The 982,760-nt window shown below is 37.7% G+C and overlaps 31 protein-coding genes, 14 long non-coding RNA genes and 2 pseudogenes across 75 annotated transcripts in view; 26 read left to right on the forward strand and 21 right to left on the reverse strand.

Annotated features, from left to right (window-relative positions):
• The window catches only part of LOC135721195 (uncharacterized), a 40,963-nt gene extending 4,687 nt beyond the window's left edge, over positions 1–36,276 (reverse strand). The window contains exons 1-8 of one of the 2 annotated variants that reach the window (XM_073813569.1): positions 36,211–36,276; positions 35,960–36,009; positions 29,471–29,806; positions 29,031–29,357; positions 20,496–20,801; positions 17,509–17,640; positions 12,997–14,841; positions 9,216–9,527 (exon numbers count right to left, since the gene is read on the reverse strand). In XM_073813569.1, the coding sequence (XP_073669670.1) occupies positions 9,216–9,527; positions 12,997–14,841; positions 17,509–17,640; positions 20,496–20,801; positions 29,031–29,357; positions 29,471–29,806; positions 35,960–36,005 (3,304 nt within the window). In that variant the 5' untranslated portion in view covers positions 36,006–36,009; positions 36,211–36,276. Of the gene's footprint in view, positions 1–9,215; positions 9,528–12,996; positions 14,842–17,508; positions 17,641–20,495; positions 20,802–29,030; positions 29,358–29,470; positions 29,807–35,959; positions 36,151–36,210 lie in introns of those variants that run through there. The other variant, XM_065243380.2, reaches the window with a different exon arrangement.
• A 23,495-nt stretch (positions 36,277–59,771) lies between these two features.
• On the reverse strand, positions 59,772–61,656 carry LOC135721216 (uncharacterized). Its single transcript, XR_010521453.2, has 4 exons — positions 61,534–61,656; positions 60,331–60,385; positions 60,070–60,148; positions 59,772–59,919 (listed from the first exon to the last, which is right to left on the reverse strand). It is a non-coding gene; the product is annotated as an uncharacterized lncRNA (long non-coding RNA).
• Positions 61,657–62,241: 585 nt separating this feature from the next.
• Positions 62,242–64,195, forward strand: LOC135721213 (uncharacterized). Its single transcript, XR_010521450.2, has 3 exons — positions 62,242–62,374; positions 62,501–62,646; positions 63,361–64,195. It is a non-coding gene; the product is annotated as an uncharacterized lncRNA (long non-coding RNA).
• A 1,003-nt stretch (positions 64,196–65,198) lies between these two features.
• On the reverse strand, positions 65,199–67,760 carry LOC135721210 (uncharacterized). 2 transcript variants are annotated; one of them, XR_010521448.2, is made up of 4 exons: positions 67,422–67,760; positions 66,641–66,673; positions 66,367–66,514; positions 65,199–65,649 (listed from the first exon to the last, which is right to left on the reverse strand). It is a non-coding gene; the product is annotated as an uncharacterized lncRNA (long non-coding RNA). The 2 variants fall into 2 exon arrangements; XR_010521447.2 differs by lacking the exon at positions 67,422–67,760 and having other exon boundaries at positions 66,641–67,410.
• An 11,245-nt stretch (positions 67,761–79,005) lies between these two features.
• Positions 79,006–80,037, forward strand: LOC135721258 (SLAM family member 5-like). Its single transcript, XM_065243450.1, has 2 exons — positions 79,006–79,567; positions 79,709–80,037. The coding sequence occupies exons 1-2, from the start codon at positions 79,228–79,230 to the stop codon at positions 80,035–80,037; spliced, it is 669 nt and encodes a 222-aa protein (XP_065099522.1). The 5' UTR covers positions 79,006–79,227.
• An 86-nt stretch (positions 80,038–80,123) lies between these two features.
• LOC141281630 (uncharacterized) lies at positions 80,124–83,560 on the forward strand. The gene is made up of 3 exons (XR_012335999.1): positions 80,124–80,235; positions 80,326–80,391; positions 83,336–83,560. It is a non-coding gene; the product is annotated as an uncharacterized lncRNA (long non-coding RNA).
• A 49,989-nt stretch (positions 83,561–133,549) lies between these two features.
• Positions 133,550–153,801, reverse strand: LOC135748099 (uncharacterized). Its single transcript, XM_073813637.1, has 6 exons — positions 153,490–153,801; positions 152,892–153,227; positions 147,338–147,679; positions 139,694–139,996; positions 135,633–135,832; positions 133,550–133,633 (listed from the first exon to the last, which is right to left on the reverse strand). The coding sequence occupies exons 1-6, from the start codon at positions 153,533–153,535 to the stop codon at positions 133,550–133,552; spliced, it is 1,311 nt and encodes a 436-aa protein (XP_073669738.1). The 5' UTR covers positions 153,536–153,801.
• A 16,019-nt stretch (positions 153,802–169,820) lies between these two features.
• On the forward strand, positions 169,821–180,458 carry LOC135721207 (uncharacterized). The gene is made up of 6 exons (XM_065243410.1): positions 169,821–170,134; positions 170,758–171,084; positions 171,228–171,254; positions 173,366–173,470; positions 173,561–173,628; positions 177,979–180,458. The coding sequence occupies exons 1-6, from the start codon at positions 170,086–170,088 to the stop codon at positions 178,018–178,020; spliced, it is 618 nt and encodes a 205-aa protein (XP_065099482.1). The 5' UTR covers positions 169,821–170,085; the 3' UTR covers positions 178,021–180,458.
• Positions 180,459–183,142: 2,684 nt separating this feature from the next.
• On the forward strand, positions 183,143–191,310 carry LOC135721204 (uncharacterized; annotated as a pseudogene).
• An 8,289-nt stretch (positions 191,311–199,599) lies between these two features.
• Positions 199,600–210,732, forward strand: LOC135748231 (uncharacterized; annotated as a pseudogene).
• A 2,019-nt stretch (positions 210,733–212,751) lies between these two features.
• Positions 212,752–220,530, forward strand: LOC135748101 (uncharacterized). 2 transcript variants are annotated; one of them, XM_073813599.1, is made up of 7 exons: positions 212,752–213,183; positions 214,774–215,123; positions 215,431–215,768; positions 217,015–217,134; positions 217,257–217,541; positions 219,307–219,618; positions 219,830–220,530. In XM_073813599.1, exons 3-7 carry the CDS (start codon positions 215,543–215,545, stop codon positions 219,916–219,918), a joined length of 1,032 nt encoding a protein of 343 aa, XP_073669700.1. In that variant the 5' UTR covers positions 212,752–213,183; positions 214,774–215,123; positions 215,431–215,542; the 3' UTR covers positions 219,919–220,530. The 2 variants fall into 2 exon arrangements, with proteins under 2 accessions (XP_073669700.1, XP_073669699.1); XM_073813598.1 differs by having other exon boundaries at positions 215,454–215,768.
• A 693-nt stretch (positions 220,531–221,223) lies between these two features.
• Positions 221,224–233,187, forward strand: LOC135721222 (uncharacterized). Its single transcript, XR_012336009.1, has 5 exons — positions 221,224–221,520; positions 221,629–221,698; positions 224,542–224,670; positions 232,721–232,789; positions 232,879–233,187. It is a non-coding gene; the product is annotated as an uncharacterized lncRNA (long non-coding RNA).
• Positions 226,210–232,799, reverse strand: LOC135721224 (uncharacterized). Its single transcript, XR_010521457.1, has 3 exons — positions 232,689–232,799; positions 232,470–232,549; positions 226,210–226,301 (listed from the first exon to the last, which is right to left on the reverse strand). It is a non-coding gene; the product is annotated as an uncharacterized lncRNA (long non-coding RNA).
• A 2,177-nt stretch (positions 233,188–235,364) lies between the features above and the next one.
• Positions 235,365–287,399, forward strand: LOC135748103 (uncharacterized). The gene is made up of 6 exons (XM_073813638.1): positions 235,365–235,533; positions 236,114–236,443; positions 236,575–236,850; positions 269,501–269,559; positions 279,065–279,130; positions 285,946–287,399. The coding sequence occupies exons 1-6, from the start codon at positions 235,365–235,367 to the stop codon at positions 285,979–285,981; spliced, it is 936 nt and encodes a 311-aa protein (XP_073669739.1). The 3' UTR covers positions 285,982–287,399.
• LOC141281641 (uncharacterized) lies at positions 279,232–280,634 on the reverse strand. The gene is made up of 3 exons (XM_073813618.1): positions 280,586–280,634; positions 279,676–280,005; positions 279,232–279,539 (listed from the first exon to the last, which is right to left on the reverse strand). Exons 1-3 carry the CDS (start codon positions 280,632–280,634, stop codon positions 279,232–279,234), a joined length of 687 nt encoding a protein of 228 aa, XP_073669719.1.
• An 8,726-nt stretch (positions 287,400–296,125) lies between the features above and the next one.
• On the forward strand, positions 296,126–387,389 carry LOC135721220 (uncharacterized). 2 transcript variants are annotated; one of them, XM_073813595.1, is made up of 19 exons: positions 296,137–296,199; positions 296,309–296,433; positions 302,388–302,711; positions 319,243–319,575; positions 322,250–322,558; positions 327,422–327,538; positions 354,617–354,928; positions 364,184–364,492; positions 377,804–378,065; positions 378,149–378,288; positions 378,411–378,672; positions 378,756–378,895; positions 379,018–379,282; positions 379,368–379,507; positions 379,630–379,891; positions 379,977–380,116; positions 384,057–384,302; positions 384,419–384,562; positions 386,052–387,389. In XM_073813595.1, exons 2-18 carry the CDS (start codon positions 296,316–296,318, stop codon positions 384,508–384,510), a joined length of 3,771 nt encoding a protein of 1,256 aa, XP_073669696.1. In that variant the 5' UTR covers positions 296,137–296,199; positions 296,309–296,315; the 3' UTR covers positions 384,511–384,562; positions 386,052–387,389. The 2 variants fall into 2 exon arrangements, with proteins under 2 accessions (XP_073669697.1, XP_073669696.1); XM_073813596.1 differs by having other exon boundaries at positions 296,126–296,433; positions 384,066–384,302.
• Positions 387,390–390,757: 3,368 nt separating this feature from the next.
• LOC135721221 (SLAM family member 5-like) lies at positions 390,758–396,461 on the reverse strand. Its single transcript, XM_065243416.2, has 6 exons — positions 396,344–396,461; positions 395,456–395,785; positions 393,527–393,799; positions 393,254–393,364; positions 393,022–393,109; positions 390,758–392,429 (listed from the first exon to the last, which is right to left on the reverse strand). The coding sequence occupies exons 1-6, from the start codon at positions 396,390–396,392 to the stop codon at positions 392,420–392,422; spliced, it is 861 nt and encodes a 286-aa protein (XP_065099488.1). The 5' UTR covers positions 396,393–396,461; the 3' UTR covers positions 390,758–392,419.
• An 8,101-nt stretch (positions 396,462–404,562) lies between these two features.
• LOC135748211 (uncharacterized) lies at positions 404,563–410,689 on the reverse strand. The gene is made up of 6 exons (XM_073813600.1): positions 410,383–410,689; positions 409,077–409,403; positions 408,529–408,831; positions 408,215–408,310; positions 408,024–408,091; positions 404,563–406,151 (listed from the first exon to the last, which is right to left on the reverse strand). The coding sequence occupies exons 1-6, from the start codon at positions 410,522–410,524 to the stop codon at positions 406,101–406,103; spliced, it is 987 nt and encodes a 328-aa protein (XP_073669701.1). The 5' UTR covers positions 410,525–410,689; the 3' UTR covers positions 404,563–406,100.
• A 410-nt stretch (positions 410,690–411,099) lies between these two features.
• Positions 411,100–415,645, forward strand: LOC135748213 (uncharacterized). Of its 3 annotated transcripts, XM_073813602.1 has the most exons (5): positions 411,100–411,378; positions 411,870–412,193; positions 414,441–414,535; positions 414,626–414,719; positions 414,897–415,645. In XM_073813602.1, the coding sequence occupies exons 1-5, from the start codon at positions 411,333–411,335 to the stop codon at positions 415,046–415,048; spliced, it is 711 nt and encodes a 236-aa protein (XP_073669703.1). In that variant the 5' UTR covers positions 411,100–411,332; the 3' UTR covers positions 415,049–415,645. The 3 variants fall into 3 exon arrangements, with proteins under 3 accessions (XP_073669703.1, XP_073669704.1, XP_065122424.2); XM_073813603.1 differs by having other exon boundaries at positions 411,870–411,983; positions 414,441–414,719; XM_065266352.2 differs by having other exon boundaries at positions 411,101–411,378; positions 414,441–414,719.
• A 6,051-nt stretch (positions 415,646–421,696) lies between these two features.
• LOC135721219 (uncharacterized) lies at positions 421,697–493,820 on the forward strand. 10 transcript variants are annotated; one of them, XM_073813585.1, is made up of 23 exons: positions 421,698–423,024; positions 423,311–423,622; positions 431,995–432,321; positions 432,596–432,901; positions 435,548–435,667; positions 440,455–440,760; positions 444,228–444,539; positions 452,921–453,232; positions 457,062–457,367; positions 463,932–464,243; positions 467,033–467,344; positions 469,327–469,638; positions 470,865–471,170; positions 474,628–474,939; positions 477,057–477,350; positions 481,256–481,567; positions 482,176–482,478; positions 485,154–485,465; positions 486,076–486,381; positions 488,431–488,742; positions 489,821–490,132; positions 491,244–491,335; positions 492,170–493,820. In XM_073813585.1, the coding sequence occupies exons 1-22, from the start codon at positions 422,979–422,981 to the stop codon at positions 491,330–491,332; spliced, it is 6,141 nt and encodes a 2,046-aa protein (XP_073669686.1). In that variant the 5' UTR covers positions 421,698–422,978; the 3' UTR covers positions 491,333–491,335; positions 492,170–493,820. The 10 variants fall into 10 exon arrangements, with proteins under 10 accessions (XP_073669691.1, XP_073669690.1, XP_073669692.1 ...); XM_073813586.1 differs by having other exon boundaries at positions 491,244–491,290; XM_073813588.1 differs by having other exon boundaries at positions 421,698–422,959.
• A 467-nt stretch (positions 493,821–494,287) lies between these two features.
• On the forward strand, positions 494,288–516,534 carry LOC135748216 (SLAM family member 5-like). Of its 3 annotated transcripts, XR_012336007.1 has the most exons (6): positions 494,288–495,171; positions 495,356–495,435; positions 505,283–505,351; positions 511,949–512,272; positions 513,747–514,022; positions 516,156–516,531. XR_012336007.1 is itself a non-coding variant. In XM_065243430.2 (4 exons), the coding sequence occupies exons 1-4, from the start codon at positions 510,970–510,972 to the stop codon at positions 516,302–516,304; spliced, it is 798 nt and encodes a 265-aa protein (XP_065099502.1). In that variant the 5' UTR covers positions 510,917–510,969; the 3' UTR covers positions 516,305–516,534. The 3 variants fall into 3 exon arrangements, 1 of the variants encoding a protein (XP_065099502.1); XR_012336008.1 differs by lacking the exons at positions 511,949–512,272; positions 513,747–514,022 and having other exon boundaries at positions 516,156–516,497; XM_065243430.2 differs by lacking the exons at positions 494,288–495,171; positions 495,356–495,435; positions 505,283–505,351 and adding an exon at positions 510,917–511,018 and having other exon boundaries at positions 516,156–516,534.
• LOC135721287 (uncharacterized) lies at positions 498,590–510,359 on the reverse strand. Its single transcript, XM_065243478.2, has 6 exons — positions 510,179–510,359; positions 509,198–509,521; positions 505,512–505,796; positions 505,251–505,358; positions 505,042–505,109; positions 498,590–499,300 (listed from the first exon to the last, which is right to left on the reverse strand). The coding sequence occupies exons 1-6, from the start codon at positions 510,345–510,347 to the stop codon at positions 499,262–499,264; spliced, it is 993 nt and encodes a 330-aa protein (XP_065099550.1). The 5' UTR covers positions 510,348–510,359; the 3' UTR covers positions 498,590–499,261.
• A 1,091-nt stretch (positions 516,535–517,625) lies between the features above and the next one.
• On the reverse strand, positions 517,626–523,895 carry LOC135721238 (uncharacterized). Its single transcript, XR_010521466.1, has 3 exons — positions 523,785–523,895; positions 523,627–523,697; positions 517,626–519,755 (listed from the first exon to the last, which is right to left on the reverse strand). It is a non-coding gene; the product is annotated as an uncharacterized lncRNA (long non-coding RNA).
• Positions 523,896–526,747: 2,852 nt separating this feature from the next.
• On the forward strand, positions 526,748–534,104 carry LOC135721231 (uncharacterized). 5 transcript variants are annotated; one of them, XR_012336006.1, is made up of 9 exons: positions 526,748–526,878; positions 527,476–527,799; positions 528,880–529,158; positions 529,705–529,783; positions 530,218–530,495; positions 530,855–530,886; positions 531,124–531,193; positions 531,469–531,603; positions 532,859–533,596. XR_012336006.1 is itself a non-coding variant. In XM_065243429.2 (5 exons), the coding sequence occupies exons 1-4, from the start codon at positions 526,830–526,832 to the stop codon at positions 529,764–529,766; spliced, it is 714 nt and encodes a 237-aa protein (XP_065099501.1). In that variant the 5' UTR covers positions 526,748–526,829; the 3' UTR covers positions 529,767–529,783; positions 533,690–533,781. The 5 variants fall into 5 exon arrangements, 3 of the variants coding, with proteins under 3 accessions (XP_065099501.1, XP_073669705.1, XP_065099499.1); XR_010521460.2 differs by having other exon boundaries at positions 530,218–530,317; positions 532,859–533,595; XM_065243429.2 differs by lacking the exons at positions 530,218–530,495; positions 530,855–530,886; positions 531,124–531,193; positions 531,469–531,603; positions 532,859–533,596 and adding an exon at positions 533,690–533,781.
• Positions 534,105–538,486: 4,382 nt separating this feature from the next.
• On the forward strand, positions 538,487–540,328 carry LOC135721235 (uncharacterized). Its single transcript, XR_010521463.2, has 3 exons — positions 538,487–539,021; positions 539,734–539,870; positions 540,189–540,328. It is a non-coding gene; the product is annotated as an uncharacterized lncRNA (long non-coding RNA).
• Positions 539,966–541,798, reverse strand: LOC135721234 (uncharacterized). Its single transcript, XR_010521462.1, has 5 exons — positions 541,520–541,798; positions 540,893–540,986; positions 540,664–540,795; positions 540,492–540,578; positions 539,966–540,381 (listed from the first exon to the last, which is right to left on the reverse strand). It is a non-coding gene; the product is annotated as an uncharacterized lncRNA (long non-coding RNA).
• Positions 541,799–544,084: 2,286 nt separating this feature from the next.
• Positions 544,085–546,962, reverse strand: LOC135721237 (uncharacterized). The gene is made up of 4 exons (XR_010521465.2): positions 546,886–546,962; positions 546,213–546,291; positions 545,987–546,050; positions 544,085–545,220 (listed from the first exon to the last, which is right to left on the reverse strand). It is a non-coding gene; the product is annotated as an uncharacterized lncRNA (long non-coding RNA).
• A 691-nt stretch (positions 546,963–547,653) lies between these two features.
• LOC135721236 (uncharacterized) lies at positions 547,654–548,448 on the reverse strand. The gene is made up of 4 exons (XR_010521464.2): positions 548,410–548,448; positions 547,969–548,018; positions 547,816–547,879; positions 547,654–547,727 (listed from the first exon to the last, which is right to left on the reverse strand). It is a non-coding gene; the product is annotated as an uncharacterized lncRNA (long non-coding RNA).
• A 12,775-nt stretch (positions 548,449–561,223) lies between these two features.
• Positions 561,224–726,731, forward strand: LOC135721226 (uncharacterized). Of its 2 annotated transcripts, XM_065243417.2 has the most exons (13): positions 561,244–561,262; positions 561,481–561,530; positions 563,114–563,443; positions 567,495–567,833; positions 586,220–586,537; positions 598,617–598,724; positions 620,183–620,491; positions 679,023–679,316; positions 690,091–690,438; positions 700,236–700,547; positions 717,801–718,118; positions 724,418–724,729; positions 725,206–726,731. In XM_065243417.2, exons 2-13 carry the CDS (start codon positions 561,485–561,487, stop codon positions 725,289–725,291), a joined length of 3,120 nt encoding a protein of 1,039 aa, XP_065099489.1. In that variant the 5' UTR covers positions 561,244–561,262; positions 561,481–561,484; the 3' UTR covers positions 725,292–726,731. The 2 variants fall into 2 exon arrangements, with proteins under 2 accessions (XP_065099490.1, XP_065099489.1); XM_065243418.1 differs by lacking the exon at positions 679,023–679,316 and having other exon boundaries at positions 561,224–561,530.
• On the reverse strand, positions 655,681–659,722 carry LOC135721225 (uncharacterized). The gene is made up of 5 exons (XR_010521458.2): positions 659,442–659,722; positions 658,656–658,783; positions 658,307–658,449; positions 658,119–658,215; positions 655,681–656,023 (listed from the first exon to the last, which is right to left on the reverse strand). It is a non-coding gene; the product is annotated as an uncharacterized lncRNA (long non-coding RNA).
• Positions 726,732–728,830: 2,099 nt separating the features above from the next.
• LOC135721229 (SLAM family member 5-like) lies at positions 728,831–767,048 on the forward strand. 4 transcript variants are annotated; one of them, XM_065243423.2, is made up of 6 exons: positions 728,831–728,899; positions 729,210–729,282; positions 752,098–752,166; positions 758,290–758,613; positions 759,264–759,560; positions 766,888–767,048. In XM_065243423.2, exons 4-6 carry the CDS (start codon positions 758,319–758,321, stop codon positions 767,046–767,048), a joined length of 753 nt encoding a protein of 250 aa, XP_065099495.1. In that variant the 5' UTR covers positions 728,831–728,899; positions 729,210–729,282; positions 752,098–752,166; positions 758,290–758,318. The 4 variants fall into 4 exon arrangements, with proteins under 4 accessions (XP_065099495.1, XP_065099496.1, XP_065099494.1 ...); XM_065243424.2 differs by lacking the exons at positions 728,831–728,899; positions 729,210–729,282 and adding an exon at positions 750,112–750,229; XM_065243422.2 differs by lacking the exons at positions 728,831–728,899; positions 729,210–729,282; positions 752,098–752,166 and adding an exon at positions 756,193–756,314.
• LOC135721227 (SLAM family member 5-like) lies at positions 738,182–755,640 on the reverse strand. The gene is made up of 6 exons (XM_065243420.1): positions 755,383–755,640; positions 754,247–754,576; positions 752,336–752,626; positions 752,066–752,173; positions 751,850–751,917; positions 738,182–738,901 (listed from the first exon to the last, which is right to left on the reverse strand). The coding sequence occupies exons 1-6, from the start codon at positions 755,429–755,431 to the stop codon at positions 738,860–738,862; spliced, it is 888 nt and encodes a 295-aa protein (XP_065099492.1). The 5' UTR covers positions 755,432–755,640; the 3' UTR covers positions 738,182–738,859.
• A 3,675-nt stretch (positions 767,049–770,723) lies between the features above and the next one.
• Positions 770,724–780,923, reverse strand: LOC135721228 (SLAM family member 5-like). The gene is made up of 6 exons (XM_065243421.2): positions 780,756–780,923; positions 779,551–779,874; positions 779,117–779,401; positions 778,888–778,989; positions 777,987–778,054; positions 770,724–772,728 (listed from the first exon to the last, which is right to left on the reverse strand). The coding sequence occupies exons 1-6, from the start codon at positions 780,802–780,804 to the stop codon at positions 772,678–772,680; spliced, it is 879 nt and encodes a 292-aa protein (XP_065099493.1). The 5' UTR covers positions 780,805–780,923; the 3' UTR covers positions 770,724–772,677.
• A 576-nt stretch (positions 780,924–781,499) lies between these two features.
• On the forward strand, positions 781,500–786,994 carry LOC135721230 (SLAM family member 9-like). Its single transcript, XM_065243426.2, has 4 exons — positions 781,500–781,687; positions 782,681–783,004; positions 783,487–783,777; positions 785,013–786,994. Exons 1-4 carry the CDS (start codon positions 781,639–781,641, stop codon positions 785,156–785,158), a joined length of 810 nt encoding a protein of 269 aa, XP_065099498.1. The 5' UTR covers positions 781,500–781,638; the 3' UTR covers positions 785,159–786,994.
• A 1,562-nt stretch (positions 786,995–788,556) lies between these two features.
• On the forward strand, positions 788,557–889,787 carry LOC135721241 (uncharacterized). The gene is made up of 11 exons (XM_065243432.2): positions 788,557–788,901; positions 789,162–789,476; positions 820,703–821,029; positions 822,022–822,324; positions 825,909–826,019; positions 827,102–827,488; positions 867,070–867,387; positions 870,177–870,482; positions 879,355–879,684; positions 885,328–885,636; positions 888,116–889,787. Exons 1-11 carry the CDS (start codon positions 788,856–788,858, stop codon positions 888,178–888,180), a joined length of 2,817 nt encoding a protein of 938 aa, XP_065099504.1. The 5' UTR covers positions 788,557–788,855; the 3' UTR covers positions 888,181–889,787.
• LOC135721239 (uncharacterized) lies at positions 829,486–840,782 on the reverse strand. Of its 2 annotated transcripts, none has more exons than XR_010521468.2 (4): positions 840,464–840,782; positions 832,163–832,305; positions 831,975–832,071; positions 829,486–829,865 (listed from the first exon to the last, which is right to left on the reverse strand). It is a non-coding gene; the product is annotated as an uncharacterized lncRNA (long non-coding RNA). The 2 variants fall into 2 exon arrangements; XR_010521467.2 differs by lacking the exon at positions 840,464–840,782 and adding an exon at positions 832,512–832,608 and having other exon boundaries at positions 829,686–829,865.
• LOC135721240 (uncharacterized) lies at positions 833,936–836,354 on the forward strand. The gene is made up of 5 exons (XR_010521470.2): positions 833,936–834,766; positions 835,354–835,413; positions 835,521–835,611; positions 835,710–835,789; positions 836,167–836,354. It is a non-coding gene; the product is annotated as an uncharacterized lncRNA (long non-coding RNA).
• Positions 889,788–890,914: 1,127 nt separating the features above from the next.
• Positions 890,915–911,676, forward strand: cers5 (ceramide synthase 5). Of its 2 annotated transcripts, XR_010521471.2 has the most exons (11): positions 890,915–891,196; positions 903,037–903,142; positions 904,668–904,798; positions 904,988–905,045; positions 905,266–905,316; positions 905,560–905,652; positions 906,595–906,723; positions 906,931–907,037; positions 909,037–909,193; positions 909,328–909,470; positions 910,995–911,135. XR_010521471.2 is itself a non-coding variant. In XM_065243433.2 (10 exons), exons 1-10 carry the CDS (start codon positions 891,003–891,005, stop codon positions 911,169–911,171), a joined length of 1,203 nt encoding a protein of 400 aa, XP_065099505.1. In that variant the 5' UTR covers positions 890,917–891,002; the 3' UTR covers positions 911,172–911,676. The 2 variants fall into 2 exon arrangements, 1 of the variants encoding a protein (XP_065099505.1); XM_065243433.2 differs by lacking the exon at positions 909,328–909,470 and having other exon boundaries at positions 890,917–891,196; positions 910,995–911,676.
• Positions 911,677–913,136: 1,460 nt separating this feature from the next.
• cox14 (cytochrome c oxidase assembly factor COX14) lies at positions 913,137–914,260 on the reverse strand. The gene is made up of 2 exons (XM_065243504.1): positions 914,139–914,260; positions 913,137–913,524 (listed from the first exon to the last, which is right to left on the reverse strand). The coding sequence occupies exon 2, from the start codon at positions 913,518–913,520 to the stop codon at positions 913,341–913,343; it is 180 nt and encodes a 59-aa protein (XP_065099576.1). The 5' UTR covers positions 913,521–913,524; positions 914,139–914,260; the 3' UTR covers positions 913,137–913,340.
• Positions 914,261–914,471: 211 nt separating this feature from the next.
• Positions 914,472–916,425, forward strand: bcdin3d (BCDIN3 domain containing). Its single transcript, XM_065243505.1, has 2 exons — positions 914,472–914,690; positions 915,322–916,425. Exons 1-2 carry the CDS (start codon positions 914,487–914,489, stop codon positions 915,880–915,882), a joined length of 765 nt encoding a protein of 254 aa, XP_065099577.1. The 5' UTR covers positions 914,472–914,486; the 3' UTR covers positions 915,883–916,425.
• A 2,283-nt stretch (positions 916,426–918,708) lies between these two features.
• LOC135721244 (keratin, type II cytoskeletal 8) lies at positions 918,709–924,414 on the reverse strand. Its single transcript, XM_065243434.2, has 9 exons — positions 923,361–924,414; positions 922,117–922,325; positions 920,585–920,645; positions 920,104–920,199; positions 919,744–919,908; positions 919,521–919,646; positions 919,225–919,445; positions 919,083–919,129; positions 918,709–919,006 (listed from the first exon to the last, which is right to left on the reverse strand). The coding sequence occupies exons 1-9, from the start codon at positions 923,646–923,648 to the stop codon at positions 918,903–918,905; spliced, it is 1,317 nt and encodes a 438-aa protein (XP_065099506.1). The 5' UTR covers positions 923,649–924,414; the 3' UTR covers positions 918,709–918,902.
• A 25,663-nt stretch (positions 924,415–950,077) lies between these two features.
• On the reverse strand, positions 950,078–955,536 carry dnase1l4.2 (deoxyribonuclease 1 like 4, tandem duplicate 2). 3 transcript variants are annotated; one of them, XM_065266114.2, is made up of 10 exons: positions 955,519–955,536; positions 954,417–954,507; positions 953,767–953,856; positions 953,490–953,584; positions 953,302–953,388; positions 952,039–952,151; positions 951,642–951,754; positions 951,316–951,473; positions 951,124–951,220; positions 950,086–951,037 (listed from the first exon to the last, which is right to left on the reverse strand). In XM_065266114.2, the coding sequence occupies exons 3-10, from the start codon at positions 953,845–953,847 to the stop codon at positions 950,936–950,938; spliced, it is 846 nt and encodes a 281-aa protein (XP_065122186.2). In that variant the 5' UTR covers positions 953,848–953,856; positions 954,417–954,507; positions 955,519–955,536; the 3' UTR covers positions 950,086–950,935. The 3 variants fall into 3 exon arrangements, with proteins under 3 accessions (XP_065122187.2, XP_065122186.2, XP_065122185.2); XM_065266115.2 differs by lacking the exon at positions 955,519–955,536 and having other exon boundaries at positions 950,078–951,037; positions 954,432–954,501; XM_065266113.2 differs by lacking the exon at positions 955,519–955,536 and having other exon boundaries at positions 950,087–951,037; positions 954,417–954,543.
• A 112-nt stretch (positions 955,537–955,648) lies between these two features.
• dnase1l4.1 (deoxyribonuclease 1 like 4, tandem duplicate 1) lies at positions 955,649–959,495 on the forward strand. Of its 2 annotated transcripts, XM_065266117.2 has the most exons (10): positions 955,650–955,810; positions 956,950–957,035; positions 957,147–957,235; positions 957,313–957,399; positions 957,642–957,754; positions 958,057–958,169; positions 958,744–958,901; positions 958,986–959,082; positions 959,191–959,269; positions 959,359–959,495. In XM_065266117.2, coding segments are annotated over exons 2-10 (819 nt in total). In that variant the 5' UTR covers positions 955,650–955,810; positions 956,950–956,954; the 3' UTR covers positions 959,361–959,495. The 2 variants fall into 2 exon arrangements, with proteins under 2 accessions (XP_073669702.1, XP_065122189.2); XM_073813601.1 differs by having other exon boundaries at positions 955,649–955,810; positions 959,191–959,379.
• Positions 959,496–959,527: 32 nt separating this feature from the next.
• Positions 959,528–961,574, reverse strand: tma7 (translation machinery associated 7 homolog). The gene is made up of 4 exons (XM_065243441.2): positions 961,454–961,574; positions 960,981–961,036; positions 959,824–959,911; positions 959,528–959,716 (listed from the first exon to the last, which is right to left on the reverse strand). The coding sequence occupies exons 1-4, from the start codon at positions 961,467–961,469 to the stop codon at positions 959,682–959,684; spliced, it is 195 nt and encodes a 64-aa protein (XP_065099513.1). The 5' UTR covers positions 961,470–961,574; the 3' UTR covers positions 959,528–959,681.
• A 104-nt stretch (positions 961,575–961,678) lies between these two features.
• Positions 961,679–963,934, forward strand: ccdc51 (coiled-coil domain containing 51). Its single transcript, XM_065243437.2, has 4 exons — positions 961,679–961,846; positions 962,365–962,701; positions 962,782–962,946; positions 963,021–963,934. The coding sequence occupies exons 2-4, from the start codon at positions 962,372–962,374 to the stop codon at positions 963,795–963,797; spliced, it is 1,272 nt and encodes a 423-aa protein (XP_065099509.1). The 5' UTR covers positions 961,679–961,846; positions 962,365–962,371; the 3' UTR covers positions 963,798–963,934.
• Positions 963,935–964,905: 971 nt separating this feature from the next.
• mcm2 (minichromosome maintenance complex component 2) lies at positions 964,906–970,846 on the forward strand. Its single transcript, XM_065243442.1, has 16 exons — positions 964,906–964,992; positions 965,659–965,846; positions 965,932–966,098; positions 966,185–966,457; positions 966,536–966,755; positions 966,844–967,051; positions 967,414–967,548; positions 968,327–968,518; positions 968,598–968,691; positions 968,769–969,019; positions 969,142–969,268; positions 969,387–969,499; positions 969,577–969,819; positions 969,900–970,082; positions 970,187–970,342; positions 970,431–970,846. The coding sequence occupies exons 1-16, from the start codon at positions 964,987–964,989 to the stop codon at positions 970,539–970,541; spliced, it is 2,667 nt and encodes an 888-aa protein (XP_065099514.1). The 5' UTR covers positions 964,906–964,986; the 3' UTR covers positions 970,542–970,846.
• Positions 970,847–972,488: 1,642 nt separating this feature from the next.
• Positions 972,489–982,760, forward strand: part of podxl2 (podocalyxin-like 2) — a 92,990-nt gene continuing 82,718 nt past the window's right edge. Inside the window, exons 1-5 of the mRNA XM_065266255.2 lie at positions 972,489–972,824; positions 976,145–976,414; positions 980,011–980,181; positions 981,677–982,314; positions 982,548–982,622. Of these exons, the coding sequence (XP_065122327.2) occupies positions 972,794–972,824; positions 976,145–976,414; positions 980,011–980,181; positions 981,677–982,314; positions 982,548–982,622 (1,185 nt within the window). The 5' untranslated portion in view covers positions 972,489–972,793. The remainder of the gene's footprint in view (positions 972,825–976,144; positions 976,415–980,010; positions 980,182–981,676; positions 982,315–982,547; positions 982,623–982,760) is intronic.

Here is a 982,760-nt window from a genome sequence, read left to right on the forward strand (position 1 = left end):
CAGGTGTAAACGGTGTTCAAAATGTTTTGAGCGCGTCCACTTTCGACCTCTTTCAACCACATCCAGAGGTAGTCGAAACCACTTTCGATCGGATCGCTTTGGAGTTGCGGAACGCATGTGGTTGAATGCGTTCGAACAGCCACACGCGACCGCCTTCTCTCCGCCCATTTATCTAATCTGAGGTATTAAACACAAGTTTTACGTCTTTTTTTGACTTCTGGGGTGAACATTCGGTGAACAGCGCTATTTTTAGCCTTTCATTAATAAAACTAAGCGGCTGATCTCGGTAGTTTCGTTTTGAAAGCCTGTGAAAGTTGCGCGATCCTATTTCATCAATTGCGCTGAAGATTCAAAGAAAGCTCTTACATACACACGTACAAAACACTGTGCAGCATGTTTACTTGCTAAATAAGCAGTGCACTCCGACATAATATTAGTTTGCGTCCATATAAACTCATAATTACTCCTGCTCGGGTTTGAATGACAGCAGAGAGATTTGCCCACCGTCTCACAGACCACCCCCTCATAGTATTCAGCACAGAAGCGGTCGAAAGTGGACAAAAGAGACGGATTTAAATACCAGGTGTAAACGTAATGTGTCTCTCTCGTCCACTTGTGATCCGATCGATGAAAACACATCTTAATACCAAGTGTAAACAGCCCCTCACATACAGTATAGGCCTTTATCACAGTGCAAGTGTCACTTACGATGAAAAAAGTAGCGATAACTGACTTCCAGTCTACACTCTAAGAAAGGATGTGTTAATTTTAACACATTGTTTTGTGTTAAACTATTTAACACATTATGTGTTATTTTAACACATTGTGTGTCATTTCGTGTAGAATGTGAGCTTAAATAAATGAAATGGACAACACAAGATGTGTTAAAACAACACAAAGTGTGTTATTCCAAAAATAACACAGAGATGTGTTAAGTTAAGGACAACACACTAGATGTGTTGTCCTTAACTAGACACAAGATGTGTTAATTTAACACATTCATTTTAAGAGTGTAGTCTGTAGCAATGGTTAGCACAGCGAGAGATTGTTGTTGCGTATAAATGTTCTAATAATTCTACTAAACAGCCAGATCTCAGTTTCTATTTTTTACCAACTGATAAAGAAGCGAAGAAAGGATTCATGCTATTCAGCGGGATGAAGGCAAAAGTTTCACCGTTTTAAAAGGTAGATAACCGACTTCCAGTGTGTTGGAGCAATGGTGGCGCGAAGGTTTTCAATATCAGTGTGGGATCTCCCCCAAATCTCCAATGTTTACACGATTGTGAAAAATCATTAACAAACAAAAGTATCCAAACTTGAGAAGGGATATAAATTCTTCTATGAAAACTACATCTTTAATTATAAAAATAAGTAAGTATAATTTTAACGTTGGTTTATTCTCTTGACATGGTTAAAATGCTAACGTTGCCTAGGGCCCTATTTTAAAGATCTAAGCGCATTGTCTAAAGCACGCAGCACACTTTTGCTAATTTAACGACGGGAAAATGGTTTGTGCGGCAAGCGCATGGTCGAAAAGGGTAATGGGAGTATTTTGGGAGTATTTTGGGCGTAACGTGCAATAAACCAATGAGAGTCTCAGCTTTCATCCCCTTTAAAAGCCAGCTGGCGCTATGTCTAATCCCTATTTAGATGACGGACTTTGTAAACTGAAAAACTAAGCGGAGGAAGAAGATCCCCAGTTTAAGAATAATGTTAAATAATTGTGTTGTTTTTCACTTGTATTGAAATTGTTATTTTTTTATTAAAACCTTTAAAACCCGTTTTCTTTTAGTCATGGAAGTAAAAAAGCAAGCTTTTAATTGCTTTAAATGTATGGCTATCCAATATCATCAAAAAATAATTTACAAGTATGTAAGATGTTTTGTACTCTAAAAATACTTTATTTGTAACAAACAGAAGATAAAGAATTTACAAACGGCTCTCCGCACGTTTCAGCACTTGGACAGCGTCATAAGTTTCTTTTAGCATTACTTAAAAATGTTTTTCATCTCACCATATCCACAGGTACAGAGTCATCATATACAATAAATCCGTGAGGTAGCATTTAAAAACATTTAAAAACAGACGCATTTGTTTAAAGCAAAGCATTTATTTACTTACCAGGCTGCAGGTGAAGCAGCTCTTCACAACTTCTAACGTCTCATAATTAGTCTTCATTTATGTCCAAGAGACTCAATAATAATCTTTTACATTTTAATCCTTTAATCTTTCATACTTAAAAGCGTTTTTGTGCTGCTGCGCATTCATGTACTATGTGTTAAGCAAATCCGTGTTGTCGTCCCGTTCATAGCTGCATATTACTAATGCGCTCTTTAAATAACAAAAAACATATTGCACCGTTGACTTTAGAGCAGGTTTTTGTTGGTCAATGGTGTAGTCTATTTTAGTTGCCTCAAAATAGCAACGCGCCAACAATATGCCTGAACACACCTCGTTTTCAGACCAGAACGCCCATGGGCGCAAAAGGGGGCGCAAATGCATTTGCTATTTAAACAACGTGGCGCTAAACATGAAAATTATAATTGCGCAGGGTAGAAACTAGCAAAAGACACTTGCGTCGCGCATTGCGTTGCATTGTGCCGGGTGTAAGATAGAGCCCCTAAAGTTAGCATGGCTGGCTAAACCATTAGTCTTTGATGAAATCCGTTATGTTATAAAACTTACAAAGACGCAAAGCGATACAACTTTCAACACACTTTTTTCATGTAAACCTGTTCAGGATAAACTGTAGTGAGATCCAGTTAGAGGACACATGCATTTGTATTTGTTTATAGTTGCTACAGTTGTATAGCGTGTTAGACTGCTGTTGCAACAATTTATGTTAATGTTTTGTTTTGTATTCTAATTTTAAACAGTACATAATGTATAATGTTTTATTTATATAGATTTAATTTAGAGGGAAATTCTTCATTCTTTGGAACATTCATCTTTATTGAAAGTGCTTGAAATGTAACATTTGGTGCCTATTTAACTGAGAAAAGACAGAACGTGACTTTAGGGTGCAAAGACAACAACTAGACTGTACACAAAGTGTCCACCGCACAATATATTTACTCCACAGACGTGCATCGGCTCAGCACCTGTCCTCGTGAGCTCTCTGCTGTATTGTGGCTCATAAAGTTAGCCACAAACAGCAGATTAGAGCAGGGGTGGGGAACCCTGGTCCTGGAGGGCCACTGTCCTGCAGAGTTTAGTTCCAACCCTAATTAAACCTGAAAATCAAATTAAAGTCTTCAGGATTACTTGGAAATGAAATTCAGGTGTGTTTGATTAGGGTTGGAACTAAACTCTGCAGGACAGTGGCCCTCCAGGACCCAGGGTTTCCCACTCCTGGATTAGAGCATCACGCTTGCAAAATCACCCTCTTCAAAATTATACTGATTACCTTCCGCTATTATTGTGACATGAAGTCTGGCTCACTCCACAGCGTCCGTTAGCTTATTTTACAAAAAAATGGCAGCTCTATCGTGTATGTTCGTGTATTTTCGTAAGTCCCACCCACTGATCTGTAATAGGTCTGTAGCATAAGTGGGTCCCACCCATTTCCCCCCTCATCACCCATTACCCCCCTCTGGAATGAGTGTTTGTAGTCTTAAGTACTATTCGGACGGGATTAGTTTTACATAGGGAGGTGGGGTAAAGCAAGTTTTTATCAGAGCTTCTCAGTGATTTTAGTCCAGTCCGAATGCTCCATGTCAGTAATCATTACGGACAATGTCAGTAACGATTACGGCGACTTTTACCTTCTGTAAAAAGGTCCGGAGAAATTACCTCAGGTAATACTAATCCAGTGCGAATAGACCAGTTGTAAATATACACGTTAATCGCGTCATTTCCTTTTAATTAGCGTTTTCTTTTTATGTAAAAGAGCTTAAAGAAGCATTTACTTGCGTTCTAGACGGAGAAACAAATCAGTGGCAAGTCAGTTTCTGAATAGAACACAACACAAACTTTTTTTAAAAAAGTCAAATTTAATTCTCAGAGGCACGGAACTGTTTATGAAACTGACGTTCTCCCGAACCTGAAATTAATCACAGTGTTTCGCGTTTTCCTTGTCTGTTTCATGTTGCTTGCACATCTGATATCAACGTGCACGTGAAGACGAGAGGTGATGCGCTGTGAAGACAAGAGATGACGCGATGCACAAACGAGTTACCCCTCCCACTTCTGAATGTTTTACAGAGATTTCTAATCCCGTCCGAATTGACCATTAATATTACTGAGGTCCTGTGGTAAAATTACATTACGCCATCTACCCCTGTAAAACTAATCCCGTCCGAATAGGGCTTTACACCCTCGACAGAGATACAGCACTTCCTTCTTTCAACAACGCAAAATTATGATTTTTACATCAGTGAAAGAAGGAAGTGCAACACTGAAAACTGCATTTCTCCTGTCTTAGGGGAAACTGAGGGAATGATGCACGACCATTCAAAAATATGACTGTGTTTCTACAAAGCTTAATGCAAACGGGTGAAGTATTCCTTTAAAGTCGATAAGAATCCTCCTGTCATCAGCACTTTCTGCTGGTCCTGTGTGGACTCGGTTGTCAACGGTCAAGAAAACCTAAAGAAAAGCCACAAATTCTACTTTGCATTCTACTAATATATATATATATAGTAGTAGAATGCAAAGACAGTCTTGCCTGGGACAAGATAATCTTAGAGCCCCCCCACCCCTTACTTTTTACTGGCAACAAGACATTTGGCATTATCAGATTCAGGACCCACGAATATTGCCTATTATATACAACTTCAGCAAATATTATGCCGTGTTTGGACTAAAAATTTAATAAATATTACTCCTCTCTTTAGAAATTTGAAGTAAACATATAAAATCAATCAATATTTCTCCAAACATGCACGCCTTTGAACCAAAAGCCCCGAGGGATATAATTTTGTAAAGAGCTTTCATGATGAGCAGGCATTACATTTTTCTCAATGAATGCGACTGAGGGTAAAGCCCTGCATTTCAGCCCAAGCCTGACGAGGCCCAACCCTTTCACACCCCTCGTGTCGGATTTCACAGCTGATACGCGGGCGGACCTCGGGCTTATTTAGGCTTCTCCATCTTTTTGTATTTTTCAATATAATTAAATAACCTTTTGACAGACGATGATTGCAAAACAAACGTAGTAAGACTTTGGGGTAACACTTTACGGTAATGGTACATGAATTATCATGAATTCATGTATAAATTCACGCATGAAATATGCATTTATTTATGCATTAATATCTCATGAATCATCAAGAACTAACACGAGTTCAACGTCTTTCATTCATGACTTCATGGATGAACAACACCTTAATTAAAACATTAACTAAGAGGAGTACATCATCATGAATTATGATTTATTACACATGATCATGAGGTTTTCTTTGTTCACAAAAAAATCGGTCTTCACCACCCATTGTGGATAAAGCTACAGTAGTGGTGGTACATAAATCATCATATATTCCACTATTAACTAAGCATTAACTATCAATGACTTCATCATGTGTGTGGCCCCTCAACTAAAGTGGTGACTTGGTGCTTTGAAACACTTATGAACAATGTGGCATAACTGGGAAATGACATCAATATGAAAGTGAAGGTTCAAGCCGTTGCAAACAATGTACTGTGGACACAAATTGACTTTGATCTTAACTTTTACTGCTTTATTCAGTATATATAAACAGTATAAACCAGTTGAATCAACAGCTGGAAAGAGCTGAGAAGGAAATAAGTACATACACCATGAACTTTATTTTAAGTGCCTGTATATCTCAAAACTTTTCAAAAACATAAAGCTGTTTTACAAAAAAGAAAAAAAAAGAAAAAAAATTTTACAAACAGGTTGATCTTTTTTGGTAAAGAGTCACCTTTTAATGTACAGTATAAAGCTACTGATGTGGACCATGCTACTGATGTGGATGCATGACCATGTTTTTGAATGGTCATGCATCAATTTCTCAGTTGCCGCTGAGACAGGAGAAATACAGATTTCAGTGTTGCACTTCCTTCTTTCAATGATGTAAAAATCATCATTTTGCATCATTGAAAGAAGGAAGTGCAATGTCTTTGTTGAGGGAGTGAGACTACAAACACCCCTTTTCTCGGTCAAATAGTCACCAAATTCTAAATGTATGTTACATTTCGACTACAAATATGACACACTTTCAATAAAGATTAATATTTCTACGGGTGAAGTGCTCCTTTAATGCTTAGTTAATGATGACCACTTTATTTGAATGCCCACAGAATTTGAATGTTCCCAGTTATGCCACATTGTTCATAAGTGTTTCAAAGCACCAAGTCACCACTTTAGTTGAGGGGCCACACACATGATGAAGTCATTGATAGTTAATGCTTAGTTAATAGTGGAATATATGATGATTTATTTACCACCACTACTGTAGCTTTATCCACAATGGGTGGTGAAGACCGATTTTTTTGTGAACAAAGAAAACCTCATGATCATGTGTAATAAATCATAATTCATGATGATGTACTCCTCTTAGTTAATGTTTTAATTAAGGTGTTGTTCATCCATGAAGTCATGAATGAAAGACGTTGAACTCGTGTTAGTTCTTGATGATTCATGAGATATTAATGCATAAATGAATGCATATTTCATGCATGAATTTATACATGAATTCATGATAATTCATGTACCATTACCGTAAAGTGTTACCAAGCCTTTTAACCTATAGCACGAGTCCGCTATTAGCACAGCCAGCCACACATTTACAATGCAGCTGTTGCGTATTTAATAGCAAGATCTTCAGCGCACCAAGAAAAAATATTAATGAAGGACTAGATTAAAACCTTGGATACTGCGCATAATCTATGCAAACAGCATCCAAGACATGTTTATGTTTCACCTGTAACAGCAGCAGACAGAAACAGAAAGACAGAAATGAAATCAATTCAGGTGATTTTCATCTATTAAGTGTCTTATTTAGTGATTATAAACATCAGCTCATATAATCATAAATGAATTTCTGTTTATTAACTCAATCTTTCAGATTCTTTATCAGTATATAAATATAAACACAACTAAAACACCTAGATCAGTGGTTCTCAAACGTTTTTGGTGTGCGGCCCCCCTTGTGTATGGCACATTCCTTCCCGGCCACCCCAAAGGAAATTTATGACAAAAAACTTTTCTAAAACTCAACTTTTAATTAAACAAAACATATTAAATGATAGAAAGTAGTGCTGTTGGTAAGTAGCCTATTTTTTATAGGTTTAATTGCACAGATTTCATGATAAATTAATTTATTTTATAAAATGTCATAAAACTGGGGCCCCCTGGCACCATCTCGCGGCCCCCGGCCCCCAGTTTGAGAACCACTGATCTAGATGATGAAAAGTATGAATCTCCTAACAGTGTGAATTCATCTAATGGGTAAAATGAGTTTAATAAAATATCAGTTGGTCAATATTGATGGTAGGAATTCACTAAATATTCAGTCAGTGTTTAACTGTTTATATAAGATATCAGTGATGTAGTTGTCAATAATAAAACCAACAATTAGAAAACTAACATAACCTGTCTTAAAGATTATAGGCCTGTTGCACTCACTTCTGTTGTCATGAAAATCTTTGAACGCCTAGTCTGTAGGTACCTGTCACACATCACGCTAGACCCTCACAAATTTGCCTACAGGGCAAATAGGGGAGTGGATGATGCAGTCTCACTTTGCAGACATTTCATTTTACAACATTTTGATACTAAGTCCAACAGTGTACTGTTCATTGATTTTAGCTCAGCTTTCAACACCATCCTGCCTGTCAAACTGTACAATTCTCTCCTATCCATGGTGGCTAATCCCTCACTCTGTCAGTGGTTATTCAACTTCCTGTCTTGCAGGACACAATACGTTAAAATCCAGAACAATGCGTCATCACTCAGGATTCTGAACACTGGTGCCCCACAAGGGTGTCTTGTCACCTCTGTTATTTTTTCTTTACACACCAACAATTGTACATCAAATTCTGCATCTGTCAAACTGCAAAGTTTGCAGAAGACACCACGCATACTGTAGGCCTCATACGCGACTGTGAGGAATCTTCCTATCGGAGTAAAGTTCGTAATGGAGTGAGGTCAAACAGCTGGTGCAGTGGTGTGTAGACAATAACCTTATTCTCAATACAACCCAATAAAAAGAACTCATAGTTGAACAGGGCAGGCCAGCATCTTCCCATCTCCATTAATGGCCAGGTAGTGGATTGGGTCCACTCCTTCCGTTTCTTAGGCATCACCATCCATCAGTTCCTAACGTGGAACCTGAACACCAGTCTCATTATTTCCAAAGCCCATAAGAGATTACACTTTCTCCGTCAACTGAGGAAATTTGGGGTCAGTCAAGCCAGCATGATCAGGCTACCATCAAAAGCTTGCTCACCTTCTCTATCCTGGTTTGGTATGGTAGTGCCACCAGCCAGGACAAACAACAACTTGAGAGGGTAGTAAGCAGGGCCTCTAAAATCATTGTCTATAATCTGCCTACCATAGTCTCACAGTACAACATCTGAAATTTCAGGAAAGCCAAAAACATAATCTCTGACCCCTCCCATCCAGCACACCCTATATTCACACTTTTACCATCAGGGAGAAGGTACAGTAGTATCAGTTTAGGAACAGTACCTTTCTACAAGCTATTCGTCACCTGAACATGCACTAAGCACTTTATGGTTTACGTTATAACCTTCATAACCTGGTCTACCGCTCTTGCACGTATCGCACAACTGAACTTAGTGCTGCATTGTCTATAACCATGCACTTTCTAGGTGTGTTAAGTGTTGTTACTTCCTGTTATTTATTTTTTTGTGCCTTTTTGTCTTTGTTATATTGTGTTGTTATGGTTGTGTGAAACATGTCAGCATACCAAAGCACATTCCTGTCAACTGTATTATTATTGTTGAATTTTCTATAATAAACAAACTTGAACACATATCTGAAATGAAGGATGAACAGAGTTCACATCTGTTGTCACAGTTTTTGTTCAAACTGTTTTAAATTTGAATTATAAAAGTTTGTTTGCAGTTAAGATCAGGTTTAAACAGAAGATAAGTCAGAATTAAACAAAGTGTGAATATTTCCACTGTAAGTTAATAATCATAAATCACTATTACATCTACAGTATACTGTCAACAGAGTACAGATGATAATAAAATCATTATTACCCTGAAACATTTGAGTTACTCACCTCTGACAAACACAATGAATCTCTTGTATGAGGTTTCTCCATCTCTGATGATCTTCAGTGTATAATCTCCAGTGTGTTCCTCACTGATGTCTTTGATATTGAGATCTCCAGTCTGAAGATTTAGCTTCAGTTTATCTCTGAATAGATCATCATCACCATCATATGTCCTGAAGATCTTGTTGGTAGGATTGATTTCAGCTATGAGAGTTTCTTTAAATGTCCACTCTATCACATCATCTCTCTTTATTTCAGTAAGATTATTCTTCAGTGTGTAAGACTCCCCCTCATTCACTGAGACTTTTTCCATTTTTGCTGTACAAGGTGCACATATAAAGAAACAGAACAATTATTTGCTTTATTTCTGTCAAATGTTTTATTTCCTTATATCATAAACACCAGCTCAGATTCTCATAATAAACATGATCACATGATCTCAACCTCTCAGACTGTCTTTCATAATATACAGTCAAAAGCTGTGACTTTTCCAGATCAGTGAATGTTTAACATAAATCAGTCTCAGGTCAGAATCCACTTTCAAATGAGTTTATGAACATTCAGTCAGTGTGATAAACTGTAGTTTATATTAAGAAACTAATGATGTGGTTCTCACTTATGACTGGATAAATGTTATATAAAACAGATGAAAACAGTATAACATCACAGTGTGTACTACACTAAATATGGTGTTTTAATGCATCTACAGTATGTTGCTGTGAGGTGAACAGGTTTTTGTTGTCTAGAAGTCAAATGGGAACACAAAAAAAAATGTAGCACATACATATATTTCACATGAGAGATTTTTACATTGCACTTAACTTTATTTTAACATTTTAAACTTGCTTTGAACCTAAGGTAAAGCAGCTGTAGATTAAAAAGGGGGTTAACAGTACTAACTGATGTCACAGTTCATAATTTCTCTCATATACTCTCTGATACTGTAAAAAGTGCATGAATAACTCATGAGCACTATATGATTAGTTGTTGGTTGTTAAACACCTGGTGCCTCATGTATAAAACTTTGCGTAGATTCCATGCTTCAAGTGTGCGTACGCACATAAGGCAGAATTTTGCTGCGTCCGAAACCGCCTACTTCATACTATATAGTACGCGAAAAGCAGTAGGCGAGGCGAGTAGTATGTCCGAATACATAGTATTCGAAAAACAGTATGCGAAAAGTACCCGGATGACCTACTACTTCCGGTTAGATTTTGCAGTGTGCATACGATGGACGCTTCACTATCCCATGATGCCCCGGGAGAGGAGTTATCCAATGAAGAAGACGAGGCATGCGGTTGTTTTCGCGCTGAAATGACATGACGTGATGACGACGTATGTCACGTGATGTAGCAACATGGCGGATGTAGTACGTCCGAATCTCATTCATACTACCAGGATTCATACTATACAGTACCTACTGTTTTAATGTAAGTAATTAGGTACTTCATCTAATTCAGTACCTACTATACAGTATGCGGTTTCGGACGCAGCCTTTGTGTACGCACCAAAGTTTTCAGATTTATAAAACCATGCGTACTCAAGAAACTGCGCAAAATTCCATTAATAAATCCCAGTGAGCGGAAGATTGTGCGTACGTGCGTGCCGCCCCATCTCCTCCCCGAAACAACCATATATGGAGCGTACAACCCTTAGTTTTACTGGGCATAATGTGGTCTGCATATCATTTTAATATGGATTAACGTTACAAAACGCAAGGTGTAAGAGCCATATTCAAAGTTTATTGTTAATTCATATAGTGTGTTTAAATCTGTGTTTAATGAGCAAAAATATTATGTGTAATTTTCAATTTTGGAAAACTTTTATTTTGAAGCTCCATTAAGATAATTGGTCGAGTTGACCTAGTTTTTGAGAGAAAGAAAGATGGGAGCATCACAGTTTTTTGACCTGTAACATTAGTTCTTTTATCAGTAATTTTTATAATAAATACATTTAAAGAAGGATACTGTAAGAGGCTGATTGTTGTCCGAGTCAAATACGCTCTAATTAATGGAAAGAAAGGGTTTGAAGAAATTCTAGATGGATTGCCCTTACACAATGAAAATATCGTAAAATATATTTTTAAATTCAATATAATTAAAAAATGCCAAAAGATATATTTGCTGAAATATATTTTGAAATATGTTTACAAAAATATATTTTTCACAAGTAAATACATTTTAAAGCATTAAAAAATATATTTAGCCCTTCATATATTTTAATTCAAGGAAATATATTCACGTCGCATTGGAAGAAAAACTTTGTTACAAACCTGTAAACAAAAAAAGATTAAAATTAAATAGTTTTTAACTTAAAAAATATACTTTATAAAATTAACTTATTTAGCATATATTTAAAATATACTTTTGGCCAGAGAAATTATTTTTTAGCCTTATTGGTTATTAAGAAATTATAAAAACACTGTTTAAACACTGGCATGTTCGTCTTTATCTCAGGCGGCAAGTGCATCAATTATACCATTGAACGCGACTTAATGCATTAAGACTGCAATATTACATACCTTATAGAGAATAGGCTGCTATAGGCAAGTAGACAAGCCCAGCTAAAGTTTCGCGTTAAGTGTTTCCCATAATAAAACAAAGACAATGATGTATTACGCGGCGCAGCCATAAGGCATTAAGATATAAAAAAACAAAAGTTCAGTAGCTACAAACGAAAAGTTCAGTACAAACCTTAAAAAAGCATATTTACAGGTAACCAGATGAAACCAGAATATAAAAACCAAAGAGTTTAAATACTCATTCGTGTTTTTCTTATATAAACCCGCATTGTAAGAACGTCTCTTTATATTAGGCTAAACATTAATTATTAAATGTCCAAGTGCATCACATTTTTTTTCATCATCTTACAGGTTATAAAGTTTATTGTAGCAATGTAGTCACTCGGGTTTATTTCTTTCATTTGGCCTAATAAAATTAAAACTATTTTTTTTTTACAGTTTTGTCTATGATTAGATGATAAAGGCTAACAAACTTCTTATCATTCCTCAACATTAGCCTTTAGGGTTTGTTGAGTGAAGAAAAGACTTATCATATAGTTCTTTTGCATTTCAAACTCGCAGATGCGCTCGTGACAAATGTGTGGGGCACTATCACCCCAGAGGCTTCGTCTTTTCAATAATTTTCATCTGTCAAATATTTGCCACTCATAGGCAGGTGCGACTAGATGCAATTTGAGTGCTGATCTTCATGAATAAAACAGGAATATTGAAACTTAATGTGTATAAAAACAAGAACAGAGTTTGTGTTCTTTTACTCCGCTCAAAAAGAGTGCGTACGCACAGTGGAGAGCATCCGTATGGTGCACACTTATTTACGGCAAGTTTATTTTTATAAATCCCGATATGTGCATGGAAAATTGCGTACGCACATTTCTATGTCCATTTTGTGCGTAAGCAACGTTTATACATCAGGCCCCTGGCCATTATCCAACACTGCATTATTTCACACTGTAAATATTTAGCATCGTCATTTTGGCTTAGCAGCACTGTGCTAACCTTCAGGAACAGAGTTTCATAACTCAGGGTTAAATGTGGTACTACCACTGATCTATATAAATAACTGGATTGCGCATAGAACGCTTAACGTAACAGCGTGAGGTGAAGCCAGCACAGAGTTTGAGCGGCCATCTTGGTATACCCAACCTGCAGAGGGCTTCATTGACTTGCATTCAAAATCATGATCTAAATTCATCCAGTTTACAGCGTATCCGTCACACAAGATTAATTTTTAGGATATGTTTATGTAAATAAATTATTACTTCTCACCATCATGTGTACTGGAAATATTGTTTGCAGGATTGATTTCAGCTATAAGAGTTTCATTAAATCTCATCTCACCATCTCTCTGTATGTCAGTATCAGTCTTTAGATTGGCAGATTCTCCCGCATATGCTTGTGATGGTTTTGGTTCTCCCGCATCCGCTTGCGATGGTTTTGGTTCTCCCGCATCCGCTTGCAATGGTTTTGGTTCTCCTGCATCCACTTGCGATGGTTTTGGTTTTCCTGCATCCGCTTGCGATGGTTTTGGTTCTCCCGCATCTGCTTGCGATGGTTTTGGTTCTCCCGCATCTGCTTGTGATGGTTTTGGTTCTCCTGCATCCACTTGCGATGGTTTTGGTTCTCCCGCATCCGCTTGGGATAGTTTTGGTTCTCCCCCATACGCTTGCCATGGTTTTGGTACTCCCCCATACGCTTGCGATGGTTTTGGTTTTCCCCCATACGCTTGCGATTGTTTTGGGGGAGAACCAAACCACGGTTGCAATAGTTTTGGTACTCCCCCATACGTTTGCGATGGTTTTGGTTCTCCCCCATACGCTTGCGATGGTTTTGGATCTCTCCCATACGCTTGCCATGGTTTTGGTTCTCCCCCACCCACTTGCCATGGTTTTGGTTTCCCCGCATCCACTTGTGATGGTTTTGGTTCTCCCGCATCAGCTTGCGATGGTTTTGGTTCTCCCCCACCCACTTGCCATGGTTTTGGTTTCCCCGCATCCACTTGTGATGGTTTTGGTTCTCCCGCATCAGCTTGCGATGGTTTTGGTTCTCCCGCATCCGCTTGCGATGGTTTTGGTTCTCCCGCATCCGCTTGCAATGGTTTTGGTTCTTCTGCATCCACTTGCGATGGTTTTGGTTCTCCCGCATCCGCTTGGGATGGTTTTGGTTCTCCCCCATACGCTTGCCATGGTTTTGGTACTCCCCCATACGCTTGCGATGGTTTTGGTTTTCCCCCATACGCTTGCGATTGTTTTGGGGGAGAACCAAACCACGGTTGCAATAGTTTTGGTACTCCCCCATACGTTTGCGATGGTTTTGGTTCTCCCTCATACGCTTGCGATGGTTTTGGATCTCTCCCATACGCTTGCCATGGTTTTGGTTCTCCCCCACCCACTTGCCATGGTTTTGGTTTCCCCGCATCCACTTGTGATGGTTTTGGTTCTCCCGCATCAGCTTGCGATGGTTTTGGTTCTCCCGCATCCGCTTGCGATGGTTTTGGTTCTCCCGCATCCGCTTGCAATGGTTTTGGTTCTTCTGCATCCACTTGCGATGGTTTTGGTTTTCCCGCATCCGCTTGCCATGGTTTTGGTTTCCCCGCATCCACTTGTGATGGTTGTGGGGGAGAACCAACCCACGGTTGCAATAGTTTTGGTTCTCCCCCATACGCTTGCGATGGTTTTGGTTCTCTCCCATACGCTTGCCATGGTTTTGGTTCTCCCCCACCCACTTGCCATGGTTTTGGTTTCCCCGCATCCGCATCCGCTTGCGATGGTTGTGGGGGAGAACCAACCCACGGTTGCAATAGTTTTGGTTCTCCCCCATACGCTTGCCATGGTTTTGGTTCTCTCCCATACGCTTGCCATGGTTTTGGTTCTCCCGCATCCGCTTGCAATGGTTTTGGTTCTCCCGCATCCGCTTGCGATGGTTTTGGTTCTCCCTCATCCGCTTGCGATGGTTTTGGTTCTCCCTCATCTGCTTGCAATGGTTTTTGTTCTCCCTCATACACTTGCGATGGTTTTGATTCTCCCCCATACGCTTGTAATGGTTTTGATTCTCCCTCATCCACTAGCAATAGTTTTGATTCTCCCGCATATGCTTGCAATGGTTGTATTTCATCTGTAACAGCAGCAAACAGAAACACAGAAATGAAATCAATTCAGGTGTTTTTCATCTATTAAGTGTCTTATTTATTGATTATAAACATCAGCTCATATTTTCATGAATGAATTTCTGTTTATTAACTCAATCTTTCAGATTTTCTATCAGTATATAAATATAAACAGAACTATAACATCTAGATGATTAATTTTAGGAATCTCCTAACAGAGAATACAATTAATGGATAATTGACTTAAATAAAATATCGGTTGTTCAATACTGAGGGTAGTAATTCACTATACTATTCCATATATCAGTGTTTAACTATTTATTTAAGACATCAGTGATGTAGATGTTATCTGAAATGAAGGATATACAGAGTTCACATGTGTTGTCAAAGTTTCTTACTTTGCATAGGAATGAAACACACGCGTCAGTGTGCACACACACCAGCGGTCACACTGGCACGGAGCAGAGTGAGACTCTCAGCCTATGTGCCTGGGCTCAGCCTCTGCCCAAATTTAAACCCCAAGTATCATTAACTTACATGAACATGTTTGCGCAGGTTTGATTTTTTATAAGATGCAAAAGTGGTCGCTTAAATATTGCCAGGGGTTTCTTTCATAAGAATTGAATTCAGTGTCTGCATCACTGGTGCCTGTCTCGTCCATCTCCATGGTTCTTTTAGCACGTTCCCCCACCTATCAATCAATCAGTATCCGTGGGGCGCCTTTATCACCTTGCATTATTTTTTTTTCACCCAGTAACGGGTATGATTTAAATTGTACCGAAATACAACACTTTAAACTGTTAAGCGTCGCCGTCCCAAATACGGGACACCTAAGTTTGCATTAATATTGTTGATGTAAATTTTAATCTATAACTACAAACTATATATCGTTGGAAAGGTCTAAGCCTCCAGAATAGACATTTCAACAGTGTTTTATAAAATAAATTATGTAGGGAGAGTAACTGATTCATTTATAAAGAGAGTATGCCTCAAAACATTGATTTTCTGCTAAATGTCACTGTCCCACCAGCAGGACTACATTTACTTCAATGTTTGCTAGGGGTGTGACGAGATCTCGTGCGACGAGATCTCGTGAGATTAAATATGTATCGCGAGATTAAGTGTGTCTCGCGAGATTTCTTGTGTAGGTGAAATTCTGGCCGTTCCCAAATAAAAGACTGCATCCTTCGGAGGTCGCATTTTTAAACTGCATTTACTTCATAAAGACTGTCTTATTAGAGACTACTAACAATTATAAAGTTGACTAATAATTTAGTTAATCGCACATTGTTGTAATATGCTCACGACTTGCGAATGTAATGCTCAGTTAATGATCTGAAATAAACCTTAATGACGTATGCAGCCTGCATATGCGACCTCCGGAGGATGCAGCTTTCTGTTTGTCCCTTTTAGGGGCCAGTTATACACCAAAAGCGTTTATGGCAGTTGCAGGCGCCTTTTTTGAATGATATTCTATGGGCATGGAGCGTTTGCGCGCTGTTTATGCGCGCTGAGCGCCTTGCGGTTTTTGCCGGCGGCCGCAGCACGCACCTTTGAAGGAACGCTGAGAGCGGAGAAGCGCACGACGTCATTCGCGTCTTTCCATTGTCCACTCAAATGAGGGGAGATGCGGGCCTTACGTTGTGGTGAGGGAAGTTTACAGTTGCTTTGAAGAACCGGACCCCACTCGCTCACTCTCTCCTGCATGTTTGTGCACCTCTCATGTTTGTGCCTTGCGTTTCCAAGCGTTTAAAGCGTGGTTGGTGTAATTAGCCTCTTCTATATTCTGTCTTTTACTGCATTTGCTTTTTTGTTTGGGTTTCCAATAATGTTCGTTTGGGAGCTCGTATGAAGTCTGAGACGTGTTGTGTTTGTCTGTTGACCAGTGTCAGATGTGAAGTCTCAGCAGATTAAACCATCACAGAGTTTACAAGATTTAATGTCTGCATGTTCATTTCTATTGTAAAGAAATGGACGTATATTAAATATTCAAATGGATTTAAACATTGTTTGGCTATTTATGGCTAATAATATGCGTTTCTCTCCGTCTAAAGTGAAAATGAAGATAGCGTCCGCGAGACGAGTCAACTATCTCCCCCTGCAGGCATTTCTTTATCATATACATAATGCTTTTTATTTATAGACCACAAATGTAATGTGTTTGTTAATATAATGTTGTTTAATGTAACTTGGTTTTAATACTTTATTTGAACCAATTATTATTGCATCTTCATTATTATGTAATTTTAAAAGCTACTGCTCACTTGGGTCTATTTTTATTACCCAAAAATAACAAATGACTTCATTATCAGTTAGTAAAATAATTGTTAGGGCCAGTCCTTGATTAGTTAAAACATTTAAAAATAACATGATTTCAGTTTCTTATTCATTTATTTTATCATCGAGGGTTTCTTAAAAAGTGTAAAAATATCGTCTCGTCTCGTTCTCGTGAACCCAATCTCGTGTCTCATCTCATCTCGTGGATTAAGTGTCTCGTCACACCCCTATTGCCAAGTGGTACCTTATACATACTACTAACGTATTGGGCCAGGGCCTAGCTTTGAGGCCCGTACAAGGCTAAACTAAATATGAACAAACATGTTTACACCTAAATTAAATCTCTATTATAGCAGAATAAAGATCATTATATTCCTTCAGCTGTAGATGATTCTTACCCAATTGGTGTTTTGGTTCAGCGACCTTACGGCGATAGTAAATCACACCAGCACCAGCAGCAGCAGCAACAGCAGCAAGCAGGAGGAAGATAACAGATATTACTGCTATAGCAACTGGAGACAGACCTTGCTCTATAATGATCAAAAAACACACAACCATTACTGTAAATCAATCTGTTTATCTGATCATAAACGAATATCAGAAACCAACAGCAGATCTGATTAAAACAGAATAAATGTCAATGAATCTCATTCTATTTAAAGTCAATCATGAAAATCCTCCAACATCAGATGTAATGACTTAATGATTGTTACAGTCACCAGATGTGTTAAAGTCATGTGATGAAGTTGCAAAGTATCACACAGAAATCATTTTGCAGAAATGTTCTATCAATGAGTTCATATTTAAAATAAGTAAGCAGCATTTGGCCAGTCATGTGATTTTAACATGTCCTCCTAACTACCCTGCTAAAAAAAACCATAGACATATCACAGAAATTCTAATGGTTTTATTGGTTCTATGTATTGGTTCTAATGGAATATGGCCCAAAACACACTACAGTGTAGTGGTTTTAATGGTAAAAGCTAATGGTTCCTATTGGTATTTTGATGGAAACCATTAGCCTGGTTAGCCAGACCTACATCAAGATGTAAGGTCTGGCAACTCTTCACACAAACGGCTCAATGCAAGGGGCGGGATATAAGGTTGTCCCTCAAAATGCCTCTGCACGCAATAGGATAGCGCTATGACGGATCAGAGCAACGAAGAAGGTGATGTAGTTACCGTAACCAGTCGGCAAAACTCCAAACACATCTTTCTTGCTTAAAAAGGACTTCAGTAGGGTTTATTTGCTCTTCTCTCAAAGAAAAACATAAGTCTAAGTCCTCCAGAGTCGCGGCCAAAGCCGCTTCAAAAGATAGCTGTTCGCCAGCAGCAGCAGCCATTCTCTTTTTTCAAGTAGGAACCGTTGCAGCTCTGTCGTCATCATGTTAAGCCCGCCCCACAGACGCTACACACGATGTGATTGGCCTGACCAAATTTTGGTTTTTGGACCGGTTAAGTGTATTGTGAGTGCCTAGACTAAACCCTGGCAGCAAATATATTTTGCGGCCGCTAGGGTGCGTCTAGATTTCTAGGCTAGGAAACCATTAGAATTTTCTGTAATGGTTTTATTGTTTTTTTTTCAGCAGAGTCTTTATTCATACATATATACATCTGACTTATTCACATTAATGATCTTAAACACATTTTTCAAAAGTATTTTTCATTTCTTTAAAAGATACAGTTGAATCTATACACTGAACAAAGCTAATTCTGTCATCATTTACTCTCCTAATGTTTTTCTTTATTTCTACCCAGAAAATAAGATGAGATGTTTGTCAGAATGTTAGTGACTGTCTACCCCAGTAACCAATAACTCATCATTATAAGAAATACAGAAAAATGTCACAGTTTGTCTTTTTGAGCTACATGCAAGAAAGAAAGTCATTCTGGGTTGGATCAACATGAGAGTGATTAAATTATGACAAGAATTAACATTTTTGGATGAGCTCTTTAAGATATAGACGTGTCAAAAATGGCAAGGCACTGAACAATTTATTAAACAAAACAAGAAAACAAAAACCCATGAGGGGGTAAAACAAGACAATATACACAGGACCGGATAAACTGGACTATATGACATTAAACTAGACTGGACTGACTAAATACTAATAACACACAATGAACAGACAATAAACTTGGCTTACTCGATATAGAAACAGACAGCAACAGATCTGGATAACACGGTACGATCACAGACAGAACACTGGGCACAAAGACTTTAAATAGGGACAAAATACAGAGGGGAACAGGGGACAATGATAACAGGTAAGGGAGCGGGTAAAAAGTGACAAGACACAGGAAATACGTGGTCTAGTATAGTCAACACAGACCACGTATTCCCCACACAAAACATTGTACTGTCAGAACCCTGCCATACTGGACTAAATACTAAAACAGGACAAGGCTCCGGCAGGATCCTGACAGTACCCCCCTCAAGGGATGCCACCTGGTGACCCTCAAGGAGAGACACAAGAAAAAACAGACTGCATACTGAACAAAAAACATGAAAACATTACAAAAAACATTAAAGCCAGACAAGCTATGATAATGAATGGGTTAGTATGTAACAATAAGAAAAATAAACAGGGGGGGGGGTGATGGAATCATGGATGTTTATCATGGATGGTCCAGGTTGAGTGGATACGGGTGGAGTTTGAGTTCTTCACCTCAGTGGTGTAGCAGAAGGCTGGGTCCATGCAGACTGCAGAGGCTTTGAGGGGGCAACAGAGGGTGGCCAGGAAGAGGGGAACAAAGCAGGGTTTACCGGCTGAGGGGAACGAGAAAGGGGAGTGACGAGGAAGAGCCGGGAACAAAAGGTGGTCCTGTGCTTCTCGCGGATGGCGGAGAGCTTATAGATGGCATGAATAAGGAGGCTGAGGACCAGGTGGAGTGACAAGGTGACGAGGGTGGAATTGACATTGGGGACAAGAAAGGGACTGTGACAGGGGGCACTGTGGCGAGCAGCGGAGACAAGACAGGGACCATGATAGGGGGCGCTGCGGCCGGAAGCGGAGACGAAACAGGGACCATGACGGGGGCACTGCGGCCGGCAGCGGAGAAGAGACAGGGATCATGACAGGGGGCACTGTGGCCAGCAGCAGAGACAAGACAGGGGGTGCTGTGGCCTGCAGCAGAGACAAGACAGGGACCATGACAGGGGGCGCTGCGGCTGACTGTGGCTGGGAAGACTCCGGCTGCGCAGGCTGAAGCTGTGCAGGCCTAAGAGTTAAATAAGTTACTAATTTTCCACGTGGGAACCCTGTGTATGTATAACAGGTTTTATCAGTGTAAAAGTGTTAAATGTAGAAATGTTCATAGCGCTCTGATATAAATGAGATCTGATGTAAATTCTTGATTAAACTGAAAGACAAAAGTTACTCACCACTGACACTAACACTGAATCTCCTCTGAATGGATCGTCTTCTGCTGCTCATCTTCAGTTCATAAAGTCCAGCATCTTCAGTTCTGAAGTTTGTGATGGTGAGATCTCCAGTCTGATCATTCAGCTTTAGTCCGTCTCTGACTTCCCCATATAGAGTGAACTTTTTGTTTTGTTTATTTACTTCAGCAATCCGTTTTTCATCACACCCAAAGATCAACAGTATCTGATCATAGGTTTTAATGTCAGGAACATCAGTGTATATTGTGACAGGATCACCCTTCATCACTGACACTGACTTCACTTCACCTGTATCAAACACAGAGATTAAACACTTATAACACTGTTAGTCATTTTAATATAATTATCTAACTGAGATCATTGATATCTAATACACCTTTATTACAGCTCTACAACTTAATATCTTCAGCAACATCATAAGAATATTGGCCAGCATACTAAACACACAACAATGTTTAAAGGAACATGTCCAGATTTTGGGAATTTAGCTTATTTACCGTATCCCCCAGAGTTAGATAAGTCCATACATACCTTTCTCATTTTGGTGCATGCTGTAACTCTGTCTGACGCAGTCCCCGCTAGACTAAACCCTGCCTTTTGTTTCTCAGAAGGCAAAGCACTGCTACTGGGCACAGTGATTTGCACAACTCTGACCAAACTCTCTGTCACCAGCAGGCTTCTCGGTTGCTCCTTCTGAGAATATAGTTCCCAGCATGTATACTGTTAAAAGATGTCTGTGTCTCATATGACCTTGTTATTTGTACACGGTGTGACTATACAAATCACAACACATAAATAGGAAAATGTTCGCTGGAGCCATTCACTTCCAGCCTTTGTGCTAAGCTAAGCTAGCGGGGGCTGCGTAAGATAGAGTTACAACATGCACGGAGATGAGAAAGGTATGTATGGACTTATCTAACTCTGGGGGATACGTTGAATAATCTAAATTCCCAAAATGTGGGCGTGTTCCTTTAATGAACTAACACAATTGGATAGAGACATACTGTAATTTATCTGCTATTCACACACATTTATCTGTGATAATGACACTCTTTTGTAATGATATTTTTTGTGCGAGCATGTTTCTGAACTTGAGCAGAGTTGTGTGCAATTAGAGGTCTTCATGGGGGACCCGGAACCAGTACAGTTCCGGGTGTATATTTTAAATTGGCAGTCGAGTTCAGGTTGTTCCCGGTCCAATTACTTATCAGAGTCAGTCAATGCCAACTGTACATTCACACGCCGCCAACTTGAGCTTCCAAATAAGCTCATGTTGCCCGGAAAAGGACGCTTATCAAAAAGTACAGGAAAGCTTGTTCACGCTTTGGACGCTCTAAAGTCTGTGTCACCATGAAATGTTAACAAAAAAATACATGAATCATGGACCAACTATGATAGCTACCTATTCTTCCTGCAATGTGACTATATGGATTCGTACATTGTGACATTGATGCTTAAACGATACATTGTGCAGTCCTACTGAACGAGCAAAGCTCAAGCTGACTCAAGATATAAAAACGCAAACCTGTAAAGGCAATTGCCAAGACCCACTTCACTTCAAGACCCATTGTGCGTCACTACACTCTAGACGTGTTGTGATAGTCAGTATAACCGGTGATACTGGGGGTTCAGCCTCTCACTGGTTAGATCACTTGCCAACCGCGTCACCGTCTTCCACCGCCGTTTTGATTTTTTCTTGTAATTAAATCATTTAGTTTTGTTAGAAACAGTTATTGTTGAAGTGAAAATGCACTAGAGCATGGGTCTTCAACCGGGGGTCCGTGACGGAACTGCAGGGGGTCCGCCAAATGATGTTTAACGACAAGCTATTTTTTGCTTAAAACATAATATATATATACAAAACGTTACATGTCCCCTTTAAGTTGTGCACGTGCGTGGCCGCATAGGTTTGAAGGCGCGCGTTCAGTTTAGCCAGCGGACCAAAATAAAATATCTAAAGATTATAAATGTCCACTCAGGAAGCAGCAATAGCGACAAAGTGTCATCATAAAACAGGTCAATCTTATAGGCATGTGTGTCTTTCTTTCAGAATGTCATTTTTAGAATCAGTGCGACATGTCTCATCTATATTTCTGAACTTGGACGGCTGTTTCACGCGGTTCAGATTTAAAGCGCTAATTCAACAGGCAAATGACATCACACCGCGTCTGCATTATAAACTTTGACAAAACTATCGCTCGCATTTAAAAACGAATGAAACGCGCGCCGTGATGGTGCTTTGTGCAAGATTCATATTCAGGTTGAAATCCGCCTCTTAAAAAGTTGCCCCAAAGAGATGCGCTGGGACTCGTTGCATGTTGTTCTCCTGAGTCTGATATGAAGCTATGCAGAAAATAAACCTGCGTTACTCAAACTCGTGACAATGACGATACACGAGAAAGGAAACAGACCTCAGAATTATAAAGTAGCACAACCTCTATCCCCACCAGAATAGACAGTCTTTGTGTCATTCACCATGATCAGTCATCTTTATAAACTGAAAGCCCTTGTCCAATTCACAGTAAAATGAAAACATTTTACACTGCAAATACCTTAAAATAATATTATATTATTATTGTTATAATATTAATATAAAAACTAAATCTACTTTAACAAAAATGTATGCATGTTAATATAGTATGGCTGTGTGACAATATGGTTTGTTTCTATTTATAAAACAGTTCCAGTCCTTGATTCTGATTGGTCATCAGTTGTACTTTACTTCACTTTGCGTTGTGCCTAATACGAAAAGGCAGCCTCTCGTACCTTACTGCTTACTTAAATATCTCTGTTTTACACATTTACTATCAGGGGGTCCCTGCTCCATGCTTCTCTCATCTAAGGGGTCCCCGACCCAAAAAACGTTGAAGACCCCTGCACTAGAGATAACAAAAATATACTGTACTATAAGCACGGTTCAAGGGGCTTCTGCATATGAGAGACTCAGCTGCATGAGCACAGAGAGAGCGAGCGAGAAAGGAAAACCTGAACCTCACTGGTTGAGGTATTGACCTTCTAGTCCAACTTGAAGGTCAATATTGTTTTTCCCTTGTGACAAAACAACAAATAATCTGTGCATTTACATGAACTATGCTTTAGGACCTATCCATTTTTACTCTCCTCCCTGTTACATCACATTCGTAGATCAACACTTCTTGACTGGCAAGATGGATGCTACCTGAAATGACATCAGCCAAAATCAGTTGTTCAAAACCTTTCTTTTTAGTACACTCTGTGTACACAAACAATGCTCTTAATTCATGTGTAGAGACTAGAGCCCATTTTATATTGATTATATTATAAATATTATACATCATCTAAGAAAGTAACACAAATGTAATAGGCATACACATACGCGCATCGCCCGTCACTTACATGCATTAAACAGGCGATACTGACAGTTGACAATGCAGTACATCATGGAGAAGCTGAATCATGAGGAGTTGATTAAAGTTCAGAATACCTTGGGAAAAGCTGCATTTTGGAAAAATTTCGATTTGATTATGACGAGAATAAACCAATTGGTAATGTGCAGTGCAGAATCTGCATTCATATGACAGCAAAAACACTGGGACATCACATCTACAACGGCATGTCGAGCGCGGCTGCGCTGCAGCTAGTAACTCTACTAGCACAAGCAGACAGTTATCAATGTCAGAGTTCTTTTCAAAGCCAGTGCCAACTAATGCCAGATCCCAAATTATTGATAAGTGTGTGGATTATTGCTGCAATGACATAAGACCAGAAGAAGCAAAATATGCGTAAGCAGCCTATGTTAATCGCTTATGATTTGGGACAAATATGATGTTATTTACAGTTATCAGAGTAAAGACAAGTTACAAATTAAAACTGCAAGCAGTGATGGAAGGGCCCTCGCACACATGACACCGCCACGCCGTGGCATAAGAATGAAAGGGAACAGTAGTAAATAGGCATTTAAGCATGTAAACATAGGTGAACCATTTAAAAGTGTAGTATAATGTGCCACATTTCCTGTTGCTAATTACAAATGACAGCGAGGTAGCATCGTGTAAGATAGCATGAGAGAGAGAGAGAGAGAGAGAGTGAGCGAGTGTGTGTGTGTATGAGTGACTACATGTAAATATTGGCACGTAGATGTGTTCAGTCCAGGACTCTTATCAATCATGTGAAGTTTGGGACAAATCCGACATTGCGTTATCATTGTAAACATGTTACTTCCTGTTACCAGCTGGTGGCGCTATGACCATAACTGACTATTGGCATCATAGTGACAAATTAACGTGTTTCTGTAACTCCACTACTTTTAGCAGTAACGAGCATGTAACGAAGTATTTTTTTTATCAAATAACGCAATTACATTTACTGAAATTTAAATGAGTTCGTTACTCGCATTACTCTATTTTGTAAAAAATAGACAAGACATATCTGATGTCGCAGGACCGTAATTGGCGGCGCAATGATTCATTACACTTCATCATAGCTGACAGTGCATATAGAATGAACATGAAAAATCTAAACGGGACAACATACCTTTGTTTAAAAATTGTGCGCAAGTCATAATCCATCCAGGTTCATGTTTGTAAATTATCTTCACCAAGCAATCGCAGTATGACATCAACTTGCATTTGTAGTCCACAAAGGTAATAAATCTAAGAAATGTTCATATATTCTTAGATGTTTACATCGGCTTCATGGAAGAGAACGATCCGCGATTGTTGTTTCCACTAAAATATTCACACTGCGCTGTACACCCGTGGTAAAACGCCATAGTATGTGTGAGCTTGCTTTTAGTTTTAGTTTCAGTCTCTCCGTATCCGAACAAACAATCCACTCGCTCTGTGTCTGTCTGACAAAACAATCCACTCGCTCTGTGTCCGTCCGACAAAACAATCCACGTAGCCTACTCCGTTTTCTGATTAAATATCTTCCTTTAATCCTGTGTATCATTTAAATCCAACAGAAATCAAACAATATATGACCAAAGAGCGCAGTCCCTGCGGCAAGCTTCACAAGCTGTGTTCCAATTCAAGGGCTGCACCCTACTAAGCATGTGATAAAAGGTGAGCACTCGGCCTTTCAAGGCGCTCAGAAGTTCGCAAATAGAACTGAAATGAGACGGTCTAACCTTCGGAGGACCCATAATTTGCCTCAACTGGTGCACGCGCATCGCGCCTGTTAGCAGGACACAGCGGAGACGTTTCTAACTTATTAAAATAAATATGAAATCAGAAAAATTATAATTTATTTTAGAAAATATGACATGTTGACACAATTGTCTCCAAGTTTTTAAAGACACTACACAATTTTAACACATTATATATTTTTGTAAACATGCAGAATATTTGTCTAAATAGTCTAAATGATATACATAAATAAACTAAGTTTACATATTAAGATAATTTCTAACAAAAATATTCAAAGGATGAATCTAAAGCAAAATAGGCTCCTACAGTATGTGATATATTAGAGTCTTACGTGTAAAATAGCCCATCCATATCATTTTACTGTTTGACTGTTCAGTACAGTTCATATTTACATTTAAAAAGCAGACATACAAGTAACTAATTACTTTTGATATACAGTAACTGGTAGAGTAATTCAGTTACTTTTAAAAGAAGTAACTAGTAACTGTAACTAATGACTAATTTTCAGTAACTTGCCCAACACTATTGACATGTAGATGTGTTCAGTCCAGGACTCTTATTAATCATGTGAAGTTTGGGACAGATCAGACATTGCATAATCATTGTAAACATGTCACTTCCTGTTGCCAGCTGGTGGCGCTATAACCATAAGTGACTATTGACATGTAGATGTGTTCAGTCCAGGACTCTTATTAATCATGTGAAGTTCGGGACAGATCAGACATTGCATAATCATTGTAAACATGTCACTTCCTGTTGCCAGCTGGTGGCGCTATGACCATAAGTGACTATTGACATGTAGATGTGTTCAGTCCAGGACTCTTATTAATCATGTGAAGTTCGGGACAGATCAGACATTGCATAATCATTGTAAACATGTCACTTCCTGTTGTCAGCTGGTGGCGCTATAACAATAAGTGACTATTGACATGTAGATGTGTTCAGTCCACGACTCTTATTAATCATGTAAAGTTAGGGAAAGATCGGACATTGCATAATCAGTGTAAACATGTCACTTCCTGTTGCCAGCTGGTGGCGCTATGACCATAAGTGACTATTGACATGTAGATGTGTTCAGGTCAGGACTCTTATTAATCATGTGAAGTTTGGGACAGATCGGACACTGTATGCCTGAGTTCCAGCAACCTGTTTCATAGCGAAACATCAAACTTTGGCTGTCCGAAACAGACACAAATTTTAATATAGAATCAAATCCTTTGCAATTTAGCATCACAAAGGCCTTAAGATGACAATCACCAAATATGAAGATGATCCGACTAAAACTGTAGAAGGAGTTAGTTAAAGTATGACTGCTGGAAATGAGAAAAACTGAGCCAAAATCTGAGAAATAATTCAAAATAGCTGACTTCCTGTTTGGTTTAGGGCGTTGCTCCAAGAGACTTTTTTGTAGGGCTTGTAATAATACATGAGCATACCGAAATTCGTAATTGTAAGTTAAACACAGTCCAAGGGCTGCTTCATTCAATATTTGAAAGTGGCGCTAAAACATGTTCCTTCAGGTTGCCAGCTGGTGGCGCTATGGCTATAAATGAAAATTGTTATGTAGATGTGTTCAGGTCAGGACTCTTAGCAATCATGTGAAATTTGGGACAGATCGGACATTGTATGCATGAGTTCCAGCAACTTCCTGTTTCATTGGAAAACATCAAACTTTGTCGGGCCAGAACCGACACAAATTTTTATGTAGAGTCAAATCCTTCGCAATTTAGCATCACAAAGGCCTTAAGATGAGAATCACCAAATATGAAGATGATCCGACGAAAACTGTAGGAGGAGTTAGTTAAAGTATGACGCCTGGAAATGACAAAAACTGCGCCCAAATCACAAAAATAACTCTGAATAGCTGACTTCCTGTTTGATTTACGGCTTCACTCCAAGAGACTTTTTTGTAGGTCTTGTCATGCTACAGAAGGGTACCGAATTTCGTAATTGTACGTCAAACACAGTCCGAGGGCTGCTTCGTTGAAAATTTGTAGGTGGCGCTATAGAGCCATTTTCCCACGCCTAATTCCAAAGCCTACACCACATGTAAATTTTCATCACTCTTGACATCTCTGCAAAATTTCATGAGTTTTCGAGTATGTTTAGGCCCTCTAAAGTCCCGCTGAAGTCGGAGAAGAAAAAGAAAAAAAAAAATAATAATAATAATAACTCCTTGAAGAACAATAGGGTCCTCACACCCCGGTGTGCTCGGGCCCTAATTACTCATGAAGGCCAGATTCATCACGTATCATGATATACTCATATACTTTTTATATGAATTGGTACATTAATGTGTGTACATTCACAGAAGATTATGTGTTTGATTTTTAGATACATGGCGCAGCACTTCTCATCTGGTGTGCGACCACCTTTAGGGAGAAACAAAAAATGTTTCATGGTATAGATTTGTTTGCTAGTTTGCAAATTTAGCATTTTATTAAGAGCTTTTATTTAATGATGTGTAGTGTTGAGGTATAAGAGGTGTTGTTTCTGCACTCTTCAATTATTAGCAAATAAAGAAAAACTATTTTGTAATAGTTTGTATTTTTGTGCTCTGTTTGGGAACTTAATGTATGTGATGAACAGACATAATAACCCAATGGTAATAGTTTTATGTTTGTGCTACAACAGTTTAGACCTCTGTAGCAAATTAACAAAAGTTAATGAACAGCCCAGATATGGACTATGTTCTTAAAGGGAAAGTTACCTAATGTTTAGTCACTCATGTTAATCAAACAGTATTGAGAGAAAATCTCTCACTGCTCTTGACTAAATCACTTTTTTACCTTTAATAAGATATATTAAGAATTATGAAAATCCTGCACTGATCCTGCAATCCTGCTTGAACCACTCTAGTTGAATTCCTCTTTACAGTTTTGGTGCCAAAACCCAAGAACGCTTACAGTTTTGATCTTCTTCTGAAACCTGAGATCCCTTACACCATGATGCTACAGGAGCTTAGGAGCCACCGAATTCAAATGACATTAAAAAAATGTATTAAAAAACACTGAAAATCTATGAACCAAGTGGCTCTTTGAAGTGTAAGGGATGTACCAAGAAATGTTTTCCTCGTGATTTAATTGAAGAGTTTGGTTGCAAAATGAGTTAAATCCATTTTTTAACATTTTTGTCAAAACATGTTTATTATTATGTTATCATGTTATAATTTTGTTTTATGGTGCTACTTAGCTGTATTTTTAAAGTTATGAAGGTTTAAATACAAACAAACCAACTGCAGTTGAATTGAAATTAATTGGAATGCACAACCAAAAAAAACGAGATTTCTGAAAAATTAAAAAAAACGGTGGTTATCTCGTTTTGCAACGAAACTCTTCAATTGTACTTGTAATCTGAATAAGATCTGTATTATATTGTAAGATGTGCTCACCACTGACAGTAACTGTGAATGGCTGATGTATGGTATAAACGCTGCTGGTGGTGGTGAGATCTACTTCATAAAGTCCAGAGAGATCCATTCTGATGTTCTTGATTTTAAGATATCCAGTCTGAACATCCAGCTGCAGTTTATCTCTGAATCTCTCATCTTCTGATATTTCACTGGCTGATTTATTGAATTGAGCTATAGGAATCCCTTTAAATCTCCACTGTATCTCATCATATTTCTTGATATCAGGATCATCAGTGTGTAGAGTAACAGAATCTCCATCCTTTACTGACACTGATTTTAGTTTATTTGATTCTGGGTTAATCACACCTGCAGACACAAACAGAGACAGTTAATAAACTCTTTCTTTAAATATTCAAAGGATCTCAGGAAAGACCAACAAAATTGCTACACAAGTTCCAATGGTTATCTGCGATACTCACCATTAACATTGAAACTCTTTTGTATAATCTTACTTCTGACAGTTATCTCTACTTCATATACTCCAGTGTGTTGAGTTGTGATGTCTGTGATGGTGAGATCTCCAGACTGATCCTTTAACTGCAGTCTGTCTCTGAATCTCCCATCAAGAACATCATCAAATATTGAGATCTTATTGCCTTTAGGTTCTCTATTGATTTTAGCTATGGTAGATTTTTGAGGCCCAAATGTCCAAACTATTGTCACATCATCTGCCTGTGTGTCAGTAAAATCAGTGTGTAGAGTAAGAGAATCTCCCTCCTTCACTGACACTGACTTCACTTCATCACCAAACACACCTGAAACACACACACAAGACAACTAGAAAATGCACTTCCGGAGGAACCGCAAAAGTGTGCTTGCTCTGGTGCGATCATTAACGTGATTTGTGAATAGCACCTTTAGGAGTACTTCGACTCGCCTGAAAAGTCCGCTCCCCTTCTCACTCTCATAATGGGAGAGGGAGGGTGTTACTGCGCCGAGTCAAAGTACTCCCAAAAGTGCTATTACGCCATAAAATATAGTTCCCGTTTTAAATCCGCTTAGAAAAGCGCTACGTTTTATTTTGTACCACCAAACTTGCTCGTATAACTACTCGTCTTAAATAGGAAAAACGTTGATGTGTTTGGTCACTTCTAACTTTATCTCTAAATGGTACAATTGAATGAATGGGGCTAAGCTAAATGCTATCGAAGCGTCGCAGCGCGCTCCAGCGCTTACGTGCACGCACACAGATGATAGAGGGATGTATCAACAATTCTTAGTTAAGGTAATAACATAGTTTAATATTGAAAATGAGTAGACTATTCCTTTAAGACTGTAGAAACATGGTGGCACAAAATGGCGACTTCCATGTAAGGGGACCCTCTGTGTATGTAGATAAAAACATCTCATTCTAAAGTAATGAAAACATAACGGCCATATAAGACCCATATGAAAGGTCTTTATACACCCCTGATAATATAGTTTTGTATATTATTTTGCATTTCTGTCAAGAGATCCTTCTAAAAATTACACACTGCACCTTTAATGTAGGCCAGACTTCACGTCACCAAAAGCAGCAGATATAAGCTGCATTTTATTGATCATAAGCTCATTTTTAAAATAAGCGATAGGAAAGAGCGACAGCAGCACTGATAGCCTAATATCATTGGATTTCTTTACTATTTATGAATATGATCGTGTGTTGAGCGTCTACGACAGGGCTATTCAATTAGTTTGTCATGGGGGCCAGAGATATATCAGTTATGATGACTACATATACATTTAAACATACTCATGTTGTAGTTTGAAACTGCATAACAACAAAATCTGTGCATTGTACAATATACTTTTTCTACAAACATGTATTTTCAAACTGCATACAACAAAACTTGTGCATTGTAATATGACCAAGTAGGCTTTATCTACATCCAGACATGTTCGTATTTTGTATTTTAAAACTGCATAACAACATAAGTGCATTGTAAGATACCCGAGTAAGCTTTATTCTACATTTAAAGGGTTAAATAAGAGCCATATCACACTCATTGAGAATTTAACTTATTTACTCACTTAAGTACACATAACCAAAAGTTTATAATATGGAACATAAAATTGTTTTATGCAGTTTTTTGTCAATGCTAATTATTTCACGACCTCTATTTAAACTACAACCGCCATCTTAATAACTGGCAAACATAAGGCTAGCTTCTAATAATAGAAATTATACTTTTAGATTTCATCAGGGCAGTAAAATCAGGTGTATGTTTGTCAGCGCGATACGCATACAGTGGTGCAGGTGCTGGGCTGTGAGCGATGGGCGATTGACTTACTCGTTTAAATTGCATTCTTGTGTGAGAACGATGACTCGCATAATATTTGAGCCTTTGCTGTATGAGCAAGCACAGAGAAAACATTCGCGTCTGGAGATAACTGTAGTCAGTGCCGGCGCCAGCCGAGCGCTGATGAGGGGGCGTCTAAAATACCAGAGGGGGCGATCACATGAATGCATATAATTCCCCCAGCTAGAAAATACATAGGTTTGGTACATTAAGTTTTAAAGTGTTATAAACAAACATCTCTGTAATACAACCACAAAAACTACAGCTATAGTGAGCAACGTACAGAGCTCTGAACAATACAACAACAACAACAAAAAAACGCATACCTAACGTTACATATTAGCACAACACTACTCATTTGAAGTTCAGACCCAGAGGTAGAAATACATTTTACGTAATGGTGGGGGGCAGTGTTGGCAAATAGAGTTGATGGTTTTCAGCCCAAAAACGGTCCAAACGCAACATTTTATCAACATTTTGGTTCAATTTGATCATATAACGTAGTTATTTTAACTGCCACAAGTAATGCACCATAAGCTAGCGATTAAGCAGCTAGAGAACTACAATAGCAAAATGACAATAACTCGTTTACATAGCTATGCTGTAGGATAGGCTAATTCAAATTCGTTAATTATAAATTTAACAATGTCTGTTTTTTATCTATTTACTCCTGATAAACAGGTGTGTGAGAGAGAGAGATCGTACAGGCTTAACTTACCTTTAACGCTAAATGCAGAACAATAATAGGCTGTTGGTTGTACGTTGACTTGCAAGGATGCTGAAGAACATGAACATCTGAACTTTTCAAAACTATGTACAGTCTGGCTGAAGTTCATGGTGCCCGAATTGACTTAATGACAGCCGAACATTTGGATCTTTGCAGCTGAAATGCTCCGATAATTCATCCACGCCACGGCATTAATTGATGTGTGACAAGCCGGAGTCCGGATTTTAGAACTTCCAATGCTATTTTCCATATATCCATTGCAGGCCCAGGTCACTCTCACACTCCTGTCTGTAAATGTTTATATAATTTCCCACTTCGACATCTTGATTTCCCTCTGAGACTCAGAACGCGGGCTCATTGTCGTCGTGCCTCAAGCCGTCAACACAAACTTGTTCAACTTCAGGCGCGGCTGCAAGAACCAACGACCACATGACGTCAAAGTACCGCGAGAACGATTCGAGAAATCATACTAAGTGTCGTTTCGTCTCGCTCTCGCGGCATTTTGACGTCTTCGCCTGATGAATTCGAACAAGCCTATAGGCTACACATGAGTGGGCGTGTGTCACGGTAGAATACATGCACACTTGTTTTTTTGTTTTGTTAAATAATTAGACTTTAAAATTCACTTTAGGAAGACAATACACAAGGCAAACGTGATTTTTAAATATAACGCATTTTATCATTAAAATCCCATTCAACTTTAATGGTGATCTGAGGGGGCAGGAGAGTGCCAATGAGGGGGCGACGCCCCCTCACGCCCCCTCGTGGCGCCGGCCCTGACTGTAGTTACAGTCCCGAGTAAACAAGTAGATGTGATGTTTTCAGCACTCGGATTAAAACTCAACACTATGGCTGCAGAGACGGAGTCTCCATTGACTGTGGCGTTGACTAATAAATATGGATGATCTCTGTTCTTCTCTTCAATGGAGCGGGGCGTGGCTCTTTATAAATAATGCAGTAACATGAGAGACGGTACATCTCCCTCTTTTAATACAGTAAACAACGAATTACAATATTTGTTTTCGATTTCACTTACACCATTTAAAAGCAGACATTCCAAGCATTATGTAGACATTCATCTTTTGTTTCTATGACAACAATTCGCTAAGTTACAGCTCATTTTTCTGACGCGTTTCTGGGAGTGGACAGAAAAAACACTAGACACTTTAACGTTTTAAATGATGTATAAATCATATCTGTAAGTCCAAAATCAGCAGAGTTATCTAAGTCTCTTTGCGGAGTGATTGAAAAATAAAGAGTTTGTGGCGCCTGCGCCTCTGTCGACCCAGACTGTGAAATTAATGATAAAAGAAAATATTTCACTCAGTGATTGACAGCATAATGCAATCAATCGTGTTCCCGTTCAACAGTAGCTAAGCATACGATTTTGATATATGTATCTTCTTACCTGAAGATTATGTAAATGGCATATACGCAGTCTTCTGGCAAAAGCTGTGTTTTTAAATGTGTCATACATTTCTGAAAGTCATGACTGTTTAAATACACTTGGCATCACATGCATGATTTAAGGTAAAGTGACACTTTTTCGCGTCAATTCACAATCATTTAAATCATGCAGCTGTCATAGAGCCGACGCCAAACGATCACGCGAGCGAGGACGCGATACTGACGCGCGCAAACTAATACGTTTACAATGTATTACTTTGATGAAAAAGGGAATTAAACTTGTCGTGCCATATATCACTGAAATAAAACAAAGGGATTAAAAGATGTCTGAATCATAATTCCTACCTGTATGTGAAACTCCAGAGAGCTCGCGTTGATTCAAGTATTCAGAATATAAAATCCATTTGCAGTTTTGTGGCTCTTAAAGGAACACCCGATTCTGTCAACAGCTCTTCTAAATTTCATTTTGCCATTTTATGCTTAAAACTACATTCCGCCATTGTTATTCAAACTTTTCCACGGAGCAATAGCCTGTTAGCTTAGCTTCTAAAGATGGCTGACAGACTATCTTTACATTCTGTGTAAAAAAAAACACGTTTGAACGTAAAGGCTGCCCTCTAGTGGTGAAGAAGCCTTGCTTTTTCCTATTTACATTGGTTTCCATTGGACATTTTAAAGTGGAAAATAACATAATATAGACATGTTACTGGAATGTTTTTTTATCTTGGGCATCTTCATATTGGAGTCCATAGTTCATATAAAAAAATTGGTTTATAAATGTTAAATAGAGCCTGAGATATATACTACTTCCTGTTTGGCCACTACGCCATAGGTGTATTTTGAGCTGTGATGGGCAAATGCTTCCGAAAATCAAAAATCCTTCTAGTAACTTTTGTGAGGCTTGGTCCAAGGATCGTGTACGTGGAATTTCATGAAGCTTCGACAAAATTTGTGACCTGTGAAACTTTTTTAAGGTTTTGTGTTCTATCCAATATGGTGGAAGAACGACATGGATCTGTGACTTCATCTTCTCAAGCAACTTACACCGGTACTGCCTGAACATTTTAAAGTTTGAACTAGGGGTGGGAATCGCAGGGTACCTCACGATACGATTCGATGCACGATACATGTCTCCCGATAACGATTGTATCACGATTCGGCGATTCTCCGATAATCGATGTATTGCTTGCAAATTATATGCCGATACATAACGATATCTGCCAAACTATAAAAACAAAAATGTCCAGGGAAAGATTAAGTGGAACTTTTCTCTTTATGCAAGTCCAAAAAAAGTTTTTAGGTATAGTGCTCCAGACTACCTTTTCTACTAAGAGCACTGTAGCCCCTGACTGAAATTTTTAAGAGTGCAGAAATGTTAGGTGCACACGTTATGTCAATAAATGCAATTATTTACTTTTTCCCCATAATATCTGCATTAGCCTACTGGCAAATACTTTGATAATAAATAGACTTCTGTATATGCATTTGTTGCACATGCCATTATGCACAATTGATCAAACTTTAATAGGAAGCAACATACCCTTTTATCTATAATGTAGGTGTTCATTTATAAGTTGTCCCGCTCTCTCTATCTCTCATCTATGCCATATTTAATGACCCCGCATCTTCTCGTGGTTAAATCTGTGTTTGATTTCAAGTTCACGCAGGGCTGCGCAGACCATCGTTATATTACTGAGCGCATTGAGACAAAGAATAGACGCGTCATGCAAATGAGCGGTAAAAACACGATCGCACATTCGTTTTTCTGTGGGCTTGCAATCTACTCGTCTTTCAAACTGAAATAACTAGAAATAAAAACTTTTGTATAAACATTTCTAATTTTATCAGCCCATCAATGGTATAAAAGCATTTTGACTTAAATGGCTGAGGCATCTATTATTTTACGTGCATCCGCCATCCTATCCTAATTTCTTTCAACGTTTGTTCATGTTTTCATCTTTCCAATCATTCATGTGTTTAGCGCCACCCCGAGGAGCCATAAAGCAATGGCGCTGGAAAATCTATTTAGGGCATCTTGTTTATTAATTAATTTATCGATATTTGAAGCCAGCGTATCGATTCTCGTATCGCGGAGGCTGACGATTGATACATCGCCATATCGAGATTTTGGCACACCCCTAGTTTGAACGGTGTCTCTGCGTCAAACGGTCTGGTTGCTAGAGCTGACACAAAAAATCTACCCGGGAATAATAATAAGAATAATAAAACTTAAGAAGAACAATAAGTGTGCTTTTGCAAGCACACTTAATTACTTAGACAGATATTAAACTGCCAGTATAAAGATCACTTCTGTTCAAAACAGTGAAATGTTGAAAACTTTCTGAAAAGCAGAGTCCACATTAAAGCAGGACATTATATATAATACATTATATACATCATAGATATATGCAGGTATATGTAGAACTTAGAATATATATATATACTGTATTAAGTGAAAGCGAAAGTGTTGCAGAAATGTTCATAAATCAACTTACTGTTGATAAATATAGAGATGAAAAAGAGCAAAGAGATCGTCTTCATGTTGCTGTAGGTTTGGAGTTAATAAAGATCAGATCAGTAAAGTTATATAAAAGTTCAATTCTTGATCTCTGACCGTTTGTCTGAATAACAGCCGTCACACCCATAAACTCACGGACCGACAGGAGAAAGACCAATGTAGACACTAAACAAACATACAGAGAGATAACACCAATGTCACATGACTATGGCTAAGTGCTAAGTGTACCTGTCGTGAAACAAAGCTTCTGAAATGGCGGGCTCGTATGAATCCTAAGCTGTGTCCCTATTCAAAGCTGCAACCTTTTTTTTGATAAACAGTGAAGAGTAAAAAGTACAAAGGTCACAGTATAAACATTATATACATTATATAAATGTAACATTTGTACAAACTGTTACATAAACGTTTACAAAAGAAGCATGTAACAATTTTTTGTATTTGTGTTAATAGTTTTAAAAAAGAAACAAAGAAAAACAAAAAGAGACAATAAGGAAAAGGAAAAAGAAAGAAAAAAAGAGGGTTACGTGTCAGTTAAAGTATACAAATTAAAGTCTTTACATATTAAAGTAGGGTTTTTTTTAGATTCAATAGTATTTAAATATGTGTTAAATTCCTTCGGAAAAACATTAAAAAGGGGTTTAGTGTTGGCAGTGTTGTAATGTAACGAAGTAAAAATACTTCGTTACTGTACTTAAGTAGAAATTTCACGTATCTGTACTTTACTTCGCTATTTAAATTTATGTCAACTTTCACTTTTACTCAACTACATTTTCTAGATAAAATGTATACTTTTACTCCGATACATTTTCACTAAGCATATTCGTTACTCGTTACTACAAAATAACTCCGAAGAAATGTGTGCGACCTCAATAAGGGAGGTTTTGGCGAATCAGTGCTTCTAGATTGCATTACGCACGCTCCGGACACTCTATTTCACGCACACTCTATTTTAGCGTAGTGTTGCCAAAGGATGAGGAAGCACAACTGTAACTGCAATGAAAGCACCTACTGGAGGACCTCCCGTTATCGTAATCGACCACCCCGACGATGAACAGGGTGAGAAAGCTAACGTTATACACCCGTGGCTGTATTTGTAAGAAATGTTTTTGTACATTGGAAAAGTGCCTCTTATGCCTACCGAAAATCACTTACATTTTGTCATTTAAAAACTCCCCGTCCAACCTGAAGAATCACATCAAGGTACGTTAAAATAGTAGTTATTAAGTAAACCCACAATGTCAATGTGATTCAACATAAGTTATCAGAAGCCGTATCAGATAATTATCTGTCTAATGTGATGGCAAGGCGCACATGTTTAATAAACGTCAACGTTAAACCGCTGATTTTCCCATGGATTTATTTAATTCACAGAGAACTCTCAACTGAAACACACTTAACTGTTTATGGTAACATTATAGCATAACTGCCGGACGAATATTCCCTCCGGTAGGCTAATCTTAGATTGAGAAATATTTTTTAAAAACTGCTATAAGTGGCAGGTTAGAAAGAAATTGTTAAGGACTGTATTCACGTCTTCAAAAGCATCCTACGTTTTGTCAAACTTGAGATTTCCTTTTATGTTAATTAACACAAAACTCAGTGGTTATAGGATAATGTTGTGCTAATGTTATACATTGTGAATGTACGCTTGCATTGTTGATCAAAGTCACAGTGCTTTCATTGCCACACAACGAGTTGGCATTTTTTCTTAGTAGAGCAGCTAACTTAAAGGGACACTCCACTTTTTTCAAAAATATGCTCATGTTTTGAAAGAAATAAGTTATTATTTATTTTTCATTTTTACCTGAAGTTCATACAAAAGTGAAATTTCTGCTCTTTTATTTGATGTCAGCTCTAAAAATATGCTGTTTGCTCTTTGAACTTAAGAGAATTGTGCCTGAAAAGTCCTGGAAAAAACAGATTTTTATTTGATGATTGAGATTAAGAAGATAATGGGAACCCTGAATATGCTTTACTATAAGAAAGCCACAATAAAGTTCACAATCAAAGTTCTAACCGCTTGCTTTAAAAAAGTTTTTACTTTTACTTCAAATACTTAAGTACACTAAATATCAGAAAACTACTTTTGATACTTAAGTACAGTATATATCAGATACTTTAAGACTTTTACTTAAGTAATATTTTAAAAGACAACTTTCACTTCTACCAAAGTCTTTTCCTAGTACAATACTTGTACTTTTACTCAAGTATTGCTTTCTAGTACTTTATACAACACTGAGTGTTGGTGAACTTATATTTGTGTATGAAGCCTCAAAATGCGTCCTTATTTCTCAGCGCTATAAAAGAACTTATATGGCGCTGTTAAGGATAGAACGAATTGATCCTTAACAGCCGAGGCTAGCCCAAGATTCATTGCGCGCCTGCAACAGCTGCATATAACGGCTGGATATTCTAAAATAAACAATTAAAACCTTTATTAAATAAAAGTGTGTATTTATCAAAACATTTTTCTTGTCACTGTTTTAGTATTAAAAGTTATGCTTTGAGTTAATATAATTCTGTTTATGTTGCATATATTTCTAAGGTTGATTATTTTAATATACTGTTGAATAGTGCAATCTACATCAATGTGTCATATTTTTTAAAATAAATTTATATTTTTCTGATTCCATATTTTTTCATTAAGTCAGAATTGTCTCCGCTGTTTCCTGTGACAGACGCGGTGTGCGCGTGCAGCAGGTTACACAAATTATGGGTCCTCCGAATGTTAGACCGTCTCATTTTAGTTCTCTTTACTCGAGCGCTCGCCTTTTAAGGTTGCAGCCCTTGAATTGGGACACAGTTCTAGGGCCCTATCTTGCACCCAGCGCAATTGACTTTGTCAGTGACGCATGTATCATTCGTATTTTGCGCCGGCGCACAGCGGGGTTTTTCCCTCCACAGATGCACGTCAGCAAACTAGGGAATGAACTTGCGCTCCCTGGGCGGTTCAGCGCAAAAAGGAGGCGTGTTGCGGCGCAAACCATCTCTTATGCTATTTTGCAGTTTCAAAAAACAATTGCGCTACTAACCAAAAAAAACTAGTCTAAAGTCAGTGGCGCGTTGCGCGTGGTTCATTATGCTATTTTAAGGGCGCATGCTTGACCATAATGTATAGCGTGCACAACGCGCATACACTTTGCTTATCTAATCTACACAGATGCAACAGTTATTTTTGCAAATCATAAATTGTTACACTTAAAAATATTAATACACGAGATAAGGGGAATCATAGTGGTGAGCATTGTGGTGATAGTTTTTATTTATTCTCATGCAAATAACGATTAAAATATTTTCATAACTTTGTTGTGTGGCTGTATTACGTTTATTTTATGTAAATAATAGTTAAAATGTTTTCATAAGAAACCTTAATGTATATGAACTTGATTTGTAAGAGTACTTTGGGGTTGGACCTTGCTTGCGTTTCTTGGGTCCGATTTCAAAGCCCCCAAACCCTTTCAGCGGTGAGGGTGGACGCAGCGATGTCCTCTGCTGGCGTCAAGTCCTGAGGCAGATCCCCCTCCCGTTACACGGCGTGCCCGATTTATGCTGGCAAGCGTGGGATTCCCCCGTACAAGGACGTCGGTCTCCTCGGCTGTGAACCGCTCCTGGCGTGCGCCTGGTAAATCCGTCATAATAATAGCAACCCGCCATGGAATTTGCGCCCTTGCGTTTAAAGGGAATGTTGGCTAGCGTTCTGATTGGTTTATTTGACGTTACGCCCAAACCACACCTATGAATAATGAACCTACTTCAGACCAACCCCTTATTGATTTGCGCCCGGCGCAAGAGTTATTTCTCACGCCGGGAAAATAGCAACAGCGCCCAAGATCCGCCCACAAACTCACTTGCGCGTTGCGCTTCGCACTTGCGTTTCAGATCGTTAAAATAGAGCCCCTAGTGTGTAACTGTAGATACACAGTGACACCTGCTGACAAAAACACACAACAAACACTCTTCAAAATAAAAGAACTTTGAGAAGTAGCAAAGGAAGATAATTAGGATCATAAAATATAATGTTGCTCACTGCTCAGCTCCACACACAGAGGGCAGACGCAGAGATGGGTTTTAAATGTTGCTAAATGTAGCAATAAGTCTCTAAGTTGGCAACACCGCTTCAGCCAATATCAATTTCTTGAGCAAGTAAACCCCACCCATTGATAAACATAGAATTTGCATACAAAAAGGGTAAAAGTCATAGAGGCAATTAAGACGATAAAATAATAATTTATTACCATTATTTATTGTAATTATTTAAATCTAAGTATATACGTGCCTGCAGTGCAGGATATCCCTGGTAACGTCTGTATTTCTGCTATTAAGCCCAATCTACTGTCGGTGGGGGAATTTGTGCTGTCATCTAGCCTGTATGAGGTTTTTGCAGATGTTTTGTTTTATTTAGCCTAATTTCAAACAAATAAGTCAGACCACTCTGGTTTTCCTTTATTAGGCTATAGAAAAAAATATAAAATTATAGAACAATTGCATTTATTTTAAAACGAAAACAACTTCTGAAACCATAAGTAGGTAAATGGTAAATCCGGCCATGCAGGCTATCAGACACCCTGCTCCAGCCAGCCTGATGGTGATCCATATGCCGCCGGGAACATGTGGGTAACAGACTTAGTGCCATTACGTTAAAATAATTTTATCTATATACATGAAAGCTGCTTTGCAACAATGCAAATTTGTAAAAAGCCGCCCGCGTCGACCTGAGAAGAGGCATTAGGATTCCTAAAAAGTCATCCACAACCAGCCTCAATGACTTCCGCCCGTAGCACCAAGTGCTTTCAGAAACTGGTCTTGAGACACATCAAAGCCTGTCTACCCCTCACCCTTGACCCGTACCAGTTTGCATACCAGCCTAACAGATCAACCAAAGACCCATAGCCATCGCTCTTCACTCAGCGCTGACCCATCTGGAGCAACAAGGGAACTACATCAGGATGCACTTCATTGACTTTAGTTCAGCCTTTAACACAATAATACCAGACATTCTGACTCCCAAGTTAGTTAACATGGGGCTGCCACCATTCACCTGCACCTGGATAAAATACTTTATCAACCGACCCCAGCAGGTGAAATTTGGTCCTTTCCTTCCTCCACACTCTCAGCACTGGCTCTCCTCAGGGCTGTGTGCTGAGCCACTTCTTTTCTCACTCTATACTTACGAATGCAGCCACACCCACCCAGAGAACATCATTGTCAAATTTGCTGATGACACATCGGTGGTGGGGCTGATCACAGGGGGAAATTATGCAGTCTACAGGAATGAAGTCCTGAAACTGGGGCAGTGGTGTGCATCAAACAACTTGGCATTAACCATCACAAAGACCAAGGAACTCATCCTGCACTTCAGGTGGAACAGAGCCGACCCTGGCCCTCTGTACATCAATGGCGAATGTGTAGAGCGAGGGGAGTCCTTCAAATTTCTCAGTGTCTACATTTCTGCAGACCTCTCCTGGTAAGTCAACACCACAGCCCTGGTGAAGAAGGCCCAGCAGCGGCTATACTTCATGAGGGTGCTCAGGAGGGAGCAACTCAACACTCAGCTGCTGGTGACCTTCTACCGTTCCACCTTTGAGAGCCTACACTGTGACAGTATGGCACTCCAGCTGCACGGAGGCTGACAGGAAGAGACTGAAGAGGGTGGTTAACACCACACAAAAGATCATTGGCTGCTCTCTGCCTTCCTTGACTGTCATTTATAACTCCCACTGTATCAGCAGGGCCAGAAACATCTTGAAGGACACCACCCACCTTGGTTTCCATCTCATCAACCTGTTCCCCTCTGGAAGACGCTTCAGGTCCATACAGGCCAGAACAAACTGACTCAGGGATAGCTTCTTCCCTAAGGCTGTCACTATACTTAATGCAATTTTCCACTAATGTAAAATTCACTGATAATATTTGCACAACTCCCTGCACCACCATACATAAACTACCTCGTCATACTCATTCATTTGCTCTTTGGACTCAAGTCTGTCCTCATCTATATAGTCGATAATCTATCACATTGTGTTAATTATGTGTGCAGTTTTTTTTACAGAGTTGCTCTTTAAATCTCATTGTACTTTGTATAACAGGGGTCTCCAACCTTTTTTTCATTGGAGAGATACTTGTGTCACGTAATACCGTAATTAGTGAGTTAATAGAGAACTATCTATTAACTCACTGTGATTTGAACTCTTTCCCCTACAGCATTTTTTAAAAAGTTGCCAGCCAGTGCCAGCATTTTTTTAAATATTTTTTCACAAGATTTTAATACCTTCCAGAAAATGCTCATCTTTAAACATAAACATGCAATACATCAAATGAAAGAACAGATCCTTTTAAACAACAACAAAACTTTCATGCTGTCTTTATTTATACTTTTTATCACCTCTTATATATGGGTAGGATTCTTCCAAAAATACCACATTTTGAATTTAAAAAAATCATTTATTAAAGATCAGATTAAGAAAGATGATCCAAACATACACTGAGTAATTCTGCTTATGGATTCATAATAAGGATGTGCATGTATGTATGCACGAGGGAGCTACCTGCAATTAAGACACGAGCTACAGTAGCTTGCGAGCGACGTGTTGAAGACCTCTGGTGTAACAGAATAACAGAATCTCCCTCCATCACTGACACTTCATCACTTCAACACTGACTTCACTTCATCACCAAACACACCTGCAGATACACCAAAGTTCATCAAAGTTTTGGAGTAAAGTGGTCAGGATCCTGAATCTTGCCATGTTTAGAATCTAGTCTCTAGTGGCAGGGTTCTGACAGTACTATGTTATTTGTGGGGACACGTGGCTTTGGATGTGATTTTCTTTCTCCCTTTTTTCTCTTGAAGCGTTTTAAATTAGCATGTACACTCACCTAAAGGATTAAGAAGAACACCATACTAATACTGTGTTTGCCCCCCCTTTCGCCTTCAGAACTGCCTTAATTCTGCATGGCATTGATTCAACAAGGTGCTAAAAGCATTCTTTAAAAATGTTGGCCCATATTGATAGGATAGCATCTTGCAGTTGATGGAGATTTGTGGGATGAACATTCAGGGCACAAAGCTCCCATTCCACCACATCCCAAAGATGCTCTATTGGGTTAAGATCTGGTGACTGTGGAGGCCATTTTAGTTCAGTGAACTCATTGTCATGTTCAAGAAACCAATTTGAAATGATTCAAGCTTTGTGATATGGTGCATTATCCTGCTGGAAGTAGCCATCAGAGGATGGGTACATCGTGGTCATACCGACATGGTCAGCAACAATGCTCAGGTAGGCCATGGCATTTAAACGATGCCCAATTTGCACTAAGGGGCCTAAAGTGTGCCAAGAAAACATCCCCCACACCATTACACCACCACCAGCAGCCTGCACAGTGCAACAAGGCATGATGGATCCATGTTCTCATTCTGTGTACACCAAATTATGACTACCATCTGAATTTCTCAACAGAAATCGAGACTCATCAGACCAGGCAAACTTTTTCCAGTCTTTAACTGTCCAAGTGAGCTTGTGCAAATTGTAGCCTCTTTTTCCTATTTGTAGTGGAGATGAGTGGTACCCGGTGGGGTCTTCTGCTGTTGTGGCCCATCTACATCAAAGGTTGTGTGTGTTGTGGCTTCACAAATGCTTTGCTGCATACCTCGGTTGTAATGAGTGGCTATTTCAGTCAAAGTTGCTCTTCTATCAACTTAAATCAGTCGGCCCATTCTCCACTGACCTCTATCATCGGCATTTTCGCCTACAGGACTGCCGCATACTGGATGTTTTCCCTTCCCTAGAAATGGTTATGCGTGAAAATCTCAGTAACTGAGCAGACTGTGAAATACTCAGTTAGTCTGGCACCAACAACCATGCCATGCTCAAAATTGCTTAAATCACTTTTCTTTCAGGAGATTGTCTTGACCAGGACCACACCCCTAAATGCATTAGAGCAACTACCATGTGATTGGTTGATTAGATAATTACATTAATGAGAAACTGAACAGGTGTTCCTAATAATCCTTTAGGTGAGTGTATAGACGGGTTTCATGTTTAAAAACATTACATGGTGCGCGCGCATCCAGGAGACAGAAAGCCCGATTGGTGAGCTGGTCCGCTACTGCAACAACCTTAAAGCAATAGTTCACTTTGAAATTAAATTCTGATATGTTTTAGCTTACATCAAGGGCATCCAAGATGTAGGTGTCTTTGTTTCCGTGGTAGTTTCACTTTTGATGTTTTTAGGTCAAACCTTCCGGCGCATGTGCAGACTAAGCACAGACGCGGTTGTGTACAAGGGGCAAAAACAATATAAATAGTGTTCGTTTTCTCACACAAACCGCTCGTTTCGTGTCTTAGGCCATGCCCTGCAAGTAAGCCTACAATGGCCCTTTATGGGCCCACTTAGGGCTAGTCTAAGGGCCCCGCGCAGGTTTGCTCATTGGCAAAACGTTGGCCCTTTAGCGCTGGCCCTGCGCGGGCAGCCCTCACTTAGCCCCCAGGAAGCCCTCATACAGAAAAATCCCCAGAGTTAAATAAACACTGCTGGATGTATATATTGTCCCATCTTACAGAGTGTTAAAAAGTAACAATGAAGCAGAATTAAAAGCTCTGTTATCCTCTCTCACCATCTCTGTCTGAAACCTTAAATTGCATTTTACATCTTACTTGTAGAGTCATTTTCTTAACTTATGTTAAGATGTTGGCTGTTTCATTAAAAGTCACCATTATTGTGATCAGTGGTTGTTTTAATTGGACTTTGACTCTTGACCGTTGGTTTGTTAGTGTTTTCTGGCTGCTATATCTAAGTGGGTTTAAAACACATGTTATAGCAAAGAAAAGGCAAAAGTAATTGAATATTGATGGTTGATACATAAACAACATCAAACATAATCATTTAAAAAACAGAAATATTAGAATAGTTTTCCCCCTTATCAGAAGCATCATTTTCTGTTAATAATGAAATACTACAGTGTAAGGTCCAGAACTCTCATAGCAGTTTATTATTCTGAAGGATTTTGATAGTTTGCACATAAACATTAACTGCTGAACAATGTAGATGCATAGACATCAAGAATCAGAGTATGAATCTCAACAATGGTGACAAAGAAAATGGTAAAAAAAGGTAATTATTTATTCATGCCGCAGTGCATTCTGGGAGTTCTGGATGAGATTTGTAATTTGTTGATACCCAGCATGCATTGCAGCATGAAGCTTTTCGTTTTATTGTCACCATCATTGCGATTCATACTCTGATTCTTGATATTTGTGTGTCTACATTGTCAAGCAGTTAATTTTAAGTGTCAGTGTTTCAAAATTATTCAGAAAGACAAACTGCTAAGAGAGCTGGATCTCATACTATAGTATCACATTGTCAGAGAAAGATCCTTCTGATAAGTCTGCAAACAATAAATTAATACATACATTTTTATGTGATGATGTTTAGACCTTATTTACTGAACTGACCAACACCAAAGGATCACACGCTGCCATAACAAACATGTTTTAAACACACAAAGTTATAGCAATCAAAAGACTGAACAAGGCAAGAGTCAAGAGTCAAGTTTAACTAAATCAAACACTGATCACAATAGTGGTGACTTTAAATGAAACAAAATCTCAACCTAAAGTAAGAGAATGACTCTACAAGTAAGATGTAAAATGCAATTTTAGGTTTCAGACAGAGATGGTGAGAGAGAGGATAACAGAGCTTTTAATTCTGCTTCATTGTTACTTTTTAACACTCTGTAAGATTGGGACAATATATACATCCAGCAGTGTTCATTTAACTCTGGGGATTTCTCTATGTGAGGGCTTCCTGGGGGCTAAGTGAGGGCTGCCCATGCAGGGCCAGTGCTAAGGGGCCAACGTTTCGCCAGTGAGCAAACCTGTGCGGGGCCCTTAGGCTATGCCCATACAGGCCCATCGTAAGCTTACTTGCAGGGTGTGTACACTGAAAAAAATGGACTTGGTGGGTCTTTGAATTTAAATAAAATAAACATGTATATGCAACACAAAATATTTATATTCCTTGTGTAAACATAATTTAATTGATTAGGATGAAAATGTTTTGTTTGAATGTAAAATGAACACATTATTCTCACATTGATTAAAATTGATTGAATTGAATACTTAAAGCAATAAAAGTGAGTTTGCACACAAAATGGCACCTCCTGAGCAGAAGGTGGCAGTAACGCTCAATAAAAAGGACGTCAATCGCCATAAAAGAAGAATAAACATCGTTTGTTTTGGGCGCCAAAATGAAGACTCAGCAGCAGTCAGTCAGACGGACACCACGTTATTAAAGTAAGTTCTATTATTTATTTATGTTCACTTTATACGTGATACATCTTCACTAGATAGACAGTTTTTTTTACAATATGTAGCCATTGCAATGACTTGAAGTAAAAATGAGTTTGGAGGATGTTGGCGGAGTAAGTTAACGTTACAGTCAGTCAGTCAGTAAGTGTAAGGCTCATAAAGAAAAACAGCGTTTTAAAAATGTCTGCTGTATAACGTTATTTCACGTTTGGTAGTTTTATCCGAGTTGAAAACTGACAGATTTGAGTTGACTTTTGAGGCACTTTTTACTCAGTTGTTCTATGGAAACGGTTCAGGACAAATAAAACGCTAACCAAACGTTATTCTGTCCAGAGTAACGTTATCCATGTAAGTAATTTACCAGATGATATCAATTGACTGCATTAATAATGCAGGGGTGTGATTCTTCCGGATAAATCCGGAATTCCGGCTTTTCCCACCTGAAAATGAGGCTTTCGTGAATCATGCAAATCCAATTTTTTGTGTGTGCGTGTGGGTGGGGGGTTGCAAGGCACCGTTATAAATAACCGCATATCACTACGCATTAGTCTATTTTTTTGAACTTCATTCAAAGCAGAGCTCACCAAAGAGCTTGCAGTCAGATCTCCGGCGTGTGTTGTTGGCTGCGAATTAAAAAAAAACATGCGTTTGCCAACAAATAGTATGAGAGAAACACATCTTTCACTCTCAACCAAACTAACAAACTAGCCAATCAGAGGTAGAATGGGGAGGGGTCTTTGAGGTGCGGCTGAGGTCCAGCTACAGATGCCGCGCGGCCGCGGTGAAGTCGTAACAAGTTAACGTTGTCAGCAGGATGAAGAGTACGTTTATGAAGCCTAGGTAAGACAACCTAATTGATAAAGGACCTAAATCAGTGGCGCTGGGCATGGATAGAAGGAATAGGCAGAGACAAACAGCATTTTAGTAGTAAGAAAATTAAGAGAACCCGCCAGGTGTTTGCTGCTTTGACAAAACTGTCCATTTCAAATCAGGCTATGCCAGTAATGTAAATATCAGATTTATCGTCGAGGTGAAATGCTGTCTCGCAATATCAATATAAAGTTGCGTTTGTGTCAAAATGTTTGCTTGCATTATTATTCTGTAATCACTTATGTTAACGCACGCATATAAGTTACGCAAACCGATCCAACGTCATCCTGACGAACACACGCATATGTTTGCTCCTCTTAATGGTTTGTGAATCTGGCAGTAATGCTTGTGATTACAGAATAATATAATGACAAACACACACATTCATGGATCTGGTTTGCCTGTGTGTGTGTGTGTGTGCGTGCGTGTGTGAAACGCGTAGCTCGACTGTGCCAATTTGCCAAAAGAACTATGCAAAAGACAAATGCACTTGACTGCCTTTCCAGAAAGTCATAACATTTGAATTAAGTAACAAATGTTGCAATCAATAATTAATCTGTATTAAATGCCCCCACTAATTATTCTATAAACATTAAACATGTTTTGACCAATAGCAAATCCCATTTATCAAATTGTGTATGTGGCTTGTGTGCCTTATTATTACCATATGCAACCAAAGATTTTACTAAAAGGGCATACATTTGTTTAGAAGAACATAAAAATCCTCATAGATCTAGTCACTTATTTTTACTCTCAAAATGCACCACATTGATGTATTTACTTTTAAATGCACAAAATGATTTTGTTCAGTATGATGCAGTGGCAAGGCTACATAATGGTCAGGGTGGCACTTGCCCACGCATTGACGATTGGCCACTCGGATCGATCAACTTTGAGCCCAAATTATATTTCAACTGTATTTCATTTTATATAAATGTGTGTGTGTGTGTGTGTGTGCGCGTGCGTGCATGTGTGCATATGTATGTCGCCACACTCAAAAAAAAAAGTGTTGACTTTAATTTTTTTTCGTCAACAGGTTCCACATAATTTAATTATTTAAGTTGAAAATTTTTTTTTAAGGTTGTCCAATGTAATAGGGTTGTTTTAGGGACAAGTAATTTTTTTAAGTTTAGCCAACTATTATCACAAATTTTCACCCAACAAAAGACATTTCAGTTCAATTAACTAAAATCAGTTATGTTCTATGGACTAACAAAATTTGTTTAGACGTTGCATATTAAACATATGTCTTTTCAAAGTAAACTTGTAATTTTACAACAAAACATTCAATTCAAGCTTAATCAATCAAAATTAAATAATTTCAATAACTTTAATTTTTACTAGTTAGGTTTAATTAATTTTAGTTTGTCAACAGGTTCCACACAAATTAATTAAGTAAACTCAACTTAATATTTGTTAGTTCCTTTATTAAGCAACAAGTTTTTCCAATAACACATCAGTCTTATGACATTTTCTTTAACAAGGGGAAAAACACTGTAAAACACTCATGAGTTGCAACATGTAAAGTTGGTAATTTTATAAAAATAAAACTCCTGAGCAGTGCATTTAATAGAAAAACACTTGACATATTGTATTTTTTTTTTATCTTTTTGTGTGTAACACGCAGATAAAAAATAAATAAGATACAAATAATACAATCGGTCAAGTGTTTTTCTATTAAATGGTTTCAAGTGTAAAGCAGGCCATTATGTTAAAACGCCACAAACTTTTAAGTGCTAAATGTTGGTTCATTCATTGTTTAAGTACATACATGACAGAGAAACATGTCACCCAGAACACTGGTGCGTCATCACAAAAAAGATCAAATGTATACCATTTTTCAAGTGTTTTCAATAAAAAGGGTTTCAAGTGCAAAGCAGGCATTTGTGGCGTTTAACAAACTTTTAAGTGCTCAATGTTGGTTCACTCATCGTTTTTAAGTACATACATGACAAAGACACGTCACCCAGAACAGAGGTGCGAGTCACAAAAAAAAGAAAAGTTTTAGTTTTTCAATTAAATGGTTTCAAGTGCAAATCAGGACTTTGTGTAAAAACGCCAAACGTTCAATGTTGGTTCCCTCAAACAGTTTGTTTTAAATCATCTGTACCTTGGGTGAGAGTCTGGAAGCATCCAGTTGGAGGAAGATTTTCTGAAGCACCTCAAAGAACATTTTCAGTTCCTGAGGATAGCTGAGGTTCACTGCATATATGACACCCATTAAGTTTGCACATGCAGAAGCTATGTCTCCCAAGTCATGAAGCACTTCAACACCCTCGATCACTATTCCAACATCAACTGGAGTGCTGGTGGCATCAGTTCCGACAAGTTGATCAAGCTCCCTCTGGGCAGCACAGCCATCTGAATCCTTTTCACACACAAAAAAAGGACAACAATGAAATCACCAGCCAATTATAAAATTCCAAAGAGCTCATGTTTTAAAATAGTGCTTGATTACTAAATTTGAATCCAAACTGATTACTCGCAATTTGTACACTTGCTGGCCACTTAAGAACACCTCTATGATCTGAAGCCATCTTATATCAGCTCTGCCATAAGTTCTACTTTTATAAGATTATAGTTCTTACAGTTTTAAGATTAAATGATCATAAACATGATTTAGTCTGGACCAAAATTGCCATTCCTGATAACATGTGGGTTTACCCTGCTGGAAAAACCAGCAAGAGCAGCATATTTTGTGTTTTGGTGCTGGTGACCACCAGCACCCAACCAGCATGGGAATGATGCTGGTCTATGCTGTTTTTCAGCAGGGCATGTAAACGCATAAAACGTTTTATTCTTGTATAGGGAAAAGCCCATAAGTTGCGCAAGCAAAGTAAACACCTTAACCAGACTTTACACAGTTTGGTTCACGTGTGCATGTCTCCGCGTGTGAAAGATAAACGTCACATGTTAAAGCGCAAAGTAACACATAGAAGTCTTCGCTTAAGTTAAACAATTGACAGAGAAACTGTGGAAATAAAAGCTAATGTTACATTTACAAGTGTAGATATGAGAAGAGATATGACAGTATAACTTAAAGGGATAGTTCACCCAAAAATGAAAATCGTGTTATCATTTACTCACTCTCATGTAGTTACAAAGTTGTATAAATGTCTTTGTTCTGATGAACACAAAGGAAGATATTTCGAGAAATATTTGTAACCAAACCGTTTGTGGACCCCATTTACTTCCATAGTAGGAAAAAAGAATACTATGGAAGTAAATGGGGTCCACAGACGGTTTGGTTACAAACATTTCTCAAAATATCTTCCTTCGTGTTTATCAGAACAAAGAAATGTATGTGGGTTTGTAACTACATAAGAGTGAGTAAATGATGACAGCATTTTCATTTTTCGGTGAACTATCCCTTTAAAGGAATAGTCTACTCATTTTCAATATTAAAATATGTTATTACCTTAACTAAGAAGAGTTGATACATCCCTCTGTCATCTGTGTGCGTGCACGTAAGCGCTGGGGCGCGCTGTGACACTTCGATAGCATTTAGCTTAGCCCCATTCATTCAATGGTACCACTCAGAGATAAAGTTAGAAGTGACCAAACACATCAACGTTTTTCCTATTTAAGACGAGTAGTTATACGAGCAAGTTTGGTGGTACAAAATAAAACGTAGCGCTTTTCTAAGCTGATTTAATAGAGGAACTATATTGTATGGCGTAATAGCACTTTTGGGAGTACTTCGACTCGCCTGAAAAATCCGCTCCCCTTCTCCCTCTCATAATGGGAGAGGGAGAGTGTTACTGCGCCGAGTCGAAGTACTCCCAAAAGTGCTATTACGCCATACAATATAGTTCCTCTTTTAAATCCGCTTAGAAAAGCGCTACTTTTTATTTTGTACCATCAAACTTGCTCGTATAACTACTCGTCTTAAATAGGAAAAACGTTGATGTGTTTGGTCACTTCTAACTTTATCTCTAAATGGTACCATTGAATGAATGGGGCTAAGCTAAATGCTATCGAAGTGTCGCAGCGCGCCCCAGCGCTTACATCCACGCACACAGATGATAGAGGGATGTATCAACTCTTCTTAGTTAAGGTAATAACATTTTAATATTGAAAATGAGTAGACTATTCCTTTAAGACAGATTTCCCATCAGCTTTTAGGCAGTGACAATATGGACTGCGAGAAAGCTGACACTTCTCTACATGTAAACACAGTTTTCTGCATAGCAGTTTATTGATTTGCATGTAAATGCAAGAAAACAGGTTTCTATAATAAACAGATTTTTGATACTTATCCGCTTATTCTGTGCATGAAACGCACCCAATGTTAAATGGATAATGTGATATTGGTAAAAGTCCTAGAACACTGTTACTGCTGCAGTAATTGTTAGCATTACCTACCATATACTCTTTGAAGAGACTGCTCGGATTTTCATTTAGATAGATACAGAGTGCTGTGAGGAGGTAGCCTAGAAATCTAGACGCACCCTAGCGGCCGCAAAATATATTTGCTGCCAGGGTTTAGTCTAGGCACTCACAATACACTTAACATCTCCAAAAACCAAAATTTGGTCAGGCCAATCACATCGTGTGTAGCGTCTGTGGGGCGGGCTTAACATGATGACGACAGAGCTGCAACGAATGGCTGCTGCTGCTGGCGAACAGCTTTCTTTTGAAGCGGCTTTGGCCGCGACTCTGGAGGACTTAGACTTATGTTTTTCTTTGAGAGAAGAGCAAATAACCCTACTGAAGTCCTTTTTAAGCAAGAAAGATGTGTTTGGAGTTTTGCCGACTGGTTACGGTAACTACGTCACCTTCTTCGTTGTTCTCATTGGTCATAGCGCTATCCTATTGCATGCAGAGGCATTTTGAGGGACAACCTTATCTCCCGCCCCTTGCATTGAGCCGTTTGTGTGAAGAGTTGCCAGACCTTACATCTTGATGTAGGTCTGGCTAACCAGGCTAGTGAGGAGGCACTCCCTCTTCTTTTCAGCGATTTCATTCTAAATAAGAAGAAAAACAGCATCAATATACTACACATATTACATCATTATATCAGTTTCATCAACATTCTGGTCATTTATCCATAGGGTGTAGTGTAAATACAAAATAGCATTCTTTTAAGGGGGGGGGTGAATCATGTTAAAGGCACAAAAGAGGATGTTTGTTTTATACATTTTTGCAATATTACTTGATTACTTAATTATTGTTGTACTGTTATTCAGGTATATTGATGTTGTTTTTGTACTGTTTTTGTAACTTGTAAGGCAGTGACCAGTCTGCTACATGCTAGTTCAGGGTTTCCCACAGGATTTTGAGAGACTTGTGGCGGTGATGACGTCACACTCTAATTAGCATATATGTGACGTCATCACGTGTTTGCGTTTGATCCGGTTCTATCGAGTGTTGGCACCTGAAATATGTTTCACTTCTACTCTTTGATCTGTCACGTTATATTGCATTTTAAAACAACTGATTGCTATTATTTACATATTATCAGTTCTGTTGTCAGACATAAAATGAGCAGACTATAGCCCTATTCGGATGGGATTAGTTTTACGGTTGTAGATGGCGTAATGTAATTTTACCACAGGACGTCTGTAATATTGATGGTCAATTCGGACGGGATTAGAAATCTCAGTTAAACATTCAGAAGTGGGAGGGGTAACTCGATTGCGCAGCAGGTCACCTCTCTCGTCGTCATGTGCACGTTGCTTCTTGATATCAACATGACACAGACGAGAAAAACTCGAAACACTGTGCTTAATTTCAGTTTGGGGAGAACGTCGGTTTCAGGAACAGTTCTGTGCCTCTGAGAAGTGAATTTGACTTTTTAAAGTTTGTGTCGCGGTATTCAGGAACTGACTTGCCACTGACTTGTTTTTTTCGCCTAGAATACAAGTAAATGCTTAAGCGCTTTTATATTTGAAAGAAACCCGCAAAATAACAGGAAATTACGAACGTACGTGTATGTTTACAGCTGGTTTATAAATCACCATACATTTACATTGCTCTTCTCATCAATGTCTTGTTATGAGCCCCTTTTTATTTAAATGCGAGTTTTATTGTCGCGTACAGCGCAGACAATTGGGTGCAAATTCAGAAATATGAGCGGATACACAGTAACTGTTACACAAAGTTACTACAAAACATGTGCCCAGGCATACGACATCATAGAGAGGGAGAGAACGGGTGTGGTGTGTGTGGGAAACACTAATGTTAACCTTTCGTCAAGTCATCGTCGTCTTCTCTGTCAGTAAAATCTGTGACTGTTGACGTTTACGCGAAAAAGAAAGTATACGGAGGAACGGACATTGAAACACCGCCACCTTTTCACGCTCGTGAGAGAGAGAGAGAGAGAGAGAGAGAGAGAGAGAGAGAGAGAGAGAGAGAGAGAGAGAGAGAGAGAGAGAGAGAGAGAGAGAGAGAGAGAGAGAGAGAGAGAGAGACTTGACTTTAAACACACTTTTAATACCCATAATTAAAAACCATACAGATTACAGTTCTTAAATTTCAGCACATCACATTACCATATAAACAAGGGAGGAGAAAAAAAATAAATAAATAAATAAATAAATAAATAAATAAATAAATAAAATAAACATGATCCTCTACAAAAAAAATTCCAAATTCCCATCACAGTCAACATCACAAATACATTGATTTATAGCCCATTTATATTTAAAAGTTTCAAAATCATTAATAAGTTTATAAAAGGTATATTCAATTTTTAAACGTGATCTTATTAAGCCCCTGAGGATCGAGTCAACTTCAGATGATTCATTCCCGGACAATTTTTCTTTTCGTGACAGCCAAATGGCCATTTTTGCTTGTCCGAACAAAAAGTTCAACAATACATGAGACTCCTTTTTACTTTTTTGGTATTTAGGCCCATATACAAAACACATGGGTGAAAAAACTACTCCCAGATTCTGACACCAATAATCTATTATTTGAAATAACAGTTGTAGTCTGGCACAATTTAAAAATAAATGAAAAACAGTTTCTTCTATACCACAGAAAGGACATCCCTCCCTCACCTGCGGATCAAGACGTGCTCTGTGTCTGTTAGTAGCTATTATACCATGCACTAACCTCCACTGAAGATCTCCAGTTCTTTTTTCAATGGGAGGTTTGTACAAGGTCCTCCAGCTGCCCCTGGGGGAAACACTTAGTCCAAACACCTCTTGCCATTTAGACTCCTTAACATTTGTGAGAGCATTAAGATGCAATATCTTGACACACAAAGTATAAAGTAATTTTTTTCCTGTATTGCTGAAAGATCCTAACTCTGGCGTCTTAAAGGTTAATAGTCCACCCTCAGTTTCTTCCCAGCTTCCAGTATCAGCCTTAATTTCCAGTTCTGGAAAAACAATTGTGTCCATCTCTCCGTTAAAAGTTTCTAAGGAAAGTCTATAACTTTGTGGCAATAATTCTGATATCTGAGTCAAGATTTTCTTTGCCACACGAATCGATCTCATTCCTAGTTTTCCAGCAAAAACTTCAGCTGATATCCATTCACCTTCAGGTATCAAGTGTCCCATTTTGGTGATCTTTGCAGCCCAAAGACTTCTCCTGAGTGATGCATCTTTAAAAATATCCAGATTCAATGCAGAGTTAAAAAGTAGCGGTTCTTCTCTCTGCCACAAACTTTGTACATTATTTGACTCTCTGGAAAACTTGAAAAGTGTCCATGCTTTAAGGAGTGATCTGTAAAATGGTGTTAGTCCAGCAAGATCTAACTTGTTAACCTCCATCAGGAACAGGTGTCGATCTAGTCCCATGTTGCCTGCTTTCCTCAATAAGGTACACGCTATCCCAGCCCAGCTCACATCCTTTCCGTAAAGAAGTCTCTGAGCCACTTGGAGTCTGAAGGTCCTTACTCTAGACTTAATGTCAACTAGACCTTGTCCTCCTTCCTGTCTGTGTAGATAAAGTACCGGTGCCTTTAACCAATGCTGGCCTGACCAGAAAAAATCCACCAGGCATCTCTGGATTTGTCTTACAAGGTCTTCTGGAGGTTCAAGGATCATCATTCTATGCCAGAGTGAAGAGGCTATGAGATTATTACATATTAGCACCCTTCCCCTGTAGGACAGCTGGGGCAGCAACCATTTCCAATGAGACAACCGTGCACGTACTTTCTCCAGCAGGCCCTCCCAGTTTTGCTTTCTGTACTCATTTGTCCCTAAAAAAACTCCCAAATATTTAAAACCGGCCCTTCCCCATTGTAAACCACCAGGAAGTATTGGATGTTTAACAATTTGGCCACACCACACAGCATCGCTTTTGGACCAATTAACTTTGGCTGATGATGCCTTTCCGTAACACTCTAAAGCATTCTTTACAACCTCAACATCATTTTCTCCTCTGATTAAAACTGTAACGTCATCTGCATATGCAGATAATTTAACAGATTGCTGAGTGTTCAAGAAATTAATTTGTAAACCCGTTAGTTCTCTCCTAAGTTTACATAACAAAGGTTCAATAATTATACTATACAATTGACCCGAAAGGGGACAACCCTGTCTAATTCCCCTCTCAATTTTTACAGGAGTACTTAGGCCACCAGCAATTTTTATCAAACATGTTGCTTCAGTGTACAATAACCTTATCATTGAAATAAAATTATCACCAAAACCAAAAGCCTTTAAAGCATCAAAAAGAAAAGTGTGATCCACCCTATCAAAGGCCTTCTCTTGATCTAAAGATAAAAACCCCATTTCAATGTTATTATCAAAAGCATAATCATACAAATCTCTTACTAAATGTAGGTTATCTACAATAGATCTATCTTTTATGCAGTAAGACTGATCCTTATGTATGATTTCATCTAGTACAATATTTAACCTATTCGCCAAACATTTAGAGATGATTTTATATTCTGAGCACAAGATTGCTATAGGTCTCCAATTCTTCATCAGGGTTAAATCCCCTTTCTTTGGTAATAACGTTAAAACTGCACGCTGAAGGCTCTTAGGAAGAATTTTTTCCGTAATGCTTTTTTTAAGGACTTCAAAAAAGTCTTGTCCAAGAATAGGCCAAAAAGCCTTATAGAATTCGGCAGACAATCCATCTATCCCAGGTGCACGACCTACAGAAAGTCCCATAACGGCAGCCGTGACTTCTTCATAAGTAAGTTCAGTCTCTAAGATATTTTTGTGCTTTGAAGTTAAAACTGGAAGATCATAAAGCAGATCATTCCTACATTGATCATCTGACTTTTCAGAGGTGTATAGCTTAGAATAAAAGTCCACAGCAATTTTACGCATCTCCGTTTGATCAGAAGTGTCCTGTCCATTGCAATCTTTCAAACAATACATCAATTTTTCTTGACCTTTTTTACGTTCAAGGTTAAAAAAGAAGGAAGTAGGAGCATCCATATCTCTTACAGTTACAAATCGACTTCTCACAAGGGCTCCTTTCACTCTTTCATTTAAAATTGAGCTCAGCAAGTTAGTCTTTTCTGTCCACAGGTTTTTAAGGTATACAGAGTCATTTACAATCATATTTTGCTCTACACCAATAATTTCTTTTTCAAGGCATTCCAGTGACTTTTTGATACAAAGTGATGAATGTGATAAATATTGATGACAAAAATTCCTTATTTGTACCTTCCCTATTTCCCACCATTGAATGCAATTCTCATAGCAATCCTTCTCATTTTTCCACGACTCCCAAAAAATTTTAAAATTCTCTAGAAAAATCTTGTCTTCTAATAATTTAGCATTAAAATGCCAGAAATGACTTTTATGTATTCTTTTTAATAGAGTACATTCCATGGTAACAACTTTGTGATCAGACATTGAAATAGGAAAAATATTTGAATTTATGACTCTACTTCTCATATTACATGATGTATAGAGTCTATCCAAACGTGCAGCAGAAAAATTCTCTTTACTAATCTTCACCCATGTATATTGACGTGAAAGAGGATTGTGTTCTCTCCATACATCAGATAGGTTTAGATTTTTTATCACATTAGCTAAACAAAGAGCACTCTGTACATGAGGTTCTTCACCATTTCTATCCTGTATGAAATTCAAGGTACAATTAAAATCTCCCCCCAATATAATAAGATCACCTTCAGGTTGTTGCCTTAAAAAATCCTCTAATTTATTAAACAATCGAATTCTCTCTGCACCTGTATTTGGAGCATAAATATTCACAAAAAGAAAAATAAGATTACTAATTTCTGCTCTCACAGTCAGCAACCTTCCAGGATCAATTTCATTTTTTGACAAGATTTTCACTTTAACAATAGGAGAAAAAAGTACTGCCACACCAGCACTCAAATTGGAGCCGTGACTAAGAATATGCTCTCCTTCCCACCATAGGCCCCAATCAGCCTCATTGCTTTGATCACTGTGGGTCTCTTGTAAAAAAAACACTCCTATATCTTTCAATTGTGTGATCTCTGAAAGTAACTTATTCTTTTTCCCATCCCTCATTCCATTAATGTTTAGTGATCCCACCCGTAGGACTTCCATAAGAAAGAGGGAGAGAAAGAGAGAAAAAGTACAGAAATAAGAGAAATTAACAGTCATCATGATTATTAAGCTTTTCTTTTGTCTTTCCCCTCGTCATTCGTTCTTTCCCTATTTGTTTTCCTTGCCTAATAACAGTCATGTGTTTTTTTAAACGAAACCTCTTTTGCTGTGAAAGCTCATCAAAGGTACTTGTTTTCCTTGCCCAAACAACAGAGGCAACAAACTTTTCAAGATCTGGAAAAAAATCACTGACCTCTACACCTGCTTTACCTTTTGTTTCATCTAAAAAAGAATTTATCTCCTCTAACGTATACATATCCTTTTCAGCCACTCTTACTATATCAGAATTATCAGACCACTGATCATCATTTCTCAAAACAATATCAGAACATTGGGACATATCATCTACCTCATCAATTGTGTTTTCTTCAGAAACTCCTGCTTTTGTTTCTTTGAATTCACTCGTTCTTTCAACAGCTAACGTTATCTGAGCATTACTCATCTCATTCACAACAGTCACATCAGTTGTATCAGTTAACATTGCAGTCTCAGAAACCGGCTGCTCAATACTCTCAGCATTAAGATTAACATCACTCACCTCTTCTGAGGCTGTTTTCTCCTGCGTCTGAAGTGTTTGCTTTTCTGTAACCTGTTGAAGTTGGCTCACAATGTGTGCATCTCCACGCGATGTAGACGGCTGCTGATCGTCTTTGTGTGGGCACGTAAAGCGTTTGTGCCCTATATCACCACACTCAAAACACTTAAAATTTTCCGTGCTCGCGTAAATCATATACGAATTATCTCCTTGATTGACGCGGAACGAAACTTCCAGAGTACGCTCTGGTGAGGTCAAAAACATAAATACTTGGCGGCGGAAAGAAGTGACATGTTTAAGCGCGATGTTTTTGCAGCCTAAAGGAATCATTCGTACCGGGCTGGCTATTTTTCCAAATCTTTGAAGCTCTTTTATAATGACATCATTACTGATAAAAGGTGGTACGTTCGAAATCGTGATTTTTGTTGATGGGGCGGATAATGGTGTAACTGGGACAAAAAGTTCTTTAACCCATAAGCCGCTCACAGTCAACTGATTTATCAACGATTCAGCATTCAGAAAAACAACTGCTGCTTTGTTCATCCGTGAAGCTGAAACGATATTGTCATAACCTACTTGCTCTCCCACCGCTACCAACAACTCTTCTATTGTCACGCCAGGCTCCGGTACACACCTGCACCCATTTCTGAGTGATAGATTAGGCGGTGTTCGCCCGGGAAGAGACGCCATCCCGGCGTCCTACACGGGCACACAAAACCGTAACCTTTTTTTTTAACTTAGATCGAAAAAAACGAGGGGAAAAGAAAAAAGAAAAGAAAAAGTATAAGAAAAAAGTGAAAAGTTTTGCACAATCACTCTGAGACGCGCACTCAGTCCTCCTCACCCGCACTCCCAACATGCAACACGCAGAGAGAGAGAGAGAGAGAGAGAGAGAGAGAGAGAGAGAGAGGAGAGAGAGAGAGAGAGAGAGAGAGAGGGGCGCGCGCTGCATGCAACATAGAAAGGGAGGGGGCGCGCTGGGTGCTTGCAACAATGAATTAAGACGTTTTTAAACAGTAAAATATAAATGTAAATGGGGATCATGAAAAATCTATTTGTGGCGGCCAGCGCTGATTCTGTGGCGGTGCGCCACGAATAAATCAACGTATGGGAAACACTGTAGTTAAAATGGGAGTAAGTTTGCGTCGACTGATCTAACGTTTTAACGTCTGATGCGTTTATTATCAAATCATTTCACATAATGAATCCACTGACGCGAGTCACGCGACACAGCATATGCCAGTGGTAAACAAACACTCATGTTCAAATATTCATGCACGAGTTTTGGAAGGCGTTCCCTAGGAATGAGCTTTGAAGGAGGTAGGCTGTTCTTACGCATGCGCTCATTTAAAAAACTCAGTAACCGTTTTTGGATTCTCAGTCGGCGAAAAACATCCTCTTTTGCGCCTTTAATCTCAAAAATCTTTGAAAAAATGCAATAAAAATGTATTCATATGGGGTACATTTGCAGATGTTATTAGTTTCTGCCAAATGACAACACAAACTAGACAAAATATACTTATTCCTAAATGTGTTCTACAAGAGTTAACTATACCTGTGCAGTCGGGGCAAAGATGAGGTCAATTTGCCTTCCTTTAGATCCACCTGCCTTCTTCAGCAATCTGATGAGCTGATCAGTGTGGTAATCAAGTTGTGCAAAAAACTTTGTGATGAGGGGAACAGTGGTAATCCTCAGAAATTCGGCTTGCACCTTTGAATAATGTCCAAAAACAAAATATTAATGGTGTATACTACAACTTTACTGAAAGACCCTTTGTTACTGTATTCTTTAATTCTTTCACATGGTCATTTAATGCATTATACAACATTGTTCATTGATGTTTTAAGCAGCAGTTTATACCTCAGGCACAGTGAACAGTCCTGGCCATCTAGTCTTGAACTCTGATATCATGGGTTGGTCTCTGACTACCTCCCGTCTCCTGTATGCAAAGGTCTTGTTCAATAGTCTTGTTCAATAATTCAATAAAATAATATTTTAAAAACTGAAATTATTAATTGCTACTGTAAAGTAAACAGGATACAAACAGAAACAACAAATGAAAAGGTCACGCAAGAAATAATATTTACTGTTTTTTCAATATTTAGATGTTGCAGATCTTACCTACTGTGAGTGGAGCACCTTGGCAGGAACACAAAACACACCCTTTATTAAGGACCTGGAAAATTGCAAAGGATAAACAAACAAAACAATTTAATAAGGACTTTGTGAAATTGAATTAACAATAAAATAGTCATGCTTTGTTATTTTTAAAGTAAAAAATGGTTTTAAACTAATTTGTATTAACCAATGTTTATTTTGACAGTGGATTTTAATTATTTTTAGTCGGATGGATGAACTTTGCAGTTTCAAGATGAGAATAACTGTAGCAGTGTTTTTAAATTAAGTAGTATGTTAACTGCCTACATTTCTTAAATATATCTGCAAAACATATAGGGGCGGTTTCCCAGACAGGGATTAGACTAGTCCTGGACTAAAATAAATGCAAGCGCTGTCCAAACTGAAAACAACTTGATAATCCCTGTCCAGGAAACCACCCCGTGTATTTTTTGCTTAAGTAGAGTCAAACACTTTAAATTCAGGAGTGCACGGCAGTCGCGCTGCGCAGTCGGAGACCCATTGATGTGTATTGTCAAACACAAAGGAACACTTATTTATGCTAAAAATATTAATATATATATATAAGATATCTAGAAAACATGGATAACAAATTATTAGCTTACAGACATCGATGTGCACATCCCTACTTTCAAACCACGTTTGATTCCCTCAGCAGGCGGAATACACATTTTTCACATTAAAATAAATATATTTATCACACTAACGTTATTTGAGAAGTGTTTGCGCCTTAAAATTAAGAAAATATGACATGAAAGACAGGCAGAAGCCCTGCAATTAGCATGAAAAATCCGTCGTAGACTTGCTCCAGTTAACAAAAATCCATCATAGCGACGGAGAACTCTGATGAACTAACCTGCGCCAAGTGCCTAAGCAAGCATGCGAGCTTCAGAGCTAGAACTAAAATTAAAACACTAGAACTCTATAAAACAGTTTGGCCAGTTGCATAAACAAGTCACTAAGTTAAGACTGTGTCTTGAAATTAGTTAGGACTGTCTTACTTTTCTGCTTTAAATTAACATTAGACCCATCTACATTTTTTTTTAATAAAACGTATGATGTTTTTTTCTTCATGTCTTGAAAAAAAAATTAGATGACTGACTTTGTAAGACTCTAAGCAGTTTATGTAATCAGCCACAGGTCAAAAATAAAGAAAATATATCTTATTAAAAATAAATATACTCATACCTTTACCAGCCGTTGAAGAGGTAAGACGTCCCTCTGTCCAAACCAATCGAGGAAAAACTTTGCAGGAGTCAAGCAGGTTTGCAGAGAATTGCTGTGAATTATCTTTGTGCACGTGTAGTCTGGCGAGTCATCTTCTTCTTCTTCTTATTTGGGGTTTATGGCAGTTCGCATCGCACTATACTGCCACCCTCTGGATGTAAGAATTTTTAAGTTCCCATAAATAGTTTGTGTTTAGACAACCCCTTAGGATTTTGTACAGTTAATTTGAGACATAATTACGTTGACCTTAATAGAAAAAAACATTTTAAGTCAACAAATACAGTTATTATAAGTAAATTGAATATAAATATATAATGTAAAGTCCACAACCTTCCTTGTTCATTTTTTTGAGTGCACGTCATGGAAGGTGTGCCGTATATTTTCCTGCTTTTTTGTCCTTTGCCAATCACACCTATGATAATGACATTGCGTATGAAACAAACTGTCTGCTTAATCAGATGAACAGACCCGCGTCAGTTATTCGTGACTTCGCTACGCCACGAGCAACACTTGATTCTATTAGAAAAAGCTTTTTTAAATGCCTCGCGTGACGTCTGGTATATTAACTGAAAAAAAAATGCTTTATAGTGCCACACCTTAAAGCTGACGTTTTCAGAAGAGAACCTTGTTGTTTTAAGATCTAATTTTGTCCAAATTTTGTATGACTGATATAATACTTATTTCATTATTGCTCTGTGTATGTGTGACCTTAATCATTTGAGGTTGTGTGTTGATTTCACCTCTGAATATTTCCTCTTATAGGTCCATCATCCTTGCATGCGCTACACACTCAAAAGCATTGGTAAGTAATTCCTATCACTGTTTTACTGCTGTTAGGAGCTAAATCTTATTTTTGTAACTAATATACAATTATTATTCTTTGACTCGCAGTACTCAAATATACAATGGTTGGTTAATTTGTTTTCAGATAAATGCTGAATTTAAAAGAATCACTACTGTCTTATGTTCCTGTGTCACCTGGACCTCCAATCCAAAAACCTGATGAAACTCTTCTATCAGAAAGGAGGACAGCTAGCAAACAGACTTCAAACAATGAATGATCAAATGACAGAAGTAAGTAATATAGATTCATAGACATAAAAATGTGTAAACCTTGTTGGAAGTACAGAAAATGTAGTATGTTTTAGTTACATCTTTTGGCACAAGGGTCATTAAAACACCTGGGAAGATTTAAAGGGATAGTTCACCCAAAAATAAAAATTCTCATCACTTATTCCCTATCATGTTGTTACAAACCTTTATAAATGTCTTTGTTCTGATGAACACTAAGGAAGATATTTTGAGGAATGTTTGTACCCAAACCAATCATAAGCCCCATTCACTTCCATAGTGAGGAAAAATACTATTGAAGTGAATGGGGCTCATGAACAGTTTGGTTGCAAACATTCCTCAAAATAAATGTCTTCCTTCGTGTTCATCAGAACAAAGACATTTATACAGGTTTATAACAACATGACAGTGAGAAAATGAGAGAATTCACTTTTGCTGTGATTGTCAGGTATGGTAGCACACACTCGAAATGTGGCCTCTTTATTTAACTCATTCCAGTCTAGTAAACGCACACACACACCTGGAGCAGTGGACAGTGCCGCTGCCTTGCTTTGTAACACATATATTTGTAACCAATTGTAACATGCTGTGGCAATGCACATGGGTCTGTATACTTACATTTATATTTGTTTGCATTGTACTAATTTCCAATGACACTTTTATTGTAACAGTAACTTTTTTTCTGTTTCTTTAACTACATTTGTCTGTTTTGTACAGGGCATGGATGAAGTCAGCATCAGCGAGGTCATTTGAAGACACCACTGTTGGGATTTGTGCTCTCAAACAACATCCTTCTTGTGATGAAGAAGAGGATCTTTGTATAGTCCTGGAAGGCATGAAGGTGTTGCAACATCGTGCCATGTTGTTTGAGCTGATGTATGCCTTAAACCTGAGCTATCCTGATCTCTGCTTTATTTTTGAGGAAATCCAAAAGATTTTAATGGAACTGCATTGAGCGTAACTTTAACGAACCGTTTCTTTCAGTGAAAGGATCAGAAAGACTGTGCTGCTCATTTATGTTCTTTTTATTTATCTGTTTTAAGTGTTTTTTCTTATTAAAACATTAACCGTTTGCTGCTCAGAGTTGATTTTGGAAATGGTTGTTGTATTTTGTTTTTGTTGAATCTTTGATTATCAGTTTATACAAATGCTGTAGCTCTGACTTTCTGAAGGATTGATATTTTCCAGTTTGTAAATCCATTTAAAAAATAATAGTACTTACTGTTTTGCATGTCTCTTTGGAATGCAGTGTTTGTGCTTTAGCACTTCTAAATCTACTGTGATAGTAACTATTTTAAACATTTGGGTCAGTTTCACAGATGGGGCTTTTTCTAGTCCCAGACTTTTGCAATGCCTTAATTTGAAAACATATTGCACTGACATATCTTGACATATATCAGTGCCATTGTTTTGTCTCAAGATGTACTCCAGTGTTGTTTTTGTAAGGTAGGTTTGTTTGTAAACTTTTTTTTGTAAAAAATATCCTAATATAACTAGGGCCTAGTCATGGATTAATCTACAACCTGTCTGGGAAATTGCCCCTTTGTATGAACTGCATGTGCTGATTGTTGTAATAGTTATTGACTGTTAATGAATTAATGTGTAATGATGTCATTGAATTGATGATCTGAAAGCAGTGGTTTGCCTCACACTGAAAAAAAAAATCCTTTCAATTTACGTAATTTTAATGTGTACATCGGTCCCACATAATCCGATTGTGTTAAACCAACATAATTTTCCTCATTTAATTTTTATGTGTCAGACCAAAACATTTTAATTGTTTCAAGTAGTCTAATATAAATATGTTGACTCAAAGTGCTATTTCTCTTTACTATAACACATTTATTTTGTAATGTTTAAGTAATTTTATTATGTAAGGGGACTAGATTTTCATCTGTAATTCCAACATGCTTTTTAATGCTTATATTATGGGATTATGTAACTCTAAAGCAATTTCATTATGTTTCTGGCACCAGAATAATCATCCATAATTATCCAAATGTTATTTATTTCTTTTTTAAATACAAAATACATTTGCATTGGCATAAAAAGCAAAGAGTTTTAAACAAAAGTTTAGTGATATTGAGGCAAACCACTGCTTTCAGATCATCAATTCATTTAAATCACTACACATTAATTCAACAACAGTCAATAACTATTACAACAATCAGCACATGCAGTACATACAAAGGGGCAATTTCCCAAACAGGTTGTAGATTAATCCATGACTAGGCCCTAGTTATATTAGGATATTTTTTACAAAAATGTTTACAAACAAACCTACCTTACAAAAACAACACTGGAGTACATCTTGAGACAAAACCATGGCACTGATATATGTCAAGATATGTCAGTGAAATATGTTTTCAAATTAAGGCATTGCAAAAGTCTGGGACTAGAAAAAGCCCCATCTGTAAAACTGACCCAAATGTTTAAAATAGTTACTATCACAGTAGATTTAGAAGTGCTAAAGCACAAACACTGCATTCCAAAGAGACATGCAAAACAGTAAGTACTATTATTTTTTAAATGGATTTACAAACTGGAATATATCAATCCTTCAGAAGCTACAGCATTTGTATAAACTGATAATCAAAGATTCAACAAAAACAAAATACAACAACCATTTCCAAAATCAACTCTGAGCAGCAAACTGTTAATGTTTTAATAAGAAAAAACACTTAAAACAGATAAATAGAAAGAACATAAATGAGCAGCACAGTCTTTCTGATCCTTTCACTGAAAGAAACTGTTCGTTAAAGTTACGCTCAATGCAGTTCCATTAAAATCTTTTGGATTTCCTCAAAAATAAAGCAGAGATCAGGATAGTTCAGGTTTAAGGCATACATCAGCTCAAACAACGTGGCACGATGTTGCAACACCTTCATGCCTTCCAGGACTATACAAAGATCCTCTTCTTCATCACAAGAAGCATGTTGTTTGAGAGCACAAATCCCAACAGTGGTGTCTTTAAATGACCTCGCTGATGCTGACTTCATCCATGCCCTGTACAAAACAGACAAATGTAGTTAAAGAAACAGAAAGAAAGGTTACTGTTACAATAAAAGTGTCATTGGAAATTAGTACAATGCAAACAAATATAAATGTAAGTATACAGACCCATGTGCATTGCCACAGCATATTACAATTGGTTACAAATATATGGGTTACAAAGCAAGGCAGCTGCGCTGTCCACTGCTCCAAGTGTGTGTGCGCGTTTACTAGACTGGAATGAGTTAAATAAAGAGGCCACATTTCGAGTGTGTGCTACCATACCTGACAATCACAGCAAAAGTGAATTCTCTCATTTTCTCACTGTCATGTTGTTATAAACCTGTATAAATGTCTTTGTTCTGATGAACACGAAGGAAGACATTTATTTTGAGGAATGTTTGCAACCAAACTGTTCATAAGCCCCATTCACTTCCATAGTATTATATTTCCCCACTATGGAAGTGAATGGGGCTTATGATTGGTTTGGGAACAAACATTCCTCAAAATATCTTCCTTAGTGTTCATCAGAACAAAGACATTTATAAAGGTTTGTAACAACATGATAGGGAGTAAGTGATGAGAATTTTATTTTTGGGTGAACTACCCCTTTAAATCTTCCCAGGTGGTTTAATGACCCGTGTGCCAAAAGATGTAACTAAAACATACTACATTTTCTGTACTTCCAACAATGTTTACACATTTTTATGTCTATGAATCTATATTACTTACTTCTGTCATTTGATCATTCATTGTTTGAAGTCTTTTTGCTAGCTGTCCTCCTTTCTGATAGAAGAGTTTCGTCAGGTTTTTGGATTGGAGGTCCAGGTGACACGCAGGAACATAAGACAGTAGTGATTCTTTTAAATTCAGCATTTATCTGAAAACAAATTAACCAACCATTGTATATTTGAGTACTGCGAGTCAAAGAATAATACATGTATATTAGTTACAAAAATAAGATTTAGCTCCTAACAGCAGTAAAATAGTGATAGGAATTACTTACCAATGCTTTTGAGTGTGTGCAAGGATGATGGACCTATAAGAGGAAATATTCAGAGGTGAAATCAACACACAACCTCAAATGATTAAGGTCACACATACACAGAGCAATAATGAAATAAGTATTATATCTGTCATAGGACGCAATTTTGGACAAAATGAGATCTTAAAACAAGGTGCTCTTCTGAAAACGTCAGCTTTTAGGTGTGGCACTTCAAAGCAATTTTTTCAGTTAATATACCAGACGTCACGCGAGGCATTTAAAAAAAGCTTTTTCTAATTGAATCAAGTGTTGCTCGTGGCGTAGTGAAGTCACGAATAACTGACGCGGGTCTTTTCATCTGATTAAGCAGACAGTTTGTTTCATACAATGTCATTATTAATGTAGTCTATTGATATCATCTGGTAAATTACTTACATGTATAACGTTACTCTGGACAGAATAACGTTTGGTTAGCGTTTTATTTGTCCTGAACCGTTTCCATAGAACAACTGAGTAAAAAGTGCCTCAAAAGTCAACTCAAATCTGACAGTTTTCAACTCGGATAAAACTACCAAACGTGAAATAACGTTATACAGCTGACATTTTTAAAACGCTGTTTTTCTTTATGAGCCTTACACTTAAGTTACTGACTGACTGACTGTAACGTTAACTTACTCCACCAACATCCTCCAAACTCATTTTTACTACAAGTCATTGCAATGGCTACATATTGTAAAAAAACTGTCTATCTAGTGAAGATGTATCACGTATAAAGTGAACATAAATAAATAATAGAACTTACTTTAATAACGTGGTGTCCGTCTGAGAGAGTTCTTCTGACTGACTGCTGCTGCTGAGTCTTCATTTTGGCGCCCAAAACAAACGATGTTTATTCTTCCTTTATGGCGATTGACGTCCTTTTTATTGAGCGTTACTGCCACCTTCTGTTTAGGAGGTGCCATTTTGTGTGCAAACTCAATTTTATTGCTTTAAGTATTCAATTCAATCAATTTTAATCAATGTGAGAATAATGTGTTCATTTTACATTCAAACAAAACATTTTCATCATAATCAATTAAATTATGTTTACACAAGGAATATAAATATTTTGTGTTGCATATACATGTTTATTTTATTTAAATTCAAAGACCCACCAAGTCATTTTTTTTCAGTGAATATCACTAAACATTTGTTCAAAACTCTTTGCTTTTTATGCCAATGCAAATGTATTTTGTATTTAAAAAAGAAATAAATAACATTTGGATAATTATGGGTGATTATTCTGGTGCCAGAGACATAATGAAATTGTTTTAGAGTTAAATAATCCCATAACATAAGCATTAAAAAAGCATGTTGGAATTACAGATGAAAATCTAGTCCCCTTACATAATAAAATTACTTAAACATTACTAAATAAATGTGTTATAGGAAAGAGAAATAGCACTTTGAGTCAACATATTTATATTAGACTACCTAAAACAATTCAAATGTTTTGGTCTGACACACAAAAATTAAATGAGGAAAATTATGTTGGTTTTACACAATCGGATTATGTGGGACCGATGTACACATTAAAATTACGTAAATTAAAAGGATTTTTTTTTTCAGTGTACTTACGATGGACAGTTGTTTAATTTGGACTTCTCTGTGCTCTCCATGCTCTTTGATTTTAGTTGGATCTGTTTTTCTGTCTTTAATTTTGAAGTGTTACTGTGATACATGTATGAATTATAATGTTAGGCTAGTAACGTAATAGTCACATCTAGGTATGTTAACATCAGGCACCCAGCACTGACTCTGTTGGTACTATTATCCATGCAAAAACTCCTTGGCATTCTGACTTACAGAAACCGCTACTAGCCTACAACACAAGGCACGTTTCTTGTTTCTGCCTCTCAGTTGCGTGCGCAAGCAGTGATGACGTCGCCGAGAAATCCATCTATATAATATGCTATAAATGAACAAACTTCTCTTGTGTTTTTAGGAAAGATAATGTACTAAGATTTTTTAGGGCGGGCTTTAAGAGAGCTTGTGATTAATTTTATCTGATGGGAGTTTCAAATTTAATTAATTTCTTTAAATTGGTTTATCATCATAAACAGAGGGGGTCTTAGGCATAGGTAGGTAGCTTGGGGCCCCCTAGCAGCAGTTATATTAGGGGGGCCCCAGTCAACCTAATAAATAAATAAAAACAAACCCTTATCATCATGAACACTTCAAAAGCATTGTAAATGTAAGAATTACATTGAAAATTTGAAATAGTAGTTAAAATGTCCAGATCAAGTTTATCCGTCACTATACACATACACCCCCTTCTTTCACAATGAAATGGACTAGTCCGTAACGGTGCACCCTGCACAGGGCGAAAGATAAACACGAAAAGTACACAAACAGGGACGAATCAAGACAAATATCAACGCGAAAATGGGGCGTTGGTGAATCAGTAAGTAAATAACGTTACTGCAGAAAAAAATTATTTAACCCTTATGTTATGTTGGGGGATGTTTTAGTCCACTATGGGGTGCTGTTGATTCTTAATTTGGCCACAATTGTTGTGGTGTGTTTCAGCAAATGGAATGATTTTTGGTGAAATTTTATTTTGACACATAATTTGGGAAACTGCTTTAAAAAAAATCAAAAACTTACGTTATGTCTGTAAAGAAAACATCTACTAAATTAAACTGCTGTAAAAATCAGATTAATATTTGGTTTCAAATTTTTTGGCATAAATTTGTTAATCAACCTCAGTCCTGATTAAAACTGCTAAATGTTTAATAAAAATCCATGATGTTTACTCTTTAATTGCCAATGATTTTTTCAAAACTAATTGGAGAAACACACATACAATTACTTATTTTCAATATAAAAAGTGATTGTGGACTGGATTTTTTTACCTTTTATTACAGTCTTGAGCATGTAAAAGATTAGTAACAACATTGGCTTTGATGCTATGTTAGTTTTTGTGCAGCATCAAATTTCAAATTTTCCTCCCTCATTTACTGTTTGAGGCTGTTTTGTTTGTGTAGTGCACACTTTGTGTGTTCTCTGCTTTCCATCTTCATATTGAAGTTAAAAAAATCTTTCTCTTTTATAGATCTGATGGGGGGGCCATAGATACCTTCGCCTTGGGCCCCCAATTTGCTAAAACCGCCACTGATCATAAACGATATTAACAGTGCTTTCTCTTCCTGACTTTACATCACAACACTGTCAGATCGCTGTAGTTTTGTTATTTCAGACATCTGAACTGTTGAAGAAAATGTTTTTCATGTTTGTTTATCTCTCTTTGTGCTTCACTTCTCTGGTTGGTAAGTTATTAATGTTTCTTAATGTTTTATTACAGCTATTAGTACAGAGTTTTTTTTATTTAAGACTAAAGACGCATTTGATTTAATTATCATATAAAAATTAAGATATTATAATGAAATCTTGTTTGGATGTCTCACATAATCTAAATATTTACCAGATATTTATATTATGTTAATATATATATTTATTTATATTAATACTCTGTTCATTGTTTATGGATTTAGAGTTAAAATAAGAAGCTTAATTTCTTTATATTTGAAGATAAAAGGTTTTTCCTCTATTAAGATTTGTTGTTGTTTGTGTGAAAGTCTACTGAACTTTAATTCTGTCAGTAAAGTTTAGGACTCATCAGAATCTGAATGGAAAATGTATGAATCTTTTTTTAAATACATAAATTAATATTTAACCAAACCAAAGCCTAAAGGCTGTTTTATTCGTTAAGAGATCTCTTCTTTTTCCATGCTGTTGAAGCTTTTTAGTAATTTTCTATATTTAAAGTGTCCCTGAAGCTCAACTGTTAGATCAAAACATTAACAGCACAAACGGTTGTGGGTTTGATTTTCAGAGAACACACACTGATAAAGAGCTCTTTAATGGTTATAAGTGTCAAATGCATAGATGTAACGCATTTTAAGAAATCTTTCTTCCAAAGCTCACATTTCTAAATCTCTTCCCAAGTTTTTCTTAGTGTTTTTGTTAAAGATTAAAAAGACCAAATAAACTTAACTTAAAAACTTTGATAAACTTTGATGTGTTTGCAGGTGATGAAGTGAAGTCAGTGTCAGTGATGGAGGGAGATTCTCTTACTCTACACACTGATACTGAAATACTGAGTGCTCATCTGATAATGTGGATGTTTGAAACTAATAGGACTCTCATAGCTAAAATCAATAAAGACACCAATAAGACATCAATATATGATGATGTTTTTGATGGGAGATTCAGAGACAGACTGCAGGTGAACACTGAGACTGGAGATCTCACCATCACAAACATCACAACTCAACACACTGGACTTTATCAACTGACCATCAGTGGCAAACAGAAGACCTCACACACATTCAACGTTACTCTCTACGGTGAGTAAAGATTTATGGTTTGTCTTCTCTTATATATTTGAGCATTTGGCAAATTAACTATAACAATTACTCTCAATAATAGTGTCTCTTGCTTTACATTGATATGATTTTGATTTTTGTTTCTGTTCTCACATGTTTTCAGCTCCTCTGCCTGTTCCTGATATCAGCAGAGACTGTACACAAAACTCTTTATCAGTCTCAAAATGTGTGTTGTTGTGTTCAGTGTTGAATGTGAGAGATGTGAGTCTGTCCTGGTACAAAGGAAACAGTTTATTGTCCATCATCAGTGTGTCTGATCTCAACATCAGACTCTCTTTACCTCTGGAGGTTGAATATCAGGATACAAACACATACAGCTGTGTACTCAACAATCCATTCAGAAACCAAACTCAACATCTCAACATCAATGAAGTCTGTCAGCCATGTTCAGATAAAACAGGTGTGATTAATAGTGCTTACTTACTAAGCTGATCTAAAGGTCAGACCGACAGGTTTAGTTACATAATAATATTCACTAATCTGTGATCAGATTCAGTAACAGTAATGTCTGTTATTATTCATTACAGGTCTCACCTTCATTCTGATCTGTTGTGTTGTTGGATCTCTGATGATTGTCACTTCTGTCCTGATCTTCTTGATCTGTAGGAAACACAGAAACACACAGCAACAGGGTAAATATCAACTAGTACTAATACAGCTGTATGGTAATAACTACCGTATTATAACAAATAATGACATAATTATTATTGTTCCTAAAACAGTTCAAACCAGAGAAGAAGAAATCACTTATGCAGATACAACATTCTCTAAAAGAGCAGCAAATAAACCGGTGAGATCATTTATTACTATTTATAAGATTACCTGAAATCTGACAGATTTATTTTATCACACGTGTGGACACACACAAGCGCGTACAATAAATATGTTTTACCTGTTGTATAGTTGTGTAGAGGGTTGAACCGGTCCAATCATTTATACATACAATAGACAAAGATATTTATGACAACAAGATGAACGTAGCTGAAACAAATCAGACAAATCTAAAAGAGGACAAGAGAAACACAAAAACTAAACATAAAACAAAACACATGTTGATACAAGTAGAGATGATTCAGAGAACAAAGATGATTTAGTGTCTCTACTAATCTTTGTTCAGTTAGTCTTATTAAATGCATATACTATAATATTATTTATATATTATATTATATAATATATTTTAGTATAAAGATGTCTATAATCTATATGAATTGCCATTATAAAATACATTTTTAGCATGAATGTCTTAAAGATAAGCGGAATTTTTTTTAAAAGAACCGCCCCTCCACTTTAAGAAAAATACACATGCACAACACTCGACCTTCTCCAGAGAGGGAGCATGCACGAGCCTAGTTCTTCTCTTCGCTCTGTTACCAAGTTGCTGTCGGCATGTTTACTAGGGACGAACCTAGGGACAAGCACGTACGACGGCCTTACGCCAACATATCACTAGAATGATTGGCAACTGGGATGACCAATAGTCTTGATGATCCAACCGGAAAAAAACGTCCTCTATACCTATAAGATAACAAAACATTCACTTGTACAGTATAAATTCATTCATCCAGCACATTTTTAATGCACTGTTGGTATATATAACAATATATCTATACCTTCTGCACACACTGAGATTGTTTATATTGTGTACAACTGGTTTGCAACACAAGTGTATTGCAGTGTGAAATGTTTTAGTGAGTGAGAATTTTGAAAAAGCATGAGCAAACACTTTAACTTCCTTAACTTGTTTAAGGTTTTAACAAAAGAAAAATGATCAGACAAATAAATTAAGGCCACTATGAATTTAATTCAGAAAACACGGTTAGTGTTTTGGTAATTTAGTTTTTGTACACTGGAAAAGACACTGTTAAACCATCACATGGCAAACTGATGCCTTCAAATGCCTTCTGGTACCCAAAGTGAGACAAAGTTAATAGATATTTGCTTTAAATGTGTTAGTGTGTGTGAAAATATAGTGAGAATCAAACCCACTTGCGCCGCGCGAGGGCGGTTTGTTGATGCGTCACACCGCAGTCAAGGTTCAAAATAGTTTAACTTTTGCACTGCACTCTATGACGATTACCCGCGCGGCCAATAGAAATGGGGCATCCAAACAAGCAAATCAAAATCAAAATGGACGAAAGCTTATACTGTGCGTTTCGGAATTCTCGAAGCTTTATAATACAAGTTAAAGATCCTACAGAGACATCAGAAGGAAAGCCGTGTCATGGAAACATGTAGCAATTCAAGTTGGCATGTCAGGTGTGTTTTAAGTCAGGTAGCTTGTTATAGGTAGTCAGTTTAAAGTATGATAAAATGGAAACGGGCAACATCAGTCTCTGTATTCCTTATCGACTATCTAATGCAAATATAAACACTGTAGTAATTTATTGAAAACCCTGCCTACTTTGGTCTGGCCATCAGAGCACAAATCGCTTGGCTGCGCTGAATCCAGCAGCGAGCACAGCGCACACTGCGTCCTATGTGAAAGCCGCATAAGCCCCCATGAAATTAAAATTAAACTTTTTTCTGGGCGCTCTGACGTCTGCGTCGACGGCTCTGGGCGCTCTGACGGCTGAACAAGAGCTCCCTTCCTCCTGTTCTTTCTTCGAGGCCGGGGTGCAGATAGTGGATGAGGTGGTGCTCTTAAGTCGGAGGAGGACCCCCCAGACGAAGACTCCCAGGAGATCCTCCTCTCACGCTTCCCTCGAAGGGACAGAGGTGGGGAGCGGCTCTCTGGAGCCAGGGGAGAGAGTTCAGGGTCGCTCTGGTTGGGTTCCGCCTGGAGTTAGCTCCGGATCCAAACACTATCGGATCGTTCCAGAAAGGACCCGGTTCACGCGCCAGGGGAAAGCACCGACCTCTCCGTGCCAAACGACTGTGCATGTCTGCTGGGTTCTAGTTTGGCGCGTTCGTAATGTGAGGATTTCAGACAAAGAACGAACCCAAATGCAGACAGGACTAAAATGAATAATTTATTAACAAAACAGGGAAAACAAAACCCACGAGGGGGCAAAACAAGACAGGATAACGAAACACTAAACTAACATAAAACTAAACATAAACCAACAATAAACTACAAATAACAAACTAGACTAAACACTCTTAATACTCACAGATGCACTACTCAGGAACACGACAAGGAAAGTAACAAGACGAACGCGCACTGGACAACAAACACAAGGACTCTTAAATAGGGAGAAAGTAAATTACATACACCTGGAAATCATTACAAGTAAGGGATCGGGGAAAAAGTGACGAGACCCGGGAAATGCGTGGTCAGAATAAACCAAAACTAAAACCGCACATTTCCCACATAAAACATGGTACTGCCAGGACCCCGAACACAAAGACTAGATGTAATAAAACACATGATTTCAGACGGGTCCTGAAAACACTGACATACAGCTGTTTGCCCTAGGGCAATACTTCCGGTTTTTATAAGTTGCAGAAGAGCGCCCCTGGTGGATAATAGCGGTATTGCAGATTGACGAGATAACTCGTCAATGGCGGGGAAAGAGTTAATTTATCCTCTTATTTATTGCCCGTGTGTTTGCCGTCTTGTGCAGATTCGTTTTGTTACATGCCTCATGTCTAGTATTGTGAAAGAGTGATACAGTATACACTCACCTAAAGGATTATGACCACCATACTAATACTGTGTTGGACCCCCTTTCGCCTTCAGAACTGCCTTAATTCTATGTGACATTGATTCAACAAGGTGCTGAAAGCATTCTTTAAAAATGTTGGCCCGAAGGCATGAAGCTCCCACTCCACCACATTCCAAAGATGCTCTATTGGGTTGAGATCTGGTGACTGTGGGGGCCATTTTACAGTGAACTAATTGTCATGTTCAAGAAACCAATTTAAAATGATTCGTGCTTTGTGATATGTTGCATTATCCTGCTGGAAGTAGCCATCAGAGGATGGGTACATGGTGGTCATAAAGGGATGAACATGGTCAGAAACAATGCCCAGGTAGGCCGTGGCATTTAAACTATGCCCAATTGGCACTAAGGGGCCTAAAGTGTGCCAAGAAAACATCCCCCACACCATTACACCACCACCACCAGCCTGCACAGTGGTAACAAGGCATGATGGATCCATGTTCTCATTCTGTTTACGCCAAATTCTGACTCTACTATCTGAATGTCTCAACAGAAATCGAGACTCATTAGACCAGGCAACATTTTTCCAGTCTTCAACTGTCCAATTTTGGTGAGCTCATGCAAATTGTAGCCTCTTTTTCCAATTTATAGTGGAGATGAGTGGTACCCGGTGGGGTCTTCTGCTGTTATTGCCCATCCGCCTCAAGGTTGTTTATGATGTGGCTTCACAAATGCTTTGCTGCATACCTCAGTAGTAACGAGTGGTTATTTCAGTCAAAGTTGCTCTTCTATCAGCTTGAATAAGTCGGCCCATTCTCCTCTGACCTCTAGCATCAACAAGGCCTTTTTGCCCACAGGACTGCTGCATACTGGATGTTTTTCGCTTTTCACAACATTCTTTGTAAACCCTAGTAATGGTTGTGCGTAAAAATCCCAGTAACTGAGCAGATTGTGAAATACTCAGACCATCCAGTCTGGCACCAACAACCATGCCACCCTCAAAATAGCTTAAATCACCTTTCTTTCCCATTCTGACATTCAGTTTGGAGTTTAGGAGATTGTCTTGACCAGGACCACACCCCTAAATGCATTGAAGCAACTGCCATGTAATTGGTTGATTAGATAATTGCATTAATGAGAAATTGAACAGGTGTTTCTAAAAATCCTTTAGGTGAGTGTATATAGTGAAGTTTTGTCAAGTTCTTTGTTTCATTAGTCTAGTCTGTTTGGTGTCAGTTTAGTGTTGTGTATATCTGGTTCACCTTGTTTTGTCCCCTTGTGGGTCTTTTGTTTCTGTGTTTTATTTAATAAAATCTGTTAATCAAAGTTTGCGCTTGGGTTCTTATCAAGCCAACCCTTCTCCATAGTTCCGTTATAACTTCCTGTTTCAGTTAAACTGATGTCAGCCCATTAAATAATGTTGCAAATTCCAAAGCACTTCAATGGGTTCTTTAACTAAGCCTGGGATTGATCAAACGGAGTATATGCTAGCAACCAGTTACTTGTTACTAGTGTTTTTAACTTTGTCTTTAGTCTTATTTAATGCATACACAACAGTCTCTGAATATAGATTAGTGATAATTGAATTAATTGTTTTGATTATTATTGACTTAAATGTTTGTTTTCGTATGTTGTGTTTTTATGTGTACAGGGATCTGCAGTAGAGGATGATGTGGTGTATGCAGGAGTCCAGTGATGATAAACAAACTCTCTGTGATTCTCAGATCAACATTCAGATGGTTGATCTTCTTCAGTTTTAAAAGTTTCTCATGAACAGAGTTTTGTATAATATTACATAAAGTGAATATTACATTTGAGACGTCTGTCTTCTCTCTCACTTCAAGATCTGTTCCTCCTCCATCACATTCACAAGGTTAAACCTCATGTTAACATCCAAAAATGCAACTATAGGACAATTAAATAACATTGATAGACAGCATTTTAAAGAAAGATTAAACTGTAAAACATTATCAGAAACACTGTGATCTAAATTTAAATTAATTACTAAGAGTGTAGATATGACCTAAAGTCATAGTGGTTTTAAAACAGAAAGCATGACTTTTATTTTAGTCACTGTATGCGTGTGACACTTTTAGAGCTTCATTCCTGAGTTGACGTTAACCCTGATGTAGAAAGAAATGTGGTTTAGTTCTGTTGGTGGACATGAGAGATGTGCTTGTGTTAGACTATTAGTAGCTGTTTATGGTTTATGTGTATATGAGAGGTGAGAATTGACCCTCACTTGACCCTCGTGCTCTCTGTAAGACCTTCTCTTCTCTTCTTTTTCCACCCGCCCCCCATGACGATTTTGCTTTTTTTGTGAAGTTCTCTGCGCCGCCCCCTCTTGCACATGTTCAAACTCCTGATACATGTGGGCTTCCCTCTTTCTCTCCCTTATATAAAGCGGATGTTTCCACAATCTTTGCTTCTAACAACCCAACTACCTGCCCATTAGATTCCATACCCACCCATCTCCTTCAGGCCATTTCCCCATCGGTTATTGCTGCTCTCATGCACATTATCTCTTTCCACTGGTACATTCCCCACTGATAACCCTACTGCTGAAAAAGCCCACACTTAATCCTGCAATGTTAGAGAACTACAGACCCGTATCACTCCTTCCCTTCATTGTCAAGACTCTTGAACGTGTTTTTTTACGAGCTCTCCACCTTCTGCACACAAAATCACCTCCCGGACAGCAACCAGTCTGGTTTCAAGAGCGGTCACTCTCCCGAAACTCACAATAACTGCTCTCAGTATTGAAGCCCTAAGGCAGGCAAGGGCGGCCTCCAAATAATTTGTACTGATCCTACTGGATCTATCTGCCACTTTTGACACTGTCAATCCCCACATCCACCTGTTGACCCTGAAGGCTTTGGGTGTCTCTGGTACAGCGCAACTGTGGTTCAGGTCTTACCTCTCAGGTAGGTCATTTAGAGTATCCTGGAGAGGTGACGTCTCAGAACCCCAATGTCTCAGTACCGGGGTACCTCAAGGCGGGAAATAAAAACGCTGAATTAAACACGTTCTCTGTTATTTATGCTCATCATTAGCCTTGTAAAATCACTTTCTTATTGCAGTTCACTCACCAAGTGCCACCACATGTAGCTAACTTTTAACAAGATTTACCCCAAGTTATATTAACATTTACGAGATAAACATTATTTCGCTAAAACTAAATTAAGATCTGTGGAAATTAATTAATTAATTATTATCTCCGCAAGCTATCACAGTTTGATCCAGTTAATGCATGTGTAAATGCATAGATAAACAGCGCTTTGTCAACAGCTTTTATATAAGCTATAACAACAAAATATTAATTATTCTGACATAAAATACCAGTTCGTTTTGTTTGCTACTTTCCTGACAAGTTCCTGACAGCAGGGGCGGAGTGGGACCAAAAAATCTACGGGACATTTCCTAGACCACCAGCTTTTAGTCACAGCACACAAACTGATGTTGTGTTACTCTCTATACAACTTTACTGGAGATCACAACACTGTCAGATTGTTGTTGTGTTGTTATTTCAGACATCTTAACTGTTGAAGAAAATGTTTCTCGTGTTTGTTTTTCTCTCTCTTTGCTTCACTACTCTGGTTGGTAAGTTATAAATGTTTTATTACAGATGTTAGTACAGAGTTATGATGTTTATTTTGATTTTAGACTAAATATGCATTTGATTTAATTATCATATAAGATATTTTCATGAAATCTAGTTTGGATATCTGTGATCTCGCATAATCTAAATATTTACAGGAATTTTTATGTTAATACTCATTACTTAATTGTTTATGGATTTATAGTTAAAATGAAAAGCCTAATTTCTTTATATTTGAAGATAAAAGGTTTTTCCTCTATTAAGATTTGTTGTTTTTTGTTTGAAAGTCAACTGAACTTTAATTCTGTCAGTAAAGGACTCATCAGAATCTAAATGGATATTTTATGAATCTTTTGTTTAATTACATAAATAAATATATAACCAAAACAAAGCCTTAAGGCTGTTTTATAAATTCAGAGATCTCTTATCTTATCCAGGTTTTTTAAATCTTTAAATTGTTTTAGTTAACACGTTTACTGTAGTTTACAGTATGCTATGTTACATTTATGTTATTCCAGAGTCTTGATGAGTTTACTATTCTGTTTGTTTCTGGCTTTTGAAAGTCACTTCGAATTAAAGCATTTTCTTAATGCCTTAATGTAAATAATTACAGTACTATTATACTAAAATATGGAAAAATAGAAATAAATAATGTGTAAGTGTAAATTCAGACATCTCTTCTTTTTCCATGCTGTTGAAATTTTTTTAATTTTAAGTAATTTTTTATATTTAAATTGTTCCTGTAGCTCAACTGTTAGATCAGAGCATTAACAGCACAAACGGTCCTGGGTTTGATTTTCAAGAACACACACTGATAAAGCGCTCTTTAATGGATATAAGTGTCTGCTAAATGCATAGATGTAACGCACATTTTAAGAAATCTTTCTTCCAAAGCTCACATTTCTAAATCTCTTTCCAAGTTTGTCTTTGTGCTTTTGTCAAAGATTAAAAAGATCAAATAAACTTTACTCCAAAACTTTGATGAACTTTGGTGTGTGTGCAGGTGATGAAGTGAAGTCAGTGTCAGTGATGGAGGGAGATTCTGTTACTCTACACGCTGATACTGAAATACTGAGTGCTCATCTGATACTGTGGAGGTTTGAAACTAATGGGACTCTCATAGCTAAAATCAATAAAGACACCAATAAGACATCAATATATGCTGATGTTCTTGATGGGAGATTCAGAGACAGACTGCAGGTGAATAATCAGACTGGAGATCTCATCATCACAAACATCACAACTCAACACACTGGACTTTATCAACTGACCATCAGTGGCAAACAGAAGGCCTTACACACATTTAATGTTACTCTCTATGGTGAGTAAAGATTTATGGTTTGTCTTCTCGATTATATATTTGAGCATTTGGCAAATTAACTATAACAATTACTCTCAATAGTGTCTCTTGCTTTATATTGATATGAGTTTGATTTTTGTTTTTGTTCTCTCATGTTTTCAGCTCGTCTGCCCATTCCTCTCATCTCTATTTACTCTCCTCAAAACTCTTCATCAATCTCAAACTGTTTATTATTGTGTTCAGTGTTGAATGTGAAAGATGTGAGACTGTCCTGGTATAAAGGAAACAGTTTATTGTCCAGCATCAGTGTGTCTGATCTCAACATCAGACTCTCTCTACCTCTGGAGGTTGAATATCAGGATACAAACACATACAGCTGTGTACTCAACAATCCCATCACAAACCAAACTCAACATCTCAACATCACTCATCTCTGTCAGCCGTGTTCACATACAACAGGTGTGATTAATAGTGCTTACTTACTGATCTAAAGGTCAGACCGACAGGTTTAGTTACATAACAATCTTCACTAATCTGTGATCAGATTCAGTAACAGTAATGTCTGTTATTATTCATTACAGCTCTCACCTTCATTCTGCTGCGTTGTGTTTTTGATGGATGTCTGATGATTGTAGCATCAGTTCTAATCTTCAGCATCTACAGGAAACACAGAAACACACAGCAACATGGTAAATATGAACTAGTACTAATACAGCTGTATGGTAATAACTACAGTATTATAACAAATAATGACATAATTATTATTGTTCCTAAAACAGTTCAAACCAGAGAAGAGGAAATCACTTGCAGATCCAACATTCTCTAAAAGAGCAGCAAATAAACCGGTGAGATCATTTATTACTGTTTATAGGTTTACCTGAAATATGACAGATGGATTTTATCACACGTTTGCACACACACAAGCACGTACAATAAATATGTTTTACCTGTTGTATAGTTGTGTATAGTATTGTACTGGTCCTAAAACAAGCTGCTAGCAACCTTTTATACATACAAGACACAAAGATATTCATGACAACAAAATGAACGTAGCTGAAACAAATCAGACAAATCTAAAAGATTACAAGAGAAACACAAAAACTAAACATAAAACAAAACACATGTGGATATAAGTAGAGATGATTCAGAGAACAAAGATGATTCAGTGTCTCTACTAATCTTTGTTCAGTTAGTCTTATTAAATGCATATACTATAATTTTATTTATATAATATTATATAATATATGACAGTATAAAGATGCGCCATTATAAAAGCATCTTTTGCAGCGATTTTTCTGTGAGCATATTAGTAAACACCCCTGACCACTCGGTGAGTTCATGTCTTTGTAAACGAAAGTTTAATGCATTTTAGGAAGGATTGTTCCAGTGCACCTATGCAGCCATTGTGGGGGTGGGTGGGGGGGGGGGGGGTGGCGATACCACAGACACCGAAAATTCTCAGTCCAGCAGCAGATGTCCAAATATCAGTCAAAACCGTTGTATTTCATCATCCACAATCTTAAAACAAGGCTTTAAGTGTAAAATACCGAACTTGTCCTTTAAACAGCAATTCATCAACTGGCCACTAAAGGCAGGCTCCAAAAGGTAGTCAATTCCCATGTACCCCCATGTTAAAATAACCAACTTTACAGTAGAAAAAACGGTTAATGTTTTAGTAATTTAGATTTTGTACACTGGAAAAGACAATGTTAAACCATCACATGGCAAACTGATGCCTTCAAATGCCTTCTGGAACCCAAATTGAGACAAAGCTGATATGCTTTAAATGTTTTAGTGTGTATAAAAATATAATGAGAAACAAACCCACTTAAAGGCTCTCTAAGCGAATCTGTGAGACGTTAGTTATTGTTGACGTTTGAACTGTTTTCAAACAGACAGAGCGTAGCTAACTCCTCCCCCTCCCCCTCCCTTTCGTGCTTTCATGAACGCGCCCAACCCCCACCCCCAAATCCTTTTTGTCGTTTATTGGCTGGAATACTTTGTTTTGTGCTGCTAGGTTTGGCCACTATGTTGATATTGCTGTTTGTGAAGCCTGGGTTGTCTACAGAGATCGCGGTTTTTTACAGTTTGATCAGCGGACAGGCAGCAAGCAGATAGTAAGGAGATGTTTCCGGTATGTAACAAAAAATGTTTTATGGTCTAAAACGCGTCAATTCGCTTAGAGCGCCTTTAACTAAGCCCCCATAAAATGTAACTTTTTTCCTTTTAGTATACTACTAAATACATTAGGCTTAAAAATATATATATATATATATATAAACTGGTATGGTCCAAAACACAGACAAAAAAAATCTCATACAGAAAATATTGTCAGGAACAGGGGACAGATAAACCCAAAAGCAAGCAATGTCGGGGGTAAACAGAAAACACTTTAATAATAGACAAAACAAAGGCCCACGAGGGGGCAAACAACAGTAAACAGGATATATAGACACTAGACAGATTTAACACAAAACTAGACTTGACACTCAACTAGAACACTAGACTTAAACAGCAAATACAAAACGAACGAGCACAGGACAAGAAACACAAGGGCTTTAAATAAGGGAGTAAATCAAGAGGGGAACAGGTGGTAGGAATCAAACAATCAAAACCAATGAGAATGACAAGGTAGTGGGGTAAAAGAGACGAGACAAGGAAAACACGTGGCCTGATATCAACACACCTTGGCCATGTGTTCCCACACAGAATCCTGTCAAATAGAACTAGACATTAAAACAAGACAAGATTCTGACAGAATCCTGACAGTACCCCTCCCCCAAGGGGACACACAAGACAAACACAACATTACAGATAACAACAAGACACGACTCTAAACTGGTCAAAAAAACAACAAAATAAGGAGTCCAGGGGGAACACAAGATACAGTCCAGGGGGGTGCACAAGAAAAACAAGTCCATGGAGGTGCAGGAGTTGGGTGCCACAGGGGCAGCACAAATTGCTCTGGCTTCGGTGGCTGGGTCGGCTGCGCGGGCTGGATCGGCTGCTCTGGCTTCAGCGACTGGGTCGACTGCATGGGCTGGGTCGACTGCGCAGGCTGCAGAGGAACAGCAGATAAGATAGAGGACCCTGGTTCGTCCATCTCCATAACTGGAGCAAACGTGGCAGCGGTCAACCCGAGAACCGGGCCGAGCACAGCGGCAGACATCCGGAGGGCCCGATCGGACTTGGCGACGGCTCTCCAGAGCAAAAAAAAGATGGCCAACCGTTCTCATTCAGTCATCTTGAAGGGGAAGAAGGGGGAAACTGCAGTGGGCTCCGACATCGTTGCTGGGTTCAGAAGTGGCTCGTTTGTTCTGTCAGGAACAGGGGACATATAAACCCAAAAGCAAGCCATGTCGGGGGTAAACAGAAAACACCTTAATAATAGACAAAACAAAGGCCCACGAGGGGGTAAACAACAGAAAACAGGATATATAGTCACTAGACAGATTTAACACAAAACAAGACTTGACACTCAACTAGAACACTGGACTTAAACAGCAAATACAAAACGAATGAGCACAGGACAAGAAACACAAGGGCTGTTTCCTGTTTCAGTTAAACTGATGTCACCACATTAAATAATGCTGCACATTCCAAAGCACTTCAATGGGTTCTTTAACTAAGCCTGGGATTGATCACACTAGTGTTTTTTTTTTACTTTGTATTTAATGCATACACAAAAGTCTCTGAATATAGATTAGTGATGATTTAATGAATTGATCTGATTATTATTGACTTGTTATTAATTGTTTGTGTTTGTATGTTGTGTTTTTATGTGTACAGGGATCTGAGGATGATGTGGTGTATGCAGGAGTCAAGAGATGATAAACAAACTTGATGTGATTCTCAGATCAACATTCAGATGTATGATCGTCTTCAGTTTCTGTTATAACTTCAGAGTCTCAGTGTTTGTGAGTTTAAAAAGTTTCTCATGAACAGAGTTTTGTATAATATTACATAAAGTGATTATTCCATTTGAGACGTTTGTCTTCTCTCTCACTTCAAGATCTCTTACTCCTCTATGGAGCGAGATATGCGTCTTTATTACATGCGATAAATTAAATGATCTGAGAGAAATAAAACTATTTGAAAGAAAAAGTTATCACACTGATAGCAAAGAAGCATTTCATGAGAAAAAAAAGAATATTTGAGAGAAAACGTTTTCATACCAATAGCAAAAAATAATAATATTTGAGACTAAAAAAAAGTTTTGATAGAAAGTATTTTCTCATGATAGAACATAAAAAATATAAATTTGAAATTTTTAAAATTATTTCTGAGAAAAAAAATCTCTCAAGTATATGTTTTTTGCTATTAGTGTGAAAACATTTTCTCTAAAAAAAAAGTGTTTCACTCCTTATTTAGTGAGTAGTGATCTAATTTCTACCTTTGCACTTGCTAGCCTCAAAGCACCTGAAGAGTAACTGCTTGTTCATCATATTCATAAAAAAAAGTTTAAAGTCAGTGGGGCGTTGCGCATTGTTCATTATGCTATTTTAAGGGCACATGCTTAACCATAATGTATAGCGTGCACAACGCACACACACTTTGCTTATCTAATCTACACAGATGCAACAGTTATTTTTGCAAATCATAAATTGTTACACTTAAAAATATTAACACATGAGATAAGGGGAATCATTGTGGTGAGCATTGTGGTGATAGTTTTTATTTATTTTGTGTGGCTGCGTTAAAAAATTCTCATGCAAATAACGATTAAAATATTTTCATAAGTTTGTTGTGTGGCTGTATTATGTTTATTTTATGTAAATAATAATTTAAATGTTTTCATAAGAAACCTTAATGTATATGAACTTGATTTGTAAGAGTACTTTGGGGTTGGACCTTGCTTGCGTTTCTTGGGTCCGATTTCAAAGCCCCCAAACCCTTTCAGCGGTGAGGGTGGACGCAGCGATGTCCTCTGCTGGCGTCAGGTCCTGTGTAGAGGCAGATCCACCTCCCGTTACATGGCGTGCCCGATTTATGCTGGCAAGCTTGGGATTCCCCCGTCTCCTGATATCATTGTAGCGGATGCCTGCTGATGAGGCTGTGGCTATTTCCTCTCACGCCTGTTTAACCTACGCTGATTTGGGCAGGTTTCTCCTATCCCCATACAAAACAACTTCTCTTTCTTTGACTGCTCTTACAAGAACGTGGGTCTCCTCGGCTGTTAACCGCTCCTGGCGTGCGCCTAGTAAATCCGTCATAATAATAGCAACCCGCAATGGAATTTGCGCCCTGGCGTTTAAAGGGAATGTTGGATAGCGTTCTGATTGGTTTATTTGACGTTACGCCCAAACCACACCTATGAATAATGAACCTACTTCAGACCAACCCCTTATTGATTTGCGCCCGGCGCAAGAGTTATTTCTCCTGCCGGGAAAATAGCAACAGCGCCCAAGATCCGCCCACAAACTCACTTGCGCGTTGCGCTTCGCACTTGCGTTTCAGATCGTTAAAATAGGGCCCCTAGTGTTTTATTTACATGAACTCAAAATCAATACGAAATAACACATAATGTGTTGAAAAGTTTAACACAAAACAATGTGTTAAAATTAACACACCCAGTGTTGTTACAAACATAACACATTATTGATGTGTTAAATTGTGACAAGTGACAAGAATTACACTTATAAAAAAAGTAGGTCTGACATGCTCCTCTAGTCCTTTCATTCATTTCAGAAAGCCTCTATAGTCTATTTTCCTTATAGTTTCAGGTAAGCTTAAGCTTCTTATTGCAAAGCAGTTAGGGAGTTTTTGAATAAATGAAGTCCAAGTGAATGACATCAGAGGAGCGCAAGAAAAATTCGAGACAGCTATGAACTTGACAGAGAACCTTCCTGCGCTGCGCCTCGTCCATTAATTGTATATAGCAGGAAAAGTTAAGTCTTCTCAGCGTGAGAAATACAAGGTGTGGGTGTGACCATGTGAACTGACTGAAATGCGTGAGACTCGAGTATTTTCCCCAATACTATTTTGAGTATCAAAGCATATGTTTAATCTATAATTACTAAGTTATGGATCTGTTAATTTAATAAGTTAATAAAAATATGGTTCACATCTCACAAGTTCCTCCAAAGCTTATTTTTTGTGGTGGTGGTTGAGGAGATTCTCCCTTTTATATGTAAAGCGCTTTGAGTGTTGCAGAAAAGCGCTAAATAAGTGTAACAAATTATTATTATTATTATTATTATTATTACTTTGTTGCCCTATTTATTATTGTCATAGCTGTGTATTCAATATGACCATAGTTGTGATATTGAGAGACTGAGTGCATCTGTTCACACTGATTTCAATAGCAGGCAGCTATCTTATTATAATGGTATCAATGTTAATATTTTTATGAAAACAAAAAAACACATTTAAGTTATGATATATCACCACTGGCAGGTACGACATCGGGACTGTGGTCACCGTAGCCCCGACGTGTATGGCCCCCCGCGCTGCGGCAGCTAGGCGTGTACTTCCTCCATGCACACTAACGTTGGTTGAAAGTTATACAGGAGGTTGTATATGATGAACAAGCAGTTACTCTTCAGGTGCTTTGAGGCTAGCAAGTGCAAAGGTAGAAACTAGATCACTACTCACTAAATAAGGAGTGAATCAAAACATTCATTTGGCATTTGCAAGTTTACCTAGCATGATGGCTAATTAGCGATTAGCAAGCTAATAATATAATACACATTCATTCATGAATAAGAGTACCATTTCATTTTTTAATGTTTAATCTTCAGTGCTGTGAACTTGCTCAGCCAGCTATCCGTCGAGTTGTGTGTCATCATCTTAATCAAACATTAGAGTGTCCGTGCTCAACTTTTCTCAGAAATAATTTTAAAAATTTCAAATTTATATTTTTTATGTTCTATCATGAGAAAATACTTTCTATCAAAACTTTTTTTTAGTCTCAAATATTATTATTTTTTGCTATTGGTATGAAAACTTTTTCTCTCAAATATTCTTTTTTTTTCTCATGAAATGCTTCTTTGCTATCAGTGTGATAACTTTTTCTTTCAAATAGTTTTATTTCTCTCAGATCATTCAATTTATCGCATGTAATAAAGACGCATATCTCGCTCCATACTCCTCCATTACATTCACAAGGTTAAACCTCATGTTAACATCCAAAAATGCAACTATAGGACAATTAAATAACATTGATAGACAGCATTTTAAAGAAAGATTGAACTGTAAAACATTATCAGAAACACTGTGATCTAAATTTTAATTAATAACTAAGAGTGTAGATATGACCAAAAGTCATAGTGGTTTTAAAACACAAAGCAGGACTTTTTTATTTTTGTCACTGTATACGTGTGACACTTTAAGAGCTTCATTTCTGAGTTGACGTTAACCCTGATTTAGAAAGAAATGTGGTTTTGTTCTGTTGGTGGACATGAGAGATGTGCTTGTGTTAGACTATTAGTAGCTGTTTATGGTTTATGTGTATGTGAGAGGTAAGGAGTTAGCTCACTTGACTCTCGTGCTCTCTGTAAGACCTTCTCTGCTCTTCTTTTTCCACCCGCCCCCCATGACGATTTAGCTTTTTTTGTGAAGTTCTCTGCGCCGCCCCCTCTTGCACATGTTCAAACTCCTGATACATGTTTGCTTCCCTCTTTCTCTCCCTTATATGAAGCGGATGTTTCCATGATCTTTGCTTCTAACAACCCAACTACCTGCCCGTTAGATTCCATACCCACCCATCTCCTTCAGGCCATTTCTCCATCGGTTATTGCTGCTCTCATGCACATTATCTCTCTCCACTGGTACATTTCCCACTGATAACCCTACTGCTGAAAAAGCCCACACTTAATCCTGCAATGTTAGAGAACTACAGACCCGTATCACTCCTTCCCTTCATTGTCAAGACTCTTGAATGTGTATTTTTTGACCAGCTCTCCTCCTTCTGCACACAAAATCACCTCCCGGACAGCAACCAGTCTGGTTCCAAGAGTAGTCACTCTCCCGAACCTGCACTGATCTCAGTCATTGAGGCCTAAGGCAGGCAAGGGCGGCCTCCAAATAATTTGTACTGATCCTACTGGATCTATCTGCCACTTTTGACACTGTCAATCTTCACATCCTCCTGTTGACCCTGAAGGCTATGGTTGTCTCTGGTACAGCGCAACTGTGGTTCAGGTCTTCCCTCTCAGGTAGGTCATTTGGAGTAACCTGGAGAGGTGACGTCTCAGAACACCAATGTCTCAGTACCGGGGTACCTCAAGGCTCAGTGCCAGGACCACTGCTCTTTTCTATATACATGACATCATTGGGTTCTGTCATTCAGAAACATGGCTTTTCTTAACACTGCCATGCGGATGACACACAAATCAACCTGATCACTTCATGGAGCATGTTGCCAGCACTACCCGCTCTTGTAGATTTATCTTCTACAACATTAGGAAAATTAGACCTTTCCTATCTGAGCATGCTACACACGTCCTAGTTCAGGCTCTTGTCCTGTCCAGACTGGACTATTGCAATGCTTTACTGGCCGGACTCCAAGCCTGCACAACCAAACCCCTACCAGTGATCCAAAATTCTGCGGCAAGAGTGGTCTTCAATGAGCAAAAGTGGGCACATGTCACTCCTCTCTTTGTCAGGTTACACTGGCTTCCTATAGCTGCTTGTATTAAATTCAAAGCTCTACTCCTGGCCTTTTAAACCACCACTGGGTCAGCACCCTCTTACCTTCAATCGCTTATACTAACTTATGTACCCTCTAGATCCCTACGCACTGCCACAGAGCGGTGACTTGTGGTGCCATCTCAAAAATAAAAAAATAAAATCACTATGAAGTACCTTCTCAGGTTTGGTTCCTCATCTGTGGAATGATCTGCCAGCTGTGACAAGTTCTGCTGAATCTGTAGCAGTCTATAAGAATCGGCTAAAAACCCATCTCTTCCACAAACATCTCACTTGCTAATCTTTTCTTTTTCTCTAACTTTATCTTTACATTCTCTGTCAAAAAAATACTGAAAAGTACCCTTGATACTGTGTTAGACTTGATGAGACTAGTTCTAGTGCACTTATGTACTGCTGTTGCTTTAATTGCTTCTATTGTTACCTCATTTGTAAGTCACTTTGGACAAAAGCATCTGCTAATGACTAAATGCAGGGTTTCCCGCAGCACTTTTCAGTTCGGGCGGCCCACCTAAGCTGGGATACCCTACCACCTTAACAAGGTCGTCCAAAAAAATTTGCTGCAAAAAAGGCCGTCAAGTGCATCTCGGAGAATAGCATGGACGCGTTCACACTGCGCGCGGGTACGCGCCACATGGCCAAAATGAGAGAAAGACATGGTCCGTCAATGTCTGGAGGATAACTAGCCTGTTGATAAAACATTTAATTCATTAATAATCTAGTATTTGTTAATTTTCTGTCATAGTTTCTTCAAAATTTAGTTTTATTTGAGTGCTTTAAATAAAAATATTTTCATCATGATGCGTACGCCCTGCCCCTTTGATTACCACGCCCCCGGCCCTCCCACCTGCACAACCCTACCACCTTAACTAACAAATTTTCTGCGGGAAACCCTGAAATGTAAATGTATATGTGTGTGTCTGTGTGTGTGAGAGAGTGTGTGTGACCCATCAAGACTAAAGTTTAATAAATAAAAGATTAAATCAATAGATATTACTGTGATGTATTACTTTAAGACTTTATGTTGTTTAAATTCTTCCCAAACTGTGGGCCATAGCGCTACTGCAGTGGGACCATAGCCTGGACTAGAGATATACCGATCTATTTCCCAATAATTTCCCAGATATTTAAGCATTTTCCCATTATCGGGTATCGGTTTTGTAAAATTGGATTGACCGATAAACACAGCCATTGTGCGTGCTGGACTGCCATTTCATTACAGCGTCTGAGAAGAGGACACAACAACAACGTGCACAACAAATATGACGGCAGACTGATCCATCAAATTCTGTCTCATTAACGACGTAGATATACATGAATGAAACAGCCATGAATGAATGTGTGTGGGAAATCAAAACGCTGAATTAATTATGTTCTCTGTTATTTATGCTCATCATTAGCCTTGTAAAATCACTTTCATATTGCTGTTCACTCACCAAGTGCTACCACAGGTAGCTAACTTTTAACAAGATGTACCCTAAGTTATATTAACATTTACGAGATAAACATTATTTCGCTAAAACATCTTAAAAAAGATCTGTGGAAATTATTTATTATCTCCGCAAGCTATCACAGTTTGATAGAGTTAATGCATGTGTAAATGCATAGATAAATAGCGCTTTTTCAACAGCTATTTCATAAGCAATAACAACAAAATATAAATTATTCTGACATAAAATACCAGTTTAGAAATGCAATAATATATAAGCTGTTTTGTTTGTTACTTTCCTGACAAGGTCCTGACACCAGGGGCGGAGTGGGACCAAAAAATTTACCGGGAAATTTCGTAGACCACCGGCTTTTGGTCACAGCACTCAAACTGATGTTGTGTTAATCTCTATACAACTTTACTGGAGATCACAACACTGTCAGATTGTTGTTGTGTTGTTATTTCAGACATCTGAACTGTTGAAGAAAATGTTTCTCATGTTTGTTTTTCTCTTTTTCTGCTTCACTTCTCTGGTTGGTAAGTTATAAATGTGGTTTATTACAGCTGTTAGTACAAAGTTATGAAGTTTTGATTTTAGACTAAAGATGCATTTGATTTAATTCTCATATAAAAATTAAGATATTATCATAAAATCTAGTTTGGATGCCTGTGATCTCACATAATCTAAATATTCATCAGGTATTTTGTTTATTAATAAAAGGTTAATTGTTTATGGATTTATAGTTAAAAAGAAAAGATTTCTTTATATTTGAAGATAAAAGGTTTTTTCTCTATTAAGATTTGTTGTTGTTTGTGTGAAAGTCAACTGAACTTTAATTCTGTCAGTAAAGTTTAGGACTCATCAGAATTGAAATTTTATGAATGTTTTGTTTAAATACATAACTGAATATTTAACCAAACCAAAGCCTGAAGGCATTTTTATTAATTCAGAGACCTCTTATTTTTCCAGGATGTTCTTTAAATCCTTAAATAATTTTAGTTAACAAGTTTACTGTAGTTTTCAGTATGTTATGTTACATTTATGTTATTCCATAGTCTTGATGAGCCTATGAAGATACCAGGGTATGCATTGCCAAGTTCACCAACAGGGAGTTACATATGAAAAGATCAAAGTGCTCACGGGTGTAAGACAGGGCTGCCTTCTGTCTCCATTCCTCTTCCTCTTATGTATAGATTGGATTATGAAACAAACAACCAACAATAAAAAGAATGGCATTCAGTGGAGTCTGACGGAACAACTTGATGATCTAGACTTCGCGGATGACATAGCACTGCTCTCACATACATACCAACAGATGCAGGACAAGACAACACAGCTGGAAACAACTGCTGCTGAGCTTGGACTCAAAATAAATGGGCCAAAAACCAAAATCATGCGGATAAACAACAAAAACATGAATACCATAAAACTCGCAGGCCACTCTCTCGAAGAGGTCGAAAAATTTACCTACCTGGGAAGTGTGATAGCTGTGGATGGTGGGTCAGAAGAAGACGTAACGACGAGAATCGGAAAAGCTAGAGCAGCATTCAACATACTAATCAAGATCTGGAAAACAAAAAATATCTCTCTCAGGACAAAGCTAAAAATCTTCAACTCCAATGTTAAATCCGTACTGTTGTACGGATCAGAAACATGGAAGAACAATACTACCATCATTAGTAAGCTGCAGACATTCATGAACCACTGCCTAAGACGCATCCTTGGGATCTTCTGGCCAAACACAATAAACAACATCAAGCTTTGGGAACTCACCAACCAGGAACCAATAGAAATACAGATAAAAAGGAGAAAGTGGATCTGGATTGGGCATACAATGAGAAGAAACAAAATGGCAATAACCAAACAGGCACTGACATGGAACCCACAAGGCAAACGAGGAAGAGGTCGTCCCAAGAACACCTGGAGGAGAAGCACAGAGCAAGAGATTAAGAAGGAGGGGCTGACGTGGCAACTGCTTGAAAAGATGGCCCAAGACAGGCGGGGATGGAGGCGATTCATCAATGGCCTATGTTTCGAAGGGAATGTAAAGGCTTAAAGAAAAGAAAGAAGAAGATAGTCTTGATGAGTTTACTATTCTGTTTTTTCTGGCTTTTGAAAGTCACTTCGATTTAAAGCATTTTCCTAATGCCTTAATGTAAATGTACTTGTCTTTTTTACTAAATTATTCCATGCTGTTGAAGCTTTTTAGTAGTTTTCTGTATTTAAAGTGTCCCTGTAACTCAACTGTTAGATCAAAGCATTAACAGCACAAACGGTTGTGGGATTTATTTTCAGAGAACACACACTGATAAAGCGCTCTTTAATGGATATAAGTGTCTGGCAAATGCATAGATGTAACGCACATTTTAAGAAATCTTTCTTCCAAAGCTCACATTACTAAATCTCTTTTCAAGTTTGTCTTTGTGCTTTTGTAAAAAGATTAAAAAGACCAAATAAACTTAACACCAAAACTTTGATGAACTTTGGTGTGTGTGCAGGTGATGAAGTGAAGTCAGTGTCAGTGATGGAGGAAGATAATCTAACTCTACACACTGATACTGAACTACAGACAGATGATCTGATACTGTGGAGGTTTAAAACTCATGGGACTCTCATAGCTAAAATCAATAAAGACATCAATAAGACATCAATATATGATGATGTTCTTGATGGGAGATCTCACCATCACAAACATCACAACTCAACACACTGGACTTTATCAAATAAACATCAACAGTCAGCGAGCAGAAGACCTCATCATACACATTCAATGTTACTCTCTATGGTGAGTAAAGATTTATGGTTTGTCTTCTATATTATATATTTGAGCATTTGGCAAATTAACTATAACAATTACTCTCAATAGTGTCTCTTGCTTTATATTGATATGAGTTTGATTTTTGTTTTTGTTCTCTCATGTTTTCAGCTCGTCTGCCCATTCCTCTCATCTCTATTTACTCTCCTCAAAACTCTTCATCAATCTCAAACTGTTTATTATTGTGTTCAGTGTTGAATATGAGAGATGTGAGTCTGTCCTGGTACAAAGGAAACAGTTTATTGTCCATCATCAGTGTGTCTGATCTCAACATCAGACTCTCTCTACCTCTGGAGGTTGAATATCAGGATAACAACACATACAGATGTGTACTCAACAATCCCATCACAAACCAAACTCAACATCTCAACATTAATCATCTCTGTCAGATGTGTTCAGATACAACAGGTGTGGTAATAATGCTTACTGACAGTGCTGATCTAAAGGTCAGACCGACAGGTTTAGTTACATTATGATATTAACTAATCTGTGATCAGATTCAGTAACAGTAATGTTTGTTGTTATTCATTACAGCTCTCACCTTCATTCTGATCCGTTGTGTTTTTGATGGATGTCTGATGATTAAAGTGTCAGTTCTGATCTTCTTGATCTACAGGAAACACAGAAACACACAGCAACATGGTAAATATCAACTAGAACTAATACAGCTGTATGGTAATAACTACCGTATTATAACAAATAATGATGTAATTATTATTTTTCCTGAAACAGTTCAGACCATAGAAGAGGAAATCACTTGCAGATCCAACATTCTATAAAAGAGCAGCAAATAAACCGGTGAGATCATTTATTAATGTTTATAGGATTACCTGAAATATGACAGATGTATTTTATCACACGTGTGCACATATACAAGCGCGTACAATAAATATGTTTTACTTGTTGTAACGTATTGTACTGGTCCCAAAACCAGCTGCTAGTAACCATTTTGGCTGTGTGGCTCATATTAAGCGCCACACGCCTAATATGAGATAAAGACGTGGTCCGGACCGTCACTGTCTGGAGGATAACTAGCCAGTTGATAAAAACATCTCGTAGAATAGCGCGGATGCGCTTCACACTGCGCACAAAGTGGTCTGTCATGTCTGGAGGATAGCCAGCTGATAAAACACATGTTCGTGAGAACTGTAAGTGGACTTATGTTTTGGGTTTATTTAAGCCTGTTATTGTATAAGTCTATAGTTCTTACAAATTTAAAGTAAGTTAGCTGGTGATTTTGTTGTTTGAGCAACCTGCTAGCTTTCGAAAATTAACCATGGTTTTACTACAGTTAAAACTAAAAAACCATGGTTACCGTAGTAAAACCATGGTAACCACAAAATAACCATGGTTTTGACAACCATGGTTTTCAAAAACCATAGTTAAACCATGGTTAGTGTAGTAAATCCATGGTTTTGCTGATAGTAATCAATACACCAAAAAACATGGTTACTACACTTTTACCACAATAAAAACATGGTTAATTTTCGTAAGGGACGTGCCTGTTGATTAGATATAATTGTTGAGCGCTCTTGCTCACGTTATTTATGGGCATTATTTACATGCTACAGTAGTTACACTGCTTAATGTAATTAATAGTGAGAAATAATCATTTTATACAATTTTTGTGCTATCTATCATCGTTCGCCAGACGTTCTACAACATCTGCTTTAGTTTGTGTTTATTAACCCTTTAGTTTCACTTCATAATGCACCTTTTCCTGTTAGAGGTAAAAACATTTAATTCATTAATAATCTAGTATGTGTTCATTTTCTTTCATAGTTTCTTTAAAATGAAGTTTTATTTGAGTGTTTTAAAGGGATACTTAAGGATTTAGCATTAAGCTTTGTATCAAATATTAAAAACAGTAGTATTTTTGATTTACCATGCCTCTACCCTTCATATCACCCCAAGATGAGAGATGTGTATTTTTAGTCTGGAAAAAATCCTCAGATGACGCAAAAATCGTCATTTTGCGTCATCTGAGGATTTTTTGGCCAGAGGCTTAAAACTACAGCCAGTATTACACTTAGTTCCGCATGTTTTCACCACGCCCATATGGGGTGGGATCTCACTCACAGAATGTAAAGATAGTGTCAGCCATCTTTAGAAGCTAAGCTAACAGGCTCTTGCTCTGTGGAGAAAGTTTGAAAAACAATGGCGGAAGGTAGTTTTGCGGTTGAAATGGCAAAAGGGGATTTCGAAGAGCTGTTGAGGGAATCGTGTGTTTCTATGTTACTTTTATGAGCCACAATACAGCAAAGAGCTGAGGGAGATGGAGGAACAGAAAGCAAAGAAGCCAGAGGAGGATGCAGCAGCCCGGACTGGCATGAGCTTAGACAGACTAGTAGTGCCTGTACTCTCGCTGTGTGCCTTCTGTACGAAATTTCTGCATCAGATCAGAATATGGACGTTTGTGTGGTGAACTTGCATGTTTGTTTCAGACGCGTTTCGGCTCACGAGCACGTATTTTGCGGTGGACGCGTGTGTGTGCAGGGTGCAGCATTTTCTTTGGGATTATTCACATGTTTGGCCAAGCACTCTCAAAAATAAATAAGAAACTGAGTGAAGCCTGCTCCTACGACACAATTTGTTTGTGTGGTGAACCAACCACCCAAGCTTCGTACCGTATATGGACAGCGGTGTCCTGGATACATTTTAGAATCCTAAACTTAAAGTGACAGCCAAAGCCTGCAGGGATAAACGGATGTCTGACTATAAAGTGAGTGTTTCAATTTTCTTTCTTATACTAACGTGGCATGTATGTACACAATAGCATACAGCTGAGCGAGCGGTGTTCTGGATTAGTGGTGGGGGCTTGCAGAGCTATGCATTGTGGGAGTTGTAGTTTTTCATACAAATGAGCCCTAAAGTAACGTTCTGTCTTTTTTCGGTCAAATAGGCACAAAATTTTAAAATTATGTTAATTTCGACTACAAATATGACCCACTTTCAATAAAGATTAATGTTTCTACAGATGAAATGTCCCTTTAAATAAAAATATTTTAATTTTCATCATCATGTCTATGCCACGCCCCTTTAATTGCCACGCCCCTGGACATGACCACCCGCCCAACCCTACCACCTTAACTAATTTTCTGTGGAAAACCCTGATGTGGATACAAGTAGAGATGATTCAGAGAACAAAGATGATATAGTGTCTCTTCTAATCTTTGTTTAGTTAGTCTTATTTAGTGCATATACTATAATATTACAGTATAAAGATGTCTACAATCTATATTAATTGCCAAGGGTCTTCTCAGTAGTTCCGTTATGACTTCCTGTTTCAGTTAAACTGATGTCACCCCATTTAATTATGCTGCACATTCCAATCCACTTCAGTGGGCCTTTAACTAAGCCTGGGATTGATCACACCGAGTATATGCTGGCAACCAGCTACTTGTTACTAGTGTTTTTAACTTTGTCTTTAGTCTTATTTAATGCATACACAACAGTTTCTGAATATAGATTAGTGATGATTTAATGAATTGATCTGATTACAATTAACTTGTTATTAAATGTTTGTTTTTGTATGTTGTGTGTAAAACATTATCAGAAACACTGTGATCTAAATATAAATGAATTACTAAGAGTGTAGATATGACCAAAGAGTCATAGTGGTTTTAAAACACAAAGCATGTCTATTATTTATTTTAGTCACTGTATGCTTGTGACACTTTAAGAGCTTCATTTCTGAGTTGACGTTAAACCTGATGTAGAAAGAAATGTGGTTTTGTTCTGTTGGTGGACATGAGAGATGTGCTTGTGTTAGACTATTAGTAGCTGTTTATGGTTTGTGTGTATATGAGAGGTGAGAGTCAGCTCACTTGACTCTCATGCTCTCTGTAAGACCTTCTCTGCTCTTCTTTTTACATTTTACATAGTTGGATGGGGAGGAAAAGCTGCAGTCGTGTGTGAAAAGTGTAGTGGGCTAAGCACACAACCCTGGGGGGCCCCGGTGTTAATGGTCAGGATGGAGGATGTGTGCTTGCTCACTCTAACATATTGTGTACGGTTTGTTAGAAAATCCAGTATACAGTTGCATAATGTGGTACCAAGTCCAAGTTCATGTAATTTGTTAAATAGTTTGTTTGGCAGGATTGTATTAAATGTTGAACTAAAATCAACAAAGAAGCCTTGCATATATGTTCTTATGCTCTGGGTGTTCCAGCAAGGTGTGTAGCACAATGGCTATGGCATCCTCTGTTGCTCCCATGCATTCACAATCACTTAATAATAACATTTCACACATTCATGCTCACCTGTACATTCAATTTAATTAGACAGAAGTTATTCCCATTAAGGTATGTCAACATTGTCCATCCTAACATGGAATTTTTGTGGTATTGGGTCTCAGGCAAAGAGGTCCAAGGTGTTTGACCATTTAAATAAATTACAGGGCCGACATTTGCCTCCTTCAAGAAACTCATCTGGCAAAATCTGATTGTAACAAAATCAAATCAGCTCAGTATAATCAGGTATTTTCAGCAAATTACAATACAAAACAACGAGGAGTCTGCATTCATAAAAACATTTTATAATTTTATTCACCCATAATACTACTATCGCTGACACTGAGGGGCGCTACAATGTCTCAATGATCCTAAGAAAGGTAAGAAATCAGCCCAGAACTACAAGGGAGGAGCTGATCAATGACCTGAAATGAGCTGGGACCACCGTTTTTTGTCATGGGTGCCCACACATGCGCAAGTCATTTGTTTTTCTTGGGCACTAGATGATCCTGCTGCTCAGTTAACACAGTTTTTGAGTTATCCTCCATGTTTCTCTGTGCCACTGACTGGACGGACGGGGCGGAGTCGCGTAGCCTCACACGCCTACATCTAACATCCATCCATCTATCAACTGACCGTTCAGATTGTTTACAACCTAACACGTTGTCTTTAGTCCTATTTAATGCATACAGAACACTCTTACTTTGAACGTAGTTTAAAAATTATTTACATTCGTCCAAAGCGGCTTACAAATGAGGTAACAATAAAAGCAACAGCAATAAACAGCAATACTGTATATAAGTGAACTAGAAATATCTCATCAAATCTAATACAGTATCAAGGGTTAGTAGTTTTTTTATTTGATGAATTGATCTGATTGTTATTAAATGTGTTTTATGTTGTGTGTTTGTGTTTACAGAGATCTGCAGTAGAGGATGATGTGGTGTATACATGAGTCAAGAGATGATAAACAAACTTTCTGTGATTCTCAAGTCAACATTCAGCTGTTTAATCATTTTCAGTTTCGGTTATAACTTTAGATAAAGTGCTTATTACATTTAAGATGTCGGTGTTCTCTCTCTTACTTTCAAGATTTGTTACTTCTCCATTGAATTCTGAAGCATAATACACACTAACAAACGCTAAAATGCAAGCATACTTAAACAATATTTTACCATGTTTTAAATAATGTTTATAGACAACAGTTTAAAGAAAGACAGAACTGTACATTATCAGAAACAACTAAAGTATTTGATCTTAAAACAGAAACTATGTCTATTTTTTATTTTTCTAACTGAATGCATCTGACTTTAACAGGTTCATTCAGGTTCAAGTGATGCCTGATTAGGAAAGAAATGTGGTTTTGTAATACTGGTGAACTTGAAATGTGCGTTTTTATTTAACTGTATGTGGTTAATGTGTATATGTGTGTGCATGTGAGAGGCATAAACAGTGTGTTTCTGTAAATACTGTCTGACTTTTTCACTGTACACAAAGCATTTGAATTCACCAGTGCTAATGTTTAACAAATAAAAGATTGCTTCAAATCAAACCATACTGTTACAGTCATATGCAAAAGTTTAAGAACCCCTGACAATTTCCATGATTTTCATTTATATATATTCAGGTGTTTAGATTAGAAGTTTTTCAAAATGGCAGTCGAGTCCGGGTCTGTCCCAGTTCAATTACTTTGGGTCACAGGTCTAATTAACGTTGTGTATAAAATCCAAGTCGATCGGAAAACGTCCGTGATCAGAGTCAGTCAGTGCTAACGCGCTAAAGCTCATGTGCAGTTTCAAGTGTGCCATCGGTTTCTATGGTGATAACAACTGGCTCTTGTTTTGAAACTAGCTTACTGTAATCATGCACTAAGCTGAATTGTTAATAAAAAGTCTATAATGATATCAAAATAAAAGAAAGTCTGTTTAGTTTGTTATTTAGTTGTCAAGCATATACATTGAATACATTTTAATAACCTTAATGTACTAAAAGTGTAAAGTAAAACTGTTACTTGGATCTAAGTCAATAAAATAAAGAAAACATTTTCCAACTACTTTTTGTAAGTTTACTGAACTAACTGATATTTTGAGTAGGGACAACTTAATAATATGGATTTCAACAGAAACAGTTCCAAATAAATGAACATTAAACATCAACAAGTTTTTCTTTTTAGTTAAAAAAAACATAAAATAGAGTTTAAATTCAAATTGTACCCTCCAAATGCAGTCCCATGAAAAGCATTCTGGGAACTACGAGTCCACTGCCTAGTTAGTTATGTTTAATAAAATCATTCATGTAGTTTCAACACAAAATTATTAAGTTAATTTCCTTCTTACAAATTTAAGTGGATTATACATGATAAAGTTGAGTCAAAAAAATGAATTTAGTCAATAATGAGTTAATTTAGAATTACTCAAATTATTCAAATTCTTATGTTATTTTAACTCATATGATATGATACATTTTTAATAGAGTTTACTAATTTTAACTTAAAGTTAAATCTACTAAGGCACAGAAACACTTTTGAATCAGTTAAATATTAAATGACTTTGACTGGATCATTAGCACAAACTTGAGCAAAAACATAAACATGCATTAACATAACTGTATTTTTACAGTAGCATGATAAGATGTAAATAACACCTTACTTGACAATACAGTAAACAAAATATTGTATGCCGTTTAGATCACTGACCCCTCAATATTCAATCTATTCTGTTGACTAGAGAGCCATCTAGTGTACACTACAGGAATTCACCTCTTCATGATCAGATCTGACTGTGATCAATATATACACATCTCACAGCTGTCACATTCCTTTTGTGTGTTAAAATCAATATCATCATGTGTGTAAAGTTATATCCAAAGTTGTACACAACTTGCATTGATATAACTTTACATAATAAGTAAGTTGTAAGTTGTTACCGAATGTAAGTAAAATTTTACTACACATTCATTTAAAGACGTATAATGTTTACATTTTGTAGCTGTAATTTACTTCTAAAACAATATATTTTGATGTTTATGGACTGTCTCATTCACTTCCATTGTAAACATCACAGTGTAACAGTTGTGTTTGTTAAAGAGCTAAACTGATGACTGAGGTCAAAGGTGAAGCCTAAAATGGCCAATCATGGTTCAGTTTTTTAAAGTAAAACTCTCACCGTTATAAGAGATGTTGATGGTGATGAATTGGTCAGGTTGATGAAGATAAAACCTCCACCTGAGGAAGATTAAGCTTTTATTACAACTCTGATAAATATAACATCAACTACTGATGAAAAGATCAATATTTCTGAAGCAGAGAGTGAACAGAAAATAAAACATTAAACAGAAATTGTTTAAAATGTGTTTTTTACACAGTTTAGTTTGCAGCCATGTGTTTGTGAAACCATACAAATCAAATTATAACCATTTAATGCTCATTCTCTAATGTTTTTTTGCAAGTTTGCGTTTTAAATCAACATACCCGACACGTTAAAACTGTTCAGTCAGTCTCACAGCAGCACTTTTGTGATACATTTCTTATTTTGTGTTTCTTTAAGATGAACCGTACATCTGTCACTCGGTCTTATCTTTGTCGACTCGAGTTAACTTAATTTCAGCAGACAATCGTTTGTTTTCCCTCAGTTTTCCATCAGTTTCCGCGCTGCATGATGTTGTACTGCTGAAGCGACTGTAACGATGAGCGCATGCGCGGTTGTGTCTAGAACGGATATAGCAACGGCAAAAAAACTCGCAGGATGAGCACCGTTTTCATCCTAAATCTTCATCCTTAATGCTACGCCCAAGCCTAACCCTAGAGCCAAACTTTCGCTAGATTTAGGCCGTAGATTTATGCCGATGTTTTCATCCTAATTCTACCCTCAAACCAAACCTTAAATTCAACATCTCGCGAGATTTATGCCGTTGCTGTATCCCATCTAGCAAGAGTTCGCGGAGATTAGTTTGGGTTTTCATCAAATGCATTGGACATTGACGTCAAGTTCCTCAAATTTAACTACATTCACAACATATTAACACATTAGCGCGTTTTGACAGTGAAGTTAACCAGAGAGAGAGAGAGAGAGAGAGAGAGAGAGAGAGAGAGAGAGAGAGAGAGAGAGAGAGAGAGAGAGAGAGAGAGAGAGAGAGAGAGAGAGAGAGAGAGAGAGAGAGAGAGAGAGAGAGAGAGAGAGAGAGAGAGAGAGAGAGAGAGAGACGTACGTGAGCGGGGACCTAAGTTTACTTAATATTTCCCATGTAACGTCTAAGCATCTATTTAGAATTTCAACGGTGCAGACCATCAGTGAATCAACATTGAAATGATCTTTCCCTCTCTCATTATCATGTTTAAAAAAAATCATTTTGTGTTTACATTATAAGCTGTTGGTTTTCTACTCTGACAACATTTATCTCTTTCGAAAAATAACCATCATTTCAACTGTTTCTGTAGTGATGAATATCTTCGGTGGACACAAGATGGCGCTCTACGATTAGGGTTATATGTGTGTGTCATAGACATCATATAGGTAGACGCCCTATCGACCGCTACTGCCTACTGGCGCGGCGAGATATGGGGCCGCCATCTTAGATCGGTCACCCGCTCACTCAGTGTAATCTGTATGACTGGTGGAATGCGCTATCAGCGCATTTAATTAATCATATCTCAGTGAATACCGAACAGATTTTCACGCGGGTTTTTTTGCTGCAAAGGTCATTCATGGGGCTATGATACAGGACACATGGATCGGCGTATTTTAACCCCTTATGTGCCGCAAATCCCGTTTGAGTGGAGGGTGACAATGTGATGTACATCTTTAAATGAATATTTCTCTGGGATTCTTTGGGCTAGAAACCTAATCTTGGTCTTGTTTTAAAGAAGACAATTTAGGGTTTTTCACAAATGAGTTAGAAAGTAAAAATATTAAATATAAATATTTTTATAGCCGTTTACCTTTATTTTAATATAAAAAATAATGCAGTAACATATTAATTTATAAATAAAATGACATAAAAGTTAATGTTTCACACAATAAATAATGTTAACATGAAGCAATATGTCTCAAGTAGTTGTGATCCAAATTTCAAGTTAAAATCACAAAAAATTATGTTTGTGTCACAATTTTAATGGATTAACCAACAACTGCCACTAGATTTTGCCACATACTCTTGTACTCTTGTATACTCACAAACTAATAGATTATCACCGCATTATTATTCATGCAAAAAGGTTTTGAAATATGAAAACTACATTCTGAGAGCTTTCCGATGATATATAGCTCATGATTTTTTAGGTTTAGAGTAGGGTTTTAGTGTTATATGCAAAAACTAATTTGGCCTACCTGTGGGCCCGTAACATTTTAGAAACTGACTCTCACTATGTCATAATTTTCCCCAAATGGTAATGAAATATGAAAATTATACTATTTGAGCTTTCCAACAATATATAGTTTGTCAAGATTTAGGTTTAGAATGTTAGTGTTACAAACACTAATGTGGACAGCGCCACTTAATGTTCATAGTAGGAATAAATGAATATTCACTAAACAGTAATAAAATATTCTGATATTATAAGATATAAAGTGAGTCCAAAATCAAAATATGTGGTGTAGGATATAAGATATTTTATAAATCACACACTATAAATATGACAAAGATGCAGAAACAGATAGTTGCAGTAAAATAAGACTTTTTAATAAGGTGAAGAAACAATTTAAAATGATTTAACCCCCCCCTCTCCCCCCCACACACGGGCGCGCACTGAAAGAGGACTGTTTTGCAGAGCTTCTTTCCCGTGCTCCCTTTCTGTATTTCAAGAGAGGTTAGTTTGGCAACATGGTGGAGCCTTATCTTTAAAAACACAGACACAACCAATGACAACGAGTCAGACTGATGGTTGTCGATTCCAAACCGAGTCTCCTCAATGTCCTCCCTACGAAGGAAAACATCCTCTGTTCCTGATCCTCCCGCACAACGTGCATGACTGTTGACAGCTTTTTAAAGTTCGGCGGATCACGCAGCTCACAGCACCTTATAATAATAATAATAATAATAATAATACACATTTATATAGCGCCTTACACAATACTCACAACAGAGAAACTCTTGTAATTATTACTTTACTTTACCCCACCTCTCATTGCAGGGTGAACAGCGGCTGGTGCAGTAAACATAGTCTAGCGAACGTTAGCTGGCTACGATTTCAGTACAGTAAAATCAATAATCCTGGTTCTTGCTCAATTTTCTGGTAATATTCTATTTACAAAATACAACCAATAATACCGCAATGTTAAAAAGTACTTGTGAAAATAATCCTCCGGGCTCTATTTGCGATGGTCTGCCGATTAGAACAGGAAAATGCTCCACAGTGCTCTGGCATCTTATCTGCTGCCATGCAACGAAACTAGGAGTACGACCGGTTTAAGATGGCCGCCGTATTTCTCAGTCCCCAGCGGCCAATAGGGCATCTAGTCTTCTATATGATATCTATGTGTGTGTGTGTAAGTAAACTCTACACGAGTCTTTAAACTCTGTTTTAATTAACTGTAAAAACGCTAATGTGTTAATATGTTGTGAATGTAGTTTAATTTTACTTTCAATGTCAAATTTATTTGTTGAACAAACAGACGCGACTCCACAATCAGGGTTCTGGCTAGATGGGAATGGGATACACACACATATCTCAAAACTTTAGGGTTAGGATTGGGATAGGATTCATTTGGATGAAACAGCGGTTCTGGATAGATGATACAGTTACGAACTAAACCCAATGAAAGGTTTGGTAGTAGGATTAGAATGAAAACAGCGTTTATCCGGCGAGATTTTTCACGCAGCAGTTTCCCTTCTAGCCACAACCGCGAATCGGCGTCAAATCATCATCGGGATACGACACGACCCCTCAGTCAGCACAACGTCGAGGAAACTGAGGTAAAACTGAGGAAAACAAATTATTATTTGCTAAAAATTAAAGTCAACTGGAGTCGACAGCGCATCAGACAAAAAGTAAGATCTTTAAAATAAAAGTCTCATTGCTTCAGGAAAACGTATTTGTTCATAGTTGATGAGAGTTGGTAAGAGTTTCTGTAAGAGTTTCATCTTCCTAAGGTGGAGGTTTCAGAGGTCACATATCTTCATCAGTTTGTGTCTCTAGTCAGCATCAAAGATATTTTATAAAGGTGATTTTTACTTTATAACTTTTGGTCACTTTAGGCTTCACTTTTCCACGAGTATAATCAGTTTAACGCTTTAAAAAACATAACAGCTGCAGAGTGTTTACAACAGAAGTCCATAAACTAAAAAAAAAAAAAATTTTTCAGAAGTAAAGCTATGAGAGGTAAACACTGTATATTTTTTATAAAGTTATCAATGCAACAAAATTGTGTATAACTTGGTATATAATTTTATCACATAAAAGTAGTGTTTACATATTCCGTTTATAATTATAAACATTTGTTAAGTTTTTTCTGTTTACTTTATATTGTGTCCCACTGGAGTCACAGTCAGATCATGAAGAGGTGATTTCCTGTAGTGTACACTAGATGACTCTCTACTAAACAGTATAGATTGAATACTAAGTGCTCTTAAAGTCTTACTGTAGTCAAGAATTTTATCAACTTTATAACCCTAACCCTAACTCATCTTTGAGCATCATAATAGCGTATATAAAAGCCGTTTACCTGTTACAGTACTTTCCTTACACTTTAAAACACTAACTCTACACCCTTGCCTCATTTTAGACACAGATTTTTGAATATGCTAATTAGTCACCGCCTCTACTCTATCGCACAGCTCGGACCACTTTTTTAAACTTCATGATTCCTCTGATTGTAGATATGGGCAAATTTAGGGGAGTGGCTATTTTCTTGTAGCCATTGCCTGATTTTTTTTACGGCGACACACATAAATTGCATGTTCTCTTGTCTTTCCCATGTTAAGAGATAAGAGGAAAGATAAAAAAAAATATGCATCTGTGTCACGTCATATTTATACCCCAAGGAACAGGAGGAAGTCTTGAATTACTAGTTAAAATTTTCTAAATACTCTGATCAACTTTAAAAACTATAGTAAAAATGATTCAATAACATTTATTTTATAGGAGTTGTTAGGGGTGCCAATAATTGTGAAACAGGTGATTTTATAAAAAACAAAGATTTTTTTTAGTTAAGGTTGTTTTATTCTTTTAAAATTTACTAGAGTTAACATTTATATTTGTAAAAAAAAAAACACTTGTGTGACTTTATGCTTCTGCAATAAATTGTAATTTATTTTACAGCTTTTAACACATTCAGGGCTCCAGACTAACTTTTTTCAATAGGAGCACAGTGGCCCCAACTGAAAATTTTAGGGGCGCAATCAGAAAATTTAGGGGCACACATTGTTAATCAATATGCTTACCAAATATTCACATTTCTACTAATTTCCACTGTATTACTAATAAATGCTTTAATGATAGATGCAGAAAGTACAATGTGATGTTTCAAATTCAGTGTCACATCACAAAAAAAGGTCAAATTAACCGATTGCACATGTGCGACTGGATGTAAAATTCCGTGGCACACTCTCACATTGCCACCATTTGGTGGCATTCTGGAGCGCTGACATTTAACCATGGGTTTCAGTAATTGTGGACGGTGATGTTTATAGGTGCTACATATGGCAGTTTCATAAACATAACTGCTAAGTTTTTGGTTTCACACAATGCATACGTGATGAAATGTAAATGTTTTAGCACTGATGTTAAAAGGTTACAGCTCTCACCCTGCATGTGTGAGCTTTACAAAAGCAGAGCTAAAGCACATTTGAACTCTCACGTTTATAAGTGTTTTTATTCATGAAGATCAGGTACAAATGTTTACATTTTCAAACTTTACATTAGAAACGCTGACTAACAATCAAATACAGTTTAAGTTTCAGTACTTGTTTCAGTATTTATACAAAAATAACTTTTGATGGGAAACAGATTTAACAAATACACTCACCTAAATGATTATTAGGAACACCATACTAATACTGTGTTTAACCCCCTTTCACCTTCAGAACTGGCTTTATTCTACATTAATTCAACAAGGTGCTGAAAACATTCTTTAGAAATGTTAGTTCATATTGATAGGATAGCATCTTGCAGTTGAGGAAGATTTGTGGGATGCACATTTAGGATGCAAAGCTCCCGTTCCACTACATCCCAAAGATGCTCTATTGGGTTGAGATCTGGTGACTGTGGGGGCCATTTTAGTATAATGAACTCATTGTCATGTTCAAGAAACCAATTTGAAATGATTCTCGCTTTGTGACATGATGCATTATCCTGCTGGAAGTAGCCATCAGAGAATGGGTACATGGTGGTCATAAAGGGATGGACACAGGGTCCGAAATTAACTTTTTGGCTCACCTGCCACGGGGACTGGTAGATGAAAAAATCCACCAGCCAAGCATATTTTTTACCGGCCAGAATAATAAACAGCCTTTTTTTGTCACATGTACATTAATTTCATTTGCTGTATTTATGGCAGGGCTTGCAAAATTTCAAAATCCCTGGTAGCCCTTCGGGCAGGCACTCTTCAGTTTTTGGTAGCCCGAAATGAATGCAAGTAGCCCGAATAAAAAATACATTACTTCTAATGTAGAATATTAAGACAAAACATCTATCAAAACACAAACAACACATATCAATTTTCAGTACATATCAATCATCAGTACATATTTTTCTTCTAACGAAGTGAAATATCTATACATCAGATTCTGAATTTGAAATATTAACTGAAGTCACAGATAAGAAAATGCCACTTGACTTTGTGGGCATAGCACAGGCTTATTCAATTAGTTTTACCACAGGCCAAATTTTGCCAATACAAAGCCAATCGGGCCTCTAACCACAATGTTTAATCTGCTATTCTTGTTGTTGTTTTGATGCTGTTGTTTTTTTAACAAACAAAAAGACTGTATTTCCATGTAAACCAGCTTTTCCTGCTCATCCTCACACCAGATATACTCACCATTTAAAAGTGGTTTAGTGGGTCACAAAACTCACAGTTTGGATCATCCAGTTACAGATTGGATCATTTTTTCGATCAACTGTCGCTTTCAGAGCGATTCTGCACAGAGTCACTCTCTTCACTGACCGTACAATCTATATCACTTTAAAGCTTGCTGCGAGAGATTTAATTTTCTTACGTGAGGATAGTATTGACTGACAGGACGAAGTTGGAGGACCAGGCGACACTTTTCCAGTCTTCAACTGTCCAATTTTGGTGAGCTAGTGCAAATTGTAGCCTCTTTATCCTGTTTGTAGGGGAGATGAGTGGTACCCGTTGGGGTCTTCTGCTGTTGTAGCCCATCCGCCTCAAGGTTGTGCGTGTTGTGGCTTCACAAATGCTTTGCTGCATACCTCGGTTGTAACGAGTGGTTATTTCAGTCAAAGTTGCTCTTCTATCAGCTTGAATCAGTTGGCCCATTCTCCTCTGACCTCTAGCATCAACAAGTCATTTTCACCCACAGGACTGCCGCATACTGGATGTTTTTCCCTTTTCACGACATACTTTGTAAACCCTAGAAATGGTTGTTTGTGAAAATCCCAGTAACTGAGCAGATTGTGAAATACTCAGACCGGCCCGTCTGGCACTAACAACCATGCCACGCCCAAAATTGCTTAAATCACCTTTCTTTCCAGTTCTGACATTCAGTTTGGAGTTCAGTAGATTGTCTTGACCAGGACCACACCCCTAAATGCATTGAAGCAACTGCCATGTGATTGGTTGATTAGATAATTGCATTAATGATAAATTGAACAGGTGTTCCTAATAATACTTTAGGTAAGTGTATAATGTTTCCTCTATTAAAGGGACACTTCACCCATTTGCATTAAGCTTCGTATAGTTAGAACTCTAGTCATGTTTTTGAATGGTCATGCATGATTTCCTCAGTTGCCGCTGAGACAAGAGAAATACAGATTTCAGTGTTGCACTTCCTTCTTTCAATGATGTAAAAATCATCATTTTGTATCATTGAAAGAAGGAAGTACAATATTTTGTTGATGGGGTGAGACTACAAACACCCCTTTTCTTGGTCATATAGGCACCAAATTCTAAATGTATTTTACATTTCGACTACAAATATGACACACTTTCAATAAAGATTAATGTTTCTATGGGTGAAATGCTCCTTTAATCAATTCTATACAAATCATAGAACCAGACAAAGACTGGAAGTATAAAAGCAAGTGCAGATGATTATTATTCTGGATTAACTGCTCTGAAATATAATATAAAAATATGTTTGTAACTCACCCATCAGACAGCAGAAACAAAAAGAGAGATAAACAAACATAAGCAACATTTTCTTCATTGATGGCCTGTTCCATGAAGCAAGTTTAACAAACTCAGAGTTGCAGAGTAAGTTGAGAAATCCAACCAGGTTAATTCAAGGTAATCTGTTTTATGATGCAAGTTATCAACTTTCTCCCTCAACTCAGGTTTTTTGATTGTTCATCATGTGCGTGCCTTCTCCTCCCTCGCCCGCTGGCCCTAGTCTTCTCTTCCCTTCTGGCTCTTCTCCTCCCTCGCCCGCTAGCCCTTGTCTTCTCTTCCCCGTTTGCCCTTCTCCTCTCACGCCCACTGGCCCTTGTTTTTTTTTCCACGCTAGCCCATGTCCTCTCTTCCCTGCTGAATCTTCTCCTTCTGTAAAAACAGAGATAAAATAGTAATGAGAGATCAAATTAGAAGTTGTTTAGAGTAGGGGTGGAACAGTTCACAGAAGTCCCGGTTCGGTTCGTACCTCGGTTAAGGCGTCACGGTTCGATTCACTTTCGGTACAATGGAGGGAAAAGCAAAACAAAAATGAAGGCACATTTTTTTTAGTACTTAAGATAATCTTAAAAACATAGGTGTCCTAATCGGTGTTATTTTGAGATGTCATGAATATGAACTGAAATGCATTTAACATACTATCTCGTATTATAAAAATGTAAACCACTTTACGTAATCTTGTACTCATCTTTCATACAAATATGGGTTCAAATGTATTACAAGTGTTACCTAAATACATTTTAAAATTACATTTTGTCCATATTTCATATTAATGTACTAAAAAAAATAAAAAAAGGCTTGTAGGATGAATTAATAGGTGTGTACGACTTCACGAGGCGCTGCAAGAAACGACAAGTGGATGACGTCAGAGTAACGCGAGAGCGATTTGAAATCAGGCTCCTCCGCAAGATTTCTCGCGGTACTCTGACGCTGATGGCGCTGCGAAAAGTTGAGCACACTTAAAAAACTGAAAGCAGCTGAACCCGACAGAACTGCCCTGCGTATGCCTGCGCTTCGTCCATTAATTGTATATTAGCAGTACAATTTATCTCCTACTTCTCAGCGTGAGAAATACAAAGTGTGGCGTGTGAGCGTGTGAATTGACTGAAATGCGTGTGTCTCGTGGTGAATGCGTGAGACTTGAGAGCCCTGATTAGATGTATTTCCACTCACATACCCAACAACTGCTGAACAACGCCGACGCACAGTCCTCGTCTTTTCTACCACTCTCTCGCCTGTACTACTGTAACTGACTGGAAAAGTGAAGTTTTGCTAAACTTGCGATCTTAAAGAGGCTGGCAGAGCGTCTAACTGTTGTGGAACACCACCACTTGCCATTCTCCCTGACGCTGCTCACTGACTGGATCGGCGTCGACCTGACAAAACTGCAGAATGCCAGAATGTAGACGGGCTCTGATAGACGCGCATACATTGGCGGAGCTCGGCTGCATCCGCGGCAATCAGAGGTTCAGAGCTAAAGCGGGGCTACAGATTAGCTGCCCATGAAGAACCCGCGTATCTAACAGTAGTCCCGCATTACATTAATTTTTTGCACACAAGTTTTTTTTATTTTCATACAGTGTATTCTCAGTTTAAATTCATGCACCGAACCGTGACCCCCGTACCGATTCGATTTGAAACGAATACATCTACCGTTCCACCCCTAGTTTAGAGAGGAAGCAGCAGTGATAAACATCTTTTAATAATGGAGTCATTGATTGTTGTTTTGGAGCTGCACAACTTTTCACAATGCATGCTATTTATACGCGTTATAGCACTTTATACAGGAATAGCACTTTTGGGAGTACTTCGACTCGCCTGAAAAGTCCGCTCCCCTTCTCACTCTCATAATGGGAGAGGGAGGGTGTTACTGCGCAGGGTCGAAGTACTCCCATAAGTGCTATTACGCCATACAATATAGTTCCTCTTTTAAATCCGCTTAGAAAAGCTTTACGTTTTATTTTGTGCCACCATACTTGCTCGTATAACTACTCGTCTTAAATAGGAAAAACATTGATGTGTTTGGTCACTTCTAACTTTATCTCTGTTTGATACCATTGAATGAATGGGGCTAAGCTAAATGCTATCGAAGTGTCGCAGCGCGCTCCAGCGCTTACGTGCACGCACACAGATGATGTATCAACTCTTCTTAGTTATGGTAATAACATAGTTTAATATTGAAAATGAGTAGACTATTCCTTTAATCTAATGTGACAAAGCTAATTGCATGTATTTTAATTTTCACTTAAATTTGATAAGCAAGTAAACTGTTGTTAAATCAACAACTAAACGCAAAAGTAGTCTTTTCTATCCTTTAAAGGGATAGTTCATGAAAATAATGTCATTAATGACTCACCCTCATATCGTTCCAAGCTCGGAAGACCTCAGTTCATCTTTGGAAACACAGTTTAATATGTTTGAGATTTAGTCTGAGAGCTTTCTGACCATTGGAAATCTATGTACAGTTTACTGCCCAGGTAATGTAAACATGAAGCCATAAGTAATTTTTGTAATTTTTGGACAAAAATGTATTTTCAATGCTTCAACACATTGTAACTGACCCACTGATGCCACATGGACTACTTTGATTATGTTTTTATTACCTTTCTGGACATTTACAGTATATGTACATAAATTTCAATGAAGGGTCAACAAGCTCTCGGACTAAATCTCAAACATCTTAAACTGTGATCCGAAGATGAACAGAGGTCTTCAGAGCTTGAAACGCCATAAGGGTGAGTCATTAATTACGTTCTTTGTATTTTTGGGTGAACTATCCCTTTAAGCACTTTTGAAACTGTGCAGACTGTTCCACATGCTTTCTGTATTTTTATGTTTTTTACGCGAATCGATCTGCAAAGCGCCATCTGCTTACTGCATTCACCGCAAAATGCTTTATATTACACTTATGTCACATGTTTAGTGGTTTTACCAACAAAGGCCACTAGGTGTCAATGGTTTGCTGCATGCTCTTGTCACAAATTAATGAATTACTGTAACGGCATTATTATTAATGGAAAAAGGTTTTGAAATATGAAAACTACATTCTTAGAGCTTTCCAGTGATATATAGTTTGTCAACACTTTTAAAGATTTGAAATAGGATATAGTGTTATGAATATATCAAATTAATATGTATTCCTATGGGGGGAGTCTAATAGAGGGACTGTCACACCTAAAATAGACCAAATAGAGATAGGCATTGTACAGTATTTACAGTTGGGCATATTAGGCAATTATTCCATGACTAGCTGTTATTACACACCATGGGCATCTCAATGGTGGGGATGTGCCTGCGTGAGAAAATGTGGCGTGAGAGCGGGGTAAATTATGTGAGGGTTGGCAGGCCTGGTTTATATGTATGATGTTGTGATTCATATTTATACAGAATTACATTTTTTATTTTCCAAACATATATGTATAGGGAGTGGCGGTACTGGATCAAGTAAATGGTTTAATGATGTTTCACAATAACTACAGCAACAAAAAGGGTCAAGAGGTCAAACATCTTCTTATAGTCATATAGCCCATAACATAGAAGCTGAAATTACATGTACCAAAAAAACACATGAAATAGTCTGCAGTTTATCTGATTTAAAATGAAAGTGTGAAGTAATATCATACTGAACTCATAGACTTTGATACTGTGACTGGAGTACAGATGTTAATCATTACACTGAAAGATTTGAGTTACTCACCTGTGACAGACACTCTGAATCTCTTTTCTGAAGTATTCCCACCTTTGATGATCTTCAGTTTATAAACTCCATCATGTTCCTCACTGATTTTTATGATGGTGAGATCTCCAGTCTGACGATTCAGCCTTATTTTACCTCTGAATGGCCTTTCATCACTATAAGATGTAATACAGGTCTTGTTTGCAGAATTGAGTACAGCTATGGGAGTTTCTTCATCTCCAAATCTCCACTCTATCAGATCACCTTTCTTTATGTTATTAACTTCAGTCTCCAGATCAACAGATTCTCCCTTATACACTTGTAATGGTTTTATTTCATCTGTAACAGCAGCAGACAGAAACAGAAAGACAGAAATGAAATCAATTCAAATCATTTTCAGCTCATATTCTCATAAATTAATTTATTTATTTATTAACTCAATCTTTCAGATTCTCTATCAGTATATAAATCTACTAATGGCTAAATTTAAGATATCAGTGGTGTAGTTGACTAGTTGTCAATTATAAAACCAACCAAATATCTGAAATGAAAGATGCACAGAGTTCACAATCACATCTGTTTTAAACTGTTTTAAATTTGAATTATAAAAGTTGGTTTATCTGCAGTTAAAATCAGGTTTAAACAGAAGACAAGTCAGTTAAACGCAGTGTGAAAATCTCCACTGTAAGTTAATGATCATAAAACACTTTTACATACAGACAGTATAGGCCTTTATCACAGTGCGAGTGTCGTCACTTACGATAAAAAAAGTAGCGATAACTGACTTCCGGTCTAGTCTGTAGCAATGGTTAGCACAGCAAGAGATTGTTTTTGCATTCCTAAATGTTTTAATAATTCTACTAAACAACCGTATTTCAGTTTCCATTCTTTCCCAACTGATGAAGAAGCAAAGAAAGGATTCATGCTATTCGGCAGGATGAAGGAAAAAGTTTAGCCGTTTTAAAGCAACACTATGTAGTTTTTTTTACCTTTAAATAATGTCTCTAAAATTATTTCAGTGATAGAACAACTTTTAACTGGACAAATTGTACTGTTGCTGCAACCTGAGCAGCCTCCTAGCTGCTACAAGCACACTCTGAAAGTGGTGGTGGAGGGTAGGAAACACAGCCCCACCCCTCCCCCTGCCTGCAGAAGAGTGTCTGATACCAGGCACTGTTGCACTTTTCAACCACATGGGGGAGCTGTAAGTCATTTTTACATGGAAACTACATAGTGTTGCTTTAAAGGGTAGATAACCGATTTCCGGTTTGTTGGAGCAATGGTGGCGTGAAGCTTTTCAATATCACTGTGGGACCTCCTCCCAAATTTCCAATGTTTACACGATTGTGAAAAATCATTATCAAACAAAAGTATCCAAACTTTCATATTCTTCTATGAAAACTACATCTTTAATTATAAAAATAAGTAAGTTTAATTTTAACGTTTGTTTATTCTCTTTAAATGGCTAACATGCTAACGTTACCTAAAGTTAGCTTAGCTGGCAAACCATTAGTCTTTGATGAAATCCATAATGTAACGTTATAAAACTTACAAAGACGCAAAGCGATACAACTTTCAACATGTAAACTTTTTCATGTAAACATGTTCAGGATGAACTGTAGTGAGATCCAGTTAGAGGACACATGCATTTGTTTTTATTTATAGTTGCTACAGTTATATAGCGTGTTAGACTGCTGTTGCAACAATTTATGTTAATGTTTTGTTTTGTATTCTAATTTAAAACAGAACATAATGTATAATGTTTTATTTATTTAGATTTAAAGGGAAATACTTAATTCTTTGGAACATTAATCTTTATTGAAAGTGCTTGAAATGTAACATTTGGTGCCTATTTGACTGAGAAAAGACAGAACGTGACTTTAGGGCGCATTTGTATAATAGACAACCACTAGACTGTACACAAACGTGTCCACCACACAATATATTTACTCCACAGACGTGCATCGGCTCAGCACCTGTGCTCGTGAGCTGAAACTCGCCTGTGAAACAAACACGCCTGTACCCAAAGTACCTCTCTTCCCCGGGAAGCAATTTTGTCCAGAAGGCGCACAGCGAGAGTACAGGCACTACTAGTCCGTCCCAGCTTGAGTAAGTCCGGGCTCCTCTACACAGCAGAGGCCAAGGCTGTGGCCTCCTCCGCGTGCTTCTTGCCACAGCTGCCTCCTGTTCCTCTTCACTGTATTGTGGATCATAAAGTTAGCCACAAACAGCGGATTAGAGCATCACGCTTGCGAAATCGCCCTCTTCCATATCATATTGATTATCTTCCGCTATTACTGTAACATAAAGTCTGTCTCGCTCCACAGCGTCCGTTAGCTTAGTTTACAAAAAGATGGCAGTTCTATCGTGTATGTCCGTGTATTTTCGCAAGTCCCACCCACTGATGTGTCTGTAGCGTAAGTGGGTTCCACCCATTGCCCCCCTCTGAAATGAGTGTTTGTAGTCTTACACACTCGACAGAGATATAGCACTTCCTTCTTTCAACGACGCAAAATGACGATTTTTACATCATTGAAAGAAGGAAGTGCAACACTGAAATCTGTATTGCCCCTGTCTCAGGGGAAACTGAGGGAATGATGCATGACCAATCAAAAACATGACTGGGTTTCTACAAAGCTTAATGCAAACGGGTGAAGTGTTCCTTTAAAGTCGATGAGAATCCTCCTGTCGTCAGTACTTTCTGCTATTCCTGTGTGGACTCGGGTGTCAACGGTCAAGCAAACCTAAAGAAAAGCCACAAATCCTACTTAGCAATTTCAGGGAGAGCTCGCAGTAACAGGACTGAGTTGGTGTGATTGTATAACAAATACCAAAACAGATATAACCATTGAGGGCATCTGGAGAGATGACAGTTTAATTGTCTTGATGAACGACAAAGTAGACTTATTTTTCGCTAATATATACACAAATGTGTATTTTAACTCTAGGAGTTGTTAAACGAAGACTGATGGTGATTGACTGTTTGTTTATGAAAGAGTGCTGATGCGCTTAAAATAGTGCTGATGGTGATTGTTTACTGTTACATTGTACATTGTTTACCCAAAAATGATATTTATGCTATTATTAAATTTCATTGTTGGGTAAACTATTCTGTTAAAAAGATTCTTGAAATGCACATTTTGGTTGAGCATCTTTACGTCTTAGTTATGAATAGGCACTGTTAAAATGTAAGTTCACTGTAAATTGTTAATGAATGAATGAGACATTGTAACTTAACTTTTTAACAATGCAGTCAATACTTGTACATATATGTAATATATGTATTAGCAAGTGGTGCAAGAAATACATTTTTATTCTAATTTTTCAGTTTGCAACTTTCAAACCTATTTACTGCAAAAATTTTGCAACATTAAATGCAAGTTTTCACATTTCAATTTTTATGTACAAATTCAACTCTAAACTTAGTTCATTAATGTTATGAAATGACAGAGATTTGATTGGTGGCAACTTAAATCATGTTTCTTTTCTGTATAAATGTTTTATACAAAATCATCTTTTACATCAATTGGGTCTTGATATTTAGCCATTAAACAGCAGTTTGCCCATATTGGTTCACTGTGCCTGTCAGTTTGAGAGGAATGTCAAGATGTGGTTTTCTTTAATGCGTTGAATGTCTCTTTAATTTGGTTTTGAGAACACTCACCCAGTGTTATAACTTCATGTTTCAGGTGTTTACGATTGGCTGTTGATGAGTAGTCCGATTCTTACGTGAAGTGTTGTCTGCATAACTGTTACATATGTACTACCTTTAAAAACAACTAAACTTTTGCCTTCATCCCGCTGAATAGCATGAGTTCATCTTTTCTTTGCTTCTTCATCATTTGGTAAAGAATGGAAACTGAAATATGACTGTTTAGTAGAACTATTAGAACATTTATGAATGCAAAACAATCCCTCGCTGTACCCGCCGCCATTGCTACAGACTAGACCGGTTTTCGCTACTATTTCTCTTGGGAAGTGACGACACGCACACTCTGATAAAGGCCTGTACTGTCAACAAATACAGATGTTAATAAAATCATTATTACACTGAAACATTTCAGTTACTCACATCTGACAAACACACCAAATCTCCTGTATGAGGTTTTTCCTCCTCTGATGATCTTCAGTTTATAAACTCCTTTATGTTCCTTACTGATGTCACTGATGGTGAGATCTCCAGTCTGAGGATTCAGCTTCAGTTTACCTCTGAATAGATCATCATTAGATGTATTGAAGATATTGTTTGCAGGATTGATTTCAGCTATAAGAGTTTCTCTAAATATCCACTCTATCAGATCAACTCTCTGTATGTCTTTAACTTCAGTCTTCAGATCAACAGATTCTCCCTCATACACTTCCAGTGTTTTACCTGTAACAGCATCAGACAGAAACAGAAAGACAGAAATGAAATCAATTGAGGTGATTTTCATCTATTAAGTGTCTTATTTACTGATTATAAACTTCAGCTCATATTCTCATGAATGAATTTCTGTTTATTAACTCATTCTTTCAGATTCTCTATCAGTATATAAATATAAACACAACTATAACATCTAGATGATGAATTTTAGGAATCTCCTAACAGTGAAAATTCATCTAATGGGTAAATGAGTTCAATCAATTTTGACCAACTGATATTTTATTATAGTAATTCACTATAATATTCAGTCAGTGTTTAACTGTTTATGTAAGATATCAGTGATGTAGTTGTCAATTATAAAACCAACCATTAGAAAACTAACAAAACTTGTCTTAAAGGGACAAAAGGCAGCATTTTTATGTTAATAAATCATCTTCGTAAGTCGGTATATGGTTAAATGACTCATTACCGGACGAATGAAGACTCTCTCGCCCGCCCCTACCGTCTGTAGGAAGAATACCCCACTTGCAAGTTCGCTGTATCCGACCCGGTGTCCTTCAGTCTCGCAAAGTCTCAGATATCGCGAGACGCAGGATCACTTTACGGCAAACAACACAGAGGCAGGTGAGCGAAACACGGCTATCGATTGTTGCAAATGGCAGAGTCGGGGAAGAAGCAACGAAAACCCTTGACGGCAGATTCCAAGAAAAAGAGCTTCAGACCTAATATATATATTAGGGTGACCATACGTGCCATTCTTCCCGGACGTGGATTTCGGGTGCGTCTTCCGGAAGTCATATTTGTTGACCGCATACGTCATAGAGGATTATTATTAGTATTATTATTACAGAAAAGCAACAGTTACATTTTAAGGTAAGAATAAAACTACGATTGTATGTCTTATCTTATGTTTTTAACTGAATAACATATGCTGTCAACAAATAAGACTTCCGGAAGACGCACCGAAATCCTGGCCAGGACGCATCCGGGAAGAATGGCACGTATAGATAGATAGATAGATAGATAGATAGATAGATAGATAGATAGATAGATAGATAGATAGATAGATAGATAGATAGATAGATAGACAAAAATTAAACAGACGCTCCGCTCGCGGACATCGATTTCTGCGTGCTCGCGCCAGTTTGACTTTTCCGTTAATGTGGGACTGCAACGCGTTTACAAGCGTGGATTACTGTTCATATAGCTCAGTTTTTTTGCCACGATTAGCAGTGTAAATTAATTTACTGCCAAATAAACTAAAACTTAAACTTGAAGCATAACATAGGACACTGGGTACAACAGATTTACACTGGGGTACATGCAACAGTAAAAGGGGTCTAGACGCCCCTGGTTGGCAGGCTTATTACAATGGACGCAATTCACGATTCCCATACCCTGCACATATACCTTTAAAAATGGTGTTTAGAACCATCCTCCCTAGTAAAACAAGTCACAGTATAAAGATGGACCGAGATGGCCCCTGCTCTCCGCTTTGAAGAGTTTAAAACTAGCGCTATGATTGATTTAAGTCCTCTAACGCCGGTTTCACACCGCAAGCGTGTGCAGCGCGTAAGCTGCACTGTTTTTTTTCGCCGCCCATGTTAACAAGTTAAAGCATGTACATCGCACGCGTGAGCAGCGCGTGCTCGCGTGGCAGAAGCGTTGCTGAAGCAGCAGTGCTGCTATTGTTTCGGTGTCTGCTCTATTTTTGCTGCGCTGCTCACGCTCAATTAAAGTGCATTGTTTATGGTTTAAATGGTCGTGGATTGACTAGAAAAAGTGTAATTTTACAATAAAATCAAATGTGATGCCAAGTGTGTTTCAAACAGTCATGACTTTGAGCAATTTTAAAGAAAGCAATTAAATATAAAAAAAAACACTGTAGCCAGAAGACTGCGCTGTCATGCCCAGCAAATGAGTTCTCATCTATCCTAATAATCTTCAGAGAAACAGATACATCTATAACGTTAAATCTAAATCGTATGCTTAAACTGTTGAAGGGAAACCCGATCGACTGCTTCATGCTGTCAATCACTGGGTGAATGTTTTATTTTATCTTAAAACTTAAGAGAAACAGATTTAATAATGTGCCATGGACTTTTTATGTCTATAATTGTGTATTGTGACGGTTGTCAATATTTTTTTTCTATTAAGTGGTAGCGGAGTTTATGTTTATTAGTGGTAGCGGAGCTTATGCGTGTGTATATGCGATACCGGAAGTTATTTAAGGGAGTTTGGTTTGGACGCTCGCTCGCTCTGGCTCTCTCTCTCTTGTGAGCCGGGTCGCGCTCTCGTTCAGGTGTAGGTTCAGGTTCGCTCGCGTGTCTCCTCTGTTGTTGTTGAAGTGTGCAGTGGGTTGCACTGCCGTGAGTATGTTGGTATATTTTTTTACTCTCTTGTACTGAAACCGCGTAATATTGCTTTGAAGTGAGTGTATGGTATAATATTAACGCGGGAGTCAATGTTGATGATTCCTCGGTGTATGTGTAATACGAGAGTATTTTTGCCTTTACGAAAGCGTTGTTTGTTATACTGGAGAGAGCGAGTATGCCGCTAAGTTTAGAGAGATTTTGGCACGGACAGGCAATTGTTTTCTTTTCTTTTTTTTGGGTGGAGCGCTCCAAGTAAAGTGGTGTTTTGTTTGTGTATGTTGGGGACTTATTAATGTGAGTTTTTCCAGGCCTAGTAGTCCAACGGTTGACCTAATATACTAAAGACCATTTAATTGGGCACATGTTAGTCTGTTTGGTGCGTTTATAATACAAAGTTATAATGAGGTTATAAGGGTCTATTGTCATGTGGACATTATTATTATGATGGATTGTTTAGAAGTTGTCAACCGTTGATAGTTGTTTCGGTAATAGAAGGTAAATGTGTCTGGGCCTGGAAATGTTTTCTTTTTTTTTCTTTTGTGTGATTTTGTTCTCTAGTTATGTAATGTTGTGCTCATACCTAAATGCAAACTGTATGAAGCTATAAAATACAACAGTATAAGCTACTTTTTGCTATGTTTTTTTTCAACTGGATTTCTTATAAGTTGGTGGAAAATTATAAAGTAATTTGATTACTGTGGTGGTTTTTACCCCTGGCGCCCGAACCCATTAATTGTAAAGCCAAATACCGCTACAGATTGTCATTACACGGACCAGAACAGCACGAAAACAATGTTGATTAAACAAATCACAGTTATATCAATTACACTGACCTTCAAAAAGCGTCTTGAAGAGGTTTTGCTCATAAATGCATGTTAAATAAAGTAATGTGAACTTGAGATTTTGATACTGTTATTAAACTGCACAAGTTTGAACTCAAACTTTTAATGCTTTTCGCGTATTTTGAAGTGACAAATCGTAGCAGCGTAGTTTGGTGTCTAAATGCATATCTGTTACGCAAAATGCGTAAAGGTTGGCAGGTCTGCATCAGGGAGAAGGTACAGTAGTATCACACTTATGAACAGTACCTACAAGCTATTGACCACCTGAACATGCACATGAAAGCACTTTATAGTTTACTTCATAACCTGGTCTACCTCTCTAGCACTTATAGAACAACTGAACTTACTGCTGCATTGTCTATAACCATGCACTTTTCTAGGTGTGTTAAGTGTTGTTACTTTCTGTTTATTTATTTATTTTTTGTGCCTTTTTCATCATTTTTTTTATATTGTGTTGTCATGGTTCTGTGAAACATGTGAGCATACCAAAGCACATTCCTGTCAACTGTATTATTATATTGTTGAAATGGCTATAATAAACTTGAACTTGAACAAATATCTGAAATGAAGGATGCACAGTTTTAAATTTGAATGATAAAAGCTTTATCTGCAGTTAAGATCAGGTTTAAACACAGTGTAAAAATCTCAAGTGTAAGTTAATAGTCATAAATCACTCTTACATCTACAGTATACTGTCAACAGAGTACAGATGATCATAAAATCATTATTACACTGAAACATTTGAGTTACTCACCTCTGACAAACACTCTGAATCTTCTGTATGAGGTTTCTCCATCTCTGATGATCTCCAGTTTATAAACTCCAGTGTGTTTCTGTCTGATGTCATTGATGTCGAGATCTCCAGTCTGATCATTCAGCTTCAATTTATCTTTGAATAGATCATCATCATATGTACTGAAGATATTGTTGGCAGGATTAATTTCAGCTATGGGAGTTTCATTAAATCTCCACTCTATCACATCAACTCTTTTTATGTCAGTAAGATTATTCTTTAGTGTGTAAGATTCCCCCTCATTCACTGACATGTTCTCCATTTTCTCTGTACAAGGTGCACATATAAAGAAACAGAACAATTATTTGCTATATTTCTGTCAAATGTCTTATTTTCATATAAACAGCAGCTCAGATTCTCATAATAAACTTGATCACATGATCTAAACCTCTAAGACTGTCTTTCATAATATACAGTCAAAAGCTGTGACTTTTCCAGATCAGTGAATGTTTAACATGAATCAGTCTGAGATCAGAATCCACTTTCAAATGAGTTTATGAACATTCAGTCAGTGTGATGAACTGTAGTTTATATTAAGAAACTAATGATGTGGTTCTCACTTATGAGTGGATAAATGTTATATAAAACAGATGAAATCAGTACAATGTCACATTGTGTACTACACTAAATATGGTGTTTTAATGCATCTACAGGAGTTTGCTGTGAGGTGAACAGGTTTTTGTTTTCTAGAAGTCAAATGGGAACACAAGAAAAATGTAGCACATACATATATTTTTTTTACATTGCACTTAACTTTACTTTAACATTTTAAACTTGCTTTGAACCGCAGGTAAAGCAGCTGTAGATTAAAAAGGGGGTTAACAGCACTAACTGATGTCACAGTTCATCATTTCTATTATATACTCTCTGATACTTTAGACAATTTCCTAAATAGGATAGCACCTCCCCAAAGGACACTGCATGGGGGCAAAGTGAGTGCGCGGGAAAAGCCACTCTGCACGATTCACAGTGGACTTCCCACTGAGACACATTTGGGTTTCAAAGACACACCTTTAGGGTGTCATACATTTGTATTCTTTTCTCTAAAAGCAAACTGTATATGAAATGCTACATGCACAAAGAATCTAAAATCTGTATCTTATTTGTTTTCTATTGAAATGTCTCATCGCAAGTGGTTACAATGGTCTCACTCATATAACAACAGAATTCAATGTTAAAGTATATGTGAAACTTCATTCAATGTTGATAGACACCTCCCATTCTCAGCATAAACCAATCACCCACTGTATACAGATTAAGGACAGCCCTTAGTTCTACAACAACCAATCGGTACCAAATTCCTATATGCTTTGTTCTCTGGTTATTTAAGGAGATGTGTAGAAGATTTAGGCGGGACTTTCAATATCGAGAAATCCACCCCCATGATGCTGTCCTGGCACAGCATCATGTATTGTTATTTTACTTTGAGGAATCTGTAACCAGATCTTCATTCGTACCAGGTATGCAATGGTTTTTCTTTTTATTCTTTCGTATTTTAATTGGATTGTAAATTGGCTTCTGAATTATGTTTTACCTACCTGGTTAATAAATTGTTACGTTTTTGCATTCATTCTAATTTGCTCTGTATTATTGACTCTTCTAAATTACTATAAAGTATTACAATATCTTTTGTCACCATAAATCTATGACCGGGGTATAAAGTCATGCTAATTGTCTATACCGCTAACTAAGATGTCCAGCAATTACATCACCATAGGCAGGCTATAAATAGATAAGCCTGGACCTCTGATGATAGGCCTTATTTTGATTAAGTTGTTGTATGGCATATAATTCGCTATACCAGGTTAGACGGTGCTAACTTGGACCTCTGATCAAAGTCTGAGTTCTACATTAAGTTGTATATAGGTAGTTGGCTGGGGTTGCATAAGTATTTTAAATAAGAGTACGCCAGCATGTGGCAGTTGCTTCAACCATTTCCTCTGGTTATACGGATAGACCAAATTATTTAACCCTAACTAAGTTGTGTGTAATCGTGATTACTATAGGCAGGCTATAAGGAGATATGCCTGGACCTCTGATTACTGCCCCTGCCTTGATTAAGTTGTTGTATGGTATATGATTCGCCATACCAAATTAGACGGCGCTAATTTGGATCTCTGATCATCGGATGGGTTTGTATCAAGTTGTATGATTACAGTGGCCAATGTTGCCTGACCTCTAGTGTGGTCAAGTTTTATGTTTCAGAATCTGCACAACGGCCGGTGTTGACTGATACGACATCTGTAATCGAGTGAATGAGTTCAATGTAAACATGAGTAAATAGAATGATCAAACGTTTATCCAAATTCTATATGTATATCAATTTGATTCATATTACAATACGTTTTATATCTTTGGAGTCAGATTATAAAGTTGCGTAATGTTAAAACCGGAAGCACCGGAAAAGACCGAATGCGCTTTAAACCGGCCATGCCGTTTGGATTCCGTCGTTGGGCCAAGCGGATGGATGGGGTCATATTTGGACTCCTTACAAGTGCATGAATCATTCATTAACACTGAGGCACAATATGATTGGTTGTTGGTTGTTAAACAACTGGCCATTATCCAACACTGCATTATTTCACACTGTAAATATTTAGCATCATCATTTTGGGTTAGCAGCACTGTGCTAACCTTCAGGAACAGAGTGTCATAACTCAGTGTTAAATGTGGTACTACCACTGATCTATATAAATAACTGGATTGTGCATAGAACGCTTAACGTAACAGCCTAGGGTAAAGCCAGCGGCCATCTTGGTATGCCCAACCTGTCCTGCAGTAGGCGTCATTGGCTTACATTTAAAATCCTGATCTAAATTCATCTGGTTTACAGCGTATCAGTCACACAAGATTAATTTTAACGATATGTGTATGTATATTAATTATAACTTCTCACCATCATATGTACTGGAAATATTGTTTGCAGGATTGATTTCAGCTATGGGAGTTTCATAAAATCTCATCTTATCATCTCTTTGTATGTCAGTATCAGTCTTCAGATTGGCATTTTCTCCCTCATCCGCTTGCGATGGTTTTGGTTCTCCTGCATCCGCTTGCGATAGTTTTGGTTCTCCCCCATACGCTTGCGATGGTTTTGGTTCTCCCCCATACGCTTGCGATGGTTTTGGTTCTCCCCCATACGCTTGCGATGGATTTGGTTCTCCCCCATACGCTTGCCATGGTTTTGGTTCTCCCCCATACGCTTGCGATGGTTTTGGTTCTCCCCCATACGCTTGCGATGGTTTTGGTTCTCCCCCATACCCTTGCGATGGTTTTGGTTCTCCCCCATACGCTTGCGATGGTTTTGGTTCTCCCCCATACGCTTGCGATGGTTTTGGTTTTCCCCCATACGCTTGCCATGGTTTTGGTTCTCCTGCATCCGCTTGCGATAGTTTTGATTCTCCCCCATACGCTTGCCATGGTTTTGGTTCTCCCCCATACGCTTGCCATGGTTTTGGTTTTTCCCCATATGCTTGCAATGGATTTGGGGGTGAACCAAACCACGCTTGCAATAGTTTTGGTTCTCCCCCATACGCTTGCGATGGTTTTGGTTCTCCCCCATACGCTTGCAATGGTTTTGGTTCTCCCCCATACGCTTGCGATGGTTTTGGTTCTCCCCCATACGCTTGCGATGGTTTTGGTTCTCCCTCATCTATTTGCGATGGATTTGATTCTCCTTCATCCACTTGCGATGGTTTTGATTCTCCCTCATGCACTTGCAATAGTTTTGATTCTCCCCCATACGCTTGCAATGGTTTTGGTTCTCCCCCATACGCTTGCAATGGTTTTGGTTCTCCCTCATACGCTTGCCATGGTTTTGGTTCTCCTGCATCCGCTTGCGATAGTTTTGATTCTCCCCCATACGCTTGCCATGGTTTTGGTTCTCCCCCATACGCTTGCCATGGTTTTGGTTTTTCCCCATACGCTTGCCATGGTTTTGGTTCTCCCCCATACGCTTGCGATGGTTTTGGTTCTCCCCCATACGCTTGCCATGGTTTTGGTTCTCCCCCATACGCTTGCGATGGTTTTGGTTCTCCCCCATACGCTTGCAATGGTTTTGGTTCTCCCCCATACGCTTGCGATGGTTTTGGTTCTCCCCCATACGCTTGCGATGGTTTTGGTTCTCCCTCATCTATTTGCGATGGATTTGATTCTCCCTCATGCACTTGTAATAGTTTTGATTCTCCCTCATCCACTTGCAATGGTTTTGGTTCTCCCCCATATGCTTGTGATGGTTTTGGTTCTCCCCCATACACTTGCGAAGGTTTTGATTCTCCCTCATACACTTGCAATGGTTGTATTTCATCTGTAACAGCAGCAAACAGAAACATAAATGTAATCAATTTAGGTGATTTTTTTCTATTAAGTGTCTTATTTACTGATTATAAACATCAGGTCATATTCTCATAAATGAACAGTGTTGGGAGTAACGCATTACAAAATATAATATATTACAGTAATATATTAGTTTTTGCTGTAACGCAGTAATATAACGCATTACTAATAAAATTTTGGTAATATTTTACTCGTTACAGTCTTAGTAACGAGCGCGTTACAACAATGCATTTCAAAAATAGACGTGTTATTTACATTTTTTTATTTTTGACCAATGCGCGCGACCAGCATCCACACAGGAAAAAGCTGCGGGTAAAATAGTAATGGCTGCGTCACAAACAGCATACTTCCATACTATATAGTAGGCGAAAAGACCTACTTCTCGTACTGTTTGCCTACTATATAGTATGGAAGTAGGCGGTTTGGGACGCAGCGTATGTCTGTTTCCAGGTGCTGTATGCAGCATGTTCATTTTTAATTTAATTTTGTATTTGACGCGTTTCTTAAAGAGCCGAATCTGGGAAGTTACGCTGTATAAGGATTGACTAAAGTGGTCGCAATCAGGTCCCGTAGCGCCGCACACGCAAAATTCTGCGAATGAGAGCACTAAGTAAAAGCAACAGAAAGTTTCTATCGGTCTCCCATGCTGCTTGAACCTCAGAAGTAAAGAGACTTTTAGAAATCTTGCCAGTAAAATCCATTTCACCACACCAGCAATGAAAAGGTAAGCTAACGTTGCTATGGTTACAGTCCATATACATAATAGATTGCTAGGCTATTCCTATGCTATCTACAGTTTTATTACAAACAGCAACCTAAACTACAACATAACATTAATGTAGACTTAAACATGGTTATTTAAATAGTACATTTAAACATCACTGGTTAAAGTTTTTACCAGCCTTTGTATGGGAGCATATTCATTGTTTGGCAAAAAGCAGTGTTCCTCTGTTTGTCTGTGTTTTATTAAGCAATTATATGTTAACCTACATGTAATCCTTATATTGGACTGAAATGAGCTGTATTCGTTGAGGCCTGATCCTCCAATAGCACTTTTTGATAAGTTGTGTGAATCTGAATTAAAAGTGAATTAAAGAATAGAAATGAAAAGAGGTTGCGTGTCTTGCCATGTTATTAGTCTATAGGTTTCATTATAGTGGTCTCTAGCTCTATTGTGTTTGGTATGTCTACCATCATTTACCAGACTTTTACCAGATCATTTGTCTATGTTTATGATTCTGACAGTGTTTTGTTACTGTTTTTTGCCATAAGTCTTCACTGTGCCTATTCAAAGCTCGAGGGCCAACACATAACTTCTAGATTTATAAGCATCATTAAACTACATTTTAACATTTTATAATGCCTAGTCATACTTCTGTTATTTTGATGAAAGTAACTCAAAAGTAACGCAAAAGTAGTGTAACTCATTACAGTTCAGAGTCAGTAATATTGTAATGTAACTAATTACTTTCAAATGACAGTAATTTGTAATATATAATGTATTACACTTTCAAAGTAACTTGCCCAACACTGTAAATGAATTTCTGTTTATTAAAGGTCACATATTTTTAGGCTTTCTAGAGTTTTATTTTAGGTTATGATGTCCTTAAGAATATATATTTGCTGTTTAAGTACCAAAAACAATCTCTATATATTTTTTACAGCTCCTCTTTCAGGAGCTCTGCTAAAAACAGGTCGTTTTGGCCTGTAATAAGTAATATTCATGAGCCTCTCTTCTGATAGGCCTGTTATTTTATGAGTGAAATACGCAGTTGAAATAAAGTTACCCATGGAATTACACTAAGTGTTAGTTTCTGGACACTAAATGTTAGGTTAGTAAACCAATAGACACAGAGACTAAGAGATTTTAACCTTACCATGTTTAACTCAATAAACAAACAGACACAAACAGGGCTGGTGTCTGTAACTTAAGAATACAAACAACGTCTGATTTCCAACAGATATTCTATCAAAACCGGTGGCTACCAAGGGCTTTAACGTTACAAAACAACACTTTAGCATCTAGTTAGCAAACACGTTAGCGTTGCATAACTGTTTACAATATATCATTTCAGTTTTCTCTGGCTCCATAATGTAATTTAAAAGTTAGGACTGCTGATAATTTGCATGCGATTGTCTCATGCATCTCTTCAGTAAAGCCGGTTCATTGATTAGTAGTAAATCACCATCAGCTGCTTTCAGAAGCGGCAACCGGCAGCCGGAGCAGGTGATGCCGCTTTACTACTAACGACGAGGTTCGCATGACAATCGCGTGCAAGTTATTGTGCAGCCCTGATTAATATGTGTTTACTTACGGGTTGTAGATTTAAGGTCGGATCCAACAAAGTAAGGACTGCAACATCTTTGATGAGTAGATTTCTGGAGAAACCAGCATTGAACTGCCACACTGAAGCAGTCACTTGTGAAATGTTTAGATCAGACGGCTAAAGTTGAACTAATTGTTGAGGAATTTCTAATTAAATGAATATTAGCCATTGTTCTCATATATTAATGTTTTCAGAAGCCTTTGCAATGATTTAGTTTCCTGACATCCATCAATTGAACAGCATTTTCTCACGTGGTGTGATATAACTTGTTGCAGTTTGTTTAGCAACAAGGGGGTGGGGCAGTGGACGGTGAACAGTGCTCGGGGTGGAGCTGAAGGCGGCGACTGTCTCACGGTGACGTAGCAAATTCACGGAAGTACAAACGAACCGTTTTAACTCACAGCTACTTCAAGCAGGCTGTGTGAATTTGACTCTTAAATGACTGTTTTAAAACTTATATGGTACTTACATAGCCCCTAGACCTCAGTTATCATGAAAAAAGCCACAAAATTTCAGTTTTTACCATATGTGACCTTTAACTCAATCTTTCAGATTCTCTATCAGTATATAAATATAAACACAACTATAACATCTAGATGATGAATTTTAGGAATCTCCTAACAGAGAATACAACTAATGGAAAAATGATTTCAATAAAATATTTGTTGTTCAATACTGAGGGTAGTAATTCACTATAATATTTTGTATATCAGTGTTTAACTGTTTATATAAGATATCAGTGATGTAGTTGTTAACTATAAAACCGACCAAATATCTGAAGTGGTCAAAGTTTCTGTTCACGAGCTTGATGCCTACCTTTCATAGGAATGAAACACTCACTTCGCGTCAGTGCACACACACCAGCGGGCACACTGGCACAGAGCAGAGCGAGACCTTCAGCCTATGTACCTGGGCTCAGCCACTGCCCAAATTTAAACCCCAAGTATTATTAACTTACATGAACATGTTTGCTGGGGTTTTTTTATAAGATGCAAAAGTGGTCGCTTAAATATGGCCAGGGGTTTCTTTCATAAGAATTGAATTCAGTGTCTGCATCACTGGTGCCTGTCTCGTCCGTCTCCATGGTTCTTTTAGCACGTTCCCCTGCCTATCAATCAATCAGTATCTGTTGGGCGTCTTTATCACCTTGCATTATTTTTTTCACCCAGTAACAGGTATGATTTAAATTGTACGAAATTCAATACTTTACACAAAACATACTTAAGTAAAAGTAAAATTAACAATTTTAAAAACTACTTAAAGGGGCCATGGCATGAAAATTTCACTTTATGAGGTATTTTAACATTAAAGGAACATTTCATTTGTAGAAACATTAATATTTATTGAAAGTGGGTCATATTTGTAGTCAAAATGTAATATAAATTTAGAATTGTGTGCCTTTTTGACAGAGAAAAGACAGAACATGACTTAAGGGAGCATTTGTATGGAAAACTACAACTCCCACAATGCACAGCTCTGCAAGCCACCTAGCCTGACGTTGTCATACTCAATTCTAGTCAGAATTTGAGTCTGATACCGCTCCATTGAGCTATAATTATGAGGCGTGTCTCAACCGAAAAATGCCTCTGCACTCAATTGGATAGACCTACGACCAATCAGAGCAACGGGGTGTGAGACGTATGTTGAAATGACGTATTTGCAGCTTGACCGAACTGCTAGTTATTTCGCTACGACACATACTACAAGTCTGAGTTTGCGAATGTACATCAACACCTACTATGTTTACAACATTTCATTTATATCACATTAAGTCATACAGTAAGACTATCTCTTACCATTTGTACATTAGTTGAACTTCATCCACGACGATACCCATTACGTTTGCTTGTTATATCCATCTCGTCGTGCACACCGAGTTGCATCGCCGTGATACCCATTTCAGTTGCTTCTTTAACTTGATCTTTCATAAGTGCGACAACTTTTGTCGAATCCCGTAGGACGGCAAAAACATCAACAAATGCCTTGCTCGCGTTTCTCTGTTCCTCTTTTAAAATCAATGCTCTGTCGATATCTTTTAGAACAGACTCAATGTCAGAGTCCACACATCTGATTTCTACCGCGGCAGCCATTTCGTTGTAAACAACAGATTCAACACACGCGCTCTTTGGTGACGTGGTTGATTTACGTTACTGATCATCTGTCCATCATCATATAAAGCCCGCCCTGACAATTTGATTGGTCGACCAGCTTTGGGTCGAGCATAGTAGCAACTCAACGGTGAAACTCCAGACCGATCTTCCCGTTCCTCAAAATGTTGTGGGCGGGGCTAAGATCGGCTGGCACCCAGGCTACAAGCCACCACCACTAATCCAGAACACGCTAGCTCAGCTGTATGCTATTTTACATCCAATCCATTTTATTTATATAGCACATTTAAAAAACTGAATGTTTACAAAGTGCTGAACAGGAATAATACAATAATAGCACATATAAACATATGTAAATATAAACACATAAAAACTAACACATAAACGCCTCAAAGCAAATATATGATCACACAGTTATCATCATGTGTTAAAAGCTAGAGAAAATAAATTAGTTTTAAGACGAGATTTAAAAGATTCAAGGGTTGGGGCTGATTTGACCTGTGGATGAAGCTCATTCCACAGTTTAGGGGCTACAACTAAAAAAGCACGATCCTCCCTGGTTTTTGCCACATTAGTATAAGAAAGAAAATTGAAACACTCACTGTTAAGTCAGATGTCCGTTTATCCCTGCAGGCTTTGGCTGTCATTCCAGTTTAGGATTCTAAAATATGTATCCAGGACTCCGCTGTCCATATACAATACGAAGCTTGGATGGTTGGTTCAACACACAAACGAATTGTGTCAAAAGAACAAGCTTCACTCAATTTCTTAGTTATTTTGGCCAAACATGTAAATAATCCCAAAGATGAAAATGCCGCACACTGCACACAAACGCCTCCGCCGCACAATACATTTACTCCGCAGACGCGCGGGCTCAGTGCCTGTGCTCATGAGCCGAAACGCGCTTGTGAAACAAACACACGTAAAGTTGCAATTCTCTTCCGCCTGACTATTCACCACACAAACGTCTATATCCTGATCTGATGCAGAAATTCCGTACAGAAGGTACACAGCGAGAGTACAGCCACTACTTTTTTGTCCAAGCTTTCGCCAGTCCGGGATCCTCTACACAGCCGAGGATGCTGCGTCCTCCACGGGCTCTACTACGCAGCGGAGTCTGAGGCTGCGGCCTCTTCTCCGGGCTTCTCTGCTTTCTGTTCCTCCATCTCCCTCAGCTCTTCGCTGTATTGGGGCTCTTAAAGGTGGCATAGAAATACCCGATTCTCTCAACAGCTCTTCAAAATCCCCTTCTGCCATTTCAACCTTAAAACTACATTCCGCCATATTCAAACTTTTCCACGGAGCAATAGTCTGTTAGCTTAGCTTCTAAAGATGGCTGACACTATCTTTACATTCTGTGAGTAAGATCCCACCCATATGGGCGTGGTGGAAACATGCGGAACTAGCTGCTACTACTGCCTGTAGTTTTAAGCCTCTTGCCAAAAAAACTAGCCTGGTCCAACCAGACTCTCGTACATTCATTTCGTTTGTACAAAGAGTCTGGCCACGCTCCATTGCAAAGCGTTACTTCCGTTAAGGAGGGTCCTCTGTTGAAGTTTAAAACTATTGGATCTGCCCAGAGTCACTCAGGATCTGCCATACGCAGTCGCTAACGTGTGGTCGTGACGTATATCATGCGCCGAAACCGGACGGAAACAACAAGTACGAATAATCAGACCAACAAAACTTAGCAAACCTGTTTCTTGCTCTGGCTTTAACTTCTGTATATTTGGCAGCTTTGCAACAACGACCAAATAGCTTTTCTCACGTCTTTCTCCGCTGCCATTACTGAACTACAACTCAAACTGACGCACAACCTCAACGTCATAATTTTTAGCCACCCCCCTCTGTTCGCTGATTGGACCTGCAGATTTTTGCAGGAGAAAACGAAACTCTACAGAGCAGTCCCAGACGTACTGCTGAAGCGAAATGAAAATTAAGCGGAAGCACGTAGGAGGGCGGAGCCAGGCTACAAAAAACCTCAGATGACGCAAATTTATTGGATAATGTTCTTAATAGGAAAATGTTCGTGTTATTTTGTCACTTCTTAAGAGCAGTATGCTAGCTGGAGCCATTCACTTCCAGTATTTGTGCTAAGCTAAGCTAGTGGGGGCTGCGTCAGAGTTAGGGTTAGGCACGCACAGAGATGAGAAAGGTATGTATGGACTTATCTAACTCTGGGGGATACGGTGAATAAGCTAAATTCCCAAAATGTGGGCGTGTTCCTTTAAGGATGAACAGAGTTCATCACAGTTTTTGTTTAAATTATTTGAATTATAAAAGTTGGTTTGCAGTTAAAATCAGGTTTAAACAGAATATAAGTCAGAGTTAAACACAGTGTGAAAATCTCCAGTGTAAGTTAATAGTCATAAATCCCTCTTACATCTACAGTATACTGTCAACAGAGTACAGATGATAATAACACTAAAAGATGATTATAACACTAAAAGATATCACTCACCTTTCAAAGACACCCTGAATCTCTTGTATGAGGTTTCTCCATCTCTAATGATCAACAGTTTATAAACTCCGGTGTGTTTCTGTCTGATGTCATTGATGGTGAGATCTCCAGTCTGATCATTCAGCTTCAGTTTATATCTGAATAGATCATCATCACCACTAAAGAGATTGTTTGCAGGATTGATTTGAGCTATGAGAGTTTCATTAAATCTCCACTCTATCAGATCATCTCTCTGTATGTCAGTAAGATTATTCTTCAGTGTGTAAGACTCTCCCTCATTCACTGAGACTTTCTCCATTTTCTCTGGAGAAGCTGCACATATAAAGAAACAGAACAATTATTTGCTTTTTTTTCTGTCAAATGTCTTATTTTCTTATTATAAACAGCAGCTCAGATTCTCATAATAAACTTTATCTCATGATCACATGATCTCAACCTCTCAGACTGTCTTTCATAATATACAGTCAAAAGCTGTGACTTTTCCAGATCAGTGAATGTTTAACATGAATCAGTCTGAGATCAGAATCCACTTTCAAATGAGTTTATGAACATTCAGTCAGTGTGATGAACTGTAGTTTATATTAAGAAACGAATGATGTGGTTCTCACTTATCACTGGATAAATGTTATATAAAACAGATGAAATCAGTACAATGTCACATTGTGTACTACACTAAATATGGTGTTTTAATGCAACTACAGGAGTTTGCTGTGAGGTGAACAGGTTTTTGTTTTCTAGAAGTCAAATGGGAACACAAGAAAAATGTAGCACATACATATATTTTTTTACATTGCACTTAACTTTACTTTAACATTTTAAACTTGCTTTGAACCGCAGGTAAAGCAGCTGTAGATTAAAAAGGGGGTTAACAGCACTAACTGATGTCACAGTTCATCTTTTCTCTCATATACTCTCTGATACTTTATAAAGTGCATGAATCATTCATTAACACTGAGGCACAATATGATTGGTTGTTGGTTGTTAAACAACTGGCCATTATCCAACACTGCATTATTTCACACTGTAAATATTTAGCATCATCATTTTGGGTTAGCAGCACTGTGCTAACCTTCAGGAACAGAGTGTCATAACTCAGTGTTAAATGTGGTACTACCACTGATCTATATAAATAACTGGATTGTGCATAGAACGCTTAACGTAACAGCCTGAGGTAAAGCCAGCGGCCATCTTGGTATGCCCAACCTGCAGTAGGCGTCATTGGCTTACATTTAAAATCATGATCTAAATTCATCTGGTTTACAGCGTATCAGTCACACAAGATTAATTTTTACAATATGTGTATGTAAATTAATTATTACTTCTCACCATCATATGTACTGGAAATATTGTTTGCAGGATTGATTTCAGCTATGAGAGTTTCATTAAATCTCAACTCATCATCTCTCTGTATGTCAGTATCACTCTTCAGATTCACAGATTCTCCCTTATACGCTTGCGATGGTTTTGGTTCTCCCGCAGCCACTTGCGATAGTTTTGGTTCTCCCGCAGCCGCTTGCGATGGTTTTGGTTCTCCCGCAGCCGCTTGCGATGGTTTTGGTTCTCCCGCAGCCGCTTGCGATGGTTTTGGTTCTCCCGCAGCCGCTTGCAATGGTTTTGGTTCTCCCGCAGTTGCTTGCGGTGGTTTTGGTTCTCCCGCAGTTGCTTGCGGTGGTTTTGGTTCTCCCGCAGCCGCTTGCGGTGGTTTTGGTTCTCCCGCAGCTGCTTGCGGTGGTTTTGGTTCTCCCGCAGCCGCTTGCGGTGGTTTTGGTTCTCCCGCAGCTGCTTGCGGTGGTTTTGGTTCTCCCGCAGTTGGTTGCGATGGTTTTGGTTCTCCCGCAGCTGCTTGCAGTGGTTTTGGTTCTCCCGCAGCCGCTTGCGGTGGTTTTGGTTCTCCCGCAGCCACTTGCGATGGTTTTGGTTCTCCCCCATATGCTTGCGATGGTTTTGGTTCTCCCCCATACGCTTGCGATGGTTTTGGTTCTCCCCCATCCGCTTGCGATGGTTTTGGTTCTCCCCCATACGCTTGCGATGGTTTTGGTTCTCCCCCATATGCTTGCAATAGTTTTGGTTCTCCCCCATACGTTTGCGATGGTTTTGGTTCTCCCCCATATGCTTGCGATGGTTTTGGTTCTCCCCATACGCTTGCGATGGTTTTGGTTCTCCCCCATCCGCTTGCGATGGTTTTGGTTCTCCCCCATACGCTTGCGATGGTTTTGGTTCTCCCCCATACGCTTGCAATGGTTTTGGTTCTCCCCCATACGTTTGCGATTGTTTTGGTTCTCCCGCATCCACTTGCCATGGTTTTGGTTCTCCCTCATCTATTTGCGATGGCTTTGATTTTCCTCCATCCACTTGCGATGGTTTTGATTCTCCCCCATACGCTTGCAATGGTTGTATTTCATCTGTAACAGCAGCAAACAGAAACACTGAAATTAAATCAATTAAATCAATTAAATGAATTTCTGTTTATTATCTCAATCTTTCAGATTCTCTATAAGTATATAAATATAAACACAACTATAACATCAAGATGATGAATTTTAGGAATCTCTTAACACAGAATACAACTAATGAATTCACTATACTATTCAGTCATTGTGTTTAAGTGTTTATATAAGATATCAGTTATGTAGTTGTTAACTAAAAAACCGACCAAATATCTGAAATGAAGGATACACAGAGTTCACATGTGTTGTCAAAGTTCTGTTCACGAGCGTGAATCCTACCTTTCACAGGAATGAAACACTCACTTCGCGTCAGTGCACACATACCAGCGGGCACACTGGCACAGAGCAGAGCGAGACCTTCAGCCTATGTGCCTGGGCTCAGCCTCCACCCAATTTAATCCCTGAGTATCATTAACTTACATGAACATGTTTGCTGTTTTTTTTATAAGATGCAAAAGTGGTCACTTAAATATGGCCAGGGGTTTCTTTCATAAGAATTGAATTCAGGGTCTGCATCTCTGGTGCCTGTCTTGTCCGTCTCCATGGTTCTTTTAGCACGTTCCCCCGCCTATCAATCAATCAGTATCCGTTGGGCGCCTTTATCACCTTGCATTATTTTTTTTCACCAAGTAACAGGTATGATTTTAAATTGTAGCGAAATACAATACTTTAAACAAAACAGTAAAAGTAAAATTACAGATATTAAAAACTACTTAATGGGGCCATGGCATAAAAAAGTTCACTTGATGAGGTCTTTTAACATTAATATGAGTTCCCCAAGCCGGATTATGTTCCCCAATTGGTTTAAAATGGTCATAGGTGTAAACAGAGCCCTGGGTATTCTGCTTTTATTCTGCTCTGCTCCTGTCAAATGTCAAGAGTGCATAATTGTAGTGCAAAACATTAATATGATGAGCGAGCGTGAATCTCTCGGTGTAATCGAGAATCTCTCCTCTTCGCTCAAAGTAAGCGCTTATGTGCTAAGACTGTGTCCCACGCATTCGCGCATGCCTAAGTACTCTTCTCTTCAATTTCTTTCTCTTTGCTCTTGGCATAAACGCTGTCAAAATGGCAACCAATCAGAAATAGGCTTTAACAAATGACCAATGAAATCATGACATCGTACATGGAATCTTATTGGCTGATATTGAACCCTACATGGAATAAGTTCACTTAAGTTCAATCAAGACAAGCCGAGATGGATCCGCCGAATCGACGATCTCAGGTAACCAGTTTTATTTGTTTTGATGTGAAATATGTCAAATGTATTTTACATATAAATGACCTAGACTGTCAACCACATTGTTCACACTACAGGTCCCATGCCCAGTAAAAGTGAGATTTTTGAGCCAAATTGATATCTAAGATATCTGTTATCTAAGATAAGGGGGTAAAATGCCCCAGTAAATTTTGCTACATCTATTATGGCTGTCACCAATGAAGTGATGTGAAATTAATGAAAGTGTCATCTGCAATAGATTTTCCCGGATTGCAGCATTGAGTGTTATAATCAACAGTGCAGCTGGAAGGAATACGGCTGTGGGGGAGAGAGACACCGGCCATAAAAATGACAACCAGAAAAAAAATCTCTGTACAACTTTGAACTCAAACCAAAAATCGGAACCTTTTGATTGACACATTAATAAAAATGACAAACAATCGCGGGACAACTAACAGACACAAAAAGTTATACAGCGCTTTGATCGACGCATTATTTTAAATAACAGGCATCCAGACTGCTGGCAAAAAAAACATAAAAATGGCACTCAGAAAATGTCCAACACGTACAATTTTTTGATTGATAGAGGTGAGACGCCTGTGAAAGTATGATTGACAGGGGGTCATAAATCAATTGTTGACAGGTGGTACCTTAAACATACTACTAACCTATTGGGCCAGGGCCTAGATTTGAGGCCTGTGCAGCGCTAAACTGAATATGAACAAACATGTTTACACCTTTAAATTCAATCTCTATTATAGCAGAATTAAGATCATTATATTCCTTCAGCTGTAGATGATTCTTACCCAGTTGATGTTTTTGTTTAGCCTTCTTACGGCGATAGTAAATCACACCAGCAGCAGCACATCCAGCAGCAGCAAGCAGGAGGAAGATAAGAGATATTCCCGCTATAGCACCTGAAGACAGACCTTGCTCTGTAATGATACAAACACACAATCATTACTGTAACTCAATCTATTAATCTGATCATAAACAAATATCAGAAACCAACAACAGATCTGATTAAAACAGAATAAATGTCAATGAATCTCATTCTATTTAAAGTCAATCATGAGAATCCTCCAACATCAGATGTAATGACTAAATGATTGTTACGGTCACCAGATGTCTTAAAGTCATCAGTTTATATTTAAAATAAGCAGCATTTGGCCAGTCATGTGATTTATTTAATTATTTATTTAACAGTTCTTTCTGGTTCTGGAATCTGATTGGCCAAGAGCTCTTCCCAGCCGTGCGATATTGTCCTGATAACGTAACAGTAACCACTTCACCATTTGTATAATTCCGCCACCTACTGGTCATTTTAGTATTAGTGAATGGAGGTTCTTTAAACCGGCTCATCTCTGAATGGAAAAACTGCACACACAACACAGACGCACTGTTTTTAAACACTCTCCATGTGTCTCATTAGTTCACTAGCTCGTAAATCAGTCTGTGAATCCCAATCGGAAGTGATTATCCCATCAAAGATCAGTGCTTTTGGATGTAACGTTAAACTTAAATGGAGTAATGTCACATCGTGTGGACGATGAAACAATCCTTTTCTCTGGAACGTTCTCTCCTCAGAACGCGAAAACACGGAACAGCTTTTTAATGTGGACTATTGATAATTTATTTTACCATGACGTGACTATTAAAACATGTTATGAGATATCGCCACTGATATATTTATAAGCAGCATGCAAAAACATCTCTCTGACCCTTATAAAAAACAGTTTTATATAGTACTGACAAGAACAAAGTCTAATAATAATCGAGTGCTCGTATCGCGTTAAGATTAAATGGGACAGCAATAGTAACGTTATATAAATATAGTTTTATTAACTTTTACCTCGCGCCAAAACAATAACAACACAAAAGACACTAAATATGAATAAGAAAACAAGTAATAGTTTCTCATCATGACACCAAATACTGCTGATTTGATCTCATTTTGACCATAAAACACGGACAGGGCCAACATCAGTGCGAGGAAATCCCTGTCAGATAAATAGCCCAGATAGGGAGGTGGTGAGCGGGGCGAGTGAACACTGACGTCGGCTCATGGCTCTGGTTCTCACCTAAAAAATTTTTCTAAGCAAACATTCAAACAGGTGCTATCTTTAATAAGCGATGCAGATTAGATTTTTTTTATACATATATATTATCGACTGAACTAATCTTAAAACTACACTTTGTGAGCAAGAAACGGTAATATTAAGGAACGGCTATTCCGTCCATTGAGTTATTATGAGATTCAAAGCAGCCGAGTGTTACCTGTCATTCTGGCCGCCCTCAAATCCGTGGCGGACGAAAGTAGTTCCCAAAAAAAGAGGCTTTTAAAATAACTCTGCTGTTGTTTTCGTTTTTCAAACGTGTGCTGTTGAACTGTTGTATAAAAGCAATATCACTCTCGGAGTCGTGTGATTTTTGTTTATAACGTCACGGCTGTGATTGCCTCTGGCCTAATCACAGCCGTGACGATATAAACAAATATCACACTCCTACTCGAGCCATATTGCTTAAATATATTGCGTCTACATGATTCAGCATCGATGCAGCAAAGTGCCGTAATCAATTATGTCAGTGTTTATTTTCTGGCTTCGAGTGGACAATGAAGTTTCAATTACTTCCGGGGCATAACAATAACAATCAAGATGGCTGAGGTGAAGAGGAATGACCGCGATTGACGGGAAATTAAAGACGCACTCAAAGCTTGGAAAGCGGACATATGGGCACATTTCGGATTCTACGAAGTTAATGGGAAACTAGACAAGACTTATGCGGTGTGTAAAACCTGCAACACTAAAATCAAGCACGTTGGCAATACAACTAACTTCACAAACCATGTTGATCGTTGGCATCCTGAGTTGGCTTCAACAACAACACAAAAAGTCGACACAACCCAGCCAAGAATTGACGAGTCGCTAATGTCAACATTGCCACACAACTCCGAGAGAGCAAAGAGGATCACACGATCGGTGGCATGTTTCAAAGCTAAGGATCTACGACCCTTCTTCAAAACTAAGGATCTACGACCCTTCTTCAAAGCTAAGGATCTACGACCCTTCTGATTCCGATTCTGTGGTAGAAAATGCAGGGTTTTCCCACATGCTTAAAACAATTGAGCCCCAGTATAAGCTACCCACAAGAGCTACCTTCACTGAGTCTCCGCTTCCCGCATTGTACAAAGAAACCAAAGCAAAGATAATGGAATCAATGTGTAAACCCAGTCGTGTAGCCATTACAAGGGACGCCTGGACTTCAGTCGCAACAGAGTCCTTTGCAGACGAAAGCAGTTTATGAAAGCCACACTGGTGCTCATATGGCGAGGCTACTCTTAGATGATGTGGAGGAATGGCAGCTAACAGAAAAAAAAATGTTGTGGAAGGTCTCTCATGTTAAATGCTTCACGCATACGTTGAACCTCGCTGCGCTATCCCTAGCATGTAATCATAATTATTCCTGCTTAACAGATAACATCCAATAAACATGTTTTCTCCATTTACTCCATCTAGCTCATACAATTGCCAAGACAGCGATCATATTCCAAGCGTTTTTCAGAACTGAAAAATTAGTTAGTGTCCTGGAGAATTTTCCAGGACACATAGAAACCATGGGCCCTATTTTAACGATCTGAAACGCAAGTGCGAAGCGCAACGCGCAAGTGAGTTTGTGGGCGGATGTTGGGCGCTGTTGCTATTTTCCCGGCGTGAGAAATAACTCTTGCGCCGGGCGCAAATCAATAAGGGGTTGGTCTGAAGTAGGTTCATTATTCATAGGTGTGGTTTGGGCGTAACGTCAAATAAACCAATCAGAACGCTAGCCAACATTCCCTTTAAACGCAAGGGCGCAAGTTCCATGGCGGGTTGCTATTATTATGACGGATTTACCAGGCGCACGCCAGGAGCAGTTCACAGCCGAGGAGACCGACGTCCTTGTACGGGGGAATCCCACGCTTGCCAGCATAAATCGGGCACGCCGTGTAACGGGAGGTGGATCTGCCTCAGGACTTGATGCCAGCAGAGGACATCGCTGCGTCCACCCTCACCGCTGAAAGGGTTTGGGGGCTTTGAAATCGGACCCAAGAAATGCAAGCAAGGTCCAACCCCAAAGTACTCTTACAAATCAAGTTCATATACATTAAGGTTTCTTGTGAAAACATTTTAATTATTATTTACATAAAATAAACGTAATACAGCCACACAACAAAGTTATGAAAATATTTTAATTGTTATTTGCATGAGAATAAATAAAAACTATCACCACAATGCTCACCACTATGATTCCCCTTATCTCGTGTATTAATATTTTTAAGTGTAACAATTTATGATTTGCAAAAATAACTGTTGCATCTGTGTAGATTAGATAAGCAAAGTGTGTGCGCGTTGTGCACCCTATACATTATGGTCAAGCATGCGCCCTTAAAATAGCATAATGAACAACGCGCAACGCGCCACTGACTTTAAACTTTTTTTTTCTGGTCAGTGGCGCAATTGTTTTTTGAAACTGCAAAATAGCATCAGGGATGGTTTGCGCCGGAACACGCCTCTTTTTTTGCGCTGAACCACCCAGGGAGCGCAAGTTCATTCCCTAGTTTGCCGACGTGCTTCTGTGACGGAAAAAACCCGCTGTGCGCCGGGGCAAAATACGAATGATACATGCGTCACGGACAAAGTCAATTGCGCTGGGTGCAAGATAGAGCCCCATGTGTTTGTTCAACAGGTAATATCAGTGCAAAAGTGTTTAATGTGATCTAATGTTCTTGATTATACTAAAAGACAAAAGTTACTCACCACTGACATTAACACTGAATCTCCTCTGAATGGTTCGTCTTCTGCTACTCATCTTTACTTCATAAAGTCCAGCATCTTCAGTTGTGATGTTTGTGATAGTGAGATCTCCGGTCTGATCATTCAGCTTCAGTCTGTCTCTGATTCTCCCATAAAGAGTGAATTTTTTGTTCTGTTTATTTACATCAGCAATCAGTTTGTCATCATTCCCAAAAAACAGTATCCGATCATAGGTTTTAATGTCAGGAACATCAGTGTTTATTGTTACAGGATCACCTTTCATCGCTGACACTGACTTCACTTCACCTGTATTAAACACAGAGATTAAACACTTGTCAGTCATTTTTAATATAATCATCTAACTGATATCATTGATATCTAATGCACCTCTCTTACAGCTCTACAACTTAATATCTTCAGCAACATCACAAGAATACTGGCCAGCATACTAAACACAGAACATTGTAAAATATACTGACACAATTGGACAGACTCTGTTACAGGAGAGGCAGGAAAGACAAGGAGCGGATCCAAATGCAGCTTGGGTTTATTGAAGGGTATTCCATAATCGTAATCCATAAAACAGGCAGAAGGTAGTGATGGTCGTTTTCGAAGCACTGCTTCATGAGGCTTCGAAACATTTACGAATCTTTTGTTTCGAATCAGTGGTTCGGAGCTTGTTTCAAACTGGCCCAAGTCACGTGATTTTAGCAAACGAGGCTTCAATACGTCATAACTGTTTCGAAACGTTTCGAAAATACGATGGTTCACCAATAGGGGGAGTTGATCACATGACCAGTGTCTAATGAGTTTAGGTGAACTCGGGTCAGTTTTATTATGAAAGTTTATAAAACATTCATCCTTCTGACTAATAACACTGCCATGTTGTCTACTTTTTGTTTATAGACAGATTTAATGACAAAAATGTGCATAATAAAAAGAGTAGTTAGTTTTATTAATTTGTTTGCCTTAAATAAAACTAAAAACACATAATAGACTTTTAACTATATGTCTTAATTAAGTTAAATATTTTTTTTTAACATATTTTAATAAAAGTCTTGCTATTATTTTGTAAAAAAAGTGTAAAAGGTTTGGACAGATCTGCTTAAACACTATTTTGACCAGCAGGGGTCGCCAGCGTGTGTGGGTTTCGAACTGCTTCGAAAAACTGAATACATTTTCGAAGCAATTGGTTCAATTGATTCGAAGCTTCGAAAAGCTTCGTTTCTCCCATCACTAGCAGAAGGTCATACACAGGCAATCCATTCATTAAAACAAGGCAGATAACACAAAGAAACACAGGCTAAACTCAGGGTAACATTAAACAACGACTGACAACCAGGAAAAGAACAAACAAGGTATATATGCAAAACAAGAACCAATCACAGAACAGAAACAATGAGTAACTAAGACAACAAACAAGAGGTGGTGGGGTGAGTCAATAAGTGTTCATGGTAACAAACAAGGGGGTGGAGCAAGCAAGTAATTAACAGGAGGGAAACCAGCAGACTGAAATACACAGGGCAAACACAGACAGGACTTGTAACAGACATACTGTAATTTATCTACTATTCACACACATTCTTCTGTGATAATGACACTCTTTTGTAATGACATTTGGTAATGACATGAGTTCCGGGTTTATATTTTAAATTGGCAGTCAGGTTCGGGTTGTTCCCAGTTCTTTGGGTCCCGGGGTTTGATTTACATTGTGTGTAAAACCTGAGTAGATCGGAGAACAGCCGTAATCAGAGTCAATCAGCGCTAACTGTACATTCACACCGCCGCCGACTTGAGCTTCCAAAGAAGCTCAGGCCACCCGTTCAAGGACGCTTGTCAAAAAGTACAGGAAAGCTTGTTGACGCTTTGGACGCTCTGAAGTCTGTGTCACCATGAAATGTTAACAAAAAAATACATTAATCACAGACCAACTACGATAGCTACCTATTCTTCCTGCGATGTGACTATATGGATTCGTACATCGTGATATCGATGCTTAAACGATACATTGTGTAGTCCTACTGGCAAGACACATTTGACAGACCTGCAAACTCCTCAGAGTAAAAAAGGTGACAGTGTCGCACGCACGGGGGGTGTGGGGGGTTAGGGTTACCCCAGCTCTATATTTTTGTGATTTTAATATGATTCTGAGCGTGACTTAACAAAAATCAGCATACTTTAATCAAAAAACATTGTTAAAACATCCTTGAAGCTTAAAGAGATTGACACATTTAATATTTTACAAATGTTTTTATTTACAACTCACGGAAACGCCTGGAAGTGTTGTGAAGCATGACACTGAAATAAAAAACAACAAGAGACAGACAGAAATGAAAAAAATATATTTTGCTGATGTTCGTGAAAGCTTCGTGCGACAGAGCCACTTTGTCCTCAGCCGGCGTCTGTGCAAGGTTGACGATGACGGGCCATTGTGAATGGCACTGAGTGCTCCACCAAAGTGCCCAGAACCATTGCCTGAAAGTAAATTAAAATCATTAAAATATAACCTTGCAAACTATCATACATAGGACTAATATGATAAAACAACGTGTCTCCATACTGTATGGCTGATATGCAGTGAATATCAAAATACATTTCTGTTCAATAATTATTATAATAATAATGCATTTTATATGTAGGGCTCCTTACATTGAATAAACAATCTCAAAGTGCTAGTGTTCATAATGTAAATTCAACTAACAATACAATGTAAAGATTTCATTGACAGACTTTGATGCAAAATGTAGCCCTTTATTATACAGAAATTGGTTGTTGGTGTATTATCCTAGGACAACACGCTCGCCAGATTGTTTTATCTAAACAGCCCTATGTTGTTAAAAATTACTGTTTACCAGGTATACAGCCACCAGGAATGTATGGGGCTAGGCTAAATCCTTAAACATTCACAACGCGATGTAGAAAGATTAAGTGCATGCATTGAAAAAAATAGGTATGTATTAATTAGTCTAAGTTGAGGTAAAAACATAGGAAAATGTTGAAAAAGGGTGGGTTTTCCTTTAACATTACTCTCGCATCAGCTGTTGTGTAAACAGTCACATTTACCCACACCACGAACGACTGCCTGCGCAAGCGCGCACCACAGCCACCATAATGAATAAGTTACTCAGGGTAACGTTAGCTCAGAATTCGATTAGTAGCCGTATATCTCGGAACTCCGGGCAGAACACCCGGGTAACGATAAGCCTAGCTAACATTCGTCCTGCTAAGTTAGCTAACATTAGTCATTTTGCTCGAAGCATAGGCAAACTTTATGCAAGGTCTACGTTTGTGCATTACTCGGCGTAACTCGTTCCTAAAAATACAATATAAGCGGTAGCTAACGCTAATTAAATCAAGCAAACAAATAGTTGTCGTTTTTGGTCCAAAAAAGTTGACTTACCTCAAATAAGATGGTTCCTTCACGTTAAAAGTGTCCATCAGACTCGCGTGGTAGAGGTGTGTCTCTCATCCAAAGGACCGCGCTGTCTTCAAGATTCTGAAGGAAGTGCTAAGATTCCGATTGGCCCAGAGGAAAGCATGCTAAGATTCCGATTGGCCCAGAGAAATGTCAAGTATAAGAATTATCCAATAATGTTTGGCAATTCTAGCCCGCATTGCATTCAGATAAAGGGCAGCCTTCCGACCCCCCCCACACCTAAAAAAAAAAAACTCTCCGGTTCTATGCGATTCACGTGAATGACCCAATTGATCAAGAAAACGGCGATTGTCGCCGAAAAGCGACAAGTTTGCAGGTCTGATTTGAGTATCTATCAGTAGTTAAAAATATTATAAATCATCAGCAGGTACTTCTCAAAGTTTTTAACCCAAGTTGGACTTTATAGAGCCTAAACAAAAAGAGCCTTGCAATCATTTAAAATGACATTTCTTATTTATTCAGATTTGCAAAAAGAGATTTTCTTACTAACAGTTATCAAAGTCATGAAGGCCAGATTCATCACATATCATGATATACTCATATACTTTTCTTATAAATTGGTACATTCATAGAACATTATGTGTTTGATTTTTAGATACATGGTGCGCACTTCTCATCCGGTGTGCGACCCCTTTAGGGAGAAACAAAAAAATGTTTCATGGTATATAGGTTTGTTTGCTAGTTTGCAAATTTAGGGTTTAATTAAGAGCTTTTATTTAGTGATGTCTACGCACAGATCTATTCTACTTTATTCTACTTTTATGTGTAGTGTTGAGGTGTAAGAGATGTTGTTTCTGCACTCTTCAATTATTTCGTTTTTTTGTGCTCTTTATGGGAACTTAATGTTTATGATGAACTTCTTTACTTGTGTTTGTTTACAGACTAATAACCTAATGGTAATAATATAGTTTTATGTTTGTGCTACAACAGTTTGGACCTCTGTAGCACCAGTGCTATGTGCAAAAAAGTTAATGTATAGCCCAGATATGGACTTTGTTCCTAAAGTTACCTTTAAGTTCTTAAAGATTTTCTTGAAAGAAAATCTCTCACTGCTCTTGACTAAATCACTTTTTTACATTTAATAAGATATATTAAGAAAATCCTGCACAGTTCAGCTTAAACCTGGCACAACACACCTGCCTGAAATTTTGTAGTGTCCCATTAAAGGCAGGGTAGGCAGATTTTGTCTAAAAATCTTAGTTTAAACTGTCTTTATATACTAATACATAATTAAAATGTAAGTACTCTGAAAAATAGAGTATAAAAGTCGAGTGTCTGTACACCTCCCACAACTGTTTGAAACACGGCTAATTATTTCCATTCGGGACGAAACAATTGATAGTTTCGCAACCGTTGCTACCACCCCCGATGCTACAGGATCTGCCCACATGCGGGTTTTCTTTGAGTGTATGTTACTCTGTTTATCTGTAAACAAGATATTTAAAATATGTGGTGATGTTGTTATGTTGATAGTGTTATTGGTAGTACTCCAATGCATTTCATTCTATATATGTCTAAGTGATGACTCAAAAAAGATTTACTAGTGTAAAACATATAGATATTATTTTTGTTCACAGCACAAATGTAATCGTTGCTGATTTATTATCAAAATTGCATGTTCTGTGCAAATGCTGTATAAAAGAATGATGTATGGTATTGTAAACTTTTCACTAAGCTGATACACCTTTCTATATTGTAAGAATAGCTGTACAACAAGAAGTCCAGGAATTGGAGATTGTATTCATTGAAGCTGAAGAAGGACTACAGCTACATTGCAGACCTACAGCGTGCCATCCTCCTTCGACGGTTGTCAGCTAATAAGGGGATGGCTAGAAGCAGAACCAGGAGACCTGATGATCCCCGTCAACATGGCGTTCTCCCTGACCATTTTTAGTGCCATATAGCACCGGTGAAGCACCAGTGTAGAACCATATAGTGCTATGTAGAACCATATGTGGTGCTATATGGCCCCTATTTGGTTCTACACAGGTGCTTCACCGGTGCTATATGGCACTAAAAATGGTTCTTCTATGATTACGAGCAAAGAAACACTTTTGGTGCTATATAGCACCGTTTGTTTTTAGAGTGAACGGTCGCGTATCTTCCAGACACAGTAACTTGGAATCACGACTCTGTGACCCTGTCCTAGTGCTCCATACTGCCACACTACAAATTGCCTGTATGGCAATAAATTGGCTTTAATGCTCTCTAAGAGGACTTATGTGCACATTACACTTCAGATCATATACCTGTTCACATGCCCTTGTTTGATCTTGAAGATTCAAAACTCAACGCAGGTCCTCTTGTCCAAGACTAAGTGCTCCTTGCCCTGCACTTCGACCACCCCGTCCTCGGACCCTACTTCCTTGGACCCTGGTTGCTCGCCCTCTTGTACGACTTCCTCTGTTTCGCCCTCGACCACGGACCTGTCCTCGAGCCGATGATGCGGTACTTGTCCCCGGAGTGTAGTCCTCATCAGAGTCAACAGCAATGCTTTCATCGTGGAAACTCTTACATGCCACACACCGTATATGTTATGAATCTTACACGAAATTCACCTTCATCACCGTGTAAATGATGGTTATGTAAAAAAGTGTATCAATACAACCTGTTTTTTTTAGCAAACATAACTAGCTCGTTCGTTACCGAATTAAACTAAATAAATTTTAAACTTTACCAGTATCGATATGCTAGCTTGATAGTGAGTACTGAAACCATTGTATTGGTTTATATTCAAAAAGTGAAAAGTTAGGTTTATTATTACATGTGATTCTGGCATGATGTCAACAGATGCACCACGCTCCATCTTCTCCGCTCGTCTCAGGTAAATATGCATCTTCCAGAGTGGTCAGTGTCGCGCGTTCATTTGTTTTGGGGGCGTGGCTTTGGAAGAAGCCCAGAAGGGAGGGGGTGGATTGAATGGAAATAATGAGCTGTGTTTAAAACAGCCGTGAGAGGTGTACAGACACACAATTTTTATACTCTCTTTTTCAGAGTACTTAAATTTTACTTATGTATTGGTATATAAAGTCAGTTTAAAGGCGCAAAAGAGGATGTTTCCGCTTACTGAGAATCTAAAGACCGTTACGGAGTTAACTGTCTGCTTCAGGTGTGTTTGATTAGGACCGACTTTGATACCCTGGTGTACTGCTTCCAGTGAGAATTTTTAGTATGCATGGGAAGGACACTTTATCCCATTGAAATATTAAATGTAAGAATTTATAACTCTGTCAAAACCCCAATTTCCATCCTCTACCATCTGCATTCCTGTTCTCCCTGATACAGTAGTGATCAAAGATTATTGGCAGAATTGTTTATCCAGTCCAGTGGGGGTTAAATGTGGTCTTCTGATTGGTCAGTTTGAAAGCATCATGTTGAGTTTGGTCAGATGGTCAAGGAAGGGATAAAAGAGAATGTTTGGGTATGCTCAGGCTCTTTTATTCTCTCATCCTCCTTTGGGCTGGTCTCCATGAAATCTGCTTTTGGACTCGGCTCATTCTCAATGATTTTCTTATTTACCTGAGCTCTAGGGTTCAGGCCATTAGGCCAAGTTTTGATTTAATGTTAATACTTAAACGCTACCTATTGCAATACAATTTATTTATATTCTCTCCCGTATATTTTGCAATCATAACTGCACTTATTTCCGCCACTTGTATAAGTTGCAGAAGGGTGGTAATTGACAAGAAATACACAGTTTTACACCATCTTGCTTTTAACGTTTCTTTAGGCATTCCTACAGCTTGAACCACTGTATCCCCCTTTATAGTTTTGGTGCCAAAACCCGGTAACGCTTGCAGTTTTGATCTTCTTCCGAAAGTGGAGATGCCTTACACCATGATGCTACAGGAGCTTAAGAGCACCAAATTCAATAAAAAAAATTCACTGGAAATCTATGAACCAAGTGGCTCTTTGAGGTCTAAGGGATGTAGCAAGAAATGTTAATTGTATTTGTTTAACAACACCTTTGAAAAATGTAATCATGGTTTTTGTAATTATGGGAAAAAAACATATGGCTCACACGAAAATTCAAATTCAGTAGTACATACTGTCACAGTATGACATTTCAGATCCACAATTTTTTTCTTAGAATTGACAGTTTTATTCAGCATATTATACAGCACATTACTTATTAAGTCTACATCAGAATTGTTAATAGAGTGATAATCTGAATAAGATCTGTATTATATTGTAAGATTTGATTTACTCACCACTGACAGTAACTGTGAATGACTGATGTATGGTATAACTGCTGCTGGTGCTGGTGAGATCTACTTCATAAAGTCCAGAGAGATCCGTTCTGATGATCTTGATTTTAAGCGATCCAGTCTGAACATCCAGCTGCAGTTTGTCTCGGAATCTTTTATCATGAATGTCATCATCTTCTGATATTTCACTGGCTGATTTATTGAAATGAGCTATACGAATCCCTTGAAATCTCCACTGTATTGCATCATATGTCTTGAAATAATGAACATCAGTGTGTAGAGTAACAGAATCTGCATCCTTTACGGACACCGACTTTAGTTGACCTGATTCTGGGTTATTCACACCTGCAGACACAAACAAAGACAGTTAATAAACTCAATTCTTGAAATATTCAAAGGATCTGAGGAAAGACCAACAAAATTGCCACCCAAGTTCTGTAGTGACAGAAGCTGTATTTGTTAAAGTGCCCATATAATGACTGCTTTTCCACAAGTTAAATAAGTGTATGAGTTCCATAAAGCATGTTTCAAAAGTTGTTTGCTCGAAATAGCTTGTAAGAAAAGATTCCTACCCATCCCTAGTAGCCTCTGTTTCAGTGCCTTTCAGATTGTGCCGTTTTGAGCAGGTCATTACATATTTATGAGATGCTGCTCCTTTGGCCACGCCCCACTTCTAACGTCATGTGCGTCTGCGCAATGGTATCGCATGAGCAGTACAGACCATATACTGTATATTATTATATATAATTATTAACGGTTTATGTATTGCCAACAGACAAATCAAGCAAAAAAGTATCACTAATAAGTACACTCCAGGAGAAGAAACTAATTACACCTTATGATTGGAGAGTAAATTTGTGATGTGATGTAGCAGTCTCAACAAAACACTCGTTTTGCCCTGGACAACGCTAACATATTCCCATTTATAAAACATTTTCAAACGCATTATTTTCGCAATAGACATTTAGACCCGGCGGGGGATGTATACTGCTTGTGGACAGCATGCTAATTGCTAAAAGCTAGCTGGAGGTAGGCCCTGTGTAGCATCCATCCTTTGGATGAGACGTTAAATCGAGGTCCTGACTCTCTGTGGTTATTAAAAATCCAAGGATGTTTTTCGAAAAAGAGTAGCAGTGTGCCTGGCATCCTGGGCAAACTTGCACATTGGCGTACTAATCATCCCCTCATACTATTTGGCTATATGTCTCCTCTCCACCAATAAGCTGGTGTGTGGTGGGCGTTCTGGCGCAATATGGCTGCCGTCGCATCATCCAGGTGGTGGTTGAGGAGAATCCCCCTTTCATATGTAAAGCTCTTTGAGTGCTGCAGAAAAGCACTATATAAATTAGGGCTGTAACGATTTATCGTGCAAATGCGCGTTTTCTCAATTAATTAATTTGAATGAATTACGGTGAAATGGCGCCACATCCAAAAGCCAGGGGGCACTCTCGTGCAGAAACTCCCTTTCTGCCACAAAAGAAGTAGCATTACGAACCCTATTCCAGGAAATGTTTACAGTAATATGTATGGCCCTGTCCCAATATACGCACTTCTGCCCTTGTGCCCCTCAATGCGCGCTCTCGCTAACGGGTGCAAGACCGTAGGGTGTCACGATTCTCTAATGGTGCTCTCCAGGGGGTGATCATAAGTTCACTTAATGCACCACTTTGCAAGTGCGCATCAGACCGTACTTTGCTATGGGCTATTACCCAGAATCCTTGTGGTGTCCTGACATTTCGAACAGCTAACCAAGGTGGGAGCAAAACGGTTGCTATGGTCGGACGCTGGCAAAACTCAGAGGGAAAACATTTAAAATGTTTACTTCACAAAGATTAGTTTAATGAGGAATTTCATACTCCTAAAATAATAGAGTTTAAAGGAGACATATCATGCTAAATCCACTTTCTTAGCTCTTAAATGCATTTTGTTGTATATTTGTAGTGTTTAAAAGTACATAAAAGTTGAAATTAGTCTCTTCAGGTGCTTTGTTGATATCTTTATATTCTGTTTTGGTGATATTTTCCAACCTGTTCTGATTTTTCTATTATCTATTACGTTTTTTGAACAATTACGTCACAGTATTTGCAGCGGAACTGCCAAATAAGGACATCGACTCCCAGCCCAACACTACGAGCAATCCGCCATTTTCAATTTCTCACTGCGATATTGTAGTCCAAGCTCAAGGATGCAGAAGTTACGAGAGAGTAAATCAAAATGTTCGGTTGTTGAACCTGTGCCTGGTTGGGTTTTATTTTTCACAGAAATGTCATTTTTTAGTGCGCGAAGCACTTCAATGATAACTATTTCACCAACCTCCACCAGTATAAAGTAGGATTTGCCGATAGACTTCGTCTGATTGAGGGGTCAATTACTTCTATCTTTGGAGACGACGAGCAGAGCACTTCGGTAAGCTGTAAATAACTTTAAAAACAGTAAAGTACACGGTTGTCATGGTTTAGCAGTGCTGTTTCTCAATCCGAAGGCTGCAGCCTGTGGATGTCGCATGTGGTCATCAACCCGGGATTAAGTTATAGCATATTACAACAATTTACAATTAACTAAGAATAATAGTCAACTATAATTGTTAATATTCGGAAATAAGACAGCCGGCATTAACACACCATTGTGATACCTCCATATGAAGACGTTGTTCTGCAGGTTCGTCGTCTTCATTTTCATCTCGCTCCATTTCCGACTATGGCGCGAACATATAAGGCAGGATGGACAAGTCTTCCGTTGTTGACATTTTGTGAATAACGAGTAAATAAAACGTTTCTGTGCCGCTAGATAATCGTATCTCTGCTAAAACTACAAAAATGGCCGAACGGGGTGGAGTTTAACCGAGTGTCACCTCTGCAACCTGGAGAGGGGGCAGGGTATGACGTGCATTTAAAAAGACAGTACCAAAACGAGTTGCTCTCAGATGCACATCAGAAAAGGGGTAGAAAGGGGGCCTGTGGGGCTATAATAATGAGGAATTCAGACCCAAGCATTGCAGTTTCGCTTTATATAGACCACAAATAGATGATTTATATGTAAAAAGGACAGATTTAAAAGCATGATATGTCTGCTTTAATGGCTTACTTTAGTTATTGTGTCACAAAACACATAAGTATTAGTGATAATATTAGCTAACATTTTACTTTATAGTACATTTATTGTGAAATTACTAACAGCTGGAAAACGCTCTGAGCGGGAGTCAAACCAGCAATCGATCCACCATGTGAGTCGAACGCTCTGAAAGCCCCGTGCAAACTTCACCACCCTCCGCGTCCAACTCTGTCATGCGGACGTGTGGGAGATAGAACCGGGCACGTAGAGTAAAGCACCCGCAGGATGGACCGATTGGGAGATTAGGGAATGATATTTACTCACTGCACCGCCTTCATACAGTGGTCTCTGTTGCAACAGCAAATTACATCTTCTATAGTCTTAATACATCACTCAATTATGTAGTATATATCGCGTTAATGATTACAAGGTGGTAAAAAGATGAATGGACGGATAACCTCATGAGCAGGGTAGAATAATTCATTTCAAATCTTGTCATTTTACTCATTTTTAAACATTTAAGATATTCTTATGTTAATATTTGAGTATAAGTGTTTTGAGAATTGCACATAGAAAAATTTTTACGAACTTCTTGTAATTTATCTAAACTACTTTCCTATTTTTTTGTCTTAAGAATGTTTTCGTGAATTTAGCCCCAGATCACGACAGAAGTGACGTAGATAGTGACGTGTGCCAAACTGTCCCAATTCTGCTCTTCAAGCTTTGGGCCCTTGCGCACATACTCTGCTAATTGCACTTTCAACAAGTTTCCACTTCGAGTACATTTATTTTATAGTTTTAATTGTTGTAAGCTGTATTAGGCTGTACAAACTCTGTAAATATGCTATACCATCTAAAAAATTACATAAATAAAAACACTCAGATATTATTAGGTACCTGTGCCTGGGCTGTCAGCAGAAAAGCTTTATCGACTGGAGGGGAAACAGACATTCCGAGGGGAACAGGATTGGCTGCTACACCGGTCGGTAAGGCCCGGTCTTGGTTAGTTTGGCAAAAACCCTTTTAGTTTGGCAAAACACTATTACTTAGTTCATGTAGAATTGTAAAATAAAGCAGTAAAATATTTCTTAAAAATTTCGAAAAGTACGGTAGTGGTCACTGGCTTTGCAGTAGAAACCACACTGCAAACTAGCAAGCATAGCAGTTAGCCACATCGTCGTTCTCAATGGCAAATGACTGCTAAAACACACACACAAGCACTTTAGGTTCCGATAAACACACGTTAAAACTTTGTTTTTAAAAGTAGGCGGGAGTATAATAAATAATATCCAAATAGCGCTGCTATTTCCGTGAGCCATGATAACAGTATTGAGAATATCAGCGAAGTGACTACTCTGTAGCTACCTGGTGGGTGGAGACCTGGGTAGTGGGGTGTTGGGTGGAAAAATTTGAATAGAATGTGACGACAAGGCTAGTTACTGTACGTCACAATGGAGCTGATTTTGAAACCGTGCAATCTGAGACTCAAGGCAGAGGACATTCAGAAACCTGTATCTCACTCAAAACAGCATGGATAGATTATTTTTCCAAGTTTGTATGCGTGTGGAAGCACCAGAGACACAAAAGAACACCCCAAAACCCAGAAAAAGTCAGTTTTTCATAATATGGGCACTTTAATATCTAAGCTGTTCCCAATAACCAAGCAAAGGCTGCTATTGTAAGTCTTAATTCAATCTTGAAAATTGTTTCTAAACACAATATAAAATGTTAGAAATGTATTGCTGAAACATGGCTAAAAGACTGTAAACTATGTAGTACTGAATTGCAGAGAGTTCGATCGTTAACTCTTTCACCGCCATTGATGCCATTAAACTCTTATTTAACGCTAAAATGGTGGTTTTGCGCAAGGAGTTAGTACATTTGGCCCCTTATGTGTAATGTACGAGTACAACCCTTTTATATCAGTCCTAACTTTTAACCCACAGTGTTCTGTGTGCACTTTAGACTTCCATAAAACTAAAGCGGCTGCTCTCAGTCTCTTTCATTTTTGTTTCATTTTGCAAGAATGGGAAAGTTTCACACCTTGCGCTTCCAAGCGTTTAAAACGCATTTGGTGTGATTGGCCCCTAAGTGTGTTTATTTGTTTTGTTGTTTATTTTTTATGGTTTCAAATGCAGGGGGAGGTGACATTTATAATTTTGTCTTTTCTAACAATGACAATAAAGCTCTATCTATCTACATAGAAAGTCAAGATTAGTAAAACATTGATGACTGACCCTTTACTTTCATGTATGGAAAAATACTACATGAGGGTGAGTATATGACATAAGAGTTTTATACTTGAGCGAACACTGATGTATTATATCCAGGTCTTAACTCATACTATGCACCTGAAAATCATATTTACGAATACTTTGTAAGATTATGATTTTACAGACACTGATTACATTTGAGTGTTTGCTATCAGACATCAATTAACAGGTACATATAATATTGTTCATCTGGTGAAGAGTACTTAAATTATTAAAATATCTGCGATACTCACCATTAACATTGAAACTCTTTTGTATAATCTTACTTCTGACAGTGATCTCTACTTCATATAATCCAGTGTGTTGAGTTGTGATATTTGTAATGGTGAGATCTCCAGTCTGATTATTCACCTGCAGTCTGTCTCTGAATCTTCCATCAAGAACATCAGCATATATTGAGATCTTATTGCTTTTAGGTTCTCTATTGATTTTAGCTATGTTAGATTTTTGAGGTCCAAATGTCCATAATACTGTCACATCATCTGTCTGTGTGTCAGTAAAATCAGTGTGTAGAGTAAGAGAATCTCCCTCCATCACCGACACTGACTTCACTTTATCACCAAACACACCTGCACAGAGACAATTACTTAGACATATATTAAACTGTCAGTATAAAGATCACTTCTGTTTAAAATAGTGAAATGTCGAAAACTCTCTAAAAAGCAAAGAGTCCGCATTACAGCAGGACATTATATATAATACATTATATACATCATATATAAATATAGATATATGCAGGTATATGTAGAACTTAGAATGTATATATATATACATATATATTGTATTAAGTGAAAGTGAAAGTGTTGCAGAAATGTTCATAAATCAACTTACTGTTGATAAATATAGAGATGAAAAAGAGCAAAGAGATCGTCTTCATGTTGCTGTAGGCTTGGAGTTAATAAAGATCAGATCAGTAAAGTTATATAAAAGTTTAATTCTTGATCTCTGACCGTTTGTCTGACTAACAGCCGTCACACCCATAAACTCACAGACCGTCAGAAGAACAACGTTAGACACTAAACTAAACATACAAACAGAGAGATAACACCAATGTCACGTGACTATGGGTAAGGCGGCGTACCTGTCGTAAAACAAAGCTTCTGAAATGGCGGACTCGCATGAATCCTAAGCTGTGTCCTTATTCAAAGGCTGCAACCTTTTTTTTATAAACAGTGAAGGGTACAAAGTACAAAGGTCACAGTAAAACCATTATATGCATTATATAACTGTAACATTTGGACGTAAAGGCTACCATCTAGTGGTAAAGGTGCATTGGAACTTGGACAAAATTTGTGACCTGTGAATTTTTTTGGTTTTCTGTTCAATCCAATATGGAGGAAGAACAACATCATGTCTTCAAGCAACTTAAACCGGCACTGCCCGAACATTTTAAAGTTTGAACGGGGTCTCTGTGTCAAACGGCCTAGTTGCAGGAGCTGGCCAAAAATTTGTGCAGAATAATAATAATAATAAGAAGAAGAAGAAAACTTATGAAGAACAATAAGTGTGCTTTGTGCAACCTTCTAAGGACGTTTTTTAAGACCGATTGCATCACAGCTGTGCGACCTGAGTTTAGTAAGCCTCAGGTCCCAATTCAAAGGATGCTTAGATTGAATGCGTCCTTATTTCTCTGCGGTGTCAAAGAACTTATATGGCGCTGTTAAGGATAGAAATATATATACGTATAATAAAGACTAGATGTGTTACGGCGGAGTCTCTAACGTCATCACTTGGCAGCCATCTTACTTCAGACAGTTTTAAGCGGTTTGGTTTCTTACAAACATTATTAACGTGGCTATAATTCTGGCTTTAACATGATTCATGAAAATTGTTCATTGAAAAGTGTCATAGGTACATCTCTGACGTTTACAACAAACCAAAATTATATAAAACTATATAATAATATCATAAGCATGACAAATAGATTTTTGAAATTACCATTGGACTTCAGCCAAGTTGTACATCTGAACGATCTTGACTTAAAACATCATAGCAAAAGGCCTAAATACCAGGTTTTGATTTTGAATAAATGTACAAAAATTATAACATGTTTCAAATGGAAGCTTTGTGTAGACCACTACTGTAGTGATTTTCCAAATATTAATAAGAAATAAAGCAGGCTTCCTCCATTAGTTTTTACCAAGGGCCAAATTCTCCTAACAATACAAAGCCAAGGGCCACCGACCACAATGTTATGACCTTAATGTTTCATAAAAAGTCATCAATTTCCCTGATGGCAGATTCAATTATTAGACCAGCTTTAATATTTTAATGTTCTTACTTGGATCTAGAGGTCTACACGGAAGACCCGAGACCCGAAGACCCGGGACCCGTACGGGTTCGGGTCTATATTTTAAATGATCAGCCGGGTCCGGGTCGGGTCTCAATCTATTACTTCGGGTCCCGGGTCTGTTTAACATTGTGGGTAATACCCGAGGTCAATCGGACTCGGAGAACACACACTCACATTTAAATAAAATATTTCAAAATCAGCAACAAAAACTTAGATGAACTGTCGCATAAATTTTTTCTATGACGCTAAAATTGCGTTAAAAAGTTTATATTTGGTTGCTCCAACCAGGCAGCTAACGCGCATGTGCTCTTTTAATGTTTCTCTGGCTACCAGTCAGGAGCTTCTGCAGTGAGACGCAATGACTTTACCTTTGACAATTGGCTCTTTTATTTAGAAGGCGGGACCTATCCCACCATACCGCGCATTTTGCACTGACTTCTCTAATTTTTATAATAATATTATAAATTGACCGTCTGTTATATCTAAAGTTTTCGCGACTCAAAGAGCACAGAGATGATAGCAAAGAAGCAAAGCTAACGAAACCAGCCATGACACTGAACGAGCAATCGTTATTATAATCCATATGGGCAAATATTATTAAGCAAGTTGACCCGATGTAAGACTGCGTTATTAATCACCATGACTGTAAAGTGGACTTTAAAAGCTGGAATAAGCATTAAACATTTCAATCGTCAAGGAATAACATGGATGGAACTTTCTTGGAAATAAGGATTGTGCATCACACAGACAGGTACAAGGAGGGAGAACACTAACTTCTATGGGTAAGACAAAAAGTTTAATTTTCGCTACTTGTTTATTGACTTATTAATAACATTTAGCTAAGAATATTTGCCGGTCGGGTCTGTGTCTTCCCGGACGGGTTCGGGTCCAGATTTTAAATAATAGACGGGTCTTCGTCGGATCCGGGTCCAGCTTTTAAATAATAGACAGGTCCGGGTCGGGTCCGGGTCCAGCTTTCAAAACAACAGACGGGTCCGGGTCGGTTCAGTGTAGCACATTTGCGGGTCTGATCGGGTTCGGGTAGGAATTTTTGGACCCGTGTAGACCTCTACTTGGATCAAACTAAAAGTATAAACTTCCATGTACTCACCATTCAATGAGAGAAGTGACAGCGACCAGCTGAAGCAATACCTCTGATGTTAGGGCTATATTCTGTTGTAGCAATTCTGAGACACTGATCAAGATGCACACTTGACAGTCTGTGTTGTGTTTTTTGTGGAGTTCTGTCATTTGTGAAGTTTTATTTTTTCATATGTATATGTTTAATCAAATATTTAATATAAATTAGAGCTACAAATGCTGCAAGTAACATTCATGGAGAAACATTTAAGGTTTAGCAGCCCAATAATGCAGTGTCTCTTTAAGAGAGGAGTGTGCATGTGACCGGTGCTTAAAGGCAGGATAGGCAGGAATTATCTAAAAAAACTTTTTTACAAGTTAGTTTAAACTGTCTTTATATATCAATACATAAGTAAAATGTAAGTACTCTGAAAAAGAGAGTATAAAAATCGAGTGTCTGTAGACCTCTCACCACTGTTTTAAACACAGCTCATTTTTCCATTCATTCCACCCCCTCCCTTCTGGGTTTCTTCTAAAGCCACGCCCCCAAAACACATGAACGCGCGAATTACCTCAGACAAGCGGAGAGGAAGGAGCGCAGTGCATGTAATAACATCAAGTCACAATCACAAGTAATAATACACCTAACTTTATCACTAGGAATATAAACAGATGGCTTTTATAAACGGATGGCTTTTAGTACTCACTATTAAGCCAGTGTTTTGCATGGAAGAGTTTCCGTGATGAAAGCATTGTTGACTCTGATGAGGACTACACTCCGCAGACACTAGGTGTGTTCGACTTCATGCGGCGCTGCGCAGACCGATCGGCGGCTGACTTGAAGCAGTGCATTCCGGTTAGTATTTTTGTCCGACTTCAGCTGGCGCTGCAGGCACGTGATTGTGTCATATGGCTTTTAAGTACCGCGAGAGCGGTTCGAGATCAGCCGAGTTAGCCAGCGCAGTTCGCGAAGAGGAGCTGCACGGGCTGTAATGACGACACAGCTGTTTCACGATTGGTCGGATTCACCACATGACAACAATCACGTGTATTTCGTGTTTATTTTCACGCCCTCAGTTCCACAAATGCTCTTAAATCTGTATTTTTATAACAGTTAAAGCTATTTTCATGTAGTCGCGATGTTATATTGTGTCATCTTCATCTAAATAAAATGGATAAAAAACGTAGACCCCACTACATTGGTATTTAAATAATATATGCTTATGTTGAACTCTTTATTCTTGTAAAAACACTGCTGTAAGCCTCTTCAGTTCCACTCATGCTCATACACGGACATTCAAAACAGTATAATTCACTTTTTATGTAGTTTACATCTTACAAATCATGTTTAATGCGATTAAGCAAGCAAACGGCACGTGATCAGCCATGCCTGACGTAAATGCAGCAAACTACGAGAACCACAGCGCGTCCGACTTCACGTCTCCGTTTTCAGCTCCTCCCCGCCTGCACGCGGCTAATCTCGCCGATCGGTTACATCCAGCCACAGCCGATGTCGAACACACCTACTACCGCTACCGCATCATCGACTCGAGGAAAAGCCACGTGATATTTACTCGCGTTTGATTGCTTCGTTTATTCCTTTTTTGCCTTGTTTGCCTTCGCTGACTGGATATGCAGGTACTGTGAGATGTGAATGCACTCTCTGTGAGTTGTGAATGCTGTTTCTCTGCCGTACTTTTGGTCTTCCTAGAGTGCCTTGTGCACGTTCAAATTAATCGGGTGTGCGCATGTCTGGGCAGATCCCATAGCAATGGGTGGTGCCATGGTCGCGAGAGAGAGTGAAATTCGCGCAAGCTAATCATTTGTTTCGTCCCGAATGGAAATAATTATTTGTGTTTAAAACAGTCGTGAGAGGTCTACAGACACTCGAGTTTTATACTCTCTTTTTCAGAGTACTTACATTTTAATTATGCATTTGTATATAAAGACAGTTTAGACAAACTTGTAAAAAAGTTTTTTAGATAATTCCTCCCTACCCTGCCTTTAATAGATCAAAGTCGCAATGAAATTTAAATGAAAAAATAAATATATATATATATATATATATATATATATATATATATATATATATATATATATATATATATATATATATATATATATATATATATATATATATATATATATATATTAGTTTTTCATTGAATTTCATTGCGACATTAATATTATATTAATATTGTGGTATTATTAACAAATGACTTATAAGTGAGCTACATTATTTAAAAGAAAAATGTGTGTGCTCATAATCTTTAATCAAAAATGCAAATCTCCTCCCCTCCTCAAAACGATCTCTCTTTACTTCCGGTCATATGGTATGGCAGGTGGGCGGGGTCCGGGAGAAGATTGCAGCGATTAGCAACACGACCCAACTTCAAACGATCCAATCAAATCTCGATGGACAAATTCAAATCCAGCCCTGCCTTGTTTAATTTCAGAAGCCGTTTCATTCGGACAAAGAGTATAGAAGTACAAGAGGGGAAACTCTCATTCGTTTTTGGCAACAGTCACTAGGTGGCGCTTCAGTAGCGCGGCCGCCATTTTGGAATGAAAATTCTCACAGACAATTCATTCTCAATTCATTCTCAGCGAATCTCACAGCCAAATCAGAAGCGCAATAGTAAGTTTCTTACATTAAAATTTTGTTCACTTGCTACACCTACACGAAATACTGTATTGTCTTGTATGTATGTGTTGATTTGTTGTTATCAGTTGTGGAATCCAATCATTAAATAGATACACATTTGAGGTATTTTTTTCTTGCTTTATTATGTAATTCTATTTTATGCCACTTTACACATTTACTACTATTATTAGTTACCAACTCCACTAGGTATGAAATATATTTTGTATATTTTGCGGTGTTTTTTTTTTTACTTAATCCATTTCGAGCAATTCAGATGTATATGTGTGTATATGTGTATGTATAAGGAGCCAAAATATTATGTGTGGATGAGTTTATGTCGGTATGTTTGCATGTAAAATTAGCCTATATAAAAGTAGAAGACTTGTCTAAATATCTGAAAATAAGCTGTAAAAAGAGATTAATGATCACTGGTCTGATTGTATGTTATTCTGTGTTATCATCATTCAGTTTGAATTTGATCTTTTAATGTACAAAGTAGCTGATATTGCCATCACTTCTAGTTGACTCCCGATTCGCTTTCATTCCAAAATGGCGGATTCGTGGAGCTGCTGCTGGGCGCTGGTGTTGCAATGGAACGTTCTATTGAGTTTCCTCTCTTGTACTTCTATACTCTTTGATTCGGATATACGTGCACGAGGAAAATAAGGCAATCGCTACTTCCGTTTCATGACGACTTTAAAAAGGAAGCCCGAGATTCATTTAGTTGGTAACGACTTTCAACCCGGTGTGCAGCCACTTGGTAAACTCTTCATTTCAAATGTTTTCTTGTCTGCCTTTATGTTATATGCTTCATGTTATTTGCAGTTTCCTGCTTCTAAAAAGACTATACGCTTTTTGCATAGACTTTGGTAGGGCTTGAACATGGTGTATAATGTTTAAATATGAAGCTTATACATTAAATTTATGATGATATTATTATTATTATGTATTTGTATGCTACTAATGTTATTATTAGTATATTTGTATTTGATTCATATTTATATATTTATATACTAAGAATGTTATTGTAAATTTGTATTTATATATTTGGTTAGTAATTATATTGTTATATATTTGTATGTAATTTGTATTTATATATTTGTATATTAATAGTATTATTGTGTATTTATATTTAATTTCGTATTTTTGATTAATGTTATTTATTGTTATTGGCCTGTAAAGAACTGGGGAGTTGTACTGTTTGTAGTATACATTTTAAAATGTTGCATTTCTTATTATTTCAGGTTTATTACCTTGTTGCACTTATAAGAAAAAAATAAAGAACAATTGTGGAATAGAGTAATATCCTTTTCCGTGGGGAGAACACGGAACAGTCTGTTTCTATCCTGGTTCTTGATGATGTTCATTATAGAAAATGATGACTCACAGATGTAAGTGGATGGGAACATTGAAAGAAGGAACATTGCAATAATTCTGCTGTTCTTGAATTTAGCTTGAGAAACCCCTTTTGTCCAAAAATCGCTCACACTAGCCTCACAAAATCTCCAGCTGTAAAGATGATTCATCTAAGAATGAAACCAGGCGTTTGGCCTCAGCAGTCCATTGTCCATCTGCTGGGACTGAAAATGGCTGTCTGAGGAAGAGAAGGAGTTCACTTGACAGGTTAAAGCTCTGAAATCGCTCTTTGAAATTCTCTGCCAGTCTCATCACGAAATCGCACATTAACAGGTCCTCCTGCATCTGGTGTTTCTCGCAATGCTGTTGTAAATACGGAAAGTGCAGCTTTCTCCCTTGAAGATCCCGTTAAAAAGAGCCAGCTTTAAACGAAAAGCTTCAACCGCTTCGTACATGTCAGCAATAGTGTGGTTTTTGCCTTGCAATTGCAAATTAAGCTGAATTAGGTGAGACATGATATTGTATAAAAAATGCACAAAAGCCATCTCTGTGTTGTCGTTCAAAAACCTCAGAAATGTCTCTGCCTTTTGGCTTTGAAGGCTGCTTAAAATGTACAAAGTTCATTTTGAAGTTCACACACTCGTTCCAGCACACGGCCCTTGCTCAGCCATCGGATATCATTGTGCAGCAAAAGTTCGTGCCATTCTGCAGACATTTCTTCCAGCATGGCTCGGAATAGGCGATGTTGCAGACCAGAACTCACGCGAATAAAATTGACCAGCTTCATCACAGTATCCATTGTCTCTTTCATTTTTCCAGACAATTTAGCGCACAGCACTGATTTATGAATTATGCAGTGAAATGCTATCAGATTTGGATTGACAGCAGCTAGCCTGCTTATCAGACCTCTGTGATGACCAACCGTTGACGGAGCCCCGTCAGTGACAACTGACACAACTTTGCTTAAATCTAATCCATTCTTTTCAAAGAATGCGTCCCTGTATTTCCAGCAAACAAAGCAGCTCTTCGCGGAAAACCTTCCCATCAAAAACTCTGACAAATACTGATAGCTGTTCAATGTCTGTTCGATCGCAAGACGAGTCCATTGCAAGTGACATAACTTCGGCTTTCTTTATGTCGGATAAAAGATTGGACAGACACTCACCCGCCAGTGCCTCTACTCTTCTTGTTGCGGTGCAATCGGATAATGTCACCTTATGTAATAGCACAACAAACTAATTGCTTTTGTTTTATTTTCAGACCCATTGTGTTTACCCTGGCATTACCTTATTTTTATCAATACAAATAATAAAATAATAAAATTCAACAATACAGATAGAGCTTTGTTTGTTGTCTGTGCTAGGTATAGATTAACTGTATAACAGAGTTAAATGGCACAAATTAAAATCACTGTATATGCTAAATTTACATAAATTATATACTGATGGTTTAAGCTCTAAAGTATGCTATCCAGCAAGCTGCACAAAATGAAACTAACTAAATATATCTCTAAAATGTGAGATTGCATTACTTTACTTACTTTTTTACTTTATACTTTATTGTCTCATTTCTGAGAAATTTGTCTTGGACATCAAAAACACAGCCAGTGCAAACATATGTAACCATACAAAAACATACAATGGACAAACAGGGTTAAGTACCCAATTACAATATACACAAAATCCACAAAAAACTAACACTAATTACCGCATCACAATCTCTAAAACAGGTTTTAAAAATTTGTTTTGTCCCTATTCAACATTCTAATTGCAGAGGGAACAAATTAGTTTTTAAGACGGTTAGACTTACACAATGGGACTCTATAACGTTTTCCAGAGGGCATTAAGTGAAAGTTTGTATGTAAAATGTGTGTCTCATCAGTAACAATTTTCCTAGCTTGATTTAAAATCGATACATCATACAACTCCTGTACAGTTTGTTTCTCCTTCCACCAAATAATTTTATGGGCATTATTTACCAATCTCCCAATCCTGGACTTTAACTGGACAGTCAGGTTACCATACCATGCTGTAATTCCGTATCGTACTAAGCTCTCAACCATTAACCATTAAGCAGGTCCATTAATAGTCCTTTATTGAGCCAATATTCTGAAAGAATACAAAGAACAGAAAATGGGTTTAAAAACACTGCATTACCTCTTGAAGCAAATGACGTATGTGAACTAATAAATGTCAATATTATATTTTTCATGTAACAATATACTTTAGATATTACTGTACATGTTAAAATATCTCTAGCCTGTCTCTTGGTGGAAATTTATCCCATAAATCTGTTTTAATTTTTGCCCAAAACTGTGGATAAGCAAATGTCCACGGTATGCTAACCGTATATGCCACTGTGGTATACCGCCATACTGTTACAACCCTACACGTGGGTCGCACGTTTATTAATGGCACGGAATACCAGCCATACTCCGTATCTTGAGCATTAGATGCGCCAATGGTTCTTCAAATTTCTATTTTTGCCATAGAAACAAGTCAAGACTTGATTACCCTTGAACAGACGTAAGGTAAGTTCTATGTTGAACGTAAAGCGCATTTTTTGACGATCATAATGACATCGGAACAATTGCATATTTGGACATAAAATCACACATGTGTACAATTTAAGATGTATTTACATGTAAATAACACCTGCAAATAATATATCTGTATACTACATATTAGGCACTCTATTCTCTTTATAGAAATGCATTATACTGGTAATTACATTTGTCTATACTATTACATATGTTTGTACTATCAAAAAAAATTATTGTGTGTTTTGGCAACAAAACTCTTGTTTAAATAGGATTTTCTTTTAATTCCACCAGATGGCACCAACTCATTGCCCAGATAGTGTTCTAGCTCTAATTTTCTCTTACACACTGAATTAATTAATTATTAATATAAATAATATATCATTAATATATAACCTCCTGGTAACCTCCTGCTGTCATGCTTAATCAATTACATTTAAAGCCTGTTCTTTTAGACGCCTGGTGTGACGATAGGTTTGGGAAAATAAAAGCCCGGGCTATTATTTGAAGTTTTACGGTACTCGTCAAACAAACATGATACACATATCCAAAGAAAGTCTGAAATGTCTACTTTTAAACAAGCTAATAAAAACAAATATTGCCTGTTTATGTAATCTGCATTTAAGTAAACAGAGTACTGCTTTTCCTGGCTGAATTCATTATCTCTACAAAACAAAAACAAAAACTTTTATTATTCAAATATTTTAATCTTCCGACTTTGGTTTGGTAAATATTCAGTTATGTATTTAAACAAAAGACAAATCAAATTTCAATTCAGATTCTGATGAGTCCTAAATTTTACTGACAGAATTAAAGTTCAGTAGACTTTCACACAAACAAAAACAAATCTTCAATTCAATTCAATTCAATTTTATTTATATAGCGCTTTTCACAAAAGTCAATTGTTTCAAAGCAGCTTAACATAAATAGAAGCAGTGAAAAGCACAGAAAACGACAGATAGCACAACAAAATACATGATAGCATGAGCAGTTAAATTTGCTGCGGCTATGACTCAATATTATAATTGCACGTATTACTAAAGCAACGTATAGAAGAGGAAGCTAGGTAAAGCCCAAAAAGGCTGCCTCCCCGGGGTGAAAAACCCCCTAGGAGAAAAAAAAAAACCCCGGGCTTTTATCCGAGGAAAAATAAGTCCTAGGAGGGAAAAACCCTTGGGAGAACGGAAATGGAGATTTAGCGGAGATTAAGCGGTTCTGCCGGTGATCGTTGGTCAGGTATCTGTCACGACTGGTAACAGGAGTGAGGACGCAATTGCTGGGTTCACCATGAAATAAATAACATTTATTAACAGAACGGAAATAAAACAACAGGCGGGTAAACACAGGAACATCCAACAGACGGAACAGGAACAGACACGAATGTAATGACAATAACAATGATCCGGCGACAGGTGAGAAACAGACAGCAGTATAAATACACAACACTTAACAGGGAACAGGTGTGATGAATCAGTCCGTGAATGTCCAGGTGACGTAATCGGAGAGACAAACAAAACATGACACGGATCACCGTGACATGACCCCTCCCTCTAAGAGTGGCTACCAGACACTCACATGAACAAAACAAACACAAAAGTCTGGTAGCAAGAGTCCAAGGGAGGGGTGGAGGGCTTGAGGACCCTGGCGCTGCCGGCAGCCGCCGGGACGAAACCAACAGGACGGTGGGCCGGACTGCGCCAGGAGAACCGGAGCGATCGCTCCGAGAACCGAGGCAGGCGAATTACCCCCCTCCTGGGAATCGCCGACGATCCGATGCCCCCCGGAAGTCATCTCCCGTCCCCTCGCGGAAATGGGGACCCTCACTTCGGTAGCCACCCCGGGGAAAAGATCGGGCGTGGTCCGTTCCGGATCCCCCTACGAGCGGGACGGTGGTCCTCCGAGGGACCGTCGACGACGACGACTCAACCGTTGGGGGACCGCCTGGGCCGATCCTCCTCCCGCAGGCCCGCAGGAGCGAGCGATCGCTCACGGTGGTCCCCAAGAGACATCGGGGCTGGTGGAGAATGAACCCCGATGTCACTACTCCCCCTCGACGAAACTCCTGGGGGAGCCGCCCTCCGTGAACCCGCTGCGTCCAGTCTGGCCGGATCATTCTGTCACGACTGGTAACAGGAGTGAGGACGCAATTGCTGGGTTCACCATGAAATAAATAACATTTATTAACAGAACGGAAATAAAACAACAGGCGGGTAAACACAGGAACATCCAACAGACGGAACAGGAACAGACACGAACGTAATGACAATAACAATGATCCGGCGACAGGTGAGAAACAGACAGCAGTATAAATACACAACACTTAACAGGGAACAGGTGTGATGAATCAGTCCGTGAATGTCCAGGTGACGTAATCGGAGAGACAAACAAAACATGACACGGATCACCGTGACAGTATCAGCTGGGCATAACGTTGAAGGACAGCCAGTAGATCAGAGGTGTGCCGACTTTCACATCTACCGGGACTGGGTCTGTTTGTCTTGTCCTCGGGTCGAAATCTTAATAGAGGAAAAACCTTTTATCTTCAAATATAAAGAAATGAAGCTTTTCATTTTAACTCTAAATCCATAAACAATGAACTGAGTATAAATATAAAAATATCTGAGAAATATTTAGATTATGTGAGATCACAGACATTCAAACTAGATTTCATGACAATATTTAAGTTTTAATATGAGAATTAAAGGAATAATCTACTCTTTTGCGATATTAAACTATGTTATTACCTCAACCTAGACGAATTAATACATACCTATCTTTTTCAATGCGTGCACTGTACAGCGTGTTATGAATGTGTTAGAATTTAGCCTAGCCCCATTCATTCCTATGGTACCAAAAAAAAAAGTTTTATTTTTTGGCACCATACTTACTGGTATAACTCCTCATGTAACAGTCTTTAATTAGGGAAAACACTGAAGTGTTTGGTGGCTTCCCTGTTTGGTACCATAGGAATGAATGGGGCTAGGCTAAATTCTCTGGCCCTTTTTTGCCCCTGAAATAGGAAACCAATCAGAGAACGGGAAGGTTTCTCGTCTATGCGACACACCGAAGCAGTTTTGTTATTTGTTATAACACGGCAACAGATGCAAAATTACTTTTTAATGCAGCCTTAAGGGCTGATCACACCAAAATCATTTATGGCAGTTGCAGGCGTCTTTTTGAATGATATTCTATGGGCAGGGAGCGTTTGCTCGCTGTTTATGCACGCCGAGCACCTTGCGGTTTTTGCCACCAGCCGCAGCACAAGCTTTTGAAGGAGCACTGAGAGCGGAGAAGCGCCGAACGTCATTCGTGTCTTCCCATTGTCCAATCGACTGAGGGGAGAGGCGGGTCTTACGTTGTTGTGAGGGAAGTTTACAGTTGCTTTGAAGAACCAGACTCCACTCGCTCACTCTCTCCTGCGTGTTTGTGCACCTCTCATCCTCAAACCAGGTCAGAGCAACCGTCCCCTTTTTAAAGTTTCTGCTAATATGACAGTTCACAGCAAACGAGCACTCACGTTTCAATATTTGATTGACAAGACAGCAGACTCTGTGGTTGCTAAGCAATATAAAAAGCTGCATCGCCCTGCTCTTTTAAAAAAAATGCAGTGTGTCGCGCCTTGCGTTTCCAAGTGTTTAAAGCGTGTTTGGTGTGATTAGCCCCTTATATAGTGTTCTAAGTAGTTTTGAACGTAAGTTTATTTAAAAAAAGAGCAACTTTTGGTGTTAAACAATTTAATATCCAAGAAGGATGTTTGGATATGGCAAGACATGATAATCACAGAGTTTTATAGGACCAACTGTCATGATTCTGCCAGTCTGTTATAGTTATTCATAGTAGTTCATGGTCATGTGGCAGGATTGTGGCAGTACCCATGTTTTGTGTGACAGCACATGGCCTTTTGTTTGGGTAGTGTGCTGCCATGTCTTGTCTCTGTCCCCTCCCCTTGTCTCCTCGTTTAATATTCATTATTGGTTAACTCCCCACACCTGAACTTCCCTCGTTATCTTGTTTAGTTTCCCTATTTAAGGCCCCAGTGTGTCTTGTCCTGTGCTGAATCGTTTTGTATCATTTGTATGTTCTGGTTTGTTGCTATGTGAAACATAGTCGTCATAGTCAAGTCAAGAAAGCCTAGTTCTGTATAGTTTTGTCATATTGTGCTGTTGTCTTGTCTAGTCTAGTTGGTCATTGTTATTGTTATGTCTTTTGCCCCCTCGTGGGCTCTTTTGGTTATTAAACCCTTTTGAGTTCACCTTTACCTCTGCACTTGGGTCCCATCCTTTGTAAACCATGACAGAACGATTCAGCCAGACAGGGACCCAGCAGGTATTGGTGCACTCGTCATGGACATTTATTGACAGGCTGCTTTTGGAGATCTGCCTCCTTCAGCCAAAGCAGTCTGCCCAGCCACAGCCAGAGCTCCTGCAGTCTGCCCAGCCACAGCCAGAGCTCCTGCAGTCTGGCCAGCCACAGCCAGAGCTCCTGCAGTCTGGCCAGCCACAGCCAGATCTCCTGCAGTCTGCCCAGCCACAGCCAGAGCTCCTGCAGTCTGCCCAGCCACAGCCAGAGCTCCTGCAGTCTGCCCAGCAGCCACTACAGCCGTCTGCACCGCAGCCACTACAGCCGTCTGCACCGCAGCCCACGCAGCTACAGCCGTCTGCACCGCAGCCACTACAGCCGTCTGCGCAGCCACGACAGCCAAAGCTCCCGTGTAGGCCTTTGCCCAAGCCTCCTTGGACTTTCTTTTGGACTCTGTGATACTCACCTTTATGAACTTTTGTTTCAGTATTATTAGTTACGTTTGTCACCTTAGACTCTGTTTATTCTAGTTTATATTCATTGTATCTGTGGTCATGTTTTAGTCATAGTCTTGTCTTGTCAATTGTCTTGTGTACCCCCTTGGGAAACGCCAGGTGGCGTTCCCTTAAAGGGAGGGTACTGTCATGATTCTGCCAGTCTGTTATAGTTATTCATAGTAGTTCATGGTCATGTGGCAGGATTGTGGCAGTACCCATGTTTTGTGTGACAGCACATGGCCTTTTGTTTGGGTAGTGTGCTGCCATGTCTTGTCTCTGTCCCCTCCCCTTGTCTCCTCGTTTAATATTCATTATTGGTTAACTCCCCACACCTGAACTTCCCTCGTTATCTTGTTTAGTTTCCCTATTTAAGGCCCCAGTGTGTCTTGTCCTGTGCTGAATCGTTTTGTATCATTTGTATGTTCTGGTTTGTTGCTATGTGAAACATAGTCGTCATAGTCAAGTCAAGAAAGCCTAGTTCTGTATAGTTTTGTCATATTGTGCTGTTGTCTTGTCTAGTCTAGTTGGTCATTGTTATTGTTATGTCTTTTGCCCCCTCGTGGGCTCTTTTGGTTATTAAACCCTTTTGAGTTCACCTTTACCTCTGCACTTGGGTCCCATCCTTTGTAAACCATGACACCAACCTGCTAGGCATCGTTGTAGACGAAGTATAATTAACATATAAATGGTAAGTGGTATTTATTAATATCATATTGTCATTATGCCTGTACTGTGGTTGTCACAGTGCCACTAAAATGTGTTGCTTTTCAATATCACTATACAGCTACCAGTTTAGTTGCATAGCTTTCAGCTGTGTGCACTCATACCCAATAAAAGTCATTTACTTTTTAATTGATGTCGCTCTACATACGTCATCTGGTATAATTGAAATGATTGGCTATGAGCTACGTACAGACGTATTTGATAGACATTCCTAGTGCCCAATAAACGGCTCTGGGCATTTGTAAACCATGCCTCAAATACGAGAAAATTAGCATATGGTTCCCAGACCACATCTCATTCTCTATGAAACTGGTCTGGTGTTAGCCATGCTATCTTCAGACTAAAATATAATACAAAATTAGAGATGCTCCGATCAGCATTTTTGGGGCCGATCACCGATTACCGATCACCAAGATCATGATCAATGCCGATCACAGAATGGCAGTGGAATGGGAATCTTTTATCTATAATCTAGCAGAGTTTGCCCCATTTGTATAAATGAAACTAACTGTAAATTAGGTATATTATTGTTTTAATAGAGAATCAAATAAATAAGCACAACAAATATTTCTTCTTGCAAAGAGAAATGTAATATGCCTTTAAAAAGGTTTATGTTTGTTAAAAGTAATTAAAATAAAACAATTCACAACCTTTACTGTATGAATTAAATATACACGCATTCGTATGAAGTACAACAGTTTTCACTGATGAGCAGAGAGTAATTTTATTGAGAGATGAATTAGGATACTGTAGCTTTAAGACGTGGGAGAGATCGTTCTCTTCACGTGCACTGATGACAGGCTGCTGTGTGTGGGCGGCGGCTGAACGCAGACAAGCAGCTGTGAGGAAAATGGAAGTATAAACCTTCATAACTTTAAAACGAATGCAAGTAATAAACCTTCGTCATGAGGATGCAATTGTCAGCGATAGATATGTGTTGTATACGCTGTTTGATAGGGATGTGAAGACGCATCGCGCTGAGGACTGGCGCGCGTCCTCATAGAAAATACGCATATCTCTGGCAGAGAGAGAGATCCAAATCTGCACGTCACACATGAGCAATGGGTTACAAAATGCTCGCACTGTGTAAAATGGTCTCTAATTGCAGCCGCATCAGGAACGCTATGATGACAAAAGTAAACAGAAAGATCGGCTCTTGAGATCGGCAAATTTAGCGAGTGCCGATCGCGTCATTTAATGCCGTTATCGGCCGATCACGATCGGCGGCCGATCGATCGGAGCATCCCTATACAAAATAAAACATAACTCTGTAAAAACAGCTGTAATAAAACATTATCAACTTACCAACCAGAGAAGTGAAGCCGAAAGAGAGAAAAACAAACATGAGAAACATTTTCTTCAACAGTTCAGATGTCTGAAATAACAAAACTACACCGATCTGACAGTGGTGTGATCTCCAGTAAAGTTGTATAGAGATTAACACAACTTCAGTTTGTGTGCTGTGTCTGAGCATGCGTGTTGACTTCCAGGTTTAAAGCAGGGCTGGTTTTCAATATAAGGATCTGTTTGAATGTCAATGGGTTTGAAATGTCTCTGTAGGTAACATGGTCTCATCCCTACAATATTAGGTTTGAGAGTTTACAGTATGTATTAATATGTAGTCATATCAAAGCATTACATAAATCAGTTTAACTATATCATCTCAACAATATGATATCAGATTTAAGATTTAATTGATTTTCTTTCTCCCTTTTTTCTCTTGAAGCGTTTTAAATTAGCATGTATATAATATGGTATATAAATAAACAAATTTGTCTTGTGTTTTTAGGACAGATACTATAACATTTTTGAGGGTGGGGTTTAAGAGGCTTGTGGTTAATTTCATCGGATGGGAGTTTCATATTCAACTAAATTTCTTTAAACTGGTTTATCATCATACACATTATTAACAGTGTTTTCTCTTCCTGACTTTACATCACAACACTGTCAGATTGATGTTGTGTTGTTATTTCAGACATCTGAACTGTTGAAGAAAATGTTTCTCATGTTTTTTTCTCTCTCTTTGTGCTTCACTTCTCTGGTTGGTAAGTTAAAAATGTGTTTTTAATGTTTTATTACAGATGTTAGTACGGAATTATGATGTTTTATTTTAGTTTTAGACTAAAGAGGCATTTGATTTAATTCTCATATAAAAATTAAGATATTATCATGAAATCTAGTTTGGATGTCTCACATAATCTAAATATTCATCAGGTAGTTTTTATAGGTAGGTAGTTAATTGTTTATGGATTTATAGTTAAAATGAAAAGCGTCATATTTAAAGATAAAAGGTTTTTCCTCTATTAAGATTTGTTGTTGTTTGTGTGAAAGTCAAATTAACTTTAATTTTGTCAGTAAAGTTCAGGACTCATCAGAATCTAAATAGAAATTTAATGAATCTTTTGTACAAATACATAAATGAATATTTACTAAACCAAAGACTTAATATTAAAATATTTGAATATCTATTTTATTCATTCAGAGATCTTTTTCTGTGCTGTTCTGTAAATCTTTAAATCATTTTTTTATATTTACGGTAAATGAATCGTTCTTCCAAAGCTCACATTTCTAAATCTCTTTACAAGTTTATCTTTCTGCTTTTGTTAAAGATTAAAAAGACCAAATAAACTTTACTCCAAAACTTTGATGAACTTTGGTGTATCTGCAGGTGTGTTTGGTGATGAAGTGAAGTCAGTGTCTGTGATGGAGGGAGATTCTCTTACTCTACACACTGATACTGAAATACTGAGTGCTCATCAGATACTGTGGAGGTTTGAAACTGATGGGACTCTCATAGCTAAAATCAATAAAGACACCAATAAGACCTCAATATATGATGATGTTCTTGATGGGAGATTCAGAGACAGACTGCAGGTGAATAATCAGACTGGAGATCTCACCATCACAAACATCACAACTCAACACACTGGACTTTATCAACTGACCATCAGCAGCAGACAGACGACCTCACACACATTCAAAGTTACTGTCTACGGTGAATTAAGATTTATGGTTTACCTTCTCTATTATATATTTTGAGCATTTGGCAAATTAACTATAACTATTACTCTCAATAGTGTCTCTTGCTTTACATTGATATGATTTAGATTTTTGTTTTTGTTCTCTTGTGTTTTTCAGCGCGTCCGCCCGTTCCTGATATCAGAGGTTGGTAGATAACCCAAAATCTGTACTCAAGTAAATGTACAAGTACTTATACAAAAATTTAAAATAAGAGTAAAAAAGTATGAAAAAACTACTCAAGTAGTTAGTTACTCGTTACGTCCGATCTGAGAAGAAGCGTAAAAACAATGAATTTTAGACTACTTGAAGGGCTTTCACAAACCTCTCCTTGAAAGTCTCAATGTTCTGCTTATATACATAAAACCTAGGTTAAAATAAAGCAGCCTATCTCAGTCCTGCAATGGGTACATTAACATCACATAACGTGTCATTTGAGAAAAATCTCAAACACACACAGATGTTTTTCCGACGGTTAACTGTGTCTTTATTTCCACATTCACAACACAAAAGCATCTGCCTTTAAACAAGCTAACAGTAAACAAAAAAGAACGTGTGTTTAAAGTGTGTCTGTTTGTTATGTTTTTATATGAATAGGTTATTTTCATTGCCTTTAAAGTGCAATTACTGAACATAAACAGGAGCTTTGTAAAAAGGCTAATTTTAGAATTTCATATGGAACTTATCTGTTTTTTGCAAATCAACTTTACATTTATTATAATATATAATAAATATTCCTTTATAACCATACTTTATTCTTTATTTTTATAAGTATATACATTCTTTAGGAAGGATTTAAATAAAATACACTACCATTTTTATTTCTATGGATTTTCTACACTTTAGTGAGGTGTATTGTGGTGTATTTATGTATTAATGCAAAATGTCACATTATGCTGTTCAGTTTATTTAGTTTGTGAGGAATGGATACGGAAATGTGCAGAAGTGAATGTGTGTTGTTTTTAAGGTTTTACAGGATTTGTCTTTGCTTGCACATATGACAAAAACACTCGGACAGTGTGTGATATAGTATTACAATAAGGTAAATGTGCCCATAGTTACCAATAATACCAATAATAATGTTCAAATCATCACTGACACTTTCCGCTAGGTGTTGTTTCAGGTTGGAGATTGAATTCCTGTGTACGCTGAGATGTCAGTTCGTTTTGGTGCACAAAGCATGCATCGCATTATGAAACTATTCTTTTTGACTTCTTGGAGTGAAAACATAGAGCGAACTTGAGGCTATGCATGATCTGCCTCCGATAGCTCGCACATGCCTTCCTCTGCGTCCACCACCTCCTTTCATCTACGCGCGCTAAAGGGTTTGATGAGGTGTGTGCGTAGCCACCTTTTGCAACGCTCGCAGTGTCGCCAAGCTCTTGCGAAACTTCCAAACAAGCCATATAAACTTTTTTTAAATATATATATTTATTAATTATTACCATTTGACAGTAGTAGCGTAGTACGTCACTGAATGTAGCGAAGTAAATGTACCGTTTTTTCACTAGAAATGTACTCGAGTAAGAGTAAAAAAGTACCCATTCTTAAATTTACTCTGAAAGTACTAGTTACCAAAAAAATTGACTCATGTAAATGTAATGAAGTAAATGTAATCCGTTACTACCCACCTCTGCCTGATATCAGCAGAGACTGTACACAAAACTCTTCATTAGTCTCAAATTGTTTATTATTGTGTTCAGTGTTGAATATGAGAGATGTGAGTCTGTCCTGGTACAAAGGAAACAGTTTATTGTCCAGCATCAGTGTGTCTGATCTCAACATCAGTCTCTCTCTACCTCTGGAGGTTGAATATCAGGATAACAACACATACAGATGTGTACTCAACAATCCCATCACAAACAAAACTCAACATCTTAACATCACTCAACTCTGTCAGCCGTATTTAGATACAACAGGTGTGATTAATAGTTCTTATTTACTGAGCTGATCTAAAGGTCAGACTGACAGGTTTAGTTACATTATGATATTCACTAATCTGTGATCAGATTTAGTTACAGTACACTGTAAAAATTTGCAGCATTTTTGTCAAATCAACACACATTTGTATGTTACTGTAACTTAATTTACTGTACAATTTTAACTTGAATTTATAAGTTATGTCAACATTTTTAAGCCAAAAGTTAAAATTGTAGGTTGAATTGACTTGCAAAACCAAGTTGTTTTAACTTCATGCTGATATTCACTGATCTTAGATCAGATTCATTTACAGTAATGTTTGTAATTATTTATTACAGCTCTCACCTTAATTGTGATCTGTTGTGCTGTTGTTGGATCTCTGATGATTGTAGCGTCAGTTCTGACCTTCTGGATCTGGAAACTCAGAAACACATTGCAACTGGGTAAATATAAACTAGTACTAATACAGCTGTATGGTAATAACTACAGTATTATAACAAATAATGACATAATTATTATTGTTCATGAAACAGTTCAAACCAGAGAAGAGGAAATCACTTATGCGGATCCAATATTCTCTAAAAGAGCAGCAAATAAACCGGTGAGATCATTTATTACTGTTTATAGGATTATCTGAAATCTGACAGATTTATTTCATCACACAAGCGCATACAATAAATATGTTTTACTTGTTGTATAGTTGTGTATAGTTTTGTACTGGGTCCCAAAACAAGCTGCTAGCAACCATTTATACATACAAGACACAAAGATAATCATGACAACACGATGAACGTAGCTGAAACAAATCAGACAAATCTAAAAGAGGAAAAAGAAAAACACAAAAACTAAACACAAAACAAAACACATGTGGATACAAGTAGAGATGATTTAAAGAACAAAGAATTCAGTGTCTTACTAATCTTTGTTCAGTCTTATTAAATTCATATTAGGGGTGTAAAGATTAATCGATTCGTATCGTTGCATCGATTATACAGGCGCCGATTCGATGCATCGATGCGTCCGCAAGAGGATCGATTATTAATGTGTTTATTTTGCCGCCTGTCTGCTCGCCTGTCTATTTTCAGCATTCACTCAGACATATGCGTACAACCAATTATTAAGCTGCTCGTGGCGCTCACTAACCTCATTGTTATCTTCTATGTTACACCGCTTCACACGCGTTGTTTACGTTTCACAGTCTGATAAAATAATTATTAAAAGAGATAAAGTTTTGGACCTGATTGATGTTAAAAGAGTTATTAAGAGTGACTCAAAAGCAATCTTCCAGACGCTGTCGTCTGACGCGCATGCACACAAACGCGCGAGTGCGTGACCCTGATATAGACATTTAAAATTACAGTTTAAAAAATATCTGTTTTGACAAGAATTCACACAGGTATGACATATAATATGTTATATCTGAAGTGAATGTTTGGTTAACTGTTGAGGAAAAGTATCTGTTGTGTAACATTAGGCTATATTAAACCCTTGCATTAGTCTACATCTGAAAGTGGTCTGTCTAAATGTCAGATTTAAACAATACAAAAAAACATAAATTTAACACATAGTGATATTGTTTTTGCTTTGCGTGAACAGGTGTTCTGTCATGTTTTGTCAGATTCCAACAAATCATGCATTGTTTTGAAGTTTTTTAATGTTAAATGTTTGTTAAATGTTAACTAATTTAAGAAAATTTGCTCATCCCAACTCAATTTGCAAGCACAGGTCACAAATGATGCAGCAGCAAACAGAAATGGAGAAAGAACAAGGTCTTCTAAAGGAAAATTAAATATAAAACTATGGCTGATGGTTCTGTTGAAAATGTAAACAGGCTGTTGTAAACATACATTTGCATATAGAAAAATGTATGTATAAAAAATTTTTAATCTTTTGACAGCCCTAAAAAATATCTAGAATTGAATCGGATCGAATCGAATCGGATCGAATCGTTGACCTAAGAAATCTGTATCGGATTGAATCGCCATGAAGGCGCCAATTTACACCCCTAATTCATATGCTATAATATTACAGTATAAAGATGTCTACAATCTATATTAATTGCCATTATAAAATACATTTTTAGCACAATGTCTTAAAGGTATAGTGGAAAAAAAAAATGCACATGCACAACACTCAACTTGCTCCAGAGAGGAAACGCCTATTAAACGTGTGCACAAAAGAGAGAGCATGCACAAGCCTAGTTCTTCTCTTCGCTCTGTTTACAAGTTGCTGTCGGCATGTTTACTAGGGACCCGAGGGGCAACCTTCCGATCTCTCTAGCCCTTTTCACACAGACATTCCGTAAAATACACAGTAAAGGCATCCGGGTTTTTTCCGGGATCCTTAGATTTTTTGTTCATTCACACTGCCATGATTACCGGGCATCTGATGGTCCCGTAAAGACACGTGACCTGTTGAAAGTCCCGCCCTCTCTTCTACGCAGCGTCTGAAGTTTGCATATTATTTATTATTTCTCTCTCCAGAAACCACTCGCGTGCATTTTTGTTTATGATAAGACTATAAAGGAGGTGAATGATCTCCGGTTCAGAGTGGATATTTGACAAGGTCCCTGATCTCTGCTTTATTACAGTTTTCAGACATTTCTCATCGTGATTGTTTATATGCATTTAAAACCCGCATTTTGAGGAGCTGAACGATATATCTTGTTGGGATGACGCGTGGGTATTATCGTTTATTATAGCTCAAATGAGCACGTGACGCGATATTCTTTATGCTGCTGAATTATCTCCGTTTCAACGCAGTAAGTGACGAGCTAACTTACCTGATATCTGCTTCAGTCTAGTTTGCTGACATTTCTCGTCGTGAATGTTGTAAATCCGTCATTTTAAAGAGTTGAACCAACTTCATGTTGCCATGATACGCGTGTCCTTACTACGGCACGTGCGTCATGTTTATGCATCTCATTTATCATTTCCTCATAACCTCATAATTCCTTCAATCTAGTTTGCAACATTTCTCGTGGTGACTGTTTATATGCATGTTATCTCTCGTTTTAAGGAGCTGAACCATAACTTTTGTTGTGATGAAACGCGCGTCCTCACTACGACACGCCTATTACGGCATTCTTTCGGCTTCTTGTTCACACAGACGCTTGTCTGGCAATTTTACGGGTATTTTCTGGGACCAAAGGTCTGTGTGAATGGGGTTTCTGATGAAACCAATACGGAAGTGATTTAAACAGCAATTCATCGACTGGCAGCTAGAGGCTGACTCCAAAAGGGAGTCAATTCCCATAGACCTCCATGTTAAATAGCCAACTTTACAGTAGAAAAAATATGCTTACAGACTGGTACAAAAAGTGTTTTTAGTCTATATAGCTAATTTTGCCCTTCATGACAACTGTGAGGGGGGTGAATTTTTTTGTAACTCATTAATAAATTACATTAAGTCTTAAAGTTCTGCATAATTAAAGGTGTGGCCACTTGAGTGATGGTTGAACAACCACTGCTGTCACTGAAGTCAACCTAGGTGGAAGTGGTTTCAGCAACCAGTCACCTCAGCTTCACCCACATCACGCCTCTTTACCCATGTTTGGATATCCGCGAGTGATGCGCGCGCGCAAGATGGCGACGGAAAACACCGCCTACTTTAAGCTTCAAAAACGATCTTCAGAAACCTATGGGTGACGTCACGGACACTACGTCCATCTTTTTTAGAGTCTATGGACGAACCTAGGGATGAGCATGTACGACGGCCTTACGTCAACTTATCACCAGAATGATTGACAACTGGGATGACCAAGTGTCTTGATGATCCAACCGGAAAAAGAAAAACTTCCTCTATACCTTTAAGATAACAAAACATTCACTTATACAGTATAAATTCATTCATCCAGCACATCTTCCTCATACTCTTCCTCCTCTGTTTTCATGCACTCTTGGTATAACAAGATATCTATACCTTCTGCACACACTGAGATTGTTTATATTGTGTACAACTGGTTTGCAACACAAGTGTAGTGCAGTGTGAAATGTCTTAGTGTGTGAGTTTGTGTTTGAAGGTTTGAAAAAGCATGAGCAAACAGTGTCTTATTACCTTTAATTGTTTAAGGTTTTGCCAAAAGAAAAATGAACGGACAAATGAGTTAAAGCCACCATAAATTGCTTTAAAGAAAACGGTTTATGTTTTAGTAATTTAGATTTTGTACACTGGAAAAGACACTGTTAAACTATCACATGGCAAACTGATGCCTTATGGAACCCAATTTGAGACAAAGTTGATAGATATTTGCTTTAAATGTGTTAGTGTGTATAAAAATATAGTGAGAAACAAACCCACTTAACTAAGCCTCCATGGAATTAAAATTAAACTTTTTCCTTTTAGTATACTACTAAATACGTTAGGCTTAAAAATATTTATAAACTGGTATGGTCCAAAACACGGACAAAAAAAATCTCATACAGAAGATATAAGCATTCAAAACCTACAGTTTGGCATGTGTGTCAAAAAAGTCTAGAATTGTTACGATATCACTCTACACTTTGCTGAATTTAGATGCTAAAGCGTCCCACCCTTTACATTTTGTTACAGTATGTCTTTAGGGTGTGCCTCATACATCTTGAAAAGTGAAGCTGCTGGTTTTTTTATCAACCCCTAGTGGCTAGCTGCATAAACCTCTTATCAAGCAAACCCTTCTTCATAGTTCCGCTATGACTTCCTGTGTCAGTTAAACTGATGTCACCCCCTTAAATTATGCTGCACATTCCAAAGCACTTCAGTGAGCCTTCAACTAAGCCTGGGATTGATCACACCGAGTACATGCTAGCAACCAGTTACTTGTTACTAGTGTTTTAACTTTGTCTTTAGTCTTATTTAATGCATACACAACAGTTTCTGAATATAGATTAGTGATGATTTCATTAAATTGATCTGATTATTAATGACTTGTTATTAATTGTTTGTGTTTTTATGTTGTGTGTTTTGTGTACAGGGATCTGAGAATGAGGTGGTGTATGCAAGAGTAAATAGATGATAAACAAACTCTCTGTGATTCTCAGATCAACTTTCAGATCTATGATCATCTTCAGTTTCTGTTAGAACTTCAGTGTCTCAGTGTTTGTGAGTTTAAAAAGTTTCTCATGAACAGAGTTTTGTATAATATTACATAAAGGGATTATTACATTTGAGACGTCTGTCTTCTCTCTCACTTAAAGATCTGTTACTCCTCCATCACATTCACAAGGTTAAACCTCATGTTAACATCCAAAAATGCAACTATAGGACAATTAAATAACATTGATAGACAGCATTTTAAAGAAAGATTAAACTGTAAAACATTATCAGAAACACTGTGATCTAAATTTAAATTAATTACTAAGAGTGTAGATATGACCTAAGAGTCATAGTGGTTTTAAAACACAAAGCATGACTTTTTTATTTTTGTCACTGTATGCATGTGACACTTTAAGAGCTTCACTTCTGAGTTGACGTTAACCCTGATGTAGAAAGAAATGTGGTTTTGTTCTGTTGGTGGACATGAGAGATGTGCTTGTGGTAGACTATTAGTAGCTGTTTATGTGTATGTGAGAGGTGAGAGTCAGCTCACTTGACTCTCGTGCTCTCTGTAAGACCTTCTCTGATCTTCTTTGTGCACCCGCCCCAATGACGATTTGGATTTTTTTGTGAAGTTCTCTGCGCCGCCCCCTCTTGCACATGTTCAAACTCTTGATACATGTTCGCTTCCCTCTTTTTCTCCCTTATCTGCATCGAATGTTTCAAAGATCTTTGCTTCTAACAACCCAACTACCTGCCTGTTAGATTCCATACCAACCCATCTCCTTCAGGCCATTTCCCCATTGATTATTGCTGCTCTCATGCACATTATTACATTATCACTTTCCACTGGTACATTCCCCACTGATAACCCTGCTACTAAAAAGCCCACACTTAATCCTGCAATGTTAGAGAACTACAGACCCATATCTCTCCTTCCCTTTATTGTCAAGACACTTGAAGGTGTATTTTTGACCAGCTCTCCTCCTTCTGCACACAAAATCACCTCCTGAACAGCAACCAGTCTGGTTTCAAGAGTGGTCACTCTCCTGAAACTGCACTGATCTCAGTCATTGAAGCCCTAAGGCAGGCAAGGGCGGCCTCCAAATCATTTGTACTGATCCTACTGGATCTATCTGCCACTTTTGACACTGTCAATCTCCACATCCTCTTGTTGACCCTGAAGGCTATGGTTGTCTTTGGTACAGCGCAACTGTGGTTCAGGTCTTCCCTCTCAGGTAGGTCATTTAGAGTATCCTGGAAGGGTGACGTCTCAGAACCCCAATGTCTCAGTACTGGGGTACCTCAAGGCTCAGTGCACGGACCACTGCTCTTTTCTATATACATGACATCATTGGGTTCTCTGTCATTCAGAAACATGGCTTTTCTTACCACTGCTATGTGGATGACACACAAATACACCTGATCAGGTTAGTTTCACAGAGCATGTTGCCAGCACTGCCCGCTCTAGTAGATTCATCCTTAACAGACCTTAGACCTAAATAAAGTACTGAACCCATCAAGACTAATAAATAAAAGATTCAATCAAAGTGATAACTGTGAGGTATTACTTTAAGACTCATATTTAAAGACATGTTTATGATTTATGTTTTTTAAATTCTTCCCAAACTGTGGGCAATAGCGCTACTGCAGTGGGCCATATTCTGGACTAGAGATTCGCCGATATATCTGTTTTCCAAAATTTTCTCAGATATTTGAGCATTTTCCCATTATCGGTATCGGTTTTGTAAAAAAGGATTGACCAATAAACACAGCCATTGTGCATGCTGGACTGCCATTTCATTACAGCATCCGAGAAGAGGACACAACAACAAAAACTACAACAATGTGCACAGCAAATATGACGGCAGAATGACACGACTTCCTTAAGAAAACTTTGAGTATACTTAATTTGCCTTAATTAATCAATTTTATTTAACTTCCCAGCTATTAATGTACAGATGAAATGTGTTATATTCGCTTGATATGCACTGTTTGCAGCTAGTCTAAGAACTCCCGAAGTCACATAAGTTAGACTGATCCATCAAATTCTGTCCCAATAACGACGTAGATTTACATGAATGAAACAGCCATGAATGAATGCGTGTGGGAAACAAAAACGCTGAATTAAATACGTTCTCTGTTACTTATGCTCATCATTAGCCTTGCAAAATCACTTTCATATTGCTGTTCACTCACCAAGTGCCACCACATGTAGCTAATTTTAAACAAGATTTACCCTAAGTTATATTAACATTTACAAGATAAACATTATTTCTCTAAAACATCTAAATAAAGATCTGTGGAAATTAATTAATTAATTATTTTCTCCGCAAGCTATCACAGTTTGATACAGTTAATGCATGTGTAAATGCATACAGTAGATAAACAGCGCTTTGTCAACAGCTATTATATAAGCTATAACAACAAAATATTAATTATTCTGACATAAAATACCAGTTCAGAAAGGCAGTAATATATAAGCCGTTTTGTTTGTTACTTTCCTGACAAGGTCCTGACAGCAGGGGCGGAGTGAGACCAAAAAATCTACCGGGAAATTTCGTAGACCACCGGCTTTTAGTCACAGCACACAAACTGATGTTGTGTTAATCTCTATACAACTTTACTGGAGATCACAACACTCTCAGATTGTTGTTGTGTTGTTATTTCAGACATCTGAACTGTTGAAGAAAATGTTTCTCGTGTTTGCTTTTCTCACTTTCTGCTTCACTTCTCTGCTTGGTAAGTTATAAATGTGGTTTATTACAGCTGTTAGTACAAAGTTATGATGTTTAATTTTGATTTTAGACTAAAGATGCATTTGATTTAATTCTCATATAAAAATCATAAAATCTAGTTTGGATGTCTGTGATCTCACATAATCTAAATATTCATCAGGTATTTTGTATATTAATAATACAGGGCTTGACATTAACTTTTTGAGCAACTTGTCCTTCGGACAAGTAAATTTGTGTTTCACTTGTCCATGCACAAAAGTCACTTGTCCGGGGAAAGATTTATAATATAATGTATTTTTTGTGTTTTGCTAATCAGTGGCGGAGCCAGGGATTTTTCATGGGTGGCCAGGCAGGGGCCAGCAGTAACTCTGGGGTGGCACATAAAATCTCTATCATCCAACCTTAAAATACTTTTAAGTATTATAGGTGTGTTAATCAGAATAATGTATAATGTATAACATACAATTGCTACAATACTTGAATTTTAATTAAAATGAATTGAGGTTAATTTATAGTCATAATTCAACCATGTTTTTTTAAACTATTTAATCAAATAAAACTTTTGGAATTTACTTTTAAACCAGGATTTATAACTCCTATTGTTGAAAAAACTATAGAGACCAGAAAATCATGTGATGAAATGTATTTTACTAAGATTCATTTGGCTGCTTCTTGCTACTCTTTCTGAAAAATGATGCTATATCTGCTGCCTTTCCATGGCCGTAGCTACCATTGAGGACACCGAGGTCATGTCCTCGGTAGTTTTTTCTTGAAGTTTCGTTTCATTTTGATGTGAAAATAGCCGACGAGACAATCCTTGCATCTACGGATCATCACGTGCAGTGATGGAAATAACGGCGTTATATATAAACGTCGTTTCCTTACAGCGTTACTGACATTAAAATGCTGCGCATTAGTATAATTAATCTCACTGAAGCGATTAAACTCTCATCATTAGAGAGGCAATGTTTTTCTCTTGCGTGTGTTGAGGGGTGGGAAACATAGAACTGATTGGGCTGTGTATGTTAGAGGGGGTGGGACAACCAAATAATCAATGATGATTGGCTGAATTTCCATCGTTAGCCAACCAGAAGTAGGATTAGCTATATACATGCACAGTCCGAGCAGTGTCGTGTTGCCAACTTGTTGATGACTTTGTCGCGAGATTTAGCAACTTAAAAAAGCGAAAAAGGACAAATCTAGCAATCTTTTCTGTCGTGGTTGGAGACTGACACGAGAGTATCATTCTCTACACTCAACGAGCAGTGGGTTCTGCTGCTGCTAGACACTAACAGACATCCCGGTCCTCACGTGCAGTCTGCCCGAGTCCCTCACACCCGCAACGACAGAGCGATGGCAAGTACAACAAGCTCAAAGGTAGCGGTCGCAAACACAAAGTATAATAAGCACTGCTTCTATACAAGAATAGTATGCAAGAAAGGCAAGAATGTTTGTGTAACATGCAACGTAAGAAAGAGTCTCTCCACGTCTGTAATTCTAATCTAATAAAGCAAATGAAAATGAAAAAGCTGTAACAAACTTAACTATCATTTGGAAAGCCAGCAAAAGATGAGCAGAGAAGAAGGGAAGATGAGAAAGTTAAAGGTTATGCAGCAAATAGCCTACAATATGGGATGCAATGAGATTAAAACCTACACTACTGCTCAAAAGTTTAAGGTCACTTAACTAAAATGTTAACTATGGTCTTAAAATCATTAAATCTGAAGGCTTATGGTTAAATGCTTGAAATTACTTTTGTAGACAAAATATAGCTGTGCCAAACAGATTAATTTTTGTTATTAGAAACCAAAAAATATATTTTTTGAAATAGATGACTTACGCTGAATATTGAAGAAAAAGCAGCCACTAAGAGCCCTTATTATATATAAACTCCTTCTATACTCTTAAAAATTCATCCTAAATTGAAAATTTAAGAAGCTTCTTGAAAAAATGACACAGTTTTGCAGTTTCTAGGCAAAGGGTGACTTGCACTTCAGATGATGAAATGTAACCATTGATTTATTTTGGATGCTTTTAGTCACCAACAAAATTCTCACAGACACAGTTACATTTGTGCTATGTCGTAGTTTGGACATGTTTATTATTATTCTGTAATATGGAAAAAATGTACATAATAAAAAAAATGTCCTCGGTATTTGAAAAATCCTGGCTACGGCCTTGTGCCTTTCTCTTCATTTTTCCCACATTTCAATGATTGTCTAGATTATCTGTTATATATCAAATCAATCTTAATCCTAGCATTTATGCTGTAATGTTTGTTTGGGATTTTTAATGTACAGTGACGAACTCTGTCAGATTCAAATCAGCTGTCGCGCAGTGCACACACATATAGACGCGCTGGAAGATTATAAAACAGATTCTTAAACAAGATTTTAAGCCCATTATGTGTTTTTACCAATCGTTAGAAGAGAACAAAAATGGACTTAAACCGGCTTTTTTGACACACAGTGAAGTCATTTATATTCACGCCGGAGCCTGAAGAAACATCACTCTCCACTTCACTCCATGCCGTCCCGCGACTCCCGCCCCTCCGTTGTCGTCGATCATGTTTAATGCGCGCGCAGCTTGTTTAGTAACAATAACAGTAACATGGAAACGTGTGTGTCGGCGCGCTGCGCTCTCTGTTCAATATTCCGCTCAGTGTTTGCGCTGCGCATTCTGCTCTGTCGTTAACGGCACATAACGTGAAGTAACATTGTTTGAAATTTAACTTTTCCAGTCGGACAACTGAATAATAGGTTAATTGTTTATAGATTTATAGTTAAAATGAAAAGCTTCATTTCTTTATATTTGAAGATTAAAGGTTTTTACTCTATTAAGATCTGTTGTTGTTTGTGTGAAAGTCAAATGAACTTTAATTCTGTCAGTAAAGTTTAGGACACTGAAAAATTTATGAATCTTTTGTTTAAATACATAAATGAATATTTACCAAACCAAAGCCTTAAGGCTGTTTTATTCATTCAGAGATTATTTTTCCAGGATGTTCTTTAAATAGTTTTATTTAACAATAGTTACCCTGTCCTGTAGTTTACAGTATGTTATGTTACATTTATGTTATTCCAGAGTGTTTACTATTCAGTTTTTTTCTGGCTTTTGTAACTCACTTCGAATTAAAGCATTTTCTTAATGCCTTAATGTAAATAATTACAGTACTATTATTATACTAAAATATGGAAAAATATAAATAAATAATGTGGAAGTTTAAATTCAGACATCTCCTATTTTTTCATGCTGTTGAAGCGTTTTTGTAATTTTCTATATTTAAAATGTCCCTGTAGCTCAACTGTTAGATCAAAGCATTAACAGCACAAACGGTCGTGGGATTTATTTTCAGAGAACACACATTGATAAAGCGCTCTTTAATGGATAGAAGCGTCTGCCAAATGCATAATTGTAACGTACATTTTAAGAAATCTTTCTTCCAAAGCTCACATTTCTAAATCTCTTTCCAAGTTTGTCTTTGTGCTTTTGTTTAAGATTAAAAATACCAAATAAACTTTACTCCAAAACTTTGATGAACTTTGGTGTGTGTGCAGGTGATGAAGTGAAGTCAGTGTCAGTGATGGAGGGAGATTCTGTTACTCTACACACTGATATTACTGAAATACAGAGCGCTTATATGATACTGTGGAGGTTTGAAATTCATGGGACTCTCATAGCTAAAATCAATAAAGACACCAATAAGATCTCAATATATGATGATGTTTTTGATGGGAGATTCAGAGAAAAATGCAGGTGAATAATCAGACTGGAGATCTCACCATCACAAACATCACATCTCAACACAATGGAGTTTATAAAATAATCATCAGCGGCAGACAGGAGACCTCACACACATTCAATGTTACTGTCTACGGTGAGTAAAGATTTATGGTTTGTCTTCTCTATTATATATTTGAGCCTTTTGCAAATTAACTATAACAATTTACCTCAATAGTGTCTCTTGCTTTACATTGATATGATTTTTGTTTCTGTTCTCTTGTGTTTTTCAGCTCGTCTGCCCATTCCTCTCATCTCTAGTTACTGTCCTCAAAACTCTTCATCAATCTCAAACTGTTTATTATTGTGTTCAGTGTTGAATATGAGAGATGTGAGTCTGTCCTGGTACAAAGGAAACAGTTTATTGTCCATCATCAGTGTGTCTGATCTCAACATCAGACTCTCTCTACCTCTGGAGGTTGAATATCAGGATACAAACACATACAGATGTGTACTCAACAATCCCATCACAAACCAAACTCAACATCTTAACATCACTCATCTCTGTCAGACGTGTTCAGATACAACAGGTGTGATTAATAATACTTACTTACTGAGCTGATCTAAAGTTCAAACCGACAGGTTTAGTTACATTATGATATTCACTAATCTAAGATCAGATTCAGTAACAGTAATTTTTGTTGTTATTCATTACAGCTCTCACCTTCATTCTGCTGCGTTGTGTTTTTGATGGATGTCTGATGATTAAAGTGTCAGTTCTGATCTTCTTGATCTACAGGAAACACAGAAACACACAGCAACAGGGTAAATATCAACTAGTACTAATACAGCTGTATGGTAATAACTACAGTATTTTAACAAATAATGACATAATTATTATTGTTCCTAAAACAGTTCAAACCAGAGAAGAGGAAATCACATATACAGATCCAACATTCTATAAAAGAGCAGCAAATAAACCGGTGAGATCATTTATTAATGTTTATAGGATTACCTGAAATATGACAGATGTATTTTATCACACATGTGCACACATACAAGCGCGTACAATAAATATGTTTTACTTGTTGTAACGTATTGTACTGGTCCCAAAACAAGCTGCTAGCAACCATTTCGGCTGTGTGGCATGCGCGCCACACGGCTAATATGAGATAAAGACGTGGTCCGGACCGTCAATGTCTGGAGGATAACTAGCCAGTTGATAAAATTTCGGCACGCGTGCCACACAGCCGAAATTAGATAAAAAAAGTGGTCTGTCATGTCTGGAGGATAGCCAGTTGAAAAAAACACATGTTCATGCGAACTGTAAGTGGACTTATGTTTTGGGTTTATTTAAGCCTGTTATTGTATTAGTCTATAGTTCTTACAAATTTTAAGTAAGTTAGCTGGTGATTTTGTTGTTTGATCAACCTGCTAGCTTTCGAAAATTAACCTACACTACCACACTTTTACCACAATAAAACCATGGTTAACTTTCGTAAGGGACGTGCCTGTTGATTAGATATAATTGTTGAGCGCTCTTTAGAAGCTAAGCTAACAGGCTCTTGCTCTGTGAAGAAAGTTTGAATAACAATGGCGGAAGGTAGTTTTGAGGTTGAAATGGCAGAAGGGGATTTCGAAGAGCTGTTGAGAGAATCGGGTATTTCTATGTTACCTTTATGAGGCACAATACAGCGAAGAGCTGAGGCAGATGGAGGAACAGAAAGCAGAGAAGCCGGAGGAGGATGAAGCAGCCTCGGTTGCATAATGAAGCATGGACAGGCATGAGCTTGGACAGACTAGTAGTGCCTGTACTCTCGCTGTGTGCCTTCTGTACGAAATTTATGCATCAGATCAGGATATGGACGTTTGTGTGGTGAATTGGCGTGTTGTTTCACAGTCGCGTTTCGGCTCACGTGCACAGTAAACGTATTGTGCGGTGGACGCGTTTGTGTGCAGGGTGCAGCATTTTCTTCTTTGGCATTATTTACATGTTTGGCCAAGCACTCTCAAAAATAAATAAGAAACTGAGTGAAGCCTGCTCCTACGACACAATTTGTTTGTGTGGTGAACCAACCACCCAAGGTTTGTACCTTATATGCGGTGTCCTGGATACATATTTTAGAATCCTAAACTTAAAGCAACAGCCAAAGCCTGCAGGGATAAACGGACGAAAGTGAGTGTTTCTATTTTCTTTGTTATACTAACATGGCATGTATGTACACAATAGCATACAGCTGAGCAAGCGATGTTCTGGATTAGTGGTGGGGGCTTGCCGAGCTGTGCATTGTGGGAGTTGTAGTTTTTCATACAAATGAGCCCTAATGTCACGTTCTGTCTTTTTTCGGTCAAATAGGCACAAAATTCTATTGTTTTCTAAAATTATGTTACATTTCGAATACAAATATGACCCATTTTCAATAAAGATTAATGTTTCTACGGATTAAATAAAAGATTTTAATTTTCATCATGATGTGCACCTTTGATGTCACGCCCCCCGGACAGACAACACCACCTTAACTAACAAATTTTCTGTGGGAAACCCTGATGTGGATACAAGTAGAGATGATTCAGAGAACAAAGATGATTCAGTGTCTCTCTCTACTAATCTTTGTTCAGTTAGTCTTATTAAATGCATATACTATAATATTACAGTATAAAGATGTCTACAATCTATATTAATTGCCAAGGGTCTTCCGTTATGACTTCCTGTTTCAGTTAAACTGATGTCAACCCATTAAATAATGCTGCACATTCCAATCCACTTCAGCGGGTTCTTTAACTAAGCCTGGGATTGATCACACAGAGTACATGCTAACAACCAGTTACTTGTTACTAGTGTTTTTAACTTTGTCTTTAGTCTTATTTAATGCATACACAACAGTTTCTGAATATAGATTAGTGATGATTTAATGAATTGATCTGATTATTATTGACTTGTTATTAAAAATTGTTTTCATATGTTGTGTGTTTATGTGTAAAACATTATCAGAAACACTGTGATCTAAATATAAATTAATTACTAAGAGTGTAGATATGAGTCATAGTGGTTTTAAAACACAAGGCATGTCTATTTTTTATTTTAGTCACTGTATGCTTGTGACACTTTAAGAGCTTCATTTCTGAGTTGACGTTAAACCTGATGTGGAAAGAAATGTGGTTTTGTTATGTTGGTGGACATGAGAGATGTGCTTGTGTTAGACTATTAGTAGCTGTTTATGGTTTGTGGGTATATGAGAGGTGAGAGTCAGCTCACTTGACTCTCATGCTCTCTGTAAGACCTTCTCTGCTCTTCTTTTTACTTATTACATAGTTGGATGGGGAGGAAGAGCTGTAGTCGTGTGTGAAAAGTGTAGTGGGCTCAGCACACAACCCTGGGGGGCCCCGGTGTTAATGGTCAGGATGGAGGATGTGTGCTTGCTCACTCTAACATATTGTGTACGGTTTGTTAGAAAATCCAGTATACAGTTGCATAATGTGGTACCAAGTCCAAGTTCATGTAAATTGTTAAATAGTTTGTTTGGCAGGATTGTATTAAATGCTAAACTAAAATCAACAAAGAGAAGCCTTGCATATATGTTCTTACGCTCTAGTTGTTCCAGCAAGTTGTGTACTGTAGCACAATGGCTATGGCATATATATGGCAGATCCCACAGATCTGAAATTTACTTGTGGTGGTAGCTGGTGAAAAGGGCAATCATTATCCACCGACAAAATGGTCCACTATACATGTGACAAAGAACTAATAATGTGTGACACAACATTATTACTTTGATTTATTAAACATTAATATTAATTTCACATTATAGTTCATTAATCTAACCACCCCAAACTTTCTTTGCCATAAACAAAGCTGACACTGTTTGTCAAAGCACCACGAAAACACTTACTGTTTTTGCCCCTTATATATGAAGCAATTTGAAGACCCCTTTTATCAAACTCAATATTTACAGTACTATGTATACTGTAGCCTATAAATAGACAGTGCAGGTCTATAGATTATAAATGTGACTGATGTTATAATGGTAATAATTTCTATTAGATAGGCACTTTTACTGCTGCTGCTTTCTATTTCTCTTTTGCCAATAAAAAAGCTTAATCAACTTATAATTTCAGATTTAAAAGTCTACTTGCTGTCCCGTTGACACGCTTTACATTACAGCTTTGCGTTTTTTATATCCTGAGTCAGCTTGAGCTTTGCTCGTTCAGTGCAATGGGCTTGATATTAGCACTGCTTTTTGCAACAATCTCTGTTAAGATTTTAGTAAAGATATGGTCTATTAATAGTAAGATTATAAAAAAAATGGGATAAAGAAAATGCAGCGCGTGGTCATGACAAGAGCCAGTTGTTATCGCCATAGAAACCGGATAACAACACTCGAACTTTAGCGTGGTAGCGCTCACGGCTGTTCTCCGATCGACTCGGGTTTTACACACAATATTAATCAGACTTGGGACCCGAAGTAATAAACTAGGACCGACCCGGACCCGACTGACCATTTAAAATATAAACCCGGAACCGTACGGGTCCCGCGTCTTCAGTGAAGAAAGACCTCTAATGGTAAAACTCTGCTCAAGTTCAGAAACATGAAAGGATTAATACAATGTGACACTGAGGTTGCTTCGCGTCGCACCCAATTCATTGAGAAACAGAGAGCACGTGAACGCACACTCAACGGAAGAGACACAACGTGCTTGCACGCAAAATGAAGCCAACTTAAATGCTATAAAACATATGCACATAAGCATATGGGACCATTTTGTTCGCTGTGTAGTTCCCTGGCTGCTCAGTATGTACTGCAGTTGATCCAGTTTGCCTCGCTGTTTGATGAGCTTATGACGCATGCATCATCTTCACTGTCACCCGACCCCCACCTCTCTCTCTCTCTCTCTCTCTCTCTCTCTCAACAAAACAGGGGTCATCCAGTCGAGTTCAGAAAATACGGAAATTCGTAAAGTGATTTTTTTTCCTGGGCGGGTCACAATTTATCTGGGCGCACCGCCAAAGTAGAGCCTATATATGGGAAACACTGCTAACATTTCACACATTCATGCTCACCTGCACATTCCATTTAATTAGACAGAAGTTACTCCCATTAAAGAATTGCATGTCCACATTGTTTCTCCTAACATGGAATTTTTGGGGTATTGGGTCTCAGGCAAAGAGGGCCAAGGTGTTTGACCATTTAACAGGCAAAACTCATCTGGCAAAATCCGATTGTAACAGAATCAAATCAGCTCAGTATAATCAGGTATTTTCAGCAAATTACAAAAAAACAAAACAACGAGGAGTTTGCATACTAATTCATAAAAACATTTTATTCACCCATAATACTACTATCGCTAAAAACTGAGGGGTGCTACAATGAGGAAAATAAGTATTTGAACAACCTGCTATTTTGCAAGTTCTCCCACTTAGAAATCATGGAGGGGTCTGAAATTGTCATCGTAGGTACATGTCCACTGTGAGAAGCATAATCTAAAAAAAAATCCAGAAATCACAATGTATGATTTTTTTTTAACTATTTATTTGTATGATACAGCTGCAAATAAGTATTTGAACACCTGTCTATCAGCTAGAATTCTGACCCTCAAAGACCCTCAAAATGCCCAAAACTCCATTTATTATCCTAATTTAGGTGCACCTGTTTGAGGTCGTAAGCTGCATAAAGACACCTGTCCACCCCATACAATCAGTTAGAATCCACCTACTAACATGGACAAGACCAAAGAGCTGTCCAAAGACACTAGAGACAAAATTGTATACCTCCACAAGGCTGGAAAGGGCTACGGGGAAATTCCTAAGCAGCTTGGTGAAAAAAGGTCCACTGTTGGAGCAATCATTAGAAAATGGAAGAAGCTATGACTGTCAATCTCCCTCAGACTGGGGCTCCATGCAAGATCTTACATCATAGGGTCTCAATGATTCTAAGAAAGGTGAGAAATCAGCCCAGAACTACACGGGAGGAGCTGGTTAATTACATGTGTTTACAACCTAACACATTGTCTTTAGTCCTATTTAATGCATACAGAACACTCTTACTCTGAACGTAGATAAAAAATATTTACATTTACATTCATACAAAGCGACTTACAAATGAGGTAACAATAGAAGCAATTTGAGCAACATAAAAACAGCAATACATAAGTGAACTTGAAACAGTCTCACCAAGTCTAACACTGTATCAAGGGTTAGTAGTTTTTTTATTTGATAAATTGATTTGATTGTTATTAATGTGTGTGTTTTTATGTTTTGTGTTTATGTGTACAGGGATCTGCAGTAGAGGATGATGTGGTGTATACATGAGTCAAGAGACGATAAACAAACTCTCTGTGATTCTCAGATCAACATTCAGCTGTTTAATCATCTTCACTTTCGGTTATAACTTTACATAAAGCGCTTATTACATTTAAAATGTCTGTGTTCTCTCTCACTTCAAGATTTGTTGCTTCTCCATTGAATTCTCAAGCATAATACACGCTAACAACAGCTATAATGCAAGCATACATCAACAATATTTCACCACGTTTTAAATAATGCATTATCAGAAACAACTTAAGTATTTGATTTCAAACCATGTCTATTTTTTATTTTTCTAACTGAATGCATCTGACACTTTAACAGCTTCATTCAGGTTCAAGTGATGCCTGATGTGGAAAGAAATGTGGTTTTGTTATACTGGTGGACGTGAAATGTGCGTTTTTATTTAACTGTTTGTGGTTAATGTGTATATGTGTGTGCATGTGAGAGGCATGAACAGTGTGTTTCTGTAAATACTGTGTGACTTTTTTGATGTACACAAAGCATTTGAATTCACCTATGCTAATTTTTAACAAATAAAAGATTGCTTTAAATCAAACCGTCTTCCATTTTCTCACTATGTTCCTCACAGTGGACACTGATAGCTTATATCTTTTTGTAGCCTTCCCCTAAACCATAATGTTGAACAATCTTTGTTTTCAGGTCATTTGAGAGTTGTTTTGAGGCATCCATGTTGCCACTCTTCAGAGGAGAGTCAAAGAGAATTGGCCACCTTAAATACCTTTTCTCATGATTGGATGCACCTGTTTACGAAGTTAAAGGTTTAATGAGCTCACCAAACCAGTTGTGTGTTCCAATTAATCAGTGCTAAGTAGTTACAGGTATTCAAATCAACCAAATTGACAAAGGTGCCCAATTTATGCACCTATCTAATTTCGTTTTGATGCATATAGCACATTTTATTGTTCATCCAATAAACGTCATTTTACTACTGAAATATTAATGTGTCCTTCAGTTATTTGATAGATCAAAATGAAATTGCTGATACAAACACTTAAATATTTATAATTGAAAATCATGGATTTGTCAAGGGTTCCTAAACTTTTGCATACGACTGTAAGAAATACTTAAATCGTAGTATAGTTCCGGCTTTATATTTTAAATTGGCAGTCGGGTCCGGTTTGTTATATATGGTTTGTGGTTGTTTTTTATTTAGTGAGATGATGGCACGAAACGATTACTCAATCAACGCACCCGCCCAGTTTTGTTTTGGGCAGCTTTAAAGCGAAACATGCTTCAGTATGCAGTTTATGCACAAGCACCAGTCTTCTGAACAATGGTAACTACAAAACTCAAAGAAGAAACAGAAACTGTTCCAAATCTCGACGATAAATGAACATTAAACACCAACAAGTCTTTATTTTTAGGTAAAAACACATAAAATAGAGATTAAATTCAAATTTTACCCTCCAAATGCAGTCCCATGCAAAGCATGCTGGAAACTACAAGTCCACTACCTAGTTAGTCATGTTCAATAAAATCATTCATGTAGTTTCAACACAAAATTGTTAAGTTAGAATTAGAGTTAGTATGTTAGAATTACAAGAATTTAAAATTTTTAATACAGTTTACTCATTTTAACTTGGTTAAATCTACTAAGGCACAGAAACACTTTTAAATCAGTTAAATATTAAATGACTTTGACTGGATCATTAGCAAAAACTTGAGCAAAAACATGAACATGCATTAACATAACTGTATTCTTACAGTAGCATGATAGCAGCTGCATAAGATGTAAATAACACCTGACAATACAGTAAACAAAACATTGTATGCCGTTTAGATCACTGACCCCTCAATATTCAATCTATACTGTTGACTAGAGAGTCATCTAGTGTACACTACAGGAATTCACCTCTTCATCATCATATCTGACTTGGTCAATATAAACACATCTCACAGCTGCCACAGACCACTAAATAATCACTTAATAATTTACAAAAATATATTTTACATGTTAATCGTCAATGTTAATAAGAAGAATCTGTGTAAGCGAAAATCATTATTCCAGTGGGAAACATTAAAATTTCCCAAATGTTTAAAATTATAGGTAATATTACTTTTGTGTGATAAAATCAATATCATCATGTGTGTAAAGTTATATCCAAAGTTGTACACAACTTACATTGATATAACTTTACATAATAAGTAAGTTGTAATTAAGTTGTTACTGAATTTAAGTAAAATTTTACTAGACATTCATTTAAAGACGTATAATGTTTACATTTTGTAGCTGTAAGTTACTTCTGAAATACATTTATGGACTGTCTCATTCACTTCTATTGTAAACATCACAGTGTAACAGTTGTGTTTGTTAAAGAGCTAAACTGATGATTGAGGTCAAAGGTGAAGCCTAAAATGGCCAATCATGGTTTAGTGGTTTAAAGTAAAACTCTCACCTTTATAAGAGATGTTGATGGTGATGAATTGGTCAGGTTGATGAAGATAAAACCTCCACCTGAGGAAGATTAAGCTTTTATTACGACTCTGATCAATATAACATCAACTATTGATGAAAAGATCACTATTTCTAAAGCAAAAAGTGAACATTAAATAAAACATTTAATAGAAATTGTTTCAAATGTGTTTTTTACACAGTTTAGTTTGCAGTCATGTGTTTGTGAAAAAATACAAATCAAATTATAACCATTAAATGCTCATTCTCTGATGTTTTTGGCAAGTTTGTGTTTTAAATCAACATACCTGACACGTTAAATCGGTTCAGTCAGTCTCACAGCAGCTCTTTTGTGATAAATGTCTTATTTTGTGTTTCTTTAAGATGAACCGCACCTATGTCACTTCGTCTGATCACTGTCGACTCCAATTAACTTTAATTTAAACAGATAATCGTTTTTTTTCTCAGTTTTACCTCAGTTTCCTCGACCAATAAAGTAGTCATGCTGCAGGATGTCGTGCTGCTGAAGCGACTGCCCGATGAGCGCATGCGCGGTTGTGGCTAGAAGGGATATAGCAACGGCAAAGAACTCATGATGAGCACCGTTTTTATCCTCAATCTTCATCCTTTATGCTACCCCCAAGCCTAACCCTAGACCCAAAGTTTCGCTAGATTTAGTGACGTAGATGTATCCCATTTAGCCAGAACCGCTGCTTTCATCCTAATTATACTCTCAAACCAAACCCTAAATTCAACATCTCGCGAGATTTAGGCCGTTGCTGTATCCCATCTAGCCATAGTTCGCGGAAAGTTTGGTTGTTCATCAATACATTGGACATTGACGTCAAGTTCCTTAAATTTAACTACATTCACAACATATTAACACATTAGCGCATTTTGACAGTGAAGTTAAACCTAAGTTTACTTCAATTTTTCCAGTGTAAATCACTGAAACGTGTAAGCATCTACATATTTCAACAGTGTTTTATCAAATAAATTATGTAGGGATATTAATTGATTCATTTATGAAGAGATTGTGCCTCAAAACATTTATATTCTGCAAAATGTCACCAAGATAGCAGATCAACAATAAACATTGAAATGATATTGATCCATCAACCAAATTATCATTAAATCAACGTTGAAATTTTACATTGATTTTTCATCATGTTTGCACCATATAATAATGTTATTTCAATGGTGCAAAATCAGTCAAAATGGATATTAAATCAATCTTTCTTCCACATAAATTCAATCATTCAAGGTAGCAGACCAACAGAATCAACATTAAATTGATTTTGATGCATCAACCAAATTATCATTGAAACAACCTTTTTAGGCCTACTGATTTTTCGTCAGGTTAGAATGATGTTATTCCAATAATGAAAAATCAATCAAGATGGATATATAATCAATGTTTATTAAACATAATTTAGTTTAATTAACAATAGTTTAATTACCATCCCAGTCATCACTTAAATCTCTTAGTGAAGTCACAATGAGCTTACAAGATCCTCAAAATGTTGTCATAATGTGTGCCGTCACAGTGAGCTAAAATTGTAACCACACAGCGCACTCACGGTATGCTCATACATTAAGGTCACAGGGAGGTCACTGCACACTAACTGTGAGCTCATACTACCCGTAAAGCACATGGTGTGAAAAGTATGTTGCTTAGAGAACTATTATTCTAGCGTTTGCTAATCGGAAATATGTCGCAGAGACGTCAGCATTTAATTGCAGATAACAGACAATCAAAAGTGAAAGAGACATGATTGTCTCTGCATTTAACCCCTCCACTGAGTAGTGAAGCCATCCACTGCAAGTCATGAACACAAACGCACAGACACACGCGCGCACGCGCACACACACACACACACACACACACACACACGCACACACATTCTGGTTTCCATGTTTTGTGGGGACATTCCATAGACGTAATGCATTTTATACCATACAAACTGTATATTCTATTCCCCTTACCTACCCCAGTCCCCAACCATCACAGAAACCCTTCTCCTCCTCTGATTTACATTTGATGTAATAAACTGAGAGCTATTCGGCTAACGTTAAACTGATCTGATAACCTGAAGTGAATGAATGTTTATTTATTTGTCAATAGGTTTTACCTCAGTCTAACATTTATTCTAGCGATTTCTATTTTCTTTTTTCATTTAGTAACTTATGTGAACTAATATAGATTTTACCTTGCTAAAAAAAAAACAATGAAACCATTACAGAAAATTCTAATGGTTTCCAATAAAAACCAATAGGAACTTTGGTGGAAAAACGTGCTGCGTTAACCAATCAGGAGCTTGCTCTAGTAGTTCCGTGATTACAGGAAGCGAGCGGAGTCGCAGAAGCCTATGGAAAGCCCTCCCATGACGCGAATTTCCGCATGAATGTCTCGATGACTAGAATTTCACACGCAGCTTTCACGCGCGAATGAAGCAAGTAAACTGAAAATGCTCAAGTGGCAAACTAGACGCGGTAGACACGAATTTGATGCTGGGTGAACCCACAGTTACAGCTTTCCACATTTATTAACACATTTAATAAAACATTGTTTGGTTTTTAGTAAATTGCTTTCATTGTTAATTTATAATCTAAAAATTACCCATCAGAATTAAATAATTATAACGTATTGTATTTTTTAGTATATGTGTTATTGTGTGGATTTTGTTTTTGCATGGGGGGTATTGGGTTCCTTCCTTTTTTTGTCCTTGGCCAATCACATGCCTGGAGACAGTCCAGTTACTTTTATATGTCTTACGCCCCATTCAGACAGCCAGTGACCAGCAGTAGCAGAGCGACACAATCTCATTAATTTCAATGAAAACCGGGCGACTTCCGGCGACACGAGCGAAAGTGACCGTTGGCGACCGTATGGGCGTGTTCAGCGACGCGAGAAAGTTAAGAAAAGTTTAACTTTATGCAAATGTCGAGCGAAATTCGGGAGCGACTACCAATGAGAACGAAGCAGTGTTCACGTCATCCTTCTCTCGTCAGTTACTGGCGTGGATGGTACTCATTTGTTTATGACAAGCAGATTTAGAAACGCCTCATTGAAAGAGACAGACGATACACAGCGATAACGTCGCTGTCTGTCTAAACGAGGGGTAACTGTTTGTCGTCTCTTTCTTTCTCTCACCCTCTCTCTCATCCCAAATATTGGGGTGTATTTTTGTTTTCTTTTCCAGGTGCCCTCCAGATAGAAAATACAGAAGAAACCGACCAGGGAAAGTACGAATGCGTGGCGTCTAACGTGGAAGGTGTCCAATACTCTAACCCTTCCAACCTGTATGGTAAAAATTTGAAGTTCTCTGAACTCATGTTGTCATCCATGTATATAATTATGTTTGGACAGTTTACTGCATTGTTTATCTAAAACGACAGAGATATATACTCAAGCGGCTGTGAGAAGCTGGCAGAGAGTTGTGAGGGTGCATCATTCCCAGTGTTGCCAGATCCAAATATTAAAATCCTCTTAAGATGTAGGGCTCTATCTTACACCCAGCGCAATGCAGCGCAATGCGCGACGCAAGTGTCTTTCGCTAGTTTCCACCCTAATTTTCACGTTTAGCGCCGCGTTGTTTAAATAGCAAATGCATTTGCACCCCCTTTTGCGCCCATGGGCGTTCTGGTCTGAAAACGAGGTGTGTTCAGGCGCATTGTTGGCGCGTTGCTATTTTGAGGCAACTAAAATAGACTAAGCCATTGACCAACAAAAACCTGGTCTAAAGTCTAAAGTCAATGGCGCAATGTGTTTTATGTTATTTAAAGAGCGCATTAGTAAAATGCGCCTATACACGGGAGGACAACGCGGGTTTGCTTATCACAAGGTACATGAATGCGCAGCAGCACAAAAATGCTTTTAAATATGAAAGATTAAAGGATTGGATGTAAAAGATTATTATTGAGTCTCATGGACATAAATGAGGACTAATTATGAGAAGTTAGAAGGCACAAAGAGCTGCTTCACCTGCAGCCTGGTAAGTAAATAAATGCTTTGCTTTGAACAAATGCGTCTGTTTTTAAATGTTTTTTTTATGCTACCTCACGGATTTATTGTATATGATGACTCTGTACCTGTGGATATGGTGAGATGAGAAACATTTTTAAGTAAAGATTAAAAAAACTCTTTGCTAAAAAAAACGCTGTCCAAAGTGCTGAAACGTGAGGAGAGCCGTTTGTAAATTCTTTATCTCCTGTTTGTTACAAATAAAGTATTTTTAGAGTACAAACCTTATCTTACATACTTGTAAATTATTTTTTGGTGATATTGGATAGCCATACATTTAAAGCAATTAAAAGCCTGCTTTTTTACTTCCATGACTAAAAGAAAACGGGTTAAAAAGGTTTTAATAAAAAAATAACAATTTCAATACAAGTGAAAAACAACACAATTATTTAACATTAATCTTAAACTGGGGATCTTCTTCCTCCGCTTAGTTTTTCAGTTTACAAAGTCCGTCATCTAAATAGGGATTAGACATAACGCCAGCGCAACTTGCTTTTAAAGGGGATGAGAGCTGTGACTCTCATTGGTTTACTGCACGTTACGCCCAAAATACTCCCATTACAATAGGACCTACCCTTTTCGACCATGCGCTCGGCGCAAAAACCATTTTTCCCGTCGTTAAATTAGCAAAAGTGGATTCGGACACGCCCATTTAAACGTTGCGCTGTGCGCTTTAGACAATGCGCTTAGATTGTTAAAATAGGGCCCGTAGTGTTTAGTGTTTTAGCAATTAATGTGACACTTGAGGTAATGTATAAACTGAAGAGTATAGTGTTAGCGATGTCTTCGGTTTATTTCTGAAAGTATCAATATCTGGCAACACATGGTGAGCTGCACCTAAACTGGCAGTAATCAAATAAGGCACATCATTCAGCACATTCTGTCACGGTGATCCGTGTCATGTTTTGTTTGTGTCTTCGATTACGTCACCTGGACAATTCACGGACTGATTCATCACACCTGTTCCCTGTTAAGTGTTGTGTATTTATACTACTGTCTGTTTCTCACCTGTCGCCGGATCATTGTCATTGTCACTACGTTCATGGCTGTTCCTGTTTCTTCTGTTGGATGTTCCTGTGTTACCTGCCCGTTGTTTTATTCTCGTTCTGTTAATAAATGTTATTTATTTCATGGTGAACCCTGCACTTGCGTCCTAACTTCCTCACTCCTGCATCCCAGTCGTGACACATTCAGGTTATTGCTGGATAGAATACTACATTCTGTAAGACAAACACAATAATCATCATAAGTTAACTTAGTGCATAACTTTTTACATCATGTCTTACCTCAAGGGAGGGGTACCAATATTTAATATTTAATTTTGTTTATTGTAGTCACAAAACGTTGACATCTATGCTCAAACAAATTAGAAACTCGTAATAGATTTTTGTGTAATTAATTGTGATGTGATGGCTCAAATATTGATCAATTAAACCAAGTTGCTATGAATTTGTTGCTTTAATGTCGGTCTATATTGGTGAAGCAGTTCTGTTAATTTAGTCATTATTTTTACTTTCTATAGACGTTTGTGAAATTTGTTTAATTAGTTCATTTTTATAATTTGTTATCCTCTCTTTAGACATTTGCATTCTAAAGAAAGGCTCACTTTCATTGTCATTACCTTTCTTTCTTTATATTTACCATTCCCCCGCTCGTCCCAGTTCGACACGTGCCACCTCGTTTCTTCATCCTGCCCAGCAGCCACGAGATCATGCCAGGAGGAAGTGTCAACATCACTTGCGTTGCAGTAGGCGCGCCAATGCCCTACGTCAAGTGGATGCTAAACTCGGAGGACCTGACGCCCGAGGACGAGATGCCAGTGGGCAGGAATGTCCTAGAGTTAAACGGCGTCCGAGAGTCGGCCAACTACACCTGTGTGGCCATGAGCAGCCTGGGCATCATCGAAGCTGTGTAAGACTCAATCAAGCCCTTAAGGTTACTCAAGGTTTTGTCTCCTAGAGGACCTTTTTGGATGTCTTATTAATTTAACATAAATAATGTCTTATTTATGATAGTTACATAAGGCATCTAAAATGTGTTTGTGTCTAAGCTAAAGTTTCAATACAATATTTTGAACAAAAACCTGAGATAATTTCATTTTTGTAAAGGACATTTGTTAGAGATCAGATTCAGAACGATTATCAAAACACACACAGTTTTTAGTGTTTTTGAATAAGTGGATGCTTAAGAGTTTTATAAGTTGGGTAAGATCCCCACCTACTGTATAATAGCAGAAATATAGATTGCCGAAAAAACTCGTCATTGGCAGGGTTTTCTCTTAATTGACAGGATTACTCTTCAATTGCGGGGAAAGAGTTATAAATCTAGCTTTAGTGCATGTAAGTTTAGTTGAATATTGAATGTTTGTATGCTCCGCAGCCTTGCCAAAACCTCCAGGTAGACCTGTCGTAACGGAAACCGCCTCAACCAGTATCACTATAACTTGGGACCGTGCCAACCCTGAGCCAGTTTCCCATTACATGATCCAATATCGTGCCAAGTCTCCAGAGAGCAAATTTGAGACTGTGGAGTCCATCACCACTTTTGCTATAGTATCGGGGGACTTTCTCCAAACACAGACTATGAGATCCGTGTATCAGCCTACAACACCATTGGCCAAGGGCCACCCAGTGAACTAGTTGAGGCTAGAACTGGCGAGCAAGCTCCTGCTAGTCCCCCAAGAAATATCCAGGCCCGCATCATCTCACAGAAGACCATGATGATGCGTTGGGATGAACCGGAGGAGCCCAACGGGCAGATTAAGGGTTATCGGGTGTACTACACCATGGACCCGTCACAAGTCATGAGCATGTGGCAAATCCATAATGTTCAGGACAGTGTTATCACCATGATTCAGAATATGGTGCCCTTGAGGACTTACACCGTCAGAGTACTGGCCTTCACGTCTGTTGGAGACGGACACTTCTCGGATCCCATCCACGTCAAGGTGCTTCAAGGAGGTTAGTTTATCGATTCCAGTTGTTTTCCTTGACATTTTCATCACATAAACTGTGTTTAATCTATACATTCTCTTGCTCTCTTTTAGTTCCTGGACAGCCAAGCAACTTTCAGGTTGGGAAGGTGTCAGACACGAGCGTTCAGCTTACATGGCAATCTGCCTTTGAGAAGGGATCATCAGTTATGAACTTCATTACAAAGAGGGGATACAAGGACCTGAGGTGCCAGACCTTCTTTGACATCATCCGGACCACAACATTTTTGTTCTACATGGTTGTCAGTTGTTATTTTTCATCAAACAGGTAAAGAAAACTTTCGGCCCAACCTCTTCCCACGTGGTGGAGGGCTTACATGCGAATACAGAGTACTACTTCTCCCTGGCCGCTGTCTCCAACAAGGGGATCGGTGCCTTCACCAGCGAAATATCCCAAAGGACATCCCAAGCCAGTATGTAGTCCATTTACTTTCCCGATGGACGTGAGCAAAGGGTTGGGGGTCGGGTGTTGTATTTTGATTGAAAAACAGCAAGAAATCTACTTTAAACTTCAGATGGGGTCAAAACACTTTTTGGAAGGCTAGCGACAGTATTAAACTGTCTCCATGTATAGACAATTTGTCTAACGGTCGACTAGTGGATGTCTAAAAATGTTGGGATTGTTTTGTATACCTTTTCAGCCTTATGGATTGCAACAACTCTTTAGAGAGCTCCTTCTTGAGACATGGTTCATAAGAGCTGATGCTTCTTAAGGACAGCAATCTTAAAATGTTTAAAGTGCCCATCTTATGACTGCTTTTCCACAAGTTATATAGGAGTATGAGTTCCATCAAGCATGTTTCAAAAGTTGTTTGCTCGAAATAGCTTGTAGGAAAAGATTGTTACCCATCTCTAGTAGCCTCTGTTTCAGGGCAGTTCAGATTGTGCCGTTTTGAGCTAGTCTTACATATTTATGAGCTACTGCTCCTTTGATCACGCCCCACTACTAACGTCATGTGATCGTGCGCATGCTCAGTGGTCTCGTGAGCAGTACAGACCATACTGTGTTATTATTTTATATATTATTATTATTATTAACGGTTTATGTTGCCAACAGACAAATCATGCAGAAAAGTATCACTAATAAGTACACCACAGGAGAAGAAACTCATGACACACAATGATTCCTGAGTAAATTGTGATGTTACGTTAGCAGTCACAACAATAAACTCGTTTTCCCTGAACAATGCGAACATATTCCCATTATAAAACATTTTCAAACACAGTATTTTCGCAAATTACATAAATTAAGACCCGGCGGGGGATGTATACTGCTTGTGGACCGCGTGCTAATTGCTAGAAGCTAGCGGGAGGTCCGGACCGTAAAGTTATAAGGCTCGGGGGTTAGCATCGTCAGAAAAGCCGGGGCTGTAAGGCCCGGTCTCGGTGTGTCAAACTCATCATGACACACAAAAATTCCAGCGTAAATTGTGATGTAGCAGTCTGAACAATACACTCGTTTTCCCTGGACAATACTAACATATTCCCGTTATAAACATTTTCAAACGCATTATTTTCGCAAATTACAGAAATTAAGACCTGGCGGGGGATGTATACTGCTTGTGGACCGCATGCTAATTGCTAGAAGCTAGCGGGAGATCCGGACCGTGTATATATCTATGCGGACCGTAAAGTTATTAGAGGCTCACCTCGTCAGAAAAGCCGGGGCGTAACAGTTACGGTCTCGGTTAGTTTGGCAAAAAGCTTTTAGCTCTAGCATCATAAATGTAGTATTTTGTGACAGAAGATGACAACATGCAAAATATAACGTGACTTCTTACCTTTAACGATGAAACAACGCGATCGCGAATCGAATCCAGTCTGTTTCAGATGTGTGAATGATCCATGAAAGTCCAATAAAATACATCCAATTACCATTTTTGTCCACAAATGCTTATAATCCGTGAAATATAGATACATAGTCTGTTGTTTACATCAGATTTCGCATGAAGGTCTTATCGCCTACAATCTGAGGACTGTTTGCGTCGTAACACACTGTATATAAGATACTCCGGGTTCCAATAACCACGCGTTAAAACTTTGTTTTTAAAAGTAGGTGGAAGTATAATCCATAATATCCAAATAGCGCTGTTATTTCCGTGAGACATGATAACAGCACAGAGGGTCTCATTCAAGTGACTGCTCTATGCTCTTTAGCTACCTGGTGGGTGGAGACCTGCGAGTGGGGGGGTGGGCGGGAAAATTCAAACTGAATGTGACGAAACTTTTTGTTACGTCACAACGGAGCTGAGTTTTAACTCGCGCAATCTGAGACTCAAGGCAGAGGACATTCAGAAACCTGTATCTCACTCAAAACAGCATGGATGGATTTTTTTCCAAGTTTGTATGCGTGTGGGAGCATCAGAGACACAAAATAACACCCCAAAACCCAGAAAAAGTGAGTTTTTCATAATACGGGCACTTTAAGTGTCTTTTGTCAATCAAAGTATCACTAAACCACATCTTTAAACTCATTTTATTTCTGACAAAAATTAACTTTCATTAAAGTAATTAGTCTATTGCTTTAATTACATTTTCCTCCAGCTCCTTGAATGTTTAATGGGTGTTTTCAAAAAAGACACAAGAAACAAGAATTATTTGTGTGTTGTCATGCACATCGTGTTTGTCTATTGAGAATCAGATCACATTTTATGGAAAATCACTGTAGAAAACCATTTTTTTTAGTCTTTGCACTTACATTGTTATAGATGTGGGTTTAATCTCTCACTATTTGTGTGTGCAGGTGTGTTTGGTGATAAAGTAAAGTCAGTGTCAGTGATGGAGGGAGATTCTGTTATTCTACCCACTGATACCGACATACTGAGGTATAATCTGATCGAGTGGTGGTTTGGAGATCAACAGTATCTCATAGCTAGAATCAATAGGGAAGCCAATTCACCCAGAATATATGATAATGTTCTTGATGGGAGATTCAAAGACAGACTGAAGCTGAACACTGAGAGAGGAGATCTCACCATCAAAAACTTCAAAGCTCAACACACTGGAGATTATAAACTAGAGATGTTTAGCGAGAAGATTACAGTCAAAACATTCAGCATTAGTGAGTATCTCAATCCTAACTTTAATAATTGTCTCATGTACATTAGGGCTGGGTATCGATTCAGATGTTCCAGATCGATTCGATTTCGATTCACAAGCTGACAGTACGATTATTGATACTCAATTCTTGATTCAACTCAAAAAATATAGATTTAATACAAATACTATATTAATAAAAAAGAACAGTGAACAGAAGTTTACAAGTGGGTAATTAATAAAAAGAAATTAAAAGCCACAATACTATCAGCGTCGTTGTGCTTGCAAAATCTAAAAGAATTTCAAACCTGCCTTTTTGTGTGAACGTCGACGAAGCACCTGAAACCGCCATTTTACGAAGCCATTTTACGAAGCACCTGAAACCGCCATTTTAAGCACAGAATGAATGAATGACAGGCTCGCATCTCGCTTCTTGGTAACATCGCGCAAGGCAAAAAAAAAGGGTGACATCTAGTGGAGAAGATTAACGTTAATCTTCAATGTTTGCGGAAATAAATATGAAAAAAATCGATTTGTGGCCTTTTGAGAATTGATTTTGAATCGACCACGTAAAAAAAAGATATATCGAAAAATCTATTTTTTGGCCCAGCCCTAATGTACATCATTACTTAACACTTTAAATGAAATTAACAATAGATGTTTGTAAATGTGATATTAATGTTTGTCATCAGTACAGATAATATGGAAATTAAGCAGTCAGACAAATTTAAAAAAATTTGGTAAATGGACAAGGGGTTTTCCAGATTTAGGATTTACATATTTGAATCAGAATTGTCAAATCTTGATATAGTCGAATCATCTATAAACGTGTGTGCATTAGGGCTTTAGGATAAATCGCAGGAGATGTGTCTGTGATAATTAATGCAAAATTTCCCCAGTAAAACTACGGCTTTGAGTAGTAAATGCTGCTCCATCTGAAAGCAGGCAATGGCGATTTACTACTAATCAAGGAACCGGCTTTACTGATGAGATGAGCATGGCAATCACATGCGATTTATCGTGCAGCCCTAGTGTGCATGGGTTGGTAGGGCGACCAGACCAGGCAGACAAAAAATTGTTAACTTTTATTTTCTTTCACAAGCAGCACACAAAAACAACTTTCTGATTAAGTGACCACAAGTTAATTTACAGTGATATGCCATTTGTTGTTTGTTTTTTTGGTCATGTGTATGCGCTAAATCTCAAAATGAAATAAGGTGGGCCGACCTCCGTTCGCGAGAACTTTGCGAACGAGAAGCTGCGCGCGTGCCTTACATGGGCAGGGCTTATATCAGGGGTGGGCATTCCTGGTCCTGTAGGGCCACTGTCCTGCAAAGTTTAGCTCCAACTCTAATCAAACACACCTGAATGTCATTTCCAAATCATGCTGAAGCTGTTGATTGGGATTTTAAGGTGTGTTTGATAGGGTTGGAGCTAAACTTTGCAGGACAGTGGCCCTCCAGGAATGCCCACCCCTGGCTTATATGTCTATTGAGGATCAGATCACATTTTATGGCAAATCACTGTAGAAAACCAGCTTTTAGTTTTTGCATTGACAGTGTTATAGATGTGGGTTTTATCTCTCTCTCTGTTTGTGTTGCAGATGTGTTTGGTGATGAAGTGAAGTCAGTGTCAGTGATGGAAGGAGATTCTGTTACTCTACACACTGGTACTAAACTACAGACAGATGATCTGATACTATGGAGGTTTGGAGATCAACAGGATCGCATAGCTAAACTCAACAAGGAGGCCAATACAATCAGAATATACGCTGATGTTCTTGATGGGAGATTCAAAGACAGACTGAAGCTGAACACTGAGACTGGAGATCTCACCATCACAAACACCACAACTCAACACTCTGGGGATTATAAACTAGAGATCAACGGAGAGAAGATTATAACAAAGACATTCAGTGTTCGTGAGTATTTCAAGCCTAACTTTAATAATTGTCTCATGTACATCATTATTTAACATTCTAAATTAAATGTACAGTATGAAGTAATAGATGTTTGTTAATGTGATATAAATGTTTTGTGTGATGTTAAAATATTCAGTGGTAAAATGATCACATCAGTACAGAGTTTTCATACATTCTAAATCAAAAACATGTGAATTAGTATATTATGTTAACGATATGCAAAAGGTACAAATCACAAAGTAAACGATGATGCAAGTTATCCTTTCCAACTTGAATGTTTTTTCGTGGACTACTTAGCTAATTTCCATCTGTAGTCCTTGGGCTGATCACTAAATAAACAATTTCTTCAAAAAAATCTAACATACATGAGCACTTCAGTTAAACACTAACGCCAAAAATGAATCAACTAATTCCATCAGTAAGACTCCCCACTATAAATACAAAATTTTCAATTCAACGATAACATTAGACGCTAAAATATAAAATTAATAATAAATAAATATGTAAATAAAAAAACCACACATTATTTCTTTATTTTTTAAGCTTCATTCATCACAAAAATATATAAACCATAATCACTTAATTTCAACAACAGGACTCTCTTCTACACATACCCAATTTCAATTTATCAGTGTCAGTAGTCACTAGAAAAATAAAAGTTAAATTACCATTATTAAAATCATCTGTCCTCACTTTAAATGTACGCTTTGTGGAAAATGTGTTTTTTGAACCATAAAACATGCGAACACATTGTATTACACCAAATACACAAAATAAAATTCCCGTAAATTCTAGTAGATTGCCGTAAATTCCCATAGATTACCCTAAATTTCCATAAATTCAGTTTAAGTTTCCAATGTGTAATATTTCTTACATTTTCCAGATTAAGGTTCCATGGAAAGTTTCCAGAAATATTATGGAAGCTTTCCACCCCTTTGCAAACCTACCTTTTAATATTGAATGTGACATCTCTGTTCATCTTTCTATTGTTTGTTTAAATCTGTAGAGTTTTACTCGTTCTGTTTGTTTCTTAGGTGTGTCTGTAGATACAGATAAACTGAAGGCAGTGATGTTGGGAGATTCTGTCACTCCACACGATGTTGCCAATATAAAAGCCAATTGTGAGTAGATTGCTTCAATATAATGAAGATAATTTCATCAAAGTTACATTTGTAATTTACATGAAACATACTAAAAAAGATTTATGTCAAGTAAATCTGTCACAGTGATGATAAAAGTGCAGTCAGCGGGCACCACTTGACATTTAACAATCTAACGTAGAAACAATTGCAGATGTTGTCTTCCGCATCGATGTGTAATTACACATATAGACCGCTAGTTGGCAGTATCCACACTTGTATACTGGAATTTGTTTTTGGATGAGAGCAGATTTTTTTCAAGATTTTTTTTTTCACCACTGTTATCCTCATTGTGCATTTAGACAATATAGACACGTTGTGTCTTCCTCCAGGCAGACTTGCATCTTAATTATTGCTATATATATATATATATATATATATATATATATATATATATATATATATATATATATATATATATATATATATATATATATATATATATATGCGTTAAATGCTTTTGCAGATGTTTTTCTTCTGTTCATCTTCTGATTTTATCTCTCATCTGTGCCCAACACAGGAAAAGAGTCAGAAGAGATGAACAAACCTTTGAGGACTGGAAGCCCCTGCAGCAGTGATATTTCTTAAATGTTATGATCAACATCTAACACATCAAAATTATTAACCACATTATAAAATGTATAGGTAATATATGATTTACCATATAGAGTTTACAGCTTACTGTATTTATAAGCTATACAGTATATTGCCAAAAAATGCCAATAGTACCATCATGTTGAGATCAAATCCAAGTTTTCTAAAGCAGTGATCAGTGTTGGGGAAAGTTACTTTTAAAAGTAATGCATTACAATATTAAGTTACTCCTCAAAAAAGTAACTAATTGCGTTACTTAGTTACTTTTCATGGAAAGTAATGCTTACATTACTTTTAAGTTACTTTCGCGTTACTTTTTCTTATTTGGCCGAGGCTTGATGTCTTTCAGGCCTTGCAGGTGTTTTTTATGATCGCAAAAATTTCGAGCTCTGGCCTGCCATCTCTGCTTCTGAATCAAACTGTTCCCGCTCAGGTGCACAGAGTGTGCAACTCCACGTTTATATGTTCAGTTTAATTCTGTACATTATTTTATTTTTAAATTGAATTAATTAAACTGAAAAGTAACTCGTATAACTTAAAAAAAATATTATTTAAATATTAATGTGTACATTTATAAAGTAATGCGTTACTTTACTCGTTACTTTAGAAAAGTAATATTATTACGTAATGCACGTTACTTGTAATGCGTTACCCCCAACACTGGCAGTGATTCCCAACCTCTTTTAACCCTAAGTACCCTCAAAGCTCTATCAGAAAGCTCAATGACACTAAACCAAAGATGAATAATCAGCAATAATCAATTTGAAGCATTAAATTAAATGATCACTGACTGATGGAGTATGTTTATTTGTCTGGATGTTTAAATCAATGATAGAGCTTAAATTAATCAGAGCTCAGTCAGCGACGCGATAATGTTGAGAAAGTTGAATTTTATGCAAATCATAAGTGAAGTGAATCGTAAGTCTCTCATCATTTAAAGTTTATGACAGGTTTTGTCCTAAAATGCTGTTATGAGTGAGTAGCACTATTGTCTTGCGCCTTTTTACAGTAAGACGTAGAAAGAGAGAGAGCGAGCGGGAGGAATAAAGAGACACTATTCACTGGTGCATGTTTTGATGTAAAGTGTGTTGATGTCAAGTCACTTGTGTTGGCCTATCAATATTTCTATATAATTTTTACCTCAGTATTGATGTAGCTTTATATTATCAGTTTGTTGTCTTCATGTTATATTTGCTAAATAAAAGCCTCTGCTAAAAGTCACGATTTGGTGTATTTTCATTAGCCAATAAATGAGGCGCTATTAACATTTACTGTAGAACAGGAAAAGGAAACCATTTTGCATCTGTTTTATCATTGTAACTACTTAAAAATGTTTTGGAAAGATGTGAAAATGTATATTAGTACTAAGGGTTTTGTGGTAGAAATTGGTATATTTGATGTGTTGTTTTTTTTTGAGAGAGGTAATTTGGAAAGTAATTAACAATATGTAATACAGTTATTTATTGTATTATGAAAGTATAATATACGTAATGAGTCCTTTGTTATCACATTTTATTAATAATTTTAAATTATACAGTTATATAATATAAAAAGGCCCCCCATTGGCTAACACTTCATTTTTTAAGTTAAAACAACACATTTTTTAACAGTGTATAAGATAAGCTGAAAGTATTGTGCAAATTAAAGTCCTGCAGTACGACTTTGTGATGTGACTGAGTAAGCGTGTGTGTTGTGGTTGTCCCTTCATATTTGTGCAGCAGTTTTTCTCACAGATTCAGCTTAGCTGTTTGTCATTTTTATTAGTTGATCTTTACTCATTTTAAGTTCTTCAAAGAACCATTCAGTCTAAGGCAATTTAACCATTTATTTCACCTAGTTTTTAATTTACCGTTATAAACAGAAAGATTCTTTATTATGCAACCATTCAGCCAAAAAAGTTTTCACAAGCACCTATATTTTTAAAAAGTGCACTGTACATTAAGAGTTTTTTTTTCTGAAAATAGCGTGACTCTTCTTGCTAAAGAAAATGCATTCACAAAATTACATGTTAGATATGTTTTTTTTTGTAGTAGGCAATTGCGGTCTCTTAACCATCATGCATCTCTGTAAAGTCCTCGAGACATAGAGGGTCTCTTTTGTTAATACATATTTCAGGAAGGATGCTTGCATGTGCCCTCTTTGTGGTTCCTGTGCCCTATTTTTAAGGTCTTGAGAAACTAAGGTGGACCCCTTACTCACCTTCCAGAAAACAGAATAAGACACCTAGTCCTGATACAGACCGCTTTGATCTGGATTCTGACCAGAACCACACTGAGCATGTCACCTCTTTCCATTTCCATATATGTACAAACATGTTTTGCCTACGTCTGAGATGATGAATAAAATCCTAATGAGGGCAGCATGTGGTTAATTGCATGGTCTGTACTCAGCAGACGTATTTCTACACAAATTTTGTCGATAGCATCGTGTTGAGTTGAAGAACATGTTTCTTAAAGTTGTTTTTGTTTGTTTGTGCTTTTCTTTAGATGGTAAGTTTTAAACATGTTTATTTTTAAAAATAGTTTATTGTAACCATATTAATCCACTTTTTCAGATTTTGCACTTAATATTTTTTTGGTCGTACTTTTCCATTCTGTTGTATTCTTTTAGTTTCTGAATATTAGACCATCTTTTTTAAAGTTCTTAGTGAATTTGTTTGTGTGTTTCAGGTGTGTTTGGCGATGAAGTGAAGTCAGTGTCAGTGATGGAGGGAGATTCTGTTACTCTACACACTGATATTACTGAAATACAAAGAGATGATCAGATACTGTGGAGGTTTGGACTTCAAAAGACTCTTATAGCTCGAATCAATGGAGTGGCCAGAGATATCTCAATAAATGCCGATGTTCTTGATGGGAGATTCAGAGACAGACTGCAGGTGAATTATCAGACTGGAGATCTCACCATCACAAACATCACAACTCAACACACTGGACTTTATCAACTAATCATTAACAGCGCTAAAGAGATCTCATACAGATTTAACGTTATTGTATATGGTGAGTAAAGATTTAGATTCAGGACAGAAAATGTTAAGGGGTTGGCGTTGGCAAAGTTGAAAAATGAAAAAAAAAAGGTTTTAATAAAGCTTCAATCCAGAACCAATGTCAATTTCTTTAATTTTCAAATGTTTTCCAGCTCGTCTGCCCATTCCTGTCATCACCACACAAAACTCTTCATCATCAGAAACATCATCATGTGTGTTATTGTGTTCAGTGTTGAATGTGAGAGATGTAAGTCTGTCCTGGTACAAAGGAAACAGTTTATTGTCCATCATCAGTGTGTCTGATATCGACAGCAGCATCTCTCTTCATCTGAAGTGTCTGGATGATTCTTACAGTTGTGTGGTGAACAATTCAATCAGTAATCAGACTCAACATCTCAATACGGATCTCTGTCAGACGTGTTCAGGTATGATAACAGTTGCACACTTTTAATGTACTGTTTTAATGGTCCTTTGCAGATAAAACTGGTATATTATTAAAACATACTGATCCATAATGTATTTTTATTTCCTCAGACTGTTTTTGCTGCTGCTATGTTCCTGAAACTGTGATCCGATTGGTCATCTCTGCTCTGGTGGGCGTGGCTATGGTTGCTATTCTGGTTTATGATGTCAGATCGAGCAGAGCTGAACAGAAAAAAAGATCAAAGACACCATGAGACCGTCACAGATTAATTATATATTGTCGTTTCTTTGATTTTTATTCATAAAATTGAGAATCTTGTGTGTTTGAGGGTAGTTTAGCTGTATTTCTGGAATAAATACTCCCATTTTCAAAGGCATGTCTGTTGTGAATTTGTCTGTGGATGATTCCCCATATATGGCAAAAAAGTACATGTATATATATATATATATATATATTTTAAATATCATTTTAAATGTTTCAAAATATACAAAAATGGCCCAAAAAATATGCACTAATGCCATTTTTTGTATATTTTAAAATATATTTTAAAAATAAATAAATTTTAAAGCATTTATATTCATGCGCATTGCAAGAAAAACTTTGTGTTACCAACCTGCAAGGTTTGAAAAAATTACATTAAATCTTGTAAACTAAAAAAAAAAATATACATATAATTTTATATTTTACCATATTTATACGTTTAATACTTATATTTTATACACTTTGTACAAACTTTTATATTTTGGAAAATATAAATATTTGCCGTAAAATTAGAAATTTATTTGTTGCCCCTGAAATACATTTTGAAATATATGTTAATATAAGAGAACTAAATATATTTTCAAATTCAAAAATTAAGCTTTACTTTACTTTGTACAGAATGTATTTATTTATTTTTTTAATTGAATAAATAATTAAATAATTTTTTTTACTTTTTTATACTTTTCTTTACTTTACTTTGTACACAATGTATTTATTTATTTTTAAAATTAAATAAATAATTTTATTTAATTTTAAAATATTTTGTTGGTTAAAGAAATAAATTTTTATGCCTTATGGGTCCGGCGTGGCGTGATCACGTGGTTCTGAGGGTGTTGTGTTTCATCCTCATGTGTATTTATTGAGGTATTTCTACAAAATTCATTTTAATTAACAACACCGATATTTAAAAAAATCTAATATTTCTTTGCCCCAGTATTCTTACTAACACTAGCTATTAAGGTGGCCATTAAGCAAACTGCAGCCAGCAACGTTTTGCTTCTGCTCGCGCTTGTGCACACGCATTTGACGTAAGCAAACCTTGGCCAAAATAGGGGCTATGATTTATTTTCTCCAAGATCTTTTGATAAACAGTTAACATCACATGCTTTGGAGTTAATATATATATATATATATTTATATATATAAATATATAAATATATATATATATATATATATATATATATATATATATATATATATATATATATAATTTGTTTTACCATATGAGCTGTGATTCAAGTTCAAAATATTAGTTTAAAAAAATAATAATAACATTTCCTTACTTTTGGACAGTGAAACTCAAGAATTGCCATGCTTACTACTACATATATTAAGCACATGTTTATTTTCAGTGCTTTATATATAAATCACTAATCATTTTTTTATATAAATCAATAAAAAGCAATATATTTCAATGCTTGAAAATGGCCAAAAATGGTCAAAAAATATATATACCCATATGGGGCATCCCTACAAAAAATCCCCAGACCTGCTCCTGTCTATAATGCTCCGCCCAAATGAAACAAAATATTTAGAAAGAATGTTGTAACACCTGTTGCTGTGTGAAAGCACCTGTGTGGGTCACTGGGTTACAGGCTGTTACTTAAAAACACTCAAGAGATCAGACGTTGAAACACATCGCACAGCAACATGAAGACGATCACTTTACTCTTAATCTCCTCTTTAGTCATCAAAGGTAAGTTTATTAATTAACATTTTGCAAAACTTTCAGTTTTGCTTTTTCAAACAGCTTTATGTATGAGTCTGGATTAGTGCATAGACTCTATAGGGTGGTTTCCCGGATAGGGTTTAGATTAATCCAGGACTAGGCCTTGGTTATTTATTTTAGGACATTTAAGTAGTTTTAACAAACATACCTTACAAAAACAGTACTGGTGTGCATCTTAACAAAACAAAAACAATACTGATATATCTTAAAATAAGCTGTTTTGAAATTAAAGCAGCTCAAAAAGGCATTTTAGTCTGGGACTAGGATAAACCCTGTCCGTGAAACCGCCCCATAACACAAATTTATGTATATGGTGTTTTTAAGTTTATTAAGTTTTCGTAATACTCTTATGGTAGCTTCATATGTTTTTTGAAAGATACCAAATACTGGTATGAGATTGACAGATTTTGCATATAGCAGGGATCTTGACTGAAAACAGGCAGCTCAGGGACTTGCAAATTTTTTTTAATACATCATATGTATAAGGTTTATTATTTAGCAACACTCTCAGTGTGATTCTCCAACTGTGTTTGTCATACAGGTGTTGTGACAGATGAGATGGAGTCAGTGTCAGTGATGGAGGGAGATTCGGTTACTCTACACACTGATCTTACTGAACTACAGAGGGATGATGTGATATATTGGGGGTTTGAAGGGACCCGCATAGCTCAGATCAATAAAGTTGCCAGTGTGATCTCAATATATGATGATGTTCTTGACGGGAGATTCAGAGACAGACTGCATCTGGATAGTCAGACTGGAGATCTCACCATCAGCGATGTCATAGCTAAAGACTCTGGACTTTATAAACTACAGATCAGTGACAGCAGTAAGAGTATAGAAAAGATCTTTATTGTTACCGGTGAGTACTTCAGACAAACTAAAACTTGATTTTATTCAGATTAAATGCTTCTTATTTAGGTTAAAGGTCACATAACACAGGATTTCTGCTTATCTCATGTTAATCTTGATGACAGTGGTATTATAATAGTATTACTGTGTTCCTGCATAGCTCAGTAAAAGAGCATTGCGTTAGCAGCGCAAAAGGTCTTGGGTTTGAACCCAAGGAAAACCAATACCGATAAAATATGTATTGTAATATGCTGTAAGTTGCTGTGGATAAAAGCATCTGCCTAAATGTAAAAAAAATTATGTAAATGCAGTATTAGATTGTTCTTATCTCTGAAGAGACTTCAGTTTTATCAGATTTATAAAAGTAGATCAGCTGTATTGCTACTTTCCAAACAAGCTAAGCTCCTGGAGGCCTGGTGGAGCGAGACACGAGCATGCAACACAAACTAAACATTATCCCACTATCTTTGGATAACTTATGATTTACTACATGTTCATGTTGTTTACATTATATGCACGTGTTGGTGCCAATTACCAACAAAACACAGACATTTCGGGCTTATTTACGTACTGCCTGTGCCTCCTGAACAGGATTTTTTATCCAGATGTAAGCGATTGGCAAATTCTGCGTTTAGTTGGGCTTGTTTGTGAAACAATATTCACTGAAATGCCGTAAACAAAAATAAACCTTTTTGCAACTCCTTTGCAGGATGGGAGAAACAACTTCATCCACTGTTATCTTAAAAATGGATTCTTTGGAAAGCTGAAAATGTTTGCTCCCCTCACATCCAAAAAAAACCCACACTTTGGTGCTGTTGTTGATTCTTGGTTTAAACAAAAATGACAAACTGTTAATGTGCAGTGCTGGTGACAAAAAAAAGCTGCTTGTCCGAGCTGAGTGCCTGCACTCTGCGTTTTTAACTTTGGGTGATACGCTTAGCTCGTCAAGGTCACTTCTCACTCAGCCGTCCAATCACAGTGGAGGAGGGGTGGGACATCACAACAACCAACAGCACATTGTTCAACAACTGAAAAACAAAGTAGAAGTATCATAGCGTCAAGTAGAAGTATCATAGTATCAAGTGCTCAGCTGAAAAAAGCTGACAAGCGCCTATTGTCGGCGTCTGCCTGGCATTTTTACCTTCCTTGAAACGCTTCGTTGTGTACGCCCCTTTACAACCCATCAACCTATCTCTGGTTGATGCATGGACGGGCTTTTCTGGGGGAATTGCTCATAAAAGGAATAAGGATTGTTACGCATGAATCTCCCATGTACTTTGTCATTCGTCAACAGTGTTAACTAGTGATGGAGACGAGATCGCCTATGCCAACTCCGAGTCAAGACCGAGTCTTTGAAGGGTCAAGACTGAGTTCGAGTGTCCTTGGTTTTCAAATAGAGTCAAGTCCGACTCAAGACCGAGTCTTTGAAGGGTCTCGACCGAGTCGAGTATGTTGGTTTTCAGATAGAGTCGAGTCAGAGTCAAGAACGAGTCTTTGAGGAAGCAAGTCCGAGTCGAGACCGAGTCCTTTTGGAGTCGAGACTGAGTTGCATGAAATAGCATCAGACCCCTATTTTAAATCTTCCTGTTTGTGTCTGCAGGTGTGATTGATGTTGACAGAGAAGGAGTGAAGTCAGTGTCTGTGATAGAGGCAGATTCTGTCACTTTATACACCGACGTTCCCGATATCAAGAAGTATGATGTGATACTCTGGAGGTTTCAACATGAAAACTCTCCTCTAGCCGAACTAAACAGAACGGCTGGGATCCTCTCTATACACGATGATGTTCATGATGGAAGATTCAGAGACGGACTGAAGCTGGACAATCAGACTGGATCTCTTACCATCAGAAACATCAGATCCAACAACTCTGGACTTTATGAAGTAGATATCAACAGTACTGTAGCAGAAGACACACTATACATCAGACATTCAGAGTTACTGTCAGTGGTGAGTAGATCAAGTCAGAGTACCTGCATTGTAAATATGGCATGACTTTACAGCGATGCAGGATCCGCGAAGTAAACAGAGAGTCCTATACATTTAAAATGGTATGAGGAAGTCTAAAGAGATTTCCTTTTAAGGGTAAACATTTCTATCCAACATGTTATTCTTCTTTTTTTTGGGGGGGGATAACCTGTTAGACTTGATGTGTTCTTGTGACTCATAAAAGATTGCTGTAGAGATTTAGTGTGGTGCAATAGACATCAGGGATGTCAGTGAAATGGTAAACGATAACGTTGTTGTTGATCTACAGGTTTTGGTTTTATTTTGACACAGGTGGAGTGAAGTCAGTATCGGTGAATGAGGGAGATTCAGTCACGCTGTACACTGATACTGAAATTCAGACCTATGATTTTATTGAATGGATGTTTGGAGATGAACGCACTCAGATTGCTCAAATGTATAAACCAGATGCACGCTTTGTCACGTATGACGGGGATGATGGGAGATTTAGAGATAAACTGAAGCTGAATGATCAGACTGGATCTCTCACCATCACAAACATCAGAACTGAACACAAAGGAGTTTATGAAGTAAAGATCAGCAGCAACAGACATTCATTACACAGGAGATTCATTGTGACTGTCACTGGTGAGTTTTTTATAATAATTTCATTCAGATCACATGAAACGTAAATAAACGTACAATGAAAAGAACAAATAAACGATTTAAGAGCTCAGATGCAAAACCCTCAAAATGCGCCTGACATGTTTTCTTTACATAGGCGTAAATGAATAATATGAGCTCTGTACATGGCAATAACATAATCGTGAACCTCAAACACGATTATTGTTTCCTCCTTCTTATGTAAACCTTGTACAAGCAAAAGACCGCTGGAAAACAGACCAATCTCAACACTGACTGTGACGTTACAGTCAAGATGTACACCCCAACATTAATTACACATTAAATTAAGTACAATGTTGTTACAATACTAAAAACAAAGTTGTTAGCGCTATATGCTAGTTAATGCTATATGCTAGCGTTTAGGCTGAAGTTTTACTATTGACTTTACAGTTTTAGACTTTAGAGTTTTTTTACCTTAAAATAACGTTTCCAAAAAAGTTTCAGTCGTTCATCCACTCGAAACAGGGTGAACGACACTTTCACATTCGCTTTGCAGCCTTCTATCGGCCAAAACCGCACTAAAGATGTTTCCAACCGTCGGGTAGTGGTCCTGTAGTTCGAGTGAAAACTACAAAAACTTGCTTTACGGCAGACCTACAATCCAATCAGAGCCAGTAGGCTAAATTATTTACGACAGTGGTAATGACAATTCCGCTTCCAACCTGTAGGGGGAGCAAAGAGCAAAAACTCTTTAGTGTTGCTTTAACAATCTCCAACAATTGATTATTCCTCAAAATTTGTATCTTCATCTGATACAGACTCAAACATAAGGTCTGTTTACACACACAGAGCTACTAAAATGAGCTGCTCTGTGAAACAGCCAATCAGAGCAAAGCACAACATTATTATTCATGACCGTGTCATATATGGTAAAAATAGACCATTTCATTCTAAAGGCAAATCCTAGGGTTGTAAATGGAGATGTTAAACAATTTCTGGATATGTAGATATCAGAAAACTATTTAACAGATTATTACAATGCATTCTTTGGTACCTTTGAATGAGTTCAAAGTATTTGATGAATATATAATACGTTTCGAGAGCATTTGGTTAATATAATTATCTCATTTTTGATGGAGGTTTCGTTAAGATGCTTTTGTATCTGAGCTCCTCAATGTCTTTTTATCTTATTATTTTTTTTTAATAAATCTTATATATGTGTTGATCTGTTTGTTATTATAGATCAGATTTTCTTTTTCTATCATTACAGCATTGGGTCTGTCTTCAGTTACTGTTGTAGGAATATGCATTTTGTTTCTGCTTGTTGCTGGTGTGATAGCTTCTGTGATTTACTATCGCTGCAGATCTCACCGGAGGGTCAAATTTTGTGGTAAGAATCAATAAAAACTTTATTTGCTCAAGTATTGATGGTGTAATAAAATTTCCATATTCAAGTTTTAAACGTGTTATGCATTTTGTGTTTGTAATCACTTGTGTTTGTCGCTGTTACAGATAAGGAGATGGATGTGTTGGAGGGAGATTCTGTTACTCTACACACCAGTCTTACTCACATACAGAGAGATGATGTGATCGAGTGGAGGTTTGGACATGAAGAAGTCACCATTGCTAAAATCAGCAAGTGTGTTGATAAGAGATTTAAAGACGGACTGACACTGAACCCTCAGACTGGAGATCTTACCATCAATAACATCAGTAATGAACAATCTGGACTTTATCATCTAAATATCATCAAACGTAAAAAACTCAAATCCAAGAAATTCAATGTGATTGTCATCGGTGAGTATCTCCCCAGCTAACAATTTTACGTTACAAAAACGTTCCCGTTAATGTTTCACTTAAGTCTTAAGTCTTAAAACGTTAAAAATGTTCGGTCTGTTGTTATATTAATGTTCTAAGAATGTTTTCCAGACGTTCACAATGCTGCATACACACCAAACGCGAAGCATCGCGTTCCTTGCTTAAAATAACTCGCGGGATTTAACTTCATGTCATGCAAAGTTTTCGCTTGAGTTGCATATTTTATAGACCCTTTTACAACGCATGTGATCAAATAGCCTGCGCGCGCATTTTGGCAACAGAAGTGGTGTTGTTCCCCAATGGTTCTAACGTGTTAGCAACTCAGAAAGTTTATCAAAACGGTTTCCCAGCATCAAAATGTTTGGTTGCACTAATATAATATACTAATATACGTATATATGTATCTGGCCACTTTATTTTTGGCCATCTGCTTCGTCTTCTATCCACTCCACTATAGTACACGGATCTGGTAGCTGTGTTGAAAAAGTTGATAAAGTCAACTTTTTAAAATAACTTTCTCTGTCTGTGTTGCTTCACTGCTGATTCTTGCCATACTTCTGTTGCCAAGATGCGCACACATACGCTGTCAAGTCATTATTGTGTACGAACAGTTAAAGGGTCTATACATAGATATGTACACTAGATCTCGCCTTGGCTACGGCAGTTCATTGGAACGAATGCGTCAAAAACAGGGGAACCCTGCATCAGCGTCATTGTAGGCAATGGTGTGACGGAAATAAAATCATCATAAATTGTCATGAATGCAATTTTCTAGGTTTTCTTTTGGTTTGTTTCAACAGTCAGACATGTATTTAGCATTGAGTCCAGAAAAAAATAAAAGTTTTGATATTTTAAAAATCTACTTTTTCTAACTACAACGCATTGTGCTAGTAGCCCTAACATCCATACGCAGCACAAAAGTCCGGCATCGTCCATTAATTCGAAGTACAAGTGGAGATAGCAGCTTTACCTAGCTACTTCCTATGACAAGACCCCTGTTTCAAGATGGCGGCGGTTTTGGCACATGCTTAGAACCCCAAAGCGTATATATCTATGGGGTCTATATAGCGCGTGTTTTCGCGGCAATCGAAACGCCCAGTTCGCGTCATACGCATCGCCCACGTAAAGACGCATCTGATCGCGTCTTTGCATTGACTTTGTATGTAAATCTACTCACGCAAATCGTTGAACTCGCGTTTGGTGTGTATGCTCCATAACAGGTTAGACAAACATTGTTTAAATGTTTTTAGAACGTTCTGCTAACATTGCAATTATAAAGTTTCTAATGCTAACTAAGATGTTTATGAATTGCAGATAGTGTTAGGGAAATGTTCTACTAATCTTACTCTTTTGAAAATTAACCATGGTTTTATTGTGATAAAAGTGTAGAAACAATGGTTTTTAGGTTAAAGCCCCCTTAAGCTAAAAAATGCACTTTTAAATGTGTTTCTATCAGAAAATGAGTCACCAGTGTGTGTAGAAACATCTTATTATACAAATCCATCTCTTCTTTGTGTAATCTCCTTTAAATCCCAACAGTCACACAAAACAGGCTGCTTCTATCAATGTGATGTCATATTGATTACGCTCCACCCATGAACGCTCACAGACTCCGCCTTATGATAGTGTAGTTCATGTAAAGCAATATTTTTTTATTTTTGAAAGAGGATTATCAAATTATTATTTTTTTTAAATGACACCTGAGCATTGTGGTGTATATTATTCAAAATACTTTTTGTTACAGGTGAAGTAATGACAGTGAATGCAGGAGAGTCTGTCACTTTAGAGACTCATGTTACTGAAATACAGAGAGATGAGAAGATCGAGTGGATGTTTGGAGATGAAGAAACTGTCATAGCTCAGACTGACAGCGCCTTTGATATCTTCAGTACATATGATGGTGATAATGATGTATTCAGAGATACACTGGACCTGGATCATCAGACTGGAGATCTCACCATCAATGGCATCAAAAACGAACACGCTGGTGTTTATACACTAAAGATCATCATCAGTGGAAATGTCTCTTTTAGGAGACTGCGTTTATCTGTCACAGGTGAGTATTACAGTAATATCACTGTACTGTACTGTAATGTGCTGAAATATATCTTTATGGGTATCACATTACTTTATAACGGTGGCTATACAGTTTTAGATGATTTCTTTGCTTCGTGAACATCACCCTCAACATGGCAACGGTGACCCAACCGACTGTTTTTCCTCTCTGATCATCTTTTGATTTTATCTGTTGTTTGTGTTTTCTACAGATATCACTGCAAATGATTTGAATGAGTCAATGAATTCAAATGTACCTTTAATGAACAGTGCCAGCAGCGGTGATGTGCTTCCAGTGTAACCTGATCATCATAACAAACACATTGTTTAAATGTAAATATCAGATTTTATTTTTGTTACTGAATACAGACAATGTGTACTCTATGTAATATTTGTTGTTTCATGCATCTTTTACAGTCTTATAAGCTTAAATATGTAATGTGTAGATAACATACACCATCATTTCACTGACTGATGTGTATTTTTCTGTTGATATCAAAAGTCACTGTAGCCAGCATACTTTTTACTGCAAAAACTAGTGGTAAATCAGTATTCATAAGCAGTATTCATGATAAAACTGTGTATATTTATTACCAATCAGCTTCTGAAGTGTGCCGCCAATGGACATGTTTCAATCCCATAATAGAAGCCATAATATTTATAAAGTAAAACATATAAATTACTTGTGAATCGGACATGTAACACTTTTAAAATGTCATAGTGTTCCTGTAGCTCTAGGGATAGAAAAAATTCACTGTAGGATGAAATCTTTTGCCAAATGAATAAATATGTGCTAAACATACTAACAATGTTTTTCATGGTGAAATACTTGTATATAGAAACAGTAATATATACTGTGCAGTGATTTTAATACTTTGATATTGCTGATCCACATAAATGTATTAATTATTGCTATAAGAGAATATTGTATTAATTCATTAACGGACATGTCCTCCTAAATGATGTTTATTTCAATAAATTATAAAATTACATACTAAGATGAGAACTTTAGTCTAAATTATTTACTATATATTTTGGTAAATAATTACTTTGTTTGCTCTTCTTTTAATTTATTCTGCATAGTTTTCATCTGTTCTTGTAGTGGTGAATATCTGCTGTGGACACAAGATGGCGTTCTACTACTGTTATATGTATACTTGTGTATGTACACTCTAGCAAGTCTTAAAACTTTGCATAACAGTGTTAAAACGCGCTCATGTGTAAATATGTTGTGAACGCAGTTAATTTGAGAAACTTATTAATGTAAAATTTGTTTGACGACGCTTCTCCGCGAATCAGGAACCTGCAAGCGCATGCGGGTTCTGGCTAGATGAGATACAGCTACGGCCTAAATGATCTCGCGAGATGTTGGGTTCAAATGTTAAGTTTGAGGGTAGAAACAGGATCAAACGGCTGTTCGGACTAAATAGGATACATCTGAGGCAATTATCCCGCGAAATGTTAGGTTTGGAGGTAGGATTATGATGAAAACCGCCCTAATTCGGAAGGATTTTGGCCGTTACTATATCCTTTCTAGCCACGACGGCGCAGGCGCACATCGGCGCAGTCGTACATCGACGTCACTTCATCATCGGAGAGGCGAAACGCTCCCTGAGCACAACATCCTGCAGCATGGCTTCATTAGTCGAGGAAACTGAGGAAAGTAAGTTTGGTTTGCCAACCGCCATTAAACTTGAATAGAAGAAGAAAAACTGAGGAAAACAAACGATTATTTGCTGAAATAAAAGTCAACTTGGGTCGATAGTCAGACAAAAGGACAGTTACGGTTGATCTAAAGAAACAAAAACACAAGAAATAACTTACATTTAAAATGAAAAGAGCTTGCTGTGAAACTGACTGAACACATTTAACAAGACTTCAACAAACATCTTCATTGTATCGGGTATGTTTTAAACCTCTTTTAAAGTCTCATTGCTTCAACTACTAATGAACAAATCAATTATTCTGATTTTATTGATCAGAGTTGGAATAAAATCTTCATCTTCCTCAGGTGGAGGTTTCAGATATCTTCATCAGTTTGTGTCTGTAGTCTCTGTCACCATCAAAGATATTTTATAAAGGTGAGAGTTTTACTTTTTCATCACTTTAGACTTCACCTTTGACCTTTCCTCATCATCAGTTCAACTCTTTAACAAACACAACAGTTACAGGCTGGTAATTACAATAGATGTCCATAAACATTAAAATGTGTTTCAAGTTTAGTGTTGTAAAAATTTTTTATTTATCTAAATAAAGTTATATCTAGGGCTGCATAACGATCATCAATCACATCTAATGCTTTGCAGAATAAAAGTTTTTGTATCTATAAACACACTGGACCCAGATTTTTATTGACATTGACAATAAAAATGTGAAAGATTATTATTATTTTTGTTAAATTATAAGTGATTATTTTGTGGTCTGTGGCATCTGTGAGATGCGTTTATATTAGTGCTGGGCAGATTAATCGCATACAAAATAAAAGTGCATTTTTGGATAATACGAGTGTGTACTGTGTGTTGTTATTATTATGTATATTTAAACACACACACACACATGCATGTCAGAACATTTTTATTTATATATCTATTTTTTGTTATGTTTATATATAAGATAGAATATACAAACTATAAATACATATGAATACACATGTAAAAGTTTCTTAAATCCATACATGAATGTATGTGTATTTATATATACATAATAATTACGCACAGCACACACTCGTATGTTATGCAAAAAAAAAAACACACTTATTTTGTATGCAATTAATCAAGATTAATCTATGCCCAGCACTAGTTTATATTGACAAAAGTCAAATCAAATCATGAAGAGGTAAATTCCTGTAGTGTACACTAGATGACTCCCAAGTCAACTGTATAGATTTAATATTGAGGGTCATTTAACAGTGAACTGATTCCAGTACTTGGAATTTCCTAATGCAATAGATGCACACACTTCAAGTACATTTAAGGTTATTAAAATTAATTTGGTGTATATGCTCGACAACTAAGTAGCTCTCAAATGCATAACGAAAAAAGTTCCTGAATTAAATCCTTTTACTTTTAGGTTTATTTTTTACAGAATAACAAACTGTACTGTAAAATGTACTTTCTCTTATTGTGATGTCATTATAGTTTAGTGCAGGATTACAGTAAGCTAGTTTATTATAGACATCACTGGTCTCCACTAGTAAACTTTGCTCTTACATCATCTGATTCTTTTTTTTTTGTCACATAAGCAAAATTGTGACTGTGTTGACAAAAATTGTTTTAAAACCTGTTAACATTTTTTTGCTGTTTTACATTTTTTGTTAAATCAACTCAAAAGTCATTTCAACTTACTATTATTTTTCTTGTCTAGAGATGAGTTGTTATAATTTATAAAAAAGCTTCCTCAATGTATGAACCAATCAGAATTGGTGGCGCCAAGAGTTGTGTCCGAAACAGCTTCCCTATCCACTATATAGTGCACTATATCGGGTGTCGGCCCTTTTATAGTGGTGTCCGAAACCTGAGTGAACAACTTTCCCTACATTCGTTCACTACTTGATACCCACAATGCACTCTGATTTTGAGGGTACATTCGATGTACACTCGCTCACTTACCATTTCCCATGATACAACGGGAGATGAACGCGTAACTGGAATCAGCTAAATGATTCTGACAGTAAACACCAAAAAAATATGTTATTTTGTTATTTCTTGTCAGGTATTTTCTACTTTTTAAAAATAGTTGTGATATCTTTCATTAAACTATAATACACATTTTATTAAACATTTTTTCTGTAGATGTTTTAGCTGTTTATTCAGTCACAACTTTCTCTCTTCGATTAACAACCGGTGATGCTAGAAGTATTGCAACTTTTAATAAAGTTTGCATTTGTTCCTTTAAATTATTCTTGTAATTATATGAATTAGTCACTAAGATAGAAGAACATGTGTTCTTCCAAGAAATGGCGCAGGACACGGCGAGACGTGTGAATGTGATGCGAGATCATGAGATGTGACATTGTGATATCAAGGGCGCACTCACACTATCCAAACCGTGCTCGGGCGCGTTTGACAAGTGTGATCGATCTGTTCCACGCCCGGGCGCGGATTGGTTAATCATGCCGCGGCCGGGTTGCAGAGGTGGGCCGGAGTGCAGTTCACTTGGGCTCAGGCGCGGAAGGCTGTGGTGTGAGCGCAATCACGCCTGAGCGCGATTCAAAAGGCCTTCATCTGCCTTCATAAAAACCTTTTGATGCGAGCAGCGGGGTTACGTGAATGTCCGAGCTGCACACGCGACAGATCAACTAAGCAATATGATGACATGTGAGAGGGCTGTCTGAAATCGCGCACCAAACGACTCCGAATAAAAAAAACACAGACTTATCATTACGGTGGGTTCCAGTGTTAAGAGAGAGCTTTACTTCCTGCTTTTTTCAAAACAATCACATCTTAATGACGGAAGCGCGCCCGGACTCAGATCGATAAAAGTACAGTGTGAGTGCGTGCATCTGGGGGAGTAGGGAGGGGTGACAATCGTGCTGGGGCATGGTTTGGTTTGGATAATGTGAGTGCGCCCCAAGAATAGTTTTCTTTTGTGATCTCTTGCTAAAGCTAGACAAAAAATGCCAGTAAAACTTATCATTGGTTGTGCTATAAAAGCATGAGCTTTACAGTTACAGATTCTTTGTTTCATGCACAGCTTGTGCGTGTACTATGGCATTTGGTCAGTAGGAAGTCCTTATCAATCTACAATCAGTACGAGTCGGAGTGGTTGTGCATTTAAAAAAGCAACACTCGTTAAACTAAACCATTCAAAATATTCTTTATTGTCATGAAAATTCCTGAAACAATTTGAAGAACAGCGATATAAATATTCCTGTAGACATTTCCTGGAATAGTGTTTGTAATGCTATGTCTTCTGTTGCACAAAGGAAGTTTCTGCACGAGAGCACCCTCTGGCTTTTGGATGTGCCGGGATTTCACCGTAATTCATTCAAATTCATTCATTGAGTTTGAGCCAACCGGTTTTTGCATGAAGTCAGATGGAGCAGGCGGTGCTGGTACGTTATAAATTTTCTAATATTCATATTTTACACAATCCATTAATGCCGCGAAAAAAACATGTTGCTAGTGTCAAGTCACATTAATATGCTAAAGATGTAATGATGTATGAGATGCCGCAATGCAACCAATCAGAGAAACTGGTCTATTTTAATTAATAAAAGCATATATAAACTATGTTTTCCTCATTTTATTACATTAGAAATCATGAAACATTCAGTGTTTCATTTATTGTAATTATTTAATTACACAACAACCTCTTTGGGGGGGGGGCATGGCCCTCGAATGCCCCCCTTGAGGCCGGCCCTGCATACAAATAAAAAATGGAAATAAAAAAATAAGTACTTAAGTTATTTCTTATAACAAATGTTTGAAAATATTTTTTATTCCCTATTTGTTGCATTGTTTTTTTATACAGTTATATTCTACTAAACACTGCTATCGTTAATAATTACTAATGTTCCTGTATCTTGTAAATCATTTTTAATTATTGGTTTTTAAATTTTAAATTATAGTAAATGTAGCAGAATGCCCTATACACGTTTAACATTGTTTGTGTGAGTGCAGGAAATTTTAAATTGTTCAAGAAAAAATACATTAGTAAAGGTGTGGCAGGTATCGGCCGATACTCAGAATTCTGGTATCAAAAGTGGTATTGGTGCGTCCCTACTGCTGTACAACCGAAAATTCTCGGGGCAGCCGCATATGTCGAAATTTCAGTCAAAACCATTCTATTTCAACATAAACAATCTGAAAACAGGGCTTTAAGTGTAAAATGCCGAACTTGTCCTTTAACTACCTTTCAGAAATGGGGCCCCATGACTGTGAGTGTAAATATAAGTGTACACGTACAAATATTTATTTTACAAGTTCTCAAATTAAAATTGACAAGCTCTCAAGTTTTGATACCGATTTGCCTTCATAGTTATTGGTGTATATTACTGTACGTTCACACTGCTGCCGACACTTGAGCTTCCAAAGAAGCTCAGGCCGCCCGGTCAAAGATGCTTGTCAAAAAGTACCGGGAAGCTTGTTGACGCTTTGGCTGCTCTGAAGTCTGTTTTCTCTGAACTAATGTTTTGGTAGGGATGAAAGTTTACATTGTTTGTTTCTCCAGAATCAGCCAGTGAAGAACGTCTAGGCTATATTATGATTGGTTGCTGACGTTTTGCTTGCTGCTAAACCACGTCATAGCTTATTACCATAAAGTAGAGCTTCTTTCAACTTACTGATTGACACTCTGGTCGATCAAAATGCCCAAAACGTGACGCCCATGGATTTGTTTCTCTTAGCAGCTGAGAGAAGCCAGCTTCCATTGTAAATTAATGACTTCCGGTAACTTTGAAAGCTCAAGTCGGCGGCGGTGTGAACGTACAGTTATGCTTGCGAATGTGATGGAAAGTAACAGATCTTGAGGTGAGAGAAAACACTGACAACTCAAATGTAATACACACTTCATTTAATATAATTCACAAACTCTGTTCAGGAAAAACTTTAAAATCACAACCAGTCAGAATCTGAAGTTATAACAGAATGTGTAGATGATCAAACAGCTGAAAGTTGATCTGAGAATCACAGACTTTTTTTATCGCCTCTTGACTCCTGCATACACCACATCATCCTTTGATCTCTGTAAACAAAAACACACAACATTCATGGACCCTATTCACTTCCATAGTAGGAAAAAAGAATACTATGGAAGTAAATGGGGTCCATAAACGATTTGGTTACAAACATCTTTCAAAATATCAACTTTTGTGTTCATCAGAACACAGAAATGTATACAGGTTTGTAACAACATAAGAGTGAGTAAATGATGACAGAATTTTCATTTTTGGGTGAGCTATCCCCTTTAAAACAACATTTATACAGACTGACATTGCAAAGTGAACCCATGTTCATGGGTTGCTCGCTTGTGAGTCATATTGGTCTACTAGCCTACTATAAACACGTAAATGTAGAAATGGTAAAATTGCAAAATATTGCATGAAATACTGTTAATACATTGGTTAATGCTTGACAGATTAATGACTGGTCCACGAAGTCAGATACATCACGCATACATGAAACTAATCGCATCAATAATAATCAGTCAAGGAATCATAAATCAGAAATAACTATTTAGAAAGTTTAACATTTGCATGTGTTTATAAGCCTTGCAAATGTTAATATTTAAGCGATTTTAATATTAAAGTGAGTTGTTGCACAAATTCAAAAGCTCACGCACAGAGACGTGCGTTTCAAAAAGCCTGCAAACACATAATTTCTTTGCGCATGACAGGAGATATACACACAAATTATCTTGTAATACCACAGTCTTGGCAAGTATTCTCATAAAAACAGTCGTTTATTATAAGTAAACAAGTTCAGAAAGAAATCAGATGTGTCTGTGTATGGATCAGCGTTTATACGTTAACTGTAAAAAAATTCTGTAGAAATTACAGTATTACTGGCAACTAGCTGTCTAGTTATATCAACTTACTGTAGATTTTACATTTATGTTATTTACTGGCAACAGTTAAATGAACATGAAACATTTTCAGTCTTTAAGTTCTACAGTAAGTTACTGGCAACCAGCTGCATAATTACAGCTAATTTTTTACAGTGTTCTTAAAGGGACAGTTCCTCTTAAAAGAAATGCTTATTTTTGTGTCACTATGTTAATCAAACAACAGAAAATCACTTCTATAGCTTATAATTAATCTTTTTACTTTAATTTATAGAATGAAAACGGTGTTATTATTAATTTGATTCTATTTCTGTACCTAAATACTACTTGTTAGACCTTACTTTATTTGTTACATTGTTATTTTATAGTTTATATGCTTTAATTTCTTGATTTGTTCTTATTTTATTTTCCCACATTACTTTTTTTGCTGATCTGAAAATTATTCAACCCATGAATCAAAAACCATAATGTAATTCATCTAAATAGTACTATGTTGTAAAATGAAGTAATTTAAAACTACATGTAAGCTTTCAGTTCCACCCTATTCCAAAAAAAATGTATTGCCTTGCCACTGATGAACAGATAATGGCAAAATAAATGTTATTACCTTAACTAAGAAGAGTTGATACATACCTCTATCATCTGTGTGCGTGCACGTAAGCGCTGGGGCGCGCTGCGACACTTCAATAGCATTTAGCTAAGCGGATTTAAAAGAGGAACTATATTGTATGGCGGAATATGACTTTTGGGAGTACTTCGACTCGCCTGAAAAATCCCCTTCTCCCTCTCATAATGGGAGAGGGAGAGTGTTACTGCACCGAGTCGAAATACTCCCAAAAGTCATATTCCGCCATACAATATAGTTCCTCTTTTAAATCCGCTTAGAAAAGCGCTACGTTTGATTTTGTGCCACCAAACTTCCTCGTATAACTACTCGTCTTAAATAGGAAAAACGTTGATGTGTTTGGTCACTTCTAACTTTATCTCTGTTTGATACCATTGAATGAATGGGGCTAAGCTAAATGCTATTGAAGTGTCGCAGCGCGCTCCAGCGCTTACGTGCATGCAGTAAGATGATAGAGGAATGTTTCAACTCTTCTTAGTTAAGGTAATAACGTAGTTTAGTATTGAAAATGAGTAGACTATTCCTTTAAATTAATGAGAATTTAATATTTATAATGCTTATTTGTCCTTGACCAATCACATGCCTGATTAAGTTAAAAGCTATAGTGAGTGGCAAATTTAAGCAAATGTTTATATTCCAAAATAATATAAACTGAAAAACACATACCGGTATACCAAGAAATAAAATAAATCATTCTGTGAAATGGATTTTTGGTCATACCACCCACCCCTAATCATCAATCAAGTTATAGAATCTCAACTTTAGTTCAAATCAGACTTCAGATGTCAGAAGGGTAAAAATAATTTCAATCAAGATGTTTTCCATAATTCTGTTTGATATAGTTTTAAAACATTTCACAATTAAATTTACATCAATGTAATGATAAAATGTTACTGTGATTAATAACAAAGCTGCAATATACACCCATTTCATAGTTATGATCTTTGCCATTTATATTGAATTATATCTGGGTGTGTGAACACTTCTGAGTATAACAATCTCGTGTTTGCGGCTGACAGCTTTTGCATCACATTGGTTTCTGTCGGTTTTCACCCTCAACTCTGTCCAGTGAGTTTCCTACTGTGTGTGGCTCTTAAACTTTATCAACACAAATGCACTGTGCCTCTAACTCTGTGAATTTATAAAGGATAATAGGCTGCTCGAGTCAGTATCACTAATTGTCATACAACTGGAGAAAATATTTACATGTATGGCTCCTGTGCGCATGGTCGCGAAAATGTAACGCTTGTACACATATTTAAGCACTGCAGTTTTAAAACAAGTTATTTTAAGCCATTGAAACACAAACAACAGATCTGCGTGTGCTCTTTCGGTGTGTGAGGAGCATTCAAGTCACGCAACCACTGCTCATTAAGCTCGTGATCATTGTTGGGGTTTTATTGGCCTTAAATACATATATGTGTCATTCAAATTCCCGTCTTTGCAAGTATCCTTATAAACACGACCATTTAGGACTTAAGAGAAAATAAACAGCTAAGATAAAACGCATGTGTTGGATCTGGTCTTAAAGGGGAAGTTGCCTAATTTTGCTCCTATCTGTCACTCATGTTTATGAAACAGCATTAAGAGAAAATCTCTCACTGCTTGACTAAATCACTTTTCTACCTTAAATTAAGAAAAAAAATATATATATATATGTATATATATATATATATATATATATATATATATATATATATATATATATATATATATATATATATATATATATATATATATATATATATATATATATATATATACATGCATAATTATTTGTTATCATTCCTTTATCATTGACTGTTTATCTTCAGAGAGCTTGAGTTTTGTTTGTTTTATCTTTTTTATGCTTGTATATGGTTTTTGTGAGAATTATGAATATTTCTATGGTATTAAAGATTTTAAAAACCTTATTAAAACTTAAAAAACTCTACCGTGATACATATCGTTATCATGAAATAAAACGAATCCTATCGTGATAGAAGATTTTGTTGAATAAACTGGGATTTACAAGTTATTTCAACTTACTATTATTTATCTTGACTAGAGATGAGTTGTTATAAGTACAGGTGAGTTGTTATTACTTATAAAATTAAGTTGACTTTTCTCAACTATATTTTATAAGTTGTGACAACACATCTCTGTTGACATGACTTGTAAATCTGAGTTGATTTAACAAAAAATTTTAAGGCAGCAAAGTATTTTTTACAGTGCAGAAATGACAAACAGCAGTCCCCCAACGGCAATGTGAAAGATTGATAGCATGACAAGACGTATGGGAGCTATTACATTTCCCAAAAATCACCATAGATTAATAAAAACAAATACATTTTACATGTATTTAAAAATAATTGAATAAATATTAGTATTGCACTGTTTAAAAATGAATATATCTAAAAACATTGCAGCTTTTTGTTTTTTTGACCAGTTTGTCCAGTTTTTTATTTTCTGCAAATATGAACAATAATTTTATTTAGAATTTGTTAGAAGTGTTGTCAGTAGTTCAGGATTTTTTCAGCCAATACAGAGTACCTATATCTTGTCGTTGTCATCAGCAAATACCAGTGTCAGATACTGATTATTCAAGCTGATATGTAAGCTCTTCTGTGACTATTAATGTTAACCTTTTTTTCAGATAAAGTAATACCACAAATGTTAAATATATATATATTTTTAGGCTAATAAATATAAAACCTTGCACAGTCTTCACTGTATTAAATATACATGGAATTATAAAGTACAACAGTTCTTCAGTCAAGAGCAGAGCGTGATTTTCTCTTTAATATTATTGACAGATGAATTAGGTTTCTGTAACTTTAACTTGAAACTTGGATCACAACTTCTTGAGACTTATGGCTTTATGTTTACATAATTTATTTTGTAAAACAATAAAATTTTTTTCATTTTATTTATAAAATTAATATTTTATTGAATTATTCTTATACATTAAAGAATTCCTGAAAAGGGCTTAAAAAGGCCTAAAAAGGACACAAATTGTACCTGCTGTGTTGATTGTATGGTTTACATAATTCAAATCGCAAGCATTTCAGCTTTCCAAAGAAATGTGACATGTTTAGCTTTTTGTTTGTGAGTTGTTGTATTTGATAACGTTTTCTGTCAAATAATGCAGTGTCCCTCCCACGTTACACTGGGATTTTTAGCAAGAGAGATCTTTGCTCTGTACTCATACTGATGATAGGCTGTCTGTGTACATGTGTCGGGTGTATGCGTAAAATCAGCTGCAAGTAAAATGAAAGTTTAAACTGTCAAAACTTTAAAACACATGCAAATAATAAACTTTCGGCATGAAAATGCAATGCTTGCCTAAGGTGTAAAAGATAGAGATATTGTCACTGGGACTGTACCTTTAAAAAAGATCCTAATATGTACAATTTTGATACTAATACCTTGGTGCCAGCATGTACCTCTATGGTACCAATATACACCTTTTAGGTACAAAAGTGTACTGTTTGAAAAGCTACCACCCCCATTGACAACTTTTGTACCTTTTGTAACTTGAACCTTTTATTCTAAGAGCGTAGGTTGTATAGGCTGTTTGATGGGGATGTGCAAATTGCACATGAGCAACTGGTTGTAAAAATGCTGGCATTTATAATTGTTTATAAAAATTGCAAATTGCGGTCACATTCAGGAGCCATATGATGACAAAGTAAATAGAAAAATTGGTTGATGAAATTGACAAAATAAGCGATTGAGTCATTTAATGCAATGATCTGCAGCTGATCAAGCAAACAAATGAAAATAATGTAGTAAGTTGTTTTCTTAATTTTTTTAATTGTATGTCTGCCTGTCATGTCCGCTATTTTTGTTACTATCTTCATATATTTTATATACTTTTAGAAATTATTTAACATTTTCTTGCCTTGATATTAATGTTTATACTGGTTCTGTTATGATTTTATTTGCTTTGTTTGTATAATAATTTATTAATTCTTCCTTAATTTTATAATGGGCACAGTTTTCTGAAATATCCCACATTATAAGCACCAAACTTAATAATAATAAATAGTTAAATAATTATTTTGAAATAATAATTGTAAGCATGATTTTGTTTTGGGGATCAGTGTTATCAATGGCCTTGTACAGGTGAAATCTGCCTTAATACATTAATGATCAAATTAATTTTATAATGGCTTTTGATGCAGATTGTAGACATCGTTACACTGTTAAAATGACATATGCATTTAATAAGACTGTTCCTACTAATCTTTGTTCAGTCAATGAAAAATCAACTGTAAATCTTTGATTATAACTGCAGGTACATTTGTTGTTTAAAAACATTATCTTTTGTGCTTTTTTCAAATGGTAATTTTTTTATTGTTTTAATAATGTTGGAACTCTGATAGCTTAGCCTTCATGACAATAGTTGGCATGTTTTCCCATCATAGTTTTAAATTATTATTATTATGCCATTATCATCATAGTTTTAAATTATTATTATGCTATTATTATTATTATTATTATCATCATCATCATAGTTTCACATTTTGTGTTTCTAAGCTCTTGTGTTTCTCTGTCATCTTCTATGTTTGTCTATTTGTCTGATTTGTTTTTAGCTACATTTGTCTTGTTGTCTTAAATTAAATAGTCTTGTTATTCATGTATCTTGTTTTGGGACCCAGTACAGTACTACATACTGATTATGTGATAAAAATATCTGTAAGATTTGAGGTAATCATATAAACAGTCATGAATGATCTCACCGGTTTATGTGCTGCTCTTTTACAGAATGTTGGATCTGCGTAAGTGATTTCCATTCCTCTGTTTTGAACTGTTTCAGGAACTATGATAAACACATTTGAAAAAATAATCAACTTTATCTTTTTCTTCACAAAAAGTGTCAATAGAAGTGTATTATATTATGACATTATTTATTATAATATTTATTACTGTACAGCTGTATTATCACTAGTCACATTTACCTTGTTGCTGTGTGTTTTTGTGTTTCCTAAAGATGCAGAAGATCAAAACTGAAGCGACAATCATCAAACATCCAACAGCAAAACAACAGATCAGAATGAAGGTAAGATCTGTAATGAATAATGAAAGACATTACTGTTACTGAATCTGTCGGACTGACCTCAGATAAGTGATCTTGTAGTCTATTCTCAGATCAGTTCACTAAATAAACACAAACATCACCTGTGACTCACCTGAACACGGCTGACAGAGATGAGTGATGTTGAGATGTTGAGTCTGATTACTGATGGGATTGTTCACCACACATCTGTAAGATTCATCCAGACACTCCAGATGAAGAGAGATGCTGTTGTTAAGATCAGACACACTGATGCTGGACAATAAACTGTTTCCTTTGTACCAGGACAGACTCACATCACTCACATCTTTCACATTCAACACTGAACACACAAAGACACATGATGATGTTTCTGATGATGAAGAGTTTTGTGTGGTGATGACAGGAATGGGAAGACGAGCTGAAAAATATACAGATACAAAAATCAAAAGATGATATTATCAATATAAAACAAGAGACACCTTTGAGATTAATAACTATATAAAAGTTAATATATCAACTAAAGCAATAAGCCCTGAGGGGTTTGAGCTTAACAGTGAATATAAACCAAATAAGCGACTTTGTTAAGCACGACACAGAGATGATTGATTTTATTATATGGTTGGGTATACCTGACAGTAATTTATTAAAGCACACGCCAAGAACAATGCAAAGATATCGATAAACACATTTTACTATCATGCAGGATAGCAAAAATATTGACAAACAACAGACAAACACATTGATGTAGTAAAACTGATGTTATGAGCTCACAAAAGTCATTTACAACAACCACTATAATATATATATTATAAACAAAAATATAGAGAAGACAAACAGTAAATCTTTACTCACCATAGACAGTAACATTGAATCTGTGTGATGACACCGTCCCGCTGGTGATAGTTACTTGATAAAGTCCAGTGTGTTGAGTTGTGATGTTTGTGATGGCGAGATCTCCAGTCTGATTATTCACCTGCAGTCTGTCTCTGAATCTCACATCAAAAACATCATATATTGATGTCTTATTTGCTCCATTGATTTGAGCTATGAGAGACCCTTTAAGTCCAAAAACCCAATCGATCAAATCACCTGTCTTTAATTTAATATGAGTGTGTAGAGTAACAGAATCTCCCTCCATCACTGACACTGACTTCACTTCATCATTTATTTGAGCTTTTCCATCTTTAATAAAATCACAAAGACAAACATAGAAAGAGATTTGGAAATGAGCGCTTTATGAAGAAATGTTTCTTTAAATATAAAAAATGAGAAAAAGAACTGCATGAAAAAGAAAAGCCCTTTGAATTCACACCGCTTTAAATGTTTTAATCTTCTGGCTTTGGTCTGGTAAATATATTTTTAAGTATTTAAACAAAAGATTTACGACATTTCCTTTCAGATTCTGATGAGTCCTAAACTTTACTGACAGAATTAAAGTTCAGTTGACTTTTACACAAACAACAACAAATCATAGCAGAAATAAAGAAATAAAGCTTCTTATTTTACCAAACATCCATAAAAATGAACAGTATTACTATGAATAATATCTAATGAATATTTAGATTATGTGAGATAACAGCCATGAATCCAAACTAGATTTCATAATAATATCTCAGTTTTTATATGAGAATTAAATCAAGTGTATCTTCAGACTAAAATTAAAATTTAACTAAAATATAATCTAAATAACACATAAACACAACTAAAATAAATCATAACTCTGTATAATCAGCTGTAATAAAACACATTTATAACTTACCAACCAGAGAAGTGAAGCAGAAAAAGAGAAAAACAAACATGAGAAACATTTTCTTTAACAGTTCAGATGTCTGAAATAACAACACAACAATAATCTGACAGTGTTGTGATATAAAGTCAGGTACAGAAAACTGTTAATATTGTTTATGATGTTAAACTAGTCGTCTCGCTGACTCCCATCAGATGAATTTAACCACAAGCTCTCTTAAACCCCACCCTAAAAAAACTTACTGATCTCTCTCCTTAAAACACAAAACAAGTTAATTTATATATTATATACAGTACATGATAATTTAAAGAGCTTCATATAAGGAAAATAAGAAGAAAAACTTAAGACAAAAAGTCTTTCAAATCTTCTGATATCAAGAAGAAAACCTGAATTAGATTAAATAAAAGAGAAATCATACATTAAACTGACATAAATGTGCTCTAAATAAAATTACTCCTCAGGTCCTTACACTGGAATTTGTTGTCATTTTTTCAGATTTCTCAGATTTTTTTAAGATAAACTTGTGAAGAGTAGAAACCTACTCTGTTGTTGATAAATAAATAAAGAAGTTTTATAAAAGTCTTGTTTGAAAACTAAGCACTTAATTCTTGTAATATTGTTGAGATGATTTAGTAAAACGGATTGATTTATTGTTTTAATATGACTATATATTAACATGAATACTGTACATTTTCAAACCTTCAAACATTTCTTATTCTTTATTATTGTAGGGATGAGACCAATTACATTGAAACATTTCAAACCCATTGACATTCAAACAGATCCTTATATTGAAAACCAGCCCTGCTTTAAACCTGGAAGTTAACACGCATGCTCAGACAGACCTCACAAACTGAAGTTGTGTTAATCTCTATACAACCTGACTTTACATCACAACACTATCAGATCGGTGTTGTGTTGTTATTTCAGACATCTGAACTGTTGAAGAAGATGTTTCTCATGTTTGTTTTTCTCTTTTTCTGCTTCACTTCTCTGGTTGGTAAGTTATAAATGTGTTTTATTACAGCTGATTGTACAGCGTTATGATGTTTAAGTGTATTTATGTATATATGTTATTTATATTATATTTTAGTTAAATTTTTATTTTAGTTTGAAGATGCACTTGATTTAATTTTTATATATAAACTAAGATGATATTATGAAATCTAGTTTGGATGTGTCTGTGATCTCACATTATCTAAATATTCATCAGATATTATTTATTTTAATACTCTGTTAAATGTTTATGGATTTATAGTTAAAATAAGAATATAAAAGGTTTTTCTCTATTAAAATTTGTTGTATGTGTGAAATTCAACTGAACTTTAATTCTGTCAGTAAAGTTTGAGATTAATCAGAATCTGAATGGAAATGTGATGAATCTTTTGTTTTTTGTTTTAATTCATGAATGAATATTTACCAAAGCCAGAAGATTAAAATATTTAAAGCGGTGTGAATTCAAAGGGCTTTTCTTTTTCATGCAGTTCTTTTTCTCATTTTTTATATTTAAAGAAACATTTCTTCATAAAGCGCTCATTTCCAAATCTCTTTCTATGTTTGTCTTTGTGCTTTTATTAAAGATGGAAAAGCTCAAATAAATGATGAAGTGAAGTCAGTGTCAGTGATGGAGGGAGATTCTGTTACTCTACACATTGATATTAAATTAAAAACAGGTGATGTGATCGATTGGGTTTTTGGACTTAAAGGGTCTCTCATAGCTCAAATCAATGGAGCAAATAAGACATCAATATATGATGTTTTTGATGTGAGATTCAGAGACAGACTGCAGGTGAATTATCAGACTGGAGATCTCGCCATCACAAACATCACAACTCAACACACTGGACTTTATCAAGTTACTATCACCAGCGGGACGGTGTCATCACACAGATTCAATGTTACTGTCTATGGTGAGTAAAGAGTTACTGTTTGTCCTGTCTTATGTTACAATACAGCATTTAGCATTTTAACTCTCAATAGTGTCTCCTGCTTTATATTGATAATATATGTTTTATTGTTTCTGTTCTCTCATGTTTTCCAGCTTGTCTGTCTGTTCCTGTCATCACTAGAGACTCTTGTTCAAGCTCAAGCTGTTCATTATTGTGTTCAGTGTTAAATGTGAGAGATGTGAGTCTGTCCTGGTACAAAGGAAACAGTTTATTGTCCAGCATCAGTGTGTCTGATCTCAACATCAGACTCTCTCTACCTCTGGAGGTTGAATATCAGGATACAAACACATACAGCTGTGTACTCAACAATACCATCACAAACCAAACTCAACATCTCAACATCACTCATCTCTGTCAGTCATGTTCAGGTATAGTATTTATTTATTGAGTTCATTTGTACCCACTTGGACCAACTTGAAACATGCTTTAAAATATTAAAACATCTTTAATGTAAAAATATAAGTAGCTAAATTAATTGAGTCGGCAAATGATGTGCTGAGGTAATTTTGCCACAGATTAATAAACTCATTTTAATCTTTAGCTTTATGCTGCATTTACACCAACCGTGGTAGAGGCATGAAGCGCGAATGATTTCAATGTTAAGTCAATGTGAAGGCGCGTTGAGGTGGGTCAGGAGGTCCTGCAGCGCGGAAGAGGCGTTCAGTGCGGCGCGGATGACGCGTTTCCGCCTCTTTCGCGCGTATTGAGTGTTGTGCATTTTGCGGTTCACGCGAATTTGCGGCTGACGCCCGAGTTGAAAAATTTTAACTTTGGTGGAATTTTGCGCCGCGTTAACCAATCCGGAGCCTGCTTGCTGCTCTGGTGGCAGCCCGGCCCGGAGTCACTCATTCAACCAACGCTTGATATTGTCCATAAGCAGTCACCCGGAGCTATATGATACAAGTTTTAATTTCTACAGAGGAGACAGGAATAAAAAGGACCTCGCTTGAAAGAGTGTCAGTGAGGACATCGGGCAAACTGGTAAGCTGTAATACACATTTCACGTTTGAGTCACGTGACGTTTATCTACCCGCGCTGTTTATTTTCCCCCTATAGTAAGGTTACCACATACAAACTGGTAACTCTCTTGATAAATGCACAATCAACATCAGTCATCTTGCAGACAGACAACCACATAGCACTTGCCCCTCCCACAAGAAGCGGAGTTTGCCTCTGACGCGCGTCAAATGCTTGCTTTTTCCGCGCGTCTACTCCGCTCTACACGCGCGAATGCATTCAAAGTGTTCAAGCGGCAAACTAGGTGCGGTATACGCGATTTTGACGCCCAAAACACGGTTGGTGTAAACTCAGCATTAGACCTTTATGAGAATTAACATTATAACAACACGTGTTTAAACGAGTTAAGGCGTTTCTTACTATCCAAAGTGCTCGAGAGTGGAGGTTGCGCTCTGTGGTGTTGCATCACCTCGTTGCTGCGCAGCCATGAGCCGCACGCTCCGTGATGGCGAGGATAACGGAATGCGTAATCAGATTTTAATTCCTCATCTGAACCTCAATCAATCATGTCATTGTCACCATGTGATCAGTTAATTTGGTCGGGACTTTGTAGTGTTTGTCCAGAGAAGATTTGTTACTTCTGGGTGGATACTCGGCTGTTACTCAGAGAAGAGCTGCTGTGGGGTTAGTTCACATCAAGTCACAGCTTCTAATGGAGACACCGCATAGGGAGGCAGAGCGGTAGATGTAATGCAACACATAAACTACAGATAAAAAAAGAGCCATCAAAGTGCCCAGGTTAAAGGTGCCATTTGTAATAATTGAGGTAAAAGATTTTTAAAAATTAGTTACACGCATCAAAAGAATGAGAAGAAATAAGGGCAAAGATGTCATTAAAAAAATGACAAGGTATAGTGCTGCAGAAATATCAATCTGAATTAGCATGCTAAATTACTAGCTACAGCCCGACTGGTGTTGTAATACCAGTTTCGACCATGGGAGGCCGTATGCGGGCCACGCACATAACCGCCAGCCAAACTGCAATACACGAATAAGTGGGAGTACAGCCCTCTACTACTACCGCTGCGTCCGAAAACTAAGGCAGCTGACTTGTTGATTTAAGATTTATGAATGCAGCTCAGAGAAATGCAATTCGGACAGCCATGGATTCGGACATGCCTTGATGCCTTCCTGCCTTGCAATAGTGGTTTCGGACGTATTTCAGTTCAGGGAAGAGAGCGGAAGAATGGCTAAAGCAAGAGACATTTACCACTACCACAAACATTTGCTGCAGGGAACAACGCGCTCGGAATCACAAATAAAATATGATAAATAAAGTAACCGAACCAGAGTAAATACTGGCACTGCTTTTCATCGCTGGAGACAACTAATGAACATGAAAGAAATGAGGTTCGACTCCGAAATGACAACTTTTCTTTTCGATTGGTAAGTAAGATGCTGTTAGTATTTCGCTAGAAGTTCACTTATAATAGGCATTGCCATAACCTATGCTCAGCTTGTACATGAACTACGGCTTTGTGCAGTAAATGTGGCTCCATCTGAAAGCAGCTGATGGCGATTCACTTTTAATCAATAAACCGGCTTCACTGACGAGAAGCGCAATGACTATCGCATGCAAATTATTTCGCATCCTTAGCTGTTAACGTTTAATAGTTAGCTCTACCCACGGATCCGATCCGGTTTTCACCCGTTATCTACCAAGCTGATGCTAAAATGTAACATTAGCTAAGAAGCTTGAAATGTCTTCGATTATAATGAACACCAAATGGATGCACGAAACGTAGCGGAAAACATTGCAATTTTAATGAGACCGAATGTTTTTTTTGTGACTAATGATAACTTAGTTGCTAATGTAAATCAAACTTGATATATGCTGCTGAATTTGCAGCTGCTAAATTAAAATAGACCAACTCACTTTTCTGGAGGTATACTGCCCCCGTCTGTTTGGCGTGTGGAGTATGAATTGATTTTTTTTTGGGCGGACATGTTAAATGGTCCCTTTAAGAAAAGAGGAAAGATGAGGAGAAACATACAGAGGATAAAAGTATACTGCTATATATAATGAAGTAGAATATATTATTATGTAGCTTGCTATGCAATTACACATAGAGCAATATTATTAACTAGCTTATGTAACATTGTCTACCCATTAAAAAGTTTTAAAAACATAGTTGCATTGTTACAGTAATACTTTGTTACAGTAATAAAAACCTAGATTTCCCTATTACTTTTAAACATATGCTTAGTATGTGGATCAATAGTATTTTTCTGAAAACCAAACAACAATTATACAAATACAAACTCACTTATATTAAAGGAATCAGGGATGTGATTTTTCCGGATTAATCCGGAATTCCGGATTTTCCGACCTGAAAATGTGACCTACGTGAATCATGCAGATATGTAAAAAAAAAAAAAAAAGGGGGGGGGGGGGTATCTCACAGCCGTCCCCGCGCAACAGGGCCACACCGGTGGCAGATGACAAAGAGATGCATTTTCCTTCCTTTCCAAGTATCAACAAGGACGTGTTTCTGACCGTTCGCAAATGGCGGATTCACCAATCAGACCCGATCGTTTCTCTCCTCTCTTCTCCTCATTTGCGACGTTTGGCTGTCACTTGCGTGACGCGAAACAAAGCAGCAAACATATACACGTCGGTTTACTTGGTGGATTTGGAGCAGCAATTTTCACAGAAATGAGAGGAAAAACTAGCACCATTGCAGAAAATCCTGGTGGCGACTGAGAGAGGGACGATGCAACAATATTGGTTCCGAAAAAAGGCAAGGAAATAAGTTACCTCATCGAGCCTGGTTTAACCTAACCCCGGATTTACACCACACGAGTCTGCGGCGCGTTACGGCTCCGAGGTGGCTTTGTTTCGTCTTCTACGCGGTGCCAACTCACACAAGAAGCGGATCAGAAGAGCAGCAGAACGTCACGTGATTTTCCTGTCAGACGTTTTTCTTGATTTTCTGCATGAGTTATAACATGGATAAGTTGGCTAAATGTTAATGTTTTGTTAGGATTCATTCTGTATATTGTTTAGTTTTTTGCATTGTCCTATTTTGTTGTTCTGTAGTAAAAAAGTGAATAAACATAAAAATTCAGTTAGGATGGACATATATTAAAGTATTTAGCTATGCATATTCGTCTAAAACACATCCTCAATTATGTTTATTTCACATACAGTGCCTGTGAGCAAGATGATGTGAAATACGGGAGTCTGCACGAGGTGTTTATTTTGAAATTGACAGGATTTTTGACTTTTATTTTATATTTACGGTGCGGCTTCAACGCGGCGCACGTCAAAAATAGACTAGGCACCTATCTTTAGCGAAGCGGCGCGTAGAGCAGCTTCTGGGACGCTCTTGAAACGTGCCGCGGCGCATCTGATGGAAACACAAGCATTGACTAGAATGACCGCGATCGGTTCCGGTTGCCTCTTCGGAGCCGTAACGCGCCGCAGACTCGTGTGGTGTAAATCCGGGGTTACCCCGGATTTACACCACACGAGTCTGCGGCGCGTTACGGCTCCGAGGTGGCTTTGTTTCGTCTTCTACGCGGTGCCAACTCACACAAGAAGCGGATCAGAAGAGCAGCAGTACGTCACGTGATTTTCCTGTCAGACGTTTTTCTTGATTTTCTGCATGAGTTATAACATGGATAAGTTGGCTAAATGTTAATGTTTTGTTAGGATTCATTCTGTATATTGTTTAGTTTTTTGCATTGTCCTATTTTGTTGTTCTGTAGTAAAAAAGTGAATAAACATAAAAATTCAGTTAGGATGGACATATATTAAAGTATTTAGCTATGCATATTCGTCTAAAACACATCCTCAATTATGTTTATTTCACATACAGTGCCTGTGAGCAAGATGATGTGAAATACGGGAGTCTGCACGAGGTGTTTATTTTGAAATTGACAGGATTTTTGACTTTTATTTTATATTTACGGTGCGGCTTCAACGCGGCGCACGTCAAAAATAGACTAGGCACCTATCTTTAGCGAAGCGGCGCGTAGAGCAGCTTCTGGGACGCTCTTGAAACGTGCCGCGGCGCATCTGATGGAAACACAAGCATTGACTAGAATGACCGCGATCGGTTCCGGTTGCCTCTTCGGAGCCGTAACGCGCCGCAGACTCGTGTGGTGTAAATCCGGGGTAACTGAGCATTACATTCGTGCATGAAACCTGATCGACGAACACGGAGGGGCGGGACGGAGTGGAGTCTAGAGTGATGTTTCTTCAGACTCCGGTGTGAATATAAATGACAGACACTTCAACCGCGTTTTCATCACTGCGTTTTCTCTTCTAAAGTTCGGTAAAAACACATAAATGGCTTAAAATCTTGTTTAAGAATCTGTTTTATAATGAGAATCTCTCTTTCAGCGCGCCTCTGTGTGTGTTTGCGCCGCGTGACAGCCGATTTGAATCTGACAGAGTTCGTCACTGTACATTAAAAATCCCACATGAACATTACAGCGTAAATGCTAGGATTAAGATTGATTTTATATATAACAGATAATCTAGATACATTTACCCTAATAAGTGTTTAAAAACATGGTAATGTTTTAATGTTTTGCTTTAGTGTTTTAATGTCAGACAATCATTGAAATGAGGGAAAAATGAAGAGAAAGGCAGCAGATATAGCATCCTTCTTCAGAAAGAGTAGCAAGAAGCAGCCAAACAAATCTTAGTAAAATACATTAAAGTAGCCTTCAAAATTCACATGATTTTCTGGTCTCTATAGTTTTTTCAGCAATAGGAAATATAAATTCTGGTTTCAAAGTAAATTTCAAAAGTTTTATTTGATTAAATATTTAAAAAAACATGGAGGTTGAATTATGACTATAAATTGTATGTTAATCTCAATTCATTTTAATAAAAATTAAATTATTGTAGCAATTGTATGTTATACATTATTCTGATTAACACACTATAATACTTAAAAGTATTTTAAGGTTGGATGATAGAGATTTTATATGCCACCCCAGAGTAACTGCTGGCCCCTGCCTTGCCACCCCTATGAAAAATCCCTTGCTCTGCCACTGATTAGCAAAACACAAAAAATACATTATATTATAAATCTTTACCCGGACAAGTGACTTTTGTGCATGGACAAGTGAAACACAAATTTACTTGTCCGAAGGACAAGTTCCTCAAAAAGTTAATGTCAAGCCCTGATAAACATATTACAACTATTTACGATTAACTAAGAATAATAGTAAACTTCATTATTGTTAATATTGTGACTCTTGATGAGTCTTGATAACGTATGCAGCTTAGAAATGCGACCTCCGGAAGGCTGCAGACTTAGGATTGAGCTCTGTATCATCGTTTGTTTCAAAGGTTTCGTGTGTTTAAAGTTTTAAGGTTGACCAGTTTGATTAAAATAAATAGCACCTGCACTTTTTTGTACAATTACTTCTATTTATTAGTGTCAACCTTCTATTGTTCATGTTTAACAGCTAACAAAGTTACTCATCTACAGGGGTCTAAAATTAGAAAAAGAGACCTTTAAGACACTTTATTATAACTAATGGTCCTGTGTAGCACATTTTACAGATATTTGTATAAAAAAAAAATACTCTGGTAAAAATAGAAGTACTGATTTAACTTCTTTACTCAAGTAAAAGTATCAAAGTACAGGCTTGGAAATTTACTTAAAGTATCAAATTAAAAGTAGCCATGCCTTTAGTTCTTTATAAGCCATTGCCTACATTTTATTTGGATGTCGGCAAAATAGGTCTTCTTTTGACATGAACATTTGCATGTTGCACATTTAGCTGTTAAAGTTGTGTAAAAATGCAAAACAAAAATAAGTTAAAACATTTTTTTATCATGGTTGTTGATATAGAGAGAGGTGGTGATGGAGCAGTGGACAAGACACTTGCTTTTGATTCCCACTGCTACACATCCACCAAATAAGTTGTTATGTGTCATACTGTACAAAAAAGTGGCATGTTGCACATCTAGCTGTAAAATAAATTAAAATGTGTTTTTTTGTTCAAATAAGTTGTTATGGGTCCTACTTTACTATCCGTATAGATCCGCCACCAGTTTGATTGGCGTGTGTGGGGGGGTCTCAATATATTTTCCTGCTTTTTTGTCCTTAGCCAATCACATGCCTGAGGAATAGTCTACTCATTTCCAATATTAAAATATGTTATTACCTTAACTAAGAATTGTTGATACATCCCTCTATCATCTGTGTGCGTGCACGTAAGCGCTGGAGCGCGCTGCGATGCTTCGATAGCATTTAGCTTAGCCCCATTCATTCAATGGTACCACTTAGAGATAAAGTTAGAAGTGACCAAACACATCAACGTTTTTTCTATTTAAGACGAGTAGTTATATGAGCAAGTTTGGTGGTACAAAATAAAACGTAGCGCTTTTTGGATTTAAAAGAGGAACTATATTTTATGGCGTAATAGCACTTTTAGGAGTACTTCGACTCGGCGCAGTAACACCCTCCCTCTCCCATTATGAGAAGGAGAAGGGGAGCGGACTTTTCAGGCGAGTTGAAGTACTCCCAAAAGTGCTATTACGCCATAAAATATAGTTCCTCTTTTAAAACCGGTTAGAAAAGCGCTACGTTTTATTTTGTGCCACCAAACTTGCTCGTATAACTACTCGTCTTAAATAGGAAAAACGTTGATGTGTTTGGTCAATTCTAACTTTATCTCTAAATGGTACCATTGAATGAATGGGGCTAAGCTAAATGCTATCGAAGCATCGCAGCGCACTCCAGCGCTTACGTGCACGCACACAGATGATAGAGGGATGTATCAACAATTCTTAGTTAAGGTAATAACATATTTTAATATTGAAAATGAGTAGACTATTCCTTTAATGCTCTCTTCAATTGCTTGTCATCAGCACATTTCACCATCAGATTTCCATCATTAAGGACCTTTGCATATTGTATGTCCCCTATCTTCTTAGACAAAATTGTTGTTAACATAAAAGGGTTAACTTTCTTCATGTTTTCCTGATCCTTCTTGTTAAATCGTATTATTACAACATATTCTTTATTTCTTTCTTTCTGGACAGGCTCTAGTTCTTTTTCACTCCCAGAGCTATCGTCAGTTTCATTTCTGACTCTCTTATTCCCTTTACCTTTTTTACTACTCGTCTGACCCCTCTCATCCTCCCATTCACCTTCTTCCTCTTCATTATAATCCATTCTTCCCCACCTACCTATTTCTGATCCATTCACCGAACAGTCGTGCCCAACCGCCTACAGATCCTATTGATTGAATTTTAGAGATGCCACTCAGTACAGTAGATGCCAACAAACCAGCGTGCCACGCTCCCCTGCCCAAAGCAGGGACTCCCAACCTCCACCATTTTAGCTCTCTTCTGACTCGGCGCTCTCCACCCCCGTCTTTGAGGGAGTACCCAAGGAAAGCAGAGAGGGCTGAACTATGATAATGTTGGTCTTCTCTACGTCACTAATCCCAGGAAGTAAACTGTTGCCTACAATCCGAGTGTTTTTGTAGTCCTAGAACGTTAGAGACGATAACTCGCGTCATCGTTTTCTTTGAGGTATGTACTTTTTGAATATCGTTAGCATGTACTAATACACACTTACACACAAAAGGATGTTTAAAAACGTGTATCTCATAATAGGTGCTCTTTAAAGAAATTAAAATTAGACCGTATTTATGAACATGTAAATGTACCAAACGAATGCAATACAGAAGGCCATGAGTATTTATTTATGGCATTTTCAATAGTATATTAGATAAATTAACGTGTATCTATAGTATGAAAACGAATAAATCATTATTTTGGCTAAATTAATCTGGATAGATCATTTTAGTCAGACTGATTTGTCATCATTTCAGAACACGCTTAAATGCCATCTATAACAACTTACATTTTATCCCGAGTGTTACTTGGTCCAAAATATGTAGAAATATGCGAGAACAAATTACAGAACAAAAATGTTTAGCTCACGCGGACCGAACGAAAAGCCGTTAATTAAACGGACTCTCTGTAAAATTGAGGACGTGCTTAATCAGTCGAGTCGGCGGATTATCATGTTTATAATGTTCCACGCAGATACTGTTGATGAAAAAATTTAATATCTAAATGTCCAGAGTCAAGTGTTCAGTGAGTTAATACTAAAGGCACCAGCGTTTTTGGCTGAAGCTTTCTCATCCACGGAGCGGACGCTGTAGATACACAAAGAAAGAACTATAAAGGTTTTTATTTATAAGTGGTTTTAATGCTGGTAAGCAATCAATTATATTATGACGCTTTGTATTTGTGTTGATCAGTTATTAAAGGGGGGGTTTAATGGTATTTCAAGCATTCTGACTTATTAACACAGTTATAGAGTTGTTTCCTCATGCTAAACGTAGGCAAAGTGTCAAAAAAGCAGTTGGGCGTGTTTCAGAGTATTTCTGTGCCGAATGCACTTCGCCAGGGTTCGTACAAGTTTCGGCTAATTTTTTTCGATTACGGTTCTAACTGACGTTTCAGGGGTTTTCGATACGTATCACTTCTTTATATGGGCTTCCGCCGGAAAACTTCCCCCGGAAAACCCCGCCCAGCCGTCAGTCAGCGGGAGACGCTAGAGCTTGCTAACAGCTTATCACGCCACTCAGCTTTGTTTAATTTCAAAAGTCAACAATGGCACAACAAGAAGTGTGTTTTTGGATGTAAGGAGAAGAAATCCAGCCTTATGGAAACAATGGATATAGTTTATTATCCGGATTAGCAGCGGAGTTTTGCGTGTGTGTTTGATGCGGTGGATTTTCATGACGAGTTACACGTGGTAAGTAAGACTTCTGTCTTATGTTGGAAATAGGCGCGTGTATATTATATAAATGACACGAACATGTAGTGAATCATAAGTTAAAACAGTGTTGTATAGTGTTGCATGACTCGTACTCGCTCCTCCCGTGTTATAACTCCTCCTTCTTCATTTTTTCGTACGTTATCGGAAAGATTCGGTAAGGCTAATCTTTCTTTTATAAATCTGATTAAACTTCTTTTATAAATCTGATTAAACTAAAGACTCTTCAGAGATATTAAGGATGTCATACTACTCCATAGGTACTCCAGATTAATATCAGAAATGCAGAAACAGCGTGTGTTACGTGAGCTTTAAAGTAATTTTAATCTTTAAAACTGCATATAGATGCAGACGACGCAGTTATTCTGTCATCTTAGTTTCGTTTCTTTCATTTATATATAAGGCTGGCGACTTCATTAAAACAATATTTGAACTCCATATTGCTAGCCGATTTTACAGATTCTCGAACTAGCAAATTACCAAAGGGCATTCTGGGATGAGGGAGCGGTCCTGAGCGTATTGAGCGACTGGAGTGGAATTTTCGAAAATGCGCTCTGCGCTCTGATGGAAATATTACCACACCGCTCACATGCTCTGGTCTAAAATCATCCCAATGACTATTCACATGCCAAATACCAATAACTAAAGAACCAAATTCTTTCATCTTTAAACATCAGAAAGACATCAACCTGCAGAAATCCGTCAAAAGGCAGAGGACCTGGCAACGCTGCGGTCCGGGCAACGCTGCCTTGCTTTTTTAAACAAGCTGGTCGAGCAGTGAAAAGAAGTGCCAAACCCCCTTTACCAAAATATTATTCCAATTTATAAGTGACAGCCAATACAGGGCTCGACAGTAATGGGCCAATGGCCTGAGAGGGACCAGCATCTCCGTTGAGGAGAACCAAACTGACAGCCGCGATAGCGGAGATTGTCACTCATCAAAAGGGTATTGTAAAAAGCTTGCGTCTGACTTGCAGCTATCATTCTGGCTTGGTGGGATGTCAGCCTGCGAGTCCTCTGATGCTGACCTTGTTCATTTACTACTCAATCTAAAACCAGGAGAGCATATTAAGTGTTCATTGTATTTTCATTTTAACTGAGCAGCTATGGTTACGCGTTTCACACACAAACACACACCTCTCCAGACCATCTTGACACTGACAGCAGCAAAAGCGACGCATGCGCTTTTAACTTGTAAAACTCAAGGGTGTATGGGTAACGTAGTCTCTGGTCTCATTGTGAAGGGTGCTTTGAAAAGCGGCAGCCTAGCCAAAGTATAAAATTAAACAAATTTAAACAGATTTGCAAATGAGCATTCCGGTACGCTAAAAGCACGTTCTGGGCGCACTTAGAGGTGGTGGTACGCTCAAGCTATATTTGGAAGTGGTGGTACTGAGAACCGGCGCGTACTGGCCCACTTAAAACACTGTCCCAGACCACCTCCTAAAGTGGTTTGAGTGATCAGATATAAGTCTGTCTCGAAATGTTTCGGAGGGCATTTACCCCTGGTCATTTTACGATCGGATAGCTATCTGATCAGAGGAAACGCATGAAGTGACCAGGTGTAAAAAGCCCCATAGACACTTAGCGTCTACGTCAATATTGCATCACAGAACGCTGGAGGCAAAAGAAAGGGAAAACTGAGGGCAGTCACTACAAATCAGCATAGAGTCTGCTACCAAAGGAACGCAAATGTCATGTTGTATTAGTACAGGCTTCAGTTTTTTATTGTGTAGCATTCTGCCACTGCCAGGCATAAAAAAACTACATTTTATTTTAATTCAATTTTAATTAATTCAACAGCAGTTATTAATCTTAGTTCATGTTCATTTTAGCATTTTCTAGTATATTAAAATGAAAATTTCTAGCAAACAAACTAACTAAGGCTTACTTAAAGAGGCACAAGAACAATAACAAAGGCTTAATACTGATGTAAAAGGTTTAACCATTCAGTCTGCAATACCATGTTGGTTCCAAGTTTCAATCAGTTGAAAACAGAAAAATGGATGAGAAAAACGCTTAGGTTACTCACGTAACCCTGGTTCCCTGAAATAACGGGAACGAAGCATTGCGTCAGTTAGCTGACGCTATGGGGGAAACTCCTGTTTACTTGGTGACTGAAGCCTTTTGGTTAACGTCTGTACAAAGTACAGACCAATGACGTTTGAACCCGCGCGCGGGAGGAACACGTCCTTATATAAGCGCGGTTCAATCGTCAGGAGCTCATTATTATTCGACTGAAGCGCGCAGCCGAATAACACTCGCTGCGTAGACGTTTGTAGCACGGCAAGAGACGCAATGCTTCGTTCCCGTTATTTCAGGGAACCGGGGTTACGTGAGTAACCTAAGCGTTCCCTTTCAATACGGTTCACTTCGCATTGCGTCAGTTAGCTGACGCTATGGGGGAACGTAATCCCATCACGCCGTGCATACACAACGTACTGAAGTGCCTTACCGGAGAGACACTGCGTGTGGCCCTATACCCGGCATATTCACAGCTTTAAAGCAAATGTGTAAGCACCATATAAATTGTTGACGCGCACACGGTGGGGTTTTAAACGCACCGGGGGCACATAACATAGCACAAGACGGCGAGGTACCGAGCGCGCCGCGGCTGTGCGAGATAAGTAAATTCAGAGTCACGTTGGTGAGCTCGCTGAGCGCACCGTGGTGTACACATAAAACGCATGAGCGTGCATGATTGAGCCGAGAGAACCTGCGCTCGTAGGGCAGGGACGTCTAAGCTGTACAATCTGACAACGTAGACGGCGAAGATCAGCCGGCCGCGTAGCAGATATCAAATATAGATATACTGTAGATACCCCTGTAGACAAAGTTCATGAAGAAGCCAAACTCGCACAGAGTGGGCTCTATATAGGACATAGCTCATAGAGGGGCGTGAGCCAGTGCGATGGTTTCAACGATCCATCTAAATAACCACTGTTAGCAACAGACATACGTAGTGAGTGATCTGCGAAGCTCACGAACGGCCGATCTGACTATAATATGCGGCAGAACGGTTCGTAGCGTGGGATTATACAGATACCACAATACTGTGAACCCAGGTGCACCCTCGAGTGCATCGGGATGCATATAGGTAGTATTATAGTGCACAGATCGGTGAGCTTTCCAAGCGCGCCGTAAATGTGTATTGACTATAAATTGCACGGGCACAGGTGAACACTTGAATACATCGTGAATGCATATAGATGAATCAGAGTGTTATAATGCACAGGCCGGCAAGATTCTCGAGCGCGCCGTCATGTGTTCTGATAATAAATTGTGCGCACACGGGTGAACTCTTCAGTGCACCGTGAATGCGTATAGATAAATCAGTGCACAGAACGCGCCGTGAATGTGTACAGATATGATTGATGAACGTAACGGTGGGCACCCAACGCACCGTGAACGTACACAGATGAACAACAATGTATGTGTCACAAAGCATAACACAGCTGTGTATACAGGTGAGCTTTTCCAAGCGCATCTTATTGTATACCAAAATGTTATAGCGTGTACATGTGAGCTTCTCTAAGCGCACGGTGGACGCATATAATTAAAAACCATATCGTGCATACAGGTGAGCTAATGGGCGCACCTTTAATGCAACAAACCTCAGTAGTGCGCGAAGCAGGGATGTCGAAGCTGTAAACTGACAACGTGGACGGCGGGGACCAGCCGGCCGTGTCACAATTGTCAAATGAGAAACCTCTAAGACCATGCCCATGCTCTAAGACAAGTGAGCATAATTGTCACGGGAGGTGATAACGTCAACGATCCATAAATAGCCTGTATTGACAGGTGCTCTAGTGAGTGATCTGTGACGCAGATGAACAGCTGATCGTCTGATGTACGTCAGACGTATGTGTCATACAGGACCTTGGACAGTTCCAGAGCGCTGTGCCTCGGGCACCGTCCGCATCTGAGAAATGACAGGCTTATGAATAAAGTGAATGGCCAGCCGTAAAAGCATGGTTCGCTGTTACCGCCGCCGTCCGCATCTGAGAGATGACAGGCTTGTGAATTAAATGAATGGTCGGTCGTAAAAGCGTGGTTCGCTGTTATCACGGCCACATAGATATAGGTAGGGGAGAGAGCCGCCGTGCCTCTGTAGTGAGGAGAAAAGTGTTCCACCCACGATTCGCGGGGGGTTTAGACTTTCAAATGTCACTAGACAGAATGGATCAGACTTTGCATAAGGACGCCTCGTGAAAGGGGTCCTAGCAGCTTGTGTCAATGTGTCATAAGGCACGTAATGTAGGTAGTGTCCCACTGATGCCATCTCCGCACGCCCATCGTAATGGGTTAATATTGGTAGTTTAAGCATGAGATGCGTATCACTCTGATTGAACATAGCTTATAAAGCGATGCAATGAGTTTATAAAGGAGATGACTCGTCAGCTTGTTCAGGGGGCGAGATCTCAGTCTGGTTCGGTAAATAATGAAACCACCGTAGATTGCCCGACCGCATTATCACAATAACACGGTCGAGAGTGGTGCAGTGCTAAATCATCCTCTTAATGTACCGTATTCACAGTACAAGGTGATTTATATGAGACAAACGGCGTTCCACGCGCCGAAGGCTGATTGCCGTCGTAAAGCGTGTTCAACCCACAGCAAATGCTGGGCTAGCTCGTAATGACAGCACTTCATGCAGCCGTGTGTAACTTAAGCAAGCTTCCCGGCCGTCAGCTCGGGGCGGGACCTTTGCTTAGTCAAACTGAAGTGGACTTATGAACAGAATGCCACGATATTCAGCTTTCTGAGGCTCGTTAGAGGGGTACGTGTGCCCGTCTTAAACGAGATGCCGCGCGCGTCTGACTGTGCGCGCGCTTTAAGCTTTGAAACTTATTGTGGCGGGTAGCAAGCTCACTTGAGGTTGATATTACCCTTAATATCTCCGAGTATTGGAGCGGAGGTGTGAGCGTCTTCGGATCCGCTAATATAAATCAGCTATATGGCCGAAAAACGTCATAAACCGCTTGGCTGTAAGCCTTTGAGTGGCCGTCCGGAGAGGGCGCGATTCAAACGCTTGGAGCCATGCAAAAGTCTGAGGCTGTCGTCTCTCTAGGAAGTGAGAATAACAGCCGTAAGACCGTGCTCGTTTGCGCTATCAGCATCGTAGCGGAGAAACTGAGGTGGGCTGCGAGCGAATTTGGCAGAAAGGTGTTAGAGACACCGTACAGTCGTGGGGTGTCAATACACAGTATATGGCCAAACCGGGGTTTTTTCGGCAAGCGTCGATGGAATTATGGACAGCGGGCCGTGTGTGCGTATTACTGATTGCTTGTCAGTAAGGCGATAAAGTGTTTAGAGACACCGTACAACCGTGGGTGTCAATACACAGTATAGTAAGCACGGAAATTACTCTTTTAGAGGAATTAAATACCGTTCGCCACTATAGTGAGGTCGCATAACCGACAGTATTACACAGTATGTTTGGATAAACAGCACACAGAAAACATTTCAGGGCCGTCCAGCCTAGGCGCGACATAACCCCTTTTCTCCCAGACAGTTTCGTTCTCTGTTGATGCAGCTGTGCTGCGGAGACCAGAGCTCAGCCGTTCAGGTGCACAAGCCTCAGTAGTGACGGTGACCGAACGGCTCACGGAGCAGAGCAGTATGTCTAGGTGGTTTAATGTCAGACTGAACCCATCGCAGAGAGGAAGTCTGCCGTGAGGCCCGCGGTTTTGCCGTTTATTAAAAGGGCAGAAAAACAGGGTATATAAGAATGTACCAATATTCAGCGCACTGATATAGGACGGGACTGAATAAAGGGAGGTATTCGGGCCTCAGTATATTATAAACAAATTCGTTCTGCCTCTGATTCCGTCTAAACCAGAGAGAAATGACCGGGCAGACGAACAGTAAGCTATCCGAAGTGAGACAGGCTCAGGCCGGTAAAGCTATATAATAAGTGTTTTAGCGCTCCAATAGAGGCGTGTCCGCCTATCCAGCAGACGAATGAGATCGTGCCGCTCCAGGAGGGGAGGGGCATGAAGCTCTCTTATAATGAGTGTTCTTGGTGCTCCAATAGCGGCGAATCCGCCCTATCGAGCAGACGAATGAGATCGCGCCGCTCCAAGAGGGGAGGGGCATGAAGCTCTGTAATCGTTGAACACTAGACAGCTGCATTTAGAGACAGCGAGCCGTAATACCGCGTGCTAACTAAGCCGTTTAGAGACCTCACCACTGTGGGGAAAGGAGCGAGGGACTCCGCGAGCGTGGAGCACGAGTGGCTGTGCTATGACAGAGACAGGGGCAGACCGCCCGTGTTTGCTTGTCGTATGCATCTATCCAGGTCTACGGTTCCCCGCTTGTTCATCTCAACAAGAGAGAAACGGCAGAGGGGAGCAGCAACACAGACAGAACAGCCATGCGTCGTGACGGTATCACCCGATGCACTCGGGGGATTAATATATGTGCCAGAGATCTCGCCACTGAATGTGAGAGGAGCGAAGGGACTCTGTAAGCATGAACGGTTGCGGTGTGACAGAACACAGGGGGGGTTAGTCCGTGTGTGCTTGTCTATGCATCCATCTAGTCTCTAGGTGCCAGACCGGTAACGCGCTCGGAGGAAATTCATAGCAGAGAGGCTCACCGAGCCGCTGTGCTGGACGCTATTACAACAGCGCCTGCTCTTTTAGCTTATAGCTTTATATTAAAAATATTGATCTTACCGGGCGGCCGCAGGGGAGACCTCGTCAGGCATGTGTCCGCTGCACAGGGCTCGTACCACGGCAAGCGAAGGCTATCTTCGGTTCTCGGCCGGAAAGCGGCAGGGGAAGACGCTAGACCTGGACTCTGCTATCTTCGGTTCTCAGCCGGAAAACGGCAGGGGAAGACGCTAGGCCTGGACTCCGCTGCAGGGCTTTTGTCAACGGCGAGGTAAGGCTTCTTCTTTTTCTTTGGAGCAGCGAGAGGTTCGCGCTGAAGGAGAAAATAATGAGCTCCTGACGATTGAACCGCGCTTATATAAGGACGTGTTCCTCCCGCGCGCGGGTTCAAACGTCAAGTGTCTGTACTTTGTACAGACGTTAACCAATAGGCTTCAGTCACGGAGTAAACAGGAGTTTCCCCCATAGCGTCAGCTAACTGACGCAATGCGAAGTGAACCGTATTGAAAGGGAACAATGCATTTTACAATGCGTGCAATGACTTTTAGTGCATAATGCACTGAATGTTTTCATCTTGTCAATGGATTTATTGCGTTTTGGAACCAAACTCTTCATATACTTCTGACGCAACACAGTGCTTGTTTATCTAGATATTATAAATAATATCATAACTAGTAACAATGACTCACATAAGTCACATATTTCAGTCAGAGCCGAGTGTAAGTTAGTGGGCATCGCTTTCGCACTTTCGGCGACCCAAGTTCAATTCCCAGCTCGTGGTCATTTGTGGTTTCCATACCCCTCTCTCCTTCCTGTACTTTCCTGTCCTCTCCTCTATCTCTGTTAAAAATAAAAGGCAAAATGGCCAAAGAAAAGTCACATATTCCAGATGAAAACGAGGAATTTTGAACAAATTAGATCAGTGTTTCCCAATCCTGGTCTTCGAGGCCCCCCTCCTAGAAAGTTTTAGATGTCTCCTTATTTAACACACCTGATTTAACTCATCAGCTTGTTAGGGAGACCTATTTACCATTTTGAAGTCGGCTGATAAGTGGAATCAGGTGTTTTAAATAAGGAGACATCTAAAACTTCTTGTCATGGGGGCCTCGAGGACCAGGATTGGGAAACACTGAGTTAGATGTTTAAAAAGCAGAATATATCAGAGCAGAGTATATCACATCACATTGCTTTTAGAAGTTACAGTTAATGATAATAATAAGTTTAATTTATATAGCGCCTTTCCATAGCTCAAGGACGCTTCACAATAACAGTTAGGCATAAACAGTAAATACATACAGTAGCAGACAATGGACAATTGCCCAGTCCAAGCGGTCGCAGTTGTGTTTCGCATTGCAAATGAAATAAACAAAAACCAAAAATAACATAAAACAGAAACAAGCAATATCAGATCATGACAACATGGAAATCAGTGGGTAAGTCGAAAAATCTGAAGCAACATAATAATTGAGTGTAAGGAACCTGATTATGGAAAACATGTCATGACAGATAGTATTTATTAAACAAATAGGTTTTGAGTTTAGACTTAAATTCATGCAGTGTTGTTGTAGCCCTCAGAGACAGGGGAAGAGAGTTCCATAGCTTAGGGGCTATAACTGAGAAAGACCTGTGAATGTCCTGTGAATGTACATTTACTGTCCTATGCATATGTTTGTAATTTATTGTGTACACCAACAGATTCTAGATAAATTGTATTGATACAACCCTTGTTTCTCCAAATAAATCCAATAATTAGTTCTCGCTGAGGTGATACAAACTTCCCTCATTAGGTACAGTAACAACACAACAGTAGGGGGAGTTAGAACACACAACTAAAATTTTACCTACCAGGGCTTGAAAATGCGACCATTTTGGTCCCATATTTCTACTTAAAAAAAATGTAAATAATGATTTTAAATTGTTTATTTCTTAAATAATATAATCACCCTCAAAAGAGTTGTACTTTCATTTATAATTTAAAGAATTTTTTTTATGCAGCACTTCAACAAAAAAAAAAAATGCAATGTTTTGATGAAAATTTATTTGCTTTATTTTTTTTGATTATGTTAAAAAATATTAATTATTACATTTTGTGAATTCAGTTTATAAAGCATGCTGTTTGATAAGTGACATGTACTATAATTATTTAAAATTAATAATTTAAAATAACATTAAATGTTTTTTATAGGGTCCCATGAATCTACACATTTTAAGCATTTAAGAGCTTGTTTAAAAATAGGCCAAGCACAATTCAAGTGTGGCAAATAATATATATATATATATATATATATACATATATAAATATATATATACATATATATAATATATATATATATATATATATATATATATATATATATATATATATATATATATATATATATATATATATATATACACATATACATACACATACACATACACATATATACATATACATACATATACATTATATATATATATATATATATATATATATATACATATATATATATATATACATATATAAATATATATATACATATATATATACACATATATATATATATATATATATATATATATATATATATATATATATATATATATATACACATATATATATATATATATATATATATATACACATATATATATATATATACGTATACATACACATACACATACACATATATATATATACATACACATACATATACATTATATATATATATATATATATATATATATATATATATATATATATATATATATATATATATACATATATACATATATACATATATATACATACATACACATTTATGGCCATGCAATATGCCCATGTGCTTTTTTTTTAGGCCAAAATCCCCGGAGTCTAGTGGCTAGTCAAATGTTGAATTCGTTTAGAAATGTTAAAATTAGGCCTTAAATTATTCAGTGCTTTCAATTAAATATTTTGTTTATAACAAAAATGACAAACTTTTAGAAAGGTTCTAAATACAGAAAGGCAGTTTCATTCTTAAAGGACAAAGGTTAAAGCCCTGTTTTCAGATATAATAGACACTCCAGCCCAGTTGGTGGCGATAATCCGCCTTTGACAATTGCAAGAATACAAACAAAGTTCCCAGCGGTGGAGTAATACCGTACCTCACAGCACATCTAATACAAGTCAATGGAGTTAGACAAAACTACGATAAAACCTGTTGGAAAGCTTCTTTTGCAGCGATTTTTGTGTGAGCATATCAGTGAACACCCCTGATCACACTGTGAGTTTCACGTCTTTGTAAACGAAAGTTTAATGCATTTTAGGAAGGATTGTTCCTGTGCACCTATAAACCCATTGTAGAGGTGGGAGGTGATAAAACAAACACCCGAAAATTCTCGGGCCAGCATCATATGTCCAATTTTCATTCAAAACCATTCTATTTCATCAAAAACAATCTGAAAAAGTGTAAAATACCGAACTTGTCCTTTAAACATGCACACTGCAGACATGCACACAACTCGGCCTCATGTCTTTGTTTTATTATCTGTTAGTAGTTATAGTGGTACGGCATTCGTCAAACTTTTATGACCCCCTCCCCCACCCGGTGACAGTTGCTGTCTGACAGGTCGTGTTTTATGACCCCTTGACAGATGGCGTTTTATGACCCCTTGACAGATGGCGTTTTATGACCCCATGACAGATGGTGTTTTGACAGGTTGTGTTTTATGACCCTTAACAGATGGTTTTATGACAGTTTGTGTTTTATGACTCCTTAACAGATGGTGTTTTGACAGTTTGTGTTTTATGACTTCTTTGACAGCTCGTGTTTGACAGGGGGCGGGACCATCAATCAAAATCTGTACAAGTTGTCAACTTTAGACAGCGAGTGTTTTATCGTTTTATGACCGATCATTTAGTGGTTTGTTTTTTCCTGTGTATGTGTTTTATGTCAAGCGTATGCTGTTATGTTTAATGACGGCTCGTGTGTGACAGCTCGTGTTTCGACATTTGATGTCAGCTCTCACCCTTCCTCCCTCCTTTCTCACAAGACCTGCATTCTTTCACAGGGGTGCGTGTTGTAAAGCGATTAAAGATTTCTAAAACTCAATGTTGGTAAAACAATCCCCCATTACGGTGTCAAAAAAGTAAATGTTTATTTTAGATTTAGACAAATCATGAACAATGCTACGATTAAAACATTTGTTTGTAACATCACAAGTTATTTAATGAAATATTCCGTATACGTGTATAGTTTAAGCAATGATCTGAGCCATAACCTTTGGAGCCGGCAATACTATAATCTTTAGACAAAAGTCTAAACTAAATACAATTTTAAACGATTCATGAGTTCCGTGAATCTTTTCATGACCTGCTCTATAGTTTCACACGTATTAAAGATCCGACGGTGCCGACAAAGCGCCGGGTGAGTGTTCATATATGCCGTTTTAAATTAACCTTAATAAAATGTAATTCTGTCCACTATGGCAAAATATTGGGGTTTATTTTAGATTTAGGGGTTTCTTTAACCAAGGCTCTGATTAAGACATATGTATACGTGCACCGATTGTACCAGAGAACTTATAGCGGACGTTAATAAACTTTTAAAATGTTTTTAAGACGTCTTCACCTCATTTAGGGTTTTATTTTTAATTAAAGGCTTCTTAAAACATGTGTGATTATGTGTATATTATACAAAGAGTCTTATATTGTCTGCTCTGACAAAAATAAAGTATTATTTTAGATTTAGGTCAATTGACTGCGTGTATCTTATAAATACAACTTGATAATACGTTTGTTTTGTCAAGAGACTTTTTTAAAGTCACGCAAGAATAAAATCTTTTAGTTGTAATTGGTTAACATTAAATATACTATTATCTATTTAACTATAAGCTATATTTTTCTGATCAACCTCAAAGTTTTTGATGCTGAACTTATGACCGTGTGTGATAGATATTTCACAGCAGGGTCGGTTTGTAATCTAGGTAGAGTCTTTTAAAACTGTAGTGATAAAATGTAATATGGTAACTCTGTCAAAAAAGTAAAAGGTTTATTTTAGATCATAATCTATTTTATGGCAAACATTACTGTATCTAAAAGTTTTTAACAACACAATTTATTTAATGAAATACGCAGTACGTGTATAGCAATGAATTGTACCAAAACCCCCGTAGGTCGACATTTCTTTAGACTAAATCCTATTTATTTTAAACTATATAAAAGCTGATTCGCTTCACGAGATCTGTGAAGCATTTCAAGCAGGGGGTTCTGTTCAAGCCATTAAAGATCGGGGCTCCGGCGTTTACAATAGAACATACACGGATGCGGGGACATATGGGCCATTAAGAAACTTTTAAACGATTAAAAACATATTCATATCATCTTCTGGGTTTTGTTTTAAATTAATGACATCTTAAAACCAACTGGGAATATGTGTTTATTACACAATAAAATGTAATTCTGGCCGCTCTGACAAAATGAGGGTTAATTTTAGATTTAGGGAATTCTTTAAACAAGTCTCTGATTCAAACACGGGAATGCGTGCACCAAAGTTGTCAGATAACGTAGGCTGATGCGCACATATATCTGGTGTTAAGAACCTTTTAAACGTTTTAAGACATTTCACACCCTCTTCTGAGTTGAATTCATTAATGTCATCTAACATACACGTGTGTACATGTGTATTTACGATAAATGTAACACGGTACGTATTGTCAAAATAAAAGGTTTCTTGAACATGTTATTCCAGTGTGTGGTTCTTGTCTTGCGAGTGTTCGACATATTTAGTGATGTGGAAAAAAGGCCCCATTGACAAAAAGTAATAGGTTTATTTTAGATTTCAGGCTTCATTACTCAGATACAGATTAAAGTATGTTATTTCTTATTCGTAATTTAAAGAAACTTAGAAGTTTTAAGACATTTCATCACACATCCTATGATGACTTAAACCCTTGTGTTAGCCCTTAGAGGACAACAAAACGGGTGCAAATATTATTTATCAACGTTTGATGTTGTTATAAACCAGGTTGTCACATACGTGACAACAATCATTGCTTTAAAGACAAAACATTTAACAAATTTGACATTTTGTTAAACATGGTTGTGTGCGTCCATAAACACAACAACAGTTAGGACATGGGTCTACATAATATTAAAATCACGGGCTTACGTTAAATAGGTAAACCTTAATTTTTACTAAATAAAATAAAAATAAACTATTTGAACATATTATCTGATATTAGGTTAGGTTTAAGATGAATTAGTGTCTATAGCTTTACGAATTACATCGTAAAACCCCCAGCGGATATGGTGTGTGCGTGTGTGTGTGTGTGTGTGTGTGTGTGTGTGTGTGTGTGTGTGTGTGTGTGTGTGTGTGTGTGTGTGTGTAATGGCTGTTATCACGTGGTGCGGACCAAACGACCAACGCTGCGGGGGTTGTGAAGCGAAGAATGAGTTCTGTATAGATGAGAAGTTTTTCCTTCTGAACACAGAACCTTTAACAAAAACGTAACCCCGGATTAACACATCACAGAACAATTTGAACAACCGTGTCGGATTCGTACACACCAGAGGTCTGTTTTATGTTTTGCAGAAACTGTGGAAACTTTTGATGCTGCCAAGGTGTCCGAATTCGCAAACAAACTATCAAACGCAACGCGGCGGAAACAGTGGACACGAGCCTTTTGTTGCTGAGAAGGCGATTGAACTCAGAAACAAACAAGCAAGCAAAGTTGTCTACGAAACTACGGATTCTTGAAAAAGATGGCACAAAGATCATTCGAACGACTACGCAATGGCCAGAAGGGGTATGTGTACGGGACCGACCTTTTTAAAGATATGCTTAAAAAGAACTACAAGCGCGAGATGTCCAATCTACTATGTACTGTGATATACAAAGATGCCAATGTGTGCATGCCTCCAAACTATTGCGAAGCTAACGCCGGTCGTGTAACCAGACTCAAGGAAAAAACAGATGGTGTGAAAAGTATAGATGGCTCTCTCAATAACATGGTACAGACGGTTGTACAGGCCCAAGAGGAACCCCGTGTGATTATTAGAAAGGCCCTAGAGATATTTTATGAATGTGACGAGGCCGAGTTCTACATCATCAATATCATACTTATGTCGGCCTTTGTAATTGACGTATGCATTGATATCCTTGTAAAGAAACGAGAAATTAATGTGTGTGAAATCATAGAAAATGCCGTAGATTTCATGTTTGAAAAGGGTCTTGGATCATGCATGCACTTTCTATGGTATCTAGATAATATCATAACGTTTAATGATGACTAAAAAACCAAACCTGTGAGCCAATGGTATATTTTACGCAAGTTTTACAGTTGTTTTTTAGTTTTCCAAAAGTTGCATTCTGTTTTATTTTTTACTCAACATTATGATGGCAATCCATGTCCGTCAACAATTGTATACTTTAACAAAAACTACGTTCTAGTAGTTTCAATGTATGGTCACTGTTGTTTTTCATCATTGATTTTGTTTACTGCTTATGTTTTTTTTTTTTTGTATGTTTTGCTGTACCGGTTTCATAAAAACAAAAAATATACAAGGATTTTTGGTCTTAATGTCTGTGTTGTTACCATTAGAACATTTAGACATCTTGTTCAGACAACGTGTGACATTGCTCATTCTTCATATGTTTTTGCAAATCCACACAGAGAAATGTGAAAGATTAATAGAAATTACATGTGGCTACATCACATGTTTTTCAGAGGCGTAAAAATAAGTGTCAACAGTGTTAGTATGGGAATCTAAAACAGCACATGCACGATATGATCCTAATTTTGTTACCTGACGTCTGTCACATAGTCAAAGATCATCTACTTCATGTCTCTACGAATCCTGACAGAGCTTTAGTTTCATATACACAACACATCAAATGTAAACCACGGTAAACTAAATACATTTGACAGTCAAGATCTCTAATTTTCTGACAAGCCCAAAAAAGATGAGGAGGTCATCATCAAACATCGCTCACTTTTAAGGTACCGAAAGGTTTTTGTTTATTTTAGTATAACTCAACACTGAAATTTTAGTTAAGCACACAGAAATGCACAGATTTTACGTTTTCAGTATACATGTGTACATCACATTGTGATTTCAGTCTCAACTAGATCGATGATCTATCAATATTAGCCACAAATGTTGTTTGTATGCGTGCTCTGATTTCACAAAACATCCATTTACATTCAAAACCTTTTAGATTCAACGCCTTAAAGTCATCAATGTTATTTCGTTCACATCAAACGTACCAAAATTTTGAATGTGCAAACTGTTTTACTTCGTTTTAAACATGTTTGTGCGGTTTCGGTCTAGATTTTTATAGAAAACTTCAGAACATGACACCATTTTAACATTTACAAAAGGATGAAACATTTTACTTTTAACTGGATCCCATGAGTATGTGTTGCTGTGACAAATACCTTTGATTGTTTGGAAATTATATGAATGCAGAGAAACAACGCAAAAGTTTTGAACTTTAACATAATTTATATGCGTCCTGATTTTTAAAAACAGTAAGCTGTAATGTTTCTTACACACAGATCTAAACACATCACAAGTCTCAATGTTTAATAACATAAAAACCTGTATGCAAAGGTTTGTTGGCGTATTTTTAGACACAAGCTGTTTATTTTCATCTTTAAACAAATGTGTATGACAAAAGTTGTCCTGCCTGAACTGACACTAAGGATCGATGCCGAAATGTTAAATCTAAGTATTTGCAAAACAACCTTCACAGTCATATAGATGTTTTCAATCTAATGGTACCTGTTTAAATGTGACCATACTATTTCAAACATTACCAAGTTGTAGATGGTTGTGACTCAATTTACAAAGGTTTTAACACGCATTACTGTTTGTCACGATGTGTTTCATCGCATTGCTGTTGTATGCAACAGACTCTCAAGTTTTATGTTAAAAGGATTACTAAATAAAAACCTAAGCATTCTGTATTATGTTGCCACTGATGATTTTACAAGTTTTACAGTTTCAAACATTTTTTGCTATATTCGCTGTGAAAGATTTAGTAAATAAATCTAAAACATAAACAGTGTTGAAGCGTTACCTTAATCTTCTAGCAACAATTTTCAAGAGATTACCAACATGTATGATGTACTAACTGTCAGGGGATCTGTGATATTATTTTCTGAAGTAATTAGCTATCTAATGGCTACTGCACAATAACTTATGCGATAAAGAGTTTGTTACATAACCTATAGAAACGAAACAAGATAAATTACAAAGTCACTGGCATGAGGTTTACACTTAAACAAATCACGCAGATGTTTAAAGTGAAGTTGTTACGCCCAGAGAGGAATGTCCCTAACTCCAGGACTCCTATCTCCGCCTATCCATTACAGTCCTTAAATCGGCGCCAGTATGCTTCATTCAAACACAATCGCCTAACAAGTTTCAAGAAACTATGGACTCCTACTGCTACACCAACACATTCGCGCTACCCCACCCCAGAGCAATTATGAGAGAACCTACATCTGGACCTGTGCACTCAATAAGTCCACCATAGTATCTGATGGCGGACCATCAACCTACAACAACAACACAACCCTTTGTACGGCTCAAGTAATGTCTGATGACGTACCAATGGACCGTTGCCCCCAAGAAGGATCCGACAAAGCCTGATGAATCGATACACATTGCGTGTATCGATTCCACAGACTGTTTGGTTTCAAGATCATGAAATAGTCGTAGTGATACATCTGTTACAAACTTGATGACAAAAAGCTAATGGCTTTCTATAGAATATTTAGAGACTATTACCTGTGTGGTTTGTGTGTATTTACAATATCAAATAATGATCAAATTGCTGTTGGTGAAATTATTGAACCGATGGATGATCACATTCTTGTGAAAAACGTTGTGATATTTCTACACTACAATGATAACATATGATGTATTTCTTTTACTTGATGAGAAATAAAAAATATGTACCACTTTAAACATCTGCGTGATTTGTTTAAGTGTAAACCTCATGCCAGTGACTTTGTAATTTATCTTGTTTCGTTTCTATAGGTTATGTAACAAACTCTTTATCGCATAAGTTATTGTGCAGTAGCCATTAGATAGCTAATTACTTCAGAAAATAATATCACAGATCCCCTGACAGTTAGTACATCATACATGTTGGTAATCTCTTGAAAATTGTTGCTAGAAGATTAAGGTAACGCTTCAACACTGTTTATGTTTTAGATTTATTTACTAAATCTTTCACAGCGAATATAGCAAAAAATGTTTGAAACTGTAAAACTTGTAAAATCATCAGTGGCAACATAATACAGAATGCTTAGGTTTTTATTTAGTAATCCTTTTAACATAAAACTTGAGAGTCTGTTGCATACAACAGCAATGCGATGAAACACATCGTGACAAACAGTAATGCGTGTTAAAACCTTTGTAAATTGAGTCACAACCATCTACAACTTGGTAATGTTTGAAATAGTATGGTCACATTTAAACAGGTACCATTAGATTGAAAACATCTATATGACTGTGAAGGTTGTTTTGCAAATACTTAGATTTAACATTTCGGCATCGATCCTTAGTGTCAGTTCAGGCAGGACAACTTTTGTCATACACATTTGTTTAAAGATGAAAATAAACAGCTTGTGTCTAAAAATACGCCAACAAACCTTTGCATACAGGTTTTTATGTTATTAAACATTGAGACTTGTGATGTGTTTAGATCTGTGTGTAAGAAACATTACAGCTTACTGTTTTTAAAAATCAGGACGCATATAAATTATGTTAAAGTTCAAAACTTTTGCGTTGTTTCTCTGCATTCATATAATTTCCAAACAATCAAAGGTATTTGTCACAGCAACACATACTCATGGGATCCAGTTAAAAGTAAAATGTTTCATCCTTTTGTAAATGTTAAAATGGTGTCATGTTCTGAAGTTTTCTATAAAAATCTAGACCGAAACCGCACAAACATGTTTAAAACGAAGTAAAACAGTTTGCACATTCAAAATTTTGGTACGTTTGATGTGAACGAAATAACATTGATGACTTTAAGGCGTTGAATCTAAAAGGTTTTGAATGTAAATGGATGTTTTGTGAAATCAGAGCACGCATACAAACAACATTTGTGGCTAATATTGATAGATCATCGATCTAGTTGAGACTGAAATCACAATGTGATGTACACATGTATACTGAAAACGTAAAATCTGTGCATTTCTGTGTGCTTAACTAAAATTTCAGTGTTGAGTTATACTAAAATAAACAAAAACCTTTCGGTACCTTAAAAGTGAGCGATGTTTGATGATGACCTCCTCATCTTTTTTGGGCTTGTCAGAAAATTAGAGATCTTGACTGTCAAATGTATTTAGTTTACCGTGGTTTACATTTGATGTGTTGTGTATATGAAACTAAAGCTCTGTCAGGATTCGTAGAGACATGAAGTAGATGATCTTTGACTATGTGACAGACGTCAGGTAACAAAATTAGGATCATATCGTGCATGTGCTGTTTTAGATTCCCATACTAACACTGTTGACACTTATTTTTACGCCTCTGAAAAACATGTGATGTAGCCACATGTAATTTCTATTAATCTTTCACATTTCTCTGTGTGGATTTGCAAAAACATATGAAGAATGAGCAATGTCACACGTTGTCTGAACAAGATGTCTAAATGTTCTAATGGTAACAACACAGACATTAAGACCAAAAATCCTTGTATATTTTTTGTTTTTATGAAACCGGTACAGCAAAACATACAAAAAAAAAAAAACATAAGCAGTAAACAAAATCAATGATGAAAAACAACAGTGACCATACATTGAAACTACTAGAACGTAGTTTTTGTTAAAGTATACAATTGTTGACGGACATGGATTGCCATCATAATGTTGAGTAAAAAATAAAACAGAATGCAACTTTTGGAAAACTAAAAAACAACTGTAAAACTTGCGTAAAATATACCATTGGCTCACAGGTTTGGTTTTTTAGTCATCATTAAACGTTATGATATTATCTAGATACCATAGAAAGTGCATGCATGATCCAAGACCCTTTTCAAACATGAAATCTACGGCATTTTCTATGATTTCACACACATTAATTTCTCGTTTCTTTACAAGGATATCAATGCATACGTCAATTACAAAGGCCGACATAAGTATGATATTGATGATGTAGAACTCGGCCTCGTCACATTCATAAAATATCTCTAGGGCCTTTCTAATAATCACACGGGGTTCCTCTTGGGCCTGTACAACCGTCTGTACCATGTTATTGAGAGAGCCATCTATACTTTTCACACCATCTGTTTTTTCCTTGAGTCTGGTTACACGACCGGCGTTAGCTTCGCAATAGTTTGGAGGCATGCACACATTGGCATCTTTGTATATCACAGTACATAGTAGATTGGACATCTCGCGCTTGTAGTTCTTTTTAAGCATATCTTTAAAAAGGTCGGTCCCGTACACATACCCCTTCTGGCCATTGCGTAGTCGTTCGAATGATCTTTGTGCCATCTTTTTCAAGAATCCGTAGTTTCGTAGACAACTTTGCTTGCTTGTTTGTTTCTGAGTTCAATCGCCTTCTCAGCAACAAAAGGCTCGTGTCCACTGTTTCCGCCGCGTTGCGTTTGATAGTTTGTTTGCGAATTCGGACACCTTGGCAGCATCAAAAGTTTCCACAGTTTCTGCAAAACATAAAACAGACCTCTGGTGTGTACGAATCCGACACGGTTGTTCAAATTGTTCTGTGATGTGTTAATCCGGGGTTACGTTTTTGTTAAAGGTTCTGTGTTCAGAAGGAAAAACTTCTCATCTATACAGAACTCATTCTTCGCTTCACAACCCCCGCAGCGTTGGTCGTTTGGTCCGCACCACGTGATAACAGCCATTACACACACACACACACACACACACACACACACACACACACACACACACACGCACACACCATATCCGCTGGGGGTTTTACGATGTAATTCGTAAAGCTATAGACACTAATTCATCTTAAACCTAACCTAATATCAGATAATATGTTCAAATAGTTTATTTTTATTTTATTTAGTAAAAATTAAGGTTTACCTATTTAACGTAAGCCCGTGATTTTAATATTATGTAGACCCATGTCCTAACTGTTGTTGTGTTTATGGACGCACACAACCATGTTTAACAAAATGTCAAATTTGTTAAATGTTTTGTCTTTAAAGCAATGATTGTTGTCACGTATGTGACAACCTGGTTTATAACAACATCAAACGTTGATAAATAATATTTGCACCCGTTTTGTTGTCCTCTAAGGGCTAACACAAGGGTTTAAGTCATCATAGGATGTGTGATGAAATGTCTTAAAACTTCTAAGTTTCTTTAAATTACGAATAAGAAATAACATACTTTAATCTGTATCTGAGTAATGAAGCCTGAAATCTAAAATAAACCTATTACTTTTTGTCAATGGGGCCTTTTTTCCACATCACTAAATATGTCGAACACTCGCAAGACAAGAACCACACACTGGAATAACATGTTCAAGAAACCTTTTATTTTGACAATACGTACCGTGTTACATTTATCGTAAATACACATGTACACACGTGTATGTTAGATGACATTAATGAATTCAACTCAGAAGAGGGTGTGAAATGTCTTAAAACGTTTAAAAGGTTCTTAACACCAGATATATGTGCGCATCAGCCTACGTTATCTGACAACTTTGGTGCACGCATTCCCGTGTTTGAATCAGAGACTTGTTTAAAGAATTCCCTAAATCTAAAATTAACCCTCATTTTGTCAGAGCGGCCAGAATTACATTTTATTGTGTAATAAACACATATTCCCAGTTGGTTTTAAGATGTCATTAATTTAAAACAAAACCCAGAAGATGATATGAATATGTTTTTAATCGTTTAAAAGTTTCTTAATGGCCCATATGTCCCCGCATCCGTGTATGTTCTATTGTAAACGCCGGAGCCCCGATCTTTAATGGCTTGAACAGAACCCCCTGCTTGAAATGCTTCACAGATCTCGTGAAGCGAATCAGCTTTTATATAGTTTAAAATAAATAGGATTTAGTCTAAAGAAATGTCGACCTACGGGGGTTTTGGTACAATTCATTGCTATACACGTACTGCGTATTTCATTAAATAAATTGTGTTGTTAAAAACTTTTAGATACAGTAATGTTTGCCATAAAATAGATTATGATCTAAAATAAACCTTTTACTTTTTTGACAGAGTTACCATATTACATTTTATCACTACAGTTTTAAAAGACTCTACCTAGATTACAAACCGACCCTGCTGTAAAATATCTATCACACACGGTCATAAGTTCAGCATCAAAAACTTTGAGGTTGATCAGAAAAATATAGCTTATAGTTAAATAGATAATAGTATATTTAATGTTAACCAATTACAACTAAAAGATTTTATTCTTGCGTGACTTTAAAAAAGTCTCTTGACAAAACAAACGTATTATCAAGTTGTATTTATAAGATACACGCAGTCAATTGACCTAAATCTAAAATAATACTTTATTTTTGTCAGAGCAGACAATATAAGACTCTTTGTATAATATACACATAATCACACATGTTTTAAGAAGCCTTTAATTAAAAATAAAACCCTAAATGAGGTGAAGACGTCTTAAAAACATTTTAAAAGTTTATTAACGTCAGCTATAAGTTCTCTGGTACAATCGGTGCACGTATACATATGTCTTAATCAGAGCCTTGGTTAAAGAAACCCCTAAATCTAAAATAAACCCCAATATTTTGCCATAGTGGACAGAATTACATTTTATTAAGGTTAATTTAAAACGGCATATATGAACACTCACCCGGCGCTTTGTCGGCACCGTCGGATCTTTAATACGTGTGAAACTATAGAGCAGGTCATGAAAAGATTCACGGAACTCATGAATCGTTTAAAATTGTATTTAGTTTAGACTTTTGTCTAAAGATTATAGTATTGCCGGCTCCAAAGGTTATGGCTCAGATCATTGCTTAAACTATACACGTATACGGAATATTTCATTAAATAACTTGTGATGTTACAAACAAATGTTTTAATCGTAGCATTGTTCATGATTTGTCTAAATCTAAAATAAACATTTACTTTTTTGACACCGTAATGGGGGATTGTTTTACCAACATTGAGTTTTAGAAATCTTTAATCGCTTTACAACACGCACCCCTGTGAAAGAATGCAGGTCTTGTGAGAAAGGAGGGAGGAAGGGTGAGAGCTGACATCAAATGTCGAAACACGAGCTGTCACACACGAGCCGTCATTAAACATAACAGCATACGCTTGACATAAAACACATACACAGGAAAAAACAAACCACTAAATGATCGGTCATAAAACGATAAAACACTCGCTGTCTAAAGTTGACAACTTGTACAGATTTTGATTGATGGTCCCGCCCCCTGTCAAACACGAGCTGTCAAAGAAGTCATAAAACACAAACTGTCAAAACACCATCTGTTAAGGAGTCATAAAACACAAACTGTCATAAAACCATCTGTTAAGGGTCATAAAACACAACCTGTCAAAACACCATCTGTCATGGGGTCATAAAACGCCATCTGTCAAGGGGTCATAAAACGCCATCTGTCAAGGGGTCATAAAACACGACCTGTCAGACAGCAACTGTCACCGGGTGGGGGAGGGGGTCATAAAAGTTTGACGAATGCCGTACCACTATAACTACTTCTGTTGTATTGTGGTGCATAGATATAGCAGTGGTAGGCTTGCCGCGATAGTCTGTGAAACGATGATTACCGGTGCTTCAGCCTCTCAGCAGTTAGATCACTTGCCATCCGCGACACTGTCTTTCACCGTCGTTTTGATATTTTTTTGTAATTAAATAATTTAGTTTCGTTAGAGAGAGCAAACACTTACAACTAAATGTGTCTGCTGCCTGAATTCAGCGGAGCTGAACGCGCGTCACATCACAGAGCAGCAGGTGTCAGATTTAATTTATTACCTTTAGAGTGTGCGAGGCGAGCTGACTGACCAGACGATGGCAGAAGCCGCGTGCTTACTTGTTTTTGTTATAATATACATATATGATGTTTAATATAAGCGAGATCGTTTTGTTGTTTTTTCATCAAGAAAAATAATAAACCCATCATTCAAGCAGCGCTTTATAGAGAAGTAGCCGGTTGCTCTGCTTGGGACTGGCGGGTTCTGTGAGAATTACCTGCGCACATTGACTCAAGCACTTTATTATGAGCTGTTGCACTCGCATTGCACGCAACTTCATACACGATTTAACGCAGCGTACGCAAGCACTGCATTTAAACAGTTGCGGAATTCAAAAGTGAAAGTAAAATGTGCATGTCTGCATGCGCATTTATAAGCCCCTCCCACCCGGTGATACTGTATCACCGGGTTTGTGACGCGCTGATTAACCGGTGGGAAAATTCTGTCACCGCAACAACCCTAAGCAGTGGTTATTTTCCCTGTAGCCATGTTGTGGATTAATAATGACAAGCAGATTCTTGTTTTGTTGTGATTGTTAATTTTTGGTTCAGTAGGTGGGGATTAGATTGTGGATTTTTTATTTAATATTTCTTGTTTTCTTTTCATGTGAAGTTATGATATAATGTGTTCTTGTTAAAACACACTGATGTGTTTCATGTTGATCTTTTATTCCCTTAGACTGTTTTTGCTGTTGTTATGGTCCTGAAGCTGCAATTCGATTGGTCGTCTCTGCTCTGGTGGGTGTGGCTACTGTTGCTGTTTTGGTTTATGGCATTTATGACAACTTAAACTGAAATGAACAAAAGAAAAACATCACAGGCACCATCAGACCATCACTGATAAATTGTACTTTCTAGTTTCTCTGAAGTTTAATATAATTTTAAAACATACTATCTTTTAGGGTTTTCACCTGTCATACATTTTATATTTTTAGTATACTTCTATGATTTTAATGTTTAAGGTTGGTCGGTTGAACATGTTCATGTTGTGCTCTTAACAAATTTTTTTTTTTAAATAAATAAAAATATCTTATGCCATTGCCCTTAATTTTGTAGTCATTCATTATGATCATAATCATTTAATCCCATCGGGATGTAAGTGGGAACTTGCGAGAAACAGTCTTGGCCAGTTATTTTCCCCAATGGTGGTAAAGCAGAGAGTTACGTCATAGTAAGGGAAACACACCACAGGTTTGGTTGAATAAGAGATGCGCATCTTTCCTTCTCCAATCTGTATGTAGACTTGTTGTCCCCATGAATATAATATAGCCATAAATGCTGGAATGGTGTTAAGATACTGTATAAATAAATTAACATTGCACTCTTTGATATTAGTAGGCGACTTAGTAGGATTTGTAAAAATTATTTTGATTTGTTAAAATTAAATTAATAAATTTCATGTTAGGCATATCCAGAGCATGTGATCTTCTGCAATGCCAAATGCATGAAACAGACACTCCCATCTATGGAATAGCCTGAGAATCCCGCCCGAATCTGTACATAAAACCACAGACGTCGTGGGGGACACTTTGAAACTCAACCGTCGTTTGGAAAACTAATCCAGTCCGAATAGTGTTTTAGTGTTTTTCATCGGCAAAGTTCATTTCAACCATCAATTTTAACCTTTTTTGAAGGTACCGAGTTCAGAATGACATCCCATAGCTGACAATTTACAAGAAATGTCTGTGAAGGATTATCGAAAACCAGGGATGGGAATATTCACTTTTTTCGTTTGGTGCATCAGCATTAAAAGTTAACAATGCGATGCATCGGTTACAAATTAGCATTTGCATCGCGATGCACCGTTTCTAACATATTGCATATTTGAAAACAGATTTATGTATGTATAATTATTAGTAGATGCTATTAGTAGTGGAATTGATTTGAGGATATATATATATATATATATATATATATATATATATATATATATATATATATATATAATAAATAAAGTATAAACTTACATATATAAATATATATATTAATTATATATTAAATCTATATTGTATATTTTCTACATTTGTATATATATATATATATATATATAGGTAAAAGTATGCAATTTCAAATTGATGGCAAATAATAGATCCTATTATTACTCTTTTTCTTCCTTGGACAACCAACCAATCACAGTCTTCAAAAGATAGTGTCACACGTAGCAACAGGGTCAACCACACCTCCTCACTAAGATAGGATTTTCACTGAAAATGTTCTGGAATCACTTCTAAGCTAAAACTCCTGGCAAGGAATTTTTAGGTTAAGTTAGGAGCTCTCTGAGAGGATTCTAAGAATCTTTAGGGATACGGGCCCTGGACTTTGGTCTTAAATGGGAAGTTACCTAATTTTGCTCCTGTCTGTCACTCGTGTTAATCAAACAGCATTGAGAGAAAATCTCTCACTGCTCTTACCTAAATCACTTTTCTATCTTTAATAAGATTTGTACGCCGAATTGAGTTTGATTCGAGTTGCTCGTTCAGGGTTCATATTCATACTGTATTCGAGCTATGACTGTAAACAGAACAAACCCTGAATGATTTGTTTATGTGTACTGAATAATATAAAATACAAATTTCTGTAACACAAAGGTTGCAAGGTTTACAAAAAGGGTGTATTTGTTCACATTAGTAAATGCATTATAAACAAAAAAATTACAGTATATCGTATATAAACATTTATTTAATTCTTGTTTATGTCATTACAGTAAATTGATGTTAATTTGAGGTGCATTAACTAATGTTAACAGTTTCAAATTTGATTTAAAAATTAAAATGCTCAAATATAAATGTATAAAATATATATAAGTTTATACTTAATTTTGTATATAGAAAATAAATATGTTAATTATATATTAATTCTATATTGTATATTTTCTAAATTTTTATGTACAAAATTTGTACATAAAAATTTAGAAGTGTGTGTGTGTGTGTGTGACCTAACAGACCTAAATATTCTCTGCTGCATAGTTTTTGCATTTTTTCTAGTTACCGAATCTGTTACTGTAGTTAATGTAGTGATTACTTTTATTTCTGGTGCTATATTAAATTATGATGTCTCATATAAGATTGGTCACAAACATGATTCTTGCACGATCTAATGTGTTGCATGTTATTAACTTACTGTCATGCATTGTGTGCAACATTTTTTGTCTACCCTTTGATGTTTTGTCCACTTTCCGGTTGCTAAAAAAAACTCTTAAGCCTCTTAAAAGTCTTCGTCCGTGCTCCTAACAATTTTGACCTTAAGACCTCTTTTAAGGGTTAAGATGCTTTCTGAATTACTTTTCTTTACTAGGATTTTTTCTTTAATTTAAGAGTAAACGCCCACATTTCTAAGAATTTTCTTAGACTTGCGTCACTAGGAGCTACTTTTTGCATTAAGATTTTTTATAAATACGGGCCCAAATCTTTAGCATACATCTAGACGTACCTGTGTTGTCTGGGTGTATATGTAAGAGCTTTCTCTGATATTTCAGCGTAATTGATAAAATAAACTTTACATTAGATCAGTAAGTGGAGAGTAGGTGGTCTTATGTGGCTGTTTGAACACTCAATCAAATGCGCGTTTACACCCCAAAAGCAATTCGGTTTTCGTCTACCACTGAATGTGGTCGAAAATGGACAAGCATAAAAGTTTTGAACACTATTTACACCTGTATTTAGCATCACCTACTTGTGATCTGATTGAAGAAAACACATCTTAATACCAGATATAAATAGCCCCTAAGTTCCAGGGACCAGCCAAGATTGATCACACCAGTACGTGACTGAACATTATACTATAACTGACTTTGCAACAGTTTGTGTCAACTAACTATAATTAGAGTATTAGTAAACTGTCAGTGGTAAGGAAGAGGTTAGGGTTACTAGAATAAGTTGACGTAGTTGCAAAGTTACTTGTAGTCAGCTGAATGTTGGGGGAACACAACAATAGTGTTAAAATTTTTTTAAAGTGGACTATCGAAATTAAGTGTAACCATGAAATTTCTTGTTTAATGTAAGTATAATCCTGTATAATGAAGTTAACAGCATCACTAGTGAAGACATTTTAATAGCCATTGTACATGATGCTAGAAATGTTACAACTTGCAGAGTAGAGTAGGATGTGTTTTTCTGAGAAAGGATATAGGACATCACAGATCATGAGGTGTGATACCAATCTCCCACCCATCTCTTGGTTAAGCTGACATGAACATTGCTTACTTGTAAGATTAAAGCACAAAGGATTACATTTATGCATTTGGCAGACACTTTTATCCAAAAAGCCTACAGTGCATTACAATGCTGTACCTTTTATAAGTATGTGTGTTACCTGGGATCAAACCCATGACCTTTGCACTGTTAACAAAATCCTTTACCAGCTTAGCTTCAGGAACTGCATTAAAACTATTCTTATAGAAATCAGTGCTTCCCAAACTTATTTGTGGCAGCACATTCACGACGCGCACGTCCACATATAAGCTTAAGTGCAACTTAAATGAGGCTCAGTGGAGCCTGACACAAAGGTAGTGATAAACGCAATGTGCCAACTTCTGTTTGTGGTGGTCAATTTTAATTTTGTGGCAGACTGAGAAATAAATGAATGTATGGGAATGTACAACAACGCTCTCACTTGTATGATGTCACAGAAGTAGGCAGCACAAATATAACGACACCTATAATCCCTCCCACTGCGAAGGAAACTAGATAGAAAAGCTAACCATGCCAAAGTGAGGTGACCTGACCCAACCTGACCCGTGGGGTACTACGCAATGGAAAGCGCCACTTATCAAAGTTTTCAAGGCCCCCTTATTTCACAACAGGAACCAAAGTTTAACAAATGTAGTTTGTAGTAAAGCAGTACTGTATGTTTGTGGCACTTGTGTCTCTCAGTGTGCGGATCTCTTTACACTTTGTTTTGATATTTATTTATTTATTTATTGGCCCTTCTGACACTGTTGACCCACAAAGGGGCCCGGCCCAACATAAATCCATAGGCGTAGCTTGACATTTGAGCTTGGGGGGGCAGACTGGTCTATCTATTTAATATGTACATTTGTTGTGGAATATAACTTATTTTATAAAAATCCTTTTAGCCACTGGAGTGGCCAGGCCCCCGGCCCCCTGCAAGCTCCGCCTATGCATAAATCATATGGATGTCTTTGAATATGGTCTTATACATCACAGTAATATCACTCTTTAAATCTTTTATTTTTCAAACGTTAGTATTAAAGGTTCAGTACTTTATTTTGGTGTAAAGCTGTTTTGTGTAATGTTAAAAGAAAATAACCACACGGTATTCATACAAACGGAACACGCACTGATCACACCTCTCTCATACACACACTGATCACACCTCCCAGTCTCACATCCACACACACTGATCTCACACACATGCAAGTTTACACATTTCACATAAACTCACACACACACAATGATCAAACTTCTCACATCACACACAGCTACACATCAACCACAAACAGCCTCTAATAGTCAAATACAAACACATCTCTCATGTCCATCAACATAACAAAACCACATGTCTTTCCACTTCAGGTTTAACGTCAACTCAGAAATGACACTGTTAAAGTGTTGCACGCATTCGGAGAGAAAAATAAAAATAGACATAATTTGTTTTTTAAAACCACTATGACTCTTAGTTATTAATTTATATTTTGATCTCTGCACTCTAAAAAATATTGGGTTGTTTTTAATCCCGGGCTGGGTAACTATAGGACAGAACACATTTCTGGGTTAAAGTGACCCAAATAATGCGTTGTTTTAACCCAACTGCTGGGTTGTTTCAACATGGTTGATTAACAATAACCCAACGGTTGGGTTAAAAACAACACATTATTTGGGTCACTTTAACCCAGAAATGTGTTCTGTCCTATAGTTACCCAGACCTGAGTTAAATATTTTTTAGAGTGTGTCATTCTGACACTGTTTTAAGTTCTAGCTTTCTTTAAACAGCTGTCTATTAATGTTATTTAACTATTTAACAGATCTTGGAGCAAGAGAATAAACATCTTAAATGTAATAAGCACTTAATGTAATGTAATACACAAACTCTGATCAGGAGAAACTCACAAACAGTCAGAATCTGAAGTTATAACAAAAAGTGAAGCTGATCAAACAGCTGAAAGTTGATCTCAGAACCACACAGAGTTTGTTTATCTTCTCTTGACTCCTGCATACACAACATCATTCTCTACTGCAGATCTCTGTACACAAAAACACACAAGATATATACTCAGTATTGTAACACATGAAACAAGAAACGCAATGCGTTATAAGAAAAAAATTCCGCTTTAGGTATTTACTTATCATGGTCAAAAACAGTTTTACGGACTTAAGTGCGCGAAACGATGACGAATTAACGAGAGATTTGCCAGCTCGGTCGAGGTTTGTGTGTTTTTAAGATGCTGTCATAGTTTGAAATGCAATTGTTATCAGAATACTTCTGAGTAGAAGCATCTCGTGTCTGTGGCTGACAGTCTGTGCATCGCTCCCATTTCTGTCGCTTTTAATCTTCTCAGTTTTCTGGCCTGTTCTTTCACACTGTATGCTTTTATCACCCTAAACAAGTTTCCTATTTGACTCATAGCCTGGTTTACAGACGAGGCTTAAGCCTAGTCCCAAAAAAAAAAAAATATTTGAGTTGTCTTAATTGAAAACAGCTTGCACTAACTTATCTTGAAATATTTCACTGACATTATGTCTTCAATTAACTAAGGCTACATGAATGCCCTGTCTATGAAAGCAGACCATAAACTTTAGCTTTAAACTGCGCCCATATAAATGAAGCCCCGCCCCTAGAGTTTACAACATTAAGAAACGTAACGCAGTGGAACGTCTCTATGCATACTAAAATTTGACATTTTAAGTGATCATCCATATGCCCTGTTCCCTCAAAGTTCATAACTTTTGATGTGTTGTACAATTGTGTCTTATACTGTGGCTGATTAAAACACATCTTGTCAAACAGAGTAATGAAAAACAACTTCATTATCTCTTTATCTTGAGCGACTGTTTATGTGGCATCTCCTACTTGAAGGGGCCTTCAAGGGTGCATATATATGCTTTTTGGAAAATCCCCATAGATTGCCGTAGGGATGATGTATTTTTGTAGGCCAACCCAGACATTAGTGGGACACTGGTTCTTTTTCCCATTTATTTTTCCCATAGACTTTTGGATTATTGCAAAATTTTATGAATTTTGAAAGTTAATGCGTTAATTGGAAAGGATTTAATTTTACTTAAAAATACATAATGTTATGTTCATCTGTTGGACAAAAGTGGAATGGGCTTTTTTGCAAGGGAACCAGTGCCCCACTAACTTCCAGGGTTAATATACAAAAATACACATGTCGTTCCTGCGGCACTCTATAGCTTGAAAAGCAAAATATATGATTTGTTACTGTTGCAGATTCAGCTACATTTGTCTTGTTGTAATATTTGTGTCTTGGTCCTATTAGTTATGCATGTGTCTTGACCCAGTACAGTACTACAACTATAGAACAAGTAAAACATTGTGTGTGTGATAGAAAAAAAGTATGATTTGAGGTAATCATAAACAGAATGATCTCACCGGTTTATGTGCTGCTCTTTTACAGAATGTTGGATCTGCATAAGTGATTTCCTCTTCATTGGTTTGAACTGTTTCAGATACAATGATAAACATATTTAAAAAAAATATATAGCTTCAAGAAGTGATTATGGGGTTAAGCCCACCAAGGGCACAAAAAGAAGTACAGGTGAGTTTTGGGGAAAAAAACTAAGTATTCCAATGTTATAAGCAAAAATGGCATTTTTCATATTGCTGCACAAGTAGGTGGGATTTAACCTCAGGTCATGATTATGATTACATGCACCAAGTTTTATGTCAATATGCTGTATGCAAAGAAATGCCCTAATAAAGCAATTAGTCCCAAGAAGCAGTGGGTTACCAATGTATTTTATAACAGCTAAGAGGCGTTGTTAGGCATGACGCGAAGCTGCTTTGCGGGGCTTATTGCTTTTATAAAACGGTTACTTCATATGCATAGCAGGATTTCATAAAATAAAACCAAAATAAGTTGTAAGGTAGTACAAATACTTCCGCCAAACAAAATAGTTCCTCAGAATCAAGTGTGTCTGCAACAGAGCGCAGTTCCCAAGCAACACAGATGCAGCAAAGACACAATGAAAATATGATTAAAGACTTTGGTGTTTATTTTTATAAATCAACATTCATCTAATTTATACATTAACATTTATATTGTGCTGTTGTATATAACTGTTGAAGTGATGATCAAATATGCTTGGAAGCATCCTTAACCCTCATAAGCCCCTATTTTCCTATATACGTTATAGTTTCTTGCGGGTAAAAATGACCCCAGAGATTAAAAGATTGATTACAAAAATATATACAATTTTAATGATACAAATAATATATAATTTTTTTTCATTTACTTCCCATCTATACATTAATGCTGTGTTTTGGGAGATATGAAGTACTTTTATACCCGTTTACCACTCAATTCCTTAACTATACCATTAGCTTGCCTGAAAAATATCAAATTTGTATGAAAAATTCACATAAATTATAATCTAAATTTGATTTAAATTGTTTTTAGATATTGATCTAGATGTTATGTGTTGAATTCAGCCATTTGGTGTTTTATGGTTACAGTTTAGGAAATGTAAGGGTGTTTGTGCGTGTGCGTGCGTGCGTGTGTGTGTGTGTGTGGGGGGGACTTTGTATTTCTGTGTGTGTGTTTGTGTGTGTCTGTGTCTTTATGTGTGGGTAAGTTTTACTGTGTCTTTGTGTGTGAGTCTGTGTTTGCGTGTGTTTGTGCCTGTGTGTGTGTGTGTGTGTGTGTGTGTGTGTGTGTGTATGTGCGCGCGCACGTGTGTGTTTGTGTGTGTATGTGTGTGCACACATGTGTGAGTATTTTACATCTTTGTTTTGCATCTGTAGCTGTTTTTTTGCCCTATTCTATAAGAAATGCTCTCTGTGGCAGTCATACCTTTGTCTGTCTGTGTGTGTGATTGAGCATGTCTTTTCTATATTGCATTTGTGCTCTAGTACCAGGCCTACCTTTCTGTGTTTAAATTTTCAGATTTATTCTGGATGCATTGATTTTTTTTTTTTTTTTTGACAAATAAAAATAAAATATATATATATTTTTTGCATTTCCCATTCAATTGGGGTCATTTTTACCCCCAAAGGGACTAATTAAGTGATTTTTACGTCTTTAGAATAACTGAATCAAGCCCAGTTTTTTATTTTAATCTTGACAGATAATCTGGAAAAGTCACAAAATCTTATTCCACTGAGATAAAGGGAACCATGTTTTTAAACTAAAGAAAAGTGGCTTGGGGGTAGAATTAAACTGGATAAACTGGGACGGGGAAAGAGTTTAGTTTAATGCTTTCCAGAAAAATTATCTTCTTTAAATAAACATAAAATATATCAAATGAAAGAACAGACCCTTTTTTTAAAAAATAGAGATGACTCAACAATATTTATTGACATTTATCTGGATATCGCCATTAATTGTGCAATTGTATACAAATTAAAAATATGATTAAAGACTGTGGTGTTTATTTTCATAAATTAATAGTACGCAGCAACAGTGGTGCAGTGATACTTATGTAATGCGCTCTGAACCGTGGGTTTACCGGGGTATTTTTTGCACGGCTTAGAACACGTTTCAAACAATCAGAATGAAGAACCAGAACGAGTCGTTTTATAATATTAATTTTGCCATGCTTATTGTCAAATTCATTAACGTGGTATATGAGAACAGCTTGATCAATTGTGAATCTTTTGATAACAGTTTGAAGTCTCTATAGATGCTACACACCAAAGTTTGTGCATAGCAGGCAAAAATTTAGAAGTTTTAAAAGGTGTGTTTTGAATAAACTTTAATATGGTCAACAGGGTTTACGGTTGACAATGACAAAATTGGGTATCACTGCATTTGGCATGAGCTAATAAATCTTATGATATTAGTCTTATGAGATAATCATATGTTATAAGCACAGTTTTAAATTTTGTTTTATCTTTTGACCACTAGGGGCACATCATCTTCAGGGCTTGACCTCTCATAAACTCTCAGCATGATCTTTTTCTTCACAAAAAAGCTTCAATTAAAGCGTATTATTATTATTATTATTATTATTATTATTATTTGTTATAATAGTTATTATTTTATAGCTATATTATTAGTACTATATGACATTTACCGTGTTTCTGTGTGTTTCTGTGTTTCTTGTAGATCCAGAAGATCAAAACTGAAGGTACAATTATTAAACATCCAACACCACAACAGATCAGAATGATGGTGAGATCTGTAATGAATAATAAAAGATATTACTGTAACTGAATCTTAGTCAGTATTACTACTGCAACTAAACCTGTCCGTCTGACCATAGATCAGATTATTTAATGAATGCTAATAAGTTCACCTGTTGTGTCTGAACACGTCTGACAGAGTTGAGTGATGTTGAGATGTTGAGTTTGGTTTGTGATGGGATTGTTGAGTACACAGCTGTATGTGTTGTAATCCTGATATTCAACCTCCAGATGTAGAGAGAGTTTGATGTTGAGATCAGACACACTGATGCTGGACAATAAACTGTTTCCTTTGTACCAGGACAGACTCACATCTCTTACATTCAACACTGAACACAATAATGAACAGCTTGAGCTTGAACAAGAGTCTCTAGTGATGACAGGAACAGGCAGACAAGCTGGAAAACATGAGAGAACAGAAACAAAAAACAAAAACATACATTATCAATACAAAGCAGGAGACACTATTGAGAGTTAAAATGCTAAATGCTGTATTGTAACATAAGACAGGACAAACAGTAACTCTTTACTCACCATAGACAGTAACATTGAATCTGTGTGATGACACCGTCCCGCTGGTGATAGTTAATTGATAAAGTCCAGTGTGTTGAGTTGTGATGTTTGTGATGGTGAGATCTCCAGTCTGATTATTCACCTGCAGTCTGTCTCTGAATCTCACATCAAAAACATCATATATTGATGTCTTATTTGCTCCATTGATTTGAGCTATGAGAGACCCTTTAAGTCCAAAAACCCAATCGATCACATCACCTGTTTTTAATTTAATATCAATGTGTAGAGTAACAGAATCTCCCTCCATCACTGACACTGACTTCACTTCATCATTTATTTGAGCTTTTCCATCTTTAATAAAATCACAAAGACAAACATAGAAAGAGATTTGGAAATGAGCGCTTTATGAAGAAATGTTTCTTTAAATATAAAAAATGAGAAAAAGAACTGCATGAAAAAGAAAAGCCCTTTGAATTCACACCGCTTTAAATATTTTAATCTTCTGGCTTTGGTAAATATTCATTCATGAATTAAAACAAAAAACAAAAGATTCATCACATTTCCATTCAGATTCTGATTAATCTCAAACTTTACTGACAGAATTAAAGTTCAGTTGAATTTCACACATACAACAAATTTTAATAGAGAAAAACCTTTTATATTCTTATTTTAACTATAAATCCATAAACATTTAACAGAGTATTAAAATAAATAATATCTGATGAATATTTAGATAATGTGAGATCACAGACACATCCAAACTAGATTTCATAATATCATCTTAGTTTATATATAAAAATTAAATCAAGTGCATCTTCAAACTAAAATAAAAATTTAACTAAAATATAATATAAATAACATATATACATAAATACACTTAAACATCATAACGCTGTACAATCAGCTGTAATAAAACACATTTATAACTTACCAACCAGAGAAGTGAAGCAGAAAAAGAGAAAAACAAACATGAGAAACATTTTCTTCAACAGTTCAGATGTCTGAAATAACAACACAACACCGATCTGATAGTGTTGTGATGTAAAGTCAGGTTGTATAGAGATTAACACAACTTCAGTTTGTGAGGTCTGTCTGAGCATGCGTGTTGACTTCCAGGTTTAAATCAGGGCTGGTTTTCAATATAAGGATCTGTTTGAATGTCAATGGGTTTGAAATGTTTCAATGTAATTGGTCTCATCCCTACAATAATAAAGAATAAGAAATGTTTGAAGGTTTGAAAATGTACAGTATTCATGTTAATATATAGTCATATTAAAACAATAAATCAATCCGTTTTACTAAATCATCTCAACAATATTACAAGAATTAAGTGCTTAGTTTTCAAACAAGACTTTAATAAAACTTATTTATTTATTTATCAACAGCAGAGTGGGTTTTTACTCTTCACAAATTTATCTTAAAAAAATCTGAGAAATCTGAAAAAATGACAACAAATTCCAGTGTAAGGACCTGAGGAGTAATTTTATTTAGAGCACATTTATGTCAGTTTAATGTATGATTTCTCTTTTATTTAATCTAATTCAGGTTTTCTTCTTGATATCAGAAGATTTGAAAGACTTTTTGTCTTAAGTTTTTCTTCTTATTTTCCTTATATGAAGCTCTTTAAATTATCATGTACTGTATATAATATATAGAAATTAACTTGTTTTGTGTTTTAAGGAGAGAGATCAGTAAGTTTTTTTAGGGTGGGGTTTAAGAGAGCTTGTGGTTAAATTCATCTGATGGGAGTCAGCGAGACGACTAGTTTAACATCATAAACAATATTAACAGTTTTCTGTACCTGACTTTATATCACAACACTGTCAGATTATTGTTGTGTTGTTATTTCAGACATCTGAACTGTTAAAGAAAATGTTTCTCATGTTTGTTTTTCTCTTTTTCTGCTTCACTTCTCTGCTTGGTAAGTTATAAATGTGTTTTATTACAGCTGATTGTACAGAGTTATGATTTATTTTAGTTGTGTTTATGTGTTATTTAGATTATATTTTAGTTAAATTTTTATTTTAGTCTGAAGATACACTTGATTTAATTCTCATATAAAAACTGAGATATTATTATGAAATCTAGTTTGGATTCATGGCTGTTATCTCACATAATCTAAATATTCATTAGATATTATTCATAGTAATACTGTTCATTTTTATGGATGTTTGGTAAAATAAGAAGCTTTATTTCTTTATTTCTGCTATGATTTGTTGTTGTTTGTGTAAAAGTCAACTGAACTTTAATTCTGTCAGTAAAGTTTAGGACTCATCAGAATCTGAAAGGAAATGTCGTAAATCTTTTGTTTAAATACTTAAAAATATATTTACCAGACCAAAGCCAGAAGATTAAAACATTTAAAGCGGTGTGAATTCAAAGGGCTTTTCTTTTTCATGCAGTTCTTTTTCTCATTTTTTATATTTAAAGAAACATTTCTTCATAAAGCGCTCATTTCCAAATCTCTTTCTATGTTTGTCTTTGTGATTTTATTAAAGATGGAAAAGCTCAAATAAATGATGAAGTGAAGTCAGTGTCAGTGATGGAGGGAGATTCTGTTACTCTACACACTGATATTAAATTAAAGACAGGTGATGTGATCGATTGGGTTTTTGGACTTAAAGGGTCTCTCATAGCTCAAATCAATGGAGCAAATAAGACATCAATATATGATGTTTTTGATGTGAGATTCAGAGACAGACTGCAGGTGAATAATCAGACTGGAGATCTCACCATCACAAACATCACAACTCAACACACTGGACTTTATCAAGTTACTATCACCAGCGGGACGGTGTCATCACACAGATTCAATGTTACTGTCTATGGTGAGTAAAGATTTACTGTTTGTCTTCTCTATATTTTCGTTTATAATATATTATAGTGGTTGTTGTAAATGACTTTTGTGAGCTCATAACATCAGTTTTACTACATCAATGTGTTTGTCTGTTGTTTGTCAATAATTTTGCTATCCTGCATGATAGTAAAATGTGTTTATCAATATCTTTGCATTGTTCTTGGCGTGTGCTTTAATAAATTACTGTCAGGTATACCCAACTATATAATAAAATCAATAATCTCTGTGTCGTGCTTAACAACATCGCTTATTTGTTTTATATTCACTGCAAACCTCAAAACCCTCAGGGCTTATTGCTTTAGTTGATATATTAACTTTTATGTAAGGAATAATTGACGACGGGCCATTGAATTATAAGAAAATAATGCACACCAAGGTGGTAATGCGGCAGGACGCGAAGCATTATTTTCAAATAATTCAAAGGACCGGAGTCAATTATTCCGCTTATACCACAGTTACCACAAACATTGCTCTGGTGCCTATATTTAAGACATTTGACAAGTTAGGTGTGCAGTTTACAGAAAAATAATCAACACCCATAGAACATTTCTCAGCCAATCAGAATGCAGCATTCAACAGACCCGTGGTATAAATAGTTATTAATCTCAAAGGTGTCTCTTGTTTTATATTGATAATATAATCTTTTGATTTTTGTATCTGTATTTTGTATTTGTATATTTTTCAGCTCGTCTTCCCGTTCCTGTCATCACCACACAAAACTCTTCATCATCATCAAGCTCAAAATGTGTGTTATTATGTTCAGTGTTGAATGTGAGAGATGTGAGTGATGTGAGTCTGTCCTGGTACAAAGGAAACAGTTTATTGTCCAGCATCAGTGTGTCTGATCTCAACATCAGCAGCATCTCTCTTCATCTGAAGTGTCTGAATGATTCTTACAGCTGTGTGGTGAAAAATCCCATCAGAAATCAAACTCAACATCTCAATACTAATCTATGTCAGATGTGTTCAGGTACAGTTTTATTTAGTGAATTAATTTGTTTCAACTTACTAAAACTAATATTATGAGGTCAGAGTAATGTACGAAATGTCATATGTTTATGTTATTGAGTTAATGGTTTTTTATTGTCTTTCATTTCATCATCATCATCATCATTTTTAGTTTATTTGAGCAATGACATAATAATCACCATAACAAATTTCATTACAATACAAGTAAGGAAAAAAATAGACAGAAAAGGGAAATGATGCTCAAAAGGGGTAGGTAGAAGCTTAAGCTTATTAACACCTACCTCCTTTGATACCATTGAGCCGCAATTACATTTATTAAACCAATAAGACAGTCATCACATGTTTATGCTATCCTGTTCCAGTGACTGTACAATCAACAATATTTGCTCACAATACTTCTATTAAGACATGAAAGAAAAGAAGAAAAAAAAACTCTTCAATAAGTACAAGAAAGATAGAGAAAGAAAACATTGCCGGTAACAAATATTCACCAATCTTTTAATTTAATCTTTTGTTCCTTATTGTTAAACAGTCAAGGTCTTTTTTAACCAAAATTATTCTGAACTATAATAGATTCATTATATTATCTTTATTAATGTACATTCTCTTTTTTAGTTTACCAGTCTCAAAAATACAACATAAATAAATACAGCTCTATAACATATTCCACTTCCACCCTAAGGCCATTCTTCCGTCCTTAGACAATATTACTTGTTTATACTTTGAATTGATGAATGGATGGGCACTGCTTAAGTTGGGGACTCATGGTATTCCAGAGTCTGGCACCACACACACACACACACACATACTTTTCCTTGTCGTTCTAAAAGCAGGTACTTTAAAATGGGCATAACCTCTCAGATTGTAACAGCTATCCCTTTCTATGAATAATTTTTGAATATTCGCTGGTAAAAGAAACCGATTTGCTTTATATCCTAATTGAACAATGTAAAAATCAATTAAGTCCATAAATTTAAGCATGTTCCTTTGTAAAAACAAAATATTTGTATGTTCTTGATAACCTCCCTTATATGAATAACTCTTACTGCACGTTTCTGGAGTATTAACAGGGAATGTAGGGAACTCTTATAATTATTTCCCCAAACCTAAGACTGGAATACAATAAGTAAGGGATAATGTAGAGGCAGCCGGTAGTTATTGGGAAATAAGCCCCGACAGTGTGATCAGGACCCGACGCGAAGTGGAGGGTCTTGTATCACACTGAAGGGGCTTATTTCCCAATAACTACCGGCTGCCTCTACATTATCCCGCTTATTAAACGGCTACTTGCCACATAAGATAAAAAACTGGACATGAATATGAATTTGAAACATTTTATTGGCATATTTGTTTTAAATTAACATTTTTATCCTTCCGCGAAACTTTGCACAGATGCATAAAATGATCGTAATACCTTAAGATCCTCTGCTTCATACTTGTCTCCATTTTTTCTCTTTTAGCCAGTCTTTGAGAAGTTTTAATGCCCATTCTGTATTTTTTTCTGTGTGGGCTTCGGAGCTGTCATGCTCTATTTTGTCAAGTTCAGTCTCAGTAAGCTCTCTGTGTCTTGTCGTGGTTGTCGAGTGTTTGTCACAAGATGGCGCCAAACAGACAGTAATCTTTATTAATCTTTATTGGCGCGGAGCGATTTTACTCGTGAAAGTAGTCCGGCTATGCGTTATTATTTTGGAGCGGTTATTATTTGAAAAGAACGAACCTGCAAATGTCTCAACTGACCAATCAGAATCAAGCATTCCAGAGAGCCGTGTAATAAGACTGGAATACAATATATACAGCACCATATAATTTAGATTGTACTTAACTTTATTCATAATTGCAATATTTTCAGCTCAATTATTTATTTATTTATTGCCAAAGATTTATTCCTTGGAATTTTCTTGGTGAGCTCATCCACAATATTGTCAAACATATAAATACATTGAAATACATTGTTACATACACATACACGTACAACTGTATATTCTAAACAATTATAAGGAATGAAATACCTTTTCATTTTGCAATTTGCTATCTATCGTGATTCCCAAAATGTTTATTTCTGTTACTTTTTCTATTTTAATACCAGTTATACTGTTATATACAATTAATCTTTTGTATTGTGGTGAAGAGAAATAACAGTTATTTTACCTGTAGCCATGTTGTGGATTAATAATGACAAGCAGATTCTTGTTTTAGTTAGTTACTTAGTTAAAACTTTTTTTGTCCCCGTAGAGCAATTTGTTCTGCAGCAAGACACAAAACAACACAAATACAAAAACTGAAACAAACATAAAATACTTAAGTATACACATACATTTTCGTTGTGTTTAATGTTAATTTATGGGTAAAGGTTCAGAGAGTTTACTTTTTAATATTTCTTGTTTTCTTTTCATGTAAAATTCTGATAAATTGTGTTCTTGTTAAAACACACTGATCTGTTTCATGTTGTTCTTTTATTCCCTTAGACTGTTTTTGCTGTTGTTATGGTCCTGAAGCTGTGATCCGATTGGTCGTCTCTGCTTTGGTGGGTGTGGCTACTGTTGCTGTTTTGGTTTATGGCATTTATGACAACTAAGATGGAGAGAAGAAAAAATCAAAGACACAAAAAGACCATCACTGATAAAATTTCTCTGAAGTTTAATACACATCATTTAAAGGTGCCATAGAATGGAAAACTTCTTATGTAAACTTCGTGCATGCAAAAGACTGCTGGAATACAGGTCAATCTTACATAACACCAACTGTGACGTTACAGTCAAGATCTACAGCCTCAACATTAAATTAATTGCAATGTTGTTAAAAAGGCTAAACAAAGTTTTGAGTGCTGAGTTAATGCTATAAGCTAGCGTTTAGGATGAAGTTCTGCTATTGACATTACAGTTACAATTTGCAAAATTAATGTTTAATGTACTTAAATATTAAATATAAATCAAAAACTTGAAATTATGAAATGTAGTTGAGTAAAAATTATGATAATATGCTTTGGAATGTATGTTTTCCAAAGAAAAACAGGGATAAAATATGATTACTTAAAGGAACAGTATGTAGGATTGTGGCCAAAACTGGTATTGCAATCACAAAACTGGGGCCCGTTCTTCGTACGTCGCTAACTCAGTTAGCTGGATTTGATTGTTGATGATTTGGCATGATCTTGGATTATTTGGTTCTTCGAAGCTCATTCTAAACTTGGTGTCATAGCAACAGGTCCGTAAGCTCAAACCTGCTCGGGAGCAGGCTTATTTCATGTAAACAAGATTAGTTTGTACCTTTTTAAGCGGATGTGATACGGAAAGTCTGACGCAGTCGCGTATTCTCCATTATACGAGCGCAATCTGCGTAAGATGCATGATTAATATATAGAGCTTTTCAAATTCAACACGTAATAAAAAAATGATAGATTAATTAAATCTTTTAGCGATGTTATTTAAAAAAATATATAATATAACAAATATTCTTTATTTTTGTGTAACAGGTGTTTTGATTATTATTCTTAAACGAATGAGAAGACAAATGCTGATCACATTCATTTTAAATTTGTTTGAATTTTCCTTAATAAAAACAGCAATCAATCATACCCAGCACTAATAGATGTACAATAAAGACTATTACTCATTTTCATTTGAATAAACTAATCTCCTATTTTAATTTTGTCTTTAGATTGTCAAGTAGCTTACAATGTCATGCATGAAAGGGCTTTCGTTTAGGAATTTCTATCTGTTCTATCTTTAAATCGTTGTCTACAAATATGTTACCCTGTCCCTTTCCTGACAAAAATGACCAAAATAACCAAATAAGTTTTTTTGCACATATTTTCACATATCTTTATCTTCTTTACTACACTTTTCTGTGCAGACTCAGCAGATGCAGGACTTTCAGTTAACGTGGAATTCTGCTAATATAGTCAGAAATCAGTTAAGAATAATGCAATTGAAGTAAACTTATTTAACCACTTGCATATAGTTTCTCTAAAGGACTACCATCTGAGAGGATTTCTTTACTGTCGTGTGCATTGCTCAGAAACAGTTGCACTTTATAATCTTTTGATGTAGAATAGCATTTACATTCCCTTACTGCACATCATACTTCATTTAACACATTCTTGAGACCTGCAGAAAGTGTTGGTGTATTATCTACAACTGCACAAAAGCGAGGAAAACACTATCTTATAATAAACTACAATTCAAATTGTATTTATCAGGAATTAAATTGTTGCATTGGCTGTGGGTTTAAGAGAGCAACTGCTGCAGAGATGATCTGTACAATCAGTTAGTTTAGAGACATCACTCCTGCCCGCACATCACATGAAGATGGAGGACCACCACCTGTTTTTATTCTGCTTTTTATGTTGATGTTTCAAACAGATAAAACAGCATTTAACTGTTTTTAAAAGAGATTTAAAGTACTTTAGGAGCATCACATTTTAATTACAATCATTAATTTCAATCTTTAACAAGCATAGTAAAGATATCAAGATTATATTTGTACAAAAAATTTTACATTATTTTTGGTGATTTATGTACAAAAGTAGCTTTAACTGGGTTTTTAAATTCAGTGTCATAAAAAGTTCACAACCTTTCATAAATAGCTCTCAGACTGCAGGGGTTAAAAATGGGCGTGTTCTTGGCCATTGTAACAACTGGCCAATCACAGCGTTGCTGATCAGTGTTTCTACTATCGATATGTATTGCCTTTTCTTGCAGTGCACGAACGTGCAGTGATCTCAGATAATTAAATCCTGCCATACTAATCATCAACAGCAGAGGTGTTCAAAGAACCAAATAAGCGAGATCATAATTAGTGAGATCTAAACATCTCAGATGTCTCATTTGATCTTGGATGTATTAAGCAACGTACGAAGAACGGGCCCCTGGTGGCCAATACACAAAATGACGACATAAACATCAGTTGAGGGCTGCAACTCCACTTTTTAAATGACAATAATCTGGCCAGATCACTGTTGTCAGTGATATAAGTATTTGAAATGAACATGATTTCTTAAGATACACTTGATTTAATTCTCATATAAAAACTGAGATATTATTATGAAATCTAGTTTGGATTCATGGCTGTTATCTCACATAATCTAAATATTCATTAGATATTATTAATCTGGCCAGACCACTGTTGTGAGTGATATAAGTATTTGAAATGAACATGATTTCTTAATGTCTAGTGATATATCAGCGCCATTTTATGATTAATTGATATAAATTTCTTACATACTGTTCCTTTAAGTATTTTTGCTTTTTACATAAAGTTATTTTTTAAGTAGTATACACCTCTGCTCCAAACAATTGATTATTCCTTAAATTCTGTATCTTCATTTTAAACATAAGGTCTGTTACATAAGGAGCTGTTACACACAAAGCTACTAAAAGAGCTGCTCGATCAGAGCAGAGCTCAATATTATTATTCATGATGTTATTCATTGAAATTATTTTATGGACAATGTCAAAAAGGAATTGCAAATTGTATTTGCAATTGCGTTTTCTACTTGTGTGAGTGTATAAACTGTAACATATTTCAAATGCAAATGCAAACCATTTGCCTTTCCGTTTAAGAAAACTTACAATGTATGCCAAATTTCAAATGTTAGAGCAAAGTCCATTTTCAATTGAATTTCTTATCTTTTTCCAATTACGAACATGCCATATTTTAATCTTGATTAGCTATTTCACTTCCTCTGACGTTGCATATGGAGCCTGCCAACACTGAAATGAAAATGCAACTCCTTTCAGCCTGTCAATCACTGTTGGGTGATAGGGCGTATTTGCATTTGGAAGCAATGTCAACCACAGTCAACAACACTTCACCTGCTAAATGGCCAGAAGGTGGAGCACAAGAAAAGCTAAAATTATATCACAGAAAAAAACTTTATGTACATTAAATGATATTATACCACGGGTCTGTTGAATGCTTAATTCTGATTAGTTGAGAAATGTTTCATGGGTGTTGATTATTTTTCTATAAACCGAGATAAATTGACTCCGGTCCTTGGAGTTATTTGAAAATAATGCACACGCAGTCTATTATTGATGTATCAAAAAACTTAAATAACCTCCATTTTTTCAGAAAGTTATATAAGATATGTAATAGTTCATTAAACCTAGGTATTTGGAGTAAAAAAAACATGGTGTGGTAAGGTTGGCATGGTTCTGCAGAGTATTCACTAGCTATCTGATTAAATTACAGAATAAGATCAAAAAAGTTTGTCATTGATGTCATTTAAAATAGCATCTTGTTAATTGTTTAGTAGCTGATATGAAAATTAATAGTAATTAAAATTAATAGTATATAATATATAAGGCACTCTAAAATGTGGGGGACTGTTTCAAGCAGTACTTTATCTTATTTGGTTAATAATTGTTGGAACATGGTAATAATAAAATTTAATGTAGATCCAGTTTTTCTGAGTTATCAGAATTTTAGGTTTTCTTGTGCTCCACCTTGAGGCTGTTTAAGTCCAAGCAGCAGTACAATAAATAAAAGTTTGTATTTGCCTAGCATATTTGTGTGTGTATTGTGTGTAATTATTATGTATATACAAATACACACATACATAGAGAAATTTTTTATTTGTTTTTTTTATTAATATATAATGTCAAACATATCAAAATCTAAATAAACATAATATGTAGACCATTTTGTAAGATGTAAACAACACTGGTTCAGAAACACTTCCTGTTTCAGTTTGTAATTGTTTTCTTTATTTCACATATATCTTAAAGATGTTTTTTTATTCAGTTCTATATGTTCTGTTAGGCATATTTTATCCCGATGTAATGTAGTGTTAAAAAATTGAAACAGAAAGTGCTTCTGGAACAGTGTTGTTTACATCTTGCAAAATGGTCTATACATACATGTTAATGTTTCTTAAATACATACATGCATTATATATGCAAAATAATTACACACAGTGCACACACATATGTTATGCAAAAACAAACTTTACTTTTGTATGTGATTAATCATGATTAATCTTTAATCATTACATGTATGAATCCCCTCGAATACAATCAACTCAATTTTTCATTTACACGCATGCACGCACGCATGCACACACACATTCTGGTTTCCATGTTTTGTGGGGACATTCCATAGACGTAAATCATTTTATACCATACAAACTGTGTATTCTATTCCCCTTACCTACCCCATTCCCTAACCCCAACCATCACAGAAACCCTTCTGCTACTTCACATTTTTAAGAAACATCATTTTGTTTGATTTATAAGCTTGTTTCCTCATGGGGACATCAAAATGTCCCTACAAGGTCACAAAAATACTGGTATTCCTATCTTTGTGATAATTACCTATACAACGTGATAATTACCAGGCACACACACACATACAGCAGCCACAACATGTATCAAAATTAACTACTGTATTTTGTATTTTAAAAATATTAAAGAATACTTTAAAAGGGACCATGACCTCCCATCTCTTCGCAAACCTCAAATCAATTGGACTATTTGATCTATTGCATCACCATTACATTGACAGTGATTTATTCATGCAAAAATCTGACATATGCAACCGGTAAAGAAGGGCCTACTTTGCATTAACAACACTGACAAATAAATCATTCAAAAGAAGACAACTGATGGCACCTGTATTCATAACTAGTTTCTAACTTAACTAATAATTTGATTGTTATCATAAATATAATAATATATTGTGTGTCAGGCAGTCATTCATGCAATGGTTTGCAAATAAACATGTCATGATCTTACTAAACAGCTATTTTAACTAGGGGTACAGTACTCAGCAATCAATAATTTTTTCATCAAATCATTGGACACCTATTTAGCAGTTAAAGGAATAGTCTACCCTTTTGCCATATAAACTATGTTATTACCTCAACCTATAGACGAATTAATACATACCTATCTTTTTTCAATGCGTGCACTGTACAGCGCGTTATGAATGTGTTAGCATTTAGCCTAGCCCCATTCATTCCTATGGTACCAAAAAAAAGTTTTATTTTGTGGCACCATACTTACTGGTATAACTCCTCATGTAACAGTCTTTAAATAGGGAAAACACGGAAGTGTTTGGAGGCTTCCCTGTTTGGTACCATAGGAATGAATGGGGCTAGGCTAAATGCTAACACATTCATGACACGCTGTACAGTGCACGCATTGAAAAAAAGATAGATATGTATTAATTCATCTAAGTTGAGGTAATAACATAGTTTAATATGGCAAAAGGGTAGACTATTCCTTTAAAAACAAATATTTTATAATTTCAACAATTATTAAATGATCAATATTTTAAATGTAGCCAGAAATTTAATCTGAAAGTAGCAACAGAATTTAAAGAGTTTTAACCAAAGAGTATAGAAGAACAAGAGGCGAAACTCTAATGCGTTTTTGGCAACAGCCACTAGGTGGCACTTCGGTAGCGCAGCCGCCAATTTATTCTCAGCGAATCTCACAGCCAAATCAGAAGCACAATAGTAAGTTTCTTAAATTATTTTTTTTTCACTTGCTACACCTACACTAAATGCTGTATTGTCTTTTATGTATGTGTTGTGTTGTTATCAGTTGTGGAATCCAATCATTAAATAGATACACATTTTAGATAGTTTTTTTCTTGCTTTATTATGTGATTATATTTTATGCTACTTTACACATTCACTATTATTAGTTACCAACTCCACTAGGTATGAAATATATTTTGTAAATATTAATCCTGTGGATCCCGCTACAAACATTATAATCTTATAGAACATGATGCATTGCTCGGTCTGTTGCTGCAACACCAGCGCCCAGCAGCAGCCCTACAAATCCGCCATTTTGGAATGAAAGCGACTCGGGAGTCAACTAGAAGTGATGGCAATATCAGCTACTTTGTACATTAAAAGATCAAATTCAAACTGAATGATGATAACACAGAATAACATACAATCAAACCAGTGATCATTTATCCCTTTTTACAACTTATTTTCAGATATTTAGACAAGTCTTACACTTTTATATAAGCTAATTTTACATACAAACTTAGCGACATAAACTCATCCACACATAATATTTTGGCTCCCTTTACATACACATATACATCTGAATTGCTCGAAATGGATTAAGTAAAAAAAAAAGTTTTAGGATAACAGACAGAACAACATCATGCATAAGATGTTTGTAGCGGGATATAGGGGATTAATATGTACAAAATATATTTCATACCTAGTGGAGTTGGTAACTAATAATAGTGTAAAGTGTAAAGTAGCATAAAATAGAATCACATAATAAAGCAAGAAAAAACTACCTCAAATGTTTATCTATAGGGAATGTGGAGTTGACGTCACGCCGTGTGGCATTATGAGTAATCCGCCATATTTGCAGGATCGCCTCCTATCCCGCTGTATTTGAGTTAGTGTGTTGGAGGTTGTTTTTGTATTTTCTGTCGAGATTTTAATAAACTTGGATATGTTTGGTCAGTACTGCTCGATCAAGAACTGCCACAGCAGGTCACACGATCGTTCATGGAGGAAACTGAACAACGGAATACGTTTTTTCAGCTTTTATTTGGGGGAAGCCGGTGGAGGAGCTGACGAAAAGACGCCGGATCGCGTGGTTTGCCTGCCGCAATCAGGAGAAAAAACTTTTACTTTTCAAAAAAATCCCTGCATCAGCTATAGAGTGTGTTTGCTGCATTTTCAGTCATTCAGTAATTTGTGATTAATAAAAGCAGAACCACTTAAATTGTCTTGTTTTTATGCTAACACTGTCAAACTAACTTGTAAATGTAAATTATGTAACGTTATTCATTCATTTCTGATCAACATAACCACAAGAGTTATAAAAATAAATCTTTAGACAATTTTGACGATTATAACAAATATTTTTTATTAAATGCAACTGCTCAAACCCACTGCTTGTGACTCTTTGAAATAACATAACGTTAGCTGAATATTTAGCATTTTGTTTGTTTTAATAACTTGGCCAAGAACAGAAGAGCCATCTTATATACATGTGTTGATTCATTGCACAGAATAAAACGGATATTTTTTTATAGATTCATTAAGATACGTATACATTGTAAGTAAATGGCATATATCTTTTAGCTGGTTTGCCAACCGTCATAAAACTCCGAAAGAAGAATGTCATCTTACTATGAGCTTGAAGGGATTTATAGCTCTTAAACTCCTGCAAAGTGTATGCACTCAATCCAAAAACAAGGTAATAATAACAGATATGTGAGCGGAGGTAGTGCGTCTGGATCCGTAATCCAGTCATGGGCTGCTAAATCAAATGGATCTGTTGTTTATTTGTCCAAATAAAGTTTTTTGGCAGTAGCACTTAGTTTCTCCCGATAGGGTCCCTTCTCTTTTTCTTTCAAACTCCTAAATTTCTTCGGTTCTTCTTCAAGTTTACCTAGTTTTAGCTTAACACACCCACAATTAAATGGCATAGCGGTCGGCGGTGCCTCTAAACATGGCGCCCACGTCCCATAATGCAACACTGCGGTGACGTACATTAACAATCCCTATTTAATGATTGGATTCCACAAATGATAACAACAACACCACAACACCACAACACATACATACAAGACAATACAGCATTTCGTGTAGGTGTAGCAAGTGAACAAAATTTTAATTTAAGAAACTAACTATTGCGCTTCTGATTTGACTGTGAGATTCGCTGAGAATGAATTGGCTGTGAGAATATTCATTCCAAAATGGCGCCCGCGCTACTGAAGCGCAACCTAGTGGCTGTTGCCAAAAAACGAATGAGAGATTTCCCTCTTGTGCTTCTATACTCTTTGCTTCTTGTCAATATAAGTTCTTTGATATTACCAAACTCCACCCACTGAATCTATTCAAACCCATATAAGTAGAGAACACATACTCATTATTAAGAACAAAATTTAACAACAGAGCTAACTTTGGATGGCCCATTTTGCTTTGTTTTTTTTGTCATTTAACTTTTATTTATTTTAACTTTCCCCCAAACACATTGAGTACACACACATTACCAATACTGAACATCTTTACATGTAAATAAAATAATAAAAATAACAATTAAAAAAATTATATATAAATATATAAAAACAAATAAATAAAAACAGCAAAACAATTGGTCTACTTTTTTTCCAAATATTTCAGAAAACTGCCCCACCTCTGATTGAATGCAGAAGTGGAATCTGTAACCTTTGCCAGCATGCACTCATATGATGCATTAGAAGTCATAAGCTCAATCCAGTCCTTGAAAGAAGGAGTATTTGTGCTCTTCCAGTTCCGTAGGATCACTCTGGCAGCTGTAATACATCCAGCAACAGCTAAACCAGCCTGCGCTTTAGATATTTTTTTCCGTAGAACAGCTATATCACCCAGAAGACACAAAGCCTTGCAGAGCAAGGTATAGGCTGGCCCATCCATTTCTCAAAAGCCTGAATAACTCTTATCCAGAATGGAGCCACCAAAGCACAATCCCACATTAAGTGCATAAATGTGCCAATAGAGTGACCACATTTCCAACAATAATTAGCCTGTATTAAACCCAATTTATGAAGCCTTACTGGTGTCCAGTAATATCGATTTACTATTTTGTAGTGTATAAGTTTGCTTCTAATATCTCTCATTGGCCCCCCTACACCAGACATTATGGCCTCCCATATACCTTCTTCAAATTCCACCTCCAGATCCTTCTCCCATATTATTCTTCAATTGTTATTACATCCATACATTTTGTTTGCAGCTATTCTATAAAAGGAAGATGTTTGTGCTGAACTTGAGCGTTTAAAAAAATTGGCCCATTTGCTTTGTAAAGAAACGACTCAAAAGACTCATTTATTTGCAATATTTTGTAAGGAATCGACCCAAACGAGTCATTAATACATGAATGTCCCAGAAACACAAGACGGCACTTTAAAAATAAAATACGCATTTCGTAATTAATTAAAATACTATAAAATAGTGTAACGAAGTAAAAGTACAATTTATTTGTTTCCACCTCGGAAAGGTAACTTGAGTCGAGAAGGGCATATGGGCAGTTGCATAGGCAATGAATAATATGTCCGAAACCTCAGTATACGTAAAAGAGTTGGCGAGAATTACCGGGATTTTGGACTATTTCTCGCGAGATTCAGAGGCACGTGTACTTAAGTTTTGTCCGAAACCGCCTACTTATTGAAAATGTAAGTAGGGGAAATAGTATGTGAACAGAGTAGTACGTCCGAATCCTCAGTAGGCTATCCATAAAATCAGTATTCTGAAGCGTGCATCGGATGGACACTTCTATCCCAGCTTTCCCATGATGCCACGGGAAAGCAAAGCAATCGACCGGAGACTAGCCAATCGGGTGATTTCGATACGTTACAGGGGCTGTTCCAGCACCCTGACTTCACGCACAGACCCAGGATTTACCACAAAGTGCTCAGCTGATTCATGAAAATAAAGCTGCATAATTGTCACAGCTGTGTTGAGATGGCAGCTATGTGATGGTTTGTTGATGAAAATGAAAAATACATTTGAATAAAGTTTTGTTTCATATGGGATTCACTTCTATACGTTTTCATTTATTGTGATGGTTTTATTCATTCATTTTTGATTTATGTTTATTCATGATATCACACTGTCGTGTTCTTACCTCCCCTTTGGCGGAACAAAGTATATAAAGTGGGAGGGGTTGGATCTAGGTCCAACCCCGCTCCCTTGATGTGTGTTCCGCAGTGAGAACCATCTCTCTCGAGTTTGCCAAGTCCGACCGGATTCTGTTAGTATCATAAAAAACAGTTAATTTTTATAATTATATCAGTATATCTCTCTGTATGACGATGTAGTTGAGTGTTTTTTTTTGTTGTTGTTGTTCTTCTATCGGTCAGTGGGTTTATGGGTGTGAGTGTTATTACGTTTAAACGTACTGATCTTATCTTGACTCAACACACCTACAGCAACATGAGGACGATCACTTTACTCTTCATCATCATCATTTCTTTTTTCATCAACGGTAAGTTAATTTATAAACATTTCTTCAACACTTTCGCTTTCACTTTACACCCCGAAAATGTCACGATGTCACGCCGCGTTGCATGCTAAAACGGCGCAGCCATTTTCCGTTTAGGCTGCGTCCAAGTCAATGGCTGATTCCGAAACCGCATACTGCCATACTTTATAGTAGCCAAAAAGCAGTGCCCAAGGAATAGTATGTCCGAAACCTCAGTATTCCCATTGTTTCGCCCTGCCCATTTTAATTCTTCGCTCTTCCGCATTTTGCCAACCGACTTCCGCTAACATGCATAGCGGTAGCTATTTTGGTGGTTGAACGATTGTAGTTCACTATAACTTTAGCAAAATGACAAGTTAAAGCTGTAAATGTTTTAAGTTGGGAGCACGGAGAAAACTTGCATACAACGCTCGGATAGTCTCATAATGTCCCGTCATTCGTTACGTGGGTAGACACGAAGTGCATGTGGTCGCAGCAGGTAACCTATAGGACATATTTAACTTCCTCGTACTGTCAGAAGGAGTTGATGGAGCAGCATTAAAAGTTATTAAAGTACTTTATGACACAGTGTGTCGTCACTGTCGTGTACTGTTACACAGTGATTTCGTCTTTTTTAAAGCAAATGTGCACCCCAGCCAGTCCAATAACTCACCAATTCATTTGTAATGTATCACGACAGAAATCATTTGCAAACTTGCCAACACTTATTCCTTCAAATCGGGAGACTTGAATCTACATAGCTCACATATGGTTTAAGAAATTCCTGACAGATAACATCTGGTCACATTGTGAAGGTTTAATAAAACTGCATGACAGGATATCATCTGATCACATAGTAAAGGTTTAATAAAACTACACAACAGATCACATTGTAAATGATTAATATCACTGCATGACATCTGATTACATATAAAGGTTTAATATAACTTTACAGCAGGTAACATCAGGTCACATTGTAAAGGTTTATAAAAATAACTATGGACTAAGAAACTTAGTCTAACTTTTCAGCAAGACCACCCTGCAATAAATTAAGACGCAGCTTTATCAGAGTCATCAGGAGCTGATCCCAAGTGTACATCTAGAAGCTGTTGGTGTATGTACTGGTAAAGTGCTTGGCGACTGTGTAATGGATGCAATATCAACCCAAGCTGACAAAGATGGTTGTTTCTCAGCAGAGTTACGTACATTTGTGCCAGCTCAACACATTGGAGCAGTTTCTCAGACAAAGTTTACAGGACTAGGCCTTAATTATATTAGGACATTTCAGCTTTTACAAACAAACCCTACAATAAACAATACTGGAGCGCATCTTGTGACAAAACAATGGCACTCGTATGAGGTATGTCAGTACAAGGGTTTTTTAAACTATTGTAGCTCAAATATGCATTTTAGCCTGGGACCAGGATAAGCCCTGTATGAGAAACTGCACCATTGTTTTCCCATATCAGGTTGCTTTAGGTTGATTTTGAAATGATTGGTTGTGATGATGGTTGTGATTTTAAAGTGTAGTTGTGGTCAGAGACGGATGTATCCTCCCATTGTGTGTCTGCATCACAGTTTAGGAACATGTTGATTATATTATCACCAATAGATTTTTCATGATTCCCATTTACATGTCTATTTTACTGTTTAAAAACGTCTTAATTCATTGTTGCAAGTGCCCAGCGCGCCCCCTCCCTTTCTCTAACGCCGGTTTCACACCGCATGCGTGAGCAGCGCGTATGCGTAGCATGAGCAGCGCGTGAGAAGAGCGTTGCTGCACGTGGCCATTGTGCTTTCATACTGGCTGCGTTTGCAGCACATACTGTGCAGTTTAATAACAGTATAAAAATCTCAAGTTCACATTACTTTATTTTACATGCATTAATGACCAAAACCTCTTCAAGACGTTTTTTGACGGTCAGTGTTATTTATAAAACTGTGATTTTTTTTTAAACCCACATTGCTTTCGTGCTGTTCTGGTCCGTGTAATGACAGATATAGACTCAATACACAGTTATAGACATAAAAAGCCCATTTGCACATTATTAAATCTGTTTCTCTGAAGTTTTACGATAAAATAAAAAAATTCACTCCGTGATTGACAGCATAAAGCAGTCGATCGTGTTTCCCTTCAACAGTTTAATCATAGATTTATAGATGTATGTCTCTATTTCTCTGAAGATTATAGATGAGGAGTCATTTAGTGCTGGGCAGAATGACAGCGCAGTCTTCTGGTGTTTTTAAATATTTCATTGCTTTCTTTTAAATTGCTCAAAGTCTTGACTGTTTGAAACACACTTGGCGTCACATTTATTATTTTATGGTTAAATTACACTTTTTCGCGTCAATCCACGACCATTTAAAGCATAAACAATGCACTGTCACTTTAATTGAGCGTGAGCAGCACAGCAAAAATAGAGCCGGCGCCGAAACGATCCCAGCACTGCTGCTTCAGCGGCGGTCCTGCCACGCGAGCACGCGCTGCTCACGCGTGTGGTGTACATGCTTTAATTTGTTAACATGGGCGCCGAAAAAAAAACGCGCTCGCCTCTCTGTCACATACCAGTGAAAATGTGGCGGTGTTTCCAATGTCCGTTCCTCAGTGTACTTTTTTTCGCGTAAACGTCAACAGTCACAGATTTTACTGACAGAGAAGACGGCTGATCAAGTTCATCATGACTTGACAAAAGGTTAGCAGTAGTTTTTCCCACACACACACCCGTTCTCTCCCTCTCTATCAAACGCAAACACGTACGTATATATAGACGGGTTGCAAGTTTACAAACATTACAGGGTGCGCGCGCATCCAGGAGGCAGAAAGCCTGCTTGGTGAGCTGATCCGCTACTGCAACAACCCTAATTATTGAAGCGTTCTTTATTGTGTGTATATAAATAAAACTTGATTTTAGTTGGATCTGTTTTTCTGTCTTTATTTTTGCAGTGTTACTGTGATATATGTATGAATTATAATTAGGGCTGAAACGATTCATCGAGTTACTCGATTTACTCGATTTTTTTTTTTTAGAAATAAATGCCAAATGCTTGAACATTTTACAGCCACGTCATTTTCGTTATGCATTATTTGTTTTGGTTGTTTAAAAACACAAACAAAATTTTTATCCGATTACTCGATTAATCGATCGATTCAGTGCTAGATTAATCGATTACAAAAAGAATCGATAGCTGCAGCCCTAATTATAATGTTAGGCTAGTAACGTAATAGTTTCATCTACTGGTATGGTAACATCTGGCACCCAGCACTGACTCTGTTGGTACTATTTTCCACGCAACAACTCCTTGGCATTTTTACTTACAGACACCGCTACTAGCATTCCCTCTCGGTTGCGTCGAGTTAATGACGTCGCCGTGTAACCCGTCTATATAAACATGTACATATATGCTAATTATATGACGTCATCACCGCCACAAGTCTATCAAAAACCTGTGGGAAACACTGAATTAGGATACCAGTGTTGGGGTGGCATATGGGGTGACAATGCTTTTTCTTAGGGTGGCAGCTGCCACCCCGTGCCACTCCGATAGATCCGCCCCTGGTTTGTAACGCACTTTGAAGGCACCACTGCTTTGCCACGTGTAGCCTATTGCAACACTTACTTAATGAAAGGGTTAAATAAATGCATTTCTTCAAAGTCACTGAGTAGGGATGCTCATATCAGTTATTTTTCCCAACCGACAACCGTAACATTCTAAACCGAACATTAACCATTAACTTATAAGATTTTAATATGAAATTGTCATTGAGTAAAAATACAGTTGACGGTTGTCTGTGAACTAGTAAAAACAAAACATTTAATTTGAACGTGCAAACAGCAGCCACAGATCAACAACAGAACCAGGATTCATACATTATCAGATATTCACGCAACATTACCTTATTAAAAAGCATGCGATCGGTCCATAGGATTATTATCCAAAGGGCAGATTGTCTCCGTTTCATCTACCACAGTGGTCATTTCTAAAGCAGGACGCTTTTCAGAAAGTTTTGGTTTTGCGTCGTCTTTCTCCGTTTGTCCAAAAAGAGCTAGATGTTTATGGTTAAGGTCAGAGGCCATCAGCGAACGTCTGTCCGGATGTGCGCAAGACGGACCGCGTCATCTTGCGCGGACACACGCGCGTCTCCGTTCAGCTTCCAAACACGCATACAATACAAATGATTTCTCATACAATCAAAGATTTTTAGCAACATATACACGGGTTGCTTCTGTCACCTGACAGCTGCTTCTGTGTCACTTGACAAGAATTTATGTGTGTTTGACTTTTTATGTGTGGCACTGCACAGACCAATCAGCGGCTGGCATTAATCGGTGCATGCCGGTTAGAAATTTTGTCCGACTTGTGCTTGCACCAACGTCATGTACCCAAAGAACATGTACTGACAAGTAGTGAAGCGTAATTTAACGTTCTATTGCAACACCAATGTCCAGCAGCAGGCCTATTGCCTCCTAATTTTGGGGTGAAAGTCACTTGCTGTCGCTATAGCGTTATCAGCTGTTTTGTATAAAAAAGTAAGTACATTAAAACTTATATCCAACCTGAATTTTGACATTGACAACACAGAATAACAGATGATCACTAGAGTGAGCATCAAATCTTTTTAAAACCGTTTATTTTACAGACTTTGGGCTCTATTTTAACGATCTGAAACGCAAGTGCGAAGCGCAACGCGCAAGTGAGTTTGTGGGCGGGTCTTGGGCGCTGTTGCTATTTTCCCGGCGTGAGAAATAACTCTTGCGCCGGGCGCAAATCAATAAGGGGTTGGTCTGAAGTAGGTTCATTATTCATAGGTGTGGTTTGGGCGTAACGTCAAATAAACCAATCAGAACGCTAGCCAACATTCCCTTTAAACGCAAGGGCGCAAGTTCCATGGCGGATTGCTATTATTATGACGGATTTACCAGGCGCACGCCAGGAGCGGTTCACAGCCGAGGAGACCGACGTCCTTGTACGGGGGAATCCCACGCTTGCCAGCATAAATCGGGCACACCGTGTAACGGGAGGTGGATCTGCCTCAGGACTTGACGCCAGCAGAGGACATCGCTGCGTCCACCCTCACCGCTGAAAGGGTTTGGGGGCTTTGAAATCGGACCCAAGAAACGCAAGCAAGGTCCAACCCCAAAGTACTCTTACAAATCAAGTTCATATACATTAAGGTTTCTTATGAAAACATTTTAACTATTATTTACATAAAATAAACGTAATACAGCCACACAACAAACATATGAAAATATTTTTATCGTTATTTGCATGAGAATAAATAAAAACTATCACCACAATGCTCATCACTATGATTCCCCTTATCTCGTGTATTAATATTTTTAAGTGTAACAATTTATGATTTGCAAAAATAACTGTTGCATCTGTGTAGATTAGATAAGCAAAGTGTATGCGCGTTGTGCACGCTATACATTATGGTCAAGCATGCGCCCTTAAAATAGCATAATGAATCACGCGCAACGCGCCACTGACTTTAGACTAGTTTTTTTTTGGTTAGTAGCGCAATTGTTTTTTGAAACTGCAAAATAGCATAAGAGATGGTTTGCGCCGCAACACGCCTCCTTTTTGCGCTGAACCGCCCAGGGAGCGCAAGTTAATTCCCTAGTTTGCTGACGTGCATCTGTGGAGGGAAAAACCCCGCTGTGCGCCGGCGCAAAATACGAATGATACATGCGTCACTGACAAAGTCAATTGCGCTGGGTGCAAGATAGGGCCCTTTGTCTTCCTTTGTTCTCAAAACCTTTGCTCTCTAACTATGTCAGTTTTTGTTCAAATTCTTTTAAGTTAAAGTATTTGCATCGTCACCTTTTATTTGTCTCACTGACCATCCATCATCATGAAGTGCTTTAATGAGGCTTTTCAGAAAGTTTTTTACTTTTCACCATTTTGAACAGGAGTGAGAGTCTTTATACTGACAGTTGAATATCATGTAAATAATTGTCTCTGTTTGTGTGTTTCAGGTGTGTTTGGTGATGCAGTGAAGTCATTGTCAGTGATTGAGGGAGATTCTCTTACTCTACACACTGATATTACTGACATAACGGCATCAGATGCTCTGATAGTAACATGGACATTTGGGCCTCAAAACACTAAAATAGCTCAGATCGATAGAGAAGCCAAAATATTTTTCACAGATGATGTTCAGATTTTCAAAAAACAATTGAAGCTGAACAGCCAGAATGGAGATCTCACCATCACAAACATCAGAACTGAACAGACTGGACTTTATAATGTACGGATAAATTTCAGACAAAAGATTATAGAGAAAAGTTTCAGTGTTAGCGGTAAGTATCTCAGACATTTTAATAAGTTCCCATCACTCTATATGAATAATATTGTATGTAATTGGTTGTTAGTTGAAATTTGTTATAAAACACTCAAATACAGTTGAAGGAAAAAGTATGTGAACCCTTTGGGCTTACTTGGATTTCTTCATAAATTGGTCATAAAATGTGTTCTGATCTTCATCTAAGTCACAACAATAGAGAAACACAGTCTGCTTAAACTAATACCACACAAGCATTATACGTTTTCATGTTTTTATTGAACACAACATGTAAACATTCATAGTGCAGGGTGGAAAAAGTATGTGAACCTTTGGGTTTAATATCTGGTTGACCCTCCTTTGGCAGCAATAACCTCAACCAAACGTTTCCTATAGTTGCAGATCAGACCTGCACAACGGTCAGGAGAAATTTTGGACCATTCCTCTTTACAAAAGTGTTTCAGTTCAGCAATATTCTTGGGATGTCTGGTGTGAATCGCTCTCTTGAGGTCATGCCACAGCATCTCAATCAGGTTGAGGTCAGGACTCTGACTGGGCCACTCCAGAAGGCGTATTTTCTTCTGTTGAAGCCATTCAGTTGTTGATTTACTTCTATGCTTTGGGTCGTTGTCCTGTTGCATTGTCCATCCTCTGTTAAGCTTCAGTTGGCGGACAGATGGTCTTAAGTTTTCCTGCAAAATGTCTTGATAAACTTTGGAATTAACTTTTCCATCAATGACAGTAATTCGTCCAGGGCCTGAGGCAGAAAATCAGCCCCAAACCATGATGCCCCCTCCACCATATTTCACAGTTGGTATGAGGTTTTGATGTTGGTGTGCTGTGCCTTTTGTTCTCCACACATAGCGTTGTGGGTTCTTTCCAAACAACTCAATTTTGGTTTCATCTGTCCACAGAATGTTTTGCCAGTAGTGCTGTGGAACATCCAGGTGCTCTTTTGCAAACTTCAAACGTGCTGCAATGTTTTTTTTGAACAGCAGTGGCTTCCTCCGTGGTGTCCTCCCATGAAGTCCATTCTTTTTTAATGTTTTACTCACTGTAGATTTGTCAACAAAAATGTTAGCATGTGCCAGAGATTTCTGTAAGTCTTTAGCTGACACTCTAGGATTCTTCTTCACCTCATTGAGCATTCTGCGCTGTGCTCTTGCAGTCATCTTTACAGGACGACCACACCTAGGGAGTGTAGCAACAGTGCTGAACTTTCTCCATTTGTAGACAATCTGTCTTACCGTGGACACATGGACATCAAGGCTTTTAGATATACTTTTGTAGCCCTTTCCAGCTTTATGCAAGTCAACAATTCTTGATCGTAGGTCTTCTGAGAGCTCTTTTGTGCGAGGCATGGTTCACATCAGACAATGCTTCTTCAGAACAGCAAACTCAAAACTGGTGTGTGTTTTTTATTGGACAGGGCAGCTTTAATCAACACATCCAATCTCATCACATTGATTGGACCCCAGGTTGGCTAACTCCTGGCTCCAATTAGCTCTTGGAGAAGTCATTAGCCTAGGGTTTCTCACAGGGATGTGCCGGTTTTAGAATTGGTGAGGACGGTTATGACGCGAGTCAAATGTGATGGTTCGTAACATAACTGTCGGTGGCTGGGGGGGGGGTGCGTTTTGCTTGTTTAAATGCTCGTGGATTGACGCGAAAGTGTCATTTAACCATAAAATCATGAATGTGATGCTAAGTGTGTTTTAAACAGTAATAACTTTGAGCAATTTGACAGAAATCATTGAAATATAAAAAAAACGCTGTTGACAGAAGAATGCGCTGTCACTCTCTGCCCAGCATAAATTAATCCACTATCTATCATCTATTTTATAATCTTTAGAGAAACAGATTTGTGCCATGGGCTTTTTATGTCTGTAATTGTGTCTATATCTGTCATTACACTGACCAGAACAGCACGAAAACAATGTGGATTAAAAAGCGCAGAGGGTTTGCTCATAAATGCATGTAAAATAAAGTAATTTGAACTTGAGATTGTTATACTGTTATTAAACTGCACAGTATGCGCTGGAAACGCAGCAGGTGTAAAAGCACAATGGCCACGCGCAGCAAACACTCTCCGCATACGCGCTGCTCAGTGCTCACGCTTGCGATGTGAAACAGGCGTTTGAATAAACTAGACCCTAATTAGCTACTTTCTGTTAATTTTAAATAAACGTAGAGCAAGACAACTAGCAGTGAATGTGCTTTCAGGAGAGTTAATAGATTAGCATGAGAGGATTTGAACTTGAAAAGCGGAGTGTTCTGACGCCTTTCCGCGGTTAAAACAACATTCCTTCTCATGGTCATTCATGTTTATTTGATGCTATATAAACTAGAAGGAAGAGATTATTTGAAAGGCTAGATTTTGTTTAATATTAAAATCAAAACTAACCGAAAGTAAACCTGGTCTGTCCTTTATGTCAGCGCGTTGTCAGTGTCTGCTCCGCTCTGTATTATTCACTGCGTGAGAACGTGAGGGGGTGTTTTACACAGATTGTTAACAATTGTTTTAAATAGTATTTAAAAATCTTTATGATAAATAATAAAAAATAATAATAACACGGTTTTGGCGGTTATAGAGTTCTAATGACGGTGTTTAACTATAACTGTCAGTCTCACGGTTATATAATGACTGTCACACCCCTAGTTTCACATAGTTTTTCCACCCTGCACTATGAATGTTTACATGATGCGTTCAATTAAAACAGTGGTTCCCAAACTTTTTCAGCGTGCGGCCCCCCTTGTGTATGGTGCATTCCTTCGCGGCCCCCCAAAGAAAATTTGTGACAAAAAACTGTTCTAAACTCAACATTTTACTAAAACACATATTAAATTATACAAAAAAGTAGTGCTTTTGATTAGTAGCTTTTTTATGTTTAATTACACAGAATTCATGATAAATTAATGTATTTTATAAAATGTCATAAAACTGGGGCCCCCCTGGCACCATCTCGCGGCCCCCCTGGGGGCCCCGCCCCCCAGTTTGAAAACCCCTGAATTAAAACATGAAAACGTATAATGTTTGTGCAGTATTAGTTTAAGCAGACTGTGTTTCTCTATTGTTGTGACTTAGATGAAGATCAGAACACATTTTATGACCAATTTATGAAGAAATCCAAGTAAGCCCAAAAGGTTCTGTTAGAATCTAATTATATGCAGGTCTAGAGGTATGAGATTTTTGTTGAATCTGTAGTGAAGAGACGAGGTCTGAGGTGAGCAGCAGAGAGTTCTGATGTATATCAGGGGCCATGAAAGACACTGACACCGAGATGCAGTTTAAACATAGACCAAAGTTTATTAGACAGGCTTCAGATTATATAGGGTACAGAAAGGAAGCACTGGTCACCTGATAAACATTTGATAATCTCTAGAAGAATCATGTGAGCAGCTATTGAGCAAACATGTCTAGAGAACAATCACATGATTGGTCCCTTCGCAAGAACGTCTGGATACGGATACATAAATAATAATGCTTAGACAGTTGTATTGTGTAAACGAGGAAGGAGAGATTAGAACAGGGAAGTCTGGTCGTACCAGCCCTTTTGTGCATAGTCAAGGAAAATGTCACAACTCAACACTGTAAAATGTAATTTGTTGACTTTACTTAAAAAAACTTAGGAAACCGATTGCCTCAAATTTTTAAAGTAAAGTTGACAATCAATTTTTAAGTTGTTGTAGCTGAGAAGAAATGTGTAAGGACAACTCATATCATGGTAGTACACTTGAGTACAGTTAACGCAAAATCATTAGTTATGATGACAAAAAATTTTTTAGTACAGACAACTCATGTCATGGTAGTAAAGTGAACTTAAAAATCATTAGCTCCCGTCACTAAGGAAATGTCAGTTCAGACAACTGAGTTATGTTCAGTTAGCAGTACTCATTAAGGCAAGTTATCCTTACAAGGCTAAGTGTTCACAATACTAAGGAAATCTTAGGAAACCGATTGCCTTAAAATATTCAAGTAAACTTTACTCAAAAGTTTTAAGTTGTTGAAACAAAGAGAGACAACAGTTTGAATGAATCAATGAAACACTTTATTTGATTGAAACAGATCAATACAGTGAACTGCACATCCAATAAGAGAGAATTTGAATTTTGAAAAAAGACATAAAAACCCAACAAATCACACATTCACCATTACACAAAACCAAGACCAAATGACAAAAAAATATATATTTCCATCAATAATGTAGATACACCATAAATGTATGTGTGTGTGTGTGTGTGTGTGTGTGTAAAACAAAGAACTTCACTACTCACTGCACAGTAGATTTTTGAGTGATTGAATTTTGGGCCTTAAAGGAACACACAGACATTTTGGGTTTTTACCTTATTCACCGTATCCCCCAGAGTTAGATAAGTCCATACATACCTTTTTCATCTCTGTGTGTCCTGTAACTCTGTCTGACGTACCCACCGCTAGCTTGGCTTAGCAAAAAGACTGGAAGTAAATGGCTCCAGCTAGCATACTGCTCCAAAAAAGTGACAAATTAACGCGAACATTTTCCTATTTATATGTTGCGATTTGTATAGTCACAGTGTGTACAAATAACAAGGTCATACGAGACAGACATATTTTAACAGTATACATACAGGAAACTATATTCTCAGATGAAGCACTGATACTTGGGCGGAGTGATTAGCACAACTCTCTCCTCCCCAGGGGGCTTCTCTGGTGCTGCGAGCAAATCACTCCACCCAAGTAGCAGTGCTTCTATAGTTCCCTGTATGTATACTGTTAGAAGATGGCTGTGTCTCATATGACTTTGTTATTTGTACACGCTGTGACTATACAAATCACAACATATAAATAGGAAAATGTTTGCGTTATTTTGTCACTTATAGGGAGCAGTATGCTAGCTGAAGCCATTTACTTACAATCTTTGTGCTAAGCTAAGCTAGCGGTGGGTGCGTCAGACAAAGTTACAGGACACACAGAGATAAAAATGGTATGTATGGACTTATCTAACTCTGGGGAATACAGTGAATAAGCTAAAACCCCAAAATGTTGGTGTGTTCCTTGAGGTGGGATACCTTCAGGGATTACTGTTAGGATCTCAATGGAGGTGTTGGCCAGTTCCGGTTCATCACAGTCCTAAAAACACAATTACATGAGATATTATTACACAATTCCACATTGATATACAACCTTGCATTTAGGTAGAAAACACAAAGCAGCCACTTTAGAAAGAAGGTTGATAGGTAGTCTTGATCAGGACCAATTGAGGGTATCTCACATCTGCTCATATTTACATCTGAAGAGGCATTAGCTGATGACAACAGTTAGCTATTCTACAATGTGATAACACAAACCTTGCACTCTATTGACAGTTCCGTAAAATGGATAAGCCATATTCAACAGGGAAACAACATATGAGAAGAAAAAATACCTACAATTCTAACAAGGCTTTGCTGTTGTCCCAGAGGACAGTTGACATTTTTGTACATAATCATTTCACTCTTACACTGGTCATTTGTGAGATTAGTAGAACCCTCTCATTAACACCTGAAGATGTGTACCATTAAACAAGCATGCAAACTGGTCAAGGGTTAAAAAAAGGTGAGAAGGGTATGCGAGGATGGTGGGGAGTGGGTCATATGACGGATTCTTTTATGCTTGCTGCTAACAAAGCATCCTACCCTAATGGAAGCTTATGAAATGTACCCTCCGGCTAGTTTGACACATTAGCCTTATTGCGTTAGCCCTACCATTTGTTCCAAAAACGTGATAGAACAACACCTCCAATGTTTTTGTTGTAGCAAGATATTTTAAGACAACCTTTTTACTAGTAAGTCACCATTGTTTGTTTGACCCATAATGCATTATGGACCGTGACGTAGACCGGTCCAAGCACCGCTACAAACAAAAGGCAAATAAACTATAACATTATCAAGTAAAGCGATTACCTCAATTAGCGAGCGAAATGTCTGCCATTCAAGCCTTTCCAATTTGAGCCTCAACATGCCGTAAACACGGAGGAAGGTATATTTCGCTCGCTAACTGAGGTAATAGCTTATCTTGATAACGTTATTGTTTATTTGCCTTGTGTTTGTAGCAGCGCTTGGAGCCATCTACATCAGTCCAGAATGCATTATGGGTAAACATTTCTTAAAATATCGCTACAACGAAAACATTGGAGTGTTCTTCTATCACGTTTGTGGGGCAAAACGTTAGGGCTAACCCAAAAAGGCTAATTTGTTAAACTAGCCAGAGGTCCTTTTAACTTAAATTTCCAATAAGCATAACCTATGCATTACACATTGTACTGAGCAGTAGGGCTGGGCGAGAAATCGACTGCGATTCTCATGCGCATTTCATCAGTAAAGCTGGCTCCGTGATTAATAGTAAATCACCATCACCTGCTTTCAGGTGGAGCAGCATTTACTACACAGAGCCGTATTTCACAGAGAAGCTCGGCAAAATCTCATGCATTATAAGAGGTGAAATTTCACGATTACGAACACGATTTTGCCTAGCTTCTCAGTAAAATACGGCTCTGTGTAGTAAATGCTGCTGCATTTGAAAGCAGGTGATGGCGACTTATTACTAATCATGAAACCAGCTTTACTGATAAGATACGCATGAGAATTGCAGTCAATTTATGGCCCAGCTCTACTCTACTACTGTGCAGTTTGCATTGCATGTCGAAATTGCATATGGCATATATGAAAATAATAGGCCACTTTTATGACACTGTTGTTTCCAAATCTGGAGGTGCTGTGGCATTTGCAATGCATGTGTTGTGACCCCTCTCGGCCATAGGGTTGCTGCAGTGACAGAATTTTCCCACCGGTTAATCGGTGCGTGACAACCCCGATGATACCGGTTTCACAGGGTGGGAGGGGCTTACTTTTTTAATTTGAATTAGATGCAACTGTTTAAATGCAGCGCTTGCGTAGGCTGTCTTAAAGGAATAGTCTACTCATTTTCAATATTAAACTATGTTATTACCTTAACTAAGAAGAGTTGATACATCCCTCTATCATCTGTGTGCGTGCACGTTAGCGCTGGAGCGCACTGCGACACTTCGATAGCATTTAGCTTAGCCCCATTCATTCAGTGGTACCACTCAGAGATAAAGTTAGAAGTGACCAAACACATCAACGTTTTTCCTATTTAAGACGAGTAGTTATACGAGCAAGTTTGGTGGTACAAAATAAAACGTAGCGCTTTTCAAAGCGGATTTAAAAGAGGAACTATATTTTAATGCGGAATAGCACTTTTGAGAGTACTTCGACTCGGCGCAGTAACACCCTCCCTCTCCCATTATGAGAGGGAGAAGGGGAGCGGACTTTTCAGGCGAGTTGAAGTACTCACAAAAGTGCTGTTCCGCCATACAATATAGTTCCTCTTTTAAATCCGCTTAGAAAAGCGCTACGTTTTTTTTGTACCACCAAACTTGCTCATATAACTACTCATCTTAAAAAGGAAAAACGTTGATGTGTTTGGTCACTTCTAACTTTATCTCTGATTGGTACCATTGAATAATGGGGCTAAGCTAAATGCTATCGAAGTGTCGCAGCGCGCTCCACCGCTTACGTGCAAGCACACAGATGATAGCGGGATATAGTTAGTTAAGGCAATAACATAGTTTAATATTGAAAATGAGTAGACTATTCCTTTAAATCTCATATGAATTTGCATGCAATGCGAGCGCAACAGCTGGTTTAATTAAGTGCTTGAGTCAATGTGCACAGGTACTTCAGAACCTGCCAGTCCCAAGGAGAGCATCCGGCTACTCTTCTATAAAGTGCTGCTTGAATGATGGGTTTATTATTATTTGTAATGAAAAACGCAACAACAAAACGATCTCGCTTACATTAAACATCATATATGTATATTATAACAAAAATGAGTAAGCATACGGCTTCTGCCATCGTCTGGTCAATCGCTCACCTCACACACTCTGACAGGAATAAATGAAATCTGACACCGGCTGCTCTGTGATGATGCGCGTTCAGCTCTGCTGAATTCAGGCAGAAGACACATTCATGTTTGCTGTCTCTAACGAAACTAAATTATTTAATTACAAAAAAATATCAAAACGACGGTGAAAGACGGTGTCGCGGTGGGCAAGTGATCTAACCGGTAAGAGGCTGACACACTGGTAATCACTGTTACACCGACTATCGCGACAAGCCTACTCGGCCACTGTAAATTAGCACCTGAAACTACTTACAAAGTATGTCTTGAAGAAGTCTTTGTTCTCATCTCCAAGGAGGATGGGAGGGCCACGGAGGACTGCTGTTCACTTAGCAGTAACATCTGTATTCTGAAAGATAATTTCATACATAGCACCCATAAATGGTCAAGGACCATCAATTAACAGCTCTGAAAATACAATGTGGTTACACTATTTTGCTGACACCATTAAATCATTAATGTGCATGAGAAACTTACCCCCAGTGCGATTTGATGATGCAAATACTGGCCGGTACATCCACCCTTGGACTTGAAAATGTCAAGACAGCGAGGAGTGTATTTGTCCAGTTCTTTGAAAAACTCGATTTTGAGGTTTTTGCTGGTTAACCGAAAGAACTCTGACAGAACCTAAAGAAACCGACAAATGAGCATTTAATGAAGTCATTTTGGATGCGTTTTAATAACAAATCACTAGGTCACACTGGCCAGAAAACTAGTATTACACAAACCTCGAAAATGAATATATTACTGCAACTTGTGCATCCAATCAGCTCTAATGAACGCTTTCTTTGTAAGGCATAAAGGATACATGTATGTATATTGCCCTGCTACTCATTCCATTACAACAGGCTATCTGAATATAACAAATTGTATATGTATGTATTTTATGCTTAGAATTAGTCAAGGGGGTTGTATGGTTATTTGGTTCATATCATAACTTTCTATTCAGAAAGTTTCATTAATTGTGCATAATGACATGTGCAGCAACTGCATAGGTTTAGTATCTAACGTAGTATTTTTCAGTAATGCAGTTATTTTGGGAAAATGTTAAATAATTGCAGGCTGAGTTGAGGTGCCCTTAATTTTCTGCTTGGGCCAAAATGTTAAATAAATAACCTCAATTATTTTAAAATCACAAATATACCAAATGCCCTTTCAATAGAAAAATATATCCCACCTTTAAAATCGGAGCACATTAACAGTAAGTTACAAACCTTGAGCGGGAGCGTGAAGTGCACTTCCTGCTTGGCAGTCTCTGCATTAATGCTAATGTTAAAAACAGAAAAAATATTCGAATCTCAAAATTAAAAATCAAATGAATATATGAATATTCTGATACAGACCTCCTGCTTAACAGCTGAGCTAGCAGATAAGTTAAAGTTTTACTGTGCCATCGCCAGTTATAGCCGATGCACGCAACAGTTAACAAGCACATTGCATTTGGCGATATGAATTCATATTTACAGTTTAAGAAATTTGAGATTTACAAGGTGGGACAATGACAAGGTGGTTAGCTAGCTTTAGCTTAAACCTTACCTCACAAACAAAACTCAGCTCAGAACATTAACAGAACATAGTCCTGACTTTACTAAATTGTAGAAATACATTTAACCTACAAACAGACTGAAGTATTACATACATGGCCTCTCCAAATTAACATTTTGCATGCTCTTACCTTCAAACCAAATCCAGACAAACGTTCTTTTGCCGCGTGATGGTTCAAATCCAACGTATCAGGAGGAACTGCGCATGTGCAATCTCTTCTTCGTTGATTTGTATTGGCGGTTGGCATCCAGCATGGTGCATTACCGCCACCAACTGTTGGGAGTGTGTGGAGACACTCATACTTCTCAAGTAAAGGTTACTGAAGTATGATAAGTTTAATTACTCTCCTCACCAAAATGCTGTGTCAACTTATTGTAAGCTAGTAGAGTCAACAAAATATGGAGCAACTAGTTATGATCACTATTTATTTTTAAGTAAAGTTAGCTATTACATTTTACAGTGAATCTCAACTTAGTAACTTCAAGATAAATGAACTGTATCATTGCTTCATTAATCATCCGAGTATAACAATAAAGAAATATACAAGGTTCTATGAAAATATATCAAATATATAAATGTGGGGTATGGGGGAACAACATTTAAATTCTGACAGTTTCACATACTTTTTCTTTCAACTCTAATTAAAGTTGCAAGCAGCGATGGTAGGGCCCTCGCACACATGGGTACCATGTGCTATGGGATTAGTAAAACAATGAACCAGGGGGATTTAAATTTAAGTTAAGTGTTTTAATTTAAGTGTGTAAATATAGGTGGATATTCAAAGGAACTTTGCTGTGTCACACCTCCTGTGTGCAGCAGGTGGCGCTATGACTGAATTGTTGTTATATTGATGTGTTCAGGCCAGGACCCTTATCAAACATATGAAGTCTGTGACAGGAGTTACAACAGCATTCTCATGGGGAAACATCAAACTTTGCCAGGCCGCCACTGACACGCCCTTTAACAAAAATTCAAGATCTTCACAATTTATCATTGTTCTTAAGTTCAGACTGACCAAATATGATGATGATCTGAATAAATTTCTACAAGCAGTAAATCACAGTGTAAAATATGTCATTTCCTGCTGTCAGCAGGTGGCGCTATAACTTTTACTGAATATTGCCATGTTAATGTGGTCAGGCCAGGACACTTATCAAACATGTGAAGCGTGGGTCAGGTTAGATGTTTTAAGCCTGAGTTGGAACAACTTTCTGTTTTATGGTGGAAAGCCGAAATTTGTCAGGCCGCCACAGACACACCCTTCAACGAAAAGTCAAGATCTCCTCAATTTAGCATCGCAAAGGCCTTTAGATGACACAGACGAAATATGACGATGATCTAATGAAATCTTTAGGAGGAGTTTGTTTAAGTATGAAGCCTAGAAATTGAAAAATTTGCACACAAATTACAGAAAACAATTCAAAATGGCTGAGTTCCTGTGGGGTTTAGAGCTTGGCTCCAAGAGACTTTTTTGTAGGTCCTGGGGTGATACATGATCCTACCACATTTCGTACCTCTATGTTAAACCTAGCGGAGGAGCTGCTCTCTTGAATTTTTGTAGGTGGCGCTATAGAGCCATTTTTACACCCCCACTTCTGAAGCCTATATCAAGAAAATTTTTCGCCACATTTGACATGAGTGCAAGGTTTCATGACTTTTTGAGCATGATTAGGCTGTCAAAAATGCAATTAATGCGAAACTTTGCGAGGCCGGTACAGACACGCCCTTTAACGAAAAGCCAAGGTCGTTGCTATTTATCATCACAAAAGGTCTTGAGATTAGACTGATGAAATACGATGTTGATATGGTTTAATCTCTAAGAGCAGTAAGTCACAGCGTAAAACATGGACTGTATCTTAATATTGCTATGTTGATGTGTTCAGGTCAAGACCCTTATTAAACTTGTGACACCTGAGGCTTGTAGGACAATGTATGCCTGAATTACAATGGCTTCCTGTTCCATGGCGAAACATCACACTTTGCCAGGCTGACACGAACACGCCCTTCAAGGAAAAGTCAAGATCTTTGCTATTTATCATTGCAAAGGGCTTAAGATCAGTCTGACCAAATATTTTGATGATCTGATTAAATCTCTACGAGCAGAAAATCCCAGCGTAAAACATGACATTTCCTGCTGCATCTAGGTGGCGCTATGACTATAACTGAAAATTGTCATGTTAATGTGTTCAGGCCAGGACCCTTTTCAAACATGTGAAGCGTGGGGCAGATTGGAAATTGTAAGCCTGAGTTAGAACAACTTCCTGTTTCATGGCAAAAACACCTAAATTTGTCAGGCCGCCACGAACACACCCTCCAACGAAAAGTCAAAAGCTCCGCAATTTAAAATCGCAAAGGCCTTTAGATGATACTGACCAAATATGATGATGATCGGATTAAATCTCTAGGAGGAGTTCGTTAAAGTATGAAGCCTGGAAATGCCAAAATTTGCACAGAAATCACAGTGAAAACTCAAAATAGCCGACTTCCTGTGGGTTTTAGAGTTTGGTTCCAAGGGACTTTTTTGTAGGTATCGGGGTCATGGATGATCCTACCAAATTTTGTATCTGTATGTTTTTCGTAGCGGGAGAGCTGTTCTCTTGAAATTTTGCAGGTGGCGCTATCGAGTCATTTCTAAACGCCCACTTCTGACGCCTATACTACATGTAAATTTTGTTCACTTCCGATGTGTGTGCAAAGTTTCATGAGTTTTCGAGCATGTTTAGGACCTCAAAAATGCGTTTCATTTCGGAGAAAAAAAGAAGAAACTGATCAAAAACAATAGGGCTTTGCACCATTCTGGCCTGCTCCTCGATGCTCGGGCCCTAATAAACAACAAACTGATAAAGACACCTTAGATAACTGATGATGGGGAGAATATATGAAAGCATGTAATAAATACAAAATGCAATAGACAAAAGATGAACTCCATATACAAAATGAGTAAATATTTGAGGAGCTCGGATGCAAAAGCCTCTAAATGCCACCTTCATCCAAAAATTAGATATTAGCCAAATGCTCGATATGACTATACATTTATCAAATACTTTTGCTTTAAATCTGCTTAATCCCACCGCAGGGCATTTAGAAGTAGTGCTTTGCTGGCGGAATCATTAAGTGTCCATTAAATGCTCATTTACAAAAAACATATCTGACGCACTTAGGGGCAATCACACCAAACACATTTTAAACGCTTTGAAACGCAAGCTCTTTATGTTGCTAGGCAACCAATGTATCAACTATTATGCGAGCATTTGTGAAATTTTGTTTGTTACAAATGTACAAGCAGAGCTCTGACCTTGTTTGAGGGTGAGAGTTGCACAAGCAGGCAGGAGAGAGTGAATGCAGTCTCCGGTTGTTCCAAGCAACTCTAAACTTCTGTCACCACAATGGAAGGCCCGCCTCTCCCCTCATTCAATTGGACAATGGAAAAATGTGAATACGTCAGACCCTTTTCCGCTCAGAGCGCGCATTTAAAATTGCATGTCATGGAAGGGCGGACAAATTGCAAGGCATTCGCCACATATTAGGGAGGTACCGAATGTTCAGCAACTGAAATTGTTCGGTTGAAAATGGCAAAAAATTATTTTAGGTGTTTGGTCGAACAAGTGAAAATACGTAATAATTTTTATCAAACAATGAGATCTTTGATGACGATAGCAACCAGCGCATATTGAGAGGCGCGCAAATGCAGCAAACATGTTGGTTAAAGCATTTTAAATTGTTTCATTTATCATTTAAAAGACATCCTGAACAGCATGCAACGTATAAGAGACATGGTGGGCAGCAAACCTGGGTATTTGTATGCTGAATACACAGGCACAGAGATAGAGAGACTTTAACTCTTCATCTCATGTCATTGATTAGAAGAGAAACCACAAAGCCAACTGCAGTATGTAATAAAAACTTCCTAAAACCAGTAAAACTACAATGACAAACACGCTTCTATTAAACGAGAAATAAAACACTTATTAACATGTTATTCTGTTAGACTGCTTTTTCCTCTGTCATGCTCCTGTTGCCGTTTCATTCTCTTCCTTTGCTCATGCACGCAGGGGTGCGTCTGCTGCTCAACATACAGTTGTGCATAAGTGTCGATGCAAGTTTCTCAAGGAATAGTAATGAATAGGTTATTTCCATTTTGTGTGCCAATAGAAGATCGGATAATAAAATTATATTATACTATATATTATACTAATATTTATTTAGCCAAGACTCATTTATGTGGTTGAATGTAAATGGAACAATTTTAACAAGTCAGATGGCTATCTGATCAGAGAAGTGACCAGGTGTAAGAAGGCCCTATAATGACTGCTGGAATATAAAAAAAATTAATTGTTAAATAATGTGAAATAAATATAGTAAAAATGACATTCTGAAATGTAACTCATGCAATGGTGAGAAAATTGGCAAAATAATGAAAAAGGAAAATTAAAAAAATGCTTCGGCTGATTGTTTCATTCTGGAACCATTAGTCTTATGTATAAAATTAATTCACGCACACGTGATTCATATTTAACAAGCAGGTAATAAATTAAACTCTTTTTTTTGTAATCCATTACAATAGCCTATCGTCTTTCTGGTGGTGCCAAACCCTGACAAAAGATAGTTGTAAGACCAGCATCAAATGGCTGAATCCACAAGGAACCATTTTCTTTCTGTGTTTTTGAAGCTTTGATTGTGTTTACAGTTCGCAATATAACATGTGTTCATGTTTCATGCGTAAAAAAACCATGGTATTTTTGACGCAATTGACTTATCTCTTAGCGCTGTTTTTACTGTCCTCAAAACGGCTGTTGTATTCCTTGTTCTATGAAGTACCTCCTTCAGAAATACATAAGTTATGTTTGTGTAGTTGTTTAGTGTGTTTTTATTTGATAGGAGCTTAGCTTGCTGTTAGCTTAGATGATGATTGACGTATAGACAGTATGCACGTGACGTCACCTTTGGCGAAAGTGACTGCAGTTACGCACACTGAGTGGCAAAAGACAGAGTGGCAGAATTGGTGTACAGTGTGTAATCAGCGAAAAACAGGGTGAAAACGCGTCTAAATGGGAAACAGCTGTTGTGCGATAGACTGTACTAACAGATTAACAAGAATTCTGAGCTATCGTTTTACAGACTGACAAAAAACACAGAAAGGAGAAGTAAATTGATTGTTCATGTCAACGTCCACAGACCACAGGTGGGTTGATAAGCTGCTAGGGTCACTATCAAGCAGAGGTTTTACTTTCTACTTAAAAGTTTTTTTTCCAGTATTTGTATTTTATCAGTGTATTTCTTTGGAAAACATACATTCCAAAGCATATTATGATAATTTGTACTCTATTACATTTCATAAATAATACATTTTTGTTTTACATTTTAATATTTAAAGGGATAGTTCACCCAATGTCATTGTTTACTCATGTTGTTTCAAACCTGTATACATTTTGTTGTTTTGATGAACACAAAGGAAGATATTTTTAGAAATGTTTGTAACCAAAGCATTCGTGGACCCCATTTACTTCCATAGTATTCTTTTTTCCTACTATGGAAGTGAACGGGGTCCAAAAAACAGTTTGGTTACAAATATTTCTCAAAATATCATCAGAACAAAGAAATGTATACAGGTTTGTAACAACATTAGGGTGAGTTAATGATGACAGAATTTTTGGGTGAACTATCCCTTTAAGTACATTAACATACTTTTAATCAAGTAAAACTTACATTTTAATGCAATTAGGTATTAAATTTTAATATGCAATATTAGAGAATACACAGTATGATTCTATGCTTTAGAATGTAGTGAAGTAAAATTTTTCCCAATACAAACATCCTAATAAAGCACAGATGCTTGGAAAATGTAACTAATGTAACTAAGTATTGTCCACCTCTCCTAACAAGTCTAACTAAATTTTATTTAAGCTGATAATAGTCAGTTTTACTGGCATTTTCGCAGTAGCCCCTATGAAAACCAGCCATTTTGTTGAACGTTTGCCACTCAACATACATCCCTGTGTGATAAGCAAACGCATTGTTGTCTCATTTATAGGTGAATATAACGTGCTATTTAGTTGCCTCAAAATAGCAATGCACCTGAACCATAGACCGTAAAAAAATATGGACGTAGTGTCCATGACGTCAACCATTGGTTTCTGAAGATCGTTTTTGAAGCTTAAAGTAGGCGTTGCCTGTCGTAGCCATCTTGGTCACGGATCACCGCGAATCACTCGTGGAAAACCGAAAATGGGTAAAGAGGCGGGACATGAGTGAAGCTCAGGTGGCTGGATGCTGAAACCACGCCCGCCTAGCACGACTCTAATGACAGCAGTGGCTGTTCATCCCTCACTCAAGCGGCCACACCCTTAATTATGCAGAGGTTTAAGGCTTAACATAATTTAAACTGATGAGTTACAAAAAAATTCACCCCCCTCACAGTTGTCATGAAGAGCAAAATTAGCTGTATAGACCAAAAACACTTTTTGTACCAGGCTGTAAACATATTTTCTACTGTAAAGTTGGACATTTTTAACATTGGAGTCTATGGCAATTGACTCCCTTTTGGAGCAAGCCTCTAGCGACCAGTCGATGAATTGCAGTTTAAGTCACTTCCGTATTGGCTTCATTAGAGAGATCTTAAGGTTGCCCCTCGGCCTGAAAACACCTTGTTTTCAGACCAGAACGCCCATGGTTGCAAATGCATTTGCTTTTTAAACAACATGCTGCTAAATGCGAAAATGACCTTTAAAATTATTTCACACATGAATATAAAATTGCAATCTCAGAACAAAATGTACATAAGGTCAAATATTTACAGCAGATACCAAATTATGTAAGTCTGAACGCTCAGAGGGAGGTTAAGGGTGAGAGAATTTGAGTTGAAGAGATCTAAGGGGTTGAATGTATGTCAACAGCCCCACATGAGGGTCAAATGTAGATACATGGCACCAACCGAAATTTTATAGATTTACAATGTCTCTCCATAAACAAACTACAAACTGATTGTTTAACCTCTTGTCTTACTCCTTAGATCCTTGAAGACCCGAATAGTTAAACATTAGTTAACTGTCTCTGTTTGTGTCTGCAGGTGTGAGGAACCCAGAGTCAGATCAACTAAAGTCAGTGTCAGTAAAGGATGGAGATTCTGTTACTCTACTGGCTGATGATCGTGATATCAAGAAATATGATGTGATGCAATGGAGATTTCAAGGGATTCGTATAGCTCATTTCAATAAATCAGCCAGTGAAATATCAGAAGACGAGAGATTCAGAGACAAACTGCAGCTGGATGTTCAGACTGGATCTCTTAAAATCAAGAACATCAGAACGGATCTCTCTGGACTTTATCAAGTAGATCTCACCAGCACCACCACCAGCAGCAGTTATACCATACATCAGACATTCAATGTTACTGTCAGTGGTGAGTAAATCAAATCTTTCGATATAATACAAATCTTATTATGATTATAACTCCTTGAACAATTCTAATGTAAACTTTAAAAAGTAATGTACTGTTTAATATAATAAATAAAAATGGTAAATTCTAACCATTCTAACATTATGTACTAAATTTGATAAACTTTTGAGCGTACAGGTATTTTTCGCATCCTGTTTATTAAAGAGTATTGGTTACGCATACTGATTTTTACCTACTATATTGTATGAAATAGGTCTGCAGCATGATACACCGAAAATTTTTGGTATCTTGATAACGGTATATGCTAGGGGTGTAACGGTATGCACAAATCACAGTTCGGTGCGTTCCTCGATTTTGAGGCCACGGTTCGGTTCCTTTTCGGTACAGTGCGGGAAAAATGCAAACATTAAACTGCAGGTTGTTAATTACTATAAACTTTTTTTTAGCAATTTGTTTACACATTTTTTTAAAACTTTTTATTAAAATATAATTAAACAAAATATATATAAAATAAAAAAGAATAATAAATAAAATACTGCTGCAAAGTTCTCTTAAACTTTTTCTACTAAAACCTTGCACTAAACTAACATATTCAATTCCTGAATACATTTATGAACTATTAGCCTACATTTTTGCAACTGTTTTGGTTATGTACCATCTCTGTATAAAAATAATATAACTGCTCTATGTGTAACTGCATAGCATTGCAAGCACTGCAATCAACATGATGATATACTTCTTATACACTCATATTGAGACAAGGGAGTTGCATACATAGCCTTCTTTTATCTTTTGCACGTTTCTCCTAATCTTTGCTTGTGTCGTCAATGTAAGCTGTGACTTAAACGAACCCCTCCGCAGCTGAGTAACAGCTGAGTAAGCCCGGTTTACAGCTCTTCTCTGTCCCGACCAGATTATCTGATCGCATTGTGACAATGACAGGGACAAAAGACATTTTGCCACCAAAATTTGAGAGTGTGCCACTGAATTTTACATCCAGTCGCACATGTGCGACCAGTAAATTTTATCTTTTTTTTGATGTGACACTGAATTTAAAACAGCACATTGTACTTTCTGCATCTGTCATCAAAGTATTTATTAGTAATACAGTGTATTACTTAGTAGAAATGTGAATATTTGGTTAGCATGTTGATTTACGGTGTGTGCCCCTAAATTTTCTGGTTGCGCCCCTAAAATTTTCAGTTGGGGGCCACTGTGCTCCTAGTGAAAAAAGTTAGTCTGGAGCCCTGAATGATCTGATTGACGTGAGGTGCAGATGAAAAATCTGATCACGCATTCCTTATTCTCGCTGTCACAGAAAGCGCGTCTCATGATTGCGTAGCAACGAAAGATGCGTAACCTCTCACGCACTTTTGAAAGAACATAACAGCACGTTGACGTGCGTTTAACACACGCTTATAGATGTTGAGTCTTTTAGTTCAATTACTGCTCTTGTCAAAGAAAATTAGTGCACAATAAAGATATAAATATAGTTGTTACAGAAATATTAAAAGTGCAGTGAGTCAGTGTTTCTGTTGCAATGGCTCTTAGATAAACTGAACTTATCAATGTAGATAGTTAGATATTTGACATTTATAACTTCATACCCTAAAAAAAAAAGATTCATTGAATTTAATCAATTTTTTTAAGGTAAGTGGTTGCAATTAATTTATTTAAGCTACATTTAAACAAAAGTTTTATATTTTACTTTACTTTACTAATCTTTTTTGTTTAAATGTAGCTTAAATAAATTGATTGCAACCACTTACCTTAAAAAATGTATTAAATTTAGTGAATCATTTTTTTCAGTGTACTAGAGTTAAAGGAACACGCCCAGATTTTGGGAATTTAGCTAATTCAACGTATTCTCCAGAGTTAGATAAGTTCACACATACCTTTCTCATCTCTGTGTGTGCTGTAACTCTGTCTGACGCAGCCCCCGCTAGCTTAGCTTAGCACAAAGACTGCAAGTGAATGGCTCCAGCTAGCAAACTGATCCCAATAATTGACAAAATAACGCAAAATGTTCCTATTTATTTGTTGTGGTTTGTATAGTCACACCGTGTACAAATAACAAGGTCATATGAGACACAGTCATCTTTTAACAGTATATATAATGGGAACTATATTCTCAGAAGGCGAAGCACTTCTACTGGGCGGAGTGATTTGCTCACAGCACCCAAGAAGCCCCCTGGTGAGGAGCAGAGAGTTTGGTCAAGTGCTTCGCCTTCTGAAAATATAGTTCTCAGTATGTATACTGTTAAAAGATGGCTGTGTCTCATATGACCTTGTTATTTGTACACGGTGTGACTATACAAATCACAACACATAAACAGGAAAATGTTTGCATTATTTTGTCACTTATTGGGAGCTGTTTGCAAGATGGAGCCATTCACTTTCAGTCTTTGTGCTAAGCTAGCGGGGGCTGCGTCAGACAGAGTTACAGGACGCACGGAGATGAAAAAGGTATGTATGGACTTATCTAACTGTGGGGGATACGCTGAATAAGCTAAATTCCCAAAATCTGGGCGTGTTCCTTTAAGCATTAGATATTAATTACTAGATATTAAGCAGTAAAGTTTTAAATGGGGTGTATTATATATCAGTAATCTCAGTTAATGATTATATTAAAATGATTGACAGTGTTATAATTGTTTAATCTCTGTGTTTAATACAGGTGAAGTGAAGTCAGTGTCAGTGATGAAGGGTGATCCTCTCATAATAAACACTGATGTTCCTGACATTAAGACCTATGATCGGATACTGTTCATCTTTGGATGTGATGACACGATTGCTGATGTAAATAGACATTTCCCAAACAAACAGTTCACTCTAGATGGGAAAGACAGAGACAGACTGAAGCTGAATGATCAGACTGGAGATCTCACAATCACAAAAATCAAAATTGAAGATGCTGGAGATTATGAACTGAAGATGAGCAGCAGTAGACGAACCATTCAGAGGAGATTCAGAGTTAATGTCAGTGGTGAGTAACTTTTGTATTTCAGTATAATCAAGAATTTGGATCGGATCTTATTTATATCAGAGCATTATTAACATTTCTACATTGAACACTTACACTGATATAACCTGTTAAACTTACACAGGGTTTCCTAGTTTGTATTTAAGTTTCCAGTCACGGAAAACACTTGGAAAATAAAAGAAAGCTTATGTCCTGGAAAGTCTTGTTTTTCTGGATTTTTTAAAATATATTATTCTTCTTTGTACAACATACAATACAATTTACATCTGGCCCAAAACAATGACTAGTTTATATGCACACCAATAATGCGATTCATTCCAAAAATCAGAGTAAGGAATTAGTCACAGTAAGATGTTTATATTACTGGAGCTACAGTAACCTCTTTACTCTTGTTTATATTTAAATGTTTATTTTCTGATTATTGGCTAATAATTGTGCTTATTCACACACAGCCCAATGCAGAGAACAAATGATGAACTTCTATATACTTTCCACTGTTTTAATTTACTTATGTTAAATCACCAACACACTCTTATGTATGTATTTCGTTATACTGCAATTAAAAAATAAAAACGCTGTACGGCACCTGTATTAATATGAGTATACTTGCTGCGATTATGAGCTTAATTTCATTATTTTTATGGAAGTATATTGTGTTTACATGAGGCAAAGTGTAATAACAATATTGCCAAAAGCCCACTATCATACACCCGCCGCAATGCAGCGCAAAGTGCAATCCAAATGTTTATTGCTAGTTTAAGCCAGTGGGGCAGAATTTGCTCATGCTGCCAGTACAAATTTAACCTCCTAAGACCCGAGCTTTGGTTTGGCTTGCATTTTAGATTTCTTCCAGCTATTTTGGGTTAGAAAAAAAAAATATAATAACAGAATATTTTTCTTTGAACATAGCAGTGTAATTGTCCACGTTTGTGTACAACAGGTTCCAGTTACACAGAATTAACTATGGTGCAAATAACAAAAAACGTGATATCCATGTATGTGAACATCCAGGTCTTAGGAAGGGATAGGAATATATAGGAATTGCTGATAAAGCCAAGACATTTCAGTGCATGAAGGAACGAGAACATGCAGAACTGTCTGTTTCACTGCGTGTGTATTGCTTCTGCTGCGTGCATCGCATCTCAATTTGCTGAACAACTGGGACTGATGCAAGTGCAATGATATAAGAGAAGAATTGAAATGATCATTCAAATAATATTAAAATAATAACACAATTTTATTCATTTTAATTGGCTTCACAAATAAACTGAGATGATTTGGCGGTTTGATGGTCTCTGGATGCATCATGTTGCAAATTAAAATAATTTTTATACATTTGACTTTAACACTTTTGACATGCGTCTTAACCTATAACTTTTTGTCAATTTTAAAGATTATTATAACTGGAATATTTTAACAGACCCAAAAAGCTTGGGCCATGTAAATGCAAAGGGCAGCCTGTTGAATGCCTTGGTTCATGCAAGTAGATTCATACTAAGATAATGGTCCGTTTACTTAGTCATGAAGATTGAGATAGAAACAAAAAGATGATAGACAATGATAAACCAAACAAACTAAACAATGCTAAGTAAGAAAGTCATTTTTTTGCAGTGCATGTTATTATTTTGTAAACTTACATTTAAGAATCGATTCTTGACATTTGTGAATCTATTCAGAATCGGCCCACGTCTGAATCGCGATTCATCTAAGAATCAATTTTTTTGTCCCACCCCTACTTTTAAGAGACATAAGCCTTTTTAAAGAGATATATAATATCTCTTTGCAGAAGAAATATTTGTTGTGCTCATTTATTTGAGTTTCTATTAAAAATTGTTAACAGTTACAGTCATCAAAGAGCTTGCATATCTGCTAAAAAATTGTTGTTGTTGTTTGTTGTTGTAAAAAAAATTGGTATCGGTATAGGCACATCACGAAGATAATAAATCGGTATCGGCCTTAAAAATTGATTTGGAGCATCCCTAGTGGTAATGAGGGCTCGTTCATCCCAACAGCTAGCAGCCGCTAGCATTTGAAACCACAGTGAGTATTCCACTGCCGAAGATTATCACAAACAGGTGGAATTCAAAATACCTCTTCAAAGTGAAACAAGTCCTTGATGGAATATAGGGATGCTTTATACTGATGCCAGATGTATTCGGCACAGTGTAGTGCTTCACCTGTGAGTAAATAGATAATGAGACAAATCTTACTGCGATCTGTTGGGAAAAGGTTGGGTTGCATTTCAAAGTTCAATGAACATTGCAATATGAGACTACAGTAGCATTGTTTATTGCTGTGACTTGTGTGTGCAAGGAGGGGTGAAGTATATCTTGAAAAGACATGTCATTAGTAGATGTACACAAAATAGTTCTTTATTTAACAGTCAATAACAGGAGAAACTTGTGAAAATGGTATTGTTCTGATGATAGTCCCAACAACACACACACTGTTCCAGTATAACAGATAGTCCCAAGTTCTTTCCTTGATTCCAACGAGGGTTTCACAGACAACGACGAGGTTAGTTAACATAGCATGTATGGAAGCAGCTTGCATAAACAAGACTGGACGAAGTGTGTGTGTGATCTGTAACTTAAATAGTTATGTGGTGATGAATGGTGACCGCAATTAAAACTCAGGTGACAGTGATCGAGAAACAAACACCTATTAGCTTAGGTGCCTTTTTGTATGTAATGCAAGTGTCATACCGGACAAGCTTACTATTGTGACACAAGTATGTTTACAAGATATTATGTAAATGCTTTGTTAAAGAGAAATGTCTTTTAGTTTAGACCAGGGGCCTCGTTAGGGCATTTTTAGGGGGGCTTTAGGGATTGTAAACGGATTCGTGATTGCTTCATTCCCCTTTAAATTTAATTTGAAAACAGCAGCAGGGCAGACTTTGGCTCTTTCCCCTCTGCGACTTTTGGCACATTTAGCCCATCTATGCAATACAGTGGAATACTCCAATAAGATGGCGGAGCTGGAGGGGTGTCCGAGGTGTCCAAATTTAATGCGCTAATTTCACTACCTCATATAATTATTTTTATGTTTATTGATGTGTTTATTTTGACGTGCTGCAGCACAACACATTGTTAAAAACAAATGTTAAGAAAATGTTTACGTACTTTGCAAGTTTTACACAACGATTTCATCGTAGTGTAATGGAAATTTATATCTTTACATCTTCAAAGAAATATATGTTACGGATTGTAATAGAAATGTATTCTTTATGCATTTATTGTTTTTGTATTTGTATTCTTTATGCTTAAAGTAGTGACCTTATGATTTCTCTGTTATATCTGGCATGATATTTTTATTTGCTAAAACAGTATGCGTTGAGCCTTGTACAAGTAAATAAATCATCTCTGATGGACAGATCCTGGTATTAGTATTATTTTTCCACAACAGTAGGCTGGAAGAGGGTGTGCATAGTATTTGTCTTTTTGTGGACTAAATAAAGTCTGTGCTTAAAGACTGGGCTTCCTACCCAAAAATAGCGTGCGTGCACAGAGCTAAATGAGTTTATGTTCCCGACGTCTTTTAGGTTTTACGCACAAAAACACATTAACATCTCTTAAAATAGATATCTTGTTGAGTATAATCGTAAACAATTGATTATCTTAAACATTTTATTGCATTCGGTCTTATAGGCCTACCTGTTAAAGTCTCTGTCATTAAACTATAACTTTGTAAAGCCAAATTTATCTTAAATGGGCTCAAAAGTGTTTAAGGTGTATCATGGAATTAGATTTTACAAAAGTTACTGCAGTTAACGTGAAATCTTTTGTTTCATAAACAGACAGTAAATCAGATGGGACATGGGAGAAATAAAAAAGGTTTAAAATTCATCCTTACATTATGTTTACGTGCCAGTAATCCAAACAGTCAGTGCAGTAGCCTATAGGAATATTTATCTAATGTGGGGTAATATGAAGTAATCAGCAATCATGAGATTCATTCATGCTTTTTTGTTGCTTTTTGCACATTGTCTTCTTTCATGGACTATGGACCCCATAAAGTAGCCTTGGTCACCCCCTGGCAACCCCATTTATTTTTAGCTCTGCCATTCTTTGTATATAGACCTTAACCTTGCACTGTATAATATTTATTTATTTATTTATTTATTTAAATGTATGCAGTATTTAACTGGTAACCAGTGTGTTAAGATGCCAAAATTGAGCTTATGTGGTCATATTTCTTAGATCGAGTAAGCACTCTTGCAGCGGCATTTTGCTGAAGCTTGTTTACCTGATTTGTGTGACATCACCAGAGTAACGAGTTACAATAGTCTATTCTAGAGGTCATAAAAGTGTGGATAATCAGACAAAATATGGCGTATTTTTGAGATATTTCTAAGATGGAAGAATACTGTGTGACAGGCGTTGGAGATAAAGATAGATTGCGGTAGAAAACCAATCACAGAGAAACTCACTGGAAAAAAAAAATGAATAAATGATGACACAATAAACATTGCTTTGTGAACTGTATCTTTTAAAGAAAGTAATTTAAGTAATTTTCTGGAAAACTATTTCTTATATACATAAAATATTAAAAGTTCTAAAAGTATTTCTTAAAGTTTTTTTTATTAATTTGTTTGTGATCTGTGTGAACGTGTCTATGTGATACTTTGCAGCTTTGTTACTTTGTCTTAAATTATCACATGACAAATTATACAACACATCCGGTTAACATAACAATCATTCAGTCATTACACCTGATGTTAGAGGTTTTTATTATTGACTTTAAATAGAATCAGTTTAACATTTATTCAGTTTAAATCATATCTGCTGATGGTTTCTGATGTTTGTTTATGATCAGATTAACAGATTGAGTTACAGTACTGATTGTGTGTTTTTATCATTACAGAGCCAGGTCTGTCTCCAAGTGCTGTAGCAGGACTATCTGTTTTCTTCCTTCTGTTTATTGCTGCTGCTGCTGCTGCTGGTGTGATTTTCTATCGCCGTAAGATCGCTGAATTATTGGGTAAGAATCATCTACAGCTGATACAGATACAGATCTTTATTCTGTTTTATTACACGGCTCTCAGGAATGCTTGATTCTGATTGGTCAGTTGAGACATTTGCAGGTTCGTTCTTTTCAAATAATAACCGCTCCAAAGTAATAACGCATAGCCGGTACTACTTGTACGAGTAAAATCGCTCCGCGCCAATAAAGATCAATAAAGATTACTGTTTGGCGCCATCTTGTGACAAACACTGGACAACCACGACAAGACACAGAGAGCTTACTGAGACTGAACTTGACAAAATAGAGCATGACAGCTACGAAGCCAACACACAAAAAAATACAGAATGGGCATTAAAACTTCTCAAAGACTGACTAAAAGAGAAAAAATGGAGACAAGTATGAAGCAGAGGATCTTATTAAGGTATTACGATCATTTTATGCATCTGTGCAAAGTTTCGCGGAAGGATAAAAATGTTTATTTAAAACAAATATGCCAATAAAATGTTTCAAATTCATATTCATGTCCGGTTTTTTTCTTATGTGGCAAGTAGCCGTGTAATAAGCGGGATTATGTAGAGGCAGCCGGTAGTTATCGGGAAATAAGCCCCTTCAGTGTGATACAAGACCCTCCGCTTCGCGTCGGGTCCTGATCACACTGTCGGGGCTTATTTCCCGATAACTACCGACTGCCTCTACATTATCCCTTACATAATACACATTGAATTTAAAGGTGTAAACATGTTTGTACATTTAGTTTAGCCCTGCATGGGCCTCAAATCTAGGCCCTGGCACAATACCCTTAAACCCTAGCCCTGTCCCTAGCCCTGTCTGACAGTTTATCAGATTTTTTTATCCTCCCTATTTAACTGTCTGTACTACTGATGCAGCCAATAAAACAGTTCAGTTTTGTTTTAGATAGCAAAGTCGTTACTTATTATTTCTTTATTAGGTTCATTTTACTAATTATTTACAGCATTATTTCAATTTTCTTCAAAATTAAATTATAAAAACTAATAATATTGACAAAGCGTATGTTGTTTGAAGATAGGAAGTATAAAATACTAAAAAAAACTATTTTCATTATTTTTATAGAATGTATAGTCAGGTCACTCTACAGAGATTATGTAGTTTATGAGAAGATTATAAATGTTCGTCAGTTATCAAATGATATGACGACACAAAACACAATAATAAAATAATATTGTGTTATTACATGTTACATATTGTATTTATGTTTTTCTAAACGCACACTAAACACTTCTGACACTCAATTCCAAAAGACATTGATTTAATGATCATCACAAAACTGATCAGATTTATGCATAAGACTGATGACTCTACCAGCTTGGTGTTAGATGAGATTAGAGGTCAGGTTAACCGTAAAGTTTCTGTCTTTGACAAATTTTTTGAGGAGTGACGGAAAAATCTAAAACCATTCATTGACAGATTACACTGAGGGTAATTTGTTGTATCTTGTAAATGTAGTTGCCAGCCCAGTCCAGTTAATTTGAGCTGCACAGACAGATCTATGTAAAGTTCTACCAGGAATCACAGGTTTCACACGGTGCTTTGATGTCATACGTTGGTAGATCTGTGCAGTGCTGCTGAAGTTTAACACACTGATAAAAGATCTCTAAGAGAGATCTTCAGAACAAAGATCAAGAAGTCATCTGTCTGAGGTAAAGACATGAAATCTAATGACAATACAGTCTATACGCTACCTCTGGATGAGATGTATTTGTCAGGAATGCAAATATGGGATCCAGTGGTGAGTTAACAAGGTATTTATTAGGAATACTTGGATAAGGCAGCGATATCAGACATATAATGGCATATAATCCAAGATAAATTGAGCAGGAGAGCAGGCTGTGAATGTCTCCCTAATTAACTCACCAACAAGCTAATGAGTTAAATCAGGTGTTTTATATAGGGAGACATGTAAAACACCCTGGGTGGGGTGCCATGTAGGACTGGGTTGGGAAACTGTCAGGTTTAAAATACTTATGAACCTTAACAAAAATAAGACACACTCAGACCACAAATGGGGTAGTATAATTCTCTGCAGGGAGAACCCAGATTGAGATGTCTCATCAGGAAACATTCAACTGTCTCTCGATCTGAGCCTCTCTGCGGACTGTATTTATTTAGGTTTTAATCACTGGTTATCGGTTCATTTTGAAGGTTGAACCTCACAGACCTTCACAATGGTAACAACATCACACATTTTTCTAAGTCTAGAAGAATAGGATTGAATACATTCTACCAAAACAGAGATAGTAACTTGATGATGTAGCTTGAATATGCAGTAATCAAAGGTCGTATGATAACAAGGGAACATTCTACCCACTATTTCACCTTGGCAATTAGATTAATATGATTCTAAGCAAATGATTATACATTCCTAAATCTAAGCCAAGGAATATACATTCTTAAATGGTAACATAATATATTAGAAAATGTAATAAGAAATACATTTTCTCCAACATTCCCACCTGTTTATCATTTATAATGGCTTTTACTTCGGGTTCTAACCCGTTACCTTCTTAGGCACTTTAGGATTAAACCGTCATGAATAGACAAAAATAAAAAATAAAATTCTACACAGTATTATCATAGGCTTTAGTAGTTTTCGGACAACAAATTTGTAGTCTTCTCCGTCTGCAATATTACCCATAAAATATGCATCAGTGAGTACAGATTGAATCATTTTCTTTGTCATTCTTGACACAGATTGTATCACACAAGTCAAACACATGCATATCAGCAAAAGAGCAGATAGTATTGGAACGAATATTTTCAACAGTCTTTCCCACCAAGACCCTCCAAACAACCATTGCGTCATATCCTCAGTTGTAACATAGTCTTTTTCCATGGCGTCGCACAACTTTGTGAGATTGTTGATGGCCTGTTCAATAATTGCCCCGTCGGCATCATTCGCAGGAATGAAACTGCAACAACTTGCCCCTATAATCTGGCAGACACCTCCGAGGGAGGCGGTCAACTGGTCAAGCACCATATGGTCTTGAAGTTCCATCATACGTAGGGCTGTCAGTTCCACACGAATGCCTTGCAATGCAGCTCGAGTAGAATTAACAAACTGTTCAAACCGATAATCAAAAGTCTCCATTCGTAGCATGAGCTTTCCAGTCCCCAACCAAGGGAACAAGGCAAGGCTCACTTTTTGTCCGTTTGTCCATAGCTTGTGGTCATTGGGGACGTCCGTTCCCCATATGGAATCCTGTTTTGCAAAAATGTCTCTCTTACCGCGATGTTGAACTTCTGTAGCAGTAATGACAAATGAATGGTCTGTAGGCCGTACCGGGGCACATCTTCCTGTCCACCCGACCGGAAGATTATGGTATATGGTCAGTCCACATAACCAGACGAAGTTGGTTTGGGAATTAGTCCCCATGGCATTGGGTGCGGTGAAATAATCGGTACATGTGCTTCCTTTCCTAGCCTCAGACTCGTTGAAATGTCCTTTTCGGTTTGTTGTACAAGGGGTGTACATGATGTGGCAGTTCTGCTCCGGAACTCTTCCAAGGTAGCCGTTGACAACACCCAATGTTATAGTGTTTTCATAACAGATGAACTTTGTTCTTGGTGAAACATGAATGGGACCATACATTCTAACACTTACATTTTCTGGCAGGATCTTAAGGTTCTTAAAAGTCAGTATATTTAAATCCACTGGTTGTGGCAGGCGATACTTTAAAGTGGCGTTCAGAAGTACTGGTGTATATGCAGATGTCAGACACTCAGGAAACAAGTCGTTGGTATTCAATACTGGTTCTTGTTCCACATGCGGATTCGTTCCTGACTTGGGCATCTTTGAACAAACGTAGCAGTTTGTGTGGTTTCCACTCCGTGCGACGTACTTCGCATAACGATACCACATGTTGATCTCGTAGGTGTTCTGGTAGTTTTCATTCTGTTGATCCATTCCTCTTTCTTGACTACTCCATTCTCCTCCGTTTCTCCTTGTTCTTTCGTTGTTTGTCTTCGTCCCAACAGGGTCTACCTCACACACCAGCACGATTGCCAGGATTACGATGAACATCTTCAAACTGTCAGCCATTTCTCTTCTGCTCTGTAGGCTCCTAAAAGGGCGGAAAAGGGATCAGTTGGTTTCTTCACTAGGTTTGAGATGGCCAGCTAATCTGAGTAGGGCTGTGACGGTCATTATATAACTGTGAGACTGACGGTTATAGTTGAACACCGTCATTAGAACTCTATAACCGGCAAAACCGTGTTATTAAAATATTTAAAAAACATTTTTTATCATAAAGAATTTTTAAATACTATTTAAAACAATTGTTAACAGTCTGTGTTATACGCCCCACCATGTTCTCACGCAGTGAAAAATACAGAGCGGAGCAGACACTGACAACGCGCTGACATACAGGACAGACCAGGTTACTTTACGGTTACTTTTGAGATTAAACATATTAAACAAAGTCTCACCTTTCAAATCATCTCTTCCTTCTAGTTAATTTATAGCATCAAATAAACATGAATGACCATAAGAAGGAATGTTGATTTAACTGCGGAAAGGCGTCAGTACACTCCTCTTTTCAAGTTCAAATCCTCCCATGCTAATCTACTAACTCTCCTGAAAGCACATTCACTGCTTGTCTTGCTGTTATTTTTAAATAAACGTAGAGTAAGTAGCTAATCAGTGTCTTGTTTATTCAAACGCCGGTGTCATGAGCAATTCGGTCCCCCCGGGCAATTCGGTCTCCCCTAGGACCCCGATTGGTACCTAGCACTAATGCCTGCTCAAAAATGTGTGATTGCGATATCTCGTCTGCGTAAGGTAAGTGGTCTAGCAAGCTAATTACGTTGTACAAAATGTTTTTAAAATAAAAGTTAACCAAAAAAATAATATAATAAACTAATATTCAAGTTGCAGACATGTCAGTACTTTTGTGTCATCATCTGCTTTACAAAAAACATACTTTTATTTTTACAAATTAAAAATGTACATACCTTACGGAATATATTTTTTTAATCGTAAAAGTGTAGTTATCATGGCTTATAAATTATAATTTAAATGTGTGATTCAACTATGTAGTAATGTTTTGTATAAGGGATTAATGAGTAAGTAATTGTATAAGTAGACAGTAAGAAGTGGAAATAGTACAGAATATAATATCTAAATAATATGACACAAGCAATGTGTAGATCTCCCACTTATAGCCTCATTTATATACTACTATATAAAACATCATTTAAAAGACATCAATTGTAATTTTAACAACGTTCTAACTACATAAATCATAACGCGATTTTGTAGGAATTGTAATAAGGCGCTAAAAAAACTACCCATGAGGAGTTTTTTCAGCCAATGGAATCACGCGGGGTCCTAGGGGAGACCGAATTGCTCGGGGGGACTGAATTGCTCATGACACCGGTTTACTTCGCAAGTGTGAGCACTGAACAGCGCGTACTGTATATGGAGAGCGTTTGCCGCGCGTGGCCATTGTCGGCTGCGTTTGCAGCGCATACTGTGCAGTTTAATAACAGTATAAAAATCTCAAGTTCATATTACTTTACTTTACATGCATTTATGAGGAAAACCTCTTCAAGACGCTTTTTAACCCACATTCTGGTCCATGTAATGACAGATATAGACACAATTAAATCTGTTTCTCTGAAGATTATTAAAATAGATGAGAGAGGATTCATTTATGCTGAGCAGAGAGTGACAGCGCAGTCTTCTGTCAACAGTGTGTTTTTAAATATTTCACTGCTTTCTGTTAAATTCCTTAAAGTCATTACTGTTAAAAACACACTTGGCATCACATTCATGATTTTATGGTAAAATGACACTTTCGCGTCAATCCACAAGCATTTAAACGAGCAAAACGCCCCCCACAGACGGTTATGTTACGAACCGTCACATTTGACTCATGTCATAACCGTCATCACCAATTCTGAAACCGGCACACCCCTAAATCTGAGTATCTCTATACGATACACAGCCTACTAAAAAGGCTGCCCCCCTTTGTAGCCTAGTCTTCCCCACTATTCCGCATCCAGTGGTGAGCTTTCCAGAGCTTTGAATTTCTTGATGTGGCTGAGATGTATCCACGAGGGTCTTTCTGCAATCTTCACTGCTGTAGGTGTGGTAATGAAGATCTGATAGGGACCATCCCACTTCGGGCTGGACCAGGTTTTTCGTTTGATGACTTTAATGAATATGTAGTCACCTGGTTTCACGGCCACTTCCTGTAACACAGAGAAAGGAGGAGATTTGGGCAGTATGTTTGCTTGTATCACTTCTTGTTCAGAGAAAATTGCTTTCAAATAGTCACTAAAATGTGGTTCTTCTTCTGCTTTTTTCAAAGGTGACGTTAACAAAGGCAGTCTGAACTGTCTTCCATACAATATTTCAAATGGGGTGGGTCCTTTTACAGTTGGTGTTATTCTGCTCTATAATTTAACTAAATCAATACATTCTGGCCAAGGTCTTTTGGTGTCTTTCATAATTTTTCTTAATTTATTTTTAATCGACTGGTTCGATCTCTCGACCAATCCAGCGCTTTGTGGATGGTATGCACAGTGATTTTTTTAAGGTTATGTACAAGTTTTTTGCCATGTATGTAATTACTTCATTTACAAAATGGGGTCCATTGTCACTATATATTTTTTCTGGTATGCCATAATTTGGGATGATGTTTTTGCAAAGGGCTTTAGCTACAGTTAAAGCGTCTGCCTTTGCGGAGGGAACTATTTCGATCCAACGCGAAAAAACATCTATCAGAACTAGACAATATTTGTATGGACCACTCTGGTTTAATTCGATGAAGTCCATGCAAATATTCTGAAAGGGGTATTCTGGATCTGGAAATTTACCTCTCGTTATTCTGATGTTTCCCTGTGCATTATGTTTTATGCAAATGGTACATGCCTTACAAATTTTTTTTGAGTAAGAATTGAATCCATAGGCAATGAAATGCTGTTCTATTAGCTTAACCATCCCCACTGTTGAGACATGACAATGTCCATGACTCAAAATCGCTGCTGCTCTAAACAGTGCTTTGGGTAAAATGGGTTTGTTTTGTATGCACCAGAGGTCATTCTCTGATTTAGTGGCACCTTGGGTCTGCCAAAAATCTTGTTCTTTCTGTGGGGCTGTGTTTTGTACATCTTTAAGGACTTCATGGTCTAACATTTGTTTTTCAACATAGATATCAGTTATACCATGAAGACCTGTGGCTGCCTGTTTCGCTGTTTCATCTGCTTTTCGATTTCCCACAGAAATCTCATCTTTGCCTTTGGTGTGAGCTTTACATTTGCATATAGCTATTTTCTGTGGTTGGTGTATCACATCCAATAGTTGTTGTAAAAGTGATGCGTGTGTTACGGGTTTTCCCGTTGAGGTTTTCATGCCTCGTCTTTCCCATTGTTTTGCAAAACAAAAAAATAGTAGAAAAAGCATATTGGCTATCTGTAAATACAGTTAACGATTGGCCTTTGGCAAGTTGACATGTTCTGGTCAATGCTATTATTTCAGCCGCTTGTGTTGAGTGTGTGTTGGGCAACTGTTTTGCCTCTATGACTTGGTCTTTACTGACTACTGCGTATCCTGTAATAGTCTTTCCAGTATTATCTTTAGAACATGAACCATCTACGAACCAAACCTGTCCTTCATTTAAAGGGGTGTCTTGTAAATCTGGTCTGGGCAAAACCAGTTGATCAGTTTGTTCAGTACAACTATGAGGTTCCCCATCGTTTTTGTTGGGCAACAACGTAGCTGGGTTTAATGTATTACACCTCTGTATAACGATGTGTGGCTGAGAAATCAACACTGTTATGCATGATAAATGACGTGCAGGTGATAGAAACTGCATCTTGGTTTGTAACAACAGAATGTCTACAGCATGTGGCACCAAAAGCGTCAGAGGATGAAATAAAATGATTTCAGCCGACGCCTCTACTGCCAGTGCCGCAGCACAAACTGCCTTCACACATGGGGGTAGGGCTGATGCTACCATATCTAATTTCTTAGAATAAAATGCTACTGGTTTTAACTTTGTGCCATGTTCCTGTAAAAGTACAGAAGCCATGCAATCATTTCTACAGTCAACAGTTTGTATGAAGGGTTTGCTGTAATTAGGTAAGGCCAATACTGCTTCTGAAGTCCATTCAACTTTGTCAGTTAATGTCATTGTTTTACCATAAATTAAATCTAGCATGGGCTGGGTTTTTTCTGCATAGCATGGTATCCATGCTCTACAGTAGTTGCATAATCCTAAAAAAGACATTACTTGTTGTTTTGTTTTGGGCTTTGGGGCATTTAAAATAGCTTCTTTTCTCTGGGTTTGTATCATTTTCCCTTCAGCTGTTAATGTGTGACCCAGATAGTTTACTTTCGGTTTCACCCACTGAAGCTTCTGTTTTTTGACCTTGTTGCCTGTTTTGGCTAGATATTGTAGCAAGGCTATTGAATCAGCTCTACACTGTTCTTCTGTTTCAGAAGCTACAAGGATGTCGTCCACATATATTAAAATTTGACTTTCACACGGTGGATGAAATTCAGCTAAACAACTGCTAATTGCTTGTGAATATATTGTCGGGCTCTCAGAAAAACCCTGCGGGATTGTATTGTAGGTATATGTTTTTCCCTGAAAAGTGAAAGCAAACCAAAACTGAGAATCTCTATGTATTGGAATAGAGAAAAAAGCATTACTGATGTCTATTACTGTAAATACTTTGCTGTTTGGGTTTAATTGATTTAAAAGAGTGTGGGGGTCGGGGACTAGAGGTGCTCTAGTTTGCACTGCTTGATTAATGGCTCTTAAATCTTGTACCATTCGCCATTCGTTTGTATTGGCTTTTCTAACAGGAAAAATAGGGGTGTTACAAGGTGAATCAGTGCATTCCCTAATCACTTTTGCTTTTAATAAATCTTTTATTACTGGTGTTATTCCTTTAATAGCATCAGGTTTCAAGGGGTGTGATAGAGTGAATCACTCTGAAGGGGATAATACTGGTCTGACAGTTTCCTTTGACAGTGCTCCGGTCAGAGAGAAGGGCACGGAGAAATCATTCATCCAGAAACTTTATTATTGAAGTTTTAAGTACAGGCATTGATGTACGAATGAGTACATATGTAGTTACGTTGTAGGTGTGTGGGGATGTATACATGTGTATGTGTGTGGTCTACAAAAGAAACAAAGAATAAAAATATTATTAATCACAATGTACAAAGTATAATGAAATGTACAAAAGGTATACAGTTATATCCAATACAATAATAAACATTGAATCAGAATACTGAAATATAATTGTTAAGTCAAATAACCTAGAAAGAGCCATAAACAACTAATATACAGGCATTCAAAGGGTAATAAAGCAAAGTACTAAAGGGATTTGGTGGTCTTTGCCTCCCTCTAGTGGAAGCGGATGCAACTGCACCCCATGCGCTCATTATGTAACTTGCGGGGTAAGATTAGATACCCTAGGGGATTATATTGTGTTGCCATTACTTTGTAGACATTCCTCAGAGTTGGCTGTGAATACTCTACTGGTCTGTGGCGGTACCCAAGGCGATCGGTAAGGCAGTTCCAGCGGAGGCCTAAGGCTGGCTCTTCGGGATCTTGTCTAGGCTGAGAGAGCCACAACTCAGTGCTTGCTGCTTTCGCTTCCGATGGAGGATGATCCACAACTGTGGGGATGTTACTCGCCCACTGCCTGATGTCGAAGCCTCCAGTTGAGAGCATTTTACGCATCCTGTCGATAAGGGTCTTGGCTTCATCAGCGTTGGTGACACTGGTCAAACAATTATCGACGTAGAAGGCAGTCTCCACAAGATGTAGGATGTCCTCATGACCGCTGCTGTTATCCTTCACATGCCGCTGAAGGGCGTATGTGGCACAACAGGGACTGCACGTCGTCCCGAATGGCAGAACCTGCCACTCATACACTGTTGGTTCCTCCTCCTTCTTCATACTTCTCCAGAGAAAACGGAGAAGGGGCTTGTCTTCTGGTACCAGGCGAACCTGATGAAACATCGATTTGATGTCACCACTGATAGCCACACTGTGTTCTCGGAACCGGAGAAGTACACCGAGGAGAGTAGGACCTAAAGTCGGACCGGGCAACAGTTGGCTGTTAAGACTTTGACCGTTGTGCTGGTAAGAACAGTTGTAGACAATCCTCGCCTTTCCGTTGTGGTGAACAACGTGGTGCGGCAGATACCAGGACTCTGTGGAGCTGTCTACGGTGTCGGAAGGTAGAGGTTTGACATAGCCCAACTGTTCAAGCTTCTGTATTTCTTGACAGTAGGTGATGGCTAGAGCAGTGTCTTTAGCTAGACGGCGTTCTGTACTCCGTAGCTGTGGGAGCAATGTGTACTTTGGAGTCCAGAGTGTAAGGCTAGCTTTGCGCCTCAATAATGGAGTAGCATACCTTGTTACTCCATCCACTTCTACTTTGACGGTGCGCTGTTCCAGCAATTCTAGGGCCTGCTGATCTTCTTTGGAGCGGATCACAGTCCTAGTGTTGGCATAAGGGTTTATGTCAACTTCCCACAGCCGTTCAACGTGCCGCTGCAGCTCTGAATTAGGGGACATGGTGAAGTAGCAGTGAGAGTGCTCATCAGTAAGGTTGAGGTTGGCTGGGCCTTGCAATGTCCAACCAAGGGCAGTACGCACAGCTACAGGACTCCCAGGAGGACCTGTTCTGACCGGTTGTTTGGGAAGCAGCAGATGTGGAAAGTCAGATCCTATCAGCAGAAGCGGCTGGACCTTTTCAACATTTGGCAGAGGAAGACCTTGCAGATGGGGGTATCTGCGCATGAGTGACTTGACAGGATATCTATGCTCAGACAAGCTTAGCTCACCAGCAGTGAAGGCATGAAAAATGTGGTACCTTTGTTTAGGAGAATGAGCTGGGGAGATATCGAAAGAGACAGATGCTCCTTGTAGATGGATCACTTCATGGCGGACAGTACGCAAAGGCAAATTTTCAGGCTCTTTAGTCAAATGGAGGTGCCGGACTGCTGAGGGAAGGATGAGGGTTCTTTCTGATCCGTCGTCTAGAATAGCGAAACCTTCCAGAGAATGCTCGGCATTGTACAGGTGCACCTTAACTAGCTTCAACATGACTCGTTGCGGACGACTAGGACGATCAACATATATGGTGTCGGGAGCAGCACTGACCATTAACACTTTCTTAGCGTCTTGAGAACACACTTCGTGGAGCACGGTCAAATGTTGCTGTTTGCACACTTGGCAAGGTTTCTTGAGAGTACATGCCTCAGGTTTATGGGTCCTGCCACACCGCCAACAGCCTCTGTCTTTAATCCAGGCAGAAATCTCTGATGTAGTGAGCGTTTTGAATTTGGGACATAAGCTGAGGTAATGCTCACGGGTGTCACAGTATGGGCAGTAAGGCTTTACACTGGGTTTACCTTTAGATGACTTTGTGCTGTGAGCAGAATCTGGAGGGGCTACCTTAGCTTGGCTCTCAGTGTTGTAAAACACGTTAGATGAAGGACCCTGGGATTTCCTCTGACCCTTAACTGGCTTAGGCTGATCTTGGAACATCAGAGCTGCTCGAGACGAAATGCGCTTTGCTTGTGACTTTAACTGAAGCCAAACAGATAAGTCTTCAAGCGTGTAGGTCTGATCAGTGCCAGTCCTCAGGATGCCTCGATTTATGCTGTATTCCACAAACGCGTCTCGATAGTTAATAGGCAGTTTGCTGAGCAGTCTATCGACGTGGGATCCGCATCGTAGTTCGTAGCCATTCTCACCCTCGAGGGAGCGGAGCATGCCAACTAGACTTTGTACTGATAGGGCAAAGTTGTCGAATGCTTCTGGATCTCCAGATCTGACTTGAGGTGAGTTTAAGATGGCACCTAGCTCGCTCTGCACAAGCTGGCGCGATTGCCCATACTTATCTTGGAGAGCTTGGAGGGCTGCAGTGTACGGTTTTGGGTGGTACATGTAAGCTTGGGCTAGCTTGTAGGCGCTTGGCAGTTTCAAGTGATCGAGGAGGACTTGATATTTGAACTGTTCTGTAAGGTGAGCATGTGTATCGAGCAAATTGTCCAAAGCCATCTTAAGCAGTGCAAAGTCTGACTCTTTCCCTGAGGCGAAGTGAGGTAGAGTAGGTCTAGGAAGCCCATAAGAGGTGGCAACTAGGAGCTCCATAAGATCTGTATCCGGCGCTGCCCTGTGATCTGTAAGCGCTGTGTCCTGTCGTGAAGAAAGTGGCCTTGCGGGGTAAGGATCTGACAGCGTTTTATCAGCTGCATCACGTGAAGTAACATCTCTCACAGCTGGTCTGGGAGCTGACTGTGAAGCCGGGTTGATGGTTACAGGAGGAGGATGCATTGTAATATATGTAGGCTGTGACTGGGCAATTACACTAGTAGTAGTATAAGCAGGCTGAACTGATGTAAGACTGGTCAAAACAGGTGGACTAATGACAACACTGGAGACTGATGGTAAAACATGATTAGATGGAGTAGAATGGAGCAGTCCATGTACACCTTGTGAGTGGAATAGGGAAGGATTAAATTCTGATGAAGACCTTGGGTTGTACTCACATTCACTGAGGGGTTTGGAGGATCGGGAACTCTCAATTCCTTCGTCCTCTTTCATGAAAGACGTAATAAGAACTGCTTGCGCCAATTCTATCTCTTTCTCTTTCAGTCGCCGTTGCAACATCTGATGCCTGGTGATAGCCTCTTTACTCTTGTATGCCCTCTCTGCTTTCTCCTCCAGTCGACGTCTCTGCCGTTCTTGTTCTCTGAGGAGATCCTCCTTCTCATTGAGGGCTTCTCTGGCTTCTTTGTCTAGAAGAGTACACTGCTCATCCACTAGCGTCTGCTCCATAATCTGCCGCTGCACTTCTGCTAATTCCATACGCTTGACCTGCTCCTCCAATATGGCATTCTGTAACTCTGATAGACCGTCTGCAACGGACCTCTTGGTTGATGAAGCAACACTGGCTTGAGATCTCGGTCTGCTACGATGGCTACGATGAGAAGATGTCACGGATCGATTCGACTCAGCTCTCACAAATGGCAGTGAAAGTGGATCAGGGTTCGGGATGTTATGAGCTGAGGCTGCCGCTCCGAGTTCCTCAGCTTCAGTGGAAGGTATTGCTGTAACTCTTGGTTTGTACCCAACTTCAAAGTTTGCAAGTGATGCTGGTAAATGTATCTCCCGCTGGGGTCGAGAACGCACTGCTGGATCTGCAGATGGTTGTCCTGGCTCCATATTGTCTCCAGAAAGCTGTCAGATCCGGCTCGAAGGACCATGTGATAGAGTGAATCACTCTGAAGGGGATAATACTGGTCTGACAGTTTCCTTTGACAGTGCTCCGGTCAGAGAGAAGGGCACGGAGAAATCATTCATCCAGAAACTTTATTATTGAAGTTTTAAGTACAGGCGTTGATGTACGAATGAGTACATATGTAGTTACGTTGTAGGTGTGTGGGGATGTATACATGTGTATGTGTGTGGTCTACAAAAGAAACAAAGAATAAAAATATTATTAATCACAATGTACAAAGTATAATGAAATGTACAAAAGGTATACAGTTATATCCAATACAATAATAAACATTGAATCAGAATACTGAAATATAATTGTTAAGTCAAATAACCTAAAAAGAGCCATAAACAACTAATATACAGGCATTCAAAGGGTAATAAAGCAAAGTACTAAAGGGATTTGGTGGTCTTTGCCTCCCTCTAGTGGAAGCGGATGCAACTGCACCCCATGCGCTCATTATGTAATGGCGCGAGACCAAGACGTGCTGAACTACACACTAATTGCGTCTAACAGTGACACAGATCTTAAATACGATTTAGCATTAAGACAAAGGGTACAAGTGGTGAAATATAGCACTCATGAATACAGCATAAAGCTGACATAATGTAAAGGAAATAATTTCCAGTCTAACAATGGCTTATAACAGTCACATGATATCTATTAACTAAAGAAATACATGCAAAAGTATTAAACCATACGCATAATATACTTAACAGAAAAACGGGTGAAAGTAAACAATATCTAAACAAGCCCTATAGCAATTATTTGCATATTAGTGCGGAATAAAACTTACTTTCATTTAGATTACGCACACGAGTGCAACCATCCCACAGAATGCAGAGTCGTGAATGAAGATGTGACGCGCTCGGAACGGAAGTGATATTAACGCAATTTCAAAATAAAAGACTTTCTGACAAGGGGTATTGTCTTATACGGGGTCTCCAGTCAGAATTTGCTTTAATTACTACAGGTAGGGCAGTGGTTAATCTCCCTACGTCAGTTGCACTTTTTGTCCACAAGGTGTCAGGGACTTGCTGCAAATCTGCCTCATCCCGTTCTGTCAACATCACTCATACACTCATCACCTTATCTTGATGCAGTGCTGGTTGTACCTCTATGAGCTTTAACATCTCATTTCTATACAACTTTAATGATGCACTATAACACTGTCCAAGGGTACCAGTAGGTACTAGGGGTGTCCTCGACTAAGGATTTACATATTCGAATCAGAATTGTCGAATCTTTCCATAGTCGACCGATAGTCGAATCATATGTTTGTCTGCATGGGTTGGGAGGGGGCCAGACCAGGTACAAATTGTTAACTTTTATTTTCTTTCACAAGCAGCACACATAAACAACTTTCTGTTAAAGTGACCAAAACTGTCTTTCAAGTGATGAACGAAGACAAAACTGACGATGCATTTATATATTTATTTTTTTAAGGTAAAATATATAAGGCAACATTTGTTTATTTATTCCTCATAACATTTTAAAGCCAAGATCTACAGAACATCACACAAAAGTACATTTTGATAACTAAACCTAAAAAAATAACAAAGGTGATTCTGCCTTGGAAACCTCGGCTAATTCAGTGTTTTTATTTAATTTGGAGATATAGCGCGTCAAAGCAGTCATGACCAAAAAAAAAACGACAAATGAGAAATGACAAATAATTTGTGATTGTGACTGTAAATGATAAAAACTAATCTTTATTTACAATTCATTAAACGTTAATTTATAACATGAAAAACACTGAAATTAATGATTTTATAGACGCGTTATTATTTAGCACAGAAATACCTGCTTGCTGCTTTGACTTTGATCATCTCTGTATTCACTTTAGATACAGAAAGACCGGATGATATTATTTATTTCAGGAATCTCTTTGCTATCATTTAAAAGTGAACACCAACCATAATATTAAATCACAAGAAAGACATTCGTCTCAGGCAGAAATAGGTTCGGTGCAGATAGTTACGAAAATTAACCATGGTTTTACTACAGTTAAAACCAAAAAACCATGGTTACTGTAGTAAAACCATGGTAACCTCAAAATAACCATGGTTTTGACAACCATGGTTTTCAAAAACCATAGTTATACCATGGTTAGTGTAGTAAAACCATGGTTTTGCTCATAGTAATCAATTCACCAAAAAACCATGGTTACTACACTTTAACCACAATAAAACCATGGTTAATTTTCGTAAGGGGTTTCATCACCGAAATTTAAAATAACGGCTTACCTGTTTTGTAGTTTAACTTTTGACAAGATAACCAAAATGTATGATAAATACATTTTAAAAACGTATACCCGTCGAAAAACATCCGTTTTTTAATGTTTAGTTTGATGAACTCCTAAATATGAGACGCAGAGCACCTAGCCTGTTCGGCTAAATTACATGCGCAAGCATGGCCACCACGCAGTAGCGCAACATTGATACAACGAAAAGCTATCCAAAATGTACAGACTTAAATTAGATCAGAATTTACGTTTATAATAGATACATTTTTTTTATAAAATAAGGTCAGAAGTAACAAGGTGCAGAACAAATATGCAAAATGCCTCAAGTGCACAGAAACAAAACATAAGCCAAATAGTTAAATCAAATCAGATAACCCAGAGTGATTTATAAATAAAATAAAATACATTATTGAAAGAATAGAAAACTATAGCCATAATATAATTGCCAGCTTTGTCTTTTAAATGTAGAAACAAAGAGGCAATGTTTTATTAACTAAGAAACCTCCGTGTAGCCCGGTCACAGGGGTTGTTGGATTTATTAACGCATTTTAAAAATATTTATTGAAAGCTGTTACTTCACATATTATTTGCAGCATTATAATAATATGCTGTATATTAATATATTGTGAGAAAGCTGTTATATGTTAAATCAGATAATGTGTGAACCCATATACGGCTAAAATTGAATGATCCTCATTTCATAACACATCTGCGACGATTCGACTGTGAGATTGGTAGTGGAATCAGGCTTCTCCTATCGATGCATCGAATCTTCGACTATTCGGGGTCACCCCTAGTAGGTACCCAATCATATGTGGTTTCAGCCTGTTCTACCACACCAGCTAACATTTGCCATTTCATTCTGCATGGTTTTGCTATCGACATGTGAGGTTTTGATGGTATTTTATACAAATTCTGAGCTCCCACAGATAACAAAACTTTTATCACGGCGAGGGATTCATAATCTGTATAAACACACTGTAGCTGTACATCTTGCCTTTCTAGGTTATTTAACAGAGTCCAATACTCATTATCAATCATACCCTCACTATCATACCACATGGTGACATGTAACTGATCAGGGGTCATTACGTCTTCTGCGGCAGTCATGTGATACATCACTTTCTGCAGAAGACTTTGTGCTGTCTGTTGGTTTATTACATCAAGGGTGTAATAATAGTTTAGCTGTGATTTGTCATATGTATCTTTCACTGTAATGGAGGCAAAAATTGCTTGCATGCCTCCTCTTGTAGGGACTAGGCTAATCCCTAGTCTCGACATTAAATCTCTTCCCAACAGATTCACTGGGCATTGTGGTGATATTACTGCAGGGGCATAAATGTCTTTGTTGTTTTTACTGTCTCTGAAATGAAGACTTTTTGATATAATCTTCCTCTGTAATTGTCCATTAGCAGATCTTACTAAAATGCTATTCATAGATGCTGTTAAAGATGGAACTGAATCTCTTAACACAGTTTTACATGCTCCTGAGTCACAAAAGTGATTTTTTTGTCCATTTACCACTAATTCAACCTCAGGCCTAAAATCCATTGAGCTCAGCTGCTGCACAATCAATGATCGGTTCATTTAGTCATGCCAAATCTGGGGCCCTCTGGTAAACATTATTGTCTGGGGGAGGAGGTAAAATTGCTCCTGTCCCTCTGGGCTCTTGACAGTCTCTCGCCCAGTGTCCTAAACCCCATTCACACAGACCTCTGGTCCCAGAAAATACCCGTAAAATTGCCAGACAAGCGTCTGTGTGAACAAAAACTCATTCCGTTAATCTTCTGGGATCGTTGCCGGAAAGAGGACCTAGTAAGATACACGGGTAACCCTCTGTGTGAACAAGAAGCCGCAAGAATGCAGTAATGGGCGTGTCAAAACACAAGTTATGGTTCAGCTCCGTACAACGAGATAACATACATATAAACATTCACCACGAGAAATGTTGCTAGATGTAAACTAGATTGAGGCAGTTATCAGGAAATGATGAGACGCATAAACAATGACGCACGTGCCGTAGTGAGGACGCGCGTGTCATGGCAACATGAAGTTGGTTCAACTCTTTAAAATGAGGGATTTACAACATTCACTACGAGAAATGTCAGCATACTAGACTGAAGCAGATATCAGGTAAGTTAGCTCGTTACTTACTGCGTTGAAACGGAGATCATTCAGCAGCATAAAAGAATATCGCGTCACATGCTCATTTGAGCTATAATAAACGAAAATACCCGCGCGTCATCCCAACAAGATATATCGTTCAGCTCCTCAAAATGCGGGTTTTAAATGCATATAAACAATCACGATGAGAAATGTCTGAAAACTGTATCAAAGCAGAAATCAGGGAGCTTGTCAAATATCCACTCTGAAGCTGAGATCATTCACCAGCATAGAACTGTGCGTTCACGCGCTCCTTTGTAGTCTTATAAACAAAAATGCACGCGCGTTGTTTCTGGAGAGAGAAATAATATATAATATGCAAACTTCAGACGCTGCGTAGAAGAGAGGGCGGGACTTTCAATAGGTCACGTGTCTTTCCGGGACCGTCACATGCCGGGTAAACTTGGCAGTGTGAATGAAAAAAATCTAACTATTCCGGAAAAATCCAGGATGCATTTTACGTGTATTTCACGGAATTTCTGTGTGAAAAGGGCTCTACTCTACCACATTGCCAACATGTATCGTCTCTTTCTGAACTGTATTGTCTTTGAAATTGCCCTCTACCCCTAGCTCTGCCTCTTCCCCTTCCTCGGGGGTTTCCACGACCTCTTTGGGGTCCTTGGTAAAAGGCATCACTCAAAAGGGTCTCAGACATATACACAGTGACTGATTTTTTTATGACTTTTTATTATGCGAGACTTTCTCTGCATGTCTAGCCCAATTTTTCAGCTCATTTAGGTTAGCTGTGTCAAAGGTCACGAAATGTTTTCGAATGAAACCAGATATCTCGGACCTGTAACCTTGCATAAGAGCATTTTTTAGTTGCTGCTGATACGGATCTTCATCATCCGGTTTAATGCCGCTGTGCACTTTGAACTCTTTCTCAAAACGTACAGCAAAATCATCAACTGACTCATTATCTTTCTGTTTTACATTGCCAAAGCACCATAATTTGCTTTTCTCTTAAATGTAGTTCTCATGCGTTCATATACAGGGGTCAAAAGATTCTCAAGGTTCGCATCATAATGAGCTATTACATCTCCATTTGCACTTCTCCCTGTGAAATCTCCTCTGACTTTACCCCAGTCAATTTTTAATGCAGCATGTAAAGCTTGCACCATCTCATGGCCATTCAGATAATATGTATTTCTCATCTGTTTTACTTGCTGAATAAACTCTTCTATGTCTTCTTTGTAAGGGGGTAACATTTCTACAGCTCCTTGGCATTCAATAGCAGTCCATGGCCTGTAAACTAAGACATGTTGGGGTTGGCCTGCACCTATATTGGGATTTGCTACTTGAATCATAGGATAAGCTTCTGTCTCGGGTTCGACAGAACTGCTTGTTTTTGCCTTTGACCTAGTAAGGGGTGGACTAGGAAGATTGGGGTTTGTAGTGATTATTTCATCAAGTGTCTTAATTGCTGCATTAAGTGCTTATCTGGCAGGGACGCAGGGTCATACAGTCCATGGTATGGGGGAGGACCGGTTTGGGCAGTGGTATAGGCAGTGATATCAGGGGCTGCTACAGGGACATTAGAGGCTGCTATGGGAACTACAGGAACTATTTCTGGGCTTTCGTTTTGTGGCAGGGGAAGTAAAGGAGGGGCAGGTACGGGAGGGGTTGGCCTTGCTCCTAGAGTAGTTTCGTTATCTTCCTGTCTACACACCGCCAATATCTCTCCCTCTTTCTTCTTCCTATCCTCTCTTTTCTGCCTTCCTTGTTGTCTTCTCATACTTTCATCATACCATTCACTTGCAATCACTATTTCTTTCTCTGCCTTCTTTCTTCTCTTTCCTGTTTTGAAAGCTGCTTTCATTTCTTACTTCTGCACCAGTGACCTACATTCATCTACATTCAATTTCCCTGACCACTGATATTTCTTTTTCCATTTCTTAGCATACTTCACATTTTCACTTTCTTTACCACACATATACTTCTCATCTCCTTCTAAATCCTTCTTAGCACAAACACTACTACAATTTCCCATCTTTAGAAACAAAAATTTCAACAACAAAAATTCAACAAATTCTTTCCTTTTTTTTCTATTTCTTCAACTTTTCTTTCTATTTCTTCAACTTTTCTTTCCCCGGGGAATTCTAAACACCACCTTCTGTTTGTTTACAAAGTGTGCTTACTTCAGCGTTTAATTGATTGGTTGTTTTGAACCTTCAGGGTTTCTCTCCCTGTCGCTGTTTCAGTACACCGGGTAAATTTACAGTGTATATATATATATATATATATATATATATATATATATATATAATATAATATAATATAATATAATATAATATAATATAATATATACACCAATATAATATAATATATACACCAATATAATATAATATATACACCAATATAATATAATATATACACCAATATAATACAATATAATATAATATATACACCAATATAATACAATATAATATAATATATACACCAATATAATACAATATAATATATACACCAATATAATACAATATAATACAATTGCTTCAGCACATCAAACACAAAACCCGCATAATATACAAAGCATACACCGAATACATTTTTGGTTTATACACGAATATAGTAAACTTTTTAGGGCAATCCTTCAGGATCCCCTATTCAGCTACTGGGGGACTCGAACCCTCCATTTGGCTGACCGACAGTTACTGGGGGACTCGAACCCACTCAATTCAACTGTCCAACAGATATTGGGGACTCGAACCCACAATTCTGTTCTTGGGCGACACTGTAGGGTCTTAGTTACCTATATTGGACTCAAACAAATTCAGCTGTCCCCTTTTCTTATGGTAAATATCAATTTAAATTACCAATCAGAAACTCACCCGATTCACTCCGTCTGAGTTGTCTTCTTAGCTTCGGATTCCGTCAATCCCGAGATCACCAGCTGAGGAGACCTAAATGCCGACCTGGCGAGGAATTCTCACCACCCAGGACTTTCTTTGAATTCCTAGAACTCGGCCGTCGACGGGCTTCGGCGTGTCTCCTCCACTGTTAATCACTGGATGTGTTGGAATCTGGCTCGAAGGACCAATATGTCAGGTTTAAAATACTTATGAACCTTAACAAAAATAAGACACACTCAGACCACAAATGGGGTAGTATAATTCTCTGCAGGGAGAACCCAGATTGAGATGTCTCATCAGGAAACATTCAACTGTCTCTCGATCTGAGCCTCTCTGCGGACTGTATTTATTTAGGTTTTAATCACTGGTTATCGGTTCATTTTGAAGGTTGAACCTCACAGACCTTCACAATGGTAACAACATCACACATTTTTCTAAGTCTAGAAGAATAGGATTGAATACATTCTACCAAAAACAAAGACAGTAACTTGATGATGTAGCTTGAATATGCAGTAATCAAAGGTCGTATGATAACAAGGGAACATTCTACCCACTATTTCACCTTGGCAATTAGATTAATATGATTCTAAGCAAATGATTATACATTCCTAAATCTAAGACAAGGAATATACATTCTTAAATGGTAACATAATATATTAGAAAATGTAATAAGAAATACATTTTCTCCAACAGAAACACTGCCCTAAAGTAATCAAACTCACCGGGACGGTAGTGCAGGTGACAGACGGGAGAGACTGTACTCCCAGGGCAATGATGGAGATGGGAGACCACCTGTTAATAACCTCCTTGGTACTAATAGGCTTTGCCTTTTACCAGGCACTGAGCGGCAATATGTCATTCTAAGATACAAACAAAGCCAGTGGGCTCTTCTTCTCTGCTCAGGATAAATGAGCACTACCCACCTGTATAGGTTCTGTTTAAAGGAGGCACTGGCTGAATCATAAAATGAGGAGCATGAATGACTGTTTTCCTCACGAATGGAGAAATGTTAGGCACACATTAATGTTAGGCAGTAATTCACATTAATCACGTGTCAATCAGATCATCCAGAGAGATGGGAAATTCCAGAGCGTAGAACTCATTCTGGATATGATTGGCCAGTCCATGCCCGAACATATCCCACTGAGCCTCCACATTCCAATGGCACTCCGCCGCTTAAGTACGAAACTCAATAGAATAGTTTGTGACTGGCCTGGTGTTTGATACACATAATAGATGTATACTTGTATTTCAAATTATTTATTTAGAGATTAAATAAATAATTTAGAGATTAAATAAATAAAAAATAAATAATCTTAGAGGTTGAGATTATGTTAAGTTCATTTAGGAGAATCTAATATAGTGTTTATAAAGAGTTAAAAATACATTTAACTTATTACATTATCAGAATTATAAATAACTTATAATTTATCAGTAATTTATGTTCTGTTTCTGTGTCATTGACTGTGATCAAGAGATACAGTGAGGAAAAAGTATTTGACACATCAGCATTTTTATCAGTATGGTCATGTGTTCAATACTTATTCCCCATGTAATTTCACTTTATTTATTATGACTGAACTTGTATACTTAAATGTCCTGATTTCTTTTTATGAATTCAATATTTGTCTTGATGGCTACATCTGGTGGAAATTGTGTCAATAGCCCACTTAGAAATTCCCTTACTGATAAAAATGCTGATGTGTCAAATACTTATTTTCCCTGCTGTATGTTGTTATGTTTACTATTTAAAAATGTTTTTAATGTATGTCTTGGGTTTTGGGTACCAAAAATAGCTTGTACTTACAAGGCCTGATCACATTGCCTTGGTTCCCTTACATGGTAACTCAATGCTGCGTCGTAAAAAGATAATATGGGGAAGAATGCCACAGCGTTTGCACATCTTAATAATCTGTAAAACTAGCCTGTCTTAAAGTATAGTATAGGCGAATACGTGGCGAATGATGACATCATGAGTGAGACCGAATCGGAAGGTATATTACATATTCATGTAGATTATACTTTATTACTTTCTATTGGGATTAAAACAAACTTCTTCAATGTCAAGCCCATTTTACTGAACGAGCACTTATAGCTAACCCCCCGTTTTCTCTTGATTGACGAGATAGCTTGTCAATGGCGGCGAAAGCGTTAAAAGAAAAAGAAAACTCTACCTTGATACATATCATTATCATGATATAAAATGAACCCTATTGTGATATAAGATTTTGGTCATATCGCCCACCCCTAATTGGATTTATGAAATTAATATAAATGTTCAATAAATCAAAGTATTGGGTTATGGTGACACATTACTAGTGGTTTTCACACGTATAGTAGACCTTTTTTGTCTGTGGGTAATGATTGACTGTTTCATTGGCTACCCACCACGAGTGTATTTCAGATCTTTAGGAAATACTGCTTACTGTTATACTATTGGCTAGACCACGGACGCAAAGGTCAACATAGCGGCTACAAGCAAAGAGTGGAAAATACATTTGGCAGTAGTAGAGACAAGCGAGGAAAACTACAGTACAACTGAAAACGTTTTTTTAGCCTGAATTAGATTTAATTACATCAGAAGAATGTGTATTACCTGTTTATTTCAGTATCTTAATTACATATCTAAATTACTAAAAAAGCAAATAGAAATAGCATTTCACTAGGAAGACATATCGCAAGACATGTCGTTATTGCAACATCCAACAGTAAAATCAGTAGTATGTTTTCTTAATATCATGCAGCCCTACCCATGATGTCAGCGCACACAGTTAAACCCTAGCCGCGACCTTGTCTGACAACTTATTAGACTTGAATTCTGTATTCTGATCAATTCTAGAAATGTTCCATGGGTGTTGATTATTTTTCTGTAAAACACACACATAACCTGTCAAATGTGTTAAAATAACCACTAGAGCAGGGGTGTAAAATCCATTTAAGCTGAGGACCGGATCGTAAAAAATGTCCCCTTATGAGTGCCAAACATTATCATGCTGACATTACCAATACAAACTAAGATACAACTAGGCCACAAACTGCTCATAAGTAAAGAATTTAATTTACTTAATTGAATAAGTCCCCTTATATGAACATATACACAGTAATAAATAAAACCATTAAATTTTCTTTGCAAATATACATTTTGAACACTAATGAGTACAGTCATTTAGCTAAAGCAAGTGTATAATTTTGATTTTGACATTTGTGGGGATGTAAATAATGTTATTATCTTAATCTTAGGTGTCATTTATTAATTTTACATGTCAAAAACAACAAATATAAAATAGGCATATTTTATTTGTATTTTATTTTGTACTTTTTTGTGATGCCAATGAAGATTCTGACTGGGCAAATACAATACTGCACCATCAGATTTCCTCCCAATTTGCTCCAGCAGAAAAAAATATAAAACATTATACTTCAACAGCCATCACAAAAAAACACAAACCAAAAATAATAATTACTAACTACTGTAGTTAGCAATTATTTTATTTTTGGTGCTTTCTTTAGTTAAACTACATGCTGACAGCTCAGTGTGCACTATAGTGTTACAACTTGTTTGCAACTCCTTAGGTTAATATGGGATTGCCATGAAAAACACTGTCCCTGAATCATTATGTGTCCTGTATTGTGTGCATAAAACTGTTAATATAAGAATGTTTTTTCCTCACTCATTTACCGGTAGCCTGCATGCATAATCATTCACATCATGTCAGACTGGCGCTTTGTTTCAAACGAATGGAGCTTACGTCACGTTTAGCAAGTAAAGACAAACCAATCATAAAGTGACGGAGGTTGGGGGGCGGGACTGAGAAAAGGAAAGCCAATACTATTAGCGATTAATCTCATTTAGTGATTCTTGGATAAATTCATGTTAAATAAAATAAGTAATAAGTAAAAAACACATGAAACAGACGGACATCAAGATCTTTTGAAGAAAATTATTGTTGACATTCAGTGTTGTTACCTGAATATTGGTATATGTTCCTAGCTTGCGTTTTCTATTCAAAGCAGCTTTTATGGCGACAAGATTTCATTGTTATTTAAATATCTTTACTGATTCATCAGTCTTTTCTTTTTTGGTAGTTCTATTTATAGTTTCATATTTATACCTGCGTGCATCACATTGTGATAATTAATGATAAACATACCACTCATCTGCTGACTTGACAGAAAGAAACGTCCTTTCTTCCTGAAATGTCCGCTCGTCATGTTTAACTGTTTGTTTATTTTTTCTAAATGTTCAAGATCGAATGGGCCATAATGAAATAACACTAAGTAACATTGGCTGATACAAACTCTCACCTGACAAAGGCATAAACGCCCTGACTTTTTCTGGCTGACTGACCACGTTTTTGGTTAAAAAAAGAAAAAAGAACAGTGATGCTGCTGTAACCGTTTCAGTAATGCTGGAATCCTGTCAGTGCGCTGCTGGACTAGAGCTGTCTCGTGCTAGATGCGGAGATCACATGTTTGGCGTGCAGTGTGTCCTGGGAATTGTAGTGAAATGCTGCACATTCTGAATTGAAGCAGGCCAATATTAATTAAAAACTTATATCATTGCGCGGGCCGGATGAAAATGTGCCACGGGCCTGATTTGGCTCGCGGGCCTTGTATTTGACACATGTGCACTAGAGCAATGTTTGTGGGAACCATGGTACTGTATGAGAGGAATAATTGAGTCCTTTGAATTATTTGAAAAAATGCGCACCTGCGGTGTAAGGGGCTGGACACACCAAAACTTTTAAACGCGGCTGAAAACGCCTTGAGGACGCCGAATGCCAGCTGTTTTTCAGCTGAGTGCCAGCTTTCTTCAGCAGAGCGCTTTGGTAGCTGTGATACTTCAGCTGCGAGCCGGTTGGTTGCTGTGGTAATGTCCCGCCCCTCCTCCACTGTGATTGGGCGGCCGTGTGAGAACTGACATTGACGAGCGGAGCTTTTCTCCCAAAGTTGAATCTCTTTCAACTCTGGACGCTCAGCGCCGAGCGCGGAAAAACCGCCGAGCGCCGGTTTTCAGCGCGGAAAAAACCCGCTAGCTGCTGGCTTATTTGAAAAACGCCGAGCTTCCATTGGAAATAATTGAAAACATGCGCCGGCCGCGGGCGTAAAAGCGTTGGTGTGCACGCCCCCTAACTTCACTTCAGGTTGTGCCGCATTACCATCTTAGGTGTGCATTATTTTTTAATATTTTAAAGTGAATGGCACATGACTGGAGATAACCTCTTCACCCCCCAATACTTGCAGTTTTTATTTTCTGATTATTCACACATAGCCCAATGCAGAGTACAAATGATGAACTAACATATACTGTCCTGTTTTAATTTATTTACGGTAAATGACAAACACGTTCTTATGCACACATTTCATTATTCTGTGCCGTGATGAAGACAGAAATATTATGACAGTGTTTGTAGCGGTTATATACGCTGCTGTCGTGTTATTTGAGCTGTTTCTGGATGAAGGCAGACTGCACACAACTTGGCCTGTGACAATTGTCATAACCACCGCACAACCGTGATGGTGTGCACGTCACAAACTATAAAAAAATATGAAGTACAATGTAGCCCAGCAAGATGACTTCAAGTTTGTGTGAATGCAAACGTTAAGCAGAGTTTGTGCGCTATTTGCAAGGAGAGGCAAATGATATCAGTGATGACCCGCTGGATTGGGGATGGAACAATGAGAAAAGATATTGGTCGTTTCTCAATCCGAAGGCTGCAGCCTCCGTGGGAAGCATTTGTAAACTGAATGTCATCAAAGACTTATTTCAGAATATTAACAATTATAAAGTTGAATATTATTCTTTGTTAATGGTAAATTGTTGTAATATGCTTATGACTTGCAAATGTAATGCTTAGTTTACTGAAATAAACCAGGCTTGATGTGATATGCATCCTGCATATGCGGCCTCTGGAGGGTACAGCCTTCGGATTGAAAAATGGCCGTTCTCTCTTGGTCACTCAATGTTGCGAAAAAGTATCAATATGCGCTACCAGTACACCACAAGAACGTGTTTTCAAAAATGTTCCTCACTTGTTGTTTTTACGGATCGGCATGGCTCGTCCACCAACCGAAATGGTTAAGCGCATATGCTCATCTGCTTCACTTACAGCAATTATGAGCTTAATCACATTATTTTTACTGAAATATTGTGTTTACATGTGGTAAAGTATAATCACGGTATTGCCAAAATCCCATTTTAATTGCATTGTGCATGTAAACGTGGTCACTGATGACATCACCAGTTCCACGTTAAATGAGATATATTGATGAAATAACAGATGATCAAACACACAACCAAACCTCCCAAGTGTGTACACTGTTAGTAGAGTTATGATATTTCATACACATAATAGATGTTATACTTGTAGTTAGATTTATATACTGATAGAGAATCTGAAAGGTTGAGTTAATAAACAGAAATTAATTTATGAGAATATGAGCTGATGTTTATAATCAGTAAATAACACACTTAATAGATGAAAATCACCTGAATTGATTTCATTTCTGTCTTTCTGTTTCTGTCTGCTGCTGTTACAGGTGAAACAAAAATACTGGAAGTGTATGAGGGAGAATCTGTTGATCTGAAGACTAAAATTAAAGACATAAATAGAGATGATGTGATAGAGTGGAGATTTGGAGAAACTCTCATAGCTAAAATCAATCCTGCCAACAATATCTTCAGTACATATGATGGTGATGATGATCTATTCAGAGATAAACTGAAGCTGAATCATCAGACTGGAGATCTCACCATCAGTGACTTCAGAGTGAAACACACTGGAGTTTATAAACTGAAGATCATCAGAGGAGGAAAAACCTCACACAGGAGATTCAGTGTGTTTGTCAGAGGTGAGTAACTCAAATCTTTCAGTGTAATAATGATTTTATTATCATCTGTACAACTAATTCAATGTGTCTTTAAAGATTTTAACTATAATACTTAGCAATTATGTTAATTCTAAATGACAACTTTATTGTCAGTTGACAATCAATTCAGATAAACATTTTAACTACATTGCTTTAAAATCTGTAACAAACAAGGCCTAGAGAACTAGTAAATTAGTAGCCTAGAGAATATTCTCAATTCACCCTTGTAGAACAAACGTATTAATTAAGCAATATCGCTCGAGTAGGGTTGTGATATAGCTCTATATCATAACAGCTGTGATTAGGCCAGAGGCAATCACAGCCGTGATGATATAGAGCTATATCACATGACTCCGAGAGCGATATTGCTTTTATACAACAGTTCGACGGCACACGTTTGAAAAACGAAAACTAGAAAACAACAACGGAGTAATTTTAAAAGCCTCTTTGTTTGAGAACTACTTCTTCCGCCACGGATTTGAGGGCAGCCAGAATGACAGGTAACACTTTCGGCTGCTTTGAATCTCATATTAACTCAATGGACAGATTCGCCGTTTTTAAATATTACAATTTCTTGATCACAAAGTGTAGTTTTAAGATTAGTTCAGTCGAGAATATATATGTATTATATTTAAATCTACAGTCGATTAGTAAAAATAGCACCTGTTTGAACGTTTGCTTAGTAAGATTCGGTGCGTATGAGAACCAAAGCATGAGCGGACGTCAGTGTTCACTCGCCCCGCTGACCACCGCCCTCTCTGGGCTACATCTCTGACAGGGATTCCTTGGCTCTCATGTTGGCCTGATGGTCAAAAATGAGATCAAATCAGCAGTATTTGGTGTCATGATGAAACTATTCCTTGTTTTCTTATTCATATTTAGTGTCTTTTGTGTTGTTATTGTTTTGGTGCGAGGTAAAAGTTAATAAAACTATACTTGTATAATGTTACTTTTGGTTTACTATTTCATCTTAACGCGATACGAGCACTCGGTTATTATTAGACATAGTTCTTGTCAGTACTATATAAAACTGTTTTTTATAAGTGTCAGAGAGATGTTTTTGCATGCTGCTTATAAATATACCAGTGGCGATATCTCATAACATGTTTTAATAGTCACGTCACGATAAAGTAAATGATCAATGTCCACATTTAAAAGCTGCGGTGCTTACCTGCAGTTCCACGGTGTTTTCGCGTTCTGAGAAGAGATATAGCTCCAGAAAAAACGAGTGTTTATATTCCTCTTTCCAAGTGTTAATCGTCCAAACGATGTGACAAGACATTTCTCCCATTAACTTTAACGTAATATCCAAGAGCGCTGATCTTTGACGGAATAATAACTTCCGATTGGGGATTCACAGACTGATTTGAGCTAGTGAACTAATGAGACACACGGAGAGTGTTTAAAAACAGGGCCTCTGTGTTTTTCCATTCAGAGATGAGCCTGTTTAGGACCTCCATTCACTAGTTGGCGGAATGATACGAAAGTGAAGCGGTTACTGTGCCGTTATCAGTACAATATCCCATAGCTCTAAGCCAATCAGATTCGAGAACCAGAAAGAACTGTTGTATAAAAATAAATAGTAAATAAATTCAAAACAAAATATAGCTGCAAGCAGCGATGGCGGGCCCTTGCAAGTTTGTTTTTTATCGCTATACGGTGCCTTTCAGAAAAAAATGCCTGGTGGGCAAGTGCATCAAGTGGGTAAATTTCGGTGAACAATTTTATGTCGTTACTGACCCGTTTGGGGACTTCACATTTAAGATGAACGGGGGCGCTAGTAAGCCACTCAAGAGAAACTCTTTTGGCTAACTTTTTTGTCCACACTTAACAGCTGACAACTCTGATGTGTTTGCCAAATTTTAAGTTACTCTAAGCACGCCAAGAGCCCTAAATATGCTTAAAATAAAAGTACAATTTGACACGATGCCATAGCAACAGCGTTTGAGATATCAAAAATCTGTTCGCAATTTAGTATCTCCAATGTCTCTGCATCATGTTGGCCAAGTCTGGTCTCATCGCATGAATATCCTAGGGGTAGTATTGAAAAGTTTACCGCATGCAACCACAAAATATCCACATTTTTGACTTAACCGTTTGATGGGGATGTGAAGACGCCTCGCGCTGTTGACCATGTCCTCATAGTAAATACATATATCTTTGTAAAGGCAAAGAGAGAAATCCAAATCTGGATGTCGCACATGAGCATTGGGTTATAAAAATGTTCACACTACATAAAAATGCTCTCTAACTGCAGCCGCATTCAGGAACCCATACGATGACAAGTAAACGGAAAGAATGGTTCATGAGATCAGCAAATTTAGCGAGTACCGATCGAGTCATTTAATGCCATTATCGGCCGATACCGATCTGCAGACGATCGATTGGAGCATTCCTAGTTGATATATACGCAAACGGGTCTGACCAAGGAGTGAAATTGAGACGGCACGCAGGTGTAATGGTATATTTAAACTGACCTTAATACATGATACGGTGCCCTCACATTTCTATTTTAGAAATGGTTTGTATTTCTGCGACATTGCGGCAGACAGCAGAGATCACATTTTCGATTCCAAGATCAAGATTCGATTCGATTCTCTGTTTCTTTTTTTTAATACAAAAAAATGCTATGCCATTATTAATTATTATTATTATTAATATTATTATTATTATTATTATTATTATTATTATTATTATTATTATAGTTTCACATTAACATGTACATTGCGTGCTTTTCATCGCATGGGTGTTTGTGGGCTTCACTTTACGCGAGAGAGTTTGCAGAGAAAGGATTCCTTCTTGTACGCACATGGACTTATGCTGCCTTCACGTGCTATGGTAATTATGGTAAATACCAAAAGCCGACATGGAAAATGCACATGAACACCCCCTCATGTAGTATTTTCTACTGGCAACTCGTAGAATATTTTGATGCACGAGTTGCCGAGATGAGATAACCTTTGACCTTTGAAAATGGTGGAGAGCAACAGAAGAGCAGTGAATGATAAACATTGTACACTACTAAATGTTTTTTGCTACTGTTAGCAGTAGCACATAGTTTTTGAAGCCTATACAATGTTGTGTCATTGACAATTGTAATACAATGCGTTAACACTCAGTGTCAGTTTTAAAAATACTGTTTTGGTTTTGTGCAGATGCTAGCTAGCAGTCAATGGGAGCGTCCTAGTAATGAGCAATCAGGCAATTTACTCACGTGAATGTATTTTCCCTAAAGTACGACAACAAAAGCACTTGAACACAACACACTGGTAAATACCAGTTTACAACTGAAAAATTCTTTTTTCCCATAGCACATGAAGGCAGCATTAATGCACGCGTCTTGGACTCCTAGCATCTGAAATAAATCCAGCGCGTCATAAGCAGCTCCGCTTCTCTCTGTCTTACGTGCACACGTTCTCGCATCTGTCCGAAGTCTAAACATAAACTAAAGTAGTAATCCTTTCGTATTTGTTCAGTTTTATGTGTTTCATGTGAGCCGAGGCCAACTATCCCTTTTGTTTAAAATATAACCCACTGCATTGTTGCCTCTTTTAGTCTTGCGCACGTGCAAAGAGCTGCGCTCTGTCCGAAGTCAGATCACTAGTAATCCTGTTTATGATATGCATTTCAAGGAGTTGTAGCAATACATCCCTCGTGTTTAACATATAAATCGCTTTCCGCTGAACTGGTGTTTTTAAAGGAACCTCTGACAGTTTTTCCCCGCTTGGCAAGCCGACCGGACGTGACTTCTTGGCGTGGCAGCATCGACAATCCCATTGTTTAATTCGAAGTTCGAGGTTGTGACTTAATTTCGATCGATTTCAATTTAAAATCATAGTCGCGACACCCTTAAAGAATGCAATATGAGAAATATACAGAAAGGCTTTGTGACGGTCTAACCAATTGAGTGAGCGCAAGTATGGCCGTGCTGTCTCTGTGAAAGTCACTTCAACCAAAACGGCGCTTCTCCAAAACTGACAAGGGGTTTCAATTTAAAGCACGCATGCAGCCTGTGTCTTTCAATGCTTAAAGCCCAAAAACTCGCGCCTAGTTTTGCAGCATTGCAAGATTTCGCATGCGCGTCTCCCACAACACTCTCAGACAAGGTGTTTAAATTTGACCCACGCGTGCAGCTCTCAATGCTTATGAAATACTCGCGCCTGTCTCTCCACATCACAAGACTTAATGCCCTCGTCTCCCAAAATGGACGAAGCGTTTACAGTTTATGGTTTAAACTTGACACACACGCGTAGCCCAACAATGCTTACAAGCCTGGCTCGTTATTTAAAACAAACTAGAATTCCATTTAACTGGTTTGCTAATTTCACTTGAATGAAATTACATTGAACGCATTTTCTACTCATTTTAAAAATCCCAAATGTAATATTTTGAAAATTATTAAGTTGAGTATTACAGTTCTTTGTTTACAAAAACAAACATGCATACAAATCTTCCCAGTAAAACTCATTTAAATATTTTAACTTTTTGTCAAAGTTGCAGCTATAATGAACCCACTTATTTAAATACTGTTAGTCCAAGCTAAAACACATTTTACATTTCATAAAATAAAGCAGTTTTAATTCTATTCTTAATTTCTTTATTTTTGTTTCCTTATTTTCATAATCCTCATTTTTGTTGATGTTTGAATGGATTTTAAAACAAATGGCAAAATACCGAAGAAGTATAATTAGGAATCGGTTTCGAAACCAAGGTATTGAATTTGGCACCGGATCGAAAGATTTTAAACAATACCCAGCCCTACACATGCGATTATCATGCGCATCTCGCCAGTAAAGCCTGTTCTGTGCATGACAATGGCATGTAATTTATTGTGCAGCCCGTAACAAGTCTCTGTGTGTGTGTGTGTGTGTGTGTGTGTGTGTGTGTGTGTGTGTGTGTGTGTGTGTGTGTGTGTGTGTGTGTGTGTGTGTGTGTGCTCCTTATCTGCAGTACTTGAGTACGCACAGAGAATTATGATTTATTGGCCCTCATTTATCATTCTTGCGTAGAAACGGGCGTATATGTTGCCGTAAGATTATGCTTACACTCCTCTCACCGCCAGATTTATGAAACTGTGCGTACCGTTGATATTCAGGTGTACGCAATATCTGCCCTTCATAAATGCCGCGGCTGAAAACGATCGTCATTAGAATAACACACCCATATAAATTCAAGTCTCCACCTCCCCCACGCCCTCATTTTACGCCATTGACACATGGAAGACGGCAAAGAAGACAAACCGGGGAAGTGGAAAGAAACAAAATTATTTTATAAATTATTCTAAATAAGAAAAAGAAGTGTCCATAATGTAGCATAAAAGATAATTCGTGGCCATGATTTTGTCCGCATGTCATCATGATCGGATTTATGGCTCCATTCAACACAAACATTTTACTTTACCTATTCATGTTTAGCTATTTATTTATCATCGAATGGTATGTAACTTGCTTACCTTTTGATGCATTATTACCATGTTTTCGTAGCACATCCTTGTGCTTTCTTGCAATGTGCCGCTTCAGATTCCAGGATGAATATTTGCTAACTTTTACAGTCTCTCCGCACTTCCTTTTAATGTTTTCTTCCTGTCCAATCTTAACTTTGATTTTTACTTGACATTTATGTATAAGGCTTGAATTCCACAACTTATTGCTAGACGTTTTTACAGATTCTCGAACTAGCAAATTATCAAAGGGCGTTCTGGGTTCAACGAGCGGTGCTGAGCGAGCAGACTTTTTAGAAAGGCGCTTTGATGGTAATATTACCGCACCGCTCAACGCTCCGCTCCCACTAAGCTCCGTTCACATGCTCGCTCTGAAACATCAGGTAAAGCGCCCAGGCTCTCAACTGAAGGAATACATATGCATACAAATCAAATGCTTTGGTAAAGTCTCTCAAATTAAACATTGAAGTCCATGTTGCATAAAAATAAACACTGAAGTTTGTAATTATTATGTTTTTTTACAGTGGGTCATAATATATCATATATTTTAGTTTGTCAGTGCGTTTTGTGGTGGAAGTGTTTGCGCATTTCTGCACTAACTCAAAATGTGCGTACACCACCTCCTGAGCAGGTGTGGGATTTAAGCGTACCGTACGCCAACGTCCATGTTGATAAATCTCAAAGTCACCGTGGTTTTGGGTGTACGCCAGGTGTAGGCTGGAATTTTGGTGTACGCACTTTTGATAAATGAGGGCCAGTGTGTTTTGTAATTAATTGTGTTCAGTATGGACCGACAAACCATCCATAATCACTTAAATTAAATCTTTGCATCTAGTAAGGAAACATGAGATGTGTTCGACTTCATGCAGCACTGCACAGACCGATCAGGGGCTGACATGAAGAAGTGAAACTAGTGTTATTTTAATAATATAGGCTTATGTTTCCCATAATTTTTGGGCATACAGTATAAACAGCAAATAAAATATTCAATATAAAGTAGGGATGTACCTAAATGAAAATTCTTGGCTAAAACCGAAGACCGAAAAAAGAGAAACCAAGGCTGAAACACTGAAAGAAATTATGCCAATTATTAGTATCATGGCATTTATGGTTAAAGGCCTTCTGAGGGTAATCTGCGCAGTGTTGTTGTAGAAATATCCATATTTAACTATAAAAATGAAAATAACTAGCTTCCGATAACGCCGCCATCTTTGACTTCTCTGTATTCAGGAGAGAGTATCAGCGTAGTGTACACACTTTTCTTAGTGACGTATAACAAATTCGGAGGGCGGGGGCAGAGAGCAGCAGCACAGAATTCTCCATAAACTGCATATGCGCTCATCTTGAATGTGAATGTGACAAAGATGGCAGCGTTACCGGAAGCTAGTTATTTTCATTTATAAAGTTTTAAATGTGGCTATTTCTACAACAACACTGTGCAGATTACCCTCAGAAGGACTTTGTTTATCATTGCGGAGCCATTTGGATTCATTTTGTGAAGTATGGATACACATTTTTTTGACTCGAAGGACGTGGAGCGTGTAACTTTCCAGTTGATCAACTGAAAGATCTAAAACATTTTCTAAAATAACTGAAAATGTGTTTGTCTAAAAATGTTGGACATATGCATCTCGGACAGCTTGGGGATGAGTAAATGGTGAGTTTAATATCATTTTGGCCGAACTATCCCTTTAATATTAAAGTTTCAAAGAAAAAATCAATTACAAATTATGCAAATATTTATATAGCACATTGCAACAATGCACAGTATAAAATAAAATTTGACTCCTCTGTATATTAAATAATAATGTACAGGCCTACTGGCCTGCAGAAAGGTTTTTAAATTAAATGTTCTCTCATAAAAACAAAGTGCATTTATTTGCTTAATGAGGTTATTTAATATACAGGTTTCTCCATGTTTTTGTCCAAATTTAAGCCATGGTCGCTTGGAGTTGGGGTTAGAGTTGGGGTTTGGGGTAGGATGTCATTTTATATAACAAAAAGTTGTTCTAACCCTAAACCCAAGCAAAAATGGTAAAAAAAAGCAAAAAAATTGAGAAACCAATAAATAAAACGACAAAAAAAGATGCCCCGTTTAAGTGAATGGGAAGGACTTGCGTATCATATGCACGCCAAAGTGGAATTTGGCGTATGTATTGCACGAGTTTTACACTTCGTGCTATTTACGCATCTTCAGGAGACTGGGCTGGATTTGTTTGAACAAATGGTTGAAACAACAGACAACCTTAAGACACAATATGCGTCCTTTCCAATTCTTTATCCTTTATCCAAAGACAACAACAACAGCAGCACATGGATAATGAATAGTTCGGGGCAGATTGCAATTCGGGGGAGATAGTGATTGGTTTCCTCCTCGCTCCAAAAGTGTGGTGCTGTGCTGCGTCTCGCCCATAGACTGTAAAAAAAATATGGACAACGCCCGTTCGCTCTCCTCCATTGGTGAAAAGTGAAGCCGCCAGTCTCCCGATACAGCGCTGATATCTTGGGTCTTGAATCTGAGCAGTAGCAATTTCGGGACCAGTCCTGCGTAGTAGTGAGCAGGAATTAAAGCCGTGAAATCAAGGCCCTGCCCTCGCTCTTGCAGAATGCGCATATCACAGCTGTCAATCATGACATGACACAACCGTTTTTATAGCATTAAATAACTAACTAAAAACAAACTTATTTTAAAGCTCCCCCATGTGGTTGAAAAGCGCAACAGTGCCTGGTATCAGACACTCTTCTGCAGGCAGGGGGAGGGGCGGGGCATTGTACTCTACCCACCAACGCCACTTATAAGCCCTTTTCACACACAAATTCCGTAAAATACACGGCATATGAATCCTGGATTTTTCCGGAATAGTTAGATTTTTTTTCATTCACACTGCCAAGTTTATCCGGCATGTGACGTCCCGGAAAGACACGTGACCTATTGAAAGTCCTGCCCTCTCTTCTGCGCAGCGTCTGAAGTTTGCATATTATATATTATTTCTCCCTCCAAGAACCACGCGCGTGCACTTTTGTTTATGATAAGATTATTAAGGAGCGCGTGACGCACCGTTCTAATGCTGGTGAATGATCTCAGCTTCAGAGTGGATATTTGACAAGCTCCCTGAGCTCTGCTTTAATACAGTTTTCAGACATTTCTCATCGTGATTGTTTATATGCATTTAAAACCTGCATTTTGAGGAGCTGAACGACTTGTTGGGATGACGCGCGGGTATTTTCGTTTATTATAGCTCAAATGAGCACGTGACGCAATATTCTTTTATGCTGCTGAATGATCTCCGTTTCAACGCAGTAAGTAATGAGCTAACTTACCTGATATCTGCTTTAGTCCAGTTTGCTGACATTTCTCGTCGCGTATCTTACTAGGTCCTCTTTCCGGCAACGATCCCAGAAGATTAACGGAACGAGTTTTTGTTCACACAGACGCTTGTCTGGCAATTTTATGGGTATTTTCTGGGACCAGAGGTCTGTGTGAATGAGGTTTTAGAGTGTGCTTGTAGCAGCTAGGAGGTGGGGATATGCCGATATGCGCTTACATGACAAAAATTTCGGGTTAGAAAAGAGGTAACCCAGGGATCATATTCAAGTTTTTAAAAACAGGAATATGAGCATATTCATGTTTTTGTCTGTGTTTACATGGTCATGAGCAACCGGGTTATTGCTAATATTCTGGTTTTGAATTTAGGGTTTATGCAGAGTTTTTCAGTGAATAAATAATATGTTTGATGGGTCTAAAGCAAATGATTGATCTTATTTGTGTTCTGTGTTTCTATGTTCTGCTGTTACAGAGAGAATTGTAGTATATGAGGGAGAATCTGTCCCTCTGAAGACTGAAGTTAATGACATACAGAGAGTTGATGTGATAGAGTGGAGATTTGGAGATAAAGAAACTCCCATAGCTAAAATCAATCCTGCTAACAATATCTTCAGTACATCTGATGGTGATGATGATCTATTCAGAGATAAACTGAAGCTGAATCCTCAGACTGGAGATCTCAACATCAGAAACATCAGACAGAAACACGCTGGAGTTTATACACTGAGGATCATCAGAGATAGAGAAACCTCATACAAGAAATTCAGAGTTCATGTCAGAGGTGAGTAACTGAAATGTTTCAGTATAATAATGATTTTATGATCATCTGTTGACAGTATACTGTAGATGTAAGAGTGATTTATGACTATTAACTTACAGTGGAGATTTTCACACTGTGTTTAACTCTGACTTTTCTTCTGTTTAAGCCAAAGATAACTGCAGAAACAACAGTTTTTTGCACAAATTTATTTATGTAGCAAGAACATGAGAGTTGCTCAAGGTGCTTCACTGTGATTACTTAATTCAGAGTCATTAATATAATAGTTTACCCCCAAAATTAAAAAAAAAAATGATTATTTACCCACCCCTTGTCATGCAAGATATTTATGTCTTCTTTCTTCAGAGTTATATTAAAGCAATGTAGCTCTTGTAGTTTTTGTGATCTAGCTCTATATCAGCACAGTTGTGATTAAGCCAGAAGCACAAGGCCATAGAGGAGGCAATCACAGCTGTGATGATATAGAGCTTTATCACTTGACTCAGAGAGCGATATAATTATATTATTATTAATATTACAACAGTTTATGGCACAAGTTTGAATTAGGGATGTTAACAATTAATCGATCTTCGATTAATTGTCGATAAGAATTAAATCGATAAAAATTAACGATTGTCGACAAAGCAAGCACGTGTGTCCGGCGCCTGCGCAAAGCACATACACAGCTGGTGAAAAAATTAAACAAGCGCGAAGAAGTTAAACTAGCCATGATCACAACGATGCTTGATGCCAAACACTCACATGGGCTTTATAACCTCATTCGAGACGAGGCTGGCTGCTAACGCAACGAAATGGCATCCGCAGTGGATCTGAGAGGTTCTGATGCAGAAAATCTAAACACAGTTAGGATACTGAAAGCAAAGACCCTCTTCAGGGAAGCCTGCAAGATTAGCATAGCAACGCTGCTAACGCTGCTTTACACAGGGAAGGAGACCAGAAGCCGTTTTTAATAAACAGATTAAAATGTAAAACTTAAATTCTGGCAAGAAACTGTTAAATGTAAACTGTAACTGACTGTCGTTACACTCTGAACTCCCGCAACATATATCATTGATCATCATGATTACTGGCTGAGGCGCTACACGCTTAACGGATTTTCTAATTATGAAGTCTTCATAATAAGCGTCTTTGCTGAAAGTACGCCGCAGGTCTAAAGCTGATGTGACGGCGGGAAAAATGCCCTTTGTGTGCTTCTTGGATATAATTACAACAAGTGATGTATCAACGACTCAGAAAGCAAGGTGAACAACTAGAAAAATAACACTTGATGATAATGAAAACTTATTTTGTCATGGACGCACGGACTTTCATCCGACTGTGCGGAGTGCCCGTTATGAGGCGGAGTTTACTGTGTCTATTAGTCATTATATTTCATTACGAGATTCAATTGATGAATTTTATCAAAACACCAACTACATTGACTCATTTTACAATCCCACTAGCATATTATTTAGACAAAATAAAAACTTTTAATTCGCGTGAGGAAGCTGGCATTTTTACGCACACTTTTATGTCATTGGCTATATGTCACTGCTGTAATGGCTTATTGCACTATTACTGTTAACGATTATTCGATTGATTGATCGTTAATTTAAATGATCATCGAATATGGGAAATTGCATATTTTGACATCCCTAGTTTGAATAAAGAAAACTAGAAAACAAAAACTGAGTTATTTTTAAAGCCTCTTTGTTGGTGAACTACGTTCCATCCACACAGATTGAAGGCCAGAATTAAAGATAACACTTTCAGCTGCTTGTTTTGAATGCCCTAATAACTCAATAGATGTAATAGCCATTTCTCAATATTACTCTTACTGGGTCACAAAGTGTAGTTTTATGGTTACTTCAGGTGAGAATATATATGTATTATATTCAAATTTGCAAAGTTAGTGCCTACTTTACATTCTACTTTTTAGAATTCTGTCATGTGAGTTCCAGGAGCGACCAGCGAGAGCCAGCGCTCATTTAACCCGCTGAACACAGCCTGATCTGGGCCACTTCTATAATTTGCCACTGGCTCTGATGTGTCTGATGATAAAAATTCTGATTAAATTTGTTTTGGGTATATCTAACCAACAGTCTTTAATCTCATGAATAGTGGGCCGGTCTGGATGAAGTCAAGGGCAGATTTTTTTGTCCCAGTCCAGCCCTGGACTTCATCTGGCCCACTATGCATGTAAACACACACATACTGTACATGCGCACACACACACACACACACACACACACACACACACACACAGAGACACACACACACACACAAATTCTGGTTTCCATGTTTTGTGGGGACATTCCATAGACATAATGCATTTTATACTGTATAAACTGTATATTCTATTCCCTAACCTACCCCATTCCCTAACCCCAACCTTCACAGAAAACTTTCTGATACTTCACATTTTCAAGATACATCATTCTGTTTGATTTATAAGCTTGTTTCCTCATGGGGACATCCAAATGTCCCCACAAGGTCACAAAAACAGTGGTATTGCTATCTTTGTGGGGACAATTGGGGCCCACAACATGATAATTACCAGGTACACACACACACACACACACACAACTTTTTGAAACACACACACACACACACACACACACACGCGCGCACACACACACACACACAATCTGTCATATCATTTATATACACTCACCGGCCATATACAGGTACACTCTACACTCTTTGGGATGTGGTGGAACGAGAGCTTCGTGCCCTGGATGTGCAGCTGACAAATCTGCAGCTACTGCGTGATGTTATCATGTCAATATGGACCAAAATCTCAGAGAAACATTTCCAGTACCTTGTTGAATCTGTGCCATGAAGGATTAAGGCAGTCCTGAAGGCAAAAGAGGGTCCAACCCGGTACTAGTAAGGTGTACCTAATAAAGTGACCGGTGAGTGTAGATCAGTGAGTGCTGGCCTATTACAGCTGGAATATCGTAACTTTTTGAAACAAAACAATGCAGTAGCCTAAGTATATCATTAAATGTCTGTCTTATCTCAGCAGTTAGGCACGCCCTGCTGACATCTTCTTTTAAGTCTTTTGCCGGCCTTCCAGCAAATAAATAATTTATCTTGACACATTTGGTGGCATCTGCCTCAAGTGCTTGTCGTTTTCTCGCTCTCAACTTTTCAGCCCCTCCTTTTACGCTTAGAGATTTTATTCTTAGCATATTAAATTTCGTTGGACATCACCACATCGCTGCAGTTGTAAAACGGACGCTTTTTTAAGGGTAGAACTTGATTCTGATTGGTCAATGCTCAGTAAGCACGTCACGTGTGCTCATCACAGGTTTAGACCTGTCAGTCTCGCAGCTCACATCAGCTTCATAAGAGAGACACATAAGCCCAGAATTGGACTATACAACAATATACTTACGAATATATTTAAGATTAATAATGATTTAAAAACAAAATACATAATGCACCGGCCCAACCAGACCGCGGCCCACAAGGAATCTCCCAGTAGAACCCATGGCCAGTACATGCCTGCATGAGTCTATACATTTTTTTATTCATATAAGTCTTATGTTTTATAATTTTTTTGAAAAACAAATCAGTTTAAATATTCATTTGACACCTCAGCTGTAAAGCTTTTAATATAACGTAGTTTTTTTGTAAATTGTGTCCATGTGGTGTTTTATATGTGATATGCCTTTACACTGCAACAAAGTTGCCTTCAGGAAATTATAAAGATGAACTGAATTGAAGCGTACATACATATTGTCCTATCTAGCCTCGTGAATTGCCTGATGTAGGATTTGACGGCATTCACCTTAGCACAGATCAATCGGCGCGTGACATCAGTGAAACGCGAGAGCAATTGCTGTTTAAGTTTCTGAAGAGGTGTGTTCGACTTCATGCTGCACCTGAAAAACCAACAGGCGGATGACGTCAAGGTACCGCGGGAGCGATTTGAATCACTCTTGCGGTACTTTGATGTAGGGATTGAAATTATCGATTAATTCATTAATCGTTAATTGATTGACCTTATCGATTGATTAAAGATTAACTGATAAGTGGCTATTTTCCTGAGAATGTAAATTTCTCACTGTATCAGTAGTGTCTTTTACAGTAAAACTATTATTTTTAATATATTTTTTTATTAAATGTGTGGCTAAATCATCAGAAACAGACACTGCACCGCTTATTCAAAGATGCGTTTATTATAATGTCTCAACAGAGTGAGTTTGGCAGCTCAAAAAAATTAGGTTATTAACAGCACCAGTGACAGCTACCAATGCTCGTATGCGCTTCTCTTCTGTCACGCGCTCCAGTCAGAAACCAAAGTGCTGTGAATGAACAGACACACGACGGCGCTTCATGACAAATGCGTCAGCACATCTTGTTCATTAAATGACAATATCTGAGCTTCGCAATATTTCCTGCCACATTGCTCCAGTAATCAATAAAATAGATTGTTTTAAAAAATCGTCAAATGTTTTTATTTGTATCAGCCCTTTAACCTCTCTGGTTTTGACTGTTTCTATTTGCGCGGATCCACCTCACGTGGTATAAAAAACAACAAAACACAATATACTATATATATATATATATATATATATATATATATATATATATATATATATATATATATATATATATATATATATATATATATTAAAAATGATATATATACTATGCACATATTTAAGGACATTTTACGTAATTTATTCGTTTATATTTTTTAAGTGGGATTTGGATGTAAAAAGCCCTGCATAATAAACTTAGTCTAACTAAACTAAAACATAAGAGGTGATGTAGCTATAGCTTTAGCCTACATAAATGCTTCTTGTTTTAATATTGCGAGTTCAGCCATTTCATGCGGTTCTGTTTGTAATAGTTCATTGGTCAGAGTTCATATTGATGATCTTATAGATGATCTTTACCTGTCGCTGTTCTCTGTGCTTGTGTGTTCCCTCACACGTGTCCTCCGTCAAAAAGCCTGACCGGCTAAAATAGTCTATTAAAAATAATTTGACGTTGATTTTTAAAAGCCATAAGGACATCGCAATCAAATGTGCTGTTAAATTTGCTCTGATTGCGTGTGTAAATTTTATTTCTGCGCACTGCAAGGCTGGTTTTTGGTAGTAAGTGATACTCACTGCATGTTTTGGCATTCGGTAGCATGGTGGTGTAGCCTATTTTTTACGTATCAATGAGATGCACGTTGAAGCTTTTAAAGTTCTTAATTAATTTATATTCACAATACCTATCAACAAAACATCGATTTAAATAAGAGACAAATGATATGAAACAAAATTAGTTTTAAAGCAGCAAACAAAACTTAAAAATTATTTCTGACACAGCCCGTAATGTCTTCTGCTTTCCTGTGATCACATACTCGCCTTCCCACCACAGCAGCTAACACGTACGGCTGCATGCATGTTATGAAGGTGGTATCTTAGTGAACTTGTAGAGCTGTTGTACTTCATCGTAGTACCGCAGAGTTTACATTAGGCGTCTTTGTCATCATTTATTAATTGAAACGCTCCCACACTACACTCCGTTTTGACCGCCTCATGTTTGGTTTCTTTTTTGCTGCCTCAAGTTTGTGTCGGGAATCTTGTTCAATTACCCAACAATTAATTTAATCAAGTAAATTCTTGTTGACAATTAATCGATAATCGATTAACCGTTTACATCCCTACTTTGATGTCATCCACTTGCCAGTTATTGTGGCGCCATATAAAGTTGAACAAGCCTAATGGCTCTTGATTGTGATCGACTGCTGCGCATACTGAATGATATTAAAGTAACAAAACAGGGATTCTCAGTGCTCTTGCAGTACTTTGATGTCATACACATGCAGGCTTTTTGGTAGCCTAATTGTTTGGTTGGCGAAATTTTCTTTTGTCAGTGACATAAACAGTCACATATTCTTCATAAAAATTCGACTCAAACACGCATTATTTGTCTTATTTTGCCCATTTGTAGATGTATGCATCTTAATTTATATGTGGTTTAACAAACTTAGCCTCTCTTGTTTTGCGTTGTTTCATCGCATCTTTGTTGTTACATACAACAGCCTCTCCGCTTTGTTAAAAGGTTTACTAAATAAAAACCTAATCAATCTTTATTATTTTGCAGACTTTATGTACAACGAGCTATTGGTGGTATTACCTGTTACAGATTCAAACATATTGCTATCCTAGTTTGTTTTGATGTAAAAGATTTATCAAGTAAATCTAAAACACTTTGCATACATAAACTACAGAAATGAATCCAACTGTGTTCATAAAAACAATCACAGATATATGTTGTCACTTACAAAAGAAAACAAGACGAATGATATAAGTATAATATTGTCTGTGGAGATACAACTAAGAACATCTGATGAGTTTACAAAATCTCAGTCATTAGTTGACACTAGCGAAGAAAATTTTTTGAACGAGTGTATGAATAGACAAAAGTGTGAAGCCTAGCTAAGTTTGAAAAGCAAATGTTTGTTTAAGAAAATACACATGTAAGAAACATCTGATGAATTTACAAAATCTCAGTCATTAGTTGACACTTGCGAAGAAAATTTTTTGAACGAGTGTATGAATAGACAAAAGTGTGAAGCCTAGCTAAGTTTGAAAAGCAAATGTTTGTTTAAGAAAATACACAAGTAAGAAACATGAATTTACAAAATCTCAGACATAAGTTGACACTAACAAATAAAAACTATGAACAACTTATCGAAAGACAAACGTATGAAGACTGCCTAAGTTTGAAAAGCAAAATGTTTGTCTAAGAAAGTACACACGTAAGACCATCTGATGAATTTACATAAGCTCACACATAAGTTGACACTAGTGAAGAAATCTATTTACAATGTATGAAAAAGGCTAATATATGAATGCTGCCTAAGTTTGAAAAGAAAAGTTTGTTTTAGAAAAATACGCGAAACTAGGAACATCAGTAACAAACCATAGGTAAAATATAATTTAATGTTTGCTTATTATGCACTGATAGATGTTAACCTAAGTTGAACCTAACCCCTCAGGCAAACCAATGGTCTGCTCAACTTCATAAAAATCCTGTCATTGCTCCTGTCATTGGGGGGTTTTGTGCTGTAAGTCGTAAAGCTAAAGACGCTGATTGACCTTAAAACCTAATCTAACCTAATATCAGGTTAGGATGTTCGAATAGTATATTTTTATTTTTTAAATAAGTGTTAAGGTTTACCTATTTAATATGTGTACATGATTTTACTGTTATGTAGAGGTACATCCTATCTGGTGTTGTTGATATAGATAGTTTAATGGAAGCACACAATCATGTTTAACAAAACCACACACACACACGCACACACACACACACACACACACACACACACACACACACACACACAAAAAAAGTCTAGTGTGTCTCTGTAAGCCATGGCAATATTGTTAAATGTTTTGTCTTTAAAGAAATGTTTGTTGTCACGTTAGTGACAACCTGGCTTATAACATCGTCAACTTTGATAAATAATATATGCATACATTTTATTGTTCCCCAAATGGTTAACAGATGGGTTTAAGGCTACATTAATTAAAAAACAACACCAAAATGTGAGATAAAATGTCTTAAACCTTTTAAGTTTCTTTAAATTTTTAATCGCAAATAATGGATAACATGATTTAATCAGTATCTGTGTAATGAAGACTAAATCTAAAAACCCTTTACTTTTTGTCAATGAGGGCACAGACTTAATATCAAAGCTTTAGTAACAAACAGAGACATGATAGACCCCCATGCAAGCAAACACACACACACACACACACACACACACACACACACACACACACCTTGCATAGACACGCGGGCTCATAAACACGCACACACATAAACAGACTGGATGCACACACACACACAGACACATGTGCGACTCGTTGCTGCTCATGTGACATTAGATATAAACTTACTCATACACACCTAGATGTTTAATTATAGCCTAGAAATCTAGACGCACCCTAGCGGCCGCAAAATATATTTGCTGCCAGGGTTTAGTCTAGGCACTCACAATACACTTAACCGGTCCAAAAACCAAAATTTGGTCAGGCCAATCACATCGTGTGTAGCGTCTGTGGGGCGGGCTTAACATGATGACGACAGAGCTGCAACGGTTCCTACTTGAAAACAGAGAATGGCTGCTGCTGCTGGCGAACAGCTATCTTTTGAAGCGGCTTTGGCCGCGACTCTGGAGGACTTAGACTTATGTTTTTCTTTGAGAGAATAGCAAATAAACCCTACTGAAGTCCTTTTTAAGCAAGAAAAATGTGTTTGGAGTTTTGCCGACTGGTTACGGTAACTACGTCACCTTCTTCGTTGCTCTGATCCGTCATAGCGCTATCCTATTGCGTGCAGAGGCATTTTGAGGGACAACCTTATATCCCGCCCCTTGCATTGAGCCGTTTGTGTGAAGAGTTGCCAGACCTTACATCTTGATGTAGGTCTGGCTAACCAGGCTAGTTTAATTATGGATTGTGTACAAGAACGTTTGGATGTTAAAACAAAAAAAATTAAGATCGAATAGCTTTTGTCATAAAAGTCACATGGCCGTTTCATTTTAAAAACCCACATGTTTAAATCAGAGGCGTTCTAAAACTAGAAATGCGGACAGAATTGCATTTGTTGTATAATAAACACTTAGAGGTTGGGATCCACAGCGGACACAAAACCAGAAAATGGGGTCAAAATGTCTTAAACATTAAAAAGTTTGTTTTTAAAACCATAGATATGTGAGTGCATGTGTTTATTGCTCTATGCAATAACATGTTTTAATCATTATCTTATGAGTATGAGATAATGATATGCCTAAAATAACTTTTATATAACCAGAGCGCTCAGAATTACATTTATTGTGTAATAAACACATATTCACAGTTGGTTTTAAGGTGTCATTAGATTAAAACAGACCCAGAATATGAGATGAAAATGTCTTTAATCGTTTAAAAGTTTCTTAAAGGCCGATATGTGCACGCGTATGTTCTATTGTAAACGCCGGAGCCCCTATCTTTAATGGCTTGAATAGAACCCTCTGCTTGAAAAGCTTCACAGATCTCGTGAAGCGAATCAGCTTTTATTTAGTTTAAAATAAATAGGCTTTAGTCTAAAGAATTGTCGACCTACGGTGGTTTTGGTACAATTCATTGCTTAAATATAACCGTACTGAATATTTCATTAAATAATTTTGTACTGTTACAAACTTTTAGATCTTGCAGTGTCTCCCCTAAAATAGGCTCTGGTGCTCTAACTAAAATCTAAAATAAACCTTTTAGTTATTGTCAATGGGGCTGAATTACACTTATTTTACCAACACAGAGTTTTAGAAACAGTACGGTCCACTGAACACCACCGCTGTTCAGACACACTAGGGCCGCTGGGTGATAACGTATGGTGAGGAGAGACTCATAAAAACTGTCCGTCCAGAACCCGACCGCACAAAACAACAAACTTTTTTTTTTCACATCAATAAATGTGACATGACGAGCACTCGCAAGACTAGAAACATACACTGGAATACCATGTTCAAGAAACCTTTTATTTTGACAATGCGTACCGTGTTACATTTATCGTAAATACACATGTACACACTTGGATATTAGATGACATTAATGAATTCAAACCAGTAGAGGGGCTGAAATGTCTTAAAACGTTTAAAAGGTTCTTAACGCCATAAGAGCGTATCAGCGTACGTTCTCTGGCAACGGTGGTTCGCGCATTCATGTGTTTTAATCAGAGACTTGATTAAAGAATTCCCTAAATCTAAAATTAACCCTTATTTTGTCAGAGCGGACAGAATTACATTTATTGTGTAATAAACACATATTCACAGTTGGTTTTAAGATGTCATTAATTTAAAACAAACCCAGAAGATGATATGAAAATGTTTTTAATCGTTTAAAAGTTTCTTAACGGTAGATATGAACACGCATCCTCGTATTTTCTCTATGGGGCTGTTTACACTTGGTATTAAGATGTGTTTTCGTCGATCGGATCACAAGTGGAGGATAGAGACACATTACGTTTACACCTGGTATTTAAATCCGTCTCTTTTGTCCACTTTCGACCGCTTCTGTGCTGAATTCTATGAGGGGGTGGTCTGTGAGACGGTGGGCGAGTCTCTCTGCTGTCATTCAAACCCGAGCGGGAGTAATTATGAGTTTATATGGACGCAAACTAATTTTATGTCGGAGTCCACTGCTTGTTTAGCAAGTAAACATGCTGCACAGAGTTTTGTACATGTGTATGTAAGAGCTTTCTCTGAATTTTCAGAGCAATTGATGAAATAGGATCGCGCAACTTTCACACGCTTTCAAAACGAAACTACGGAGATCAGCCGCTTATTTTTATCAATGAAAATCTAATAATAGCGCTGTTCACCGTATGTTCATGCCAGAAGTCAAAAAGACGTAAAACTTGTGTTTAATACCTCAGATTAGATAAATGGGCGGAGAGTAGGCGGTCGCGTGTGGCTGTTCGAACGCATTCAACCACATGTGCGTTCCGCAACTCCAAAACGATCCGATCGAAAGTGGTTTCGACCACCTCTGGATGTGGTTGAAAGTGGTCGAAAGTGGACGAGCTCAAAACGTTTTGAACACCGTTTACACCTGGCATTAACGTCGTCCACTTGTGATCCATTCGACGAAAACGCATGTTAATGCCAAGTGTAAACAGCCTCTATTGTAAACGCCGGAGCGCGATCTAATGGTGTGATCAGAATAGTATGCCTGAAAAGATTCAACTTTTATTTAGTTTAAAATAAAAAGCCTTTAGTCTAAAGAATGTGTTATTGGCGGCCCCCGGTGGTTTTGGCACAGTTCATTGCTATACCCATGCTGAATATTTCATTAAATAATTTGTTACAAGCAAATGCTTTATTTTGACAGAGTGACCATATTACACATTACCACAGCGGTTTTAAAATACACTAGTTTACAAGCAGCCCCCTAATGTGAATTATCTCAAACACCCAGACGCTCACAGAGCAGCTTCTGTTTGAGGCTGATCAGAAAAATATAGCTTATAGTTAAATAGATAATAGCAGATTTAAGTTTAACCAGTTACAACTAAAATATTTTATTCTTGTGTGACTTTAAAGAAGTCTCTTGACAAAACAAACGTATTATCAAGTTGTATTTATAAGATACACGCATTCAATTCACCTAAAATCTAAAATAATACTTTATTTTTGTCAGAGCAGACAATATAAGACTCTTTGTATAATATACACATATTCACACATGTTTTAAGAAGCCTTTAATTAAAATATAATATTAAAAATAAACCCCTAAAATTGGGTGAAGACGTCTTAAAAACATTTAAAAGTTTATTAACGTCAGATATAAATTCTCTGTCACCATCGGTGCACGTATACACATGTCTTAATCAGAGACTTGGTTAAAGAATCCCCTAAATCTAAAATAAACTCCTATTTTGCCATAGTGGACAGAATTACATTTATTAAGTTTATTTTAAAATGGCAGATATGAACGCTCACCCGGCGCTTTGTCAGGCACCGCTGGAGAGTGATCTTTAATATGCGTGAAACTATAGAGCAGGTCATGAAAAGATTCACGGACCTCATGAACCGTTTAAAATTTTATTTAGTTTAGACTTTTGTCTAAAGATTGTAGTATTGACGGCGCCGAAGGTTATGGCTTAGGTCAATGCTTAAACTATACACGTATACGGAATATTTAGTTAAATAACTTGTGATGTTACAACCAAAAGTTTTAATCAGAGCCTTGTTCATGATTTGTCTAAATCTAAAATAAACATTTACTTTTTGTCAGTGTAATGGTGAATTATTTTACCAACATTGAGTTTTAGAAATCTTTACTCGTTTACAACACGCACCCGCTGTGAGACACTCAGTGGTGAGACGCGCACGGGCTAGAAAGGAGGGAGGGATGGAGGGGGAGAGAGACGCTGGCGGCAACTGTCAAACACGACCTGTCAAAACACCATATGTCAAGGGAGTCATAAAACACAATCTGTCAAAACACCATCTGTCAAGGGGTCATAAAACACAAACTGTCAAAACACCATCTGTCAAGGGGTCATAAAACGCCATCTGTCAAGGGGTCATAAAACACGACCTATCAAGACACCATCTGTCAAGGGTGTCATAAAACACAAACTGTCAAAACACCATCTGTCAAGGGTCATAAAACACGACCTGTCAAAACACCATCTGTCAAGGGGTCATAAAACACGACCTGTCAGAACACGACCTGTCAAGGGGGTCATAAATCATTAGTTTGACTCAAACCAAAACACCCGTGAACTTCAGGCGGATGCACGTGATATTGTAACGCGCGCGAGGGGGGGATCTGTGGCGCATGCAGGTACTGCGCATGCAAACTGTCAAAACACCATCTGTCAAGGGGTCATAAAACGCCATCTGTCAAGGGGTCATAAAACACGGCCTATCAAGACACCATCTGTCAAGGGTGTCATAAAACACAAACTGTCAAAACACCATCTGTCAAGGGTCATAAAACACGACCTGTCAAAACACCATCTGTCAAGGGGTCATAAAACACGACCTGTCAGAACACGACCTGTCAAGGGGGTCATAAATCATTAGTTTGACTCAAACCAAAACACCCGTGAACTTCAGGCGGATGCACGTGATATTGTAACGCGCGCGAGGGGGGGGATCTGTGGCGCATGCAGGTACTGTGATTGACAGGCAGATTTTACACAGCCCTGCGCTGATTGGACCAAATGAACCGGGAGCGGTGGATTTTTGCAAAACAAATAACAGGCTCTAGGTGGAGCTAGAAGCGCGGGGTTTTTTCTTAAACAGTCTAATTTATGTTGTTCTATCGGAGCGTAGTGTTGGTTTCAGTGAATATGATAAAAAAAATAATCAAAAATGTTGCCGACCGCATCTTTAACTATTATACGCCTACTTAAATCTGTTGACTATATTCTGTTCCATTCTGAGATGTATAAATACTGTGCAGATTGTTTAATAAACAAGTATATGTTTTGAATCGGCACCTTGGTGTTCGATCATTTCATCTGCTCTCTGACCAGATTCCTGCGTTCTCTCGCTGTAAACTTTGATAACGGATTGTGATAACTGACATTGATAATTGATATCTTAGACCTTAAAAAACATACATCTAGGCTTAAGAATAATTACGTTCTAACAGTGACTATATGTAGTTTACATTAAATTAATCAAGTGTAAAAGTGTCATTTACAATTTGATTACTAAATGTTTAACACACCTCTTATACCCCGTCTTTATTTTAACCCCTAAGCCTGCACATCCCCACATGAGATATTTTAATTGTGTTGGTCTCATTCTCGTTTCATCTTTTCTAGATGATTTGGCATTAAGAGGACGGGCTGTACAGTCATCCACAGCATATGGTTGGGTAGCATCAAATGCCATTGACAATTCACCCTTCACCTGCACCCATACTGACACATCTGATAACCCCTGGTGGAGACTGGATCTACTGGATTCTTACTACATCTCTAGAGTCGTCATCACTAACAGAAAAGACTGCTGTGCGGAGCGACTCAACGGAGCAGAAATTCGTATGGGAAACTCTTTGGAAAACAACGGCAACAATAATCCCAGGTGAATTTATTGATGCTGTTAAAATATGTGAGAGAAACCTCTCAATTTTACAGACGATTATATAGTTGTTGTTTTTCTATTAGATATGCTGTGCTAAATGATGTGGCAGCGGGTCAGTCTGTGTCTGTGTCCTGTCACAATACGAACGGACGATATGTGAACGTCATCATACCTGGAAGTTCAAAAATTCTTTCTCTTGCTAAAGTGGAGGTGTATCAGGCAGGTACGGTCGTTCCATTTGTATAAAGTCTAGTCAACTTTAAAGCTTATTAACTCCTAAGCCTGCACATCACCACATGAAATCTATTAATGGTGTTGGTCTAATTCTCATTTTATCTTTTCTAGAGGATTTGGCATTAAGAGGACGGGCTGTGCAGTCATCCACAGCATATGGTTGGGAAGCATCAAATGCCATTGACAATTTACCCTTCACCTGCACCCATACTGACACATCTGATAACCCCTGGTGGAGACTGGATCTACTGGATTCTTACTACATCTCTAGAGTCGTCATCACTAACAGAAAAGACTGCGGTGCGGAGCGACTCAACGGAGCAGAAATTCGTATGGGAAACTCTTTGGAAAACAACGGCAACAATAATCCCAGGTTGAGTTATTGATGCTGTGAAAACATGTGAGAGAAAACTCTCAATTTTACAGAGATTTATAAAGTTGTTGTTTTTCTATTAGATATGCTGTGCTGGATGGTGTTGCAGCGGGTCAGTCTGTGTCTGTGTCCTGTCACAATACGAACGGACGATATGTGAACGTCATCATACCTGGATATTCAAAAATTCTTTCTCTTGCTAAAGTGGAGGTGTATCAGGCAGGTACGGTCGTTCCATTAGTATAAAGTCTAGTCAACTTTAAAGCTTATTAACTCCTAAGCCTGCACATCACCACATGAAATCCATTAATGGTGTTGGTCTAATTCTCATTTTATCTTTTCTAGAGGATTTGGCATTAAGAGGACAGGCCGTGCAGTCATCCACAGGATATGGTTGGGTAGCATCAAATGCCATTGACAATTTACCCTTCACCTGCACCCATACTGTAGAAACATCTGATAACCCCTGGTGGAGACTGGATCTTCTGGATTCTTACTACATCTCTACAGTTGTCATCACTAACAGAAAAGACTGCTGTGCGGAGCGACTCAATGGAGCAGAAATACGTATCGGAAACTCTTTGGAAAACAACGGCAACAATAATCCCAGGTAAAATTATTGATGCTGTGAAAACATGTTAAAGAGAAAACTCTCAATTTTACATAGAATTATAAAGTTGATGTTTTTCTCATAGATATGCTGTGCTGAATGGTGTGGCAGCTGGTCAGTCTGTGTCTGTGTCCGGTCACAATATGAACGGGCGATATGTGAACGTCATCATACCTGGAAGTTCAAAAATTCTTTCTCTTGCTAAAGTGGAGGTGTATCAGGCAGGTACGTTCGTTTCATTAACGTAAAGTCTGGTTAACTTTAAAGCTTATTAACTCCTAAGCCTGCACATCACCACATGAGATCTATTAATGGTGTTGGTCTAATTCTCATTTTAACTTTTCTAGAGAATTTGGCATTAAGAGGACGGGCTGTACAGTCATCCACGGCATATGGTTGGGAAGCATCAAATGCCATTGACAATTTACCCTTCACCTGCACCCATACTGACACATCTGATAACCCCTGGTGGAGACTGGATCTTCTGGATTCTTACTATATTTCTACAGTTGTCATCACTAACAGAAAAGACTGCTGTGCGGAGCGACTCAACGGAGCAGAAATTCGTATCGGAAACTCTTTGGAAAACAACGGCAACAATAATCCCAGGTAAAGTTATTGATGCTGTGAAAACATGTTAAAGAGAAAACTCTCAATTTTACAGAGATTTATAAAGTTGTTGTTTTTCTCTTAGATATGCTGTGCTGAATGGTGTGGTAGCGGGTCAGTCTGTGTCTGTGTCCTGTGACAATATGAACGGACGATATGTGAACGTCATCATACCTGGAAGTTCAAAAATTCTTTCTCTTGCTCAAGTGGAGGTCTATAAAGCAGGTACGGTCGTTTTTAGTCTTGCTGAACCATTAGCTTAAAGTCTGGTCAACTTTAAACCTTACTACAGAACAAAATGGCGGCACCCTGCTCGGCTGCGGCCACAGTGGCTCCCAATAGTATCAGACATATAAAAGGAAATAAGCCACTTAGACAAGTGAGTTCAGCAGTTTATATGCAGCATAGCAGAGCAAAACTAATATATGATCGTCATTTTTGTTAGAACTACATAAAGTATGCAGTTCAGGGATCGTAGACACAATCACTCGGGACACTCTGAATAGCCTCAGACTTCTACGACAGCTAGACCCAGCCGCCTATGAAACAGCGGAGTCTCCCATAGGCCCCAGTCGCTGCCGGAGAAGATGGAGGCGGTGCGATAGGAAACGATTGCGTGGAAGCCGGGGAGGATTAACAGCTAAGCTAAAAGCTAAGCCATGCAGAACCCCGCTTCCATCCATTCTGCTTGCAAATGTCCGCTCTGTGGACTATCTAAAGCTGGACCTTTCCACTAAACGGGAGATGAGAGAATGTTGTGCAATAATTCTGACAGAAACATGGCTAAACCCTTCTGTTTCAGGTGACGCGAGTATAGAATGGCTAACAATGTTCAGGTCAGATAGGAGCTGTGTTCTCAGTGGAAAATCATGGTGTGGCGTTGTGTGTATTTACACAAACAACAACTGGTGTAATAGTGCCACATAGGGCTGGGCCGGTTTGGATTTTTCCTTACCGCGGTCGGTAATCAACAAATTCCCGCGGTTTTGCGGTTTATTGGCAAGACAACGAGTTAAATAACATGCATGACTTATTTATGTTCAATAAACAACATGTGCAAATTACTTAAGGAACATGTAAAGTGAATATTATTTCCTTCCACATTTCTTCAAATTCAACATTCAACAACTTGAACAATTAATATTATCAGTTAAAAAAAATTTAACCCATTGTGCGTGTCCACACGTACGTGCCTACAGACATTTCGCCACTTTTCTATCCTTAATTTATGAATGGCCTGTAAATGACGCAAATTATTGCTGCCCTGATGGTCTGGTAAAATAACCATTTGTATGAGAAATCACTTGTACTGCATATGTGTCCGTGCTTGAGTATAGATTGGAAGCTGCCGTCTCCGTGCGTGTGCGCAAAATGACACGGTCTGTCTCGCGCGCGTCCGGGCGGTCCGCGTCTGTCTCGCGTGCTCGGGACCGCTTCTGTTCTAGACACTTACCATAAACATCTGTCTTTTTCCACAAACGGAGAAAGAAGACGCAAAAGCAAAACTTGTGTACTGTGAAATGTGTACTGATGTAGAAATGGCCACTGTGGTAGGCTAGATGAAAAAGAGACAATCTAACCTCTTTGGATATTAATCCTCGGACTGATCGCGTGCTCTTTATGTTGCGCGACAATTTAATAATGCATGAAACCTGATTCTGTTGTTGATCTGTTGCAGCTGTTTGCACGTTCAAATTCAATAAAATGTTTGTATTGCTTTTACTGAGTCACAGACAACGTCACCCGTATTTCTACTCAATGACAATTTAATATTAAAATCATATCAGTTAACATTTAATGTTCATAACAAGCTGCGGTTGTTTAAAAGCTGCGTGTATAACATCCCCACATAAACACACAAGTGCAGGCCAATGTTTCAAGTTTTTTTTTTTTTTGCGGTTATGACGGTGAGGGGCTCAGTCCCGCGGCATGGGTCACGTGACCGCGGTATGGCGGTAATGCGGTTACCGCCCCAGGCCTAGTGCCACAGTGGTCTCAAGTCATTGTTCTCTGGATGTAGAGTTTCTGTCTATTAAATGCAGACCTTTCTACCTGCCTAGAGAATATACAACTATCATTATTACACCAGTGTATATCCCACCTAGTGCAAATACCAAGAAGGTCCTGAATGTGCTCCACCGTTCCATCAGTGATTTGCAAGACTCACATTGGGAGGGTGTTTTTATTGTAGCGCAGGAGATTTTAACCAGGCTAACATGGGGACAGTTCTCCCTCATTTCCATCAGTATGTGGACTTTGCCACTAGGGGTATAAACAGACTGGATTTAGCCTATACTGACATCAAAAAGGCTTTTAAGGCAGTCTCTCGCCCTCACGTTGGCTCTTCTGACCATCTCTCTGTGGATGTTACTTTTTGCATACAGGCCTATGCTTAATAGGAAAAAAACATCTGTAAGGAAGGTAAGAGTGCGGCCTGAGGGCGCTATGTCAGCATTGCAGGATTGCTTTGACCATACGAACTGGGATTTGTTCAAGGAGGCTCCAACTATTAGGGGTTGTGTACACCACAACTTTTAAACGCGGCTGAAAACGCCTTGAGGACGCCGAATGCCAGCTGTTTTTCAGCTGAGTGCCAGCTTTCTTCAGCTGAGCACTTTGGAAGCTGTGATACTTCAGCTGCGAGCCGGTTGGTTGCTGTGGTAATGTCCCGCCCCTGCTCCACTGTGATTGGGCGGCCGTGTGAGAACTGACATTGACGAGCGGAGCTTTTCTCCCAAAGTTGAATCTCTTTCAACTCTAGACTCTCAGCGCCGAGCGCGTGAAAACCGCCGAGCGCCGGTTTTCAGCGCGGAAAAAACCCGCTTGCTGCTGGCTTATTTGAAAAACGCCGAGCTTCCATTGGAAACAATTGAAAACATGCGCCGGCCGCGGGCGTAAAAGTTTTGGTGTACACAACCCCTTAATCAACATATTAATGTGGAAGATTATGCTGCGTCTGTGTCTGCATATATTCAGAAGTGCACGGAAGGATGTAGGTGTAACCAAAAATATCATTATCCGAGCCAATCAGAAGCCCTGGATGACTGGCAAGGTATCTGCAATGCTAAATACACGAAATGCTGGTGATATGGCCGTGCTCAGAACAGCAAGTAACTCGTCCCGCACGCTTTGTCGCAGTCCCATGAAAGAGGGCTCAAATTGACCGGTTTATTGAGGAGAGGTGTGCTATGACTTTTATAAGCGATCGGGTGCAGGATTTCCGAAAGGGGGGCGAAAAACCACCCGAAAAATCCCATTGACTTAACATTGCGCCCAACTTTGACGAGTCATAGCTCCGCTCAAGGATTTTGTAGAAACATGTGGGTTACAACATTTGAAGAGGGTGGTAGGCTCTGTAAGAACATGGATCACAATGGGGTGTAAGTTGTACCCCTGGGGTGTAAGAGGTGCCCAAAAGTGCCCAGTCTTTGTGCCATTCAACATGATCAGTCATCTTTATAAACTGAAAGCCCAGGTTCAGGTAAACATGGTATTGTCCATCTCACAGTAAAATGAAAATGTTTTACACTGCAAATACCTTAAAATAATAATTTAACTAAACTTTAACGCAAAAAAAACAGAAAATTAAGCATGTACCAAACAGCATGCATAATAGTGCTCATTAGTACTTTACTGCACTTTTTGATATGAAAAAGCAGTATTTCGTACATTACTGCTTACTTAAATATCACTGTTTACACATTTAGTATCGGGGGTCCCTGCTCCATACCTCTCTCATCCCAAGGGGTCCCTGCCCTGAAAAACGTTGAATACCCCTGCTGTAGATTATTTATTTTGTTTTTATTTGCTCATTTTTTGTTTGTTTCTATATTAAGAGTTATATGACTATTAGATGATGTCTGAGCTCTTGGCCTCTTTTGTTGTTGTAGTTCAGTTATTATACACTTCAGTTTAAAAGACTAGCAGCTTTAGATTTATGAAACATCATTAAACCATTTATTTCTTGATCATATCAGTGATATTATTACAGGGGATTTTCTTATTATGGAGAGCTTCTGATTGAACTAACATTATATCATTATAATCTCAATAAGATGCTCCATAACTACAATCATTGACTGAGATCATACTTCAAAGATGTTTATCACCACAGCTTCCTCTCTAAACAACTTCTGATTTGATCTCTCATATCTGTTTCTTACAGCTTCTAACAGAGAAGATCCAGTGGAGAAGATGGGAGAAGATCCAGTTGAGGCGAGAGAAGATCCAGTTGAGGCGAGAGAAGATCCAGTGGAGAAGATGGGAGAAGATCCAGTTGAGGCGAGAGAAGATCCAGTTGAGGCGAGAGAAGATCCAGTTGAGGCGAGAGAAGATCCAGTGGAGATGAGAGAAGATCCAGTGGAGGCGAGAGGAGATCCAGTGGAGATTCAGCCGTTGTTGAATAATAGCAGTCAGTAGCAAAACAACGGAATGATTGACTAAGATCATCCTTTATTTAAAAATGTTCAACACTGCTAATTCCTCTCTAATCAACTTTTGATTTTTTCTCGCATCTGTTTCTTACAGCTGCCAAAGGAGAAGATTCAGTGGAGACGAGAGGAGGTTCAGTGGCGATAGAGATGCAGCCGTTGTTGAATAATAGCAATCAGCAGCAGTGATCTTCATTCAGTGTAACACCATCAACCTTACAAACACATCAGCATCACATCACTTATAACCAGTGTTGGGCAAGTTACTTCCAAAGTGTAATACATTATATATTACAAATTACTGTCATTTGAAAGTAATTAGTTACATTACAATATTACTGACTCTGAACTGTAATGAGTTACACTACTTTTGCGTTACTTTTGAGTTACTTTCATCAAAATAACAGAAGTATGACTAGGCATTTTTAAATGTTAAAATGTATTTTATTGATGCTTATAAATCTAGAAGTTATGTGTTGGCCCTCGAGCTTTGAATAGGCACAGTGAAGACTTATGGCAAAATACAGTAAAAATCACTGTCAGAATCATAAACATAAACAAATGATCTTGGAAAAGTCTGGTAAATTATGGTACACATACCAAACACAATAAAGCTAGAGCCCACTATAATGCAACCTATAGACTAATAACATGGCAAGACACGCAACCTCTTTTCATTTCTATTCTTTAATTCACTTTAAATTCAGAATCACAGCACAAACCTGGCATGCACTGGGTTGACACAACTTATCAAAAAGTGCTATTGGAGGATCAGGCCTGAAGGAATACAGCTCATTTCAGTACAATATAAGGATTACATGTAGACTAACATATAATTGCTTAATAAAACACAGACAAACAGAGGAACACTGCTTTTTGCCAAACAATGAATATAGGCTCCCATACAAAGGCTGGTAAAAACTTTAAACAGTGATGTTTAAATGTACTATTTAAATAACCATGTTTAAGTCTACATTAATGTTATGTTGTAGTTTAGGTTGCTGTTTGTAATAAAACTGTAGATAGCATAGGAATAGCCTAGCAATCTATTATGTATATGGACTGTAACCATAGCAACGTTAACTTACCTTGTCATTGCTGGTGTGGTGAAATGGATTTTTCTGGCAAGATTTCTAAAAGTCTCTTTACTTTTGAGGTTCAAGCAGCATGGGAGACCGATAGAAACTTTCTGTTGCTTTTACTTAATGCTCTCAGTCGCAGAATTTTGCGTGTGCGGCGCTACCGGACCTGATTGCGACCACTTTAGTCAATGCTTATACAGCCGCGGACTTCCCAGATTCGGCTCTTTAAGAAACGCGTCAAATACAAAATTAAAGAATGAACATGCTGCATACAGCACCTGGAAACAGACATACGCTGCGTCCCAAACAGCCTACTTCCATACTATATAGTAGGCAAAGAGTACGAGAAGTAGTGCTTTTCGCCTACTATATAGTATGGAAGTATGCTGTTTGGGACGCAGCCATTACTATTTTACCCGCAGCTTTTTCCTGTGTGGATGCTGGTCGCGCGCATTGGACAAAAATAAAAAAATTAAAATAACACGTCTATTTTTGAAATGCATTGTTGTAACGCGCTCGTTACTAAGACTGTAACGAGTAAAATATTACCAAAATTTTATTAGTAATGCGTTATATTACTGCGTTACAGCAAAAACTAATATATTACTGTAATATATTATATTTTGTAATGCGTTACTCCCAACACTGCTTATAACATCACCCTCATATCATTGAGGTGAAATATGTGCTGATGAACCAGAGGAAAAGATTTATTTTTGATATGCCATTTACATCCTTTGGTGTGTATTAGTACATGTTTACGATATGCAAAAGGTATAAACCCCAAAGTAAACGATGACGCGAGTTATCTCCAATGTAAAACTCTTCTCTTGTACTACAACAAATACACGGATTATAGGCAACAGTTTACCTCCTGGGCCGGTTGACGTGGACATGACGGTCATTCATCATCATAATTCTTCCTGCTTTGACTCACAGCCTGTTTTCATATTTAAAGAATTGACTACTGACTAAACCATGATTAAAACATGAGTTTTGTGCAGTGTAGAGTAGCGCTTGTTGTTTGTCGTTTTAATGTTTTAGTATCCTTACCTTGACAATCTGTTACGTTCTGCTCAAGCCACGCTGGCAAAGTTGAGCTTGGTCATCTGCATTTTCTGGATCAGATTCGACTCACATTGATAAGGTAGTAAAGACGATATTGACTCCGGTCAGTATTGCATTGGGAGTTGAACTTTAACAGTGTTATAAAAACAAAAGCCTAACTTCCTCATGTATAACTTGTGCGTATGCGCAATCTCTTAAAGGTGCTTTTGCGAACCAACATTGCTGGAATTTTGTTAAGCAGTTACCTAATTTACTGCAACATAAGGGATTTCTCAGTGCTTCATTGGTAAGATAATTATTACAATGTGCTAAAATAAAATGTATTGGTAGCAGCGATGCAACAGTCACTGGCCCGATTTGCCAGTTTAAATATTTAAGCACAAAAAGATGCGAAACAGACCTCAATACTTGATTCACTATAGCTTGAACCCAATCCGCGTTTTAAGGCAGCATGCAAGTTAATGCAAATAAGAAAGACAGCATGCAAATACCAACAGAGTTTATAATTTTAACAAAAAAAAGTCAGAATGCCATAATTATAGTAGTAAAAGTCTTTTAAATAAATAAATAAACATTAAATTAATATAAGAAGTTGAGAAATATAATGCGTGTGTAACATTATATTGGATCAGTGCACTTAAAAATGCTTGTTACCTAACCGAGTGTTCTGTACAATGAAGACCCAGCCTTGGGTTAAAAACAACCCAGCATTTTTAGATTGCATAAACCTGATGCTGTTTTTAATGTTAATTAAACCACAAACAAAGAAAATCACAATTTCTTTGTCTTGACTGAATAACTTTTGTAACTTTTTAATAAGAATTTATTTAATTTACACCGTAAAGACTATGCAGTATTATCTGGTTACTTTATTTAGTTTCTGTATTAAACCTGAAAACATATGAACAGCACCCTTTATTTCATTTGTATGTTTGTTTCATTTGTATTTATTTGTGCTATTGCTCATAATTTGATATTTTGTATTATGGACCATTTATGCCTTTAACAATATTTGACATTTATATGAGTTAAGCTAGTAGTTACGTATGAAGGGTTAAATGAGTTAAAACAATAACCAGGCATTTTTATGCATATCATCATCTACCATGTTTTAACCAAAGAGATATGGCGAAGAGAGTAGTCAGTAGATTAGTGATGACAGCATGTAGGATGTCTATGCCATGAATAGTGTGATTACCAAGCAACATCTCCAGAGAACCAGGACAAAAAAGTTATGTGCACCCCTGTGTATATCTAACATATGTACTACAGCAGTATTCCACTGACTGATTTTTGTCTTTTTTTATATTAGTTGTCATTAAATGTCTCTGTCCCTGTGTCCTAGTATGCATACTTCACTCATATACAGAATGCAAAACAATAAGTGGTTTAAATGAGTAAATGTGAATCTGCAGATTTAACAGTATGTTATTGTCACCCTGATGATCTGATGATCTTCACTTCTTTTCAACTATTAATCCCATAACGACACAGGGGCAGAGGAGCAATCACATTCATATATATAAATACCTGTGAATTGAACTCAGGTGACTGTTTAGTAGTTGTGTTGTGTTCCTGTAGTTTAATTGATAGCGTGTGATGCTAGCAGCAGCTGTAGGTTTATTTTTTTCATTGGTTTATCAATGCATATAAGCAGATATACCAAAGAATAAATGTTTATTATTTTCAAAGGTAACAACAAACATTATTCATGTGATTAAATTGCATTTACAGCAAGTTTGTATTATTTGAGCCTTTTTAAGCTTTGCCAAATGTTTATATTCTAAACTCTGTGCCTTTTTTATTATTATTATTATGTATCCATAATTGCTATAGCAAATATCTACTAATATACATTTTGTTATATATTAGCCTGATATTTTTATATCTCAGACTTTGTCATTACATTTATACAATCTGTTTTGTTTTTTTATTAGTGTGAAACTGTATCACACATTGATTTATAGCACTTAATTCAAAGCATTTCAATTTAAATTCAGTTCAATCTCTTTTAGTTTGTTCTTCTCTGAAGATTATGGGTCGGTTTCCCAGACAGGGATTAGACTAGTCCTAGACTAAAATGTATGTAAGAGCTGTCCAAACTGAAAACAACTTGCACTGCCATGTCTTACAATACATCAGTGCCCTTAATTTTGCATCAAAATGTACACAAGTAATGTTTTTAGTAAAGCATGTTTGTTAAAACTAGTTATATTTGATAATTAAATTGAGGCCTAGTCCTGTTTTAAGATAATCCCTGCCTGGGAAACCGCCCCCAAGTGTATTGTTACAATTTTAATATGATAATCTTTTGTTTTTATTGTAAGTGTTTGTTTAAATTATTTTTCTTTTTTTTGTTATTTTGTACTGGAAAGCGCTTTGTATCAGCTACATTTTAAACTAACTAAAATTAAACTAACAAATCACTTCTGTTATAATCCTCATTTGTGATTTTTTTGAATAAAATCATCTTATATAAGTTAGAGTGCTGTTTTATTTATGTGAGACATTTTATATTCAGTCTTAGTGATATTACACAACAATCACACAGACTGATCATATTAGTGTAATTGTGTAGTTTTACCATCTAATTACAGAATATTAATTTGAATAGGCAGATTGTGAGTTAATGCAGAGTTATATGAACTCCAGTGTAGTTTTGTTTTTAGAAAATATCTATTAAAAACTTTGTCTAATGTATTTAATTTATAATAGCTTACACGTGTATTGTGTTAATTAGCTTGTCAATATTAATAATTTGTTTTGGACACTAGATGGCGCAAAAGTCAATTGTATTGCGTATTGACGTCAATTCAAAATATATTTGTTACTGCTGTTCGTTTATTCGGGCACACAGAGACGCTATAAACAGGGGTCTCATGTTTTTGTGGACCAGGGCTATCACAATGGATAAAACAATCTTGAGAACTACTTTTTTGATAGTCAAAACGTTTTTCCTGAACTTTTTGATTGTATTTTATTTAACTTGTTGATATGATTTATTTTTTATTTTAACATACATAAAAGAAGCAAAGCTATTATAAGAATATGTAATTAATAAAAATAAAAATTAAGGCTATTAATATATAATGTGCTTTGGCATCTCTATACTCCTGTATACATTAGAGTTCCTTGGGGGTAAAAAATACCTCAGAAATTATAAAAATATTACAAAAAATATATCTTTTTTTGTTTACTTCCCATCTAATGCTGTGTTTTGGGAGACATTAAGTACTTTTGTACCTGTTTACCAATAAATTCCTTAACTAGACCATTAGCTCAGTCTCACTTAAGTTTCCCTTCGTAGGACTTGGGAGGCTTCGCCCCAGCCTCTGTTTCAAGCTTTCCCAAATGTTGGACGTTAAACTTGCCTGCCTAGCCCAGGGCAAGACTTGGGCTTGAGTAATTTTCAGGCCCTATATTTCAGAAGAAAAGGTTGGAATATTGTCAAATGGGACAGTATCCTATATAAAAAAGTTGTAATATGTACCATTTAGGTACAGATATGTACAGTGACGATCAAAAGTTAACGCATAGCAGAATCTAAAAAATGCTGAAAGTTTGGGACAAAAAGAGAAATTTTACAAAATTAAGATTTGTTTTTAATTTTGTCTCCCCCTTATCAAGTTATTTTAAAAGAGAAATGTTCACAGAAAGTTTGCAACACAGATTAATAACAGAATGACCTAGTTTACATACACCAGTTTTTAAATACGGCACCATATCTGGGATAAACAATGACCGTTTTTATATTCAGCTATACAGAAGATGCTGAAAAGCTCAATTCTTCAGGACCTAGAGGATTTTTCTGAAGATCAGTGGAAAGTTTAACAGTTCAGGGAAAACAAGATACCTTTAGACAACTATCACAAAACATACAAACTGTTGATGATTGTCCAGGTAACCGAATATTAAGTCAACATTGACTTTATAACACACAAACATACAAGACTTTCTGTAAGATGTAAACAACAAAATCAAGTGTATTAATAAAAAATGTGGTAAGGTAAGTTTTGCTAATATATTTTATACATCTCTACTGCATATAGGCCTACATACAGGCAGCATCCTAAAATCTCACAGGGAGTTGAATTTCAGTACAACACTGTCAAGTGTGTGTAGTTTGAAGTTGTTGTTAAAAATGGGCAGTATTGAAAAAGCTTGTTCACATTGCAGACATAACAACCTATTCCTGCAGATGTGTATTCAGCCACAACTTCCACACACATGACAGCTGATGTAAAATAAAGGAGGGGCATAGTAAAGTAAATAGTGGTCAGTTTAAAAATGATATCACCCTTGTCATTTCTATTAACAACCATTGATGCTAGAAATATTGCAATTTTCAGTAAATCATTTGCATTTGTTCCTTAAAATTATTCTTGTGATTATTTGAATAAGTCACTGAGATAAAAGAGGATGTGTTCTTCATAGAAATAGCACAAGACACGGCAAGATGTGTGAATGAGATGCGAGCTCATGACGTGTGAGATCATGATATCAAGAATAGTTTTTTTCTGAGAAGCTTCTGCTATCTCTTGCTAAAGAGTGTGCCTCGGACACGGGTCGGGTATAATAATAGTGGCATTGGGTCTCGGGTAATTTAAAATCAATGTGTTTTTGCGAGGTGGGAATGCAGACTTCACACATTTCTGTGCCATTTACATTCGGGTTTAGAAAAATTGCCACTGATTAGTAGCTTTAGCATCTGAGCTCTTCATAAGTCACATGGGTATATTTGTAGCAATAGCCAACAATACAGTGTATGGGTCAAAATTACAGATATTTTTATGCCAAAAATCATTTGGATATTAAGTAAAGATCATGTTCCATGAAGATATTTTGTAAATCTCCTACATTTTTTGATATAAAAAAATATATTTATCATTAGTAATATGTGTTGCTAAGTGGTGGACAACTTTAAAGATGCTTTTTTATATTTAATTTTTTTGCACCCTCAAATAGTTGTATCCTAACAAAACATGCAGCAATGGAAAGCTTATTTATTCAGCTTTCAGGTGATGCATACATCTCAATTTAGAAAAAAAACTTTATGACTGGTTTTGTGGTCCAGGGTCACCTATGTTGGTGAATGAAGAGACATCTGAAGATCCACAATATCATGCATACATCTTTGAATGCAATAATATTTAACAATACGGTTTGATTTAAAGCAATCTTTTATTTGTTTAACATTAGCATAGATAAATGTGCATGAGACCAAAAAAGACACACACTTTTCACACCACTCACATTCACACACATATGCACATTAACCACAAACACACATCTCATGTCCCCCAGTACAACAAAACCACATTTCTTCACATGAACCCGAATGAACCTGTTAATGTGTCAGATGCATTCAGTGAGAAAAAAAAAAATAGACATAGTATATATATCAAATACTTTAGTTGTTTCTGATAATGTACAGTTGTGTCTTTCTTTAAACGACCATCTATTAACATCATTTAAAACAAAAGAAAAATTAATTTTAAATATAATTTTAAACAAAAGAAATCTCATTTAAAACATCATTTTAAACAAAAGAAAAATTCATGCTGCAATGCATGCTGGGTATGTAAGGAATAATTGACTCCAGTCCTTTGAATTATTTGAAAATAATGCAAACCCAAGGTGGTAATGCGACACGACGCAAAGCGGGTGTGCATTTTTTTTTTAATAATTCCATGGACCAGAGTCTGTTATTCTGCTTATACCACAGTTACCACAAACACTGCTCTGGTGGTTATTTTAAGACATTTGGTAAGTTAGGTGTGCGGTTTACAAAAAAATAATCAACACGGCGCAGTGGTATAACATAGTATTAAACACATTCATGGATTTCAGCATGACGCTTTCTCTTGTTATTGTCACCATTGTTGAGATTCATATTCCAAATCTTGATGTCTTTGGGACTTATTTTAAGCGACTGTTCTGTTAGGACATCACCAAGTACTTGCAAGACCAATAGACAATTAAAAATGGAGTTAAAAGTCAAAAATGTATCCCAATGCTTAATCAAACTCTCACAAAACTCATATCATCAACAAAACTGCCAAACACCACCATCAGACTTTGCTTGCTAAAACTATTATGCTTCAAACATAGAAGAGAATCAAGAGCCCAACTAAAGCAAACAGATCCCTGACTGCATGTACATTTGGTGTCCAAAGTCATTACCTATATGATTTCCTACTTTTTCAAATGGTATTTTTTTATTGTTTTAATCATTTGGAACTCATTGTCACAAGATGTTATAGACCATAACAATATAATATATTCTTTAAAAAGTGTCTGACTCTTACATTTAGACAAGTGTCAACTCAGTTACTGAGTTTTGTGTTTTTATAACTGTTGTGTTTCTCTTGTCCTCTTGTTTGACTATTTGTCTGATTTGTTTTTAGCTATATCTGTCTTGTTGTCATAAATATCTTCGTATGTAAGTCTTAGTGGTTATTCATGTATCTTGTTTTGGGACCCAGTACAGTACAACAAACTGATTATGTGATAAAAATAAGTCTGTGAGATTTCTCATGAATGATCTTACCAGTTTATCTGCTGCTCTTTTAGAGAATGTGTGATCTTGTAAGTGATTTCAGTAAATTCCATCCATCTGTTTTTAACAGTTTTAGGAACTATGATAAACAAATTTGAAAAAAACAATCAACATGATCTTTTTTTTTAACAAAAAGTGTTAATAAAAGTGTATTATATTATGTCATTATGTGGTATAATACTGTAGTTAATATTGTACAGCTGTATTAGTAGTTAACATTTACCCTGTTGTTGTGTGTTTCTGTGTTTCCTGTTGATCCAGAAGATCAGAACTGATGCTACAATCATCAAACATCCAACAGCAGCAACAATAAAGATCTGAATTAAGGTGAGATCTGTAATAAATAATAACAGACATTACTGTAACTCAATCTGATCTCAGATCAGTCAATATCATTACCGTAACTGAATCTGTTGGAGTGACCTCAGATAAGTGATCTGGCAGTCTGTTTTCAGATCAGCTCAGTTTATAAACACAAACACCACCTGTGACTCACCTGAACACTTCTGACAGAGATCAGTATTGAGATGTTGAGTCTGATTACTGATGGGATTGTTCACCACACAGCTGTAAGATTCATCCAGACACTTCAGATGAAGAGAGATGTTGTTGTTGAGATCAGACACACTGATGCTGGACAATAAACTGTTTCCTTTGTACCAGGACAGACTCACATCTCTCACATTCAACACTGAACACAACAACACACATGATGATGTTTCTGATGATGAAGAGTTTTGTGTAGTGATGACAGGAACGGGCAGACGAGCTGGAAAACATTTGAGAATCAAAAGAGTTTATTATCAACATAAAACAAGAGACATCAATGAGAGTAATTACTGTATGATGGTTAATATATCAACTAAAGCAATAAGCCTTAAGAAGGGGTTTGAGGTTTACAGTGAATATTAAACAATTAAGAGATGTTGTTAAGCATGACACAGAACAGCTTCACCTTTACAAAGATAATTAATTGATTTCATTATATGGTTTATTATATAGCTGATGTAACCCTCTCTCTCGAGGTAGTAGAAATAATGCACATAGGTTTGATAGTCTAAAGTAATCGTAGTTGGACCAGAATCAGAAGATGCTAAATTGTTAAGAGCCTGAGAATTGAATGTCAATTATGAAAGAAATACCACACCAGAAGGACAGTTTAGACAACCTGTATTAAATTCACAGGTGGAACATACATACAATAAAAAAACACATTTATGAAAAATAACAAACTAAAATAATAAAGTGCACACATAAACAAAACAAAACCCTCTCTTTTCAGTTTCTTTGAGCTCAGTTCGTTCTCGGTTCGACTTGCCTTGGTTGACAAGAATTCAATTTCACCGTTGGGGCCCTTTTTTTTCACTTTGAGTTAGTGTTTGTCCTACCACAACGAAGATGAAGAGGATGATCCGGGCAGTTTGTCCAAAGCAACTTGATTCGTTCTCAAACACGGTTGGCTCGCCACCCAGCCACGCGGACTGGGAATCAATGAATCTCTGGAGGGACGTCTGGATCTGTATTACCCCATGCAAAGGATCTCCGCACGATGTTTCCAACTCTTTACCAAAACCTGACCATTTTAACGGAATTCACTGCCTTTAGCTCTGTGACAACAGTGGATTCAGGCACAGCTTTCGTTTACACTCTATATTACAATAAAGTATAGTCATTATAATACATAATGATAACAGATCTTGTTTAATTCACTTCGTATGGTTTTGAACATCTTACCAAGCAGATAACGCAACCTCATATGCTCAAGTGCAAGCGCCAAAAGAACGTATAATGACGCAAAACTAGAGGCGTAACCATAACGGAGCCTAGCTGGCAACTGATTGGTCAGCTCAGTGCCTCATAGAATTCACCCATTGGCTCACTCACAAGTCCATCACAGATACAAAATGAAAGTTAACCCTTTCGTGACTGGATTATACAGCTAAATAGGACTTCTAATTATTAAACCTGGCTACACTGACAATGATTCATAAAATCACACAGCAAGAACAATGTAAAGATATTGATAAACATATTCTTTAACCAAGCAGTGTAGATCATCAGAAGTAGAATGATTGACAAACAAAACAGTAATACTGATATCATGAGATCACTAAAGTCATGTACAAAAACCACCAATCATAATCAAACACCTAAACCAGTGTTTCCCAACCTTTTTTTCTGCCATGGCACAGTTTTGAGAAGTAAAAAAATCATATGGAACAACACTTGACTTTCACAATAAGCATTAACAGATCTGCACAAACCTGAATTGCAATGCTTAAATGACTTGTTAAACTTGAGTATTAAACATAGTATTCACATTGAATGTAAAAATTTTACATTACACCAAAAAAACCAGTGTAACACTGACCTAATCTATCAGGTTAATATACTAAAATATAGAGAACAGTAAATCTTTACTCACCATAGACAATAACATTGAATCTGTGTAAGGACTTCTGCTCGCTGCTGATGGTTACATTATAAAGTCCAGTGTGTTGAGTTGTGATGTTTGTGATGGTGAGATCTCCAGTCTGATCATTTAACTGCAGTCTGTCTCTGAATCTCCCATCAAGAACATCATCATATACTGAGACTATATTGGCTTCTCTATTAATTTTAGCTATGGTTGACTTTTGAGGTCCAAAGCTCCAGAGTATCTGATCCCCTCCCTTTATTTCAGTAAGATGAGAGTGTAGAGTAAGATTTTCTCCCTCCATCACTGACACTGACTTCACTTCATCACCAAACACACCTGAACACATCAAAATTCATCAAAGTGTTTGAATAAAGTTAATTTGATATTTTCCATCTTTATTAAAAGCACAAAGACAAACTTGAAAAGAGATTTGGAAATGTGAGCTTTATGATGAAATGTTTCTTTAAATATAAACAAATGACAAAAATCTTTAAAGAACAGCATTGATAAAGGAGAGATCTCTGAATTCGCAACACTTCAAATATTTAATCTTTAGGCTTTGGTTTGGTAAATATACATTCATATATTCATGTATTCTGATGAGTCCTAAACTTTACTGACAGAATTAAACTTCAGTTGACTTTCACACAAACAACAAATCTTAGCAATGAAAATTTTTATCTTCAAATATAAAAAAATGAAGCTATTTATTTTAACTATAAATCCATAAACATTAACCAGGTATTCATATAAATAATATCTGATTAATATTAAGATTATATGAGATCATAGACATGAATTAAATCAAGTGCATCTTTAGACTAAAATTTAAATAAAACATCATAACTCTGTACTAACAGCTGTAAACAATCAATAAACACATTAATAACTTACCAACCAGAGAAGTTAAGCAAAAAGAGAGAAAAACAAACATAAGAAACATGTTCTTCAAATGTCTAAAATAACAACACAACAATAATCTGACAGTGTTGTGATCTCCAGTAAAGTTGTATAGAGATTAACACAACATAAGTTTGTGAGCTGTAACTGAGCATGGGTGTTGACTTCCAGGTTTAAAGCAGGGCTTTTCACAAGTTTATCTTACAAAGACTAAAAAAATCTGTGAATATCACCCCAGTCCTTGTGTCCTTTAAGATAGCTTTCAGTTTCATTTAGAGAAAATGTATCTCAGTTTAATATATGATTTCTCTTTCATTTCATTTAAATAAAGTTTTTCCCTGGACATTAGATTAAGATTTTTTTTTCACATATTTTTTTTCAATTTCAATTCACTTTATTGTCATTGTCGTTCCAAAGAACAGCAACGAAATTACGTTGGAGCATACAACAACAGTTCATGATATATTAAAGTGCACTAACACCTTACAAAGCAGGACTGTGCGTGCCGCCATCATGATAACCATACACTAACTAAACTGACGTACTCGTTTAAAATACTTTCTGTATAAAGTTTTTTTTTTCTTTTCATTTTCCCTTTGTAAAGCACTTTGAATGTATATGATGTATAATGTATTATATGTATATATTATGAAATATAAATTGTTTTGCACTTTGAGGAGAGATATCAGTAAAATAATTATTTTAGGGTGGGGTTAAAAAGAGTTTGTGGTAAATTCATCTGGTTCATTAGTTCCCCACAAACCACACCGTATAGAGCAGGGAAATGGTAACCACAGACTGATAAAACCTTTGAGCATTTTGTTGCACACATTGAAGAACTTTAGTCTAAATTTAGTTTAGCTTCAGCTCTAACTGTTGTCTTTGTGTTCTTAGACCAATTAAGTTTTTTCTTCTGTAAATTGCCTCAGTACCCATTCCTGTAAAGTAGTATATATATAACTAAGTGGTGCAAATGCAGCTTTAGTTCTCAAAAACGTGGTCTTGGTACTAAAATCTAAGTGATTTGTTTAATTTCAAGTATATATTTTTCTGGTTATTAAATTTCGTTTTGGCATTGTGCTTTTGCGATATGTCTTGTTCTTCTTTGGCATGTAGGATCATATTATTTTTTAAGGCTACATTCATTGAAATATGCAGGGACACAGACCAGCAAAGCCAAGGTTTTTTTCTTCGATATCGTGATGTTTTTTCACTGACAGTTTTTCTGTACAGTGTTGGGAACTCTCATGAGACAAATACGCAACCATAGCTTCAAAAACAAGCCCGATATAAAAAAATATTATTTATTGTCAATAAATGAGCCTAATGACTATAGAGGCAATGCTTGGTGCCATCTGGTGGAAAGATGGTGGCTGATGGTCCATGAAACTAAGGTTTCTGACTGTCTGACTGTTTCTGACTGGTAAGTATAATGGTCGAAGAACCTTGTTGAATGGAAAGATTGTAGGGTCAGACGATATGTCATGCAGTTTTGTCTTTGCAAGGTTCAGCTGGAGAAAAAACGAAGAGCGCCGGCTTTCAGCGCAGAAAAAAGATCCTTCATCCAGAGTGAGATGTCCCTCAGACATGCTGCGATGCGGGCAAAAACTGTGGGATCTTCAGGCTGGAACAGCAAGTGGAGTTGTGTTTCGTCTGCAAAGCAGTTGTAGGAAAAGCCATGTTTCCAAATGACAAAACCCAGGAATGTCATGTATATAGAAAAGTGCTGTGGGCCAGCACAGAGCCTTGAGGTACCCCAGTATGGAGATATTGGGGTTTAGAGACGTCACCTCTCCAAGATACTCTAAATGACCAACCTGAGAGGTAAGACCTGAACCATATTAGCGCCGTATCAGAGACACCCATAGCCTTGAGGGTCGACAGGCAGATGTGATGATTGACAGTGTCAAAAGCGTAAGAGATCTAAGCCCTTTTCACACAGAAATTCCGTAAAATACACGGCATAAGCATCCTGGATTTTTCCGGAATAGTTAGATTTTTTTTCATTCACACTGCCAAGTTTACCCGGCATGTGACGGTCCCGGAAAGACACGCGACCTATTGAAAGTCCCCCCCTCTCTTCTACGCAGCGTTGTAAGTTTGAATATTATATATTATTTCTCTCTCCAGAAACAACTCGCGTGCATTTTTGTTTATGATAAGACTACAAAGGAGCGCGTGAACGCACAGTTCTATGCTGGTGAATGATCTCAGCTTCAGAGTGGATATTTGACATGCGGGTGTTTTCGTTTATTATAGCTCAAATGAGCATGTGACGTGATATTCTTTTATGCTGCTGAATGATCTCCGTTTCAACGCAGTAAGCAACGAGCTAACTTACCTGATATCTGCTTCAGTCCAGTTTGCTGACATTTCTCGTAGTGAATGTTGTAAATCCCTCATTTTAAAGAGTTGAACCAACTTCATGTTGCCATGACACGCGCGTCCTCACTACGGCACGTGCGTCATTGTTTATGCGTCTCATATATCATTTCCTGATAACTGCTTCAATCTAGTTTGCAACATTTCTCGTGGTGAATGTTTATATGCATGTTATCTCTCATTGTAAGGAGCTGAACCATAACTTGTGTTGTGATGATGACGCGCGCGTCCTCACTTCGACACGCCCTTTAGGGCATTCTTGCGGCTTCTTGTTCACACAGAGGGTTACCCGCGTATCTTACTAGGTCCTCTTTCCGGCAACGATCCCAGAAGATTAACGGAACGAGTTTTTGTTCACACAGACGCTTGTCTGGCAATTTTACGGGTATTTTCTGGGACCAGAGGTCTGTGTGAATGGGGTTCTAGTAAGATCAGTACAGATGATTTGGAGCCTGCCTTAGGGCTTCAATGGATGAGAGCAGTGCAGTTTCGGTGAAGTGACCACTCTTGAAACCAGACTGGTTGCTGTCCAGGAGGTGATTTTGTGTAAAGAAGGAGAAGAGCTGGTCAAAATCCTCATGCTCAAGAGTCTTGGCAATGAGCGGAAGGAGTGATACGGGTCACAGCTGAGAGACTTTTATTTGGAAAGTGTTTGTTTTTTTATTGTCAGCAGGTGTCGCTGTGTATCTACCATTCAGATATACTTGGGGTGTGTTTGCGTTCCATTTGTTAACAATACATTTTTTTGAAAAAAAAATTTGTATAATAAATTTGTGTATTTGTTGTAATAAATTATAAATGTAATCATTTAGAATTTGGCAAAGTAAATTGCAATGCATTACAAGTTATAAATGTTTATCGGTATGCAGTGATGGGCAATTTCAAAGCAATGCTTTATGAAGCCTCGAAACATTATAATCTTTTGTTTTGAATCAGTGGTTCGGAGCATGTTTTGGTTTTAAACTGGCTAAGTCACGTGATTTTAGCAAACGAGGCTTCATTACATCACTGTTGATTACAGTTAGTGTCTAATATGGTTAGGTGAACTCCGGTCAGTTTTATCATGCATTTCATAAAACATTCATCCTTCTGACTGATAACGCTATCATTTTGCTAACATTTAGGGCCCTATCTTGCACCCAGCGCAATTGACTTTGTCAGTGATGCATGTATCATTCGTATTTTGCGCCGGCGCACAGCGCGGTTTTTCCCTCCACAGATACACGTCAGCAAACTAGGGAATGAACTTGCGCTCCCTGGGCGGTTCAGCGCAAAAAGGAGGCGTGTTGCGGCGCAAACCATCTCTTATGCTATTTTGCAGTTTCAAAAAACAATTGCGCTACTAACCAAAAAAAACTAGTCTAAAGTCAGTGGCGCGTTGCGCGTTGTTCATTATGCTATTTTAAGGGCGCATGCTTGACCATAATGTATAGCGTGCACAACGCGCATACACTTTGCTTATCTAATCTACACAGATGCAACAGTTATTTTTGCAAATCATAAATTGTTACACTTAAAAATATTAATACACGAGATAAGGGGAATCATAGTGGTGAGCATTGTGGTGATAGTTTTTATTTATTCTCATGCAAATAACGATTAAAATATTTTCATAACTTTGTTGTGTGGCTGTATTACGTTTATTTTATGTAAATAATAGTTAAAATGTTTTCATAAGAAACCTTAATGTATATGAACTTGATTTGTAAGAGTACTTTGGGGTTGGACCTTGCTTGCGTTTCTTGGGTCCGATTTCAAAGCCCCCTAACCCTTTCAGCGGTGAGGGTGGACGCAGCGATGTCCTCTGCTGGCGTCAAGTCCTGAGGCAGATCCACCTCCCGTTACACGGCGTGCCCGATTTATGCTGGCAAGCGTGGGATTCCCCCGTACAAGGACGTCGGTCTCCTCGGCTGTGAACCGCTCCTGGCGTGCGCCTGGTAAATCCGTCATAATAATATAGCAACCCGCCATGGAACTTGCGCCCTTGCGTTTAAAGGGAATGTTGGCTAGCGTTCTGATTGGTTTATTTGACGTTACGCCCAAACCACACCTATGAATAATGAACCTACTTCAGACCAACCCCTTATTGATTTGCGACCGGCGCAAGAGTTATTTCTCCCGCCGGGAAAATAGCAACAGCGCCCAAGATCCGCCCACAAACTCACTTGCGCGTTGCGCTTCGCACTTGCGTTTCAGATCGTTAAAATAGAGCCCATAATGTCAGACATGTGCATAATTAAAAGGGGAGCTAGAGATTTAATGGTGTGCCCTAAAGACAACAACACAGAATACACTTTTATTTAATGGCTCAATTTATCTAAATCATTTATTTTTTTAAACCTTTAAATTTTTTGTAAAATGTTTGGACTGAGATCTTGTTGCTGTTACAATGTTTTAACCAGCTGATGGCGCCATGTGTTTCGAGCTGGGCTTCGAAACGGTGAATCGTTTTTTAAATCAATTGATTCAGTTGATCTGTAGCTTTAAAAAGCATCGTTTCTCCCATCACTAGTGTACAGCAAATGGACTGGTAGGTCATTTGTCAGTCAAAGGTTGAGCTGAATACAGGTGGCGCTCTTTTTCTGCTTTATTCATTACGTTAAACTTTATTTAACTTAAATGACAAAATGCCCTCAAACGGCACAACATCCATCACAGCATTACTGCCAGGTTGAGGGAACTTGAGTAAAAACGGCTAAAAACAAGAGATTATTTTAAAGTCTGAAATTAAAATCAGCTGGAGTCAACAGTGATCCGACGGAGTGATAGAGTTACTATGAGCTTAAACATAAAATAAGTCATTTAAAATGAGAAAAAGCTGCCGTGAGACTGACTGAACAAACAGATTCAACAAACATCATTGTACAAAAGGCACCACTGACAATGGCGCCCTCTGCAGGACATTTTATGCTACTGAACATGTGTTGTATTATGTGTGACTTAAACTTGTAATTTCATTGGTAGAAGACATATCGTTCATGTTCAGACATGTTTCAAAGCTAGTAAGTTCGCAAAAGTTGTTGTCTATCGTGGCTGGCTGCTATCTGGTCCATTCCTAACAGTTAGTAATGTGTGCATACATCCAAAAAACACACACACACACACACACACACATACATACGCATCTGTACCTACTGGAATTGGAAACAGTAAAGTTGTTTAATATAGACATGGACCGAATGATTTATTGTTCTGTCTGAACATTCAGCAGCGGTTGCTATAGAATTTAAACGGCACCTTTTCACTTTCATACAATTTTGGTTCTTCGAGCCGGATTCAGGCAACTACGGCAGCATCACCATCCCAATCGGAAAGACAAGCTATGCCAGATCAACCAGCTGTGGTTCAACCCCGTCGACAGGTCACCAAGATACCTAGATGACTTCTATGTTGATTATACAATGCAACGTCAACCACTTCATTCTCATAATGAACAGCCAGTTCCATGTGCCACTGGACGTGCATCTGATAAAGAGTGTGTGCCTAAACATAATATTGAAAGTAGACCAGTACCACCACAGGAGATGATCACTGGATCAAGTGGAAGGAGTTAATTTGTGGATGCATTCAAGGTTCACCGCCATCACAGTCTCAGATTTCTCCAAAACCTAATGAGGAACAGAGAATTAGCTCCACAAACCCACAGCAGCCAAAGAGAGCAGGCCAGTACTGCCCCGAGATCATGACAATTAAATGATTAAATAATTGTATTAAATGATACAATGTAGTGCTGTTGGTTAGTAGACACATTTTACTGAAATTTACATAGAATTTATGATAAATAATTTATTTATTAAAATGTAAAAAAACCTGCCCCCTGGCACCATCTTGCTCCTCGTAAGGGTTCGCCAGTTTGAGAACCACTGCTGTATCCACCTTATTTTTGACATAAATGTGGGCACCACCACCTTTGAGCTCTTTTGTGTGAGACTTCCGATGAGCCACTAAAGCTAATGGTAGTCGTAATGCGAATGACACAAGTGTGCCATTTTGACTGCTAGTTAATGTTTATAGACCATTTCAGCTGTCACAACATAAGCCGCTGTCGCGGTCCGCACGTAACTTCCGGTAAACTCCGCTAATAATAAATAACAACAAATTCTTTAAACATAGGTTATTTATATAACAAGCAAACAAAACAACACATAGATTACATAGGAAACCAAAACATTTGTTATTTTCGACGAGGCATTTGTTCAAGAGATCAGTTTAGCAACTAGTCAGACCATTAAAAAAACGAAACCGGAAGTAAGGTTCGGATCCAGACGTGTATCACGTGCGTCCGATGAAACCATCTATAAAGAAATCCAGGAAGACCAGCATAATTTGTGCAGTTAGGGGTTGCAATGATAGCTCAAATGTAATAAATCTACGCATCAGAGCTGAATGTGGATGTGGGGCAAGAGCACCCATAACCTAAAATCTCACATCCATCCAGTAAAACTTTTTAACTGTCTGTGAACAATAAATACAATAATTTTTCAAAAACAACTAATATTTTGCTGATAAAAATATGCTGGTTAGCTGATTTATTTATTGTGCAGTTATATATTATTACAACAATGTGATTACAGTACAGAATATATACGACTTAAACTGCTTATTAGTTTATGTTTATAATAATTCTAAATGTGTTTGCGCATCATTTTGTTTCATTTAAAACAAAAAAGCTAATAATTTCATAAGCTCACGTCTCCCTGTAATTTGTAAGAATAGTTTTTATAAAACGAAAACAATACTGAATAAATGTAATTGTTTAATATGTTCATTTTGTTTTGTTCAAATAACTTACAATGTGTTGAATGAGAGAGATACTACTAACTGTCGGACGACGTGATAAGCTTGATGTGCTGCCATAGAAATCAAATAATCAAATTAATGAATAATTGCCGTTTAAAAAAAAACTCCACACCAGGGGGACAATTGTGACTTTTTAAACATTTTAAACACAAATTCTTGGTCTTTTTCATGCACAAATACTTGACTTCCCTACTGTATAGGTACTGGTATGCCTCTGTGCTTTTATAGTTGCACATCGAAGGCCCGTCACCCCCGTGCAACAACTTAAAATTATTGAATATATTAAAATTTCAATCTCACACTGGGTTATACGTGGCAGGTCTAGTAAATGTTTTCCATAACTCTGCTACCACAACACAGACCAGCCATTGAAATGGTAGTCTTACACAAGAAAGGGAAATAAATCGCATTACTTCTGCGTTTGAAATTAAGGTGGATAGTAAAGTTACCAGCATCACTATGTTGGGTAGCTAGTTACTCCCCAAAACTTAAAATGAGTAACTAACTAGAGATGTTCTGCTAAAATGTTTGTGCTCCTGATGTAGTCAAAGTATATGCACTTTCTCTTATAATTTCATTATATATTATTTTTCAGTAATTCAGCATTATTAAACCAGTATGGTTTACTAAACATGAAAAACAGAAGTAAATTGGCATTTGACATTGACAGACTAAAAGCTGATGTGATATTCTGCAAAAAGGTGAGATTAAGAGATGTGAGAATCAAAATCATGAAGCGTAAGATCATGATGTTGCTTTCTGAGTAATGTCTGCTATCACTTCCTTTAGCTATAAAAAGCTCCCGGTAAGGTTTGCATGCTTGCACAAACAAGCATGAGCATTAGATTTAAATTTTGCATTTGGTAGATACGTTTATCCAAAGCAACCATGGGAAATGTGCTTATTGTGGTTTTAACACAATCACAGTGCTCTACAGAATCCACAATAAAGTGACAAGTATATAGCAGGTCGTGCATACATCTTTGTATATCAGTCTTCATATTCCAGATGCATACAGTAAGAGGACACAGTATGATTTAAAGCGATGTTTAATTTTTCAAAAATCAGCATTCATTAGTTCAATATTTAATTGTAAAGCTGTTTTATTGTAAAGTGCTAGATCAATACAGCAAAAGAAGAACCACACAATATTTACACAAATACGTACAGATTATACTCTTACTGATAATATTTTATATTTTTAACTTTTTGTGTTTAAACTAAACATAGTGACTTCTTGTTGGCATGCACTTATATAGTATCTGTTAACATGCATTTATGCTTGTGAATGCGATGGAGATAACACAGACATTTCAAATGTAAGAATTAAAGTGCTCAGATGCAAAACTCTCTAAGTGATTTTGACATGTTTTCTCGTAAATGAGCAAATTTTCAGACTCTTAATGGATTCTGCCAACAAAGCGGTATTTCTGAATGATTAAGCGGATTTGAAATTAAATTATTTAATAAGCGTACAATACGTGCCGAGAGCATTCGGTTAATATCATCTCATTTTTGACAGAGGTGGTGTTCAGCTGCCTTTGCATCTGAGCTTCTCATTTGCTTCATGTAGTTTTACAGTTATGTCTTTATATATGTAGACACAAGCACAATTTTGCTATTTTGGTTGTTAACCAAAGCTTACAGCACTTATAAATTATATTATATTTACACAAAATTGAAGGTCACACTCACATTGGAGCTAGGGTTTAGGAATTGCAGGTGTTGAACATGTACTCACTCCCCCCCCCCCTTCAAAGGACCAAAAGTAATTAAACAGTTGACTCAAAAGTTATTTAATGTACAGGTGTGGACTATTCCTTTGTTATGTAAGCAGGTAAAGTTTTGGAGTTGATAACAAGTGTGACATTTGCATGCAGAAGCTGTGCACCCACATTTATCCGTCAAAGAGGCTCTCAATGAAAGTGAAACAGACCAATTTTAGGTTTCGTAAACAAAAAAAATCCATCAGAGAGATAACAAGTAACATAGACCAATTAAAACAAATATAGAGGGAGAGTTTTTCAATGTAAAGAAGTAAAATATTTTGGAAAGGCCATGCCATTCATTTGATCTCAGATTGATTGGGCACGCATTTGATTTTCTGAAGACAAAACTTCTGGCTGAAATAAGAAAGACACAACCATCAACGACTAAAGACAGCTGCAATAAAGGCCTGGCAAAGCATCAAAAAGGAAAAAAACGGTGATGCCCATTGGTTCCAGACTTCAGTGTGTCATCCTCAACAAAATAATAAAAATGACTTTATGTCCAATTACATTTGAGCCTCTGAAAATACCGGATGGCAATTTCAAAACTTTTTGCATAGCATTTTTGTTTAACCCCTTGAATAAAGCTAAACGTCTGCATTTAGATTTGTATCTTGATTTGTTTTGTTATAATTCTACTTGCAGAGACAAAATTATGAAAATTGTGTCAGTGTCCAAATATATACTGTTTGAACCGAACTGTATACAAAAAAGTTCAGGAGAAATTGTAGACTTACAAACACTCAGAGTCTGAAGTTATAAAACACACTGAAGATAATCACACAGCAGAATGAGTTTGATCATCTTTTCTTGACTTCTCCATACACCACATTACTGTCTTCTGCAGGTATCTGTTAACATAAATGTTTAAATCAGATTAAATCATTACAGATTTTTACTCATGATCTGTTTTTGATAATGTGTATGTGAGGTGTATGCATGAAATAATGTGCCAGGTTGTAAATAAGTTTTAAATAAATAAGTTATTTACGGCAGGGGTTCTCAACCTACACTTTATTTATTATGACTCAACTTGTATACTTAAATGTTCTAATTCTGATGAATTCAATATTTGGCTTGATGGCTACATCCAGGGCCGCCTTAACCTAATGTGAGGCCCTGGGGCTGAGGGGTTTTGGAGGCCCCCCATCCCCTAAATTTATAGTCTTATTTAAAAAAAAAGTGTAATATCTAGGTAATCTACATCACAAAATGCATTAGTTTCTTTCAATACATACAACAGTGAGTTTTCCCTCTTTGACCCAGAAAACACCATAATATCATTATTAACATAACACTGAGCTCACTTGAGCATAAACACAAGACACTTTATTTAACAACCACACACAGCAACTTGTGGTGAAAATAAAACCAAAATGTATGAGAGTATATGTTTATATATCTTTATGTTTATTATAGTTTTTGGAATATACAAATTTGCAGAAAATTGCCACTCACTAAATGCTCACCACAGTTTTAAAAATATAAGAAGTTAAAGTTAGTTTTAAAGTGAAAATGCATTAATGATAACAAAAGATAAGTCTTTATAGACAGAATCTTGTTTTTTAATCAGTTATTTATTTTGTAGGCTATTGAAGATATAGTATGCATTGTATTTAGTATTTATGCATACGTATGTAAAACGAACACGTATGAATATGCACAAAACAGACAAGGAACATACCGGTATATAAGATCTTTAGATAAGGACATTATAAATATGATTGGTGCGTTCAGGGGATGATCATTTGAGATGGTCTTGTCGCGCTTTGACTTGCACATTTACCGTTGCGTCGTCTTTCTAAACGAACAGATGTGTGTACTGTGAGCTTACATCGCATCAAACTACATCGCTCCGGCTGCGCACGCGTCACTGATATAAACGCGAGTAAACTTAAACTTTATAACAACGAACAGCATTAATATGTTCGGGAACTCCTTTCTTTATTTGGCGGCCGCGGCACGTATCTTGCGTACAGTTGGAGAGACTTCTGCATGCCAGAGACTCAGCTGCACGAGCACAGAGAGAGCGCGCGCCCGCGCGAAAGAGAGAGAGAGACCTGCACATCAGTGCTTATTATGAAATTTCATAAATTACTCTTTCATTTGATGGTGGATTATTTCCTGTTTCTCTGTCACACTCAGTCTAACATGCAGGAATGCCAAGTTGACAACGCGCACTTAATTACATTACGCGGAATAGAAAAATCTGTTACGTCTGATATTTTATTTCACGGTAAGTTACCACGGACCAATCAGCAGCCATGTAACGTGCAGTTAGAGTGATTGACAGATAACCTGACAAGTTGCAAAACAATATGAACGTGAACTTGGGAGGCCCCTGAACTTGGGAGGCCCCTGGGTTTCAGCCCAGGTAAGCCCGTGCATTAAGGCGGCCTTGGCTACATCTGAAGGACATTTTGTGTCAATAGCCCACTTAGAATTCCCCTTACTAATAAAAGGTGAGGACTCGCTCTTTGAAGGTCGCATGCCTCCGAGGTCCATGAAGGGAATTGGAATGAGGCGGCCTACGAAGGCCTTACAAGCCTTCAGTCGCGTTGCTTTGATTCAATTGGTCTAAGAATGCAGCCTTTGGAGGTCGCAGACTTTAATTTGGGACACAGCTAAGATCTCTGCATATTTCAATGCAATGTATTTGTATTGTTCATGTATGTGTGTGGCAGTTTTCAGATAATGATATAAACTGTAATGATTGTTCTCACCGATTTATGCATTTTTCGTTTATGGAATGTTGTATCTGCATATGTGATCTCATCTTCACCAGTCTGAACTGTTTCAACAACAATCAGAGACACATTAGAAACTTAAACTTGGACTTTAATAATGTATTGATTTAGAGATTATAATTTTGTTAATACTAATTATTAAGCACTTTGCAGTAGTTAATAATTACCCTCTTGATGTGTGTCTTTGTGTTTCCTACAGATGCAGAACATTGAAATTGCCGCTACAATCATCAGAGATCCAGCAGCAGCCCCAGAGATATAATCTAAGAATAGGTCCAATGTTTACACTTCGTTTTACAGTGTCACCATTAAACATGTTATAACAGTGTTATAACTAGTAATAACAGTAAATTAGGTATAATTACATGCAAGTAACCTTAAACCAAACGCTAACCTTAAAGTAAGTACATGATGTTAATAATATTACTCGAGTTTTGTAAAGTTATACCACAATTATAAATGTTATAAACAATTGACTCACATAAAAGACTTGAACATGGCTGACAGAGTTGAGTGATGTTGAGATGTTGAGTTTGGTTTGTGATGGTATTGTTGAGTACACAGCTGTATGTGTTGTTATCCTGATTTTCAACCTCCAGATGTAGAGAGAGTCTGATGTTGAGATCAGACACACTGATGCTGGACAATAAACTGTTTCCTTTATACCAGGACAGACTCACATCTCTCACATTCAACACTGAACACAATAATAAACAATTTGAGCTTAATGATAATAAAGAACATTGTGATGAGTCTCTGGTGATGACAGGAACGGGCAGAGGAGCTGAAAATGATTTAGAACAAAACAAAAAATAAGAATTAATAATATATCTACATTTAGCAAGAGGCACGTTGTCAGTTTCTGGTGTCATGATCATAAGGCTTCATTTCTTTAAGGAGTTAAACTCTCATGTTTCAAAAATATATCCAGTATCAAATGAATAAATAATTTTACACAACGCAAAAAATGTTTATGATGTTAAAACTTAAATATGTAATTGAAAGGACAAACAGTAAATCTTTACTCACCATAAACAGTTACATTGAATCTGTATGGGATATTGGGTGTCTTTCTGTTGGTTACATCATAAAGTCCAGTGTGTTGAGTTGTGATGTTTGTGATGGTGAGATCTCCAGTCTGAGCATCTGCCTGCAATCTGTCTCTGAATCTCCCATCAAGAACAGTGTCATTTATTCTGACTATATTAGCTGTTTTATTTATTCTGGCTATGCGAATACCTTTATCTCCAAACCTCCACTCGATCACATCAGCTGTCTGTAGTTTAATATCGGTGTGTAGAGTAACAGAATCTCCCTCCATCACTGACACTGACTTCACTTCATCACCAAACACATCTGAAACACACAAACAAGAGACAGACACAGAGACTGGTAATCTTTGTTAAATTATGTCTTTTAAAGCTTTAAACAATTTGGTTTTCTAAAATACAATTTGGCAATAAAAAATGAAAATGTATGATTTGGTTACAATAAATATGCAGATTGTTCACTTGAATTAGTCAACATTACTAGAAATTTGCGAGGAAACCCGTTGCACTAAATGATAGTTTTTACACAGGGTGAAATTAAACAGGTTAAGTTGAATTATCATAGACCCTTTAGTTTGTGTAGCAGACAAATCAAGTTGACATTAGTAGTCTTTACTAAAAAAAGTTAGTTACTAAGTTAGTTATTAGTTACTATGTTGAACAAAAAAAGTACATTTAACTTACATTTTTTTGTTCAGTAAACTTAATTTTAAGTTGATTTAATCTGTAATATTAATTGCTCTGTCCAACATCTCTACTTAGTTAATTAAGTTCAAAGATTTTTTTGGTGTTATAAATAGTATTATAACACAAAATTCATGACTGACTATAAGTCAATCATTGAATTAACTTGATCCTCAACAGAAACGCATATACAAAAACTGCATTTGTGACATGCATTGAGAGAAATACAATAGCTGAACAGGGTTTATAAGTAAACACTGATCATCCGAATGTTGACCTCACAAAATTATAATTTACAACAAAACAACATCAATAATATAAGAGCTTAAATCTCTATGACATTTTATTAACAAATATTTAAGTAGTTAAAGTTCCTATTCTGTGAAAAAAGCAGAAAATAATCAAAATATTCAGGCGCAGAGGATTATGAGTATTCCTAATGACATGTACTGATAATTTTAAGTTCAGTGTTTTAATATTAATTAAAATGACAAAAGCTGACAGAAAGTAGAAAACTTTTGGTTTAAAAATTTTCGTTTACATTTTGACGAATACTTAATAAATCAAATGTCCGTAAACTATAAAATATGTTTACAGCTTACCCACTGGACACCTGAAGCATAAAGAGTAAAAAATCAACACAAGAAACATTTTCTTTGACAGTTCAGCGCTCTGTGTTGTGTTGTCAATCAAGATTTGACACAATTCTAGTTTAACACGGATCTTGTCTGGTCGACTGAACATGCGTCCTTTACTTCCAGTTTTACAGCAGCATTGTGTTTCTCAGTTTCCATTCAGCTATATTTTATTTTATTAATAATATTGATTTCTGTCAAACCTCCAGGATCCCAGTTTGGACTGTACTAAAGAGTTTTTTTACAGGTTCAGTAAAACTTGAAATGTTTTTGTGTTTAGGAATTGTTGCTTTTATCCTGACCGTAGAGTAAACTAAAAACATTTTATCTACAGGCCATGTTTAAAACTAAAGGGTAAATAATAGTAATTGTGTCTATGTTGGATTTACAACTGTAATGTTTGTAAATTCAGTTTTCAGTGTTAATCTGGACTTTCAAGGCTTTAGCTGACAGGTAGTTTTTGCGGCATGTATCATTTAAGAGAATTATTGATCTAAGAAGTGATTCATGAGATGAAACTCCCTGTTTGAAGGGTTGTGTGAAATATGTTTATACTCTGTTGAGACTATACAATATTTTACAAACATACAAATGTGATTTAAAAACAGTCGTGACTTAAGCTTAAGATGAGCACGTGAATTGACTTTGAAATCAGACCTTTTTTTTAAGGATAATAAAGCAATCACTTTGCAAAGTGTATTGTTCTTGTGCATGTGCTTTATATGTAAAGTTATCTTTCCTCCTAAAAAGGATGTTCACTAGAAATGTCTTTATAGGGTTTAAGAGAGAGTTGTTTGGTTGATATGGTGGGAGTGGTCTAATTTAGTGAAATGTATGGGAACATAAAAGTGTTTTAACTGTGCACAATCTTGCTGCAGATTGCAACACGTTTTCAGATCCCTGAACTGTTGAGGGAAATGTTACTCATGGTTGTTCTCTCTTCGTGTTTCTGCTGTTTAGTGGGTAAGTTATAAACATGCTTTATGTTTTTTTTATAAGCAGTATTAGGAATAATAATTTATTATTTAAATCAGAAGATTTGCATTCACATCCCTGAGGTCTAACTTTGATAGCTTAGAAGCAGGTCGGTAATTTATAAGGTACAAATTAAATAAAGTTTATAGATTATTTACATTTTTAACATTTATAATCATATATTCAATCAGCTGTTCTGAAATTATCTACACTTTAGTTCCTGCCTAAATAAATAAAGTTTGAGCTACCCGACATTACCAATGGATTTGGACAGCATTTGATGTGTGCGAGCGGTAGAAAATCGAGTGATCATGTGTGTACAGGTTGTGGATCACACAATGATTTGCGATACTCCCGTACAACAGAAATATATAATATAAAATATCCAAAAATAAATACGTTGTTATAAAAGATGCATTAATCCAACTTAAACTGACTGAAGATCTTTAATCTTTGTGAATGTTTTTGTGTGTTTGCAGATGTGTTTGGTGATGAAGTAAAGTCAGTGATGGAGGGAGATTCTCTTACTCTACACAATAATATTACTGAACTACAGAGAGATGATGTGATCGAGTGGAGGTTTGGAGATAAAGGTTCTCTCATAGCTAGAATAAATAAAACATCTAATATAGTTAGAATAAATGCTGATGTTCTTGATGGGAGATTCAGAGACAGACTGCAGTTAAATAATCAGACTGGAGAGCTCATCATCACAAACATCACAACTCAACACGCTGGACTTTATCAAGTAATCAACAGAAATACACCAAATACCCCATACAGATTCAATGTTACTGTCTATGGTGAGTAAAGATTTAGGGGCGATTTCCCGGACAGGGTTTAGATTAATCCAGGACTAGGCCTTAGTTATTTTAAGAAGTTTTTACAAAAAACTATACTGGTGTGCATCTTGAGACAAAACAATGACACTGATATATTTTAAGATATATTAGTACAAGGTGTTTTGAAATTAAAGCAGCTCAAACATGCATTTTAGTCTGGGACTATCATAGGCCCTGTCCGGAAAACCGTCTTAGTGTTTGTCCTGTCAATTACAGTTTTAATATTTTAAATATTTTTACTTATTTATCTATTTATTATAGAATATATTTTTGCACCTAATTTCACATAATAATTAACAACATAAGGGTTTAACTCCTTAAAAAAATGAAGCATAAGATTGTAGGACATCAGAAACTGAGAACGTGCCTCTTGCTAAATGTTGATATGAATTCTTATGTCTTTTTGTTCTGAATTTATTTAAAATATTTTATTTGCTAATTTTTAACGAATGCAGACCTTTCGCAAGGAAAACTTGTTTAGTTTCGGTTTTAAGATAAGACAAGACGTTCAGATGTCACAAACACACTACTTGGTTTAATCATTTGTAAATATAATGTCGTATATGTTATTAAAATACATATTTATATTTAATTTTTGTGTAATATTAAACTGTACCTGTCAAATTGATTTGCAGCATCTGGTTACCGTGTGTTGTTAGTTTCAAGCGGTTGTTATGTTAGGAACAATTGACAACGAGCCATTGAATTATAAGAAAATTATTATTATTATTATTTTTGAATAATTCAAAGAAGTCAATTATTCCACTAATAACACAGTTACCAAAAATATACTCTGGTGCCTATTTTAAAGACATTTTAAAGGTTAGGTGTGCGGTTATTGAAAAATAATCAACACCTATTGAACATTTTTCAACCATTCAGAATAAAGCATTCAACAGACCCGTGGTATAAGCAAGGAATAATTTACGATGGGCCACTGAATTATAAAAAAGATGGGATAAGACGTTCAGATGTCACGAACACACTATTTAGTTTAATCATTTGTAAATATAATGTCATATATGTTATTAAAAGACATTTTTCTGAAATATTAAACTGTACCTGTCAAAATGATTTGCAGCATCCGGTTACCGTGTGTTGTTAGTTTCAGGCGGTTGTAAGGAATAATTGACGACGGGCCATTGAATTATAAGAAAATTATTATTATTATTATTTTTGAATAATTCAAAGAACCGAAGTCAATTATTCCACTAATACCACAGTTACCAAAAATATACTCTGGTGCCTATTTTAAAGACATTTTAAAGGTTAGGTGTGCGGTTATTGAAAAATAATCAACACCCATTGAACATTTTTCAACCATTCAGAATAAAGCATTCAACAGACCCGTGGTATAAGTAAGGAATAATTTACGACCGGCCACTGAATTATAAAAAAGATGGGATAAGACGTTCAGATGTCACGAACACACTATTTAGTTTAATCATTTTAAATATAATGTCATATATGTTATTAAAAGACATTTTTCTGTAATATTAAACTGTACCTGTCAAAATGATTTGCAGCATCCGGTTACCGTGTGTTGTTAGTTTCAGGCGGTTGTAAGGAATAATTGACGACGGGCCGTTGAATTAAAAGAAAATAATGCACACCCAGGTGGTTATTATTATTATTTTTGAATAATTCAAAGGACTGGAGTCAATTATTCCACTTATACCATCATTACCAAAAATATTGCTCTGGTGCCTATTTTTTTAAGAGATTTTAAAGGTTAGGTGTGCGGTTATTGAAAAATAATCAACATCCATGGAAAATTTTTCAACCATTCAGTATAAAGCATTCAACAGACCCGTGGTATAAGTAAGGAATAATTTACGAGCCATTGAATTATAAGAAAATAATGCACATCCAAGGTGCAATGCCCGTTCACCCCGCTGTTGTGTATTATTTTCAAATAATTCAAAGGACCGGAGTCAATTATTCCTCTTATACCACGGTTACCACAAACATTGCTCTGGTGCCTATTTTTAAGACATTTGACAAGTTAGGTGTGCGGTTATTAGAAATTAATGCATACCCACTGAACATTTCTCAGCCAATCAGAATACAGCATTCAACAGACCCGTCGTATAACTCGGAATAACAAACTTTTGAATGTTGCGACTGGCCAATCACAATCAAGAATTTTAGATCACCGTGTAATAAATATTCATATACTGTATGTTGATTCTTATTTCTGTTCTCCAGGTCATCTACCCATTCCTGTCATCACCACACAAAACTCTTCATCATCAGAAACATCATCATGTGTGTTGTTGTGTTCAGTGTTGAATGTGAGAGATGTGAGTCTGTCCTGGTACAAAGGAAACTGTTTATTGTCCAGCATTAGTGTGTCTGATCTCAACATCAGCAGCATCTCTCTACCTCTGAAGTGTCTGGATGATTCTTACAGCTGTGTGGTGAATAATACCATTAGTAACCAAACTCAACATCTCAACATCACTGATGTCTGTCAGACGAGTTCAGGTACAAAAGCCATGATTATTGGTGCTTATTCCCTGTACTAATCTTTTGTCAATTACTGATTTTTTTAAAAGAAAGTCTGACCTTTTCAAGAGTTGAATCTTTCATTCATTTAAACACAGTGATGTTGGTAAATGTAAAGCATTTGATGAAACACATGTTTCATATTGTTTTTTTCAGACTGTGTTTGCTGTTGTTATATTTCTGAAGCTGTGATCCGATTGGTTCTCGTCGGTCTGGTAGTTGTGGCTACTGTAGCTGTTTTAGTTTATGACATCAGATCCAGAAGAGCCGAACTGAAGGAGGAAGTTCAGACATCACCATTAGACTGATACATTTTACATTCTGATATGTAGGAGTAGTAATAGCCATAGATATTTATAAAGGCTAGATGTGTTACGGCGGAGTCTCTAATGTCGTCACCTGGCGGCCATCTTACCACAGGCAGCTCGCTCACTCATAGCATTGAGTTTAATGATGCAGGTACTTTTAAATGATCATAACTTGCTCAATTTTCTACTGATATTCCAATGGTTTGGTTTCTTAAAAACGTTATTAACGTGGCTATAATTCAGTTATGGTCATTTAAAAGTAAATGCACCATTAAAACTCAATGCTACGAGTGAGCGAGCTGCCTGTTGTAAGATGGCTGCCAAATGCGGACGTTCCACTCAATTGGCCAGGATCACGGGTGAGACATCTAGCCTTTATACATATCTATGGTTATAGCTTTCTAGTGTTATTGCCAAGGATGTCATTTTGTCAAATATAAATTTTGACTTATTATATGTTTAGCACAGAGTCCGTAACTTGATTTTATGTAAATTATTATTGTTGCAATGTTTTGTTGTTGTTGTTTTTAATGTAGTAATTGAGTATTTTTTAGAGGCATCAAGTTAAAAATAAATAAATCTCAATTCAATATTTCATATCTACACTGTAAAAAACATATTGTGAAATTCACAGTAATTAACTGGCAGCAATTGACAAGTAACTTACTTTAGAAAAAGCACAGTAAGTTACTTGTCAATTGCTGCCAGTTAACTACTGTGTTTTTTTTCTATAGTAAGTTACTTGTCAATGGCTGCCAGTTCAATACTGTGATTTTGCCGTACTGTAAGTTACTTGTCAATGGCTGCCAGTTAACTACTGTGATTTTTCCGTACAGTAAGTTACTTGTCAATTGCTGCCAGTTAACTACTGTGATTTTTCCGTACAGTAAGTTACTTGTCAATTGCTGCCAGTTAACTACTGTGATTTTTCCGTACAGTAAGTTACTTGTCAATGGCTGCCAGTTAAATACTGTGATTTCTTTTCCACAGTAAGTTACTTGTCAATGGCTGCCAGTTAACTACTGTGATTTTTCCGTACAGTAAGTTACTTGTCAATGGCTGCCAGTTAACTACTGTGATTTCTTTTCTACAGTAAATTACTATTGTCAATGGCTGCCAGGTAACTACTGTGATTTTTTTCCACAGTAATTTACTGGCAGTCATTGACAAGTAACTAAGCAGAGATTATATGTTTTTAATATATAGTTCATTATGGTTTTCCCTACAGCATTTGATTGGTTAGTTATTTTCTGTAAACATTCATCAATGTTAAAATAAAGTTGTAATGGCCAGCCTTAAAGGTTGAGTTACAATTATTTAAAAACTCAAGACTGTTAAAAGAAGGAAATACAAAAAACAAATCTAAAACAATATAAAAGTCCAAGCGTGTTAAAAGTCCAAATGTGCAAAGTTTCCACTGTGTATATAAAATCCAAGAAAGTGATATCCAAAGTCCATAAAACGTAAGTGGACAGGAAAGCCCAAATACACAAACTCCACACACCAGCAACCGCTTGTTTTAGCTATAGCGTCAGCTAACCATGTGCTCCTGCTCCTTCCTTTTATACAAAGTTCCATGTCATGTGACCCCTCACATGACAGGCAGACGAAGCAAAATAAAAGACATACACACATAAAATAGCAAAAGGATAAAATGGCTAAGAAAACGTAAAACTAATTTAAACTCAAATATACATAAGTCACAATATAATGAGTGGTAAAACATGTATCTTGTGTGATCATGTCACAACGTTAATGATCTAATTTAAATATGCTAAATTACAAAACAATACAATAAGTTTTCTGATTTAAGGGAACTGTTTCACAAATATGTACTGAATTAAAAAAAATTTTTTACAGTCAAATACATTCAATAAATGCATGCTAACATTTGTAAAATAACATTTTAATTTGGATGAAAAAGTATGAATTCCCAAGAAATGTATCTTAAAACATCTTAAACTTTTGTTACAATCTAAAAATAACTAAATATAATTCAGAACAATCTGTAAATAAAACAAAATAATTAATTATCAATCAAAAGTACACTACAAGTAAACTGTAAGTTTCCTCCAATTCTTATTAAACACAATATGACTGTGAAGTATAATAACTGAAATGCAAAACAAATTTATGTCTACAATATTTTCACTCCAAAATAAATAGTTCTAGTGCACAACACAACCATTGATTCTAAAAATGATTCTAAATTCAGAATCCTAATTTTACAGTGTATAAGTAACATTAAAATATGCCCAAAAAGGTCAGTGAAACCATACCACAACAGACAATGTTAAGAGATTGAAAAGCTATTTTCATTTAAATTGCTAGTAATCTACTGGATCCTACAGTATGAATAAACATATTTACAAGATTTACTAAAAGTTAGAATTTATGTTTTAATTCTATTCAACATGCTTAAACACATTATTGTTTAATTTACATTAAACGTGCCTGTATTGACATTTAAGTACGAAATAATATCAGCTTTGAGTGGACTAGTTATCAGATGTTTAAGTGAATCACCAAAACATGACTCCAAACAATGGACCTTTTCCTATAGATTATGTATCATATATGTGAACAAAGTTATTTTTAAGTTATTTATACACACTTCACTTTGATGCAATTTTATTTTCTGTGTGCAGTTTTAGCCACTGGTAAAACTCTAATGGGACTGCTCTCCATTCAGAGGGCTTATGTGTTTTCATGTCTCACCAGCATATGGCCAAGATGATTTCAGTGTAATACTGTTTAAAGTATCTATTAGCCTACCATGTGTATTTTCTCTAAAATTAAATATTTTAGCAGCCAAAGAAGTCACAGAAGAAGAAGCTAAGCAAGTTAACCCACAAACGAAGAAGAAACAGCAACTTGTGTATAATTTGAGAAGACCAGCAATGATGGAAGTAAATAAACAGCGACTTTTGATGCAGTTTGAGTTAAATCACTCCTCAACTTGGCTCATCTTTGTTTTCACCGTCACAAACGGAAATACCTCTGACACAGTTTTTTTTACCTGACGGGAGGGGTTCTGGTGGACCAATCACAGCGCTTGCGGTCTGCGTAGATCTGACGCGCTGTTAAAAATTTTGTGAGGTGCGCGTCAGGCTACGCAGAGCTACGCACAGGCTAAGGACCTACGCACGACTATAAATCGCCCTTTAAACTGACATACTGGGTGCATCCCAATTCAGGGGCTGTGGCCTTCCAAGGCCGTATCTGAAGGCAAATGACATCACCGGGCTGTTACGAAGGCTGTCACAATTCGAAGGCTCCTTCATATAAAAGCCTCTTACTGTGGCCTTTTCCCCACTGAAACCGAGTTAGGGCTGTAACGCTATAGCTTGTCCCATTAAAAAGACCTGCCTGATTATGCATCAAAAATCATAATCATTCAAAATAAAACAAAATCATTCAAAATCATTCAAAATATTCTTTATTATCATGAAATTACCTGAAAGTATTTGAAGAACTGCAATATAAATATTCCTGTAGACATTTCCTGGAACAGCGTTTGCAATGCTAGCCTACTTCTTTTGTGACACAAAGGGAGTTTCTGCACGAGAGCGCCCCCTGGCTTTTGGATGTGGCGGCATTTCACTGTAATTCATGCAAATTCATTAATTGAGAAAACGCGCATTTGCACGATAAATCGTTACAGCCCTTCCGAGGATCCATAGATGTATCCTTCACAGCCTTGGCTATCCCAAAATTCAATATGAAGTCTGGGTATTTTGAAATAAACATTCAAAACTGTAGTTAAATAAAATTGTATATTTTGCTAATTAAAGGTCCTTGTGTCTGTTTTACTATTATAAATGATGTTTTAGTGATGTAAATTAATATTATTGCTGCAATGTTGTGTGTTGCGTTTTGCTTTTGTATATTTCTAAGGTTGGTGAATTTTACATACTGTTGGATAGTTTAATCTGCATCAATGTGTTATATTTTCTAAAGTAAAATTATTAAAAAAATCTGCCACCATATTTATTTTTAAAAGTCTGATAGGTCTCAGCTTTTGTGTCCCAGTGACAAGCGTAGTGGGCGGGAAAAGCAAGTGATGCCCCCGTAGGCTAGACCGTCTCATTTCATTTCACTTCGTGGCGTTTAGAGGCTGCTGCCTTCAAATATTGAGCCTTGCCTTCAAAGTCCGCGGCCTTAAAAGAATCCAGACCCTGAATTGGGATGCACCCTCAGTTTGTTCAAACTAAACCAGTGCTCACACAGCAGTCATTGGCCAGTTTACTGAATGACAGTCATATTAACCAATTATACTCAAAGCAACATGACGAGTCAGCCAATACAATTTGGTACCACTTTTTTTCGATAGTCCACTTTAGACATTTTACTAATTATAAGTAACTTTGCAACTATTTATCCTACCAATCTTTACCTTATTAGTAGACTGTCTGCTTAATATCTATTCACACTTTATTGTGATGATCCCTCAACAGACATTCAACTGACTATAAGTATCTTTGCAGGTGCATGTCAACTTATTCCACTAACCCTAACAGTCTACTAATACTCTAAGGACAGTTGGACAGTAAGTTGAGATATAGTTGCAAATTAGTGAAAGTTGGTTGACATAGTTGAAAACTTATTTATAGTTGTATAAGTATTAAGTGTAACCTACAATTTATTTCAGTGTGGTAGCATATTTAATGGAATGTTGTGCGTACCATATTGTAGACAAAACAATAATCATAGTGAACTTTCTCCTTTAAAGAAATAGAAAATAAATCTAATTTGTCATTACTAGCATAATACTCAAATATAATATAATAAATATACTTTAAAATGTATTCCCAACAAAGATTATTGAAGAAATAATTTTCTTCAATTTATTTTGTGTATCCTGAAAAAGATTAGACATCAGCATGTTGCTAACAAAAATTGTTGTTGACTGGACTTAAAAACATTTACATAATGTAAAATGTTCTGTAACACATCATGAAGTTTGATTTCTCAGAGTTTTTAAAAATAAAACTCAATCGGGTTTAAATGTCAGGAGTTCCTGTCGGGTTGAAAGTAACACTTGTTACTCTTCTCCCACTGCCAATACTGTTGCATTATGTTGAAATTTTTTTTTTTTTTTTTGATTTAATTTTATTGTGTTCAAACTGTAATTTTTTTTTGTTTTTTTCAACAATTCAAGTTTGTACTGTCAGGTTGCTTTAGAAAAATTTGATGAAACCAAAATTTAACCGAAAATACATATAAACTAGCCTAGAAATCTAGACGCACCCTAGCGGCCGCAAAATATATTTGCTGCCAGGGTTTAGTCTAGGCACTCACAATACACTTAACAGCTCCAAAAACCAAAATTTGGTCAGGCCAATCACATCGTGTGTAGCGTCTGTGGGGCGGGCTTAACATGATGACGACAGAGCTGCAACGAATGGCTGCTGCTGCTGGCGAACAGCTTTCTTTTGAAGCGGCTTTGGCCGCGACTCTGGAGGACTTAGACTTATGTTTTTCTTTGAGAGAAGAGCAAATAACCCTACTGAAGTCCTTTTTAAGCAAGAAAGATGTGTTTGGAGTTTTGCCGACTGGTTACGGTAACTACGTCACCTTCTTCGTTGCTCTGATTGGTCATAGCGCTATCCTATTGCGTGCAGAGGCATTTTGAGGGACAACCTTATATCCCGCCCCTTGCATTGAGCCGTTTGTGTGAAGAGTTGCCAGACCTTACATCTTGATGTAGGTCTGGCTAACCAGGCTACATATAAACAAGATCATAGTCATGTTTATTTACTAAAAACAAGTGTAACACAAAAATCTATCTTGTTCTGTTCTGCTTTTGAGCCACTTGTGTGTTACTTTCGTCCCTGCTGACAGAGTCTAAGGCCATTTTGTTTCCAAAATTTCACCTGGAATTCATAGTCCACACTTGAGTTACTGATCACAGCAAAAATATATCTGTCTATAAAACTTTATCTTTTAAAATTAAGTTTTTCTGAAAAATGGTACTTTCGGCCCTGCTCACCCCTACTGTGAGTCTCTACAGTACAATGTTGGTTACTGTGAGTCTCTACAGTACAATGTTGGTTACTGTGAGTCTCTACAGTACATTGCTGGTTACTGTGAATCTTTGCAGGATATTTTATTTACTGTGATTTTCTACAGCACATACCTTTTTACTGTGATTTTTACAGTTTTAAAACACTACTGTGATTTCACACTGAATGCACTGTAATCCACTGTGAACTTTATTACAGTTATTTGCTGTGCATGAACACAGTTAACTACTGTAGATTTCACAAGCATTTTTTACAGTGTATGTTTTTTGTAGCTGTACAACAAAGTCAAAAGTGTCATACAGGTACAGTTTAAAACTATTTAAAGCAACATGATCTCACGGCAAGTCGTGTTATAGTCACAAAAAAATTGATTAATTGATGCGTGTACATGGCACGAAATTCAGCTTTTTTGTCTGAACGTCTTGTGTCAAATTTCTACATATAGTTTTTCATGTCTGTGGCACGACGTTCTTTATCGTGTCATTTTATGTATTGTTTTCGCATCCCCCCCCCCTATTTTAAATCACTACACTGTTGCTTGGGGTTAGATTTGGGTTTGGGTTAGGATGTACTTTTCTGTATTGGTTTTTAAATGTTTTTCTTCCGCTTTTAAAACTATTCTCACTTGGAGTTGGGGTTAGATTTGGGGTTTGTGTTAGGATGTACATTTATGTATTGGTTTCTAACAATGGAAAGTGATTCTAACCCCAACCCCAGGCCACAATGGTAATAAAATAGGAAAAACTATGAGAAAACAATACATAAAATGACACAAAAAGCCGAAATTCATGCCATGGACATGGGCCCGACTCCCTTTTCCAAAGCGTTTTACAAACATTGTGCACTCCGCTTTTAAAGACAGGGTCCATGATCTCTGAAAGTCAATGTTGACATTTGATATCACCTAAACAAACACATCCTTACCCCAATAGATTCTGGACCTTCTTTTGATAGACCCACACATACGCAACTCAGGCAACGATGTTGTAACTGAGTAATTGCTACACTAGCAATACCAGCTAAAACCAAGCTGGGAGACCAGCTTAGCTTAAACCAGCTTATGCTGGTCTTAGCTGGATTTTTCTGTGGGGTATAACCACAAAATAATCATTGTAATCAATACACCAAAAAACAACATACTGCACTTTTACCACAATAAAACCATGGTTAATTTGTAAGGGTGTTGTGACAAGCTTTGCATCCTGCGCCCACGAAAAAGAAGTCACTGTGCATGAAAGGAAGATACTATAACACACAATTCAATTATTCTAATTATTCAACAATTCAAAGTCACTTAAAGCAAAATAATATTAATCATAATATTAAAAATAGGAAGGAATATACTATATTTATGAAAGTAGGAATGGACATATATTCTCAATTTAACTAATTATATCATGGGCAAACACAATACAGGTTTTTGTGATGTGTCTCAGGAAATGGGGAGAATATAGAGCACGTTTTAATGAGATGTATGAGGTATCAGCAGAAAATAATACTTTATATTACATATTACAGAATTAACAATGGGTAATATTTTAAATAAATGGACAAAAACGCCAAGGTAATAATAGCAATAGCGAGGTAAAAACACCGCGTTAATCATTACCAAGCATGCAGCAGCATCATCAGCGTCATCATCTCCAGTACGAGGCCGTCTGCACCTGCACCAGAGAAGAAGAAGAAGGAGAAGATGCTGCTCGTCTCATTTATAATCAGAAGAATTGTTTCGATAATTTAATGTTTTTTTTATTATTATTTCGATGTCAGTGAGGTGTATGTAGGTTTAGATGAGTTGAGATTTGACGTTGTTATTCGCTGTCAGTCAGTGTGTTTATGGCGGGGACGTTGACGAACACTCAGTCGATCAGACACTAAAATAACGGTACTTGAATAACATTAACATGAAGACGATATATCAACTGTGTATTATCTTTTTATTTATCAACGGTAAGTTCATTTATCAACAAATATTCGATACTTTCACTTTCACTTCTATTCAAATGTCCTCTATAGGCTACGTTTGAATTAGCCAACGCGCTTAATAATAACAGATTTGGACAGACATTTCAATATTTCTTCCTTGTAATGCTAATATATTTTTTAAAACTTTTGTTGATTTTTAGTTGTTTCTTACGTGATGGTCAGATTGATATAACGCAGTAGAGCTCCTGACTAAAAACATGATATTTACATTATCACCCTAGGATTCTTACAAAAATGTTTTTGTGTGCAGATGTGTTTGGTGATGAAGTGAAGTCAGTGTCAGTGATGGAGGGAGATTCTCTTACTCTACACACTGATACTAAACTACAGAGAGATGATCTGATACTATGGAGGTTTAAAGATGTAAATGACCCCATAGCTACACTTGACAGAGCAGAAAATAAAATCTTATATAGCACTGATGGGAGATTCAAAGGCAGACTGAATCTAAGTGCCCATACTGGTGATCTCACCATCACAAACATCAGAACTCAACACTCTGGAGATTATCAACTAGACATCAATGGAGATGAGATTACAACAAAGAAATTCAATGTTATTGGTGAGTCTCAAATCTTTACTTTAGCATTTGTCTTAATCATGTGCCTAACACATCTTTAAATGTGAAGCTGCTGGCTCTTTGATCGGCCTCTGGTGCAGTACAAGTTATAAACCCCACCCTCTCCATGCAATTAAATGGGACAACAAAATAATCTTGCTTATATTAAGCAATATATGTGTATATTATAACAAAATGAGTAAGCACGCGGCTTCTGCCATCATCATTGTCATTCAGCTCGCCTTACACACTTACAGTAATACATGAAATCTGATACCTGCTGCCCTTTGATATGATGCACGTTTAGCTACGCTGAATTCAGGCAGCAGAAGACACATTCAGTTATAGTGTCTGCTCTCTCTCGCAAAACTAAATGATTTAATTGCAAGGAAAATTCAGAAGGACGGTGGGCAAGTGATCTAATCGTTCATTCACACAGAGCGTAAGCGTTAACGATTCCAATTCACTTTTAATTGGTGACGTCATGCGTTGCCAAACTGAATTGTGGATCCGTCTCCGGCACACTGTGTAGTGGCCACTGTGATTGGCTGTTTCATCAAGCGTTAATGCTTCTATCCCGTGTGAATGTACCGTAAGAGGCTAAAGCACCGTGTATCACCAGTTACACTGATTATCGCAACAAGCCTATTTGTATTTAACTTACCTTATTTTAGAAAACCAGTCAAATAAGACATTCAAGGGGCGTGGTTGAATTGGGCGCGCAAGCTTTGGGCGGAAGTTTGATTCCGCGGCTCCGCCTCCGGGCTCCGTGGATGATTCCTTCTGCACATGCCATGGCTCATGCTTTGAATCAGCATGGAGTGATGGGATTTGTTATCTTTAACTCAACCGTTGATGGCCATCAATCAGACAGGAACGAGAAATCATGTTAACGGATAAGGTAATGTAATCAAGTTTTATAAATGTTGCATTTGATGATCAAAACAAAATTGTTAGTCATAGATGTTTTTTGTATTAGTCCAATTCGATGTTGTGTTAACAGTGTTCAAATCAACAAACTGGCCATAAACAAATGAGTAGCCCGACAGACGCTATACACCAACACATATACCGCATTTGTCCACAACACTGTTGTCATGTGGTTTCTACGTTAATAAAAGCGGTAACAAAGGGAAACGTGGATATTAACGTCACAGACAGCCGACTATACTGGCCTAGTGGTTTTTTTTATATTTTACTTAGCTTACAAATTGTACCTTTTAAGGTAGTTTTCACACTGGCAGTGTAGTGTGAGACCAGGCACAGTTTGCATGGTTCTGTAAATGTTAAAACACCTCAAACTTAGGTGCGCACTCGTCCAGGAAACAAAGTTACCTGTGCATGTGTTTTAGCCAATGACGTTGATCATTCATTTCCACAACGCACGATTACCATGACAACTGATGAATTCAGCATTCCAAAGCAAATATGCACAGCTGTCGCTCTCTGTGCTGTGCATGATAACACCAACATATTTTAAAACTAAAAATATACTGCGTTGTTTTTTTACATCCTCTTGTACGTGCACATTAATTGGTGATGATGTGAGATTGCGCAAGTGAACCGTCCTGCATAAGCTACAGTGTGCACTACAGAACAGAGCAGCAGGAAAGTTATGGCGCTTTTCTATTGAAAAGTACCTAACATTTTGGGTCGTGTCAGCTTACTTTTTGGAGCTTTTCTGCTGGGTTCAGTCATCATACCCAATACTTTTTTAATTATATGGCGTGATGATTAACATGACCATGGCAGAAGAAAACTCAATTCAATTTTATTTATATAGCACTTTTCACAACTGTGTAATCGTTTCAAAGCATTTTTACATTAATTAAAGCAGGAGCAAACAATCAGGGGACAACAAAAGTATCAAAGTACCGTGGCTAAGATTAAACCATACTAGCTGGTGTAGTAATAATGTAACGTATAGAACAAGGTTCTAAGTCAGGGGTTTTCAAACCTGTCCTGGAGGACCACTAGTACTGCACATTTTGCATGTCTCCCTCATTAGACACACCTTGTTTAAATTTTCAGCTCATTAGTAGAGACTGCAAGACCTGAACTGGGTGTGTAAGGTAACTGCATGAGGTGTGTCACAAAAGGGAAACATGCAAAATGTGCAGTACTAGTGGTCCTCCAGGACAGGTTTGAAAACCCCTGTTCTAAGTTAAGCCAATGTCAGCTGACTCCCTAGGGGTTGAAAAAACTCCTAGGAAAAAAAACTTAACACTTTGGAGAAAACCCCCATAGAGAGAGAGAGAGAGAGAGAGAGAGAGAGAGAGAGAGAGAGAGAGAGAGAGAGAGAGAGAAATAGAAATTATACAACAGCAGAATATCTAAGCACAGTGAAAGACTCTAAATTAAGAAGAACAATGACAAGATACAGACTGAGCAATCACACTTTGACTATAGAGAAAGGAAGACATCGACAAAACTGGTTACCCAAAGAGAGCCGCATTTGCCCATACTGTAACCGAGGAGATATAGAGACAGAACAACACTTCCTCATCATCTGTCCTAATTATGAGGAAATCAGACAGAAATTCTACACAAAATTTGAAACAATGTGCACTGACTTCACAAAATTAAACAACAATGCACAACTTCAATATTTATTAGGAGAAAAACAAAATTATATTTTACTAGCAGCACAATACATTGGGAGGAGTCAACCATTCAGTAATGCGCTTACATATATCCACATACTCTTGCACAACACATTGTTCATAGATTTCTATAATGTATTTTTTTTAAAAGTTTTTATTTGTATATATGTATTTTTTTTTCATGTATATCATTTGTTTTCATCAATCAATCAATCAACTTTTATTTCTATAGCACATTTTGCCAACAAGAACAGTCTCCAAAGTGCTGTACAGTAGCAACAATAGACAATAGGAAGGCACACAAGTACAAAATCACAATCATTTAAAATAAATAAGTAAAACAAAATAAAAGACACAGGACCACATAACTCACGCCGTGTTAAAAGCCAAGGAATAAAAGTGGGTCTTAAGACGAGACTTAAAACATTCCACTGTGGGGGCCGCACGGACCAGAGGAGGCAGAGCGTTCCACAGTCTGGGGCCAACTACAGAGAAGGCCCGGTCCCCCCTGGATTTAAGTCTGGACTTAGGAACCACAAGCTGGAACTGGCCATTTGACCTCAGTGAACGTGCCGGTGTATAAATTTGGATGAGGTCAGTGATGTATTGAGGGGCCAGTCCACTCAACGCTTTAAAAACAAACAATAAAATCTTAAAATCGATCCGGAATCGAACAGGAAGCCAGTGCAATGAAGCGAGGATGGGGGTGATGTGTTCGCGCTTTTTAGTTCCTGTTAAAAGTCTAGCCGCAGAGTTCTGGACTAACTGCAGGCGCGAAAGTGCATTTGGGATATTCCAGTATAAAGTGAATTGCAGTAGTCCAGACGTGAAGAAATAAAAGCATGCATGACTAGCTCAAAATGTTTCAACGTTAAAAAAGGGTTTAATTTTAGATAAAAGCCGAAGATGGAAAAAACATGATTTAACGACTGTTAATTTGTTTATCCAGTTTAAAATCACCGTCTATAGTGACGCCAAGGCTGGTGGCTATGGGATGCACGTGATTATTGAGGGGGCCCAAATCAGAGTCCTAATGGGACCAAATAACATTATCTCAGTCTTTCCCTCATTTAGAATTAAAAAAATTCTGAGCTAACCAAGCCTTGACGTCACTTAAGCACTCAAGTAGGGGTGTCAGAGGAGCATGATCATTTTTAGTCAGTGGCAGGTATATTTGGCAATCATCTGCATAAAAATGATAAGAGATACCATGTCTTTTAAAAATCACACTGAGAGGGAGAAGATATAAGGCAAAAAGAATGGGCCCAAGAATTGATCCCTGGGGGACTCCACAATTTAAAGGAGCAGTGGACGAAGTGGAGTCCCCCAGTCTAACAGTAAAACATCTCCCAGACAGGTACGACCTGAACCACTCTAGCGCTGTTCCCCTGACACCCACACAATTTTCCAAACGAGATAAAAGTATTGTGTGGTCAACTGTGTCAAAAGCAGCCGTCAGGTCTAAAAGTACTAAAACAGCAGAATCACCTGTATCAGTTATTAAAAATAAATCATTAAACACCTTTAAAAGTGCAGACTCAGTGCTATGGAAGGTTCTGTAACCTGACTGGAAAGTGTCAAAAATGCAATTTGCATCTAAAAAAGGCTGCAACTGTGCAAATACACTCTTCTCTAAAATCTTCGACAGGAATGGTAATTTAGAAATTGGCCGATAATTTGATAAAGTTGTAGGGTCAAGACCACTTTTTTTAATTAGAGGTTCAACAACAGCCTTTTTGCAAAAAGATGGCACAATACCAGAAGACAAACTGTATCAGTGGGAGAAGAGGAGGGTTTTAGTTTATTGACAGTTTCTGTTAGAAATGACAACGACACAGGCTTAAACTGATTAAAAATATCAGAGCATTGTGTCATTGTAGGAAGATGATACAGGGGGGAAGATATATTGGCTCTGATAGTAGCGACCTTGTTGTTAAAAAACTGCAGAAAGTTTTCACATGTTTCACGTGTAGCTTCCAATACAGTGGTAGGAGTGGGATTTAAAACTAGATCAATAGTTTTAAACAGAACTGCGGGCTTATCTATATTATTTAATATGATATTAGAGAGATGTTTTGTTCTTTCAACTTTAACAATATTCTGATAAGTTCTCCATCTATCTTTAAGAATTTGGTACGACACACAAAGTCCGTCTTTTTTCCACCTGCGCTCTGCCTTTCTACACTCACGTCTTGCTGCACGCGTGGTGTCATTGAGCCACTTCTCTTCTTTAATTTTGGGGCGAATAGCCTTCTTTGGGGCTACAATGTCCAAAACATCAGTACAGGTGGAAGTAAAAGCTTCCATAAGTTGTTCCGTGTCTAAAGAAGAGGCTTGGCTTATTTGAGCTTGCGCTGACGTAAACAAAGAGGAGAAATCAGCTGCAGCGGAAGGCTTAATAAAACGCCCAAAACGCACGTGTTTTCATGTTCTATATTCATTGTTAATGCGTTGGCAATACATTGTAACACTTGTCATGCCAATAAAGCACATTAAATTGAAAATTGAAATTGAGAGAGAGAGAGAGAGAGAGAGAGAGAGAGAGAGAGAGAGAGAGAGAGAGAGAGAGAGAGAGAGAGAGAGAGAGAGAGACATAGCTTAATGTATTTAATTCAGGACTCATTTTTAGCAAGAAATTGTCATGGTTCTGCCATTTTGTCCTTTGTTTAATCTAGTCTTGTGGCAGAATCATGACAGACCCATGTTTTGTGTGGGTTCACGTGGTCTTAGTATTGGTTTACTGGACCACGTGTTCCCTGTGTCTTGTCTCTTTTACCCCGCTCCCTTGTTATCCTCCTCATTATTGTTTGATTTATATCACCTGTTCCCCTCTTGATTTGTTACCCTATTTAATCCTCTTGTATTCATTGTCCTGTGTTTGTGCATTGTTGTCTCATGCCTGTGTATACTCTGTCTCAGTTAAGTATAGTGATATTCAGTGTTTTGTAGAAAAGTGTTCTGTCAGTTTATTTAGAAGTGTTTACCAGTTTAGTGTCTTAGTCTAGTCCTGTTTCCAGTTGTGTGTTTATTCTGTCATATTAGTTATCCGGTTTATGTTGTTTTGCTCCCTCGTGGGCCTTTGATTTCTGCTTAATAAAGTGTTCGTGTTGAGTTACCTCTGTCTGCACTTGGGTTCATCCTACACCACATAACAGAATGCACAAGCCCACTATGAAACCAGCAGACAACCCGTGTCGTCCCGCCAGGCGGCAGTCGGCTGACCTAGAACTTTGGTGGCAGTCGACTGCCGCCGACATGAAGATGGGCAAGGCCCCATTTCCTCCCCAGCAAGAGAGGTCCCTGAGGGGGTATGCCCTGGCGGTGGAAGCGAGGAGGGTTTTGTTGCCAGAGACCCTCCTCAACTCCTATTTCATCGCGGGGCTCAACGTTTTTCTCACCACTGTCACTTTCAGCTTGCTCACTGGAATTTAAAGCAACACCAGAGTTTTTTTTTTTACCTTAAAATAACGTCTCCAAAAAAGTTTTAGTGGTTCAACCACTCAAAACAGGGTGAATGGCATTTTCACATTCGCTTTGCAGCCCTCTATCGGCCAAAACCGCACTAAATAAGTTTCCAACAGTCGGGTAGTGGTCCTGTAGTTCGAGTGAAAACTACAAAAACTTGCTTTACGGCAGACCTACAATACAATCAAAGCCAGCTATGCTGCAGTATTTACGACAGTGGTAATGAACAATTACGCTTCTAACCTGTAGGGGGAGCAAAGAGCAATAAGTCTTAGTGTTGCTTTAAAAGGCAGCATTTATTGTAAAGATGCTATGGATTGTAATGTAGTAGCTTTTTCAATACACTGATGATATAAAAGCCAGTTATTTAATTTTATATTAATAATTTGTTGTCTTTATAATATAACACTTTCTGTCTGTCTAAGACAGTAAAAATGGGTAGTAATACATGAAATATATAGTTGGCTTTGAAAAGCTCACAAAACATTACCCATATTTTGGGGCCCTTGGCATCAAAGTCTTTTTAACCCCCAATTTGTATCTGTCACAGGTCGGAGCGGACCCGAGATAGCTAAAGGGTCACGCCCCTTCCTAGTTTCCACCTCGGGGAGGTTCCCAAAGCCACCCCAATGACCAGACAGACAGAGTATACTACGGTTAAAATACAACTTTATTAAATATTAAAAAAGGTAAGGGGGAAAGGGGAAGGGCAAATTAAAACAAGTTTTCTTCTTCTTGTCTCCAAGGCAGTTCCGAGTGTGGAGCGGGGGCTAGCACTCCTTGTCAGGGGTTTTCTTAAACTGGGGCTTTACGTTCCTCTTCAGGGCGTGCTAGAAACAGAGGTAAGTTGCACCACACAGGTAAGGTATTCACACAGAGGTAAGAGGTTTACATAAACTGGATTTGACGTTCCTCTTCAGGGCGTGCTAGAGACAGAGGTAAGTTGCACCACACAGGTAAGGTATTCACACAGAGGTAGGAGGTTTGCATAAACTGGGGTTTGACGTTCCTCTTCAGGGCGTGCTAAAGACAGAGGTAAGTTACACCACACAGGTAAGGTATTCACACAGAGGTAAGAGGTTGGCATAAACTGGGGTTTGACGTTCCTCTTCAGGGCGTGCTAGAGACAGAGGTAAGTTACACTGGACAGGGGGCGACACCCGTTTCTATAAGCACAGCACACACTGCAAGCTTTAGTGCACACACCCACAAAATATAGTTCAAAACTCACCCACAGCAGTCTTCACACATTTCACGTGACGTAGGGAGTTACTCAACTCGGCCCAGGTCTCCCATAGGGGAATTCGTTGGGCACTATTCCCAGCACAAGAAGAAGAAGATAGTAATTTTTGTCGTTGGATCTCCCCACCGCTCCAAATATACCTCGCTCGGCTCACCCACACTTCTCTCATCCAGTGGGGCCGAACACTCGGGCGATAAACTCACAATACAAATTAGAAACACCGGCTGGCATCAATAATACTCTGTATGGCAATGGTTGGGGTACTCACGTATGGTAGGATGTATCCCCAGCAAGAGATCTCCAACTTGCCTTAAATAATAGCTCCCGGCTCGCCTACGTTTTCCTCCCCGTAGGGCCGTTGCTGTAAACACACTCAAAACACGCATCGGGTAATCCTTCCTTCGGAACACTTGTAAGATAAACCACTGTTACTCACATGTCCATACATCCGCAAGTCAACACTTCGTTTCCCTTTCACCCAGTCACCTCCAACTCCATAAACTGGCTTCCGTTTCCTTCCCCAAGGGATCGGTCTCGAACATACACACGAGTCTGCACAGCAGCGAACAAAGCACACAAAAAGCACTTTCCGGTATAGTGTTCCTTTAACTCTCACAGATCCGTCCTTTTCGCCTCTCTTGGCCGCCGCACTCTTTCCTTTCGCTGTAAGCGATCCGCGGATCAACCGCGCCCTCCGGCTCCTCCAAGGACGGAACATGTGGTTTGGTCTGCCCTAGGCATGAAGGAGCTCACCCCCGAAAACAACGCTCTCACTTTGTGCTTCTTTGTGCCTTTTTATGTGTCTGTTCTTTACTCCCTCCTCCAATCGTGGGTTGCCAGCTTAATCCGCCACTTCTGTTGCTCATTTGCCCATAATCTGCGTTAGTAGGGAGACCAGGAAGTAAAATGGTGCTTTAGAAATGCGGTCCAGGCGGAAACCATCTTCAGGCGGAACCAATCTCCGCCGCTTTTGGTTCCGCCCTATCTAGTCACCCGGTGTCATATCCTTGAAGACTTGAATAGTTAAATAATGAGTTATTAACTGTCTCTGTTTGTGTCTGCAGGTGTGAGTAACCCACAATCAGATCAACTAAAGTCAGTGTCAGTAAAGGATGGAGATTCTGTTACTCTACACACTGATGTTCCTGATATCAAGAAATATGATGAGATACTGTGGAGGTTTCAAGGGATTCGTATAGCTGAATTCAATAAATCAGCCAGTGATCTATTAGAAGATAAGAAATTTAAAGACAAACTGCAGCTGGATGTTCAGACTGGATCTCTTAAAATCAGAAACATCAGAACGGATCTCTCTGGACTTTATGAAGTAGAGATCAGCAGCATCAGCAGCAGTTATACCATACATCAGTCATTCACAGTTACTGTCCGTGGTAAGTTAATTAAATCTTTCATTATAATACAGATCTTGTTTTTGAAGCCAATAGTAGGCAGTGCCTGCTTGTCGCCATCTTGGCCACTCATCACTCGCAGATTTCCGAAAATGGGTAAAGAGGCTGGACGTGAGTAAAGCTGAGGTGGCTGGTTGCTATCAAAATATCAAACTCTATTAAATACAATATTATATATTATAAATCAGTAATCTCAGTTGATGATTATATTGAAATGACTGCAGTGTTATAAATTTAATCTCTGTGTTTAATAAAGGTGAAGTGAAGTCAGTGTCAGTGATGAAGGGTGATCCTGTCACAATATACACTGATGTTCCTGACATTAAAACCTATGATCAGATACTGTTGATCTTTGGTTGTGATGAAAAACGGATTGCTGAAGCCAATAAACAGAACAAAAAGTTCACTCTCTATGGAAGAATCAAAGGCAGGCTGAAGCTGAACGATCAGACCGGAGATCTCACCATCACAGACATCAAAACTGAAGATGCTGGACTTTATGAACTGAAGATGAGTAGCAAAAGAAGAACCATTCAGAGGAGATTCAGTGTTATTATCAGTGGTGAGTAACTTTTTTTTCAGTATAATCAAGAATTTAGATCAGATCTCATTTTAATCAGAGCACTATAAACATTTCTACAATAAACACTTTTACACTGATGTAACATGTTAAACATACTGTATGTTTAATGGTATGCCTACATGTGTATGTACAGTGAGAAAAATAAGTATTTGAACACCCTGCTATTTTGCAGGTTCTCCAACTTAGAAATCATGGAGGGGGCTGAAATTGTCATCGTAGGGGCATGTCCACTGTGAGAGACATCATCAAAAAATAAAATAAAAATCCAGAAATCACAATGTATAATTTTTAACTATTTATTTGTATGATACAGCTGCAAATAAGTATTTGAACACCTGAAAAAGTCAATGTTAATATTTGGTACAGTAGCCTTTGTTTGCAATTACAGAGGTCAAATGTTTCCTGTAGTTTTTCACCAGGTTTGCACACACTGCAGGAGGGATTTTGGCCCACTCCTCCACACAGATCTTCTCTATATCAGTCAGGGTTCTGGCCTGTCACTCAGAAACACAGAGTTTGAGCTCCCTCCAAAGATTCTCTATTGCAGTGGTTCTCAACTCCAGTCCTCTGGCCCCCTCCCAGAAAATTTTAGATGTCTCCTTTTATGAAACACCTGAATCCACTCATCAGGCTCCTGCCAGAATGTTTGAAATGTTTCCTTAATTAACACACTAACAAGCTGATGAACTGAATCAGGTGTTCTATATATGGAGACATCTAAAATGTTCTGGGAGGGGGCCCGAGGACTGGAGTTGAGAACCACTGCTCTATTGGGTTTAGGTCTGGAGACTGGCTAGGCCACGTCAGAACCTTGATATGCTTTTTACAGAGCCACTCGTTGGTCATCCTGACTGTGTGCTTCGGGTCATTGTCATGTTGGAAGAACCACGCCTTGACCCATCTTCAATGCTCTAACTGAGGGAAGGAGGTTGTTCCCCAAAATCTCGCAATACACGGCCCCGGTCATCCTCTCATTAATACAGGGCAGTCGCCCTGTCCCATGAGCAGAAAAACACTCCCAAAGCATGATGCTACCACCCACATGCTTCACAGTAGGGATGGTGTTCTTGGGCTGGTACTCAAACATTCTGTTTTGGTCTCATCTGACCACATGAATTGGCAAACTTAAGACGGGCCTGGACATGTGCTGGTTTAAGCAGGGGAACCTTCCGTGTCATGCATGATTTCAAACCATGACGTAGTGTATTAACAACAGTAACTTTGGAAACGGTGGTCCCAGCTTTTTTCAGGTCATTGACCAGCTCCTCCCGTGTAGTTCTGGGCTGATTTCTCACCTTTCTTAGGATCATTGAGACCCCACGAGGTGAGATCTTGCATGGAGCCCCAGTTCGAGGGAGATTGACAGTCATGTTTAGCTTCTTCCATTTTCTAATGATTGCTCCAACAGTGGACCTTTTTTCACCAAGCTGCTTGGCAATTTCCCCGTAGCCCTTTCCAGGCTTGTGGAGGTGTACAATTTTGTCCCTAGTGTCTTTGGACAGCTCTTTGGTCTTGGCCATGTTAGTAGTTGGATTCTTACTGATTGTATGGGGTGGACAGGTGTCTTTATGCAGCTAACGACCTCAAACAGGTGCATCTAATTTAGGATAATAAATGGAGTGGAGGTGGACATTTTAAAGGCAGACTAAAAGGTCTTTGAGGGTCAGAATTCTAGCTGATAGACAGGTGATCAAATACTTATTTGCAGCTGTATCATACAAAAAATAGTTTAAAAATCATACATTGTGATTTCTGGATTGTTTTTTGATTATGTCTCTCACAGTGGACATGCACCTACAATTGACAATTTCAGACCCCTCCATGATTTCTAAGTGGGAGAACTTGCAAAATAGCAGGGTGTTCAAATACTTATTCTCCTCACTGTATTTAACAAAGCAAATAAAACAAATAAAAAAACATCACGATCAACACATTTGTCACCCTGGACCACGAAACCATATGGGTTATGTGGGTTAAAAATAAATTATTAATGAATTATACAAATTCATACACAACTGCGCTGGCGCCATCATTGTGCGTCGTCGCGGATTAGCTGTGTACAAAGATGATTGTTCAAATGCCATTTCATAATGTTTATATCTAGACTCACCACTAGAGGGGGTACAGCATCATGTGTTCTGACTCAGGTCAAAAATGATGCAAAAATGCAAACAATTGCTTTGTGATCCCCACAATCACAGCTTTCGCACTGCCTCGACAGCAGCAGGGTTGGATCCTGAGTAACACATGGCTGGTCCCTCTCCTGGAAGCACAGCGTGGTTGCAGTAGCAGTTACAAATCGCAGTCAGCTCGAGAGCATTACATTTTAACATATGTGTTTCAGACACAATCATGCAGAAGGCATTCGCATAGCATAGCAATGGCAAATCCGTGCGAGTTCCCTTGAAAGTGATCTTTGCAACTTTGTTACTTTGTCTTAAGTTATCACATGACATTAACACATACGGTGAACATAAATCATTCAGTCATTATAATGTTAGAGGTTTTTCATGATTCACTTTAAAACGATCAGATTCACATTTACTGCTTTTGGTTTCTACTGTTTATTTATGATCAGATTAACAAATTCTGTTACAGTAATGTTGATTGTTTTTATTATTACAGGTGGTCAGTCTCCAGGTGCTATAGCAGGAATATCTGTTTTTATCCTCCTGCTTATTGCTGCTCTTGTAGCTGGTGGGATTTACTATCACCGTAAGATCGAAGCAGAAAAAGAAAAACGGGGTAAGAACATCTACAGCTGAAGGATTATAATGATCTTGAATTTAAAGGTGTAAATATATTTGTTTATATACAGGTTAAATACACTTAAATCCTAGCCCTGCCCTTGTCTGTCTGCTTCTCAGATGTTTTATCAAGCAGTTTAGTTTTGTTTCAATGGTGAAATAGTTTAATCATATTATTTATTTATTAGGTTGATTTAAAAAATAGACATTTTTTGTTTGTTAAATTGTTTGTTGGCCGAAGCCCAGCTTCAGCATAGTAAAAAGTTGAGGCCTGATGTACTGGACCTGAAATGCAGGGCAATAATTGAAGGTTCAAACATTGGTGCAGTTTGTATTTGTGGTGATTTTGTTAGGATTTTTATTCAGATATGTTGTTTATGTGTTGTTGTTGTTAAAGATAAGGACTATGAAAAATATGTTCTGTAACTAATCTTCATTTTATTAAAAATGTATAGTCAGGTCACTCTACAAAGATTATTGTGGAGTTTATGAGAAGATTATAATTATGATCAGATATCAAATAATATAATGACACAATACATAATGATAAAATCATAATATTGTATCAATAAATGTGTTTGTGTCCTCTGTAGTGTTTTGTGTGTTGTTAGATGACATTCATTTAATGATCAACACTTCAAAACTGATGAGATTTACCCTGCAAGTAAGCCTATTATGGCCCTTTATGGGCCCACTTAGGGCTAGTCTAAGGGCCCCGCGCAGGTTTGCTCATTGGCAAAACATTGGCCCTTTAGCGCTGGCCCTGCGCGGGCAGCCCTCACTTAGCCCCCAGGAAGCCCTCATACAGAAATATAGCTGCAAGCAGCGATTCGGGGCCAAGCACCTTTAGCGCAATGAGCACCCAAAGCACAGCAAGCAACATAGAAGGTATCAATCACCCAATGCTCACTGACCACCCAAGGTGCATCAAGAACACAAAGCGCAGCAAGTACCCAAAGCATTGCAATGACAGAGCAGAACCACCGCAGTGCAGAGCAGCAACAGAAAACATGGCAAAAATAGAACATATGTGAACTACAGACAGGTCAAGAAGAATAGGTGGGAAAGAACAAAACTTTAATAGAAGAAATTAACACCTGCCTCAGGTGGGATTCGAACCCATGAACTCAGGATCTCTATGCATACGACTTAGTGGATGCACCACTCAGCAGACACAGCTCAAGGGGCAGCAGGAAAGAGATTACAGAAATGCAAGCATTGACATATGCCAATCACCAAAGATGTAGAAATGACACCGCAGAGCAGAAATCACAGAAATACAATGTATATGAGAATCAAAAAGCTCAAGTGAGATTGAAGACAAGAAGAACATTCCGTAGAGTAACGCTATAAAATGTTATATAAAGTAATTAACTATGACAAATAGACAACATCACAGGGACGATCAACTTTACAGAGGTTTTTCTCAAAAAAATTCCTAGGTGCAAGAAAAATCTGTTCAGTCATTTCTGTGCGGATTGCTCCAAACATTATACGAGCAGAACCTGGCATAAAATAAACAAAATTTGTAAAAGGAGTAGCGAAAAAATCATTTACCATATGCCTTACAATAACCCATGAACAGAATGATGGAAAATGACAAACGAGGTATCGTTGCAATCGGCATAAACCAGTGAATACAATTTCACAAAGAAAATTAATATCCGACAAAGTATTCAGAAGTTATGAGCAGTTCTATAAGAACTGTTATAGTTTATAACCCCTAGGTGGCGCTGTATTCTGACTTCCCAGATACATTCAGGACATCATGCCAAAGCTTCCTACCGATTTTTGCGCCAATATATCCAATACTTCAAAAGTTATAACAATTTATGACAAATTTCAAAATGGCGGACAGGCGGTTCGGTCAAACCCGGCATAATACACATCGACAGATGCGGCATGAGGTAAGGAATCCGTAGACACCAATATCATAATTTTCTGACAAACGATTCAGAAGTTATGCGCAAAAATAGCCTTTTTTACTATCTCATGACCCATAGGTGGCGCTGTCACCAAATTTGGCATGGACCCCCAGTTCATGGTCGACATGAAGCGTACCAAATTTCATCTCGATTGATCAAAGAATGACCGAGATACAGCTTCAGAACCAATTTTGCGTCAATCTCGTTAAGTTCACGCATTAATTACTTTTAAATAAAGAAAAATATCAAAATTCTGTTCAGTCATTTCTATGCGGCTCACTCCAAAGATCACATGTGCCAAATCTCATAAGAATTGAACCAAATTTGAAGGAGGAGTAGCGAAAAAACTAAATACTGTACATTTCAAAATGGCCGCTACTGTAATGGGTGGAGTCTTACTGTAAGGTATTAAAAACAACAAGCATGAGGAGAGTAATCACGTGTACTAAGTAGAATTTTCATAGATCAAGCGGATCAGCAGTTATAACCATTTGAACATTGAATTTTTGCACTGGTGGTGGCGCTATAGAGTTAGGACTAGAGACCCCATTTTTGGTCACATGACTTTTTAAGACCACCACTACAACTGTGCCAAATTTCATCATTTTCCTACGTACGGTTCATAGGGCTGCCATAGACTCCCATTGGGGAAGATGAAGAATAATAATACTGACAGTTCCAATAGGTGCCTCAGCACCTTCGGTGCTTGGCCCCTAAAAATCCCCAGAGTTAAATGAACACTGCTGGATGTATATATTGTCCCATCTTACAGAGTGTTAAAAAGTAACAATGAAGCAGAATTAAAAGCTCTGTTATCCTCTTTCTCAACATCTCTGTCTGAAACCTAAAATTGCATTTCACATGTTACTCGTAGAGTCATTTTCTTAACTTATGTTAAGATGTTGGCTGTTTCATTTAAAGTCACCATTATTGTGATCAGTGGTTGTTTTAATTGGACTTTGACTCTTGACCGTTGGCTTGACAGTGTTTTCTGGCTGCTATATCTAAGTGTGTTTAAAACACATGTTATAGCAAAGAAAAGGCTGTAGTAATTGAATATTGACGGTTGATACATAAACAACATCAAACATAAACATGTAATGAACAGATTTATTAATATAGTTTTCCCCCCATCAGAAGCATCATTTTCTGTTAATAATGAAATACTACAGTGTAAGGTCCAGAACTCTCATAGCAGTTTATTATTCTGAAGGATTTTGATAGTTTGCACATAAACATTAACCGTTGAACAATGTAGATGCACAGACATCAAGAATCTGAGTATGAATCTCAACAATGGTGACAAAGAAAATGGTAAAAAAGTTCATTATTTATTCATGCCGCAGTGCATTCTGGGAGTTCTGGATGAGATTTGTAATTTGTTGATACCCAGCATACATTGCAGCATGAAGCTTTTCATTTTATTGTCACCATCATTGTGATTCATACTCTGATTCTTGATATTTATGTGTCTACATTGTGGAGCAGTTAATTTTTGAGTGTCAGTGTTTCAAAATTCTTCAGAAAGACAAACTGCTAAGAGAGAGCTGGATCTCATACTATAGTATCACATTGTCAGAGAAAGATGCTTCTGATAAGTGTGCAAACAATAAATTAATACATAAGTTTTTATATGATGATATTTAGACTTAATTTACTGAACTGACCACAACCAAAGTATCGCACTCTGCTATAACAAACATGTCTTAAACACACAAAGTTATTGCAATCAAAAGACTGAACAAGGCAAGAGTCACGAGTCAAGTTTAACTAAATCAAACACTGATCACAATAGTGGTGACTTTAAATGAAACAAAATCTCAACCTAAAGTAAGAAAATGACTCTACAAGTAAGATGTGAAGTGTAATTTTAGATTTCAGACAGAGATGGTGAGAGAGAGGATAACAGCGCTTTTAATTCTGCTTCATTGTTACTTTTTAACACTCTGTAAGATTGGGACAATATATACTGTACATCCAGCAGTGTTCATTTAACTCTGGGGATTTCTCTATGTGAGGGCTTCCTGGGGGCTAAGTGAGGGCTGCCCATGCAGGGCCAGCGCTAAGGGGCCAACGTTTCGCCAGTGAGCAAACCTGTGTGGGGCCCTTAGGCTATGCCCATACAGGCCCATCGTAAGCTTACTTGCAGGGTATGCACAAGACTGATGACTTCAGCAGCTCAATGTTAGATGAGATCTTTTGATGACATAACTGATGATCAAACATCTTAAGTGTGGACTTAATTTGCCCTTTAGGTGCAAATCTCTCAATATTTATATTTTATTGTGTTGCTTGGGCGGCCTGAGCTGCTCGACACAGCAACACTGATCTAATCAATAGTGTGAGTTTAGCACAAGACTATCTGTGATCTAAACAGTGGCAGATGTTCATAAACACACGCTTGAAAACATTTACTGGATTAGCTTATTGCTATTGGTGGAGTCACAAAAACTACACACTTCAGTTTACATTTTTAATAGTCTTCATTTTATAAAACACAAAACATCACCAAACCATTAACTGTTTAAGACAATAAGAGGTGAGATAATAAAAAATTGTCTTATCATAACAAATACATTAATAGAGATCATATTTAGGCTACTCAGCTTTCAGATAATTTCAGAATTGACCCATATGACCCAGGGCCCAAGGTCACAAATGTGTGGATCATATGTTATTTGTTTTATTTGCCTTGTTAAAATAGAATTAATCTATCAGATTTATATTTCAGTGAAAAAATAAATTTATTTATGAGAATATGAGCTGATGTTTATAATCAGTAAATAATACACTTAATAGATGAAAATCACCTGAATTGATTTCATTTCTCTGTTTCTGCTTCTGTCTGCTGCTCTTACAGATGTAATAAAAATACTGGAAGTGGATGAGGGGAAATCTGCTGATCTGAAGACTGAAGTTGATACTGACCTACAGACAGTTGAGAAGATAGAGTGGAGATTTGGAGAAACTCTCATTGCTGAAATCAATCCTGTAAACAAAATCCCCACTACATATGATGGTGCATTCAGAGGTAAACTGAATCTGAATCCTCAGACTGGAGATCTCACCATCGATGACATCAGACAGAAACACACTGGAGATTATACACTGAAGATCATCAGAGATGGAGAAACCTCATACACGAGATTCAGTGTGTTTGTCAGAGGTAAGAAACTCAAATCTGTCAGTGTAATAATTATTTTATTATCATCTGTACTGTAATGAACTCTGTCTGTGTACCCTGTCTTGTACTCTTATTTTGAAGTCATGTCTGTGTCATCCATGTCTGTAGTTCTTTGTAGTTCTTTTGTTCATTGGTCCGTGTGATGATTGTTCCCCAGGTGTGTCTTGTTTTCCCTGATTACTCTGTGTATTTAAGCCTAGTGTTTCCAGTGTCTGATGTCGATGTTATGGTGTTTCGTGTTCTTGGTTCCTTGTTGGATTTTCTGATGTATTTTGGTTGTTTTGTTGCTATTTTAATAAAACCTCACTGCATTTGGATCCGCATCCTGTCTTACCTGGATTTTCACCGTAACAGAACGATCGACCGTACAGGATCCAGCAGTGTCCTTCCCCGGTGATTTCCCACTTTCCCTCGTGTGTCCCGTGTGTCAGTATGCTCCGGGTGGATGGTATTCGAGTGCAGGTCTCATCCCCCATCACGGAGGAAGAATGGTGGAATGCACTCGCGGACCTGACTTCCCTCCGGCAACAGGGGCAATCTGTGCGATGTTTCGCCCAAACGTTCTGGTCATTTTCGCTTGGCCTGGACCTCAGTGACTCTGAGCTTAAAAATTATTTTAATGAATGTCTCGATGAACCCGTACCGCAGCAAGAGGTCGACGGGCTGCAAATACTCGATTTCTGGGGCTTCGTGGGATATATGCACAACCGTGGCCGATGGAATTTATGGGAGTTCCCCGCCGAAAGACCCGCGGAGACTGTAACACCTCTTGAGCCAGTCATCATGAAGCCAGCACGCTGCTCACGTAATCGGCGGAGGAAGAAACTCATGCCAGAGCGCCTCGCTGTTAGTACGGACGCTGTTCTCCCGAGTTCTGTTTCCCCTGTGTCAGCGCCCGTGCTCAAGACTGCCGCCACTTCATCCCACTCCATGTCTAAGTTTGCTGTTATTAAACCTGCCCCGGTGTTCGAATTTGCCACTATCATACCAGCCCCGATTTGTCAGAAAGCCACCATCATCACCGTTCCAGTAGTTAAAGGTGCAGTAGTAACACCCGCACCCATTCTCAAGATGGCTCCCATACCCGAACCCATTCACAAAATGAATGCCACACCCACTCCACTTCACCAACCTGCATCGATGAACCCTCCAGCACTGGCTAAATTCCGACATTTAATCACCAATCTGATGGATGTACCATTGATATCTGTACGGATGGCTGGGGTGCCCCGTTCTGTGGCCGCTGCTCGCCGGAGCTCGCTGCCGGCTCTCATTGAAAATGAATGACTTCCGGACACTTTGACGCTCTCGCCGGTGGCGGTCTGAATGCACAGTAACAACGCCCCTTAGCTGTTATAAAATGCACTGGTAACCAGTGGTGTAGTCTACGTGATACGCAGGTATACGCCGTATACCCACTAGAAATGGTCAAGGATTTCCGTATACCCAATAGCGCGAGGATGCGTAACAGCATGGTTTTGTGACATATTTTTAAACTTTTAGTCATAATATAGATGTGAAGCACTGATCATTATACACTTGCCACTTTAGCGGGTTGAAATACATATTAGGCTATATACTTCCTGCCGAACTGCGCGATCCGATCGGCGTATTAATTTCTATGAAATCAAATTACTATAGTGACGCGAAAGTTACTGGGGAGCAGACTGGTGTGACGCCACAGGGAAGTGACAGCAAAGCACCGCGAGAGCGACTCCACTTATCACATGGAGAAAACTGCTTTGAATCGTTCTCGCGGTACTTTGACATCACCAAGAGGTCTGCTTAGCGCCAAATGAAGTCGAACCTGCAGTGTAGCTGCTCACGCGACACTGAGAAGTGAACGAGTGAAGCAGTGCTGCAACATAAAATCCATAGAGCTTACAACGCACATGTGAGTACAACATTTAAATAATCAGTCCAGTTTATTACTTTATCTGGAGGTAAGGCTCTAAATGCAATAAAATAAGCCCGTGATAATATCCTGATGGTTTTTAACTGCAATTCAGTTCCTTCCTCTGCATGTTTGCTTGTGCTTCACAGTGTTAAACTTTCCTTCTCTGTGTTCATTTATATATCTACGTTCAAGATCATCTTGACAAGATGTATATGATCTTAAACTTCTGTGAGGAAATTCATGTCTGCGTTGATGTTCAGTTTAGACTTGCAAATTTTAGGCTACAGGATGGTCTTGTAATAATAATTAAGTATAGGCCTAAGCCTATTTTCATTTTTAGACAATGCTTATATTATATGCAAAAAAATAAGCTTTAATATCAATGACTATGCAAATTATAGTTAATTCATGGTCATCTTAAATGTGTATTAATTAAAAACATATAGTTGTCAGATAATATCTATTGAAAGAGTGAATATTTTTTTCTCCTTTAATGCATGTGTTATCCACGGATTGAAGATTGTAAACAGTTTATTTAATTTTAATTAACAGTTAAGTAACTTTTGTTCCTGAGTTAGATGTTGATTAACACTAAACCAGTCTAAAAATCAGTCCAGTTTCCCCAGCTGTAAACCCATTGTCTCTAAAGTCTTTTTTTTCTTATAATAAACTGACATGTTGATAACACATTCAGTTTATGTGTTTATGAGTACACTTTCAGAATGCTCTAAGTTACATGAATATCTTTACTCTATGCATCTGTGAGTGTGGTGGTGCTTATGAGGTGTCGCGCTAGGACGAGTGAGCATAAGGGTGAGAGGGAAAAATCACAGTATACTCACTACAAAAATCTAGACTACACCACTGCTGGTAACCCACTGCTTCTCGGGGTTTATTGCTTTATTTTATTAAAGTCATTTACACATTAGATGAATTCTCACTTTTAGAAAAAGGTTTTGGGACACCGCTCCAAATCATTGAATTCAGTTGTTCAGTTGTGAAAGGAACTCTTAATGCTTCATCATACCAAGACATTTTGGACAATTTCATGCTTCCAACTTTGTGGGAACAGTTTGGGGATGGTTCCTTCATGTTTCAACATGACTGTGCACCAGTACACAAAGCAATGTCTATATAGACATGGATGAATGAGTTTGGTGTGGAGGAACTTGACCAGCCTGCACAGAGTCCTGACCTTGACCCAATAAAACATCTTTGGGATGAATTAGAGCAGAGACTACAAGTGAGGCCTTCTTTTCCAACATCAGTGTCTGATCTTACAAATGTGCTTTTAGAAGAATGGTCAAAAATTCCCATAAACACACTCATAAACCTTGAAGAAAGACTTCCAAGAAGAGTTGAAGCTGTTATAGCTGCAAAGGGTGCAGTGTCAACTCCATATTAAACCCTATGGATTAAGAATAGGACGTCATTCAGGTTCATGTGTATATAAATATGTGCTGATGTTTATAATCAGTAAATCTGGCCTTTAATAGATAAAAAATCATCTGAATTTATTTAATTTCTGTGTTTCTGTCGCCTGCTGTTACAGGTAATGTAGAAGAACTGCGAGTGAATGAAGAAAAATCTGTCAGTCTGAAGACTGAAGTTACTAAAATACAGAAAGATGATGTGATAGAGTGGACATTTGGAGATAAAGAAACTCTCATAGCTCAAATCAATCCTGCCAACAAAAGCCTCAAGCCATCTGATAAAGGTATATTCAGAGATAAACTGAAGCTGAATCCTCAGACTGGAGATCTCACCATCAATGACATCAGATGGGAAAACACCGGCGTTTATAAACTGAAGATCACCAGAGGTGGAAAAACATCATACAAGACAATATCTGTGTCTGTCAGATGTGAGTACCTGAAATGTTTGAGTGTAATAATGGTTTTATTATCATCTGTACTCTGTTGACAGTATACTGTAGATGTAAGAGGGATTTATGACTATTAACCTACAGTTGAGATTTTTACACTATGTTTAAAGTCGTCATGAAACTGAAGTAGCGATTGTCTTATTTTCACCGTGGTGACGTATATCTGAGTGAAACTGGCTTCTGAAATGAAATAAGGCAGGGCAGGACTTAAATACATCCACTGAGTACTGATTGGATTGTTTGAAGTTGGGTTGTGTTGCTAATCACTGTGATCTTTTCCCGGACCCCGCCCACCTGCCATACCATTTGACCAGAAGTAAAGAGAAATCATTTTGAGAAGGAGATCTGCATTTTTGATTAAAGAGTATGAGGGCACATAAGTTTTTCTTTTTAATAATGAAGCTCACAGATAAATACTTTGTAAAAAAATACCACAATATTCCAAAACAAATTGCAGTTTTTCATTTTAATTTCATTACGACTTTAATGCTTACTTATCTGCTGTATAAACCTGATTCTTAAAGGTGCTCTAAGCGAATTGAAGCGTTTTAGACCATAAAACATTTTTTGTTACATACCGGAAACATCTCCTCACTATCTGCTTGCTGCCTGTCCGCTGATCAAACTGTAAAAAAAACGCGATCTCTGTAGACAGCCCAGGCTTCACAAACGGCAATATCAACAAATGGCCAAACCTAGCCAGCACAAAACAAAACAAAATTCCAGCCAATAAACGGCAAGAAGGATTTGGGGGTGGGGGTTGGGCGCGTTCATGAAAGCACGGAAGGGAGGGGGAGGGGGAGGAGTTAGCTACGCTCTGTCTGTTTGAAAACAGTTCAAACATCAACAGGAAGTGACGTCGCACATTATTCGCTTAGAGCGCCTTTAACTGCCCCACTGAGCAATGCGTCTTAAAAAGACGTCATTTCGACGTCCCATGAGGAGCCAGAATGAAAGTTTTTATGACGTCTTTTTATGACCTGTTCTGAACATCCAATATTGATGTCAAGGGGACCTCCACGCAAAGTAAAACTATTTAAAATGTGGCCATTTTAGACATTATATTTGTATATATAATCTTTATATATGAATAAATGTTAAAAAATATTGCTTATAGATAATTCCCAAATATACAGTTCCACCTTAACTGTCTGGGTCTGCAATCTTGCTGTCTCTCTTTCTCTCTCTCTCTCACTCTCTCTCTCTCTCTATCGTTCAATAATTGAAGTGAAGTGACGTGAACTTCACTCTCCCTCCCACACTTGCTCTCGCTGGATAATTGTTACATGTACATTCTCTAAAGCAATGGCATAACCATTACAATCAGTTGTTTTAACAAAGCATTGTTTTGAAGTAGGACCATACTGACTAAACAAACCAAATTCACTTTATTTTTTGTCATTTCTACGCTCGTTTTTGAGAATTTACAAGATTCTGATGTTTTATTGAACATGTTTTGTCACCATCATGGTGATCAGTGTTTCCTTTAGTTGAGTAGTTTGACTCTTTATTTTTATATTGTAGTGTGTGTGCTTGATGATGGCATTCTTTAAAACACATTATTATCGCACCAAGTGTTTGTTACCAATGCAACTTTCTTGTGGCTTCACAGTCATTACATTGATGGTCAGAAGTGGTGGTATAATATAACTGAAGTAACAACAAAAACAATACATTATACATTTCGTTTATAGGTAAACTTCTGACTAAGTTTTGTTTGGAGCTGCAATAAATACACTTTGGGCATACTGCTGCCTACTGTAACGGAAAATGAAACCTTGTGACTGTACTAAAAAATCTAAAGTCTAGAATTTTTTGACACAAATGCAGACATCAAGAATCAGCCCATGAATCACAACGATGGTGAGTTTTCTAAGTGTTGCAATGCATTGCACCAGCGTATTATAAAACTCATGAGTCCAGAGATTGTCACCACTGTTGTGATTCATGGGCTGATTCTTGATGTCTGCATATGTGACAATAACATCTGGACTTTTAATTTTATACAAGCGCTTCCCAGTGGTGGAATGTACCCAAATAATAAGTTGGATGTGACACCTCAAATCAATAGAGAAATTGAGACAATGCTACATGGTTTACAAAATGAATTTACAGACTTTACATATGTGGTTTTACTGTAGGTAAACTTTAACTGAAGTTATAAGATCCATGTGAGTTTTATTTTTAACAAAATTTTTTTACAACAAATAACATGCTTTAGCAAACAATCTTACAAAGACCAAACACTACTATAAAAAGTCAAAGAGTCAAACTACCCAACTAAAGGAATCACTGATCGTCATTAGGGTGACAAAAGATTTTCAATAAAACGTCAGCATATACATCTCTGTTAATTAAAGAGAGAGAGACAGAGAGAGAGAGAGACAGAGAGAGAGAGCATTTAAGGTGGAACTTTATCTATGAGCAGTGCTATGTTTTTGAACACTCATTCATATATAAAGATTACATTATTTTATCAGCTTAACAAATTTTTTCTACAAAAATACTTGTGATGTTTATGTTTTTGTGACTCAGAACTCATAGACCACATTTGTATAAAATGTTTTTGTATTGATTTCCCGAACCCCTTTTGGACGTCTACCTGACATCCAATAGGGGTCATAGTCAGACGTCCAGATACTGTACCAGATCTGCACGTTGTATAGACGTACAGATAAGAGCCTGGACCAACCGACCTAATATAGACATGATCTGCACGTCCAGCGGACGTCTCATGTTTGGTGGGGCAGGTTAAGCAACTTTTTACACTTGTTATATTGAAAGAGTTAACTGAGACAACACATCTGCACATCGTTTCTGATATTTGATGGGTTTTATAGTAACATTGATTTGATCATGACAACTAGATTACTGATATTTTATATAAACAATTAACTCTTTCCCAACCAGCGTTTTAAAAAAAAGTTGCCAGCCAGCGCCAGCGTTTTTTCATGATTTTCACAAAAGTTTAATGCCTTCCAGAAAATGTTCTTCTTTAAATATATAAACATACAATATATCAAATGAAAGAACAGACCCTCTGCTTTCAAACAAAAAAAAACCGTTTCATCCTACCTTCAGTAGTTCTTTTGTAATCAGCTTTTGATTATGGTTAGGTTTCTGCAAAAACACCACATTTTGAGCAAAAAGCAGAGATAATTCAATTTTTGTGACGGACTTTTCATAGAGATCCCATTCAGAGCGATCTTTAAAACAGACACGGACATGCAGCTGCTTGCCATAGGGCAATACTTCCGGGTTTAAAAAGTTGGGGACTTTATGCCACCTGGTGGATAATAGCGATATTGCAGAAAGACGGAAATACTCGTCATTGGCGGGGAAGCGTTTTCTCTTGATTGACGAGATATCTCGTCAATGGCGGGGAAAGAGTTTAACACACTGACTGAATATTTAGTGAGTTAATAACACCAGTATTGAACAACTGATATATTTTATTATACAACAGTTCTTTCTGGTTCTCGAATCTGATTGGCTAAAAGGGCGTGCAATATTCTACTGATAACGGCACAGTAACCGCTTCACCGTCGTATCATTCCCCACCTAGTGAATGGAGGTCCTAAACAGGCTCATCTCTGAATGGAGAAACTGCACACACACGGACACACACAAACGCGCTGTTTTGAATCACTCTCCGTGTGTCTCATTAGTTCACTAGCTCGTAAATCAGTGTGTGACTGTGAATCCCAAGTTATTATTTCGTCAAAGATCAGCGCTCTTGGATGTTATGTTAAACTTAATGGGAGTAATGTATTGTCACATCGTGTGGACGATTAACACTTGGAAAGAGGAATGGAAACTATTTTTTTCTGGAGCAATATCTCTTCTCAGAATGCGAAAACACCGTGGAACTGCAGGTAAGCACCGCAGCTTTTAAATGTGGACATTGATCATTTACTTTATCGTGACGTGACTATTAAAACATGTTATGAGATATCGCCACTGGTATATTTATAAGCAGCATGCAAAAACATCTCTCTGACACTTATAAAAAAAACGTTTTATATAGTACTGACAAGTTTAATAATAATCGAGTGCTCGTATCGCGTTGAGTAAATGGGAAAGCAATAGTAACGTTATACAAGTATAGTTTTATTAACTTTTACCTCGCGCCAAAACAATAACAACACAATAAAAAAACAAGTAATAGTTTGATCATGACACCAAATACTGCTGATTTGATCTAATTTTGCCGATCAAAAACAAACAAGGCCAACATGAGAGCCAGGGAATCCCTGTCAGAGATATAGCCCAGAAAGGGCGGTGGTCAGCGGGGCGAGTGAACACTGACGTCAGCTCATGCTTTGGTTTCATTCGTACCGAATCTCACTAAGCAAACGTTCAAACAGGCGCTATCTTTACTAATCGACTGCAGATTTAAATATAATACATATACATTCTCGACTGAACTAATCTTAAAACTACACTTTGTGACCAAGAAACGGTAATATAAAGAAACGGCTTTTCCGTCCATTGAGTTGTTATGAGATTCAAAGCAGCCGAAAGTGTTAATTGTCATTCTGGCCGCCCTCAAATCCGTGGCGGAAGAAGTAGTTCCCAAACAAAGAGGCTTTTAAAATAACTCCGTTGTTGTTTTCTAGTTTTCTTTTTTCAAATGTGTGCCGTCGAACTGTTGTATAAAAGCAATATCGCTCTCGGAGTCGTGTGATATAGCTCTAAAAAAGTTTCACTTACTCTTTGCTTAAAGTTTCACACCAAACAATACTGGCTTACATTTATTTAAAGAACTTTGATGTTAATTTTCCTTGGGTAACTTTTTTGTCATTTCCAGATTTTTTGAAAGAAACACTAACATATCAACATGTTCCTGAGTCAGTCTTGAACGTCTTGGGCTTACAATATACCCTGCAGTACTGAATACTCTTTCAGATGAACAGCTTGATGCAGCAATGCACAGATACTTCCTGGCAAACTCTGATAGTTGAGGTAGTGTACCCATATTTGTTTTCCACCATGAAAGTGGATCATCCTCAGCACTGACCTCAGGCATCTGACTGTACACCAAGAACTCACCATTTAACTCGTCACTTGCAGTAAGCTGTGTTTGACTTGAGGATGCTGGTTCTCCTTTTTCTTTCTTTTCCCCTTGTATGGTGGAGAGAAGTTGCTTCAGGTCAGTTTTGGATTTTTTAGAAGGCCTCACTTGACTTGACTCTCCAGAAACTTGAGATACATTTCCATCATTGCCCATTTTCTTCACCTCATCCAGGAGACTTTGCTTCACATCATCCTTAAGAGAAACAAAGCTGTTCTTAAATCTTGGATCAAGGTAAGTTGCAGTGTTTAAAAGAAGCTGTAGCTGCAGGTTATCATAGCGATGCCGAAGATACTCGTTTATCTTCTCCTTCATCTCCTGGGTTAATGCAGAGTCACTTTGTTCATAACTGAGACAATCATATACCTTTCAAAGCAATGGCAAGACTGAGGACAGGGTGGTATGTTTTTCCCCACTAAGTGCATCTGTAAAAGGACTGAGAGGCTCGAGAACTGCTTTAACAGTTTCTAAAACTGTAATGTCCGTGTCTTTTGGCATCAGATACCATTTTTTCCTGTCTTCAGCCAGCACAGCACAGACAACCTGCTGTTGCTCCAAGAAACGTTGCACCATATCGTATGAAGAATTCCAGCGAGTGGGTTCATCATGAATGAGTTTATGGTCTGGAGAGGAGAGATCTTTCTGTTTTTTGACAAGCTGACGTGAAAGTTTTGGGGATCTTGTAAAGGCAGAGATTGTTTTTCGGAGCCTTGACAGCGATGCAGACACCCTGCTAATCTCTAATGCCTTATTTACAGCAAGATGGAGATTGTGTCCAAAGCAAGGAATCCAGGTGTAGTCTTCGAAGGCTTTTTTGTTATTTGTGGCATTATCAGTTGTAATGCCTGACATTCTTATGATGTCCAAATTCCAGTCTTCAAGTTTCTCTTCAAAGGCCTCCTTCAAACTTTCAGCAGTGTGATCTGTGTTGAGACCACAACAGCCAAGGCACCAGGATTGCAATTCCCACAATTTGGTAATGTACTGCAGAGTTACAGACATAAAAGTGTCTGCAGTTCTACTTGTCCAAAGATCTGTTGTGCAGCTGTAAAACGGTTTCTCTCCGAGATGCTGGATTATGATATCCCTCGTTTCATTGTACAGGCGGGGAATCTCTGTGTACATAAAAAAGTTTCGGCTTGGAAGCTGGTATTTTGGGTTTAGGTGATGAAGCATTTGCTGGAATCCACGTTTTTCAACCGTGTAAATGGGCACTTGATCTGTACATAAAAATTCTGCAACAGCTCGGTTAAGTTTTCTTGCTTCAGGTGAGTTTTTGTCATATTTCTGCTGCTGCTGAAAAGCATCTGTAACTGTTGTCTGTTTTAGAGTTTGCTGAGGTGTTTGATGATCATCCTCAGTCTGCAGCTGTAAAATAAAAAAATACTCAAGTAAAGCAATAGACTTGAGTCTGACCAAATGCTACATTAAATTGTTGACACTAGCTAAAACACAATTTTTCAGTAACAAACCTTAGCTTTTAAAATAAATGTAGGTAAATTACAGTGTGCAGATAAAGTGTACTGTATATCACTGTTACATAGATAAAACTGTATTATTGAAAACAATTTAAAATGCTATTCCATTAGTTGGATTATATTAGATAACATGACCAAACAATAAACAAAAGTTAAATAGCAATTATTTTTCTTAGGGTTGATCAAAAATATATTTTCTAAAATCAAAATTATTTATCTGTTAACATTAATTAATATTTGTAAATGTTGTTTTAATTAATGTCGTAAAAATATATGTTCACTCACTGTAAGCTGATGTTGCATGAAAATGATATCTTATGGTAAAGTGTTATCAAACTATACAGGAGATAACACGTGTTTTAGTCAATTCTAACTTTAATTTATTCCTAAATGAATTCATTTTTTTAAACTTGCTTAAAAAATATTTAACCAAGATTAAGCCTAGAAGTGCTTAATGACAAAAACAATATTAACCATACATTTGTATATTTTCTAACACATATTTTGAATACACGAGTCATTTAAAAATCCTCTGGTGTGTAAAAGATAGCAAATACCACAATGTTCGTCTGTTTTTTACCCTAACAAAAGTTATAGGAGCAATAAATGATTAATGAAGAAACTTTTTTTCTAATACGCATTATATTAGCGTTAGCCGCGCCTATGCTAATGATTAACTGCGCAAGCAGCGATCCATTTTCAACCCGACACTCAAATTAAAATACGCCATAATATTCATAACAGAAGCTCTAAGAACAAAATTAAATTGAAACTTACCTGCTTAAACTCTCTCATTAGATCCGGATGCCTGTCTTTAAGGTGCTTTATTAAGTTTGAAGTGTTTCCTCCTCTTGAGAGAAAACTTCGGTGACATCTTTTGCAAACTGGTTTTTGGGGATCTATAATGTTACCCTTGTCATCAGCTGCAAACCCAAAATATCTCCATACGTGGCTCTTTCCTCCTTTCTTCTCAACAAGTGGATTCTGAGCCGCCGCTGCATCAGCAGCACCGCCGGTCGCCATGTCTCAGTGCTTATATAACGAGGACGCGACTGCGTGCGCACCTTGCGCATCAAGAACCGGGTTGACCGGGTACCCGGTTCTTAAAAAAACGTGGAACCGTAACTTTTTTTTTTTTTAGTACCGGCTTGGTACCGAAGTACCGGGTCTTTTGACAACACTAGTCGCTTCAGAGAAAACTCTTGTTTTCATTGCTTTATTCCAAGTGTATTTTAATCGTCCACACGATGTGACATTATTGTGGTACACCCTCGAAAGTTTACATCCGAGAGCGCTGATCTTCAACGGGCTTAGGGCATGGAGAAAATCACTTCCAGTTGGTTTCACAGACTGATTCACGAGCTAGAGAACTTATTGAGACACACAGAAAGTGTTTTAAGCAGCATCTGTGTCCATGGATGTGTGTGTGCCACCATCCACCTTGGAAGCCGCTTTTCCAGTCAGAGATGAGCGTATGACTGTTTAAAGAAACCTCCCTCACTAAAATGACCAGTAGGTGGCGGAATGATACAAACAGTGAAGCGGTTACTGTTATGTTATTAGTAGAATAAAGCATGGCTGGGAAGAGCTCTTAGCCAATCAGATTCAAGAACCAGAAATAACTGTTGTATAATTATGTTTATATTTATTTACTGATAGAGAATCTAAAGGATTGAGTTAATAAACAGAAATTCATTTATGAGAATATGAGATGATGTTTATAATCAGTAAATAAGACACTTAATAGATGGAAATCACCTGAATTGTTTTCATTTCTGTCTTTCTGTTTCTGTCTGCTGCTGTTACAGGTGAAACAAAAATACTGGAAGTGGATGAGGGGAAATCTGTTGATCTGACGACTGAAGTTAAAGACATAAAGAGAGATGATGTGATAGAGTGGAGATTTGGAGAAACTCTCATAGCTAAAAACAACCTTGCCTGCAATATCTTCAGTACATATGATGGTGATTATGATCTATTCAGAGGTAAACTGAAGCTGAATCATCAGACTGGAGATCTCAACATCAATGACATCAGAGAGAAACACACTGGAGTTTATACACTGAAGATCATCAGAGATGGAGAAACCTCAGAAAGGAAATTCAGAGTGTTTGTCAGAGGTGAGTAACTGTTGTTTCAGTGTAATAATGATTTTATGATCATCTGTACTCTGTTGACAGTATACTGTAGATGTAAGAGTGATTTATGACTATAAACTTACAGTGGAGATTTTCACACTGTGTTTAAAGTCGCTAAAACACAGAAGTAGCGATTGCCTTATTTTTTCCTGTGGTGAAGTATATCCAAGTGAAACCAGCTTCTGAAATGAAATGAGGCAGTGCAGGACTTGAATTCATCCATCGAGAACTAACTGGATCGTTTAAAGTTGGGCCGTGTTGCTAATTGCTAATCGAGTGATTTATGACTATTAACTTACAGTGGAAATTTCACACTGTGTTTAACTGTGTGTGAACCAACTTTTTACACTTATGATATTGAAAGGGTTAACTGAGACAACACATCAGTACATCATTTCTGATATTTGATCGGTTTTATAATACAACCCATTCTCACTCCCCAAGGCGTCAAAATCTGAAGCATGTTCAAACACCTTCAGCGTCAGTATGAAGACGCGAAGGGTGCCTCTATGCGCCACTATATCGACGAAATGGGAACTCCGTTGCTTTCATGCTAATCCCTCAGTGTTGGATATAGACAAAAGGGAATCCCGGAAGGTGATGCCGTCACGTTATGCGACGATCGGCAGGATCATGCCGTTGGGGTTAGAATGACTTTCTGTTACATAAAATTACATCCTAACCCAAACCCAACTTTAACCCTAACCCCAGGCGACAATGGTTTAAAAATTGGGAAAAAATTGAGTAGTTACCGTCCAGAAGCAGCATGCTTCAGATTTTGACGCCTTGGGGAGTGAGAATGGGGTGGTAGACCTCAGGCAACAGTATAACACAATAAAATCAACAGGTTCATGGCCCCTTTAAACTCAATTTTAGCTGCATTTTGAAAATGCGGTTCAATTTGTTTTCATCCAAGGCCAATGTACATCCCTATATGTACTATTTCCAGTTTGAAAAGCATGTAACGACTTGCCCCCAAGTCATTGAAACAACTTGCCCCAAACTTACATTTGTGCTAATGTTGGCTAAATCTTAGGGTTAGCTCAACATAGCATGTTAGCTAAAGTATCAAAAGACACATTATTGTCTCCTCTGTTTTGTGCAAAAATTACCTAACAAAGTTGTATTACATAAAATGTAAAGTGCACTTTCTTTTAATCCAAAAAATAAGAAAATGTGCTAACGTCAGATAAGAGCGAACTTGACCACATGTGAACACAAAGTTGACTGTAGAAGAAGTCATCACAAAAAGTGGCTATTTGATTTTTGAGATAGAGCCTCTAGTGTTGGAGTTAGGAACAGTGTGACAACTTACCCATGTGACAATTTACCCCGTTCTCCCCTAGTGGGAATTATCCATCATATACTTGTACTTATTAGATACTAGTAGCTATTTAATAGATCCCAATGCTTATTTTGTGGGTACTAGTACTTAATTATTTGATACCAGTGCCTATTAAACAAATATTAGTACTTATTTGTAAGATGCTAGTACCTATTAAAATAATTTATTTTACCAGTAAGATTTTAATTTTACTCTTCAGTGGCCATTCGGACGAGTCCAATAACTATTGTAAAAAACACTAGTGTTTAATACTTAATGAATAATGCTGCGTTCCAGGCAACCTGTAACCCGTAACTCACGACTTCAAAACCACGACTCACGACTTTGAACTGGGAGTACATCGATCTAGTACGAGTTCACGGGTGGGAAGTCACGGGTTTGACTGCCGTTCCAGTGCACTTTCACCGGTAGAAGGTTGTAAAAACACGAGTTACAGGCTGCCTGGAACGCATAGGGTCGTGAGTCGTGGTTTTGAAGTCGTAACTCACGGGTTTAAAAACCTGCCTGGAACGCACCATACTGTAAGTACCAGTGTTTCATAATACTTACTAGTATCCCATTCTTAATCTATAGGGTTTAATATAGAGTTGACCACCTTTTGTGCAGCTTTAACACTCTTAAACTCTTTTTGGAAGACTTTCTTCAAGGTTTAGGAGTGTATCTATAGGAATTTTTGATTATTCTTCTAAAAGCACATTTGTAATGTCAGACACTGATGTTGGACCAGGGTTGCCATGGTTGCTTGAAATCCTTGAAAGTTTGTGAATCTGGGGGGGAAATTCAAGGCCCTGGGAAGTTTTTGACAATATACATATATAGATACAGGTCATTGAAAGTGCTTGAATCTATTTTATGCAAGAGGTTTTCTGAAAAAACATATTATTCCTTGTGTAGTGTAGGATAATATCTTAAAAATTCTAGACTTTTTATTGTAAACTGTTCACTTTAAATGCTTATATCTTTATGTGAATGATGATTCATACCAAAATGCTTTTTTGCATAGTTGTGTTTAACACTTGAAAACGTCTCGGTTACGTATGTAACTGTTGTTCCCTGAGAAGGGAACGAGACGCTGCTTCTCCCTTGCCATACTTTCTGCCTCCCAACGGTCTTTGGCAATATTTCAGATAGCGATATACTTTCTGCACCCTGTCTTTGTCATTAACCCTCATCATTGGTTGAATTTGATATACACATTTAGAGGCACTTACCACTGGAGGTGTGGTAAAAAAAAGTGTCACCGCAGTGACGCAGCGCGTGTAACAATGTATCTTAAAAGATAACACGATGTAACCTTGCCCTATTTAGTCTTTGAATTTGAGGGTATTGGACCTGGAAAGTCCTTGAAAGGTCCTTGAATTTGAAGTCAGCCAAGGTGTGGGAACCCTGTTGGACGAGAAGACCTCACTCGTAGTCTCTGCTCTGATTCATCCCAAAGATCTTCTATTGGGTCAAGGTCAGGACTCTGTGCAGGCCAGTCAAGTTCCTCCATACCAAACTTGCTCATCCATGTCTTTATGCACATTGCTTTGTGCACTGGTGCACAGTCATGTTGAAACAGTAAGGGGACATCCCCAAACTCTTCCTTTAAAGTTGGAAGCATGAAATTGTCCAAAATGTCTTGGTATGATGAAGCATTAAGAGTTCCTTTAACTGGAAGAGATTGGAGCACCTGAATTCAAAGATTTGGAGAGTCGTTTTAAAAACTTTTGGCAATATAGTGTATTTCCCCTCTCTTACTCATTCACTCCCTGTGCAACTTCATTCACTTGGTGGCAGCACAAGGTGTCACTGTGCCCTCTTTGCTTTAGCACTGGCACTCGGAGATCAATTGCTATGTCTGAGGTGAAACACGCCCCCCCATTTAGCCTACAGAAGAAGAAATTGAGAAATAAATAAACTTATAAATAATTTTAGTAAGTAGTGTTGAGTGAGATGAAAAATTGTCCTACCCTTTAATATATGAATGAAATGGTATTTTACTATATGACCCCACAACAACGCGCATTTGCTTATCACACACATGGATGTGCAGCAGCACACAAATGTTTTAAAATTTGAAAAATTAAAGGATTAAAATGTAAAAGATTATTATTATTAAGTCTCTTGGACATAAATGAGGACCAATTATGAGATGTAAGAAGGCGTAAAGAGCTGCTTCAATTGTAGCCTGTTAAGTAATTACATTTTTTGCTTTAAACAAATGGACATTTACATTTAGTCATTTAGCAGAGGCTTTTGTCCAAAGCGACTTACAAATGAGGTAAACAATAGAAGCAATTATAGCAACACAAGAACAGCAATACATAAGTGCATCAGAAATAGTCTCTTCAAATTGGTTAGTAATTGTTAGTAATTTTTAGTAATCCACTCTCAATTCTAAATGCATCGGAATACATTTTTGGAATCGATTCTCAGCCCTAGTTTTCATTTCTGTGTTTCTGTTTCTGTATGCTGCTGTTTCAGATGAAATAAAAACACTGGAATTGGATGAAGGGAAATCTGTTGATCTGAAGACTGAATTTGCTGACATAAAGAGAGATGATCTGATAGAGTGGACATTTGGAAAAACTCCTATAGCTGAAATCAAACCTGTCAACAATATCTTCAGTACATCTAATGATGATCTATTCAAAGATAAACTGAAGCTGAATCGTCAGACTGGAGATCTCAACATCAATGACATCAGACAGGAACACAAAGGAGTTTATACACTGAGGATCATCAGAGGTGAAGAAACCTTATACAGGAGATTCAGTGTGTTTGTCAGAGGTGAGTAACTCAAATATTTCAGTGTAATAATGATTTTATGATCATCTGTACTCTGTATGGATGTGACAGTGGTGTGCACTTGGGCTGTGCTCAAGCCCCTGCTGTCCCAAAATGTAATGTGCCTTTCTCCAATGATAGTAAATAATAATTATTATTATAATAAATATTATAATATATATACAACTACCACTAACAATAAAAAAATATATATATATATACATGTTTTTGGCGGAAGTATTTGGTGGAGGTGGAGCGGTAGGAGTTTCCTTTGCAGCAATATGCAGCAGTTAGCCGCAAGCAAAGAACTTCAATAGAACGTTCCATTGCAACACCAGCGCCCAGCAGCAGCCCTACGAATCTGCCATTTTGGAATGAGAGCGACTCGGGAGTCAACTAGAAGTAATGGCAATATCAGCTACTTTGTACATTAAAGATCAAATTCAAACTGAATGATGATTACACAGAATAACATACAATCAGACCAGTGATCATTAATCCCTTTTTACAGCTTATTTTCAGATATTTAGACAAGTCTTCCACTTTTATATAGGCTAACTTTACATACATACATACCGACATAAACTCATCCACACATAATATTTTGGCTCCATATACATACACATATATACAAATATACATTAGAATTGCTTGAAATGGATTAAGTAAAAAAAAACACAGCCACCGTCCAAAAGTGGCAATTATACACTCTAAAAAAATAATCCGTAAAAAAACGGATAATGTCCTGGCAGAAAATTACCGGTACGTTTTCCGTTATTTCACAGACATTTCCGTTTATTCAAAAACAGAACATTCTGTAAATTTATAGAACACTTTCCGTTCTATAAATTTACAGAATGTTCTGTTTTTGAATGGGGACACTTCAATCTGCCTATGAAACGCAACAATGGTGACAATCAACAACGAAGCTTTATGCCGCAATGCATGCTGGGTACCAGGATTGTAGAAAACTCTCATTTACTCTCACCATTGTTGAGATCCAAAATGTTGATGTCTCTGTGAAGCAAAATATACAACTGATACCTTACCTCAATGTTATTCAATACAGTGTCTTATCAGATAAGCATAGCATGTCAATCTTACACACTTTAGTTTTTTATTCTTATTTTATCACTTCATATTTAAATGCTAGGCAGCATAACATAAAAACAACCAAGCTCAAATGACATAATAGACACTTTCCCTTACTCAAGCAACAAACAAGTTGTAATTGTTACAAGCAAAAACACTGTTGCAATGTTGAAAGTTTTGGAAGGGCAAGGGACAAAAGCCTAACTTAAGGGAACACTAATCACCATAGTGGTGACTTCAAATGAATCTAAAACAAACACAAACTATAGATTTAATGTGATAAATGTTGTGGTAAATATCCATTTGACTTACACGTCACGTCAGAAAGAAGATTTGTCTACTAAATCACATGTGTCGATGCTGGAATAGTTGAACACTTGTATTTTGTTCTGACAGCATTTGTTTAGAAGTTAAACATCATCCATGTTAAAAAAGAACTCTGCAAGCAAGTTGTAATTTTAGGTTTCAAACAGAGATGGTGATAGAGAGGCAAAAGTGAAAGATTGCAGCAGGAGTTGTTGCACCCATAATGCAACATGTTTTTTTTTTAAAAACGGATAAACGCCTGTAAAACATAAATACGGAAAATTCCTTCAGATTTACACAGTACTTTGTCTGTTTTTTTACGAATTTTTTTTAGAGTGTGGGATAACAGACAGAGCAATGCATCATGTTCTATAAGATTATCAGGTTTGTATCGGGATCCAGCCCTGATAGCCACTGGATGCTGTAACGGAACAGGACCGCACCCGCAAAACGATAGAGCCGGAGTCGTTCCTGAGTCCAAACGCACATCGGGCCGAAGCCGTTTCTGATCTGTTTTTCGGGGTTGTTGCGGACAGAGGTGTAAAATGTGCCATGAGTAAAAGTCCTCTCCAGTATTTTGTTCCAATCTATTTGCTAATTAGCACCGTTTTTCAGCAGGAGGTGACCACCTGACTCGTTGGTGTTTTAAGCCCTCAGCGAAGCCTTCAAGGCAGCGCTGCCTGGAAGGCACTCCCCGTGCCCCGAGCGTTTCAGCCAATCACAGCACTGGTGCTGCATATCGAGCCTTCAGCCAGCTTCTGGAAGTTTGAGCTCACTGTTGGTCAGGTGAGTAGCGCAGATATGGTAAGATAGGAATGTGACTGTGTTTGAATTCAGCTCGAAACGTTTCGAGCGTTAAAGTGACGTGTTTCTGCGTTTTCACGTGTCCGTGGCAAGACTTTCTTTTTGTGCCAGTTACACGTGTTGGTTAATCGTTTTTATTTAATTATCTTACAATTGTCGCTTGGGATTAGAACAACTTTCTGTTACATAAAATGACATCCACACCCCAAGCGAAAAGAGTTTTAAATTCTGACAAAAAAAACATAACCAATGCTTAAAATGATGTCCACATTATGCCAAACACAATTTTATCCTCACGCGAAAATTGTTTAAAAATCAGACGAAAACCACAAATCCATCCCATGCAATGGTTTGAAAAAGAAAAAAATGGAGGAACCAATACTGACGCTGCGTTCGAAACCGCCTACTTCCATACTATATAGTAGACAAAGTAGTGATTTTTGTATACTTTATTGTATAGTAGGAGGCAATTTCGGACGCAGCATGAAACTGGCACGAAAGTGGCGCTGCGAACATGTGAAAACGCAGAAACACGTCACTTAAACGCTTGAAACATTTCGAGCGGATTTCATTATCAATCACATTTCTATCTTACCATATCTGCACTACTCACCTGACCAATGGTGAGCTCGAACTTCCAGAAGCAGGCGGAAGGCTCGATATCTAGCACCAGTGCTGTGATTGGCTGAAACGCTCGGGGCACAGGGAGTGCCTTCCAGGCAGCGCTGCCTTGAAGGCTTCGTTGAGGGCTTAAAACACCAACGAGCCAGGAGGTCACCTCCTGCTGAAAAATTGTGCTAATTAGCAGATCCTGGAACAAAATACTGGAAAGGACATTTACTCTTGGCACATGGATTTTACACCTCTGGTTGCGGATATGTGCCAGCGCCGATCCAGCACCGCCTGATCGTTAGTATCGGCTCAGATTCGTATTGCAGATCTGGACCAAATCAGTGTCAGACACAGCTAACGGCTTTCGGTTACCTGTGCGAAAAGTGATCTGGGCCAGATCTGTAAAATGATATAAATACTGAACTGATGTTTGAGCTGAAACCTCTATCTGGCACGGATCTGTTTCACAATCAGAAAACGTCTCTGAGATAGAAACGGAGGCAAGGGGCTTAAAACGGATCCGGGCCGAATGTAATTGCTATCTGGGAGGGGATTAATATGTACAAAACATCTTTCATACCTAGTGGAGTTGGTAACTAATAATAATAGTAAATGTGTAAAGTAGCATAAAATAGAATTACATAATAAAGCAAGAAAAACGACCTCAAATGTGTATCTATTTAATGATTGGATTCCACAACTGATAACAACAACAACACCACACATACATACAAGACAATACTGCGTTTCGTGTAGGTGTAGCAAGTGAATAAAACTTTAATGTAAGAAACTTACTATTGCGCTTCTGATTTGGCTGTGAGATTCGCTGAGAATGAATTGAGAATGAATTGGCTGTGAGAATTTTTATTCCAAAATGGCGGACACGCTACTGAAGCACCATCTAGTGGCTGTTGCCAAAAACGAATCAGAGTTTCCCCTCTTGTTCTTCTGTACTCTTTGCCGCAAGTCTTAATAATAGCTACTCTAGCATCATGAGCAGAAGGTAAGCTAATACAGAAAATATACATTAATCCTACATGCTGCTACTGTAAAGGTTGCGGTAGCATGTGAGTTATGTTTAACTAACTGGTAAAACTCGATTTCAGGCGCATTCTGAAAATGTTGTTCAATTTGTTTTCATCCAAAGTCATTGAGACAACTTGCCACAAATAGATATTAGTTATTATTTATTAGATACTGGTAATAATATGCTTTGGAATGTATGTTTTCCAAAAAAAAAAAAAAAACACTGATAAAATACAAATACTTGAAAATGTACTTTTAAGTAGAAATACTTAAGTAGTAATTTGTTTTTCTTGCCTCAGTCATTTTATTCCTCCCTGCCTCTGTAAACGGAGTAGCTAGAGGTGCACGAGAGATACTTTCTGCAGCCTCTGAGCGAGTGTGAGAGCCAGCCAGACTCTGGCCGTCATCAATTTAATGGACAATGACAACTGAGATTTTCCGTATAGTAAAAGTTTACATAATGAAATGGTGCTCACATTAACATTAACACATTACCTTCAGCATTAATAACAGATTGCGTCCCGTTAGCTCCGCTGGTGCTTGACTCGCTGTTGTTGTTGTTTAATAGTGTATCAAACATGCGACAGTCCTGCAATGCGACCGTATTGTCGTATTTTCGCGTGAAATATAAGTTATTGATTCAACTGTTTCAGTGTTTCACGAAGACTCGCTCTGCCCACCACTAATAATAACCAAACTTTGGATTGTTCTGCCTCGATGCAATGTTTGCTGCATTCTAAACCAAAACAACACCACGTGTGTGACGTCATGACTCATTTGCAACGAGCGGAATAAGAAGAACCAGTTCTCGATTCCCATCCCTAGCCCTAGATATTTGCAAAGAAAACAACTTTCAAAAAGCACAATGCTATTTTATTGCTTTTTGTAATGTTATGAAAGACTTGAACCCTGCAAAATGTACAGCGCGTGACTCCATGACCTTAATATTTTGTTTTGCCATTGCCTTGCTGTTCCATGTTTTTGTCATGAGAATCATGTGATACGTAAGTAAGAGGTAAATATGAGACGTAAATATGAGATGTGCACAAGTTATTTTGCATCTGATTGAGAAAATATTACAGAGTTGAGTATGTGTGCTCAATCTGCACAGGCTGCTTAAACTTCGGGAGCAAATTAGGTGACTATTAATTGTAAAACATAACCCACCAAACTGGTTAGTGATTTGACATTGTTACCACACTAGCTGGAAATTATTTGTATCATTTTATTCACTGGGACCCTGTCGGAGACCCTCCTCCCCACATACACACTTGGCTTGTTATTAACTAAAATGTCCACTTACAAGTTGATTGCTAATAGTTGTGGATTTTATTTAATTGGGCTTCCTTTTTAAAGAAGCAAGAATCCAAACAGTCAATAAATCCACAATTTAAATCGTTCACCAGTGGCATCATAGACATGTATAAAGGCTAGATGTCTCGCCGGCGCTGACGACCATTTGAGTGGAACGTCCACATTTGGCGGCCATCTTACCATAGGCAGCTCGCTCACTCGTAGCATTGAGTTTTAATGGCGCAGGTACTTTTAAATGATCATAACTTGCTTGCTTACTTTTTTACCGATTTTCAAATGGTTTGGTTTGTAATAAACGTCAAAGATGTACCTATGACACTGCATACTCATACTAAAAAAAATCATGAAACATGTTAAAGCATCCAGAATTATAGCCACGTTAATAACGTTTGTAAGAAACCAAACCGTTTGAAAATTGGTAGAAAATTGAGCAAGTTATGGTCATTTAAAAGTACCTGCATCATTAAACTCAATGCTACGCGTGAGCAAGCTGCCTGTGGTAAGATGGCCACCAGGTGATGACGTTAGAGACTCCGCCGTAACACATCTATCCTTTATACATATCTATGAGTGGCATAGCTTGTGTAGCGATCAACAAACTCTGTGCAGCGTCTCTCCAGCAACACCTGTTACCTGAAGAAGGGTTCCTACTTAAATTCTGTGAATTGTTACCCAAGAGTGAACTCTACTAGTCACTTCTATATTACAAAAAGGTATTGAAAGGGATAACTGAGACAACACATCTGTACAACATTTTAGATATTTGGTCGGTTTTATAAAATCATCAATGCTTTGACAACTATGTCAGTGATATCTTAAAAAAACAATTAAAGCAACACTATGTAGTTTCCATGTAAAAATGACTTACAGCTCCCCCATGTGGTTGAAAAGCGCAACAGTGCCTGGTATCAGACACTCTTCTGCAGGCAGGGGGAGGGGCGGGGGTGTGTGCTCTACCCTCCACCGCCACTTTCAGAGTGTGCTTGTAGCAGCTAGGAGGCTACTCAGGTTGCAGCAACATTACAATTTGTCCAGTTAAAAGTTGTTCTATCACTGAAATAATTTTAGAGACATTATTTAAAGGCAAAAAAATATACATAGTGTTGCTTTAAAGAAACTTACTGAATATTAAGTGAATTACTAACATCAATATTGAACAGCTGATATTTTATTGAAGTCATGTATCCATTAGATGAATTCTCACTGTTAGGAGATTCATAAAATTCATCATCTAGATGTTATAGTTGTGTTTAGATTTATATACTGATAGAGAATCTGAAAGATTGAGTTAATAAACAGAAATTCATTTATGAGAATATGAGCTGATGTTTATAATCAGTAAATAAGACACTTAATAGATGAAAATCACCTGAATTGATTTCATTTCTGTCTTTCTGTCTGTTGCTGTTACAGGTAATGTAGAAGTACTGCGAGTGAATGAAGAAGAATCTGTCAATCTGAAGACTGAAGTTAAAGACATACAGAGAGATGATGTGATAGAGTGGAGATTTGCAGATAATGGAACTCCCATAGCTGAAATCAATCCTGCAAACAATATCTTCAGTAGATCTGATAAAGGTCTATTCAGAGATAAACTGGAGCTGAATCCTCAGACTGGAGATCTCAACATCAGTGACATCAGACATGAACACACTGGAGATTATACACTGAAGATCATCAGAGGTGGAAAAACATCATACAAGACAATATCTGTGTCTGTAAAATGTGAGTAACTGAAATGTTTCACTGTAATAATGATTTTATTATCATCTGTACTCTGTTGACAGTATACTGTAGATGTAAGAGTGATTTATGACTATTAACTTATACTGGATTTTCACACTGTGTTTAGAGTTGCCAATACACTTATTTTTTCTGTGGTGACGTATATCCGAGTGAAACCAGCTTCTGAGATGAAATAAGGCAGGGCAGGACTTGAATTTGTTCATCGAGAACTAACTACATTGTTTAAAGTTGGGTCGTGTTGCTAATTGCTAATCGCTGCAATCTTTTCCCGGACCCCGCCCACCTGCCATACAGTATGACCCGAAGTAAAGAGAGATTGTTTTGATGAGGAGATGATTTTTCAATTAAAATTATGAGGGCACATGATTTTTTTTTAAATAATGAAGCTCACAGATAAGTTTTTCATTTTAATTTCATTACGACTTTAACTCTGACTTATCTTCTGTTTAAACCTGATTTAACTGCAGGGAAATCAATATTACACTCGTCACATTTAAAGTGTTAACTGAGACAACACATCTGTACATCATTTCTGATATTTGTTCAGTTTTATAATAACATTGATTTAAACATACATGACAACTACATCACTGATATCTTATATAAACAATTAAACACACTGATGGAATATTATAGTAAATTACTACCATCAATATTGAACAAATTATATTTTATTAAAGTCATTAACCCATTAGATGAATTCTCACTGTTAGGAGATTCATAAAATTCATCATCTAGATGTTATACTTAAAGGGGCTCTCCATAAGTTTAGAAATTTCTAACCGTTACTGACACCAGTGGCCGTTATAGAAACTGCAGCCAGTTGCCGTAGCAGCCACAGACAGCTCATTGAGATTCACCAGCATGTTTACAAATGCAAGAAAAGTTACAGTACTGTAAGGTTATTGTTTGACAGACCATATTTTAGTAAAATGTTGCAGTGCTACTTTATATTTTCAACAGAAATCTACTTCTAAAAGTTTTGTAACACAACACTGTAAAACACACTCCCAACACTCACAATCTTAATGCACTCGTGCTCTGAATAAAGATAATTCATATAAGAAAGTAACTTTTAAAACGGTCCTGTGCTACATGCTATCGTTAGCATTACACCACAAAAACAATAACATAATATATTACAGATGTCCTGTAACTATGTCTTACCTTTGCAGTAAAAAGGAAACCTGCTCAAGGTCTGTTTTCATACCCAGCGCTGACCGGAGCTCCCTCCAAGAATCAAATGCCAATCCGATGTTTACTCTTGTCTTTTCCCCGACGCCGGTCATGCTCTATTTTGGCTGCACTAGATAAGGATTTTTTTTAAACTTACGAGGAGTTTCCGTGAGTGTCTGGATTGTGCTAGAAGTTGGTAGTTTCTTGCCGACTACAAAGTCCATTTGAAACATCCTAGCGATTGCCGCTGTTTACTAATGACTGCCGTACGCGTCTATATGGAACGCCCAGGTAGACGAGCATGCGCATGACGTCACATTTTGAATTTCGCGCCAATTTGACCCGACTCCTCCACACACAAAAGAGCCTACATGCTGATAGAGACAACCGTGGAGGACACTCAAGGTGTCATTCTTTCTATTACATTATGGTTGGCTAATAAATATACAAATGAAAACTCTATCTTAAAGATTTTTTTAAGTAACTTACATCTAGGCCCTTTAAGCAATATCCGCGAGTAGGTGTGATATAGCTCTATATCATCATGGCTGTGATTAGGCCTAAGGCATGAGGCCGCAATCACAGCAGTGATGATATAGAACTATACCACATGACTCTGAGAGCGATAACAGTTTGACGGCACACGTTTAAAAAAAAAAAAAAATAGAAAACAACAACGGAGTTATTTTAAAAGCCTCTTTGTTGGGGTACTACTCATTTCCGCCACAGATTTGAAGGCCAGAATTATAGGTAACACTTTCAGCTGTTTGTTTTGTAACTCAATAGACAGAATAGGCGTTTCTTAATATTACCGTTTCTTGGTCACAAAGTGTAGTTTTAAGATTAGTTCAGTGGAGAATATATATGTATAATATTCAAATCTGCAGTTGATTAGTAAAGATTACGCCTATTTGAACATTGCTTAGAAAGATTCGGACGTAAGACCTAGACGCACAGCAGACGTCAGTGTTCACTTACGCCACTGACCACCGCTTGATCGGTGCTACATCTCTGACAGGGATTCCCTGGCTCTGATGTAGGCCTATCTGTTTGATGGTCAAAAACAAGATCAAACCAGCAGTATTTGGTGTCATGAAACTATTACTTGTTTTTTATTTATATTTACTATATTTTGTGTTGTTATTGTTTTGTCACGAAAACTATATTTATATACTATTGCTTTTCCATTTAATCTTAACGCGATATGAGCACTCGCTTTATTACTGGACATTGTTTTTGTCAGTACTACATAAAACAGAATAATTAAGTGTTTTATATTGTAACCTAAGTAAGTCAGAGAGATGTTTCTGCATGATTCTTATAAATATCAGTGGTGATATATCAACGTGTTTTAATAGTCACGTCCAACTGGTGTTTTGTATCCTTTTAATGGGAGGAGAGATGAGTAAACAGACCGCTCCAGAGAAAATGAGTGTTTTCATTGCTTTATTCCAAGTGTATTTTAATCATCCACACTATGTGACATTATTGTGGTACATCCCCAAAGGTTTACATCCAAGAGCGTGACACTTAATGGATGAAAATCAACTGAATTGATTTCATTTCTGTGTTTCTGTCTGCTGTTGTTACAGGTGAAACAAAAACACTGGAAGTGGATGAGTGGAAATCTGCTGATCTGAAGACTGAAGTTAAAGACATAAAGAAAGATGATGTGATAGAGTGGAGATTTGGAGAAACTCTTATAGCTAAAATCAATCCTGCCAGCAAAACCTTCAATACATATGATGGTGATGATGATCTATTCAGAGATAAACTGAAGCTGAATGATAAGACTGGAGATCTCACCATCAATGACATCAGACAGAAACACACTGGAGATTATAAACTGAAGATCATCAGAGATGGAGAAACCTCAGAAAGGAGTTTCAGAGTGTTTGTAAGAGGTGAGTAACTCAAATGTTTCAGTGTAATAATGATTTTATTATCATCTGTACTCTGTTGACAGTATATTGTAGATTAGTAAGTGTCATTTATGACTATAAACTTACAGGGGAGATTTTCACACTGTGTTTAAAGTCGCTAAAACACAGAAGTAGCGATTGCCTTATTTTTTCCTGTGGTGAAGTAGTTCCAAGTGAAACCAGCTTCTGAAATGAAATGAGGCAGTGCAAGACTTGAATTCATCCATCGAGAACTAACTGGATCGTTTAAAGTTGGGCCGTGTTGCTAATTGCTAATTGAGTGATTTATGACTATTAACTTACAGTGGAAATTTCACACTGTGTTTAACTGTGTGTGAACCAACTTTTTACACTTATGATATTGAAAGGGTTAACTGACACAACACATCAGTACATAATTTCTGATATTTGGTCGGTTTTATAATACAACCCATTCTCACTCCCCAAGGCGTCAAAATTTGAAGCATGTTCAAACACCTTCAGCGTCAGTATGAAGACGCGAAGGGTGCCTCTATGCGTCACTATATCGACGAAATGGGAACTCCGTTGCTTTCATGCTAATCCCTCAGCATCGGATATAGACGAAAGGGAATCCGGAAGGTGATGCCGTCACGTTATGCGACGATCGGCAGGATCATGCCGTTGCGGTTAGAATGACTTTCTGTTACATAAAATTGCATCCCAACCCAAACCCAACTCTAACCCTAACCCCAAGCGACAATTGTTTAAAAATTGGAAAAAAATTGAGTAGTTGCCGTCCAGAAGGGGCATGATCTGACGCTGAAGGCGTTTGAACATGCTTCAGATTTTGACGCCTTGGGGAGTGAGAATGTGTTGTATAATAACATTAATTGACAACTACATCATTGGTACTTTAAATAAACAATTAAACATACTGACTGAATATCATAGTGAATTACTATCATCAATGTTGAATAACTGATAATTTATTAAGGTCATTTTACCCATTAGATGCATTCTCACTTTTAGCCAAAGGTTTTGGGACACCCCTCCAATAGCACTTTTGGGAGTACTTCGACTCGCCTGAAAAATCCGCTCCCCTTCTCCCTCTCATAATAAGAGGGAGAGGGAGAGTGTTACAGCGACGAGTCGAAGTACTCCCAAAAGTGCTCCGCCATACAATATAGTTCCTCTTTTAAATCCGCTTATAAAGGCGCTACGTTTTATTTTGTGCCACCATACTTGCTCGTATAACTACTCGTCTTAAATAGGAAAAACGTTGATGTGTTTGGTCACTTCTAACTTTATTTCTGTTTGGTACCATTGAATGAATGGGGCTAAGCTAAATGCTATCATAGTGTCGCCGTGCGCCACAGCGCTTACGTGCACGCATTAAGATGATAGAGGTATGTATCAACTCTTCTTAGTTAAGGTAATAACATAGTTTAATATGGACAAAGGATAGACTATTCCTTTAATGCTTCATCATACCAAGACATTTTGACAATTTCATGCTCCGAACTTTGTGGGAACAGTTTGGGGATGACCCCTTCCTGTTCCAACATGACTATGCATCGGTGCACAAAGCGAGGTCCATAAAGACATGGATGAGCGAGTTTGGTGTGGAGGAACTTGACTGGTCCTGACCTCAACCCAATAAAACATCTTTGCGATAATTTAGAGCGGAGACTATCAGAGAGGTCTTTTCATCCAACCTCAGTGTCTGATCTTACAAATGTGCTTTTAGGAGAATGGTCAAAAATTCCCATAAACACACTCATAAACCGTGTAGAAAGATTTTCAAGAAGAGTTGAAGCTGTTATAGCTGCCAAGGATGCAGGGCCAACTTCATATTAAACCCTATGGATTAAGAAAGTGATGTTATTCAGGTTCATGTGTATATAAATATGTGCTGATGTTTATAATCAGTAAATCTGTCCCTTAATAGATGAAAATCACCTGAATTGATTTAATTTCTGTGTTTCTGTCACCTGCTATTACAGGTAAAGTAGAACAACTGCGAGTGAATGAAGAAGAATCTGTCGATCTAAAGACTGAAGTTACTGACATAAAAGAAGATGATGTGATAGAATGGAGATTTGGAGATAAAGAAACTCTCATAGCTGAAATCAATCCTGCCAACAAAAGCCCCCAGCCATCTGATAAAGGTCTATTCAGGGATAAACTAAAGCTGAATCCTAAAACTGGAGATCTCAAAATCAAAGACATCAGATGGGAACACTCTGGAGTTTATAAACTGAAGATCATCAGAGGTGGAAAAACCTCATACAAGACAATATCTGTGTCTGTCAAATGTGAGTAACTCAGATCTTTCAGTATAATAATGATTTTATTATCATCTGTACTCTGTTGACAGTATACTGTAGATGTAAGAGTGATTTATGACTATTAACTTACACTGGAGATTTTCACACTGTTTTTAAAGTCGCCATGAAATGGAAGTAGTGATTGTCTTATTTTCCCTGTGGTGAAGTATATCTGAATAAAACCGGCTTCTGAAATGAAATAAGGCAGGGTGGGACTTCAATAAGTCTATCACCTATTCGTCTATCGTCTTTACTTCCTGCCATACCATATGACTGGAAGTAAAGAGAGATTGTTTCGAGGAGGAGATTTACATTTTTGATTAAAGATTGTGAGGGCACATTAATAAAAAAAAAAAAATAATGAAGCTGGCAGATAAATAATTTGTAAAAACAAAAAACCCACAATATTCCAAAACAAATGACGGATTTTCATTTTAATTTCATTGCGACTCTGACTTCTCTTCTGTTTAAACCTGCTTTTACACTTGTCATATTGAAAGTGTTGACTGAGACAACACATCTGTACATGATTTCAGATATTTTATCAGTTTTATAATAAAATTGATTTGATCACAGATGACAACCAGTGTTGGGGGTAATGCATTACAAGTAACTTGCATTACGTAATAATATTACTGTGAAAGTAACTCTAAAGTAACGAGTAAAGTAACGCATTACTTTTTAAATGTACACATTAATATTTGAGTTACTTTTTCAAAAAAGTAGTTTTTTGGTTTTATTAATTGATAAAAAAAACCCTGCAAAAGTAACTAAAAAGTAACATAAGCATTATTTCCATGAAAAATAACTGAGTAACACAATTAGTTACTTTTTTGTGAGTAACTTAATATTGTAATGCATTACTTTTAAAAGTAACTTTCCCCAACACTGATGACAACTACATCACTGATATCCTGTATTAAAGAGTTAATACACTGACTGAGTATTTAGTGAGTTGATATTGATATTTTATTAAAGTCATTTACCCATTAGATGAATTCTCACTGTTAGGAGATTCATAAAATTCATCATCTAGATGTTATAGTTGTGTTTATATTTATATACTGATAGAGAATCTGAAAGATTGAGTTAATAAACAGAAATTCATTTATGAGAATATGAGCTGATGTTTATAATCAGTAAATAAAACACTTAATAGATGATAATCACCTGAATTGATTTCATTTCTGTCTTTCTGTCTGTTGCTGTTACAGGTGAAACAAAAACACTGGAAGTGGATGAGTGGAAATCTGTTGATCTGAAGACTGAAGTTAAAGACATAAAGAGAGATGATGTGATAGAGTGGAGATTTGGAGAAACTCTCATAGCTAAAATCAACCTTGCAAACAAAAGCCCCACTACATATAATGATGATCTATTTCAAGATAAACTGAACTTGAATAATCAGACTGGAGATCTCAACATCAAAGACATCAGAGAGAAACACACTGGAGTTTATAAACTGAAGATCATCAGAGATGGAAAAACCATAGTCAGGAAATTCAGAGTGTTTGTCAGAGGTGAGTAACTGAAATCTTTGAGTGTAATAATGATTTTATGAACATCTGTACTCTGTTGACAGTATACAGTACTGTAGATGTTAGAGGGAAAATGCTGTGCATGCAACGTTAGCATTGCGAATGTGCTGCCACAAACGGCAAGTTTGGAAAACTCTGGTATGGTGTACCTGATTCTCAACCTTTGGATGTCTTTCACCACTTTAAGGGAGTTTGGGAACTTACAACAAATCACAAATGACAGGCAGGGCCAGATTAACACTTTGTTATACCCTGGGCAACAATATTCAAGGGCCCCATCATCTCGACCCCAGGATCACCATAATATGGTCATATACAGAATATATTACTGTATTATACAGTACATATACTCAATACTTCAAATTCTAACTGTCATCAGGTGTATTTTGATTTACAAATATTTAAATGCTCATACAAATGCACTACTATGTCCCCTATCAAATACCTTCACTCACATATGATGCTATGAAAACAAAACACATCAGCATCTGTATAATCTCCGGGCTGTAAAAGTAAACTGGCGGTGTAGAAAAGTCCTGGCTAATTTAGCTGAGTTGTGCTCGTCGTTGACGGAAGCTCACTTAACAGAACTTTTTAATTAATACACATTTTAGATGACCATGGATTAACTCTAATTTGCATAGTCATTGATATAAAAAGCCTATTTTTTGCATATACAAGCATTGTCTAAAAATGAAAATAGGCTTTTACTTAATTATTATTACAAGACCATCATAAAGCCTATATATTAGACACCCAAACCAAAGTGAAGAAAATGATTTTTAATTTGCAAGTCTGAACTGAACATCAACGCAGACATGATTTTCCTCACAGAAGTTTAAGATCATATAGGCTACATCTTGAACGTAGATATATAAATGAACACAGGGAAAGGAAGTTTAACACTGTGAAGCACAAGAAAACATGCTTGAAGGCAGCTAAAAACCATCAGGACATAAACACCGGCTTATTTTATTTTATTGGAGCCTTACCTCCAGATAATGGTTTGATGATTTAAATGTTGTTTACTCACATGTGCGTTGTGAACTCTCCGGATTTTATGTTGTGCACTGCTCCACTCGTTCACTTGCCACATGGTCGGTTTGTTTACAGTATTGCGTGAGCAGCTACACTGCAGGTTCGACTTCATTTGGCGCTAAGCAGACCTCTCGGTGACGTCAAAGTGCCGCGAGAGCGATTCTAAGCAGATTTCTCCATGTGATACCGAATCGCTCTCGCGCTACTGAGCTGTCACTCGTCTGTGGGTTCTCTGTTCCCCAGTCACTTTCGCGCCGCTAGTAATTTGATTTCATACGCCGGTCGGATCGCGCAGATACCTGCGTATCACGCAGACTACACCACTGTTTATACTTTACATTTTCTGCGTTTCTGATGTCCTTTTCCTTTTTTAATTTCCGCTTTGCGCTCCAACTTAGTTTCTCGTTTTTCCTGTTGTACCAATGCCTTGCGTCACGTAATGCTCGGCGAACCTTTGACCCACCTCATGCGGACTGACCAATGGGAGAGGGTCTTAACCTGAGGCCCGTCTCTTCATTGGTCAGTCCGCATGAGACTCAACCGCTCTCAACTCACGTTCAAAGTAATAGGCAGCGCAGCGTCTCTCTTTGCAGCGCAAAAGCCCGTGTTGACAGTTTGTTTAATATAAAGCGGCCAGCGGGATATTACCAGATACAGTATTTTGCTCGTGCCCTTGCTGTCCTGGGCCCTTTGGAGGTCTTGGGCCCCTGGGCAATTGCCCAGTTGCCCGTATGGTTAATCCGGCCCTGATGACAGGTTTTCTCGAGACAGTCCGAGCATGAAGATAAAGCTAATCTTGCATTATAGCAATGACGCTGGTAGTGACAATTCTCTCAGACCAATTTATTGATCTAGAGTGTTCTCACGTCACATTTTAGAATCAGCTCAGCCCGCTTGAAACCCCAGCCAAGATGGTAATAAAACAATATCGGGGACTACGTACTGTAACCAGTGGAAAAGCCCCCAAAAGTAAGCCGACCCTACCCAAACCATGGGGTACTATGCAATGTAAAAGCGCCATAACTAATAGTTACAGTATTGATTGGTGGAAGCAAGCAAAATATCTTGTGATGAAAGAAAATAAGAAAATATTATTTTATTCTTACAAAATCACCCTTTACAAGGCGTTCAGTTGAAGAATAAATTAAGATTAAGGAACTTGGACCAAATTGACCAACAGTAGTTAAGTTATTGCATTTGAGCTTAAATGTGTGCTCCACAACTTCTTTTGGCAAACTGAGTAGGCTAACGTTAGTTGTTGAATGGGCAGACCTTTTATGAACTTCAACTATGGTTTTATTGAAGTAGATATGTGGTCCGAAACACAAGTTAGATTTTTGGGCTAAATTAGACGGACCAAACAAAGACCAATTTCCAACGTCTTTTTTGGACTAAATGCGGGACATGACGGGCCAACTTGATTTAGCAAAAAAAAAAACGTCTAAATGACGTCATGTACTGGGTGGGTAATTCAATTCAGATTTGTACACGTTTTTGATATTTTAATCCCAATAGTATTTTATGACTTGATTTGTCATTTTTGCCTGATCAGCACAAAGGTTGCGTGTTTATCGCTTCTGCGGTCACTGCGAGAAAAAAATCATTAATTGATCAGCTTCATGTGATGTTAAACATGTGAAGTGATGGGCGATTTACATAACTGTTTTTACATTAAATTAGTCAGAGAGATGTTTCTGCGTGCTGTTTATAAATATCAGCGTTGGTATCTCACAACGTGTTTTAATAGTCACGTCACGCGGAAATAAATTAGTATCCTTACCTGCAGTTCCACAGTGTTTTCGCGACCTTTTAATAGGAGGAGAGAGATTGCTCCAGAGAAAATTATTGTTTTTATTGCTTTATTCCAAGTGTATCCACACAATGTGACATTATTGCACTAAAGTTTACATCCAAGAACGTGATCTTCAACGGGATTATCACTTCCGATTGGGATTCACAGACTCTTCGATTCACGAGCTAGGGAACTTATTTAGACACACAAAGAAGTTTAAAAACGTGCGTGTGTCCGTGTGTGCATGCTGCTTTTCTAGTCAGAAATGAGTGAATGGCTCCGTGTTTAAAGAAGCCCCACTCACTAATACTAAAATGACCAGTAAGTGGCAGAATGATACAAAACGGTTAAGCAGTTACTGTTATGTTATCAGTACAATATCGCATGCCTGGGAAGAGCTCTTAGCCTATAAGATTCAAGAACCAGAAAAAACTGTTGTATAATCGTGTTTAGATTTATATACTGATAGAGAATCTGAAAGATTGAGTTAATAAACAGAAACAGAATATGAGCTGATGTTTATAATCAGTAAATAAGACACTTAATAGATGAAAATCACCTGAATTGATTTCATTTCTGTCTTTCTGTTTCTGTCTGCTGCTGTTACAGGTAAAGTAGAAGTACTGCGAGTGAATGAAGAAGAATCTGTTGATCTGAAGACTGAAGTTACAGACATACAGAAAGTTGATCTGATAGAGTGGAGATTTGGAGATAAAGAAACTCCCATAGCTGAAATCAGTCCTGCCAACAAGATCTTTAGGACATCTGATAAAGGTTTATTTAGAGATAATCTGAAACTGAATCGTCAGACTGGAGATCTCACCATCAATGACATCAAATGGGAACACTCTGGAGTTTATACACTGAAGATCACCAGAGGAGGAAAAACATCATACAAGACAATATCTGTGTCTGTCAGATGTGAGTAACTGAAATGTTTCAGTCTCTCTTGTTTCCCTATTTCCTGATGTGTCATGTCCTGATTGGTTCCTTGTCTGCTTATACAGGTATAGTCCTCATGTTCCCATTATCTTTGTAAAGCTTTGTTCATCTGTATGTCTTTCTGTTTGGTCGGTTCATGTCATATTATAACATGATTTTTTTATTGTTTAGTTTTTAGTTATGTTTCTTTTAATAAAACTGCACTTGGCTTCTAAATTGCAAGCCTCTCAGTTGATTACTTTACAGAAAGCTTGACCTCAACCATGAACCCAGCAGTTGAATTTCTGAGGCTACGGCAGGGCAGTCACCCCATTGTGGATAATGTGGAAGGTTTCTAGATTTAAGCAATCAGGTAGAGTTCAGTTATGTTGCACTTATGGACAATTTTTTGTTTGGACTGAGTCATTCTATATCTAATTTAGTGCCACGCAATAACTCACACTGGACTTTAGAAAAGTACATTGACTATGCTTTGATGTTGAGTGGCTTTTTTTTAATGTGGAAACTGTGGAGGAGAAGCCCCATAGTCCCACACTGATTACCACACCACTGATTTTGGGGGAGGGTAAAAAGGGATGAGACCGAGAGCACAGATGATGTTGCCAAAGTGTCCGAACCATCACTCCACGGCCCAGGCCCACCATTGCTCCACGATCCAGGCCTGCCGTTGCTCTATGGTCCCGGCCCACCATTGATCCACAGAAGCACCACTCCTCCACGCCCCAGGACCGCCACTGCTTCACAGCCAAGTCCCGCCACTGCTTCTTGTCTGAGGCCTTCCACTGCTCCAAGGTCGACACCAGAGCCCTATGGTGTCAAGCCTGCCATGTAACCGCCAGTTCACATTATGCTTGTTTTGCCACAGCCAGCTCACATCATGCCTGCTCAGCCAGAGTCAGAGATCTGTCCCCTGCCTATAGTAATTATCATGTCAAAGCCTGCTCATGTCATACCTACTATTCACCCTAAGCCTGTTCATGTCAAGCCTGCCATGCTACAGCCTGTTCTCACCATGTCTGCCAAACCAGAGGATGTTCATGTTGCACCCACCATGCCTGATTTTGTTCCCAAAATGGCAGCTAAGCCTGATTCAGTTCTCAAGTTGGCTGCCACACCCAAGTCTGATCACAAGATGGCCACCATACCTGCTTTCCTAGTGAACCTCAGGACCAGGCAGCTGGTGTCGAGTCTGGAAGATACTCCACTGGTCTCAATAAGACGTTGTGTTTCCCAATTCCAGCCGTCTGTAGACCTGGCCGTTGCCACGTCTGTACTAGTTCCCAAGATGGCTGCCACCACTCCTGAACCAGTCCCCAAAATGGCTGCCACTACATCTGAATCTGTTCCCAAGATGGCTGCTTCCTTAAGTATTTTTGGGGGAGGGTAAAAAGGGATGAGACCGAGAGCACAGATGATGTTGCCAAAGTGTCCGAACCATCACTCCACGGCCCAGGCCCACCATTGCTCCACGATCCAGGCCTGCCGTTGCTCTACGGTCCAGGCCCACCATTGATCCACAGGAGCACCACTGCTCCACACCCCAGGACTGTCACTGCTTCTCAGCCAAGTCCCGCCACTGCTTCTTGTCTGAGGTCTTCCACTGTTCCAAGGTCGAGTTACACCACTGCCTCAATTGTCCTGGAACCCATGGACTTGTGTTTATGTTTTGGGACTATTAGTTAGTGGCTGCCTAGATCCGCCCATAGGGGGAGGGCTGTAATGGTTTGTCATGTATTCTTGTTTTGTAATGTCTTTTATTTTGAAAACTTGTCTTGCCATGTTGTCTCTTGTTTCCCTATGTCCTGGTGTGTTATGTCCTGATTGGTTCCTTGTCTGTTTATATAGCCATCATTTTCCCATTGTCTTTGTCATGCTTTGTTCATGTCTTTCTGTTTGGTGAGTTCATGCCATGCCATGTCATGCTTTTGTTTTTTGTTCATGTCAATTTTGTCATGTCAATCTGAAAGGTTGAGTTAATAAACATAAATTAATTTTAGAGAATATGCTGATGTTTATAATCAGTAAATAAGACACTTAACAGATGAAAATCAGCTAATTTGTTTTCATTTTTGCATTTCTGTCGGCTGCTGTTACAGGTGAAACAAAAATACTGGAAGTGGATGAGGGAAAATCTGCGGATCTGAAGACTGAAGTTACTGACATAAAGAAAAATAATGTGATAGAGTGGAGATTTGGAGAAACTCTTATAGCTAAAACCAATCCTGCCAACAAAAGCCCCAGTACACCTGACAAAGAAAAACTGAAGCTGAATGATCAGACTGGAGATCTCAACATTAATAACATCAGACAGAAACAAACTGGAGTTTATAAACTGAAGATCATCAGTGGTGGAAAAGCCTCAGTCAGGAGATTCTATGTGTCTGTCAGAGGTGAGTTAACACAAATCGTTCAGTGACAATATACTGGAGATGTATGAGTGATTAATGACTATTAACTTACAGTGGAGATCTTCACACTGTGTTTAACTCTGACTTATCATCTGTTTAAACCTTAAATTTTAACTGCAGATAAAGCAAATTTTTGAACTTGTTATTTTGAGACAACACATGCCAACTCTGTACATCATTTCAGATATTTGGTTGGTTTTATTATAACATTGTTACATACAGAACACAACAGAGAAAGTAATACAAGTGAGATGTTTATTAAAAGTTTTAAACAGAAACCAAGAGATGTAGTGGAAAAATAAAGGTGCAACTTAAATAATGTGGTGAGAGTGCATGGTGAAAGGTGGAATCAAATCTGATCGTGGGTGATGAGTGTGGGGAGAACCTAGCGTATCCGTTACAATACCCCCCTTACAGCCCGCTCCTGAGGGCCGCTGGTACCTCCGGCGCCGAGGTGGATGACCTCTTCCACGGGCAGTGGGCTTTTTGGGGTGGGCAGTATGGAATTCCCACAGAAGTTCCGGGTCCAAGATGTCATCGCTTGGGACCCAGGAACGTTCCTCTGGGTCAAATCCCTCCTAGTCGACAAGATATTTGAGGTGTCCACCCCGGTGCCAGGATGTTTCATACAGTGTACAAGCCGATATCCTCTTTGAGGGGGGCTTCCTCTCCAGGTTCTGTGTAGGAAGAAGAAGAAAAAGGTGAGTGAAATAACTTAAACTGGGAAAAGTAGAAGACGGAGTTGATTTGGTAGTGTGAAGGTAGCTGGAATTGGAACACTACCAGATTGACCTCCTTAACCATGGTGAATGGTCCAATACACCTTGGACTTAACTTCCTATAGGTGAGATGCATTCGGATGTTCTTGGTGGAGAGCCAAACTTTGTCTCCTACCTTGAATTGCTGGTGTTGGAGTGCAATGAACATCCGCCTTGCACTGTTGGGGCCTGACAGCCCCCTGCAGGTGATGGTGAACTGAGTCCAAGACCGCCTCACTTTCCTGTAACCAGTGCTGCACTAATGGAACTTCGAATGGTTCTTCCATCTACGGAAACATTGGTGGCTAGTAGCTGAGTATGCACTGGAACGGTGTGAGCCCGGTAGCTTGTTGACGTAGCGAGTTTGGTGCATACTCGGCCCACAGAAGAAACTGTCTCCAGGAGTTCTGGTGACTATGGCGGAGGGTTCAGAGGAAACGGCCGAATTCCAATTTCTGGGATATAACGTCTCCATCTGGCCGTTCGTTTGAGGGTGATATCTAGATGACACACTGATGGTCACATCTAGGAGCTTGAAAAATGACTTCCATACTCTAGAAATAAACGGAGGACCTCTGTCAGAAACAATATCTTTAGGTATTGCAAAGTATCAAAACAGGATTACTAATTCATGTGTGTTTGATTAGGGTTGAAACTAAGCTCTGCAGGACAGTGGCCCTCTTGTACCCAGGGTTATTCACTACTGGTCTACAGAGTTATGTGGCTTTGTTATCAATAGAATCGGATTTTGTAATGGGACATCCTTGTGGTTCTCAGGCAACCCGGTGAAACATTTTAAATCTCAGGGATCATGTCCTCACTGCAAATAACACTGTTGGGAAGGATGGACTCAGGAGGGTGTTGGTCATCTTCAGGTGAAAACATCCAAGAGAGAGCATCAGCCTTGCAATTCTTATTACCCAGGCGATAAGTGGATAAGTACTGAAGGTTCTTGTGATTAGTCAGCACGGTGAAGGGATGACATGCACTTTCTAGCCAATGTCTCTATTCTTCAAGAGCCAATTTTATTGCGAGGAGTTCCGCTGGACAAAACTACAAAAAATAGGCACATGGTGAAGATTGGATGGGTTCCCCTACTGCAGCTGTGATAGGACAGCTCTATCTCCTGTCGACGAAGCATCAACCTCAATCACAAAAGTTTTTTCTGGAACCTTCAGTTGTTGAAAAGCATGTTCAGACTCTGATGACCAGGTGAGGTGTTTGGGTTTACATTTTATAGCAGATGTTAATGGAGATAGGATGGCACTGAAATTATGGATGATAGTCGATACAGGGTCAGAGAACACAGTCTTTCCAGCATTAACAAGACCGACAAAGAGTGTGTGTTCTACTGCAACCTAAATAGTTTGATGAAAGTGCATGATGACCGTAATCAAAACTCAGGTGAAAGTGATCGTGGGTGATGAGTGTAGGGAGAACCTGGCGAATATGTTACAAACATTGATTTGGTCATATGTGACAACTACATCACTAATTATATTAAAGGTAGGGTAATAGATTTGATCCTGAAACATTTTTAGTTATGCTGGTTAAAAGTCTCCTCACATTCTGATAGCAATCACTGTGTTAAGTTGTTTAAATGTATTTGTAAAAATTTATGTCATATGTGAAAGGCGTAGGACCAAAAAATGTTCAACAAATCATAGATTTCGGTCCGAACGGACGTTTCCTTTTATGTCCCTCATACGTAAGCGTAATTTGAATTCCCACCGCGCAGCGAGTCCACGCAGATACCATACGTCATCGGCGCGTTCACGTGTGCTCTGTCTGTAAACAGCAAGAACAGCAAACTTTTCTGCTGAATTGACAACCTACACAGGAGCAACAAACCTAAATGCATCTTTTATAACAACAACAGCAAAAACTGTCTGGATCAGCAAGAGCAAAAACCCAAATTAACATCTGTAACTTTACTGCTTTACCACGAGATGCAAACAGCTACAGGAGGCAAAGGGTCTGAAAGGGTCGCTGCACTGTTTATTTTGGTAAGGTAGGTACGCGATATGTATGTACTGAGATGGATTCAGATATTCTACTTTGATGAAACATTGTGTTGCTTATGAAATTTGTGTTCGTTTTCCGGATTAGCATAACGATATAGTTACTACGTCTACACAATCGAACGTGTGCTTAAACTAATTCTGATGTAAACCAGTTGTTTATGTTGGTTATTTTGGAAGTGTTATTCACTTTGTACTGCAAAGTTTTCTCACTGGTGAATGAGACATGAGATGTGACCGTCTGATCTGTGCGTGTTCATGTGTTTGGAAAGAGGCGTGACTTTGGATGGGGATCGGGATTTCATTGCTAGGCGGCTACCGTTAGCATTGTTCAAAATGTGTTACCCTACCTTTAAAGGTGACATAGAATGATTGAACGGGGTATTTATCCTTGTTCTGTGATGTGACATGTAGACAAAAATGTTTTTGTTTGGGTCTGTAATGCCTTAGAAGCTTCCTAAAAACCTCTCTCAGATAGCTCTATTAGGGTGGGGGATTTTAAACAAGTGGTTTTGCACCTATTTGGCTCCCCCTACTGGCTTAACTTGCAATCTCATTACTGATTGGCTGACTTTGCTGCCACTCAAAAAATGTAGCCAATTATTTTAAAGTGGAGGGGCAGTGAGATGCCTGTGATGTCATAAGCATCACTTTTTTAGATTGGGTTGTTTTCTGGCTGACATTTCTAAAAGAGGAATTTCTATGAGACTGAGATGTTTAGCATGTATAGCACTTTTTGTATGTTTGTGAATGTGGGTAGACAACCATTATTCAACAAAGACAAGGTAAAATGGTTTTTCATTCTCTATCCCCTTTAAAGAGTGACTGAGTATTTAGTGAGTTAGTAACACCAATATTGAACACCTGATATTTTATTCAAGTCTTTTAGTCATTAGATGAATTCTCAGTTTTAGGAGATTCATAAAATTCATAATCTAGATGTTATACTAGTGTTTAGATTTGAATACTGAAAGATATTGAGTTAATAAACAGAAATTCATTCATGAGAACTTGAGCTGATGTTTATAATCAGTAAATAAGACACTTAATAGATGAAAATCATCCGAAATTGATTTAATCTGTATGTTTCTGTGGTCTTCTGTTACAGGTAATGTAGAAGAACTGCGAGTGAATGAAGAACAATCTGTTGATCTGAAGACTGAAGTTACTGACATAAAGGAAGGTGATCTGATAGAGTGGAGATTTGGAGATAAAGAAACTCCCATAGCTCAAATCAATCATTCCCTTAAAAGCTTCAGTACATCTGATAAAGGTCTATTCAGAGATAAACTGACGCTGAATCATCAAACTGGAGATCTCACCATCAAAGACATCAGATGGGAACACTCTGGGGTTTATAAACTGAAGATCACCAGAGGAGGAAAAACATCATACAAGACAATATCTGTGTCTGTCAGATGTGAGTTACTGAAATGTTTCAGTATAATAATGATTTTATGATCATCTGTACTCTGTTGACAGTATACTGTAGATGTAAGAGTGATTTATGACTATTAACTTACAGTGGAGATTTTCACACTGTGTTTAACTCTGACTTATCTTCTGTTTAAACCTGATTTTAACTACAGATAAACCAACTTTTACACTTGTCATTTTGAAAGGGTTAACTGAGACAACACATCTGTACATCATTTCAAATATTTGGTCAGTTTTATAATAACATTGATTTAAAAATAAATTACAACTACATCACTGAAGAGTTAATACACTGACTGAGTATTTAGTTACTTGGTAACACCAACATTTAACAGCTGATATTTTATTAAAGTCATTTACCCATTAGTTGTATTTTCACTGTTAGGAGATTCATAAAATTCATCATCTAGATTATTATAGTTGTGTTTACATTTATATACTGATAGAGAATCTGAAAGATTGAGTTAATAAACAGAAATTAATTTATGAGAATATGAGCTGATGTTTATAATCAGTAAGACATTTAATAGATAAAAATCACCAGAATTGATTTCATTTCTGTGTTTCTGTTTCTGTCTGCTGCTGTTACAGGTGAAACAAAAACACTGGAAGTGGATGAGGGGAAATCTGTTGATCTGAAGGCTGAAGTTGAAAACATAAAGACAGGTGATGTGATAGAGTGGACATTTGAAGAAACTCTCATAGCCACAATCAACCATGCAAACAAAAGCCCCATTACATATGATGATCTATTCAAAGATAAATTGAATCTGAATCGAGAAACTGGAGATCTCACCATCAATAACATCAGACAGAAACACACTGGAGATTATACACTGAAGATCACCAGAGATGGAGAAACCTCAGACAGGAGTTTCAGAGTGTTTGTAAGAGGTGAGCAACTGAAATCTTTCAGTGTAATAATGATTTTATGATCATCTGTACTCTGTTGACAGTATAATGTAGATGTAAAAGTGATCTGGATCTGGATGACACACTGATGGTCACATCTAGGAGCTTGAAATGACTTCCATACTCTAGAATTATACTGAGGACCTCTGTCAGAAATAATATCTTCAGGTATTCCAAAGTATTGAAACACATGTTGAAAAAGCAACTCAGCACTCTCCATTGCAGTGTGTAAACCCTTAAGGGGAATGAGTCTGATCATTTTTTAGGAACTGATCCACTATTATAAATATGCATGTGTTACCTTGTGATGCCGGGCGGTTCATGGCAAAGTCAACTTCTAGATGTGACCAGGGGCGACAAGGGAGAGGACGACGTTTTCCAGTTGGAGGATGACGAGGGGATTTGGAGATGGCACAATCCTTGCATCCATTCACAAACCTTCTGATGTTCTGTGCCATGTTGGGCCAACAGAAGCTGTGTTTGAGCAGTGAGAGGGTTTGCTGGATGCTGGGGTGACCAGTGTCTACAGAGTTATGTGCCTTTGTTATCAACAGAGTCTGATGGTGTAATGGTACATACTTGTGGTTCTCGGGGCAACTCAGTGGAACATTTTGAATCTCAGGGATCATGTCCTCCTCACTCACTGCGATGGGATATTGAAATCACTCTCCGGAAGGATGGACTCAGGAGGGTGTTGGTCATCTTCAGTTGAAAACATTCGAGAGAGAGCATCAGCCTTGCAATTCTTATTACCCGTGTGATAAGTGGATCTTGTGATCAGTCAGCATGTGAAGGGATGACGTGCACCTTCTAGCCAATGTCTACATTCTTCAAGAACCAGTTTTATTACTAGGAGTTTACGGTTACCGATATTGTAGTTGGCTTCGCCGGGTTAAATTTGTACAAAAAATAGGCACATGGATGAAGATTGGATGGGTTCCCCTAGTTCTGTGATAGGACAGCTCTATCTTTTGACGACGAAGCATCAACCTCAACCACAAAAGTTTTTTTTGGGATTTGGGTGAACTAAGACAGATGCCGTACAAAAGGCACTCTTCAGTTGTTGAAAAGCATGTTCAGCCGCTAATGACAAGGTGATGTGTTTGGGTTTACCTTTCAGAGCAGATGTTAATGGAGATAGGATGGCACTGAAATTTTGGAATAAACAGCGATAGAAGTCTGCAAATCCAAGAAACTTTTGCAGTTCTTTAATGGTGGTTGGAGTCGGCCAGTTGGTTATCATGTCAACATTCCTCTCGTCCATACCCGCACCATTTTCTGAGACCTTATACCCCAGAAATTGGATGCTGGCTTGGTGGAATTCGCTTTTTTCTGCTTTCAGGAAAAGAGTTTTCTGATGTATCTGCTTCAGAACCTCTTTGACATGATTTATGTGTTCAGCAGGGTCACTGGAATAAATCAAAATATCCTTAATGTAAATCAACACGTACGATTCAGTAGGTTTTGGAAGATGGCATGTATAAAATCCTGGAAGACTGAGGGGGCGTTGACCAATCCATACGGCATGGAATGAATTAGAGCAGAGACTACGAGCAAGGCCTTCTCGTCCTACATCAGTTTCTAAAGGCGCTTTTCCATTGCATAGTACCCCACGGTTTAGTTTAGTTTGGGTCGGGTCAGCTCACCTCACTTTGGCGTGGTTAGCTTTTCCATCGAGTTTAGTATCACTTCGGAGTGGGAGGGATTATAGGCGTGTCGTTATATTTACGCTGCCTACTGCTGTGACATCATACACGTGAGAGCGTTGTTGAACATTCCCATACATTCATTTATTTATCAGTCTGCCACAAAATTAACATTGGCCACCACAAATAGATGTTTGCACATCGCGTTTATAACTAACTCTGTCTTACATGACAGTTTCTGTTCAAACACCCGACCCGTGGCGTCAGTCGACGGCGCTCCGCTGAGCCTCATTCAAGTTGCATTTAAGCATATATAATGCGGACGTGCACGTCGCGAATGTGCCGCCACAAACTGCAAGTCTGGAAAAAACTGTTATTGTGTCCCGGATTCTCAACCTGCGGATGTTTTTCATCGCTAAAAGGGTGTTTGGAAACTTATAGCAGAACACAGATAACAACATGTTTGCTTGAGACAGCGCAAGCTAGCAGTAAGCTAAAGCTAATATTTACATTATAGCGATGACGTGACGATTCTCTCAGACCAATCAGTGATCTACAGTGTTTTCGCGTCACGTTTGGTATCAGCTCGGGTCGCTTGGAACCCCAACCGAGGTGGTACGAAAAAAAGTATCGGGTACTACGTACTGCACCCAATGGAAAAGCTCCCAAAAGTAAGCTGACTCGACCCAAACTAAACTAAACCGTGGGGTACTATGCAATGGAAAAGCGCCATAACCTTACAAATGTGCTTTAAGAAGAATTGTCAAACATTCCCATAAACACAATGCTAAACCTTGTAGAAAGACTCCCAAGAAGAGTTGAAGCTTTTATAACTGCAAAGGGTGCCGGGTCAAATCCATATTAAACCCTATGCATTAAGAATGGGATGTCATTCAGGTTCATGTGTATATAAATATGTGCTGATGTTTATAATCAGTAAATCTGGCCCTTAATAGATGAAAATCATCTGAATTTATTCAATTTCTGTGTTTCTGTCGGCTGCTTTTACAGGTAATGTAGAAGAACTGCGAGTGAATGAAGAAGAATCTGTCAATCTAAAGACTGAAGTTACTGAAATACAGAAAGATGATGTGATAGAGTGGAGATTTGGAGATAAAGAAACTCTCATAGCTCAAATCAATCCTGCCCTCAAAAGCCCCAGTACATCTGATAAAGGTCTATTCAGAGATAAACTGAAGCTGAATCCTCAGACTGGAGATCTCAACATCAAAGACATCAGATGGGAACACACAGGAGTTTATAAACTGAAGATCACCAGAGGAGGCAAAACATCATACAAGACAATATCTGTGTCTGTCAGATGTGAGTTACTGAAATGTTTCAGTGTAATAATGATTTTATGATCATCTGTACTCTGTTGACAGTAAACTGTAGATGTAAGAGTGATTTATGACTATTAACTTACACTGGAGATTTTCACACTGTGTTTAACTCTGACTTATCTTCTGTTTAAACCTGATTTTAACTGCAGCTAAACCAACTTTTACACTTGTCATTTTGAAAGGGTTAACTGAGACAACACATCTGTACATCATTTCAAATATTTGGGCAGTTTTATAATAACATTGATTTAAAAATAAATAACAACTACATCACTGAAGAGTTAATACACTGACTGAGTATTTAGTGAATTATTATCATCAATATTAAACAGCTGATATTTTATTAAAGTCTTTATCCATTAGTTGTATTTTTACTTTTAGGAGATTCATAAAATTCATCATCTAGATGTTATAGTTGTGTTCATATTTATATACTGATAAAGAATATGAAAGATTGAGTTAATAAACAGAAATTAATTTATGAGAATATGAGATAATGTTTATAATCAGGAAATAAGACACTTAATAGATGAAAATCACCTGAATTGATTTCATTTCTGTCTTTCTGTTTCTGTCTGCTGCTGTTACAGGTGAAACAAAAACACTGGAAGTGGATGAAGGGAAATCTGCTGATCTGAAGACTGAAGTTAAAGACATAAAGAGAGATGATGTGATAGAGTGGAGATTTGGAGAAACTCTCATAGCCAAAATCAACCCTGCAAACAATATCTTCAGTACATATGATGATGATCTATTCAGAGGTAAACTGGAGCTGAATCATCAGACTGGAGATCTCAACATCAATAACATCAGACAGGAACACACTGGAGTTTATAAACTGAAGATCATCAGAGATGGAGAAACCTCAGACAGGAGTTTCAGTGTGTTTGTCAGAGGTGAGTAACTTAAATATTTCAGTGTAATAATGATTTTATTATCATCTGTACTTTGTTGACAGTATACTGTAGATGTAAGAGTGATCTGGAAAACACACTGAGGGTCACATCTAGGAGCTTAAAAACAACGTCCATACTCTAGAAATAAACTGAGGACCTCTGTCAGAAACAATATCTTCAGGTATTCCAAAGTATCAAAACATGTTGGAAAAGCAACTTGGCACTTTCCATTGCAGTGTGTAAACCCTTAAGGGGATTGAATCTGATCATTTTTGAGAACCTGTCCACTATAATAAATATGCATGTGTTACCTTGTGATGCCGGTTCATGGCAAAGTCAACTCCTAGATGTGACCAGGGGCAACAAGGGATTGGGAGAGGACAAAGTTTTCCAGTTGGAGGATGACGAGGGGATTTAGAGATGGCACAATCCCTGCATCCACTCACAAACCTTCTGATGTCCTGTGCCATGTTGGGCTGACAGAAGCGGTGTTTGAGCAGTGAGAGTGTTTGCTGGATGCTGGGGTGACCAGTGTCTACAGAGTTATGTGCCTTTGTTATCAACAGAATCTGATGGTGTAATGGTACATACCTGTGGTTCTCGGGGCATGCGGTGGAACATTTTGAATCTTAGGGGTCTTGTCCTCCTCACTCACTGCAATGGGACATACAAAAACACTCTCTGGAAGGATGGACTCCAGAGGGTGTTGGTCATCTTCAGTTGAAAACATTCAAGAGAGAGCATCAGCCTTGCAATTCTTATTACCCGGGCGATAAATGGATCTTGTGATCAGGTTTCCCTACTGCTGTGGACAGCTCCATCTCCTGTCACTGAAGCATCAACCTCAATCACAAAAGGTTTTTCTAGATTTGGGTGAACTAACACAGGTGCCGTACAAAAGGCACTCATCAGTTGTTGAAAAGCATGTTCAGCCTCTAATGACCAGGTGAAGTGTTTGGGTTTACCTTTCAGAGCAGATGTTAATGGAAATAGGATGGCACAGAAATTATGGATGAAACAGCGATAGAAGTCTGCAAATCCAAGAAACTTTTGCAGTTCTTTGATGGTGGTTGGAGTCGGCCAGTTGGTTATTGTGTCAACTTTCCTCTCGTCCATACTCGCACCTTTTTCTGAGACGTTATACCCTAGAAATTGGATACTGGCTTGATGGAATTCGCTTTTTTCTGCTTTCAGGAAAAGAGTTTTCTGATGTGCTGCTTCAGAACTTCTTTGACATGATGTATGTGTTCAGCAGGGTCACTGGAATAAATCAAAATATCGTCAATGTAAATCAAGACTGGGGGGGCGTTGACCAATCCATATGGCATGACCAAATATTCATATTGGCCGGTAGGGGTTACAAAACCTATTTTCCAATCATCTCTACTGCGGATCCGGATTAGATTTTATGCACTTTGTAAATCGAGTTTTGTGAAGATTTTGGCACCTCTAAGTTGTTCCAAGGCTGATGGGACGAGAGGAAGGGGGTATTGAAACTTCTTGTTGATCTTATTTAATGGCCGGTAGCCAATACAGGGTCGGAGAACAACGTCTTTCCAGCATTAACAAGACCGAACAAAAAGTGTGTATTCTATTGCAACGTAAATAGTGTGGTGAGAGTGCGTGGTGACAGTAATCAAAACTCAGGTGAAAGTGATCGTGGGTGATGAGGGCGGGGAGAACCTGGCGAATCCGTTACCAACACTGATTTGGTCATATGTGACAACTACATCACTGATATCTTATATTAAAAGAGTTAATACACTGACTGAGTATTTAGTGAGTTAGTAACACCAATATTGAACAGCTGATATTTTATTCAAGTAATTTAGCCATTAGATGAATTCTTACTTTTAGAAGATTCATTAAATTCATCTTCTAGATGTTATAGTTGTGTTTAGATTTGAATACTGATAGATATTGAGATTATAAACAGAAATTCATTCATGAGAACATGAGCTGATGTTTAAAATCAGTAAATAAGACACTTAATAGATTAAAATCATCTAAATTTATTTAATTTTATGTTTCTGTCATCTGCTGTTACAGGTGATGTAGAAGTACTGCGAGTGAATGAAGAAGAATCTGTCGATCTGAAGACTGAAGTTACTGACATAAAGAAAGTTGATCTGATAGAGTGGAGATTTGGAGATAAAGAAACTCCCATAGCTGAAATCAATCCTGCCAACAATATCTTCAGGTTATCTGATAAAGGTCTATTCAGAGATAAACTGAAGCTGAATCATCAGACTGGAGATCTCACCATCAGTGACATCAGATGGGAACACACAGGAGTTTATAAACTGAAGATCATCAGAGGAGGAAAAACATCATACAAGACAATATCTGTGTCTGTCAGATGTGAGTAACTGAAATGTTTCAGTGTAATAATGATTTTATTATCATCTGTACTCTGTTGACAGTATACTGTAGATGTAAGAGGGATTTATGACTATTAACTCAGAGTGGAGATTTTCACACTGTGTTTAAATCTAACTTCTGTTTCAACCTGATTTTACTGCAGGTACAGTAGCCTAAATCAATATACTTGTCATATTGAAAGGGTTAACTGAGACAACACATCTGTACATCATTTCAGATATTTGATGGGTTTTATAAAAACATTGATTTAGACATACATGACAACTACATCACTGATATCTCACATAGAGTTTAATACACTGACTAAATATTTATTGAGTTAGTAGCACCAATATTAAAGGTAGCGTATTTCATGATCACATTTTTCAACTTTAGTTCACAATTTTAGTTAGTGTGTATGGTTGCTGTTAAAGCATAAAAAATGCCTGCAAAATTAATCTTAAAGTTTACTGCCAGGCGACAGAATTCGCCTTTCAAAGCCTACAGCCTACACTTTGGACTACAGCCCTCTACTTCCTGCTTTAAAAACGTCAATATAAAAGTTTTTGACTAAACTCCGCCCACAGGAATATGTCAGTCGCCAGCTAAGCTCAAACTGTTCTGGCTAAGCTAAGCTGCTATCGAATCACAACACACTAAACAAACTACACAATCAGAACTCGATACATCTTTCTGAAGGAGGGACTTCAAAGAACAAGAAAGACGTCAGCCCGTTTTTAGGACAGTGAAAACAGTAGTATAGAAATTAGTAAATTGTGTGAAAAATACCGCGTTTTTACACATGAAACATGAACACATGTTATATTGCACACTATCAAAGCTTCAAAAACACAGAAAAATTGGACCTTTAAAGACATTTACCCATTAAAATTCATCATCTAGATGTTATAGTTGTGTTTATATTTATATACTGATAGAGAATCTGAAAGATTGAATTAATAAACAGAAATTCATTCATGAGAATATGAGCTGATGTTTATTATCAGTAAATAAGACACTTAATAGATGAAAATCACCTGAATTGATTTCATTTCTGTCTTTCTGTCTGTTGTTACAGGTGAAACAAAAACACTGGAAGTGGATGAGGGGAAATCTGTTGATCTGAAGACTGACGTTACTGACATACAGAGAGTTGAGAAGATAGAGTGGAGATTTGGAGATAAAGAAACTCTCATAGCTGAAATCAATCCTGCAAACAAGATCTTCAGGACATCTGATGATGATCTATTCAGAGATAAACTGAAGCTGAATCATCAGACTGGAGATCTCAACATTAGTGGCATCAGAGAGAAACACACTGGAGTTTATAAACTGAAGATCATCAGAGATGGAGAAACATCAGACAGGAGATTCATAGTGTTTGTCAAAGGTGAGTAACTGAAATGTTTCACTGTAATAGTGATTTTATTAACTATAATAATAATCTGTACTCTGTTGACAGTATATTGTCAGATTTTAGTGGAGATTTTCAAACTGTGTTTAACTTATCTTTTGTTAAAACCTTTTCTTATCTGACGATTCTAAGAAACTCTCTGCTACTGAACACTTTTAACTACACTTTATTAATATCTGTGAATCAATATATTTAATAAGCATTTCATTTACAAATGACAACACAGCAGTTTCTTAATTCTTTAAACCGTTGTACATGACTTATCAAGCTGTTTACAAAAATCATTTTGTCACGTTTATAATTCATCTCATTTAACCTGTTGTGAACAAAATGACCTGTGTGCTGTTTTAAGTGACTGAAAAGAAAAACTTGAATAATATATCCACTTAATGCAACAACACTTCACTATTTGCATTGCATCTGTTTCTCATGTACTAGATGAATGATTTACTTCTTTCTTATTTTGAACTATTAGAATACAAACAAGAACTGTCTTTCATTCAGACTAAATCATCTGATGTTGTGCTCCTTCACTGTTTGTACTGCTTTATTTGCTCTTAAATTGCAGGAGGAAGCTAGAGTCAGTATAGTGTCAATCTGGTTACCTGGTTTTAGCTTGTTTAATCTCCTCCTCCCAGCCTGACCAACAAAGACCAGCATGACCAGCTAAAACGTGTTCAAAACTAAAGCCAACCTGTAAAAAGTAGCTTAACCAGGCTGACAGACCAACTAAAATTTCTTTACAAAGTAGTATTAAGATTGCATGAAGGCTTAAATAGAGATTGTGATCTTTTAAAGATTAATTGCAGCTTTTAACTGCGTGTAGAGCAACATTTCACACTTGAGTTGTGAAACAAGTCTAAGTGCAGTTAGCCCAGATTCATCATGGCAAATATTTACAGTGTGAAACAATGCAATGTTAGACTGTAACGGATAACAACCAAACATATTGTTCCTTAATGTGATACATTTTTTTTGTGTTCCCATTTGATGTCTAGAAAATGAATCTCACAGTAACACAGATGCAGTAAAACATCATATTTACTGTAGTGTAGTAGTGATTTTACCTCTCATCTCTTTCTTACAGGTATTGAGAAAGAAGATTCAAAGGAGAAGACAGGAAATGATTTAGAGGTGAAGACAGAAATCAATTCAGAGAAGACAGAAAACAAATGAGAGGTAAAGACAGGAAACGTTTCAGAGGAGCAGATAGAAAACAATTCAAACGAGAAGACAGAAAAAGATTTAAAGATTTAAATGATGCTCAATGAATTTGACTGTCACCTGCAATAGGCGGTCAACCTTTCGCCGTGAGCTTGATTGACATGCGACCTAACCAATCATAATACTGATATTATTACCATTCACAACTTTTGTCCAAAAGACAAACCACAGAGTTTATTTAAACCTTATGCACGCTACACAATTTTAAATAGTTCTTCGTGATTGTCTCTCATCACAGCACTGTAAACTGATATTAGGTCATTAATGCCATGTCACATTGTGGAGTTGTCATTCTGACAATAAAAACTTTATAGGCTAAAGAAGACTCGTCTGGAGTTATACCTCCACAGTGCAGGACTTCATCCCTAAATGTCTGTTAGTGCCAGAATTTGATCAGAGGTTAAATTTGACAGTAATGGTCATGATCACTGTTTTCCTGTTCCCTAAACCTGCAGTTCCAACACCCACACATACAACGACTGATTGAAACATTGACACAAGAACTGACATTACATCGTGTAGCCAATCAGCAGTAAGGGGCGTGTCTACTAACTGACATCATTGCCTGGGTTGTGTATGTGTGGGGTGGGTCTATCAAAAGAAGGTCCAGATTCTATTGTAGTAGGGGCGTGTTTGTTTAGGTGATTTCAAATGTCAACATTGGCTTTTAAAGATCATGCACCCCACCTTTAAGACTAAATGCGCAGGCGAACTAGTGAAAGATTTTTATCACTGCTGCTTCCTCTCTAAACAACTTTTGATTTTATCTGTCATCTCTGTTTCTTACAGCGTCCAAATGAGGAGATTCAGTGAGGAAGAGCGGAGAAGATTTAGTGGAGACAGAGATTCAGACATTATTGACTAATAACAGTCAGCAGCAGTGATCTTCCTTCAGTTTAACCTCATCAACATTACAAACACATCAGCATCATTACCCTCATATCAATGAGTTTAAATAATACACCTGTGTGTGCTCATCATGAACCAGAGGAAATGACTTCCTTTTGATTTGCAGATACATTTAAACATTTCAATAGCTTGAATAAATTAAGTTAATAGAAAGGTAAGTATATTATACATATAATAAAAGTTAAGTAAATTATAAAGTGATTGAACACATTTGTTGTTAACGCTGATCTACAAACAACAAACTACTATAAACTTTGATATTTATGTTTTAACATAAATAATATCTGTAGATCCAATCATTGTGTGCTGCATGTATTATTTGCTGTTTCATGTAACTTTACCAGTGTTATAAAAACAAATACCTAAATACCTAACGTATATCTAACAGATCTGATTGATGTTTGTATATTTGTTGATATTAGCTGACATCAAATGTCCCTCTCCCTGTGTCCTAGTATTCATACTTTACTCATATACAGTATGCAAAACGATGAGTGTTTAAATGAGTAAATGTGAATCTGCAGATAAAACTGTGTTTTATTTGTTAAACTGATGATCTGCGGATCTTCACTTATAGTTAGTGTCTAACCAGTGGTCAGTTTTCTATCCCATAATGCCACAGGGGCAGAGGAGACATCAGATTCATGAAATAAAACATAAATAAATCTGTAAACTTGAATCATTTGAGGGGTTTTCTAGTCTAGTTGTGTTTCTGATGCTATGTGATGCTAGCAGCAGCTTTAGGTTTAATTTCTCTCTCATTAGTTTATCAGTGAATATTAACATATATAGTCGTGCATAAATGCTTTTATGTTCAAATGTAAGAGCTACATGTAACAAAAACATCATTCCTGTGGTTAAATTGCTCTGATCAACTTATTTTTAACATATATGTATTGATACTAAACACCTGTGTACCCTAAGCATGACCTTTATTGAGAAGTAAATAGTGTTGATACTCTGTAAAGTACAGATTCAGCTCATGTAGCTCAAGTGTCTCAGTCTAAAGGGATAAAGTGTTTGTGTTGAAGAATAAAGAAATCAGACTTTAATGAATCAGTGTTATATTGACTGATAGATTATGTGTTATGTGTTAGACTGGTTTGATTTTATGAAGGTTTTCACCAAGTCACTAAATTATTTTAGCTTTTTTTTAAAGCTTTGCCAAATGTTTATATTCTAAACTATGTGACTTGTTTTATTATCATTGTAACAAATAGTAAACAACTACAAATATTCATTTTGTTATTATATATTAATATTGTTTGTGTCATAGAGACTTTGTCTCAGAGAATGTTAATCTAATGTCTGAAATTTTAATTCAATGCAGACTGAATCTGTACATGCATTATACAATCTTTTTGCTCTGCATGATGCATAGATTTATAGCACTTAATTCAAAGCTTGCACTAAACCAAATAATCTCTGTCTAGTTACTTTTCTCTGAACAGTGTATTGTAACAGCTTTCATATGACAAATCACGTATGTTATATCCTCATGTTGTTAAATAAACGCATCTGATAAATGTCACATTGCTGTTTTATTTATGTGAGACATTTTATAGAAATAATCTCACTTTTAGTAATTTTTACACTATGATTTGTCTGTGTGATTATGTAATTTTGTAGTTTTACAGTCTGAATGTACATAAAATTAAGTAACTTGGCCTAATTCATTTATTTGATTATATCTTATTATACACAATTATTGTGTTAATTGGGTTGTCTTTTAAAAAAGCCTAATGTAACACAGTAAATAAAAAAAAAACATGATATGAAATTGTATTGTTCAACAACAAAACTTTATGTTCAGTGTAATATTTCTTCATAAACTCTTTTAGGTTTTATGTTACAACAAGAACTGTTTATTTATTTATTTTTTTTAAAAAACGTACCATAAAATAAACAAATAGCCAAAGACAAAGTCATTTATCTATTGTATTATTTATGAGAAAAATAAATGAATTGGTTTTTGACACAAGATGGCACAAAAGTCAAAGTGAATTTACTGATTACAATGTCAATTCAGTATATTTTTACTGTTGTTCGTTTATTTGACCACAATGAGGCGCTTTATATAGATAGACGGTTAATAAAGGCCTTTATTATGTAGATCCGTAAACAGTTGTTATTTTCGACGAGCCATCGATGTGAAAATCTGCTGTGAACACAAGATGGCGCTCTACTACTGTTATATGTGTGACTGTGTAAATAAACTCTACACAAGTAGTCAAACGCTGTTTAAATTTACTGTCAACGCGCGCTTATGTGTTGTTATGTTGTGAATGTAGTTTAATTTGAGGAACTTGACATCAATGTCAAATTTATTTGTTGAACAAGAAGACTAATCTCCGCGAATCAGACCGAGGTGGGTTCTAGCTAGATGGGATACAGCTACGGTCTAAATCTCGCGAGATGTTGAATTTATGGTTTGGTTTATTGGTAGGATTAGGATGATAACAGCGGTTCTGGCTAGATGGGATACAGATACGACATAAATCTAGCAAAATGTTAGCTTTAATGTTAGGTTTGGGTGTAGCATTAAGGATGTACATAAGGATGAAAACGGCGCTCCTCTGACGAGATTGGTCGTTGCTGTATCCCTTCTAGCCACAGCTGCGCATGTGCTCATCGGTGCAGTCACCTCAGCAGGACAACATCCTGCAGCATGACTTCTTTAGTCGAGGAAACTGAGGTAAAACTGAGGAAAACAAACGATTATCTGCTGAAATTAAACATAACTGGAGTCGACAGTGATCAGACCGAGTGACAGTTAAACTTAAAGTAACACAAAATAAGAGTTTAATCATAAAAAGAGCTGCTGTGAGACTGACTGAACAGATTTAACGAGACATCATCAACAAACATCTTTATTGTGCCAGGTATGTTGAATTAAAACACAAACCTGCCAAAAACATCAAATAATTTGCATATAATGCTTATAATTGGATTGTATTGTTTCACCAACAGATGACATTTTTATTTTTGTTTATTTCTATTTATTGCTTTAGATATATTATCTGTAGTTGATGATCAGAGTTGTAATAAAAGTGTCATCTTCCTCAGATGGAGGTTTCAGAGGTCAGATATCTTCATCAGTCTTCATCAGTTTGTGTCTGTAGTCACCATCAGCATCTCTTATAAAGGTGAGAGTTTTACTTTAAACCACTAAACCATGATTGATCATTTTAGGCTTTACCTTTGACCTTTTCCTCAGTCATCAGTTCAGCTCTTTAACAAATACAAGAGTTACAGTGTGACTTTTACAATAGAAGTGATGCACACTTCAGGTACATTAAGGTTATTTAAATGATAATGTATATACATCGATCAGCCATAACATTATGACCACCTGCCTAATGTTGTGTACTAGACTCCACTAGACCTTTCTATCAGAACCAGCATTCACTTTTCAGCAATTTTAGCTACAGTAGCTCGTCTGTTGGGTTGGACCACACGGGCCAGCCTTCACTCCCCATGTGCATCAATGAGCCTTGACCACACATGACCCTGCCGTCGGTTTACCACTTTTCCTTAACGCTTGCCCATTTTTCCTGCTTGTAACACATCAACTTTGAGGATTAGTGTCAGGAAATAAGTAGGAAAAATGGACAAGCATAAGGATCTGAGCGACTTTGTCAAGGGCCAAATTGTGATGGCTAGACAACTGGGTCAGAGCATCTCCGAAACTGCAGCTCTTGTGGTGTGTTCCCGGTCTGCAGTGGTCAGTACCTAATAAAAGTGGTCTAAGGAAGGAAAAGCGGTGAACCGGCGACAGGGTTCGTTTGGTCATTGATGCAAGTTTGGCGAGAAGGCTGACCAGTGTGGTCCAATCCAACAGACAAGCTACTGTAGCTGAAATTGCTGATAAGTGAAATGTTTAATAATACCCATCCCTATCTGATAGCCCCTCCTCTTTTCCATACTTAAGCAAAATTGTGACCTTGTTGACTACATGAAGTTTCCAGCGTTTCACACTTCATTGTTTTCAGTTAGATGAATGCATCATCTGATTACTTCAAATTTCATTGTGAACTCAAAGTGACGTAACATTGTGCATAAGTATAGTGCATAAATATGCATAAATATGTGTACTCTTTTCACTGTCATTTCTTCTTACTATGGTTGTGATTAAGATTAGGTTTTGAGGTGGGATTTATAGACGGGCCAATCAAGTAGCAGCTTCCCCAGTGTGTGAACCAATCAGAAGTAGTGGAGTCAATTTCAGTACAACACTGTCGGTGTGTGTAGTTTTGAGTTGTTGTAAATTGGCAGTATTGAATAAAGCTGCTTTTCACATTGCAGACATTATGAGCTTTTCCTGCAGATGTTTTGCTGTGTTTTCAGCCACAACTTCCACGTGTATGACAGCTGATGTAAAGGAGGGGCAAAATGAAGCCAATTTTGCTAAGTTTTAAAATTATATCACCCCTGTCATTTCTATTAACAACCAGTGATCCTAGAAATATTGCAACTTTTAGTAAATAATTTGCATTTGTTTCTTAAAGTTACTCTTTTTTTAATTATCCACTGAGATAAAAGAGGATGTGTTCTTCTAAGAAATGGCACAGGACACGGCAAAACATGTTAATGAAATGCAAGGTAATGAGGTGTGAGATCATGACGTGTGGGATCATGACGTGTGGGATCATGACATGAGTTGTGGGATCATGACGTGCGGGATCATGACGTGCGAGATCATGACGTGCGGGATCATGAGGTGCGGGATCATGAGGTGCGGGATCATGAGGTGCGGGATCATGACGTGCGGGATCATGACGTGCGGGATCATGAGGTGCGGGATCATGAGGTGCGGGATCATGAGGTGCGGGATCATGAGGTGCGGGATCATGAGTTGCGAGATCATGACGTGCGAGATCATGACGTGCGAGATCATGACGTGCGGGATCATGACGTGCGGGATCATGACGTGCGGGATCATGACGTGCGGGATCATGACGTGCGAGATCATGACGTGCGAGATCATGAGGTGCGGGATCATGACGTGCGGGATCATGGGGTGCGGGATCATGGGGTGCGGGATCATGGGGTGCGGGATCATGACGTGCGGGATCATGACGTGCGGGATCATGACGTGCGGGATCATGACGTGCGGGATCATGACGTGCGAGATCATGACGTGCGAGATCATGAGGTGCGAGATCATGAGGTGCGAGATCATGAGGTGCGGTATCATGACTGGCGAGATCATGAGTTGGATCATGAGGTGCAGGATCATGAGAGGTTGGATCATGAGGTGCGGGATCATGACGTGCGAGATTATGACGTGCGAGATCATGACGTGCGAGATCATGACGTGCGAGATCATGACGTGCGAGATCTGACGTGTGAGATCATGACGTGCGGGATCATGGGGTGCGGGATCATGGGGTGCGAGATCATGACGTGCGGGATCATGACGTGCGTGATCATGACGTGCGGGATTATGACGTGCGAGATCATGACGTGCGAGATTATGACGTGCGAGATCATGACGTGCGAGATCATGACGTGCGAGATCATGACGTGCGAGATCATGACGTGCGAGATCATGACGTGCGGGATCATGGGGTGCGGGATCATGGGGTGCGGGATCATGACGTGTGAGATCATGACGTGCGGGATCATGGGGTGCCGGATCATGACGTGTGAGATCATGACGTGTGAGATCATGAGGTGCGGGATCATGGGGTGCGGGATCATGGGGTTCGGGATCATGACGTGCGGGATCATGGGGTGCGGGATCATGACGTGTGAGATCATGACGTGTGAGATCATGACGTGCGGGATCATGGGGTGCGGGATCATGGGGTGCGGGTTTATGACGTGCGAGATCATGACGTGCGAGATCATGACGTGCGAGATCATGACGTGCGAGATCATGACGTGCGGGATCATGACGTGCGGGATCATGGGGTATATATACAATAATGGAAAGCTTATTTATTCAGCTTTCAGATGATGTATACATCTTCCCAGAGTTGTAGTAGCAGTGTTGTGCCTGAAAAAGTTGGTATATTCTTAATTTATGCCCCCATTAAAAAAAAAAGTAGAAGTAGGTATACCCCATGCCATCAAATAATGAAGTGGGTAAATTTCTTATACCTGCATTTACCCTGCACTACATCACTGCATCTCACCCGTCTGACTGGTTTTGTGGTCCAGGGTCACATATGTTGGTGAATAAAGATACATCTGGAGAGCCGCAAGATTTTTGTCAAAAAGCCACTTGTGGCCCGCGGCTATGGGTTCCCGACCACTTCTCTATTTTAATGTAAAGCATCAAGCAACAATACACTTTGATTTAAAGAAGTCTTTTATTTGTTGAACATTAGCATTTCAATAAAACTGATTTGTGTACAGTGAACAATATTAGCAGGAAAGCAAAAAAAGCCATACAGTATTCACCTCTCCTCTCTCTCTCTCTCGCTCTCTCTCTCACACTGTTCACAACTCTCACATACACACAAATATAAACATTAACCACTAATAGTCTAACACAAAAACGTATCTCATGTCCACCAGTACAATAAAACCACATTTCTTTCCACTTCACATTTCACTTAAACCCAAATGAACCTGTTAATGTGTCAGATGCGTATAGTAACAAAAATAAAAAAGACAGTTTGTGTTTTAAAAACAAATACTTTGATTTTATCCACACTTATTAATTTATATTTTGATCACAGTGTTTCTGATGTTGTACAGTTCTGTCTTTCTTTAAACTGCTGTCTATTAACATTATTTTAAACATGGTGAAATTTTATTTATGTGTGCTTTTGGCTGTTATTGGTGTGTATTATGTTTGCAAATGTGATGGAGAAGTAACAGATCTTGAGGTGAGAGAGAAGACAGACGTCTTACAAAGGAAAAACTTTAAACTCGCACACAGTCAGAATCTGAAGTTAAAACAAAGACTGTAGGTGATGATCAAACAGCTGAATGTTGATCTTAGAATCACAGAGAGTTTGTTTATTGTCTCTTGACTCCTGCATACACCACATCAGATCCCTGTACACATAAACACAACATAAAACAAATACGTTTTATAACAGTTCAATTCATCAAATCATTATTAATTTATTTTTAGAGTAAGACTGTTGTGCATGCATTAAAAAGGACTAAACTTTAGGACAGATCAGACTTCAGAACGGTTGAATGATTTCAATCAAAATGTTTTCCATATTTCTGTTTGGTATCTCCTTTCATTTAAAATGTTGTTCTCTGATGCACTTTATTAGTTTTAAAACATTCTGCGATTAATATTACTTTAATGATAAAATATTACTGTGATTGATAACAAAGCTGCATATACAGATTTTACAGCTTTGACTTTTGTCATAGTAATGAACAATATCTGTTTGTCAACACTTCTAAGTAGAAGCATCTTGTGTTTGCGGCTGACAGCCTTTGTATTGCAGTGGTTTTTATCGCTTTTAATCTTCTCAGGTTTTCTGGCCTGTTGTTTCACACTGATTATTTTTTTCACAGTGAACTCTGTCCAGTGAGATTCCTTGTGTATGTGACTCTTAAACTTTATCAGCACAAATACACTGTGCTCAAACTTAGTATTACATAGGTCATACAACTGAAGACCTCAAAAGTTTTGCCTTTAACCTTTATTTCAACATGTATGTTAGTTATTTCAATCTAATGTCTGTTGAATTTCACAAAAGCAAATCTCAGAAATTATATAAAGTCACACATCAGCAATGTGAAAGACATCAGTTCCAGATTAACACAATGTAGGGCCTTAGGGTGACCACATTTGAAGTGCCCCCTACCAAAAACGATTTTTTTGAAGGTCTAGTCATTGCAGGCCTCCAGAAAAATTTTGCGAAAGGTGCATGTCAGGCTATGCAGAGCTACAAACAGGCTACGGATAAAGCCCGATTTATAGTCATGCGTAAGCCGTAGGACCTACGCACAACTATAACAAGCCTTTAACCTACGGAGTAGCTACGGTGTAGAGCTTACGCACAACTATAAATTGGGCTTTACTCGAGAGACTTCTTTGCTGCATGAGCACATAGAGAGAGAGAGACCCGCAGTGGATACACTGGCTCTTATTATGAAATTACACAAATTACTTCTTCATTTGTTATGAGTGGATTATTTTACATGTTTCTCTGTCATACTTAGTCTAACATGCAGGAATGCAGAGCTAGCCATGCCCACTTATTTCCATTCCACTGTATGCACGGAATAGAAAAATCTGTTACGTCTGACATTTTATTTAATGGTAACAAAATATACCGTCATACCACCCAGCCCTAGTTATTGATTTGTTGCAGGTAACATACATTATTTTATTAAACTATATACAGTAAGTTATAGGCTATTCAGTCTTGTCCAGTTGGCAAATTGTAATGAGATGAGTGTCATGTATATCCTTTATACGTTTCTCATCTTCTATCTAGTTTTCCTGACCTGGGCACCTGATACGTTTATTCTTATACCTTTCTTATACCTATAAGTGCATCGAAAAATCTTGATATTTCGATACATATCAATACTGACAAATTGTAAAGGTTCCAATACTCATGTCCTGCGGAATCGATACTCAAGGATGAGGTGTGCATTGTTTTTTTGTAACTCTGCGAACACCAGCTGCGCATTCTCGCTCTCTCTTTTTCTTTCAAATGACGTGCGCACACACACAGTGTACATGAATGCAGTGCCTCCCGCCTCCTCTCCTCATCTTGTTCGCTTTGGTTTAACAGTACAAGAAAGCTAAGCACTAGTGCTGTGTGGTGGTTTTTTTCAGATGCGAGTCAAATAAACATGGGAAGCCTAAGGACACACATGAAGTAAGCCAAATATGCGTTGCTACAGAGTAGGGATGTGCATTTATGTCATTCGATGAATCCATAGGTCTGGAGAACGAGTACTCGATTAACTGGGGGCGGGGCAATCAAAGAGTCATGGTGAAAATATTTTTTTTTATTAAAAACACTCAAATAAAACTTAATTTTGAAGAAACTATGACAGAACAAAGAGCACATACTAGATTTTTAATGAATTAAATGTTTTTAACAGAAACCTCTAACAGGAAAACTGCATGATGAAGTGAAACTAAAGGGTTAATAAAAACAAACCGAAGCGCTTTCTATATGACGTACTCTGCATAATATTAAGCCTTTATACAACATAAATGTACAACGTGCATCTGTCTGCATAAAATGCAAGACTTCAACTAAGTTTTCAACTAATTTATCTAAAAAAGAAAGTTTAACTCCCTTTGAGGATGTGCATCATAAACACCAAACTTTGAAACACGTCCAGTCAAAGCTCTAGCTTCATAACATTAAGCAGCTTTAAGTGTTTTGCTATCATTTTAGCGTTTAGCTGTGTCGTGTCGTCCTCTTACCTCAGTTAAGATGTAATGTTAATGCTCGTATGGCTCTCTGGTATCTCTTGACATTTGATGTTTAAATATTCGGCGGGTTGCTGCGGCGCGATCGCGCGGAATTATCTGTTTGTTTTTGAATCACGCATGGTAATGTTACTGATGTCATATGTCGGTCTGCGTTGCTCGACACAACGTCAAACATGCATATCCAGACCCAGTCTTTTCTACCACATGCGCTTAATTGTAACACTAACCAGACATCCAAATGCCGCCATATCCACAATAAATAAAAAAATAAACAAACCCACATGATCATCATTTTCGTGATCGATCATCGAGCAATCGAGTACTCGTGCCCATCCCTACTGCAGAGCCATGTACTAACGCCGCTAGCAAACTCTTTGAAGGACTGACACACAGACGAGAGATTGATAATCATCACTAAGTATTAATTCTAGACTTCCCAAATTGTTGCTGATATGCGTGTTGTCTCGTTTTATTTTTTTATTTTTTTTTGCCTGGAATGATCAAAGTAAATAAAATCCCCTTATCAGACTGAGGAAATTCAGACAGCGTGACAAGAAAATACTTTGACTGTGGTGAAAAGTAATACTGTTGTGCTTTAAGTTCACAAAAACATGTCATTTATTAACCCTTATGTCGTTCAGTGAGGTTTATTTTCACATTTGCACCATAATCTGTTTATCAAATAAATGTTAATGTATTAACTAATTTTAACAAACAAAAAGCAATACATTTGTTTAAGTACTTGTTCAGGGCTCGCAAAATTTTTTAATCCCTGATAGCCCTTCGGGCAGGCACTCTTTCATTTTTGGTAGCCCGAAATGAATTCAAGTAGCCCGAATAAAAAATACACTGTTTAATGTAGAATATTGATAAATCCTGGATTTCCATGTAAGCCAACTATTTCTGCCCATCCCCAGCTAACAATTTGGTACCCAAAACGGTCCCCTAACATTAGTTTTTGGTTTCTAGAATGTTATTTTCCAAGGATTTTGTTTAATAGCAAGGAATGTTTTCTTTAAAGAAAATAAACATTCCCTTAATGTTATTTTTAGGTTATTTTAACGTTCCCCTAACATTAGAATAATTGAATGTTATATTATATGAATGTATTATAACACAGGTTATTTTTAATTTAATTTAATATAATAAATTACCTCAACACATATTTGGATAACATGGTATTTTATCAAATATATAAACAACCAGTGACTTTAACACAATATAGAAGACTTAAAACAGATATTTATTAAAAAGGAATAAACATTTAATTCCCTTTTAGGTTAACAGATCTTACCATAGCCGTTTATTTTCGCTAGAATAATGTTAGACTCTGAGGTAAAACGAAATGACAAACACACATTCTATTCGCTTTGGTAAACGTAATATCTTACCACTGCTGTTTAGTCACCTATCAAAATCTTCTAACATCATATTCTCTAAAAGGAATAGTCTACTTATTTTCAATATTAAAATATGTTATTACCTTAACTAAGAAGAGTTGATACATCCCTCTATCATCTTAGTGCGGGCACGTAAGCGCTGGAGCGCGCTGCTACACTTCGATAGCATTTAGCTTAGCCCCATTCATTCACTGGTACCACTCAGAGATAAAGTTAGAAGTGACCAAACACATCAACGTTTTTCCTATTTAAGACGAGTAGTTATACGAGCAAGTTTGGTGGTACAAAATAAAATGTAGCGCTTTTCTAAGCGGATTTAAAAGAGGAACTATATTGTATGGCGTAATAGCACTTTTGGGAGTACTTCAACTCGCCTGAAGAATCCGCTCCCCTTCTCCCTCTCATAATGGGAGAGGGAGAGTGTTACTGCGCCAAGTCGAAGTACTCCCAAAAGTGCTGTTTTTAAATGACTTGAGTTCACGCTGAGCACAAGAGCAGGCAGGTGCTTGTGAAGAGCGAAGCCGGCAGAAGCGCGTCCAGAGGGTCGCGTGCAGAGGGTCGCGCGCACTTCAGAAGTGCACATTAAAGGATGGGTTTATTTATGCTTTCACTTCATTTCCTGACAGTTTCACTTGTTACGTGAGGATAATGACTTACAAGAGGACACCGAAATACGTACAATACAATTACCTAACTAAATCTGAGACAAAGCAAAAACATTAAAATATTATTTCCTACCCAAGATAGCCCGACGGGCAGGGCAAAGATACATTTTGGTAGCCCGACAGGAATTCACAATAGCCCCGGGACATCGGGCTAGCGATTTTGCGAGCCCTGCTTGTTACAGTTCCATATCACTTCACATAGTTAACTGCAATAACGTAAATTGCAGGACTAACCAAAACAATATAACAGAATATGTATGTATGTACGTACGTACACAAGCACAAGGAAGAGGGAGGGGGATTTTATTTGCTTTTGTTTGTGTATTTATTTATTAAATCTTTCTTAATGTTATAGTAGACACCGTTTTTTGGAATATCCCACATTATAAGCTCAAAACTTAATAATAAAATAATGATTTTGAGTGTTTCAGCACTAAATTTTGGGCACTGTGCAATAAAATTCAGATATTTATAGGCTATGTGTGGATTAAATATCTAAATCCATAATGGTGTCACTGTATATTCAAAAAATATAGCAAAATGTTATTGGTTCATTAAAATAATATTTTAAATGAAAATTGCATGATATTTTATTAGAAATCAGTGTTATCAATGGCCTTGTACATGCAGGTGAAGGCTATAAAGACAATGCTAAAATTAATTTTATATGGCTTTTATGTAGATCGTAGATCGTTTTATACTGTAAAAACAATATATGCATTTAATAAGACTGACTGAATAAAGATTAGGTGGAACAATGAAAAAGTCAACTTTACATCGTAGATTATAACTGCAGGTACATTTGTTGTTCAAAGCCATTATTTTTTTCTGCTTTTTTCAAATGGTTATTTTGTATTATTTTTATTATCATTATTATTGTCATGGATCACAAGATGTTATAGGCCATAACAATATAAAGTATTCTGTTAAAAGTGTCTTGTATAGCTGAAAATCATGATGTCTTGTTTTCTGAATTAGTCAGTTATCTCTGTTACTGTTCAAATCTATTATCAATGTAGAGTAACAGTGTTGACAGTAAGGTTGTGCCGATAGACGATATTCAGACATATGGCTGATAGTGCTAGCCTTTAGGACCATATTTGGCATCTTTGAAACATTTTTAAAACATAAAAAATTAGTTTTTTTGCTATATTTGTCTTGTTGTTATAAATATATTTGTATCTAAGTATAAGTGGTTATTCATGTATCTTGTTTTGGGACCCCGTAAAGTACTACACACCATTTATGTCATAAAAATAATTAAATCAGATTTCAGGTAATCCTATAAAGAGTAATAAATGATCTCACCGTTTTATTTGCTGGTCTTTTACAGAATGTTGGATCTGTGTAAGTGATTTCCGTTCCTCTGGTTTGAACTGTTCCAGGAACAATAATAAACACATTTTGAATAAAATAATCAACTTGATCTTTATCTTCACAAAAATGTCAATAAAAATTTAATTATTTTTTATAATAGTTATTATTGTACAGCTATATTAGTACTAGTTGACATTTACCGTGTTGCTGTGTGTTTCTGTGTTTCCTGTAGATCCAGAAGATCAGAACTGAAGCTACAATCATTAGAAATCCACCAGCAATACAACTGATCAGAATTAAGGTGAGATCTGTAATAAATAATAACAGACATTACTGTAACTGAATCTGATCACAGACCAGTTAATATCATTACTGTAATTGTATCTGTTGGACTGACCTCAGATAAGTGATCTGGCAGTCTATTCTCAGATCAGCTCACACAAACATCACCTGTGACTCACCTGAACACTTCTGACAGACATCAGTGATGTTGAGATGTTGAGTCTGATTACTGATGGGATTGTTCACCACACATCTGTTAGATTCATCCAGACACTCCAGATGAAGAGAGATGTTGTTGTTGAGATCAGACACACTGATGCTGGACAATAAACTGTTTCCTTTGTACCAGGACAGACTCACATCTCTCACATCTCTTACATTCAACACTGAGCACACAAAGACACATGATGATGTTTCTGATGATGAAGAGTTTTGCGTAGTGATGACAGGAATGGGCAGACGAGCTGAAAAACATTTAAGAACAGAAACAAATATCAAAAGAGTTTATTATCAATATAAAACAAGAGACACTAGAGATTATTAGAGATCATTATTAATAGGTTTACAGTGAATATAAAATAGTTAAGAGATGATGTTAAGCACAACACAGAGCAGCTTTACAGAGATTTTTACTTTTGTTATATGGTTTTCCTGACAATGATTCATTAAAGCAAACAGCAAGAACAATGTAAAGATATTGATAAACATATTCAACAAAGCAGTAGATCATCAGAAGCAGAATGATTGACAAACAATACACTAATACTGATGTCATGGTTCTGCCCTCCTGTCCTTTATTTAATCTAGTCTTGTGGCAGAATCATGACAGACCCTTGTTTTGTGTGAAAGCACTGGCCTTGTTTATTTAGGCCATGTGCTTTCTGTCTCGTCTCCTGACCCCGCCTACTTGTTTCCCCATTAATCATCCCATTATCATTTGATTCATGTCACCTGTTCCCCCCTTGATTCGCTCCCTTATATAATCCTCTTGTATTCCTTGTCCTGTGCTTGTGCATTTGTTTCCATACCTGTGAGTACTGTGTTCTGCTGTTAAGTCTAGTCTAGTGTTATTCTATATCAAGTGTGAAGTCAAGTTTATTGTTTAGTGTAGTTTTGTATCTTGTCCAGTTTAGTGTACTATCCATTTGTTTATTGTTATCCTAGTTCATGTTGTTTTGCCCCCTCGTGGGTTTTTGTTTTCTGTTTATTCTTTAATAAATATTCTGAGTTTAACCCCTTGTTGTCTGCGTTTGGGTTCACCCCTGAAATCCCTGAGATCCCTAACAGAATGCACAAGCCAATTCAGAACCCAGCAGACAACCCGTGTCGTCCCGCCAGGCGGCAGTCGGCTGACCTTGAACTGTGGTGGCAGTCGACTGCCGCCGACATGAAGATGGGCAAGGCCCCATTTCCTCCTCAGCAGGAGAGGTCCCTGAGGGTGTACGCCCAGGCGGTGGAAGCGAGGAGGGTGTTGTTGCCAGAGACCCTCCTCAACTCCTATTTCATCGCGGGGCTCAACGTCCCTCCTCCCTTGCTTGAACGGGAGGAGCTTATCCGCTGCCCGTTCCATGAGGTGGTGGACAAGTTGTGTCGGGAGGAGCTTCAGGTACCCACCATGGCATCACCATCTGCCACGCTGCCATCTATCCCGGAGGGAAGTATCTTGGGAGTGGTGTCGTCTGACGACCCGAGTCTTCCTCCTTCGGCCCCGGAGAGCTCCTCCCCACCCATGTCGCTACGTGGTAAGCGAGAGCGGAGAGTATCGTGGGAGTCACCATCCGAGGGGTCCTCTTCAGAACCTGTTGCTCCCACCACAGCTCTCCCCTCGCCCGCCACGGCATCTGCGCCACGCCCCAGAAAGAAGAGGAGGAGGAGGAGGGGGTTGATTTCTCCGTCAGTGCAGCCCCTGCCGTCTGCGCAGCCACCGCTGCAGCCCCTGCCGTCTGCGCAGCCACCCGCAGCGCCCCCTGTCTTGGTCCCTGTCTCGTCTGCGCTGCCGGACGCAGCGCCCCCTGTCTTGGTCCCTGTCTCGTCTGCGCTGCCGGACGCAGCGCCCCCTGTCTCGTCTGCGCTGCCGGACGCAGCGCCCCCTGTCTCGTCTGCGCTGCCGGACGCAGCGCCCCCTGTCTCGTCTGCGCTGCCGGACGCAGCGCCCCCTGTCTCGTCTGCGCTGCCGGACGCAGCGCCCCCTGTCTCGTCTGCGCTGCCGGACGCAGCGCCCCCTGTCTCGTCTGCGCTGCCGGACGCAGCGCCCCCTGTCTCGTCTGCGCTGCCGGACGCAGCGCCCCCTGTCTCGTCTGCGCTGCCGGACGCAGCGCCCCCTGTCTCGTCTGCGCTGCCGGACGCAGCGCCCCCTGTCTCGTCTGCGCTGCCGGACGCAGCGCCCCCTGTCTCGTCTGCGCTGCCGGACGCAGCGCCCCCTGTCTCGTCTGCGCTGCCGGACGCAGCGCCCCCTGTCTTGGTCCCTGTCTCGTCTGCGCTGCCGGACGCAGCGCCCCCTGTCTTGGTCCCTGTCTCGTCTGCGCTGCCGGACGCAGCGCCCCCTACCAAGCCTGTTCCCTCCAAGATCCCCACCAAGCCTGCCCGGACTCCTCGTCCTAAGCCCTCCACTACCCCTGCACCCAAGACCCCTTGCCCACCCAGCTCCACCCTACCTGGACTTCCTCCCTTTGTGAACTCTGTTTTGCCTCCGCCCCCCCTCCCTTGTTTGTTGTTTTTATTGTGTCACCCCAACCCCTTTGTAGTGTACTCTTGTCTGCCCCTCTGCATGTTTGTCATGTTTTCTTGTTTTTTGTCTGCCTGTCAGTCTGTCTTGTCTCCTGTCTAGTGTTCCCCTGGGGAGCGTCTGGAAGCCGCTCCTTTAGGGGGGGATTCTGTCATGGTTCTGCCCTCCTGTCCTTTATTTAATCTAGTCTTGTGGCAGAATCATGACAGACCCTTGTTTTGTGTGAAAGCACTGGCCTTGTTTATTTAGGCCATGTGCTTTCTGTCTCGTCTCCTGACCCCGCCTACTTGTTTCCCCATTAATCATCCCATTATCATTTGATTCATGTCACCTGTTCCCCCCTTGATTCGCTCCCTTATATAATCCTCTTGTATTCCTTGTCCTGTGCTTGTGCATTTGTTTCCATACCTGTGAGTACTGTGTTCTGCTGTTAAGTCTAGTCTAGTGTTATTCTATATCAAGTGTGAAGTCAAGTTTATTGTTTAGTGTAGTTTTGTATCTTGTCCAGTTTAGTGTACTATCCATCTGTTTATTGTTATCCTAGATCATGTTGTTTTGCCCCCTCGTGGGTTTTTGTTTTCTGTTTATTCTTTAATAAATATTCTGAGTTTAACCCCTTGTTGTCTGCGTTTGGGTTCACCCCTGAAATCCCTGAGATCCCTAACAATACTGATGTCATGAGATCACTAAAATCATTTACAAAAACCACCAATCATAATCAAACACCTAAACTATCAGTTTTATGTAAGGTTAAATGTTTAGGCTACCGGCTTTTATTGTAGAAATAAGCCCAGACAGAATGATCAGGACCCAACGGTAAAGCGGGTACCTCACTGAAGGGGGTTATTATATGGTTAAGATGTCAAAAACACGCTATTTGGTTTATCGTGTGTAAATATAATGTCAGATATGTTATTAAAAAAAACATTTATATTTAATTTTTTGTGTAATATTAAACTGGACCTGTCAAAATAATTTGCTGCATTTGGGTTACTGCGTGTTATTAGTTTTGAACGGTTGATATCTGGGAATAACAATCCTGCAAATGTCGTGACCGGCCAATAATAATCAAGCATTACGACGAGCCGTGTAATAAACTAAAATATAAAAAGACAGGACAAACCATAAATCTTTACTCACCATAGACAGTAACATTGAATGTGTGTGACAACGTCAGCTTGCTGGTGATGATTATTTCATAAAGTCCAGTGTGTTGAGTTGTGATGTTTGTGATGGTGAGATCTCCAGTCTGATTATTCACCTGCAGTCTGTCTCTGAATCTCCCATCAAAATCTTCATCATATATTGATGACTTGTTGGCTTCTCTATTGATTCTGGCTATGAGAGACCCTTGAGTTTTCCATAGTATGAGATGAGCGCTCAGTATTTCAGTAATATTACTGTGTAGAGTAACAGAATCTCCCTCCGTCACTGACACTGACTTCACTTCATCACCAAACACACCTGCAGACACACCAAAGTTCATCAAAGTTTTGGAGTAAAGTTTATTTGTTTTTTTTTTCATCTTTAACAAAAGCACAAAGACAAACCTAGAAAGATATTTGGAAATGTGAGCTTTGGATGAAAGATTTCTTAAAATATAGAAACTGACTAAAAAGATAACTACAGGACAGGGTTACTATTGTTAACTAAAACTATTTTAACATTTAAAAAACAGCATGGAAAAGATGAGATCTCTGAATGAATAAAACAGCTTCAAATATTTTAATCTTCAGGCTTTGGTTTGGTAAATATTAATTTATGTTTTTAAACAAAAGATTTCCATTCAGATTCTGATGAGTCCTAAACTTCACTGACAGAAATAAAGTTCATTTGACTTTTACACAAATAACAACAAATCTTAATAGAGGAAAAAACTTTAATCTTCAAATATGAAGAAATTAAGCTTCTTATTTTAACTATAAATCCATAAACAGTTAACAGAGTATTAAAATAAATCATATCTGATGAATATTTAGATTATGTGAGATCACAGACATCCAAACTAGATTTCAGGATCTCAGTTTTATATGAGAATTAAATGAAGTGCATCTTTAGACTAAAATAAAATAAAACATCATAACTCTGTAAACACATAAAAAAAACACATTTATAACTTACCATTCAGAGAAGTGAAGCAGAAAGAGAGAAAAACAAACACGATTAACATTTTCTTCAACAGTTCAGATGTCTGAAATAACAACACAACAACAATCTGACAGTGATGTGATCTCCAGTAAAGTTGTATAGAGATTAACACAACATCAGTTTGTGAGGTCTGTCTGAGCATGCGTGTTGACTTTAAATCAGGGCTGGTTTTCAATAGAAGGATCAGTTTGAATGTCAATGAGTTTGAAATGTCTCAGTAGGTAACATGGTCTCATCTCTACAATAGTTTACAGTAGTATTAATATGTAGTCATATCAAAGCATTACATAAATCAGTTTAACTATATCATCTCAACAATATAGCAAGAATTAGGTGCTTAAGACTTAAAAAAAACATCTTTATGCATTTATCAACAGCAGGATGGATTTCTTTACTACTCTTCACCAGATTATCTTTAATAAAGACTGAAATTATCATTAATATAATAAATGATTTCTCTTATCTTTTATTTAATCTTATTCAAGTTTATCAGGTTTACTTCTTAACATCAGATTAAGATTTAAATGATTTATTTTTCCTTATTTTTCTTATTTTCCTTGAAGCGTTTTAAATTAGCTTGTATGTGTATAGGGTGGGGTTTAAGAGGCTTGTGGTTAAATTCATCTGATGGGAGTTTCATATTCAATGAATTTCTTTAAATTGGTTTATCATCATAAACGATATTAACAGTGTTTCTCTACTTGACTTTACATCACAACACTGTCAGATTGTTGTTGTGTTGTTATTTCAGACATCTCAAGAAAATGTTTCTCATGTTTGTTTTTCTCTCTTTCTGCTTCACTTCTCTGAATGGTAAGTTATAAATGTGTTATTTAAATGTGTTTACAGAGTTATGATGTTTTATTTTATTTTATTTTAGTCTAAAGATGCACTTCACTTAATTCTCATATAAAACTGAGATTCTGAAATCTAGTTTGGATGTCTGTGATGTCACATAATCTAAAATTCATCAGATATGATTTATTTTAATACTCTGATGCCAAATACTCTGAAGATAAAAGGGTTTATCTCTATTAAGATTTGTTGTTGTTTGTGTGAAAGTCAAATGAACTTTATTACTGTCAGTGAAGTTTATTACTCATCAGAATCTGAATGGAAATCTTTTGTTTAAATACATGAATGAATATTTACAAAACCAAAGCCTGAAGATTAAAATATCTGAAGCTGTTTTATTCATTTAGAGATCTCTTATTTTTCCATGCTGTTTTTTAAATGTTTAAATAGTTTTAGTTAACAATAGTAACCCTGTCCTGTAGTTTACAGTATGTTATATTACATTTATGTTATTCCATAGTTTAGTTTAGTTTACTATGCTGTTTTTTTCTGGCTTTTGAAATTCACTTCAAATAAAAGCATTGTCTTAATGCCTTAATGTAAATGTGCTTTTATACTAAAATATGGAAAAATATAAATAAAAAATGTGTAAGTGTAAATTCAGCCATCTCTTCTTTTTCCATGCTGTTGAAGCTTGTTAGTAATTTTGTGTCCCTGTAGCTCAACTGTTAGATCAAAGCATTAACAGCACAAACGGTTGTGGGTTTTATTTTCAGAGAACACACACTGATAAAGCGCTCTTTAATGGATATAAGTGTCTGCCAAATGCATAATTGTAACGTACATTTTAAGAAATCTTTCTTCCAAAGCTCACATTTCCAAATCGCTTTCCATGTGTTTTTGTTAAACTTTACTCCAAAACTTTGATGAACTTTGGTGTGTCTGCAGGTGTGTTTGGTGATGAAGTGAAGTCAGTGTCAGTGACGGAGGGAGATTCTGTTACTCTACACACTCATATTACTGAACTACTGAGCGCTCATCTCATACTATGGAAAACTCAAGGGTCTCTCATAGCCAGAATCAATAGAGAAGCCAACAAGTCATCAATATATGATGAAGATTTTGATGGGAGATTCAGAGACAGACTGCAGGTGAATAATCAGACTGGAGATCTCACCATCACAAACATCACAACTCAACACACTGGACTTTATGAAATAATCATCACCAGCAAGCTGACGTTGTCACACACATTCAATGTTATTGTCTATGGTGAGTAAAGATTTATTGTCTTCTCTATTACATATTTTAACATTTGGCATATTAACCCTAATTATTAGGGGAGAGCGGGGCACAACGCTTTTTTGATTTTTGGCTTTATCATTCAAGTGATAATGCCAAATGTTACAAATGTTACCCCATAGATGGGGTTAATTGTAACAAACACAGGGTTTGTTGTAACACCTTTTTAAACTAAATTTAGTTTAAACACAAATAATTCAATAAAATTATGTTTATATACTAAAGGTGGATATTGTTTATATATCTGCCTATAATAGATAGATATCAACACATTCAACCATCCCTTATCCTTCATCTAACCATTCTTGTATTATGCATCAATGCATATAAATATATTTTTTTGAAAGGGCTGCACAATTTACACAAAAACTGTATTAACAATTATCATTTCAATGAATAGATTGTTTTAATTTCATTATCATTGTATACTGAAGGCTTAATTGTAACATTGTTGTACAACTAACCCTGTGTAAAAATGTTTTCATTTTCAGCTATCAGTTACTAGGAGTGGCTGACATGTTTCAGAATGGTGTTATGTTTTAGGTAGAGATGCTACGATCAGGATTTTTGCAGCCAATACCGATTACCGATTTTTTATTTTCGTCATCGGCCGATACCGTTTTTTTTTTTTTTTAAGCTGATATGCAAGCGCTTTGATGACTGTAACTGTTAACATTTTTTCTCGATAAAGACTGTTCCTCAATTCCAAGAACGCAAAGAATGGATTCTTGTAGAGATCCGTCTTGCCAGGTGACCTTGGAAGAAAGAACTCAGAAGGTCGCGAAAACACACTTGTGAGAATTGAGACGTGTGGGATCTTCCTGTTGGTCACCTGACCTGTAAAGCGATTTCAGCGTGCAAGTCTCCACTCGATGCATAGCCGATATCAAAAACACATTCACATGAGATCTTCTGACTTTAAGAGAAAAAGACCTAAAGCACAGATTGCTCGGCCCTGTATATGTAAAGTAGCTGCATTACAATTAACCCTGCGTTAGTTTGTTTCACGCTCACCCCCCTACTCTCAATAGTGTATCTTGCTTTACATTGATGTGTGTATTGAGTTTGTGTAGTCAGGGCAGAAGGAAGAGGATGGGAATCGGTGTATCAGCTGTGGTTTGTCTTTATTGACTCAAGAAATAATAAACAACATTAAGCAAGCACAACTCCATTTGAATATGTCCGTTTACGTATCCACACGTTCACAGTGTTGAATTATTCTTTCTTAGGGAATTTTGAGCAACCACGGCTTCCAGTGCTTCAATCTCTGTCATGCACAGCTGTAAGGCCTCTTTTATTTGGTCTCTCCACGTCAATTACTACAAAACACCCACTCACTCACCGCTTGTCTTCCAACTCTCTCTCCTGCTGCAGACCTCCTAACCAAGGCCTCTATGTCACAATATGCTTTAGATTTTTTTTTTTGTTCTCTCATGTTTTTCAGCTTGTCTGCCCCTTTCTGATATCAGCAGAGACTCTTCACAGTGTTCATCATGTGTGTTATTGTGTTCAGTGTTGAATGTGAGAGATGTGAGTCTGTCCTGGTACAAAGAAAACAGTTTATTGTCCAACATCAGTGTGTCTGATCTCAACATCAGACTCTCTCTACCTCTGGAGGTTGAATATCAGGATACAAACACATACAGCTGTGTGGTGAACAATCCTCTCACAAACCAAACTCAACATCTCAACATCAATGATGTCTGTCAGCCATGTTCAGGTACAGATCTTATTCAGTAAATTAATTTGTTCCCACTTACACTACTGTTTAAACGTTTTGAAATACTTTACAAAAATGTCAAATCTTAAAGGAAAACACCACTGTTTTTCAATATTTTACTATGTTCTTACCTCAATTTAGACAAATTAATACAGTGAGGAAAATATTTGAACACCCTGCTATTTTGCAAGTTCTCCCACTTAGAAATCATGGAGGGGTCTTATATCGTAGGTACATGTCCACTGTGAGAGACATAATCAAAAAAAATAATAATCCAGAAATCACAATGTATGATATTTTAACTATTTATTTGTATGATACAGCTGCAAATAAATATTTGAACACCTGTCTATCAGCTAGAATTCTGACCCTCAAAGACCTGTTAGTCTGCCTTTAAAATGTCCTCATTTATTTATTATTCTACATAAGATGCACCTGTTTGAGGTCGTTAGCTGCATAAAGACACCTGTCCACACCATACAATCAGTAAGAATCCAACTACTAACATGGCCAAGACCAAAGAGCTGTCCAAAGACACTAGAGACAAAATTGTACACCTCCACAAGCCTGGAAATGATCTTAAGAAAGGTGAGAAATCAGCCCAGAACCACACGGGAGGAGCTGGTCAATGACCTGAAAAGAGCTTGGACCACCGTTTCAAGTTTACTGTTGGTAATACACTAAGACGTCATGGTTTGAAATCATGCATGGCATGGAAGGTTCCCCTGCTTAAACCAGCACATGTCCAGGCCCGTCTTAAGTTTGCCAATGACCATTTGGATGATTCAGACGAGTCATGGGAGAAAGTCATGTGGTCAGATGAGAGCAAAATAGAACTATTAGGTTATAGTTCCACTAAACGTGTTTGGAGGAAGAATGATGATGAGTACCATCCCAAGAACACCATCCCTACTGTGAAGCATGGGGGTAGTAGCATCATGCATTGGGGATGTTTTTCTGCACATGGGACAGGGCGACTGCACTGTATTAAGGAGAGGATGACCAGGGCCGTGTATTGCGAGATTTTGGGGAACAACCTCCTTCCCTCAGTTAGAGCATTGAAGATGGGTCGAGGCTGGGTCTTATGACAATGACCAGAAGCACACAGCCAGGATAACCAATGAGTGGCTCTGTAAGAAGCATATCAAGGTTCTGGCGTAGCCTAGCCAGTCTCCAGCCCTAAACCCAATAGAGAATCTTTGGAGGGAGCTCAAACTCTGTGTTTCTCAGCGAAGAAAGGCCAGAAACCAGACTGATCTAGAGAAGATCTGTGTGGAGGAGTGGGCCAAAATCCCTCCTGCAGTGTGTGCAAACCTGGTGAAAAACTACAGGAAACGTTTGACTTTCTCAGGTGTTCAAATACTTATTTGCAGCTGTATCATAGAAAAAAATAGTTAAAAATCATACATTGTGATTTCTGGATTTTTTTTAGATTATGTCTCTCACAGTGGACATGCACCTACAATGACAATTTCAGACCCTTCCATGATTTCTAAGTGGGAAAACTTTCAAAATAGCAGGTTGTTCAAATACTTATTTTCCTCACTGTACATACATATCCTATTCAATGTTTGCCCTTTGTACAGCTCCTCGTGAATGTGTTAGCATTTAGCCTAGCCTCATTCATTCATTCATTATGATCCAAACAGGGATGCATTTAGAAGCCACCAAACACTTGTTTTCCCTATTTAAAGACTGTTACATGAGTAGTAACACGAGGAAGCATGATGCACAAAATAAAACTTTTGTTTGAATCCTAAGGAATAAACCCTAAAATAAGGTGAGATTCTCTGGGTCTCCGAAGGGGGTAAATATGGGGTCTGAAGTTTGCAAAATATCTGTGATTTTTCTCTTGAGAAACCATGCGTGTGCATTGTAGTTTATGATAAGATTATAAGGTGATGCACTGTTCTGTTATGCTGGTGAATGATCTCGGCTTTAGCACGGATAGTGAAGAGCTCACTGATCTCTGCTTCATTCCAGTTTGCAGATATTTCTTGTCGTTAATGTTAATGTACTGTAGTATTGAAATCCTTGTTTCAAAGTTCTGAACCATAACTTCTTGTTGCGATGACAGATGCATCCTCACCACTGCACACCCCTTACGCCTGTTTCTCCCTCTTGCTCTTTCAGACTTTTTTTGCTGTTGTTATGGCCTTGAAGCTGTGATCCAATTGGTCATCTCTACTCTGGTGGGTGTGGCTACTGTTACTGTTCTGGTTTATGACATTTACAGCAACTCTGGTGGAGATGCGCAGAAGAAAAGATCAAAGACACCATAAGACCATCACTGAGAAATTGTAGCTTGTAGTTCCTACAAATTTTAATACATCATTTCAAAAACAAAATTTCCACTATTTAGTTCTTTACCTGTAATATATTTTTTATATTGAATATACTTTTATAATTTTAAGGTTTAAAAATTAGGTTGGTCAGTTGAACATGTTCATGTTGTGTGGCTCTTTGCAAAAATGCATAAAAAATAAACACAGCTAATGCCATTGCCATGAATTTTGAAATAATTTATTTTTATCATAATCATTCAACCCCAAAGTGATGGAAAAGGAAATTTGTGAATGAATGAAACTTTGCTAACTTATGTATATAGATTAACTGGTTCTAGCCATGAATATACTGTAGCTATAGATACTGGAATGTTGTTAAGAAGTAAATAATTAAACAAACACTGGTGGGGGGAGTAAAAACACAGTTTATTATAGCATCTTCGGCAGGACACTTGTAATGAATGATAGGTTACCATTCATCCTACCACCTGGTGGCACCAACTCCACCAACTGGACTATGGACTCTCACTCACTGCTTCTGCATTCACTTCCTTGTCTTTGTGGATTTAACCATAGGTGCGTTCCATTCGACCGTAAGTGGACTGCGAAGTGGACTTCACAGGGTATTCCGCCATCTTAAGTGAGATTCCAATCCGAAGGGAGCGAACATGTTCAGTTCGAAGGGCACTGCGCACGGCATAGGGAATCAGGGAACATCGATACATCACTTCACAGGAAGTGGAGAGCGATAATCACCCAACTGTCATTGCGCGCATCACGTGATCACCCGTCGGAACGGTCAGACCGCTATGCAATTATATGACAAGCGTTTAAAAACACATATATACACATAGTTAACCAAAGTTTAAAGTTTACTTTCATATTTGCATGACAGTTACAGCAGGGCTTCAATTCTGTTAATAGTCAAGTAATAGCAGCAATAGTCAATTAAAGTGTATAATAAACATACGTTTTTCATTACGTAGTACTCAATGTTTTTTTTATTGTATAGTGTACATATTTGAAATGTGATAGTAAATAAAAATTAAAATATGAATGAAGTCCTATATATATTTATGTTATATCAATCTGCGCGACCCCGTCGTTGACTTTCTTTGATGACGTTTGCAGGCCGTTCCAAATGAGCGGTTATTGTCCGTGAAGTCCACTTCAACTGATATACCGTGCTCAGGGAGTAGGGAGCAGTGAACACTCCGCAGGGACCCTGTCGAATGGAACGCACCTCATGACATCATCTCATTCATGTTGCTGAGCATTGTTAGTTATAACCTGCATTACTAAGCATTTATCATTGCCATTGTCTCTTGTTTCTATGTTTCATGTTCTGGTTTGACCTTTGCTTGTTCATTGGATTATGTTTGTGGATTACCCTTTTGTCTTGTTTGCCTGGTTTGTTAATAAACTTCTGCACTTGGATTCTACCACAAGTCTCCCGCGTTACAGAATAGTCAACCCAAACCTGAATCGAGTGGAAGTTTACACAAATACACAAAGACATTGTTACAACTAACAATACTCAGCAACATGAATGAGATGATGTCATGGGTAAATCCACAAAGACAAGGAAGTGAATGCAGAAGCAGTGAGTAAGAGACCATAGTCCGGTTGGTGGAAGTATATATGAAAACCGACGCATAGAATACGCCGTCTAGGCTACGCTGTTTAAGCACAACTATAATGAGCCCTTAAGACTTGTATTCCTCTACCCAAATTACTACTATTATACAAAGTCTGAAAGAGTAAAACCAGTCTTTGAACATTTTGAAAATTCTAGATTATTCTCAAACTAGAGTTTGTACTCCATGTGCATGTGTTCAATATTAAACGGATAGTTCACCCAAAAAGAAACTTTACTAAATAAAAAGAAATTAGTAAAATTTTAGCTAAAGAATTATGGGCCCCCTGAAAATTATAAATGTGGGCCCCCACCCTCTACCCATAACATACACTCTAAGACATGAGCATGTAGGCTAAGAATTTATTTTTAAAGAGCACCTGTTTCATTGCTAAAAACAACGTTATTTTGTGTATTTGGTTTATAATACAATGTGTTTGCATGGTTTATGGTTCAAAAACACATTATTTTCCACATACCATACATTTTTGTAGCTGCTTTTTACTGCCACATCCGACAAATACTCACATGCTCAAAGTCTACTGCTCAAAGGCAGTTTTTAAATAAAAATGTGTCTGAAGCAGTGCTGCACAGTGGTTTTTGTGTTCATTTGTCATACATCAGTTGACTTAGGTTGTGGTCACACTAGACTTTGAGCATGCAAGTATTTGTCAGACGTTGCTGCGGTGAATGGGCGGAGAGCAGCTCAACAATATGATCTTTGGCTTCATTCACTTGTGCTTCTTAGTAGAGAGAAAGGTCGCGTTGTGACATACCAGTTTTGTACTTGTAACAACGCTGATACAAATTCGCAGGTCAGAAGGTCTACAGCAGGTTTTAGTGTATAGGGCAGGGATATTCAACTGGCGGCCTGTGGGCCAAATGCGGCCCTCCAATCATCTTTATCCACAATAAATACACAAAGGGGCCCGGCCCACTGTTTGGGATGAACTTAACATAAATCATATGCATCTTAAAGTAATACATCACAGTAATATCACTTTGATTGAATCTTTCATTTATCAAACTTTAGTCTTGATGGGTTCATTTGGGTTGTATTTTGGTGTAAGATTTTGTGTAGTATAAAGAAGACCAACACTATTTTTACACAATCACACAAACCTATAAACACTGATCACACATCTCACATACACACGCACACTGATCACATATCTCTCTCTATCTCTCTCTCTCTCACACACACACACACACACACACACACACACACACACACACACACACTGATCACACCTCTCATATACACACACACATACACATTAACCACAAACAGCCACTTATAGTCAAATACAAACACATCTCTCATGTCCACCAACAGAACAAAACCACATTTCTTTCCACAACAGGTTAAACTTTAACCCAGAAAAGTTGTTAAAGTGTTGCATGCATTCAGTGACAAAAATAAAATATAGAAATACTTTGTGTTTAAAAAACCATCATATCCACACTTTTAGTTATTAATTATATATTGATCACAGTATTTCTGATAATGATTTGCAGTTTAATCTTTCTTTAATCTGCTGTCTATCAATGTTATTTAATTGTCCTATAGTTGCATTTTTGGCTGTTAACATGAGGTTTATGCTTGTGAATTGTGAACAAGAGAGTAAACAGACTTCATGTAATATTACTATAAAATAACTAAACTCTGTTCAGGAGAAACTTAAAACTCAAACCATCTGAAGTTATAACAGAAACTGAAGATGATCACGCAGCTGAATCTGAGAATCACAGTGAGTTTGTTTATCATCTCTTGACTCGTGCATACACAACATCATCCACTACTTCAGATCCCTGTACAGAAGAACACACAACATAAAAACACACACATGTAGTAACAATCAGATCAATTCATTAAATCATTATTAATCTATATTCAGAGATTGTTGTGTATGCATTAAATAAGACTAAAGACAAAGTTAAAAACACTACACTCTAAAAATGGCTGGGTTATTTTTGACTCATAATGGGTAAATATTGGACAGAACAAGTGCCGAGCCAAAATGACCCAATGTTGGGTTGTTGTTATGCAACCAGGGGGGGAAATAATAACCCAGCATTGGGTCAATGTTTAACCATTGGGTAAATGTGTTCTGTCCAATATTTACCTATTATGAGTCAAAAATAACCCAGCCATTTTTAGAGTGTAGTAATGTGTACTGTATCTGATTGCTAGCATATGTAATACTCAGTGTGATCAATCCCAGGCTTAGTTAAAGGCCCACTGAAGTGCCTTGGAATGTGCAGCATAATGTAACATCAGTTTAACTGAAACAGGAAGTCATAAAGGGACTATCGAGAAGACCCAACCAATAGTGTTTCATTTATGGCACAGTCCAGCAAAGGAATACTGTAACAAAAGGGCGGGATGCTTCAGGATCTAAAGAGCATTTGATTGGACAGGAAATTTGATTTGAAGTTAAAGTGAAGAGTGACATCCAGTGTTAATTTTATTGACGATGACTATGACGAAAATATTTGTCAACAAACCTTTTTCACAGACGAAAACTATATAAAAACGAAATAAAAAGTCATATGATGACGAATACTGTAACGAAATATAACTGACGGTAGTCTACCCGCATTCACGAACATACGAAAAGTGCTAGACATTCTGAACATCTCTGTTTCATAGAAATTCCTCCTTTAGAAATGTATGCCAGAAAATGGACCAATCTGAACAACGGATACATATTACGTAAAATGCATCTCACTGCCCACCCACTCTCATTCAATTCTCTCCCCCTCAATATAATTTGCGGCGAAGTTTACATTCTTGTGAGTGGCAGCAAAGGCAGCCAATCAGCATCAAGTGCTTGCATTTCATATTGAGGTTGCCAGTTAAGCAAGAACCGACCCCAAATAGGTGCAAAACCATGCGTTTAAAATACCACCCCAATATAGCTTTTGGGAGGGGTTTTTAATAATAATAATTATAAACTTTATTTTATATAGCTCCTTTAAGGTTGCATCTCAAAGCGCTTTATAGAATCATAAAAAAAACATTATAAAGTACACATACATCAAAGCCAGAGACAGAGGTTCGAAGATTGCAGCTTGGAGCATAAGCAGTTAAAAGTTCAGACAGATAATGTGGAGCAAAACCATTCAAGGCCTTGTAGGTGAGCATGAGGATTTTAAAATCAACACGATACCTAACTGGGAGCCAGTGCAAGGACTCCAGAATAGGAGTAATGTGCTCACCTTGCCTAGTTTTTGTCAGGATTCTGGCTGCAAAGTTTTATACATACTGTAATTTGTTTAGTGTACATCTAGAAACCCCAGCAAGCAGAGCATTACAGTAGTCGATGCGAGAAAAGACAAATTAAAAAAGGGAGTAAACTGCGCTTCTGTGATCCACGACAATCCGTTGCGACCAGAGAAGGACAGAACAATATACAAAAAAGAGATCGCCGGTGCAGCACAGATGTCTGTATAAAATTATTTTAATAAAGATGCACAACAGTGACTAACGTTTCGATGTACAATTACATCTTCATCAGAGTCCTGAAGAGACAAATGAGATTATAAATTTTTCAGCCACAGAAAATGATAACATGGGGCGCAATCGTGCGATATTTCTAAGGAAACTTTTACCATATTCTGGACATGAGGATCAAATGTTAAATTTGCATCAAATATCACCCCCAAATTTTTTTATTTAGTTTGAAACTCCAAAGCAGACCCATCCCCCGTTAAGGTTACAGCATCGGCTTTGCAGAGTTGTTGGGGTGAACCAATTAGTATAATCTTGTCGTTATTAAGACAGATACATTTTTGAGACATCCACATTTTTATCTTAGAAATACGATGTTCTAAAAAGGTAATAGATGTGGTATTGGCAGCCTTTGAATGAATATAAATTTGTGTGTCGTCTGCATAAAAATGAAAATTTAGACCCAAGGATCTAAAAAGCTGGCCCAGGGGAAAAATGTACATAATAAAAAGCAAGGGACTTAAAACAGATCCCTGGGGAACTCCAAATTGCAAATTGCACTGTTCCAACTTTGGATCTGCATCCACCCAGAGACACAAACAGCTTTCGATCTGAGAGGAAATACTTAAACCACTGTAACACATTATCAGTAAGCCCAAAAACATTTTCCAATCAATTGAGTAGAAGAGTGGGTTTGTTTCGCACTATATTTTCACACACTAATACATTTAATTTTGATTGTATCTATCAACTTTATCTTACTTTGGGTTCCAGAAGGCATTTGAAAGCCTTGGTTTGCCATGTGTACAATGTACAAAAACTAAATTACTAAAACACTAACCGTGTTTTCTGAATCAAATTCATAGTGACCTTAATATATTTGTCCGATCATTTTTCTTTTTGCAAAACCTTAAACAAGTTAAGAAAGTTAAGAACTGTAACATTATATAGTATATTTAATAAGACTGACTAGAGATTAGATGTCTACACTGAAGACCTGAAGTCAATCTATTACTTCGGTCACGGGTCTGTTTAACATTGTGGGTAATACCCGAGAACACTCTGAGAACACAAACACATTTAAATAAAATATTTCAAAATCAGCAACAAAAACTTTGATGAACTGTCGCATACATTTTTTCTATGGCGCTCAAACTGCGTTAATGCACATGCGCTCTTGTAATGTTTCTCTGGCTACCAGTCAGGAGCTTTTGCAGTGAGATGCAATGACTTTACATTTGACAATTGGCTCTTTAATTTAAAAGGCGGGACTTATTCCGCCATACCGCGCGTTTTTCACTGACTTCTCTGATTTTTATAATAATAATATAAATTGACCGTCTTGCTGTTATATTTAAAGTTTTCGCGCAGACTCTGCTCAAAGAGCACAGAGATGATAGGAAAGAAGTAAAGCTAACGTCAGCAGCCATTACACTGAACGAGCAATCGTTATTAAAATCCAAATGGGCAAAGAGTATAAATTATTATGCTAGTTGACCCGATAAACAACAAATGTAAAACTGCGTTATTCATCACTGTGACTGTAAAGTGGACTTTTAAAGCTGGAATAAGCATTAAAAGCATTTCAATCGTCAAGAGAAGAAAAACATGGAACTTTCTTGGCAATGAGGATTGTGCATCATAGTCAGGTACAAGGCTAACTTCTATGGGTAAGACAAAAAGTTTAATTTACTTGTTTATTGACTTAATAACATTTAGCTTAAGATTTGCTGGTCGGGCCTGTGCCTTCCCAGACGGGTTCGAGTCCAGCTTTTAAATAATAGACGGGTTCAGGCCGGTTCCGGGTCCAGCTTTCAAAATAACAGACAGTTCCGGGTTGGTTCAGTCTAGCACATTTACGGGTCTCTTCCGGTTCAGGTAAGAATTTTTGGACCCTTCTATTAGAGATTATTACAAACATTTGTAGAAATCACCTTTGTTCTCTGAATCATCTCTACTTGTTTCCACATGTGTTTTGTTTTATGTTTCGTTTTGTGTTTCTCTTGTCCTCTTTTAGATTTGTCTATTTGTCTGATTTGTTTCAGCTATGTTCATCTTGTTGTCATGAATATCTTTGTGTCTTGTATGTATAAATGGTTGCTAGCAGCTTGTTTTGTAACCAGTACAATACTATACACAACTATACAACAAGTAAAATATATTTATTGTACGTGCTTGTACACATGTGAGATTTCATGTATTCATGTAAACATTCATGAAGGGTCTTACCGGTTTATGTGCTGCTCTTTTTTTACCGAATGTTGGATCTACATAAGTGATTTCCTCTTCTCTAGATTCAACTGTATCAGAAACAATAAAAATGTATTTATTTGTTATTATACTGTAGTTATTACCATACAGCTGTATTAGTACTAGTTGATATTTACCCTGTTGCGGTGTATTTCTGTATTTCCTGTAGATCAAGAAGAACAGAACTGAAGCGACAATCATCAGACATCCAACAGCAACACAAGGGATCATAATGAAGGTGAGAGCTGTAATAACAACAAACATTACTGTAACTAAACCTGTCGGTTCGGCCTCAGATCAGCCCATTGAATAAATGCAAATAATCACAGCTGTTGTACCTGAACATATTTGACAGACATCATTGATGTTAAGATGTTGAGTTTGGTTTGTGAGAGGATTGTTCACCACACAGCTGTATGTGTTTGTATCCTGATATTCAACCTCCAGAGGTAGAGAGAGTCTGATGTTGAGATCAGACACACTGATGATGGACAATAAACTGTTTCCTTTGTACCAGGACAGACTCACATCTCTCACATTCAACACTGAACACAACAACACACATGATGAACATTGTGAAAAGTCTCTGGTGATGACAGGAACAGGCAGACAAGCTAAAAAAAAGCATGAGAGAACAAAAAAAAATCTAAAGCATATTAATGTAAAGCAAGAGACACAATTGAGAGTAATTATGATTAAAGTTAAAATGCCAAATCCTAAAATATGTAATTAAGAGGACAAACCATAAATCTTTACTCACCATAGACAGTAACATTGAATGTGTGTGACAACGTCAGCTTGCTGGTGATGATTATTTGATAAAGTCCAGTGTGTTGAGTTGTGATGTTTGTGATGATGAGATCTCCAGTCTGATTATTCACCTGCAGTCTGTCTCTGAATCTCCCATCAAAATCTTCATCATATATTGAGGTCTTGTTGGCTTCTCTATTGATTCTGGCTATGAGAGACCCTTGAGTTTTCCATAGTATGAGATGAGCGCTCAGTATTTCTGTAATATTACTGTGTAGAGTAACAGAATCTCCCTCCGTCACTGACACTGACTTCACTTCATCACCAAACACACCTGCAGACACACCAAAGTTCATCAAAGTTTTGGAGTAAAGTTTAACAAAAACACATGGAAAGCGATTTGGAAATGTGAGCTTTGGAAGAAAGATTTCTTAAAATGTACGTTACAATTATGCATTTGGCAGACACTTATATCCATTAAAGAGCGCTTTATCAGTGTGTGTTCTCTGAAAATAAAACCCACAACCGTTTGTGCTGTTAATGCTTTGATCTAACAGTTGAGCTACAGGGACACAAAATTACTAACAAGCTTCAACAGCATGGAAAAAGAAGAGATGTCTGAATTTACACTTACACATTATTTATTTATATTTTTCCATATTTTAGTATAAAAGCACATTTACATTAAGGCATTAAGACAATGCTTTTATTTGAAGTGAATTTCAAAAGCCTGAAAAAAACAGCATAGTAAACTAATCTAAACTATGGAATAACATAAATGTAATATAACATACTGTAAACTACAGGACAGGGTTACTATTGCTAACTAAAACTATTTAAACATTTAAAATACAGCATGGAAAAATAAGAGATCTCTAAATGAATAAAACAGCTTCAATTATTTTAATCTTCAGGCTTTGGTGTGGTAAATATTTATTTATGTATTTAAACAAAAGATTTAAAGTTTATTTGACTTTTACACAAACAACAACAAATCTTAGAGGAAAAATTTTTCATCTTCAAATATGAAGAAATTAAGCTTCTTATTTTAACTATAAATCCATAAACAAATGACAGATTATTAAAATAAATTATATCTGATGAATATTTAGAATATTTAGTTACTTGCAGCTGGTTACTGCAGATTTAAATTTATGTTATTTACTGTTATCATTTTGTTCAAAGTTAAATGAACATTAACAAGTCTTTGCAGAGTTAAAATAACAACATCAAGCAAACTAAAACTAAATCTGAAGCAAAAAACAGAAACAGGTTGATGATTATTTCTGGTCCCCAGAATGCTTTGCATGAGGCTGTTATTGTATAGTTTTATTTTGTAAATATAAAGACTTTTTAATATTTAATGTTCATTTAACTTTGAACAAACTGTTACCAGTAAATAACATACACTTAAATCTACAGGCTGCAAGTAACACTGTAATTTCTACAGAGTTTTTTTTTACAGTGTGTAACATCAAAGACATCCAAACTAGATAAGATCTCAGTTTTTATATAAGAATTAAATCAAGTGCATCTTTAGACTAAAATAAAACATCATAACTCTGTTAACACATTTAAATAACACATTTATAACTTACCATTCAGAGAAGTGAAGCACAAAGAGAGAAAAACAAACATGAGAAACATTTTCTTGAGATGTCTGAAATAACAACACAACAACAATCTGACAGTGTTGTGATGTAAAGTCAAGTAGAGAAACACTGTTAATACCGTTTATGATGATAAACTCGTTTAAAGAAATTCATTGAATATGAAACTCCCATCAGATGAATTTAACCACAAGCCTCTTAAACCCCACCCTCAAAAAATTTTTAGTTACAGTATCTGTCCTAAAAACACAAGACAAATATATTATATATTATATATATATAAAATAAGGAAAAAATAAGGAAAAAGAAAATAATTTAAATCTTAATCTGATATTATGAAGTAAACCTGATAAACTTGAATAAGATTAAATAAAAGATAAGAGAAATCATTTATAATAATAATAATGATAATCTCAGTCTTTATTAAAGATAATCTGGTGAAGAGTAGTACAGAAATCCATCCTGCTGTTGATAAATGCATAAATATGTTTTTTTTTAAGTCTTAAGCACCTAATTCTTGCTATATTGTTGAGATGATACAGTTAAACTGATTTATGTAATGCTTTGATATGACTACATATTAATACATACTGTAAACTATTGTAGAGATGAGACCATGTTACCTACTGAGACATTTCAAACCCATTGACATTCAAACTGATCCTTCTATTGAAAACCAGCCCTGATTTAAAGTCAACACGCATGCTCAGACACAGAACACAAACTGAAGTTGTGTTAATCTCTATACAACTTTACTGGAGATCACATCACTGTCAGATTGTTGTTGTGTTGTTATTTCAGACATCTGAACTGTTGAAGAAAATGTTAATCGTGTTTGTTTTTCTCTCTTTCTGCTTCACTTCTCTGAATGGTAAGTTATAAATGTGTTATTTAAATGTGTTTACAGAGTTATGATGTTTTATTTTATTTTAGTCCTAAGATGCACTTCATTTAATTCTAATATAAAATCTAGTTTGGATGTCTGTGATGTCACATAATCTAAATATTCATCAGATATGATTTATTTTAATACTCTGTTAACTGTTTATGGATTTATAGTTAAAATAAGAAGCTTAATTTCTTCATATTTGAAGATAAAAGTTTTTTCCTCTATTAAGATTTGTTGTTATTTGTGTAAAAGTCAAATGAACTTTATTTCTGTCAGTGAAGTTTAGGAATTGAATCAGAATCTGAATGGAAAACATTTGTTTAAATACATAAATGAATATTTACCAAACCAAAGCCTGAAGATTAAAATATTTGAAGCTGTTTTATTCATTCAGAGTTCTCATGTTTTCCATGCTGTTCTTTAAATCCTTTTAGTCAGTTTCTATATTTTAAGAAATCTTTCATCCAAAGCTCACATTTCCAAATATCTTTCTAGGTTTGTCTTTGTGCTTTTGTTAAAGATGAAAAAGACCAAATAAACTTTACTCCAAAACTTTGATGAACTTTGGTGTGTCTGCAGGTGTTGTTGGTGATGAAGTGAAGTCAGTGTCAGTGACGGAGGGAGATTCTGTTACTCTACACAGTAATATTACTGAAATACTGAGCGCTCATCTCATACTATGGAAAACTCAAGGGTCTCTCATAGCCAGAATCAATAGAGAAGCCAACAAGACATCAATATATGATGAAGATTTTGATGGGAGATTCAGAGACAGACTGCAGGTGAATAATCAGACTGGAGATCTCATCATCACAAACATCACAACTCAACACACTGGACTTTATCAAATAATCATCACCAGCAAGCTGATGTTGTCACACACATTCAATGTTACTGTCTATGGTGAGTAAAGATTTATGGTTTGTCCTGTCTTTTTATATTTTAGTTTATTACACGGCTCGTCGTAATGCTTGATTATTATTGGCCGGTCACGACATTTGCAGGATTGTTATTTCCAGATATCAACTGTTCAAAACTAATAACACGCAGTAACCCAAATGCAGCAAATTATTTTGACAGGTCCAGTTTAATATTACACAAAAATTAAATATAAATGTTTTTTTAATAACATATCTGACATTATATTTACACACGATTAAACCAAATAGCGTGTTCTTGACATCTTAACCATATAATAACCCCATTCAGTGAGGTACCCGCTTTACCGTTGGGTCCTGATCATTCTGTCTGGGCTTATTTCTACAATAAAAATTTCTACTAAACATTTAACCTTACATAAAACTGATAGTTTAGGTGTTTGATTTTGATTGGTGGTTTTTGTAAATGATTTTAGTGATCTCATGACATCAGTATTAGTGTATTGTTTGTCAATAATTCGGTTTCTGATGATCTACTGCTTTGTTGAATATGTTTATCAATATCTTTACATTGTTCTTGCTGTTTGCTTTAATGAATCATTGTCAGGAAAGCCATATAACAAAAGCAAGAATCTCTGTAAAGCTGCTCTGTGTCGTGTTTAACAATATCCCTTTATGGTGTAGGTCACCCAAAAATGAAATTTCTATCATCATTTTCTCACTCTTTTGTTGTTATAAACCTGTATTTTTTTATTCTGATGAACATGTTTGTCACTGAACCAATCATGAGCCCCATTCACTTCCATAGTATTCTTTTTTTCGTACTACGGAAGTGAATGTGGGGCTCATGATTTGTTCAGTTACAAACATTCCTCAAAATATCTTCCTTCATGTTCATCAGAATAAACAAATACAGGTTTGTAACAACATAAGAGTAAGAGAATGATGGCAGCATTTTCATTTTTGGGTGACCTATCCCTTTAAGCCCTATAAACCTCAAACCCCTTCTTAGGACTTATTGCTTTAGTTGAGATATTATATATACACACATTACTATCATACAGTAATTACTCGTAATGATATTGATGATAAAAATGTTTTCCAGCTCGTCTGCCCGTTCCTGTCATCACTACGCAAAACTCTTCATCATCAGAAACATCATCATGTGTCTTTGTGTGTTCAGTGTTGAATGTGAGAGATGTGAGTCTGTCCTGGTACAAAGGAAACAGTGTATTGTCCAGCATCAGTGTGTCTGATCTCAACATCAGCAGCATCTCTCTTCATCTGAAGTGTCTGAATGATTCTTACAGCTGTGTGGTGAACAATACCATCAGTAATCAGACTCAACATCTCAACGTCACTGATGTCTGTCAGAAGTGTTCAGGTACAGTTTTTATTGACTGAGTTCATTTGTTTCCACTTATTAAAACAATCTTCTACAGTAAGTGCGTCTGACATGTTCGGTTAAAATCATTATCTCCTTTTTTGACTGATGCTGTTTAGTGGCTTTTTCATCTGAGCTCTTCATGTATTATGACTTATAAGCTCAGAGCAGTGTAAGTAATATCATATGTTCATATCACATTTTTTCATTAATGTTAATTAAAATAATGTGCTTGTCACAGTAATAACAAAAGACAAACTTGAATGGTCTAAAGGTTGAAACTGTTTTAAATGGGTCCTCCTGCAGAAGTGTAGTGTCAGTCTTACACATGCCTTCATCTTTTTTATTGTCTGTTGTGTTGTGGTGCAGAGATATACACTAACAAATTTCTGTAGTTTTCACAGCATTATTACTGTAAAATGAGCAAATGCTTACTGTAGAACTTGTATACAGCAAGTTGCTGTAGATCTGCAAAGCATCATGGTCTTTTTTCAACGGCGGGTAAATTCTACAGTAAAAATATTTTTTCTGTGAATCACAATACAGCAATTTCTAGAGGATTTTTTCTTCAGCCAAGGAAAGCTACGAGATTCCACACTTTCATCTGAATTTTTACTTCAGAAAGGTAAATTTGCTAATTTAATTCCAAAGTTTACTCTTGTAAAGTCACCTGTTTGTTCAACTTTAAGAGTGCACTGAGAGAGAGGAGTAATGAGCAGCACACTTCCTAGTAAACCCGTCTCTTGTGTGCATTTTGCAATTTTATTACCACAAATATATATTTCTGAATGATTTCGATATATTTTCTAGTCTGGCAACATTTTATAACGTCATAGTTAAGAGAAGGATAATAATTTAATAATAAAAGTAATTGGCCGTGTCTCAATGCGAAGGCTGCAGCCTCTGGAGGTCGCATTTCTCGGCTGCATACGTCATCAAAACTGTCTTGTTTCAGAATATTAACAATTATAAAGTTGACTGTTATTCTAAGTTAATAGTAAATTGTTTAATATGCTTATGACTTGCGAATCTAATGGTCAGTTAACTTAAATAACCCAGGGTTGATGACGTATGGACCCTGCATATGCAAGTGCGACGACCTCCGCAGGCTGAAACCAGTCTCTCGAGCTGAAAGAAAACGCAGCTGAGGAGATATGAGGTAAGACTTATCCGGCAACATTACATTTATAACGTCTTTAATTTAATTATAGCGTTAGCATTGTGAACCAAAATTAATTTAAAAGTGTGTATTTTTGTATTTATTGGCGCGATATTCGTTTAAATCTCTCGTTTTTTTCTCTTGCTCGCTTACGTTGCTGCCTGAGGAAACGCATAAAGTTAAGCGGGCCGATTCGAAAGAAAACACAATAACACACATTATTCATAATTTCACGATTTTTCTGAACTTCATTGGAGGTCAAACTGCAGAAACTATAACGTTAGATTGTTAATAGGCGAATTTGAAGTGATATACCCGACTTTTGGGAGCATATTGTATAAATATTTGTCTTATCTGGCGACATTACATTTATAACGTCTTTTTATTTGATTAAAGAGTACCTAACGTTAGCATTGCTGAATTCAAAATAGTTTGAAATTGTGTATATATATTATAGTATTATAATATGCTCGCACTGTATTAAGATATTTCGAGATCTTACTCGTTCTTTTATTCACCTCTTTTTTTTCCTTTTAGACTGCAGACAAGAGCCATCGACCATCGTTCAGGTACATAAGTTACATGAACTGGCATGCATGATGATTTTCAAATGCAAGCAATGTTGTTTATTCTATGATTTATATATATATTAATATATCAAACATGTTAAAGTGCACAGGAAGAAGCTGTTTTTCTCTTGGTTAATGCAAGTTATTTTTGTACAGTATTGACACACTTTTTCTCTTATGAATATTGTACTTGTGATTTCTAATAGTTTTTATTTGTTTGTTTATTTTGTGTTACAGAAAACTTCCACCTAAACAGATGCTGAGGCCCAGATTTCCCTGCCAAGCACTCCAAGGCTCATCATGCTCGGTAAGATCCCAGCACTCGACATACACAATAGATGCCAATTTTAAGGTTTACTTCATCTATAAAGCATATTTGTATCGAGTCACTGTGTGGTGTGAACAAAGTTTTATGTCATCTTGCACATACATTCCAAAAATCTCTAATGGTTATTGATCTAATAGGAAAAAAAGAGGTAGTTATGTAGGGCTAGTGTTTTCAATAAATTTTGCTTATGTAAAATAGTAAACCATATCAGATTGAATACTGTGCAATGTCAACTTTTATTTAATATTTTTTAGGAGAGTCCATTCTGGGGGCAAAAAATGGATGCTTTCCATCGAGGGCAGAGTTCTCCTCCAATTGAGTGACCGTTGTGATTTCACTTCTGCTCTAGCCATGTATGATGCAGCCACTACATTGGAATTTATCCAGAGGTAAGCACTTATTTGTTTTTTATATAGTTTTTACTAGGAATGGGAACAAATATTTGAGTACTCATTCTTTAACCAACTACCCGATTAGTAAAATACTTCTTAAAGTGTTTATTTTTGTTTATATCAACTGTTGTGCTATTGTTAAACATCAAACGTTTAATTTAACTCGCCATGCAAACGGTAGAAAAGCAGCACAGCTCTAATGCAGTGGCGGCCGATGACTTCTTTTTTCGAGGGCGCACGATGCGAAGTTTGTCACAACATGTATGTAGCCCGTCATGTGTGTGGTTCGTCATTTCAAAATATGTGTTTGGCGTGTCGAGTGAAACAATACTTTTCCATTCAAAAATCAACAAATATTTACCATAAATTTCACTGTTGTATCACTAACTGTAAACATGGTATTGTGGCAGAAATGTGGGATATTCATGTATAATTTTATAATAGTATTAAAGGCGGAGTGCACAATGTTTGAAAGCCAATGTTGATATTTGAAATCACCTAAACAAACACGCCCCTACCCCAATAGAATCTGGACCTTCTTTTAAAAGACCCGCCTCACACATAAGCAACCCAGCAAGGATGTCGGTTAGTAGACACGCTCCTTACTGCTGATTGGCTTTAAGTGTGTTTTGGTAGTCGGCCCGTCTCCTTTTCCAAAGCGTTTTTCAAACATTGTGCACTCCGCCTTTAATGTAGACAGTTATTAAATAATAAATATTAGATTTTACTCCACAAACCACCAACAGAGCATATAAAAAAATAAAAATTGTTTATTTAAAGGTGCAGTGTGTAAATTTTAGCGGCATCTAGTGGTGAAGTTGTGAATTGCAACCAACTGCTCAGTCCACTGCTCACCTCTTGCTTTTGAAACACATAGAGAAACTACGGTAGCTGCCACCGGACAAACATGTCATAGTTGGAGACAACTTAGTAAAAAAGTTTGTCCGTTAAGGGCTTCTGTAGAAACATGGCTGCACAAAATGGCGGCTTCCATGTAAGGGGACCCTCTGTGTATGTAGTTAAAACGTCTCATTCTAAGGCAATAAACACATAACGGTTCATTATGAAAGGTCTTTATACACCCCTGATAATTAAGTTTTGTATATTATTTTTCATTTTTGTCAAGAGATCCTTCTTGAAATTACACACCGCACCTTTAAAACACTGTGAAGTAAACTTTTATGTATATGTCATCAACCCATCTGTCTTGCTTATAAACTTTTACATTAATAGTCCATTTCTTTCACTACAGGGTAGAGTCCAGCCCAGGAAGTCAACTAGTTCAGGTCCAGTTTTAAAAGAATAATAGTTCTGAAAAAAAAAACCGTCTTGGAGAAAAACAATATTCAGGTTTGAAATCCTGCTGTAAATGTAAATCATTTAATTTTTATGCATTTGTAATTTACCAGAAACATTTTAATAAATATTGATTGTTTTGTGTGTTCAGAAAAGTGTTTTTGTATGAAGTGTTGAAATTAAATGAAATATTCACAGAAAAATGTTAACATATAAAAAAAAATGTATGTGTTCAGAAAGGTTTTGAGATGTTCACAGAAAAAATGTAACATGTTGAAAAAAATGTATGCTATGCTATTTTTAAATTATGAATTTTTGTAATTTAAAGTGAGAAAATAAATGGCATTTTTGTGACAAACAGTGTCTTCATTTTACAGTACACAAAATAAATGCAGTAATCCCTATTACAGTAGTAGTTATGAAATACAGTACTGTGATTATTACTGTAAAAGAGTTCACAGTAATTTTAATTTTACTGCAGTTAAATTTACAGTAAGAATACTGTGAAATGAAATACAGCAACTTACTAGCTAATTGCTGCCAGCAAGTTACTGTATTTTTCACAGTATTCTTTTTACAGTGTAGCAGTGAGTGTTTTACCTGCAGTCTTGTTGTGGATGAATATTGACAGACAGATTCATGTTTTGTGGTTCATATCTCTGAAGAGATATGGTTTAGCACCTTTTATTTCATATTATTCTTGTTTTATTGTAATGTGAAACGCTGGTAAATTTTGTTCTTCTTAAAACACACTGATCTGTTTCATGTTGTTCTTTTATTCCCTTAGACTGTGTTGGTCGATTGGTCGTCTCTGCTCTGGTGGTTGTGTGGCTACTGTTGCTGTTCCCGTTTATGAAATGTATAGAAATTGTAGTGGAGATGCGCAGAAGAAAAGATCAAAGTAACCATCAGACCATCACTGAGAAATTGTAGTTTGTAGTTAGAATTTTAATACACACAATTTTAAAACAAATGTTTCACTATCTTTGAGGTTTTTGACCTGTAATATATTTTACAATTGTAGTTAAATATATTTTATGACATTGTAGTCGAGCTACCATGGTGTAGTTCGGTTATTTTCTTTTAATTTAGTAAATGCATTTAGACTTCAAAATTAATAAACGGTGTGTTCATTTGTAAAGGTTCTTAATTATTACAATAACATAATTGTACAATATTTTGGTTAACTAACATTTTTTAGGATGGACAATAATCATTTGATTAACCAAAGAAATTATGCACCTTCTTTCTATATTAAACTGTTAAAATGCTGTATTTAATTTATATTATTTTATTATTAATATATTATTTATATTAATAATGAATTAAAAACCCATCTCTTCCGCCAACACCTCACTTGCTAATATCTTTTCCTTTTCTATCCTTATCTTAACATTCTCTGGCAAAAATAAATTATTAACCCGTGGCTATGAGTGTTAGACTTGATGAGACTAGTTCTAGTGCACTTATGTATTGCTGTTCTTGTGTTACTCTAATTGCTTCTTTTGGTACCTCATTTGTAAGTCGCTTTGAAAAAAAGTGTCTGCTAAATGTAAACGTAATGTAAATTGATTCAGTATGAAAAATAGAGCTAGAATATTTAAAATGTTCTAGGCAATGAGTGGTGCCATCTGGTGGAATTAAAAGAGAATCCTATGTAAACACACTTGTTTTTTTAACTCTCAGAATTAGAAAGAGTTTTATTGGCAAGTGTGTTAAGGTTCAGACACACAAGGAATTTTTTGATAGGTTGTACAAACATACGTAATAGTACAGACACATGTAACTGCCAGTAAAATGCAATTCTAAAGGATTATTAGGAACACCATACTAATACTGTGTTTGACCCCCTTTCACCTTCAGAGCTGCCTTAAGGGCGATTTATAGTCGTGCGTAGGTGCTACGCCGTAGCTACGGCGTAGGCTATCCGTAGCCTGTGCGTAGCTCTGCGTAGCCTGACGCGCACCTCACAAAATTCCTAACAGCGCGTCGGACCTACGCGGACCGCAAGCTCTGTGATTGGTCCACCAGAACCCCTCCCGTCAGGTAAAAAAACTGCGTCATAGGTATTTCCGGTTGAGACGGTGAAAACAAAGATGAGCCAAGTTGAGGAGTGATTTAACTAAAACTGCAACATAAGTCGCTGTTTATTTACTTACATCATTGCTGGTCTTCTCAAATTATACACAACAAGTTGCTATTTTTTCTTCGTTTGTGGGTTAACTTGCTTAGCTTCTTCTTCTGTGACGACTTCTGCTGCTACTGTGGTTACACGCGTGATTACTGCCAACCAGCGGTTTCGCGTGTCTTTGCACGTCGACGCGGACGGCGACGCACAAGTATAAATGAAAACCGACGCGGAACCTACGCCGTCGCTGCTACGCCGTAGGACCTACGCACGACTATAAATCCCCCTTTAATTCTACATGGCATTGATTCAACAAGGTGCTGAAAGCATTCTTTAGAAATGTTGGCCCATATTGATAGGTTAGCATCTTGCAGTTGATGGAGATTTGTGTGATGCACATTCAGGGCATGAAGATGTAGGGTTGTAACAGTATATGGCAGTATACCCCGATTTTTGCATGTACGGTTATCATACTGTGAACATTTGCTTATCCACGATTTTGAGCAAACATTAATGCAGATCTCACATGCTCTGCTGTGCATATGCAACTTTTTTGATGTGACTCATACACAGGGGCGTCAGTTTGTGTTAAAAAGTGGTGGGGACAAAAGATCAGATAAAAAAACATGACAGCAGGACGGGAAAAATATTGAATAATGACGCATAAAAAATGGGCAAAAAAACACACCATAAGCACACAACGCAACTTATGTGACCCTGGAACATAAAACCAGACATACACTGCAAAAAATGATTTTCAAGAAAAAAAATTCTTAGTATTTTTGTCTTGTTTTCAGGAAAAATATCTAAAAATTCTTAAATTAAGATGCTTTTTCTTAATGAGCAAAACGACCCAAGAAAATAAGTCTAGTTTTTAGACCAAAAATATCAAATTTCAGTGATTTTGTGCATTAAACAAGCAAAAAAATCTGCCAATGGGGTAAGCAAAATAATCTTAAAATTTTTATAAAACACTAAATTCAGGAAAAATTTGCTTACCCCATTGGCAGATTTTTTTGCTTGTTTTATGCTCAAAATCACTTAAATTTGATATTTTTGGTCTAAAAACTAGACTTAGATTTAACTATATTAAATTATTTTAGATATTTTTACTGTAAGCAAGACAAAAATACTAAGAATTTTTTTTTTCTTGAAAATAATTTTTTGCAGTGTGCACTGCAAATAAAATGACTTTCTTACTTAGTATTTTTGTCTTGTTTTCAGTAGAAATATCTAAAAATTCTTAAATCAAGATGTATTTTCTTGATTAGCAAAATGATGTAAGAAAATAAGTCTAGTTTTTAGACCAAAAATATGAAATTTAAGTGATCTTTTGCATGAACAAAAAATCTGCCAAAGGGGTAAGCAAATTTTGAATTTTTCTTGAATTTAGTGTTTGTTTTAGAAAAAGGTTCAAGATTTTTTGCTTAACCCATTGGCAGATTTTTTTTTTGGCTTGTTTAATGCACAAAATCACTTAAATTTGATATTTTTGGTCTAAAAACTAGACTTATTTTGACATTTGAATTACAGTCAAGTATACTATTAGAATGTTATGTATACTATTTTACCTGCATGTTTGCCACCAAAACATTTTTTAACTCATTCTAAAATGATACCTATTCTGTATTCATACATACGAACCGGTTTCTTCCATCATTAACAACAAATTAAATGTTAAAGAAACAACTAAGTATGTATTTACTGCTATTGAAATGACTTTACAATATAAAACAAAGATCAGTGAAATGCAATGAGCTACTTTTATCAAATTGTGGAACATTAATACATCAATATGAAAAGTACACTATGAATATGCAACCATTGAATAATTATATAATCATAATGATGTAATTCTCTAAACAAAAAGTTACTGGAAAAAATGCAGAAGTGCATTTGAACTAACTCGAGATAAACCTGCAAATGGCTGAACCAAAACACAGAGCAGTTTAAATGTCACGTTTAAGTGGAGGGTCACTTCTTCTTGCCATTCAGACACTGAAGACTTAATCACAAGGTCTGTGAAAAGGAAACAGAATATATACAAAATTAACCAATAATTAATGAACATAGATAGGCATTAGAATTTTGTTAACTCCTCAGTCTACCTTTTAAAGCTTTGACTGTGTCCTCATCAAGCTTGACATGAGTGTCCGTTTGATCCGTCACTACATGGCACTCTACAAGTTACATTGAACATAGGGTTATAGGAGGTTTAACTCACTGACACTGATATAATGCAACCTGTGTGTATTACAGGATATGCTTTACTTTGATAATTGTGTTTTATTTTAACCAAGGGCATTTTCCATTGACATGTCTATTGTGGTCTTGCTTACAAGAAAAGTTCACCTCTGTTTAAGGAGATTTAAGGAAATTGAATTGTCCAGATGTGCAAACTGAGAAAGGTTGCAAGTTTTATGTGTTGTCTTATCTCTGTAATCATTAAGATATATTCAGCTAGCCTGTACTAGCAGTGCTTACATTGTGCTGTTTTTTACAATTCGTCCAGCAGGCTAATCACGTTAGTAATATATTATTGTCTTTGTAATGTTGTCTAAAAGTGTCAGGTAAAATAAGAGACACAAGTGAGATCTCACTGTTACTGCTATATGAGGAAAAAGCAAAACGAACAGAATTACATATTATGATATGATGCTGATAGTGTAAAATGTGACATTCAGAGTTCAATTCTGAGTTTTTACTGTTTTATTGTGGTATATTCACGCCGATTGTCAAAACATTTTTACTTGGTTATTTTTGAGTTAGTATCTTGAAACATTAGAGGATGTAAAAAACAAAGCAAAAAGGACTATGGATCCATAACCACAGATGTTATTTTCAGAGAAGACAGCTCAAACATACCTTTTAGTCTAGTCCTAGCATTGCATTAAAGCGTAACTAAACCCCTGGTCAGAGCCTGACTCCACCCACTGGCAATATTTGAAAAATGCAAGAAAAGTGGGCAGATCCCAACGGAGATAGAGAGGACGAACTAAGCTTGTTTTTTTTTTTTTTTTGTTGAAAATATCAAGATTTACAAACAAACATGGCTGCATGCTGAGGGAGCAGCTCTTAATACAAACAGGAATTACATATGTATATAAATACAAAACAAATAATTATAATAAAATTAAAACAAATAAAAAGAAAAGAAAAAGATAAGGGGATAATTCAGTCATTGTTCATCTATTTACATCTGTTGGGAAGTGTTTTAGGGACTCATATACGAACTAAGCTTGTACCAAATGTTTGGTGAGATCGTAACAAGGGCGTGGTGAGCTTGAACCTGCTTACGCCACTTTGGACCCAACATCCAAAAGGAAAATTCAACTGCAGTTGCCACCGTTCAACCTGAAGAGGGCAGCACTCAGACGTTTTTACACCATATATTGTAGTATTGAAACACTTTATATCCAAATGTCAAAAAACTTACACTAATAAAGCATCATTCTTACAGATCATTAAAGAGCACCAATTATGCTAATAAATTGGCACGTTAGCACGTTATTGCAATATCCCATAGTACATACATGTTATTAAAACTTGAACTAAAGCATTGTGAGTCTTATAAATTGCTTACATACCTCACCGATTTCCCACTGTCTGGAAAACGCTCGGTTTAGTTCCTGTCTCCGCCTCCCAAAATGTCTAGTGTAATCGGATTGGTCAGATGACTACTCAACTGTTATTGGTCAGCTGGGTTCGGCGTGTGTTTGAAAGGTTACGCCCCTGACTACGAGTGGGTTGACACAGATTCTGACTGAGAGTCACAGCCTCAGAGGCAACGTAAACAAGCGTTATATTTCTCTATAAACGATGGTGTCTGTACTGCCTTACCACTTCGAGCTCGATCCAGAGAGTTCAGAAGGCCGTTACGATATAAACGATCTCCGTCAATGAATGCGATTGGATTTAACTTTTTTAGGTGTCCTTAGCTCTGCCAGAATGCTAAACGAAGACGAAAATGTGTTGCAAAGACATCCAAAAGGTAATTATAACGTACTACATAACTATATGAAAACACCAAATGTAGCACATATAAAGTATTTGTTGAAATGATTATAAATCGATTTCACTTGGTAATTTCTACATTATTTTACTATAGTAAACTTAATTATAAAATACTGCTTACATACTATTTTACTGTGCAAACTATATGGAAACACCAAATGTAGCACATATAAAGTATTTGTTGAAATGATTATAAAACGATTTCACTTGGTAATTTCTACATTATTTTACTATAGTAAACTTAATTATAAAATACTGCTTACATACTATTTTACTGTGCAAACTATATGGAAACACCAAATGTAGCACATATAAAGTATTTGTTGAAATGATTATAAATCGATTTCACTTGGTAATTTCTACATTATTTTACTATAGTAAACTTAATTATAAAATACTGCTTACATACTATTTTACTGTGCAAACTATATGGAAACACCAAATGTAGCACATATAAAGTATTTGTTGAAATGATTATAAAACGATTTCACTTGGTAATTTCTACATTATTTTACTATAGTAAACTTAATTATAAAATACTGCTTACATACTATTTTACTGTGCAAACTATATGGAAACACCAAATGTAGCACAAAGAAAGTATTAATTGAAATGAATGTTAGTTCTACATTTTACTATGGTAAACTTTATTATGAAAGACTGTGCTACAGTATGTTTTTACTTACTAGGTTTTAAGGAGAATGCAACAGGTTCCAGGGCCTCTTACCTGCGTGATTCATCATCCAGGTTTTGCACAAATTGTCTAAATCCCTACACACAGAACATTTATTGTACCGACTATAAGCCTTTGAGGTGCAGGACTAGAGTAAGTTTTATTACATTTTTAAACCAATAACACTAAAGTATTATTATAGTAACAAAGTACCCAAAAGAACAAAAGATGTAACTTTAAAGAAAATATAGTAGTTAGTCAAAAGTTTATTTATTACAAATATATATTTAAATGTTAAACAATATACAAATAAACATACTTTAGTAACCATGTTGTGCTCGTCTTTCAAAAATTGTTCAATTCATTTCTTACAGCTATCTATTCAGATAAATGGCATATCAAAGCTTTGTCAGCTGGTGCTATTTAAGACGACACTATAAGGTTATCATCCTGTCGTGTGTTGTTCTCCAGATATGCTTGGAGCTTCCTGATCTGATCGGTCACAATTTTGGCTTCCGACGACCCCTGCACTGAAGATGGCATGCAATCACGTCCTCCTTTGAAGGTCTCTCAAACTGATGCCAGGTCCATTGGAATCGGGGTTTCCTTCAGCTTATCTTCAAATACCTCAGCAAACACAAGCCTGATCACATCATCCACATAACTGTAGAAATATTGCAGTCAATAAATCTTTTGTTTTGATCATTTATTTCCCTGCTTCATACATTAAGTTTTTAATTATGAATGTATTTGAAATAAAACATTACTGCTTACAGTATGTCACTTGTGTGTTTTGGGAACATAGCCTTGTACTTTCCCTCTCCTGCTTTTGTTACGGCTTGGTGACATTGTAATGGATGGCTGCAATATAAATAAGCAATACATTTATTTTAAAAGTAAATACTACCGTACTTTATTTAACACAGTTACTAAAATACTTAAATACCTGCACAGCATTCCAATAAATGGGAAAGTCACATTTTTTGCTGCAAATCTGAAATCTCAGGCTACGGACGGCAAAGGCATCCACTGATGATGGTGATGGAAACATTGTGAAACGATGCTACTGCCTGGGTTCCTATGATTATGCAGAGAAAAAAACTTTGTCATCATCAGTTATACATTTAAGACTGGTAGTGGTTTCACTAGCTAAATACATCATGTGTGTTACATACCTTTGCTCCTCATATGCCAGTCTGACTCCTTGTACTGTGTGTAATGATGTTGCATGTTTGCATACAGTGTAGAAGGATGTGTCCAGCTGCGAATCTAGGATATAGACAAATAAAACAAACATGTAATCAGTCAAAAAGACATATTATAACAATAGAGTACAACGATTATAAATCATTAGACTATTCATTAAAACGTTAATGTATTACATGGCCCAACATTAGCAACACACATTACGTGTTTACTTCGTTTCAAAATCTAAGAAAGCTTCAAGTAAATACAACAGTAAAATACATATAACGTTAAACAAATCATCTGTACTTAGAGTTTCTTGACTTGAGTTTGATCATGAGAACAAACTTTACCGGTAAGCTGGAGCAGCTTAGCAAGTTTGTAAACACGTCTAAATAAACATCGATAAAAACGATAGTCTGCATAATTCAACATACACGTGTGTAAATATGGTACGTTGTTTATGAAATACATTATTACAACACAACACAATTAGCTTGCAAGCTTAGCTCTAGCTCTACACATAGATATATATCTGAGCTCTACACATAATGTTAAGCTCCGGTTACCGGTAACGTAACTTACAGTAAAGGCAAATAATAAACATGAATACTTACAGCCTGTGATCCAGAAGTGCACAGTAATCCAACTTTCAGCAGGAGACGTCGCGCAGCTTCGGTTCATCATGAGCAGCAGTTATTGTGAAAACTCCGTGAGCAACTTCTGACTGATTTTTCCGGAACCGTATTAAACATGATGTCCTCTGTGTAAGTCCATAAAGTGCTATTTTGCCATTGCATCTAAAGAGACAGCGTCTACTCAAGAGATTTAATCGCTTAAACAATGAAACAAGAGTTTGCAAACAGAGTCAAAGCAGGGACTCCCAACCTCCGCCATTTTAGCTCTCTTCTGACTCAGCGCTCTCCACCCCCGTCTTTGAGGGCGTACCCAAGCAAAGCAGAGAGGGCTGAACTATGACAGGGAGCTACACTGCGACCAAAATGGTCGCATATGCGACCTTTTGAACTGCTGTTGCGACCCTAATTTGTATTGTTTCAGTGACAACAAATAAAGATAATCAGAATATCTGGTACTGGCGTCTTTATTTAGTCCAGCACACAATGCATGTCTCCATTACAACTCTCCCTCTAGGGAATGCACGTCATCTTATATTACATTACTGCCACCTGCAGGCATCAATCAGTACTCATCACAATACTCATTACATCTTCCCTTTTTTTTTTTTTTTTTTTTTTTACATTAGATTCACAATTACTAATAATTCACATCAGCTCAACTGTAAAAAATCAGCAGAATCAGTTAGTAACATGGCAACCTTCCTTTCATCCACAGCCGCTTTTTGTCCGATAGCAACAATATACAACTCGAACTGCTGTTTGAAAGTTCTCCAATTTGCATCAACATTACCACACAACTTCAACGATTCTGGTGGTTTAATGGAATCCATTGGGATTTTTTTTACCCCACTCCTGGTACCATGTATTGTTTCAGTGACAACAAATAAAGATAATCAGAATATCTGGTACTGGCGTCTTTATTTAGTCCAGCACACAATGCATGTCTCCATTACAACTCTCCCTCTAGGGAATGCACGTCATCTTATATTACATTACTGCCACCTGCAGGCATCAATCAGTACTCATCACAATACTCATTACAAATTTTTAATGGGTCGCAAATGTGCTACCTAATGTTTTAGACAATATGCTATGATTTACTATGAGCATTTATTAAAACAGAAATGTGGATTTTAAGAATACGTTTTATAACATGCTCTGAGCCATCAACAAGTTGGCTTCATTTTGCGTGAAAGCACGTCGTGTCTCTCCCTATCAGTGTGCGTTTGCGTGCTCAGCTGTTTCTCAATGAATTAGGTGCGACGCGACGCAAGCGCAGTGTCTTCCATGTTTCTGAACTTGAGCAGAGGTCTTTCTTCACTGAGGACGCGGGACCAGTGTTCGAATTGAAGGGGGTCTGGGGGGGTCCCGGACCTCCTATAAGCCTTAAGGGACCCCCCATAAAGCACAAAAATATAAATTAGGGGGGTCCCCTGGTTTTTATTAAAATTAAAATACTACATAAATTTAAAATCCTCATTTTGCGTGTCACAAAGCGATACTGTCCATTATTTGTCCCAATTTCGCAATAAAATAATTCAAATGACTTCTGTCCGAAATAAAGAAACTCGCAAGTGCGCCTCATGCTGTTTTCTGGAGGAATTGACAGACGAGTTAATGTCTCTATCTGCGTGTGGAGTATTTTTTACCTCAGTTGCAGTAAGAATCTTTAGTAATCTTTAGGTTTAAGGGTTTTTTAAAAAATCTTCTCAAACAATTATTTCATAAGTGTGGCAAAGCTATCCACTCAGACTGACGGCTGGTCAACCCAGTCACACAAAATATTTTATTAGGAAAGCAGAAGAAATCACGCTTAAATGATAATAAATGATAGTCTCTTTAATACTAGCATATCGCTCAACTACGCATCTTTCAGAAATAAATAATTATTTGTAGAAAGTATCTTTTGCATGTGTTTTTTTAAACCTTGGAAAAATGTAACATGCAGGGCCGAAGTGGGACTCATTTTCAGCCCTGGAGTTTCATGTCTTAGACCGGCCCACTTTAGTTCACCACTGACTATATTAAAATAATATAATTAAATCCTCAGTGCACTATTCTTTGCAGCCTTGCAATTAATATATTTTCCAAAAATATCATTTCCAATTCAATGCAAATAGTCTAAAAACAGCTATGATTTTGCCATAATCATGCAGCCCTACCCTAAGGTATTTTAATATTATTCAATTAAACTTATTCAAAAACTGCTGAAAAGGATCAAATGTTTTCCCCTATATTTTTTCCCCTAGCGTTTTGCATGAAATAGATGAAGAATAACTATTAATAGATTAATCATTGTTACATATATAACTTACCGGTAGATATAAAAAATATGACATTTACCTTTTATCAAGTTATCAACTGCTGAAAAGGAACAAATGTTTTCCCCTATATTTTTTCCCCTAGCGTTTCCATGAAATAGATGAAGAATAACTATTAATAGATTAATCATTGTTACATAACTTACCGGTAGATTTTTTTTACATTAACATTTACCTTTTATCAAGGTATCAAGTTGCGCTCAAGTTTATTTTAAATCTAACCCAGATAGCAAAACCACACTGGGGTGGTTCTGGCCCACACCTACCATGCGATCCACCCCGGATCCATCTCACGGACATGGTCCAGTGTCCAAATGCACAACGGGCCAAAAGTGATCAGGATTTGTTTCATGGCTCTGCACCAGAGATGGGTCAGCCCTGGCCCACTCTCGTACCAAAACAGTAAAACAACACTGGGGTGGAGCTGGCCCACACATACCGTTCCATCCGCATCAGATCCGTTTAACTAACACGGTCCAGTGTCCAAACGCACATCGGCCAAGAAGTGGTCAGGATCAGTTTCACGAATCTGAACTGGAAATGGAACAGAGCTGGCCCAGTCCCGCATAGAGATGCGGCACAGATCCGCGTACCAGATCAATGCCAGCTATGCCTTATTTTTGGGATTTATGGCCTATGTGATGTTTAGTCTTTCATGTGTTTAGGCTACCTTATATTTAATTACCCTACAGTCAGAAGCAATAATCATAGGCCTCCATTCACATAAAGTACACATGAAATTTTCAGAATGTATATAAGCTAACAACCATAGCACTTGTCGCTTGGTGTAGGTCTTTAGGCATTAAACACATTAAAGAACACATTATTTGTGGACATGAGCAAAAAAGAAGCATGTTCTGATTTAAGACTTTTATTTTTTTAACTATAATAACAATTTCAAAATACTTTATTATATAAAGGGATAGTTCACCCAAAAATGAATATTTAGTCATTTACTCCCTCTCATGTTTCAAACCTGTATACCTTTCTATGTTCTGCGGAACACAAAGATATTTGAAATAATGTTTTTAAAAAAGCAGATCTCACAACCCATTACTACAATTGTAAAAAAAATGATTATGACAGTTAATGGGTTGTGAGAAATGCTTGGTTACAAACATTATTCAATCTTTGTGTTCAGCAAAAAATAGAAATGTATACAGGTTTGAAACACGTGGGTAAGAAAATTATAACAATTTTCATTTTTGTGTGAACTTTTTTCTAACACATTACATCTGTTTGGCTTATTTTTTGTATTCACAACCCCTAGCTCTCTTCCTGGAGCGTGCTTGAGGTGGTCTGCCATAGCTGCATCGATTTCCGAGTCCGTGGCTTTTGGGCTCCACCTCCTCACAGCATCTGAGGGAAGAGAAGAATATGTTTCTTTTTAAAATAAATACAATTAAACATTTGAGGTAAATGACATGCACTTACTTTCAAAATCTTTATGGTCTACAGCTAAAATTATATATATATAATTTTTCAGAAATCTTGTTTTTTGGTTGTTCAACTGCAGTTGGTTTGTTTTGATTTAAACCTTCATAACTTAAAAAATACAGCTAGGTAGCACCATATAACAAGATAATAACATGATAACAGAATAATAAACATGTTTTGACAAAAATGTTAAAAACTGAGTTATCTCGTTTTGCAATGAAACTCTTCATATATATATATATATATATATATATATATATATATATATATATATATATATATATATATATATATATATATATATATAAATTATTGTATAAAAGATGTTATGCTTTAAATAAGTGTTAGATCAGTTGTGAGACCAACAGCATTTGTACCCTTGCTCTTCAATCCCACTGTGGTGCCCTTGAGAAAGACCCTAAACTAGGTGTGTAACTGTCAAAAAATGACACCGGCCCTCCAGGAACTGAGTTTGACACCACTGGCTTACACTGAAATTATGATTTGATTTCTTGTTTTCAGTATGGCTGACTGTTTGAGCCACTACGAACTTTAATAGTTCTGAACAAGTGATGTGTGACAGATTAAATCCTGAATTTAAGTAATATAAATTGCTGGGTTAATTATGGTTGTAATCAATATTCCTGCAATATTATGCAGGATTACACAATTCAAGGGAAACACATACCTGTTCATAACGTTGTTCATGCAGTCTCTGATAGAATATCCACCAGCTCAGACAGTTGCTGGACCTAAATGTGAAAACAATTGAAATAATGTTATAGAAAGATAGATGGAAATATATATACATATTCTTTATATCACAACTTACACATATCAACTTGTTATCAACATCTTTGATGTATTCATAATGCATTCATAATGCAAAATACACGCCATATAGCATTTCTTACTTCTTGCATTTGAAGCTAAGGCCATAGGTGAAGAATCAGGTAGTCTCCATCATGTTATTTTTTCGTTGTGTTACCTCACCTGTACAAATATAGTTAATTATATGGTAGTGTAAAATATTAACAGTAAATCACTTCACAGTGTAATACTGCATTAGTTATGAAATCAGATGGCTGTACTTTAGGTCTTTGTGGATGAGCAATGACAGACATTATAAGCTCTGTATTTGTAACTATTAACTGAAATTCAGAGAAATGTACATGTTTATACTCTAAGCTGTGTTGTCACTAATGTAGTTTCCAGCGATGCATGATAAATCGCATGCGATATCATGCGCATCTCGTCATTGAAGCCGGTTCCTTGATTAGTAGTAAATTGCCATCACCTGCTTTCAGATGGAGCAGCATTTACTACACAAAGCTGAGGTTAACTGACAAGCTGGTCCATATCGCATGTATTGCAGGAGATGCGTCCCCGATAATTAATGCGAAATTGCCCCAATTGTCAGTGAACTAAGGCTTTGTGTAGTAAATGCCGCTCCATCTGAAAGCAGGTGATGGCGATCATGGAACCAGCTTCACTGACAAGATGTGCAATGACAATCACATGCGATATATTGTGCATCCCTAGTAGAATCTGCTTAAAATAAGATGCGACTGTAAAGTTCTCACATACAATGGGATGCTCTCTGGGATTGGAGTGCCTTCTGGTACTGGGGCGTCAATCCAGAATTTGGTATTGTAGACAATACTATATAACATTAAAAACAAAAGGAGTGAAAAATGACAAGTTATTTAAGGTAAGAAAGGACACATTAATGAATGAATAACGCCATAACTGTACAATTACAAAAAATCCTCTTTAGGTGTATGACAATACACAAGAAAACAATACTCTGCCTGTTTCGGTTGTATGGAAGATGGCTGTTCATTATGTCACCCTGCAAAACAAATTACACCTTGCATGTAATTTCATTAAGTACAATAAACATACACACGCACAATGTATTTAAAAAAAACATAGTAGTGTAAAATATTAAAATAAATCACTTTTTATATCAAAGTTTTGGGATATTATGTTGACATTCAGGCAAAACCCTGATGGAATAAATGTTTACCTATAAATGAGAATGACATTATAAAGTCAAAAGTGTATGCACTTTGGAGCCAAGCAACGTGTTTGTATAGTGTGGGAATGCACCAAAAAAATAACAAAAAGCATCAGTAGCACGTACGTCTCATAGTGTCACAGCTTATTCTAGGGTATAGATCAATCACATCATCTTGATACCGATGTTTACTGTCATGAAGTGTGTCATCACCTGTGTAAACAAAATACAACAAAACAATTTATATACATTTTTGAGTTTCATATCGAAATATATAAAAGTCCTTTTTGAAAGCATGATTCTTTTTCAAAGTAAAGCAAAGCAGTCAAAAACTTACAACTTAATGTAGGGTAGACAAAGTCAGGGGTCGGGCACGTCTCATCCAAGTGTGTTGGACACAAAACTTGATCTTTAGCACAAACAAGAAGATGTGACACATTAGAACATTAACAAATATGTAGACTGACTGTTTAAGCCATATCTACAGTTTGCCATACCTTCTTTTTTTATTGTTTGTGGAATGTGCAACATCTTCATTTGGTTTGTGTTGACCACCTTCAACTGTAAACAAAATGAAATTGTAATTACTGATATCAACCCCACAAATACCAACTCCTATGTGTTTAAGTGTATAAAACTGAGGCATTTACCTGGCTTTTAACAGCTTGTTTATTTTTATTTGGATTAGGTTCTGCTCTTCCTTTGTACAAAAGTTAAACAAAAGCAAAGGAAGTTAATCAAACACTTATGCTGAGCTTTTAATACAGAACAGTATTTAACATTTTACATGTGCAATGTGTAGGCAATCAAATCATTCCATCATGCCAAATAACTTTTCTCTTTCAGATGTTTTAATTTCTGAAAGAAATTCTCAAAGGCTACATATATAAGCTAAAGTAATAACTTTGACTCTATCATTAAATATACTTTATACTATGGTATAACATGTGTAAGTTCAAAGTACCTTTTAGCCTATTAGCTAATTTTAGCCATACTCAGTGTGGACAATTCTGGCAATGTTTATTTTGGTTCATTTGTGTCAAACAAGTAAAACTTAACCACGTTAATCAAATAATACAAAATGTACTTACCCAACAGTAGATTTTATATAATATATAGACAAAACTGCTAAATTCCCCCTCTCCTCATGGTTGCATGCAGAGGATTTTTTATGTCATGATGGACTATAAATGCACCTGTAAAAGACATGCATCCAATTCACATCAGGGTATATATTGAAGTACACGTAGCTAAAAGTCAAAGTAACAATTATACATGTAACCCCATAGAACTATAGACATGTAAAAATGTATCTGAATGCATTTTTATGACATGTTTTTTTTTTTTTTACATATTTTCACCGATTTATGCCGTCATACCCCGACTATTTTTGGCCAGGGACACGACGTTGCCGTCGGACCAATGTTTGCTGGGTAACTAGAAAAATGTATAAATTTCTATTTTTCTTTTTTCATTTTATAAATGGAAACTAAAAATGAAAATTCGATTTGTTTTTTCAATTCAATTCAATTCAATTCAGTTTATTTACCAGACTCATGTCCAAAAAAAACACACAAGACAGGACAGATAAAAATAGAGAAAACATACAAACAGTTAAAAAGAGTAAATACAAAAATTAAAATACATACAAACATTTCAACCAATGCATTCTCAACCTGGATGTGTACCTGGAGCAACTCACTAAGGGATTTGAGAGTGCCACCATGATACTGTTTGAAGACTTATCCAAACGCTGCATAAACTTAAACATCAAATTTCGTATAAGTGCCTTTAATGTAATCACTCCTACAGATACAAACATCAGACTAGCACTCCCTCCTCTGGGAACCTTGAGTAAAATTCTCATTCTCATTTTCATTTTTGGTTTTTAATTTTAAAACGAATATGGAATGGACGGAAGATACCCTGATTCACAACGCGTGTCAGACGAACATTTGGAAACCCAAACAAAACAGCACACGCAGTAAAAGACAGAATATAATGCATGCACATTGCACCGTGAAAGCTTTAGCCAGAAACCTTTGCTGATATTACTCAAACAGAAAGCTGCATCCTCCGCAGGTCGCATATGCAGGATGCATACAGTACGTCATCAAGCCTGCTTTATTTCAGTTAATTAATCATTACATTCGCAAGTCATAAGCATATTACAACAATTAACTAAATATAAATACAGCTACGATTAACTAAATATAATAGTGTAAAACTTTATAATTGTTAATATTCTGTAACAAGACAGTCTTTATGACGTATGCAGTTTACAAATGCGACCTCCTATGCAGCCTTTTGTTTAAGAAACCTCCAAGAGAAAGGTTCATTTATCAAATGTTATTTTAAAGTATTAAAAACATCGTTGTTTTAGAATTTTTCGAACGAAATGGTTGGTAATTACTTCACGATAGCTGATAGCGGGATGGGGCAAACTGTTCTAGGATTTCATTCTTATGGGGGCTTAGCCCTCAGTGATTATGTGAAGAGAGCATTATGATGCCTTTTTGCAAATTGGGACCAGTATTATTATATTAATAAATTCATGTAGGCTACATATACATTACTCTTCTATATAGTTCCAAGCCCTTATTATTATTAACCTAATACAAATAAATAAAAATTCTCTTGAACAGATATAAAAGGTATAAAAGTTATTTATTACTATTTTTTATTATTGTGTATCTTGAATTCAAGTTCATGTATACTATATGTATATTCAAAGTTTAATGAATACTAACAATTTATATGAGAATTTATATTTATACGAGTCAGACTGTACTTTTCGGTATACATTATAAATCAGTTTTACTTTCCAGATGTATCATGCATGCTTCTAGCATGCATAACCATATTCATAAACTTACTAACAACAACCTGCAGTGATTCTAAATATGACTGTAATAAATTATACATGACCCCTTTAGTTTCTGATCGGAAAATAAAAGCTGTTATGTTTTAAAACAACATAAGGGTAAGTATATAATGGAATGATGTATATTTTAGGGGCTAATAATAATAACATTTATCATGACTATGAAACTGCAACAATCACTTTATCATCTCTTAACGTTACCTGTCTCTGACCTCTTCAGTCTCTCTAACTCTTTCTCTACCTGTTTGCTCTCCTTTCCAGCATTTAAAAAACGTTATATATCCATCTATAAAGCGAACAAGTCACTGAATGTTGTTTATAGTTTATCTTATTTGTGTGTTTAATTTCGTGGGTTAAACTCATATGACATATTTCTCAATTGCACATTCGATAACTTAGCATCATATTATTCACAGCTGGTATTACTGTTAACTAGAAAAAGGTACAAATATAGACCTTGTAGTATCGCAAAATATCATGACAACGGCAAACTTTAAACGGCACGGCTTCAGTACAGTATGCAAAGCAGTTTTGAATTATAAACGGGGGATACCAACCTATTATTATCTCATTTAAGACGGCAAATATTCTTATATATTTTGTAGACATGACTGCACTCATACAGGTTAGCAAACAAATTAAAACATTAGCGAAAATACCTTCTGAGCTTCCACGCTGGATATTTTATGAAACAACTGCTCCCTCTGTGTGACCTGAAGCACAGGCGCTCGAGCTCTCCTCCACTGACGGTTACGACGCATGCGCAGAACAGCAAAGCTAATCAAATGCCTCATAAACTCGTAATTTTTTTCTAAATGTCTTGCATTTTGCGTTTTTTTTAATAATTATCTTCGAATTAATTGTTTTTACAAATAAATAAAACTTCAGAAAAATATATTTGATAGTTTGGTAGAAATATTAAGACTAATTTTAGGGGGGCTAAGATGACGGCAGGGTGGCTGGAGCCCCACTTAAAAGGGTCTAGAACCGCCCCTGGGGCAAACTAAAACGTAAAGCAGAAACTTGCAGTCCCATAACACTATATTCACCATAATCACACCATTGCCAACGAAATATAGTATTAAAAAATCAATATACGTACCCATGTTGCCATCCATTATGTGCGCCAGTGCCGTTTTTTCCCACGATGTTCGCAACTTTTTTTCTTCCCAGGATGGCAATACAGCTTGGACCATTGCACTTGGATAGTGGACAGTTGCTAATGTATTATTTTGTTATGTGGTAAATCTTCCATTTTGAGACAAGCCTATTACTTTGTTAGTGAATTAATAATTTTTGTGTAGGCTACGTGCAAGTGTTCCATTGTAAGATTTAACAAATCAGGATTTAATAACGAAATATGGCATGGGCACCCCCACAAAAGTTTCATTTGATCTATTCCAACGGTTTCTGGCTATAATCCGTGGTACGGATGAGGGCCAGATCAGCATAACGTCTCTCAAACGGACGGACCTCACTCACTTCGCGCGTTCGGCTCTGTTCAGTAAACCAGAGTGGAACACACAAGTTTGGAGGTGGTTTGGGTCAATATTACAGATGTGGGCCACATCAGGTAACTGTCTTTCTGGAAGCTTTGGTTCTGATGTGGTAAGTGGATCTGGCCCAAATCTGCTGACTGTAGAAAAACAGCACTGAAAAGTCTAACTGGCACATTTACTGAGCCAATTAGCTTAAATTTAGTGTAGAAATGAAGTGGCCATGGGCACATAGTGCACCCTCATGTTTCTAAATTTGTGCCATTACAAAATACTTTTATTCTACAGCAGCCAGCTAGTTGACTTCTCTGTTCAATTACCACCTGCTCCTTCTGCCCATATCCGTATCACAGGTTTGGGCCAAATTAGTGTTTTGTATTTTAAACGCATCTCCTGACTTCCGGTTGAGTTGCGGAAACCGGACCTGGAACAAATCTGTAAATCGATGAAAAAACAGCTTTGCTAGCAGAGCTGAAATCTTATAAGGTGCAGATCTGGCCCACAGTCAGATACCGTATGTCCGCTACAGACGGATCTAAAGGCTTTCATGCGGATCCGGTCCAAAGGAAATTGCTATCTGGGAAACGTGCGGCAAGTGCACTCAAATATAGACGCGTCTAAAACAAAACTCGTGTTCACAGCGACCGCTTTGAAAAGCAGAAGGCGGCGGCGCGTCATGCGTTGTCCATGCGTTTTAAATGAATATGGACCCTAATTATGATTATGAACGCAAGAATTACTTCGTGGTCGGAAGTTGGGCACAATCAACTTGGTCATAAAGCGATGGGGACGTATACCACCCGCAAATTACGCGAATGGGGCTGCTGTGAGTGCTGGGGACAGCAACCTTCAACCTGGTGGCATGATAACTATCTTTAAAATTATGTATCTTTAAAAAGATTAATTATATGTAATTTATACAGTGAAGAAGACAGTGTTATTATTCATTTGATTCTATACCTAAATACTACTGTTAGATCTTGCTTTATTTGTAACTTTGTTCTTTTTTTCTATTTTTATATGCTCATAATTTCCAGTTTTGCTGATCCGAAAATTATTATATCTATGACTCAAAAAACGCAATGTAATCATCCATTTAACCACTACTATATAGTAAAATTATGTAATTTAAGAATGAGTCCACCCTATTTCACCCCTATTCTGTTTAAAAGTTCTGCCCTTGCCAGTGTTTCACAATAATTTGAGGGGTAAACTTTTTTTGAGTTTGAGTTAAGGGTAATTTGGGGTTTCTTTGATTAAAACCAGGATCAGATGATTGTTGATCAAGGACGATCACATCTTACCTTGTGAAATCACAGCGACCCTATAATGAGGGGGGTGGAGCTTGGCCGGGGGGTGGGGCTTAGCTAGGGGACCCCCCATAAGCTTTGACATAATTCGAACACTGCGCGGGACCCGTATGGTTCCGGGTTTATATTTTAAATGGTCTGTCGGGTCCGGTTAGGTCCTAGTTTAATTACTTTGGGTCCCAAGTATGATTAATGTTGTGTTTATAACCCGAGTCGATCGGAAAACGGGCATGAGCGCTACCGCGCTAAAGCTCGAGTGCAGATTCAGCGTGCCTCCGGTTTCTATGGCGATGGTTCTTGTTACGACCACGCGCTGCATTTGCGTTCTCACATTTTTTTAATGATCTTATTATTAATAAACCATATATTTTCTAAAACCATATCCATATTAAGTTTGGACAGAGATTGTAGCAAAAAGCAATGCTAATGTCAAGCCAATTGCACTGAACGAGCAAAGCAATGTAAAGTCTGTCAACGGGACAGCAAGTAGACTTTTAAATCTGAAATAATGAGTGGATTAAGCTTTTTAAATCGGCAAGAGAGAAATAGAAAGATAGAGCAGAAGCAGTAAAAGTGCCTATCTAATAGAAATTATTACCATTATAACATCAGTCATAACATCAGTCACATTTATAATCTATAGACCTGCACTGTCTATTAATATACTATACATAGTATTGTATTATATTGAGTTTGATAAAAGGGGTCTAATTGCTTCATATATCAGTGCAAAAACAGTAAGTCTTTTCGTGGTGCTTTGACAAACAGTGTCAGCTTTGTTAATGGCAAAGAAAGTTTGGGGTGGTTAGATTGATGAAATATAATGTGAAATTAATATTAATTTTCAATGAATCAAAGTATTGTGTTGTCTCACACATTATTAGTTCTACTTCACATGTATAGACCATTATTTGTCAGGGGGTAATAATTGCCCTTTTCACCGGCTACCACCACCAAGTACATTTCAGATTTGTGGGAAACACTGCAACGTTTAAGAAAACAAGGCGGCATGTGGTTTAAAAGATGGCAAGTAAAATAAAAAGCATATCTGTATGCAATACAGTTTCATTATTGTTCATTATTATCCAGAGCGCCTTAACATAACTTGAAAAAAATATGTGCGACCAAATCATATTTTGCGCCAGTAACTGAAAAAGTTGGTAGCGCAAGTGCCACCAGTGGAAAAGGTTAGTGTAGTTCCCTGTATGATAATGTTGGTCTTATCTACGTCACTAATCCCAGGAAGTAAACTGTTGCCTACAATCCGAGTGTTTTTTGTAGTCCTTGAACGTTAGAGACGATAACTCGCGTCATCGTTTTCTTTGAGGTATGTACTTTTTGAATATCGTTAGCATGTACTAATACAAACTTACACACAAAAGGATGTTTTAAAACGTGTATCTCATAATAGGTGCTCTTTAACTAAAAAAGTTGGTTTAGGGTTTAGTTACTCTTTAAACATTAGCATTAGAAAAACGTAAAAGTTATCTAAATGTTATACAAATACTGTAGAACTAAAAACTTACCACCAAGAAATGTATCTTAATCTGTTCATCTCTACTTCGACTTATTAGAAATTCTCTGCTCTGATTGGTTCATTTGAATGCCGCTGTTCTAAAAAAAGACAGGCTGTTATGATTTCTGAAATACAACAAGAGAAATGAAATGCCTAACTTTACTCACAAAAAAATGTAACTTTATGTTCCAAAAGACACACAACATACACGCTTGAAGAAGCTGGGTTAAAATTAAGACATACTGTAATACTAAATGTTCTACTTATTTAATAGTTCACTAAAAATAAAAAAGCAAAAATCTGTCATCACTTAACTTACCCTCATGTTCTCTCATTCATCTTCAAACAAAAACCGATGTACTTTAATCCAAGAAACGTAAATTTCCCCCTCGATGTCAGATCCACTTGATACTTAAAAACTGCTCACATTTCAAAAAGTTAATCGCAACAACAATAAAAAAACATCGCCGAAGTAATCCATGTGAATCGCGTTGTTTCAACCAAATCCTCTGATGATCACTATATATAATTTAACAGTTTTAGTTTCAACTTTTAATCCACATTTACTAACGATCATGCACGTTGTGTATCGAACGACAGAATCAGGAAGCCAATGTGACGTACTGAATCCCAAGAACCAATGAGGTTTAGTCACGTCCGTCACGTGTGTTGTTTGAATATAAACACTAACAAATTTATGTGGATTAACTTTGTAAAATCAATATATAATGGACGTTCAATGTTATGATGTTGAAATGGCAATGTTAGCCTATTAAAATTAATGTACATGTTTAAAAAAAATATGTTTTTTTCTAAATACACTAAAATCTGTAAAAAAAAAAGTATGCTTGTGTTTAACATACTTAAAAAAAAAGTGTAATTAAACATATATTCTTTCCTAGTGTACCTCTAGTGCTCTTTTTAGAAATACGTTAAATGTATGCTTGAGTTTAGCATACTTTTTTAAAGCATAATTAAACATATATTTATTACCAGCTTACCTCTAGTGCACTTTTTAGAAATACATTTAAAAGCTATTTAACATATTTTTAATACACTTTAAATAAGCATGTTGGGAATACAAATGTATTAAAAACATATTACTTAAATTTTAAGTATATTTTTAATACATTAAATACTACTTTTTTTTCACCTGGGTATTTCAAACAGAATTCCATTATAGTAAGTATATTTGTAATGTAGACTACTATTGCAAAGTTAAATATACTTGAAATACAATAAAGTTTTTTTATTTTTCACCGGGGACCCCCTCTAACACACACGCACCAATCATCATCAGTTATGTGTCCCACCCACAACACACACACCAGAGAAAAACTTTGCAGGCCCTACTGTCTGGCTGCCTACTTGAGTAAAATCGCTTTAGTGAGATCAGTTATATAACGCACAAAATTGTATTGTCAGTAACGGTAACGGTGTTACAACCGGGAAATTTATTTAATTGTCACTAGTGACAATGTTAATTTCTGTTATCTGAAATTGTATTTCTAATATCAATATAATTTCAGATATCTAAAATGGTTTTTTACTATTGTCACTAGTGACAATTGAATTATTGATATCAAGAATTAACTTTTTAACTAGTAACAATTGAATTCTTTATACCAAGAATTCACATTTTTACTAGTAACAATATAATTATTGATATTAAAAATATTTTTTACTTGTATGAATTGTATTTCTGATATCAGAAATTCTAATTTCAGATATCAGAGATATAATTCTTGATATAAAAAATTGAATTTGAATGGTGGCCTATGGTGACATTCAGTGTTGTAGTCGAGTCACCAACTGTTGAGTCAAAGAAGAGTCGAGTCCAAGTCGAGTCACCATTACCAGAGTTCGAGTCCGAGTCGAGTCTCAAGTCCCCAGTGTTCGCGTCCAAGTCGAGTCTCGAGTCCCGTATTCGAGTCTGAGAGTGGCTACATGTCTCCACTCTGGGACCTTCAAAAAACTGATAAAATGTATTAAAGAGGTTCTACATTAAACAAAAATGAGAACACTGTCACGATTGCAAAGGAAGTTTATTTATTGATTTGACATATACACTTTGCAACACACTTTGCAACTTTACGACGCCATCAAAAGCATGTGTTTACTTCCATTGTTGTGAACTTGTGATTGAGAACTAGCGTAGAAAATTTACAAATTGCATGTTTAATCATGCTGCATTTTGTTTTTTGAGGAAACAAGAATAAACAACTGAGTTGGCATTGAAGTCCATTAAGAAAACATCCTGAAATGATTTTCTTTAAAAAACAATTTATTTTCCACTGAAGAAAAAAAAGATCCTGGATGGCAGTGGGAGTAGTACATGATTAGGAAATTTCCATTTTTGTGTGAACTAATCCTTTAACACTGCATTACAGAAATACACTCAGCGAAAAAAAAGAAACCTGCATTTTACAGGACACTGTATTTTAAAGATACTTAAAACGTAACCTGCTTACGTCACGAGAACTTTTTTTGGACCCAACATCCAATATGAAAATTCAACCGCAGTAGCTACCGTTCAACCTGAAGAACACTTTATATCCAAATGTCAAAAAACATACATCAAAATCAATGAACAGCACTAATAAACCATCATTCTTACAGATCACTAACTAAAAAAACCTGGATTAGGGTTTAGTTTCTCTTTTTAAGTTATCAACAGACAAAAAAATGCTGTAATCTGAACCAGACATACATTAGCTTCTTCTGTTTGATATATATGCATTAGTCAATAATATTTTTTGAAAAAAGCTAACGTTAGGCAATGGAAAGCATTTTACTTACTTTTCTGGGTGCATCCATGACATGTTAAAGTTTGAGGTTGTCCCAGTTTTTTCCTCAATTGTGCGATTACACACAACATTTAGCGCTGATCTTTCCAGCATTAGAAGCAAAATTCGCGTAGGCGAACTTCACGATCCGGGGCACGTCTTTCTGCAATTTACAAATGTGAGCATTTAGCCCGCGAATCATGCATCATGCATTGCACGAGCGTAAAAGTGAGTGACGTCAGTGAGTGTGTTGTCAAGCAAAGAGAGCGAGAGGTAGCAGTGTCTGTGAAGGGAGATCGGTACCGGTGTTGTGTCGGACTCATGTCCCCCTATGTTTCCCTTTAGTGTAGTGGTTTTATAGCGTTTTCATCACGTTACATTTAGAAAGATTAAAGATTTGAATTGGTTATACTAAAAGGCAATAATATCATGTATTTTATAATACAATTTATTAAATATTTCATACATTTGACAGTTTTCTATTAGGGTATTTCTTTTAAAATATAGCCTGTCTTTTTCTTTTTTTTCCCTTTACTGGTTGTTTTTAAAATTTAATGTTTGCATACATAATAAATATATATTATACATATAATATGATTCATACTGTAAAAATAATTGACTTACCATTAAGAACAATATAGATACATTACAGAAATGCACACATATACATCTCAGTAGCCATTAAAACTTTAAATATATAAATAATAAAACTTATAACGTGATAAAAACGCTATAAAAAACACTACACTGAAGGGAAAAATAGGGGGAACATAGGGGGAACAGACTTCGACACAACACCGGTCTTGGCCACGAAACAGGAAAAGTGTAACACCTTATATAATTTTTTATAATATAATAGTCAAAAACAAAGTGATGAATGCTCAAGTCCGATTGTATATATCGAGTCCGACTCCAAGTACGAGTCATCAATCCACGACTCCTAGTCGAGTCACAAGTCCAGAGAATGGATTCTCGAGTCGGACTCGAGCAGAGGTGTAAAGTACTCGAGTAAATGTACTTCGTTACTGTACTTAAGTATTTTTTGGGCTACTTTGTACTTGTACTGAGTATCAAAAATATAGGCAACTTTTACTCTCTACTCAATTACATTTTTGATTGGGTATTTGTACTCTTTACTCCACTACATTTGAAATAACACTTAACGTTACTCGCTACATTGTTTATTCGTCAAATAAAAACGAGACGAAAGTGTCAGATGGTGATGATGGATAGAATCTGTGGTCGCGAGGTTACACGCACACACACAACTGAGGGACTTCATTTGGCTCTGCGCAGAGCAACCGTATGAAATCAAAGTACTGCGAGAGCGAATCAAATGCATATGGAGAAGTCTGGTCTCGCGGTACTTTGATGTCAAACGCTGAATGGCTTGCATTGAGCCACCGTAGCGGGACATCTGCGTGCTGCGTATGTCATAAACTGTAGAGAAAAGTTCGCGTCTGGTCTGAGAGAAGAGATAAAGAGCAAACATATGGATGCATATCACATTTGCTTCAGTCAAGGGACCATTTTTTAAACATGTGATGCTACAATCAAAACAAAAGTGATGCGCGATTGCAGGAGGGTCATCCCGCAACTCAAAGGCAAGCACAAATGTTTATATACTCTGATGCTACCTTATCAGCTAACCTGAGCTTGTACATAACTTGATATAACTTACTATATAAGCCAAAATAAACCAGCGAGGCCCTGTTCTGATTGCCCGAGTAACTTAAGTACATTATAAGATTGATAATAAGTGTACAATTGTACTGTCCTCGCATTTAATCAAGTATGCTGTAATGTATTTACTGTAAAGAGGGATGCATGACGGAAGAAATGTAGTGCACTTGTGAGAGAGTCGTGTTACGTACTACATGTGTTTTCAATTAATCTTTCAAATGAACAACTTCACGTTTTTAATATGCATTATCATATTTCTGTTAGTGTAATTTTAGTTTACTGGAATTTTCTAAATATAAAAATTATATCTTTTTTAGGATAGGCCTATATAAGAATATTTGGTAACACTTTACAACAAGGTTCATTAGTTAACAGTAGTTAATGTATTAACCAACTTGAACAAACCATGAGCAATACATTTGTTACATCATTTATTCATCTTTGTTAATGTTAGTTAATAAAAATGTAAGCTTTAATTGTTTGTTCATGTTAGTTCAGAGTGCATTAACTAATGTTAACAAGATTTTAATAAAGTATTAGTAATTGTTGAAATTAATATTAACAAAGATGAATAAATGCTGTATAAGTGCAGCTCATTATCAGTTCATGTTAACCAATGTAGCTAACTAATATTAACCAATGAACCCCACTGTAAATTGTTACCATATATTTATATCACAAAGTTAGGCTATATATTTTTCAGCATGGCACATTCAAGTACACAATGACACTAGACTAAAATTAAATGGGTTTAAATTAAATGTAATTTAGATTTCTAGACTAAAATCTTATGGAATTTAGATGAATAAAATTAGACAAAAAAACTAAATCAATTCAGATGACAAAAATATGACTAAAACTAAATAAAATTTTAGTCAAAAGAAGACTATGACTATGTTTAATCTGTGTTTGTTCTGCCAGGTCAAAATTTTGAGGTGTTTGATTTCTTTTCTATATTAGGAAATAAAACCTCATAAATAAACTTTCTTAGTTTTCACTGCCCAGACCTACAATGTCTCTTTGTGTTGAATACTAGTGCATCTTTGAGCCAACATTCAGTACAAGTAAAAATACTTGAGTACTTTTAAATTGGGTTACTTTAATACTTTTACTCAAGTCGTATTTAAATTGGTGACTTTTAACTTGTAGTGGAGTAATTTTTACAGTAAGGAATTTGTACTTTTACTCAAGTATGGCTTTCAGCTACTCTTTACACCTCTGGACTCGAGTCCAAAGAATCAGTACTCCATCACTGGTGACATTTAACTAGTGAAAATAAAATTGTTGATATCAAAAATTACAGTTTTTACTAGTGAAAATTCAATTATTGATATCAAAAATAGCAATTGTTACTAGCAGAAATTTAATTTCTGATATCAAGAATTTAAATTTTAACTAGTGAAAATTGAATTGTTAATATCAACAACTCTACGAATAAACGTCAAAACGGCTTGCCATAGTGAGCAATATTGGCTGCGAGATGTCGTGGAAACTTTTAATTATAAGTTAATAAATGGATTTTACAAATTTTGATAGTAAAACAGAAAGTGTTCCACATTTTTGATTGATTGATTGAATGAATATTTTATTGAACAGCAAGCAAGTTCAAAAGGATAAAAACACAAAAAAGCCCATAGGCTTGTTTCCATTGTGGTCCTTTAGATGGAAAATTGCAAACATTGTTATGTATTTTGTAAAACATCTGTAACTACTTTTATAACATTAAAACAACATTAATGGTGTAGTAGTTTATTTAGGGACTATTATATAAACAATAAACTTTAATAAAGCTACATGAACAAAATTAAGCGTTTTTTACAGGTGCAAAGAATTCAGCTTCTAAAAGTTTCTTTAAATGTTAATTTATTTATTCATTTGTTTATGTGTTCATTTTATTTAAAGCAAACCTTAAAAATTTATATTTTAAGTAGCCTAAATAAAAATGCGTTCTGGTGCAAATACGTTCTGGTGCAAATGCTGACATTACCTGGTCCTGGATTGACATTTTAACACTTTCTAAGTGTGTCCCATCAGGTGAATAATTTTTACATGCACGCTTGGGATCTTCACATATTCAAGTGGTCAAATGCAAAAACGGCAAGTGTGGTTATTTGGACGCAGCCATTATATATTATGATCCCCAACAATCTCCCTTCCCTAATTCTCACAGTCAAGGGTCTTTTATTTTGAAGAGTCTTTGTTGACTGTTTTTGTTAGCAGGTGTCGCCGCCGTGCATCTACCGTTACGCACTCGGAACCAGACATAACGGTTAGACAAGTCCGCCATTCTAGATGGTTTATATCACGTAACGTTTTTAAAATAATATTCCTCCGATGAAATTCTTTCAATGTCGTAGAAATAATCAGAGAAATGTATCTGTCGGTCAGTGGGTTTATGGGTCTGAATAACGTTAGACAAACAGTCAGAGAATTAAACCCTTAAGTTTACTGATCTAATTTTTATTATCTCCACACCTAACGGCACAGCAATATGAAGACGACCTCTTTGCTCTTTTTCATCTCTTTATTCATCAACGGTGAGTTAACGTATCAACATTTCTGCAACACTTTCGCTTTCACTCCATACACCGGAAATGTAGCACTAATGCTAATGTTACGCACACATATGCTACAATACACTAGAGTTGGGTCCAAGTCCACCTTTGTCGAGTACGAGTCAAGACCAAGTCCTTAAACATCAAGTCCGAGTCCACCCGAGTCCATAAAGTAATTAAATTGAAAAAAGATACAAAATTTGTATTGTAAATGGTTACTTTCTATTAATACTTTAACCATTCAACCCATTTAAATGGCAATATAAAAATGTAATAAAAATACCTCTTTTGCATCATGTCATTGCCATTGAACATTTTTATTCTATGTCAACTAGTTTCCTATCAAAACTGATTTAAAAGAAAAGAAAGGGATATAGAAGTATCTTCTTTTTACCAGATGTCTTGCAAATAAATTCTCTATGATTTTCGTAAGCAAAACAAATTATTGCTGACTTTGAGGACATCGTGCTAGCCACGCATTGATGTGTGTGATGTGTTTGTCTGCAAGTATGATGCGACTGGCTGCTGCCTGCCAGTGTGTTGCAGTAAAATAACAGGAGGGGAGACATTGGTCCCGTACACACTGCATATTAATTCGGTTGTCACTTCACCTTTTAATGCTTAATCCTGTTCTGTACACACACACACTTCAGTAATTTAAGGTATTTACGTACAAAAAAGCCGAGGACCTGGCAACACTGCAAGACCGCGCGCTGTGAAGCAGCCTCACAAAAGAAGCGTACAATACACAACGCCCGGACGGAGGTTCATTGCAAAACACAATGCTCTAAGATTATTTTGGTCAAAGTTGTGAGTGATAAGCAAGCGAGACGTTAGAACGTTGCTATGGTTATTTCTGTGTCAATCATCACATTTTCGGGATTGAGTCTTGTTCCGTACAGACATAAAACGAACATTTAGGGGGATTCACTCCCGCATTTAAATGCGGTTGTCACTCTCGAAAGTTTGCAGTGTGTATGAGACATTGAGACATTAATTAATTTCTCATCTCAAGTTCATGCTGTTTTTAATGTTGCACATGACGTGGACTCGACTGTACTCGGGATATTTTCCGAGTCCAAAATATCCAAGTCCGTGTCAAGTCCGAGTACAAATTCACCCGAGTGCGTGACAAGTCCGAGTTCATTCAAAATTGGACTCGAGTCCAAGTTCGAGTACCCCAACTCTACAATACACATATACATACAGGGATGGGCAGTATTCTAACACACATATTATAATTTGTATTTTATAGGTTTGATGAAAATGCCTTCGTATTTAATACTAAAATACTGGAAAATACTTTGTAAGAAGTATACATGATGACATCATAGAAATGCGAATACATTTTTGCATTTCTGGCTAAATTTAAAATCTAAATCTATCGATCATTTATTAATTTTTGAAATTATAAAATGTTTGTTTTCAACTGCTAAATAGGTGTCCAATAATTGTTTAAATAAATAATGCATTGCTAAGTATTGTACCCCTAGTTGAAGTAGCTGTTTAGTGGGGTGATTTTTTTGGTTGCATGTCTGAGTAATTGTCTCTGTTTGTGTTTGCAGGTGTGTTTGGTGATGAAGTGAAGTCAGTGTCAGTGATGGAGGGAGATTCTGTTACTCTACACACTGATATAAATGAAATACAGACAGATGATCTAATCATAGTATGGACATTTGGGACTCAAAAAACTGGTATAGCTAAAATCAATAGAGAAGCCAATACAGTCTCAATAACTGATGATGTTCTTGATGGGAGATCCAGAGGCAGACTGCATGTGAATAATCAGACTGGAGATCTCACCATCACAAACATCACAACTAATCACACTGGACTTTATGAAGTACAGATCACTGTCGGAAGTAAGATAATACAAAAGAGTTTCAATGTTAATGGTGAGTATCACAGATATTTTAATAAGTAAGGGAGAGCGGGGCACAACCTAACGCTTTTTGTTTTTGGCTCAATCATTCAAAAAATATTTTATTTTGATTAATTATATTTTTACACAAGCAACACACACATCTCTGCTACAAATGAACATTTGAAGTTTGTTTCTTTTACTTACCATTCTTGGACAATTACACCAAACATGACAGAAGTGAAAACGTTACAACTTACCCCATAGGTGGGGTAAGTTGTAACAGGCAGGGGGTTAGTTGTAACACTTCCTAAAAATTATTTGCAGGCAAATATTTAAATACTATTTTGTCTATATAATTGAAGTGGGTATTGTTTATATATTTGTCTATAATAGACAGGTATCTACACTATTCATCCCTCATCAAACTATAGTTTAATTATACAAATATCTTAATATGTGAGAAAAAGCAGCACAATTATGACAAAAACATTTTTTATTTGTGACCCAGTCTGGAATAATCTCCTAAAGTCTCAAAATCAAATTCTGAGATAATGAGCATTAAAGTCTGATTTTAGCCATTCATTTCACTATGATTTCAATCTTTGATGTGACCTTATTCAATCAATATTAAAGATATGAACAAAAATAAATTTGACACAATTTTTGATAAGACAGGCAAATTTATTGTATTATGGCAGCCAGCAATCATTAGTGTGTAGCCTATTTAAAACAACAGCAAGAATTATGCTAACGTTAACGTTTTATATAGTTAGTGCTGAGGTGTTAGTTGTAACTAACCTGCTGGTGAACTTTGTTCTTATTTTGTAATCCAGTACAATAAACAAATATATGGCTTTTCATGATCATTTGAATCATGGTGATTTGGAGCATACCAATGGCCATTTTTTGAATGTTACGGTTTCAAATACTTTAGGTGTGTATGTTTCGAAATATGTGCTTTGAGTCTTTAGTAGTGTTTGAAGTAAACACTAACTATGTTTTCTTTGTACTGTATGTTAAAATAGAACAGTATTATCCTACTTAAAAGTCAGTGGCATCAAATAGACATAGGTCAGATGTAAGTACTTAGAATGCAAACAATGTTAAGAGATTTAATGAAGTTTATAATTTGTAATTGATCACAATTTCCAAGTAATCTATCCAACTCTTATGGCTGGCATTGCAATCATATGTGAAGAGTGTAGTGAATGGGCAAAGAACTAGAGCCAAACCAATCTATTGGGCTGATTTTGCCAGCCGATATGAGCCTGTCGCAGATACAGTGAGGAAAATAAGTATTTGAACACCCTGCTACAGTATTTTGCAAGTTCTCCCACTTAGAAATCATGGAGGGGTCTGAAATTGTCATCGTAGGTGCATGTCCACTGTGAGAGACATAATAAAAAAAATCCAGAAATCACAATGTATAATTTTTTAACTATTTATTTGTATGATACAGCTGCAAATAAGTATTTGAACACCTGAGAAAATCAATGTTAATATTTGGTACATTAGCCTTTGTTTGCAATTACAGAGGTCAAACGTTTCCTGTAGTTTTTCACCAGGTTTGCACACACTGCAGGAGGGATTTTGTCCCACTCATCCACACAGATCTTCTCTAGATCAGTCAGGTTTCTGGCCTGTCACTGAGAAACACAGAGTTTGGGCTTCCTCCAATGATTCTCTATTGGGTTTAGGTCTGGAGACTGGCTAGGCCACGGCAGAACCTTCATATGCTTCTTACAGAGCCACTCCTTGGTTATCCTGGCTGTGTGCTTTGGGTCATTGTCATGTTGGAAGACCCAAAACGTTTTGAACGCGTCCACTTTCGACCACTTTCAAACACATCCAGAGGTAATCGAAACCACTTTCGATCGGATCGCTTTGGAGCTGCGGAACACAATGTGGTTGAATGTGTTCAAACAGCCACACGCGACCGCCTTCTCTCCGCCCATTTATCTAATCTGAGGTATTAAACACAAATTTTACGTCTTTTTTTGATTTCTGGTGTGAACAGCGCTATTTTTAGCCTTTCATTGATAAAACTACTGCGGGTGTTCTCCGTAGTTTCGTTTTGAAAGCGTGAAAGTTGCGCGATCCTATTTCATCAATTCTGCTATTTACTTGCTAAACAAGCAGTGGACTTAACATAATTACTCCCGCTCGCGTTTGAATGACAGCAGAGAGACTCGCCCACCGTCTCACAGACCACCCCCTCACAGTATTCAGGACAGAAGTGGTCGAAAGTGGACAAAAGAGACGGATTTAAATACCAGGTGTAAACGTAATGTGTCTCTCTCGTCCACTTGTGATCCGATCGATGAAAACACATCTTAATACCAAGTGTAAACAGCCCCTGAGGGAAGGAGGTTGTTCCCAAAACCTCGCAATACATGGCCCTGGTCATCCTCTCCTTAATAAAGTGCAGTCGCCATGTCCCATGTGGGGAAAAACACCCTCAAAGCATGATGCCACCACCCCATGCTTCACAGTAGGGATGGTGTTTTTGGGCTGGTACTCAAACATTCTATTTTGGTCTCATCTGACCACATGACTTTCTCCCATGACTCCTCTGGATCATCCACATGGTCATTAGCTAACTTAAGATGGGCCTGGACATGTGCTGGTTAAAGCAGGGGAACCTTCCGTGCCATGCATGATTTCAAACCAAGACGTCTTAGTGTATTACCAACAGTAACCAAACGGTGGTCCCACCTTTTTTCAGGTCATTGACCAGCTCCTTCCACGTAGTTCTGGGCTGATTTCTCACCTTTCTTAGGATCATTGAGACCCCATGAGGTGAGATCTTGCATGGAGCCCCAGTCTGAGGGAGATTGACAGTCATGTTTAGCTTCTTCCATTTTCTAATGATTGCTCCAACAGTGGACCCTTTTATCAGCAAGCTGCTTGGCAATTTCCCGTAGCCCTTTCCAGTCTTGTGGAGGTGTACAATTTTGTCTCTAGTGTCTTTGGCCATCTCTTTGGTCTTGGCCATGTTAGTAGTTGGATTCTTACTGATTATATGGGGTGGACAGGTGTCTTTATGCAGCTAACAACCTTAAACAGGTGCATCTAATTTAGGATAATAAATGGAGTGGAGGTGGACATTTTAGAGGCAGTCTAACAGGTCTTTGAGGGTCAGAATTCTAGCTGATAGACAGGTGTTCAAATACTTATTTGCAGCTGTATCATACCAATAAATAGTTAAAAATCATACATTGTGATTTCTGGATTTTTTTTAGATTATGTCTCTCACAGTGGACATGCACCTACGATGACAATTTCAGACCCCTCCATGATTTCTAAGTGGGAGAACTTGCAAAATAGCAGGGTTTTCAAATACTTATTTTCCTCACTGTATATCTGTATCAGTGTATATGCCGCAGATATGCAGCCGATAAGAATGCTTTAATTTAACACAGAAAAAAATATTTTGAATGATGTAATTACTTGTTTGTCCAGCAGAGCCCATTCCATTGTTTACTACTGTCGATCCAGGTTATTTGCTAGGGCCACCAGCCAACCCTTTCACTTTAGTCAGTGGTCTCTTGTTAATGCGGCAGCAGTCAAGTGGTGTCTTCATAAAATTTTCACCTGGTATTAAGACGTGTTTTGGTCGATCGGATTATATCTTTTTATATCTCTTTTATCCACTTGTGCCAAGTTTTGTTGGTTTAATCATCTTCCAGTAAGAGTCACAGCGGAAACAACAGCGGACAGCTGACTGATTTCACGTGAGGGATAAACACCAACAGCAATTGCTAAAAAAAGTTATCCAATTCCACAGGAAAACCAAGGACCTGACAACACTTGTCTGCCAATGATAGGAGATCGTTTGCGCAAGCAGGGTGCTGAAGTATGCAAATAGGATAGGATAAGTAGGCTGTCCTATATAATTGCATTCGCTCCAAACGCAGTGATATAAATACATTTAGACCACTTTACTTAAAGATTGCTCTCAGGATGTAATGATTTTTAAACAGCATAATAAAAATGTTTTTGGACAAATTAGCCTACCCTGGCTTTAAAGGCCTGAATAATAACATAATAAGTTCAGAAACTTCCTCTGTTTGTGTCTTCAGGTGTGGTCGGTGCAGGTGGAGTGAAGTCAATGTCAGTGATGGTGGGAGATTCTGTTACTCTACACACTGATGATCCTGATATCAAGAAATATGATGTGATACAGTGGAGGTTTCAACATGAAAACTCTCCTCTAGCTGAACTCAACAGAAACACTGCTCTCTTCTCTACATTTGATGATGTTCATGATGGGATATTTAAAGACAAACTGCAGCTGGATGTTAAGACTGGATCTCTCGGCATCAGAAACATCAGAACCAAACACTCTGGACTTTATGAAGTAGATATCATTAGCAGCAGCACTTATACCATACATCAGTCATTCACTGTTACTGTCAGTGGTGAGTAAATCAAATTTGTCAATATAATAAAAAATTTAAATCTATCTTTCAAATGAATCTATTATCTAACCACCTACCTATCTATCCATCTATGTCACATAAATTGGTTGTCTGGGAGGGTAGTGCTTAAAAATAACATATTTAAATCTTTTTAAAATTGGCTTTTACAAATAACCTTTGTTAAATGTATAGAACTATTTGTTTATATTAATGGACCAGAGCTTAAAGGAATAGATCACTTTAAAATGAAAATTCTGTCATCATTTTCTCATCCTCATGTTGTTGTAAACCTGTATGAATTTCTTTTTTCTGATGAACACAAGATATTTTGAGAAATGATGGTTAACACACAGCAGTAAGTGACCATAGACTTCAATAGTAGGAAAATAATATGATGGAATTTGATGCGTAGCATCAACTGTGTGTGATTATGGTGTACGACAGCTCATGCGCAAGAAAATATTGAGACAGGACCATTTTTTTACAGTCTATGCAGTGTTTCCCATACGTTGATTTACTTGTGGCGCACCGCCACAGAATCAGCGCTGGCCGCCACAAATAGATTTTTCATGATCCCCATTTACATTTATATTTTACTGTTTAAAAACGTCTTAATTCATTGTTGCAAGCACTCAGCGCGCCCTCCCTTTCTATGTTGCATGCAGCGCGCGCCTCTCTCTCTCTCTCTCTCTCACACACACATGAGCGTGAAAAGGTGGCGGTGTTTCAATTAGTGATGGGAAGTTCGGATCATTTTTCTGATTCGGATCTTTGAATCTCGTTCATCAAAATGAGTCATTTCGTTCTTTTCGTTCATTTAAAATATGATTACCTATAATTTCACAAATTACCCCAAAATAACCACTTATGCAAACAAATATGACATTTCTAACAAGTTATGAGAAATAAAAATCCTTATTTCATTATTTCTTGACACAAGCTCTGAAACATACACAAGAGATAGAAATTATTAGCTTACTCCAAGTCAGTCCTCGTGTACAAGTCATGGTAATGCAGCCAAAGCCAAAATATAAGAAACGGAACTCCATATTTATCACATTTGTACGCCTCCTCTCGTGTCTAACTTACAGATGTTAGTTGTCAACTCGTCACTGTCTTACTGACTCTCTGTGTTCGGCCAGGCTGTGCCGTATGATATACAGCACAGGACCGGAAAGAGAAATGATTAGTTCATCATTCTCTCGAGTTCGGGACGAGTTTGAGTCTTTCGTTTTTCCTGTCAGCCTCATAGAGGCTATGCTGTCAGTACCGGAAAGATAAATGATTAGTTCATTCAAGTCTTGAGATTAGGGGTGGGCAAAAAAATCGATTCTTAGATGAATCGCGATTCGGACGTGGGCCGATTCTGAATCGATTCACAAATGTCAAGAATCGATTCTTAAATGTTAGTTTACAAAATAACGTCACGTTATCAGAACCAAAAGGCGGAACTCAACTGGGGGAGCGGTGATGCACACGGACAACTTAAGAGAGCGCGCCCTGCAAGAGCGCATAGCCGAGCTTACAAGAGCAGAAGAGAAAGAACACTTTAAATGCTTGTAGGACTATACTGCATATCTCTCTACATTGAATTTAGGGCTGTCACCATTACTTTATTCTTTTTGAGGAGTTTTAAAATAAATCCTTGAGTACATGTCGAGTTCTCCTTAAAATAGCGGAGATGCGGTTTAGTGAAACTAACAGTATTAGAAGCATACAAATCAGCGCTACGCTGCCTCTCTCTCCCTCTCGTTTGCTCGCTCACACACACCGTGCGTGTGAATCAGGAACTGCGTGAGGCAAGAATGCGCATCCATGTGAATTTTGGGAGTTAAAGACGACTGAGCTGCAGTGGCATGGCAAAACACATTTGAGAAGAAAGGCGCAGCAACTCAAAAAGACCTGCATGTTTCACAATTACTCCAAAAGACCATAATGACAATTTTGCGCGTGGAGCAGCAGTTGTGCGATCTACCGGCATTGCCTTTGCGATCGACGTATTGTACACCCCTGCCCTAAACCATCTGCAGACTGTTTAGATATAACATGAATATACTTCTGTAAAAATATGCACATAGTTTGTTATTCAGTCGCTGGGTGCGCTGCATTATATAAATACAGTAATACTGCCAATCACTGTGTATAATGATGATGATTAGACGCTTAACGTTCGTGGAAGTTAATGCCGGTTAACATATAGAATTAATATGTCACGTTAAATTAATATTTTACTGGTTTTAATGTCTTACAACAGAAACAACACATGTATGTATATAAGAATGACATTATTTATCCCTAGTTGCATTAAAGTACAGTATATGACAGTTCAGAGACTAGCAAAAGCGCAAACATTAACCTGGCTTTGAAAGCAAATGCGACGTAATGACGTCACAGATATGCAAATTAGTACGTCAAGAATCGATTCTGAATCGAATCGGGACCCTAAGAATCGTTTCTGAATCGATTCATGAGGGTCCAAGCGATTCCCACCCCTACTTGAGATCGGGTTCGGCCGGGTCCGAGTCCTTATGTCACGTGACCGCTGGTAAATCACATTAAATACAACGTTAGATTCGTATTATTGATTGCGTCTGAATGTATCCTACATTGTTTTATATTTAGTAAATTAAATACAAAATATGTGCAAAAACATTATTTGAAAAATAAAAGTTCCATCTTATTGAAGAACGAAAGACTCGGACCCGACCGAACCCGAACTCGAAAGGTGAACTAATCATTTCTCTTTCCGGTACTGGTAGTGTAGCCTCTATAGGACTGACAGGAAGAACAAAAGACTCGAACCTGTCCCGAACTCGAGACTCAAGAGAACGATGAACTAATCATTTCTGTTTCAGATTCAGAGCCCATATGTTGCGCAATGCGCATGCGCGGTCAACACAAAACGAATGAATCACTCTCTGAGACAACTCGGTAGTCCCGAGTCATATTAAAGATTCGTTCAAAATGAACGAATCGTTCATGAACGACACACCACTAGTTTCAATGTCCGTTCCTCCTTTTTCGCGTAAACGTCAACAGTCACAGATTTTACTGACAGAGAAGACGGCGATGACTTGACGAAAGGTTAGCATTAGTGTTTCCCACACACACACACCTGTTCTCTCCCTCTCTATAATGCGATGCCTGCGCACGTGTTTTGTAGTAACTTTGTGTAACAGTTACTGTGTATTCTCTCATATTTCTGAATTTGCACCCAATTGTCTGCGCTATACGCGACAATAAAACTCGCATTTAAATAAAAAGGGTCTCATAACAAGACATTGATGAGAAGAGCAACAGCAGTAAGACTTCAATGTAAATGTATGGTGATTTATATACCAGCTGTAAACATGCACGTACGTTTCGTAATTTCCTGTTATTTTGCGGGTTTCTTTCAAATATAAAAGCGCTTAAGTTAAGCATTTACTTGGATTCTAGGCGAAAAACAAGTCAGTGGCAAGTCAGTTCCTGAATAACACGACACAAACTTTAAAAAGTCAAATTCACTTCTCAGAGGCACAGAACTGTTCCTGAAACTGACGTTCTCCCCAAACTGAAATTAAACACAGGGGCTGCGTCCGTAACCGCATACTGAATAGTAGGTACTGAATAAGATGAAGTACCTACTTACTTGGCGTTAAAACAGTAGGCACTGTACAGTATGAATCCTGGTAGTATGAATGAGATTCGGACGTACTACATCCGCCATGTTGCTACATCACGTGACATACGTCGTCATCACGTCATGTCATTTCAGCGCGAAAACAGCCGCGTGCCTCTTCTTCTTCGTTGGATAACTCCTCGTCCGGGGCATCATGGGATAGTGAAGCGTCCATCGTATGCACACTGCAAAATCTAACCGGAAGTAGTAGGTCATCCGGGTACTTTTCGCATACTGTTTTTCGAATACTATGTATTCGGACATACTACTCGCCTCGCCTACTGCTTTTCGCGTACTATATAGTATGTAGTAGGCGGTTTCGGACGCAGCAAGTGTTTCGAGTTTTTCTCGTCTGTGTCATGTTGATATCAAGAACGTGCACATGACGACGAGAGAGGTGACCTGCTGCGCAATCGAGTTACCCCTCCCATTTCTGAATGTTTAACTGAGATTTCTAATCCCGTCCGAATTGACCATCAATAAATATTACAGACGTCCTGTGGTAAAATTACATTACGCCATCTACAATCGTAAAACTAATCCCATCCGAATAGGGCTATAGTCTGCTCATTTTATGTCTGACAACAGAACTGATAATATGTAAATAATGGCAATCAGTTGTGTTAAAATCCAATATAACGTGGCAGATCAAAGAGTAGAAGTGAAACATATTTCAGGTGCCAACACTCGATCAAACGCAAACACGTGATGACGTCACATATATGCTAATTAGAATGTGACGTCATCACCACCACAAGTCTCTCAAAATCCTGTGGGAAACACTGTATGGACAGGGCACTGCACTACAAACAATTACATAAATGCATTTGCACACACTATCGTTTTTTATTTTATTTTCTCTTATTTCAAGAACAGAAACCTGTGGAGCATTTTTGTCGCCATAATGTTTGATTTCTGACTTGTTCTTTGTTATAAACTTTGTTTTCAGTGGTGAATCCGCTACTTTTCTTCATCTATCCTATTTTTTAATTTATTGTAAAGGTCGCGAATCAGTGCAGCCCTGACTGTCAGGGTTTTGGGTTTGTTATTGCATTATTTTCAGTTCATTGTTAAATCATATTGTTTAGTTCTTCTTGTTTTCCATTTCATCTTTATGTGTGTTATGTGAGTTGTCACACACCTAATCAGTGTTATGCAGTGGCGGCTGGTGTTAAAAAATATTGTGGGGGGGGCGCAAACAAACTTGAAATTAAACTTTAACTGTAGTAATGCAGGTCTGTAAATAGCCATTTATCAGGTGATGAATATCATTACTGCTTAGCTAAAATGCTGAAAATGCTACTGTTGAAGTCTACTAAATCATGAAATACATTTACTATGAATGTGTAAATCTGAGTATAATGTGGGTTTATTATCAGTAATGAACTAATCATGGTAATCATTCACACATGCACACACACACACACACACACACCAGAGTTTGCGTTAGATTTTTTCATTTAAAATCCCGACATAGTCAATTATCCGTCATTTCATGTTTTAATGAAAATAATTGTTTTCGTTCACCTGTTCATTTCTAATCATGAACTAGACCAGTGGTTCTCAATTCCAGTCCTCGGGACCCCCCTCCAGAATGTTTTAGATGTCTCCTTATATGAAACACCTGATTCAGTTCCTCCGCTTGTAAGAGTGTTAATTAAGGAGCCTGATGAGTGAAATCAGGTGTTTCATATAAGGAGACATCTAAAACATTCTGGAGGGGGGTCCCGAGGACTGGAATTGAGAACCACTGAACTAGACGAGCATTCAAGTTCAAATGTGTTTATTTATTTGTAAAGAGAACAGATGAACTGAGACCGTGCATCACTTTACATGTTTAACATCACACAAAACAGATTAATAAATATTTTTTTCTCGCAGTGACAGACAGCTGAGGCAATTAAACACGCGATAAAACACGCAAACTTTATGCTGAATTTACCTTAGATCAGGGGTCGGGAACCTTTTTATCCAGAAGAGCCAAACAAACAAAACATTTGAGAGAAAATTTTCAAAAGAGCCACAGCAAAGTTTACACTCGTGTATTAGAAATGTTTGCACATTTTTATGTAATAACAACAGCAGTAATATACAACTTACATTGGTAGTAGTTCTGGTAGTTTTATACAACACCAGTAGGTGTCAATAACGCAGTTATTTTTAACTCATTTACACTCAAGCTAACTGTAGGTTACTACAAACAATACTACATTAAAGCACTATATTTTGTTCACTGACATAGTGCTGGTTTCTAGCACTCCTAAGACACCACAAAAATTAGAAACAGGCATCATAAACAAGTTATTAACAAGAAGTGCATTGCACCCTGCTTACATTAATGAGATTTCTGTTGCTGCATCATTTTACTGAGTGCTTTGTAGTTGGGGTCATAACTGGTGAGATTCAGCTTCATGCAGGCATTCAGGCTTTCATCCGTTAACCTTGAGCGCAGGTTGTTTTTGATGTTGTTCAGATGTGAGAAGGACTGCTCGCATGTATATGTTGAGCCAAACATTGTCAGCACAGCAACACTGACATGATGCATTGTGCTGAAAGTGGCTGGAAGTTCGTTCCAGGTTTTCAGGATGAGATTGTCTTCGCGTTGTAGTTTTCTCATATCTGCCCACTTATGTTGCTTTGCCAGTTCTGCCCGCTGACGAGCGAGGCTTTCTAGTTCGGAATTCAAATTGATAAATTTTGACACCCACATATCTGACACCTTCAGTTCAGCAGCTTCCAGCTCAAAATCTCCAATGGAGATGCCAGGGATGACACTCAGGTTTTGTGGATCCACGGTGCACATATGTGGATGAGTTATGACTTTGAACAAATCTGCATTTCTGCGAAAGTCCGCAAAACGTGATTTGAATGACATCAGTAAATCAGACGTAAAGGCTGCGAGCTGCCTGAGGTCGAAATGATGAGCGGGGTCCCTCGCTAAGCAATCCTCTCTGTATGCTCGCAATGCTTCGAAGTGCAGGAGACGGCCACTTTCAATGTCCCTGATAAACAGTTCCAGCTTTGTTTCAAATGCAAACACTGCCTGTTGCAGGGACAAGATTGTGTTTCCAATGCCTTGCATTTTCACATTGAGGTGGTTCATATGACTTGTAATATCCACCAGGAAGTAAAACTTCAGAAGCCACTCAATGTCAGTGAGCTCGGGATGAACATTTCCTTTCATTTCCAGAAATGCCCTCACTTCACTTAAACAGGCAGCAAAGCGGGCGAGCACTTTTCCCCTGGATAACCAACGCACATTGCTGTGCAGTAGCAGCCCTGGATAATTACTCCCCACTTCATCCAGCAGGGCCTTAAACTGGCGATCATTCAAAGCTCGGGCCACAATGAAGTTCACAATGCGAACGACCAATGACATCACTTTGCGAAGATCCTCTCCACACGACTGAGCGCACAGTGCCTCTTGATGCACAATGCAATGAAAGCTTAAGATGGGCCGCTTCTCTTGCTCACACAGAAGTGCAACGAATCCTTTATGTTTTCCTAACATACTGGGTGCTCCATCAGTACACACAGATATAAGTTTATTTAGTGGTAGCTTTTGCTCTGCAGCAAAATCCATCAGAGATTTTAAAACCTCCTCGCCTCTTGTTGTATCTTTCATCGGCAAAACAGCGAGACTCTCTTCACGCACTGTATCACCCGTCACATACCGCCCGACTATGCTTAGCTGTGCTATATTACTCACATCGGTAGACTCATCCAGGGAAAGAGAAAAGTAACTACCTGAACTGATGTCGTTGATCTGCATCATCCTCTATCTGGCGAGCCATCACGAGTGCACGATCATGAACAGTTCTTGCTGACAAAGGCATGTCTTTGATCTTTTGGATAATTTTATCCTTGTTTGGGAGGTCGTTAAACAGTTCTTTAGCCACACTGAGCATGCAACCCTTAATGTAGGCTCCGTCTGTAAATGGTTTCCCACTCCGCACAATCTCCAGAGCGCCAGCAAAGCTCGCAGAATTCAAATTCCCGCCTTTGTTGGTCCATGCAAGCAGCTGCTGCTGTCCCGTTTCCATTCTCCGCTGAAGCTCAGCGCAAGCTTTTTTTCTGCAATCCCCATCGGGATATTTTGCGGCGAATGCTGCATGGTGCGTCTCAAAATGTCTCTTAACATTTGACTTTTTGAGCGACGCAATACGTTCATTGCAAATGAGACACACTGCGGACCCCGACTTCTCCACAAATGCAAATTGATCCGTCCATTCGGGCTGGAATGAACGGTAATTGTCGTCTTTTTTTCTTTTCGCCATCTTGCTCTCGTTGATGATGATTTTTAATTTTTAGTTAGGTTGTTGTTTAACTTGATGTGGACATGACACAGGCACGTCGTCCAATTAGAATTCAGCTCTCTGACTGGTAGGCTAGCTACAGGCCAAACGCCGCTGTCAATCATGTTAAGCTGCGAGTGTCTTACCAAAATATTTTATTTTATTTTACACATTCATAATTATACATTAATGTTGTATGCTAATAGTTTAAAAATAATTTTGTCATCTTGTTCGAGGCTGTCTTTTAAGTCAACATTTGAAAATTGGAGAGCCATATAAAATCCGGAAGAGAGCCATATATGGCTCGCGAGCCATAGGTTCCCGACCCCTGCCTTAGATAAATGATGCAGTTTTACTTTTATTCTGGAAATCGTGTGCCCTTACGCTTTGGTTAACAAGATCTGACCGGGTGTGCCTCATAAGCCTTGAAAAGTGAAGCCTCTGGCTTTTTGATCGCCCCCTGGTGGCTGGCTGCAGTACAAGTCATAAACCCCGCCCTCTCCATTCAAACAAATGGGACTCTGCTCTAAATAAAAAAAATTTTTTTAATTCCAACAAAAGTTTCCGTAAGATGGTTTTGGTCCTTTCAAGTAGTTGTTTTCACGTTGATATGTTCAAGTGTTCGTTATTGTGGTAAGTTTCATTTTAGCTTGTAATTTGATGCTATATAAACGGGGCGTATCGTTATGCTTTGCGTAGTTGAATTTGTCGTGCGAGCGTTTGGGCGTAAATTTGATACCGCGGCTATGCCTCTGGCTTCACGGACGATTCCTTTCTTCGCATGCCTTGGCTCCAAACTGAAGTTTTTACGTAACATGGCGGCGACCGTGGTCGGACATTTTTGTCTTCATTTCATTACAATGGTGGTCGCACGCAAACACACACACACACACACACACACACACACACACATACAGGCAGACGCACACAAACACACACAATGAAGTTGACCAAGCCACGGAAAATACCGGATTATATGAGGATCATGTCCACGCAAAGGCTGCTTAAATGCAGCACAAAATTTCGCCCAGTAAGTTATATCACACAAACTAATAAAAAGCAAACAGGGAAATAATAAAAGGCATTTGACTTGCATAGCATCCAGCTAACGTTAGCCAACTCCGTTTGCCATAAGTCCTGGAAAGCATGTAAACTCTACCATGATCATTTCCTGCTGCTCAATCTGGTCCAAGCTTCTTAATCCTTTATTTATTCTTCAACTGAATGCCTCGTAAAGGGTGATTTTTGAAAGCATACAATCATATTTTTCTTTAATCTCAAGGTATTTCACTTGCTTTCACTGATCAATACTGAATCTAGCAGTTACATGGCAATCTGCAACGCGGTTATGAGACTCTGAAAACTATCCAATCACTTAGGTCAAAGACATAAAAAAAACTATTCTGATTCGCTTACAACATAAGTGGGAGGGAGGGATCCGAAACCAGCCAATAAAAGCTCAGCCTCAGGTCACATGTTTTTACAGTTTTTACTGATTGGGGTGCGCCCCAGACACAAAAACATGACACACACACAACAAACTCAGTTTTTATTTTTTATTTTTATGATAACATGACTAACATTGAAATAGTATAACTAAACGATTTTATTTTGTATTAATTTGCATTATATATTTAACTTTTTTGTAACAGGTTAAAGTAGCTTTCTTCTCTGGTCACTTTTTGAGAGCGGCGCCTCCTTTGTCACTTCCGCTGGTTCCGTCCAGCTCCCCCTCTTTATCGTCGCAGTTTGCCCCACCCAAGCCACGTCATAAGACGGCTGCTGCCATATCCGAGCCACTTAATGCCAGGACCCAACGATTAAAGTCTAGTCTGGCGGATACCCAGATAATATCTGTATGGGTGGCCAGGATCCCAAGTCCAGTTATATCCAGTTATATGGTCCCTATGGCATTGGAGGTGTGTCCTTTGACTTCTGTGTTCCCTGTATTTGCCATGGCTCTATGGTGTGTGTGGTCTGCTTTCTGCTCTTCTGTTTCACCAGATTACTCTCAAGCCCATGAATCTGAATCTCCTTAGCCATCTGAATCTCCTGAGCCATCTGAATTTTCTGAGCCATCTGCATCTCCTGCCCTGCCTAAGATGGCCAAGTTTGAACTCTCTGGCTGTTCCAAGATGGCCGATTTTGAACTCTGCCATGATTAACCTGTCTTTCAATAACCTTGCCCAGAGGGCCTCTATCTGCACTCTACCTCTACCCAGGTTCCTGTTATTGCCAGCGCCACCATGGGTTCCAATTCCTCACTGCTCTCTGGCTCTGCCTGCGGCACCACCTTGGTTTCTGGTTCCATCCAGCTTCCACTCTTAATCATCACAGTTGGTCTCGCCCCACTCCTGCCTCCTCTGTCTATCTCAGCCAGTCCGAAGCCACAGCAGCCGTCACAGCGACACATCGCTGCTCAGCCTCAGCACATCAACAGTGCTGGTTTGCCTGAGTTGTGACATGCCTCTCTGCCAGCTGCTTTCGTAGAGATCTCCAGTTCTCCGCATCCACTCCCGGAGACCAAGAGGCGATTCTTTCGTTGTCAGATTTTTTCATGTGTAATCTGTGGTTTTGTTAGTACCATGAGCCGTTTCTCTGCAGTATCTAGGTCTTGTAAGGGGAAAAATAAAATATATATCCATCCGTTTGGCCCAACGGTGGAATCCAAACGGTATGGTGAAGAATTGTAGCGCATTCTGTCTTTTCCGGTGCTTGTACTGTAGATTACGTTATAACATTACCCAGCTTAATATCAGACTCCAGATCAAATTGATGTAATTATAGAATTTGGATAAACGTTTGATCATTCTATTTGACTCGTATTAATATTGAACTCATTCATTCGATTACCAATGTCGTATTGGCCCACACCGGCCGTTGTGCAGGTTCCGAACACAAACTCGACCGTACTAGAGGTTATGACTAAAGCTTTAACAATGCTGCTCCCGCGATCTCTTGCTAAAAGTTCCCATGTAGCCCCATGCAATCGTTTGTATACAACTTAGTACAAAATTCTAACTATAACCGGAGGAAGCATCATATTATATACAACTTAATTATAGCAGAAATAATGACCAGCGGTTATGACTCATCACCCTGATAGCCCACATACAGTATGATTACATAAGAACCTAGTTAAGGTTAAATAATTAATCTACCATGCAATAACCAGAGGTTCATGACTAAAGCAATTTTAACAATACCGCTTCATGTGTCCGGACTCTCGTTAAAAAGTATCCTTATGGCCTCACACAATCTGTTATATACAACTTAATTCAAAGCTCTACAATGACCAGGGGTTCAGGCATAGCGCCGTCTAGCCAAATATAGTTCAATCATGTTACTACATAGAACTTAATCAAAGTTAAGGCAATGATTAGAGGTTATGACTCATCAGCCTGATGGCCCACATATAAACACTACTGCGTAACAACTTAGTTAGAGGTAGAACTTAATTAACATGAATTAACCCTGATCAAAGATATGTGGTGTAAGAAAAGATGATGATGTGGAAGGTCTCAATCAAAAAGTAGTTTATTCAATCGAAGCAGTAGCAAAGTACATGAAGCACTCTGGGTTCATCGGAGTTGGATTGAACCCTCAGCAAAGTCAGTCTTAACACTTTATAGTTTCAAACCTGTTTTCCCACCCCTAATGCTAATGAAGTATCCCTTTAAATGTAATTTAAGACTAATACTACAAATGACCCCTATATCTCCCACTGTGCCTAAAAAGGGTCCTGGGAATTGTATGATCAAGCTATCTTAGTACCCAACTGTGTGCTCAACCAAGTGATCAGATAATGTTTAGATGGATGTCTTCTATTATCATGAACCATCTTTGACCTGTGTTGGTTCAAGAAGTCTCACATTTGCTCCCATACTACTAAGAAAATATTAGGTTATATTATTGTATTGCTTGAACTGAGATTACCTTTTATGATTATCAAGCCTTTTAGAGGGATGAGCTTTATCCAACAGCTAAATTGGAGTAGAATCTTTGTCAAGGCTGACTATAAATTCTTACAGTCCCCAGTTTGATGCTATTGGCAGAGAAGCATCATATCTACTCCATTCATAAAGTTTACACCTCCCTTGATATAAGGGCAGGTGCCCAGTGGCGGTAATACCCTGGCTTAGGTTGTCCCCCATCTGGCCACTGGAGAATCTTACTCGTCATGGGGTCATCACCTCATGCACACTGGTTATTGCTCCATCCCTTTAAGCAAGATTATCATAGGGTCTCTTCTAAAATTTGGCAATAAGAAACAAACATTTCTTGGGTTTTGGGAGAGAAGTATTCAAGAACCATCACAGCCAACGGGAACGTCCTAAGGTGATCATTGAAGTATCTGCAATCTGACGTCTTAATAGAGAACACATACAGCATAACATCATACACTGACAGACAATTATTAAGATACACACACACACACAGCAGTTTTGAAGGTTACATCCCAAAGTAAACCTGAATATGCAATAGCTAGGTCCCCATCATGCATCTGTCTAGTCAAATCCCTATCTTTCTCATCAAGATCTTGCCGGGCTTTAATTATGTGACTGTCTTTCCGTTGCATCAATGATATTAGCATATTGTCTAATTCTGGCAGTTCAAAATCAAATTCTGGAATATTTTCTACAAAACCAAGTTGTTGTTCTGGGTTGAAGGATAGCACTTGTTGGGTCACATTTACATATGGAAAATTATAATTACCTATTGACCATGCTGATTTTGGATTTATGCAAAATGAAGTACTATTGAGGTATTGGCTACCATTGACAAGTTGGAAAATTATTCAAGGTTGTAGTAACAAAATTTCTCTCGTCTTTGACTATTATCCTAGAGAAATGATTCTGAATATGAGTGAGTTTAACTTCACAAGCATCAAAGTCCGTTTCTGGTGCTCAAAACAAAAGTTGTTTTTCCACCATGTCACACTCGCACATGAAACCGAATGGGGTTTTGTCACAACAATCTGTGTTTATTCCCCGCCATTCTTCTGATGACAACTTTGCAACAAATCTAGGAAGGTTCTTGCTTTCTTTTAAGAACATGTTCCTGTAATGTTCCAAGATTGTCCACCTTTAGAATTTTCTCAAACTCAAAATTTCCTTGCTCCTGGAAAATTGTTTAAAGCATAGCATACATTGTAGTCTCATTCTAGTGTCATGTGTAGTGAGACTTTTCATAGTATGGATATATGTCATTTCTCCACTTGTTTTCCACCTTGGTAGGAAGACTGCTGTCCATACTCTCTGGAAATTGTTTGATTTATTTGTGCTTCTCCTATCGATTGTCCAATCTTTTTCAATTTTGAAACCAGTTCCTTAGATGAAGCTTTCATAGCTATTGTTCCGATTCGTATGTCGCAATAATTTTTCACATTCAAAACATCAAAGTCACATATGTTTAATCACAGAACATCAAACATCAGTAATGTTTTAAAAAAATATATTTTTTTAAATTATTGGCATTAAAACATTTCTTCTAAATAAATTTACATATCAATCACATTAAATCATTTTTCATGAATCTTCAAGAATCACCCCCCTTTTGATAGTAAACATATTTTTCCTAAAATGTGGTACTATCATAAAACAATTCTCTAGTTCACATCAACATCTGCTTGTGACTGAGTTACAGTCATATTGTTCACACAGTGATGTGTCTGGCAAGGTTTCTTCCTTCTTTCCATTCAACAGTGCTAACTGGGTTTCTAAATTGTCCATTTTCTTAAGCAAATCATGAAAGCCCATCTGTCTTTTATGTGAAAAGTGACACTGTCTTGCCTTGTGTCCTGTCTTTCCACATCTAAAGCAAACAACTTCCTTATCTTTCCATCTTTTCTCTGAACAATGCCTAGCAATGTGACCATCTTTTCCACATGCATGACAGACAAAGTTTCGATATCTCTCTTTATCTTGACAATGTCTAGCAATGTGACCGGCGTTTCCACATGCATAGCAAAGAATAACACCTTCTGAATTTATTCCTGCAAATCTCCTTTGTCTATGATGGAAGCCATCAGTTAATCTAGAATATTCTTTCCTGCCAAAAGCAGCAACTGGGTGTCTAGATTTGGCACCCTTCATTTGACTATTAGCATTATTGTTGTAAAACTGTGTCATTTTAGCAATAATGTCATCAAATTCAGAGAAAGGCGTTACGAACATTGACACAGCAGATGGAGTGAGTGGATCACATTTGTTAATCAAGGCAGACTTGAAAGTGACATCATTCTTAGTAATATCAGGATTGCCACTGAAAGTTTTAAATGTCTCCAGTAATTGTTCTGAAAACGCTGCTGGGTGCTCTCCTTTCCTCATGTGCATCTCAGATATTTTATCCCAATCAATTGACATCATACCCAAAACTTCAAGAAGTGCCTGTTTCCTCTCTGACTTATTTGCTGTTCTTTCCTTTACTTTCTGAGTTAAGGCTCCAGACAAAGTATCAGACAGACACATTTTTAGCACAACACAGGCATCACCGTCAGTAAAATTATACAGATCTGCATATTGTTCCAGATTCTTTAGAAAATCTAATGGATCCTGCTTGGCAGGATCAAATTTCCCAATGTTCTTGATCACAGTTTCTAGTTCAGTTGGATTAAATGCTCTGACCATGGTAGAGGTCAGTCGCTCTCCCCTTCCTTCAGTAGCACGCATAGCTGTAGTCACATGAACTGGTGCCATTGGAAATCTAACTGTAGAGTCAGAGTACTGACTTCTGAATGACTGAGAATCTCTTTCCCAAGCCTCAGGACTTTCTTCCTGCAAATCTGGCATATCTGAAACTGGACTACACACTGTTACATCTAACAATGTCTTCCTAACATTTTTCTCAGTTGTGCCATTCATTATCATACATTGACAAGCTGTCTGTGCTTCCTCCAAATTGTTGGCCAAAATTTCCACAGATGATTTAAACATGTCCTTGTTAGTTCTAAGGAGTGCAATCTCATTTTGCATCTTGACCTTTTCTTCTTTCCATATTGTTTCAATGGCCTGGTAATTTTTTGTAGAAATTACCTCAACACTAAGTCGCTCATTTTCAGCTTTTAACTCATCTACTCTCTTCCTAATTACGTTGTATGAAGCAAAAAACGCTTGAAGCGCATTGGCAATCTTTCCTTTTTCATTTTTAGGCATTTTAGGAAAAGTTTCAAACTTAGAAATAGCCCATTCATATGGCTTATCAACAACGTTCTCTATCCCATCAAACATTCCATGTGAGCCATGCTTGGTAATGTATTTAACAATCAGCTTTTCCATTTCAAACGTCTTACTGAATTATGTGCAATAATTCAATAGGTATTTACAACTCACTATTACAATGACTACACGTTATCTAGTTGCTTTAAGATATTCGTTAGCCTGTTTGTTCATAGTTCCTGTACGTCGGACACTGAATTAACAACACAATATGTCTGGCCTCTAAACCTGAAGGTTCCTGCTTCAGACATGGCCACAGTCCGTCAGGCCTTAAGTTCATCTACACAAATGCTCACAAACAGTTTAAAATATAACACTGTCACAATACATCGGACCCACCACACTGTATTATATTTTACAATAGTCTACCTAGCTGTAGCACTTCAGGGGCAACAACAGTTATAAAGTTTAAAACACAGCTGCAATACGTCGAGCAAACCCACACAGGTTCAGGTTTTTGTTTTAAACTTCACAGAGCCACGGTGCATTGGGCTCTCTACACAACAATTTCAGTTACTTTAGGAACTTATTTGTTATAATTCTGCCACCACACTATGTTCACTAAATTCAATTCCTTTAGAATCTTAACAGAGATTATAACAATTCCAAACCAAGTTTCTTTTAACTTGAAAGGCTCACTACTTTGGAGGCCACACTCCTTTGGGCCTCAAACTCTGCTTCACCAATACTCACAAATAGATTAAAATGTAACACTGTCACAGTACGTTGGACAAAACCACACTACGTCAGGATTCTGTGTTATCTCTTAAACTATCTAGCCACAGTACTTCGGGCTTACAACACTATATATCACGTTTAAAACTCTACTACATCGAGCAAAACCACACTGCTTCAGGTTTTTAGTTTTAAACTTCACAAAGCCACAGGTCGTCGGGCTCTCACTACAAGAAGTTTCAGTTACTTTAGAAACTCTTTTGTTATAATTCTGCCACCACACTACGTCGGGTTGATTCAGTTACTTTAGAATCTTAACAGAAATTATAACAACACCATGTTTCAGTTACTTAAGAAACACACAAACTTAAACACTTTGCTTCAATTACGTTAGAAACAAAAATTCTAATACAACTCTGCCACCACTCTGGGTCGGGTTAATTCAGTTTCGTTAGAATCTTAAACAGAATTGTATAGAATAGGCTTAGAAACTCCTCCTGCTAAATTAAACAAACTAAATTCCTTCCTCTCCTTACAATTTTCTTTTCTAGATTTTTTTAAACGAGGGGGTTCCCTAAAACAAAAACAGCATTAAAGAAGAAAAGTCCACCTTTCTTACCTTTCCCCGCTTTTTTTCCGGAAATCCCTCACTGGTTGGCTCGCCAATTTAAGAAAAAATGATGAGTACGTTGAAAATCTTGACGAAAGTAGTTTATTGTGGTAGCAGTAACAAAGCACGTCGTACTTTGGGTTCAGCGGAGTCAGATTGAACCCTCAGCAAAGTCAGTCTTAACACTTTATAGTTTCAAACCTGTTTTCCCACCCCTAATGCTAATGAAGTATCCCTTTAAATGTAATTTAAGACTAATACTACAAATGACCCCTATATCTTCCACTGTGCCTAAAAAGGGTCCTGGGAATTGTATGATCAAGCTATCTTAGTACCCAACTGTGTGCTCAACCAAGTGATCAGATAATGTTTAGATGGATGTCTTCTATTATCATGAACCATCTTTGACCTGTGTTGGTTCAAGAAGTCTCACATTTGCTCCCATACTACTAAGAAAATATTAGGTTATATTATTGTATTGCTTGAACTGAGATTACCTTTTATGATTATCAAGCCTTTTAGAGGGATGAGCTTTATCCAACAGCTAAATTGGAGTAGAATCTTTGTCAAGGCTGACTATAAATTCTTACAGTGGTAACGAAGGACATCGAACATGATTCGACTATCAGTCGACTATAGAAAGATTCAACGATTTCTGATTCCAATTTGTAAATCCTGTAGGGACACCCCTAAAATATTGTATAAAGGATATTGTAAAAATGTAACTTATCCAAGGTTAAAAAATGCCAAAATAATTGGGAAACTTTTTTCTGTTATTCAGTAATTCGTCCTTTGGCTGGGTGTTTCATTTTATTCAGCTTTGGCCAAGAATTTTCCTTTCTGTTTATGCATTTGGAAGAAGCTTTTATCTAAATCAATTATGGTGCATTTAAACTACACAATATATTTTCTTAACATATTCCCTGGGAATCAAATCGCAATGAATGTGCATGAATGTGTCGATGAATAAAAGAAGATTTTTTTTGTTCTGTCTTCTAATGACTTGTAAATATTGCTTAAATGAATATTGAAATATGTTATTACCTTAACTAAGAAGAGTTGATACATCCCTCTATAATCTGTGTGCGTGCACGTAAGCGCTGAAGCGTGCTGCGACACTTCGATAGCATTTAGCTTAGCCCCATTCATTCAATGGTACCACTCAGAGATGAAGTTAGAAGTGACCAAACACATCAACGTTTTTCCTATTTAAGACGAGTAGTTATACGAGCAAGTTTGGTGGTACAGCATAAAACGTAGCGCTTTTCTAAGCGGATTTAAAAGAGGAACTATATTTTATGGCGGAACAGCACTTTTGGGAGTACTTCAACTCGCCTGAAAAATCCGCTCCCCTTCTCCCTCTCATAATGGGAGAGAGAGGGTGTTACTGCGCCGAGTCGAAGTACTCACAAAAGTGCTGTTCCGCCATACAATATAGTTCCTCTTTTAAATCCGCTTAGAAAAGCGCTATGTTTTATTTTGTACCACCAAACTTGCTCGTATAACTACTCGTCTTAAATAGGAAAAACGTTGATGTGTTTGGTCACTTCTAACTTTATCTCTGAGTGGTACCATTGAATGAATGGGGCTAAGCTTAATGCTATCGAAGTATCGCAGCACGCCCCAGCGCTTACATGCACGCACACAGATGATAGAGGGATGATTCAACAGTTCTTAGTTAAGGTAATAACATATTTTAATATTGAAAATGAGTAGACTATTCCTTTAACAGATTAAACTGAAGAGATTTAAATGATAATTGTGAGGCATCAGTGATGATAGTAAGATTATTATATTACATCATTGTATTATTATTATTATTATAATATAATACTAATTATTAATATAATATAACATTAAAATGACTGACAGTGTTATAAGTGTTTCATATCTGTTCTTCAATGATGTTGTGTTTTGTGTTAATACAGATAAAATAAAGTCGGTGTCTGTGATCGTGGGATATCCTGTTACTCTACAGACTCATCCAACTGACATACAGAGGGATGATCACATACTGTGGATGTTTTTACCCGATGACTCTCTGATAGCTCAAATATATAAACTAAACAATCTGTTCAGTACATATGATGGTGAGGAAGGGAGATTCAGAGGCAGAGTGAAGCTGAATGATCAGACTGGAGATCTCACCATCAGTGACAGCAAAACTGAACACACTGGACTTTATGAAGTAAAGATGAACATCAGAAGACGATCCATTCAGAGGAGATTCAATGTTTATGTCAGTGGTGAGTAAATCTTGTAGAGTTATCAGCATTTCTACATTAAATACATTTGGTATTTAAAGTATTTAAATCATATACTGTAAAAAATATGTACGTAGTATCCGTGACGTCACACAAAGGTTTGAGAAGAGCTTTTTAAAGCCAATAGTTGGCAGATCCTGCCATCCCCATCTTGGCAGCACATCAATGTGCATCACTTGCAAATGACTGGAAATGGGTAAAGAGGCAGAACGTAGGTGGAGCTGAGGTGTCTGGTTGCTGAAACCACACCCGTTAGCTCGATGGTAGAGACAGCAGTGGCAGTTCACCCGTCACTCAAGTGGCCACGCCCTAATTATACAGAACTTTAAGGCTTAATAATTTAAACGGATGAGTTTCAAAATAATTCACCCCCCTCACAGTTGTCATGAAGGGCAAAATTAGCTAAATAGACCCAAATCAGTTTTTGTACCAGGCTGTAAACATAATATATGCTGCTGTAAATTTGGGCATTTTAACATGGAGGTCTATGGGATTGACTCCCTTTTGGAGCCAGCCTCAAGTTGCCCCTCTGTTTAAACACTTTACAGCTGAAGTCCATAAGTTTAGCCTCTTTTGCATCTATTGCTATTTTTGTTTATAACATGAAATTGCAGGTTACTTTTACATACTTCTCTTTATGCTTGTTGAAAAAAACCTGACGTGAAATCTGACTCAACAGCACAAATTATAAATCAATATTATACAATTATTGTTGTGAATTGGGGTAAGAAGACCATTTTAACACATTATCAGTGTTTCAAACTGACTCATTTTTGACCAAAAAAATACAGATTGCAGCTTTAAAGGTATACTCCACTTCTTGAAAATATGCTCATGTTCCAGCTCCCCTAGGGTTAAACATTTGATTTTTACAGTTTTGGAATCCATTCAGCTGATCTCCGGGTCTGGCGCTAGCACTTTTAGCATAGCTTAGCACAATCCATTGAATCTGATTAGACCATTAGCATCACACTAAAAAATAACCAAAGATTTGATATTTTTCCTATTTGAAACTTGACTCTTCTGTAACATTGTGAACTAAGACTGACAGAAAATTAAAAGTTGTGATTTTCTAGGCATATATGGCTAGGAACTATACTCTCATTCTGGCGTAATAATCAAGGACTTTGCTGATGTTACATGGCTGCAGGAGGTGCAATAATATTACACCCAAAAAAGTCCTCAGCCTGGTAACTTTCAATGCAGGGGCGTCGCTAGACCCCTTTTACTGGGGCATGTGCCCCAGTGTAAATCTTTTGTGCCCTGGTGTAAATCTCAAGTTTAAATTTTAGCAGTTAACTAGTGTAATCCTTTACAAAGACAATCGTGGCAATGTAGTTAATCAATTTGCGCTTGTAAAAGCGTATCCATGTCCGCGTGCGTCTTTGCGTTCATCCGCACACATTTTTAAAACATGACGAGACTTAGTAAGTTTCTATGGGGCGGTTTCCCAGACAGGGATTAGACTAGTCCTAGACTTAAACACTTTTAACTATTTCACCGCCAGCGTTTTTAAAAAAAGTTGCCAGCCAGCGCCAACGTTTTTCATGATTTTCACCAAAGTTAAATGCCTTCCAGAAAATGTTCTTCTTTAAATATATAAACATACAATATACCAAATGAAAGAACAGACCCTCTGCTTTCAAACAAAAAAACCCGTTTCATCCTACCTTTAGTGGTTCTTTTGCAATCAGCTTTTGAATATGGGTAGGTTTTTGCAAAAACACCATATTTTGAGCAAAAAGCAGAGATAATTCCATTTTTATGACGGACTTTTCATAGAGATCCGATTTAGAGCGATCTTTAAAACAGACACGGACATGCAGCAGCTTGCCATAGGGCAATACTTCCGGGTTTAAAAAGGTGGAAGGGCCCCACCTGGTGGATAATAGCGGTATTGCGGAAAGACGGAAAATCTCGTCATTGGCGGGGAAGCGTTTTCTCTTAATTGACGAGATATCTCGTCAATGGCGGGGAAAGAGTTAAGAGCTCTCCAAACTGAAAATAACTTGCACTGACATATCTTAAAATACATCAGTGCCCTTTTTTTCCCTTAAAATGCACACAGGTAATGTTTTTAGTAAGGCATGTTTGTTAAAACTAGTTATATTTCCTAATTAAACTAAGGCCTAGTCCTGGATTAAGCTAATCCTGGTCCGGGAAACCGCCCCAAAATAACAATGCTAAATCTTATTTTGACTTGATCATTAGGCTATTGGCTTCTGTAGATGTACATCAGAAATGTTTTGTGCAAAGCAGGGTAAGGGAAGAAGAGAGGAGAGATGATGAGTTTAAGGGAGGTAAGACAAACTACATAATCACAGGAAAAATCTCAGGAAAACCTTTTGTCAAGTCTATAGAATTGCATTGTTGCTGAGAAAATCAAAAGATGTATGTGTTATACTGTTCTGTTTTTTCAGATATGAAATTAATATTTAGTTTACTAATATTTAACTCATCTAGGACACTAACTTACATAACAGTTAGCAGTAACTATGACTGAGATTATTTAGTATAGCAGTCATAAAATGACTGGTTTCTTAAAATATTATTGTAAAAATAAGTTATTAATCATTGCTATCATTGTATAATGTAGAAAATATTTTCTGCTGTCGTTATTTCCAAACATGTTATGCCATTTAGGCCTCCTAACATGTTAATAATGTTAGGTATGATGAAGATTATACTTATATAAATGTATCTTTCGCAGTAACTGTTGCACTGTATAATAGTGGGTTAAGCAAAGGCAGGGGCGTCATGCACCAATTTTTTTTAAGGGGGCACAGTGTGCAAAGCTCACAGAAATTTGCGCATACACATACATCAAACGAATTATATTATAGAGTTTTCAGTCTTTTCCATGGCACTTACATTTCTAACATTCTAAACGCCCCTGCCATAGTGCAAAAACCTCCAAAATAAAAGTGTTGACTAACTTTCATTTCAAATACTATTCAATCGGATTAATGACATATTGGCATCATATTTACATCTGAAACGGCATGTGTTCTATTTACGTTTTGTTTAATTCTGTCATTAATGCATTTTGCACAACAACTGCATTATCCTATGAAATTAATGTAATTTACATCCATAAAGTATATAAACAACGAAAATGCCATAAGCTATAGCCACGTGATTGATTTTAATGTTCAATAATGATTTTAAAAAATATGTTTAGATAAAATTATTAGAGGAACGGATTTTTGCATTAAATTTTACCTTATATGTGAACATGTGTGATTCCGTGCCCCCGTGAACTCTGGCGAACTTTGGCGTTGTGCCAAGAAGATGAATCTAGAAATCTCTACTAATCAGTGGCGGCGTTTCACGAAAACCTAGGCTATGGTATGGCAAAAATTCTTCGTACAAGAAGGCCATTCTCAAATAACTAATCTATAAAACCACATATGTGTACATATTCCACCAACCTGTACAAAAGCATCCTACGACTGCACGGATGTACACTACTGACAACAATACGGAAGCAATACAAATGAAACAACAACAATAGAACAATACAAATCATGATTATTTAAAATGCTTTTCAAATAATTCTTAACTAAGCACAACTCCAGCAACAGATAAACTAAAACAAGATAATATCAAAACAAAACATACTGTGACATCCCTTCACAAATCTTGTCACGACAACCGCCAAAACCACTTATAAACACACAATAAAGACTTTTAAATGATGTGATAGAGCACACATAGTTATCCAACACTAAATAAAATTCTTAGTAAAACAGAGCTAAATGCAAAAACAAGTCTTACCTTTTGTCGTCGTGCAGTTTTTATTCCACAAGTGGCCATATTCAAAAATGCGCGCAAAAAAATAATACAATTCACTTCGGCTGCGTTACAATCCCCAGTGGAAGAGAACATATTTATTTATCCACAGAGCATCATTTTACTTCTGGAATAATGTATGCAATATGCAAAGCGCGAGTGTGGGGGAGAACCATGAGTCTGTTTAAATGTTAAAACAAAAAGGATTTTACTTGCGAAAATAAAGATTATAAAAGCAGCGGTCATCATGAAACCTCCTGCAGCGCGAACCCCACTATAGATTGTGTTCGACTTCAAGCTGCGCTGTAAGAACGACAGGCTGATGACGTCAAAGTACCGCAAGGGTGACTCGAGGAATCATCGGAAGAGTTTGATTTCAAACCGCTGTCGCGGCACGTTGATGTCATCCGCTTGTCGGTTCCAGTGTCATAGCATGAAGTCGAACACACTTGTAAATGATACTTATTAGTGATGTACCAATGTTTAGATATGTTCTACTGAAAATATTTTAAATTATCTTTAATGAGCATCATTATAGCCTGTTGATTTCTGGTGTTTTGTCTGAATGCTAGGGTATGGCAACTGCCATACGCAAACGCCGCCCCTGCTAATAAGGTCGAGCAGCAACAGCTAAGCTCGTGAGCGCGCTCAGACGCTGACGTCTGCGGCTGCGCCGACTGCCGCCAGAATAAAGTAATGTACACGATCAAAACACTATCAAAACTTTGAAAAGTGACACGGATGCAGCAGAAAATTGATAATTTGGGCATTTTAAACAGATTAAAAGATTAATGGACGCTTTTTTTATTTTTGAGGTTGCTTGCAAAATCCATTTGGCTCAAAAATCCGAGGGGGCACGTACCCCCTCAGTTTCAATGGGCATGACGCCTCTGAGCAAAGGACATTGTAGTGTTGCACACAGCAGGCTTTAAAAAAAAAGTCAGCAAATAATGGGGGGCCTGTGCCCCAGTAGAGCTTTATGTCTAGCAACGCCCCTGCTTCAATGTAACTTAGTCCCCCTCACGTTGAAAGTTACCTAGCTGGGGACTATTTTCTGCACTGCGCCTGCTGCACCCATGGAACGGCTGCAAAGATTCTTGATTATTACACCAGAATGTGAGTATAGTTCCTTGCCATATTGCCAAGAAAAAATAGCAACTTTTAGTTCATGACCAAAAAATGTCAAACTGGAATAGCATGAGGTGCTAGTTTATGATGCAAGTATGTGGTGTAAAACTGGCGTTAGGGTTGGTTTCCCAGACAAGGGTATAGATTAAGCCAGGATTTGGCCATAATAATATTAGGATATTAAAGGTGTATTGTGTAACTTTTAAAAGGATCTCATGACACAAATGCAATATAATCTACATAAAAGTGCTGTATAAAGACTTTACATAATGACCTGTATTGTTTAATTATGTTAGAAGGAGCAGTTTTACATACTACCGCGGGTCTCCTTTCAAGGAATTCACCGTCATGTTTCTACAGTATCCCTAAATTGACAAACTGTTCTACAGAACGCAATTTGTCCCAATGTTGTCTCAGTTGTTGTCCTGTGGCGTCAACCATATGTGTTTTGAGCTGTTGGTTGCAATATCGCAATCTCACCACTAGATGCCACTAAACTTTACAGACACTGCCTTTAAGTAGTATTTTTTTCAAACATATACTACAAACTTGTGTACATCTTGAGACAAAACAATGACACTGATATGTGTAAGGAATAATTGACGACGGGCCATTGAATTATAAGAAAATAATGCACACCCAAGGTGCAATGCGGCATGATGCGAGGCGACTGCACTGCCCCGTGTCAGTGTTTTGAATGGCAATTTTCTCACGATTTACAAGTAGTTGAAAACATTAGAAATATCAATAGAAATCAGCTGGACAAAATATATAAAACTGCCCTAGTTGTTTTTGGATATTTTACTGCAAATATCTTACAAATTGCAACTTTAATAGTGTTCAAATAGGCATCAATGACACTTACTGCTGCTACGTGTTGTTTTAGGTTGGCGCTTCCTGTACGCTGAGATGTCAGTTCGTTTTGGTGCATACAGTATGCTTCGCATTATGAAACTATTGTTTTTGACCTCTTGAACTGAAAACATAGAGCGAACTTGAGGCCAAGCATGATCTGCATCCGATAGCTTGCACACGCCTTCCTCTGCTTCGGCCATTTGCTTTAATCTATGCCCGCTGTGTGTGATGCGTAGCCATCTCTTGTAACGCATGCAGCCTTTCCAATATGTCGCAAGACTTTTGAACAAGCCTTTTGTTTTGTAGTTTATATATATATAAATATGGAGCGAGATATGCGTCTTTATTACATGCGATAAATTAAATGATCTGAGAGAAATAAAACTATTTGAAAGAAAACGTTATCACACTGATAGCAAAGAAGCATTTCATGAGAAAAAAAAGAATATTTGAGAGAAAAAGTTTTCATACTAATAGCAAAAAATAATAATATTTGAGACAAAAAAAAGTTTTGAGAGAAAGTATTTTCTCATGATAGAACATGAAAAATATAAATGTGAAATTTTTAAAATTATTTCTGAGAAAAAAAATCTCTCAAGTATATGTTTTTTGCTATTAGTGTGAAAACATTTTCTCTAAAAAAAAAGTGTTTCTATCAAAACGCTTTTGTTTGCTCTCGATGCCATTTCTTGCTCTCGTGTCAGGATTTTGCTTTCTCTGTGAAAATTGTGTCATGGGCGGGGCCACGTTCCTATTGGCCAGTCGGGTAAGCATCTATCTTGGGAATCAAACTGAATCATTACACCGTTGTTCGGTTCACCTAGATAGATGCCGTCTCTGCTTTTAGTTAAGCACGGACACTCTAATGTTTGAGTAAGATGATGACACACAACTCGATGGATAGCTGGCTGAGCAAGTTCACAGCACTGAAGATTAAACATTAAAAAATGAAATGGTACTCTTATTCATGAATGAATGTGTATTATATTATTAGCTTGCTAATCGCTAATTAGCCATCATGCTATAGGTAAACTTGCAAATTCCAAATGAATGTTTTGATTCACTCCTTATTTAGTGAGTAGTGATCTAGTTTCTACCTTTGCACTTGCTAGCCTCAAAGCACCTGAAGAGTAACTGCTTGTTCATCATATACAACCTCCTGTATAACTTTCAACCAACGTTAGTGTGCATAGGGATGGCTCCCGCGAAACTGACGTTTCGACACTGTGTCGAGATCCCGAAGCGTAAATGCTTCGAAACACTGCTCCGAAATGTGATTCGAAACACCCATGTCACGTGATGAAGTGATTCGAAACACCAAGCGGTGCATTTCACAAGTATTTCGAAAGGTGGCGTACCTGTCGAATCTGCTTCGAATCTTAAACTGACAGGGTAGGAAACAAAACTGACAATACCTCATAGATGCGTTTTTGGCAAGATCAAATACTATAAATTACTGAAAAGAAGTAAATTTTCCTCATAGGTATGTAACACTTAGGCTACTTACAAAAAATGCATGCCAGCAAGTGTCCCTTGTGTGAGAATGTTGTCAAAGGCTGGAGAAATTATATGTAAAAAAGTAGCTGGTTGAGTTTATCAACACAGAACAATTTATATATTTGAATAAAGATCTTTATATGTAAACAATGTGGCATATTATGGCTTGATATATTTTATGAATCTCTTATTATTTATTTGGTATATCTCTATTCTATTTTTTTTTCATTAAATAGACCCGAATACCTATAGTTATCGACAATTGTGAGCCTAAAAGCTCATGTAGTTGTCAAACAGATGTTAAAACAACAACAAAACTATTTTATTATGATGACGTAGCACATACATTTCCCAGGTTCGATCCTAAGATCTACGAATGAGAGTCGAGAGCACTATCCACTCTCCCATTCTATCACTTGTGTGTCAATCAAACAACATGTGGGATACAATTTGTCAGCGCTCGTCTAAAATCTTGTCAATGCTGCTTCATGTAAAGACATGCAAACGACCGCTAGGTGTCACTGTGGAGGCGGTTTCGGATTGATGTTTCGAAGCCTCGAAACATACGGCACAATTGATTCAACTGTTTCAGTGTTTCACGAAGCCTCGCTCTGCCCACCACTAATGCATGGAAGGTGGCAATGCCACCCGTCCCAGGAAACACGGAATCGTCCGCAAAATGACGCGTATCAAATCAATACGGGACGCGATTTGTCCCGTATTTTACATACACTCTTAAAACGAATGTGTTAAATTGAGACATTCTTATAAGGACAACACATCTAGTGTTTTATTTACATGAACTCAAAATCAATACGAAATAACAAATAATGTGTTGAATAGTTTAACACAAAACAATGTGTTAAAATTAACACACCCAGTGTTGTTACAAACATAACACATTATTGATGTGTTAAATTGTGACAAGTGACAAGAATTACACTTATAAAAAAAGTATGTCTGACATGCTCCAATAGTCATCTCTAGTCCTTTCATTCATTTCAGAAAGCCTCTATAGTCTATTTTCCTTATAGTTTCAGGTAAGCTTAAGCTTCTTATTGCAAAGCAGTTGGGGAGTTTTTAAATAAATCAAGTCCAAGTGAATGCCATCAAAGGAGCGCAAGAAAAATTCGAGACAGCTATGAACTTGACAGAGAACCTTCCTGCGCCTCGTCCATTAATTGTATATAGCAGGAAAAGTTATAAGTCTCTTCTCAGCGTGAGAAATACAAGGTGTGGTGTGTGACCATGTGAACTGACTTAAATGCGTGTGTGACTATTTTTTCCCCAATACTATTTTGAGTATCAAAGCATATGTTTAATCTATAATTACTAAGTTATGGATCTGTTAATTTAATAAGTTAATAAAAATATGGTTCACATCTCACAAGTTCCTCCAAAGCTTATTTTTTGTGGTGGTGGTTGAGGAGATTCTCCCTTTTATATGTAAAGCGCTTTGAGTGTTGCAGAAAAGCGCTAAATAAGTGTAACAAATTATTATTATTATTATTACTTTGTTGCCCTATTTATTGTCATAGCTGTGTATTCAATATGACCATAGTTGTGATATTAAGAGACTGAGTGCATCTGTTCACACTGATTTCAATAGCAGCTATCTTATTATAATGGTATCAATGTTAATATTTTTATGAGAAAAAAAAACACATTTAAGTTATGATATACCACCACTGGCACGTACGACATCAGGACTGTGGTCACCGTAGCCCCGACGTGTGTGGCCCCCCGCGCTGCGGCAGCTAGGCGTGTACTTCCTCCATGCACACAAACGTTGGTTGAAAGTTATACAGGAGGTTATATATGATGAACAAGCAGTTACTCTTCAGGTGCTTTGAGGCTAGCAAGTGCAAAGGTAGAAACTAGATCACTACTCACTAAATAAGGAGTGAATCAAAACATTCATTTGGCATTTGCAAGTTTACCTATAGCATGATGGCTAATTAGCGATTAGCAAGCTAATAATATAATACACATTCATTCATGAATAAGAGTACCATTTCATTTTTTAATGTTTAATCTTCAGTGCTGTGAACTTGCTCAGCCAGCTATCCATCGAGTTGTGTGTCATCATCTTACTCAAACATTAGAGTGTCCGTGCTCAACTAAAAGCAGAGACGGCATCTATCTAGGTGAACTGAACAACGGTGTAATGATTCAGTTCGATTCCCAAGATAAGACGATGCTTACCCGACTGGCCAATAGGAACGTGGCCCCGCCCATGACACAATTTTCACAGAGAAAGCAAAATCCTGACACGAGAGCAAGAAATGGCATCGAGAGCAAACAAAAGCGTTTTGATAGAAACACTTTTTTTTTTAGAGAAAATGTTTTCACGCTAATAGCAAAAAACATATACTTGAGATTTTTTTTCTCAGAAATAATTTTAAAAATTTCAAATTTATATTTTTTATGTTCTATCATGATAAAATACTTTCTCTCAAAACTTTTTTTGTCTCAAATATTATTATTTTTTGCTATTAGTATGAAAACTTTTTCTCTCAAATATTCTTTTTTTTCTCATGAAATGCTTCTTTGCTATCAGTGTGATAACTTTTTTTTTTCAAATAGTTTTATTTCTCTCAGATCATTTAATTTATCGCATGTAATAAAGACGCATATGTCGCTCCATATATAAACATATATATATATATATATATATATATATATATATATATATATATATATATATATACATTCATTTTTACCATTTGATAGTAGCGTAGTAACGCCACTGGATGCAGTGAAGTAAAAGTACAGGGTTTTTTTTTACTGAAAAATGTACTTGAGTAAGAATAAAAAGTACCCATCCTTAAATATACTCTAAAAGTAAATGTAATTCGTTACTTCCCACTTCTGTGCATTTATTAAAGGATTAGTCAATTTTCTAAAAGAAAATCCAGATAATTTACTCACCACCATGTCATCCAAAATGTTGATGTCTTTCTTTGTTCAGTCGAGAAGAAATTATGTTTTTTGAGGAAGACATTCCAGGATTTTCCTCATTTTAATGGACTTTAATGGACCCCAACATGTAACGGTTTTAATGCAGTTTAAAATAGCTGTTTCAACGCAGCTTCAAAGAGCTCTAAACGATCCCAAACGAGGCATAAGGCAAGAAAAATAAAAAAGATGTACTTTTAAACCTCAACTTGTACTTTTAAACCTCGTCTTCCTCCGGCCGTGTGACGCACCAGCAGGACCTCACATAATATGTAATCACATCAATAGGTCATGGATGACGTATGCGAAAATACCGCCCAAGTGTTTATAAGTGTGGAGAAAGAGGACCGTTCCGGCTTGTTGTATGTGGAATAATACAAATTAATGTCTTTGTGTCAGTTTATGGTTTAAAATGGTCCGCAAATGTGTGTTTCATATATGTAAGACGTGACCTTTCAACATCATTATGCAAATACGTGAGGTTGCGCTAGTGCGTCACATGGCCGGTGGAAGACGAGAAGTTGTGGTTTAAAAGTACATATATTTTCTTTTTCTTGCCAAAAATTACAATCGTTTCACTAGATAAGACCCTTATGCCTCGTTTGGGATCGTTTAGAGCTCTTTGAAGCTGCGTTGAAACTGGAATTTTAAATTGCATTAAAACTGTAAAGTGTTGGGGTCCAATAAAGTCCATTAAAATGAGAAAAATCCTGGAATGTTTTTCTCAAAAAACGAAATTTATTCTTGACTGAACAAAGAAAGACGTCAACATTTGGATGACATGGTGGTGAGTCAATTATATGGATTGTTTTTTAAGAAAATGGACTAATCCTTTAACTTAAATGTCTAAGCTACTTTCTTCCATGCAATGAAAGTTTAACATAAAACAATAACATACATAAAAGCATCAGAAAATCTCAGTGTCCCTGACACCTCATTGTCCCTGACACCTATGATCCGATCATACCTGACTTAAAATATCACAGTGTATCAGACATTGTGTCACACAGGTGAACTGCAACCAACCTGAGATTTGACGTGGTACAATCTACAGCTATACAGCATGGACAGCACTATCACTAGCAAATAAAAATAGGATTCTGTATTGGCCCAATAACCTGATGCACAGCAATAACCAAACCAGACTTAAGTAATTGCCTTTAAATATGCTTTAATCAAAGCCATAAAAATCACATAAAGACAAAAAATTAATAAATAATGACAGAATTAGCATTCCATGTATAATACAACTGTAAATTCAAATACTTTTGAAAAATGTGTTTAAGATAATATGTGTGGATGAGATCTACAGTTATTTATAAACAATGGTTTATAAAGTGGAGACCATACTGAAATCCATTTAAAATATGATCTCTTTAACAGCACATTTCTATGTGCATCTGTAACTGAAACATTTTTATTTGTTAAACTAAATGTACAGAACTGTATACATCTTACTACAACTGTTGTATCAAGCAGCTCAACATACATGGAGTCCACCTTAGTTTACTTGAAATAATATAAACTTTTCTGTGTTAGAAAACTATAGTATTTATTTACCTTGTGATCTGTGAACATGTCAAAGCAATATTTGTGTGATACTTTGAAACTTAGTTACTTTGTCTTAACTTATCACATGACATTAACACATATGGTTAACTAATTTAGTCATTAAACCTGATGTTACAGGTTTTTCATGATTGACTTTAAATCAAATCAGTTTTAAAAAAAAATTCTGTTTAAATCAGATCTGCTGTTGGTTTCTTGTTTGTTTATGATCAGATGAACAGATTGAGTTACAGTAATGATTGTGTGTTTGTTATCATTACAGAGCGAGGTCTGTCTTCAGGTGCTATAGCAGGAATATCTGTTATCTCCCTGCTTGCTGCTGCTGCTGTTGTTGCTCTGATTTACTATCGCCATAAGATTGCTGAATTGGGTAAGAATCATCTACAGCTGAAAGAATATAATGATCTTTATTCTGCTATAATGCAGATTGAATTTAAAGGTGTAAACATGTTTGTTCATATTCAGGTAAGAGCCCTGCACTTGTCTGAGATGCTTAAACCTATAGCCCGGACGTATATTTGACAACTTTTGAGACTTTTTATCCTCCTCATTATACATTCTGTACTACTGTTGCTGCCATTAAACAGTTCCAGTTTTGTTTCAGATTGCAAAAAGTAGTTATATTTCTTATTATTTCTTTATTAGGTTAATTTTAAAAGTTGTTTACAGAATTTTTGTTTGTTTTAATATGAAGTGAAAGTTGCCCCGAAGCCCAGCCTGAGGGGAGTCAAAAGTTGGGGCACGTTGAGCTCGACCTGAAATGCACTCTGATTGAGGATTTAAACTTTGCTGCAATTTGTTTTTGTGGTGATTTTGTTTGGGTTGTCAATCAGATATCAAACAGCATCTCAATAAATCTAATAATATAGACTAAACACATGGACTATGAAAATATGTCATTGTAATTAATCTTTATTTTAATTATTTTTATAGAACTTTATAGTCTGGTCATTCTACAGATATTATTATGTAGTTTATGAGAAGAGTTTGAATGTTTATCAGATATCGAATAATATAATGACACAATACATAATGATAAAATAATATTATTATATCATTAATATATTTGTGTCTTCTTGTGTAAATGCCAGTAGTGTTTTGTGTGTTAGAAGACATTGATTTAATGATCGACACTTCAAAACTGATCAGATTGATGCACAAGACTGATGACTTCAGCAGCTCAATGTTAGATGAGAGATATTGATGTCACATGATCAAACATCCTAAGTGTGAACAGACTTTCATTTGCCCTTTATAGGTGCACTCAGAGTCGTATAAAGAGAGAGTTACGACATGCTTTGATCTCGCCGCCGCACGGTCACGTGATTCATGTAACGTTCTACAGTTCCAAACCAAGCCGGGCTGTCAATCTGTTTGCATAGGTTTTCAGCTATTTTAGGTAAATATTAGCTTGTAATGCGAATTGATTACTATACTTACATGTGTATAACTTTCCTAGGGAGTTATGGAAATACAATAAATCAGTTAATAAAGATAAAAAGTTAATATTGGTAATACTGATTTACTGTATTATAGTGACCCAAAGATAACTGTGGTTATCTATAGCCACTAAAGTAACACAGTTTTATATTTTATTTTTGTAGCAAAAATAAAATAATAAAAATATAAAAAATGTGTAAAAATATAAATAATTCCTACACTTTTACTAAATGAAAATCACAAAAAAGATCGCCAACGCAGTTATTTGTAACAGTGAAACATAACAGAAACACACTAAATTCATATTTATTTATATTTATAGTACACATTAAATGTTAATATAATTATACATGATTTTCGAGGATACATCACAAACACAATGAAACACATAGCAGCATTGTGAAGCAGTGTGACTTTCTTATGAGGCATTTAGCTTCTCGCTATTGCCCCCTAGTGTTACTCGCAATAGATATAAAATATATGATAAGTATATATTAAAGTAGATGGCCACCAGTAATAAAATATTAAACAATTTCATCTATTTTATTCACACATTATACACAACTCATTAAAATATAAGAATTTAAATAGTTATTATTAACAATAATTATTACCTACAGCTGAGTTCATAAAATACCACTTTTGACAATATTCATGAAATGTCCGAAAATGTAAAGAGAAACTGTAATTTCATCGATGTACCAGCAGGTAACATTGAAATGAATGTGCTTCAGTGCTGCGTTTGGAACTATGGGTCACTACATGACACGCTGTTACTTCCGCATTCCATTCTTCCAACGGACGTCTATGTGAGTGTCCTAACTCTCTTATTATACGACTCTGGGTGCACTGTTAATAGAGTTATGGTATTTGATACATAATAGATTTATACTTGCATTTACAGGGCTCTACAGTGCAAGGATTTCACTCACATTTGCGCCTAAAAATAGTTATGTGCGAACTTGTAAAATAATTAAGGAGAACAGTGTGCGAGTGATGGGCTGTTCTCAATACACTTAACAACAGCGCAATGAAGCGAAGCATACCATTGATTTCACATGGAAAGCATGCAATAGGACAGGGTCGCAATTACAGTTAAGAGTTGATGCGTGTGCATCTGTTTCATCTCAGACAGCATGAGATGCAGAGCGCGAGTCACGTGACTGCCGCGAGCAGCTGTGTCAAGCTGTGTTTAAATGACGTCTACGCGGAGTGGGCGGTTGTGCGTGTTGGGTGCGCGTGACCCCATTTCGCGTGGAGGTGTGCACGGCATTTTTTGTAAAGCTTTGTTTATACTCGCGCTTTGGTCCGCAACGCAAGCCTCCGCAGATCTCGCACGCGTGTCTCACCAAACGGACGAGGCGTTTATAGTTGACGCGCTCGCTGCTGCACTTTTTTTTGAACTACCAGGGGGCGACGCGAGCAATAAAGTCAAAAACAAACACAAAAAAAGGGAAAAGAAGTCCTCGTCTGCTGGAACAACCCTGGTGCTTGTAACATCAGAGCTTAATATATAAATATGCAAACATGACTAAAACAACAATCTCTTAAATATGTCTCTATTAGGGCCCGAGCACACCGGGGTGTGAGGACTCTATTGTTTTTCAAGGAGTTATTATTATTATTATTATTTTGTTCCGAATTCAGCGGAACTTTAGAGGGACAAAACATGCTCGAAAACTCATGAAACTTGCACAGATGTCAAGAGTGGTAAAAATTTACATGTGGTGTAGGCTTTGGAATTAGGTGTGGGAAAATGGCTCTATGCCACCTACACATTTTCAACAAACCAGCCCTCGGACTGTGTTTGACCTACATACATGAAATTGTTCTACATAACAATTTTCATTTATAGTCATAGCGCCGCCAGCTGGCAACCTAAAGGGGCATGTTTTAGTGCCACTTTTAAATATTCAACGAAGAAGCCCTTGGACTGTGTTTAACATACAGTACGTGTATGAATTTCAGTATGCTTCTGTATAATGACAAGACCTACAAAAAAGTCTCTTGGAGCAATGCCCTAAACCAAACAGGAAGTCAGCTATTTTCAATTATTTCTCAGATTTTGGCTCAGTTTTTGTCATTTCCAGCAGTCATACTTTAACAAACTCCTCCTAGAGTTTTTATCGGATCATCATTATATTTGGCGAGTATCATCTTAAGGCCTTTGTGAAGCTAAATTGCAAAGGATTTGATTCTACATCACAATTTTTGTCTGTTTCGGCCAGCCAAAGTTTGATGTTTCGCTATGAAACAGGTTGCTGGATAGTCACTTATGGTTATAGCGCCACCAGCTGGCAACAGGAAGTGACATGTTTACACTGATTATGCAATGTCCAATCTGTCCCAAACTTTACATGATTGCTAAGAGTCCTGACCTGAACACATGTACATGCCAATAGTCACTTATGGTTATAGCGCCACCAGCTGGCAACAGGAAGTGACATGTTTATACTGATTATGCAATGTCCAATCTGTCTCAAACTTTACATGATTGACAAGAGTCCTGGACTGAACACATCTAGATGCCGATAGTCACTTGTCCTCATGGCGCCACCAGCTGGCAACAAGAAGTGACATGTTTACAATGATTATGCAATGTCGGATTTGTCCCAAACTTCACATAATTGCAAAAAGTCCTGGGGCCTCATTTATAAAGGGTGCGTACGCACAAAAGTGGGCTAAAAAAGTGCGTACGCCACTTCCAACACAAAGGTTGTGATCTATAAAGAAAAACTTGACCGCAGAATGTGCGCACCTGTAGGCAAACTGTGACCCATGCGTACGCACATTCTGGAGACAATTAAGGGGAATTGGCGACACAGATGGCGAGAAAGTGAACTGAAATCAGATTGAAGAAAGTAAAAATGATTGGAACGATTATAAGTGTTGATAACACACACATTTAATTTCACTATCATACTTTATATCCACATTATCATGATGATGAAATCCAGCAGTGTTATTTGCACTTGTACTGAGTGATAATTGTTTCATATACATATTGTAAAATTCAATCTTAAATCAAAAATCATTTCAAATATTTAATCAGCGCTGTCTCAAGGTCACGTTGTCCACTACTGGACCGCAATATGAACCGACAGATGGATAGCATCAAATATCCATTACATAACTGCAGAACACAGTGTAAATAACAAAAAATTATCCCTAATTAATGTGCATTTTTATCATCAAGTCTCAAAGTGTGGAAATACAGCCATCAAGCTCCCGGACAATCGTTTCTCTGTATATTATCATAATAGTCCTAAATATAATGTGAAAACCTACATGAAGAAACATGCGTTCGCCTACATCAGTGTTCTTCAACCCTGGTCCTGGAGGACCCCCTTCCAGAAATTTTAAGATTGTCTCCTTATTTAAAACACCTGAACCAACTCATCAGCCTCCTTCCAGAATGTCTCCCTAACAAGCTGATAAGTTAAAACAGGTGTGTTGATTACGGAGACATCTAAAACATTCTGGAAGGGGGTCCTCCAGGACCAGGGTTGAAGAACACTGGCCTACATTAAAATAAATATTTACTCTCACGTGTACAAGTTAATGCAAGTCTGTTAGGTAAAAGGAAATTAATATTTATGTTTTTAAATTTAAATGATACATTTTTTATGTCAGCTTTTTGTATAACAGAGGAGAACACTCGTGCTGCTGGAGAACAGTCCGCATATATCAGACGCGTGCACAAAAGGAGCAGAAAACACATTGTCTGAGTCCGAAACCGCATACTGTATAGTAGGTAGGGGAGAGTGGGGTAAAGTGAGACATTTTTTACATTTGCTCCACTCTAAGCGAGCTAAAATGATATATCAGTCAAATTGACACATTTCCCATTAATTCAGGATGTTTCCTAGCTATGGAAATTACCAGAATGTATTCAGGACGAAGAGCAGTGAAAATATGATTGTTTTAAAAAAAGTGGTCTTGTGTCTCACTTTACCCCAGCTTAGGGGTAAACTGAGACAGACCAGAAAAATCAACGGGGTAAAGTGAACCAGCTCGGGGTAAACTGATCCACTTACTACTTACTACTTACTACTACTACACTCCACTCTGAAACTACTATAACAGCACATATTGTAACAGACAAAATCCTGACGGCTAGCTTGACAACCACACATTCCAGAACTAATGTTGAACTAGTAAAAGAATCAAGGGGATTGGTCAATTAAGAACATTATTTTTCTAAACACTTGAAAGTACAGTAACTCTGAACCAAAATCAAATACAACATAATATAATTCAAAAGTTATATTTTTGGCCAGTTTTTGCCTTTATTTAACAGTGAGTTTTGGAGAGGACAGGAAAGTACAGGGAGGAGAGAAGGGTATTGGATCAGCAAATGACCACGAGCCGGGAATCGAACTCGGGTCCCAGAAAGTGTGAAAGCACCACATGTCGGAGCACTGCCCACTATACACCACTGGCTCCGACAATTCACATTTTTTTAATTAACATTCAAATGACATATAGAACCAGTTAGATTAGAACGCAGTCTGGGGGTCAGAACAAAGGACCCTTAGAGCCAGCTAGTGTCTGCGGGTCAGCGCAAAAGCAAATCAGAACCATCTATCAATATTTCTATCCCTTGCAGCTGCTCACACCAGACATGAGTTCAACGATTTGTGCAAGTAGATTACATTCAAAGTTAATGCAAAGACACGATCAGACGCATCCTCGCCTGGGGCGATGCGAATGACGCCATATGAGCGGAGCATTTGCCGCGAAAACACGCACTGTTCACCTCAAACATGTCTTCGCCCAAGTTGAAAATATTTATCTCGAGCGAATAATTTGCATGACACAATGTTAAATCCCGTGAGTAATCTAGAGTGAGTAATGCTACGTACACAACAAATGCGGGGCATCGCGTTACTTGATCTAGATTACTCGCATGATTTAACATTGTGTAATGCAAATTTTTCGCTCGAGTTGAATATTTTCAAATTGGGCGAAGACGTGTTTGCGGCGAATAGCGCGTGTTTTCGTGGCAAACGCGCCACCCATATCACGTCATTCGCATCGCCACACGCAAGGACGTGTCTGATCGCGTCTTTGCATTGACTTTGTATGTAATCTACTTGCGCAAATTGTTGAACTTGTGTCTGGTGTGAACCCACAGTACCATGATGCCTCGCGTTTGGTGTGTACGTAGCATTAGAGACTTCTTTCCTTCCTTGACCTAAGCAGCTGCACTCTCCATCTCCTCAAGGGGTGTTTTTCCCCAGGCTGTCTTCCTGGTGTATTGACTAGGCATAATGGTTTTTCTGCAATGTTTATAACATTAAAAATAAAACATATGTAATGTAATATTACATTAAAATATGTTTTAGACTAAACTGAACTTGTGCCTCATGTCTCACTTTACCCCACAGCATTTGTCTCACTTTACCCCACCGCCACATTTTGGAAAAAAACTCTCTCTCTTGGAAATTCAGGCTAATCTTCAGCTAGCATCAACACAAGGTTTTATATGTTGGTAGTTCATAAACATGTGTGATATAAGCTTTTCTACCTGAATCAATTTGCTTTGGCACAACAGTTGATTAAGTTGACACCAAGAAAATTTACTTTTACAAGCAAAAAATATATTTTTGTGAAAAAAACATGCTAACCACAGCAGTATGAGGTCCTGTCCTTCATGGCCAAGGGGAAATTTGAGGGGCTTAAAAACATAATAGTCATAGGACCACAAATGTGTTCCGTTGCCTAGATACAGGGGGTGTCTCACTTTACCCGATGTCTCACTTTACCCCACTCTCCCCTACTGAATTAGATGAAGTACCTACTTACTTGTAGAGCTGTAATCGGGCCTTAAAAGTTAGACCCGAAATGTCCGGAGCCCGACAGAATGCAGCCCGAACCCGAACATACATTTAGATTGACAGCTTTTTAAAAGCCCGAACCCGTTTACAGCCCGACATTATTCAAATGTGTGCACACACACAGCTTTTGTCAAGAATGAGAAATTTACACAGGTTTTAACATTATTTATTCATGACTAATAATCTACACACGCCACTTGGAAGTTGAAACAAAGAAATAAAATAAGTCATCTGTAACATTGTAACATCTCATTCTAAATAGGCTTATGCAATACACTATAAATATGCCAATAAAATTATTATTTCTTAACGAATTAAATTAAGATAATACATTCTGAATTAAGATGGGTATTTTGCAATAACGAAATTAAGAGAAAGGCTCCGCGGGATTTGCGTCAGCACTTCTCTCCATACCGCCAACATTAGTCTATATCCTCTGTCTAAATTATGTATTTCAGACTCGATTCATATTTAGTTATACATTGAAAAACCTACTCACCAAGATTAGGCTACATGTTTTTGATGAGGAAAATCATTAAATCCAATCCACTGTAAATGAATTCAGCGCGATCCTGCGCTACTGATTGAACTTGATCGCTCATTTACCTCACAAAGCCGGAGCGCAAGCCCGAGCCCGCCCCGAGCCAGTGTAAAATGTTAGAAAGGAAGCCCGAACCCGCCCGAGCCCGTCGGGTCCCGACTGGTCCCGTCGGGTTCGGGCAAAGATCTTCAGCTCTACTTACTTGGCGTTAAAACAGTAGGTACTGTATAGTATGAATCCGGATAGTATGAATGAGATTCGGACGTACTACATCCGCCATGTTGCTACATCACGTGACATACGTCGCCATCACGTCATGTCATTTCAGCGCGAAAACAGCCGCGTGCCTCTTCTTCTTCATTGGATAACTCCTTGTCCGGGGCATCTACATGCCATTAGTCACTTGTGGTTATAGCCAACCAGCTGGCAACAGGAAGTGACATGTTTACAATGAATATGCAATGTCCAATCTGTTCCAAACTTCACATGATCAATAAGAGTCCTGGACTGAACACATCTACGTGCCAATATTTACATATAGTCGTCACTCACTCTCTCTCTCTCTCTCTCTCTCATGCTATCTTACACGCTGCTACCTCGCTGTCATTTGTAATTAGCAACTGGAAATGTGGCACATTATAGTACACTTTTAAATGGTTCACCTATGTTTACATGCTTAAATGCCTATTTACTACTGTTTCCTTTAAATCTTATGCCATGGCGTGGCGGTGTCATGTGTGCGAGGGCCCTTCCATCACTGCTTGCAGTTTAAATTAAACATTATCATTTCATTAACGTTTTTACTAAACAAACAGTACAGACATCTTAAGGTTTGTATTTTATTCCTCGTCCAGTGGTTCATTCAATACAAATATAAGCCAAAGATTCTAAATATTGTAAAAGAATTTGAGTTTTAAACTGCAAAGTTTCCATACTTTACTTCCAGAGTGTCAGATAAATTTATACATTGTTTTGCTAAGACTTTCACTCATCTTTGGAACACAAATGAAGAACATTTTGATGAAATTAAATCAGGGCTCTACGCAGGGCTCTACGCTAACCTTTTTCCCAAGGAGGACATGTGCTAAAATTTTTCCCAAGGAGTACATAACTATTTTCAGGCGCAAATGCGAGTGAAATACTCGCACTGAGCCCTGATTTGGATGTAGATATTAAAAAGAAAATCTCTCAATATTTTTATTTGGTTGTATGCTTGGGTGGCCTGAGCTGCTCAACACAGCCACACTGATCTAACAGTGACAGACAAATATTTAGAAACACACGCTTAAAAACATTTACTGGTTAAGGTATTTGCTATTGGTGGAGTCACAAAAACTACAGTTATCAACAGGAGTCTACAGAAACGTGTAAGTGTATTTGTTTTAGACATGTGAAGTTTTAGCGCAGTGTCGTTGCTAAGAAACGTTCTCTTGTTTACCTTTGTCTCACCTGCTGCAATCGCATTGGTTCCCGTGCATCCTGGCATGTGTTAATTTATTACAGTAGTTTCGGCAAGGTAACTTAGTTGTTGATTGTTATCGGGGGTGGCCAACGCCAGGAAAGTATATAAACAACAGTATGAGCTCATTCCTCAGGTGAAGCAGTTATCAACAGGAGTCTACAAAAACGTTTTATTAACGTAGTTTCGGCCATTAACTTAGTTGTTGATTGTTATCGGGCGTGGCCTGCTGAGTTTTAGTCCACAATTGAAGCACTTATTAAAGCAGTCAGTCCACCGGGGCAGCGGTCGCATGCAACCCTCGTTGTGTGAAGACCGAAGAGTGTAAAGACCATTGACTCCACCGAGCAGGGACACCGGCAGGGCACTTGAGAATTGCACTTTTTGTACTTATCTATTTAGCACTCTTTTTCCTCTCTTGTACATTTCCTATTCATATATTTTTACTATGTGTTTGCAAATCTCTACTGTCATTACAATTCGTAAATCTGTTGTATCACAAATGTTAATAACCTCCGCACTATCCCTCCTTCCACTATTGCCTCACTCACTTTTCCATTGGCTTATGGAACTGCCAATCTGCTGTCAACAAAGCAGATTTCATTACTGCCATTGCTTCACATTCTGGCCTTTCTGTTTTAGCACTTACTGAGACATGGATTAAAGCAGAGGACACTGCCACTCCGGCTGCCCTCTCCAACAACTACACTTTCTCCCACAGTCCTTGCACAACGGGAAGTGGTGGAGGAACCGGTCTGCTCATTCCAAAGGACTGGAAATTCCAACAGCAAACCCACTCATGTGACTGCAGCTCTTTCAAGTCGCACGTTATTACTATCATTCACCCCACTAAAATCCATTTTTAGTTATCTATCGCCCCCCAGGTCAACTTGGACACTTCTTGGAGGAGTTGGATGTACTTCTGTCTTCATTCCCAGAGGATGGTACTCCTAGTAGTACTTGGTGACTTCAACATCCACCTTGAGAAACTACAGGCAGCTGACTTTAACACCCTGACTATGTCATTTAACCTCAAGCGACCAACACACAGGTCTTGTAATCTTTTAGATCTTATCTACACACGCTGCTGTTCCTCTTACCACACCCTGGTCACCCCACTACACACATCTGATCACTTTCTTATTACTTTTGAGCTCGACCTTACTCCCCCAGTCACTGCACACAATCCCCCATTGGTCACGTTCCGGCGCAACCTGCGCATGCTCTCTCCCTCACGCTTATCCTCTGCGATCGCTTCCACGCTCCCTGCTCCCTCTCTCTGTTAGATACTGACAACGCCACCGACACACTTTGTTCCACTCTTACATCCTGCTCAGACACATTATGCCCTCTGACATCTGGACCAGGATGGGCCACACCACCTCCCCCTTGGCTATATAAGGTTCTACGTGAGCATCGTTACACACTGAGGGATTCAGAGAGGAAGTGGCGCAGATCGAAAGATCCTTCTGATCTCTGTCTCTATCAGTCTCTTCTTTGCCTTCTTCTCCACGGATATCTCCTCTGCTAAGACCATTTACTACCATTCAAAGATTAAAACTCACCTGACTCTCACACTCTCTTCAGGACCATCTCTACCCTCCTTTGTCCACCTGCCCCCCACCTTCATCCGACTTAACGGCTGATGATTTTGCTTCCTTCTTTGTGAAGAAAACGAAAACTATCAGCAGTCAGTTCTCCGAGCCGCCGCTTCTTGTGCATGCTCAAACCTCTGAGACATGCTCCCTACCCTCCTTCTCTCTCCTATCTGAAGCAGATGTTTCCAAGGTCTTGGCTTCTAACCATCCGACTACCTGCCCACTAGATCCCATACCCACCCATCTCCTTCAGGCCATCTCTCCGTCAGTTATCCCTGCTCTACCCCACATTATCAATTCATCCCTTTCCACTGGCACCTTTCCAGGAGCATTTAAAGAGGCTTGGATAACCCCGCTGCTGAAGAAACCCACACTGAATCTTGCTATGCTAGATAACTACAGATCCGTTTTTTTCTTCTTCCCTTCATTGCCAAGACTCTTGAACGCGTGGTGTTCAACCAGCTCTCCTCATTCTTCACACAAAACAACCTCCTGGATAGCAATCAGTCTGGTTTCAAAAGCGGTCACTCCACTGAGACTGCACTGCTCTCAGTCATTGAAGCCCTAAGGCAGGCAAGGGCAGCCTCCAAATCATCTGTGCTGATTTTAATGGATCAATCTGCCGCTTTTGACACGGTCAATCACCAAATCCTTCTGTCGACCCTCATGTTTATGGGTGTCTCTGACACAGTGCTTCTATGGTTCAAGTCGTACCTCTCAGGTAGGTCATTTCGGGTATCCTGGAGAGGTGACGTCTCCGAACCTCAACATCTCGATACTGGGGTACCTCAAGGCTCTGTGCTTGGACCGCTGCTCTTTTCGATGTACATGACATCCCTGGGCTCTGTCATTCGAAAAACATGGCTTTTCATACCACTGCTATGCGGACGACACTCAACTCCACTTGTCGTTCCAGCCTGATGATCCCACGGTTTATGCTCGCATCTCGGCATGCCTGGGGGACATCTCACTCTGGATGAAGGATCATCATCTCCAGCTTAACCTTGCGAAGACAGAACTGCTTGTCATATCATCTGAACCAAAGATTCAGGACAACCTTTTCATTCAGCTAGGTTCCTTGACCATCACGCCTTCCAGGACGGCCAAAAACCTGGGAGTGGTTATTGATGATCGGCTTAGCTTCACAGAGCATGTTGCCAGCACAGCTCGCTCTTGTAGATTCATTCTCTACATTATAAGGAAAATTAGACCTTTCCTAAATGAGCTCGCTACGCATGTCCTAGTCCAAGCTCTTGTCCTGTCCAGGCTGGACTACTATAATGCGCTACTGGCAGGGCTTCCAGCCTGCACAACCAAACCCCCACAGATGATTCAGAATGCAGCGGCAAGAGTGGTCTTCAATGAGCCAAAGAGGGCGCACGTCACTCCTCTCTTTGTCAAGTTTCACTGGCTTCCTATAGCAGCTCGCATCAAATTTAATGCTCTGCTCCTGGCCTTTAAAACCACCACTGGGTCAGCACTCCCTTATCTTCACTTACTTATAGAGCCTTATGTACCCTCTCGATCACTGCACTCTGCCACCGAGCGACGGCTTGTGATGCCATCTCAAAAAGGGGAAAAACACTACCGCGTACCTTCTCAGGAGCTGTTCCACAACTGTGGAATGATCTGCCGGTCATGACACGATCTGCTGACACTGTAGCTGTCTTTAAGACTCCGCTAAAAACCCATCTCTCCATCACATACATCAGAGTACTCCATTGTGTTGCTGGTCAGTAAAGGCCTTAAAGATGAAAAACTAATGACATGGCCCCTTCTTCACCTGACTTAAACCCTATTAAGAACTTTTGATTCCTTCTTAAGCAGGACATTTACAGTGAAGATAAACAGTTTTTTTTTTTATTAAATGTTTATTTGTAAATAAACTTTAACAGGTGAAAAAAACAAGTGAGATGGTAAAATCTTTGTTTTTCATTTAGTTGCCTAATAATTCTGCACACTAATAGTTGCCTAATAATGGTGTACATAGAAATATTCTCTTAAGAAAGCCAAAATTTCACTTTTACCACTTAAATGTTCAGGTTTGAGGGTTTGTTAACATTTTGAATTGAACAAGAGCACTGTAGTTGTACAATAACAAAAGTAATCCTCAAAAATACAACTTGCCTAATAATTCTGCACACGGTGTTTATTTGTAGCAATAGCCAACCAATTTTCTTTTATGCATTATCATTTGGAAATTATATAAAGATCGTGTTCAATGAAGATATTTTGTAAATTTGCGGGGACGCGCGCCACACGGCCGAAATGAGAAAGACGTGGTCCGGACCGTCACTGTCTGGAGGATAACTAGCTAGTTGATTAAACATCTCGGAGAATAGCGCGGACGTGCTTCACACCGCGTGCGTGGACGCGCACCAGACGGCCGACATGAGATAAGACGTGCTCCGTCATGTCTGGAGGATAGCCAGTTGATAAAACATGTGTCCGTGAGAACTGTAAGTGGACTTATGTTTTGGGTTTATTTAAGCCTGTTATTGTATTAGTCTATAGTTCTTCTAATTTTAAAGTAAGTTAGCTGGTGATTTTGTTGTTTGAGCAACCTGCTAAGGTTTCACATGCCTGTTGATTAGATATAATTGTTGAGCGCTCTTGCTCACTTTATTCATGTGCATTATTTACATGCTACAGTAGTTACACTCCTTTAAGATAATGTCATTAATAGTGGGAAATAATGCGTTTTTACAATTTTTGCACTATCTATCATCGTTCGCCAGACGATCTACAACATCTGCTTTAGTTTGTGTTTATTAACCCTTTAGCTTCACTTCATCACGCAGCTATTCCCATTAGAGGTATCTGTTAAAAACATTAAAAATTCATTAATAATCTAGTATGTGTTCATTTTTTGTCATAGTTTCTTCAAAATTAAGTTTTATTTTAATGTGTTTTAAAAATAAATATTTTATTTATTTATTTTATTAAAATATTTTAATTTGCATCATGATGCATACGCCCCACCCCTTTGATTGCCACGCCCTTGGCCCCAACCACCTTGACTAACAAATTTTCTGCGGGAAAGCCTGCACTACATCCAAATGCCAGAGGGCACTCTCTTGCAGAAACTTAATATGCTCTGCAGAAGAAAGACCAAACACACGCAGCTCCAGGAAACGTCATAAGAATATATTTATATTGCTGTTCTTAAAACCTTTTCAGGTATTTTCATGATAATAAAGAATATGTATAATGATTATGTTAGACGAGTTTTACTTTTTCAAATGCATGTAAGGAGTTACTGATCAAAAGCCGTAGTACATGAAATAGCTGTGCATCATATCTGGGTGTGATGGCTACAGCGTAAATTCATGTATTTTAATTTTAATAAAAACCAGGGGACCCCCTAATCTATATATTTTTTATTACTTGGCTAGAAACTGTTTTTGGCGTCTGTGATACTGCACTAAATTGGTTTAAGTCCTACCTCTCTGATCGTAAACAATTTGTGTCTATGGGTGAGTTCAGGTCTGAAACTTGTGTTGTGCAATCTGGAGTCCCTCAGGGACCTTGCTTTTTAACATCTACATTTACCCACTTGGTCAGCTTTTAAAATCTCTTGGTTTAAAATTTCACCTTTATGCAGATGACACTCAGATACACACACACACTTACACACACACACACGCGCGCACACACACACACACACACACACACACACACACACACACACACTAAGCCTAATGACACTGTGCCTGTTGATTGTATTACCACTTGTATTTCTAAGAGAAAAGAATGGATGACACAAAATTTTCTTTCTTGTAACAGTGAAAAAACTGAGGTTCCCTTTCAGTCGGTCACTACGACGTCACGTCGTGACCGACGAATTGGGAACCGCTTCGCGGGTGACCTATCTACTTCGAGAACTATAAGAAACGCCAATGAACTTGGCATGCAGGTATTTGCATAATGCCGGCGCCGCCCCGCCAGGTGCGTATATAAGGCGCAGGTGCACAATACCAAATTAGCTTTATTGCTTCGAAGCCGGCAGACATCTGCTCACGAGAAGCTATTCTGAAAAAACTGATCTTCGTAGATCCTGTTCTGTGGGAAAAAAGATCTCAGCTTGCCAAAGTTGGTTGGGCGAAGACACCTCAGCGGAGGCTCGCAGTGTTTTTTCTCCACCCTTTCTCTCTCTCTCTGTCTCTTTAATCAGGACTTGAGTTCGAGTGAGTGCGTTGCCTCTCCCTGTGTGTTTCACCAGCTTGCACAAAAGAGTGATTTCCCTAAAAGAGCAGCACGTTTGAGCTTTGTGTCTTTTTAAAGACAGCCACTCATTCGTGTCACGGTCGGGGTCGTCTTTTTAAAGATGGATTTCCGTCCGTGTTCGGTTTCTGGATGCGGTGTGTTCATCGCCCCCCGGGATGGCCACCAGCGTTGTCTTTCGTGTCTGGGGCTCCAGCATGCAGAGGCAGCGTTGCGTGATAGTTCATGCTCCATCTGTGAGGGCATGACTATGGCGGATTTGCGGAGACGGGTGTCGTTTCTCCGGGAACGGCGCCCGCCTTCCAAGTCTGGTGCTGCTAAGAGCGCAGCTACCAGACTTGCGAAGGATGACCTCCGTATAACGGTGCTGGGTCGGTCTGCTGGTTCGTCCAGCAGCTCCCAGCGCCCTGATCCGTTGCCAGCGGAGGTCCCGATGGAGACGAGCGGCCCGTGTTCTACGGTGTCCTCGCGCTCTGTCGAGCCTCCACCCGACGCGATGTCCACCGTAACATCGGAAGGGGGGTTGTCAGCCTCGGACGTCGATCCGGATCCGCTCCCGCCTTCGGGCCAGGTTGCGGCTTCTGTGTTCGACCCCGAGATGGCAGCCATGCTCGCTCGGGCGGCGGAGGCGGTCGGCTTGGAGTGGACTAAACCTCCCCCACCTGAACCGTCCCGCCTCGATGATTGGTTCTTCGGGGGTGCCAGGGCTTCTCAGTCCTCGCCCCCGGTGCCTTTCTTCCCCGAGGTGCATGAAGAGCTGACGCGGTCGTGGAAAACCCCGTTTTCCGCCCGGAACCGACCATTTCAGCCTTCACCCCTCACCTCTCTCGAGGGTGGAGATGCCAAGGGGTACACTGGTATCCCGTCAGTGGAGCGGCCGGTCGCGATGCAGTTGTGTCCGGCCGGTGTCGCTTCCTCCTGGCGGGACCAGCCTACTCTCCCCTCACGGGCCTGTAAGCAGTCTTCGGCGCTGTCCGGTGCTGCTTATAAGGCTTGTGGGGAGGCAGCCTCTGCCCTGCATGCCATGGCATTGCTGCAGGTCCACCAGGCTAAGGCTCTGAGGGACCTGCACGCGGGAGGTCACGACTCGGCGGAGTTCTCTGAACTGCGTGCGGCTACGGATCTGGCGCTTCGTGCGACCAAGGTCACCGCACGCGCCGTCGGGCGTGCGATGTCTACCCTGGTAGTCCAGGAACGCCATCTCTGGCTGTGTCTGGCGGACATGAAGGACGCCGATAAAACCCGGCTCCTGAATGCTCCGGTTTCCCAGACCGGCCTGTTCGGCGAGACGGTCGAGGAGTTTGCGCAGCAATTCTCCGCGGCCAAGAAGCAGACTGAGGCCATCGCTCAGATCATGCCACGTCGGAAGCGTCCTGCGCCTGCCCCATCCACGTCGGCGCCTCAGCCTGCTCCTCGCCGAGGGCGTCCTGCGGCGGCCGCCTCCGTTCCTCCCCGGGGCTCTTCTAAGAAGCGAGGAACCGGTCGTCAGCAGCCCGCCCCGCCCGCTCAGCCCGCTTCAAAGGGTGGAAGAAGAAAATCGAAGCGGCCCTGAGACGGGCGACCTAGAGATGGAGGGGATCGCTCTTCGGGAGATGGTGAAAGCACCACTCCCCCCACCGGAGGAGGGCCGGTTGGGGAATCCTTTGTTTCAATTTTCTGTTCCGCCGACTTTTCAGTCGGCACCCACAATTCCACAAAAAGAGCGAATTCCACTTCCATCTCTAGGTCTTCAGATGAGCGCCGGAGACACGAGCGGGCTCATAACCCCCCCTCGTTCTCCGACTCATCAGAGGAGTACGAGAGCAACGCACGGGCTCATAACCCCTCCGCGCTCTCTGTCTTCTCAGGGGAGAGAAGACAATCACGGGCTCATAACCCATCGTCTTCCTCCCCCTTCGCCAGAGGGTGCATCGAGTGGCGTGAGGTGTCTCCAGCAGAGCCTCCCTTACTCACCCACCCAGCAGCGGACTCAGGTGAGTGTTATCATGCACAACACTGCTGTCGGTGCGGCCAATACGCACACACCGGCGATCACCTCCGTTGCGCCCGCCGCGGGTACACCTATCGTGCCTTTAGTCCCTCTCGCACGGTGTCTGGGGGCGTGGGAACAGCTTCCCAGCCCGTCGCGTTGGCTTTTACGCACGATTCGTCTCGGCTACGCGATCCAATTTGCCCGGCATCCCCCCAAATTCTCCGGCGTTCGTTTCACTGCGGTGAGAGCTGCCGATGCGCACGTCCTCCGTGCGGAGATCGCTGTCCTACTGGCGAAGGACGCGATCGAGCCGGTCCCTCCAGCCGAGATGAGGTCGGGGTTTTACAGCCCTTACTTTATTGTACCCAAGAAAAGCGGCGGCTTGCGACCGATCCTGGACCTGCGTTCGCTGAACCGTGCACTTCACAGAATGCCGTTCAAGATGCTGACGCCCAAACGCATATTTCCATGCATTCGTCCAAACGATTGGTTCGCATCCATCGACCTGAAGGACGCGTACTTCCACGTATCGATTCTCCCCCGGCACAGGCCGTTTCTCCGCTTTGCGTTCGAGGGGCGAGCATACCAGTACAAAGTCCTCCCGTTCGGGCTCTCTCTGTCTCCCCGTGTATTCACCAAAGTAGTGGAGGGGGCTTTAAAACCCCTGAGAGAGAAAGGTGTGCGCATTCTCGCGTATTTAGACGATTGGCTCATAATAGCTCAAACACGTCAGACGCTGTGCGATCACAGAGATTTAACTCTGAAACACCTCGCTCGTTTGGGTCTTCGGGTCAACTGGGAAAAGAGCAAGCTTTGCCCCGTGCAGAGAATCTCTTTTCTCGGTATGGAACTGGACTCGATCGATTTGACAGCTCGTCTAACAGAAGCGCGTGTACAGTCGATTCTGACTTGCCTGAATACATTCAAGAGCAAGAGCGCGGTCCCGCTGAAACAATTTCAGAAGCTTTTGGGGCATATGGCAGCAGCCGCAGCTGTAACTCCGCTCGGACTGCTCCATATGCGACCGCTTCAGCATTGGCTTCACGATCGAGTCCCGAGGAGAGCGTGGCTGCGCGGCATTCACCGTGTTATCATTACACCTGCGTGTCGTCGCACTTTCACTCCGTGGTCAGACCGTGCGTTTCTCCGAGCCGGTGTGCCTCTGAGACAGGTCTCCAGGCATGCAATAGTATGCACAGATGCTTCGGACACGGGGTGGGGGGCCACGTACGATGGGCTTGCGGCTTCGGGGGTCTGGACGGCACCCCAGCTGCATTGGCACATAAATTGCCGAGAAATGTGGGCTGTATATCTTGCGCTCGTCCGTTTCAGCAACGAGTTACAGGGCAAAGATGTATTAGTTCGCACAGACAACACTGCGACCGTGGCGTACATCAATCGTCAAGGCGGTTTACGCTCGCGTCACCTGTCGCATCTCGCCCGTCATCTCCTCACTTGGAGTCAGAAGAATTTGAGGTCTCTTCGTGCCATTTACATCCCGGGCACGCTCAATGTAGAGGCGGATGCGCTCTCTCGGGCTGCGCGTCCCGGCGAATGGCGACTCCACCCCATTGCGGTTCAGCAGATTTGGAGACGTTTCGGCAAAGCGCAGATAGATCTGTTTGCTTCCCCAGAGACGACCCATTGTCGCCTGTTCTATTCACTAGCCGACGACTCGCTCGGCGTGGATGCATTGGCACACAGCTGGCCGCGAAACATGCGCAAATACGCGTTCCCTCCGGTGAGCCTCATTGCGCAAACCCTATGCAAAATCCGGGAGGACGAGGAGAGCGTGCTGTTGGTGGCACCGTATTGGACAACCAGGAGTTGGTTTCCAGAACTCTCTCTCCTCGCGACAGCCCCTCCTTGGAAGATTCCCCTGAGGAAGGACCTTCTTTCTCAACAAGAGGGCACATTATGGCACCCGCGCCCCGACCTGTGGAACCTCCATGTGTGGTCTCTGGACGGGGCACGGAGGATTTGAGTGATTTACCGCAAGAGGTATCTAACACTATTGCTGCAGCGCGAGCGCCGTCTACGAGACAGGCTTACGCGCTTAAATGGAACCTGTTTGTCGACTGGTGTTCTTCCCAAAGTGAAAACCCCCGAGAATGCCCGATTAGTGTTGTGCTTTTATATCTCCAGCGTCGTTTGGAGAATAGGCTGTCACCATCCACTATTAAGGTCGATATCGCTGCGATATCAGCTCACCATTCACCCGTAAACGGTAGAACAGTGGGTCAGCACGACCTGGTCATTAGATTTCTCAGAGGCGCTCGAAGACTGAATCCTTCGCGTCCTCCCTCTATTCCTCCGTGGGACCTGTCCTTGGTGCTGAAATCACTCCAGGAAGCCCCATTTGAGCCTCTGCATAGTGTGAGTGTTAAATTTCTTACAATGAAAACATTAACTCTCCTTGCTTTGGCTTCTGTTAAGAGGATAGGGGATATTCATGCATTTTCGGTCGACGAATCGTGCCTTCAGTTCGGGCCGGCTGCATCCAGCGTAACACTGAGACCCCGGCCCGGCTTTGTGCCCAAAGTTCCCACCACTCCTTTCAGAGATCAAGTGGTGAACCTCCAAGCGCTGCCTTTGGAGGAGGCAGACCCAGCCACGGCTTTGTTATGCCCTGTTCGTGCACTACGTGTGTATATAGACAGGACGCAAAGCTTTAGGACCTCAGATCAGCTCTTTGTTTGTTACGGTGGTCAGCAGAAAGGAAAAGCTGTCACCAAGCAGAGGATGTCCCATTGGATTGTGGATACTATAGCCCTTGCATATCAAAAGCAGAATGTGCCTTGTCCGTTTAATTTACGTGCCCACTCTACACGCAGTGTGGCATCATCTTGGGCACTGGCTCGCGGTTCCTCGCTAACAGATATTTGTAGAGCTGCAGGCTGGGCGACACCTAATACGTTCACAAGATTCTATAGTGTTCGTGTCGAACCGGTTTCCACTCGGGTTCTTTCTACTAACTAGTTAAGAATGCCGAGGGTCGGCTCGTGTGTCGGCTTGGAGCCTCTATTTTGGTGCTGCACATCTGCACCAATATGGAAGGCCAATGGGGCAAAAACGTCAAAAAAACTGTTTTTGCCTCTCCTCCACCGCCCTGATAGCTGGTGTTGCGGAGCATCCGCTGTCAACCTATCACTGATGTATTCTCTGTAAACCTGTGTAGGCTAGGCGTCCACATTTGTCCCCTACGTGGGGTTCATTTGTGTGTATACTCCGTGGGGTACTAATCCTCCACGTTTTCCTTAGCAGAGCCTGCTCTGCATCTCTCTGCATACTATGTTTTGTTCAGAGACTTTTTTATGAGCAACCTATCGGTTGTTTCATATTTTATGTCATCCATTCAACCTTCTTAGGGGATGGCTTCCGCAGTGTTCTAGCTCCGCTCAGTTTAGACGCTTCCCCAGTTCGCTGCTTCACTATCGTGGGTTAAGGAACAGGTAGTGACCGGCCTTCTGCATTTCGCCTTAGGTTCCGCCCCTTACGTGGAGGGCGGAGGGCTTTTACAGACACTGGAAGGGTTCAGCTGCAGTGGCGTTTTGGTAGGGATTCCCAATTCGTCGGTCACGACGTGACGTCGTAGTGACCGACTGAAAGGGAACGTCTCGGTTACGTATGTAACCCTCGTTCCCTGAAGGAAGGGAACGGAGACGTCACGTCCCGTCGCCACAGTTTGCTGTTCCATTGCTGTTTTCAGGCCGGGCACTGCTGCTCGGCTTCTCAGCAATAATATAGCTAATTTGGTATTGTGCACCTGCGCCTTATATACGCACCTGGCGGGGCGGCGCCGGCATTATGCAAATACCTGCATGCCAAGTTCATTGGCGTTTCTTATAGTTCTCGAAGTAGATAGGTCACCCGCGAAGCGGTTCCCAATTCGTCGGTCACGACGTGACGTCTCCGTTCCCTTCCTTCAGGGAACGAGGGTTACATACGTAACCGAGACGTTATGCTTATTGGTACACCACACCATTTACGTAAAGCTAAGTCGGTTACTTTGCCCGTTGATGGGTCAGTTATGGGGTTGATTTTTGATTCAAGTTTAACATTTGAACCTCATATTAAAAACACTGTTAAAACATTCTTCTTTTATCTTAGAAATATCGCAAGATTACATACAACGCTGTCTTTCTCTGTTGCTGAGAGGTTGATAAACACTTTTGTGTTTACCAGGATTGATTATTGTAATGACTTGCTGGCAGGGGCATCTAAAGTTTCCTTAAACAGTTTGCAGGTAGTGCAAAATTCAGCTGCTAGAATCCTCACTAGAACTAGCATGAGAGACCATATTACCCCAGTCATGGAGTCTTTACATTGGCTCCCTGTTGGTTTTAGAGTTGATTTTAAAATTTTGATGCGTACTTACAAGGTTTTGCTTTCCTCAATCTCATTTCAACCAGTAGAGACACTAAACCATTGGTGTTCATTGGTAATGTGTTGCCAGGACTTTCATTGGACAACTTCAGAGGTGAATTGTCCTATCATAACAAACCATGCAACAATGGAAAGCTTATTTATTCAGCTTTCAGATAATGTATAAATATCACCATATGACTGATTCTGTGGCCCAGGGTCACACGTGTTGATCGTTTGTTATTCGTTTCATCTGCTGTGTTTAATCATTTAATCCTTCAGATTTATATTTCAGTGAAAAACTTATGTTTATAATCAGTAAATAAGACACGTAATAGATGAAAATCACCTGAATTTCATTTCTGTGTTTCTTTCTGCTGCTGTTACAGGTAAAACAAAAACATTGGAAGTGAATGAAGAAGAATCTGTCGATCTCAAAACTGAAGTTACTGACATAGAGAAAGATGATCTGATAGAGTGGAGATTTAAAGAAACGCTCATAGCTGAAATCAGTCCTGCCAACAATCCTATCATATATCATGGTGATACAGGTCTATTCAGAGATAAACTGGAGCTGAATCGTCATACTGGAGATCTCACCATCAATGACATCAGACAAAAACACACTGGAGTTTATAAACTGAAGATCATCAGAGGAGGAAAAACATCATACAAGAGATTCAATGTGATTCTCAGAGGTGAGTAACTGAAATGTTTCAGTGTAATAATGATTTTATTAGGCTCAATTTTCAAAATGGCCCATCAGGTACTTAAAATGACCATTACTCCATTGTATTCCCCCAAAACCAGGAACACTGGTGCCGGATACATGTTTTGACCATGTAATATTTTAATAAGCATATTTGAATAATAGATGAGTGATTACAAGTACAATTATATATTAAAGAAATTGGTTACAAGCATATTTATGCAAAGTACAAGAAATTCCATATTTCTCCTTTCCCATATTGTTTTGCCTAGTGTTGGTGGTTTCTGTAATTCATAACCATTCTTTTGATTTCAAAAAAAAAAAAATTCATTAGAACTGTGTGGTACTGTAAAATTTGTGAAGGCCCAGTACCGTTAACCCCTTTTATTTATTTATTTTTTAAATTTTAGAATGTTTTTTTTTTGCCTTTTAATACTTTTCTTATTTATATATATCTTTTCTATTTACTTCAGTTGTTTCCTCTTCTTCTGGTTTATTTTGTATACTTTTTTGCACTGTGACCTTAACTAGATTTACCATTAGTCGTCACACTCTTTCTCCCATAGAGGTTGATTATAGTGATTCTCACAATTCCCAACTTGACATGGTCCACAAGTAGTCCATATGCCCTGCAACTGCACTGTTGTGTTCGGCAGACTGTTGTGCAATTACAGTGGATCATCTGCAGTAGGCTTTCTGGAGCAGCAGTCTTTCCATTGCATAGACCCCACAGGCCAGGTCGTGCAAACTCCCTTTACTTTGGCTTGGTTACCTTTTCTATTAAGTTTAGTACCACTTCAGCTGGGAGTACATTGCAGTAGTCCAGTCTGGACAGGACAAGAGCCTGGGACTAGAACTTGTGTAGTACTCAGATAGAAAAGGTCTAATTTTACTAATGTTGTAGAGAATGAATCTACAAGAGAGGGCGGTGCTGGCAACATGCTCTGTGAAACTAAGCTGACCATCACTGACCAAACCCAGGTTTCTGGCTGTCCGGAAAGGCGTAATGGTCAAAGAACCAAGTTGAATGAAAAGATTGTGATGAATCTAAGGGCGCACTCACACTATCCAAACCAAACCGCGCTCGGGCGCGTTTGACCCCCAAAGCCTGGTTTGTTTGACTAGTGTGATCGCTCTGTTCCGTGCCCGGGCGCGGATTGGTTAATCGCGCCACGGCCGGGTTGCAGAGGTGGGCCGGAGCGCGGTGAATTGCGCTCAGGCGCAATTCAAAAGGTGAAGACGTCAGTTGCGCGACCACTCACGTTCATCTGCCTCCGTAAAAACCTTTTAATGCGCACAGCGGGGTTACGTGAATGTCCGAGCTGCACACGTGACAGATCAACTAAGCAATATGATGACATGTGAGAGGGCTGTTTGTAAATAAAAAACACAGACTTATCATTACGGTTAGGGTTGTATGAGAAGGGGAGGGTTGTAGGGGAGTCATGAATGAGCTTTACAGATAATGAGAAAGAGCAACGCGAAAATGAAGCGCTCAGTATGAAAAAGATTACTATAGGCCAGGGATGGGCAACTTCGGTCCTGGAGGGCCGGTGTCCTGCAGAGTTTAGCTCCAACTTGCCTCAGCACCTGCCTAAATGTTTTTAGTATGCCTAGTAAGACCTTAATTGGCTGCTTCAGGTGTTTTTAATTGTGGTTGGAGCTAAACTCTGCAGGACACCGGCCCTCCAGGACCGAAGTTGCCCATCTCTGCTATAGGCTATGGTCTTGTAACTCTGTTTTTTCTTGTTTGTTTGTAATCTAACGTGATACGCCGTTATATGCAATTTACCCACTAATGGTCAAGGATTTCCGTATACCCATTTAAAAAAGTGTGAAAATCCTTAACAGTGTGTGACAAACCTTTGACACTTTCATTCATAAGTTGACATCTGAATCACTCACCATTCGCATGCTCCACTTGCTACTTTGATGGGTTTAACCTCATATACAGTCGGCTATTTAGTGCATTTGACTTCATGGGGCACTGCTCGATCCGATCATCATATGAAATCAAATTATCACGGCGCAAAAGTGACTGTAAAGCAGACGGGTGTATTCATGTTGTTCAACAAAAGCCAAAAGAATGACATCAGAGTACCGCGAGAGCAATTCGAGAAATCACACAGAGAAGTCTGCTTTCTAATCGCTCTCGCGGTACTTTGACATCACCAAGCGGTCTGCGTAGCGCCAAATGAAATCCAATCTGCTCGCAGTCTGCAGCTCTCACGACACTAACCAAACAGTGCCTGTGGAGAAATAAACGAGTGAAGCAGAGCTACGAAACATAACAAAATCCGGAGAGTTAACAACGCACATATGACTATGTCAACATTTAAATCATCAGTCCAGTTTATTACTTCATCTGGAGGTGAGGATGCACTAAATTATGGCCATGTTGATGTCCTGATGGTTTTTGATATAATCCACTAGCTAGCCTAACTTTCCTGTAGTTTCTCTTTCAGCATGTTTGCTAACAGAATCACAGTTTAAACTTCTGAAAAGTGTTCATTTTTATATCTACGTTCAAGGTTTTAATGTATTACGTTCATATCAGACGCAAAAATTAATTAATGATCATCTTCTCCACTTTGGTTTTTGGTGTCTAATATTACATGATGGTCTTGTCATAATTATTAAATTACATCCTAAAATCTTTTGTTTTTCATTGTTAAACACTGCACCACTTAGGCTATATGCACAAAATACACTTGTTTATTATGTTTATAACATTATATGGTGTGTAATAAGGTGAATGTTTATCAAGACATATCATTATTTTCTTAAGCTAAGTCTAACATAATGATTTTAAATGTTGTTATGGGGTATTTTTTAATGTGCATGATTAATTTGGATTTGTGACATCCCTTAAAATACATGATTTAATTTTAGACTGGGCTTCTGTTCTGCTATAGAGACATAGGGGCAGTTTCCTAGACAGGTCTTATCCTAGTTCCAGACTAAAATGCATGTTTGACGCACACACCAGTAATGTTTTTTGTAAGGTTTGTTTGTAAAAACTACTTGAATTCCCTAATATAACCTAGCAATAGGCCTAGTGCTGGATTAATCTAAACCCTGTCTGGAAACTTTCCTAAAATATAGTTCTATGATATATTTTTTATTTTAGGTTGTTTACTGTATGTGTGCACTCTCAGAAGATAATTTACACAAGCTGTCACTGGGGTGGTACCCTTTCAAGTAGTACACCTTTGTACCTAAAGAGTGCATATAATGGGTACAAATGTACCTATATCTGTACCTAAATGGTCAATATTAGGAACCATTTAAAGGGTACCGTCCCAGTGACAGCTTTTGTTCTGAAAGTGTAGAGCCCAAAATTTATTCAAGCCCAGGGGCCTCCACCCTTTTAAGTCCTTGTAACGATATTACGAACCGAACCGAACGATCGCGATACACCACCCACGATACGAATCGCGAACCTCCTGTGCCGTGTCGCGGTACTCTCACGCCTCCTGCTGCCCATTGTTGAGGTTAATGTCACTTATCTCTGACTAACTAATCTATTTATAAAAAAATATATTTGCATATATTTGATTAAATTGTATTAGTAACGACTAATACGAGCTTTTTAAATGCTGTTCTAAATAGTATATTCCAAAGTTACTGTTTTCCAAGTGCATGTCATGTCATATCACGTGACTTGGGAGTGAGCGCAGGTCACAGGATGGCTGCTCCGCCTGAGATTGCAGATCCCCCGGACACATTTTAGTCTCTTGTGTGGGAACATTTTGGGTTTTCAGTGGAGTACAGGAATGGAATTCGTGTCGTAGACAAATCACACACAATCTGTCGTAACTGTGTGCGTGTGCTTGCGTTCGCGTGTGTGTGTGCTTGCGTGTCAGATCGGGTTAACCGAAGTGAAATAGAAGAGCGCGAGATCATTCTCCAGAACAAAAGTAAAAATGTAACAAGACGTCGTCTGTCTGAGGTAAAAACACGGGGTTTACACGTTTGTTGCTATTTTAATCGCAACAGAGATTTGATTTGTTTATTTTTGCCTGTTCAGCACAAGATCGCGTGTTTAATCGCCTACGCTGTCACTGTGAGAAAAAAAAACATTAATTCATCTGTTTCATGATGTTAAACATGTAAAGTGATGCATGGTGTCTGTTTATCTGTTCTCTTCTTCACAAATAATAAACACATTTTAACTTGAATGCCTTTTTTGTAAGTCCATGATTAAAAATGAACATGTAAACAAAAATTTTTTTATAATTAAAGCATGAAATGTTGAATAATAAGTGATGGCAGAATTTTTAAAAGTGAAAGTCTAAAGTTGGGCGTACACGGTGCGAATTCTGACGGTCGGGAAGAGTGAGTTTATGCGAAAATAATTCTCACGACACGAGTGAGTTTATGCGAAAATAATTCGTACGCAGTCACGCAAGACAAGATTTTACTGTACGACTTGACGAATTCTGACGTAAGCATTTTCGCACCTTTGAGTATGAAGTAGGCTACCTTTCGTTGTAGCAGAATGTACAAAAAAATAAAACAAGAAGAATATACGGCAAATATATTGGCTTAAGTGCAGAAAACAGCCTGGAATTTCAGTTCTTTTTTATTTCTATTTATGGATTCCGAAATTGCGGTGAAGGAATTTCTCTGGCTGGGATTGTTCGTGCTAGCGCATATGCGGTTTTACCGTCTTAATATATCATGATTGTAGTGCCAAGTATAATATCTATATTGCTATTATTAATGTTACATATTGTTGCTTTTTTATAAATATGACCGTTTTAAAAACAAATTCAGTGAGCCTATTTATTTATTTGTAAATGCAGAATGATGAGCAATGAGGTAAAATGCAAGGTAAGCTAACGTTACACGTCTTTCCCTTTATGATTAAATTAAGACAATACATCTACAGCAAATATTAATTTGTAAAACGGAAATCATTTAATTTAATATAAAGCACATTGTCTAGGCTTGTTTGCATTATAGTGCAAATGTACGGACCCTCGGTCAATGAGGTGTCTTGAAGTAAAAGTGAGCATTTGTGCTCCTGTAACTGTACAAAATAAATACCATATAGAAGGCATTGCATATTAATATATGGCATTTTCTCAGTAGGCCTATGTATATTAATACATAGCAATACAAATATAGTATGAAAACAAATTAATCATAATTTAAATAAAGTTTCAGAGATAGCCTACATTTTTAGTCATTTAAATATTCTCATCATTTCAGAACAATCTAAGGCTACCATAACAACTTACATTGGGCTATATCGTGTGTTCCTTTGGTCGAAAATATGTAAAAAAATATATATGTAAAAACACCGAACAAAAACGTTTAAGCTCACTCGAAGCTCCATAATAATGTGGAAAACGTCGTCTCCGCGTATGATGATCATGTTTAATGTACTCTCTTGTTCGTTGACAATTTATTTTGCATTTATTACGTATAAAAAGTGTAAAACAATAAATGCATATCTTATAGCCTATTAAACATGGACATTCCGTTGCTTTTTATTCTCTGTCGCGACAGCCCTTTTAATATCCATTCATTTATGAAACTGTACTACAGCGACTTTGGCACAGCTTGGATTACACAAAAATTGCGACATTCTTTGTCCACCCTGTACTGTTTAAACCAGTGGTCTCTGCACGGAGACTAATAATTTTTATATTTATTTATTACATATTTTAGTTGGCTTATTTTATGTTTAGATTGTAAATAATGATAAAACGTATTAACAAGTAAAGAAAAATCAACAAGTAAAACAAAAAAGTTTTAATATTAAAAAGTAGCCTAGCCCTCGTTTTATGCATTGTGGTAGCCCTTATAGCCTAATCAGAACAGCAGTATAGCCTAAAACAACTACACTCCCTCCTTTTTCCACACACATCCAAAGCTGTGGCCTGACATCACAAAAACACGTATGACAGGTTTTTCAGGCAAAGAAGCTGATCAAGAGGTCGTCACTGAAAGGACCTGTCATATTTGTCATGATGTCCGGTCACCGGAGTGTGTGTGTGCGCAAATCATAGAGTTGTCGTCCAGATTTGAGGTAGCAGTGCCACATTTGTCTTTCTTCTTCTGTGTTTTGTACATTCTGATTGGTCAACTTCAAGTGCTTTGCCAGATCGTCTCGTTCACCCGCACCAACACTACGAATTTATACCGACATGTTTAAAAATTATCGGGAGGTCGTGAGGTGCTCGTAACCTGCTTGGCTCGGCTCGTAATTCCTCTCACACGGTGCGAGCCGCGAGCATACGAGCATGAACGATTTGCTTCCGAGGGGAAAAAATCGCATGCGAGCCCCTACGACAGCAAAAATCGCACCGTGTACGCCCGCCTTAACGCGACCTCTGGTGTGTGTGTGTGCGCCTGCGTGCGTGTGTGTGATGATTACCTTGATTAGTTCATTACTGATAATAAACCCACATTTTACTCAGATTTACAGATTCATAGTACATTTATTTCATGCATTAGTTGACTTCAACAGTAACATTTTCAGCATTTTAGCTAGGAATGATATTCATCACCTGATAAACAGCTAATTACAGTCCTGCATTACTAAAGTTAAAGTTTAATTGATTTTAAGTTTGTTTGCCAAAGTTAATAAAGAAAACGTCAAGTTATTTTTGTCGTTGTTATTAAGTTAAGTTAATCTATTGTTCCTTAGCACTGCTGGTAAAATGACAGGAACCCTACATCCACAGCAAACCGAATCGGACCGAACCGTGGCTCCAAAACCGTAAACCGATCCGAACCGTGCAATTGGTGTATCGTTACACCCCTAATTCAGGTGGGTTCCAGTGTTAAGAGAGAGCTTTACTTCCTGCTTTTTTCAAACAATCGCATCTTTAAGACGAAAGCGCACCTGGACTCGGATCGATAAGAAGTACAGTGTGAGTGCGTGCATCTGGGGGAGTAGGGAGGGGTGACAATCGCACTGGGGCAAGGTTTGGTTTGGATAATGTGAGTGCGCCCTTAGGGCCAGATGATATGACAAGCAGTTTTGTCTTTGCGAAGTTCAGCTGGAGATGATAATCCTTCATCCAGAGTGGCATAGCAGAGGTAGGAAAACCCATGTTTCTCGAATTATAGAACCCAGGAATGCCATGTCAATGTTATAGAAAAGAGCAGTGGTCCAAGCACTGAGCCTTGAGGTACCCCGGTATTGAGACCTTGGGGTTCAGAGACTTCACCTCTCCAGAATACTCTAAATGACCTCCCTGAGAGGTAAGACCTGAACCATAGTAGCGCCATGCCAGAGACAACCATAGCCTTGAGGGTCGACAGGAGGATGTGGGGATTGACAATGTCAACAGTGGCAGATAGGGGAGTAAGGTCAGTACAGATTATTTGCCCTTGTCTGCTTTAGAGCTTCCATGACTGAGAGCAGCGCATTTTCAGTGTAGTGACGGCTCTTGAAACCAGACTGGTTGCTGTCTATGAGGTTATTTTGTGTGAAGAAGGAGGACAGCTGGTCTAAAACCACACGCTCAAGAGTCTTGGCAATGAAGGCAAGGAGAGGTACTGGTCTGTAGTTTTCTAGCATTGCAGGATTAATTTTGGGTTTCTTCAGCAGTGGTGTTATTCGGGCCTCTTTAAGAGCTGTGGGGAATGTACCAGTGGAAAGAGATTAAATTGGTCTTGTGGGTGAGAGCAGGAATAAACATTGGAGGAATGGCCTGAAGGAGATGGGTGGGTACGGGATCTAGCGGGCAGGTAGTCAGGTGGTTATTAACAAAGATTGTGGAAACATCTGGTTCTGCTAGAAGAGAGAAAGAGGGGAGCAAGCATGCATCAGAAGTTTGAGAGGTGGCAGCGCAGAGAACGGACTGCTGATAGTGTTAGTTTCCTTCACAAAGAAAGAAGCGAAATCGTCAGTGATGGAGTAGAGGACAAGAAAGTACAGGGAGGAGAAAGGGTAAGGGATCGGCAAATGACCACAAGCCGGGTATCGAACTCGGGTCCCAGAAAGTGCGAAAGCACCCCATGTTGGAGCGCTGCCCACTACACCATCAGCTCCTACGGTAAAACTAATCTTGCATTTAGCGATTACGCTGGTAATGACGATTCTCTCAGACCAATCAGTTATATACAGTGCTTTTACATCATGTTTAGCATAAGCTCAGTTGGCTTGGAACCTCAACTGAGGCTGTACTAAAAAAAGTATTGTTTACTACGTACTGTACCTAGTAAAAGCCCCCAAAAGTGAGCTGAAAAGCTTCATCCTGGTTGCCAACCAGTTTCCATTTCCACATCTGGGTGGGGGTGTGTGATTTAAGTAGTCAAGGATGTATTTTGTTTGAACAAAATGGAATACACTGTGCTGCCAAAAACATTTCAATGAGACAAGCAATATCACATGCCAGTATTCTCTTCCACCATCTTCTTAATTGCTAACATTTGTTAATTTAGTTTTGTTAGGTTTAGTATAATGCCACTTTTACACTCAAAACATCTGTAGAGGATGCATCACATATGTAATACCTTATTCAAATTGAAATTAATAACCATTTTAGAGGGCTCACACACATGCCTCTGTTCGGGCTAATTCAGAGTTGTTTATGATTAAAGTTACACAACTCCAATTTAAGTTATTTTTTGCTGCAATACATTTTACATTGAATGTCAAGTCTGTGTTTTAGCAAGAAAAGGGTATGTGTCTAAAAACACATATTGAGTAGGAGTTACATGGCATAGGCTACATCGTTTACATTTTTTGGTTCACCCCAAACAAAGATAAAACCTTACAGTAATCTCACAAAATCATGCATTCCATAAGTATATAATCAATAATCAAAGTCCAATGGATTCATAGACCCCGTAATCATGGGGTTAGACACCAATATTACTTGGCTAGCTCAAATAATGAAGGAGTTGGGATATTTTAATGGATTCATGCCTGTCTTGGACACCATCTTGAAAATTACAGCTTTCTAGTGGTCAAGCTTTGGTAAACTTTTAGTATGTTATTAGGCACACCTAATACTACAAAAAAACAGCTGAGAAACCTTTTTTAGAATTTTTTTAGGGTTAGGTGTTTTTTTTTCAAATATGCAGCCGCTTACTTACCTGTTAGCTCCTCATGTCTGTGTCCTGGCTGTTGCTGCTCTGTGAAACTCCGTGAGAGATGTGGGGGATGTGCACGTGTCAAATATTAAAGCGCATTATTTACTTCAGGTGTGTGTGAGGGAGAATGTATGATTCAGTTATTCAGTACTTATTCAGTTTAAGTTCATTTTTAATGTAGTACTTATTCGGTTTAAGTTATGGTTAATCATTTGCAGTTTTGGAGTTCATATCACAGTTTTTATTGAGTGAAATGAACTTTTTTTTAAAACATTAAGTTAAATAAACTTATTTCGTTTAGTGACTTACACTGTTACGCCGCATTCACACGGGGCGTAAACGTTGACGCTTCCCATTCACTTTTAATGGGTGACGTCAAGCGTTGGCGAACTGAATTGTGGATCCGTCGGCGCCGCGGCAGTGCCGTTGCTCGCGGCAGAAGTTGAACATTTCTCAACTTTTCAAGCGGCAACGCGTGTGTCAGCCAATCATATCGCCTTATGCAAATAACCTAGGCAGAGCCAGCCAATTACGTTTATGAAAGACCGGAGCTTGTGTTGCGGCCACAGTGATTGGCTGTTGGCCACGCTTCAGACAAGCCTTCCGTTAAGCGTTAACGCTGACGGACCGTGTGAATGCACCATTAGGTTTTACAGTGAATTACATTTAAATGTATGAAAGTATATTTTTAAAGACAGGAGGACAGAACTTCTAACCACCACTGCAGTGTGTCAGTGTTTACAGAACTAGACTCACTGGAAAGTATGCCAACTTCTGCACTGCTACACTGTATTTGCATTACCACTAGTTTAAGATAGAAATTACACTGATAACAGTGGTAGTCATCTGTTGTTGATATAATTATAGATTTTGTATAATTGTTTCATATTTATACAAGGCCGAGCAATCTGTGCTTTTGTTTTGTTTTCTTACTGTCAGAAGATCTCCTGTGAATTTGTGAAGTTTTGATGTGTTTTGGTTAAGATGTTGATCAAAGAGTGTTTTGAAGGCATTAAAGTAAATTTCTTTATCTTAAGTTTTTTTTTTCTCAATTTCTGAGTTGGGTGTCTAAGTCACCAAATCCAACCTCATAATAATCACTGTCTTGTAACCTAAAACATAACATAATTTTGAAACATGTCAGCAACTCCTAGTTACTGATAGCTGGTATTGAAAACATTTTTACACAGCTGGGTTAGTTGCCACACAGTGTTACAACGAAGCCTCGGATATACAATGATAATGAAATGAAAACAATGTAAATACTATCTATCAAAATGATAACTGTTAATACAATATCAGAGGAAAATAACTAGACAATTATAATTTTTTGTCTTAATTGTGCAGCCCTTTCAAAAAAATCAATTTATATCCATTATTGCGTAATACAAGGATGTTTAGATGAAGGATTATGGATGGATGAATGTGTGGATATCTATCTATTGTAGGCAGATATATAAACAATATCCACCTTTAGTATATAGACAGAATTTGATTGAATTACTTGTGTTTAAACCAAATTTAGATTTTAGGTAAGATATGTTCATTTTGTGCTACCAGTGCTTACATTTTACTGTTTTTACGATTCGTCTAGCAGGCTAATTAGGGCCGGATTATCCATAGACGGGATTGGGTAAGTGCCCTGGGGTACCAGGCAATAGGGGGGCACCAAGAGCTCCTGCCTGCGACCAGAATGTTTTTAAAAGTATTCGCGCATGTGCGGGAACTGCAATCGGGTTTTAACCATTGACTTTGGTTTTAATCACTCATTTGCATGATGCATCAACTGTGCCCAGTTAATTCTACCAATGGGTCTTCACAGCCCAGGTAAAGTCAACACATCTCACTCAGAAGACGTGCACGCGTGTTGTAGCGAATGGAGGGGTGATACAGGAAAGACATTGTCAGAAATAGCTGGGCATAAGTATAATACCAAAGCTTGTCTCTCATATGATCCTCTCGTGGAAATGCTGGTCGTACTCTGCCTGTGGTCCGTAAGGACTCACTTTTAGCTGTTGCTGGGTGAAGCAAATGTTGTGGTCCATGGGGCTGTGAGGATTTATCGTGCAAATGCGCGTTTTCTCAATGAATGAATTTGAATGAATTATGGTGAAATGCCGCCACATCCAAAGGCTAGAGGGCATTCTCGTGTAGAAACGCCATTGTGCCACAGAAGAAGTAGGATTACAAACTAGCCTGGGTGCCAGCCGATCTTAGCCCCGCCCACAACATTTTGAGGAACGGGAAGATCGGTCTGGAGTTTCACCGTTGAGTTGCTACTATGCTCGACCCAAAGCTGGTCGAACCAATCAAATTGTCAGGGCGGGCTTTATATGATGATGGACAGATGATCAGTAACGTAAATCAACCACGTCACCAAAGAGCGCGTGTGTTGAATCTGTTGTTTACAACGAAATGGCTGCCGCGGTAGAAATCAGATGTGTGGACTCTGACATTGAGTCTGTTCTAAAAGATATCGACAGAGCATTGATTTTAAAAGAGGAACAGAGAAACGCGAGCAAGGCATTTGTTGATGTTTTTGCCGTCCTACGGGATTCGACAAAAGTTGTCGCACTTATGAAAGATCAAGTTAAAGAAGCAACTAAAATGGGTATCACGGCGATGCAACTCGGTGTGCACGACGAGATGGATATAACAAGCAAACGTAATGGGTATCGTCGTGGATGAAGTTCAACTAATGTACAAATGGTAAGAGATAATCTTACTGTATGACTTAATGTGATATAAATGAAATGTTGTAAACATAGTAGGTGTTGATGTACGTTCGCAAACTCAGACTTGTAGTGTGTGTCGTAGCGAAATAACTAGCAGTTCGGTCAAGCTGCAAATACGTCATTTCAACATACGTCTCACACCCCGTTGCTCTGATTGGTCGTAGGTCTATCCAATTGAGTGCAGAGGCATTTTTCGGTTGAGACACGCCTCATAATTATAGCTCAATGGAGCGGTATCAGACTCAAATTCTGACTAGAATTGAGTATGACAACGTCAGGCTAATTACAAACGCTATTCCAGGAAATGTCTAAAGGAATATTTATATCGATGTTCTCTAGATTGTTTCAGGTATTTTCATGATAATAAAGAATATTTTGAATGATTTTGTTTGAAAATTCACATTATACATGACTCAAACTCATAGTGATATTAGATTGATAAGGACTTCCTACTGATCACAGAGCCATAGTACACGTACAAGCTGTGCATGAAACACAGAATCGGAGTCTTGCGATTCAGAATCGATTTTAGGCAGGACTTTTTAATGGGGAACGCGATGAATCGTCACAGCCCTAGTGGTCCAGCACCTGTTTAATCCATCGAGGTACTGGTGAGTGGTGTGGATATGACAAGGTTGGAGTCTTGTGGCTGGCATGACAGGTGTCATATCAGTGTCAAATGTCATTTAGTCATCAGGTCAAACACAATGGTTGGTTGGCTTGTGTCATGCTGATAAAAAGCACCAGGGGGAGTTACACTTCAGGCTTTTCACTGACATGTTTCTAGCACACTGACCACTGTTTGGTTGGTTTGTTTCACTTGGCCGGATGAGATTTGTTGGAGCATGAAGTCAGGCTGGTGTGCCTGGGGTTTCCAAATCTTCTACCCAACCTCAGCCATGAATTGTGTGCACCTGTTGCATGCACATGTTCTGTGCACGTGTTTACTGCTGGTGGTCGGACCTGGAAAACAGTGAGTGTTGCAGTGGGTCAGGTTTGCTTACCCACTTATCACCTGCTCTGTGCGCACAGCTAGGGCTGTGAAGATAACCGCATTACTGCAGTAATGTGATGCCTACCACGGTGCTGAGGTCATCACCGCACTTTTTTATATTTTCATTATTTATTTATTTAGCTGGTGTTACAGAAGTGCATATGGTGTATGATATGAAATAATCACAAAAGTCATTGTTAATCATAATTTATTGTCTTCCATTCTGTGTTCAACAGGGTGTCCGCGGATCCTTAAAGGGTCGGTGAATTTGTCGATTTTATTGTTTTATACTGTTGTCTGATGTCTACTTATGATGTTCGCATTGTTTTTACATTCAAAAACATCAAAAGCAATAAGTTATATGATATTTTGTAACATGGATTAGTTGCTCTCTGGAGAAAAGCTTAGTTTGAAGGGGCGGCCACATTGAAGACCTGGACGTAAACACCCACTGCTATGATTGGACGGCTTCATTACCTGTCATTACATGTGGGGAAATGTTATAAAAACATTAATGTGTGAAAATAGCAGCCGAACACAAATATGTTTGAGCCACAAAAGATTCTGGGTGCTAAAGATGATACACATAAATGACAATACGTATATTAAAGTAGAAACAAAACTTTAAACTCAACGTGACTAAAGTACCGTATACAACACAGTAAGCGCGCATCAGATTATAAACTGCGGCTGATAAATCCTTATCAATAACTTTGTATATTTCTATTGTGCTTGTGAGGTTGCTCTTAGATACACGTAATGTTACATACCACAGTTATATGATAAAAAAAGCTTTGTTGAGTGTTGGACCGTTCAAACGCAACATGCCTAAAATTACCGTATAAAACACAGTAAGCGGGCATCAGAATCTAAATTGCGGCTGGTAAGTCCATCCTTATCACTAACTTTGTATATTTCTATCGTTATATTACAGTTGTATTGTTAAGTGTTGCACCTTTATTAATCGTTTAATGTTTTAAGTATATTAAAACAGTCAAACATACGTGTTTAGACATGTATGTTACAACAGGACATATCAAGCGATCTCTTCTAACAAAGCAATAGTGAAACGCAGTAAATTAAATAAAGTAAAATGTCTTACTTACTGCTGTGTCATTGTTGTCAGATCCAATATAAGTGGTGCTTTTAATCACAGTCTCTCTGCAAATCCAGCATCGACTTGCTTCTTTACAAATGAATCCGCAGTACACAAAGTAATCAAACACTCCCCACACGAGCTGTAACTTCTTAAAAAACAACCTTTATCCACGCATTTCTAATATTAGGTTCCGAGCCTCCGAATTAAAGTATTCAGCTTCTTTGTTGTTCCTACGCGGTTCTTCCACAACCCAAGACTCCGTATCCATGGTTACTCTATCATAACAGATCACCGCGTCAAAATAAAAGTCTCTTAGAATTTTTTTTATTTAAAAGTCATTTTGGTTACATTTGGCAATCTTTAAAGACATGTTTACTGATTGTTGAGACACACGTGTCACGCGAAACTGTGGGCGGGGCTACAAAGTGATCGTTGTATTTGGCTTTTGGGAGGTGCTTCAATTCTACTTTGACGTCATATTTCTCCAAATTCCACACTTGGCTGTAATACTGGCTTGGTGCCAAAAACTGTTATATTTCAGTAGCATGGACGTTTTCAGTTCTGAAACTTGCAGGATGTTTATTTAAGTATGATGACCTCTTATATAACAAATTATCAAGTTAAAATTGAGTATTTGATTCACCGCTCCTTTAAAAAGTCTTAAAACTTCTTAAATTCTGTAGTATGAAAATAAGGCCTTAATTATCATTAAAATGTCTTAAATTCGCGTATCAAAGGTCTTCAAATGTTGTCCAACCAACACTGCCAAGAACATTGTAATTGTTTTATACATGTTCGTCATGTGTCAAGCAAAACTGATAGGTGGAATCTACTAAAGCACAAGTTTGCGGGTAGTTCGCTAAAGTGCATGGACCGGGTATAAGCAAATGGAGAAAAGTGTGAGTTTTAGTTATGGGGAAGTGCACATTTAATGAAAATTGTTTACTTAATCCTGATTTTGCTCCGTGGTAAACACCCGTTAGCGCATGGGGTCCGTTGTTTATTTTGCAAGAAAGTTTTAAAACTGGGAACAGTGGGCATTAAAGCCGCTGCAGAAACCTGTCGAAAACACCCGGCATCTCTCATTTCTGTTGTGCCTACAGCAGAGTAGCCCTAAAGAGCACCACGACATGCTAAACATCTGCATAAGCAGTTTTAAGCACCGCGGCTTATGCTCCGTCAGTCATCCGATCAACGTTTGGCTCCACTGCCAACGAACGAAACCTCTTGTTCTTCTCTTTTAACGGCGGTTGACATCCAGCTTATTGGTGCATTAGCACCCCCTTTGCTCCGGAGGGTGGATCTGATAATAGGTCTCCTACACTCCATTTCCCTTTTACTCCTGGTTTCATTCTCGATTATACAAATAAATAAGTAAAACCACATTAACCCAAATACACAAAACAAATTGTATTCAAATAAAACAAAGCCTGTTGGGTTTGCACAAAGGTAATAGTTTGCTGATTAATTCTAACAGTTCTGAATTAAAACATTAAAAGCTTTGTTTAATTCTAAGTTGTTTACTCGGTCTATGTAAATATCTAAGTATTATATGATATATAAGAATTTAATGATGTGGTCTTTTACTCTGTCATGCATGAAAGCCCACTGCTTGCATATCCTGTGCATTAGACGCGCCAATGTCTCATCAAATTTAGCTATTTCTATTTTTGCCATAAAATATTTCCCTGCCATTGTTTTGTCCCAAGAAAAAATATCATATTACTTGATCATCATCATTTACCAAAATAACTGTTAATAAAACACCCAGGGATTGGTTAAAACATTTTAAAATAATGTGATTTTAGTTCATTAAAATGCTATTTTTCTTTATCATTGGGGATTTCTTAAAACCTTGTATGACGTTTAAGGTGAAAAACTTCACCTTAATATCAGCAAAGTGTAAAAATCTTGTCTGATCTTATTCTCGTGAACCCAATCTCATTTCATCTTGTTGAGCAAGTGTCTTGTCACACCTCTAGAAAATACACCTTGTTTGTCATGAAAGATAAAAGGTTCTAAAAAAAACACACGGATACATGTACACTGGACTATAAAATTGGACTTCATTGTCGTGATATAGGTCTTAAATTTCATTCATTATGGCCTTAAAAAGGTCTTAAAAAGTCTTAAATTAGACTTGGTGAAACCTGCAAAAAACCCTGGTTCAAGGGCTTCTAGAAAAAACTGCTTTCAGCACAAGGGGGAGGGATGGTCCATTAAACATATATAGGGGTTTATAATGTGGGCATGTCTGATTGTTTAATATAATAAATATAATTATTAAAGAAACCTTCTTAAACATGAAGCCATTAATGTAAGCGCGTCATGCGCTCTGATATTTCTTGCATGTCATGAAACAGTACCAACTTACTCACTGTGCGTATAACAAAATCTCAAGGAAATCTCAGAGCCACATGCACGAAATGCGCATTGGTGATGATAATAATAGCATAACAATTATTTAAAACTATAATGGGCCAACTCTCGTTATGAAGGCTAGCGTGATCGCCTGTAGACACCTAAATGTCTGACTTTCGTAGTGAGGAAATGCCACCATCTAAAATCACATTTTAAAATCAATCATGTGGCGTTTGTTGGACTTGGGAGCACCACACATACATTAGTAAAGCATAAAACTTCAGTGCAGCAGTGACAGATGGGAATCTCCAAGAATTTTGCGAGAGGAAAGAAGTACCAAAGTGACGGCAGTCAGGCAGGTGAGCGCTTACTTACAGCGTGATTCCCTAATACTGTAAACTAATTTCTCCAGCTCGAGATCAAAAAAGTCTTATTATCATCTTGATTATGTAAATGGACAGCAGAAATTTAAAGCATTGATTGGAGTATCCATAAGTTTTGCGCAGTTATTTACGGGATGATGCAATAGGCCATTTTGACTTCGTATCTGCTTTGAAAAATTATAATTAAACATATTAACTATAATAACATGAAATTGTATTTATCTTTTGAGTTTAACCCTTTAGGCGCCAGAGGTTTTTTCCTAAAACGTTTAATTTTGACATGTTACTTTCAAAAGGCTATATCTTAAACGTGATAAGAGATAGAGACTTTCTGTAAATTAGAGAAATATTAAGGATGACACACTTTATGGAGGGGAATAAAATGTCCCATTAAATTTGCATATTATGACGTCATATGTGGCAGCCATCTTGAATTTTCATGAAAAGTCACATGTTTGAATGATAAAATGCAGCACTTCTTTCCCCCCAAAATGTCCCTAACCTTCTGTATGCTATATTGCACAATACTGAATGCTCAGGTAAATAGTAAGTAGTAAACAAACTGATCTGCGCATCGATAGACTAACGTTATGCATAATGGCTCCTCTGCCCCGTGTAACACCGCCTCTGCTCCTGCTACGAGCCGCATGGCCAGATCTGCCTCGCATGCGCCCCGAGTGGACAGAATTTGCACAGCTGGGACTATTGCCTTTACTGTCGCCGTGATTGTGATGAGGTGCACGGGACGGAGCACTGGAAGTCGGCCGCTCACCCGACAGACTCCCAGGGCCCGCTCGGGAAGACGCAGCTCGCTCTACATTGCTTGCACGGTAAAAAGACTGGACGCGCATATTACCTCCAGCCTCATTCCCCACACCTGTAACACGCCTGCTAACCCGATGAATTCTCCGACCCCATGTAACATTCCCACCACTGACATTGGGCAAAGGATTCATCATGTGCTTGGTGTATAGCTACACTTTCACTTTGCCAGCTGCACGATTGCAAAGCAGGGGCGCGTCTGAATCGTGGTTGTAATGGTAACCCCCTAAGGGGTACCAAAAAATATATGGCCAAATTAAACAGACAGTGTGAGAAATGTCAAAGTGTTTATTCCAAAAAGAAGTCAAAAATAATCCCAGAAATAGCAAAAACATGTCCAATAAAGAGCAAAAATATAAGGAAATATATTCAAAAATCTTCCAAAGTAAGTTCAAACTAATGTTACAAAATACCAATTCAAAACAAGTTCAAAAAAATTCCCAAAAATTAGTAAAGCAAAATACAAAACAAAATAACAGAAAATACCAGAAATACCTGCAGCCTTCCAGCCACACTTCACAGCAGCAGACACAAAAAAAACCCCACTCCAAACACACACATTTATACTGGCGGCCAGCGCCATTTTCCCCATGGGGAGGGCAACTCACAGAAAACAGTAAACACAAGTCCTATAAACATTAATTCTGGGAAAAGTATTTGATCACAATAATTAGAAAATTGTACTTCTTTTACAATATCTTACCAAGTAGTTCACAATATCCTGAACAATGAAAAATCCCAGGAGTTTAATTAACATTGGTAGACTCCCAAACAAAATGGAACAAAGGATTCCCGCCACTACTTTCCCAGAGATATAGGACTATAAGACAAACACCACAATGACAAATACATTCATTTTACTGGACCATTGATAATTATAATAAAAATAACAATACAAAATCTTGTGTCTTATTTCTTTGTGTTTGTGTGAAGGTGTAATTAAATATAATGTCCATGTTCAAGTCCCAGTTCTCTGTGTGGTCATAATGTGACCATCACATTCCCCCCACCTATTTTCAAGCCGGCAGGCGAGAAAGGAAATCAGCAGTAACAGTACTCTTTCCTGGTGTACGTGCTGAACAGTAAAACGATATGGTTGCATAGACAAGTACCACTGAGTAATTCGAGCATTTGAGTCTCTCATGCGATCCATCCACTGCAGTGGCCGGTGGTCAGTTTCAAGGAGAAACTGTCTGCCAAGAAGGTAATATCTAAACGTATCCAGGGCCCATTTTACTGCTAGGCATTCCTTCTCTACTGTAGAATATTTCACCTCTCTGGGATACAGCTTTCGACTTATATAGGCCACTGGATGCCTATTTCCAAGTTATCCTTGCAACAGCACAGCCCCTATGCCTGTATTGGATGCATCAGTCTGCAAAACAAAAAGTTCTTCAAAATTTGGGCAGGACAGTACTGGATCCTTACATAAAGCATGTTTGATGTCCTGGAAGGCATTCCTAGCCTCCTCAGTCCAATGAATTTGGATAGGATTGCACTTTCGTGTCAAATCTGTTAAGGCTGCAGCTCTAGCAGCAAAATTGGGTACAAATCGTCTATACCACCCAGCCATCCCTAGGAATGCTCGAACTTGAGTTTTGGTTTGAGGAAGGGGACAATCTTGAATTGCCTGCAGCTTTTGAATCTGGGGCCTAATGACTCCACCTCCAATGACATACCCCAAGTAATCAGTTTCCTTCTTGGCTATCGCACATTTACGGGCATTGATGGTAAGGCCAGCAAGTTGAATACGGTGCAGCACCTCTTTGAGATGCTCAAGATGTTCTGCCCAGGATGAACTAAAGATGACAACATCATCTAAGTATGCAGCAGCAAACTCTTCCAGTCCAGACAACACTTGATTCATCAATCGTTGAAATGTAGCTGGTGCCCCATAGAGGCCAAAAGGCATAGTGCAAAAATGGAATAGTCCCCAAGGTGTCTTAAAAGCTGTCAATTCTTTTGCACTATCAGCCAATGGGACTTGCCAGTACCCTTTACATAAATCAAGAGTAGTTATCCACCGAGCCCTTCCAAGATGATCAATCAAGTCATCTATCCGTGGGGTAGGGTAGGAGTCAAATTTGGACACTGAATTCAGATATCTGAAGTCCACACAAAAGCGTAAACTCCCATCCTTTTTAGGGACTAGGACTACTGGGCTACACCACTCACTGCTAGATGACTCAATGATACCCATGGATAACATTTGATCCACTTCTTCCTTCAATGTTGGTAACAGACGCTCAGGAATTCTATAACTCTTACGGCGAGTGACAGCTCCTTTATGCAAAGTGATGTTATGTTGGATCAAAGTGGTGCGTCCCGGTTTCTCTTGGCACACCCCTGTGTCACAAGCCTGCTTAAGCTGTAACTGCTGAGCAACTGGAAGATGGCTAAAGTCAAGAGTGTTACTGAAAGGCAGTGGCAGGTACTGTTCCTCTACCTCATCCTCATCATCCACCCGGCGAATCATAAACACATCCGATGTTTGGGGCAGCCTCTCATGCCATTTCTTGAGCAAATTTACATGCAGTACTCGCTTTGAACGACGTTTTCCAGGATTGATGACTTCATAAGTAGTAGGCCCAAGTCGACGGACCACTTCAAAAGGCCCCTGCCACTTGGCAAGCAGTTTACTTGTGTCACTGGGCAACATTACCAGTACCTTTTCTCCAGCCTCAAAACTTCTGACTTTGGCCTTTTGATCATAATATTGCCGCTGACGTTGCTGTGCTTGATCTAGGTTTGACTGGGCCAGTTGAGTCATGGTCTTCAACTTCTCTCTCATCTGGAGGACATAAGAGAGAACATGCTGCAATTCTTGGGCCTCCTGGCTTCCCATCCAACTCTCCTTCAATAGAGACAAAGGACCTCGTACATTTCGGCCATACAACAGTTCAAAGGGAGAGAATCCAGTAGAAGCCTGTGGGACTTCTCTGTATGCAAATAACAAATAGGGAATCCACTGATCCCAGTCAGCTCCAGATTCACTAACATACTTGCGTAACATTTGCTTTAGTGTTTGATTGAACCTCTCCGTTAGACCATCAGTCTGCGGGTGACAAGGTGTAGTTCTTATGCCCTTAATACATAGCAAACGGTACACTTGTCGTAAAAGCTTGGACATAAAATTTGATCCCTGATCAGTTAAGATAGTTTTAGGAAACCCCATTCGAGAAAACACCTGCATTAAACAAATTGCAACCGTCCTAGCCTTTACAGTCTTGAGGGGAAAAACTTCAGGATATCTAGTTGCATAATCTGTAATTACCAACATAAAGCGATTTCCGGCTTTACTTCGCTCTAATGGCCCTACCACATCCATCCCTAACTGTTCAAAGGGCACACCAATCACTGGAAGTGACGTTAAAGGGGCTCTAGGAGGACCTCTAAGGGCAGTCTTCTGACATTGAGGACAGGTTGTGCAAAAGTCTGACACATCTTTATTCATATTTGGCCAAAAAAAATGACGACTCACTCGAGCTAATGTCTTCTGTCTGCCTAAATGGCCAGCCCAGGGAATGGAATGGCCCAACTCAAGCACAATATCCTTTGCCTTCTGGGGGACTACTATTCGTGCATCTAAACCTTTCCCTTTATAAAGCACGCCATCTTTGATACACATTAGATTCCCTGAAACACCTGCTGTCTGGCCTTTATCTTGTTCTTCCTGAACCTGCCTATATAAGGGGCCAATCACTGAATCCTCCTGCTGTAACAACCCAATCTCCTGAGGGATTTCTAATGGGCCCATGTCTGGTTCTACAACCGATTCATCACAATGAGCTGCTGAAAAATTTAACTTTTCTAGTCTCTTTTGTCTTTTAGATTTCCTAAGCTTGCCTGGCTGCACTTCCAAATCAACATTAAAGTAAGGTAACATACGTAGGTAGTGATCATCCTTATCCTGTTCATGAGCCCTAGCACGGGTCAGCGCTACACTACATTCCTTACCAGTACTGTCAATAACACTAGGAAGTAAATCCACTAGAGTGGGCAAGTCTCGGCCCAGAATTATTGGATATGGCAAGTTTTCCACTACTGCTACCTCCAATAAATAAGCCTGTCCTTGCAGTTCAATTTGAACACTTGCGGTAGGATACTGTCTTTCCTCCCCATGAACACAACAAATCTGGGCTATAGAAGTATGACTCCTTAGATCGAAAGGCACCAAATCAGAATGTACTAATGACTGCATACTTCCAGTGTCCACAAGAGCCCTCACCTTTCTCCCATTAAGGGCCACATCAATACAGGGCAGTAAAGCGGGAGTCACTAAGCAACTAGATCTGGGGACAGTGCACACATTAGCATGGGCTGATATATTACTAGGGCATCTTGATTGCTTATGACCCTCCTGTCCACACTGATAACACACTAGACTTCTATGCACACCAACTTTAAAACCAGGGCTTTGTTTACCAGAACCAACCTTATCACTCACAGACTTACCTTCATTTACAGCTTTAACTGAAGAGAGGAAGGACTGATGGGGCTTATGTAGATCTTTACTCCCCTTCCAGCACTTGTATGTCCAGGGCTGATTTTTCCGTCTTGCTGCCACAAAAGTGTCTGCTAAACTTGCCGCTTCAGCAGCGGAGTCAGGATCTCGCTCCTTAATCCAGACCTGCAGATCAGGTGCCAGCATGCGCAAAAACTGCTCTAAAATAATCATCTCTCCAATTTCGTCCTTGGTATGACGTTGTGGCTGCACCCACTTTGAATAGCATTCCTTAAGTCGGGCATACAACTCCTTTGGGCTTTCCTCCTCAACAACATCTGTAGACCGGAACTGAAGTCTGTAAGTCTCTGGATTTATATCATACTTGGCAAGAATGGCCGCCTTGACTTTTCCATAATTGAGTGAGTCTGCCATATCCATGTGCACATATGCTGCCCTAGCCTTGTCCATCAGGAGGGGCACTAATTTAACTGCCCAGTCGGTTGTTGGCCACCGACACGCCATAGCTATTCGTTCAAATGTAGCTATATAATGTTCTACATCATCAGACTCATTAAGGCGTTGCAAGTTTGGCTCCCTCTCCACTCTAAGCTGATTCTGACCTGAATTGTCAAACACAGATGCTGCTGGTGAGGCCATCTGCTGGTGATTTGGGGCATGCTGTAATAGAGGTGCTTGTTGAAACGTTGGTTGTGACATTACGCCATCCTAGGCACCACTGTTAGGCCTCAAGTCTGGTGTCGTTCTGACATGCACTTCCTGTTGTAGCAGAGAAAACTGATGCTGCATTGCTCTCCACCGAGCTTTCTGTTTATCAGCTTCTTGCTCCAAGCGGCGGTCTCGGGCCTCCTGCAGTGCGAGGTGTGAACGGAACATATCTCTTAACTCTGCCAGTGAGACATCCTCCGTGATGCTCATCAACTCTGCTTCTTCCATCACATCACCTCCTTCCAGCACCACTCTAGCCATTTCATGTACTTCTGCTGGCACTGCCCGGACCTTTTTAGGAGCCATTATATTCTAACACCAGGCTGATCTGCAGCAAAGAATAGTAGAGAGAAAAACTGAAAAGGGTAAGGAACCCTTTCTCAAAAAAAAAAACTCACTACTGTTCTCTTCTGGCCATCCCACTTCTGACGCCAGTTGTAATGGTAACCCCCTAAGGGGTACCAAAAAATATATGGCCAAATTAAACAGAGACAGTATGAGAAATGTCAAAGTGTTTATTCCAAAAAGAAGTCAAAAATAATCCCAAAAATAGAAAAAACATGTCCAATAAAGAGCAAAAATATAAGGAAATATATTCAAAAATCTTCCAAAGTAAGTTCAAACTAATGTTACAAAATACCAATTCAAAACAAGTTCAAAAATATTCCCAAAAATTAGTAAAGCAAAATACAAAACAAAATAACAGAAAATACCAGAAATACCTGCAGCCTTCCAGCCACACTTCACAGCAGCAGACACAAAAAAACCCCACTCCAAACACACACATTTATACTGGCGGCCAGCGCCATTTTCCCCATGGGGAGGGCAACTCACAGAAAACAGTAAACACAAGTCCTAAAAACATTAATTCTGGGAAAAGTATTTGATCACAATAATTAGAAAATTTTACTTCTTTTACAATATCTTACCAAGTAGTTCACAATATCCTGAACAATGAAAAATCCCAGAAGCAACTCGGCCGCGTTGTCCCTGAAACCCCCCATGTTCAATTAACATTGGTAGACTCCCAAACAAAATGGAACAAAGGATTCCCGCCACTACTTTCCCAGATATATAGGACTATAAGACAAACACCACAATGACAAATACATTCATTTTACTGGACCATTGATAATTATAATAAAAATAACAATACAAAATCTTGTGTCTTATTTCTTTATGTTTGTGTGAAGGTGTAATTGAATATAATGTCCATGTTCAAGTCCCAGTTCTCTGTGTGGTCATAATGTGACCATCACAGTGGTCACTAAATGAATCACCAGCATCTTCTGAAGGCAGATATTCCCCTTCAGAATCATTGTCAGTGAATATAAGACCCAACACTTCATTGCAGGTAATCTTTTTTGATGCCATTATATGATCATGTATTGAAAAAACTCGCTGAGGTTATCGCTTTGATAAAATGACTCACTTGCACACTAGCTATGCTGTTGCGCACTTCAATGCGCACTTGCTCTAAGAGTTTGTATAGAAGCATGATGTTTTTCTGAGTCCGGTATAAAGTATGACATGTCTGCCATCTAGTGGAGGGGGCGGATGAACGAAATTTGACACCCTATGTGACAAAATCGGCAGTTACATTCAGTGACGCATCTTGTCGACAAAAGTCGACCGTGGCGCCTAGAGGGTTAATATGAATTCTGGAACAGTTTTTGTCATTGTTTGTAATCCATTTTATTGTACAATAAATTATTTAAAATTTCAACCAGCTGAGTTTGGAGGAGTGCATTATATGGACGGAGTGTTACCCGAAAAACACTCTAAAATGTCTAAAGAAATTGGAATCAAGGTTTTGCACAACTTACCAGAAACAATGTTAAGCTCTGCATGTTCTTTCTAGTTGTATTGTACAAAAATGGGTTATTGATGACAAAAAATTCTATAATTCCTATAACATTAAAGCATTTGTAAAACTAAGCATATGGAAAAACATTATTTCATGTTGTTATTGCTATTATAATTTGATGTTTTAATAATAAAGAAGAATACAGTTTTCCGATGCTTTCGGCGGGGGGCGGGGGTCTTTGGGGGGGTTACTGTTGTGCGGTTATGCATTTTTTGATGCTTCACCGCGGTAAGAAAAAAATCCTAACCGTCTAAGCCCTACGCACAGCGTTGCATCCTTGGAGAGCCGTTGAACACATGGCTTTGTGTGTGTTGGCTTGCTGTGTGGATGTGTTAATTGTTAGGAAACATCACAGGTTTCTGACATGTTTCTGTGATCTCATTCTGTGCTCCGTTGTGAGTGGAGATGTGTTGGATGGCTCATGTAGTGTAGAGCAGGGCTCTCTTTTCACCCAAATGTCTCAATTCTGGTGGGGGCAGTGTTTAGCTGGTTTGAGCACCCCCCTTTGTTCTGGTCTTGCTGTTGGTATAGACCAGTTCAGAAACAGTGGTGGTGAATCCAGCCTTGGACAGAACTCCTTTGGTTCAGGGTAAACCAAACATAGGGTTGAGTACAGGGGCCATGTGAGCTCTGTCATGGCGTGGTCCTGAGTGTTCCACATGAATGGTGGTCCTTTTTCAGAAGGGAAGTTTTGAGCTGTTGATGTGTGATGGTGTGTTGTGCACAGGATGTACAATGCTCATGGAGCTGTTAGTCGCTTTGTTCCAGTCATACCTCAGTTTGGCCTGTTCTGGCTGCTCAGATGAAATGCAGTCTGGATGCCATGGTTGCTTGGTGTCGAGCTGGGTGCCTCGGATGTAGTTACACTGTTCTGCTCTCAGGATAGGTCTCGTTCAGGGTGTTGACGTAGATTTCTCCGATGACTGTTTGGGCCTGTTGCTTTGGCTGTTGTTTGGCTGTTCCTGGCTGACAGTGAGACTCTTTGACTCTCTTTTGAAGAGCATGGAGCTGTGATGCGGTGTACACCCTCCAGAGTCAATTCTGGGTGATGGTCAGGAACAAAAGCATTAACAGTCTTTCCAGAGGCAGCCCTTTCAGTCAGTATGCTCTGCTGCTGTCTGGTCGTCTTTGTGCAGACAGGCCAGAGTTCTGACTATTGTAGTTACTTGTGTTGCAATGCAGCAGATCTTAGGAGTAAGAAAGTTCTGAAATATTTCTGACTTCTCTTTCTTAGCTCGCTCCGTGATGCAAGTAACCTCATTTGAGTCAATGTAAGCAGGTGACTTGCAGCCGCTGGTAATCCACCTTGACAGTTTGTAATCCACTCTGGCTGCTGGTGCAGGAATCTCATGGCTGGAGATGATCCATGAGTGAATACAGTCTGTCTCTTGGGTTTGCTGCATGCAGTGTTTGTGTGAGAGTCATTGTTCTGCAGGTGGGAGCATGTGTGCAGCCCCCTGCAGAGTTTGGGCTGAAGATAAGTTTGAACAGTGGGCCCGTGTCCCCCCTTCCTGCAGCCTGTGACTTTGGCTGAGGAGCTGGCAGGTTGGTTAGGGGAAATGGAGGATGCTTTGTTTCCCCTCACTGTTTAATATTAAGTCTGCAAGCATTTTTCAGTTTATCTGTATGATGCACAGTGTTTGCACTGTGTTCAGCACCTCTCTGCTGATCCTGTTGCTAAGCCGGGGCTTGGCTTCAGACGAAGCTGCTTGCAGATGACCTTTACAGGCCTTGGCCATGACATTGTGTGTTGTGTACTGCCTGGCCACTTTTAAGAGAGTTCTTGCTGGTTGGAGTTTTGGCTTTCTACTCCAACTGCTCTCTATGCTCAGGCTCTGTGTGGTGTGTTGCAGTGGTGTCTTAGGGGCTGTCCACACGGAGACGCGAATCACTGTATACGCATAAATTTGTTATCGTATTGGCGTTTCATCCACACGGATCCGGCGATTTCAGAGAGTGAAACCGCTATTTTTTGAAACCTGGTCCTAAAGTGGATAAATCTGAAACCGACACCCTTGCGGTTTCGTCTGTACAGCCAATCCGTATATTTTGTGAAGCGAAAACGTCATCACATCACGTGTCGGAAGCGTCCCACGTAACAGCAACAACAATAACGGCGGATTACGTGATTGTGTTCGTGCTACAGAAGCTACTAAAGCCTACTAGCTTTATTACAGCAAAATCTATTGCGTCTATACAATTGTGGTGACCAACAAGCGATAATGGACAACACCATACGTTGGCTATGCGCATGCTCAAAGTCTTCTTCTCCGTGTATAGTGTATATCTGTGGCAGAATTACAGCGCCCCATACTGGTCCGGCATATATACTACACCGCTTTCAGTCGGTTTCAGTGGTTTCGTGTTTACGGATTATTTTTTTAGAGCAAGGAAAAAAAATGATCGGATAGGGAATGCACCGGCTTCGTGTGGATATAGCCTTAAAGCTTTTCCCTCTTCATCAGTTGTCACCTGTCGTTTCTGGGAGTCTAGATGGTCTGGGCGATCTGTGTGTCCTCCTGACTCCTCTGCTTTCTTGCTGGTGACGTGTCCACCGCTGAAATTCAACTGGACAATGAGGCTCTAGATGTGGGCACCGATGATCCTGGCTCGCTCTTTGTGGTCGTAGCCCTGGGTTGGATCATGGTCCGCTCGTCGGCTCAGGTCGTTGTCTAGCTGTCATCGACTCAGATGTGGCAGGTCTAACAGCTTCGGGCAGGAAAGTGTCAGAGGCACTGGTTGCTCAGGCTTCTAGCTGGTCCCATGGGGTGACAGGGCAAGATGATCTGGCTTTCTGAGCACGCAGACATAGGGAGAGAGAAAAGCACAACAGCCAATGCAAGTCCGTACAGATTCCCTGAGTTAAATATAAATGATGTGGGCTATGTGTGGTGCATTTAACTGGTGTCAACAGTTACTGACGCAATCTAGACGGCTATTATCCTAGCCGTGAAGACGGCGGCAGATAATTGTGTGATTTATGTGAGCATAGGAAATAGATTTGATTTAAATTGCTGATGGCTCCAACCTTGGGGTCATGTAATGACTTTGGCTAATTTTATCAACAAAAATATCAAAGGTTTATGCAGCTTTGGTCTCCAAAGAAAACCGAATTAAAACCAAATAATAAGAAAAATGAGAAGCATAAAAAGAGAGAGTTTTCCTTATTCAGACTAAGCTGGTTGTTAACACAAAGTGTTATGGCAAAGCCGTTGTTAGAGGCCGCTATGGTGTTAGACAGCCTAGGGAGAGAAAGCAGGGACAGACCAAACAGTTTAAGGTTTATACAGACAGACCCTCGCTCCCATGATTTTGACAGAGGGAGTGAGTCTACTTCATATGTACACTTCAGGCAGCACCATATACCACAATGCAACACGATTGTGACCAGGGGCATCGGACTGGGGGTAAAACCATTACTGATTACCAGGGCCCCAAGGGAAGAGAGGGCCCTTGAAAAGTCTGGAATATATTTTATTTTACCTGGATATTTTCATTTCCAAATACAATTTCATAATAAATGTCAGATGAAATGTAAAGTTAGTGTATTGGCTGAATAACTGTTTGACTGATTACATTTTGTATAAGTAAAAACTATCTAAAGTCTCACGGTCCCACCCCTTGCTAATGCGCCAAATGGTTTAGTCAATCTGACCGCACAATTTGTTTACGTTTTTGAGTGTCTGGTGGGACGCCAACTTCTGCGGTGTGGTTGAATTGTCTTTCTCAAAGTAAGCTAAATCAGGCCACCAAAAAAGGAGGAGAAGGAAATGAGGGGATTTGTGACTGACTTATTTTCAAAGAAAGGTGAGCACAAACTAGAACAAAAAATCTATAGTGCTAAACTGTTTGACTATCCCCACGATTATTAATGCTAAAAATGAACTGAGACAACCCATTAAAAAAACAGAACATAGATGATAATTTGGTTATAGACTACATGCAGTTTGAGGTGAAAGGCTAAATAAATAAACTGTATACTAACAATGCTGTTTGCATACAAAACTCTGTTATAATATCCTAATTTGAAACATGTTTATTTTAAATTAATAGGCTATAATATCTAAAATTAGCAATAATAGGCTAATCAGTGTCATAGGTAGCTTGGTAGTAGCTTACATATCATGTCAACATAAGCCTATATTATAAACGCCAGTGGGCATTTACTGGGGAAAAACTTTAGTATATACATTTCAGGATACATTTGAGGAAGCTATAAGCATGTAAGCAATAACATTTGTTTTGTTTTGCCTTTTTTCTCTAGATAAAAATGACTTGAAGTTTTTTGAAATGAAGTTTTGTTTATCTTTTGTTATGAATGGAGCTTTTTGTTAATGTACAAAACTAAAATGGCATATTTAAAATTTATTTTATGCCTTAAATGGCTTAGCGCCCTCGTATATTAAAGAACTACTATCAGAATACAATCCACCACGTAAACTGCGATCACAAAATTCTGGTTACTTAATTATCCCTAGAATATCAAAAGTGTCTAAAGGTGGTAGATCCTTTTCCTACTTAGCCCCAAGCTCTGGAATGATTTACCAAATAATGTTCGAGTATCAGACACAGTCGAGCTATTTAAATTTAAACTTAAGACATTCTTCTTTAACAAAGCATTCACATAGTTTGTCCAGTAAATGTGCTTTTCCCGCAGTAGTTATTTTGTCTAGAACAAAGCACTCACATACCTCATATGGGTAATTTACTCTTGCCGCAATAGTTAGCCTCACTGAAAAAAGTGTTTCATTGGATCAAAGTAAAAATTTGCGTCAACTTGTTACAACTAATTAGTTTACTTTTTATCAACCTAAAATTTTTACTTTGAACAAAATGAACTATCCATTACTTAGCCAAAGCAAAAAGTATCTTTGAATCAAATACATTTTTTAAGTTTAATGAAATGTCAAATATACTTTGTCTTAATGCATTAACGTAATTATTTTACTTTGTATTTGGTTGGATATTTGGTTTGATGTAAAGTAAAATAATTAGGTTAATGCATTAAGACAAAGTATATTTTGACATTTCATTAAACTTAAAAAAATGTATTTGATTCAAAGATACTTTTTGCTTTGGCTAAGTAATGGATAGTTCATTCTGTTCAAAGTAAAAATTTTAGGTTGACAAAAAGTAAAGTAATTAGTTGTAACAAGTTGACGCAAAATTTTTACTTTACATCTAACCAAATACAATTTAAATTAAAACTGCAAGCAGTGATGGAAGGGCCCTCGCACACCTGACACCGCCACGCCGTGGCATGAGAAGAATTAAAGGGAACAGTAGTAAATAGGCATTTAAGCATGTAAACATAGGTGAACCATTTAAAAGTGTAGTATAATGTGCCACATTTCCTGTTGCTAATTACAAATGACAGCGAGGTAGCATCGTGTAAGATAGCATGAGAGAGAGAGTGAGTGAGCGAGTGTGTGTATGAGTGACTACATGTAAATATTGGCACGTAGATGTGTTCTGTCCAGGACTCTTATCAATCATGTGAAGTTTGGGACAAATTTGACATTGCATTATCATTGTAAACATGTTACTTCCTGTTACCAGCTGGTGGCGCTATGACCGTAACTGACTATTGGCATCATAAGTGACTATCAGTGATGGGAGTAACGCGTTACTGTAACTCCACTATTTTTTTAAATCAAGTAACGCAATTACAATTACTGAAATTTAAATGAGTTCGTTACGCGCGTTACTCTATTTTGTAAAAAATAGACAAGACATATCTGACGTCGCAGGACTGTAGTTGGCGGCGCAATGATTCATTACACTTCATCATAGCTGACAGTGCATATAGAATGAACATGAAAAATCTAAACGGGACAACATACCTTTGTTTAAAAATTGTGCGCAAGTCATAATCCATCCGGTCTCATGTTTGTAAATTATCTTCACCAAGCAATCGCAGTATGACATCAACTTGCATTTGTAGTCCACAAAGGTAATAAATCTAAGAAATGATCATATATTCTTAGATGTTTACATCGGCTTCATGGAAGAGAACGATCCGCGATTGTTGTTTCCACTAAAATATTCACACTGCGGTGTACACCCGTGTTAAAACTCCATAGTATGTGTGAGCTCGCTTTTAGTTTTAGTTTCAGTCTCTCCGTATCCGAACAAAAAATCCACTCGCTCTGTGTCCATCTGACAAAACAATCCACTCGCTCTGTGTCCGTCCGACAAAACAATCCACGTAGCCTACTCCGTTTTCTGAATAAATATCTTCCTTTAATCCTGTGTATCATTTAAATCCAACAGAAAACAAACAATATATGACCAAAGAGCGCAGTCCCTGCGGCAAGCTTCACAAGCTGTGTTCCAATTCAAGTGCTGCACCCTACTAAGCATGCAATAAAAGGTGAGCACTTGCCCATTCAAGGCGCTCAGAAGTTCGCGAAGAGAACTGAAATGAGACGGTCTAACCTTCGGAGGACCCATAATTTGCCTCATCTGCTGCACACGCATCGTGCCTGTCAGCAGGACACAGCGGAGACGTTTCTAACTTATTAAAATAAATATGAAATCAGAAAAATTATAATTTATTTTAGAAAATTTGACATGTTGACACAATTGTCTCCAAATTTTTAAAGAGACACTACACAATTTTAACACATTTTATATTTTTGTAAACATGCAGAATATTTGTCTAAATGGTCTAAATGATATACATAAATAAACTAAGTTTAAATATTAAGATAATTTCTAACAAAAATATTCAAAGGTTGAATCTAAAGCAAAATAGGCTCCTACAGTATGTGATATATTAGAGTCTTATGTGTAAAATAGCCCATCCATATCATTTTACTGTTTGACTGTTCAGTACTGTTCATATTTACATTTAAAAAGCAGACATAAAAGTAACTTAAAAGTTACTTTTCTAAGTAACTAATTACTTTTGATATACAGTATCCGGTAGAGTAATTCAGTTACTTTTAAAAGAAGTAATTAGTAACTGTAACTAATTACTAATTTTTTAGTAACTTGCCCAACATTGGTGACTATTGACATGTAGATGTGTTCAGTCCAGGACTCTTATTAATCATGTGAAGTTAGGGAAAGATCGGACATTGCATAATCAGTGTAAACATGTCACTTCCTGTTGTCAGCTGGTGGCGCTATAACCATAAGTGACTATTGACATGTAGATGTGTTCAGTCCAGGACTCTTATTAATCATGTGAAGTTAGGGAAAGATCGGACATTGCATAATCAGTGTAAACATGTCACTTCCTGTTGCCAGCTGGTGGCGCTATAACCATAAGTGACTATTGACATGTAGATGTGTTCACTCCAGGACTCTTATTAATCATGTGAAGTTTGGGACAGATCAGACATTGGATAATCATTGTAAACATGTCACTTCCTGTTGCCAGCTGGTGGCGCTATAACCATAAGTGACTATTGACATGTAGATGTGATCAGTCCAGGACTCTTATTAATCATGTGAAGTTTGGGACAGATCAGACATTGGATAATCATTGTAAACATGTCACTTCCTGTTGCCAGCTGGTGGCGCTATAACCATAAGTGACTATTGACATGTAGATGTGTTCAGGTCATGACTCTTAGCAATCATGTGAAGTTTGGGACAGATCGGACACTGTATGCCTGAGTTCCAGCAACCTGTTTCATAGCGAAACATCAAACTTTGGCTGGCCGAAACAGACACAAATTTTAATATAGAATCAAATCCTTCGCAATTTAGCATCACAAAGGCCTTAAGATGACACTCGCCAAATATGATGATGATCCGACGAAAACTGTAGGAGGAGTTAGTTAAAGTATGACTGCTGGAAATGAGAAAAACTGAGCCAAAATCTGAGAAATAATTCAAAATAGCTGACTTCCTGTTTGGTTTAGGGCGTTGCTCCAAGAGACTTTTTTGTAGGGCTTGTAATAATACATGAGCATACCGAAATTCGTACATGTAAGTTGAACACAGTCCAAGGGCTGCTTCATTCAATATTTGAAAGTGGCGCTAAAACATGTTCCTTCAGGTTGCCAGCTGGTGGCGCTATGGCTATAAATGAAAATTGTTATGTAGATGTGTTCAGGTCAGGACTCTTAGCAATCATGTGAAATTTGGGACAGATCGGACACTGTATGCATGAGTTCCAGCAACTTCCTGTTTCATTGGAAAACATCAAACTTTGTCGGGCCAGAACCGACACAATTTTTTACGTAGAGTCAAATCCTTCGCAATTTAGCATCACAAAGGCCTTAAGATGACACTCACCAAATATGAAGATGATCCGACGAAAACTGTAGGAGGAGTTAGTTAAAGTATGACGCCTGGAAATGACAAAAACTGCGCCCAAATCACAAAAATTACTCCGAATAGCTGACTTCCTGTTTGGTTTACGGCTTCGCTCCAAGAGACTTTTTTGTAGGTCTTGTCATGCTACAGAAGCGTACCGAATTTCGTAATTGTACGTCAAACACAGTCCGAGGGCTGCTTCGTTGAAAATTTGTAGGTGGCGCTATAGAGCCATTTTCCCACGCCTAATTCTAAAGCCTACACCACATGTAAATTTTCATCACTCTTGACATTTGTGCAAAATTTCATGAGTTTTTGAGTATGTTTAGGCCCTCTAAAGTCCCGCTGAAGTCGGAGAAGAAAAAGAAAAAAAATAATAATAATAATAACTCCTTGAAGAACAATAGGGTCCTCACACCCCGGTGTGCTCGGGCCCTAAATATTAATTTAATATAAAGAAATTTATTTACTTTCAGAATGTGTAATTTTACCATCTGTCTAAGATGAATGACTTCAAGCATCAAACTTTTGACAATTTATTTTGTCATAATATACATTTTTTGTACAAATACACACTGTCTAACAATGTCAACACATTATAATCTTGACAATTTGTCATAAAACATTTCAACAATATGTATAGTATTGTTATAAAAACACATACTGTATAACAGTTTTTAGTATTTGTAGACACACTGGATAAAATGTAAATTCTAAATAAGAATCAGTTATGGTTGATAGATAAACCATAAAACTTAATCAAGATAAAACAAATCAGGTTTAGTAAACAGTATTACAGTTAAGTTTACCATACCATACCATACCAACTTTATTTGTTAAGCACTTTACAACAACCAAAGTTGACCAAAGTGCTGTACACAAGAAATATACATATATACAATTAAGACCACACACTATAAACATTCACATAACCAGGTTTAAAACAATAAAATCACTTACTGGGTGTCAAAAGCCAAGGAGAAAAGATGAGTTTTAAGAAGTGTTTTAAAAACAGATAAAGAAGAGGCCTGCTTAACATGCAAAGGCAGATCATTCCATAGCTTAGGGGCAGACACAGCGAAGGCACGATCCCCTCTGAGCTTACGCTTAATTTTGGGCACAGTCAGGAGCAGCTGATCATCTGACCTGAGAGAGCGGGCGGATTTATAAGAATGTAAGAGCTCAGAGAGGTATGGTGGTGCAAGACCATTTAGTGATTTAAAAACAAATAACAAAATTTTAAAATGGATCCTAAATTGAATAGGCAGCCAGTGCAAAGAAGCTAAAATTGGGGAAATGTGCTCGTGTTTACGTGTGCCCGTTAAAAGACGTGCTGCTGCATTTTGTACCATCTGAAGACGGGTGATGGAGGACCCACTAACCCCCACATATAGCGAATTACAATAGTCCAGCCGTGTAGTTACAAAAGCATGGATTACAGTTTCAAAATGCTGTTTTGACAAAAGTGGCTTTATTTTGGCCAACTGTCTCAAGTGAAAGAAGCTTGATTTGACAACAGCTGTAATCTGACTGTCAAATTTAAGCTCAGGGTCCACCTTAACTCCTAGATTTGTGATATTAGATTTAATATAGGGTGTCAATGAACCCAGATCTACAGACGGGGTCCCAGTGGTACCTCCAAAAACCATCAGTTCAGTTTTTTTTGTCATTAAAATGTAAAAAGTTCAGAGCCATCCAGGCCTTTATGTCGTTGAGACAATTGAGTAGTTGTCCAACAGAATTATCGTTTTTCTTTTTAAGAGGTACATAAATCTGACTGTCATCTGCATAACAGTGGAATGAAATGCCATACTTTCTAAGTATGGAACCCAGTGGAAGCAAATACAAAGAAAAAAGTAGAGGGCCAAGGACTGAGCCCTGTGGGACCCCACACAAGAGAGGAGCAGAAGAGGATACAGAATCTCCTAAACTAACACAAAAAGTTCGATCTGATAAGTATGACCTAAACCACTCCAGTGCTATGCCCCTGATGCCCACACACTGCCTTAACCGTGAAATCAATATCTCATGATCCACTGTGTCAAATGCAGCAGTTAGATCTAAAAGCACAAGGATAACACAGTCACCAGAGTCAGTCGCTAAAAATATATCATTAAAAACTCTTAAAAGGGCAGTTTCGGTGCTGTGCATGGCTTTAAAGCGCCAAAGGTGAGCAGGGAGCTTTGCCAGAAGTGGGGGCAAAGTTTCACGTCCACCATCATTCAGTTGTACAATATTTTCGGCAGAAAATCTCAGATCCAGCAGTGTTTGGCGATCATACACCAGTAAGGAGTTGACATTCCGTGCAAAAAGCGAAACAAACAACAATAACACACACAGCAATGACAGTGACAGACGGCAAGCCACACACAACGGCGCCATCTTGATCCTTCAATGTCCGATATGCTGTTGTATAAAAGGCTCAAAAATGTACCTTCAGTAGCTGGGTCAAAGGAAACAAATTTACTCCTGCAGTTTTGAAGAGGGGTTCTGCACCCTTCGGCTCATCTGCTTACTGTCTACGTCCATGACATTTTTTTTAAAGGCTTTAAAGGTATATTTGAGTCCATCAGGATATTTTAAGTTCAGTTCAAATGAGTCCAAACATGCACATGCAACAGAGGGCAACTCATTTATTACTCCACACCATCAATGAAAATGTCAAGTGCAGGATTAGGAGCATCACTTTCACGGATCACAAAAAATTCCATGGTGGTCTTTTTGAATTCCCTCTCCGCTTCTTCCCTCTTGTCAGCCTAAAAACATACAAGAACAGAGACCAATTTAGGGACTGTGCATATATATGTACACTAGATGTCGCCTTGGCTACGGCAGTTCATTGGACCGAATGCGTCAAACAGAGCCGCCATCTTGAAACAGGGGAATCCCGCATCGGCGTCATTGTACGCAATGGTGTAACAGAAATAAAATCACCATAAATCGTCATGAACGCGATTTTCTTGGTTTTCTTTTGGTTCGTTTCAACAGTCAGACATGTTTTTAGTACAGGAAAAAATAAGTTTTGATTTTATGAAAATGTACTTTTTCTAACTGTAATGCATAGTGCTAGTAGCCCTTTCATCCATGCGCAGCACCAAAGTCTGGCATCGTTCATGAATTCGAAGTACAGGCGGAGATAGCTGCTTTACCTAGATACTTCCTATGACAAGACCCCTGATCTAAGATGGCGGCGGTTTTGACGCATGCTCAGAACCCCAAGGCGACAAAAATTAGTTTCAGTGCAGCTTAAAGGGCTTTAAACTATACCAGACGAGGAATAAGTGTCTTATCAAAGAAATGATCGGCCCTTTAAAAAAAATACAACTGTATTTGGTTTATAGACACAAATGATCGCCTTGCTTCAGCTCTCTGTATTCTTCAAAGAGCTTACGCTGTATGTCCTACGCCAGGGCTATTCAAATCTTACCCTGGAGGGCCGGAGCACTACAGAGTTTAGGTCCAACCCTAATCAAACTTACCCACCTGTGATTGTCTAGTGATCATGAGGACCTTGATTAGCTTGCTCAGGTGTGTTTGATCAGGGTTGGAGCTAAACTCTGCAGTGCTCTGGCCCTCCAGGGTAAGATTTGAATAGCCCTGTCCTATGCCTTCCCTATTCTACTTACAGAAAAAACAGAACTGGTGCTGCGTGCGTTTGTTCCGCAAGTAGAATAGGGAAGGCGTAGGACATACAGCGTAAATTCTCTGAAGAATACTTCAGCCATTTGTGTGTAATTGAAGTCCACTATATATGGAGAATAATCCTGGAATGTTTTCATCAAAAACCTTAATTTCTTTTATTTAGTTAAGAAAGAAAGTCATGAACATCTTAGATGACATGGACGTGAGTAAATTATGAGGAATGTTTAATTCAGAAGTGGGCTAATACTTTAATTGCTGTAGCGTGCATATGTTAAGCATTTAGCTTAGCACCATTCATTCCTTAGGATCCAAACAGCATGCAGTTACACCATCATACCTGACTAGTCCCCCTTTTTTTAGAATTTGAGGGAGAGTTCTGATGATGTTACTGCGACCGAGGTCCGAGTGCTGCAAACTAAGTGCTCTTCCGCCATACAATATAGTTCTCACTTTTTATCCGCTTAGAAAATCACGTTTTATTTTGTGCCACCATACTTACTCATGTTACTACTCATGTAACAGTCTTTAAATAGGGAAAACATGGAAGTGTTTGGTGGCTTCTAAATGTATCCCTGTTTGGAACCTAATGTATGAATAGGGCTTGGCTAAATGCTAACACATTTACGACACACTGTACAAAGATTAAGTGTAGTTATTGAAAAAAGATAGGGATGGATTAATTCGTCTAAGTTGAGGTAAGAACATAAAATATTGGAAAACTGTGGTGTTTTCCTCTAAAGGGATAGTTCACCTTAAAATGAAAATTCTGTCATCATTTACTCATCCTCATGTTGTTCTGAACCTGTATAAATGTATTTTTTCTGAAGAACACAAAAGAAGATATTTTGAGAAATTATGGTAAACACACAGCATAGTGTTCATTGACTTCTATAGTAGGAAAAATATTTTGGAAGTATTGTGATAAATGAAGAAAATATTTTGATAAATGATTGTAAGCACACAGTTGACGGTACCCATTAAATTCCAGCATATTTTTTTATTCCTACTATGGAAGTTAATGGTCACTATCTGCTGTGTGTTTACCATCATTTCTCAAAATATTTTTTTGTGTTCATCAAAAAAAAGAAATTCATACAGGTTTAGAACAACATGAGGATGAGTAAATGATGACAGATTTTTTATCTTAAGGTGAACTATCCCTTTAAGGCAAACATGGTTGGAGAAAATTTCAGTAGTTGTCAACATTACCTGGTATTCTTTGATCAGACAGCTTGCATCTTCACATGAATAGTACATGAATCAGGCACTTCAGCAGGCTTTCTCTTCTGATTTCTACGTCCAGACTCTACAAAATGTTCAAGATGTATTGTTTATTTTAGACCAAAATACTACTAAATTAATTGCCACAAGCAATTTTGTTCGCATGCAACCAATACCTGATCCATAACTTTAATAGTGTCCTTAGTTTTTCATGGAGGACTCCACCGTTGCTCCTAATAACATGAGAGCTCTGTCTGTCTAAAGAGGCCATAAATCTTGATTTTCAAGGTAAGATCGTGATGCGCAATTCTGCATTAATCTGAAAGTAAGAGAAACAGAAAATACACTTCTGAAAAAATTATTTCTAGAACTAGTTGTAAAATAGATATACACACAAAACATTGAATGAATATATAATTAGAGCATCTAAGACATTTTCAAAAGCACTACATCCTATGGTAAAAACTATGGTTAATTCAGTACAAGTCACATTTTAACATTTTATAATAAAATAAATGCTTTTACCTCCTCTGGCAATCTTTCTTGCAGTTCTTGAACAGTAGGTTGGTTTTCCACAATCTCTTGTCTGCGTAAGGCAAACGTCTTTGTCATAATGTTTGCTGATGTCTCTCCAGGGATGGGATATGATTGGCCTGAACAAATAATAGATAATTGCTAGACATTTACATGTTCACTACATCTTGTGACATAAACAAAAGTTTTTATTTAAAAAAAGAATACTGTGGAGATCATTTTGTTTGTATGGACCCTGTCAAGAACCGAAAGATTTTATGTTTGCTCGTCTCTCCACGTGTGCAGTTTTGAGTGCATAATATTACACAGAAACGGAGCGCGAATTTCAAACAGCGCTTCCGGAAGGAGATGCAGCATAAACAGTCGCATTGCTCTATTGGCCAAATGCATTTTAATCGACTACAGTATGAGGCAAAGTAGCAAAACTGTCGCTAAAGTTTACACATCAAGAGTTCTGATCTTTGAAGGGCATATAGACACTTTCATCCGCATGCGTATAGAAACTGCCCACTTTAGCGCCTTTTTGCGGTGAAATTGTTTAAAATCACTTTGGTATTAACATCTGCAAGCCTTTAAAACACGTGCAAATGATTAAACGTTTCCTATTTTAATTTGCGCATTAATCCGCGAATCGCATGTGAGCCGAACCGTCATGCTCAATCAACTGCGATCCGACCGGTACACCACTAAGTAATACTAACCGTATGTAAAACAACAGTACAATCACACATGTATAATGTTAATAATACGCCAAAACGTATGTTTAAAATTACTTACCAATTTTCTTGAATCCCATTGTACGACGCGGAGTTCATCCATCGGTGCAGTGTATAACAAGATGGCGGAAAGCTGAACTTCAGCTGAACGTCCTCACGCATGACCAGGATGACGTTACGTAAGTCACGTGACAATGGAAACTAATATTTTTACTTTAATTTACAGAAATTTATTTACTTTACACCAACAGGACTTACTTTTAATTTAAATCAAACACATTTTTTACATAAAACTGATGGCTGGACAGAAAATGTATTTTTTTGAGTTAGATCAAATATAAAAACTTCTTTAGAGTAATGCCATGCGTTGTGCACTTTTTTCAGTGCTGTCTGGAACCGAGCTGAATTAAACCACTATAATGTATGACACTTGCATTACATGCGAACGGCCCCTACGCTAATAGAATTCTGTTTTTGTCTCCCTGTCTCGTCCTCAACCCCGAGGACAATGAGACAAACAGACCCAGTTCCTGTAGCTGTGAAGGTCATCGCACCACTGATCTATTGGCTGTCCTTCAACGTGATGCCCAGTCGATGCGCGACCAACGACCACCGGCTGAACCAGTTTAATCCGCTTACCAGCTTCCTATCCCTACCGTGTTTATATATATATAAATATTAATTTCTCCCTAGGGTTTTTTGTCCTTCTAGGAGTTTTTCCCACTGGGTTTTCTCCTAGGGGTTTTTTTCGTCCAAGGGAGAGTCAGCCAACTTTGGCTTAACTTAGCACTTTACTGTATACGTTACATTATTAATACGCTTGCTTGTACGGTTTATCCTTAGCCGCTATATTCTACTTCTTATACTATCGATTGATTTTCAATGTTCTCCTCTACATCTACTCATGTAAAGCTGCTTTGCAACAATTAACAATTGTGAAAAGCGCTATATAAATAAAATTGAAATGAATTGAATTGAATTTAAAACCATTCATATTGGATATTAAAATGATCACCTTTCAATTTCCTCTTCTTTGATTAATATGGTATGATGGTAAAACAATTCATTCTATTTAAACAATGATCTGGACTGAAATTTTGCAAAGGAACCTGGAGGCCATAAATATGCAAATCAACAGTTAAGGGGACAAAGGAAGTTCCCCTGCTCCGCTCTCATTGACCGATTAAAACTTGCAAGGGCATGTCCTCCTCAAAGGATAAATATTGGTGACAAACTTTACTTCTTGTTCTCTTCTTCTTCGGTTCTCATCCCCTCATCTCTTCTGACTGCTCCTACAAATGAGCTCTTCCAGCAACCCCCTCCCCCTGGGGGGGGCAATTAGGCCTAGAAGCATGAACTTACCTTTGTTCTGTGAGTTTAGGCCAAACTCACCTGAGTTTATGGCCAAGAATGGATTTTCAACAATCAGAAAACCACCAATTCACATCTAAACCTTTCGGAACAACTCTTCAATAGGACTGGGCGCTCGGTTCGCACAAGAAAACCTGGTCTGTTCTTCCAGCATGAAAATGTTGCAAACTGGACTCTGTTTTCCATCAAAACCCCTTGAATTTCACACGCACTTCGGATTTGCTTTGCTCCAGACCACACAAGTATCCAAAAAGGTTCTATATCATATAATAAAGCTGCGTTTAAGACAAGCCCCCTTTTAATGAGGTGAAATGTTGGTTTAATGCACTCTCTCTCTTTCTCGCTCTAACTCCCTCTCTCTCACCCTTAAATGTTTGTTTGTCTATAGTCTGTTATGTCTTATATAATCCCAGTAGATTAGTCAATAAATATATATGCATATTCATACATGGATGCCTCCTGAGTTCTGATTAAATTCAGAGTCACTTTAATTTTCGATCAATGCTACCTCACGCTCAATGTTTCTTAGAATTAACTTACAATTATGGATATATTTGCTGGACGAATTAATCAATTAATTGTTATTATTAATTCTGCTAAATGTATGTATTTGCCTTTGAGCTAAATCAACAATTCCCTGAATTGGAATAGTGATAAACAATAATTAATAAAGGGTGGTGGAGAAATATAAAAATTAATAATTTTCAAAATGATGATTGGTTGTTTTAAACAACACTATTCTGAAACCCCTCCATTCACTACATATTATGGTGTTGGAATGCTTTTTGTTTGATCAGACTTGGTTAAAATCCATGGATATTGTATCATGTATGTTTGTTCCACTAAACTGGGTTTCTCTGTGTGAATGAAGAGGTAGGCCCATCCCCCTTCTTCACACCTTTTACAGCACAGAGTCCTTTCACTGAGAAGCCCAATCATTGGGGATTTTCACGCTGATACGTAGAACTTCCGTTTTCAGCGATCTTTGTGCACGGCCGTTTCTGCACAGTTCAACAGTGGCTGAAACGAAGGCTAGATGTCACTGCTCTGTTGGAAGTCGAACAAACAACGGCAATCCTACTTAGGTTTTCTTGGATTCCCGACTAGAAGTGGATGATGTGGCACTTTTTAACAACATTGCAGTGTTTAAAAGCAGCTTTACAAGAGAAGAAACCATAGAAAATGGAGGAATTATTTATATATAGAATATAAAGCAATAAAATAGAATTGAATATATGGTATTTCTGCAAAGTTTTGTGTTCTCAAGGTATTAACTAATAAAATGGTATTAACTTTCCTTCGAGTATTAAGATGTAGTTATATGTATCGAGTAATATGATTAATGACAGGAATATTTATTTAATGTGTAAATGATTGTGTACTATAATCACTGCATTTTTAAGATTTAAATTTTGTGTTAATATGTTATGCAAGAAAAAATAAACTCAGTTGTCATTTGCATGCTGTTTTTACTATTTGGTTGTACTGCATGTTGTCTGAAGCCTTAATATGCATGTTGGGCTCGCGGTTGAGGGGTGCGAGCAAACAAAACTTATCAAACAACGCATGAGTAAAGTATTGAGATCTGTTTCGCAGTTTTTTTGTGTGGGTGCTTTTTTTGCTGCTAACAACACATACATTTTAACACGTTTGTAATTATCTTACCAATGAGAAATAAATCAACTTTTTGATGATATTGTAACTATATGACCAGCACCTGTATATAAAATGAATGAAATAAAATTGAATATATAGTATTACTATAAACTTTTGTGTTCTCAAAATAAATAAAAATCAGAATGGTATTAACTAATAAAATGGTAATAAATTTCCTTCGAGTATAAGATGTTTAGTCAATATGATTAATGACAGGCATTATCTTTAATTATACATGACTTTCCATCTTATGTGAAAATGGCCCCTAACAAAAGAATTACGTGATAGCAGGTTTTTATATTACATAAAGAATTTGCAATAATACCATGAACAGCAGTGTAAAAACATCATTAGGTGCATCTCAGCACCATACGCTTACAAAAGTGAACTAGTGACGTCTATAGCAATAAAAGCTATTAACAGAAATTTCTAAACCCTAAATTAATCTGTTTTTCTTCAATTGAGTTATTCACCGGAAGCGGCCGTGCACAAAGACCGCTGAAAGCGGAAGTACGTATCAGCGTGAAAATCCCCTATTGTCTGTGAAGCTACTGCAGTTTATAACTTTAGTAAGGGATATTATAATTTATAATATCCCTTACTAAAGTTATAATTTATAAAAACAAAGAAATGTTTTTATATGCATTGATCTTATTCTATGTCACCTAACTTGAGCGAAATAATCCTCATTGTGTTGTGTGAAGTATATGTGGAAACAATGCTATTTAAGTGCAACTATACCAAACTTACCAACAAACTGGTTTCCTTTGTGTGAGGGGACAGGTAAACCCATTCTTCACAACTTTGACAATCACTCTGCCTTTTCACTGAGAAGGCCCAGTCTTTGTTAAACCATTAAATAACTGCAGCGTATAACTTTAATGGTGACATGATAAAAACAAAGAAATCTTTTTATATGCTCTAATCTTATTCTATGCAAGCTAACTTGGGCGAAGAAATCATCCATTTTTACGTGAAGAAGATTGTTTTACAAGGCCTTTATTCTAATATCTTGGGTAACATAACTGAAGTAGCTAACCAATTTATGTTTTACCTTCCATCCAAACCGAGTGGATATTTGTAAATCTTGATCAAGTATTAATACCAATGGAAAAGAAATCCCATTGAAGTATGAATTTTTTGTTCAGCAATTGCAGGCCAGGACAGGCTGCTAACTAAAAATTGTAATATTCTGAATGGCGAAGTGATCTCTTCGAAAATCCTTAAATTTTAGTGTTTAACAATAGTAGACCAGAAACAGGCTGCTAACTAACACTAACTCAAATTACATTTGTTTAAGCAAATCTGCTTTTAAAAGAATGAAATTCCATGTAGAACATGGTAAATGGAAGTCAGATTAAAGTAATAACGCATAATAAAAATAAATGGTCTAAGTAATGTAAAAATGTTATGTCTTGTTCATTCAGAAATTTTAAATATGACTGAATCAAGTCTTGTTTGGTTTTCATACAGTTTGTTCGTGTAGTGATTAGAAAACTAAAATGGAAAAATGGGGGGCCCAACAGGACTGACTATGTATATGGCCCCTGGTGGAAGTGTGTGGAGCACAATACATTCAAGTTGATACTTGAATGTATGTGGGAAACACTGAAATGAAAGGAAGGAAAACTAGAATAGGAAAAATTAAAGTTAATTAGTAATGCAATGCATTATTAATTATTATTATTATTATTATCTAAATAATAACAACAATTAATAAATAGCACATAATAAAACAGCCAAGTGATGAGGCAGAGTACATGTGCTAAACAGGAAGTAGGAAGGAGACCAACTGGCAGTGCTCACAAGGTGGCACTATTGAGCCCAAGAAAGGGAGAAGTCAGGATTACAGAGATGAAACAAAAAAGTGTTATACACCCAACATACTGCCCTCTATAGTTAGAGGCAATGTGTCTTAAGGCTTTGTAGGTGATTAGTAATATTTTAAATTGTATGCGATATTTAACTGGTAGCCAGTGTAAAGATGCCAGAATTGGACTAATGTGGTCATACTTTTTAGATTGAGTAAGCACTCTTGCGGCAGCGTTTTGAACAAGCTGTAGCTTGTTTACCTGATTTGCATTGCATCTCCCGAGTAATGTAACATCTGGCTGGACGTCAACTGGAGGTCTCTTCAGTCTGGGTCGTTAACGGTTTCATGTTGTGACCCTAGATTGAGTTTTGTCACCAGGTCTGCTCGGACGCTTTCATCAGAAGATCCTAATCTCCTGATAACACACATTTCCAGACCTATTGACTCTCTCTCTGGCTGTTTTATTGTGCCAATCTAAGCAAATTAACACCTCAAAGCAAACTTCAAACCGTGAGCAGAGACGAAGCAGCCATGACATTGACATGACAATGTGTCTGTCTAAGATCACAGCTAAGACCAAAATAAATTGGTTTAAATTGTATAAATTATATATCCTTGTATTGCATGTTTGTATCTGTAATGAACCACTTTCTTGTAACACTATAGGGATGCTTTGTTCATCTTAGCATATCTCATAATTCACATTCATGAGATTACTATTTGATGTGTGTTTCAAACCATACCTTGTTTACACTCTTAATAATCCCCTTTTCCTTTCCTGATCAATGATGTGCATCATCTTACCATAACTGATATCAAACTTGTTAAATATTAATCCAAATTATTATTTAACAAAATCTTTAGCATAGTCCATCTATGAAATGAGTCTGGTAAAACAAAGACAAAGTTTTCCTACTCTATCAACACCCTTTTGGATTGGTCATCTGAACTTCAAGGGGTTGGTCTAAACTCAGGTTAAGAGGCCTGCACCCCAATTAATTGATGCACACAGCTCACGCACAGCACGCCACATGGCTGCTCAACAGCGAGGCCGCGGCACCCACCTGGCTCGCTGTGAGACCTGTCCCTCTCTCGGATAGTTTTCACGGGCACCCTGACACTTGGACAAACTTCAACAAACTGGACAAATTAATCGCCACAGATTAACCAGACCGACGGATTAACCCAAAAAGGAAAAACTCCTACAGACACCTCAGGACTCCGTCACGTGACCACAAACTCAGGAACTCTCTTCCTCGCATACGCGCCCATACAGCTGGACATACACACGTGCCTCACAAAAGCCAAACGCAAGTATCGCTTGTTCATTCGCTGTAAAAGTTATTGCCCCTTTTAATTAAGGTGATTTTTAGAGTTCTGATGATTTGTGCAGAAGTTAAGTCTATAGTGATATTGCCCTTCTTTTACTCTCTCTCTCTCTCTCTCTCTCTCTCTCTCTCTCTCTTAATTTTCCATTCTTTCTCTTTCATATATGTTTTTCGTTTGTATGTTTAGTTAGTCGTTGTGTGTACTTCGTTTGTAGTTAATAAACCGGTTTTGCATTTTCACAATTGAATTGTTTCTGTGTTCAATGCTCACGAAATTAAAGTCACTAATCTGCCTTTTGATCCAGCTACAAGCTGCGAGTAGCACTGTATATCAGTGAGAAGGTTAATTTTAAAGGCCATGAAATTAACATTTCTTAGATGTTAATATACGATTATGGATATATGTCTTCGGTTGACGAACATATTAATTAATTGTTATTATTAATTCTGCTACGCCAGGTAAAACCTGATAAACTTGTATAGTGTCAGGGATTTAGGCAGATGAACCCAAGCGCAGACACGTGTGGACAGGACAAGACTTTTATTGAAAAAGACAGGGGCAAAAACAACAACCCACAAGGGGGCAAAACAAGACAGGATATAAACTACAATAAACTAACACTGGACTAGACACAAGACTAACAAAGTACTTTACAAATAACAGAAGACTAGACTAGAACTACACTAAACTGGGTACTCACAGGAAATATCAAACAACCACAGGCTTAGACACTGGTATCAACATTTATAACATCAGACGAACGAGCACAGGACAGCAAACACAAGGGCATTAAATAGGGGAACAAATCAAGAGGGGAACAGGTGACATGATTCAAATAATAATGGGATGATTAATGAGGAAACAAGGGGGCGGGGTCAAGAGACGAGACAGAAAGCACATGGCTATGAAAAACAAAGCCAGTGCTCTCACACAAAACATTGGGCTGCCATGATCCTGTCACTATGACTAGAAAACTGACCTGAAGACAGGATCATGACAGAACCCTCCCCTTCAGGGACGCCACCTGGCGTCCCACAAGGGAACACACTAGACACGAGACAGGACAGAACGACAAACAGACAAGACCCACGAAAACATAACAAATAACAACAATGGCAGACAGGCATAAATTACAAAAGGGTTCGGGTTACATAACAAAAAGAACAGACAAGGGAACGGAGGTGGAGGAACACAAAAGTTCATGCGAGATGGCCGGCGAGAGTTCTGTGTCCTGGGCTTTCTGGGTGAAGCAGAGGGGGGTCTTGTGGGCAGCCTGGGAGAGGCATGACCGGAAGGGGCAAACTCTGGCAAGGTAGGGGAGAGAGTCCAATGATGACACGGAGGCAGAGGAAGAAGGCCTGGTAGACGGGCAGGGTGATGCGGGTGAGCTGGGGAAAACAACTGACGGGGCAGGTGAAACAGGAGAGACAGACACTGGCTGGGACGGGAAAACGGATGACAAGACAGGGTCACTGGGCTGACAAGGGCAGGGTGGCAGCGCTGGCTGCGCAGACGTTTGGATCTGTGCAGGCTGTGCAGACAATTGGGCAGACAGATGGGGCTGTGCAGACGGCTGGGGCTCCGCAGACGGCTGGGCAGATGGTTGGGCAGAAGGATGAGGCTGCGCAGACGGCTGGGGCAGCGCTGGCGGTCCGGAGGCGAGGAAGGAAGGAACAGGCTGTGAAGCAGACAACCCTCTCCTCTTCTTCCTCTTCGGGCGTGGCGCAGACGCGGTGGCCGGTGTAGTGGGCACAGTAGAGGGAGTGACGGACTCGACGGAGGACCCTTCTGACGTTGACTCCCAGGAGATCCTCCTCTTTCATTTGCCTCGAAGACTGATGGGTTGAGACAAGCTCTCTGGGGTCGAGATGGTGAGCGCTGGGTCCTCATGCGTCAACACTCCGATGACCAGTCCCTCTGGGATAGGGGACAATGGGCTGCCCGGGAGCTTTGGAGGTGGCGTGCTGCTGTTCCGCTCCGGTTGCTGTCCCCCGAGACGGTTCACCATCTCCCGGTAAGGGAGATGGACCAGTTCCCTCCGCTTCTGATAAGGAGGGAGAACATTCAGGCCAGCGACGAGATAGGAGTTAGCCAACACCTCGGGAAACAATCCCCTCATCCCCTCGACCGACCTGGCGTAATCCCTCACCGAGAGTCCTCCCTGAGGCGGAAAGGGGCCCTCACCAGCCCGGGTCTCGGCAACAAGGGTATCCCACCACCCTGAATCAGACTCGCTCATGTCTGCTGGGTTCAGAATTGGCTCGTTCGTACTGTCAGGGATTTAGGCAGATGAACCCAAGCGCAGACACGTGTGGACAGGACAAGACTTTTATTAATGAACAGAAACTCCCTCGAGGGGGTAAACAAGGCAAGAATGAAATAATAACAGGCATGACAAAACTAGACGGACTCCTGACAACATACAAACACAATGATCCGGCAAAGACAAGAGACACAATGGCATATAAATAGGGAAACTAATTAGGGGACAATGACAAACAGGTGAGGAAACTAATCATACATAATTAGGAAACAGGAGGGTAAGGTTAAGACTAAAGACAGGAGAGCACGTGCCACACATAACACATAGGTCACGTGACTCTCCACACAAACACATATACAGGGGTGTCAGGATCCTGGCACCAAACAAGACTAAATACACTTAATAAAATTTGGGATCCTGACAGTATAGTTAATTAGAGTTAATTATACATAATATTCCCTTTTGAGCTAAAATCTAATATTGCCTTGGGAATCCCCGTAGTATTTCGGTCGGAGTTTTATAGTGTTTTAAATGACGCCATTCTCCTCCTGCCGCTGAATCGCTACAGTAACGAGTTACAATAGTCTATTCTAGATGTCATAAAAGCATGGATAAGCTTTTCTGCATCTGATGCAGACAGCATATGGCGTATTTTTTAGATATTTCTAAGATGGAAGAATGCTGTGCGGCAGACGTTGGAGATATGACTATTGAAAGATAGATTGCTGTCAAACATTACGGCTAAATTCTTAACCGTGGAAGACAGAGAAGTTGTTTTGTATGGGGATAAGAGAAACCCGCCCAAATCAGCGTAGGTGAAACATAGTGATAGGTTAAACATTGAAATAGCCACAGTCTCATCAGCTGGCATCCCCATTGTTGCGCCAAGCGCTACAATGATGTCAGGAGACGGGGGAATCCCAAGCTTGCCAGCATAAATCGGGCACGCCGTGTAACGGGAGGTGGATCTGCCTCTACACATGACCTGACGCCAGCAGAGGACATCGCTGCGTCCACCCTCACCGCTGAAAGGGTTTGGGGGCTTTGAAATCGGACCCAAGAAACGCAAGCAAGGTCCAACCCCAAAGTACTCTTACAAATCAAGTTCATATACATTAAGGTTTCTTATGAAAACATTTTAATTATTATTTACATAAAATAAACGTAATACAGCCACACAAAGGAAACTTATGAAAATATTTTAATAGAATTTTTAAACGCAGCCACACAATTAATAAAAACTATCACCACAATGCTCACCACTATGATTCCCCTTATCTCGTGTATTAATATTTTTAGTGTAACAATTTATGATTTGCAAAAATAACTGTTGCATCTGTGTAGATTAGATGCAAAGTGTATGCGCGTTGTGCACGCTATACATTATGGTCAAGCATGCGCCCTTAAAATAGCATAATGAGCAACGCGCCACTGACTTTAAACTTTTTTTTCTGGTCAGTGGCGCAATTGTTTTTTGAAACTGCAAAAGACTGCAAGGCGCCGGAACACACCTCTTTTTTTGCGCTGAACCGCCCAGGGAGCGCAAGTTCATTCCCTAGTTTGCCGACGTGCGTCTGTGGAGGGAAAAACCCGCTGTGTGCTGGTGCAAAATACGAATGATACATGCGTCACTGACAAAGTCAATTGCGCTGGGTGCAAGATAGGGCCCAAGATGTTCGTATGATAATCTAGTGGTAAATGTACTATTGGGTAGAGTGGTGGCTGCTTGCGTAGTGTTTATGTTTTCCCTAATAAACATAATTTTGTTAGTAAAGAAGTTCATGAAGTCGTTACTATTGTGTTGGAGTTTACTATTGGTTTCTGTTTGTTCTTTGTTTCTAGTCAGTTTCGCAACTGTGCTAAAGAGGAAACGAGGGTTGTTATGATTTTCTTTAATAAGCGTACTGAGATAGGTAGATCTGGCGGTTTTAATAGCCTGTCTGTAGAGTTGAACACTCTCTTTCCATGCTGAAGTCATACCTCTAACTTTGTGCTTCGGTAGTTTCTTTCCATTTTTCTAGCTACTTTTTTAAGGGCTGCAGTATGATGGTCAGTGTTGGGAGTAACGCATTACAAAATCTAATATATTACAGTAATATATTAGTTTTTGCTGTAACGCAGTAATTTAACGCATTACTAATAAAATTTTGGTAATATTTTACTCGTTACAGTCTTATTAACGAGCGCGTTACAACAATGCATTTCAAAAATAGGAGTGTTATTTTTTTTTTTTTGACCAATGCGCGTGACCAGCATCCACACAGGAAAAAGCTGCGGGTAAAATAGTAATGGCTGCGTCCCAAACAGCATACTTCCATACTATATAGTAGGCGAAAAGCACTACTTCTCGTACTCTTTGCCTACTATATAGTATGGAAGTAGGCGGTTTGGGACGCAGCGTATGTCTGTTTCCAGGTGCTGTATGCAGCATGTTCATTTTTACTTTAATTTTGTATTTGACGCGTTTCTTAAAGAGCCGAATCTGGGAAGTCCGCGGCTGTATAAGCATTAACTAAAGTGGTCGCAATCAAGTCCGGTAACGCCGCACACGCAAAATTCTGCGAATGAGAGCACTAAGTAAAAGTAACAGAAAGTTTCTATCGGTCTCCCATGCTGCTTGAACCTCAGAAGTAAAGAGACTTTTAGAAATCTTGCCAGTAAAATCCATTTCACCACACCAGCAATAACAAGGTAAGCTAACGTTGCTATGGTTACAGTCCATATACATAAAAAATTGATAGGCTATTCCTATGCTATCTACAGTTTTATTACAAACAGCAACCTAAACTACAACATATGATTAATGTAGACTTAAACATGGTTATTTAAATAGTACATTTAAACATCACTGTTTAAAGTTTTACCAGCCTTTGTATGGGAGCCTATATTCATTGTTTAACAAAAAGTAGTGTTCCTCTGTTTGTCTGTGTTTTATTAAGCAATTATATGTTAACCTACATGTAATCCTTATATTGTACTGAAATTAGCTGTATTCCTTGAGGCCTGATCCACCAATAGCACTTTTTGATAAGTTGGGTCAACCCAGTGCATGCCAGGTTTGTGTTGTGAATCTGAATTAAAAGTGAATTAAAGAATAGAAATGAAAAGAGGTTGCGTGTCTTGCCATGTTATTAGTCTATAGGTTGCATTATAGTGGGCTCTAGCTTTATTGTGTTTGGTATGTGTACCATCATTTACCAGACTTTTACCAGATCATTTTTCCATGTTTATGACTCTGACAGTCATTGTTACTGTTTTTTGCCATAAGTCTTCACTGTGCCTATTCAAAGCTCGAGGGCCAACACATAACTTTTAGATTTATAAGCATCAATAAACTACATTTTAACATTTTATAATGCCTAGTCATACTTCTGTTATTTTGATGAAAGTAACTCAAAAGTAACGCAAAAGTAGTGTAACTCATTACAGTTCAGAGTCAGTATTATTGTAATGTAACTAATTACTTTCAAATGACAGTAATTTGTAATATATAATGTATTACACTTTGGAAGTAACTTGCCCAACACTGATGATGGTCATACCATGGAGCTGGCGTTTTTTCATTGATTCTCTTTTTTCTAATGGGAGCAACGGCATCCATCGTGCTAGAGCAAACGTTGTTCAGGTTTTCTATTATAATATCCAGATCTTCACGGTTATCTGCTACATGTTTCATTTGAGACAGGTCTGGAAGAGTGCTAATAAAGCTATCTTTAGTGGTGGAAATTATTGTTCTGGCTAATCTGTAGCATGTTGTAGACTGAGCGGTCCTATCTAGAAGTATTGTGTATGACACAAGGCAATGGTCTGAAACGGCATCGCTCTGGGGTGATATTTCGATGTCATTAATATTGAGTCCGAGTGACAGAATTAAGTCTAATGTGTGCTTACGAGTATCCGTGGGCCCTGACACGTTTTGTTTAATACCGAGAGAATTCAGAACATCCATAAACGCACGTCCTAAAGCATCTTTTGAGTTATCCACATGGATATTAAAATCACCAACGATAAGAGCTTTATCTACAGTGACTGTAAGCTCAGATAGGAAGTCTGTTATTTCTTTAAGAAAATCTGTGTGGTGGCCCGGAGGCCTATATATGGTAGCTAAAATGAACGAAAGCTGTTTGTTGTTACGATCAGTTATTTCCATATTTAACAGTATTATTTCAAACAAATTTAGTTTTAGTTCAGATTTATGGTTTACTTTGAACATTTTGTTGTATATTGTAGCTACACCACCCCCTCTCCCTTTTAGACGAGGAACGTGTTTATAAAAATAGTCTTCTGGGGTGGATTCGTTTAAACTGATGTAATCGTCTGCTTTAAGCCAGGTCTCTGTCAAACAGAGTGCATCTAAGTTTTGGTCAGTAATTATTTCATTGGTAATAGGTTCTTTATTGGTAAGCGATCTAATGTTAAGAAGGCCGAATTTTAACATTTGAGTTTCATCTGTTAATGTATTGTGTTCTAATTTTATGTTAATAAGATTTGTACGAGACGAGGTAAACGGTGCTCTGTATTTATTTGTTTGAGGAACAGACACAGTCGAGATGTGTTGGTACTCTGGTAAAAAAGGCTCTATGTGCTGGGATATATGTGATCTTGACATGTCAAGGCAGCTAATAGACTGATGGGTATTAGGGGTGGGAATCGCTTGGACCCTCATGAATCGATTCAGAATCGATTCTTAGGGTCCCGATTCGATTCAGAATCGATTCTTGGCGTACTACTTTGCATATCTGTGACGTCATTACGTCACATTTGCTCTCAAAGCCAGGTTAATGTTTGTGCTTTTGCTAGTAGTCTCTGAACTGTCATATACTGTACTTTAATGCAACTAAGGGATAAATAATGTCATTCTTATATACATATATGTCCTGTTTCTGTAAGACATTAAAACCAGTAAAAATAGTAATTAAACGTGACATATTAATTCTATATGTTAACCGGCATTAACTTCCACGAACTGACTTACGTTAAGCGTCTAATCATCATCATTATACACAGTGATTGGCAGTATTACTGTATTTATATAATGCAGCGCAACCAGCGACTGAATAGCAAACTATGTGCATATTTTACAGAAGTATTCATGTTATATCTAAACAGTCAGCGGATGGTTTTGGGCAAGGGTGTCCAATACGTAGATCGCAAAGGCAATCCCGGTAGATCACACATAATTAACTGCTGCTCCACGAGCGAAATTGTCATTATGGTCTTTTAGTTGTGAAACATGCAGGTCTTTTTTAAATGCTGCGCCTTCCTTCTCAACTGTGTTTTGCCAGGCCACTGCAGCTCAGTCGTCTTTAACTTCCAAAATTCACAAGGACACGCATTCTTGCCTCACGCAGGAGCAGATGCACGCGCACTGTGTGTGTGAGCGAGCAAACGAGAGAGAGAGAGGCAGCGTAGCACTGATTTGTATGCTTCTGATACAGTTGTAATTTTCTAGTTTGTTTCACTAAACCGCATCTCCGCTATTTTAAGGAGTACTCGACATGTACTCAAAAAGAATAAAGTAATGGTGACAGCCCTAAATTCAATGTAGAGATATATGCAGTATAATCCTAGAAGCATTTAAAGTGTTCTTTCTCTTCTGCTCTTGTAAGCTCGGCTATGCGCTTGTGCAGTGCGCGCTCTCTTAAGTTGTCCGTGTGAAGCACCGCTCCCCCAGTTGAGTTCCGCCTTTTGGTTCTGATAACGTCACGTTTTATTTTGTAAACTAACATTTAAGAATCGATTCTTGAAATTTGTGAATCGATTCAGAATCGTCCCACGTCCGAATCGCGATTCATCTAAGAATCGATTTTTTTTCCCACCCCTAATGGGTATGCCGATCTGTCTGTTTCCTGACCTGGGCCCTGGATAGTCAGACAATATCAAAAGTTAGACTATTGGTCAGATTTCTAGAGAGTATAGCACTTCCTTCCGGAGACGGATGGAGGCCATCTCTCTTTAGCAGGTCAGGTCTTCCCCGGAAATGCTTCCAATTGTCTATAAACCCTACGTTATGCTGAGGGCACCACTTTGACATCCAGCCATGAAGAGAAACTAATCTACTGTAAGTTTCATCTCCCGGTAGGCGGGGAGGGGACCAGAGCAAATTACATTGTCTGACATTGTTTTTGCAATTTCACACACCTCTTTAATAGTATCTTTGGTGATCTCCGACTGGCGGAGTCTGGTGTCATTCGTGCCGGCGTGAATAACAATCTTAGAAAACTTACGTTTAGCATTAGCCAGCACTTTTAATTTGGATCTAATGTCAGACGCTCTGGCTCCCGGTATACAATCGACTATGGTGGCTGGTGCCTCAATGCCAGCGTTCCTGAGTATAGAATCTCCAATAACCAGGGCACCTTTAACAGATGTCTCAGCCGGTGTATTGCTGAGTGGAGAAAATCGGTTTGATATTAAAACAGGAACGTGATTTGGGTGCCGAATGTGACTATGCCGCCTGACAGTCACCCAGTTAGTCAGCCGCCTTGACTCTGAAGGCTGAACCAAGCCATGTGTATTACGCTTAACACTAGGCGCACCCGAAACAGTGTTTGTAACATTAACATTAGCGGTCTTACTGTCCTTAACTAGCGTTCGGATGCACGCTTCTAGTTCTGCAACCTTCTCTGTCAGCCTTACTACTTCAATACACTTAGCACATGTAAACCCCTCTATGCTGACGGAAGAAGCTAAACTGTACATGTGGCAAGTAGTGCAGGTTACAATGACAAGCGGAGTCTTACCGTTTTCATGCTGGGCGATGGCGTCTCCGTTCGCCCGAACGCGGTCCGTGAAGCTGCATCGAGACGGGTGCTCGCTCGCAGCACGCCTCGGCCCCCTACGAGCGTCTGTGGTCAGGGTGATGTGAGGCACGTTGACTCTGTAAAGGCCGGGCAGCACCTCCTTCACAGCTTCCAGATCTGGTGTGGAGAGGTCAGAAAAGCATACATCGGATGAATCCGCCATTAGATCGCCAACGAAGGAAGGTTTAAGTAAACAGACGGTAAAAAATGCTAGCTTTAGCCGGAACCAACTGGTGATGCTAGCGGGCTATATGCTAACACTGGGTGTTACTAGTGATAAAATCGTTTTGCTTAGTAATACAATTCAGTAATCGTCAAGGTAAAGTATTCCTAAGATAAACTAATAAGTTATATTATATAGATAGGAATAAGATAGGGAAAAAAAGGATTTAACTGATAAGCTCAACAGAGCTTCGGGCTTGCGACTCCTCTCCTCGTCTCTCTCTCAGCGTCTCTATCTCTCTCAGCGTCTCTTTCTGATGACGTCAGTTGTCGAGCAGGAAATTACAGATGGGACACCCTACCAGGCATTAAGTTGTGATTCATTCCGATGTATGGATAACAAACTAAACATCTCTATTTGTCAGAGGTAATCTAGACTTAAAAAACACAATTGTACATGAGAATACAAGTTATTTGAATATAAAAAGCAGTTTATAAAAGAGGGAACCCACATACATCACACATGCATAAATGTATTTACAGACAAGACCTAAAAGAGTTTTTCCAAGACATTCCTTAGGTCTCTGCAGGACCATTCACACCTTATCAGCTCTCTGTTGAGCTTCAAAAGAGGGTCGTAAAATGTTCCACTGAGATGGTTGGGGTTGACTATAGCCTCTTTGATGTATAAATCCAGAAACTAGCCAGGGCATGGGGGGTTAACACATCATATCATATATACTAGCTATTCTGCAATCCAAGTATCAGATATGATCCGGTTCTGCCAATCCAGCCAGATGCTACAGAAGGTTTAAACTAGACACATAGCAAAGATGATAGATTAAAAGAGTGGGAGAACTACCTACATTAACACCAAAAATATTAAAGATGAAAATAAAGGTCTATATCAGTGCCCAGTTAAGAAAAACTGGATAAAAGATTAAACGTGTAAAGGATACAAGTATTTATATTGCCATGCCACTCATCTCATTACAATATGCTATTTGGATATAGCTTAACTTTTATAACTTTGTTTCATAACTTCCTATTCTGAAAGTTTTATCATTTGTGCATAATGACATGTGCAGCAACTGCATAGAGTTAAGTCTATTTAGTATTCTTCAGTAATGCAGTTATTTTGGGGAAAATGTGAATAATTGCTTTACAGGCTAACTTACATTGTGCCCTAAATTTTCTGCTTGCGCTCCTAAATTTTTTAATCTGGGGCTACAGTAGGCTACTCCTAATAACAAAAAAGTTAGTCTGAAGCCCTGAATGACTAGAGTTTTTTTTTTTTAAATGGTGGGGGGCACTTCAAATGTGGTCACCCTGGGGCACTACACTGTGTTAATCCGGGCCTGAGGCTAATCACGTTAGTTATATATTAATGTCTTTGTAATGTTGTCTTAAAGTGTCAGGTAAAATAAGAGACGCAAATGAGATCTCAGTGAGACTGCAGGAGTGCTGATAGCTGTGACGTCCAGAGTTCTGTTCTCTGTTTTTACCATTTTATATTCATGTCAATTGTCAAAACATTTTTACTTGGATATTTTTGAGTTAGTATCTTGAAATATTTTCCCAGTCATGGAGTCTTTACATTGGCTCCCTGTTGGTTTTAGAGTTGATTTTAAAATTTTTATGCTTACTTACAAGGTTTTGCATGGGTTGGCACCTCAATATTTGGCCGAGCTTTTAATTCCTTATACTCCATCACGTGACCTTCGCTCTTCTGAAACTGGCCTTTTAACTGTTTAAGATCGATGGGCGACAGGGCTTTTTCTTCATTGGCTCCAAAACTATGAAACTCCTTATCTATTGAAATAAAGCCCGGTGCACTCTGTGAGATTTTAGCTACGATTTAGCTGTCTGGGACAAATTTTGAAATCCTAAAAGATTTCTGGAATCCTAGGCTAAAATCTGCCGTCTTTGATTGCTAGTTTGACATGTTCACAGACAGCCGATTAATGACCGTTGCGATCAAAATTATCCTCCGACAAAATTCTGGCAGTGTCAGAAATTTTGTGAGACAATCCTGCTGTGTGACATCTCCCTACGACAACCGGCAGCTCAATAACCAATAGAAGCACAGAACCCGATGACACATTTAGTGCGGCGACAACAACAAATCAACGCAGACAAATGTCAAAAAGAGCCAGATAGACTGTACTGCAGAAAGAGAAACTTGTGGAGTTATGGAAAGATAAAGAGTGTTTGTACAACGTGTCATCGCCACTGTATAGGATAAAAATGAAGCAGCCTGGAGAGAAATCGCACTGGAAATACAAATGCCAGGTACTCGTCTCCTTCGTTTTTTTCTTCTTTTATGCTTTAGACAAGTCATGATTAAAATGAATGATAGATGTTTTGGTTTGCTAGCCTTCGCTTTAGCGTGTGTTCGCCCAGCCGTCGTTGATCGATGACGTAAAACTGCGGACGCATTTTAAAAAGTCTTTAAACTCGTACAGTCTGACATTGATGGAAACTGACATCATATAGTGTGACATGGACTTAACTGCGATCTTGATCGCACAGTGTGGCAAGCAACAATCCTAAAGGACTTTTTAAAATCGCACAGTGTATACCGGGCTTAAGGCAAGCTAATACTCTTAGCTTTTTTTAAGTCTCTCCTCAAAACGAATTTTTTAGGTTAGCTTTATTCTTTTTTTTATATGGTTTAATTTGTTGTTGCATTGTTCTGTATACGTGTGTATTATTTGAATATTATTTGTTGTTGTTCAGTGCTTTGAGATCTACATTTAAAGGCGCTATAGAAAATAAAGTTTATTATTATTATATGTTTTGCTTTTTAAGGGGTCTCTCAATGCTTATAGGAGGCCTGGGACCACCCCAGCCCCCTTTTAATTCGAACATTGCATTCAACTTTGGTGTCTATAAAGCCTAAAATATCTGCTTTAGTTTTATCTACCTTCCTCAATCTCATTACAACCAGTAGATACACTAAACCAGGGGTGTCAAACTCAAGACCCAACTAGCGTGGCTATGTCTTAATGCGAAGGCTGCGGCGTCCGGAGGTCCCATTTCCAGGCTGTATACGTCATCAAGACTGTCTTGTTTCAGAATATTAACAATTATAAAGTTAAATATTATTCTTCGTTAATAGTAAATAGTTGTAATATGCGTATGACTTATGTAATGGTCAGTTAACTTAAATAAACCAGGCTTGATGTCGCTGCATATGCGAACTCCGCAGGCTGCAGCCTTTGGATTTAGAAACAGACAGTAGCCTATCTGCTCGTTCTTTCGTTTCCTCTCTTGCGCACGCTCAGGCGCATCCAGCGAGAAAATGTTTTCCGTCTCGTTTACAGAAATGTTTCGCGATGTCCAGCTGGGATTAGTTTACAACACGTCTATTCCCGCTAAATACGCGAACTAATGACTCATCTGAACTGATTACTTTTAATAAACGATTGAAACTATTGATCTGTAGCCTACAACTGAACTCATGAGACGTCAGTCAAGCCAGGTAAAAAAATCACAGCTTTTTTGTAAAGAGGGCAAGAAATGACAAGCCAGAGTATATGTGTCTATTGTGGTGGAGATTGTAAAACTCTTTATTGGTATCTAAAAATGCCTCTCATTTTCTTACCTGTAGAATGAAGGATAACAGAACATTTTGAGTGTACTGTACTCACATACAACATGTGTTTTTGTCACTTTAGAATGGTTGTACTCTATACACTTTGTCATTATTTGCCTGGGCTTCTACTTTCAAAGCTAGGTATTAATTGAGTTATTAACAAAACCAATAGTAAGCAAATGCAGAGAAAATTATGCAATGTACAGTAATAAAAGAGTTGATACATTCATACAGTCGTTCAAATACAACCGGCCCTTTGAGAGTAACCGTAATGCTGATGTGGCCCGGGATGAAATTGAGTTTGACACCCCTGCACTAAACCATTGGTGTTCATTGGTAATGTGTTGCCAGGACTTTCATTGGACAACTTCAGAGGTGAATTGTCCTATCATAACAAACCATGCAACAATGGAAAGCTTATTTATTCAGCTTTCAGATAATGTATAAATATCACCATATGACTGATTCTGTGGCCCAGGGTCACACGTGTTGATCGTTTGTTATTCGTTTCATCTGCTGTGTTTAATCATTTAATCCTTCAGATTTATATTTCAGTGAAAAACTTATGTTTATAATCAGTAAATAAGACACGTAATAGATGAAAATCACCTGAATTTTGTTTCTGTTTCTGTCTGCTGCTGTTACAGATGAAACAAAAACATTGGAAGTGAATGAAGAAGAATCTGTCGATCTGAAAACTAAAGTTACTGACATACAGAGAGTTGATCTGATAGAGTGGAGATTTGGAGAAACTCTCATAGCTGAAATCAAACCTTTCAAACAAGGTTGTAGTATATATCGTGCTGATAAAATGGAGCTGAATCATCAGACTGGAGATCTCACCATCAATGACTTCAGACAGAAAAACACAGGAGTTTATACACTAAGAATCACCAGAGGAGGAGAAACATTAGACAAGAGATTCAGTGTGTTTGTCAGAGGTGAGTAACTGAAATCTTTCAGTGTAATAATGATTTTATTATCATCTGTACTCTGTTGACAGTATATTAAAGATATAAGAGTTATTTATGACTATTAACTTACCGTGGAGACTCACTATGTTTAACTTTTGATTTATCTTCTGTTTAAACCTGATTTTATCTGCAGCTAAAGTCACTTTTTACACTTGTCATATTAAAATAATTAACTTTATCCACTGTGGACTCTATGCACCGCGGTGCTTGACTTATTTCCGGTGAAATCTCAGGATGGGGACTACTTCCTTCAGTCATAGAGCGCGGAAAAATTACGGAATGCCCGATCGGGTTTTAACCTCTGACTGTGGTTTTAACCGCTCATTTTCATGATGCATCAACTGCGCTCAGTTGAATCTACCAATGGGTCTACACAGCCCAGGTAAAGTCAACACATCTCACTCAGTCAGAAGATGTGCATGCGTGGGTTTAAAACTAGACACATAGCAAAGATGATAGATTAAAGTAGAGTGGGAGAACTATACATTAACACCAAAAACATTAAAGATGAAAATAAAGGTCTATATCAGTGCCCAGTTAAGAAAAACTGGATAAAAGATTAAACGTGTAAAGGATACAAGTATTTATATTGCCATGCCACTCATCTCATTACAATATGCTATTTGGATATAGCTTAACTTTTATAACTTTGCTTCATAACTTCCTATTCTGAACGTTTTATCATTTGTGCATAATGACATGTGCAGCAACTGCATAGAGTTAAGTCTATTTAGTATTCTTCAGTAATGCAGTTATTTTGGGGAAAATGTGAATAATTGCTTTACAGGCTAACTTACATTGTGCCCTAAATTTTCTGCTTGCGCTCCTAAAATTTTTAATCTGGGGCTACAGTAGGCTACTCCTAATAACAAAAAAGTTAGTCTGAAGCCCTGAATGACTAGAGTTTAAAAAAAAAAATTGGTGGGGGGCACTTCAAATGTGGTCACCCTGGGGCACTACACTGTGTTAATCCGGGCCTGAGGCTAATCACGTTAGTTATATATTAATGTCTTTGTAATGTTGTCTTAAAGTGTCAGGTAAAATAAGAGATGCAAATGAGATCTCAGTGAGACTGCAGGAGTGCTGATAGCTGTGACGTCCAGAGTTCTGTTCTCTGTTTTTACCATTTTATATTCATGTCAATTGTCAAAAAAATTTACTTGGATATTTTGAGTTAGTATCTTAAAACTTTAGAGGATGTAAAGAACAAAGCAAAAATGACTATTGACTACGTTTTAGAAATCTATTTGTCCATTATTTGTTTCTCTTGTGCTGTTTGTTTATTTTAATACCCCATGTATTTAGTTTGTTGTGTGGGTGTTTTTTTCTCTGAAGTTATTCTTGTTGTCATTGACATTAATAACAAATGCAGAAGACAAATAGAAAATTAGTAAACCATACATAAATATGCAAAATACTACGTTTTTACTGTTCTAACATTTAGCTTGTATAAGACGTTACCTTGGCTAGTAGCGGAGATCGGGGCACAACCTAGCACTTTTTACTTTGGCTCTATCATTAAAACAATATTTAAGTTAGATTAACACAGCTCACATCAGCTAGATGGGAAGGTAGAATGCAACCGTCTACGCTCTCACTGCGCTGAGGGTGGTTTAGGCACGTAGTCCCTTAAGGGCATATACAGCCCATGACGGCACTATAGACCCCTTGCACGTGACGTCACGCTCTACTCGCGCGAATCATGGACGCCATGACGGACGGCGGAAGTGCTATGTTGTAGACGGACGGCAAGCCGAACAAGTACGTGTTTGTGTTCGTTAGGGTCATAAAATGGTTATTTCGTGTTGCTATGATGCACCTACCATTACAGAAAAGTGGCATAAATACATTATTTTTACATGAATGTTATTGTTTAATGCTGCAGTGACACCATACATTTTATAGCTGCCAACGCATTCACCGTGAAACCCACGCAATTGACCCCATTCTCATGCCACACATCCATGTTCACGATGTAAGTAGCTAAACCAGTGCTCGCAGTACTGACACTTTTATATTTTAGCGTACCTTCATTGTCTTTTGCGTGCCACCACTTCTCATGTTGCTGGTACTTTGCTGCAAAGAGTCAAAGAGCATTTCACTTTATGTGGCGCTGCGCAGGAAGTTCGGCAGCAAGGACAGAAGAGTACCGCGAGAGCAAGTCGAAATGTTACAAAAGGGTCCGCCTTTACCTTTGCTCTCGCGTTACTCTGATGTCATACGCCGATCAGTCAGCTCCGCCGCAGTCGAACACACAAAGCGTCAAGGTCTGGATGAAAAGCAGAGACCTGCCCGGATTCCTAGCACGCAGATACCCTCAGAAAACAGCAATTTTAATCAACCATCACTCGCATGTGCATGTTTGCAAGCAGTACAAGCCTGCGTGATGTTTGCGGTGTCAGGTTTTAATAAAAGAGAAAAAGTCAATTGATATTTGACATCTATAAACAATAATATATACGAAATATAATGGTCTTGACATACACATTATCTGTTGCTTTAGTTTAATATAAACTACTCATTTGGTTTATTTTATTGTGACAGTCCCTCTATCAACAATCACAAATCATCACTTTACGCTTCTCTTTCTCAGTGGATAAACTGAATCAAAGCTGCTGTTATCTGCAGTTATACATTTTACAGAGACCAGTAGCCTATTCATTAGATTTTAAGAACTTTTTTGGCACTTTTATCACAAGGAAAGCATAATAGAAGTGTATAAAATAATAGTAAAGACTCTAATCTCAGGCATTTAAACTCAGTAAAAGCTTTTATTTCAATTTAATTTCTAAAATATGATTCGATTTGTATTGTGAACCATTTTAATGCAGTCTTTTCCAACTATTTAACTAAAATAGCTAAAATCCACACTATTATCAATTGGCAAATGGTTAGGACTTATATAAAAAATTATTACCACAAACCCCCACCCCCCAAAAAAAATCTCACTCCAAGCTGAACTCAGAAGTTGGCAACTCTGCAGACTTTTAAAAGCCTTAAGATCAGCACCAGTGTATGGGGATATCCCGTTTACCACATAGTGGTACAAATCATGCGGGCTGAAGTCAGGCAGACTCGGCGTTTAATGAGGTCCGTGAAAATTGAAGGAGGAAGAAGGTAAGTGTCGGTATCCAGTCCCGCTATCTCTAACTTCTCTAAATAGCGCTTTTTGTGAGGACCTGCCAAATGCCCTACCTCGACCGATAACGGCACAACAACTTCCTTAATATAAGAAGCCATGTATTTTAGTGTAATATATATTTAAACTGTTTAAAACTAATCAAAAATCCCGCTCGTCTATTACTAATCAACCTAGTGCGTCAGTGATTTTGCCGTCCAGCATGGCGTCGTCACGTGGTCTAGGTCACGTGTTTGGAAAGGGTCTATAATAGGCGAGTTATTCGGCCGCTTCTCTCGCTTAAGATAATTAATTGTGCCCGGCCACTACACACCCAAGGCACCAGCATGAAAACCCTTGGGGTAGACAGCCCGCTTCTCCTTCATCTGCTCACTGCTGCAAAGGTAGACTGGGTCGTAGTCATTGCTTCACACCATTACAGGCACTGCTTAAAGAGGGGTGTCTAGGAAGGGCACGCTGTGCTTACTGATTTTATGAGTATAAGCAGCAAAACCTAATTGGGGCAACTTGTTACAGCTGGCACTTGGCCGAGCAGTGTCTCGGGTGGAATATCTCACAAACTCATATCCAGAGTGCTCCTGAGAGAGGCGGGCTCGTATGAAGCTCGTGTCTGTATCCCCAACCAAGCACATAAATGCTACTAGTACCGGGTTGGACCCACTTTTGCCTTCAGATCTGCCTTAATCCTTCGTGGCATAGATTCAACAAGGTACTGGAAAAATTTCTCAGAGATTTTGGTACATATTAACATGATAGTATCACGCAGTTGCTGCAGATTTGTTGCCTACACATCCATGGTGGGAATCACCCGTTCCACCACATCTCAAAGGTGCTCTATTGGATTGAGATCTGGGGACCGTGGAGGCCATTTGAGTACAGTGAACTCATTGTCATGTTCAAGAACCAGTCTGAGATGATTTGCGCTTTATGACATGGTGCGTTATCCTGCTGGAAGTAGCCATCAGAAGATGGGTACACTGTGATCATAAAGGGATAGACCTGGTCACCAACAATACTCAGGTAGGCTGTGGGGTTGACACGATGCTCAATTGGTACTAATCGGCCCAAAGTGTGCCAAAAAAAATATCCCCCACACCATTATACGACCACCAGCAGCCTGAGCCGTTGATGGATCCATATTTTCATGTTGTTGACACCAAATTCTGACCCTCCATCTGAATGTCGCAGCAGAAATCAAGACTCATCAGACCTAAAAACGTTTTTCCCACTTCTACTGTCCAATTTTGGTGAGCCTGTGTGAATTGTAGCCTTAGTTTCCTGTTCTTACCTGTCAGGAGTGGCACCCAGTGTGGTCTTCTGCTGCTGTAGCCCACCCGCCTCAAGGTTCGAAGTGTTGTGTGTTCAGAGATGCTCTTCTGTATATCTTGGTTGTAACGAGTGGTTATTTGAGTTACTGTTGCCTTTCTATCAGCTAAAACCAGTCTGGCCATTCTTCTCTGACCTCTGGCATCAACAAGGCATTTGCGCCCAGAGAACTGCCACTCACTGGATATTTTCTCTTTTTCTGACCATTCTCTGTAAACCCTACAGATGGTTGAGCGTGAAAATCCCAGTAGATCAGCAGTTTCTGAAATAATCTGACCAGCCCGTTTGGCACCAACAACCATGCCACGCTCAAAATCACTTAAAACACCTTTTCCCCATTCTGACGCTTGGTTTGAACTTCAGCAGATCGTCTTGACCATGTCTACATGCCTAAATGCCTTGAGTTGCTGCCATTTGATTGGCTGTTTAGAAAATTGCGTTAACAAGCAGTTGGACATGTGTACCTAATAAAGTGGCCGGTGAGTGTATATATATTTAAATATCTATATTAGTGCAATGCAGTACAATAAGCCTCTCTATTCAATGCAAATATACATCAAAAGCCAGGCAGGCAGGCTGCTATTAATGTGTGTGTTTGTGTGTGTGTGTGTGTGTGTGTGTGTGTGTGTGTGTGTGTGTGTGTGCGTGTGTGTGTGTGTGTGTGTGTGTGTGTGTGCGTGCGTGTGTGTGTGTGCGTGTGTGTGTTTGCGTGCGTGCGTGTGTGTGTGCGCGCGTGTGTGTGCGCGCGTGTGTGTGCGTGTGTGTGCGCGCGTGCGTGTGTGTGTGTGTGTGTGTGTGTGTGTGTGTATTTACAGTCAAGCTCAAAATTATTCATACCCTTTGTAAATATGACCAAAGAAGGCTCTGAAAATAAATCTGCATCGTTAATACTTTTGATCTTTAATTTAAAAATCTATAAAAATCCAACCTTTCATTGGGGAATAATAATTTAAAATGGGTGAAAAATCTAATACTGAGAGAAATATTTTTCTCTAATACACACTGCTCACAATTAATCATACCCTTTTATTAAATTCTTTTTTCAACCTCCTTTTCCCAAGAGAGCAGCTCTGAGTCTTCACCTATAATGCCTGATGAGTTTGGAAAACACCTGACAAGAGTTTAGTGACCATTCCTTCATGCAGAATCTCTCCAGATCCTTCAGATTCCAGCTCCATGTTGGTGCTTCTTCTCTTCAGTTCACCCCACTCATTTTCTTTAGGGTTCAGGTCAGGTGACTGGGATTGTCATGGCAGAAGCTTCGTTTTGTGCTCAGTGACTCATTTTTTGTGTTAGTTTTGATGTTTGTTTTGGATCATTGCCCTGAAGGAAGATGCAACAATGGCCCAGTCAGGGACAGTCAGGTTTTGATTTTTTATCTGTTGGTATTTCATAGAATCCATGATCCATGTATCTGATCAAGATGTCCAGGACCTACAGCAGAAGAATAGGCCCACAACATTAAAGATACAGCAGTATATTTCATTTTACACATGGGGTACATTTTACCCCTGTGTGCACCAAACTAATGTTGAGTGTTTGCTGCAAAAAATATATATTTTTTTGTTTCATCTGACCATGAAACAAAATGGTCAGATGTCAGCTTAAAATTATTCATACACTATATATTTTCCTCATCCTCATGTTGTTCTAAACCTGTATGAATTTCTTTTTTCTGATGAACACAAAAGAAGATATTTTGAGAAATGATGGTAAACACACATCAGATAGTGACCATTGACTTCCATAGTAGGAATAAAAAAATGATGGAATTTAATGGGTACGTTCAATTGTGTGCTTACCATCATTTATCAAAATATTTTCTTCATCATTTATTTTAATACTTCCAAAATATTTTTTCCTACTATGGAAGTCAAAGGTCACTATCTGCTGTGTGTTTAGCATAATTTCTCAAAATATCTTCTTTTGTGTTCATCAGAAAAAAGAAATTCGTACAGGTTTAGAACAACATGAGGATGAGTAAATGATGACAGGATTTTCATTTTAAAGTGAACTATCCATTTAAGTAAGTGTTGCAATAAGCTACATGTGTTAAAGCAGTGGTGACTTCAAAGTGCAAACAAACACATCGGTACAGGAAACACAATTTTTTATTTTAATTACACAATCATGGTTTTACCTCGATTGTTTTATCTTTGTTTTCAGAATTGTTTGAATCAAAAATTGAAAAAAAAAATGAATTGCTCCGTGAATATCAGTGATGTTGGACTGATATGATTTTGAAAACAACTGTATCTTATATTTAAGAGTTTAATACACTGACTGAATATTATAGTGAATTATACTATCAGTATTGAATATTTGATTTTATTAAAGTAATTTTGCCCATAAGGGATTCATTAAATTCATCATCTATAACATTATAATTGTACTTAGATTTATATACTGATAGAGAATCTGAAAGATTGAGTTTTGTTACAAGTTCTCCCCGTCTAGGGTTGGGAGAGAGTAACATGATTAAATAAACTTAAATAAAAATGGTCGTGGAGTATTCCCTTCAATCCCCTGCCCCAGAAATGTGAGCCAAACACCAGTCGTAAACTTGAAAATATTTATTATACTTAGACATAGCACAAATGGGGGTAGGCTATTCAATCTTCAGGAGAAGGTCACCAAAACAACAAACATAAGAGACTTACTAATGGAAGGAAAACTAAATAACCTACCCAGGTAAAATAAATAAATAAACAACATATGCTACCCTTCACTCCCTACCTAACAGAAAAACAGGGATTAACTTATTGTAAAATAAAAAGGTAACTAAATCTCCATACGACTCCCCATATCAAATTAAAGAAAATATATTTGAATAAGAATTAGATACAATACTTTTTAATACTGAAACATTATAAAGAAAGAAAAAGAAATCATTACGTGTACAAATGTTACATGCTACTTTAACACCTGATCACAGACACAAAAGACAAGATGCAAAGAACCAAGTCAACACACCAATTTCACATTTAGCAACACAACCACACATGTCTGGTGCATGTTTCTTATGGTTTGTTTAACCCTTAAGGGACATTTTGTGCTATTTTAATTTTTAAACCATCTTGACTGTGATGATTGAATATTGCCCAGAATTGCCAGAGGTGAATCATTTTTGATAAATTTTAGAATTTTGGTTTCAGTTTTTTAAATTAGCTTAAAATGGCTAACCTAAGCAAAAACTGACACATGTGATAGGGACAAAAAATGCCCCATTGAAAACCATTATAACTACCATTTTTGACCCCCCATTTATCTTAACATAAACTAATACATACCTTTATGTCAATATATCATTTTAAACTACTGGCCTTGAAGTTTTAATTTTTATACTTGTCCACCAGGTGGCGCTACTTTTTACCTTTTCATGCATTCATCAAAATGTCACAATTTTTGCTGTTTTCTGCGGACCGCATAGCTGCTGAAAAGATAAACCTTTAATGTTGAAAATTGGTGTGCGTGTAAAAAAAGTGTGTCTGAGTGGTAAGGGGGTGGTGGTGATGTCGGGGTGGAGTCGGTGTTGAGTGGGGCAGGGGGGCATATTCAACATATCCAAATTCTTCTGTCTTTGAAGGGCACATTCTGCATTATAAACTAATTTAGTAATAAAAACGATGAGAGGCCAGAACCGAAACAAAATCAATCTTCATTTTAATTCTCGCTCATGTTGTTTATGCAAGTAAAATGCTATAAGTTTGAACAGTATAGCAGAAGTAGTGAAAATGGCAAGGCATTACAGCACACATAAGGCTCTAGAAATATACATGCACTTCAAGAGCGAGGATGGCTCCTCATCTTCCTCCGAGGATTCTGAGGTCGACACGGAGGCCTCAGAGGTGGAAGTAGACCAGCTGGAGTCTAATTCATTAGAGGGATCTTCAGAAGACTTGTCAGAAGGTGAGAGCGGAGAGGAGATGGATGAAGTGGCGTCAGGATGGACGTCAAATATTGAAAATTCTTCTGGTCTCCCACAAACATGGAGATGCTCCGCTACTTCCCAGCAGCCAGAGATTTGATCCCAGGGCTCACACACGCCACTGCCCGAATCAGTGCCCTGACTTCAAGCTTTTCATTGATGTTGATGCATGAAATCCTGCAGCATATTTGGGCCATGACAAACCTACATGGGAGACAATCGCAGACTGAAGAGATCTTGAGACAGAGAAACTGCAGGCTTATGTGGGGGGCTGCTCATTCTGACCGGTGTTTACAGATAAAAAATGAATCAGCCCTCAGTCTCTGGGGTGAGAAATCAAGACAGGTCACTATCTGGGCTACGATGTCCCACAAAAGGTTTCACGACATCAGCCGAACACTGTGGTTCGATTAATGTTAACATATTGGCATATAAAGGATTGATTTTTCCACAAATTTCATTAATATTTGATATGCATGTTTCAGGCAGAAGTAGTTTAAAAGATTTACTAGTTTAAAGTGGAAAAAATATTGATGTATGTGATATTTTTAGAGCAGTTTTTGGGAAGGTGTCATTTTGGCCTTAAGTGTGAGTTTTGTATAAAATCTGACCCAGTTCAAAAAATAACAATGTATCAAAATCAATGTTGCTACCAATCTTTGACCCATCCTAGAGTATAATAATAAGCCCTTTTCAGAGAACAGAGAGAGGTCACAGATTTCGGTAAGATGTTGTTACTGTCCGTCAGATTGTGTGACCCTGCTGTTTGTGTGCTACTGTTAACATCAGGTTAAAATGCTTTTGATAATATATTACAGATGAGATTAGACATCACCAGAGTGAGTTTAGGTGATGTCTGCGTTCCAGTTCGGTTTTTAATGACCTTCCCTCACTAACTTCCCTCAGTCTCGTTAACTCGGATGTACGTTTTTTTTTTTGCTAAACAGTGACCTCTAGTCACAGAATTCGATACAACACCTGCAACAATCCCAGAAGATCGTTTTGTGTACAAACAGACACTTGTCTGGCAATTTTACGGGTATTTTCTGGGACCAGTGGTCTGTGTGAATGGGGTTATTATCAAATGGTAGTTCAAATGTGTTTTTTGGAAAATAGTTTTTTTTTTGTTAAAAAACATGGGATAATGTAAACAAACGGGAATATAAAGGGTTAAAATTTGTACAAAATTTTTATATGTATGTTTCAGGCAGAAGTATTGTTCTAAAAGACTGAATCATTTAAAGTGGAAAAAAATATTGATGTATTATTTTTTTAGAGAAATTTTTGAGAAGGTGTCATTTTTTGGCCTTAGGATCACTTACGCAAGTTTTTTAAGGATCTCTTGAGGGTTAAATAACTTACAATGTGTTGAATGAGAAGCAGAAGTTACTGCTGCTGTCGGATCGCGTGAAGCTTGATGTGTCGCCATAAAAACTCAAACAAGTTGATTAAAAATTGCCATTTAAAAAAACCTCACACCAGAGGGACAGTTGTGACATTCTAAACCATCACCTGAAAAGGTTAAAAACAAGAAGTCTCTGTATATTCCATGTATTAAACACTCGACTAACTGTCTCACTGTAGAGATACAGGTATGTCAGTGTGGTTTTATATTTGCGAATTGAAGACCCTCGAGGAACAACATGAACAAATTGAATATATCTTCATGTGATGTATCAGGACACTTGTTAATTTCATCCTCACACTGGCTCATACATGAAGTTATGACCGTAATCAGTGACCGTGACAGTACGCGCTGGAAGTTGCGCCATAATTCGTGCAAAGCGTCATGGGGCGTAGAAATATGCTGCGTTCCAGGCAGGTTTTTAAACCCGTGAGTTACGACTTCAAAACCACGACTCACGACCTTATGCGTTCCAGGCAGCCTGTAACTCGTGTTTTTACAACCTTCTACCGGTGAAAGTGCACTGGAACGGCAGTCAAACCCGTGACTTCCCACCCGTGAACTCGTACTAGATGGATGTTCTCCCAGTTCAGAGTCGTGAGTGGTTTTGAAGTCGTGAGTTATGGGTTACAGGTTGCCTGGAACGCAGCAATAGTGTGGATAGCGTGGCTGTGCAGCACTCCTAATGGGCCTCAGGTGTAGCAAATCAACTGCAAGGCAAGCAGAGGGAAAGAGAGACAACCAGAGCACATAAGAAAAACAACATTTTACAAAGTAAAACATTAGAATAAATGTCTTCAGGATGTAACCTAATAATAAACAGAAATTCATTAATGAAAATAAGAGCTGATGTTTATAATCAGTAAATAAGACACTTAATAGATGAAAATCACCTGAATTGATTTAATTTCTGTCTTTCTGTTTCTGTCTGCTGCTGTTACAGGTGAAACACTGAAAGTGGATGAGGGGAAATCTGTTGATCTGAAGACTGAAGTTACTGACATACAGGGAGTTGAGAAGATAGAGTGGAGATTTAAAGAAAACTTTGATATTGAATGTACCCAGATATTTAGAAGTGAATTACCTCTTATAGCTGAAATCCATCCTGCCAACAAAATCTTTTATACATATAATGGTTGTAACGGTCTATTCAGAGGTAAACTGAAGCCAAATCCTCAGACTGGAGATCTCATCATCAAAGACATCAGAGAGGAACACACTGGAGTTTATAAACTGAGGATCATCAGAGATGGAAAAACCTCAGAGAGGAGTTTCATTGTGTCTGTCAGAAGTAAGTAACTCAAATGTTTCAGTGTAATAATGATTTCATTATCATCCAGTCACAGTATCAGTGAACGTCTCGGTTACGGATGTAACCCTCGTTCCCTGAAGGAGGGAACGGAGACGTCACGTCGTGACCGACGAATTGGGAACTCGCTTAGAGAGACCAATCTGCTTCGTATACTACTAAAACGCCAATGAACTTGGCATTGAGATATTTGCATAATGCTGGCGCCGCCCCGCCAGGTGCGTATATAAGCAGCAGGTGCAAATAGGGAAATTAGCTTCTTTTTCGCTGAGAAAGCCGGAAAGTGAGACCGGCCGTAACAGCAGGTGGCAGCACCTGTGGCGACGGGACGTGACGTCTCCGTTCCCTCCTTCAGGGAACGAGGGTTACATCCGTAACCGAGACGTTCCCTTTCAGTCGGTCACTACGACGTCACGTCGTGACCGACGAATTGGGAATCCCTACCAAAACGCCACTAGGGGCTGACCTCTTCCAGTGTCTGCGTAAAGCCCTCCGGTTCCACTTAAGGAGGAGGAGATAGGTTTTAGGGCAGAAGGCCGGGCACTAGATGTTCCTTTAACCCCACAGAAGTGCCAGCGACTGGGAAGCGCCCTACCTGAGCGGGATAGGAACGCTGCGGAAGCCACCACCCGTCTTAAGGGCTAATGGTGGGCGAAGTCAACCGTAGTTGAGGAAAAAAGACAGCCGTGGCTGTGTAAGCAAAGCAGTGCTCTGCTAAGGGAAACGTGGGCTGGTAGGATTAACCCCACGGAAAAATACTCACAGAGGAACCCGGTGGGACACAATGTGGAGCCCGAGCCAGACACGTAGGTTCGCGAGGATACAGCTAGTGAAAGGCTGACAGCCAATGCTCTGCAACAAAGGCTGCCAAGGCAGCGGAGGAAGAACAATTCAAACCATTACGCATTTTTGTTCTGAAGGCCTTCCATACTGACACAGTTATGAAGCATCAGTTGGAGGCTGCAAGCCGACCTGCGAGACTGTTCTCCGTGCTCCTCCTGGTGAGGAAAGAACACGAGAGGATACAGGCTCGATACGAACACTGTAAAATCTAGTGAACGTATTAGGTGTCGCCCAACCAGCAGCTCTACAGATGTCTGTTAGCGAGGAACCACGAGCTAAAGCCCAAGATGAGGCAACACTCCGTGTGGAGTGCGCTCTCAAATTAAAGGGGCAAGGAATACCCTGAAGATTATAAGCCAGGGCGATAGTATCAACTATCCAATGAGACATCCTCTGCTTAGTGACAGCTTTCCCTTTCTGCTGGCCACCATAACAAACAAAGAGCTGGTCTGAGGTCCTGAGGCTTTGCGTGCGATCCACGTAGAGTCGCAGTGCGCGTACGGGGCACAACAAAGCCATGGTTGGGTCTGCGTCCTCCGGAGGCAGCGCTTGCAAGCTCACCACTTGATCTCTGAAAGGAGTAGTGGGAACTTTGGGCACGTAGCCTGGTCTGGGCCTCAATGTTACGCTTGAGGCAGCAGGACCAAACTGAAGGCACGAATCGTCAACAGAGAATGCATGTAAATCCCCTACTCTCTTCACTGAGGCCAATGCTAGCAGGGTCAGAGCTTTCATTGATAAAAGCTTCAGACTCGCAGACTGCAAAGGCTCGAACGGGGGGGCCTGAAGGGCTTTCAGCACCATGGACAGGTCCCAGGGAGGAATAGAAGGAGGGCGCGAGGGGTTTAGCCTACGAGCGCCTCTTAAAAATCTAATAACCAAATCATGCTGGCCAACTGATCTGCCGTTGATAAGTGAGTGATGAGCAGAAATAGCAGCGATATCAACTTTAATGGTGGAGGGTGACAGCCTACCGTCTAACCTATGTTGAAGATATAAAAGCACGATGTTAATAGGGCATTCTCTGGGGTCCTCGCGTTGCGAAGAGCACCAGGTGACGAAAAGGTTCCATTTAAACGCGTAAGCCCGTCTTGTGGACGGAGCTCGTGCCGCGTCGATTGTGTTAGATACCGCTTGTGGTAAATCACCTAAACCTTGCGCGCGCTCAACGACCACACATGGAGATCCCACAGGTCGGGGCGCGGGTGCCATAATGTGCCCCCTCCTTGAGAAAGAAGGTCCTTCCTCAGGGGAATCCGCCAGGGAGGGGCTGTCGCGAGGAGCATTAGTTCTGGAAACCAATTCTTGCTCGTCCAATATGGGGCGATCAGTAAAAGGCTCTCCTCGTCCTGCCTGACTTTGCACAGTGTCTGTGCGATTAAGCTCACTGGGGGGAATGCGTATTTGCGCATCCCCCGAGGCCAGCTGTGTGCCAATGCGTCCACGCCGAGGCTGCCCTCGGTTAGTGAGTAAAATAGGCGACAGAGGGTATCGTCCGGCGACGCAAACAGGTCTATCTGCGCACGACCGAACTTCTTCCAAATTAGCTGGACCGTCTGGGGGTGGAGTCGCCATTCGCCGGGGCGCGCAGCTCGAGAAAGCGCGTCCGCTGCTGTATTGAGCGAGCCCGGAATGTGAATGGCACGAAGGGATCTCAGATGCTTCTGACTCCAAAGGAGGAGATGACGAGCGAGATGCGACAGGTGACGGGAGCGCAAACCGCCTTGACGGTTGATATACGCAACGGTCGCAGTGTTGTCGGTGCGTACTACTACATCCTTCCCTCGCAGCTCCGTAGCGAAGCGTACAAGTCCCAGATATACTGCCCACAACTCTCGGCAATTGATATGCCAGTGCAACTGGGGTGCTGTCCACACCCCTGAAGCTGTAAGCTCGTCGTACGTGGCCCGTGTCGGACGCATCTGTATGTACAACAGCATGCCGAGCGATCTGTCTCATGGACACACCGGACCTGAGAAACGCGGGGTCCGACCACGGGGGGAATGTTAGGCGACACGCAGGTGTAATAACTACACGATGGATGCCGGCGCGCCACGCTCTCCTCGGGACTCGATCGTGAAGCCAACGCTGAAGCGGTCTCATATGGAGCAGCCCGAGCGGTGTCACAGCCGCTGCTGCTGCCATATGCCCCAGGAGCTTTTGAAATTGTTTCAGCGGGACCGCATTCTTCCCTCGAAATGAACCGAGGCAAGTCAGAATTGACTGGACGCGCTCTTCTGTCAAACGCGCCGATAAATCGATCGAGTCCAGTTCCATCCCGAGAAAAGAGATCCTCTGCGTGGGGCAGAGTTTGCTCTTTTCCCAGTTGACCCGAAGACCCAAACGGGCGAGATGCCGAAGCGTTAAATCTCTGTGTTCGCAAAGCGTCCGTCGAGAATGCGCTATTATAAGCCAATCGTCGAGGTAAGCCAATATGCGAACGCCGCTCTCTCTGAGGGGTTTTAACGCCGCCTCCACTACTTTCGTGAACACACGGGGAGAGAGGGATAGCCCGAATGGTAAAACTTTGTACTGGTATGCCCGTCCCTCGAATGCAAACCGGAGAAACGGTCTGTGACGAGGGAGAATGGACACATGAAAGTACGCGTCTCTCAGGTCTATAGCCGCAAACCAATCTTGGGGGCGAATTGAATTGAATATTTGCTTTGGTGTTATCATCCTGAAAGACCTCCTCTGCAGAGATTTGTTCAGAACGCGCAAATCCAAGATCGGTCGCAACCCCCCGCCCTTTTTGGGTACTATAAAATACGGGCTGTAGAAGCCCGATCTCATCTCGGTTGGAGGGACCGGCTCGATCGCGTCCTTCGCCAGCAGGACTTCGACCTCTGCACGCAGTACATGTGCATCGGACGCTTTCACCGTGGTGAAACGAATGCCCGAGAATTTGGGTGTGTGCCGGCTGAATTGTATTTCGTAACCGAGGCGGACAGTGCGTAAAACCCAACGAGACGGGCTGGGAAGCTGAAGCCAAGCCCCCAGGGACCGTACGAGGGGAATTAACGGCACTACCGGGGTACCCGCGGGGGGGCGGCGGAGCGGGACAGGTGGTACTGCTGGTACGTCTGCTGAGACAGCATAAGTATCTACAGTATGTGTGTGTGTGACACTGACCTGAGCCCGCTGAGGGTGACGGTCGTCTGGTCTCCTCAGCGGAGAGCACAGACTCCGAAGAGGGTGCTGGTGGTCCCGTCTCCTCAGCGGAGAGCTGGAACTCCTCAGGACACCCGCTGGCGATAGAGGAGAGGGAGGAAAAGCATGTGAATGCCCGCTCACATCTCTCTCGATCCTCTGAAGACCTGGAGAAGGAATAGGAATGCACTCTTTTTGTGGTTTTGTGGGTGCCGGCTGAGAAGCCGGCGGAACAGAAACAAAACGAAACCAAGGATTCTCCATCCGGCCCTCTACCGGTGGAGGGAGCGATGCCGTCACCGTCTCCAGAAGAGTGATCCCATCCAATTCCAGGTCGCCCGTCTCAGGGCCGCTTCGATTTCCGTTTACCATGGGAAGCGGGTGGGGCGGGCGGGGCGGGCTGCCGACGGCTGTTCCCCCTCCGTGGCCTGGAAGATGTTCTAGTGGGGGGGGTGGAGGCAGCCGCCGCAGGGCGCCCTCGGCGAGGAGCAGACGGGCCCGCCGGCGCTGGAGGGCGAGATGCAGGTCGCTTGCGCCGGGGCATGATCTGAGCGATCGCCTCCGTCTGCTTCTGGGCGGCGGAGAACTGCTGGGCGAAGGACTCCACCGACTCACCGAAGAGGCCAGCCTGGGACACTGGAGCGTCCAAGAACTTGTTCTTCTCCGCATCCGACATGTCTGCCAGACATAGCCATAAGTGGCGTTCCTGGACCACCATGGTGGACATGGCACGACCAATCGCCTGCGCTGTCACCTTCGTAGCGCGAAGAGCCAGGTCAGTGGCAGCCCGGAGCTCTGAAAGGACAGGCGAGTCGTGTCCTCCCTCGTGCAGATCCCTCAAGGCCTTCGCTTGGTGAACCTGCAGCAACGCCATTGCGTGCAGGGCTGAAGCCGCCTCTCCACATGCCTGGTGGGTAGCGCCCGTTAAACCGGAGGACTGTCTGCAGGCACGAGAGGGGAGGGTTGGGCGGTCCTTCCAAGAGGGAGCGTGAGCCGGACACAGCTGCATCGCGACAGCACGCTCCACGGGAGGGATCCCCGTGTAACCCTTAGCGGCTCCGCCGGTGAGGGAGGTGAGGGGGGAGGGCTGAAACGGCCGTAATCTCGTGGAAAACGGCGACTTCCAGGTTCTAGTCAGCTCCTCGTGCACCTCGGGGAAGAAAGGCACCGGTGGAGAGGGTTGTGACACCCGGGCAGCTCCAAAGAACCAATCATCCAGGCGGGACGGTTCGGGCTGAGGGGGGGGAACCCACTCTAACCCTACGGTCTCCGCCGCTCGAGCGAGCACGGCCACCATCTCTGGATCGAACTCCGGCGTCCCAACCCGACCAGAGGGAGGAAGGGCGTCGGGGTCCACGTCAGGGGGAGGAGGCCCACCCTCGGATGCTGCGGCGTCGGTGGACCCGGAGGGCGGCACGATGGATTCTAGAGACATCGTAGAACACGACGCTGAAGTCTCCATCGGCACATCAACCGGCTGTGGATGAGGAGGCTGAGAGCCTGAGGACGAATCCCCCGCTCGGCTCAGCACAGTGATGCGCAGGTCGTCCTTTGAGAGCTTCACGGCCGCACCGTGGCGGCGTTCAGCACTCGCATGACGCGGGTTGCGCTTTTCCCGGAGGAAAGACAACCGTCTGCGCAAATCCACAAGGGACATGTTCTCGCAGTGAGAACACTTACCCCCAGCGAACGCTGCCTCTGCGTGCTCGATGCCCAAACACGAAAGACAACGCTCGTGACCGTCCTTCGGACCCATGTATTTGCCGCACCCAAGATCGCACGGACGAAAAGCCATCCTGAAAAGGACGCTGATGTCCGGATATACGAGAGAGTGGCTGCCTTTAACAAGGCACAAAGCTCTCTCGTATCACTCTTTTAGGGAAATTCACTCAGATGCTCAGTTGATGATGCGCACAGGGAAGGCAACGCACACACTAAACTCAAAACAACAAACAGGTGTAGAGCCGTGGAATTAAGCGAAGCGTCCGCTGTGGTACTGCTAGTCCAACCAACTTCAGCAATCGAATCCCACCAGAGTAAAGTAGCTTCTCAGTAGCAGATACTGCCGGCTTTCGAAGCGATAAAAAGCTAATTTCCCTATTTGCACCTGCTGCTTATATACGCACCTGGCGGGGCGGCGCCAGCATTATGCAAATATCTCAATGCCAAGTTCATTGGCGTTTTAGTAGTATTCGAAGCAGATTGGTCTCTCTAAGCGAGTTCCCAATTCGTCGGTCACGACGTGACGTCGTAGTGACCGACTGAAAGGGAACTATGAGTTCTGTATGACTTTAGTTCACTCGTTTTATTTTTATATCATAAACTGTAGATTTTTTAATTTGTATTTTTGTTCATATATTTCAGTTTTTATGTTATGGGCTATATGACTATGAGATGATGTTTGAGCGCTTTATTTATAAAATGACTAACAGCCTTTAGTTTATGAAACATCTGCTTGATCATTTCAGTGTTATAAATGTATTACAGGAGATATTGAGAGCTTTTGATTGAACAAACATTATAGCATTATAATCCAATAAGATGCTCCAAAACAACATAATCATTGACTATGTTAACATATAAACCAATAATGCGACTATTTTCAATTAAGAACTTAATCGCAGTAAGATGTTTACATGGCTGGAGTGTTAATCTCTTCACCAGGGTTCCAACTTCCTACGGGTCATGGAATTTCTGGAATATCATGTAATCAGACATTGAAAGTCAGGGAAATGGACATTTGGCTTATAGTGGGAACCCTGTCTTTACTTCTGTTTACATCCTGTTTTTATCTTCGGATTATTCACTCATAGCCCAATGCAGAGCACAAATGATGAACTCACATATACTGCCCACTGTTTTCATTTACTTAGAAGACAGAAATATTATGACAGTGCCTGTTAAGGATTTTATACGCTGCTGTTGCGTTATTTGTGCTGTTTCTGGATGAAGGCAGACTGCTGACAGCGAGCTGTGTTGACGGAGTTCAGGGAAAACTTCCTAATGTCAAATTTAAAATGAATTTGCGCTTAATGTGTGTGACTAAAACTAATTTAGTTAGTGCAGTATATATGCGATTAAAGCATTTATGTGGATGCATACTGTAATTAAAAACTGTGTACGTCACCTGTTTTAATTACTTACTGCGATTAAATTAATCACATTATTTTGATCTAAGTATTGTGTTTACATGAGGTAAAGTATAATCTTGCCAAAATCCCATTATAATCACATTAAAAGGGGTGCATGTAAATGTGGTCAATGAGTCACATCATCCTTCATTTAAAGATGTTTATCACTGTGGCTTTCTCTCTAAACAACTTTTAATTTTATCTCTCAACTCTTTCTTATTACCCTGGTTCTACCAGACTCTTGAACATTTCATTTGTACAGAGACTCTGGCTGCTCTCCATTGAGAAACATTTACTTCCTTGTAAGCAGGTTCTCTGTTAAAGTTCAACACTATTGGATCTGCCCAGAGTCACTCAGGATCTGCCATAGGCGATCTAACGTGTGGTCGTGACGTATATCATGCGCCGAAACCGGCCGGAAACATCAAGTCCAAATGGTCAGACCAACAAAACTTTGCAAACATTGTTCTTGGTCCGGCTTTAACTTCTATATATTCGGCAGTTTTGCAACAATGGACCGAATAGCTTTTCTCACGTCTTTCTCCGCTGCCATTACTGAACTCAAACTGACGCACGACCTCAACGTCATCGTTCTTAGCCATTCCCCTCTGTTCGCTGATTGGTCCTACAATTAGATTTCTCGAAACGCTAGAATAGACCGAAATCCCAGATGTGTAGTACTGAAGGAAAATGAAATTGAGTGCATAGGAGGGCGCAGCCAGGCTAGTTTCTTACAGCTTCTTACCAAATTTATACAAAACTGAAGCATCAGCTAAATCAACAACATTGTAAACTCCTAATATATTTTGAAAATAGTACTAAAACAAAAGCCCTATACAGAAATGCAATTTTCAGCTTTTTTCTCAAAATTTTGTATTTTTGAACAAACCTACCCATATCATGATTTTGAAAGCCCTAATATGTATAGTTGTTTGTGTTTGACACATCAACACTGATCTAACCAATAGTGTGAGTTTAGCACATGACTATCAGTAATCTAAACAGTGGCAGACAAATGTTCAGAAACAAACGGTTGAAAACATTTACTGGTTTAGCTATTTTCTATTGGTGTGGTCATAATAATTACACACTTCAGTATTAATTTCTATTATACCATGGTCTGTTTAAATACTCGATTCTGATTGGCTGGAAGGTGTGCATTAAAACCGTTTAATCCACAGGTAGTTCCAGTCAGTTTGATTACAGTTAGAAATTAATCCGCTACTATAAACATTGGTAACCATAGTAACACAGTTACACTTGAAGAGAGAGCGAGAGAGCAAGCGAAAGTGCCTCTCTCTCTCTCTCTCTCTTTTTCTCAGTGTTGCCAGTCATTCATAAATTATTTTAATAAATCAATTAAAGAATCATTAAGTTAACTATATGCTTAAGCAACGAGGGGATAGACTTTAAAGAAGAGACGCACACAGCCACAGGTAACTCGCGCACGCATCTCTCTCTCTCTCTCTCTCTCTCTCTCTCTCTCTCTCTCTCTCTCTCTCTCTCTCTCTCTCTCTCTCTCTCTCGTATCCTCTTTGAGTTCTCTCTTTCTCTTTTAATAATGAATTTAAATAAATGTGATAATTCATTTAAATAAAAGCAATAATATGGCACTACTTTATTTAAAGTGGACGGAGTGCGAGCCTTAACTTAAGAAAATGACCGTCATTTTTACCTGTCTGTTAAAAAATTACACTGTAAACATTAATTACAGCTTTAACTTGGCAAATAACCAAGGAATAAGCTGGATAATCCATGGCTAGCCATGCATTAAAGGGTTTTTAATGCACTTCGCAGAGGCAACCAACCTCGCCTCTACGTTGTGCATTAAAACCCTTAATGCATGGCTAGCCGTGGATTATTCCTTACATAGCCTTCATTTTATAAAACACGAAAAATCACCAAACCATTAACTGTTTGAGACAATAAAAGCTGTTCCTGTAACTCAACCATTTAAACATAATCCTAGCAACACCAAAGTGACAGAAAACACATCAACCGATTAAAAGATAAATGTCTACAGAAAAGACATTGTAGGTAATTTTATAGAGGATTAAATATAAAACCAGGATCTAAACATGCACATTATGAATTGTGTGTATTTGTATCTGAATAACATCTGTTAAACTTTTATTTTATAACTTTTATTTATAAAACTCTTATTGCAGTAAAGTGTGTTTGTCCCACATTATAACAGACATTTATTATTTTTTACTCACAGATTTACTGTAGTAGAACTAAAATATGTCAAATGTGTCGATTTTTGTTATTTGTTTCATATGCTAAATTAAAAAGTTTAATCTTTCAGATTATTTTAAAGTAAAGTTGAAGTAAAGCTCCATGTTAGTTTTTACAGTAAAAAACTTTTTTCAACATCAAAGATATTTGTTCTGCTTTTTCACCAGTTTCCTAAAATAAACCCCAATAAAACACATTGACTTAAAAAAATATGATAGTTAATACCACTAATATTGAACAAAAGAGATTTTTAAAGTGATTTGCACATTAGTTGTAATCTCAGTATTAGGATAATAAACAAAAATTAATAAACAAAAATTAATTTATGAGAATATGAGCCGATGTTTATAATCGTAAATAAAACACTTAATAGATGAAAAATCAACTGAATTGATTTCATTTGTGTTTCTGTTACAGTTACAAAAAATGAACTGCGAGTGGATGAGGGGAAATCTGTTGATCTGAAGACTGAAGTTAAAGACATAAAGAGAGGTGATCTGATAGAGTGGAGATCTGGAGAAACTCTCATAGCTGAAATCAATCCTGCCAACAAGATCTTCAGTACATATGATGGTGATGATGATGAATTCAGAGATAAACTGGAGCTGAATCCTCAGACTGGAGATCTCAACATCAAAGACATCAGACAGAAACTCCCTGGAGTTTATAGACTGAAGATCACCAGAGATGGAGAAACATCAAACAGGAGATTCATTGTTTATGTCGAGGGTGAGTAACTGAAATGTTTTAGTATAATAATGATTTTATTATCATCTGTACTCTGTTGACAGTATACTGTAGATGTAAGAGTGATTTCTGACTATTAACTTACACTGAAGATTTTCACACTGTGTTTAACTCTGACTTCTGTTTAAACCTCCTACTGAGTTAAAGATGGCGCCAGCATGTTGCACGGCAAGCCGTCGGGTCTTGAGCATATCAGATATTGCTTACAGTCTTGTTCAAAATAATAGCAGTACAATGTGACTAACCAGAATAATCAAGGTTTTTAGTATATTTTTTATTGCTACGTGGCAAACAAGTTACCAGTAGGTTCAGTAGATTCTCAGAAAACAAATGAGACCCAGCATTCATGATATGCACGCTCTTAAGGCTGTGCAATTGGGCAATTAGTTGAATTAGTTGAAAGGGGTGTGTTCAAAAAAATAGCAGTGTGGCATTCAATCACTGAGGTCATCAATTTTGTGAAGAAACAGGTGTGAATCAGGTGGCCCCTATTTAAGGATGAACCCAACACTTGTTGAACATGCATTTGAAAGCTGAGGAAAATGGGTCGTTCAAGACATTGTTCAGAAGAACAGCGTACTTTGATTAAAAAGTTGATTAGAGAGGGGAAAACCTATAAAGAGGTGCAAAAAATGATAGGCTGTTCAGCTAAAATGATCTCCAATGCCTTAAAATGGAGAGCAAAACCAGAGAGACGTGGAAGAAAACGGAAGACAACCATCAAAATGGATAGAAGAATAACCAGAATGGCAAAGGCTCAGCCAATGATCACCTCCAGGATGATCAAAGACAGTCTGGAGTTACCTGTAAGTACTGTGACAGTTAGAAGACGTCTGTGTGAAGCTAATCTATTTTCAAGAATCCCCCGCAAAGTCCCTCTGTTAAAAAAAGGCATGTGCAGAAGAGGTTACAATTTGCCACATCAAAGAACACATCAACTGGCCTAAAGAGAAATGGAGGAACATTTTGTGGACTGATGAGAGTAAAATTGTTCTTTTTGGGTCCAAGGCCCACAGGCAGTTTGTGAAACGACCCCCAAACTCTGAATTCAAGCCACAGTACACAGTGAAGACAGTGAAGCATGGAGCATGATATGGGCATGTTTCTCCTACTATGGTGTTGGGCCTATTTATCGCATACCAGGGATCATGGATCAGTTTGCATATGTTAAAATACTTGAAGAGGTCATGTTGCCCAATGCTGAAGAGGACATGCCCTTGAAATGGTTGTTTCAGCAAGACAATGACCCAAAACACAGTAGTAAACGGGCAAAGTCTTGGTTCCAAACCAACAAAATTAATGTTATGGAGTGGCCAGCCCAATCTCCAGACCTTAATCCAATTGAGAACTTGTGGGGTGATATCAAAAATGCTGTTTCTGAAGCAAAACCAAGAAATGTGAATGAATTGTGGAATGTTGTTAAAGAATCATGGAGTGGAATAACAGCTGAGAGGTGCCACAAGTTGGTTGACTCCATGCCACACAGATGTCAAGCAGTTTTAAAAAACTGTGGTTATACAACTAAATATTAGTTTAGTGATTCACAGGATTGCTTAATCCCAGAAAAAAAAAAGTTTGTACAGAATAGTTTTGAGTTTGTACAGTCAAAGGTAGACACTGCTATTTTTTTGAACACACCCCTTTCAACTAATTGCCCAATTGCACAGCCTTAAGAGCGTGCATATCATGAATGCTGGGTCTTGTTTGTTTTCTGAGAATCTACTGAACCTACTGGTAACTTGTTTGCCACGTAGCAATAAAAATATACTAAAAACCTTGATTATTCTGGTTAGTCACATTGTACTGCTATTATTTTGAACAAGACTGTATATTTGTCTTTTTTTATGATGTTGTTTCCGCCTATTACCTCATCTGTACTGAGCTATGATCTCCTGAAACTACTGGAAATTAAAACCTCAATTACTTCTGAAGACTGGTAATTTACAACTGATGTCAAAACTTCAAACCTCCCCAATCACCTGCTGCTTATTCTGCTGGAGATCTTCCGCAGTTACCGTGACTCCTTCTACAAAAAGAAGCATCACAAAAGACAAGGAAAATGTGGGGACAGGTTTGCGAGAACTGCAAAAAATAAACGGGCAAACCAGGCGATTGACCCTCGGTTCGTTTGGTCGTGGCTTTGGCCGGTCTATCCTGCCTTTGGTCTTTACTCTGCGTGTGTGGATAAAGCCTCATAATCGGAATGAACCGCCAGCTCACCGCTCTGTAATGGATTTACAGTATTTATCATTACCTCAATATCGCCCATTGGATCTTATTGAAGTCAACGCTGCTTTGCTTTATGTAGGGTCAGTGAGAAACAAAACTTTTATACTTCGTGGTCTCCAAAGACTTGGATTTCCTGTTTTTAACTTAGACATGGCTTGAACCAACGGATAACTGTTTTCTTGCAGAGAGCTGTTACCTGCGAACTATAATGTTTTTAACTCCCAGAGCATGTCTGGTCGTGGTGGGCGGGTGGCTGCGCTTTTTAAATGCTCTATTGTATCGGAGGAATATTTTTCCTTTGAGGTACAGATGTTTAACCTAAATCTGGCTCAGACCCTCTACTGTGCTCTCATTTATCGTCCTCCCAAATATAACAAGGACTTCACAAAGGACTTCGCTAACTTTCTCTCACACATTGTACTCATCACGGACAACGCCTTAATCGTTGGGGACTTTAATATTCATGTGTGCTGCTCATCAAGTCCTCAGTTCTCTGATCTCATTGACTTTTAATTTAACAAAATTTGTTCTCGATGCAACACACAGTCATGGGCATACTCTTGATCTGGTTTTATCCATGGAGTTACCTAAGGATGTGGTTACAGAGGACAATGTTATATCAGACCATAGACCAGTCTTTTTTTAGATTTGATCTATCCGTTACCTCACCAAAGAGATCATTTAAAGATGTTTATTTTCGTTAGATGACTAAGTTAATGGCAAATCATTTTGCCAAGGCGTATGCAAATAGCCCTATCTCATCATTACTAGAAACTGCTGGACCTTTGATGGACACGGATGAACTGATTTTTGCTTTTAATTCTGTCTGCCTGGACATTATAAATGATATTGTTCCAATTAAGAACAAAAAGCCTACATCTTTGCCTCAGACTTGGTTTAATAATTATACAAGGGCTCTTAGACAGCTTTGCAGAAAAGCTGAACGTAGATGGAAGAGTGATAAATTACAGTTTTCTTTTGAAATATTACAGGTACACTGTCAGAAAAAAAGGTACAAAAATTTACCTTTTTTGTCACTGTGGCGGTACCCCAAGGTACCGTTTTGTACCTTTACAGGTATATAAACATAATACAATGTTGTACCTTTTCAGGTACATTACTGTTCCTTAAGGATCTATTTTGTACCTTTAAAGGTACAGTTAACTGCTTTGTACCCCTTAAATTTAACTGGTACAAAATTGTTCCTTAAGGTACACAATTGGTCCTTAGGGTATAATATTGTACCCCATAAGGTACAACATTTTAATGTGTTGTATACCCATTAATGTACAAAAAGGTACCTTTTAGGCAGAGGTGGAAAGTAACGAATTACATATACTCACGTTACTGTAATTGAGTAGTTTTTTTGTGTACTTTTACTTTTTTGAGTAGTTTTTAAAATCTGTACTTTTACTTTTACTTAAGTATGTTTTGTTTAAAGTATTGTACTTCGATACATTTTAAATCATATCCGTTACTGAGAATTTTTTTTTTAAAAAGCAAGGTGATAAAGACGCGCAACGGATGATTGATGGGCGGGGGAACGCGCAAAAAGAACCATGGAGATGGACGAGACAGGCGCGCGCTAATGCAGACCCGCCTCAGTTCAAATCTTATGAAAGAAACCCCATATTTAAGCGACCACTTTCCACTGACGCAAAGCGAGTGTTTCTTTCATATGAAAGGTAGGATTCATGCTCTTGAGTACGAAACGACCGTATTTTTACCGCTCATTTGCACGACGCATTTTTAATACCATGCGTATTATCTTCTGAGGTCTAGCAGCTTCGCGTCAAGTCAAACACAACTTCAGAACGTCCTCGAGAATGCGCAGGTCATTAGACATTGCGCAGAGAGAGAGAGAGAGAGAGAGAGAGAGAGAGAGAGAGAGAGAGAGAGAGAAGAATAAAGGTCTGGTATCAGGTACTCAGTCAGGGAAGCTAGAAGACAATAAACGTATCTGTTAAAGTATTGCACTCTTGTCATTGTATTGCGCTTATGCGTGATGACATCATGTTGTTACGTCATTACGCCGCTACGTGTTTACGCTGTAACCAAGTCCAGGCATGTTCTTCTGCCATGTGAGAAAATAAAGCAGTGGATGCTGAAGTGATGAGATGGTGTAACGTTTGTTTGTTTTCACACGAGTTATGATAAAACTGCGCACTCAGAGTTCAACATGTTATGGGCCCAGGAGAGAAAACAAGCGAACATCTTGAGTAAGTCTGTTACGCGACGTATTACGCGTTATTAAGCTTAACGAAGAAAGCACATTGGTAAAAGTAAAGAGTTTACAAAATGGCAACCAGGATGACCGGAGGTCTAGCACCGCAGCTTTTGTTTGACGGATGCAAAGATAAATATGACCTTTGGGAAACAAGATTCCTTGGCTATTTACATTCTCAAAGGTAAAACAGACTATTTTGCATGAGCCCACTGATGCTAACGCAGAACAGCTAGCCGAAGATATACGAAAAAATGCTGGTTGCTATGCGGAGTTAATAAGACTGATAGATGACAAAAGCCTATCACTGATAAGACATGAAGCTGCTGATGATGGCCGGAAAGCATTGAAAGAGCATTACTCAGGAAAAAGTAAGCCACGCATTATAAATATGTACACATCGTTAACTCAGCTACGCATGACGGACAACGAGAGTGTTACCGATTACTTAATAAGAGCAGAGAACCTCATCACTGCCCTGAGAGATGCAGGAGAAACCATGAGTGACGGGCTAACCATAGCTATGATTCTCCGCGGATTACCAGACTCTTTTAAACCGCTAGCAATACACATAACGCAAAATGAAGAATACGTTATGTTTATTGACTTTAAAAGAAGATTACGGATTTACGAGGAGGCGGAGAAAATGAAAAGCACAGAAGCCATAGATAATGTGATGAAAGCACACACGAGAGAATCACGAGGCCCTTTCAAGTCACACACTAAAGAAAGAAAAGATGAAGATGTCAATGTGACATGTTATAAATGCGGATTGAAAGGACATAAAGCAAGAAAATCCTACAAAAGAGTGTGGTGTAATCATTGCAAAAATAGTACACATGCAGAATTCCTATGCAAGAAAAAGGGAGAGAAAGATGGTGCTAGAAAGGTTGCAGATGAACAAGACAGTGACCAAGACCATGTCTTCAAAGCTGAACACTCAGAATATGGAAGACAGCAAGACAACGTAAAGAAGAAAGGTATAATGGTAGATGCTGGAGCGACATCTCATATTGTAAATGACATCAAAAAGTTCAAAAGTTTTGACAGCTCTTTTCAATCTGAGACTCATTCAGTAGAACTAGCCGACGGGACAAAGTGCAGTGGAATGGCACAACAAAGAGGAACAGCAGTTGTTTATTTCCTTGACAGCGCTGGACGACACCACAGAGCACAACTGAGGGACGCTCTATACATGCCTTCGTACCCAAATGACATCTTCTCAGTAGCGAGAGCAATAAACGGAGGAGCAACAATCACCTTCAAGAGAGGGAACAGTCACATGGTAACTAAAGACGGCAGCAGGTTTGAGATTCATGAAAGTGGAAACTTGTACTATTTGCCAACTATTGAAGAGAATGTTGACCAATGTAAAGTTTGTCACGATTTACAAACCTGGCATGAAATTTTTGGACATTGTAACTACGAAGACATACAAAAGTTACAAGGTGTAGTTAAAGGCATGGATATAAAAGGAAACATAACCAGACCAAATCAGTTATGTGAAGTGTGTACACAGGGAAAATTCACTCAGACAAGAAACGGGGAGCCAGACAGAAAGGCAAAGAAACCCTTAGAACTGATCCACACTGACTTGGCCGGACCTATGCCAATACAGAGCAAAGAAGGACACAAATATGCACAGTCTTTTACAGATGACTACTCAGGTACTATTTTAGTGTACTTTCTGAAGTCTAAAGCTGACACGCTACAAGCTACAGAAAAGTTTCTAGCAGACATAGCACCCTATGGAGAAGTCAAGTGTATTCGTTCAGACAATGGCACTGAGTTTACGAGTCGAGATTTTCAAGCCCTGTTAACAAAGAATAAGATCCGACATGAGACGTCTGCACCTTATTCACCTCACCAGAATGGCACAGCGGAGAGAGGTTGGAGAACCCTCTACGACATGAGCAGATGCTTACTGATAGAAAGTGAGTTACCAGATAACTTGTGGAACTACGCCATGCAAACATCAGCCTATGTGAGAAACAGGTGCTACAATAGACGTACAAAGAAAACACCATACGAGCTGTTCGTAGGCAAAAAGCCAGATGTTTCCAAAATGCAGAAATTTGGATCAACATGTTTCGCTTACAAACAAGAGAAAGGCAAATTGGACTCCAGATGTGAACAAGGCGTTTTCATCGGTTATGATAAAAACAGCCCGGCTTACCTACTACCCCAACACAGAAAAGGTCCAAAAACACAGGTTAGTGAAGTTCACAACTAGGACAACCAAAGAAAGGGAAACACAAACATCTGAATCTTACACAGAATGTGTGGATATTACTCCTAAGATCATTGGCAGAGAGAAAAATGTTGATGAAAGTGAGGAAAATCCAAATCAAGGCATTCAGAGTGGTTTTTCAGAGACTTTGCCTGAACAGACTGAAACTCCACAGCCAGGTAAACCATCTGAGACTGTAATTAGAAGAAACCCACCAAGGACGAGGAGGAGACCAGCTCATTTACAGGATTTCGAGGTTGAAAATGCGGAGGACAAACTGAAAACATGCATAGACTTTTGTTATAGAGCTGTATGTGATATGCCAATAACCTACCAGGACGCCATAACATCAACAAAATAAAAGCATTGGAAGGATACCATGGACAAAGAAATGCGATCGCTGGAGGAGAACAAAACCTTTACACTTACTCAGTTGCCACCAGGAAAACAACCTGTTGGAGGCAGATGGGTTTACACAATTAAGAGAGACATTGATGGATCTGAAAATACAAAGCAAGGTTTGTCGCAAAAGGCTATAGTCAGAAACAAGGGACTGACTATGATGAGACATTCTCACCCACAGCAGATATGACAAGTGTGAGAGTGGTTATACAAAAAGCAGCACAAGAAGACTTGATCTTACATCAAATCAGGGGCGGACTGGCCATCTGGCACACCGGGCAGTTTCCCGGTGGGCCGACGTACTTTTTGGGCCGCTACATCTCATACTATCTTTGTCTGCTGAGCAGCCCAGTTAGCGTCTTTTTTTCTAGACAGACCGACCCACTGACATTTAAGCAGCAGCCCATTGGTTATTTTTTTTAATGACATTAAGCTGGCCCAATGACTGCCCAGCCCAGTCATCGTCTTTTTTTCCCTAGATAGACCGGCCCATTCAGCAGCAGCCCATTGGTTATTTTTGATTGACATTAAGCTGGCCCAATCGCCGCTTTGGTCTCTGTGCAGGCGAGCATGCGTCATCGGTCAGTTCACGTGTCAAAATAGAGATGGAGATAACACGCAAGGGAGGCGCAGAACTGCGCGACAAAAGAAACAGGCTCTTCAGCAGACGCTGCAAGATGTGTTAAAATAACACAGTAGGACCTTCAACTCGCGTCGCTGGTGATGATGATGGTGGCGGTGGTGGCACTGGCAGCGCAGCACCAGCACGCAAAGTGTGTCAGTGAGGAGAGGGAGAGAGACGAGAGATAAGTGCGTGCGGTAAGCAGAACTGCTTTCAAAACCCCTTGATAAAACACAAAATTATGGTGATAAAGCTGCAATAAAATAATTGCACTCTTTGCTCTGTGACTACGAGATTGTATCTGATTCGTAGATTTTTCGTTGATTGTCTGTTTCAAAACGTATCATTTCTCTTCAAGCAAAATCAAACAATCCAGGAGATCTGCTTACAGAAAAATATATGTGTATTGTTTATAACAACACACTTGACAGATAATCTTAAAAATCTCTATTACTGTAATCACACAAGTTTAGTTCAGTGAATTTAGTGAATACTTCCTGTAAGTACTGCAAGTAATAATCAGTTTTCAATATTACTGTAAGCAGGACTTGTATTTTGTAAAAAGTCGGCAATCCAATGGCAAATTTTCCCACACTTATGAAACCTAAAACAAGTTACAGTATATGCAATTACTAAACTAAACTAATAAATAACATGTTCTAGAAGTGTTTGTTGTGTCAACTCTCACTCTTTTCTGCTATTAATTGGGTTTAGTGCTTTTATGGAATTGGAGTTGCTATTGCTATACATATTTAAAGGCGTGTAAAGATGGGTGGTATTTGTAATTATACACTGCAAAAATGATTTTCAAGAAAAAAATTCTTAGTATTTTTGTCTTGTTCTCATTAAAAAATATCTAAAAATTCTTAAAATAAGATGGTTTTTCTTAATGAGCAAAATGACCCAAGAAAAGAAGTCTAGTTTTTTACACCAAAAATTTTAAATGTAAGTGATTTTGTGCATAAAACAAGCAAAAAAATCTGCCCATGGGGTAAGCATGGGGAATTTTTTGCATTTAGTGTTTAAGAAAATGTTCAAGATTTTTTGCTTACCCCATTGGCAGATTTTTTTGCTTGTTTTATGCACAAAATCACTTAAATTTGATATTTTTGGTCTAAAAACTAGACTTATTTTCTTGGGTAATTTTCATCAAGAAAAAGCATTTTAATTTAAGACTTTTTAGATATTTTTACTGAAAACAAGGCAAAAATACTAAGATTTTTTTTCTTGAAAATCATTTTTTGCAGTGTAGTGTGGGCCGGTTTGGGCCAAAATGAATAAAAATTCATCTTTAGTACTTCTTAAGATGTTCTTAAGATCATCTAAGTGTACTTCACTGTGCTATTTTGAGACACCATGAATATGAACTAAAATGCACTTTTAACATACTATCTCTGTATTAAAAAATGTATTTAGTTAACACTTTTACTAAACTTGAACTCAACTTTCATACAAAGTGTACTACAAGTGGTACCTAAATACATTTTTAAAATACATTTTTAGCACATTTTAGTTCATTTTTATGGTGTCTCAAAATAGCACATTGAAGTACACTTAGATGATCTTAAGAACATCTTAAGAAGTACTAAAGATGAATTTTTAGTATATTAAGTACAAAAATTGTGTGCGAAAATAAAGCACTTTAAGTACACTATGGAAGTGTACTACCTTTTCACCTGGGTAGATTTTGAACAAACAGATGGTCTAGTCAAAATGTCACAGGAGAGATACAGTCTTGTTCAAAATAATAGCAGTACAATGTGACTAACCAGAATAATCAAGGTTTTTAGTATATTTTTTATTGCTACGTGGCAAACAAGTTACCAGTAGGTTCAGTAGATTCTCAGAAAACAAACAAGACCCAGCATTCATGATATGCACGCTCTTAAGGCTGTGCAATTGGGCAACTAGTTGAAAGGGGTGTGTTCAAAAAAATAGCAGTGTCTACCTTTGACTGTACAAACTCAAAACTATTTTGTACAAACATTTTTTTTCTGGGATTTAGCAATCCTGTGAATCACTAAACTAATATTTAGTTGTATGACCACAGTTTTTTAAAACTGCTTGACATCTGTGTGGCATGGAGTCAACCAACTTGTGGCACCTCTCAGCTGTTATTCCACTCCATGATTCTTTAACAACATTCCACACTTCATTCACATTTCTTGGTTTTGCTTCAGAAACAGCATTTTTTATATCACCCCACAAGTTCTCAATTGGATTAAGGTCTGGAGATTGGGCTGGCCACTCCATAACATTAATTTTGTTGGTTTGGAACCAAGACTTTGCCCGTTTACTAGTGTGTTTTGGGTCATTGTCTTGTTGAAACAACCATTTCAAGGGCATGTCCTCTTCAGCATAGGGCAACATGACCTCTTCAAGTATTTTAACATATGCAAACTGATCCATGATCCCTGGTATGCGATAAATAGGCCCAACACCATAGTAGGAGAAACATGCCCATATCATGCTCCATGCTTCACTGTCTTCACTGTGTACTGTGGCTTGAATTCAGAGTTTGGGGGTCGTCTCACAAACTGCCTGTGGCCCTTGGACCCAAAAAGAACAATTTTACTCTCATCAGTCCACAAAATGTTCCTCCATTTCTCTTTAGGCTAGTTGATGTGTTCTTTGGCAAATTGTAACCTCTTCTGCACATGCCTTTTTTTTAACAGAGGGACTTTGCGGGGGATTCTTGAAAATAGATTAGCTTCACACAGACGTCTTCTAACTGTCACAGTACTTACAGGTAACTCCAGACTGTCTTTGATCATCCTGGAGGTGATCATTGGCTGAGCCTTTGCCATTCTGGTTATTCTTCTATCCATTTTGATGGTTGTCTTCCGTTTTCTTCCACGTCTCTCTGGTTTTGCTCTCCATTTTAAGGCATTGGAGATCATTTTAGCTGAACAGCCTATCATTTTTTGCACCTCTTTATAGGTTTTCCCCTCTCTAATCAACTTTTTAATCAAAGTACGCTGTTCTTCTGAACAATGTCTTGAACGACCCATTTTCCTCAGCTTTCAAATGCATGTTCAACAAGTGTTGGCTTCATCCTTAAATAGGGGCCACCTGATTCACACCTGTTTCTTCACAAAATTGATGACCTCAGTGATTGAATGCCACACTGCTATTTTTTTGAACACACCCTTTTCAACTAATTCAACTAATTGCCCAATTGCACAGCCTTAAGAGCGTGCATATCATGAATGCTGGGTCTCATTTGTTTTCTGAGAATCTACTGAACCTACTGGTAACTGGTTTGCCACGTAGCAATAAAAAATATACTAAAAACCTTGATTATTCTGGTTAGTCACATTGTACTGCTATTATTTTGAACAAGACTGTATGTGTGTAAAATACTAGATCGTTTTGGTATGCAGGATTGTAAATCTAGAGAAACCCCATGTGAACCTAAGCTTGAATATTCAGAAGATGTTGAAAAAATGAAAGAGCCAAAGAAGTTCAGAGAGGCAGTGGGAAGTTTAATCTATTTGTCCACTTGCACACGACCAGATTTAAGTTTTGTTGTCAGTAAACTATCTCAACATTTTGCTGAACCAACAGAACAACACTGGAACACAGTGAAATGTGTTCAGATACCTTAAAGGTACAACAAAACAGGAACTATGCTTCAGAAGAAATGACACAGAGAAACTAGGTCTAAGAGTATATAGTGATGCTGACTGGGCGTCAGATACAAAAGACAGACGTAGTACTGTACCTCAGGATATTGTGTCAATCTAAGTGAAGGAAGTTCTTTGATTTCATGGAAAACCAGAAAACAATCAACAGTGGCCTTATCTACTTGTGAAGCGGAGTACATGTCCTTAGCATTAGCCATGCAGGAATGTATCTACTTAAAACAGCTACTCAAGTGTATGGACACATATCAATATACACAAACAAAGGTGTATGAGGACAATCAAGGTACCATAGCACTAGCCAGAAATCCAATCTCTAGGCAAAGGTGCAAGCACATTGATATCAAATACCATTTTATAAGGGACATTTTGAATGATGGTAAAGTCATTTTGGACTACTGTCCCACAGAGAAAATGGTTGCTGACATTATGACAAAGCCACCTACAAGGCAAAAGCTAAAGAGTTTTGTTCAATATATGTTTGGTAGATAAAAATTTGAAAAATGTATGTTTACATTATTTGTGCTAAAGTGAAGACTTGTTTTTCTTTTGTTTATTGTTTTTCTAAATAACACAATGAGCCAAGAGCGAGTGGGGGTGTTAAAGTATTGCACTCTTGTCATTGTATTGCGCTTAAGCGTGATGACATCATGTTGTTACGTCATTACGCCGCTACATGTTTACGCTGTAACCAAGTCCAGGCATGTTCTTCTGCCATGTGAGAAAATAAAGCAGTAGATGCTGAAGTGATGAGATGGAGTTATGATAAAACTGCGCACTCGGAGTTCAACAGTATCAAATGTATATAGCCATGGCACTCATCTCATTATAAGCTCATTTAAACTATAGTTTAATAAAATAATGTATGTTACCAGCAATACATCAATTACAAACTTACTGTAGTGATTGTATTTACTAGCTGCTGACCACCTTCAACAGTGCATAACTCAAATGTAAAAATCATTAAACAATTCCATAAATGTTTCTTAGTTTTAAAAAGATTTTTATTTTATTAACTTTTTGTTATTGCACTTTAATTGTAAAGATGTTCCTACAATTAAAAACAACTAGTTTGAGATTTATATTCCCTTGTCGTTTTTGAACTGTACTAGAATCCTCTCCCCGCTTAAAAAAAAGTAACTTTTACTCTGAGTAAAGTTAAAATTATTTACTTTTTACTTTTACTTGAGTAAATTTTTAGACCAGTAACTTTACTTTTACTTAAGTAAAATATTATAAAGGTAACTTTACTTTTACTTGAGTACAATATTTTATTACTTTTTCCACCTCTGCTTTTAGGGTACAACCCCAGCGACAGAAAAAGGAACAACTTTGTACCTTTTTTTCTGACAATGTATCCCTTAAGAAATATCAGTATGCTGTAAAAGCAACTAAATATGTTTCAGAGTTAATAAATAGATAAATTCATAATACAATCAATTCAGTACTTAAAGGCAGGATAGGCAGGAATTATCTAAAAAAACTTTTTTACAAATTTGTTTAAACTGTCTTTATATATCAATACATAAGTAAAATGTAAGTACTCTGAAAAAGAGAGTATAAAAATCGAGTGTCTGTAGACCTCTCACCACTGTTTTAAACACAGCTCATTTTTTCCATTCACTCCACCCCCTCCCTTCTGGGTTTCTAAAGCCACGCCCCCAAAACACATGAACGCGAGACACCGACAGCTTTGCTGGGAGAAGGATTTACCTCAGACACGCGGAGAGGAAGGAGCGCGGTGCATGTAATAACATCATGTCACAATCACATGTAATAATACACCTAACTTTATCAGTAGGAATATAAACAGATAGGATGCCTTCTAGTACTCACTATTAAGCCAGTGTTTTGCATGGAAGAGTTTCCGTGATGAAAGCATTGTTGACTCTGATGAGGACTACACTCCGCAGACAATACCGCTACGTCACATCGTAGATTCGAGGAAAAGCCACGTGATATTTACTCTCGTTTGATTGCTTCGTTTATTCCCTTTTTGCCTTGTTTGCCTTCGCTGACTGGATATGCAGGTACTGTGACTTCTGAATTCACTTTCTGGGAGTTCTGAATGCAATTTCTCTGCCATGCTTGTGCTCTTTCTAGAGTGCCTCGTGCACGTTCAAATCAATCGGGTGTGCGCATGTCTGGGCAGATCCTATAGCAACGGGTGGTGCCATGGTAGCGAGAGAGAGTGATATTCGCGCAAGCTAATCATTTGTTTCATGCCGAATGGAAATAACTAGCTGTGTTTAAAACAGTCGTGAGAGGTCTACAGACACTTGATTTTTATACTCTCTTTTTCAGAGTACTTACATTTTAATTATGTATTTGTATATAAAGACAGTTTAAACAAATTTGTAAAAAAGTTTTTTAGATAATTCCTGCCTACCCTGCCTTTAATCCATCCATCACCACTTTTTTATTGTACAAAAGGCACAGGGGATACATTATTAAGCACAAAAAAAATAAAAGACAGTAAACTCAGAATAAAGCAAGGGAATAGATAAGGGATAGTCCATTTTGACATTTTTCCAAAAGAAAATTTTAATCATCAGAGAAGATATCACACCTTAATATTGTGTTCCAGCAGTTTCCAGCCCAAACTCCTGTACATTTGATATTTTTGATACAGTCTCTTCCCCAGCTCTTGAGGATATTATTAGACACGTGAAATTATTATATACTCCACTAGATCCTATACCTCCTCGCTTTTTAAAATATAATTTTGATATTCGGGGCCATATTATTCTATCTATTGTAAACAGCTCTGTAGCGAATGGAGGGTTTACGGAATAGTGTTGTTTAAAACAACCAATTCAGGGAATTGTTGATTTAGCTCAAATGCAAATACATACAATTAATCGTCATTAACTATATATATATATATATATATATATATATATATATATATATATATATATATATATATATATATTTATATTAGTAGGATTTAGCAGAATAAATCATAACAATGAATTGATTAATTCGTCCAGCGAATATATATCCATAATTGTACATAAATTCTAAGAAACGTTGTGTGTGAGGTAGCATTGATCGAAAGTTAAAGTGACTTTGAATTTAATCAGAACTCAGAGGCATCCATGTATGAATATGCATATATATTTATTGACTACTCTCCTGGGATTATATGAGACATAACAGACTTTAGGCAGACAACATTTAACATGAAAAAGAGTGAAATAGAGAGCGAGAGAGAGAGAGAGAGAGAGAGAGAGAGTTGCATAAACCAACATTCATCTTACTTAACCGACTTAAACGCAGCTATATTCTAAGATATAGAATAATTCTTGGATACTTGCATGTCTGTGCAGTTGAAGGCATTTGAAAGTCTTAGGATTAGATGGAAGAAGGTGGCTTTGCAGGTTCTTGAAGAATCTCAAGACATAGTCCAGTTGCAGCATGTTCATGCTGGAAGAACAGACCAGGTTGTCGGTGTGCGAACCGAGTGTCCAGTCCATTTGAAGAGTTGTTCTTCACAATTGTACATGAGAATACAAGTTATTTAAAAAGCAGTTTATAAAAGAGGGAACCAACATACATCACACATGCATAAATGTATTTACAGACAAGACCTAAAAGAGTTTGTCATATGGTCTCAAAGACATCTTTAGGTAATATCTTTAGGTCATATCTCCATTGACACCTCCTTATCAGCTCTGTTGAGCTTCAAATGCTCAACAGAGGTGCCATAAAATGTCCCACTGAGACGGTTGGGGGTGACTATAGCCTCTTTGATGTAGAAATGAAGAGAAACTAACCATGGCATGGGGGTTAGCACATAATATCATATTTACTAGCTATTCTGCAATCCAAGTATCAGATATGATCCGGTTCTAGCAATACAGCCAGATGCTACAGTTCTCTGAGAAATGGAGTGGTGCCTCCTTGTCTTAAGCAAGCAGTGGTTTATTCTTTACTCAAAGAATCTGGCTGTAACCCTTCAGAGCTGAGAGAATCTCACAAAAGTATTGGAAAAAGTAGTTTTTTCTCAAATTACTCCTTTGAAGATGAAATTTTAGATAACTTCCAATCTGGTTTCAGAGCTGGCCACAGCACAGAGACTGCATTAGTTTAAGTAGTAAAAGATCTACTGATGTCAGTTGACGCTGGGTTGGGGGTTGTTTTAATTATGCTTTATGTTTTAAAACAGTCCCCAAGTCATATTTGCATGAAAGAACATTCTTTTTAAATTTTGCAAATGACTCTTCTTCATTGGCATCTTTTAAATATGGTCTTTCTCAGGGTTCTATTTTGGGGCCCATGTTATTTTCTTTGTACATGAGCTCTCTTGGCTCAATTTGCCGTCTTCATGACGTCTCTTATCACATGTATGCTGATGACACTCAATTATATTTGTCTTTTAAAGTTGAAAATTTGAACTCGCTACAGCCTCTAGTACTCTGCCTGGATGAGGTCAAACTCTGGTTATCTCACAATTTTCTTCAACTAAATGACAAAAAAAAATCGGAGATAATTATCTTTGGTCCATCGCAACTTAAGGAAGCTATGTCTAGTGCTATTGCCCCTCTCAATATACCTATTAAAAATACTGTAGGAATCTGGGTGTTATCATTGGCTCTTTCCTCAGCTTTGACAACCAGATTAAGTCAGTAGTAAAAAGTAGTATTTATCAAATTAGACTGATCTGCAGGCTAAAACCCATCCTTAATACTAAAGACCTACAGGTTATAGTGCATGCCTTTATCACATCCAGACTGGACTATTGCAATTCTCTGTATGTTGGCATAAGCAAACACAATCTATCTCGTCTGCAATTAGTGCAGAATGCGGCAGCTATGTTTTAAACAGGCACAAAAATTAGAGAACACATAACTCCAGTATTATCTACTCTTCACTGGCTTCCTGTCCAGTATAGAATTTATTTTAAAATTGTATTGATAGTTTTTAAAGCTTTTCACAATATCGCCTTAAGTTATATCAACAGCCTCTCAAAGGTCCATACTGTAGTCAGGTCTCTGAGATCAGGAGATAAACTTCTGCTAGCAGTTCCCCGTTCCTTTAAAAAATATTAAGGGGCGACAGAGCTTTCATGGTCATTGCCCCAAAACTATGGAACAGCCTCCCTTTGCACATTCGGCAGGTCTCAACTTTAGAAGGTTTTAAATTTCAGTTAAATACTTATGTTAAATACTAAATTTAGCGTTTGTTGAGAATAGACCTTGTTTGGAGATAGTTTCTTGATGTTTTTATATATTTTATTTCATTTTATCTTTTACTTGTTTAACTTTTATGTATTTTTTTATTCTTATCTTTTATCTTGTAATTTTCTTCTATTTATTGGTTTGATATTTTGCTTTATGTCTTTGTAATATTGTGAAGCACTTTGGGCAATTGAAATTGCAGTATAAATGAATAAAGTTATAGTTAAAAGTTGATTTTAACTGCAGATAAAGCAACTTTTACACTTGTTATATCGAAAGGGTTAACTGAAACAACACATCTGTACATCATTTCTTATATTTGATCAGTTTTATAATAAAATTGATTGACAGCTACATCAGTGGTATCTTATGTAAACTTTTTTTTTATTTAAACACACTGACTGAGTTTTTTAGTGAGTTAGTAAAACCAATATTGAACAACTGATATTTTATTAAAGTCATTTTACCCATTAGATGAATTCTCACTGTTTGGAGATTCACAAAATTCATCATCTAGATGTTATAGTTGTGTTTATATTTATATACTGATAGAGAATCTGAAAGATTGAGTTAATAAACAGAAATTCATTTATGAGAATATGAGCTGATGTTTATAATCAGTAAATGAGACATTTAATAGATGAAAATCAGATTAATTGATTTCATTTATGTCTTTCTGTTTCTGTCGTCTTTTGTTACAGGTGAAACAAAAGAACTGAAAGTGGATGAGGGAGAATCTGTTGATCTGAAGACTGAAGTTACTGACTTAAAGAGAGATGATCTGATAGAGTGGAGATTTGGAGATAAAGAAACTCTAATAGCTCAAATCAATCCTCCCCTCAATATCTTCAGGACATATAAAGGTGATGATGATCTATTCAGAGATAAACTGACGCTGAATCGTCAGACTGGAGATCTCACCATCAAAGCTATCAGAAAGAAACATGAAGGAGATTATACAATGAGGATCATTAAAGGTAGACAATCCTCATACAGGAGATTCAGAGTGTCTGTCACTGGTGAGTAACTCAAATCTTTATGGGGTGGTTTCTCGGACAGGGATTATCTTAAGAAAGGACTAGGCCTTAGTTTAATTAGGAAAATAATTAGTTTTGACAAACATGCCTTACTAAAAACATTACTTATGTGCATTTTGAGGCAAAACAAAGTATTGATGTATTTTAAGATATGTCAGTGCAAGTTGTTTTCAGTTTGTACAGCTCTTACATTTATTTAAGTCTAGGACTAGTCTAATCTCTGTCCGGGAGACAACCCCTAAGTATAATAATGATTTTATTATCATCTGTACTCTGTTGACAGTATACTGTAGATGTAAGAGTGATTTATGACTCAGTGGGGATTCTCACATTGCATTTCACATTTAAACCTGAATTATCTTTTGTTTAAACTTTTAACCTTTAAACATTTTTTGTGCTTATAAAAAGATTGAGGGGTTATTACAGAAACTTACTATTTTAAGTCTTAAATTATGATTCTCCACAAATTCATATTACAAAAGCAACTCTTAAATTGATTTATAGGATTCTCATCGCATCTCATCTCTTAATTATGTTTAACTCTTATTTGTTAACAAACAATCAGCTATCCTTGAGCTGCTGCTGTACACATACAGTAAACTAATGATTGTACTTTATATTTATTTATATTTAAAAAAAAAATTATTAAGTTCATTGTAATTATAGTCTGCACATCATCTGTGTGTTACTATTGCTTATAAGCATTTAACAATTGCAACTTAAAAAAGTAAACTATTCTTCCTAAGGTGACTATAAGTGTTAGGATACAGCTGTATTGTATTTCAATATTTGATAAAAACACAGAGTCAAGTGTGTATTTATTATGATCAAGTGTTCATAGATAAGAAAACTGTGTTTTTAATAATGAGATATGACAGAGATTGGAAGATCACTTCACTAGCGAAACACAATAAATGTGCACGGGAGTAATGTAGTGACCATTTGTGAAGGTAAAAAATATTCAAAGGCTTTAATAAAAAATTGCTGTTTTTCGTCCTGCACATTGTTAAAACGGCAATATCATTCTCCAGCAGGTTTATCATAATGAGATTGTTAAAGATGGCTTTCATTTAAGTTTCACCTGTGGGTTTACCCTAAAGTTAAGACCGTTTTTAGGATGTTTTATCTAGTTAGGATGCTTTTCAAATATCTATTTCCTATCAGTCAAAATAAGATAATTGAGTTTTGTTATTCTGTAATAATTTTTGTCTTAAATGAGAACCTAACTGACATACCATGGTTACCAAAACAGATAAGATGAGAATTTAAAGTTATGGGGCTCTATCATACATCCGGCGCAATGCACGACACAAGTGTCTTTTGCTAGTTTCAACCCGGCGCAATGATAATTTTCACGTTTAGCGCCGCGTTGTTTAAATAGCAAATGCATTTGCGCTCATTTTTGCGCCCATGGGCGTTCTGGTCTGAAAACGAGGTGTGTTCAGGCGCATTGTTGGCGCGTTGCTATTTTGAGGCAACTAAAATAGACTACACCATTGACCAACAAAAACCTGGTCTAAAGTCTAAAGTCAATGGTGCAATATTGTTTTTGTTATTTAATGACCGCGTTAGAAATATGCGCCTATAAACGGAACGACAAAGCAGGTTTGCTCATCTCACACATGAATGCACAGCAGCACAAAAAAGCTTTTAAATATGAAAAAGTAAAGCATTCAAATGTAAAAGATTATTATTGAGTCTCTTGGACATAAATGAGCACTAATTATGAGAGGTTAGAAGGTGTAAAGAGCTAGCCTGGGTGCCAGCCGATCTCAGCCCCGCCCACCACATTTTGAAAAACGGGAAGATCGGTCTGGCGTTTTTCCGTTGAGGAGCTACTATGCGAGTCCCAAAACTGGCCGACGAATCAAATTGTGAGGGCGGGCTTTATACGATGATGGACAGATGATCAACAGTAACGTATCAACCACGTCACCAAAGAGCGCGTGTGTTCAATCTGTTTACAACATAGACTGTAAAAAAAGATGGACGACGCGACGTCGCCTCCCACCATTGTAATGAATTGAAGCCAAAAATGTCCAACACGGTCGCCGCCATGTTACGTAAAAACGTCAGTTTGGAGCCAAGGCATGCGCAGAAGGAATCGTCCGTGGAGCCAGAGGCGGAGCCGCGGTATCAAACTTCCGCCCAAACGCTCGCTCGACCAATTCAACCACGCCAATCATAACGACACGCCCCGTTTTTATAGCATCAAATTACATGCTAAAATGAAACTTACCACAATAATGAAACCTTGAACATATATCAGCGTGATGATAACTACTTGAAAGGACCAAAACCATCTTTCGGAAACTTTTATTGGAAGTGTAAATAATTTTTTTATTTAGAGCAGAGTCCCATTCGTTTGAATGGAGAGGGCGGGGTTTATGACTTGTACTGCAGCCAGCCACCAGGGGGCGATCAAAGAGCCAGAGGCTTCACTTCTCAAGGCTTATGAGGCACACCCGGTTTACAATGAAATGGCTGCCGCTGCAGAAATCAGATGTGTGGAATCTGACATTGAGTCTGTTCTAAAAGATATCGACAGAGCATTGATTGTAAAAGAGGAACAGAGAAACGCGATCAAGGCATTTGTTTATGTTTTCGCCGTCCTTCCTATGGGATTCGGCAAAAGTTGGTCGCACTTATGGAGGACAAAGTCAAAGAAGCAACTGAAATGGGTATCACGGCGATGCAACTTGGCATGCACGACGAGATGGATATAATTAGCGGTCGTTGCCAGCTTCTTTTCGGAAGCCCGGAATCGTGACTGCTGAATAAGTGGTGGGACATGATAGGCTCCGATATTTTTCAAGCCAACGTAATGGGTAGCTATCGTCGTGGATGAAGTTCACCTAACGTACAAATGGTAAGAGAGTCTTACCGTATGACTTAGTAAATACTTAATGTTGTGATATAAATGAAATGTTGTAAACAAAGTAGGTGTTGATGTACCTTCGCTAACTCATACTAAGTATAATTACAATGATGTTAATATCATTGTAGCGAAATTACTAGCAGTTCGGTCAGGCTGCAAAAGACGACATTTCAACATACATCACACACTCCGTTGCTCTGATTGGTCATAGGTCTATCCAATTGAGTGGAGAGGCATTTTTCGGTTGAGACACGCCTCATAATTTTAGCTCAATGGAGCGGTATCAGACTCAAATTCTGATTAGAATTGAGTATGACAACGTCAGGCTAGTAAAGAGCTGCTTCACCTGTAGCCTGGTAAGTAAATAAATGCTTTGCTTTAAACAAATGCATCTGTTTTTAAATGTTTTTCTACCTCACAGATTTATTGTATATGATGACTCTGTACCTGTGGATATGGTGGGATGAGAAACATTTTTAAGTAATGCTTAAAAAAAAAAACTCATGGCGCTGTCCGGGTGCTGAAACAGCTCTCTGCACTTTTGTAAAGTCTTTGGGGTGGTTTCCTGGACAGGGATTAGCTTAATCCAGGACTAGGCCTTAACTAGGCCTTAGTTTAATTAGGAAATATGACTAGTTTTAACAAACATGCCTTACTAAAAACATCACCTGTGTGCATTTTGAGGCAAAACAAAGGGCACTGATGTATTTTAAGATTTGTCAGCGCAAGTTGTTTTCAGTTTGGACAGCTCTTAAAAATGTTTTAGTTTAGGACTAGTCTAATCCCTCTTCTGGAAACAGCCACATAATCTCCTAAAGTATTTTTAGAGTGCAAACCTTTTCTTCCATACTTGTAAATTATTTTTTGATGATATTGGATAGCCATACATTTAAAGGAATTAAAAGCCTGCTTTTTCACTTTCATGACTAAAAGAAAACGGGTTTTAAAGGTTTTAATAAAAAATAACGGTAACGCTTTAGATTACAGCCCGGAAAGTACTACGTAAGTACAGCGAATTTACAGCGTATGTTTCTGTAATTATAGTTTACTTATGAAGTACGTACGTGTAATTATAAGGGAACAATTTATAATATTTGGGGAATAAAGGGGTAACCACCAGGAAAAATACAAATAATATATGCAGTAAAGTACTGCGTAAGTACAGCGAATTTACAGCGTATGTTTCTGTAATTATAGTATACTTATGAAGAACGTAGGTGTAATTATAAGGGAACAATTTATAATATTTGGGGAACAAAGGGGTAACAACCAGGAAAAATACAAATAATATGTAGTAAGTATTTTAGATTACTAAACAAAACTTAAAATTCAGTTAATGTGTTTATGCAATTTATTAGTACGATACAATTTATTTAGAATTTTCAATAAAGGTTACTGACCTTAATAAAGAAAAAGAGTACAGGAATTTATTGGGTCATCAAGCAAAATTAAAAATAGGCAAGGCAACTTTGGTGAAAAAAAGCAAGCAAAACTAGAACTACACTCTTAGAACAAATGTGTTAAAAACAACACATTAGTGTTGATTCTGGGACGACACACTAAATGCGTTGTCCCAAAATCCACCCATCTCTGTGTTATTATGGAAACAACACATTTTGTGTTACTTTTAACACAACTTGTGTTATATTTTAACACAACTTGTGTTATATTTTAACACAACTTGTGTTATATTTTAACACAACTTGTGTTATATTTTAACACAAAATCAACACAAAATGATATATAATGTGTTAAAATTACACATAATGTGTTAAAAACTTAACACACAAAGATGTGTAAAAAATTAACACATCCTTTCTAAGAGTGTATTTTCTGTAGTTACTGTTTTGTGTTGTTACAATCTAAGTCAAATTTTTTTTACTCCCTTGTTTCAGGTAGTTACAGAGTAAGTACAGAATCTGCGGGCTGTAAATTAAAGTGGCACTTGTTACCCCCTTGTTTCACGTAGTTACAGAGTAAGTACAGAATCTGCGGGCTGTAAATTAAAGTGGCACTTGTTACCCCCTTGTTTCACGTAGTTAAAGAGTAAATACAACATCTGCGGGCTGTAAATTAAAGTGGGACTTGTTACCCCTTTGTTCCGAAAATATTATAAATTGTTCCCTTAAAATTACATGTATGTACTTTATAAGTACACTATAATTACAGAAATGTATGCTATAAATTCGCTGTACTTACGCAGTACTTTACTGCATATATTATTTGTATTTTTCCTGGTTGTTACCCCTTTATTCCCCAAATATTATAAATTGTTCCCTTATAATTACATGTACGTACTTCATAAGTAAACTATAATTACAGAAACATACGCTGTAAATTCGCTGTACATACCCAGTACTTTCCGGGCTGTAATCTAAAGCGTTACCAAAATAACAATTTCAATAAAAGTGAAAAACAACATAATTATTTAACATTAATCTTAAACTGGGGATCTTCTTCCTCTGCTTAGTTTTTCAGTTTACAAAGTCCGTCATCTAAATAGGGATTAGACATAGCGCCAGCGCAACTGGCTTTTAAAGGGGATGAGAGCTGAGACTCTCATTGGTTTATTGCATGTTACGCCCAAAACACTCATTACTCATTAAAAGAATAGGACCAACCCTTTTCGACCCAGCGCTCGGCGCACAAATTATTTTTCCCGTCGTTAAAATAGCAAAAGTGGATTCGGACACGTCCATTTAGACTGTGCGCCGTGCACTTTAGACAATGCGCTTAGATCGTTAAAATAGGGCCCATGATCTTTTTCTAATACACCCCTGAATTATCTCCTGATTCTCAGAATCTTTTTGCTACTGAATACTTTACACTTTATTTCAATTAAAATCTACAAAGTCTTTTATTTACAAATGACATCAAAACTTTTTTCATTGTGTGAACTGCTGTACATGACTGTAGTAAACTATAGCAAACAGTAGTTTTGTTCATGTAGCCTGGCCAGCAAAGACCAGCATGACTAGCTAAAAAGAAGGCTGAACTCCTAAAGCCAACCTAGCTAACCTACCTAAACTAGTTTAACCAGGCTAGGAGACCATCTAGCATAAATACACACTAAGTTTGCCTGAAGGGTTAAATTAAGATTGTGATATTTTAATCATTAACTGGGCACCATTGTGCGACTGTGGGTAAAGCACACTTGTGATTGTGAATGCCATACTACCACAGGTTGGCACAATGCCAGTAACCTAAATATGATGCTAAATATTTACAGTGTGAAACAATGCAGTGTTGGAATCTTAAAAGACAATCTGAGAGATTAAAATCATAAAGAGAAGTTTATTATGAGAATATGAGCTGATGTTTATAATCAGTAAATAAAACACTTAATAGATGAAAATCACCTGAATTGATTTCATTTCTGTGTTTTTGTCTGCTGCCGTTACAGGTACAACAGAAACACTGGAAGTGGATGAGGGGAAATCTGCTGATCTGAAGACTGAAGTTAAAGACATACAGAGAGTTGATCTGATAGAGTGGATATTTGGAGAAACTCTCATAGCTGAAATCAATCCTGCCAACAATATCTTCAGTACATATGATGGTTATAATGGTCTATTCAGAGATAAACTGAAACTGAATCATCAGACTGGAGATCTTAACATCAATCACATCAGATGGGAACATGATGGAGTTTATAAACTGAAGATCATCAGAGATGGAAAAACCTCAAACAGGAGTTTCGGAGTGACGGTCAGAGGTAACTCAATTTCACATCCAGTCACAGTATCAGTGAACTCTGAGTTCAGTGTGACTTTACTTTAGACTTTCATTTTAAATCAGATAAAACTGTAGATTATTCATTTTTATTTGTTCATATATTTTGTGTTTCTGTGTTATTGGCTATTTGACTATGAGATGATGTTTGACCTTTTGATCTCTTCTGTTGATGTAGTCCAGTAATTACACTCTTCAGTGCTTAATGAATAACAGCTTTTAGTTTATAAAAACATCATTCAACCATTTACTACTTGATCATATCAGTAATATTATTACAAAAGATTCTTATCATTGAGAGCTTTTGATTGAACAAACATTATATCATTATAATCCAACAAGATGCCCCAAAACACCAGAATGATTGACTGAGATCATCCTTCATTTAAAGATGTTTATCACTGCTGCTTCCTCTATAAACAACTTCTGATTTGATCTCTCATCTCTGTTTTTTTACAGCTTCTAAGAGAGAAGATCCAGTGGAGAAGAGAGGAGGAGATTCAGTGGGGATAGAGATGCAGCCGTTGTTGCCTAATAGCAGTTAGTAGCAGTGATGTTTCTCCAGTGTAACACCATCAATATTACAAACACATCAGCATCACATCACTTATAACATCACCCTCTTAATAACGAGTTTATACAATCCACCTGTGTGTGCTGATCAACCAGAGGAAAAGATTGACCTCTGATTTCAATAGCTTGAATAAATGAAGTTAATAGAAAGATAAGTATGTTATAAATATAATAAAAGTCAAGTAAATAAAATGAAAGTTAATGGAACACATCTGTTGTTCACACTGATCTACAGATAAACTCTGTTATTTTAAATATAAATATCAGCTTTCATATCTGTTACTAGATGCAAAAATTGTGTACCGCATGTTATATTTGTTGTTTCATACAGCTAGTACATGAAACAAAAGCCTAAATATCTCATGTATATCTAACAGATGTACTCCAGCAGTTTTTCACTGACTGATGTTTGTTGATATTAGTTGACATCAAAAGTATCTGTCCCTGTGTCCTAGTATTCATACTTCACTCATATACAGTATGCAAAACTATGAGTGGTTAAATGTGAATCTGTAGATGAAACAGTGTTTTATTGTTAACCTGATGATCTGCTGATCTTCACTTCTAGTTCATGTCTAACCAGTGGTCAGTTTTCTATCCCATAATGCAACAGGGGTATAGGAGGCATCATATTCATGAAGGAAAACAAACATAAATACTTGTAAACTTGAGTAATTTGACTGTTTTGTAGTTGTGTTGTGTTCCTGTAGTTTAATTGATACTAGTGTGTGATGCTAGCAGCAGCTTTAGGTTTAGCTTCTCTCTTATTGGTTTCTTAGTGAATATTAGCAGATATAGCTGTGCATAAATTATTTTATGTTCAAATGTATGAGGTACAGGTAACAAAAACATTATTCCTGTGGTTAAATTGCTCTGATCAACATATTTTTTCACATATTATAATGGAATGTAATTAATACTAAACACTTTTTGAGAAGTAAATGGTAATGGTATTATTTTAGCTTTTTTAAGCTTTGCCAAATGTTTATATTCTAAATTCTGTGCCGTGTTTTATTATTATGTAACCACGATTGCTATAGTAAATAACTACTTATTTACATTTTGTTACTGTATATTAATATTGTTTGTGTCATAGAGACACATCTTTAATGTGATCTGAATGTAGACTGAATATGTTTTCATGTTGACAGATGATCATCAGTACAATCCATGATACAATCTTTTGTGTTTTTTTATTAGTGTGAAACTGCATGATGCATCGATTTATAGCACTTAATTCAAAGCTTGCACTAAACCCCAAAAAATTTTGAAGTCTTACACTTTAATCTCTTTTAGTCTGTTTTTCTCTGAACATCATGTGTACTGTAACAGCTTTTATATGATACATCACTCATGTTATAATCCTCTTTTTTTTTTTTTTTTTTTTAAATAAAAGCATCTGATAAATAAAAGTCACAGTGCCTTTTTATTTATGTGAGACATTTAATCTAAATATTATCACTCTTAGTGATTTAACACTAAAAAGATTTGTCTGTTTGATTACTTTATGTAACTAGGCCTATATAGTTTTACAATCTGAATGTACATAAAATTAAGTAAATTTATTTAAAAATTAATTAATTTGATAATATCTTATTATGCACCAGTATTGTGTTTGTCTTTTTAAACAATTTAACAAAATAATTAATAAAACATAAATGACGTGATATGAATATGTATAGAGTTTTTACAACAAAAAGTTATGTTCAGTGTAATATTTCTTTATAAACTCTTGCAGGGTCACAACAAGAACAAAGTCATATATTTAATGCAATATTTTTATACAAATGAATTGGTTTTGGACACAAGATGGCGCAAAAGTTAAAGTGAATTTACTGATTACATTACAACATCAATTCAATATATTTTTACTGTTGTTCGTTTATTTGACCACAATGAGGCGCTATAATTATTATTTACGAAAGCATTCATTGTGCTGAGTCTGCTCATTAATTTAAACGAATCGGTTCCTTTGGATGATTCCTTTTGACACAGTACGTGTAAAAAACATTTCGTGAAATACTATAGTTTAATTATATTTCTCTTAAAATACACATGCAGATGTTTCTAACTCGCATATACTGTTTATAAGTTTTTAAAGGTGAGTAGTTTGCAAACGTTTTGTAAGTCGACCTAACCAAGTCATTAAAAGAATCTATTCTCAGGATTCAAATCAAACACCATTCAAAACTTTCACAAGAAAAGCTATTGCCCTTTACACAGAACCCAACACAAACCAATAGAAACCCACAGACACCATTATACACCAGCATTTCTCAATTTATTATTAATATTACCAATCAGCTTCTTAAAGGCGGAGTCCACGATGTTTGAAAAACGGTTTGGAAAAGGAGACGGGCCGACTACCAAAACACACTTATAGCCAATCAAATCAAATCAAATGCCGGGTTGCGTATGTGTGGGGCGGGTCTATCAACAGAAGGTCCAGATTCTATTGGGGTAGGGGCGTGTTTGTTTAGGCGATTTCAAATATCAACACTGGCTTTCAAACATCATGGACTCCGCCTTTAAGTGTGCCACCGATGAACATATTTCTATCCCATAATGTCACAGGGGCAGAAGCCATAAGATTTTTAAAGTAAAACACATCAATTACTTTTGCAGTGCTGTTGGATAGGGGTGTAGAGGGACTCTATGTCAAGGTCATGGGTTTGAATCTCACAAAACACTGAGTAAAAATTTTAGGATGAAATTATTTGCCAAATGAATAAACTATATTAACAATGTTCTTCATGGTGAAATAGGCTACTTGTATATAGGAACAGGAATAAATTTTGTGCAGTGATTTTAATACCTTTATATTGCTGATCCACATAAATGTATTAATGATTATTATAATTAAGAGAATATTTTCATAATTAACGGATGTAACAAACAACATGTCCTCCTGAATTATCTTTATTCAATAAATTATGAAATTAGATGAAACATTTAGTCTAAATTATTTAACGTATTAGTAAATAATAACTTACTTCGTTTGCTTTCTGTTAATGTAGTCTTTAACTTATTTTGCATAGTTTTCTGCTGTTCTTGTAGTGGTAAATATCTGCTGTGTACACAAGATGGCGCTCTACCACTGATATGTGAGCCATGCTTGTGTACGTAAACTATACACGAGTCTCAAAACTCTGTTTTAACGTGTTAAATGTGTTAATATGTTGTGAATGCAGTTCAATTTGAGCAACGAATCAATTTAAAATGTGTTTAACTAGCAGACGCCATTCCGCGAATGATGGACCTGCATGCGGGTTCTGGCTAGATGAGATACAGCTTCGGCCCAAATCTCGCGAGATGTTGGGTTCAAGGTTAGCTTTGCGGGTAGAATAAGAAAAACACAGCAGTTCTGGCTAGATGAAATACATCTGCGGTCTTAATCCTGCGAAATGGTAGTTTTGGAGGTAGGATTAGGATGAAAACAGCGCTCTTCTAGGCGAGATTTTGGCCGTAGCTGTATCCCTTCTAGCCACAACCGCGAAATCATGCGCATGCGCTGCTCGCCACCTTAGTCAGCACAACATCCTATTCCTGCAGCATGGCTTCATTAGTCGAGGAAACTGAGGTAAAACTGAGAGAAACAAACGATTATCTGCTGAAATTAAAGTCAACTTGATAGTCAGAGTTAAGGTTCAGGTTAAAGAAACACAAAGTAAGACTTTAATCATAAAAAGAGCTGCTGTGAGGCTGACAGTACAGATTTAACAAAACACCAACAAACATCTTTTTTGTTTCAGATATGTTAAATTAAAAACATAAACACGCTAAATTTAAAACTTGTCTATTTAAAGTTTTATTGCTTCAGAAAGATTGATTTGTTCATCAGTAGTTGATGCTATTGATCAAAGTTGTAATAAAAGTGTCATCTTCCTCAGATGGAGGTTTCAGAGGTCAGATATCTTCATCAGTCTTCATCAGTTTGTGTCTGTAGTCGCCATCAATATAAAGGTAAGAGGGGTTTTTCTTTGCTCGCTTTAGGCTTCACCTTTGACCTTTCCTCAAGTATCATCAGTTCAACCCTTTAACAAACACGAACGAACCAACACGAGTTACAATGTGATATGTTTAACTTACAATATAAGTAAAAAAGGACCTGTCCATAAACATTAAAATATTTAAGTAGTAACTCTACTAGAGGTAAATATGTATAATATTTAATATTATTTTAAACTGTTTATTATTTAATATTTACTAGAAATGTATAATTTTACGAAAAATATATATTAAGTATTTATATATAATATAAATTATATATAAACGTAAAAAATATTGACCAAAGTAAACTTTGATCATGAAGAGGTGAATTCCTGTAGTGTACACTAGATGACTCTCTAGTCAACACTACAGATTGAATATTCAGGGTTCGGTGATCATAAAAGCAGGCCTCTCAAGTTTTGAAGACAGGCAAGAGTGACATCTCCAACCCCCCACCCAAACACAACAATGACCCCCATTGTTGTTTGAGGGGCTTTCCTCTCAGGGCGAATGAGAGGATGCTTAGTTGCCTTTTACCTGAAATCTTTGAAAGACAGATGCAATGATTAATGCATTTATGGCCAGGATATAAAATAAGACATGATTTTAAAAGTGACCTATAACATTGACAATTCAATACACTTATTTATTTAATGGTAATAAAACTATTAAGCCTATTTGGAGAGAGAGATGTTTAAAGGGACATTTCACCCATGAAAACATGAAAATTCGGTGCCTATTTGACTGAGAAAAGACAGAAAGGGACTTTGGGCGCATTTGTATGGAAGGCAACAACTCCCACAATGCACCACAATGCACAGCTCTGCAAGCCACTCCCACTAATCCAGTAAATAGAAACGCATACTTTTTAGTCAGACGTCCGTTTGTCCCTGCAGGCTTTCCAGTTGACCTTTCGTATTCTAAAATATGTATCCAGAACGCACTGCACTTATGCGGTGCAAAGCTTGGATGGTTCACCATCATCTGATGTAGAAATTTCATCCAGAAGAAACTGGCACCTTTGAAATTCTCTGCAGCAGATGGACTCCATACAAAGCTTAATGCAAATGGGTGAAGTGTCCCTTTAATGTGACAAAATATCAGTCATTGTGTGATAACGAAATTATAACTAGGCCTAGACTACTTGTTCTGGGGTCTCATTTATAAAGCGTGCGTATGCACAAAACGGGGCTGGAAATGTGCGTACGCTAGTTCCTACGCAAAGGTTGCGATCTATAAAAAACAAACTTGATGGGAGAATGGGCCTGCAGGGTGGGATCTGAGGATGATTCATGTATGCACACTTGCAGGTGATCTGTGATTTATAAAGTTTTTAAATATATTTTTGGCCTATGCCATTTTTGGCTTTTATGCGTACGTAGACTTTTAGTAAGGATCCTACGCACAGTCTTATGAATGAGACCCCTGAGCAGGTGTTGTCAGTGAACAGTCTGTAAAACTAAAACTGATGCTGATTATCTGGGAAACATTCTCTAACAGCAGTCAAGTTGTCATTGTTTGTGTCAAAGAAGTTGTGAATTTGTTGTAACATTAAAACAGGAGATCATGACTTACTCTGTACTCAAAGTGATGCTTGGAGCTCCAGTGGTTTTCTTTTGTGTGTGAACGAGGATGATGGTGAACAATTCCAGGATATGCTTTTTTCATTGGTTGTTGCGTTAAATCTTACCCAGATACAATAATGCTTTTTTCTGATTGGCTATTGTGCAGCCTTTTTCTTTATTTTTTGATTGGCTGATAAGTGGCTGGCTCGACTAGAACTCCAGGGGAGACAGGCTTGATTCCTGCCCGGTACATTTTGGGCGCTGCGGCATATTAAATATATGATGAATAGTTTTTTTGTGTGAGAAATACAATGTGTGACGGGAATGCGTGACAAAAGACTGAATTGAGTGACTTGAGAGCTCTGTAACAGCATGCAATGTCTTGTTTTCTGTATGGTCAGGTGTTATTTACATCTTGACACAACATGATACTTTGCTCGAAGTATCACCTGGGTTTTTACATATGAACTCGAGCATTGAGAACATTGTTTGTGTACACAGAGTTTACTAAAAAGAAGTTTTTGAACAACTGACTTTGGTTGTTTTGGTGTCCGCTCGCCGCCATCTTGCCAGTCAAGAGGTCTCGATCTCTGAATGCGACGTAAGGAGGGATGAGAGTAAAAATGGATAGCTCCTAAAGCATAAATCCATATAAATGCATGGATAATTCGTTGTTTTGTCGCAAGTGAAATACAATATTGACCTTCTAGTTGAAAAAGGAGCCTCATATGAGATTCATTCATTCGCATTCAGGGATCGATTCTTTGGCAAAGATGACGAGCTGACACCATAACAGCCAAAGTCAGTTGTTCAAAACCTTTCTTTTAGTAAACTCTGTGTACACAAACAATGTTCTCAATGCTCGCGTTCATGTGTAGAGATCCAGGTGATACTTCCAGCAAAGTTTCATGTTTTGTCGTGCCTTCTTAGTGTTGTAAAAACAGTCTTAGTCTTTGGCAGCGGACAGCGGCTGGAAGAACGCATCAGGGATCGAGTAGGCATCACACCCTAACGATGATATGTTTTGTAACGTTTCTTTTCATGACAGTTGATGTGCGAAATGTTGTCTTTCGTACACTGAAAAAAATGGACTTGGTGGGTCTTTGAATTTAAATAAAATAAACATGTATATACAACACAAAATATTTATATTCCTTGTGTAAACATAATTTAATTGATTAGGATGAAAATGTTTTGTTTGAATCTAAAATGAACACATTATTCTCACATTGATTAAAATTGATTGAATTGAATACTTAAAGCAATAAAATTGAGTTTGTACACAAAATGGCACCTCCTGAGCAGAAGGTGGCAGTAACGCTCAATGAAAAGGACGTCAATCGCCATAAAAGAAGAATAAACATCGTTTGTTTTGGGCGCCAAAATGAAGACTCAGCAGCAGTCAGTCAGAAGAACTCTCTCAGAAGGACACCACGTTATTAAAGTAAGTTCTATTATTTATTTATGTTCACTTTATACGTGATACATCTTCACTAGATAGACAGGTTTTTTACAATATGTAGCCATTGCAATGACTTGTAGTAAAAATGAGTTTGGAGGATGTTGGTGGAGTAAGTTAACGTTACAGTCAGTCAGTCAGTCAGTAAGTGTAAGGCTCATAAAGAAAAACAGCGTTTTAAAAATGTCAGCTGTATAACGTTATTTCACGTTTGGTAGTTTTATCCGAGTTGAAAACTGTCAGATTTGAGTTGACTTTTGAGGCACTTTTTACTCAGTTGTTCTATGGAAACGGTTCAGGACAAATAAAACGCTAACCAAACGTTATTCTGTCCAGAGTAACGTTAACGTTATCCATGTAAGTAATTTACCAGATGATATCAATTGACTACATTAATAATGACATTGTATGAAACAAACTGTCTGCTTAATCAGATGAACAGACCCGCGTCAGTTATTCGTGACTTCACTACGCCACGAGCAACACTTGATTCAATTAGAAAAAGCTTTTTTTTAAATGCCTCGCGTGACGTCTGGTATATTAACTGAAAAAATCGCTTTGAAGTGCCACACCTTAAAGCTGACGTTTTCAGAAGAGCACCTTGTTTTAAGATCTAATTTTGTCCAAAATTGCGTCCTATGACAGATATAATACTTATTTCATTATTCTGTGTATGTGTGACCTTAATCATTTGAGGTTGTGTGTTGATTTCACCTCTGAATATTTCCTCTTATAGGTCCATCATCCTTGCATGCGCTACACACTCAAAAGCATTGGTAAGTAATTCCTATCACTGTTTTACTGCTGTTAGGAGCTAAATCTTATTTTTGTAACTAATATACATGTATTATTCTTTGACTCGCAGTACTCAAATATACAATGGTTGGTTAATTTGTTTTCAGATAAATGCTGAATTTAAAAGAATCACTACTGTCTTATGTTCCTGCGTGTCACCTGGACCTCCAATCCAAAAACCTGACGAAACTCTTCTATCAGAAAGGAGGACAGCTAGCAAAAAGACTTCAAACAATGAATGATCAAATGACAGAAGTAAGTAATATAGATTCATAGACATAAAAATGTGTAAACATTGTTGGAAGTACAGAAAATGTAGTATGTTTTAGTTACATCTTTTGGCACACGGGTCATTAAAACACCTGGGAAGATTTAAAGGGGTAGTTCACCCAAAAATAAAAATTCTCATCACTTACTCCCTATCATGTTGTTACAAACCTTTATAAATGTCTTTGTTCTGATGAACACTAAGGAAGATATTTTGAGGAATGTTTGTTCCCAAACCAATCATAAGCCCCATTCACTTCCATAGTGGGGAAATATAATACTATGGAAGTGAATGGGGCTCATGAACAGTTTGGTTGCAAACATTCCTCAAAATAAATGTCTTCCTTCGTGTTCATCAGAACAAAGACATTTATACAGGTCTGTAACAACATGAGAGTGAGAAAATGAGATAATTCACTTTTGCTGTGATTGTCAGGTATGGTAGCACACACTCGAAATGTGGCCTCTTTATTTAACTCATCCCAGTGTAGTGAACACACACACACACACCTGGAGCAGTGGACAGTGCAGCTGCCTTGCTTTGTAACCCATATATTTGTAACCAATTGTAACATGCTGTGGCAATGCACATGGGTCTGTATACTTGCATTTATATTTGTTTGCATTGTACTAATTTCCAATGACACTTTTATTGTAACAGTAACTTTTTTTCTGTTTCTTTAACTACATTTGTCTGTTTTGTACAGGGCATGGATGAAGTCAGCATCAGTGTGGTCATTTGAAGACACCACTGTTGGGATTTGTGCTCTCAAACAACATGCTTCTTATGATGAAGAAGAGGATCTTTGTATAGTCCTGGAAGGCATGAAGGTGTTGCAACATCGTGCCATGTTGTTTGAGCTGATGTATGCCTTAAACCTGAGCTATCCTGATCTCCGCTTTATTTTTGAAGAAATCCAAAAGATTTTAATGGAACTGCATTGAGCATAACTTTAACGAACAGTTTCTTTTAGTGAAAGGATCAGAAAGACTGTGCTGCTCATTTATGTTCTTTTTATTTATCTGTTTTAAGTGTTTTTTCTTATTAAAACATTAACCGTTTGCTGCTCAGAGTTGATTTTGGAAATGGTTGTTGTATTTTGTTTTTGTTGAATCTTTGATTATCAGTTTATACAAATGCTGTAGCTCTGACTTTCTGAAGGATTGATATTTTCCAGTTTGTAAATCCATTTAAAAAAATAAAAGTACTTACTGTTTTGCATGTCTCTTTGGAATGCAGTGTTTGTGCTTTAGCACTTCTAAATCTACTGTGATAGTAACTATTTTAAACATTTGGGTCAGTTTTACAGATGGGGCTTTTTCTAGTCCCAGACTTTTGCAATGCCTTAATTTGAAAACATATTGCACTGACATATCTTGACATATATCAGTGCCATTGTTTTGTCTCAAGATGTACTCCAGTGTTGTTTTTGTAAGGTAGGTTTGTTTGTAAACTTTTTTTGTAAAAAATATCCTAATATAACTAGGGCCTAGTCATGGATTAATCTACAACCTGTTTGGGAAATTGCCCCTTTGTATGTACTGCATGTGCTGATTGTTGTAATAGTTATTGACTGTTGTTGAATTAATGTGTAGTGATTTAAATGAATTGATGATCTGAAAGCAGTGGTTTGCCTCAATATCACTAAACTTTTGTTTAAAACTCTTTGCTTTTTATGCCAATGCAAATGTATTTTGTATTTAAAAAAGAAATAAATAACATTTGGATAATTATGGATGATTATTCTGGTTCCAGAAACATAATGAAATTGCTTTAGAGTTACATAATCCCATAATATAAGCATTAAAAAAGCATGTTGGAATTACAAATGAAAATCTAGTCCCCTTACATAATAAAATTACTTAAACATTACAAAATAAATGTGTTATAGTAAAGAGAAATAGCACTTTGAGTCAACATATTTATATTAGACTACTTGAAACAATTAAAATGTTTTGGTCTGACACATAAAAATTAAATGAGGAAAATTATGTTGGTTTAACACAATCGGATTATGTGGGACCGATGTACACATTAAAATTACGTAAATTGAAAGGATTTTTTTTTTCAGTGTAGCCATTTCTGTATCTGTATGAATCATAGACAGTAAAAGATAAGAAATACGTAACTCGTAGCAAGCTAGCTAATGCTTGTCAGTAGCCTACTGATACACGGTAGGTACTCAACATAGCGGCAGTAAGCTGGAAAAAGAGCGGATGACGTAAAAGGTCACATGACTGATATACATGAATATGCTTGCATATACACCGATCAGCCAAACATTATGACCACCTGCCTAATATTTTGTAGGTCCCCCTTTTGCCACCCAAACAGCCCTGACCCGTTGAGGCATGGACTCCACTAGACCTTTCTATCAGAACCAGTGAATGCTGATTCTGAATCGATAGAAAGGTCTAGTGGAGTCCATGCCTCGACGGGTCAGGGATGTTTTGATGGCAAAGGGGGACCTACACAATATTAGGCAGGTGGTCATAATGTTATGGCTGTTCGGTGTATATGCATTAATAAAAAATATCGCCTGAATTAAATCCCTTTTCCCTTCAGTTTTATTTTATTTTTTACAAAATAACACACTCAATGTATCTAGTTTATATAAATGTATTAAATTTATCTTATTGTGATTTCATTTTAGACTATTGTCTAACAAGTTTGTTTAGTGCATTAATACAGTAAGCTAGTATACTATAGACATCACTAGTCTCCGATGGTAATCTTTGCTTTTACAGCATCTGATAGGCCCCTTCTCTTTTTCCATCGCGTAAGCAAAATTGTGACCTTGTTGACTACATGAAGTGCCAAGCGTTTCACACTTCATTGTTTTCGGTTAAATGAATTCAATGCATCATCTGAGTACTTCAGTTCAAGTGCACTTATTCTTGTTGGAAATTTCATTGTGAACACAAAGGAATGTAAGATTGTGCATAATGTAGTGCATAAAGTATGCATAATTTAGTATATCCTTTCACTGCCATTTCTTCCTACTATGGCTGTGATAAGAAGTAGGTTTGGGGGCGGGGTTAGCAGACAGGGTCCAATCAAATAGCAGCTTCCCCAGTGTGTGAACCAATCAGAAGTAGTGGAATCAAAATCTCACAGGGATTTGAATTTCAGTACAACACTGTCAGTGTGTGTAGTTTTAAGTTGTTGTTGTAAATTGGCATTATTGAATAAAGCTGTTGTTCACATTGCAGACATTACAAGCGTGTAAATGATTTTAAGCCGTGCATTCAGTCACAACTTCCACTCGCATGACAGTTGACGTAAATAAAGGAGGGGCATAATGAAGCCAATTTTGCTCAGTTTAAAAATGCCTTGATATCAGCCCTGTCATTTCTATTAACAACAGGTAATGCTAGAAATATTGCAACTTTACGTGAATCATTTGCATTTGTTTTTCAAAATTATTCTTGTGATTATTTGAATTAGTCACTGAGATAAAAGAGGATGTGTTCTTCTAAAAAAAAAGTCACAGGACACGGCGAGACGTGAGAATGAGATGCAAGATAATGAGGTGTGAGATCATGACGTGCGAGATCATGATATTAAGAATAGTTTTCTGAGAAACTTCTGCTATTTCTTGCTAAAGCCGGACAAAACGTCCAGTAAAGCTATTATTTGTTTGATATGAAAGCATGATTAAGGCTAAGAAGAAGAACTTGTGTATGTCTTGTAACATGTTTGTGGAGTATAAACTTTGTATGTACAAGGCTTTTAAAAACATGTTGCTGCTAGTGTTTTGTATGGCATGCTCAGCCAATAAACATACACTTACATTACGGTCAGTTCAAGTTGTGCTTGTTAGACCCTAGCTAAGTTATTTCCCAAAAATAGCGACCATGGTACTAAAACTATTTCCAATTCCTTGGGGTGTGAACGTGTCAAAAACCGGGTAGTTTTATGAATAGTTGGAATTATACAATGTTTCTGTGGTGCAAAAGTGGATATGCACCTTTCAGATTTTTTTTGTAAGGGAAAATATTTGATAATACATGTCAAAAGCATTCGTTTAGTGTCATTGTCTTATTTTTGACAGAGGTGGTGTTTAGCAGCTTTAGCATCTGAGCTCCTCATGTGACACTGAACCACAAACTCACAAGTCTCACGAGTATATAAGAAAACATTGTATGGGTCAAAATTATAGATTTTATCGACAAAACATTGGGATATTAAGTAAAGATCATGTTACATGAATATATTCCCTACCATAAATTAACAAATGTATTTATTATTAGTAATATGTGTTGTTAAGGACTTCATGTGGACAACTTTAAAGGCAATTTCCTCAATATTTAGATTTTTCTCCCTAAAATAATTTTAAGTAATGTTGCCAAATAATGTCATATCCTAACAAACCATACAACAATGGAAAGTTTATTTATTCAGCTTTTTAGATGATGTATACATCTTACCAGTGTTGTAGTAGCAGTGTTGTGCCTGGAGAAGTGGGTGTACTCTAAATTTATGGCCCCATTTTTTTAAGTAGAAATGGGTATACCCCATGCCATCAAATAAAGAAGTGGGTATACTTCATATACCTGCATGAACTCTGCACTACAGCACTGCATCTCATCCTTATGACTGGTTTTGTGGTTCAGGGTCACATATGTTGGTGAATGAAGAGACATCTGGAGAGCCACAAGATTTTTGTCAAAAAGCCACTTGTGGCCTACAACCATGGGTTCCCGACCAACGCTCAAACAATTTTTATGTGAAATGTCATGCATAAGTCTTTGAATGCAATAATACTTAACAGTATGCTTTGATTTAAATAAATCATTTATTTGTTAAACATTAGCATTGGTGAATTCAATATTTCAATAAAGCTGCTTTGTGCAGAGTAAACAAAATTAGCACGACAGCAAAAAAAGCCACACAGTATTCACAGAAGCACACTGTTCACACCTCTAACAGTCACACATATACACATTCACCACTAATAGGCAAACACGTATCTCATGTCCACCAGTACAACGAAACCACATTTCTTTCCACTTCACATTTCACTTAAACCCAAATGAACGTGTTAATGTGTCAGATGCATATAGTGACAAAAATAAAAAATACAGTTTGTGTTTTAAAAAAGAAATACTTTGGTTGTACCCACATTTATTAATTTATATTTTGATCACATTTTTTGTGATGTTGTACACTTCTGTCTTTCTTTAAACTGCTATTAACATTATTTTAAACATGGTGAAATTTTGTTGACGTTGTGCTTTTGGCTGTTATTGGTGTGTATTATGTTTGCGAATGTGATGGAGAAGTAACAGATCTTAAGTTCAGAGAGTAAGCAGAATTCTCACATTTAACGATCGCTTCATGTAGTATAATTCACAAAGAAAAAGTTTAAACTCACAAACAGTCAGAATCTGAAGTTATAACAGAGACTGAAGATGATCAAACAGCTGAATGTTGATCTGAGAATCACAGAGAATTTGTTTATCATCTCTTGACTCCTGCATACACCACATCATCCTCAGATCCCTGTACACATAAACACACAACATACAAACATCAGATCAATTCATCAAATTATTATTAATCTATTTTTAGAGTAAGACTGTTGTGTATGCATTAAATAGGACTCAAGACAATGTGTTAGGTTGTAAACAATATGACATCAGTTTACAGATAGATAGAGCAGCCTGTTTCTTAATCTGCTACTCTGCCTGGAGATGGCGCTATGCCGTGGATGGTTTAGATATATTTATGCTGATATTTATGCTGTTTTAAGTTTTGTGGCTTATAAAGGGTTTTTAGTCATGATGTTTTATGAAAGAAATGTTTATGAATATATGATTGAATGTTTTAAGCATCCTGCATGTAATATAAGATCCACAAGAAATTGCAGCTACATTTATGGTTGACTGAAGTCAGAGGTGGAAAATCCATGTGCCATGAGTGAAAGTCCTCTCCAGTATTTTGTTCCAATCACCTGGATTTACTATGAAGCACAGTTTTTCTGCAGGAGGTCACTTGTGCTAATTAGCAAATCCAGGTGATTGGAACAAAATACTGGGGAGGACTTTTACTCATGGCACATGGATTTCCACCTCTGACTGGATCGCAGTTGATCCGTGATCCGTATCGATCACGACCCACAGTTTGGACCGGATTTAATTTGCGGATTAATACGCAAATTTAAATAGGGAAAGTTTATCATTTGCACGTGTTTCAAAGGCGCTAAAGTGAGCAGCTTTCTGTACACACATGCAGTTGAATGTGTCTGGTCCAGCTTCAGTTAGATGTGATCATCACTATGCCCTTCAAGATGCCTAGAACTCTTGATGTGCAAACTTGATAAAGAGATGCGCTACTGTGTCTCATATTGTAGTCCATTAACTTACATTTGGTGAACAGAGCACTGAAAAACAACGTAACGTTTTTATGTTGACTGTTTATGCTCCGCTGTTTGGAATTTACCCACCATCTGTGTGCGCGCGCGGGGGTTTAACTCAATAGTGCACACATGGAGAGATGCGTTTCAAAAAGCAAGCGAACAAAAAATCTTTCTGTTCTTGACAGGGCACATACAAACAAAATGATCTCCACAGTATTCTTTTTTTAATAAAGACAATTGTTTGTGTCTTAAGTGTATAGTTATGTTCAAAATAACAGCAGTGTACTAATAAAAGTGATAAAATTGCAAAAACACAGTTTATTTTCTTATTTCAAATGTATTGAAAACATTCCACGTTCAATTCCGAATCAAAGCATTAACACAGTTTACAAGTCTGTCTTGTTCTTTTAAAGGAAGGCAAAGACAATGAATATTAAGCTGTACAAAAAAAAATAGCAGTGCCAACATTTTTCTTTGTAAACCCTCGATGTCAAATCAAGTCAACCAACTTCTGGCACCTAGAAACAGATATTTCAACCCAGAATCCACAGTTTTTTCGTTGTTTTTTTTTATTTTTCGGTTTTAGCTGCATTTTAAATGTCACCCCACAAGTTTTCAATGGGGTAGAGATCAAGAGATTGAGCTGGCCACTCCATAACCTCAATCCTTTTTGTCTGGAACCAAGATTTTGCCCTCTTGCTTGTGTGTTTTAGGTTGTTGTTAGGGGTGGAACGGTACACAGAAGTCCCGTTTCGGTTGGTACCTCGGTTCAGACATCACGGTTCGTTTCAATTTCGGTACAATGGAGGAAAAAGTGTGCTCCTAAATGAAAAAATGTAGGAGCACACAAAGAAATATAGGAGCACAGTGAAAAAAGTTGATTAAACTGCTAAATTCATATGGATATTATATTCCCGCGCTATATGCAGATTTAATGTAGGCCAGAGTACACGTCACCAAAAGCAGCAGATATAAGCTGCATTTTATTGATCATAAGCTCATTTTTAAAATAAGCGATAGGAGTGAGCAACAGCAGCCCTGATAGCCTAATATCATTTAATTTCTTAACTATTGATGAATATGATTGTGTGTTGAGCGTCTACGACAGGGCTATTCAATTTAGTTTGTCATGGGGGCCAGTTCATGAAAAGCATCTCAAATGAGGGGCCAGAGATATATCAGTGATGATGACTACATTTTCTTACATTTAAACATACTCATGTTGGATTTCAAAAACAACAAAAGGAAACCAAGGCACTCTTCTAAATTATAAAACCCCTTTAATAAAGGTGCTAGTTCATAATGGAACTTAAAAATACCACCAACATGTTTCGGCCTACATCTAGGCCTTCATCAGGGCACAAGTAGCAAAAATGCTACAAACACAGTTAAAGAGCACAGTAATTAGCCAGCTGATCCACTCCAGAGTGGGTGGGGTCAACCTCTCCAAATCAAACAGGCCTAAAGTAGGCAATGTATCAGAGCAATCAAAAAACAGACAACCACAAAAAAAACAGACAACCACAAAAAAAAAAAAAAAAAAAAAAAAAAAAAAATTTAAAAAAGAAGAAGGAAATTAAAGAAAAGTTAACATATCAATACTATCATTAAGACCCGGAAAAGTCATTGCATTAAGTCTGTGAATCCAGCGACTCTCCTTCTGATTAAGAATCCTTTGCCTATCACCTCTTCTAGAAGATAAAGGGACATGATCAATCCCCAAGGCAGAGAAAGAAGCCAAGTTGCCATCATGTACCTCATTAAAATGTTTCACCATGGCATAATCACCATTCCCTACTCTGGCTGCATATCTATGCTTCGCGAGTCGGTCCTGAAAGCGACGTTTCGTCCGCCCTACATAAAAAGCATCACACATAGCACACTTCAAAATATAAATAACAAACACTGTCTTACAATTTATGAAATGTTTAGTGAGGTATGTTCGTTGTGTACCTGGGTGAGTGAACCCTTTAACCTTGGTGACTATATCACATTGTTTACAATGGCCACATTTAAAAGTACCATTCGGAACTTTAGGTAACCAAGTGGTCTGTTCTCTTGCTGGGAGGTGGCTATGTACCAACCGATCATTTAATGTGGGCGCTCTTCTAAATGAAAAAACTGGGGGTTCCTCAAAGATATCCCTCAAAATGTCATCACATCGAAAAAGATCCCAGTTTTTTCTTATTACCTGCCGTATGCGTACAGCCTCTGTACTATAACGTGTAGAAAAGTATACCCTTTCTTTCTTCAAAACAGCAGGCTTTCTTTGTAGTAGAGACATACGCTCAAGAGAAGTGGCTCTTTCAAGTGCCCTATCCAGCGTAATCGCCTGATAACCTCTCTCCCTAAAACGACCATACATCTCTTTACTTTTCATGTTGAATTCATGATCATCATCACATATTCTCCGTAATCTCTGGAATTGACCAAAAGGAATATTTTTAATCAATGTAGAAGAATGAAAGCTTTTAGCATGAAGTAGAGTATTTTTATGTGACTCTTTCCTAAATATCGTGGTATGCAAAAAACCTTCTTCATCCTTGTAAATTTCTAAGTCCAGAAAATGGATTTTATGTACATCATATTCAAGAGATAACCTCACATTGGGATTAGCCGCATTCAAATACTCATGGAAACTCATCAGTTCTTCCTCCGTACCCTTCCACCATAAAATCACATCATCAATGTACCTTGCCCACCAGATGATCTTATCTCTGAACACATTCGTCTCATTAAAAACAAAGTCTTCCTCCCATTTGCCCATAAAGAGACCTGCATAAGATGGACTAAAGCAAGCCCCCATGGCACAACCCTTAACTTGTTTAAAAATCTTGTCCTGAAATAGAAAAACATTGTTATAAAGTGTCCATTCAGTTAGTTTGACAAGAAAATCTGTGGGGGGAAAGGAGTTTGATGGAAGAGGACGTTTGTCCAAAAAATGTCTCAGTGCATCAAGGCCTTGTGTATGTTCAATATTGGTATAAAGGGCCTCAACATCCATGGTAACAAGTAAAGACTCAAGCCACTTCTCTTGAGCGTAGGTCTCTACTACAAAGAAAGCCTGCTGTTTTGAAGAAAGAAAGGGTATACTTTTCTACACGTTATAGTACAGAGGCTGTACGCATACGGCAGGTAATAAGAAAAAACTGGGATCTTTTTCGATGTGATGACATTTTGAGGGATATCTTTGAGGAACCCCCAGTTTTTTCATTTAGAAGAGCGCCCACATTAAATGATCGGTTGGTACATAGCCACCTCCCAGCAAGAGAACAGACCACTTGGTTACCTAAAGTTCCGAATGGTACTTTTAAATGTGGCCATTGTAAACAATGTGATATAGTCACCAAGGTTAAAGGGTTCACTCACCCAGGTACACAACGAACATACCTCACTAAACATTTCATAAATTGTAAGACAGTGTTTGTTATTTATATTTTGAAGTGTGCTATGTGTGATGCTTTTTATGTAGGGCGGACGAAACGTCGCTTTCAGGACCGACTCGCGGAGCATAGATATGCAGCCAGAGTAGGGAATGGTGATTATGCCATGGTGAAACATTTTAATGAGGTACATGATGGCAACTTGGCTTCTTTCTCTGCCTTGGGGATTGATCATGTCCCTTTATCTTCTAGAAGAGGTGATAGGCAAAGGATTCTTAATCAGAAGGAGAGTCGCTGGATTCACAGACTTAATGCAATGACTTTTCCGGGTCTTAATGATAGTATTGATATGTTAACTTTTCTTTAATTTCCTTCTTCTTTTTTAATTTTTTTTTTTTTTTTTTTTTTTTTTTTTTGTGGTTGTCTGTTTTTTTGTGGTTGTCTGTTTTTTGATTGCTCTGATACATTGCCTACTTTAGGCCTGTTTGATTTGGAGAGGTTGACCCCACCCACTCTGGAGTGGATCAGCTGGCTAATTACTGTGCTCTTTAACTGTGTTTGTAGCATTTTTGCTACTTGTGCCCTGATGAAGGCCTAGATGTAGGCCGAAACATGTTGGTGGTATTTTTAAGTTCCATTATGAACTAGCACCTTTATTAAAGCGGTTTTATAATTTAGAAGAGTGCCTTGGTTTCCTTTTGTTGTTTTTGAAATTTAGCTTATTTCCCAAAGAGCACCTTCGATTTACATATATTTTTGATATTTTGTATACTGTTTTGAACGCCGTAGCCCTCCAGCCCCTGCTTTGTGGGTGATTGTTTTTATACTCATGTTGGATTTTGAAACTGCATTACAAGAAAATCAGTGCATTGTACAATAGGTTTTTTCTACAAACTTATTGTTTTGTAAGTATGCTTTTTTTCTACATCCAGACATGTTCGTATATTGTATTTTAAAACTGCATAACAACATAAGTGCATTGTAAGATGCCCGAGTAAGCTTTATTCTACATTTAAAGGGGTAAATAAGAGCCATATCACACTCATTGAGAAATTTAACTTATTTTCTCACTCAGTACACATATGCCTAACCAGAAGTTTATAATATGGAACATAACATATTTTATACAGTTTTTCGTCAAAGCTAATTATTTCACTACCCCTATTTAAACTACAACAGCAATCTTAATAACTGGCAAACATTAGGCTAGCTTCTAATAAGAGAAATTATACTTTTATATTTCGCAAGAGCAGTAAAATCAGGTGTATGTTTGTCAGCGTGATACGCATACAGTGGTGCTGGGCTGTGAGCGATGGGCGATTAACTGTTACTCGTTTTAATTGCATTCTTGTCTTGTGTCTCTGCATCTCATGCTATATGAAACAGATGCATGTGCATCAACTAACTGTAATTGCGACCCTGTCCTCTTGCATGCTTTCCATGTAAAATCAATGGTATGCTTCGCTGTTGTTCAGTGTATTGAGAACAGCCCGCCACTCGCGCACTGTGCTCCTAAATTATTTTACAAGTTCACATATAACTATTTTTAGGCCCATATGGGAGTAAAATTCTCGCACTGTAGAGCCCTGCCTAATCATAAGTTATAAACTCTGAACTTTAGGACAGATCAGACTTCAGAACTGTTGAATGATTTAAATCAAAATGTTTCCCATTTTTCTGTTTGATGTCTCATTTCATTTAAAATGTTGTTGTCTGATGCACCAAAGCATCTTGTGTTTGCGGCTGACAGCTTTTGCATTGCAGTGGTTTTTATCGCTTTGAATCTTCTCAGATTTCTGGCCTGTTGTTTCACACTGATTATTTTTGTCACAGTAAACTTTGTCCAGTGAGTTTCCTACTGTATGTGACTCTTAAACTTTATCAGCACAAATACACTGTGCCTCAAACTCAGTATCGCATAGGTCACACAACTGGAGACCACTCCAGTTTTGCCTTTTAATCTTCATTTCTACATGTATAGTAGTCATTTCAATTTAATATTTGTTGAATTCCACAAAAGCAAATCTCAGAAGTCACACATCAGCAATGTGAAAGACTGAGAGCATGACACGACATCAGGCCCGGATTAAACAATGTAGTGCCTTAGGGTGACCACATTTGAAGTGCCCCTACCAAATTTTTTTTTGAGTCTAGTCATTGCAGGTCTCCAGAAAAAAATTCACTGTAGCACCTGACTGAATTTTTTCGGGGCACAAGCAGAACATTAAGGGGTGCATCATCAGCCTCCAAAGCAGTTATTCACACTTTTGCCAAACGACTGTATTACTGACAAATACTAGTAAATATAATCACTATTGTTAAGTTGTTATTGATTTGTTGCAGGTAACAAGCGTTATTTTATTACACTATATATACAGTAAGTTATAGGCTATTTAGCTTGTCCAGTTAGCTTATTGTAATGAGATGAGTGTCATGGCTAGATACATTTATCCTTTAGACGTTTCTCGCCTTTGATTTAGTTTTCCTGACCTGGGCACCTGATGCGTCAATTCTTATACCTTTCTTAAGCCTATACATTTATATGTAATGTAAGGAATAATTGACGACGGACCATTGAATTGTAAGAAAATAATCGCGTTGTGCCGTTACACTGCGGGTGTGCATTATTTTCTAATAATTTAAAGGACCAGAGTCAATTATAAAGCAATAAACCCCGAGAAGCAGTGGGTTACCAGTGCATTTTATAACAGCTAAGGGGCGTTGTTAGGCACGACGCGAAGCGGAGTGCCTAAACCCCCTTAGCTGTTATAAAATGCACTGGTAACCCAACGCTTCGAGGGGTTTATTGCGTTTATAAAACGGTTACTTCATATGCATAACGTTAGCGGGATTTTATAAAATAAAACCCAAAAAAGTTGTAATTATATTAGTACAAATATTACTCTTCCGCCAAACAAAGTAGTTCCTCAGAATCAAGTGTGACTGAAACAGAGCGCAGTTCCCAACCAACACAGACACAGCAAAGACACAATGAAAATATGATTTAAGACTGTGGTGTTTATTTTATAAATCACCATTCATCTAATTTATACATTAACATTTATATCGTGCAACTGTTGAAGTGATGATCAAATATGCTTGGAAGCATGCTTAACTCTTTCCCCGTCAGCGTTTTTTTTTTTTTAAAGTTGCCACCCAGTTTTAGTTTAATGCCTTCCAGAAAATTATCTTCTTTATATAAACATAAAATATCAAATGAAAGAACAGACCATCCGCTTTGAAACAAAAACAAACAAAAAAACATTTCATCCTACCTTCATTTGATCTCTTATCACCTTTCAAATTTTTTTATTAAAAGCGGAGATAATTCCATTTTTGTGAAGAACTTTAGTAAGAGATCAGATTCAGACGGAGCCATGAACAGTACTACACGGTGTTTTCAGTGAATGCGTCAGTGTTTAAGTTGGGTAAGATCGCCACCCAGTGGATAATAGCGGACGTATGAACTTGAGTTATAAAATCCTCAGACAACGTTTTCTCTTTATCGACGAGATGACTCAACAATATTTATTGACATTCATCTGGATATCGCCATTAATTGTGCAATTTTAGACAAATTAAAAATATGATTTAAGACTGTGGTGTTTATTTTCATAAATCAATACGCAGTAACAGTGGCGCAGTGATACCTATGTAATGTGGTCTGAACCGTGATGTTACCGGTGTATTTTATCACGGCTTAGAACGCGTTTCAACCAATCAGAATGAAGAACCAGAACTGCCCGTTTTATAATTCCTCTTATACCACGGTTACCACAAACATTGCTCTGGTGCCTATTTTTAAGACATTTAACAAGTGAGGTGTGCGGTTATCAGAAATTAATGCATACCCACGGAACATTTCTCAGCCAATCAGAATACAGCATTCAACAGACTAGTGGTATAAGTTAGTGTTAATATATAAGTTCTCCCGCTCTCTTCATATCTCATTTCTGCAATGTCTAATGACCCTGCGCCTTATTGTGGTTCTGAGTGAGATGTGTTGTTAAGGTGTGGTTGACTTCATGTGAGGCTGCGTAGACCCAACGGTAGATTTTAAACACATGGCTACATAAAACTTTTGTGTAACAGGTGCGTAACTGCTAGGGTTGTCAACAATAATCGAATCGGTAATGCATTGCAATATGCGCATGCACGATTCAGCATCGATGCAGCAAAGTGCCATAATTGATTGTCACTGTTTTTTTTTTTTGGCCTCGAGTGGACAATAAAGTTGTGAAGTTTCAATTACTTCCGGGGGCATAACAACAATAATCAAGATGACTGAGGCGGAGAGAGATGACAGTGATAGACGGGTAAATAAAAACGCACCCTTTTCCATGGAAAGTGGACATATGGGCACATTTCGGATTCTACGAAGTTAATGGGAAACTACACAGACTTACGCTGTGTGTAAATTCTCATCTCAGGTATATAATTGTCATTGTCTTAAAGCTGCTAAGCTTCCGTGTTTGTTGAGAATAGTTGCACTTGACTGATTAAAAATTTGCCTTGTTGTGTACAGTAGAATTCTGATGCATCGCAATGCATCGTAAAATCGAATTGAATTGAATCGTTACCTGGTGAATCGTAATTGAATCGAATTGTGAGGGCAGAGCCAATGCACACCCCTAGTAACTGCAGCAACACGCTTGTGTCCGATGAAACCATCTATAGTTTTTAAATTCCCCAAAATCATCACACATTAATTAAAACAAATAAATTATTCAATTATTTTAAATACATGTAAAACATAACTTGCGCTGCTTAAAAATGAATATGAACTCTGCAGAATATGAACCCTGAACTTTGTTTTCTCTGCAGTATTAAATGTTTTATTTTCTGCAAATATTAACAGTATTTTAATTTGCAATTTGGGAAAACATTTGTCAGTAGTTCACAGAATGAAGTGAAATGTATAATTTTACCTAGTGCTGGTTAATTATTCGATAACAATAATTTTACCAATGTAAATTTTTTTCAGATAAACGATAACAACAGTTTGAAAAGGGGTCGATAATGTTAACACACTGTGCGTAATGTTGCGCAAGCACTTCCGGATGTGGCACGGGCTCTTGGTTTACAATCACAGTATCAGATAGACTTGAAGGAGTGGAGTAAGATGAGGCAAGTTATTTATTTATAAGTAGAGCCCTATGATTTTCGCAATGCAGATAACGCGGACGGAATCCAAATGCATGGAAACATTTTTCTTTTGTGTAATATTGGACGCGCAAACAGGGTTCTTCAAAGCCGGGAACACAGCAGACAAAAGAGGCGCAGCATACTGTACTTTCTTTCAGCATCCGCCTTGCGCGCATACCCGTCCGCACAGCTTTAAAAGTTTATTTACAGGACATTCACAAATTCAGTAAACTGAGGAAAAACAGCAGATCCACCAGTGCAGTGAATATAATGTATAAGTCCATTAATCAGTTCAATATACATCCATTTATCAGCGTGTATAGTTCGTATATGTATAACACATGCGTGATCACTGAACTAAGTTTTCTTTCTTGTTTAAGTGAACATAAACAGCTGGATGTTACTCAGTATATTGAAACTTAAAGCGGTCTGTCTTGGGTCTTAAAGTGACAGTAGCCTGCTGCTTTCTGTGTCAAAAATGTATATTTCATAACAAATATATTAACATTTAATACAGATGCCTGAACATTAAAACAAGATTTTAGTATTTGTATTTGTCATGTTCTGAATAAAAAGTAGTTTAAAAACATTATTAATGGTCTGGTTTTTACCATTTTTATTCAGGAGCAAAAATCTGCCTTTAAATTTGACAGGAATAAAGATTTGTTATTTATCATGATAATTATTGATATCGACTGATATGGAAACATTTTCTTGATAATTTTTTTGGCCATATTGCCCAGCCTTAATTTCACCTAAATACGTACCTATAAATAGTAAAATAAAATAGTGTTTTCTTAAGTAGTATGTCTGGCTGTCATATATAAACTTTTCTTACATTTAAAGTAATATTTAAGGGGTATCACATTTCACGTCAGAGTTCGGTTGGATGATGTGAACACTGTTTTCCAAACTCGGGTGCGCACCCACGAACCGCATGTGAGTCCACCTGAAAAGGATGGTCTGGGGTACGATCCCTGTGAACTGAGGTATGGTTTACTGCTGATATGAGCACAATCAAACTAAATCACGTAGAAAAGACAGATGCAAGTTGGTTTTTGTAATTTATTCTTTGATAACAAAATCAAAGGTTCAAATAAAGAACAATGAGGATATGAACAACTCTGTCCATTTGACGCTTTCTCTTTCATAGCCGCTGTCTAGCATCAGTAAACAGCTGCAGCTTGATGACGCAGGTGTACTGTCGTTCATAACAAATATTATGTGAACAGAGCCCAGCGGTGGAAGAGGGAGGGGGAGCAATCGAACTCTGGTTCGGAGTCGGACCAGGCAGTCGAACCTAATATGAAACCACCCTTATATTTGAACTAGTTCTGTAATTATTTTATTGGCTTTTGTATATATATATTTATTTATTAATTCTTTCTTAATGTTATAATGGACACAGTTTTTCTGGAATATTCCACAGTACAAGCACAAAACTTAATAATAATAAATAATAAAATAATAATTTTGAAAAATTCAGCACTGAATTTGGGGCACTTTAATTTGTCTGAATAAGTCAGTGTTATCTCTGTTACTTTTAAACTTTGTTACTAATGTAGAGTAACAGTGTTGAGTAAGGTTGTGCCGATAGACGATAGTCAGACATATGGCTGATAGCGCTAGCCTTTAAGACCATATTTGGCATCTTTGCCCATCATAGTTTTAAATTATTATTATGATTATTATGCCATTATTACCGTATTCTCATCATAGTTTCACATTTGGTGTTTCTAAGCTCTTGTGTTTCTCTTGTCCTCTTCTAGGTTTGTCTATTTGTTTTTAGTAACATTTGTCTTGTTGTCATTGTTAGAGTTGGAGGATGCGCCAGCGTCGTATGATGACAACGGAAATTAAACAATAGTACTGCAGTCTATGGGTTGAATGTGTTCGAACAGCCACAGGAGTCTGCCTTCTCTCCGACCATTTATCTAATCTGAGGTAATGTTATTGAACACACCGTTTCACGTCTTTTTTGCGAACACACGAACAACGCTATTTTTAGCCTTTCATTGATAAAACGAAAGCGGCTGATTTCCGCATAGTTTCATTTTGTTAGCGTGTGAAAGTTGCGCGATCTTATTTCATAAATTGCCCCTCAAAGTAATCAGGACATAAGTGGTCAAAAGATAACAAAAGAGACGGATTAAATATTACAGGTGTGTTTCTCTCTCGTCATACTCTCTGCAGTATTTAAGCAGCCTCTCAGTGAGAAATCTAATGGCGCTTTTCCATTGCATAGTATTCCACGGTTTGGTTTAGTTTGGGTCGGGTCAGCTTACTTTTTGGAGCTTTTCCATTGGGTGCAGTACGTAGTACCCGATACTTTTTTTCGTATCACCTCGGCTGAGGTTCCAAGCGACCCGAGCTGAAACCAAACGTGACGTGAAAACACTGTAGGTCACTGATTGGTCTGAGAGAAGCGTCATCGCTATAATGTAAATATTAGCTTTAGCTTACTGCTAGCTTGCGCTGTCTAAAGCAAACATGTTGTTATCTGTGTTCTGCTAAAAGTTTCCAAACACCCTTTTAGCGATGAAAAACATCCGCAGGTTGAGAATCTGGGACACCATAACAGTTTTTTCCAGACTTGCAGTTTGTGGCGGCACATTCGCGACGTGCACGTCAGCATTATATATGCTTAAATGCAACTTGAATGAGGCTCAGCGGAGCGCCGTCGACTGACGCCACGGGTCGGGTGTTTGAACAGAAACTGTCATGTGAGACAGAGGTAGTTATAAACGCGATGTGCAAACAGCTATTTGTGGTGGCCAATTTTAATTTTGTGGCAGACTGAGAAATAAATGAATGTATGGGAATGTACAACAACGCTCTCACGTGTATGATGTCACAGCAGTAGGCAGCGTAAATATAACGACACGCCTATAATCCCACCCACTCCGAAATGATACTAAACTCGATGGAAAAGCTAACCACGCCAAAGTGAGGTGAGCTGACCCGACCCAAACTAAACCAAACCGTGGGGTACTATGCAATGGAAAAGCGCCATAAGAGCTACACTGAAGTTGGCAGTTTGATAAATGCAAGTTATCTTTGTGTGCTAAAAAAGCACATAAGTTCATGTAGATGGCAATACACATTCTCTTTTTTTGCCAAATAAATGAAAAGCATGTTGAAATCATCAATGTCTTTTCTCTTGCTGTATCAAAGTCTCACCTGGCTTTCCTCAGGGATGGTCCCAATAATGTGCTTAAAGTCAAATTCAGTTTGTGCATGATTACATGATATAACTTTTTTTAATACTGTATCCTAAATTATGGATAATTAATACATTAATAAGATAATACATTTCTGGAGTGTTAAAAATTAAAAGAAAAAATAACAACAAGAACCGTGCTGAACCGAGAACCGTGACCATAGAACCGTGATACGAACCGAACCAAGGGTTTTGTGAACCGTGCCACCCCTAATCTTAGTCTTAGTGGTTATTCATATCTTGTTTTGGGACTCAGTACAATACTTACTACATACTGATTGTGTAATTAAAAATAAATCAGTGAGATTTCAGGTAATCATATTAACATACAAAAAGGATCTTACCGGTTTATCAGCTGCTCTTTTACAGAATGTTGGATCTGCATAAGTAATTTCTGATTCTCTGTTTTGAACTGAACAATAATAACACATTTGAAAAAAACAATCAACTTGATCTTTTTTCACCAAAAAAGTCAATAGAAATGTATTATATTTTGTCATTATTTGTTATAATAATGTAGTTATTATTGTACAGCTATATTAGTACTAGTTGACATTTACCGTGTTGCTTTGTGTTTCTGTGTTTCCTGTAGATCCAGAAGATCAGAACTGAAGCTACAATCATCAGACATCCAACAGCAATACAACAGATCAAAATTAAGGTGAGATCTGTAATAAATAATAACAGACATTACTGTAACTCAATCTGATCTCAGATCAGTCAATATCATTGCCGTAACTGAATCTGTTGGAGTGACCTCAGATAAGTGATCTGGCAGTCTGTTCTCAGATCAGCTCAGTAAATAAACACAAACATCACCTGTAACTCACCTGAACACGTCTGACAGAGATCAGTATTGAGATGTTGAGTCTGATTACTGATGGGATTGTTCACCACACAGTTGTAAGAATCATTCAGACACTTCAGATGAAGAGAGATGCTGTTGTTGAGATCAGACACACTGATGCTGGATAATAAACTGTTTCCTTTGTACCAGGACAGACTCACATCTCTCACATCTCTCATATTCAACACTGAACACAATAACACACATGATGAGCTTGATGTTGTTCCTGATATTGAAGAGTTTTGTGTGGTGATGACAGGAACGGGCAGACGAGCTGAAAAGCATTTTAAGAATAGAAACAAAAATGAAAAGAGTTTATTATCAATATAAAACATCAATTAGACAACAATGAGAGTAATTACTGTATGATAGTTAATATCTCAACAAAAGCAATAAGCCCTAAGAAGGGATTTAAGGATAACAGTAAATATAAAACAAATAAGAGATGATGTTAAACACAACACAGAGCAACTTCTCAGAGATTATTACATTTATTATATGGTTTATTCATAAAAGCACACAGCAAGAACAATGTAAAGATATTGATAAACATATTATTGAAACAAGCAGTGTAGATCATCAGAAGCAGAATGATTGACAAACAAAAGACAGACAGAAACAGTGATACAGTAATACTGATATCCTGAGATCACTAAAGTCATTTACAACAACCACCAATCATAATCAAACACCTAAACTAGGGCTGGGATAAACGATTATTTTTTTAACGATTAATCTAGCGATTATTTTTTCGATGCATCGATTAATCTAACGATTCATTTTGTCAGTCCGATTCGACTTCGATTCGATTCTCGATTATCTCCCCATTAATTAACTAATAGCAAGTTATACATGTTGATTTACATATCTGAATGTAAACATTTCAATATATCTTTATTGCTCTTAAAATTTCAAAATAAAAAAAGACTATACAAGTGCAAAATAATGCATTCTTAGACAGAGGTAGCATTCAATAAAGCATTTGTACTGTACATACTGTGCAGTTAAGTAACCGTATAAAAATCTCAAGTTCAAATTACTTTATTTTACATGCATTTATGAGCAAAACCTCTTCAATGTGCCTTTTGATGGTCTGTGTAATTTTTATAACTAGATTTGTTTAATCCACATTGTTTTCGTGCTGTTCTAGTCAGATATTTAATGACAGATATAAACACAATTATAGACTTAAGAAGCACATATATATTATTAAATCTCTTTCTCTTAAGTTTGTTAAGATAGATTAGGACTCATTTACTGCTGGACAGAGAGTGAATGAAAGCGCAGTCTTCTGGCAACAGTGACATATTTCATTGCTTTCTGTTAAATTGCTCAAATGACATTGGCATCACATTCATGATTTTATGGTAAAATGACACTTTTTCGCGTAAATCCACGAGCATTTAAACCCTAAACAAAGCACTTTCACTTTAATTGAGCGTGAGCAGCGCAGCAGAACCACGCAGAAACGATTGCAGCACTGTTGCTACAGAGCCGCCCAAGTATTTGCAGCTGGCTCCGACCTCCGTTTATATCCGTTTCGAGCCGCGAGCTCGCGCTGCTCATGCGGCGGGGTGCATGCTTGTTAACATGGGCGCTGAAAAAACCACGCGCCGCGCGGCCGCAGGCACTGCTCACCCTTGCTGTGTGAAACAGGTGTCATGAGCAATTCAGTCCCCCCGAGCAGCCGTGAGCAATTACTGAAGCCAATTGCGTTGCTACTACTGCGCCGCCTTTTTGGTTCTGACGAATCGACGCGCATATTTTGCGTCGACGTATTTTTTGCGTCGACGTCGTCGATTACGTCGACGCGTTGTCCCAGCCCTAACCTAAACTATCAGTTTTATATACTAAAATATATAATAGAGAAGACAAACAGTAAATCTTTACTCACCATAAACAATAACATTGAATCTGTATGAGATCTCTGTAGTGCTGGTGATGGTTACATTATAATCTCCAGTGTGTTGAGTTGTGATGTTTGTGATGATGAGATCTCCAGTCTGATCATTTAACTGCAGTCTGTGTCTGAATCTCCCATCAAGAACATCAGCATATATTGAGACTTGATTAATACCGTTAATGATTTTAGCTATGGTAGACGTTTGACGTCCAAATCTCCACTCCATCACATCATCTCTCTTTATTTCAGGAATATTTGTGTGTAGAGTAACAGAATCTCCCTCCATCACTGATACTGACTTCACTTCATCACCAAACACACCTGAAACACACAAACACATTCACATCAAAGTTCATTAAAGTGTTTGAATAAAGTTAATTTGAACTTTCCAGTATTTAAGAAAAGCAAATATCAACTCTGAAAGAGATTTGGAAATGTGAGCTTTGAAAGAAATGATTTTTAACATCTACATGGCATCTATTCAGACACTTTTATTCAAAGCGATTTAATTGTGATTTAAGTTTTATCAGCATTTGTTTAAAAAGCTAATACAACAGTTGAGCTACAGGAACATTTAAATACAGAACATTATTAAAAGCTTCAACTGTATGGAAAAAAATAAATCTCTAAATTCACACTCACATTTATGCATTTACCTAAATGCTTTTATCTAAAGTGAATTATAATAGCGAGGAGAAACATTATTGTAAAGTTATCAAAGCTATGAAATAACATAAATGTAACTACAGGAATTATTTAGTGACTGATAAACTTATATATTATATATATATACTTATAGTTTAGTTATATTTGATTATTCACTCTATGACTTTGCAGAAATGTTCACTTATCATTTTATCACTCAGCTTCTTGAGGTCTCGCATTGAAGATGATAAAACTTTTGAACAGTAGTTTATATTTATGTATTCAAACAAAAGATTTGTCACATTTCCATTTAAAGCTTCTTTTTTGAACTATAAAGCCAAAAGAAATGACGAGAGTATTATCTGATGAATATTTACATTATGTGAGATCACAGACATCCAAACTAGATTTTGATGATATGAGAATTAAATCAAGTTGTAACTCTCTACTATCAGCTGTAATAAAACACATTTATAACTTACCAACCAGAGAAGTGATGCAGAAAAAGAGAAAAACAAACATGAGAAACATCTTCTTCAACAGTTCAGATGTCTGAAATAACAAAAATACAATCGATCTGACGGTGTTGTGATGTAAAGTCAGGTTGTATAGAGATTAACACAACATCAGTTTGTGAGATCTGTCTGAGCGTGCGTGTTGACTTTCAGGTTTGAAGCAGGGCTGGTTTTCAATATAAGGATCTGTTTGTATGTCAATGGGTTTGAAATGTTTCGGTGTGATTGGTAACATGGTCTCATTCTTATAATAATAGAGCATAAGAAAGGTTTGAGAGTTTACAGTATTTATATGTAATCATATAAAAACAAATAAATTGTTTTACTGTTTCATCACAACAATATAGCAATTAGAATGAGGTGCTTTGTATCCAAACAAGACTTTAATAAAACATCTTTATACATTTATTATCAGTGGGGTGGATTTCTGTTCACTTCAGTCATCAGGTCTTTAAACTGCATGCAGATTTATCTCAGTTTCATTTATGATTTCTCTTTTCTTTCACTAAATCTAATTCATGTTTATCAAATGTTCTGTTTCATATTAGATCAATATTTTGAATAATTTGAATGAAAAAGTTGATTTTTCTCCTTTTTCCCCCTTTATGACACTATTTAAATTAGCATGCTTATAATGTACTATATATGTATATAAACTTGTCTTGTGTTTTGAGGAGGGATACTGTAAGTAAATTTTTAGGGTGGGGTTAAAGAGAGCTTGTGGTTAAATTAATCTTGTGGGAATCTGCAAACTGGTTTAACATCATAAACAATATTACCTGTTTATGATCTGTACCTAACTTTACGTTGTCAGATTCTTGTTGTGTTTTTTTCTGAACTGTTGAAGAAAATGTTTCTCAAGTTTGTTTTTCTCTCTTTCTGCTTCACTTCTCTGATTGGTAAGTTATAAATGTGTTTTTTAATGTTTTATAACATCTGTTTGTAAGGTTATTTATATTATATTTATGTTATTTTAGTTTTATTTGAATTTATTTTTCATATAAAAACTGATGACTGTGATTTTATCATGAAATCTTGGATGTCTGTGATCTCACATACTCTAAATATTTATCAGCTAATACTCTGGTCATTTCTTAAGGCTTTATAGTTCAAAGTAGAAGTTTTAAATGAAAATGTCATAAACCTTTGTTTGAATACATATAAACTACTGTTCAAAAGTTTAATCATCTTAAAAAATCAATGCGAGACCTTAGAAGCTGAGTGAAAAAATGATAAGAGATGACGGACTTTGTAAAATGAAAAACTAAGTGGAGGAAGAAGACACCAGTTTAAGAATAATGTTTAAAAAATTAGTTGTTTTCATTTTTATTGAAATAATGGTCAGGGGGTGGAAGAAGAGCAAAATACGGGACTTCCCTGGGCAAAACGGGATACTTGACAGGTATGGTTGTCATCCCGTTTATAGGCGCATATTACTAACGCGCTCTTTAAATAACAAAAAACATATTGTGACATTGACTTTAGACTTTAGACCAGGTTTTAGTTGGTCAGTAGCGTAGACACTTGCGTTGCACATTGCGCCGGGTGTATGATAGAGCCCTAGGGGTTTGAACTTGGGAAACCAATTGCTCTGATTCTCTATATAAAAGGCCAATAAATTCAGCGAATAAAATAAAAATTAAATTTACATACTGTACCGTGACTCCCCCGGAGATCCGGGTATAAAACCTAGGCCAGAACGCGATTTAATTCAGTTTCTTTCTCCTGAGCCAATGCTTACGAGTGTTTCTCTCATGTCGCCTGAGGATTCTTCTATCCTGCTCTGCAGATGTTGGTGTGACAACGTGGTTAAGATTTGTCTAAGAAAATTGTCTCTACCATTGTCATCACTACAATGTAAAAGATTAGCTTTACCTTTGTGTTAGCTTGTGCTGTCTCAAGCAAACTTTTTGTCATCTGTGCTCTGCAATAAGTTCCCAAACTCCCTTTTAGAGATGAAAAACATCCACAGGTTGAGAATCAGGAACACCATAAAAGTTTTTTCCAGATTTGCAGTTTGTGGCGGCACATATGCACGTTTGCATATATGCTTAAATGCAACGGATTTACGCAGATTTAATGTCCGTCATTGACAAGCACACACATCCTGTGCTTGAGCGTGTTTGTGAGCCGTCATTGACAAGCAGTACATAAACCCTGTACTTGCTGTTTGCTGTGACTGTTTTTAATGATAGAGAGCACAAATCATTTGATATTTGAGATGAAATAAAACTTCCTACGGAGTTAAGAAGATCTGTGTGACTCGACAGTCAGCACTCAGCACATGATCATTTCAAATCCATTTACAAGACTAATGCTCTTGTTATGTTTAATATAAAGTTAGTTTACATTGTGTTGTAAAAGTGCATAAATTATTTTGATACATGCTAAATTCATAATGAGAATGTATTAACACAAACTTTTTATCCTGCTATAATATATGACTCTATAAACAATAATAAATGTCATTTTGTTTACAAAATATAATTCTATCTTGACATGCACATTATCTGGTTTATGTTGTTCCAGTTTAATTCAGAGGACTCCTTGTTTTTTGTTTATTTATTTTCATTGTAAGCCTTGTACTAAACTATAACAGTTTATCAGTCACTAAATAGTTCATATAGTTACATTTATGTTATTTCATAGTTTTGATGACTTTACAATAATGTTTCTCCTCGCTATTGTAAGTCACTTTAGATTAAAGCATTTGGATTAATGCATAAATGTAAATATAATGTACTATTAATAGAATATATTTAAATATGGACAAATATAGGTTGGTCTTAGCTTTTCTTAAAGATTGAAAAGTTCAAATTAACTTTATTCAAACACTTTAATGAACTTTGATGTGAATGTGTTTGTGTGTTTCAGGTGTGTTTGGTGATGAAGTGAAGTCAGTGATGGAGGGAGATTCTGTTACTCTACACACAAATATTACTGAAATAAAGAGAGATGATGTGATAGAGTGGAGATTTGGACGTCAAACGTCTACCATAGCTAAAATCATTAACGGTATTAATCAAGTCTCAATATATGCTGATGTTTTTGATGGGAGATTCAGACACAGACTGCAGTTAAATGATCAGACTGGAGATCTCATCATCACAAACATCACAACTCAACACAATGGAGATTATAAACTGACCATCACCAGCACTACAGAGATCTCATACAGATTCAATGTTATTGTTTATGGTGAGTAAAGATTTACTGTTTGTCTTCTCTGTTATATATTTTAGCATTTGGCATAAATAATAATTACTTTAAGGTGTCATGTACACCAAAGCATTTTAAGGCAGCTGAAAATGTCAGGCAAACGCTGTGGGCGCTTGCCAGCGGTTTTTTCAGCTGAGTGCTTTGGTTGCTCTGATACTTCTGCTTTGTTTATCAGTCGCTAAACAATGGGACAGTTGGTTGTTGGGATGTTTATGGTAAATGGACTGCTTTTATATAGCGCTTTCATTGACCAATGGCCATTCAAACACTTTACATTTTGCCTCACATTCACCCATTCACTCACTCATTCATACACAGACAGCGGTGTCAGCCATGCAAGGCGCCATCCAGCTAATCAGGAGCAGCTGGGGTTTGGTGTCTTGCTTAAGGACACCCCGACACTTGGTCAGGTGGGGCCGGGATTTAACCACCAGCCTTTCGATTTGTAGACAAGTTACATGAGCCACTGCCGCAATGCCGCCCCTCAACCAGCTCGCTGCTTCCATTGTTAACAATTGAAAACATATGACGGCCGCTAGTGTAAATGCTTTGGTGTACATGCCACTCAATAGTGTCTCTTGCATTATATTGTTTATATATATGGTTTGGATTTTTGTTTCTGTTTTCAGCTCGTCTGCTCGTTCCTGTTATCAGCAGAGACTGTACACAAAACTCTATATCATCAAGCTCAAAATGTGTGTTGTTGTGTTCAGTGTTGAATGTGAGAGATGTGAGTCTGTCCTGGTACAAAGGAAACAGTTTATTGTCCAGCATCAGTGTGTCTGATCTCAACATCATCATCAGACTCTCTCTACCTCTGGAGGTTGAATATCAGGATAACAACACATACAGCTGTGTACTCAACAATCCCATCACAAACCAAACTCAACATCTCAACATCACTCAACTCTGTCAGTCGTGTTCAGGTACAGTTTTATTTAGTAACTTAATTTGTTTTCACTTAAACTACTGTTTAAATGTTTTGAAACAATTGACTGAAACGTCTCGTTACAATGTTTATGTGTATGTTTAATTGATTAGAAATGTGTTTTGTACACAGAAATGTGCTTACATATGAACTTTTTATTAGAAAAATAATATTTTATTAAAAAACAATATTTTTGCAATGGTTGACTTGTACTAAATAACGAAGAAAAGCAGCCAGTACCAGTCCATAATAGATAAAAATTCCTTCTCATTGCGAGCCCTCAAGAAATGACTTGTTAAAATCAGGCTGGCGAGTACTGGTGGTCTGACTAGCTGCGATTTATTGCATGAAATTCTTCCATTCTTTCATGCATCCTCCTCCTCATCCCCTCCTTCACCTCTCTTTTTGTCACTGCAGTTCTGAACTGGTCTCGAGCTGAGACTTGGGTTTAAGCTCCTTTCGAAGGCGCAACAGGACAAAGAACTAGCACTATACAATAAATACTAATCAATTCTACTATTTTGATTTAACATCATGATTTAAAATGTAGCTATTAATAATATTGAGTATTATGAATTTTATCTGATTTCAGAATGACAGACAAAGATGAATCAATTCTTATTTTAGTGCAGTCAAAAGAGCAGGAAAACATCTCATTTTTAATGGTGTATTTGTAACAGTGTAAACAAAAAGTATTTTACAGTATTTAAAAAAAAAACCGTCCACCTTTCCTGACTACGAAAGGTTCCATGTTTGTGTTCTGCAACATTGATTCACACCCAGAACATCAGACAGCAGTTTAGACTTACTGTACTGTAATCAGTTTATAATCTTTGAAGAATCCAGCTCCAAGAAGATTTTCTGAAACACCTCAAAAGATGCCTGGGATACTGGAGATTCAATGCATAGATCCAATCCAAGGAGGATAAAGCATGCCCTGGGAACACCTTTAAGACCTCTATAAAAATTCCAGCATCTCTTGGGCTGTCACTCATTCTTTACAATTTCAGCTATCACAAGCGGCTCCCACCTCTTCTTCATTATCAACATTAAACCGCAATTATGTCGTAAAACCTTTATAATACTTTAATGAAATGTATACAGCTTGAATATTGAAATTATCCATGCATTAAATTCTTGGTTTACTTGTATATTAAAATGTTTTAAGAGAAAACCTGAAGATATATGCAATGGAGTTCATCATAATGAGTTTGTGGCTTATTATGTGTGTTTGAAATCATGTGCAGTAATACTGAAAACTAATAATGCGACGCATTGTGATATCAAAATGAACCATTGACAAGAAAATTGTCATCGAATCGTGGGACCAGTGACTAATAGGTTGTTTGTAATCACATGTTTTTGATGACACACAAAGTGCAGAGGGATAGAAGCAAGTGATTTTCTCCATAGGAATTCACTATGACAAACTCAAAATACATATGTTTAACAATCTAAACTGAAATGTTTCAATTCTTGTGCATACAAAATTTTAATTGGAATTACAAATAATATCAATTTTTTTTTTAAAGATATATAATCCATATTTATAATTAGGAATGATCTCTCACATCCATTTTTTAACTCCAGCAATAAAGATAAGTCTTTCCATAGGACCCAGTCACATGTGAGTACCTGACAAGTAAATATATGTATATACAAACACATACACTAAATACACACAATATAATATATACAATATATTTATTTAATAATCTTACTTACCTTCTGTCGTGAATAAAGTTCTCCCTCAGCAATGTCTCAACTCCAGTACAGGCCTTCATGAGCACACAATTTAGTAAATAGGTCGCAAAATTTATATTATTATGTTGATTTTACGTCATGTAGAAAGCTTAATCATTTTAAAAAGATATAAATTAAATAATCTTTCTCACCTTTTGTGGAATTAAATTAATACATTTCCCCTCAGTATTTCTTCAAGTTTCGGAGGGCACCAGATAACTCCAGTAACATTACAGGCCTTTTTGTAAGCAAACAGTTCAGTCAATAAGTCGCAGATATTTTATAACGCGTCGATTTTACAACTGAAACTGTAAACAACTGAAACATTTTAAAAAGATACATTTAATAATCTTCCTCAAGTTTTATGAAATTAAATGAATAACATTACATTTCTCATTAGTAATGCTTTAAGTTTTGGAGGGTAGCAGAATACTCTAGTTACAGGCCTTTGTGAGCAAACAAACACCCTTTGTGGGGTGGTGATGGCGCAGTGGATAAGACACACTCCTTTGGTGTAAGAGACCTGGGTTCGAATCCATTGTGACACACCATTGTGTCCCTGAGCAAGAGGGCAAGTTTATGAGGGCTCCAGAGGCGTGTGACCCCTGACATAGCAATTGTAAGTTGCTTTGGATAAAAGCATCAGCTAAATGAATAAATGACCTCTCGCCGGCCCCTCCCCCAAAACGGCCATTGTCCAATCACACATCATAGCAACCGTTACTATGTGAGCAGGTCCGACAAACATTAACTCCAAACAAGATGGTAAAGCCGTGCGCCCACGGCTTTTGTAAATCGGACACTAGATCCCCCGAGAGATTGTCTGGAGGAGTTGTGTTCTTTCCATTCCCAAAGCCGAAAACACAACGTGAGCGGTGCCTCCAATGGATAAAACCGTGTGGACGGCCCCACTCCCAGTTAAATGTGTCGAACATTACAAAGCATAAATACGTCTGGTCAAGGGTAAGGCTTACAGCTAACTAGTTACAGTGTTGTCCAGAACTACTAACTAGAGGCAAGAACACAAATTGGACCAAATTTATGATTACCATGAATATAATTGCCAGAATGTTAACCTACTCTCTAATTTAAGTTTGAATTGAACGGAAAACCTAGAATATTTTGATATTCTCAAAACAGCAATGTTAGTTGGCTTTGAATGGCTTTGACCCAAATGTAGGTTTAGCTAGCTAACATACCCTTGTATTTGAACAAATATAGCCCCTTTTGCCTCAATCTGGAGGATATCGCGGATGTATTGCCCCAAAAAAGCTCACTCACACGCACGGGTATACCTCTTTCTGTCTGGTCATTTGTTTGTCGGACGTAGCAACACAATAACTAAGGGGGGCGAAAGGCTAATTTAGTCAATAAGTTGCAAATATTTTATAACACGTTGACTTTACATCATGTAAACCAGGGGCGATTCTAGGATTTTTATTTTAGGGGGGCTCAGCCCCCAGTAAGGGTATGATTAAAAAAATATTATTTAACTATTAGGTTGTATACTACTAACCTTATTGCAATCCACTATTCCATTGTATTCCCTGTGTCATATATGGGACTAGAAAATTTTCATTTGGGAATGGAGATTTTTTACAATGAAGACTTCCTGATTCATTATTCACTGTGCAAATACACATACACATTTCCAGTACAAACACATCATTTTACTCTTTGCATTTCTATGCTCACATAGAAACCTTAGCTAAGGATTTTTTTGACAAAATGAACTTTTAACCAGAAAATAAGATAAATGTGTGTGTTAACATAAATGTAAACATAAACCGGATTTGCTAATCTTATAGGTTAATATTATTAGTTGATAGCCACTGTGTTAATCTGGGAATTATACAGATCTAAAATATAGAAAAGGGGAGTGACCAACAAGTGATCTACCTTAATACTGAGTTGTCAAGATGCAGTATGATTTGGTTTTCAGGACAGGGTTTAGATTAAGCCAGGACTAGGCCTTAGTTATATTAGGATGTTTATGTAGTTTTTACAAGCATACCTTACAAAAATATTACAGGTGTCCATCTTGAGACAAAACAATGTGACTGATGTATTTTAAGATATGTTAGTGCAAGCTACTTTTAATTAAGAACTAAAACTCAAACAGGCATTTTAGTCTTGAACAAGACTTAAGCCCTGTTTGGGAAACAGCCCCTATGTCTATACTGTAGGTCAGGGGTCTCCAACCTTTTTATAAGCAAGGGCTACCACAATGGATAAAACAATCTGGATGGGTACTTACTTTCTGATATAGTTTAATCAAAACTTTTTTCTTTTACTTGTTGTTTTATTTTATTTTACTTGTTGATACGTTTTAGTATTGTTTAAAATGTTAAGATAGGTAAACCAAGCCAAACTAATATTAAAAATACCACGTTGAACCCTCAAAAACTTACTAGGAATACACATTATACTACCATACCAAAGACAAATACACAGGTGCCTTACACTTTTTAAAAGGAAGAAGTTGAAATGTTGAAATATTAATATTTTAAAGAAATGAAACAAACATATTTAATAAGCTATATTTTACTTATAGTATTAGATTTAAAAAAGTTATTTTACTGCAAATATAAGGTGAAATGCCCATTTAAAGCTCGATTTGCACGTTTGATCCAGTTTTTCCACAAAAAAACAAGTTTTATAAAAGGATACACTTCACAATCACCTGGTATTTCGCTGCATGAAATGATCTGCCTGATGCCTTCAGAACAACAACATAAAGCAATGCATCACGCCAGCATCTGATTTAAACCTGTAACGTTAATCAGCAACAGTGTTTCCTCTAGGATTTTTTTCAGCTGTGGCGGCAGGGGGCGCCCATGAGGATTATAAATGTAAAAAAAAATTAATGTAGAATATAGGCTACAGTAACTAACATGTATTTTTTTATAATTTTCACGCTGTAATGTACTTTTCCTTATATTTATAGCATATTGCTTTTCTATGTTTGATATAAACTGTATTTTCTTAAAAAAACGTTACACAGCTACGTACGTAGTTCGGATATTTCATTATAGTTTTAATGTAGTGTGCATTGCAAGTTCGTCCTCGTGTTTAGCGTACAGAGCTGTTACAAAGTCATGCAGTCCTGTTTGATAATCCGCACCGCTGTGATTGACAGAACAACCGACCAGTTATCCGACATCAGCAGCAATTTTATTTCACACCCGTACCATTTGACATAAAGACTGTGACCCCGAGCCGGTCACACCGCAAATCGCGCAGTTAAATATAAACCTTTACCGGTCTTCAGACAGATCTTAAACACAAATAAGCACGGGACATTTAAAAACGAGTCGAATTTTGGTCTTGGATGTTAGACCCGCATTTTACTCTTGTCTATTGAGTCCCTGCATCTACAACACAAATGACACGCGAATAGCCTATTACACCCGTTAGATCAAATATTATGCGGTTCACCCGCGGGTACCCCGACCCTGCTGTTTCGTCTGAAAACAGATAAAACAGTCTCACCGTCTGCCTCAAGTTTCTATTACCAACGTTCTTCTCTTCCACGGGAATAATGTAAGTTTCCTTACAAACAGATTCGACTATTAATGTCTTGCAGTCGCATATAAGTAGTATTCAGTATTTAGCCTTTTGTTTTTAGACAAATATCTTATCATTTAATGTGAAACTTTGTGAGTGTCGATCTAAAGCACAGACGATTGACTGACAGCTGAGCGCTCAGCAGTGCGCTGCGCTTATAGCCTATACTGAATAACTAATGGCCCGATAAGTTGATAATATGAGTACAGTGATTACAAATGAATGTCCAAAAAACTCGTAATATGTTAAATCGAAAGTTTAATAATGTCTTTTCTCGCAGCCCCGCGCTGGGTCCGTGTATATGCGCCTGTGAACAGCATACGCGTGATGACCTTGCAACTTAAATTACCCTAAATTTATAGTCATAAAGATAAAAGTAAAACAACATTCGAAACTTCAAATGATGTATTTTTATTTGTGTAAACTCACAATAAGGAGAAAACCTTGTGCTTATTTATAATCATTAAAAACATGACGTGCTTTCTGCTGGTTTGGTTTTAGAGCGCGTCACAAAAAAGAATAGAAACTCAAATAATTTTTAATTCGTTTTGTCAATTTAATAATTATTTAAATGCAACATCTTTCGTATAGGCTTATTTATTTTATTATTATTTCTCAAAACAGAAACGTAGCTTAATAATCCTCTGTTGATTTAAATCTATTTGTGCATGAAACTAAACCCATGGAAATTATGATATTTTAGGAGATTTATTTATAAATAAGTGAACAACGCAAATCCAGAAAGGAATTTATTTCTAGACAGCCAGTCTCGCAGAGCGGACATTTCGATAGCTTTTTTGCGAGCTGACGCTGTGGGTTTTGTCTAGAAGGGATACAGCAAATGCCGAAAAGTTAAGGATTAGATTTGGAGGTAGGATTATTAGGATGAAAACAGCGGTTCTGACTAAATTGGATACAAATACATCCTACAATCGTGTGAAATTTTGTGTTTAGAGTTGGGTTTGGTTAAAGGATTAGGATAAAACAGTGCTCATCCAACGAGATTTCGTTTGCTGTATCCCTTCTATCCACAACCGCAGGCGTGGCGGGGATGTTTTAGGAGTGGCGGGCCGCCACAGTTGAATGTATATAGCGGAAACACTGAGCAATATAGATGTGTGCTTTTACTGGTAACTTGACTGACCTGCTCCCTTCTTGGTGAATATTTCTGTGATTTTGCAGCATCTCGCTGCGTCTGTCTCTCTCTGCTTCTCCTTTGCGCTGCATATTTGTTAGATAAAGCCAAAAAGCAGTGGGTTGCCGCCGTTAGGTCATGTGGTGGCATTTTCGCACCGCGACTGACTGACTCGTATACGAGCTGACTGCACGGCAGGTTAGAACAGCCGCCAGGTCAAGATGGCCAGTCCGCCCTGTACTACTGATGTTCGCTCTGCTCGGCCCCCCTGCGGATTGAAAACCGCGCTAAATCCATGCGGACTCAGATCAGGGGAGGAGCCGAAACTTGACGCAGCAAGCCGCCTTTTCTAAAGAGTTTTTATAGGGGACTGAAGCGATCACAAATTAATGAATCAAAAAAATGTTTAGGGGGGCTGGACAGAATTTTAGGGAAGCCCCCCTAAAAAGAGCCTAGTGACGCCCCTGATGTAAACAACTGAAACATTTATGTGTGTGTGTGTGTGTGTGTGTGTGTGTGTGTGTGTGTGTGTGTGTATAATAATCTTCCTTACCTATTTTTGTGAAATCAAATGGGTAAAAAAAATACCCCTCACTCAGCAATGGTTCATGTTTTCCAGGGGAAAATTGAGCACACAATTAATTTACAGCGGAGAATAGTTTTACATTACCATTTTAATCGAATAGCTCGAATATAATTGAATATTCACATAGCTGCAGATTTGGGCCAGATGATCTGGATTAAATTATGTTTAAAGAAATGGGGTTCAGCAGATGAGGATCAGACTGTGCACCTTTGTATTTCTTGTTTTCTTTTCATGTGAAATGCTGGTAAATTTAGTTATTGTTAAAACAAACATGTTGTTCTTTTATTCCCTTAGAATGTTTTTGCTGTTGTTATGGTCCTGAAGCTGTGATCCGATTCGTCATCTCTGCTTTGGTGGGTGTGGCTACTATTGCTGTTTTGGTTTATGATATTTATGACAACTCTAGCAAAGATAAAGAGAAGAAAAGATCACAGACACCATCAGGCCATCACTGATACATTTTACATTTTAGTTCCTTTAAAGTTTAATATAACTTGGAAACATATTTTCCACTATCTTTGAGTTTTTTTGACCTGTGATATATTTTACATATTCATTTTACTTTTATGAATTTAAAGGGATAGTTCACCCAAAAAAGATTTTTTTTTTCATCATTTACTAGGAAAACTATCAAGGCTCATGGCTCATATATATGTAATTAAATTGCATTAAATACACTAAATATAAAGTTAAATAAGAATTAAAATAAGAAGAGATTCATACTGACAAACATGCAGTCCGATGTTAGTATTAAAGTTGAGTAGCGCATGTTTTGTATAGCTTTGTTTTGTGTCCTTGCTGCATGCTTGTCTATAATACCGAAAGAAACATTGAACAATATTGATATTATATGGCGTGTCATTACCTCAAAATACAAAATTTCATGCAGGAGATTTGTATGATGCTGTCTGGGCACTGTATACCTTTCCCAGATCCAAAAGTGAGTCCAGGTCAGAAAACATCACCTCATTGCTAACAGTTAGCTTATTAAGACAACCTGTCTTCTGCCGGCATACCATTATAATATCTAAAGAAGGCTTTATTATTTTAGTGTATACTGTAGCATTTAATCTTGGCTAAAAACACAATGCTCTCTTCTGAAAATGCAGACTGTTGCCGTTTGCTTGGGAGCATTAGCTGATTCGTTGGGGGTGCTATGATACAGAATGTCCTCTGAACTAATCTTGATTCTAGTATGTGACTTCACGGATAAATGTGCAACGTGTATGTACATGTTTGTATTTTTTTGTCAAAAATGTTTATGCATGGTTTTTGAAAAAGCTACATTTGAAAAAACCCATACTAAACATTTTTTCACAAGACTTTTCAAAACAGGATCTAGTAGTCTAGAAAATGAAAGAATGAAAATCATTTTTCGTACTCATTCACATAAAACATAAAACAATATATTGATTTAGAATTAAAAATGGCGTGGGGGTGTGGCGATCTCAGCTCATTTCAAATAATGAAGTAACAGGAGAAAGACCTATACCTTGACATACTTTTTCTCATACAGTTTACACAAAATGAGAATATTTGTTTTTGATTTCACTTACTTAATTTAAAAGTAAACATTCAAAGCATTATATAGACATTAATTTTCCATTTGTCAAGTTCTGAGCACAGCATTTCCCCCACATTAAATTATGGTGATAATTTTGTATTTTTCAATATCACATATGGGTGCACAACTCTGGCGCTGGGCCTGGTTAATTGTGTGCTTATTATTTATCAAAAAATCATCTTCATAATTCATCACAATACTGGCAGGTTGCGACTGTGGTGCCCTTGAACAAGTCACCTTAACCCCAGTTGCTCCCTGGGCGCTGCAGTAATAGCTGCACACTGCTCTGGGTGTGTGTTTATGATTTGCAGTGCGTCTGTTTCAAGGGGCAACCTTCTGATCTCTCTGATGAAGCCGGAATACAGAAGTGATTTAAACTGCAATTTATCAACTGGCCGCTAGAGGCTGGCTCCTTCTTCTATATGTGACCAGTCACAGAAAGTAGGGACACAAGTCGGATCTGGGCCATTTTGAGTTATTCACAGATTCTGAAAGTTTCTAAGCTTTCCAACGATGTGTAACACATGGAAATCTGATAAGATTTGGAGAAGTTGTGGCCATTTGAATTTAGGAACTCAGAAAAACTCAAACCGAGAAAATAGAGACGACAGGGACTCTCTTTTCCAGCTGGGGGAGACAATAGGGCTCATTTACATCTCATTTAGCTAAGCCATACGCCCTGTAAAGCCGTTTTGAGATACAGATGTTCTAGCATCATATGTAGTATTTAGTGAAAGAAGTCCGGATGACAACATTCAAAAATAAACAGGACTTTTTACCTTTGTGGGGATCACATGTTGAATCCAGTCTGTTTCAGATGTGTAATTCATCCAATGACCATTTTTGTCCACAAATGCGTATAATCCGTGAAATATAGATATATAATCTATTGTTTACATCAGATTTCGCATGAATGTCTGGTAATAGAATATAATAAACAATCTGAGGACTATTTACATCAGGGTTCCCCAAATCTTACACTGGCGGGCCGGAGCATTGCAGAGTTTAGCTTCAACCCTGATCAAACACACCTGAGCAAGCTAATCAAGGTCTTCATGATCACTAGAAAATCACAGGTGGGTAAGTTTGATTAGGGTTGGACCTAAACTCTGTAGTGCTCCGGCCCTCCAGAGTAAGATTTGGGGAACCCTGATTTACATCGTAACATTTAAAGGTATATGAGATTACACTCCGGTAATTTACGTTCTGTTAAACACATGAACCCGCCTTCAAAGTTTGTATTTAAAATAGGGAGGTAGTATAATATAGATAATCCAAACAGCGCCGTCGAAAATGTGATATCCTTTAGGGATGTAACCAATCTCTCGCTCGTTCCTCCATCTGCCAATGACTTCATGGAAAATATTGATTGACAAAACATGTAGCCAATTATATAAAGAGTTCAACGATCTCTGTGTAACTTATGAGTTTGACTTCATGCTGCGCTGCAAGACGTCAAAGTACCGCGAGAGCGAGTCGAAATTAAACTACTCCGTAAGATTTCTCGAAGAGCTCTCACGGTACTTTGACGTCATCCGACTGCGGCGCCCCATAAAGTCAGTGACGCGGCTGACGTACGATGCGGCTGACTGTTATTTGTTCCGCCCCAGCTTCTTTATCTTTCTTTTGTTTTGTGCGCCCAAGCTTCATTTACAGTCTGGGGAGACGCACGCTATAAGTTTGAAAAAATAAATAAAACTAAGCAAACATGTCTGAGGAACAGGGCAGCTGCGTCACTACAGTCACGTGACTTCACGCTCGAGCCGGAAGAGAAGACAATGCTGAATAAAGTCGTAATTCTTGCTATTTTTGGACCAAACTGTATTTTCGATGCTTCACCACAATCTCACTGACCCACTGATGTCACATGGACTACTTTGATGATGTTTTTATTACCTTTCTGGACATGAAACCGTACATAGATTTCCAATGGAGGAGACATAAAGCTCTCGGACTAAATCTAAAGTTAAAACATCTTAAACTGTGTTCCTAAGATGAACGGAGGTCTTCAGAGTTTAGAACGACATAAGGGTGAGTCATTACTTACATTATTTTCATTTTTGGGCGAACTATCCTTATTTAGTAGTCATGCTGTTCCATTTGGGGGCGGAGGCGAAAACACAAGCTTATATAGTATGTAAATATACACACAGACAATGACGCCCCCGGCTGCACGCTAGAATCTCCGGAAAAACAAGCCGATTTCAACCGCAAAATATACGCTTTTAAATATACAAAAAACTGCTTTCTCAAACATGGAGAGGCTTCTTTGTGATCTCAACCAACAGATTCTGTAAAAAAAACGAAAATCACACATTTTGAAAAAAAACCTTTCTTTCTCATTTTCTTGAAAGTTGTGCTGTCGACTTGTGTCAATGGTTTCCGTGATGGGTCACAAATGTGTTTTTCTACTATGGAAGTCTAGTGATAACCAAATTTTAATTCATGAGTGAACTATCCCTTTATGTTTACAATTAAGTAGGTCAGTTGAAAATGTTCATGTTGTGTGGCTCTTGTATAAAAAATAAACACAGTTAATGCCATTGCTCAGTATTTTTATTTTCATCATAATTATTCAACCCTGGAGTGATGTGAGAATTTGTGATTGAAAGAAACATCAAAAAAATAACACAAAACAATGGAGAACATAAATAGGAGAAAAGTAGTTGTCAAATTTCATGTTCGTTATTTACAGAAACTACCTTTAATTTGACCTTATTAATAGATGTTATGAGTCATTAAGCATGCTGAACCAGCATTTTTTGAACAACATGTGCATCAGAGTTACTATGTTTTGGGAAACAGCTAGTCTAGCTAGTTAGTTTCTTCAACAGTGGTGGTTAAGCATAGAGTTACATTGTAGGTGAATTGGAGATGCCAAATTGTTCTTCTGCAACCTGTGTGTAGATTAACCAATTCTGCCCATGAATAAAGCTATATATGGCATTAAACAAACAAACAATGCTCTCTTTCACATTTAAACTGAATTCATATTTGGCTTCTGTGAATACTTAGTCTCGCTCTCATTGGCTAGTATCTAATTAATCGCCACATTTAATATTTTTGACATTGACATGCTGCTCTAAACCACTGAAGCAAAGCAAATCTTGAGATCAGTTATTTAGGCGTTTTTAATATTGGCAGAACAACTTAATTGTAGATTCAAGTTGCAAGTTAAAAATTGATCTGAAATTTAATTTAGAATTTCATTTTTGAAGTTTTGAAAGATTGAAGTTAATCTACATTTACTGTAGAATTAAAATGTGGATCAAATAATTTGTTTAATCTTCAATTGATGTTGGGAACAAATTTGGGCAAAATTATTTTTGATTTTAACTTTTTTCTCTTAATCTGATCAGTAGAAAACTTAAAAGGCTCACTTTTTTAAGTTTGCCACATAAGCATACCCAAAAAACTGGACTTTATTGAACATTGTTAAATTGTTGAAATTAAAACACTCCTTAAGCTGTTATTGCACATTTTTGGCACCCACAGGAAATGAATGGGAATGACTAAGACTCTGAGTTTTTTTTTTCAATAACCATCAATAAATTCAACATTTGAACACTTGAATTTGAACAGGAATTTGTAGTAAAACAATATGTTCTCATGTCTTTCAGTGGGCATCTCTCCTTACCCATTGTTTTGATTAATTTTTGTACTCCTTTTTGGGGAGGACTCTTGATAGTGAACTAAAATGCCATATGAACATCATAATTTGATTTAACCCAGGCCACGGCCCCCCTGGAGTAGTGCTGTGTCCCCTTTTAAATCACTGATAAATAACATAAATGCATGTCTTTGCATATGAGTTTTTATATTTGATATTCATATAATAATACCATATAGTAATATCACTGTTTGATTGATTCTTTTATTTTTCAAACGTTAGTATTAATGAGGTAAGTACTTTATTTTTGTGTAAAGCTGTTTTGTGTAAAGTGAAAGATAAGGTAAAGACATTAAAAGAAGAACCACACGATATTCACACATCACACAAACCTACACACACTGATCACACCTCTCAAATACAGATACATATAGACATTAACCACAAACAGTCAAATATATCTCATGTCCACCAACAGACCAAACCCACATTTCTTTCCACATCAGCATTTGCTTTAACCCAGAAATGAAGCTGTTAAACTGTCACAAGCATTCAGTGACAAAAATAAAATACCAGAAATACTTTTTAATCTTTGTCTTTCTGATAATGTTTTACAGTACTGTCTTTTTATTAAACTGCTATCTAATTAACATTATTTAATAATAGGTGAATTGTTGTCCTGTAGTTGCATTTTAGCTTGTAACATGTTATTTATGCTTTTTTTAAATTTAATGAAGGAAGTGACTGATTTGGAGCAAGAGAGAAGACAGACATCTCAAATGTAATTTTATGCACAAACTCTGTTCAGGAAATACTTTAAACTCACAAACAGTCAGAATCTGAAGATAAAATAGAAACTGAAGATGAGACAAATGGCTGAATGTTGAGTTGTGAATCACGGAGAGTTTGTTTATCGTCTCATGACTCCTGCATACACCACATCATCCTCTACTGCAGATCTCTGTACACATAAAAACACACATAATCAATTCATTAAATCATTCCTAATCTATTTTTAGAATAAGATTGTTCTGTATGCATTAATTACAACTAAAAACAATGGGTCTAATTCACTAATAATTGTGTACATTTTGCATTTGTTTTTTAACTTTTCACAAAAACTTTACAGCTAATTCACAACACAGAATAATCAAGGTTTTTAGTATATTTTTTTATTGCTACGTGGCAAACAAGTTACCAGTAGGTTCAGTAGATTCTCAGAAAACAAACAAGACCCAGCATTCATGATATGCACGCTCTTAAGGCTGTGCAATTGGGCAATTAGTTGAAAGGGGTGTGTTCAAAAAAAAAATAGCAGTGTCTACCTTTGACTGTACAAACTCAAAACTATTTTGTACAAACATTTTTTTTCTGGGTTTTAGCAATCCTGTGAATCACTAAACTAATATTTAGTTGTATGACATCTGTGTGGCATGGAGTCAACCAACTTGTGGCACCTCTCAGCTGTTATTCCACTCCATGATTCTTTAACAATTCATTCACATTTCTTGGTTTTGCTTCAGAAACAGCATTTTTGATATCACCCCACAAGTTCTCAATTGGATTAAGGTCTGGATATTGGGCTAGCCACTCTATAACATTAATTTTGTTGGTTTGGAACAAAGACTTTGCCCGTTTACTAGTGTGTTTTGGGTCATTGTCTTGTTGAAACAACCATTTCAAGGGCATGTCCTCTTCAACATGACCTCTTCAAGTATTTTAATATATGCAAACTGATCCATGATCCCTGGTATGCGATAAATAGGCCCAACACCATAGTAGGAGAAACATGCCCATATCATGCTCCATGCTTCACTGTCTTCACTGTGTACTGTGGCTTGAGTTCAGAGTTTGGGGGTCGTCTCACAAACTGCCTGTGGCCCTTGGACCCAAAAAGAACAATTTTACTCTCATCAGTCCACAAAATGTTCTCTTTAGGCCAGTTGATGTGTTCTTTGGCAAATTGTAACCTCTTCTGCACATGCCTTTTTTTTAACAGAGGGACTTTGCGGGGGATTCTTGAAAATAGATTAGCTTCACACAGACGTCTTCTAACTGTCACAGTACTTACAGGTAACTCCAGACTGTCTTTGATCATCCTGGAGGTGATCATTGGCTGAGCCTTTGCCATTCTGGTTATTCTTCTATCCATTTTGATGGTTGTCTTCCGTTTTCTTCCACGTCTCTCTGGTTTTGCTCTCCATTTTAAGGCATTGGAGATCATTTTAGCTGAACAGCCTATCATTTTTTGCACCTCTTTATAGGTTTTCCCCTCTCCAATCAACTTTTTAATCAAAGTACGCTGTTCTTCTGAACAATGTCTTGAACGACCCATTTTCCTCAGCTTTCAAATGCATGTTCAACAAGTGTTGGCTTCATCCTTAAATAGGGGCCACCTGATTCACACCTGTTTCTTCACAAAATTGATGACCTCAGTGATTGAATGCCACACTGCTATTATTTGAACACACCCCTTTCAACTAATTCAACTAATTGCCCAATAGCACAGCCTTAAGAGCGTGCATATCATGAATGCTGGGTCTCATTTGTTTTCTGAGAATCTACTGAACCTACTGGTAACTTGTTTGCCACGTAGCAAAAAAAAATATACTAAAAACCTTGATTTTTCTGGTTAGTCACATTGTACTGCTATTATTTTGAACAAGACTGTATATATATATATATATATATATATATATATATATATATATATATATATATATATATATATATATATATATATTATAAATAAAACTTTATTAGCATTGTTATATACATTATAATTATAGCCTAGTATTTGATTATAGCTTATGTGATTATTGCTTACGTGTGGTATCAGTCAGCCCCGGCACCAGAACATTTGAACGAGGGGGGGGGGCTATGACTTTTTTCTCTCGGACGTTTCTACACACTTTACTTACGATGGACATTGTATTATTCAAGATAAAAGCCACCACAATGGTATGATCATCATTCCCGCAGTCCTTAAAAGGCAGCTAGAAAATGGAGCATAATTGGAGGAGCACAAAGTTATATGGCATGCTGCATGGAAAGAGAGTGTTCAACACTGCAGATAGGCTATAAAAACCGCCAGATTTATCTATCTCAGCAAGCTCATCGAATAAATAATTCTTGTATTCCTCTTTAACACAGTTGCGAAACTGACTAGAAAAAAATAACAAACAGATACTAAACTCCAACACAGTAGTAACAAAATTGTGGTTATTAGGGAAAATATTAAAGCTATGCAAGCAGCCATCATTTTACCCAATAGTACGTTGAACACTATATTACCACATGAACAAATTGAGTCATTTAAAGCTACCACAATAGTAACTCTGAAAATTAATAAAATCATCCAAATCATCATCTAGTATATATATTAGTATATATTAGATCCCTTTCCACAAAATAATTATAAGAGGTATTCCCTGTAGTGTCAGACCCAGTACCAAATATCATTTACTCATCACTAGATACGTTCCTACAGCTTTCAAACTGGCAGTTGTTAGACTGTTCATTAAAAAGCACCGTGACCAGGGAGAACTTAATAATTTTAGACCAATCTCAAATCTACCTTTTCTTTCTAAAATATTAGAAAAAGTAGTGGCAACCCAATAATGCACATTTTTAGTGAATAATAGTACGTATGAAAAGTTCCAATCAGGATTCAGGCCCCACCATATAGAGACAGCGCTGCTTAGAGTTACAAATGACCTCCTATTAACATCCGATCGTGCTGAAATCTCAATCCTTATATTACAAGATCTTAGTGCAGCCTTTGACACAATAGATCACACAATCTTACTCAATAGACTAGAAAACTATGTTGGCATCCGTGGTACGGCGCTAGCCTGGTTTAGATCATATCTAACCAATCGATATCACTTTGTTCATGTAAATGAGTCATATCACTCTCCGGTTAAATTTCTCCAAATGACATTATCAGGAAACTTAACATAGGTTTTCACTGCTATGCAGATGATACCCAGCTTTACATCTCCTCTCATCCTAACAAAACACACCAGTTCTTTAAACGAACAGACTGTATTAGTGATATCAGTGACTGGATGGCAAATAACTTCCTTATGCTAAACTCCAATAAGACAGAGTTATCAAACTGAATCGCTCAAAACAAAATATGCCCATAGATGGCTGGACTGTGGTGCCGTCTTCCACAGTCAAGAACCTAGGTGTGGTGTTCGACAGTAATTTATCCTTCAATAGTCATATCTCCAACATCTGCCGCACAGCATTCTCCCATCTTAGAAATATCTAAAAAATACGCCAAATGTTGTCTGGATCAAATGCCTCTAGAATAGACTATTGTAACTCGTTACTTGAGGGATGTCACACAAATCAGGTAAACAATACAGCTAGTTCAAAACGCCATTGCAAGAGTGCTCACTCGATCTAAGAAGTATGACCACATAAGTCCAATTTTGGCATCTTTACACTGGTTACCAGTTAAATATCGCATACAATTTAAAAATATTGTTAATCACCAATTAAGTCTTTAATGGCCTAGCACCTTTCTATCTTCACTAATATCAGAATACAATAAATTGCGTATACTGGGGTCTTAAAATTCTGGTCATTTAGTTATCCATACACTCTTTTATTTAAAATCCTGGTTTCATATCTTTTATTTTGACAGTTCATTTTCTTGTTTGTGTCTAGATTCCCTATTTCCTTGATGTGTCATGTCCTGATTAGTTCTGCTGCCCTGCCCATAAGGCCTGTTTCTGAGTTCCCTGAGCTTCCTGTAAAGGCTGAGATGATTACTCCTGAGTTCCCTGTATCCTGTAGGTCAGCCAAAATGGTCCCTCCCAAGTATGGTGGTGGCCATTCGTGCCAGTTCCGCCGGACACGTCCCAAACAGGATTTCGGGTGCGTTCTCCGGAAGTCGAGTTGCTTGACCACATACGTCATCGAGGTTCTCACATTTCAGTTAAAATACATTAGAACATTCAGATTTTTTTTTTTTAAGAAATACAATCATTGTAGTTTCATTCTTACCTTAAAATGTAACGGTTGCTTTTCTGAAATTTAACCCGAAATATTAAACCTCGATGACGTATCAGTCGACCAACGCGATTTCTGGAGAACGCACCCAAAATCCTGTTAGGGACGTGTCCGGCGGAATTGACATGAATGGCCACCCTACTCCCAAGCTCCATAGACCCTTGCCAAAATGGCTGTGTAGGACTCTAAACTCTCTGCCCAGCCCAAGATGGCCGCCACCATGCCTGCACCCACGGCAAAGATGACTGTCGCCCCCTTAAGTATTTTTGGGGGGGTAATAAGGGATGAGACTGTAGGATTAAAAATATAGGAATTTATTACTTTGTCACAACTCCCATTTCCATACTGTACCATCTGCATTCCTGTGCTTACTGATAGTTTTACAGACTATTGTCACAGCTGTTTATTCAATACAGTGGGGGTTAAAGGTGTGGTCTTCTGATTGGTCAGTTTGAATGTATCATGTTAGGTTTAGTCACATGGTCAAGGAATTGAGAATAAAGGTATTGGTTTTCATGAGCTCTGGGCTTTTGCCTTTTGGCATTTGCCTTTTGCTTTCTGCGCTCTGCTTTTCTTCTTTACCTGAGTTCTTGGGTTTAGGCCTTTAGGCCAAGATTCCAGTTCTTAATGGTGATTCTCTCTTCTAAACTTTCTTTCTTTCTCTGTTCTCTATCTTATCAGGTAATATCTCACATACATTGGAAACAGTTAATTGTTTGTATTAAGTACCATTTCATGCATTTATAGTGTAACCATTTCAATTGTAACTTTAAGTCAGTGCCGTTATTAAACCTTTTCATTTACAAATCTGTTGTTTAGTTTTGATTTAGTGTTAATACTTAAACGCTACATATTGCAATTCAATATATTTATATTCTATCAATGCTCTCCCACATATTTTGCTATTATAACTTCACTTATTTCCGTCGTTGGTATAGGTTGCAGAAGGGTGATAATTGACCAGAAATACACAGTTTTATAATATCTTGCTGTTAACATTTCTCAGTCATTTCGGCATTCCTACAGACTGAACCACTGTAGTAAATCCACCTTTACAAGACAGATAGCAACAGCCGAGGCCCTCTGCTGCTCCACGGTCCTGGTGTGTGTGTCTGTGTGTGCATGTGTGTGTACGTATATGTGTTAATAAAGCTATTTGATTTCAGGTATTTATATAAACATGAATTATCTCACCGGTTTGTGTGCTGCTCTTTTACAGAATGTTGGATCTGCGTAAGTAATCTCCTCTCCATTGGTATGAACTGTATCAAAAACAACAATGAACAAATTTCAAAGTTAAAGCCTTAAGCTGCAATTACAGGGTCAAGCCCAAGGGCACCAAGGCAGAATATGCAAGGTTTTTTTTCTGGCTCAAAATGAGGTGGAGTTGGTGCTATACTGATGCACACATGTGCCGTGGCTCATCACATTACAAAATACATATTTTTTGTGTTTAAAATTTAAATCATCAAAGAAAATGACTGTAAGTATTGCTTTATTTTATAAAACATGAAATTAATGAAATACAACATAGCAGCTAATGTGTTCATTTGTAGTTAACAAACAGCAAAGTTGTTTGATTTTGTAGATAATAAACATTAACTTGACTGAATTCTTTCAACCTTTCATTACAATGAAATGGTTTAAAAGAATCATTAGTTATCAATATTCATAATCATTTATATATATATATATATATATATATATATATATATATATATATATATATATATATATATATATATATATATATACACCTACTCAATTGCACAGCTCAAACCATACGTATGAATATGCAAAATAGATCTTGCCCCCACACTTGCAAAGTTTGAGGAGTTTGGAGAGAGACTGAGATAGAGACTTTAAATCTAGTATGGGAACATTTGAGTCATAATGAATTTCATAAACATTTGAATTTCATATTGTATGGTTCCTAAAGTATGAACACAGTTATGTAGGCTGCAGAAGATACAAAAAGAATAATAAGGAAGAAATATACAGACACAATACTAATAAACTCTCATCTTTATGTCATTATTGGTTATAATAGTTATTACTGTACAGTACAGCTTTATTGGTACTAGTTGATTTTTACCTTGTTCTGTGTTTTTGTGTTTTCTGTAGATCCAGAATATCAGTACTGAAGCTACAATCATCAGAAATCCAAAACCAGAACAGATCAAAATCAAGGTGAGACCTGTAATGATTAATAAGAGATACTACTGTAACTGAATCTGATCTAAGTTTAGTGAATATCATTACTTTAACTAAACCAGTTGGCTTGACCTCAAATTGGCTCATTGAATAAGCACTATTAATCACACCTGTTGTATCTGAACACATCTGACAGAGTTGAGTGATGTTGAGATGTTGAGTTTGGTTTGTGATGGGATTGTTGAGTACACAGCTGTATGTGTTGTTATCCTGATATTCAACCTCCAGAGGTAGAGAGAGTCTGATGTTGAGATCAGACACACTGATGCTGGACAATAAACTGTTTCCTTTGTACCAGGACAGACTCACATCTCTCATATTCAACACTAAACAAAACAACACACATGATGAACATTGTGAAAAGTCTCTGGTGATGACAGGAACGGGTAGATGAGCTGAAAAACATCAGAGAACAGAAACAAAATTTAAAAGCATATATTTTATCAATATTACGCAAGATACACTCTTAAGAGTATTAATGATAGTTAAAATGTAAAATGCTAAAATAAATAACAGAAAAGACAAACAGTAAATCTTTACTAACCATAAACAATAACATTGAATCTGTATGAGGTCTCTGTAGCGCTGGTGATGGTTACATTATAATCTCCATTGTGTTGAGTTGTGATGTTTGTGATGGTGAGATCTCCAGTCTGATCATTTAACTGCAGTCTGTCTCTGAATCTCCCATCAAGAACATCAGCATATACTGAGACTTGATTAATACCGTTAATGATTTTAGCTATGGTAGACGTTTGACGTCCAAATCTCCACTCCATCACATCATCTCTCTTTATTTCAGTAATATTTGTGTGTAGAGTAACAGAATCTCCCTCCATCACTGACTTCACTTCATCACCAAACACACCTGAACACACAAACACATTCACATCAAAGTTCATTAAAGTGTTTGAATAAAGTTCATTTGAACTTTTTAATCTTTAAGAAAAGCAAATGCCAACTCTGAAAGAGATTTGAAAATGTGAGCGTTGAAAGAAATGTTTTTTTTTTACATCTACATGACATCTATTCATATGGCAGACACTTTTATTCAAAGCGATTTAATTGTGATTTAAGTTTTATCAGCATTTGTTTAAAAAGCTAATACAACAGTTGAGCTACAGGAACATTTAAATACAGAACTTTATTAAAAGCTTCAACAGTATGGAAAAAAATAAATCTCTAAATTCACACTCACATGTTACTTGTTTTATATTTGTCCATATTTTATAATAATAGTACATTTATATTTACATTTATGCATTTACCTAAATGCTTTTATCTAAAGTGAATTATAATAGCGAGGAGAAACATTATTGTAAAGTCATCAAAACTATGAAATAACATAAATGTAACTACAGGAATTATTTAGTGATTGATAAACTTATATATGATATATATATATATACTTATAGTTTAGTTATATTTGATTATTCACTCTATGACTTTGCAGAAATGTTCACTTATCATTTTATCACTGAGCTTCTTGAGGTCTCGCATTGATTTTTTTAAGATGATAAAACTTTTAAACCGTAGTTTATATTTATGTATTCAAACAAAAGATTTATCACATTTCCATTTAAAGCTTCTTTTTTAACTATAAAGTCAAAAGAAATGATAAGAGTATTAGCTGATAAATATTTACATTATGTGAGATCACAGCATCCAAACTAGATTTTGATGATATGAGAATTAAATCAAGTTGTAACTCTCTACTATCAGCTGTAATAAAACACATTTATAACTTACCAACCAGAGAAGTGAAGCAGAAAAAGAGAAAAACAAACATGAGAAACATCTTCTTCAACAGTTCAGATGTCTGAAATAAAAAAATGCAATTTATCTGACGGTGTTGTGATGTAAAGTCAGGTTGTATAGAGATTAACACAACATCAGTTTGTGAGGTCTGTCTGAGCGTGCGTGTTGACTTCCAGGTCTGAAGCAGGGCTGGTTTTCAATATAAGGATCTGTTTGAATGTCAATGGGTTTGAAATGTTTCGGTGTGATTGGTAACATGGTCTCATTCTTATAATAATAGAGCATAAGAAAGGTTTGAGAGTTTACAGTATTTATATGTAATCATATCAAAACAAATAAATTCTTTTACTGTATCATCACAACAATATAGCAATTAGAATGAGGTGCTTTGTATCCAAACAAGACTTTAATAAAACATCTTGATGCATTTATTAACAGTGGGGTGAATTTATGTTCACTTCAGTCATCAGGTCCTTACAGTGCATGCAGATTTATCTCAGTTTAATTTATGATTTATCTTTTCTTTCAATAATCTAATTCATGTTTATCAAATGTTCTGTTTCATATTAGATCAATATTTTGAAAAATTTGAATGAAAAAGTTGATTGTTCTCCTTTTTTCCCCTTTATGACACTATTTAAATTAGCATGCTTATAATATACTATATATGTATATAAACTTGTCTTGTGTTTTGAGGAGGGATACTGTAAGTACATTTTTTAGGGTGGGGTTAAAGAGAGCTTGTGGTTAAATTCATCTGGTGGGAATCTGCAAACTGGTTTAACATCATAAACAATATTACCTGTTTATGATCTGTACCTGACTTTACGTTGTCAGATTCTTGTTGTGTTTTTTTTCTGAACTGTCGAAGAAAATGTTTCTCAAGTTTGTTTTTCTCTCTTTCTGCTTCACTTCTCTGGTTGGTAAGTTATAAATGTGTTTTTTAATGTTTTATAACATCTGTTTGTACAGCGTTATATTTTATTTGTTATATTTTAGTTTTATTATTAATTTGATATTTTATCATGAAATGTAGTTTGGATGTCTATGATCTCACATAATCTAAATATTCATCAAGGCAAGACATGGTTATTTGTATAGCACCTTTCATACACAGAGGTCATTCAAAGTGCTTTACATAAAAATGAGACAACAATCTAAGAGAAAAAATACATTCAGAATACTCTCGTCATTTCTTTTGGCTTTATAGTTCAAAAAAGAAGCTTTAAATGGAAATGTCATAAACCTTTGTTTGAATACATAAATATAAACTACTGTTCAAAAGTTTTATCATCTTACAAAAAATCAATGCGAGACCTCAAGAAGCTGAGTGATAAAATGATAAGTGAACATTTCTGCAAAGTCATAGAGTGAATAATCAAATATAACTAAACTATAAGTATATATATATATATAATATATAAGTTTATCAGTCACTAAATAATTCCTGTAATTACATTTATGTTATTTCATAGTTTTGATGACTTTACAATAATGTTTCTCCTCGCTATTATAATTCACTTTAGATAAAAGCATTTAGGTAAATGCATAAATGTAAATATAAATGTACTATTATTATAAAATATGGACAAATATAAAACAAGTAACATGTGAGTGTGAATTTAGAGATTTATTTTTTTTCCATATTGTTGAAGCTTTTAATAATTTTCTGTATTTAAATGTTCCTGTAGCTCAACTGTTGTATTAGCTTTTTAAACAAATGCTGATAAAACTTAAATCACAATTAAATCGCTTTTCTATGAATAGATGTCATGTAGATGTAAAAAAAAACATTTCTTTCAACGCTCACATTTCCAAATCTCTTTCAGAGTTGGCATTTGCTTTTCTTAAATACTGGAAAGTTCAAATGAACTTTATTCAAACACTTTAATGAACTTTGATGTGAATGTGTTCAGGTGTGTTTGGTGATGAAGTGAAGTCAGTGATGGAGGGAGATTCTGTTACTCTACACACAAATATTACTGAAATAAAGAGAGATGATGTGATGGAGTGGAGATTTGGACGTCAAACGTCTACCATAGCTAAAATCATTAACGGTATTAATCAAGTCTCAGTATATGCTGATGTTCTTGATGGGAGATTCAGAGACAGACTGCAGGTGAATAATCAGACTGGAGATCTCACCATCACAAACATCACAACTCAACACACTGGAGATTATAATGTAACCATCACCAGCGCTACAGAGATCTCACACAGATTCAATGTTATTGTTTATGGTGAGTAAAGATTTACTGTTTGTCTTCTCTATTATATATTTTAGTATATAAAACTGATAGTTTAGGTGTTTGATTATGATTGGTGGTTGTTGTAAATGACTTTAGTGATCTCAGGATATCAGTATTACTGTATCACTGTTTCTGTCTGTCTTTTGTTTGTCAATCATTCTGCTTCTGATGATCTACACTGCTTGTTTCAATAATATGTTTATCAATATCTTTACATTGTTCTTGCTGTGTGCTTTTATGAATAAACCATATAATAAATTTAATAATCTCTGTGAAGTTGCTCTGTGTTGTGTTTAACATCATCTCTTATTTGTTTTATATTTACTGTTATCCTTAAATCCCTTCTTAGGGCTTATTGCTTTTGTTGAGATAAAAACTATCAGTCAGTAATTACTCTCATTGTTGTCTAATTGATGTTTTATATTGATAATAAACTCTTTTCATTTTTGTTTCTATTCTTAAATGCTTTTCAGCTCGTCTGCCCGTTCCTGTCATCACCACACAAAACTCTTCATCATCATCATCATCATCAGCCTCAAATTGTTCATTATTGTGTTCAGTGTTGAATGTGAGAGATGTGAGTTTGTCCTGGTATAAAGGAAACAGTTTATTGTCCATCATCAGTGTGTCTGATCTCAATATCAGCAGCATCTCTCTTCATCTGAAGTGTCTGAATCATGATGATTCTTACAGCTGTGTGGTGAACAATCCCATCAGTAATCAAACTCAACATCTCAATACTGATCTCTGTCAGAAGTGTTCAGGTACAGTTTTTATTTAGTGAATTAATTTGAAAAAATTATTATGAGTGCAAGAGTAATATAAATTACATCATCCAAGTTTTACAAACAAAGGCTTGAGACTAGTCTTAATAAAGCAATAAACCCCAAGAAGCAGTGGGTTACCAGTGCATTTTAAAACAGCTAAGGGGTGTTGTAGGCACGACGTGAAGCGGAGATAATTCCTTTTTGTGAAGAACTTTTGTAAGAGATCAGATTCAGAGCCATCAAAACTTACACGTCACACTAAATCCACCACAACGCTGTTGTGTCGAGTGAATGCGTCAGTGTTTAAGTTGTGTAAGATTGTCATCTAGTGGATAAAAGCTGAAATATCAATTTAAGACAAACACAACTCGGGGAATGTTTTCTTATTATTGACAAAATGACTCAACAATATCTATGACATTTATCTGGATATCGCCATAATTGTGCAAATGTAGAAAAAAAAAATATGATTAAAGACTGTGGTGTTTATTTTCATAAATCAGTACGCAGCAACAGTGGCGCAGTGATACTTGTGATGCGGTCTGAACCGTGGGGTTACCGGGGTATTTTATCACGGCTTAGAACGCGTTTCAACCAATTAGAATAAAGAACAAGAACAAGACGTTTTATAAACACATTTTTGAGGTAACTTGATCTTACAGATCTTAAACTATACCAGTGTCATTAATTTGTCTCAAGATACACACCAGTAATGTCTTTTTCTAAGGAATGTTTATAAAAGATGCTTAAACATCTTAATTTAACTAAGTACTGGCTTTAACTGGTCTTGTCTAGGCATTCACTGAAAAAAATTATTCATTGAATTTAATCAATTTTTTTAAAGTAAGTGGTTGCAATCAATTTATTTAAGCTACATTTAAACAAAAGTTCTATATTTTCTTTTACGTTACTAATCTTTTTTGTTTAAATGTAGCTTAAATAAATTGATTGCAGCCACTTACCTTAAAAAATTTATTAAATTCAATGAATCATTTTTTTCAGTGTTCATGTTGTAATGTGACAAATAATGTAAATAATTTATTTTATTAATGTTAATTAAAATGTTGTGCTTGTCACAGTTACAAAACAGAAACTGAGTCTCAATGTTGAAATCGTTTGAAAAGTGTCTGCCTCCATACTGTCCCCATTTTATTTATTATATATTGTTTTCCACATGAAACTCTGGTAAATTGCCTTGAAACTCTCAATTTTTTGTTGTTGTTTCCATTCAGATTGCGTTTGCTGTTGTTATGTTCTTGAAGCTATGGTCCGATTGGTCATCTCAGCTGTTGTGGGTGTGGCTACTGTTGCTGTTCTGGTTAATGAGATCAGAGATAAACAGAAGAAGATTTCACAGACCCCATTAGACCATCACTGAGAAATTGTAGTTTCTAAATCCTCTGAATTTTTATGGGGTCATATTATGAGACTTTTTTCTCAACAGAGACATTTGTTTATGTTGTTGCTGCTGAAACTGTCTATTCTTCTAAAGCAATCGGCCTCTATATTTACAAAAGATGTCTTTATATGTACTGTCAGGATAAAATGGGTATCTCGGTATTCTGTTGAGACATCATGGGGCAGTTTCCCGGACAGGGATTAGACTACTCCTAGACTAAAATGTAAGAGCTCTGTCCGGGAAACCACCCCAATAAGTTTAAAGTTAATCGCTAACTGAGATTTAAAACCTGTAAAATAAAACCTGGATCAAAATGATTATTTAAAACAATGTTTAAAGTTGGGTGCTACAGATTTATTAATAATCCTTGATTTAAACTCTTCCCCCTACCCCTTAGTTTTGCATATTCACGTAAATGTGCAATTCACATAAATGTGCAAAACTAAGGGGTAGGGGGAATAGGTAAGACAGAGAAATGGGATTGGGCCTTAAACCTTGTTGTGGGATTCTTTACACTAACAACTATTGCTAGACCTATTCACATTCTTTTATTCATTTTATGTTTTATGTTGGAGACGTCTCACAAGTCTTGGTGTGAAAGCAGATTTAGTTCCCAAAGGTGGTCCCGGTACTAAAATCTAATTGATTTCATTTACTTTTAATGTTTATATTTTTCTGGTTATTTAATTTCGATTTGGCATTGTGCTTTTGGCATTTGTCTTGTAATTATTTGGCATACAGGATCGTGTAATCTCTGTATTTCTCTATGTTGTATACGATTGCAATTAATTTTGGGCTTTGTTCAAAGTCTACATTCTTCTAAAGATGCAGTTTCTGAAATTGGCCACAGACCAGCAAACAGCAATGCAAAAGGTTTTTTTTCCATATTTTTACAGCTCTTGGAGAGTGTTGCTAACTCTCGTGAGACAAATATGCAACCACTTCAAAACCAAGCCCAATAGTAAAAAAATATTATCAATACATGAGCCTGAAACACATTAAATATTTTAGGATGGAAAATAATAATATAAATTATGCACATTCTTTATTTAACAATAAAATATAATGAATTAATACAGTAGGCCTATGTAGCCTAAGTGAAAAATAGAGCTAACATTTAAAATGGTTTGAATTGTAGTAAAACCATGGTTTCGTAAGGGAAGAAGAAAACGACCTCAAATGTGTATCTATTTAATGATGAATTCCACAACTGATCACAACAACAACACAACACATACATACAGCAGTAGGTGTAGCAAGTGAACAAAATTTACTGTTGGCTTAATTAAAAAAATTATGGGGCGGTTTCCCGGACAGGGATTAGACTAGTCCTAGACTTAAACAGTTTTAAGAGCTCTCCAAACTGAAAACAACTTGCACTTACATATCTTAAAATACATCAGTGCCCTTTGTTTTACCTCAAAATGCACACAGGTAATGTTTTTAGTAAGGCATGTTTGTTAAAACTAATTATATTTCCTAATTAAACTAAGGCCTAGTTCTGGATTAAGCTAATCCTGGTCCGGGAAACCGCCCCATTATGTTATCTGTTCTGTACAGCTGTTGTTCGGTAACTCCAGCAAAGGGCATTTTCATTCCAAAATGGCGGCCGCGCTACCGAAGCGCCACCCAGTGGCTCTTACAAAAAACGCATCAGAGTTTCATCTTTGACGCAGCCATTTTGTTTTGGAAAGTGTTTGTGTGTGTTTTGTCAGCAGGTGTCGCTGTGTATTACACTTGGATTCATTTCAGACATAACGGGTAATGGAAAGGGTAACAAAGTTCAAATATCTAGGATTATGGTTTGATGAGAAATGTTTCTGGAGGACACATTTTAAACAATTTAAAACTAAATGCAATAAAGTACTTAATCTTATGAGATCAATTTCGGGATATGATTGGGGAGCAGATAAACAGTCTACTTGATATATACAGGGCCTTAATAAGATCATGTATAGAGTATGGGTATATGGTATATGGAGCAGCAGCAAAGAGTGTACTGGAAAAACTAGATAGAATGCAGTTTAGAGCACTTAGGCTTAGTATAGGTGCTATGAAAACAACTCCTATGCCTTGCTTGTAGAGACTAAAGAATCACCACTTTATTAAAAATGGATAAAGCTGTCAATGACATACTGGCTTAAATCAAAAGGATCTGGGAAAGAACAACCAGCTACATATGTAGTATATGATTGCTGGGAGTATATGCAAAAAAGAAAAGGTAAAGAATTCAGCTGAAATATTAACACAATAGTGATGGAATATGATTTGAAGAGACTTGAGTACGCCCCAAATGGGGTTTGGGGAAATGTTTCTCCATGGCTATTTCCTGCTCCCAATGTAGACTTAAAACTTTTAGAACTCAAGAAAGAATGGACTGAAATGGATGATAAAAATGTTGGATATTTGGTACAGAAATATATTAAGTAGACCTATTATCATTACATAACAATATTCACTGATGGATTTAAAGACCCAAGAAGTATGTAGGAATAGGAGTATACATACTAGAGTTTGAGGTAGTTATAAAATAATAACAATTTAGCTGAAGTAATGGCTATAATTCTAGGATTACGGTGGATAGAAGAAGTTAGACCTCAAAGAGTTCTTATATGTTCAGGCTCAGACTGCAGCTTTAAATAGTTTAAATTCAACTGAAACAATAAGAGAGGATTTACATCAAGATATATACATGATAATGTTAAATATAGAGAGAATGGGAATAAATCTTCAATTTTGGGGTTCCAGGTCATTCTAGCGTAAAGGGTAATGAGATTGCAGATATGATAGCAAATAATGCACTGGAAATAGAGAGTGAGGAAATACTGTAATAAAAAAACCATTGGGTAGAGGTGAGGCCAAGTCATTAATTAAAACAAAAGTAAAACAATCATGGCAAGAAAAGTGGGACACAGACAACAAAGGGAGATATATTACTATAATATCCAGAAGTCAATTGATGTCAAGGTTTTTAAAAGAAATTGCAGAAGAGAAGAAGTGATTTTAACAAGATTAAGACTTGGACATATGGTTTAAAATCAACCCTATACTTAATGGGAAAATGTGCTTCAGATAAGTGCGATGAGTGTAAAGTTCCAGAAAATGTGGAGCATATTATAATGTGGTGTGTAAGATATAACCTAATGCTGAAAGGAGGATCTTACAAGATAAGATATATGAGTTAGAACAAGAATGGAGTTTGAAAGGGGCTTTGGGGGCACATGAGAAAATGAGGGAATGGAGTAAAGTTATATTTAAGTTTCTTAAGGACACAGGGTAACACACTATTTAGTATCATTATCCCCCCCCCCCTTATGTACATGAAGCCCAGAAGTTGCACATCCCGGTACAGTAGGTGGCGGTATGCACATGAATAAGTTGGTTGCGATCTGCCAAAAAAACCCAGAAAGAAAACATAACGGGTAGAGGAGTCCGCCATTTCTCCATATTAGACGCTTATTTCACATCCTAAATATTACTCCGAACGGATTATTTCAGTATGGTAGGAAACACCGACAAATTCATAAGCTAATCGTAATTATTATATCAGTATATCGCTTTTTGCGTTTAGTTTGCAGTCAGTGGGTTTATGGGTGTGGCGACTGACAAACACTCCGATATAAGACACCGGATACTTTAATATACTGATCGCATATTTATTAACTGAACACCTAATATGAAGAGGATCACTTTACTCTTCACCCTCTCTTTATTCATCAACGGTAAGTTCGTTTATAAACATTTCTGCAACACTTTCGCTTTCACTATAACACCGGAAATATAACACTAACTTCCAGTAGGCCTATTAGCCTACTGCATCTACATATCTTCATATAACGTTGACGTTAGCCATATCTATAACATCTAACAGACCATGCGGCATCGTGAAGTGCTTTATTAGATGCTTTTGTAGAGTTGTCGACAACATGAGTCATATTTTACTGACAGTGTAATGTCTGAGTTATTATCTCTCTTTTTGCAGGTGTGTTTGGTGATGAAGTCTCAGTGATGGAGGGAGATTCTGTTACTCTACACACTAATACTGTTATACAAGCATTAAACGATGTGACAATAATATGGAAATTTGGGGCTCAAAAAACTCGAATAGCGAATAATGTCAATAATTTCTCAATATATGATGATGTTCTTGATGGGAAATTCAGAGGCAGACTGCAGTTGAATAATCAGACTGGAGATCTCATCATCACAGACATCAGAACCACAGACTCTGGATTGTATGAAGTAGATATACATGTTGTAAGTAAAGAAACCCAGAAGAAGAGTTTTAATGTTAAAGGTATGTATCTCAGACATTTTAATAAGTTCTCATTTCACATTCTATTTTTGTAAAGAAAACTTTATTGGCTAACCAAATACAAACCTTGGAAAATATTCTGTAAACCAAAAACTAAAGTTTTGAGAACCGAAAACTAACATTAGGGGAACGTTATTTTAAAGTTAGGGGAGTGTTTACTAACCTAAAAATAACATTCTTATCTATAAAGAAAACTTTACTGACTAATCAAATACAAATCTTGGGAAAATAATGTTCTGGAAACCAAAAACTAATGTTAGGAGAACGTTTTGAGAACCGAAAACTAACGTTATGGGAACGTTATTATAACGTTACGCGCATCCGGGTTACCGCTTAGAACGTGACGTCGGTGACCCTCTATTTTATGCAAGAAGTTTTCTGGGAAAAAATCCATATTATTCCCTGTGTAGTGTAGGATAAAGCCTCACCATTGGTTGAATTTGATATACACATTCAGATGCAGGCGTCCCTAAAGTGTCACTGCAGTGACGCAGTGCAAGTTTCCTTTGAAAAGGAACTGTAACAATGTATCTTTAAAGGTAACACGATGTAACCTTGCTCTCACTTGAAATGTGTCTCCACATTTAGTCCTTGAATTTGAGGGTATTGGACCTGGAAAGTCCTTAAAATGTCTTGAATTTGAAGTTAACTAAGGTATGGGAACCCTGTGTTAACTAACCTAAAAATAACTTTCTATTTCTGTAAAGAAAGCTTTCCTGACTAACCAATTACAAATTTTGGAAAATAATATTCTGGAAACCAAAAACTAAAATTGTTTGCTGGGAGTATGCATGTTGACATGGAGCAAAAGCAGTTTAACGATCTACAGCCGTGGTTCCCAACCTTTTTTGCCCTAAGTACCCCCACAGCCCTATCAGTAAGGCTCAAGTACCCCTTCATCGAAACTAAACCTAAGTTGTGTTTTAAAGACAAATAATTAGTTATATTTATTAATTTTAAACATTAAAGTAAAAAGCACTGACTGATGAAGCATGTTTATTTTAACAAACCACTATCATTGCGATCAGTGTTTATCAGCTCATTTGCATTTTAAAAGACACACCCAAAAACGGCACAATTTGCTCAGCCCTACAAAATGGCAATTTTGACATGCTACACTGTAAAAAAATTCCGTAGAAATTGCAGCTGGGTTGCCGGTAATTTACAGTAGATTTAAGTTTATGTTTTTTACTGGCAACATTTTGTTCAGAGTTAAATGAACATTAAACATTTACAAGTCTTTGTCTTTACAGAGTAAAACTAAAAGAACAGCATCAAGCCAAACGTTCTGGGAAACAAAAAACAGAAAAAGGTTGATGATGATTTCTGGTTCCCAGAATGCTTTGCATTAGGCTGTTATTGTTTAGTTTTATTCTGTAAAGATAAAGACTTGTTAATATTTAAAATTAATTTAACTTTGAACAAACTCTTGCCAGTAAATAACATAAATTTAAATCTACGGTAAATTACGGCAATCCAGCTGCAATAACATTGTAATTTCTACAGAATTTTTTTACAGTGTATAATTAATTATCTGTAGGGTGTTTTGAGATAAAACTTCACATATGGACTCTGGGAACGCCAAAGACTTACTTTACAAATGAAAATTTTTTATCATATGACCCCTTTAAGGGCCAGATTTACTAACAGCTTGCGCAAACCATCATTTTGGAGTTAAATAGCGACTGAACACGCAGTAGATATTTAGCTCTGAAAAGGTGTTATTTTTGCGACCTTATTGCATTTGCATTTGTGGAAGTTTTCCTTTTGAAGCAACATTAATGCGAGGAGAGTATTACATTTTGCCAGAGGAACATACTTAAAAAAATATATATATAGTTTGCCAAGCTATGTTTAATTTGCTGGAGAAAAGAGGAGGAGAAGTCACGAGGAGAAGTCAAATCAGGTATTTCAAAACTTCTTTTACCGTTCATCTTTCGTCTTACTTTCACTTAGCCGGAATTGCACACTCCGCAGTCCGCATTTTCATTGCAATGTCCTGCCGAGTTCTCTTATTTGCGACCCTGTACTAAATTGCGCTGCTCTTATAGATTGCAATGGTCATAATAGAAATGTGCTTATGTCATTATTGTGCCTGTGTATTTAATTTGCGCCTTTGTAGTAAATCACACGCAAATTATCCACTCCGGTGCTTATTTGGAATTGAGCTCTCACGTCCTTTTTAGTAAATGCCCTAAATTTACTAAAATCTCAATTTAAGTTACTGATAATTAAAGTGTGCAAATAAGTTAAATTATTCTGTTCAAATATAAAGAGAAACAAAATGTGTTAAGACATTCTCTATAAATACAAAAGACATCATACGGGACAATATATGTTAGCCAAAACAATGCAAAAGTTTTTTTGCATAATTTGAAAATGTAATGGCAGCGGGAATGAATATTATAGCATTATTTGAACATTATTTACAGTTTATAAACTTTGTGTCTTTAGAAACTATTCAGGTTCATTGAAAATAGTCAGATCGTTCTTGAGTTGGACATCGCTATTGCGTTTTGGATCATGCAGCGCATTTACTCTTGACGGCTAATTATATTAATGATAAGATTAAAATTACAAAGTTGTCCTTTTAACAATGCTTTCCTCACAAAAATCAATCTTAGGTAAATGACTGGACAAACGAAAGACATTTTTATTAAAAGAAATGAGATCAAAGCAAAATGTAAATCTTTTCACGTACCCCCTGGGGTACGCGTACCCCCGGTTGGGAATCACTGATCTACAGGACAGTGTGCATTGCTGCGGCTCCTTGCACGCACTGAAAGAGTGCAGAGCAGCTGCAGTAAAGAAGTAGGCTATGGCTTACTAAAGTACGGCCATCTATTTGTACATTCCATGTTGTGTTTTTACCTATCATATCTATCTAAAATAGGTAAAACACATTTCCATATAAGGAGGAATAAAACTAAATATTTAATACAAAATCTATAATAATTTAATTATTTTATTACTGGAAAAATTGTCTACTGAAATATTATATTGTAACACATGTTATTTTAAATAAAAATACCTCAACACATCCCATATTGTATTAAGATAACATTGTATTTTATCAAATATATAAATAACTAGTTACTTCAACACAATAAAGAAGACTTATAACAGATATTTATTGAAAATCAATAAACATTTAATTTATTTTAGGTTAACAAATCTTACTACAGCAGTTAGCCGCCTCTCCATTATTAAAGGTGCTCTAAGCCAGAGGTTCCCAACCACCAGGTCGCAACCCAGTACCGGGTCGTGGACAAGTTGCCACCGGGTCGCAAGAATGTCCCGAAATTTTTTTTTTTTGCTATAATAGCCATGTAGGCTTGGGCGGTATCCAAATTTTGATACCATCAAACCGCCTCCCTATTTTACCCCGGTATACGGTATTACCGTGAATAATTATAAAATTATGATGTAAGGCTCAGACAGCGTCACCAAACTGGCTTGTGCCTAAACCCCTATAGAAACTGAATACCAAACACTAATACTGAAACAATAACAAAATAACATGCACAACAATATTAACAACTTTTATTAGCAACAATTAGCTGTTTATAAAAAAGTTAAATACAACAGTCAAACAGAATTAACCGGTTGTCGGTTAAAAAAAGTGATCTCTAAATTAGGCTGTTATAGACAGTGGACTAAACACCACTACAGTTAGCTATTTCATTCCAATTTCCAGGATCTTTTTGTGTGAAGAAAACAAATCCCTCACACTCAATTTTTCATAACTCGCCTGTTTGTACAATAAAAACATTTGGCGCAAGGTCACAGCATTTGGGTTCTAGCGCGAGGTCACTGCGTTTGTTTTCGCGGACTCACATTGTATCAAGCTAAAATTTAATCAAAGCAACAGTCTCAGACTTCAAGAAAATTGCTGAACATTTAAACCTATTTTCTGCACATTCCACCATATTTTAAAGAAAGTTCTCCTTCTGTTAACTTATATTTCTGCATATTCCAGCATATAAAAAAATATGTATGTAAATATGTAAAATCCTTCATTCAAATAGCAAATAAAATACATCAATAAAATAATTAAAATGAAAGTCTCTCCTGATTGTGTTCCAAATTATTAACACCTACGTCTTTAAACAGTAAAGTGCAGATTAAGTTTTGTTTTTGTAAATCGTTAGACATGATTTTTACCACTTAATTAGGTTTTGCTTTATAGAAAGCCTTTCTTTATAGTGAATTTCATTTTGTATAAATTGTATCTTAATTTTAATAAATGTTTCATCAACCAATTGCATGTATTTAATAAATAAAAAGCAAATATAGCAGACAATATTATTACCGTGACATGGAGGCGCCGGCACGGCATTTAAAACGTTATACATTTCAAAAAGGAGAATTTTCCACAAACTGCAAAACGGAGTGGTCAAACCTACCACCCCGAAACATAAAAAATGGCACTTTTCCATTGCATAGTACCCCACGGTTTGGTTTGGGTCGGGTCAACTTACTTTTGGCAGAGGTGTAAAGTACTTGAGTAACTTTACTTGATTACTGTACTTAAGTATTATTTTTGGGGATTTTTACTTTACTTGAGTACAATTAAAAATCAATACTTTTACTTTACTTAAATACTTTACTTAATAGTTTGTTTTATTTCTCAACACTGTAGACAATTTAAATAACTGATCACCCACTTTAATCCCATTGTTTAAACATAATGGCCATTCATGACAACGATCATGGGGTGATATTCATATTAAAACTTATTTGCAGTTTCTAGCTTAAAAAACTTAAAAGTTACACATTATCTAAAAAGTTACACATTATCTTTCCAGATCCCAATTTATCACTGAAATCCTATTGAACCACTATAGGGACAACCAACCCCATACCTCGTGATGGGGTTGGTTTTCACATTGTGTCAGAGTGTCTTTGATGGTTTTAATTACTTCCTGTTACAATACATTCTTAAAGTAAAAAGTATACACATTTAAAGCCAAGATCCCAAGTTTTCATTTCATAAGAATTACTGCTGAAAGATTATTTGAAGATGAGCAATTCATGCAACCAACCAATTGTGACAACCAATCTCCCCTACTCAACTTCAAAAATAAAATATTAAATACCTTTGGGATCTTCAAAAAGAGTAAAAATGAAATTAGAAAACCAGTTAAATGGAATTTCAGTTTGTTTTAAATAAGGAGACAGGCTTGTAAGCATTGTTAGGCTGTGCATGTCACTCAATTGGTTAGAATGTCACAAAGCCTCTCTAAATATTTCTCTCATTGCATTCTTTTGTTTCGCGAATTGTTAGTTGCAATGTTTTACATCGTAATTGTGGTTCGGTTTCAATTAATCGTTCAGCCCTAACTAGATTGGCCATATTCATAGCTATAGCAGTAACAAATTTGGTTAATATTAAATATCTTTGGTAATACGTAAGGGTAGAAGAGTAAACTTTGCTGTATTTTCCAAATGAAAGTCAATTTTCAGTCATCAACATTTAACTAATCTTGACTTTCTCTTTAGATAAGAAAATTATAATCGTTAAATGTTATGTCACCTGTATCTCAGTACTTATGTTCGTTCACACCATATCATTATTACTGTTGCTTCAATATGACAATATGTGACATTCAACGCAAAGCTGTTTACGTCCTCTGACTGGGAATTATGGGTTTCTATAGCACCAACAATAACTGTAAAATTTATTTGCTTGAAAGAATATTGTTTGCGGTGTCTGAAACCATTCAATCCTTCACTATTCACCATATAAAGAATGACATTTGCGTCCATTATATAGGGGAAGAATGCTGTCTTCATATGGTTCTAAAACAAGTAATGAATATGAGTTTCCTAGAAAAATGGCACATGAACACCCTCTGATGCAAGAAGTGAGTGTGTCCAATAGTACTAGTCGTAAAAAGTAAGTGGGTCTTGTCCCACACCCACATATAATGGTTTCAATGTCCATGCATTACTGTCAGCAATTTTGCAATTTTTTTCACTGCACATGCAATCTATATCATGTTTAAGCTTGGTGCGGGACATTTCCCTTGTTATGTGAGAATAGTATTGACTGACAGGCAGTGCTTTAAGTGGCCCAAAAGAGGTGCCGGTACTCTATGTGTGTTTTTTTTTTTTTTCTTTTTTTTTTCGACTCCAATGTTGAAGGGGTTTTATATTCAGCAGTCAACAGACGACCTTGTAAAACATAATAAATCATTTTATAAATTTGTGGATTTGCTTGAGCTAGAAATAGCTACTGAACATAAATAAAATGTGCAAAAGGATTTTGAAAAAATACCATTAGAAAGAGCTACTGTAGAAAGAGCTTTTGAACATAAATAAAATGTGCAAAAGGTAGATATGTGAGTAAAATTTTCAGCATGGTTAAATGCTAAAACTAGTTGTTCAGATAGAAAGAGCTTGAAAAAAATTTATTTTGTCCCATTGTTTTCCATTTTGCGGGTGGTAAAACTACTGTGCACGTCGTTCAAATTCATTGAAATATCGTTTACTTGTAGTTTAGCAATTAAACTAAATGTATATTACAATTTCAAGAATGTTTTCTGCACATCGCCTGAGGAAATCCGAAGTTGCTTCGAGGGGAACCAAACTGACAGCCGCGGTAGCGGAGATTATCACGTACCTACAAGGCTTGCATCTGACCTGCAGCTGTCATTCTGGCTTGGTGGGATGTCAGCGAGTCCTCTGATTCTGACCTTGTTCTTTTACTACTCAGAGTCTTAAACAAGGAGGGCATATTACGTGTTCATTGTATTTTCATTTTAACCGAGCAGCTATGGTTGCGCGTTTCACACACAAACACACACCTCTCCAGAGCACCTTGACACTGACTGACGGACGCATGCGCTTTTAACTTGTAAACGCAAGGGTGTATGGGTAATGTAGTCTCTGCTCGCGGTGGGACGAATTAGGAAGCGTACATTAAGGGCGCTCTGAAAAGCGACAGTGCAGCCAAATGATTAAACTAAACCTCTGATTTTTAAACAGATGTGCAAATGAGCGTTCCGGTACGCTAAAAGCACGTTCTGGGCGCACGGAGAGGTGGTGGTACGCTCAAGAGCTATTTTTAGAAGTGGCGGTACTGAGTACCGGGGCGTTCCGGCCCACTTAAAGCACTGCTGACAGGAGGAAAATGTTGGAGGAAATTCAGAGCATCAATGACAAATCAGTACTGACACTCTCTGTACAGTTTACGCAACAACAGATAAAAAGTGAGCATGCATTAAAATGCCATTTAAATACGTGATGCCTGAATTACATATAACATAATTACACAACTAAATCTGTGACAGAATGCAAAAGCTTTAAAATATATTTTCCTTCTTAAGATAGCCCAACCGAAAGGGTGGAGGTGCATTTTGGTGGCCCAACTGGAATGCACTGAATAGCCCTGGGACGTCAGACTGGTTGAGAAGAGAAAACAACGCGTATTTTCATGTCAGTCTACAAAAGTCTCCAACCACGCCAGAAAAGATAGCTAGATTTGTCCTATAAAATCGCTAAAATGATAGAAAGTTGCTAAATCTAGTGACAAAGTTGCTCAGACTTTTTTACACTGCACACCTGGAGTCGGCCTGTGGAAGTGTGCGTGTCTGTTTGTGAACTATGCCTCTGGTTGGCTAACGATGGAAATTAAGCCAATCATCATCAGCTATGTGGTTGTCCCACCCCCTCTAACACACACACACACACACACACACCAATCATCATCCTCAGTTATGTTTCTCACAACACAAACACACACATACACACAAGAGAAAATCAGTGTTTGGCTGAGAGAGCGAGCATACGCGGGTGAAAATCACTTCAGTGAGATCAATTTGAGTAACTCGCAGCATTTTAATGTCAGTAACGATAACGGTGTTATAACGGGCAAACAGTAATTAGGGGTCAAGCCCCGAAGGGGAGGAAAGACTGCTTTCCTCCTCGAATTTAACACTTCATGTGGCGCCACAAGAACCAACAGGCAGATGACATCCAAATTCCGTGAGAGCGATTGACGAGGAATCATAAGAGGAGACTGCTTCCGAAATGCTCTCGCGGGACTTTGATGTCATCCACCTGTCCGTTTTTGCAGTTGCATTTGCATGTGGTCACAAAAACGTAACATTTGTACATATATTTAAGCACCGCAGTTTAAAAACAAGTGATTTTAAGCCATTCAAACACAAACAACAGTGCTAAATGCGTCTGCTGTTTCTGTGTCACGAGGAGTTTGACTCGAGTTAGGGTTTATATTCATACATAACGTTACTGTATTAGAGCTGTGACTGTAAGCTGTTGTGTGAACAGAACAGACCCTGGATTATTTGTTTATGTTTACTGAATAATATGATATGAAAAAGTTGTATTGGTTCACATTAGTAAATGCATTATATAACATGAACAAACAATGAAAAATATAGAGTATATAATCATTAATTAATTCTTGTTTATGTCATTACAGTAATTGACGGTAGTTCATGGTGCATTCACTAATGTTAACAGTTTCAACTTTGATTAAAAAAATTATTAGTAAATGCTAAAATAAATACATTTACAATTAATAAATAATTAATAAATGATTCATTAAAGGTGGTGATATTCATGTTTTCTTTTTATACAGTATAGGGAGTTATTTAGCAGTTTCGCCTTAATCTGAAATGCCCTGCAAACTACAGCTACCTATATATGCCACAGGAGACTTCAATATGGAATTTATGGCAAAACAAGTAGGGCAAACAAGTTAAATGTCTAGACATTTACACAATTACAATGTTCCTTGTAGTATAATTGGACGAAGATGAGGTTCCATATAGAGTCCACACTTTATAAAACATGCCTGTTTTTTGATGTAATACACAACGCTCTAAGGGAATCATTTCAAAAATTATCTTATGCCAACCTTTAAGTGATGGAGACTTATCATTAATCCAATTAAGCAAAATATTTTTTCTGGCAGCAAAGGAAAGAATATTATACAATTTCTTGTTAGCCGATGAGACTATGCATTTATTAGGTATACCCAGTATCAGTGAGATTGGGTCAAAATCCAACTGCTTATTAAAAATCTTTTCCATTTCCTCCATCACCAAACCCCAATACCTTTGCAGTTTGTGACAAGACCACAGACAATGTGTTAAAGTGCCTACTTCAGTTTTACATTTTAAACACATGGGCGATAGAGAGGAATTAAAAAAATGCCTGCGATGTGGAGAAATATGAAGTCTATGTATGATTTAAATTGTATTTCTCTCGTACGTGTACAAACAGATATCCTCTTAGCATAAGACCAAATATCATCCCATGTTTCATCATCAATATCAATAGCTAACTCTTCCTCCCATTTAGTTTTGGTAATCTGTGTATCAGTAGAAAAATTGAACACATAGCACCATAAAATCTTCCCAAAAGACATTTTTCCCGAAGATAAAAATAATAACCTCTCAATAGAACATATCTTACAGTTTGTAACAAGTGTTGTGTTAGTAGTAATATAATGTCTTAATTGGAGGAATCGAAAAAAATCATGTTTAAACAGCTGGTATTTCCGAGTTAAGTCCACAAATGACATTAATTTATTATCTAAAAACATATCCCAAAGCCTAGTAAGTCCCAAATTATACCAACGTTTAAAACCATCTTCCAAAATTCCTGTGGTGAAATCTGGATTGTTTAATATTGGGGTGAAGAAAGAAGTCAATTCAAGACTACCTTCAAGCCTACAGACTGATCTCCATGCTTTCAGAGTATTAACTATAATTGGGTTATTATATATCTCTTTTATATTTTGAAAGCTTTTAACAAAAACAAGAGCTCTTAAAGGAAAATGTGAAAAGGAGGATTCAATATCTAACCAAGTAGAGGAAAAGTCATTCATAACCCACTCTGCAATGTATCTCAAATGGGAACTTAACTGGCACATCTTAATATTTGGAAAATCTACCCCCCCCCATAAAACTTGGTAGATAAAGAACTGATAATTTTAATCTAGATTTGCGTTTACTCCATATAAAAGAAGCCATCCAGCTATATTTAGGTCTTTTAATGTCCTATTTGAAAACAGTATAGGAACCATTCGATTAGGGTATAACAATTTGGGTAATACAGTCATCTTTACAAGTGCTATACGACCTAGTAAAGATACTGGCAAGGTATTCCAACGTTCTAAATCCTGCCGTATTTTCTGAAATAAAGGAACAAAATTAGATTCGTACATCTGTTTCAAAGATGTAGAGATGAAAATGCCCAAATAGACAAAACCTAAAGGTGACCACTTAAAAGGAAAACAGAGCACTATATTAGGTTTAGAAATAAGAGTACCTAAAGGCATAGCTTCAGATTTGGTCAAATTAATGTTATAACCGGAGAACGTACTAAACCAGCTAATCAACTCAATTAGTGCAGGAACTGACTTTTCAGGCTCAGATAAAAAAAGCAATACATCATCAGCATATAGTGCAATCTTATGATGTATATGTCCTATCTGTAAACCTAAAATAGATGTTGCTGATCTGATAGCTTCAGCCAAAGGCTCAATGCCAGCACAAATAAAAGCGGCTATAGGGGGCAACCCTGTCTGGTGCCTCTATAAATAATCTGATCTAAAGCCATTCGTCATTACAGCAGAACATGGGTCTGTATACAGAACTCTGATCCACTGCACAAAATTTTCACCTAGACCAAATTTATCTAAAACAAAAAAAAGATAGGACCATTCAATCCAATCAAATGCCGTCTCTGCATCCAAAGACAGTACTAGCCCATCTATGGACTTCATCTTTAAGGTGTTAATAATATTTAAAAGGCGTCTAATATTATCAGATGAGTTTCTACCCTGTATAAATCCTGTTTGGTCAGTTCCAATTATTGTAGGCAGAATTTTTTAAAGGCGCATTGCTTATATTTTTAAAGCAATTTCCGGTCAACATTCAGTAATGCAATTACTATAGGCTTCTCCAAGGGTCTTTGGCAATTCTTTAACCACAAATGAATAATTAAACATATTAAGCAATGGGTCCACTAGCAATTCTTGAAACTCCTTAAAGAACTCTCTGCAAAACCCATCTGGCCCTGGTGATTTACTATTCTTTCGAGCATTAATAGCATTAATAATCTCCTGTCTAGTTATAGGGCCATTAAGGACTTATTTTTGTGTAACTGAGATTGTTTTAAGATTAATCTCAGAAAAAAGTCTTCCATTTTTTAAGATAATCATCTGTTTTCTCAGAAGAATATAGATTTATATAAAAATCCCTAAATGAATTATTAATGTTCTTATTATCATGGAAAATATTATCATCTGAATCAACAATTGTATCAATATACTGAGAAGCTGCACGTTGTTCAGCAAAATATGTTAGAAATTTCCCAGGCTTGTCTCCGTGCTCATAAAATGTTTGTTTTGAGCATCTACAGTGAGAAGACAGTCCAGAGCTGCTCTAATTGCTTGTAATTCTTTCAACAATTCTGCTGAAGGAGAGCTGTTATACATTTTTTCTTAAACCATTAACTGAGATTCCAAGGACCTTTAATTTGCCATTCTTTGACGTTTTTTGGAAGAAGTATATGAAATAATTAGCCTGGGCTTTCCCATAATAAAGATGGGTTATCTGTGGATAAAGAATTAATAGATAGAAAAGATTTAAATTCAGAAGAAAAGTAAACCGAAAATGCACTGTCCCTAAGAGTTGCGATATTAAGTCTCCACTGTATAGAATAATCCACAGTGTTCCCAAGTTGAAGCTCCATAGTAACACTCGCATGATCTGACAGTAAAATACAATCTATATTACAAGATAGGACTAAATGCAAATCTGTCTTTGGCATGAAAAAGTAATCTAATCTTGACTGACAATGATAGGAAGTAGAAAAAAAAAATATATTCCTTATCAGCAGGATGAAGAGTTCCCTTTCAGTCGGTCACTACGACGTCACGTTGTGACCGACGAATTGGGAACCGCTCCGCGGGTGACCTATCTACTTCGAGAAACTATGAAAATGGCAATGAACTTGGCATGCAGGTATTTGCATAATGCCGGCGCCGCCCCGCTAGGTGCGTATATAAGCCGCAGGTGCTCAATACCAAATCAGCTTTTATTGCTTCGAAGCCGGCAGACATCTGCTCACGAGAAGCTGTTAACTGATCTTCGTAGACCCTGTTCTTAGAGGAAAAAAGATCTCAGCTTGCTGAAGTTGGTTGGGCAAAGACACCCCAGCGGAGGCTCGCAGTGTTTTCTCCACCCTTTCTCTCTCTCTCTCTCTCTCTCTCTCTCTCTCTGTCTCTTTAATTTAGGACTTGAGTTCGAGTGAGTCCGTTGCCTCTCCCTGTGTGTTTCACCAGCTCGCACAAAAGAGTGATTTCCCTAAAAGAGCAGCACGTTTGAGCTTTGTGTCTTTTTTAAGACAGCCACTCATTCGTGTCACGGTCGGGGTCGTCTTTTTAAAGATGGATTTCCGTCCGTGCTCCGTTTCTGGATGCGGTGTGTTCATCGCCCCCCCGGGATGGCCACGAGCATTGTCTTTCGTGTCTGGGGCTCCAGCACGCAGAGGCAGCGTTGCATGATAGTTAATGCTCCGTCTGCGAGGGCATGACTATGGCGGATTTGCGGAGACGGGTGTTGTTCCTCCAGCAACGGCCCCCGCCTTCCAAGTCTGGTGCTGCTAAGGGCGCAGCTACCAAACTTTCAAAGGATGACCTCCGTATAACGGTGCTGGGTCGGTCTGCTGGTTCGTCCAGTAGCTCCCAGCGCCCTGATCCGTTGCCAGCGGAGGTGCCGATGGAGACAAGTGGCCCGTGTTCTACGGTGTCCTCGCGCTCTGTCGAACCTCCACCGGACACGATGTCCACCGTAACGTCGGAGGGGGGGTTGTCAGCCTCGGACGTCGATCCAGACCCGCTCCCGCCTTCGGATAGGGTTGCGGGTCCTGCGTTCGATCTCGAGATGGCAGCCATGCTCGCTCGGGCGGCGGCGGCGGTTGGCTTGGAGTGGACTGAACCTCCTCCACCTGAACCGTCCCGCCTCGATGATTGGTACTTCGGGGGTGCCAGGGCTTCTCAGTCCTCGCCCCCAATGCCCTTCTTCCCCGAGGTGCATGAAGAGCTGACGCGGTCGTGGAAAACCCCGTTTTCTGCCCTAAACTGGCCGTTTCAGCCTTCACCCCTCACCCTCCTCGAGGGTGGAGATGCCAGGGGGTATACTGGTATCCCGTCAGTGGAGCGGCCGGTTGCGATGCAGTTGTGTCCGGCCGGCGTCGCTTCCTCCTGGCGGGACCAGCCTACTCTCCCCTCACGGACCTGTAAGCAGTCTTCGGCGTTGACCGGTGCTGCTTACAAAGCCTGTGGGGAGGCAGCTTCAGCCCTGCATGCCATGGCATTGCTGCAGGTTCACCAGGCTAAGGTTCTGAGGGACCTGCACGCGGGAGGTCACGACTCGGCGGAGTTCTCTGAACTACGTGCGGCTACTGATCTGGCGCTTCGTGCGACCAAGGTCATCGCACGGGCCGTCGGGCTTGCAATGTCTACCCTGGTAGTCCAGGAACGCCATCTCTGGCTGTGTCTGGCGGACACGAAGGATGCTGATAAGACCCGGCCCCTGAATGCTCCGGTTTCCCAGACCGGCCTGTTCGGCGAGACGGTCGAGGAGTTTGCGCAGCAATTCTCCGCGCCCAAGAAGCAGACTGAGGCCATCGCTCAAATCAGGCCACGTCGGAAGCGTCCTGCGCCTGCCCCGTCCACGTCGGCACCTCAGCCTGCTCCTCGCCGAGGGCGTTCTGCGGCAACCGCCTCTGTTCCTCACCGGGGCTCTTCTAAGAAGCAAGGAACCGGTCGTCAGCCGCCCGCCCCGCCCGCTTAGCCCGCTTCGAAGGGAGGAAAGAGAAGATCGAAGCGGCCCTGAGACGGGCGACCTAGAGATGGAGGGGATCGCTTTTCGGGAGATTGTGAAGGCACCACTTCCCCCACTGGAGGAGGGCCGGTTGGGGAATCCTTTGTTTCATTTTTCTGTTCCGCCGACTTTTCAGTCGGCACCCACACAATCACAGAAAGAGCTAATTCCACTTCCATCTCTAGGTCTTCAGATGAGCGCCGGAGACACGAGCGGGCTCATAACCCCCCCTCGTTCTCCGACTCATCAGAGGAGTACGAGAGCAACGCACGGGCTCATAACCCCTCCGCGCTCTCCAACTTCTCAGGGGGTAGGAGACAATCACGGGCTCATAACCCTTCGTCTTTCTCCCCCTTCGCCAGAGGGTGCATCGAGTGGCGTGAGGTGTCTTCAGCAGAGTCTCCCTTACTCACCCACCCAGCAGCGGACTCAGGTGAGTGTTACCATACACAACACTGCTGTCGGTGCGGCCAAAATGCACACACCGGCGATGACCTCCGTTGCACCCGCCGCGGGTACACCAATCGTGCCTTTAGTCCCTCTCGCACGGTGTCTGGGGGCGTGGGAACCGCTTCCCAGCCCGTCTCGTTGGCTTTTACGCACGATTCGTCTCGGCTATGCGATCCAATTTGCCTGGCGTCCCCCCAAATTCTCCGGCGTTCGTTTCACTGTGGTGAGAGCTGCCAATGCGCACGTCCTCCGTGCGGAGATCACTGTCCTATTGGCGAAGGACGCTATCGAGCCGGTCCCTCCAGCCGAGATGAGGTCGGGGTTTTACAGCCCTTACTTTATTGTACCCAAGAAAAGCGGCGGCTTGCGACCAATCCTGGACCTGCGTTCGCTGAACCGTGCACTTCACAGAATGCCGTTCAAGATGCTGACGCCCAAGCACATATTTCCATGCATTCGTCCAAACGATTGGTTCGCATCTATCGACCTGAAGGACGCGTACTTCCACGTATCGATTCTCCCCCGGCACAGGCCGTTTCTCCGCTTTGCGTTCGAGGGGCGAGCATACCAGTACAAAGTCCTCCCATTCGGGCTCTCTCTGTCACCCCGTGTATTCACCAAAGTAGTGGAGGGAGCTTTAAAACCCCTGAGAGAGAAAGGTGTTCGCATTCTCGCGTATTAAGACGATTGGCTCATAATAGCTCAAACACGTCAGACGCTGTGCGATCACAGAGATTTAACTCTAGAACACCTCGCTCGTTTGGGTCTTCGGGTCAACTGGGAAAAGAGCAAGCTTTGCCCCGTGCAGAGAATCTCTTTTCTCGGGATGGAACTGGACTAGGTCGATTTGACATCTCGTTTAACAGAAGCGCGTGTACAGTCGATTCTGACTTGCCTGAATACATTCAAGAGCGCGGTCCCGCTGAAACAATTTCAGAAGCTCCTGGGGCATATGGCAGCAGCTGCGGCTGTGATACCACTCGGGCAGCTGCATATGCAACCGATTCAGCATTGGCTTCACGACCGGGTCCCGAGGAGAGCGTGGCTGCGCGGCATTCACAGTGTTGTCATTACACCTGCGTGCCGTTGCACTTTCACTCCGTGGTCAGACAGTGCGTTTCTCCGAGCTGGTGTGCCTCTGAGACAGGTCTCCAGGCATGCAATAGTATGCACAGATGCTTCGGACACGGGTTGGGGGCCACGTACGATGGGCTTGCGGCTTCGGGGGTCTGGACGGCACCCCAGCTGCATTGGCACATAAATTGCCGAGAAATGTGGGCTGTATATCTTGCGCTCGTCCGTTTCAGCAACAAGTTCGGGGGAAAAAAAGTATTCGTTCGCACAGATAATACTGCGACCGTTGCGTACATCAATCCTCAAGCGGTTTACGCTCGCGTCACCTGTCGCATCTCGCCCGTCACCTCCTCACTTGGAGTCATAGTGTTCGTGTCGAGCCGGTATCCACTCAGGTTCTTTCTGTTAACTAGTTAAGAACACCAAGGGTCGGCTCGTGTGTCAGCTTGGAGCCTCTATTTTGGTGCTGCACATTTGCACCATTATGGAAGGCCGTCGAGGCAAAAAGTCACAAAAACAGTTTTTGGCTCTCTTCCACCGCCCTGATAGCCGATGTTGCGGAGCATCCGTTGTCAGCCTATCACTGATGTATTCTCTGTAAACCTGTGTAGGCTAGACGCCCACATTTGTCCCCTACGTGGGGTTCATTTGTGTGTATAGTCCGTGGGGTTCTAATCCTCCACGTTTTTCCTTAGCAGAGCCTGCTCTGCATCTGTCTGCATACCATGTATTGTTCAGAGACTTCTTATGAGCAACCTGTCTGTTGTTTTATTTTTATGTCATCCATTCAACCTTCTTAGGGGGTGGCTTCCGCAGTGTTCTAGCTCCGCTCAGTTTAGACGGTTCCCCAGTTCGCTGATTCACTATCGTGGGTTAGGGAACAGGTAGTGACTGGCCTTCTGCATTTCGCCTTAGGTTCCGCCCCTTATGTGGAGGGCGGAGGGCTTTTGCAGGCACTGGAAGGGTTCAGCTGCAGTGGCGTTTTGGTAGGGATTCCCAATTTGTCGGTCACGACGTGACGTCGTAGTGACCAACTGAAAGGGAACGTCTCTGTTACGTATGTAACCCTCGTTCCCTGAAGTAAGGGAACGGAGACGTCACATCCCGTCTCCACAGTTTGCTGTTCCATTGCTGTTTTCAGGCCGGGCACTGTTGCTCGGCTTCTCAGCAATAATATAGTCTGCGGCTTATATACGCACCTGGTGGGGCGGCGCCGGCATTATGCAAATACCTGCATGCTAAGTTCATTGGCGTTTTCATAGTTTCTCGAAGTAGATAGGTCACCCGCAGAGCGGTTCCCAATTCGTTGCTCACGACGTGACGTCTCCGTTCTCTTCCTTCAGGGAACGAGGGTTACATATGTAACCGAGACATTCTCCAGACATCTACAAAACCAAGATCATTACAAATATTCTTAAGAGATCTCACCTGAGCAGTTAGAGATGCCGAGCTATGTGGGTACCTATCTACAAGAGGGTTCATAACACAATTAAAATCCCCCCTGCCTGGCAATCATGTCCAAAAACACTTTAGTAACAAATTCAGATGGGTGAGCTGGGTGATAATACATATTTAGTATAAGAATAGTTCTACCTTCTCACACACCTTTAATGATAACATAGCGACTGTTCCTATCTTTAATACAGTTTAGAACTTTGAATGGTAAATTACGTTTAATGAGAATAGCAACCCCTCTACTTCTAGATGTAAAAGATGAAAAGTATATCTGCCCAAAAACACCCTTTTGTAACTTTAAATGTTCCATGTCACTTAAATGAGTCTCTTGTAAAAGAGCAATTTCTATATTTCCCTTTTTCAAAAAAGTAAGTATCTTTCTTCGTTTTACAGGATTATGGATTCCTCCAATATTTCAAGTACAAATTCTGAGCACTCTAGACGTTAAAAGCTGTACAGACAGTCAGTGGAGCCCTAATTAAGATAAACATAAAATATATTCTTGTAAGTGTATCTTTCAGAAATCTGAGCTTTAAACAAAAACAAAACAAAATACCAGAAAAACACTCAAACTATTTAAGGAAACAAACCAAACATGCAGGAAGAACTATTCTTACTCTTTTCTTCTGTAGGCAACTTCTGTACCCCTCCAAACACCACTCACATCTTTTAACATAGGGTAAACACAAACCTTACCAAGCTCCGAGCAACATGATACAACTTCACTCAGTGAACTATTTTGTTCATATATCACACAATTACTCGCGAAAGTTTACCATTTCAGCCCAGGCTGTCAAGGAAAGTAGTCGCATCCTCCTTAAAACAAGCAAAAATATCTGCCAATGGGGTGACAAAATTTTGCTTAAATTAAGTGTTTATGAAAAAAGAAATCTTATTTTTAGATTTTTTTCTCACCCCATTGGCAGATATTTTTGCTTGTTTTAAGCACAATTTCCCTTAAATTGTATATTTTTTTTGTCTAAAAACTAGACTTATTTTCTTAGGTCATTTTGCTCATCAAGAAAAAGCATCTTGATTGAATTTTTTTTAGACATTTTTACTGAAAACAAGACAAAAATACTAAGTAAGAAAGTAATTTTTGCAGTGTAAGTCGCACAGGTATTGTTTGATTTTTCAGAACAATTTAACCAAATGCTTTCAAAAAGTGGTGGGGACAAAATCAGCCATTTCAAAAAGTGGCATCCCCAGTGTAAATGACACCTATGCCTGGAAGGCTGAATAGGCTTAATTAACATAACAAGCCAACGCGCATCACTACACACATGTTTTTTTTAATGTATTTGCATTGTAATGAAACGGGTAGCCAAGTGCATCCCAAATTTAATATAACACTATAGTCATTATGGCCTTTAGTTGTAGGTAGATTATTGGACATGTGGCTGTTTTGTTACTTTATATTCGCTTATTTTTTTGTTCATATTAAATTTGATATTTTACCCCTATTATGCAGTTACTGTATTATTGCTTTGTATTACTTACCAAAAATGTGGCACCATACCAAGGCAGTAAGGAACTACAGATTCTCCAAAAGCTTTTTTGCCACAACTTGGGCTCTGGGTGTGTTAGATACACTGTATTTGAAATTATTGGAACCATTTGTTTTCCTAAATGTTGATATACCAAGCCCAACCTAATTTGACCATTTTAGGTTAATATTTTCCACCGGAAAGCTGTTCTGGTGCTGAAATGGCTACTTAAAGTCTCACATTGCTAAACTGTATCAAGGCCCAAATGGGGACAATTTACTTTGAATAGGACCACATTATTATGTGTGAGTGACCCCACTACACGCATCTGATCACTTCCTCATTACTCTCGAGCTCAACCTAACTCCCCTTGTCACTCCATACAATCCCCCACTGGCCACGTTCTGGCGCAACCTGCGCACGCTCTCTCCCTCCCGCTTATCCTCTGCGATCGCTTCCACGCTCCCCACTCCCAGCCAACTCTCTCTGTTAGATACTGACAATGCCACTGACACACTTTGTTCCATTCTTACATCCTGCTTAGACACGTTATGGCCTCTGACATCTGGACTGGCCCGGGTCACACCACCTGCTCCTTGGCTAACTGAGGTTCTCCGTGAGCATCGCTCTACACTCAGGGCTGCAGAGAGGAAGTGGGGCAGATCGAATGACCCTTCTGACCTCTGTCTCTATCAGTCTCTTCTTGCCTCCTTCTCCAAGGATGTCTCTTCTGCTAAGACCCTATACTACCATTCAAAGATTAACAACTCACCTGACTCTCATACTCTCTTCAAAACCTTCTCTTTCCTTCTTTGTCCCCCTGCCCCTCCACCTTCATTGGATCTAACGGCTGATGATTTTGCTTCCTTCTTTGTGAAGAAAACGAAAACTATTAGCAGTCAGTTCTCCGAGCCACCGCTTCTTGCGCATGCTCAAACCTCTGAGACATGCTCCCTCCCCTCCTTCTCTCTCCTATCTGAAGCAGATGTTTCCAAGGTCTTGACCTCTAGCCATCCGACTACCTGCACGCTAGATCCCATACCCACCCATCTTCTTCAGGCCATCTCTCCGTCAAGATGGCGCCGTTGTGTTTGGCAGGCCGTCAGTCTTTCTTTAGTTTACTTGTTTTATCGTGCTTTGTGACATTTTTTTAGCCCTGGGATTTTCTACACTAGCTTTGCTTTAAGTAACAGTGTATTACCTTTATTAGCGTATGATCGGCAAACTTTATTGAATATCAGACACCTGGTCGATGAACAATCTCATACGCAATTCGGCGCGTGGAGTACTCCGCCGCCACTATTGGCGTCTGTACCTTGGCATCTGCGTCGCGAGTCTTGTCTGCCGGTTGGAAGAAAATGGTGGAGGCGAAGAGGAAAGAGAGGCGGTTTTGCAGTTAAAATCAAGCTTGCCCTGACGAAAAACGGGGATCACCACACCCTACGGAGTCTATATATGGGCAAAATGGAGCATTGCATCTTTATTAGACGACGCTCATTGGAACCATCATATGCGTGGAATACGCAGACTTTTCCAAATTTGGCGAGACTACAGCAAGTATACCGTCCGCCTCGCCTGCACTGCGGTGGTGTGAGATTGGGAAACATTAGACCATTGGCACGGGTATCGCAAACTAGCAACCCGAGCATGGATAAATTGAAGATTGCCTTGATCAACGCGAGGTCAGTGGGAAACAAGACTTTTTTATTAAATGATTTTTTTAATATGCGTGGGTTGGATTTTATGTTTATTACGGAGACGTGGATCACGAGTGGAGAAATTACGCCTTTCTCGGACCTTTTACCAAAGGAATGCAAGTTTCATAACCCCCCCCACGTTTAACTGGGCGAGGAGGAGGATTGGCCGCTATTTTTAAAGAGAAGTTCAGTTGCAGACAAATAGTGACTGACGTTTACGGGTCGTTTGAACTGCAATTATTGGTATTAGATCTAAACACTCCCATGGCAAAAGCAGTCATATATAGACCACCAAAACATAACAAGGAGTTCCTAAATGACTTTGGCGATTTTATGGGAGGTGTGCTATCTAAATTTGATCGACTGCTTATCCTGGGTGATTTTAATATTCACGTCTGTTGTATGGACAACAGACTGGCAAAAGACTTTATAAGTTTAATTGACTCTTTGGGCCTTAATCAAGCTGTCAATCAACCAACTCATATACATGGTCATACATTGGACCTGGTTTTATCATACGGTTTTACTATTGAGGACATGGAAGTAAGTGACTATATTCTCTCGGATCACAAACCTGACCTGTCCTGCCCTTTCCATTCAGCTAGGTTCCTTGACCATCACGCCTTCCAGGACGCCCAAAAACCTGGGAGTGGTCATTGAAGATCGGCTTAGCTTCACGGAGCATGTTGCCAGCACCGCTCGCTCTTGTAGATTCATCCTCGACAAAATTAGGAAAATTAGACCTTTCCTATATGAGCATGCTACGCAGGTCCTGGTCCAAGCTCTTGTCCTGTCCAGGCTGGACTACTGCAATGCGCTACTGGCAGGACTTCCAGCCTGCACGACCAAACCCCTACAGATGATTCAGAACGCAGCGGCAAGAGTGGTCTTCAATGAGCCAAAGAGGGCGCATGTCACTCCTCTCTTTGTCAAGTTACACTGGCTTCCTATAGCAGCTCGCATCAAATTTAAGGCTCTGCTCCTGGCCTTTAAACCACCACTGGGTCAGCACCCCCTTACCTTCACTTACTTATAGAGCCTTATGTACCCTCTTGATCCCTGCGTCCTGCCACCGAGCGACGGCTTGTGGTGCCATCTCAAAAAGGGAAAAAATCACTAGTGCGTACCTTCTCAGGAGCTGTTCCACAACTGTGGAATGATCTGCCGGTCGTGACGCGATCTGCTGACACTGTAGCTGTCTTTAAGACTCTGCTAAAAACCCATCTCTTCTGCCATTACCTCACATCCAACAACGGACTTACTATCTTTCTTTAGTTACCTTTCTCTTTATCTCTTTCTCTATAAAAAAAAACTAACAACCCCTTGACTATGTTTATTGTGTTGGACTTGATGAGACTATTTCCAGTGCACTTATGTATTGCTGTTCTTGTGTTGCTATAATTGCTTCTATTGTTTACCTCACTTATAAGTCGCTTTGGACAAAAGCGTCTGCTAAATGACTAAATGTAATGTAATGTAAATGTAATGTGTGTCTGGGGGTGTTTCCATAGGCGGATCTAGAAAATTATTTTTGGGGTGGCAAGGGGTGGCATGAGAACTAGGAGGGGTGGCAATGAAGTAAGCATCCTTGCATGGTTGTCGTGGATACAAGAAATTATATACTGTATATACTATATTCGGTGTATACACTGGACCTCAAATTTTTATAACATAAAAAAATGCAACAACAAATGTTCCTATAAGTACCCAAGCAGCTACCTTTAGCATCTCTACTGTAGCACCCTTTGTCTTAATACTAAGTTAATACATACAGCTTACCATTATCTAAAAACACGGACTGTTTGCCTAGTTTATATTAATGCAAAACATATTTGAAAAGCACACATCTCTTTCTCTCATAATCCTCTTCTTTAATCCTTTCACTCACTTCATGATGGATTGTTTCTGTTTTTTCAGTTCTTTTAGCTCTTCACCATCCATTTCTATGTTTCTTTCTTTCATGACTTCATCTACTCCTCTCCCTTCCACAACATATTTTCTGTTTTATTGTACCTTCCACTCCCATAGTATTTGATTTTTCTATTCTTTTTGGTTAAAAAAATGGATATCAGCCTTTCTTTTCATAGTATCCTGGAAAATGCAACATTAAGTTCTTTCAAGCTTTCTAAACATACACAACACTGAATAGTTTTGTCTCCTTAATGAAGACAAATAAAAACATTAGACTATATCATAACGAGTGATTTCATATGCATGTATGGAATATTTTGATTGCTGCAGCTAACAGGACATGACGGGCTAGAAAGAACTGCTTAAAAGATATTTACTGCTTACACAAACCTGCAGTTCAGTTATAACTACCAAGCAACTACCGTTACCTCAGGCAATATTAAACAATCACAGTTTAATTTTTGTATTTATCCTGAAGCAACATTTATCGTAAAAATATGATCGTATTCAGTACTCTGATTTGCTGATGTGATGCTCAACTTAATCACTTTAAGACACTAAAGAGTATTTGTTTTGGCAGCATGTGATGATGTGAGGTACTTTATTAGATCAGAATTACTCACTACAGACGTGAAGAGACTCTTTCTTCATGGGCATAAGTTGCACGTTCATAAACATTCTTGCCTTTCACCGCAACGATGGAAAAGTAACGTTTGTGCTTTTTATACTTTGTGCTTGCGTCCGCTACCTTTATTTTGAGATCGTTGTACTTGTCATCGCTCTGTTGTTGCGGGTTTGTGCGACTCGGATAAGGGATGGACTGCAGCGCGAGAACCGAGCTGCATGTGAGTGCCTTGGATGGGGCGATGCATCCTTTCACGGCAGTTTCCAAAAGTCTCTAACCACGCCAGAAAAGATCGCTAGATTTGTCCGTGTCGCTTTTTTAATATAGTCGCTAAAGGGGTCTAAAAAGTTTCTTAATCTAGCGACAAAGTCACCAAGTTGGCAAGAGTGCGCAGACTTTTTTTATACTGTAAACGACTTTCTGCTGGGACTGACTGTTCATGCTTGTGTATGAACTCTGCTGCCTCTGGTTGGCTAACGATGGAAATTAAGCCAATCATCATCAGCTATGTGGTTGTCCCACCCCCTCTAAGACACACACACCAATCATCGTCAGATATGTGTCTCCCATCCCTAAACACACGCAGAGAAAAACTCCATTGCCTTTCTGGTTAAAAGAGCCTACTTGGGTATATATTAGATATATTAGGATACCAGCGCTGGGGTGGCAATGCTTTTATTTAGGGTGGCAACTGCCACCCCGGTAGATCCGCCCCTGGGTGTTTCTGTATCTGTAATGTAATATCTGCTATACCTACAAATCACATTATTGTTAAAGCACTGCAAAACAACTTTTCTTTGGAGCAATTAATTCAATTCAATTTTATTTATATACCGCTTTTCACAATTGGTAATTGTTTCAAAGCAGCTTTACATTAATAAAAGCAGGAAAAAAAAGAAAAATCGACAGACAACAATAAGTATAAATAATAAGAATAAGTAGCAAAATACAGCGGCTATGAATAAACTTTACAATCGAGCGTATTAAAGGAATAGTCTACCCTTTTGCCATATTAAACTATGTTATTACCTCAACCTAGACTAATTAATACATACCTATCTTTTTTCAATGCGTGCACTGTAAAGCGCGTTGTGAATTTGTTAGCATTTAGCCTAGCCCCATTCATTCCTATGGTACCAAAAAAAGTTTTATTTTGTGGCACCATACTTACTGGTATTACTCCTCATGTAACAGTAACAGGAAGTGTTTGGTGGCTTCCCTGTTTGGTACCATAGGAATGAATGGGTCTAGGCTAAATGCTAACTAGGGATGGGCATTCGATTACATTTTTTTAGTCGATTGTCGGGAGAATTAACGATCGACTATCGATTAATCATTAATTTTTTATAATAAATAATAATTATTTAACTTATAATTCAAAAATGTTGAATACAAAAATACAGCTTGTTTTCCTCCATGAGACCTTTATTACAAGATCAACTTGTGGCAAACAGTTAAACTACATTTAGTTAGACAAACGGACCATATTATGCGCTTGAATATGCGGCGCTCTAAAGCAGCTGCGAGCCACATTCTTAAACAGAGACCTCATTTGTTCAAAAAAATCATGACCTCTTCATGATTATTTTTTTGAAATCAAAACGGAAGGTCACAGATAACGGAGTATGGTGTCAAATATTGCACCCTGGTGGTAAAATGTTGAATTGCTGCCACACAGTGAAATTCATTTAATTGCTTCAAGACACACGCTACGCTAGGCAACGCAACCTGCATTAGATAAAAAAAGTATTCGATTAATCAATAACAAATTAACGTCATCGACTAAATTCTTAACGATCAATTATCGATTGTCGATTAATCATGCCCATCCCTAATGCTAACACATTCACGACGCGCTGTACAGTGCACGCATTGATAAAAGATAGATTTGTATTGATTTGTCTAAGTTGAGGTAATAACATGGTTTAATATGGGAAAAGGGTAGACTATTCCTTTAATAATATAACGTATAGAAAAGGGAAAGTTAAACTCCAATTCTACCACTTCTATCCCCGGCTTTGTGCCATCTCAAACAAAATGCGTGTAAAGTTAGAAGGGTGAAATCACCTATGTCAAAACTGTCCCGTGAGAATGCCGCGAAATCAGCTGTGTGTGTTCACCATGGAAACAGTAACTTTACTGTGCAGCAACAAGGTTATTTTTTGTTAGGTAAAACATAACAAGAATACCGTAATGGATGTTACTGTACTCATGCTTTGTTTCTCTAGGGCTTTTTGCAGTTACTGTATATAACTACCATTTTTCTCCAAAACGACACACATTTGAGTTAAGATGTTTTGTCACATAACAAAGGATGCCTTGAATGTCATGAAAATGATAATAACTCATTTTTGACCAAAAATGCAATTGGTGCCTTTTTGTTTTGTAGGGCAGAATAGGCCCCTGCAGCGCACCCTAAGCAGGGCTCCAGACTGCCACCAAATGGTGGCATTTTGCAACCAAAATTTGAGAGTGTGCCACTAAATTTTGCATCCAGTCGCACATGTGCGACCAGTAAATTCACTTTTTTTGTGATGTGACACTGAATTTAAAACAGCACATTGTGCTTTCTGCAACTATCATCAAAGTATTTATTAGTAATACAGTGCATTACTTAGTAGAAATGAGAACATTTGGTTAGCATGTTGATTTACGGTATTATGTGCCCCTAAATTTTCTGGTTGCGCCCCTAAAATTTTCAGTTGGGGGCCACTGTGCTCCTATTGAAAAAAGTTAGTCTGGAGCCCTGCTAAGCTTTTGTCCTTAATTGCATTTTTTTCCTTACATTACTTTTACTTTTATACTTTAAGTAGTTTTGAAACCAGTACTTTTACACTTTTACTTGAGTAAAAAGCCTTCTACAGATGTCTTTTTAAACCCTAGTATATATACTTCAACTTCAGTAATGAATGTGAATACTTTGACACCACTGAATATAACCTTAGAGAGTGACAGGGACTTTTAATAATTAAAGGAATATATGGATGACGTCAATTTGTTATTAATAATACAGCTTTTGTATTAACAACTACAGTTGTAATAAGTCTAGTTTGGATTGGAATTGCAAAATTGGATTTATTTTGTTGTTCTTTCCACCTCTGCTTGCCACTAATTTTGAAAACTTTTCATATTCCTTTGCATGACTAACTTTCAAATATCTGACAAGATTGGAAAATGTTTAGTGTGCTTTTTGTTATACAATATAAATGTCATTGACATTTATCTAGCTTAACACATCTAGCTTAACAGCGAGTCTCGTGAGTTTTGCTTCATCTGATCATCTCTACTGATTGGTCTTTATAGAGACTACCAGTCAAACTTCTCTAAATGTTTATCGGCTGATAATGATAAGCACTCGATCAATCGGAACACTCTTACAATTACTGTCTGTCTAACACAGTATAGGGTTGTAATTAGGGCTGGGATAAACGATTATTTTTTAAACGATTAATCTAGCGATTCTTTTTTCGATGCATCTATTAATCTAACGATTCATTTTATCAGTCCGATTCGACTTCGATTCGATTATCGATTATCTCCCCATTAATTAACTAATAGCAATTTATACATGTTGATTTACATATCTGAATGTAGGGATGCGTCGATACCGATACCAGTATCTGGTATCGGCCTCGATAACACATTTTTTAAAGTACTCTTTAAAAGTCATCCGATACCGGGGACCGATACCACGGTCGAGAAATGTCTTTGTTTGTGCGGCGTGTAAGGGGTTAATCACAGGCGCCGAGTGCCCGCCCCCGGGCCCCGCCTGCAGCTCAGAGTGAGGAGAAGGTGAGGCGAGACGAGACAATGTCAGCCGTGTGGAACTATTTCAAAGTGAATGAAGACGACAAAACAAAGGCGGACTGCAAATTATGCTCAGAGAAATTGTCCAGAGGAGGCTCAAAAGGTAGCGCACTTAACACAAGTAATTTAATCAAGCACCTAAAATCCCAACACGACAACGAGTACAAAGAGTTTACCCACGCCTCTAAACCAACACAACCCACGCTGCAGCAAACTCTTGCAAGACGTGAGAAAATGTCCAGAGACAATCCACGTGCTGTTAAAATAACACAGGCAATTATCGAGTACATTGCATTGAGTGACCAGCCACTCTCGGAGGTAGAAAATGTGGGATTCCTGCGTCTCCTCCATGTTCTGGAGCCCAGATATGATGTCTCAAGCCGCAGCTTCATGACTGACACGGAGCTGCCTAAACTACAAGACTCCGTGAAGAAACATATCCACAGCCTACTGCAAGCTTCGTCTGCGTTTAGTTTCACCACGGATATTTGAACAAGCAGTGTTAGCCCTGTGTCGCTAATTAGCCTAACCTCCCAGTGGATAGACGAGAGTTTCACACCGCAACGAGCCATATTACATGCGAAACAATTCCGCGGCTCGCACACCAGCCAGGCTATAGCGCATGTGTTTGAGGAAATGCTCCAGACATGGGGTATACCTAAAACATCAGTACATGTTGTGCTTCGTGACAACGCCAAAAACATGATTAAAGCCATGAATGACGCAGGGCTCCCAAGTCTGCCGTGTGTCGCGCACACGCTCCAACTGGCTGTTCACGAGGGCTTATTAGCACAGAGGAGCATAGCTGATGCTATAGCAGTGGGGCGGAAAATAGTTGGGCATTTTAAACATTCCGCCTTAGCCTACTCCCGCCTCGAGGACATTCAGGGACAGCTCAACCAGCCAACAAAGAGACTGCAGCAGGACGTACAGACGCGCTGGAACAGCACGTATTACATGCTCCAGTCCCTCATTGAGCAATAGCGAGTGCTGGGGGTGTATGTGTCCGAGCATGAACTCCCTGACTTTCTCAATGCTAACCAATGGGCTCTTATGGAGAAGACTGTTGCCATCCTCGCCCCCTTTGAGGAACTAACTAAAAAAGGGAGCAGCTACGACGCACTAGCCTCTGATGTCATCCCAGCTGTGACTGTGCTAGTGAGACTTCTAAACAGAGAAACAGACGAGGATCACGGCGTCAAGACAATGAAAGCAACCTTACTGGCAGCTGTCAAGAAGCGCTTCAGTGACATCAAGACCAACCCACTGTACTTCATCTCCACCATACTTGACCCAAGGTAAAGTCTGTGTGCTATTCAATGATAAACTACAGTACTAAATGTAAGATTAATTTCCATCTGAAATATTATATTATATTTTTGTAACTAAAATACACAAATACAAATATATGCAATATATATAATATGAAATATATTTCCCTTATTACTGCCAGAAAGCCAAATGGCTGGCATTTATGACAGTGGTTTAGGGGAAACTAAAATCTGTCCTATTTTTCCACATATTAATACATTCATGAATTTTGTTCAGGTATAAAGATCGCTGCTTCTCCCACAATGCTCCGGAGGCCAAGCTGGACCTGAAGCAGGAGCTGCAGATGATGTCCAGAGCTGAGGCAGAGGGGAGTCAGGCAGAAGCTGCAGAACCTCCTGCTAAACTGTTCCTCAGGGCCCAGGCCAGCACTAGCAGCAGTCTGGACACTCTATTTGAAGAAATCGCTAAGGAGCAGCCCCAGGCAGCACAGCCGCTGGCGGCAGGTGCTTCCATTGAGCTCGACACATACCTCGGAGAGGCCCCAAGCCCTCGTGAAGACAGTCCTCTAAAGTACTGGGGTGTCAACAAAATCCGGTTCTCCACTTTGGCTAAAATGGCCCATAAATACCTCTCAGCCCCCTGTAGCAGTGTGGAAAGTGAAAGGCTTTTTAGCTCAGTGTCACACATTATAGATGAAAAAAGAAACAGGCTGACTGCTGATAATGCAGAAAAGCTATTTTTCTTAAAAAAAAAACCTGCCACTCACTTTTTCTAAATAGGCTCCATTAAGTAAGAACCCACGCAGACACGATTGCAGCACTGTTGCTACCGAGCCGCGAGCTCGCGCTCCTCATGCGGCAGGGTGCATGCTTGTTAACATGGGCGCTGAAAAAACATGCGCCGCTTACGCACTGCTCACACTTGCTGTGAAGATGATTTTAAGCCAGATTTAAGCCCGATTTGCAAGTCGTTCAACGGCGCCGTCTTTTTGGGTCTGATGAATCGACGCGCATATTTTGCTACGTCGACGTCGTCGATTATGTCGACGCGTTGTCCCAGCCCTAGTTGTAATACATAAAATATCAGTGGCCCTTAAGAAACAGGTCCCTTGCAAAACATTACTCATATTTTGGGGTCCTTGGAATATTTTGAGATCCCTGCAAAGTCTTTTTAACCTTATCAGGGTTTCCCGCAGCACTTTGCAGTTCGGGCGGCCCGTCTTTGCTGGGAAACCCTACCGGCTTAACTAGGTCGTCCAAGATAAATAAATAAATGCATTTGCTGCACAAAAGGCCGTCAAGTGCCGCGGGCATGCCCGCCACACGGCCGAAATGAGAGATTTACGTGCTCCGTCAGTGTCTGGAGAATAGCCAGTTGTTAAAACGTGTGTCTGCGAGAACTGTAAGTGGCAGGGCTTGACATTAATACCCGCCAACCTGCCAAATGCGGGAAATTTCAGCTCTGGCGGGTAAGACAGCCAAGCCCACTAGCCACTTTGGCAGGTTGAATATAATTTTTATTGTAGTTTCTTAAAAGTTTTGCGAAATTATAAACAATGCACAATGCTACACTAGAAGGAACCTACAACTACAACCTGCACCCAGCGCAACGTACTGAGACCGTTTGTTGAGACGCGGACGCGATCAGCGGAGGCTCGCGATGCGGACCAAAAGTGCCACAATTTTACCAGAGAGAGCTGGTGGATTTGCAAATGCACGGAACGCAGTCTGAGCGCATACACGTACACTTTGGGAAAGATAAAACAATTGCATGGAAGTGATTGAAGAGATTTAAAGTGCATGCACACTCTCTGGGCAAGAGCGGAGAGAAATTCATAACGCATAACTGAATGCACACATCCCAGTTTTGTCCGAAATCAAAGGAAACCCACCAGTGGAGAGGTTTGCGCATCATTTTAATGAAGGCTACTTTGTGCAACAATAATGCCCTCTCGACATTTGCCATTAAAAGTCTTAAATAACTTTTATAACCACGATCAAGCCTATACAATTTACTGCTGTTGTTAATAAATATTTTAAGTGTTTGCCTAGGGTTTTTGTGTTTATCTTTTCAGCTAACCTTCTACACCCGCTCCACTTTTAATATATTCATTAGAAGTTAATCTATTGATGCCTTACTAGAATGTTTTTCATGCACCTAAATATATGATATGATCTATACTGATATACCTGTATATACCAGCTAATAAATGTTGTCTTAATTTGGGTGGTCAGTCTGCATTTCAAAGTCATTCTGTATCTAATCTAGCTAAATCAAGTAAATTTGCTCGAATTAAAGTCATTTTAAGATACAAAAGTCAAGTTTAATCACATAAAATGTATTTTACCAGCAACAAAATTGTGACAAGTGAAAATGCTGAGTGGCTAGTAACTTTGAAAACAACTAGCCACTTTGGCTGCTGAGCAAAAAAGTTAATGTCAAGCCCTGGTAAGTGGACTTATGTTTTGGGTTTATTTAAGCCTGTTATTTTATTAGTCTATAGTTCTTGCAAATTTAAAGTAAGTTATACCACGGTCTGTTTAAATACTCAATTCTGATTGGCTGGAAGGTATGCATTAAAACCGTTTAATACACGGCTCTCTGGAATGCTTGATTTTGATTGGTCAGTTGAGACATTTGCAGGTTCGTTCTTTTCAAATAATAACCGCTCCAAAGTAATAACGCATAGCCGGTACTACTTGTACGATTTAAATCGCTCCGCGCCAATAAAGATTACTGTTTGGCGCCATCTTGTGACAAACACTTGACAACCACAACATTTTGACATTAATTTTAACATGTACGGAAAAAACAAAACATTTAAACAGTGGATAGAAGAACGAACAACGACAAGACACAGAGAGCTTACTGAGACTGAACTTGACAAAATAGAGCATGACAGCTACGAAGCCAACACACAAAAAAATACAGAATGGGCATTAAAACTTCTCAAAGACTGGCTACAAGAGAAAAAATGGAGACAGACAAGTATGAAGCAGAGGATCTTAATAAGGTATTACGATCATTTTATGCATCTGTGCAAAGTTTCGCGGAAGGATAAAAATGTTAAATTAAAACAAATATGCCAATAAAATGTTTCAAATTCATATTCATGTCCAGTTTTTTTTTCTTATGTGGCAAGTAGCCGTGTAATAAGCAGGATAATGTAGAGTCAGCCAGTAGTTATCGGGAAATAAGCGCCTTTAGTGTGATACAAGACCCTCTGCATTACTTAATGCATGGCTAGCTGTGGATTATCCCTTACTTGGCTGGTGATTTTGTTGTTTGAGATACCTGCTAGCTAGGTTGCACGTGCCTGTTGATTCGATATAATTTTTGAGCGCTCTTGCTCACGTTATTTATGTGCAATATTTATACAGTCATTACACTCCTTTATCATGACCTTACACCCTGCCCCTTTGATTACCACGCCCCTTGGCCCCGCCCAACCCTACCACCCTTACTAACAAATTTTCTGCAGGAAACCCTGCTTACCTTAGATCCTTGAAGACTGGACTAGTTAAAGGTTGAGTTTATTAACTGTCTCTGTTTGTGTCTGCAGGTGTGAGTAACCCAGAATCAGATCAACTAAAGTCAGTATTAGTAAAGGATGGAGATTCTGTTACTCTACTGGCTGATGTTCCTGATATCAAGAAATATGATGAGATACTGTGGAGATTTCAAGGGATTCGTATAGCTGAATTCAATAAATCAGCCAGTGAAATATCAGAAGATAAGAAATTTAAAGACAAACTGCAGCCGGATGTTCAGACCGGATCTCTTCAAATCAAGAACATCAGGACGGATCTCTCTGGACTTTATGAAGTAGAGATCAGCAGCACCAGCAGCAGTTATACCATACATCAGTCATTCACAGTTACTGTCAGTGGTGAGTAACACAAATCTTTCAATATAATACAGATCTTATTCAGATTATCATTCTATAAACAATTCTAATATAAACTTAGTTTAATTAGTAATGTAATGTATTATATGCTGAATAAAATTTTAAATTCTAAGAAAAATGGGTGCATCCGGAATGTTATACTATAATGGTATGTACTGAATTTGAGTATTTTTATTTTATTTTCATATTGCAGGCATTATGTCTGTGATAATTAATGCGAAATAGCCCCGATTGTCAATGAACTACGGCTCTGTGTAGTAAATGCCACTCTATCTGAAAGCAGCTGATGGCGATTTACTACTCAAGGAACCGGCTTTACTGATGAGATGCACATGACAATCTCATGCGATTTATCATGCACCCCTAACTTTAAGTGAATTCTGATTAGTTCTTTTAAAATTAACTATATGTTAAAAAACACCCATAGTTTAGTCATGAGGGGAAACCCACTTTGTGTCAAATAAAATGATTTTCATTACACTTTTAATATGGTAAATATAAAGGAATTTTATTATTTTTCATTAAAATTCTCAATTGATTAATCATTAACACCATAAATTTCATGAAACCTCCAGATATCATATCCATGTAATAGATGTAATAATGTACAGTACGATATCATTCACAAGTTTAGATCAAATTAAATGTCTTATATTGTTACTCTATGCTCATATACAAGATTTGATAATCTATTTTTGCTTGTTTCTTACTAAATAGTTTGTTGGATTGTGTCTGTGAATAGTAGATGAATCGCAGTACAGTGTGTCTCTGTCCAGTTGTTTTCAGTTCATTAAACATTGTTCTGTGTTTAGTATGCTGATTGCTGACCAGTGTTTTTATGATGTTGCTGGAGATATAAATCTGAAGAGCTGTAAATGAAGTGTATTAGATATCAATGATCTCAGTTAGATGATAAAAATATAATGAAAATGACTGACAGTGTTATAATTGTTTAATCTCTGTGTTTAATACAGGTGAAGTGAAGCCAGTGTCGGTGTGGAAGGGTGATCCTGTCACAATAAACACTGATGTTCCTGACATTAAAACCTATTATCAGATACTGTTGATATTTGGGTGTGATGACAGGATTGCTGAAGCAAATAAACAGAACGAACAGTTCACTCTAGAGAAGCGATTCAGAGAAAGAATGAAGCTGAATGACCAGACCGGAGATTTCACCATCAAAGATATCAGAAATGAAGATGCTGGAGATTATGAACTGAAGATGAGTAGCAGTAGACGAACCATTCAGAGGAGATTCAGAGTTAATGTCAGTGGTGAGTAACTTTTGTCTTTCAGTATAATCAAGAATTTACATCAGATCTCATTTATATTAGAGCAATATTAACATTTCTACATTAAACACTTTTACACTGATATAACATGTTAAACATACACAGGGTTTTCACACGTTCTAGAAAACCTGGAAAATTGATATTTTTGGTCCTGAAAAACACTTGGAAAATGTGAGAAAGAATAAAATGTCCTGGAACATCTTGTTGTTGTCCTGGATTTTTTAAATAAATTCTTATTCATTGAACAAAAAAAAAACATACAATTTACAGCTGGCCCAAAACAATGAGTGTTAGTAGAATAAAGTTCCCGGCAGTGACGAGTTTTGAATTACACCGTTTAGTCTCATTGTGACGTAGTGACGCTGTCTTAGTAGTTGTATGAGCTATATAGCTGTAAAATGGAGAAAACGATAGGATGTTTATTGGATGTTTACTGGTAAGCAGGTACTTTGTTAACATTATTTTTTGCACAGAAATAATTTTGCTATGGTACAAGCTTGGGATCGAAACAGTAAAGGACATAACACATGCCAACACTGGCTCACAAAAGGGTAAAAAGTCGATATGTGAAAACTCTTATTTCATTTTAGAAATGTTGTAGGTTCTTTCATCTTAATGACAAATTGCCCAGCAATCCTTCAATGTACAAAAAGCTGAAGGAGACTTTGTCGAATGCACTTTTATAGCTTCCTGATTCCTTCTGAAACAGACACACACCAATTGTATAGCTTATTTACTCGTCTTTTTATCAACTTTCTCCGGCACAGAAAGGGAGAGAAACAGACAAGTGAGATGGAGTAAGTTGAGAAAAAGACGAGTGAGATGGAGAAGTTAATAAAAATACAGAAAATGGAAAAGTCAAGCTTTTTCTCACTTGATTTTATTTTTCTGAAGTTAAACGCTTTATTTAAATATTCACAAATTTCACATTTTATGTATTTTCGCTTAAAGGCATAGTTCAATGTCAGTTCTCACGCGGCCGTCCAATCACAGTGGAGGAGGGGCGGGACAAGTATCACAGCAACCAACCGGCTCACAGCTGATGTATCAGAGCTACTAAAGCGCTTAGCTTAGGAAAACTGACACTCAGCTGAAAAACAGCTGGAATTCGGCGTTTTCCAGGCGTTTTCAGCCGCATTTAAAAGTTTTGGTGTGCACAACCCCTTAGTGTCTTTTTGTAAAATAATAAAAGTAGTAATGAAAATAATATATAACATTTATTTTATTTGAGAACAGTTTTACCAGTTTTTCACATAATAATAGTAAGAAACACAAATTAGATCAGTTTTACAGGAACACTGTGTGTACTGTATGTGTATTTTTATACTTGGCAGACACTTTTATCCAAAGTGACTAAGAGTAACATCAAGTCAAAAAGTATCGAGGAAAAGTCAAAAAGTACACTGTCAAAAATACAGGTACAAAGCTGTCACTGGGGCAGTACCCTTTAAAAAAGGTCCTAATATGTACCATTTAGGTACAAATATGGATCTTTGAACTGCCAATATGTACCTTTGAAGTACTAATATGTACTTTTTAGGTACAAAAGGTGTACCTTTTTGAAAGGGTACTGTCCCCTTGACAACTTTTGTACTTATTTCTGAGTGTTGGTCCAAAGGTTTAAAAAGAAATTAGCATATTTTTCAGAAATGTCAAAGTAGCTCTGGAATCAGTTTGCCCCAAACATAATAGGAGGGAGGGTTAGTTGTCCGGACCTTTGGCTTCAATACAATTTCTGTAACTGGACCTCTTCAAATTTAGTTTAATACCCCTGCCCTACAGTGTAGGTCCTATGGGGAACCAGTAATGACCCTTATAGTGACGCACACCTCTGCGCTCTGATTGGTTTGCTAGAACTCCTCCCGTTAGGTCATAAAAATCTGCTTCGCATTTCCTCATACTCATTTTTGCTTGCAATGTAAAAAATTAAGATGGACCAAGTTGAGGAGCTATATTTAACAACTCAAGCTGCAACAAAGGTGCTGTCTATCTCTATCATTGCTGATGCTTCTCCAACAACAAGCTGCTTCTTCTTTGGCTTTTGCCTTGATACTAGGGATGCCAATTTATGCAATTTCCCATATTCAATGATTGTTTATATTAAAGATCAATCAATCAAACGAAACATAATGTATAATGTATACACAGTGTATACTCTGCCTCACATGGGCACTCTGCAACAGTCTTATATAAGTCCATATGTCCATCACGTCAAAATTGTTATTTTTCTAGTTGTTCACCTCGCTTTCCAAGTCGTTGATGCACAGTTGTTGTAATTATATCCAAGAAGCACACGTAGGACACTTTTCCCTTCGTCACCTCAGCTTAGACCTGCAGTGTACTTTCAGCAAAGATGCTTATATTATGAAGATATAAATGGAATGGTAATGCATTACTCGTGAGACAAAACAATGGCACTGATATTTAAAGATATGTCAGTGCAAATTGTTTTCAGTGAAGATAGCTTAAAAGTGATTTTAGTCTGGGACTAAAATGTAAAATACAAATGTATAATTTCAAGTAATTTTGAAAATGTGTTTAAGATCATGTTAATAAGTAAGTATGATACAGATATGTATGGATGAAACTCCAGTTATCAATAAACACTGATTTATAAAGTGGATCACCTACATGTTGAAATAACATGACCCATTAAATACTACTCACTTTATTTCAAATATGAACTCATTCATAACACATTTTTACAATAGTATCTGTAACTGAAACTCTGATTTGTGAAACTAAAGGTACAGAATAACTGCTATATCAAGCAGCTTAACATAATACACATACTAAGTGCAACTTTAATTTGTAACTTAATGAAAACCTTGGCTTTAAAGTTGCCATTGAATTTTATTTTATGGAAAAGCTCCTAAACATTTATAAAATAATGTTTCACAGAAAAAAATCATATGGGTTTCAAATGACCAAGGAAAGAAATATATATATATATATATATATATATTTTTGTGAACTATTTCTTGAATACTTATGGCATTTAACCTTTTCTGTCTTAGAAAACTAAAGTATTTTTATAATTTGTGAACTAGGGGTGGGAGATAAACTTGTAGATATGATAAACCTGTAGAGATTTTGGACTATCGTCTCTATTGGGGTTACGTGCCCACGTCACGTTGCTGTGTACACGTATTAAAGCACCGTGAGCTCGTTTTTTATCTTCGTTTTATGCTTGTGTATGTTTTTTTGTGGGAATTATGTAAATTTTATGGCATTAAGTATTTTAATAACATAAAAACCATATTAAAAGATTATAAACTCTACCGTGATATCATTATCATGATATAAAATGAATCTTATTGTGATGTAAGATTTTGAATGTCTCTGTGATTCTTTGCAACTTTATCACATGACTTTAACACATCTGCTGAACATAACAATGTTTCAGTCATTACTCTTGATGTTAGAGGTTTTTCATGATTAACTTAAATACAACTGAGATTGACATTTGTTCTGTTTTTAATCAGCTCTGCTGTTGGTTGTCTGATGTTTGTTTATGATCAGATGAACAGATTGAGTTACAGTAATGTGTGTTTGTATCATTACAGGAGGTCTGTCTCCAGGTGTTAAAACTGGAATATATATTTTAATATCTGTTATCATCCTCCTGCTTATTGCTGCTGCTGCTGCTGGTGTTGTGATTTATTATTGCCCAAAAGGTAAGAATCATCTACATCTAATACAGCAGAAGGAATATAAAGATCTTTATTCTGCTAAAACAGGGATTGAATTTGAAAGGTGTAAACATGTTAGTTTATATTTAGGTTAGGGCCCGCATTGGTCTGAGATGCTTAAACCTGTAGCCTTGGCCTTGTCTGCCAACTTATCAGACTTTTTATCCTCCACGTTACACCTCCTCTACTACTGTTGCTGCCATTAAAACAGTTTCAGTTTTGTTTTGGATTGGCAAAAAGTAGTTATATTTCTTATTATTTCTTTATTAGGTTAATTTTAAAAGTTGTTTAATTTTTTTATGTTTTAACATGACATGAAAATTGCCCAGAAGCCCAGCCTGACGGGAATAAAAAAGTCTATTATGCTAAAATCATAATATTGTATCATTAAAGGTGCAATTTGTAAGATATTTGCAGTAAAATGTCCAAAAACCACTAGGCCAGTGTTATATATTTTGTCCAGCTGATTACTATCAATATCTGTAATGTTTTCAACTACTTGTTAATCGTGAGAAAATTTCCATTAAAAACATTGACACGGGGCAGTGCAGTCTCCTGTCAATGACGTTAATATCCATGTGACCCTTTGTCACCGCCTTTACTGACGTAAAAACCACATGACAACAGTGGTTGAGTTCAAAAAAATAAAATGGCGGCCAAGGAAGCGACTGGAGCACAAATTTAGTGTAAATAAATGTATATTTTCACTTTTTACACATTTTAATTGCATTTCTAGTGACAAATAAATATTGTCGTTTTCAAATATGTGATTAGTTATCACAAAGGCGCTCTCTGTTTATATTACAAACATGCTGCCTTTGAAGTGCATCGGAAAGCCTATTGGGCTACGCGCTTGCTTATGGATTTATGGATTACTCTTTTTTATTTGTTTCATTTGCTGTGTTAAATAGTTTAATCCTTCAGATTTATATTTCAGTGAAAAAAAGAAATTCATTTATGAGAATATGAGCTGATGTTTATAATCAGTAAATAAGACACTTAATAGAAGAAAATCACCTGAATTGATTTCATTTCTGTCTTTCTGTTTCTGTCTGCTGCTGTTACAGATGAAAGACTGAAAGTGGATGAGGGGAAATCTGTTGATCTGAAGACTGAAGTTACTGACATACAGAGAGTTGATCTGATAGAGTGGAGATTTTACCCTGGAGAACCCACGGATCAAATTTGGCCAATGTTCATTGATGCTATGAAAAGGGTTATTGGGTTTTCCAGGCTTAATGAAACTCTCGTAGCTGAAATCAATCCTGCCAACAATATCTTCAAGAAATATGATGGTGATGATGATGATCTATTCAGAGATAAACTGGAGCTGAATCATCAGACTGGAGATCTCACCATCAGTGACATCAGACATAAACACTCTGGAGTTTATATACTGAAGATCATCAGAGGAGGAAAAACCACAGAGAAGAGATTCATTGTGTCTGTCAGAGGTGAGTAACTAAAATGTTTCAGTGTAATAATGATTTTATTATCATCTGTACTCTGTTGACAGTATACTGTAGATGTAAGAGGGATTTATGACTATTAACTTACAGTGGAGATTTTCACACTCTGACTTCTGTTTAAACCTGATTTTAACTGCAGATAAACCAACTTTATACACTTGTCATATTGAAAGGGTTAACTGAGACAACACATCTGTAAATCATTTCAGATATTTGCTTAGTTTATTAAAGGGATAGTTCACTTTAAAATGAAAATTCTGTTATCATTTACTCATCCTCATGTTGTTGTAAACCTGTATGAATTTCTTTTTTCTGATTAACACGAAAGAAGATATTTTAAGAAATGATGGTAAACACACAGCAGATAGTGACCATAGACTTCCATATTAGGAATAAAAAAATATGATGGAAATTAATGGGTACCGTCAACTGTGTGCTCATTTATCAAAATATTTTCTTCATCATTTATCACAATACTTCCATAATATTTCTGTCCTACTATGGAAGTCAATGGTCACTTACTGCTGTGTGTTTACCCTCATTTCTTAAAATATCTTCTTTTGTGTTCATCAGAAAAAAATTCATACAGGTTTATAACAACATGAGGATGAGTAAATGATGACAGAATTTTCATTTTAAAGTGAACTATCTCTTTAACAACATTGATTTAAACAAACATGACAACTTCATCACTGATATCTTATATAAACAATTAAACTTACTGACTAAATATTTAGTGAATACCATCAATATTGAACAACTAATATTTTATTAAAGAGCACCTATTTTAAGATTCACTTTTTTAACTCTTTCCCCACCAGTGTTTTTAAAAAAAGTTGCCAGCCAGCGCCACCATTTTTCATGATTTTCACAAATGAATTTAATGCCTTCAAGAAAATGTTCTTCTTTAAATTGACACTTTCTAGTTTTTCAACCTTCATGATATATTTTCAAGACCCTTGTGATGGTGCATGGACTTAAAATAGGTTGAATGACATGCCACCATAGCCTGACGGGGTCTCTTACGCTTTTACTCGTACTTTTAAACTTGGGGTTTCAGGTAGTAACCCGAGCACAAAACAAAAAGACTACAAAAATCTGCTTTACGGCATACGTCACTTCCTCCACTTCCTCAAATTCGGACGTGAGAGCGCAACTATTTATTTTCCTGATGTTTTTGTCATGGACAAAACAGCAACTAAGAAAAAGAAACCCAAGGTTTTTTGGAGGAGACCAGAAAGAGAAAACGGGAGAGTGACAACATAAAAAGAACACTGAAAAAAGTGTTTCATTGGATCAAAGTAAAAATTTTGCGTCAACTTGTTACAACTAATTACTTTACTTTTTATCAACCTAAAATTTTTACTTTGAACAAAATGAACTATCCATTACTTAGCCAAAGCAAAAAGTATCTTTGAATCAAATACATTTTTTAAGTTTAATGAAATGTCAAATATACTTTGTCTTAATGCATTAACCTAATTATTTTACTTTACATCAAACCAAATATCCAACCAAATACAAAGTAAAATAATTACGTTAATGCATTAAGACAAAGTATATTTGACATTTCATTAAACTTAAAAAATGTATTTGATTCAACAAGTTGACGCAAAATTTTTACTTTACATCTAACCAAATACAATTTAAAATATTAATTTAATATAAAGAAATTTATTTACTTTCAGAATGTGTAATTTTACCATCTGTCTAAGATGAATGACTTCAAGCATCAAACTTTTGACAATTTATTTTGTCATAATATACATTTTTTGTACAAATACACACTGTCTAACAGTGTCAACACATTATAATCTTGACAATTTGTCATAAAACATTTCAACAATATGTATAGTATTGTTATAAAAACACATACTGTACAACAGTTTTTAGTATTTGTAGACACACTGGATAAAATGTAAATTCTAAATAAGAATCAGTTATGGTTGATAGATAAACCATAAAACTTAAGATAAAACAAATCAGGTTTAGTAAACAGTATTACAGTTAATGTTGTATAAAAGGCTCAAAAATGTACCTTCAGTAGCTGGGTCAAAGGAAACAAATTTACTCCTGCAGTTTTGAAGAGGGGTTCTGCACCCTTCGGCTCATCTGCTTACTGTCTACGTCCATGACATTTTTTTTTGAAAGGCTTTAAAGGTATATTTGATTCCATTAGGATATTTTAAGTTCAGTTCAAATGAGTCCAAACATGCACATGCAACAGAGGGCAACTCATTTATTACTCCACATCATCAATGAAAATGTCCAGTGCAGGATTAGGAGCATCACTTTCACGGATCACAAAAAATTCCATGGTGGTCTTTTTGAATTCCCTCTCCGCTTCTTCCCTCTTGTCAGCCTAAAAACATACAAGAACAGAGACCAATTTAGGGACTGTGCATATATATGTACACTAGATGTCGCCTTGGCTACGGCAGTTCATTGGACCGAATGCGTCAAACAGAGCCGCCATCTTGAAACAGGGGAATCCCGCATCGGCGTCATTGTACGCAATGGTGTAACAGAAATAAAATCACCATAAATCACCATAAATCGCCATGAACGCGATTTTCTTGGTTTTCTTTTGGTTCGTTTCAACAGTCAGACATGTTTTTAGTACAGGAAAAAATAAGTTTTGATTTTATGAAAATGTACTTTTTCTAACTGTAATGCATAGTGCTAGTAGCCCTTTCATCCATGCGCAGCACAAAAGTCTGGCATCGTTCATGAATTCGAAGTACAGGCGGAGATAGCTGCTTTACCTACTTCCTATGACAAGGCCCCTGATATAAGATGGCGGCGGTTTTGACGCATGCTCAGAACCCCAAGGCGACAAAAATTAGTTTCAGTGCAGCTTAAAGGGCTTTAAACTATACCAGACGAGGAATAAGTGTCTTATCAAAGAAATGATCGGCCCTTTAAAAAAAAATACAACTGTATTTGGTTTATAGACACAAATGATCGCCTTGCTTCAGCTTTCTGTATTCTTCAAAGAGCTTACGCTGTATGTCCTACGCCAGGGCTATTCAAATCTTACCCTGGAGGGCCGGAGCACTACAGAGTTTAGGTCCAACCCTAATCAAACTTACCCACCTGTGATTGTCTAGTGATCATGAGGACCTTGATTAGCTTGCTCAGGTGTGTTTGATCAGGGTTGGAGCTAAACTCTGCAGTGCTCTGGCCCTCCAGGGTAAGATTTGAATAGCCCTGTCCTATGCCTTCCCTATTCTACTTACAGAAAAAACAGAACTGGTGCTGCGAGCGTTTGTTCCGTAAGTAGAATAGGGAAGGCGTAGGACATACAGCGTAAATTCTCTGAAGAATACTTCAGCCATTTGTGTGTAATTGAAGTCCACTATATATGGAGAATAATCCTGGAATGTTTTCATCAAAAACCTTAATTTCTTTTATTTAGTTAAGAAAGAAAGTCATGAACATCTTAGATGACATGGACGTGAGTAAATTATGAGGAATGTTTAATTCAGAAGTGGGCTAATACTTTAATTGCTGTAGCGTGCATATGTTAAGCATTTAGCTTAGCACCATTCATTCCTTAGGATCCAAACAGCATGCAGTTACACCATCATACCTGACTAGTCCCCCTTTTTTTAGAATTTGAGGGAGAGTTCTGATGATGTTACTGCGACCGAGGTCAGAGTGCTGCAAACTAAGTGCTCTTCCGCCATACAATATAGTTCTCACTTTTTATCCGCTTAGAAAATCACGTTTTATTTTGTGCCACCATACTTACTCATGTTACTACTCATGTAACAGTCTTTAAATAGGGAAAACATGGAAGTGTTTGGTGGCTTCTAAATGTATCCCTATTTGGAACCTAAGGTATGAATAGGGCTTGGCTAAATGCTAACACATTTACGACACACTGTACAAAGATTAAGTGTACTTATTGAAAAAAGATAGGGATGGATTAATTTGTCTAAGTTGAGGTAAGAACATAAAATATTGGAAAACTGTGGTGTTTTCCTTTAAAGGGATAGTTCACCTTAAAATGAAAATTCTGTCATCATTTACTCATCCTCATGTTGTTCTGAACCTGTATAAATGTATTTTTTCTGAAGAACACAAAAGAAGATATTTTGAGAAATGATGGTAAACACACAGCATAGTGTTCATTGACTTCTATAGTAGGAAAAATATTTTGGAAGTATTGTGATAAATGAAGAAAATATTTTGATAAATGACTGTAAGCACACAGTTGACGGTACCCATTAAATTCCAGCATATTTTTTTATTCCTACTATGGAAGTTAATGGTCACTATCTGCTGTGTGTTTACCATCATTTCTCAAAATATTTTTTTTGTGTTCATCAAAAAAAAGACATTCATACAGGTTTAGAACAACATGAGGATGAGTAAATGATGACAGATTTTTTATCTTAAGGTGAACTATCCCTTTAAGGCAAACATGGTTGGAGAAAATTTCAGTAGTTTGCATTGTCAACATTACCTGGTATTCTTTGATCAGACAGCTTGCATCTTCACATGAATCGTACATGAATCAGGCACTTCAGCAGGCTTTCTCTTCTGATTTCTACGTCCAGACTCTACAAAATGTTCAAGATGTATTGTTTATTTTAGACCAAAATACTACTAAATTAATTGCCACAAGCAATTTTGTTCGCATGCAACCAATACCTGATCCATAACTTTAATAGTGTCCTTAGTTTTTCATGGAGGACTCCACCGTTGCTCCTAATAACATGAGAGCTCTGTCTGTCTAAAGAGGCCATAAATCTTGATTTTCAAGGTAAGATCGTGATGCGCAATTCTGCATTAATCTGAAAGTAAGAGAAACAGAAAATACACTTCTGAAAAAATTTTTTCTAGAACTAGTTGTAAAATAGATATACACACAAAACATTGAATGAATATATAATTAGAGCATCTAAGACATTTTCAAAAGCACTACATCCTATGGTAAAAACTATGGTTAATTCAGTACAAGTCACATTTTAACATTTTATAATAAAATAAATGCTTTTACCTCCTCTGGCAATCTTTCTTGCAGTTCTTGAACAGTAGGTTGGTTTTCCACAATCTCTTGTCTGCGTAAGGCAAACGTCTTTGTCATAATGCACTGCATGAAAAGAGCTGTATACGGACAAATACGGAATGGGAAATCCCTGCTAAACTTTAGGTTTGCCAGATTTTTGAGGCAGAGTGCTTGGAAAGGTAATACACCAAAGTAAACCCGTGAAACATCCAGAAACCTTACGTTTGTGGATGTATGTAGGAACTGGTGGAAGTTTCCAGGAATCCTTACAGCTGGTTGTGAGGAGCGGTGGGTGTGAGGTGTGAACGGCTTTTTATATGTTAATGACCCACAGGTAGAGGTGTCTTCTTTGTTTTCAGAGCTGAGTGGGGTGGGGTGGGGGGTTAACCATGTCTCTTTAAGACAGCACATACAGTATTGTGGTACATAAAAACTGTGTTTTCTAAATATGTTTATTATTAATATAATTTAATTAGTCTATTTAAGAAACTAAGCATCATTCAAAATAACTAAAATTCAATGGACACAATTATCATTTTAATGTGTGAAAATTATGTCTCTGACTCAAGAGAAATGCAACAAATATTATTTCAGAATATATATTTCCAACACTTTGAAAACATGTCTCCAACTGCCCTAGGTCAGAATATTGTGAACGTATCTCTCAATGCTGCATACATCGTTTAAAAGAAGCCGTTCAAATGACATCATGTAACTCATTTTTGCTAGCTAGGATGTTGATAAATTAGTCAGTGAAATGTAAAGCTGCTTATTTTTGCTGATGTCTCATGATTTGAAGTTAACTGTTTCTGTTGTTATTATAATTCTACCCTAACATTTCATTAAATCTTTTAAAATAGAAACAAAAATATCAATAGACAGGTCCATAATCTAAAAGACAGTCTTTCACATGTGGATGCAAAACATGTTGGGTGAAACAGACTGACAAACTCGGGTAAACATATCTGCAGATACCTGTCAGCTACTGTACTTCTAGTCCAGAGGTGCCCAAAGTTGGCCCACAAAAGACCTTAAATTTTTTTATGTTTCATGCATATTTGAAGGTGTATAAAATGCATCACAAAACCTAATGAACTCGGGTACTATAGGCTAAAAATGAAGAGGTTGCGGCAGTGGCACACAGAGAAAAGGATATTTAAAATTGATTGGCAAAACGATTTCTTTTTTCTACAAAAAGCCTTGGAAAATAAAACTGCATTAGTTATGCATAAACAAGAGTAATGTTTGCTTATTTATTTTTAAAATATTAGAAAATTATAAATTAGGGGTTATCAGGGCAACTTTAATTTTAATATAACACAACAACATTTACTTTTGGCCCACGGCCCTCAGTCAGGTTTGGCCCTTGTAAGGAAAATGTTCGGGCACCAATCAATGTTCTAGTCTATCTGAGGAGGTAACTTTTAGCATTTGATAATGCATGCTTGCACAAAGTCAGACCACATATTATAATGTTTGTCTTCAATCAATCAATTTAAACAAAAGAGATGGGGACTTTATAATATAATAAGGGTCCATATATCACAGTGAAAAAAGACATACATGTATTTTTACTTTAACATGAACTAATGCTGAGTTACAGCATATCCTAATAATAAACTATTGAAGAGTCATCATTAACTACGACATGTTTTTCATTGTTAGTTAATGCAGTCATTTACAATAAATTAATTTGAGTTCATGTTGTAGTTAAGTAAGTTCAGTAAGTTACATGTCTTAACTCAGCATTAGTTTATATTTACTAATATTTAAGTAAGAATTCATTTAGGTATACGTTCAATGTTTCCAATGATGAGCCACTCATCCACTAAACCCAGAGATAATTCCTGAGGCATGTTTAAAGAGTTTTGTATTTCATCAAGAAGGTGCTGCTGATTCACAAAGATTTTATATTTAAGAAAATCTGAGCATCATTCCAAATAACTGTTAACATGTTTGTCAACTAAACATGTTTTGTAAACGTAATAAACTTTATAAAAATATTTTTTATTTTTTATTAATAATCAAGTATAAAGAACAATGCATAGTGTGAAAACGCGGATTATAAAAAGTATATTAAAGAAAAGGACTACATTTCCCAGAATGCACCTGCACCTACTCATCTGCCCCCACCCTTCAGGTGTGACTGCTCAACCTATGGGCTTGACGGGAAAATTCAAAATCGCGAACCGTTACTGCCTGGACTACTCCGTCTCTTATTTGTTTGTTTGCTCATCAACAGTAAGGTAAGTTTGATTTAATTCATTTGTCTGCATCGCGCTGATCGGTTGCCTATTTGTTCATATTATGTTATTAACTATGATTCGTTTTTGTCTTTATACTAGAACTGTTTGAATTTAAACCACAAACAGTAAAACATTAAGGTTATACGTGGTACACAGCGGTAAACATGAGGTTAAAAATACGCGAAGTAACATTCAAACCGGGCTGTTAGAAGAATCAATTCGATGTTTAAATTTTTAAAAACAAAACTTTAAAGAAGCCAAGATGAGACGTTATTTGATTAAAACAAACAAAACAACAGTAACTCGTGTGTTTGAAATGTTAGCAGCTAGCAAGTGTCTCTCTGCTATTTTAAATGGTACTGACGATCTTTTGTTGTTTTAAAAGCTCATTCAGTTCTGGTAGATGCTGCTTATTTTTCAAGACTGTTTTAATAGCTTTAAATTGATTTGTAAGAAAGCCAGCTTCACTTTAAGAGAACCTAGATGCTAATTGTAAAGAAGCTTGGAGTCATAATATATTTAAACGTTATATGTTTGCTGTTCTTCATCTTTTTAAATATGAAGTCTATACATGTTTGTGTTTACAGAGGTCATGTACACTGTGGTCAACTTTGTGGACGATGAAGAGGTTTCTGGGTAAAGCTGATGTATGTTTAATCATTCAATGATTACATTAAATTAAAATCAAACATGTTAAATAGTAAACGGATGTATTGTGATATGTGATTTTGATTTTTAATTCTGTGTTTGCCAGAGAAATATAATGAAGTAACAGTGAAAGCTAAAACATCAGACTGATCCAGACACTGAAGAAATTGATGTCACTGCAATCTGGCCAAAATGATGTAAGTTTAATAATTAAATTATTAAATTAAAGAGGTTAAATCGTAAATAGATGTGTTATGATGTATGTGATTCTATTTTTTTATTCTGTGTTTGATAGACAACTATATTGAAGTAGCCTACTGTAATGAAGCTGCAGAACAACACAGAGACTCTGAGGACATCAACACAGAAAATTAAGTAAGAAGATTTATGAAGTATTATGAAGTTCTTTGATCATATATTGTTGTATCTTTGTACAGTTTAATGCAGTGGTTCTTAACCTTATTCCTGGAGGCCCACTGCTCTGCACATTTTGTATGTCTCCCTTATTTAACACACCTGATTCAAATCATCAGCTCATTAGAAGGGATCTCCATGAACTAAACTACGTCTGTCAGATAAAAGAGATATACAAAACATGCAGGGCAGTGGGCCTCCAGGAATTACGTTAAGAACCACTGGTTTAATGTTAACTTTCTAAAATGTACAACTTTAATTCTATGTCATTTGATTTGTCGTGTGTATGTGTATTAGTATTATGCCAAATACTTATATGTACTTTTATATTTCCAAAGGGCTCCAAAGAGATGTCTGTCCAGATGAGGGTGCATCAACGTTACCTTTGCTGACAAGTATATGCTTTACAATGTAAAACCTAACAGTTAACTTAACTCAAACCATTTAAGGAAATCGGTTGCCTTAACCCATTAAGTTTAAAAAAAAAACATACATTTGAGTACTGTGAACTTAAGTCTTGTGCAATAATGCACTTATATTTAGTTAGTGTGAACTTAAATATAAGTGCATAACTGCATGTGACTCAATTTGTTTAAGTTCACAGTACTCAAATCTATGTGTTTTAAAACTTAAATGGTTTAATGCAACTAGGGGTGTCCTCGACTAAGGATTTACATATTCGAATCAGAATTTTCGAATCTTTCCATAGTCGACCGATAGTCGAATCATCTGTTTGTGTGCATGGGTTGGGAGGGGGCCAGACCAGGTACAAATTGGTAACTTTTATTTTCTTTCACAAGCAGCACACATAAACAACTGTCTGATAAAGTGACCAAAACTGTCTTTCAAGTAATAAACGAAGACAAAACTGAGGATGCATTTATATATATTTTTTTTTAAGGTAAAATGTAAGGCAACATTTGTTTAATTATTCCTCATAACATTTTAAAGCCACAATCTACAGAACATCACACAAAAATACATTTTGATAACTAAACCTAAAAAAATAACAAAGGTGATCCTGCCTTGGAAACTCCGGCTACAATTAAGTGTTTTTATTTAATTTGGAGATAGCGCGTCAAAGCAGTCATGACCAAAAAAACCCGACAAATGAGAAATGACAAATAATTTGTGATTGTGACTGTAAATGATAAAAACTAATCTTTATATACAATTCATTCAACTTTAATTTATAACAAGAAAAACACTGAAATTAATGATTTTATAGACACTACGCGTTATTATTTAGAACAGAAATACCTGCTTGCTTGCTCTGACTTTGATCATCTCTGTATTAACTTCAGATACAGAAAGACCGGATGATATTATTTATTTCAGGAATCTCTTTGCTATCATTTGAAAGTGAACACCGACTGACCATAATATTAAATCACAAGAAAGACATTCGTGTCAGGCAGAAATAGGTTCGGTGCAGATAGTTTCCGTTTTATCACCGAAATAAAAAAAACGGCTTACCTGTTTTGTAGTTTAACTTTTGACAAGATTTTGAATCCGTTTTAAATACATTTTAAAAACTTATACTCGTCGAAAAACATCCGTTTTTTAATGTTTAGTTTGATGAACTCCTAAATATGAGAGGCAGAGCACCTAACCCGTTCGGCTAAATTACATGCGCAAGCATGGCCAGCATGCAATAGCGCAACATCGATACAACGAAAAGCTATCCAAAATGTTCATACTTAAATTAGATCGGAATTTACGTTTATAATAAATACAATTTTTTAATAAAATAAGGTCAGAAGTAACAAAGTGAAGAACAAATATGAAAAATGCCTCAAGTGCACGGAAACAAAACACAAGCCAAATAGTTAAATCACATAACCCAAAGTGATTTATAAATAAAATAAAATATAGAAATTATTAAAAGAACGAAAGGCATAATATAATTTGCCAGCTTTGTCTTTTAAATGTAGAAACAAAGAGGCAATGGTTTATTAAAAACCTCTTATGGACGTGTAGCCCGGTCACAGGGGTTGTTGGATTTATTAACGCATTTTAAAAATATTTATTGAAAGCTGCTACTTCACATATTATTTGCAGCATTATCATAATATACTGTATATTAATATTCTGTGAGAAAGCTGTTATATGTGAAATCAGATAATGTGTGCACCCATACAGCCAAAATTGAATGATCCTCATTTCATAACACATCTGCGACGATTCGACTATGAGATTGGTAGTCGAATCAGGCTTCTCCTATCGATGCATCGAATCTTCGACTATTCGGGGTCACCCCTAAATGCAACCGGTTTTCTTAAATGGTTTGAGTTTAGTTAACTTTTAGGTTTTACAGTGAGAAATTCTTGAATAATTTCAAGACAGAGCTCTGCAATTGTATCTACACTGCAAAAAATCAGTTTCTAACTTAGGATTTTTATCTTGTTTTAAGTAGAAAAACTAAAAATTCTTAAATCAAGATGTATTTTCTTGATGAGCAAAATTACCTAAGAAAATGTCTAGTTTTTAGACAAAAATATACAATTTAAGTAAATTTGTGCCTAAACAAGCAAAAATATCTAACAATGGGGTGAGAAAATTGTGCTTGAATTAAGTTTTTAAGAAAAAAGAAAACTTAAGATTTTTTCAGATATTTTTGCTTGTTTTAAGCACAAATTCACTTAAATTGTGTGCATTTATTTATTTTGTCTAAAACTAGACTTATTTTCTTAGGTCATTTTGTTCATCAAGAAAAAGCATTTTATTTAAATAATATTTCTACTGAAAACGAGACAAAAATACTATGTAAGAAAGTCATTATTTTGCAGTGTAGGACTGATTTCTTGAACAACAACTATATTGATCTTGCTTTATTTTATTTAGATATTTACTACATTACAGTGGCAGCTGGTGACTTCTTTTTTTGTGAGCACTCGATGCAAAGTTTGTCACAACATGTATATAGCCAGTCATTTGTGTGGTTCAAAATATGTGTTCTGCGTGTATGTGCATCACGTGTTTTGACTAAACCCGTGATGCACATGGTTTACATGAAGCAACAAACACATTTTAAAAACACAAGCAACACACATGACACTCCAAACACTTATTTTGAATTTGCACACCTCGGATGAGCAGTCACGAGCCGCCACTGCTACATTACATTGTACTGCTTTGAATGTAATTTTTATTGTTGCTTTTATTTTGTTTTATTTTACTCTAATATTGCTTTCTCTGTCTGTATATTTATGAGTTTAAATAGTATTGTTTATGTATGCAACTTTTAATATTTGTGTATAATATTATTTTGTTATTGTGACAATTGTGAATTGTTCAGTTTTTTATTAAATAAACATTTCAAACTCAATTCAAGTTTTTTATTTTACATAAGGGTTTTGGGGTGTATATGAATATAAATATGAATATATATATATATGAATATATATATATATATATATATATATATATATATATATATATATATATAGTGGGGGGGTTTGTAGTCTATCTGCATAGCAGGCAAATAACCAATCAAGTCACTAAGCTATGAGGGCTTGGGTTGGGCTTAATACAAAGTGTAACCAATCAAATGATCTCAACTGGAAAGTTTCAAAGTTGTGTCCCAATAGTTGTCAGAGTTTTGGGAGGGGGTTTTAAAAGCAACCAATCAGTGTTGAGATTAAACACCAATGGAGACACTAGAATTGTGCAAAGGTGTGAAATCCCAGTACCTCTGCAGGTGTGAAAATGTCCCCTGACAAAATCTTCAATGGGATTATTTGCCATGGCAACAAATGGCTGCATGTACCACAGGAATATCCCATCAGCAAGATACATCCGAATTGGTATCATTACGGGAGTTTCCTAACTTGGTGGAATTAGAAGTTTACCCTCAGTGGAACTAGTAGATACATCCGAAAATCAGTGGTGTTTACAGGAGTTTCCTAGTACGGATACACCTCTTTTCATGCAGTGATGTTTGCTGATGTCTCTCCAGGGATGGGATATGATTGGCCTGAACAAATAATAGATAATTGCTAGACATTTACATGTTCACTACATCTTGTGACATAAACAAAAGTTTTTATTTAAAAAAAAGAATACTTTGGAGATCATTTTGTTTGTATGGACCCTGTCAAGAACCGAAAGATTTTATGTTTGCTCGTCTCTCCACGTGTGCAGTTTTGAGTGCATAATATTACACAGAAACGGAGCGCGAATTTCAAACAGCGCTTCCGGAAGGAGATGCAGCATAAACAGTCGCATTGCTCTATTGGCCAAATGCATTTTAATCGACTACAGTATGAGGCAAAGTAGAAAAACTGTCGCTAAAGTTTACACATCAAGAGTTCTGATCTTTGAAGGGCATATAGACACTTTCATCCGCATGCGTATATAAACTGCCCACTTTAGCGCCTTTTTGCTGTGAAATTGTTTAAAATCACTTTGGTATTAACATCTGCAAGCCTTTAAAACACGTGCAAATGATTAAACGTTTCCTATTTTAATTTGCGCATTAATCCGCAAATCGCATGTGAGCCGAACCGTCATGCTCAATCAACTGCGATCCGACCGGTACACCACTAAGTAATACTAACCGTATGTAAAACAACAGTACAATCACACATGTATAATGTTAATAATACGCCAAAACGTATGTTTAAAATTACTTACCAATTTTCTTGAATCCCATTGTACGACGCGGAGTTCATCCATCGGTGCAGTGTATAACAAGATGGCGGAAAGCTGAACTTCAGCTGAACGTCCTCACGCACGACCAGGATGACGTTACGTAAGTCACGTGACAATGGAAACTAATATTTTTACTTTAATTTACAGAAATTTATTTACTTTACACCAACAGGACTTACTTTTAATTTAAATCAAACACATTTTTTACATAAAACTGATGGCTGGACAGAAAATGTATTTTTTTGAGTTAGATCAAATATAAAAACTTCTTTAGAGTAATGACATGCGTTGTGCACTTTTTTCAGTGAAGGATGAGGATCAATTATATTGGGCCAGCGTTTGCTCGCTGGCGTGAACTAAAGAGGGGTTTCAGACTGATGCTGACTTGGCCCTCATGCTTTTGTACTAAAGTAATGTTATATTGCTTGCATATATAAGTCCTGTCTGGCACCCAAACACTATATTTTTACGTGAATTTTCCTGGAGGCTACTTGGAGAGTTTAGAGAGAGACTTATATCACGTGACATTGTGGCACCATGGTAGTGTCATGGACCTACGACACTGCGATCCGGGTTCGATTCCCCTTTAAGGGAATTTTTTTTATACATTTTAACCAAGCGACCACCGTTACAACTGGCTTGAAAACGTGAGCTACGCGGTCTTGTGTCGTTTGAAATAAAATAAAACCCATGAAATTAAATTCATATGACATACTGGAAGGCACACTTTGTGACCTAAAGAGTTTTCTTCTTTTCCTTTGCGACAGTGCTGCCGTGCTTGTGGCCTCTAGGGGCGCTAGACATAAAAATACATGTCTAGCACCCCCTAGTGGCCAAAAAGTTCCATGGTGTGCCTTTAAATATATAAACAAACAATATATAAAATGAAAGAACAGACCCTCTGCTTTTAAACAAAAAAAAGTTTCACCCTACATTCATTAGTTCTCTTTTTATCACCTCTCAAATATGGGTAATAATACCCAATTTTGAGCAAAAAGCTGAGATAATTTCATTTTTGTGAAAGACTTTTGATAAAGATCAGATGCAGAGCGATCCTCAAAACATACACAGAGTTCTTTCTCTTTCACGTCAGGCGCTACTTCCGGGTTGTATAAGTTGCGGAAGTAGCGGTGCTGCGGAAAGCCGGAAATTCTCTTCATTGGCAGGGACGCGTTTTCTCTTAATTTGTGGAGTTATCTCGTTATTAGCGTGTGTAGATGTGTATTAGTACATGTTATTGATATTCAAAAAGTATATACTCCAAAGAAAACAATGAAGCAAGTTATCTTCTCCAACGTTCTAGGACTACAAAAACACTTAGATTTTTGTGGATTGGCAAAAAGTAGTTATATTTCTTATTTCTTTATTAGGTTGATTTTAAAGGTTGTATACAGAATTTTTTGTATGTTTTAAATTGCCCAGAAGCCCAGCCTGAGGGGAATAAAAAAGTCTTGACCCGTGGGCTCAGCCTGAAATGCAGGGCTATTTGTGGTGATTTTGTTTGGGTTTTCATTCAGATATCAAAGAGCATTATACATGCGCATCAATAAAACTAATAAGATAGACAAAACCTATGTTGTTTGAAAAAAAAATCACTGTAACAAATCTTTATTTTAATTGTTTTTATAAAAATGTATAGTCAGGTCACTCCACAGAGATTATAGTGGAGTTTATGAGAAGATTATAATTATGATCAGATATCAAATAATATAATAACACAATAGATAATAATAAAATAAAATTATTATATCACTAATGTATTTGGGTTTTCTGGTGTAAATGTCAGTAGTGTAAAGTGTGTTGTTAGATGACATTCATTTAGTGATCTTAAGTGTGAACATCTTCATTTGCCCTTTAGGTGCACTGTTAGTAGAGTTATGGTATTTGATACATAATAGACGTATACTTGTATTTAGATGTCGGTATTAAAAAGAAAATCTCTCAGTATTTATATTTGTTTTTGTTTGCTTGAGTGACCTGAGCTGCTTGACACAATAACACTGATCTAACCAATAGTGTGAGTTTAGCACAAGACTATCTGTGAACTTAACAGTGGCAGATGTTCAGAAACACAAACAAAAACATTTACTGGTTTAGCTATTTGCTATTGGTGGAGTCACAAAAACTACACACTTTAGTTTTTATTTCTAATAGCCTTCATTTTATAAAACACGAAACATCACCAAACCATTAACTCTTTGAGACAATAAAAGCTGTTCCTGTAACTCAACCGTTAAAGCAAGATGTTTGCAACACCAAAGTGACAGAAAACACATCAACTGATTAAAAGAAAAGAAAAGATCTACAGAAATGACATTTTAGGTTATTTTATATGGGATTAAATATAAACCCAGGATCTGAACAAGCACAGGATGATCAATGTGTGTTTGTATCTGAATAACATCTGTTTAACTTCTATTTATGTTCAAAACTCTATTACAGTAAAGTGTGTTTGTTAGAGTGTCCAACATGATGTCACAATTATAATTTTTTACTGTAGAACTGAAATATATAATATGTGACCCTGGACCACAACACCAGTCTTAAGTTGCATGGGTGTATTTCTAGCAATAGCCAACAATATAATGTATGGGTCAAAATGATAGATTGTTTTAATGCCAAAATTCATTAGGATATGAAGTAAATAAATTAAGCTCAAAGAAGATATTTAGTTAATTTCCTGTTGTAAATATAAAAACTTTATTTTTGTATTGGCCAGAAACTCACCTGTCTCTTTGTAGTCAGCTGCAAATATGGTTTGACCCTAAAAAAATTCTAACAAAAGGTTACTTGGTGGTTTACAGTAGTATCAGATGTACTTAAAAACATACTAAAAGTTTACCAAAGTTTGACTCCAAGAAATGCCCATTTTCTTTTGTGATTTATTTTTTATTATTTTCCAAAATTGCATCACAATAACCAAACAGACACAACAAAATACAAATATAAACACCATATAAACACCAGCAGTGTAGATTTAACACTGGTGATTTTACTGTGTAGCAATGCAATATTTTTAAATTCTAAAAGAAAAACTTTAACTGCCGGGACCGAGGGTTCATGACAGATTTTAAAGATAGTCTTTTTCGCAGCAGTTAGAGCAGTGTAAACAATCCTGCGCTGGTTGATGAATAAATTAAGATCAGCATCAGGGCCGGGTCTATGGGGGGGCTAGGGGGGGGCATTGCCCCCCCAGATTTTCCATCTGCCCCCCCAAAAATGTTCAGCCAACAATTAAAAAATAAACAGAATCTTCACGGAAATAATATACCTTACTGTTATACGCTACCTATATTAGCGCCCATTGACGTCTGACTGTGCTACACATCACAGATAGGGTCTCTTCAGCAGTATTTAACTCACAGAAAAGTACTACCATTCTCTATGACGGTAAGCTAAAGAAAACACATCTTTAAAAAAATATCAGGAAAAAATGCAATTCACTATTAGATAAACTTAATAACACAACACACATCAAAATGAAATATTATATTTATATTAAAACATCCTAAAATAGCCCCTAATCCATTCTTAGACTCATCTCATTATTTATTCAAACACAACAACCAATGGCAAGTCTCCAGCAGCTTTGTTAGTTTTAGACGTGGTTCTGTTTATAAAAATTAGAATATGCAGTTTGGTTGTAGCATGATAATAGATTTAAATGATAGAAGATGGTTATACAGTAAATATACATCATTGTAACAGCTACGCATTGCGTGGAGTTTAAACATTTTGGCGGTTTCGTTATCGTCAGCTGATTCAGCTCACGTTTGAGGAAAACCTTCACACGCAAAAATCTACTGATTTTTTACGTTCAGGAGCAGCTTTCACTCCGCAAGGTCATCTTAAGGTAAACGTGTTTTTTTATAATATTACGTTGTGTTATAATATCTAATTTGCTGTGTTATGAACAAAGCAGTGTGGTCACAACTTACACTTACAGTATTTTAGTGCTTGTGCTTTTGTCTGGTGCTGTTTCTCTCAGCAAACAAGTTAACATTATGACGAATTTGTCATGCATGGCAATTTGCTTCCATGTTTTTCTCATCAAAAGACTATTACAGCGTTGTGATTTGTTGTGATATTTGAGCATGGGTGCTGATATGATAGGGTCAAGATTGGAATGAAAGAACATAAAGCTATCACCTATTACATTAAAAAGGTATTATTTTCAAATAAAGAAAATGTGTGAGAAGTGGTACGTAGGGTAAAGGAGGGCTTTTATTATCTATCTCAAAGTGAAATGAATGCAGTTAATGCGTTAAATGCATAAACATTAATAAAGTATTCTACAGCTTTGCATTCATATCACCAGCTTAACGTTACCTGATTTCATTAACTGTCACGTAATGTGTCAAACATTAAGTGTAATCGTTATAGCTATTATATATATTAAAGATTGATGATAAGTATGCAACACGTAAAATAACATTTCGGTTGCATGGATGACGTTCGTTTTAGGTACGTGAATGCACCGTGAAAAAGGAATTTTGCTTTCGCAAACAAAATGCATAATGCATAAATCCACAAACTGTTCTGTTACACTGCACCAACAATTGCCAACAACTTACGTGCTGTGAGAGACAACCATGACCCTGCCTGTGAAAACCATAGTATGATTTCAATCTTTGACATGATCTTTTTAGTCAATATAAAGATACCAAGGTTATATCCTATTTTCTGTAAGTTAAGTACGATTATTTCAGCAAAGCAAATCAGAAAAATGACTGGGTTTTCACAGACAGGGTCACATACCTGTATTGAACGCCGTTGCCGCATTATCATATTTTTCAATGTTGACATTGATTAAAAACTTTTATAATTCGTCGGGGGCTCCGGGTTTCTTTTTATTCTCTCTGCATTTGTCGTCATTGATAAGTCACAAAATGTGAATTATGAATTTTGATTGAGGGAGGCAAATTATGTAAAACCTTCAGATCTGTTTATATATCTTTATATTAGATGACATATTAAGGTGTTATAATGCTGCTTATTATTTCATAAATTTAATTACATAAAAATGGCATGACAAATACCTGACAAATGTTTAATTATTAATGGAAATGTTCATCATCCTTTCACTTAAAAATACTACTAAAACAAAAATAAATGAATAGCACTGCCTTATTCAAATTCTAGAAGTGCATTTGCTTAGCCAATCAGAAAAGCATTTTGACCCTGCTGAACTGTTATTGGACAGCTCAGTCTAGACTTGACGCGTCTGTCATAACTGACCGCAGTGTGATATTTTCTCTTTTCTCTGGAGCGATCAGCAGCAACGAACGGCACTCAGATATTCTCTATTACTTAAAGATTAATTTGCTCTAAACAGGTTTTTAAAACTCATAATAAATCTTTATTTGCTTATTTAATTCATTTTGATTTTTTTACTTAGCAGTATTGGTGAACTTACTGTTTGTAGTGAACGGCTAGCTTTGAAAATTTGTTGTCACCATGCGAAGGTTTTTAATACCTCTTAGAAAACCCGAGGCAAGGACTGATAACGCAGGAGTTACCTCTTCGCAAAGCTTGGGTGATACTGTACTTGTGCCAAACGAAGCACAGTTAGACAGTTCTCCAAGCACCACTGAACATGTAGCTAGTGTGCAGTCTGCACAAAACAAATGTGTAGATGATGTAAGCCATGAGCTGAATGATACTGTTCCAACACAGCCAGTGTTAAACTCTTACCCAAAACGCATCTTTGGTAGCACAACCAGAGCTTTTAATTCTAGCTGGTATCATTCAAGGCCTTGGTTGGAATATTCTGTAAAGCTGGATGCATGCTTTTGTTTCCCCTGTCGCAAATTTGGAACTGGAAATGACAAAGATCTTGTTTTCACTCGCCGTGGATACACAAACTGGAAGTCAGCACTGGAGAAAGATAAGGGGTTTCAAAAGCATGCATCCTGCCATGGGCACATACATGCTGCAACCACATGGGCAGAGTATGAGCGTAGAAAGGCCAGCGGTGAAACCATAACCTGTCTGTTAGGACAGTCCCATGTGGAGAAAAACCGCTATTATGTTAAATCTCTAGCTGAAGTTGTGCGCTTCCTGTCTGTCAATGAACTTGCATTTCGTGGAAGTACTGAAAGCTCTCATTCTGAATCTGAGAGTGGAGAATATAGCACTGGCCTCTTCCTTAAACTTTTTGAGTATACTATGATGAAGGATACAAAACTGGCAGAAATTGCAAGTAGTATACCTCAAAATGCCAAATACACTTCTAACCACATGCAAAATGAAATAATTGATATTTTAGCACAGTGTGTGCTGAATGAGGTTAAAGGAAAATATGAAAGTGCAGACACACCAGAATTTTGCATAAAAAGTGATGGAACTCGAGATAAATGTAATGTGGAAAACCTGTCCCTGGTGATAAGGTTTGTGTGCAACTCAGTTCCAGAAGAGCATCTAATTGGCCTGCTAGACCTTAAGCAGTTAGATGCTGAGTACATTACTTCACAAATTCTTACAGTCCTGAATGATCAAGGCTATAGTACTGACAAGATCATCAGTCAATGCTATGATGGTGCTTCTGTAATGAGTGGTATCAGGGGTGGGGTGCAAGCACTGCTTCAAAAGAAACTTGGTAGAGAAATCCCATACATACATTGTTACAACCACCAACTTCACTTAGCTGTAGTACATGCAATTCAAGCAGAACCTTGTGCTAAAATATTTTTTGATTTATCTTCAGCACTCCACTCACTTTTCCATCGCCATTATGTTGTTCAAAACTATGATGTCCCTTGCCTTAAAAGGCTGTTGGAAATTAGGTGGACAAGCCACTATGATGTGACAAAGTGTCTTGTGGACAATAAGGAGGATGTTTTAAGAATTCTCTCTGAAGTTTCACACAGCAGAACTGCACACATGGACATTCAAACAGAGGCATCTGGCTTGTTGGTACAGCTTGAAAAACACAATTTCTTTAAAACTGGCAATTTCCTTGTAAAAATACTTGGAGTCTTAAAACCTGCAAATGCTCTTTTCCAGAGTAACACTGTAAATCTGTGTACAGCAAGTGAGGTCATCAGTACTTCCTTGCAGGCTTTAAAAGACATGCGAACAGATCCATCATGGGATCAATTTGAAATGAGTGCAGAAATTCCTGGCCAGAAAAGAAAAAGAACAGTGAACAAACACCTGTCAGACAGTTTTGTCCTCACCTCTGTTGGTCAAACTGACTCAGATTCCTCTAATGATCCTAGCATGTCTCTGAAAAGATCATTGCTGCATATTCTGGACAGAGCAATTACTGAGATGGAAAGTAGATTCTCAGTAAAAAACCTTGCATTGATAAAGGCAGTGAGCTCACTTCTCCCGCAGTCTGAAGCTTTTCTTGATGTAAGTACACTCAGCCCACTGCAGCTTCTTGTTGGATGTGAAAGAGAAAGTCTTACAAATGAAGTGTGTGTTGCCAAACCAATGTTGCTGAGACAGTTTCCCACCAAATCAGATCTTTCAGCAATGTGCAAACACATCCATGGATACAAGGAAGCATTTCCTGAGTTGCATCGGTTGTATGTAACGGCTTTAGTAATTGGAGTGTCCTCTGCATCATGTGAAAGATCATTCTCCACACTTTCAAGGGTTCTAACTCCTTTTAGACGCACAATGTTGCATAAGAGAAAGAGCAATTTAGTCATTTTGGCCAATGAAAAATCAATCACTAACAGATTGGATATGGAGAAATTTGTAGACCTTTTTGCCACGAAAAGCAGAAGACTTGTTCTTTAAGGTAAAAGTCTAGAGAAATTGTTCATTTGTTCAGATTGTATATTTGTTCACAGCTAGTTTGGCATTTGCTTTGTTGAAATGAGTTAAAGATAAATAGCTACATTAATCAGATTAATATTTAGTAGACACATGCATTAAAATATAACCAGTACAGAACATTTAGAATTTTATATGTAAATATACAACATTCTATGCAATAACAAAAACAATTTAAATACATGTAAATATAGTTAAATACATACATAACCAAAACAATTTATGTCATTCATTTAAAAAAGCAAAAAAAAAAAAAAATCTGTCTGTCTGTCTGTCTGTCTATCTATCTATCTATCTATCTATCTATCTATCTATCTATCTAGCACCTTTGCAGTGCATCTACATTTAAAATTTCGAATTTGAGTGTGCAAAAGAGCATATGAATGGCCCTTTATTATAATACAGATGCAAAATAAAACTGTATTGAAACATCCATCATTTTACTGTATGAAGCATTTTGTCGAGAAATGGCTGCCCACCCAAAATTCCTGACTGCCCCCCCAGTCCAGCAAGTCTAGTACCGGGCCTGATCAGCATCATCATTCAGTAGACAAATACCGGGATGTTTGATGAGTACAGTATCACATAACTCTGAAAGAATTTTGAAGACCTCATCCCAAAATGTACCGATAAGATGACATTCATAGAACATGTGCATATACGTCACGTGACTCAAAAATGAAGTGTGTATTACAATTATCAGGTTGCCCAATGTCCTCACTGACACTCTTCCAAGCGAGGTCCTTTTAATTCCTGTCTCCTCTATAGAAATAAGAACTTGTGTCGTATAGCTCCGGGTGTCTGCTTATGAACAATATCAAGGCTTGGTTGAATGAGTGACTCCGGGCGGGGCTGCCACCACAGCAGCAAGCAGGCTCCTGATTGGTTAACGCGGTGCGAAATTCCGCCAAAGTTCAAATTTTTCAACTCGGGCGTCAGCCGCAAATTCGCGTGAACCGCAAGATGCACAAAAAGCACCATTCGCGCTTACCGCGTGTACCGCGCACAACGCTCAATTCGCGCCTTTCGCGCGAGCTTCACGCGCGAAAGAGGCGGAAATGCGTCTTCCGCGCCGAATGCCTCTTCCGTGCCGCGGGACCTCCTGACGTGCGTCAATGCGTCTTCACATTGACTTAACATTGAAATCACTCGCGCTTCACACCCTTACTGCGGTTGGTGTAAATGCAGCATAAGGGGCCAGTTCTTTTTCCCAGATAGTAGTGATGGGGAGTGAAAGGCTGGAATGGTTGAGGAGCTTGCTGTAGATGAAAGACACTGCTCCTCTTGTTCAGAGGAAGTTCATACAATCCATTAAAGGATGAGATTTCAGTTCCGTGTTCCATGGTACCCCATATTTGCGCATTGCACTCCTCAGCCTTAAATACAAAAAATAGGAGTGACCGGGAAGATTAAAGCTCTCCTTCAAATCTTGTAAGGACCTTAAGCCTTGAGAATTAAAAATGTCTCCCAAAACATGTATCCCTTTATCCGACCATGGTTTGAAGGTAAAAGGTTTATTTTCAGTTTGAATATTGTGATTGTTCCAGATCAGTGATTCAGTAGTAAATTTGGTGCAACTACCCATGATTTTGCTAACCTCGTGCCAGACTTTCAAGGAGTTATTCAAAATTTTGTTCTCAAATTTCTTGGCTTTTTTGGGCAGACTTGTGTATAAAATGTCCTGAAGCCTATGGGGGAGCACTGCCCGAGCTTCCAGCTCCCGCCAAGCAATCTTAGAATCCGGATCAAACCATGTCTTTAGAGCACGAAGCTGGCATGCCCAAAAATAGAGATGCAGATTTGGTAGCGCCAAACCTCCTTTGTCCACTTTCCTCTGCAAAGTCTTTAATTTAATTCTTGGGCGTTTATTATTCCAGATGAATTTTGTTATCACAGAATCCATTTCCTTAAAAAATGACTTGAGGAGAGAGAGGAATCATGGTAAATAGGAACAGAAGTCTTGGGAGGATATTAATTTTAATAATTGCAATTCTGCCTTGAAGAGTGATTAAAAGTGCATCCCATCTTTGTAAATCACGTATAATAGCAGAGGTTAGTGAATTACAATTTTGTTTAACTACTGCCTGCAGATTTGTCCCAGTTAATTTTATAGCCACTTATTATGGGATGCATATGCTATCAGTTTTTACCGCTTAAGGCGGGCGTACACGGTGCGATTTTTGCTGTCGTAGGGGCTCGCATGCGATTTTTTTTCCTCGGGAGCAAATCGTTCATTCTCGTATGGTCGCGGCTCGCACCGTGTGAGAGGAATTACGAGCCGAGCCGAGCAGGTTACGAGCACCTTACGACCTCCCGATAATTTTTAAACATGTCAAAAAAGTTCGGGAGCTGTCGGTATAAATTCGTAGTGTTGGTGCGGGTGAACGAGACGATCTGGCAAAGCACTTGAAGTTGACCAATCAGAATGTACAATACGCAGAAGAAGAAAGACAAATGTAGCACTGCTACCTCAAATATTGATGACTACTCTATAGCTGGCTATGTTTCGCGCACATACACACTCCGGTGACCGGACATCATGACAAATATGTACAGGTCCTTTCAGTGACGACCTCTTGATCAGCTTATTTGCCTGAAAAAAAACCTGTCATACGTGTTTTTGTGATGTCGGGTCACAGCTTTGGATGTGTGTGGAAACAGGAGAGAGTGTAGTTGTTTTAGGCTATACCGCTGTTCTGATAAGTGCTACCACAATGCATTAAACGAGGCTGATATTAAAACTTTTTTGTTTTACTTGTTGATTTTTCTTTACTTGTTAATATGTTTTATCATTATTTACAATGTAAACATAAAATAAGCCAACTAAATTATGTAATAAATACATTTAAAAATTATTAGACTCAGGTCGTGCAGAGACCACTGGTTTAAATAGAACAGGATGTACAAAGAATGTCGCAATTTTTGTGTAATCCAAGCTGTGCCAAAGTTGCTGTAGTTTCATAAATGATTGGATATTAAAAGGGCTGTCGCGACAGAAAAAAGCAACGGAATGTCCATGTTTAATAGGCTAAGATATGCATTTATTGAGACATAAACATGATGATCATATGCGGAGACGATGTTTCCCATCTTATTATAACAACTGAGCTTGTTCGGTATTTTTACCCACATATATATTCTTTTACATATTTTCGACCAAAGGAACAAATGATATAGCCCAGTGTAAGTTATATGGTAGCCTAAGCTTGTTTTGAAATGATGAGAACATTTAAATGACTAAAAATGTAGGCTATCTCTGAAACTTTATTTAAATAATGATTAATTTGTTTTCATACTATATTTGTATTGCTATGTATTAATTTACATATAGGCCTACTGTGAAAATGCCCTATATTAATATGCAATGCCTTCTGTATGGCATTTATTTTGTGCAGTTACAGGAGCATAAATGCTGCAGTCTCACTTTTACTTCAAGACACCGCATTGACCGAACATTTGCACATAACAAGCCTAGACAATGTGCTTTATATTAAATTAAATTATTTTCGTTTTACAAATTAATATTTGGCTATAGATGTGTTGTCTTAATAATTTAATTATAAAGGGAAAGACGTGTAACGTTAGCTTGCGTTTTACCTCATTGCTCCTCATTCTGCATTTACAAATAAATAAATAGGCCCACTGAATGTGTTTTTTGAACGGTCATATTTATAAAAAAGCAACAATATATGTAACATTAATAATAGCAATATAGATATTTACTTGGCACTACAAACATGATATATTAAGACGGTAAAACCGCATATGCGCTAGCACGAACAATCACTGCCAGAGAAATTCCTTCACCGCCACAGCACTAGACCTATATTGCAATTTCGAAATGCATAAATAGAAATACAAAAGAACAGAAATTCCAGGCTGTTTTATATACTAAGCCAATATCTTTACCCTATTCTTTTTGTTTTATTTTTTGTACATTCTTCCACAACGAAAGGTAGCCTACTTCATCCTCACAGGTGTGAAAATGCTTACGTCAGAATTCGTCAAGTCGTACAGTAAAATCTTGTCGTGTGTGACTGCGTCCGAATTATTTTCGTATAAACTCACTCGTGTCGTGTGCGAGAGCTCACGACGTTCCGACCGTCAGAATTCGCACCGTGTACGCCCAGCTTTATTTTGACATCGAGTAACATCGGAAACTTTGAGGTGTGACTCCTGTAGGAGGGCAATGTCAGCACGCTTACGATCAGAGTTGGGTATAACGCGTTACTGTGTAACGCATTACTGTACTCTAATTACTTTTCCTGATAACGCAGTAACGTAACGCTTTACATTTTAAATGTATGTAATTTGATTACAGTTACCAATGACAACAAAATTACGTTACTAGCGTTACAAATTAAGTGTTGAAAAATTAATTAAAATGTATTTTAAAATGACGTTTTGCCATTGCACGGCAACGTCTGCGAGCATGCGCGCAGCGTCAGTTAACGAGCATATGCTTACTCGTCTGAGACGCAAGCAAATGGATGCTATGTTGTGAGCGGTGGTTGATCCTTCAAGTGGAATACAGACAATACATGTCCATAACCTTGGCATTTCAGAGTGGGCTTTGCGCGATGACATCTGGTCTGCTAGAAGCGGTCGTACAGGTGTGTTTTTAAATCACTAATGTTTTATTTGTTAACATTATTTAACTATGTTATTTTATCATGAGCTCAATGCGTGCACTGCATTAAGTAATCATATGTTTATTTAAACAATTACCAAAACAACTTTTAATTGTTATATTTAACGAACTAACATGAATATTAACATTCTTTAACTTGACCAAAAAGCCCTCGCGAATGCGACGACGTGTTAAAACTATAGTTTCTGTCTCCGCGACCGCGAATGAATGTAGATAGTGTAGCATTCAAGAGAAATGCACAGACACTCGTTTAACTAAACTGCTGGCTTTATTTTAACAGAGCACCCGTAGGACGATGCTCACGCACATCCAGTCGCGCGCCCGCGCCAGAGCGTGCACAACATCATAGCCCAAAACAAAAACAAAAAAACCCTCCCCTCGTTGCACTAACCAATCACATTTCAGGGAATACATGGCAAAGAGAACAGAAACTCAGCGTTAACCCTTACAGAACAGAGTTGTAATAAACATCCAAGAACATCATTAAACACTGCTACAATAGATAGATAGATAGATAGATAGATAGATAGATAGATAGATAGATAGATAGATAGATAGATAGATAGATAGATAGATAGATAGATAGATAGATAGATGGATGTTAATGAATGTAGAATGTTTAATGAGAAATGTTAAACATCTGTAACTTATTATAAAAGCTACAAATATTTCTGGATTACTATATGACCAGTAATTTTAGGAGGGGGCAAAATCACACCAAAAATAGCTTTAAGCATTCAAATATGCACTGTAATCATTACTGTTTTCAAATGTTACAAGAAACATTTTCACATTAACACTGCGTTTGGGTTTATCTGTCCTTGTTTCTGACAGTTTCACTTTGTAGTTTTTTACATTTGATGTTGTCAAAGTAACTTAAAAGTAAAGTAATTAGTAATTAGATTACTTTTTGCATGTAGTAATCAGTAATGTAATCAAATTACAATTTTAAAGTAGTAATTAGTAATTTGTAGTGGATTACTTTTTTTGAGTAACTTACCCAACACTGCTTACGATGTAAATAATCTAAGCATTTAGTCCTCTTTATCGGAGAGTTTAGACCGTTAACATTCCAAGATATCACATTAAAGTCCATCACACTGCAGATTGATCATTGTCACTAAACCATAGTAAGCAGCGGGGGCAATATAGCATAAAGAAAAAGTAAAAGTATGTAGTACTCCCATAAACATAAGCAACACATTTGTCGAAAATAAACCCTGGTGTTTCGAACAATATAAGGCTAAACAAAGAACAATAAGAACATAAAACTGTAGGCAGCATGCAGAGGGGTAACATTCGCCTTCTTCTCTGCCTGGAAAGTAACATTATCTGCTTCTATATGGTTGCGATTTTAAGAAAAACATAAAACAAGTGACCTGCTCACCCGGATGACCCAATCAGTCAAAAGAAATTAAATCCCTGTTATGAAGCAACACCGCCGGATTCAGAATTAATCATTTGTTGCCTCTGAAGTAACGACAGTTTCCATCTCCGAATTTCCACCTAGCGACGACACAAACTTTTCCAATTCGATCGAAGTTTTAAAAAGCAGCTGCTCATGCCCATGACGCACTTTCACCGTAGCTGGATATAAAAGGAAAGACTTGATGCCTAATTGTTGAAGACGCCTCCGTGCATCGCCCATGGCTTTCCTTTTTTGGGACGTTTTCTTACTGAAATCGAGGAAAAAGCATACCGTACGCCCTTCATAACACATGGATGCACCATTAAGGATCGCTTGTCTGTCATTATACCGCAGTAACTTAAAGATCAGCGTGCGATTCTTGCTCTTGGAGGTTTCATTATTAGCATATAGGCGATGAGCACGTTCAATTTCAATCGCCCTTCCCTGCAGCCCTGGTATCCATTTTGGGATTTGAGCTTGGAGAAATTGGATTGCATTCTCTCCTTCAGCTCCTTCACGTAATCCGACCAGCCTAAGATTATTTTGCCTTGACTTGTCTTCGTAGAGAGAGAGCTTTTCCTGGAGTTCCTCTAAGCGAGAATGGTTGGCACTTGAGACTTTTTTGATATCCCGCACAGAGGCTTGCATGTAATCAAATTTGTCGTTAAACAACTTGACATCTTTTCCAGTGATACCAACCAAGTGGAGATCGTAGATATTTCCTCCCGAACGATGGCCGTCATCCTAATCTTTATGGCATTTAGCTGTTTATCTAGCATCTCGGCGATGACGCTATGGAGCTGTTCGTCGTCTTTAGGCTTTTTTTGCAGGAGAGTACTGTAATTCCCGTTTAGATGTCATTTGGAGTGACTATGGAACCCAAAAACTGTCTAATATTCAGTTAAAACTTTGCAGGGAGTATGTTATTTAAGGATTAAGGACATCCGATGTCAAGCGCTGGCACTCTACGCTCCATCACTATCCGCCCTCGCCGGAAGTCAAGAAATGCCCCATATTCAAAATGGCGGCCGTCAGGTCCTTAAAATGACCATTACTCCATTGTTTTCCCCCATAACCAGGAATACTGGTGCCGGATACATGTTTTGACCATGTAGTATTTTAATAAGCATATTTGAATTATAGATGAGTGATTACAAGTACAATTATATATTAAAGAAAATTGTTACAAGCATATTTATGGGAAAAACAACTACAAGAAATTGCATATTTCTCCTTTCTCATATTGTTTTGCCTAGTGTTGGTTTCTGAAGTTCATTACCATTCTTTTGATTACAATAAAAACAGATTCATTAGAACTGTGTGGTACTGTTAAATTAGTCAAAAGAGGGCTGCCATGTGAAGGGTCAATACCGTTAACCCCTTTTTATAAAATTTTGGAATGTGTTTTTTTGTAGCCTTTTTTAATACTTTTCTTATTTATACATATCTTTTTTATTTTCTTCAGTTATTTCCTCTTATTCTGGTTTATTTTGTATTAGTGCTGGGCGATTTGGCCTAAAAATAAAATCTCGATTTTATTTTTTTTAATTCGACTTCCGATTTTTTCCGATTTTTCACCCCCACTTATTAAGAAAAGCAATAAGTACAAACGGCAGACAACTTAAAGCAAATTTTGCTTTTATTTAATCAAAAGCAAGACAAATGTAACCCCCATTTTTGAGATGAATAATAAATAAATAAACACCCTCTTGGAATCAAAGTCCCAGCTGTGTTTTAAGTCACACTTTGTAGTCTAGAGACTAAAAGGAGACAAACCTTGAGAGTAGCACCATTTTCGAAAGCATTAAAAATACATTAAAATCTGAGTAAAACTAGACAGTGAATTTTTTCATTGTATCTAGCCCAAACAATGCAACAACATACAGGGATACATGGCATGAACATGCACTGCATTTACTCTTAGCAGAATAAAATATTTCAAACCAAAAACAGAAAAAATACTCTGTCTTTAATTGCACTTTGCATAGAATTTTAAATAACAACATAAAGAGGCAACACCTCTGTCTTGGGTAAAATACTAATGTAACAAAAATTTAATAATTAATAAATGTTAATAAAATGTACGGTTAAACTCATGTAAGGTTGCATAGTCTGACTGGACCACATGTCCGTTGTTGCTGAATAAAAGGACAGCTCCTCCAGTTCTCTGCTGACTTTCGCTCGTGTGATGTTGTACAGCTGGGGCAAGGCGACTTCACTGAAGTACATGCGGCTGGGTAGCTCGTATCTCGGGTCTAAGGTTTTAATCAAATTAATAAACCCCGTCTTCTCTACGGTATATATGGGTACCATGTCTTTGGCTATGTACAAAGCGACCGCTTCAGTGATTGTTCTCCACCGTGCCCCTTTCCTCTCATATGCGGTGCCTTTTGCAAAGGATTCCGCTACAGTTAGCTGTTTTTTAGCAGTTTGTCGGTCGCTGGGGTTTTGTTCGTCACGGAGAGACTGGCATTTTTCATATTCGGCTGGATGTCTCTGTTTCAGGTGTTGGAATAGGTTTGTGGTGCTGCTGCCTTTGACTGCGATGGGCTTTAGGCAAATGTTGCAGCGCGGGGTCTCTTGCTCCACGTGTGTCGCAGCAAACCCATACCAGTTCCAAACAACAGATGATTTTATTCCTTTCTTTGGAACAAACTTCCCACTCTCGCCGGTAGCCATGTTGTCGCTTGCTGTTGCCGTTTCGTGTGTTTGTGCTATGATGATGACGATGTTGTCGCTTGCTGATGCTGTTTCACGTGTGCTATGATGTTGTTGATGTTGCTATAATAACGCTACGGAAGCCCCAGGCAGCCAAAAATGGGCCATTACAAAAAAATCGATTACTTATTTTTTAAATCGCCCACAACAAAAAATTCGAATAAATTCATTAAATCGATTTTTCGCCCAGGCCTATTTTGTATAATTTTTTGCACTGTGACCTTCACTAGATCTATCATTTTTACCATTAGTCATCATACTCTTTCTCCCATAGAGGTTGATTATAGTGCTTCTCACAATTCCCAACTTGACATGGTCCACAAGTAGTCCATATGCAAGGCCGCCTTAATGCACGGGCTTACCTGGGCTGAAGCCCAGGGGCCTACCAAGTTCAGGGGCCTCCCATGTTCTCGTTCATGATGATCTGAAAAGGTCATATTGTTTTGTAACTTGTCAGGTTTTCTGTCAGTGACTCATATTGCACGTTACATGGCTGCTGATTGGTCCGTGGTAACTTACCGTGAAATAAAATCTCAGACGTAACAGATTTTTCTATTCTGCGTAATGTAATTAAGTGCACGTTGTCAACTTGGCATTCCTGCATGTTAGACTGAGTGTGACAGAGAAACGGGAAATAATCCACCAACAAATGAAAGAGTAATTTCTAAAATTTCATAATAATCACCAGTGAGGTGCAGGTCTCTCTCTCTTTTGCGCGCGCGCTCGCTCGCTCTGTGCTCGTACAGCTGAGTCTCCCACCCATGCAGAAGTCTCTCCAACTGTGCGCAAGATACTTTGCCGCCAAATAAAGAAAGGAGTTCCCGAACATATTAATGCTGTTCGTTGTTATAAAGTTAAAGTTTACTCGCGTTTATATCAGTGACGCGTGCGCAGCTGGAGCGATGTAGTTTGACGCGATGTTAGCTCACAGTACATACATCTGTTGGTTTAGAAAGACGACGCAACGGTAAATGTGCAAGTCAAAGCGCGACAAGACCATCTCAAATAATCATCTCCTGATCGCACCATTCATATTTATTATCTCCTTATCTAAAGATCTTATATACAGATATGTTCCCTGTCTGTTTTGTGCATATTCATACTTGTTTGTTTTACATGCATAGTATACATAAATACTAAATGTAATGCATACTATATCTTCAATAGCCAACAAAATAAATAATTGATTAAAAAACAAGATTCTGTCTATAAAGACTTATCTTTTGTAAACATTAATGCATTTTCACTTTAAAACTAACTTTAACTTCTTATATTTTTAAAACTGTGGTGAGCATTTAGTTAGTGAGTGGCAATTTTGTGCAAATTTGTATATTCCAAAAACTATATAAACATAAAGTTTATAAACATGTATACTCTCACACATTTTGATTTTATTATCACCACAAGTTGCTGTATGTGGTTGTTAAATAAAGTGTCTTGTGTTTATGCTCAAGTGGGCTCAGTGATATGTTAAAGTGATATGTGTTTTCTGGGTTAAAGAGGGAAAACTCACTGTTGTATGTATTGAAAGAAACTAATGCATTTTGTGATGTAAATTACCTAGATATTACACTTTTTTTCTTAAATGAGACTATAAATTGAGGGTATGGGGGCCTCCAAAACCTCTCAGCCCCAGGGCCTCACAATAGGTTAAGGCGGCCCTGTCCATATGCCCTCCAACTGCACTGTTGTGTTCGGCAGACAGTTGTGCAATTACAGTGGGTCATCTGCAGGAGGCTTTCTGGAGCAGCAGTCTTTCCATTGCATAGACTCCACAGGTCGGGTCTCACTTTACGTTGGCTTGGTTAGCTTTTAAGTTTAGTACCACTTCAGAGTGGGTTTGGTTGTGCTGGCTGTGAGTACATTGCAGTAGTCCAGTCTGGATAAAACAAGAGCCTTGAACTAGAACTTGTGTAGCATGCTGAGATAGAAAATGTCTAATTTTACTAATGTTGTAGAGAATAAATACTACAAGAGCGGGCGGGTACTGGCAACATGCTCTGTGAAACTAAGCTGACCATCACTGCCAAACCCAGGTTTCTGGCTGTCCTGAAAGGCGTAATGGTCAAAGAACGAAGTTGAATGAAAAGATTGTGTTGAATCTTAGAGCCAGATGATATGACAAGCAGTTTTGTCTTTGTGAAGTTCAGCTGGAGATGATAATCCTTTATCCATAGTGGCATAGCAGAGGTAGGAAAAGCCAGGTTTCTCGAATGATAGAACCCAGGAATGTCATGTCAATGTCATAGAAAAGAGCAGTGGTCCAAGCACTGAGCCTTGAGGTACCCCGGTATTGAGACGTTGGGGTTCAGAGACGCCACCTCTCCAGGATACTCTAAATGATTTCCCTGAGAGGTAAGACCTGAACCATAGTAGGCCGTGCCAGAGACAACCATAGCCTTGAGGGTCGTGGGATGTGGCGATTGACCATGTCAACAGTGGCAGATAGATCCAGTAGGATCAGTACAGATTATTTGCCCTTGTCTGCCTTAGAGCTTCCATGACTGAGAGCCGCACAGCTTCAGTGTAGTGGCCCTCTTGAAACCAGACTGGTTTAGGAGGTTATTTTGTGTGAAGAAGGAGGAGAGCTGGTCTAAAACCACAAGCTCAAGAGTCTTGGCAATGAAGGCAAGGAGAGATACTGGTCTGTAGTTTTTTTGGGTTTCTTCAGCAGTGGTGTTATCCGGGCCTCTTTAAAAGCTGTGGGGAATGTACCAGTGGAAAGAGATGAATTGGTCATGTGGGTGAGAGCAGGGATAACCAATGGAGGAATGGCTTGAAGGAGATGGGTGGGTATGCGATCTAGCGGGCAGGTAGGCAGGTGGTTATAAAAACAGATTGTGGAAACATCTGGTTCCACTAGAAGAGAAAAAGAGGGGAGCAAGCATGCATCAGGAGTTTGTGCATGTGAAAGAGGTGGCATCTCGGAGAACAGACTGCTGATAGTGGTAGTTTTCTTCACAAAGAAAGAAGCAAAATCATCAGCCATTAAATCAGATGAAGGTGGGGCACAGTTAAAGGTTCAAGTTATATTTAAAAATATAACTTTTTAAAGGCCTTTTTTTTAAACAGTGATAGAGGAGAGGACAGGAAAGTACAGGGAGGAGAGAGGGTAAGGGATCGGCAAATGACCATAAGCCGGGAATCGAACTTGGGTCGCCGAAAGTGCGAAAGTACCACATGTCGTAGCGCTGCCCACTACACCATCAGCTCCTATGGTTAAACTAATCTTGCATTTAGCGATGATGTTGGTAATGACTATTCTCTCAGACCAATCTGGCTTGGAACCTCAACTGAGGTTGTACTAAAAAAAAGTATTGTTTATTACGTATTGTACCCAGTAAAAGCATGGGCGCGGGAAGTGGGGGTGCTGCAGGTGCTGCAGCACCCCCTGGTGGCAAAGGTTGACCATAAAATGATAGCTTATAAATATCTCTGATTGTTGTTTGTTACTGTTCCAATACATTTTGTATGTCATGTTTGGGCTGTGTGATGAAGATAGAATGATTAATTTAGTAATTTTAAAATGATTTAATTTATTCCAGTGTGTATTAGCCAATCAGATTTGTTTTTTGACGACGTGAATGCGATTCAGCCCATACGCTGCGTATGAGCATAACAAACAAGCACGCACACTCACAGCCACATAGAACGAATTACTAGGCTATCTGTAGCCTATCTATCAGCTTCGCAATGTCCCAGAAGAGAATTTTGGATTTTTTTTCAATAACACAGCCCAAAAGTCCCGAGGACTAGCGTTATTTGTCCAAATGACTCACATATCAGAAAAAGGTAATCTTTTCAAAAACTATTTAAAAATATAGCCAAATTGTTTCGTGGTGTTTAACGCACATGTAAATGTAAAAGAACATTTAAAGTTAACATTTAAAGTAAAAAAGATTGAATTAAATTATTAAAACGACATGAAAGGAACTAAATTGTATAATAAGGAACATGCGCATTTAAGAGTGGTGGGTATTAAAAAATTAATATAAATTATTACCATGCATCGATTTTAACCTGATAAGGAACACTGTGCTGTACACAGAGATGTATAAAGTACTAGCGACCCAGACTTGAGTAAAAGTACAAGTGCTCTATCAAAAAAGTGACTTGAGTAGAAGTTGAAGTGCTCTTTAAGCACAGCACTTAAGTGGAAGTACTAAAGTATTAAACATGCTTTGTACTTAAGTATTGCAAGTAGTTTATTTTAAAATATACTACTCAAGTACTGAAAGTAAAAGTACAAGTATTGTGTAATGTAGTTATTAAAGAAAACAGTCAAAAGTTTGAATATAATATTGTTTATATTATTTCAAATGTTTAAGCTAAAGGACACTTACAATTCCTTTGGCTGTAGCAGGAGTACAAGGACATGAATGTTCAGATAATTCAGATTAATTTAACTCATATGGCGATAGAGAATTCAGAATTAATGAAATATTAGTCGATAAAATGGTAATAGGTAAAGGTACAAGGTGTTTCATTGAATTTAGGTTTCCTTCTTTCGCGCACACTCGCCCTTTCTTGCGCATTCTCTCTCTCTCTGTCTTTCTCGCGCACTTTGGTTCTCTCTTCGCTTCACATTTGTCAACAACCCTGGCTCATATTTGTGAGTGAGAGGTTGGGAGGGGTCGCCCTTTACTATCTCCAATTGGTTCAGACCACCATGTGACCATGATTCGTAACATTTGAGAGTAACGAGTAACTATGCAGCACATAAAAAATGTATTGGAGTAAAAGTATTAAACTCAAAGAAAAAATGTACTGAAGTAAAAGTGGAAGTAGGAGAAAAAAATAATACTTCAGTAGAGTACAGATACTGTCTTTTAGTACTTAAGTACAGTAGTGAAGTAGTTCTACTTCGTTACTATACATCTCTGGCCGTACACGGCACACCCCCTCCCTTGCACGTGAGGCTGCATTACGTCATTGTAACTTTGAAGCATTAAATCTTTAAAATATACGGTCATGCGGCACATCGTTGTAAAGCTTAGACTTTTGGGATTCCATTAAGCGCACACAGAAAGCATAATATGATTTTTAGCAGTCATAAAACTGTAATCTAGTTGTTAGTTACCTGAACCGGGCGGCGCCGATTTAGGATATTTACTTACCTTCAAAATCTTTCCTTTATCCGCTTCAGTGAAATTGTCCAAAACAAATTGTTCATAAATCCCCAAAAGTCCAAGGAAATGGAATATCCAAGCCTTTTAATCCAAAACGATTTGTTCATCTCACAATCTTGACGTTTCTGACCGAATTACGATATAAATAGTGTATACAATAAGTTCACTAACAGACATTCGTTCGAATCTCACTTTTCATTCATGATTTATAATGAATATATTCGGATGTCATGTTTATTGTGCAACGTCTGAGGAACAAATGCGCCCCCTTGTGGAATTTCAGCCGTTCCATAAGAGGTTAATGTTAAACATCTATAAATCCAAATTAATACATATGAAATATATTCCAACAATTTAGGATATGATGTTTGAATTTTAAAGTCGAAAAATATCTTATTTTTACACCGCCGTGCAGAAGGCATGCAGGCAAATTGAAACAAAACTTAAGACAAAAAAATATTACATTTACGTTTAAAAATAGAATTAAATGAAACCCGTGAATTGAAAGGTCCACTAATCGCCTTAACTCGAGTGATGTCAATAAAGTTTCCATGTTAGAATTTATACATATTAAAAACTTAAGCAAAGGAAACAAAGAAGGCATAGGCTACTGGCACGAGTGAGAAATAACTGGTTCCATTCCTCCGACTTTCCTCCAAACTTGCTTAAAGTTAATTCTCCTGTTTTTCGTTTTTTCTTTACATCTTCAAACTCCATGTTGCACTTAAGCTTCATCATACAGAACAGCAGACCCGTGTGTGATGCGTGCCAGAGGAGACTCCGCACATGACTCGCGTTGCATTTTGTAACTTTTACAAATCATTTTGTAGTTTGTGTAACTTTTTGGACACATTTGTTACTTTGGCCTTAATATAGTCTATATAAAATATTTCTGATTATATGGCATAGTTTTCTCCCCACCCAATGAGGCTAATAAAGTAATGATTAAAAAATATGCTTAATCAACGGCCGGCCCGGCCAGAGGATAGTAGCAGAAAATAACGACCCTGGCAGAAAATCTAAACTTTACTATGTTGCAATAGGCTATAGGTTGTATGCACCGTCAACTCAGCTTTACATTATGGATGGGAGTTGCAAGTGAGTTTTTAAAAGAAAACATAGGTGGAGTGTTCTGCAGAATAAAAAAGCTTGTGAATAACTTTGAAATTCTATAACACTACACCCCCCCCCGGCCGCATCTGCCCCCAGCACCCCCTACCGAAAATATCTTCCCGCGCCTCTGAGTAAAAGCCCTCAAAAGTGAGGTGAAAAGCTTCATCCTGGTTGTCCACCTGTTTCCATCCCCAAATCTGGGTGGGGGTGTGTGGTTTAAGTAGTCAAGGATGTATTTTGTTTGAACAAATTGGAATACACTGTGCTGCCAACAACATTTCAATGAGGCAAGCAACATGTCAGTATTCTCTTCCACCATCTTCTTAATTGCTAACAATTGTGAATTTAGTTTTGTTCGGTTTAGTATAATGCCACTTTTACACTCAAAACATCTGTAGAGGATGCATCACATATGTAATACCTTATTCAAATTGAAATGAATAACTATTTTAAAGGGGCTCACACACAGGCCTATGTTTGGGATGATTCAGAGTTGTTTATGATCAAAGTTCCACAACTCAACTCAAATTTAAGTTATTTTTTGGTGCAATACATTTTACATTGAATGTCAAGTCTGTATTTTAGCAAGAAAAGGGTATGTGTCTAAAAACACATATTGAGTAGGAGTTACATGGCATAGGCTACATCGTTTACATCTCTGGTTTACCCCAAACAAAGATAAAACCTTACAGTAATCTCACAAAATCTTGTATTCCATAAGTATATAATCATGTCAGTGAAATTTAGACAACTCCAATGGATTAATAGACCCATAAATCATGGGGTTAGACATAGGGCTGGGCGATATGACCCAAAAAATTATCGAGAAAATGTTTTCCATATCAGTCGATATCGATAATTATCATGATAAATTACAAATCTTTACTCCTGTCAAATTTAAAGGCAGATTTTTGCTCTTGAATGAAAATTGTAAAAACCAGACAGTTAATAATGGTTTTAAACTACTTTTTATTCAGAACATGACAAATACAAATACTAAAATCTTGTTTTAATGCATCTGTATTAAATGTAAATCTATTTGTTATGAAATCAACAAATTTTTGACACAAAAGCAGCAGACTACTGTCACTTTAAGACCCAAGACAGACTGCTTTAAGTTTCAATATACTGAGTAACAGCTGTTTATGTTCACTTAAACAAGAAAGAAAACTTAGGACGCTGAATAAAAGTACAGTATACTGCACCTATTGTGTATGCTGTGTTTGACGAACCCTGTTTGCGCGTCCAACATTACACACAAGAAAATGTTTCTGCGCATTTGGATTCCGTGATTCCGTCCGCGTTATCCGCATCGTGAAAATCGTAGGTCTCTACTAATAAATGAATAACTTGCCTCATCTTCCACTCCTTCAAGTCTAACTTTCACTGTGATTGTAAACCAAGAGCGCGTGCCGCATCCGGAAGTGCTCGCGCAACATTACGCACAGTGCGTAAACATTATCGATCACTTATCGAACTGCCCTTAGCGTTTTATCGAAAAAGTTTATATCGGTAAAATTATCGTTATCGAATTATCGCCCAGCACTAGTTAGACACCAAGATTACTTGGCTAGGTCAAATAATGAAGGAGAATATCTTAAGGGCTTCCTGCCTGTCTTGGACGCCATCTTGAAAATTACACCTTTCTAGTGGTCAAACTTTGGTAAACTTTTAGTATGTTATTTGGGACACCAAATACTACAAAAAAACAGCTGAGAAACCTTTTGTTAGAATTTTTTTAGGGTTAGGTGTTTTTTTTCATATATGCAGCCGCCTTTTGGGAAATACCCATTCAAATTTGGTATCTATTTAAAGCTTACAATATCCACTTTAATAGTCATTACAGCGGTAAGCCAGTAGAGAGTGCTAAAATAAAGGTGTTCAACTTTAGAGGCGAATTTCTCAATATTTATATATTTTTGAATACACAGGTTGCAGACATTCAAATAGTTTTATCTCAGCCAAATATTTATATCTCATAACAAATGTGTCAATGAAAAGCTTATTTACTCAGATGATAAATCTCACCCTATGACTGGTTTTGTGGCCCAGGGTTACAAATGTGTTGATCATTTGTTATTTGTTTCATTTGCTGTGTTAAATAGTTAAATGTATATTTCAGTGAAAAAAAAGAAATTAATTTATGTCATTACATGTGGGGAAATGTTTTAAAAACATTAATGTGTAAAAATAGCAGCTGAACAAAAATATGTTTGAGCCACAAAAGATTCTGGGTGCATAAAGATGATACACATAAATGACAATACGTATATTAAAGTAGAAACAAAAATTTAAACTCCACGTGACTAAATTACCATATATAACACAGTAAGTCCGCATCAGAATCTAAATCGCGGCTGGTAAGTCCTTATCACTAACTTTGTATATTTCTATCGTTAAGTATATAGAAATATACAAAGTTAGTGATAAGGACTTACCAGCCGCGATTTAGATTCTGATGCGGACTTACTGTGTTATATATGGTAATTTAGTCACGTGGAGTTTAAATTGTTGTTTCTACTTTACTTATATTTCTATCGTTATATTACAGTCATATTGTTAAGTGTTGCATCTTTATTAATCGTTTAATGTTTTTAGTAAATTAAAACCGTGAAACATACGTGTTTAGACACGGATGTTACAACGAGACATAAGCGATCTCTTACAAAGCAATAGTGAAATGTAGTAGCTTAAATAAATTAAAACGTATACTGTATATACTGCTGTGTCATTTTTTTTGTCAGAACCAATATTAGTGGTGTTTTTAATCACAGTCTCTCTGCAAATTTAGCATCAACTTCTTTACAAATGAATTCGCAGTACACAAAGTAAACAAACACTCCCCTTTTTAACAACGCATTCCTAATTTTATGATCCGAGCCTCCGAGTTAAGGTTATCCAGCGTCTGTGTTCTTCCCAGACGGTTCTTCCAAAACCGAACACTCCATTGGGTACTCATAACATATCACCGCGTCAAAATAAAAGTCTCTCAGAAATTTTTTTTTAAAGTAATTTTGGTTAAATTTGGCAATCTTTAAAGACATGTTTACTGATTGTTGAGACACTGCATGGTTTGCTTTGCCCCTGGCCCACACTTGTGTCACACGAAGCTGTGGGCGGGGCTACAAAATTGTTCGTTGTATGGATGGGGTGTTTAAATTCTAATCTCACATGATATTTTGGCACATTCCTGAACTGACTGTTTTCTTGGCTTGGTGCCAAAAACTGTTATATTTCAGTAGCACAAACGTTTTCAGTTCTGAAGCTTGCAGGATGTTCATTTAAGTATGATGACCTCTTATATAATTAATTATCAAGTTAAAATGTTTGATTCACTGCCCCTTTAAGGTAAAGCAACCTTTTACACTTGTCATATGGAAAGGGTTAACTGAGACAACATATCTGTAAATCATTTTTGATAGTCTGATCAGTTTTATAAAAACATTGATTTGATCATACATGACAACTGCATCACTGATATCTTATAAACAATTAAACACACTGACTGAATAATTATTACCACTTATGTTGAACAACTGATATTTTATTAAAGTCATTTACCCATTAGATGAATTCTCACTGTTAGATTTATAAAATTCATTTTCTATATGTTATAGTCATGTTTATATTTATATACAGATAGAGAATCTGTAAGATAGAGTTAATAAACAGAAATTAATTTATTAGAATATAAGCTGATGTTTATAATCTGTAAATAAAACACTTAATAGATAAAAATCACCTGAATTGATTTCATTTCCGTTTCTCTCGTCTGTTGTTACAGATAATGTAGAAGTACTGCAAGTGAATGAAGAAGAATCTGTTGATCTGAAGACTGAAGTTACTGACATACAGGGAGTTGATCTAATAGAGTGGAGATTTGGACATAACAAAACTCTCATAGCTGAAATCAATCCTGCAAACAAGATCTTCAGTACATATAATGGTGATTATGATGAATTCAAAGATAAACTGACGCTGAGTGATCAGACTGGAGATCTCAACATCAAAGACATCACGTGGGCACACTCTGGAGTTTATACACGGAAGATCACCAAAGGAGGACAAGAGATATACAAGATATTTGCTGTGTTTGTCAGAGGTGAGAAATGTTTCAGTGTAATAATGATTTTATTAACATCCAGTCACAGTATCAGTGAACTATGAGTTCTGTATGACTTTACTTCACTCATTTTGAAATCATAAACAGTAGATTATTTCATTTTTGTTTCTTAGTGTATTATCAATTTCTATGGTATGGGCTATATGCTGATGTTTGAGTACTTAACATCCTTTGTTGCTGTAGTTATTAAACTCTTCATTTATAAATGGCTAACAGCCTTTAATTTATGAAACATTAAACCATTTACTACTTTATCATTTCAGTGATATTATTACAGGAGATATTGAGAGCTTTTGATTGAACAAACATGATAGCATTATACTCCAACAAGATGCTTAAAAAAAGAATCATTGACTTTGTTAACATGTAAACCAATAATGTGATTAATCAGAGTAATAACTTAATCGCAGTAAGATGTTTACATGACTGGAGCTAACCTCTTCCCCAGGGGTCATGGAAATTCTGGAATATCATGGAATTTTGAAAGGCCTATTTCAGACATTGAAAGTCAGGGAATTTATTTTCTGATTATTCACACATATAGCCCAATGCATAGCACAAATAAATGAACTCACATATACTGCCCACTGTTTTAATTTACGTTAAATGACAAATACGTTCTTATGGATGTATTTTCTTCTTAAGTGTTGTGATGAAGACAGAAATATTATGACAGTGCCTGTAATGTTTTTATACGCTGCTGTCGCATTATTTGAGCTTTTCTGGATGAACGCAGACTGCTGACAGCGATTCGTGTTCACAGAGTTCAGGGAAAACTTCCTCACGTCAACTAAAACACACACGCACTTCAGTTAGTGCGGTATAGATGTGATTAAAGTGTTTACATTAAACTGTGTATGCCACCTCTTTTAATATGATTCATTTTTATCAAAGTATTGTGTTTACATGAGGTAAAGTATTATCTCAATATTGCCAAAATCCCATTATAGTCACTTTAAGAGGGTGCATGTAAATGTGGTCAATGACCAATCATCTTTCATTTAAAGATATCACTAAGGCTTCCTCTCTAAACAACTTTTAATTTTATCTCTCATCTCTGTTTCTTACAGCTTCTTACCCAACCCAATATAAAACTGAAGCATTAGCTAATTCAACTACATTTTAAACTCCGTGTATGTTTTGATAATCGTTCTGAATCCAAAATTATCCAAAATGAGCAGGTGCCTGCAGTCACCCACGGTTACCCACAGTTACAAGTCATCCAAAAATATTTTTTATGATATTCGGGTCGCAGTCGGTCGGGTCGTTTGAAAAATGGATGGCAATTAATCCTTTGTAATTTATATACACACCCCGCGAACCCCTAGTTCCTACGTCTATGGCCCAATGACGCTACGATGAGCACTTTACTACTAAAAATGCTAAATGCATTTCTCTTTTTTTTTTTGCGGTCCGAGTTGCGGGCGGGTTAGTTGAAAACGTCGGTCGGGTGCGGGTTGTTTATACAGTGACCCACGCATTACTGCTACCCATATTTAAGAGGTTATAAAAAGAGAACAAATAAAGATAAGATGAAACTTTTTTTTGGTTCTTTTTTTTTGTTTGTTTGAATATTCATTTGATATATTTGTATGTTTATATATTTATATAAGAACATTTTCCTGGAAGGCATTTTGTGAAAATTACAAAAAATGCTGGCAACTTTAAAAAAAAAAAGTTGGTGGGGAATGAGTTTAATAAGGGGATTTTGTTTGACCTCAGTGTTTTTTACAAAAATAATCAAAATTGATTAATCTTTAGCTGAACTCCACACTTCTATTATTTAAAAAAAAAAAAACATTTTGATTAACTCTGCTTTTTCCAGCGCGTTTTCAAAAATCATGCACCCTGCCTTTAAGTGTTACAATAGGCTACACGTGTCAAAGCAATGGTGCCTTTAAAGTGCCTTACCGTGGGTTTACACCAGCCACGTTTGCGTCTACTGTGTTTAGTTTGTCGCTTAAACAGTTTGAGTGTACTCGCTTCATTCGTGCGGGAAATTCTAGTCATCAAGACATTCACGTGGATTTTCGCATCATGGGAGGGGCTTCTGCTAAAGCAAGCTCGTGATTGGTTAACGCGGCACATTTTTCTGCCAAAGTTCAAATTTTTTAATTCGCACATAAACGAGGTAGAATGCGTCTACCGCTCTGTGCAAATGCCTCATTCGTGCTGCGAGACCTTCAGATATGCATCAACGGGTCTTCACATTGACTTATTAAAATCACTCGCGCTTGACGCCTCTACCACGGCTGGTGTAAACGCAGCATTACAAACACATCGGTACAGCAGTACGCAATTTATGTTTTAATTGCACAATAGTTATTTTTACCTTGATTATCTTGTTTTCAGAATTGTTTGAATAAAAAATGTAGGGGAAAAACATTGTGAATTGCAAAGTCCTACTGGTTTGTGATGTTGGAGTGATATTATTTTGAAAACAACTGTATATTATATTTAAGAGTTTAATACACTGACTGAATATTTAGTAAAGTACTACCATCAATATTGAAGAACTGATATTTTGTTAAAGTCATTTTACCCATTAGATGAATTCTCACTGTTAGGAGATTCATAAAAATCATCATCTAGATGTTATAGTTGTGTTTATATTTATATACTGATAGAGAATCTGAAAGATTGAGTTAATAAACAGAAATTCATTTATGAGAATATGAGCTGATGTTTATAATCAGTAAATAAGACACTTAATAGATGAAAATCACCTGAATTGATTTCATTTCTGTTTCTGTCTGCTGATGTTACAGATACAACACTGGAAGTGAATAAGGAAGAATCTGTTGATCTGAAGACTGACGTTACTGACATACAGAAAGTTGATCTGATAGAGTGGAGATTTAAAGAAACTCTCCTAGCTAAAATCAATCCTATCAAAAATATCTTCAGTACATATGATGGTGATAAAGGTCTATTCAAAGATAAACTGAAGCTGAATGATCAGACTGGAGATCTCAACATCAGAGACATCAGAGAGGAACACTGTGGAGTTTATATTCTGTTGTTTTTCAGAGGTACAGGAACCAAGGACAAGAGATTCAAAGTGTCTCTCAAAGGTGAGTAACTGAAATGTTTCAGTGTAATAATGATTTTATGATCATCTGTACTCTGTTGACAGTATACTGTAGATGTACGAGTGATTTATGACTCAGTGGGGATTCTCACATTGAATTTTACATTTAAACCTGGATTATTTTCTGTTTCAACTTTAAACCTTTTTGGTGCTTATAATAAAGATCAGAGGGGTTATTACAGAAACTTACTTTCTTAAATTGTGTCTATGTCTTACTATCTATAAATTATCCCAAGTCTTAAATCATGATTCTCCACAAATTCATATTACAGAAACAACTCTTAAATTGATTTAGGATTCTCATCTTATCTCATCTCTAATTAGGAAATCTTAAATCTCTCAATCATGTTTAACTCTTAGGTCTGTTTACGAGCAATCAACAATCCTTGAGGGTGGTTGGGGGTTTCAAGGCACCATTATAAATGACCACTCGCCGCTGTCAGCGTTTTGTGTGCCTCTGATTCATGTCTTCATATCACTCCGCAAGTAGTCCATTTAGTTGATCTCTGGCATGTGGTGTTGGTTGCGAATTAAGAAAAGAAAAAAACCTAACAAACTAACCAATCAGAAGTAAAATGGGGAGGTCTTTGATGTGTGGTTGAGATCCAGCTGCAGATGCCGTGCGGCTGGGAGAAGTCACAAGTAAACGTTGTCAGTAGTATGAATGAGTATGAAGCCTAGGGAAGACGACCTAATTGATAAAGGACTTAAATCAGTGGTGCCGGGCATGGATAGAAGGAATAAGCAAAGACGGGCAGCATTTTATAAGAAATTAAGAGAGGTGTTTGCTGCTTTGACAAAACTGTCTGTTTCAAATCAGGCTATGCCAGTAATGTTAATATCAGATTTCTCGTCTGGGCAAAATGCTGTTTTGCGATATCAATATAAAGTTGCGTTTGTGTCAAAATGTGTGTGCGTGCGTGCGTGCGTATGTCGCTGCATCATGGTAGGTATGCCGTACATTTTCGTACTTTTTTGCCCTTTGCCAATCACACCTGTGAAACTTCACATAAACCTGTATTAGGGGTGGGTTGCACCAACAAGGATTAAATTAAGCAGAGTTTAGAGCTAATCTAGGGTTTGTTGATCTCAGTTAAATTTTAATTCGAGTTGTGTTGCACCACTTAAATTTAAACACAGATTAACAAATCTTAGATTAAAACTTTAAACCGTATTAAACCCTTCATCTGCGATTTATTTTGTCTGCCATGTTGAATTTTCCGGTGTAATTAAACAGCAACAATGTTGACGTTGTCATTCAAAAAGGAAAAAACAGTTTATGGAAGCAAAGGTAATGTAATTTTTGTATTATAGATCACCTACATACACCCGTAGGCTAATCTAAAGGACGGATTCAAATAAAATCATTTGACAATCTTTTAAAACAATTAACAGATAAAAAAAATATTATGACAGGAAATATCGCAAAGCTCAGATATTGTGATATAATGAACAAGATGTGCGGACACACTTGTCATGAAGCTCCGCCGTGTGTCCGTTCATTCAATGCTCTTAGTTTCTGACTGGAGCGCGCGTGACAGAGGAGAAGCCCATATGAGCATTCGTAGCTGTCACCAGTGCTGTTAATAATCTTTTTGAGCTGCCTAACTCACTTTGTTGAGACGTTATAATAAACGCATCTTTGAATAGCGCCACCATGCTCGTGGTATGTGTTTCTAATCATTTAGCCACACATTTAATTGTAAGAAAACATATTTAAACCTCCTCATATGCAAGTTTAAAGTTAAAGGTGCTCTAAGCGAATTGAAGCATTTTAGACCATAAAACATTTTTTGTTACATACCGGAAACATCTCCTCACTATCTGCTTGCTGCCTGTCCGCTGATCAAACTGTAAAAAAACACGATCTCTGTAGACAGCCCAGGCTTCACAAACGGCAATATCAACAAATGGCCAAACCTAGCTTCAGAAAACAAAACAAAGTATTCCAGCCAATAAACGACAAGAAGGACTTGGGGGTGGGGGTTGGGCACGTTCATGAAAGCACGGAAGGGAGGGGGAGGAGTTAGCTACGCTCTGTCTGTTTGAAAACAGTTCAAACATCAACAGGAAGTGACTTCGCACATTATTCGCTTAGAGCGCCTTTAATCCCTCACTGAGATTTTAAACAGAGTTTAAAGTAATGGTGCAACAGTTAAAGATAATCTAGGTTTACTGTAAAATTTAAACTTGGATCAAAATGGCAGTTTAAATTGAAAACCTGATTATTTTAAAACAGATTTAAAGTTTGGTGCAACAGAATAATTAAATAAGCTTTGATTTAAACCAGATTTAGGCCTAATCCTTGTTGGTGCAACCCACCCTATGTTTCCCTATTATATGTAACGGGTGATTAAGATTAGAATGCCCTGTTTGTAAATGAGTGAGGATAACTTGCTCCCTTTTGCTTATATTATGGTTGATTTTAGATTTCTTTACACTCTTTTGAACTTTATGAAAATGTTGACCTGTTTGACATGAATCCCAGAATGTGTGTCATTTCCTATTACATGATTCTAAAATTAACTGTTTTCCTTCTGATCTGCTTATTGAAATATTAATGCTTGATTCATCCATATTTAAACTATCTTTAGCCATTTTGTCTGCTTCATCGCTGAATTCCCACACGTGCAGGTGCGCATATGAAATTCGTTATTATTCCTATTTGTTTAATACTATACAATGTAATCATGATTTCTATTCAAATGTAATGTCTATTTGTTTGCATTGATTGCAAACTCAAAAGAACAGCCATTGAATCAGAACATATTACTTTATCTGGTCTTATTTCGTAAACCCAAACCAAGTGCCATTAGAATTGCAACAATTTCTGCTGTATACACAGATGTGCCATCTGATATTCTTCCAGCCTTCCTAACATCAAACTCTGGTACATAGAAAGCAACTCCTGTTCTTCCAGTTTCTATGCTCTTTGAACCATCTATATATATATTTGAAGAAATGAATAATGTGTTTTTCTTATATACTCTTTAGTCTGCCACGAATGTTTTTACATTAACCTCCTCTCCATTTTCCTTAATTTTCTCATAAAGCTTTAAGTCTTTTTCAGGTTGCGCAAGTAACCAATGTGGTATTAGAAGTTTTTCAACTATTGGAGCAAATCATTTTGTGTCTAACCCAGTTTCATTAATATTATTAATAATATTTTTTTTAGTTTTCCATGAAAGGCCTTGACCTGGTGTATTCATAGTTTGTCAACTTTCCTTAAGTACTACCTTGTTAGATTTTCTTGAATTTGTCTGCTCAATCTTTCATGGCTCGCCAATGCATTAGAATGCATCTAATAGGGAAAATAATAAGCAGGACCAAGTGAGTGTGGGGAAAAGAGATTTAATGAAGGTTCTAATGTAGCATAGTTCTTCAGGATTGATGTTGTTGTGTTAACCTTCTAAATTCTTAACCCAAAGTTCTGTCTGAGAGGCTGTTTACACTTGGCATTAACATGCATTTTTATCGATCAGATCACAAGTGGACGACGTTAATGCCAGGTGTAAACTGTGTTCAAAACATTTTGAGCTCGTCCACTTTCGACCACTTTCAACCACATCCAGAGGTAGTCGAAACCACTTTTCACATGTGTTTGAATGCGTTCGAACAACCACACTCGACCGCCTTCTCTCCGCCCATTTATCTAATCTGAGGTATTAAACACAAGTTTTACGTCTTTTCTGACTTCTGCCGTGAACAGACGGTGAACAGTGCTATTTTTAGCCTTTCATTGATAAAACTACAGCGTCTGATCGCCGTAGTTTCATTTTGAAAGCTTGTGTAAGTTTGCGCGATCCTATTTCATCAATTGCGCTGAAAATATAGAGAAAGCTCTAACATATGCACGTAAAAAACACTGCGCAGCATGTTTACTTGCTAAACAAGCAGAGGACTCTGACATAATATTAGTTTGCGTCCATATAAACTCATAATTACTCCCGCTCGTGTTTGAATGACAGCAGAGAGACTCGCCCACCGTCTCACAGACCCCCCCTCACAGTATTCAGGACAGAAGCGGTCGAAAGTAGACAAAGAGACGGATTTAAACACCAAGTGTAAACGTGATGTGTCTCTCTCTCATATACTTGTGATCCGATCGACGAAAACACATCTTAATACCAAGTGTAACAGCCCCTGGGATATTTTTCCTCGCGTCGATGAAAAAGCAGTGTCTTACTGTAGCTACGTTTGTGGTTGCTTTTTGTATGTGATTTTAAGCGGACATATCATGAAAATCTGACTTTTTCCATGTTTAACATAAATCTGTGTGCTCTGACGGATCACAGGCAAAGGACGCTGTAAATTGTTCATTATTTTTCATTGCTTTTGCTTGGTACTGGAAGCCATGTTAACCTTGGCATGACACGCCACCGTACGAGTTAAAACGTGCTCCGAATGTGGGGGGGGGGGCTAGAAAGTAATCTTCAGTTGGTTGTCATATAGAATTTCAGCGTGAGATAGGAGTAGATCCTACACAGTGGAGCTTTAATAATTACAATAATTATTTCTAACCAAAGATAATGAATAGAATAATATTGAAATAATCAGAGGTTAACCCTATTTAGAAATGTTACTCTAAACAGAAACACATTGTTAGCCTCCATGCTTCTAAGTACACTTAAACTAACACCAAATGCTAGTCATATCTCTCAAATCCCCAGCTGATGTATTATTCACTATCTAACTGGGATTAGGCCGATCCTAGCCTGATCTCAGTCCTTACGCACGGTAACTATGGGTGCATCGTTATTACTTGCAGACCCAATATTTACCGAGCAACACAGAATAAAATCAAACATAATTTAATAACCAGGTAGGAAAAACATAATTCAGAAGCCAATTTGCATTCCAATTAAAATACGAAACAATCAAATGATAAACCATTGCATAGTAAAGATGAAGATCTGGTTACAGAAGATCTGGTTATCAAAGCTATCATGGGGTGAATTTCCAAGTATGGAAAATCCCCCTTAACCATTTACAACGTTTCCTTAAATATGCAGAAAGACAATAGGAATTTGCTACTGATTGATTGTTTCAAAACTCAGGGCAGTCCTTAGATGGCATACAGGGGGTGATTGGTTTATGTCTAAGATGGGAGGTCTCTATCAACATTGAATGAAGATTCTTTGTGCATGTCGCATTTCATATACAGTTTGCTTTGAGAGAATGAGAATACAAATGTATGACACCCCAAAGGTGTGATCTTTGAAAACCATATGTGTCTCGGTGGGAAGTCCACTGTGAATCTTAGAGAAGTTGTTTTCCCGGGCATTCATGTTGCACCCATGCTGTGTTCTTTGGGGAGAGGCTATCTTTATTCAGGAAATTGGCCTTACACAAGGCCGCACGGGGTAGCATACATATACAATTTTGACATCATCTGGTAAAATGTTACCATTCAGTGTTATCATAACTGTTGTACTTGATTCTCTTTTCCCATTTCTATTTGTTGTCAACCTTTTTCAACTCCGTATCAGCTTTTTTAACATCTCATCAATTAGTGATATTGAGACACCAGTAATCACACCTTTAACAGCATTCATTTATCCAGGAACATGACATTTTACTTCTATTCCTCCTAATTCCTTCACTTTAATGATCATCTCTTGTTATTTTTTGTTCATACAAAACACAAGCACTCGATTGTTGGATAAATATCATGCTGATTTAATTTCTTCAATTGCTTTTTTGAGCACTTTTGTTAAATGCATAGGATTCCTCATATCACCCATTGTTTTGAATGTTTAAGTAAGTTTGTACTCATCCTCCTTCATCCTGGTTTTGTTTCTTGTTCCTTCTCCATGAATTCCTTCAAATCTGATCCTCTTTCTTTCCGTTTTTGAGATGTCTGCACTACCTGATTAGCCTGGGAAAACCCAGGCAACTTCCAGCAAATTTAGATTTGCTCTGCAAGTAGTCTGGCAAAGAGGCCATTCAAGCCCATTTCTAATGCCGAGAAATCGCAGCACTAATCAGAAACGTTGGGGCGGGCTTTACGCGATGATGACAGCACAGCAACAACGGTAAAGCAGATTTTGTACATTACAAAGATGGATGCCACAGTGGAACATCACTCGTTCGAATCAGCTATCGCGTCTATTTTAAGTGATTTAAACTCTTCCTTTTCGTTAAAACCTGAGCAAAGAACAACACTTGAAGCCTTCATATCTAAAAAAGATTCGGCAAAAGTCTGAAATACCAGCTTGCAACTTTGGTGGCTAAACGAATGGGTCTTAGCGAGAGCGGTGACGCCATCCCCTTCATCACTGTGATTGGTTTTAGGTCTATCCAATTGCGCCCAGAGGCTTATGAGCGAGGTCCGTTGGTGACGCCCCTTTGGAAATGATTTGTCTATGAAGCTTTGCCAGACCACAACTCAGTTACTACTGAGAATGGTCTGGTTTTAACCAGGCTACTACCTGATACCACTCTTCACAATTCATGTTTTCAGAATTATCCTCTTCATCTACACTATCTCCTTCATTCACACCGCAGTCATCGCTTAAACCGCCATTCCGACTTTCCTTCGCCAGTGATAAACCGTCAACACGCTTAACTAGCAGCGCATTACTTATGGGCATGTTACTTAGGAATTGTGTAAAATGGAGTTGTACGAAATGACTCAATGCAGCAGGGACGCGAGTTTTAATCGCACAATAGACTACAACTGCCATGGAACAGAGTACGCACTCAGTATCACACACACGAACAAGCCCAAGGAAATCACTTCACACACTATTAGTGACTGTTATGAACATGCAAAACTGTACTTTCACACGCGTGCTACAATAGAAAATTTTCATAGCACGTGCGATAGCACATATATGTCGCACTGTACAGCCCTGGTGACCCAGGGTTACAAATGCGTTGATCATTTGTTATTTGCCTAATTTGCTGTGTTAAATAGCTTAACTCAGGGGTCTTCAACGTTTTTTGGGTCGAGGACCCCTTAGATGAGAGAGGCATGGAGCAGGGACCCCCTAATACTAAATGTGTAAAACAGAGATATTTAAGTAAGCAGTAAGGTACGAGAGGCTGCCTTTTCGTATTAGGCACAACGCAAAGTGGAGTAAAGTACAACTGATGACCAATCAGAATCAAGGACTGGAACTGTTTTATAAATAGAAACAAACCATACTGTCACACAGCCATACTATATTAACATGCATAATTTTTTTGTTAAAGTAGATTTTGTTTTTATCTTAATATAATAATAATAATAATAATAATATTTTAAGGTATTTGCAGTGTAATAGATTTTCATTTTACTGTGAATTGGACAAGGGCCTTCAGTTTATAAAGAAGACTGATCATGGTGAATGGCACAAAGACTATTCTGTCTATTCTGGTGTGGATAGAGGTTGTGCTAGTTTATAATTCTGAGGTCATTTGCCTTTCTCGTGTATCATCATTGTCACGAGTTTAAGTAACGCAGGCTTATTTTCTGTATAGCTTCATATCAGACTCAGGAGAACAACATGCAACGAGTCCGAGCGCATCTCTTTGGGAAAACTTTTTGAGAGGCGGATTTCAACCAGACTATGAATCTTGCAAAAAGCACCATCACGGCGCACGTTTCATTCATTTTTAAAATCGAGCGATAGTTTTGTCACAGTTTAAAATGACGCGGCGTGTTGAATTAGTGCTTTAAATCTGAACCACGTGAAACAGCCATCCAAGTTCAGAAATTTAGATGAGACAACATGTCGCACTGATTCTAAAATGACATTCTGAAAGAAAAACACGCATAAGATTTACTGTTTTATGATGACTTTTCTGTCGCTACTGCTGCTTCCTGAGTGGACATTTATAATCTTTAGATATTTTATTTTGGTCCGCTGGCTAAACTGAACGCGCGCCTTCAAACCTATGCGGCCACGCACGTGCACAACTTAAAGGGGACATGGAACGTTTTATACATATATTTTACGTTTTTAATCAAAAAATAGCTTTTCGTTAAACATCATTTGGCGGATCCCCTGCAGTTCCGTCACGGACCCCCTAGGGGCCGCGGACCCCCTGTTGAAGACCCATGGCTTAACTCTTTTAAAAGAAGTTGCCAGCGCCAGCATTTTTTATGATTTTCAAAAGTTTAATGCCTTCCAGAAAATGTTCTTCCTTAAAGGAAAAGTATGTAGGATTGTGGCCTAAACTGGTACTGCAATCACACAACTGGTGGCCAATACACAAAATGACAACATAAACATCAGTTGAGGGCTGCAACTCTACTTTTAAATGACAATATCCTGGCCAGACCACTGTTGTCAGTGATATAAGTATTTGAAATGAAAATGATTTCTTAATGTCTAGTGACATATCAGGGCCATTTTATGATTACTTAATATACATTTTTACATACTGTTCCTTTAAATATACAATATATCAAATGAAAGAACAGACCCTCTGCAAACAAAACACATGTTTCATCCTACCTTCATTAGTTCACTTTTTATCACCTCTCAAATATGGGTAGGTTTCTTCAAAAATATCATCTTTTGAGCAAAAGGCTAAGATAATTGCGTTTTTGTTCATTCAGAGCAATGATCAAAACATGCACTGCATCTGAACTGTTTGGGGGAGGGGTTGCTTCCTGGTTGCATTAGTTGGGTAAGAGAAGTATTGCGGATTGCTGGAAAATTTGTCATTGGCAGGGAACCGTTTTCTCTTAATTAGCGAGTTAACTCATCAATGATGGGGAAAGAGTTAATCCTTCAGATTTATATTTCAGTGAAAAAATAAATTAATTTAAGAAAATGAGCTGATGTTTATAATCAGTAAATAAGACACTTAATAGATGAAAATCACCTGAATTGATTTCATTTCTGTCTTTCTGTTTCTGTCAGCTGCTGTTACAGATACAACACTGCGAGTGTATGAGGGAGAATCTGCTGATCTGAAGACTGAAGTTTCTGACATAGATGTAGATAGAGTTGATCTAATACAGTGGACATTTGGACTTAAACAAACTATCATAGCTGAAATCAATCCTGTCAACTATATCCCCGGTCCATTTGATGAGGATAAAGATCTATTCGGAGATAAACTGAAGCTGAATCGTCAGACTGGAGATCTCACCATCAGTGACATCAGAAAGAAACACTCTGGACTTTATAAACTGAAGATCATCAGAGATGGAAAAACCTCAGACAAGACAATAACTGTGTTTGTCATTGGTGAGTAACTGAAATGTTTCAGTATAATAATGATTTTATGATCATCTGTACTCTGTTGACAGTATACTGTAGATGTAAGAGTGATTTATGACTATTAACTTACAGTGGAGATTTTCACACTGTGTTTAACTTTTACTTATCTTCTGTTTAAACCTGCAAAATTTTAACTGCAAAAAGTTGTCATTTTGAAAGGGTTAACTGAGACAACACATGTAAACTCTGTACATCATTTCTGATATTTGGTTGATTTTATAATAACATTGATTGACAACTAGATCACTGATATCTTACATAAATTTGATTAAAAATGATTAAAAATTAGACCAAGATGGCTATGTAATAATAAATATGTAACAACACCTTGCGCCCACCTGTTGGCTCGTGACATTTTAGGAAATTACTCTTACTACGACATTCTTTTTGCAGGGATGACAGAGCTGACAAATATAATACAGCAATAAGCCCCAAGAAGCAGTGGGTTACCAGTGCATTTTATAACAGCTAAGGGGCATTTTTAGGCACAACGCGTACCGGAGGATCTCATAAAATAAAACACAAATAAGTTGTAATTATATTAGTACAAAAATTACTCTTCCACCAAACAAAGTAGTTCCTCAGAATCAAGTGTGACTGTGTCTTTGCTACGTCTGTGTTTCTTGAGAACTGCGCTCTGTTTCAATGAAAATATGATTTAAGACTGTGGTTATTATTTTATAAATCACCATTTATCTAATTTATACATTAACATTTATATCATATAACTGTTGAAGTGATGATCAAATATGCTTGGAAGCATGCTGAACTCTTCCCCGTCAGTGTTTTTTTTTAAAGTTGCCACCCAGTTTTAGTTTAATGGCTTCCAGAAAAATTATCTTCTTTAAATAAACATAAAATATATCAAATGCAAGAACAGCCTACACTGTCAAAAAAAACCCTGTTTCATCGTACCTTCATTTGTTCTCTTATCACCTCTCAATTGTTTAGCTAAAAGCGGAGATAATTCCATTTTTGTGAAGAACTTTTGTAAGAGATCAGATTCAAAGCCATCAAAACTTACACCCTGTGTTTTCAGTGTTGAGTGAATGTGTCAGTGCTTAAGGTGGGTAAGATCGCCACCCAGAGGATAGCAGAAATATGAATTTGAGATAGAAACTCCTCAGGGAGCATTTTCTCTTTATTGACGAGATGACTCAACAATATTTATTGACATTTATCTGGATATCGCCATTAATTGTGCCATTGTAGACAAATTAAAAATATGATTAAAGACTGTGGTGTCAACCAATAAGAATGAAAAACCAGAACGGGACGTTTTATAATGTTATTTCATCACTGTTTTGCATGTGTAGGTCCAGAAAACTGTTTTCAACCATGAGTAAATTCCTACAGCTGTCATATTTTCCTTATAACGCGTTGTGTTTCTGGTTTCATGTGTTATAGTACTGATCAATCTACAGGTTATTTAGTTCTCTGACACAATCTTACCCAACTTAAACACTGAAGCATTCACTCAACACTTTAAACACCAAAGTTTTGATCAGGCTCTGAATCTGATCTCTTACAAAAGTTTTCAAAAAATTGAATTATCTCCGCTTTTAGCTAAAAATTTGAGGGGTGATAAGAGAACAAATGAAGGTAGGATGAAACAGGGTTTTTTTAAAGCTGAGGATCTGTTCTTTCATTTGATATTTTATGTTTACTTAAAGAAGATAATTTTTCTGTAAAGGATTGACCTAAAACTGGGTGGCAACTTAAAAAAAAAATGCTGACTGGGAAAGAGTTAAGAGTGCTTCCAAGCATATTTGATCATCACTTCAACAGTTGCACGATATAAATGTTAATGTATAAATTAGATGAATGTTGATTTATAAAATAAACACCACAGTCTTTAATCATATTTTCATTGTGTCTTTGCTGCATTCGATGTTAGTTGGGAACTACGCTCTGTTTCAGCCACACTTGATTCTGAAGAACTACTTTGTTTGGCAGAAGAGTAATATTTGTACTAATATAGTAACTTATTTGTGTTTCATTTTATGAAATCCTGCTATGCATATGAAGTAACTTTTTTATAAACGCAATAACCCCCGTGAAGCAGTCGTGTTAAAGTGCTAGAGCTGTAATCGGGCCTTAAAAGTTAGGCCCGAAATGTCCGGAGCCCGACAGAATGCAGCCCGAACCCGAACGTACATTTAGATTGACAGCTTTTTAAAAGCCCGAACCCGTTTACAGCCCGACATTATTTAAATGTGCGCACACACACAGCTTTTGTCAAGAATGAGAAATTTACACAGGTTTTAACATTATTTATTCATGACTAATAATCTACACGCCACTTGGAAGTTGAAACAAAGAAATAAGTAATCTGTAACATTGTAACATCTCATTCTAAATAGGCTTATGCAATACACTATAAATATGCCAATAAAATTATTATTTCTTAACGAATTAAATTAAGATAATACATTCTGAATTAAGATGGGTATTTGGCAATAACGAAATTAAGAGGCAGGCTCCGCGGGATTTGCGTCGGCACTTCTCTCCATTACTGCCAACATTAGTCTATCCTCTGTCTAAATTATGTAAGACTCGATTCATATTTAGTTATACATTGAAAAACCTACTCACCAAGATTAGGCTACATGTTTTTGATGAGGAAAATCATTAAATCCATTGTAAATGAATTCAGCGCGATCCTGCGCTACTGATTTGAACTTGACCGCTCATTTACCTCACAAAGCCGGAGCGGAAGCCCGAGCCCGCCCCGAGCCCGTGTAAAATGTTAGAAATGAAGCCCGAACCCGCCCGAGCCCGTCGGGTCCCGACGGGTCCCGTCGGGTTCGGGCAAAGATCTTCAGCTCTATAAAGTGCATCTTATAACAGCTAAAGGGAGTTTAGGCACTCCGCTTCGCTGACGAAAGCGGAGTCGTGGAGAGCCGCTTCGCCATGGTTTCAGTGTTTTGGAGGGGGTCAGAAATGACGGGAGGGGGTGTGTCACCCAGATTTGCTTCCCCGTCTGCATTTTCCTCAGACACGTTCTTCTCCCACACAAAAACAGAATTTTATTCAAAACGTTAGCACTAGATTCCGTGTTAATTTGCCAATTCAGCGATTCCGTCCTCGATTCCGTGATCGTGGAAATTATAAGGCCCTAGTATTTAAATTAAATTTATTTTAAATACGTATTTAATTACTTTAGTGTATTTTGTAATTTGTATTTTGCGGGTGTGGAAAAAATAAAATGTAATTTGTAACAAAATATTTTGAGGGAGTGTATTTAGAGTATTTCAAATACCTAAATACTTAAGAAAAATCACCATATGCTTATCACAATAATAAATGATTTTGCCATATTTGGTCTGATGTTGGCAATGGCAATGTCCAGGTTAGATGCACGAAAATCACGTGACACCCTGTAGACCGGGCTCCCTCCAAGAAGTGAATGAGTTTTGAACACAGGAGAAGAAGTGGCGCTACTCCTCTTAAAAATGGCATTAAAGCATAACTAAACCCTTGGTCAGAGCTTGACTCCACCCACTGGCAATATTTGAAAAATGCAAGAAAATTATCAGATCCCAATGGAGAAAGAGGGGACGAACTAAGCTCGTACCAAGGGTGTGGTGAAATCGTAACAAGGGCGTGGTGAGCTTGAACCTGCTTATGCCACGCTGTACCACTTATGTCACGTAGTACCGCAACATCCAATAGGAAAATTCAACTGCAGTAGCCACCATTCAACCTGAAGAGGGCAGCACTCAGACGTTTTTACACCATATAAGCCGTTTCTCAATATCAAGGAAGGATCCTCCAATGCCAGGGGCCGTTTCTCAAGAATACTACCTTGGCAGGACTAGTCCTTACAAGTCACTTCCTTCAGAGGCTAGGCGAGGCTCCTCTTAAGCATTGGTAGAACACATTTAATGGAAAAGGCTTAGCAAGTGCACGTCATTGCGTCAATGAAAGGTGTGCTTTCAGTGCTGCGCGCATAGGATTTGTTACATAGCCATAGCCTTGTTGATGCTAGAGGTCAGAGGTGAATGGGCAGACTGATTCAAGCTGATTGAAGAGCAACTTTGACTGAAATAACCACTCTTTACAACCGAGGTATGCAGCAAAGCATTTGTGAAGCCACAACACGCACAACCTTGAGGCGAATGGGCTACAACAGCAGAAGACGCCACCGGGTACCACTCATCTCCACTACAAATAGGGAAAAAAGGCTACAATTTGCACAAGCTCACCAAAATTGGACAGCTGAAGACTGGAAAAATGATGCCTGGTCTGATTCTCGATTTCTGTTGAGACATTCAGATGGTAGAGTCAGAATTTGGCGTAAACAGAACAAGAACATGGATCCATCATGCCTTGTTACCACTGTGCAGGCTGGTGGTGGTGGTGGTGTAATGGTGTGGGGGATGTTTTCTTGCCACACTTTAGGTCCCTTAGTGCCAATTGGGCATCGTTTAAATGCCACGGCCTACCTGAGCATTGTTTCTGACCATGTCCATCCCTTTATGACCACCATGTACCCACCCTCTGATGGCTACTTCCAGCAGGATAATGCACCGTGTCAAAAAGCTTAAATCTTTTCAAATTGGTTTCTTGAACATGACAATGAGTTCACTGTACTAAAATGCCCTGGATGTGCATTCCACAAATCTCCATCAGCTGCAAGATGTTATCCTATCAATATGGGCCAACATTTCTAAAGAATGCTTTCAGCACCTTGTTGAATCAATGCCACGTAGAATTAAGGCAGTTCTGAAGGCAAAAGGGGGTAAAACACAGTATTAGTATGGTGTTTCTAATAATCCTTCAGGTGAGTGTAGTCTGATGAACCCAAAGTTGAACTTTGGCCGTGATACCAAAAGATATGTTTGAACAAAAACACAGCACATCACCAAAAGAGTGTACATGCCCACGGTAAAGCGTGGAGGATTACAGCATCAGGCCTTGTAGCTGCTGTGGATGGAATAATGAATAGTTTCAAATACCAGTCAATTTTGGCCAAAAACCTTAAGGCTTCCGCCAAAACACTTAAGATAAAGAGAAATTTCACCTTTCAGCATGACACCATCAATCTACAAGGAATGGCTTCACCAAAACAAGATCTGTGAGGTGATCTGAAGAGGGCTGTGCAAAGGGACACCCAACAAATTTGTCAGAATTAGATTGCTTTTGCAAGGAATTAGGTTTCAAGATGTGTAAAACTGATTGACACTTAATTATTAAGATTGAATGCTGTAAAATAATCTTAAGGTGCTTCTAATTAGTTATTGTTTAGGGGTGTGCACACTTATGCAACCTGGTTATTGTACAATTTTTACTTGCCATTTTTTCACCCCAAAATGATTCTTAATCACTTTAATAAATAGATTCGCAATAAAAGTGCAACAGGTTCCAACATGATTCATCTTGGTTTTATTTTTTACATCACATAAACATGCAGTTTTAACAGGGGTGTGTAGACTTTTTATATGCACTGTACATACTGAGAGATAGAGAATCTGAAAAGTTGAGTTAATAAACAGAAATTAATTTATGAGAATATGAGCTGATGTTTATAATCAGTAAATAAAACACTTAATAGATGAAAATCTCCTGAATTGATTTCATTTCTGTTTTTGTCTGCTGCTGTTACAGGTGAAACACGGGAAGTGAATGAGGGAAAATCTGTCCATCTGGAGACTAAAGTTAAAGACATAAAGAGAAATGATGATGTGATAGAGTGGAGATTTGAAGAAACTCTCATAGCTGAAATCAATCCTGTAAACAATATCTTCAGGACATATGATGGTGATGATGATCTATTTAAAGATAAACTGGAGCTGAATCCTCAGACTGGAGATCTCAACATCAATGACTTCAGGCAGAAACACACTGGAGTTTATACACGGAGGATCATCAGATATAAAGAAATCTCAGACTGGAAATTCAGAGTGTTTGTCAGAGGTGAGTAACTGAAAATTTTCAGTATAATAATGATTTTGATATCATCTGTACTCTGTTGACAGTATACTGTAGATGTAAGAGGGATTTATGGATTTTTACATTTTACATTTTTACATTGTTGTGGCCATTTGTGAAGGTAAAAATATTCAAAGTATTTAATAAAAAAATGCTGTTTTTTGTCCTGCACGTTGTTAAAACGACAATATCCCTGTCCAAGAAGTCTATCCTCATGTGATTGCTGGCTTTCATTTAAGTTTTCATTTAGGACACCTGTGGGGTTACCCTAAAGTTAAGACCAATGTAAGATGTTTTATCAAGTTAGGGTGATTTTCGAATATACATATACTATCTGCAGTTAAGATAAGATAATGCACTTTTTGTTATTCCGTAATAGCTTTTGTCTTAAATGAGATCCTACCGCTAACCCAAATGATGATGGTAAATATTTACAGTGTGAAACAATGCAGCGTTGGACAATGGCCAGTTGTTTAACAATCAATAATATTGTGCCTCAGTGCTCATGAATTATTCATGCACTTTATACAACATCAGAGAGCATATGAGAGAAAAGTGATGTGATTGTAGTTAGCTGTTAACATGCTTTTTAAACTACACCTGCTTTGCTTAAGGTTGAAAGCAAATTTAAAATGGTAACACAAAGTTAAGTGCAATATAAAAAACCCTTATGTGAAAAATATTTATCTGCTACATTTTTCTTGTGTTCCTGTTTGACTTCTAGAAAACAATAACCTCTTTTCACCTCACAGTAACACAGATGCAGTAAATTAAAATACCATGTTTAGTGTAGTACTTCATGTGGTGTTATACTGATGACATACTGATATTTGATATTTTTTCAGATATTTGATCTGTTTATATTACGTTCATCTGATTATAAGTGAGGCATTAGTTTCTTAAAGAGGACATATCATGAAATTCTGACTTTTTCCATGTTTAAGCAGGGCTCCAGACTGCCACCAAATGGTGGCATTATGCTACCAAAATTTGAGAGTGTGACACTGAATTTTACATCCAGTCGCACAGTGACCAGTAAATTTGACCTTTTTTGTGATGTGACACTGAATTTGTACTGAATTTGTACTTTCTGCATCTATCATCAAAGTATTTATTAGTAATACAGTGGAAATTAGTAGAAATCTGAATATTTGGTTAGCATGTTGTTTTACGGTACGTGCCCCTAAATTTTCAGAAGGGGCCACTGTGCTCCTGGTGAAAAAAGTTCGTTCGGAGCCCTGTTAAGTGCTATAATTGGGTCCCCAGTGCTTCTATCAACGTTGAAAAAGATCAACCCAGTAACTTAGTTTTGATAAACCATTCTCTTGTGAAAAAATAGGTAATTGAAATTTGGCCCCCCTTGTGATGTCAGAAGGGGATAATACCGCCCCTTAACTGCACTATCCAACCAGAGTGCAGAGATCAGCTCATTTTTACTCACACCTACAAAGTGGCAATTTTAACATGCTATAAAAAATTATAATATTTTAAGCTAAAACTTCTTATATGTACTCTGGAGACACCAAAGATTTATTTTCAATATTTATCAACTCTTTTGTCTGTTAAGTGGGTTCTGACCTGATACTGATTCATTTACCAGATTCACTGATCCGAAAAAGTTCAAAAAGCTGTATATTCATCTAAGAGGTTGAGATCATGAGATCAAGTTTATTATGAGAGTCTGAGCTGGTGTTTATAATGAGAAAATAAGACATCTGACAGGAATAAAGCAAATGATTTTCCTGTGTTAAGCTTCTGTTTCTTTATATGTGCAGCTTATGGAGGTAAAGTGGAGCCAGTCTCAGTGAATGAGAAATAATCTGTCCCTCTGAAGACTGAAGTTACCGACATGTAGATAGTTAATCTTAAAACTACACTTTGTGATCAAGACACTAATATTAAGAAACAGCTATTTTGTCTTTTGAGTTATTAGGACATTTAAAACAAGCCAAAAGGGTTACTTGTCATTCTTGTCATTCCATGGCAGAAGAAACTAGTTCTCAACAAAGAGGCTTTTAAAATCACTCTCTTATTGTTTTCTAGTCTTCTTTTTATAAAATTGTGCCGTCAAGCTGCTGTATAAAAACAGCACTCAGCCGTGATGAGAGAGACCTATATCACACTCCTACTCCAGCGATATTGCTTCATTATTTCACACTTTTATTTTAAATCAGATAAGCTGTAGACTTTTGTTGTTGTAGTTCAGTTATTATATTTTCCGTTTAAAATGACTAACAGCTTTTAGATTATGAAACATTATTAAACCATTTACTAGTAGCCTACATCATATCAGTGATATTATTACAGGATTGAGAACTTTTGATTGAACAAATATTATAACATTATAATCCAACAAGATGCTTTAAAACACCAGAATCATTGACTGAGATCATCCTTCATTTAAAGATGTTTATCACATCTCTTAACACATTTTGATTTGATCTCTCATCTCTGTTTCTTACAGCTTCCAGAGGAGGAGATTCAGTGGGTATAGAGATGGATCCGTTGTTGCCTAACAAGAGTCAGTAGCAGTGATCTCCCTCCGGTGTAACATCATCAATATTAAAAACACATCAGCATCACATCACTTATAACAACACCCTCATATCAATGAGTTTAAATAATACACCTGTGTGTGCTGATAAACCAGAGGAAAACATTTACCTTTGATTTGTTATTACATAGAGACATTTCAATAGCTTGAATAAATTAAGTTAATAGAAAGATAAGTAATTATAAATATAATAAAAGTCAATCAAATTAAAGTTGATGGAAAACATTTGTTATTCACGCTGATCTACAGATAAACTCTGATATTATTTTAAACATAAATATCAGATTTTATCTCCGTTTCTAGATGCAGACATTGTGTACTGAATCTAATATTTGTTTTTATATAAAGCTAGTACAGTGTTATAAAACAAAAGCCTAAATATCTCATGTATATCTAACAGATGTACTACAGCAGTATCTTACTGACTGATGTTTGTTTTTTGTTGATATTAGTTGACATCCTGTGTCCTAGTATTCATACTTTACTCTTATACAGTATGAGTGTTTAAATGTGAATCTGCAGATGAAACTCTGTGTTATTGTTAACCTGTTGATCTACTGATCTTCACTTCTAGTTAGTGTCTTATCCGTGGTCAGTTTTCTATCCCATAATGCGACAGAGGCAGAGGAGCCATCAGATTCATGAAGTTAAACAAACATAAATACTTGTAAACTGAAATCATTTAATTGTTTTGTACTTGTGTTGTGTTCCTGTAGTTTAGTGATAGCGTGTGATGCTAGCAGCAGCTTTAGGTTTAATTTCTCTCTTATTAGTTTATCAGTGAATATTAACAGATATAGCTGTGCATAAATGCTTTTATGTTCAAATGTAAGAGTTACATGTAACAAAAACATTATTCATGTGCTTAAATTGCTTTAAATATATTGTTCGCATATTATCAGGAATGTATTGATACCAAGCACTTGTGTACCCCAAGCATGACATTTATTGAGAAGTAAATGGTGAACATAGTCTGTAAAGTTCACAGATTCAGCTCATGTGTCTCAGTCTAAAGAGAAATCAGATTTTGATGATTCAGTCTTACATTGACTGATAGATTCTGTGTTAGACTGATTTGATTTTTATGAAGTTTTTCAGTTATGTTATTTTATCATTTTTTTACAGCTTTGCCAAATGTTTATATTTTAAACTCTGTGCCTTGTTTTATCATTATGTAACCACGATTGGTATAGTAAATAACTACTACTAACATTTTGTTATTATATATTAATATTGTTTGTGTCATAGAGACTTTTGTCTCAGACCGTGTTAATCTAACATCTTTAATTTAATCTGAATCTGTTTTCATGTTGAGTCAGTTCAGATAATCAATATACAATCTGTACATTATACAATTTGTTGTGTTTTTTTATTAGTATGAAACTGCATGATGCATGGACTTATAGCACTTAATTCAAAGCTTGCACTAAAAAATGTTTTAAAAAAAACTTTTTTTGAAGTCCTACACTTTAATCTCTTTTAGTTTGTTCTTCTCTGAACAGTGTGTGTATTGTTACAGCTTTGATATGATAAACCACTTATGTTATATTCTCATTTTGTTGAATAAAATCATCTGATAAAAGTCACAGTGCTGTTTTATTCATGTGAGACATTTTATAGAAATAATCTCAATATTAGTAATTTTACACTAAGATTTGTCTGTGTAATTATGTAGTTTTACAATCTGAATCTACATAAAATTAAGTATGTTGTCTAATTTATTACACAAGTATTGTGTTAATTGGTTTGTCTTTTTAAATAATTTAACAAAATAATTAATAAAACGTAAAATGCATAATTTGAATATGTATTGAGTTTTCACAACAAAAAAGTTATGATCAGTGTAATATTTCTTCATAAACTCGTGCAGGTTCACAACAAGAACTGTTTCAATGAAAAACGTACAATGAAAATAACAAATAGCCAAAGATGAAGTCATATATTTACTGCAATATTTTTGTAAAAAAAAAATGGTTTTGGACACTAGATGGAGTAAAAGTGAATTTACTGATTACATTACAACGTCAATTCAATATATTTTATTATTGTTCGTTTATTTGACCACTATGAGGCGCTATAAATATTTAACGAATGCCTTTATGCGCTCCATACATGCTGAGCGGCTCATTCATTTGCGCGAATCGGTTCGTTTGGATGATTCGCTGCGTTTAAACAACTGATTCGCTGATACCTTTTGACACATTACGGCGTACGGGTGAATAAATATTAATTACATGCTATGGTTTGATAATACTTCTTTTAAAATACACATACAGATGTTTCTACCTCACAGCCTTACTGTTTAAAAATTATTAAAGTGGAGTATTTTGCAAATGATTGTATTAAGTCGAGCTGATCAAATAATTAAAAGAATCGATTCCAGGGTTCGAATCAGAAATCACCAGGCACAACTTTAACAAAAAAAGTTATATAACGACAAGATCTAATAAAGTCAATCTCATATCAAAATGTTATACTATTTCAGAGTATGAACGCGCATTTGCGGCGTTTTGCATTGATCGAATTATTAAAAGAACCGATTCCAAAACACGACTCAGATATCACAAGTCAGAGCTTTCATCATCAATAGTAAAAAAAAGACGATGAGATCTGATAAAGTCTGCATTTTATCAAAATCATCACAATTACGCGCACGTCACGTGTGTTTCGCTCTCGTGCGCATCTCGCGGAAGATCGGTCCACACTTCCTGTATCATCCGATCACGGGCGTGGAAAGAGAGAGAGGGAGAGCGCAAGGGGCGTGAATGGTTTCTTTCAGTCCGTCCTTCTCTCTCTGATGCTTCAGTTCTCCTCTAACATGGCTGCGCTCTCAGCCTGGTTCTGGAACGAGCGCTTCTGGCTTCCGCACAATGTCACTTGGGCGGATCTGGCCGACCCGGCGCCCGGGCTGGAGTACCCGAAAGCCGGACACTTGATCACCGCGCTCCCGCTGGCACTGGGGATATTCGCAGTACGGATCTTCTTCGAAAGGTATGATTCGGTTCGGATGGCGACTTGGTTTGGGCTTTGTGACCCATTTGGTGATTAGAAACGTGGATTAAACTCACGTGAAGTTCATTGCATCACACAAGTTCATGTTTGCGCGGACACGTGCACATATGTGGTATATAACGTTACTTATACAAAAGTTGCCATTTGGGTTTGGTTGAACCTGATTTTCTAACCCTGCTGGCTATGAACTTTCAGACTGAGACATCTGTCAGCTGACCAGCAGGGCCTGGGTTTATAAATGACGATTAACTAGTTTAAAAGTGTTTTATTTCATCTCTTTCCACTTTGCTAACTCACTCGTGCTTTTGAGGAGCATGCTGTTTACACGAGCTTCCTTCTTCAGTGTGAGGAGAGGTGGGATTGAATATTAGTGGTTTTGTTATGAAGTCTTTTGTAGATGAATCTCAATGTTTAGTGTTGATATGAATGATGAATCAGTGCCACACCTTATAAAGACCCTGTGGAGCCTGCGGTGTGTAAACATGTGCAGTGTCATGTCTAAAGAATGATCTGAATTCAGCTCAACTCCAATGCTAATGACATTTGTGCTTCACTTCACGAATAATCGCTTTTAAAGGGACAGTACACCAAAAAGTATTTTTTTTTATTTTGCTTTTATTTACTCACCGACATCTCTTTCCAAACCCATGTAATGCTTCTTTCCGACATGGGATGCAAACAATTAAGCAAATTCGCAAAAGCGGCTTTTTAACCATACTGTTAAAGTGAATGGGGTCTGAGGTGGTCAAGCTCCAGTAGCTGAGGCTAAGTGATTTTTTTATAGTTAATAATATTTATGTTCCTCACATCAAGCTATCATATAAATATTTTCTTCAAAAAGATCTCATTTTTATGTTCTGTGTAGACGGTTTCAGCAGAAACAACATAAACAAACGGCTTTACAAACAACATAAACAAACAAGAGCAATACTTTTAATAAGGAAGCCAATCATTTTTCTAACAAACAAACACTCCCATATCAGAAATTAGCAGCACAGTAATTATTGACAATGTAAAGGTTAGGCTATTTAAATAAAAGAACAACGCAAATAAATGAACGAAGTTTAAAGGGGCCATTGCATGAAAATGTTAGCATTGCCACTTTGTAGGTGTGAGCAAAAATAGGTCATTGAAATTTGGCTTTCATTATGATGTCATAAGGATATCTTATTAGAATAATACCGCCCCCTTAATCTGCACTATCCAACCACTGCACTGCCATTTAGTGCAGAGAGAAAGAGAGAGAAAAGAAGGACTTGACAGCACAATTGAGTTTGAATTACAACAAACCACCATCTTTGTGATCAGTGTTTGCACTTTATCCGCTCATTTGCATTTTAAAAAACACACCCAAAACGACACATTTTTGCTCAAACCTACAAAGTGGCAATGCTAACATTTTCATGCTATGACCCCTTTAACTAACTGTAATAAAGAACACGGTAGCATACTTTCAAAATCAAGTTCATTTTCTAACACTTAGCCATCCAATAAGTTATTTATCCTCAGTTGAACAATAGAGAAGGTAACATTATTTTGCAGAAACCCATTGCTCTGTCATGCAAGTCAACAGATTCGCCTCTTTGAGAGCTTAAAAGCAGATTCAATACAAAAGTAATCCCTCTATAACTCCTGGTGACATCTTGTGACGCAAATCGATCAGTGTTTACAAGAAACTGAACGTTATTTACAACACTATTAGCGTTAATGCCAAAGCAGGAAGTGCGCTTTCGTTCGAGGCATGATCTTCCACGGGTGGTGTTTGGTGGTTGTTGGCTATGGCTGTTGGTCTCACAGCGCCATCTATGGAGTGAGAGCATGAAGCGCACTTCCTGCTTGAAGCTCTGCATGAACGCTAATAATGTTGTAGAATAATCTCAAAACTGAAAATTGATTGTCAACCCACGAAACAAATATTCAAATAATCGAATATTCTGGTCTAGCCATACTGTCAACACAACGGAAGGCCCGCCTGTCCCTGCATTCAGTTGGTTAATGAAAAAACGTGAATGACGTTTGCCGCTTTTCCGCTCCAAGTTTACTTTTTTCAACTTCAGCCGCTCAGAGGCAGGCAGCAAAACACATAACGCTCACCACACATAGAAAACTGAAATTAAAAAAGGCTCCTCCCACTGCCATAAACATGTTCTGTGTTATCCGCTCCATACTTCTGTATGCGCAGGCTTGACCTACAAGTACAAACTACGCTTACAAACGTTACAAAAATCTGCCCATTCGCGTAAAAACAGGACTATACTTTAGGTTTTAAGCTCAGTTGACAGTGTTTTGTGACATAACCACAAAAATATTTTTGAACTTTATTTAAATTAACACACAGTGATGCGCTTTCAATGAGACTACTTGGAGGCGGGGCTAATCCATAAACATCATTATCATAAACAGAATTGTTTCAGTGAACACTTTTATAGTAGTTAATAAATCGTATTAACAGATGTAGGGGAAGTTTCTTGGACAGGGTTTAGAGATTAATAAATGACTAGGCCTTAGTTATATTAGGACATTTAAGGGTGATTTCCCGGACAGGGATTAGTTTAAGCCAGGACTAGATCATAGTTTAATTAGGAAATATTACTAGTTTTAACAAATATCCCATATTAAAAACATTGCTTGTGTGCATTTTGAGGCAAAACAAAGGGAACTGATGTATTTTAAGATATGTCAGTGTAAATTGTTTTCAGTTTGGACAGCTCTTATATTAATTTAAGTCTAGGACTTAGTGTAGCCCCTTACGGTCGGTTTTCCAGACAGCGCCGCTTGAGACTAGTCCCAGACTAACTTAAATGTTAGTCTTGTCTTAAAATATATCAGTGTGAGTGTTGTGTCTCAAGATGCACACCAGTAGTGTTTATTTATAAACCGTCATTTATACATTTTGTTGTAGCCATATGTATGAAACGGCGTGTATTTACCATTTATGGTCATTAACGTCTATTGTACACATTGTAAATGGTTGCTTTTAACTCTTTCACCGCCAGCGTTTTTAAAAAAAGTTGCCAGCCAGCGCCAGCGTTTTTCATGATTTTCACCAAAGTTTAATGCCTTCCACAAAATGTTCTTCTTTAAATATATAAACATACAATATACCAAATGAAAGAATAGACCCTTTGCTTTCAAACAAAAAAAACCGTTTCATCCTACCTTTAGTGGTTCTTTTGCAATCAGCTTTTGAATATGGGTAGGTTTTTGCAAAAACACCATATTTTGAGCAAAAAGTAGAGATAATTCCATTTTTATGACGGACTTTTCATAGAGATCCGATTCAGAGCGATCTTTAAAACAGACACGGACATGCAGCAGCTTGCCATATGGCAATACTTCTGGTTTTAAAAAGTTGTGGAAGGGCGCCACCTGGTGGATAATAGCGGTATTGCGGAAAGACGGAAAATCTCGTCATTGGCGGGGAAGCGTTTTCTCTTAATTGACGAGATATCTCGTCAATGGCGGGGAAAGAGTTAAAATGGAGTGGGAGGAAATTCATTTATTTATTGTGGATATCAACATTATGCCCCAAAAGCTTTAAACGCCGTATTCACCTTTAAGAGAGGAAAACTAGTATGCAAGTTACACCGAACGCCAGGCTTTCTGTCAGAACATGATTGTGTTACATAAGAAACTTTCTGCAAAACACATTCAACGTCTTTAGGACATTGATTTGATTGCAGAAGCATTCCTGAATTTTTCAGGTCAACATTCGGCGAGTGGGATGTGCAACAGATCCCGTTTGACATCTGAATTCAGTTTGCACTGTGAAATGAGCATGAAAGACACTGTGATGGTATCAGATGATAATACCACGGTACTGATTAATTACAACATTTGTGTACCATGGAACCACCGTGTCCAAACAAGCATAACATCTCGCCTGATCTCCAAAATAACATCACGTACTACTACTATACGTCTTGGGTAGTGTAGGGTCCTCAGGCCACATTTGACTTTTAAGCACGATAAGAGGAATCATCTGGAGGAACCTGAAACATCGCTGTGATTGTCATACTGGTTCAGTTGAAGTATGTAGTGGCTTTGAGTCTGGTCGCACCAGTTTCATCCTAATACTGGAAAATTTACATTTGACTTTTCACTCATTCCTGCTATGACCCGAAATAGCAACCGAAACCAGTTCTGAAAACCAGCTCGGTCATAAAATAAGGACCCTGGTTTATTTTATGTGCAAAACGCAAAGTTTGAACTAAATGTATTATTTTTTTTTTACACACGAAGATGCAATAAAAATGGAAAGAAGTTCATGTTATTATCTAGAACTGACCCTACGTTTACTTTCTTTTAACTTAAGTCATAAAGTTTGTTAATTATTTAGTTGCGGTGTCATGTCCTGGAAGCGATGTGTTGTCGATGAGCAGGATTTGAGAATGAAGTCAGACTTCATTCTTGAAAAACTTGTCAATTACCTTCTGTTCATTTCTCAAGAGTTTTGTTTTTGACAGATAAACGTGTGATTTATCTGTCGGTGTCACGCGTGATGTTTATTTTGTTGATGATGACTCGGTCAGTTGGGTTCTTTTGTCTTGAGGGTTTTTCTCGGTAGAAGAGCGTCGTTGTCAGGCAGGTTCACCGTGTGCTGATGTCTCCCGAATGGTAAAACCTCAGAGGAGGGCAATTACACTAGTTGATCCACAGGGGGTTTGATCCAGTCTGCGTGTAATGGGTCACGATGACATCATCAACAGCACCGTTCTCTTCATTTATTCATCAGTGACTGTAGATCACAGACGGTTTTCATGTCCTCTGACAATGAGAAGTCACGCACATACAAAACTCTTCAGTGTTTGAATCTGTGGGTGCTTCTTTACCCCGAAAATGTAGTATTATTTTGTAAAATATTTTTTTTATGCGCCTTCATCGATTTTATAAATTCCGTGCTGCTGGACCAATGTGTTTGTAAGGCACTTCGAAGGCACCACTTCTTTGACACGTCCAGCCTTTTGCAATAAGCAAAAAGTTTAATAAATTCATGTTTTCAAAGTCACAGAGTAATCGTTAAATAACAGTGACCATGGGGAAAAAATCGTGATTATGATTTTACTCAAAACCGAGCAGCCCTAATGTATAGATTTATAATATTAAGATTATTATTTATATTATTATGTATAGATTATGTATAAATTCTTATACCCTGATGAAGAAATGCTAAAAGACATTTTCTTGACATGTCAGTATCTTTTTTGGCACAGTTTAACACTTGGGTATCTTGTGTCTCTGTGTTGCCCAAGGCCTTAAACATTTAACTTTCATTTGTACACAACACGCACATAAACACACATTGTACACACACATACACACAGTGTGTTATTAAGGTGGCTATTGTCAAAGGAATGTGTTGCTGTAAAAACATCAGATCTGGATTGACTTTAGTATTTTAAGACTGTTGCCTAAGAGGTTTGGCTTCTGGAAATTTGTCCTCATTGGTTTCCAGGTTCTTTCCCTCTAGATTTCAGTCTGTCACTGAATAGTTAATGTGCTAAAGATCTCCTCGGGAGAATTGTTTATGTGAACTCGCGTAGGACTGCAATACATTAACACATCATGCTTATAACAGACAATGTCTTATTATCATGGATGCAATTTCTTCCTTTTGTTTTTCTGGGTTATGTCAAATCTGATGTGTTATTGTTGGGTACTAAACACATCTTTGTTGATATTTGTGCCTTCAGCATATAAAAAATATTAATCAAATTCATTACAATGAAAGATGATTATATTTCATGATGCATTGAATGAAAGAATCATAATTAAATTGTGAACAAATTTCATTTAAATTTCATTAAATGGTCCATAACTTATAAAAGAATCAAAATCATATCTGATTTCTTTATGCATTTCTTCATGCTTATTTCTTTGTTGTTTAGTAAAGAATTATAATAAAAAGAGTTTTGGCTCAGATGAATAAACATTTGCATGCTGTTGATGCACTTCTACAGTTATTGTCTTATAGGGTCGTGGGAGCAGTTTTAGGTTTTAAGTCCCATTGAGACACACAGGATGTGAGTGATAAACTCCATCTACTCGTGACAGTCAGAATGTAGATTCTGCCCACTCACCACACACACCCACACGTAACTCTCATGGTATGTTTGATACCATATGTCACATGCCTTCAGCGCAAGTCTGACAAAATTTCTAACTGCATACACGGCGCTGCATGATGTCGAACACACCTAGTCAGAACCCACTTAGGACAAAGTCAGACTCAGAACCGAGACTACTCTCACTTAGGACACAGTCAAAACCAAGACTCCTGTCACTTAGGACACAGTCAGACTCAGAACCGAGACTACTCTCACTTAGGACACAGTCAAAACCAAGACTCCTGTCACTTAGGACACAGTCAGACTCAGAACCGAGACTACTCTCACTTAGGACACAGTCAAAACCAAGACTCCTGTCACTTAGGACTAGGGCTGGAACGACGCGTCGACGTAGTCGATTACGTCGATTACGTAATTACGTCGATTTGCCGGAAATGCGTCGATGCGTCGCACTGTTTACATTTTGAAATGAAGGCGGCTTCAGCTCCGACCGGGTGATACAAGTGTTATACCAAACAGACAGAACGCGATCAAAAGTGTGGGAATACTTTAAGCAGAGACCAAATAAAACACATACTGTGTAAAACTGAAATGGCATACCACAGCAGCGCAACACCTGTGTATGATCATCTTAAAAGAAGAAAACCTGGAGCTCTCCGACCTCAAAATGACGAGACGTCAGCGTAAGAATTTGAACTATTACAGTAAGTTTTTATACTTACTCTATAAACAATAGAATCAATACATATTGTGCTTAATACAGCTGCGTTTACATCTTCGTTTAAGACGAGCTGCGAGACGCCTGACAGACGTGACATTGCATCGCTTCTGGGCAGTATGTTGAAACAGTAAATAAAGAGCAGGACATGTTTTTATATTAAGAAGTTATGAAATAATAAGTTACTGTCACATTGAGAACTGATAGGCATGTGCCCGCGTGCACTGAAAGCCAGCTGGCAGTGCGGAGTTCCCAATGAACGTCTTTTTTTGCGAATATGTGCGCAGATATTACAGAAGCTCGTCTTGTAAGGTATTCCTGACATGCGTTTATTTAAAGTAACAGCGGCGTAAACGCTGTTTATAAAATATTAGAAGATCATACTAACTGAACTTGTTTTTTACCCGGAACTTAAGAAAAGTTAAATGTTAAAGTTAAATGAGAATGCAGTACTACTAATAGTAATAATATTAACAGTAATAATATAACCATTACATCTTATATAAGGGTTCATGAATCACAATGAACTTATTTTTACTTCAGTCTGAACTAATGCTGAGTTAATGCATGTACTAATCATAAACTAATGTTTAAAATATTAATATATGCCTATTTTATTGTTTAAGGTGAATAATGCCTCTTTTAAAGTGGCACTGCCACTTTAGTTTTCATGTTGAAAATTTTGGTTTGTGTGTTTGTTTAATTAAGAAAATGCTTAAATAAAATGTTAGCGTTAATGGCAGATGTTACATTTATTATTTGTTGGGGAATTATATGTATAAAAAAATCATTAGACTATTCGATTAATCGAAAAAATAATCGATAGATTAATCGGTTGAAAAAATAGTCGATAGTTGCAGCTCTACTTAGGACACAGTCAGACTCAGAACAGAGACTACTCCCACTTAGGACACAGTCAGCTCAGAACCGAGACTACTCCCACTTAGGACACAGTCAGCTCAGAACCGAGACTACTCCCACTTAGGACACAGTCAGCTCAGAACCAAGACTACTCCCACTTAGGACACAGTCAGACTCAGAACCAAGGCTCTGCCAACTTAGAACACAGTTAGAACCAATACTCCTCCGACTTAGGAAGCAGTCAGATTCAGAACCGAGACGACTCCCACTCAAGACACAGCAAGAACCAAGACTCCTCCGTCTCAGGAGGACACGGTTAGACTCAGAACTGAGACACCTCCTACTCGGGACACAGCCAGAACCAATACTCCTCCTACTCGGGACGCGGTCAAAACCAAAACTACTCCCACTGAGGATACAGTCAGAACCAAGACGACTACTACTTAGGACATAGTGAGACTCAGAACCAAGATGCCTCCCACTCAGGACACAGTCAGAACCAAGACTACTCCCACTGAGGATACAGTCAGAACCAAGACTACTCCTACTTAGGACATAGTGAGACTCAGAAGCAAGATACCTCCCACTCAGGACACAGTCGGTATGAAGACTCCTCCTACTCAGGAAACAGTCAGAACCAAGAGACCCCCACTCAGAACACAGTTAGACTCGGAACCAAGCCTCTGCCCACTTATGACACAGCCATAACCAATACTCCTCCCACTCAGTACACAGACTTGGAACCATGACACCCCCCTTGCAAGACACAGCCAGAACCAAGACGACTCCTACTCGGGACACAGTCAGACTCGGAACCGAGACACCTCCCATTCAGGACACAGTTAGACTCAGAACTGAGCCACCTCCCGCTCAGGACACAGCCAGAACCAAGATTACTCCCACTTAGGACACAGTCAGAACCAAGACGACTACTACTTTGGACACATTCAGATTTAGAATTGAGATGCCTCCCACTTAGGACACAGTCAGACTTGGAACCAATGCTCAGCCCACCCAGGACACAGTCATAACCAATTCTCCTCCTACTTGGGGAACAGTGAGACTCAGAACCAAGATGCCTCCCACTCAGAACACAGCCAGTACCAAGGCTCCTCCTACTCGGGACACAGTCTTGATCAAGACTACTCCCTATCAGGACACGGCCAAAACCAAGACTCCTCCCACTCAAGACACACTCAGAACCAAGACCCCTCCCACTCTTATCAGTGACTCAATTCGAATTTGTAATAAAATGCAAGAAAATTCTTCACAGTGAAAATATAAGCCCTGAAACAAATTTGGACAGTTTTGAGTCTCCAGTATGACAACATGAGTAAAGTCATTGCCAAAAATCTTGTGTTAGTGATGTAACTCTTATAACCGTACTATTTGGCTTTTGACTTTGGTAATCTGTGTGGAACTTCCTTGTTTTTTTTATGCACAAGGTCTTGAAAAACTTTAGTGATTGTTATGATGCAATTAAAATCAGAATATTTTCTAATAATTCATATTGAGGTGCACAAACTGAAAGTCGTCAAGTGTTACGTACGACAAAAGATCAAATGTGAATTTTTATGGACCTCTGTTTTCTTCAAGTAGCTGAATTGTCTGTCTGCTGGAGTCTGGATGTTCTCATGAAGATAGTTTGTGTCTTTAGATGACCCACCAGCACAGCAAAAGTAAACTGCCATGTGACCGAAACAACTGCAAACTCACTGAGATACTTCTCTGAGATGAATTTCCTGGGATTCCTAAATGGCTCTGTGTATTGTCTAAACATATTTATGTTTTATTTACTAGGAAATATTTTGAGGTGCTATGGGAAGTTTCTCGTATGCGTTCAGTAAAGCTGAATGCTTTGGCTTTAATTCAGACTCAGCTGTCACATTGACCCTGTCGTCATGAGGGAATATTACGAATGCCTTTGTGTTAAACAAGGAACGTCACTGTTTACACAACTTACTCTGTTTAAGCCTTGTGTAAGCCAACATGATCAGTTCTAGTGTAATGCATGTATTGAAAGTGAATTTACTACTTTATTTAATTCCCAATCTGTTTTAAGTGAAACATGGAGGCAGTGATTTATTTTTATGATGAGTGTCAAATTCCACAGTGTTGTATGTAGTGTTTATGGTCAGTTTAACAGGCCTGGAGCCATAGTTCATCATCATGAGCCTATTGTGAGTTAATGAACTGCTCAAAAAAAACCATTGTCAACACGCTGATACGGTGAGCGGCCATTCAGTCTTGCCAGGTCATTTATAGAGCTGTGTACTTATTAAACCCCTCGCTCACTTGCTTTTATTGTTTGACAGACCATTTTATACAAAGAACTTTCAAATGCGTTTTTATGAGAAAATTTTCAGCAGCATTATTACATGCAAAACTTCAGGAAGAAAGACAACATGTTAACATCAAAGCGATAACTATAAAAAGATAAATGTAATGTTAGCTATATTAATATCCACACAAACGGGACAATAACACTGCTTTATGTGTTAAAAGCCAATTTATACGAAGTCCGATAACTATAAAGTTAGACCAAAATATCGTTCTGTAGAGTCCATGCCACAACTATAACGATAATGAAGCATGGGGCGATATCGATGTGATCACTTTCAGAGAGCGGTTTATCTTATGTGATGAACGTTAAAACATTGACAGACATTCAAAAAAAAATTTGATTGTAATGCTAGCTATGGATAACCATAACGCTGTTGTACGTAACTGTAAACGTTAAACAAGTTATCACATTATTATCTTTATCAAAATCTATTATAGTTATTGTTAATTAGGTAAACAAGATTTAAGGCTGGGTGCTAGAATGACATTTCAAACTTTTTATTTATACATTTACACTTTTATTTATACCAGGTTAACCATATTTGTTTGCATATATTTGTCATTTGTTTTACAGATTTCATTATTACTATGCTTTGTTAGGATGCATAACGATTAATCGCGATTAATCTATAGCAGAAAAGTTTTTGTTTACATCATATATGCGTCTGAACTGTGTATAATAATAATAATAATAATAATAATTATGTATATATAAATATGCACACATGCATGTATAATTTTAAGAAATTTTTTTTTTATATATTAAATATTTGAAGAGTTTCGTTGCAAAACGAGAGAACTCCGTTTTTAACATTTTTGTCAAAACATGTTTATTATTATGTTATGTTGTTTTATGGTGCTACTTAGCTGTATTTTTTAAGTTGTGAAGGTTTACTGCAGTTGAATTTATATTAATTGGAATGCACAACCAAAAAACGAGATTTCTGAAAAATCAAAAAGAGTTAACTCTTCATTTATATATCATATAAATTATACATAAATATTCAAATGTATACACACATGTAAACATGTCTTAAATATATACATGCATGGGTGTGCATTTATTTATACAAAATAATTATACACAGTTCACACACATGTATGATGTAAACAAAAACTTTTGTTCTGTTGTAGATTATTCGCGATTAATCGTTATGCATCCCAAGTCGAACCTTTACATCAGAGATATGTAAATGATTCTTCTGGAATTTCTTGACTGACTGAGTCTGACCTCATGAGTTCTGAAAGATTTGGTCATGCAAACGAAACTGAAGTCGTGGTGCTACGCTCAAATCTTTTTTATTGTCCTAATCTGCTGGCTTTTATTAAGCAGGCAGTCGAATGATTTGTTTGAGGAATGTAGTTGAATTTTGCATGAGTCAAATGAAAGTGTTGTTATTTCAGTGCTTCAGTAATGCTGCAAATAAACCCAATGGAAATTATGTCACATCTCCATCATTTGGCAGATGCTTTTATTCAAACAAATTTACAGTCCATCAACAAATAAACCTTTCAGTGTGTGTGAATCCTTTTGCTCTACACAATGCTTTACCAGTTGAGCTACATGAACATTTAAGATATCAGAAGTTTATTAAATATATCACTTATCTTATTGTGTATCTACTGATAGTGTAATCTTATTGTCTGTATGCACAATGACTTGAGGTTGAATAGATGACACGCTGCTTCTTGAATGCGAACCACTTCAGATAAGTGTCTTGTGTTGAACTAGATTAAAATCTAGATTAGCAGGAACGGCATGTAAATCATTTGTCACATCTTCGTGATGTCGATCACGTCTGATTCATGTCTGTTTTTATCTCTTGCAGGTTTATCGCTGGACCATGTGCCTCCGTTCTTCAGATCCAAACAGAAGTGGGCCGGAGAGCTCAACCCAATGCCGTTCTGGAGAAAGTGTTTACATCTATTACAAAGGTGCGCTGGAGTCATACACCTGACTTAGTTATTACAGTATGAATTCCTCAAACATTTTCATTTAGTTTCTTTTTTGATAACTTTTTTTTTCTAAAGTTATATAAACAGAATAATAAAACCATACAGGATCTCACCTTTAGCACTGAATTGGTGTAAAAACACAGGTCAGAGCAGGTTTAACTTTACCAGAAATGAACAGAGCCCAGCGTTTATAAGATTATAGTATTTATCTTTATAGTAACCAATGATTGCTGAAGCTCTTATCAGCAATAAAACTGAAGCATTTTATATAGGTGTAGATTTTATCTGAGTTTAAGTTTGCAGCAGAAAAGACTTTTTTTACTTTAAGGGGTGGTTTCCCAGACAGGGTATACCTTAAGTCATGTAAGTTGATTACAGTTTGGACAGCTCTTACATTTATTTTTAGTACAACTAGTCCCTAATTCTTTTGTATAGATTACATTTTTTAACTCTTTAAAAGATCCATCGAAAATTACATTTCTAAAATTTTAATTATTGTAAAAAATTTAATAAATTCAATGAACATTCAAAAAATTAAAATGTTTATTGCGTCCGAATAAAATGATTTTCATTGGAACTAAAATTTTTGCCATCTTGCATTTTTCAAAAGTTGATGTATTTGGTCAGCCAGAAGATATACACGTACATTAGATGCTATATGTGACCCTGGGCCACGAAACCGGTCATAAGGGTTAATTTTTTTATTGATACTTATGTATCATCTGAAAGTCAAATGAATAAGCTTTTCATTGATGTATGGTTTGTTAGAATAGGAAAATTGTTGACTAAGCTACAAATAACTATTTGAATATCTGCAATATAAGGGTGCCAAAAAATCTAAATCTTGAGAAAACGGCCCTTAAAGTTGGCCAAATTAAGTTATTGGCATCCACATTTACTCACAAAAATTACATTTGTATATTTTTAACATAGACATTTTACAAAAGGATCTTTACTTAATATCCTAATGATTTTGGGCATTAAAAATCAATAAGTTTGACCCATACAAAGTATTGTTGGCCATTGCTACATATATACTGGTGCTTCTTGGTTTTTTTGTTTGTGTATCTTCTGTAAGAATTTTTTTTAGACTAAGTGACCCTGTAGCCCAATTGGTAGAGCATTGGACAAAGGTCATGGGTTTGATCCCACAAAACGCACATACTGACGAAATATACAGCTTGTAAGTCACTTTGGATTAGGGCTGTTAAAAAATTAATTGCGATTAATCACATACAAAATAAATGTTCGTGTTTGTATAATGTGTGTGTGCACTGTGAAAATATTATGTGCATAATACAGACATGCATGTATAAATAAATAAAAAGTTATTTATCATTTAAAATATATCAAAATCAACAGATAAATTATACAAAAAAAGCCTTTTTTATGCGATTAATCACGATTAATTTTTTGACAGCCTTACTTTGGATAAAGTGTCTGCCAAATGCATTCATATAAATAAAATAAAATAGTGAAAACATGTTGTGCTCTGTTTGTTTAGTCTCCAGAATCACGCCATCTAGAAGGTCTGTCCAAACAACTGGACTGGGATGTTCGTAAGGTCCAGAGATGGTTCAGACACAGGCGGAACCAGGACAAACCTAGCACACACACCAAATTTTGTGAGAGCATGTAGGTTTTTATTTTTTTTAGATATTTGCTGCCTTTGTTTACTGAATACACTCTTGATGATGATTTTTTTAATTGATAGAGCAGATGTTGGAAATGCAGTTCATTTTATATTTTACTGGTTTTGAGTTTTGTATCCGTGTGTAATCCCCCACATTTGCTTATCTGACAGACACTGTGATTTCTCTGCAGGTGGAGGTTTACCTTCTATCTGTGTATATTTACTTACGGCATGTGTTTCCTATGGCAGGTGAGCTTCAGGCGTACGAGACTGTGGGATGGGAATTATAGGTTATTTGTAGGTGACACAATGTCATTTTAGCAAAAAAAAAAAACTAATTAGAGTTACAACGAATCTCACTCTTTTGGACTTTTTATAGCTCTTTGTCAAATAACACATGATAAATGACGACTTTTCTGACCTTCTGAAATGATATTTAACCGTGTCTGTTTGTGCATGTGTGTTACAGTCTGTCTGGATGTGGGACACGAGGCAGTGCTGGTTCAATTACCCATATCAGGTAACGTTTGCATGTAAATGATCTTGCATTTAACAAGTGGGTTCAAATGAATCCCGATCGTGGGCGTTTTCAGGAAACTTGTCTAAGTCAAAGGTCATTAAATGCAAATATCAAACAGTAAAATCACACATCGGACTGATCAGCAAGTATTTGGAGAGTTTTGTAATAATATTTGAGTATCTGTGTTAAGCGGAGATATAGGTCTGCAATCTGAGTGTCTTTCTGTTTGTGTGTGTCTTGTAGGTGCTGACCCCAGGCCTGTATTATTACTATATAACAGAACTGGCCTTTTACTGGTCGCTAATGTTCTCACAGTTTATAGACATAAAAAGAAAGGTAAGTTTTAAACGATTTGTGTTCATGAACTGTTATGCTATTGTGTATACTGCAGGGAGCACACAATTATCCCCCTTTTATTTTTATAAATTTTTTTCGTGTTAGACCGAGAGAAAGAAAGAGAGAGGGGTTTTCATTTGCCATGTCAGCAGCTTAATCTCTCATGTGATACAGATTTGTACTTTAATAGCATAATTGAGAGAAGTGTGTGTGCTTGTACAGCCTTTATTGTACGAACAATTTTTTTTGAATGACCATCAGAGTGAGGACAAAGAGACTAAAGTAAGGACATTTTGGACAGTCCTAAATTTTTGCCATTCATTTAAAGGTCTGTTTAAGGGTTGAGACTTGGGTTTTGGGTAGAATTGGGTTACATCATTGCATTACATGTTGCGAGTGATCTCACAAAGATAGCCATACAAACGTGTGTGTTTTAAAGTAAAGGGCCATAGACTAAACAAATAATCTTTGATAATACTGAGTCCAAGTGCATTCAGCAGCTGTCAAACGCATATGGCTTTTGTTTGGCTGTTTGTTTGTTTCGCCAGTTGCAGTTCACCATTTGTTGTACGGCTGTTAGCGAAGATAAATAACACATTTCCGTGACTCTGATCTGTGTGTACTGAATTGAGTCGGCCTATTTGTTAACACACAATCATTACTATATGATCATTATATTAAGACGTCAAGCTACAGTAATAACAGATGAATTCATAGGGAAATAGTTTTGATAGTTTTGTGGAAGTGATCGAGCAGAAGCAGAGCTGTACAAGAGACCAGCTTCTGTTTCCACTCATACAGAAACATGTATATAGACTCATTATAAGTAGACGAACATCTAGAATTGTACATTTTCGCATTTGAATGTGCACGTTATTGTAAAAATAATGTATTAAGTGTCTTTTGAAATCTGACTCTGATGTGTGTTTTTTTTCTCCGCAGGATTTTCTCATTATGTTCATTCATCATCTGGCGACAGTCAGCTTGATCAGTTTCTCATATGTAAATAACATGGTGCGTGTGGGCAGTCTGGTCATGTGTGTTCACGACGCCTCAGACTTCCTGTTAGAGGTACGAACACCTGCACGTCTGTCACATGACATTTGACAGAAAAAGCTGAACTTGATAGTATGCTATTGTTTTATAAAGCAGTGTTATATAAACCATTATTCAGTCCATCCAGTACTATTCTGTTTAAAACTATTTATATTATCATTTACAATTATTATACAATCCTACACCACACTAAGCTTTTTATCCATTTGTGTTTTTTAACAGGCTGCGAAGTTAGCAAACTACGCCAAATACCAGCGATTATGTGACGGCATATTTGTGGTGTTTGGAATAATCTTCTTTGTGACAAGATTGATCATTTACCCCTTCTGGTTAGTATCTGTGTGTTTGTGTTTAATAGGCCAGTTAAGTGTCTTTGTTAGCAGTCAATGGTTAGATCGTTTGATGCCTCCTGCAGTACGCTGAAACCCGAGCGTCAGGGTTTGGTGGAGGTCTGATGTTTCTACCGAATGAAACCTGTAGGGTGCATACTGTTGACAGAAACCACCCCATCGACCAGATAACACTGATCCCCCATCAGTCATTAACACATTAAATGTTTTGTCTAGGGAAACTAGATAGCGGTTAGTGAATCTGTGAGCTCTCATAATGGTATTAAACCTGTCAAGAATACACAAACATCCGTTACATGTTCATGGTTTATAGCTTTATTGTCATTTGCACAGTTATACAATGAAGATTTCAGTTCATATAAATGTTACTTTGATGTCTTTATAACTCACATAACTCAAGTAACATCACATAACTCAAAGGTCTTTTGGGTAATAATTAAAAAGTGAATGATTAAACTGTGACTTTTACACAACAATAAGGGTAGATGTCAACTGTTGCATTATATTTGACTCAAATCTCAGTTGGTATTTTAATGATTCATTTTTAGGCTGTCAAACGATCAATTGCAATTTATTGCATACAAAATACAAGTTATTAAACGTTATAAATTATCTATGTGCACTGTGTATATTTTATACTATATATTTCAAAAAGTTAAACTTGTTATAAGTTATAATTGTGTATTTGTATGTATGTGTTTATGTATATACATAAATAATGCATACACAAGCTTTTATTTTGCATGCGTTTAATCCTGATTTATCGTTTGACAGCCCTCAAACGAAGCATTAACATACAAACGAAGATGCGAGTGTAATGCATGTTAATGTTTTTTTTATTATATACATAAATGTTTGTGTATTTATAGATACAAAATAATTACAAACAGTACACATACATATATTATGTAAACACAAGCTTCTATTTTGCTTGCAATTAATCGCGATTAATCGTTTGACAGCCCTAAAATGAATCCTTAAAATACAAACGAAGATGTGAGTGTTATGCGTGTTAATGTTTTTTATTATATATATAAATGTTTGTGTATTTATAGATACAAAATAATTACAAACAGTACACATACATATATTAAGTAAACACAAACTTTTATTTTGCATGCAATTAATCGCGATTAATCGTTTGACAGCCCTAAAACGAATAATTAATATACAAACAAAGATGCGGATGTAATGCATGTTATTTTTTTATTATATACATAAATGTTTATGTATTTATAGATATAAAATAATTACAAACAGTACACATACATATATTATGTAAACACAAACTTTTATTTTGCATGCGATTAATCGTGATTAATCGTTGGACAGCCCTAAATGAATCATTAACATACAAACGAAAATGCGAGTGTAATGCATGTTAATGTTTTTTTTTATTGTATACATAAATGTTTGTGTATTTATAGATACAAAATAATTACAAACAGTACACATTTGCATGTGGTTAATCGTGATTTACCACGATTATTGATAAATCAAGTCATTAATCGTCATTTATAAAAGCATAAATTATCTTTATACAGTACTGTGCAAAAGTCTCAGGCCACCACAACCAGACTTGTTGTTTTAGAAGTTTTAATGTCCATCCATATTTATTTTTCAATCTATTTTATTAAGATACAAACAGAAAATACTAGAAATATGTACATGAAATAAAAAAAACAATTTTCAAAACTAAATGTCTTCTTCAGGCATCGCTCAGTATTTAGTGAGACCTTTGTTAATTTAATTTAGGTTTAAGTGGAAGGGGAGTTTACCCTAAATACTTCACACTTCAGCTTATACTTCTATACTGTTTTTAATACTATATACAAGTTTTCTGTATTTTTTGGTTGTATTCGAATAAAAAACTTGAGAAATAATTATATATGATCACTATAACATTGCAAAAACAACAAATCTAATTATGGCATGACTTTCGCACACATCTCATCTTGTTGTTTTCGTACATTTACAGGATCCTAAACACTACGCTCTTCGAGAGCTGGGAGATTATCGGGCCGTACCCGTCATGGTGGCTCTTCAACGTCCTGCTGCTGGTGCTGCAAGTGCTGCACATCATCTGGTCTTACCTCATCGCACGCATCGCCTTCAAAGCCCTAATGAGAGGAAAGGTCCGAACCCTCCAGCTCTACCTGTCATTTTTTAAGCTTCTTATGAACAACATGATTGACATAAGAATGCATGAAGGAGAAATGTGACATTGAAAATCACATTAAATCCACGCTCTCTCTTTATCTTTCTGCAGAACTGGTTTATCTTCTCGCTCTCTCGTTGGCTGGAAGGCTGTCACCGTCTTTCATCTTATCTCCTGATAGAAATCTTTCACTCTGTCCGCTAAACTCGCTCGCGTCTGTCGTCTCGCTTTTGAGTCTTTCTCTGTTTAGCTCTGTAAGTCCTCGTTTTGGGCTGGACCTCTTTCTTCTTTTCAGTCCTTTGATATTCCTGATCATGTTTAATCTATGCATGCTTAAGAATGGATTTGCTTCACATTTCCTGTTGTAAAAGGAAGTTGGGACAGATTATAAACCGTAGGTTTTATTTTTTAGATGGCCAGAGGCTTTAGTTACATCACAGCATGAACAATGGTGCTTTTGCTACTGCTACTCTGGGAAGGATTTGATTACACAAAATTTGGTTATGCAATTCTTTAAGCAAAGATTGTGGTACAGAAACACGTTTACAGTGGAATTGAACGGTGCCATGCACTTTGAAGGCTTAAGAGCAGACATATGAAGTATCTTTTGTTAGTTTAGTGATGTTATTCCAAATTATTTATTCATTATATTTGTATAGTTCAGTATACTTGCACACCAACAACAAGGTTGAATTAACGTTGCATTACCTTTTGATTTTGCAAATCTAATCAACGTTAAACAAACAACTGACATTGATTTTTAAGCGTTTTATGAACCTTTTGCAAACGTTTAGCATTAACCGTTGCATCAACGTTGTTTCAACCATATTTCAACGTTGAAGGTTGGTCATATACCTGCTTGGTTAAAGGGATAGATTACCCAGAAAGTTTACTCACCCTAAAGTGGAACACACCTGTATAAATTTCTTTGTTATGTTGAATGCAAAGGAATATGCTAATATGCTATGCTAATCAAGCAGGAAGCACGAGCACCATTGACTTCTATAGTAGAAAAACAAAATACTATGAAAGTCATTGGTTCTTCAGAGCTGTTTGCTTACAAATATTTCTCAAAATACCTTTTTTTCAGCAGAACAAAGAAATGTATACAGGTTTAAAACAACTTGATGATGAGTAAATGATGGGTGAACTATCCCTTTAACTTCTACCAACGGCATTTGTGGTATAGACGGTTTTAGTAGTAACAATATAAACACGCAGCTTTCGTGGTCATCACGTAACTTCCGGTAAACTCTGCGAAGAATAAGTAACAACAAAGTCCTTTTAAAGTAGTTTATTTATATAACAAGCGAAATAAGCAACACGTAGATTATATAGGAACCCAAAACATTTGTTATTTTCAACGAGGTATTTGTTAAGAGTTCAACTAGTCAGACCATTAAACAAACAGAAACCGGAAGTAAAGTTCGGACCAGACGCTTATCGCGCCACCGCACGTACGCCTGATGAAATGGTCTATGATGTTAATTACAATATAATGATTATAATTGTGATAAATCATAATATAATATGATGAAAATAATTAATTAAAAAAAAGTATGTACCTACCGTAAAAGGACATAAGGGAATGTAATAAATGTCAAAATACACACAACAGTACAAAGATTTGGGTTTTAAAAATCATCTCCCCCTTAACAAAACAGCTGTTTTCAGACATGTTTTTAAACGTAGAACATATGTTTAATCGTTCACCACTGTAAAACACATCCAAATGAATAAGAATTTCTGTACCTAATAATAACCCACGTATCTTCTAGGTTTCTAAAGACGAACGCAGTGACATTGAAAGCAGCTCGGAGGAGGAAACTGAAACGCCCAACAAGGAGCGACTCAAGAAGTCCGCCCGCAATCACTACTCATCACCCAAAGGAGAAAACGGCACGAACGGCCATTATGGCTCCAAATCCTGGAGCCAGAACCATAGCGACTGGTGACGCACAGAACTCTTCCTCATCCTTATACCTCCTGTTCAAAACCAAAAAATGAAAAACAAAAAAACTAGGACAATCCTCTTTTGGGATATTTATGAGACACAGTTTGTGGAGTTTTTCCAGTGATGATGACAGTGACGGACGGTAACGTTGACAATGTGGGCACTATACGAAGCTTGTGAAAGAAAAAACAAGACAAATGAGAGAAAAGAATTAAATTAGTGATATTTGCATTCCCTTGTTTCCTTGTTTTGGGAGTTGAGAAGAGCTTTGGCGTTCTTTCTCCGATCTTCACGTTTTACTGGAGGTCAGGGAAAATCCTTCTCTTCAGATTTTATCTGTCTGATGTACTTGAGTTTCCATTTACAATTATTGTTTCATTGTTTGTTTTGGTTACTGTTGTGTTTTTAATTCGTTTCTGTTCTGTTTTTCATTTTGCCTTCTTTTTTATTTTGGATAAACCAAATAAGATTATTAAAATAAAAGCTGGGGCTTTGTCTTACAGTGAGATGCTTTTGGAAGCACAAATATTTCTGCTAGAGTTTAAAATTTATCAGACTATTCAAACGTTGTAATTTTAGTTTAATTTGATAATAGAAATGTAATATTTTCCACTCTATTCAAAATATTTTACCATGTTTTAACCAATGCACAAATATGATATAGAGTGGCAGATTTTATCTGAGCCTGGTTTTATCTTTCATTGATAATCAAAGAGTCATGCAATAAAGTCCCGCTGTTATGATAAAACTAAAACATATGAGGGTATTTAAAAATATTGATAAAATCAGAAAATGTTTGTCATTTTATTTGTACATTTTTATAAACAAACCGTTAAGGATATTATTATTATTATTATTATTGTAAAACTGAAAGTAGTACGCGTCTTTTAACGTCTCATCATTATCAATCAAATTTCTTTCTCGTACAAAGTCATTTTAAAGAAATGGTTCACCCCAAAATGAAAATTAACACACATTTTACTTACCCTCAATCCATCCTAGTTGAAGTTAAATTAAATAATATCTTTGCTCTTTTCAGCTTTATAATGGCGTTGGATAGTGCCCCATTTGTAAATCTTCTGCATCCATCCATCCATTAAAAACTAAATCATACAGTTAAAAATTTACTTTCTGAAGTAAAGCCATGGGTTTTGTAACAAAATATTTATATTTCAAACTTTATGAACTATGCACATACGTGAATGTATTTTTGGAGGTTTAAAAATGGGGCACTATCCAATGCCATTATAAAGCTGAAAAGATTCTAGATATTATTTAAAGGGGACATATCATAAAAATCTGACTTTTTCCATGTTTTAGTGCTATAATTGGGTCCCCAGTCAACCTAGAAAATGTGAAAAGATCAACCCAGTAATTTAGTTTTGGTAAACATTCTCTGCAAGCATGTGAAAAAATATGTAATTGAAATTTGGCTCCCCTTGTGATGTCAGAAGGGGATAATACTGCCCCTGTATCTGCACTATCCAACCACGGCGCTGCCATTTAGTACAGAGATCAACTCATTTGCATTTTAAAGCATACACCCCAAAAAAGGCACATTTTAGCAATTTAGATAAATTATATAATATTTTGTGCTAGAACTTTACATACGTAGTCTGGGGACACCAAGATTTATTTGACATCTTAAAAAAGTCTTGTAACATGTCCCCTTTAATATAACTCTGACTGTGTTTGGCTAAAAGAAGAAAGTGATGATAATATGCACTTTCTGGAGGTTTAAAAATGGGGAACTATCCAATGCCATTATAAAGTTGAAAGTATAAAAAAAGTATACAACTCTGACTGTTCGCCTGAAAGAAGAAAGTTATATAAACCTAGAACGGCTTGAGCTTCTTCAAAATATATAATTTTAAGTATATATAAAGCAGTAGACACATTTAAAAATTCTGGTCAACATATGTGGGAACCCCATAAATAATACTGCATGCACAAACACACGAGATGATCTGATTGTACAAGTTAAATTTAATATATTACAACATATAAATCAAAGGACATTTTTTTGTAGTACTGATTTCATTTAAAGCCAATGACAAACACAAACTTCCAGATCCTCCACCTAAACGCAGGTGAGTTTCAGCTGATGTCTACATTATCTTCATGGCCACACAAAGAGTCCCACACACGACATGATGAATGTGAACATCTCTCAGTCTTTAATGATCTCTGTGTTCGGGTTCTGTGCCTCCAGCTGTCGTTGTTTCTGTTTCTCCCAGTATCTCTGGGCCCGCATGACACAAAGATATCCGCCGTAGACCGTCAGCATCATCATAGAGCCTGAAAAGAGCTTGTATCCCACATCAGCGATGCGCTTCCCGCTGACCATCATGAACCTGGGGAAACATAATGGATCAGATTCAGTATTGCCAACTACATCCAATGTGGTAACCCATATTTACAAACGTTTTGTGCTGGCACCATGGTACAGAGATGGTATCACATGAAATCAACCATGGGTTTAGTACAATAACCATAGTTTAACAAATTTGTCAGTGGTTCACCACAGGAACCAGAGATAACCATGGTATTTGCAGTAAAACTACGGTAATACAAATTGTAATTAGTCCACCAAAACATGGTTAGTACACTTAAAACTATTAAAAAAAAAATATTTACTAAGGGATTTAACAAAGGGGTTGAAGTCTCAATGGTATACCATACCCATTTACCATGGTATTTACATCACCCTTCAAAGAGTAAGTTACCATTGTACATTACATTTGGGATTACCATAGTAGTTTTGTACTTAATTGTTACTAAATCCTAGTTAAATTTCTTAGTTTAAACGATATGAGTTTTGATGTTTGAATCTGTGCTCTTTAATTTTATCAACAACACGCATCGTTTTCACTAAAATATTAGCAAACAGGCTACATGCATCTTTCTGAAGTCGTAAGTGTTTTGTTATTGTTATAGTTGTGATAAAAATCACATATTTTTAAGTTACCTGTTATATTTCCAATATAGAAAGTGTAAAAATGTAGATGCGTTTTCAATGTCAGAGGCAGCCAGGTGGTTTGTGCGCGCATGCGCGATGTGGTTTCGTAACGCTATGGGAAACCAAAAGGGACAAATTAGTAAACGCGTTTTTTCTTAATAAAACATCCGTGTGGCTTTATAAACTATGTCTGAAAATAATCGTTTTATAAAATAAATGATGTACGTTTATTGACCTTTTTGCCGTTTATTGAGTTTAATTCGTATTAGATTATATTACTTTTGATTAATTTTATATAAGGAACTAATATTCAACGCCAATACGATCCTTCCGGAATTATTTTCTTGCCGGACAGACATGGAGACTCATGTGAGTTTAGAGGAAACTGCTGAAAATGAAGATCCAGGAGCTGCTCCTTTTGGAAATTTTATTAACTATTACACATTTAACCCACCAGAGAACCGCCTCAGTTTAATACCAACATCTCTGCTTGAAAACATCGGATACAGTTCTGAGAACAGCCCAACAGTTTTAATGCTGGACGTGGGGTGCAATTCAGGGGTGAGATTGACAGATTTGACTTATTTAGTATTTAAATAAACTAAACAGGCTCAAATTAATTATTAACCAGCATAGTCGGATGATTTCATGTTTTTGTATTATGTGCTGTATTTATTATATTTATATTTATTAATTACTAAATTAAATACAAAAATTAACTAATTCCAGCCCAGTAGACAGATTGGAAGTTTTAAATAAATTTTTTGTTAATGTTTTTTGAAATCATACATTTCTAAGAGAATCTTCTAATCTAAGAGAAAAACATTAAAGAAAATAAAAGTAAAACCTTTTCAAACCCGTTTGTTTTGTAACATAGACGAAAAATGGGACATACATATATTTCATTGGTTTAAAATATGCAGGGCTAAATATATATTTTAAATTCTTCAAAAAGTATGTATGTTTATAATAATATATTTCAAAATATACAAAAAATGGCCAAAAAAATATATTTTTAAATCATTTTTGTTAATGTTTTTTTAAATCATATTTTTTTAATCTAAGAGAAAAACAATAAAGAAAATAAAAGTACCTTTATATAGATCACAAACTGTGTTGATGCAGTATGTATAAAACTATTGTTGTTTTGATACCCATAATGTGTTTTGTATTATTTTTCCCTATTTGCCAGGACCTGACTGTTGCTCTGTACAAGCATCTATTGCAGGAGCACACATCTGAAAGTGATCCTTCAAAAAAAGAGGTTTACATGCTTGGATTTGACCTGGACCGAGATTTAATCCTCCGGGCACAGAACCTCAACCCCTTTCCCCAGAATATCCAGTTTATCCCTCTGGATATCACGAATGACTCTGAGAGCCAGACAGTGCTGGACTCTCATCTGGAGAGGTTTGGATGCAAACGTTTTCACCTGTGCACTTGTTTTGCTGTGACTATGTGGGTTCATCTTAATCACGGAGACGCAGGGTTTTTGTCTTTCCTCTCCAGGCTCGCATCTCTCTGTGAGTATCTGCTTCTGGAAGCACAACCGTGGAAGTGTTATCGCTCTGCTGCACGCAGGTTACGCAAAGTGGGCCGCAATGACTTTGATCACTTTAAGACACTTGAGATTCGTGGGGATATGGCAGCACATGCTAGAGAGCACTTGGAAAAGCAGTGTGGGATGGAGCTCATGCAGAGCTTTGGGAACACAACATGGGACAGAAGCCTACTGCTGTTCAGACGACGGTGATAGAGGGAAACACAGACAATGGTCATCAGTGGTGTTTGTTTAACTTTATACCCTGTCAGCAAATGTAGTACTCAACAAATTGTTTTTAATGTTTTATATGTTACAAGCAAGGAGATTAATTGTTTATGAACCCTAAAATGGGTCCAATGTCATTCATTCACCCTTTCTTCTTAACATAAAATGTGACTTTCTTCAATCGGACACAATTCTTCTGAAGAATGGATTTTTCATACACTACACTTGAAAGTTAATGGTGCAAAAAAAATTAAAAACAGCTTTTTTGTTACATGTAAGAAAATTACAGGAACAACCTGAGGATGAATAACAAGTATGAAACATTTGGAAAGTAGTCAAGTTGATATTTGTTTGTCATCAAGCACTAGGGGGCGCCAGTGATGTCTGCTTTTGATATAAAAATTTAATGCAGTGAATGCAAATTCCCCTTTATAAACAAAATAATGGCCCCTATTTTTATTTTAGATTACTGTTGCACGATACAACATATTTGTGTTTAATTTGTTTTTAGTACATTATTTTAATAAATATACATCAATGTAATATTTCTGTGTCGTGTGTTATTTTTACTCTCTTTGTCAGAAGTAGGCTATAGTTTATTTTTTTACAACCCAAAAATGTGTTTTGAATATATGCTAAATACAGTTTGTAGAAAGTAAAGCTTAATTATTATTTTTTTTAAATATATTATGTTTCAACCTTTATATATCAACATTATATTTCAAAATGTATTTCAAGGGCAAGCAATTACAACCCATATGGCAAGAAATGTATTCTTAAAATATATTTTAAATAAAGTATATTTTTGAATATTTTTATTTAAACCTTTTCAAACCCGTTTTGTTTTGGAACATAAATGAAAAAAGGTTTTCTTCCAATGGGATGCGAATTTATTTTCTTGGTTTAAAATACGGAGGACTAAATATATATATTTTTAAATACTTTCAAATATATTTGTTAAAAAAATGTATCTAAATAAATATTTTTTTATAAAAAATTTAAAAATATAGGCTATTTGTTTGCCATATGGTAATTTTAAACTGCTGCTTTACATTAAGAAATACCTACTTTACAACAGAAGGACACCACAAATTGTTAGAAAAAACTGCAACCAAACGCAATAAATTATAGTAATTCATTATTAATCAATCAATCCAATAAACGCTTTTGGTTTAATAAGAAATCGTCTCGTGCTTCCCGCCGCGCCTCTATGCGCGCTCTCGCAATTCAAAAACAAACGGTCACTCATATCAACGCACTGACTGACTGACTGATTTTTCACGTTTAATATTAATTCACATATTAAGTTTTGGATAGTGTCACATTATTTTAAACAGTATGTTTAAACAGTAACTTAAACAGAAGGTGGTTGAGGAGATTCCCCCGTTCACATGTAAAGCGCTTTGAGTACTGAGAAAAGCGCTATATAAATGTAATGAAGTAATGAAGTAAACCTTTTAAATTATTTGGGTGCAGGCTAAAAATGAAAAGGAGCGGCGATACGTTTGCAAAAGTGTGCATTTCAGTGGAAAGCATTGACAAGACTTTTTAGATTTTTGGTGATTTTTGCATATGTAAGTGCTCAGTATGTGTGTATTTCTTTTATATAATAATTTTACAGTATATTAAACCTAAAAATGGCACCTCCCTTACAAAAATTAACCATGGTTTTATTGTGGTAAATTAGTAACCATGTTTTTTTTTTGGTGTTTTGATTACTATCAGCAAAACCATAGTTTTACTACAGTAACCATGGTTTAAACTATGGTTTTTGAAAACCATGGTTGTCAAAACCATGGTTATATTGTGGTTACCATGGTTTTGCTACAGGAACCATGCTTTTTTGTTTTAACTGTAGTAAAACCATGGTTAATTTTCGTAAGGGCTATTTCTGTGTCCCTGATTGGCCAGCTAATCTATACGTTGTGATTGGTCTGAATACCTCTGTCGTCAGCCGTAAATGTGGCGCTCCTTACCATGTTTGAAAGATTTGCTCACAATGAAACGCTAACAGGAGTTAACTTACAGGCTGTGAGTCTGAAGCGGGATGAATTATGATAATGACCGTCCTGTCCATGTCAACAGGCCCAAGACGTAAACTGTTGCTGTTTGTTGTAGTCCAAGAAAAGAGATTTGCATTGGGGATGACAACTCGCATCATTGTTTACTTTGGGGTTTGTACCTTTTGCATATTGTTAACATAATACACACTTACACACCAAAGGAAATGTAAAATTGTGAATTGGACCATAGCTGCCTTTAAAAATCTGTCAAATAAATTAATCTTCTTAGACCTACATAGTGTTGCAGGCAGGTGCAATGGGGTGAGGGCCTTAATAATTTAGAGAGGGTGTATTCATGTCATCACAGTGTTCATTGTGTCTCCAACCTGTATCAGATTTTCATTCTGATATGACAAAAACCTGGATGCCATTTTGTGGACATTGGGTTTGTTAGGAGATAGTTTTCAGGACTGTTCCTCTAAATCACTTTAAATTATTTTCTGCAGGATGACAGTAAAACTGATACTGCTGGTCCTTGATCGTCTGTCTTCCTGTTGAAATTTAACTCACTGTTGATCCCTAAGGCTGATGAATGATGGTAGTGTCACAAATGTATCTGTCCTACGTGTAAGACAACAACGCATGGTTTTATTACATTACAGTAGGTTTACAGAAAGCTACATGAGTTGCTCTGTTCAGGCTATTGTTTACCACCGATACCTTGCTTCTTTCCTGCTTTTCTCTTTGTTATGCTCTTAAGTAAAAACAGTTTTTTAGTTTAAATCAATACACAAGTTGCATACTTTTATTTAGATGTATTTATTTTTGTATAGTATTAGAATTAAAGCAGTTAATTCAGAAAATTTCATCAAAGATTCCTTCCACTGATTCACAAATAAAACTATTTCTTTAACATGTTTATACGATATCAAGTACAGGATTTTTTTATTTTGAAAATCTTTCTTTCTGAAATGTTTATATTTCGATTGTATAGTTTAGTCTTTAGTGAGTGCTAAATCTGGTGTTGTTTCTGGTTTCAGTGGTCTTGATCAGGATTTTCGGTGATGGGGAGCTGCTCTGCTGAAAACCATTCATCCCTTTGGAACCTGTGTAGAAAAAGTTCAAAGGTTATCTCTGGATTCACCCTCAATATATTTTTTATTTTATTTGTTTTTGACTTACTGTAGTTAGGAACAGTCTGGATGTTCACAATGGACTGCTGTCCAATTCTGCGATTGAAAAATAAAGGAATGAGAGCCAATATTAATACAAGTAAAGATTTCCATTTAAACCTCTGATGTGTAATGCGCTAAGAAAGTGTTACCTATCCTCTTCGCCTTCCAACAGCTTCCTGTAGGTGGCGATCTCGATGTCCAGCGCCAGCTTGACGTTCATAAGCTCCTGGTATTCGCGGAGTTGGCGAGCCATGTCCTGCTTGGCTCTCTGCAGCGCCTCCTCCATATCTTTGATACGATTTTTGGCCTCCTTCACGGTCATCTCACCACGGTCCTCAGCCTCAGCAATCTGGTTCTCTAGGTTAGCACGCTAAAATGATTGTAGAGTCATCAGTCATGATTGTCTTGGTTATAGGTTAAATGAAAAATAAAGAATCTTTCCTACCTGAGATTTAATAGATTCAATCTCACTTTGGAGACGACTGATCATACGGTTCATATCTGCGATCTCTCCTTTAATGTTTCGCAGTTCGTCGTTGTACTGAATGGCTTGAGAGGACATCTGGTCAAACTGAGACGTAAGAAATTAATCGGTATAACACATTTGTTTTAAGCAATTGGTAAAATATTCACATAGGCTACTCTAAAATTTAGCTTTTTGTCTCTACCTTGGACTTGTACCAGGATTCAGCCTCTTCACGGCTCTTGGCTGCGATGTCCTCATATTGAGCCTTGACTTCAGCCACGATGTGGTCCATGTTGAGGTTTCGTGAGTTGTCCATCTGCACGATGACGGACGTGTCTTTGATGCTGGCCTGCAGTTCACGCAGCTCCTGATTGAATAAAACAAGGACCATTTCATTACTAATCCAGGTACAAATCTTTTAACTTTGGAAATTATTTATATTTTCAATTCAAAGATTTATATTATCAAAAAACTTGATGTGTTTTATGACCAATTGTGCTAGATCTTTGACAAGCTCATGCAATATATGTTTATATATTGGTGGATGCCCATCATAATATACCTCATCATAGATGGTCCTCAGGAAATTGATCTCATCTGTCAGGGCACCAACTTTGTCCTCCAAATCAGCTTTCACCAGATACACCGAGTCGACATCCTGTAGGACACATAGTACTTAATTTCTCCTCTTTCTCTTCTTCACGACACGTATACACCAGTAAAATCTCACATAAGCTACATCTTGTTGATTTTAATGTGCATCTTTTAACTACTCTCCACTGGCTGCTGAAAACAGATCTCCTCCGATGTATAAATAATGCCGTGTCCCCACCCAGGCTTTTGTCATATGTGATTCGATCCCTCCACGTTCAATTTAAGCAGCTCAGAGGTCTTTCACCACTCCCAAACTTCCCATTGTTCCCTCTCCTATACTTCTTTTATTCTAGGTGTTGTGAAAGTGCAACTTTCCCTGGTCTCCTAAATCCAGCTCTTACATATTAAGGGTTGTAATTTTGAATTTAAAAGCGGTCTGGGATTCAAACCTTTTTCAGAATCACAAAGTCGTTTTCCAGGTTGTTCCTTTTGTTGATCTCGTCTTCATATCTGAATTAAAGAAAATTTGCATTTTAGTGAATGCATGCATGATGTAGACAAAAGTTAAAATGAGGATGTTTTTAAAGGATTGAGTAAGTCAGAGAAACATTTCATACACATATGCATCTGGTGTCTTGTTGCATGTAAAATCATGTCCTGTCCTGTTCCAGTTTAATTGGACAAGCGTTGATATTCCAAGACAGCTGATTTTTTATACAGTGAAACATTCCTGTGCTGTTATATCATTTTGTTTGTTGGTTTTTGCTGTATAAAGTTCTGCTGTGTGCTTGTCAGAGCATTAAAAACGAATGAATGAAACACTTTACTAAGTGTTAAAGTAAGTTATAATGTATACAGTCATTGAATCCAGCCAACCGAATGTTTAGTAAATCATCTATTTCTTTTTTTTACAGAAGAAAGTGATACGGGTTTGCAATGATATACTGTGAGCGTGAGCAAATGATGACATAATGCTTTTGTTTGGGTTTAAAGGGATAGTTCCCCTAAAAATGGAAATTCTGTTATCATATTTACTCTTATGTTGTTATACAAACCCGATAATTGTACTAATGTAATAAATGTTTGATGAACACAAAGGAAGATATTTTGAGGAATGTTTATAACCAAACCAATCATGAACACTATTCACCTCTATAGTAGGAAAAAATAAAACTATGGAAATCAATGGGGCCCATTCACTTCAATAGTAGGAAAAATAAAACTTTGGAAGTCAATGGGGCCTATTTACTTCAATAGAAGGAAAAATAAAACTATGGCCGTCAATGGGGCCCATTCACTTCAATAGTAGGTAAAATCAAACTATGGAAGTCAATGGGGCCAATTCACTTCAATAGTAGGAAAAATAAAACTATGGAAGTCAATGGGGCCCATTCACTTTAATAGTAGGAAAAATAAAACTATGGCCGTCAATGGGGCCCATTCACTTCAATAGTAGGTAAAATAAAACTATGGAGTCAATGGGGCCAATTCACTTCAATAGTAGGAAAAATAAAACTATGGAAGTCAATGGGGCCCATTCACTTCCATAGTAGGAAAAATAAAACCATGGCAGTAAATGGGGCCCATTCACTTCAATAGTAGGAAAAATAAAACTATGTAAGTCAATGGGACCCATTCAATTCAATTGTAGGAAAATAAAACTATGGAAGTCAATGGGGCCCATTTACTTAAATAGTAGGAAAAATAAACTATGGAAGTGAATGGTGCTCATAAACTGTTTGGTTACAAACATTCCTCAGAATATCTTCTTTCATGTTTATCAGAACAAGGAAATGTATACAGGTTTGTAACAACATGTGGTGTAAATAGTAAATAAAGACATAATTTTCATTTTTAGGTGAACTATCCCCTTTAAAGTTTAACTATTCATATCATGATCCTGCCTTTGTAATATGATATCACTAAATGATTCTTCCTGAACCATCAGTATAGTTTTATCAGTGATATCTGAGCACTCTACTTGTGTTTGAAGTCCTCCACCAGACCCTGCATGTTCCTCAGCTCTCCGTCCAGCTTGGTCCTGTCGTTGTTGACCACGTCCAGTTGTCTGCGCAGGTTGGCCATGTACGCCTCAAACATGGGCTCAACGTTAGACCGGCTCGGGTTTTCGTTCTGCAGGAGGTCCCACTTTGTCTCCAGCATCTTGTTCTGCTGCTCCAGAAAGCGCACCTGCGGATGGGGCAATGAATTGGTTGCGTTATTATGTTTTTATTTGTATTTCGCATGGGATGTAGAAGGTAAAAATTTATTTTAGGAGAAAAGAAACTAAATTTGAGCCTTATTGTTGACAATAATACCTAAAAAGTTGCTTGGTTTTTGCTTCTTGGATGCTTTTTTGATATTACCATCAACAATTGATGTCATATTTATGAACCTGCTTTTGTTAGAGTAAGTTTTAAAGATATTTTAACTAATTTTACTGGGATGTTGATGTTGAGTATATCAGTAGAGGTATCATGTTGTACCTGAAGCAGTGAAGCATAGCACTTTCATTAGATCTGGTGTGCCAAGGGTGTATTGTGTTTAACCGGAGTCTTGTTACAAATGCCATACTTGGTGCTAGACAAGCAGCAAAGTTCCTGTCATTTCTTAAGCAAGGACAGAAAAGAAGCGTTTGTTTTTTTAAGACCTGCTCAGTTCACTGCACATCCTGAAAGCCTGACCGCATTCACTGATGCCCACCCTGCCAGGATCGACTCATTACAAGAGCAATATGACTCCACACATTAGTGCCACTGTGACACTCCAGAGATTAGTAGCTGTCCTAGATGGGTTCCTTCCTTGCAAACCCCTTATTTCAAGCCCTTTCAAAGCTGACCCGAGGTCTGTGATGAGGGACCCAACCCTGCCCCGACACACAACAGTGCCTTGGTTGTACTGAAATGCGATTGAAGTGTCAATTTCAGTCCGGCAGGCCCCTGGGATTTGGTTGCATTGTCCTTTAGGACACAAAAGCTTCCTTCATGCTCTCTGGATAGCGCTGTCTTCGGTGACTTGGTCAAATCTGACCTGCTTTTTATCAGGTTACAGGCTTCAGAGAAATCCATCACGGTATCATTTTCATGTGAGTTTAAGTTCATGAGAACTTTAGAGATACTTATAAATAATTGTATGAAGACACAATCCATCATTTTGCACTGAACTTGATTTGATCATTGATAGGATATTCATTTGTGCAATCTTATGGAATGAGAGACACCATACCTTGTCGATGAATGTAGCGAAACGGTTGTTCAGCGTTTTGATCTGGTCTTTCTCCTGAGTGCGCACCATCTGGATGTTGGGGTCGATCTCCAGGTTGAGGGGAGCCAGCAGGCTCTTGTTGACGGAGACGCTGGCGATGGGGGGACCCAGATACGCCGAGCTGGTGCTGAAGCTCGGGGCAGATGCGCCCAGAGAGATCCCGCTTAAACTGCTGTATCCATAGCCTGCCATCTTACCACTGCTCCTCACAGAGCTGCTGGAACTGATGCGCTTGCTTCTAAGACTCATGCTTCAAGAGGAACAGCTGGAGGATCGGGTTGAAGATGTTTCAGGTGGGCAAACCTAAGCGAAATGTGTGTACCTGTGGAGAGGCTGGGCTTTTAAAGTCCAACCAGGATGGGGTGGAGAGTTCAATTGTGGGAAAACCTGTTTGAGATGGGACAAACTCACACATACGCAGTGTGCTTTATCTGCGCTCACTGGTCGGCACTGGTCTTATTGTATTGGTGTGCTCGAATAGCACCTAAATGTTTAATGAGGCCCTTGACAGCAGCGTTCTCAAATACCTGCGTGGCCTGTAGTAAACCTACTTTTTTAATGTCACGCACTACATGTGTGCGAAGGTCTTTGAGATTTTAGGGCTGTTGCAAATAACTATTTAATTTACACATCAATTCTAAAGACAACAGATGGGTGGTACAAACACCCCGCTGGTTTGCTTAATAAAGTTTAATCCAAAAATAGTGCTCACATGAAACTTTCATGTGCTCACGCGAAACCTTCGTGTGCAGAATTTTTTTTTAAAGTTTAGTTTCGCGAGCATGTGAAACTATCACATGCGCACGCGTTAGTTTCACGTGCGGACGTGAAACTTTCGCGTGCGCACATGAAACTTTTGCGTGCGCACATGAAACTTTCGCTTTCACGTCTGCATGTAAAACTAAACACGCTAGTTTCACGTGTGCATGCGATAGTTTCATGTTCGCACACGAAACTGAACTTTATTTAATTTTTTCTCCATGTCCCCTTAGGGGCTTCGTATAAATCGTATAAATTTGACTACGGCCAAAAAAAATTATTTCTCTGGCCAGAAATATATTTTAAATATATGCAAAATATATGCACAATTGAATATATTTTTGAATTTGGAAATATATATAGTTTTAACCTTCATATATCAACATATATTTTAAAATTAGCCTATTACAATGGCAACCAAATACATTTCTAATTTTACATTTCATATGGCAAAAAATGTATTCTTTGCCAAAATATATTTAAAATATATGATAAATTCAAGTTAATTTTATAAAGTGTTTTGTTTTAAGTTGAAAATATATTTAATTATATATTTAATCTTTATCTTTTTAAAATGGTTATGTTTACAGGTTCGTAACACTAGATGTAGTAGGCTAGATATATTTTTTAATGCTTTAAAAAAATATATTTTTAGGATATATTTCTAAATATACAAATAATGGCCAAAAATATATTCATAAAAATACATTTTTGTAAACATATTCCAAAATATTAAAGCAAATGCATTTTTTGGGCATTATTTGTATCTTTTGAAATATATATTTTTTGCTGTAGGGGCAATAATGATGTCATAGCTGTAAACTTGTTAATGCTCAAAATAAATACCTTTTGTGCTTGCAAGTAGCTTAATGTGTCAGACATTTTTAAAATAATGACATTAAAATGTATTTCTGTTCGTAACAGCAGTTTTTTATGTTTTTCTTTAAAACTTTGCCTATTTTCACATGTGATCCACATCCTTGCACAGATTTGAAAGAATGTGATGTGTTTAGTATAACCATTGTTTGAAAGATACATTCAACTTGTAGCCCGTGTCCTGTCTGTCAATGGAATTGCCACGCCCCTTTTGGGGCCCCGATCCCGTTTTGGAAATCCAGACCCTATTTGGAGATATCCAGGCTGTAGTTAAATCGCCCTCCAGCAGTGCACTAGATAAAAAAACACGTTGACAACGCCACCTCGTGGTAAGATCTAGACGTGGACAACTTGTTCACTCAAAACACGTTTCTTTGAAATTTTTCTTCATCTGCATAAACAGTTGATGCAGTAAATAAAAAGACATTTTGACGTTACATTCGCATAAGGGTAATGCAAATGCGAAATGTGCAGACTTTTTGTAAATGTCATGAAGCATTGAACACGTTTTTCTGCTCTTCAGGTGTGACTGCGTGCAGTGCTGCGCAGAACGATAAGCGAATGACATCGAAGTACCGCGAGAGTGATTCGCAAGCTGTGCTCTCACGGTATTTTGATGTCACAGATCGCTCTGTTTGCGTAGCGCCACATGAGGTCCAAGTTCTGGACTGCAAGTTCCTGCATGGCGTTCACCTTAGCTTTGTTTTTCTTTCACCTATAAATATGATGACATGCATTGACATGTTAATACCCGTGCGTTTGCTGCATATATAACGTTTGTTTTTTTTGATAACCCTTACTGAATGATTTATCGATCTATTTTGACGACCCTCTCCCCCCAGTTCTCGAGCCCGTGCTTCAGCAATGATCATGAGCCGTTCATTTACCTCAGAGATAGCCGTTTGTTTGTTTTTTGCATTTTGCACTGAATCCTTGCTGAATGATTTATAGACCTATTTTGACAAACCCCCTCTCTCCGAGTCCCACAGTTCTCGAGCTTTATCTAAGCTCCGCCCACCGAATCCTGTTAAATCCTGAGCCGTTGCGTTCATTTACCTCAGATTTCGCCGTTTGTTTTGCATGGTGCGGGATTGCTCTGCATTTGACCATGAATCCACGTAAAAAGGCTAAAGTCGACCCAAAAAATGCTGAATCAAAGGAGACCGTAAACGATGAAGAACATGAGGAAGAGTTGAATGAATCTGAGGAGGATTCCTCTGTGGAGGGGAGCGTGGACTCCTCAGGAGAAGAGCTGCTGCTAGATGAGTGAGTGCACGTTTTCTATACATTTCACATACAGGCCTCAATTTCTTAAATTAATTCAGGGTTTTAAATTAAAAGAGTGCTTACGGAGTATTTTGAGACCATTGTTTTGAATTTTGAGAGGATTGTCAAAAGAAAATTACCTCACTTTTTATTTTCTAAATTGAAACATGTAACGTTAACGTTATGTCAAGCAGGGTAATTTGTACAAAATCAGATGGCGATGAAGTTACTTTTTTTTGTATTGATTTATTAGTTGCATCTTGATTTATAAGCATGCACAATTTTAACTAAGTTGCAATAGAGCCACTCCCCTTTTTTCAAAGTTACTGCAAATCGTAAAAAAACCTATAAAAAACGCATATTAAATAAAGTTGTTAATAATTATACACCCATTCGCTGGTAGCATTTTAAATAACAATCTGATTGAAAGGAAATAAAGTTTTTATCAGTTAGTATGGCTAATGTGCAAAACATTTAAAAAGTTATAATGCATTTTGCAATTTTGTTTTACTTATGTCTGACCTGTCTTTACTAATTTAACTGTGAAGCAGTGGTGGCCGGTGACCTCTTTTTTGAGGGCGCACGATGCGAAGCTTCTCACAACATGTATTAAGTCCATCGTGTGTGGTTTGTCATGTCAAAATATGTGTTCGGCGTGTCACGTAAACTTGTATGCATCACGCGTTATGTCAAAATACAAGCCAGCTGCAGACGCTTCGAAGGGTTTTATGATAAAAAGACGCCCGCGTTTGCCAGATACTCGCTTAAAGGAATAGTCTACCCTTTTGCCATATTAAACTATGTTGTTACCTCAACTTAGACAAATTAAAACATATCTATCTTTATTCAATGCGTGCACTGTACAGCGTGTCGTTAATGTGTTAGCATTTAGCCTAGCCCCATTCATTCCTATGGTACCAAACAGGGAAGCCACCAAACACTTCCGTGTTTTCCCTATTTAAAGACTGTTACATGAGGAGTTATACCAGTAAGTATGGTGCCACAAAATAAAACTTTTTTTTTGGTACCATAGGAATGAATGGGGCTAGGCTAACTGCTAACACATTCACAACGCGCTGTACAGTGCACGCATTGAAAAAAAGATAGTTATGTATTAATTCGTCTAAGTTGAGGTAATAACATAGTTTAATATGGCAAAAGGGTAGACTATTCCTTTAATCTCATGTGTAATCAGAGTTTAGTGTTTAGTTACTGTCTTGCGAGTATTTTGTGAACGTGAACGTCTCTTTTATCATAAATCCTTTCAGGGCGTGTGCAGCAGGTATTTTGACGAGACGCATGATGCACATAGTTCACATGACATAACAAACACACATTTTGACACTCTGAACACACATTTTCAATTTGTGCTCCTAGAAAGAGAAGGCACCGGCCGCAACTACTGTGAAGTTGCATTGCAACATTGCACATTGTAAAGAAGTACTATTAAAAAAAACTTTAATTGGATAGTTTAGTTAATAAAAAAAAATCAAAGTAATATTTTCCATCATCTATACATATTTTCTTTTTTTCGATTTGTATTAAGTATTTCATATGAGGATTCGACATCTGATGAGGACTGGGAGGTTACTCCCAGAAAGAGGAAGAGACCCAATCTGTCCTCCGTATCGCCATCGCCAGCAAAATCTAACAGATCCGCTTCACCTGGTTCTGCAAAGAAGGGCAAAGGGAAACCCAAAGACAAGAAAAACACAGCCAAACGATCGTTATCGTTTTCCTTAGGCATCTCGGATGATAAGTGGCATACAGCGGATGAACCTGATATTGAGCCAACTCCCCCATGCTTCAGACCCTTGCGAAATCCTGGCCCACAGCTGCTCTCCGGTGCATCATACAGTCCTTTACAATTTTTTCAATTGTTTTTTTCATCATCAACAATGTTGAAAATTATAGCCAACTCTAATGCCTATGGGGCCAGTGTTCGTGCTGAACGGAACCAATCATGGAAGGACATTTCGGTGAAAGATTTCAAGTGTTTCCTGTCGCTGGTCATTTACATGGGTTTGATAAAGTGCTTCAGCATCACAGATTACTGGAAAAAGGCCGATGTCTACAGTCTGCCGTATCCCCTACGAGTCATGTCTTCTAAGAAATTTCTGACCATATCTGGCGCTCTTCATCTTAGTGATCCCAAAGAAGATGCAGAGAATGACAAAAAGAAGGGAACGCCTGAATATGACCGTTTGTTTAGGATCAAACCGCTTTATGAGAACATCAGAGAAGCCTGCAAAACATATCTTCATCCATTTCAAAACATCTCCATCGATGAGAGAATGGTAGCATCTAAGGCTAGAAATGGACTCAAACAGTACATGAAGAACAAACCTACGAAATGGGGTTACAAATTATTCGTACTGGCTGATTCTCTGTCGGGTTACACGTGGGACTTCTTCATTTATGAGGGTAAAACAACCCACAAAGTTTCAGACCCAAAGCAAAGAAAGGGGGTTGGCTATGAGACTGTCATGGCACTGGTGAATGAAAAAGTGTTGGGCTCTGGATACAAGCTGTTTGTTGACAACTTTTACACGAGCCCCGCACTCTTCAGGGATCTTCTCAGTAAGAAGATTTTTGCTTGCGGGACCCTTCGAGCAAACAGGATCGGGCGCCTAAAAGCCACAGCCCCTCGTGGCAGTATACGCTGGTTCAGGGACGACAAACTCCTGTTCGTCGAATGGAAGGACAGGAGAAATGTTTTGATGTGCTCCAGCTTTCATAAAGCATTCAATGGAGATAAAGTGACGAGGAAGGTGAAGGGAGATGATGGAGTTTGGAACGAGGAGCAATTCCCAATTCCACCTGCAGTGTTGGACTACAATAAGTGAGTAGAAATCGTTCAGTGTTGGGAAGCATTTGTTCTTGTACCTTTTCAATTCTAAATATAATAATATATACATATTCTTTTCATTACAGGTACATGGGTGGAGTCGATCTGTCTGACGCGCTTATTGGATATTACACAGTCCTACATAAAACGAGAAAGTGGTATCGGTCGTTTTTTTTCCACTTCGTGGACATCGCTGTTGTAAATGCTTTCATTTTACATAAGCACGTAGCCAAATCGAAGAACCAGAAACCAATGACCCAGAAGGAGTTTCGGGAGGCTCTCGTCTCAGAGCTGGCAGGAACGGAGCCTCTACCTCTCCCTTCACAAGTACGTAAGGACGCTCCTAAAAATTTACACCTGCCCAAGTACATCTCTGGAGACAGCACAGTTGGAAGGCGCAGTTGCAGAGTTTGTCACTCCAAAACTCCAGTTAAATGTGTCTCTTGTGATGCCAGTTTGTGTTTGGTTTCCACGCGCAATTGTTTCACTATCTGGCATAAAGACGGTTATGTTAAAGAAGAAAACAAAAAAGTAACATTTAAAGAAGAAATAAAAGAAGAAGAAGTAGAAATAAAAGTAGAAGAAGTAGAAGTTACATTAGATGCGGAGCTAGAAGCCTGAAAAGAAAAGCTGTAAATCTAATGCATGGTGCATGGAAGCTGGTGCCACTGGTATTATGGTAGTTCATGATTTATGTTGTAGCTGTATGAAAAGTAGTTGTTTTTTACACTGTTTCAGTCGTATACACTGAAAAGTTTACTTTATCATTACTGTACTACTAACGCCAATTACTGAATTTTATTTTAGAAATGTGCCTTTTCAGAAAACCTGTAGTATTTTTATCTTCAGGTATCGATGACTGATTTCTTTGTCTGGATATTTCTAGCCTTAAATGTATGTGAGCTTATTTCTTTCTTTAGCCTACTACTTATTCTTTAAAAACTTTTTTTTTACATGCTGGATGTGTTTTGTACTGTATGTCCTCATTAAGCCAAATAAATTGTAAATCCTGTTGAATATGTTGTTTACAGTTTTTTTTTAAAGTTGCCGTACATTGAGTTTTTTTTTTTCAACTTTCATCAATGTTGAGTCAAATTGAACTTGCATTTGCTTTAAAGGCAATAACTTAGAATAATGTGTTTCAGCACTAGGGGTGTCCTCGACTAAGGATTTACATATTCGAATCAGAATTTTCGAATCTTTCCATAGTCGACCGATAGTCGAATCATCTATGTTTGTATGCATGGGTTGGGAGGGGGCCAGACCAGGTACAAATTGGTAACTTTTATTTTCTTTCACAAACAGCACACATAAACAACTGTCTGATAAAGTGACCAAAACTGTCTTTCAAGTAATAAACGAAGACAAAACTGACGATGCATTTATATATATATTTTTTAAGGTAAAATGTAAGGCAACATTTGTTTAATTATTCCTCATAACATTTTAAAGCCACGATCTACAGAACATCACACAAAAATACATTTTGATAACTAAACCTAAAAAAATAACAAAGGTAATCCTGCCTTGGAAACTCCGGCTACAATTACGTGTTTTTATTTAATTTGGAGATAGCGCGTCAAAGCAGTCATGACCAAAAAAACCCGACAAATGAGAAATGACAAATAATTTGTGATTGTGACTGTAAATGATAAAAACTAATCTTTATTTACAATTCATTAAACGTTAATTTATAACAAAAAAAACACTGAAATTAATGATTATATAGACACTACGCGTTATTATTTAGCACAGAAATACCTGCTTGCTTGCTTTGACTTTGATCATCTCTGTATTCACTTTAGATACAGAAAGACCGGATGATATTATTTATTTCAGGAATCTCTTTGCTATCATTTGAAAGTGAACACCGACTGACCATAATATTAAATCACAAGAAAGACATTCGTGTCAGGCAGAAATAGGTTCGGTGCAGATACTAGTTTCCGTTTCATCTCCGAAATAAAAAAAACGGCTTACCTGTTTTGTAGTTTAACTTTAAGATAGACAATATATGTTTTAAATACATTTCAAAAACTTATACTCGTCGAAAAACATCCGTTTTTTAATGTTTAGTTTGATGAACTCCTAAATATGAGACGCAGAGCACCTAACCGTTCGGCTAAATTACATGCGCAAGCATGGCCAGCACGCAATAGCGCAACATCGATACAACGAAAAGCTATCCAAAATTTACATACTTAAATTAGATCGGAATTTACGTTTACAATAAATACAATTTTTTTCAATAAAATAAGGTCAGAAGTAACAAAGTGCAGAACAAATATGCAAAATGCCTCAAGTGCACGGAAACAAAACACAAGCCAAATAGTTAAATCAGATAACCCAAAGTGATTTATAAATAAAATAAAATATAGAAATTATTAAAAGAACGAAAGACATAGTTTAATTTGCCAGCTTTGTCTTTTAAATGTCGAAACAAAGAGGCAAGGCTTTAATAACATAGAGACCTCTTATGGACGTGAAGTCCGGTCACAGGGGTTGTTGGATTTATTAACGCATTTTAAAAATATTTATTGAAAGCTGCTACTTCACATATTATTTGCAGCATTATCATAATATGCAGTATATTAATATATTGTGAGAAAGCTGTTATATGTGAAATCAGATAATGTGTGCACCCATACGGCCAAAATTAAATGATCCTCATTTCATAACACATCTGCGACGATTCGACTATGAGATTGGTAGTCGAATCAGGCTTCTCCTATCGATGCATCGAATCTTCGACTATTCGGGGTCACCCCTATTCAGCACAGCACATTTTAAAGCCTTTGAAGCCCATAAAATATGTTTTTTTCTTGTTTTTTTAAGTACTAATGTAAAACACATAGCATTGGCCATTCATGCAAACAAAGCAGTCTGTAAAGGCTCTTGGTGCCCCATCCCATGCTGTGTGTTGGTGACCGTTTGTTCATGACTCAACTCAAGTCAAGAGGAAAGACGACTAAAATGCATTTACATAAGGTTATCTACCAAAACTGTAAACTTTATATGGGTTTTGACGCAACAACAGCGATTTGTGTCATGTGCCAAGTGTAACCGGTGTAAGTTCTTTAAAATGACGGCATCATTGTTTATGTGTAATTGATATAAACGCAAATCTGTGAAAACAGTGACGTCGAAGTACTTCACAACCATAACGTAGCACAATTATTTTTACATTTTTAGTAGTTTTTGTGGATCAGTGCAAATGGGGGTCTTTTTAATAACGTTATCGTGTGGACTTACATTAAAAAATATATGAATAAAAAAAACTTTTTGTTTTGTTACTACATCGTTGTTGTGTAAACAGCCTGTGTAACCTCTGAATGTGGTCAAAAGTGCACAATCTCAAAACATTTTACACCCCGTTTACACCCGTCCTTTGTGTCATCCACTTGTAATCCAATCAACCAAAACGCAGTTGTAAACGGCCTATAAGGTGTTAACCCTTCTTTATTTCTATGATAATGAAGTGGTCTGAGAGTGCCACCAGGATCTTGGGGTTACCTCGCTTATCTGCTTTGTTTAAGATTGTCACCTAAATGCTTTGTTTCCATTTGAATAGACTGCCACTTTAAATGCAATGCAAGTCGTTAAACTTGATGTCTGCAGCGCCAATAGCAGTACGCCCTGATTTAAAGACTAGTGCTCATCACTATCTAAAATAAAGACTCCAAGTCTCCAGGGGCCCGTTTCAGAAGGTTAAATGAAAACTGAGTATGTTAACCCTGAAATGAGGGAAACTCTGGGTTTTCCATTTCAGACTGGGAGGTATGTTAAAATCCAAAAAAGTACAGGGTAAGTTTCTCTCTGAACCTAACCTGGTCGGGAGCAGGTTTTATTCTGTAAACTCAGAGTTTCTTGTGGTCTCATCCCCCCTTTTTTCGGTAGCAGAGTTTAAATATCTTTCATTCATTAGGCCCAGTTTTATTATGTACCAAATAAAAAAAAATGTTGGCTGTTTTTAAGTTACAATCAAATTGCCAGTGCAAGTCATTTTAACATACTATTGTATATATTTAGTACACTAAAATGTCAACAACAAAAAAATAAAACATTAAATTGCAATTACTTTTTATTGCCAATCTAATATTCGTAGGTGCAGAGACTATCTTATGATGTTGCATTATTTTGTAGGAGATATTTATTATTATTAATTTGTAGTGACTGCTCAACCGAGGGGCGCTAATTCAAAATAAATGCCTGCTGCACACGCGCCAAAACTGTTTATACACGCAAGACACTCCCTTAACTGTAAACTCTGATTACGCATGAGATTATGTGAGTATCTGGCAAACCCGAGCGTTTCTTTTATCATAAACCCTTTAGGTGCATCTGCAGCGGGATTGAATTTTTCTTTGCAGTCATTTTATTATTATACGTATTGATTCAAGCAGCAATTTCCAACTCTTTTCTTTAAAATTTAATTATATATATTTATTTTTTATGTTATCTCCCCTTGTCTTTAGGAAACTAAAACATTTATTATTTTCGACAAGTTGTTTGTTCCAGAGTTCAGATTAGCCACTTGCCAGACCATTACAAACAGAGACCGGAAGTTAAGTTCAAATGATTTTTAAAAAACACTTTGGAAAAGGGAGTCCTGCCGAGAACCCAAACACACTTGTAGCCAGCAGTAAGGGGCGTGTCTAACCAACATCATTGCCTAGGTTGTGTATGTGTGGGGCGGGTCTATCAAAAGAAGGTCCAGATTTTATTTGGGTAGGGGCGTGTTTGTTTAGGACCTAAACTTTAGGTTATTACAAATGTCAATATTGGCTTTCAGAGATTATGCACCCCACCTTTAACCTTTGGATTTATCTAGTTTAACAGCAATGGTTAAACCAGGGGTCTCCAACTTTCTTATTTATTACATATTTTTTATATTATGTATGTTTACAAGGTTTGAGTACACTCTATCAACAAAGCAGCCCTTCAGACTGTTTTATCCATTGTGGTAGCCCTTGCTCACAAAAAGTTTGGAGATCCCTGGGTTAAACTATGGTTCCTACATTTCCTAATGAATTTCACACCCTTGTGAAAATATTTTAACAGATTTATCCCTTTTATGTAAAAAAAAACTTATTCTAATGTTGATTCAAAATGGCCAATAAAGACCACCGATATTGGTGGTATAGAATAAATACAGCCAATTCCAGACGAGCTCGGCAGCATGCGGCGCTGCGCAGCTTTCACGGCGTGTGACATCACAGTACCTGAACTAATGATTAGGCTTGTTTGAGATGAGCAAATTCTGCGCAGAATCGATCACCGGTGATCAGCGCAAGATGCATTCCGGTTAGAAAAGTGTCCGACTTACGTCCGACTTGCTCTGATGTCACGCTGACGTGTACAAAATAACTCTCGCGATGGAGAGGCGGGCTCGTCGGATTCTACAGCCGAGCGCAGTTGCTCTCCACCGACTGCGTTGACGAAAAGCACGATGGGAAAAGACTTGCTGACGACACAGCTTAATGCTCATTTGCCCGGGAATGTCAGCTGATGACTTTTTAATTCTAAAAACTACACTTCCTGTAGTAGTTTTTATATTTATTCAACTTGTTCTTGACTTATGACATTTATATTATTAATAAATTCCTTTAAACTTTTGTATTGGTGTTGTATTATTTGTACTGTGTGCTGTTTATACAGTATTTCACACAGAAACGAATTTGCATTACGTCTAGACTTAGATTACATCCCAACATTTACTAAGAAGCCTTTTCCAATAATGAACAGTTCAGCTTTGTTGATTCTCCTTATAAACATCTTAATGAAAATGCATTTGTTGGTATTTCAGTTGCATCTATTTAATCCGCGATAAAATACGCGAACGCGATCTCTTCCATTGCTGACGTTTGCAGTCAACAACACAGCGAGATTCATGAATCGTCCGGCTTGCCTACACTTTTTTCACTCCTCCCCTCACTGCAGCCGGCTACTCTCGCCTATATTTCAGGCAAGGCAAGCTGCATCTCAAACAAGCCTATTAATTCATTGCTCTGCGCAGCTCCGTATGCAGCAGTCGGGCTGTTCATTCCTCTCACGCGGTTTAGCCATTCCTTTGCTGCTGTTTACATCTGTTGCTTTTAATAAAATCTGCACGTCGCGATGGATTCTCCTACAAAGATGAATGCTACAGCTGAGGAAATCATGGAGGAGTTTTTAAACACGAGCGATGCAGAAGAATACGAGATGATCGAGTCTGATGATCAATCGGATCTGGAGAGTGTCGGTTCCAGCGTGGATTTACTTGAGGAAATGATCGTTGTTCCTGTGCTGGACTCGTGAGTTTTTGTTTTATTTGGCAAAGATCTTTCATGCATGCACAAAGTTTGGTTTTCATTGAAAGGTGAAGTTGGGAAAAAATGAAGGAATGATCATGTTATGAGACCTTGAATATTTGTATAATTCATTAATTTATACACTTTGATTTAATCATTGTAATGTTAGTCCTGCTTTTGGCAATCCAATTCAAAACGACAGTCAAATTTTACATTGTTTTATTTTACGAAGAGGAATTCTGATTGAATAAACTCAATAGTTCCCCCTATGGGCTGTTTGTGGCATTGCTTTTAAGCGAGAGAGAGAGAGAGAGAGAGATTTCACGTGCAAAGTATGAGATACAATGTTTATTTGGGTTGTTTTTTTGCTTGGTGGTCTTCGTAGAAATACAAAACAGGTTGCATGCTGGTTAGCGAAAAAATATCCTATGCTGGATTATGATGGGCATGAGATACATCTTTCAAAAGACTTTAAGTTTAAACTACATGATGTGAAATGAAAATCAGTTTGATCTGGCGTGAAGAAGAAAGAAAGAATGAGCGTGACACAATTTTTGTAATATTTTTTCTGTCATACAGTGAACTTTCAGATGCCAACAATTTACCAGATGAGGTCTTGCATCCAGAGGTCACTCCACAAAAGAGGAAAAGACCTTTACCAGACGTGTTTTCATCACCTGCCACTATACCAGTTGTCAAATGGAGAGGAAAGCGAAGTAGCCTGAACCGATCCTTTCCAGATTTCAATTTAAACACCTTAGAAGATAAGTGGAAAAGTGTAGATGACCCTGATCCTGAACCACAACAACCGGTCTTTAGACCCATCCAAACACCTGGCCCACAGGTGGTCTGTAGCGCATCCTGCAGACCTCTGCAATATTTCGAATTATTCTTTACTTCCTCGATCATTCAGAGGATTGTAGATAACAGTAACGCTTACGCAGCAAAGATGTACGGAAGTGATAAAAGTATGTGCCGTGACATTTCTGTGAAGGATTTCAAGTCATTCCTTGCAATGGTGATCTACATGGGTCTGGTAAAATGCTGTTCACTAACTGACTACTGGAAAACATCTGACTTGTACAGACTGCCCTTTCCTGGCCGAATCATGTCTTTCAAGAAATTTTATGCTATATGCAATTGTTTTCATATCAGTGATCCCAAAGTAGACGTAGAGAACGACCAGAAGAAAGGAACAGATGAATATGACCGTCTGTTTAGGATCAAACCGCTGTATGAGGACATTAGAGAAGCCTGCAGGAGCTCCTTCCAGCCCTTTCAAAACATCTCCATCGATGAAAGAATGGTAGCATCAAAGGCTAGAAATGGACTCAAACAATACATGAAAAACAAACCAACGAAATGGGGCTACAAACTGTATGTACTGGCAGATTCCAGCTCTGGCTACACGTGGGACTTCTTTGTTTATGAAGGAAGGTCCATTTCAAAGCAAGGAAAGGGGATTGCCTATGAGTCTGTGATGGCACTGGCAGATGAAAAGTTGTTGGGCTCTGGATACAAGCTGTATGTTGACAACTTTTTCACCAGCCCCGCACTCTTCAAGGATCTTCTCAGTAAGAATATTTATGCTTGCGGGACCCTTCGAGCAAACAGGATCGGTCACACTCAAACCCCAGGTCCTCCTGGTAACATACGCTGGTTTAGGGACGACAAACTCCTGTTCATCGAGTGGAAAGACAGGAGAGACGTGCTGATGTGCTCCACCTTTCATAAAGTGTTCAATGGCGACACAGTGAAAAGGAGGGTGAAGGGAAAAAACGGTGCTCGGACCATTGAAGATCTGCCGGTTCCTGCTGCAGTGTTGGACTACAATAAGTTAGTAAAAATTAATTTGGTGGTGTTCAGTTCAGTGTTTTTAACTAGCATATGTAAAAATAACCAATTTTCTTTCATTGCAGGCACATGGGTGGAGTCGATCTGTCTGACGCGCTTATCGGATATTACACAGTTCTGCATAAAACTAGAAAGTGGTATCGGTCCTTTTTTTACCACTTTGTGGACATTGCTGTTGTAAACGCCTTAATTATACATCAGCACGTAGCCAGGGAGAGGAACCAAAAACCAATGACCCAGAAGCAGTTTCGAGAGGCTCTTATCTCAGACCTGGCCCAAACAGGACCTAAATATCACACTGCTCGAGTGGGTTCTGATGAATTTCACCTGCCCAAGTACATCAGCGGAGATGCAACGGAAGGAAGACGCAAATGCAGAGTGTGCAGTGCTAAAACCCCAATCATGTGCGTGATGTGCGAAATGCCACTGTGTCTTGTTGCGGCTCGTAATTGCTTTATTGAATTTCATGAATCTGATGAAGCTGAAACAAAGGTAAAAGCAAAGTACAAAAGACGTGTCAAAAAAGAAAAAAGAAAATAAACATCTACAAAAAGATTAAGGGGGCGACCACACCAAACGCTTTTATAGCAGTTGCAGGCGCCTCTGGAGGTACCTTGACTATGAAGACTTTTATACTTTATATTTGCCTTCAACTACTGAAATCCATTGATAGAAACACATGAAATATTTTCATTACTTCAAAAAACCCATGTTATACTCATTTTAAGCTGTGAAGGCTGCCATTATGATTTGATTATTCGCAGTTGTTGTGGAATATTACTGCAGTTTACTGTAGTTTTCTAACGAGAATGTGTTACTCCCCAAAATGGCGACTTCTTAGATGTTTCCTAAGTTTATTAACACTATGACATCATAATTTTACATTTGATTTCACATTCATAAAGCCAATCCCAGTGTTAATCTATTAAGCCATAAACTAAATCAAAATGTTAATCTGTGTTTAACTAGAGAGAAGTTGTATGCATGGGGGAAGGTGCAAGGGTGTGTAAATAATGAGATTTTTTATATTTTTAGGTCAACTTTTTCTAGTACTAGTTAAAAAAACTCAAACTCTGGTTTGGATGAGAGCATTATCAAGCTCAGAGGTGGAGCGACAGGGCTAGATATTACAGTACTTCATGATTAATTTATGAGTACGTTAACTATGTTCAGTATTATTTAATGTACTTTTGTTTTTTTCTAACTAATAAAATTCTGTTTTGCAACTCATTTTAAAGGATGCCTTTTGATTTTCATGCTATTGCATAATATTGTGCAAATAATTTAGTGATTTAAAGGTAACAAATTTTTGATAAAATGTGTTTTAACAACAATAGTAATAGACAATGTAGTTACATTTAACCTTAGCATAATATTTATTAAACAAATTAGTCTTTTGGTGCATCAGTAACAATAAACATTAAAGGTGACATTTCACAAGACTTCTTTTCAGATGTAAAATATATCTTCGGTGTCCACAGAGTACATAAGTGAAGTTTTAGCTCAAAATACCCCATAGATACTTTCTTAGAACATGCTAAAATTGCCACTTGATAGGTGTTAGCAAAAATGTGCTGTTTTGGGTGTGTCGTTTTAAAGGCAAATGAGCTTATGCAAACACTGATCGCCACAATGGTGATTTGTTGAAATTGAAACTCATTTCATTTGTGCGTTTCATTTTTTTCACTCTCTCTCTCTCTGCACTAAATTGCAGGGTTGTGATTGGATAGTGCAGATTAAGGGGTGGTATTATTACAATAAGATCTCTTGTTTTGACATCACAAGGGTAGCCAAATTTCAATGACCTTTTTTCCTACCCAGTCTCATGTAGAGGCGTATAAATAGCACGAAGCGTAAAAAATCTTGCAATACATACGCCAAATTCCACTTTGGTGTGCATGTGATACGGCAGTCCTTCCCATTCACTTAAATGGCACATCTTTTTTTGTCGTTTTTATTTATTGGTTTTTCATTTTTTGTCTGTTTTTTAACAATTTTCGCTTCGTTTAGGGTTAAATTTGAGATTTGCTTAAGGAGGTTATTTAATATACGGGTTTCTCCATGTTTTTGTCTATATTTAAGCCATGGTCGCTTGGAGTTGGGGTTTGGGTTAGGACAGGGGTGGGCAACTCCTGGTCCTAAGGGCCACAGCTTTGCAGAGTTTAGCTCCAACCCTAATCAAACACAGCTGAAAAATCTAGTTGAAGTCTTCAGGACTGTTTGGAAATGACATTCAGGTGTGTTCGATTAAGGTTGAAGCTAAACTCTGCAGGACTGTGGCCCTCGATGCCCACCCCTGCCCTAAACTCAAGCGAAAATGGTTAAAAAAGCAAAAAAAATTGAGAAACCAATAAATAAAACGACAAAAAAAGATGCACTGTTTAAGTGAATGGGAAGGACTGGCATATCATATGCAGGCCAAAGTGGAAATTGGGGTATGTATTGCATGATTTTTACACTTCGTGCTATTTATAGACAACTCCGTTTTTTTTCACATGCTTACAATGAATGTTTTACCAAAACAAAGCTAATGGGTTGTTCTTTAACTTTCTTTAAAAGTCCAGACAATGCAGTGGTTTTGCCACAACATTATTTTTGTACATTTGCCTTAAACTTTTATATTGTAAATAACTTCAGTATTGAAATGCTACGATTTTGTTTTCGTAAAATTTAGTTGAAACATTTGGCTTTTTTTCTCTTAGATCTGTTAAAAGTTTTGATAAGATCTGTTATGAGATTTTAAGTTTAATTATAGTGAAAGACCGTTATGTTTATTTTGTGGATTGATTAACATTAGCGTTCCTATATTGTTTCTGAATTGATTTAACTGATTTTCCTACAACGAAATATACAACGATTAGCCTGTGTTTTCTCCAGCTATAGTTGTAGTGAAACCATGTTTAATTTGGATTCCTAACTACGTCAAAAGGTTTTAAGAGATTTTTCCATTATTATTTAAAAAAGTTAATATTGTTTCAAAATAGCCAATAAAGCCCAATGATATTAGTGACGTGCAGGTGCAGAATGAAAGCAGCCAATCGCAGTCCGATCACAGTGGTGTGTTTCACTCAGGTTTCACTAGGCGAGCTCGACACGCGGCGCTGCGCAGACTGATCGGCGTATGACATCAGAGTAGCGTTTCTTATCGCTCTCGCGGTACTGTGATGTCGGTGTGTGTGTGTGTGACCGCGGCATGCACGCTTATTTCTCTCACGCCGTGTATATCTGCGGATGTTTACATCTGTCGATTTTTTAAGATTTGCATGTCGCGATGGATTCACCTACAACGATGAATACTGCAGCTGAGGAAAACACGCAAGATCATTTAAACACGAGCGATGCAGAAGAATACGAGATGATCGAGTCTGATGATCCATCGGATCTGGAGAGTATCGCTTCCAGTGTGGATTTAGAGGAAATGATCGTCGATCCTGTGCTGGACAGTCTGGACTGGTGAGTTTAGATTTTATTTTGTTCAAGCCATTGCACGTAAAGTTTAGTTTTCATTGAAAGGTGAAGTGAGAGATTAAAGAAACGATCATGTAATGATCATGTATTTTTTAAAAACTTGTTAGTGATTTACTAAAATGAATTACAAATTCTGTAAAGTAGTCTTTGTTAGTCCTGCATTAGGCAATGTAATCTAAATCAACACGGTAATAAAATAAAAAGAATTCTGATTGAGTAAAACTCAATAGATCCCTCTATGGGCTGTTTATGCTATTACTGATCATGCAAAACATGAGGTACAATGTTTTTGTTTGCTTAGTGGACTTCTAAAACAAAACAGGATGCATGCTGGTTAGTGATTAAATGTCCCATGTTAACTTATGATGTACATAAATCCATGTTTTAAAAGAGAAATTAAAATGAGTTTGATCTGGCAATTTTTTTCCAGTGAGCTTTCAGATGCCAACGATTCTTCAGATGAGGTCTTGAATCCAGAGGTCACCCCACAAAAGAGGAAAAGACCTTTACCAGACGTTTTTTCATCACCTGCCACTATACCAGTTGTCAAATGGAGAGGAAAGCGAAGTAGCCTGAACCGATCCTTTCCAGATTTCAATTTAAACACCTCAGATGATAAGTGGAAAAGTGTAGATGAACCCGATACTGAATCACAACAACCGGTCTTCAGACCCATCCAAAAGCCTGGCCCACAGGTTGTCTGTAGCACATCCTGCAGACCTCTGCAATATTTTGAATTATTTTTTACTAACTCGATCATTCAGACGATTGTAGATAACAGTAACGCTTACGCAGCAAAGATGTATGGAGGTAATAAAAAGAAGTGGTGTGACATTTCTGTGCAGGAATTTAAGTCGTTCCTTGCTATGGTGATCTACATGGGTCTGGTAAAATGCTGTTCACTATCTGACTACTGGAAAACGTCCGACTTGTACAGACTGCCCCTACCTGCCCGAATCATGTCTTCTAGGAGATTTTTGACTATATCCAGTGCTCTTCACCTCAGTGATCCCAAAGTAGACGCAGAGAACGACCTGAAGAAAGGAACGGATGAATATGACCGTCTGTCTAGGATCAAACCGCTGTATGAGGACATTAGAGAAGCCTGCAAGAGCTCCTTCCAGCCCTTTCAAAACATCTCCATTGATGAGAGAATGGTAGCATCAAAGGCTAGAAATGGACTCAAACAATATATGAAAAACAAACCAACGAAATGGGGCTACAAACTGTATGTACTGGCAGATTCCAGCTCTGGCTACACTTGGGACTTCTTTGTTTATGAAGGACGGATGATTTCAAAGCAAGGAAAGGGGATTGGCTATGAGTCTGTGATGGCACTGGCAGATGAAAAGTTGTTGGGCTCTGGATACAAGCTGTATGTTGACAACTTTTTCACCAGCCCCGCACTCTTCAGGGATCTTCTCAGTAAGAAGATTTATGCTTGCGGGACCCTTCGAGCAAACAGGATTGGTCACTCGAAAACGCCAGCTCCTCCTGGTAACATACGCTGGTTTAGGGACGACAAACTCCTGTTCATCGAGTGGAAAGACAGGAGAGATGTGCTGATGTGCTCCACCTTTCATAAAGTGTTCAGTGGTGACACAGTGAAAAGGAGGGTGAAGGGAAAAAACGGTGGCCGGACCATTGAAGATCTGCCGGTTCCTGCTGCAGTGTTGGACTACAATAAGTTAGTCAAAATTCATTTGGTGGTGTTCGATGTTTTTAACTTTTATATGTAAAAATAACCAATTTTCTTTCATTGCAGGCACATGGGTGGAGTCGATCTGTCTGACGCGCTTATTGGATATTACACAGTTCTGCATAAAACTAGAAAGTGGTATCGATCCTTTTTTTACCACTTCGTGGACATTGCTGTTGTAAACGCCTTCATTTTACATCAGCACACAGCCAGGCAGAGGAACCAAAAACCAATGTCCCAGAAGGAGTTTCGAGAGGCTCTCGTCTCAGACCTGGAAAAAACAGGACCTCTATATGACGCTGCACATGATGATTTTGAAGAATTTTACCTGCCCAAGTACATCAGCGGACACAGCACGGCAGGAAGACGCAAATGCAGAGTGTGCACCGCTAAAACTCCAGTCATGTGTGTGATGTGCGACGCGCCATTGTGCTTCGTTCCCACACGTGAATGCTTTATTGACTTTCATGAATCCTACAAACCTCAAAAGCGTCAAGATCAAAAGACAAAGGCTGTGCCGAAAGAAAATAAAAAATAAAAATTGAGAAAAGCAACATCTAGAAAATCTTTTTTTTGCTAGAGAGTAGTAAGGCACAAGGGTTTGTAAATAATGAGAAATTTTTTATTTCTTTTTAGTACTAATTCAGAAACTCAAAATGTGTGGATGAAAAAGCAACAACAAGCGCAGAGGTGGAGCCACAGGTTTTACACTACTTCATAATTTATGAGTACATAAGCTATTTTCAGTATTATTCAATGTATTTGTGTGCTGAAGTGATTACTTTTTTGTTAACCTGTCTTTTTAACTAATAAAATTGTCTTGCACATCAATTTGAAGCATGTCTTTTAAGCTTTTCTGGCCATTGCATAATATTGCATGACTATTGTTACTTCAAGGGAAACCATTTTTTTTTAAACATGCGTTTTTAAAGTCGAAATGAAATTAGTATAGACAACTGTCATTTGTTTTGGAATATTGTAGTATTAGAAATGACTTATTTGTGAGCTTCGTTATTTTTTTAAATTCATGTGCCCGTATGATCTTTAATCAAAAACGTAAATCTCCTCCCCCCCCACTCAAAACGATCTCTCTTTACTTCTGGTCATATGGTATGGCAGGTGGGTGGAGTCCAGGAAAAGATTGCAGCAATTGGCAACATGACCCAACTTCCAACAATCCAATCAGTTTTGTGATTATTCCGAAAATAGTCCCCTGCCGTTGAAAGTAACCAAGGGGACTATTTTTGGGCAGTGCGTAATATCCATGGACTTTAAAAAAAAATGCACGTAGTGTCCGTGACGTCACCCATTGGTTTCTGAAGATCATTTTTGGCCCTGTCCCAAATGGCACAATCCGGACTTGTGGTCCTCCTCAGAGTCCACACTTTGATGACATCATCTTGTGCAGACTATAGGGACCCTTGATGCGAGTCCATGTGGGTGCACCGGAGTATTTTGGGACAGACTCAAGCGTCACGCCGGAAATAGGTGGAGAAGTTGCCCGTCAGTGTAAATTCCTCCATTGCGTCGTCTGATTGGTCTGATTGCTCTTTCACAAAAACTTGTGTGTTGGTAAAGTGCGCGAAGAGCCTGCTGCAGCGCGGGCTTCGCTGAAGACCGCATCAAAGGGCCAAAGGAGGCGCTGATGAGCACACTTGAAAGCGTAAACATGACAGATGGGACACCCTACGGACTCATAGACTAGGCGAGCATGCGCAATTTAAGGTCACAAGACCAAAAGTCCTCAACGTGCGCTATTTGGGACAGGGTCTTTGAAGCTTAAAGTAGGCGTTGCCCTCCTCACAGTTGTCATGAAGGGCAAACTTAGCTATATAGACCAAAAACTATTTTTGTACCAAGCTGAAAAAAATATTATTTTTGTACTGTAAAGTTGGCCATATTTACCATGGAGGTCTATGGGAATTGACTCCCTTTTGGAGCCAGCCTCAAGCGGCCCGTTGATGAATTGCAGTTTAAGTTACTTACGTATTGGCTTCATCAGAGAGATCGGAAGGTTACCCCTCGGTAATATTTTTTTTTACCCCTCGGTAATATCACTACACCTGCTGCAGCCATGTTACATCAGCAAAGTCATTGATTATTATGCCAGAATGTGAGTATAGTTCCTAGCCATATCTGCCTAGAAAATCGCAACTTTTAATTTAACGTCGTTCTTAGTACACGATGTAACTACAGAAGAGTCAAGTTTTAAATAAGAAAGATATCGAAACTCTTTGGTTATTTTTAGCGCGATGCTAATGGTCTAATCCGATTCAATGGATTATGCTAAGCTATGCTAAAAGTGCTAGCGCCAGACCCGGAGATCAGCTGAATGGATTCCAAAACGGTAAGAATAAAATGTTTAACTCTAGGGGAGCTGGAAAATGAGCATATTTTCAAAAAAAGTGGAGTGTCCCTTTAAGAGCATAATTTATAAATAAACACTACTTGTGTGCATCTTCAGACACAACACTCGCGCTGATATATCTTAAGATACGACAGAGCAAGTTGTTTTCGGTCAAGACAACATTACATTTAAGTTAGTCTGGGATTAGTCTAAGGCCCTGCCTGGGAAACCGCCCCTTAAACTTGTAATGCAAAATTGGAACTCATCACAAACCACAGGGTCTTCTTTAGCCATTCTCAAGAAACTGCTAAATGCATCTTTTTCGTCAGCACTAAAATTAATCTCTTTTATACAAAAATAAACTTTCAAATGTGTCCACATGGTAATGTGAAAAACATCCCCACCTCGTACATATCATGCTTGATCATTTCTTATAAAGCAGCATTCATTATAAAAAGTTTTATTAGGCTATAGTGATTTAAGCACGGTTTTGTTTATTCTGCAAATTAATTAGCATTTGCATTTTTTTAATGATTAAATGCTGGCTCCTACAGTAAAGTGAAAGAAACAAATGATAAACATGTGCGTACTATGGCTATAGTTATACTGTGTTGTTGTGAAACCGTGATTAAATTTCCTATTGGATTCCTCACTCCGTCAAAAGGTTATAACAGTTTTTTCCCCATTATAAGGTAGAAAAAAAGTCGTCTTCTTCCAGTATATTTTTGAATTAGCCAATAAAGATCACTGATATCAGTGACGTGCAGGTGGCGTGTTTCACAAGGGGAGCTCGACTGCACGCTGCGCAGAGCGATCGGCTTCTGACATCAGAGTAGCTCGAGATCGAATCGTTTCTTATTGATCTCGCGGTACTGGGATGTCGGACTGCGCATAGCTTCTATGCAGTCGAACACGCCTATTTATCGCTCTCACGCGGTTTATCTGCAGCTGTTTACATCTGTCGATTTAGTAAGGAGTTGCATGTCGCGATGGATTCATCTACCACTAACGTTACAACTGAGGAAAACACTCAGGAGATTTTAAACGTGAGCGATGCAGAAGAATACGAGATGATTGAATCCGATGATCTATCTGACCTGGAGAGTGTCGCTTCTATTGTGGATTTAGAGGAAATGTCCATCGATCCTCTTCTGGAATGGTGAGTTATATTTTATACTGATCTTGCATGTGGCTTAACTGTTAGAGAAGTGCCAAAAAATATCATAGGTTTGAATCTCAGGGAAGTTCAGGAACAAACCCGACAAGATAGCATCTGCAAAATGCAGAGTGTAAATGTTTGCAGAGAAATATAAAGGGGCGTCATGCACCAATTTTTTTTTTTTTTTTTTTGGTGAGCACAGTGCAGAAATCAGATGTATTGGCATTTGAAATGGTATTCATGTTTATTCACGTTTTGTTTTGTTCTGTTATACAATTGATGTAATTTTAAATGCATACAAGTAATAAAAAAACAATGAAAATGACCAAAACGTGATTTGATTGTGATGTAAACGCTGCAAAAACAATAATGATGCAATCTACACTTTTTGTTAAGCATAACTTGTGTGGATCAATGTGTGAAGAAGAAAGAAAATATTTTTTTCTGTGTCATACAGTGAACTTTCAGATGCCAACGATTCTTCAGATAAGGTCTTGAATTCAGAGGTCACCCCACAAAAAAGGAAAAGACCTTTTCCAGCAAAATGTGTAGACACGTTTTCGTCACCTGCCACTATACCGGTTGTCAAATGGAAAGGCAAGCGAAGTAGCCTGAACCGATCCTTTCCAGATTTCAATTTAAACACCTTAGAAGATAAGTGGAAAAGTGTAGATGAACCCGATACTAAACCACAACAACCGGTGTTCAGACCCATCCAAAAGCCTGGCCCACAGGTGGTCTGTAGCGCATCCTGCAGACCTCTGCAATATTTCGAATTATTCTTTACTACCCCGATCCTTCAGACGATTGTAGATAACAGTAACGCTTACGGACTACAGACGTACGGAAGTGGAAAAAAGTGGCGTAAAATTTCTGTACAGGATTTAAAGTCATTCATTGCAATGGTGATCTACATGGGTCTGGTAAAATGCTGTTCACATTCTGACTACTGGAAAACATCTGACTTGTACAGACTGCCCTTTCCTACCCGTATCATGTCTTTCAAGACATTTATTGCTATATCCAAAACTCTTCATCTCAGTGATCCCAAAGTAGACGCAGAGAACGACCAGAAGAAAGGAACGGATGAATATGACCGTCTGTCTAGGATCAAACCGCTGTATGAGGACATTAGAGAAGCCTGCAAGAGCTCCTTCCAGCCCTTTCAAAACATCTCCATCGATGAGAGAATGGTAGCATCAAAGGCTAGAAATGGACTCAAACAATATATGAAAAACAAACCAACGAAATGGGGCTACAAACTGTATGTACTGGCCGATTCCAGCTCTGGCTACACGTGGGACTTCTTTGTTTATGAAGGAAAGACGATTTCAAAGCAAGGAAAGGGGATTGCCTATGAGTCTGTGATGGCACTGGCGGATGAAAAGTTGTTGGGCTCTGGATACAAGCTGTATGTTGACAACTTTTTCACCAGCCCCGAACTCTTCAGGGATCTTCTCAGTAAGAAGATTTATGCTTGCGGGACCCTTCGAGCAAACAGGATCGGTCACTCTCAAACCCCAGCTCCTCCTGGTAACATACGCTGGTTCAGGGACAACAAACTCCTGTTCATCGAGTGGAAAGACAGGAGAGATGTGCTGATGTGCTCCACCTTTCATAAAGTGTTCAATGGCAAGACAGTGAAAAGGAAGGTGAAGGGAAAAAACGGTGCTCGGACCATTGAAGATCTGCCGGTTCCTGCTGCAGTGTTGGACTACAATAAGTTAGTAAAAAATTTATTTGGTGGTGTCCAGTGTTTTTAACTTGGATATGTAAAAATAATCACAAATTTTTCATTGCAGGCACATGGGTGGAGTCGATCTGTCTGACGCGCTTATCGGATATTACACAGTTCTGCATAAAACAATGAAGTGGTATCGTTCCTTTTTTTTTCACTTCGTGGACATTGCTATTGTAAACGCTTTTATTTTACATCAGCACGTAGCCAGGCAGAGGGACCAAAAACCAATGACCCAAAAAGAGTTTCGGGAGGGTCTCGCCTCAGATCTGGCCCAAACAGGGCCTCAAAATGAACAGGATACATTTCCTGAAGATTTACACCTGCCCAAGTACATCATTGGAAAAGACACGGAAATTAAAAGGAGAAGATGCAGAATGTGCTCTCTTAAGACTCCAATAATATGTGAGATGTGCAATGTGCCATTGTGTTTTGTTGTCATGCGTGAATGCTTTTTTTACTACCATAAATCATAAATTTAAGCTGACACAGCTACGTTTACATGCAACCAAATAATCTGTTTGTACACGCTAATCGATTAAATTGAGGTCAATCCCGAAGGAAATTTTGATCGGATTGAATAAAGTGATGTATCCTATCATCAGGAGAAAATGAAGCATGTAAACGCGTAAATCATTGTTTTTTCTAAATCCCATCTAAATATTGGATTGAGTATCGAATTCGGTTGGACTGATGAAAATGGACGCATATAACCAGAACCACAGATTGAAGATCTAGTGTTAGAACCTCATCAGAAATAGAGAAAAGCAACTTCTAGAAAAGTGTAAATAAATAGTTCTAATAGTTTTATAAAAAATAGAGTCTATTTTTCTATTGTATTCGTAGATAAAAACCAACTTGCTACTCAGACTAATGCTACTAACAGCACTTAGGCATTGTTTGCCATTTTGTTTATTGTTTTTTTTCTTTTCTATTGTATAGCTTCAGCTAAAAGCGTCTGTTAAATGACTAAATGTAACTACTAAATGTATTTGTATGTCTGAGCAGTTACTTTTTTAAGGTGTTAACTATTTTAACGTGTTTTCTTAACTAATAAAATTGTATTTTTGAAGAAAAAACTTGTTTTGAAGAATGCCTTTTTTGGAAGAATGTCTTATTTGAATTTCTGCAGTTGACGTCATGCAGCCAAAACTCTGCCTAAACTCAAAAAAAATGCTGGGTTTGGCATTTGGTAGGCAATCGTAGAGCGCTTGAGCACTCTAGTATAGTGGTTAAACAGTCATTTTAACCTGTTAATTAGTGATGCACCGATGTATCGGCCGCCGATATTTATCGGCCGATTTTTGATGAATTTGAAACCATCGGCATATCGGCAATAGCACGAGAAAGGCCCGATAATGATTGTTTATTAATTAACTGCATAAAGAAATCCATTATATGTAAAAAACGAGTTAATGTTGTTAATAAAATAAATGCTGAATAGCAAAAACCACCTTTGAAGGTTGTCATGTTGTCTTATTATATTTGTTTTAGCTTAATTTGTGTCTACCTTATTATGTTGGTCAGTTGAATGTTAATTAGATCAAATCCGTGTTCAGTAAAAATAATTTGATGCAGAAATAAACTAGCAAATAGACCAACTGTATAGTATTGTATACAAGTGTTTAATATCGGTATCGGCATCGGTATCGGCCAGAAGTTGTCTGTTTAAATCGGTATCGGTATTGGCCCCAAAAAATCCTGTCGGTGCATCCCTACTGTTAATCCTAATGCCAACCGTGAAAATGACATGTCCATGCTAAACTATTTGACCCACAGACATGATTGTGATATATTATGAAAGAAGACACTTAAAACTTTAGAATTTAAGATAAGTTAAAAAGAAAACAAGTTATTTAAATGTTTAAGGAATATTTTATATACTTAGAAATTAATTAGAAACAAAGTGTTTTTACTGAATGATTGAAATAAAGAGTAAACTAAGCATTTTGCAATGTCATTATGAAACGTTTAACCTGTTGTCTAGCGATCAAAAAAAGCATTCATATTAATGGCGGTGATGTATCTCTATCGCGTGTAAATGGTTCACCATTCATTCAGTGATGGGCGATACAGAAAGCATCCAGACAGCCAGCTGCCACTAATGATAAGCTTTTGTCCTCACAATATACATTCAGAATACTTGCATAATGTAAGTACATCAAACAATGTTTGCAAATAGCGAATGGAAACCAGAAAGACAAGCCTTGTATACTCTAAGAAAGGATGTGTTAATTTTTTAAACATTGTTTTGTGTCATTTCATGTTGATTTTTTGTTAAAATAAAAAAGCAAGTTCCTCATCAATATAATACATTGTTATTACTAGTTTGTAAACAAAAATACATCGGACTGTTCACGGGACTGTTTATATCTTACAAACCTTACTATTTCAACATGTTGTGGGTTTTATGTTTAATATAGTAATCCTGAAATTACATGAAAGAGTTTAAAATGTGGAAAATAACTAGGCTGACACAATTTAAAATGCATTATAGGGATCGGTTTTGTTTTATCCATAGAATGGGTCCACGGGGTCATGTGACCTCTATTGCATAATATTGCGTGAATATGGTTGTTTTAATTTTTCTATAAAATGTGTTTTAAAGAATTACTATATAAGATAATATTTACAAAAATCCACAGTAACAATTATCATTTATAGTATTGATAATATCCAGACAATGCAGGGGTTATGCCACGGCCTCACTTTTTATGTGTTTATGCTACGACTTTATCATGGTAATGGTGAGTTTATTATTGAAAGGTTCTTGTTCTTGTAAAGGGTTTATAATGAAATTATTCTCAAAATAATACAACTTGTAATGCTAAACTTTAAAAAAGTCTCCTAACTTACAACATTTTTTGTTAGCTTGGCATATACATAGATATACTTTATTGTACACCAGGCCAACAACACACAAATAAATGGTTCATTCTTTAAAATAACAAAATTGCTCAAAGATAAAACAGCATTTAAAGAGAAAACAAGTTTTTCTTTCAGTACTTCTTTCTTTTATTGCAAACTCCAAAAAAAATGAAAATTGTAGAGAAACGCAAAACTGCAACAATAATAATATTATTGAGTGATATTTGTCTCTAAAAATATATATTAAAAAACTTTAATGCCCTGGTTATCTAAATAAAGAGGTAGCATCTCTCCTGAAGACGAGTGATGAGTTCGTTCATTTGTAAAGGCACTGAGAACTTGAACAGTGGACACGAATATCCCATCATGCTTTGCGTTTCTTTGTTTTGGTTTTGCTGCCAGTCTTTGCTGCAGTCTTCTTTCTCAGACTCACCTCCACTGGATAATGATCACTGATGTCCAGTGCCTGGATAATCAAATTTATCAATAAAATATTTCGTTAAAGGTTGATAAAACCCAATGCAATTCCCACAGATTAAAACATACACTCACCATTTCCTCAGAAAGCTTGTAGGCTTGTTGAAAGTTAAAGGGTTTTGCGGATCCTGGCACGACAGCATCAAACATATCATCTTTATACACCACAATCCTTGAAACAAAGCATAAATGTTATATATATATTTCATTAACTACACTATATATTTATGCCAGTAATTTTAAACATTGCTTTATTCACTTCTTTACCTGTCGTAGGTGTGGTCATTTGAGAGACTGGCCGTCGTGTCGACATCATCCCCAATCAGCCAACGGAAATCAGGATCAGTGCGGATTCTGATAGACTTCATCTTTTTCTTGGAGACGTACGCACCGTCGGCATTGAAGTCACCGAGGATCATGACGTTCTGTAAAAAAACAGAGTTTCAATTCGAGGTAGTGTTCAAAGTTATTCATTTTGTGTCAGGAAAAATCTGAGATCTTAGATTTGAACTGTATCTACACATTATTTCTTATTCAAATAAAAAAAGATTAAATATTCTTTCTGCTTTATTTGTATATTATACAAGACTCACATCTGTCTTCCATTTCTCCTTGACCTGCAGAAACACATCGTACAGTTCATCCAGCTCCTTCTGTGAATCTTTGGGCTTCGTGTGAACAGGAATCAACACCAAATCTTTCAGCACTGCAACAAACAAAATGATTCACAAATCAAACCTGAACTATTTACATTATACTTCATATTCTCTGACATGACCTGAAGGTAAGTGGTTTTAATTTACTTTTCTTTAATGTGGGTTGATTTTGCAAATGCACCATAATCTTGGGTTATCTCACGTTGAAACTATAGTCTTAATCAATGTTTACATTACGTAGAATGATTTTAAATAGAAAACAGTCAATCACAGCAAATTCCTTTAGATAGATCACACATTATAAACTCCTGGTGCATATCTTAACATGGATTACCTGTGTGTTTACAGCTGAAACGCAAAATGAAAGGTTCTCGAGAGAATGCGTCTTCATCGCCTTCCTGATTGTCCTCGTATTGGTAAGTGTCAACCAGTTTAGCTTCATCTTCTCTGTTAGATATGAGGGAAACATTACATAACAGTGTTTTTGATTAATGACAATTAAAACTAATGAATTAAAGGTGCCAAAGAATGCATTGAAATAATACGGAAAATTGTAAAAGGTTTGTGGCTTTATTAAGTGCTAAAATGATCTAGAGATGGCTTTACATGTCCATTTACAACCCTAGGATTTGCTCTTAGAACGTAATGGTCTATTATTACCTCATTTGGTATATGTGTGTGTATGTAAATAGACCTTATGTTTGAGGCTGTATCATACGAATAATCAGATTTTGAGGAATAATCAATTATTCGGAGATTGGAAATGGACATTTCTGAGTGGTACATTTTTGCTTTTACAGTATGGATCTACAAAACGTAACTGAAAAGTCAATAGTAGAACTTTCATCTAACGCTAGCATATAGCATTAACTAGCATATAGCGCTAACTCAGCATTCAGAACTTTGTTAATTAATTTAAGGAGTTATTTTATGATAGGGGCATATCTTGACTGTCACGTCACAGTTGGTGTTATGGTGAGGTTGGTCTGTTTTCCAGCTGTCTTTTACATGCACGTGGTTTACATAAGAAGGAGTAAACAATAATGTTTGAGGGTCGTGAGGTAATATGTCATTACCATATACCATATATATGTATAAAGGCTAGATGTGTTACGGCAGAGTCCCTAACGGCATCACCACAGGCAGCTCCCTCACTCGTAGCATTGAGTTTAATGATGCTTGTACTTTAAATGACCATAACTTGCTCAATTTTTAATTTTTTTTTTTGAAAATTGGTAGAAAATTAAGCAAGTTATGGTCATTTAAAAGTACCTGCACCATTAAACTCAATGCTACGAGTAAGCGAGCTGCCTGTGGCAAGATGGCCGCCAAATGCGGACGTTCCACAATTGGCCAGCAGCGTGGGCTGGACATCTAGCATTTATACATATCTATGACCATATACGATGTATTATTCATTTATGTCTAAATACAGTTTTACATATTTTTGGCACCTTTAAAAAGGAAACTACCCAGACAACAGATGAGTCCGGGCCGGATCCGCTGACTTTGGTGAGGATCTGGTGCGGATCCGGCCTGGAGCTGTCTGATGTCTCTGTAAAAAGAACATTTTTGGCCTACGCTTTAAACGGTATACCTGTAGAAACAGACAAACTGCTCTTTATAAAGACTTCGGCCCAGTCTGGAGCTCCCGATCATAGTGAAGGGACGTTTCTTATTCGCTCTGTGACAAAAGCATAGAGTTAGATCAGATCTGAATTCACCACAGTACATATTTCATGAATGCACAGACATGTGTGAAGCATGTGTGAAGATTCAACCGACCCTGTGCTGTTCAGCTCCTTCAGAAATTTCTCGATGGCTTTGCCTGTTTTGTCCACCACTTCCAACATTATGATTATATCATAGCGAGAGAAAATCTACAGGGACAGAACAAAAGATCTGTATGAGAAACTGTTTTTGTTTGATTGTACATCTATACAATAGAGATAAGTCAGATTACAGATGTAAAATTCATTCATTACAATGAGCAGATATAATACAAAAGGAACCAATTAAGAGTTGTTTCTCTGTATGGGACACATTTTGAATTTAACCTCACCTTTATGAGATACTTGACTATGTTTTTGTCCGATAGCTTTGTCGGACCCAGGCGCTGGATGTTAAAAGATGCGATTTTCATGGTGTTCACCTACAAAACAGTCGACCAAAAAAAAGTCTGAGCGTCTCACACTTTAACAAGGTTCAGGATATGACCTCGGCAATATGTTTTCCTGTTTCTCAATACATTTTCCTGCATTAAATCATATAACAAACAGCCCAAAAGTTCTTTCTCACAATACAGACGACTATGGGCCGGATCTGCACCAGAGCTGCTGACTTCGGTGCAGATCCGGCCCAGAGAGCGGTCTGCTGTTGTTGTCAGATAGGAATCGGCTGTAGTTCTTTACAGAGCTGACAAGACAGATTGTTCAAGACCACAGATCGAAAAAAGGAAACCGCGACAAGTTTCATTTTTCAAAAAGACTCAAAACAACACAAACATTTAAATGAAAAAAGCTTAAATGCAAAATTGTAAGCAAAAATACTATATATAAAAACATTCAAGAATGAGCTTCTTACTTCTAAGCCGTTTTTTAAAGATTTTTTATAGAAATTTACATAATTAGTAAAACTATATGTTTATATATCATATATACGTTATTTGTTTTCTTTAAATGAAGAAAAAGTCATAAATTCAGAAATTCTTACCAAAGTAGCTCTTACTTTTGTTGACTTATCTTCCTGTGTTGGCCGTTATGTTGCGAGCTGATAGTAAATAATTTGAAGACGTGACAACTTCCTGTTTGAAGTCAAGCAGATGGCTCGTAAATAAGAGAACTGCTCTCTCTCTCTCTCTCTCTCTCGCTCTCTCTCTCTCTCGCTCTCTCTCTCTCTCTCGCTTCATACTCTTGATTGTCAAAAGTAACAAACTTCTGGCATTCATTTGTGTTTGAAGTACCAGCCCACACTGTGTTATTTATCTGTAACTCAACACAAGTTTTCGCTTTTTTTTCCAAAATACTGCAAATAATAAAAGTTTACATCAAAACCTTTAAATCAAATGTCTCGCCGAAAGCAAAATATATTGGCAACGATCTACTGTATTTATAAAAAAATATATGCATTCTTTATATTCATTTTACAATACAAATAACAATGTTGTTAACATGTCTTTACATGTTAGCAAACAAAAGAATACGTTCTTGTTTTTTACCGCACTATAAAAGCACTATAAATAGCACTGAATAATAAAACTATAGTATAGGTTTGAACTCTGACTGATGATCTGTTGTTGATTTAAATTGATTTAATCAAGTGCTGTTATCATCTGGAGAATCTGGAGCTCAGACGTTTACTGTAAAGTTGTTTTTGGCTCACCGAGACTGTGGTCGAGTTTCAATTTGCAGCCGTGAGACTGACTGCATTTCATGCATGACAAAAGTCCTGTGTCTCAACATGAAACTTACAGACGCCGTATAGATTTCTACAGCAAGGTTTCACAACAGTAGACGTGAACCTAATCCACAACCAATGACTTTACATTTGTAATGATTTAACTCGATATCAGTTAAACCACAACAGATAAGACGATAATTTCCTTTTATTTTCTATTTTATTTGTGTGATTTTTATATACACTAGCCAACATATACGAAGTGGATCAAGTGCCTGTATTGTAGCTGCACATAGAAACACAACATATCCATCTTTGTCTTCCTCTGACTACACCTGACTCACGGCACAACCCGTTTATTGTTTCCTCACATATTTTCTTTCTTCTTAAATGGTTAAAATTGCTCATTCTGTCTTACCTGGTTATGATGTCCCCACCTTCCTGCGTAAGGTTAAGCCTTTAATAACAATAACGGTTGACAATACTCACCTGCACGTTTTTTACTTCCGTGTGTGCCCAGGGGGAGGAACTGCTTTGTTTATTAAAAGTCCATCCCAACAGTGTCCAAACTGGGGCTGGGCCAAAATACTACTGGTTCCTGAATTGCTAGCCAATCATGGGCCAGATGTCTACTATAAGTAAAGATGCAGGGGTTTTCGAAAAAGAAAGCTTGTGTGTTTTTATCATTGCATCTTTGGACCAGTAGTTGGGTAAGTGCTATCTAAATTGTTATATTATTTTAACTTATTTACCTTTTATTTAAAGGCGTAAAAAGTTGGATCAAATACTTCAATTGGTAATACTTTAATTTTTCACCTAAAGTGGTAACTTTTTTAAGTTGATCCAACTTAAAATTTCACTTTTTACACTGTCTTTAATGTACTAAGGAAGTTTTGCATGGAGGATTTGGCCGTTTTTAGTATTCAGCAATGTTGTTTAGCATTTTAGTAGTATTTTAAAATTACTTTGCCTGAAAGGAAAAGGGGTAAGAATTTTCCGAATTCCATTGGGAGACCCTGCACTTGTTTCTGCTTGTTATGAGTTGAATGGGTTTCATTGAGAAGATTCAATGTAAAAACCACTGTTGCGAGTCTGTGCTATATAATGTGACCGTGACAAATGTTTAAAGTCCGTCTTCGGTTTCAAAGGCTGCGTCTTTGATGTTTGCGGAAGCATGTGGAACTAATCTCTCTGGTCATAAAAGACCAGAGAAACAACACCAGATTGTGCTAACGGCACATTTTCTTTTGGTTTCTTTACGTTAATCTTTATGTTAAACGAATGCACTGACTATCTTACCTGGGGATCTCCTTACCGCCCAAATTCTTTGTGAACTGGTGCTCTGTGGTATCACCTGAAACTGGTTTCTCCACTTTTGGCAGCTTTTTAAGAAACAAAGAAATGCATGTTTATTGCATCTTGACAGATGAATGATAAAGACATGTCTGTAGGTCATGACAAAAGAAGGCATAGCTAGAAATTCAGGAATTTCTCATTATGATATGAATATCATTGTACTGGAGATGCAACAAGAGGATGTTTACATCTCTCCGTCTGTTTGTATCATCCCAGACAGCAGATTACTCCGGGCCAGATCTGCACCGGATTCACGCCAAAGTCAACAGCTATAGTGTGGATCCGGCCCAGAGTAGGCCCGGAGTCTGTGAATTTGAATAGATGATATTTTTCAGCATTGTTTTCATAGAAGAAACTCAGCACACACCCATCTGTAATACGATCCTATATGCAGAACACGATACACCTCTTTGTTTACATGTCTAAAAACATTGCTAATTCATTAGCATGTTATGCATCTTTAATTTATGTTTGTTAAATTCTTGTTTCTCAGGCATCATGAAGGTCGCATCTTTCAACATTCAAAAATTTGGGAAAACAAAACTATCGGATCCGTTAGTGCGGAAAACCCTGATTAAGGTAACGCCATGTCCACACCTTCTAAAATCACTCATTCGTGAGAAGCAGCACGTATGACATCATACAAAATAATGTAAATCACACTTTAGTTTTCGTCGCTCCCTCTTTCAGATAGTTTCACGCTATGACATCGTCGTGATTCTGGAGGTGGTGGATTCGAAGGGAGATGCTGTAGATGACTTTCTCAAAGAGCTGAACAAGTGAGTCAGAGAGGTGAGATTTTTCTTGAAAAGAGTGTGATTAAATGTGATTAATGGTCATTACTCTTCTTTCACAGGTCTAACAAGACGCATCATTACACCTTAGAGATAAGCACACGCCTGGGACGAGGAAATTACAAAGAACAGTTTATGTTCCTTTACAGGTTACTGCTTCATTTTGATTTGATATTGCAGCGTTATTTTATAGCGTTTGGTCAAAAAGGGACAAACCCAGCCGTTGGGTAAAATTAACCAAGGAAATTTTTATATTTGACCCAACAATGGAGCATTTCTGTTTAAACAACCCAGCAGGTTGGGTTTGTCCCTATTTGATCCAACACTTATCAAAATGATAAACTCTTTTACTTTGAGTAAATTACTGAGCATCTTTGTTTTAAATGAAAAGGGACGACCTGGTAGATTTGGTTGGTTCGTACCAATACGAAGACAATCAGCCTGGAGACGAGGATGCTTTTGCCAGAGAACCATATGTCCTGAGATTCACATGTCACAAAACAGGTATATTGAATCATATACGTCATTATCCGTTTCATGAGTCTTTGGTATTGGTGTCTTTTAACATATTTATGGGCCAGGCCAAGACTGAAACTATCTTGCAAGTGATTTTAGATTACAAGGAAATAATAAAAATGTGTTTTTGTGATGCATGTGTTGTGTAATCGTCTCTGTCCACATTTATGCAATTTCAAGTCAGAACAATTGGAATAGAAATATGACAGAAGTGCTAATCTTTAGCTTGACTCACTTTAGGTGTGTTTGGATATAATTTGTGTTGATCTGTGGTCTTTGCATCCGTACAGTGCTAAAGGATTTGGTGCTGATTCCCGTTCACACGAAGCCTGAGGATTCAGTGAAGGAACTGGATGAACTGTACGATGTGTTTCAAAATGTCAAGGAGAAATGGAAGACGGATGTAAGTGTTTTACCAAAAGTCTTTATAATGTTGCAATCAACATTGCTACAAAGTCGAGAGATCCCACCTAAATATATATATTATTAAACTGATCAAGACTGGTTTTTTGAACATTTTTATTGTTCACCAGACACAAAAATGCATTTATTAAACTAAATATGCCCATTAATATATGACCACAAAAGCCCCTTTGTATTAATTTTGGTACAAACAATGCCTAACGTAAAGGGATAGTTTAAAAAAAAGAAAATTCTGTCATCATTTACTTACCCTCAAGTTGTTCCAAACCTGTAACATTTCTTTGTCCTTCCTATTTTTGAAAAATTATCTGGGGCACCATTCACTTCCATAGTATTATTTTTTACTTCTATTAATGTCAATGGTGCCCCAAATCTGCTTGATTACAAACATTCTTGAAAATATCAATTTTTTGTGTTTAGTAGTGTAAAGAAATTTAATCGGATATGGAACAACTTTCATTTTAGTTTAATTCTTGGGTAATATGTTTATCCAAATGCTATACCGAGCACAAAATCTCAGTATATAACATCATCAAATCATTTCTTCGGTCCAGAACATCATGATTCTGGGGGACTTCAATGCAGATGGAAGTTACGTGTCTAATAAAAACATGAAAAAGATCAGAATCCGGAGCGACAAGAACTTTCATTGGCTGATCACTGATGACGTGGACACCACAGCCAACACTTCTAATGACAACACTTACGACCGGTAAATAATTTTAATACCGCATAAAATAACCAGAACTACAGCATTTATGAAAATCATTATGATTATTATCTCGTTCAAATGCAGGATCGTGGTATATGGAGACGATATGTTGGACGCTGTGGTTCCAGGTTCTGCAGTACCATTTAACTTCCAGAAGGCTTACAAGCTAACAAATGAGAATGTAAACATTACACTCATTTTATTCATAACTGATAACGCTTATTTAATCTCAAAAGTTTTTTCTTATACATACAGTTAAAATATTGTTTTTATTTCTATCTTTTCCCAGGCACTGAAAGTGAGTGATCACTACCCAGTAGAGGTGGAACTGAAAGAGGAAGCCCCACGGCCAAAACGCAAGCGTACATGTGAGAAACAACCTGACTAAAGATTAAAATATCATTTTATATATTGAAATGAGAGTGTAAGCAGTAACACAAGACGTTTCTTTGTTTAGGATAAACTACAAACTTTGGAGAAATAGACTGAACTCTTCTCGAGATGTGACTGCGGAGATCCAGATTTACAGCTGGAACAGTTTAAAGAACATCTCAGTGATTGCTTACAAGAGACCACTTTTTAACTTGAATAAACATTTTTCGCAATGAAAGACACCAATATCATCATTTACAGACATTACAAACTTTATTATTCTTGAACTTTATCTATACAACAGTAATAAACTAAAAAAAAAAGATTTGCCACTGTAAACCCAAATGATGTTTGACAAGAAGGTGTTCCCAGGCATGGCAAGCAAAATATACAATAAAAACACTTATTTCATTTCTTCCCAGACTTCTTGATTCCACCAGAAGCTGTAAAGATAAAAAAGAGAGGCATTTATTGACCAAAGTACAACCAAAAAGCTGAATTTACAGAATGATGAATCCAAAATATGGATGTATAGATCTGTATTTCTTACCTAAAGGTCCTTTTCCAGAAGCTTTGGCTTTCAGCTGTTCCAAAGCTTTCTGCTCCTCTTTCTGTTTCTGTTTGAAAGCCATGTCCTCCTGCAATGGGATTCAAACAATGGAATGAGTTTGGGGATCAATAAATAAAAAGCAGGCAAAAAATGTCCAGATATGAAAACGTTTTCAGGACACATCTTGTGAAGTTTGTAGTTAAAGAACTGTAACCTAGATGTGTTGCTACTTTGAAATAAGGCAGCAAAATGATTGAAATATCACAAATGTTTTGCAATAACAATGATTTTAATACTGCGAAAGAGTTATGTATTTAGGTTAAAGCGCTACTCCAACAAAATATCAAAATTACCCCATGATTTATAATCCGAGATGCATATAACTATCTTCTTTCCTTCGAATTGAAGTTATTTAAGTGTATGTCCTTGTTTTTCCAAAGGGGATCAAGAACAACTTCTGACTCTGAAGCCCAACAGTGCATCCATCTTTCACAGAAGTAATTCACACGGCTTTTCATAAAGGTCTTAATGCAATTTTCTAAGAAAAATATCCATATTTTAAACTTTATTAACTATAATAACTAGCTTTCGGTGATGAATCGCGTGAGTCGAAGATAACGTTGTAACCAGAAGCTGGTTATTATAGTTTATAAAGTTTGAAATATGAATATTTATTTTACAAAATTGCATCGACTAACCGCTGAAGATGGTTATTATTCCCTTGCCATGTGGATTACCTCTGTGAAGGATGAATGCACAATCTTGGGGTTTAAAGTCAGTTGTTCCCTGATCCCTGTTTTCTACCATTATAAAGTTTGGAAAAGAAAGGATATTAAGTAAAATAACTACAAATGTGCTTGCCTGAAAGATGATGGACATATGTATCTTGGATTGCTTGAGGGTGAGTAAATCATGGGGTAATTTAGATATTTGGCTGGAGTACACCTTTAATAATGCAGATAGCATTAAGAGAGACTGGTGAGATTGCTTATGGTGTTTCATTGTTTTGATGATTTGACGACTATTTTAATCGTGAAAACAATAAACAATAAAGTATAACTATGCATGTTCAAAGAGCCGAATACTAAGAATAACAAGAATTACTTGTCCGTCCACAAACCTATAATCTCAATGTTTATACATAAACAGAAACTCACATCGTCCATGTCTTTATTCTGCTTCTTGGGAGCCTTGAGTGGCTTCTTTTTACCTCCTGAATATATTAAAAAAAAGCAAAACTTTTAATATTTTGGTACGATTATAACAATTGTACATGCTCATATGATATTGTATTATAACAGATAGACAGGACAAAATGTAGGTACTGATAACACAAGTCTACGTAACACAAACGTAAAATATAGAAAAAAATACATACAAAACAAGCAGGAGTTAAAAGCTAATTTAAGCTTAATGTATCAACTCTTTAACATCCACACAGTTCAAAAACTCTTAATAATATTAAATGTGATAACACAGTTAATGCAGTTTAGCATTGCAAGTATAAGGATTAAAACGTCGCGTGTTGGCGAAAAAACTGCAAAATTACTAATATCAAACGAAAGCTTGTATTTCGCTACAACACAACGTGACAATCGTGTTTAAAATTTTATATTTGATTCATTTTTACCTTCTCTTCCAGACATGATGCTTAGATTATTTAGCAAACGCTTTTTTCCGCGCTGTCAGGACCCCAGAGAGTTTCCGCCGGATGTAGTTCTCCCGTCACCTGCCTGATTGGGCGGAGAAGACTCGTTCATTTTAGAGAATCGATTCGTTCGGTCGTTTCGTGTGAGCCATTGCTCACTATTGTTCCCATTGATTGCGAATCAGATCAACTGAATCAGAAGAATCGTGTGAATGAAGAACCGGGCAGCAGCAGCTCGTGCCTGAATGAAATAAGCATTCAGTTCCACAGAATGACATTTCAGGAAGTTCAAACAGATATTTCTATTATTTTACAGATTGTAAACATGTCACATTACTGATCCAAACAGAAACGTGACGAAACGGCGAACCGCTGGTATGTGATTTGTTGGTTTATGTCTTGAAGTGAATTTATCAAACATTAGAAGAGTTATTTACCCACATTATTGATTCATTCATCCATTAACCTAAAAATCGGTTTCGTGTTTAAGTAAAACTGAATTCACGTGCATTATATAAATATAAAACATAAAATGTATAGACGTTCTTTTTTGCTGTTTGATTCAATTTTAATGATCAACATTCGATACTACTTTGTTTAACAAATACGTCCTTACAAATTGTATAGTAACCTTCAAAAAATGAAAAAAAGGCAATTAAATGTAAATAGTCATTTTAAAGAATTTTTTAAAAAGTTTTTTGCCTGTTTTGCCACCTATATATGTTTTTATTTTGTTGTGTATGTTTAAATATATAACATACAAGCTCACTGTTTTACTTTGTTGTACATTCAAATGCAAAAAAAAAAAAATATTTTAGGAAACTTATTTTTATTAATTAAATTAATACAAACTATTTGTACCTTTCTAAAACTTAATTGACATATTTTGGCAGGTTTTAGATGACGTGTGGAATGAGGTTTCGAGGGAACACTGTGTTTCCAACCAGCTATGCCTCATGTCTATACAGACACCGTGCGTCCGGTTCGATCCGGTGGAACCTTTGCAGAACCTACTGCACCCAGCAGCAAAACCCGAAAGATGAGCCCAGTAAAATGACAGCGGTTAAGGAGCGAACAGCGTCTGCTTTAACGTATGCAGGTGAGCTGGGCCGACACTGGGGCCGGAAAACTGTCAGAGCCGCAACGGTGACTGTCAACAGCTGGTGGGAGAAATACGAAGAGTTTGTCGGGCTTAATGAAGTCAGAGATGCTCAGTCCAAAGTCACTGAGGTAACCAATGGTGGATGTGACATAGTTGTGACTAGTGTACTTTATATGTCTTTATAATCTGGATATTATTTTACGTTTAGGGTGAGAAGGGCTTCATGATCGCCAGAGGAATCGTCAGAGAAGCTCACGTTAGCCTGGAGGCCCTGCAGGTTCGGTTAAAGGAGGTGAGGGATCGTCTGGACCGCGTGTCGCGAGAAGAAGCACATTATCTGGAGTTAGCCACACAGGAGCATAAGCTACTACAGGTGAGGTGTACAACAACTAGTAAAGAAAGAAAAAAATATATTTAAAATTATGAACTAATCGTTGGTGTTAACAGGAGGAGCGGCGACTCAAAACAGCCTATGAGAATGCAGAAGAAAGCGAACGAGAAAAGTTTGCCCTGTTCTCCGCCGCTGTGCGCGAAAGCCACGAGAAAGAAAGGACGCGGGCCGAACGCACCAAAAACTGGTCTGTCATTGGCTCAGTGCTAGGCGCTGTCATCGGGGTGATGGGCTCCACTTACATAAACAGGGTACGTTTGCAGGAACTCAAGAACTTGTTGCTGGAAGCCCAGAAAGGACCGGCGAGTCTTCAGGACGTTATGAAGGTCCAAGCCAGCATGTACAAATCCCAACAAGATGAACTCAGCGACCTCATTGACTCACTCAGGATGGCTGTTAAAGGTGACGTAGAAGATGTGAAAGCAGTCAAGTCGGCGTTGGTCTCACCAAGAGATCAAGTCATAGCCCCACTGATCGCATCAAGTGATAAAGCGATCAAACAGATCCTTCAGCACAGCCAAAGAGCTCACGTGTTCATGGAGAGCCTCCGACCTCAGCTGCAACAGCTGGAGGAGAACGTCGGAAAGGTCGAGACGGAGCTACGGGCCGTGAAGACCACCTTACAGTCTCGTCCCGCAGAGAGGCCGGTCATTCAAACCCGCGATACACAGCTGTTAGTGTGCGATACGGAGATGGTCATCCAGGGCCTGGATCAAGCTGAGAAAAGACTGGAAGCTCAGATTAGCAAGACGAGTGTGTATAGTACAGTCATAACGTGTGCAGTGTGTGCTGTGACCATTCCCATTTTGTATGTGATTCTGAAAGGTACTTGAAACTCAACATGGACGTTTACACTTTAAACACACTAGAAACGTTTAAATTTATATTGTAATAACTACATATTGTATAAACTGAAATCATGAAATTATTGTTGTATAAGATTCATTAAATGTGTTAGTGCTAACTTTAAGTTTGTTTCATGCCTAATTCTTATTGAACACAATAATGTCGCATCACATTGCCTTTAATTCATTTTTAAATGTTTGAGGATGTAGTATTAATAATAGTTATATTACAGGAGCTTCTATTTAACATATTTACATTACAAATGTAAGCATGTCATTGTGCTGCTGTTCTACATTATATACATACAAAAGTAGACATAACAGAAAAAATACTGGCTAAGAATATCGTTTTCATATTTCAGAACCTTTTAGCATTAATAATAATGCAGCGACAGTAATTTATTAATTTGTGACATGACAAGACAAACCATTGACACCTAGTGGCCGTTGTTGGTAAAACCCCTAAAAGCAAAAGACAAACCTATTTTTTGTGATAATTTTATTTATAAAAAAAATCTTTATTGCATTATTTTTATTTATTACAACAAATGTACACTTAAATAAAACATTTTATTTAATATTTTCACCTCCTGTAAAACACTTTAAAGTGTCTTCTTTTAAACAAGATCAAGATTATGCGTTTTAATTATGCCATAGTTATATTAATTGGAAGGCGTATATCATAATATAGTCCACTTGAATAAGTGAGTGAACGAATGTGTGAGACATTAAGCGGCGGAAGCGCTTTTGGCGCCATCTTGTGACAAGACGCGGAAGTTCATTTTGCACGCGCCTCAGTGAAGAGGTAGCGGCCAGCCGTTTAGTCAGTGTACAATGGTTTCATTATGGGATTAAATAAGTGCACTCGAAATTGTCCACTAATTTCGGACATCACTAAAAAATAGTGCTCTATTTAAGGGTATAGGAACATATTTTGGACACTGTTTTAGCCTGTGTGTTTTTTAGAGCAGTGATCCGCCCATTTTAAGAGCCTAGCCAATGGCTGTGCCGTCCGTAGTGACGTTCATGTCACAGGACCAATAGCAGCACGTTGCCATGTTACGTTGAAGAGGTTTCGCGCGCTTTGTGGTCACGTGTCGCGTTTCGCGCGAAAACTCAGTGCTCCCGGGAAAAACCAGTCGCGAGGCGAGCTCCTGTTCAACGCGGACGTAAAACAATGGCTGTAAGTGAATTTATATATTTATATGTATATCATTTATTTGAATAATACGTATATGGTGAACATGAGTAATAGTGTTTCTGTAGTATCTATATTCTTTGTGAAAAGTTTGTGGTCAGGTTATTGTTTAGTAGGAAGATCGACTAGTTGTGTTGCACTATATTGATGAAACTTTAGCTTTTTTGACATGATCTCTATTTTATTTGATCATATTGTAGTATTGAAGTCACTTTCAAAGACTTTTGAAATACTAGAACACAAAAGTATATTAAAAACAGTCCCAACAGCATGAAATGTCAAGCCTTTGTTTATATTTCCTCCCACAATTATCCGTTTCAAATGTTTATGAAGTGTAATTCGATTATTTTGTATTATGCTGTTGTATTATTTTAAATAATAATGCTTGACTGTCCCACGTGGGAAACTTTCTTTTGTTCAGATGTTGCATTTGCAAGTTAGCTTGTATTTACGTCATAGCAAGTTACTAGAAAATCTGCATATATGTAATATTGTGGCAGTTTAGCGTGTACAATATCATTTTTGCATGTTTTATACAGCGTATGCTCTGTGCACAGGCTTGAAAACATTGTTCATGTGTGAAGGATGCATGTGTGATGACGTCACAGTGACGTATGACATTAAAGTGACTCTGTTTTAACTCGCCCACAGGATTCATCAGAGTCGTTTCACATGGCCACCAGCCCCACTCGCACCTCCAGGCGGGGCGATCTGACCTCGAGTCCCGGCAGAGACCTGCCACCGTTTGAGGATGAGTCTGAGGGAATTTTGGGAGATACAATTCCCGATGAGGAGGAAGATGGAGATGGAGAGGAGCTGATCGGAGATGGGATGGAGAGGTGAGCGTGGATCTGAGGTGTATTGTATTATGTTTACACTGCCATTTTATGACTTCTATATAATGAGTTATATTTTTATTTTCAGAGACTACCGTGTTATCCCAGAGCTGGACCGTTATGAAGAGGAAGGCCTGGATTTTGAAGAAGATCTCAGTGAGCTCTCTCCAGGGGCTCGGGCGGCGGCAGAAGAGGCCATGAGACGACGAGACCGAGATCAGGGCATGGGTCGCATCGGACGTGGTCTGCTTTATGGTGGGTGCTGAATTTATTTATTTTCATATATCCTAGTACAATAGTGTAGAAAAAATAATGCATGTTTTCTTGTGATTGACGGACAGACAGTGAAGACGAAGATGACGAGCGGCCCAGTAAGAGACTTCGCCGCCAAGCTGAGAGGGCGGCCGAAGGGATCATGGCGGAGGGTGAAGACGAAGAGATGATCGAAAGCATAGAGAACCTGGAGGACATGAAGGGTCACACGGTCAGAGAATGGGTGTCTATGGCCGCCCCACGACTGGAGATCTATCACCGCTTCAAGAACTTCCTGCGCACACACGTGGACGTGCACGGACACAATGTCTTTAAGGAGCGCGTTAGTGACATGTGCAAAGGTGAGCAAAAAACACACTTAACCATGACTGTGGATTGTGTTTTTTATATACTTACATAATATTTTACTGCGTTTATAGAAAATAAGGAGAGCTTGTTGGTGAACTATGAGGAGTTGGCATCTAGAGAGCACGTCCTGGCTTATTTCCTGCCAGAAGCACCTGCAGAAATGCTGAAGATATTCGACGAGGCGGCGAAAGAAGTCGTGCTGGCTATGTATCCCAAATACGACAGAATCGTACACGAAATCCACGTGCGGATTGGAAACCTGCCGCTGGTGGAGGAACTTCGATCGCTCAGGTGCGACCGGTTACACTCCTCTTGGGATTGTAGTACACAACTAGTTTAGACAGCTAATTTTAGTTAATTTCATTTGTTTGTTTTTCAGGCAGCTTCACTTGAATCAGTTGATTCGCACCAGCGGTGTGGTGACCTGCTGTACTGGAGTTCTGCCACAGCTCGGTATGGTGAAGTACAACTGTAACAAGTGTAGCTTCATCTTGGGTCCGTTCTTCCAGTCCCAGAACCAGGAAGTGAAGCCGGGCTCCTGTCCTGAGTGTCAGTCTCTCGGTCCATTTGATATCAACATGGAACAGGTGCGTGATATGCCGTAGACTTTGGTTCTCAAACTTTTTTTGGCCTGCGGCCCCCTGTTTTATGGTCCTTTAAAGGATATTTATGAAAAAATTCTTATAACAAAACTTAATATTTGGATTAAACAAAACAAAAATTATACAATGTTGTGCTGTTGGTAAGTAGCCTTATTTTTCTGAGATTTAATTACATGTAATTTATGCTAAGTGTTTTAAAAAACAAGTTTGAGAACCTAAACTAAAACTTACTTTAAAAAAATCTGCTTGTTTAGATACATAAATGAACAAGCACCGAAAAAAAAAGTACAAATTTCTGAATCATCTGTTTGTTTCCTGTGGTGTTAACCAATTGTTTTGTCTTTCAGACTGTGTACCAGAACTATCAGCGCATCACGATACAGGAGAGTCCTGGGAAAGTAGCAGCGGGACGTCTACCTCGATCTAAAGATGCCATCTTGCTTGCAGATTTAGTGGATACATGCAAACCTGGTGATGAAATTGTAAGTTAACACTGCCAAGTAATACTATAATAATATGGTAAGGGGGTGTGCACACCAAAACTTTTAAATGCGTCTGAAAACACCTGGAAGACGTCGAATGCCAGCTCTTTTCACCTGAGCGCATTGGTAGCTGTGATACTTGAGCTGTGAGCCGGTTGGTTGTTGTGAAACTTGTCCCGCCCCTCCTCCGCTGCGATTGGACGGGCGTGTTAGAACTGACATTGACGAACACAACTTTTGATCCTTTTCTGAATCTTTTTCAACTCTCGACACTCCGACTGACCACGAAAAAATCATTGAGCGCCGGCTTTCAGCGCGGAAAAAAAACGCTAGCTGCTGGGCTTATTTGGAAAACGCAGAGCTTCCATTGGAAACAATTGAAAACATGCGTCGGCCGCGAGTGTAAAAGTTTTAGTGTGCACGCCCCCTAAGAAAGGACAGTAATATTTCAGTTCATACAAGTGATGCACCGATATATCGGCCTATAATTGTTATCGGCAGATAACAAATTTTTTCCCCCCTTTTGGACATCAGCCGGTTGTTTAAAAACAGCCGATTATCAGATTTGCAGTTTGTACGCTTTGCACTACTAAAATTTAAGAAGTAAACGAATATCTGTATGCGCACAGAAATATTGTATCGCGCATCCCTAGTTTACACCTAAAAAAGCGTGAATTTTTTCTTTATTTAAAGAATTATTTCATACTTCACATAATATTGTATTAAATATACTCAACATGTAAAATATATAAAATGTTCATAATTGTTTGTTTTCTAGGAGCTTACCGGAATCTACCACAACAATTACGATGGCTCTCTCAACATGGCCAACGGCTTCCCCGTATTCGCCACAGTGATCATGGCCAATCACATTGCACGTAAGGATGAAGGCGTAGCCGTGGCGGAGCTCACCGATGAAGATATCAAGGCCATTGTAGCTTTATCCAAAGATGAGCGCATTGGTGAAAGAGTAAGTGATGGTCACAAAACTCACACGTATAGGACACTAAATGTAAGATGGCTGTAAAATTTCCACTTTCCTATTGTAGATTTTCGCCAGTATTGGTCCGTCTATCTACGGACACGAGGACATTAAACGTGGTCTGGCGCTTGCTTTGTTCGGCGGCGAGCCCAAGAATCCAGGTACTGAACGCTAGCATTGCGATGTCTTTTACTGATGCAAGCAAGAATGATGAATTCATATTTGTTTGACTCTACAGGTGGAAAGCACAAAGTGCGTGGAGACATCAACGTGCTCCTGTGTGGAGATCCCGGCACAGCAAAGTCTCAGTTCCTGAAGTACGTGGAGAAGGTGGCGAGCCGGGCGGTTTTCACCACGGGTCAGGGCGCCTCCGCCGTGGGTTTAACTGCTTATGTCCAGCGTCACCCGGTGACCCGAGAGTGGACACTGGAGGCTGGAGCTCTGGTGCTTGCAGACAGAGGAGTGTGTCTCATCGATGAGTTTGATAAGGTTGGGATATTTCTGAATTGTTTTTATTAAATAAAAAAATTGTCATCGTAGCACAACTATGTTAGCTACTCCGTATGTTGGCGTCTGCATCAATCTTAATTTTGTTATTGTTTTTTCTGTAGATGAATGACCAAGACAGGACCAGCATCCATGAAGCCATGGAGCAGCAGAGCATCTCCATTTCTAAAGCCGGGATAGTGACATCACTTCAGGCTCGCTGCACTGTCATCGCTGCTGCCAATCCTATTGGTGCGTTTAAGAGTGAATGTTTGTGATCGTGTGCACCACAAGTTTTGAATTTCCTTCATCTACATTAACAAATGTTTTTATAGCTGAATTTTCTAAATTAAACATCTTTTTTTTTAAGGTGGGCGATACGATCCGTCACTCACATTCTCTGAAAATGTGGACCTGACGGAGCCCATTGTTTCTCGATTCGATATTTTATGCATTGTGAGAGACACGGTCGATCCTGTGCAGGTGAGTCTTGTCAAACACCTGCGTATCTAAAGCGTTTTATCAGTCAGTAATGCTAACTCTTACATTTCAACATGTAGGATGAAATGCTGGCACGCTTTGTGGTGGGCAGTCACATAAAACATCACCCAAGCAACAAAGAAGGGGGCGTGGCCGGTCTGGAGGAAGTGGTGCTTCCCAACACCACAGATGTTCCGCCCATCCCTCAGGAGCTGCTCAGGAAGTACATCATGTACTCCAAAGAACGTGTGAGACCGAAACTCAATCAGATGGACCAGGACAAGGTGGCCCGAATTTACAGTGACCTTCGAAAAGAGTCCATGGTGAGAAATTTTATTGACCTGACTCGTCCAAAGTATGTTGTGTAGTTTGTGTTCATAACCTTTTATCTGTTTGCTATCAGGCTACAGGTAGTATACCGATTACCGTGCGACACATCGAGTCCATGATCCGCATGGCGGAGGCACACGCCCGCATGCACCTGCGGGACTACGTGCTGGAGGATGACGTCAATATGGCCATTCGTGTGATGCTGGAAAGCTTCATCGACACGCAGAAGTTTAGCGTAATGAGGAGTATGAGAAAGGTGAGTGATGGATGAAGTATACGGTTATTAAATTTTTTTACACTAAGGTTAATTCCAGTCATAGTTTGGTTGCTAACCAAGCATTTGCATTTGTATTTCCACAGACGTTTGCACGTTATCTGGCATTTAGGAGGGACAACAATGAGCTGCTGCTGTTTATTTTAAAACAGCTGGTTTCAGAGCAGGTCGCGTATCAGCGCAATCGTTACGGAGCCCAGCAGGACACCATTGAGATTCCAGAAAAGGATCTGGTGGATAAGGTAAAAAACAGTGATGTTTAAGTGTAAAAAACATTTTTGACACCAAATTTACAGAAATGTGTGTAATTCATCCCTTTTTTCTTTTCAGGCCCGACAGATTAACATTCACAACCTGTCCGTGTTTTACGACAGCGACGTTTTCCGCTCAAACAAATTCTCCCATGATGTCAAGAAAAAGCTCATTGTTCAGCAGTTTTAGGCCAGTGCTTCTGAAATTGTTCGCAAACCGATGAAGTTGTCTAGAATTTCCTAGACTTGTATATATAAAACCATGATCTGGTTACTGGACCAACTTTAACATTTGAATTGTTTTGACCGCTCATGAACTCATTACCGTAGTAGTACGGTTGTAGTGGTCGGCTGTCCTATGACAAGACATAGTTCTTGAACCTGCTTTGGTGTCTGTTATGCAGTAGTTTGCATTATTTAGATGTTGTAAAAAATTAAATTTCTATTTTGTAATATTTCTGTTCTGAATAATAAACTAAAGTTTTGTGATGTAAAGGAATTCTTGTTTATCCGTTTTGCCGATTCGCAGTGATCTGACGAATAAATCAAATGCCGACAAATATATTAATTCTGAATTATAATCTTGCCATTTGTCGGATCTGTGTAGGCGTATTATGTTGCTTTGGGCCACAAAAATTTACTAGCGACTTTACTAATAAATTAATTTTACGCTTTGAAGAGCTTTCCAAACTATGTGATAAAACCTTTAATTACATAATTCTCTCATGAAAATTATCCATGGTTTTACTACAATAGCCGTATTGTTTGAATATGGTATTTGTATTAATCAGTTGCAACCACATGTTTGCTGTTGTCACACTATAGCAACCATAATTTAACCACAATATTTGTAGTAAAACAATGATAATGCAACAAGTTGTCAATCTGCCAAAAACATGTTTACTTACTACACTGTAAAAAAGAAAAAGTTGGTTCAATTCAGTTACCCAGGTTGCCGTGAATGGAGTTTAACCTAAGAATATTAGTTGGCACAATATTTCACCCAACTTTTTTGAATTGTTGAGTTGACAATATTTTTTTTACGTGGAACCAGATTTTTTTTTTACAGTGTAATTGGATGCCAGATTTTCACAGCAAAACCATAGACTGTAAAAAAGATGGACGATGGCGGTTCGCCCTCTTCCATTGGTGAAAAGTCAAGCCACCAGTGTCCCGATACAGCGCTGACCTCTTTGGTCTTGAGTCTGCGCAGTAGCGATTTCGTGACCAGTCCTGCGTAGTAGTGAGCAGGAAGTAAAGCCGCGAAAGCAAGGCCTCACTCTTGCAGAATGTGCACATATAATTGAGCAAAACCCACATAATTGCTACTCAAAACTAGCCCAATTGTGTTTTGAGGAGGAGGCCTTCGGTAAAAATCTTGTTCTGGCTTTTTTGTCAGGTTTCATCTGCTAAAATTCTCATTCCCGAGGCTAAATATTACATTATTGTGGTTGTTTCAACTCGAGAAAAAAAACAGCATGCTGCAACATTGTTCAAGTAGCCCAATTCCACAGACTTGGCAACCCTGGTTTCTTGACTACCATATGGAGATTGTGGGGACCAGGGGGTACTGCCCCCTAAACCAAGTCAGGTGAGCTTTAATTGTCATTCCGCTACATGTAGGGACATAAAGTAGACGAAATGAATCTCTTAAGACCACTGTGTTACAAATGGTGACATGAGGAAACAACACAGGTATACAGAATTAGTTTAAGCATTTTAAACTTAACACCTATCTGGCTACTACAGTAGGATATCTGACCAGAGCTTATTAATAAAAAAAGATATAATTTATATTTTCGTGTTTTATGTCTTTCTTAATTTTTTAGTGAATAGGCAAAAATATATGTTTTAATTTAATTTAATTTAAAGCTAATCTCAAAGTATTGCAATTCTGTGAGCACAAACACAGCTTGTGTTTATATTATAATAAAACCTTAATGTTCGTAAGGGTTGCAAAAATAATTTAGTAGCTTATTTATTGATTGTGGAAAATGTAGATTTTTTACCTCATAATGTTGTAGTAGTCCCATACTTGCTTTTGCTAAACAGTTAAACATGGTAACGCATGCGTGTAATTTTGTGGCGTCGCTAATAGGAGGAGGGGTCATATCTGACCGATCTGATCTGATACCGGCGGTGTTTAGGACCTCGGGTCCCTGCAGTCACTGCGCCAGGAATCAAAGCCTCTAAAATCTTCAATATTTCACTGCAAATTCATTGACTGCAGCCGAAACTGCGCGCACTTTCATCTCTGCTTTGTTTTCGAGCCTCATCTATTCAGTAGTTTACAAAATTGAGCTTTATTTATTTGTTTGATTCCGATGATTAATTTGTGTTACTGCGTCTTTTGTCGGTGTCGCGCATTGAGGTCAATAAGTCACATATGAGCTGAAAGACACGCGCTTGATTCTCGCTGCGATCATCTGTAAAACTGCAGACATGACTGAATCATTACACTGTCTCTTGATCGGTGAGTTTATCTGTTTTTATTTGTCTCTTATTCGTCAGGGGTTTTGTAAAGCTAAAATTGTATTTTAGTATGCGTTATATTTCATGTTTCATTTATGTTTTAATCTTTGGTTCAGATATCCAAAGATGCATCACTAGCTTTTATTGTTTGCAAAATATGTTAATATATGATACAGTAAACACAAAAGATAGTAATGTGTATATAAGGTAAAATTGATGCATTTAATCGTTTTGGGTGTATGATGTTGCGCGCGTTTTGTTCGATCACGCAGTATTTGCGGCTCGTGTTTGTGTTGTGTAAATGGATCAGCACACGCCCCTTTTCATCCCCATACAGAGATCCGATGTGGTCCGATACGCACACATTCACCATCACTGAGAAAAGATCATGTGCACCTGTTATACATATGGAAGACGCGCATCGAGGCGTGCGCGCGCGCGCTTATGTTTGTGCATGACAGATTGTGCGGGTCACTGCGTTGTGTCGAGACAGAATGACGGGCAGACACAACAGTGACGGGTCAGATTTGTTTGGACGACTTATAGCAGCACATTATGCAAATTTGAAACCATTTTCACTTCAAAAACGCATAATTTTGGATGCTATTAGGTTCAATTAAACACCACACAATTGAAATAAATTTTTTTGTTATGCTAATACCTCTCTTTGAAGGTATTTTAGATATTGATGCCATACTTCAGACATATAGTAATCATTTCATACTGTTGTTATATATCAAAGTCTTGTTAAATAAGATTGATATGGACAAACCCAATAGTTGGGTAAAAGTAAACTGTAAGATGTCTATATTTGACCCAACCATGGATTAAAACAACCCAACATATAAGTTAGGTTCATTCAGTACTCATTCCCTCTGTAGCAATCACAGACACTGCGGGCCTATTGCCAATCTGGAAACTATAAATCTGCTTTCTATTGCAAACCGTGCCATCTACACCCACCTGCGCTGCTGCAATATGAGTTGGCACGACCCAGACGCCCATTAAAATTAACACTGAGTTCGAGTTGTGGTATAATCTTCAACAAGCACGAGACAATGGAGAGGTCATGTTAGGACGCCTAAAACTGTGCATTGCTGATGATCCTGCTTTAAATTGGGGCAGTTTCCTTATGGAGACACTTACTTTGAGGATTTATGATTTGTAGGGTTGGGAACTGTGAACCAGTTTATAGAGAAACTACAGAAGTCGTCCTGCTTTAGTTTAGCTGTGTGTTTGTGATGTGAAGACCGGGCAATGCTAAATAACACAATAGATAAATAAATAACATTATAGTGCGTTGTCATTGCAATTTTTGTCAATGCATCTTTCAAATATTTCATGAATCAGTCACAACGTCATTGTCTTGAAACAGGCTATTGATCATAGTACAATAGCTGATTTAGGCAGATCTGGATGTTGAATGATTGTGACGTTTCTGAGTGAGCAGATGAATGAACTTTGCATTAAGACTGAACCCAGATCAGTCACACAGAAGTAGGTTGAGGCTGTATATATGTCTAATATTGTACCAGAATTGAAAAGATGGCAAATTTATGCAGATTAAAATTTTTGAGTATAGTCATTTTAAAAGAATGGTTGTGATAAACATCAGCTTCATTGACATTTTTTGTCTTTATGCAAAATATAATATGATTTCTTAGATATTCTTAGATATCCGCTCCATTTTTTTTATCTTGCAAATGGGAAAAATTAGTCATTTCTTGTCATTTAATATCCGATGAAACTAAATTGTCCCTGTGAACACATTAAATTTTAAATAAGCATAATTAAATAGATTTCATTACTCTGAATAAAAAGAGATCGAGTTTAATTTCTGTGCCAAGATATTTTCCCCTTGTTGATGTTTCTCACTGCAAGTATTTGAAATTCACAATGTGAAATAATGTGCCTTCGGGTTTATAGACAAACTAAATTTTCAGTTTTATCTCGTTTTCTCAACTGCAAAGATCTCATACAGGTTTGCTGCCGCATAGCCACGATAAAAGCTTTTATGATGAATGTCCCGTCAGACTCGTGTCAAACTTAAGGAGCATCTGGGGCTGAAAGCCAAGTGTGTCCTCGGAGACAGACGACTGACCGCCAGCGAATTCATTTTTTGTTTGCTCTTAACAGAGGCCCTGCAGATACAAAATAAGATTGAGAAGACTTGAAATAAGAAACATTGAGGCTTTCATAAGCTTCATAAGCTTTTATAAATTTCTTTGTTCTGCTGAACACAAATGAAGATATTTTATACCCAAACAGATCTGGGGCACCATTCACTTACATACAGTGGTGACTTCTTTTTTCGAGGGCGCACAATGCGAAGGTCGTCACAACATGTATGTAGCCCGTCATGTGTGTGGTTTATCATTTCAAAATATGTGTTCTGCGCATCGAGTGAACCTATGTGCATCATGCATCTTGTCAAAATAAGTGCCTGCTGCAGACGCGTCTAAAGGGTTTATGATAAAAGAGACGCTCGCGTTTGCCAGATACTCGTATAATCTTATGCGTAATCAAATTTTACTTTTAGGGAGTGTCTTGCGTGTATTTTGTGAATGTGAGCGGCCCTTTTATCATAAACGGTTTTGACACGTGCAGCAGGCACTTATTTTGACAAGACACGTGATACACATGGTTCACATGAAGCAACAAACACATATTTTGAAAACATGAGCAACACGCATACTCCGAACACATATTTTGAATTTGCGCCCCTCGGAAGAGCAGTCACCAGCCGCCACTGCTTACATAGCATGTTTTCCATGGAAGTCAAGGGTGCCCCAGATCTGCTTGGTTACAAACATTTTTCAAAATATCTTTATTTGTGTTAAGCAGAACAGAGAAATTTATGCAAGTATGAAAAAACGTCAGGGTGAGTAAATAATGACAGAATTTTTATTTTTCGGCAAACTATGCCTTTAAGGTGACCAGTCACCATTAATTTCTAAAACCATTAAAACATTTCCAGAAAACGAATCTGTTCGATTCATAAATGAGAGCTGAAAGTTATTTTTTGCACAATTAAAGTCTTGCTAAATATAACACGAGAGTCATCGAGCTACAGGTCTGTTTAATTAAACCGTGCCTCGCTAGAGAATATTTCACATTAAATAAATCCACCAATAACACAAAATAAGACTTGGAAATCTGGCTTAAAAACTCTTGGTTCTTGTAGTTCAAATATTACCCCATTTGTCACTAGTCTAGTGCCAATACTAATCCCCTGGTGACCCGATTGTGCAAAAAGAGATCCAAATGGATGATTCATGTTGCTGTCATGAATACAAAGCCATCAGTGTTTCTTTAATTCAGGTTCTGTTCTCATGGTTCTGGTCTCTGCTGAGGGTCTGAATGCTGGTCCAGGACTCCTTCCAAGTCCTCTCCGGTCTCACGGGCCAGTTCTGGACATTCCCATTGGTTTTGAGGGGCATGAGGAGGTCTCTCGGAAACCTGGATTCACAGAGACTTCACAAGAGAGCTCGGGGTTCTTCAGCGAGGACACTGAGGACACCAAGAGCGTCCAGCGGTGGGAGTCACAAACCGAGACCAAAGAGGCCGGTTCTGACCCGGATGCCATGAGCGGTGAGTGGACTCTAACTGTGGGTTCACACAAGATGCGAGTTCAACAATTTGCGCGAGTAGATTATATACAAAGTCAGTGCTAAAACGCGCAGACAAGTCCTTGCGTGTGGGGATGCGAATGACGAGATATGGGTGGCGTGTTTGCCATGAAAATATTCAACTCGAGCGAAAAATTTCCATGACAAAGTTAAATCCCGTAAGTAATCTAGAGCGAGTAACGCGATGCCCCGTGTTTGGTGTGTACGTAGCATAACTGTGGGTTAACACCAGATGCAAGTTCAACAATTTGCACGAGTAGATTACATACAAAGTCAATGCAAAGACGCGATCAGACGCATCCTCTCGTGGGCCGATGCGAATAACGCAATATGTGCGGGGCGTTTGCCGCGAAAACACATGCTGTTCGCCTCAAACGCCTCTTCGCCCAAGTTGAAAATATTAAACTCGAGCGAAAAATTTGCATGACACAAAGTTAAATCCCGTGAGTAATCTAGAGCGAGTAACGCGATGCCCCGTGTTTGGTGTGTACGTAGCATTACTGTGGGTTCACACCAGATGCGAGTTCAACGATTTGCGCGAGTAGATTACATACAAAGTCAATGCAAAGACACGATCAGACGCATCCTCTCGTGGGCCGATGCGAATAACGCGATATGTGCGGCGCGTTTGCCGCGAAAACACATGCTGTCCGCCTAAAACGCCTCTTCGCCCAAGTTGAAAATATTAAACTCGAGCGAAAAATTTGCATGACACAAAGTTAAATCCCGTGAGTAATCTTAGAGCGAGTAGCGCGATGCCCCGTGTTTGGTGTGTACGTAGCATTACTGTGGGTTCACACCAGATGCGAGTTCAACGATTTGCGCGAGTAGATTACATACAAAGTCAATGCAAAGATGCGATCAGACGCGTCCTCGGGTGGGGCTATGCGAATGATGTGATATGGGCGGTGCGTTTTTCGCGAAACACGGGCTACGCGCCTCAAGCGTCTTCGCCGAAGTTGAAAATATTCAACTCGCGCGAAAAATTTGCATGACACAAAGTTAAATCCCGCGAATAATCTAGAGCGAGTAACACGATGCCACTCGTTTGGTGTGTACTAGCATTAGACAAAAACTTCATGTTTTATGTTAAATGCATCATCTATACATGTTTCTAGATCTTTTCTTGTGTTTGTGTGATCTGAATTGTAGTTTTGAAGAGATTGGGTCGGTGTGACTCAGCTGTAGTTAGCACAAATGGTCTTGGCGGTCTTTTCTCCTGCAAAAATGTCCGTGATTGTCAAAACAGCAGTTAGACGTGTAAAGTGGTGCGAATAATAACAGCTCTAAGTGTTATCGTGCGTCATCTCCTCGACACCTGCCGTCCCCCTGTGTGTTTTAACACTGTTTCATTGATGAGCGTTTTAAGCGGTTCGGTGGACGTGTCTTCTGTCCGTTCATCAGCAGTGATTGTGTATCAGCGGTCTCTGTATCTGAGAAATAACTACACAACTCTCTACAACACAATAACACCTGGGATTTATTGTGCCTGAGAACAGCACTTATTTTTAGTTCACCTGCTCACCGTTCTTCTACTGCATTGACCTGTTGTGTATAAGAAATAGAGAAAGACACTTCTGTCTGTATAGCTTTCTGTGTCTTCATGCCTGTCTTACTGTGTGTGTGCATTTCTGTCTATCTGTCTGTCTGTCTGTCTGCCATCTTTGTTCTGACTTTCTTGTTCCTGTGTGTGTTTTTATCTGTCTGTCTACCTGTCTTTGTGTCTGCCCATCTTTTCAACTGTCTGCTCTTTTTTGTATAATTGTGTGTCCGTCTTCCTGCCGATTTTATGTCTCTGTCTGTCTGTCTGTCTTTGTTTTTCTCTTTTTTGTCTGTCTGTCTTTCTGCCTGCCTTGTCTGTGTTTCTCTCTCTCTGTTTGTATTTTTGTATGCCTGTCTGTTTTATTGTCTGCCTGCTTTTGTCTTTCTGTCTGGTTGTATTTCTGTCTCCATATGTTTTTGATTGTCTGCCTGTCTTTCTAGAGGATCTGTCTGTCTGTATGCCTATTTTTTTGGTCTGTCTGCCTGCCTGTCTTTATTTTTTTTGACTGCTTGTCTTTGTCTGTCTGTCTCTCAGCCTGCCTGTTTGTGTTTCTATCTATCTTTTTGTCTGTCTGTCTGTCTGTCTGTCTTTCTTTATTCCTATATGTCTGTCTTTTAGCCTGTTTTTCTCTCTGCTGGTCTGTCTTTCTCTGTGTTTGTCCGTCTGTCTTACTGTCTCGGTTTCTGTCTTTTATTTTGTCTGTCGTTTTGTCTATTGGTCTGTCTTTGTTTTTCTCTTTTTTGTCTGCCTGTCTTTCTATCTGTCTCTCAGCCTGCCTGTTTGTGTTTCTATCTTTCTGTCTGTCTGTCACTTTTTCTGCATTGTTGTATGTCTGTCTGTTGGCCTGTCTGTCTTTCTCTGTCTCTGTCCACCTGTCTTACTGTCTGGGTTTCTGTCTTTTATTTTGTCTATCTGTCTGTCATTGTTTTTCTCTTTTTTGTCTGCCTGTCTTTCTATCTGTCTCTCAGCCTGTTTGTGTTTCTTGTCTATCTTTTTTTATATATGTCTGTCTGTTGGCCTGTCTTTCTCTCTGCATGTCTGTCTTTCTCGTGTCTGTCCGCCTGTCTTACTGTTTTGGTTTCTGTCTGTTGTTTTGTCTGTCTGTCGTTTTGTCTATCTGTCTGTCTTTGTTTTTCTCTTTTTTGGTCCGCTTGTCTTTCTATCTGTCTCTCAGCCTGCCTGTTTGTGTTTCTGTCTATCTTTTTTGTCTGTCTGTCTTTCTGCACTGTTTTATGTCTTGTCTGTTGGCCTGTCTTTCTCTTTGCCTGTCTGTTTTTTCTGTGTCTATCCACCTTTCTTACTGTCTGGGTGTCTGTTTTTCTTTTTTTTTGTCCGCCTACCTTTCTATCTGTCTCTCAGCCTGCCTGTCTTTTTTTGTCTATTTATTGTCTGTCTGTCTGTCTTTCTGTCTTTTCGTCTGTCTTCCTACCTGTTTTTGTCTATTTTTGTCTGTCTGTATTTTTGTATGCCTGTCTGTTTTTCTCTCTGCCTGTCTTACTGTCTGTCTTTCTATCTGTCTCTCAACCTGCATATCTGTGTTTATGTCGATCTTTTCTGTCTATTTTTGTCTGTCTTTCTGTCTTTTCATCTGTCTTCCTACCTGTTTTTGTCTATTTTTGTCTGTCTGTATTTTTGTATCTCTGTCTTTCTCTGTGTCTGTCTGTGTTTCGGTCTGTCTGTCTTTCTGCCTGGTTCTTTTCTGTCTGTCTGTTTTCTGTGTGTTTTATTTGTGTGTCTGTTTGTCTAATTTATTCTGCATTAATGAATGCATTTGATATATTGGTTCTAACTGTGTATATAATAACAATGCAAATAGTAGTGGTGGAGTTGGTTGTGGTTTAGTTGTCTACAATAGTTTCCAGTTTTCAGACACTTTATTAGTAATCGCATGGAAATCTCTGCACATGCGACTTTGTTAAACTCCAGTACCAGTGTTGTTGAAGATCAGTGTTCAGAAGAAATCTTTAACTGTTATATCTTATGTTATATTGGATGCATGTGTTTCATGTCTTCAGAGCGCTGTCTATTGCCTAAGAAGGTGGGACCGTGTCGTGCTGCTTTAACTCGCTGGCACTTCAACCCCGCGGCAAACATGTGTAAGAAGTTCATGTTTGGAGGTTGTGAAGAGAACGGCAATAACTTTCTGACACTGGAGGAGTGTGCAAAAGCCTGTCATCCAGTCTCCGGTACGCAACTAATGACATCCGTCTTATATTTATCTTGAGAAAGTATTAAATATATTATTCACTGTGTCTTCCCTGCTGACAGTAGACAATAGTGTGTGTGTGTGTGTGTGTGTGTGTGTGTGTGTTTGTTTGATGTAAAAATCTCTGCTTACTGATGCAACTGCAATACTGCAGTGCAGCTGATAAAAATCTGTACTGTACTCGACATACTGCATCCACCAAATATACAGTTCTGTCTGTCTGTCTGTCTGTCTGTCTGTCTATGGAGTCCATGTTTGTCTGTTTATCTATCTTTAAAGTCTCTGTCTATCTATGGAGTCTATGTCTGTCTGTCTGTCTGTCTGTCTGTCTATCTCGAGTCTATGTCTGTCTGTCTATCTATGGAGTCTATGTCTGTCTGTTTATCTATCTTTAAAGTCTATGTCTGTCTGTCTATCTATGGAGTCTATGTCTGTCTGTTTATCTATGGAGTCTATGTTTGTCTGTTTATCTATCTTTAAAGTCTATGTCTGTCTGTCTATCTATGGAGTCTATGTCTGTCTGTTTATCTATCTTTAAAGTCTCTGTCTATCTATGGAGTCTATGTCTGTCTGTCTGTCTGTCTATCTCGAGTCTATGTCTGTCTGTCTATCTATGGAGTCTATGTTTGTCTGTTTATCTATCTTTAAAGTCTCTGTCTATCTCTGGAGTCTATGTCTGTCTGTCTGTCTATCTATCTATCTATCTCGAGTCTATGTCTGTCTGTCTATCTATGGAGTCTATGTCTGTTTGTTTATCTATCTAAAAAGTCTCTGTCTGTCTGTCTGTCTGTCTGTCTGTCTATCTATCTATTGATTCTCTGTCTGTCTGTCTATGTCTGTCTGTCTGTTTATCTATCTATAGAGTCTATGTCTGTCTGTCTGTCTCTCTGTCTATCAATGTCTGTCCATCTCTGGAGTGTCTATCTATCTATCTATCTATCTATCTATCTATCTATCTATCTATCTATCTATCTATCTATCTATCTATCTATCTATCTATCTATCTATCTATCTATCTATCTATCTATCTATCTATCTATCTATCATCTCGAGTCTATGTTTGTCTGCCTATCTATAGGGTCTATGTCTGTCTGTTTATCTATCTATAAAGTTTCTGTCTGTCTATCTATTGATTATCTGTCTGTCTGTCTATGTCTGTCTATGTCTGTATGTGTGTTTATCTATCTATAGAGTCTATGTCTGTCTGTCTCTCTGTCTATCTATCTATGTCTGTCCATCTCTGAAGTGTCTATTTGTCTTTCTATCTATGGAGTCTATATCTGTCTGTCCATCTCTGGAGTGTCTGTCTATCAATCTATCGGTCTGTCTATCTATCTGTCTGAATGTCTGTCTGTCTGTCAATTTATTGAGTCTATGTCTGTCTCTATATATCTATGGAGTTTCTGTTTGTACAGTATCTGTCTGTCTGTCTGTCTGTCTGCTGTTCTCACATTTGTGTTTTTTTCTTTTATCAGATTACAGTCCTTCACCCCTAGAACCCACATCTTCCTCCCTCCCTCTGATCAACTCTTCCTCCTCATTCCTCCCCACTTCGGAGTCCATGAACCCTGCGAAGTGGGAGAGTGATTCCGAATCCAGCGGCTTTCTCCTTAACCCCTTCTCTGGCCTGTCAACCGCACCTGCTCTTGACCACACCCACCCCACAGACACGCCCCCCACTCTCACCCGTCAGAACGGCTCCGAAGACACAGCTGGCCCTGACACATCGCTTGCTTCTGAGGATGAGAGGTTTGATGATGAGACTGACCAGGCTGTCACTCAATCACCCACAGCTCCAGAAGTTGGGCCCCTGCCCAGCCAAGGACCCCTGCAGCCTGACGAACCACAACACGAGGATTCTGAGGAAGAGGAGCTGGTAGTGTTTCCCACTGAGTTGGATAAAGAAGATGAAGACTGGCGATATCTCACGACCGGCCCGTCGTCCTCTCCCGCCTCAGATCTGCCGCCTGTGGTTTTTACAGAGACGTCCTGGCAGGGGGCTCCGCTCGTCACGACTGAGGTTGAGGAAGGGGCGGAGCTTCTTCATGGCGGAACCGAATATCTAGCAAATACTGAACTTCATGAACCAGAAGTGTCACAGGAGGCTGAGCAGGTACTCGAAGACAGAGGATCTGATATACAAATTAAAAAAACATTTTTTTCGCCCAAAAACTGAATAAATTATCTCCTGACGGAAACAATAAAGCATATTATTGATGATGTCTGTAATAATGGAGTGTGATGTTGTTATTGATTTTTATTCTCAGGTGGGTTGTGTAAAATGCATTGATTTTGTGTAATCCAATGAGCGTCACACCAAACCGCTTCTTTAATCTCATTGTTCAGGTGATTTGTGTGGACTGGAGTAACCTCGCAGGAAAGGGTTACGTGATCCTTACTATGACCGACAACTTTGACTGCGTAAGTGATTTTCTTTAAGTAATTCTTTAAAAAACTTTGTGTGTGTTTAGTGCTGCAGTAGATCTGCTGAATTGTGCAGGTTTCGATGCATCTCAGAAAACCTGCTGACTGTTCACCACTAACAATGACACGCTGCCA

This window comes from Paramisgurnus dabryanus, chromosome 24 (genome assembly GCF_030506205.2).
Source record: "Paramisgurnus dabryanus chromosome 24, PD_genome_1.1, whole genome shotgun sequence".
Taxonomy (NCBI): Eukaryota; Metazoa; Chordata; class Actinopteri; order Cypriniformes; family Cobitidae; genus Paramisgurnus; species Paramisgurnus dabryanus.

What these genes read in the sequence shown, in the direction of transcription:
- LOC135721258 (XM_065243450.1), top strand. Translation starts at nt 79,228, where the DNA reads ATGAACTTTGGTGTGTGTGCAGGTGATGAAGTGAAGTCAGTGTCAGTG. An exon ending in ATTTAATGTTACTCTCTATG is followed by an intron (nt 79,568 to 79,708) that starts GTGAGTAAAGAT and finishes TCATGTTTTCAG; the next exon opens with CTCGTCTGCCCATTCCTCTC.
- LOC135748099 (XM_073813637.1), bottom strand. Translation starts at nt 153,535, where the DNA reads ATGAAGACGATCTCTTTGCTCTTTTTCATCTCTATATTTATCAACA. An exon ending in ATTCACAGTTACTGTCAGTG is followed by an intron (nt 139,997 to 147,337) that starts GTGAGTAAATCA and finishes TGTTTAATACAG; the next exon opens with GTGAAGTGAAGTCAGTGTCA. An exon ending in TAGAGATTGAATTTAAAGGT is followed by an intron (nt 133,634 to 135,632) that starts GTAAACATGTTT and finishes CTGCTGTTACAG; the next exon opens with ATGAAATACAACCATTGCAA.
- LOC135721207 (XM_065243410.1), top strand. Translation starts at nt 170,086, where the DNA reads ATGTTTCTCATGTTTTTTTCTCTCTCTTTGTGCTTCACTTCTCTGGTT. An exon ending in GCCCGTTCCTGATATCAGAG is followed by an intron (nt 171,255 to 173,365) that starts GTTGGTAGATAA and finishes TATTTATTACAG; the next exon opens with CTCTCACCTTAATTGTGATC. An exon ending in AAAGAGCAGCAAATAAACCG is followed by an intron (nt 173,629 to 177,978) that starts GTGAGATCATTT and finishes TTTTGTGTACAG; the next exon opens with GGATCTGAGAATGAGGTGGT.
- LOC135748101 (XM_073813599.1), top strand. Translation starts at nt 215,543, where the DNA reads ATGTTTGGAGATGAACGCACTCAGATTGCTCAAATGTATAAACCAGAT. An exon ending in ATTCAATGTGATTGTCATCG is followed by an intron (nt 217,542 to 219,306) that starts GTGAGTATCTCC and finishes TTTTTGTTACAG; the next exon opens with GTGAAGTAATGACAGTGAAT. An exon ending in ACTGCGTTTATCTGTCACAG is followed by an intron (nt 219,619 to 219,829) that starts GTGAGTATTACA and finishes TGTTTTCTACAG; the next exon opens with ATATCACTGCAAATGATTTG.
- LOC135748103 (XM_073813638.1), top strand. Translation starts at nt 235,365, where the DNA reads ATGCTCAGACAGACCTCACAAACTGAAGTTGTGTTAATCTCTATACAA. An exon ending in ATTCAATGTTACTGTCTATG is followed by an intron (nt 236,444 to 236,574) that starts GTGAGTAAAGAG and finishes CATGTTTTCCAG; the next exon opens with CTTGTCTGTCTGTTCCTGTC. An exon ending in TCTCTGTCAGTCATGTTCAG is followed by an intron (nt 236,851 to 269,500) that starts GTATAGTATTTA and finishes TTATTCCCTTAG; the next exon opens with ACTGTTTTTGCTGTTGTTAT.
- LOC141281641 (XM_073813618.1), bottom strand. Translation starts at nt 280,634, where the DNA reads ATGTTTCTCATGTTTGTTTTTCTCTTTTTCTGCTTCACTTCTCTGGTT. An exon ending in CTGCTTCACTTCTCTGGTTG is followed by an intron (nt 280,006 to 280,585) that starts GTAAGTTATAAA and finishes ATTTTATTAAAG; the next exon opens with ATGGAAAAGCTCAAATAAAT. An exon ending in ATTCAATGTTACTGTCTATG is followed by an intron (nt 279,540 to 279,675) that starts GTGAGTAAAGAG and finishes CATGTTTTCCAG; the next exon opens with CTTGTCTGCCTGTTCCTGTC.
- LOC135721220 (XM_073813595.1), top strand. Translation starts at nt 296,316, where the DNA reads ATGGGTGTGAGTGTTATTACGTTTAAACGTACTGATCTTATCTTGACT. An exon ending in ATTCAATGTTACTGTCAGTG is followed by an intron (nt 319,576 to 322,249) that starts GTGAGTAAATCA and finishes TGTTTAATACAG; the next exon opens with GTGAAGTGAAGTCAGTGTCA. An exon ending in GCCGTTGTTGAATAATAGCA is followed by an intron (nt 384,303 to 384,418) that starts GTCAGTAGCAAA and finishes TGTTTCTTACAG; the next exon opens with CTGCCAAAGGAGAAGATTCA.
- LOC135721221 (XM_065243416.2), bottom strand. Translation starts at nt 396,392, where the DNA reads ATGTTTCTTATGTTTGTTTTTCTCTCTTTTTGCTTAACTTCTCTGGTT. An exon ending in TCTCTGTCAGAAGTGTTCAG is followed by an intron (nt 393,365 to 393,526) that starts GTGAGTCACAGG and finishes TATTTATTACAG; the next exon opens with ATCTCACCTTAATTCAGATC. An exon ending in CAGAAACACACAACAACAGG is followed by an intron (nt 393,110 to 393,253) that starts GTAAATGTTAAC and finishes TGTTTATCATAG; the next exon opens with TTCCTAAAACTGTTAAAAAC.
- LOC135748211 (XM_073813600.1), bottom strand. Translation starts at nt 410,524, where the DNA reads ATGTTCAGTCGACCAGACAAGATCCGTGTTAAACTAGAATTGTGTCAA. An exon ending in ATGCTTCAGGTGTCCAGTGG is followed by an intron (nt 409,404 to 410,382) that starts GTAAGCTGTAAA and finishes TGTGTGTTTCAG; the next exon opens with ATGTGTTTGGTGATGAAGTG. An exon ending in AACGAAAAATGCATAAATCG is followed by an intron (nt 406,152 to 408,023) that starts GTGAGAACAATC and finishes TTATGTTAACAG; the next exon opens with ATACCTGCAGAAGACAGTAA.
- LOC135748213 (XM_065266352.2), top strand. Translation starts at nt 411,333, where the DNA reads ATGTTACTCATGGTTGTTCTCTCTTCGTGTTTCTGCTGTTTAGTGG. An exon ending in ATTCAATGTTACTGTCTATG is followed by an intron (nt 412,194 to 414,440) that starts GTGAGTAAAGAT and finishes TCTGTTCTCCAG; the next exon opens with GTCATCTACCCATTCCTGTC. An exon ending in TGTCTGTCAGACGAGTTCAG is followed by an intron (nt 414,720 to 414,896) that starts GTACAAAAGCCA and finishes TGTTTTTTTCAG; the next exon opens with ACTGTGTTTGCTGTTGTTAT.
- LOC135721219 (XM_073813585.1), top strand. Translation starts at nt 422,979, where the DNA reads ATGAAGACGATATATCAACTGTGTATTATCTTTTTATTTATCAACG. An exon ending in TTTCAGAGTGTTTGTAAGAG is followed by an intron (nt 482,479 to 485,153) that starts GTGAGCAACTGA and finishes CTGCTTTTACAG; the next exon opens with GTAATGTAGAAGAACTGCGA. An exon ending in AATATCTGTGTCTGTCAGAT is followed by an intron (nt 488,743 to 489,820) that starts GTGAGTAACTGA and finishes CTGTTGTTACAG; the next exon opens with GTGAAACAAAAACACTGGAA.
- LOC135721287 (XM_065243478.2), bottom strand. Translation starts at nt 510,347, where the DNA reads ATGCTCAGACAGACCTCACAAACTGATGTTGTGTTAATCTCTATACAA. An exon ending in ATTCAATGTTACTGTCTATG is followed by an intron (nt 505,797 to 509,197) that starts GTGAGTAAAGAT and finishes AATGTTTTTCAG; the next exon opens with CTCGTCTGCCCATTCCTGTC. An exon ending in CAGAAACACACAGCAACACG is followed by an intron (nt 505,110 to 505,250) that starts GTAAATGTCAAC and finishes TTCCTGGAACAG; the next exon opens with TTCAAACCAGAGGAACGGAA.
- LOC135748216 (XM_065243430.2), top strand. Translation starts at nt 510,970, where the DNA reads ATGTTTCTCATGTTTGTTTTTCTCTCTTTCTGCTTCACTTCTCTGAAT. An exon ending in CTGCTTCACTTCTCTGAATG is followed by an intron (nt 511,019 to 511,948) that starts GTAAGTTATAAA and finishes GTGTGTCTGCAG; the next exon opens with GTGTGTTTGGTGATGAAGTG. An exon ending in ATTCAATGTTATTGTCTATG is followed by an intron (nt 512,273 to 513,746) that starts GTGAGTAAAGAT and finishes CATGTTTTTCAG; the next exon opens with CTTGTCTGCCCCTTTCTGAT.
- LOC135721231 (XM_065243427.1), top strand. Translation starts at nt 526,830, where the DNA reads ATGTTAATCGTGTTTGTTTTTCTCTCTTTCTGCTTCACTTCTCTGAAT. An exon ending in ATTCAATGTTACTGTCTATG is followed by an intron (nt 527,800 to 528,879) that starts GTGAGTAAAGAT and finishes AATGTTTTCCAG; the next exon opens with CTCGTCTGCCCGTTCCTGTC. An exon ending in TGTCTGTCAGAAGTGTTCAG is followed by an intron (nt 529,159 to 533,689) that starts GTACAGTTTTTA and finishes TTATTCCCTTAG; the next exon opens with ACTGTGTTGGTCGATTGGTC.
- LOC135721226 (XM_065243417.2), top strand. Translation starts at nt 561,485, where the DNA reads ATGAAGACGACCTCTTTGCTCTTTTTCATCTCTTTATTCATCAACG. An exon ending in ATTCAATGTTTATGTCAGTG is followed by an intron (nt 586,538 to 598,616) that starts GTGAGTAAATCT and finishes TTATCATTACAG; the next exon opens with AGCGAGGTCTGTCTTCAGGT. An exon ending in ATTCAATGTGATTCTCAGAG is followed by an intron (nt 620,492 to 679,022) that starts GTGAGTAACTGA and finishes CTGCTGTTACAG; the next exon opens with ATGAAACAAAAACATTGGAA.
- LOC135721227 (XM_065243420.1), bottom strand. Translation starts at nt 755,431, where the DNA reads ATGTTTCTCATGTTTGTTTTTCTCTTTTTCTGCATCACTTCTCTGGTT. An exon ending in ATTCAATGTTATTGTTTATG is followed by an intron (nt 752,627 to 754,246) that starts GTGAGTAAAGAT and finishes AATGCTTTTCAG; the next exon opens with CTCGTCTGCCCGTTCCTGTC. An exon ending in AAAGAGCAGCTGATAAACCG is followed by an intron (nt 738,902 to 751,849) that starts GTAAGATCCTTT and finishes TTATGTGTACAG; the next exon opens with GGATCTGAGGATGATGTGGT.
- LOC135721229 (XM_065243422.2), top strand. Translation starts at nt 756,266, where the DNA reads ATGTTTCTCAAGTTTGTTTTTCTCTCTTTCTGCTTCACTTCTCTGATT. An exon ending in CTGCTTCACTTCTCTGATTG is followed by an intron (nt 756,315 to 758,289) that starts GTAAGTTATAAA and finishes TGTGTGTTTCAG; the next exon opens with GTGTGTTTGGTGATGAAGTG. An exon ending in ACTCTGTCAGTCGTGTTCAG is followed by an intron (nt 759,561 to 766,887) that starts GTACAGTTTTAT and finishes TTATTCCCTTAG; the next exon opens with AATGTTTTTGCTGTTGTTAT.
- LOC135721228 (XM_065243421.2), bottom strand. Translation starts at nt 780,804, where the DNA reads ATGTTTCTCATGTTTGTTTTTCTCTTTTTCTGCTTCACTTCTCTGGTT. An exon ending in CTGCTTCACTTCTCTGGTTG is followed by an intron (nt 779,875 to 780,755) that starts GTAAGTTATAAA and finishes TTGTGTGTTCAG; the next exon opens with GTGTGTTTGGTGATGAAGTG. An exon ending in AAAGAGCAGCACACAAACCG is followed by an intron (nt 772,729 to 777,986) that starts GTGAGATAATTC and finishes TTATGTGTACAG; the next exon opens with AGATCTGCAGTAGAGGATGA.
- LOC135721230 (XM_065243426.2), top strand. Translation starts at nt 781,639, where the DNA reads ATGTTTCTCAAGTTTGTTTTTCTCTCTTTCTGCTTCACTTCTCTGGTT. An exon ending in CTGCTTCACTTCTCTGGTTG is followed by an intron (nt 781,688 to 782,680) that starts GTAAGTTATAAA and finishes GAATGTGTTCAG; the next exon opens with GTGTGTTTGGTGATGAAGTG. An exon ending in ATTCAATGTTATTGTTTATG is followed by an intron (nt 783,005 to 783,486) that starts GTGAGTAAAGAT and finishes AATGCTTTTCAG; the next exon opens with CTCGTCTGCCCGTTCCTGTC.
- LOC135721241 (XM_065243432.2), top strand. Translation starts at nt 788,856, where the DNA reads ATGAAGAGGATCACTTTACTCTTCACCCTCTCTTTATTCATCAACG. An exon ending in ATTCACAGTTACTGTCAGTG is followed by an intron (nt 821,030 to 822,021) that starts GTGAGTAACACA and finishes TGTTTAATACAG; the next exon opens with GTGAAGTGAAGCCAGTGTCG. An exon ending in ATTCAGAGTTAATGTCAGTG is followed by an intron (nt 822,325 to 825,908) that starts GTGAGTAACTTT and finishes GTATCATTACAG; the next exon opens with GAGGTCTGTCTCCAGGTGTT.
- cers5 (XM_065243433.2), top strand. Translation starts at nt 891,003, where the DNA reads ATGCTTCAGTTCTCCTCTAACATGGCTGCGCTCTCAGCCTGGTTCTGG. An exon ending in GTACGGATCTTCTTCGAAAG is followed by an intron (nt 891,197 to 903,036) that starts GTATGATTCGGT and finishes TATCTCTTGCAG; the next exon opens with GTTTATCGCTGGACCATGTG. An exon ending in AAGCCCTAATGAGAGGAAAG is followed by an intron (nt 909,194 to 910,994) that starts GTCCGAACCCTC and finishes CGTATCTTCTAG; the next exon opens with GTTTCTAAAGACGAACGCAG.
- cox14 (XM_065243504.1), bottom strand. Translation starts at nt 913,520, where the DNA reads ATGATGGTCAGCGGGAAGCGCATCGCTGATGTGGGATACAAGCTCTTT.
- bcdin3d (XM_065243505.1), top strand. Translation starts at nt 914,487, where the DNA reads ATGGAGACTCATGTGAGTTTAGAGGAAACTGCTGAAAATGAAGATCCA. An exon ending in ACGTGGGGTGCAATTCAGGG is followed by an intron (nt 914,691 to 915,321) that starts GTGAGATTGACA and finishes CCTATTTGCCAG; the next exon opens with GACCTGACTGTTGCTCTGTA.
- LOC135721244 (XM_065243434.2), bottom strand. Translation starts at nt 923,648, where the DNA reads ATGAGTCTTAGAAGCAAGCGCATCAGTTCCAGCAGCTCTGTGAGGAGC. An exon ending in TGAGGACCATCTATGATGAG is followed by an intron (nt 919,909 to 920,103) that starts GTATATTATGAT and finishes TTATTCAATCAG; the next exon opens with GAGCTGCGTGAACTGCAGGC. An exon ending in CCAGACTGTTCCTAACTACA is followed by an intron (nt 919,007 to 919,082) that starts GTAAGTCAAAAA and finishes TTTTCTACACAG; the next exon opens with GTTCCAAAGGGATGAATGGT.
- dnase1l4.2 (XM_065266115.2), bottom strand. Translation starts at nt 953,847, where the DNA reads ATGAAAATCGCATCTTTTAACATCCAGCGCCTGGGTCCGACAAAGCTA. An exon ending in TAGTCAAGTATCTCATAAAG is followed by an intron (nt 953,585 to 953,766) that starts GTGAGGTTAAAT and finishes CTGTCCCTGTAG; the next exon opens with ATTTTCTCTCGCTATGATAT. An exon ending in AGGAGAAATGGAAGACAGAT is followed by an intron (nt 951,474 to 951,641) that starts GTGAGTCTTGTA and finishes GTTTTTTTACAG; the next exon opens with AACGTCATGATCCTCGGTGA.
- dnase1l4.1 (XM_073813601.1), top strand. Translation starts at nt 956,955, where the DNA reads ATGAAGGTCGCATCTTTCAACATTCAAAAATTTGGGAAAACAAAACTA. An exon ending in AGGAGAAATGGAAGACGGAT is followed by an intron (nt 958,170 to 958,743) that starts GTAAGTGTTTTA and finishes TCTTCGGTCCAG; the next exon opens with AACATCATGATTCTGGGGGA. An exon ending in AATGACAACACTTACGACCG is followed by an intron (nt 958,902 to 958,985) that starts GTAAATAATTTT and finishes GTTCAAATGCAG; the next exon opens with GATCGTGGTATATGGAGACG.
- tma7 (XM_065243441.2), bottom strand. An exon ending in AGAATAAAGACATGGACGAT is followed by an intron (nt 959,912 to 960,980) that starts GTGAGTTTCTGT and finishes ATCCCATTGCAG; the next exon opens with GAGGACATGGCTTTCAAACA. An exon ending in TTCTGGAAAAGGACCTTTAG is followed by an intron (nt 959,717 to 959,823) that starts GTAAGAAATACA and finishes TTATCTTTACAG; the next exon opens with CTTCTGGTGGAATCAAGAAG.
- ccdc51 (XM_065243437.2), top strand. Translation starts at nt 962,372, where the DNA reads ATGACGTGTGGAATGAGGTTTCGAGGGAACACTGTGTTTCCAACCAGC. An exon ending in CTCAGTCCAAAGTCACTGAG is followed by an intron (nt 962,702 to 962,781) that starts GTAACCAATGGT and finishes TTTTACGTTTAG; the next exon opens with GGTGAGAAGGGCTTCATGAT. An exon ending in AGGAGCATAAGCTACTACAG is followed by an intron (nt 962,947 to 963,020) that starts GTGAGGTGTACA and finishes TGGTGTTAACAG; the next exon opens with GAGGAGCGGCGACTCAAAAC.
- mcm2 (XM_065243442.1), top strand. An exon ending in TTGATATCAACATGGAACAG is followed by an intron (nt 967,052 to 967,413) that starts GTGCGTGATATG and finishes TTTGTCTTTCAG; the next exon opens with ACTGTGTACCAGAACTATCA. An exon ending in AAAAGGATCTGGTGGATAAG is followed by an intron (nt 970,343 to 970,430) that starts GTAAAAAACAGT and finishes TTTTCTTTTCAG; the next exon opens with GCCCGACAGATTAACATTCA.